The sequence below is a fragment of the Saccopteryx leptura genome, chromosome 12 (genome assembly GCF_036850995.1).
Source record: "Saccopteryx leptura isolate mSacLep1 chromosome 12, mSacLep1_pri_phased_curated, whole genome shotgun sequence".
Classification (NCBI taxonomy): domain Eukaryota; kingdom Metazoa; phylum Chordata; class Mammalia; order Chiroptera; family Emballonuridae; genus Saccopteryx; species Saccopteryx leptura.
In genome coordinates, this window is record NC_089514.1 from 51,506,195 (window position 1) to 52,659,627 (window position 1,153,433).

Here is a 1,153,433-nt window from a genome sequence, read left to right on the forward strand (position 1 = left end):
GGTCTATCTGTCTAAGATTTGACTGACTGGCAGTATCAAGAAGGGACTCAACATAGGCCCAAAAAGCGTAAGTTGACTGTTCACTTCTTCTACTGTCTAAAATAGTGAAACTCAAGCAAGTCTTTTACTATTATACCAACAGCACCCTGGTCTCCAGTCCTTTGTACTCCTCCACACCACATTTCCTGACCTGCCATTTGCTTACTCCAGACGCACCTCCCTACAGAGTTCTGAGAGGGTTGAGGTTCTCTGTTCCATCAGTGTTTCTCCTGACTCTGGTTTTTGTCCGTTTAGTTCCAGAGAAAAGGAAAGCACACATGCACGTGTGTGTGTGTGTGTGTGTGTGTGTGTGTGTGTGTGTGTGTTGGAGAAGGGGTGCCGGGGAGAAGTGAATAGATGACTGACAAGGCCTGAAAACTTCACTTAGCTTAACCAAATTTAGACAGACTTGTTCCTGCCTTTAGACCTATGACTTCCCTTTCCTTAGATCTTCCTTTATTTTTAATTTTTATATTTTTAACAGCTTCACCAAGGTATATTTGTTATACAAGAAACACATTTAATAGATATAATTCAATGAGTTTGGACATTTACAAACACCCATAAAACCATCACCACTATCAAGGTAGTAAACACCCTTATCACCTCCAAAAGAGTCCTCATGTATGTTTTTTAAATGGCAAGAACACTTTCATGAAATTTACTCCTTTAACACATATTAGTGTACAACATACATAGTATTGTTAGCTGTAGAAACTATATTGTAGAGTAAATCTCTAGAACTTACTCATCTGGCATGATTGAAACTTCATACCCATGGAACAACTTCCTAGTGCAATCAGGGAACCAAGCAGAGAGCATTTGCAAAGTCCAAGTATGAGAGAGATTTAGAAAAACAAAAGGATGGGTGTTTCTAATGATCTGAATTTGAGGGGGAGAGTGAAAGAATGTGGTGTCGAGAATATTGTCCAGTTTCTTGCCTTAATTTTGGCAGCAGAAACCTTTGAGAAGTTTTAAGCAAAGACATGTCATGCATAAGAATATCTTTCAGGAGACGGTAAGGCTCCTGGAAATCCAAGGAAGAGCTGACATCCATGTAAGGATCTGAACGAGGCATAGCTGAATGACATATTCCAGGCAGCTGTCATCCTTTTAGTTTGTAAATCCTAAGTACTATTAAAAGAAAGTAATTCAATATTATATACCTTTCTTTTAAATGACTACAGCATTGTATTTGAGTAGTCCTTTTTAAGGACCTTTTGAATCATTCAAAGGCTCTAATCAATTGACAATAATAGTTGTTTGAATTTCGCAGAACAGAAAATTAAGTAAACTCTTCAGCTCAACAGAATAAAGCTGACCTGCACAAAGGAAACTTTTCTTCATTGAAAGTAAAAATGTCATCTGAATATCTTGAGGTCAGCATAATCTTGGTAAAGTGTTACACAGGGAATCAAAGAAAATTGGTCAATTTTGCTAATAATCAGTTATTGTCTCTGGGTCAGCCATCCTTTCAAAACTTTTAGGTGCAATTCTATATATATTAGATAACAGGGTAAGCTCTTTCTTTTTCTTTTCTTTGTTTTTGAAGCATGCTCAAGGATAGAGATTCAACCAGGTCTAAATACATTTTACTTGCAAATTTTTCAATTGACAAATAAAAGATAGACTCCAATATTGCCCTTTGTGAATTAGAGCAATTTATAGCAATATTATTATACCCTAATTTAAGAATTTATGGCAGCTTATGCAATTTCATCCTAATACCTTATAAACTTTTTCAGCTCTTCTTTGCCATTGTAAACTATGCTTGGATAATAGACTTTCTTAGCATTTCTGAAATAAGCAACACATTTTCACAACATTTAATTACAATATTTCTTAGCCTTCATTCTTTTTCTCTTGGTTCAAAAGGTAAAAACTAGTCCCTTGTAAGACTTCACTCATAGTCACCTATAATGTCCCTGATTTGCTCAGGGAGAATTAGTTATTTCATTTACTTATTTATTTTGTGCTTCTTTTTCCTAGTCTATCAGTCTTTATCTTTTTTTTTTTACATCTATTTTTAACAGTTACACCTCCTATGATCTAGTCAATTTGTCCTGACATCCGAATTCCTTGCACATCTGTCCTTTTGTCTAATTTATTTGATAAGACTTAATCCAATTAGAAGTTTCCATGTTTGTTCTCTGCACTTACATATGAACCAAGATGAATCTGGGGAATGTCAGAGGGCAAGGCAGATTGGTGTCACTATGTACAGTCACTGAGTTGCAAAGGGCCTTCAATCTATAGTACCGTATCCTTCTTTCCTGCCCATGTGCTCTGCCAATATTCTTTAAGACTATTTTAAAGCACCTTTACTCTCTTCAAATATCCAACCCTTATTCAGTTCCTCATCATGCTAACTAGATGACCTCTTATTTCAGGGAGAAAATCATAGTCATCACAATGAAACTCTCTTAACCTCCTCATTGCAAGTTTGCAATCTGTCTACATCGTTACTAGTCTTTTTTGTTTGTTTGTTTCATTTAGGTAGTAGTTTTAAATCTTGACTGCACCTTGACAGTGTTAGATTCAAGGAGTACTGACATGCTGGGGCTGCCAAGAGTGTACAAGGTCCCTGTGACGCTGAGAACAAAGAGTCCAGCAACATCCTGCATTGAGTCAGAGACCCTTATCAGAAGTTTATGTTTAAAATTCTCCACTGAGTACTATCCCCCTCCCCCATAACTGCGCACGACCTCCCTAGCCAATGACTAACAGCCACATCAGCTTCTGTATGATGCTTGCTCATCCTAGACAGCCACCCTATAAAAAGGAGCCATTTTAGAAGCTCGGGGCTGCAGTGCTCCAGTCTCTTCGGAGGCGTGGGTTGCCTGCAGTCCCTGCGCAGGTTTGGGGGGCTGCAGTGTTCCCCTGTGTGGGTTACCTGCAGTCCCTGTGCAGGTTTGGGGGGCTTCAGTGCTCCCTTGCATGGGTTGCCTGCAGTCCCTGTGCAGGTCTGCAATAAAACGTATAAAATTCACTTTGTGTCTGCTGTGGCCTATCTCGCCGGGATGTAACAGATGGAGGCCCCAGCGAGATTGGCTGTGTAAGACCCCTCCTCACGGAGTGGGCTGCAGCAGACTTTGGTAGCTGGCCAGCCTCCAGCAGTTGCCGTTTGAAACGGAATTTGGCTGATTTGAAACATTTAGAGTCTCGAGACTGTTTCGTAAGGAAGCTACCTCTATGAATATTTGGAAACAGAGCTCTGGTTAGAAAAGGGTGTATTGGAGCAGGCGGGACGCCACCTGATTTCTCCCCACCTGGTCAGTTGGGGAACGCAGGACGCTGCCTTCTCCCTTTGGTTTTGGTTTAGAAGTTTTGTTTGTTTTGTGTGCATATTTGGTTTGTTTGTCTGCTACTAGAATGGCCAACTTAAGAGCAGACTGGCCAAACCAAGGATTGCTAGACCCATAGAAAACATAGAGAGTCTAGCGTACTATCACCAGCACCCACCTGCAGGCAGGTGGCACAGTCAGTATGCAGCCAGTATAACAGCAGAGGTAGAGAAAGAAAAGGCAACCAGGCTGCAGCTGGCTGCAGGAGAAGTGGCAGGCTCTCCTCACAGTTTCAGGCACTTGCCCCTCCCCCTTGGGCACCAGCTCAAGGGCTGAGCCACTGCTTAGTCAGGCAAAAGATAACAGTGCAGTAAGCTAGAGGTTATCTGTTGTTGTATTCCCAATTTTGCTCTCCTAGTCAAGCCCCTCAGTGAGATCTTCTGAGCATGGCTTTTAAGGTCTATAATGACCAAGGAAGTAACAGAAAAGGCAAAAGGCCCAAAAGAAGTCAGGAAATACCAACTTTTGGCTCTAGCGCCCTAAGGGGCTTCATAGCTTTCATCAAGGTCCTGCTCCAGAGTGGAAAGAAAGGTCATTGAACTGAAGCCTGCCAGGCTTCCGGTCCCACCGGTTGACACACCTGTGCGTGGAAAGAGGGACATGAGAAGGTAAGCTGCCCCCTTGCTCCATGGAGGGAGGGTTCAGTCTCTTCTAGCCCTGCTCCAGCTACCTGTGACCTGACCTTGCCCAGCGTGCTGGGAATTGCCACTGAAGGCCTAAGGACATCGTTCACGAGCCTAAGGTATTTCTTCCAAGTAGCAGATAAGCTAATAACACAAGGGCCATCTACTATGCCTTGCTTGAATATTTAAGTTTTATTTATCCCTCAAAGATCTCTACTGTGGGTATTGACAGTCTGGTTTTATTGCTTTATGTTTAGTGTATCCTTTATTTCTCCTATCTCAATGCCCCATGCCTATTATAGGCTGGGACCTGCTGCTAATTCCAGCTAGAAGCAGTGGTCACTAGGACTTAAACTAACTGCAAAGTGTAGAAATGTAACACCCTTTCCCTAAGTACTTACAGGTTTTATAGGTTACTCAGCAAACTGTTCAAAGACTGTCCAAGAGGCACTTCTAGCAGTACACCACCCAAGGACTGACTCCCACATAGACGGGTCCAGACACCATGATCATACCCGCCTGGGTCCACCGCAGCCAGCTGAAACTTGCAGTCCCAGCAGAGACACCTTTGTGGACAGCGAAGACTGACCCCGCCAACCCTTGTAAGCTGACCCTGAGAAGGACAGCATGCCCTGCTTCAGCCACAAACCAGAAGTTAACTGGTCCACGCATGGAGACTTTGGGGAGGGAGGGAAACTAAGGTAAAGGAAAGCCAAGTAAGTCATCTTAAGGTTTGATGCATGTACTGCTATGAGTCATACAGAAAGGGGTGTAGGTCCCTTGGCTGAGAGAGAAGCTATAAGGTAAATGAAAGTTATGTATGTACTCATAGCTACCACTATAGAATAATCTGTGAATATTGGTCATGTGTCCAATAGGCTACTTAGGAAAAGGACACCTCCAAAAAGCAATCTTTAAAAGAGGATTACTTAGTACTAACTTAGTCTTTGCTGAAGGTTAAGGTTTTTAGGATATAAGAATTCTGATAAATTAGAAAGGAATTGTATGGTTTTGATAATAGAAGGTATAAGCTGTAGAGGTACTTTTGAAAAGAAAAGGAAAAGCAAGTTGTTATGAAGGCCAGTTATTCCTGGATAAGAAAGTGCATAAAAGTTGAAAGTTTGTGTAAGTTGCAGAAGGTTAGTGTAAGTTGCAGAAGGTTTGTGCAAGTTGTAAGAAGTTAGTACAGAGAAGAAAAATGCAAGGCAGAAAGAAATTAGTCTGTAAAGCTTGTAGTACTAAGGGCACACTATCAGCGTGCCAGCACATACTAGGGAGGACCCCTGACCTAATTAGCTTATAGCTACAGCTAAAGTAGAAAATTCTCATGAGCCCCAGCCTTATACCATTCTCCCCACTGATGAAGAATCAAGGATTTGATTTATTCCCAAAAGAGTTGGGGGAATGTTAGATTCAAGGAGTACTGACATGCTGGGGCTGCCAAGAGTGTACAAGGTCCCTGTGACGCTGAGAACAAAGAGTCCAGCAACATCCTGCATTGAGTCAGAGACCCTTATCAGAAGTTTATGTTTAAAATTCTCCACTGAGTACTACCTCCCTCCCCCGTAACTGCGCACGACCTCCCTAGCCAATGACTAACAGCCACATCAGCTTCTGTATGATGCTTGCTCATCCTAGACAGCCACCCTATAAAAAGGAGCCATTTTAGAAGCTCATGGCTGCAGTGCTCCAGTCTCTTCGGAGGCGTGGTTTGCCTGCAGTCCCTGCGCAGGTTTGGGGGGTTGCAGTGTTCCCCTGTGTGGGTTACCTGCAGTCCCTGCACAGGTTTGGGGGGCTGCAGTGCTCCCTTGCATGGGTTGCCTGCAGTCCCTGTGCAGGTCTGCAATAAAACTTATAAAATTTACTTTGTGTCTGCTGTAGCCTATCTCGCTAGGATGTAACAACAGCATCTGAGGAGGTTTAAAAATTTTCTTATGCCCTAGTCCAACAACAGAAATAATGATTTAATGGAGTAGATTGGAGTTTGGGTATCCATACTTTTTTAAAGCTCTTCAGATTATTGTAATGTATAGTCAGGGCTGGGAATCAACCATTAGTGCAATTTTCTTTCTCCTTTTAAAGAGGGGTTGTTGAACTAGTATTTAGATTTCACCTTCCCAAATTGTACACTAAAATGTATTACTTCCTTTCTCTCTATATGTAGAGGAAGTGTAGAGAATCACTCCTTCTCAAATATATTCTTCCTGTTGCCTTTGCAATTTATTCAGCCTTCTCTCATCTTAAAGAAACAAACCAAACAACTGATCAACCAACCAAGGAACCAACCGAAAAAACCCCAAAACACTTTACATATTTCTCTTTCATACTGTGATAGATTTTTCTTTCTTTTCTTTCTTCTTTTTTAAGTAAAAGGAGGGAAGATAGAAAAACAGACTCCTGCATGCTCCTCAACCAGGATCCACCCAACAACCCCCATCTGGGGCTGATATTTAGACCAACTGAGCTACCCTCGGCACCCAGCCACAATGCTCAGACCAACTGAGGCACTGGCTGCAAGAAAGGGAGAAAGAGAAGGGGGGTGGAGGGGAGGGAAGAGAAGAAGATGGTCATTTCTCTTGTGTGCCCTGACCGGGGATCAAACCCGGGACTTCCATAACCCCCACTGAGCTCTATCCAGTGAGCCAACAGGCCAGGGACAGTGATGGTCAGTTTTGTGTCAATGTGGCTAGGCTGTAGTGCCCAGTTATGAACTTATACGTGACTTGAGGCATTGCTGTGATTATATAGGCACACCTTGAAGATGCTGCAGATCCAGTTCCGGACCACGGCACTGAAGGGAGTTGTAATCTTGTTCCTGGTTGCAGGTATTGCCATCAATTTGTAAGAAAAAAAAAAAAAATCTTTGAAGCACAATCAAGTGCAGCTCAATAAAACAAGGTATGCCTGTATTTTGTAGAGTGATTAACATTGCTAGTCAGCTGTTTAGAAATAAGAAAATGATCTCCAATAATCTGGGTGGGCATGCCCAATCTCATCAGCTGAAAGGCTTTAAAATCCTTTCAAAAGCTTGGTTTCCAAAATTAGAAATGCCACCTGTGGCCTGCAGTGTCAGCTCTGCCTCAGAGTTTTCTGTCTGCCCCTGATAAAATACGAACATCTAAAAATAATCAGATAGTTGTTGAGTCTGTTTTTCAGAACTGGTTTCTGTCTCCATTATTCTACCAAAACAGCCCAGTCGGGTTATAATTAACCATGTTTTGCCAAACACATTTCCAATCTCTTTCTCAAAAAGCATAATTGTAGTTAACCATTACTTATTGTTGCCCTTTAAAAAAGAAAATGAAACACTGAAACAAAATACATAGATGTAGTATAAGCCCTAACTTTTTTTCCTTTTTATACTGCAAGTACGTGATTTAAATTTTGACTGAGAAGGCATTGTTCTCAAAGAGGTGTTCACTCCAAAGCCGGAAACAAAAACAGCGCCAACCACAAGACTAAAGAGCCTGCCTGCCATCCCCACACTGAGGCTCCTTTGTTTTAGAGCTGTTTTCAATAACTCACCTTTTGAGCTGCTTGTTTTTTTTCTCTTCCTGAACTTTACATTCCTGCTCTTCTGTTTTAAATTCACCAATAAAGAGTGAGCCAGTGAAACCCTGGGCCCCACTCTGACTCCATGAGAGCAGAGCCCTGGCCAGGGCGCACTCTCCCCCGACGTCGCTGAGCACCCACAGGTGTGCTGTGTCATTTCAGGTCTTGTAAGCAATAAACCTGTATCTTTTCAAGGTTTCCTGCTGGTTGCTGAAGGGCATCTGGCAGTCATCAGAAGAACCACTGAAATGTAGAAACACCATATCCCTGACCATAGAAAGAGTTTTGCAAGATTTGCAGATGAGTAAATGAAAAGAGTTCTGTAAAGGCAATAATGTTCACTAATGTCTAGATTCCAGAAAGCCCTCAGGAAGCTGCCTTCACAACCTCAGTAAAAGGCCAAGATACCTGAGCACATTCTTTTGCTTTTTGTAAAATGCTTCGCTGAGCGCTCTCTCCCTAGATTGTTCCAACAATAATCAAAAGCCTGTTCTGCTTCTGGAAAACTGATTTGCCTAGGTGTTCACCCTCCTCTCTCTTCTTTAAGCCTGTAAAAGCAAACTCCTAAATTCATTTGGGGCCGCGAGTTCTTTAGGATGTGAATCCACTCATGGTCACCGGCATTAAAGACTCCTTAATCTGGCTACTTAATTGTGTGGCAAAACGTTTGTTTCCTCGCTGTTGTTTCCTCGGTTGGTGCTTATATAACACCACAAGAGTTGGTCCAGCCACAACATTGATTACTGGTAGGCTGAGGCCAGTAGAAAACAATAGAATATATGGTTTAAATAATAATTATAAAAATACAATATCCATACAATCATGACACAGACTGAGAAACAGGACGGTGCTGGTATTTTAAAGAACCCTCAATACTCTTCTCCACTCCACGCCTGCACTCATCCTGCATGAGTCGCCCTGCCCCTTCTTCTGTGATAATCACTTCTTTAAATTTCTTCATAATTATTAGAGTCACATTGTGTTTTTTATGGCTCCATATATTTGTGAAATTCACTCATTGATATGTATAGTCCTGTTTGTTCATTTTTATTGACTTACATTATTTTGTTATATTATTATGCTATATAATATTTACCTATTTTATTATTGATGATTTTTTGGTTTGAGTTTGGAGCTATAATGAATGCTACTGCTATAAATATTCATGGAAGGACGATATTTAATATACTTAATGATGTGTATTGCAAGGTCACATACCAATCACAATAGTAGCCAAATTCAAGAAAGGAATTTCTCTGGTACATGTTACCAGTGTGTACTGGCTTAACAACCGTTCAGTGCACTTGAACATGTTTCCTGGTCTACAGAATCAAAAGTTTTTCTAACGTTTGTATCTAGTAGAATTAAGTTGTAAGGTATTAGGAGCTTCCAGTAAAGATGGCAGCATAGATAAATGTGGTACTCGGAACCTCCCACAATCACATCAGAATTACAGCTAAGCTACAGAATAACCATCATTCAACACTACCTGAAATCTAGTTGACTAGAAGTCCTACACTAAAGATATAAAGAAGAAATCACATTGAGGCTGAAGGAGGGCGGGGACGCAGAGGGGCTGGTCGCACACTCTTGTGTGGAGGTGAAAACTCAGGAGGAATATGTTGCCTGCAGAATTCCCTCAAGGAGTGAGGGGTCCCAGCCCCCCACCACTCTACAGGGCAGGATTCGGGTGCCAGGAAAAGAAGTCCCCCAAAGTTTTGGCTGTAAAAACAGCAGGGTTTGTGGCTGACACAGACAGCTCCTCGAATCCGGGAGTTTCTCTTAAAGGGCCCATACACAGACAGACTTACTCAGAGTCACTCATTCTGATCATCAGAGCTGGGGCAGCAGCTGAAAGGCATCACGGACAGATGAGGATGACCTGGACGGTCAGGCTTCAGGTAAGGGCAGGAGGAGCAGCCTCCTCCCAAGCAGGAGTGTTGGCACAGGCCACTGTTTCCACGCTGAGACCTCCCCTTACACAGCTGGCCGGAAAGGTGCCATGTCTGAGTCTCCAGCAAGCTGGCTAACACTGTTTGCCCTGCCCTGGTGAATCCCTGAAACCTCGTCGCACCCAAGTTATGGGTCCATTCAAACCATTTCCAGTAGCTTTTTCATACAAACTGCTTGTTTCAGCTCATGCTTCAGACTTTCCTAAAATCTCTCAAAGGTCCACAAATTGCAAACAAGCAGCATTTAGCCTTGGTGTGTCCTATACCCCTTGCTAAGTGCCTTCAGGCCCAGCATTACTTGCAGCTGGCCTTGGCTTCCAGTTTGGCCTCTCCTGGACACCTCTAAGCCCACCAAAACTAGCAGCCATTTGCAGGTCGCTTTGTAGTGCGTGCCTGGTGACCTTGGGCACAGCACAGGCAGCTGCTGACCTTGACCTGCACCTCCCGGGAAGCCATAGAGCCAGCACGTTGGTGGACAGCTTCAGACTGCACTGGGGCACCCCTCCCCGCAACCACTTCCAACATCTACACATTCAAGGGGAGGCCCAGCAGGCACCAGAGGCCCGCTGAAGCGAGTCCTGCTCTGTGAGGCTGGCCCTTCCACAGCAGGGCCCTTCGCTCTGGCCACTGCTAGTCCTCATAGCTGATCAGCCTGTGACTACATCCCTTCCACTGACAGCAACCACAGCTCATGCTTCTTGCAAATCTACTTTCTCTTCTCTGTTAGAGAAGTGTCGATTCATGTGAGTCTGCTAGCGTTATTCCATCATTCTGTTTTCCATCCTGCATCAGTACTGTGCTCTTTCAGTTTCTGTACCTTTATAATAAGTCTTACTATCTGTTAGAGAACATTCTTATATCTTGTCCTTCCTGTTCAAGTGTGCTCTAACTTTTTCAGCCCTTTGTACTTTAACATAAATTTTATAATCAGTGTATCAAATTTCACACATATTTGAAAAATTTAATTGCACTGAGTCAACGGATTTGTAATTTAGAATTAACTATCATTAAAATATTCAATTTTTTTAATCATTGAACTTGTATTAGGTCTTATGTAATATGTCAATAAAATTTTATTTTATTTATAGAGTCTTCTTTGTTAATTTATGCCTAGGCATCTGATACTTTTGATGCTAGTAAAAATTGTCTTAAAATTTTTATTTTCCAACTACTTCTTATTCACATTAAGAAGACATTTATTTTTTATTTTTCCATTTTATAGTGTTTATATTTAGTAAACTTGACAAATTCTCATATATTCTAAAACAAATTGTTGGCTATTTTGGATTTTCTATACACAAAGGTATAAAATCTACAAATATAGTTCTTTTTTTCCACTTCTTATTCCTTTACTTATATTTATTTCTTTCCTTTACTCATGGCTAGAAACACTGATAAAGGTATTGAAAAGAGTGGTGGTAATAGGCACACGTGCTGTGTTTCTAGTCATAAAAGAAAAGTTCTCAGTCCTTCCACCTGCAAGTTTTCTTGTTTTGTTTTTGTTTTGGTAAGTAATATTCATCAGATTTAAAGGGTATTCTTCCATTCTAAGTGTGCCATCAATTTTTTGTTATGAATGGCTTTTGAATTTTTTCATTTTTTCCAGCATCTTCTGATTTTATACTTTAGTATACTACCTATATTCTGGGTTTCATTAATTTGTTTCCAACACTGAGATAGTCTTGCATAACTTGAATAGTTCAACTTGGTCATGAGCTTATCACTTTTATACATTTCTAGGTTGGATTTAAGTTTTGGCTTTGGATATTGGTATCTATATTAATTTTTTTTATACTTGATAAGTGTAACATAGTCTTCTTTCTCCTTTGATTGCCATAGGTTTATTAATTTTATCAATCTTTTCAAATAATCAAGTGTTGGAAGTTTATTTTTTACTAAATAATACACTTACTATTTCAATAAATGGTAAGTAGATAAAGGAAAATTGTCCAACTTCCTCTGCCTTTATATCAACTTTCTTGTACAAAATGTACTACAGGGTAATCAAATACTGGTGGAGGGGAAGTTTATCTTTTTAAAAGTGTTCCATGTAGAACTGATGATCAAACAGAATATCACCATTTTGTAACATCTTGTTAATTAATGGTTCCAGGTATGGATGAACTGTGATCATGAACAGAATAAAATGAGACAACCAGACATTATGTGTCTCCTCAAAGAAGAATACAATACCAACCTGTAAATCAGGTCAAATCTGTAGAGCAAAAGACCAAGTGACAGGCAGAGGAAGTTGTTAACTATACTCTGTATGCAATCAACAAAATCCAGATTTGAGAAACCCTACAGGTAGAAAGACCAAGTTTCTTCAAAAAGTAAGACTCACAGAAAAAGAGGGATGGAGAGAATATATAGACTAGAAGAAGCTTAGAAAACTATTAAAAATAAAATAGGAAAATACACTAGTGTTTACCAAGCAGATGTCAGTGACAAGCCAGGAAGTAATTATAAATATCAGGTTAATAGTTACATTAAAGGGAAAGGATTTAATGTGATGACTGACTGAGTTCAATTTCTTGATCTGGGTGGTGATTACAAGATCATCTAACATGTAGTAATGAATTAAGCTATACATTTGTTTGTTTTCTATATCTGTGCTGTGTTTAAACGATGTTTTAAACTGGGTGAGTAAATTTATTGGTGATATATTTTTCACAGAAAATGTTCCAAAATCTATATATTAAGTATCAATTTATCAAGTTGATAAACACAAGAAGTCAAACTTGATAGTTTCAATATTTATTAGTAAGGCTGAGGCAACAGCCTTTAAACAGCACAATTTGTATAAGTTATCAAGATACATCTTGTATACAATCACAAAACCAAGACCTATTTTTACATAGAGTAAACTCAAGACAGATTTACAAGCATTTTTTAATTTAATTCTCAAGTAGTTCACTTCAATTCATACAATCTATATCCCAAGAATTTGTATTTGTTTATTAGATTTTCCAAAGAGATTTGGGTAGAACAGAAAGAAACACATTAGCAAATCTCCAACACGGCATGCAACATATAGTTAGAAACAAGACATATTTCCAAGTTTTTCATTTTGAAATCAATTTTACTAGGTTTTTAATTTTTCAGAAAAGAATTTTCTTCCTTTAACCTTAGATGTGTTTTTGTTAGGATATCTGCACACACATTAATCGGTAGTGGGAGCATCTGAACACATTACCAACAAATATATAGACACAATCAAATGATAATCATATTCACATGCTGAATGCCAAATGAAATGAATACTTCAAATTTGTCTATTTTACCAAATGTATAGTTATATACAGGGTAACGAATTAAGAAAATGTTCTCAATATATCTATCACATAAGGAATCATTTGATTAAATGATTTTGATTTAATGGGTATCTTTAATAACAACAGCAACATGGAACATACAGAATATATCAATACATCATATTCAATGAGAAAATCTATTTCATTCATTCATTCTTGTACTATATCAAAGGCAAGTAATTATTAAAGAGACAGCTCATAATTATTCACTGAGCTTTCTTTCACTTCCATCTCAAGCTCAAAAGAGGGAAAATCACTCTGTCACACTTACGGTTATACACATATATAGCTGTAGTTGGCTGCTTTTGGAATATTAGACATTGTAGCAATGAAAATAAGTTTTTAAAAATATTGTTAATTATGATTTAAATAATAAAGTAAAAAAATACTATAAACATCTTTATGATATCTCAATGAAATGAAACATTGATCAAATAATTTTTCATAAATTGGGCACAATATAGTATATAATTTTAATTTTCTTCACATCACCACCAACCTAGCAACCTAGTGTCACTACGGCTATCACCACTATCATCACAACTGTTTCGATAATAAGAATCAATATCAGCTGGTTACCAGCTATAATAGTCCCACAATATGACTATTTTAATGTGTGTGGTCCACAAAATTAATTCCACTGATATGCCAAAAATATGCATTGATTTAGTATGAGTAATTACAGTATGGGCAACGTTAAGGAGCAACGCTATCACTGCCCCTTAGTCATGGATACTGCTCTTTTAAATTGATATGGTAAATAAAGAATTTAGAGTCATCAAAAATCTCCTTTATCTTAATTATTAACAGGGAAAATGCTAACTTTTGCAACTAATATTTTCTATGTCTGCAATGACCATTCTGTGAATCCCTGTCTTTTGTGAAAATTCACTCTGTGTGCTTTTGCTTCTATAGCTGAAAGGTATTGAGGACCAAATTTTAAACCAAGAAGCAACTTCCATCTTTGATGACTCAACAAAACTGGGAAAAATTAAGACGCTTTTCAAAATATAAGAGCTGTAACTGGACTAGTCACATGTTATTTTGATATTACAAACTTTTCCATTATCAGGATAAAAAAGCTAATTCCAATAAAACAAAACAAAATAAAAGTGGAGAATCATGTGCTGTAATCTATACAAAAAAGTAAAAAACACCAAGAGCCCTATTTGTAATTAAAAAAGAAATAGTTTTGTTGTTAGAAGGGTTTAACATCATTTAGAAGTGCATTCGTGTAAGGATCAGTGTTGCATAGAATAATTCCAGTACAACCTAGGAGTCTGGTTAGCTGCACACCTGGCACACTTTGGCAGGATCTTATGCTCTCTAAAGGGGGATGCTGGTGCAGAAAGAAGTTCTGTTGTTAACTTTCTCGATTGACCTGGTCTCATCACCAGTTCCTTGTAACAGAGCGGCAGCTAGAATCAAAGACTCCTACTCTTATAGGCCAAATAGCTACCAAGGGACGAACTTTGTTTTGGTGGCACCTTCATTTGCATTATTCTAAAAGAAATTGCAACTGGAATGAAGTAAACTAATTGGTTATACAATCCCTCACACATACCCCTGGATGTACCTGACTGTAGAAGAGGGCCCTAAGGTGAGCCCGAGTTTCCTTTAAGGGAAAATAGCAGAGCCTTTTATGTCAGAAGGAGGTCTTTCTGAACCCTTTTCTTCCCCAATTATCAGTTCCTAAAGTGCTAACCTCTGCTGGAAATATCCATGGCAACCATCAACACATACAGTTGTCTCTAAAAATAAAATCTTAGCAATATCAATTCTTTAGTGATCCCTTCCCTGAATGCTCATTTTAAAGAAATATCAATGGTAAATGACATGGTATATTTAGGGGAGGAAGGATAATAAATAGAGGGAGAATAAATGACTATTATCTTTCTTAGATTGAGGAAGAGGGAATTCATAGTTTTCCCATGAATATAATAAAGATATATAACCTGGGATTTATTAGAAAATATTTTATTTTTTAAATATTTTACAGTTAATAAATTCCTCACAAATTTAAAGTATGTTTTTCTTTAAAAATGAGGAGATTCAATATCCAAACAATATATTTGGAGATGATTTCTCTAAACCCACTGAAACCTCATCCTTTAATACAGAAGCAGCTTTTAAACTCAGAATGTTCTGAAAAGCAATTTAATTTTTGGGTAGGATATGGGGAGAGAATAAACTCAGTAAAATTTCTTTAATTTACAATAACTCAATTTGCAAATAATTTTAATTTATTTCTTCACCATTTTTTCAGGTTAAATAAAAATTAATATTTTAAAGAAAAAAGTTTTAGAGATAATATACAGCTCTTAATGTGTGTTCCTGGGTAGGAGGATGCTTTTTGCATATAAAATTTGAAAAATAAAAAGCTGCATAATAACTATTCCTCATTTATGAATATAAAACTATACTTGGAAATGTGCTTTCATTTTCTCTCATAAACCACTTAGTTTGATCATTCTAACATCCCCTTAGGAAGGCTAGGAATATGTAATTTACTTTTTTATCTTATAAATAAGAACACTGAGGAAAAGTGAGCTCAACTGACATGTGCAAGGTGACACAGTTAGTGGCAGAATAAAGACCTGAAAAGCCAGGTTTTTTAATCCCAGTTGAGTGTGTTTCTACAACTTTTTGTTACTTTCTTTGTTAATGTTGTTCATTGATGGAGATGAAGATGCTTCATTTTAATGACTTAGACATTGGTCCTTTTATTCTATACTATTAAAACAGCTCAAATTATGTTTTAACCTCAAGATAATGTTGACTTTTCATATATTTTCCCAACATAGGTGAACTTGATTACTGTGATATTGTCAATAAAGGAAGAAAATGAAGCAGAGAGAGAATTTGAGTCTGGTATCAGGGTTTTCATTGTATAATCAGTTGATGTGTTATGGAAAAAAGTTATGAAACACCACAAAATGACACCAGTTTAATTAATCAATGTTACAGATTAATATAATTTGTTTGCCAGAGGAAGACTTTTCGTTCTGTCAATACATCATTCAAGAGAAATGAAATATGTGGGATAATATTTTCATTTGCAAATCCACAAAGGACAAATTATCATGCTTCCTGGAACATACCAATTTAATCTGTCTTTTGGTATGTAGATCAAAAATGTCTTGGTTTAAGGGTAAATTATGAAGATTTTGTTTTCAACCACGGTCCCAAATTTTGTGGTGCAGTATTCTTTTTTAGCCAGTCTTGGCTTTATTTCTAGATAAAGGTAATCCATTTCTATTTAGTATTATCTTCACATTATTTAAAATTATACAAATGTGCTTTCACAACATGGATTCCAAAATTGGTGTTGTTCACCCCTCTAACATATAGACACAGAGAAAACTTGTACAATATGGTCTAAAAGCCAGAATTTCTACATATTCAGTTCTCTTTTTCCTATTAACACAACTACCTTACTTCCAGTCTTGGATACATATTGTAGGTATATCCTATATAGGAATCTCAAAACAGGAAGTTGTCAGAGAAGTTGAAGAAAAAAACGCTTTGGACTTTTGAAAACAGATTTGTTACATTAGTTCCTTCCATTCAACCAAGATTCATTTTGCATAAAGGATTTCTTTTGTCTGCATTAGAAACATTTTACCTTTGAACCTCTGCCTTTTGCTCTAGCTCTAGCTCAACTCTACTCAAAGATTTTTGCATTAAGTAATCACAGTTTTTCTCACTGTTTTGACAGCTGCAAAAAATCCAGTCTCAGAGTTCCTTTTTTTGGCTTTCGATACATAAAACTTTTTGATTTGTGTTTCTTTCTGTGTTCCACAACAACACATTCTCAAGGCTTTAAGGATGTTTTTGCCTGTTGTTTCTCATCTCATGTTTACACCTGAAAACATAGCTTAGTACAATAGTGTCCATCTATAATCTTGATTTGAGATTATTTAGTGCAGTTTCAATACCCTGAGCAGATAAGTTTCTTCAATGGGTTTGAGTAGGACTAGCCAAAAGTTTGTGCCAGTTGACTATTCTTTTTCTGAGATCCACTTTGTCAAGCCAGATACAGGCTTCACCAATCAAGGTCTTTTTCATGAATTTCCCTCCATTGGAGAAAAGTAAAATCTAGAAAAAGAGCCAAAATTAGAGATACATGTGTATATTTTACAACTTCTTTTAAGAACATTTTATCATCAAAGAAATCACACAATCAAGAAAGGGTGAGGTGAGATGTAGTAGCAGGCATACTTATAAGTGAACTAACAAGAATCTCCTCAAATGATTTGCATAATATTAATTCACATCAACATTTCCCAGAGGAAAAGATGCAACCTGAAGGATATGAGAATTCTATATAGGACATGTATTCCCAGCTAGTTCTAACTAGGCTTATGCTTAAACTGATGGAAAGTTTTATGAAGAAACAAAACAAATAAAACTTTGCCAGGTACAATTTTACTAGTTAATGAAATAGCTCAAATATAAAACTATTTGAGTGCTAAGTAAACAAATGAGTTCTCTGTCCTGCTCTCTCCCTTCCTCTCTTTAAAGTCAATAAAATAAACATAAAAAAATGAGTTCACAAGGTAAAAAGAACATACACTGATTTTTTTCTGTCATTGAGTTTACTGGTGAGTTTATTAGGGTATACATTTCCAAAACAGTTTCTTGTCATGTGCAAGACTTTTACTAGTTACAATTCCAGGGAATTTCAGACTCAAATTTTTTTTTTCCTTTTAGAAAACAGTTGAAAGATAGAAAACATTAAGTAGAGCTAACTATTAACCCTCGACAATTCTCTCTCATTTCAGAATTCTCGTTGCTCTTGGTTAAAAATTTACTTTTATGATTCTGACTTCAAAATCTACATTTCTAGTTATGACTATCCTCTTTGGTCTCTGGTTTTGGTATTTCAAATGGCATTGTATATTTTCCCTTGGATTCTGCCTGTCTTATCAAATGTACCACATTTCAATAAATTTGTGATCTTTCTCAGTCTTTTCTCGAACTACTTTATTTCTGTAAATGAGACTTTTTTCACACAGACTCCGGTCTCCTTTAACTCTTTCACTCTAATGTAAGTTAATTCTCTCAATATACTTTTTGCTTTGTAATATCTCTTATATGTGTCTCTACTGCAGGATTTTATTTTAAGTGCCTGTACCATGGTCCTCTCTTCTCATATTTTTTTCATCTCTTACTTTCCTCCTCCTTTTTCCTCTTTTATTCTTTATCTCTTCATCTACCTAAGACACACTATGTACAAGCATTTGTATTAGGCTGTGGAACAAAGAATATTGAAAATCAGGCCCTGACCTAGAGAAGCTGATCATATACAAGCAATGACAGGGACATCTATAAATTATTGTACAAGGCAGATAGGGATTGGTTGTTTAATAAGATAAGCAAAATGTTATATAAGTAAGGTATGATGAATTACATCTAGGTTCATAAGTAAAGGGCTGAGTTTACATTAAAAGATGTAGAGTACTGTGATGGAGGAAGAGAGATTGAGAAGGGCTTATTGGAGGTGAGAAAAATATGAGTAAAGGATTGAAGGCTTAATATAGTTAAAAAGATTTTGCTGTGACTGAAATAGTGTCTGGAAAGGTATACAAGGAGATGAGATTAAATTAATACCATTAAAACTCACCTTAGAGGATTCGGAAGAGTCATTGATTGAGGGGCTTTAATGTAACCTGGCCAGTGTTTTAAAAAGACAGGCCAGCCGTCAGTATGGTGAAACGAATTAAAAGGGTAAGGCAGTTTTGGCAAGTAGGCCAAGTACAGCGCTGAAATGACTTGAGTAACAAAGATGAGAACCCAAAGGGGATTAGTGGCATCGAGTATGGAAATAATTTTCCATAAAATAAACGACAGGATAGAGAAGACTTGGTAGTGAATTGGATGGGGTGAGTGGGCTGTGGAATCGTAAAGGGCCCCTGGAAGATGTCTTTAAGAATTAATTTGGCCCTGGCCAGTTGGCTCAGTGATAGAGCTTCAGCTGGGCATGCAGGAGTCCTGGGTTCGATTCCCGGCCAGGGCACACAGAAGAAGCGCCCATCTGCTTCTCAACCCCTCCCCCTCTCCTTCCTCTCTGTCTCTCTCTTCCCCTCCTGCAGCCAAGGCTCCATTGGAGCAAGGTTGGCCCGGGCGCTGAGGATGGCTCTATGGCCTCTGCCTCAGGCACTAGAATGGCTCTGGTTGCAATAGAGCAATGCCCCAAATGGGCAGAGCATCGCCCCCTGGTGGGCATGCCAGGTGGATCCCAGTCGGGCACATGTGGGAGTCTGTCTGACTGCCTCCCTGTTTCCAACTTCAGAAAAAAACAAAAAAAGAATTCATTAACGTGTAATATGTAACATAAGAAATGATCCGTTTATAAATACTGAATAGTTGAATGGAAAAAAAATACTGTATGAATAAAAATGCTTAAATAGTAACTTTATCATACAGAATTACCTGAAGAGAATGTCCAGCAGGACTTAGGCTGAATCTAAAAGTTTCATTGAATGAAGGCTCTCGATCATGTCTACATACTCTTGTTTTTTTCTTGATCACTTTTTTTTGGGTAGAAATGTTCATCACATATATTTTCACATATAAATCTGAAAGTAAGAATTCATCTTGTTAAGTGTCCATTAGTCATACAATGTCCTATTGAAAGCATTATAATTGTATACTAAGAGCTCTCCTACAATTTATACAAAGCGGGCAGATTGTGTTCAATTCATTTCAGACAATATAAAGGGATTAAAAGATACACCAATTTTCTTAGCATTTTAAATTTGTTTTCTGGTTGTATAATAAATATATCACCAAGGTAATGAGTTCAGAAATCCAGCTAAAAGCTAGTAAAATATCAACTTATTTTATATAATAGGTATTAATTCTTATTTCACATTTTTTTGGATATGTTTGTACAGCTCAAATTTTAGTTCATGTTTTTCAAAATATTTAGTACCTATGCCTAAAGAATTCTTAGATATACCATATTGCTCATTATCATAAAATCAGATACCTGGTAAATGATCAGGAGATTTAAATTTGTAGGTGATATTTCTGCACTGCAGAATTTCAACTATTAGTTGTTCACCATCTGTCTTCATTTCCTTCTTCAATGCAATCTTGATTTCTCCCATTACCTGAGTTTTAACTGAAAAAATTTTAAAAAACTGTTAAGGAATATATAATATTTATTAAATATATAGTTGAATAATTCATTCATACAGTCATTCATTGAGTGTTTATCGAGTGCTAAATACCTTATTGCATCCTGTGGATACATAAATGAAAAAAAAGATCTAAGCCCTTAATGAATGAAAGGTCTCACGGGAGACTGAAAAATCATATGATCACAAAAAAGTATGTAAAGCATAATGATAAGCAAGTAAAAAGGGAGGTACAGTGGACATTCAAATAGATACATATTACTCAACTACAGATTTTTAGGCCAAAAGAGGTAATAGATGAGACTATAGGAAGACAGAAATACATTTAAAAAATGGGATTCTAATATAATTCATAAAAATTAATGTCATATGAAATACAAGAAGTTGTTTGCCAATAATTGCTCGTTACCAGACTTGTTCAAGAATGATACCACAACTAAATGTCATTGTGTGTTATTTCTCCTTCCTTTCTATTTTCTTTATAAAAGAAATAGGGAACAAAAAGACACTAATAAAAATGCACATGGGAAAATACAATGACTTATATAAATGAATCAGATGTATTTCTTTCCAATATTTATTGTGGATCTTTATATTATTAAAGAAGTTATGCATGGTAGGTCATATTATCGATTCATTAACCCTTTTCTCTATCTATTTATACATTCATTCAGGTATTCATTCACCAACAAAAATTTTATTTCCCACCCCACTCTGTGATAAGCACTCTGTTAAGAAGAATGGATCCAACAGTGAGCCAAAACACACATGCTTACTGGTTTTATGGTTTTTCTGTCTGTTGAAAAAACAATTCATTAATGAAATATTTTTATCAATAAATTGAAAATTAGAAAGAAAAGTTTATAAAGCACCAGAGCATGTTTCCAGGAGAGACTGAGGAAGTGCTGCTTGAATTGAAACCAGAAGGATAAGAAAGAATTAACAAAGTAAAATGGATGGTTTAAGGACATTCTAAAGAGAAGGAACATTGTGTTCACAAAAGTAATATCATGGGCCTGAGGAATTAAATAAATGTCCTTGTTATTATAACACATTGCTAAGTGGTGCCACATTAGGAATTTGGTTTTTACCTTTAAAACAGTAGAAATTTATTGAAAATCTTTAAAAATAAATATAGATCTCTTATTCTTAAACATATCGGTCTCAAGAACTCTTCATACTCTTAAAAATGGAGAGTGATCAAAGAAATTTTTTATGTGTGGATTATAGCTATCAATATCATAATTTAAAATTTTTAATTTAAATATAAAATGCATTTATTGATTTAGTTAAAATGACAATAATATATGCATAAATATTTAATAAAAAAATACCCATATTTTCCAAAATGAAAAAAAAATAGTGAGCAATGCTGTTTTATACTTTTTAAAATTTCATTAATTTTTTGATTAATAGAGGACTGCTGGATTCTCACACATTTTACTATATTAAATCTATTCAATACATTGTTTTAGTTAAAATAAAGTCTAGTCTCACAAATATATAGATGTATAGTTGGAAAGAGAGAAGTATTTTAATATCTTTAAATAATTTTGGACTATCTTTGATAATATATTAAAACTTCATAAGTGGTAGCTTCTTAAAGATTAATGGCTATGTGGAATCTCAAACTGTAACAATGCCCTTTTTGAACTATTACCGTAAACTGTATCAGTATATCTTGCACTTTTGAATGGGTCTTTTAACTATGATTGAATTGGTAACATCATATATTGTTCATTTTGGAAAATATCAATTCACTAAGTTATGCAGGTCTTCAAAATGTTGACATATTTCATACAATATTAAAAGCATATTTGTAAATATCATCATCAATATAATCAAAAAGTCTTTGAATACTGAGATGTTGTCAAGCTGAGGGAGGCAGACACAGGTTTTTTAAAATTCTATTTTTACTTAAGAGCTGACTTCTATCATTAACAACAATTGTCAATTGTTTCTTCAGAGTGACAAGTTCACTTTGGTAATTTTTGAGAATAGCAGAATTCATCTATCAGATATACTTTCAAGTAAAACTGATATTTCTTACAAAAAATTTTAAAAAGTTAGTTTAGCTTGCAACTCAAAAGGTTGAGCAAATATATTCCCTCAAGTCAACCGTCGTATTTTCGTATGCAGCAGAATTGCTTTCTATCTCCCATTTCATCACACAAAGTATCAGGAAGACATGTATTTAAGGGTCTAGGCTTATCAAAATTTTAACTTCTTAACCAGAAATATCCTTAAGTGCAACTGGCAATTTTTCCCCCTAGTAAGTGTATGATGGTAAAAAAAAAAATACTTAAATTAAATACAGTGACTGTTAGTACAGTTTGGTGCCATTGCCTTCATTTGTGCTAAAGTCATTAGAAGTTTTCTGATTTTGCATTATCAATAAAAATGTCAACACAATAAAAAAAAAGAATATCTTAGTCTGTCAAAAATAATAATAATTTTGACCTGATGGAGGCACTTAAACAATCTTAGAAAACGACAGGGGTTTCCAAGCCATGCTCTGAGAAGGACTATTAGATACTATAGCTGAGTAATCTTTGAGACGAAGCTAAACAAAAGAATTACATGCATAAATGTTAAAAAAAATTAAATTATAGCTTTAATTATTTTGATTTAATTTTGCCACACTTTGGGGATATACTTGTTTTGATGTATTTCTTTCTTGGATTAAATTTTTGGTTACATTGATTTAGATCTTTATATCTAGATGTACCTTGAAATGTGGAAAAAATAACTATCAATACCGTTATTTATTCTATACTCTTCCTTCTGCCAAAAAAGTAATATGAAGGTCCAAAAATAAACAAAGCTGTCCTTTATATGTTTTATAAATTGAAACATAAATCTTCAAGATATAGTTAAATTATAACAGTTCAGCACCCAATGATAATGGGTAGCTCACAGTACCTGGATATTAACTTTACTCTCAAGGAAATAAGGTACAAGTCAAGGATTTTAGGTACAGCTAAACTTTTTTTTTTTAGATTTTATTGATTTTTGAAGAGAGAGAAGAGGAAGAGTTAGAAAGAGCAGAGAGAAGTGGGAAGCATCTACTCATAGTAGTTGCTTCCTGTATGTGCCTTGACCAGGCAAGCCCAGGGATTCGAACCAGAGGCTTCAGTGTTCCAGGTTAACACTTCATCCACTGCACCACCACAGGTCAGGTTAAACTGTCTTTCAACTGTCAACTCTATAATTCTAAGCATAAAAGAACTCAGGAATACTGTATAAAGGTTGATTCTCTGAGAAATAATGAGAGAATGCATTTCATCAATCAAAAGAAATTTTTAAAAAGTAAAATAGCAGATAGGAAAATACAATAAATATAAGGTCTACCGGAAAGTTCTGTCCGTTTTTGAAATAAAACAAAATACAAATTTTTCTTACTGTCAATAAACTTTATTAAATAATATAATTGCCATTATTATTAATGATTTCTTGCCAGCATGAGGGCAATTTGTATATCTCATTTTTGAAAAATGTTTTATCTTTTGATGAGAAAAATTGAACCAGTGCTTGTTTGATATCTTCTTCATTTTTGAATTTTTTGCCCTTCAAAAAATTTTGTAAGGACAAAAACAAGTGATAGTTGGAGGGTGCTAAGTCCGGGGAATATGGTGGATGCGACAGACATGCTTCTGTAGCATTTCTTCCTTGTTGAAATTCGTAAAAATTACAGTGGTATAAATGAACTTTATCAGTACCCATGACTATGGGTACACTATGGCTTCACACATAAGGCTAACGTGAATCAACTTTTAGTTATTTTGCTACGTCAGTATGTATACATTAAGTGATAAAAATAGAGAGGCACACATGCACCAAATAAACATGTGCTTACATGTCAAAACTTGTTGTGATAGAAATGGACAGAACTTTCTGGTAGACTTTATATAACATGATATACACAATAATTTTAAAAAAACAAAATTCCAAGTTGCGATCAAACATATCTATCATATCAAAACACATGAATAGATTTAGTCTATTTAATAAAAAATTTCAGGACCTGGCCAGTTGGCTCAGTAGTAGAGCATTGGCCTGGCTTGCGGATTTCCCAGGTTCAATTCCTGGTCAGAGCACACAGGAGAAGTGCCTATCTGCTTCTCTACCCCTACCTGTCTCACTTCTCTCTCTCTCTTTTTTTTCCCCTCTTTTCTCTTCCTGCAACCATGGTTTGATTGGCGCAAGTTGGTCCAGGGCACTGAGGATGGCTCCATGGCCTCTGTTTCAGGTGATAAGAAGAGCTCGGTTGCTGAGCAATGGAGCAATGCCCCAGATGGGCAGAGCATCACCTCCTAGTGGGTTTGCTGGGTGGATCCCAGTTTGGGCTCATAGAGAAGTATCTTTCTGCCTCCATTCCTCTCACTGAATAAAAAAAAAGATTTTCAGACTGACTCAGAAAGCAAAGCTTAAGTCTATACTAAAATTAATTTGTTTCAAATAGACAAAAATACATAAATTATAAACATGTCAGGCATATGGAAATAATAAGAGAGTAGAGGTTGAGTTCTTATTATCAAACAATAGCATTCAGGGCAAAATGCAATAAACAAGACACAAAAAGGGCATTCTATAGTACTAATAATTCTATAGTATATATTCTATAATACTATAATTCTAAAAATACATAAATTATAATGATAATACAATGATTATGAATATCTATGCACCACTTAAAGCTGAAATACAAAACAAGATGTAAAGATGTAGAAGATGTAGGGCAGAATAAAGAAAACCATAGTAAAGACTTTAATACAATATTTGTAGCACAACACAGGCCATGTCATAAATAAGTCAAGTCAGAGGCCATATCAAAATAAAGCAGCCTCATGGATACCTACTAAACACTACACCTTGATAATAGAAAATACATCTTTTCTCAATTTTATGTGGAACATGCATTGAATTACAAAGTTGAATGTGTATGGAATCACAAAGAAGACATCATAATTTCTATTAAATGAAGCTATTGTAAACATTGTCTGATCACACACACACAAAGCCTTTTATTAAACCATTCTTGTGTGAATGGCAAAATACAATGAGAAAATACAAAGTTCTAAAAAATAGTGATAATGAAAATATTATGTATCAGAATCTATGAGTTATAGTAACGATAGAGGAAAACCAATAGCTTTAACACCTATATATATTACTTAAAGCAATGATCTGATGAAAATACATATCTATAAACACTCTATTAACAATTTTTAAAAAAATACAAATTATATAAACTTTCAACTTCAAAAGCTGGAAAAAAGAAAAAGTACAGCAAAGTAAAACAAAAGAAAGGAAAGAAAACAGAACAAGGAAAGTAATCATAATCAAAATGATAGACATTAAAATTAATGAAGTAGAGAATAGAAAAATAGTAGGAAAAAAAATGAGTCAAAATTTTGGTACTTGGAATGGTATCAACAAAATAGATAAAACCAAGGATGAATTTAGTCAATGACATGTGGCCTCAATATTATTATTTATTAATGACATGTGGCTTCTTAACCATGACACTATCTCTTCTTAATGATTTGGTATAAACATTTTAGTGTCATGAACAAACACTAAATTCTGTCAGCTTACATTTTGTGTTATATATATATATAAAACACATATATATATTTATGTGTGTGTGACAGAGACAGAGGGATACATAGGGACAGACAGACAGGAAGGAGAGATGAGAAGCATCAATTCTTCGTTGCAGCTCCTTAGTCTGCTTAGTTGCTCATTGATTGCTTTCTCATATGTACCTTGAGTGGAGGGCTATAGCAGAGTGAGTGACCCCTTGCTCAAGCCATTGACCTTGGGCTTCAAGCCAGCGACCTTTAGCTCATGCCAGCAACCATGGGGGGTCATGTCTGTAATCCCATGCTCAAGCCAGCAACCCCACACTCAAGGTAGTGAGCCAGTACTCAAGCCAGATAAGCCTACACTCAAGCCAGTGTTTCGAACCTGTGTCTTCTGCATCCCAGTCCGATGCTCTATCCACTGTGCCACTGCCTGATCAGGCTGTTTATATTTTTTGATAAAAGCTGAATATATGATGTGATGTATTTTTTTGAACTTGTGAGTATCTGGTTTTGGTTTCTTAATCATTTCAAATACAGTGGTTCCTCATCTGTCACAGGGGTTGGGTTCCAGAACCTCCACATGATAGGTGAAAATCTGTGAAGTGGCAACCTTATATTTATTTTATTATTTATATATATTTTAGGGCTTTATAAACCCTCCCCACACTCTTAATAAACCTTTCTCACACTGTTACTAACCTTTCCCACATTCTTATAAACACTTCCTATGTTCTTAAAAACTTTCTACACTCTTAAACCTACATAAAACCTGTGATATAGTGAAAAATCGGTGATACAAAATTAGATATATACTATTTAAAAATCAGCAATACAGTGAGACAGCAAAAAGGAAACCACAATATGGCGAGGGACGATTGTAAGTATATATAAACAAGACATTTAAATCAATCTGTTTTATTTTAAAGATCTTTACAGGTCTATATAAAGAATCTTCAATGTAAAAAATGAGAAAATAAGATAGATCTTAGAATCTCCTTTTTTTAATATCTAGAAAATGGAACGGAGGGAGTAAAAGAAAAGTGTTAACTAGTACCAACCAAACAAGAATAGGCTACAGTCTCTTGCCAGAAATCCTAAAAAAGTGATGTCTAGGAATGAAAAGGCAGATGGGTTCTGGGTAGGTACAGCTTAGCAGCAATTTTGACCACATTGTATGTCACAAATTCTTACCAAGAAAAGTATGACGCATTGCTCATACTTTGAGAATGATTACTACGTCCCCACCGCAGAGAAGAGAACGAGCAGTGAGAGCGGGAGCCCCAGAAAAGTCGCTTGGAAATCTTTCTTTCCTCCAAAGTCATAGAGAAGCAAATAGAACTACTGCTCCATCTCTCAAACCCTACCTGGGATGGGAGGATAAAAAAGGATTTTTAACATGGTAAGGAGGGAGTCAAGAAAAACTCCCAGTATTTGGAACAATTGTGAACAGAACTGAACACACCAAGGAGAATGATGAAATAAAACAGCAAGATAAATTTTTCAGGGAGAAATTCACTTTTACAGGTTATATTCCTTTTTTATCGGCCTTAAAACTCCCAACATGCATATGAAATTTATTGTTGTTTTCCACTTTCTTACTTGGGAAGAAAGGTGGGATTAGAAACTTGCTAATTAAAGTTCTCAAGTCATCACATTGCCTGCTTTTTTTCCAAAGGTTAAATTTACATACTTCACAGTGTGATACTTATGAAGTTCTTGATAAGTTTCTCCTGTCTGAAAAAATGTTCCAAGTTGTCCTTTAACATTATACCAAAAGAAGAAAGGGATATGCCTACTGGGTTGGTCTCAAAGACAGATGTATTAATTGTGAGTCATCACTATCAATCATGTTTGCCCTTTCTCATAGACTCAGAATGCCTGTTCCTCTGAGGCAGATGCAGTGCAGTGACAAACCTGTCCCGTCCACTGTCTATGCAAAGGCAAACAGAAGTTCCAGACCTGCTGAAGCTTTGAATAAAAGACAACACACTTAATAGGGAACACATGAGAATGGGTTGTAATTTTATTTAAAATAGACAGTAAATGAGCAGTAGAAATATGCTTTGACCAGTCTCCAGGCCTCTTAGTGTCCTGGTTGTATTAAAAAATAAACATGAATCCTATTCCAGAGAAGATACATATTTATTCTATAATACAGCACACTCTTACAATAGAATAGAAAGAAGAGGAGGAAGGGATGAGGAATATGGATGGCATAGTTAAAAAATGAAATGACAAGTCTGATCAGTTGGTGGTGCAGTGGATAGAGCATTGGACTGGGACACAGAGGACTCGGGTTTGAAACTCTGAGGTCGCCGGCTTGAATGTGGGCTCACTTGGCTTGAGTGCAGGCTCACGAGCTTCAACATGGGATCTATGGGATTATAGACATGACCCCATGGTCACTAGCTTGAGCCTAAGGTCTCTGGCTTGAGCCCAAAGTCACTGGCTTGAGCAAAGGGTCACTGGCTCAGATTGTAGCCCCCCCCCCACCTCTGGTCAAGGCACATATGAGAAAGCAATCAGTGAACAACTAAGATACCACAACAAAGAATTGATGCTTCTCATCTCCTTCCTGTCTGTCCCTATCTGTCCCGGTCTCTGTCTCTCTCTCTGTCTCTGTTAAAAAAATAAAATAAAATAAATAAATGAGATGACACAATAAAATAGGGCAAAATTTGGGATTACAAAGCTAAGATACAAATAATTCATTTTTTAAAATTATTAATTATTTATTTATTTTAGTGAGAGTGAGACAGGCAGACAGGCAGACAGGAAGGGAGAGAGATGAAAAACATCAATTTGTAGTTCCATCACTTCAATTGTTCTTTAATTGCTTCGCAAATGTGCCTCAACTGGCAGGCTCTGGCCAAACCAGTGACCCCTTGCCCAAGCCAATGACTTTTGGGCTGAAGCCAGTGACCATGAGGTCACGTCTATGATTTCATGCTCAAGCTGGTGACCCTGAGCTCAAGCTGGTGAGCCTGTGCTTAAGGTGTGATCTCAGGGTTTCAAACCTGGGTCCTCAGCATCCCAGGTCAATGCTCTATCCACTGCATCACCACTGGTCAGGTCAAATAATCCCATTTAAAACTGTTAATGAAGTAAAAACATCCTGAAACAAAATTTAAGTAAGAAAGAAATCAACATTATTGACATAAAGGAAAGAAAAGCTTAGGAAGATATAAAGAAGAATATAGAAAAGTTAGAGAACAATAATAGATACGGGGAGATGAAAAATATGATCCAATATAACTGATTGCTCAGAAAAAGTAAACTCAAGACAGTAGAAAATAGCATCTATTGAAAATATGATATTTCTCTGATATAACAGAAGAAAAAATTATAGATTAAAAGAGCAACCTATATTCCTGGAAATATTGGTAAGTTGATACACTGACATATCCCATTTAAACTACTTCAAGGATATGGAAAATATTCTTAAAGAATTCAGGGAAAGAAATAAGTCCCCTGACTTATTTTCAGGAAAAAAAAAAACAGAAAGCCTTTAAAAAATATTTAAAAGACTATGGCAGAGATTATAAAGGATATAGTAATAAGTAGAGGAAGAAAGGAAGGAAGAAAAGGAGGGTGGGAGGGAAGAAGGAACGGAGGAAGGGAGGGAAGGAGAAAGGGACGGAGGGAAGGAGGAAGGAAAAAATTTAAAGAAGAAATACAAGCAACCAATAAAATAATGAAAGGGAAAGTGGAAGAAAGTGGAAGAGTGCTGATTTCCTTTAAAAAGAGAATAAAATTCAAAATTAAAATATAATATTAAAAAATCATGATTGATCAACCTCTCCAATATTCAATCTAAGGCAACAATATCTTTGTTTTTAAACTTAGAGAGATCTTTGGTAAACTAATATGGCTGAAGTACAAAGTGGGCAAAAACAGGTTTACAGTGTGAGTATGCAAAAGTTTCTTCTTTTAAAAATTTTTTTTTATTAGTTTTAATTTATTGTGTTAACATGGATTCAAGTGTCCCACTGAATATAACACTTTCACCCACCCCCTTGTCCTCCATCACACCCCCTTTGCCCCTCTACTCCTAACTCCCTCCCTCCTTCTCTCTGAGAATTGCTGTCCTGCTATCTGTATCTCTGTGTTATGTATATATAATTTCACTAATCCCTTTACCTTCTCTGATTCCATCCCCTCCTCCCCCTTCCCTCTGACTGCTGTCCCTCTGCTCCCTGTGACCCTGCCTCTGCCTCTATTCCGTTCCTCAGTTCACTTTGTTCCTTAGATTCCACTTATAAGTGAGATCATGTGCTATTTGTCCTTCTCTGCTGGATTATTTCACCTAGAATAATAATCTCCATGTCCATTTTGTGTTTTTATTTATTATGAAATTTTTCCTATATGAACAACTGTAAACCTACTTTTACTAACCCTTGTATTTATTGAAATTAAACTGTTTCTTTTATTTTACTGTGATATATTCTCTTCATTAAATAAAAATAATATCATTTTTGACAAAGAGCATGAATAATTTAATTCCATTTAACAAAATTGTGTGTCTATCTCTTTAGCTAGCTAAAATGCTACAACTAAGATCATTATAAAACTGGCCTATTTTTATCTTTCACAGCTTCCTTTTGTATACTCTCTGATGCTAAATTCTCCAATAATATATGTAGTGCTCTTGCTACTTTTTGTTTTCTCAGAAAAAAATTGTATGTATATTTTATCTTAAAAAATGTGTGTATGCCATATCTATATGCACACATTTATACTCATACTTATATATATTTATATTTTCATATATAATTTATATTTTAGAAAGTAACATTTTAAGAAAACATTACAATTAGCAAAACAAAATCAATATCATACAACAAGAAATAAGGTTGGTATACTCCCCATTTTACAGATAGGAAAACAGTGATTTGGGTGTTCTAAGTAACTTGGTAAATTGTTATGTGGCCCAGTGAGGGCTCTGTTCTCTTATAAACACCTTATGTTTTCTTATGAATAATATTTTTAAAATACTATTCATTCATAGAGATATTCATTTATAAAAATATTACCAAAATAAAAGGATTTTCTGTGGGCTATGTTACTATTTTATTTTATCTACAAATAGGACCTTAGAAAGCAGAGAAGGCATAATAAGCAATTCTTTTAGGGTTTTAAAGAATAGCTGGAAGTTACTATCTACATATACACATTAGGTCCATTATGCAGGTTATTAATATTAAACAACAAAACAGCAATAAATACTGTCTTAAATATATGAGATTCTACATGGAATTGACTTAAACATACAAAGTGATTTAAAATGTTACTATTGATTAAGAAAATATTTCTTATTTACATTATTTGTTCAGTAACACTTAACTGGACATAGTATAAACTGAAGTCTACACTCAGAATGCTTAGAAATCTATTGCAACCTGGGAAAAAGGTTGCCAACGTACACCATTTTAGGCAAGAAATCTCTTTAGAAGTAGTAAATAAAATGTGGAAAAGAAGGAAAAAACAGTACTTAGTAAAAGGAATGTCTATGTAAGGAAGAAAGCAATGGAGTGAATAAAATTCTCTTTAACACATATTTTTTTGTATTTGCAAATAAATACTATGTATCAGTGCCGCAGGTTCCTGTGGCTAGCTAATGAACTGGTGTTAGGTAAGGGGTATATTTAGCCCTGATAGTCTATCACTTCATCATCTGCTATCTAGTGCTTATCACTCATTGCAAATCTAAGAAAAATCTAGTAAGAGATTAAGATGGATTTTCTTTCTTTCTTTTCTTTTTTTTTTTTTTTTTTGACAGAGAGAGAGTCAGAGAGAGGGATAGATAGGGACAGACAGACAGGACTGGAGAGAGATGAGAAGCATCAATCATCAGTTTTTCCTTGCAACACCTTAGTTGTTCATTGATTGCTTTCTCATATGTGCCTTGACTGTGGGCCTTCAGCAGACAGAGAACCCCTTGCTGGAGCCAACGAGCTTGGGTACAAGCTGGTGAGCTTTGCTCAAACCAGATGAGCCCGCGCTCAAGCTGGAGACCTCAGGGTCTCAAACCTGGGTCCTCCGCATCCCAGTCTGAAGCTCTATCCACTTTGCCACCGCCTGGTCAGGTAAGATGGATTTTCAAAATCAGGTATTCTGGCTTCTAGCCATGTGAGATGGCAGGCCACTCTTAAAGATCTCTGCTTTGCATTTCTTATCTTATAAAGTAAAAATATGTAATAAGATTATTTACAGACTTTTATGATATCTCTTTCAGCTTGATAGTATAATAAATTTTGAAACATATTCTGATATTATCTGAATATTATTTGGTTCTGGCCCTCCGCTAAACATCTTCTGTTCCAAGTCATTTTGTTGTTTACTCAGGGGTTTTAAACCCAGTCATTACAGAAAGTCTTAATCGTGTCCTAATACTGTCAGTAGACAAAGTAGTGAACCATATTCCCTTGTGTAGAAGGTATTCCCTTTCTTTCTCTTCCTTTTAATTGTTTCTATCAGTTTCAGATCTGAATAACTTTTTAAATGCTAGCATAATAAAAGTAAATTGTTAGCACATTGCCTGAAATAGTAATTATTCAATAAGCATAAATTCTATTTATTTCTCAGCATCTGATGTAATGGAAGATCATTTCTAGGAGTAATTGAGAGTTTACACCTAGTAAGCATATGTATACTACTAATTTAATTGTTCAATTTATTCAAGTAACAAAAAACAAATGAAAACTATTTCATTACATAAGTCAATACTTTTAAAATAGAAATTTCCAATGGGGAATAAGAAGAAAAGGTCTTTTTCTACATTGCTGAGCATATTACAGAAAGGAAATGAGCTCATTTTAATTTGTTCTATTCACTAATCTTTCTCTATAATTTCCAACCAGGCATATTAACCCTACCCTAGAATCTATAATAATTTTACTTTTTATGCTGAAATTATATCTTTTTTTTCCCCAAAAGTTCCAAGTAATGCTCAATAATTTGGCTGTGGCACTCAATAATTTTCTGTAATTAGTACTTTCCCTTTATTTACACTATGTCTTTGAGTAGGAAGGAAAGCTACTAGATCTTTTAATAAATCTGGCAATCTTATTTATATTAAATTTCATCTCCTAGTATATATACCATTGTTTGCCAGGGGCTTTATTGAATCCACTTATATGTGTTAACTTAATTCTCAGAACGTGTTTGCTGGGTGAAGGTTCTTAACTTGTATAGAGCACTTTACAGGTAGGACTAAATAGATTGAGTAAAGAATTAGTTTCTGAAGGTTAATCCTAATAATGTGATATTTGAAGGAGGAAGCACTAATGGAACTAGCCTTTTTCATTTTATAGTATATTAAATTCTATTCCTGGTACACTCACTATAAGATCTCAGGAAGTTGACTCTTGATAAATTAGCTTGCTCTTCCAATGAAATTGACCCCGTGCAGCTAGCTTTATTATAATTTTTATCTCTGTATCTCACAGATGACTATAAGTGCTTGGGTCCAGCACTTTTTACTAACACATACCATTAATAAAGAGTTAGAGAGTTCCTAAGGCATGATTTGTTAAATGCTTTGTGATCAGATATAAATAATTTCTTTACAGTATAATTTAATAAATTTTGTTTTCAAGAGAAAAATGAAACTTAGTTACATATATATGTATATTTCAATAAATATAAATCTCTACTCTTTCAAAGTTTAAGTATACACTCATCGGTAACCAAGTGACAAAAAGAAAATTCTCAGATGTCCTAAATTAAATTGCAGCAGGCTGCAGGGTGAAAGAAAGAGACAATAATATTTAATCAGTTAACAACTGCAGGGCAAAAAAAAGACTGCTTACATTCCTGAGTGTATGTTGAAACTCTGAATTAACTTCCCAGTTTAAGTAGAAATTAATTTCCACTATCATCTTCAGAGAGTGGCTGACCACCAGACACCATCTCATCCTGCATATACACATGAACTTTCTGGACTGTTGCCCATACCAATCCAAAAGAGCAACAACTTTTTCATTATGGACTCTGAACCTATGCAGAACTAGCCCAGCTGGCTTCACCTTCTCCCACCCCCTTTATGTATGGGCAATGTAAAGTTTTTCAAAACAACTTAAATTTTTTCTTTCCCAAACTCATTGTATGAAAGAGCCCTTTTTAGTCCTAAGACAGCAGCCCTGCTGCTGGTGGCTCAGACTGAATGTCTCAACTGGTCTTTTTCTGGCTAGTATATGGCTCAATAAACCCTTTCTGAAAAAAAAAAAAAAAACACTTTTGGCCTTCAAGGTTATTGTTTAACACAAGTGAATAGTATTATGATATTATGAATGATGAATATCAATTAAATAACTTTTGAAATAATGTAAATTTCTGTCATTTCATTTTTCCTCAAAACGTGAAATAGACAGAGGTATTTTAATTTCACTTTAAAGAAAAGAGACTAAATTTTTGGTTGACTAATTTTATAAAAGTCATATAGCTAGATTAGATATTTCTAGCAAGACAGCCTGAAAGTTATTGTCAAAAATGTAATTATCTATTATGCAATAGTTTTTGTGTGCCAAATTTAGGTACATGCTTGGGTTGAGGAGAGGGAACTTGGGATATGGGGGGTCCTCAAAATTTGTGGGGAGTTGTCTTCAAAAGACCAGGTACAATCAAAAGGAAATGTTTACCCATTTTCTTTCTGAAGCATTGATTTATGAACCTATACTTCTTGACTGGTTACATATAGGTAATTACAATTTACTTGAATGGTAACACCAATGCATTCAATTTATTTAAAAACCTGTTTTCCAGGTACTTTATATATTTTACTCTATGGCCTTTAAAGTGCAAGGACTCTGCCTTATTTATCCTTACCTTTTTACCTCATTGAAAACATGCCTAGCAGACTCACAAGCACAGAGAACAAACTGACAGCTGTCAGAGGGGAAGGGGTTGGGGGCTGGGTGGAAAAGGTGAAGGGATTAGCAAAAAAAAATTCATAGACACAGACAATAGTAGAGTGATAACAATAGGGAAAGGGGTTGAGGATAGGGAGAAGAGAGAAAAGGGGGAATAAATAGTGATGAAAGGAGACTTAACTTTGGGTGGTGAACACACAGTGCAAAGTACAAATGATGTATTATAGAATTGTGCATCTAAAACCTATATAATTTTGTAACTGATGTCACTCTAATCAATTCAATTACAAAAACCATTATAGGATGCAGCAAAAGCAGTAATAAGATGAAAGTTCAAGACCAACTCCTGGCCCTGGCCGGTTGGCTCAGTGGTAGAGTGTCGGCCTGGCGTGCAGGAGTCCCGGGTTCGATTCCCGGCCAAGGTACATAGGAGAGGCACCCATCTGCTTCTCCACCCCCCCTCCTTCCTCTCTGTCTCTCTCTTCCCCTCCCGCAGCCGAAGCTCCATTGGAGCAAAAAGATGGCCCGGGCGCTGGGGATGGCTCCTTGGCCTCTGCCTCAGGTGCTAGAGTGGCTCTGGTCATGACAGAGCGACGCCCCGAATGGGCAGAGCATCGCCCCCTGGTGGGCGTGCCGGGTGGATCCCGGTCGGGCGCATGCAGGAGACTGTCTGACTGCCTTCCTGTTTCCAGCTTCAGAAAAATAAATAAGGCCCTGGCCGGTTGGCTCAGCGGTAGAGCGTCGGCCTAGCGTGCGGAGGACCCGGGTTCGATTCCCGGCCAGGGCACACAGGAGAAGCGCCCATTTGCTTCTCCACCCCTCCGCCGCGCTTTCCTCTCTGTCTCTCTCTTCCCCTCCCGCAGCCAAGGCTCCATTGGAGCAAAGATGGCCCGGGCGCTGGGGACGGCTCTGTGGCCTCTGCCTCAGGCGCTAGAGTGGCTCTGGTCGCAAGATGGCGACGCCCAGGATGGGCAGAGCATCGCCCCCTGGTGGGCAGAGCGTCGCCCCTGGTGGGCGTGCCGGGTGGATCCCGGTCGGGCGCATGCGGGAGTCTGTCTGACTGTCTCTCCCTGTTTCCAGCTTCAGAAAAATGAAAAGAAAAAAAAAAAAAAAAAAAAAAAAAAAAAAAAAAAAAAAAAAAAAAAAAAAAAAAAAGAAAAATAAATAAATAAATAAATAAATAAAGATGAAAGTTCATATCATTACAAGCTTATCTCAAGAACTAAGCAAAATCTCAAATAACATCACCTTAAAGAACAAGGAAAAAAAACTCAGTCAATAGAAAGAAGGAAATAACAAAAGTTAGAGGAGGATTAAATGAAATAGAGAACAAAAGACAATAGAAAAATTCAATGTGACAGAACTGGCTTTGAAAAGATTAATAAAACTGACAAGCCTCTGGCTAGACTCATTAAAGAAAAAAGAAAAGAGATTCAAATAAACAAAATAAAAAATGAAAATGTAAAAATTACAACAGATACCACAAAAATTGAAAGGACTATACAAAAATACTATCAAAGGCTATACACCACCAAATTCAATAACTTAGAATACCAAGTTCTTAAAAATATATGACCTCTCTAGACTGAATTATGAAGAACTGGAAAATCTAAATAGACCAATCAATACTAACAAAATTGAAGCAGTCATCAAAATCCTCCCAAAAAGTAAATGTGCAGGAAATGATGGCTTCACTAGTGAATTTTACCAAACATTCAAATGTACATTATATATTTCATACTGAACTCCAGAGACAGAAGAAAAGATTTAATCAGCAATCTCATTAGAATGAATATAGAGGCTTATAGAACAAACAGTAAACGTGTATGTATATATGAGTGGCAATGGGAGTTGACAAAAAAATAGAACAGAACAAGATAAAAAACAGAAGATAAAGAAAGATGAAATAAAAGTTAACATAGTGATGTTTGAATAAAAGCAAGTATACAGAGGTGATATACCTAGAAAGAAGGATGGAGAGAGAGAAGAAAAGGATATGAATTGACCACTTAAAAAGAACAAAGAACTTTGCATTGATTATTTCCCTAAACTCAATATAATTCTCTCATTTGCCTGATTTTACTGTCAGGCAAACATGCATATTGAGCTTAAACAACATATTCATTTCCATATAGCTATTAAGCAAAGCCAGCATTGAAATCAAGTCAAAGTGAACTTAAAATGAACTCTCTTCAATAAATAAATGAATAAACATATAATTAAATAAAGTTTCAAAGAAAAAGAAAAGACACCTAGTATATATTTGATATTCAATTAATGAATTTGTACATTTTCTCTACAAGGCAGGTATCATTTCCACCTAGGTCTGAAGGAAATGATTTAGCAAATCTGACTCAAAAGCCCATACTCTTTCCATTAAACTGAGCTAAGGCCACCATATTGAGATATTTGTGGATTTTTTCCCCAAATGTACAGTTTCACCCAAAATAAATGCTTGTATGTCACTTTATTAATTTGATTTTCTGTTTACAAATTTCTCCTAGCCTCTATTATTCAAAGCTATGCAGTTAACATCTGAATACTTTTCATGTCCCAGAGCTGAGTGGTGCTGAGAGAGGAAGCATTTTGTTATGTTTCATTAAACTTTTTTCTAAGGGAGAAGAGTTCTGTAAGATTTTCATTAAAACCTTTATTTGAAATAACTCAGATTCAAGGAGATATTTTGTACAATAAGGCAGGCATTATGCCCTAATATGATTTAAGAGTTCTTTGAAAGTAGGACAAGTCTGCACATTCTCTCTGTATTGTGATATAAATAAATCCTTTCTTTCTGAGACAAAGCCAGAAAGAACATAATTTTAGGAAGAAAAAAATAGAATTTTCTGATTGATCTCCGATGTTTTGGGCATTTTTTGTCCTTTGGTACACACTTCTTAGCATTCATTTTACAGTGTCTGAAAATAACTAGACCTTTATTTAATTTTTTTTTTAATTTTAATTGAAAGACTCCTATTATCTTGTATGAGACAAAGAAACAAGCAGAAACCAAAAAGAACTTTCGCTATCAGAGAAGATACACTAAGAACCTAAATGAACATTACATTCAAAATGTCTGGAGTTTTGAAATAACTGTCAACAACCTTAGGAAAACAAACCCCAGGACGAGTGAAATAGGAGATAAAGGGGTTACGGCATTCTCTTCCAAAGACGCGTCAATCTAAGGAAGTCAAGACTGGCTTCCGAAGTTCACTGGCCTTGGCTAGTCTCCCATCCGAGTGTGAACAAAAAAAGATCGAGTTATCTTGATCTCCTAAAAGCAGGCAGATTACCGGTTTGGGAATGGAGGAGGGGGAGTGGGTCTACATATATTCTCTGAATACAGAGGAACCGGAGCATCACCACATAATGAACTTAAAAAAAATAAAACCAGATAGCCCTGGCCGGTTGGCTCAGCGGTAGAGCGTCGGCGTGGCGTGCGGGGGGACCCGGGTTCGATTCCCGGCCAGGGCACATAGGAGAAGCGCCCATTTGCTTCTCCACCCCTCACCCCCCTCCTTCCTCTCTGTCTCTCTCTTCCCCTCCTGCAGCCGAGGCTCCATTGGAGCAAAGATGGCCCGGGCGCTGGGGATGGCTCCTTGGCCTCTGCCCCAGGCGCTAGAGTGGCTCTGGTCGTGGCAGAGCGACGCCCGGGAGGGGCAGAGCATCGCCCCCTGGTGGGCAGAGCATCGCCCACGCGTGCCGGGTGGATCCCGGTCGGGCGCATGCGGGAGTCTGTCTGGCTGTCTCTCCCCATTTCCAGCTTCAGAAAAATACAAAAACAACAACAAAAAAACAACAAAAACCAGATAATATGTAGTATAATGGGAGCTCCTTGAGGAAAAAATTGTCTGTAAGAGTGAGACTACCAATTAATGAGAGAACAACCTCTAGCTTCTTGCAGGAGTGGATGGTGACCAGGCAACCACGGAACTTCTCCATGAATGAACCTGTGAATACTACTTGAGGCGTAAAATGAGGGTTAAGCAGATTATGGAAATCAAATGTTTCCACTGGCCCACGAAGTTAAATTCATCATTTCTTTTGCTTAGTTCTGAGATGAATTTTGCCACTCTTTACAGTTTCCACCGGTTCTTTGTTATTTTACTTCCTACTAATGTAATATCTAGGAATATTTATTGATCCATTCTATACAACTCTTCCTCAATCCTACTTTTTCCAGGTATCACTTTACTTCCACTGTCCTTAACTGCCATGCCAAACAAAAGAACGAACTGGAATTCCACCTCAAGTGTTTATTCTCAAGCCACTTATGCTAGATATTTTCTGTTGCCTCTCCAGTTCTCCTCTTCACTAGTCTTACCTCGCTTTGTCCCAGTAGAAAAACGCTTGAACTTCTTCACCTGCGTTTCCTTACACCAGTGGTTCTCAAACTTTTTGAAGTCGGGGCACATTTAAAATCCTACAAATAGTTGTAGGTGCACTATATACAAATTTCTGAGAAACATGTTATAATAATTAAGTAATATATTAAAGAAAAAATATAAAGTCCAAGTGTGCTTTTGCTTTTATGGTAATTAAATAAAATAAATATGACAAAATTAAATTTATTCTGACATTAAAAAACATTTTATGTTACATTTTTTGTTATGCTTTTTAGAATTTGTAAAAAAGAGGGATTAAAAAAAAGACTAAAAAAGTTATCTTTATATATATATAGATATATTCTTAGTAAGATTTAGTAAATTCAGCAGGTCCCAGCATGAACATGCTTTTTCATTCTTGTGTTTTTGAGAAACAAGCCTGATGTGTCCTAGTGATTTCTTCAATGTTTGGGCATCTATTTGAAAGGCAAACTCTCATTTCCTCGTCAATACATTAAAGAATTCCTCTCTTTTTACTCTTAATTGTGTTGAATGCAGAAAACCCCCACCATACATATCATCTTAACTTTACACCAAACAAAGGATAGAAGAAATTTGCCTCCGGTCTTTCTGGGAAACATGGGGGATAGGGTAAACAATCCAGCACCACAGCTTTAACAGCCTTTTGCAACCTAATCAGGCAAGTGATGTGGAGGTTTGGGCAAACTGTCAGTTTACAGTTAATTCCCCACACCTCTGTCCAAAAATCTAAACTCCAAAAACCCTGTTAGTTTTTTGGTCCCCAACAGGCACATATTTCTCTGGAATACCATAGGGAACACCTGGAAATCTTCTAGGGCGCACACTTTGAGAACCACTGCCTTAGCCTATGACTTCCTGTGAGGTTGAAGCAATGGAAAGTTAACAGGAGATGTGAGTGTAGGAGGAGAGAGACTGGGTTATGTATTGCCTTCTCTCTTCTTTTCACTTTTGCTGGTTTGTTTGCAGTGGTTGTATCTTGCTACAGAGGCTACAGCTCCTATGTCAAATCTCCCAAGCATGGCTGGAGCTCTTGCTGGGTTCTGACAGCAGCCTCCCTCCTCATGCTTCATTAGACCCAGGTAGAAATGTGGCTAGTCATTTTATGTTTCACCTTTCTTTGTTAGTTCACTTAACCTTTGTAAATAATCCTTTTATCCAATTCTTTTAGCTATCCATTTGAATGTGTCAACTGCTTCCAGCTAGAGCCACATGGAACATCGACTATGGTATGCAAAGTTAGACAATCATTCAGGGTTTTGTTTTGTTTCTTCCCATAGGTAGAAATGGGTCTGTTATGAAATTATCCTTTTAGATTTGTGGTGCCACTTTTAGATCCCACTTTTGATCTATCTCTATGCTTTGTACTTTATGCCATTGCTCCCTTAATCTTGCATACATACTTCACCCTTGTATCAGTCAGGATAGATTCAATTCTGCTGCAGTAACAAATACTATAAAAAATTAGTAATTTAATACTCCTCTGCTCTTTATAGTGACAACATCTCAGGCAGATGGGACAGTCATTTAACTTCCCCTTTGTGACTGCCATGCCTGAAGAAAAAGAGAACTCCAAAAAGCTCATACAGGTAATTCAATGCTCAGTCCAGAAACAGCACACATCATGACCCCCATGCCTCATTGGCTGCAACTAGTCAAAGGGTCTACTATTTCAGAAAGAGCCAAAAAGTCTGGGAGTCTGAGAAATGTACTGACCAGTGTCCGAACAACACTAATGAACACTAAAGCTTCTCTTTTTCCAAGGTTGACTTGGATTTTGGAGATTCTTTATTTCATATGAAATTTAGAATAAGTATATTGCATTCCTCAAAAATTTCCAGCTGTTTATTTAATTGGAGTTTTATTAGTTTATATTTTGTTGTTCCACTAAGAAGCATTGAATGATTCTATATTCATTCAGATCTTCTTTTATGCCCTTTAATACAGTCTTTTTTTTAATTTAGGTGAGAGGAGGAGTGAGAGAGAGAAAGACTTCCACATCTGCCCCAACCAGGATCCACCCAGTCACCCCATCTGGGGCTGATGCTCTGTTCATCTGGGGCCATGCTTGCAACTGAGCAATTTTCAGTGCCTGAGGTAAGGGCTCCACAGAGACATCCTCAGTTTCCAGGGCCAACATGCTCAAATCAAGCCATGGATGCAGGAGAGAAAGAGAGAGGGAGAGAGGAAAGGGGGTGAGGGGTGGAGAAACAGACGGTCTCTTCTCCTGTGTGCCCTGACCACAAATTGAACCTGGGATTTCCACATACCAGGTTGCCACTCTACTACTGAGTCAACTGGCTAGGGCCTAATAGAGTCTTAAAGTTGCTTTCAATGAAGTCTAGAAGCTGCTCAAGATATCTTGATTATTTTATAAGTTAATGCCAAGATACTTTTTAGTTTTGATATTATGAACTTTATTATTATTGTTGTTACTTTACTGTTGTTGGGTATCCATTGTTACTTATTGGTGATCTAGAATAATTTTTATTAGTTCTAACATTTATTTATTGATTTTGTCATATTTTCTACATGCATATTCACACTATCCACAAATAATCTGTTATATTTTTTCCCTTTCAATAGTTGTATCCCTTATTTCATTTTCTTTCCTTACACATTAACCAAGACAAGACCAATGCTGTGTTAAAGATTAGTAGTGTAACTGGATATCCATGTTGAGCCTGAGTTAAAAGGCATGTGCCAAAATTTTTCCTGTTAATAAAATAGTTTTTTTTAATATAACCTATATAGTAAAATAGATGCATTGGAATTACTGTTTTAAGCAATATACAAATTTCCAAATTAAGTTGTTATAGTCAAATTGGTCTCAAAAATGTACTATGCACATTTTATGTGCTGTTCTTCTCTCAGCAGCATATAGTTCCAATTTGTCTCATTTCTTCAAATTCTAAGTTTTCTTAATGATTTTTAGGAAAATAATTTATGCATATAAATGCATACATCCTGGATCCTAAAACATTTCCTTTATATGTACAGTAAATATCTGTCCTCAGCATTCATATTATAAAATTCTGCTTATGGTGTCATTTTTAAAAATTTATTCATTTTAGAGAGGAGAGAGAGTGAGAGAGAAAGAGAAAGGAGGAGGAGCAGGAAGCATCAACTCCCATATGTGCCTTGACAAGACAAGTGCAGGGTTTCAAACCGGCGACCTCAGCGTTCCAGGTCAACACTTATCCACTGAGCCACCACAGGTCAGGAATTATGGTGTCATTTTTAACAAAGTTTTATTTTAACTGTAATGTAGTCAAATTTATTGGTTTTTTTACATTATGATTTGGTTCTGTGTTTTAACAGTTCCTTCCAATTCTGCCATTAGCAAGATTGTCTCTATTTCCTTCCGAAGATTTTACAGTGTTATTTTTTACTTCAGATACTTAAACCATCCAGTTACCTACTTACTGCTTTTTACAATGTGAGGTAGTAGTGAATCTTTTCCATGCAAGCAAGCCAACTGTCCCTGTTATTTCTTTATCTGTGATACAATTTTTAGTATTAATAAAGTTTCCATATACATGAGAACATTTCCTGGGCCTGTTCTGTTTCATTGTTCTACTAGATTATACTTGTGCTATATATACAACAGTGTTTTATATACATATAATATAATTTTATACTTAATCATGATAAGTAGAAATAGTCCTATTTTATCATTTTTATTAAAAATCTTCTTGGTGCTTATATTTTTTTATACAAATTTGAGGATCAGCTTTCAAAAATTCTGTAACAAACTTTGTTATGTAATTGAAATTTTATGGAATTCACATAGTAACTTGGAAATAACTGCAATGTTTATATTAATCTTTATGACACGATCTATAAACCTATTTATTTGTCTTTTAAGATTTCAACAGTATTTTGCAATTTTCTCATTAATTTGTTGTATTTTATTAGGTTTATATTCTAGAATCTTAGACTTTGCACTGCTAGTATGGAAGGATTCTTTTTTTAAATCATGTTTTTGAAGCAGTCATTACAGGTAACATAAGAAAGCTACTGTTTCTTGCCTTGATTTTTCTGTTTATTTCTTTTGACTTTGATACCAGCTCACCAGCTTTATTTTGAATAATAATGGCATGGTATGTGTCTTTCCATTTCGTCTAGCATGCAGCTAGAGATGTTTAATTTACTTGGATTCAATTTATCTTTTATTAAGTGAATTATGCACATCAAAAGAAATTAGAGGTGATTTGGAATTAATTCTATTTTCTATCTAATTTCTTCCTTTTCAAAATTATTTTTTCTTTGCATCCTTAAGGAATGTTTTAGCTATAAGTAACAAAAATTTACTTACAGTTACTAAATAAATAGGGATTTATTTTTCTAAAATAACGGGAATCCTGAGATAGGCATAGGATTGCCATGTCAGGGATGAGGTAAGAACCCAGATTCTTTATTTTTAGTATTTGTTTTCATCTTTTTTTTTTTTAATAGTTTCAAGATGCATGCTGCTTATCCAGACATCACATCTACCTTCAGTCTCAATAATATGGTTAGGGACAAAAGTGTTTTTCCTCATGGTGGTGTTGCAAAAATTAAATAGGTGTAAGTTATTAACAGTTCTTCCTTATAATAAAAGAAATTATTTCTTATCATTCAACTTTTGTAAGCCCCAAGTCATTCTGAAGCCCAAGTCCAGGCAATACAACACCCCACTCCTCTGGCAGGAATGCCACAATGCCACAATGCCACTGCAGAGGTTACCCTGCGCCGACTGGGTCCTGTGAGCAGTGTGACCTGGAAGTGGGACGTGCACACCCTACTTATCTGCACATGGGTGGCACTGACCTCAGGCTTCCCAGGAAATAATATACTCAACATTATTAATATTCTCAATAAATACAAAACATAGTTACTGTCAATGTTGAAACTATTGTGTAGAGATTTTCAACATTGTAACCTACCTTAAAAGAACTAAAACTAGAAAGGTTATTCTGTGGACTAACTGCTGCTACTTCCATCTCTTTTACACACCTGCTACTAAGTTCCAGGCTTCCCACGTTGAATAAAGCTAAGCCCCTTTCTAAAAAAGTAGCTAGCACCTCCAGAAGAGCTTCAACAGCAAAATAAAGGGTTTCCTTATAGTCTCTCTGTACTTGGTTTACATAATGATATGCTGAATAGGTAGTCAATAATATGTCTCACATATGTCAGACATTTTTTGCAAATAATATAGATAATATCTAATACAAAAGTGCTTGGCATTATTATTCCTCAAATTAGTAAATCAGACTTTCTTTAGTTTCTTTTTTAAAGAAGGTTAGAATTGTAGGAAATAGATAAATTATAATATTCAGATTGGCCAAGGTGTGTGTGTGTGTGTGTGTGTGTGTGTGTGTGTGCATTTGTATTGAGAGGTGGGGAGGCAGAGACAGACTCCCACATGTGCCCCGATTAGTATTCACCTGGCAAGGTCCCTAGGGGGCGATGCTCTGTTGCTTGGCAATCAAGCCATTTTAGCACCTGAGGTGAGGCCATGGAGCCATTCCCAGCACCCAGGACCAACTTTGCTTGAACCATTCGAGCTATGGCTGTGTGTGGGTGGTGGAATAAGAGAGAGAAGAGGAAGGGGTAGGGTGAGAAGATGGTTGCTTCTCCTGTGTGCCCTAACCAGAAATTGAACTTCTATATGCCGAGTCGACACTCTACCACCTAGCCAACTAGCCAGGGCTGGCCAAGGTACATTTTGAATATACTATTAGGTACTGCAAAGATTGGTATGTAATTTTAGCTCATAGCAAAATAATCCTTGAGAACAGACTCAAATAAAATTACTGCATCATTAGTAGATTGACATGAGTTTTCTGAAAGAGAAGAGTAAACTATTTTTGAATAATCTAACAGCAGCCTGACCAGGTGGTGACACAGTAGATAGAGCATTGTACTGGGATGCTAAGGAACCAGGATCAAAACCCCAATGTCGCCAGCTTGAGCACGGGCTCATCAGCTTGAGTGAGGGCTCACTGGCTTGAGCATGGGCTCATAGACATGACCCCATGGTCGCTGGCTTGAGTCCAAGGTGATGGCTTGAGCAAGGGGTCACTCATTCTGCTGGAGCCCCCTGGTCAAGGCATATATGAAAAAGAATTCATTGCACAACTAAGATGATGCAACGAAGAATTGATGCTTCTCATCTCTTCGTTCCTGTCTGTCTGTCCCTGTCTGCCCCCTCTCTGACTCTCTGTCTCTAAAAAATAAATAAACAAACAAACAAATAAATAAATAATCCAACACCAATAAATATTTTTAAAATTAAAGAAATAAGCAGTACTTTTGAAAAGGCAGTAAGGAATTCCTAATGGAATTTTAAAATTGAAAGTTACCAAATTAATTTGTAAAAATTCTCTTAAGTTGAAGATATTGCTCCTAAAAAATTTAATATAGATTTCATTAATCAAGCAAAACTTCTCTACAGTCTCTATATTGTAAGAAGTTTCCATATTTCTGATCACTATTTATATTCTCTATTTTAATACACTCAACTATTTACATTTTCCCTTTCATTTCATATTTAGTAGGGAATTATCTAGCATTTATGCAAGTTTTTGTGTGTGTGTGTTATACTACAGTTCTGACAGCTTCATTTAGATTCATAGATTTCAATACATTTTGAAAATGACTTATGTAAGTATACATAGAAATACTCTAACACAGATCTCTTATTTTATCTGCCCAGTATCCCCTGTCTTCTCCCACCACTACCTTGGAAATGTTTGCCTCCTAAAGTCTATAAGGGTGTGTTAAGTTGGAAATCACCATTCTGTATTTGTCACAATGATTGTTCCAGCATTGTTCCCATACAGGAAAAATCAGTCCTTCGTGTAAGATGTTCTGGGACAGATTCTCTTTTCCTCTGAGACAATAGCTCAATACTAGGTCCCAGCACCTCCAGCGGCTCTGGTCCAGCCTCATGGAGCAACCCGAGGACAAGGCTCACTTGCAGAGAAATCTGAGAAAAGAGCTGAGGCTCTAACACAGGCAGGAGGCTGGTAAATCTGGGGCCATTTTCACTTATGAGTTTCTCAATTAGAGTAACTAATAAACATTCATTTGTTTTGTTAGTTTGCATTACTTTTTGTCTCTTACCAGTGAGTGATACTGCTTTACACAGGTATAATTGGACAAATATCATGTTATTTTCTACTTGCATGTAATGGAAAATGAATGTTAAACTATTCACTATTATTTTTATACTTATTAAAAATAGTTTAGGTAGGCATAATGAAGCATAAAAAATGTATAATAAATATTCATGTAATGACAGGTCAGGTTAAGAAATAAAACATACATTCAGATGAAGCTAATTATGTAGACCTTCCTCAGCTGTACCTTTCTCTCACACCCCCGATTTTTTGAAGATTGAAAGCAGTTTTATTATTGTTTTTTCATTTAAAATTAATTATTATATTTTATTTCTTTTAATTAAATTTAGTGAGGTGGCATTGGTAAATAAGATTACATAGGTTTCAAATGTACATTTCTATGCTACATGATCTGTATATTGCAACACCCCTTCCCTCTGGTAACTACCATACTGTTGTCTGTGTCTATGAGTTTCAGTTTTACATCCCCCATATCAATGAAATTATATGGTTCTTAGCTTTTTCTGACATTTCACTTAATGTGATAGTCTCAGAGTTCATTCACATTGTCACAAGTGGCAGTATTTCATCTTTTCTTATGGCTACATAGTATATATGTACCACATCTTTATTCAATTCTCCTTTGAGGGTCACTTGGATTGTTTCTATGTCTTGGCCACTATGAAAAATGCTGCAACGAACATGGAGATGCATATATCTTTGCAAATACATGTTTTCAAATTTTTCTGGTAGGTGCCCAGAAGAGGGATTGCTGGATCATATGGTAACTCTATTCTTAAGTTTTTGAGGAACTATCATACTGTTTTTCCATAGTGGCTGAACCTGCTTACATTCCCACCAGCAGTGCAGATTAAGAAAGTAATTAGAATACTAAGAAGTTCTCTGAGTGAGGTGTGATGAAAATTTAAAACCGGGCAGTTGTTGGGATGGAAAAGAGGAAAAACATTTTTTAAATATTTAAAAAGTAAAATCTCCAAGGTTTTAGTAATTGCTCAACTGTGGAAATGAGACAGAGATTGGAATAATAATGCAACCAAACCTGATATACAAAATGTAGGAGAAAGAGGCATTTACAGGTTAAAAGCTATAGTGTTCACTTTTATTATCTAGCAAAACAAAACAGAAAGTAAACTAATCTATGACATATTTTCTGCATCAATAAGTTTGCATTTGAAGTTCTTAATTTTCTTAAAAGTTTTATGTTGCAATTAGCAAAAAAATGTTATTAAAATGAAAACATTGTAATTCTCTAAGTAACATAGTATTGTGTATTTCCATAACATACCTCTGCCATAATCACAATTCAATCTAGGTTGAAATCTTGGTAATATTTTGGCAATAAGAATAGTTACTCTTAGTTGATAAAGATAAATAATTTTTAAAGGTAGGTTAAAAAAAACCACAAACATATCATTTAATCTCGTTTCATTCTCTTAATTTGTAATATAATTATTTTCAGAAACATTTGATTAGAATATTTATTTTGAATGTAGTTAAACACTTTATTAAGGAAAAATATCTATGAGAAGGAAATGATCAGTTAATTTTTTTTTCTTAAGTGAGAAACGAGGAGGCAGAGAGACAGACTCCCACATGCTCTCAACTAGGATCCACCTGGCAAGCCCCCGATGGGGTCATGCTCTGTTTATCTGGGGCAGTGGAGCTGTTGTTTGGCAAACAAGCTATTTTAGTGACTGAGGCAGAGGTCATGGAGCCATCCTCAGTACCCGGGCCAAGTTACTCCAACCAATCCATGGCTGTGGGAGGGGAAGAGAGAGAGAGAGAGAGAGAGAGAGAGAGAGAGAGAGAAGGGAGAGGGCAGGAGTGGAGAAGAAGATGGTCACTTCTCCTGTGTGGCCTGACCAGGAATTGAACCTGGGACATCCACATGCCAGGTCAATGCTCTACTGCTGAGCCACCTGGCAAGGGCTATGATCAGTTAATTAAACTTAGTTATATGAGAGTTTAATATATCAAATCAAGCATTAGAAAAATCTCAATCTGAGATTGGTAACCCACATTCCTAATGTCATTAGAAAGACACATTCTGGAAACAGAGATCATATTCTAGAACTCCAAAACATTCACAATCTAGTGAGCAACAGCCCATATGAAATTTACTCAGATAACTCCACTGCTAACCATAAAAAGCAAACAGTAAACTGTCTGAGGAATATCAAGGCAGTCTCACAATCCAACTAAATTGCACAACTTCAACTAAATTTTGACCCAGACAATTCATCATTAAGTAAAAGGAAATGAATTTATACTATCAGACTATCAAAAATAACAAACACTTAAAATAAAAGTTGTCTGGGCCCTGGCCAGTTGGCTCAGTGGTAGAGCATTGGCCAAATGTGTGGAATTCCGGGATTCAATTCCCGGCCAGGGCACACAGGAGAAGCACCCATCTGCTTCTCCTCCCCTCCCCCTCTCCTTCCTCTCTGTCTCTCTCTTCCCCTCCCACAGCTAAGGCTCCATTGGAGCAAAGCTGGCCACATGCTGAGGATAGCTCTGTGGCCTCTGCCTCAGGCGCTAGAATGGCTCTGGTTGCAACAGAGCAACTCCCCAGATGGGCAGAGCATCGCCCCCTGGTGGGCATGCCAGGTGGATCCCGGTCAGGCGCATGCGGGAGTCTGTCTGCCTCCCTGCCCTCTCACTTCTCACTTCGGAAAAATACAAAAAAAAAGCTGTCTGGAAAATAAATTGTTGACAGATCGTTCCTTTTCTTTTGGCCTCTTGCAGTATCTGAAATCATTTTAAACTACCTTTTCCACCAATTAAAACAGCAGCCAATCAGACCATGCCCTTGCCCAACTCCACAGAACCACAGAACATGAAGTGGACTTAGAAAACTTCCTCCTGAAGGCTGTACTGATTTAAACCATTCAACCAATATTCCTGCTTCTCTGGTTCAGTGAAATGTTAATAATGGAGAAAAAGCTTAAGGAGGCAAAACCATAGCTCAGTTAACTCTGTTACTTTAGGAAATGAAGTATTTTGATACATTTCTTTTCTTCTGGTTCAAATAAATACATTGATGTTTTCACAGAGTTTTCTAAAATGCATATATGAATATTTAGGACTTTTAAAATATATAATTGTAACTTCTATTAATCAAAACTACTTTCTATATCTATGGTAGCATTCTGAATATTTGATCTTTTTGGATAATACCAAAGCTGTATAAAATAAAAAATATTGAACCCTACTGTCATCAGAATATAGTCTGGAAGTTTTTTTTTTTTAATTTTTAATTTTTTCAATTATAGTTTAAAATATTATTTTGTATCAGTTTCAGGTATGCAGCATAGTGATCAGACAATCACATACTTTACAAACTGTTCCCCCTGATTTTTCTTGTATTTTCCAACTCACACCATAGATAGTTATTACAATATTATTGACTATTTTTCTTATGCTGTACTTTACATCCCCATGACTACTTTGTAACCCCTTCATCTGAATTTGTTAACCAGTGATTTTTCTCCTTCCCTCAGAGTGCCCTGTACAAACACTCACACATTAATCAGAATATGGAAGGATCTAGTTCATTAAGCTTTCCATATTTGGAATCACATCTATTGACTATTTGTCATCTATCATCTATCTATCATCTATCTATCTATCTATCTACACACATAAAGTTGAAGGAAAATATGCATTCAACCTCTTTCAAATTCCATTTTCCTCTTTTAATTCATCTTGAAAATGTGCTCTAAAGAGCATACCATATGGCCTGTCAAAGCACACCAATTTCTTTCTTTAAAATTTTGTGAAGCATTAGGTTTGCATTTTCCCATTTTCCCAGTTTCCTTATTTTATTGCTTTCACATTGACCTCTGTTAATACTGTTTTAGTTTCTCCTTTTTAAGTCATACTAATGTTTAACTACTGATCATTTACATAGTGGCCATAATTGCATGATTTCATTTTTATAATACTGACATCTGAAGCATTTTGATTGCTCTCAGAGCTGTCTATACTCTGTCCCACTGCTGCATCTGCCTGTATTCCAGTCTTGTCATTTCTTACTTGGATTATTGAATTACATCGAACTGATCTCCTGACTACAGATGTGATCACCCATCAGCCATAGTATCAAATCTGATTGTGTAATTTTCCTTCTTAAAATCTACCTGTAGCTATTAATTACTTATCTACAGCATACAGTCTAAATTCCTCCTGACAGTGTCTGATATTTCATAAGTTATCTGAACTGTGATGACCTTTCAAGTACTGTCTTCCTCCAGCACAGAACTCTGCTACAATTATACAAATGTGCTAATAATACACACTTTCTCAAGTTCCTAAGGCTTTGACCTTGCATTTCTCCCTTACTGAAAATCTCACTAGGCCTCCTTCAGGTAGACCACTTACTACTTTTGTTGTAAGAACTACCTAAAAACAATATTCCCTGCCAGGTAGGCTTTCTTCATCCAATCTCAGTCAGGGTGCCTCAGAGTCCATCTATTTATTCATCTCTATGAACACATCTGTCTGCCCTGGGGCGCTGGTTCTTTCGGCTGGAGACTCAGCATTAATCATCCTCTACAGATCCAATGGGGCTTTTGTGAAAGAAACAGCACAACTAATAAAAATACAGAGTTAGCACATTTTTAAGTAGACCACGTAATTTTTAGTTGAGGCAATATCATCCTTCTGAGTTCAGTTTTAGGGTGGTAACTTCCTTACAAAGCCGTACATGATGTTTGGGTACAGCAGGTACATTCAAAGAATCTCGAAAGTCTAAGATTTATCTCACTATATTTGTGAAAATATTAACTTGAATTTCACACTTATAGGACAAGCTTGATTTAATATTTAATCTCTTTAAGTCCTGAGTTTTTGATTCAAAAAGTATTTGGTGGTATTTGGTACAAGTCTCTGTGCTAGACACTGGAAATATTGCAAATATTACAATATCTATTTCAAAGTGTTGTGAGAATTGGGGCCATCAAAATTTTAAAGATGCCAGTAAAGTGCTAAGCAAATAAATGGCAGGGTGATGTTGTGGATATTGTTAAGGACGACATGTTGACTTTTTTGAGAAGACAAGTCATCTATATGTATATTTAGCAGAGTGAATATATATATATATATATATATATATATATATATATATAATTTATACAATAGTAACAATGCATAATAAAATGTGTAAGGTGAAGACCTGTGATTGCTACTTAGTATTCCATAACACCAGTGGCAGCTGTCTGTGCTTTAGATGGCAATGTAAATTATAGAAATCACAATGGTGCGCTTTTTTATAGATAAGTATGCATTTGCTATGGATGTTAACAGTCTAAAACTGCATCTCTCTGGAGCAAGAAAACATTCAAATGCAAAAGATGACTTGAGTAGATAGTAATTATTTCTTAAAATAAAAGATTTAAACAAGTGAATGCTTCTTTCCTATAATTTTTATTGTTGCAAAGCAAATAACAGAATACATTATTTTAAAGACTAGCGAACAAACATTTAATAAAGAAGTAGTGTGCCCTTGCCTCAGAGTATGTTATTTCATGTCTGTGTTACTTTCTTATCTGTAAAACTGGTTCTTCTAGGGAAAGTGTGAGTTGGCTGAGCAAGGGTTTTACAAAATGAGCTGGGATATTTTTAATCAGTTCTACTTTTTTACTTAAATTTAAGTTTTTACCCTACCAAAAATTATGTAAAATTTTAAATGACTTTCTGGGTAAAACAAATAAGAATGTTTCACCTGATCAGGCAGTGGAACAGTGATGAGAGCACTGGCCTGGGATGCTGAAGACCCACGTTTGAAACCCCCAGATTGCCGGCTTGAGCACAGGGGTTGCCAGCTTGAGCATAGTCACTGCTAGCTTGAGCAAGGGGTCACTGGCTCAGCTGAAGCCCCTGGTCAAGGTACATATGAGAAAACGATTACAGCAGACTTAAAGGACATACTAGATCAACTCGATTTAATAGATATCTTCAGAACCTTTCACCCTAAAGCAGCAGAATATACATTCTTTTCAAGTGCTTATAGTACATTCTCTAGGATAGACCACATGTTAGGGCACAAAAATGGTCTCAACAAATTTAAGAAGATTGAAATCATATCGAGCACTTTCTCTAATCACAATGGCATGAAACTAGAAATCAACCACAACAGAAAAACTGAAAAATACTCAAACACTTGGAAACTAAATAGCATGTTATTAAATAACAAATTAGTTAACAATAAGATCAAGGAAGAAATTAAAAAATTTCTAGAAACGAACGATAATGAACATATATCAACTTAAAATTTATGGGACACAGAAAAAGCAGTCCTGAAAGGGAAGTTTATAGCATTACAGGCATACATTAAGAAGCTAGAAAAACAACTTGACCCTGAATCTAAAAGAACTAGAAAAAGAACAGCAAGTAAAGCCCAGAGCTAGTAGAAGGAAGAAAATAATAAATATCAGAGAAGAAATAAATGACATAAGGCTAAAGAAACAATACAGAGGATCAATGAAACCAGGAGTTGGTTCTTTGAAAAGGTAAGCAAGATCGATGAACCTTTAACCATACTCACCAAGAAAAAAAGAGAGAGGACTCAAATAAATAAAATTAGAAATGACAGTGGAGAAATAACAACTAACACAACAGAAATACAAAATATTGTAAGAAAATACTATGAAGAACTATATGCCAAAAAAACTAGACAACCTAGATGAAATGGACAAATTCCTTGAAACATTTAATCTTCCAAAAACTAATCTGGAAGAATCAGAAAACCTAAACAGACCAATTACAACAAATGAGATAGAAACAGTTATCAAAAAAAACTCCCAAAAAAGAAAAGTCCTGGGCCTGATGGCTTCACAAGTGAATTCTACCAAATATTTAAAGAAGAACTAACTCCTATCCTTCTCAAGCTATTTCAAAAAATTCAAAAGGAAGGAATACTTCCAAGTTCCTTTTATGAGACAAGTATAATTCTGATTCCAAAACCAGGCAAAGACAATACAAAAAAAGAAAATCATAGGCCAATATCCCTGATGAATTTAGATGCTAAAATCCTCAACAAAATATTAGCAAACCAGATCCAGCAATATATGAAAAAAATCATACACCATGATCAAGTGGGATTTATTCTGGGAAGGCAAGGCTGGTACAATATTTGCAAATCAATCAATGTGATTCATCACATAAACAAAAGGAAGGAGAAAAACCACATGATAATTTCAATAGATGCAGAAAAAGCATTTAATAAAACCCAGCACCCATTCATGATCAAAACTCTCAGCAAAGTGGGAATACAGGGAACATACCTCCACATGATAAAGGTCATCTATGACAAACCCACAGCCAAAATCATACACAATGGGCAAAAATGAAAAGCAATCTCCTTAAGATCAGGAACAAGGCAGGGGTTCCCCCATTCACCACTCTTATTCAACATAGTTCTGGAAGTCCTAGCCACAGCAATCAGACAAGAAAAAGAAATAAAAGGCATCCAAATTGGAAAAGAAGAAATAAAACTATCATTATTTGCAGATGATATGATATTGTATATAGAAAACCCTAAAGTCTCAGTCAAAAACTCCTAGACCTAATAAATGAATTCAGCAAGGTGGCAGGATAAAAAATTAATACTCAGAAATCAGAGGCATTTTTATACACTAACAATGAACTGTCAGAAAGAGAAATTAAGGAAGCAATCCCCTTCACCATTGCAACCAAAAAAATAAAGTACCTAGGAATAAATTTAACCAGGGAGATTAAAAACTTGTACTTGGAAAATTATAAAACATTGATAAAAGAAATCAGGGAAGATACAAACAAGTGGAAGCATATACTGTGCTCATGGTTAGGAAGAATAAACATCATTAAAATGTCTATATTACCCAAAGCAATTTAAAAATTCAATGCAATACCAATTAAAATACCAATGACTTACTTCAAAGATATAGAACATATATTCCAAAAATTTATATGGAACCAAAGGAGAACACGAACAGCCTCAGCAATCTTGAAAAGGAAGAATGAAGTAGGAGGTATCAAGCTTTCCGATATCAAGTTATACTACAAGGCCATTGTACTCAAAACAGCCTGGGACTGGTATAAGAACAGGCATATAGATGAATGGAACAGAACTAAGAACCTAGAAATAAACCCACACTTTTATGGACAACTGATATTTGAAAAGAAGGTAAGAGCATACATTGGAGTAAAGACAGCCTCTTTAACAAATGGTGTTGGGAAAATTGGACAGCTACCTGCAAAAAAATGAAACTAGACCACCAACTTACACCATTCACAAAAATAATCTCAAAATGGATAAAAGACTTAAATGTAAACCGTAAAACCATAAGCATCTTAGAAGAAAATATAGGCAGTAAGCTCTCGGACATCTCTCACAGCAATATTTGCTGATTTATCTCCATGGGCAAGTGAAATAAAAGACAAGATAAACAAATGGGACTGTATCAAACTAAAAAGCTGTTGCACAGCTAAAGACAATAAGAACAGAATAAAGAGACAAACTACACAACGGGAGAATATATTTGACAATACGTCTGATAAGGGGTTAATAACCAAAATTTATAAAGAACTTGTAAAAATACCAGGAAGACAAACAATCCAATCAATAAATGGGTGAAAGAAATGAATAGACACTTCTCCAGAGAGGACATACAGATGGCCAATAGGCATTTGACATATGAAAAAATGCTCAACATCACAAATCATTAGAGAAATGCAAATTAAAACCACAATGAGATATCACCTCACACCAGTCAGAATGGCGCTCATCAACAAAACAACACAGAATAAGTGCTGGCGAGGATGTGGAGAAAGGGAACCTTCCTGCACTGCTGGTGGGAATGCAGACTGGTGCAGCCACTGTGGAAAACAGTATAGAGATTCCTCAAAAAATTAAAAATCGAACTGCCTTTTGACCCAGCTATACCACTTTTAGAAATATACCCCAAGAACACCATAGCACTGTTTGAAAAGAAGAAATGCACCCCCATATTTATGGCAGCATTGTTCACAATAGCAAAGATCTGGAAACAACCCAAGTGTCCGTCAGTGGACGACGGGATTAAAAAGCTTTGGTACATATATACAATGGAATACTACTCAGCCATAAAAAATGATCATTTACAACAACATGGATGGACCTTGATAACATTATACTGAACGAAATAAGTAAATCAGAAAAAACTAAGAACTATATGATTCCATACATAGGTGGGACATAAAAATTAGACTCAGAGACATGGACAAGAGTGTGGCGGTTACAGGGTAGGGGGGAGGAGATGGAGGGGGTTGGGGGGGGCACAAAGAAAACCAGTTAGAAGGTGACGGAAGACAATTGGACTTTGGGTGATGGGAATGCAGCATAATCAAATGTCAAAATAACCTAGAGGTGTTTTCTCTGAACTTATGTACCCTGATTTATCAATGTCACCCCATTCAAATTATTAAAAAAAATTAATCCCCCTCACTCAAGTACAAAAGCAGCATAGAAATTCCATTTGTTTAAGTCCATTTCCTGTGTGAAATAACAGAAATGTAATTCTTAAAAAAAAAAAGAAAGCAATCAATGAACAACTAAAGTACCGCAGCTATGAGTTGATGCTTCTCATCTTTCTCCCTTCCTGTCTGTTTGTCACCCCCCCCAAAAGAATGTTTCAGTTAGAAAATATAACTTACAATCTAAGTCTAAATGGTAGAAAACTAAATTATCCTAAAAGAATTTCACCATCACCCAAAATTCAGAAACATTTGCAAGTAGAATTTAGCATATTTCTGTAATGGTAGAGGCTTATTTGTTCTGGCCCATTGGAAATAAAAATTGATTGATTCAATTCAAGCTTCCAAGGTACATAAGAAAATAAATTATTTATTAGGGTTGTTTGTTTTTAAATGAATTCAGCCAGGCAAATTAAGCCTCACACCAAGTTATGATTTTGATGCCTGATTTTAAAACTTGTGAACAGCTGGTTTAGGAGAATAAATGGGTCAAGATAGTCGCTATATATTATCTTTATAAATGCCCAGTAGCAAAAAATAAAGCTTGTAAATACACCTACTAAAAAAATGTAGAAAAGGGCCATATTGTCTGTCTCGAGGGTATTGAAGGTTTTTAATGCTAATTGAGAAACACAATTAGGAAAGTCTAATTGATTTCATCTCAATCTTTAAGAGAAATGGTGTTACATAGATCTCTCAACAAGTACAAGATACTTTATCAGTCTTGATTGATTTCACTCCTTTGGATGGGATCCAAACAGCTCCATCTTAAATTCACTTCTAATTTAATAATAGCTGCAATTTAAAGGATGTTAATCATGTGCCATATAGCTTATTTGCACTTCACATTTCCTACTTACTTAAATTGTGGAAGGTCAACCTTTCATTAGGAGAGTTAGTCCACAAGAATATTAATATTCTCCGCTAAAACTTAGGTCAGAACCCCAGGACCTTTGACTGATCTCACATTCTGACCCACTGAATTAATTTCATGTTAGAATTACAGTTTAAGAATCACTGCTATAGAGAAGATGAAACATTATGAGATAAGATGACTAAGTGGAAAAGAGTTTTGTTTTTTTTAAATCTGGACACTGAATAAGTAGACTTGCTCAATAAGTTCAATAAGAACATGGTTATTTAGCATCAAAAATTTTCATTAGCATATTCAACATACAATTTCAACCCCATGCAATATGACTTTTTGCATTCTGTACACTAGAATTCTAAAAATAAAAATAAAAATTTATGAAAACAAACTGTACAAAGGTGATTACTTTAAGTCTATGATAAACTTTTCATTTAAGTATGATCTCCTAGAGCCTATCTTTGTGGATCAATTTCCCTTAAATAGATCAATGTGTTCATAAAACAAATTGCCAAAATAAATAATATGAAAGATTCAAGATGAAGGGGAACATTTCAAGATCTACAATTTCAAAAAATCTGTACAAATTCACAAAAAGACCCTGTTTCTCTGGTGCCTGAAAAAGAATTAAAAGGAGGCATAATTCAGTCAGGAAAATGTATGTCTAAAAACAAACTCAACAACTCTGTTTTATTTGTTTGTTTTTGTTTCCCCATGAACTGGCTGTTTATGTCAACTGATAACAAAAAGAAGTCTATTTATAAACTTTAAGATTAAAATAAATGTAAAACAAAATAGCTAAAACTGAAAAACTGTTCATGAATTGCTTCTCTCTATACTAGAATTCCAGAGTCAAATGAAAATCAATTGCTATTACTTTAGATATGATTATATTGCCTATTCATTCACTCAACAGATAGTCTCGAAGTTAACTCTAGACGCAGGCTCTCTAAGTGCAGGGCAACCACAGCTCTGGTCTGAGAGTTGTTCAGATTTAGGGAGGAGACGGGCAGAGAGACAGGTAAATTCAAATCAAAGGACAATGATAACAAAATATGAAAATTATGGTGTAAATCAGCATAGATTTTGTGAGTGGTGGAAGCACAGAGGAGAAAAAGGAGGCAAAATGGGGAAGAAGGTGAAGTTTGTTCAGGGCTTAGGTCGGTTGATGCATCTGTGGGATCTCCAGGCAAATATATATATATATATAGTATGCTGGCCTTAAACCTGTGTGCAAGCACATTCCAGTCTTGCCTCTGCCCTCCTCTCACAGTAGCTGCCCCTCGGCTGTTTCCCTGTCAGTTGGCTGCCAGCTGGATCAGGCTCTGGCAGAGTTCGGAGACAGGACAAAGGGAGAAACTGGAGTATTTCTCCCCACTCTGTCTATCTGGAGATATTTCTAGTACTTGCTGTCTCGCTTCCTCGTTTCTTCTCCCAGCAAGGTTGACTGGTTCTGGCTTCAGCAATCCCAGGCCTTCAGCCTACAGGGACAGTGGCTTCTTTCTATCTCCTGCTTGGCTTTTCACTCACTTCTATGAGTGTATAACAAATGCCAAGCATAAATTTCCTCTCTTTTAAATACAGTGTTTTCCACATTGTTATCAGTGGTAGTCAGTCTGGTCCCTACCGCCCACTAGGGGGCGTTCCAGCTTTCATGGTGGGCGTTAGTGGAGCAACCAACGTATAAATAAAAAGATAGATTTAACTATAGTAAGTTGTTTTATAAAGGCTTATTCTGCCAAACTTAGCGAAAATCTGACATAAAGTACTTGGAAAGTAATTATTATTATATGCTTTAACTTGCTGTAACTCTGCTTTATAAATTTTACAAAGTAAAGTTACTTCCCTACTTTATAAATCACCATTACTGTAGAACCAGTGGGCGGTTAGAAAATGTTACTACTAACAGAGATACAAAAGTAGGCGGTAGGTGTAAAAAGGTTGACTACCCCTGGTCTAGATGGTAGATTTGGGGCTAATCAACAATCATTGATGAATTCATGGAGAGAGAGAGTGAGTACATGGATGGGTGGGCTGAGGATGGAGTCCTGGGGAATATGGCAACAGAGACAGGAAGCAGCCTTTGAATAAATCCAAAAACCAGTTTATCAGTAGAACCAGAGAAATGTGCTGTCTACTTAAGCCTGGACACGTTAGGCATCACTGAGACTCAGCATATGTCAGCTGAGGTTTTTGAAGACAGAGAAATCAGGTCGGCAGTTAGGTAACAGGACCAGATTTGAAACCCAAATCTAGGTTTCCTATTTCTCTATCTGGTGTCCTTGTGATACTGTGCCTTTAATCATTCTTTTTAATAGCATGTGATTTGGCATCATTTATTATTTCTTAAATAAAAGAACACTTTAGTTCTTTTTTATTTAAAACCAGTAAATGGTATATTTACCTACATAGGTCATTTTAAGAATTAAATGATATATTATATGGAAAGTACTTAGAATAATGTAAAACAATGAGAACAATTAAAATTATTGAGAGGCTGGTACAATTCATGCAGAATAATAGTGCCATCAGATTTTATTGCAGTATTACCAAAGGTAAGCCAGTCATTGTGCAACTCATAGATACTTATTATATATATGTGTGCTAAATTAAGGTGTGTTTTTTTGGCATTTGTAATAACTTAACCAATTATTTAATAGAACCAAATTTAATTTCAGATTAGGTTTTCACTTTAGAAATTAGTTGTCATTATTTTTTTGTAAAATAATTTTATACCATTAGTTTTTTCTTATCCTTATATACTTAAAGTTTTCTATTGACCTAAATGAGCTTTCATAATTTATTTTTATTTGCATTGTATTTTAAACAAAAATAGTTAAAATTTTTAGATTTTTTTTCCTAAGAAAATCTTTTGAGTTTTTTTCCTATTATCTTTCTCATTCTTCTTCCTCTTTAAATATTTTTGTACTTACATGTTAAATATTAAAGGAGATTGGAAATTGTCAGATAAATTTATCAGATCATTCTAATTTAATTGATATTGATGACATATAGTGCTCCTGCCACTTGTACTTAGAAATTAATTTCATATTAAAAGAAAAACAAAACACTAATAGTATAGCATATAGGTTTAACAAAAACCCAGCACTGTAAATGATAACTTACCTTCAGTTTCTGCTAGTCCTACTCCTATGCCTGGCTGTTTCATAGGCTCTTGCCCATTCAGCCCCATCTTCCCTCTGTTTATAAAGAAAACAAAAGATTATACTATTTTCAGTTACGATCTCCTAAATGCATATGGGCAGGCCAAGTTTACAAAAATAGAATGACATTATATATTCAGACCTGCAATCAATTACTTGAATGGCAAATACAAACACAATAAATTGCTCTATACAGTGTTCATTTTAAAACAGGAACTTATTATTCCTACATGGTCCAAATTAATAAATAGTTCAGGATTCAATGTTTTATTTGTTGATTCATTTATTGAAGTTCAGACCAGCATGAAATTTTCAAGTTTTCTTTGAGAATTTAGGACTGGTTATTTTTTCATTTTCAACTCAAAAGTGAGAAGGGTTTTTATATCTTCACACTTTGTTATGATGATTTGTACAGATCCTTCGGTGAGAAGGAAAACTATGAATTAAAATAAAATAATATTGCAGTAACACAGATTTTTATTTCACTTAGTAGCTTTGTTTCAGACCTAGCCTGCGTTTGCATAATGCCTTCTGAAGTCGGCCTGCGAGATCTCTGCCTTGCTATTTGATGCTTTGTGTCATCTAAGGCAAAGCTATTTAATCTGATGAAGACTAATTCTTCTTTAGTAATTTAAAGATAGTAACATTAGCAACCTTCTGGTTATGAGCATGGAAAAATATAAAGTGCTTAACACTGTGCTTGAAACATCATAACAATCAATAAATATAAAGTATTCATAGGTAGGCATATGCACACTGGCCTTAGAATTCAGCCCCAGTCTTCTACTTACTTTTAGTTTTAGCCACTAAGTTTTGGGAAGGCCAATTGATAACTTATGAGACGTTGAGCACTCTAGGTTCAGGACATTGATAATGTAACAGTCAAAGGACTAGAGACTGTTTCTATTTCTTTAGTCAGAAGAAGCCAGGGGGCATATAAAAAATTTTGTAACTGCTTTCTCTGTAAATGTCTAAGATGCTGTAAAAAATGAAATAAAATACTTAAGTGTAAAAAGCATGTGTGAACAAAAAGAACGTCTTGATACTATCTTTTCTAGACAATAATTCTAACATAGCAGGATTTACTAACAATTCTTACTTTCACAAAAATATTTGGTGTGCTGAACCCAGTAAAAATGTAATCGTACTTATTTCTTAAGAACCTACTTATACTATATTACTAAACACAATTTATAGATTTAATGCAATTCCTATCAAAATACCAATGGCATTTTTCATAGACCTACAACAAATAACCTCAAAATTTATATGGAACCACAAAAACCCCAATCAGTCAAAGCAATGTTGAAAAAGAAGAACGAAGCAGGCGACATCATGCTGCCTGATATCAAACTGTAATAACACATGGGCCTGCAGAGAGGAGCGGTGTTGTGTGGAGGGGGGTACAGATGAAGCAATTACAACTTTCCAGTTATAAAAATAGTCCCAGGGACTTGAAGTACAACATAGGGAATATAGGCAATAATAATGTAGTATGTATGTATGGTGTAAGATGGGTACTAGAGTTATCGGGGTGACCACTTCATAAGATATATAAATGTCTAATCACTATGCTGTACCCCTAAAACTAATAAAATATTGTGTGTCAGTTATAACAAAATAATTTTTAAAAAGAATCTAATTATATTTTACTTGAAAGCTGTTTTAAAAGTTTATCATTCTCCTAAAAAGTGTTCTGCTCACAATGAGGGAGGAACAGATACAAATTCAGAAATCATTTTATCCTGAAAGCCATTACCCGGTTTCAGTTTGACAATTCTACATCAAAAACCAAATTTTTTATTAAATAATTATGTGAAACACCAAATGCACGCATAAAAATTAGAAATTATATTTAAACATATATATTTATTTTGGAATATGGTATTAAAAAAAGTGGTCCAATTTCATTTTTGCATATATCTGTCCAGTTTGGCCCACACCACTTACTGAAGAGACCTTATTTTTACCCCTTGCATCTTTTGTCATACATTAATTAACTACATATGTAAAGATTTATTTCTGGGTTCTATATTCTATATCATTGATGTATATACCAGTTTTTATGCCATACTGTTTTGATTTTTATAGATTTGCATAATTTTTGTATATTTTTATGCAGACTATACACACACATATATATACACATCATATAAATATATATATGCTCACACACAAACACATACAGGATGGGTCAAAGGTAGGTTTACAATTGTGAGTATGTAAAACACAGAGTTTATTCTTTTATTATTATTATCTCCATACAAGCAACTGTAAACCTAGTTTTGCCAAAACCTGTATACACACATATATATGTATGTATATATAAATGTGTATGTTTATATGTGTATATATGTATGTAAATGCATATGTATATACATGTACTTAAGTATATATATGTATATATTTATATATGTACAATTTATAGCCTGTAAATATATACAAAGATAATTAGTTGATAAATTAAAACACATTGCTGTGCTGCAGGGAGAAAAGCTTAACAATTTATTCAGTCTCACCTTTAGCAGTACACTATTCTAGCAGAATAAGCCAAACTCAGTTGAAAGTGAGGATCTTTTTGGTAGTGGTAATTTAGCACATGAGAGTATTGAAAAATTACTATTTTATACAATGCCAAACTTTAATAAACTAATTTTTAATAATTGTCATAAAATAGTTGTTTAATATTTTTTTATTTGATCTCTATTCCTAGATTTCATTTTAATAAATGGTGTCAGCTGTAGTCATTGCTTCTACTAAAACTGATTTTAACATTAAGTATTTAGCCAAAGTGTGTATTAAGTGCATCTCTACAATTTTATGGAAATTCTTCAGCATTACAAAGCTAAATGAAATACAAAGGAAACGTATCAGTGAGTCATGTGAAGGATGAAATTTTTCTGAATTTTCAATAAATAATCTTCAGCTTAGAACATTCTGACTCTACAGTTTATATTTTATATTTTCTAATCAGTCACCATATAGTTACTGAACATTTTTGTTAGCCCATGCAATGCTAGACACAATGAGTATAGATAAATACTGCTTTTACACAGGTGTAGTCTGTCATGCTTCATAAAAGAGAATTTTCTGTGAGCTCATGTAGCAAAACAATAGCCTCCTCAGCAGCTTTGAAAGGCTCTGACTTACAAGAGAAATAAGAAAACGGGGGAAAAAACCAAAATTGGAATCTGGTATGGATGTAAAAATCCATAATCTACTTTCATTCAGATAGTCAGATATTGAGAAACTAATATAGTTTATTCTTTGAAAGTTATAACTTTATAATCAGTGTCAAATTCACATTTTGAAAGGTAAGGGTAAACTGTAAAGTTGTTAAATGATGTGTGGTGCAAACCTTTACAAATTCATATGGTATTTGCAATTTACAGAGAGGAATTTAATGAATTCACTGAAATTCTCTTCAGTCAAACTGGATCATCAGAGGCCAAGAACCAGTGAAATAAGGCTTCTTTTAGAAAATATTTTCAGCCTTGGCCGGTTGGCTCAGTGGTAGAGCGTCGGCCTGGCGTGCAGAGGTCCCGGGTTCGATTCTCAGTCAGGGCACACAGGAGAAGTGCCCACCTGCTTCTCCACCCCTCCCCCTCTCCTTCCTCTCTGTCTTTCTCTTCCCCTCCCGCAGCGAGGCTCCACTGGAGCAAAGATGGCCCGGGCGCTGGGGATGGCTCCTTGGCCTCTGTCCCAGGCGCTAGAGTGGCTCTGGTCGCGGCGGTGCGACGCCCGGGAGGGGCAGAGCATCGCCCCCTGGTGGGCAGAGCGTTGCCCCCTGGTGGGCGTGCCAGGTGGATCCTGGTTGGGTGCATGCGGGAGTCTGTCTGACTGTCTCTCCCCGTTTCTAGCTTCAGAAAAATACAAAAAAGAAAAAATATATATATTTTTTCAATGAAAAAAAGTGAGTAAATAAAAATAATTCTACTGATCCATAGTTTACTGCTAAAAAACAAACAAAAAAGGCAGGTGATCCAACAATTACTCAATGAGTGGGTGCGGCTGTGTTCCCATAAAACTTAATTTATAGGCCCTAAAATTTCAATTTCCTATGATTTTTCATGTGTCATGAAATGCTATTCCCCTTTTTCCTTTATCAAACATTTAAAATTGAAATGCTATTTTTAGCTTACAGATTTTACAAAACCAGGTAGCAGGACAGATTTACTCTGGCCTAGATCTGGAGCTGCGTGGACCCAGAAAACCAGTGCTGGTGAGGAAAAGGAAAGGCGAGGCTGTTCCAGTTTTTATATTGGAAGAGACACAACCTATGTATTTATCTTGGAGGCTGCTGCATTTTGCCACCAATGTGACTAAGCCCATTCTAACACATTCTAAACAACAGTCTAGTTTTGCATTTGGTTTACAATATTATTTTTTGAGATTTAATGTATTATAAATGAATTTTATCCACAAGTATCTATTCAGGGACTTATGTATATTACTGATATTTGTTCTAAAAAATATTGGAAACATTTCAAAAATCTTCAATTTTAATTTTAGTAAGGTTTATAGTTGAAAAATCTGTATCAGCAGCCCAATGTGTTCTATCTATTTCAAATATATGAGTTTTTAAAAATATTCTGTTTCAAAGTAAATTAATCTGTTTATATCAAAGGTCAATAAAGTTTGTGTTTGGTTAGTATGTGATTAAAGCACAATTCAGACATGGCTAATTATTAATTTATTAGTTTTTCTATTAAGTACAAATTGCAGTAATTAAGTAGTCCTGGTAGTGACCAGCCTTCATGGTTGGAATTAACTTAATTAGTCCAGTCTTTCCTGAACCATCTATTTTTTATGTAAACATGAACAGTTGGAAGTGCTTCAGGGACAATGACTCAGAATTGGATAATTATCTAGTTATTTCGTGTTAAATGTTAAGAAAAGCTTACGATGCTGTTAGCTTTGTAGTGAGAAAAAAGAACCACTTACATCCTTGGAATAGGAAATAGATTAGTCTCCCCTGCAGTGCTGCTGCTTCCTTCACTGTCCACGCTATACCCACTGCCAAAGCTGCTGCCCGAGGAGCCGGTGGACACGGAGCTTTCTGCAGGCCGGTGATTGGTAGGCTTTGCTGCATGGTGTGGGAAGAGTCAACACCACAGTCAATCAGTGATACTTCCAGTGACCTCCAAATGCACAGTTATGCATTTTCTTCATTAATGTATAAAGAAACAGCTCTAGCAAGAACTGCACATTTCTTAATCTGCCTTTCATTTTGTTTTCCTTAACGAATAATGAATGCACAGTGGCAACACTAATGGAGTTGTTTTCATTGGATATAAGGGGAAAATCAACCACTTTTAGGGATCAACCATCATATTTTTATGCTGTGTTAAATAGTATGCGACTAGTCTAGTATTACTGTTTGTGGCTTGTCAGCGCTGCAATAATATGGTGAACAAATAGAAGTTCTGGCTATTTCATGGAGAAAGGAGTTTAGAAAGAGAAAAATAACAGGATAAGGAAAAATTGCTTATTTTCCATATTAATATTCAATAACTAATAATATGGTTTCTCTTGAGAAGTGGAAATGCACAACAGAACACATAACTTCATAAAGTAATTGAAAATTCTGTGCTTGTTTGTATCTCTATCAACTATCGCCAGTGTGTTATTCAATTTGAATATATGTGTTTCTTTATAGGCATTTCTTAGTTTATGATTGGTACTTATTTATAAAATTTCAGGTGTTTGATTTTATTTTTTTATATATATTTTTAATTTCTTACAGGGACAGAGAGAGTCAGAGAGAGGGATAGATAGGGACAGACAGACAGGAATGGAGAGAGATGAGAAGCATCAATCATCAGTTTTTCGTTGTGACACTTCAGTTGTTCATTGATTGCTTTCTCATATGTGCCTCGACCATGGGCCTTCAGCAGACTGAGTAACCCCTTGCTGGAGCCAGCGGCCTTGGGTCCAAGCTGGTGAGCTTTTTGCTCAAGCCAGATGAGCCCGCGCTCAAGCTGGCCACCTCGGGGTCTTGAACCTGGGTCCTCCACATCCCACTCCGACGTTCTATCCCCTGCACCACCACCTGGTCAGGCAAGATTTTATTTTGGATGTAATGATCTATATTCTCCACAAAAAATAATTTTGTGCTGTAAATTATGCAATAGGAGTATAGTACTAATATAGTTAGTGATTTCTAGATTACAGGAGATTTGGTGGTAATTTTTGATTTAAAAAAAAGAGGCAAATGGTTTCTCTTATTTTTAGAGAAAGAAAATGCTCTAGGTAAATTTTTGAATTGTTATTTATCTTCTTCCCTCTGGTCAGAGTTTAAGAGCATGAACTTTGATCATATTGATGTACCTTTAAATCCCAACTCACTCTGTTGTAAAACCAAGAAGTTTTATTTTGAAAATAATGGGGTTAGTAATGCTTATCTCATTAGTGTGTGAAAATGAAGAGAAAAAGCAAGAGATCAGTAACTCAATCATCTTCATCTTGCCATATCCCCAGCCTTTCATTAATGTCTGTTCCCTACTGTCTTTGAGTGGACCTAGTCCCTGAGAATAAGTTTGCCTGGATTCTATTCTAATTTTAGACATATTCTATGCTACTAAACTAAAAGTCTCTCTTTCATAGATGTATCTTTGTTCAACCAGGAATTGTGCAAGCAGTTGGAGAAATTCATGCTACTGGATAGTTGATAATTGTTTAATGATCCTAAGATAGCTACATATTTTTTCAGGAACCATGTACAAGCACACTGATTCTTGATGTGGTGGAATTTTAATATAATCAACATAACAAATGAAGTGATAAATATAGATATGGCAAAGGAACCATATAAAGGCAGGGAAACTGTCAGCAGGGCAGTCAGAATCAAATCTTGCAAAAGTTTAAGCGTTTCCCCCATTTCACAACAAAAGATTGTCTAATGCTACCAGAAATTTTTATATCTTTTCCAGTGATTACAGGATTACTTTCTCAGAACAAGGGGTGTGAATAAATGTTTGTTAGTCGATTACCTATCAGTCTGTCTGAAAGCTGGGAATAGGTATTTAGAAAAAGGTTTGAATCATGTTAAATAGCCAGTGACCAATTAATTGTTAGTAACCCACAGGACAAGATTGGCAGAATGACAGTTATAATGTTTGTTTTATATTTTCTTCCAATTTATGTAGAAGAAACCCAAATAATTGTTGTTAAAATATGATTTAAAAAGATAATATGATTAAGACATAAAATTATGAACATTTATAAAGTAAATTGAACAGTTTAATTAACCACATAGAGTCAGATTAGTCAAATGATTGTACACAAAGGAAAGCTGTCATACATTTTGATTGTCATTGTATAATCTACCCAACAAGAATGTTGTTATTTTTTAGTATGATGTTAAATAAAAAACTTTAATTTCATCAACTGAAAGATTGTAACATACTATTTTCAAAGACAAACCTTAATTAATAGACATTAATTTAAATACTGATTTTTAAATACATTTATTTTTATTAAATTAAAACAATTTTTACTCAAGAGCAATTTCACAATGTATCAAAATAGCTACATTATAGAAAGGATATCTTATCATTTACATTTTAAAATATTCAATCTTTTTTTTTGTGAACTTTGATTTTACTTGATACAATTTCTAGTTCTATTTCCCTTCTGAGAAATTGGAGATGGATACACAGTACATATAAGAAGAAAGGAAGGAGACTAGAAATACATCTAAGAAAAGATGTGTTTTCATCATGTCTAGGTGAATAGAAATGTTGTTCGGAAAGTCTGTGCAAATGCTGTTAATTTAAACACAAATAAATAATATTCTATAAGAAGTATAAAAAAAGAAAATCAAATATATGGAACATAGACACATAGTGGAATAAGTCGTATTTACCTACCATCTTTGCTAACAAAATTGCATGTAAGGTTATATCTAAAGAAATGTTGGTAAGTGAAATAAGCCAGGCAGAGAAAGACAAATATCATATGATCTCACATATATGTGGAATCTAATGAACAAGGTGAACTGAGGAACGGAATAGAGGCAGAGGTGGGGTCACAGGGAGCAGAGGGGCAGCAGCCAGAGGGAAGAGGGAGGAGGGGATGGGATCAGAGAAGGTAAAGGGATTAGTGAAATTATATATACATAACACAGAGATACAGATAGCAGGACAGCAGGTCCCAGAAGGAAGGGGTGAAGGGAGTTAGGGAGAGGGGGGCAAACAGGGTATAAATAGGGACACGAGGGTGGGGTGTGAGAGTGTTATATTCAGTGGGACACTTGAATTCATGTAAACACAATCAATTACAATTAATAAAATTAAAAAAAACGTTGGGTAGTTAGAAGTCAGGCAATTAATTTAAATAAATCTAGATGTTTGGCATTACCTTAACAAAACATCTGGTGCTTGATTGAATTTTTCATTCTTAACCTTGTATGTAAATGTGGGGTAGAATTAGAGTCTGACATTTGGTTGGTTTCTGAAAATAAATTCAATTAAAATGCACAATAGTCCTTTGCTTTTTACCGGTCTGTATCTGCTCATAGCATAAGTAGTTTCAAATTCTTGGCCTCTCAAAGTTCTTTCCCATCTGTTCCTTTCTGAATGTATCTCCCATAATTCTCCTTCACATGCTTTAGAAAGAAGTCCACTGAGACCCTTCACTCTGATGCCTTTGGTTTGGCTTTTTTTCTCCTGCGCTTTGGCTGAGGCTCTTCTTTCCAGTGTTGTTATGCTTCCTCTGCCCCCTTACTTTTTTATACCTAAACTGTACTCATCAGTGAAGGCCCAGCTCAGAAGAGCAAAGGCCCTGCTTCGTGCATTCTCCTCATCTTACCAATCAAAAGCGAACTCCCCTCTATCTGTCCTCTCGGAGCACAAGGTCACATATCTTTCCTTGGCAATTATCACTTTGTATGTTTGAATGTAGTTGTTATATTCTTGTCATTATTCAAAGCAGAGCCTGTGTTTTCTCCATTGGAGCCTTCTTAAAAACTTATTCTGGAACTATGCTGAAGCAATATTTAAAATAGTAATGATAATAATAATAATAAATTAATAATTTTTTTAACCAAACAACTAAAGTAATATTTACTTTTTACCAAGCTGTATGTTTTATACAAATCATAACTTTCTAATCAACAGCAATAGTAATCTATCATACTGTATAGAAAACTATGGTTATTCATCTAGATGTTTTGTTTACCCCATCCACACAAAACTGGTTTCACTGAAACATTTAATAAAAATAATAATATACTAAACATGAGAGAGCATAGAGTTGTGAACTTAACAAAAGTTCATAACAGAACATGGATACAAAGATTTAAATGGGAGTAACAATAGAAAATAATATGTACAGTAATATTCGATGAGAACCACCAGAGGGTGCTATTATAGACACTAGTGCTTGTGCTAATTCCACTTCCTGTCTTTGCATTTCTATGTTCCTGAAGAGAACATTTTAAAATACTAACTTTCTATAATTTTATGATTCCAAAATTAACTAATTCAAAAATATTCTACCTCGCTTAACTCTTCCAACTTTTAATCAGAATTTCAGAAATCATGGACCTATTATGCAAGAATATATTATGTGCTTAAGATGTTTATTTTACAGAAGAATTGTAGTTTAATAATAAAACATTTTGGAGCCTACAGTTTTCTGTGTACTTTCTTTGCAACTTCTTGTTTGAACTATTGAGCACCAACTAGAAGGAAGCTGTATTAGATGAGTGTATGACAGACTAAGCACACTCATGCAGAGAGGGACCCTCTCTACATCATGTTTGTGAGTTGATTATTGAGGGGGCATTTCAGGTAAGCAAATTTTATCTGCCGTTAAGTAATTTTAATCTGCTTTAAATAATATTTTGATCTCTTTATTTTCTTCAGATGATAGATTGTTAGACATTCTGTTTTATTACTACACTGTGGCCAACCTTAATTAAATCGGATGGTGTCTCTGTGACTGCACATCTGTCTTCAATTACTTTGCTGGGGGTTTTTCGCCTCTGCAATAGTACTTAAAAATGTAGAACTATCACTGTACCTACCACACGATGGCAGCGCTGTGCTCAAAGTCCGCAGATCAGAATTGAAGACAACTTCATAATTGTGGAACCATGGAAATTAAAAGCTGGTAAGGACTCTAGAGATCACCTGCTCCTGACCCATGATTTCACCTATAGAAAAACTAAGCCCTGGAAAGATTAAGTGACTTGTTTCACTTCAGACACTAATTAATCAGAGAAAAAAAGAATTAAACTAAAAAAAATGCTAATCCACTTTTCTATCACATCTAATGATGTCAGATTAAGATTGTTAGGTCTCTGCATCTCTCACAATTCAGGGCTAGGAATGTATAAAGCTTTGCTGCCTGTGGTGTTCTATCATTGGTTTTATGTCCTTGGTCCAGCTTAAAGCTATTGCCAAATATTTCAGGAATAATTTCTAATGTAGATAGCCTGCAATTTCCCACATTACTTGGTTGATATAATGTTTATTATCTTCATATGTACAATCTGTAAGATTTAAGATCAACTATTTGAAATTAAGAAAAATCATTTAATAGTTACTTTTTTATTTCAATAGTCTGATGATGGAACTGAAATAACCATTTGATTATTTTAGCATGTATTTCTTTTTCTCCAGCGTGCTTTACTTTAGCGACCTTTCCTACTATCTCTGCACTGCCACCACCTGCCTTTCAATCTCTTATTCACACTTGTTATTAACTGCTGCTGTTTCTGTTAACGAAGCATGGACTGGGTGCACAGAGGTCGTGAGTTTTATCCTGTGGCAGGTATGAGAAGCAATCAGTGTGTGCACAATTAAGTGGAACGATGCGTTGATACTTCTCCCTCCCTCTCTCTCCCTCTTTCTCTCACTCCCTTATCCCCCTTCCTCTTTCTCTCTCTCTCTCCCTCAAATCAATAAAAAAATGTAAAAAAAAAAAGAGGACAGACTGCAGTTTTATCTCATTCATTGATTTGTTTTGAGCGTGTACCTGAAAATGTCAGATTTCCAACTTTATTGTTACTGTCATTATTACATATTCACACAGTAGCATTGTTTAGCGAGGGAGATGGGAATGCGATACTTTTATTTGCTGTATCAGGAAACTTGGTAATGCTCTTAATCAGATTCACATCCTTCTCTCTCCATCCACATCGACTTTATGACTAAAATTTTCAAGACATCAACTTAATCATCTGTTTTTGTCTATTGCTATCAGTAATTTTCAGGCATCCCCCATATTTGCTATTCACTCGTTCTATCTTTATAGATAATAGGGTCAATAATCACACAGGGGCCCTGGCCGGTTGGCTCAGCGGTAGAGCGTCGGCCTGGCCTGCGGGGGACCCGGGTTCGATTCCTGGCCAGGGTACATAGGAGAAGCGCCCATTTGCTTCTCCACCCCTCTCCCCTCCTTCCTCTCTGTCTCTCTCTTCCCCTCCTGCAGCCAAGGCTCCATTGGAGCAAAGATGGCCCGGGCGCTGGGGATGGCTCCTTGGCCTCTGCCCCAGGCGCTAGAGTGGCTCTGGTAACGGCAGAGCATCGCCCCCTGGTGGGCAGAGCGTCGCCCCTGGTGGGCATGCCGGGTGGATCCCGGTCGGGTGCATGCGGGAGTCTGTCTGACTGTTTCTCCCCGTTTCCAGCTTCAGAAAAAAATACAAATAAATAAATAAATAATCACACAGGGAACAAAACTAGGAGTATAAGTCCAATATAATAGTTGTTTAGAAATGAGAGCAAAGTTAGTTTAACTAATAATATGGTAGAGAGAATTTTTTCTTACATCAATTATGTGACGGCTCAGTATACTATAGTCCTTGCATTTATGCTATAATGTTGCCTTTTAAGTGCATCTTTTTTAAAAGGTGTTTTTTTGTTTAGAACTGGGTTTGGGGAAAGTCATTTAAAGTAAATACAGTTTAAGTGGGGACCAAAATTTCAAAGGAAATAATAAAAAAGGTTTAAGATATTTTCATAAAAATTAAGAAATCCATATTATCTTTAATAAATTTAGGGTATATAATCCCAGCTATGTCCAAATAGAACAAACAAAATATTTATCAAATATCAAGTTTTGGTTTTGTGCTAAAGGATGCTAGCACAACTGCTGCAACACAATGAAGATTTCTATCTTCAAATGGTTAATAGGAGGGAGAATAATATTTAAAAGAAAAAACTTTCAAGGTCTACATCAAGTAGCAACTCTTAATTTTTCAATACAGTATTCCTTTCATTATTCTTTGAAACAGAAGTATCTCTATCTCACAGTTTTCTTGTAAAACATGCATATTTTTTGACTAACTATAAAAATAGGTTTGAAAAATGTTCTTACATAATCCTGAAACTGATAACTTAGATCACGAATACTTAGATAAAAAATATTGTCCTTAAAAAATATATATATTGTCCTTAAATGAAACCCAAAGTTTCATTTATATAAAACTGCTCAAATATATTTCAAATAAAGATATATTTGCAGTATAAACATATACAAATTAACAATAGACTGCTTTATATGGCTAATACTACAACAAACACTAAATAGTATTTTTTATATTACTAAATGTAATCAGTAGCCACAAGGTAAAGAGGAGTTTGGACAATTACTTGATAGAGATGTGTCCAATCCTAAGGGACCTAACCTCTCTACTTTCATTAATCTCTATATTTTATCCAAATAAATCATTTTCAAATTCTTTCTCTGCTTCTGTAGTGACTGTATCTCAGTGGTCTATAAAGATTATTAGTGATAATCAGAGCAGAACAAATAAAATATACTTCCAAGTATTTCTAAACATGATTATGAGTTTGGGTTTTTGTTTTTTTTGTTTTTTTGGTGACAGGGACAGAGAGAGACAGATAGACAGGAAGGGAGAGAGATGAGAAGCATTGTTCATTGATTGCTTTCTTATATGTGCTTGACCAGGGGGCTACAGCAGACAGAGTGACCCCTTTCTCAAGCCAGCGACCTTGGGATCAAGCTGGTGAGCTTTGCTCAAACCAGATGAGCCCACACTCAAGCTGACAACCTTGGGGTTTCAACCCTGGGTCCTCCGCGTCCCAGTCCAACACTCTATCCACTGCACCACTGCCTGGTCAGGCTAAACATGGTTAAGTTTGATTGCAAATAAACTTAAGTCAATGACTAATTGCATTTTTCTCTTTCAATCCCAATGAAAGTTAAATAAAACTAACTCTTTGTCATTCCTCATAATTCTTCTCATGTTTCCTTTATGGGCTTATTCAATAAACACTACTAGTATGACATATTCACAGAAACAATAGATTTTTGTCTGTTTTGTTTACTGCAGTATCACTAACACCTTAAAGAGGTCTGGAAAATAATATTCATCAAAAAAAATAAACAAAATATATGTATGAATGTAAATAGTGATGAACATCTAATGTAGGTAATTCATATATTTTCTATAAATGATAAGTACATATTTTCAGAATTCTTTTTTTAGTTTTAATTGTTTAAAAACATGCTAAGTTATATACCTGAAAATTAGGGATCAAGAATTTGGAAAAGGGTAAAACAATTTTTCCTCAACTTTGAATCAAAGTGATGATCTTTAGTTTTTCTATTGTTATTTTTGCCAACACAATTAATTTGCAGTATAAAGGTTGGTCCAGTAATAGAGAAGATACAAAAAAATTTAAAAGCCAAGTAATTTATAAAACATTGTTTTTCTAATAAATTTTAATACTCCTTCTCACTCCACCTTAGTTTGGGAACAGCCTGATTAGTTGATAGGCAACTTACCAATCAGATTTTGAAAGTAAAAAATAATGAATATAACATATAATCATAATTTAATCTGTATAATTTCCAAATAAGAATATAAAATGGAAAATTACTATTGGTCTACCTTAATAATTATAAATTAACATTAAATGAGAAAGGAAAGAAGGGGTTCTGAAATGCAATCTAACAGATATAAGGCATACAAAATTTAGAGACAAATATGATAATTATATTTTGGAAGAAACCTCTAATTATCCAATGTCCTTAGCTGTAAGAAAGATTATGAGTATACATATGTATAGAGTGGTAGCTTTGATCTCAAGACCCTTTTAACATTTTTGAAAATTACTGAACTCCCCTAAAAACTGTTTTATGTGAGTTATATCTATCAATATTTACTATATTCAAAATTTAAAAAAATTTAAAACACAAATGACAACTATATTTTCATTAGCCATCAAAGCAATGATATCCTGACAATTTAGGTAAATGAAGAAAAACTCCATTGGGCAGTTGAGAATAAATGAGAGTAAAAAAGGCAAATAACAACTTAATATTCTGAAGAGTTCTTTGACCTTGTGGATACCTACAGGGTCTGGGGAATCGCCTGGGCCAATGGGCACACTGAGAATTACTGGTCTAGAACTACAGTCCTATAAATGAAATATTATCTGTGAAAATGAAAGGAAACCAACTAGCAGTAACTTTTTTTGACAATCATCTTAACCACTATATACATGAAAATTATTTTATGGTGTCTTTTACTTTATTTTTATACTAAAAAAAAAGTGAAGTTAGCCATTCTAGAAAAGATTTATTATTGATACTATTACCCTGCTTAACTTTTTAAAGCTTCATCAAAACTTGTTTTACCAGAACTTCAAAACTCTAGTAACATAAAATATAAATTACAAAGTATATGTATCATAGCAATTTGCTTGTCTGTACTTTCTTGCTTTAAAAACCTACTTTATCATATGCAGAAACCTAGAGCAAATAAGTAGATATGCTGACATAAAAATGTAAATTCTTCCCCAAAAGGAGTCTTCACTATATCAAGTTTTTAAAATTTCCTTGTACATTAATAATTGACTAGACAAGCCAACATAGTAATTCAAAGGTTATTTACTTAATATAGAAATTCCAGTAATATAGTATAAAAAGTCTATTTTTATCTTTATATGTAGATTCTGAGTTCATTTTAAATGGATTTAAATATAATGTGACTGATAGAATGTTAAATAATGTGGTTTTGAGTTTGTAATGCAGAAAAGCCAATTTTCCTTCTAAGAACAAGTACAGCAGAAATTTTATTCTACTGTCTTTCTTATATGCTTAAAAATAGGGATACATGCTTCTAATTTTTATCAAACATTTTCTTCTCAAAACTTATCTGTTCTTGTTTGATTTGTGATAGCAATATCAGCATTTTGATCATTTCTGTTCAAATTACCAATTTAACTAATTAAAATTTATCTTTCAGTTCTTAAGTATTAAAGTATTAAACTATATTTATATATATACATTATTCCTATTTGTTCTAAAACACTCCATTCAAAATTCTGTATTTTTAGTGTTTTCATAAAACCCATAAGTGGCTCCTCAATGATTAATTACATATTTACACATTCCACACAGTAACAAAATAAAAAGCAAAAAGGATAGTTTCACAATCTGCCTTGGTACACATGAAGATTACTTTCTTCCCATCCCATATCCATATGTTCCCCTTCCCTCAGAAAATTATCTTATACAATGAAGAATGAGTGAAATATCATGCTTTTATATAATATAATATATGAAAATGAAAAGTGAAAAAAAAGAAATTCATGGATTGTAATATACTTGGATTTAGGCAATACTCGTAAGTAGCCAGATAATGCCTTTGGAATTCCTCTGCCTGAGGTTCCAGGATTCCTCCAACCCAGGTGATAATGTTCCTGCTCCATGCTCACATTGTACTCTTCGTCCAGGGCCCCATACAGGCCCCCGCCTCCTTCTCATGCTCCATGCTTCTTATTTTCTCCATCAGCATTTACTTGTCTATCTCATTTCCACAGGGTTCTGCTCCCTGGTGACAATTTCATAAATTAACTTTTTAAAAATAATTTTGTTGACTCCAAAGTAAAATGAGTTGCATTTTAAAAATTAAGTTTAACTTTGTTAAAGACATCATAAATAATATTTAAGGGACTTTGGCATGTTAAAATGAGGCCTTTCTCCTCTTCTCAGATAATATATTAATAGTCACATCCAATCACATGGGCCCACAACTAAACCCTCTAATTAAAGCACAGCATACTGAAGACAAGTCTGATACTCAGGCCAGCAGGTTTTGCTACCATGTCACATGAAATGAACATATAAGTCCCCAGTGTGACTCAGACATACGATGTGTGATGGCTCCGTGCAGACTCATGTCTACTACTGGAAAAGAACAAAAGTGTCCATTGGTGGGTAGGTCAGTAGATTCACCTTTGTGATTGAAGGTCCATAAACAAGAGACAGCATCATAGGGTCAGAGCTATTCATTTACTGCCTGTGACTCTGCATGTATAGCAGAGATATTTCTGACAATAAATGTTAAATGAGGACAGAAAGAGTTGAAAATGCATAATCAATCATTCTAAGAAAATATGGAAACCCTTAAAGAACAGAACTTTAGAAAAAAATCATTTTGATCTTCAGACACCAAAGAAAAGCCTTGCTTCCAAGAAGTAGACAGAACTTTGAAAGCTGATATCCAATTTAATTCTCTCAGATTTTGTTGGATGTTTGCTGTATTCAATCATTACAGTTTCAATTTCTTTTTATATTAATCTATCCAAGATTTTCTTTCTTTCTTACAAACACATTGAAATGAGAAATGTATATTGGTTTTTATTAACCTGTTACAATGTTATTGAAGACATCACCTCAAAAGGAACTCATTCTGATTTCTCCTCTCCTTGACTTCCCTTCTGGATCCTACCTTTCCATAACCACAGAATGTTAAATACCTTCTGACTGAAAGTGGCCAGCTACCTTTGGTTTGAAGAGAATGAGATACTGATTAGCTAATACCTTTTGTAATAATTCCCTCCTCTCCCAGGACCCGCCCTGCTTCCCAACCCAGCCTCCCACTACCACTTGCCCAAGACGGCAGCTCCCACAGAGTGATGGCCTAGTAAGACTCCCCATGGCAACGTGAGAATATGAAGCTCTTCTTTGACAGGTGCCGCAATGAGCCTTAGGGAAAGTGGAGTTTCCAGCAGCGGTCTGTGAAAGTAGCTTCATGCTTTTCTCCTACAATTTGGTCCCACCAAGGAACTCAGTCATAGCCTCTCACACAGCTAACTCACCAACTCATCTTCTGACTAACCCATCCCAAGAGCTCTTCATCAGTCAGAGTGGAGGGATAGTTCGATTCACCTTGTGTTACTGGTTCTAAACTAAAAATGTACCCAAAATCTTAGTATCAAACAAAAATAGATCAGGAATTTCAAACTGCACTTAAAATGTAATACAGTGGATGTCAAATAAGTTCATTTTCAAGATTTTAAAAATGCTTCCATTTATTTTTATTTTGGTACGGTTTAAAAAAATAACTACTTTTTAAACACTCTTCCTAGTTGGTGACACTTTCTAATATGACAGGGCCTGTGTTCAACAAAATAATTCACTTAAAAAAACTCCAAGGATTTCCAAATAGAAACAAGAGTTGTTTCGGCATCAGGATGATCTGGCACAATCTGTCTACTCTTTCCCCTCAGGTTCCGAGCATGCAACTAAACCCCGGAGGGAGAGGAAGATTCCTTCTGGCTCACTCTTTAATTCTTGCCTGACCCATATTTTATGCTACTTCAAACAGAAATCTGCTGAAAAGCTCAGAATAAAATATTTGAAAAGCTCTTTAGGGACAATTTCGTCACCTTGACAGAAACGACTCCAGATGTACACAGAGCCTCCTCTGTCGACTCTGCTCACTGCTGCACGACCCTTGTGCAGGGAGGGTTTTATTGTCTTGGTTTGTGGCAGCTTAATTATCAGCCTGCACAGAGGAGGATCACATAGGTAGAGCAAGTTTAAATTGTATCCACCATCATTTCTAGCAACCTCTGGAACTTGAGAGAGAAATCAATAAGTAAATGACAATTGTTTTTACTGAAATCAGGAGAGTTTGATTTCAAAGGAGCAGAGGCTTGGTAACAGGACAAGGGTTGTATTGCCAATTTTGAAAATTTCTAGCTGTTGTGTTCTTCTATCCTAGCCCTGTGACTCTCTAATTGCTTACTCAGGAAAATATCTGCAATGGATACCTCATCTACGAGGTGTGATAAAATGAGAAAATGGTGACAAAACACTTTGAACAACATGAAGAATTATTTCAATGCAGAGTGTTATTTTCAGAATGCAGATGAGATTATATAAACTCGATTATGAGGTTTGAAATGAACATTTTTATCAAGTCTCTTAAAATTAATACTAACACTTATTTCTACAGTTAGTGAAGACAAACTTGATGGCTCTTTATATGTTTATATATCTTACCAATTCTTTTCTCTTTGAGTTTTATATGGCATTTTATATAAATTATATCCTATGTTTGCCATTAGTTGTTGGCAAAACGCATGGTTGAATTATATTCCTGGTACAGTTATTAGAACAGGGATATATTTACATTTTAGAAAGCAGGGCATTTTCTTTATCATCTATTAGAAAAAAATTAAACAGGAATCCATACTATGGTATCTTGATTTCCTTTTGATTGTAGTTTCAATAAAAGATGATTCAAGATTCAGTCATTGCACTTAAAGTGTATAAAAATATCCATTAGAGCATTATTTGAAAAAAGGGGATTAAAAACAATTTGTTACAGATTTTAATAACCATGCCTAGATAAAAATCAGACAGAATATTATAAAATAATACTTAAATCATGACAATTAAATATAGAATGTAATAAGGGAAGCACTTAACTACTTTGATATTTATAATTGTGAAAGATTTGAAGGAAGAAAATGAATCCATTAAGAAATCAACAAAACTTATTTGATTAAAAAAAGGGTGAGAGAAGGAATTCTAAGTACTTTTGGAAAATACTAGTAAGGATAACTAGAAGAAGAAATTCATGCTTTGGTACTAATCTATAAATTGGGCATATTTAAAATTATGTTAATATGTAGGCTAATTGCTTCCTTGATTGCCTGGCTAATTCAAAACTCATCACAGTGGTTTGCCCTCCAAACTGCTACACATATCATTCATAGCCCTTAAATATCTGATTACTTGGAACAAGAACGTATTAATTTTTTTTTTTAATTTTCTGAGAATAAAGAGAAATTCTATAGGGTAGAATTTTGTAGGAAGTATAGAATGATAAAATCAAGTATTTTAGGGCTAGAAGAGACAAAAGGGGCAAACACTGCTATCCCTATTTTTTAAACTTTGTATTTTTGAATTAAATTTGAAGATAACTTATTATCACCTTTGTTGGATTCCTGTCACCGGCAGTGGCACTCTTGCTTGGGGAAAATTCCACAAATGCTGGGTCAAGTTAGGGACAGATACAAACTTGCTTTCTTTTCTGAACAAAGCTGTGGACTTAAGTCCAGATGTATCTTCAGAATAAGGGCTCAGAGTATGTCCTCCTCTATCCAGAAACCTGAGAAGACTGTGAAGTAGATCAGATGTGGGAGAAAGAAAGAGTGGAAGAGCAGCCCGACTCCACTACTTATTCACATGTCGATGGAAGCTCTCGTGCTTTTATATGGAAATAATTTTCTATCCTATAATGTTTTCAACATGAAACTTTGGTCTGTCCCCAAAAGCTCTATCATTATAGCTCTTACTAACAATGGAGCAGTAACTATAAATACCCTATTGCAAGGAATCAAATGAGAAAGCAAAAACTGACACACTCATTTTAGGCTGCATCATATAACAATGGCTCAGAACCCAGTAGTTTATGAATGAAATAAAGATACTTTATTTATTACACAGGCACTTGTATATTCACATGCCCAACATGATACACTTAACAACTATGGAAACGAGTGGAAAATGTCTGTTTGTAGGATCAAGAGAGAACTTTCACCATGTAAAGGTGAATGAGTGCATTAACAATTTTTCCTTACTTTCCTCTAAGAAGTTCCAAAATTCACTGAATTTTTAAAAAGTTACACTTGAAATGATACGCAACAAAGACTGATCTATATATCAACTGGTATGCTAACTCAAATTATGAGCAGTTTAAAGTTTTATCACAATGCAACATATTTATAGTCATGCTTGAACAGATCATGTTAGTAGCATGCATTCCATTTTGCAATATGAATATTGTTAATCTATTTCCCAACAAAAATTAGAAGATGCCCATTGCATAGAAAAATACAAATCACTGTAGTCAATATATTATGGGACTGATCTGGGGACTTAGACGGTAAAGATGACGTCCTGAAATACCATGCCCACAAAAGCACATTAAAAAGTAGATAAACATATTTCATCAGACAATCTCTAAAAATGAAAAGATGAGGGCTTTAAATTTGGGGAATGTTCTTGCTGTGTGCTTTGAATCGCGCCTTTCTGCTCACCTCCTTCTGGCTTGACTGGTCCATCAGACATCACCTTCCTGAGGGCTAGCTGGCTTTGGTCGTGGCTGCCATTGGCTGGTGGAGGCAGATTATCAGACTGAGTTCTTTGAATGGGGAGGACTCCTGCTATGCTGTGTCTGTGCTGCTTCCTGGCATGATTAGACTGACCGCTTTTATGTGCTGCTGTCGCAATGTAGGTGAAATGGAAACCCAGAGTATGTATCCTCAGATGGAACCAGCTTAAATGTAAGTCATGCAAACAGAAGTGATCTTTTGCTATACTTAAAGAAGTTGTGTTTCCAAATGCCAAAATTACACCACATGCACAGCACTGAAGGGCGTTAAAACTGGCTGTTTCTTTGGAAATTACGACTTTGGGAAATGGGGAGAACATGAATTTTTCTCCATTTTCTGGCTAATGCCTCTTAGAAGTGACATTTACAAAGTCCCTATACCTATTGCTTATAAATTGACTAAGTTTTCACTAATTAAATGAAAATACAGCAGTTATGATGGGTAAATTGATATGCTTTAATTGATATGTTGACTTTCAAAGGATTTCCAATGGTTAGAAAAAAATAACCTATAAATTCTTTGTTATCATATATAAAGGACGATCCAGCAGAATGGATCCTTTCTGCTGGAAATTGTGCTCCTTAAACGAGGTTGTATGGCCTCATCACATATGCTTACACATATATTAATATTATATACTTTCTTGAGAATGTAAGAAATGTGTTTTCTTCACAGATTTCTTTTTTCAAAAGTCTATAAACATTCCCACATGGAAAATCACAACATTTCACATGCATAATCTATTAATGTTTTTAAGTTTAAAATGGCTTTTTCCCCTAGGTTCTAGAACTAGACTGTTGGTCACATTACTCTACTGCCTCAAACCTTTGAGTGTTTATAATGAGTGGATCTCCTGGATAATCTGCTTTAAATACTTGTGTGTATGTGTGTGTTTTTGGTGTAATGCCTGGAAAATTGGCGGCCACTGTGCTTGTATCTCCTGTATTCTAATCTAAAGGATAGTTCAATGCACACAAAAAGGACATACAACACTGTTTTCCTGCAAACATCACAGACATGACTACCAAATACCACGAGCCAGGTCGGACAGATGGTGGAGACAAAAGAGAAACAGCCAGTTTTACTGCAGTCTATGTAAATTAAAAATATCTAAATAAGAAGAGCATAATTATGTATTGAAGTTCTTACAGACAATGGGACAGAGAACAGAGTGCGCAGGGTATGCCAAAAACAGAAAGCAAACAGGAAAGGACAGCAGGAAAGAAAGGCAACAGATGAACATTAAGCTGCCATGCTGAGGAACTTATTTGCGTCTTTTACTTGGTTGAAGGCGGAGTTGTTGCACGGCGGCTTCCGCAGCCGCTATAGCTGCCCCTGCGTCTTCCAGGTGGGTCTGAGTGACGCTGGTTTTGCTTTGACTGCGAGATGGTCCATGGGAGCGGAGGTGGCCTTCAGAGGAGGATTTCGAACTCCCAGGACTACTATGGGATTTCTCAATGGTGGGGACCTGCATCTCTGATTACAAAAGGACAAAATGTGAGTCAGCGTTGCCCCAGCATTCCTCCTGTCAAGCTTGGTCTCACATAATTGGATACTGTCTTAAGAGTTAGGTTAATCTGTTTCCTTTTGGGCTCTTTTATGCAACTGTTCACCATACAGTCATGTGATTAAACATCTGGGAAACAATTTTTGGGAGGAAAGGCAAATGGGTAATAATCTTGAGATGAGGTAAATTTAAGAAGAGGAATATATATATTCTAACTAGCCTTATATTAAAGACTACATTATAGTTTTGTCAAGCAACTCTCCTAATTCTAGTAGAGATCAGGTAAGAAACAATAGGTTTACACTGTCACAAGAGTTGTTTTAAGTAAAAATGCAGCAAAATCTTGGATGAAGGCATGTGAGTCCCTTAGACATATTAAGTGAAGATTGTAGAATCCTTGTCTCAGGGGTTTTGAGAATGTATATATCAATCACACATAGAAAGAGAGAGGTCTTTAAACTACTGATCTTCCAGAATGTTAATCAGGGCAGCATTGATCTGACAAAGTAGAATCCATAAATGATCTATAAAACTCATCCCTAAGTAATACAGTACTCATTGTAGTCAGAGGTTTATCATATCAATTCAGTGGCCTACTGGACATGGATGGTTCAGTTTCCTATTTTCTAGAATACTTGCCCTTATAATCCATTCCTTTCTAATGGGCAAAGACCCATTTTTCATTTTGATATACTTTCTGAGAGAAGAAAGAAGCAAGCTGGCCCTGGCAGGTTGGCGCAACGGTAGAGCATCAGCCCAGCGTGTGGAAGTCCTGGGCTCGATTCCTGGCCAGGGCACACAAGAAAATGACCATCTGCTTCTCTACCCTCCCCCTCTCCTTCTTCTCTGTCTCTCTCTTCCCCTTCTGAAGCCAAGGCTCCATTGGAGCTAAAGTTGTCTCAGACACTGAAGATGGCTCCATGGCCTTAGCCTCAGGTGCTAGAATGGCTCAGGCCACAGTGGAGCAACGCCCCTGATGGGCAGAGCATTGCCCCCGGTGGCCATGCTGGGTGGATCCTGGTCGGGCACATGTGGGAGTCTGTCTGACTGCCTCCCTGCTTCTAAATCTGGAAAAATACAAAAAAAAAAAAAAAAAAAAAAAGAAAGAAGCAAGCAATACTTAAGTCCAATATAAAAATTGTATTTAATACTTTTAAATAGTTGAGCATATCAAGGTAAGATACTACATGGTTATCACCTATTGGTGGTAACTCAGTTTATGATGAAGACTAATGTTGTGTTGTAGGGTAATTGGTAATGAACCTTCCAAAGAAAAATTCCATTCAAATGGCAATGCTGTGGATATTGCCTAACACAATGTATGATGTTGATATTTAAAAAATATTAGTTGTTTTTTTTAAATAATCATAGAATTAGCATGAGTCCAATATTTAGGAAAGGTTTAAGTAAATTTCAGTATACCAATTATTTTGATGAAATGGGGAAATGTTTTTGATCTGATAAGTAAAAATAAAGATGCAGAATTATATGTAATTTATATTATATAGAATACATAGGAACATACCTGTGAAAAAACAGGCTTTTAAATAATTAGAATATGTATAAATGATAATGATGATTATGTCTAGTCAATGAACTTGAGAATTTTTTATATTTTATTTATGAAGTACTGTCATTCATCTGGTGAAATCATATCATGGATTTTGAGAGTTGGAAAAGAATTAATAGCTGCTATAACCCTAGCTTCTCCATTATACAGGCTGAAAAATGGAGAATCAGAGAGGTGAAGATCACAAAGTTGTAAACCTAATCATTGGCTGACCTGAGACTATATCACATTTCTCCTGGTTCCATATCCATCATTCTTTCTATAATATTATATTAAATACTTTCTAATAGGATTCAATCCTCAAAATATACTCAATATATAGGCATTCATATTTAAGAAAATACTGAGTGAACAAAAAACCAAAAGTTTTTTCTACTTGAAATATCTCCTACCCTTGGATGGGTCAGGGAAGATACCATGGCTTCTGCTTTTGATGACGGATGGCTTTGGGGATTGCTGGCTGCTTTGGCTGGCATGCGACTTGCCATGATCAATGCTTTCAGTCTGCTCTTTGAGAGGATACCACCTTGGAGTGTTATCAAGGTGAGACGTGCTGGATAGATCAATCAAAACCTGAAACAAAGTATATAATAAATCAATAAAATTTACAAAGGAAGCTAGAATAAATTCATTACCTTTTTTTGCAACCTGAAATTTATTCAAGAATATAAACCCAAGAATAATGAAGTTGTCATCCTTATTTTTCTTCACCTATGATATTGAGAATAACAACTTGTGCTTACTAGATACTTAATGAGTGTTTGGTTAAATTAAACTGTATAAAATCTGATGATTAACTAAATATGTTGATGATGATGTAAGAAAGGTAGAATGAAAAGTCAATCCCATGAAATACAGCTTTGTTACATGGACACATTCTAGTCCCTGACTTGGTTATCATTTTTGAAGAGTCTTTCATTTTAGGTACAAGAGGGGCACATTAAAAAATAATTAATAATTTGCAATTACTAACTTATTCCTTCTATTTTAAAACATATTTTAGTTCACTTCTGACATAGGGATATAACTAACAAAATCCATGATATGATTTTACCAGATGAATGACAGTACTTCATAAGTAAACCTAATTGTGGGCTGACCTGAGACTATATCACATTTCTCCTGGTTCCACATCCATCATTCTTTTTATAATATTATGTTAATATTAACTAACAGTTTATGACAAGAAAGAATTTTGTCATGCTTAATTGGCAGTATTTTTTCTTTCTTAGTGGTTCATCTATAATGAAACGTCATCCAAATAAATCCAATTAATAAAAATAACAATAACAGTGCATATTATAGTTGCTGGCACCTTAGGTTTGATGAGATATAAAGAAATAAAAACCGGCAAAATGAAGATATGCTCTAAGTTCATGTACTATAATAAATTATAAAGATTTCAATAAGTCAGCTTTTTGAAATGGGACATTAAGTCATATAACACTACATCCTAGAGTAGTCCTGTCTAAGATCAAGATTAGTCCAGGTAGAGCGTCGGCCTGGCGTGCGGGGGACCTGGGTTCGATTCCCGGCCAGGGCACATAGGAGAAGCGCCCATTTGCTTCTCCACCCCCCCTCCCGCCCTCCTTCCTCTCTGTCTCTCTCTTCCCCTCCGGCAGCCAAGGCTCCATTGGAGCAAAGATGGCCCGGGCGCTGGGGATGGCTCCTTGGCCTCTGCCCCAGGCGCTAGAGTGGCTCTGGTCGGGGCAGAGCGACGCCCCGGAGGGGCAGAGCATCGCCCCCTGGTGGGCAGAGCATCGCCCCTGGTGGGCGTGCCGGGTGGATCCCGGTCGGGCGCATGCAGGAGTCTGTCTGACTGTCTCTCCCCGTTTCCAGCTTCAGAAAAATACAAAAAAAAAAAAAAAAAAAAGATTAGTCCAAGTGGTTGTACCAGAATAGAGCCTGCAGGTGAAGGTCAAATGCACTGCCTGACGAAAAAACAAGGTACAGAATCGAGAAATCTAACAAGGCTTTGTGTCACCTAGACCAGTGGTTTTCAAACTTTTTACATTTGGGGTCCAGTGAAAATATAATTATTTCAGGGACCCCTAAGGCAGGAATCACCCTGAGCATAAGTGAATTTGACTATGACCACTGTTTTATAATTTTCATAAAACATCAGGGTGGTTAACTGTTTTGCTGATCAGCACGAAATTTCTAGTGGATTGGTCCATGATGGGTGACTGAAAAAGACTGACCTAGCCTAAAAAAATGTCTCCATCAAAAAGATGCCATTTTCTAGGTGTTATATCTTTTTGGAGTTAATATTTTAAGCAATAGTTTATAACTTCTGCTCCAAACAAAGATCACTACACAAAATATGTATTTTTGAAACATGAGAGACAGAAAAAGATATCACAAGATGTGACTTACTCTACCAGATTTCATGTTTAAGTTATATTCCTTGTGAATGTATATAAAACTGTTTTTATTGTTTTCTGTTTTAGTTTTGCTTCTTAAAATATTTTGAGGAATGTTTCTCTGGATACTTGAAAGAAATAAGAATGTCAAATGTCACATCAAGTCATTCATACATTTATTAAAGAATAACTATTAAATGCCCTGAAAATTCCTTCCAGCTTATTTTATAAAATAATAAATTTATCTATAATTTTTAACATAATCATTTGGATTCAAAGCATGCTCAATTATTTTTTTATCAAAACAATCAATATTTCATCTAGCAAATTAACTATAAAGAACATCAAATGGAAAGAGAAAAACATTTCTTAAATTGCTATTCATTTATTCAGAGTAAATCAGAAAATAAATTCTATGCACCAAAAGACTTTATCCAAAAGTGCTTATCTTATAAACTTAAAAAAGCATGCTTTACATTGAGCTTTTTGTTGTTGTTGTTTCAGAGATAGAGATAGAGATAGACAGAGAGAGGGACAGATAGGGACAGACAGGAAGAGAGATGAGAAGCATCAATTCTTCGTAGCAGCACCTTAGTTGTTCATTGATTGCTTTCTCATATGTGCCTTGACCAGGGGCTACAGCAGACGGAGTAACCCCTTGTTCGAGCCAGCGACCTTGGGCTCAAGCTGGTGAGCCTTGCTCAAACCAGATGAGCCCACCCTCAAGCTGGAGACCTTGGGGTTTTGAACCTGGGTCCTCCGTGTCCCAGTCTGATGCTCTATCCACTGCACCACCACCTGGTCAGGCTACATCAAGCTTTAGTTGGTAGTTTACAACAAAAGCAAATAAGGAAAGGAAATCAAAGGCTCACCTCACCAAGAAAGTCATTGGAAGAAAATCTATCATAATCCCAGACTGTCACCTCCAGTGTTTTCTTCTTGAGCTGTGTAGTTCAAATCAAACTGTCATTCACCTCATTTCTCACTGTAACTTCTCATTTACTTATATTATAGATTCATTTTTTTTTCTTCCTTGAAATCTTCTCAATTATGTAAAAATACTTTAAATATTATGTAAAACTACATGGGTTTATATTAAATATTATGTAAAATATCAATGATTTTGGAGTCTAAGCTAGCATTTTATCCATGAGACCTCAATATTTTGTGAATTTTACTAGTTTTCTGTTAATCTACCCCATCTTTAAAAATAGAAATTAGAAACTATATATACCTATTAAGTACATGGGATTCATAGGATGCAAAACTGGCTAGGTTATTTAAATAAAGTATTTGGATTATAGTTTCTTGATTTTGGTAAATTGCTAAAAAAAACATAGTAGCACTGCCTTATTTCTGCAGGTAAATTTAACATTTTAAAATCAAGAACCCATATTTGTAGAGAGTAAATAATAAACTTTATTTCAAAAGACAACTCATTTATAATTATTTCATATGGATGCCTTCTTCCTGTTCTATTTGTATATTTTTTGCTCAGAATGCAAGATCATAGCCCTTCAATAATTTTTCTATTACTATTCTTATATTAGCTTAAATAGGTCACATAAAAAATAATCATTACATACCTGTTCCATGGAAATACTTTTATAAATTACGGTTTGATTCCACTCAGGATTAAGACTTTTCTGAACGTATTTAGTCCTTCTTTTGTACTCAGCACTGAATTGGAAGAAAAGAAAGAGTAACCTTGATTATTCACCTTAACTGGTGACTTCATAATCAACCTGAATGGCATGAGACATTTTATGATGATATTTTGTTTTGAATCATATTGCAATCATCTCATCATCCTTATGTCTTAAAATTTATTTCAAGCTACATGCACAATGAAAATTTTAAAATGTTGGATGCTTTTAGGTTTACTTGTCTTAGAGTAGTGTTTTTGAAGGAAAGCTCTTGGTGTTCTAATGATGCTTTAATTTTTGAAATCTACTCCTTCCTGAATGCAGGATAATTACATGAACCATATAATAACATCAGTATTGCCTTGCAAATAATAATCAGGTATTAACTATCCAATAATTTTGCATCTAATCATGTCAGCCATGCCAAATGATCTTTGAATTCATTTTTTTCTATAAAAACAGTAATTATTTTGACTGAAGAAAGGATGAAAAATGACTGTTAGTATTGATGAGATTCCATGAACATGTATGAACTTGTTTCAAGTATAGTATGTTCTGACAGTCTTAGTAAAGGAAGATACTCTAGTTATAAAGCAACTTAATTAAATATAAATTCTCAGTTTTTATCAATCGATGTTGCAAATGGTGAACCAAGACAATTTTTTCCTTCTATCAAATGGGGCTTTTGAGTTTATCCTTGACTTTTCCATTCCCTCTGAGCAAGAGTTAGGTGCTTATATCTTAAAAGTTTAAAAATAACATCTCTAAAACCTATTCTAATTCATTCTGAAAGAACATCTACAGCTGGAATTATTGCTCTCTGCCACGAGCCAATGGTAGCCACACAGACAAGGCCTTTCTCTAATCCTCCTTGCCTTTTCGGAAAGTTTTTGACTATGTTTGTGTCTCAGGCCCTAGATAACACTAATTCTGGTGGGCACCAGAAATTCTCGAGTCAGACTATGAGTCTGGACTTCACAAGCTACCTGTCTCCACAGGGACTCGATCCTGTTGTTCTGTCTGCAGCCACGAGCAGACAGAACTCTTGCTGCATTCCTGGTCGCAAGCATTGCGTGTCCTGGAATGTCTGCTGTTCCTCTCACACCCTACCATACCTATCCATTCTACAGACGCTACTGAGAATCAGGCTTCACCTCACAACTGACTTTTAGAGATGGATTAGCAGCCAAATACCTTTCTTCTCTCCCTGGCTTTATTCTTTTTTTTTTTTCTTTTTCTTTTTAATCAGCCATATGCAAGGGCAGTAATTCCCAAAATTGACTGCAGATTGAGATCACCTAGGAATCTGTGTTCCAAGGATGGAAGGTGGGACAACCTGCACCAGGCTAGCACTTCCCTGCACCCCCCGCCCAGGAGGTTCCGCTTCAATAGGTCTGCACTGAGGCTGGGAGGTGGGACAACCTGCACCAGGCTAGCACTTCCCTGCACCCCCCACCCCCCGCCCGCACCAGGCTAGCACTTCCCTGCAACCCCCCCCCCCCCGGAGATTCCGCTTCAATAGGTCTGCACTGAGGCTGGGAGGTGGGACAGCCTGCACCAGGCTAGCAATTCCCTGCACCCCCCCCCCCCGGGAGATTCCGCTTCAATAGGTCTGCACTGAGGCTGGGAGGTGGGACAGCCTGCACCAGGCTTGCACTTCCCTGCACCAGGCTAGCACTTCCCTGCACCAGGCTAGCACTTCCCTGCACCCCCCCCCCCCCCGGAGATTCCGTTTCAATAGGTCTGCACTGAGGCTGGAAGGTGGGACAACCTGCACCAGGCTAGCACTTCCCTGCCACCCCCCCCCCCCCCCCGGGAGGTTCCGCTTTAATAGGTCTGCACTGAGGCTGGAACATCAGAATTTTTTTAATCTCCTGGATAAATCTAATATGTAGACCAGACTGAGAAGCACTAAACTTATGTTTCCTAAGACCTCACCCTTTAGTACATGTTAACTGAATCTTAAATTGGATTTGAGAAATAAAGCAGCAGTCTCTGACTCCTGACCAACCCACAGGAATGTACAAAAATAACAGGATCTGACAATTTTGTCCCTGCAAAAATTTTTGGGAAATGTATATGCAGTGATTTTAAAAAAGGAGGTACTCTCATAGATTTTAGACTGAGTATAAATTTATACACATACTTTTAAGATAAATTTGTCAATATCTAGAAAAGTTTAAATTTATGCACCCAAACACTTAGATGACTTAACTTTGATTTATTCTACTTCTACCCTAGAGTAATTCTTCTAATAGTGTGCAAGGAATTTGTTCAAGAACATTCACCACAACACTGTTTCTAATAGTATGTTAATAAGATAATGAATAAACACATATAGTCATTCAATGAAACAGTAAGCAGAAGTTAAAATGAATAAAATATACCTTCATATATTAAGATAGATGTATCTTAAAAAATTGAGCAAAAATTGCAGAAAGATAACTATAGTACACTATAATAACTTAAAGTTAAAATCATGTAGAATGATACTATAACTATACATGTATTTATGTACAACAAACATATTAACATCACAAGTATCTTAGGAATTATAGATATTAAATTCCATTTAGAGGTTATGTCAGGTGACAGGGGAATGGTTTCAGAGCATTTCAGGAGCACCTGTAAAATGTTTTTTATTAAAAAGAAAATCTGAAGTCTATATAACAAAATGTTCAGTTTTGATAAAACTGGATAATAACAACATGGGTGTTAAACTATTTTCTATAATTTTCAGCAAGTTTTAAATATTTTATAATAAAAATTTTAAATTAATTTAGTAAATTATATCCTTTTATATTTTATGTTTTAGCTTTTGTGTTACTTTAGAATTCATGATTATTTCTCTAGTCAGGTATGCTTAGGAGAAAAACAAATAATAGTATGAGTTTTAAAGTCTTTATTTGTTTTATACTTTGATATCAAGTTGATGAGATCATGGGAAATACATATTAAAGATAAGTTTCATAATATAATGAACAGTAATTAAATTATTTTTTCAAGTTCTGAAAAATATTTTATATCAAAATGGAATTTAGTGTCAAGTGCAAACTCATAGTTTCATTAAATTTCTAGACATCCATATATATATATATATATAAATAGTCCATATTATTGAAATATCTTAAAAAGGATGTATTAGTTACCATCTTTCCTTAATCTATAAATATGAAAAATAGGTATAATTTTTCACATGCATATTTTAGTAATTTTTTCAACACATCTGGCAAAAGCTATTGAATGCTGACTCTGTATGAGGAGCTGTGCTTTCCTACCGAGAAATACTGACTTAATTGTTTTGACATATCATTATATGATTCACAAATGAAAAGCACTTTATAAAGTGAGCACATTAAAATAAAAACAGCTAACATTTATTAAATGCTTACTTTATCTCACAGTCCTAAATGCTTTTAATGTGGTAACTCATTTAATCTTAACATCAAGTCTATGAGGTAGGTATCATTTATTATTCTATTTTATAGATAAAACAACAATAGGTATCATTTATTATTCTATTTTATAGATAAAACAACTGAAGCACTGAAGAATAAAGGCATGTTGGGAAGAAGGGATAGTTATGAATTTTTAGGACTACAGTTCAAACACAGGGACACTGGATGTTCCTAAACGTATGTGACATAAACGCCATTGCCTAGGCTCACCATGAAGTGTGAATAAGCCACCGATTTTCTTAATTGCAGGCTTCATTATTTGAAGTGCCTCATTCATCTTCTTTAAATTCTTGTGATTTAAAGATCGTTATGTCAATTTGAATTTACATATTTCTTATTAAATATACATATTTCATATAGATAGTATAAATTACAAATGATGTTAGTGTACATATAACATATTAAAAAAGTAGGTAACTTTTAGAGTTACCTAGGAAAATTCTGAATGATATATCCTTATAGAATTAAGGATAATTACTGTAAATATTTATTTTTTCCTAGATATACTCAAATAAACCAGGTTGTTTGGGAAAAATTTATATGTCATTTTAATAGAGTATATTAATCTTTTTAGTTACTGTGATTCTATAATTCTCTCCAGACTCATGGTATCGACTGCCTTTAGGATTAACAGAGGTAAAGACACCTTATTCCTAAGCCCCCCCCACCATCCCTGGTTGCCCCCTGTAAATGCCTATGAAATCCTTTGCGGTCTTTTTGCCCTTGAGTTTCATGACACACAGAAACCACCAGACAAAACCATTCCTGTAGTAATGCTCGTTTTTTAATAATTATCATGTACTGACCATCTTGAGCATGATCTCACTGGGCTGTGTTGCCACGTTACACAATTGCAAACGCCACAATTCTATGGATTTATGAGCAGGGGGATTAAATGTGAGCATAATTTCTGGTTGAAAAAAAAACTGGAACTCATTTTCTTTTTTCTTCCTTGTCTAGTAAACACACTAAATTGCCTTACGGGAAGATTAAGGACAATCAGGCCCTATCTAATACCCAGAGAAGTTTTCTAATGAGGAGTCAATATAATAAGTCAATTTATTAATTTTGACTAATTTCTTTTCTCTTCTTTTTTAAAATATTTTTCCAAAGTTAGAAGAGGGGAGGCAGACAGACTCCTGCATGCACCTGACCAGCATCCACCTGGCATGCCCACCACGGGGCGATGCTCTGCCCATCTGGGGCGTTGCTCTGTTGCAGCCTGAGCCATTCTAGCACCTGAGGCAGAGGCCATGGAGCTGTCCTCCGCCGCTTCTCCTGTGTGCCCTGGCCAGGAATCAAACCTGGGACTTCCACAGGCTGGGCTGACACTCTACCACTGAGCCAACCGGCCAGGGCCTCTCTTTCATTTTTTTTTTTTATTATTGGGCAGTCAGATATGCTTTTAAGACAGGAAGGAAAAAAGTATTTAAAATACAATTATCCTACCTTAAGACAGCTAAAATCTGTTCTCTGAGTTTTTTTTTTTAATTCAAAATAAATACTGAGAATGAAGAATGGAATATGATGGTTTCTTTGTACTTGATCCTTATAAAATTATTCAAAATACTTTAGGTCCTCATTTAAAAATTATTTGTTTTTCCTTTACTGGAAATATATACATATTCCTCTTTAATGCAAAAGTATATGTCTGATAAATATAATTTTTCCTAAATTAGTCTTGTTTTAGGTTAGAAAGATGTGCAGAGCATATCCAACCGTACAAGCTCTGTTTTTCTATGCAATAGTTTGTTTATGGAGCATCACTTTTTTGTCCTCTCTGCTTCCTGAGGTCAAAGCCAATGGCCGTGTTGTTAACTCTAACCTCAGCACTCAGTGCAGTGTCTGGAGCAGTTTGTGCTAAAAAAAGTTTTTTGAATGCACCCTTATAACATTCTTGTGCTTTATTTCACTTTAAAATATATTGCAATAAAATAATTTTTGGCCTTCTACTTGTAAATAAATACAACATCAGGGTCTGCTTTAGATAGGTCATGTAGGAAATCACGCTAAGGATGGTGTTTAGAGAAAGTCCTGTCAGGTATCAGGTTTACCGGCACCACAATAGCTAAAATCAGCTTCAGCTGTAGCAAGATCTCATGAATATGAACAGTATCTACTTTGTCCAACAGTGTAATGAGAGAAAACCAGAATGAGATCTTTCAGATAATCTTATTTCTATTCCTCAATTATCCAGGGACAAATATGGAGTTTGTCGACTCTTTAGGCTCTTTATTTGTTTTTCTTTTGCCTCATCTGGCTGACACTAGGGCCTTCTGAGCTTATGGGTGTATTGATCAGAGAGTAGAAAGAGAAAAAGGAAGAAGACTAGAAAAGTGGACCAGGAAATGCTTATTAGTTATGATCTATATTTTTTAGTTTTAAAAATAATGGATGTATTACATTTTATTATTGAAGAAAAGAAAGATGTTTAGTTTTCTATGTAGTATTATTGTAAAATAATTTGTTATAATCTAGTGGCCTAAGCATTCTGTATCTCTTTATTTTTCACAGAGATGACTGAGCATTGGCTACATGAAGCTTATTCAGCATTTATTTAATAAGCAGTCATTTATTGAGAATTTAGTAACTACCATACATGATGCTTATCACTTTGTTGTATTACTCATGTGTTTCACAAACAGCCTGGGAGGGGGGCTATTGTAAGTCCTATCTAGCAGAAGAGGAAAGAATTTTAGAGAACCTCACAACTTGTGCTTGGCAGGGCTGAAATTCAAATCCAATTCTTTAGTCTTTACTCACTGGCCTCTTCAGCCTAACTTAAAATGTCATTACCTTGTCATTAAATTCTCATATTGACAGTACTCAGAGATGATGGAAGTGACTTCTAAATGAAAGATATGGTAAAAAAGTGATTGTCAGATCTTCTAAATTGTAATCCAACACAACCTAGACTATTTCAATTATTATTTACACTCATAAAACGTGTTCTCTTCTAAGTTAAATATAGATACCTATTGTCCTTCTGACAATGTTCGCTACCCATCCCCCGCCCAGTTTCTCTGGGTATAAGATAGAAAGGTTCTGAATAAAGTGATTGATAATATCTGTTCTAAAATGACATTATCTCTTTAAAACAACTAACTTGCACATGAGTCTGAGCGATTGGGATGTCATCCCGACATGAGAAAGCCAGTCATAACAAGTGACCTTTCACAGTATCATATTTTACTATTTGCCATAATTATCTGGCTTCAAGGGATCAAAAATATTTCTGGGCAATAGGAAGGCTATAGTAACTAATCTTATTCTTTAAAATATTTAAATTTTTTGTCTATAAAAATCAGAAACAGCTTCTTTTGAGCACAGCTTGTCAGGTTAATTAAAACGTCAAATTTCAATGTAACTGACAAAAACAAATCCTATACCATTAATATTCTGGGTGGGATTAAAATTACCCTCATCCTATTGCTACAGATGGCACAAGATTCTTCCCAACTACATACTACATTTAATTTATAATGGAAAGAGACGGGCAAGAGAATGCTTTTGGCTAGGGATCAAGAGATAGTCTTAACTGAAAATGTAACGATGCAACCTGTTATGAGCTCTATCAGAAAACAGTTTCTGACTATTGGGAAACAAAGAATGCTCATATGCTGTTGCTAATGCACTAAAAGGGGCAGATTATGGCATTTCTATATTGCACAGCAATCATTTTGCGGTGCAGAAGGCATGGAAATGGTTCAATATAAGGGTCTAAGGGAGAGATAAAGACCAGACAACAGCTGTCTTAGGATGAGATGGACACCTAGAACCAGACATCCAGATCAGTCAACTTCTTTTGCAAAATGACTCTAGATTTTTTTATTTGTAACAGAAGACTCAAGAAAACTTAAGGCATGATTATCACAAGAAGCTACATAAATTTGTGTAAAAGTTATGAATAAAACTTTAGTTATATCTAATTTCAGGGTGATATTTTCTTATTCATACCCTTCTATGTTTTTAACAATTTCTTTTTTTAAATGTTAATGATTTTAAATTTACCTGTTAATTTTAAAGGGAGGGGAAGGGAGAGAAAAAGAGAGAGAGAAATATCAATCTGTTCCTGTATGTGCCCTGACCGGGGATCAAATCTTGCAACCTCTGTGTATCGAGATGATGCTCTAACCAATCAAGCATTTTAGCCAGGGTTGTTTTTTAAATATTTTCTAGTTTCCTATGTCCTACTTTACACTGTGCTAAAGCTACTTAGTAATGTGGTTGGAACAAGTTTCTGTTAGCTTAACTCAACAGATATCAAGATATAGAAAAAATAAAAATTGCAGCCCAAGTTCAACTGCAGGTGTCTGTACACAAAAAATAAAAAAACAGAACAAAACATAAAACAAACCTCTAGACAGTACAGCATAGCTTGACATTAAAGAGAACCAACTCTACCTTGCATTCTGGACAACCATGACTTGACTGCATTGATCCCAAGCGCACAAGTGCAGGATACCACAGGAAGTAGGAAAGACAGAAAGAAAAAAGTTAGAAACAGAAATCAGGAAGAAAATATGAGAATAATAATTAGAGGAGCTATACCATAACATACAAGTGACATGGGGCAAAAAATAATCTTAAAACTAAAATGAAAATAATACCTCACAAGTGCAATAAAGCCCCAAGGCCTTGGTTAATGTAATAATTATGAGTAATTTAATAAAGGGCTAGAAATTAAATAGGAGCAGCATGTTAGTTGCATTTGGGCCAAATCCCACCAAGGAGAAATGTTTTCTTTGACAAACTGCATGAGGATGGCGTTAGGAGGGAAACTCATTCTTCATTTCACTCTAATTCCCACCTTACCCTGTTATCCCATAATAAACTGACATATTTATGTAACCTGCCTGCCCTTTCTGGTTCTTCAAGTTTTCAATAGTCTAATTGAAACATAATCCTGTAATAAATAAAATATAGGCACTCTTATATTGTTTAAAAGGTGATACTCCAGGATATTATTAAAGATGGAAAATAAAAGACTTTTATTTTAAAATTCACTAGCCAATGTTAATTAGAGATACACCTTGGGCAATGATTTCTTCTTATCCCATTACATTGTGATTAAATAACACTGAGGGTCTAATGACTCCAATCAAAGGCAGCACGAAGTGTTTGTTGTTATACCCATGTTTAAATCATGTAGCCAAATTAGAGTTATAACTAATACATCAATCAGGAAACTAAATCTCAAAGAATTGGTGATCTGCCTGTGGTGATATAATTACTACAGAGTAGATTCAGGTACAATGTATGACTTCAGTTTGGATCCTGATTAAACACACCAACTAGAGTTATGAACATGCTTTTGTATGATATGAATGCTTTTAAATTTGTTGAGGTTTGTTTATGGCCTAGAACATAGTTATCTTGGTGAATGTCCCATGTACACTTGAAAAGAATGTATATTCTGCTATTTATGAATAAAATGTCCTATAAATATCAATTAGGTCATCAAACCAATTGGGAAAATATCATGAGGCAATTAGAGAAATTAAGGAATTATTTATAAAGTTAAAAACTATTATGGTTATATGTGATACTATGATTATTTTTGAAGTGAGTTTTATTTTAGAAATATATGCTAAAATATTTGCAGAAAAAAGTTACAATAGTTGCCATCTACTTTAAAATAATCTGTATGAAGGTCTATATGCGGACAAAAGGAGACATGGCTGCTGGGAAGTAAGTGTTGGAGCTGTCATGGGGGTATATGGGAGGTCACTCTAATACTCTCTCTACTGGGTACAAGAACTGAACATTTCCCAGTAGAAAGTAATATTCGAATGTCAGTTCGCAAATTAAACTTAAAAAAATGAACAAAAAGATAACCAGAATTTTCAAGTTACCGGTCCAAAATTTTTGTTGATTACTTATGATTCCATTACGCTACTTTGGCTAATAAAAGTTGTTCACATATGGTGTAACAATTTGTTCAGTTCAAATCACTGTTTTGAAGCCGTCTTGAGAACTGATTTATATATCAGAAGACAGCAATTTGCATTTATGTGTGAAAATTAAATACCTCAAAAAAACACTTGCTTTATATGAAGTTTATATATCACACAACAGATTCAGAGACAATTTTCATTTATTTACCAAAGTCAACATTTCAACTATAATTTTTTTTTCTTTAATTTATTAGTGTTTTTAAAACACTTGGTTGAGCCTGACCAGGCAGTGGCGCAGTGGATAGAGTGTCAGACTAGGATGCGGAGGACCCAGGTTCAAGACCCCGAGGTCGCCAGCTTGAGTGCGGGCTCATCTGGCTTGAGCAAAGCTCACCAGCTTGGACCCAAGGTCGCTGGCTTGAGCAAGGGGTTACTCGGTCTGCTGAAGGCCTGCAGTCAAGGCACATATGAGAAAGCAATCAATGAATAACTAAGGTGTTGTAACGAAAAACTGATGATTGATGCTTCTCATCTCTCTCCATTCCTGTCTGTCTGTCCCTATCTATCTCTCTCTCTGACTCTCTCTGTCAATGTAAAAAAAAAAAAAAAATTAAAACACTTGGTTGAAATATGCATACAAATAAGGATACATCAACTAATCAATGAACATTTAGCATACTGACTAATACTCGTGTCCTATAAAATAAAATACTAATTTACAAGTCCTTGAACATTGAGTCATCAAGCGGACGATCCTGCACTCTAGCCGGCAACCCTGCAGTCAAGCCCGTGGCCTTGGGCTTTTGAACCAGGGGCTTCTGTGTTCTGCACCGATGCTCTATCCACCGTGATGTTTTTTATCCACTAACATGTTTTTTATAATTATACAAAACAAGTATGCTATGGCTATGTTGAAAATTAGATAATTTTGATGAGTCAAACTTTATCTAAATGAAAGGGTCTTTTGGCATTGGCATAAAACTTAATTCTGTTTGATGATGTTTTTATCAACTAACAAAAGAAATATATTTCAAAGGGGAAAAATTCATAAGAAAAAATACTAACATGTTTTTATAATTATACAAAACAAGTATGCTATGGCTATGTTGAAAATTAGATAATTTAGATGAGTCAAACTTTATCTAAAATTTTATAATTAAAATCACCACTGGCCAGGCTGATTTTGCATTTTTGCCAGTCTGATTAATAAACAGGTAGTTGAAGTCACAGGCTTTTGGAGTTGGCTGTCTGGATTCAAAATCTCAGCTCTCTACACTAGTTTTTTGAACTAAATCCATTCTGTTAGTCCCTTGACCTAGACATGTCATTGACCTTTAACTTTTAATAAAAGTAGAGGTGGAGGCAGGAAATGCATAATAAATCAGATAAAATGTCTGGGTACTACATACATAGTAAAAAACAAAGGCCGCTCTTGTTACTTTAACCTGAGTTTGCTGGAAGACTTGCAGAAAATACCAGGTCCATCTCCCCAGCTCACAGTCCCAAAGCCTCCACTGGTCCACTCGTTGGGCATGCGTTCTATTCCTGACAGCTGTTCCAGAACCCATGCTCTCAGCTGCATATCCAAGGAGGCCTGCCTAGCTAACGGGCTGCTGCCTCTCTTTGCAGGCACTCTTCCAGACACTGGATCTCCAGGCCAGCTACAAGCAGAAGCCACAGGAGACTTCCATTTTACCAGAACTTGTAGCCAGGTCGCATGAAACCCAAGCATCACGTGTTCCCACCAGGGGCGGGGTGGGTCTGAAGTAGCAGGGCTGGGCTTGCTATGCTCCATCCTCAGCGATATTCCAGGACAAACACTTCAGGACATATAAGTCTGGCACCAGAGTTTAGACTTTTAATTTAATCTTTTAAATGATTTTACAGACTGTCTGATTGGTCATAGCAAGAGTAGTTTCCAGAATCAAATCACTGCTGTGCTCTCTCTCATCAGGGCAGGTTTTATTATGATCAAAGGCTCTCCTAGAACACATTAAGGCTTAATTACAAATTTAAATTCTACCTTATCTACTAGTTATAAATAAATAAATATGGTATGTGGGTAAAATTAAAGAAATGATAGTAAAATCTTAAAGTTAAGACTAGCAGATATTGCATCACTATTTTTTAAACCAGGGGATGCAGTACTCAGAAGACACTATTTGATTCCTCACCCTCTACCGGGAAGCAGGTACACTTTAACGAAGGGGTCGGAGTAGCCGTTGTTGTCTCGAGGGACGAGGTTTCTTGCTTGGAGAATATGTATTATGAGATTTCCAAGATCATAATTGATTTGAAGCTTAAAGAAACAAACATATTTAGTGAAGATTAATTTTTGTTTTAAAAACATACATTATTATTCAATATTTTATAAGTTCTTTGTTGTGGTTACTCTTACAAGAAGCATGAACCCGCATTTCCACTTTATTTGAAACTGAACAGACCAGTAAATGTCTAATTTAACTAGGAGCTCTCAGGCACATGTCAGTTACCAGCAAAAGTACTGTTCCTTTCTTCTTCAGTTAAAGTTCCTGGCCTGCCTAAAAGTCATTTAGAAAGAAAATCATATAGTGAATTCCAGTTGCATTTTTAAATTAAATACTCATAGGAAAATAGTAAATGTTTAACATTCATCAATGCAATTATCAGAATTTACAAAATAAATTTACTAGTTAAAAAATTTATTAGAAACGTCTTTTGTATTTCACCAATTAGCAGTGGGTGGAATAACAATTTAAAAATAAAGCTATCACTACTGAAAAGCAAGAATATTTTAGAATGTGTAAAATTTATCTCTTACTATGTTACATTATGCTATGTTAAACCTATTGCTTTTCTTTCTGTCTATCTACTTTTCTAGTAGAGAGACTAAGATAATGAAATCTTGATCTTTTATTTTGGGAGATGAAGAGAAGAGGCATTGCTTCATAAATGTTTTATGGCTATTGTGAAATTGTCATTGAATAGTAAAATATTTATATTTTTTTCTTTTTTTTCTTTTTTTTCAGTGAGCAAGAGAGAGGCAGACAGACAGACAGACAGGAACAGACAGACAGGAAGGGTGAGAGATAAGAAGCATTAATTCTTCATTGCAGCACCTGCGTTATTCATTGATTGCTTCTCATATGTGCCTTGACAGGGGGCTCCAACTGAACCAGTGACCCCTAGCTCAATTTGGTGACCTTGGGCTCAAGACTTCAACCTTGGGCTTCAAGCCACTGTGACCTTTGGCCTCAAGCCAGCGACAGTGGGGTCATTTCTATGATCCCATGCTCAAGCTGGATGAGCCCACGCTCACGCTGATGACCTTGGGGTTTTGAGCCTGGGTCCTATGAGTCTCAGGCTGATGATGCTCTATCCACCGCGTCACCACTTGGTCGGGTAAGATTTATATTTCTAATAAATATTTGAGAAGCCTGCATAATTTAAAATAACTGAATTAACAATTTTTTCTCCTTCGAAATTGAAAGAGTCTTTTGGCATTGGCATAAAACTTAATTCTGTTTGATGGTGTTTTTATCAATTAACAAAAGAAATATATTTCAAAGGGGAAAAATCCATAAGAAAAAATACTAACATGTTTTTTATAATTATACAAAACAAGTATGCTATGGCTATGTTGAAAATTAGATAATTTAGATGTCAAACTTTATCTAAAATTTTATAATTAAAAAATTCTTAATTTTAGCATAATTTCAATCTGGTTATGTTTTGTGGGGAAAAAAAATCTTCAACTGTGTTTCTCAATACAGAAAAGCTCAGAGTCTGATCATCACTAAAAGCCATGTGAAACATAAACAAAATGCCCTGAGAAAGAGGAGGGAGGAGGCTCAGGACCGCAGGTACCGAAACATGCAATTACAAGTGCCCCCTCGTCCGCTGCGGGGGCTCGCTTCCAATAAACCCTCCCACACTCTTATAAACCTTTCCCACACTGTTACTAACCTTTCCCACTCTTATAAACACTTCCGATGCTCTTAAACACCTTCTACACTTGTAAACATATGTAATTTTAACATATAAAATTCTATATGGGTACTCACCAATGAATGCTAATGTTTTAATTAATATTTTTTATATTGCTTTCAACTTTTTAGGCTAGAAAATGCTTATTTTACCACAAAAAATAATAAAATAATAAATATATAAAAATACCTATATACTGCAGAATCCCACGATACAAAATTAGATACATACAATTTTAAAATCTGCAATACAGTGAAACCGTGAAAAGTGAACCACGATATGGCAAGGGATGACTGTATTCTGATATTAATTTCATTGAGATTTAGAACAGCTTCCTAATTTTAAGGAGAAATTCTTCCCTTCCTTCCTCTGCCAGCCTTCAAGTTCACTTTTAACTGATAAGGCACCAAAACTACTTTTTTCTCAAAATAATTTATTATTGAATTAAAAACTTGCAGGCTTCCCCAAAAAAATGCTTTTCAAAATTTACTGTGTAGGGCCTTAGAGAATGCTTAGAACTGCTCAGAGGTGACTTCCAAGACAGAATGAGATATCTCCAGGAGTCCTCAACCACAGCTATTAAAGCGCTTGCAGATTCATTGGTTGTGTTAATAAAGTTTTATTTAGAATAAGGTTTTGCTACCCAAGAGTTAAGAGGAATGTTGGTAGTGTAAATTTCCACTATAGAATGAAATATTACTGCTCAAAGGAAACAAAAATAACATAAGAGCAAACAACAACAAACCAAATGAAACAGCAAATATTGGTCCATGGGTGAGGTTTTTAAAAAAAAATTGGAGAGAAAATATGAATCAGAATAGGTTTTTGTTGTTGTTTTGTTTTGTTTTCTGCTAGTGAAAGGAAGGATCAGAGGCTGGTTTCCAGAAGTGGGAAATAGCTGTGTATCGGTCAGATCTCTAGTACGTACCCACCAGGCTCCATCCTGACGTGCCATCTTTGCACTTTTTCTCTATTTCTACTGTCACACTTATTTCTGCTTTAATCAGTGTGTGCCTAGATGATCACTTAATTGATAACTTTGTGGGTCCACCCATTCATGTATTTTCTGTAGCCACTGCTCTATGACTTTTTACCACACTGTCCTTCCCATTAGTCTTCCTTGCTCCAGAATATTTACTGATCACCCTACTCTCTGGTAGCTAACTCCCTCGGCTTATGTTCAAGGTTCTCTTTCATTTAGTCTTAACTCATCTACAGAAACATTTCATGGCAGCAAAGCTGACCTTTCATTTCAGGACTTGCTGGCAGCAGAACCTTTCCTTGTACCAATTCTTCTTCCAGAAACCCCCTTCTTTCACTGTGCTGATTCTCTAACTAGTTCAAATCTGTCGCTCTTTGTGGTGTCTTTCATCAAAATTTCCTCCAGAATTTGTTGGAGATGCAGCTTAGACTTACTGTTCTCATTTCCTTATCTATAACTTATCTTCAAAGTAATTATTCTATATTTTATATTGTGTTAATTCTTTCTACATGACATTTGTTATATACCCTAAATTATAATTTGGTATCATCCAAAGCAGTTTTTCTAATATTATTTTTATTATGACCCACAGTAGGAAATACATGTTAAAATATATTGCACAAACACAGAAACACACATATATAGAACTGAAAAAAGAGTGATTTACACTACCCTTCTATTTTTTTTGTCAAAATCCACCGAACTGATTTTATAAATTACAAATTGGTTATGACCCCCAGTAAGAAAAACAGCTCTACAAGAATGTTCAATTATTTAACAATTGTTAATCAGAGAAAGAAATGAGGATAGCATTAACTCACAAAACTCTTGAAGAGAAAACTTCAAATTTCCAGAAGAATCTGTCATGTTTGAAACACATTCAACAAGTATAAAGTAACTGAGGCATAAAGCATATTAATACTACAAAAGTATCAGGAAGATTTCAAGGTATAGAATTCCATAAATACAGTCCATGAAACATGTATTTGTATTAAAATACTATTCTATGTAACTGTATTTCTCCTTTAGATATCTATGTGTTATAAAACAGAAAAAAGTTCTAACAGTTTTTACAACTTCAATAGACCAGGAGGAAAAAACAAGAAAAAAAATAGTATAATTATTTTTTAAAAAATTTTCATACCTGAATTTCCCCCATAATTGGATGAGAGACAACCTTTGTTGCATCAGTAGGCTGTAACATTAAAAAGATACATTATGATAATGGCTAAACCTTTCAGAGAATTTACCATTCCAACTTCCTTCTGAAATTAACTTCTATTTGGTCAGAATACACTGCCTAGAAAATATACTTCACCCATTGTCTGCTTCAGATGATGTTGTCTGCTTATAATTCTCATTATGTGTTTAGATTTATAGGTACATAAATCTACTTTTCATTTTGTTAAGCCTGTTTTAAAGTTATAATTTTATACCTGCAATAATGTATTTTCAATTACTTAAGAAAATGAACACTTTTGGCTTAAAGTACTCCATTTAAATATTTACAGGATTTAGAGATCTGAAGATATTATTTTTATACAATGACTGCCTAGGAGACAGAAGTTATAAAAGTCCATCCTTGTTATACTTTGTTGGATGCTCAACCCTCCCTGTTCTCTTCTAGACTGAAGTACTCAATCAGGCAATCATTCAATTATAATTCCATCCCATTCTATTTAAGGTCATTAATTCATTTACTTTTTATTGATTTTATCTATTCATTTTTAGAAAGAGGAGAGAGAGAAAAAGAGAGAGAGACAGAGAGAAAGTGGGAGGAGTAGGAAGAATCAACTCCCATTTGTGCCTTTATCAGGCAAACTTAGGGTTTCCAAATGGTGACCTCCGCATTCCAGGTTGACACCTTACCCACTGCACCACACAGGTGAGGCCCCATTCTATTTAAGTTCTAATTTCTTTAATTAAGTCCCTTATGTTAGTAAAGCCTTGAAAACAGGAATATGATCTAGTGAACTGATTCACACTGCTGAATAAATGACTGCTGACCTGTTTTATTTCAATGGAATATTTGTAGAACAGGAGAAATGTCCCTGACCCCAGATCTTGTAGTAGAATTTCAGGCGGTGTGGCATCAATAGAGGGAAATACTGACTAAAATGGGCCAGCTTAGAACCCTACAAATAAGGCTCTAATCTCCCTGCATGTACATATATTGATCTTGTTTTTATAATTAACTAGAAAAGGAAAGATCATTGATATTTTGTAGGATATACTTGTTCTGCCACTTTTTTCTTTAGATTTTTACCCTAGAAATGACAATAAAAAGAAGACAACTACATTCCAGGTCTTGTTCTGTGAAACAATAATAGAAAAAAAAAACTAACGTAATCATTGGCAAAGTTATGGGGTGTGTGTTAAATTTTCTACGCCATATATTCTTTATTCACTCAGCTCATTATAAGAATGGCCATTTATTAACACTGAAACTATGCTCTGACTACAAATAATAAAATGACCTTATCAAACAATTATATTTACTCAATAATTATTTTACTATTTAAATTTGAAGAAAAGAAAAAATCTAGATAAAGCAGGATCACACAAGATCCTGAAATTACTTATACCTCAATTAAAGATGGTGAGTTTCCTAAAACCAAATGTCCTTTATCTTAATAAGGAAAATTAGGGAATAACTGAGTAAAAAGTCAACAGTGAGAAAAAAGCAAAAGCAAACTGTGATTATTGGTAACCTATTTTGTTTTTATTCTTTTATTGAATTTATTGGGGTGAGATTATTCACAAAATCATATAGGTTTCAAGTGTACAACTGAATAAAACATCATCTGCACACTGCACTGTGCTCCCATGACCCCAAGCACTGTCTCTTCCCGTCCCCTCCCCTGACATGCTCACTTCCATCTACTCCCAAGCCCCTTTTCCCTCTGGCTATCACCACACTGTGTCTACGTAGTTATCGATCTTTTTGCTTAATCCCTTCACCTTCTTTTATCCAGCCCTGCAATACTCCTCCTCTGTGGCAGCTGTCACAGAGGACATGATCCATGCCTTTGTTTCTATTTTGTTTGCCAGTTTATTTTGTTCATTAGATTAAATATATAAGTGAGATAATGTATTATTTGTCTTTCTCTGACTGACTTATTTTACTTAGCATAATATTCTCCAGGTTTATCCATGCTGTTGCAAAAGGTAGGGGCTGGATGGGGGTGTGTGTGAAGGAATTGAGCAAAAAAGGACTCATAGACACAGACAGCAGTGTGGAGATTGCCCAGGGTCTGGCAGCCCAAGGAGGGGTGGAGGAGGGGACAGGGGTAATAGAGGGCAGTGAACGAAGAGCTGACTTGCGGAGAGGGTGGTGAACACACAGTATGCAGTATGGAGATATGTTGTGAAATGTGAGCCTGAGATCTGTAATTATGTTAACTAGTGTCACCTCAACAAATTCAATTTAAAAATGTAAGATTTTTGGTCCTGGCCGGTTGGCTCAGTGGTAGAGCATCGGCCGGGTGTGCGGGAGTCCCGGGTTTGATTCCCAGCCAGGGCACACAGGAGAAGCGCCCATCTGCTTCTCCACTCCTCCCCCTCTCCTTCCTCTCTGTCTCTCTCTTCCCCTCCTGCAGCCGAGGCTCCATTGGAGCAAGGTTGGTCCAGGCACTGAGGATGGCTCTATGGCCTCTGCCTCAGGCGCTAGAGTGGCTCTGGTTGCAACAGAGCGACACCCCAGGTGGGCAGAGCATCACCCCCTGGTGGGCATGCCGGGTGGACCCCGGTCGGGCACATGCGGGAGTCTGTCTGACTGCCTCCCCGCTTCCAACTTCAGAAAAATACAAAAAAAAAAAAAAAGTAAGATTTTTTTATTGCTGAGTAGTATTCCATTGTGTAAATGTACAGTACCACAACTTTTTTTTATTCACTCATCTACTGTTTCCAGATCTTGAGAATTGTAAATAATGCTGCAATGAAAATAAGAATATGTATAGTCTTTCAAATTAGTGGTTCAGTTTTCTTTAAATATATTCATAGAAGTGGGATTGCTGGGTCAAAAAGAAGTTCTCTTTTTAATTTTTTTGAGGAAACTCCACATTGTCTCCCACAGTAGCTACTCCTAAGAATACAGTACAAGGGTTCCTACTCCTCCACATCCTCACCAACACTTGTTGTTTGTTCCTTTATTGAATATAGCCATTCTGACAGGTGTGAGGTAATATGTCATTTTAGTTTTACTTTGCATCTCTCTGATGATAGTGATGTTGAACATTTAAAAAATGTCTTAAATGTTATCAACTGTGTTTTATTCTCGTATTTTTTATGGTTTTGTGACTTATATTTGAGTCTTTAATCCATTGTGAGTTTTTCTTCTGTGTTGAGTTTACTCTTATTCTTGTGAATGGTATAAATTGGTGATCGAGTTTCTCCCAACACCATTTATTGAAGAGACTGTCTTTATACTATTGTATGTTCTTGTCTCCTTTGTCAAATATTAATTGACAATAAAGGCATGGGTTTATTTCTGTGTTCTCAATTCTGTTCCATTGATCTATATGCCTATTCTTATGCCAATACCATGCTCTTCTGATTACTATGGCCATGTAGTATAGTTTGATATCAGGTAGTTTTATTTTTTTTAACAGTCATAGTTTATTTGGCAAGATCACATAAACCTAACTAGATTTAACACGGAGAATAATCATATGGACTATTATTAGTTGTTCAGGGATATGGCTGGGAACTCATAAAGATGCAGAGGGATATTTTAAATTATGGAAAGAAAAAGAACATTATCTGTTGGACACAGCCAAGCTATTAGTTATACAGGTAGTTACATGTCAAGATTAGAGACACTACTTTTTTTCCCACAGTGATGCCATATCTTAGTGAAGCTGGTCTTTGATCATTGTGGTAATAAAATATGTACTACAAGAAAATCAGAGAAATCAGCATGGAACAGAAAATGGAAGTGTTAGTGTCTAAGTCTGACTCCAGAGCCTAACAGGTTCACAGATCCCACTGATAGACTTTTTGTTATTAACAGTGAAATGAATATTTTTATTTCATCTTATGTGTATTTTTTAATGGTTACTAAGATGTTTAAATATGAATACTAATTAAATTATTTGGATCTAACTACTTAATAATTAAAGCTATTTTAGGTACATTCGGGCACCGTGGAAGAATTACTAGGAATGTTAAGTGTGCCACAACCAGCGAAGTTTGGAACATCAAGGACCTATATTGTTCATAAACCATTTAAAAACTAATAAGCACTTTCATTGAATTATTTCTTTATACTATGACTTGGAAAAAATTATTCATATGTTAAGATAAAATGAAGAAAGTTTGGTTATAATTTCAGAGACAATAGAGTTTAAGGCCTAAACAAACATTTTGAAGATAAATATTACATTGTTAGTTTAAGCAAGATAACTTAAAATAGTCTTAGATACATGGCTTATATAAATTAAAATGTATTTTCATATTTTACCTACATTTGTTCAGAAATAATCATTTATACTAGTGCATTAATAGATTGATAATTACTTATAATCTTTCAAAATGTTTAATAGATGATGTTCTAAACATGTAAATGTATAATTAAGCTAAACATAATTTAAATGTTTTAGTTTTAATACACTTCATTATATCAATTTTTTTAAGTGAGAGGAGGGGAGCTATCCTCAGCACCAGGGGCAACGCCCGAACCAATTGGGCCACTGGCTATGGGAGGGGAAGAGGGAAAGGAGGAGGGAGGAAGAAGCAAATGGTCACTTCTCTGGTGTGCCCTGACTGGGCATTGAGCCCAGGATGTCCATACACCATGCCGCTGTTCTATCCACTGAGCCACACACAGCAAGGGCCTATATGAATATTTTTAATTTACTATTTAGTCTCATACCTAATAAAAACACAAAAACATTTAAAACTGTAATTCTCTTAATTTGTTTATATAACATTCTTCATGTGTAATTAGATCAGCACTTCTCAAACATCAGAGTGATTCACACTCACTAGGGAACTTAAAGATGGAACCTTGCTTGGTCTAATCCTCGGAGTTTCTGATTCAGAAGGCCTAAGGTGGAATCAAGAATTTGCATTTTTAACAGTTCCTAGATGATGCTGATGCTGGTAGACTAGGAGCACACTTCAGGAACCACTGGTCTACAAAGTACACAAGTACAAGATTTGATCCATCTTTGTATCTTGGGTACTAAATACAACTCCTGATACTGAAATGATATCCAAAAATGTCTGGGGAATGAGTTGAAAACCCAAATTAATAGAGTACTTAGAAGGAAGGATAAAGATCTGTAGAGATCTTTCAGCATTATGCTTACTGTAATAATCTCCCAGTGAAAACCTTTGACCAGGCCCTTTAAGAATGAGCAGGATAGGATCCTAGGCAGAGGTGAAGCCAACATTTCAGGTAGCAAGGATACCTTCTAAACAGGCCAGTGATCCACTTAGATCACTGTGTCACAGATTGGTTAGTTGGAGGATAAAGAAGAAGGAAGAGAGATTAGTGAATGGAATTACCAATAATAAATGCCATAATGTTGATTTCTTTTTAAAAAAATGCTTTGCTAAAGGAAACTGGTAAGTTCAGAGAAAATAGAAAGTTATTAGAAAGTTACTAGAGACTTATTAGAAAATTAGAAATCTTGGGATTAAAATTCAGGAACTGATTAAACAATGGATGAAGAGAAAAGAAGCAATGATGCTCTGAAATTTTTACTTAATTTCTTGAGAGGATGGTGATGGCAATTTCTAAAATAAAAAATATCAGAATGACAGACTTGTTGAACTATAATGTGCCTTGGAAACTTTGCTGACAGTTCCTCATGTCTTTAGATTTTCTACATGGAAATATCGAGAGAGAAATTATCTGCTACATGGAGATGTTGAGAAAAGAAGTATCAGTCTAAATCAAGAGACATAAAGCCTCCATGAGGCAGCCCTTCATAATTAAAACAAAATTGCATGTTATAAAATATAATTGTGTTAAAATTTATTTTGAAATAGAGTTTAACTATTTTTTAATTAGTTGTCATAAAGCCTTAATCATCATAATGCCTTCCTATATTTAGGTTGGGATAAATCATTTTTGATGCAATGATTAAAATCATTCTACCTTTCTTGTTGGCTTCTAAATAAAAGAGTTTTGGTTGTATCTGCTATGTTTTCCTTTTTTTTTTTTTTTGTATTTTTCCGAAGTTAGAAGTGGGGAGGCAGATAGACTCCTGCACGTGCCTGACTGGGATCCACCCGGCATGCCCACCAGGGGGTGATGCTCTGTCCATCTGGGGCGTTGCTTGGCTGCAACCGGAGCCATTCTGGTGCCTGAGGCAGAGGCCATGGAGCCATCCTCAGTGCTCAGGCCAACTTTGCTCCAATGGAGCCTTGGCTGTGGGAGGGGAAGAGAGAGAGAGAGAGAGAGAGAGAGAGAGAGAGAGAGAGAAAGGAGAGGGGGAAGGGTGGAGAAGCAGATGGGCACTTCTCCTGTGTGCCCTGGCCGGCAATTGTCTGCTATGTTTTCATAATTAGTAAAAGAAACTTTTTTTCTGGAAGTCTAGTCAATTTAACCAAGGATAGCCTATCATTCACATACATCTCACCACATAAAGAAAACCTTTATGCATGTTTAATAAAATGTTTTTTCTAATATATTTACTGACCATGAGGAGAGTTTCTCCATTAACAAGCAAATCTGAGGGAAAATTACAAACTACATTTTCATCTAATTTTATAAGGTTAAACAATTCGGTCTGTGTTTCCTTTTAATTCCTCTGTAACTTTGCAATAATAATGTTAGATACATTTGTTTCAAATAAAGATTTGCATCAAGAGCAAATTTATTAGTATGGAATTAAGGATAAAATTGAACACCTATTTTTTTTTTTTGCTTTTTTCTTCTTTCTTTTTTGCTATTTTTTTTTGCTTTTTCCTTCTTTCTTTTTATCCTAAATTCTCTTTATCTGTGTTTGAATAACCTTTAAGTTACAAAATCTAATGTAATATATATCTTGAGTTTCTAAAAAGATGCAAAGCCAGTAGATGATATGCAGATTGGCTCAGATTTATGCAACAGAATCAAAGAAAAAACAACCAGGAAATATATAATAAGCATCAGACACATTTTCAAGTTCCTCATAATAATTGTTAAAATACTGTATGAGATGTAGAAGTATGTTATCTTGATACATCTTGAGTCAATTATATACTCTGAATGGCGAACTGGTGGTTTTGCTGCAATATATAATTAGGAAATGAGAAATCCTAAGAACACTGCAGGAATGACACTGTTTCCTAGTCTGTTATACACCAGGAACGGAAAGTCAGTCAGAGGTGGCATGGAGCACTCTCACCTTGCTGCTGCTGCTGTGCTTCTTCTTGCTCACTGAGGGTGACCCTGGCTGCCCAGGGCTGGGAACGGAACTGGATCCTGCTGACGTAGGACCCGAGTGAACGTGAGACCCTTTCTCGACGACAGAGGACAGAACCAGCGGTGACTGCTGCAGCGAAACCTTCTGGAGCTCTGCCGCCAGCTGCTTCGGGTCAACGCCTGGAGACCTGGCTTTGTCCACTGCAACAAAATGAAACAGCTTCACACCTTCCTTAACTGATAGGTGATTAATACCATGGAACTTACTTAAGTTCTAGATGGCAGTCAAAATATTATTTACACAATAAATTAAAAAAATAAACATTATTGTACCTTTATGTATCTATTTCTAAAAAAAGTCTAGAAAGCTCAAAAAAAAGGAATTCTGAGTTAACGAGGGAAATTGAGGTTCTTATTATGTCTTCAGAAAAATGTTTTTAATGTTTTCTGGGTTTATTTTTTTTTTTTGTATTTTTCTGAAGTGAGAAACGGGGAGGCAGAGAGACAGACTTCCACATGCACCCAACCAGGATCCACCAGGAATGCCCATCTGGGGCATTGCTCCATTGCAACCTGAGACATTCCAGTGCTTGAGCCATCCTCAGTACCCGACCACTGTTGCTCCAGTGGAGCCTTGGCTGCAGGAGGCGGAGAGAGACAGAGAGGAAGGAGGGGGGAGGGGTGGAGAAGCAGATGGGTGCTTCTCCTGTGTGCCCTGGCCGGGAATCGAACCCGGGACTTCTGCACGCCAGGCTGATACTCTAACACTGAGCCAACTGGCCAGGGCCTGTTTTTAATGTTTCACATAGTGAGTTGCATGAAGATATAATATTCTATTTTGTACAACTAGCTATTTATCTTTCTCTAAATCTTAAACATTTTTTTCTCTAAGGAGGAAATTTCAAACAGTATACTTACATTTATGGATATGTGAAAGTTTCTACAGGGCTTAGTCTGTTCTACTTAGTGTAGTAACCCAGACTCTCAGAATGCCAATTACAGCACAGAGTGCTTAATATATATTTGTTAAACCAAGGAATAAGTAATATTTTTATTCTTACATTGATCCAAATTTATAACCTATATTTGTTAGCTAAGACAGAGTTAAATCTCTTCATTGTGTAGTTATGTAATTAGATGTTTTTATTTATTATAAAAAGGCAATCAAAAAGTTCAGGAATGAGTATTCTAAAACCCAGTTATGGTAAAAGAATCAAGTAATATCTAAAAATTTTATAAGACCAAAAATAAATAGCTCCATGGATTACTTTGATGGCATGAATTCATTTTTAATGATTTAAAAGTGTGAACTCACAGCAAGAATTTCATATAGATTTTTTCAATGGGTCTAACATGCAAATGTGTGCTTCTATAGAATGCTAAAAATGTAGCAATGATTTTATTTACAACTACATAAATATATAAACATCTATCAATATAGCTTTATTTTTGCCTATATCTATGTATAGCTATATCTGCCTCACTAATTGCAGATGGTTCCTAACTTACAACAGATTGACCTAATGGTTTTTCAACTTTACAATGGTCCAAAAGTGATATGCATAATAAATTGCATGTAATATTTGACAATTTATTATAATATAGGTTTTTTAGATGATTTTGTCAAACTGTAGGCTCATGTAAATATTCTTAGCACATTTAAGGTAGGCCAGTTTGAGCTATGACGTTTGGTAAGTTAGGTATATTAAATGCATTTTTGACGTAATGATATTTTCAACTTCGGATGAGTTTATTGGGGCATACTCCCACTGTAAGTAGAACAGCATCTGTACTTCTGCATCTACACTTTTACTTCTAGTGAAAGCGGGTTGCTTTCACCTACCAGGTTTTGGTGGTTCATGAAGTTCCAGGTGCTGGGGATTTTCAGAATCTGATAGCATATTGAGGTCCCTAAAAATTAATACAAAAGATTAAGAAGGAAATTGAGGAAGCTTGAGACAAAAGGCCCTTCCCCCACCTGCCCTGAATATTGTTTTCAGTAGGTAAATGAGAAGTGGTTAATGATATAAAGCAATTACAAAGCATGCTCACCCTTCTAACCAAATATATATTTGCAATGCTGTTAAAAGTCAGCTCATAAAAATGATTATTTAAGGTGAAAACTTTATGGATTAAATGTCAGTTTATTTTGAAATAATATACACATCCATGAAATCTAAATGGGTTTAGATTTTCACTTAAATGAAGCATGTTTCAATAAAAGCATGAAAGGGGAGAGCTACTGACATTAATCAGAGACAAAATTATCTGAATTCTATGCTTTAGACTTGGGTTCTGAACACGAGAAATCTATATAACTTGTATTCACTTTATTTTCTAATTACAGGAAATCTTGCTGACTGGCAAAGGTTCCACCTTAACAATTTTAAATTAAAAGAGCCATGAATAGCCAAAAAATGGAAACAAAAAGATGGGGAAAAACTCACAGTCTTACACATATTTCTGCTTCCCCACTTTGCTGACTAATGATACTCTGTACTTCTTCATAAGTTTTAGAAGTTAAAGGAATTCCATTCCATTCCAATACTTGCATCCCTAAAAAGACAAAGTCAAGTATAACATAAAAAATGTGTGCTATTTCCAGTCTGGGTCCAGAGGGCACAGAAACACTGCTTTCCATTACAAACCAACTCAGCACACCATTTCAGAGAACACAAGGTCAAAGTGCTCCGGAACATTAATACCAAAACCACGTTTGATTTCATCAACTTACCTGAACACATAAACTGTTCTAGTAAAACATGCAAACTGTTGCTTTTGAAAATCTATTCCGTATTACCAAACACATGCACTTTGTTCACACTGCTATGAAGGACACATTATTGAATGCATACTGCTTAGACTAATTTTGTGTCAGATAAAAATATAATTACAACCACCAAGATAACTTGTTCATGGGGAACAAGCAACTCGAGAGTGTGAGTGTGAACTTTCATATTCTATTGTGAAGTAGGAGAAGAAAATCATTAGATTTTGTTGTGAAGCTCCCCTTAAGAAACTGTTATACCTTCAACTTAGCTCAGATAAACCAATTTTCATGTGTCTTTCTTCACTGCATGCAAGACATTCTAAAGCAGAAGAAGCGGAAATGCTACAGAGAGGGCAGCTTCATGGATGTGTGAGTCTGTGTAGTAAATAGTACAAGGCCCTTTGCTCAGAAGGTCCTATGTTTGGTTTAATGCTTTGCTGTTGCCAACCTGAAATTCTTAATAATGTTTGAACAAAGGGCTTTACAATTTCATTTGGCACTGGGTCCTGTAAATTATGTTCTGGCTACAGGGTTTTCATGTTTCTTCTCTATCTAAGAAAATAATTTTTATACAAAAAATAGTAACATTTAATATTTCAACATTTTATATTTAGTTTCTCTGGTCCATTTTATATGAGCCATCAAAATAATTTAGGGACAAATATTTGGCACAAATTAGATGGTTTTAACATGTGGCTATGTACGCTGGATAAAAATTAGGTAAGACCATCCAAAGTAATAGTGCCCAAATATTGGTGAATGCTACCAGCTTTACCTGATGAAAAAATCTGTGTATGCCATACTAGGCTATAATTAAAGAAAATAAATGCCTGTTAAAAATTATATTTTCAATGACCTTCATAGATGCCTATGCAGAATTACCCACCGCACAACACTGGTTTCAATAGGAAACTGTAAACATGGCATGATTGAGTCTTTAAAAGTTTTAATGATTTTGATATACATTGAAAAGCATGTTACCAGTTGCAAGCAAGGAAAATGCTTTTACTATAGTGAAATGGCAAAAGAAGTCCATAAAAATGCCCACAATAGCACAAACAAAACAGCTTTTCCATAACTTACTCCAAGAAAACTTTATCTTCAGATGGGCCTTAGGTTTATTTCAACAATCCCAGGCTGTTGTTCACATAAAATAAGAAAATTACATAAAAGACAGTGGTGATTCCACTAGAGAAAAATGTAGGACAGAGAGAGGGAAAACACACTGAAAGACACTGTTCCCCTTTTAGTCAGGAGCCAGCGTATTCTGATGAACAGATGGCTGAGTGGAAACAAACGCATGGTGTTCCAGTCCAGGAAACCGCACTGTCACTCTCTGCAGCTGTGGTTTCTATGAAAAGAAATAGCTGCATATCTTCAGGCTACTTTTTTGGATTTAGTAGTTGATTTTAAACATCTTAAAATCATGGGGCAAATTATAAAACATATTTATCCAGTGAAATGAAAAAATGCTTCTAGTCATAAAAAAGTAAAATTATTTAGACTAATAACACTGCTGAAAAAGTATGCAGACAAATAGGGTTTCGCCTGTTAGCCCTGTGATCATGAACTATAGGACCTGCTCTGTCCCCGCCGCACCGGCTAACGTTTCCATCACTCGGTTTCCCATCAGGTTGGTGCAGTACCATAGTTCCAACAGCATTTCCAGTTCTTTTATCCTTTCCTCGGTTCCAGTGGGGCGTATCAGACACGACAAGGAATGTGACTACTTGAACACAGTCATTTAAAACACCACCCCTGTGCATTGCTTCTCCAAATTACTACGAATCCAACAAAAACTACACAAAATAACCAAGTGAATACACAAGTAACTCCTTATGAATTCATGAGACATTTAGTAGTTGTGAGAATTAAGTATCATGTGACTTCAGACACAGTATTTTTGAAAAATGTTAATTTCTCTACAAACTATTTTAAAATGCATGCAAAAACTTGTTGAAATGATCATACTACAGGGAAGCTCATGAAAATAGTATTTTATCATTTAATTGATTTTAATGTAAGCATATTCAAACTTCAGAAAATTTTTTATTCTGACTGAAAAATAATTCCTGGAAGATACTATATACATAAATGGTTAAATCTACTATTTAGCAGAAAGGAAGTCAGGATCACATTTCTATAGGCACGTTGAAGGAAAATTAAGCTGAGCCCTGCCGGAAGATAAAATAATGTAGAAGGATTGTTCAGTGCCACAAATGATCAGGGCAATGCAAATCTAAATCACGTGATATATCATCTCACACCTGTTAGCATGACTGCTGTCAAAAACACAAAATATAATAGGTGTTGGTTAGGAGTTGCAGAAGTTGGAACTTCTATACTCTGTTCAATGCATTAACAGTGCATCCACTGTAAAAAAGAGCATGAAAGTTCTTAGAAATAAAAATAGAAGTACCACAGGACCGAGAAATCCCATTTTTGGGTATTGATCCCCTCAAAAAATTAAAATCAGGAACTTGAAGAGATAGCAGCACTCCCATGTTCATTATAGTGCTATACACAACAGACAAAATATAGAAGTCACCTAACTATCCATTGAGAGGTAAATAGATAAAGCAAATGTAGTTTATACATACAATGTAATATTATTAAGCTTTAAAAAGGACGCAATCTTGTAATATATAACTACACGAATGAACCTTGAAGATATTATGCTAAGTAAAATAATCCATTAACAGAAGGCCAAATATTGATTGCATGATTTCATTTATCTGAGGCATCTAGAATAGTCAAAATCAGAAGTAAAGAATAGAATATAGAATAATGGTTCCAGGGATGGAGGAGGGGGTCATAGTTTCTAATAAATTTGTACAAAATTTAAGTTATGCAAGACAACTAAGTTTTATTTATCTGATAAACAAGTTTGTGTCTATAAATAACATGGCATTGTACACTAAAAAATCTGTGAAGATTTTCAGAGCTCATGTTAAGAGTACTAATTACAATGGAAAAAAAGTAAAGAAAAAGAAAGAAAATAGGATGAATGAAAGGAACAGGAAGTGAAGCATCAGTTGTAGGGAAGTGATATCCCCAAACATGGTGTTAGGAGGTTGTAAAAAAAAGTGGTGTAGAGACATTAGAAAAGTTGACACTAGATTCTATGGCTTTCATCCTCAGCAGAACTATTCTCAAAAAACTTGGTCATAGTTAAGAGAGCCACCCACTCTCAAGAATTGTGCTGGCTCAGACATCGCTCCCTTAGTGTGTGGACCAATGCAGAGCCCAGCCCCCAGAGTTCTAGGACACGTAAGACCCTCACTGGGAACTCTCCCAGAAACATCAAATAAGGAATGCTTCCATTTCTCACCAGTACATGAAGGGGAGATTGGAACTGATTACCTTTGAGTTACAAGAAAAAAAAAGAAAAGTAATTCATTTTTGGCTCTCCAAGTATGGCTCTTGCAAATTCATGTTTTTTTTGAACAGTTAAGGTAAATATAATTAACCATGATTTGTCATTAAACTTGAGAAAGTTTATTATGTAAGGTTCTTTTGTAATCATTATGATCACTAAAATAATCTATATAGTATTTTCATCCAAAAATCCTGAAAGGATTAGTAGAAATGTCAAAGTCACTCTATGGCTATAGTTTATGTTGTTTAGAATCAGATATGTTATTTGAAACAGACTAAAACAGAATGTGCTGAATGAGAAGGAGAAGGAGGATGGGCAGATAAAGTTTTTTTTATCTTAAGAGAATGATATTATCTAATGATAGGTATGTAATATAATCATCTCATTTAAAGTAGATTGCAGTTCACAAATTTATAAGCTTTTCTTGTTTAAAAATTTCCCAATTTTGTTAAAATACCCAGAATAAATATTTTCTATTGACTTTCTAATAAATGATATTAACTGATTAATACCATCAAATCTGAAGAATACCACGAGCAGCTAACAGACTAATCTAATAATGCTTACATGATTATATTAGAGATTTATATTCAATTGAATGGGCACAGGAAGCTAGTATAATGACACAACTGTGCATGCAAAATGTTTGCCTTGACTGTTGCCTCCTCTGCTTTTAAGTATTCCCTAGTGAATCTTTAGCAGTTTTAACTTTACGTTCTTAACCTTTTTTGATATTCATGCATTCCATACTTTTCCTTTTTAATGTTATTTAAATGGATCCCACTACATAGACCATAAACTTTAACCTAAAATATTATCACTTTAATACTAGGAAAATCGTTACCTAATAAATATGGCAGCTATCTGCATTAATGGCAAAATCATCATCACCATCATCATTCCACTGAGCATATATAGGACAATATAAATCCATTTCATAAGATTAAATGACAATAAAAAATGTGCAGAACTTTGCCTTGATTACTGATGTGTACCATTAAATCATGTTTAAAATCAGACAAAAGAGAAATTATATTTCTGAAAAGAAAAGTTATAAAATATCCCAATCAAAATTAAGAGCAAAAGTAAAATTCAAATATATTCATATAAGAAAATGAAATGTTTATTTTGACAAAAATGGGGTTTGTTTGTTTTTTTTTCATTTTTCTGAAGCTGGAAACAGGGAGAGACAGTCAGACAGACTCCTGCATGCGCCCGACCGGGATCCACCTGGCACGCCCACCATGGGGCAATGCTCTGCCCACCAGGGGGCGATGCTCTGCCCATCCTGGGCGTCACCATGTTGTGACCAGAGCCACTCTAGCGCCTGAGGCAGAGGCCACAGAGCCATCCCCAGCGCCCGGGCCATTTTTGCTCCAATGGAGCCTTGGCTGCGGGAGGGGAAGAGAGAGACAGAGAGGAAAGCACGGCGGAGGGGTGGAGAAGCAAATGGGCGCTTCTCCTGTGTGCCCTGGCCGGGAATCGAACTCGGGTCCTCTGCACGCTAGGCCGACGCTCTACCGCTAGCCAACCAGCCAGGGCGGGTATATTTTTTTTTAGCAGAACCCAAGAGGTCATCACTAGGAATATTACAACTTGGTCAACTGTTGTGCATAAAAAGTTGTTTTTAAATTTTGCTTATTTTTGAGTCAGAGACACATATAATTATTATAGATGGTTTAATCAGTGTTAAAAGGGTAAACTAATGATGAATTCATTATCTGAAGAGTCAACTAGTATAAATAAGACAGGGATGTCATTTTTAAAAAGTCAATAACCATTTTATCATTCTGAGAGAAGTTATAAAATTTATTATGAAACAATATCTTTAAAATAAAATGAATTATGTGTTGTTACTTCACAAAAGTGCCAATATTCTATTTTTTTTACATCATAAGGAAGAATTAGCAAATAATTTACTTTGACTTGGTATTCAATAAATAATAAATATCAATTGATAATAGAATTTCATTTAAAAATTCTCAATCACTTTAAGTAACAGAATTTAACTTCAATAAATATATTATAGTGCATATAACATACTACAATAATTGATTTTTCCATTTGAAAAATCAGAACTAAGAAAAAAACAGTTAAGAGCAATATCTGCCAATTGCTATAGAATCATTTTCCCTTCAGTTCTCTAACATTCATGTCGGGAAATTATTTCCCCTACCTGATAAGCAACACTGTTATGACCATAAAAATAGTAGTATATTCTAGATGAATATTAAAGGGCTTTCATATGTATTTCATCTGATTGTGAGAAGTTCTTTTAATTAAAAGGAATAAAATTAAACCCATTTAACTTGTGTTAATAACACCAATATAAGACTTTTTTTAAAAAAGTTATCTTGTACTACACTTTTTCTCATTTTATCTTTTCAGCAATCCAGTAAAATAGGTAGGGTAAATGTAACTATCCTATTTTTTTTCTTCAGATCTGACACCTCAGCTTTAGAAATTATATTGGTGGTAGTTCAAAAAGCTATATATCTTAGTTTCTCATTTAAGTTCAGGAACATTGGCATTTTAATAGCTTTTATTATATTTAAGATACACAGACTATCTAATTATAAAATTCTGTCTACTCTTGTAAGTAATACCTTAGATTTAAGTATATAAGTATATAATCAGTATAAATAAATGTATTTAATTATGTTAAACTAACCACATCAAGTCTACAAATATTTAGTTCCATATTATATCAGTTATGATTTCTTTTATTATTATTATTTATTTTTATTCATTATAGAGAGGGGAGAGAGAGAGAGAGAGAGAGAAGGGGTGAGGAGCAGAAAGCATCAACTCCCATATGTGCCTTGACCAGGCAAGCCCAGGGTTTTGAACCGGCAACCTCAGCGTTTCCAGGTTGACACTTTATCCACTGAGCCACCACAGGTCAGGCTCAGTTATGATTTCTAACATGATCTCTCCTACCAAGGAGTAGGACCATCATGAACAAATGCTCACATAAGGCAAATAAGATCCCAATTTCCCTGTAAGAGAGAAGTCCAAACAGCCTCATGGGCAGAGAACTAACAAATGGGAGTGGGAATGGATGAAGATGAACAGAATGAGCTGGTGTACACTACAAAGGGCCTGATAGGTCACAATGAACTTGAGCTAAATTCATTTGATAATATAAGATATGAAAGGAAAGCTTTAGTGCATAAATCAAAGGAAAGGGTTAGAGTAATCAACTTGTTATTTCAATAACATTCTGCAGTTGATAGTAGGTATATAGCTTTTTTCCCTTTTGTCACTCCCACTTTCAGAAAGTTAGTGTAAGTCTCTTGCATGTTTCACTCTGTAATTTTGGGGGGTTATGTAGGGATTTAAGTTTTGGTTTTTTTTAAATGGTGGAGTGCCTTTTGGCTTAGTAAATTTGAATATTATGGATAGGAACAAATGAATGAAAATATTGAGGTCATTTCCACTGACCTAAAATTTAAAATATATGTATCAAATTTTATATATATATATATATATATATATATATATATATATATATATATATATGAGGTCCTCAAAAAAAAATAATAAATATATATATAATATAATCATTTATCCCCACATCGCCAGTTCTCACTTTGTACTGAACAGCCACACTTCATCCCTGGGTTATTTTATAGCTTGTTAACAGCTCTCTTTCCACCTTTTATTCCTCCACACTATTCTGATTACAGCAGAGTGATCCTATTCAAATGTCCCTCAGCTTGTGTCGGCCCAATGGCTTCTCGTCCCACATTAGTAGAAGCGGGAGTCCCTGCATCCTACCACACCCCGCCTGTCACTGCTCCGGCCAGCACTCCTGCAGTCCTTTCCTCGCACCTCGCTCAGTTCCGGCCACTCTGGCCTCCTTGGCTGTCTCGTTCCTTGCACACACTAGGCAAGTTCTTTCTCTAGACCTTGGCGCTTTTCATTCTTCTGCTTTTAAAACAGATAACGATTGGCTCACTCCTTCATTTCCTTGGGGACTTTACTCAATGTTGCCTTCTCAGTGAGGCCTTTCTTGAGTACCACATGTAAAACCCCACCCTCTGTGCTGTGACCAACCTCCTCATTAAACATATTTGTCACCCTAACATGTATTACCACTTAATATATGATATTTATAAATAGCTGTTCTTTTAAGCCTCACCTACTAGAATATATGGTCCATGCTATTTTCTTTTTTTTTTCTTTAAATTTTTATTAATTTTAATGGGGTGACATCAATAAATCACGGTACATATGTCCAAAGAAAACATGTGCAGGTTATCTTGTCATTCAGTTATGTTGCATACCCATCACCCAAAGTCAGATTGTCCTCCGTCACCTTCTATCTAGTTTTCTTTGTGCCCCTTCCCCTCCCCTCCCCCCTCCCTAACCACCACACTCTTGTCCATGTCTCTTAGTCTCGTTTTTATGTCCCACCTATGTATGGAATAATGCAGTTCTTGGTTTTTTCTGATTTATTTATTTCACTCTGTATAATGTTATCAAGATCCCACTATTTGTTGTAAATGATCCGATGTCATCATTTCTTATGGCTGAGTAGTATTCCATAGTATATATGTGCCACATCTTCTTTATCCAGTCATCTATTGAAGGGCTTTTTGGTTGTTTCCATGTCTTGGCCACTGTGAACAATGCTGCAATGAACATGGGGCTGCATGTGTCTTTATGTATCAATGTTTCTGAGTTTTGGGGGTATATACCCAGAAGAGGGATTGCTGGGTCATAAGGTAGTTCTATTTTCAGTTTTTTGAGGAACAACCATGCTTTCTTCATTTATGTCCTCTGTCCCCACAGGGCCCAGAGAGATTGCTCCATATAGCACATACTAGAAAATTACTGAAAGAATGGATCTGGGATAGCACCCAGCAAACTGAAGTGTGATAACTGACAGTAATAGGGCTCTAGGAAAGAGTAGAGAGTAAAAGATAATAAAACTAGACTAAGAGAAAATAAAAAATAAATCTTACTTTCTTTCACACTCTCAGTGTGACTTTGTGTATGTAAGGAAAGCCTTTAATCTGAATTTGCTGAGTGCTGAAGGGAAAACCTGCTTTTCCACAGAATGTTCTCTCTGCTTCAGCACTCAGCATGATATTGGGAACAGAGCAGTACTCCATAACTATGCTGAACTATCTTAAAAATTAGCAAATGGAATAAATGAAAGTCTGGAAGGAGCTAGTTTAGTCCTGCGCAGTTTGTTGTCCTGGGGAGTGCTTATAAATTGCCTGAAAGTTACTTGGAATCTCTGACCTGGGAAGAGGTATATGTGTAAGTACCACTCGCTATGTTTCTGGTTCTTAGATACACAGAACCAACCAATGTAGTCTGCATTTCTATATTTCTCTCACTGAAACTAAAATAAAGCAGACATAGCTAGGAAAAAAGAAAAAAAGAAAGAAAAGTCATTAAAAAGGGTTTTCTTTCCTTCAAGGTATTCTCCTAGATATTCAGGTTTATTTTATACTTCACTCATTTAAACTCTGATCAAACTTTTCTTCCCCAAAGAACACCTTCTACCCTCTGCATTTATAGGCTGCAGGCACCTTGAAAGCAAGACAGAATCCTTCATTCTATATCATTCTAGGATATACTGGCACAGAGGAGTTACTGAATAATTTTCTTGGTCCATTTGCATTCTTTACTACTTTCAGTATTCTTATACTCTCACCTCTACATAACAGTCCTCTTTCTGCACTGCGTGCTTGTCCCTCCCATCCTCCTTTCCAGGCCAGTGTGTACTGAACGCAGGAGCTTCTCAGCTCTGCGGGAGGACCTCAACAGCCAGTGTGTTACTGAACGCAGGAGCTTCTCAGCTCTGCGGGAGGACCTCAACAGCCAGTGTGTTACTGAACGCAGGAACTTCTCAGCTCTGCGGGAGGACCTCAACAGCCAGTGTGTTACTGAACGCAGGAGCTTCTCAGCTCTGCGGGAGGACCTCAACAGCCAGTGTGTACTGAACGCAGGAGCTGCTCAGCTCTGCGGGAGGACCTCAACAGCCAGTGTGTTACTGAACGCAGGAGCTGCTCAGCTCTGCGGGAGGACCTCAACAGCCAGTGTGTACTGAACGCAGGAGCTTCTCAGCTCTGCGGGAGGACCTCAACAGCCAGTGTGTACTGAACGCAGGAGCTTCTCAGCTCTGCGGGAGGACCTCAACAGCTCTTCCTAACAAGGACTGTCTAATACAGGGATGAGTTCAAGTTTTGTAAGGCCCAAAGCTTATGCAATTGTAACACAAAACCTAAAATTATGAATGCAAAATAAGATTCAAGTTAATATGAGTTTAAAGGACAAAGGAAATCACAATAAATTACAAATGTTAAAAATCTGGCAAGCACCGCAAATATCACCTTTTTCTTCGAACTTCCTGGAGCCTTGTAAGGGATCAGTATAATTGATGAAAGAGACCTGAGACTTAAGTTTTATTTGTGCCATGATCTATCTATTCTGATCTTATTTCTTCTTTTATGCCATAGAATTAACTTCATATTCTTAATTCTAGTGAACAGATTTCCATCATGTGACATGCCCAGCTTATTATGGTTCACATATACTCTCTCACTTCGGCCCTTCCAGACATTAACTATATGTTTCTTCTCAGGGTTCAGCCTCTTCCCACAACTCCATTGGGTGAAAGGCCTCCTGAGTATGTATTAAAGATGGGTCTTATGCAGGATCCCGTCCATTTAACACTTAAGTTAAAGGTGAAGTCCAGTGAGTTTCCGTGATTTTTCCAAGGTCACACACAGAAGGTATTGATGAGAAAGACTGGTCCAGACACTGGGAGCCAGACATCTGACACCTACGCCGTGCTTCTGCTCAATAACAGGAAATATTTTCAGTGACTAATAGACTGTGAAAATTACATAGACAGATATTCATTTGTATGCATGCTCACAGATTTTAATCAAAGCACGAGGTTTACTGATTCATATATTGTTGATAAGAAAAAAAAATTTAGAAGCCTTTTGAAAGAGTAGCCAAACTTATGGTCTTACAGTTAGGAGGTGATATGGTTACATGAGAAATGGATTAATTGCTACAGGCATTTTAATGTATTTTTAATTTGTTCAGGTATGATATTTAAAATAATATACCAATTTAGTAAATACCTCTAGTATTTCAAGATTCTTTTACAGAAAGCCTGAATTTATAAGATTAATAGTCATCTATGACAATATCTATTCTCAAAATAGCTTCTATAGCTATGCTAGCACTGTATAGTTAGCAAAGCACACAAAACATGCCAGCGTCATTCACATTCACTGTCAACACTGGGAGAGAGGTGAGACCAGTGGAAATCTCTTAATTATACAGATGACATAAAAGGAGACTCAAAGAACATAAGAAACTTGCTTAAAGACATGAAAATGGCATTAATTTATTCTGATCCTGTGTTTGGTACTTTTTCCATTATGAATAAGCTATGTCTCTGTAGTTCAGAGCTTAGACATGACCATGGTCAGTTATCCAACCAATTACAGATATGGGGGAAACAGAATTCAAAGAATTCAAGTTTAGCACAGCAAATGCTCTTCATAACATCAAATATCTCCAAAGTGAAGGTAAGCACAGTCTTTTCAACATTTCCATGAAACACTATGATAGCCTATACTACACATTTCTGAAACATTATTCCTAAGTCTGATAACAATTATGCAAAGACTATTATTATCTCAATTTTCCAAAGAGAACACCTTGATACCAAAAGCTAAACAAATTATCTAGACAGTAGGTACCAGAGCTGAACTTAAATTTGTTATTGATTTTTTCTGACTCTAATAATATTTTCTCTATATATCAGAGATGCTAAATCACTGGAAACTAGAGATTTGATATGGATATTAAATAGAATATTCAGCATCCTTGTCTCAAAATTAACCACTCCAAGTTCACACACATACAAAATGTAGCTAATTCTATGGCTTATTGATTTTCAAAACCCAGTAATATACAGAAGCAGTATCACTTGAACAGACAATAATAATTCAAGGTATATCACCCTTATTTTATAAAAGCAACCAAATTAAAGCTTAGAGTATTATATATACTAAGAATGTGTAAATCAGTTCAATTACTTAGTTTTCTTGATGTGCCTATCAGAAACTCAAACATAATTTTTTATGATAAATTTAAAAATAGATCAATAAAGAAGAGGAACAACTTTCTTTGTCTTGGCAACATAGCTGCTAACCATGATCACTGCATCCTAAAAATAACATACTACAACCTACCAGTCTAGGTACCAAATGTTAGAATTTTTTTCCCCAGAAGATAGCTCCCTAAATATTTATTAGAAAATCTTCATAGCAATATAAAATATGATCTTGTGTCATGTGTACCTAACATACCAGCTGTGAGAATTTTGAGAAATCTCATGCTAATTACCAATCCATACCTGGTTATGCCCCTGGAACAAGTACAAGGAAGCTGACTCATCTGGGTGGCATGTTTCTTGATCGCCAACCTTGAGCACTGCCATGACATCTGTAACATATGCCAAAAAAGCATAAGCAGAAATAGAGACTTCCTTGCCTAGCAACATGCTCCCTTAAGCTACACAGGAGTGTGTCTTCTAATACTACTAGGGTTAGCTCTTCTACCATAGACTTCTTCATGACAGGGGGCTGCAGAGGCCAACCTGCAACATCAAAACCACCACTCTGAGAACAGCTAACCTCACCTTCTCTCCAATGCACTGATTCTCAACCATAAAGTCACCTGTGATTTCTTGCCATAAACCCTGTCAAGTTCATCTTTAACAAGAGCTGGCTAGATGGACCAATTTCACCTACATTGACACAACAAATTTTAAAATATCCATGAGTTAGAATTTATGACACAGGTACATTTCCTCACAGGACAGCATATGGGCCCTGGCCGATTGGCTCAGTGGTAGAGCATTGGCCTGGTGTGTAAGAGTCCTGGGTTCAATTTCCGGCCAGGGCACACAGGAGAAGTGCCCATCTCATTTTCCACCCCTCCCCCTCTCCTTCCTCTCTGTCTCTCTCTTCCCCTCCTGCAGCCAAGGCTCCATTGGAGCAAAGTTGGCCCGGGCGCTGAGGATGGCTCTATGACCTCTGCCTCAGGTGCTAGAATGGCCCTGGTTGCAACAGAGCAATGCTCCAGATGGGCGGAGCATCGCCCCCTGGTGGGCATGTCGGGTGGATCCCAGTTGGACACATGCGGGAGTCTGTCTGTCTCCCCGTTTCCAACTTCAGAAAAATACAAAAAAATAAAAAATAAAAATAAACTAAATAAAAATAAAAAAAGAACAGCATATGGGCAAACAAAGATAAACCAATTTTTTTACAAGCCTAGTGGTCTCTGAGAATCTAACTTTCTGTATAGGTCTGGCTGAATCCACTAGCAAACACTGGATATCACTGGTTTTAACTTTTTGCTCTTCTATGTCCCTACCAATTCATTAAGAAGGCTTTTTGGGTTTTTTTGTTGTTGTTTTGTTTTTGTTTTGTTTTTTAGAGTAGGGGAGATATAGAGACAGACTCCCATGTGACTGGGAACCATCCAGCGACCCATATCTGGGGGCGATGCTCTGCCCATCTGGGGCCATGTGTGCAACTGAGCTATTTTTAGCACCTGAGGTGGAGGTTACACAGAGCCATCCTCAGTGCCCAGGGCCAATGCGCTCAAACCAATTGAACCATGGCCACAGGAGGGGGAGAGAGAGAGAGAGCGCAAAAGGAGGAGAGAAGGAAATGGTTACTTCTCCTGTGTATCCTGACCAGGAATTGAAACTGGGATTTCCACATGCCAGGTCAATGCTCTACTGTTGAGCCAACCGCCCAGGGCAAAGAAGGTTCTTAAAGCTACATTCAGATCCTAACACTCTATTTCTATCTTGGTGCCAAACAGCTTTTCAAATATTTTCCAAACAAGTTTGATTTAATTACTACTATTACTGCTGCTACTACTAATAGAGAAACAAAGTTACTTCAAAGTATTTTATTAAATTTATCTCCAGTTGGACAACTTATTAATATAAACAACTATTTGTTTTTGGTTCATTGGTAAAAGACATTTAGTTCTTATGGATTTATTGTTTTTTATAAAATTTTTGAATTTTAAAAGTATGGTGCCAGTATTTCATTTACAATTATGATGTTATCATACACAAAACCAAGAAAAATAATTTGGAGAATAAATTCAAGAAATCTATGGATTAAATAAAGCTTACAGCCAATGAAAAGTACATAATGATTATATTTGGCTTTTTATATAACCTAAACAAAAATTTATTTTATTTATATTTTCTACTCTGCCTTTTCTAGATATAATATTGTTATAAGTTGATATACAATGATAGAAAATCATTAAATTTGACAAATGCTATGTGTTCATTTTTTTTAATGTTCTAACTTTATTGTATTGATTCAGAATACAATGATTAAGAGTTTAGGTAGAATAAAATTCCAGCATTGTGAATCCTGTATGGACTCAAAAAGACGTGCCTCACTATGAAAATTGTTTCCTTCAGATTAACCTTTATTTTCAATATAATCACCATCAAACTTCAACAGATATTTTCCTGAAAACATCATTCCGACTCTAGATATACAATATCAAAGGTTAAGAACTGTCTCAAGAAAATTTCCAAGAAAAGTATTATGATAAATTCACCTCCTATCATGTAGGGAATCACCCATCCAACGTTGAACCCTCTATGCTTGGACTGAGGAACTTTAGTTACCACAAAAGACCTGAGTGAATGTCTCTTGGATGCAAACACCAAGAAAGTGTGAGTGGGAGACCATTGTGCAGACACAAAGGAATGCATGTGAACAGGCTTTAGAAAATTAGCCTAGAGGTGCTGAATTGCCCCTTCCTTTGTGCTTGTTAATTAGCAGAAGAAAAGGAATGTACTGACCAAATTAGCCCTTTCTCCATGTCAGCAAAACGTCCATTAATCATTCTTGCCCTTTATCACCTAATCTCCCTCCCCTGTAATCCTGTTACCTCTGTTCTGCTTCTGATAATAAGAGCTAAGGGAGAAGGAAATTCAGGTCTTCTTTGCCTCCCTTGTCAGGCCTCCCCCTCTTCCTGTTGACATAAGTTTGTGTCTTGAGTAGGTTTTTTTCCACGTGACACTGGTAGTTCCCAGTGGGCTAAAGTACTACATATCTATCATATGTCAGAACTTAATATAAAGATATTATTTAAAGTGTGGCATTGATATAGGGGTAGACAAACAGGCCAGCACACTAGAACAAAAAATTCATTAATATTTTAAATACTTTAGGACAAGGAAAATGTCATAAACAATATAGAATATTTATAAATCTTAATAGAAAAAAGTGATGTTTGACTATGTAAACTTTCAATGTCTGTGAAAAATACAGAAACTAAAAATACAAGCCACACACTAGAAGAAGGTACTTACAGCCTATGTTCACAATATAAAAATATTTGGTCCGGGCCATTGGCTCCATGAATAGGGTGCCAGCCTGGCATGTGGGCATCCCAGGTTTGATCCCTGGTGAGGCTAACATGAGAAGTGACCATCTGCTTCTTTCTCCTTCCCTCTCCCTCTCCCTCTTCTCTCTATCTCTCTTCCCCTCTTACAGCTAGTGCCTTTACTAATTCAGTGTCAGCCTCAGGTGCTGAAGATAGCTTGGCTGATTCGAGCATTGGCTTCAGACGGGGTTGCCCGGTAGATCCCAGTAGGGCCCTTGTGGGAGTTTGTCTCTCTATTTCTCCTCTTCTCATATAAAAAAATAAAATAAAATAAAAAATATTTATGTCCATAATACATGCCCACAGTATATAAATATTTCCTAAATTCATTTAAAAATATACAAACACTCCAATTAAAGAATAAGCAAAAAACCAGCACATCATAAGTAAGAATACCCAAGGAGTAACAAGATTAATAAAATAGTATCATACTCAAATTTACTGAAGGGAAAGTAAATGAAAACAACAATGGGATACCATGGCACAATATATTCAAAAAGCAAGAATACTTATTTACTACCTATGATGTATAAATAATAAACCACTATGGAGAGTAATTTGGAAAAATCAACTATTGTTGAAACCACACAATTTTCCTCTATATTGTCCAACATGATAGTCATTATAACTCAGAAATTTAACCTATAGAAGAAACTCTTGCACATGTACACAAGACTACTTCAAAAATTAATTATAGCATTGTTTGAAATAGAAAAAAACCCTTATATATAACCTAACTAACCAGTAGTTGAAACATACCACTTTCTATTCTTAGTTAAAATAAATGAACTAATGCTATACATATCACTTGAATAAATCTTATAAACTTTACATAACTAAAAAAGTTGAAAACTCTATGTGCAATAAGATATTCATATAAAATTTCATATACAAACAAAATCAATCCTTATGTAGTTTATGAATACACACAAAAATTATAAAGAAAAGGAAGTAAAAGAGTAGCTTTAAGTCTGGTGGTTTATCCTCAGGCATTAAGAGAGGTTTGGGAGAAGTGAGGTGATTATAGGAGGCATTTATTGATTTATAGGGACTTAGCTCTCCTAAAAATATGAAACAAGGCCCTGACCAGTTTGCTCAGAGGATAAAGTGTCATCCTGGTGTGCTAAGGTTGTAGGTTCAAACCCTGGTCAGGACACATAGGAGAAGTAATCAGTGAATACACAGCTAAGTGGAACAATGAGTTGCTCATTCTCTCTCTCTCTCTCTCTCTCTCTCACTCACTCACTCTGTTTCTCTCTCTCAAACTAGTAAAATTAAAAAAAAAATGAAACAAGTACAGCAAAAAGTTAAGACTGAACATAGTATGGTGGGTAAATGGCTGTATGCCACATTATTCTCTACAAGTTTTTTTGCACACTCAACATTTGTAGTAAAAATTACAGGTCAGCACCTGACTAAATGGTAAATTGAACACATCAAACCATAAATGCAAAGTAGCTCCCTCTGCCCACTTCCACCAGGGGAGGCACACAGATGTGGGATGCTGAACTGGGAACCCCAATCAACAGGAGATAAAAATTGTGGAAGAGCTTTGTGAATCTTACAATTCAGATTGGGGAAGAGGCTCAAACCAAAAAAATCTTACCCACTTTTTAAACAAATTATTTATTTATGATTAACTTTATTGGGGTATCACTGGTTAATAGGATTTATAGGTTTCAAGTGTACATTTCTATTATACATGGTCTGTATGTTCATTGGGTGCTCACCACCCAAGTCCTATCACCTTCTGTCACCATGTGTTTTGCCCCCTTTATCCTTTACAATCCTTCCCCTCTTACCTTTGGTAAATACCACATTGTTGTCCCAGAGTCTCAGTTTTATATCCCACATACGTGTGAAATCATCTAGTTCTTAGCTCTTCCTGGCTGACATTTCACTTAGCATAATATTCTCAAGGTCCAATAAAAGTGGAAAATCATATACACTTCTAATCAATTAGTAAACATCAAACTCTGACTCTCTTGGTCACCATGGAATGAAGAAATAACCACTGGGTTGTTTCAGTAAAAACTTATAAGACTGGGAGAAAAACACACCATTTAAGCAAAAATGAACCAGAAAGAGATGTATCAAGCACCAAACACTTCCACAGTCACTTGTTACTTTGAGTTGAGATCAAGATTTTAATTTCTAATTTAAAACTCTGTGATTTTTGCCCATCACTCTCTCTCTCAACCACCAAGCAAACACAATGACGGGTGGTTCTGGGCTAGAGAACGCCCAGAGAAAAACCCCTTTCCGACACGTTGGCACTGCGCAGAAAAGTAGTATGTAATTTTCCAACTGGATGGGTTTTTCTCTATCAGTGACTATCCATTTCTCTGTCCCTACTCCTGAGATAGAAATTTAAATTCAAAGAAAAAAAACACCCCTCCAAAAAGATTAGAGTAAGTTTATATAAATTTATAAGCAGTTAAGCTCAACATTTTAAGAATCTGTGTCCAGAACAGTTTCCATTTTGTACATCTTTTTTTAAAAAAATAAAAAGTTATATTACAAAGTATGGATGCCATCTTAAGTGTCCATGGCTCTTTACAAATAGTAGATGTGACTACATGTATCATTTTATTTGGTTTACATAACCCTATGAGGACTGCCATCTTAATAAGCACTTATTTTTTGTAACTAAAATGAATTTATCACTCATTTGTAAATATATTGCTTGAAACCTTGTCTTATTAGAACTGCGCAGAAAAAAAAATTCCGCGTTAAGGGATATAATAGATATGTGCATAACAATAGTATAGAACACCAAGAACTGACTGGTCTTTTTCAAATAAAGAATAAGGTCTGTGCTTGTCAAAAGATAATGAGAATTGTATTGTGGACTCCACAAATTTGGAGATGGTTGGAATTTTGATCTGAGAAGAATATATGAAGAGTTGTTTTTAAAGAAAGTATAATTTTTAAAGCATGTCATAAATTAAAAACTATCTAAAATTATAATGATATTCAGTGAGTTTTATCAGGTAAAACAGTCTAGAGAAAAGTAAGTTTATTACAGAAGCAGCATCTAATTTTTGAAGCCATTATTTAAACTATTGAGTATTCTAAATTTTATCTTGAAATTATCCTATAATACAAATAAGGTTTATAATCCACTTGTCTAAGGAAAAAAATTTTTAAATGGAAATAGTAAGCTGTAAGTACACATTCAAAATCCATATATTTGAGTGTACTTTTAGATGGTCAAATTAGTTCAAAGTGAAGTAATAAAATCAAAGACCCAATTGAGAAAACATCAAATACCAATTTAAATTCCAATACCAATACTGATGAACATTTCATGACCCTAACACTGTTAGTTGAAAAATTGTTAAAATTTTAATCTTAAAGTAAATATCAAGACATGGCATTTTAGAAACTTAATTAGGTTTGTAGTTTAATTCTCCAGATGTTTTGCCTTCATTTTCTCAACAGAACAAAGACTGATCTTACACATTAAAAGGAAGAATAATAGGGAGGAAAAAGATCATTCTTTGCTTACTGATGTTCCTAGGATATAAAGTTTAAGATAATGGAAGATTAGGATTCCTGAAGGAGCTCACTGCCTGAGTTCTTGTAGACAATCATTGTAGCTTGTGGTAATACTAAAAGAGTGGTTCAGGAAATTTTGATCAATGGAACACTCTGTAACTGCATATTTTATTTTAGGAGATGGTATATAAAGTAGTATCAGGAATATATATATTTTTAATATATATATTTTAAATTTTTTGTATTTTGCTTAAGTTGGAAACGAGGAGGCAGACAGACTCCCACATGCGCCCGACCAGGATCCACCCGGCATGCCCACCAGGGGGTGATGCTCTGCCCATCTGGGGCATCGCTCTGCCGCAATCAGAACCATTCTAGCACCTGAGGCAGAGGCCACAGAGCCATCCTCAGCGCCCAGGCAAACTTTGCTCCAATGGAGCCTTGGCTGCGGGAGGGGAAGAGAGAGACAGAGAGGAAGGAGAGGGGGAGGTGGGAGAAGTAGATAGGTGCTTCTCCTGTGTGCCCTGGCCTGGAATCAAACCCGGGACTCCTGCACGCCAGGCCGACGCTCTACCACTGAGCCAACCGGCCAGGGCCATCAGGAATATTTTAAAACTAATTCATTGAGTATAGCTTAATTTCTTGAGTGTAGTTAAAATTATTGCTAATTCTCAGTTTTCAGACACATTAAATTGTCCTAGATTATTTAACAAGATAGATAGCCTTGTTCAGAGAGATTTTTCAAAACGTAGTTGAAGAAAATATTCTTTCAAAAATAACCAGAGCAGTGACTCAGAAAGTATACTTGGGATCTTTTTCTCATCCAGTTAATGTTAGTTACATAAGTGAGTACTTTCAGAGTAGTACTTCGCTTATGAACATCAGAAAACCTACATGATTGGTCAGTATGTTTTAAATCCAGAGTACAAAAAGGAAATTGGAAAATACTTTTGCTCTTCAAAAAATAACACAGTCAGAGTCTATGCAGTTGAGTATTGCAGGAATGTTAACATGTCAGACCATGAGTATGTAAAGCCTATTTATATGAGAAATGACCAGACTTAGAAAAAACAGTAGATCATAACTGTTTCTGAACAATCACTTCATAGTTTAGAGGGGGGGAAAAAAGTAGAGTCTATGCATCATATAGTCAACCAATGGAAAAATCATGTTTTAAATCAGCTTAAAGATATTATTGAATCACAAAGTCTCAGTCTATATACTTTTATATTTGTAAATGCAGATTGATATACTTAGAAGAGATCCAATCAATCACTATGTCCACCTGGAACTCATTATATAGATGGAGAAATTAAATCACATAAACACAAACACACCTATCTGTCTATTCATATACTGTATAAATCATTTTTCCTTGGAAAAGAATTAACCTCATACTGTGGAAAATTAACCATCTCTATTGTCCTTAATATATATATTTTTAAATGTCAACAGTCATGAAAAATATTTTAAAAATTGAAGAATAACACTCTAATGATCAAAAATTGGTGTTATTCTAAAAATTTCTTACATTGGGCATAAAAATCAGAGTTGTCTCTCAACCAATATATTACTTTGAAATTTTTTGATAATCTAGTACAGGTTGAGGTGGAGGATTCTAAAGATATCATATATAAATGAAACACATAATTATAGAAAAAGTATATATGATATATTAAAAGCTATATATATATATAAAACTATATATAACTATACACATAATAGTTTATGTGTTGGTGTAAATACAGTAAGTGCTTATGAATAGTTATTTGGCATGATGGCCTAGTCAGTTCATCTCTGGACATAAATATAATAAACCTTCTTCATTCATGCCTGGTAGCAAGGAATATGTGGATGGGAGAAAGTAAATGATTTATATCACATGTTGAAGTTACTCCTCAAAGTATTTGATGTTTCAAAATCAGATATAAATATTAACATTCAAGATAATATCACAAACTTAATATAAATACTACCAAGTGGTTTATTTAAGACCTATGTTGTAGGAATAAATAAAGCAAAACTCGAAATTACCAATAAAAACCATTGGGTGTGAATTATGCAAGAATTGGACTAATCAGAGAACCTATTTTCCTAAAAATGTCTGACTTAAACCTTGGCAAAGCTTAGGGGAAAATAATAAATAGTGTATTATTAAAAATAAAAACTTTAGCCCTGGCCAGTTAGATCAGTGGTAGAGCATTGACCCAACATGTGGAAGCCCCAGGTTCAATTCCTGGTCAGGGCACACAAAAGAAGCGACCATTTGCTTCTTCCCCCTCCCCCCTCTCTATCTCCTTTTCTCTCTCCCCTCCTGCAGCCATGGCTCAAATGATTCAAGCAAAGTTGACCCTGGGCACTGAGAAAGCTCCAAGGCCTTGGCCTCAAGTGCTAAAATAAGCTCAGTTGCTGAGCAACAGAGAAGTGATCCAGCTGGGCAGAGCATTGCCTGGTAGGTGCTTGTCACGTGGATCACAGTTGGGGCACATGTGGGAGTCTGTCTCTGTCTCCCCACCTTTCACTTAATAAAATAAAAATGAATAAAACCTTAAGTCATATATACATAGTTTTGAATAATTTCCCACTTAAACAATTAAATGAACTACAAAACTACTAGTTCCAAAAACATTAAGACTTCAGTAGCAGTCCTTGAATTTGTAAAATCACAAATGTTTTAGCTGAGATTCAATTATCTTTCTTGAATAAATTTGTACTACAGAGGTCCCTCATCTATTGCGGGGGTTGGGTTCCAGAACTCCCACGATAGGTGAAAATCTGCAAAGTAGTTACCTTATATTTGTTTTATTATTTATGTATATTTTAAGTCTTTATTTCATTTTAATAGTCAATATGTTTTATATTTTTATACTGTTTTCAATTTTTTAGGCTAGAATATGCTTATTTTACCACAAAAGTAGTCAAAAAATAAATATATAAAAATACCTATATACCACAAAATCCCACGATATAGCAAAGAATCTGTGATACAAAATTAGATATATACAATTTAAAAATCTGCAATACAGTGAGACCACAAAAAGTGAACCACAATATGGCAAGGGACGACTGTATATCTATTTCAATTTAAATTTACAAATTTTAAAACAGCCACATAAGCTACCAAGTGCAAAGAGCATTACTTCATCACAACATGCTTTGTTAAAATTGTCTTTAAAATCATATCAATTTTTAGCACTTGCCAATTTCCATGGTGCAAATACAAAGAAATGTGGGAAATTTTATTATTTAAGTCATTTAAGTGTCTTTGTCAAATTATATCAGAACAGTCATTGCGGCAAATTTTACCATAAAATAAACTAGCATATTCATTTATTCCTGGAATGTGCTATATGAGAACAATCTTATCATTGCCAACCTTAAACATGGATCTCAAGGCCTACGTTTGAACTAAACGCAACACCAAAGGAGTAGCTGGAGGAATGAAGGGATTACAATCGCAGACAATTCAGACAGACCCAGTGATTTGCTTATAATTGTTATATCTTGATTCATACAGTCTAGTCCTTCATTTAGCTATCTAGCTACTTCTAGCATTTTCTGTTTTATAAGTACTATTAGATTATTTTTTCATAGTATGCTTCTAATTACATATTTTGAGATACCCTGGTAAACTGGGTATTCTGAAAACCAAGAAACACATAAACAACCAAAAATGGCCTGATTTATAGTATTTGTCAATTTCCACATTGTAAATATTCTCACTGTGGCCAGTTCAAGCTGGCAACATGACAACACTGAATGTGAAGCAGGGAAAAGATGTGTAAGCTGGTTTCCGCAGAACTCTGACGAATAACATTTGCTCACATTTGTGTTTATTCTAATAGTCTATCAAACTATCCAAAAACTTTTCTAGTGGATTCCAATACATTTAATTTAAGCGATGAGAGTGATTAATTTTAACATAATTAAAAGTGTTAGGTAGCAATAAGCAACATTTTATTAGATTACAAAATGACAGAAAAAGCACACTTTTCAAATAAGTATTTAATTTAGAGTAAAAATAAAAAGATAGGTTGAGGCTACTTTATGATAAAAATGTTCATTATCAATATCACTGAAAACTTGAAAACTGTATCTGTGCTACAGTTTGGAGAATACAAATGACTGCTTCAACTAATTCACAAGTGAAAATGATCATTATGTACATTGAGAATCAAGCTGCTACATTTTAGTGAAAGAAACTGATCAAATATAAAATTTATGGGCCATTAGATAGATCTGTAAAGTTCATTATTTTAAAATGCTTATTATGCAACAAAGTGAACGTTATCTAAAGTAGACAGTATATAGCATAGGAGTTGACAATGTTTTTTTGTAAAGGGTACCTATATGTTTTAGGCTTTGTAGACCATGCCGTCTCTGTAGTGAATACAGTTCTATTATTGTAGTGGAAAAACACCCATATATAATGTGTAAATTAATGACCCTGGCTGTGCTCCAATAAAGCAGTGTTTACAGAAGTAGGAAGCAGATTGATTTGGCCCTTTGGTCATCCATAATTTGCTGACTTGACTTTAACATGTACTGAATGATCTGATGTTTTTATGGCTGATTTTCTTGGAATTATGAAACATTAATCTCTACAACCAAAGTACGTTTTATTTATAATATTGCCCCAATCAGTAAAAAATCTTGACTAATTATTGTTTCTTAAACAAAATGTTAATATGGTAAATCAACTGCCAAAAGGACAATGCAATTGTAAATAAAGTGAATATTGTTGTGGACATAACTTCTTTTATATTACTATACAAAATTTTCACAATTAACCATAAGAAAAGGTTTTTATAGACAGTAAAAAAAAGGAGAAAATTTGCATATTAAATTAATATATATTTAATATGAATTCATTTATTTTCATTTATTTGAAATCATTCTTACCTTCCATCAGTCTCCCTGTTTGTTCTGCACTTCCCCCAGGAAGGATCTTGGCAATATAGGCTCCAATTTCTCCACTATGTCCAGGTATTTCTTTTCCACCCACAATCCTAATTCCTAATCCATTACCTGTATTGAAGAAGTAAAAAAATATATATATTATCTATATTTTAAGAAGGAACAATACTTATCACAAATCATAAGGTACACACAAAGTGGGCATTGGTGTCCAGAAGTCAACTGGAATGTATATATCGGAATAGAACAACAATAACAGAAGGACATTATTCTGATGCAAAGGCAGTTTCTATGAAACAGAACTTTCTGAATTCTTGGTAGGACCTGTAATGATTAACCTGATATTAATAAATACTTATTAAATTCAGCTATATTCAGTAAAGTTTTGTCTATATTGATCAGATATTTTTTAAAAACTTTGTATAAATATTTTCCCAGTAAAAGAAACTTCAAAGAATACAATTTGCTTATAAAATTGAGGAGCATTTTGCTTATAAAAAGACAGTAATGTTATTATAAAACAAGAAGACATAATCTAAATGTACAAATGATTGTGACTGATAGTGAAAACATGATCATAACATATGAATTATTATTCACTTTTTAGCCTTTACTCATTAGATAAAATTGTTTGTGAATTAACATGGCACTTACTACCAGGCACAATAAAATTATTCTTGATTGATAAACAACTCAATAGACTGTTCCTTACTCCAAAGAACAGATTTTTTTCTGTAATTAGCCAAATGAAAAAAGATGGAAAGTGATTACTATGAGAAATATAACTGAGATAAAAATGGTCTTTGGATATTTTAATTAAAAAAAAAATCAGCTAAAAGTTAGTAAGTGTACACAGCATCAGATATATATTTGCTATAAATGTCAAGGAATATTTAAAATGACATACTGAAAGAAAGCTAAATTCTTGTCTTTTACTTAAGGTACAACTAATTATTTCTTTATATTAACATATATTCCATTCAGTAATTAAAGTACATTTTCAACTCTTTCAAAACCTCCAAATTTTAAAAGCCAGAACTCTTCACATCCTGTTCTCTTCCCACTTTACTCTTCAAACACAGTCCTTGTAGCCAGCATCAACACAGTTCAAACATCCAACAAGTAGTGGAACTGATTTATGAAACCCTTCTGTCATTTATCCAGTGGGATATAATTTGGTAAAAACTGTTTTTTATTTCCAGGTGACATGATACTTCCAAATGAATTCCTTTGCTCCTTTTCTGGCCTTCTTCCCTTCCTTCTATCCTTCTTCCTCCATTATTTTCACTCCTGTTTTCTCCCTCTACTTTCTTAATACCTGACCTCCTCTCTCTGATTTTTCACTGGGTAATGTCCTGAAGATTTAACCTTAAAACAAAAACAAAGACCAACTGGCTGTATGCTTATAAGTGTTTTGTTGTTGTCAAGGGCTCAGAGTTAAATAAGATACTAGCTCTCTCTGGCCCCACTGGGGAGCTTTTCAGTCCCAAGTTTCTTGGTCTAGTGTGACTATTCTTAATAGAGATTGATTTATTATACAAATTAATGACAACTGAATGAATATAGAACATCACCTAGTATAAAACTTAGTCTCAACTAAGTTGGGGAAGAGACAGTTGAGTTCTTAGACATTAGCCTTTAAAAATTCTTCATGATTGATTCTACTATAACATATTAAATATATGTGATAAAGTGTAGATGAAGACAAGTTTTTAGCCACTTTTCATTCAATTAATTTACTTGATTTTTTTTTTAGTGTACTATGGACATCACAAAATGAGGATTTTAAAAAGCTGGTCATAATTAAACAGTTATTCTAATTTATCTGTGTAAAACAAAAATAGATTCTTTTTTTTTTTTTTTTTTTTTTTTTTTTTTTTTACAGAGACAGAGAGAGAGTCAGAGAGAGGGATATATAGGGACAGAGAGAGATCAGTCATTAGTTTTTCATTGTGACACCTTAGTTGTTCATTGATTGCTTTCTCATATGTGCTTTGACCGTGAGCATTCAGCAGACCATGTAACCCTTTGCTCAAGCCAGTGACCTTGGGTCCAAACTGTTGAGCTTTGCTCAAACCAGATGAGCCCATGCTCAAGCTGGCGCCCTCGGGGTCTCAAACCTGGGTCCTCTGAATCCCAGTCAAATGCTCTATCCACTCAGCCACTGCCTGGTCAGGCAAAAAAATAGATTCTTAATTAAAGATTTGGTTTTACGGAGTGACGTCACGGAAATGGCGCCGTGAGCAGCGCGTCCGACAGATCTCCCCAAAATCTCAACAAATTTATCAACTAGAAACAGAAAAATTTATCCTCGGAGTATTCCGGAGTTCCACACAAACTGAAAGCAAAAGGACTGTTATCACTTGAATCTGAGAGACGAGGGTGTGGAGGAAGCTAACTACCGCAGGGACGTTCATTCAAGCCGCGGAGGGAGTGCGCCTGTGGTGAGTCAGCCCACACTCGGAAGCGGCGAGCAGCCGCCGGCGTGCACCCGGTGCCACGGTCTGGTCGCAGAGCGAGCACCGCCAGCTTCCCCAGCGGCCCGCACACTGCGAGTGAGAGTCCCCAGCCACCGGTGCCCGGAGCACCCCATTCGCGCACGTGCCCTGGGCGTCCCACAAGCCCAGAGCGCCCCACTGGCCCGCACACCCAGGGTGCCCCATTATCCCGCGCGCCTGGTGCGCCCCAGCCGTCAGCGGCGGGGCAAGCGGGAGAGGCGCCAGGGCTGTCTTCCTATTTGGGAGATTCTCTGCGTGGGCGGGGCATCTCACCCAGCCATTCAAGCTAACAATCAAGCGTTGGGGGAGGGGCGCGGGCAGCCTGAAATACTTTCTGGAGCACAGCTGCGGATCCAATCACTGAAATTAGCTTAACCCACGAAATCTGCGCACCCACGGGGCTCTAATTGATAAGATCTCTCTCAGTTCAGCGATCCAAGACAAGAGGCGTGATATTTTTTAGTGCCTCTCGCTAAAGGGGCGGGGGCAACTTCTGATTGACAGAGCCTCCATATTCAGGAATAAACGCTAACAAGAGGGACTTGGCAGATAATAAGATCTATAATACAATAGTCTCAAGCAGCGACTAGTACCTCTTCTTCCCAGCCAAAACAGGCTACAAAGTGTGGAAAGCCTGGGTTGAGTGGTCCAACTGAATGCTAGGCGCTGAACAGTCACCTTGACAACAATTGACTCCCAGCCCCGCCTGATTACGCTGGAGGCTCTGACTGCCAGAGCCTTTCCCAAAGCCTTGCGCTGAGTGGGGATAGAGTGGGGATTTCCTAGCTCTTTGAGCCTCTTACTCCCCAGGCAGAAGCAGTAGCAGCCTTATAGCTAGATCACCAGGCTGCTAATTCAGGAAGGGGAGACTAGGAGAGAGACTCCAGGAAAGCAAACTCTCTCATTGTTGGACCCTGCAAATGCCAACAAGCCTTGACTACCAGCAAGACTAAAGCCAATTATGTGACATTGCCATAGAATCCCATCAACTGCAAATCCCTACCTAAGTGTGACACAGAGACAGAGCCTGGGGTACAGAGTCACCGACCAGGAAGAGGGAGAAAAAAGAAAAAGGAAGAAGTTAACCTCTCAAAATCAAGAAAAATCCACAGACTTTATAACTTGTTCCACTAATTTTTCATTGTTGTTGTTTGTTTCTTCTATCTTATTGCCTTTATTATTAATATTTCTATTTCCTCCACCTCGGTCTGTTTATTCTCTGCCCATCTTATGCTTCCCTTTTCTTGAACTACACTACCCATGAGTGTTACATTTCATTTCTTTTCTTCATCCTCACTCCCCTTTAAGGTTACACTCCAAAACACTTAACTCTCACTCTCTCCCCTTTTGTTTTTTTTTTGTTTTGCTTTATTTTGTTTTTTTCTCTTCCTTTTTTTCTTCCTTTGTTTTTCTCTTTTTCTTATTTTTTCCTTTCTATTCGTTTCTTCTTTCCTCCCATTTAATCCTCAATCACGAACAAATTATTTAATTTGGGACTCAAGTTTTTTTTGTTTTTTTTTTTTCTTTCGCTTTTGTTTTTGTTTTGTTTTTGTTTGTTTATTTTTGTGGCATTTTGGGTACTTTTTACATTGCTTTTTAACTCACTAGCATTCCTCCCAACCCAAGGTCTCCATTGTATTTAGTCTTCACTCCACTTATTACAACAGATTTTTACTTTTTATTTTTATTTTTTTCCTTCTTTATTATTCTTTTTTTCCCCTTTTTTCTGGTTCCCTCTTATCCCTCTCATTATATCTCTTAGTCGACCACCACTTACAAGCAAATCATCTTATGCTTGTCTAAGATTTTCTCCTTTTTTTTTTTTTTTTGCATTTAGTAGGTCCCTACTCCCTTTTTTTGCCCCTTGAACTCTTCACCCCAAATCAGGCCCTCCGTTATAGGCAGTTTTTGTTCCATTTAGCATAATATAATTCACAGGTCATCACGATATTTCCCTGAGGAGGGGAGAGGAGGGGAAGAGAAGAAAGAAAAAAAGGAGGAAATAATAAATTATTACTGTTTTTTTTGTGGGGTGTTTTACTTTTTTTTTTTTTTTTTTTACTTTTTACTCTTTATTAATTCTAATTAGTGCTATCAACAAGACCACCCTCAGATGCCAATAAGAAAGAGGAAATCGAATATTATGGATACAAAAGATAGAGAGGTAACACAGATAGATGTGGAAAAATCTATGGAGAAAAGATTTAACATATTGGAAGCCTTGGAGCTAAATGACAGAGAATTTAAAATAGAAATCTTAAAAATACTCAGAGATATACAAGAAAACACAGAAAGGCAATTTAGGGAGATCAGAAAACAACTCAATGAACACAAAGAATATATTACCAAGGAAATTGAAACTATAAAAACAAATCAAACAGAAATGAAAAACTCAATTCACAAGCTGAAAAACGAGGTAACAAGCTTAGCTAACAGAACAGCCCAGATAGAAGATAGGATTAGTGAAATAGAAGACAAGCAACTTGAGGCACAACAGAGAGAAGAAGAAAGAGACTCAAAAATAATAAAAAACGAGAAGACCCTAAAGGAATTGTCTGACTCCATCAGAAAGAATAACATAAGAATAATAGGTATATCAGAGGGAGAAGAGAAAGAAAATGGAATGGAGAATATACTCAAACAAATAATAGACGAGAACTTCCCAAGCCTGTGGATAGAATTAAAGCCTCAAGTTCAAGAAGCAAACAGAACACCAAGTTTTCTTAACCCCAACAAACCCACTCCAAGGCACATCATAATGAAGATGACACAAACCAATGACAAAGAAAAAATTCTCAAGGCAGCCAGGGAAAAGAAGAGTACAACATATAAAGGAAGGCCTATTAGATTATCATCAGATTCCTCAGCAGAAACTCTACAAGCTAGAAGAGAGTGGACCCCAATATTTAAAGCCCTGAAAGAGAGGAACTTTCAGCCAAGAATACTATACCCATCAAAGCTATCCTTCAAGTACGAAGGAGATATAAAAACATTCACAAATACAGAAAAGATGAGAAAATTTATCAGCAGAAAGCCTCCACTCCAGGAAATACTAAAGGGGGTTTTCCAACCAGATTCAAAGAACAAAAGAAAACAAAACCACAAGTAACAGCTCCACCAAGAACACAATAAAACCAAACTTAAACTGTGACAACAAAAGAAAAAAAAAGGAGGGAGAGGATGGAGATTAACAGTAGCAAAGGACGATGAAGTTCAGAAATAGTCATAAGATAGGGTACTACAATGAATATGGTAGGTACCCTTTTCATTACTTAATGGTAACCACCCTTGAAAAAACCACCACAAAAACACTTGACTTAAAAAAGGTAGCAACAGAGGAAAGAAGAATGGAATACAAACAAACAAAAAGAAATGATAGAAAAACAAAAGAGAAGAATCAAACAAGATACAAAACTAACAGAAAGCAATTTATAAAATGGCAATAGGGAACCCACAAGTGTCAATAATTACACTAAATGTAAATGGATTAAACTTACCAATAAAAAGACACAGAGTAGCAGAATGGATTAAAAAAGAAAATCCAACTATATGCTGCCTACAAGAAACACATCTAAGCAACAAGGATAAAAACAAATTCAAAGTGAAAGGCTGGAAAACAATACTCCAAGCAAACAACACCCAAAAAAAAGCAGGTGTAGCAATACTCATATCTAATAATGTTGACTACAAGACAGCAAAAGTACTCAGAGACAAAAATGGTCATTTCATAATGATTAAGGGGAAGTTGAATCAAGAAGACATAACAATCCTCAATATATATGCACCAAACCAAGGAGCACCAAAATATATAAGACAGCTACTTATTGACCTTAAAACAAAAACTAACAAAAATACAATCATACTTGGAGACCTCAATACACCGCTGACGGCTCTAGATCGGTCATCCAAACAGAGAATCAAGAAAGATATAGTGGCCTTAAACGAAATACCAGAACATCTGGATATGATAGACATCTATAGGACACTTCATCCAAAAGCGACAGAGTATACATTTTTCACTAGTGTATATGGAACATTCTCAAGAATTGACCATATGTTGGGCCACAAAGACAATATTAGCAAATTTAGAAAAATTGAAATTGTACCAAGCATATTCTCTGATCATAAAGCCTTGAAACTAGAATTCAACTGCAAAAAAGAGGGGGAAAAACCCACAAAAATGTGGAAACTAAACAACATACTTCTAAAAAATGAATGGGTCAAAGAAGAAATAAGCGCAGAGATCAAAAGATATATACAGACAAATGAAAATGAAAATACGACATATCAGAATCTCTGGGATGCAGCAAAAGCAGTAATAAGAGGAAAGTTCATATCACTTCAGGCCTATATGAACAAACAAGAGAGAGCCCAAGTAAACCACTTAACTTCACACCTAAAGGAACTAGAAAAAGAAGAACAAAGACAGCCCAAAACCAGCTGAAGAAAGGAGATAATAAAAATCAGAGCAGAAATAAATGAAATAGAGAACAGAAAAACTACAGAAAAAATCAATAAAACAAGGAGCTGGTTCTTTGAAAAGATCAACAAAATTGACAAACCCTTGGCAAGACTCACCAAGGAAAAAAGGCACAGGACACAAATAAATAATATCCAAAATGAAAGAGGAGAGATCACCACAGACATCATAGATATACAAAGAATTATTGTAGAATACTATGAAAAACTATATGCCACCAAATACAACAATCTAGAAGAAATGGATAAATTCCTAGAACAATACAACCTTCCTAGACTGAGTCTTGAAGAAGCAGAAAGCCTAAACAGACCAATCAGCAGGGAGGAAATAGAAAAAAACTATTAAAAACCTCCCCAAAAATAAAAGTCCAGGCCCAGACGGTTATACTAATGAATTCTATCAAACATTCAAAGAAGACTTGGTTCCTATTCTACACAAAGTCTTCCAAAAAATTGAAGAAGAAGCAATACTTCCAAACACATTTTATGAGGCCAACATAACCCTCATACCAAAACCTGGCAAGGATGGCACAAAGAAAGAAAACTACAGACCAATATCTCTAATGAATACAGATGCTAAAATACTAAACAAAATACTGGCAAACCGAATACAACAACATATTAAAAAAATAATACATCATGATCAAGTGGGATTCATCCCAGAATCTCAAGGATGGTTCAACATACGTAAAACGGTTAACGTAATACACCATATCAACAAAACAAAAAACAAAAACCACATGATCTTATCAATAGACGCAGAAAAGGCATTCGATAAAATACAACACAATTTTATGTTTAAGACTCTCAACAAAATGGGTATAGAAGGAAAATATCTCAACATGATAAAGGCCATATATGATAAACCATCAGCCAACATCATATTAAATGGCATAAAACTGAGGACTTTCTACCTTAAATCAGGAACAAGACAGGGTTGTCCACTCTCTCCACTCTTATTTAACGTGGTGCTAGAAGTTCTGGCCAGAGCAATCAGACAAGACAAAGAAATAAAAGGCATCCATATCGGAAAAGAAGAAGTAAAGGTATCACTTTTTGCTGATGATATGATCCTATACATCGAAAACCTGAAGGACTCCACAAAAAGATTATTAGAAACAATAAACCAATACAGTAAGGTCGCAGGATACAAAATTAACATACAAAAGTCCATAGCTTTTCTATATGCCAACAATGAAATATTAGAAAACGAACTCAAAAAAATAATTCCCTTCACGATTGCAACAAAAAAAATAAAATATCTAGGAATAAACATAACAAAGAATGTAAAGGACCTATATAACGAAAACTACAAGGCATTATTAAGAGAAATAGAAAAAGACACAATGAGATGGAAAAATATTCCTTGTTCTTGGATAGGAAGAATAAATATAATTAAAATGGCCATATTACCCAAAGCAATATATAAATTTAATGCAATTCCCATCAAAATTCCTATGACATTTTTTAAAGAAATGGAACAAAAAATCATCAGATTTATATGGAACTATAAAAAACCCCGAATAGCCAAAGCAATCCTAAGGAAAAAGAATGAAGCTGGGGGCATTACAATACCTGACTTTAAACTATATTATAGAGCCACGATAATCAAAACAGCATGGTATTGGCAGAAAAATAGACACTCAGATCAATGGAACAGAATAGAAAACCCAGAAATAAAACCACATATATATGGTCAAATAATCTTTGACAAAGGGGCCAATAACACACAATGGAGAAAAGAAAGCCTCTTCAACAAATGGTGTTGGGAAAACTAGAAAGCTACATGCAAAAGAATGAAACTCGACTACAGTTTGTCCCCTTGTACTAAAATTAATTCAAAATGGATCAAAGACCTAAATATAAGATCTGAAACAATAAAGTACATAGAAGAAGACATAGGTACTAAACTCATGGACCTGGGTTTTAAAGAACATTTTATGAACTTGACTCCATTGGCAAGAGAAGTGAAGGCAAAGATAAATGAATGGGACTACATCAGACTAAAAAGTTTTTGGTCAGCAAGAGAAACTGATATCAAAATAAACAGACAGCCAACTAAATGGGAAATGATATTTTCAAACAACAGCTCAGATAAGGGCCTAATATCCAAAATTTACAAAGAACTCATAAAACTCAACAACAAACAAACAAACAATCCAATAAAAAAATGGGAAGAGGACATGAACAGACACTTCTCTCAGGAAGAAATACAAATGGCCAACAGATATATGAAAAGATGCTCATCTTCATTAGTTATTAGAGAAATGCAAATGAAAACTACAATGAGATACCACCTCACCCCTGTTAGATTAGCTATTATCAACAAGACGGGTAATAGCAAATGTTGGAGAGGCTGCGGAGAAAAGGGAACTCTCATCCACTGTTGGTGGGACTGTAAAGTTGTAAAACCATTATGGAGGAAAGTATGGTGGTTCCTCAAAAAACTGCAAATAGAACTACCTTATGACCCAGCAATCCCTCTACTGGGTATATACCCCCAAACCTCAGAAACATTGATACGTAAAGACACATGTAGCCCCATGTTCATTGCAGCACTGTTCACAGTGGCCAAGACATGAAAACAACCAAAAAGCCCTTCAATAGAAGACTGGATAAAGAAGATGTGGCACATATACACTATGGAATACTACTCAGCCATAAGAAATGATGACATCAGATCATTTACAGCAAAATGGTGGGATCTTGATAACATTATACGGAGTGAAATAAGTAAATCAGAAAAAAACAAGAACTACATGATTCCATACATTGGTGGAACACAAAAACGAGACTAAGAGACATGGACAAGAGTGTGGTGGTTACCAGGGGTGGGGGGAGGGAGGACATAGGAGGGAGGGAGGGAGAGAGTTAGGGGGAGGGGGAGGGGCACAGAGAACTAGATAGAGGGTGACGGAGGACCATCTGACTATGGGCGAGGGGTATGCAACATAATTTAATGACAAGATAACCTAGACATGTTTTCTTTGAATATATGTACCCTGATTTATTAATGTCATCCCATTAACATTAATATAAATTTATTACAAACAAACAAAAAAAATGATTTGGTTTTACTTTTCATGTCTGAGTCACTCACAGGCTGTAATTTATCACTTGTTAAAGATTTTTTATTTAATGTGGTGCTAGAGGTTCTAGCCAGAGCAATCAGACAAGACAAAGAAATAAAAGGCATCCATATCAGAAAAAAAGAAGTAAAGGTATCACTTTTTGCAGATGATATGATCCTATACATTGAAAACCCCAAAAAATAAACAAAAAGCCTACTAGAAACAATAAGCCAATACAGTAAGGTCGCAGAATACAAAATTAACATACAAAAGTCCATAGCCTTTCTATATACCGACAATGAAACATTTGAGAACGAACTCAAAAAAATAATCCCCTTCATGATTGCAACAAAAAAAATAAAATACCTAGGAATAAACATAACAAAGAATGTAAAGGACTTATATAATGAAAACTATAAAGCATTGTTAAGGGAAATTGAACAAGATACAATGAGATGGAAGAATATTCCTTGTTCTTGGATAGGAAGAATAAATATAATCAAGATGACCATATTACCCAAAGCAATATACAAATTTAATGCAATTCCCATCAAAATTCCAATAACATTTTTTAAAAGAATGGAACAAAAAATCATCAGATTTATATGGAACTATAAAAAACCCCGAATAGCCAAAGCAATCCTAAAGAAAATAATGAAGCTGGGGGCATTACAATACCTGACTTCAGACTATATTATAGAGCCATGACAATCAAAACAGCATGGTATTGGCAGAAAAATAGACACTCAGACCAATGAAACAGAATCAAAAGTTCAGAAATAAAACCACATATATATGGTCAAATAATTTTTGATAAAGGGGCCAACAACACACAATGGAGAAAAGAAAGCCTCTTCAATAAATGGTGCTGGGAAAACTGGAAAGCCACATGCAAAAGAATGAAACTTGACTACAGTTTGTCCCCTTGTACTAAAATTAATTCAAAATGGATCAAAGACCTAAATATAAGACCTGAAACAATAAAGTACATAGAAGAAGACATAGGTACTAAACTCATGGACCTGGGTTTTAAAGAGCATTTTATAGATTTGACCCCAAAGGCAAGGGAAGTGAAGCAAAAATAAATGAATGGGACTACATCAGACTAAGAAGTTTTTACTCAGCAAGAGAAACTGACAACAAAATAAACAGACAGCCAACTAAATGGGAAATGATATTTTCAAACAACAGCTCAGATAAGGGCCTAATATCCAAAATTTACAAAGAACTCATAAAACTCAACAACAAACAAACAAACAATCCAATAAAAAAATGGAAAGAGAACATGAACAGACACTTCTCTCAGGAAGAAATACAAATGGCCAACAGATATATGAAAAGATGTTCATCTTCATTAGTTATTAGAAAAATGCAAATCAAAACTGCAATGTGATACCACCTCACACCTGTTAGATTAGCTATTATTAACAAGACAGGTAATAGCAAATGTTGGAGAGGCTGTGGAGAAAAAGGAACCCTCATTCACTGTTGTTGGGAATGTAAAGTAGTACTACCATTATGGAAGAAATTATGGTGGTTCCTCAAAAAACTGAAAATAGAACTACCTTATGACCCAGCAATCCCTCTACTGGGTATATACCCCCAAAATTCAAAAACATTGATACGTAAAGACACATGCAGCCCCATGTTCATTGCAGCATTGTTCACAGTGGCCAAGACATGGAAACAACCAAAAAGCCCTTCAATAGAAGACTGGATAAAGAAGGTGTGGCACATATGCACTATGGAATACTACTCAGCCATAAGAAATTATGACATTGGATCATTTACAACAAAATGGTGGGATCTTGATAACATTATCCTAAGTGAAATAAGTAAATCAGAAGAACCAAGAACTGCATTATTCCATACATAGGTGGGACATAAAAACGAGATTAAAAGACATTGATAAGAGTGTGGTGGTTACCGGAGGTGGGGGGAGGGGGGATGGGAGGGAAAGAGGGAGAGGGGAAGGGGGAGAGAGAGGGGCACGAAGAAAACTATATAGAAGGTGACATAGGACAATCTGACTTTGGGTGATGGGTATGCAACATAATGGAATGACAAGATAATCTGGACATGTTTTCTTTGAACCTATGTACCCTGATTTATTGATGTCACCCTAGAAAAATTAATTAAAAAAAAATCAGTGGTGAGGGCCCTGACTTGTGGTGACACAGTGGATAAAGTGTCAACCTGGAAACACTGAGGTTGCCGGTTCAAAACCCTGGGCTTGCCTGGTTAAGGCACATATGGGAGTTGATGCTTCCTGCTCCTCCCCTCTTCTCTCTCTCTCTCCCCTCTCTATAATGAATAAATAAGATCTTAAAAAACCCCAGAAAGATAGTGAATTTCTAATGTGGTCAATATGTTCAGATCAATGTTAAGACATGGTCAGTCTGAGATTCTAAATGATGATTCATGATATTTTCTTAGTGTAAACGGATATGTTTAAGACCATGCCTTATCCTAAAATTTGTCATAATTTATGCTAGAGTGTAACAGAGACAAGTAGAATAGGCTATAGTAGAATGCTTAGAAAATTGGTCTTAATTACTATATTTTTAAGCTCAACAATTAGGATATAAATGTAGCCCATGATAAATAATTTCAGCATTATATATTATATGGTACAGCCTTATGCACAGAATCTTCTAATAGCATTGTCACAACCTATAAATGTATAGCTAAAAAGGTAGTCATAGAATTTCAAAATCAATTAGGATAAGTGACTATTTTTAAAATTTTGGTTATAATTTCACTCTGTAGATGACAATATCTTTGCTGAGTCTTTAGTGCCATTTGATTTTTAGTGAAGAGCACATTCTAAAACCCTACAGAAAAGGGTAAGTGATAGGAAACTATATCTTCATAAGTAGTACAACACAATAGTTATTAAATTTTATAAAATACAGCTTTACTTCAATTCAAGTACTCAAAATAAATTCTAAATACACTTTATAAGCCTCAGTATCTTTGGTAAAATGGGAGTAATATATTGTCATGACAATACTATGAGAAGTAAGATTTTATGTATATATAAACTACTTCAGGCACAGAGTAAAATTTCAGAAATGACTATTAGTCTTGTTGATGTTGCTGTGGTTACTACTATTGTTTTTCATATAAACAGTAAAGTAGCATGTAAATATTAAAACTTTGGAAAAGAATAGTATAGTAAAAATAAAAAGACCTAAAAAGGATAACATTTTTTGTTTATTTAACAGTGGTTGTTTTTATCCTAATTCGGATGTCATGAATAAAAATTTATGTCTTATAATTTCTAAAAATTTATATATAGATGTTTTAATTTAATAATATTTCAACAGCTATACCTTGATATTTCATGTATTAAATACAGAGAAGATAAACACAAATGCTTTTATAAAAATAAAACACTCCAGGTCAAATCCAAAAGGCAGAACTCCAATAAAAGATTTAATAAACTCAAGAAGCAATATTAATTTTTAACAGAAATGCTTAGATCCAAATCGTACTTGGCAAGTCATGTTTATATTATTATTTTTCAAATTTTGACACGTTTTGATCAACATAAACTACTTTTGCCTCTCTGATTCTATTCTATCTAGAATATTTGCTAAAATGCTTCCTCAGTTAGATACCATAAAAATGAACTGGTCTTGGCCCTGCCCAGTTGGCTCAGTGGATAGAGCATTGGCCCAGTGTGTGGAAGTCCCTGGTTAGATAAGGTTAGGGCACACATAAGAAGCGAACATCTGCTTCTCTTTCCCTCCCCCTTCTCTCTCTCTTCTCTTCTCACAGCCAGTGGCTTGATTAGTTCAAGCATCATCCCAGGTAATGAGGATAGCTTGGTTGGTCCAAGCATTGGGTTGTTGGAGTGTCAGTCCTGGGCTCTGAGGATAGCTCATTGATTCATGCATCAGCCCCAGATGGGGGTTTCCAGTGAATTCCAGTCAGGGTTCATGTGAGAGTGTCTCTCTCTATCTCCCCTCCTCTCACTTTTAAAAAAAATGAACTGGTCTTGCTCTTGAGTTCACAGTATGTCAGAGTAGAGAGACCAATAGTTTCTATAGAGAGCAATGGCATAGATGTGGTTAAGAAAGTGTTACAGGGAAATCTAAATTTCAGAAGCTTTTATAGTATATAGGGAATATTTATAAAAAAAAAAGTTCAATAATAAAAGTTGCAAAATCATCAAGAAAAAATATTACATTAATAAATATAGGAATAAAATTTAAATGTGTTGGTATTTTCAAGGTTTTATGTACTATTATTATGTGATACATACACTATTATGTTGTTAGTTTTAAAGTTCTGGTCCAAGATGGCCAAACAGGAGGTCCTGAACTCACCTTGTTTCCATGGACCCTCTGAATCTACAGTTAAGTTGGAGCAAGACCCTCTGGAAGAAACCCAGAAACTAGGTGAATGACTCCTACACATCAGATGAATGAGAAAATATCCACATCCAAACAGGTCTTGGCACACCATCAAGTACTAGGAGCCATTAAGTACAAATAAGGCAGCTTGGGCAATCACAAAGATTTGAGAGATAACCAAGAGCTCAGGTTAGGCTTAATACTAATTCTCATGTCCTACATAAAATTATTCTTCCAAGACTGGGAGAGGTGGCTGTTTTATCTAATGTGCAGAAATAAATAGAGAGAGGAAAGGAAAATTCAGTAACAAAGGAATATATTCTCAGCTAAAGAACAAGCTAAAACTCCAAAAACACACTTTAATGAAATTGAGAAAAGATTTTTTTCCTGACAAGATGCTCAAAATAATGGTCATAAAGATACTTACCAGGGTTAGGAGATCAACAGATAAACAAAGTGAAAGTTTCAAAAAAAAAAAAAAAGAAAAGAAAAGAAAATATAAGAAAGTACCAAATATAAATCATAGAGATAAGGAATTTAACTGAACTGCAAAATTCATAGATGGGTTCAACAAAGACCAGAGAAATGGAAGAAAGGATCAGAGAATTTGAATACCAGACAGTAGAATTTATCCAAGCAGAGGAGCAAAAGAAAAAAATGCATAACGTAAATGCTATGATCAACTTCTCCCACAACCACATCAGAATTACAACTAAACTACTGAACAACTCTCACTGAGAACCACCTGAACAGAAGTCCTATAACTATGGATATACAGAGGAAGCTACAATGAGACTAGTATGAGGGCCAAAGATGTGAAATAAACAGGCCCCACACTCATATGTGGACATTAAGAACTCGGAGAGATATCTTGACTATGGAGATTCCCTCTGAGGGGTGAGGGGTACTAGCCCCACACGAGGCTCACAGCCCAGAGTTCCAGGAAGGCAAGAGAAGTACCCATAACTTTTGTTGTGAAAACAAGCAAGTATTATGGCTCAGTGAGACAGAGCGCTGATGGAGTCCCAGGTAGTCCTGCTAAAGAACTCCCACATGGATATATTCACTGATGGACTCACTTGCTTTGAACTCTAGTGCTGTGGCAGCAGCTTGCAAAATCCAGAGTTATCCTAAAGATGACTGAATTGTCTGGCTTCAGGAAGAGGATTGGGAGGGCAGCTTTCTCCAAGACAGAAGTGCTGGCAAATATCATTGTTCCTTTGTTGAGCCATCCCCTGCCCTAGCCTATAGGAGCAGTCCAGCTCCAAGTCTAAGACTCCATTGACTATTCACCATACCATAGTGATTCCCTGAAACCAACCCCCTCATCCAACTTGTGGGCCATCCCTAACCACTTCCACTGGCTTTGCCATACAAACAGCCTGTTTTAGCTAATGTTCCAGACTTTCCTAATATTTCTCAAAGGTTCACAAACCCAAACCAGCAGGAACTGGCTGCTGCATGCCCTATACCTCTTCCTAAGTGGCATTACTCCCTCCACTCGTAGCAGAGACCATGGTTTGCAGCTTAGGTTCTCCCAGATGCCTCTAAGCCCAGCACAAATGGAAACCATCTGCAGATCACTTTGCAGCTCATTCCAGGTGGTCCCCAGCTGGGCACAGACAGTGTGTAACCTTGGTCTGCACCAGAGCCTCTCTCAAGAGGTTCCAGAACCAACACACCTGATGACCAGCTTCGGACAACACCAGAGCATCGCCAGTCATTCAAAAGAATACCCAAAAGGTGGACTCAGCAGGCATCAGAGCTCTGGTAAAGAGAATCCTGCCCTGTGGGATTCTCCCCCCCCCCCATACAACAACTCCATCATTGTGGTCAGAGCCATTCCTTACAACCAGTTAGCCTAAGGGTCAGTCTTTCTTCCTGATGTACCAACACCAATAAAGGCTGACCTACAACAGGAGGGCACACACAATGCACAAAAGGGACCAAGGAGATTGCATCTCTGTGCTCCACAGAAACCTACTATATGAGGCCACGCTACCAAGACTGGGAGACATAGCAGTTCTACCCAATACACAGAAACTAACTAACACAAAGAATCAGCCAAAAGGCGGAGACAAAGAAACTTGTCTTAAATGAAAGGAAAGAACAACATGTTAGAAAAACAACTAAATGAATGAAGACCTGGAATCTACCAGAGTTCAAATCTCTAGTTACAAGGATGCTCAATGAACTTAAAAAAAGGGTAGAAGAATTCAGTAAAAAGTGTAACAAAGAGTTATAAAACATAAAAATGAAGTTAGAAAGCATAAAAAAGAACCAGTCAGAAATCAAGCATACAAGTTAAATGAGTAATACATTAGAGATAATCAATATTAAATTAGATGAAGCAGAAGATAAAACATGTGATTTGGAAGAAAATGTAGAAAACACCAATCAGAACCGCAAAAAGAAAATATATTTAATAATGAAGATAGTTTAAAAGACTTTTGTGACAATATCAAGTGTAACAAAATGGCACCATAAGAGTACCAGAAGGAGAAAAAAGACAGCAAGAAGATTGAAAACCTATTTAAAGAAATAATGACTAAAACTTCCCTAATATGAAGAAGTAAATAAACATGAACCCAAAAAGGCCCACATGAACACATGTCATAATTAAAATGCAAAAGTTTAGACAAAGAATCTTTATTAAATTAAATTTATTAGAGTGACATTGCTTAATAAAATTGTTTCAAGTGTACAATTCAATAATATATCATCTGTATATAGCATTGTATGCCTACCACACAAAGTTAAATCTTCTTCTGTCACCATATATTGGACCCCTTAACCCTTTACTGCAACACATCCCATTTCTTCTGGTAACCACCATACTGTTATCTGTCTGAGATTTTGTTTGTTAATTTGTTGCTTTAAGTTTTATATCCAACATATGAGTGAAAGCCTATGGTTCTTGACTTTTTCTTTCTGACTTATTTGGCTTAGCACAATATTCTCAAGAACCAGCTACGTCATCACAAATGGCAGTATTTCATCTTTCCTTATGGCTAAGTAGTAGTTCATTGTATATATGTACTACATCTTCTTTAACCTATCACACTTTATCCAATGACACTTCAGTAGTTCCATGTCTTGGCCATCATTTATAATGCAGCAGTGAACATTTAGCTGCACATATCTCTGCAAATAAATATTTTGGGGTAGATAACCAGTATAAGGGAGGTTGGGACATATGGTAACTCTACTATTAATTTTTTGAGGAGCCTCCACACTGTCATGAATAGTGACTGTAGCAGATTACATTCCCATCGGCAGTGAATGAGGGTTCTTTTTTATCCACAACATCTCCAACACTTGTTATTGTCTTGCTGATAACTGCCATTCTAACAGGTGTGAGGTGGTATCTCATTGTAGTTTTCATTTGTATTTTCCTAATAGTGAAATTGAGCATCTTTTCCTATATCTCTTGATCATTTGTATGAAAGACAGAATCTTAAAAGCAGTTATTTACTTACAGGGGAGCTCTCAAAAGACTGTCAGCTGATTTCTCAACAGAAAGTTTGCTGGCCAGAAGGGACTGGCAAGAAATGTTCAAAGTAATGAAAAGCAAGGAAATACAACCAAGGTTACTCTACCCAGTAAGGCTATTGTTTAGAATTGAAGGACAGATAAAGAGCTTCCCAGACAAAAAAAGCTAAAAGAGTTTATACCACCAAATCAGTATTATAAGAAATGTTAAAGGGAAAGAAGAAGACAGAGAAGGAGAAAGAGAAGAAGAAAAACAAGAATAAGAAGAAAGAGAAGAGGAGGAGGAAGAAAAGATAAAGATCTAATTTTTTTCACTTAATTGAATTTATTGAGATGACACTGGTTAACATATTTATACACATTTCAGGTGCCCAATTGTCAGTAATCACTTAAAATGTAAATGGATTAAATGCTCCAAAATACATAGTGTGGCAGAATGGATAAGGAAGCAAAACTTCTACATATGCTTTATGCTTCCTATAAGAGACTCAGTCAGATCAAAAGACATAGACAAACTGATAATAAAAGAGTGAAAAAAGATTTCATGTAAATGTAAATAAAAAAAGCTGGGATAGCAATACTTGTATCAGACAAAATAGACTTTAAAACAAAGACTGTAACAAGAGACAAGGAAGGACCATCACTTTTACTTTTGGGTATCTATCCAAAAAAAACCAAAAACTAATTAAAAAAGATATATAAATCTTTATGTTCATTGCAGCATTATTTACAATAGGCAAGCTACTGAAGCAACAAAAGTGTCCATGTGTAGCAGAAAGGATAAAGAGGCGACACATGTATGCAATGGAATATACTCAGTCATCAAGAGTGAAATCTTGCCATTTGCAACAACATGGATGGACCTAGAGGGTAAGTGAAATAAGCCAGTGAGAAAAAGGCAAATAACATATGATTTCATTTATATATGGGATCTGAAAAACAAAATAGAAAGAACAGACAGAAAGAAATGCATCGACACAGAGAACATCTAGATGGTTGCCAGATAGAGGGGATGAGGGATGAGTAAATCAGGGGAAGGGATTAAGATGTGCAAACTGCCAGTTATAAAAGATGCCAAGAGGTGTAAAATATAGTCTAGTCAATAGTGTTGCAGTCACCATGCTGCTGTCAGACGGGTACTGGGCTTACCATGGCAAACACTTTGTAAGTTATAGAGATGTCTAATCACTTGTTGTACACCTGAAACTAATATAATATTGTATGTCAACTGTAATTGAAAACAACAAAAATATTAAAAAAGTAAAAAGAATAAAAAAAGAGTAAAGGTACATTAAGGGATTTATTAAATATTATCAAAATGAAAAGGCAACCTATAGAATGCAAGAAAATATTTGTAAGTTATATTTCTGATACAGGTTAATATCAAAGCATACACACACACACACACACACACATACACACTCAATATGCAAAAATCAATCTGATTACAAAATGGGCAGAGGAACTGAACAAGTATTTTCCCAAAGAAGATATACAAATTACTGGCATGAAAATATGCTCCACATTTCTAGTCATCAGGGGTCTGCAGTCAAACCACTGTGGGATATCACCATAAATCTATTAGAATGGCTATAATCTAAAAAACAAGAGGTAACAAGTGTTGGCAGGGATGTAGAGAAAAGGGAAGCTTTTGTATTGTCGGTAAGAATGTAAATTGGTAAAGCTGCTAGGGAAAACATTATGGAAGTTCCGCCAAAAAAAAGAAAATTAGAACCACCATATGATTCAGCAATTCCTCCTTTAGGTATTTATCAAAAGAATATGAAATCACTAATTTTAAAAGATATACACACTCTTATATTTATTGGAACATTATTCACAATAGTCAAGTAATAGAAACAATCTACATGCCCTTGGATAGATGAATGAACAAAGAAGATATGTCATATATCTATAACCAGACAATGGGATGTTATTCAGCCATGAGAAAGAAGAAAATCCTGCATGTGGGACAAACTGGATGAAACTTGAGGACATTATATTTAGTGAAATAAGCCAGAGGGAAAAAGACAAACACTGCAAGGTATGAGTTATATGTAGAAAACAAGTCAAAGTCACAGAAAGAGAGAGTAGAAACATGGTTGCCAGGATCTGTAGGTTGGGAAATTAAGGTTGGTAAAAGGGTACAAACTTTTAGGTATACAATAGAAAAAGTTTGAGGATCTAATGTAAAACATGGTGAGTATAGTTGCTAACACTGTATTGTATACTTGAAATTTGCTAAGAAAATGAAACAAATATTCTCACACACAAAGATAAAATATATGAGGTAATGAATATGTTAATTAATTAGATGGAGGGAACCCTTTCACAATGTATACATAAATCAAAAAACCATGATGTACATTTTAAATATCTGACTTTATTATAACTGTTACACCTCAATAGAGCTGAAATAAAAAAATAAAGCAAAATAAACTGTGCATAAAATAATATGAGCATACAAAAAATCTTTACATTTATATTTAAATTACAGTTTATATCTTCTGTATTTCATGTATTTATAAACATGTTACATTAAAAGCTCTAATATTTTAAAATATTATAAGGTTGTTTATTTTCATCATTAAAATAACATATGAAAAATTATGATGTTATAATTAGAGCATTAGTTTGAACAAAATTAAAATATTTCATTTCAGTACTATCATATTCCAGCATCAAGGAGAGCAAAATTTGTATCAGTGAACATACTATATTACAAACAGTAGTTTTTAAATCAATAGTTGATTATTCATAGAAAAGTTATCAAAAAGTGAATATATATTGTATAGTTTAGAAATGTCCTTAGTTGACCTAGAGAAGAAGAAAGATTATCATTAGAAAAGATTAGCATTATAAATATTAATACTAATGAAGTACTAAGGCTAATGCTAAAGTCCCTGAAAGACAGTTTAATTAAATCTATTTTTATAGTTTACATGTTAATTATACTCCTGAGTAAGGCTCTGAAAGTTTATTTTTATACTTTTTCACTTACTAATATTTATGTTATAAATAACTCATGTAAATGTTTAAGGAAATAAACCAAATATATTAAAAATCATAGTAACATCCCCTTTGTAGCTTGTCAAATGCTACTTGAATTCATTAATACTTAAACATTCAGACCTAAAGAATATTTCACTATTTGTCCTTTACATTTACTCATATTTGCTCATTGTAAAGAAAACATTCCTACAGACACGACTAAGTATATCAGTGGCCTTAGCAACAATACATACTAACTGCTTCCAGAAATGTCAAAAATGACAATACCAGTTTCATGCCAAATCTAATCCGACTCTAAACCTGAGCACTCAAATGATAAACTCAGCATTTCCTATGAGCTTTTTCTAATTCATCCAATTGCTGAGTAGTATCCTTTCTCTAGTTTTTGTATCTCTAGTTTTAAATATGTATCCTTTATATACATGAAAGATTCAAAGAGAACATTTTATCTCATTTCCATGATTGGAAGTTCATGCTTATCTTTTCTAATGTAATGTATTTAAACCATGTTTCATAGTGTCTAAACCATATAAAAAAGACTATTTAGACTCACACCATACTGGACGAGATGGGTCCAAGTTGGCCTGCTATAAGGCTGAAGTGGTCACTGGTATGGGTAATGGAGACAAGTCAAAAGATATATCAAAAGACACTAGTACTCTGGCTGTGTTCAACATCTTTCAAATGACAGTTAATGCATGTACTGGTAAAAAAAAAAATACCAAAAGTACATAACACTTCTTCCTAAAATACTTCGCTAATAATCCTCACTGGATTGCCACCCACATAAATGCACATTACACTCATGCAATAACATACAGATTTTTTCTGTATTTTAGCTTATATAAGGCAATTGCAAAATTATGAAAATAAAAACCAAATTCGAGGGTTTTGCATGATATTTCTATAAAAGGCAATTAAAAATAAATGTATTCCCTGGTGGCATTATGCTTCCTAATTTCAAGCAATATTACAAAAACATACAGACACAGACAATAGTGTGGGGACTGCAAGACAGAAACGGGGTTGAGGTATGAGGCAGGGGAGAGGGGGGAGGCCGTGTTGGAGGAGGACTTAACCTGGCTGGGAGCACATGTGTACAGATGCACATGATGTGTTATGGACTTGTACCACTGAAACCCGTATGATTTTATTAACAATGTCACCCCAATAAATTCAATAAAAATTTTAAAATAAATTAATAAACGATTAAAAGAATGTATGGTGCTGGCATAAAAACAAACACACAGATCAATGGAACAGAATAGGGGGCCAAGGAATAAACTATGCATATATGGTCAATTAATTTACAACAAAGAATCTGAGAATATTCAATGGGAAGTGACAGTTTCTTCAAAAAATGGTGTTAGGAAAACTGGAAAGATACATGCAAAAGAAAAAAAAACTGTAACTTTACCTTACAACACACATAAAAACTAACTCAGAATGGATAAAAAATTTGAATATAAGTCCTAAACCCATAAAACTTTAAGGAGAAAACAGAAATGATAAGCTCCTTGCCTTCAGTCTCAAAAATGATAATTTGAATTTCACAGTAAAGGCAACAAAAGCAAAAATAAACAAATGGGGCTACATCAAAATAAAAATCTTCTGTACAGCAAGGAAACCATGCACAAAATGAAAAGACAACTGACTGAATGGGATAAAATATTTGCAAATAAAATATAAGGGGTTACTATCTAAAATGTATATATTTATATATATTTACAAAAATATATAAATGTGTGTATATATATATATATATATATATATATATATATATATATATATTTACAAAACCCTCATACAATAAAGTAGCAAAAAATACCAAACAAACCCATTAAAAATGGGTAGAGAATTGGGATAGACCATTTTCGAAGAAGACATATGGAAGGGCATTAGGTACATGAAAAGTTATTCAACATTATTAATCATCAGAGAAACACAAAGTTTCAGATGCCATTTCATAGAATGGCTATTATTGAAAAGACAATAAATAAGTGTTGGTGAGAATGAGGAAAAAAGGAAACCCTTGTGTACTGTTGGAATTAAATGGTGCAGCCAGTATAGAAAACAGTATGGAATTTTCTCAAAAAATTGATAATAGAATTATCACCTGACCCAGCAATCCCACTGCTGGGTATTTGTCTGAAGAAAATAAAAATGCTAAATCAAGCCTGAACAGGTGGTGTCGCAGTGGAGAAAACATCAACCTGGGATGCAGAAGACCCAGGTTCGAAACCCAAAAGTCGCAGCTTGAGCATGGGCTCATCCAGCTTGAGTATGGGCTCACCAACCTGAGTGTGGGGTCACTGGCTTGAGCATGGGATCATAGACATGACCTCATGGTCACTGGCTTGAGCCCAAAGGTCGCTGGCTTGAAGCCCAAGGTTGCTGGCTTGAGCAAGGAGTCACTTGCTCAGCTGTAGCCTCCTGGTCAAGGCACATATAAGATAGCAATCAATGAACAACTAAGGTGCCGTAATGAAGAACTGATGCTACTCATCTCTCTCCCTTCCTGTCTGGCTGTCCCTATCTGTACCTTTTTCTGTCTCTTTTGCTAAAAAAAAAAAAAAAACACACAAAAAAATGTTAATTCAAAAAGATATATTCACCCTTATATTCATTATAGCATTATTTACAACAGTTAAGATATGGAAGCAACCTAAGTATCTACTGAGAGAGAAATGGAGGAAAAAATGTGGTCTCTATATCCAATGGAATATTATTCTACCATAAAATGAGAATAATTTTGCCATTTGTGATAACATGAACAAACTTTGAGGGCATTTTGGTAAGTGAAAAAAGTTAGAGAAAGACAAATACTATCTGTCCTCACTACATGAGTATTCTAATAAAAACCCCAGAAAAACAAACAGAATAACATAAAAACCTTCGCTCATAGATACAGAAGACAGAATTGTGATGGCCAGAGACAGAATGATAGGAAAGGGGATTGTGAGAAATAGGTGAAGGGAGTTAAAAAGTACAAACTTCTACAAAAGTAATAAATCATGATGATTTAATTTATAGCACAGTGCCTAGATTAATAATACTATGTTGTATATTTAAAAGTTAAGAGTATAGATATTAGGCCCTTGTCAGTTGGCTCAGTGGTAGAGCATTGGCCTGGCATGCAGGAGTCCCGGGTTTGACTCTGGCTAGGGCACACAGGAGAGGCGCTCATCTGCTTCTCCACCTCTCCCCCTCTCTTTCCTCTCTGTCTCTCTCTTCCCCTCCCACAGCCAAGACTCCATTGGAGCAAAGTTGGGCCGGGTGCTGAGGATGGCTCCATGGCCTCTGCCTCAGGCACTAGAATGGCCCTGGTTGCAACAGAGTAATGCCCCAGATGGGCAGAGCATCGCCCCCTGGTGGGCATGCTGGGTTGATCCCGGTTGGGCGCATGTGGGAGTCTGTCTGACTGCCTCCCCGTTTCTAACTTCAGAAAAATACCAAAAAAAAAAAGTATAGATATTAAAATTTTCATCACAAAAATATTTTATAATTGTGCATGGTGATGGATATTAATTAGACTCATTGTGGTGATCATTTCCCAATATGTACAAAAACCGAATCATTACACTATACTTGAAAGTAGTGTTATCTGTTAATTATACCTAAATAAAAAAATAAATGTTCCATTTAGCCATACTTTGGTTCCAAAATGAAATGATTCTTTGATATAAAGCAGATGTTATAAAATTAGAAAATAGGATCAGTTTATAGATATAGCCATAATAGTGACTCGTTTAAGTACTGGTCTCATTAATGACATGCCAGGACTGGACATGGTATCATTTATCATGAATATTAAAGGAAATTGTTGAGTTGGAGGAGACACATATGTAACCCTATAATGTCACTGGAAATTAGATAGATTTATTTATTTATTTATTTATTTATTTTTAAAGATCATTACTATTTTGTGTGTGTGTGTGATAGACAGAGAGAGGAACAAAAGGGGAAAGACAGGAAGGGAGAAATATGACAAGCATCAATTTTTCGTTGCAGCACCTTAGTTGTTCACTGATTCCTTTCTCCTATGTGCCTTGACCCCGGGGCTACTACAGCAGAACGAGTGATCCCTTGGTCAGGCCAGTGATCTCTGGGCTCAAGCTAGTGACCTGGGGTCATGTCTATGATCCCACACTCAAGGCAGCAACTCCTTACTCAAGCTGGTGAGCTCATGCTCAAACCGGATAAGCCTGCACTCAAGCCGGTGACCTTTGGGTTTCAAACCTGAGTTCTCTGTTTCGCAGTCCGATGGTCTATTCACTGCACCACCACCTGGTCAGGCTATTTTTTAAAGATTTTATTGATTTGTAGAGAGAGATAGAAAGGGGGAGGAGCAAGAAGCATCAACTTGTAGTTGCTTCTCTAATGTGCCTAGACCGGGCAAGCCCCGGGATTCAAACAAGTGTCCTCAGCGTTCCAGGTCAAGACTTTATCCACGGTGCTACCATGGTTCAGGTTAGACAGTATAAACTTATATTATTCTAAAGTTATAATGTGCTTTCCAAAATAAAAGTCAGTTTTACTTATATAAATGGTAAGTAGTAAGAAAAATCCTATTCTAATTCAAATTTGAGTAGTTAAGTGTTCCTTTTGTACTTCTGAACATTAAGAGGGGATTGTGGCAGACATACACTACTGTGACTCCCAATAAGTCACTTCCTGTGCAATATCTTTCCTTTGAGTGCAGGTAAAACCTGTGTTTTGTTTCTAACCAGTACGGTTTGACGAGGTGATGTGAAAGTCACAACCATAGTTATATTATATGAATCCATCTTACAGACTAGAATGAGGTTCTCTATTGGCCTTGAAAAGTCAACCGCAATGTGTCAGAGGGTCTGAGAAAGGGCTACATGGCAAGGAGCTGAAGGGTAACTGTAGATGCTGAGACTGGTCACAAATTGAGAGCCATCAAGAAAACAAGGAATTCAGTCCCACTGAATTCTGCCAATAACCACGTGAGCCTGAAGAAAGTTCCCTAACTCCGAACAGCACACGGCTCCGCCAGCACAGACTGCAGCTCTGGCAGGGCCCGACCAGGGACCCAGTGAATCCATGCCTGGGTTCTTTACTCAGGAAAAATTTGAGTTTCTAAATATATAGTTTTTTAAGCAACTAAGTTTGTTACACATCAAAAGAAAACAGAAAAATAAAAATTGCATTCTGAGTTTTCTGTGCTCTCTCTCTCTCTCTCTCTCTCTATATATATATATGTATATTTATGTATAGTCATCATAAACAAGAGGAAGAGCTTTGTGTATTAGTTCTGCAATACTACAGTTTTGGTGCAATGCATCTAGCAAGTGTATGACATCTACGCAAACCAAATACATAATTGAATAAATAGATGAGTAATGAGATGCCTGTTTTTCCCCAAGTGGGGTAATACATCAATGATAATGACATTAAAAATAGATTTGTATTGTGTGGTTTAAAAAATGCCTTTAAAACTATACTAACTCACTAGATCTTAAAATAAAAAAGAACAAACAAAATACCCTGTATTTTATATATGAGAAAAATGAGGCTTTGTGAGGTTAATTACTCAAGGCAACACCTAGAGTATGGGAAAGTTTAAGAGTGGCGCCCATGCTCTCACTGCAAAAGAGTGACTCAGCAGTGCATCTCCTGTCTGGTGAGCGCAGTGTTCCTAGTTGAGAATCAGAAGGGACAGATTTGGGGGCTGCACATCCAGCCCTTCCTTTATGCATTCAGTTGGAAAGAGGAGAATGATGGGATAGATTGAAATTAAACAATTAAAAGAAGAAACTACTAAGATATTAAAAATGTTGGGAGATATCTTTCTCATGCAAGACCGAGGAAAAAAAACATTTCTGGTTTAGGCAGCCCACAAATCGTACAGTATAGCTTAATCTATAGCTGACACTAATTAGTTGGAAAAGATTATGCTTGTTTTGTCAATATAATTTCTATTTTTCTATTGAGAAATGTTTATGCCTTGTTTATATCTTTAGCAAACACTACAAAGATGAAATTGTTACATTTTTAGTTTTATACTTATTATTATTTTTGTATTTTAGTATTTGTTTTACAAGTATGAATTGCATATAGATATGTTAAATAAATAAGTAATTAGATTTTTAATATAAAGAATGGACTGAATAAGGCCTGGTAACATAACAATAATTATTATTACCACTATTTTTTAGAGAAATTAAGGGGCTGATTTAAAGAAAAAAATTCTGAATTTGCTGAGTCATTTTAGGGCTATAAATTAAATCCAGTTGTCTGGATTAGTTTTTTACTACAGACTGAAATTGTTTTCATCAAAAACAATTTGCTATTAGTAAAAGGGCTATTCAACATAGCGAAACTGCTTCTACCTACCTTCTAGTATATAAATCAGGAGATATTTTTAATTAAAGAGTTATTAATAAAATTATCTTGGTTATTTTCATTACTCTATTAGAAAAGTTGTTACTACCTTCTGGAATAAACAAGAAATGTTACATGTTGTTAGGTGATCATGCTAAGAATATTAGAACAGTCCACTAAAATTATGCTTTAAACAAAAAGCTGCTTTTATTTATTTTCACCTAATTTTCTATCATATTAGATTCACTGAACTTTTAATTGTCAAATGTCACAAAACATGACTTTGAGTTGATAAATTCTATTTGGTTTCTGTACCTTATGCTGATATTATTATATATTTTTCAATCTCTTTGATGCCATCTTCAAGGGAAAAAAAAAGTAACATTTCTATAGATTCTTCCATACATCATAATTTTAAAAAAATTTTCTCTACAATTTTTTATGTTAGGTTCTATCCATACCATTTTGGGGCAAAAAAGCTCAGACTTAGGAAGGCTAGAAACTTGCCTAGGTTGTCCACCATGGAAAAATAACAGAGTCTATTTTATGCTCTTGACTCCTACATCCTTGTTCTTTCTATATATATTAGCTCAGCATTCTAATTGTCAAGCAAATATTCTAGAAAATCAATATAAATCCTTACTCTTTAATTGAATCTCCTTTCTTATTGCCCATTTTCCCATAGCCAATTCATATATATTTTACCCTTATAGCTCTTATCTTCCTCTCTTATAAGTTAAACATCTTTAATGCCTTCATATTTTTTTCTTTCAGAATCAAAAAATGTGTTTAATTTTATTAAGAACCCCTAGAAAAATGTGCTAACCTATTCAGTCAGAAGCAAAGCCTAAAATGTCACATTCTTAGAAGGAATACAATTGTGTGAGCAAGATTGATCCTGACAGATGTCCACCGAAGTTACGATGGTAACGTGCAACTAGCCCTGACAATAAACACTTTCTCTGTAACTAAAGAAATAACTGCATTAAAATTTACCAGGAAGAAATTGTGATTTGAAAAGAGATTCAACTCTGAATCTTATCATAATTCTAGAGTTTTATACTTATTTTATTTATAAAGCTAATTTGAGAGGTTTGTAATGAAAATTGTATCATATATAATTACACTGTTAAAATAAAAATAAAAGAGAAAAAGCCATCCTGAAGGGGAAGGGAGTGATTTTGGTTTCAGGACCCAGTTTGAAGGGTCAGTCCCACTCCCCAGGTGTCCAGTGTAGGAATGGGACACACGCGTTCTCAAGGTGACACTCACACTTCCCTCTGGTCTTCTATGAGAAGCAGAAGAGATGACATAATTGTATTACCTTTCTATTTTAAGACTTGGCTTGATATGGGAAAAAAAGTTTTCTCATAAAATGTTCATAAAAATGATGTTGGAGGAATATTGAATAGGTCTTTAACTAAACTGTATGGAGTGGCTCACCACATTTTTGACTTGGTTCCTCTTTATTTGAAGTACTGCACTTAAGGACAGTAGTGCTACCGCAAACAAAGAAAATTTAAGTTATTTAAAAAAAAACCGGTGCACTTTTTTTCATTATGTTTAAGCTTCATTAAGAATTCAACTTTGGGAGTGATGTCAAAGAAATGGCGCTGTAAGGAGTAATACCTATAAATCTCCCCAAAAATTCAACAAGGTCTTCAACCAGAGACAGAAAAATCTATCCTTGGAGCCTCCATCAGTTCCACACTAAACACAAAGGTATGATCGAGCGAAAAATTGACTAAATATATAATCAACCCCGAAGGAAATAAGATGGAGGAAAAAACACTCTGCCTTCCTCACTAACCTAAATAAGGGCTGCTTTCACTAGGAACTGAGAGTATAGGAACTGAGGCGGGCATAGAGTGTGAATAGTACCAGGCTGTGGCACAAACATCAGAACCAGGCTGTGGCACGGACATCCAAGCTGAGGAAAAATTGTGCTTGTGGCAACCCAGTCAACACAAGCTAATGCTCGCGCCAAATCCAGACAAAGAAAAGCAAGTGGGGCAGCCATCCGCCCTGATCTCCTGGTCGGCGCACACAGATAGTGTGCGAGAAATTTCTCCTAGAGTGCCGGCAGTGGGTGCCCGTGTTACCGAACAGAGGGGCAGAGTCAGAGGCCTTTGTGTGGGCCAAAACCGGAGTCTCAGGGTCGCCCCCGCGCCCTGAAAAGCAGCGTGTGGAGAGTGAGCAAGAGCGGAATTCCCAATGGTGGAACTTCTCCGGGTGGCCAGGGTGCATCATCCAGGGCGAGAGGCAGCCGGCCCGATATCCTGGTCAGCGAGCACGGAGAGTGGGAGAGAGATTCCCCCGGGAGTGGGCACCTGTGTTACCGTACAGAGGGGCAGAGTCAGAGGCGTTTGTGTGGGCCAAATCAGAGTCTTGGGGTCGCCCCTGCGCCCTGAAGAGCAGCGCGCGAAAGCGAGATTCCTGACACTTGAACTTCTCCAGGTGGGTGGGGTGCCTCACGCAGCCATAGAAGCTAACAGACCCATGAAGGATTAGCTTAACCCACAGTCTGCTCACCTCCCAACTGACCTATGCAAACCTAACTGACAAGATCTCTCTCAGGTCAGTGATCTATTACAAGAGGGGAGATATTTTTTAGTACCTCTTGTTATGCTATGCACATAGGGGTGGGGGCAACCTCTGATTGGCAGAGCTTGCATACTCAGGGCTATATGTTAAAAAGAGGGATTTGGCACCTTGTAAGTCCTCCTGCTTTGCAAACAGTGACTAGGGCATCTTCTACCCAGCCAAAAGAGGTTACAAAGTGCCAAAAGCCTGGGGAAAGGGGTCCCACAGAGTGCTGAGGCATTTGGGACACACCTAGAGGCGCATAGAAAGGCACCTCGAAAACAATTGGCTCCCAGCCCCGCCTGATTATGTTAGCAGCTCTGACTGATTGAGCCTTACCCAGAGAACCCTGCGCTGAGTGGGAATAGAGTGGGGATTTGCCAGCTCTTTGAGCCTCTTACTCTCCAGGCAGAGGCAGCAGCAACCCCATAGCTGGATCATCAGGCTGCTAATTCAGGAAGGAAAGACTAGCAGAGAGCAGAGAGGCTCCAGGAAACAGACTCTCTCATTGTCGGAGCCTGCAAATGCTAATGAGCCTTGACTGCCAATGAGACTGAAGCACAATACATGACATCGCCATAGAGACTTATCAACTGCAAACCTCTACCTAAACGTGCCACAGGGGGCAGAACCCGGGGTACAGAGTCACCGACCAGGAAGAGGGAGACAAAAGAAAGAGTAAGAAGATAACCTCTCAAAATCAAGAATAATCCACAGACTTTATAACCTATCCCATTTTATTATATTTGTTCATTTGTTTCTTTTATCTTCTTGTCTTGATTATTTTCTTCGTTTTCCAATTTGGTCGTTTAAATCTCTGCCGGTCTTACTCTCTCCTCTCCTTGAACTACACTATCCATAAGTGTTACATCTCTCATTATCGTTCCTTTCCTCTTCCTTTCTCTCTATGAGGGTTGCATTCCAAAACCCTTAACTCTCTCTCTCTCTCTGTCCTTTTGTTCTTTTTTCTTCTTTTTGGGTTTTCCTCTTTTTTTTTCTCCCTCTATATTAGTTTCTTCTTTTCTCCTTTATTTTTCGCTCATTCAATCCTCAATCATGAACAAATTATTTTATTTAGGAATCAAATTTTTCTTTGTGGCACTTTGAGGGTTTTTTACTTTGCTTTTTTAACTCATTAGCAGAGCTCCCAACCCTGGCTCTCCATTTTATCTAGTTTTTGCTTCACTAAATACAATAGTAATTTTTTAAATTTTTTCCATTTTTTTCCTGTTTCCCTCTTATTCCTCTCATTATATCTCTTAGTTAACCATCACCTAAAAGCAAATCATTTTATTCTTGACCCAAATGTTTTCCTTTTTTGCATTTTGTGGGTTCATATCCCCTTTTTTTTTGCCCCTTTATCACTTCTCCCCAACTCAGGCCCTCCATTATAGGTAGTTTTTGTTCTGTTTACCACAATATAACTCACAGTTCACCACAAGATTTTCTCAAGAAGGAGGGGAGAGGAGTAAAAAAAAAAAGGGAAATAATTTTTTAAATTTTTTTACTTTTTATTCTTTATTAATTCTCATTACTACTATCAAAAAACCACCCTCAGATGCCATTAAGGAAAAGGAAATCGAATATCATGGATACAAAAGACAGAGAGGTACCACAGATAGATGAGGAAAAATCTATGGAGAAAATATTTAATTTATTGGAAACCTTGAAGCTAAATGACTGAGAATTTAAAAGAGAAATCCTAAAAATACTCAGAGATATACAAGAAAACACAGAAAGGCAATTTAGAAAGCTCAGAAAACAACTCAATGAACACAAAGAATATATTACCAAGAAAATTGAAACTATAAAAACAAATCAAACAGAGATAAAAACTTAACTCACAAGCTGAAAAATGAGGTAACAAGCTTAGTTAATTGAACAGGCCAGATAGAAGGTAGGATTAGTGAACTAGAAGACAAGCAACTTGAGGCACAACAGAGAGAAGAAAAAAGACTCAAAAATTAAAAAAAAATGAGAACAGGAATTGTCTTACTCCATCAAAAAGAATAACATAAGAATAATAGGTTTATTAGAGGGAGAAGAGAGAGAAAATGGAATGGAGAACATATTCAAACAAATAATAGATGAAAACTTCCCAAGCCTGTGGAAAGAACTAAAGCCTCAATTCAAGAAGCAAACAGAACACCAAGTTTTCTTAACCCCAACAAACCTACTCCAAGGCACATCATAATAAAATTGGCACAAACCAATGCCAAAAATATTCTGAAGGCAGCCAGGGAAAAGAAGAATACAACATATATAAAGGAAGGCCCATTAGATTATCATTGGATTCTTAACAGAAACTCTACAGGCTAGAAGAGAGTGGACCCCAATATTTAAATTCCTGAAAGAGAGGAACTTCCAGCCAAGGATACTGTACCCATCAAAGCTATCCTTCAAATACGAAGGAGAAATTCAACTTTGAAGCAAACAAAATAACACTCACAAAGAAAACTATACTTTCCATGATTTCAGCCCTTCCCACCAATTGACTCAAGTTCAGATCTTTATCTATCTATTCCACCATGATCTGGTTCTAACCTTGGTCTCTTTCACAAACTCTGTGATATAGCAAACCAAATAAAATATCCCGTGTAAGTAACAATACCCTATGCTCCTGTGTATTAAATGGAAAAAACATTGAAATAAAGTTACTATGCCAATTCTGGTCTAAAACCTGAAATTAAGACTAAATGTGCATGATCAGGTGTTGGCACAGTGGATAGAGTGCCTTCTGGGATACAGAGGACCCAGGTTCAAAACCCTGAGGTTGCCAGCTTGAGTGAAGGTTCATCTGGCTTGAGTGTGGGCTCACCAGCTTGAGCGCGCGGTTGCTGGCTTAAGCGTGGGATCATAGACATGACCCATGGTTGCTGGCATAATAAGCAAGGGGTCACTGGCTTGGCTCTAGCCCCCCAGTCAAGGCACATATGAGAAAGCAATCAATGAACAACTAAAGTGCTACAATGAAGAATTGATGCTTCTCATCTCTGTCCCTTCCTACCTGTCTGTCCCTGTCTGCCTGTCAGTCTCTCTCTTGCTAAATAAATAAATAAATAAATAAAATAAAATAAAAGACTAAATGTTATGTGCTACCTCATTAACTGGTGGAATCAGTAGGGCCTCGAACGGCCTCTCCATAAGATCTCCTCACACTGGTGAATAAGGTCCCCTAGCTGAACAAGGCAGGTCCCCTAGCTGAACAAGGCAGGTCCGCCAGCTGAACAAGGCAGGTCCCCTAGCTGAACAAGGCAGGTCCCCTAGCTGAACAAGGCAGGTCCGCCAGCTGAACAAGGCAGGTCCTCTAGCTGAACAAGGCAGGTCCGCCAGCTGAACAAGGCAGGTCCTCTAGCTGAACAAGGCAGGTCCGCCAGCTGAACAAGGCAGGTCCTCTAGCTGAACAAGGCAGGTCCGCCAGCTGAACAAGGCAGGTCCCCTAGCTGAACAAGGCAGGTCCGCCAGCTGAACAAGGCAGGTCCCCTAGCTGAACAAGGCAGGTCCGCCAGCTGAACAAGGCAGGTCCTCTAGCTGAACAAGGCAGGTCCCCTAGCTGAACAAGGCAGGTCCGCCAGCTGAACAAGGCAGGTCCCCTAGCTGAACAAGGCAGGTCCTCTAGCTGAACAAGGCAGGTCCCCTAGCTGAACAAGGCAGGTCCCCTAGCTGAACAAGGCAGGTCCCCTAGCTGAACAAGGCAGGTCCGCCAGCTGAACAAGGCAGGTCCCCTAGCTGAACAAGGCAGGTCCCCTAGCTGAACAAGGCAGGTCCCCTAGCTGAACAAGGCAGGTCCTCTAGCTGAACAAGGCAGGTCCCCTAGCTGAACAAGGCAGGTCCCCTAGCTGAACAAGGCAGGTCCTCTAGCTGAACAAGGCAGGTCCCCTAGCTGAACAAGGCAGGTCCTCTAGCTGAACAAGGCAGGTCCCCTAGCTGAACAAGGCAGGTCCCCTAGCTGAACAAGGCAGGTCTGCCAGCTGAACAAGGCAGGTCCCCTAGCTGAACAAGGCAGGTCCGCCAGCTGAACAAGGCAGGTCCCCTAGCTGAACAAGGCAGGTCCCCTAGCTGAACAAGGCAGGTCCCCTAACTGAACAAGGCAGGTTCCCTAGCTGAACACGCTCCTTATCAAGGGGCTCAGGTATGGTTCCGGTTTATCCCTGAGTAGCGGTTTTAGTTTCCTTCCAGTCAACAGAATAATTCAACAAAGTCAATAATCTCTTCCCTGAGAAAGTAGGGGGGCATTCAACCTTTCCATTACCAGGACTGCCTCTCATATTGCTGGCTGTTGAGGTTATTCCAGAGTGCAGCCCTCACAGGAGCTGATGTGTCCCGCTCCCTCCCCGCTGTGCTGAGAACCGATGACTAACAGACTGCTTGCCAGCTCATCTGTTTCGTGCCAAGTGTTGTGTTTAGCCATCACCATGTTGGATAAAAATCTCTTCCTCAATGTCAAAGTGAATAGGAGGCAATTAAGCTATTAAATATAGGATAAAATATCAACCTGATATTAAATGTTATTAAAATGTGGCTTTTGATTGAAGGAGAAACTGTTGTTTTTAAATTTGGCTTTTGATGTTAAAAGTATTTTTGTCTTAAATTTGTATCATTTAAAATTCCTACAATGAAAACAAATAAAAAACTACATTCTTAGATTAGGAATGCAAATTGGTAGAACTCATCTGGTAAGAAATCTGATAAGATGTATAGTAAATATTAAAAATGAAGGAATCTTCATTTTTACTCAGTAATTTTACTTTTGGGATTATATTTTAGGGCATATTAAACATTGTGGCTGTATTATTTAATTATGGCATTGTTTATACTAGTCAAAAGGAGAAGACAGAATAATGTCCAACAATTAAGGAATGGTTGAAGTCTAACCTCTATGCGGTGTAAGAAAAACTAGTCATTAAACACATATTTGTAAAGAATTTTTCATGAAACAGGAAAATGACTTTACCAGGCAATTTATACATATTTAAAATATATATGTTAATTATATTACAATACTCTTAAATTTTAATGTTTGTGTACACAGGTATAAAGAAAACAGGAAAAAAAGGGAAGGTATAAATTGTAAAATTGTGATGGATTTTTTTTTCATTTTTATACTTCTCATCACTACTGTATTTTACAGAACATCTACCTTCTATTCATCCATCCATCCATCTACATACAAAAATACACTTATTTTATGTATACATACAAAGAAGTTGAGAATGATATGTGCATTTAGCTTCTGGCAGCTGACAGTCAGATGGGAGGTTTACTTTTAAAATTCTGGTATTAATGGTAGATTTAGTGTGACAAAGATGCAAAGACAATTCAGTGGGGGACATTTTAAACAAAAGGTTTATACAATTGGATATCCATTTGTGGATATGAACTTGGACCTTGCCTTATACCATATACAATAACCAATAGAACAGAGGTCATAGATCTAAATGTATAAAACTTCTAGTATAAAACATAAAAAATCCTTGTGATCTTGGGATAGTTCTTTATATGCTATTAAGAGTGACATGGTCTATAAAAATGATTGATTAAATGGATTCCATTACAATGTAAAACTTTTTCTTTAAAATATACCTTTAAGAAAATAAAAAGATAAGACAGACTTGAAGTAAATATATGTCATCTACCTTATAAAGGACTTCTATCCAAAACATAAAATGAAGTGTTCCAACTCAGTAAGAAGACAAATAAACTGAATAAACATTGGCAAAATATCTGAATAGACATTTCACTAAAGAAGATACACATTGCTTAAAACCACTGAAAATTTGCTCTTTATAAGTTACTAGGAAAAGCAAGTTGAAACAATGAGATAGATATAGCCACACCCACTCCAAAAGACAAACATTACCAAGTGTTAACAGTGATATAAAGAAAGTGGACCCCTTAGATATTGCTATTTGACGGTTTGATAAAAAAAAAACTTCTCATACAATTCCACTTCTAGAAAAGCATGCAAAAATATCATGTCCAAACTAAAACATTAATGCAAATATTAAAAACAGAACAATCCAATAAACAAATGTAGACTATCCAAACAATGGACTACTATTTAACAACAAAAAGAATAAACTACTGGTATATGCTACAAAATTAATCAACCTCAAAAATGTTGGTAAGTGAAGGAAGCCAGATATCAAAACTGTATACTGCATGATTTGATTTATATGAACTGCACAGAAAAAGCAAACTTACAGAGACAGGAAGTAAATTTCACCTGTGGCTGGGATAGGGGTATTGGAAGTTGATATTGGTAGCAGGATCAAAGAAACTTTGAAATGATTAAAATGTTCTATGTAAAACAGCATTTTTTAGATTGGGGTGATGGTAGCACAACTTCATAAATTTATTAAAAGTAATTGATTTGTACACTTACAATGTGTATATTTATGAGGTATCCTTTATAGCAGCGGTTCTCAACCTGTGGGTCACGACCCCAGCGGGGGTCGAACGACCAAAACACAGGGGTCGCCTAAAGCCATCGGAAAATACATAATGCATATATTACAGTTATAAAGTAGCCACCAAAATTATTTTTTGGTTTGGGGTCACCGAAACTTGAGGACCTGTATTGCGGGGTCACGGCATCAGAAAAGTTGAGAACCACTGCTTTATAGCTTATTTAAGATGTTAAAATAATAATAAAAAGAGCTACCAATATTTGGTATCACTATTGATTCAGATACAGTGAGATCTGTGCTACTTGTCTCCTGTTCCTAAAAGAAATAGAAAATAAGTCACTATTTCTATAGAAGACAGTGCTATCTTTGGAAGCTAAATATTTTTAATGTTATTCAATATTACACTTGTTAATTAGTCTTTCTTGCCTGACAGATGTGGCCAGTCCATTATGAAACTATACATAAGCAATATCTTTTTAAAACCAGAATTTTTTTGGCTTGTTTCAAACAGCTGTGTTTCTAGGGCCATTAAATGGAATTCTAAGTAAAAGAGACTCATTTCTTAAGCATTCCCCTTTATTCTTTTTCCCTGATAATTTCTAAGAGAAGGGGAAATAACTTTTGTTGGGTATATAGGAAGTAAAAGATTTTTTTTGCTAGATTTGCCCAAATTATGTGAGATACATATTGCTGGTCTTTCTGCAGTTAAGAAGCAGACTTATGCAAAACTTAAATATGGGATAGAACTGAATGAACTCCAACTCAGGTCTTTCTGATCCTTTTTTTTTTTTTTTAATTTTTCTGAAGTGAAAATCAGGGAGGCAGAGAGACAGACTCCTGCATGTGCCCAACCGGGATCCACCCGGCAAGCCCACCAGGGGGCAATGCTCTGCCCATCTGGGGCACTGCTCCATTGCAACTGGAGCCATTCTAGCTCCTGAGGCGGAGGTCCTCAGTGCCTGGGCCAACTTTGCTCCAATGGAGTCTTGGCTGCAAAAAGGGAAGAGAGAGACAGAGAGAAAGGAGAGGGGAGAGTGGAGAAGCAGATGGGCACTTCTCCTGTGTGCCCTGGCCGGGAATTGAACCCAGGACTTTTACACGCCGGGCCAACGATCTAACACTGAGCCAACCGGCCAGGGTCAGGTCTTTCTGATTCTAAACCTCATTACCTATTCTCTCCATTTTGCGGCCTTGTGCTTGGTTGAATAAAGACTTTTAAAACCATTGTACAATTGTTGATCAGCACTTACAACTATATCTTTGAAGTTTATACTGTAGATAAAACTTGAAGGATATATTTTCTAAAAATTGTGGACTATTTAATAGAAAACTGTATGCATGTATTTGTTTCTGTGTGCATCACAAAGATATATGTAAACATGCATATATATACGGGGTACACTCTTATACATACATATACATGGGTATGAAAAACAAAGTTTTATAAATTCTTCTGCTTCTCTCAGTTTTCCCTAACATTTTATTTTAATACTTACTTACATTTCTACCTGGGGTAAGATGTGGGAGGTTGAGGGAGCTATATTGAGTGGGACACTTAAAACCATGTTAATACAATCAATAAATTTAAAAAAATAAAAAAAATTAAATTAAATTAAAAAAATTATTTACTTACATTTCAGGTTCTTCTACTAAATTATGAGTAAGTTTCACAACAGGGTATTTGCTATATTCATTATATTAATCCAACAATCAACACAATTTAAATCACACCATGGGTGTTTAATGAATATCAATGAATAAATATTTAAAATGCATCTGAGTTACAAAAAAGTTACAATTTTATATTGTGTGTGTATGTGTATATATATATATATATATATATATATATATATATATATATATTTTTTTTTTTTTTTTTTAGTGAGAGGAGAGGCCACAGACAGACAGACTGCCACATGTGCCCCGACTGAAATCCACCAGGCAAGCCCATTAGGGATCAATGCTATGTCCATCTGGGGTGTTGTTCCATTGCTCAGAAACCAAGTGATTTTTTTAGGCCTGAGGTTGAGGCCATGGAGCAATCGTCAGAGCCCGAGGCCAATTTGTTGGAACCTGCTGAGTCATGGCTATGGGAGGCGAAGGAGGGGGAAGAGAGAGAGAGAGAGAGAGAGAGAGAGAGAGAGAGAAGGAGGGAGAATGGTGAAGTAGATGGTTGCTCCTCCTGTGTGACGTGACAAGGAATCGAACCCAGGACAGCCACATGCCAGGCTGATCAAGGGTTGTACACATTTTTTATAGGAAGGAAAAGAGCTTACTTATAATTTTTTAACCTTCTCTATAAATATCCTTAGAGCAGTGGTTCTTAAACGTTTTGGTTTCTAGGGGCCATTTTATACTCTTTAATAGTACTGAGAGGACCTCAAAGAGCTTTTGTTTATGTGATTTACAGCTTGTAGTAAGGTACCAAAAAGCTGAAAAATTAATATTGATATTCTAGGAGGAAAGGTCAGGCTTTCTTGTCCTGTCCTTCCTTTGGGGAGGGGTGGGAGAAGAATGTAGAAGTTTCTGGCTTGCAAGGACAGTGGGTCATATAGTTTCAAAACTAAAATAAAGGTTAACTGAGAAACTTCTTCTCTTTCAATGGGAGACAGAATTTACACACCACCTTACATTGATTGTAGTTCCTCCCCCTTCCTGGAATCCTGAAAGTAACATAGGCAAAGGAGGGAAGATGAACCCTGAAAGATTGTAAATGTCTTTGATTGTGTTGCCTTGAAAGTCTTAATGTTTTTGTATATCCCCTAAACAAATGCTGTAAGCTTGTGCCATAATGTCATGCTCTCAAGCATGTGTGATCAAGGGTATATAACCAGCCCCTGAGATGTATTTGGCACACATGATTTGAGTCTGCAACTGCCCCATGTCAGCCATATGCTGCTGGCATATTTAATAAATCTCCTCCTTTAATAAAACCCTTAAAAATTCATCTGGACTTGGTTTCTCTACATAAACCCACAGAAGTGAGTTATGGTACTTTTCAGCATCTGGAGTATGGTTACTTTACAACAAGCTATATATATGCTGAATAAATTAAAACAAAAAATTTAAAATATTTAATTAATAATGAATTTTAAAACAGAGTAACTCATTCCTTGTTAAAAGAAATCATGTTTTAAATAAAAATGACTGCATTTTAAAAATAAACATTTGTAAGAAAGGTTGCATTGATTTACATTATGGCAAATCTACTTAATCTTGAGTTAAATAAAAGAAAGCTGAAATGTGTTGACTTGTCACATATCACGTAACCTTTGGAAAACTTTCCACTCTATAATCATAAGAAAATGAGGATGCAAAAGGCAAATGCTGTCCAAGCATTACAATTGAAATTGTTTTCACCTGAGAGAATCTTGAGAATCATGAGGGTTCCTTGTTCATACTTGAAAACCACAGAGGAGAAACAATAAAAACATTTTCTATTCCTGTATTTTGAAATTATTTTTGCTTATTATAAATAAAATATGCTCTTTTATGAGGTATGCTAGTTTTATATAATTCTTATAAAATTTTTAAATGCTTTATCCAGTTAGAATGGTGTAAAGCCAGTATCCACGGCCACCATCACAGCCGCCTGGCCCATGCAGGTTCGCCTTAGATTTGAACAGATGGTAATGAAACAATGGAGCCAAGAACTGGTGGGCCATTAGCTTTAACCCTAGCTTGCACCCGGCGGGCAAGAAATACACACAGTGGGAAAACACTTTCCTTTCCATTCAGGGCTCCCAAAGCCACTAAATTATCTGAGTTTCCTAGAATCAAAGGTTTCTAACCTCACCAGCTTTATTCACCTCTGTTCCCCATCTCCTCCCTGCACAAACTCTGCACAAACAGGTTTCTTCTTCAGCACTCCACCATCTTGGCTGCTTCACCTCTCCCATGTGGCTTTTCTCTGCTCTCCTCTCTAATGCTAATCTCAGGAACAGAGAGAGAGCAAGCTCCCAGTCTGCCCCACTTTATAGTATAGAAATCAAAGCCTTCTAATCCAATATACAAACAAGGAAATCTCTGATACAAAGTCACTTATCTGAGGCATAATGGGATTCCTCATAAGAGTGCACCACCCACATCATGCAACAGTCAACAGTGTGGGGAAAGGCTTAGTCTCAAAACTAAGCCTTAGGCTATAATGACCCAGCCTGCTTACAGCCTTTCCTCCACACCCAATGCAAACTATAAGTGAGCAAACATATATATCAATTTTCAAACTTATTTGACCAACAAATGGTTTATAAAAATATTGTAAAAGATATACAGTATTTCTACTTTCAATGGATTTATATATATGTTGTAAGGGACCAAAAGCTACAAAATTAATATTAATATTTTAGGAAGCTTGAAGAACATTTTATTAATTTGGGCTAGGCATACAGAAAGATTTTGTACATGTTCTTTGTACTTGTGTGATTAGCATAAAACCAAGATGGCCAATTGCATTGTGTTTTAAATGCAAAGGGGAAGGAGATTCTCTGACCTCCCCCCCACACCTGTGGGAAAATGGGTGAATAGCTAGCCAGGTGCAAAAAGGGAAAGATTCAACTAAACCTTTTCTTATATTAATGGGCCATTTATAGGCACTTGTCCCCATGGAAACTACCTCTCCCCTCCTGAAAGCATGTAGTTAATATATGTATCTATGGACAAAGAAATAGCAAATGAACACTAGAAAATATAGGAATGTCTTTTAATATGTAAAGTGACATTTTTACCATTGTGTTGTTACCTTGTAAGTTTTAATGTGTAGAAGCATCTTTTTATGAATCCTATAGACAAATGTTATAAACTTGCTAATGAATTGTGTCCCATCCCCCTCCCCCTTCATCCTTTCCCCAAACCTGTATAGGAGAAAACAAAGGTTATAAGCTTATGCCGTGATGTCAGGCTTTTTCTCTGCCCATGTATAATTAAGGGTATATAACCAGCCCCTACACTATTATAGATGCACATGACTTGGGACTGATGCCCTGTGTAGCTATATGCAGCTGGCATATTTAATAAATTTCCTCCTTTATAAAACTCTCCAAAACTTATCTGGACTGGGTGTCTCTACATGAACTCGATGAAATGAGGTACAGTGCCTTTCAGAATCTGGGGTGCAGTACTTTATAACATATATATATATATAGATATAGACATAGATAAAGATAAATTTATATAAATTAGTTATATAAAATTATATATTAAAATTCACTAATGACCATTTCCCTCTCTGCTTGGGAGAACAATTATACTGCATTTTACTTTATTTTAATTTTAAATATTTTTTTACATATCAATTACAGTTGACATACAATATTGCATTAGGTTCAGATGTATAACCCAGTGATTGAACAGTATATAACTTCTTCTGTGATCACCCAGATAAATCTTGTTTTACAATAGCAGTTAAATTATTAACTTAGATAGCTTTTCACTATTGAAAAAGCTACTGGACACTGTTCTTTGTCTCTAAAAATGTGAAAACAAACAGAAATTAAATTTATTATGGAAAATTTTATACATATAAAAAAGTAGTAACAAGACAATAATAAAACCAAGTGTGGTTTATCTCCTAGCTCCAACAGTTATCAAATAATGATCAATTTTGTTTTATCTATTTTTCTATCATCTTTCACATAGCTAATTCTGAAGCAAAACAAGGTAATGTTTCATCTGTAAATATTTTAATATGCATATCTAGATGCATATTAAAGACATAAAAATGCACATTAAATAAAATCTTAACTACAGCAAAAGGTAACATTAAGTTCTTAATATCATCAAATATTTAGTCATTCAGTCTCGGCTTTTGGTTGAGCAACAAACGACACCAATTCGCCAGGAGCATAAATGCTCTGTGCCACTGTTTCCCTCTCACTAGCTTACAGCTTCTAGAAACTGTCAAAGATAGTCACTTTAGGCTCTTGCTTTGTGTATGCATGTATTTAAATCCCTTAAAGTACGGAAGCCTTATTTGAAAATAATACAATTTTTTTACACTGAAGTCATGTGACCTAAAGACACATGAAAAATATATTTACCCTGTAGAAATCAATGCAGGGTAAATATAATGGAAAATATTTGTATTATTATTTTAGGCAACTATCAAAAGAAAAAAGGGGCATTTAGAGAGATGATATAATGCACTATTAGTAAATTTATTGTTCAAAAAAATCTTCATTTCTCATTCTACATAATCTACATACTGAAAAGTCTGAATTTAGTTTTCTGGCTACAGTTGTTACTAGAAATCAATACTCTTATTCCTTTTATTTTTATATTTTAAAACTTTGTTCCTAATTGTAGTAAAAGAAAGTAAATTAAAATGAGTGACAAAGTATAATAAGGTTGAGGAAATTATTAATGTAGTATAAAAATAATAATGCTAGAAAAATAAGTACATTGTAATAGAGTTTGGATGACTTAGTAAAAATAGTTGGATGATTTCTGATGTAAATAATTTTTGGTATTGCTATAAAATATTATTTTGTTTTCCCTAATGAGCCAGCGGGAACTGAAGTAGTTTGTAGCAAGTAATTATTTCTAAAAAAAAAAAAACAGTTTAAGATTCACCCCTGGAATTTTCATGCGTAGTTAAAATACAGTCTGCACACAATAGAACTAAAAGAGATTGAATTATCTGTCTGTGGAAGAAGACAAATGACCTCATCTTAAAAGGGAAAGAACATTAGACTCCTAATAGATTCATTCTTTATCAAAATAAAGAGATGAAAATTGCTCAAAGCAAAACCTGTTCCATATCCACATGCCCCTTGGTCTAAAATCTACAAGGAACAATAGCAAGCTCACTGGAAAAAAAATACCTCTTTTTGTTCTTAGTTATCTCAGTCCCACAGAAGCAATACTGTCAAGCGCATAAACTATGTTGATATATCATCTGTATGTGAGTATATACGCACTCACATACATATATATGACCTTATATATTTACAAATATTTTTCCTAGATGTACATTGTCAAAGAAACAGAAAGACTATATTTGAATGAGAATACAGTCAGTGATTTATTATTTTAAAAATCATTAATTTTGACAAAAATTATATCATCTCAGATTTAATTAACAGAATTTTTTATTTGTAATGTAAACATTCTATTATCTTTCAATAGCATCAAAGTAATAAGAGACAAAGGAAGACTGAGAAACTATTAAATTGGAGGAGACAAAATGTGACAACCAAATAAATGCATGTGAAATCTGGATAAAATCCAGGACCAGAAAAAAAGGAAAAAAATTAGTGGGTGAGTGGAGAAACTAAAAATTTAGATAAGGTCCATATATGTTTTAATTGCATATCAATGTTAACTTCTGGTTTTGATCATCTTATTTTGGTTAGACAGATGTAAAACTTAGGAAAACTGGGTAAAGAGTAGACAAAAAAACTAAGTCTTATTTTCTGGGAGTTCTAAATTTTCTTGGAAGTCCAAAATTATTTCAAAATAAAGTATTTTAAAAATTACATCATAAGCTTTGGTTTACAAAGGACACAATTATACAAACAAAATCTCAGCATTATTGACGATGTTCAGATTGAGAAGGTATAGTGGAATTTATTCCTTAGACGAATCCAAGATAGCTTTTTATTTCCTGTGTAAGAATGTGTTGCAGTCCCCAAACCAGTGAACATGTAGCTCAATACAGCAACAATTAAGGAGCAATATAATGCCATGTACATTTTTAAAACTGCAGTTAATGAAAGAATGATCTAAATCTAAATATGTACCACTTAATAATCTGTCATAATGACGACCGTGCAATGATTGTCTTTTATGTTTGCTTATTTTTTGAATTCCAAAACACTTTTTTTCCAAAAAAAATGGTGTTTTCTAAAATTTAATCAGTCATCTAAACTGAAATCCAAATGCACATCTCAATCTGAACTTAACAGTAGAGGAACTAGATAAGTTGGTTTTCTTTACCTGAAACTGTGTGATCCTTAGAGTCTCTTGTTATTTTTATCCTTGCATGAGGAAAGATGTAGTGCACAGTCTTCCCATTCATCTGTATAATCTGAGACATACACGTGAGAAGGTGAAAAATAAATGTTAAGACACTTGAACTGCAATATGCAGAATTAGACTTTTTTGAAATGCACATTGAGTCAATGAATAAAAATATAATAAAAGTTTTGGAATGATCACCATTGAAGTACCTTCCACTATAAAATATTACTGGTTTCTGAGTTCATTATGGTCTTTGCACAACCAATTTCTCTTTCAAATTGAATTGTTGTGGCTCAGAAATTAATAAGCACATGCACATGTTCTGAAAGATGTCTGTTAATACAGTAGTAAATAGTCAGTAGTGATGACAGTGTCTAGAGCAGCACATGAAATACTGACAGCTTCCCACTTTGCTCTGGACAGCCAAGAAATATATACAATGTAACTTCTCATTTTCAGTTACTAAATGGTATTTGGTGAAAGAAGCCAGAGAATATCCCCACACTCCACATCTCTATCACTATAGTGGGATTGCTTCATATTTCTGCTGCTTTGATTTTATTGAGAAATTGCTTTCACTGAGAACATCTACTGAAAGTTTCGAAGTACACTGATGCTGAGACTAATTTTGTGTAAACATAGTCTTTGTTCATTCTAATACATTCTGAGCCTCCCTTTTTTTGTATTTAAAGGTTGAGTTATTGATGGCATTATTCCTCATTTACTACTAATGTTCCTTGGGAAGAAGAAGCAACATTTAAAGCTATTGTTACAAAACTGTGATTTCAATTTTCATTACTGCAATTTGAAGATGAGAATATCATAAACTGCATTATCTCTGTTTCCACTTGGCAAAGGGAGAGTTTGAAGCAATAGTAAATTAGTGAATGCAAACTGTGCTTTAGAGTTTATGGAACTTTGCTTTTAAAGGAGGCTTGTGAAACAGTAAAAGACATAGAAAGAGACCCTGGCTGGTTGGCTCAGTGGTAGAGCGTCAGCCTGGCGTGCGGGAGTCCGGGGTTTGATTCCCGGCCAGGGCACACAGGAGAATCACCCATCTGCTTCTCCACCCCTCCCCCTCTCCTTCTTCTCTGTCTCTCTCTTCCCCTCCCGCAGCCAAGGCTTCATTGGAGCAAAGTTGGCCCGGGCGCTGAGGATGGCTCTATGGCCTCTGCCTCAGGCACTAGAATGGCTCTGGTTGCAACAGAGCAACACCCCAGACAGGTGGAGCATCGCACCCTGGTGGGCATGCCAGGTGGATCCCAGTTGGGCGTTTGCGGGAGTTTGTCTGACTGCCTCACCATTTCCAACTTCAGAAAAATGCAAAAAAAAAAAAAAAAAAAAAAACAGACATAGAAAGAGTGGACTATATTAAGAGGATTTTATTAGGATGGTATCTGGTATTTTCACCTTAGGAAAATTTTAACTAAAATTAAAAATAAAATAAAGTTTAGCAAAGAGACGATCATATTAGCCATTTCAGAATATGCTTAAGAAGTGTGTGGGAATACTAAACAAAAGTATTAAATAGAATTTGGAAAAAAAGAGATGTATATTTGTTGTAGAAAGATTCTTGGGAATATTTGTGTGGTTTTAATGTGTCAGTGCGGCTACAAAACTGTTAGAAGTCTAGATATTAAAAATAAAATATATATTATAAAAATACAAGCTTCAACAAAAACCTTTAGTTTTTATTTTTTTCAAGAAAGAATAAGCCTAATCAAATCTCTGATGAATGTTAAATACTTCCCAAACAACAGCAGAGTCCTGTTAAGTGCAGGAATACTATATGAATCCTGCAGAGTAAAACATATTTTGTGAAATTATAAAAATATAGTCAGTGCAATCCATCAATCTAGATAATTCATACAAATACTACTTTTTAAGCCACTGAATACTTCATTAATATTCATAACAATTAAGAATGTCTATTTTCCCTCTTTCTCTCATTTTCTTTTCTGTCTCTCTACCCCTCTCCTTCTCTTTCTCTTCTTTTCTCTTCTCTGTCCTATTTACTTTCTATCATGTCATCTTTTCTTTCTTCTGTTTTCTGTCTTCCTTTATTCCTCTCCTAACTCGCCTAATCTGCATTTAAATTTTTTATTTTTTACTAAACCATGTGCATTGAAATTCTATAGCTAATAAATATAACTGAACTGTCTTAGTACTACAGATAATTCATTAAAATTGGTAGTAATTACTTCATTTCAAATATCTTAGAATTTTATGAAGTGATTTTAAAAAGTCATTTTTCCGATTTGGCCAAAATGAACTAAGATGACACAATTTTGCCTTTGTTCTTCTTTGCATTCTCCAGACTAGGAATATAATCTCATAGCCCAGTCTAGAAAAATAGTAAGGTTTCCTAAATTTTTCATCAGGGTTTTGCCTGCTAGCCAGAATGGTCTTTTAATTTCTATGTTGGTAGAAGCGTTGTTAAATATTTTCATTATCATTAATGTTGCTTTCTGAGCACCCCCTAGAATCTTCTGTAATTTCAGAGACTGCCTACAACCAGCTTTATGAATTCATGTGGTAGATCAGAAACATTGACCTGCCATAAATATGATCACTCTGACTAAACATCTGCAGAAAGAAGAGGTATCTGTTTCCCATGCATGAACCAGTTGGATCTTGGCTTCTTCCTATTATATGTGAATGTTGAGAGTGTTCTCCAGTAGATGGGTTTCAGGGTAGGTCTTGCTTCTGCCATATAAAAAAGAACAGGAGCAAGACCAGAGGGTAGGACTGATGTCAAGTCGTGGCACCTGGGTGTCCCAAAGAGGCTGGTCTCTGATACCCTTGTCTTTTGGGGATTCTGCATTGAAAGAACTATAACCTATATGTCTCCCAGAAAAAGGATTATTCCTCTTTTCCACCTAGAAATATTTCAAAAATAATTATTTTCATTGAGCCTTCATACTTATGAAATAATAATACTTGTGTTAACATATCTCTTGTTGTATAAGTACCGCGCGCTAACCGATTGCGCCACTGGAGCTCCAACATATCTCTTGTTAACACAGATATTCATACTCCCCTTCACTTAAAAACCATGCGTATTTGATACAGAATAGAGGTGCTCTTCTGGCATTCCAAGCAGCACTGGGCCTTCTGTATCTCTTTGAGTAGTACGAATGTTCAGGAATGTCCTTGTGCCTCGTGACCATCCAGAGTACGATCGTCCAAATTTTTTTTTTAAATGTGTAAGGCAATATTAAAAAAAGGCAAATGTATGTTCTTTCTCTTTCTATAAACTGGTTATCAAACATGATTTTAAGTTAATAAAACTGGAATTGGAATATTATTTTTTGGAAAATAAAAACACACTCCTCGGGGTCAGCAAGCATAAAAAGAACTCACTACTCAAAGGGATATACACCATGGTGGGTAGAGCCCTGCTGTCCAGCAGCTCACAGCAGTGATACAATGCATCCAGTACCACAGGAGAGCAAAGGAAGAACACTTGCCCCAGATCTGTGGGGATGTGGTGGTTCGTGTCAGGGAAGGCTTCTTGTAAGATGGGCATGTGCATGGGGACCTAATAGATGTGCAGAGTTAGTCAAGAGAAGAGAGGAGAATGAGCATTCACATACAGAAAACAAAACAGTCAAAAAGCCAAAATAAAGAGAAAGAATGGCTCCTTCAAAGGAACTTATTGTATGTCAATATAGCGGTTCAATGAGAATTGCAGACGCTATGGGCATTAGTGTGGTGTGGAGGCAGTGTGCGCTAATCAAGAAGTGTTGGACCATTTCCCTTAAAAAACAAGCAAGCAAACAAAAAAGCAGTATTGACTTTTATAGTCACCTTGTGAAGGGTTTTAGTCCTACCTACAGATGAAGTGACTGAGAAAAATTTAAAAAAAAATCTGGTAATCTGTTCAATTAATCCTCTTTTCTCTAGACCAAGATATAGCTATGATGAGTTGACTAGTAAAGGGTATTAGAAAATAAATACTAATGCAAAAAGGCATGAATTCTGAACTTTTTATAAATGTCATTAAGCATATGTTGTCTTCTATGTAGCTTCATTTAAAAACAACTGTAAAGAAAAACAAGAATTATTATTATACAAGTCACCATATTTGAGTTTCTTGGGAAGGAAGGTTGAGTATTACCACCCATAAGGGGTACATGGGAATTTCTGGGGGCGGCAACGTTCCCTTTCTTGGTTTGTATGGTGGTTATGAATGTTCAGTTGATAACTAATTCATAATTTTACATATTTTCAGATTTGGCAACTACATAGATAGTTTTATGTTTGCATGTTAGGAAAATGTAAAACATTTATCTCTAAGTTTCACTTTCTCATCTATAAATGGATATTAATTAATAATACCTACTATATGTGAGTTCTAATGCTAAAATTCAAAAATGAATAGAAAACACTTCTATCTAATAGACTCCACAATATGTTTCCTTCTTCTGCTAAGTGAAGTTTTTCCTGTTCCCGGCTGACTTAGTTTGGCCATTCTCTTATTTGCTACCCATACACCTGAATACACTGTTATTGGAAAGCATTGAACATATCCAAATCTATTTCACCCAATAGTCTGTTGTATTTTCCTTGCACAGCAGTGTTGGGTGTGATATACAAACAATATCCATTGGAGGAGCAAATCTCTTAAATTATCCAGCAGAAACATCACAGCTATGCTATAAAGTCAGTGGTGGCTGATAAAGTAAGGTATTTACTACTTTAAATTTGTGAACTTGACTGACAAAAGTTTCATGAATATTATGATAACTGAGATCATTCTAGGGTAAAATTTTTTTTGAAGGGGTGGTATAAATATAAAAGAGATTGTTCAATACAGCACTTACTTGCTCTTGATGTTGACTGAGTGGTCTAGAGTGGACCAATCTTTCTGGCAGTTTTCGATCCAGACCATGTCCATTTTCCAAACGAGACTCCCTGGGTTTGTCAAACCAATCTGTTTCTTCACGACGCAGGTGATAGGCTTTGGAGACCAAGGAAATATCAAACATTGCAACCTCAATTAATACAAGTGACAGAGGGCAGCAGATGTCCTAACGTACCAACATGCTCCAGCCTTGTTAACCATTCTTGCATTTCAAACACAACACCCAATGGGGTGAGATAAATCATTTCCAATATGATGTTAAATATACTTGTACCATGGGATAACCTAGGAAAAAAATCATGTACACACCTATTCAACCTCTGAAAGCAAAATAAACAAAATTAAATTTTAAATCAGGAGAGAAAAGAAATTTAGGTAGTGATAGAAATAAGTAAGTTAATTCATGAATAGCCTCATAAATCATTCTATCAATCTCAGTCCATTAGTTCCCGCCTTCTCACCTCTCCTCATCACCCAGTACTAGCCAAAGGGAAATGCATTCCTTGAATACAGAAAATTCTGTCACTTTCGCCTGACCTGTGGTGGTGCAGTAGATAAAGCGTCGACCTGGAAATTCTGAGGTCGTTGGTTCGAAACCCTGGGCTTGCCTGGTCAAGGCACATATGAGAGTTGATGCTTCCAGCTCCTCCCCCCTTCTCTCTCTCTGTCTCTCCTCTCTCTCTCTGTCTCTCCCTCTCCTCTCTAAAATGAATAAACAAAAAAACAAAAAATAGAAAAAAAAAAGAAAGAACGAAAAAAATTCTGTCACTTTCCCACTATCACATCGAGCCAGTACCAATATAGATGTGGCTGCTGTCTTTGAATATCAAGTGTGCATTTTTTGAAAATAGTATATTTTTATGACATTCAGAAATAAATGCAAACATTTATTTCTAAGAGGATTCCAGGTATTATTGTTAGGAACATGTGTGCCATAATTATTTTGTAGCCTAATACTAAAAAATATGTTCCTTAGAATTTTAATTAAAAATTAAAATTATTTTTTAAGATTTAGGAATTAGGTAAGACTTGATTGACATTCTTTTCTATATATAATGTGACAAAACTTGATATCTAAAATACTTTTTTGAGAATTCAACCATGTTTAAGTACATAATTATTACTTCATTTCTTAGCACTTCTAAAGTTTTTTAAAGCTATTACTTAGTGACTAAAATTGTATTTTACCTACCTTATAAAATTTTACTTTGTACATATAAAGTTTTACTCTTGGTAAAAGCACCCATAATTAATAGTCTCTGGAAATACATTGTTGCTTCCTAAATGGCAGATGCAGCAGCTTTTTCTTTCTTTCTTTTTATTTTTTATGAGCAGCTTTTTTAATTGCTCATCCTCAAAGATTGGTTGATGATGATATCAATCTATGCTTTCTGGAAATTGTAGGTTCTACAATCCCACACTATTGAATTCTATCACATTATAGCTTTCTTTTTATTTTTACATCCCCAACTATCTTTTCTTTCAAAACTTTCTCCCAAGGATTTTTAAAGCAATGTTCATTATTTCTTTGCTAGCAGGGCTGGTAAACCCACAGTACATACACCACTACTTACCTCTACCTCCTATGATCTTGGTAAATGGTAGTGATTAACCACAACATTTCTTTCCTCATTCTTAAATTTGAGAAAATACAATTGTATTTGCCTCATTTGTGATTGTATATGTGCTTGGCCGATCTCCCTTATTAAATTCTAAGCTGCTTGATAACAATGCTCATATCTTCATATTTTCTCTCTCTCAACACTAAAAACAATGCCAAGTGCCTTAAGATTCAATAAATATTTAGAAGTAAATAAAACAGAAAAATTAGTCATCAACTAGAGAAAGATATATACCCTAGTTATAATATTCATATTTTAAAATAAATATTAATTTGTCCCTTTAACCTCATTAATAGTTACACAATCAACTGGATATTGATTTCCCATAATCTACTGGATATTTATTATGGTTTTTCATAGTTGTTATTTTTTTTTCAGCAAGAGAGGCAGAGACAGAGAGAGACAGAGAGAGGGATATATAGGGACAGACAGACAAGAAAGGGAGAGAGATGAGAAGCATTAATTCTTCATTGTGACACCTTAGTTGTTTATTGATTGCTTTCTCATATGTGCCTTGACTGGGGGTTCCAGCCAAGCAGCGACCACTTGCTCAAGCCAGTGACCTTGCTCTCAAGCCAGCAACCCTGGGCTTCAAGATAGCAACCATGGGGTCATGTCAATGATCCCAGCAACCCTGCACTCAAGCTGGTGACCTCGGAGTTTTGAACCTGGGTCTTTTACATCCCAGGCTGATGCTCTATTCACTGTGCCACTGCTTGGCTAGGCTTTCATAGTTTTAATTAGATATGAATTGACTAAATTTATGGGAAAATGTTTAGTTTAATAAAACATTATAATACAAAACAAATCTATTTAATCACCAGTTTAAAATTGTATTAGACTATTCCAATTAACACTAACACTATTTTATCTTACTACTTACATATATTTATTATATATTTTTATGAAAAGAAAAAATAATCTATACTGATTTTAATAACTGAAGATCTTGGATAATGTAGTACATGATCTAACTTACATATGCAATTCTGCTACTGCATTTGAAATATAATCCTTTAAACATGTCTCCTTGGCTGTGTTTATACAGATAAGGCAGAATCACAATCTGATCAAAATTTTTTCAATTTATTTCCAATTCTAATAATATACTTTGTCTGATATTTCTTATACTTCTACATGTAACTAAGTTAGAATATCTACCATACTTTTCATAGGAATTTAGAGACCAACTTAAAAAAAGCAGATTGAATAAATCTGCTTTTACATTAAAATCTGTCTTCATCATTTATACAAAGTTAGATATAAATGCTAATTGTTTACAACTACAACCTTCTTATATGCCATGGTGACCAACATTGTAAAATTTCAATTTTATAATATTAACATTTTCCAAATTTATTTAAAGAATTTGCTAGAGATCAATATCTCCCCCATTTCTAGACTGACATTTCCTTGAATTCTTACATATAAAATACATTATTCATAGCCAATATTTACAAGAAGAGTTTAATTCTGTTCAGTATAAAACACTGGTCAAATATATATATATATATGTATATATGCATGTATATATATGTGTGTGTATATATATGTATGTATCTATATCTTTTAAAAGGCTATATATGAATGCTATATTCTTGCATAGAGTATACTTTGAAATAATGCTTTCAACAAAATATTTGTGGTTGTAGAAATAAATATTACTTGACTGTTTCAAGTTTGGCTTTTCTCCAACCTGCTCCAAAGGAAAGCCTTCCTGCTTTGAAATTACTCAACCAACATGTACATCAAGTTGTGGACTTCAACATGATGGCTATAAATATCAAGCAATGTAAGTTATACATACAGACTGTACCTCAAGTGAGCTATTTCAAAATTAACTAGAGTTACATAGGACACATCTGAAAACCATCTAATGGTCTACAAGCTAGAGAAGATTGTATTCCAAGAAAGAGCACAAGCAATTTGAAGTTAGTTAAATTTGCTTTGTCTACATAATAAATAGAAATCTTATACTTTTCAAAATTATCTAGAATCATTTAAATACAGATATAGCATTCCTGGTAAAAATTATTTAAAAATCGTTAATATTTTACAAGTTCATAAATGAGTTATATATTTGGAAAAATATTTTCTAACTTTTCCTTTAATTACTCAAGGAATCCAGGATCTCAAAAAAAAAAGTAGGCCATTGCTCACCAGTAGGAAAGTAATGGTTATGTGATATAAAAGCAAAGACAATATATAAGATTTTAAAATATACAACTGTTAAAGATAATCACTACAATTCAAACACATATTACATATGTAAATCAATGTTACAGTTGTCCTTGACCTAATTTTGTATCATCACAATCTTTATGACTAAATTTTTTGTCTGCTTAAAAATATTTTAGTTTAATCTTTTAATTTCCTTTTATATCTTTAATATCTTTAAATACTTCATAATTTTGTATGCTGCATGATGTCTCATCATCTACTTTATTAAATCAATTTTTTCATAGTTCTTGTTGATTATGAGTATATATCCTCCAAACATATAAATATGAAATTAAACATTCAATTATTTTTATATGGTTCTATGTAAATGAATGTCACATTTTGGAATATATTGATATGAACATATCTTTGTGTATGTCTGATGCCATGTTGATAAAACAAGGATGAAAAACTGAAATTGTCAAATTCTCCCCAAATATGTTTTCAACATGCACACATAGCCTTTAGGTGTTCAGTTATGTCACAGACCTAATAGAGTTTTTGTTTTACTTTGTTATTTTATGATTGTGATTACTGAAGAGCCATCTTATTATTCTGTAGCAGTCATTGTATGTGTATAAAATGTGTGTAAAATGTGGGTTGTGAAAAACTAAAGAAAAAAACACTTTCCACATGAACTATGTAGATTCATTCAGACAACTGACTACATAATAATGTTTTTTTTTAATTTGACTAATTGTCAATAAAAATGGTCATTCCAATTGGCAGTAGAGAAGAAAGCAAATCAAAAAGTGATTGGTTGTCGGAGTCTCACTAGGAAAAGCAGTTTGCACTCCAGATCCAGTGCATCCTTTTCAAATCTAAATTTGAACTTCTACAATCAAACTGGTGCCTAGATAAGGAAGTAGAAATGCCTGACCAGGTGGTGCGCAGTGGATAGAGCGTTGGACTGAGATGCAGAGGACCCAGGTTCGAGACCCCAAGGTAACCAGTTTGAGCGTGGGCTCATCTGGTTTGAGGAAAGCTCATCAGCTTTGACCCAAGGTCGCTGGCTTGAGCAAAGGGTTACTCGGTCTGTTGTAGCCCCACGGTCAAGGCACATATGAGAAAGAAAGCAATCAATGAACAACTAAGGTGTCGCAATGAAAAACTAATAATTGATACTTCTCATCTCTCTCCGTTCCCGTCTGTCTGTCCCTATCTATCCCTCTCTCTCTGTCCTTGAAAAAAGAAAAGTAGAAAGAAAATCCTTTATATGAAAACATATTTTCCTGTAAGTCCTCAAGGAAAATGTAAGATTTAAAAGGGAAGTACCCATGTTAGCTTAGTACTTTGTAGTTTCCAAAGGCATTAAGTAATACGCTTTTATCTGATCAGAAATATTTTATTTCCAGCACTCAAACAACACTTCTATTGAAGTAAGTCATTGAGGAGATAAACAGAAAAAAGACCCAGAGCCATAAGTCCTCTTGGCATGAGCAAGATTCTTCACATTTCTGTACCTCTTCCTCCTTTGTCTTCAAAAGTAGACTTGGACTAGTCAATTTTGTAAAACATTTATGGTTCTAAATGATTGAACAACAACAACAAAAATACCATAAGCTGGTCTTTAGATAAGTATGTGCTTGCCCTAAATCACTTACTGTCTATGAAAAACTAGCAAAACAGTTTAAGAACAAAAAGGGATGACACAAAAAAGCAAAGTCAAGGAAAAGGCTAAACAGGTACACCTTGAGGGCTTCCACTCCACATAGCTAAACTCATAAGAGCATTGTACAAAATTAGAATTTTAAATCTAAAAAATACTTTATACACACTGAAAAGATTATTTATTGTCAATCTCATATTTGCTGTTAAGCTCCTAGTATATAATGTAATATTACAAACTTGTCAGTTATGGTTTCATAATAAGAGAAAACTTTTATTTAAGGAGAACTTTAAAATTCTATATTATACTAATCAGAAACTTATCAAAAATTATGTAAAAAAACTTTCTATGAACTGATAAATAACTAGTCTTACAAAAATTAGAAAGTATAGCAGAATAGTACTTAATGGCTCTAAATCTTAGTAAGTTTGCAAACTGAAAGAAACTGACCAATAATATCACAAATGCACTTAAAAATAAAAGAAACATACAATGAAAAACTTTCCAATTATGGATTTAAAGAATGACCACATTTTATTGACAAAATTTTTGATAATGGTTTTGAAAAAGTGGACACAAAACAAATCAAGCAATTAGGAAACAACAATTAAATAATTAACTAAAAAGAAAGAGAAGCATGTTGTGAAATCTACACACACAAAAAAAATTTCCATATACAAGAAATCAAATTGAAGTAAACATGCAAAAGACAAACCAAGAAAAGTAGAATACATCTTTAGAGAAGGAAAATTAAACATGCAGATAAGTAAGAGTTTGAGTTTTGAGAGTAACAAGGAAGTCTGAGGCCCAATTTACCTTCACTGTCTGACATGGCATGTTGGAAGTCATCCATGATGAATGCAATGTCACGGTCATAGCCTCGAGTCCGTGATTCTTCTCTCATGTGTTGCTGAACTTCAGGCAACGAGTGACTTGATCCAAACTGATCTCTGGTGTCTGCAGATATTGGTGGCAGGGGTCCAGCTGCAGCCCTAGCCATTCCCATTGGTTGGCCAACAGGACTGAGTGGACTTTCTTCTTCAGAATTCTGGGCCACAATTGGTATTCTTCCTCTACTTTGGCTAATTGGCAAACTGGTAGGCTTAGTTCTACCAGAGGGTGATGCATGACCAAAGGAAACATCTAGAGCTTCAGCCTCTTGAGCTTTCAGTCTTAGAGAGGAACTGGAAGAATCTCTTTTGATTGATAAATCAAGCCCATAGACAGAAGAAGGCCTGGAAGAGGGTCTGGACCTGCTGCCACTACTGTATGGCTTATCCGCTTCGTCCTGCAGAGCTGACCGTAAGGTACTTCCTAATGTGCCCAGTCCTGTGCCAAGAGATGATCCCATAAATTTTTGTTGGTCTGTAATATTTTTTCTGAGGCCAAAAGTGATATCATCTTGAAGAAGCCTTGCTCTGGAAGAAATTCCACCAATCGATGAAGTGCTAGAAGTCATATAGCTTGAATAATCAGGTTCAAGGTCTCTACTTTCTTGAATAGGTGAAAATTTGGACATTTTAGGGTCAATTAGTGATTTCTTATGTTTTGACTGCTTTTGATAAAGTATGGCTGCTGGTAGTTGTTTTGCTGCTTGTTTTTCAAGTGTGAGTCTACTAATACTGTACTTTTCAGATTTTGGAAAATGTCTGTAGCTAGTATCAGCATGGTAATAATGGGAAAGACCTGCAAGGTGATCTAAGCTCTCTGCCCCTCTACGGAATTCTTGTTTAATCTGATGTTTCAGAAGCTTTAACTCATAAGGATCCTCCATCGGATCCTCCTCGGCTTTCACATAACTATGCAATCTGGACGAAGTCTGTAAAGGTGCCAGGAAATCTGTCACTTCTTGAGACCTCCGTGTTTCAGTGGTTCTAAGGAGACGGTCTGGTTTTGACAGATCCTTTTCATGAAGACTAAATGCAGTGGTCAATGCTGCTGTTCCTTTGGTAATTTCTCCAATGTCATCAATTAGGACAAAATTTCGTGGAGTATGATGGTCCATATCTGTATAAAAAGAATCTGCAGATATGCTTGATATTGGACTGCTTGCCATGCTACTTCTCTCTTCCAATCCTATTCTCAAGTCTAAGCTATTGTACTTACTACCAAGATGGGAAACAGCATATGTATTATCAGTAGAAACGGGTGCTATCATCAAGGGTTGGTTGCGAATCACCTCATAGCTTGAAGTTATCTTGGGCTCCAAATACAATGTGGTTTGTCGTGGCTTCTGCTGTATCACCATCATCTGAGATGGTAACTGGTAAGAAGGTTGTGGGGTTGGTGTAGGCTGAGCTTGAGGTGTGAAGGACATTGTTGCCACAGCTTGGAAAGTTGGCTGAGTCTGATAAGGTGAAACTTGCTGATGGTACAGAGTTTGTTGCTGAAAATGGGATTGTTGGGTGAATGGGGTAGGTGCTTGGGTAGGAAGAGCAGGGGAAGAGTACTGGTATTGTGTATAAGGACTCGTAGGAGGCACTAGTTGAGATTCTGTTTGGGTTTGTGGGGGTATAAACTGGCTGAATTCAGTTTGGGGAGCAGTTCTTGGTCGCTCTATGCCATGCTGGCTTTCTATTCGGGTTGGTCTGGTGCTGCTCACCTCACTGTCAGACATGTAATCCCGATCCTCAGCTACTCCCTGGAGGTAGGCTCGCTCTCTCTTTTCTCTCTCCTTTAACAACGCCTCTTTCCTTCTGTTAATTCCCATTTCCAGGTACCGCAACTTGGCATCAATCTCCTTTTCTTCCTCATCAAGCTCTGCTTGTTTCTTTCTAAGCTTGGCAGACTCCCTCTCTACAAGATCAAGTTCTCTGTCTATGTCCTGGAGAATCTTGGCTCGTGCCATTGTGTTGGTTCTGCAGATCCTTCTCCTGGAAATTGTGCCCATTGTGCTGTAAGTCGACTGAGTTCCTGTTGAGGTCTCCTCAGGAGGTGGGTTTGGCAGAGTTCTCTTAACTTTTTTCTGGGTACCAGATGGTGTTATGGTTTGAGAACTTTTTGTCTATAATGAAATAAAATATAGTACTTTAATGTCAAGAAAAAAACTAAAGATATAAAAAAAATTCACAATTTACTTTTAAATAAATATGATTTCATATGTTTTGGGTATGACTGTATAATAAAGTAAAAAATTTTACATATGATTTTAAGGATTAGTCACAAATGAAATTAACTGAATAATTATTTTTTCTTTCTTGGTAACTTGGTTCTTTATTGTTTTAACTTCTGTAACATTGGATGTGGGCTTTGAAATTAAGCACAGAACCCATTTCTAGGCAGGCTTATATATATTTCAGTTAGATTCTTAGGAGACCTCTAAAAGCTGATTTTCCATCCTATTTAAGATTATTTATTGAATGTATTCCTAAAATATTTAAATTAACTCTAAAATTTAACTTATTATGTTTGTTAAAGATAATGCTTATTTACCACTGTTAAGTTCAATTGTTTGCTTTGACCTTTCTACTCCTATATTCACCCCCACTGTGGCTGTCATTGCCATTCCAATAATAAAATGTTTTGAATAAAACTCTCAAGATCTTCATCTTATTTTTCCTAAAAAAGAGTAATCTGAACTAATATCCCATTTAATCTATCAATATTTTTGTGACTATTGGGCTTTTTTATTTTCCTTTAACTTTATTATTCTTTAGTAATTTTAGATTTTTTTTGATGCTTTAGTAACTTATAAAAAGAAAAAAAAACCCTGACTGCAATAAAAGCCCACTGAAACCTTTTTTCAATGAAAGTATATCTTGTGAGTTGGCAGATAATTTCAATTTCATGTGGTTGTCACAAACTTGCATTCTAGTAATCACTGGTTTTTAAAATCATACAATTTTACAATCTCAAAAGACCTGAGAGAACATATTGACTATTTATAGTTAAAACAGACTGAGGTAAGCAAAGTTATCCAAGCTTTTAGTTGCATATTCACAACTGGATCCTAGGTCTGCTGCCTTCTGGGTGTAGATTCTTTTTTTTTTTATTTTACTTTTTAAAAAAAATTTTACTTATTCCGTTTTTAGAAAGAGAAGACAGAGAAAGAGAGAGAGAGAGAGAGAGAAGGGGGAGGAACAGGAAGCATCAACTCCCAGATGTGCCTTGACCAGGTAAGCCCCAGGTTTTGAACAGGTGACCTCAGCGTCTAGGCTGACAGACACTTTATCCCCTGCACCACCACAGGTCAGGCTAGGTGGAGATTCTTTATCATTCTTTTTCTTTTTCTTACTAATATTATAAAGACTTTCATTCTCTCCTTTTTCCTAATCACCAAATATTGAGGGAAGAAACACAATAGAAAGTATGTAAGAATTATATATAAAAAGTTAGATTATATTTATCCAAGACCCTGCACCTTCAATGTCTTACTATTTCAAAATTCATTTCCTTGTTGTTTTTTTTAAATCTGCTTTATGTTATAATTTTTCTGCTCTCTTTATCTATTGTTATCAATTGCTTTTTTTTTTTAAAAGAAATCATATTCAGAACCATAGCCTAAGATCAATTGAGGTTTATGTATTACTGACTTTTAAAATACCTGCATGTTAATTCACAATGAGTAAAATAAATAGTGTGAGTTTGAAATAAGGTAGTGATTTTGAAATTGTATACTCTACCTCCTCACAGAGAAATCTCAAGGAATATCGGAAATTGGAATCTTAAAAGCAGCAAGTTATCCAAATATGTTACTTATTTTCTCTCCCCTTCAAATATTTTCATTTTCCTTAATACTCACAATAAGATCGCAGGGATATTATAAAGATCAAATGAGACCTATGTAAAATCTTTGGTACATATGACAGACATCCATTAATATTATTTCCTTATAAAATCCCCTATTTTCTACAAAAAAAACCATAGATTTTTTTTTTTTTTTTTGCATTTTTCTGAAGCTGGAAACAGGGAGAGACAGTCAGACAGACTCCCGCATGCGCCCGACCGGGATCCACCCCGCACGCCCACCAGGGGCGATGCTCTGTCCACCAGGGGGCGATGCTCTGCCCATCCTGGGCGTCGCCATGTTGCGACCAGAACCACTCTAGCGCCTGGGGCAGAGGCCACAGAGCCATCCCCAGCGCCCGAGCCATCTTTGCTCCAATGGAGCCTTGGCTGCGGGAGGGGAAGAGAGAGACAGAGAGGAAGGCGCGGTGGAGGGGTGGAGAAGCAAATGGGCGCTTCTCCTATGTGCCCTGGCCGGGAATCGAACCCGGGTCCTCCGCATGCTAGGCCGATGCTCTACCGCTGAAAACCCATAGATTTTGATAAATTCATGTTTTAACATATTTTTGAAAAAAATTTATTTGCAAAAAAATTAAAATTGAGATCTAATAATCATTTTCTTAATTATTTTTAAAATACTAATATAAATATAGTATTTTTGAAAATTTATCCCATAATAATATTTTCAGTTCTCTAAATACAATGGTATTCAATGAAGGCTGAAATTATTGTTTCTTTTTCTCAAATTGCTTTTGGTATATTTAGTATATGCATGAGAATTTTAAAATATAAAATGGTCATTTATAATACATTAGAGTGGTTGTGAAATGGTTTAATAAAACGGTGTTTAATTATGTTACTTTGAAACTATTTTGACATTGCATAAAATGCAGACAATTTCAAAGTAAGTAGTTTTCTTCCCACCAATGGAGGATTAAAAACACTCACCAATTAATACAACTCTAAATGCTGATCCTGACAGAAGAAAAAGCATACAAAATAGAGACGGCAACTACAGAACGGAGCAAATAAAGAGAATGAAAAAAACTCTAGGGAGACACATACATTTTAAAAATTAAATTTTAAAAATATTGAAGGCATCCATTAAATTGGCGAATATATTGTTAAATGAAAGAATGAAAAAATAAAAGGGTAAAATAAAAGCTTGCTGTGATTAATTTTAAAGGTTCTGAATCAAGGAGTCTGTTTCTCAGAATTCACTAAGTAAAATGAGAGTATATACAAAATCACAGGAAAAAGTAAAAGTGTGAGGATCCACGAAAACAGACTATTGCATTAAGAGTAATGGTTGCCTGACGAGGTGGTGGCACAGTGGATAGAGCATCGGACTGTGATGCAGAGGACCCAGCTTGAAACCCCGAGGTTGGCTTAAACGCAGGCTCATCAGTTTGAGCCCAAGGTCACTAGCTTGAGCAAGGGGTCACTCGGTCTGCTGTAGCCCCCCGGTCAAGGCACATATGAGAAAGCAATCAGTGAACAACTAAGGTGCTGCAACAAAACTGATGCTTCTCATCTCCCCCTTCCTCTCTGTCCCTATCTGTCCCTCTCTCTATCTCTGTCTGTCTCTGTCACACACAAAGAGTAATGGTTACTAAAATGACTAGAAATTGATATTAGCTCTTATTACTTATACATGTATAAATTAGTTTCTAATTTAACTTCATGACTAACAGTTTATAGTTTCACTTGAAACAGTAGGCTTAGTCAAACTCATTTTTTTAATTAATATAATCCTAGGTAAAATAAGCATTCCGAGTACTGGGAATTTCTAATTCTCCTCCAGAGTTTCCAATATTTAATCATCCATGACTTGTGTTAATTAATAGTTTGTGTTCCATGTGAGTCTTAGAAGCAAGAGACAAAACTGGTTGGTAGAAGTTACATACTTGGTAAATTAGCTTAGCTGACCTCTCAGTCTCCTCAAATTGAACTAGCTTTGCTGTTCCTACTTGGCAACATAATAGCTTTTACTCTGACTATACAAACAGTTAAAAAGTGGGAGGTGTCTCATGGCCTCCACTGTATTTCTTTCAAATGAGAGGAAGTGTAACACAGTGGTTGAAAGCTTGGTCTGTCTTAGTCTCTACAGAGTTCTAATCCAGGCTCTGCCTTTCAAACTATGAAACCTTTAGCAAATTACTTAAACTCCCTGGGCCTCAGTTTTCTTATATGTAAAAGAAGATGAACATTTTTCCTTATTATTGGTTTAAGAAGCAAATGAGTTAACAACAACAAAAAGAGAGTCTAAATTACTTATTGTCCCAGATGACAGATAGAAATTTAATAGAAAATTGGCCCTGGCTGGTTGGCTCAGTGGTAGAGTGTCAGCCAGGTGTGTGGATGAATCAGGTTCACTTCCCCATCAGAGCACAGAGGAAAAGCGCCCATCTGCTTCTCCCCCTCTCCCCCTCACCCCCTCTCGCTTCTCTCTCTCTCTCTCTCTTCCACTCCTGCAGCCATGGCTCCATTGGAGCGAGTTGGCCCCAGGTGCTGAAAATGGCTCCATGGCCTCTGCCTCAGGCACTAAAAAGGGCTTGGTTGCTGAGCAACAAAGCAATGCTCACAGAAAGACAGAGCATCGCCACTTAGTAGGCTTGCTGGGTGGATCCCAGTAAGGATGCATGTGGGAGTCTGTCTCTGCCTTCCCTCCTCTAACAGAATTAAAAGAAAAAAGAAAAAAAGGAAATAAATAGAAAATTTAAAGTGATGTCTGGCAATTTATAATTTTAAAATCATAACAATGATTTTAAAACCATAAATAACTTCTAAATTAAATATTTAATTCTAACTCAATCAATATAATGTAAAATATGAGCATAGAAGCAGCCCAAAACAGAGAATCAAAACAAAACTATATAATTGCTTTGAAAATAAGCATAAAAGAAAGTTTACCATGATTAAAGATACTATATATTTGGATGCCATGATTAGAGATGACAACAACAATCTAGAAAAATCTTAGTGTTTAAATAAGATTTTTCTTGATGAATAGCTTAATAAAAGTTGTTTTTAGATAGATCTGGTGCTTTAAGCAAAAAAACCACAACAACTTATCATATTTTATACACTGCTCACAAAAATTAGGGGATCAGGGAACATACAGATACTCCAGTACTTTCAGCCTTTTGTACAGTGCATCATCACCAATGAAATAAAAGTTGGTTTTGCATCTCATTTGCATAATTGAACAACTTTCTTTGACCTGTCATTTGCTTTTCTGATGTTTAATAAAAAAATCAAATGCTTTTTTTATCACTTCATATTCATTTTGAAATATCCCCTAATTTTTGGGAGCACTATATAACTGTGCAAATAGCAGACCAAAGAAAAGACTGAAGAATAGAATAGATGGAAGTTAAAAAAAAAAGCCTAGAAGGGTAGTTTATTTAAAAATACTATTTATTGATAAAGGGGCCAACAACACACAATGGAGAAAAGAAAGCCTCTTCAATAAATGGTGCTGGGAAAACTGGAAAGCCACATGCAAAAGAATGAAACTGGACTATAGTTTGTCCCCCTGTACTAAAATTAACTCAAAATGGATCAAAGATCTAAACATAAGACCTGAAACAATTAAGTACATAAAAGAAGACATAGGTACTAAACTCATGGACCTGGGTTTTAAAGAGCATTTTATGAATTTGACTCCAAAGGCAAGAGAAGTGAAGGCAAAAATTAATGAATGGGACTACATCAGACTAAGAAGTTTTTGCTCAGCAAGAGAAACTGATAACAAAATAAACAGACAGCCAACTAAATGGGAAATGATATTTTCAAACAACAGCTCAGATAAGGGCCTAATATCCAAAATATACAAAGAATCATAAAACTCAACAACAAACAAACAAACAATCCAATAAAAAATGGGAAGAGGACATGAACAGACACTTCTCCCAGGAAGAAATACAAATGGCCAACAGATATATGAATAGATGCTCATCTTCTTTAGTTATTAGAGAAATGCAAATCAAAACTGCAATGAGATACCACCTCACACCTGTTAGATTAGCCATTATTAACAAGACAGGTAATAGCAAATGTTGGAGAGGCTGTGGAGAAAAAGGAACCCTCATACACTGTTGGTGGGAATGTAAAGTAGCACAACCATTATGGAAGAAAGTATGGTGGTTCCTCAAAAAACTAAAAATAGAACTACCTTATGACCCAGCAATCCCTCTACTGGGTATATACCTCAAAAACTCAGAAACATTGATACGTAAAGACACATGCAGCCCCATGTTCATTGCAGCATTGTTCACAGTGGCCAGGACATGGAAACAACCAAAATGCCCTTCAATAGAAGACTGGATAAAGAAGATGTGGCACATATACACTATGGAATACTACTCAGCCATAAGAAATGATGACATCAGATCATTTACAGCAAAATGGTGGGATCTTGATAACATTATACGAAGTGAAATAAGTAAATCAGAAAAACCCAGGAACTGCATTATTCCATACGTAGGTGGGACATAAAAGTGAGACTAAGAGACATTGATAAGAGTGTGGTGGTTATGGGGGGATGGGGGAGAGGGAGAGGGAAAGGGGGAGGGGGAGGGGCACAAAGAAAACTAGATAGAAGGTGACAGAGGACAATCTGACTTTGGGTGATGTATATGCAACATAATTGAATGACAAGATAACCTGGACATGTTATCTTTGAATATATGTATCCTGATTTATTGATGTCACCCCATTAAAAAAATAAAATTATTAAAAAAACAAAAACAAAAAAAAACAAAGCAAAACAAAACCATAAAAAAATACTATTTAAGAGGTAATTATGATAACAAGTAAACAAACACACTCCAAAGATAAGTTTTGCTGTTCAGTTATTTTAAATAATATTCTTCTCATGGGAACTAATTTATACAATGCATCTTATATGCAAAAGAAAGCAAATTTTCTTTGCTCTGAGTTGTCAGGGCTATTCATTGAAAAAGTTGCTAAGGTATATGGACACACTATCCTAAGGACTTTAAATACACGTATATGCATTATCGCATTTTCAAAATAATCTAAACTCAATCTAAGGAATATTAAAAGGTGCCTATTTTTTACCAAAAAGTTGAAGAAGCTAAAAATGGATGCTAGACCAAAATTATTTATCAATTGCTTATATGTAATAAATATGGAAAAAATTCAATGTACTAATTTATTCTGCATTTGCTAAGAATGGTTCTAAAATGCACTTTTAGAGGTACTAGTGACATAGAGTTAAAAAGCATGCAATTAAATTAATTTAAACCCTGTTCTTAAGAAGTCACAAATCAGCCTGACCAGGCAGTGGTGCAGTGGATAGAGCGTTAGACTGGAATGTGGAGGACCCAGGTTTGAGACCACAAGGTTGCCAGCTTGAGCGAGGGCTCATCTGGCTGGAGCAAAAAACTCACCACCTTGGACCCAAGGTCACTGGCTCAAGCAAGGGGCTAATCGGTCTGCTGAAGGCCCGCGGTCAAGGCACATATGAGAAAACAATCAATGAACAACTAAGGTGTCGCAACGAAAAACTGATAATTGATGCTTCTCATTTCTCTCCGTTCCTGTCTGTCTGTCCCTATCTATCCCTCTCTCTGACTCTCTCTCTGTCTCTGTAAAAAAAAAAAAAAAAAAAAAAAAAAGGAGTCATAAATCAGAATATTTTTTAGAATGTGATATAAAGAAGCTACTTCACTTTTTACTAAATAGCTCTTGTTATTAATATCAGAGATTTAAAGACTTAGTAATGTATTTTTTATTTTATAAATATGGAAAGCTATACCTCTTGTTGGAAATCAATGTTCACTATGATAATATCTTGGGATTTTTCAGCTTGTTCTTTCAGTTAAGTAGGATTATAAAGGTCTTTTACATTTAGATAATAAAGATGTGGGTTCACTTCCAAACAGTACATTTCCATACTGATTTATTAATAAATAAGATACTTTGATGGAAATAAACATCATGTAACTTGTTAAAGATCATCTATATAACAAGACAGAAAGTGAAATTGGAATGTTCTCCTGCTCACAAAAATTAAGGGATCAGGAAACGTGCAGATACTCCAGTACTTTCAGCCTTTTGTACAGTGCATTTTCACCAATGAAATAAAAGTCGGTTTTGCATCTCATTTACATAATTGAACTTTCTTTGACTTGTCATTTGCTTTTCTGATGTTCTTGTTTAATAAAAACAAAAATCAAATGCTTCTTTTTTTATCGCTTCATATTCATTTTGAAATATCCCTTAATTTTTGTGAGCATTCTATAAAGAGAGTATATTGGGAACCAGAATTAGTAGGGCTTACTTTTATTCTAAGAAAGGAAAGATGGATTAAGGTAAAACATAACAGAAAGCCTGGTTTGTGAGGAATGAATGGGCCTTAAAACAGGAGAATATTTTCTATGTGGAGGGAAAAATAAAAAATGTAATTTTTCATAGAGACATCAATGATTATCTGGTTTAATTTCATCTTAGTGCTGCATTAATACCTGGGTCATGGAAACATATTCAGAGGGTATTTAATGCAAATACAAAGAGAAAATAAATTATACAGAAAAAGAAAAACAACTTGAAAGCTGTATCCATTTTAAAAGCTTCATTCACATATTTTCTTTCTTTATAGATGGAGAAGGCAACACTGGTTATTACATACTGGTCAAACAAACTCCGATATTTTGTGAAATACCAGGGCAAACCAGGCAGTGTAGCTTTTTTCAAAGAGAAAATTTTGACAGCCCCATTTAAGTTCCTTCCACGGTAATGGAGAGAACACAGAAACAGCAGATACAAGCTGCAGGGCTGCAGTATAGCCTCACATTGCCCCACGATGGAGTCTCCACCATAACTGTGGCCTAAGAGGGAAAGGCCGTCATGCACTTTGTCAGGATCCACATGTGCACCACAGCCTTTCATGGTCCGCATCAACGTAATTAGTCAATTAATGTTTCTTCATCTTGGCAATAATGACAGTTTTGTCCATATAATTTTATCTTCGGGGTGGTGGCGACTGCTCTGTGCATTGTGGGATGTTTTGTGCTAACTCTGGCCTCTACCAACTAGATGTCATAAGCACATCCTCTCCCACTCATGTAAATCAAATGCCATTCATCTAAGCACTGTCAAAAATTTCTAGGAGAGATGAGAAAAAATAGTCAGCTGTTGAGAACCACTGAGATAGGAGTATATACAAGATGAAGTTCTCAGGAAGAGATAATTGATTTATTGCTATTAAAGTATATCAACAGATGAAGAGAATGCTAGTATTTGCATATCAGAGTGTCTTAGTCTGAATGGAAAACATAGGCTTCTTAGAGGAACTGGGACTTGAATGGTGACTTGAAATAGTAAACTCTTGGGATAAATGGTGAAAGCAAAAGAGATGTTCCAGATTGTGGCAATAATCTGAGCAAATTAATAAAAATAGAAATGTATTAAGATTTTTTGCCTTGTTATAAATTTGGTTTATAATCCTAAAGTTAACCCCTGTATTATATAGGAAAATTCTTTCCTACTGGATTAACATGACCTAATATTCAAAAGATGTTCAACCAGGTTTTTTAAAATATAGTTTTATTAGAGAACAAGGAGAAAAAAACCAGATACCTATAACAATGAGAATTAGTCCATTTGGTATAGAAAATTAATCTTTCTAGTCTAATCTCATAAAAATCTTAGGAAAATTTCTACCACTGCAGTAACTAAGGAAAAACTAGAAGGTAAGTAATTGCCAGTCTGATTGAAAAATTATGTAAATAATAAAAAAATTACAACCTGGCCCTGGCCGGTTGGCTCAGCGGTAGAGCGTTGGCCTGGCGTGCGGGGGACCCGGGTTCGATTCCCGGCCAGGGCACATAGGAGAGGCACCCATTTGCTTCTCCACCTCCCCCTCCTTCCTCTCTGTCTCTCTCTTCCCCTCCCACAGCCAAGGCTCTATTGGAGCAAGGATGGCCCGGGCGCTGGGGATGGCTCCTTGGCCTCTGCCCCAGGCGCTAGAGTGGCTCTGGTCGCGGCAGGGTGACGCCCGGGAGGGGCAGATCATCGCCCCCTGGGGGGCAGATCATCGCCCCTGGTGGGCGTGCCGGGTGGATCCCGGTCGGGTGCATGCGGGAGTCTAACTGTCTCTCCCCGTTTCCAGCTTCGGAAAAATAAAAAAAAAAAAAAAAAAAAAAAAAAAATACAACCTTAAGAGAACAGGACAATTATATAGATTGAGAAATAAACACCAGAATCACTAAGGGAGATTAGTTTGATAATTAAGCTAAATTTTAAAATCAAGAAGTTCTTGCCACCTCAAAACTAATTTAAGAAAAAAGAATTAGAACAATAACAAGAAAAAAAACATTTATCTGATAGTGAGAAAAAAATTTTTAAGTTGAATAGAAATTGCTCTTAGTGTTTGTTCCACCTGATTTGAACTTCCATCCAGAGCCTTCATTTACTTTGCAGGTGACAGTAGGTGTTTGTCTTGATAAGAAGATCATGTACTCATACATAGTATCCTGCTCTCTGACTTCACTTGCTCTGTTGTGTACCTGGCCATTCCTTCTTAGGGTGTAAATATCTACAGACTTATGTCTTTGAAGCATTAGAAAGGTAGGTAAATGTCAAGGATTTTTTTCTTCAACCAAGATAGTTCTTTAAAATATATGAAAATAGGTTACCATATTTGTTTAACTTTGGGAAGTTAGGCTGAAGGATGATGATAAAGATATAAGGAAAACATGAGGCTGCAAATCAGAAAATATGCCTTCACATGTCTTTCCTGTAATTTGACTGGAAGCAGAGTTTTACAATGAAATTAGTTCACCTTCAATGGGTCTACCCCCACCCCAATATCAACATTTGCCAATTTTAAGACAACATAGCAGCTGAATGGAAAAATAGCATTCTGTCCTATGAACTATATCATTAATAGCATGTTCCTAAAACAGACCTATTATTTAACACCATCCCACCCTCACCCCCACACAGAGCTAAAACACACAAAGTGTTTAGTTTAAGGGCTCCATGATTTCTACTGCTTTAAAAGATACAAGAAAGATAAAAGAAAACATAAAAGTGGCCTGTAAAAAGTAAAATTCTAAATAATATCACTCATGGAAAAATACTTTAAAAACCGATAAAGCATTTAAAATCCATTAGGAATTACAAGAGACACACTGCCTGGCATATACACAATAAAGTCCTCCAAACTCTTCAACTAGAGTGCTGCGGAAGAGTGTAATAACTGCTTCTGTGAATCCAAGCAGCAACTGAGCAGTATCATCATTGCTATGAGATTATCACTGAATTATTTAAAAATCGTAGACACTTTAACCAACAAACAGTGTTGACTCGCTATTGCCATGGGAGAGAACTTACCATTTGTGAATGTAACTGAAATAGTTTTTAAAAAATAGTTTTTCTCTCATAGTTATACTATTCTAGTAAAAAGGAAAAAGTGAGCAACACTATTATAGGACCCTATTAATAGAAAGAAACAAAGTAACAAAAGGTATTTAAGAGTCACACACAATGTATTTCCCTAAGTCTAGTAATACAGACAAAAATGTTCTCCAAACAATATTGTGAACATGGTACTACTCAATGTTTCATTAGACATCTTTAAGCTTTTCCTTAATGCACCTGGTGTCCCAGTTTGTTTTGTTTTCTTGCTAAAAGTCATTGCTTTTGGGCTAAGCAGCCAAGCAGAAAACTAGTTTCTACCTCAAGAGATAGAAGCATCTGAGATGTCAGTCTGTGCAACACTTATTGCTTTATATTTTCTGGAATGTTTCAGAGATTAATTTATTTGCTTTCTTAAAATTTGCCTAAAGAATTTTACAAATTCCTCTTACAAATTTTTTTAAAGATGAGCATTTTTGTATGTGTGTATATGTGTGTATACCATATGGATTTCTCCTTCCTCCGTCCCTAACCTTGTCTTTTCCGTCCCATTCTTTCCTAACGTTAAATCAGATGGCTATATTCCAGTGTTTGGAACAAAGAATATGCTAGTCCTTTGATATAGCTTATATAATGGTCATAGTATGTGTGACTTTGGTTTTCAGACTGTCAACTGCTTTATTCAATGATCAGACACAGATCTAGAGTTCACAAGGAATATCCATATTTCATCACAAATCTCTGAAGTGTTCAAAAGTAATGATCACTAGAGATTAAATTTAGGAAGTTAAGGAAATAGAGAACTAGGTATTAGATTATCACACACATATGGCAAGAACACAATAAATGGTAGATATTATTATAAATGGTTAACTGATTGTTTATAATATGTACTTCTTGAAAACAACAGCAACAATTCTTTAACAGAAATGGAGTGGTTTCATGACTTAGGCAAGATGTAGCACAGGCAGTTAGGGGCTACAATGTAAGGTCTAACTAAATAATATCAATCAGACTTCTAGAAAAACCTATTGTTCTGTCATTCCAGTCACTGCTCCAACTACAAAGGCTGAAGATGAAACTAAAAACTTTTATATAAGTATTAAAGAAGAAATTGATGACACACCAAAACCAGACTTGCTAATAATTATAGATAAATGAAAAATAAAATTAGAACATGAAGTAGAATCAAATGTTATTGGAAAATTTGGACAAGGGGTCAGAAATGAAACAGGAGATCAGACTATGGATTTCTGTGAATCCAGACTTGTCCATCACTAACAGATGCTTCAAATAACTGAGCAGATGACTATATACATGAACTTCACCAGATGGCCAATACAAAAATTAAATAGATTAAGAAATTAGAAGCAGGAGATGGCAAAGCTGTGTTCTCTCTGCCAAAACAAGACCAGGAGCAGATTGTGGTACTGACTGCGAACTATTACTACTAAACATTAGAGCAGGGGTCGGGAACCTTTTTGGCTGAGAGAGCCATGAACGCCACATATTTTAAAATGTAATTCCATGAGAGCCATACAACGACCCGTGTACGTACGTATGCATTATCCAATAAAAATTTGGTGTTGTCTCGGAGGACAGCTGTGATTGGCTCCAGCCACCCACAACCGTGAACATAAGCGGTAGGAAATGAATGGATTATAATACATGAGAATGTTTTATATTTTTAACGTTATTATATTTTTTATTAAAGATTTATCTGTGAGCCAGATGCAGCCATCAAAAGAGTCACATCTGGCTCGTGAGCCATAGGTTCCCGACCCCTGCATTAGAGCATTAAGAGAATTGTAGTGTCAAAATATAATGTAAATAACATTCCCGATGGATTTAAAGTCCATATAAAAAAGAGATTCACACTGTTATACTCAGTTGACCAAGAACCAGAAGAACTGTGGACTGAAACTATAACTATTATTAGGGAAGAGTGTGAAAGACAATGCCTGAAGTAATAAGAAAATAAAAACTGATAAATGAATGGGACTACATCAGACTAAAAAGTTTTTTCTCAGCAAGAGAAACTGACAACAAAATAAACAGACAGCCAAGTAAATGGGAAATGATATTTTCAAACAACAGCTCAGATAAGGGCCTAATATCCAAAAGATACAAAGAACTCATAAAACAACAAACAAACAATTCAATAAAAAAATGGAAAGAGGACATGAACAGACACTTCTCCCAGGAAGAAATACAATGGCCAACAGATATATGAATAGATGCTCATCTTCATTAGTTATTAGAGAAATGCAAATGAAAACTACAATGAAATACCACCTCACACCTGTTAGATTAGCTATTATCAACAAGACAGGTAATAGCAAATGCTGGAGAGGCTGTGGAGAAAAAGGAACCCTCATTCACTATTGGTGGGAATGTAAAGTAGTACAACCATTATGGAAGAAAGTATGGTGGTTCCTCAAAAAACTGAAAATAGAACTACCTTATGACCCAGCAATCCCTCTACTGGGTATATACCTCAAAAACTCAGAAACATTGATATGTAAAGACACATGCAGCCCCATGTTCACTGCAGCACTGTTCACAGTGGCCAAGACATGGAAACAACCAAAAAGCCCTTCAATAGAAGACTGGATAAAGAAGATGTGGCACATATACACTATGGAATCTACTCAGCCATAAGAAATGATGACATTGGATCATTTACAACAAAATGGTGGGATCTTGATAACATTATATGGAATGAAATAAGTAAATCAGAAAAAAACAAGAACTACATGATTCCATATATTGGTTTGACATAAAAACGAAACTAATAGACATGGACAAGAGTGTAGTGGTTACCGGGGGTGGGGGGGGGGAGCGCGGGAGGGAAGGAGGGAGAGGGGAAGGGGAGGGGGAGGGGAGGGATAGGGGCACAAAGAAAATTAGATAGAGGCTGACAGAGGACAATCTGACTTTGGGTGATGGGTATGCAACATAACTAAATGACAAGATAACCTGGACATGTTTTCTTTGAATATATGTACCCTGATTTATTGATGTCACCCATTAACATTAATAAAAATTTATTTATATAAAAATTAAAAAATAAAAATAAAATAAAAATTGAGAGGGATGACAAAATACACACTAAAATTGTTAAAGTCACATGATAGAAAAGAAATAAAAGATGACAAAAGCAGGGTTAGTATCTTGAACACACAGTTCTTCAATTACTATCATGTAGAAAAAAAAGAGAACTATTACAATAGTCAATGTAAAAAAATATAAAAGAAAAACTATAATAAAAATTAAGAGATCTCTACCATGAGATTTAAGAAATAAAAAGAAAATTCAAATCTAAACTTGGAATGCTCAATGCCCAGAAGGAAGCACATTATCTGACTAGGATAAAATAAAGGAAATGTGGAACGAGTACATTCAAAATCTATGCAGAAGAAGATCCTGAGGAAGAAGAAAGAACCTGTAAGTCTAGAAAGCAAAGTGAAAGCTGCCGTGAAAGCACTGAGAGGAAATAAATGACCAGTGTAGTTGGGATACCAGTAGAATTATTTCGAACTGCAGACACTGAATCTGTCAAAATCCTAACAAGAATGTGTCAAAAATATGAAAAACGAAGCAGCGACCTACAGACTGGAACCAGTCAATTGACATAACAATTTTCAAAAAAAGAAACATCAAAGAAGTGCAGGAACTATAGGACCACTGCTTTAATTTGCCATGCAAGTAAAGTGATGCTCAAGGTGATTCAAAATGGTTTCTACCGTAAATGGAGCAAGAAATGCTGGATGCTCAAGCTGGAGTTAGAAAAAAGAAGAGGCACTTGAGACATAATTGAGAACATTGGTACTGGATTGTGGCAGAGAAATTAAGAAGGTTGGCCTATGTTTTATAGACTACAGGAAAGCCTTTCACTGTGTGGATCATCAGAAGCTCTGGGTTGCTCTGAAAGAGATAGGTGTGCCTCAGTGCTCGATTATCTTGAGGAGCAACCTGTATGTGGACAGGAAGCCACAATAAAAGCAGAATATGCAGCAAGACAGAATGATTTCCTATAGGCAATCGTGTCAGCAAGGATACATTTGTATCTCACTATTTGTTTAATCTGTATGCAGAACTTGTCACACAAGAAACTGCATAGACTCAGAGGAAGAAGAAATAAAAAGAAATATCTTCATATTGGAGATATGCAGATACCATCTTTTTTTTTTTTTTTTTTTTTTTTTTTACAAGAACTGGGAGAGAGTCAGAGAGAGGGATAGATAGGAACAGACAGACAGGAACAGAGATAGATGAGAAGCATCAATCATCAGTTTTTCAATGCAACACCTTAGCTGTTCATTGATTGCTTTCTCATACGTGCCTTGACCGCAGGCCTTCAGCAGACCAGGTAACCCTTTGCTCGAGCCAGCGACTTTGGGTCCAAGCTGGTGAGCTTTTTGCTCCAGCCAGATGAGCCCGCGCTCAAGCTGGCGACCTCGGGGTCTCAAACCTGGGTCCTTCTGCATCCCAGTCCGACGCTCTATCCACTGCGCCACCGCCTGATCAGGCAGATGATACCATGGTGGAAAGCAGCAATGATTTGAAATTACTGCTGATGAAAGTGAAAGAAAATAGTGCCAAAACAGGACTGCCTTTGAATATCATGAAGATGAATATACTGCCTCCAGAAGAAATATATAACTTTATCATAGACAATGAGAACATTGAAATTGTCAAAAATTTTGTTTACACTCATTAATTCAAAAGGAGACTGCAGCCATGAAATCAAGACAAGGCTGACTGGGAAGAACAGAAAAGAAGAATTAGGAAAGATCACTAAGAGCAAGGATGTGTCATTAGAGACCAAGGCTAAGGACATCATCACTCCAACATTCTTCATTACTATGAAAAAACAAAAGTTGGACAGTGAAGAGGCTTATAAAGAAATAAAGTAATTCATTCTGAAATATGGAGTTGGAGGACAGCTCTTTGGATAATCTGGACCACCAGAAAGACAAACAGGTCCTAGAGAAAATTAGGCCCAGAACATTGCTGGAGGAAAAATAACAAAATTGAAACTGTCCTATTTTGGGCACATCCTGAGAAAGAAGGGTTTTTTGAAAAGACAATAGTGCTGAGAAAAACAAAGCAGCAGGAATAGAGGAAGATCACATATGAGATGACTTGACTCCATAAAAGAAGTCATAGGTATCAGTCTAAGAAGCTGAGCAAGGCTGCTAAGTATAGGATATTATAGACATCACCCATTTATTGGGTCATCAGGGGTCAGGACCAATACATGGCATGTAACACACATGATATTATTTAGTATGCCTATGAAAATTCAATGGATATTATGATTTCTTGTTATTAGAAATTCAAAAATTTATAAACTAAAAGCTTTCCCTAAAATCATAAAAATTTTTGAACTTCACCACCTGATCTAATAATGATTCACTGGAGAAAAATAGATAAGGCCATGATATAAAATATTCAGCCTGACTGAGGCTGAATATACTGAAAAGAATATAGGATTTGGGCCCTGGCCGGTTGGCTCAGTGGTAGAGCGTCGGCCTGGCGTGCAGAAGTCCCGGGTTTGATTCCCGGCCAGGGCACATAGGAGAAGCGCCCATCTGCTTCTCCATCCCTCCCCCTCTCCTTCCTCTCTGTCTCTGTCTTCCCCTCCCGCAGCCAAGGTTCCATTGGAGCAAAGATGGCCCGGGCGCTGGGGATGGCTCCTTGGCCTCTGCCCCAGGCGCTAGAGTGGCTCTGGTCGCAACAGAGTGACGCCCCAGAGGGGCAGAGCATCGCCCCCTGGTGGGCAGAGCGTCGCCCCCTGGTGGGCGTGCCGGGTGGATCCCGGTCGGGTGCATGCGGGAGTCTGTCTGACTGTCTCTCCCCGTTTCCGGCTTCAGAAAAAATACAGAAAAAAAAAAAAAAAAGAATATAGGATTTGGACTCAGTAAATCCCTTTACTTCAGTGGTTTAATATAAGATAAAATTAGCTTAGTTGTTCTAAGTACTTAATAGATTGCTTGGATACAAAGCATTCAATAAATGATGGCTAGTATATTATAACTATTGTTACTATAAAGATCAAATGGGATTATATAAACACATGTTTGCCTCCCGCAAAAGAGAAAACAGGAAAAAGCTCTACAACCTAGAATCTATACTTTTCTTAATGGTAAAGAATGATCCATCTATAAAAAGATAAGCTTAATACAGTTAACTACTTCATGTAAAGCTAAAAATGAAATGGGTAAGCTATCAATTATTTTTGTTACTCATATGCCAAAAGTGAAAAAGAACATATTATAAATTAAAATTTGATGTCATGATTGGAGTGAAATCATGGAAAACGTAAAGTGGGAAATTCTAAGAATCAGTCCTTCTATTAAATTAACCATTGGACTAGCAAAAACAGATAGAATCAACCTTTCTGTATTTCTAGAATCTAATAAAAAAGCTTTGAGCAAACAGGGGAAGATTTAATGAAGAAAGAGACTACTCTAATTCAGTAGGAAGCACTGTGGTGTTTTTGCTTACAGTTTTACAATCCCCACAGTTTAGCTCAGATACAACATCTAGACAGATAAACTAAAAATCAGAGGACTTAAAAATCATAAACCTATTAGAATCAATAAACGTATATAGAACACTCTCCCCAACAATGAAAAATACACATTTTTCTCAAGTACACTTGGAATATTTCCTAGATAGACTCTTATGTTGGGCTACAATACAAATATCAACATGTTTAAAAAGATTGAAATCATATAAAGTATATTTTCTTATCACAGTGAAATGAAACTAGAAATCAATAAATAAAGGAAAACTAAAAAATTCCCAAGTACGTGAAAATCAAACAATACACTTTTGAAAAACCAATGGATCAGAAAAGAAATCACTAGAGAAATATAAAGAAACAACTTTAGAATGAATGAAAATAAAAAACTAAGATCCAAAACATGGCATGCAGTGATAGCAGTTCTCAGAAGGAAGTTTAGAGCTATAATGCACACAATAAAAAGAAGAAAGTTCTCAATTCAATATCCTAACTTGACATACATGGAATTAAAAAAAAAGGAGCAAAGTAACAGAACAAAACAATAAAAAAAAATAAAATAGAGAATCCAAAAAAATAAAATAGAATCAATAATATCAAAAGGTGGTTATTTATAAAGATCAAGACAACTGATAAAATTTTAGTTAGGCTGAGAAAAAAATAAGACAATACAAATAAATAAAATTATTAATGAGAGTAGGGATTTAATAGCAAGCTTACGTAAGCAAAAAGGATCATAAGAGATTTCTACAAACAATTTCATGCCAACAAACTAAATAACCTAGATAAAATTGAAATGGACAAATTCCTAGAAATAGCAAATCACTAATGAAATTTAAAAACTTTGAAGATATTTATAAAAAGAAAAGAAATTGAATTATTAAGCAAAGAAAATCCCATCAATAACCAAAAAAAGTTTAGGATCAAATTGCTTTCCTGGTGAATTCTGCCAAACACTTGAAGAAGAATGAGCACCAGTATTCATGAAATATTTTTAAAAATGGGAGTGTATACTTCCTTATTTATTTTATTAGGAGAATATTAACTTGATATCAAAGTGAGACAAATATACAATGAAAAATAAACTATAGGCAAATATCACTTATGAAGATATAAAATTCCTCAAAAAAATACTAGTAAACCAAATTCAACAGCTCATAGTTAGGAGGAATAAACATCGTTAAAATGTCTATATTATCCCAAGCAATTTATAAGTTCAATGCAATACCAATTAAAATACCAATGACATAATTCAAAGATATAGAACACATATTCCAAAAATTTATATGGAACCAAAAGAGAACACGAATAGCCTCAGCAATCATAAAAAAGAAGAATAAAGAGGGAGGTATCACACTTCCTGATATCAAGTTATACTACAAGGCCATTATACTCAAAATAGCCTGGTACTGGCATAAGAACAGGTATATAGATCAATGGAAAAGAACAGAGAACTCAGAAATAAACACACAGCTTTATGGACAACTGATATTTGAAAAAGGAGGTAAGGGCATACAATGGAGTAAAGACAGCCTCTTTAATAAATGGTGTTGGGAAAATTGGACATCTACCTGCAAAAAAATGAAACTAGACCACCAACTTACACCATTCACAAAAATAAACTCAAAATGGATAAAAGACTTAAATGTAAGCTGTAAACCATAAGCATCTTAGAAGAAAACATAGACAGTAAGCTCTTCGACATCTCTCGCAGCAATAGATTTGCTGATTAATCTCCACGGGCAAGTGAAATAAAAGACAGATAAACAAATGGGACTATATCAAAATAAGAAGCTTATGCACAGCTAAAAACAAAAGGAACAGAATAAAAAGACAAACTACACAATGGGAGAACATATTTGACAATACGTCTGATAAGGGGTTAATAACCAAAATTTATAAAGAACTTATAAAACTCAATACCAGGTAGACAAACATTCCAATCAAAAAAATGGGCAAAAGAAATGAATAGACACTTCTCCAGAGAGGACATACAGATGGCCAAAGGCATATGAAAAAATGCTCAACATCACCAACCATTAGAGAAATGCAAATTAAAACCACAATGAGTTATCACTTAACACCAGTCAGAATGGCGCTATTAACAAAACAACACAGAATAAGTGCTGGCGAGGATATGGAGAAAAGGGAACCCTTCTGCACTGCTGGTGGGAATGCATACTGGTGCCGCCACTGTGAAAACAGTATAGAGATTCCTCAAAATATTAAAAATTGAACTGCCTTTTGACCCAGCTATCCTACTTTTAGGAATATACCCTAAGAACACCATAGAACTGTTCCAAAAGGAGAAATGCACCCCCATGTTTATGGCAGCATTGTTCACAATAGTGAAGATCTGGAAACAGCCCAAGTGTCCGTCAGTGGACGAGTGGATTAAAAAGCTTTGGTACATATATACTATGGAATACTACTCAGCCATAAGAAATGATGACATTGGATCATTTACAATAACATGGATGGACCTTGATAACATTATATGGAGTGAAATAAGTAAATCAGAAAAAAACTAAGAATTATATGATTCCATGCATAGATGGAACATAAACACGAGACTCAGAGACATGGACAAGAATGTGATGGTATGGGGGGGTAGTGGAGGGGGAGGAAGGAGAGGGAGGGGGTAGGGGGAGGGGAGGGGCACAAAGAAAATCAGATAGAAGGTGACAGAAGACAATTTGACTTTGGGTGAGGGGTATGCAACATAATCAAATGTCAAAATAATCTGGAGATGTTTTCTCTGAACATATGTACCCTGATTTATCAATGTCACCCATTAAAATTAATAAAAAGTATAAATTAGTAAAATTTACCCCAGAAATGCAATGTGATTTAACAAATTAAATACTAAACTTCATCAATGAAATACAGAATTACAATATCATGAAAAAAAAAAAAAACTATTACAAGCACCTCAAGTGATGTTGAGAAAGCCAACACCCTTTCATGGTAATAACACTAAAAGAATAAAAACCAGAAGAAAACTTCATCAACATGATACAGGACATTTATCAAAAACCCTAGCTAACATCATATTTAACAGTGAAAGACTTCATGGTGAAAACTAAAAAGCGGAATAAGAAATGGAAGTGTAGGAGATGATTTCAGAATAGTGGCAGCATGAGAGATACACCTGGTCTCTCCTATTAAAATTTCAACTAATTGAACAACTATAATCATGGGCATGCCTAAAAGATCCACACACCAAATGCACTAAAGGTGGGACAGGGGAAAAGAGGGGCAGAAGATAAAACGCCATTTGCAAGTGGGCTCTGGGGAGGAGACAAACCTGGAGTTTTTTTCCTCTGCTGGACTATGGGGAGGAGGGAAGCTCAGGCTGTTTGGATTTTGTCTGAGAGGTACAGAGAGGGAAACTCGAAGTGACTGGGTCTCTTTCTTCCAGGAAAAGCGGTGATACAGAAGGGCAATGGGGGAAATAAACCAAAATGGCCAGAGAGCAGGGTCATAGCCAGTGTTCCCATGGTCTGCTGCAGCCCACACTCAGCAGAGACAGAGAAAGCTAAATTGTGGTCCCCAGCTGCCCAGATCCCACCACCCTCACCTCACAGTATGAAGAGCAGCAGAAACAATCCCTAGGGCTAGGTCTCCAGAGCCATTCTTTCCCCTCAAGAATAGAGGTACTCCACATCTGGTCCCTAGGTCTGTGGAGACATGGGAGGAGTGTCCAGAATCCTGAGCTCATCATTCCTAAAGCCATAAAGCCCAAAAGATGAAGCCATAATGCTGAAGTCATAAAGCCCTCACAACATGATCTCACATAGAGTTAGAATTTGTAATACAGCGACACTTACTGGGAAAAAACTCACAAAACGGAAATTTATTTTTTTCTTTCACTTTTTCCTTTTTTACCATCTTATTCTTCCCTTCTCTTTCTTTTAAATTTAATTTTCTTTAATTTTTAAATACTTTATTATTTTTTCTGGGTGTTTTATTTTTTATTTTGGGGGGATTTTGAACTTTTATTCTGTGGTTTTTCTAATTTACTTGAAATAATTTTTTAAATTGTTATATTTTTATTGCATTTTTAAATTTTTCACTTTTTAGTTGTTTTCTTGTTAGGGTTCTTAACAACACCACTCTCAAATGCCATCAAGGAAGAAGAAGTCAAATACCATGGCTACACAGAATAGAGAAGTAGTTCAGAAAGAAAATGAAAATCACCAGAAAAAATTGTCAATCATATGAAAACCTTAGAGTTAAATGATAGAAATTCAAAATTGAAGTTCTAAATATACTCAACAAGATATGAGAAGACACCAATAGACAACCTAATGAGCTCAGAAAAATAATTAATGAACAAAACAAATACCTCACCAAGGAAACTGAAACTTTAAAAACTGAGATGAAGAACTCAATACATAATTTAAAAAATGAGATGGTAAGTTTGACTAATAGAACAAGCCAGATAGAGGAAAGAATTAGTGACCTCGAAGACAGGCAACTAGAGAAGCTACAGAGAGAAGAGGAGACAGACTAATGAATTAAAAATACAGAGAACTCTAAAAGAATTGTCTGACTCCATCAGAAATATCAATATAAGAATAATGGGTATATCAGAAGAAGAGAAAAAGGGAATGGAGAGCCCATTCAAACAATTAATTGATGAGCAATTCCTAAGCCTATGGAAAGAGATAGAGCCTTGAATCCAAGAAGCAAACAGAATGTTAAATTACCTCAACCAAACAGACATACTCCAAGGCACATCGTAATAAAATTGTCAAAAATCTATGACAAAGAAAGAACACTCAAGGCAGCTAGTAAAAAGAAGAACATAACATATAAAGAAAAGCCCATTAGGTTATCATCAGACTTCTCAGCAAAAACTCTGTAAGGCCAGAAGAGAGTGGACACAAACATTCAAAGTATTAAAAGAGAGGAATTACCAGTCAAGAATACTATATCCATCAAAGTTATCCTTCAATATGAAGGAGAAATAAAAACTTTTACAAACATATAGAAGTGAGGGAGTTTATCACCAGAAAAGTCCCAGTGCAGGAAATACTCAAGGGGATTATTTGACCAGACACAAAGAACCAAACTAATCAAAACTACAAGGTATAGCTCCAACAGGGTCAAAATAAAAACAAGGATAATCTGTGACAACAATAACTTAAAAGGGAAGAGGATAAAGATTTACAGTAGCAAAGGAGGATGGAGAGCAGGAGCACTCTTAAAACAAAGGACTCTTATACATATGTACATTTTCCTCTAAATAACCTAATGGTAACCACCCACAAAAAAGCTATTACTGAAACACACAGTTTAAAAAAGAAGAAACAAGGGAAAGAAGTATGGAATACCACCAAACAAAAATGACAGAAAAAAAAGACAGAAGAACCAAAAACACAGAGCTACCAGAAAACAAAACATAAAATGGAAATCCTGAAATGTCAATAATTATCCTAAATGTAAATGGATTGAACTCACCAATAAAGACTCACAAAGTAGCAGATTGGATCAAAAAGCAAAACCCAACCATATGCTTCCTTCAAGAGACATATCTAAGCTGCAAGGACAAAAGTAGACTCAGAGTGAAAGGCTAGAAAAAAATGATTCTCCAAACTAATAATATCCAAAGGAAAGCAAAGGTAGCCATACTCATACCTGACAATGCTGACTTTACGATAACAAAGATAACCAGAGACAAAGATGAACATTTCATAATGATAAAGGGGACACTGTATTAAGAAGACATAGCCCTTTTTAATACATATGCACCAAATTAGAGAGTACCAAAATATATAAGACATCTACTAACTAATATAAAAATCAAAGCAGACAAAAACATAATCATACTTTAAGATTTCAACATACCATTGACAACTATAGATAGATCCAAACAGAAAATTAATTAAAAAAAGTATCGACCTTAACGACACACTGGACCAAATGGATATAATAGACATTTACAGGATATTTCTTCCCCAAACATCAGATTTTATATTCTTCTCTAGTATGCATGGAACATTCTCAAGGATAGACCATATGTTATGCCACAAAACTAACATCAACAAATTTAGGAAGATTGAAATTATACCAAGCATATTTTGTGACCATAAGGCTTTGAAATTAGAATTCAACTATAAAATGGAAGTAAAGAAACCCACAAAAAAATGTGGATATTAAACAACATATCAATAATTCTAAAAACTGACTGAGTCAAAGAACAAATAAAAGCAGAGGCCAAAAGATATATACAGACAAATGAAAATGACAACACGACATATCAAAATTTCTGGGATGCACTGAAAGCAGTAATAAGAGGGAAGTTTATATCATTACAGGCTTATATCAAGAAACAAGAGAGATCCCAGGTAAACAACCTAACATCATTTCTTAGGGAAAACTAGAAAAAGAAGAAAAAAGAAACCCAAAGTCAGCGGAAAAAGGAAATAGTAAAAATTAGAGCAGAACTAAATGAAATAAAGAACAACAACAACAAAAACTAAAGAAAAAATTAATACAACAAATAGCAGGTTCTTCGAAAAAATCAATAAAATCGACAAATCATTGGCTAGACTCACTAAGGAGAAAAGAGAAAGGACTCATATAAACAAAACCTAACATGAAAGAAGAGAAATTACCACAGACATCATGGATATACAAAGGATCATAGTAGAACATTATGAAAGATTGTATGCCACCAAATTCAACAACCTAGCGGAAATGGATAAATTTCTAGAACTATACAATCTTCCTAGGCTGAGTCACAAAGAAGTGGAAACCTAAAGAGACCTATAAGCAGGGAAGAAATAGAAACAACTATCATCAATAAAATATCAGCAAACTGGATCCAGCAATACATCAAAATGATCATACATCATGATCAAGTGGGACTTATTCCGGTACAGTGGGACTTATTTCGGCAAGGATGGTACAATATATGCAAATCAATAAATGTGATTCATAACATAAATAAAAGGAAAAAATAAAAATCACATGATTATATTAATAGATGAAGAAAAAGCGTTTGATAAAATCCAGCACCCATTTATGATCAAAAAAACTTTCAGCAAAGTGCGAATACAGGGAACATACGTCAACATAATAAAGGCCATCTATGACAATCCCACAGCCAACAGCATACTCAATGGGCAAAAATGTAAAAACAATCCCCTTAAAATCAGGAAAAAGGCAGGGGTGCTCCCTTTCCCCACTCTTATTCAACATAGTTCTGGAAGTCGTAGCCACAGCAATTAGACAAGAAGAAGAAATAAAACGCATCCAAATTGGAAAAGAAGTAAAACTATCAGTATTTGTTGATGACATGATACTGTACATAGAAAACCCTAAAGTCTCAGTCAAAAAACTGCTAGATCTGCCTGATAAATGAATTTGGCAAGGTGGCAGGATATGAAACAGATATTCAGAAATCAGTGGCATTTTTATATAACAATAATAAACTATCAGAAAGTGATATTAAGAAAACAATCCCCTTCACTCTTGCAACAACAACAAAAAAAATAAAGTACCTAGGAGTAATTTAACCAAGGAGTTAAAAGACTTGTACTTGAAAAATTATAAGATATTGAAAAAATAAATCTAGGAAGATATAAAAAAAGTAAAAGCATATACCTTATTCATTAATAGGAAGAATAAACATCATTAAAATGTCTATACTACTCAAAGTAATCTAAAAATTCAGTGCAATTCCTATTAAAATACCGATGGCATACTTCAAAGATAAAGAACAAATATTCTAAAAATTTATATGGAACCAAAAAAGAACGTGACTTGCCTCAGCAATCTTGAAAGTAAAGAATAAAGTGGAGGAATCATGCTTCCTGATATTGTTATACACAAGGTCACTGTAATCAAACCAGCTTGGTACTGACACTAGAACAAACATACAGATCAATGAAACAGACAGAGAATCTACAAATAAACCCATGCCTTTATGGTCAATTGATATTTGACAAAGGAGTTAAGAACATACAATGGAGTAAAGACAGTCTCTTTAATAAATGGTGGTGGGAAAATTGGATAGCTACATGCAAAAAAGAAGAAGAAATGAAACTAGACCACTAACTTACACCATTCACAAAAATAAACTCAAAATGGATAAAAGACTTAAATATAACTCACAAAACCATAAAAATCTTAGAAGAAAATATAGGCAGTAAACCCTTGGATATCTCTCATAGCAGTATTTTTGCCAATTTATCTCCACCAGCAAGTGAAATAAAAAACAAAAAAAGAGGGAGGGGGACTATACCAAAATAAGAAGTTTTTGAACAGCAAAAGACACCATTAACAAAATAAAGAGACAACCCACACAATGGGAGAACATATTCACCAATACGTCTGATAAGAGGTTATTAACCAAAATTTATAAAGAACTTCTAAAACTCAACACCGAGAAGGTAAACAATCCAATTAAAAAATGGGCAAAGAAACTGTAGAGATATTTCTCCAGAGAGGACATACAGATGGGCAACAGGCATATAAAAAATATTCAACGTCAATAATCATCAGTGAAATGCAAATTAAAAACACAATGAGATACCACTTCACAACTGTTAGAATAGCACTCGTGAACAAATCAACACACAATAAGTACTGGTGAGGGTGTGGATAAAAGGGAACCCTCCTGCACTGCTGGTGGAAATGCAGACTTGTGCAGCCACTATGGAAAATAGTATCGTGATTCCTCAAAAAATTAAATATGGAACTGCCTTTTGACCCAGCTATCCCACATTTAGGAATATATCCCAAGAACATCACATCACTGATTCTAAAGAAGAAATGCACCCCCAAGTTTACTGCAGCATTGTTTACAATAGCCAAGATCTGGAAACAGCCTGAGTGTCCGTCAGTGGACAAGTGGATTAAAAAGTTGTGGTACATATACACAATGGAATACTATGCGGCCGTGAAAAAGAAGGACATCTTATCTTTTGCAATGGCATGGATCTGTCTTCAAATTATACTAAAAAGCTACAACAATCAAAATAGCATATTATTCGGAGAAAAACAGACATACAGATCAATGGAACAGAATCGAGAGCCCAGTATTAAAACCACGTATATATGGACAAATAATCTTCAACAAAGGAGCCAAAAACACACAATGGAGAAAAGAAAAATTCTTCAATAAATGGTGCTGGGAAAATTGAAAACCACATGCAAAAGAATGAAACTTGTACCCCCTTGATAGAGGATTGGATAAAGAAGATGTGGTACATATATACAATGGAATACTACTCAGCCATAAGAAATGATGACATACGACATCTATGGCAACATGGATGGATCTTGAAAACATTATACTGCCCTGGCCAGTTGGCTCAGCAATAGAGCGTTGAACCGGCGTGTGGAAGTCCCCAGTTTGATTCCCAGTCAGGGCACATAGGAGAAGTGCCTATCAGCTTCTCCACCCTGCCCCCTCTCCTTTCTCTCTATCTCTCTCTTCTCTTCCCGCACTCAAGGCTCCACTGGAGCAAAGTTGGCCCAGATGCTGAGGATGGACCATAGCAGCCACCACAGGTGCTAGAATGGCTGTGGCCACAACAGAGCAATGTCCCAGATGGGCAGAACATCGCCCCTGCTGGGCATTCCGGGTGGATCCCGGTTGGGCACATGCAGGAGTCTGTCTGACCCCCTCCTGCTTCTAACTTCAGTAAAATAAAAGTAGAATATTAAAAAAAAAGAAAAAGAAAAAAGAAAACATTATACTGAATGAAATAAGTAAATCAGATAAAGCTCAGAACTATATGATTTCACACATAGGAGGGATATAAAACTGAGACTCATGGACATAGAATAAAGTGAAGTGGTTACCCGGGGAGGGGTGTGTAGGAGAGGGGAACGGGGTTGGGAGGGCATGGGGGGAAGGGTGCAAGGAGGGACAAATATAACGTGACAGAAAATGATTTGACTTGAGTCAAATTACACAACATAATCAACAGTTCAAATGCTATAGAAATGTTTACCTGAAACCTATGTACTCTTTTTGATCAATGTCACTCAGTTAATTTTGATAGGAAGTCTATGCTTACCACTGCTATTTTGCACTGTATTTAAAATTCTAGTCAGAGAAGCTAGGCAAGAAAATAAATAAAAGACATCCAAATTGGAAAGGAAGAAATAAAACAATCCATTCACAAATGACATGATCCTACATATAGAAAATACTATGAATGTACAAAGCTAATAAACAAATTCAGTAAAGTTGCAGGGTCCAAGATTAACACAAAAAGTTGTCTGTTTTATTTCCATATACCCATAATGGCCAATCTGAAAAGAAAATCAAGAAAAAACATTTTCATTTATATCAGTGTTCAAAAAGTAAAATACTGAGGAATAATTTCACCAAGGAGGTGAAAGAATTTAATACTGACTACTATAAAACTTTTCTTAAAAAGAAAATAAAAATAACCAAAAAAAGAGTAAATAAATGAAAATATATCCAGTGTTCATGAACTGGAAGACTTAATATAAGGTTAAGATGGCAATATCACACAGAGTTACCTACACATTCAATGCAGTTCCTATAAACATTTCAATGATCTTCTTTCGCAAAAATAGAAAAGCTGATCATTAAATTCATATGTAGTTTCAGAGCCCCAAATAGCCAAAACAATATTGGGGAAAAAATCAAAGTCTGAAGACCCATACTTCCTTATTTCTGAACTTCAGGGTATAATAATCAAAACAGTCTGATAACGGCATAAGGACATTTATAGGTCAACAGAATAAACTTGAGAGTGCAGCAATAAACCCTTATATTTATGGTTAATAAGTTTTAATCAAGGATCAAAACCATTTAATAGAAAAAAAATAGTCTTTTCCACAAATAATGCTGTATATCTAGATGCAGAGGAATGAAGTTGGACACCTACATCACTCCTAGACAAATATGAACTCAAAATAGATCAGTTACCTAAATAAAAGAGCTACAGCCATAAAATTCTCAAAAGAAAACACAGGAATAAATTTTGTGACTTTGGATTTGGCAAAAGATATGAAAACAAAAGCATGAGTAATGAGAAAAAATAAACCATAAAAACTTTACAAGTTTGTACATCAAAGACCATTGCATGGCAGGTGAAAAGACAATCTATAGAAAGGGGAGAAATATTTGCAAATCATATATCTGATAATGGTCTAGTACAGGGGTAGTCAACCTTTTTATACCTACAGCCCACTTTTGTATCTCTGTTAGTAGTAACATTTTCTAACCGCCCACCAGTTCCACAGTAATGGTCATTTATAAAGTAGGGAAGTAACTTTACTTTATAAAATTTATAAAGCAGAGTTACAGCAAGTTAAAGCATATAATAATAATTACTTATCAAGTACTTTATGTCAGATTTTCGTTAAGTTTGTCAGAATAAATCTTTATAAAACAACTTACTATAGTTAAATCTATCTTTTTATTTATACTTTGGTTGCTCCACTACCGCCCACCAAGAAAGCTGGAACGCCCACTCGTGGGCCATAGGGACTAGGTTACTACCACTGATTTAGCATATTTTCTGATAAAGGAATGTAGTCATTATCTCATGGTAGGATATTAGAACTGTAAATGATTTACTGACCTTGAAGAAGGAACCAGCATTTGATAGTTCTAGCATTCAGTATTCTAGTCCAGTAGAATCAGGTAAAAGTTAATTGAGAAAATAGGCAGTGTCTGTGTTCATTTTCTAGCAAGCTAAATGATATTTTAATTCTTATACTATTATGTGTTCATAGTTTTTTGGTTGTCAGTGCTTTTATTATAACTTCTTTATTTCTCTTTAAGTTTATGGGTCATCAAGCCTTCTTTCTGCCTAGCTAGGAGTAGATAGAAAAAATATATTTTGCTACCCCAGTAAATTTTTGAAGATAGAAAAAGGGTGATTAAAAGGAAGAAAAAAGGAGATAATTAGTACCTTTAAACATTTTCTTTACTCCTAGAAAAATAATCAAAGACACGTAATGTTGAATGAAAAAACAAACTAGTTAAAAAATACATTTCTATTCTTACATAGCAATGTATCTTTCGAATGAAAATGTATTTGGAAACGTACATCTCTTCTGAGACTATTATCATTACCCTCACTTTAATTTTTATAGCCTTGTTATTAGTAAATGCCTTACTTTACAACACTGAAGTATGGAAATGTCCTATTTCTTTAATACTTTAAAGCAAAATAGGCTATTGAAAATAGTTTCACAAAGATCATTAATGCACACGTGTTTGTTTGAGCACCTGTTTTCAGCTCTTTTGGGTTTATAACTACAAATAAAATGGCTGGGTCTTTGGTAATTTTCTAATTAGCTTCTTAAGGAACTGTCAAAACTTTCCACAGCAGGTGAACCATTTTACATTCTTACCAGCAATATGCAAGGGTTCCAATTTATCCATATTCTTCCATGTACTTATTGTTTTCCATTTATTATTGTTATTTCCATCTTAGTGGGCATGAATTGGTATCTCATTGTGATTTGAATTTGCATTTTGCTAATGACTAATGATATTGAGAATCTTTTTTATGTGCTTTTAGACCATTTACATTTCTCATTGGGAAAAATTACTATTGAAGTCTTTGCCCAGTTTTCAATTATGCTGTTTGTCTTTTTGTTGTTGAATTGTTGAGAGTTCTTTATATATTCTGGATACTAGACCAGTGGCAGTCAACCTGGTCCCTACCACCCACGAGTGGGCGTTCCAGCTTTCATGGTGGGTGGTAGCGGAGCAACCAAAGTAAAATTTAAAAAGATAGATTTAACTATAGTAAGTTGTTTTATAAGGATTTATTCTGCCAAACTTAGCGAAAATCTGACATAAAGTACTTGTTAAGTAATTATTATATGCTTTAACTTGCTGTAACTCTGCTTTATAAAGTTTATAAAGTAAAGTTACTTCCCTACTTTATAAATCACCTTTACTGTGGAACCAGTGGACGGTTAGAAAATGTTACTACTAACAGAGATACAAAAGTGGGCTATAGGTATAAAAAGGTTAACTACCCCTGTGCTAAATGATTCATGCAGGGATTCTGAAGTAGAATTATTAAGGTAATAAAAATTTCCAAGAATGAACATCAAAACTGACATTAAAACATAAATGTAAATCAAAAGTATAACGCATCTTCCGCTTTCCCTTTTCAGCAGTCATTTCTTCTACTCCGGCATGCTGCTTGTTACTTATTCCATTTTGAGAACAAATTATTGATCCATAAGAGAAACTACAGTGACTCCAAGGCTTCCATACAATGTTTTCACATTGGCAATTTCTAATCAGAACAAATTAAATTTCATTTTAAATGCTGTAAATTATAAATCTCTAATTCTATACATGTAGTTTTAGAATTGTGATCGATTACTATGTGGTATGTTTTCTAAAGCATCAGTCATTAGCAATTTGAGGAATGATTTAATAACTACCTATCAAAAGCCGTGGGAAATATAATGACCATTTCACTAGTGGCACAATGTCTGTACTAAATTATCTTGAGATAATAAAGGTATTTTAAATTCAGACTTTTGAAATGCCTAACCACAAAAGTTGCAGGAATCTATTGTTTTCTGATTCTCATTGATTATCCTCTGGAATAGAAGACAGACTTGGAGCATGTCATTAAAATAGTTTAGAGTTGCTTTTAGCATATATGTTTGAAGTAAATGTAATATTTCTTTTTCATAAATCCAAATCATGAAAAACAGATCCCCCCAAATTAAATTTTCTTGTCAAGTATTTGACCATGCCCTTAGTTCATGTAAACTACCAAACCATTTTGTTCTTTAGAAGACAGTACCATTAACAATGAATAAAAAATGACAATTAAACTAAGTGGCAGGAAAGATAAAGTTCGTGGTTTACTGTAAATATGACAATAATTGTACTAAATGTTATTAAAGAAGCTAACATTTTTTCAACTTTCAATTATACACATTCAATTAAATGAGAATAGAGGCATATTTGGATGAGTGAAGAGGATTTTCCTACTGGATAATTAATGAAACCTGAACTTAATGACTTGTGCATTTGAGTGAATATAGGCATCAGCTCCTGCCATAAAGAGAAGAACTGGTTGAAACACCATCAAAAAGATTTTTTAATAATATGATAACATAACTGTTGTTAGAAACTTTCTATTATTTATTATCCTACTATTTTAATATCCATGACAAATATATCATGAATACATTTTAATATTCATGCACATGAAATTTATTCATGTCGAAAGGAAAATTGATGTGATGTCAAGTCTTTTATGAAGTATTATAAAACTATCAAACATTTAGCATTAATTAGTACTTTCAGCAGTGATTTCATCTAGAGGCTCACATTAGTAAATTATTATGCTATGCACGTAGCCTCTATGCCTGGAGATGAGATCTGTATTTAGGGCTACATTTTATCAGGAAAACAAAACAAAACGAGGACTCGTCTTGTCCCTATCAGGCTAAAAAATAGTATCTAATAAATAAGACATTAAAATTTGGTCCACTCTAATAAGAATAACTTATTCATGTAAATAAAATAGTTTATCATAAAGCCCAAACAACTGTTGTAGAGACATTTTTTTCATACATTTCATTTAATCATTCACTTGAGGAGGGAGAAACAGCAGCGGGAGTGACGAGTATAACCACTTTAGTTTCGACTCATCTACTTTTACTGAAATTGTTTTCCTTCAGGAGGTTAAATATTGTTCTTCACAAAACTATGTTCCTATTTACCATCTCGTATAATTTTTTCAACCATAAAATACTGAGCAGTTCTATAATTTAGTTTAATGACTTCTTATGTTGTTTTAACCATTAAGTTTTTCAACTGTTTTAAGTCGTTCTTGAGGTTAAAATAAATTAGATAAAAATTCCCTTTGTTTATAGCTCTAGGCAACACTACCTTAGTTTATTTAGCCATTTAAGACTCCGTTTAAATCACCGCATCTGTTCTGTTGCTCTACTAATTCAAACTCTGCACATAATTCAAGACATAGAACAGTACTAAAAAGAAACCAGTTAAATTGTGGGGCCTCATTGGATCATAATGTTACTTGGGTATGGGGGTGAAAAGAACACTGTCTAGACTTTAGATTCCTTATCTTTAAAATAAGCAATAAAATAAACATAAAGCCTAAAAAAAAGTGGTTTGGAATTCAACCAAGCAGCTGCATGCAAAAATATTTTATTAATTATACAAGGCTATAAAAGCATTAAGTACATTATGTATACATATTAATTATATATACACATATATGCCTATTATAAATGTATATTTTGATGTTCAATAGGATAATAGGAAAATGTTATGCTACTATAGGTATACACTGCAATGTCGCTTCAAAATAGACTTTGAACTTGCATAAATTTTTATTTCATAATCACTTATTTGATTGTAAAATTTTTCAGGAAAAGCTAAAGCAGCAAGTTAGAGAATCCTAAATAATTAGAAATTTTTAGAGGTATAAACAAGTATGCAAAAGTACATGTATGTATGTTGGGAGGGGATATATTTGGGAGACTATGTATGAAGCTTTATTGTAGAGTCAGTTACAAACTGTACAACTGTTCAAATTAGGAAGTATAGTGAATTGTTAAGAAACTAATACCATAATAAAATACTTAAGAAGCTAATTAATGTTAAATAATGGTGTATATTTTTAACTGTGCCAGTGATAATTAATGCTTTAGTTAGAACTCCCCTGTGTTAGTGAAACTGGCATACTAAAATACTTAGTATTATATTTTCACATTAGGTTTTCACTAAACATTAGAAACATAAATCTGTTTCTTGTAATTATGCTCATTTAAATATTTTGATATGTAATGTCCTCAGGAAAAGATAACACAAATAACCTGATTTCCCCCTTCAGTCTTAGAAGCTGTATTTTAAAATAAATCCTTAGATATTAATTATGATGAAATAGCAATGCTAACTTCTGAACATTAAATTTCTAAAATCAACTTCAAAATTTTCTAGTTTTCATTCACTGACATTTATATATAATATATATACATTTGTTTTGATTTTATCATAACCTATTAACTACAATAAATTATTTGACTGCCTTCTATTTTGAAAATCACTTTAAAATAGTATTTCCTATTTTAAGTTTAAAACAGCTAATGCTACCCCAATAAATTTGATTAAAAAAATACAAGAAAAACAAAAAAGTTTAATTTTAAAATGCAAGGTTTTAATCATAAAGAAAATATATCATGAGAAAACTGTATTAATAGTGAAGAAGGTAAGAGCTATAGAAAGAAAGAGGCTTTACAAAGCAAATATTTATTATATGAAAAGTCTTTCTAATATACATAAATACCACAATTATAAAAACAGGTGTTTTCATCAAAGTCAGTTTTAATAGACTGATGATTTCTTATGTTACTTTTCATGGAGAGTAATGAAAAACACCAAGTAAGTTTTATTCTTCAAATTACACTTGGCCATCATAGTCACTATTTCTGACAGAAATAAAATTAACAGAAATATAATATCTCAATTTAGGTTATGAAAATTAATCTAATAGACACTAAATGGTTCCAAAAATTTAAAAATAGCTATCAAAACAGCAATCAGTGAAGCAATACATATTTTTGTACAAATCACCTCATGAATACCATCTGCTTAGCAATAAGATCCTAGCTAAAATTCTAGAATAAAATAATTTTAATAAGGAGTTTGCCTATTACTAAAAAAGCTTTACTTGCAAAATAAGTCTAGGGGTAGGACAAATCAGCTTTAGCACAGAATAGCCTATTTATTTTTAAGACCTTATACAGATGATAACATTTTAAATGTATTTTGGTACAAAAAGTGGTACCATCATTGACAAAATATGTGCTATTTATGAAATGCATGCCTTTTTTGATAGAGAAATAATTTTAAAATACATTTTTTTAAGATAGAGAAACCTTGGGCCCTGGCCGGAGGACTCAGTGGTGGAGTGTCAGCCAGCTCGTGGATGTGTCAGGTTTGATTCCCAGTCTGGACACACAGGAAAAGAAAACATCTGCTCTTCCATCACTCCCCATCTCTTTCTCATCCTACAGCCATGGCTTGACTGGTTCAAGCACATCAGCCCTGGTCACTGAGGATGGCTCCATGGGGCCTCCACCTCAGGCATTAAAAATAGCTCTCTTGTGAGCATGGCCCCCAATGGGCATAGTATTGGCCTTAGACGGTGTTGCCAGGTAGATCCTGGTTGGGTACATGTGGGAATCTATCTCTCTATCTCCCCTCTTCTCAACTGGGGGGTGAGGGGAAGATAGAGAAATCTTGGAATACATTAGATCCTTTCCAACTCCAAACAAATTCTTTGAATTCATACTGCTATTTCTACCAATGGCTAACATCATTTTCTCCAGATTTTGTAAAAAACATGCCAGATTATTTTTTTTAAGAACATGTTATGTCATTAACCTTCCTCCCTGAAGCCATTGATCAACTGAGGTTAATGATGCAGTCAGTCTCATCAGTCTCACTGTGAAGAAGAAAGAAAAGGGGCATAAGGAACACATTTGGAGTCTGGTTTATGAAAGTTTTGTAGATATGATTAAAGATAATCCACAGATACACACAAAAATATTGAACTGAAATAAATTTGAGAAAGTGTGGAGTCATTTATTCAGGAAATGGAAGAAAAACAGAGGAGACAAAGAAGGAAAAACTGTAACACAGAACTCTACCAAAAGGGCAACGCAAGAATGAATAAGATTTTGTTTGCTTTGTTTTTATTTTTTGTTTTAGGTGGGAGTGACTTTCCCCAAAATGAGAGCAGTTTGATGGATAATGAGGCCCATTTACTCATTAATTTGTCAAATTAACTTATTGTTATAGAGAACCTACTATAAATCAGGCATCTTTCTAGGCACTGGGTATAAAGCAGAGAACATAATAAAATCCTCACCCATAAATTCTGGTAGGGGATAAAAGACAATAAATAAAATTGTAAAGGAACAAATATTATCTTTTTAATGCTGATATATAATACAGAGATAAATCAAAAAGAGCCTACGGACAGAGTGTTAAAAAGGTGGGTGATTCTTTTACTTGTCAGTTAAGGAAGGCTTTATGACCCCAAAAAGTAAATTAAAAATGGTTATAGAGAATAGGAATCTGAACTTTTTAGAGAAATAGCATTCACTAGATTTGTGAATTATTTATGCCAAGCTCTTTAATGGTAGTCAGCAAATTTCTGTAGAGGAAATACAAATATTGCCCAATGCCAAACTGAGGAAAGCGAATGAACCACACTGGATACACCTGCCAGACTTTGTGATGGAAGGTTATACCTGTCCCTCCAGTCAGTGATTACAGTATTGATCACTCTACACCAGTTTCCATCCATTTTTATCTCTTTGGCTTCCATAAAACATTTCAATTAAGAAAGAGTTCCAGCCTGACCAGGCAGAGGCACAGTGGAGAGAGCATTGGACTGGGATGCAGAGGATGCAGGTTCAAAACTCCAAGGTCTCCAGCTTTAGTACGGGCTCATAGATAGACATGGCCTCATAGTCGCTGGCTTGAGCCCAAGATCGCTGGCTTGAGCAAGGGGTCTCTCGCTCTGCTGTAGCCCTCTAGTCAAGGCACATATGAGAAAGCAATCAATGAACAACTAAGGTGTCACAATGAAGAACTGATGTTTCTCATTTCTCTGCTTTCCTGTCTGTTCCGATCTGTCCCTCTCTCTGTCTGTCACACACACAAAAAAGTTCCAGTGACAAAATTCAGAAAATCACTATTTACACACTACCTTTCATTTGAAACCATACTTCTTCCAGTGCCTTTGCTAAACCATGATGAAAACACATTTTTATCAAGTCATATCTAAGTAGCAAGCTTAATTCCATGGGAAGCAATAAATTCTGACTTTGTTTTAGATGTCTAACTTACTAATTTTCCTGGGGAGCAAACCAAAGGATTTTTTTTAATGGTGGTCATTTTTTCCATCTTTACTCAAAGTTAAAAATTTGTATTTCTAAAAGAAAGCTGGCTATAAGACAAACTGTTTGGTAAAGTTGTATAAGATAACTTTTGTATTACCAATAATATTCTTTTTATGGTTTCTCTTTTGAAGTTTAGAAGACATGCTATTGCAAAAGGAAAGAAAGGGATGTGTGTGTTTTAAGAGAAGTTAAAGGAAGGTATTTGTCCTAATAGGTTGATTATGTCTGTATGATTAAAAGGAGATGAATTAAGAAGAACAAGGCAAGTTGTAGAAAGTTAGTAAAAAAGGAATACTGAGACAGAAGTTTTTATATATAAATACTAGAGCCCAATTATGGGAATGTGTTCACTCAGAACCCAACAGGAGCACTAACTACATTAATTCAGGTGGAAGCTGAAGCGGCTGTAAAAACATGGCCCTCTCTAACTACTGCTGTAGCGCAAGAAACCTACCTATGAAAATCTTACTGCCCTCTGGGCCTCTGGAATTTCTAGACAATTACAACTTACAGCTTTGGTCCCAGTTAAAACTTAAAGTTACCACTTCCAGTTGCACAATAAGTGAGAATTGGATTAATATATAACAGCACTTGAGTGCTTCCTATAGAAAGGAGGTGGGCCTCAGTAAACAGGAATTCATCTCATGGTCATGATTAACACTAAACCAGTACATAGTGTGCCCTCAAACTATAAGTAAATATCATACTGACAGAGAGAAATCAAGAATTAAAATTTTAGCTTGAGTAATAGTGGCTTTAGTTATAATCAATAGACTTGATGGTTAATGCAAGTAAAAGATTTGTTTCAGGACCTGGGACACCTGCATGGGCCTACATAACTTGAGATCTGCAAGCAATCCACCTTTGTGCCCCAGGGGACTGCAAGCAAAGCCTTCGTGCTCCAAGGACAGAACACCTCCTGACTATGATCCAATTACCTTTGAACTTGATCTAATTAACTTGCCCTTGATTTTTCAAAGCCCTTACGTACCTTTTTTCTTCCCCCTATAAAAAGGTTGGCTTGGATAGGATACAGATGGCTTTTTAGGGTACATAACTCTCGTCTCCTCAGATTGCAGGCCATCCACATAAAGCACTCATAAAGATTCAACCCCTGTCTCTACTTATTTGGCTGATTGGTGACAAGTAGCACAAATGATAATATTTCCAATTTCAATACTAGATGCAAAACACAGAGAAGTAAGACAGCAAAACTTGGATCATAATAGTTTACAGATTAGAAATAATTCAGAGTGCTTTTCTTAATGAAGGCCCATGGGACTTGCCTGCCTCCTGCCTTTCCCTTTTGAGAAAAATTCAGCCTTGACTTAAATCCCATCCAAGGTTATGGTCTTGGCCCAACCTCAATGGTCCACTGGGCAGTATGACAAACACTGAACCTAAGACTTCCTAGGAATGAGCCTTCATAGCAGAGTAGGACCACACTAGCCAACCAAAAGGTTGGTCACCAACGTATCTTTTGGATTGATCAATAACCAAAAGGGGGAAGTGTGGATGAAAAAGAGGCCACATACTAAACCTGACATGCTCGGGGGGGAATACATGGCGCCCTTAAACTCAGAGACCTGAAGTAACCACATAGGATGGTCTGAAATTAAACCTTTCTAACTAAAAGCAGCTCGTGGCAGGTAGTCATGTCCAAAGGTGACATTTTTCCCTAATAAAGGTCAATGCTTACCTTGTTTCCCCAAAAAAGAAGACACCCACCGAAAATAAGACCTAGTGCAATTTTTTTCAAGCCTAGAAATATAAGGCCTTCCCTGAAAATAAGATCTAGCGCATCTTTAGGAGCAAAAATTAATATAAGATACTGTCTTATTTTCAGGGAAAACAGGCAGATTGTTGCACATGGAAATAGAGTCACAGAAATTCTTGATGGAATTCAGAGTTTGGCTGGTTACGCTGGTTATGCTGATGTTTGTGATGATGTGACTAGAGTATATTAATAAATGTTGATTTTTTGTTCAACAATAAATGTGAATTCTTGTTCATGGAAAAATAAGACATTCCCTGAAAATAAGACCTAGTGCGTCTTTAGGAGCAAAAATTAATATAAGACACTGTCTTATTTTCAGGGAAACATGGTACCTTAATTGAGCCAGTCTACTGTCCTTTTGCATCTACAATAACATACCTGACAACAGATCTTTAAAATATAAGAGTAACATGCCTCTTTGCCAGCCCTCACAGGACAACCACCACATCCTCTTTGTTATTATCATGTTAATTGCAACTGTTAATTATCCTATACCTGCCTGTGTAAAAGAAGTATGTGTCTATTTCTTTTACTTTTTATCCAATTCCAGCTTTTTCTTGCTTTGCTCTTTCCTGCCTCTCTAATCTAACACCGATGTATTTTATGTAACCCCTAACATCTTCCCCTTTGATGCTGATGTATAAAATAAGTGGTAAAACTGCCATTTTCTGGGGCACTTTCTCAATCCCTTAGGTTTTGTTTCTTGGCAATAATTGTCAGTTTGGCTCAAATAAACTCATACAACTTCTAAAGAAACCTGTTTGGTTACACAAAATGTCATAAAAATGGAATTTGGCCCTAGCTTGACAGTTCAGTTGGTTAGAGAATTGTCCAGAAACACAAAGGTCATGGGTTCAATCTCCAGTCAGGGCACAAATAAGAATCAACTAGTGAATGTATGAGTGAGTGAAACACAAATAATTGTTTTTCTCTGTCTTTCTCTCTTCCTTCTTCTCTCTCTAAAATCAATCAATCAATCAATAAAATTTTTTAAAATGAGAATTTAGCTTTGGCGCTGTAGCTCCGATACCACAGTGAAGGGTCTGGAAAAGAGAGAGAGTTCACCTTTCACAGACATTGAGGAATATTACACAACTAGTAAAATTATCACGGCTCATTTCCTGCTCCAGTGATGCCCACTTAACGATTATTTCATAATTTTATGTAATTAGTGCTAATTTTAATCAATTGAATGTATACGATATCTTAGGGGTAGCATAGACTCAAATGCCAGCAAAACGCTAACTAGGCAATACATGCTCCTGCCTTAGAATTTCTAAGTCAAAGATAAGAATAAAGGGTATGATGATAAAACCATATTACAGGATCTTATGCCACAAATGAATTCTTACAGAATGGGAATGGAACACAATTTAAATCTCTGATGTTTAAAACTGCAAAATTAAGACAAATACTTTGAAATGCCAGGAAGGGAGATTTTTGCCCATAAAAAATAATAATTAAAAATAAATAAATAAATAAATAATTTCTGTAAAATGTCAAAAAAATAAAAGAATTTCTGTAAAATGTCAAAAAATAAATAAAAGAATTTCTATAAAATGTCAAAATATAATATTAAAAATAAAAAAAATTTAAAAAATTATAATTAAAGATCTCTAAAAGAGCTTGTGAGGTAGTTATTAAGAAAAATAAAAATGTGTAGGGAAAGAGGACCAAAAACGCACTTAAAAAGTTAACATTTGCTTGTGAATAAACAAAAAATGCAATATAGTGCTTTTATATGTGTTATGACTGAACTGTGCCTCCACCCCTGCCCCCCCACAATAAAGATGTGTGTAGTGCTAATCCCTAGTACCTTAGAATGGAAAACTATTCAGGCCCAGGGTATTTACAGAGATAATCAAGGTAGATCAAGGTCATTAATGTGGGACCTAATCAATAGGACTGTTGTCCACATAAGGAGGGGAAATTTAACAGAGACACAGAGACAGATACACAGAAAGCGGAGACAGTGAGGACAGACACAGGGAGCCGTGACCTAGAAGACAAGGGGAGCTCGAGGCTGGCAGAAGCTAAAGGGAGAACCCTGGAACAGCCTTCAGAATGCATCAACCCGGCGACATCTTGATTTTAAACATCTAGTCTCTAGAACTGTGACAACAAACTTCTGTTTAAGTCACCAGGCCTGTGGCACTTTGTTATGAGAGCCTTAACAAACTAATACAATACGTGGGCAAGAAGAAGAAAATGATCCCAGTGGTAGGAGATTAGACATGACTGCTGCTCCTTTGGTTATCCCATCTGTTTAGAGCTTACCAGCGTGTCGGGAAAGAAGCGAGGAAAGAATGCAGTAATGAGTGAATGCAAACAAGAATTGATTGAAAAATGAATAAACCTAATTAAGAGAGATTTAAGCTGTAATTTTAGAAAGAGCAGAGGAAATTATAAGATGAAATGACAGAAACCAAGCATGGTATTGAATTAGTAAGAAAAACATTTAAATAGTTTAGTATGTGTCAGAAGACACAAAGGAGAACTGTGAAGTACAAAGTCTAATATTCTAATTCAGCCAAGTTTTTGGTTTATATTAAGAAACCATGATAGAGTCAATAACCTAGCTGTGTTCCTCATTAGTAAAGTGGCTGAAATGTTTAATAGCTAAATGTACTCCAAATTTCATTCACTATTTCAGATGCATACATAAAAATAAAGTGGAATTGACACTTTAAGGAAAGTAGATATAAGTTTAGATTATCAACAAGACTGGCTAGGATGGGTCTAGATTGTGGTAATTAAAAGGTAAGCAGCGAGAGTCTTTTAATGCATTATTTTATACCATTGCTTCTATGCCTATATTGGTTCCTTTAATACATTTATTCAATAATCATTGAGGGCCTACTTTGTTGTAGGTACTTTTAACTCAGGGGTTGGGAACCTATGGCTCGCAAGCCAGATGTGGCTCTTTTGATGGCTGCATCTGGCTTGCAGACAAATCTTTAATAATAAAAATAATAATGTTAAAAATATAAAACATTCTGAAGCTGGGGGCATTACAATACCTGACTTTAAACTATATTATAGGGCCACGATAATCAAAACAGCATGGTATTGGCAGAAAAATAGACACTCAGACCAATGGAACAGAATAGAAAGCCCAGAAATAAAACCACATATATATGGTCAAATAATCTTTGATAAAGAGGCCAACAACACACAATGGAGAAAAGAAAGCCTCTTCAACAAATGGTGTTGGGAAAACTGGAAAGCCACATGCAAAAGAATGAAACTCGACTACAGCCTGTCCCCGTGTACTAAAATTAATTCAAAATGGATCAAAGACCTAAATATAAGACCTGAAACTATAAAGTACATAGAAGAAGACATAGGTACTAAAATCATGGACCTGGGTTTTAAAGAACATTTTATGAACTTGACTCCAATGGCAAGAGAAGTGAAGGCAAAGATAAATGAATGGGACTACATCAGAATAAAAAGTTTCTGCTCAGCAAGAGAAACTGATATCAAAATAAACAGACAGCCAACTAAATGGGAAATGATATTTTCAAACAACAGCTCAGATAAGGGCCTAATATCCAAAATTTACAAAGAACTCATAAAACTCAACAACAAACAAACAAACAATCCAATAAAAAAATGGGAAGAGGACATGAATAGACACTTCTCCCAGGAAGAGATACAAATGGCCAACAGATATATGAAAAAATGCTCAGCTTCATTAGTTATTAGGGAAATGCAAATCAAAACTACAATGAGATACCACCTCACCCCTGTTAGATTAGCTATGATCAACAAGACGGGTAATAGCAAATGTTGGAGAGGCTGTGGAGAAAAAGGAACCCTCATTCACTGTTGGTGGGACTGTAAAGTAGTACAACCATTATGGAGGAAAGTATGGTGGTTGCTCAAAAAACTGCAAATAGAACTACCTTATGACCCAGCAATCCCTCTACTGGGTATATACCCCAAAACCTCAGAAACATTGATACGTGAAGACACATGTAGCCCCATGTTCATTGCAGCACTGTTCACAGTGGCCAAGACATGGAAACAACCAAAAAGCCCTTCAATAGAAGACTGGATAAAGAAGATGTGGCACATATACACTATGGAATACTACTCAGCCATAAGAAATGATGACATCAGATCATTTACAGCAAAATGGTCGGATCTTGATAACATTATAAGGAGTGAAATAAGTAAATCAGAAAAAAACAAGAACTACATGGTTCCATACATTGGTGGAACATAAAAATGAGACTAAGAGACATGGACAAGAGTGTGGTGGTTACCAAGGGTGGGGGGAGGGAGGACATGGGAGGGAGGGAGGGAGAGAGATAGGGGGAGGGGGAGGGGCACAGAGAACTAGATAGAGGGTGGCGGAGGACAGTCTGACTTTGGGCGAGGGGTTTGCAACATAATTCAATGACAAAATAACCTAGACATGTTTTCTTTGAATATATGTACCCTGATTTATTAATGTCATCCCATTACCATTAATAAAAATTTATTATAAAAACAAAAACAAAAACAAAAAAACAAAAAAAACAAAAAAACAAAACAAAACAAAAAAAATATATAAAACATTCTCATGAATTACAATCCATTCATTTCCTACTGTTCATGTTCATGGTTGTGGGTGGCTGGAGCCAATCACAGCTGTCCTCCGGACAACACCAAATTTGTATTGGATAATGCATAACGTACACAGGTTGTTGTATGGCTCTCACAAATTACATTTTAAAATATGTGGCGTTCACGGCTCTCAGCGAAAAAGGTTCCCGGCCCCTGTTTTAACTTTAGCAGCAAACAAAGCAAAATTCCTGCTGCTGTAGAAGTGATGTTCTAAGGAAGAAGAAAGGTGATAGTTAATAAGTAATATATATGGACATAGAGGTTACAAATACGAGGATTTGTGGTTATAGGCTGATTTATTTAAAGCATAAGGTAAGGAGGGCCTCTCTGTGGAAGTGAAAATTAAGCAAAAACTGCACAAGGAATTGGCCAGGCAAAGATCTGGGGAGAGAGACCCAGACATGCGGCCTGGGAGAAAAGGAGGTTGGCACATCCAGAGAAGGAAAGAAAGGCAAGTTCAGTGGTTGGGGCAGAGAGAAGGTGGCAGAGGGGGGCAGTTACTCTGGTGAGTGACCAATAAGGTTGTAAGACAGGCAGAGACCAGGACATATGAGTCCTTGCTAAGAAAACTGAAATGTATTCTGAATTTAATGAAAATCCTTTGGAGAGTTTAAGCTGTGGGATGCATGATAGACATTTTAGAAAATCACCCTCGATGTAGTGGAAAGAACTTTCTGTAAGGAAGACAAGAGTGGAGAGTCCAAGGGCTGGTGCTTACTGTAAATTAAAAAATAATGGTGGCTTTGATCTAGGCTCCCTATAACCAAGGGAAGTAAAATCTGAACTTTTTTTTTCAACTGATTTTGTTTTGTTTGGTTTTTTTTATTCATTTTAGAGAGGAGGGAGGGAGGGAGGGAGGGGGAGCAGGAAGCATCAACTCCCATATGTGCCTTGACCAGACAAGTGCAGGGCTCTGAACCGGAGACCTCAGTGTTCCCAGGTCGACACTTGATCCACTGTGCCACCACAGGTCAGGCAAAATCTGAACTCTTAAGTCTGCAAATTAGATCCCTTGTGACCTATTCCTTTCTAAACTTCCAGTTTAATTTACAGTAAACTTTTTTCTCCTTCTCTTTGCTTTAAATTTGCTCACCAATCTGAACATTCACACATTCTGTTCCTTCTTTTTAGAATGACCATTACTTCTCTCTTCATGGTACAACAGACACCTCACCTTCATGCTTCAGAACTCGTCTTTGAAACATTTCCGGATACTTCCAGGAAGAGGAGATCATACCACAGAATCTCATATAGTATAAAACTCAGCTTTCATGCTTTATTATAAATGTTACGATGTTGTCTCAATTCTAACTGAATGGTGTAATTTTTTTTCAGTTATTGGTTTCAGAAAACTAACAATATGTAAACTACTGAGCTAGACTTCTTCAAATAAAGTCATATAACTGTGAATATCACTTAGAAGATTATAATTTTCAGCATAATTAAAACTTGGTACTCCAGGCTTATAATTAAGAACTTAGTTTAGTTTAAAACAGACTCAAAGCATGACTAGAAATGAAAAAAAAAAACAAAAAACAAATTGTAAAATTCACATTTGAGAATTAAAGTATCTAAAGTTATAAAAATGTTGCCTGTATATAAAATGGTCTACCTTGTGTGTGTGTAGTAAAACAACATCTTTGAATTTGTACACAATTATTATATATTAAAGCATGCACTAGGTTTGAACAATTAGAAAAATGCGTTATTGAGTTGTATTCTAAGGCTAAATACATCTAGGATTTTTCAAGTCCAGGGTATTATTTAGTAATTCTAGTCAACTTCTTTTATAATTAATCAATATTATTGGTAGAATAAATAATACAACCCATTGTATCTTTCATTTCTTATTTCCAAGTTCAAAGTGAATACTATCAGAAAATAATATTGACAACTCATGTCTCTTCTTTAACTGAATTCATTTGAATTAAGAATACATTAGTTCTGGCCAGTTGGCTCAGTGGATAAAGCATTGGCCCAGTGTGCGGACATCCCAGGTTTGATTCCCAGTTAAGGCACACAGGAGAAGCGACCATCTGCTTCTCTTCCCCCCTCTCCTCTTTCTCTCTCTCTTCCCCTCTCGCAGCCAGTGGCTCATGGTTTAATTGGTTCAAGCACTGGCCCCAGGAGCTCAGGGTAGCTCAGTTGGTTCTAGTACTTCAACCTCAGGAGCTAAAAACAGCTCAGTTGATTTAAGCATCAGCTCCACATAGGAGTTGCCGGGTGGATCTTAGTTGAGGCATATGCAGGATTCTGTCTCTCTATCTCCCCTTCTCTCACTTAAAAAAAAAAAAAAGAATACAGGGCCCTATATGAAGTAAATGATCACGACATTAACTGAATTTCTCTCTAATGACAGAGGCCTTGAACATTACTTTCAAATACTATTAAAAAATACATTTTTAAAGTTTTCCAAGTAATTCTTTAGATGAATTTACAGTCCACAGCTGTAAAAATAAATACGTACATATTATAATTGAGTTATAATCACTTCTCACAAAGCTACACATGAATAATTCTCTGTAAACTGAATGAAATCTTCATGTACCAGTGGTTCTCTGACTTAACAGTGATGACCTCTATCCCCCACAGGAAAAGTTTTACATTTAATATATACTCTGAGGAAGTATACAATAACAAAATGTCACTAGGAAACTTAAATATAAATTTGTAATTTACTAACATGGCTATTGATATGTCTATAAGCCTATTAATAGACTTACAGTCATATAAAACGGTATATTCAGCTGACAGGCAATGTTTACCATACAGGGTGGGGAAAAAGTAAATTTACAGTTGTTCATATGGCAAATAAGCCAATAAATAATAATACAAGAATAAACTGTTCCATGTACTCACAACTGTAAACCTGTTTTTGCTCTACCTTGCATATGAGTAAGTGGAAATAATATCACCATCTCAGAAAAACCTATTTAGAAGCTTCAGGGTTTAAAAACCTAGAGTTCAGATACCAGTCTATTAAGGGAAACTTTTAAATTGAACTATCGTATTTATCAATAACCTTCTAAAGAATTATATATTAGATTTTAAGTAGGATATATCTGCTTTTATAGTTGATTATTTCTTTTTTTCAGCTATAGAGATCTTCACAAATGTGTCCCACATATCTATATATGTTCTTTTTCCTTTGAAGCACAGTTATATATTTCAAAATAATGAATAGTTATTAATTAATCTCTATTATTCAAAGAAATATACAAATTCTAGTTTTCTTTTATAAGTACCAGGACAAAGGCATACCTGAGGTTAGATTATGATAGTTGCAGAAACAAAATAAGCGTGAATGAATTTTGGAGACTATATTACACTTAAATCTGCATGACCTAGAAATGTTCCCTTTTGAGTAATAAATGCCCTAAGCCCTTTTATGAAAATATTGTGGTGGAAAAAAAAAATTATGGTGGAGGAAAAAGAGACTTATTAGATCATCTCCAAAGACCTTTTCACTAAAAATTCCAGTATCCATGGGTCTAAATTCATGGCCATCATCAGTTTCTATCCAATGTTTATGACCTCATAGAATGAGTAATAATTATATTCACTGAAATCAAGTATAATAAACATTTGGTAGATTGCAAGATTAGAACAAAGCTTTCAACCTCATGAAGTCATAAAATAATAAACTTCTTTTATATCTAGCCTCACAAAATAATATGTTCTCTTTTTGTGGGAATGTATACATTTGCATTTCTTCCCCAAATTATTAATGAAATAATACTCACTGAAACTTGGTATCAAGTTCATAAGTACCAGAAACTTGACTGCTTCCTAAAGTCTACACACGCATGGTTAACATCATCTCATCCATTGTCTTCTAACTGAAAAGAGGCACTCTTACCGTATAGCCCTCGGTATACTGAAAAGAAGCCCTGGAACTTTCGTCTGCTGTTGGACTCAGAGGCTTGGGGTCAGACATGGACCGCTGCATCATCTTGGCTGTCTTAGGACTCGCTGGGGGAACTTTAGCCATATCTGGGTGCAGTACTTTCTGTGGACTTATATCATCAGGGAGGGGTTTTTCATAAGGTACAAAGGCTGATTCTAAGGCTTTGCCTGGTGAAAGTGGTGAGATGGGTGAATAAAGGACTTTTGGAGATTTGAGTGGGGAAGGAGCCAGCTGTAGTGTGGAATCTGCCCGAAGGTGAGATGAGTAACCGATCTCTAAAGGTGTTGGGCGTTTCTTGTCTTTGGGTGGAGATGTGGCACTCAGATACTGAGGACTTTGTGTGTCTGAATCTGCTTCTGTTTGACATCCTAAACTGCCCCCTTTGTAAGTCTTTTCAGGTGCTGAAATGTGTTTAATTATTTCTACCTTGGCATCCACGCGTGCCCGTATCGAAGGCGTTCGTATGGTTCCGACTGGTTCGGTTTGCACAGATATCTCTGCCACTGTTTGAACTGCTATACTGGAGACTTTGGAAAGCAGTTTGGTCTTCTCAGCCTCTGCGGTGCTGTCACCATATTTGGCTCCACGAGCTTTCCTCCTTGATCTAGTAGGCATATCCCACTCATCCTGATCTTCATCATCAGTTTGGACACTCGTGTCAACACTCTTTTTCGTTTTCCTTCTCCTGCTCACATAACTCCGATCTGCCGCGTCCTCATCATCAGTTTGTACCCCACTGTCTACTATCTTTTTAAAACAGCGGGGGTCATCTGCCATATTGTCCCCGATCTCATCATACGGACCCCGGACTTTAGCTCCAGAGCTTCTCTTTTTGGGTTGTTTTTCATCTTTCACCACCACGTCTGTTAAAGGTATTTCTGAAACTGTACTCAGGATGCCAGGTGGGGCAATGTACTGAGTGACGCCATCAGACTGGACTGTGTACCATCCTTGGCTTTGTGGTATTTCAATCGCCACCACGGCTGAGGCTGTGGTGGTGGCATCTTCGGCTGCCCAAAACTGACTGCCTTCTGGGGCAGCATACTGACCTTCCAACACTGCCTGCTCTGTAGTGGTTTGAGGAGAGGCAGTCCCAGAAGGATCGTAGTTATACTGGTAGATCTGGCGGATCTTTTGCTCCTCAAGCTGCTGGTGAAGCTGCTGTTGCAGCTGTTGGATCTGCTCCAGCTGTAACTGCTGCTGAGCTAATGTCTCCTGCCTCATCATGAACTGGGCTTGACGCTCTTCTTCTTGCTGATAGAGAAGGTGCTGCTTCATCGACTGCAGTTCCTCCAGCTTTTTTTGAACCATGAACTTTTCTTGCTCTCGGAACCTCTGAATTTCCTGACGTTCCCACTCCAGTTCCTCAGCAAAACGCTGTTGCTTAATTTTCTCCAGTTCTAAGAGCTCACGCTCCAAGTCTAGCTGCTGCTGTTGTTTATCTTCTTCAGGGACGATTAAAATAGCACTTTCATCTCCCACCACTTCAGAAAACACTTCAGATGCTGTGGTTAAAGTGGGGACTGTGTCTATTGTCTCAGCAGTAAGAGTTTCCATAGTAATGGTTTGCAGACTGGCACTGATATCAATACCAGTTACTACAATGTCTGTTTCAGATGCACTCGTTGTTAGGAAATATGATCTAGGCATCGGCTGACTCTGGTGCAGGGCAGACAACGAAGTCGCTGTGTCAGTTGTGTGCACACCAGACAGATCCCTCACAGTGGTGCTGAAAATGGAGCCAGGCTGTGTGGTGATAGCAAATGTGGAGGGAATAGGAGTTGCCACTGAAGAGTAGACAACACCATTAGTTGACCTCAAGGCACTCCCCACACCATACTGGGGTCCCGGAGGTGGAGTCATTCTTGCTGTGGAATACTGCGGGGTACTAATCCCAGCTCCTGAAATGACTTGTCGTGTTTCTGGATATGGACCTGCAGTCTTGCTTGAATAATCCATTACCTCACCTGAAATACAGGGTAGAGTTATAGTCCAGTTCCCAGAACGAATGATGCTTTTTGGGTTTGAAAGAGCTCTGAATCTCGACGAACATAATGAATGGGGCTGCATGCAAATTCACTGGTTAACCTAATTAGATGCCGAATAAAAGCAACGTTGAACATGCAGGCACATGCAGGTGACTTTGGGCAGAACAAATTTAAAAAAATGAAGATATAAAAGCGCACATGTATTCCAAAATATGTTGTCAAAATATCCAAAGAAAAAGAAAAAGTAACAAAATGGAAAACAGGGACATTTTCATCCTGAAATGAGATGAGGAACACCATAATGACATTTCAAAGAAAGGTCTGTTGCCGCATCATACTGACCTGTAGAACTTCTCCCTGAAGTTAGATCTACTGCTGCATCAGTTTCTCCTGAATAAGCAAAAGCATTCTTACTTTTATAGAAAAAATGGCCAGCTTCTGCTAAATTAGTATCAGACATGGAAGGCTTCATTCCCCCCACCCCTCGGTAACCGTAGGGGCCTGACCGATCATACTGGTAGTGGTCGTCCCTATAACCGAAACGATCCTCAGGAAGAGGAGCTGCAGGCTGCTGGGCTGTGCAGCTCCTCCCAAAAGGCAACTTATACACCACGTCACAGCACACCGCTCTTCTCCCTGCTGTCAGATCAACGGGTTTTTCATCATCTTCTATTATTCTGGTCACCACACTTGAAGCTGACTCATCCATTGTCGCAACAGTTCTGTGAGACTTTGTTGTGCTGAGATCCACTACCTCTCCCTCAGCGGTCCCCTGGGATGTTGTGCTATCAGTCCACCCATTTGTGACACCAACAGGAGGCACAGTAACAGGCTTTGTAGTAGCCAGTGCCATTGCATGTGCTGAAGTACCTAAAGATAAGTTCATGGGTGCTTCCTGCCTAACTGTAGGAAGAGACTGGCCACTTTGTATCTTGTACAGGGGTTCAGGATGCTTTGATGTAGTAAGCTTAAGTGGTGTTGTTGTTGCATGTTCTATACCCATTAGGCTTTCTGTGCCCACAGTGTAACCTGTACTATCTGTGCACGTGACAGCAGTCACTGTCTCGGTGACCAGGGGTGTTGGGGCCACTACTGATGGAGTTGCACTGAGATTAATAATAGAGGGTTGGACAGCACTGATTTGTCTCCCATAAGCTTCCTTTGATGTGGTCTGCCTTTTCACATCCATTGTAGAAGCAGAAAGATCCATACATCTGTCAGTTACTTTAACTTCCACTTTTGGAACTGTACGCAGATCAATGGCATCGCCAATAAGTGGTAACGTTCCATTTCCTTTATGCTGATGCTTCTCTAAATGTAGGTTATCTAAAGTAAGAGGCTCTGGAGGAACTGTTATGGAGACACTGCCAAGACCAACACTAGGGACTGTACTTCTGGCTACTGAAACCTCAGACTTAGGAATTTCAGTTGTGAGAAACTGCGTAACTGAACTTGGGGCCTGACATGAAGATGGTATTGTGACAGGGATAGCAGAAAATGTCTCCAAAGTTCTTGAGATGTACAGGCTCTGTTCTGATGAATGTGAGATTTCTGCAGCTGATATAGAAGGAACTACAGAAAATACTGGTTCAATAGAGATCAGATCTCTGGCGGGTGATCCCAGGGGCCAGCTAGTAATTGCTTGACTAGTTGAAGAATCTGTTGGAGTCCCAGGTTCAGATGGCAACGTGATAACCACGTATGTTTCCATGAGAGATTTGGAAAATCTTGGTGAGGACTTGTTAGAATGAGGGGACAGTGGGGAGGTAGGAGAAGGCAATTTATAATCTGCTGTAGTGACTAAATTTAATGTCATATGTGAAGTTGAAGACAGACCTGCTAGTTTGGAGTATGTATCTGTCGGTTTCTGTGTAGTTACTGGAAGCTGAGGGACTGGGGGCTTCGGGGCAATGGGGGGTTTGCTTGGCTCAGGTCTGTGTGTGAACACAAGTCCCGAGGGAATTGAAGACGGCTTAGGAGGAACAGGAGGAGGCACAGGGGTACATGTTTTTGTTACAGGTGTCCCATTACTCCTTGGACCAGCTGCGGTCTCTGTAGTAGTAGCAGTGTCACCTAGAGATACAGGTGTCATAGCTAGAGTCACAGGAGCTGGAGCTGTTAACTTTTTTTTCAGATGAGTAGTGGGTTTAGGTGAGGTTGGCGGAGGAAGTGGTGGTGGGGGAGGAGGAGGAGGGGGAGGGGGAGGAGGGGGAGGCGGGGGAGGGGGTGGTACGGGAGGTTGAGCTGACGTGTCCAAGGAAGAAGTTCGTAAGAATGGACGTGTTTTAGTTGGAAGCAAGAAAACAGAAGGGCTTCCAGATGGTAACTGCGATGCAGGTTTTTCTTGACCAAAGAGCTCTCCAGACAGAAAGCATGCAGCTGAAACTTGCTCTTTCATTGGATGGACTATTCCAGAAGGTGGTTGATCAAACACAGTTTTAGTTAAGCTAATTTTTGTTAATTCAGCCTCAGACTCCTTCCTTTTATCTCTGTAAGCTTCCAAAACTTCCAGAATAATTCCATTCCCAGTCTCCTTGGCTTCCTTCACGGGGCCCTTTTCAGATATCGGTAAGTCAGTGGGGATGGTGTCAGCAATTGGCACTTTGGGTTTCATGTCTTCAGATTCTAAGAGAGCAGGTGCAGTGTCAGATAAGGAAACTGCAACACGATCAGCACCGGCTCTACCTTCTGGGATGGTAGTCTGATCTAAAGGCATACTTATGTCTTCTGGATAGTCTATAATGCTGCCTGGAAAATAAGTTGATGAAGAAATATCCTTAGAATCTTCAAATTTAGTTACTATGTCTACAGGCTCTGTATAAACTGTGGTTATACTGTCGAGGGTAGTAATGGGTGAGGAGCTATCTGTGGTACAAACTGAAGAAACAGATGATGTGAGAGAAGGTGTATCAGAGGGTGGGACAGATGGAGCACTTTCTGAAGGCTCAGAATAGGTCAAAATCATTGATTCATGGGCAATTATCTCTTGAATTTCTCTTGCATAATCAGTTACATACTCATCTTCAATTTCCTCTATTGAAAAATGTTGGGTTATTTTAACATCTGGAATGGACAGTGTTGTACTGCTGGTTGAATCTGTAAGAGATGCTCCTGAAAGAATACTTGATGTCAGAGATGCATCAGGCAACCTATCAAAGTCCATACTGGATTCTGTCAAGTCATCCCTGATGGGGGGCTGGGTTGGACTTGATTCAGGTGTTAACTGCATCTGTTGCCTCTTCATGAATTCTTCATAGGCAGCATCAGCATCTAGTAATTTTTTTTCTTCACTGGTAAAAGTTACCATACTACCCAGATCCACTATCTCGTGACTTTCTGGGATGATGTAAGAACTTGAAACAATATCTTCTTGAGGCACAACTGCATGTAAGCTTTCTAACTCATAAAACTCTTTCTGAAGGTCTGTAATTTTCTGCATAGGATCATCATAAATCTGTTCTGGAAGTCTTATTTTCTGCTCTCTCCCTCTCTGCTGCATAAATCCATTTTCATCTTCTGGCCTTGTTAGCAGACTGACATCAACTGAACCATTGTATGTGTCCTCTACTAAAGATTCATAAATGTAATCCTCTATCAACATCCCACCATACAGAGGCTCCTTTTCAAACATTTCATCACGTTCATTTGCAGCTGAAAAAGCTTTATATTTGTGGGTTTTATGCATCATTTCTTCATACATCTCCTCAGCACTTTTCAATGCCTTTTGGCCACCTTCTTTCTGCATGATAGAATGCTCATCTGTCGGTGAGTACAAAGACACAGCTGTGGGCAATTTATAAACTTTCTGCACTTCTATTATTTTTTCTGGGCTTATTTCAAAGCCCTCTGGATCTGACTCTATGCTAGGTGAATATTCAGAACAGGAAGACCGATGGAGCTCCTCCATTTCTGCAGCCTGGCGTAACTCTTCTGTTGGGGAGGCGTCTTCAATGGGAGAGAGATTACTGGGTGGCGTCTTTGGTCTTTCCCTCCTTCTCTGAGCTCGAAGTTCATCTTTGTCTTTCTTTGATTTTTTACTCGAACTCTTTCTTTGTTGCTGTTCTAATTCCCGCTGCTTTTCTTGCTCCTTTAATAACTCTTCCTCCTCTCTCAATTCTTCCTCCTCTGAAGAATCTTCAATTGTAGGTAAGAGAGGACCATGTGATCTGTGCCGAGCTTTGCGCTGCTGTTTGCTCTCTCCTTTTTTGTGACTCGGGCTACTGTCACTGTCTTCATCAAGTGATGACACTGACGTAGGGGATGTGCCAGGGGTAAAGCTGGAAGCATGAAGACTAGAAGATCCTTCGCCCCTCGATCTATCTTCCGGGGAGTCTGTCAGGCTTTCCATTTCTAATTCTGGCTCTTCATCAAAATACAAGGCTGATTTTTTCTGTGTAGACTCGGCAGAATATTTATCTGCTGTTGTGCTGTTGAGTTCAATCGTTTTAAACCGACGTAGCCCACCCCCTCCAGCCACTACAAGTTCTTCACTCTCCTGACTTTTAGTTTCTCGGTATTTAATTTCAGGACTTTCGTCAAATGTCTCGTCGTCTTCATCATGCCATGAGTGGCGTCTCCCTGCATCATCGTCAAAGCTGGTGCTACTTTTTCGAGTCAGTCGCTTGTGTTTTCCCGCTGTTACTTTCCCTTTCCCTTTTGTTTCTTCCTTCTTCTGGCTCTCAATATTACTACTAATCTCTTTGAGCTGACTCCTAATGAACTCCTCATCTTCGGAACCGGAAGCATCTTCATCGGCACTCATTTCTATGATCTGTTTCCGAATAAAGTCCTCCTCTTCCCCTGATCCCTGACTGTCCTCCTGTTTGTAGTCATCGCTGCTTGATGACCCGATGCTAGTTCTCCGTTTCCTTTGTGGAACAGGTGAGGTTTCACTCTCGCTGCTGTCTTCCACCGAGTCATAAAGCTGTCTTCTGACGTCCTCAGCAAACTCCGCCTTTCCTTTGTGGTCCTTCCTGGAAGGAGTGTCTTCTCGGCCATCTCTTGGAAAAGTATCCTTTTCTTCTTCAGTCTGTTTGAGCTTCTGTTCTGAAATCACAGTTTCCGGGGCTGCTGCTAAACTCTGAGTTTTCTGCTCATCCCGAGGCTGCTCAGGAGAAACCTCAGGAGGCTGTGTTTTCTTCTCTGACTTTTCTTCGACAAACGTACTTGCCTGGGCTTCCAAAATGGACAGGACTGTACTTTCTAACTTTGCCAAATCTGAGGGGCTAGAAGGGCTGCTTTCTTGTGAAAAAGAGTCCTTTTTGAGCCCCTTGAGCAAATCCTTTTCATCACTTGTTATAAGACTTGGAATTTCGCCAAGTGAACCTGATATGCCATCGGAAGAATACCCTGTGTCACTGAGGCCTTGTGGGCTTTTTGGCTGTTGAGAACTTGAGGTGTCCGATTTGTCATCTTCCTTTTCCTGGCAGGGAGGAAAAGATACAGGAAAACTTAACATGATTAAATAATAAAATGGCCTTCCCATTACTCCCAGCTAACTATTATGAACAGAAAAAAACCACACAAAATTTTTTCAGCCATATGTCAATATTGTTTTAAATAAATCTTTGAACAGACAAAAAAAATGAAAATAGTTAATACATATTGATTAAGGTTAGCCTTCATTTAATCTGAGTTTAAATGTTAATTCACAATGATATATTTAGTTGATTAATACTCTACCTTGTACAATTCAATACCGTTTTCCTTCAAAAACATGATTTTCCTTCTCATATTTATTCTGGGATAAAATTCAAATTATCAAAGAAAAAATTTAATGATAAGTTTCCACTGACATAATTAATATTTTTTTATTATGAGAAGAGGCAAAGAAAGAAAGACTATGAGGATAGGCTTTTACCTGGCTATGAGTCTTATGGGCTGTTGGAAAAGCAACAGAAGTTAACATATATCATTATGGGGCTATGATGATATCTGCCCCATCGACCACAAAGAATTTTTTTCTGAGAGAGAATCAAACAAGGCACTGCTTTTAAAAGACATTTTGAATAACATAAAGCACTACACTTACTTGGTATTGCAGTTCATACTGTAATGTTATATCACTTGAAAGGAATGTTTAGAAATCGTAAACTTTGAAAAAGTAACAATGATTTGTCTGACTCATGACTTCAGTAAAAGAAAGCTATTGTTTTTATAGAGTTGTAAAGTACATTTAAGATGGTCAATAAATATCATTTATAAATGTTTTCTAACTTTAAAAATACTTGGATTTTTACCTTTACAGTATTTCAAAGTCAGCTCCCTTCAACCAGACCAATACCTAACTTTGTCAATGGAAATATGGACTTTTCAGGGGGTTGGGACACAGAGTAGACATCACACAGACTTGAAATGCTTCTTTTCTGTGATAAGGCCATGATGACAATTTGATTCAAGAATCAGAGAGGCCTTAAATAAAACTGTTATATAGAGAGACTATTTTTCATTAGTCTAAATTTTAAAAACCTATGAGAGCAAAATGAAACCCAGTTGATCTAGTTTCAATGATTAAAGGAGAACGTCACAAAACCCCACACCCTATGAAAGGAAGAGGTCAGACAAAAAGCTGCATAAAACCATGCTCTATTTGGCACTGGTCTATGAGGTCACCTCAATTCGACTAAAGTCTGTATTTTGAACTAACCATCTCAATATTTCCAGTGAGTGTGTAGGCATGGGCTCCTCTTACCTATCTATAGCGAAATGAACAGATGTCAGGTTGGATAACAAACAGCAAACATGCAAAAACATCTATCTTCTTTGCTGCCTTCCTTCCCTCTGGTTTTATTTTTCTCCCTTCCTTCCTTTTCTGTTTCTGACTCCTTCTCTTCTTCTTTTACCTATAAAGTTCTCAAACATAAAAGTTGTTGTTGTCTTGATATTAATTTTACATGTAATTTCATCTCAATACCTGTCTTTATTATGTATGGTTAGAGAAGTATTTTGAGCACATCATAGAGTATAATGCTTTTGCTGAATGTACACATGACTCAATTAAAAAAAAGACAATCTGATATACTTTTTCACAATTAATCCAGAAAGCAATGCTTATTCTTTGGTTTACCAAGAATTAATTTCTTTGGACCATTTCAGATGTCTTTGCAGGAAAGGGTTACTTATCTGCAGTTATAAGACTATAAAAGCAGGGCTAATGAGCACCTAATTACCTTTGGTTTTGTTTTCTTAAGACCTACACATCTAAGACATCAGCACAGGCAAAGCAGTCTTCTAGTAAAGTCTTTCTGGATGCTCACAGTAGAGGGATATTTATATCTGCTCACAGCCCATAAAATGCCAGAGCAGTTTCTGAGTCCAATATGCTTTCTTAGTCTTTTGTTGTCTTCCTCCCTCCAAGTTTCCCTAAATCACAGTGAACACTGTAAGCACAGGGTGCAATATATAAGCTCCTTGTGCATAAAAGGGCAAGAAAATGATCGTTCATAATCAAAGTTTGATGGTGTCATTTGTTTTCTTATTTTGTGTCTGAACATATTATAAAACAACAATGTAACAAACTATTAATATATAGAAGATATGTTACTATTGTTATATATAATGATTCATTGAGTAATACAAAAGATGAATTATAATTTTACACAATAGATTCTGAAGGTTCTAATGATATTTTATAAAAAATGAGATTAGGGCCAGATATATATAATGTGACAAAGAAAATTAAGATGCATTAGACAGAAGACTTAACACATAAATAGCAAAATATCTCCCCTAAGACCCCCTTTCACCTGTGTTCATGCTTTCCTTCTTTCTTCAGTTATATGTTCTACCCCCTTTTCCCTCTGCCTCTGTCTTCTTGGTCTCTTTCCTACACATCCCTTACAGGATTCAATCATAATTTACCTATGATAATGCTTTGAGGATTTCTGCCCACCAAGGACTCCTATTTTTCATATATAAGGTGACAAAGATAAAATGTCTGCAATGGTTAATAAGGAAATGGAGTTAAGTGACCAAAGGACATTTGGTTGAACTGTCCAGAAGGAATATTTATTTGGTCATGTACTAATTGTATCATAATATATTTAAAAAAAATTCATAATGTAAATTTTTATCATACTAAGTGGCATAGTATAAAGCCCCCTGACATAAATGAATGACCTGCTTCTTCATTATATTGTTAGCCTGTTAATCATCAGATATGCACCAACCAGGCCCTTTTCCTCTTTGATTTAAGACACCTACATATTCATCTTTTCACCTGCTGAAATTTAAACAAAAAAGTTTCTCCTCATGGACAGAGATGAACACACTGAAGTACTCTCTGTTCATCTATTTATCCTTCCTGTGGTTACCCAGTGTCTTTTGTGAAATACCTCTGTGAGTACTGGCACTATTTGTACCCATATAGGTTAACTGGTCTATACAGATTTAACATCACAAACCCTTGCTTTATAAATAACATTTCTTAATGAGGAAGTAACTTATCAAATATTAAAGAGTAGATGGAACTGAGAAAAATGTAAAACACAGCATGTAAGTTGGGTCTGATTTTTTCTAATTATTCAAACTTCAAATGATGTCTGAAGTAGTATAACTAGAAAAATAGGATCAAGAATTTGTGTGAGGAAAGAATAATTGGGCTTATTTTCTCTCAAGTGTTTCTAGAATTAAAAGATTGAAAGTTTTCTCTCAGTTGCTTCAAAATGCATGGCTGTATACTTATTTTTTGACAAAAATATTAAGCCATTTAATAACCTATTAAGATTTAATGAAGTAAATAAATGGTTCTTTCTAAGTTATATACACATATAACACATACACATATTTGTATGTCACTGAATTTTCTTATTTTGTATTATTTTCTTCATTAGAATACATAATCTGATATTAAAATCAATTATCTATTTCATTTTAAAAAATATATTGAGAATGACTTTTGTAATTATTACATAGGAATAAAATTCCAGACATTTACCCTTTGCATGAGAATTTTGTTTGTCATTTTAGATAAAGGCAGTGAGTGGGAACAGCAATCATTTAGGCATATCTTAAAAAAAATAGCAATGGTATTTTTCAGCTCCCCTGAGGAACACATTTTCCCTGTATTTTTCTAAGTACATTTCCATTAAACTCTATTAGACTTCAATTTTTTATTATGTATTGTAGTTTCACCATGTATAGAATTATGGCTACTTGAGCCTTTCTAGTCAGTGTATATGAAACAATAACTTAAAATTTCCAAAGACTAAGAGTAGAGAATTCCTTTTCCTCCCAATATTCTACCACTTCCCATGGTGTCAGGTCTTGAGACATCTCTGGTAGTGAAGGGTACACCGAGACACAGTGGCACTGCCAAGCTTAGCTCTGCCCTTTCCTCAAGTGAAACTTTTAGCCTTCCATGTTGAAGGTAAGCGGGCCTTATTTGAATATTATTGGGGTGAAGAACTGAATTCCTGGTTAAATGTAATGTACAAAGAAAAGATGCAATATTAAGTTTTTGGTTAATTTCCCCCAACTCATTTACTGTAATGGGCCAAAGTAAAACAACAAACGAAGGATCTTGAATCACTTATAGAATGTTTGGGTCAAAATGAATTGCTAGTTTGAGTGTTCCAAACACTCTAAACAAGGTTAAGTTCATAAAATTCACTGAGCCTGGAGAGAAAAATCAGGTAGTCCGACCTACATGATAATCCTTTTCACTACTCATCATTTTTAATCCTATCTGATCATGCTGCCATTATATACAATGGCTATATATAACTTGCACGCTACCTGATAGATAATTTTATCCAGAAATAAAAGTTATTCTAAAGGATGTTCAAATTTTTATTTTTATAAGGAAAGCCATAGTGTGTCATGTATTAAATGTAAACAAATAGTATTCTGTTTAATTATATAAGTAAAAAGAGAGAATTCTCTGGTCACATGTAATTTTAAAATATTAAGATAAAAAATAAGAATATACCTTTCAAATTATTAATTATATTCCAGAATAAAATTTAATTCCATTTGTCAAATACATTTTTAAAGACAGGAAAGAAATAGGAACAAAAAGAAAGAAAATGATCTGGCAACAAAGAAATACAAATGATATACTATAATAATATGAATGACACACACAAAAAATAAATGAATAAATAAAGTAACAAATATATAAATAAAGTAACAAATTACACAAAGTACTTGAGATTACAGTGAGAGCTGCCAAGATATAAATAATTATACTAGTGCAAAGGCAGTATGTTGAAAGTATCATAGGAAAGAAACGTGGGGTGTTCAAGAAGCTTAGCCTTTACAAACAGAACTGTACTAGATAATCTTAGCTTTGCTCTTTCCCAGCTATGTGAGCCTAGGCACCGAAACTGAGTTTCTCTCCTCCTTTTATTTTTAATGTTTATTTATTAATTTTTGTGAGAGAAGAAGAGAGAGAGGGAGGGAGAGACAGGAAAGTTGATCTGCTCTTGGAAGTGTTCCTAACTGGGACAAGCAGCAATCTCCGTGCTTCAGGACGATGCTCTAACCAACTGGGCCATCGTGCCAGCGCAAGTTTCCCTTTGGAAGTGTCCCTAACTGGGACAGAAGCAGCAATCTCCGTGCTTCAGGATGATGCTCTAACCAACTGGGCCATCGTGCCAGCGCAAGTTTCCCTTTGGAAGTGTCCCTAACTGGGACAAGCAGCAATCTCCGTGCTTCAGGATGATGCTCTAACCAACTGAGCCATCGTGCCAGCGCAAGTTTCCCTTTTCTAAGACAGATAGAACATTTAATTTATCATTAGTTATGTGGGTTAACTGATAGAGAAATGACTTAACATAGTGTCCAGAATATAGTAAAAGGTAAATTGCCTGACCAGGTGGTGGCACAGTGGATAGAGCGTCAGAATGGGAGGACCCAGGTTCAAAACCCTGAGGTCACCAGCTTGAGTGCGGGCTCATACGGCTTGAGTGCGGGCTCATACGGCTTGAGTGTGGGCTCACCAGCTTGAGTGTGGACTCACCAGCTTGAGCGTGGTGTCACTGGCTTGTGCGTGGTATTGTAGGCTTGAGCCCCACCCAGGTCATTGACTTGAGCAAGGGTTCACTTGCTCTGCTGGAGCCCCTCCCAGTCAAAGCACATATGAGAAAGCAATCAGTGAACAACTAAGGAACTGCAACAAAGAATTGATGCTTCTCATCTCCCTCCCTTCCTGTCTCTCTCTCTCTCTCTCTATCTCTCTCTCTCTCTCTCACACACACACACACACACACACACATACACACAAACACACACACACAAAGACTATTATTTTAATTTTCAAAAAAAGCTAAGTTAAAACTGATCACTCCTCAGTGACTGCCATTGGGGAGAAGAGTGGCCCAGAGATGCAGGTGGGACTGTTCTGATTGGGCTGATACAAGGGTGCAGCATCAGTGCACAGAGAACTGAGGACAGGTTCAGAAGGGAGAGAGCACAAGCTATACTCAGGAATTACACAAAGGCCTCTTTGGCTGGTTTTCTATTTCTCATTTGTGGGGAATATTAGGCTGCCTGAAACTTATACTGAAGTCATACTTCAGAGGGCTAAGAAAACCACGCTAAACTGGTAAGTCAGGAGGTCTTGACAGTGGCAGGCAGACACCTGGCAATTACACCAAGTTGTCAATGGACTGTAAGAAGTAAACGTTCTGATTGTTATTGTTTTGTTTTTAGCCAGACAGAGCTAGAGACAGACAGACAGGAACAGACTAGCAGGTAGAGAGAGATGAAAAGCATCAGTTCTTCATTGTGGCACCTTAGTTGTTTATTGATTGCTTATCCTACGTGCCTTGACCGGGGTCTCCAGCTGAGCCAGTGACACCTTGCTCAAGCCAGCAACCTTTGGGCTCAAGCATTCAACTATGGGGACATGACTATGATCCTACACTCAAGCCAGCGACCCCATGCTCAAGCCAGTGAGCCCACGCTCAAGCAAGATGAACCCTCCACTCAAGCTGGTGACCTCTAGGTTTCAATCTTGGGTCTTCTTTGTCCCAGGCCAATACTCTATACACTGTGCCAATGCCTGGTCAGGCTTGCGAGAGGATAGAGAGACAGAAGGTAGGGACGAACAGGAAGCATCAACCTGTAGTAGTTCTTCTCATATGTGCTTTGACTGGGCAAGCCCAGGGTTTTCAACTGGGGACCTCATCATTCCAGGGCAATGCTTTATCCACTGCACCAACACTGGTCAGGCAAGGTTTTTTTTTGTTTGTTTGTTTGTTTTTGTATTTTTCTGAAGCTGGAAACCGGGAGAGACAGTCAGACAGACTCCCGCATGTGCCCGACCGGGATCCACCCGGCATGCCCACCAGGGGGCGACGCTCTGCCCACCAGGGGGCGATGCTCTGCCCCTCTGGGGCGTTGCTCTGCCGCAACCAGAGCCACTCTAGCGCCTGGGGCAGAGGCCAAGGAGCCATCCCCAGCGCCCAGGCCATCTTTGCTCCAATGGAGCCTTGGCTGCGGGAGGGGAAGAGAGAGACAGAGAGGAAGGGGGGGGGTGGAGAAGCAAATGGGCACTTCTCCTATGTGCCCTGGCTGGGAATCGAACCCGGGTCCCCCGCACGCCAGGCTGATGCTTTACCGCTGAGCCAACCGGCCAGGGCCTCAGGCAAGGTTTTTATTCTATTTTCAATCTAAAATTATATTTTACTAATATTTAATAAAAAGATTGACACCACTATTTGTTTATTTCTCTTTATCAGTTGGTCGCATGGTTTTTGAGAATCCTGGGAGAAGACTGGAAGTTACACTGTAAGGAAAAGATCTAGTGAGGCGGTCATTTCATTTGCTCACTTCTATTGAAGCTTATTGTTTAGTTAGGAGACTTGTGGCTCATATTACCCAGTTTCAATTAAACCAACTTTCCTATAATAGGTAAGAGGTAGATAAAATATTGTTTAAGAACATTTTCATGGTCCTGGCCCATTGGCTCAGTAGATAGAGCATCGGCCAGGCATGCAGACATCCTGGGTTCAATCCCTAATCAGAACACACAGGAGAGGCAACTACCTGCTTCTCTTCCCCCCTCGTCCCCTCTCACAGCCAGTGGCTCAATTGGTTCAAGTGTCGGCCCAGGCACTGAAGACAGCTCAGTATATTTGAGCATAAGCCCTAGACAGGGGTTGCTGGTTGGATCCCGGTTGGGGCACATGTGGGAATCTGCCCCTCTATCTCCTTTCCTCTCAGTTAAAGGGAAAAAAAAGATTTTCACAAAAAATAATGTGTTAAAAATAATAGTAATAATGCAAGAAACATACAAATACTCCGTGTTGTTATAAGCTCTCCATCAGTAACTTTACCAGGTAAAAGCAATGATGATCACGTTAAATCAGATATGACACAAGTTGGCCAAAAGTGTTTGACATTACCAAGAAATCTATTTAATATCTGTATTTATACCTATTATTGCTAATAACAAATTGCCTTAACACATAATGTGATCTTGTATTATAGCAAATGATATTCGACACCATCACAAACTTATGTTATTTTCAGAAAGTAAATATTCCAGTATTTTATAAAGGTTCAGTAAGTTGAATAATAAAGACATAATCTTCATTTGAGTTTTCTTATTTAATAAAAGTCACATGTCATTTGGGGAAAGTTGTTTTTTTCTGCCATGGAAAAATGGCTAAAGTAATATGTAGCAAACAATATGGTGACAAATTAAATTGCATATCTTTTTTAGCAGGGGGTACTAGAAGAAAAAAAATAACTGTGGCAGGTTTAGGGGAAATTATTAGAACAAGTAACAGAAGGTTAGATAATAATGGAAACAAAGTGTAGAGATTTCTAACATGCTCAGTTAATAATTTTCAATAATTCTGTTTCAATAAGAAAATCCTTAAACAACTACTATTGTGAGATACTAAGAAATAATGTACCAATAAAGATAGCCTCAATACTGAGAAAATTTTAATAAAGGCACATATTTTTAAATGGAACCTATATATTAAATACTGAGGAGTGGCTTTTCTAATTGGAATTATTTTTTTTAAAGGGTAAGATTATAGACATAACAGTACATATGAAATTCACTTACTTGTTTGTTCCAAGTAGGACAGAACTATGTAGAGTGCCTCAAGATTTTACAGATATAGTACACATATATGAATGAGACCTTTATATTTAGATGAATATCTTTAATATTTTGTACTAAGAGAATATCTATGAACTTATTTTAAACAGAGGCTTACTAATTATCTGACAGGAAATTAATTTTAAGAGTTATAAATGTGAAAATCTACTTATTTTTTTAACAAAAACAGAAGAACCCCCAAATTACTTTCTGGTGATGATGAGGGTTATCAGTAATACACTATTTATTAGATATTTAGGAAGAAAGTAAACCTTGGTTGTCAACAATATGCTACCTTTTAAATATTAAGGAATAAACATTAGTTGTCTCTTCAAAAAATTATGATGTGAAAACACTCCTTTGGAGACATATATTTGGAAATTATGGGAGTGATTACGCTATAAAAATGACATGCCACTTTTAAAAATTGTCATATCTGCTCATTTAACAAATTTTAAAGAGGGTATTTTATTCTGTTTGTAAATCTTCCAGATAAAGAACTCTGGAAGAAGACCTTGTTTTCTGACTATTGGTATCAGGGATGATGAACATCTTCTCATTGTAGAATTTCCACAATTAAGAAACAATTTTGTTTTCAATTTCAAACTTAGAAAGCAGATAACAAGATTTGGCAAGTGCAATCTCTGACCCACTTCTTCCAATGTGGGTTATCTTTTTTGTTATGACAGTCAATAAAATTAAATGTCAAATCTAAAAATAAGCTTAACTTAGAAGTTCAATACAAGTAACTCTATCAAAAAATTTTAGACCCAGATTTTCTAAAATATTAAAAGTCAGTCAATACTATCTATAAAACATAATTAATCATATTTTAATGTGGTCAAATGTACCTACATTTAAATATAATAAAATAACTTGTTTATTTCACTGATTTTATTTTTGTTAATAGTTTATATTGTAAATAATATATTAGTTACTTAGTACATATTCTTAGAAATAAAATAAGTATATACATATTGAGGTTATAAAAGAAAAAGTGGTAAAAGGAAATGATAGAAAGTGATAAAAATACAAAATAATTTATTTATTATTATTTTTTTTTTTTGTATTTTTCTGAAGCTGGAAACGGGGAGATAGTCAGACAGACTCCTGCATGCGCCCGACCAGGATCCACCCGGCACGCCCACCAGAGGGCGACGCTCTGCCCACCAGGGGGCGATGCTCTGCCCCTCCAGGGCGTCGCTCTGTTGCGACCAGAGCCACTCTAGCGCCTGGGGCAGAGGTTAAGGAGCCATCCCCAGCACCCGGGCCATCTTTGCTCCAATGGAGCTTTGGCTGTGGGAGGGGAAGAGAGAGACAGAGAGGAAGGAGAGGGGGAGGGGCAGAGAAGCAGATAGGCGCTTCTCCTGTGTGCCCTGGCCAGGAATCGAACCCGGGACTTCTGCACGCCAGGCCAACGCTCTACCACTGAGCCAACCGGCCAGGGCCACAAAATAATTTAAAAAGTAGTGCATTCACAAAATACTAGGACACACTATTTAGATTATATTTAACAAGCAATAGAGAATCATTAGAAGTATTTGAGGGATAGAGTTAAATTGTCTAAAACCTGGAAAATAACTATCTAACAACTATATACTAGAGAAGGGAGAAACAGAAGGCATAGTGACCAGTAATAGGATTATTCAAATCATTGGTGAAAGTTCATGAAGGCCACAAGTAGGACAGTGTCCTTAGAAACAGGAGCTAATGAACAGGAATGTGACAAACTGGATGTAGAGAGTAACGTGTATAAGAAACCTCCAATTACTAAGACTGGGAGATGGAGAGAGGGTGAATGATGGTAACATTGTCAGACATAGAAAGGTTAGAAGTATAAGACTCTAACATACTGGGATCCAGCTTACAATGAGGCTTTGAAGTAGGATGATATATTGAGTATTTGAAAATGCAATTGAAAGGGGAAAAACTACAGTAGTGGATTTAGGAATTGTTCATGTGACTCCATTATGAGGAAATAAAACAGAACTCAAAGAAAAACTTGATCGTATGGAGACTGGAAAAGAGAAAGCAATAATCATAATCTAAGAACTCATAAGGAACGATCAGAAAGACAAAACAATAAGGGAAGGGTCATGAAAGCTAAAGATAGTTTCATAAAGGGAGAAATAGTAAAAAGCATCAAGTTCTGTAAAGTGGTTTGCTAGGAGAAGGTATGGGGGTAGTGTGGTGGTGACTAGATCCAGCCATTAGAGGAGAGAATACCCTTAAGGGGCTTTTTCTGATTCTGATAAACTCGTTGATATAACAAAGGAAGATCAAAATCTATTTAATGAGGCATGCATCTTATATCAGAGGTAGGTTACTAACCATGTGTTTAAAAATATAAATAACAACAAATAAACAAAACAACTGAACCAGAGTCTGGATGCACTACAGGTTCCAATTACAGTTCTAATATTAACTTCTAATACTAGTAAATCATTTCATTTTCCGGCAAGTCACTGCTATTATCTGTGAATTTAAATTATTCAACCAGATATATTATAAGCTCTTTTGTAATCTAAAAAATCAGAGTTCCTCTAATAAGAATGGTATCATTGCTTGTATAAATATTGGTTAAGAAGGGGCACTCTTATAAGTTTCTACTAAAGCCTGACCAGGCAGTGGTGCAGTGAATAGAGCGTTGGACTGGGAGGCAGAGGACCCAGGTTCAAAAACCCAAGGTCGCCGGCTTGAGCAAGGGGTCACTCGGTCTGCTGTAGCCTCCCTCTCCCCCATCAAGGCACATATGAGAAGACAATCAATGAACAACTAAGGTGCCGCAACAAAGAATTGATGCTTCTTGTCTCTCTCCCTTCCTGTCTGTCCCTATCTGTCCCTCTGCCTTTCTCTGTCTCTGTCACAAAAAAAAAGCTTCTACTAAAGAAAAAGTAAGAAATACATATTTCAGATTATGTTTGGATTATAAATAACCCTTCAATATTAAACACATTGAACATAACTCCAAACAGAATAAACTAATTAAAATCATACTAAATACTAAAATGAACTTTTAAAAAAATTGCTTATGTGTTAAATGTTTCCACATTTTATTTTTGCCATCACAATTATGTAATTTTATGGCTGAACACAAATTAAAAAGCTTTTCAATGAGAAAAAAATAGTATTGACTCTTATTTCCCCAAGTAGATAATTAAATGAAAACTTAAAAACACATTATTTAGTATTAAGGAAGATACTGATTTTATATTCATAGTGCAGAGCAAAAAGGAAGAACTTAAAATAGTAAGAAACTCTCCTTTATAACTCTATAGGGTTCACATAAATTATGTGATAGACACAAAACCTAGAAAAATAAATTCTATATCTATGTTTTTATTAAATTAAGCTATCAAGGCCCTGGCCGGTTGGCTCAGTGGTAGAGCGTCGGCCTGGCATGCAGAAGTAATCTAAAAAATCAGAGTTCCGGGTTCGATTCCCGGCCAGAGCACACAGGAGAAGCGCCCATCTGCTTCTCCACCTCTCTCCCTCTCCTTCCTCTCTGTCTCTCTCTTCCCCTCCTGCAGCCGAGGCTCCATTGGAGCAAAGATGGCCTGGGCGCTGGGGATGGCTCCTTGGCCTCTGCCCCAGGCGCTAGAGTGGCTCTGGTCGCAACAGAGCGACGCCCCGGAGGGGCAGAGCATTGCCCCCTGATGGGCAGAGCATCGCCCCTGGTGTGCGTGCCGGGTGGATCCCGGTCGGGCGCATGCGGGAGTCTGTCTGACTGCCTCTCCCCGTTTCCAGCTTCAGAAAAATACAAAAAAAAAAAAAGTTGTCAAAAACACAAAGTTCTTCATTTTAGCAAACAACTGTTACACTTTTCTGAAAACAACACTAATTGAAGGACTTTACTTACATAATTGCTATTAAACACTACGTATATGTACTTAGGTAAAAGTTAGTAAATTATACACGTAAGATAGTGAAGTTAGGAAAACATAACTTACTGCTTTTTCTTTCCCAGCTTCCACCTGACCAGGCTTCCCTGCGCGAGCTGCCTCGGGCTGATCTTCTATATTCTGAGGTGACGCACCATCGTCGGCGGGCAAACTCGGAAGCACCCCAGCTGGAAAATCCTCCATCTTTGCCTGTGCCAGTGTCTCTCCTGGCACTGCCGGTGGAGCCGCTCTGCCTGCAGGTGTTTCTTCAGCAATCTGTACTTGAGTTTTAAGTAAGTCCTGTTTCTGTTCCTCCTCCAGAGCTGATGTTTTTGCTCCGGGGGGAAACTTTTTGTCTTCAGGGGTTGGCTTTTTGTCTTTAGGAGTTGGCTTTTTTATTTCAGGAGATGTTTTTTCTTCTTCAGTAGGTGATTTTTTTTCTTCAGGAGGCGGCTCTATTTCTTCTGGAAGTGGCTTTTTTTCATCAATGGTTGCCTTTTTTCCTTTTGGAAGGGGCTTTTTATCTTCCGGGATTGCCTTTTTTTCTTGAGTGGCTGAAGCTTTGTCTTTTTCTTGTTTTGTCTCTTGTTTTTGACCTGTGATTACACTGGGGGGCATTTCTTCAATTGAGGGTGTTTCTTTTACTTTTTCACCTTCTGTTTTGGCGTCTTGCTCCTTTTTGACGCTGACGTGACCTGGCATTGCCGCTTTCTGAGGTTGCTGTTCTAGGGGAACAGGCAGAGGAGAGGCTTGCGGCCCTGCCGGCGGAGGAAGCGTTCTGCCCACGCCTCCCAGCTGTCCAGACATTGCTCTCTGGGTCTGGCAGTTTAAGCAAAGCCATTCTTGAATCTGCAAATAAAAGTGTTGAACAGATTAAATATATTATAATGTCTTTGTTTAGGTGCACTTCCTAAGGTTAAAATTTGGCAATTTCTAGTGTGTTTTTCTATATGGAGAAGGTGGATCAGCATTTTCTAAATCAATGAAACAGTGATTTTTAAAAGACAATTGTAAAAAGACTTTGAAAAAAAATAGTAGGGAATCCTTAAAGATGAATAATTCATTCTCCTCACCACAAAAAAGCAAAAGAAAACAAATCTTCAACATGAAAGATGGGCCCTGGCTGGTTGGCTCAGTGGTCGAGTGTTGGCCCAGCACAGCATATGGACATTCTGGATTTGATTCCCGGTCAGGGCACACAGAAGAAGTACCCATCTTCTTCTCCATATCTCCCCTTCTCCCTTTTCTCTCTAGCTCTCTCTTCCCTTCCTGCAGTCATGGCTTGGTTGGAGCAAGTTGCACCAGGTGCTGAGGATGGCTCCATGGCCTTGTCTCAGGTGATAAAATAGCTTGGTTGCCGAGCAACAGCCCAAGATGGACAGAGTATCACCTGGTAGGGGGCTTGCCAGGTGGATCCCAGTCAGGGCTCATGCGGGAATCTGTCACTCTGCCTCCCTACTTCTAACTTAAGAAAAAAAAAAAAATGTACCGTGAAAAATGAACCCAGGAAAATACTCCCTCTTTTTTCTTTTTTTGTTTTTGGTTTAAAGCAGGGGTCAGGAACTTTTTTGGCTTAGAGAGCCATGAATGCCATATATTTTAAAATGTAATTCTGTGAGGGCCGTACAACGACCTGTGTACGTTAAGCATTATCCAATAAAAATTTGGTGTTGTCCTGGAAGACAGCTGTGATTGGCTCCAGCCACCCGCAACCATGAACATGAACAATAGGAAATGAATGGATTGTAATACAGGAGAATGTTTTATATTTTTAACATTTTTTAAATTAAAGATTTGTCTGCGAGCTAGATGCAGTCATCAAAAGAGCCACATCTGGCTTGCGAGCAATAGGTTCCCGACTCCAGGTTTAAAGTCTGGATATATTCCAAATAAGACTGTTTTTAAGACTGGGGCCTTCCAAATTAGTATTTCCATCATACATTTATTCAAAAACTATTAATTTTATAGTAATTTTAACTTAATCACCAATGAATCAAAAGGTTTTTTTTAAAGGATTTAGCCTATAATTGCCTACCTCCTGACATGGCTCAAATGTAGCTCTGTATACCACAGTAGGACTTTACATGGTACCACTTTACATGGACTTTACATGAGAGTTTTAAAGAAATCACTTATGTATAATTCTCCATCTGCTTTAAGATTAAAATAAAATTTAATTCTTAATAATTTCAAACTTCTCATATAATTGAGCAAAATGCATTCAGAAGCTCAAATAGCTTGGTATCTTTATACCCAGAGTTTTCTGGGTCAGAGAAATGGTGCCATGAGGAGCGCGACTGACAAATCTCCCCAAAATTTCAACAAATTCATCAACCAGAGACAGAAAAATCTATCCTTGGAGCATCTGGGAGTTCCACACACTGAAAACGAAGGTATGATAGAGTGAAAAATTGACTAAATATATAATCAACCCTGAAGGAAATAAGACGGAGAAAGGAACACTCGGCCTTCCACACTAACCTGAGCAAAGGCTGCTTTCCCTTGGAACTGAGATAGAGTCGGGGGGGGGAGGGGGGCTAAGGGTGTGGAGGAAGCTAGGCTGCGGCATAGACGTTCAAGTTGAGGAAGGAGTGTGCCTGCGGCGATTCAGCCCACGTGAGCTAACGCCCGCACGGGTCCTGGGCAAAGACTGGCAAGCAGCAGCTGCCAGCAGAGGGCGGGGAGTGTGCCAAAGCGAACTTCCCTACACCAAAGCTTCTCTGGGTGGGCGGGGCACCTCACCCAGCCATTCAAGTTAACAATCAAGCGTCGGGGGAGGGGCGCACGGGCAGCTTCTTGCAGTCCTTTCTGGAGCAGATCCGTGGATCCAATTGCTGAAATTAGCTTAACCCACAGTCTGCTCACCTCCCAACTGACCTACGCAGCTCTAATTGATAAGATCTCTCTCAATTCAGTGATCTAAGAAAAGAGGCATGATATTTTTAGTGCCTCTTGCTAAAGGGGTGGGGGCAACTTCTGATTGGCAGAGCTTTTCAGGATATAAGCTAAAAAGAGGGACTTGGCAGCTCTTAAGATCTCCTGTACTGCAGGCAGTGACTAGGGCATCTTCTTCCCAGCCAAAACAGGTTACAAAGTGCAAAAAGCCTGGGGAGAGTGGTCCCACAGAGTGCTGAGGCATACTGGACATGCCTGGAGGCTCACAGAAAGTCACCTTGAGAGCAATTGGCTCCCAGTCCCACCTGATTATGGTGGCGGCTCTGACTGACAGAGCCTTACCCAGAGCACTGCATTGAGTAGGGATAGAGTGGGGATTTGCCAGCTCTTTGAGCCTCTTACTCTTCAGGCAGAGGCAGCGGCAGCCTCATAGCTGGATCATTAGGCTGCTAATTCAGGAAGGAGAGACTAGGAGAGAGGCTCAGTGAAAACGGACTCTCTCATTGTCGGAGCATGCAAACGCTAACAAGCTCTGACTACCAACGAGACTGAAGCCTAATATATGACATCACCATAGAGTCTCATCAACTGCAAATCTCTACCTAAGCATGCCACAGGGGCAGAGTCTGGGGTACAGAGTCACTGACCAGGAAGAGGGAGAGGAAAGAGAAAGGAAGAAGTTAACCTCTCAAAATCAAGAAAAATCCACAGACTTTATAACTTGTTCCACTATTTTTTGTTTCTTTCATCTTCTTACCTTTATTATTATTTTTTTTTGCTCCACCTTGGTCCTTTTATTCTCTGACCGTCTTATTCTTTCCTCTTCTTGAACTACACTACCCATAAGTGTTACATTTCCCATATTTTTTTCTTTTCTTCTTCCTTTCTCTCTATGAGGGTTACACTCCAAAACACTTAACTCTCTCTCTCTTTTTGTTTTTTTTCTTCTTTTCCTTTTCCCTGTTTTTCTTTTTTTTCTCCCTCTCTATCAGTTTCTTCTTTTCTCCTTTTACTTTTCCTCTCATTCAATCCTCAATCACAAACAAATGATTTTATTTTGGAATCAATTTTTTTTTTGTGGCATTTTGGGTGCTTTTTACTTTACCTTTTTATTCATTAGCATTCCTCCCAACCCTGGCTCTCCATTCTATCTAGTTTTTGCTCCACTTAATACAATAGTAATTTTTATTTTTTTTTCCTTTTTCCTGTTTCCCTCTTATCCGTCTCATTATATCTCTTGGTCGACCATCACTTACAAGCAAATCATTTTATATTTGACCCAAAGTTTTTCCTTTTTTGCATTTTGTGGGTCCCTACCTCCTTTTTTGCCCCTAGAACACTTCCCTCCAACTCAGGCCCACCATTATTGGCAGTTTTTGTTCCATTTAGCATAATATAATTCACAGTTCATCACGATATTTTCCCAAGGAGGAGAGGAGAGGAGGGGAAGAGAAGAAAAAAAAGGGGAAATAATAAATTTTTTTTCAAATCTTTTTCCTTCTTTTTTTTTTACTTTTTATTTCTTATTAATTCTCATTAGTGTTATCAACAAGACAACTCTCAGATACCATTAAGAAAAAGGAAATCAAAAAAGAGAAGTAGCACAGATAGATGAGGAAAAAATCTATGGAGAAAAAATTTAATATATTGGAAATCTTGGAGCTAACTGACAGAGAACTTAAAATAGAAATCCTAAAAATACTCAGAGATATACAAGAAAACACAGAAAGGCAACTTAGGGAGCTCAGAACAACTCAACGAACACAAAGAATATATTACCAAGGAAATTTAAACTATAAAAACAAATCAAACAGAGATTAAAAACTCAATTCATGAACTGAAAAATGAGGTAACAAGCTTAGCTAGTAGAAAAAACCAGACAGGAGGTAGGATTAGTGACATAGAAGACAAACAACTTGAGGCAAAACAGAGAGAAGAAGAGAAAGACTCAAAAATTTTAAAAAATGAGAAAGCCCTACAGGAATTGTCTGACTCCATCAAAAAGACTAACATAAGAATAATAGGTATATCAGAGAGAAAGAGAGAGAAAATGGAATGGAGAATATATTCAAACAAATAATAGACGAGAACTTCCCAAGTCTGTGGAAAGAACTAAAGCCTCAAATTCAAGAAGCAAACAGAACATCGAGCTTTCTTAACCACAAAAAACCTACTCCAAAGCATATCATAATAAAATTGGCACAAACCAACGGCAAAGAAAATATTCTCAAAGCAGCCAGGGAAAAGAAGAATACAACATATAAAGGAAGGCCTATTAGATTATCATCAGATTTCTCAGCAGAAACTCTACAAGCTAGAAGAGAGTGGACCCCAATATTTAAAGTCCTGAAAGAGAGGAACTTGCAGCCAAGAATACTATACCCATGAAAGCTATCCTTCAAATATGAAGGAGAAATAAAAACACTCACAAATACAGAAAAGATGAAGGAATTTGTCATCAGAAAACCCCCACTCCAGGAAATACTAAAGGGGGTTTTCCAGCTAGATACAAAGAACAAAACAAAACAAAACCACAAGTAAAAGCTCCAACAAGAACACAATAAAACCAAATTTAAACTGTGACAACAAAAACAAAAAAAAGGGGAGAGGACGGCAATTAATAGTAGCAAAGGAAGATGAAGTGCAAAAACATCCATAAAATAGGGTACTACAATGAATATGGTAGGTACCCTTTTCATTATTTAATGGTACCGACCCTTGAAAAAACCACCACAGAAGCACATGACTTAAAAAAGGTAGCAACAGAAGAAAGAATTATGGAATAAAAACAAACAAAAACAAATGATAGAAAAACAAAAGAGAAAAATCAAACAAGATACAAAACTAACAGAAAGCAATTTATAAAATGGCAATAGGGAACCCACAAGTGTCAATAATTACACTAAATGCAAATGGATTAAACTCACCAATAAAAAGATACAGAGTAGCAGAATGGATTAAAAAAGAAAATCCAACTGTATGCTGCCTACAAGAAACACATCTAAGCAACAAGGATAAAAACATTCCAAGTGAAAGGCTGGAAAACAATACTCCAAGCAAATAACATCCAAAAAAAAAAGCAGGTATAGCAATACTCATATCTAATAATGCTGACTAAAAGACAGAAAAGTACTCAGAGACAAAAATGGTCATTTCATAATAATTAAGGGGACACTGAATCAAGAAAACATAAAAATTCTTAATATATATGCACCAAAGGAAGTAGCACCAAAATATATGACAGTTACTCCCTGACCTAGAAACAAAAAGTGACAAAAATACAATCATACTTAGAGACCTCAATATACCGCTGATGGCTGTATATTGTTCATCCAAACAGAAAATCAATAAAGATATATTGGCCTTAAACAAAACACTAGAGCACCTGGATATGATAGACATCTACAGGACACTTCATCCCAAAGTGACAGAGTATACATTATTCTCTAGTGTACATGGAACAGTCTCAAGAATTGACCATATGTTGGGCCACAAAAATAACATCAGCAAATTCAGAAAAATCGAAATTGTACCAAGCATATTTTCTGAACATAAAGCCATGAAACTAGAAATGAATTGCAAAAAAGAGGAAAAAAACCCCACAAAAATGTGGAAACTAAACAACATACTTTTAAAAAATGAATGGGTCAAAGAAGAAATAAGCACAGAGATCAAAAGATATATATAGACAAATGAAAATGACAATATGACATATCAGAATCTATGGGATGCAGAAAAAGCAGTAATAAGAGGGAAGTTCATTTCACTTCAGTCCTATGTGAACAAACAAGAGAGAGCTTAAGTAAACCACTTAAATTCACATCTTAAGGAACTAGAAAAAGAAGATCAAAGACAACCCAAAACCAGCCGAAGAAAGGAGATAATAAAAATCAGAGCAGAAATAAATGAAATAGAGAACAGAAAAACTATAGAAAAATTAATAAAACAAGGAGCTGGTTCTTTAAAAACATCAACAAAATTCACAAACCCTTGGCAAGACTCACCAAGGAAAAAAGGCACAGGACTCAAATAAATAAAATCCAAAATGAAAGAGGAGAAATCACCACAGACATCATAGATATACAAAGAATTATTGTAGAATACTACAAAAAACTATATGCCACCAAATTCAACAATCTAGAAGAAATGGATAAATTCCTAGAACAATACAACCTTCCTAGACTGAGCCAAGAAGCAGCAGAAAGCCTAAACAGACCAATTAGCAGGGAGGAAATAGAAAAAACTATTAAAAACCTTTCCCCAAATAAAAGTCCAGGCCCAGATGGTTATACTAGTGAATTCTATCAAACATTCAAAGAAGACTTGGTTCCTATTCTATTCAAAGTCTTCCAAAAAATTGAAGAAGAAGCAATACTTCCAAACACATTTTATGAGGCCAACATAACCCTCATACCGAAACCTGGCAAGCACGGCACAAAAAAGAAAACTACAGACCAATATCTCTAATGAATACAGATGCTAAAATACTAAACAAAATACTAGCAAATTGAATATAACAACATATTAAAAAAAATACATTATCCCAGAATCTCAAGGATAGTTCAACATATGTAAAACGGTTAACGTAATACACCATATCAACAAAACAAAGAACAAAAACCACATGATCTTATCAATAGATGCAGAAAAGGCATCCGATAAAATACAACACAACTTTATATTTAAGACTCTCAACAAAATGGGTATAGAAGGAAAATATTTCTACATGATAAAGGCCATATAAAATAAACCATCAGCTAACATCATATTAAATGGCATAAAACTGAAGACTTTCCCCCTTAAATCAGGAACAAGACAGGGTTGTCCACTCTCTCCACTCTTATTTAATGTGGTGCTAGAAGTTCTGACCAGAGCAATCAGACAAGAGAAAGAAATAAAAGGCATCCATATTGGAAAAAAAGAAGTAAAGGTATCACTTTTTGCAGATGATATGATCCTATACATCGGAAACCCCAAAGAATCCACAAAAAGACTACTAGAAACAATAAACCAATACAGTAAGTTCGCAGGGTACAAAATTAATATACAAAAGTCCATAGCCTTTCTATATGCCAACAATGAAATATTAGAAAATGAACTCAAAAAAATAATCCCCTTCACGATTGCAACAAAAAAAATAAAATACCTAGGAATAAACATAACAAAGAATGTAAAGGACCTATATAACGAAAACTACAAAGCATTGTTAAGGAAAATCGAAAAAGATAAAATGAGATGGAAAAATATTCCATGTTCTTAGATAGGAAGAATAAATATAATCAAAATGGCCATATTACACAAAGCAATTTATAAATTTAATGCAATTCCCATCAAAATTCTGATGATATTTTTTAAAGAAATGGAACAAAAAATCATCAGATTTATATGGAACTATAAAAAACACCGAATAGCCAAAGCAATCCTAAGGAAAAAGAATGAAGCTTGGGGTATGTCAATACCTGACATCAAATTTTATTATAGGGCCACAACAATCAAAACAGCATGGTATTGGCAGAAAAATAGACACTCAGACCAATGGAACAGAATAAAAATTCCAGAAATAAAACCACATATATATGGTCAAATAATTTTCGATAAAGGGGCCAACAACACACAATGGAGAAAAGAAAGCCTCTTCAACAAATGGTGCTGGGAAAACTGGAAAGCCACATGCAAAAGAATGAAACTCGACTACAGCTTGTCCCCTTGTACTGAAATTAATTCAAAATGAATCAAAGATCTAAATATAAGACCTGAAACAATAAAGTACATAGAAGAAGACATAGGTACTAAACTCATGGACCTGGGTTTTAAAGAGCATTTTATGAATTTGACTCCAAAGGCAAGAGAAGTGAAGGCAAAGATAAATGAATGGGACTACATCAAACTAAGAAGTTTTTGCTAGCAAGAGAAACTGACAACAAAATAAACAGACAGCCAACTAAATGGGAAATGATATTTTCAAACAACAGCTCAGATAAGGGCCTAATATCCAAAAGATACAAAGAACTCATAAAACTCAACAAGAAACAATCCAATAAAAAAATGGGAAGAGGATATGAACAGAGAGTTCTCCCAGGAAGAAATACAAATGGCCAACAGATAGATGAAAAGATGCTCATCTTCTTTAGTTATTAGAGAAATGCAAATCAAAACTGCAATGAGATACCACCTCACACCTGTTAGTTAGCTATTATCAACAAGACAGGTAATAGCAAATGTTGGAGAGGCTGTGGAGAAAAAGGAACCCTCATTCACTGTTGGTGAAAATGTAAAGTAGTACAACCATTATGGAAGAAAGTATGGTGGTTCCTCAAAAAACTGAAAATAGAACTACCTTATGACCCAGCAATCCCTCTACTGGGTATATACCCCCAAAACTCAGAAACATTGATACGTAAAGACACATGCAGCCTCATGTTCATTGCAGCATTGTTCACAGTGGCCAAGCATGGAAACAACCAAAAAGCCCTTCAATAGAAGACTGGATAAAGAAGATGTGGCACATATACACTATGGAATACTACTCAGCCATAAGAAATGATGACATCGGATCATTTACAACAAAATGGTGGGATCTTGATAAGATTATATGGAATGAAATAAGTAAATCAGAATAAAACAAGAACTGCATGATTCCATACATTGGTGGGACATAAAAACGAGACTAATAGATATGGACAAGAGTGTCGTGGTTACGGGGGGGGGGGGGGGGTTGAGGGAAGGAGGGATGGGGGAAGGAGGAGGGGCACAAAGAAAACTAGATAGAAGGTGACAGAGAACAATCTGACTTTGGGTGATGGGTATGGAACATAATTGAATGACAAGATAACCTGGACATGTTTTCTTTGAATATATGTACCGTGATTTATTGATGTCACCCCATTAAAATTAATAAATTTTTTTTTTTTTTAAAAGAAGTTTTCTGAATCACTAACTAAAACAGTTATGATAACCCTGCCCACAGTGTAATCTATGGGCTCCCTGTCCCAGATCATATCCTTCCAAATGCAAAGTCCTGGGAGCTACAGCAAAACTATTGCAGCAGATTCCATTGTAGAAGAAGCAGGACTTACCCTTTTAATAAATTATTCCTTTACAAACTAAGGACTGAAAACTAGTCTCTCATAACATATACTAATAATCCCATAGGAGACAGATTATACTAGACTAACAATATTAAAGAATGCTCCCTTTACTGATGTATATTGTGCTTTATATTACATTAATTATACTTGTTATAATGTAAAAAGTAAAGGCTACACATGTAGCTTTTAATTGTTATCATTTAACAATTTAATTGTTGTCATTTATTCTGTAACTACACAGTTGGAGGGTTATACAAAATAGAACTGCATTCATATGTTACGTTGTCATCTGCAAAGTTCAATTTCAAACTGTTTTTCACACTAGATCACTCTTTTCAGTTGTGTAACTTAAGTTGTTTAAAAACAAAAATCACTATTGTTCTAGGATATAATCAGACATATACATTTCATTTCTTACTATAGCTTTCAATTTCTCTAGAGACATAAAAAATGTTGCTTAATAATGATGCTTTTGAAATTAGTAAACCATTATGATTATTTGTTGATATAAAAGGGTAAAGACAAAAGTCAATTATTTAACTTCAGTAAAATGCTGTCTATAAAACAGTATGTATTATGGATGAATTTGCTTTTCATGTGTATCATCATTCAGTATCAATCCCCTTCTTAATTTCCTTCTTAAGCAACTCTGAAGTGAATTGTGGCTATTTTATGTAATAACTTCATATAAAAGTCATAGAAAAGAAACTGATTTGATCCCTTATATCAAATAGTAAAAGCTCCAGCCCTTATATAGAATTGTCCCTGGAGGAGAGATATTTCCATATCTACTGAAAATCAATCTTAATTTGTGCTGTGGTTTAAAAACCATTACTTGGTTGAGCCACATTTAGGATATCACATTCATTCAGAGCCTGACATTTTTAAAAACAAAAACAGACACAAATAGCTGTATCACTGTGCCGTTTTGTCAAATAGATTCTAAAAATCAAATGTATGTTTGATAAAGCATATCTGTCCATGGCATAGGCTAATGTAAATAAGGAAATTTCAGTATAGCAAGATACGGGCTTCATTCTACTGGAAATTCTTATCAATCACAAAAGTCTGATTATTTTATCTGAGTTTTGGAAACAAATTATTCATACAATGTTCTCCTCTCTTGAAATTTTTAGCATGTGATTCCACAATGGTACATAGCTCTTGTTAAAGGTAAATTTGTTTTATTATTTTCATATATTTGAAGTTTGGATAAGAGGATAAAAGGTATAATCTATTTAATTTATCATGTTATATAAACATCTCATTGTCCTTATTTAAAATATTGCTTGATAAACATATAAGCACCAATAACCCACACAATAGATTCTAACATATTGTTGCTTTCCTTGGTCGCTTGGTTGCATGACTGATTTGCATTTTGAGAAAAACTACAAGGCAAAGCCTAATTCTTTTGACCTTGTACTTTGTCACCAAAATTAATTTGGATATTGATGTTAGCATTATGGCAAATAATTAAGACAACATAATTCACGTATCTATTCTGCTTATTTTACTTTATATCTATGGAGTACCTATAACATCTGTAAAGTGTATCTATAAGGCTTATTCTATCAATAAACTCACATTAAAGTAGAAGGAATGTCACAGGTAAAAACAAGTATTATATGCATTAAGAACTAAGAAAAATGAAAAGAATGTGATGGATTTAACAGGATTGTCTGATGCATCAAAATATAACATAAGAAATTTAATAAAATTTAATAAAAAATACAAGAGTATTTTTTCATGAGACAATTAGAAGTGTAGAGTGAGTGGCCTCAGGTAAGTGTCTCTTGTTTTCGCAGCTCTTACACCAAATTTAGAATGCCAACTTATTCGGTAGAGGACATTATAATATCAATAAGAAATTGAAAAAATGTTATATTTCTTTAAGCATGTAAATTTCAATTTTTTTTCTTATGAGATAAGACAGAAAAAAGTCGGAGGCTAATGTAAAATCAAAAGTGGAAATGAGTAGAACAATGGAGCAAATGAATAAAAATGAAGTTTCATTTTGGACAATAAGAGTTATTGTTATCGTATTATCTTTAAATACAAACACAATTACTAGAATAATCTGCTTCACAAAAATAATTTGGGAAACATTATATACAATATGATAAATACATGAATTTACCATAACTTCCCTTTTGCTGTTCTGCTTGTCCATCTGTCCCCATCCTTGCTTACTTACTATCGGCCCTGAAGCAGAACAGTTCTAGGAAGCTGGTCGACCGCCCCAAGGAGAAGAGTTCCAGGAAGCTGAAATCGTAGGACTGCAGAAGGGAGCACACCAGAATTGCTGACACAATGCACACTTGCTCAAAGCTCTCCCCACCTTAATAAATGTTTGCCTCAGAGTCTGTTTCAGTGCACTTCTCCCAGAGGAGTGCCCGGCAGGTCTTTCTACTCTAATAAAGCCTGCACACCTGGAGTTCGAGTGCCAGCTCATTCTTACACAATATATACGAAGATGTAAAAATTTGTGGTTCACAATTTTTTTTTTTGCATTCTTTACCAAAAATAATCCCACTGTATCAATGTTTTGTATCAATGTAGTCAGGAATTTAATTAAGAAGTATTATAGGGCCCGGGCCAGTTTGCTCAGTGGTAGACTCCACCCAGCATGTGGATATCCCGGGTTCTATTCCTGGCCAGAGCACACAGGAGAAGCACCCATCTACTTCACTCTTCCCCCTCTCTCTACCTCTCTATCTTTTCTCCTCCCCTCCTGCAGTCATGGCTCGATTAGAGTGAGCTGGCCCTGGCCACCAAGGATGGCTCCATGACCTCTGCCTCAGGCATAAAAATTGGCTCAGGTTGCCACGGAGCAAGGGCCCCAGTTTAGCAGAGCATTAGCCCCCTAGTGGGCTTGCTGGTGGATCCCAGCCGGGAGGAGTCTGTCTCTGCCTCCCCTCCTCTCACTAAATAGAAGAAGAAAGAAAAAGAAGAAGAAGAAGAAGAAGAAGGAAGAAGGAAGAAGGAAGAAGGAAGAAGGAAGAAGGAAGAAGGAAGAAAGAAGAAAGAAGAAAGGAAAAGAAGAATTACAGGCAGGACCAGTGGTGGCACAGTGGACAGTGTGACCCAAGATGCCAAGGTTCTCTAGTTGGAAAGCCCAAGGTTGCCGGCCTGCGCATGGGCTCATTGGCTTGGATGGAGCCCCCTGGTCAAGGCACCTATGAGAAGCAACCAATGAACAACTACAGTGAAGTAACTATGAGTTGATGCTTCTTTTCTCTTTCTTCCCTTTCTCGCTCCTTTCCTGTCTCTCTTCCTCTCAAAACAATTGAAAAAAAAGTCTTATTATTTTTTTTTCTTTTTGCAGTTTTCCAAAGCTGGAAACAGGGAGGCAGTCAGACAGACTCCCGCATGCGCCCGACCGGGATCAACCTGGCATGCCCACCAGGGGGCGATGCTCTGCCCCTCTGGGGTGTCGCTCTGTTGCAACCAGAGCCATTCTAGCGCCTGAGGCAGAGGGCACAGAGCCATCCTCAGTGCCCGGCAAACTTTGCTCCAATGGAGCCTTGGCTGCGGGAGGAGAAGAGAGAGACAGAGGGGAAGGAGAAGGGGAGGGGTGGAGAAGCAGATGGGCGCTTCTCCTGTGTGCCCCAGCCAGGAATTGAACCTGGACTCCTGCACTTCAGGCCGACACTCTACCACTGAGCCAACCGGCCAGGGCCAAGTCTTATATACCCTATGTCTAAAAAATGTTTCTGCATTTTTAATTCCTTCATAGCTACACCATTAAATACTCATATTATTTCTAGTCTAGTAACAATTTGAAGATAAATTAATCAAGATTCCTTAAATTAAATAAGAATTCAATGCATAACATATAACAGCCATACATGACTTTTACTAGCTGAAAAGATTTTACCAGACATAACATTAGCTGTTTATGTAACAGTTGCAGTTGTGAAGTACATGGCCATTTATATTTTGCCTTATAATTATATATCAAGTAAGTTATGATTTTATCTTTGAAATATTAATAGTCATTGAGATGATAAAAATTAATATATATTTTATATAATATGTGGTATATATAATTTATATACTGAATAAAGTTCTATTATGTTACTTAGTTTACTACATAGAAAACTACAAAATATAAATGCTTATATAAGCTTTTTAGCATACTACTCATTATGGATGCTCTCAGACCATTTCATTTGTTTTTGTGTTATATAAAATGAAAATATAAAAATATTTTTATTGTCAGTATACTCTTACTATCTTATCTCTGAATAGTATAAAACAATAAAAGTTTATATTTCATCTATATTATTAAATGTATTAAATAAATTGAGAAGACTCTATACTATGAGATCAATCAGATTTTTGTTCAATATTTTAAGATTAATAAGCAGTACATTAAAATCCTTCTCCCAATAGGAATAGTTCTGATAAACAAATAATTTATAACAAAGTACCTCCACTTTGATCACAACATACTAGAACATATTCATTTGGCTTGTTGAAAACAAAACAATGCTCCAAAAATCCATTAATCTTAAGAGGAGAATGGGAAATGAAGGCAACAAAACACCAGGAAAAGGATGCTGCTGTGCTACTCAGCATTTTTCCATCAATAAGCAATTGGCTTTATACAACAGTTCAGCTGTAACCATAGCAACAATACCATTAAGGAAAATCTCAGAACTTCAGACCGACCTATTTATTTTTCAAGTATCTTTTCTGAAGCATGATAAGAAGACCTGCAGCGGGCTGAAAGTTTGCCATTAGACTTAAAATGAAACTGATGGTTGCAGAACCTGTACAACCATGCATATTTGTATCTGAAAATCTAAGAGCATTTTACATGAATTTTCATTAAAATGCAAACTGAACTGACTTGGAAGTTTACATAATTTCTATCAATAGAGATAGTATTTAAGCAGAGACTTGGTGGCCTCTACTCAAAATTCTGTAAAGAAAAGCCCAGCAATCAAGGGACTTGGTGCTATAACACAATTGAGTTTCCTGCTTGCTATCAAGCTTTTGAGTCAACAATGACATTTTACACAGGTTTCTAGTTTTTCTGTTTATTTGCTTATCATTAAGAATGTTATTTTTTTAAGTGAGAAATAATTAAACAATTCTTAGAAATCACCATTTGACTCAACTGACAGAATCAGAATTTGGGGAGCAATGTTATCTGCAACATGTCACTTGTATTAATGTCATCTATAGTCTTGGTGTTAGGTTATTCTATTTATTGAAGGCTCACATGCTTACAATTCGATCTGCATCTTAAAAATCATATTTTTTTAGTATTAAATGTCTTAATGATTTCCTTTAACCAACTGGGCAAGGGAAAAGGGCTGAATTCATTCACAGTTGATGCACTCTTTTTCCAGATTACACAATCAGTTGTTCAGACTATACACCCAGGATCTTAGAATCTACATATGATCATTCATGGGACTGCAATTTGCAACTGTATGCAGTAATGTACTTGTGATACTTCTTTTGTTACTCTGAGTCTCCTAAAAATGAATGAGATGTGTATAAGGTCCTTTTCTTATTATACTCTTTTTGACTAGAATGTACAGCATTTTTGTTCTTTTACAATCATTAAAACAAAACTAGCTCATATCCAAAATACATTATTGAATGATTGGGATTCACCCTCATTTACTTCATATGTGGTTATAAAAATTATATCAGAGTGTATTAGATCATAACTATTCACATGAAAACTAAGAAAAAATAGTACGGCATTGAAAATATTAATTTTCAATGAATTAATGAATGTGAAGAGTAGGAATTAATAATGAAATCTAATAGAAAATTGGATAGTGTTAGGAGCCTATACTGGGGTTACCACTCCTAGGTGTAAATTGATCGGCAGTATTGTTCATAGTCATCTCTTCTTTCATGCGTATGCTTATTTCTGTAAGACCTTCACAGCCTTATACACTCACATGAAGTCTCTGTTTCATTCATTTGAATCTTTAAATGTAAATTTCTATACAAAATAAATTTTATTAACAAAAATTTCTATAATAGAGACATGCCAACTAAAATCACATTTATTATACCAGGGGTTAAAGCTATATTTGAGTTATAATTGCATACCCCTAGTTGACATTCCTTTTTGGTAAGTTTGACTAAGTGAGGATAATTTTTCCAGCCACTGTCTCATCATAGTCATGTATTTTCCTAAATTAAAATAGGAACCTCAGAGTGTTTGATGTTTTAAATATCATTACATAAATAATATATAAATATATTATGCATTAATTAAGATACCTCTAAATTATTAAAGTAACACAATTTTATTAGAACTTTTGAAGGAAATCAAAGGCATAGTTTCTTTTTAAAAATATATATATGAAAATATACTTATTAATGAAAAAATATATATTTGCAATAATAAGAACTAAATAGAGTTCATTTCCCTAATGTATTTCTTCCTTCCTTTTCTTTCTCTTTTTTTCTCTTGCCCTTTGGATAGAGGGCAGCGGGAAGAGACAGTAAGGTCACTAAAGTGATTAATCTAGCCAATTTGGGTTTAATAAAAAGAAGCAATAGGGGCTCTGGCAGGTTGGCTCAGTGATAGAGCATCAGCCTGGCGTGTGGATGTCCCAAGTTCAATTCCCGGTCAGGGTACACAGGAGAAGTGCCCATCTGCTTCTCCACCCCTTCCCCTTTACCTTCTCTCTATCTCTCTCTTCCCCTCCCGCAGCCAAGGCTTCACTGGAGCAAGTTGGCCCAGGCACTGAGGATGGCTCCATGGCCTCTGCCTCAGGCACTAGAATAGCTCTGGCCGCAACAGAGCAATAGCTCTGATGGGCAGAGTATCACCCCCTAGTGGGCTTGTCAGGTGGATCCTGGTCAGGCACATGCGGGAGTCTGTCTCTCTGCCTCCCCACTTCTCACTTAAGAAAAAAATACAAAAAAAACAAAAAGAAAAAGAAAAAAGAAGCAGTAGGATAATTGAACCCACCAGTATATATAAAGGACTTCTAATCCAAGGACAAAGCTGATTTTGCACTATTAACCAATGATGCACTAAATGTATGGCTAATTTTACATACTTAATGTTTTGACTTTAGCTATCTTGGCTGTACCAAAATCACAAGATTCAAAGGAAATTCTTATTTGTGAATTCATGGCATTTCTATTTGTGATTAATTGTTCAAGTGTACTACATTATAGGTTGATTTTTATATATTATAAGTCTAGAATTAAAATGATCAATACTTTGAAAATATATAATTTGTCAGAAAATGTCAAATTCAATTTTTATATAATCAGTTCTCATTTCTTTGCTCTTATGTAGTTATTTTTATTATATTCCTATCATAAGAGATATGTATTGATTTTGCATGTGTTAATAATTACATCAAAGCCAATAAACATCTTTTAAGTCTAACTTAATCACTAATCAGCACTACAGGTAATGAGTGAATTTTAAAACAAGATTTAATTTGAAACTTTTAACACACTTTATCACAGAGGAAGTTTATGTTTGTCAAGATTACAAAGCTACATGTATTCAGAAGATAGATTATTTAAATCACACCATAGTTGGACCCTGGCTTGTTGACTTAGTGGTAGAGCATTGGCCCAGAGTGTGGATGTCCTGGTTCAATTCCCGGTCAGAATGCACAGGAGAAGTGACCAGCTCCTTCTCCTCCCCATCCCTCCCCCTTCGTTCATTCTCTCTCTCTCTTCCCTTCTCGCAGGCCATGGCTCAATTGGCTTGAATACATCATCCCTGGGCTCTGAGGATGGCTCTCTGCAACTTCTGCCTCGGGTGCTAAAAATAGCTCGGTTGTGAACATGGCCCCAGACAGGGATTGCTGGGTGGATCCCAGTCAGGGCGCATGCAAGAATCTGTCTATTTCCCCTCTTCTCACTTAGAAATAAATAAATAAATAAATAGCACACCATAGCTAAATAAAAACTGCAGAACATTTTATGGAAGAAATAAAATAAATAAATGAATAATTACTAGCATAAATCTAGTTATCATCTGTCAGCTTACAGTTACAAAATTATATAGTTATAGTTACAAAATTATTTTTCTTGAGAAAAGAACTTGTAAGATCTTTCAGCAACTTTCAAACATGCAATCTAGTATTATTAACTAGAGTCACCAAGCTGTAGGAAAGCTGCAAAATAGAATCTGTCATCTTTGAAAGAATCTGATAAAGAAATGTGACCTGAAAACATCAACATTGGTTTCAGAGCCTTAGAGTGTACACAGTACATTTGGGTGAGAAACAGAACTCTGAAACCTGCCATTTTTTAATACCTGATTTCCATTTAGTATATAACTTCTTCCCTAGGCTACTTCAATTTGAGGAGGGCAAGTTTATCCCAGAAGAATGACACTGCATTACAGAGCTTACAAACTCACACAAGATGACTAAAGTGGCAAAAGAAGACTGAATGAGGAAACAGACATTGCCAAGAAAAGTTATTCTAATTCATAAGGAAACTGATTTAAAAGTGGAGGAGGAATTGGTTCTGGGAACCAGTGGATATGCTTATATCATTTAATTGTCATGACAATCCTAGGTGAGGGTTTGTATATTTATGTTCCTTACACAGATGAAAAAACTGAACCATAGAAATTTAAAAGTAACAACCTGCTCAGTAGCTGAATCTAGTAAATGGCAGATCTCAGAGATGAGGCAGTAGATTTAGATCTTACAGAGTATAGACAGCATTAAACTAGAGTTACAGGTGGGATGTTCCAGAAATGACATACAAAATAAGAAAACAGAGGGCTATTTCTTGGAAAATAGCTCATTTAGACAAGAGGAGAAACCAGAAAAGCATACTAAACAGGATAATTTAAGACAGTGAAAGAAAACCAGTCATTTTTGGTAAACTAGATGAGAATTTCAAGGAAGGGCCAGTCAACACTGCCAAATATCTCACCAGGGTTAAATAATGTATATCTGAAAAAGGTTAGGAGACATGTCTGTTTTACAATTGAACTAAGTAACCTATATTTACATATTTCCTTCTAGATTGTTTTCTTTGTTCCTCTCATTTTTTCTAATTTTTCTCAAATGGCTTGTCTAATTGACTGTAAAACATTTTTCTACCTATGATTAAATATGATATACTTAAAAATGACTTAATGTACATTATATTGCTTCATCTTTATGTGATGAATATAAGCTTTAAACACATAAATAAAAATAAATTCTAGAATTAAATTCAAGTTCCACATTAGAATATTGCTTTGAACAACAATCAATTTTGAAGTAGAAACTAATTTGTGGTTTCCATTTTTTCTTTGCAGTGTATCAGATAATTAAACTTTGTGAACACATTTACTGTAAAATGAGGCTCAATACTTTTTCTTTCTTCTTTTCCAGTTTTTAAAATAGAAAAAAATTGGTAAACTAAGATAATGCTCTGTATGTTTTTTATATTAATGCATACATTGAAATTACTATAAAAATTTTTATTTCTTAAGTAGCTACTGAGATATAACATAATTCATTCTATTAATTTATCATTCTTCATATTTTCACCAGATACTGTATTGGGTTCTGTTAATACAGAGTTTAAATGCACAGTTGTTTATTACAAGTCCAAGGTCTAGCAGCAAAGAAAGAAACTATACATATTATGACTATACTTTTTATTGAATTTATTGGGGTGACATTGGTTAATAAAATTATACAGGTTTCTTATAAGTAAGCAGAAAGTGTTTACAATTCATGAAGAATAGGGGATGAGAGTGAGGGAAGGTTTTACAGATGAAGTGACAACTGAGCTGAACCATGAAGAACTGGTGTTAGCCAAAGAACAGCATGCTAGAACGGGGACAAGTTTGAGAGTGAATTTATTATGACCAGAAGGGAAATGCATATGAAGAAAAATAGTGACTGAAATATAGCACATTCTCAGAAAATGGGATTTTGCATTCCTGCATTTCCATAAATCATCCCCTTCTCTTTGAGGACCAAACTCAATATATATATACACACACACACATACACACACACACACACACACACACTTTAATAACTTTTTAAAAAGAAAAGCAAACACATAAACTTGATATTTAGTTTTAAATGAATATTATATAATTATTAAAGTGGACTAGCAATTTACCAAGGAGACATATACATCAATAAAAGTTACACTATAAAATATATAGCTTCCTATGCATTAGGACGGACAACATTTTGGTCATATTTTAATACAGTATTATACTACTTGTACTATGATACACTCTATGCATCTAAAATAGAATTTCAGAATATTTACTGGCTGCACTGTTGCTGGGTCAGAATTCACAATCTCCATACCTCCACACTGCCCTTCATCAATGATACACAGGAGAATGCTAAATAAAATTGTTCAATTTAATAAAAAGTTGAAATATAATTTTATTGCATAGAAGGCTTTTAAAATATAACACTTGTGTATTTTCATTTTCTCCCTGCAAAATAGGGACTATCATATTCATTCTTACTCTATTTAATGTCTTGATTTATTGTATAAATTAGTAAAGTAAAAATTACTTGCTAATAAGCAGTCTACAAACTGAAGGTGTTTTAAAATTACTTTTACTAATAATTTTAACATATGCTTTTAAATATGGTTATCCATAATTATTCTTTATTCATATCAGGCTCAGGAAGTTTCCTGACTTTATAACAACATATTGGTTATTTATCATAGTGTATTTTTTTCTTCTTTTCCAAGAAAGAGGAGGGGAGACAGAGAGACAGACTCATGCATGCACCCCAACCAGGATCCACCCGTGAACCTGTCTGGGGCTAATGCTCTGTCCATCTGGGGCCATGCTCGCAACTGAGCTATTTTTAGCACCTGAGGCAGAGGCTCCACAGAGCTATCCTCAGCGCCCTGGGAGGATGCTCGAACCAATCAAGCCATGGCTGTAGTAGGGAAAGAGAGACAGAGAGAGAGAGAACGAAGGGTATGGGGGAGGAGTGGAGAAGTAGATGGTTGCTTCTCCTGTGTGCCCTGACCAGGGATGGAACCTGGGAGATCCACACGCAGGGTGGACACTCTACCACTGAGCCAACAGGCCAGGGATGATCACAATGTACTTTTACACTCATTTTATAATGTCAAGTTAACACAGTCCTAAAACTACTCTCTGATTTTTTGGTTTATCCTATATTTATAATGTAACTAGCACTTCATTTAGCTTTTCAAATGATCTTTCTATAACAATTAACAAATTATATGATTTAATAATACATATCTATATAATCTCTTATCTTACTTCACAGTCTATCTGAATTTATGTAATTGCTTAGGAATTAGAAAGAGAAAAGGAATAGTACATACATTAAGTTTGCTAAATAATATATAATATAAATAATGTAAGCTCTATAGCTCTAACCATATATTTTAGTATATTTTGCCCAAATTTCAAGTATATATGTATATATGTACAGTGGTACCTTGAGATACGAATTTAATTCATTCTGTAACCGAGCTCAGTCAACTCGTATATAAAACTGCCAATACTGGACCTGTATGCCAACGTGCCAACTAGCAGCAGCTTCCCGAATCACGACTCCTATCTTGGAATTTCACTCGGATCTTGAACAAAAATATGGACCGAGTCAAAGCTCGTATCTTAAAAGAAATTCGTATGTTGGTCTGTTCATATTTCAAGGTACCACTATATATATCACATAATTATATACATATATATGATACAGATTTATAAAGCTAATCAAATACATCATCACATCACAGATGTGAATTCCTTCTTGGGCATAAGAGCAAAATGAAGAAAACCACTGCTATGAAGATAATCCTCTTTCCAGAAGAGTCATTCTGTGTCCAAATGCGTTTAGGTTACATGTTCTTTTAATTTCTGCATAAAAGTCATGGTATACTCACATTAGTTGTAAAAACAACTTAATATGTTATCACCCTTGACTGAGCAGGAACACCTTTTAACAGGATATTTTGGCAGCTTGTAGGAAAATAACATAGAATTTAAAAAAATTGACACTGTGAGAGCAAGCCATATTACGTTTCATTGGCCTTCTGTGGAAAGGAGGCCACGGACACTAAGGCACCTGGTTCTGATGGTGTTTGGGGCACGCGAGGTGGTCAACCTACCAATGTACGTAAGCATTCATTCAGACAAACAGAACAAGAAGATAGTCCTTTAAGGTAAGACATACATTTTGTTTTTGAAAAAAGAACTATGCAGTGATTTTATTGAGATGAAGATGCAAAATCTTTCTTCAGATGTTTTCTGATGTAGGCAGAAGATGCCCTAGTTCCTGAACCCAACTGTCCAATGTCTCTTGAGCCAGTAACAAGGCTTCACAGCAAATCCAATTTTCAAAAGTGTGCAGAAAAATGTCATAAAGTAGTTTATCATACAAATAAGTATCTGTAGGTTTCGGGTTAGACAAAAAAAGAGATTTAAATGGTAATAAAGAATAAAGAGCAGCCTGACCAGACAGTGGCACAGTGGATAGAGTGTTGGACTGGAATGCGGAAGGACCCAGGGTCGAGACCCCAAGGTCGACAGCTTAAGCGCAGGCTCATCTGGCTTGAGCAAAAAGCTCGCCAACTTGGACCCATAGTCGCTAGCTCGAGCAAGGGGTTACTTGGTCTGCAGAAGGCCCGCGGTCAAAGCACATATGAGAAAGCAATCAATGAACAACTAAGATGTCGCAACGAGAAACTGATGATTGATGATTCTCATCTCTCTCCATTCCTGTCTGTCTGTCCCTATCTATCCCTCTCTCTGACTCTCTCTCTGTCCCTGTAAAAAAAAAGAATAATAATAAAATAAATAAAAATAAACAAATAAAGAGCATTTATTTGAGCAAAAAAGACTGCAGTCTGGGGTCAGAGATTCAAGATAGCTGACTCAATTTTGCTCCGAAGAACACAGGAAGGCAGGTTTTAAATGAAGGCAAACCCTGAAAGTGTGGTTTCCAGTTAGGTCCTCCACACAGATAGAGGATTCTGGCTAGATTAACCAGGGACTGGCAGATCAATCCGCAAATGAAGAATGCTGGCAAGTGGTATGGATTGGTTATTTTCATGGACCCAAATGCTATTGATCCCAGAGAGACAACAAAGTTCAGGGCATGGTCTTGCTGTAAGCTTCAAAATTGAAAAGTTCACAACTGGGGGTGTGCATAAGGCAAGCTTCTTCATGGCCTTCCGGATCCATTTTAGTTCCCTTGACATAAATGACTCTATCATGGTGATTTTTGTTCAAATAACACTGAGGCCTGAAGCAACTGCTCCATGACACTAATTTAAGCAAGTGCTGCCACTGAGAACTCCTCCTGGGAAGAAAGAGCAATATGATAATGATGCAGAGCAGTTAATTCATATTTTGTTTTGGCAATGAGCTGTGTTTCCTCTGAATAAGGCCAAAAAAAAACTATAAAAAATTTAAAAATCACTATATACTGTTTAATCTTCCAGTGTTTAGAATTTATATATATCTCTAATCCCAGTATATATCTTTTAAAACTCACTTTAAAAAGTCTCAATAAAAAATTATCTAAAGATATTAAATTATAATACCATTGATGTAGTTATAAGCAAAGACTTTTCAGGGTTGTTGATAATCAGTAAGAAGAAATGGTGATCCTAAAACATGTGAATAAATTGCTAGTCATATCAAAATGAAAATAACTTCTACAATTATAACATTAAATCAGTTTCTTAAAATAAAATCCCCGTGGGCCAAACAAAACTCTGCCAGATGCTCAATGGCCCTGTAGAGCTTACACAACAATTCCACTGACTCTCTCAGCTTTGCCTTCAACCAAACAACTTCGCTGGTGAGGGATTCCTTCATGCCTATGTAGGTGTGTACTGCCAGAGGCCGCCATCGTGGCCATTCACATGCAGGTTCTCACTGAATTTGGGCAGATGGTAAAGAAATGGTGGAGTTGGAGGATGGTGGGCCATTCTGTTTATTGGAGTCTCACCAAGACAGGCAAACCACAAGAGAAGCCAAAGGAAAAGCAGAAAACCAGCTTTTCCCATGAAGGGCAAGGGATCAGGGAGGCCTCTGCAATGGTGATAAGCATGAACTGAGAGAGCGAGCCCCCGGTCTGTCCCCATTTTATAGTGTAGAAATCAAAACCTTTAAGCCAATATACAAATAAGGAAGTCTCTAATACAAAGTCACTTATCTGAGGCATAAATGGGATTCCTCATGAGAGTGCACCGCCCCCTATCAAGCAACAGTCAAGGGTGTGGGGAAAAGCGTAGTCTTAAAATGAAGCCTTAGGCTATAATGACTTTGCCAGCTTACAGCCTGTCTCCCACTCCCAAAATGAGCAAACATATATGTCATATTTACAAACTTATTTGACCAACATTCCACCTCTTTTGCTCACTTCAAAATCTAAACTACAAGTATCTTCCATGATGGTCACAGTGCAAGGAGTGGGGTACATTGCATAAACAGAAACAGTACCAACTACAGCAATAAGATTAACAAATCAGAAGCTATGGGCAAAATGAGAGAGCTGTCAGCGGCACCAAGAGAGGCAAATCTTTTCCCTCTGGCAGAATACAGGCCAGAGTTTCATCTGCAGACAGCACCGTAGCTGGCACCAGAGGCCGCCCTGAACAGGCATACCAAAACTTATTGGCCAATACACCAGCATCTGCTGGTTCTATGTGTAGTAAAATAGGAGAACTCATTAATGACCAGAAGGAAATTAGAAAGGTGACCTTCATAATGCTGTCCCCCTGAGCACTCAAGGGATAATACACTTCTACCTTAGATGGCCAGGTGCTGGTTGCCCAAGGAGTTAACTGGAGGTCCACCTCTAGCCCCCTACCCCACGGTGCCAACAAGGTCATGCATCTCAGATGGGGGGCCTGTACAGTCTACGGCCAAGTCCATCGAAGCTGTTGGCCTTTAAGAAGGGCTTTGGGGTTAGGCAAGAGCACATTGTCCTGCTGTCCAAACCCTGGCTTGAGTAAAATGTCCTTGGTGCATATCTGCAACTGAATGGGGGCAGCTGTCCGATGCAGGAGGGCCTCCACTAATGCTGGGCTCCCCCGTCAAGGTCTCTCATTCAAAATCCAGAGTACTGTCCATAAGCAGCGTGTCCATCCAGTAAGGGAGCCGGAGCCCCCTCCTGTCGCAGTCCCTGCTTTAAGAGTACATTATGGCCCTGGCCAATTGGCTCAGTGGTAGAGCGTCGGCCTGGCGTGCAGGGGTCCCGGGTTTGATTCCCGGCCAGGGCACACAGGGGAAGTGCCCATCTGCTTCTCCACCCTTCCCCCTCTCCTTCCTCTCTGTCTCTCTCTTCCCCTTCCGCAGCGGAGGCTCCATTGGATCAAAGATGGCCCGGGCACTGGGGATGGCTCCTTGGGCTCTGCCCCAGGCGCTAGAGTGGCTCTGGTCGGAGAGAGTGATGCCCCGGAGGGGCAGAGCATCGCCCCCTGGTGGGCAGAGCATCGCCTCATGGTGGGCAGAGCGTCGCCCCCTGGTGGGCGTGCCGGGTGGATCCTGGTCGGGCGCATGCGGGAGTCTGTCTGACTGTCTCTCCCCGTTTCTAGCTTCAGAAAAAAACCAAACAAACAAACAAAAAAAAGAGTCCATTATACCACTCAATGATACCAGCAGCCTGGGGGTGGTAGGGAACATGGTACTTCCAGTCACCCCCAGCTCTTGAGCCCATTGCCTCACCATTGAACCAGTGAAGTGGGAACCATTGTCACTTTCAAGGACCAGCGGTCGCCCATATGCAGCACTCAGGTGGTCCAGAGCCTGTATGACTGCCCTCTGGTCAGGGTTATGAGCGGGGTAAGCAGCAAGCAGCCCGGTGGCAGTATCAACATAGGTGACTCTATACTGGTACCCTTCTGACTTGGGTAAAGGTCCAATGATGTCTATCTGCCATCGTGTCAATGGAACATGACCCCTCTGGATCTGTCCAAGTGACACCAGTGGTCTCTGAGGGTGCTCCTTGGAACATTCTGCACATTGCTCACAGGCTGCAAGTACCTTTGCACAGGACACAGGCAAGTTCCATGCCTTAACCGTAGCCCACATAGTTTTCTGTCCCGCATGGAGCAGGCACCGGTGGAGCCACTGCACCACATCACCTGCAGGTGCAGTCTCCAACCATCGCACCCTTGCCAGCATATCTGCCTCATCATTCCCAGGGTGGGCTAGAGGAGCAGGCCCCATGACATGATATACTGTCACCTGCTTCTGGTGTCCTATTTCCCATAAGTCCTGCCACATGGCCTGACCCCATAGTGGATGGTGCATTACCATCCACTGGTTAATGTGCCAAGTAGCAATCCAAAGGGTCAGTCCTCGATAGACAGCCCAGCTGTCAGTGCAGATCACCAGAGGTGAAGGTTCATTATGGGCAACTAGCCAAACAGCTCTTAATTATGCCCATTGGCTGCTTTGGCCTGTACCCGTGTCCATCCAAATAGTCTCAGTAGCCGGATGGAAGGCTATAGCCATCCATTTGGCAGGTTGGCCCCTGCTGGAACCATCGGTATACCAGGCATCCTTGGGGATGGGCACTCACCTCTCCTGGTAGGGACTGACTTCAGGTTCTGCCTCCTGAGCCCCAGCTGCACCTGACTCTAGGTCGCATAGGTGACTGGACCCAAGACTTCCTGCAGTTCTGCCCTCAACAGGCTGGTGCTAAGAGCACAGTGTTGTTGCAGGTAGGCAACCCACTTGGCCAGGATGAACATTTGGGCCATACCACTATGGGGTTTGGTCGCCCAATATCTCACCCATCCTGCAATAGGGTATGTTGTCTTGACTGTAACTGATGTTGTGGTTGTAATACTCTCAGTGGCCAGCAGGGTAGCATACACAGCTGCCAGCTGCTTCTCCACTAATGGGTAATGAACTTCAGCACCTTTCTACAATTGGGACCAAAACCCAATAGTATGCTGTAAAGCCAGTAGCCACGGCCACGATTACAGCCGCCTGGCCCATGCAGGTTAGCATTAGATTCGTCCAGACAGTAATGAAACAATGGAGCCAAGAACTGGTGGGCCATTACCTTTAATCCTAGCTTGTACCCGGTGGGCAAGAAATACACACAGTGGGAAAACACTACCCTTTCCATTCAGGGCTCCCAAAGCCACTGACTGACTTATCCAATTTTCCTAGAATCAAAGGTTTCTAACCTCACCAGTCTTATTCACCTCTGTTCCCCATCTCCTTCTCTCTGCACAAACTCTACACAAACTGGCTTCTCCTTCAGCACTCCATATCTTGGCTACTTCTCCTCTCCTCCATGTGGCCTTACTCTGCTCTCCTCTAGCATGGGCTCCTCATTATAGAACATAATCAGTCTTCTCTCAGAACGTGATTTCTCTTCCTTTTAAAACCTTTTGGCGCAAAAGCCCTCCCCAACACATATTAACTTACTAATATTATCACCTGGGTGATGGGCTTCCACGTGGGCAGCGCCACCTTTAACAAAGTGAGCATAATATATTTTATCTGCCCAACACACTGCCACCAACTCACTGCCCCTGGCAATTCTCCAGCATTCTGCCAGACCATACGAATGGCGGCCATCACCCATTCTAATAGGGTATGGTCTCCTGGGTTGCCAGGGCAGTTCTGAAGACGCTGCCTCAAGGAGGAGTGTGTGGTAATGGTGACCAATTTCTCCATCTTTGTTCTGCAGAGCATGATGCAATCCACCCCTATGTCCCATAATTGTAGTAACCAGGCTACCAAGGAATCAGTAGGTTTCTGCCTAAATTGTGCCCCCAACTCCATCAGCTCTGCCTGGGCATAGGGCTGGACCACAGAGTGTTCCATTACCTGGGCAGGAGGCTGTGGCTGCCCCTGAGGGACTCTTTGCTGCTGGGTTTTTACCTTCTTGGTGACCACTGGTCGGGCTCTCAGTGTGCGTATGGCAGCTTCAGCCTGAGCCTTCTCATCCTCAGAAGAGGAGTCGCAAGCACCTGCTCCCACTGACTCAAAGCCAATCCACCGGCACGGATGCTGCTGCTCCTCTGGCGACCGTTTAGGCTCCTGTGGCTGCCGGCTTTTGGCCAGAAGCTGAGACTCGAGCTCTTGAATCTGCAGTTGTTTCTCCAATAACTGTCGGTGAAAACGTTCAGCTTCCAGGGCAGACTGTAACTCATGAACCTGTAATTCCTTCTCCAAGTGCTCACTCCAATTCCAGCCTTTTCTGCCGTTTGATTTGCAATTCATACTGAAGCCTTTGAACTTGGGCAGCTTCTCTCACAGAACTCCTGGTTTCCTCTTGAATAAAAACACGCATCCCATGGCCTCTAAAAGGACAGCCATGGGGAGCCAGAGCAGCAACAAGTCCTCTACTCCACCCGTCAAGGGTGGCAGCCCCATACCGATCTCCGAATCCTGACACAAACTACACCAGTTGTATGGCCAGGGGCCGCCATTGTGGCCATCACATGCAGGTTCTCACTGAATTTGGGCCGATGGTAAAGAAATGGCGGAGTTGAAGGATGGTGGGCCATTCTGTTTATTGGAATCTCATCAAGACAGGCAAGCCACAAGAGAAGCCAAGGGAAAAGCAGAAAAACCTGCTTTTCCCATGAAGGGCAAGGGATCAAGGAGGCCTCTGCAATGCTGATAGCAGGAACCAAGAGAGCAAGCTCCCAGTCTGCCCCATTTTATAGTGTAGAAATCAAAACCTTTAATCCAATATACAAATAAGGAAGTCCCTGATACAAAGTCACTTATCTGAGGCATAAATGGGATTCCTCATAAGAGTGCACCACCCCCTATCATGCAACAGTCAAGGGTGTGGGGAAAAGCTTAGTTTAGTTAAGCTATAATGACTTTGCCAGCTTACAGCCTATCTCCCACACTCAAAATGAGCAAACATATAGAGCTCTAAAAAGAAAATCAACTCATCCAACTCAGTGTTACCAATGGATTTGTAGTGGCCCCAGAGGCACAATTTAAGAGCTTCCTCAGTGAAAACTGAAAATACTGTAAGTATGAATTAATTGAAAAATGGTTAAGTAATTTTTGTCATGTTCACCGAAAGAAAGAAATACTATTTTCAATGATAAAGGAAAAGATATTAATAAACAGTTTTGAGTGTGCCCATGTTTTAAGGTTAAGTGGAATTATTAGGACAAATTATACATGTACAAATGAATGTATAATTCGTTTTGCTTAGATGACTGACAAGGAATAAATGAGCACTGTATAATGTCAACTCTATGAAAATAGAATAAGATTGGAATTAAAAACAGAAATATAGATTAAAGTAAAATTAAACAAATTACAAGTTTGTTTGGTTTTCAAAGTTTTCTATAATTTTCATTTACTACCTTTAAAATATCAACGGACCTATATCTTTTTCTTTCAGTATTCTGCCATAATTGTTAATAATTAAAAACCTTCAAACTTCTGAGATACAAGGAGCAATTAAATAAGAGAGCAGGATAATCTAAATGTTGTGTAAGTTATACAATATCAAAGAAAAAAGTGTTTAAATGCTGTGTATAATATCCATTTTTCTGTTTAGAGTTATATTAAGTAATTAATAATATACTATCTCCATATTTTTTAAACCTGCTTACAACATTAGCAACCATTAATGCATAACATGTTAATGATTTTTCCCTAATATTACTTTGTATTTCTCCCATTTTTATTCCCACTCTTAGTATCTAAAAAGAACAGTTGTGTTTGTGAGTGGAAAAGAACTTAGGCCATGGGGAGGAACAGGTGGATTAATTAATATACCTGTATTCCCTTTTCAGTTTCATTTTTAAACATGTAAAACTTGTATACTGATTGTTTGTTGAACTGATAGATCTAAATTTTTTGATGCAAATATTATTTATGTACCTTTCTTTGAATTTGGATTTTTTTCCGATGAAATTCTAGCATTTTATTGCACAACTTTCACTACTTAAAATTATACTTTATTAGATTATATCTGATGCTAAAGTATTACTAGTTTAATCAGAGTTATCTTCAATAAGTGCAATTATTTAAATACTTATAATTGGCATGTAATAATTGACTTTCACATATAGATTATATATTTCAGCCATAAATTTTTATATATTTTTTACACATACAATATTATTTCATGATGTCTGGTATAGTATTGACACTTGTCTTGATAAACACTGTGCATCCATTACCTCATTGTACCTCACAAAGACTAATGTTACAGGTACTATTATCTCTGCTTCAGAGATGAAGAAACTAGAGGGTTAACTATTTTTTTCGAAAGTCAATTAACTAGTATATAGAAAAATTAAGATTTTATGTTATGCCTTATTTAACCCAGAGTATTAGCCAGTTTGCCCTAATTCTATTTGCAAAACCCAGTTAAAATGCTGAATCCATATTTTCATCTATTGAAGCTGATTGATAGTTTAAATACGGCTACAAATTATATATACTTAATGTGCGTACTACCTACAATGTGTCATTGTAAAAATATATTTAATTTAAATAACATGGAATATCCATTTCTGGGATCTCTGTGGGGTTTTTTTATGTTTACCTATTTTGTTGCATAAAACATGTGTTCAATAGAGTGCATAAGAATAATTATGTTACTAAAGAATCTTGTTCTGCACTTGCAGATTTTCATCTGCCAATATGAAACATCACAGGTTCACTTAATGGAATCCGATTCATTTCTGATCTAATAAAATTCCTGGTTGATAAAATACGACACTGCAACAATTTGACAGAAAATGTCCCATATTAATCTCTTTATGTGACGGTAGAGATTTATTCATTTTAAATGTGAAGAGTAAGACAGAGTATCAGCAACCCATCGTTACTTTATACATAAGAAACATGTAAGAACACTGAACTTTCACTGATGTCCTTTAAATTTTATATCTAAAATATTTATATTTAAATCATTAGAATGTATTTATTAAACATCTTATATTATACTCTTGCATAAAGAATAATGCCTGGACTATATCTGCTTTTTAATAGTATTAGAAAAGGATGAAAATCAGGTAAATTAAACTAGGCACTATCTTAAATAAATAAGTTATTATTAAAGAGTTAATAGAATCATTTTCCTGTGCATCAATAAAGCTAAACTCATTCAAATAAACTGTAATCTTTAAAGAGTAAAATTAGCTTGTTATTTCAGAGCAAGTGTAAAATTTTACTTATAAAAAGTATCTTATCTTGTTAATAATAACAGAGCAGGCCCTGGCCAGTTGGCTCAGCGGTAGAGTGTCGGCCTGGCTTGCGGGAGTCCCGGGTTCGATTCCCGGCCAAGGCACACAGGAGACGCACCCATCTGCTTCTCCACCCCTCCCCCTCTCCTTCCTCTCTGTCTCTCTCTTCCCCTCCCGCGGTGGCGAGGCTCCATTGGAGCAAAGATGGCCCGGGCGCTGTGGATGGCTCCATGGCCTCTGCCCGAGGTGCTGGAGAGGCTCTGGTTGCAACAGAGCAACGCCCGGGATGGACAGAGCATCGCCCCCTGGTGGGCATGCTGGATGGATCCTGGTCGGGTGCATGCCGGAGTCTGTCTGACTGCCTCCCCATTTCCAGCTTCGGAAAAATGAAAATAATAATAATAATAGGCCCTGGCCAGTTGGCTCAGCGGTAGAGCGTCGGCCTAGCGTGCGGAGGACCCGGGTTCGATTCCCGGCCAGGGCACACCGGAGAAGTGCTCATTTGCTTCTCCACCCCTCCGCTGCGCTTTCCTCTCTGTCTCTCTCTTCCCCTCCCGCAGCCGAGGCTCCATTGGAGCAAAGATGGCCCGGGCGCTGGGGATGGCTCTGTGGCCTCTGCCTCAGGCGCTAGAGTGGCTCTGGTCGCAACATGGTGATGCCCAGGATGGGCAGAGCATCGCCCCCTGGTGGGCAGAGTGTCGCCCCTGGTGGGCGTGCCGGGTGGATTCCGGTCGGGCGCATGCGGGAGTCTGTCTGACTGTCTCTCCCTGTTTCCAGCTTCAGAAAAATGAAAAAAAAAAAGAAAAATAATAATAATAATAATAATAACAGAGCATGTTTCTAATTTATCTGGTGAATATTTAAAAATCTATTAAGCCCTAGATAGGTAGCTTAGTTGGTTAGAGTATTATATTAATACACCAAGGTTGTAGGTTCAATCCCCAGTGAGGACACATACAAAATTAACCAATGTATGAATAAATAAGTGAAATAGCAAATCAATGTATTCCCTCTCTTTTTTCTCTCCACCTCATCCTTCTTTTCTCTCTCTTAAATCAACAAAAAAGTAATAAATTTATTACTGTTACAAATCATATATGATTGAGGCCATCTGAAAAGGCATACTATAACAATCTTGGTTAAAATGTGATAAATCTGAAGACAGGTTTAAAAATAAAAACAACACATAATCTTTTTTGCTGATTCCAGTGATTCTTCCAAAGCTATTATAAAGTTTTATAATTTTTTAAGTTACAGCACTGGACAAATCAATGAGATACTTTAGTGAATAAAGAGTATCAACTTTCTTTCATTACCTATTCTTAAAATTAAGGACGCTTTTATTTCTTCTCTTTTTGGCTTACAATATTTTCCATACTTCATACTATGTGCAACTTTGGATTCATATTGGTTTATTGCCACATGCATTGACAATAAATATTAAATATTTACTTAGAATTTTTATTAATCTCTGATAGGCACTACAGAAAACAAGCAGAAAAAGACACAGCCAGGTCTATTCATCAAGGGCCTTTTTCTGCTAATCAGTATTCACAAGATAATATCAAAATATCAGTCCTAATCTCATTTGGCTAAATATTAAAACATATGGCTCTCCAACTAATGGGCTGCATGAAATAACTGCACTCCAGGTGCTTCTCAGAATGTAATTTTGTATTAGCCTGACCAGGCGGTGCCACAGTGGATAGAGCATCAGCCTGTGGCGCAGAAGACCCATGTTCGAAACCCCAAGGTCACCGACTTCAGCACGGGCTCATTTGGTTTGAGCGTGAGCTCACCAGCTTGAGTGTGGGGTCCCCAGCTTGAGAATAGGATCATAGACATGACTTCATGGTCGCTGGCTAGAGCCCAAAGTTCACTGGCTTGAGGAATGGGTCCCTGGCTCAGCTGGACCCCCCCTACCCCAAGTCAAGGCACATACAATAAAGCAATCAATGAACAACTAAGGTGATGCAACAAAGAATTGATGCTTCTCATCTCCCTTCCTGTATGGCTGCCCCTATCTTTCCTTGCTTTGTCTCTCTTTCTCTCATTAAAAAAGAAATCCTGCATTAGCCTTAGGTCAAATTTTTCTAAATCCTGGACAAAGTAAATATCATGGAGGTTTGTTTGAAGAGTTAAGTCCATTCATTCTTCTTGATTCTTTAAAAGGGCTAAAACAGAATCAGAAAGTCATTTACCTGGACACTATTATTTTGCCTGACCTACTTCCATGCATTGCTTTTTATGATTTGAACTCTGGTATTATACCACAGCTTTTATTGAGCACATTTTGGGAAACATGGTTATGTATCAGGTCACTAGAATCCATTTCTAGTCTTAGATTAGCTAGTTTGACTAAAGAGTTTTAGTCATTATAGGGAGAGACTATCAGAGATGAAGGACCTAAAGTATTATGTTATGCCCATATAGAGAAAAAATAGAGTCAAATGTAGCTGACTTACCAATTATTATAAAATAAAACATCACTTAGTTGAGAGAATACCCCAAAGACCTTCAAAGAGTCTCCTATATAGTATTGTAATAATAAAACCTACCTATCTACCTAGTATTTTAAAGTCTTCATACTATATTGATAAGCCTAAATGCCTTGAAAGACTTTCATAAAAATTGATGCCTTACATTTGTGAGTTCAGAAGAATACTATTTGTATTATTGCCAATATTTTAAAATACATTCACAAAATATCGTTTTAGAAACAATTCCAAATTTTTCTAAAGAAGGACAAGAATCATTTGGTAATGAATACATCTGTATCAACTGTCTTGGTGGGGAGGTAGCTAAATGATTAAGTATCCTTAATGATACAGCTGGTAATCAAGATGTATGCTCAGTTTGGCTCTATAATGAGTCACGCATTTAGATTCACAGAATGTTGTATATGATCTTATCGGCCAAGGTGAAATTCTAACTGCATAATATTTAAAAGATGTAATTTTTTTCTTTCCACTGTATTATAACTTTAGAATCAAGTGTGTTCCATGTGACTGAATATCTCAATAGAGAATTTCTTATATGTGGTTAAATATACTCATGTATCTTACTCAAAAACAAAATTTACCTAAAGTGATATAGTAAATGCAATATATTTCTATAGAATCTTAAAAAAGTAAAAGGTCCACATTGTCTACTACAAAGATTTCTTAATTACAGGATCAATAAATCCTGAGCTCACTGCATAGTTATCAAGCTAAGAATATAAGCTGAATTGCTTTGTTTTATAATCAGAAGCACATCCAGAAAGAGCAACTGGGTTTGCAGTCTTTTATAATAAAAGCCAGAGTTTCGTCACACATTAGTAGTTTGATTTGGAGTAATTATTTAACTACTCTATCTTTTTTGTCTTAGGAAAAACAGTGAAAATAATTAACTTAAGCAGTAAAGTGAGACTTTAGAAACCAATTAAATATGATAATAGACCATGTCTTGCTGTAATGAGAAAAAAACTATTAAATGAAAAAAAGTGAATTAAGACTTAGGAAAGCTGATTAGTTGATGTAATCAATAAAGCTCCCTAACTTGGGAAATTGAGGCTGAAGTGAGGACATCCAAATTAAAATGTTAAATTTTTAAGTGAGAGGAAGTTTTGTTTTACTGCATAAAGTACTTTAAACAATAAACCTGGATTCAATATGATATATGATATAGAAAAGTCTCAAAGTAGAGCAAACTATTTTCAAGTATTATTAGTCATTCAATAACTGTATATAGTAAATAAATAGGCACAGTTTCTACATCAGCGGGCTTACAATGTTGTAAGAGAGATAGCTGGTAAATATATATTTACAGAATTAACAACTAATTAAAATTGTGAATAGTGTTAGCAAGACGTTCTCTGTGTTTTGAAGTGGAGATGCAAGTCAGACTTTGAGGTAGGAGAGGTCTTCCCTACAGAAGTGACATATGAGGCAAAACTAGGTAATTAAAAGGATAAGGTGATTAAACCAGGAGATTTGAGTTTGTCAGTGGAAGTGATAACGCCTGAGAGGTGGAGTCCCTAGAGCATGGGGTCTTGTAAAGGCAAAGAAGGACTTTAAACATATCAAAAGCAGTTAAAAGGCCACCAAAGGTGTTTAGCCAGAGAATGACTTGATCAGATTATGGACTGGAGAGAGACAAACATGAAGGATAAGACAGAGTGCAGTAGTCCTGATCAGAAATGAAGGTTAGGTTTTGACAGTGAAAGAAGGGATGAGTAAAAAGTGAAGTGATTTAAGGAAGACAAAGTACAACTGATAGAACTTGGTGTATGACTAAATGTGAGCAATGAGAAAGGAGGGAGGTATAAAAATCACTCCTTATTACTGGTTTGAATTTTTGGCCGGATTGTTGTATCATTTATTAAGATAGCAGAAACAAGGAGAAAGAGATGTTTGTATATCCAGTATTTTAGACAGACTTTAATAATATCGAGTGAGGATGATGAGGTAATCGTACATATGGGTCTTGTTGGGCAGATAAAATGTATTATGCTCACTTTGTTAAAGAGGCCATTGCCCAGGTGATATTAATGTGTGTTGGGGTGGGCTAAAGGCAAGCAGAATCCTTGTAGCCTGGGGCTTGGTTTTGGGATTAAGCCTTTCCTACCCTTTTTGGTGTAAAGCGGTACAATCCTATCATGCCTCAGAGAAGTGACTTTGTATTAAGAGACTTCCCTATTATGTATATTGGATTAAGGGTTTGGATTTCTACATTATAAAATGGGAACGGAGCGGGAGTTTGGCTCTTGGTTCCTGAGATTTTCAGCAGAGGAGAGAGTAGAGCCAGCAGCGGGAGGAGGCCACGTGGAGGAGGTCAGGAGAAGCAGCCAAGATGGTGGAGTGCTGAGTGAGATGCCAGCTTGTGTAGAGTTTGTATTTGGGATAAGGAAGGAGATGGGGAACAGAGGAGAATAAGTCTGGTGAGCTAGAAACCTTTGATTCTAGGAAACTCGGATAAGTCAGTGGCTTTGTGAGCACTGAATGTGACTGGGTTTTGGAGCCCAGTGTGTATTTTTACTTGCCCGCCGGGTGCAAGGTAGGATTAAAGGCTATGGCCCACCAGTTTTTGGCTCCATGGTTTCTTTACCGACTGTCCGAATCCAATGCGAACCTGCATAGGCCTGGCTGCTGTGATGGTGGCCCTGGCCACGGCTGCTGGCTTTACATTTGGCGTAGTCGGCAGGATTCAATACAGATCGGAAAGGAGTCTTTGAGTGGTGGAGTAGAGGACTGGCTAGTGTTAGGGTTCCCCATGGCTGTCCTTTTGGGGATTGTAGGCTGGCTGACTTTTACAGCCATGCGTGAGGAAACCGAGAGCTCTGTTGAAGAGGCTGCCTGGGACCTGCAAACCGAGCAGCGGGAGGAGCTGGAGCAAACGCAGGAGAAACCGATGCTGACCCTGGAGCTGGAGGAAATGCTGGAGGAGGAGGCCGACCAGGTTTGCGAGATTCGCCTGGAAATGGAGCAGCTGCTGGAGGAGGATTCAGTGGTTCGTGAGTTGCAGCTTGCCCTGGTTGTTGTGGAGAGCCAGCAGTGGCAGGAGGCTGGGGCTGAGGCTGAGGCCAGGTCTGGAGCTGCAAGGTATGAGGAGCAGAAGGCGGCAGCGGACGGAGGCTCGAGCCCGGCAGCCGGAGCTGGTGTTTTCAGTCCCACTTTGGAGGATGAGGAGAATCGGGCTGGAATTGCAATCCGCAGTCTCCATAAGATGAGAGCCCAGCTGGAAGGAGCACCTACTGCGGCCCCGGTAGGTCTGCGATTTGGGGACATAGGGCTGGACATGCTTTCCGGAGCAGAGATGGAAATGCTGACTGCCATTGCCACGTGCCCCTCTTTGGGACAGTGTAAGACCTGCCAGGACGGCAGGGATGAAGGGGGTGGCAGATGCCCCATGTGTGTGGACTGATTTCCTGGACTACGACCGGAGTGGGCATTGGCTCCTTTGTTGGATGGACTTTTGGATTACGGATTTTGGACAATGTAAAATACCCTGATGGGGGTAGGGGGTGGCTTTGCTGGAAGCACTCCCCTACCCCGGGAAGCTTTTCCCGTGGCTAGAAAGAAGACCGAGGACATTTTGCGCTTTGGGCAAAGTGCTCAGAGACTGGTGAAGTGTACCTTTGTAATTGTTGAAACTGTATGATTTTTGCTGTTGTAATCTGTGTAATGTTCTAATTTCCTTGCACAGGAATGCTGGTGATGTCAATTGTAGGTAGTAAAGTGAGCATAGGGGTGGATTGTTGGGCAGATAAAATGTATTATGCTCACTTTGTTAAAGAGGCCGTTGCCCAGGTGATATTAATGTGTGTTGGGGTGGGCTAAAGGCAAGCAGAATCCTTGTAGCCTGGGGCTTGGTTTTGGGATTAAGCCTTTCCTACCCTTTTTGGTGTAAGGCGGTACAATCCTATCATGCCTCAGAGAAGTGACTTTGTATTAAGAGACTTCCCTATTATGTATATTGGATTAAGGGTTTGGATTTCTACATTATAAAATGGGAACGGAGCGGGAGTTTGGCTCTTGGTTCCTGAGATTTTCAGCAGAGGAGAGAGTAGAGCCAGCAGCGGGAGGAGGCCACGTGGAGGAGGTCAGGAGAAGCAGCCAAGATGGTGGAGTGCTGAGTGAGATGCCAGCTTGTGTAGAGTTTGTATTTGGGATAAGGACGGAGATGGGGAACAGAGGAGAATAAGTCTGGTGAGCTAGAAACCTTTGATTCTAGGAAACTCGGATAAGTCAGTGGCTTTGTGAGCACTGAATGTGACTGGGTTTTGGAGCCCAGTGTGTATTTTTACTTGCCCACCGGGTGCAAGGTAGGATTAAAGGCTATGGCCCACCAGTTTTTGGCTCCATTGTTTCTTTACCGACTGTCCGAATCCAATGCGAACCTGCATGGGCCTGGCTGCTGTGATGGTGGCCCTGGCCACGGCTGCTGGCTTTACAGGTCTGAAGCTCAGAAAAGTGATATGATACTGAGAGATACAAATTTGGGAGTAACAGTGAATGGATAATGTTTTACACTATGAAAATTGATGAACTTCAAGGGAAAGGATGTAGAGTGAGAAGACATGAAGAGCTATAGCCACGCCACGCCCTGAAGCTGTGTAATGTTTAGAGCAGGGGTTCCCAAACTACGGCCCGCGGGCCTCATGCGGCCCCCAGAGGCCATTTATCCGGCCCCCGCCGCACTTCTGGAAGGGGCACCTCTTTCATTGGTGGTCAGTGATGCATCCTGTGCTCCTGGAGCACTGTGTGTGGCATGCCGCAAAGCGCGGTGTCTCTCACGTATAGTACTACTTCCAGTGACACGGGATGCATGCCTCACGGCTCCGCAAGTGCGTCATATCACTGTTTCGGCTAGCAGTGACAAATATGGAACTGGACATTGACCATCTCATTAGCCAAAAGCAGGCCCATAGTTCCCATTGAAATACTGGTCAGTTTGTTGATTTAAATTTACTTGTTCTTTTTTTTTTAATATTTTGTATTTGTTCCCATTTTGGTTTTTTACTTTAAAATAAGATATGTGCAGTGCACATAGGGATTTGTTCGTAGTCTTTTTATAGTCCGGCCCTCCAACAGTCTGAGGGACAGTGAACTGGCCCCCTGTGTAAAAAGTTTGGGGACTCCTGGTTTAGAGGCTGGGTTGGAGACAGTGGTCTGACATCACAGCCTGAGCAGGAGCAGGCAAAGTCACAGGTGGAGCAGAGGAAGAATGTTCTACCAGGGAAACCAAAATAAGAGAGTGAAGGAGAAGCAGTCCTTACCCTGGGTAGGTTAGGTGCCAAAAACTGCACACTGAATTCAAATTTATTTGAGACCTTAGCAAGAACCAACGGTTTGGGTATATTGGTATAAGAAAGGTGCTGGATTGGATGTGTCACTGAGTGGTTGGGATATGAGGAAATGCAATCATAAAATAAAAATACCTCTTCAGAGAAGTTTGGTAAAGAAGGATGAGTGTGAATAAATCACTGCTTCAAGTAAATATAAATTCAAGACTGTAAAATCACCTGAGTGAAGGCACTGACTCTGCGAGTCCCTGGCTGTGCGATCTGACATAAATCACCTAATCTTTCTGCACTGCAATGACTTCATTTTCAAACTCGTGGCAATAATGACCTCATCAGGTCTTGTGAAAAAATTTGACATATGTATAGCACTTAGAACTCTACCTGGTATATAGTGAATACTATACATGTTTGTTATTGTTTAGTTCAACATGTAAAAATCTTGAGTATGCTCAAATGTCGCCTGGAAGAATCCAACATAGGAGAAAAAATGAAATATATTTATCATTATCTTTAGAGAAAGAAATTATTAATGACCTAGTCATCTTATTTTTGCTTAAGAGATGATTCTATTTTTATGAGTATTTTATCACTTTCACAATAAAAATACTAAGTATTACTTTAGAAAAAATGCATAATGTCATAAAAATTGTACATAGTACATATGTTGGGAAAAGAATGACAATGAGGCCCTGGCTGGTTGGCTCAGCGGTCAAGTGTCGGGTCAGGTTGAATTCCCGGCCAAGGCACACAGGAGAAGCGTCCATCAGCTTCTCCACCCTTCCTCCCTCTCTATCTCTTTCTTCCCCTCCCTAGCCAAGGCTCCATTGGAGCAAAGTTGGTCCAGCAATGCCCCAGATGGGCAGAGCATCGCCCCCTAGTGGGCATGTTGGGTGGATCCCGGTCGGGTGATGTGGGCAGGAGTCTGTCTCTGCCTCCTGGCTTCTCACTTCAGAAAAATACAAAAAAAAAAAAAAAAAAGAATAACAAGGATAAAAACTAGTATAATGATGTGCTTTTGTTGAAAATCTTACATGTATATATATATGTATATATATGAGTGTATATATATATGTGCATATATGTACATAAAAATACTAAAATATTTGCCAAAATATTAATAATAGATAATTATAAGTGGTAGAGTTATAGAGTATTTATTATTCTCTGTGCTCCCATTTTTTTCCCACATTTTCTTCAATTAATATTAATTATATTTTTGAACATGAAAAATGCTATTTTAAAATGACAGACATTTTCCTCGGGAGCCTGGCAGTGTGTAAATTGGGGCTTCATCAGAACCCGAGCTGCTTAGCTGATACTGAAGTAGTGAACAGGGCCATCAATCTCGGCCCACTGAGTCAGCACCGGCCTCTCTATTCAAATCCCTGATGTACAAGCAAAAGTCTTATTAGCCAAGTATTGCTGTCCAAACAATCTTCATAAAACACTAATCTGGGTATGGCAAATTCTTATAATGACTCTTCTTCCTTCTGAATAAAATAGACCATTTGTAAGCCCCACCACATGCAGTAAGATGTGGAAAATTAAGTGAATATACTTTCTCTCTCATGGTTTAATGTTTTTCGTTTTTCACTCGGTTTCCTTGCTCAGAGGCCCTTCCTTTTCTCACATAGTCAAGTTTTGCTTATCCTTCAAAACCATGTTTTGTTGGCTAGTATATCACAGTAACTTTCTCTTTGTGCAGGTCTTCTCTAGCCTCTCAGCCATTGAAATAAGGACAAGCACACACTCACATGTGTGTGCATACACACACACAATTTCTATATCTAAGTATCTAGCTCAGTACATTTTCTGAGTTGAATTGATTTGAAGTAAACTGGAATTCAGTAAACCTAAGATTCTAAAGCCTCTGTGAAAATTTTAAAAGATTTAAACTTTTAAAAGAGCTGTCAAAAAAGAACAGCCCTATATCTTTATATCCAAGGAAGAATCAAGAATTCACTTTAAATAAACGAATTTAGACAAGAAGACTAGATGAGAATAAAAGTTAAAGTCATAGACTAAGTATATTTGGATCATTACTGCACTTCAATAGACAATTACACTGATGCCTCAATAAAGTGTTGTACCTAGTAATACTGGAAACTAAACAGGTTATCAACCATCTCTTAGGAAATGCAATTAGAATGTACTTCAGAAAAGTACACGGTCAAATGCTGTTGGATCTACTCTAGATTGAATCTCAAACAATTAGCTGGTGGCGTACCACATCATTTTCTAACTGAAATAAAGATAACTATATAACTATCACACTCCTGTCATTTTTTTGGGGGGAACTAAATCATTTGGCCCTTTCATGGCCATCATTCCTCAAATCTTGAATAATTCTTTTTTTAATGTATTAGAGTAACATTAGTTAATAGAATTATATAGGTTTCAAGTGTACAAGTTTATGATATACTATATTTCCCCATGGTTAAGACAATCCCAGCTATAAGATGCACCTTAATTTTGGGGCCTGAAATTTGAAAAAAAATGTATTAAAGTTATTGAACCAAAGTTTTATTCATCGTAAAATTCTTACAACTCCTCATCATTGTTAAAACTCCCATCCATTAGCTTGTCCTCATCTGTGTCTGATGACAAATCAGTCTTCAACAGTGAGTGCAAAAACAAGCTCAAAAAAATAGGAAATGCAAGTAAAAAAACTACAACCACTGTATAAGACACAACCAGTTTTTAGACCCCAAATTTTTTTGGAAAAAGTTGTGTCTTATACATGGGGAAATACGGTATCATCTGTATATTGCATTGTGTGCCCACCACCAACAGTTAAATCTTCTGTCACCATATAATGACTTTCTATACACCTCACTAGCCTCTCATCCCCTTTTCCTCTGTTAACTGCTATAATGTTGACTGTGTCTATGAGGTGTTTTTCTTATTTCTTCAGTTGTTGCTTCCAGTTATATATCCCTCATATGCATAAAATCATATGGTTTCTGTCTGACTTATTTCACTTAGCATGATGCTCTCAAGATCCATCCATGTTGTAAATTTGTGATATTTCATGTTTTCTTATGGCTGAGTAGTATTCCACTATATCCTACACTAACCAGTAAGAGTTTTCCTATCCTGCTGCCACAAAAACATTATAAATTATTTACAAACAAGTAGAACTGTATAAAAAGAAAGTTTTCAGAGTATAAATACAAGCACCACAGATTAGTTTAATAAGTCACAAGCTTGCCTTCAAATCAGTCATATTCATAAGAGCTCTCATCAGTTTTGGTGAAATTTGTCAAGAGATCTGGAAAGAAACTGTCATTAGCAAACAAAGAGCCAATTTAAATTTATTCTAACCTGTCAATTAGATTGTATATTCAGATGGAGTTTTGGACTGACATATATTTTTGTATGTCCAAAAGAGACACAACTTGGTTAAATCATAATGTGCTAAAAACTGAGCAATTAACATAAGAGAGAACACAAAAACAAAATAGTAAAAGGAGAAAGAAAATTAAGTAAAACAATAATTCAAGTTGAATGGAGTCACAGTGGTTAAAATAAAATATTTTCCTGAGCTTTCCAAAAGTCAAGACAGAGATAATGAATTGGCTTATTAAAGCAGTACGGGGAAAATAACAACAAAAATTAGCTAACATATATTACATATTCACTATAGTCAAATTTAGTGTAAATACTTACATGCATAAGTTATTAGTAATCACAAAGAATTCTTTTTATCTATGAGAAAATTAGGGCTCAAAGAATTTGAGTAACTTGCTCAAATGATATTCTCAGTCCAAAAATCTGTATCAGTCATACTCCAGAGAAGCAGAACCAATGAGAACAAGTGGGATCTGTGTGTGTCTATGTGTGTGTGAGAGAGAGACAGAGACAGAAAGAGAGAGAGATGCATTCACTCACTTTAAGGCAGTGGTCCCCAACCCCCGGGCCACGAACCGGTACCAGTCTGTGGGCCATTTGGTACCAGTCCGCAGATAAAGAATAAATAACTTACATTATTTCCGTTTTATTTATATTTAGGTCTGAACGATGTTTTATTTTATAAAAATGACCAGATTCCCTGTTACATCCATCTAAGACTCACTCTTGATGCTTGTCTTGGTCATGTGATACATTTATCCATCCCACCCTAAAGGCCAGTCCATGAAAATATTTTCTGACATTAAACCAAAAAAGGTTGTGGACCACTGCTTTAAGGTACTGACTGACACTATTATGGGGACTGGCGGGCCTAAAAAAAAATCTGCTAGGTAGACCAGTAAGCTGGAGACCCAGGGAAGAGGTGATGTTTCAGCTTAAGTCCTAGAGCAGTCTATGGGCAGAATTCCTCATAAGACTTCCGTCTTTTTATCTTAAGGCCTTCAACTGATTGGATGGAACCCACCCATACTGTATAGGGTAAGTTGCTTTATTCAAAGTGTATTGATTTTAATGTAAATCTCATCTGAAAAATACTTTCAGGAATATCTAGACTGACACTTGATGAAATATCTTGATATTGTGGCCTAGCCACACTGACATAAAATTAATCATCATATATGGTTAACATGAGTTTCAAGCTCATATAAAATCTTCTGTCCCATGCTATAAATATCATTTTACTAATTTTCCACAAGTATCTGTTTCAAGGCATTCACCAATATGATGAGTTAGAACTGAGAAAGTGATAGATATATTCAGAGGAAGGAACAGCAGAACAAAGTTATCAACAACATAGGTGCTGAATTCAGACAGATCTTGATTTCAAATTCCAGACCCTGCTGTGTTCCACGAGTGTTAGCAACTACTGTAGTTTAACTTCAGTAACTCTGCTTCTTCCTCTGTAAAATGAAACATATACCTAATTCACAGAACTGTTATAGGAGGCTCTTCATATAAACTTAAAACAATAAGTAGTAGTTGTTTTTCTTAACATTAACAATTATTAACATTAATATGTTAATGTTAAAAACTATTAATGTTAATATTAACGGAATAACAAGGAGGCTTTACTCCTACCACAGCCAGACAATAACTTCTGAAGCACGTGGGCAAACACACAATTTCTCTGACTTTCTAGTACAGCTACAGAAGAAAAACCACTCTGGTGTAATGAAGAAAAACAAAAGGAACAAAGGATCAAACAACAAAGCAGAATATCAGAAAGGTGCAGGCTCATTGGGACATGGGTTTCTGCCAAACGATTTTTTTTTACCAGGCCCTAGCATAATGAAACCAAGTTTTAAAGTTAGTCAATTTTTCATAAAGCCAAACATTTTTAATTTAAGGATACTACTTTATTTTGAGATTATGTCCTTCCTACATTTTTGGTGTTAACAACATCCATACCTTTACAAAATAATAATGATAATCGCATTTAGTAAGTTTATTGTCCTTGTCTTTTCTTTCTATGACTTTGGGTGGCAAAATAGAAACTTGATACACTTGCATCACATATTACTTTCTCTTTAATTTTAATATTTTGTGAATTCTAAAACCTGTAGTCCACGACCCTATGTTCTGTCAGTATAGTTTTCTGTAAGAGGGCTCTGAGGCACATGCTTTCACAGAGAGAAAGAACCGGAGCCCGGAGATTCCTGCCACGGAAGAGAGGGAGATCCACGACACGATGCAACATATATGTACACTGGAGAGAGAAAAATACTCTAGAGCACATATGGAAAACGTTTGTGACTAATTCACACTCCATGTTCCATAGCTAAAAGCACTGGCAGGTGTGTTAAAAATCAAGCCTGTACCAAGGCTTTTCCTTCTCTCTTAAAATTAAAAAAGAATGTCGGGATATGAATCAAATATTACTGAATTTCAAACCTCCCCAAACATAGTGGCTAAGAAAACAACCATTTGTATTTCTCAGGGTCCGGTGTGCTCATGGGATCCCACAGGTGGCCTGCATTTAGTGTGGCGTGTAGACTGGGCAGGGCAGGCTTACAGCATTATTCTAAAAGATCCCAGTGCACACAATCTATTGTCTCAGCTTGTGTCACCATCATGTTCACTGATGTACAAATGCCATCGTCAGTCAGCAGGATGAATACACAAAGACTTGTATTCTGAGTGGTGCTACCAATGGGTGCATATTATGACAATATTCTACCACAGGGACTCTATGCTCAGATGCCCTATTCTATCCCAATCATTCTGTGCAAGTGTCTTTGAGAATATTATGAACATACATACTTCCTAAGCTTCTTGGTGTTGGCAAATATAACACTGGTTTTAATTTTAAAAAATGCACATGATGACAGCCTTTACTTAATGCAATTAACAAAGCCCCCTAAAAGGATTTAATTAAGATCTCATTATCAACCAGGAGTTTTGTATAGAAAATAGATACAACTTTATAGTTTTTTCTATAAAATTTCTAATGGGGTCAGATTCACATTAGACTGCAAAATTTAAGAGGTACTGTTGAGTTAATAATAGATGAGAATTAAAAACCTTAACCTACAGAACACAAAATTAGAATTATATGTTTTAAATATAACAAAAAAGAGTAAAAGTAGCAGTAAGAATTAAAGATATCTCATATAACCAGGTAAGGTTACTACATAATTTTGAGGCTTAATTTCCAAATATTTTTTTAAAAAAAGATTTATTTTTATGGGTTTGAGAATCAGGGATATATTAGCCAGCAAAGAACAGGAACAACAAATTTAAGTATTTACATTTCCTTTTCTATATTGCTGTTTCACAAAATATACTGCACAGCAAAAAGATGCTTTTTCTCATTGGTCCCTAGAAATATAACAAAGAGAGTATTGTTTTTATTCAGCTTTCTGAGTACACTCATAATTCTCATTTCCATTAGGTACTTCTAAGGATAGTGCCAGATGGCTGAATTTCATAGTGTGGAGATGGAGAGAGTGGATGAATCACACTGTATAGATAAATGTTTCTTCCAGAGTTACAAACAGGCCATGGTATTTATAAAATCACACAGGCTGCTTTCCTTCCCCTTGTTTCTATGTATCACACAATGTCTATGTCTGCTCAATCAGCAGCTCCTCATTTATGATCACCTTTTTTAAAGTTGATTTTAGAAAGAGAGGAAGGGGAAGGGGAGGGGGAGGGCGGGAGGGGGAGAGGGGAGGGGAGGAAGGGGGAGGGGAGAGGAGAAGAAGGGGTAGAGGGGAGGGGAGAGGGGAGGGGGAGAGAGGGGGTAAAAAAGAGGGAGGTTAGGGGGAGAGAGAGAGACATCACTGTCTCCTGTGTGTGCCCTGACCAGGGACGAATCCACAACCTTTTCGCATCAGGAGGCACTCTAATAACTGAGCCCCCACCAAGGGCAATTACCACCTTTTGAAAACTGTTTTTCTCTCTTTCCTTAGCTCTCACAGTCCACCTTTTGCAGCTCTTCTTTTTTATTATTACCTTACCACTTGCCACATTCTAACGTCATATATTCCACATTTATTATATTAATTTATTTATTGTCTGTCTAATGCCCTAAAATGTAAACTTCACAAAGACATGACAATTTTTTTTTCTATTTTGTTTGAAGATGTATCCCAAGATCCCTGACCATTGTCTGTCAAAGAGAAAGGCCTCAACAAATATTTCTTAAAATATTATGTTGATTCCAGTAGATGTTTGTGTCCTTTTTAGGAACTTAAGAATTCTCCAAAAGAAAAACAGTCAAGGCAGAATAAATAGAAATTCTCAAAGAAAAAAACATAAAGAAATATAATTAACATCAGTGTGAAAGCATTCTGAAAATGATAAAATAGGGTGATCCATAGTGTTGAAAATGGCTTCTGGGCCTGGCATGTGGAAGTCTTGGGTTCGATTCCAGGTCAGGGCACACAGGAGAAGCAACCAGCTGCTTCTCACCCCTCCCCCTCCCTCTTCTCTCCTCTCTCTCTTCTTTCTTTCTTTCTTTCTTTCTCTCTCTTCCCTCCCTCCCACAGCCATGGCTTGAACGGTTTGAGCAATTTGGTCCTGGTTGCTGAGGATGGCCCCACTGCCTGCCTCAGGTGCTGAAACAGCTAGGTTGCCAAGCAACAGAGCAGTGGCCCAGATGGGCAGAGCTGTCGCTCTATAGGGAGCTTGCCAGCTGGATTCCAGCTGGGGAATGTGCAGGAGTCTCTGTGCCTCCCTGCCTCCCCGCCTCTCAATAAAAAAAGAAAAGAAAATGACTTAGGGACACAACACTTGAAAGCTGTATGAATTGGTATAATATTCACAGGCTGCTTTGTTAATGCAGAGGGCAATGCAGAATTGCAGTTGTAAATTGGTATTGAGGAGAAGGTATTTCAACAAAGACTTTAAAAGGTTTTGTGTAATAAAAATAAAAAGGAAAGAAAAGCAGGCTGTAAAATGTGTATAATATTTTATATGACAGCCTAACCAAGTGGTGGCGCAGTGGATAGAGCGTCGGACTGGGATACGGAGGACCCAGGTTCAAGACCCCGAGGTCACCAGCTTGAGCATGGGTTCATCTGGTTTGAGCAAAAGCTCACCAGCTTGGACCCAAGGTCGCTGGCTCGAGCAAGGGGTTACTCGGTCTGCTGTAGTCCCACGGTCAAGGCACATATGAGAGTAATCAATGAACAACTAAGGTGTCACAATGATAAACTAATAATTGATGCTTCTCATTTCTCTCTGTTCCTGCCTGTCTGTCCCTGTCTATCCCTCTCTCTGACTCTCTCTCTGTCCCTGAAAAAAAAATATATATATATATATTTGATATGACAAAGTTATAGAAAAACATAAAATATAATTGTTTATGTCCCAAATAAATAAATATGGATGTGTATTACCTATTTTATATATGTAAGAAAAATAGAAACAATTTAAGTATCTAACAATAGGGGATTACTTTGGCAAATTACATCTATAAAAAATATCATGTAGCAATTTAAAAACATACAGTGGAGAGATACACATTTATTATTACCAAGTGAAAAAATAAAGAGGTAAGAAAACATATTACAAAATACTTCCTGGCAGAGGTCATTTATGAAAGAATTTAAGAGTATGGGTCTGTGGGTTCAGAGTGCCTGGGTTTGAATCTCTTTTCCATCACTACAGTACATTGAAATAATGGCACGCTACTGAACTCTGTAGTACCCTCTGCCTTAGTCTACACAAAGCTTACATCACAATATGAACAACTACTGGGATCTGAAATGATATCAATTCTAAACAAATACTTTTCCTTAGGTAAAGATTTGGATTACATTAGAAAAATTCATGTGTCTTTCTTTAGTCCAGGTAAAGAAAATAGGATTATATTACATACTGGTTACAAACGGATTACCTATACATGACGTTTAAAGGTATTTTCAAAATACCAAATCACCACTTAAGGTTAGAACATAACTTACGTATCATTTGTTAAGTATTATCTAAGCGCTGAATTAAAATATTTTCTTCCAAAGTACACTAATTTGTAACATGACATGTTCTGAACACCACTCTCTCTCTGTTTATTTATTTGGACATTTCTGGATTCTACTTCTTACTGGTGAGCCAGTTACCAGGCCTCTGGGCTTCAGCTGCCTCCACGTTACACTGCGGGTGAGGTCTGCACTGACCTCATAGGGTGGTTATGCCCATGAAAGAAGCTGTCATACCATGTTAAGCAGGGTGGAGCAAAGTAGGTTTAGAGTTGTTCGTATGGAAGATACTGTTTCAAGTATTTATAAATGTAAACCCACTTTTGCCCAGCCCGGTATGCACCCTTTTTTGCATGCCCTTAAATATCAGTGTTCCCTAGGGCTCCATTCTGGGGCCATTTGCAGACACATCCTTTCTCTTGTTGACTAATAGCTTCAGTTTCAGATCTACTTACAACTTTTTACTTGACATCCCAGTTGAATATGCTTTAGGTATCTCTCAATTTATCATGTCCCAAACTAAATTAATTATCTTAATCCATATTCCCACAACACTACTCTATCCACCCCCAAATATCTCCAAATTCAGCTATAGTAAATGGTACCAATGCCCATTCCACCTGGTTGAAAAGTAATTCTAGAAAAATAAAAATTAAGCTTTACTTATCACCAATATAATTTGGGCCATCAAACATAATTCTGCCACCTAATTTTTAATTACTTAAAAATCCATCACTATCCTTCCTTAGCTCTCACTTTTAAACTATTGCTTGACATATTACAGTATATTATAATATGATGTCTCATAAAATCAACATGTCTTCTGATCTTGAGACAAATTTTAAGAACTGTTTCCTCTTACTCCTTAATAATGATCCCTTAGTGCAGTGGTAGTCAACCTGGTCCCTACCACCCACTAGTGGGCATTCCAGCTTTCATGGTGGGTGGTAGCGGAGCAACCAAAGTATAAATAAAAAGATAGATTTAACTATAGTAAGTTGTTTTATAAATATTTATTCTGCCAAACTTAACGAAAATCTGACATAAAGTACTTGGTAATTATTATTATATGCTTTAATTTGCTGTAACTCTGCTTTATAAATTTTATAAAGTAAAGTTACTTCCCTACTTTATAAATCACCATTACTGTGGAACCGGTGGGCGGTTAGAAAATTTTACTACTAACAGAGATACAAAAGTGGGTGGTAGGTATGAAAAGGTTGACTGCCCCTGCCTCAAGTGCCTTGTCTCTTTATAATAAATCAATTTGGGGGGAAAAAAAATCCCTCTCACCATCTAAAATACTCTCTCATATATATGTATCTCATATACATGTATCTGTCTTCTATACTATCTCATATACGTGCATCTCATACACACGTCCTATGTATGTATGTAGTTTATACTGAAACATAAAGAAAATGGAGTTAAGAAACTTTGGTAATATTTAGGTCTTCATCACTTTCTATTGCCTAATAGCGTCTTGGTAGCTATAAACTGCTACAAGATGTGGAATTCAACAAACGCTGGGAGAGACAACTGGCTTGATATGTCTTAGAATCCTAAGATTAAGAGATTATTACAGGCCCTGGCCAGCTGGGTCAGTGGTAGAATGTTGGCCTGGCATGTGGAAGTCCTGAGTTTGATTCTCACCCAGGGAACACAGGAGAAATGCCCATCTGCTTCTCCACCCTCTCTCTTCCCCTATCTCTCTCTTCCTCTCCCATAGCCAAAGCTCCATTGGAGTAAAGTTGGCCCGGGCGCTGAAGATGGTTCCATGGCTTCTGCCTCAGGTGCTAGAATGACTCCAGTTGCAACGGAGCAACGCCCCAGATGGGCAGAGCATCGCCCCCTAGTGGGCATGCCAGGTGGATCCCGGTTGGGTACATGTGAGAGACTGACTCTCTGCCTCCCTGCTTCTCACTTCAGAAAAAATACCCCCCCCAAAAAAAAAGAAAAGAAAAAAGATCATTACATCATTAGACAAAGGTGAGATAGAGGCAAAAAGAAAATGCAACAAAAAAAGATAGTCTTAAAAGGTAATTTTCAAACTGCAAAGCAAAAATATGGTATTACAGTTATAAGATGAACATGTAATGAAGATTTTAATTCACTTATTAATGAGAGAATTAATACTCTGTTCACAAAAATTAGGGGTATTTTATCACTTCATATTCATTTTGAAATATCCCCTAATTTTTGTGAGCAGTATAGATGTTTCAATTGGTTCAAAAGAAAAAACAAAGTAACATTTATTCATAGTCATGCCCTGGCAGGATACTCAGTTGACAGAGTGTTGGGCTGAGCACAAAAGTTGCCAGTTCAATCCCTGGTCAGAGCACATACAGGAACAGATCAACATTCCTGTCTCTCTCTCTCTCTCTCCTCCTTCCTCTCTCACTAAAGTCAATAAATAAAAGATTTTTTAAAAGCATATTTTCACAGTCAAATAAAAATAGTGGAATAAATTTACAAGCAGATCTAAAACTGGTGATCACTATCAATAGTGAGATAATCAACTGCAATGCACAGGAAACAATTTTTGATTCAATGGACAGGAATTATTTACATTATTATCAAATTTCACAAGTTAACTTTTACCTGTGCAAAGCTGTCAAATAGCCTAATCAAAGACAAGCAAAAAGCAAAGGTGGAGCTAGCTCAGAAGTTTAAGCTAGTCCAGAATCTATTAAAATTCGACCTTCCATGATTTTCCTTATGATAAGGAACCTTCATTTATTTCAGAATTAGGCTAAATGTTATCCCTGAACATTTATTACCTAATACTGCCTTAAACACATTCTCACCTCAATAAAGAAACCAGCTCTAGAAATTTTAGTTATATACATTCAAAAATCACACTTTCATAAAGAATTTGAAAGAAATGGAATTTCTAACCAAAACATACAGAATCAATCTTCATTAATTAATCTAAACTAATTACTGTAGATATTTTATGATTTCTTTCTTTTTTCTTTTTTATTCAGTGAGAGGAAGGGAGGCAGAGACACAGACTCCCATATGTGCCCTGACCAAGATCCACCCAGCAAGCCCACTAGGGGGTGATGCTCTAGCTATCTGGGGTGTTGCTTTGATGCTTAGCAACCGAGCTCTTCTTAGCACCTGAGATGGAGGTTGGGGAGCCAATCTCTGTGCCAAGGGCCAACTCACTACAATTGAGTCATGGCTGCCAGAGGGGAAGAAAAAAAGAAAAAGTGAAGAAAGGGGGCGGGGGAAGAGGAGGAGGGTTGCATCTTAACCAGGAATCAAACCTGGGACATCCACATGCTGGGCTGATGCTCTACCACTGAGCCAACTGGCCAGGGCCCCTTTTCATTTCCTTTGTGAGAGGAAGGGAGAGAGTTAGACTCCTGCATATGCCCCAGCTGAGATCCACCCATCAACCGCATCTAGGGCTGATGCTCAAATCAACCAAGCTATCCTAAAATGCCTAGAACCAACACTCAGTCAATCAAGCCACTAGCTGTGGGTCACTTCTCTTGTGTGCCCTGACTGGGATGTTCATACCCCAATCCAATGCTCTATCCACTGAGCCAGCCTGTCAGGTCCTATTTTAGTCTTTCAAATAGATGTAATAAGTGAATACATCTGATATAAAGATGTGATTACATAACAAAATTACTAAAGATAAACTTAACTACTGGAGTTTAAAACAACAAAACTCAGGTTAGAATATTTGCTCTGAAATGTATTCTCCATGTGATCATGGGCAGTTTAATATTTTAAACTCCATTTGCCTGAGATTCTTCAATCCAAGTGGTTTACTATCACTCTCTCATGGTTACTATCAGAATAAAACAAAAAGTTCATGCACAAGAGACTTTGCACAATATCTATAACAAGGTTCATTGATTTGTCACCAGGTAAATGACCTTTCTGAATAGAGTGGAAGCTAAAGTTTGATGCCACACAGGTCAATCTAAATAAAAGGTAGTCCATGCCCCAGATTTCATAATACAGAACTCAATCCAAGAAAAAGGTTTCCAAACTTCCTGCCTAAAGAAATAATAGCTAGAAATGAAACTTCTGAGATTGCATTCCTAGAGTCTTATAATAGATTTAAAATTATGCATCTTTGTGAATAAACATACCTGTAAGACACAATGTTTTTGGAAATATCATGATAATAATTATTACAAAAAATTATAAAAAACTATCAGATACTTATTTTTTATTTATTGATTTTTTGAGAGAAGAAAGAGAGAGAGAGAGAGAGAGAGAGAGAGAGAGAGAGAGAAGCAGCAGGAAGCATCAACTCATAGTATAAAAATAGTTGCTTCCCGTATGTGCCTTGACCGGGCAAGTGCAGGATTTTGAACCAGCAACCTCAGTGTTCCAGGTCGTTTTATCCACTGCACCACCACAGGTCAGGCTTGTATTATGTTTTTAAATACACAAACATAGCTTTTGGGTTTTTCTGTGTTTTTCTTGTATCCATCACAGTATATCAATTCTTAGAAAAGTTTTAGGCCCTGGCCAGTTGGCTCAGCGGTAGAGTGTCGGCCTAGCATGCAGAGGACCCGGGTTCGATTCCCGGCCAGGGCACACAGGAGAAGCGCCCATTTGCTTCTCCACCCCTCCGCCGCGCTTTCCTCTCTGTCTCTCTCTTCCCCTCCCGCAGCCAAGGCTCCATTGGAGCAAAGATGGCCCGGGCGCTGGGGATGGCTCTGTGGCCTCTGCCTCAGGCGCTAGAGTGGCTCTGGTCGCAACATGGTGACGCCCAGGATGGGCAGAGCATCGCCCCCTGGTGGGCAGAGCGTCGCCCCTGGTGGGCGTGCCGGGTGGATCCCGGTCGGGCGCATGCGGGAGTCTGTCTGACTGTCTCTCCCTGTTTCCAGCTTCAGAAAAATGAAAGAAAAAAAAAAGAAAGAAAAGTTTTAGTGTACTATCTTATACCACCAGCACTTGCAAAGCCAGTGGGAAGAAACAAAGCATGGTTTCATAAAAACAAGCAAATATTTATGGAACATCAATTTTGGATCCAGCTTTATGTTTGCCACTATGAAGTAAGACACGGGTACCAAGAAATTCATGATCTTGCTAAAAAGGCAAGTGACACACATGAGATAGATAAGAAGTCAGCAAGTGAACAAATGCCAGAGGAGTGGTCTAAATAAGAGGTTAAGCCATGCCCAGGGAGGTATCCAGTTACATATCCAGCCTAACCTACTGTCAAGTCCAGCAGAAATACTTGGTAGTTGCCAAAAAATTTATAAGAATGATTAATTATATACACTTATATAGTCATTAAATAGAGAACACAGGAGTATAAAAATAAATCCCCCTCAAGAAGTGGGAAATAAGGAAGGTCATCTGCTGAAGTTTAACTATAAAGTCAATACATAATGGATCAATAAATATAATATTCTTGGTAAAGCTCTCAGTCCAATCAGTATTTCCTGAAAGTAACATGCATACAAAAAGTAGGTGTGCATCATAAGGGAATAGAGGGGAGCGACTGTTCAATATTGGAAGAGAGAAAAAAAGAGGACAGCAAGGCACAAAATGAGCAGTGTCCCTCCAAGCCCCAAAGGGGAGACCCCAGTTCACAGACGGACTATTCCATCCCCTGCACTGTGCATGCTATCAGGCTACCTCTTCTTGAATGCTTTAGTCAAATTATGTAACTAACATCTTTGTCCTAATTTCCTGCCTAAAAGAGCAAACTTGGGATTGCAATAGAAGCTCAGCTTCTCAGCTAGCTTCTACCAGAGTGAGGAAAAAAAATGCCAGAAAAAGCATGTGAATATCTAGTCCCCGTTGTCCTATGTTTCTCACAGTAACAGTAATTATAAAAGGGAACATATTTTAAGCAGTTACTATGTGCCAGTCACTGTTCTAAGTGCTTTACCTAAATTAACTCTTTAATTAATTAATTAATTATTTTCCTGAAGTGAGAAGCAAGGAGGCAGAGAGGCAGACTCCTTCATGTGCCTGACCAGGATCCACTCGGCAAGCCCACTCAGTGGTGATGCTCTGCCCATCTGGGGCGTTTCTCCATTGTAACTGAAACCATTCTAGCGCCTAAGGTGGAGACCATGGAGCCATCCTCAGCACCTGGGCCAACTTTGCTCCAGTGGAGCCTTGTCTGTGGGAGTGGAAGAGAGAAAGAGAGAGAGAAAGGAGAGGAGGAAGGGTGGAGAAGCAGATGGGTGCTTCTCCTGTGTGCCCTGGCCGGGAATCGAACCCAGGACTTCCACACGCTGGGCTGACGCTCTACCACTGAGTCAACTGGCCAGGGCATGCGAATTAACTCTTTAAACCATCACAATTACCCTATGCGCTATTCTAGGTTATCATCCTCATTTATAAATGAGGAAACTGAGGCACAGTGAGGCAACAGTAATTGCTGGAAATTTCATAGTCAGCGGTAAGCCACTGAGACAGGATCCATGTCCCAGGACTCTGATGCCTGAGACCTTAATCTTAAACACTACACTGCAATGCTCTCACAGTAACTTATTGACAATAAACTTTATATAAAATGCTACTTCAGTAATTGACATTACATAATTTATACAAAATACTTCTTCTGTGAGCTTGGTGAGCATAAACCAGTACCCCTAAATCCACCACCAGGTCTAGCTCCTGTGAAGACTAAGTTTCTAGGCTTTTATTGCTGGGTCTAGATCAAGAAAAAAGATCACTTTGGGGGAGTCTAGCCATCCTCTTCCATGTGGAAACTAACTTCAATACTAAATATGTTTATTTTAAAAATATATTTTCTTGTCCCTGGCCAGTTGGCTCAGTGGTAGAGCATCAGCCCAGCGTGTGGAGGCCCCAGGTTCAATTCCCAGTCAGGGGACACAGGAGAAGCAACCATCTTCTTCTCTACTCCCCTCCCTTCCTCTTCTCTCTCTCACTCTCTTACTTTCTTTGTTCCTCTCCCTCAGTCATGGCTTGATTGGTTAGAGCGCATTTGCCTAAGGTGCTGAAGATGGCTAGTAGAGCCTTCACCTCAGGTGCTAAAAATAACTTAGTTGCAAGCACGGCCCCAGATGGGCAGAACATCAGCCCTAGATAAGGGCTGCAGGGAGAATCCCAGTTGTGGTGCATGCGGGAGTCTGTCTCCCTATCTCCCTTCCTCTCACTTGGTAAAGAAAAAAAGAGTAAAAATAAATAAAAGTAAAAATAAAAAAAATATTTTCTTATTTCAGAGTATAGAGTTTTCTGTTGACTTTCCTATATACATATTCTCTACAATGTTCCATCCATTTTATTTCCATACAATATACATAAAACCTAACACTCTATCTCTGAAATAAGAACATACTCTTTTTTGAAAGAGGCGGAGAGAGAGACAGAAGCACCGAGTGGCTCCTGTATGTGCCTGACCAGGGAATCAAACCACAAGCTCCGTGCTCCAGGACAACACTCCAACCAACCGAGTTACCTGACCAGGACTCAATTCTTACTAATTTTTAGAGAGAAAGAGAGAGGAAGGGAGAGAGAAGGGGGAGAAAGGGAAGCATTTGTTGTTCCACTCAGTAGTGCATATGTTGGTTGCTTCCCATATGTGCCCTGACTAGAGATTGAACCTGCAAACTTCTTGTTTCGGGAGGACTCTCTTAACCAACTAAGCTAACTGGCCAGGGCCAGAAAATATATTCTTAAATAAACATTTCTAGTAATAAAATATCAATGGGTTTTTATAAATGAGGTAGTGCTTACTGACATATATATAGATGGAATAGACAATAATCTGTAACAAACTGTCATTCAAAATTTATTATTGTGAAAATCAGATCAAATGAAAAAAACATGTTACCCATAAATGCATCATTTTGAAATAGTTAAATGAAGCATAGTCATTATCCCTTCCATTTCCTTAGCAATGATACATATATCTTCTACCACATTATGAATTAGTTCCTGTTTAAAGTTCGGTTTTAATACTCACAACAATATAGGTTCTTAGAAAAGGTCCTAAAATGTAACACTTCTACGTTACCCTATAAGAACATATGCTTTTTTTGTCATGGCCAAGGTTTAAAAAAAACCCTTTCTGCCATGCACTTTTTCTTTTCAGACTCTTTATTTTTGAAATGCTGCACATTCTTATGTCTATTTCCTTTTTAAAAATGCAGATACTTGACAAGTGTTCTCGCACCAGCTCCCCATTTGTTTTCATGAAAGTGCACAGTCTGGATAGAGAATCAGACATCGGGAGGCAGGTGACGCTCCTCCCACCACTCTGAGTTCCTCCTGTAACAGGACATGGCACAGGCTGGACGCCCACTATCAGAGGCCCAACAACAGATGGACCCACTAAGATGAGCACTGCTGCCAAAATCTGGAAATGTCAAAATAAAATAAAACACAGAGGTGGAGGAAAAGGGGGGGTGGGAATCTGTGTGGAAATGGAAACCTGAAATTAGAATCAATGGAAGAAAGCAAGAGTAAAAATGTGCTTACAATTGCTGTAAGAACTCAGTTCTCATGGGGATGTTGAAACAGAAAGAACGAACAGGGCTTTTTATCTTCTGTGTATGTGCTGCTGATGGGAGCAGGATGCTTATTTTTTTGATAGTCTGTTTTAACTGCCTTAGCTTCCTTCTGTTTCTTTAAAAAGCTTATGCTAAAAAGCAAATACAGAGGTCTGGACCGTTCAAGACGGTGTCTTGATCTTGGCTTCACAGGAAGATTACTGTCCGGATAAATGGTAGATTTGGGAGAAGTTTGGGATGAAGAAGTGAAAGGAGGATGCAGACTAGATATAAAATGGAGGGCCTTGAAAGCCAGGTTCATGAATATGAAAGTCATCCTTAAGTGAGAGAAATCACTGCAGTATTCTGAGTAGACAAATGTAATGTATGACATGAAGAAAATAAATATCAAGAAAATTGTTCTGAGTGCTATATAGGGTAGATTGTAATGAGAGGAATAGAGGCTGGGTGCTGACTTAGCTGAAAAGTATGGAGATACAGGAGATTGGCAATAAACTGCCCATCAATTTTCCTTCAGGCTGTGGAAAGCATTCAACTAGCAATCTCAAGTCAGAGAGCAGAGCCCAGGGCAATTCATGTGCTTTACTAATTGGCTTAAGCCATGTTAGGAATGAGTGGTCCTCACATGAGAACAGCTTATAGTGGGTCAAGGGGGAAATTGGTTCTGTTCCCTTAGTGCAGTGGTTCTCAAAGTGTGCACCAGGGCACACTGGTGCGCCCCAGATGATTTCCAGGTGCGCCCTATGGTATTCCAGAGAAATATGTGCCTGTTGGAGACCAAAAAAACAACAGGGTTTTTGGAGTTTAGATTTTTGGGGGACAGGCCCTGGCCGGTTGGCTCAGTGGTAGAGCGTTGGCCTGGTGTACAGGAGTCCCGGGTTCGATTCCTGGCCAGGGCACACAGGAGAAGCGCCCATCTGCTTCTCCACCCCTCCCACTCTACTTCCTCTCTGTCTCTCCACCCCCCACCCCCCCACCCCCCGCAGCCAAGGCTCCATTGGAGCAAAGTTGGCCAGGGCGCTGAGGATGGCTCCATGGCCTCTGCCTCAGGCGCTAGAATGGTCTGGTTATAACAGAGTAACACCCATCGCCCCCTGGTGGGCATGCTGGGTGGATCCCGGTCGGGCGAATGAAGGAGTCTGTCTGACTGCCTCCCCGTTTCCAACTTCAGAAAAATACAAAAAAAAAAAAGATTTTTGGAGGACAGATTTGTGGGGAATTGGCTGTAAACTGAAAGTCTGCCCAACCCCCCACCTCACTTGCCTGATTAGGTTGCAAAAGGCTGTTAAGCTGTGGTGCCAGATTGTTTACACTACCCACCATGTTCCCCAGAAAGACTGGAGGCAAGGTTCTTCTATCCTTTGTTTGGAATAAAGTTAAAATTTGCTAATGGCCTCACTTTGCCCTATAATAAAGCAAGAAGCAGTTTCGGGGCATTCTTCGTTCTTGCCAGCAGCAATTACAGGGCCCTCCTGACTCTGTATTTTCTTAATTCCGTGTATTTTCTTAATTCCACACCATTCCCACTCAGGACCTGGAATTACTAGCTGCACTGGTTCGCAGCCTGTGCCCAGATATAAAAATAAATATAGTTACTCTATTATACCATTTCATTATAGAAATACCACTCTTTTTGTTAACACTTCATTATTATATTTATTATTAACACATCATTATATTATTTTTAGATAAATACACCCAAATAAAATGAATAGATTCCGCAAAAATAAATGTGATATTGAAGAATCCGATTCAGGAAGTGAACAAAAATTAAATGTAAATAAAATAGCACTTGGCCTGACCTGTGGTGGTGCAGTGGATAAAGCGTCGACCTGGAAATGCTGAGGTCGCTGGTTCGAAACCCTGGGCTTGCCTGGTCAAGGCACATATGGGAGTTGATGCTTCCAGCTCCTCCCCCCTTCTCTCTCTCTGTCTCTACTCTCTCTCTCTCTGTCTCTCCCTCTCCTCTCTAAAATGAATTTTAAAAAAATAGCACTTGAAGGCTGACTGGCAGAATTTAATTTATAGCATTTTCCTTCACTTAACACTGAACAATAAGATTGGATTAAAAACCTATTCATGGAATTTTCAAGTGATTTTGGCTTAACATTATCAGAAGAAGAAGAATTGGCAGCTATATCCACTGATCATGGATTGATGAATATATATACATAAGGAATTGTCTCTTGAAGCCTTTTGGATTTCTATAAAAGAAGAGTATGTGGCAATATCTAAAAAACTTTGAATATTTTATTACAATTTTCAACATCCTATTTATGTGAATTAGTGTCGGGAGCCGATCAACAACTGCTGGCTGACAAGGTCACAGCAGGAGAAGACCCACAACTGCTGGCTGACAAGGTCACAGCAGGAGAAGACCCACAACTGCTGGCTGACAAGGTCACAGCAGAAGAAGATCAAAAACTGCTGATTGACAAAGTCACAGCAGAGAAGACCAATGGCTGCGGGTTGACAAAGTCACCCAAAGGAGAGACACAACGATACTTCCCCCTTTGAGTTTTTGAATTAATCTGGCCTTATATCCCCCCTTTTCTGGGTGTGTGCTATTATTTATGGCACAGGGATAATAGTACCGTGCTTTCCCTGTAGATTCGTAGTAATTTCTTTGGAAATGAGACAGAGGGTGTGAGTTCCACAGAAAAGCCTGTGAGCCCCTTGAACTGGGCTCATAGACATAAGAGGCTGGCTATGATATCCCTCGTAAAGGGTTAAGTCTGTAGGAGAATTCCTTCTTAATCATGTTAGAAAGAATAGATTATGACTTGTGAATGGGTAGGAGGCAGTGGCTGTGCACAGAGCGCCTTTCGGCCTTCACTTAATTCAACATTTTTCCTCCCTAGCCTTTTCATGTGATAGAGTAGAGAAACATTCCTTTCTTCTTGCTTATTTGATCTGCAGATAGTAGTACACTCTGAGAAGAATAGAGTCAGAACTTAACTAGTGTTTAAATATAATAAATAAGTAATATTTGACTAGACAATAGTATCTTAGGTAAGGTATAGTAGAATGGCCCATTGTGTGGCCTAGGATGAGAGCGCAGTCGGCAAGAAAAGAATGTTTTACTAAGAGAATTGTCTTTTGACTAAAGGCAATTGCTAGGCTTTCTCAATGAGATGTTCTCATGAAATTTATATACTTTCCAAAATTCTTTGATAATGAGAGAAATATAGGGGAATCCATAGAAGTAATAACAGTTAATGTCTTATGTTGCTACTAGGCTATCTTGCAAGTGCACTCTGTATATCTTTGGGTGAAAGCTACTCTTAATGTTATGTCAATTTCTTTATAGGCAAGCCTTTTAGAATCTTGTGAGAAAAAGTAGGACACTGCATAAACTCAAAGCCATTTACCTGAGCAAGCGGTGGTCCGTTGTTAGTCCTTAATGATTTCGTCTGCTAATCTCTCTGCCCCTTACTTAACTCACAACAGCAGTAAAGTTAGTTAACTATTAGTGCTAATACTTTAAAAGCTTTTACCGATGTTGTTATCGCTATTCAAGTTATTTTGTACTTTGAATGATTTGCTACCTGGTTTGTAATTTATAGATATAAATTAACTGTTATCCGGAAACATGTAAACATAGTGAAACAGAAGCAATGATTAACACCATGTAATTGTAACTCAGTGTGTGTGTATAAAAAGGGAGCTATACTAGCATTTGGCAGAGATGCCTGGCAGTAAATGCTAACCAGAGAATAAAGAGAAAGAAAAGAATCCGGCTCTCTCACTCGATTTCGCCGACGCCGTCTCCTCCTGTGGGACCCCTGGATTCCCCCCGGGGCTGGACCCTGGCAAATTAGGATTTTCTACTCTCAACACAATTATGAGTAAAAAGAGAGGAATTCTTCAATGTATTGATGAGGAAATGAAAGTTTACCTTTCAAATATATGCCCAAACAATGAAGAAATCTCTAGGACACATCAAGCTCATGTTTCTCATGAACACAAGAATGAAAAAACTGGCCCTGGCCGGTTGGCTCAGTGGTAGAGCGTCGGCCTGGCGTGCGGGGGACCCGGGTTCGATTCCCAGCCAGGGCACATAGGAGAAGTGCCCATTTGCTTCTCCACCCCCCCCTTCCTCTCTGTCTCTCTCTTCCCCTCCTGCAGCCAAGGCTCCATTGGAGCAAAGATGGCCCGGGCGCTGGGGATGGCTCCTTGGCCTCTGCCCCAGGCACTAGAGTGGCTCTGGTCGCGGCAGAGCGATGCCCCGGAGGGGCAGAGCATCGCCCCCTGGTGGGCAGAGCGTCGCCCCTGGTGGGCGTGCCGGGTGGATCCTGGTCGGGCGCATGCAGGAGTCTGTCTGACTGTCTCTCCCCGTTTTCAGCTTCAGAAAAATACAAAAAAAAAAAAAAGAATGAAAAACTTAACACATTTGTTCCGGGACCTGCCAAATTTACTAAATCTTACTAAGAATGTATCTATATATATAAAAAGATAACTTCTTTGTTGTTTTCTTAGTTTTTAATCCCTTTTTTAGGAATTCTAAAAAGTATAACAAAAAATGTAACATAAAAATGTTTTCTAATGTCAGAATAAATTTAATTTTGTCATATTTATTTCATTTAATTACCATAAAAGCACACTTGGACTTAATATTGTTTTCTTTAATATTTTACTTAATTATTATAACATATTTCTCAGAAATTTGTATATAGTGCACCTACAATTATTTGTAGGATTTTAAATGTGCCCCAACTTCAAAAAGTTTGAGAACCACTGCCTTAGTGAATAAACTTTGGCTTCTATGAGAGTCTAAAGGAGAACAAGAAAAGTAATAATCTTTCTGAAGAAAGAGAAGAAAAATAAACCTATAATAATAGTTTATTAAAGAATTAGAAAATATAATTAGAAAACAATTCAGCATGTTCATATAATGTCTAAAAATATTTTTAGGAAGTGGGAGGGGGACATTCAGAGAAACAAATGTATCTTCTATAAGGTAATAAAGATGGGTGAGGAAAGGAAACATTAAACTTCACTTCAATGTCAGAAAAAGTGTAAACAATAAAAAAAATTGAGAATTCTATCAGAAGCAGTTTAATGGAACAAAGAAAGGAAATTGAAGATCTTCAATGACAAGGCAGGCAATAACTCTAAGTATTGTAGAGAAAGAAACCAGAAAACTGGGACAGAAGTAATAATCACAGGCGCTTTTACTGGGAAAAAAAGACCAGATTATGCCAATGGGTTCACTGAGCTCCAAGAAAAATCTATGCAAAGCGATATAACTATATTCATTATTTTAGAAGTATTATATCATCTCTTTCTTGAGGATATATAATAATTCAAATTACATTTATTGCCACAAAATAAGATTATTCTTCTGCATCACTACATACCAGAAAATATTTTTACACATTTTCAGAGAAAAGAGACACTAAAAAACAATCTATAAACAACCAAGTTTCTACATGATAACAAGAAGATACATTATGTAAATATAATGTATAATATATAGATTCATGAGGTAATACTAACTATGAGTTTCAGGGGAAAAATTTCTTGACAATACATTTCAACTGCTAAGAAATAAGTCAAAATGCAGAATTCCAAAATGAAATAGCTATATTATAAATGAATTGAATTTATTCCCACTTTATAAGAATCTTTCCTAATGAAACAGTCCAAAATATATAATATTGTTTATAGCAGTATAATTTATATAAAAGCTAAATTGGAAGCTTAGCTAATGTATCCAAAGTAAACTGACATATACTGACATAAAATCTATGTATCAAAATGTTTACAAAATGTTTTTAATGCATAGAAAACCTTTACCAATCTTGTCAAATGAAAAATAAATAAATAAAAGTTGTAAACATATGCAGAATTAATGTGAGGAATACAGAAAATATATAATGTTCAAAGTAGTTGCATCATAAGGGAACCAGTTATGAATCATTCTGCAGTTTTGTTTTATTAAATAATTTTATGTACAGGTATTTTTTAAGTTTTCTACTGATAGATACATGAATTACAACTGCCCTTTTGCTGTTCTGCTTGGCTGCCTGACCCCACCCTTAATTACCGGACAATCATCCCTGGGACAAAGGAATTCCAGGAAGCTGGTCAATCACCCCAAAGAGGAGTATTCCAGAAAGCCGAACAAACCAGCACACCCTTGCTCAAGGCTACCCTCAACCCTATAAAGTTTTACCTCAGTCTGTTTTTGGGGCCTTTCTTTCGGAGAAGTGCCCCGGCAGGTCTTTCTCCTCTAATAAAGCCTGCACACCTGGAGTTCGAGTGCCAGCTCATTCTTACATCTGGTGCCGAAACCCAGGACAGGGTACCGACTGCCTGGATGATCCCCTTGCCGGCCGAACTTACAACCAGGGAAGCTGTGGAGAGTGGCAGCTTGTCCGGGCTTACTCCCCGATTGTGTTTAGCCGTGTATTGTAGGTCGATTGGCCAGCAGTCTAACCCTGTCCTGAACCCAGCCAGATCAGAAAGGTAAGGAGTTTCTCCCTTCCCTCTCCTGGTTGGCCTCCACATTTCTCTCCAAAAACACCCCTTCCTGGCTGGATGGTTTTGACTTCAGACCCCAAATCTATGACTGGTCTGCCTCTACTCCTTTATGGACTTCTACGAAAGTCTAGGCGCACCTAGCCAGGCCCCTCTCCTACGTCCCAAGATCTCGGTCTTGGGGTGACAACCTCCTGTCTGAGACTCTCTTTCTACGGAGATTTTCTCCTCTCAGAACTGTGACTGAAGGTGGGGACACCCCCTTCTCTCACCAGTCTCCTCTACTGTGGGCTCCTCCCAGTCCAAACTGTCCAGCAAGACTCCCCTTGGAACATGGGCTCCTCCTAATCTCAGGCCTCAGAGACTACTCCTCTACTCCTTCGGGACTCACTCTACTCTCTGAGGTTCACAGTTTGGGAGGTTTCTACTCCAAGCGGCCTGCTCTTACGGACTTCCTCGAAAGTCTAGGCACCTTTCTACTACCATTACAATATCCTAAGAGATCTTGACAATTTCTGCCACCTGATGGGGAGGGCATCAGAGATTCCTTATGTGCAGGCCTCTCTTCTCCCTTCACTCCTGTCCTTAATCTCTCTGCCGCCTGTTCTACACACAGGCTGTTTTTGGCCAAAGAAACCTCACCTAAAACCTCCACTCCTAACCTTTCCTTCTCCGCGGACTCCCAACTCTCTCCCTCTCCTGCCTGACCCCCGGGGCAACCCTCTCTCGGGACCCCTCTTTAGTCCCTCTGCAAATCTCTTTGCTCCAGTCTTTTCCCTCCAGAAAGCCCCATCCCTTCACAGGATTCTGTTTCTCATTCACCTGCATATACCATTCTCTCTTTCTCCTCCCCTGCTGACCAGGGACCCCTTCTTTCTCCACTGTGTTCTTAAACCCCTCCTCCCTTCTTGAAAGCTGTGGCTCTGGCTGAGGTTCCTGTCTCTCTTCTTGGACCCCTCCCACCAGTTTCCACTACAGCTATGCCCTCCTCCGCCTCCTCCTGCAGATTCTGACCCTCCTTCTTTCCATCCAGCCGTTCACACTGTCCATCTGTCTGCTTTCTCTCTTCCTCCCCTCTATGCTGGCAACTCCCTGCCATCTCGAAAAACTTTAAAAAGCAGAATTGTGTATTAAGCTATGTGAGTAAGTAATCCGTCTTGTCTCTTTGTCAGAAAATATCTCTAGTATAATTTGAATTGAAACAAGTAAAGCGCGCTCATTTAAATTCCTTAATTCATAATTTATATATAAAATCTTTGTTTACTGCGTAACTGTGTCTGTTTCCAAGGCCTTAAACCAATAATTACCCACCTCTTAAACCAGGTTTACTCATCCCCATGGACTCTCCCTGCAATACCCCCATCCTTCCTGTTCGAAAACCTTCAGGGGCTTATCACCTCATACAAGCCTTACATCTAGTCAATGAGGCCATAGTTCCCCTCCATCCAGTAGTCCCCAATCTCTACAAGTTATTGTCACATACTCCCTCAAACACCACTCACTTCAGGGTCGTATACCTCAAGAATGTCTTCTTTACCATTCCTCTACACCCTGACTCTTACTTTCTGTTTACCTTTATTTAAATTGACCTGGACACTAATGCAGCCCAGCAACTTACATGGACTGTCTTACCCCAGGGGTTCAGAAACAGCCCACACCTGATTGGGCAGGCACTAGCTCAGGATTTAGCAACATGCAATCTCAAAACTAGTACTCTCTTACAATATGTAAATAATCTACTCCTCTGCAGCCCCTCCCTGCCTGCCTCAAGGAGACACACCACCACCCTTCTTAACTTCCTCACCATGAAGGGATATCCTGTCTTTTCTACTAAGGTTCAACTTCATTCTCAGTCCGTAGTCTATCTAGGCATTGCCTTAACCTCCACCACCTGAGGCCTCACCCTAAATCGAACTCAGACCCTCCGCAGTCTCCAACCACCTACCACTGCATATCAAATTCTTTCTTTCCTTGGTCTAATAGGCTTCTTTAAACACTGAATTCCCAGTTTTGCTCTCTTAGTCAAGCCCCTCAGTGAGATCTTCTGAGCATGGCTTTTAGGGTGTATAATGACCAAGGAAGTAACAGAAAAGGCAAATAAGGCCCCCAAAGAGTCAGGAAATACCAGCTTTTGGCTCCAGCGCCCTAAAAGGGCTTCATAGAATTCTATCAGGGCCCTACTTCAAGAGTGGAAAGAAAGGTCATTGACCTGAAGCCTGCCAGGCTTCCCGGCCCCACCGGTTGACACATCTGTGCTGTGGAAAGAGGGACACAAGAAGGTAAGCTTCCCCCTTGCTCCATGGAGGGAGGGTTAAGTCTCTTCTAGCCCTGCTCCAGCTACCTGTGACCTAATCTTGCCCAGCATGCTGGGAATTGCCACTGAAGGCCCAAGGACATCGTTCACGAGCCTAAGGTATTTCTTCCAAGTAGCAGATAAACTGATCTCATTTCTTGTGAACACAACGGCCATCTACTATGCCTTGCCTGAATATTTAAGTTTTATTTATCCCTCAAAAATCTCTACTGTAGGTATTGACAATCTGAGTTTGTTATTTTATATAATGTACAATATAATATCTCCTTTATTCCTCTTGTCTCAATGCCCCATACCTATGGGATCTGCTGCTAATTTCAGCCAGAAGCAGTGGTCACTAGGACTTAAACTCTTAACTGCAAAGTATAGAAAATGTAACCACCCTTTCCCTAAGCACTTGCAGGATTTACAGGTTACTCAGCAAACTGTTCAAAGACTGTCCAAGAGGCGCTTCCAGCATTACATCACTCAAGGACTGACTTTGTGGACAGGTCCACACACTGTGATCCTGATCACTCCCACTGCTGCTAAAAGAGAAAAACGGCATGCCTTACTCCAACCACAAACCTGAAGCTGGTTGGTCTATGTATGGTGAATATATGAAAAACTAAGTACTCTTTTAATCAAACTTTGAGAAAAGGGAAACTAGGGTAAAAGAAAGTCAACTTAACTGTCACTAAAGGTTAAAGATTTTTAAATCAAGATTTCTGACTAGAAAAGAATTGTATGGTTTTGATAATAGAAGGTACAAGGTATGGAAATACTTTTGAAAGAAAAAGGAAAAAGAGAGTTGTTATGAAGGCCAGTTATTTCTGGATAAGAAAGTTTATGAAAGTTGAAGGTTTATGTAAGTTGTAGAAGATTTGTGCAGTTTGTAGGAGATTTGTACCGAGAAAAAGGAATTTGAACAGTCAGAAAACTATTTTTCAAAGAATGTTTAATTAGTCACCCTAGCTAACAATCCTCTACTCTCCCCACTTATTGGGGTGACTCTTTCCTCCTCCTGACCATCTGGAGCTCAGAAACAGAGAAACAAAACTGACCCCTTGTCCTTCTATTCTCTATTCACCTCTCAGCCTGCCTCACCCAATCAAATGCTTTTTACTCATATGAGACCAACACTTATATATATATCTCCCTACTAATTGGACAGAAACCTGTACCTAGTCTATCTCACCCCAAATATCAACCTAATCCCACCCCATGAACCTCTTCCAGTTCCTAGCACACTACCCGTCAATCTAAGGACCAAAGGAGCTGTACAGGTAATCCCTCTTCTTGTTGCTTTAGGAATCTCTATAAAAATAGGTCTAGGCCTGACCTGTGGTGGCGCAGTAGATAAAGCATCGACCTGGAAATGCTGAGGTCGCTGGTTCAAAACCCTGGGCTTGCCTGGTCAAGGCACATATGGGAGTTGATGCTTCCAGCTCCTCCCCCCTTCTCTCTCTCTCTGTCTCCCTCTCTGTCTCTCTCGCCTCTCTAAAAAAAAAAAAATAGGTCTAGGAGCAGGGGGACTGGCCACTGCCCTGTCTTATTCCCATTCTCTCTCTCTCTCTCTCTGAAGCCCAGCGAATTCGTAAAAAACAAACCGAGTCATGGAATCAGTGGTTTCACATAAACTGGGTGTCTTGACTATTGCCTTTCATTGGTCCACTCAATCTCCTTTTATTTTTCTAACTTTTGGACCCTGCCTCTTACGTTTGTTCACTAGTTTTTTACAGAACTGCATGCAGATGTTCGCCAATCAGAAAATTGGAAAAATCTCCCTAACCCTACACACCAACCCTGAAACCTACCCTCATGAAACATAAAAATCTAAAACCCTATATCAGCAAACCTTCTAAATCCTATCTTTCAACCCCTACAGGTCCCTTAACCCTAAAGCTCTCCCGTATCTCTGAAGAACTAGGAGAATGAATAACATTCACCTCTTAATGCTTCTCAATCTTTTTATCCTTCACATAGTAAGGGGACAAGACCGCTGGGTCTTCTTGGATGAAGAAGAGCCTACAAATGGACATGAAACATTTCTTTTAGCTCAAACTAACTGCTCTCTCCAGGGCTGCCAGGAAAGAATATCTTTAACTTTACCATGGAAGAACTTTCACCCCCCACCCCCACCCCCAGCTGTACAGCCCGCCTTATCTCTGCATTCCTGATCTCCAAACTAAACCCAGTTGCAAAGATAAGTGCACTGATGGTCAGTTCTTTAAAGATTGTCTCTCTCTTCATTGACTGCCTCCGCTAATCCTTGGATCTTTGATATCTGGGATCCCTGGGATAAGTAGGTAAAGCCATATTTAATATATTTCTGTTTGTCAAACTTTGGTCTTCCAGACAGAAAACTCAAAATATATCGAAAATGGGTAAGGGAAACAAAACCCTCCAAGGTTCTCGAAGAATTAACCAATTCTAACCTTACCTATGAAGATGAACTTAAAAATCAAGCATCTAGTTCCTACTCTCAACCTTTCTGGTGGCTAGAACTCATAAAGCAGGGCATCCAAGTTCTCAAACTCACTTCTGTATATAACAGTTCTCACTGCTTTCTCTGTGCCTTTTTATTTTTTTTATTATTTTTTTTTTAATTTTTATTCATTTTAGAGGAGAGAGAGAGAGAGAGAGTGAGAGAGAGAGAGAGCACGCGCGCGAAGTGGGGGAAGAGCAGGAAGCTTCAACTCCCATATGTGCCTTGACCAGGCAAGCCCAGGGATTTGAACTGGCAACCTCAGCATTCCAGGTCGAGGCTTTATCCATTGCGCCACCACAGGTCAGGCCTCTCTGTGCCTTTTTAAACAAGCCTCCCATCACTGCAGTTCCTTTGCCCTATCCACTCAACATCACCAAAAATCCAGACCCTTTTTCTCTTTCTGGAGTTCCCCTCTTCCAAGAAGACCCCACCTCAACCCTCTCAATTTGCTACACCAATCGGCCTACCCCATTATGCAATAAGACTATTCCAATCAAAACTTCTCTAACCAGCCCCAACGTAACTCATTTCTGGTGCAATGGAACCATTCTAAAAACCTTAAACACCTCTTCCCCCCTCCCTTGTGTCCCGGTAATAGTTGCACCACAGCTAACATATTACAGAGAGGAAGAATTTTCAAGCCAGCTGAGAACAAGCAGGAATAAACGGGCTGCCTTCCTCCCGGTCCTCCTTGGCCTTACCCTTGTCACCTCCATAGTGGCTATAGGGATAGGCGGGGCTGGCTTAGGCCATAGTATATGGACTACTAACCAACTAAAGGCAGACCTAGAACAGGCCCTTGATAATTCAGCCACCTCTCTAGCCTCCCTCCAGAGAAAACTGACCTCTCTAGCTCAGGTCGCCCTACAAAACCAGAGGGCTTTAGATCTACTAACAGCAGAGAAGGGCGGTACTTGTCTCTTTTTACAGGAACAGTGTTGCTATTATATCAAAGAGTCTGGCCTGCTCAAGGAAAATATCAACTCTCTCCAAAAACTTCAGGAATGAATCCGCAGTGGTCAGGCCGGTACCGACCCCTACTCCGAACATTGGTGGAAAAGCCCCTTGTTCTCTGTAAGGCCAGGAGCCGCCATCGTGGCCATTCACATGCAGGTTCCCATTGGATTCGGGCAGACGATAAAGAAATGGCGGAGTCAGAGGATGGGGGGCCATCCTATTTATTGGTGTCTCACCAAGACAGGCAAACCACAAAAGAAGACAAGGGAAAAGCAGAAAACCAGCTCTTCCCATGAAGGGCAAGGGATCAGGGAAGCCCCTGCAATTGTGATAGCAGGAACTGTGTGTCCAAGCTCCTGGTCTGTCCCACTTTGTAGTGTAGAAAACCAAAATCCCTTAATCCAATATACAAACAAGGAAGTCCCCGACACAAAGTCACTTATCCAAGGCATAATTGGATTCCTCATGAGAGTGCACCACCCAGATCATACAATCAGTCAAGGGTGTGGGGAAAAGCTTAGTCCCAAAACCAAACCTCAAGCTACAATGACCTGGCCTGCTTATAGCCTGTCCCCCACACCCAATATAAGTCACAAGCGAGCAAACATATATATCATATTTACAAACTTATTTGACCAACATTCTCCATGCTAGTGCCAATTATAGGACCAATCCTAATTCTGTGCCTAATTTTAATGCTTGTCCCCTTCATTATCAAGTTCCTACAGGCCCGGATGAAAGAAATCTCTAGGATTACCTATAATCAAATGCTCCTACACTCCTATTCCCCAACACCCCAAGGGGAACTTCACAAGGGAAATATCAAATAGGTAGGGATGACAGCAGGAAGAAGCTGCCCCTCAGCCTGAGAAGTTCCCTCCTGAATGTTCTCCAAACCCTCTTCCTTTTTAACCACACATATTCAATCCTTCTAAAACTTACACCAACAGGTTCCCTGTCTCTTAAAATCTCCACATGTCCTCCCACTTGAGGGGAACCAGACCAGCATGTCTCATGAGGCTCATCCAGGAGAACATGTATCACCATGTCACTCTGTCCACTTGGCACTCGCAGCAAGCAACTAACAATTATTACCTTGCAAGATTTTTTTACTTCCTCACTCAGATGTTCGAGGACATCGCCTGGTTCAGACCTCACAGCACAGAAATTGATGACCTCCTTAACTGGATGGGGCACTTGGCTTGGCAAGGTTCCCTTCTTGAGTTCTCTCCATAAGAAGCAATAATTTTCCAATTTTTTCTCCTCTTTCTCCTTGTAAAGCCAGTGGCCAGGGCCACCATCACAGCAGTCACCTGGCCCGTGCAGGTTCGCATTGGATTCGGACAGTCGGTAAAGAAACAACCCAGCCAAAAACTGATGGGCCATTATCTTTAATCCTAGCTTGCACCCGGCGGGCCAGTAAAAACACACACTGGGCTCCAAAACCCACTCACATTCAGTGCTCACAAAGCTACTGACTTACCCAAGGTTCCTAGAATCAAAGGTTTCTAGCTCACCAGACTTATTCACCTCTGTTCCCCATCTCCTTCCTTCTCCTTGCACAAACTCTGCACAAACTACTTTCTCACTCAACACTCCGCCATCTTGGCTGCTTCTCCTGGCCTCCTCCACATGGCCTCTCTCTGCTCTCCTCTCTGCTCTCTCCTCTAATGTTAATCTCAGGAACCAAGAGCGCAAGCTCCCGTTCTGCCCCCATTTTATAGTGTAGAAATCAAAACCTTTAATCCAATATACAAAATAGGGAAGTCTCTACTACAAAGTCACTTATCTGAGTCATGATGGGATTGTACCACCCTACATCAAAAAGGGTGAGAAAGGCTTAATCCTAAAACCAAGCCCCAGGCTACAAGGATCCTGCCTGCCCACAGCCTGCCCCCAACACACATTAATATCACCTGAGTGACGGCCTTCACGTGGGCAGCACCATCTTTAACAGGGGTCCCCAAACTACGGCCCGGGGGCCACATGCGGCCCCCTGAGGCCATTTATCCGGCCCCCGCCGCACTTCCAGAAGGGGCACCTCTTTCATTGGTGGTCAGTGAGAGGAGCATAGTTCCCACTGAAATACTGGTCAGTTGGTTGATTTAAATTTACTTGTTCTTTATTTTAAGTATTGCATTTGTTCCCGTTTTGTTTTTTTTACTTTAAAATAAGATCTGTGCAGTGTGCATAGGGATTTGTTCCTAGTTTTTTTTATAGTCTGGCCCTCCAATGGTCTGAGGGACAGTGAACTGGCCCCCTGTGTAAAAAGTTTGGGGACCCCTGATCTTTAACAAAGTGAGCATAATATATTTTATCTGCCCAACACTCCTCATCACCCCTCACCATATATTATAAAATTAATGACTGCCATTCTTTTATATGTAACCACAGAGTTGAGAAATGATAGATATGTGTATTCCAAACTACCCTCTTGATGTTCCGCTTATCTGTCAGACCTCACCCTTACTGGCCTATCGCCCTTGAGACAGAGGAATTCCAAGAAGCTGGCAAGCCCCCCAAGGAGGAGAATTCCGGACATACCAGGACTTTTTTTTTTTTTTTAATTTTCTTTATTCATTTTTAGAGAGGAGAGAGAGAGAGAGACAGAGAGAAAGGGGGAGGAGCTGGAAGCATCAATTCCCATATGTGCCTTGACTGAGTAAGCCCAGGGTTTCGAACCGGCGACCTCAGCATTTCCAGGTCAATGCTTTATCCACTGCGCCACCACAGGTCAGGCAATACCAGGACTTTTTGATTCAACACCCACATACTTGAAATTTTTCTCAACCCCATATAATTTGTTCCCCTAGCTTGTACTGGTGCACTTCTCCTGGAGGAGTGCCCCGGCAGGTCTTTCTCCTTTAATAAAGCCTGCACACCTGGTGATCGGGTGCCGTCTCATTCTTACAATTACCTCGCAAAATTTTTCTACTTCCTCACTCAGGTTTTCGAAGATATCGCCTGGTTCAGACCTCACAGCACGGAAATTGATGACCTCCTTAACTTGCTGGGGGACTTGGCTTGGCAAGGTTCTTTTCTTGAGTTCTCTCCAGAAGAAACAATAATTTTCCAAAATTTTCTCCTCTTTCTCCTCGTCACCCCTCACCATATATTATAAAATTAATAATTGTAACCACAGTGTTGAGAAGTGATAGATACATGAATTATAACTGCCCTTCTGCTGTTCCGCTTGGCTGCCTGATCCCACCTTTAATTACCGGACAATCACCCCTGGGACAAAGGAATTCCAGGAAGCTAGTCAATCACCCCAAAGAGGAGTATTCCAGAAAGCCGAATGTAAAGCCAGCAGGCAAGGCCAGGGCCACTATCACAGCAGCCCGGCCCATGCAGGTTCGCATTGGATTCGGACAGTCGGTAAAGAAACAGCGGAGCCAAAAACTGGTGGGCCATAACCTTTAATCTTACCTTGCACCCGGCGGGCAAGTAAAAATACACACTGGGCTCCAAAACCCAGTCACACTCAGTGTTCACAAAGCCACTGACTTATCCGAGTTTCCTAGAATCAAAGGTTTCTAGCTCACCAACCTTATTCTCCTCAGTTCCCCATTTCCTTCCTTATCCCAGATACAAACTCTACACAAACTGGCATCTCACTCAGCACTCCGCCATCTTGGCTGCTTCTCCTGGCCTACTCCACGTGGCCTCCTTCCACTGCTGGCTCTACTTTCTCTGCTCTCTCATGCTAACCTCAGGAACCAAGAGCCAAGTCCCATTTTGCCCCCATTTTATAGTGTAGCTTCACAACCTTTAATCCAATATACAAAGTAGGGAAGTCTCCAACCCAAAGTCACCTTCTGAGGCATGATTGGATTGCACCACCCCACATCAAAAAGGGTAGGAAAGGCTTAATCCCAAAACCAAGCCCCAGGCTACAAGGATTCCGCCTGCCTTTAGCCCACCCCAACACACATTAATATCACCTGGGCGACGGCCTCCTCGTGTTATCTTTAACAAAGTGAGCATAATACACCTTATCTGCCCAACAATCCACCCGTATGCTCACTTTACTACCCACAATCTATACCACCGGCATCCCTGTGCAAGGAAATTAGAACATTACACAAATTACAACAGCAAAAATAATACAGTTTCAACAATTACAAAGGTACACTTCACCAGTCTCTGAGCACTTTGCCCAAAGCGCAAAATGTCCTCGGCCTATGGGAAAAGCTTCCCGGGGCAGGAGAGTACTTCCAGCAAAGCCACCCCCCAACCCCCTCAGGGTATTTCACATTGTCCAAAATCCGTAATCCATAAATCCATCCAACAATGCCAATGCCCACTCCAGTCGTAGTCCAGGAAATCAGTCCGTGCACATGGGGCGTCAGCCACCCCCCTCATTCCTGCCATCCTGGCAGGTCTTACACTGTCCCAAAGAGGGGCACATGGCAATGGCAGTCAGCATTTCCATCTCTGCTCCGGATAGCATGTCCAGCCCTATGTCCCCAAATCGCAGACCTACCAGGGCCATAGTAGGTGCTCCTTCCAGCTGGGCTTCCATCTTCTGGAGACTGCAGATCACAACTCCAGCCCAATTCTCCTCATCTTCCAAAGAGGAACTGAAAACACCAGCTCCCGCTGCCAGGCTCAAGCCCCGGGCTGCCGCCGCCTTCTGCTCCGCAGACCTTGCAGCTCCGGGCCCGGCCTCAGCTTCAGCCTCAGCCCGGGCCTCCTGCCGCTGCTGGCTCTCCGCAACATCCAGGGCAAGCTGCAACTCACGAACCTCTGAATCCTCCTCCAGCTGCTCCATTTCCAGGCGAATCTCGAACACCTGGTTGGCCTCCTCCAGCATTTCTTCCATCTCCAGGGTCAGCATCGGTTTCTCCTGCGTTTGCTCCAACTCCTTCCACTGCTCGGTTTGCAGGTCCCGGGCAGCCCCTTCAACAGAGCTCTCGGTTTCCTCACGCATGGCTGTAAAAGTCAGCCAGCCTACAATCCCCAAAAGGACAGCCATGGGGAACCCTAACACTAGCCAGTCCTCTACTCCACCACTCAAAGACTCCTTTCCGATCTGTATTGAATCCTGCCGACTACGCCAAATGTAAAGCCAGCAGCCGTGGCCAGGGCCACCATCACAGCAGCCAGGCCCATGCAGGTTCGCATTGGATTCGGACAGTCGGTAAAGAAACAATGGAGCCAAAAACTGGTGGGCCATAGCCTTTAATCCTACCTTGCACCCGGCGGGCAAGTAAAAATACACACTGGGCTCCAAAACCCAGTCACACTCAGTGCTCACAAAGCCACTGACTTATCCGAGTTTCCTAGAATCAAAGGTTTCTAGCTCACCAACCTTATTCTCCTCAGTTCCCCATTTCCTTCCTTATCCCAGATACAAACTCTACACAAACTGGCATCTCACTCAGCACTCCGCCATCTTGGCTGCTTCTCCTGGCCTTCTCCACGTGGCCTCCTTCCGCTGCTGGCTCTACTTTCTCTGCTCTCTCATGCTAACCTCAGGAACCAAGAGCCAAGTCCCGTTTTGCCCCCATTTTATAGTGTAGCTTCACAACCTTTAATCCAATATACAAAGTAGGGAAGTCTCCAACCCAAAGTCACCTTCTGAGGCATGATTGGATTGCACCACCCCACATCAAAAAGGGTAGGAAAGGCTTAATCCCAAAACCAAGCCCCAGGCTACAAGGATTCCGCCTGCCTTTAGCCCACCCCAACACACATTAATATCACCTGGGCGAAGGCCTCCTCGTGTTATCTTTAACAAAGTGAGCATAATACACCTTATCTGCCCAACACCGAACAAACCAGCACACTTTGCTTGAGGCTGCCCCCAACCCTGTGAAGTTTTACCTCAGTCTGCTTTCAGTACCCTTCTTTCGGAGAAGTGCCCCGGCAGGTCTTTCTCCTCTAATAAAGCCTGCACTCCTGGGGTTCGAGTGCCGTCTCATTCTTACATCTACCATTCTTTTTATTACAACCAGAGGAAAAATAAGTTTGAAATATCAAATTTTGGTATTTTGTTGAAATTGTTTGTGCACTTTGGTATTTAACTATAGTATATGACAGTTTTAAAATATGCTTTGTCAGGGTATATTTAAATTCTTCTACACCCCATTGTAAGTTAAGGGTCTACAAATCACCTTACAGCCATGCACATATTAAATATTAACTGATATATATTTTTTAAATACTGATTTCAGGGAGAAATTTAACTGTAGTGTGAATCAGTGGTTTATTGTTTGCTTTGTGTATTACACAAATGTTTTTGATACTCAAAAGCCTAAAAATAAAAAGGTTATTGAGGTCCACACTGAGTGAAGTATTCTACAATATCAAAGATGTAAGGTCGGTGGATAGAGGCATGGTCACGTAGGAACTCAGACCCGCCCACTTTGGCTAGGACTGCCCACAATCAAGCCCGCCAAAGGAAGCTTCCCAGGAACCATTTGGAAAGAAGCGATCCTCTGCCAGCCAGTGAAATTTCACCACGTCATAGTAGCTCCACTTCCTTAGAGGGACCCTTTAAATATCTGCCACGCGGTTTAATCTTTGCAACTTCCTTAGCCTCCATATTTCTTTCCTCGCGGCCAGGGAACCTTGCCGGGCGGGATGCGCACTCTGTACTCAATAAAGCCGTTTACTTATTCCACACTTTGCGGCTCCGGACCTCTTCCTTCCTTCTCGGCGGGGAAAAATACCTTACAAAAGAATTGATGGTAAGTTTTAATGTATAATACATTTTAAATAGTGTTTAGAATTTTGTTAGAATACATATTAGCAAGAGACAGAAACCTAGGCTGAACGGAAAACACAAGGCTAGTGTGTTCCAAAAAAGAAAATTTTAAAGTGCCTGGGTGCCCATGGGCTGAGACCAGCAAAGGGTATCAGTCCGGAACTATGGGAGGGAGCATTAGATATAGGGACAGGGGCAGATTAGCATATCTTGATTTATGGCCTTGATCACTGACTTGATGGGGGGAGAGGGGATTCAGCTGCAGAAACATCTCCTCTGAGTTCTTCTGATGTAGCACAGGCCTAATCAGTGTGGTCCTATCTGGTGTCCTTGATAAATCTTTAAGACAGCAGGGGTCAGATGTGTCCCAGGAACAGCCGGGTCCTGGCACCCTGGGAATTATCTGTGAAACTTCTTTCACAGACTCCCTGTTTTTTTAGGATACAAAGTAAAGATTTAAAAGTTGTGATTTAGCCCTCTTCAAGACTGGCTATCCCCTTTCTTAAACTTAAGGTCAGTTTCCTCCTAAATGTTTGCTCACAAGGACACTTCCCAGATCCTGCTGTGAAGATAAACATCTTGTTGCATTTCAAAGGGGAGGCCAGGGATCCTTTAAGAAAGAATAGCAAGCAAATTAACTGCAACATTACAGTGGGGGGTGAGAATGTTATGTTTCAAGTCCAACTTCCTCCTTTGGGCCTGCATTGTTCTAGGGATGGCAGCTGAGTAGCCATTTTATCTATCAATCAGAGGAAACCTCTTTATTTAAAATCTGAATTATGCAGAAAATACATCTCTAGAAGGTGAAATACAGGAGATGAGATCACAAAATCATGATGTCACATGCTAAATTACATGACATCTTCCTGTTTACTTATAATTTACACCTTAAGGAATATAGTTTCAATATGTATTTTTGGAATCAATGTGTTTACATATGAATAAATTAGTGAACAAAAAGAATGACCATTTTAAGTATAAAAAGATGATATACCAAAAGGTAGTTTATTATTTCATGCATTTAATACTTAAATAAGAACAATAAAAGGTATGCAAACTAGATTATGTTATAAGAAAGTGTTGTAAAATATTAATGAAAAAATATTAAGTAATACTCATAATATCTTGGGGGAATTTTGGGCATAACACAAAGTTGGTACAAATGACAGCTTGTCACCTCCTTGTTGTTTCTCTTTATATTATATGTTTGTTTACTAAAGTAACAAATGCAGGGGAATTAAAATGTAGAATTTCATTAAAGATATAGAGTTTTTGTTGTTGTTTTTTTTTTGTATTTTTCTGAAGCTGGAAACGGGGAGAGACAGTCAGACAGACTCCCGCATGCGCCCGACCGGGATCTACCCGGCACGCCCACTAGGGGCGATGCTCTGCCCCTCCAGGGCGTCGCTCTGCCGGGAGCAGAGCCACTCTAGCGCCTGGGGCAGAGGCCAAGGAGCTATCCCCAGCGCCCGGGCCATCTTTGCTCCAATGGAGCCTTGGCTGCGGGAGGGGAAGAGAGAGACAGAGAGGAAAGAGGGGGCGGGGTGGAGAAGCAAATGGGCGCTTCTCCTTTGTGCCCTGGCCGGGAATCGGGTCCGGTCCCCCGCACGCCAGGCCGATGCTCTAAGATATAGAGTTTTATGAAATGAATAAATAAATATTACAAGCATAGTTTCATCAATTTTTTTTCACCTATGGATGGAATGAACATTGCTAGAGGCACTTAGGATATGCTGTTGTACAAATAAACATTAAAAAAGAGTAAGGAATGTAAATTTGTGATTTCTACATTGGGTGGCTGCCAGGCGCCCACCTTAGAGAGAACTCTGATTACAAGTGCCATTTTAACAACCGGTTTGCCAAACTCAACAAAAAATTAGGTATCAGTTTTGCGGAACTTGTGCTGACTAAATCCCATCACTGCACACTGCTAAGTATATAACATTGTGATTGGGAACTAGAGAGCCACAGAATAGGGGGTGTCTTTGATTTTGAAAATGACTACTAGGCAAAAGTACTAAATATTGTCCCTCGGTGCTTTAGCACAAAAGAAGGTGTCCCTGAGTAGCAAGACAAATGATTACATTTTCAGGAACAATGTCTTTACTAGGTGTGTGTGAGGGGGTAGATTAAGAATAATTTAATACTCTTTGGAGCCAAGCTTTAGCAGTTCAATCAAAAACTAAGTACAGGGGGTCCTCAGGTTACAACACAGCTCTGTTCCCACGACAGTGATATAACCCAGATTTTGGTGTAAATTGAAACACATCCTAGCCTAAGTCAGTTAGCTATCCTAACACAGCTGTAAAATCATAATCTAGAACATAAAAACACACTAAGTCACAGAAAAAGGAAAAGGACATAAATATTCTGCACTGTACATTGTAGTGTAGTAATAGCAAAAATGACCAAAAAAATGAGTGTAAAAAAAAGTACGACATAACGGTATAAGCAAACACTCATGTCTCAATTTTTAAAAAGTGTTTATGGGAATGAGCATTGTAAACTCAAAATGTCATATGTCGAGACTGTCATAACCTGAGGACGCCCTATAAATATGTCTTGTGCTAGATTGTTGCGGGTATGGAGCTAAACTAATAACTCTCTAACTTTAATACTAATGATAGTTGAGACAATGGTACCTGGAAATCTTATGGTTTCTCCATCTTGAAATTTCAATATCTATTTCTGGAAACTTTATTTTCTGAAATGCACATCCAACTAAGGAGATAGAAAAGCTTCCTTAGTTAATTCCTGGGAGTTGACTCATCTTAATCCTTCTATCACTCATTTATTGCCTACTGCCTGTGGGCCAGTCACCATGTTAGGTGCAAAAGATACATAGATAAGAAAAACTGGGTTCAGCTCTAAAAGCCTCACAATTGGTGGAATGACAGTGACATTTAAAACTCTAATACAATTTGATAAGCCTAGCCTAACAGTTGGGGTCTACACTGAGATCAGTGTATACGGCAGAAAGGCACAGATAACCATGTCGGAATATGGAGAAAGCTCTACAGAGGATGTTCCTTTGATCTGTGCCTTCAAAAAATGCTAGGATTTTATCAAAATAAGAGGGAAAGAAGATATGTAACACATATTTAACAGCATGAGCAAAAGTATAGTCAAGTGAGAACACCTGAAATGATCTATGAACTATTATTAGCTGTCTTCTAAAACCAACTGTAAATGAGTCTTAGCCTTTGGTATCTTCAGCCTCTGTATCATTGGTCCTTTTGCTTTTATACACTTTACACTGTAGAGTAGCAAAACAGAGACAAGTGTGCTGTAGGGCTGGGATTAGAGTGATGTAAATAAGGAACACACTTTGGAGCAAATTTAAAGGGGCATGAACAAATTGGTAGTCACAAAATAGTCACAAGGATGTGCAGTACCACATAGGAATAGAATCAATAATATTGTAATAGCTATGTATGGTACCGGGTGGGTACTTGACATATCAAGGAGACCACTTTGTAAAGTATATGACTGTCTAACCTCTATGCTGCACACCTGAAACTAATACAAAATAATGCTGAATATAAACTGTAATTGGAAAATAATAAAGGAGCATGGAAATGCTCAGTAGCCATGTAATATCTTCAAAAATCAAAGCTAATGCAAAAAATGCTCAGGATGAATAAATATAACAACATTAAAGACAGGTGGTGGTTGTCCATTTGCTTTACAAACTTGTGTTATTGTGCAATGGGAGTAGTCATTCCGGTCAGCCCATGGTCCCCGCTGGCAACAGCCCCTTCAGGCCCGCTAGGCCCTACAATGGCTAGATTTATGAAGATTGACAGTGGTGTGTGAACTGACAGGGGAGTAAAGCACAAGGCTTTACATATATGTAGTCGCTTAAAAATATTTAAATAAGTGTATATGGGGGTACACATTTTCTTCTGTCTGAGGCCCCCATAAGGCTTCAGAAGACACTGCACTGCAAGAATTTCTTCCCTGCTCTGCTCTTAACTTGCTCTAGAATCGTGGCGGATTCTCTGAGCTCCTCTGACCTGCAATGAATTACTCAAAAAGTAGAGGTAATAGCAACTTCTCTAACAGCAGAGCTACTGTGAGGCAAACAATTCTGAAAGTACTTTGTAAATTTAATCTCCAGCTCATACTAAACCAATTCAACAATCTCCAATCAGCAGAAATGCAGGCATGCCATATCCGTGCTCTGCACCTCTGTTTCATACCACACTACTAGGAACAGGCAACTGGACTCTTTTTCCTTAGTAGCCTGGGGCTCGGACTATGAAAGTGTATTTCTACTACCAGACTGAAAAGATCCAAAGGCCCTTTACTTAGCAGTCTCTAAGCAGTTACAGAGCAAAGATCTTGGAAGTTTTTAAATTCAGGTAAAAGCTACCATTTTAAATTTGGTTCCAGGTATGGTATTCTCACGTGTGGGTTTCTAGTATCTTGGATGCTGTATGAGGAGTATTTCATATCCTCATTGATAAAATACCATACTACTAGGAGAAAAAAAATGGAAAACTTAAGGTGGAGTCTGAACAAATATAGAGGCATTCTGAAAATTCTTTAAAATCAGATCCTAAATGTACCTATAATGTTTTCTCTTTTTTAAGAATCACCAAACAATTAGATAAGGAGTAAAAGAAATGAGACTCCAGGCAATCACCCTTTCTCCCCCCACCACTCTCTGCTCCCCTCTCCATGCTCTCTCTCTTTCTCTGTCTATCCCTCTCCCCCCCACACACAACCCTACACACATTCTGCCCTAATTTCTGACTCACAATAAAAACATAAGTCCCTAAACAAAGATAACCACTAATTAACATTAAGTAGGCTGAAGATGATATTTTATATAATCTTTTCAATAACTGCTTTTACTTTACTCACACCCATTCAGGGCAAGGCTTGTGTGTCACTCTTTTTCATCCACCCCCCACCTTCCTCCCGTCTGACAGCTCTCAGTCTGTTCTCTGTATTGATGAGCCTGTTTTTATTTTGTTAGTTTCTTTTGTTCATTAAATTTCCCATATAAGTGAAATCAAATGGGATGTGTCTATCTCTGACTAAATTATTTCTCATGGCATAGTACTCTCCAGGTCCATCCATGCTGTCACAAAAGTAAAAATTCCCTTCTTTTCTATGGCCAAGTAGTATTCCTTTCTATAAATGTACCACAGCTGTTTTATCCACTTATCTACCGAGGGACATAGTTTGGTTGTTTTCAAATCTTAGCTATTGTAAATAACACCACAATAAACATGGGAAGTGCATATATTCTTTTGAATTAGTGTTTTGGATTTCTTTGGAGAGCGTCCCAAAAATGAGATTGCTGGGTCATAAGGCAGTTCTATTATTAACTTTTTGAGGACTCTCCACACTGTTTTCCACAATGGATGCATCAATGTGCATTCCTACCAACAGTGCATTAGGGTTACCTTTTCTCCACATCCTCACTAATGCTGGTTATTTGTTGATTTGTTGATGATAGCCATTCTCACAGGTGTGAGGTGATATCTCATTGTGATTTTAATTTGTACATATCTGATGATTAGTGACACTGAGCATCTTTTCATATGTCTGTTGGCCATCTGTATATTCTCTTTGGTGAAGTGTTTATTCAGGTCCTTAGCCCATTTTTTTCATTGAATTGTTTTCTTGGTGTTGAGTTGTATAAGGTCTTTATAAATTTTAGATATTAGCCCCTTGTCAGATGTATCATTGGTGAATATGTTCTTGCATTCAGTGGGTTGTCTTTTCATTTCATTGATGGTTGTCTTTGTTGTGCAAAAACTCTTTAGTTTGATGTCCCATTTATTTTTTCCATTGTTTCCCTCACCTGAGGAGATATACCAGAAAAACTATTTTGATTTATTTCTAGTGTTATTCCATGTGGTCAGAAAAGATGCTTGATATGATTTCAATCTTCTTAAATTCATTGAGACTTGTTCTGTATCTTAACATGTGGTCTATTGTAGAAAATGTTCCATATGTATTTGAAAAGAATGTATATTCTGCTGCTTTGGGATGGGAGACTCTGAACATACCAATCACATTCCTCTGGTCTGTGTGTCATTTAAGGTCGCTGTTTCCTTGTTGATTTTCTGTCAGAAAGTTTATCCATTCATGTCAATGGGGTATTAAAATCACCATACCGTGATTATATTCCTGTCAAGCTCTCTCTTCATGCCCATGAAGATTTGCTTTATATATGTAGGTGCTCCTAAATTGGGTGCATAAATGTTTACAAGGATTATTGCTCTTGTTGGGAGTGCTCTCTTTATCATCTTACAGTGCCTTTTTTTGTTTCTTACTGTAGCCTTTCTTTAAAATCTTTTTGTAGGCCCTGGCCAGTTGGTCTCAGTGGACAGAGCATTGGTTCAGGGGACAGAGCATCAACTCAGTGTGCAGAGGTCCCAGGTTCGATTCCTGGTCAGGGCACACATGAGAAGCAACCACCTGCTTTTCTTCTCTTCCTCTCCCCCTTCTTCCTTTCCCTCTCGTGCTAGTGGCTCGATTGGTTTGAGCGCCAGCCACAAGCGCTGGGGTAGCTCAGTGGATTTGAGGATCAGCCCTAGGGGGTTGCTGGGTGGACCCCAGTTGTGGTGCATGAGGGAGTTTTTTCTCTACATCCCCTTCTCTCACTTAAAAAAAAAACTTTTTGTCTGATATAAGTATTGCTACCCTGGCTTTTTTTTTTTTCATTTTCATGAACTATCTTCTTTCATCCCTTCACTTTTAGTCTGTATGTATCTTTTGTTCTGAGGCAGGTCTGTTGTAGACAGCATAAATATAAGTCTTGTTTTTATCCATTCAGCTACCCTAGGTCTATTGACTGAAGCAAATAAGCTATTTATATATAAAGTGATTATTGATAGATATGTATATATTGTTATTTTATTCTTTGTAACTCTATCCCTCTGTTTTGTTTTTTCTTCTTTTTCTTCTTAAAGAAGATCATTTAACATTTCATATCATACTGTTTTGGTATAATAAATGCTTTTAGCTTTTTCTCATCCGAGAAGCTCTTAATTTCTTCTTAAAATTTAAACGATAGCTTTAATGGGCAAATAGTCTTGGTTGTAGATATTTGCTTTTCATTATTTTTAATATTTCATGGTAATCCCTTCTGGTCTAAAATGTTTCTGTTGAGAGATCAGCTCACAGTCTTAAGGGCACTCCGGTAACTATCTTTCTCTTCCTTTTAAGACTCTGTCTCTAACCCCTGCCATTTTAATTACAATGTCTTTGTGTGGGCCTCTTTGGGCTCATTGTCTGGGTACCTCTGCATGTCTTGGCCTTGAGTGTCCTTTTCCTTCACCAGGGTTAGGAAAGTTTTCAGTCGTTTCTTCAGATAGGTACTCGACTCCTTGTTCTCTCTCTCCTCCTCTGGCACCACTATGATGCAGATGTTGTTAGGCATCATAGTGTCCCAAAGCCCCTTAAAGTATTATCATTTTTTAAATTCTTTTTTCTTTTTTGCTGCTCTGATTGGGTGTTATCTACTACTTTGACTTCCAAATCACTGATTTGCTTTTTTGCTTCATTCTAACTACTACTGTTTATTCCTTTGTGTACTTTTCATTTCAAGTATTGTATTGTTCATTTATGACTACTTTTTAATAGTTTCTCTGTCTTTTTTCACAGTGTTGAAGTTGTCACTAAGTTCCTAGACAATACTTACAGTCATTTTCTTGAACTGCATATCTGATAAATTGCTTGCCCCACTTCATTTAGTAGTTTTTCTGGAGATTTCTCCTGTTCTTTTCATTTGGGTCATTTCTTTCCCTCCCCATTTTGGCTGCCTCTTTATGTTTGTTTCTTTGCATTAGGTAGATATGTTGATTAGGTCTTCAATTCACCTGCAGCTTTTATTATATTAATGTTTGAATAGTATAGGATTTACACTTCAATCTTTCTTACCTACTAAAATTGTGACCATTATCTTCAGACATGTAATGGAACTAAGTTCTAACATTTTTCATCCACACCCTGGCATCCATTTGTCTACCAACCAGTCACTCCTATTCCTCTTTCCATTTGGCTTCGATTTTCACCTTACAGCTCTAGCTAGTTAGTTTTAAGAGGCACCCTGAGTATTGCAATTGACAAATTCATTACCCTTTCAGTACTGGATATTCCGCCTTCACTTCTTGGTGTTCTTGTTACCTTTTCATTCTAATGCAGAAGCACAGGCTCCCTTCGCCCTCTCTTCATCCTGGCTAATCTTTTTCTATCGGCTCCTCTTCTTTCCATTTTAACATTGGTGTTTGCCTAGACTTTATTCTCTTCTTATTCTTGTCCTTTTTATATTAAGCTTAGATTTCTCTAGAATTCCTGAACAAGTGTCCATTTTTATTTGATATAATAATTTTCTGTAGGCCTAACCAGGTGGTAGCACAGTGGATAGAGCATCGGACTCGGACATGGAGGACCCAGGTTTGAAACCCCGAGTTCACTGGCTTGAGCGCGGGCTCATCTGGTATGAGCAAGGCTCATCAGCTTGAGCCCCAGGTTGCTGGCTTGAGCAAGGGGTCACTCACTCTGCTGTACCCCCCCCCATTAAGGCACATATGAAAAAGCAATCAATGAACTAAGGTGCCAACAAAGAATTGAAGCTTCTCATCTCTCTCTCTTCCTGTCTGTCTGTCCCTATCTGTCCCTCTCTCTGTTTCTCCCTGACTCTGTCACTAAAAAAAGAAAATAATAATAATAATAATAATAATTTGTTATAGGCCTACTAGTAAATCTGATTACTATTCCTTGATTGACCATTATTTTCATTTATGCTGCCACCATTTTCCAAATCACTCAGGCATAAAACATTGGCATATATTTGACTACTCTTTTTCCTGTATACTCCATTTCCAATCATCTAGAGTCAAATCATGAAATTTTCACACCTGTAACTTTCCAAATGCCTGAAATGTGGCCAATCAGACAGAATAGATGAAGAATATAGGTCTGACTCCTCATTAACTATTTTAAGTTAGCCAGTTTACTTAACTAATTCAAAAATAATCATTATAATGTCGCACAGTAGGCTATTGTAAAAATTAAACAAAATAACATTGGAAAGTTGGATACAACATGACAAGTGGTATCATTATTATGCCATTTCTCTGTATGCACTCTGTTCCTCATGTAGTACTTTAAGGTTTCTATCTATATACATATGCCAGGTTTTTTATTGCCGAGAATATCTTCTCATCACACTTGCTTATATCCTATCATCATTCAATGCTCATCCTATTCTTCCATATGAATAAATCTTTTTATAATATAATACTTTATACTCCTCTTTAGCCAGTTTCTGTCCCTCAGTTTTCAATATTTTGTTTCCTCTATTCTCTAGACCTATCTCTCCCCACGTTTTTGAATTCCTCAAAATATTCCTGCTTCAATGCCATTGCTCAGCTAGACTATTACTGATTTTATTACACATCTTCTCTGTTTATTTGAAGTAATATTTAGTTCATTCCCAAATAATATGGCCAATTTATTGGAGAAATAGTGTCATACTTATCTTTAGTGCATAGCTGTTAGTCAAATAAGTTTGTAAATATGATATATATGTTTGCATTGAGTGTGGGAAACAGGCTATAGGCTGGCAAGGTCCATATGGTCTAAGGTTTGGTTTTAAGTCTAAGCCTTTCCCACCCTTTAATACTAAGACCTCAAAACTGAGCTTTTCCACACACCCTTGACTGTTGCATGATTTGGTGTGGTGCACTCTTATGAGGAATCCCATTTATACCTCAGATGAGTGGCTTTGTATCAGAGACTTCCTTCTTTGTATATTGGCTTAAAGGCTTTAATTTCTACACTATAAAATGAGGCAGGGGCTGTCTCACTCAGATCCTGCCATCAGCATTGCAGAACAGAGGCAGACAAGATGGCGGAGTGCTGAAGGAGAAGCCAGTTTATGCAGAATTTGTGCAGAGAGAAGAAGACGAAGAACAGAGGTGAATAAGGCTGGTGAGCTAGAAACCTTTGATTCTAGGAATACTTGGATGAGTCAGTGGCTTTGAGAGCCCTGAATGGAAAGGGAAGTGTTTTCCCACTGTGTGTATTTCTTGCCCACCGGGTGCGAGGAAGGATTAAAGCTAATGGCTCACCAGTTCTTGTCTCCATTTTTTCATTACTCTCTGTACAAATCAAATGCAAATCTGCACAAGACAGGTGGCTGTGGTGGTGGCCACGGCTACTGGCTTTACAATAGCCTTATTAAAGTTGCACAATAAACATTTGCTAAATATGTTTAATTTACATTCCTGCAAATTAATGAATCCAATAAAGTTAAGAAAAAAACAAAAGTACCATATCTTACCATCACCTGTTATCCCACTCTGTAACAGAAAAGGAGAAAAGAAACACATCAAAAAAAAAAGAAAGAAACTAAATTTTTTTTATACTTTTTCCCTAAGAACTGTTGTTCCTACAAGATACTTTTGAGGAAAAAGAAATCTGATACAACATTCCCATAATGATGCAGGATTTTTAAATAGGCAAATTACTGTTGATCTCTTTATTTTTTTTACCTAAGTCTTTGACATATAAGAATCATCAATCTAATCCTTTTATATATGGCATGTTAAGATCATTGTCCAAAGCAGACCGTACTGTTTACTTATTATACTGTCCTTAGGCAGCACCCACACTTTATGTAGTTAGAATTTAAAAACTCTTACTGAGGTCTGTTTATCTCAAATTTGCTAATTCCATTTGCATTACAGAAAAACACAGTGAATATTATACTACAAGAGACATCACAATAAAATCCTTGTTTATTTTACACCCTTGGTACACTTTTAGTTTGAATAAATGTTTTAATACAGCCAAGGATAATGTTCCAGTTGGTTTCTGTTGATTGGTCATAATGAAAATATTTTCAAATCAAGAAGGAATTTCTCTTCTTTCATAATATATAAATCCTTAAATGCTCTAGTGTCCATTCAGATGCTCTAGCAACAAGTCTCTGTAGTTCTTAGTTTTTTTAACCACTCTCAGGCTCATAAAGCTCCCGGTTCATTAGCACTAGCCAGGCCACCTTTGCTTCTGGTCATCCTTTGTTCCTCTAAATCAGTTGCAATACCTGGCTTTTACACTACTTCTTGTGAAACATTCATCAAGAAAATTATTCCAGAACCAAAAGGAAGGAAAATCAACTACTGCTTCTTTTTAAAGAGTAGTGCTGGGTGCATCTTTAACTTTCTATTGACTTAGTTTTTTTTATAATTTTGTAGGGCTAGAGGTCATCCAGTAGAAAATTGGTATCAATTCAAATGATCTGTATCTGGGAGTAATACAAATGATTCATGTCTATAATAATAAATATTAATGTTGTCCAGGAGAAATGTATTGGTTTTAGTATGATAAAAAATACAAATATCACTCTAAATACAATGTATTGCTATGTAGAATATTATCCAGTTTTACATCTATTAGAAATATTTCAGCATTCTTGACAGATTATATAAACACTGTCTTTCAAAATCTCCTTTGAACACAGTTTCAACAAGTTACTAGTTACTTCATTAATTAATTGTAGGAAATCACCCATCTAACCTTGAACCCTTTATGATTGGATTGGGGACCTTTAGTTAAAAGCCCCAGTGAATGTTTCTTGGATGCAAACACCAAGAAGCTGTGTGAGTGAGTGACCTCTGTGCAGACACAAAGGAATGCATGTGAAGGGGCTTTAGGAAATTAGCCTAGATGTTTTAGACCGCCCCTCCCTTTGTGCTTGTTAATTAGCAAAAGAAAAGAATGTACTGACCAAATTAGCACTTTCTCCATGTCAGCAAAATGGCCATTAGTCCTTCTATCCCCCTGTCACCTGGCCATCCTCCCTTGTGATCCTGTTTTATTTAGCTCTGCTCTGCTTCTGATCAATAAAAGCTGAGGCAGAAGGAGATTCAGGAGGCCCTCTCTGCCTCCCTTGGCAGGCCTCCCCCTCTTCCTCTTGACATTAGTTTGTGTCTTGAGTAGGTTTTTTCCAGGCGACACTGGTAGTTCCCAGTGGGCTGGAGGGCTACAATTAAAACATTTTTTAAATTTGACACATGTTGATTTTATATTGTCTGAGAGCCATGTTTTTAATCTTTTAAAAATAATTCAGGAATCACAAAATATATTACAGTTTTAATAACATAAAAATCATAATGTGATTTAACATCTGTTCTATCCTTACTATGTGACAGGCATATTCTGAGTGTGGTCCCTAATTCACTTAATTTTCACAGTAGCTCTACTGGGCTGTAATCATTATTATCACACTAAGTTAGAGATGAGAAAACTAAGGTATAAGGAGTTGAGCTTGTTGAAGTTTATATATTTCTATTTGAAGCAAAAAAAAATTTATTTGACTCAGTATATTGTTTTCATTAACTATGCATTTTTCTGTATTAATTTCTTCCTACACAATGATTGGTTTTTTAGGGGGAGAGTGGGGTGAGACTGAGATCCTATCTTGATTCCTTTCTAAGGACCACTGCTGCTATTATATTCCACTCCTTCCTGAGCAATGCCTAATGTCTAATCTGTGAATTGACTCTCAGATCTTTTAAAAGATCTCAGCACAGTGCTTCACAGACTTTACTGTGCATCAGAAGCACCTGGAAGGCTTGATAAAAATACAGAGTGTTGAGCCCCTTCCCCAAAGTGTCTGATTCAGTAGGTCTGAGTGGGAAAAAAGAATCTGCAATTTTAAAAAGTTCCCACATGGTGTTGACACTTTATTTGGAGGCCACTCTTTGAAAACTACTATCTTGAGTATATACTGATAAATGTCCTATGGGTTGAGTGCTGATTCATCTAGGTTAGACATCATCTATTTCTTGATCATGATACTTTTATTGCTCACCAGCTATACTTGGGTGAGTGTGACCTCTCCTGTACCTCCTTTTGGTACCAAAGAAGCACTTGTTCTCACATATACTGTCATAACCATAGATGTAAATATTCTGAAATGAGCTGTAAGGATGACCTCAGCATAACAATTAATTCTCCTAAAGGCTCCAGTACACAGTCCTGTTTGTCACACCTGCCTTGATCTGAGTATAAGGCAGTTAACAGGATTTGGAGGGTAAAGGGGTAGGAAGTTCTCTGAGATACCAACTTTTCATTGTCATAATGTCTGCAAATTATTGCCCTTGACTCAGCTGCTAATTACATTGTTCCTACTGCCACTGCTGTTGCAATTGCTTCCAGCCTATCTCCCTACTGCTTCCTAGCTACAAGGCTGTTTCTTCATGGCCAAATAACTCCATGGGCACGGTGTCCTTTTTTCAAAGTTATTCCTGGCCTGGCATTGATGATTTATGGGGTCAATACAATATTGCTTAAACAGTAATAAGAAATAAAACAGTAAACAGATTTGACATTCAATTCTCTAATGCTAATACCACTAGTTTTGAAGAAGATAAACAGAAAAAAACATTTTATTTTGAAAAAAGTGAACCAATATTGTTTATTATTTCTTAAGAAAACAAACCTTTTTTGGCCCTGGCCAGTTGGCTCAGTGGTAGTGTGTTGGCCCAGCATATGGAAGTCTTGGGTTCAATTCCCAGGCAGGGCACACAGGAGAAGCACCCATCTGCTTCTCCACCCCTCCCCCTCTCCATCCTCTCTATCTCTCTCTTCCCCTCCCACAGCCAAGGCTCCACTGGAGCAAAGTTGGCCCGGGTGCCTGAGAATGGCTCCATGACCTCTGCCTCAGATGCTAGAATGGCTCTGGCCACAATGGAACAATACCCAGATGGGCAGAGCATCGCCCCCTGGTGGGCATGCCAGGTGTATCCCAGTCACGCAAGCAGGAGTCTGATTGCCTCCCCGCTTCTAACTTTGGAAAAATGCAAAAAAATAAATTAAAAAATAAAAAAGAAACAACCTTTTTTAAGTTAAGCAAACCTGATTGTGATCAAACTATAGCAGGTTGCCTAGGCCACATTACATTTAATGCACCATTATTGTTAGAGGCCTGGTTTCCCAAATGTGCTTTTAAAACGATTTTCATCCATATCATTTTCTTATTAGGAGATTTTCCAGTAGCTACTCAGCCTATTACCACATTATAAGACCATAGTATATGATGCTATAAGAAATAATGTATTTAGATAGAAGCTGGTTTGAAAGGTTTGATAGATTCTTGCTGAAATATGATTCTTTTTCTGGAGCTGGTGAACTAGAGAAGCAGATTGAGTGGCCACCAGAAAGTGCCCTCCCCTCCTTTCTGATGGCAGATAAGAAGGAACTAGCAATGGGCTTCGGTCAGAAACAGATCAGAGGGAAATAAGCAGTTGGATTCTAAAATATGCCTCTAACTTGTCACTTTTATAAACAGGATATCAATTCTGACTTTTTAAGAGTAAAGAAAAAAAAGCATACTCTAGAGCTCCAGTTTCTCTGACTTCTCTCATGATCCCCTCACAAAAAAAAAAAAAAAATCATCCAGAAAACTTAAAAGAGTTGCAGCTATTGGTATAATGCAGGGGTCCCCAAACTACGACCCACGGGCCACATGCGGCCCCCTGAGGCCATTTATCCGGCCCCAACCGCACTTCCGGAAGGGGCACCTCTTTCATTGGTGGTCAGTGAGAGGATGCATCCTGTGCTCCTGGAGTACTGTATGTGACAGCGCTGCAAAGCATGGCGTGGCTCACGTCCAGTACTACTTCCAGTGATGGGGGACGCACGTGTCGCGGCTCCGGAAGCGCGTTTCAATGTGCAACTTCAGGAAAAGGGAAGCTCATCTGTGATATGCAATCACATGTGAAAGCATTTGAAGTAAAATTAGGCCTTCTTATCAAACAAGTGAAGGAGGAAAATTTCTACCATCTCCCCTTAACTCAAAATCTGTTAGCAGAAAAACCCTTGATTGCATACCCAAAAGAAACATGTGGATTCACTGGAAAAGTTGCAAAAGGAATTCTAATTCAGATTTAAAGAGCTTCATCTCCATGAACAGGACATTCAGCTTTTCCGTAACCCATTTTCTATTGACATTGAAAATGTGGATACAATTTACCAAAAGGAACTGGCTGAACTGCAGAATTGTGACTCTCTGAAAGACGTATTCAAGTCAAGCAGCTTGCCTAATTTCTATACATCTCTTCCCTCTGAGACATACCCTAATCTCAGGAACCATGCATTCAAAATGGCAACCATCTTTGGCAGCACTTATGTCTGTGAACAGACTTTTTCCAGAATAAAACATCTGAAATCTCCAATCAGATCTAGACTAACTGATGCATACTTGCATCACTTGTTACAGCTAGCAATGACAAATATGGAACCGGACATTGACCATCTCATTAGCCAAAAGCAGGCCCATAGTTCCCATTGAAATACTGGTCAGTTTGTTGATTTAAATTTACTTGTTCTTTATTTTAAATATTGTATTTGTTCCTGTTTTGTTGTTTTACTTTAAAATAAGATATGCACAGTGTGCATAGGGATTTGTTCATAGTTGGTTTTTTTTTTATAGTCTGGCCCTCCAACGGTCTGAGGGACAGTGAACTGGCCCCATGTAAAAAGTTTGGGGACCCCTGGAATAATGTCTAAATAATGTCTGTTAACTTCATTTAGAAACTACCTACTAATAACTCACCTGTCACAAATGTTTTTAATTGACAGTCTTATATTAGTGACTTATTTTATTGGGACCACTAAGGGATAAAATATATATTATTTTTTAAGATGCGTATTAACTGCTGCCAAATAATGTGGTTTTCTCTACAATTTGCTAAACTGTGGACTAAATTTCAAGTAAAATACTTGAGGTGTAAGGTGTGGAAAGGGAGCTTTTGTTAATAGTTTTATTGAGATCTAGTTCACATGCCATAACTTCATTCACGTCAAGTATACAATTTAATGGTTTTCAGTATATTCACAGATTTGTACAATTTCACCACTATCAATTTTAAAATATTTTTATTTTGAGTCCCGGGTTTGATTCCCGGCCAGGGCACACAGGAGAAGCGCCCAACTGCTTCTCCACCCCTACCCCTCTCCTTCCTCTCTGTCTCTCTCTTCCCCTCCCGCAGCCAAGGCTCCATTGGAGCAAAGTTGGCCCGGGCGCTGAGGATGGCTCCATGGCCTCTGGCTCAAGCGCTAGAATGGCCCTGGTTGCAACAGTGCGATGCCCCAGATGGGCAGAACATCGCCCCCTGGTGGGCATGCCGGGTGGATCCCAGTCGGGCACATGCGGGAATCTGTCTGCCTCCCCATTTCCAACTTCAGAAAAAAAAAAATTAAAAAAAAATACAAAAATCCCCATACCCTTTGGTTATCATAACCCTATTTCATTTCTGCCCCATCTCCCCATCTCTAAAAGAGAACTACCTCTCTCTCCATGGATTTGACTATACTAAATTTCACATACATGAAATAACCTGTCTTTTTTTACTGGTTTCATTCACTTAGAATAATGTTTTCAAAGTTCACCAAGCTTTCGGTGTCAATTCAAAAAAATAGTAATAATAATTGCCAAGGCTAACGTCAAGGAGGTTTTCCCATTTTCTACAAGAATTTTTATGATTTCAGGTCTTGCACTTACGTCTTTAACCGATTTTATTTTTGTGTATGTGTATGGTATAAGGGTTCAATCACAGTCTTTTGCATGTGGCTATCTAGTGTTCTAACATCAATTATTAAGTAGACTATCCTCTCCACACTGTATATCCTTGGTGACTATATATGCATAGGTTTATTTCCAGGCTGTCTATTCTGTTCTATTGCTCTATGTGTCTACCTTAATGTCATTCCAATCTGGATTTAATTACTGTAGCTTTGAACTATAATTTGAAGTCAGGAAACTTCGTTCTTCTTGCTCATAGCTACTATTTGGGGTCTTATGTGGTTACACAGAAATTTTAGAATTTTATTCTCTATCTCTGTTAAAAAATGCCATTGAGATTATGATAGAGATTGCACTGACTCTGTAGATTGCTTTGGGTATATGAACATTTTAACAATATTATTTTTGTAATGGATGAACAGTGGGTATCTATTTATTTGTTTAATATACTTCTTTTTAAAAAAAAAAAACTAAATGGGAGGAGGGGAGGCAAAGAGACAGACTCCCATATGACACCCAACTGGGATCCACCCAGCAAACCCCCTAACTGGGTCATGCTGCCCATCTGGGACATTGCTCTGTTACTCAGCAACCAAGCCACTTTTAGTGCCTGAGGCAGAGGGCACAGAGCCATCCTCAGCACCCAGAGCTAACTTGCTCAAGCCAATCAAGCATGGCTGCAGGAGAGAGAGAGAGAGAGAGAGAGAGAGAGAGAGAGAGAGAGAGAAAAGAGAGAGAGGGGGAGAAGCGGAGGGGTAGGGGAAAGGGTAGAGAAGCAGATGGGTACTTCTCCTGTGTGCCCTGACTAGATATCAAACCTGGGACCTCCACATACTGGGCCAATGCTCTACTACTGAGCCAACTACCAGGGCTATTTAATATATTTCTAAGTAGTTTATTCTTTTTTGTTGCTACTATAAATTACATCATTTATTAAATGTCTTTCAGATAGTTAATTGTTAGTACATAGAAGTGTGATGATTGAATCACATTTTTATCTCTGCATTAATGAATGTATATAGGGTATTTCTCCAAGACAATCCTAAAATTGATTATAACTTGAATATCTTAATTAAATTATTTCTTAAAATAATTCCCTCTATCTCCTCTTCTCAAACAATAAAAAAAAATTGTAGATAAATTTTGAAAGACTTATACACTTAGGACCCTTGGCAGATGACCTCATAAAAATATTCAATTTATAAAGAATGAAACTAGACCAGAGCAGGGGAATGACTTGTTGAAATGCCAGGGCATCAAAAAAAGAGATGACAAAACTGGGAACAACTGCCTCTCTATGTCATGTTCTGTCTTTTCAGGTTACTTCTTTCTTTAATGCAGATAAACTCGATACTACTGCCATTTGGGGCTGAACGATTTCTTGTTTTGTGTTATCACAGAATGTTTAGCATTATCCCTGGCCTCTACTCGCTAGATGTCAGTTGTATCCCTTTCCTGGTTGTGACAATCAAAAATGTATACAGATATTGTCAAATCTCCCCTGTGTGGTATAAAACCTCCCACAATTGCAATCACTGCTATAAAATTAATGAAACTGAAGTTCTGGAGAAAGCTTTCAGATAGTAATAATAATCAAGAAAAAAATATATACATATATGAATTTGATTGCCTGTCCTCTCAATTTCCCTTGTCTTTCAATATAGCTCTTTGGACATAGACTATATCTGCTCGTTGTTCCTTCACAGCCCTACCCTACAAACAAGACAGTAAATAAATAGGTTTGCTATGGCATTATTTCAAAACTGTCATAGGGAAAAATGTGTTGGATATTTAATTATGTTCATCCTCTTGATTTTCAAAGAGGCATAAAAATTGCCAACTTATTATACATAAAAGCCTTATGGCTACTTCTTATGTAAGTGTGAAAGTAACAAATCATGGAGAACTGAAGTGGTGTTGATTTCTCTTTCATGCACCATTTGAATTGCCCTCAATTTTCATTTGCATCCCACACACGAAACTTCCTCCATCTTCTGACAGAAACTTAAAAACTCAGGCTGTGACTGGGATGGATAGAAGTTTGCCATAGCAAAAATGTCTGCAAGTATTCGACTGCACACTAATCTATTTTGGGGTAATTATTTAAATTTCAGGAAAAAAATAGAAACCTTGCTTTTCTCACATGAAGCACAAAAGATAGCCTTCACCAAACTTCAATTATTTTTTTACCTTATATATTTGTATCCTGAATATTCCTAAAGAATGCAAGTATAAGAATTTTAGGTAAAATAACACACATTTCAACTTTGAGGGATTTTGACAGTTATAAAAATTGATATCTAAGTAGTTAAAGGGCACCTTTTATATAGCAGATGATAAGTAAAATATTAACTTTGTTTGAGTGATTGCAATTAAACAAGAATTACTAAGGAAAATTAATTATAAAAAAATGTGTGTTTTACCATTAAAATTATAATAATACCTAAACTGTCTTGTTTTGATTTTTTTTAGTACATAGTCCTTTACAAACTTGCTGTACATAACAAACTTTGTTGAGGATTATATAATGAAGAAAAACAAGTAAGGTCATTTTATATAAAATAGGAAAAAAAGTATCAATCTTACTAACTGATGATTTGGAATGCTAAATTGCACATATTACACATATTACATGTATAAAAAGAACAAAAAGTGGTCAAATATATATCTTGACTTAGAGTTTAATAGAAGAATCTTCACAATATGGTGTGGACTATTTCTTGCCTATAACCAGTGGCGAGGGGGTAGTTGGTGAGAAGGACATTATGTAGCTTTGGAAGTCAAGTATTAGATATTTCTTTTGTCACTGAATATGGCTTCAGCTAAAAGCAACCATGATAGTATGAAATCATCTTCCTACCCACAGTGTATAGAAAAAATAATTTAAAGTCACCATATACTCTTATTATTCAATGTTTCTTATAAACTGATGGCAGTTTTAAAATCTAACAGTAAAGCACTAATTTAATATAATTAGGACCTGATCATTCTGACACATAGGTATGCCTGATGCAATTCCATTTTAATGGTATCATTTAGCCCACTGCTGAGCTAACATACCAGTGCATTAGCTATTCCATGCTAGACTGTCACAGTATCTACTTTCTTCTCAAGTCTAATCCATATCCTTTTGTAGAGAAAATATCAGCATTTGAGAAAAGGAAAAGAATAGAAAAAGGGTTATGTTGTCATATCAGGGATGGAGAGAAAGGGAGATTGATTTTTCCATGAACGTACTTTTGCTTATGCATTGCTGATGCATAAAACATAATTTGCTCTTAAAAATCCTTTATCAAAATTCTGCTCCTTCTTTACTATCCAGCTATAATGCCCACTGCTCCAAGGAGACTTTTAATCTGACCTCTGGAACAAAGAATACAAATGATTAAGTTTTTTTCTCCTCAGAACTTTAAATATCTGCATGGATCTTTCTATGGCACTGAGCATATTTTGGCTCACGTTACAGTTATTTGTATTTAGAGCTCATCACCATTGCTAGTATATAAGTTATTAGGTATATCAATGATATTATTATTAATCAATTTTTCTTTATTGTATTATCTTTTTTTTTCTTTTGCTTAGCCCATAGACATTGAATTTCCTAGAAGTCGGGAAGATGATTATTCCAGAGAGACACATTCTAGACTCATTAATGGAATTGATGGTTTATTACAGTTGTTAAATACTCAATACAGGAGGATGTTTTTCGGAAGAAATATCATCAAGTAGGAATTCTAAGAGCCATAAAATAAATATTATGGGCCCTGGCCAGTTGGCTCAGCGGCAGAACGTCAGCCCAGCATGTGAAGTCCCAGGTTCGATTCCCGGCCAGGGCACACAGGAGAAGCTTCTCCACCCCTCCCCCTCTCCTTCCTCTCTCTCTCTTCCCCTCCCACAGCCAAGGCTCCACTGGAGCAAAAAGTTGGCCCAAGCTCTGAGGACGGCTCCATGGCCTCTGCCTCAGCTGCTAGAATGGCTCTGGCCTCAACAGAGCAACGCCCCAGATGGGATAAGCATAGCCCCCTGGTGGGCATGCTGGGTGGATCCCAGTCGGGCGCATGCGGGAGTCTGTGCCCCTCACCCTTCTCACTTCGGAAAAATACAAAAAAAACTCAAATTAATATTATGATAGTTAGATACCTGTCTTTATGAGTTTTGTAGGGCTGCCATACAAAATAACAAACTAGGTAGCATAAACAGCAAAAATTTATTTTATCACTGTTACGGAAGCAGGAAGAGCAAGATCAATGTGGCGGCCGGTTTTCCTTCCTCTGACACATCTCTGCTGGCCTGTTGTGCCCTCACATGGCTGTCCCTCAGCCTAAGTAGTTTGTCTCCTAATCTTTTTTTATTAAGGACATTGATCATTCGAACTATGGACCATTTTTACAACCTCATTTTAACAACTACCTTTTAAAAGACCTTATCTTCTAAAACAGTCACATTCTATGATACTGGGTATTAGAACTTCAACATATAAATTTGGATGGGGAGGGGAGGACACAAGTCATCCCATGACATGCCTATTTGAATTTCTAATTTTCTAACTACATTTCCCCATGTCAAAATTTTAGAAGTAATACATATATACAATTTTTGCTTGTTCTCTACTGTATTTACTTGTCATGTTGCTCTATGATATGGTATTTTCTGAAGAATGATAGTCATTCTACTTCTCATAAACATTTTCTAGAATAAAATTCTGAAAGCATTTCAAATACACTATTTATCAAAATGGTTTTCTAAAATTCCTGAATCATATTTTTCTGTGCTTTTGGAGTTAATACTTAATTTGTCCAGATATAAAATATAAACCATGGAATATAAATACACTCGTGTTTTCTGACTTATTTTATTCTTATTAATTCTGGCTAATTAGCCCTTTTCTGAAATAAAACTTTATATCCAAGGCCCTAAACAGAAGTGTATACTTATAACTTAGATATTTGATTCCTTGGCTGAAAAATTATTTTTAAATATAAAAGATTTGGCCACCTTGGCATTTCTTACTCTGTGCTTTAACATTTTCACAAATATGAAACAATAACAAAAGAATAGTAGTGTTCTTTCTGCCCAGGAGCAATTATATTAAAGATAGAAAGAAAAATCAATACCAGACAACAACTTGTCCAAGTACCGTTTAAGAAACAGAAATAGTGTTATTTTTAAATGTTCCAGCTATATACTGTATCCTAATTTGTGCTTTATCAACTTGGGAGCTACCAAAACTTTACTATGAATATAAAACAAAAGCTCAAATAGTAAACTGCTCAAACTCTAAATACTAAACATTGAAAAGCATGACAAAGAAGGTTTTTTTATCACATAAATCATATTTGTTTAGAGGTTTTTTTGTTTGTTTGTTTGGCCATATAACATACCACCTCCTTGGAAAGAATGACAGTAATTTGTCTTTAACCATATTTGGAACATTAAAGAGCTATGAAAGAAATGTTTATTACCTACCTACAAATGAAGGTATCTTTATATGTATAGGTAAGACATTTGTTAGCATCAGACAAAAATATATGCCCAGACTGCTTGGCTCAATAGATAGAGCGTTGGTCCAATGTGCAGACATCCCATGTTTGATCTCCGGTCAGGGCACACTTGAGAATCCACCATCTGATTTTCTTCCCCTCCCTCTCCCCTTTCTCTTCCTCTTCCCCTCTCACAGTGGCTCGGTTGATCTGAGTGTTGGCTCTGGGCACTAAGGATAGCTCTACTGATTCGGGCATCAGCCCCAGATGGGGGTTGCCTGGTAGATCCCAGATGGGGTGCATGCGGAGTCTGTCTCTGTCTCCCTTCCTCTCATTTAAAAAAAATAATATATATGATTAAATTTTCAAAACAGCATAGTTTCTATCTTAAGCCCAACAGACTATATTTAAAATTACTATGTTAAAAATTAGCTTCTTTATACAGTGGTACCTTGAGATATGAATTTAATTCGTTCTGTAACTGAGCTCGTAAATCAGTTTACTTGTATATCAAACTGCCGATACTGGACCCGTGCACCAATGCGCCAACTAGCAGCAGCTTCCTGAATCACAACTAGTATCTTGGAGTTTGAGCAAAAATACGGACTGAGTCGCAGGTCGTGTCTTAAAAATTTGTATGTTGGTCCGTTCGTATCTCAAGGTACCACTGTATATTTTATTGTCCAGTAAATACTGGCTAATTTTGAAGATGTTATAACTATATTTTATATTATCATAGTTAATTTCATTTGCATATTGAATTTATTTCCAAAAAAATTTCCAGACCTAAATTTCCAAAACCAAAATTTATTTCCCTTGGTTTTCATATTAATGATGACAAAGAGGCCACCATAAAACCCACAATATACATGTTTATTATAATTTTTCACTTTTAATAACAAGTACTAGAAATTTGCACTTATTCAGAGTTTACTATTGTTCAGGTACTACATATATTAAATGCTTAAACATGGTCATATCTAATCCACAAAAACCATTTGAAGTTCCAGGATATGAAGCCAGGTTTGTCTCACTTCCATCCACCTCACCAATCAACAGACACACAAACACACGCACTTTAAGGAACACACCCGCAAAAGGGATATTGCAAGAACAAAGTGAACTGTCTTAGTATTAACAGGAATACAAATAACAGAATTTTTATGTGAGGATCAGGCCCAATATCCAAATTTTATTCCATAGTCCAAGGTCCAAATCTTATTCCATGACATTAAGCCCACTCCTCCAGCATCCATTAATGCCTTACTTTGCTCAAGTTTGATAGGTTTGTAACCTAAACCACATGTTAGCACTGAATCACACACTGCCTTATAATTTTGATGTTTTATAGCTATTCTCTTCCCCCCTTTATTTAGATTCTAAATTTAGATTGTTATAACCATACCATTGCAATACTTAATATTATTATAGTATAATATGTCATATATATATATAAATGTTATGTGCCCATAGCTCCTATAAAAAAGTATTGTACATAGCTTATTGTTTAATTAACATGTTGCAGGCTTGCTGGATCTATTGACCAATAGTACAGAGATTACCTAGAAGGCCAGATCATTTCAGATGCCCTAGATTAAGTTATTTTGCTACCAAAAACTAAAAGAGGAAACCATCATTGGATCAGATCACTTTTTAAGGCACTGAAGCAAAATGAACTACACTATAGCATAGCTGGAAGCTTGACTCATACCCCAGGTGAGCCAGGAAACAATTTATCGCTGGAGATATCAAGCAATTAAAATATGTCTTCATTCCTCCCTCAATAACTTTACATATTTTTTTCTTTTTCCAATAACAGCTGAGAAAACCATACTGAGATGACTAGCATCTACTTATTTGACCACTTAACATGTGCTTACCTTTATTTTACTGATGACACATTTCTTACATTATGTTTTTACACAGTTGGGAGAGTTAAGTATTCTGTAGATGGAAGCGTTTTAGGATGGGTGGTTTTGTCATGGTTGATAGTCTTCCCAAATGACAATGATGTACCCTTTTGTATTTTGATGAAGCTGATTTAGCCACCTGCTACTTATTTCTCACTATCTTAATTCCCCTGGAGTCATTAAGTTCACCTCTTAAAGAAAAAAAGAAAATGAGAAACTTGCAGCTTGCTCTGTCATTCTCTGATATTTTATTGGAACCCAGCACTAATGACATGAATGATGAAAGCTTTAATGTGCAGAACGTAAATTTCCTGACCTCCCACAGCCTGATACAAAGCCACTCTGTGGTCTTATAATGTGAAACAAGAAGTGTCATATTCTATTAATATAATAAAAATAAGATCAACTAATACCTCCTCAGCTTATTGCTAAAAGATAGTACAAAAATTCTGCTCCCCATTTGTTAGATAGGACAAGGGTCTCAAGGTCTGGACCATTCTTACTAAATGCTATTCTTACTAAATGTTAAAATATAACACAGTATTTTGAAGACCAGCTGTAAACAGGATGGATCTGACAGGAATTCAATTGGATAAATGTAGCTGGCTGCAAAAAAAAAAAAAAAAGAAATCAACATGTAATTGACCAAATAGTCTATATAAGCAATGACTAATCCTCCCTTCAGGTAGAAGGAGCTTTGGATATCAATCTCCTGTCTCCTTTACTTACTTCAAGTAAACTGAACGACCTTGCAGCAACCACATCATTCTTGACTAGAACACCCCAGCAGTAAACCCCTTGAGTAACACTTTCTCTCCTGCCTTTCCTCCAAATCAAAGGTTATGTTTTTTTTTTTGTTTGTTTATTTATTTATTTATTTATTTGCATTTTTCTGAAGCTGGAAACAGGGAGAGACAGACTCCCGCATGCGCCGGACCGGGATCCACCCGGCACGCCCACCAGGGGGCGACGTTCTGCCCACCAGGGGGCGATGCTCTGCCCATCCTGGGCGTCGCCATGTTGTGACCAGAGCCACTCTAGCGCCTGAGGCAGAGGCCACAGAGCCATCCCCAGTGCCCGGGCCATCTTTGCTCCAATGGAGCCTTGGCTGTGGGAGGGGAAGAGAGAGACAGAGAGGAAGGTGCGGCGGAGGGGTGGAGAAGCAAATGGGCACTTCTCCTATGTGCCCTGGCCGGGAATCGAACCCGGGTCCTCCGCACCCTAGGCCGATGATTTACCGCTGAGCCAACGGGCCAGGGCCTCAAAGGTTATGTTTTTAATGATCCCCCTTCATCACCCACCTATCAGTCTCCTTTCCAAAGCTCAGATCTCAGTCTCCTCTTATACTCAGTCTATTAAATGATTATAATTGTTAGTTTTTTGTGGTAGTTGAGGGGGTGAGTTCTGAAATGAAACAATCCTAGTATTTTTGAATCAGTTGAACAAATTTCCAGATAGGTACATTAGCTCAAATAAAATTTAAATGTTCCAAACATAACACAGTAAAATAAGTAAACATTTGCTAATCTAAAAATTCATGTTTCTATCTCCACTTCCATAATTAATTTTTAAAATGTAGTACTTTGGATATTTTTATTTGTTTAAAGAACTAAATCAGAACCATACTAGTTGCAAATTCAAAACCTAGAGGGCCACACAGATTGTGAAATAAAATTGGACACCTTCTTACCCATTGGGGAATAAGGCAATGTGGAGAAGGGCCCAGAGAAGAATTTTAGAATAAGATCCGTAATGACCTGTGACACTCCATCACAATTAGTTATTGATTTTATTTGAAGAGACTCCCTATAGCTTTATGGGAAAAATAAATGTCAAAATGATGACCTTTTATTTTGAGAGTAACGAAGGGAGGATTCTGAGAACCTATTTTCACCTATAAACATCAGTATAAAATTATTATCTCCAATATTACATTTCCATTGTGCATGTAAACCTTTTTATGATTGTCTCCATCAATTAGACACTAAGTCCATTTTTGAAAGATGTCGTTTGCATAGCTGTCAAGGTCAATTATTTGCAGAGATAAAAAAAAAGGCTGTCAGTAGGTAAAAATGCTTTTACAAATTTGTGAAATTTCTAGAAAACAAGCAGTATTTTTAATTTTTAATTTTTTTTTGTATTTTTCTGAAGCTGGAAACAGGGAGGCAGTCAGACAGACTCCTGCATGCGCCCGACCGGGATCCACCTGGCACGCCCACCAGGGGGAAATGCTCTGCCCATCCAGGGCCTCGCTTGTCGCGACCAGAGCCATTCTAGCGCCTGGGGCAGAGGCCAAGGAGCCATCCCCAGCACCCGGGCCATCTTTTGCTCCAATGGAGCCTCGGCTGCGGGAGGGGAAGAGAGAGACAAAGAGGAAGGAGAGGGGAAGAGGTGGATAAGCAGATGGGCGCCTCTCCTGTGTGCCCTGGCCGGGAATCGAACCCGGACTTCCGCACGCCAGGCCGACGCTCTACCACTGAGCCAACCGGCCAGGGCCTTAAATATTTTTTAATGTGTGAGGGCTAAGTGCTCTCTCTAATATTTTGTTTTACACCCAGTTTTGATTTTACACAGTATATTATTGGGCAAAGACAGGAAGATAGTTCAAAGTAAATAAGATACTTCTTTCCAATTTAAATTATATTGCAACCGGAGCCGTTCTAGTGCCTGAGGTGGAGGCCATGGAGCCATCCTCAGTGCCAGGGCCAACTTTGCTCCCATGGAGCCTTGGCTGTGGGAGGGGATGAGAGAGACAGAGAGGAAGGAGAGGGGGAGGGGTGGAGAAGCAGATGGGCGCGTCTCCTGTGTGCCCTGGCCGGGAATTGAACTCGGGACTTCCACACACGGCCGATGCTCTACCACTGAGCCAACAGCCAGGGCCTAGCAGTATTTTTTAAGGTATGGGGTCTCTGAATCAGAATCACTTAGTATTTATTAAAAATGAAGGTTTCTAGGCCTTACGGTACAGATTGAATCTCAGAATCAGTTTTGGAGTATTAGATAATAATTATATTAATCTTGGATTTCCACAATCTTACCCTGATATCTTTATAAACACTGTATTAAAACAAAAAGTATATGTGCTCTTAGAAAGGCTTACTCCACATTTCACCATGAAGAAAGGATGTTATTTCTGAAATAAGGGACAGTAAATGAACACAGGCTTCTCAAATCTTATGAATTAAGTTATATTCAAATATTTTTAGAAAAAAATGTATTTTTAAGTATAATTTCTGTCAAACAAATATTAAGTACATAAAACGAGAAGAAAAGTGCACCTATCCTTAATAGGTTCAGTGGTCAGAAATTACCACCAAGCCACTATCACTTTGAGATTTAGTCAGTGAAAATACTTACCTACCACTCACGTCTGTATGTATATTTTGAGATTATTCTCAGTAGCCTAAAAAAATTATTTTAACTTCCAAAATCCACAAACCCAAGCTAATTGGAGGTGTGGACTTTAGAGCTAAAGAGATTGACATTGGAAGAAAGCTCAAGGGTCATTAGTCTAGTCAGTTCATTATAAAAAGTCAGATCATTTTACAAATCATAGGTGGTTACATAAGAGTAAGCAAGAAGCCAGAATTCTTGATGTTGAATCTACTTTATGACTGTCTAAACCACACAACTTCCTTACAATATTGTCTAATAAGTTTCTTTCTTTTTTTTTTTTTTTTTTGATAGAGACAGAAGGAAAGTCAGAGAGAGGGGCAGATAGGGACAGACAGGAAGGGAGAGAGAGGAGAAGCATCAATTCTTCATTGTGGCACCTTAGTTGTTTATTGAACGCTTTCTTATATGTGCCCTGATGGGGGTGGAGGGGCACAGCAGAGCAAGTAACCCCTTGCTCAAGCCAGCAACCTTGGGCTTCAAGCCTTTGGGCTCAAGCCAGTGACCATGGGGTCATGTTTATGATCCCACACTTAAGCCAGCAACGCAACACTCAGGCTGGTAAGTCCATGCTCAAGCCAGATGAGCCCACACTCAAGGTGGCAACCTTGGGGTTTGGAACCTGGGTCCTCTGCATCCCAGTCCAATGCTCCATCCACTGTGCCACTGCCTGGTCAGGCCTAATATGTTGCTTAATTAATAAAATTTCTCTCTCAACAACTTTTAATTGTTTGGGTTACTATAAATAATATTTCTTATTTCTATTTTTTATATTCATCTAGCATGCATTCCAAATTATGAACCTCATAAATTGAGTATTAATCCTCCAATACAAGAATTAATCAATGAATGCATAAATAAGTGGAACAAAATGATATTTCATTATCTTTTTCCTTCTCTTCTTTTCTCTCCAAAAAGAAATTAAAAATTTAACACTAAAAAGCAAGGGTTTTATTATATAATTACTTTTAAAACCTCATTATTTAAATACTAGCTTTATAAAAATGTTTGTGCTCAAAATCCCATACCTACATAATTATCAATTAACATATTCCACTTTAAAGACAAAATTAGATTTGGAACTTACTAAGGACTTATAATGAGAAGGAAATCCAAATTTTACAATTTGTATGTTTTATGATTTTGCATAATTAAACTTAAGGTATTATAATGCATAAATTTTGAGCAGTGAAGACTTGTAGTGTTTAAGATCTACTTTTGAAATTAATTAATTTATTTATTTTTATTAAGTGAGAGGTAGGGAGGCAGACAGAGAGACTCCCGCATGCATCCAGACCAGGGTCCATCTGGCAAGCCTCTTACCAGAAGATACTTTGCCCATTTGGGGCCACTGCTCCATTGCTTGGCAACTGAGCTATTTTTGCACATGATGTGAGGCCATGAAGCCATCCTCAGAGCTCAGGGCCAATAAGCCCAAACCATTTGAGCCATGGCTGCGAGAGGAGAGGAGAAAAGGGGGAAGGGCAGGGGATGAGAAGCAGATGGGCGCTTCTCCTGTGTGCCCTGACTAGGAATCGAACCCGGTCTTCCACAGGCCAGGCCAATGCCACTGAGCCAACCAGCTAGGGCCTGAAATTTATTTTTTGATGAAATGAATGCAGATGGTGTTACTCCAAATCTTTTGGACAAAATACAGTTAACTAATTTGATTTTTAATAATATGAGAGACCAGAAAACTGGACCTTGAATTTATTGCCATATCTAGCAGGACAGGACAAAAATGAACTAATCTCTTGGGGAATAGAAAGAGGGTAGTTTGGAGCTTCAAAGTGTCACTAGAGCAGTTTGCTTTGAAGAAGAGAAGATGGGTAGGGCCTAGTACCAGACTTCACACATAGTTAAGACTCAGGCTACAGAACTTAGAACTCTGGGTAGAAGTGGTAAGAATACAGACTTCCGTTCACTATTGGGAAGAACATCCCCACATGCAGAGTTGTCTGAAGTCAGAACAGTCTGCCTCGTGTTGTACTGAGGACTCAGGCGTGTGATCTGGAGTTGTTTGACGTTCTGTGTCACTTGCTGAAAGTCCCTCCAGGGAAACTGCAACCTCTGCAAGCGCACGCGGAAGTGCAGCAGATGTGGAACCACTGTCTTGGCCCTCATCTGAAAAACTGTCAGGAAGAATTCAATCTTTTCGGAAGACAAAAGCCATAAAAGGATCTGAGGTACTTTTCGTACAGACAGTGTGACATCAGTACAGCATTAAACTAACAACAAAATTAAAACTCTATTATATGCTGTACAGTTTACAATTTTCAAGGGCAAGTGTGAATTTCATAAAAATATATTAATATGGATCAATTATAAATACATTTGCTAATATGTATCAAACACTTCATATGTTTCAGGTACAGTTAAGAACATGACATGAATTAATTTAATCCTTCCAACTACTCTGTTATGATTTCCTATTTTACAAGGAAAGAACAAAGATCGGGGAGGGGTGTTAGGTTCTACGACCACATTTGTATTGTAAGTGATGGAGTAAAAGTCTAAACCTTGGCAATCTGACTCCAGATTCTGTCCTCTGAGCAACTGTGCGATGTCACATCCATGTAGGCAGCCAGGGCCTACTAGTTATTAAATAAAGGGATTAATGAAATGTCAGCATTTATGAATGGAGCATTATCAAGAATAAACAATGACAATACTCATTCGAGCAAAATTACTACTCTTTCCTTAAGAAACAGCCATTCCCTCCCTGTCTCTGAAAGGAATGCACACCATAAATGACCTCAGATTAGAAAAAAACTAAAAATTACTTTTATTTTGTTATAAGCACAATTACTGTTTTATAAGCTATAGCCTCTTAATAAATTGAAAAAACGTGTACATACCAAATATGTACATAGCAGTATATACATTATATAGTAATATATATATAGTATATGACATGAATATAATTTAAAAGTAAGAGAGGATCAACCAATAAATGACTGCTTTGGTTAACATACAACAATCTCTGGAATTCCTGGCTTCCAAAGGATCCCCAAAATAAAAATCATGAGAAACTTTCATTCTAGTATAAACAAAAGTAACAATTGATTTTTTTAATAAAAAATGAGAGTAGGTCTAAAATATATCCATTACAGAACTATAACTAACAAATCGCCTACGCATTATTGTAAGCAGTTTACCCAGGGGGGCGGATCTGAGGACGCGCGGAGCTGCGGACTCCTCCGCCCGCCCCGCCGGGTGAGAAGTGAAGAGCTGTACCATATGACAGGGGTATCGAGGCGGAAATCTCAAACGAGGTTAGAGAGAAGCCAGCATAGCAGACAGCAGTCAAGTGTCCGCAATTGAACAGAAAGTGGAAAACGCAGCAGAATGGGGAAAGATCACAGAGCCATGTCATAACAGAAAATAAACTCCGTCCCTCAGAAGTATGCTGAGTGTGAATGAGGATGGGAGAGGGCTTAAGAGGACAGCAGCGCTGTTCTCATGGCCGTTGGAATAACCTGGAAGGAAACAAAAGCTATCTAAAGCTTTTTGTGGCTTTTACAGAATTGTAATTAATATTCATTTTCTGTGGCTTAAATCATCTCTACTATGACAGGAAAAGAGATGCGTGGACATAAAACACACGTCTGAAGAAACTGCCCTGGTAAAGTTATTTTTTAACTTGTACAACCCAGTGCTTCCATACTGCAGAGACAGCAGGTAACAAATATCACCTTAGAAAATCAAACTCAATGTGATAGTCTGATAGCCTTCATTGGTAAAATGGTCAGACCTAAGATCCCTTTTAACCACCTCCTGCCACACACACACTCACACACACACACACACACACACACGGTCCATGAAGCATCCCATATGTTCCCAGGGATAAAGTCAGGATGCTGCTCCTTCCTGCTGGGCTCTGGCTGGTGCTGAGGCTGCTGTTTGTGACTGTGCTCTCAGTAATTGCCAGTTGCTCTGCCAGAAATGCCACCTGACCTCATTACGGCTCACTCTGCTGCAGCTTCCACAAGATAAGGGCTTGAAACCTGCCCCAGACTGCTGCTCACAGCACCGGCCCTCCCCTACATGTGAGGACATTACCATGCTACCCCACCCCCACAACATTTTCTCTTCTCCGATATCAAGAGAACTCACCCAGTCTATTAAGTAAAACTCTGTTAGAGGGCACCTTTGGAGCAAGACACAAAGAATCACAAGATTCTTCCAATTTCATTCAGGAAACTATTCCTCCTAGGTGCATAAGAGTCACCAATGGCAGCAGGGTGGATACTGGCTGGTTCTGGACAGTTCAAGAAGCAGAGAACTGAACCACTATTCATGAGTCCACCTCCACAATGATGAGCATTTTATAGATTATTTTTTTCTTATAGGCAATACAGTAAAGCTTGATAACTTGCTTTCTGTTACCGCTGTTAATCACAGCCTGCTGGTCCACAGTTTGTTAGTTATACTAGGTCTAATATTCAATTTTGGAAAGTTTTGATTTATTTTCCCAAAGTTGTTTCTGCCCACATATAAATTGGGTAAAATGCAAATAGATATGAGGGTGTCATATTAGTTACTTTTGATGTGTAAAAAAATTAGCAGAAATTCAGTGACTTAACACAAAATTTATCATCTCACAGTTCCTGGAGGTCAGAAGTCCAGGAATGACATAGCTGGGTCCTCTGCTCTGAGTCTTCATATGCCGGAAATTAAGATGTTAGCTAGACTATACTCTCATTTACCAGGAATGACATAGCTGGGTCCTCTGCTCTGAGTCTTCATATGCTGGAAATTAAGATGTTAGCTAGACTATACTCTCATTTAGAGCTTGGAGTCCTCTTCCTAAGCTCATTCAGACTGTTGGCAGAATTGAGTTTCTTGTGGTTATAGAACTGAGGTAGCTCAGCGACTAGGAGTCCCCAGTTATTACCTGCAATGTGGCTCTCTCCAGAACATGGGAGCTTGCCTTTGATATAAACAACATCTGCTCTTGTTTCTTGCCTTTTTTTTTTTTTAAGAGAGAAGGAGAGGCAGGAGTAAGACAGAGAGATACATGAACGGAAGGGGTGATATAAGCCATGTGCACCAGGAGCAGGAATGCTGGGGATCATTTTAAAATTCTCCTACCACAGGTCGATTGGTATTCAAACTACACATGCTAATTACAAATAAAACTTTCAGTTCCTTTTCTAGAACAGGCACATTTATTTTCTTATTGAAAAGAACACCCTTTCACAGCCTTTGCAATAAAGCTGTGAACTATATACCCTACATGCCCCATCAACTAGACAAAGTCATAAACCATTAGCTTTAAACCTAAGAATAACCCGGAGTCAACTCAGGATTCACTTTCTAACCTCTTGGGGTGACTGCGGCTTGCAGGGTACTTTGAATACATGCAAAATGACTTAATCCAATCCTACTCCTGAGAACCTGAGGCTATCTGGCAACAAGGTCATGTATTTTAAATATTTTGGCATCTTTAATTTGACAGTGAAGAGAAACCAGGGGCCTTTTCCATGATCTTACTCAGGGTATCAAACTCTAAGAGCTAACACGCATAGGTTTACGCTCAGCAAAGGAATGTGCAGCAGGCTTTGAAAAGTGTGTCTTTGGCTATGTCAAATACAAACTTGGTTTTATACAGTTCATGATAGGCCCTCCTGGATGACTGTTTGAATCAAACTTGTAAAATACAAAGAATTGTATCTGCAATTGGATCTGTTTTCAAAGCTCTCAAATAACTGTGGCCATTATAGAATTATGAGGAATTAATGCTCTTACTAAAAAGTAATATTTGCTCTGCCTTCACCAATATGTTATGTCATGGGTAAAATAAGAATATAGTAAATATAGTAGGCAATGTCTCTCTAGATAAAAAGGCAAATTATATCTAAATACAAATTAAAAGGGCAGAGAATAGTCATTTGCATTTGAACAAATATTTGAACAAACAACCAGCCCATTAACATTTCCATCATTTTCTTTTAGGATAGAATTTCTACATTTGGTTTAAACAATATCTGAATGTAAGTACAATCTCCCCACTCCCTGGTAGAAGGTGGGAGGCTCCACTAGTCCTGCTCACCCGCAGCAGACATTCACTGTGTGACTCCTGGGCGGGGGGCATACATCAGACTCAATACCACACTACTCCTGTCAACTGCCTTAAATCCAACTTCCACTTCTCTCTTCTTCACCCAGTGCTATGATCATGTTTTCTGTTCTTCATATCAAAACTTCGTATTTCCTCTAATACCTCATTATCACCCCTATTCGGCATAAACAATCCTTTTGATAGACTTATTTTAATACTCACCATACTATTCCCTTAACTTCCCTTTCTCTGGCACTCTTGTGAAGAACCATGTGCCACAATCTTACATGATGCACTAGCATTCAACACCAAACTGGATTTTCTGCCGAAAATTAAGACCCACTCCAAGTTTTCACATATACACAGCTGGTAGATTGACATTACCACACTCCTAATAGAAGCTAATGTTTTCTGCATGTTATATTCGAGTGCCATTTGACAGGTTCTCTTCTCATTACTTTATATGCATTTTATAATTCAGACCTTGACTGAACCAAGTTAAACTCTTATTACCTCCATTTTGCAGCAGCTTAATAAAAGAAATGCCAAAGAATGATCTTAAGGTACAGCCAGAAATCTGACTCCAAAGCTAATTCTTAAAATCACTACTGTATTCTGTTCCCATATAAATTAACAACCTGGACTAATGCCCATTTCCCTTGAGCTAAGGTTGAATGCTTCAGCCTAGATCTCACATCTGCTCTTCTTATCCCTAAAACTAAATGGATCACTCCCATCATTGCATCTTCCCTGTCATTTGGAATACCTTCCTTCCCTACCTATTCAAATGTGATTTACCTTTCAAACTGCTCTCGGGTTCCGCCCTTTCCATGAAGTCCTGTCTGACCATCAAATTATTGTGGCATCCCCCTCCTTTGACTTCTTGAACATCTATCTAATTTTTGTACCTTTAAAGTGACTTTCTACACAGTCACTTATTTGACTGTACTCTGTAACATTTGCCGTATTGAGACAATACAAATTATTTAGGAATATGGATTTTGCCTTATACTCTCTTTCTGCCTTCACAGTATATAGGGTAATACTTTACATTAGGGAAGTGCTTTGCAGATAGTTGGCCCTCATTCAATACAAAAGTATTCAGGAATTTTCATGGGTAAGTTCCTACAGTGAAGATTACATAAACAGAAATGAATATATATGCTCCCTGAAAGGGCTTCCTTGCTGTAAAATAATTTTTAGTCAAATTATGAGATACATATAATTTGTTATATATTTACAAATACAATAACCACAGCCCAAAGATACTGTCACATACCATAGGAAAAAAAACTCAGGTAAGACTTAGTAAAATTATGATATGTTGGGCAATAATATATCATATCATGAGAACTGCAAAAAAAATATGAGTAGGGAAGCAGAGGTTTTATTCTTTAGGAATAAATAGACTAGTATGGAAAAATATTACATAGGAAATGAAATACAAGCACTTAATAAAAGAACAGATAAAGCAAAGTTGGGAGCACGCTGAGTGGCAGGGTCTGAAGTTTGGATTTTCTCTGAAATGCAGCATGACTCTGAACACCGGGTCCTGATAAAAACAGCATCCTGCCATACAAAGTGCCTGTTATGATTAAAACAGATAATGTTTATAAAATTCCTAGCATGGGGCCTAGAAAATCACAGATGTTCACCAAAGGATACCTTATAATTGTTCACTGATCAGCATTCTGCTTTATACTGATAAATCTGCCATGAACCACACAAGAGGGTCAGGATAAAAAGGAAATGGTGGCAAACTTCCAGTTAACATGTCTCTGAAAGAAGAGCCAGGCTCTGAGGTCGCAGAAACTTAACATTTGTGGCGCAATTAAAAACAAAATAAAGTAAGTTAACTTTTTCTTCCTATGATGCCATGGACATTCATGCTCCCTTAAGAGATGTTACAAGGATAGAAAAAGAATACAAATAATCTCTGGCAGGTTGGCTCAGTGGGTAGACTGTCGACCCAGCATGCTGACATCCCAGGTCCCATCCCCCATCAGGGCACACATGAGAAGCAACCATCTACTTCTCCCTACCCCCTTCTCTCCCTCTTCCCCTCTTACAACCAGTGGCTCGGTTGGTTTGAATGTCACCCTAGGCTGGGGGGTGGCTTGGTTGATTCAAGCATCAGCCCTAGATGAGGGTTACCGGGTAGATCACAGTTGGGGCACATACTTAGTGATAGTCTGCTTCACTATCTCCCCTCCTCTCACTTAAAAAAAAGAAGGCTCCAACTGGTTGAGTCAGTGGTAGAGCATCACTTGGCAGGTGGATGTCCCAGGTTCAATTCCAGTCAAGGGCACACAGGAAAGGCAACCATCAGCTTCTCAACCCTCAGCCACCTCTCTCCCTCTCTCTCTCTCCTTCCTCCCACAGCCGTGGCTCAATTGACTCCAGAGAGTTGGCCCTGGGCACTGAGGATGGCTCTGTGGCCTCACCTCAGGCACTAAAAATAGCTTGGTTGCCAAGAAATGGAGCAACACATCAGATGGGCAGAGCATCACCACACAGGGGGACATGCCAGGTGGAATCCAGTCAGGGCCACATGGGGGAGTCTGTCTCTCTGCCTCCTCTGTTACCACTTAACTAAAAGTGATAACAAACAAATAAATTTGAAAAACATCTAAAATACTTCAAGAGTCACCAGAAAAACCTTGCCAACACCAGTCTGATTTGTTATATTCACACTGGCTTTTATATTTATTATATTGATTGCATTACATTCTAGTCCTTACTGTTTTATCTGCTATATCTACCATAATATTTTGTCTATTTTTATGGTGATTTCATTTCTCCAACTGTATAATAGAACTTTAAATGCTTGCTCAATGAAAAACCTTTATACATGCACATATGTACAGTTACGGAAGCATACATCTAAAATACAAGTTGAAGTAAAAGTCTCAGAACCAAAGACAACAGGCCTTTGCCCGTCTATATTTTCACATCACATTTTAATTTATTTTTATTTCCCCAAGAGTTAAATGTAGGATAATTTTCATATTTTTAGTTTTTACCAAACACGTTAGGTTTCTAGATTTATATGATCAAATACGTTGAACTTGTTGATCTTAGATTATGATTGATAAATAACCAAACGTACTTTACTACATTGTCAGTTACATGACATGTGTTCTATCAACATGAATCACTAAACTTAGCTCTGAGGAACATTTTTTGAGAAAAAAAGGGAAAATGGGAATAACTTGGACCTTAGATATATATCTGGCTTAAATCACTGCTCTTCACATATGAGCTGAATGAGTAGTCTGTAATCCATTTTCTAATCTGCAAAATAACAATGCTAATCCCCACTGCACTAAATTTCTGTAAAATAAATAAGATTGTATAGGAAAAGGGCTAGTGTTCTGAGGGCTTTCCTAAGCCACAGGCTTCCTCCTCGTAGCTTTCCACCCTTAATTTACTCAGATTTGAGAAACTTTCTCTGAAGTGTTTATCCATTTATATAGACTCATCAAAGGGGATGCCTAAGGTATCCCTCAAAATAAACTTTAAAGCAGGGGGTAGCCCTTGCCCATTGGCTCAGCTGTAGAGCATCGGCCTGATGTGTGGAAGTCCCTGGTTCTATTCCCAGCCAGGGCACACAGGAGAAGCACCCATCTGCTTCTCCACCCTTCCACCTCTCCTTTCTCTCTGTCTCTCTCTTCCCCTCCCGCAGCCAAGGCTCCATTGGAGCAAGGTTGGCCTGGACACTGAGGACAGCTCCATGGCCTTCGCCTCAGGTGCTAGAATGGCTCTAGCTGCAAAAGAGCGACGTCCCAGATGGGCAGAGCATCGCCTCCTGGTGGGCATGCCAGGTGGATCCCGGTCAGGCGCATGCGGGAGTCTGTCTGACTGCCTCCCCACTTCTAACTTTAGAAAAATACTAAATAAATGAATAAATATATAAAGTAGGGGGTAATTTTCTTTCCTTCTCTCTCTCTTAAATTAATGGAGAAATTTAAAAAAATGTATACAACAAGTCTGTCCTGTGTAAAGAAAGGTCAAAGAAGCCAATATGCAAGATTTGTAAGAAACCCCTCTAGGGCACACCGACATACTTCATATGCAGATCTGAAATCAAGTAGCTCCCTTCTATGTCTTAATAAAATTACCTTTTGTTTACCTTTAGTTAATTATTTTAAACAGGTAAGATTAGGAGATACTATTTTAAGAAGTTTATATAAAAACTAAGAATTATTTTTTAACAGTATCTAATAATATATAAATCCAAAATTTTAGATTAAAACTGAATTTCAACCAAATTTCCAAACTAGACACATTCAACAAATGTAAGAATTTCTTCCTAAAACTAGGTCCTTATAGATAAAGGAAGTGCCTGAGTTACAGATTAGAAGTTAGTAAAAAAAAAAAAAAAAGATATTAATGAGAATCTGCAGTACAGCAAAGCTGGCACACTCAGATCAGTTCAAGCAGGGGTCCCCAAACTTTTTACACAGGGGACCAGTTCACTGTCCCTCAGACCACTGGAGGGCCGCCACATACAGTGCTCCTCTCACTGACCACCAATGAAAGAGGTGCCCCTTCCGGAAGTGTGGAGGGGGGCCGGATAAATGGCCTCAGGGGGCCGCATGCGGCCCGTGGGCCGTAGTTTGGAGACGCCTGAAAGGGTAGGTGGAGAAAAAGCATTGTTTCCTTAATAAAATGCATATTTTCTTAATTACAATTTTAATATCTATTAGAAACTTTAAGTTTTTAAAATCAAGATATATATATATATATTTACCTACAGAGATACGATTTTTCTTCTTTTTTATTTTTTTCTTATGTGAGAGGTGAGGAGGCAGAGAAACAGACTCCCACATGCACTCTGACCAGGATCCACCTGGCAACACCTGGCAAGCCCCCTATAGGCTGATGCTCGGCTCATCTGGGGCCATTGCTCTGTTGTTCGGCTACTGAGCTATTTTAGCTCCTGAGGCAAGGCCATGGAGCCATCTTCAGTGCTCAGGGCTAACTTGATCAGACCGCATGAGCTATAGCTATGGGAGGGGAAGAGAGAGATAGAAAGAGAGAAAGGAGGGGGGGGATGGAAAAGCAGATGGTCACTTTCCTGTCTGACCTCACCAGAAATCGAACCTGGGAAATCCACATACTGGCCAACGTTCTATCATTGAGCCAACCAGCCAGGGCCCAGATATGTATTTTTCAGTCAGCAGGGGTTTGGATTCTAAAACTGTCATTACAATGTATTCAACTTCAGATAAACTTTTCATTTATCTAAAACAGGACTATTACTCTTTATTTTATGGGCTTGTGCAAATTAAGATAATCCATGTTAAATGCTTAGTTCAGTAACTGTGACAAAATAATCTCTTAATGACTATGTGAATATATAAATATACATGATCATGATTATCACTATTGTTACTCTTTATGTCCTTAGATCTTCACCATGTACCCCGAAGATTCTCAAAGAAATTTATAGAAACTGAAGTTATAAAAGAAACAAAAGTGAAAAGATACCTAAGGAGAGAGGATGGAATAACAAATACAGGCTCAAGCAGGCTCATCAGCTTCAGTGCAGGGTCGCTGGCTTGAGTGTGGGATCGAAATATTCCCATGGTTGCTGGTTTGAGCCCAAGGTCGCTGGCTTGGCAAGGGGTTACTGGCTTGGCTAGAGACCCCTGGTCAAGGTACATGAGATGTAATCAATGAACAAGTAAGGTGACGCAAAAACAAGTTGATGCTTCTCATCTCTCTTCCTCCCCTCGCCCCGTCTCTCTTGTTAAAATACACACACACACACACACTCTCTCTCTCTCTCTCTCTCTCTCTCTCTCTCTCTCTCAAGCCCAGTGGTGGTTTTTAAAATATGTCCACCAATTCGTTAATGATGCTCCTCTCCTCAAGAGGTAAAGCTTAATTCCCACCCATTTGAGTGTGGACTGGATTTAGTAATTCACTTCTAAGACTAAGAAAAAGCAAAGTGATCACAAGTTACTTCTAAGATTGGGTTATAAAACAGTATGGCTTCCATCTTGGGTGCTCTTTTCGTCAATCTACGTCCATTCATTCTGAGGAAAGCTGTATCAGGAACCACCCAATGGAGGATTCCTCATGGTGAGGACCTCAAGTCTCCTGCTCACAGTAACACAGTGAAAACAGCACAGTGAGCCTAACACAATGAGCCTGGAAGAGGAGCTTTGAGCTCCAGTTTATTTTTAAAGAACACAGCCAACGCCAACAACTTGACTGCACGTTATGAAATATCGTTAGTAGGAACTACCTTGCTCCTGCATTCCTGATCCTCAGAAATTATGTGAAACAATAAATGCCTATTGTTTTAAGCTGTATATTTTACAATAATTCATTATGCATAAGTAGGTAACTAATGTACAGCACACCCTAAATAGTGACAACAGAAACTGAACCAGGGAAATGGTGATAGAATCAGATCAGAGGACTTGGTACTAAGTAGTTGTCCTGGACTCAAACATTTTATATGGAATGCCAGGTTTCTACTCAGGAATTACTCAATTCCAGCTTCTCCAATAAACTCTGATAATATTAGTATTCTACTCATCTCTTGGATTATTTGAATGGACAAAGGCAAACATTACTATTCTTAAGACCTACATTTTAATTTCATTTTAAATGAAACTTCTTTAACCACTTGGAAATATTTTTAAAATATGGTAATAGTTACATCTTCTTGGGTCCAGTATTATTTTCTTAAATCTAGAGAAGTTTTGCACATTAAAAAATGTATTTATTGCACCTCAATATATACTGCTTACAAAAATTAGGGTATATTTAAAAATGAATATGAAGCAATAAAAAAAGAGGCATTTGATTTTTTTTTATTAAATAAGAACATCAGGAAAGCAAACTATAAGTTAAAGAAAGTTGTTTGATTATGCAAATGAGATGCAAAACCAACTTTTATTTCATTGGTGAAAATGCACTGTACTAAAGGCTGAAAGTCCTGGAGTATCTGCACTTTCCGTGATCCCTAATTTTTGTGAGCAGTATTTATATATATAATCTTCAGGAAAAGAAGATCTGTCAAATGTCAAACTTACAGAAGTGGATCATTCTTTCAGTAATAAAATAATAGCACATTTCCCAATTCTAAATCATTATTTTAACCTCAACTGCTTTTTCCTTCTCTCATTCCCTTGTCTTTCTTTTCAGAGATACATGAGAAAACAGAGCTTCCTAACTGGATAATAATCAAGTTGTCACTCATTACAGAACTTGCTTTTACTATTACTGAAGAGCTTTCCATCATGAGTATGGGAAAATAGAAAAGCGAGAACTAGATCTTATCTCTGATTAAATTAACTTCCAAAGAAATACATCAGGGTTATAATCTTCATTTGATCATGTTATTAGAAGAGGAACAATTAAAGAAAGCACTGCATAAGGATGTTCCCAATAATTACATATGCCTGGACTTAGAATACAATCCTACCAACGGTTGCTTATGACCGACCTGGAATGTAGGGGAAAGCTATTCAATATTGCATATGTTTTACATGGAGAATAATCCATGTATGATTGAAACAGACCATTTTATTCAAATTCTTTATTTTAAGTTTAATTTTTGCAGTTTTTTGTTGATTAAAATAACAGTTTAATGCAAGTAAAATTTTTTTTCTAAAAAATATTAATGATTTATCATGGCTCCATAAATATCTACAATATTACATTATAAAGGTTTTGTTGCATGGTTTCTATGAAACTGTTTAGTTAAAAAAAGAGAAAATTCAGATACATAAAAATATTTTTCTTTTCTTTTTTTTTTATTAAGTGAGAGGCAGGGAGGCAGAGACATACTTCCGCATGCACCTGACCAGGATGCACCAGCAAGCCCCCTACCAGGGGATGCTCTGCCCATCTGGGCTGCTGTTTCCAACTGAGCTATTTTAGTGCCTGAGGCGAGGCTATGGAGCCATCCCCAGCACCCGGGGCAAACTCTCCTTGAACCTGTTGAATCATGGCTGCAGGAGTGGAAAAGAGGGAAAGAGAGTGGGGGAGGTGGGAGGGAGGAGGGAGGTAGAAGAAGATGGTCACTTCTCCTGTGTGCCCTGATCTGTAATCAAACCCAGGACTTTCACACTTTAGGCTGACACTCTACCACTGAGCCAAAGTGGTAGAAAATATTTCAATTATGGGAATATTTAAATACTTTGTGAAGAATACATATTTTACATTAATAACTTGATTACTTAAAAATAAGACTTCATATAACAGCTGGAGCCTAAAAAAGTATCATAAAATGTTTCTTCTTTCTTGATTGTTAAAGTAATATGGTTTAACAGTTTTAGCTTTCTTAACTCTCTTTGGCATCTCAATTGGTCCTCTGGTTTCTTCTTGTACTGCATTCCTCACCAAAAACATTAGATATTTTTCCTATATCTTTAATTACAAGACAGAAACCAAAAAAAAAAATTGACTGAGAAGAGATTAGGATCCTAGTCTTCACTTTGCCAGTATCTCTGGGACCCTGGCCATGTTGCTTCATTCCTGTAAGATTTACTTTCCTCAGCTACCAAATTAAGCTTTGTGCCAGTTCTCATTTGGTTATAACATTTTATAACTCTCAAATCTGATTTTCAGATCTTAAATGTCTCCTGAGTTGCAGATTTTCTGGTATTTTTCTTTATATCCATTTTCCCACTTGCAGTTGCCTCAAGTTTAGTTTAAACTAATGAAAAAGCTCTACTATCACCTGACCAGGCAGTGGCGTGGTGAATAGAGCGTCAGACTGGGATGCAGAGGACCCAGGTTTGAGACTCCGAGGTCGCCAGCTTGAGCACGGGCTCATCTGGTTTGAGCAAAACTCACCAGCTTGGACCCAAGGTCACTGGCTTGAGCAAGGGGTTACTCGGTCTGCCTTAGCCTTACGGTCAAGGCACATTTGAGAAAGCAATTAATAAACAACTAATGTGTTGCAACATGTAATGAAAAACTAATGATTGATGCTTCTCATCTCTCTCCATTCCTGTCTGTCTGTCCCTATCTATCCCTCTCTCTGACACTCAGTCTGTCTCTGTAAAAAAAAAAAGAAGAAGAAGAAAAAGCTCTACTATCAATATATAGTCACTCCCTGTATTCACTGACAGGGACACCAAAATTCTCCATTACCCAGACTTGGAAATTGTTCATTCCTGAGTCTTCTTTCCTGTATCTTCAACATCAAATCAACTGCAAAACTCATGCGAGTTTTTCCTTGTTGTGTCTCTGTAGTTTATTACCTTTCCATTTCCATGTCACCATACTATCTCTTATTTTTTTACTACTCATATAGACAACCGTTACAGTTCCAATTTAGTTTCTCTGGCTACCTGTACCCATTAGCCAGTGATAGATTGGACTAATCACTTATTTTCACCTAAGCCCCATGATAAGTAGGACACTATTTACAATTGAAAATTATATCAAGTAGCTGAAACTTCTAAATATCTCATACATTGATTAAAAATGCACTGGTATTGAAATTGTACTTAAATTAATAGTGATTACAAAATGGCACGGAGCAAATATTTTTCCTCCTTGTGAATCATGGCTCATTTCAATTAGAATTTATTAAGACTATTTCATTGTATCAGATACTGTGCTAAAGGTTAGGGAAGTACAGATTACTATATTTTTTCCCCCTTCAAGGATTCACTGCCTTGTAGGGGAGATAGAAATGTAAACCAAATAAATCACAATATAAACATAACCAAACCCCACATTGGAAGAGAAATATACTTTATGTCTCGCATTTAGCTATTTTCCCACTCAACTACCAAGAGGAACATTTTTAATGCAAATAAAGTAGCTACCCTGTATTTATCTTGTTACTTTGCTGTAAAAATTTAGTGAAACATATTAATTCTAAAATAATCCAAGAATTACACAGTAATAGTTAGTAAAATGCAGCTACAGATGTTAAGGGTGTAACTTTGAAAGCCAAAATTGAGTTTTATTTTTAAAGACACTGTAATCTTTAAAAACAGTACATCAATAATAAAAATGATTATTGAAATCAAAATCATAAAATCAAACATATATGAAAGTGACAGATAAAAAATCTTTATGAGTAATTAAAATAAATCCTATTTAGATATTTATTTCTAAACCTTCCACTACTTAATCTCCATATCATTCTGGTGACATTAGATGTAAAAAATTACTTCAGCATATTATTAAATATGAATCAAACACATTATAATTCTAAATATGACAGGTTTCTTGAATATGTCTAGTTTAGCACTTTATAACTGCAAGAAAATCATATAGAATTTCAAGATAATTCATTATTTTTTTAAGATAATTCATTATTAAAATAACATTCTTATTATACCTTTGTAATATTTCTGCCATCTAATAAATACAAATCATTCATTACTTTTTTATTTTACACTTCATTCAGAGAGAAAAATAGAAACAGAGATAGATATGCAAATAGATATATCTCTAATAGATATCTTAACACCTATAGTTGTAAACATTCTTAGAGTACCTAATAGGTAAAAATTGACTATATACGCAAAGCTTGGTATATCCTAGAATCATACGTAGAAAAAACTTGTTAACCAAAAAGTAATTAGATACTTCTCCAATGAATTACTATTACATTTTAATGAAATGAAATTACCATAGTAGAAATCTTCTAAGAATAGGGCCCAACTACATGCAAGTATGGCCAGATAAAATAAATGGACATCTCCACAACCCAGAATTGGCGTCTAGCTACACAACACAGTGCCTATTAATCTGAGTGACATCAGCAATGAAAATCTAGACGAGCCTTGTTCATAAGGAAACTTGAGGGAGCAATGATTTATCAATTTATTTTTACTTAGGTGCTTAATGGTATAGGCCAGTTGGGGTAATCAGATAAACTGTCACTGGGTATTTGAAAATAATAAAATAACTAACAAAAGGTGATGACTAAAGATTAGTGGGAGAGGGGGAAAGACTGGCTCTCAGTAGGTTATAACAGGATTAAATTGTAAAGGGACCAGCATAAATTCATGAGTGCTCCCTTTTTCTCTTTGAATCTACCACCGCTTCTATGGCCATAGACATATTCCTGATTCTGCTGTTGTTATTGTTGTTGGGCTTTTTCAGTGGTTTCACCACCATAAAATAAAGTGTGTGGGCTGAAATCAGCTTCTGTCAGATTTCATACAGTTTTCCTTGTGCAGGGGCCATGCTAATCTTCTCTGTATCGTTCCAATTTTAGTATATGTGCTGCCGAAGCGAGCACATGCAGCTTTTAAAAGTGAAAAAAATTGATAGCTCTAACTACAGAGAAAAATGCTTAAGTTGTAGGATACATTCTTTTAGCAATAAAGACTACCAGGTCTACATAAAATTTCAATCAGATGAAAAACAGTTATTTGTTAGTTATAAGAAGTTCTTCCTGTGTGTCTGATTTGAGGAGAATATAGTTCACAAGGAATCTTAATCACACCTGGATTCATCTGTCCCACTAATAGATTATTGCTTTTACATGAAGTCAACTAAACATCTGAAAGGAAGATTTACTGAAGGGAATAACAGGAACTCATGAGATGCACCAAGAGGAAAAATGTTCAGGGTAGAACAGGTAAATCTGAAACACAGGAGCATAGAAGACTTAATGGGAGAGATCCAAATTATCTCGACAACTGACGGAGGAAGAGGACAGGCCAGAAAAAGGCTGTCAGGGGCAAGATGGGTGAGTGCCTTTTAAAGCAGTCCAGGAGCCATTCCCAGCACTCGTGAGTCAGGGGAAGCTATACCCTGCCTTCTGCGCTTGAGTCAGTCATGTGCCTCCTAATAACAGCTACTTAGAGAAATAAATGTTTAATTTCTCAAATCTAACTAGATAAATGAAAATTGAACCTATCACTGTTATCCTGTAATCAGCAAACATACATTATTAAAACATAAAAAAGAAATCTAGCCAAGAGATTTGCGAGATACAAAAAGCGGTCAAGCCTTACTTTCAATGAGTTATCTTCAAGTACAATTTTAGGTTGGTAGCACCAAGCCAATTTTTATTAATTCCCAAAGAACATGTATCAACCTTTATTGCCCTGTTTTTCAACAGAAATTGTGAAGATCACATAAAAAAAAGAACTTTATTTTATGACACATAAAAGTAGATTTTTTGGTGTGTGACTTGCGTAAAATCACCCTATCAGGCCATATTATTCGATTAAAATGATACTCCATATGTTCCTAGCATTAATTGCTAATACAAACCTGTTTTGTAGAATTTGGCTTTAATAAATTAATACAAAGTAAAACATAACAGGTTATGAATACTGCTAACTTAAAACCAATGGCTACTGTTAAAACCATACATAGGTGATGTTTAGAAAAAGCAAATTATTGAAAGATTATCAGCAGAATTCTCTAAAACTATGCCAAATAGCAGAGGCAAAGTTAATATACAAATATAAACCAAACAGCATACCAAATATCATTATTTTACACTATCAGTTGGTATACCGGTGCCAATGAAGCTACTATATGTATTTGACGGATACCATTAAAATAGCAAGACATAATAAAAATGATTTCTGTGAATCAATGTAGTAATATTATAATACTAGCAAAAGCTAAAACAATACCTTCATAAAAAATTTTGACCACTGAAGTAGTGCTAACTTAAAACCAACATAAAAACTACAGAATGGCCCAAATAAATAGCCAGAAAATATTTTTATTCTTATTTCTAAACCGGGTCAACCAAAATAAAAATAGAAATGGTTATGAATAATCAGCTCTCATCTTCCTTTCCTGCTATTCAGGGGCAGAAATAACTCTGATAGAAACATTAATGAAGAAGCAAGATAAAAAACTCCTTTTCCAGCATTTCTCTTCAATTTCCAGTTTTTAAAATTTTTCTGAACATAGTTTGGTTTGAAAATAAAATAACTAACTGGTCTCTGGAGGCCTTACACTTAAGCCTATGTTTTTCACGTTTTTTGTTAGTGGATGGGCTATTTCTTAGTATGTTTAGTACTTAGGCTAAAGTATACATTTATCAAATATATAAATATATATATCTTAAATAAATATATTTGAGAGGATCTAATTTTTAATTAATGAATTAATGCTTAATATTTCTCAAAATATGTTAATATAAAGATGAACTCAAAATTGTCAATCATAAAGGCTAATTAAAAAATTATTTCCTTGCATAATTTGAATGATCTGCCTACCTAATAAAAATAATCAGGCCCTCCCAAAAAGCAAAACAGTCTATCTAGAAACAATATTTAAAAGTTTGATGTATTTTATGTGGGATAAGGGGTTTTAATAAACCAGTGTGGAAGAAAATTGTAACTTAAGGAGACATACTAATACAATCAACTATTTGAAAACAGTATCACTATAGAATTTATTTTGTATCCTATACACAAAATAAATCTCAGATGATTAATGTAGTCAATGTTAAAAAGTTTAAAGTAACATGTTTATTGAGAAATGTTTCTCATTATATTAGAAACAACCTAACAATACTATAGATTAAAATGATACTCCATATGTTCCTAGCATTAATTGCTAATACAAACCTGTTTAGTAGAATTTGGCTTTAATAAATTAATACAAAGTAAAACATAACAGGTTATGAATACTGCTAACTGTTTATTATAATGCGAAAGCATGTTAAAACTAGTAAAATATAAAAAACAATGATAATGCTTAAACATTTTAACATAGGAGACACATAGGAGACATCTGTATGTTTTAAGCAACAGAAAATCAAATATGATCTAGACTTTACTAACACATATGCATAAAAAGTAAGCTATTCAACAAAAATGTTAATTATATGTGGATGTGAAATCATATTTTTTGTGAGTTTCTGAAGATATTTTACATTGAGCAAAAAGAATGAAATATTATAAGATTTTTCTATATGGTATATAGTACATACAAAATTAAACTAGACAGTCCGTTTTCCCTAGCTCTTTGTTAACCTTCAGTTCTGTGTCCTCCAGGATTATTCGTGAGTTGATAGGGCAACATTCCATATTTTCATGGATAAATTAACATCACCATTGTAACGGCTGGATGCCATCATTTTAAGCAGATGGAAAAGTACTCCATCTGTTTCCTATTAGTGAATAGGTTTGAAAACTGGTATAAAGAAAAAGTATGTGCTTTAAGTGCGTGCACGTAGAGAAGGCACAATTCAGTTCTCTGTCAGGATTTCAGACAGTACCAGGAATAATAACCTTACCCTCTCAAAAATATTTCCAGCAGTTGAATCAAATTTTTAAAATTTCACCATTAGTGATATATTTCTTTAATACAAATCTTTCTCCTTAAAAAAAAAATAAAGCTGTATAGAAGCAGCTAATTTAAGTTTCACAAGCCATTTTTAATAATAATAATAATAACAATAATAACGTGAATATAACTGTCCAAGTCCTTCCTAAAACAAGTTGTGAGGAGTAGGGCACGGCTAACGTGACAGCACCCTCAGTGTGGGAAAAGACGTCAGAGCAGCCTAGAGGAGGGGAAAGATGGAGGCTGGAAGGAAAGGGGAGAATAATGGAGAGGCTCTCTTCCCAAGGTACGTTTTGTAAATTACAGATCTTGAAAGTTCATAATATTGAACTTCTTTCAGTGACAGAAATTCATGCATGAAGATATTCTTAATTTTCAGTTGATGCTACAATTCACTTTATAAGCTTTGCTTTGGACATACTTATGAATTTTGGAATTTGAATCGGAGGTAGTATGAAAGCATCCTAGAAGAAGTTACAAATTAATTTTTGAAATAGCTGTTTTAAGGCTCCAGAAAACACAAAATCTTTGAAGCCATGCAGCAGTAGATTATGAGAAGCTATCCAAATACAAATTAAATAATTCATTAAAAGTTACAACTGACTTACATTACAGAACTTTTAATTGGAATCTCAACTGAAAAGCACCATATCACATTCTGCCTATTTTATGATTAAGGCGTGTGTGTACTTAATTAAAATTAAATAATGACTATACTAAATTCTGTAACTACCTAGAAATAAACAGTAACTTTTCAAAAGATGTGCAGTACCATAAATACTGTTATTTTTTACTACTTTAATATATGTTTTATATACTTATAAGATACATTGTAATTTTTTTGTTTTAAACAGGCAATAATCATTTTAAAATTTATTTTGTATTTACCCACATATGTACCATTTCCCATGTCCATTCCTTTGTGTATATTTGTTTTCCTGACTGGTATTATTTTCTTCATGCTGAATAAATTTTCTTTATAATTTCTTGTAGTCCAAGTCTGCTGGCAACAAATTTTCTTACTTTCTTTGTTCAAAATAATCTTTTTTTTGCTTTCATTTTTAAAGGTTATTTTTTTCTGGTTAAAGAATTCTAAGTAGAAAGTATTTTTTGTTGTTTTATTTCAGTACTTGTCTTTGGTTTGCTTTGTTTATAATGAAAAAATCAGCATTCTTTTCTCCATTCCCCTGCATGCAATGTCTTTTTCCACGCCTCTGGCTGCTTTCAAGATTTTCTCTTTATCATTGGTTTTCAGCAACTTAATTATGATATTCCTTAGTGGTGTGGTTCTGTGTTTATTTCTCTTGGGATTTATTGCATTTCCTGAATCTGTGAATTTGGAGTTCTCATCTAATTTGGGAACATTTCAAACGTTCTCTCTTCTTCTGAATTATACGTCTTGATATTTTCTCATTGATCATGGGTCACTGTGATTTTTTTTCTGTATAATTTTCATCACTTATTTTTCAGGTTTAATGAGCTCTAGTGTCTAATTTGCTGCTGTTAAGTCCATCCAATGAAATTAATTTTTTAAATTTCAGATAATGTATTTTTCTACTCTCAAAGTTCCATATGATTCTTTTTAAAATTACTTTCCTGTCTCTATTAAAATATATACTTTATTCATTTTCAAATTATTTCATGTTTTTCACTACATCCTTGAACATATTTATAATGGCTACTTTAAAGTTCATTTCTATCCTACCATCTCTCAATGCTGAGTTTATTTGTACTGATGGATTCTGTCCTGGTTATATGTTACAATTCCTTGCTTCTCTACATGTCTAATAATTTTTTATTGGTGATGCAAATTGAGATTACATGTATTTGAGTGCCTAGATTTTCTTCTCTTTCTTTTAGGAATATTTTGTTCCAGCAGGTAATTTACTTGCAAATCAGCATGGTCCTTTCAAGGCTTGTTTTTTAAGCCATATTATGATGGTCTAGAGCAGAAGTAAACAAAGTTTGTTCTGCTTTAACAAAGAAAATGACCACTTCAGTTCTCAATGTTTCAAATGTTCAAATTAACACTGCTAAATGGACACCAGTTTTATTATTTTTCATAACCCTATACACTTACAGCTGACAATAAGAGAGCTGTTCACATTTGACAACAATTTGAGACGTCCTTAAATGAATGTAATTTTTCCCAATGATTTATTAAGATCACTTTGAACACTTGTTAACTATGGCCAAAATTACTGCTTTAATTTCAACACAGGCCCTGGCTGGTTGGCCCGGTGGATAATGTCTACCCACCATGCGGACAGGGGTCCTGGGTTCAATCCCTGTTCAGGACACACATGAGAAACTACCACCTGTGTCTCTTCCCCACCTGCTTCCCCTTCTCTCCCTCTTCCTCTCCCATGAGTGGCTCAGTTGTTCCGAGTGTCAACATGACACTAAGGATAGCTCTGTTGATTCGAGCATCAGCCCCAGAGGGGGCACTGCTGGTAGACTCCAGTCAGGGCCCATATGGGCATCTGTCTCTGTCTCCCTTCCTCTCACTAAAAAAAATACAATTCAGCCACTGAATTATAGTTACATTTGTTTTAATTAATGTTTCTGGGATATCATCACCATCATCATCATCATCATCATCATCAGACACATACATACTTTAAAAACAATTTAGAAGATTTTGAGATCTTCCTTTTTGTACCTACTAGAACGTTTTCAATTAACACCAGGAATAAGGGTTTGGCTGCTTTTAAACTTCTAACTCTAATTCCACTTGGGTTGAAAATATACAGAGATTTACCTGTTTATCTATCAAAATGATACTTTTAGCTGCAAAGCATACTAAAATGGGATTTGAGAGACCAAAGCAGACAATCCTCTGAATTTGATTCATTATAATTTCTTTATAATATACTTTTGGAATAAAATATTTTTTAGAATAATTTGGTCCAAGAAAAAAAAACTCAATGTCTTTTTTGCATGCTTTCCACAGTTAGTTCAATAATGCACCCTTCATGCATTCACCAGCTCAACTGTACATGAGCCAAGTTGCTATACTGCTCTCCTTATAGTCCTGCAACAGGTCCTGAAATATGTTCCATTTTAGCAGAAAAGTGACATACAGAAGGAACTAGTATTTTCTAAGTTTAGTTTATTCTAAGTAGTAAGTAACATTTATCCAAGTCTTACTATATGTAAACATTGTGCTAAGATCATTCATTGCTGTACCTCCCAATTTAGAAACTACTGTCAAGTGAATTTTACAGGTAATGACATTGAGGTACCTAGAGTTGAAGTATGTGGTCCAAGATTAAACAAATAGTAAAAACTCATCAGGTTTCAAAACCAGGCAGTCCACCACAGCCCACACTTACATGACTCAAAATGGGCTAAAAGGCATCGCCCTTTAGCTCAGACTTCTGTATTTTAATGATTTCTGTGTAAATTTCACAGTGCCAAGAACACTAATATTTGGTAAATACTTGTATAAATTCCCACTAACACAGGTATAATCATTTTTTACAATCTAATATTTGAAGAATTCAATTCTCTTAGGGAGAAAAAGACTAGTAAAAAACTTATCTTCTCAATCAAATGGAGAACACCCCAAGTTTCCATTCCATGTATTTTTGGTAGCACTGTGGCCCAGACAAAATTGTAATCGAGTGGTATTAATACCTTAGTGAATTTTGACATCAACATATGTGGAACTTGATGGACAAATCATTTAGATAGTAAAATATTATGATCTAAAATAATAATGGTATAGTTGGTGTCCAGACACACTAAATCTGACAGTTGCTACCCGGACAGTGATGATTTCTCTACGTATCAGTAACAAGGGGAAAACATCGTCTTGACAATGGGAAGTACAACAATGCTAAGTTGACTTTTGGAGGGAAAAAGGCATTTCCTAAAATAGAGGCCAACGTTAAGAACTGGCTGCTTTTGACTTAAATGATAAAGAACCCCTTTTCTTATGATTATTCAGAGGAACAGTGATCATAAATACTGCATTAAGGTAGCATAGATAACATATTTCAGGCAACACTTTGATTTAATAATTCTGCTTATAGGAATGTATCTTTATGAAATAAACAGATATATTTAATAGCTATATGTTCAAAGAAACTTATAAAACTCTTACTTATATTTTATATAATATAATTCCATTTAATACCTCCTTTTAAAGAAACCTACAAACAACCTGTACAGTTTTCTATCGTGGACCAGATGCTCACTGGGGAATCACTTCCTTCTCTCTAAATTTGGGTTTTGAAAAGTTGTAGTGATAAAATGCCAACTTGCACTTTTTCATGAATCACAAACCAGGTCTAACACCTTCCAGGCACACACCCCAGCAATAGCATGAGTCCAATAGATGAAATGCTGAGAAAAATGGGAAGGTCAAAAAAGGCTTTTCCAATACTACACAGGAAGACTTGAGGGCTCTGTCTCCATGAAGAGGACTGTGTTCATCTGGAGCCCAAACTGCTCCAACAAGTTCTTCTTAAGGTCCCCAAAGCTCCAATAAAGAGCTGGGAAGAGCAATCATCATGAACCTCATACTTTGTTCACTCTGTTGTTTCAATTCTTGATGTTTCCAGATCTGTCGGCAGATGAGTACGTTCAAGTGCCCGTGCTCATGGGTTACTTCCACGTATACATCCCAAAAGCATTCTACATGTCCCTCACTGATTCATCATTTTCTCACACTGAATACAGCCTATTTCTTACTCTCCGCTTCCACAGGTCAATACACTCTGTAACTCCTGCCTCACGAATACTTCTCAGTTCTTTTTCTCATTTCCATCACTACTGACACTGCCTGAGCAGAGATGCTCTTACCATGGAGAAAGGATGTTGCCTCCCTCAAAAGGTCTCTCTCTACCTAATCTCAACCTCCTCTTTGCTATTCTCCACAATGTAGACAAGATCATCTTTTGAAAAATCAAAAGTGATCATAAAAATCCCTCCTAAAAATTCCTACAGTACCATTTATTCAGGATGAAATCTAAAATATTTGATATAATTGTTTTTACATAACTAAAAGACCAAGTATGTGTGAGAGTCAAGTTCAGCTTTGAGTAATTTGTCTAAAATTCTATGACCAAAATTTGGAAAGAACCTACTCGCATTTCAGTATATAAGTTTTATATCTTATTAAAGACTAGTCTTATTTTTATTTTGGGTTTCAAATTGAGCATGGAAAAATGTGGAAGTGTTGAGCCTTCTAAATTGTCTGAATTCGGCTCTGCCATTCTGAGATGACTTTTTCTATGCCACAGCTTTCTCTCTCTCCATCCACTTCCATACTCTGGAGACCTTTCTTCAGTCTTTCTAAACTACTTTCACACTCTAGAACATACTGTATTCTCTTATGCCTCTATAACTTTGTACTTCTCTATCACCCTAGTAAAATGATGGCATCTCTTTTCCCTTGGGAAAATTATCATAAGCTCACTAAGCTACTTTCAGCTCTTATCAATCCAGAAATGACCCCTGGGTTCAGGCCTCAAACCACACACTAGGAAATATGCTCCCCACTCAATTTCTGTTGCACAATCTTTGCTAACCACAACACCCAGTATTTGTCAAACTCTCTACTCAATATTAAATGTATCTGTCCACTTACTTAAAAGGAGGCTTTGATACGGCCCACTACAAAACCCAGTGCAACCACCACTTGGCGGAGCAGTTAGAAAGCGTGAGAGGCAGCATCAGCTCTGAGGACCTGTGGTCACTGAGGCAAAACCCAGTGTGCCATGCTACCACACCAGGCCAGTCATCCTCCCTGGCTGGCCTCAAGTGCCCCAAGCTTCTCCATAACTTACCCGATGTTTGTCAAGACTAAAAAGTAAGGACACTCTAAAGTCAAAATTACTCATTACTAAAAGTAATTCTTTTAGTTCATTAATATCTAGTAATCTGTGTTCCTGTAAAATTTGCAACGAACTTTCCAAAATTAACATAGAATGTAAGAAGTTAGTAATTTTAATACTTATCCATAATACCATAAATACTGTCTATAGGAAATATCATTGATTGATTGACATTTGCTTAAGACATAGATTTCAAAATACATATAGCTAGCCCTGGCCGGTTGGCTCAGCGGTAGAGCGTCGGCCTAGCGTGCGGAGGACCCGGGTTCAATTCCCGGCCAGGGCACACAGGAGAAGCGCCCATTTGCTTCTCCACCCCTCCGCTGCGCTTTCCTCTCTGTCTCTCTCTTCCCCTCCCGCAGCCAGGGCTCCATTGGAGCAAAGATGGCCCGGGCGCTGGGGATGGCTCTGTGGCCTCTGCCTCAGGCGCTAGAGTGGCTCTGGTCACAACATGGCGACGCCCAGGATGGGCAGAGCATCGCCCCCTGGTGGGCAGAGCATCGCCCCTGGTGGGCGTGCCGGGTGGATCCCGGTCGGGCGCATGCGGGAGTCTGTCTGACTGTCTCTCCCTGTTTCCAGCTTCAGAAAAAAAAAAAAAAAAATACATATAGCTAGAAATCTAAGAAGCAGAAAAGGCAAAGAAATGTGACATTTATGTGTCCCTCAAAAAAACCCCATATATTTAATTTCCCTCAAATAATAAATTAGGAAGCTATCAGCATGACCTTATTAAAAAATTTTTTTTCAACCAACAATAAATTTACAGAAAATATCATCAGTTGCAAATCAGTTTTAAATAATTTGTGTGAACAAGATATGATATTTAAACTGTGATTCTCAATTTTCTCATTATTAAATGACACTGCCTTTCATCAACATCCTTTTCAATATCTAAAATCTTCTAATTCAGTAACACAGAAATCCCTGAAAATGCTTATAACAGGAAGACATGGGTTTCGAGCGGAACAAAGAGAACGTACAACTTGACTATTATTTTCATTTTTAAAACAAAAATATTCTAAAAGCTGTTTTTTAAATGAACATATTTTCTATAAACTTGGAATTGAAAGTTTTATTTCCAATGAAATTTCTTTTTTTTCCCAAATAAATATAGTTGTCTTAACTGTGAGCTAAATGCAAAATATTCTATCATCCTGTTAATGTTGCCCTTCCCTCAACAGGAGTATTAGTAGGGTCACAGAAAGTTAGATTATGGTTTCTGAGCAATATGCATATATAGCAAGTACTATTTGTACCAATTACAGAAACATTCTGTAGATAATGTAAATCCTTTTCTTAAATGATGTTTTGATAAGTAATAAAGTATGCCAATCCAAACAACTTATTTTTAGTTTCCTAGAAAACAGGCAACTTTAAAATATGTATATAATCTTGCCTGTCTGAAAAGAGTTCAAGTGTGTATGTGTGTGTGTGTGTGTGTGTGTATGGGTGTATTCCTCAGCATTAAATAATGATTTATGGAATGAAGAGATAAAAAATTGTTCATCTCTTCAGCATCAATCCACGTCTGAAAGCTAGAAAATAGCATGCCAACTGAATATTAGAATGGAAAACAATATTCATATCAAAGGCTATCAAAGGAATGATGAGACAAAAAAAGCTTCGAAAGACAAAATCATATTCTCTCTTGCCAACTGAAGAAAATGGATTTTTTCCTAGTACTTTGCCACTTCTATGACAGCTTAGGAGGAATAAAACTCTGATTTTGAGTTTAGTGAACAAGAACGGTGTACTCTGACAAGGGCTAAAGTGACTGTGAGAGCTGAAACCTAACAGCTGCCAATGTGCAGTTGGGCTAAACATTCTCGGGAACAAATTGCTCCAAATTTCTTCTTTTCATTCCCCTGCCCACTTACTAATTTAGATTTTGTACGTTTTGATTTGCTTATGAAAAATATTCAATTGATTTCACATTGTGAAAAATTCAGAGCTTTAAAAAATGTATTCCAATAATGTAAGAAGTCAAGTCATTCAATGTATTAGCAAGCCCTGATAAACATTTTATCATCAAGGTTTTAATCATGTGCCATATTAAAACAAATACCTGTAGTTCAGTGAAAAAAAACCTTCAAATACTGTACTTATTGATGGAAGTTTCTACATGCCATAATCAAAAATCACTCTGGAGTTATAACTTGAAGATATGTAATGTGGAAAAATGGAAATGTCACTTCCACACTTTTTCTCACACTTGTTTATTAAAAACGTGCCTTGTTTCTTCCCACATGAATTTAATGACTATTGAATATTACATTTGGATGGAAGGGAAAAAGCAGTGCCTGCATTGAAAACTTTCTGACTTAGAACATTCTGATGCGATCTGTGGGAAACACTGAGGCAGGCAGGACTTAGGGTGCCCGCTGTTGGCAGGTGCCCATCAAACATGGTTTGTGAGTCACTGCGGGGGCTGCCTGAGCATCCTCTTCATTATCTGCCATTATAGTCCTGAAAGCCGTTCAGTCTTGAGAGATTCTCTATCAAAATTGAACCCACTGAAAGATAAAACATCTTAAGCCATTATCTCTAATTCACACATGGCTCAGAGTTGGCAACCACTTGAGAGCAAAGCCTCATGGGGATAAATGGGCAAAAATAGTCCACGAGAATTGGGAAAAAGAAAAGCCCAGCAAAGTGGAGGCAGGATGGCATAAAAAATATGATGTACCTATTTTGCCACTTGGCCTGCAACCAGTCCAAAAAGTTAATTGCCAAAACTGCTGGCAGAATCAAAACTAAACCTAGGTCATATTCTCAGGCTAATATATGGATGCTCTGATAGAAATCCAATCAAATCTGGATTTGGTCTCCACTTCTATTCTTTGTCATTTCAAGAATGTTATCCTGTCATATGAATGGAATCATACAGAATAACTTTGGGGATTTTTTTTTAAATTTTCACTCAGTATAATTATCTGGAGATTCAGGCTGAGTGTATCACAGTTTGGGTTTTATTGTTTTCTGAGACTTTAATGGATGTATCATGATTTGTTTACATACTTACCCACTGAAGAACATCTGAGTTGTTTCCAGATTTTGGTTATAATGAAAAATAAGCTGCTATAAACATGTGGATACATGTATGTGTATAAACATGAGCCTTCATTGTTCTGGAGTAAAGACCCAGGAATGTAATTGCTGGGTTATATAGTATACGGTCAATAGCCACGGCCACCATCACAGCCGCCTGGCCCATGCAAGTTCACTTTTGATTCAGACAGACGGTAATGAAACAACAGAGCCAAGAACTGGTGGGCCATTACCTTTAACTCTAGCTCGCACCCGGTGGGCAAGAAATACACACAGTGGGAAAATATTTCTCTTTCCATTAAGGGATCCCAAAGCCACTGACTCATCTGAGTATTCCTAGAATCAAAGGTTTCTACCTCACCAGCCTTATTCACCTCTATTCCTCATCTCCTTCTCTTTGCACAAACTGGCTTCTCTTTCAGCACTCCACCATCTTGGCTGCTTCTCCTCTGCAATACTAATTTCAGGAACTGAGAGAAAGCGAGTCCCAGTCTGCCCCATTTTATAGTGTAGAAATCAAAACCTTTAAGCCAATATACAAATAAGGAAGTCTCTGATACAAAGTCACTTATCTGAGGCATAAATGGCATTCCTCATTAAGAGTGCCCCACCCCACATCATGCAATAGTCAAGGGTATGGGGAAAACCTTAGTGTTTAGAAGATCTTAGGTGGGAAAGGCTTAGTCTTAAAACTAAGTCTTAGGCTATAAGGACCCTGCCTGCTTACAGCCTGTCCCCCACACTCAATGCAAACTATAAGTGAGCAAACATTACATCATATTTGCAAACATATTTGATGCATATATAGCAATTACATTTTTAGTTTTTTAAGAAACCTCAAAATTTTTCTAGTTGGTATAATTCTTTTTATATATTACTGAATTCTGTTTGCTAATATATTTTTTAACAATTTTGATTCCTACTCCTATGAAGCATATTGGTCTGTAATTTTATTTTCTTGTACTGTCTTTACTTTGTTTCAATATTAGGGTAATAGTAACTTCACAAAATGAATTGGGAAGTGCTTCCTTCTTTCCTATTTTCTCAAAAAAGATTGTGTAGAATTCGTGTTAATTCTTCAAATTCTACAGAGAAACCATCTGGACTCGATGATCTTTTTGGGAATTTAAAAATTACAAAGTAATTTCCTTAATAGTTATAGAAGTATTCAAATTATTTCATATTGAATGAGTTATAGTAGTTTGTACCCTTTGAGAAATTATCCTATTCTGTCAATATTGTCAAATCTATTATATGTGTAGAGTTGTGTGGAGCATCCTTTTTCTTTTTGATACCTGCAGGGTCTGCATTGATATTCCCTGTTTTATTACTGACATTGGCTATTTGTGTCTTCTCTCTTTTGTTAGTCTAACAAGGAGTCAATTTTGTTAAACTTTTCAAAACACCAGCTCTTGGTCTCATTTTCTCTCATTTTTTCTGTTGTAATTTCACTGATTTCTACTCTTTATTATTTCTTCCCTTCTTTTTGTTTTTGATTTCTCTTGCTCTATTTTGCTAGGTTTTTAAAGTGAAGATTTAGATTATTGGTCTAAGACATCTCTTCTTTTCTAATGTATGCATTTTCTTCTCAGCACCTCTCTAGGTGAGTCCCACAAATGTTTTTATGATGTATTTTCATATTCATTCAATTTAATGTATATTTTTAAAATTTCCATTGTGACTTCCACTTTGACCCATGGATTATTTACATGTTTACTGTTTAATTTCAAAATGTTTAGAAACTTCTCTGTCATTTTATTTTGTTACTAATTTCTAGTTTATTTCCAGGTAATTGAAGAATACACTCTATAAATTCTAAATTTGTTGAGGATTGCTTTATAACTCATGATGCATTATGATTTAAAATATGCTCCCTTTTCACGTGAAGTAAATGTAGATTCTACTGTTATTGAATGAAGTATTTATAAATGTCTATTATATTCTGGTTACAATATTTACAAATAAAATCTTGCTCTCCTTAAACACTGTATGTGTGTTAATTGAATGCACAGGCTCTATATTACTCCAGCACAAATAAGTATTTTTTAAAAATTAATATTACTGAACACACTTAAAACTTCCTAACTCTGTTATCCAAGACTATACATAATTAATATGTGAAAACACTGTAAGTTTCAGAGTGCATTCTTATATAGTAACTAACATGACCCATACATCCTACACCCTACCCTTGAATGTTGTGCTGAGGAGTGAACTAGTGCAAATAATGCAAAACCTACATTTTAAACTTCTGGTTCACATTCTGCACTGCAGAAATGTAGTTGCTATCTGAGTTAGTATAGCAGAGTGACCACATTTGAACCCTGGTTCTGACAATAACTAGTTCAGTGACTTGTACAAGTTTAACAACTTCATTTAATGAACTTTAAATGGGAATAATGAGGCCCTGGCTGGCTGGCTGGCTCAATGGTAGAGCATCAGCCCGGTGTATGGAAGTCCCGGGTTCAATTCCTGGTCAGGGAACACAGGAGAGGTGCCCATCTGCTTCTTCACCCCTCCCCTTCTCCTTAGCTCTATCTCTCTCTTCCCCTCCCACAGCCAAGGCTTTATTGGAGCAAAGTTGGCCTGGGCCCTGAGGATGGCTCCATAGCCACTGCCTCAGGTACCAAAATGTCTCCAGTTGCAACGGAGTAATGGTCCAGATGGGCAGAGTATTGCCCCCTAGCGGTCTTGCCTGGTGGATCCAGTCAGGCCCATGTGTGAGTCTGTCTCTCAGCTACCCTTCAGAAAAATAATTTTTAAAAATAAATAAAATGGGAATAATGATATTATATTCTTCAAAGAGTTATATAAGAATTAAAAGATTTCTTACATGGGAAGAGCCTAGAGATCAGTGTCTAGCACAGAGTATATATGCTGTGTTTGTTAGCTGTATTTTATATTACCTATCATAAAAAATAGCAAGATAGTCATAAACTTCAACACATCAATAACTTCTAATTTGGCTTACACTATCCCTATTTTAGAGATAACAAAGTAAAACAACAAAGTAAATAAAAGTTAATAAAACTAAATGGAAAAACGTACAGGCCTGGTAATATTTCTTTTTCATAAGTTAAAGTGCTTTCTTCTCTGGTTTTTTACTATCAAAATTGTGACCCAGCATACACACTACTAAATCTATTCAGGTCTAAATAACATTTTTTTTTACTTTTTTATATCACAACTCTACCCCTTAAATTCCTTTAGAAAACTGTGAAACAGAGAAGTCTATCCTTGTAAATAAAAAATATATATATTAAGATTTCAATGACTAACAAGGGTCAGAAAGCTCAATCATCTTTTGACAACTGGTTCAGCATAATAGAGAACACTGAACATACTTGCTTTACTCTATAAGCCATGGAAAAGACTTTCTTTGTTTAGCAAATAAATAATATCTACAAGACCCTTACTACACAGTACTTTGTAAATATACTTACTACCAATCTCAGTATTTATGATAAATGAATTGCAGTGATATTTTCTGATAAAAATCATAATATGAAAAAGATAAATATTAAAAAGAACTTTAAATTACCTATTTCCAAATTGTTAATAAAAAAATGAATAACAATATTTTTATAATACAAGTCAGACAGCTTGGGTTTTTCAGCTAAGAAAGTGCATCTCAATGTACCTTGTGTAGAAACCAAAAACATAATTTTAATTTGTATTGAGGAGACCAAGATGGCAGCATAGTAGGCAGAAGCACAGACTCCCAGCTCACCACAAAACTGAATTACAAATTAATTTAGGAACAATCATCATGAAAAACCAACTTTGGGACTACAAGAACAGGTCTCCAAAACCAAGGAGCAAAGAAGAAGCCACACTGAGCCTGGTAGAGAGCTAAGAGCCATGGTGGGAGGGATCCCCTGCTTCCAGGAGCGAAGCAGGGGGTGAGACTTGGGAGCCCAGATGAGCTCTCACTACAAGGAGAAGAGCAGAAAATATCACTCACAGCCACTTGCTTGGGGACCTGGGAACCAGGTGGGCTGAGAGGACTGGCTCATCTCCCAAAAGGAAAATGGAGAGAGAGACACACAGTAATGGGCAGAGGAATGCATGGGATGACCTGAGAAGCTGACTCATCCAGTGCAGAGGTGTATATACCCGGGGAATGGGGTTGATCACTCCACACAGCACAAGGCTAAAGTAGTTCCGGGTGACCCACCTCCAGAAAGCTCTCGAGCTCCAATCAGTGCAAGACATAGCTGAAAATGGAAGTGGGGAGGAGGGGCAGTAACTGAAGTCTCTATGGAGATCTGAGATACACCTCCCCCTACTGAAGCAGATAAAGCACCCTGCCCCCAGAGATAAGATAGCAGATCACACTTTCAGAGTCTCAGGTTACACCCACTGCATTCCTGATACAGTTTGAAATAAGACCCTTGCTGAGATCAGTAAACAAGATTACCACTGAGTTAAGAAAACTGAGAAGAAAACAAACAAATCAAGAACTCAATGAGGCTCTACCAGAAAAGCCAAATCCAACAGCAGATTACAAACAACAGCTGATGCCAACCCAAGAAGACCTAGAAATAACACAACTGAAAATTGGAGGCAGACAACAACAACCCTCGACTTAGCCAGCTATACAAACAACACACCCAAACAAAGAAGGTAAACACAGACAAAATGGGAAGACAGAGAAGTGCAATCAAAATGAACCAACAAGAGAAACCTCCAGAAAATGAACTGAGTGAGATGGAAATAAACAAACTATCAGATGCAGAGTTTAAAATAATGATTATTAGAATGCTGAAAGATCTTAAAACAACAATGGATGAACACAATGAACACATAATTAGAGATAGCAAGCATCAAAAAGGACATTGAGGAAATAATAAAGAAGAACCAATCAGAAATGACAAATACAATATCAGAAATGAAAACTACACTAGAAGCAATTAAAAGCAGGCTGCATGAAGCAGAAGATCAAATCAGCAATTTAGAAGACAAGATAAACAAAAACACAAAAGTGGAGCAGCAAAAAGAAAAAAGGTTGAAAAAATGTGAGGAAACTTTAAGAGAACTCTGTGACAATCAAAGAGAAACAATATCCACATCATTGGTGTTCCTGAAGAAGTAGAGAAAGAACAAGGGATAAAGACCTTGTTCAATGAAATCGTAGCTGAAAAACTTCCCTAAATTGATGCAGGAAAAAGTCACACAAGTTCAAGAAACACAAAGAATTCCATTAAAGAGAAACCCAAGGAAATCTACACAGACACATCATAATTAAAATATCAAAGCTAAGAGATAAAGAGTAAATATTAAAAGTTGTTAGAGAAAAAAGGCTGTCACCTATAAAGGATCCCCCATAAGGATGACATCCAACATCTCAACAAAAACACTTGAGGCCAGAAGGGAATGACAAGAAATATTAAAAATAATGAAGAACAAGAGCCTACAACCAAGACTTCTTTATCCAGCAAGGCTATCATTTAAAATTGAAGGAGAAATAAAAAGCTTCCCAAACAAAAACAACTCAAGAAATTCATTATAACCAAAGCAATGCTGCAAGAAATATTTTAAGGGGCCTGTTGTAAAACAGAACAAAAAGGAAAAAGAACATAGTAAAAGAGGAATATTGCTTTAAAGAATAAAATGGCAATAAACAACTATATATCAATAATAACCTTAAATGTAAATGGTTTAAAAGATCCAATCAAAAGACAGGGTAGCTGCATGAATAAGAAAACAGGACTCATACATATGCTGTCTAAAAGAGACACACCTCAAAACAAAAAATACACATAGACTGAAGGTAAAAGGATAGAAAAAAATATTTCATGCAAATGAAAATAAAAAAACTGGGGTAGCAATACTTATATCAGACAAAATGGACTTTAAAAAAAAAAGGCTATATTAAGAGATAAAGTAGGTCACTATATAATGGTAAAGGAGCAATCCAACAGGAAGATATAACCATTATAGATATCTATGCACCTAATATAGCAGCACCTAAATATATAAAGCAGACTTTGATGGATATAAAGGGCAAGATCAACAGCAATACTGTAATAGTAGGAGATTTCAATACCCCACTAACATCAATAGATAGATCCTCAAGAAAGAAAATTAACAAAGAAACAGCAGACTTAAAGGACACACTAGATTAATTCAATTTAATAAATATCATCAGAACATTTCACCTTAAAGCAGCAGAATATACATTCTTTTCAACTGCTCATGGTACATTCTCTAGGATACAGCACATGTTATGGCACAAAAGTGGTCTCAACAAATTTAAGAAGATTGAAATCATATCAAGCACTTTCTCTGATCACAATGGCATAAAACTAGAAATCAACCACAACAGAAAAACTGAAAGATACTCAAACACAAGGAAACTAAATAGCATGTTATTAAATAAAGAATGGGTTAACAATGAGATCAAAGAAGAAATAAAAAAATTCCTAGAAATGAATGTAATGAGCATACAACAACTCAAAATTTATTGGATATAGCAAAAGCAGTACTGAAAGGGAAGTTCAGAGCCCTACAGGCATACCTTAAGAAGCTAAAATAAACCTCAAATAAACAACTTAACCCTGCATCTAAAATAACTAGAAAAATAACAGCAAGTAAAGCCCAAAGGTAGTAGAAGGAAGGAAATAGTATAGACCAGAGCGGATATAAATGACATAGAGGCTAAAGAAACAATACAGAGGATCAATGAAACCAAGAGCTGGTTCTTTGAAAGGGTAAACAAGATTAATGACCCTTTAACTAGACTAACTAAGAAAAAAAGAGAGAGGACTCAAATAAATAAAATTAAAAATGAGAGTGGAGAAATAACTGACACAACAGAAATACAAAATATTATAAGAAAATACTATGAGGAACAGTATGCCAAAAAATTAGACAACCTAGGTGAAATGGACAAATTCCTTGAAACATATCATCTTTCAAAATCAATCTGGAAGAATCAGAAAATCTAAACAGACCAATTACAACAAATGAGACTGAAACGGTTATCAAAAAACTCCCAACAAAGAAAAGCCCAGGGCCCAATGGCTTCACAAGTGAAATCTACCAAATATTCAAAAAAGAACTAATTCCTATCCTTCTCAAGTTATTTCAAAAATTCAAGAGGAAGGAAGACTTCCAAGCTCCTTTTATGAGGAGAGAATAATTCTGATTCCAAAACCAGGCAAAGACAACACAAAGAAAGAAAATTGCAGGCCAACATCCCTGATGAATTTAGATGCTAAAATTCTCAACAAAATATTAGCAACCAAATCCAGCAATACTTGAAAAAAATCATACATCATGATCAAGTGGGATTTATTCTGGGGAGGCAAGGATAGTACAATATTCATAAATCAATCAATGTGATTCATCACATAAACAAAAAAAGAAGAACCATATGATAATTTCAATAGATTCAGAAAAAGCATTTGATAAAATCGAACACCCATTTATGATCAAAATTCTCAGCAAAGTGGGAATACAGGGAACATACCTCCACATGATAAAGGCCATCTATTAAAAACCCACAGCCAACATCATACTCAATAGGCAAAAATTAAAAGCAATCCCCTTAAGATCAGAAACAAGGCAAGGGGTGCCTCCTTTCACCACTCTTATTCAACATAGTCCTGGAAGTCCTAGCCACAGCAATCAGACAAGAAGAAGAAATAAAAGGCATCCAAATTGAAAAAGAAGAAGTAAAACTATCATTATTTGCAGATAATATGATATTGTATATAGAAAACTTTAAAGTCTCATTAAAAAAAACTACTGGACCTGATAAATGAATTCAGCAAGGTGTAAGGATATAAAATTAATACACAGAAATCAGAGGCATTTTTATACACCAACAAGAAACTGTCAGAAAGAGAAATTAAGGAAATAGTCCTCTTCACTATTGCAAACAAATAAATAAATTAAAGGAGATTAAAGGCTTGTACACAGAAAATTATAAAGCATGATAAAAGAAATCAAGAAAGATAAAAACAAATGGAAGCATATACCATATTCATGGATAGAAAGAATAAACATCATTAAAATGTCTATATTACCCAAAGCAATTTATAAATTCAATGCAATACCAATTAAAATACCATGACATACTTCAAAGACATAGAACACATATTCCAAAAATTTTTATAAAACCAAAAAAATAAATGGAATAGCCTCAGCCATCTTGAAAAAGAAGAATAAAGTGGGATCTATCAAACTTCCTGATATCAAGTTCTACTACAAGGCCATTGTACTCAAAACAGCCTGGTACTGGCATAAGAACAGGCATAGAGATCAATGGAACAGAACAGAGAACCCAGAAAGAAACCCACACCTCTAGGGACAATTGATATTTGACAAAGGAGATAAGAGTTACAATGGAGTAAAGACAGGCTCTTTAACAAATGGTGTTGGGAAAATTGGACAGCTACCTGCAAAAAAAATGAAACTAGACCACCAACTTACACCCTGCACAAAAATAAACTCAAAGTGGATAAAAGACTTAAATATAAGTTGTGAAACCATAAGCTTCTTAGAAGATAACATAGGAAGTAAGCTCACCGACATCTCTCACAGCGATATATTAGCTGATTTATTTCCACAGGCAAGTGAAATAAATGACAGGATAAACAAACTGATATAGTATATCAAATTAAAAAGACAATATGAACAGAATAAAAAGACAAACTATACAATGAGAGAACATATTCGGCAATACGTCTGATAAGCGGTTAATAACCAAAATTTATAAAGAACTTGTACAAGTCAACTTGTTAGTCAATTCAGGTCTCCGTCTAAGAACTTGTAAAACTCAACACCAGGAAGACAAATAATCCAATCAAAAAATGGGCAAAAGAAATGAATAGACACTTCTCCAAAGAAGACATGCAGATGACCAATAGACAGATGAAAAAATGTTCAACATCACTAATCATTAGAGAAATGCAAATAAAAACTACAATGAGATACCACCTCACACCAGTCAGAATGGTGCTCATTAACAAAACAACACATGATAGGTGCTGTCGAGGATGTGGAGAAAAGGGAACCCTCCTGCACTGCTGGTGGAAATGCAGACTGGTGCAGCCACAGTGGAAAACAATATGGAGATTTCTCAAAAAATTAAAAATGGAACTGCCTTTGACCCAGCCATCCCACTTTTAGGAATATATCCCAAGAACACCATACCACTGATATAAAAGAAGATATGCACCCCCATGTTTATTTCAGCATTGTTCACAATGGCAAGGATCTGGAAACAGTCCAAGTGTCCGTCAGTGGACGAGTGGATTAAAAAGCTTTGGTACATATACACAATGGAATACTATGGGGCCATGAAAAAGAAGGAAATATTATCTTTTGTGACAACGTGGATGGACCTGGAAACTATTATGTTAAGTGAAATAAGCCAGGCAGAGAAAGAAAAATATCATATGACCTCACTCATTTGAGGAATCCAAGAAACAATGTGGACTGAGGAACAGAATTGAGACAGAGGAGGGATCAAAGGGACCAGAGGAAAAGAGGACAGAGGGAAAGGGAAGGATAGGATGGGATAAACCTGAACGGAAGTGGGGAGGACATTATGGGGAGGGAGGCAAGGGACATGTTGAGGAGAATACAGGGGATGGGGATGCATTCAGGGCAACACTAGAATCTATGTAAACACAATAAATACATTTTAAAAAGTATTTGATATTGATAAAGATGCAAACAGTTATTCTGTCATAATGGAACTTGATGTTTTCTTTTATGGAAGGAAATGGACATTTAGGGAAAGTTGCAATAGAAGTATGCATTTGTAATGCTCCTCCTTTAATAAAAGTCACATAGTATTTAAAAATGTAAAAAAAATTAATTTGTATTGAACTGGAGCGCTTACAGGGGCAAAGCTTCTCGTTTACTAACCCAACAATTACAATAATCAGAATAAAGATCATTAACATCCATCCCAGACAATTTATTTACAAATGGATTTCTAATGTGGGGAGAAATACCATTATTTTTATAAACATTGATTAGTGAGTATGGATAGTCCACTCTGTCTTCCAGAAGCGCCACATACAACTACATATATTAGTGTGTTTTCCACAATCAAGTAACTAAAATAGAAATTAATTAAACATCTGCTACACTTAAGACTTTGCATTGGACATTGAGAGAAAGTAAAATTCTTTCCTTTAGAGTTTACAGTCTAGCTAACGTGACTACTTTATATGTTTTAACATTGAATCTTAAACCTTATGTATCTGTAGAACATCTCTGAATTTTTGGATGGCATATATAAAGGAAATGAATGACTTAAAATAACGCTAGTCATATCAATAACAGTCTTAAAGAGTTGTTCCTATTGGATGCCTTAGCATGTGTGCATAAAAGCATTTGCATGTCTTACACTCTTCCCTCTGTGAACATCTTTCTGCATTCTCTCACTAAGAAAAATTATCATCCCTGACCAAGTTCTCTTTTATACTCAAGAGGAATCATTCTCTCATGTTCCAGTAAACATGTGATTGATCTTCATTCATTGCCGGTTTGATCTTTTAATAAGCCTCCTCCCGGGTGACAAGGATTATAAGACACCAGCATAAGTAAAGACAATGATGAACTGCAGTACTCAGCAACTATTGTACAAAAGAAGGATTCAAAATGGGCCTTGAAGAAGAAACAAAATTTGGATAAGAGAGAAGGGATTTACAACATCAAGAACAGTTGGAACAAAGGCCTTGTGGTGGGAAAGCACAAGACATATTTGAAGGCCAATAAAGCATACTGGGAAGATTGGGGGGTCGATTTGATTAGCTGAATAGCTTAAAAAAATGCTAAACATATAAATTAAACACACATTTAACATTTAAAATATCAGGCTAAGAAATTTCAGATCCCTATAGACAAAGGAAACCCCTAGAACATTCACTAGCAACTCTTTGTTCTGATGAGGAAGGGGTGGGAAGAATAGTAAAACAAATAAAATATCAAAGGGGAGAGTACAAGAAACCAGGCTGGAGGTGAGAAGGCTCCCAGCAAGAATTATGAAAGGAAAAAAATAACTAGATAGAGAAACAATATAAAAGGAGAAGCAAACAACATATTGTGGCTTATAATACATGGTATATTACTAACCTTTTTCTGTTAATATTTATTCTAGTTTTAGTGGATATGGCTAAGAAATAAAATGTGTATATTTAAGGGATACAACATGATAAATATATATGAAATCTAAAAAAAAGCTGAACTTATAAAAGCAGAGAGTAGAATGGTGGTTATTCTCTTTATTGACTAAGAAAGTAGTGCTATTTTATATAAAAATATATTAATATTTCAAACCTCTATCCACCTATCCATTGAATGCAAATTATGTGAGTGATCTGGCTCAGAATCAAGTACTGTATTTTATTTCAACGGTCAGTTTCCTATCTTTTATATCACTTTCCTTCAGCCCATACCCACTCACCCACAAACACACACTGAGCACTAAGTTAGGGAAATAAAAATAGAAACTTTGGAAATGGAAAGTTCTAGGTTTAAATTCTACCTCTGCCACTTTGTGATATCAAGAAGTTAAAGTCTGACATTCAGCTACTCCAACTGTAGAATTAAAATGGCAATACTCACCTTATAGAATAATTAAAATTGTGTCTCCTAAAGTGACTGTCATAAAGTAAACACACCATCAATACATGTTGCATGAATTTCTTATTAAAAATATAGACTTCTTGCCTGACCAGACGGTGGAGCAGTGAGTAGACTAGAGCATTGGCCTGGGATGCACAGGACCCAGGTTCAAAACCCCAAAGTCGCCGGCTTGAGCGCAGGCTCACCAGCTTGAGCACAGGTTCACTGGCTTGAGCATGGGATCATAGAAATGACCCCATGGTCACTGGCTTGAGCCCAAAGGTCGCTGGCTTAAAGTGCACGGTCACTAGCTTGAGCCCAAAGTTGTTGGCTTAAGCAAGGTGTCACTGCCTTAGCTGCAGCCCCCTGGTCAAGGCACATATGAGAAAGCAATCGATGAACAACTAAAGTGCGGCAATGAAGAACTGATGCTTCTCATTTCTCTCCCTTCCTGTCTGTCTGTCCTGTCTCTGTCCCTTAAAAAAAAAAAAAAAAACTATATAGATTTCTTGCTTATAAATCTCAGGATTTTTTTTTAACTTCTAGTTAAAAAATTAGTTTTGCTTTCATAAATTAAAAAAAGCTTTTCTTCTTTTTTACCTCTCTGGTTTAACAAATTTGGTATAGTATAAATGATACCCACTAACAAATCTTTCTTCAACTTAACCATTTATGTACTTGATGATTACTCTCCTCATTAAGAAATTCTATTGATGTTAGGTAATCCACATAAAATTACAAGTTGTTCATGAATGTTGTATAATGTTAAACTAAATACATTACTTAATTTCCCTTTAGAACTCTTTGAAAAACAGGCAAAGAGAGTATATTAGTATAAAAGTGTAACTTTAAATTAAAAACATAATTATTAACATAGAAAATACATACCAAGTGGTACACTCTTGATAGATGTTAGTTCCTGAATGTATGTAGAAATACAAAGGATAATTTGAATGGTATGTGTTTTACTTTTGGCACAAGAAACTGTGACATTTCCATGCAGCAATGGCTGAAATGTGTTGCTTCTAAGAATAAATCTTCTAAAGTTAAACTTTGCCAATCACGAGGCATTCCTACCTCACACTCCAAAAACTTTTTCAAATTTGTTTATTTTGGGACCATCCTTCCCAGAGCTATCTTGAAGTCTATACTTCTTAGTGGATATCTAAGTGATTCACTGATAAAAGCTTAAACTCAAATAAACCCACACTTTTTTTTCTGAGAAGATAATATCACTACTTCTTTTTGTGACTCGGAGCCAAAAGACAATGTGATTTTAAACAAGCAAACAAACTCAAATAACTGTATTTGGAACTTTAAGAACTAAACAAAAAGTTTTGTTAAAGTTGAAAAATTGTTATGGTTCATGTAAATTCAATCAACATAGCTCAGTATCTTTTATCTAATCATGAAGAATAAATAATTTACCTCTGTGCATTGTATAGCACCTTCTACAATCCATCTAAGTGATGAGTGTCATATTTCTCGAAGAAGAAAATCTAAGATATTTTATTTCAACATACTTAGACATTTATTTATTTTCATACCAAAAGGTATGTTTTATTTTCTTACTTAAGCATGTTAAGTGCTTTATATATACAGTCATATGACACATAAATTGAAAATCTATCAAAATCAACCTTTCTAAGGAATCTGAAACCTTTATTATATTGAAATTTTTAAAAGGAGATAATTAGGAATACTGATTGGCTAACCTGAGAAAAACACACCAACAGGATCTTTCTAAACCTATAATCATTTGGCTATTTTTTAACCATTATTAAAAGAGCAATTATTGATTTTGAGAAGATGAACTAACTGTAATCTGTTTCAGTCTGTTTTAATAATACTATACTAATGAATTAAAATGAAAATTTAAAGTTACTTATATGTTTTCTCTAAGGTTAGGTTATCATCATAAAAATGCCTATGTACTATTATTGATCAAAGTCACCACATTAAATTTAATTTCCTAAATAAAAAAGGAAAGGTTAGGTTATCAGCACAAAAATACCTTGTTAAAGAGACATAAACTATAGAGAGAAGGCAAAATGAACCAAGAGGAAAATATACTAAAGGACAAAGACAAAATAAGGGTAAATTAGACTTGGAAACAAACTAAGAGTTCATCATCAAAAGATGGGAAAAATTACATGGTACATTCATAAAAGATCTATACAATAAGCCAGCCTATACAACAATTAAAATTAATCAATTTGAGATATATGTATCCTCATGGATTAAAGTTTAAAACAATATTTTATATTGCTTATGAATAGACATATGTATAATAAAATACAAAATCCTGTTTAAAGTAAAAACTACCAATATTAGGACGGTAGTTTTTTCTTAGAAGTGGGGGAAGGTAATGGAATCAAAGAAGGGCACAAAGGGTGGCTCGCTGGACTCACAGTGATAATGTAGCCCCAGCAAATAAGGCTACATATTAAGATTTGACAAGATTGGATGGAGTGTTCATTATGGAATTATTTTTATACTTGGAATAGTACTTAATTTTAAAATATTTTTAAAATGATTGATCTTAAAGATTACAATTACCATAAGCAAGCAATAGCAATGTGAAGGACTATCAAAGTAGTACTGAGATGTCTGAGGAGCCCAACATATAAAAGTTTTGGAATCACAATCCTGTCCACAAAAATCAGTCCTCAGTGTATTTCTACCTGGACATACACAACAAACGATATTCACATTCATGCTTTCCTGGGTATTCCAGAAACTACTTGTGGTAAAATAAAGCATTAAAGTAATTCGTAACTGTCATTAACATGCGAGAGAAATAATCCTTGGCTCACGAGAAATGGTAGGGAGAAAATTTAGTGCAATTTCTGCTGCTTTAGTTAATAACTCTATTTTTACTAACAAAACAAGCTTTTCAGAAAACATGCTGATTCAGATAAGTAGGTAATTCTAGAGGAAACTTCCATCTGCACTAAACTACTTTTTTACACAAGTTCTTTACAAATATTAGTCCTCTGTAATCCGGAGACTGCCATCTCCTGACACTTTTTCGGGCTTTCTGTACTCATCATAACTCTGCATTCTCTACCACTCAGAGACTTCACACGTGCCATTCCTCCTGCCCAAACTGCCCTTCATGCCCCATAAGCCTTTAGCTTTTCACTTTGTTGGGCCCAGCTAAAATGATCCAGCCTCCAAGAGGCCGTTAGGGAACCACATTGCTTTAAGAAATACCATTTATTTACTTACAGTTCTCTCTGCCAACCACTGGAACGGGAATAGCAAGAGGATGCCTATTTTTATTCACTAAAGGAGAGTTAGAACCTGACGCAATTTCTGCTATATCACAGGGCCCAACAGATACAGTCCGAATATATTTGAAACTCATACTTTTAACGTACTTCACAATGAGTTCCAAATCCCTGTGTGGTGGGAACTTCCACTAAAAAACATTTGCAATTTATACCTATTGTTTACTGCATTGTTTTTCTTAAGAATTACAGAACTAGCAATCACTTAGTGAGTGGATAATGTGCCTAGAGCAGTGCCCAGCTTAAAGGAAGCATGATATAAAAATCTGACCAGAAAAACCTTCAGAGATCATCTGCTTACTCCCTTCTCTAGTAGCCATCCTTATTTTTCAAGGAAAAAAAAAGCTATTTACACACAAATAATTATATTTTTCAATATTTATGAGACATACAATTATGAGTTTGAAAATTGTATTAATACATCTATATGTAACTTAGAAAACTGGAATTTTAACAGTAACCCTGCCAAACCATAGAAATAGTGTTCTTTCCTATTTATCATCATAGGAAAAAAAAGGTCAAAGTAATAATGCTATCCTATAAAAGTCAATAAAGTCTAAATCAAAAATATTATGCAACATCAAATACAAGGACACCTTCCTCATCATCATTTATTTAAAAAATCACAAAACAGTTGTATTAAGTTAATGCTTCACTGGTTTTCCAAAGAGAAATCATTTCATTCAAATAAAGATATTTGCCTATACTTAATAAAAACAGCATTACAAATTCAGAAATATCAATGTGCTTAAATTAAGCACTGCAGGATGCCAGAGACTCATCTAAAGAATTGTGCCCTTTGGGCCGTGGTCGGTTGGCTCAGTGGAGAGAGCATCAGCCCAGTGTGCAGACATCTTGGTTTCAATTCCCCCAGTCAGGGTACACATGAGAAACAGCTATCTGCTCTTCCCCTCCCTCTCGTCCTCTCTCTCTTCCCCTCTTGCAGCCAATGGCTCAACTGGTGCGAGCATCAGCCTCAGGTGCTAAGGATAGCTCGGTTGATTCAAGCATCGGCCCCAGATGGGTTGCCAGGGTGGATCCAGGTCTGGGTGCATGTGGGAGTCTGTCTCTCTATCTCTCTTCTTCCCACTTAAAAAAAAAAAAGGAAGGAAGAAAAAATAATTGTGTCCATTGGAAAATTATTCTTTAATATGATATATTTTTAAAGATTTTATTGATTGATTTTAGAGAGGAAGGAGGGAGAGAGAGAGAGAAGGAGGGGCAGAGAGCAGGAAGCATCAACTCATAGTAGTAGTTGCTTCTTATATGTGCCTTGATTGGGCAGGCCCAGGGTTTCAAATCGGTGACCTCAGCATTCCAGGTTGATACTTTCTCCACTCTACCACCACAGGTCAGGAAAGATTATTTTTTTTAATGTTAGAAATCATTTACTTTATTTAAATAGCACATGTAGAGCCTCTTGATTTCAAAGCCATTTCTTTACTCACAAATTTTAAGAAAACCTATTAATATAGGAAACCTGAAAAAGAAATACCACTTTCAATTTATCTGGAAATATCTTAAGGGAGTATGCATTTTAAGAAGAAAAAAGGAAAACATAAAATAATAAGAATTATCATTTGGCCATATTTGTATATTTGTCATAGAAATGTGTGTGTACATTTGGTCACACAAATAAATTCAAGAGATTTATTTGACCTTTTACCTTGTGTTTTAAGAGAAAATATCTTCTTTAAGAAGAATAGCAAGATAAATTATTTCAGAAATTTTAATAATATACACAGATATTTCATTTTACTTTCTTGTATATAATTCCATGAAACAGATTCTTCAATAAGATATAAATACCACACAAACTCCATCTAAAATTTTACCTAATATAGCTTTCATTTATAGTCATAATATTACTATAAGGTACACAAACAAAATCATACCATGGCTAAAAAGTTGTCACCTAACTATAGAAGCTACTAACACTCAAAATTAATATTTTCATAATAAATCAAAAGAAGCTGGTGTTCTCTAAAAAATGCATACACATTTTATACTATTTCAGAATTGGATATTCTAAAGTTTATAAGATATCATGGAAATTCATGCGACTTCCAGATTGTTTATCGCCCTCTTAATATCTTATGAACTCTACTCTTTCTATTAATATTAAGAAGACAAGTGATACAACTAGTGACATTGGTCAAAACACAGACCTAGACAAAGGCTTCCAAGTCTTGGTCATGCATTCAACCTTCTCAATAATATGAAAAAAATTATTCTTTCTTTAGAAATTAAATTTAATGGGGTGACATTGATCAATAAGAGATATAGCTTTCAGGTAAACATCTCTATAGCATTTGAACGGTTGATTGCATTGGGTGCCCATCACCCCAAATCTAATCATTTTCTGTCACTGTATATTTGTCCTTCTTTGAAAAATTTAGAGGTACTCAATAGATAATTGTTAATTGAATAAGTAAATAAAGAATGAGCAAATGAATCATCAAGAAATAGAATTTAACATCTTCAGTAGCAGCTCCTAATCATTACTAATGTAGCACAAATCTTACCAGTGTAAAGCCTTACATTAACCTATAAATTTTCAATGCAGTGAAAGTTTAAATTAAGCAAACATACACTGAGTACCAAGTATAGGACAGGTTCTATGGTACGAGGAATGATACAGCCAAAATTAGAGTCTTTAATGTGTAAGTGATCCATGATCTACAACTACTTGAAATCAAAAGATTAGTTACAAAAACTGTATTGATACTCATGAAATGCAAAAACTTCTCATCCTGACAGTTACATCTCTGCATAATATTTATCAGAATCCCTCCATTTCATAGCCTTATTCACATAAACACACACTCCAGACACAAAGTCTAATTGCTATGGTGATTATTGCTTAAGAAAATAAATATCTGGATTCAAGTTCCTACCCATTACATATTTATATATACTTACCCTTAGTCCAATTAATTTTTGGAACCTCGGTATCCCCACCCGCAAGTCTCACAGAAACAGTATGAATGTGGAATGAAGAACATAAATTTTTCATAAAAAACAAAATACCAAGAATCTTTTAGGCCTATGTTTTACAAACAGTGGGCTGAGATACCCTGTACTTCTAAGGTGAAATCACAGGGTCACTGTATTAGCATTTTCTAGAAAATCAAAGCAATACGCATTCCATACCACATAAACTGCTGCTGTCATATTTTTTTGGACCTAATCTCTTAATAAAAGCAACTATTAGATACATCAGTTTGCCTAGAGGTACTGAGAAAAAATTACTGAGAATAAAGGATGCCCTGAACCCAGAAAGTTTAGAATGTTCTGTTTTGGCATGATTTTCTACCACCTTCCTTCCTGTCTGGTTTAAATGGTACATACAATATTTGCTTCTTTGTCTTTGCTGAATGTGTTCCTCAGAAAGCAGGAAACACTCTTTCCTGCATATTCATTTTGTAAAGCTGAATGAGTAGGGTCCTTGCCACCAAGTAACAAAACCTAATCTGACAGACAGACAGAAAAAGGAGGAATGTTTGGTGGAATGTAATATAGCACTCACAATCAGCAGAAAGTTACAGAAACTGGCTGAAAATAGAGCGGACACTAGGAGACTGGGCAATAGAAACCAGAGTCAAATTCAAGATTAAAAGTGCTAGGTAAGAATGCTGTGCTGGCATTGTCACCACCACAATGCTGCTCACAGCAGTGACTGACCTCTAGCACCAAGGGCAAATGTAAATGCTACACTGCCACAAGGTAGCATTTCTCGAGGTGTCAAGTCCCTTGAGAGAGTCCATTAGACCAGCTTTCCCTTGCGTGGAGCCGGGAGGAGAAGCATTTGCCCTTCCCATCTGTATAGGAGGCAAGGCTCTGTCTCCCACCAAAATTACCCACTGACCATTGTCTTAAACCAGAATGATGCTCAGGTTGGGAAAACCAAAACGACACAGCAAATGTAAAGGCCCTGCCCATCTTCATAGACAAGTCGAATTCCACTTTAGCAAAGAGAATATTTTGATTTGCTCATCAAAGCCCTTATTTCCCTATATTTTTATGACCACTTTGTTTTGTACTTCAAGTAATTACCACTTTCTTTTATTATCCATTTTTATAGGTTTTCCTATTTCATTGGGTTATGAGTTTTGTGAGAACAGATGCTATATCATCCCTTTTTTCTAAAATCTTCCAAAGCATTTAAAATTTTAATTGAATTTTATATGTAACAATAAAAATCCAAGTAGAAAAGTATAGGTGTGGTTTATTTCTCATGGCTATTTAAGTTTAATAGACTATAACACATTTAACTAGGTCAACATTTACAGAAACATGTCTTCAATAACACACAAATCTCTAGACACATTCATAAAAACATGTATAGGAAAGGGATGAATAGCCCTTTATTGGAAGTTTTCATGCACTTTAATCACATTCAAAATTCAGAGTATTCTCTGCTATAAGAATAAACTACTTAACTTAGTTTAACCAAGATGATTTAACATATCAAACATATATGCATATTAATAGTGGGATCAATCAGTTTTACACAGCTTTCTAGAATTACTTTAAAATTAGCCTGATCTTACCAGCCACTTTCATACTTGAAGTACTATACAATAAACTAGTAAATATATCTAAGTATCTGAAGGCATATATCAAATACAGACTCACTGAATTTTAAAGAAAAATAGTCAATATATATACATTGATTTAAGCTCTCTTAATCTTTGTCAATGTGATCTTTTTTTCCTGCTCATCCTCTTATAGTTGTGTGTCCATATACTGCCTCACTGTGGAATTCTGTGCACATTTAAGTGAACTAAGAACATCTAATATCAATTGTGGAGTTCTATTTTTATTCAATCTAAGTCAGTATTCCATTTTTTTTCCTTTTAGGATTTGGAGCCCATCCTCGGTAAACATCAACTGCTATAGTTATGATAAGCCAGTAACTACACAAAAGAAGAGTTATCAAAGATTATTTTATGATCAAATTCTTACCCTTTGTTGCTTATAGAAGAAGAACCATTCTCCTTTCAAAAACTTCATATCCTGATCCTGGCCGGTTGGCTCAGTGGTAGAGCATCGGCCTGGCATGCAGGAGTCCCGGGTTCGATTCCAGGCCAGGGCACATAGGAGAAGCACCCATCTGCTTCTCCACCCCTCCCCCTCTCTTTCCTCTCAGTATCTCTCTTCCCCTCCTGCAGCCAAGGCTCCATTGGAGCAAAGTTGGCCTGGGTGCTGAGGATGGCTCTGTGGCCTCTGCCTCAGGCGCTAGAATGGCTCTGATTGCAGCAGAGCGACGCCCCAGATGAGCAGAGCATCGCCCTCTGGTGGGCATGCCGGGTGGATCCCGCATGGTCGGGGCACATGCGGGAGTCTGACTGCCTCCCGGTTTCCAACATCAGAAAAGTGCAGAAAGAAAAAAATAAAATAAAAATAAAAAATTCATATCCTATTATATAATCACATATATATATATTTCATAACATTGAAAACAAATAAAATATATTTCTTTCCAAGAGACATCCCACTTTTTTAAAAGGAATGGTAAAACCAATGTTGTAAACAAAGAAAGTTAAAAGCTATTAACTGCAAGCAGATGTTGGTCAGAGTTACTTAAAGAAGCAGCATTAATGTCAGCCAGCACCTGTGCACCTAGCTCTATCCTGTCAGTACCAGATATAACAGGAAGAGAGGACATCTAGACATCAACACTGTCACATCACACTGTCATGCCTGGATGAATTTCATTTAACACCTGCTGGAGTTACGTGTTGTGAAGAACAAAATTTAATATTCAATCAAGACTAATGCAAATCCATTTCACCCAAGTCTACCCTTCTGTCATTTGTCACACACACACACAGACAGATACACAAACTGTTTGCTTCATTTAAGCCTTAGCAGAAATTAAATGACTTAACTTATACATTAATCATTACCAAAGTATTATAAAGTCAATCCTATGTCACTTTTAAATTAACTTTGAGTTAGCATTTAGAGTTTTAAAATATATAGATATAACAGTTAAATTCATCATAAATACTTATTCCTTGGCAGATAAAGTTTTAACTCAAAAATAAGCAAAACTATCTAAAAATAATATATATCAGTGTTTCTCAACAGCTGGTCTGTGGACCCAAGCCAGTCTGCCAAAAACTGCGAGAAAGAGTTAAACACCCTGATGTTGTATGAAGATTATAGACCCAATTAGCTCAGTCAAATTCCCTTAAGTGCAGGGTTACTGCCACTGTACTGATATTCATGAAAAGCAAAAACTTCTCATCCTGACAGTTACATCTCTGCATAATATTTATCAGAATCCCTCCATTTCATAGCTTTATCCACATAAACACACACTCCAGACACAAAGTCTGTATCATTGATGAAAATACTATGGAGGTTGTTTTAGATATCTTTGGAATTTGTAATCTCCTGGGAACAACCTTTTGCACCAAGAAGAACATTTACGAATCATGCACAAGAAAGAAAGGAGAGAGGGAAGGGTGGAGAAGCAGGTGGGTGCTTCTCCTGTGTGCCCTGGCTGGGGATCGAACCTGGGACTTCCACAAGCCAGGCTGATGCTCTACCACAGAGCCAACCGGCCAGGGCCAAAGGGATTAAATTTTTAATTATATTTTCTACTACCTGTTTGTGTGAGGAGACTTTTTAGGCTCTATCACTAATAAAAACAAACAAAGAAGCCAAACGCATGTCAATGCATCACTTGAGTCTCAGACAAAACTGCAGGCTCAGGTATCAAGCATTCTTGCAAAGAGCAACAGTAGCTGTCACACTAGCTTTATTTGAATTAAATATTGTTCTCTAGAAATTTCAGTTGTAGTCTACTAAAGATATATATTTTTTTACTGTCTGCCTGGTTATTTTAGAGGATTTTCATTTTATAGTATTATAATTAGTTATTAATCATTAAAGGCAGAAAAAAATGAATGCTCAATATTTTTTATGAGTTTTTTTTACTATGAAAAATATATTCTTTCTCCCCAATTTTTTCCTCGAGGGGTATTAATCAATATGCTTCACAATTGTAGTAATCAACCGCCTTCATTAATTCTTATCTAAATCAGAGTTATGTCCACAAAATACACTAGACCTAGAAATGTATTATATGGCTACTTGAAATGGCTCTATTATAACTAAAATTGCTTTTAAAGTTTGGACTTAGTACTTTCTGTACCCATTCCCTGACTCTGTCCCCTTGCTTTCTGCTTCCTCACTTGTTGTATCTATAAATAAATAATAATCACAGATTTAAGTACCTGTCCCACCTTTCAAATTCACATACTCACATCTTTACCCACTCTGTAACCCTGTACACCTTGCCAGGTTGACTATGCAGGTGCTTACAATTCTATTCGACTTTCAATGTGTCCCAAGCAAACCCTTTTTTTAATTATATAGCTTTTCCCTCTGTTCTTCCTCTGCATTGCCAGCTTCTCCTTAGTTATACCTTTTTTTTTTAGACTGATGTCCAAAAATACGTGTCTGTGACAGAGTGAGGGAAGTGTCACATTTCCTACTCTCCATTGCTACTTTCCAGCTGCTGTTCACCCCCTGACAAACTACTCTCCTCTTTTGAAATCTCTATTGTTTAGTTACCTTGCCAGTGTAAGAATCTCATTTTCATAGGCTTTCAACACCTTCCCTAAAGATTTAACCTTGACTTACAGCCTCTTTTCCACTCTGTCTTCTGTGGCCTTGATGTAAATGTAGTTCATCTTTCCAGCTGCCTGGCTTCACATTACAAATAAAGTGTATCTGCTCCAAAGACTGTTATTTCAATGATGTTTTTGTCACCTACACATACACTACTCCTGCGATGTTAACATTATACTGTCCACACTCTCACCGATGATTCTACAGCATGAACTATAGACAGTCTCTCATTACCATACTGTTTTTAAAAAATAAAGGTAATTTTTTAAATGAATATAAATCTATCATTCTGGTCCATCTATTTTCATCTGAGAATGGTCTTCTCAGTCCTTACAATAAGAGCAAAACCACATTTTAATTATTATATCATAAATATGTAATTTCTCTAAATCAAATCAGTTATTGCAATAGTTTTATAACATTCCATCAACCTCTGAAAGGCAATCTTGCAGATTAATTAAGCCTACTAAATTTGGAGCCAGGCTGGGTTAAATTTCCTATTCTGCAACTCACATTGCAGTCGGAATTTAGACACTTGTCTGTGTTGAGTATCCCCATATGTAGAATTCAAGAACAACAATAATGGGCCCTGGCCAGGTGGCTCGGATGGCAAGAAAATCGCCCCAATAGGCTAAGATTGCAAGTTCAATAGGACACATTCAAAAAGTAACCAATGAATGCACAACTAAGTGAAACAACAAATCAATATTTCTCTCTTTCTCTCCCCACTCTCTAAAATCAATTAAAATTAAAAAAGAACAAAAATAACGCATCCTTATGTAGTTTTTGGGTATTTGATGCTTAGATCTTGGCACTGAACAGGTGCTTAATAAGTATTAGATTACATAAATTATAATTTGCCATATTTTCTTTATGTAACCATATCTATTGCTGGAAATATAGATCTTTCTAGTTTTTCATTTTCTATTTCTTTTCAATGCTAAAGAAAGGGTACTAAAAGCACAGGCCCTTTCTTCTGTGAAATCATTTGTCTGGTCAACCTCTCAGGAACGTTAATCATGTCCAAGAATCCAGATGATCCTTGGCTCTGAGTATCCCTTTTATTTTTTTAAGTTTTTAACAATTTATAATACAGCTATTAGGAGATCAGTTTTATATCATATTGTTGGCAATTAATGATTTGTTTTATTTTAAAATCTCCTTCACTTACCTTTTCAAAATGTCCTCTTTTAGTTTGGGTGGTTTTCTTGCTTCCCAGTCACTCAATGGGCGGTTTTGCCTCTTTCCTCTGTCCCTGCGAAATCTGGCCTTTCCTGGTTCTCAGGTCTCTGTTGTCTTCACTTCAACAGCTGAAATCTAATTTCATGATTTTGACAGCATTTCTATTCTGATGCCATCCAAAACACAATGATTGTTTCTGATATACCCTCTGAGATCTAAAATTGAGAAATCTTAACTTGCCTCTGAATACAAATAGTCCAGTAATTGAATGCTACTCCACTTTTACTGGATTTTACAATCAGTGTCCCAATATCCCAGAATAAAAATCCCTTCCAGGCACCCAATCGGTAGGACCTGTCAAGTCCAAGTACTCCTCAGAGGAAATCCTACCCTTTAATTTCTAATATAATCTGGTTCATTTAAAAGATTAATGATAAGATTAAAAAACAAGGCCAAGCACTGAACTGTAAATTCATAAACACCTCTCATTACTACCTCAAATAAAAAGAATGATACATTATAATTTTAATGTGGAAGGTCTTAAAGGAGAGATGACGCCATAAAGACCACACCTGGTACTGCTCTAACTCTTCTTCTTGTGTTGGGATTTGAGATAATATAATTCTTCTCTACATCAATATGTCAATAAAGTGTCCATGTACATTTATGTATGTATGCCCTTGATGAAATCAATTAAACAGATGTGTCTTTCTTTACAAAATTTCTTGCTTTAACCCTGGCTCAGTGGTAGAGCGTTGGCTGGTGTCCGGATGTCCCAGGTCGATTCCCGGCCAGGGCACACAGGAGAAGTGCCCATCTGCTTCTCCACTCCTCCCCCTCTCCTTCCTCTCTGTCTCTCTTTTCCCCTCCCGCAGCCAAGGCTCCAATGAAGCAAAGTTGGCCTGGGTGCTGAGGACGGCTCCATGGCCTCCACTTCAGGGGCTAGAATGGCTTTGGTTGCAATGGAGCAACACCCCAGATGGGCAGAGTATCGCCCCCTAGTGGGCATGCAGGTGGATCCTGGCCGGGTGCATGTGGGAGTCTGTCTTTCTGCCTCCTCACATCTCATTTCAGAAAAAAAAAAAAACACTTTTTTTTCAGTTACTGTTGCTGTGGTAGGAGAATTCTAAGATGTAACCCTACCACAAAGATTGTTTTGTATACACATCTTAGTTTTAATTCTGTTTTAGTGTAGGGAGAAACTGTAAATATCATAGCATATCTCTCCATGATTAAGCTACCAATCAGTAAATCAAAAGAGATACTGTCCAGTCAACCTCAGCCCAATCAACTGATTCTTAAAGATGGGGGAGCCATTAAAAAAGGAATGCCAGCAGCCTTCAAGAACTAATTACGGCCCCTGGCTAATAAAGGAAATGAGACATTAGTCCTTCAGTGACAAGTACCTGCATTCTGGCAACAATCGGAATGAACACAGAAGCAGATTCCTCAGCAGAGCCCCCCGTAAAAGAACACAGCTCCAACCAAATGTTGATTTCAGTCTTATTAAGACTGTGATCTGAGAACCTAGTCATGCCATAGTAGACTTCTAAGCCACACAACTGTAAGGTAATAAATGCGTATTGTTTTAAGCTGCTAAGTTTGCGGCAACATGTTATATAACAATAGAAAACCAATACCATTGCAGGAAAAAAATAAGTTTTTACTTTATAGCTTAAATTCAGAGCAATGTCAGTTTACTGGGTTCTATATTTAGGTTTCTGTTAAATGTTACAAAATGTTCTAAAATTAGAGAAAATAACATCACTTTTAAAACTACAAATGATATGATTGTTTATTTATATCATTATGTCAAAAAATATACTTACCATTTCCCTGAGGGTGACCATGTTTTAATTAGGAAATACATGCTTACTTTTAAAGTACTAAGATAAATCATTATAACAATTATGGCTACTGAGCTTCATTTAGCAAAATGTCATAATGACATAAAACCTTTATTTAATTCAACTTTTTTAAGAAATACAAATGTGTGAACAACTCATTTAAATGTCAGGAAAGAAAATAAATCTCAAACCATAGCTGAGATGAATTAAGCCATTTAGCTATAAAGTTTCAGTGAGAATTTTTCATGTCAATATATTCTCAATGGTAATCACTTTGCAGCAATTTTCTACGATTTTCCAAGTATACTCATTTTAAGAAAAGCCATGAAAAATATACTCCCAATAAGTCTTCAAAATCAGAGATACTTTGTTCCTTTTTATATGCAAATAAGGCATTCTTATTAATATGCTACAATCATATAGGAAAGTTCATTAAATAAGTAAAAATAGAATTACTGTTGACATTGTAAATAAAAGAACAAAGCAATGAATGTGTTTCCTTTTAGTTAGGGCCCATCACTTGTTAGCACATTATATAAAGTAATCTGAAATAGTGCGACCAGGCAGTGGCACAGTGGTTAGAGCAACAGACTGGGGCATAAAGGACCCAGGTTTGAAACGCCGAGGTCACCAGCTTGAGAGCAGGCTTACCAGCTTGAGCCCAAGGTCGCTGGCTTGAGCAAGGGGTTGTTCACTCTGCTGTAGCCCCTGGTCAACAATCAATATGAGAAAGCAATCAATGAACAACTAAGGTGCTGCAATGAAGAATTGATGCTTCTCATCTCTCTCTCTACCTGTCTGTTGTCCCTTTCTCTGTCTCTGCCATAAAAAAAAGTCATCAGAAATTATCTTTCAAGTAGGCCTGGAGTAAAGGCCTACACTTGATATTTAACAACAAAATACATTTCATTAAACAATTTAACTCCTTTCAAGTAAAAATTCACTTAAAAAAGAATCATTTCTATCCTGTCTGTTTAGCAAAAGATGTATCTTGATACCATATGCCTTTTACACCTGGCAAGTATAGCTACCAAAATTAATACCTTTCAGTCTTCTAATCTTTCAAACAGCCCCACGAGGTAGGGCAACACATGGTGAAGAAACTAAGCCACTAAGAGATGATGTAAGTGCTGTCCTGATAATCTTGCTATCCTTGCTCTCTAGAAATCACCTAAACCATTGTCTCTGTTCCTTAAAGCTTAATTTCACTCATTTATCCCTCAGAAGATGCACTATCCTTTAGGGACTCAATTTCATAATGATAAATAATTTAGAGAATGTTTACAATATATGTGATATTTATGTCTTCATCTTTTGAAAGGAAGCATACAAGAAAAAGGTGAGATGGAAAGCTTCTTAAAATTATTTGCAGCTAACCAGATATGAAGTTGATTTCTTAACACTTTGACTCAATATTCTAGTTTACCCTATTTAGATACTATATCTGAAATAACTATATATGACGAATTTATTCATTCTACAAAATCTGTGAGTCTATAATATGCCAAGCATGGATGTTGTGAGTCTATTGTATGTCAAGTGCCTAGCACTCATGGAACTTGTGTTCTAGTGAAGTAGAGAGCCAATTTTTCAAAAACAAAATAAATTAGTAAATTAAATATTATATTACAGATAATAACTGTTGTGGACAAAAGAAAAAAGAGAGCAGAGCAAGAAAACTGCATTATGGAGAGGGGCAAGTTACCAAATGGTCTAGGTTGGCCTCACTGAGGTTATATTTAAGCAAATAATTTAAAAATATAACTTTTATTTTTCATGTAAAAAATATTTCTAATCCTTCTATACTTTAAAAATAGCTGCAAAGAAATAATATTAGTATGTAAAGCTTTTTAGGAGAACTTTAAAAATCTCAGCAGACAATATAGAACTAAGTTTCAAACTATTTCTAACTACAATTATAATGCTATTAATATAGAGCATGTATTGCAATATACATGCCATCTCCCTAAATTCTGATTTTCCTCCACTGCACAAACATGTAGACTCTCTGCCATGTGCTGGCATTCTGACAGTAGTCACTGTGTTCCAGGGGTCACAGGCTGACAAGACTACACAAATAGACAGACAGTTGCAATACTACATAAGAAGGGTGACTGCAGCATGGAACATAAACTAGGACGGGTCGGGAACCTATGGCTCGCGAGCCAGATGTGGCTCTCTTGATAGCTGCATCTGGCTCTCAGACAAATCTTTAATAAAAAAAATAATGTTAAAAATATAAAACATTCTCATGCATTACAATCCATTCATTTCCTACTGCTCATGTTCATGGTTGCGGGTGGCTGGAGTTAATCACAGCTGTCCTCTGGGACAATATCAAATTTTTATTGGATAATGCGTAACGTACACGGGCTGTTGTATGGCTCTCACAGAATTACATTTTAAAATATGTGGCATTCATGGCTCTCTCAGCCAAAAAGGTTCCTGACCCCTGAACTAGGAGGACAAGGAGAAATGATGAATCTCAAAAAGTAGATAAAAGATAAAGGCGCAGACAAGAACAGAGTGTTAGAGCACATGCAAAGGTATAGAGGATTGAAAGTATATACTTTGCCCATAGCATTAAATATTGTCCTACCTGAGAAAAGATTAAGAGATTAAGTAGAATGTAGTAAACAAGAGAACTGCACAAATAATCAGAAATATTTTGGAGAATGAATTTTGAGAAATTGAGTTCCCCAAATAAAGCTTTCTGGGTCTACCTAATGCAGTGACAGAGATGATAAATAAGGACTGGAACAGAACTCTCCTAGTGAAGATAAGAGACCAGGCCCTGGCTGGGTAGCTCAGTTAGTTACAGCATTGGCACAACACGCCCAAGCTGTGGGCTTGATCCCCAGCCAGGGCACGTACAGGAATTGACCCATGAATGTATGATAAAAATAAGTGGAAAAACAAATCAATGTTTCTCTCTCTGTGTCTCTCTCTCCTTTATTCTCTCTCTAAAAATGAGTAAAGTAGATAAAGAGAACAGATATACCATTAGCAGGTAGAATTGACAATAATCGAATGCCATTGTTTCCAGCAGATAAAAGAGAAAGGGGAGCCTGGAATGCCTGTCAGGGTTTGTGATGCTTTCCAGCATGAAGACAACACTGAAGGGAAACACGGGGAAACAATGCCTCTCAGGGTTTGTGATGCTTTCCAGCATGAAGACAACACTGAAGGGAAACACGGGGAAACAGTGACTCTCAGGGTTTGTGATGCTTTCCAGCATGAAGACAACACTGAAGGGAAACACGGGGAAACAGTGACTCTCAGGGTTTGTGATGCTTTCCAGCATGAAGACAACACTGAAGGGAAACACGGGGAAACAGTGACTCTCAGGGTTTGTGATGCTTTCCAGCATGAAGACAACACTGAAGGGAAACACGGGGAAACAGTGACTCTCAGGGTTTGTGATGCTTTCCAGCATGAAGACAACACTGAAGGGAAACACGGGGAAACAGTGACACCCAGATGGAGCAGTTGAGTATGAACTGTGCATGGTACATTTTAACTGAAAATTTTCCTAGACAGTGTTATTTATGACTCCAGAGATACAATAAAAAATTCTAGGACTAACAAAATGAAGGTGTTAATGAAAATATATTTAACATTTAAAATACTATTTCTTGAGCAGTATGTGTCTTCTAGAACACTAGTTCTACCAAGTAAATAAATTTTTATATACTTGGTTAAATAAAATCTGTATTATAAGGCTTCTCATAGTAAGAATATACACTATTCAAATCTCTGAAGTATTAAATATGAAACATTTCCAAATTTTCTTAACCTAGGGTCATGTAGCACCTCCTAGGACTACATTTCAATAACATACACTTTAGGACAAGGAAAACTGTCCTAGATTATACAGACAGGCATTTTACCAGCTTGTGTTAGGCCAGTAGTTAGTATCTGTCTCTGTGCTGCCTTACAGTGAACGCCAGTAGAAAAATGACTCTAGGTGGTTTAGAATCCTGATAAGCAAGCCAAGGTTTTTATGTAAAGGATGATTCTTTTTATAAAAGTTATGAAACATATTCAATTTTTTGTTTTGCATGGTTCAGCTGACACTATTCACTTCTATGTATTTATTTAAGTCTTTTAAGGGTTTTGTATACTGAGATAATATTTACATAATTACTGATACTGACTGAGTTTTAAATGGAGAATAGTTATTTTTCAAGTTTACTCATGTATTGCAGTACGTTAATGAACTAAACAAGAATGGAAGAATGAATATTACATAACATATAATAGATGTCAGAAGTCCACAGAATTCCATAAAGGCTAAGTAAATAGCAAAAGAAATGAGCAGGCATTCTTGTAGACCGTTTACTGAGTGGTGTATCACTGAAGGTTTAATTAGATTCCCTTTAGAAGTATGGCTCAGGTGGAGAGGTTCTATTTTTAGGAGGTGCAAAAGGAAACTGTGATGGTTCTTGTAGATGATGAGAGGAGTGACAGTACATGGTATGTTGGAAAAGTCATTCTACCAATAAAGCTATGAAACAGCGAGATAAACTGAAACTAGGTAAAAATGTACGATAATTATTGCTCTGACATAGTTAAAGGTAATATAAGCAAATGCAAATTTATTTTCAGGAATTAAAAACTATTATTTTGCACCTGAAACCTGTATAATTTTGTAAATCAGTGTCACCCCAATAAATTCAATAAAAAGGAAAATAAAAACAATTGGGATAAACTCACAATCATCATTTACATATGATCTTTATTAGTTGCTAAAACAGCATAATTATAGTATTAAAAAAACACACAACTAAAAATGCTTTAAATAAACATCCCTTTTTTTTGTAACTTCCCAAATTGGTCAGTTAAAATGGAAAGTCTTCTCACATCTAACTGTCCATAAACACTTTTTCTCATAAAATTTTGAAAAGCAAAAAGGGCTGAAGTCCGAGTTCAGGCATCCACAAATAGGCATCTGAAGTCCTGTTACTCCGGCTGTTATTTCTGTGTCTCAGACATACTCTGCTGCTCCTCTTTATTATATGTCTCCTTGATACTCAACCTTTCACAAATGACAAGACAGACGCAGTGTCTCACAGGGCTGTGTTAATATACAACGTTGAGTGTGTTATCTCCCAAACTTAACCTGGTGGTATTCTATGTCCTAACTTCTTCCCAGAAAAGTTTATACTTTTATTTACTTATTATTTTAGAAATTAAAGAGCATGCTTTATTTTTTAATTTTTTTAATTAAATCTATTGGGGTAACAACATAGGTCAATAAATTGACATGGGTTTCGGGTGTGCCATTCCAATACATCATTAGTACTTGCACCATGCATTCATCACCCCACGGCCATAACCCTTCACACACCTCGTCTGACCTTGGGGGCTAAGCACGGTTGGGCCTGGTTAGTACTGGAATGAGAAATTTTTATTTTTAGATATAAGATATACATATATAAATGTGCATACTCACATTTATGTATGTATATATACACATATAACTTTACAATGTTAAAAAATATTAAGGAAAGGCCCTGGCCAGTTGGCTCAGTGCTGGAGCGTCAGCAGAGCATGTGGTTGTCCTGGGTTTGATTTCCTGTCAGGGCACACAGGAGAAGCAACCTTCTGCTTCCCCAGCCCCCTACCTTCTCTTTCTCTCTCTCTCTTCCCCTCCCACAGCCCCCACAGACATGGCTCGCCTGGTTCAAGTACATCAGCTCCAGACACTGAGAATGACTCCACAGAACCTTCACCTCCAGCACTAAAAATAGCTCCGTTTGGAGCATGGCCACAGACGAGCACAGTGCATCAGTCTCAGATGCGGGTTGCCAGATAGATCCTGGTTGAGGACACATGCAGGTGTCTGTCTATCTCCCTTCCTTCCACATGGAAAAGAAGGGGGAAATAAAGAAATATTAAATAAAAATATATTGTTTCAAATATATATAATTTTTCTCCTATAGTAAGATCTCAATAAATTGCATAAAACTACCATATAAAAATTATATTATCATTAGTACAGACTGTCATATTTGGACCAGAAACATTATTTTGTCAAGTTAATGAAGAGTAATGCCAGAGTTATGCTAATAAATCTGCCTGTGGAGTGGAAATGCCACTGAATTTATTTTCAAATCATATAACAACATATTAATATGTGAAATTATTTAACCCACATGATAACAGAGCAATAAAATGTTAATACATATTAAATTACAGAGCATATATTTTCTGTTGGAGCAACACTCACTTGAATAGAAGATCGAGTTCCTTCAGAAATTTTTCTTATTTCTTTTTTTTTTTTTTAATTAAGAAAGAGGCCCTGGCCAGTTGGCTCAGCGGTAGAGTGTCGGCCCAGCGTGTGGAAATCTCAGGTTCAATTCCCGCAAGGGCACACAGGAGAAGCGCCCATCAGCTTCTCCACCCTTCCCTTCTCCTTCCTCTCTCTCTCTTCCCCTCCCACAGCCAAGGCTCCATGGGGCGAGGTTGGCCTGGGCGCTGAGGATAGAGCTGCATGGCCTCCAACTCAGATGCTAGAATGGCTCTGGTTGCAACAGAGCAATCCACAGATGGGCAGAGCATCGCCCCCTGGTGGGCATGCCTGGTGGATCCCAGATGGGCACATGTGGGAGTCTGCCTCTCTGCCTCCCCACTTCTCACTTCAGAAAAAGAAAAAAAAAATTAAGAAAAAAAGGAATCTTTAAAAAGGAGATACAAAAAAATAAACTTAATGAGAAGGGTATTTTTATTTCATTCTGTAGCAACCACTCTCTGGCCCCAGCCTTAACCATAACATTTTAATTCCCTTGAACTTAATTTTCTTCATCTTTAAAGTGAGGTTTGAATAGGTAGTCCTTTTGTGTAAGAGTGTCACGAACTTGGATCAGAGGCAGGCTCAAGTAAGAGACTGCCAAGTGGGCAGCTTCCAGTCCTCAGTCAAGTGGCTGAAGTTGGCCTCTACCAGCATATTTTCATTTTAATCTGTTTTCTATACTTCATTTCTATTTAACATCATTTGAAAGAGATATAATATTTAAGCATAAATCCACTAGATCAGCAATACCTCTTGGGAAAAACAATCCTTGGAGGTTCTTTCCTGCTCCCACACATCACAGGGCATGCTGACAATGCAAGGTCCTGGCTGCTTTTCACCTCGGCCATTTCTTGGGTCTGTGTGTGCAGTGGGCAACCTTTCCAGAGGAGGTGCTATCTCCAGTGAGACAAAGAGCAAACTAGGTTACTTGCTATAAACAAGTAGATCCCACAAGCTCAGTGTTCCTTACCTGCTAGTCAAACCGCCCGCATGTGCAGCATTATCTATGCCCACGTCACGTGACCCAATGAGAGCAAGGAACAATGGGAACCCATGTAAATATGCTAATGATCATGCTGGCTGCTGTGGTGTGAGTAATAAAGTTCTTCATCTAAGAATCAAGAATCTCATCTAAGAAACAGTAATAAATTGATTAACTCGTTTAGAGCAGGGTAAAGTCAAATCCTGGGTGGGACAATACCTTATTACTTGTCTCTTTGTACAGTTTTCATGGATATTAAATATTTACATATTAAAACTAGACTAACAAAAACAGTAATTTACTGACACTGTAAACTAGGCATAATAGTACAAATTAAGGAATCTAGAAGTTGTCCTGGCCAGGTAGCTCAGTTGGTTAGTGTTGTCCCAATACACCAAAGGTCACAGGTTCAATCTCCTGTCAAGGTACACATAAGGTTCAACCAATAAATGCATTAATAAATGAAACAACAAGTCAATGTTTTTCTCTTTCCCCCTTCCTCTCTTTCTAAAGTAAATAAATATTGCTTTTATAAAAAGAATCTAGAAATTTAATTGGGTTTTAATGGTCTTTTATTATATGATGAAGATGTCACTAAAAATCAGAGTGAAGGGGTAAATTAATAAGTGATGTGGAGGCAGGAAGCTATGAATTTTGAACATATAAAATTAGTCTCTTCAAGGATGTGGAGAAAAGGAAATGCTAATACACTGTTAGTGGGAATGTAGATTGGTCCAAACACTATGGAAGACAGCATGGAGTTATTTCAAAAAAATAAAAAATAAAATTGCCTTATGACCCAGCAATTCCACTTTATATATCTGAAAAAAACCTAGAACACTAACTCAACAGAATATATGTACCCCGGCCCTGGCCAGTTGGCACAGTGGTGGAGCATCGGCCCAGAATGTAGAAGTTCCAGGTTCAATTCCCAGTCAGGGTACTCAGGAGAAACAGCCATCTGCTTCTTCACCCCTCCTCCTCCTTCTTCTCTCTCTCTTTCTCTCTCTCTCTCTTCCCCTCCCATAGCCATGGCTTGAATGGTTCAAGCAAGGCACCCCCCAGTGCTGAATATGGCACCATGGCCTTGCCTCAGGCACTAAAATAGCTCAGCTGCCAAGCAACAGTGCAATGGCCCCAGATGGGCAGAGTATTGCCTGTCCATTAGGGGGCTTGCCAGGTGGATCTGGTTTGGGGTAAATGCAGGAGTCTGTCTCTTTGCCTCCCCACCTCTCACTTAATAAAAAAGTTAAAGAAAAAAAAGAAAATATGCACCCCCATGTTCACTGCAGTATAATTTATAATAGCCAAGATATGGAAGCAACTCAAATGTTCATTAACAGACAAGCTGAAAGAAAAATTGTGGTATATATATACAATGAACTACTGCTCAGCCATAAAACAATGAAATCTTACCTTTTGCAACAGCATGAATGTACACAGAGGGCAGTATGCTATGTGAAATAAGTTAAACAGAGAAAGACAAATACCATATAATTTCACTTATATGTGGAATCTAAAGAACAAAACAAACAAAATAGAAACTAGCTCATAAATACGAGAAAAAACAAATGGTTGCCAAAGGTGACGGGGTTCAGGACCTAAGTGAAGAAGGTACAGGGATGGAGAAGTACAAATGGGTGGTTACAGAACAGTCGCAGGGATGGAAAGTACAGCATGGAACACAGTCAATACTATTGTAATAACTATGTGTGGGCCAGATGGGCATTTAAATATCAGGGGGACCACTTTGTAAAGTATGATTGAAACTAATACAGTATAATATTGAATGTAATTGGAAAATAAGTAAAAAAAAATTAGACCCTTCAACTCACATTATACAAAATAGATTTGTAAGTGATCAGAAATGAAAAAGAAATTTATATACAGATGTTTAAAAGTAAATGTGGAAACCTATCTTTATAATATAAATACAAAAAGGCCTTCTTAGAAAGATAAGTAATCATAGGGAAAAATTAAAATACTTGATTGCATAGTTTTTTTCTTAAAAACTCATATATGAAAGAAATTTTCATAAAGTTAAAAACAAATCACAGTTGGTTGAAAAGAGTTAAAGTGTCTAAAATACTATAATACATACAGAGACAACCTCCCACAAAGAATAATGACCAATGGATATAAATTGGCAATTTTTAAAAAGGAATAAACTAAATGATTGATAAACTTATAATGTTGGTAAATATATAATGTTTAAACTCAAAATAGGCAGGAAAATTTTTAATTATACAATAAAATATAACTTCTAACTCCTGAAATTGACAAATGTGAACCACTAGTCAATGTAGGAAAGTAGACACTCCTGGTTTGTTGGCAGGGCCATAATTACTATTATTTTAAAACAAAATAATATAAAAGTGTCGTTAAGCTCATTTACTTTAACCTTGCCCATCCATTTCAAGTAATTTATCTAATATATCAAAATACATATGAAAATGAAAAAAGCACGTGTGTTTTACTCCAGCCTAGATTGTACAGTAACAGGAAAGAGGGGAGTGCATTTCAGTATTGAGACACCGCACAGCTATTTACCTCAAAGACAGAATGAGGTAAGTCAATGAGTGTTCGCTTGAAAGAACGTCCAATGTTTAAAGTTTTGTGAAAAAGAGAAGAAAATAAAGATATGTAGGCTTCTGGTCAAGATGATGGAGTATGTGAACACTGTGCTCACCTCCTCCTAAAACCACAACAAAATTACAACTAAATTGTAAAACAGTCAACCTGGAGAACCATCTGAAGACTGAACAGAAGAAGTCCTGTAACTAAGGATATAAAGAAGAAGCCTCATCACGACTAATATTTTTTATTTTCCTGCTTTAACTCCATCTTGATCTTTAAGTACCAATAAAGGCATCAACAAACAAAAAATATATATGCTTATAGTAAAATCACATGCTTATTTCAAAATAAATACATTAGAAAAAAACATAACTATCTCATAAAACATTTTTTAAAAACTTTTCAAATCCTTCTACATTTTACTGTTTGTATAACTATTAATAAAGCCAAAAAGCAAAAACAACAAAAAAGACATCAAAATAGATACCAATGAAGCACGTGAGGAAGAAGCAGCTATTTATTTTTCTTCAAGACTTTAGTTCTCTGTAGATTGTTATAAGAAATTCTAGTTTTTTAATTCAAATTCCTGGAATAGTTTTTAAAGAAAAATGAATGGCCATCAAGAAAAAAAAGAGAATAGAAGACCAGATGATACATTCAAGTTGTAATATTCTGTATTGCTGAGTCTTTAATAGCAATTGACTTAAAAAATGAGAATTTTTCACCCAAGGTCACAGAGAGAATATAAAAAGACCCAAGAATTCTGAAAAGAACTAATGGAAGAAACATTTGGAACCAGAAGGGTCAGCAGTGAAGAGAAGACCCTGGCATGACATTGTTTACTGATGATTAGCAGGATATGAGAATGTTGCTCTTCAGGCCAAGCCAAGTATCTGTACTGTATCTTGACTTGAGAGCCCTGAGGCCTATCTGCTCAGTAGAACATGCAGAAAGAACCAGCTTTCTTAGGTAACATGAGTTATACAAGTTATGTAGGCCAGTTCTGGAAAAGATTATCAAAGTGCTACAAATATAGTCATGTTTTTCTTGTATACAGCAGTGTGCCACACTGCATGCAAATGCAAATGCAACATTACATGATGAAAAGGCAATAGCAAAGGCAATATTTAAGGAAGAAGAAGCCATGTACAAAAGTAACCAACAAAAAATTATTATTGAGATATTTTACACTTTTTCACGTTAGGTTTTTGACATTCAATGTGTTTTTGTACTTAAAGTAAATGTTGTAGTAACATAATGTTATAGTAATTAAATATATAGAAATATAAAAAATATGGAAGATATATAAAAGTAATTAAGATATAATATTAAATTAATTAAGGGAATTAAATAAAGTTATGCCATCTGGATAGGAATGAATATAGTGTGTGCAGATGTGATAAACAGATTCTGACTTTCAAGCAGAGCCCAGTTAGTGTGTGGGTGAAGTTACACATACATAAGAAGTGGCTTAATGTCATAACTCTGTTAATATAAACAAGAAGCTTCCCTAGGAACGTCTTAAAAGTGGCTTGATACAACATTTCAGTAGATTAACATAAAAATGGCTCCCTGTGAGGAACTCCCCAAAAGGTGGTTTGAGGTGATAATCCTGTAGATTGACACCTGTTAGAAGGCGTTGGCCAGAAAAGGTACTAAAGCTGAGGGGCCCCCTGCTGCAGTAGTCGCCCAGACTCCAACGTTAATGTGGACTGTCTCCACGCTGCTCTGAGCTCTGACCAAAGACAGCCGAGAGGAGCACGCTGACAGGGCCCCCTTAAGCTGTACCCAGGCACACCAAAAGAATTTGTGAGTAATAAATTGCCTGTGTGATTCTTGCAACTAACTTGTGTGTCGGTTGTGTTTTTCCTACAGTGGCAGTTAGTGTTGGCACTGATCAGCAGCATTTTCACAGCTGCCTCAAGTGTAGTCTCGAAGAGGCTGCCAGCCCTGCTGATAAGCAGGAGTGTCCCACTGTGTGGGGAAGTCAAATCAGGGACACCTGATCGACGACGTAGAGCTCGGGCTCTACTGGGACAGTAATCTTATTTGAACCAGCCACAATGCTCATTAACCACATTTATCAGTGACTATCTTATTGGACAATGCATCTCTAAAGAAACAGTAGCATGCATGCAACTTAGTCAGAATATAAACTGATAGAACTGCTGTGGAGAACCAATTTAAAATATATATAACCTATGGTCCAAAAATTCCACTCCTGAGAATATAACCAAGGAGGCTATACAAAAATGTTGGTAGAAGCAAAGATTAACAACCACTACTACCACCAACAGAACAGTCTGATGTAGATCATTTTTAGGGAGTAAAGATTTTGGGGGGTTTGTTTTGGTTTTTGGTTTTTGAGAGAGACAGACAGACAGAAAGAGAGATGAGACGCATCAACTGACAGTTGCGGCACTTTAGTTGTTCATTGATTGTTTTCTCGTATGGGCCTTGACTAGGGGGCTCCAGCCAAACCACTGATCCTTTTCTCAAGCCAGCATCCTTTGGGCTCAAGCCAGCGACCATAAGGTCATGTCTATGATCCCACACTCAAGCCTGTGACTTTGCGCTCAAGCTGGTGAGCCTGTGAACAAGCCAGCAACCTCAGTTTCGAACTTGACTCCTTAACGTTCCCAGTCAAAGCTCTATCTATCACACCACTACTAGGTCAGGCCAGGAGTAAAATTTTTGTATGAACCTGCAGGTATAAAATAGTATTTTTCACAGCTAGAACAAGGACATGTTATGCCCTCACACTCCTTGTAAAAGAAGGCAGCGACAGCCATTCCAGCATCCAGCTGTATCTTTCACCTGTAAACAGTGACCGCTCAGTAGACTGATCTGGAAAGAACACTAGTACAATCACACTGACTTCTGTGCTTCCAAACCTCTTAATCTGCCCACTCTTCTACACTCAGCCCTATAACATAGCCACTATTGTTCTGTGCATCCCAGATGTTACCTGCTTTTGATGTACATTATAATCAAATTTCTTTTTATTAAAGCCCTAGCAATTATCAACTGACACAACTTATAGTAAGAGAGCACAGAACAAATTGCCATTTTTATCCAGTTCCCTGGTCACTAGAACACAGAACAGGAGAGTGCACTGGCTCAGCCTCTGAGGCATGTCTGTGGCCTGACAACTGCACCATCTGTCCTCATTCTGCCAGTCTCTGAAACAGCTGTAAACCTTACCCCACACACTTATTCTGAGCAAACTGTGCAGTACGATGCCTTGAGCACAGGTCCAGTCAAATAGCAGCCCCACGGCCCTGGCGGGTTGGCTCAGCGGTAGAGCGTCAGCCTGGCGTGCGGAAGTCTCGGGTTTGATTCCCGTCCAGGGCACACAGGGGAAGCGCCCATCTGCTTCTCCACCCTTCCCCCTCTCCTTCCTCTCTGTCTCTCTCTTCCCCTCCTGCAGCCAAGGCTCCATTGGAGCAAAGATGGCCCGGGCGCTGGGGATGGCTCTGTGGCCTCTGCCTCAGGCACTAGAGTAGCTCTGGTCGCGACGTAGCAACGCCCCGGATGGGCAGAGCTTCGCCCCCTGGTGGGCGTGCCAGGTGGATCCCGGTCGGGTGCATGCGGGAGTCTGACTGTCTCTTCCCGTTTCCAGCTTCAGAAAAATACAAAAAAAAAAAAAAATAGCTGCTCCACTAAAAATTAAAGTATATACACATTTAACAAACATATACAGACAACCAGGTAGCAACAGTCAGAAGGCAAAGGGAGGTGGAGGTAGGGGGTAGGGGGAGGTACAGGGGAAAATGGGGATGGAAAGAGACTCTGCATGGGACATAGGGGGCATGATGTGGTATATATATGGTTTATAGTAAGTGGGACCATGAAACCATGTCAACACAATAAAACATAAATTTAAGAAAAAAGCAATATGACATCAGTTCAGTGTTTTTCAACCAGTGTGCCGCGGCACACTAGTGTGCCGTGAGACATGGTCAGGTGTGAGTATAAATACATTTAGAAACTATATTATTAACTATATGTATAATATGTACTGTGTTAGAGTGTCATTTTGGTAGGTGGTGTGCCCTAGAATTTTGTAAATGTAAAAAATGTGCCGCGGCTCAAAAAAGGTTGAAAATCACTGGACCTTATCCCACAATGTCTACACAGTGTTTTGTTTGGATAATTAGAATTACCTATTTACATTTATATCTAAATAAAATTTCTGGTAATCAAAGACATACAAATCAAAAGAACAATACTATACCACTTTTAGAGTTCCAAATCAACAAATACCATTTTAAATTATATGACTCAAGTTTGGAGAGGCTCCAGTGTGAAAGTAATCATAGACAAAGTGGTGACAATGTTGACCACTATCACATTTCCAAAGAGAATCTGACATTTCCGGGTCCTTATCCCTTAATCTAGTAACCCTATTACTTAAGGTGGGTTGCTGGGTTGAGCATGGAATCATAAACATGACCCGATGGTCACTGGCTTGAGCCCAAAAGTCGCCATCATAAAGCCTAAGTTCACTGGCTTGAGCCCAAGGTCGCTGGCTTGAGCAAGGGGTCACTTGCTGTGCTATAAGCTCCCCAGTCAAAGCACATGTGACAAAGTAATCAATGAACAACTATGGTGCCGCAGCGAAGAATTGATGCTTCTCATCTCTGTCCCTTCCTGCCTGTCTATCCCTATCTGTCCCTCTCTCTCTTTGTCTCTCTCGCTAAAATAAATAAATAAAATAAAGGCAAGATATTATGTGTTTGCCAAACTAAGAAATGGAACACATCCGCACTAGGACTTCCCCGCGATAAAGCCCCCCTGGCTAGAGAGTAAAGGTCTGAAGGGACCTCAGTCACACCACTGTGCCTTAATCAGCTAAAGGGTCCATTTGCTGCCTGGTGACAAATTTTAGTAGAAGCAAAGTGATAAATATATGCTCGCTATTCCTACATTGTTTAGCCCAGTGGTAGTCAACCTGGTCCTTACTGCCCACTAGTGGGCATTCCAGCTTTCATGTGGGCGGTAGCGGAGCAACCAAAGTATAAATAAAAAGATAGATTTAACTATAGTAAGTTGTCTTATAAAGATTTATTCTGCCAAACTTAGCGAAAATCCGACATAAAGTACTTGGTAAGTAATTATTATTATATGCTTTAACTTGCTGTAACTCTGCTTTATAAATTTTATAAAGTAAAGTTACTTCCCTACTTTATAAATCACCATTACTGTGGAACCGGTGGGCGGTTAGAAAATGTTACTACTAACAGAGATACAAAAGTGGGCGGTAGGTATGAAAAGGTTGACTACCCCTGGTTTAGCCCATGCATCATCAGCTTACTAAGGATGCAAAAGTATGATTCTAGGACTTCCTGAAACATGAGGAAACATAATTTTAAGTCTTACTTTCATAGCAAAAGAATAGTTTTAGAGAGGGTAGTACAAACAATACAATAAATACCCACTATGAGCAATTTCACTCCTTTCTGCCTCTGAACTGAATGATTAAAATTCACTAGGTAAGTGGATTTTCAAGTTAGGCTGTGGTTCTTAACATGCTTTCAAACTCCATAAACTAGTTTTTTCTGAAAGCCTTGCAGCAGCTTTTAAAAATCTCCTTCCAAGATAAGATATTCCCTGAGTTGGCAGAAATTAAAGCCTGAAACATCTGTTCCTTGCTAGCAGAGGTTAATGGATTATAATACCATTTATACAAATGGGCATCAAACAGTTAAAGCACAATGCTTATGCTGAAGCCTGGCTACACCCCACAGGTGGTGTGGGGATGCTGAGTGAGTAGGAAAGAGAGGAAACAACCCTAGGGACAGGTGTGTTTGATTAATGGGAGGAAGGAGGAATGCTGTGGGGACCTTCCTCCCTGTGACAAACTAGGACGGCTCTTCCGCCTGCCAGAGGAAGACTGCGAGGGGAGGGCAGAGCAGCACCAACAGGAGAAGAAGCCGTGCCTCCCAGTGATTAGCGCAATCGAAGCAGAGGCTCATTATAGAGGTATATGTGCTTTATTACAAAAATAACAGAAATAGTCTAATCCTTTCCTAAGGAATACCATATCTTTATATTGCAGGTATAAAATCTGCGTATTTCCAGAATGTATTTCCTAAAACTACAGTCAAAATAGAGTGCAGGCCCAGCAGAAAATACTGGATCACAAGAAAAATATCACAAAATGAAGAAATCATAAAAAATAAAACAAGTGTCAAGGAGGAACTGTGCTTTCCTAACCACTTAAAATGAGGAGAATGAGTAGTATGAACACTGTGATAGCACCACGAGTTAAGCCTATTTATTATATTCTGTATATACATGTATAGGTATATACATACCCATATGTCAATGCAATGTGCCTTTCTCTTCAAGTAACCCTTCATCCAGTCCTTTAAACTCCTTTAGGTAATAATAATACGAACTACTGTATTTGACATAGATTAACTCAATTAATCTTTTACTCATTTCCCTTGATGCCAAATCAGACAATGGATTTCAGCTGGAGTCCAGAGGGCAGTAAGGCCTTACATTACATTAACTGACAACTTCCAGTGAATTTGTATAGTCAAATTGAACCAAGAACATTTAATCTACTGCTTTTGTTACATCAAATTTTTTTTCTCCTCTGAAACATAATCTTCCAAATTCAAAGAAATTACCATACAGTAAAATACTCAAACAATAACAGATTGTCTAAATTCCACTGATCATATTTAAAACTGGCCTTCACCTAAACCATTTAAAAACTGTAAATCATTTATATTTTTCAAGCTATTAGAATTCAGTACATGCCCTAGATAATTCTCTGCTTTACTCAAGAAATCTCTTTTCTAAATTACCATCTCTAAAATATAATTGGCCAACACAGAAAATCAAAAATTTTTGTGAGAGGCTCATTGTCTCTCTACTCAGGGCTCTCATTCAATACTTCCAAACACTGACAGAACTGGCCTAAATGTATCCATATAATAGATATCCATACACACACATATATGTTATAGTTATCACTCCACAATAGATGTTTTTCTAGTGTACCCAAAACACACTTTATATTTTTCCAGAATATATTTTAAACACAGACATTGTATTGCTTTTAGTAGTGGAGTCTGCTTTGTAACTAGTTACATTAACAGTGTGGTATTGATACCATATGGCTCCTCATTAAATGGTACAGTTTTTGAATCTATAAAATTAACACAGTTGTACAGAAAAATAAAAACTGCATCTTTAAGCAAACAACATAAAAAAAAAATTTTACCCTAGGTTAATTGGTATTAACAAAAGTTAAGTTCCTACACATATATCTAGTCACAAACACGCTGAACTTCTAAATACTGACCCAAAACACTTCTAATAATAAACGTGAGTTATACATACATTTGAGAAAGATTAATAAAAGATAATGATTTTCTACTCAATACTGATTTGCTTACTCAATTCAGTATTGTAAGGGGCCGGAGCCCAGTGCAACAGCAGAAGGTGGGACCACCCTGGACAGGACAATCGTCCATCACAGGGCACACTCAGACAGACCACACCCACTCAGATTAGGACAAAGTCGGCACGCCAGTTCACCTCATGTGTACATCTTTGCAATGTGAGAGGAAACTGAAGGTCCAGAAAAAACTCACATAAACAGGGTAAGAACATGTACACTCGACATGGACAGTGACTCCGGCCAGGAATCAAAAAAAAATTTTTTCATATCAACATTATAACAAAAGAATGTTGAATGAAACATTATTCAAGAATCTGCTTTCTGGGAAAACCAAATTTCTCTCTTCCTAAATATACAGCCTAAAGCAACTCTTCTAAAAATATTATTTTAAGTAATAATTATAGTTACCACTCATGACATAGTAAAAGAAAACAAATTTTACCTACTTTTAAAATGGATCTTATTATTCATCACAGTTAAGTAGAATAAAAACCTACTTAAGTCTGTAAAAACCATATTTTCATATGGTATTAATAATATAAAAGCAACCTAATTTTTCAAAGCTGAAAAATAAAAAATATCGTATGATATATTCTTTAAAAATAACTTGAAAACAACAGCAAGAATCTCTAAAGTGTCTTTCATAAAGTTGCTAAAAATCCATTTTTTCATTCCAATAAGTTATAAAACAACCCGTAATTATTTTTGAGTTCTGTAAAAACAATTAACAATTATATAAAATTCAATCCTAAAATGTTTATTAAAACATGATTATTATTTATCTAAGACAACAGCTAACATTTAACCATCAGTCTTCCAAGATCCAAATTTCTAATAGCACTAACACATTGCTAAGGCTCATAGATTTATTATTTTTAAACTATATTAGGTAGAAATTTGTTGTTTTTGGTCACTTACTTTGTGGGAAAAGTATGCCTGTTGTTCCATAAAAAAAAAAGTTCCTGACATTAGTCAATTAAATCCATATCTTTTTTTTTCTTTCAATTTTCTTAACAAAGTATTCTATTCATTTCAGATAATAGCTCAAACAGAACTATAAAAATCTACACACAATATTATCTGGTAGACAATAATATTATTCCCTTCACAAAGTTCTAAACACTTTCTGTGATACAGATGTCATGATTTTTATAGATCTGCAAACAACCAAACTTTTTTTTATATATTAAAGAAACTTGAAGGATTAGAAAAATTAAGTCATAAATTACTTCTCTTATTTGATGTTCATATGAAGTAGTTGGTATCTTCTTCCAAGATATCAATATCAATTTGCCTTTCTTATTAGAAATGTATTTTTGGCTCAGAAATTTGTCTACCAAAATATTTCAGAATAAACATGATAAACTCACATCCATTGTAATATAAATATCGCTTCTTACCTCAGTCAAGTGTGGTGTCGGGTTAAATCCACAGAGATTACACACTTGCTTCTTGCATTCAGTGCATGTGTTGAAGGTCAGAGGCTCCTTAGAACCTTTGTTGAGCTCAGTTTTGCAGAGAGGACAGGACTCTGGTTTGGGGGCTTTCTCCAGTTTTGGGGGAAGGGCAGCCTTCTGAGGTTCCGTTGTTGAAGGTTTGCTATCCTTAATAGGCTTCTTTTCCATTTCTGCTTTTGTTACTGGTAGAACTTGTTCAGCTTTGGGCACTGATTTTTCAGTGCCTGGAGCTTTTGTTTCCTTTTTCCCAGGTATAACCTTTGCAGGTGCTGGTGGTCCCTGAGCCGTAGACTTGGGAGTCCCCTGAGAAGGAGGCGGCTGCCCAGGAGGAGGGACTTGTTTTGCTGGGCCCCCTGGCCCGCCTTGTGCATGAGCCCCAGGCTGGCCCGCTGTGGCGAGGAGACTGGACGCCTGGCTGAAGATGGACGCTCCAAACCCGAAGAGTTTCCCGGTCACAGTGTCCTGAGGAGTGGTGGGCTGGGATTTCGGGGCAGCAGTAATACTGCCCAGACTCAGACTGAAACGCCCTGACTGCTCCTGAGGCTTTGGTGGCTGTTGAGAGGGGGGGCCAGTTTGGCCAGTGGTAGGTCGTGGGCCTGGTGGTGTTGGCGACCCCTTTGGCACTGGCTTGGCATCTGGCTTAGGACTGATTTTGGTTTGTGTTTTCTTGGGTTCTTCCCTCTTTTGAACTGGATAAACTTGTTTTTGACCTTTGCTCTCCATACCAGGCCCAGGATGGGAAATAATTTTCGAGTCTGATGCAGGTCGAGGTATGACTTTAGAGTCGAATGGAGTGGATTTTTCTCCTGTTGGAGGGAAACTTTGTGAAGGTTTGGCAGAGTCTGTTTTTAGAGGAGGAGTTGTTTTCTCTTTATCCTGTGACTGTAGTTTGGAGCTTGGAACATCAGGTTTTGTCGCTGTTGAGGATACAGACACAATGTCTGTGGCTGGCTTTTCCGTCTTGGGCTGCTTTGGTTTGTCATCAGCCGTGAGGACCTTGGCCTGCTCAGAGGGAACAGAAGGTTCTTTGGGAGGGGCTGGCTTGGCTGAGGGCTCTACCACAGTGGGCTGCTTGGTGGGGGGAGAGCCATGAATGGTTGGTTGTTTCACTAGTGGTGGGGGCTTTTTAGACTCAGGTGCCTTTGTGATATCCTGTTTGGGTGGAGGATCCTTCTTTGGAGAACTCTGCTGTGACTGTGGGGATGGTCTGCTCACTGCTGGCGTAGGAGTAACGGGGGCTGTCTTCGGTTTGGGCTGGGGTGATGATGGGATGGGAGCCAGATCGCCGCCTAGAGCTCTTTGCATCTGACAGTTTAAACAGAGCCACTCTTTCACCTAGAAATAAAATAAAACAGTGTTCACTGAGATAAAACAATGTAAAAACACATTTTCGAAATGCATGGTATTATCTGAAACTATCTCATCATGCAAAACAAAATATAGGTCAAATTCTTTTAATTAAATTTATATTAAAATGACATTAAAATATAATTAATAAATCTTAGAGGTTTAAGCAGAATATATTTTAAGAAAAATAAAAATTGACAGTTGTATTTTTCTTTTAATGTTAATTTTATTCTCTGCCTTTGATTTACTCGAAGTTTGATTACTTCCAGAAATAGAAAACCATGTACCCATAAAAAACATAAATTACGCTCTGGCCGGTTGGCTCAGTGGTAGAGCGTTGGCCTGGCGTGCAGAAGTCCCGGGTTCGATTCCCGGCCAAGGCACACAGGAGAAGCGCCCATCTGCTTCTCCACCCCTCCCCCTCTCCTTCCTCTCTGTCTCTCTCTTCCCCTCCCGCAGCAAGGCTCCATTGGAGCAAAGATGGCCCGGGCGCTGGGGATGGCTCCTTGGCCTCTGCCCCAGGCGCTAGAGTGGCTCTGGTTGCAACAGAGCGACGCCCCGGAGGGGCAGAGCATCGCCCCCTGGTGGGCGTGCCGGGTGGATCCTGGTCGGGCGCATGCGGGAGTCTGTCTGACTGTCTCTCCCCGTTTCCAGCTTCAGAAAAATACAAAAAAAACAAAAAAAAAAACCAAAAAAAAACACAAACCCATAAATTACAATATATATATTCCATAAGACAGTTATGTAAGATACTTTCCCTGTTGATGGCTCATAACAGTTCTTAGTTATACAACCCATAGTGGGCTTGTCAAATTATTAACATATTGCTAATTTACTAATTTCTTAAATTAGCAGAGCATTACTTCCTACTCCAAGGAGACATCAAATGTGTGAAAAACAAAAATTGTTAACCATACTGGGTTAACAATTTTTAAAAAGAGAACATTCTCTGTTAACAAAATTCAAAAAAAAATACTGGCATCCCCACAAATCAGCATAAACAACATGATCTAATAGGGAAAACATTGTTTCCTCTTAAATTCTATGAACATACTGGAGAAAGCCATTAAAGAAACAATGTATTTATTTGACTGGTGAGATACACATATATGAGAGATATATGGCCCTGGGCAGTTGGCTGTGTAAAGCATCCACTTGGCATGTGGAAGTCCCAGGTTCGATTCCTGGTCAAGGTACACAGAAGTGACCATCTGCTTCGCTACCCTTCCCCCTGCCCCCCTCTAGCTCTCAGTCTCTCTCTTCCCCTCCCATACCAATGGGTCAAATGGTTCGAGCTAAGTTGGTCTGGGCAATGAAGATGGCTCCATGGCCTCGCCTCAGGTGCTAATATAGCTCAGTTGTTGAGCAACGGAGCAGTGGCCCAGACAGGCAGAGTATCACCTGGTAGGGGGCTTGCTGGGTAGATCCCTGTCAGGGCACATGTGGAAGTCTGTCGCTGCTTCCCTATCCCTCACTGAATAAAATAATGATAAATGTTAAAAGAAGAGATGTACACATCACACACACGTATAGGTACACGTGCATCTGCTCTCAATATCTCATCCAGTGTGAGAAGGACATGTTGTTGAAGTTGGTACTATATTTTAAGAGATAATTTCAAAGTACGTATGCTTAACATTTCCCTTTTTTTAACTCCAAAATAATATATGCTTATTATACAAAAATTTTAAATAGTACTAAAGTAATTTAGATTGGTAAATTCTACATGATAACGTCTGCTCCACCCAAAGTAACCAGTTACGAGTTTAGCACCAAAGTTCTTGGTACAGGAATTCCAGATTGTGAAAAAATAAATATATGGAACATAGGTACGAGAAGAGTTCTGCACAGTCAATATCGTGAAGTGTTATTAGGCTGGCAACCAATGTACTTTTTTTTTATTCAGTGAGAGGAGGGGAGGCAGAGAGACAGACTCCCACATGTGCCCCAATGGGATCCACCCATAAAGCCCACTGGGGGGCAATGCTCTGCCCATCTAGGGCATTGCTCCATTGCTCAGCAACCAAGCTCTTCTTAGCACCTGAGGTGGAAGCCATGGAACCATCTTCAGTGTCCAGGGACAACTTGCTTTAATCAAGCCATGGCTACAGGAGGGGAAGAAGAAAAGAAAGAAAGAGAGTAAGAGAGATGCAAGAGGGAGAAGGGTGGAGAAGCAGATGGGAGCTTCTGTGTGTCCTAACAGGGAATCAAACCTGAGACATCCACATGCCGGGCCGATGTTCTACCACTGAGCCAACCAGCCAGGGCCCCAATGTATTCTTTATTTGCAAACAATTTCCTTTTGAAAAGAAACTGAACTAATCATTCCCAAACTTTAAACATTTCTTTTTAATTTGACAGTTTACACTGTTAAGCTTTTTTAATGGAAAAAAACCATATATACTAAATCTTTTTCTTACTCATTAAAATGGCTTTAAAACTTTTTAAAAAGCACATTGAAATTATTTAAACACATACACCAGAATAACAAGGCTTATTTTGCAATCTCATGGAAAGCATACTTTTGTTTGGAGGTTAAAAGAGATTTTCAACTCCAACTGACATGTTATATTTCTGATTAAAAATCTGATTCAAAACATATTAAAATATTGTTAAATATTGGTAAGAGATTCTTGGGTATTCGCTACATTTCTTCTCAATATGGTTGTTGAATACTTATGCATTTGTTATATTGTTATCTCTACCTTTCCATATGTTTAAATGTTTGAAGTATTTCACAAATATATACATAAATTCCAAACAGAATCAAGCAATTACTACTTACATTAGTGCCATGACTAAAGTGAACTAGAATTAAGGGAACTTTCACTCCATTTTATCACTTCCTTGATGAAAGGAAATTCCTCTATGATTATGCATCTATCCACTCAACTATCTCCCATCTCCTCCACTGTCAACATCAAGTCTACTATTCTATTACTTATTTACTTCATAATCATGCAGCCAGACAAAAGAAAATATAATTAAAAGCATAATTCTTTACCTATATTCTATCATTGATTTTTCCCTATAAAATATTATATGAGATCTATATCCATATTAACCACTTTAAATTACAAACTCCTAGGGTTAGTGACTTTCATTATAGTTAAATTACTCCTATTCTTTTTGGCAAGTGTCATAGCCAAGGGAGGTACAAGATTTATTCATTTAATCATTTCTCTATTCAAATACTTAATGAGCAATTTCTACTTAGCATATACCACTGAATAAAAGACAAAAATGTCTGTCCTCATGGAGACAACACTATAGAAGAATCAGATAAGGAACAAGATAATGCATAGTTTAATTTCAAGGTTATTATAAATACAGTGTGTCTGTAAAGTCATGGTGCACTTTTGACCGGTCACAGGAAAGCAACAAAAGACGAAAGAAATGTGAAATCTGCACACCAAATAAAAGGAAAACTCTCCCAGTTTCATACCTATTCAGTGCAGTTTGATGTGGACTCACGCACAGATTTTTTAGGGCTCCTTAGGTAGCTATCCCGTATAGCCTCTACAGACTCGTCACTGACCGATGCCCTACCAGAACGGGGTTTCTCCACCAAACTGCCGGTTTCCTTTAACTGCTTATTCCACCAGGGAATGTTATTCCTATGTGGTGGCGCTTCATTATAAACACGCCGATATTCATGTTGCACTTTGATCACAGATTCGAATTTAGCGAGCCACAGAACACACTTAACTTTCCTCTGTACCGTCCACATCTCGACTGGCAAGGCCTTGGGCTGCTCTGCTGTATACATGGTGTTACGTCATCATCTGTGCATGCGCATATACTGCCACATCATCCCACAGAAACTAGGAGGGTTTTCCTTTTATTTGGTGCAGATTTCACATTTCTATCATTTTTTGTTGCTTTCCTGTGACCGGTCAAATGTGCACCATGACTTTACGGACACACTGTATATAATGAATATCTGATGATACTGTTATTATTCCTTCTCTCCATTCTTTCTGCTAGTTTCCTTACTCTGCCCCCTTTCCCCAAAAAAGTATTTGGATGCCTCTGGTTTTAACAATAAAGATTTTAAGTCTCTTTGTAATTTAAACTTTGGAGCTTAATGGGTAACTAGCTAGCTAGTAGGCCTCACTCCATCTTTGGATCACTGCAAAAGTAGAACACTACCATGAAATATCTAATGTACTGGAAAGCACATTTTATGCTGTCCATATTCCAAAACCAATGTTTCCTTGTATAAATGTATATAGCTATGAGTCCACATAAGCAGACAAGGGAGAGTTAGGAAGAGAGGTGGAAACCACAGGTCACTGCCTCTTCACAGGAAGAGAAGCCTGCTTCTTTCTTAATACACCTTTTTTGAACAGACTCCATTGTGTCATTTTTTTTTCATTTTAATGACATTTCCTTCATTTTAAAAAACAGTATTTTTAAGACATTTGATCCCTCAATGTTCCTCCTAGAATACAGATTGCAATCATTGTCCATAGCTGTCACAGTATGAAAAGCTTTTTATCCTCTTATTTTTTAGAAAGAACCTCCTTTTTATTTGATTCTACTTTCCAAATCTGTTGAAAAAGAAATGATTTTTATCTCAGCATTTAACAATCTAGTGTTGAAAACAAGAGGATTTTCAAAATCTCTGACCTAACTGGAATTAAAAGAATAAAAACACTTCCTATACATGAAGAAAATGGAAAAGTCCAGCAGCAGCCCCAGTATTCACATCAGCAACCGCCGCCCATTCCTGATTTGCAATGAACACTGGGAGCATAACAAGTAATGACAGTTCCTTTGTCCTTTCCGTTATCTAGTTAGAATTTCTGTCATATCATTGCTACACTCTCGGTTATTACTCAAGTGTATCTGCATTGCTTGCAAAAGGTAATTTACCATTTTACATTTCCATAGCCACTGTCCCCTTACTTGGTCCTTGTCATGTCTCAAGTACTTCATACCTCTACCAACTATAAGCAGTTGAAAACAAACGACCACAGGAGGGGTTATCTTGAAGTACTTGAGCCAACCCCGATGACTGCCTCTCCAACAGCTGTGAAATAAAGTCAATTTTCTGCCAGAAACTCAATTTACATATAAAATATTGTTAGTATTCTTATGCGAACACATATATAATTCTATTTCCAGATCTGTATCCCCTAAAACAGTGGTCCCCAAACTTTTTTGGGCCACGGACCCGTTTAATGTCAGAAAATATTTTCACGGACCGGCCTTTAGGATGGGATGGATAAAAGTATCACATGACCGAGACAAGCATCAAAAGTGAGTCTTAGATGTAACAGAGGGAATCTGGTCATTTTTTAAAAATAAAACATCGTTCAGACTTAAATATAAATAAAATGGAAATAATGTAAGTTATTTATTCTTTCTCTGCATACCGGTACCAAATGGCCCACGGACCAGGGGTTGGGGACCACTGCCCTAAAAGACAGTAAGCAACAATTAATTAGTAAGGACTTCCTGGTACAGTACTGCACTTCCTATTGATTCCCAGGATCTACGTGACCCTTGAAGCATTATAGATGTTCCCAAATGTTTTTCGATCTGGTTTGGATTAAGTAAATTGATTAAAAGTGTTTGTGCTGGCCCTGGCCGGTTGGCTCAGCGGTAGAGCGTCGGCCTGGTGTGCGGGGGACCCGGGTTCGATTCCCGGCCAGGGCACATAGGAGAGGCGCCCATTTGCTTCTCCACCCCCTCCTCCTTCCTCTCTGTCTCTCTCTTCCCCTCCCATAGCCGAAACTCCATTGGAGCAAAGATGGCCCAGGCGCTGGGGATGGTTCCTTGGCCTCTGCCCCAGGCGCTGGAGTGGCTCTGGTTGCGGTAGAGCGATGCCCCAGAGGGGCAGAGCATCGCCCCCTGGTGGGCAGAGCTTCGCCCCTGGTGGGCGTGCCAGGTGGATCCCGGTGGGGCGCATGCGGGAGTCTGTCTGACTGTCTCTCCCCGTTTCCAGCTTCAGAAAAAAATACAAAAAAAAAAAAAAAAAGTGTTTGTGCTCTTCATGCTACCACATTTCTGTTTACTTGGCTAGTCCCCATTGTTAACCCACCCTAAATGACAGGCTTCATTTTCTGGTTCCATGCCATTCTTCCCAGAATCCTAGTCTACAACTCTGCCCATGTTGATTCAAACTGAAAAGAGTACCCCTTAATTACCGCACCTGTTAACCATACAGATTTTCCCTGCCTGGAAACAATTAATGTTTCTCTTCCAAAGTGAAATGTTCATCTCTAACTCTGAGCAGAGATGAACCTGAATTGATGCCATCACTGCTTTAGACAATTGCTGCCAATTCCATCTGGTAGCCATTCTATAATAGTCTGCAATTGGGTCTTCAACCACTGTAGCCATGAATGAGGACCCTAGAAGATTTTAGTCCTTACCACTTCTTCCCCATGCCACAGACTCCAAAAAAGAAGCCTCCCACACATATTTCATGAACAACTTCCCAGGTCATCTGTCACAAGTAGCACCCACTCCCTAACTTTATACTCTAATTAGACGTAACGATGTATTGCACTCTAATCATCTACATCCATTTGAGACATGATAGGAGAAGTACAAGAGACAATACCAGGGAAGCCTATAACTATCTCAGTATGAGTCTCCGGCCATACCACCCTGAACGCGCTCGATCTCGTCTGATCTCGGAAACTGTCTCAGTATGTCCCAGGAGATCTCTTACCTTCAATACACAAGCGTTGAGATAAAAAATTCTAACAGTATTAGATAAATATGTCATGTCTCAACTCTTACTGAATTTTATATTTTATATAATAAGGAGAAAATAGCCATCTTTTGCTTTCCCCACCTATAGCCTTACGTCAGAAAATGCATAAATAGAATTCAAGGTCTGGAGATACTACTTAATGAGTTACTCTAATTCAGTTTAGTTCTATGGAAAGGAAGAAAAGCAAGGCATAAGGTTATTCAATCTTCCAATTTAATATGCTACATCAACGGGGTTAAGAGAGTGGTCAGCCAGAATTTCTGCTCATTCCAAGGTCTCTGTGTATTCTAATGTAGACATGCATATAATTACTAAGACACATCTCCCCATCTAGTCCAGTCCCTTGGGTTCCCTTCTGTTATTTATCAAACCTGTAAAACACAGTAATACAATCCTCCTGGCTAAGGCCTTTGCTGGATAATCAGAACTTATTTAGGTGTTTCAAAAGGTACCATTTGGAAGTTTAATTACAATACTTACCTGGCAGAGAAGATACCATAATTACATGAAGGTTTAATTATGAATTTAATATATAAAATTACAATAAATGGTGCCACTTTCAAAAAATATCAAAACTATTGATTACTAAAAAATTATATTGTTTTTAAGACCATGTCTTCAGTAATCTTTCAAAAGAGTTAACTCAATGTATCTAAACAATGAGGTGAATTAGCAAATGTTGGGGTTCCAAAATTAAAGCATATTCCTGCTCAGAAACATTATGAATCTACTTAGCTTCAAAACAGAATGGAAGGCCCTCAAAAAAAAAAAATGTCCAGAAGACTTAAAGGTTTAATGTCTAACATCTATCCTTCAATATGCTCCAAAATGAAAATTTTAGACACAAAATATACATAAAACTTGTAATGACATCTCTGCTCAATAACATAGCATAGTACTTGAATACATCAAAACACTGAGCACACAGAATTTTTATTTGCTGGTGTTCATACTGTTCACATCAGCCACTGAATAATTGTTTTCAATCATGCTTTCATCTTGACCTTTGTAATAAAACCTGTTGGGTTCCTTCTTCTTAATGCATCACAACTAAACTTTTCTGCAAACTATGTCATCTAAATGTACCATTTATTCCATTAAAGTAGTGCTCTCATTCTCTTTCCTGAATAATGATGCACAGGCCAGTTTGTACTCCTCTCCCATATAGCTAAAAGCTACCCATTCTTTATTGAATTTCCTCCTTTATCACTTAATATCCCATCATCAAATAAGGTCTGTCTCTTCTCAACTACTAAAGCAATAGTTTGAACCACAATGTTTGGACTCAAATAGTGTTGCACTTTTTTCCCAATTATTTCCTTTCCTATCTCCTCTCTCCTCCTCACATAGACTCTAAAAAGGAGTAAATACTCACGATTACTCTGATCTCTAAATTGGACCCCAAGAAAATTGCAGATATTATTAATGATAAGTTATTTTAAATCTTTTTTTATTTATCATCAAATTATGTACAAATATTTACTGAATGTATTACTTATAGTATATTATTTTGAATGCCACAGAAATTATAATTATATATTAGATGATAATGTAATGTATAATATTATAAAGAGGAAGCCAAGCTAAAGTTGGATAAAAGAGTACGCTTTCTCTTATTCCAGGATTGCGCAGACACCATGAACTCCTCCCCAGGCGGATCCTCACTAAGAGCAGTTTGGCTGCAGATGGCTCACTGCAGGTGACATCTTTAGCTGTGCATTTTAATGCACAATGTATTTTGGTTAAAAACTAGACACTAGATTTCCACAGAACTGTGATAACATGCCCAACAATTTGGTGAAATAGTTTTATTTAAAACAGTCCATCCAGAAGTTGGATGAATATTTTCTCTCTGTAATGATGTGGATTACAATTTCTGCTACATAATTCAGCAACCATTAACAAACCTCATGAAGTGTAACCTAAACGAGACCTTTTTCCTTCATAAAGCATAATGTTGACCAAATGCTAGCAATAACATTTGTAAATCCTCACAATATAGGATCAAATGATAACATATTTTCATGTTTGTCAGTGAAGTCTAAAACACAAAAACCGACACTATCACCAAAGCACAGTTTATAAAATAATTACAGTACACGAACATGAAAACATACTCATACTCTATTACAGTTACTAAAGAGCAAGATCCCAAATCAGTAACCTGAACTTACATGCATTATACATTAATACTTCTAAACAGCCTCTCACATGACAAATTCAAACTTTTATACCTCAACTGATTAACGCACACATTTTGTAGTCTGTGATATATTTCTAATTAGGCAGTGTTTGTGCTATTATTTGAATAGCTTGTTGAACTGTTCTATTATTTCATTTAAAATGAAAAATAAATTATATTAGTGAAAATAACTAAAGGTCTCAAATTTTGTGAACTCATTAAGTATACTGAAAGCTACGTCTTTAATTCAATTAGACACTCACTAGAATTAAGATAACCACTTGTATATTGACTTGGAAAGGAAATAAATACTTTTAAAAAAAATATGTATGAGGCCCTGGGTGGGTAGTTACAGCATTGTCCTGATAAACCACGTGGGTGCAATCTCTGGTCAGAACACATAAATGAAGCAACCAATAAATGCATAAATAAGTGAAACAACAAATCAATAAATAAAAATTCTAAAATAAATATATACAGAGCAATGCTGAAAGGATATTAAAGCTTTTGTAAAAAGACAAAGTTTCATAAGAGATTTCAGCCTCTTTTAAGAGGCTTGCTTCCATTGTGACTGGAAGCCCCCTTTTTTTAAATATTTTATTTATTCATTTTCAGAGAGAAAGGAAAGAGAGGGGGAGGAGCAGAGAGCATCAACCCCTATATGCACCTTGACCAGGCAAGCCCAGGATTTCAAACTGGCAACCTCAGCATTGCAGGTCGACACCCTTATCCACTGCGCCACCACAGGTCAGGCTTGAAAGCCCCTTTTAACTTCTAGTTAATTCATATTTTATATAGCTGTATGTATGTATCTACATTTTCAAGAATGTATTTTAAGGAAAGTCTGATTTTAAAATTATACTTAATCAGCATTATATTATTTTTCTTTCTTTTTTTTTTTTTTTGCAGGGACCCTAGCCACATTTTTTATTATTGTTTATTTCCTTCTTATCAATTTTTAATCTTTCACTGGTAACATAAAAAACACAATGATCTACTCATTAAGACATTTCCCAAAAAATATCTCACAGAAATTCTAATCACATGTTCACATAATGAAGCCTGCCTTTCACTTCTTTCATTTTACAAAAGTAGAAATCTTCTAAGAGTTGTTCTATGAAATCTGAAAATTCTGACTCTACTGCACAAATGATAAAAATGTCATATTTCTATCAATTATTTTTCAAGTAAATTCAAATATTTATTTATTTATTTATTTAAGAGAGAGAAACAGGCAGACAGGAAGGGAAAGAGATGAGAAGCATCAACTGATAGTTGCAGCACTTCAGTTGATAATTGATTGCTTTCTCATACATACCTTGACTGGGGGCTCTTCTGAGCCAGTGACCCCTCGCTCAAACTGACAACGTTGGGGCTCAAGCCAGTGACTATGATCCCACACTCAAGTTGGCAACACTGCGCTCAAGCTGGTGATCCTACACTCAAGCTGGATGAGCCCACACTCAAGCCAGTGACCTCAGGGTTTCAAACTCTGGTCCTCGTGTCCCAGCTCAACGCTCTATCCACTTTACCACCACAGGTCAGACAAAAATATTTATTTCCGATAGAGAAAAATAAGAACAGAAAAGTGGTTTCCTGTTTCATATTCAGGAAAGACCAGATCACCATGGTATGAACTTTATTATATTTACAAACCAGATTCCATCCTCATTTGCTAAATTACTAACTCTCCTTCTAAACATGGAATTTTACTCTTGACAGTGAGCAGTCAAAGCTATCAACTTTGTCATCTGTTTTCTGTTTTTCAAAATCTAAGAGTGGCTGGTTCAGAGTAGGAGCACACAGTTTTCTTAAAGCACAAAAAAAAGAACTCAGGCATATACAATTCTGGTTTGAGCAAGACTGAATAACAAGGTATGAAATTAGTACTCTTGGACCTTGATTATTTTTGTGCTTAATTCCAAAAATAAATTCCTGCCAAGAAGGCTAATTTCTTTTTAACTTTAAAAATATGTAAGATTTACATATTCACAACACACACATACACACACTCTTTCTATAACCTAGAAATATAGGAAATGGTCTATTTAAAGACAGTTTGGTCTCCTATAAAAAAAAGATGCTAAAATGTGTTTCAGCAGACATACTTCTTGAATGGGATCCATTGCAAAGTAATTCTATGAGCATGCAAGCCACTTAATCGCAGATTTCTCATCTACAAATGCAGGTATCAACAACAGCAATATCCCTGCTTGCCTATTAGAAATTTTAAAAAGATTAATAATAATAAAATACATATTTATTAGTTTTCATTTCAAAGTACTTCCACTTATATTGCTAAATCTGATTTTTACTTTATAAATAGTCTCATACCATAATTAAGGACATTTATTTAGCCTCTTTACTTATCTTTAAAGTGTGGATACTGCCACCCTGGCTGGTTAGCTCAGTTGGTTAGAGATGCCAAGGTTTAGAGTTCCATCCCCCGCCAGGATACATGTGGAAGGAACCACTGACTACAACACTAAGTGGAACAGAAATGCTTCCTTCTCCCTCTCTCTCTCTCTCTCTCTCTCCCCCCCCCACTTCCTCTGTCTCTCTAAAATCAATCCATAAATAAAATGTGGATACCACCTTATTAAAAGAGCACTAAATGACAAAATGTTTAAAAAGTGCCTAGTGTGCAGACTGAAATGACTAGTGTTCAATATCTCTTCTTCCTGTGACTCAAGACCATTCTGCTTTTTTACCCAAGTGAGAAAAAGTCAAGAAATATACTGAAGTTATTTCTTTCTTATCAAAGGTCCCTCGAACTACTTTTAAGTAAATTCATAGTGTTAGATAAGACAAGGGTCTCAGCATCTGGGCAGTTCCTTCTAAATGCTATTCTTGCTAAATGTTAAAATGTATATAAGAATTTTGCAGATGTAGCTGTAAACAGGATAAGTTTAATAGGAACCCAGCCTGATTACTTGCAGCTCACTAAAAATAATTAAAAAGAGGAAATCAACATGTAATTAACCATATATATATATATATATATATATATATATATATATATATATATATATATATATATATGGCTAAGCCTCCTGTGGAGGAGGCAAAACTTTGGATGTGAAAGCCCATCTCCTGTACTTGCTGCAAGTAAATAAAACTACCTGCGACAACCACATCGTATTAATAGAACACCTCAACCCACAGATCCTTAGAGTTTGGTAACAATAGAAGTATCAGAAGTGTACACATATGAGCAGCAGAGATAGGACTACAGATCTTTGATGCCTTATTAATGCTTGTGATATAGGTATTACTTTAATAATTATAAACTTTGAATATTTACATGTCTTTAATGTAATACATTTGAAATATTTGTAAGTATCAGCCCATTTTAACTAAGCTAATTAAGATACAGGATAGGGGAGAGTGTTATGTATGTGTGTGTTTTCTCAAGGGATGTAAACAATAAGAAAGTTAACCCATCATTGTATTAAGTTTACTGATCCAATAAATGATTTTAAGGGTGGGTATCTGCTTTCACAGCAGAACATCTGTTCTTACTAAGCTATACAGATCATCACACCAGTTGCAACAATACGTATGTGTAACAACAGGCTTAATAGATATAAAAGCTGAATATGCAGAAAGACACCTGAAACATCTAGTTATTGAAAAAATGAAAGTGAGAAAAGGCTTTGGTTGTAATGATTAAACTTACAAGTAAAGCATGAGGAATATATAGTCACTTTATATAGAAAACATCCAAATCACAAAAAATGCTGCAAATTGGACCTCATTTAAAATGAGAGCAAACAAATATGGTGCTTGTAAACATATTTTATTAATACTGATGTTTTTTAAAAAATTTATCAAGTATTTCTATTCCTTTAAATTCATTTTCAAAACTATTTTAAATGAAGATAAATTAATTTTGCTATAGTCCGGGTATTCTTTTAAATACTAGAAATGAAAACAGAGGTTATTAGAAAATACCAAATAAAACAATATATTTTACCTTCTAATAACCTTATGTTTAGAATTAAGAGACTTTCTCTTTATTAGATTCATATAAAAAAGTGATAAAGTACACAGAGCTGTGACAAGCAAAGAATGCATTTTAAAAACTAACCAAACTTGCATCACAGGTATATGGCATTTCAAATCATCACTGCTAATTAGAACCAAAATTTCTTGACATTTCACCAAGTAGAATGCCAAAGGCAGAAGATGTAAAGCATTCAGAATCAAGACAACGGCGTAGGGATTGCAGGAGGGGCCAGGGTAGTGGGAGGTGGAGGAGGGTAGAGATGGAAGGGGTGATGTTGGAGGGGGACTTGGCCGGGGTGCTGAGCACACGGCGCAATAGACAGATGATGTGTTGTCGAACTGTGTACCTGAAACCCATATAATCTTGTTAACCAATGTCACCCCAATAAATTCAATAAAAAATTTTTATATAGTAATGAAATTTTAAAAAGGTATCTAAATCCTTTATCCATCCCTTCATATTATTTAGTCTTTTAAATCAATCATCTGATGAATGAGAATTTTTAAAAATTACTCATGTTAATTTTAACACTAATTTACAAGGTAAAAAAGTAGTACAAAAAGTTTTATTAAAAGTAAAACCTCTTTTTCTACCACCAAGCCTTACTCTCCAGAATGATCAGTGTTAACTTTTGCTTTGAATATTTCTTGTGGTTGCCATTATAACATCAAATAATAAGCTTTAATTCAAATTTAAAATATTATCTATTTTTACCTTACTGTAAGAGCTACATTTTATCAACAACCTTATATCACCTATTTTAGAATTGTCTTAATCAATATCCAAGAAATCATGTTTGATGTGCAGTAGGCCCTCAAATAACAGTTGTTTTCATTCAACATCTTTTCCTTACAATGTTAATGAGATGCTGAAGAAACTTGACTCTTGTTTATAACAATTAGCTTAGGGTAAAACTGGTTCTGGTTTCCTCATATGTCATTTCACCACAGTTCTAAGAATGTATCAATATGTTTCCTTATATGTCATTTCACCACAGTTCCAAGAACATATTAATATGTTAGATGAGGACTGACTGCATTATATATTTTAATACAAAATAAAATAATGTATAACTTTTTGAGTTTGGTTTGTGTACTCTACTACCATCTTACTTTCCACCACTGATATGCAATCATATTCTGGAAAACACTGATTCAATGTCATTCTAGTTTTCTTCATTTTTGAGGTATAGTCAACTATTCCATCCCATTTGTTTTTCTTTTATTACCCACTATAATAGAGGAACTCCTATAGTGATTGTGATATAAATACACACACACACCTACACATATATAAAGATTTAAACATGTACACATGTATGTAGAGAGATCTTTAGCTAGCTAGATACACAGATAAACAGAATAGTAATGACTGTTATGCAGTCTTTCATGTGTGAAAAAATTCTTACGGTGCCTTTACACTCTCTCTTAATATCTTACCTAGATATAGAATTTATCTTATCACCATCTCTAGAAATTTCAAGAAAGTGCCACCTATCTGCCTTCTGTGTGGGAAATGAGTATTATAAGCTACCTGATTTCTCACTTTTTGTAGACAAAATTGCTTTTCTCTATGAAGTCTTCTTGTTTTCTCCTTATCCTTGGGATCTGATATTTCACCAGGACATATCTATCAGTCATGTTATTGATCTTTCGTGGCCAATGGTGGAGCTGTACAATCTGAAGACTTCAATCTTGCTTTAGCTCAGAATAATGTTCTAGAGCTTGCCTCCATAGTCTTGATTCTGGAACTCCTATTAGAACTCTAAATATATTCTCCAAAATTTATAATATGTCTCTTAGTGCCACAGAGCTCCCCGATTCCTAAGGGAAACCCAGAGTTGTAGATAACAACCTTCCATAAATGTCTGCAACTCCATATGCAGGCGTCCAGAAAGAGCTACCACCCTGGGGATAAATGCTATCCCCAGCATCCTCGTCAGTAAAGGAAGTAGTAATGGGAAGTAGCTAAAGCATAGAAAAAGCAGTTAATAATATGGTGGTAACTACGTGTGATGCCAGTGGGGCACTGGAAATATCGAGGGGAACACTATGTAAAGTATGTGTCTAACCACTAGATTGTATACCCCAAAACAGTACATAATAAAAAAATAAAACATAAATAAATAAAAATACATTTTTAAAAGTAAGTAAAGAAAGGAGTAAAGAGGGGAATTTCAGAAGTCTACACATTCCTGGGTACATTCTACCTTTTCCTTCCTTCCTAATCCCCTGTTTCTCCTTAAATTCCCAGGTTCAGTTGGAATTATACACACATAAAGTTAGACAGACCATTAGTCAACACTAGAAATTCAGATTTCCAAGTCATCCATCAACTCCCAAACTATAATCCACCAATGGGATGGGGGGGACCCTGCCACTTCATCCCACCCATCCCTTAGTCTATGCCATAACCTTCTCCAAATTAATTTTTCTCCATAACATATATTACCATCTGTCACAATATATATTTTATTGACACTCTTACTAAAATATAATTTCCATGAGGGAAGATTTTTTGGTCTGGTTTGTTCATACCTATATTCCCAGAGTCTAGAACTGTGCCTGAAACATAGTGGGTGCTGAGTAATTTTTTCCCTTTATACAGTATTGAAATTATTGGGATGACATTGATTAACAGAATTATACAGGTATCAGATGCACACTTCCACAACACATCACCTGTACACTGTAATGTGTGTTCACTGCTGCATGTCAAGTCTCCTTCCACCACCATTTGTCCCCTGTGCCCTCCCCACCTTTCCCTAACCCTCCCCCTGCAGTCACCACACTGTTGTCTACGTCCATGAGTTTTTCTACCTTTTTTCTTATTTGCTCAATCCCTCCACCTTCCACCAACAACAGTGTTCATAAGGATGTGGTGAAAAGGGAACCTTCATATACTGTTGGTAGGAATACAGACTGGTACAGCCACTGTGAAAAACAGTATGGAGTTACATCAAAGAATTAAAAATGAAACTGCCTATGAGTCAGCAATTCCACTTCTGGGAATACATCCAAAGAAACCTGAAACACTAATTCAAAATAATATATGCACCTCTATGTACACTGCAGCATTATTTACAATAGCCAAGATTTGGAAGCAGCCCAAGTGCCCGTCAGTAGATGAGTGGATAAAAAAGCTGTGGTACATTTACACAATGGAATACTACTTGGCCATAAAAAAGAAAGAAATCTTACCTTTTGTGATAGCATAAAAGGATCTGGAGAGTTATTATGCTAAGTAAAATAAGTTGAATAATTTTTTAATGGAAAATTCTGGGTCTTTCTTTTCCAGACTGTCAACTGGGCCCTTTAACCCTCAATCAGCCCACTGAAATGTGAATGTTTAATATTCTCAGAATAATAATTTAAATATTTTAAATATTTCTTTTAAATATTTCTCAGGAATAATAATTTCTATACAGATTTTTTGGGGGTTTCTTTGTTTGTTTGTTTGTTGTATTTTTCTGGAGTGAGAAGCATGGAGGCAGAGAGACAGACTCCCGTATGTGCCCGAACAGGATCCACCCGGCATGCCCACTAGGGGGCGATGCTCTGCCTATCTGGGGCTGTTGCTCCATTGCAACCGGAGCCATTCTAGCACCTGAGGCGGAGGCCATGGAGCCATCCTCAGTGCCCTGGCCAACTTTGTTCCCATGGAGCCTTGTCTGTGGGAAGGGAAGAAAGAGAAAGAGAAAGGAGAGGGGAAGGGTGGAGAAGCAGATGGGCGCTTCTCCTGTGTGCCCAGGCTGGGAATTGAACCTGGGACTTCCACAAACTGAGCCAGGGGCTATTAAGTTTTTATGTTTCCTAAATGAACTCTATGACATCGGGTGTTTCTTCTTTTGTTTCATTTTTCACTAGTTCACCTGTTTCCTGCATGTGGTATTATTGTTAAAAAGTCAAGTTAATCTCTTCAAATCATTCAATTATAGTGAATGTCTCTACTATTTAGTAGAGGTAATCCACAGCAGTTTTTCTGTATTTGTGGACAGGTCTGCTTTGCTATTAGTCCCCTCATTTGAATAAGAAGAGAAGGAATGGCAGAAGGTCAAAGTTCAGGTAAAAACAACTTTACTATGATGCTGACTTAGTACATTTGACTCATGGTTGAGTAGTGTCTTATTTGATTTCTCCTTTATATCACTTTGTTAAGGAAGAAAAAAAATTACTTCTTCTAATCTTCTTTTGAATGTGGGCTGGTTTTATCATGCGTGTCCTTCCTCACACAGCTCATCAATTAATTTGGAGAATTCTCTGGCTTCAGCCTTAGGGGAAAACATAAGGCCACTCTCTACCCTCATCTTCCCACTGGAGATTAGGAAACAGTCCACCTGTCCATATTTTCCTATTGTAGTTCTCACTACCCACAGCTCACAACTGTGTTCTATTTGTGTTGATCTCAAGCTTAGAGATTCATTAAGGTTTCCCTCAGAAAACCAACTGTACAGTGGTGTCCTTAGTAATTTGTCACATTCTTCTCATTTTTGTTTTTTCTATCCTCTAGGAATTCTTCAGCATGTCAACTTATGCTATTGGTGGTCTTTCTCATTTTCTGGTACAACATTTTAAATCTTTTAAAAAGTGAGACCTATAGAGAGAGGAGATGAATATAGGTGTGCTCAGTTCTGCTTTTCAAGAGTAACTGTCTTGTGGTCTTTGCTTAGAATTGAGGGTGATAAAGACTTTTGTGCTAAAAGAGCAAGTAACTAAAAAGAGACTTTCCACTTTTCTAAAAATTATTCAAACTACTCCACCATAAGAAACATCTCACTGGCTTTCTTTCTCCACATTCCAGCCTCCTTGCATTTCACAAAGTTCTTGTCTTCTCTCACCAGCTCTTCTTAACAGACTTCCGCCCACCTCTCAGTTTCTCTTACTAGAAATGAAAGAAGCAGCAGACCTATCAACCTAAGAGGCAGCAAGTTAAAGCCCCTGACCACCTTAAGAATTTTAGTCATTTTTTTGTTTTGTTCTTTAAGAAATGAACAGAATTTATATGCAAGTCTAGGTGTGTTTGTTTTTTGAGTTTTTTAAGCTGCTAAAATATGTTCATGTTTTTGTGTAATAAAAAATTTGGATTCATCAAAAAGATATTAATATATGGGCCAAAAAATTAAAAAATAATATGACAAAAAATCCTTTCATCACTAACAGATGGGCACTTCAACATTCTAAAAAATGACAACTCATTTTATATATTACAAAATTTCATAAGAGCCAGGAGAATTATTAGACCTTAGGGACAAGTCTCTAAATCTGTCCCTAAGTCTACTATGCTCCAGGTTACGCATCAAAAGATATAAATCAACAATAACAAAACAACAACAAAATGCTTTTGTTACTAATTAGAAAGCAAATACTCTGCTTCTGTGTCAGAAAGCAAGCCCAAAAAGAGAGACTGTATTGTTGAGATTTATTCCATTAATGGGCTGGCAAGAAGAGATATACCTATAACTCCTCTCAGCTTCAAAAGTCTAGGCTTGGAATCAGTGGATTCTTAAGGTTTATTTGGAAAACCACACATCTTGACAGCTACTATAGAGGACAGTTAATTTAAATACTGTCCTCCTCACACAGATATTGGGATGTCTAAGGCGCGGGTGTACATGTGTGCATGCATGTGCGTGTGTGTGTGTGTGTGTGTGTGTGTGTGTGTGTGTGTGTGTGTGTATCTGAAAGGGGTTGGAGAGAACTGGCAAATTTAGTTAAGGAAGTAAAATTCTCCTTCCCTAAAACACTTTCCTGAGTGTTTTTACTTTTCTAGTCCTATGTCCCCAGACCTGGTAATGATTTAAGAGCCAGGATTTCATAAGTAAATACAGTCATAATTCTGATCTGTTAGTAAGAAAAAATATCAGAGAAATTCTCTTAGTACTCTCAAGGAATGATATAAAAGACTAGTATTCTATTTTACCCATTAAATCTCTATATTGTTATTTTAGCACAAAAATAACAATATGGAGAGTTACTGCATTTCAACATTAAACTTTCCTTTTTAAGTGAGAGGAAGGGAGATAGACTTCTACATGCACCCTGACCAGGATCCACCCAGAAAGCCCCATCTGGGACCGATGCTCAAATCAACTGAGCTATCCTCAGTGCCTGAGGCCGACGCTCGAACCAATCAAGCCACTAGCTGCAGGAGGGAAAGAGAAGCAAATGGTCACTTTACATGCGTGCCTTAACTGGGAGTTGAACCTGGGATGTCCGCATACAGAGCCAACACTCTATCCACTGAGCCACTGGCCAGGGCCAACATCAAACTTGGAAATAATAAATTTATATAAATTAATGTGTTAAGAAAGGTTCAGCCAGTTTCCCTGTCCCACATGGAAAAGCTGTTCACTCAACTTGACTATTCAGGACAATTTGACTAAGATTGTGTGGTTCTGTTTGGAAAATGCAGAGAAGATAACTTTCTCATGACATATATGATATGGTGATTTTTCCCAAAATTGCATGCATCTTATCTCTTAAAACAGAAGTTCTCAGTCTCTATCCAGAGCTCAAACTTTCTAACTCTGACCTACTGCTAATTCAGGAGTTTGAAGAACTGGCCATTTGGTGAACAGGATTAGGGAAGACACTCCTGGAGTTCAGATTAGAACTTGGATTGCATTTTTCTTTATATATAAAAAAGTAAAAGTTAAAATGACATGTTACCAATAACATTATAGACCAAATAGCTTCTGATTGCAATCTCAGCACCCAACAATTAATGATGCTGTATATATGTAGAAAACAAATTGAGAGTAAACTTTAAAAGTCAAATCTGTTTCAAATAGGATAGCCATGTTGCATTATATTACAACTTTAAAAGAAATTTATATATATTTAAAAATACCTCTTCATATAACAGTTAGTTAATCCTCCTAACAACCCAATGTGTCTGGAAGAGAACATATTATTTTTCAAATGTCATTGTCACAAAGTATAAGTGACTCGCCCAAGCTCATCTCATCAATATAGGGATGTTTCTTTTACTGCATGTGAGGCCGCCACCTGCCCCCACATTCCCAACTCCTTTCATGTGTGTCTAAATTTTTATTATTTTTCAGTCCCCACTCAAACTTTTCTGTTCTTAAGAAGATGGTAGCAATACTCCCTGCTGACAGTGACAGTTCCTTTCTTTGACCTCACAGCACTTTCTCTGTCTTCTTACCGTGACCACATGGATTTGGAATCAGAAAAATTGGTTTGGGTTCTGTTTGGCTATTTACTATCAGGGTGATCCTGAAAGTAAACTAACCACAGTCATCACTTGAACACCAGTTTGCTCATTAGTATAATAGAGAAAACAGAACATACGCTCACAGAATTTTTGGAAATTTAATTTTGATAAAACAAATAGGGAAGAACTATGTGAACTATAATGCCCTATACAAAGTTACTTTTAACATACACACCCACATACACACGGTTTTTTTTTTCTGGTATTCAACTTTTATTTTCCACATTTTCTGGATGAAGGAAAACTCTATATCTAACGAATACTTGAATTTATCATAAAACTCATTTGTCCCTCACAATTAGGTATTTGATCCAATTTCTAAAATCAATGAAGGATTTAGGGAATGACCACATTAGGCAAGGTAAGTTTCTTTTTTTTTTTTTTTTTTTGTATTTTTTCTGAAGTTGGAAATAGGGAGGCAGTCAGACAGACTCCCGCAAGCACCGGACCAGGATCCACCCAGCATGTCCACCAGGGGGCGATGCTCTGCCCATCTGGGGCGTCGCTCTGCTGCAACCAGAGGCATTCTAGCGCCTGAGGCAGAGGCCACAGAGCCATCCTTAGCGCCCGGGCCAACTTTGCTCCAATGGAGCCTTGGCTGCGGGAGGGGAAGAGAGAGACAGAGAGGAAGGAGAGGGGGAGGGGAGGAGAAGCAGATGGGCACCTCTCCTGTGTGCCCTGGCCGGGAATCAAACCCGGGACCCCTGCATGCCTGGCTGACGCTCCACCACTGAGCCAACCAGCCAGGGCCAAGGTAAATTTCTTAAAGAAGAATGCTCGTCACTACCTGCTAAATATGGAAGGTCAAATAAAACCTGACTTCAACTTCCCTCCTGTTTCTTCTTTGTGGCCACATCAGTCAACTCCATTTATCCCTGATTCCATAAATACTTCTTACATTAGTCTGGCACTACATGTCAGATCAATTTATGTCCTTTCCTGTCCATTATCTAGTGAAACAGTATCTCGCCCTGCATCCCTAGCTCAAAAGCCATTTTCTCCATGAAGCTATCCTTAATCTCACCCACCGGAAATGACACCTCCTACTCTTAAGTCCACATTATTTGTTCATACCTGTCACAGCCATTATCGTTTAACTGCTTATTTACTACATTCTCCTTGTACACATAGTATCTAACCTGGTGTATTCTGATCAGGTTAAGATCAGAACTATGTTTTAGTCATTTTTATATCCCATAAAACATGTAGTATAATATTGTCCATATGGGATGTACTCAAATTATATACAGTACTATGTGGCTTGAATGCTGCATGTTTCTGCCTTACAAATTGCCATAAAAATATAAAATAAAGTATTTTTACAAAATGATAATGTACTATTTGAAGTCATTATTACTGGATAGTCCTATTAAATTATTATATTATGGGCAGAAACATACCTTTACCAGCATTTAAAAAGCTACAAATAGAACAAACAGACTGACAGTTGTCAGAGGGGACAGAGGTGAGGAGCTGGGTGGACAAGGTGAAGGAATTATGCAAAGGAAAAAAGAGACACTGACACCAGAGTGCGGATTGCAGGAGGAAATGGGGGTGGGCGATGGTGATGGGGGAGACGTGACCTGGGGTGGGGAACACAGTGCACCAGACAGTGATGGACTCGGGGTGGGGAACACAGTGCACCGGACAGTGATGGACTCGGGGTGGGGAACACAGTGCACCGGACAGTGATGGACTCGGGGTGGGGAACACAGTGCACCGGACAGTGATGGACTCGGGGTGGGGAACACAGTGCACCAGACAGTGATGGACTCGGGGTGGGGAACACAGTGCACCGGACAGTGATGGACTCGGGGTGGGGAACACAGTGCACCGGACAGTGATGGACTCGGGGTGGGGAACACAGTGCACCGGACAGTGATGGACTCGGGGTGGGGAACACAGTGCACTAGCCAGTGATGGACTGCAGAACTGTGCACTTGAAACCTGTGTATTCCTATTAACCAATGTCACCCCAGTAAATTCAATAAAAAATTAAAAAAAATAAAAATCTAAAAATACATGAACTACAACCTGATTTTCTCCATAACTTGAAAGCCACATGTTCTTATTAATTACAATTTGATTATTAATGAATGACTTATTTTTAAAACTAACATACTTAACATGACATTTGGTAAAATGAGATATGACCCCGGTTAAGAGTATCATAATTTTGATGGGTAGGAACATGAATTTTAAATTAAGGAAATATCACTGTATACTTAGTAATACATAGTGTGGCTCTTACAGAGTGCAATCAGTAAACACTCAGCATCTTTCAATCAATTCATATTTGCTTTATATGCCAAATGTATCAGAAACTGTGGCAATATTTTAGGCTAATTATTGAAGAAAAGGTTTTAAAAGTTTCTAACTTACAATTGGCAGAAAAGAAAAAAAAGAAGAAGGAAGGAAAGAAAGAAATAACCAGAGAAAAACAATGTCATCCTATTATATCAGCAATAAACAAAGTAAGAAACCTTCACAGAAGATGTTACTACCCTTTCAGAGCATGGACACAGTGAATAAATGGACTCACCTCAGTTATATGAGGATTAGGATTAAAGCCACAGAGGCTACACACAGTGGTTTTGCATCCGGTGCACGTGTTAAAATTGGCCTTTTCTGGAACATGCAACAGAAGTTCAGTGGTATTGCAAAGAGGACAGATGATTGTAGGGAGGCCTTGTTCTGGAATCTGGGCTGCAGATGGAGAAGTTGGCAGCTGCAGGGGTTGCCCAGCTCCTGTTTGGCTTACAGGCTTTGTAGATTGCTGAGCTGAGGGTTTTGCTGGGCCAGGCTGTTGAGCTGGGGGCTTTGCTGGGCCAGGCTGTTGAGCTGGGGGCTTTGCTGGGCCAGGCTGTTGAGGTGAGGGCTTTGCTGGGACAGGCTGTTGAGCTGGGGGCTTTGCTGGGCCAGGCTGTTGAGCTGGGGGCTTTGCTGGGCCAGGCTGTTGAGCTGAGGGCTTTGCTGGGCCAGGCTGTTGAGCTGGGGGTTTTGCTGGGCCAGGCTGTTGAGCTGGGGGCTTTGCTGGGCCAGGCTGTTGAGCTGGGGGCTTTGCTGGGCCAGGCTGTTCAGCTGGGGGTTTCGCTGGGCCAGGCTGTTGAGCTGAGGGCTTTGCTGGGCCAGGCTGTTGAGCTGGGGGCTTTGCTGGGCCAGGCGGTTGAGCTGGGGGCTTTGCTGGGCCAGGCTGTTGAGCTGGGGCCTTTGCTGGGCCAGGCGGTTGAGCTGGGGGCTTTGCTGGGCCAGGCTGTTCAGCTGAGGGTTTCACTGGGCCAGGCGGTTGAGCTGGGGGCTTTGCTGGGCCAGGCTGTTGAGCTGGGGGCTTTCCTGGGCCAGGCGGTTGAGCTGGGGGCTTTGCTGGGCCAGGCTGTTGAGCTGGGGGCTTTCCTGGGCCAGGTGGTTGAGCTGGGGGCTTTGCTGGGCCAGGCGGTTGAGCTGGGGGCTTTGCTGGGCCAGGCTGTTCAGCTGAGGGTTTTACTGGGCCAGCCTGTTGAGTAGGAGTCTTTCCCGGCCCAGACTGCTGAGTCAGAGACTTCACTGGCCCAATCTGCTGAGCTGGAGTCTTTGTCGACCCAGTTGGCTGAGCTGGAGAGTGTGGCCCAGGTTGGTGAGCGGGGGACTTCAGTGTCCCCAAGTGCTGGGCTGAGGGTTTTGCTGGCCCTGGAGGCTGAGCTGGAGACTTTGGCCCAGGCTGCTGAGCTGAGGGCTTTGCTGCCCCTGGCTGTTGGGCGAGGGCCTTCGCTGGCCCTGGCTGCTGAGCTGAGGGTTTTGCAGGTCCAGGCTGTGGCGTGGAAGATTTTTCAGGTTCAGGCTGCTGGGCTGGTAGTTTTCCAGGACTCGCCTGCTGAGTTGGTGGTTTGGATGGTCTGACTGATTCTCCCTTCACTGCGTCTGACTGTTTAGTCTGAGGCCTAGTTGCATCCTTTTGAAGTGGCGATTTAGTTTGGTCGGTCTGAGGAGTCTGGGTAAGCCCTGGAATTGGTTTTCCAGTCCCTAGAGGTTGTGATTTCATTTTCTCTGGTTGCTGAGAAGAGACTGATTTGGGAGAGCCCTCCTGCTGAGCTGGGATCCTCACAGGCCCTAGCTGCTTAGGAACTGACTTGGGTGACTGCTGCTGTGACAGAGGCTTTGTGATTCCTTCAGACTTTCCTTGTTCCTTCTGAGCTACTTTTTGTTTCTTGGCAGTTTCTTCCTGGGATCCATCAGAGTCTGATACTAAATCAAAAGGATTAAATTTATTTACAACAGAGGAGACAGCACTTAACGGGTTGACCTCTGAGAGGAAACCAGGCATCATACTAGACTTGTGCTCTTCCTTAAAATCAGTTCTGGACTTTGATTCTTTCAAACTAATAGTGGAAGGACTCCTCCCAGGCAATTTCTGCTCTGACCTCAAAGTATCTGTAGTTCTGCTTTTACTGAGACCAGTCTGAGCGGGACGACCAGGATCCGGCGGTTTTCCTGGTGGCTTTGGAGGGTGACTACTATCCAACTCTTGTTTCCTAGAAGAGTGAAACAAAAAGAAGTGAAAATGATAAAAATCATCACAACTGAAAATAACATAAAAAAAGTTATACTTTCCTAAATCTTCAAAATTATAAATTTATAACCACAACTAGAATCCATTCTTGTAGCACCCTATAAGTGATCATAAAACTTTTAATGCCTTTATTACCGGTACTTTCTTTATAGGTCCAGGGTAAAGATTTTCAACAAGGCAAAGGGGAAAAAACAATGCTTGCTATTATAGATGAAAAATTGTAGTATCTAGGTAGAAAGTATTTATAATAAAAATAATTTACACTTAATAGAATCTGGCCATACTTAAAACCTAACTAAATATATTATATATATTAACTCAATAAGTCAATGCACCACCATATTCCAGTACATTCACGTTCACACTGTATCCTTTTTCATCAAAAGTTACGCTTGCCTGACCAGGCGGTGGCGCAAGTGGATAGAGCGTCGGACTGGAATGCCGAGAACCCAGGTTCGAGACCCTGAGGTTGCCAGCTAGAGCACAGACACATCTGGCTTGAGCGAATCTCACCAGCTTGGATCCAAGGTCACTGGCTCAAGCAAGGGGTTACTTGGTCTGCTGAAGGTCCGCGGTCAAGGCACATATGAGAAAGCAATCAATGAACAACTAAGGTGTCGCAGTGCACAATGAAAAACTAATGATTGATGCTTCTCATCTCTCTGTTCCTGTCTGTCTGTCCCTGTCTATCCCTCTCTCTAACTCTCTCTCTGTCTCTGTAAAAAAAATAATAATAAGTTATGCTCAAAGAAAGTTAGTCTCCAAAATACAGACAACACTAATAAGTAAAAATATTCATTTTTAAAATATGGGCGATCACCACAACTGTTCTTTGTTGTAGTGTTTTACTTGATTTGGACAACTTATATTAGTTACATAAAGCACACAATGTCACATTGGCAGTTTCTAGTAAAGAAGGTTACACTTAACAGAAACTCTGAGAAAGTCAATCATCTACTCAAATTTTACCCTATTCTAAAAAGGTAAAATCTAGCAAATATTAAACTTTATAGAGTGAAAATATACCTAATTAGCAATATTTGGAAAACAGTTCCACCTTTTTTGGAGAAGAATGTTGTATCATTTAATTATTTTTTTCTAACAGCTAATTCTTAATCTGAGATCTCATTGCAAGGTAATAATAGATGCTTAAAGCATCTTGAGATATAGCCTGCTATGCAAATAACAAGCTAGCTGTGACACCACTTTTGAAAAGTATTACTACTTTCTAAGAAGAAATACATCTTTTTGCTTAATGTTTTCTACACTTGCTTTTGCTATTCTTAGGTTATTAATAATATTATTTATTGACAGTGAGTTTTCAATGTAAGAAGTAACTAACATATAAGGTATCTTTTGTGTGTGTGTAAGTGTGTGTGTGAATGTGACAGAGACAGAGAGACAGAGAGAGGGACAGATAGGGACAGACAGACAGGAAGGGAGAGAGATGAGAAGCATTAATTCTTCATTACGGTTCCTTAGTTGTTCATTGATTGCTTGCTCATATGTGCCTTGACCAGGGGGCTACAGCAGGGCAAGTGACCCCTTGCTCATGCCTGTGACATTGGGCTTCAAGCCAGAGACCTTTGGGCTCAAGATAGCAACCATGGGGTCATGTGTATGATCCCACACTCAAGCCGGCAACCCCACACTCAAGCTGGTGAGCCTGCACTCAAGCCGGATAAGCCTGTGCTCAAGAGAGTGACCTTGGGGTTTGGAATCTAGGTCCTCTGCGTCCCAGTCCGACACTCTATACACTGCGCAACCACCTGGTCAGGCAGTATCTTTTAACACATAGACAAATATACAAGATAGATTTTTTTAAAGTTTTGGTAACAAGATCAAATTTAAATGACTACATTAAAGAATTAAAATAGTGCTCGTTTCGGCAGCACATATACTAAGAATTAAAATAGTTGCTTTTTATATATACTTTTAGCCAAAAGTTAAGTATATTAAACTTTTAAATAAGCCATTCTTTACTGATAAATTTGAAACTAATAAATGCTACACTAGAATTAAAGAAAAATCTAATTACATGCATTTTTTTGGCTATGTGTAGCTTTTTCATTTTGGAAAAGATTTAGTTCTCTTTAATTAAAAGAAAGAAGAGGAAAAAGTGATTCAGTATCACTTAATTTATGAGATAAATAAATTTCTACAGGTTTTAATTTGTTTTATCAAAATTTACCTGCTCATGGACAGACTGAATTTTAAATTTCATATTACCTGTTAGTTAATAACACAAGGCACAGAAGAAAACACAGAGGTATTACTTCTTATTAGTAAAGGGTCTGAAAGAAAATGATCTATAAATGGCAATTTGTACCCAAAGTAATTTTCTAAATAAAAGATGAATAAATAAAATTCTTAGTTCTGGCAATTTCCTCCAGCAAAAAAGTGAACAAAACTTTAGATAGTATCATATCTCTGAAGCCTTTATTAAACAAGGAACTAAAATAAATACCCCGGTTAATTCCAACAGTTCTAGGATATGTTTTAAAATGCTCTGCAGTGTATTTCAATTTGAGGAAACATTTTTGAATGTTCCTTTATAGGCTACTCTATGTTCTCTCTTCCATATGAAGGCAGAAGAGCCACAGCAAACCTATAATAAATTATTTTCAAAAAGTTCCACTGTTTAGATCTTTATATTATTCCAGATATGTTTCACATTCAATTAAGAAAATCGACCACTCCCTTGAACGGCATATGCTTAGGGACTATGTTATAGAGTGACTGTCCTATAAATAATTGCTTATTTTGTTGAGGTGGCTCCCTCAGACAGTCCTAGAAATCTACATTGCAATAGAGTACCAAAAAGTCTATTCTTAATTTAACTAAGTTGACCTCTATTGAAAATACTATTGTACTTCATCACTGTTTTGTGGTATTATTTCACTCAATCCAACATATGTACCAAACAAAAATAAAAAAATAAGCTTCATGAATACCAAATACATTAGGTCCTGGCCAGGTAACTCAGTTCATTAGTGTCATCCTCACATGCTGAGGTTGTGAGTTTGATCCCCAGTCAGGGCACGTACAATAATCAACCAATAAAGGCATAAACAACAAATCAATGTTTCTCTCATTCTCTCTGACTCTATCTCTCTCCCTTCCTCTCTCTAAAAAACAATAAATAAAATATTTTTGCCTTGGTCTATTGACTCAGTGGTATAGCATCGGCCCAGCATGTCGATGTCCTGAGTTCGATTCCCAGTTAGGACACACAGGAGAAGTGCCCATTTGCTTCTCCAACCCTCCTCCTCTCACTTCTCTCTCTCTCTCTCTCTCTTTCTCTCTCTCTCTTTTCTCTCCCTCTCTCTCTCTCTCCACTCCCCTCCTGCAGCCATGGTTCAATTGGAGCAAGTTGGCCCCAAGTACTGAGAATGGTTCTTTGGCTTCCACCTCAGGTGCTAAGAACTTCATTGCTCAGTAATGGAGCAACACTTCAGATGGGCAGAGCATCACCCCTAGTGGGCTTGCCAGTTGGGGCGCATGGTCAGGGCACATGCAGGAGTCTGTCTCTGCCTCCCCTCCTCTCACTGAATAAAAATAAATAAATAAATAAATAAATAAATAAATAAATAAATAAATAAATAAAAATAACAGGTTTTTTTTTTTAATTTAAAGCAAGCAGCTTGTATCAGGAATTATAATTGCATGTACTTTCTACAAATACAAGTTGCACATGTAGACTTTCCATTTGAGAATATACCTATGTAACTACAAAGGTTGCTCTTCAGTTTAAACTTAATCTTGGTTGCTATAACTATGTTTTAAAACTATACAGATAATGTGGAGATCTGGGAATGAGAAATAGAAAGACAATTATTAAGAGAAAATATAGGCTTACTACCAAGCAGGCATAGCTGGGAACTCAGGAGGTCAGTGCGTCCTCCCGACATGCTGAGGTTGCGAGTTCAGTCCCCATTCAAGGGACCAACCATGACAGCATCAGTAAGTGGAAAACAAATCAATGTTTCTTTATGTCTTTGTCTCTCTCCCTTCCTCTCTCTCTAAAAATATTAAAATAAAAGAATACCAAACAAAAAAGATGTCTTAGCAAATTGTGGTCTTCTGGTGAAATTTGTTTGGTATAATGGCTGTTCTGTTAAAAAGAAAAATGACTAAAATGTAATCTGTGTTTTGTTCACTGGATTATGAACTCCTGGACAATGTGTTTCACTCATCCTTGCATTACTAGAATCAAACCTGTTAATTAGGGGGTTAGCATTAATGATTGATGAATGAATAACAATGAATGAATGAGTGAATTATTCTAGATTAATGTTTCTTGAATTCTATTCACTTCAAATTATTCTACAGGCCTCTTGAGATATAAATAAAAACATTACATATTCTTTTAAGATTCTGGATTTGGAAGGCTGTAGGAAGAAAATCAGTTGTAGAAGTATCTAGACAGTAGGGAGGTTTGAAAGAATGCTAAGGAAAATAATTGAGTAAATCAGAATCCTTTAAAAATATTCTACTAATCCGAAGTGTTTTTAGTAAAGCCCTTTTCATACATATCTCTAGCTATAAAAAATGTAAGCAGAAGAAGTAATAAAATTGCATTTCCCTAGGTCTGTGTTGAACAAAAAATCCAGGAGCATTTCATGTGTAACCTGTAACTCCTAGCTTGTAATTATCCAAGCTTCATACAACATCACAATTTTACTATTGTCATCCCCAGATTAGAATTCCTCATTTATAGGTTAGCAGAAAAAAATGGCTCAGCTACAAATGAGGTAAATATGTATTCAAATGTAGCATGTAAAAACAGCTGTAGTGCTAAAATATTTTGTTAAGCCTAATACAATAGGTGATGACACTTAACCTGACAGTGCTGAGTCACATAAATTTTTACATTAGGAGTATAAGAAACCACAGAAATTCATTTTTATGCTGTAGGATACTAGGGCTTAAAAGGCTAAAAGATTAATCCAAGGTTACAAAGTCAGCCGCAGAAATAAGGTGTCCTGATTCCTGCGGGGGAAGGAGGGGCAGATTTCCACTACATTGCACTGACTTGCCCACTGACTTTCCCATGTAAAATATGGAATGGCCAAATTAATTTGTAACAATGATTAATTCATTCAACATACAACTTGTCTGTAGCCATCAATGCCTATGCCATTCACTGCCATTAATACTATTTTCTTATTTATAGGGGTTTTTGATATTAAAATTCAAACAAAAATGTTTTCAATTATTCCTCACAATGACTTTACCAGATAAATAAGTCAAGTACCACCTGCCTTATTTAGAAGCAAGGAAACTGAGGCACATATGACTAAGAAGCATTTATAATTTACCATAATTCAGTTAAAATTAATCAAATAAGAACCTAGGTCCAAGAGTTCTAAACCTTTATTTCTTTAAAAAAATTTTTTTAATTAACCCCACCATGTCTAATTCACAGCACTTAATCTCTTAAAACCTCAAATAATTTGGATATACTTTATCATCTATATAAAAATTAATACTTATAAATATTTAGATAATCAGCCAAGTGTTTGTTTATCACCTTGGGAATAATAACTTTCCAAAAATTATGTGACTCAAATAGAAATCTTTCAGTAAAATATAAGCAGATTGCAAAAATTAGAAACAGATTGTTTATATATTTAGATGAAGCTTTCACCAATAACAGGCTACAGGTTACCTGTTAATAAGAATTCTACCATAAAAGTATCATTGGAAAGCTTTAAAAGTATGCTATCTCATACAAAACTACATAAAACATCATAGTTTCATAAGCTAAAATATTTTTCAGACACCCTCTGAAAGAAAAGCTAGGAGTTTAGAAATCAAAGCTCATACTTCACTTGGTATTTTTAACCAGCATTTGAAACCTGTTGCTTGTGCCTCATAGAAAAAAACTGCAGAGCTGGCATACATTTCTAAGAGGTTAATAGAAGTATTGTGCCTCATTATTATCCTATGAAAATCTAGTATACAAACATTCAAAATATCTTCCAAGTCAAATTTTCATCAGTAGAGAAATACAGTACATATCATAAGCTGTATTACTTCAGGTAATGTGTAAGAAAGGCCTTTTACCAAAGAAAGTCTAATATATTACTTGTTTAAAAACAGAGAAAAACATATTCAATATAAGGAGCTAGCGTAACTACCAGTGGTGGCTTCATTTCAAGAAAATAGGGTTTTTACCTGATAAATTTTAGGCATTTAGGATTTTATATGAAAAATACTTTCATAAAACATTTCACATATCCATAAGACATTTTACATTTCTCCTATATTAAATTTAATATAATTATTTGACACAACCATATGCATATACTTATATGATAGTTCCTAAGTTAAATATTTTTATTTTATATAGTATAAGAATCCCAATTATAAATCCAGATCTTTCATATTTCCAATACTTCAAATGAAAATTTAAGTTTCCCTTCAGCTATCATAAAGCAGGAATGGTTTCAGAACCATGGATAGAGGACTATTCTCTATGGGAGGGTGAAAAGTTAAAGGGTTTGTTTACAACAATAAAGGCAGGGCAGGCATAATGATTATACCCTTTTAGTACTCTAATTAGAAACAACTAATTTATTAGAATTAAGGAAAATAGAGAACTAAAGAAGGAAATGAATACGTTAATACTACAGACTAGCTCTGAATTGCCTGTGCAAGTGGTCATTTGCTTTGTCTTTAAAAGTATGTGCTGGAACTAATTTTAAGATAACACAAATTCACATGTTCTTCCTTAAACTATAAGATACTTTTGTATTTAAAAGAGCAGTGGTTTAAAAAACAGCATATGCTAAGTCAGAAATACATGTACAGCACCTGCTCTGCCGTGACCAAACCATCTGTTTAATGCCACAACATATTTCAGGGTTCCACATTGAATATAAAAGATGTATTTATTTATACCTTATAACTAAACAGCTCCTGTTCTCCTCTGGGGGGTGGGATGGGAAGGACAAATCACTTCCAGGGAAATTAAAGGTAGTGTGGCAGAAACATTTAGACATAATATACAGGGGGAAAGACCCCAAAATGATTGAGGGGGTTTAAATAGAGACAGGTAAACACCCATATCTATCCATTTGGATTAATGGAAGACTTCCAGATTTGTAAAACATCGGAGGGCGTCTCTCCACGCCATCCTAGAAAAAAAAAAAGGTTCCAAAAGGCCAAAAATCACAACCTAAAATCACAGTTCCAAGAATGCAACCCTTGACTATCCCACTAGAAACTCTACAATGCATCATTTTTACTCTGCCTTTTAGAAAGGTTTATGATTTCTCTATCGCCACCCTATCAGGGAAACTAAAACGAACGGAGACGACATATATGTACGGCCGTGCTGCACATACGAGCTGGCACATATGTGCAAGGGAAGCTGAACATATATGCCCGAACATATACAGCATGCGGTGCGTGCCTGTGCGTGGAAGGCGGCTCCGCAGCGGCCGCGGGGACGCCTCCCTTGGGCAGCCCCTGCGCCCTTGACAGGACGGCGGCGATCTGTCTCCTCTCCTCGTCGCTCAGCCGGCTCAGGTCCGCCTCCACGCCGGCCGGGATCGCGGTGTGCGAGGGGCTCCCCGCGCCGCCAGCCCCTCCTCCGGCGGCCGCTGCCGCCAGCCCTTCGGGGAGCCCTTCCCCTTCCAAGCTCGCCTCATTGCCCATGGCTGCGGGAGACTCCGAGCCGCAGCGTCCTCCCCGCCGGGGAGCCGGCGTCCGCCCGGGGCGCGCAGGCGGCGGAGTCCTCGGGCTAGCGACCCGGCGCCGCCGCCCGGAACCACAGGTGGCGATCAGTCACCCTCGCAGGTGAGGCCCGCGGCCTCCATGTTGGACAGCGCCGGGCAACCTTGGCCGAAGACAAGTCCCGAACGCCGGCCCGGCGCGTGCGAGCCGGGGACGAGCAGGTCTGAGCCCGGCCGCCCCGCGCCGCCCGCCCCTCCCGCCGCGCCCCGCCTCCGCGCACTGCGCATGCTCGCCTCGGAACAGGTGATGTCCGTGCCACGCCTATGCTGTCAGCGTCGCTCAGCATCCTTCCTCACTCTCAGCACTGATTTAAAGGAGCCCAGCAAGAGCAGATTAAAAACCTGGACGCAACAGCCGTGGTTTTTCTCAGGCATATTGCAGGATGCCTCAACCTGACTTTTGGCTGAATACATTTGTGGGAGGAGGGAGGTCGCAAGGGGACTGAAAGGAAAGTGTTTGTTCCCAGCCTTGATTCATGGGATTTGTAGTTTCAACTATTTTTTTCTTTTTTAGGAGGGTTTTAAAAGATCCTAGAAATGGGTTCAGCGTAACAGGAAACACCTGATATCTTTGAGAAAGATTACCCCAATGGGTTAAAACTGGCCCTTTTCATTTAGCTCTTTCCCAGAACAAATAAATTAAAATCTTACATACAGCATCAGTAAGCAGGTAAGGTTCTTGAATTCTTATTTCTGTTGTACCCTAAAGAAACTACATAAAAGTAAAGGATTAAGGGAACTTTTGGATAGAATACTGTAGTAAGATATAGATTGTAGAATATTAAAATGTTATAGTGAGACATTTTGAAAACATGAGTTCAGTGCATTGTTTTGTAAAAATGTAGGCAGAAGAACCCCAAAATGTCAATTAATTTGTATAGAGTCACATAGCTGGTTACCAGTTGAGATATAACTAACCATGCTTTTGGATCCACTCCCCACCCACCCCTAACACACACTTATCTTGCTACTACATTTCTTAGAAGAGAATGATTTAGGTCAGCACTGGATCTGCAGCCCCAATTTGGCTACCTGCCTTTCCTAACAAAAGTGGACTTAAGGTACTAATTGTTGAGATTCAAGGAAATCAAAAGCTAATAACTGAAGATGAATAAATAATTAAAACAGAAATAAGTTGTTCAGAAAGTAAGTTTCCAAGGTTTTGCAATACTCATAGTAGTTTGAGGTGCATTTCACTTATATCAATACCAAAAAGTGGCACAATTATAACAATGTGTGACTAATCATAGTGAATCAGCAAATGAAGTATTGTTACTGGTTGGGTTCCTACACAAATTTCGTATAAATTTTGATTCTCTCACAACTAACTGAGATGTGACTTCCAAAGTCAAAACTTCAAGGAGCCATTTAAATAAGAGAATGCTCTCACTCATACAAACAAATCAAGCTGAAGCAAGCAGACATTCTGATTCCCACATTTGGAGGAAAATATAGTATGGTCATAGCTCTTAGAAATTAGTTTGTCTCAAAAAAAAAAATGGAGATAATTTGGTACACAGCTCTGAATCATCATTCTTTCTCTGACAAAACAAGTAAATGCTCTATGGCTCAGGCCACCCTGTTAATCAGTGACACTGAAGGTGAGAAAGGAGAGAGTCATAAGCTGGCTATTTTCTCATAATATGCTCAAGGTTTGTGAGAAGAAAACATTTGATGCAATCACACCCACAAACCACTAGCTAAAAAATAATAAGGTAAATACACTTTCAAACTCTAGATTCAGAGTAACGGTTAAATAAGAAAATATATTGTTAACTCCACATTCTCTTCCAATTGTAGATGGAAAGGAGCCTGGGAAGTACTAAAGAAGAAATAAGAAATGATCATCAATGTGCAAAGTAATGTTGCTAGGCTAAGCAAAAAGTAATCATTTGTAAGGTGGGTCTATTATAGCCAATTGTGCAAAGCATGCATTCACCTTCTCTTTCCCGCCTCTCTCCCAGGAGCAAACATCATCAAAAAATGGGAAAATTGGGATACGTGGTGAAAAGAATAAATAGGCTATGAAAACAAAATATATGTTGCTAACACTTGGAAACATTTTGGTGGTTGATTTTTAAAAGGATTTTGCCTTTGAGATCTTTATAACTGAGTTCTGATAACATTTCTTTTTTGAATCCTCCATTTGGGCTTAAAGTTTTTTGTGCTTGGGAGGTGTTTCCGATCTAAAGAGAAACATTGCATTCCTTTTGTATGGATTCTCCGAAATTTAAGGATACAAGGATGAGGTGTTAAATGCTGTACATAACTTTATCAAGTTCCTCCTTGCTTACCCAGAAAATATCATAATTTGTTTCACTCTGCAGATTAATGGCACTGAATTCAAAATTTTTATTGTTTCCAATTTATCATATTGTTACTCTAATGATCATTTATTTGAATTTAGATTTGATTTAACAAGCTGATATTTTAGCTCCAATTCATTCAGTTTGATAGGTGAGTCATGAAAGGAATCAATTTCTTAAAACTTCCAGTGTTGTATACTGTTATATTTTATTCTCTCTTTGTTTTTTCTTTCTTTTGTTTTAAGTGAGAAGAGAGGAGATAGGGAGACAGTCTCTTGCATGCACTCTGACAAGGATCCACCCAACAACCACCATCTAGGGCTGATGCTCGACCAACTGAACTATCCTCAGTGCCTGAGGCCAGTGTTCGGACCAGTTGAGCCACTGGCTGTGAGAAAGGAAGGAGAGGAGAGGGAGAGGGAGAGGAAGAGAAGCAAGTGGTCGCTTCTCATGTGTGCCCTGACTGAGGATTGAACCCAGGACATCTGCATCTCAGGCCAACAGTCTATCCACTGAGCCAACTGGCCAAGCCCATTGTTTTCTAAAATGATCTCTCAACTCCAGAAAACCAGATTTTTTTCTTATTATTTCAATCTTGTCTCAGTTTCCCAGGTTGTTTCTATTTTAGTAAATTAAGAACCAATCAAAAGGTGATAGTTAGCAACTAAACATAGCTCCATAATGATTCCTTGGATTTAAAAGTCCACATATTTCAGTGTATGTGTGGACATAAATATTTGTTTGTGTAAATGTACACAATATGACAGTTTTTATATAAGCACATATCTTTTGAATGTTCCCTCTGTAACAGAAGGTAAGAAAGGATTGTATTAATTTAATGGAGCAAGAACCTGCAGGAGGTTAAGGTCCAACATCATTTTTTGTTAAGGCTGAGCTGCTTCTCAAATGCTATTCTCAGCCATTTTGTTAGTTTTACTTTAAATTGAGATTTGCAGCTAGAGTGGAGGAAATTCAAGTGATATTAGAGTTGATTATTCCTTCTCAATTGTAAGGGGAAAAGCATGAGAAATGCTGTAGAGAAAAGTTTGATTTTTTTTTTTTTTGACAGAGACAGAAAAAGAGTCAGAGAGAGGGACAGATAGGGACAGATAGATAGGAAGAGACAGAGATAAGAAGCATTAATTCTTCATTGCAGCTCCTTAGTTGTTCAGTGATTGCTTTCTCATATGTGCCTTGACCAGGGGGCTACAGCAGAACAAGTGACCCCTTCCTCAAGCCAGATACCTCAGGGTTTCAAATCTGGATCCTCCACGTCCCAGTCTGACACTCCATCCACTGCGCCACTGCCTGGTCAGGCATAAATTTAATTTTGAATTCTGACATCTGGAACATCAGTTTCTGTCTTTTGATATTTATTCCAAGTTAATCTGTAATTTTAAAAAGTCACTTGTATTTAAAATACATTCCTATAGATATAGCATAAAATATTAAGAATAAAATTAGTTTTTATGTCACTTTACAAAATTACTTTTTAATTTGAAAATTACTAATAAGTCTTAAGGTTGTATCTTAGATCAGTGGTCCCCAACCTTTTTTGGGCCACGGACCAGTTTAATATCAGAAAATATTTTCACGGACCAGCCTTTAGGGAGGGACGGATAAATGTATCATGTGACCGAGACAAGCATCAAGAGTGAGTCTTAGACGGATGTAACAGAGGGAATCTGATCATTTTTTAAAAATAAAACATTGTTCAGACTTAAATATAAATAAAATGGAAATAATGTAAGTTATTTATTCGTTGTGGACCGGTACCAAATGGCCCACGGACTGGTACTGGTCCACAGCCCGGGGGTTAGGGGCCACTGTCATAGATGGTTCAGCACTATATAGCCATTTTATACATAGTATTTAGAATTCAGAACCTAGTCTTTGGAAAATGGGAATATGTTTACATGTCTTATTCATGATTTTTGGTTGACAACATCTGACTTTAAATCCTATCTCTGACATCTTAGACCAATTTGAGTAAGTCATTGACTTTTTAGAACTTGAGTTTCCTTAACTCTGAAAATAGAGTAAATAATACATTGTCTCTCAGGACTCTTGTGATAATTATACGCGAAAAAGATGTGAAACACTCGTAAACTAGGAAACTTGCTTTCGCAACTGTGGTAGAGTCTTACAATACTGGTCCTCAGAGAATCAGAGCTGCCTGTCTACTACTCTCTACAATGGGACCATCATACTTCCCATCAAGAGGTGGCTTTGTTTCCTCACCCCATAACTGGAACTGAACCCATGACATATTTTTACCAGAACAATGCGATGGCATGTAACTTCCCAGGCTGCCTTCCAACCTGGCCCTCTTACTTGTTTGGAGACTTTCACGCTCTGAAGAAGCCCAGGAGGTGGGACTCCAATAAGGAGAGGAACTGAGCTGCTCCAGCCTCCAGCCATCTCAGCTGAAGCTTTGATGAGTCCCCTTAGAGCAACCTGCCCAGGTGAAGTTACCTGCAGGTTACAGCCACATCAGTGAAGCATATGAACCCAGCAGAAAAATTGAACAATAAGCCCAAAGAATCATGAGATGGAATAATAATAGTTATTACAATAACTATTTTAGGCCAATAAGTTGGACTGTTTTAGAAATTCCAGTTTTTATACATTATGGTTATTCATAATATTACAAAATTCCCTTTTCATTCTTTTAATTCTAGTGACTGTTTTCCCAGTTACTATCCAGTTGGACTTGAGTTATTTGCTCAAAATTTTCAAATACCACTGTTCTCAACTTTAAATGAGAACAAGCCCAATTATATTGAACACTTACACACTTGTTTCATGAAAGTCTCAAAAGAGAAAATATATAGGAGATGATTTTGAATTATGTAACACTAATTAAGGAGATATCTAAAAAGATGGAAAACTTATTCATGAGAATTAAGACCAATGTATTTATTGGAGAAACTGCTAAGAAAGGAGGATGACATTTTCACGGTCCTACTAAAGATGGTGGCTAGAACTATGGAAAACAGTATCAAGATTCCTCAAAAAGCCAGAAATAGATCTACCACACAACCCAGAAACTCCACCTGTGGGAATTTACCCTAAGAAAATGAAAACACTAATTTGAAATAATACATGCACCCCTATGTTCATGCAGCATTATTTACAATAGCCAAGATATGGAAGCAAACTAGGTGCACAGATAGATGAAGGGATAAAGATGTGTTGTATATATACACACTGAAATATTACTCAGCAAAAAAAAGAATGAAATCTTGCCATTTGTGACAGTATGGATGGACGTAGAGGGTATTTAAATAAAATGTCACAAAGAGAAATACAAATACTATGTGGTTTCACTTACATGTGGAAGTTTTTTTTTTTTCAGAAAGATAGGAAGGCAGAGAGATGAGAAGCATCAACTGGTAGTTGTATCACTTTAGTTATCTACTTATTGCTTCTAATCATGCATTGACTCGGGCTCAAGCCAAGCCAGTAACCCCTTGCTCAAGTCAGTGATCATTGGCTCAAGCCAGCAACCTTGGGCTTCAAGCCAGTAACCTTTGGATCACATTGATGAGCCTGTGCTCAAGCCGGTGAGCCTGTGCTCAAGCCAGGTGAGTCTGTGCTCAAGCCAGCGACCTTGGGGATTTGAACCTGGGTCCTCAGAGTCCTAGGTCAATGCTCTATCGACTGCACCACCACTGGTCAAGCTACATATGAAAATTTTTTAAAATAATAAAACAAACAGGCCCTAAGCAGTTTTCTCAGTGGATAGAGTGTTAGCCCTGTGTATGGACATCCCAGGTTCAATTCTTGGTCAGGGCACACAAGAGAAGTGACCATCTGCTTCTCTCCCCTTCTCACTTCCCCTTCTCTCACTCTTTTCCTCCCATAGCCAATGACTTGGTTGGTCTGAGCATCAGCCTCACATGCTGAGGATAGCTTGGTTAATCTGAGGGTGGACTTCAGGTACTAAAAATAGCTTAGTTGGTCTGAGCATCAGCCCCAGATGGGGGTTGCTTGCTGGGTGGATCCCAGCCTGGGTGCATGCAGGAGTCTGTCTCATTATTTCCCCTCCTCTCACTTAAAACAAAACAAACAAGTAAAGCAAACAAAAATAGCCTCATTGAAACAAACTGATGGTGCCAGAGGGGAGTGGGATGGAGGAATGAGTGAAAATCTGAAGGAGAATATAGTCAATAAAAGTGTGATAACTTTGCACAGTGACAGATAGCTACTAAATTAAGTCTGGTGAGCACATTTTTAGATATATATATGTTTAATCACTATGTTGTACACCAGAAATTAATATATTGTATACAAACTATAATTTAATGATTTAAAAAACGGTTGAAAAATATTTTGGGGATCTTATAAATTTAATATGATATGATACTATATATTACATAATGGCAACTAATATTAGGAAAACTTGTTACTATTCACATTAACTTCTAAAGGTATGAGGATCACAACAACTAGAAGATACTCAATTTTATCTAGCCTGATGATGGATTATGTCTGACGTTCATGGGTGCCAATGTAATAAGAGAAATCCCCAATTTGGGGTGCAGTGAAGAAGAAAACTGTTCAGTGCAAAACAGCTCAATTATGATCCAGCACAGCTGTGGAACACCATGGCTGCATGGCAGACTTAGGGCCAGGAGACCCTAGGGCCCGGCCCTTTTCTGGCTAGACAACTCTGCTCCTCACTGGTCTACTCTGCTCTGTGCTGGTCTGTGTTATGCTGTGCTTGTCAGCTCTGCTCTACTCTTGTCTGCTCCATTGCATGCTAGCCTGCTCTGGCCAGAACTGGTCGGCTTTGCTCTGATCCTGCAAGACAGCGGCAGTGTTTCAGCTCAGCTATGTAGATGCAGTCTTCAGTGTTCAGTGGAAAAGGAAAGTGCACTCACAGAGCCAGAGGGAAGCTAGCTTATATAGACAGAAGTTCCCAGCCCTGGTCCCTGATTGGGCCATACTAATGCAAATAAGGATTCGAAATCTTCCTAGTTTGATTGTTCCAAAAGGCACTGTCCTGATTGGTCAGAGCTGCATAGCTCTAATTGGATGGGAAAGCCTCAGTCAGATTGGTTGAAAATGGACTCCAGGGACTCCTTTATAAGGGCTGGCTCAGATGGCAGAAACACAGTGCACACAAAGAGTACAGTGCAGGTTTCTCTTTGAAGTGCAGTTTCCATGAGAGACCCTTGTGTAAAAATGGCTTCTGGAAAAAAATTTGAGCCCATTTGGCCACCAGGAACCCTTTTTAGTAGGTATCTTCTTTCTCAAGTTTCACAATAGCAATTCAGACATTTTGAGAAGAGAAACTAGGGCTTATCTGATTTGCTTTTCAGAATAAAGAGAAAGCAATTTGAATTCATTGAGTGTCATGGATTAGAAGACAAAACTCTAAGGGGGTTCCTGAATGCCACTTACTTGGTGGAAAGAAGAAATAAAAATGTTCTCACTGCCACCTCTTGTGGTGATGTGGCCTAGGAACCTTTACAGGACTGACAAACCTTCCTTGAGGCTTCAGGGTAGTCTCTCTGGATGGTGGAATGTAAAGCCCAGCTTTGTCTCTCTCATGGAAGTTCCAGGAAAGTCCTCATTACTAAGCTATTTGTATATGGATTCTTTGAGAGGGGACAGGAGTAAGGGTTGCCACAGAAAGAGATGCAGAGCTTTATATCCAAGTTGATATATATTAAAAATACAGACAGTATAGATACCATGTTTATACACAGGTGCTGAGAGACAACAGGTATCTAACACCTGTGCTTCAGTCATTATTATCAATGTGCTGAAGTACGAGGTTTATTTTGGTTTTCAGAGAACCCTATAATTTTCTCATTTGCTAATTCCAAACTGATGGAGAAATCTTTAGAAAGATTTTCTCTTGTCTTTATGTAAGAAGAAAAAGAATAGAACCTGACCAAATGATGGCACAGCAGATAGAGCATTGGCCTGGGACACTGAGGACCCAGGTTCAAAACCCCAAAGTCACTGGCTTGAGCATGCAGTCACTGGCTTGAGCAAGGGATAAAGCAACCCCATGGTTGTTGGCTGGAGCCCAAAGGTCACTGGCTTGAAACCCAAGGTCACTGACTTGAGCAAGGGGTCACTGGCTTGGCTGGACAACTAAGGTGCTACAACTATGAGTTGATGCTTCTCATCTCTCTCCTCTCCTATCTGTCTATCCCTCTCTCTCAAATACCCACTTAAGAAAAAAAAAGAATAGATAAATTTCAATAGGCATATATAAAGTACAATACGAAAAATTTACAAATTACTCTTACAATAATGATTTAAAACCCTGAGAGGACATTACAATTAACTATAGATGTTTTTAAAAAGATCAATAGTTGTGCCTCATTTTAGACAAATTAAATTAGAATCCTGACAGTAGGGGTGGCATTTATTTTTCAAAGCTCCCTGGATAATCGTAACATACAGTGAGGGTTGAGAACTACTGCTTTGAAAGAGTAGTGAATTTTAATGTTGGAAATACAAGACTGAAGATAAGAAAGGCACTTGGGAATCAGTGTAGACTTTTGTTTGAAGCTGCAGTTAAGGGGATGAGCAATGTGCTTGCCATTATCAGAAATGATTTCTGAAGAGAAAGATGAAAAATACAGATTTAGTCTATTCTGCATTTGGAATATACTATACAATTCTGGTCATCACATTTTGCAAAATGTGTAATAGAGCTACAGAGGCACAGCAAATCAAAGAAGAGATATCAATCACTTCAATTTAGAATATTGAAGGAGGAACTCTAGGAAGATTAGAGCCTTTTACTGAAGAATATTAATTCAACATGTTAATTCAAATCTGGTAAACTCCATCTAAGGGGCTTTTTGGATACAATGAAAGGACATGCTTAAGAAAAAAAACGAACAAGATATAGTACATTCGTGGATTTGGTTACATCCCATATTGGGATGAAGGATGCTAACTCTTTTACCCCATTTTGGGCAAGTAGCTTGAAAACAGTTGACAACTTCTCTTGAAGTTATGTGTAGCCTCACGAGCCAGCTCCCTCGGATGAAAAAGTACTGTTTCTAGGCCTAGCCCGTTGAAACTCTGGTGTGTACACCTCTATGGGTGACAGGGATAGAGACAGGCAGATAGAGGTTCCATGGATTAAAGATGGCAGAACCATTAGGTGCATTTTCTGGATGACCATGTGTGGAATTCTGCCTTCCCCTTCTAAGACCATCTTCTCTGTATACTTTTGTAAATGAGGGGAAATATCTATTATGTTTGAGCCGTAGTGCATTTTCATTTTTTAATCATTTTGTTAAAGTAGTCAGTGTTATCATAACTAATACAAGATAGCAAGAGGTGTTTCTGTACAGGAAAAACTAATGTTAATGGAACGCAACCCCTCCTTATCCATTCCACATGAGTGATCCTGCTGCTGTATTTTTTTTTCTGAAATAGCATGACAGGCAAGTTTGCTTCCTTCACTGACTCCAAAAATTTCAAGCTCACCTATTTTCCAGTTTCTGTTTTTCCTTAATCTGGCAAGATTTCCCCCTTGACTCTCTATCCACTCAGTCATTTCTCGAGGCCTAGTTCAAGACCTGCTTACCATGAAAAGATACTTTCCTATTCTGAGGACACTAATTGTTCTCGGTTATTATCTGAGAATCTTATTATTCATTTGACATTTATTTACATATGGTCTTATTTTTTATTAAGTGTTTCAGGACTGAGTTCTTAGAATGATTCAACAATGCTTATATTTCTCTTGCTACCCTATCAGTATCTAGTTCACCCAGTGAATGCTCAAACCAACAGATATTAAATGCATTAGCAGTAAGTCTTCAAATGAAAAATGTGAATAATGCAAAAAACACATTAGATTATTTTGTAGAGAACACCTATACAAGGGATATAAGGGAATGATTTTATTGAAATTAAGGAATATTCATTTATAATAACAGAAATTTAACCTGAAAATATTATATTTACTATATTTTACCATGGCATTGTTAAATATTTTATCTATTTTTATGTCAATTAATCCTCCTGACAGTTTTGTCATGTAACTACTACTTTGTCTACTTTATAAATGAAAAAGAGAGATTCAAGACAGTTGCTTAAATTTCTTAAGGTCACTTAACTAGTAAATAACACAAGAGAATTAAACTTAGCTCACCTAAATCTTCTTTTCATGGATTGATTTTTTTTTTTTTTTTTTGCATTTTTCTGAAGCTGGAAACGGGGAGGCAGTCAGACAGACTCCCACATGCGCCCAACCGGGATCCACCTGGCATGCCCACCAGGAGGCAATGCTCTGCCCCTATGGGGCGTCGCTCTGCTGCATCCAGAGCCATCCCAGTGCCTGAGGCAGAGGCCACAGAGCCATCCTCAGCGCCCAGGCCATCTTTGATCTAATGGAGCCTCAGCTGCATCAGGGGAAGAGAGAGACAGAGAGGAAGGAGAGGGGGAGGGATGGAGAAGCAGATGGGCGCTTCTCCTGTGTGCCCTGGCTGGGAATCAAACCCAGGACTCCTGCATGCCAGACCAATGCTCTACCACTGAGCCAACCAGCCAGGGCTCATGGATTGATTTTTAAAGAGAGAGAGATATCAATTTGTCGTTCCACGTATTTATGCACTCATTGGTTTTTCCTTGTAGGTGCCATGACAAGGATTAAACCCACAATGTTGGCTTATTGGGACAATGCTCTAATCGACTGAGCTATCCAGCCAGGGTTCAGCCTGAATCTTATACCTACTGCTCGGGTAGGACAGTCTCAACATACACATTTCGAGTTTATTACGCTCACTCCCATAAAAATTTAAAACAATTGAGACATGAGTGGTTTGGCTTACACCTTTAGCATCATACTTACAAACTACATGGGCATACTAGTTTGGTTGTGCCCAGTGGAAGAATACGTAATAATAATGCAGCATATGAGTGAGGGGGTAGGCATCCCCCAGTACATTTAACTATGCCATTTTAAACTGTTAAAAGTCCAAGTGTTCTGTTAGTTCTAGGGTATGTTTTGACTTACATCAAAATTTGGGTTACATCACTGTAGTAGAAATGGAACCATGTTGTAAAACAAGGAACCCTGTATGAAAATACCATCAATTTCTAATTTGAAAACACAGTTCCTGCCTTACCAGATGGTGGCGCAGTGGATAGAACATTGAAGTGGGATGCGGAGGACCCAGGTTTGAGACCCCAAGGTCACTGTCTTGAGTGCAGGCTCATCTGGTTTGAGACAAAGCTCACTAGCTTGGACCCAAGGTCTCTGGCTCGAGCAAGAGGTTACTTGGTCTGCTGAAGGTCCATGGTCAAGGCACATATGAGAAAGCAATCAATGAACAACTAAGGTGTTGCAATGTGCAATGAAAAACTAATGATTGATGCTTCTCATATCTCCATTCCTGTCTGTCTGTTCCTGTCTATCCCTCTCTCTGACTCCCTCTCTGTCTCTGTAAAAAAAAAAATCTTAAAAAAAAAGAAGGAAACACAGTTCCTACTAAAGAGTGCAGACTCATGATGTGGCATGTCTGTGGCCACTTTCAGAAATGTGATAATACTTTAAGGAAAGTGGAAGTGTATAAACATTTTTTAGCAAGCTGACCAAAAAATATAAAGATAATTAGGAAGTGGCATGTAGTACTTCAATTATCTAAAAAATATTCCATGTTGTCAAAGAAGAAAAATAAGGATATTGGAAAATATAATAAAAATTATTTTTATTATTCTGATTTTATTGGATAATTTCCTTTTAAAATTATCATAATCAATTTATCATGTTTTATTTGCATTTAGGACCTGATGTCTTTGCCTCAAATCATAAAACAAAAATTGTGTTGTTCACCATTTTATGAGCCCTTTAGGGAATGTTTAATTTTATTCCAAACAAGATCTAGATTTTCCAGGTTAATTATTGATGAGTAAATGAAGATGGAAAAGATTTTATATAATTCTGCCTGAAGCTTCCCATGTCTTCCCCCATTTGACTTACTACTCATATAAAATGATTAGTGTCTGCTGTTGGCAGATGGTCCATAACTAGTCTCTAATAATGCTACTGCATGTTTTCTAATGGCCTTCACTGCAGGGATCTCAAACTTTTGGAAACAGACAGTCATACAATACTGCAATAACCATTACAGGTCTGCTGTACAAGTGGTTAAACTGCAAAAGTGAATTAATGAGCCAGTCTCCAGCAGAACTCACGCGTCATTTACACTTGCCACTAGAGAAGTTGGGGTTTTCACACATCTTATTCTTATCATCTATCTCATAAGAGCATAGATATACCAATAACAGATTCAAAATCTGAGCTCTTCAAAGAACAAAAGTAACTGTATCGATCTAATAAAAGACATTCAAAGATAGATAATCATGATCTTTTATTGACTTCTTTGCAATTTTTGGCAAGAAGCGATGGCTATTTTTAATCATAAATAGTAAAAGATTCAGACAGAAACTGTTAGGTTTTTTTGTAAAGAGAACAATATACATAGTTTCTTTCTAGTCAACCTATAGGTTTTACTCTATTCTCAAAGCATTCTGAGGAAAGGGGAACCTTCTGGCACCAGAAGCAATGTTATACCTTGCAACTCACCAGTTGCTTTAGATGCCCGTCTTAGTATCATCTCTCTCACCTGCCCGCCTGCCTGCTGCCTGCCTGCCTTACCAGCTATTGATGATCTCCTGGCTTTGCTAAGTGGGACGGGTTTCCTTCATTCAGCAACTAGTTTGAACACCTGCTATGTGCTGATGCTAAAAATATAGTAGCATACAAAAAAGACCCAGTTCCTGTTCTTAAAGAGTGTATAGTATAGTGAGAGAGACAGATACCTTCTCAACTAATTACAGATTTCTTCTTTCCAAAAATAGCAAGCTAGTTTATTTGAATAGCCACCTTGTTAAAACAAAACAACAACATAAGAAGTTGGTCAAAATATATTTAAAAGTATATTAAGGACCTACCCAGGTAGCTAAGTTAGAGCATTATCCAATGTAACCAGGTAAAATGATCCACTGGTTCTGCTGCCTGCCATGACACAAAAAGCCAATATTTGTGACCACAAACCTCTGCTTCAGGGGAGCTGGTAAAACATAGTTCAAGATTGAAATAACTCATGAAAAGAATGAGAGAAGAGTGAAATTACACACACACTGAACACTAAGAGGAGTCCAACTGATCCTTGAGCCAAAAATTTTAACAACTATCTACCATCGTCTGGGCAAAGTATGATTCTTGACCTTCCACATCAGCACTGTTAAGAACTTATGGAAAAAGAGACTCTCCAGCCTGATCCCAGTATCTAAATATTAACAAAATTGTTAGATAGGACAAGAGTCTAAAGGTCTGAGTGGTCCTTACTGAAGGCTATGCTTGCTGAATGGTAAAATGTAGCACAGTATTTTGCAGATGCAGCTGTAAACAGGATGACCTTGACAGGAACTCACCTGATAAATGTAGCTAACTCCAAAAAGAAATCAACAAGTAATTAACCAAATAGTGTATATGAGCAATGTCTAAGCCTTCTCTTGGGGAGACAACTTTGCAGATGAATCCATTTCCTTTACTTGCTGCAAATAAATAAAACTCCTTTGAGACAGCTACTTCTTGTTTGTGAGTAGAACACCCAAGTGGTGAATCCCTAGAATTTAGTAACAAAACCGTAGATTATTTGTATGGTCATTAAAGCTTGAAATAATGAATAATAATAGTGAAGACTGAGCAGAATCAGTGAAAATGGGAAGGCTGTAATTTCTAACTTAAGCATTGGGAAAGATGGTGTTTTAATAGGCTTTCAAGTCCCATGGCATACACAAAGCCAATCAGGGAAATAAAATAGTATTATACGATTTATTTTTAAAAATTTTTCCAGTTGATGCTTTGGCTCATAGGATGTGGGTATTTAGAAAGTGGAGGTGCAATTGGAATTCAATATCTGGAGTCTGGCACCAGAAATTGCTCTGCTGAGCATATTATCAGGTAGTCTTTTTCAGATGGAGTGAGCAAGGGTTAATATGAATAAAGAATTCAGAGCTCCAGGAGACTGCTGCAGTAGGTCAGTCCATACTCCAAGGTAACCAGGTGAGTCCTAAAAGCCATGATAAAAAATGTGAACGTGATAGAAGAGATGTGGCAGGACTTGGTATAATGCACTACTCAGGCTCTGAAGAGCTGCAGTATATAGGACTGTGTGACTCATAGATAAGGCGTTTGACAAGAAGTCCAACTAAACTGGGCACTGCATTCTGAAGAGAAACTTGGGTAGTTCTGTGACACATAAAGCCAACTACTTTATTTGTTTCTATCTAAGCCAAGTGGCCATTCACCTGTTCAAATCTGGCTAAAAACATGGACTATATCATACACATAGTGATCCTTCAAAAAATAAGGACTAAAACCTAAATTCCAAATACCAGACACTGAAATCTTTATCCTTGTTAATGGAACATCTTGATCTTTGGAACTTTATTGTGCTGTCTTGTAAAGGACTTTCTTTATACTACTTTGTTGTGGTTCTTTTAAAAATAGCAAAACAAAAACAAAGCAAAAATTTAACTATGTTTTAAAAATCAGAAATATTTATACCACCTTCATACAGTGTGTTACATTAAGCATGAAGACATGCTATTAATACCTTTCACAACTTTTTTTACCCTTATTTCTTTGACAAAACTGTACTAGAATTTGTTCATAAAACATCACATGTAAAGCCAATATTTAAAAAAATAAAATTAAAAAAAATGGGTAGTGAACAAATTCTTGAGTTAAACAAAGGCAGATAGACCCATCTAGAGAATAGGATTGACTCTGTGGAAAGCTTTGGGAATCCTTATGTGGATGGTGACCAGAATAAAATGGCTATCCCATGTCTATTTCCTCTTCCAGGAGCTTATAAGATGACAAGCCAAGTACTGGAAGACTGTGGCCCACAGATGGTTTGACCTCCTCACACAATTTTTATGTGCTTTTTTTTTTAATTGAAAGCTCTCCCATTTAAAAATTTAGATTTCTTGCTTCATTGGAAAAATTGAAACTGACAGCACTGAGCCTATTCCTACCTGGCAACAATCAACTACAATGGGAGAACAACTTTAGACCTGCTCCCACCTGACCTCTTGGTGTATTTTCCTTACCTACCACCTGTAAACATTTCACATTGGACCAGTCTAAAGTCTCCATTTTTCACTTAGACAGGCCATAATATTTCTAATAATTTGAGATAACTAGGGCTCATGAAATTTCTAATTGATTGTAGACCTGTCAACTTAACTACATTTTTAAAAGATATAGAACAACATGTTCAATATCTTACAGACTTCACCCACATTTTCTTCTTTGCCTCTCCACTGATTTTTACTGTTGATCTTCCTTTGAGTATATTGGATTGTATGCCTGAATTCTAAGTAGTGACAGGCTGAACTTTCTCTGTACCTGCATGTGTCAGAGTTTCAATTAATGATCATGTGTGATGTCAATATAAATGGGAAAAAAATTTTCCTCCTAATTTAGTGTCTGGAGATTTTCTGTACTGAATCTCTTCCTTTAGCTGGAAATACATTTTCTCCCAAAATAATTTCTAATAAATGTCATACACGAACTTGCTTTCCATGTAACTATTCATATTTCTAAAAATCTGCTTGAGGTCAAGAATTAACATTGATGTATTTTTTAAATTTTTTATTTATTGATTTTTGGAGACAGAGGAAGGGAGAGAAAAAGAGAGAGAGAGAGAAACAATTTGTTGTTCCAATTATTCATGCCGTCATTGGTTGATTCTTGTATGTGCCCTGACTGGAGATGAAACCAGTGGTGGGATTCAGCGAGTTCACACCAGTTCGTCAGAACTGATACCTAATTTTGTGTTGAGTTTGGCGAAGTGGTTGTTAAAATAGCACTTGTACTCAGGATCCTCTCTAAGGTGGGCGGTTGGGCAGCCTTCCAATGTGAAAATCACAAATTTACATTCCTTACTATTTTTTAATGTTCATCTGTGCAGCAGTGTATTCTAAGCACCTGTAGTAATGTTCATTCCGTCCAGAGGTAAAAAAAAATTTGACAGAACTTTGCTTGTAATATTTATTTATTCATTTTATAAACTCATAATATCTTTGATGAAATACTACATTTTAATTCCCCCGAATTTGTTACTTCAGTAAACAAACATATAATGCAAAGAGAAAAAGTGCCAAACAACCAGGGGGTGACAAATTGTCATTTGTTTCAGTTTTGTGTTATGCCCCAAATTCCCCTGAAATATTATGAGTGCACTGGTGTTCCCCGAATGGTGAAACCAATAGGAAGCTAGGACACAATGACCCAATAGATATATTGATTTCAAGGGTTCTCTTATCACTCATTTCAGAAGCTGTGGAAGAGTGCTCTCAACATTCTCGTGACAAACAAGTTTGTTGTACACATTGTTTGATAATATTTAATCTGCATAGCCTATGCCATTTATTAATTCAGCCTAGAAATATTTTAGTATCGATAAAATGAAGAAAATGTATGTTGCATTATTTTTTCATTAATATCTTTAAACTCTGTCTTATAACAATCTAGTTTTTTGTACTTCTTTTCTTGTTCTTATTTAAGTATTAAATGCCTGAAATAATAAACTACATTTTGGTATATAATTTTTTATACTTAAAATGATCATTAAGGCAGAGAACTGGTTGTTAAATTATTTGAATCCCACCACTGGATGGAACCCACAACCTTAGTAGGTTGGGACAATGCTTCAACCAACTAAGTTATCCTGCCAGGACCTGGCCTGTTTTCTTTCTTTTATGAAACCTTGTCTCTGGAGTTCATAAGTTCTCCAGAACTTAGTAACTTTTGGAAGATGTTAGCAATATTTTAATATCCTTTATAAACAATATGAAAGAATAATATGTCATATGTTTGACCATAATTTGATATTAAAATAAAATTATATTTAATCTTTAGCCCCACAATGTATTTTTTAACTTGTTTCAGAAAAATCTGGACCAAGCCAAAAATATAAGTTAAAATACCTTCTTTTCTGAAGATTGTTAAATCACATATTCTACAATCTTTAGCACAAATATACCTTCACTGACTTATTTTCCCCTTCCCCCTTCCAAGATGTGTCTCAAGGCCCTGGCCGGTTAGTTCAGTGGTAGAGTATCGGCCTGGCGTGCAGGAGTCTTGGGTTCGATTCCTGGCCAGGGCACACAGGAGAAGCGCCCATCTGCTTCTCCACCCTTCCCCCTCTCCTTCCTCTCTGTCTCTCTCTTCCCCTCCTGCAGCCAAGGCTCCATTGGAACAAAGTTGCCTGGATGCTGAGGATGGCTCTATGGCTTCTGCCTCAGGAGCTAGAATGGCTTTGGTTGCAACAGAGCAACTCCCCAGATGGGCAGAGTATCGCCCCCTGGTGGACATGCCGGGTGGATCCTGGTCAGGCGCATGTGGGAGTCTGTCTGACTGCCTCCCCGTTTTCAACTTCAGAAAAATACAAAAAAAAAGATGTGTTTCATACCACTACTTGTTTTGTTGATGATCAGACATCCCCAGGACTGTGTTCTCAGCCCCATCTCATTCTATCTAAATCCTGTCCAAAATTCATTGACCTCTACAAATGTATGACTTCCTTGAAACCACTGCTGCTCTATTACTATCTGAATTAGTCGTTTGTATATATCATGCACCAGATTGAAATATTATTCATCTTACCAAGTAAATATGGTTTAATTCCTTTTAACAGTATATTTACCAAAGAAATGAACTGTATCTCATGCTTTTTATATCAAAAATTGTTTTATAAGACTCTATACCCATTGACAGCCTAGTTCTGAGATCTAATAGATTAAATCAAAGATCCTACAACATCAAATTTTCTTTCCAGCAGACAAACATATTTCTATTCCTAGTACGTTTTTTAAAAAAATCCTCTCTTGACCTTATTTTTCCCTCTAGCTATAGACCATTTATTTCTATGCTCCTCTTTGTACCTGATGATCTCACCCAATATTCAAGGATTTAAATGATTAGCCCAGGTGATATCACATAGTTATATTAAACTTATATTTTCCAAAATCAATACTGATCTTCCATCCTGATCCAAAGCACTACTCGCCATTTTCCACAGTTCATTTAACAGTAACTCCATCTCTACAGTTATTAAGGTCAGATATCTTGAGATCATTTTTGACCCTTCTCTTTGTCCTGTATCTAATATCTAATCCAGTGGCAAATCCTATTGTCTCCAACTTCCAAATTTAGCTGGACTCAAACTTCTCACCTTCCATACTTGTACTATGATGACTCAATCATTTCCTACTTGGATTACTTCAGTAGTCTTCTATCTGTTCTGCCAGCTTCCACCCCTGTCCATCTTTGGTCTATTCTCTATACAGTAAGTAGCCAGAATGCTGCTATCAGATCATATCACTTTTCTACCTGAAACTCATCTAGTGACTTCCCATCTTAATTTAAGGAAAACCCTAAGAGTTTGCAAGGGCCTACAAAGTCCTAATGATTTTTAAAGATACTTTTGGAAAAACTGATCTTAGAGAGAGAGAAAGAGAAAGAAACATCGATTTGTTGTTCCACTTATATATGCATTCATTTGTTGCTCCTCGTATGTACTCTCACCAAGGATCCAACTCCAATGTTAGTATGTTAGCACAATGTTCCAATCACTGACCTACTCAGCCAATGCCAAAGTCCTATTAATATTAACCCAACTTTCTTTATCTTTAGTACTCTCCCCTTTACTCAAATACTTCAGCCATACTGGCCAACATGCTTTCCAAACATACCAGCCATGCTCATGCCTCAGGATCTTTACCCTTACCATTCCCTCTGCCTGGTACATTTTTCCTTCCTGTGTAAACATAGTTCCCTGCTTTTAGGTATTTGTTCTTCAGTTATTTCTTCCATTGCCACCTTTTCATTAAGCCCTTACATGAACAGTCTCTTTAGACTGGCAATCTCTACCCACTTTAGCACAATTTGTTATCCTCCAGTATTTACTCTTTCTTCACATCATTTATTCTTATATGATATCCTATATGTTTTACTTATTTACAATATTTTGTCTTGCCAACTAGAATATATACTCCATTAAAGCAAGAGTTTTACTTTTCTGTGCTGTTTACTGATTTAGCCTTAGTGTCCAGAACAGTGGTTGGCACATAGTAGTCATTCAATAATTTTTTTCTGAATGTACAGTGGTTGAATGAATTAGTAATTAAAAGAATAATGTTATTGTAAAACTAGATTATATGTATAATATAATTATAATATATTTCTTCTGGTAAATTCAGTTTCTATTGTATAGGATACAAATAACTTTTTTGAACTTAGGTAACACTTACATACTATTAAGTTATTATAATTTTTTCTTTTTCCTTGAGCTTGAGACCTCTCTAATGAAAAATGTATAATAATGTTCTTTAGGCACTATAAATTCATCATGCCCCAAATCATATTGTATCCCCTCAATTTTACCCATTCTGTTACACTACCTTAATAAATAGCAACAGGACAAGCCAATGACCCCACACTTAAGTTGGCAACGTTGGAGGGGCAGCAAGATGGCAATGGAGTAGGCAGATGTACCAACTTCCAACTCCCAGAACCAAAGTGGATTACAACTTAATTTTAAGAACCATTATCTGGAAAAACCAACTTTGAACTAAACTAAGAGGACTCTTCAACCAAGGAACACTGAAGAAGCCATGTTGAGACTGGTAGGAAAAGCAGAAATGCAGAGAGGGATTCCCAGCTCCCTGGAGCTAATGGCAGCCCAAAGGGACTTGCATGGTGGGAAGTGAGTTTAGCAGAGAGGGCAAGGTCCTGAGCCCCAGGAACAAAGCTGCAGCCTGCAGCCCTAGAAGAGGGCAGAGCCTAGAAGAGGCGTATGGCCAGTATTAAGCTATGAAACAAGTCAGGATACTGTTTGTGAGAAAGAGACAGTTTTCTCAGACCCATGATTCTTCTTAAAAGGACTGCGCAGAAAACCTCTCTCACAATGATCCACCCGGAGCTACAGGAGATGGGAAGAGAGGAGAGGACCAGAGTAGCAGGAAAAGAGTGTAATCTAGGAGGCACAGAGAGAAACACTTTGAGGGACAGCCACCCTAACCCCTGGGCTGAGTCATTCCCCAAATCTGAAGTGAATATTTCCCCTGGAACCAGCATACCAGCAAAGGGAATCAGGACACCAGCCAAACAAGCTCTTCCGCAGCACTCAGAGAAGAGCTGCTTAGGAGGAGGGATCTTTCAGGACTATAGTATGGAGTGTTATGGTCTGACCTGCAGCGTCCCCACCCACATGGCTGAAGGTTTGCTGGAGGGCAGGAGGAGGCAGGATGCAGAAGTGCAGTTCTGTTGGTGGGGCTGGCCACACCTGAGGCCTGGTGTGAGCTCAGTCTAGCCTGGCAGGGGTGGAGGGGATGAGCAAAAGCGATCCAGCCTAGCTGTGGGCTGCCTGCAACACCGCCTGTGGGGGAAGGGTGGGAGCATGAGAACAGGCAGAGATCTGCTGCTGAGCAAGGGTGCGAGGATGTGCAGCCTCGCTGGATCTGCTGTGGAGCCGAGGCTTGTGGCCCTACGCACAAGCTGGCTCCGCCTGCTGGGGTAGGGCGAAAGCACAGGAACAGGCGGAGACTCACAGCTGAGCAAAGGTGCGCACCCCTACCTTGGTGCTGAGGCTTGTGACCCGTGCATGGTGCACAACACTACCCACGGGGGTGGGGCGAAGGCTGAGACCAGCTGAGGCTTGTAGAGCCAGGCACATGAACACAGCCTGCCCCCCCCCCCACATGGAGAAGAGGTGGAAACCATGGGGAAAAATGCAGCAGGCTGCCGCCAGCAATACCCATACCTGAAAGCCCTAGGCAGCGGCAGAGGGGGTGGAGGGCCTGCAAACAGACCACACCTAGGGAACACATGGACAACAGCCATTGGACTCCAGTGGCCAAATCCATCTTATACACAGACAAAATGGGCAGGCAAAAAAATGCAACACAGATGAATCAAGAGAAATCCCCAGAGAAGGACCTAAATGAGTCAGATATAACCAAATTACTGGATGCACAGTTTAAAATAATGATTGTTAGGAAGTACAAAGAGCTTAGAACAAAAATAGATGGTCATTACAAACACATAAATAAAAAGATAGCAAATATAAAAAAGGAAATTGAAATAATTAAGAAGGATCAGTCAAAATGACAAATACAATATCAAAATTGAAGACCACAATGGAAGGAATTAAAAGCAGGATGGATGAAGCTGAGGATCGAATCAGTGAGTTAAAGGACAAGATAAACGAAGGTACAGAAGCAATACAGAAAAAAGAAAAGAGAATTAAAAAGTCTGAGGAAACTCTTAGAGACCTCTGTGACAACATGAAAAGGAATAACATCCGCATCATAGGGGTTCCTGAAGAACAAGAGAAGAAACAAGGGACAGAAACTTTGTTCAATCAAATCATAGCTAAAAACTTTCCTAAATTGAGGCAGAAAAAAGTCTCACATGTTCAAGAAGTAAGAGAACTCCATTAAAGAGAAACCCAAAGAAATCTACACCAAGACACATTATAATTAAAATACCAAACTAAGTGATAAAGAGAAAATATTAAAAGCTCATATAGAAAAAAAGGCTAACACCTACAAAGGAGCCCCATGAGGATGATATTTGACTTCTCAACAGAAACACTAGAGGTCAGATATGAATGGCAAGAAATATTCAAATGCAGAACAAGAACCTACAACCAAGACTACATTATCCAGCAAGGCTATCACTTAAAATTGAAGAAGAAATAAAAAGCTTCCCAGACCCCCCAAAAAAAAAAACCCTAAATGAATTCACTACAACCAAACCAATGCTGTAAGAAATGCTAAGGGGCCTGCTGTAAAAAGATCAAAGGCGGAAAAATATAGCAAAAGAGGAATACAGCTTTAAAGAATAAAATGGCAATAAATAATGACATATTGATAATAACCTTTAATGTATAATAAATGGATTAAATGATCCAATCAAAAGACATAGGGTAGCTACCTGGATCAAAAAACAGGACTCGTACATATGCTGTCTACAAGAGACACACCTTAAAACAAAAGATGAACATAGACTGAATGTAAAAGGATGGAAAAAGATATTTCATGCAAATGGAAATGAAAATAAAGCTGGGGTAGCAAAACTTATATCAGACAAAATGGACTTTAAAACAAAGGCTATAGTAAGAGATAAAGAAAGTCATTGCATAATGATAAAGGGAGCAATCCAAAAGGAAGATATAACCGTTATAAACATCTATGCACCTAATATAGGAGCATCTAAATATATAGAGCAGACTTTGATGAATATAAAGGGCAAGATCAACAGCAATACTATTATAGTAGGGGATTTCAATACCCCACTAACATCACTAGATAGATCCTCAAGAAAGAAAATTAACAAAGAAACAGCAGATTTAAAGGACACCCTAGATCAACTTGATTTAATAGATATCTTCAGAACCTTTCACCCTAAAGCAGCAGAATATACATTCTTTTTAAGTGCTCATAGTACATTCTCTAGGAAAGACCACATGTTAGGGCACAAAAGCAGTGTCAACAAATTTAAAAAAATTGAAATCATATCAAGCACTTTCTCTAAACACAATGGCATGAAACTAGAAATCAACCACAACAGAAAAACTGAAAAATACTTAAACATTTGGAACTAAATAGCATGTTATTAAATAATGAATAGGTTAACAATGAGATCAATAAAGAAATAAAAAATTTCCAAGAAATGAACGATAACAAGCATACATCAACTCAAAATTTATGGAACACAGCAAAAGCAGTCCTGAGAGGGAAATTTATAGCATTTCAGGCATACCTTAAGAAGCTAGAAAAAACTCAAATAAACAACTTGACCCTGCATCTAAAAGAACTAGAAAAAAGCCCTGGCCGGTTGGCTCAGCGGTAGAGCGTCGACCTAGCGTGCGGAGGACCCGGGTTCGATTCCTGGCCAGGGCACACAGGAGAAGCGCCCATTTGCTTCTCCACCCCTCCGCCGCGCTTTCCTCTCTGTCTCTCTCTTCCCCTCCCGCAGCCGAGGCTCCATTGGAGCAAAGATGGCCCGGGCGCTGGGGATGGCTCTGTGGCCTCTGCCTCAGGCGCGAGAGTGGCTCTGGTCGCAATATGGCGACGCCCAGGATGGGCAAAGCATCGCCCCCTGGTGGGCAGAGCGTCACCCCCTGGTGGGCGTGCCGGGTGGATCCCGGTCGGGCGCATGTGGGAGTCTGTCTGACCGTCTCTCCCTGTTTCCAGCTTCAGAAAAATGAAAGAAAAAAAAAATAAATAAAAAAAAAAAAAAAAAAAGAACTAGAAAAAGAACAGCAAGTAAAGCCCAGAGGTAGTAGAAGGAAGGAAATAATAAAGATCAGAGCAGAAATAAATGACATAGAGGCTAAAGAAACAATACAGAGGATCAATGAAACCAGGAGCTGGTTCTTTGAAAAGGTCAACAAGATCGATGAACCTTTAAACAGACTCACCAAGAAAAAAAGAGAGAGGACTCAAATAAATAAAATTAGAAATGAGAGTGGAGAAATAACAACTGACAAAACAGAAATACAAAATATTGTAAGAAAATACTATGAAGAACTGTATGCCAAAAAACTAGACAACGTAGATGACATGGACAAATTCCTTGAAACATATAATCTTCCAAAAATCAATCTGGAAGAATCAGAAAACCTAAACAGACCAATTACAACAAATGAGATTGAAACAGTTATCAAAAAACTCTCAAAAAAGAAAGTCCTGGGCCTGATGGCTTTACAAGTGAATTCTACAAAATATTCAAAGAAGAACTAACTCCTATCCTTCTCAAGCTATTTCAAAAAATTTAAGGGGAAGGAAGACTTCCAAGCTCCTTTATGAGGCAAGTATAATTCTGATTCCAAAACCAGGTAAAGACAACACAAAGAAAGAAAATTATAGGCCAATATCGCTGATGAATTTTGATGCTAAAATTCTCAACAAAATGTTAGCAAACCAGATCCAGCAATATATGAAAAAAATCATTCACTATGATCAAGTGGGATTTATTCTTGAGAGGCAAGGCTGTTACAATATTCGCAAATCAATCTATGTGATTCATCACATAAACATAAGGAAGGAAAAAAACCACATGATAATTTTAATAGGTGCAGAAAAAGCATTTGATAAAATCCGGCACCCATTCATGATCCAAACTCTCAGCCAAGTGGGAATACAGGGAACATACCTCAACATGTTAAAGGCCATCTATGACAAACCCACAGCCAACATTATACTCAATGGGCAAAAATTAAAAGCAATCCCCTTAAGATCAGGAACAAGGTAGGGGTGCCCCCTTTCACCACTCTTATTCAAAATAGTTCTGGAAATCCTAGCCACAGCAATCAGACAAGAAAATAAATAAAAGGCATCCAAATTGGAAAAGAAGAAGTAAAACTATCATTATTTAAAGATGATATGCTACTGTATATAGGAAACCCTAATGTCTCAGTCAAATAACTACTGAATCTGATAAATGAATTTAGCAAGGTAGCAGGATATAAAATTAATACTCAGATCAGAGGCATTTTTATACACTAACAATGAACTATCAGAAAGAGAAATTAAGGAAGCAATTCTCTTCACCATGGCAACTGAAAAAATAAAGTACCTAGGAATAAATTTAACCAGGGAGATTAAATATTTGTACTTGGAAAATTATAAAACATTGATAAAAGTAATCAGGGAAGATACAAACAAGTGGAAGCATATACTGTGCTCATGGTTAGGAAGAATAAACAGCATTAAAATGTCTATATTACCCAAAGCAATTTATAAATTCAATGCAATACCAATTAAAATACCAATTACTTACTTCAAAGATATAGACCACATATTCCAAAAATTTATATGGAATGAAAAGAGAACACGAATAGCCTCAGCAATCTTGAAAAGAAAGAATAAAGTGGGAGGTATCACACTTCTGGATATCAAGTTATACTACAAGGTCATTGTACTCAAAACAGCCTGGTACTGGCATAAGAACAGGCATATAGATCAATGGAACAGAACTGAGAACACAGAAATAAACCCACACTTTTATGGACAACTGATATTTGACAAAGGAGGTAAGAGCATACATTGGAGTAAAGACAGCCTCTTCAACAAAATTTGCTGGGAAAATTGGACATCTACCTGCAAAAAAATGAAACTAGACTACCAATTTACACCATTCACAAAAATCAACTCAAAATGGATAAAAGACTTAAATGTAAGCCCTAAAACCATAAGGATCTTAGAAGAAAACATAGGCAGAAAGCCCTCTGACATCTCTCACAGCAATATATTTGCTGATTTATCTCCACGGCCAAGTGAAATAAAAGACAGGATAAACAAATGGGACTATATCAAACTAAAAAGTTTTTGCACAGCTAAAGACAATAAGAACAGAATAAAAAGACAAACTACACTATGGGAGAACATATTTGACAATACGTCTGATAAGGGGTTAATAACCAAAATTTATAAAGAATTTGTAAAACTCAATACCAGGAAGACAAACAATCCAATCCAAAAATGGGCAAAAGAAATGAATAGACACTTCTCCAAAGAGGACATACAGATGGCCAATAGGCATATGAAAAAATGCTCAATATCACTAATCATCAGAGAAATGCAAATGAAAACCACAATGAGATATCACCTCACACCAGTCAGAATGGCGCTCCTCAACAAAACAGCACAGAATAAGTGCTGGCGAGGATTGTGGAGAAAAGGGAACCCTCATGCACTGCTGGTGGGAATGCAGACTGGTACAGCTACTGTGGAAAACAGTATGGAGATTCCTCAAAAAATTAAAAATCGAACTGCCTTTTGATCCAGCTATAGCAATATACCCCAAGAACACCATAGCACTCTTTGAAAAGAAGAATTGCACCCCCGTGTTTATGGCAGCATTGTTCACAATAGTGAAGATCTGGAAACAGCTCAAGTGTCCGTCATTGGACGAGTGGATTAAAAAGCTTGGTACATATATACTATGGGATACTACTCAGCCATAGAAATGATGACATCGGATCATTTACAACAACATGGATGGACCTTGGTAACATTATACGGAGCAAAATGAGTAATTCAGAAAAAACTAAGAACTATATGATTCCATATATAGGTGGGACATAAAACTGAGACTCAGAGACATGGTCAAGAGTGTGGGAGTTACGGGGTGCAGGGAGAAGAAGGAAGGGGTTGGGGGAGGGGAGGGGCACAAAGAAAACCAGTTAGAAGGTGACAGAAGACAATTGGACTTTGGGTGATGGGAATGCAGCATAATCAAATGTCAAAATAACCTAGAGATGTTTTCTCTGAACATATGTACCCTGATTTATCAATGTGACCCCATTAAAATTAATTTAAAAATAAAATAAAATAAACTTTAAATAAATGATTTTAAAATTCCAGTACAAATACCATTTTCAGATAAGTACATGAAGTAAATAAAGTATGTTAAGGTCACACATTTAGTAAGTTTGAGAGTTGAAATTTTAATCCAGTCTTTTGGACTACTTTTACACCATTTTATACTACCTCTCAGTAAAATGTGTGTGTGTGTACACATAATGCTAACTTCACTGTTGTTTTTTCTCATTATATTAGTAATGCATTTTTGTATTTTGAGCCAGCATGCAAAACACCTAAGTAAAATTAGAGCCTCTGCTTCCACAACTAGTGCCTCCACTGCCCCAACCTTTCTTTCTTCTCTTAACACTTATCCCCAGCGCGCACACACACACACACACAGTTTTATTAATTTCATTTCTCTTTCTCTCTATGCTTAAGAATATGAGCTCTATAAAGGCAGGGATTTTTTTCTATTTTATCTCCAGCTCCTATGTATAGTAAGTGATCAATTTCCTAAATTAATAAATTAATAGAGTCCACACCCTCATGGTGGTGCAAAGATTCCAACTTTAAGTGGAATAACTAAGAAATAATTCATTGACAAAATGACATTTAGGCAAAGCTTTGAAGGAGGAGAGGGAACAAGCCATGCATATAATTGGAGGAGAATCTAGGCCAGGAAAAGCAAATTTAAATATCCTGTCTCAGCAGGCTGCCCTGCTTATTCCTGAGCAATAAGGGGCCCATGTGGCAGGGTAGACAGAACAACTGGTCCAGGCAGTGAGAGACACAGTGAGGACAATGGGAGCTGGGGACAAACAGGAGTCAGTGGGTTGTAAAGACTTTCCTGAAGGGGAGACAGGAATATTCTGGAGGGTTATGAGCAAAGGAGTGGCATTATTTAAGTTAATTTTGTACAAGATCACTCTGGCTGTTGTGCAGAGGTTCTAGTAAGCAAAAATACATCAGGAGACCACTTAGAAGCTACTCCAAAAATCTAGGCAAAATATTGTGATGGGTAGAACAGTGGAAGTAGAAGAGGTAAGAAATGGTGCCTGTGCTCTCCATGTAGTTGCAGTGTGGTCTGTGTTCACTGGTCCTCTGTCACAGCAGTCTTCTCCCATGTCCCAGAGGAGAACTTCCAAGGCAGTTCCAGGACCTCCCCTGTCACTGCCTTTATCCTAGAATATGTCTTCTGCTGGTTTCTTCCTTGAGAAATTATGTCTTTCACTAGAACTCCAATTCAGAGAAACCATCTTTACTGTTTTAATTTTATTTCCACACCTTCCATCTAAATCTCCTGCGTGTGCTAAGACCTAACCCAGAGCCTTACTTGCATAGGAAAACGTGCCTTTCCCCATGCTTAGAATGATATATTCCCACTTCCAGAAACTCCACCCAAGGAAATACTCTCCTAGGTCACCCTGTTTAGATTACAATAATTTGTTTTATAGGTGAGAAAGCAGGAGTTTTCAGTCCCACTGGGGATAGCAGATTTGTGTGCAGAGCCAAAATTTTTAGGAGAGTGTCAACTGTTTTTGCCAAGTTTTTCACAGAAGTGGGCGTCCCAGATGATGGAGTGCAGTAAGGTAGATAAAGAAAGTCATTCCACAGTGGATCTTACATTCTTGGAGTTGAGAATTATTACTAATATGTAAGTATGCAACTAACAAGAAACCTATAGATCTTGTCAGATGCCTGAAAGTAAACAAATAGGTAAATGAGGTAAAGTAACTAGAGGGAGCAATACTGAATCAAACACGGGAAGATGCCCTTAAAGATTTAACATTTGAGCTGAGACCCAAAGCCTGAATATGTGAAGACTGGAGGGAAAAGTATTCAATACAGAAAAAAAATGTAAGTTCAAGGTCAAAAAATAGCAAAAAGTTTAAGGAATAGAAAAGATAGTCAAGGTGATATGACTGGAAAGGAAGTGTTAAGGCAGAGAGTCTGAGAGAAGATAGTGAGAAGTATGGAGAAGTCAGATCACGCACACCCTTTGGGCCGAGGCAAGGAATTTGGCTTTTATTCCAAAGGCAATGGGAAACGATTAGATGCTAATCATTTCAGAATAACATGGTTTTATTTACATGTTTAAAAATCATTCTAGAATCTGTGTGAAGAATAAATTTTAGAGTATCAGAAATAAAAATATTTTATTCAGTTTTTTATCCCCAATTTCTTGTAGTATATTGACCACAATATGAATGTCAATGATTTGGGGGTGAAAAAAGCTATTATACTTAGGAACTTACAGGCAAGAATCAGAAGGCTAGCAGGAGCCACGTGGTAATGTATTATATTAGAGTTAGAGACATCAGTATGAGCTCATGTTTAGCTTAAGATAGATACAGATATATACATATCTAACTATTTATAGATATGTAAATGCAAAAGGAGAATACACATATTTCATTGATCGGTCCGAAGAGAGAGCTGAGAAACAACATTACAGTGCAGGCAGCACAGTTCTCGGTTTCTTATAATACTACTCTTCAGTGAAAAGAACCAGGAGTCCTTGGGAAAATGACTGATTCTAGACCTGAGATGGGGAACATCTAAAATGAATCTAGAGAATTTTATAGCATCAGAAAGTAAAAAAAGGAGAGAGAGAGAGATAGAGAAAGAATGAAAGAGAGAAAGAGGAAGGAAGGAAGGAAGGAAGGAAGGAAGGAAGGAAGGAAGGAAGGAAGGAAGGAAGGAAGGAAGGAAGGAAGGAAGGAAGGAAGGAAGGAAGGAAGGAAGGAAGGAAGGAAGGAAGGAAGGAAGGAAGGAAGGAAGGAAGGAAGGAAGGAAGGAAGGAAAGGAGGGAGGGAGGAAGGAATCCTAGAACATAATAGGTATGTTAAAACAACACAGAAACCAACTGAAAGAGCTCCCAATAACCACAGCTGAAAAAATTTTAACAAACAATAAATAAAGTAGCATTAAATTATAACCCCCTCCAATCCCATAGGATTTCACCCCAGGAGCCCCATGAATAGAGAGATGGACAACCTAGATAATGGGGACCTGGAGTTGAGAGTAAAAGAAGATAAAAGGACTGAAGGGTATAATGAGAGAAAATGCTTATTGCCACCATTAGATCCAGAGGCTTTTATGTTTGAGACCTCAAGGCTGCAGGTTTCTGGGGAAGGGATAATGGTGAAGTAGTTCAGGTAAGCCATTTGGGAATTCCCACCTTCTCTAGTGGATTCTGCAACAGCAGTCTGAACTATGCAGCAGAAGTCAGAAATAAGAATATTGGGGGGAAGGGAGTTTTTCTGTGTGCCTCAGTCTTTCTTAAACACCATTTAAGGCACAAACCATAGAATAGCATCATCCTCAATTCTTCCCAGTTTCTTGTTTCCCTAATACAGCTACAAAGCTCAGACTTCAAAACATGGTAGAATGTTAAAGCCCCTGTCTGAGACTGAGCTAGAAGGAATAAGGAAAGATATCAGTAGTCTTATTACTTAATATAAATCAACTGATAGTTTAGTGATTTAAATTTTGACAGGGCAATGTAGCCTGCCTTGTATAACGACTACATAGGAATGACAATCGAGGTACTCTGCGTCACTGAGCTTTATCTGGGACGACATTTTTGCTCTGAGTTATCTTCCTAGAAAATTATTAAAATTTCAACTTTTATGAAGCATATTTTCAAACTAATGGTTTTGAGACTTTGACCTTTTACCCTGATAAATTAGAGAGTCCTCTTTCAGATATTATAGTCAAGGGACCAAAAAGTAGTTTTCTAAGAGAATGTAGAAGTTGTTTTACCTGGAGAAAATAACATTTGGAGAGATGTAGAACTTCCATAACTTCTTTAACTTGAGATTTTCTCCATGATTTCTTTCTTTTTTAAAAATTATATTTATTCATTTTAGAGAAGAAAGAGAGAGAGAAGGAGAGAGAGAGAGAGAGAGAGAGAGAGAGAGAGGGAGAGAGAAGGGAGGAGGAGCAGGAAGCATCAACTTCCATACATGCCTTGACCAGACAAACCCAGGGTTTCAAACCAGCGACCTCAGCATTTCAGGTCAGAGCCTTATCCACTGCAGCACACAGGTCAGGCTTATTCTTCCAGAATTTAAACCACAACAAAAACTGATAAAATGTTGCAACCAAACCCTGTCCCTGTCTGTATGTTTTGTTTTTCTTTCTTAAATAACAGGAAAGCTTTTAACTTAAAAAATTGTAAATGCTCAGCCACTACTGCAAGTCTATAGGAAAGAAGAGAGTTGTTGATATAGACAAAGTTTGAGGGACAGTATCCACACATGTCCCCTTGTCGCTGAACTTTATGCCTTATGGTTCACCTTTTGGCATCATTTTAATGAAACTGCATTTTGTGTGTGAATTATTAGTTATTAAATGTCTGAATCTTGGCTGAGTTGAAGAAGTATGTTTGTACCTAAGCCATTATTATAAAATCTATTTATAAACCCACCCACCAGAGAACAAACAAGATCTAGGTAAAAAGAGGAGAAAGGCACCTGGAGGAGAAGGAAGGAAATGTGAAAAAAACCTTGAGAATGCAAAATCAATTCCCCAGATTTGTGAAGACTGTGGGGAAAAAGGGAGTAGCAGACCCGAACAGGAATCCTGGAGAGGATCGTCAGTAGTATCTTATTCCGATACTTCTCCACCCTCTATTCCCCACCACCTCCTTCGCATCTAAATGCCATGGTCTTAGAAAGACCACAATAACCTGGAAGTAAATGAACATATCTGCTCACTCTTTTGATGTGGCCACTGAAAGTATTTTCTATCTGCCTTTTGCCCAGGCAATATCAATATCAATATCAATACACAACTTTGAACTTCTATGATGAAACTTTTCTGAGAGACTGGTTATTAAATTAGTATCTCCATTAAAATTATGTAATTTTGGTGATTTTCAATTCAACTCTTTTGTTACTAACTGAACAAACAAGAAAGTTTTCCAATCTTTTGAATATATATTAGTGCAAATATATATTTGCATTAATACATGATACTTGGTTTGTAAAAACCATGTGACAGTATAGACGGCTTTACTAAAATTTTTGAGGGAGTTTTACATTTGTAACTATACTTCCTATAAATACTTCCTTCAAGCATGAAAAATTGTTAGTACCTTAGATAATAAGGTTTATCTGAGGCACGGTTATTGTTACACACACACACACACACAATCATTCGTACAACCAAAAAAAAAAAAAAAGCCATTTGTGATGTCAACAGTATTTATCCAGAACTAAGATTTAGTTACGAAGTTTCTTAACACTAGATGTGTAGGGTTGCTAATTTTGCTTTTTTAAAAAGGCTTTCTATTGAGACAGAATGTTTTAACAAGCAAAAAGAATGTCATACACTCAATTCCTGTGGTTCCACACATTCAAAACTGCTTTATTTTTTCTTAGTGAGACTGCTTTTTAAAGAAGATTGGATGAATAATTATTCTTCTTGTGGTGTACATTCAGTACCAGCAGGTACATTGGTTTTGCTAATTCCTTTATATTCTCTTTGGAAGAAATATATTATCTTTGCCTAAGTGATATATGTGGGTTATAAAATAAGCAATCCTTTAATGCAGGGGTCTCAAACTCGTGGCCCGCAGGCCACATGCGGCCCGCCGAACAATTTTGTGCGGCCCGCAGACTAATCCACGAAGTTCAAGAAAAGTGTGGCGTGACAGTTGCCTTTTGTAGACCTAGTGCGGCCCGCCGAAGGGCTGTGATCTTGCTCTGCGGCCCACATGCTGAGTTGAGTTTGAGACCCCTGCTTTAATGTAAAACACATGCTTGTTTTACCCAAATAAAATTTCTTTATGTTACAATCTATCAAATTAAATTAGCATACATGATTATTCTCCCAGTTAGTACTAGTAAGGAAACCTGCTCATTACATAATTCCATATAATTATCCATACATATCATAGTCAAACAATACCAAACATATCATAATTAACATTTAAAATTTTTTTAATTTATTGTGTTGACATGGTTTCAAGTGTCCCACTAATCTAACACCCTCCACTTTTTAAATGTACTGTTTTCTAAAAGCATATAGTTACTCAAACATGGTAATGCCAGAAATTTGAAGTATTATATTTTTTACTTAAGTACACAGTAGAAATGTGGTTAAATTAGAAAATAAATAATGCTATTAATTAATATTCCTATTTGTGGATATAAATAGTGACAAGGAAAAATTCTCAGATTTTTCTAAATTAAATTACTGCAGACCAATAAATAAATAAAATAAATAGATAAATAAATAAAAATTACTGCAGGCCAGAGACTGGGAGGAAAAGACAGGGGAAATTAATCAGTTAACAGAGCCTGGGTCTGAAATCAACAAAAAACTGCCGACTTTTGTGCATGCATGTTGAAACTCTCAGTCAACTTCCAGGAGACAATTTAAGCTCTTACTTAAAAAGAAAGAACTGGTCACCAAATGCCATGCATTTTCCTTACTCACAAACTTTCTGGGCTGTTGTCCACAACCAATCCAGAAGTATCAAATATTTCTTCCTTAGGAACTACTCCCCTATCCCAGAACAAGCCTCTCTTCACCGTTTTTTCACCTCTTTGTCTACAGCCAATATATAAATTTGTCAGTCTCACGATGGAAGGAATATGTGTCTTTTCCATCTAGCTCTGCTGCTGGTGGTTTAGAAAGGGTGTCCCAAAATCTGGTCCTTTTTCTGGCTAGCATATACCTCAATAAATCCTTTCTTTCAAGACAGCTTTTGGGCCCTGGCTAGTTGGTTCAGTGGTAGAGTGTAGGCCAGGCTTGCGGATGTCCCGGGTTCGATTCCAAGTCAGGGCACACAGGAGAAGTGACCATCTGCTTCTCCCCTCTCTTCCCTCTCTATTTCTCTCTTTCTTTCCCACAGCCATGACTCAGTTGGAGCATTTTGGCCCCAGGATCTGAGGATGGCTTTATGGCCTTGCCTCAGGCACGAAAATAGCTTGGTTTCCCAGCAACAGAACAATGGCCCCAGATGGGCAACCTGGTAAAGGGGTTGCTGGGTGGATACTGATTGGGCTGCATGTAGGAGTCTGTCTCTCTGCCTCACCCTTTCTCACTTAAGAAAAAAAAAAGGACAACTTTTGGCCTTGAAGATTTTTACTTAACAATAGATATGAAGTATACTTATTAAAACTATATTTTGTAAGTAATACTAGTTTTAGAAGTCTGAATTCCTTATTATTGTCACATTTCAAACCAGTTGAATGAATGAATGAAGCCATAGATTAAGTAACTAGGTTTTAGTGTGGATTTTGATACTATTGTATGATTTTTGTTTTGTTTCCCTTGCCCAAAGCTTGGGGCAATTTCCATATTTTTATAACATACATTTATTACAAAAAGTAAAAGCAATAATTAAAAGAAGAAATAAAAATGAGAAGAGAAGGGAAAATAGTTTCATGTGTATAAGACCCTGTGCGCTTCTAATGAAAAAACTGTGATCCATTCTGCATTAAAAAATCTACTCCTTGAAGTATTTTGGGATACGTTTTTCTGGTGGGAATCACGACACAGTTAAGTTACAGGGTGAAAGGGTTGACTGGCAGCAACAGAGAGGTAGTAGACCCTATGCTTTAATGCAAGGGCTCAAACCCCGCTCTGCTCTGTGACCTATGTAATTTGCTGAGTAGTAATAATATCTAACCTACCCAGGGACACAGGGCACTTACAGTGTTCTGAGATTTATATCATTTAAGCTTCAAAACAGACTGATTGTTTTGGAATAGGAAATTAAAGTTACTTTGCTTCTCCATGTCCACCATAGTAATGGAGTTAAGATTTTATCTCAAGTAAACCATCTCCAGAGCCCATACCCTTAACTGCAAATCTATAACCCTTTAAACTTACTCATACAAAAAGATGGTATGGGCAAATATAACTGTAAATTCAGCACTCTGACATAATATAATACATTTAAGTATGGCTAAATGGATGTCAAAACCTTTCCATAATGAGTTTTAGGTAAGTGTTGGCAACTGCTAAACTGGTAAGAGAGTAGCTAGAGTGTGTGCAATCATAAAGTGGAATTTTAAGAGATTATCATGTTTTTATTAACTTTTGATTTCCAAATCAGATAAATCAGACTTAATCTTGAAAGGGAAGTATTTCCCAAGACCATTGACTATGTTAATTAGTTAATTAACTTTGAAATATCAACTCTATTTGGTAGTGCATAGAATTTTAACTTTTGAAAAAGATTTGAAGAATATTTAGTGCAAGAAAAGATTCAAAAAGTAGTTATCCATTTGCAAAATGGGGAATCAGTTTTAGATGTTGATTGGCACTGATATAATGTTCTACCACAGAATCTCCTCGGTTGATAGCCTGGTAGTGTCACAGAGCAGTGGTGTTGAACCCGTAGCTTCTCACCTCACATAATACTGGTTGTCATATAACTGTCAACTATCACAGGCTTCCACACTAGGGTCTGCTTGGTGAAATTTAGAACACTGGTGGCCTGGGAGGTCATAGACTTATCTTCTAGACCCATATCTTTGGGCAAGTCATTAACCTTTTCTGAGCCTCTGCATTAACAGCTATAGTGTCTTCTTTAAAGAAAGTTGTTAGCACCTTGACATACTGATAACTTGAGCAATATGGCCTTGATTTGTATCCTCAATGTGTATTTAAAAATTTACAATCTCATATAAGAAGCTTACACTTTTTTGGTAAATGCATATTGTAAAGAAAGGTTGGGAAATAAAGAGGCAACAATAAACCTGATGCCAATGGACTGGCTATCTGTCTAAAAACAGTGATTGTAAGTGACATGGAATGTTTTTAAGTTAATACATAATCTTTGGTTCCAGCACCCAGAAGTTGGTATACCTGAACTGAGATAATCTATTATAATATTTCTATCAATCTTTCAGTATTGTGCAACTTACAGAATTTGTCTGTGTTTACTTATACTTTCACAAATAACTCTCTGTAGCTAAGACTGCTTCTATTCATTTTAAATTTTCTAAGCATATATAGAATCTCCATAAAGAGCAGCTAGATCTGATAAGAAATTATTAGCTAAAGGAAAAAATAGAGCTTTTCAAAAGTTTTATTAATTGGCTTGCCTTTCAGGAGCTGCATTGAAAAATGATATGAGACTACCATAATTGCTTATAAAATTCAGATAGGTTACATTTACTTTTCTCAAACTTGATTAAAATTATTAGTTGTTAAGCAAATAGTATTTTATCCATTGCTGTCTACTACTTTGTCACTTTTAGTAAGAATTTTGGAGATAATTCATTGGAAGAAAAATAAAGAGGCAAAGACTTTCTAACAAAAATCCAAAGAAAAAAATTGGCAATTAAAAATAACACTGTGTATCTAATGTACTCCATGCTTTAAAAAATGCCACATATACCTCCAAATTTGGATAATTAGAAGAATTGTTCATCTGCTAGAAATCATTTTCTTTTAGACAGTCTCCAGATTGTTGGTCTGTCATTTACCAGTGCACCGCTGCATTAGTGCTACTGCTGTTTTGAATGGGGGAAACCACGTGTTAGTTGAGTTATGGTACCATGCCAGTATTTAATAAATAGAAGCATAACCTAGATTAACATAAACATGTTTTAATTTATGGATATATAAGACTTTCAAATACAATGAACAGCTTTGATTGTCAACAAACAAAAACTAAGACTTAAAAATTTAAAGACATACTGTGTTTCCCCGTGTATAAGATGGACCTTAATTTTGAGGCCTGAAATTTAAATAAAAAATATATTACATAAAGATACTGAACTCAAGTTTTATTCATCATGAAATTCATACAAGTCTTCATCACTGTCAAAACTCCCATCCATTACCTTGTCCTCATCTGTGTCTGATGACGAATCACTGTTTTCAGCATTGAGCGCAAAAATAAGTACAAAATAGCAGGAAGTGCAAGTAAAAAAACTACAACCACTGTATAAGACGCACCCAATTTTTAGACCTCAAAATTTTTGAAACAATTTATGTCTTATACATAGGGACATAGGGTAATATCTAACATAAAAAATTACTAAACTAGTTTTCTCAGGTACTATTATCTACAAATAATAGATCACTCACATGCCTTGAATAATTTACTATTAAATCTTTCATACATTAAACCAACCATTAAATTGCTCTTTTCCTTACTATCAAATGACAACATTGATTTATAGTGACATGTGAGTTTAACAAGGGATATAATTACTACTAGGAATAAATCCACTTTGGCCTGGATTGGCAAACGGAACTTTTAATTAAAAAGGAAATAAAAGACATTTTTACTTTTACTATGTGTGCTTTTCACTGTGTACCTTTATTTAAGATAGTAAAATTCTCCTATACATAACTGCATTTCAAACTTTCATAAGAAAATAATTTTGTGGGAGAAGGGACATATAAAGATGAAACACACTCATAAATTTCAGACTTATTATTCTTTACTTTCAATTTTTAATGAGCTTTATAAAAAATAACATGCTATTTTGGCCGATAGGGCTGGCTTCGTGAGCATGGGACCCAGCACGATTACAGAGGGCTCTGTGTTTGAAAGATACCCTGTTCTTAGTTAATCCTCTGTTGTCACCATCTTAAAATTCTTCTAACATTTGAACAAGAGGCCCCACATTTTTGTTTTGCACTGGGCTTTGCAAATTATATAGCCAGTATTGTTCAGATGTCCATTACATCTGCGATTGTAATACTGCCTATATTAGTAAAAGTACTATAATCAACGTAAACATTGTGAATAAATCACCTATTAGTTGGTTTTCCAGCCCCTTTACTGGAAGATCAACACATTCAAATTGGGTTCTGTGAATCATACTGCTGCTTTGAGACCTTGACCATACCTGATTGTTCCCATCCTTTCAGCTTCCCTAGAATGGACTTTTTCAGCTTCCTGAGATTGCAAGTAATAATTCAGGAACTGTTTAATTAAATTCTCCATTAGCTTAACCGATTCTGTGCAGATTTCAGTTAAATTCACCTAAATGACATTTAACCAATATGAAGATCAAATAATATATAACCAATTTAAATATCATAAGTAGGAATTTAATTAAAATAAAAATGCAAACTCATTAAATATAAATACAATATAATACATTATTAGGAAGAATGGGATGGTGGTATGGATTTGGTAAAAAAAGACCCAATATGTCAGGCTTTAAAAGAAAACATTTGCAAGACAATACATAGGACAATGTCTCCTTTATATTGTTGTATTGTTAAAAATACATTTAAATGTGAATAGACTTTGGAAAATTTATACTCAAACTGTTAACCCAGATGGTTATAAGAGGTGGATATATATATAGGTTTATACATGTGGATTGACTATAAAAGCATTTCTATTTCTGAAGGACAAATGTATGCTTGTTTTAAAGTTTTACCACAAACATTCTTTTTTCATTAGAGAAAGTTTAATAATGATATTTCTAACAAAGTAAATGTCTAAATTTATATGACTTCCCTTTTTGAAGAAATCCACATTTTGGAAAATATTTGGTCATTTTCTTTTTCTTTCTTTTTGTTTTTTTAATTAAGTGAGAGGAGGGGAGGCAGAGACAGACTCCTGCATGTGCCCCAACAGGGATCCTAGGCAAACCCTGTACAGGTGATGCTTTGCCCATCTGGAGCCATACTCCAACCAAGCTATTCTTAGTGCCTGAGGTGGAGCCAAGGAGCCAGTCTCAGCACCCGGGGCCAACTTACTCCAATGGAGCCATGGCTGCTGGAGAGGGAGAGAGAGAGAGAGAGAGAGAGAAGTGAAAGGGGGAAGGGTGGAGAAGCAGATGGTCACTTCTCCTGTGTGCCCTGACAGGAGGACATCCACATGCCAGGCTGACAATCTACCACTCATTTGCTAAATAAATATTTTTAATTATAACCTAGTAAAGTAACTATATTGCAATCACCTATACAAAGTTTCCCTCTAGACCATGTTAATTATCCAACTATTTTATATTTATAAAAATTAATTCACATGTGTGAGATAGTGAAATATACATACTCTTGAAGGTTGAATTATAGTTTATAGCCAAGAAGAATCAGTTCAGTAACCCCAAACAGTGATTAAACAGTGATTGTTAAGTATAAAAATGCAGTCTTTGTCCTCACAAAATGCACAGTTTAGTGAAGCAGACATTGAGAAAGACATATTTAAATATACCTTATAAAATAGATAAATGGCCTATTAAGAACGGTTATAAATTATATTGGCAGAGCCAACTCCCTGTCAATTTCTTTCCAGTCCTAAATGAGACTTTCTTCTAAGAACATCATAAAAGTGATTGACTGACTAGGAAGTAAGATAAAGAAAGAATTCTGTGTTCAAAATATATTTGGAGTAATTATTTTTTAATCCCAAAATGGTAAGCCCAAATATAATGATGATATAACAAATCAGATCCATGAACACTGCCATTCTAATGATCTTATGGTAATAAATTATATTTACCTAAGAAATTACTGTTTGTAGTCAAGGTACCATATTTCCCCATGTATAAGATGCACCCCACTCTTTCTGGAAAAATTTGGGGTCTAAAATTGGGTACATCTTATACAATGGTTGTGGCATTTCAAATGCCATAGATGGAACTGAGGACAAGGCAATATATGAAGACAGTGATTCGTCTTCAGATACAGATGAGGACAAGCTAATGGATGGGAGTTTTGACAGTGATGAGGAGTTGTATGAATTTTCTGATGAATAAAACTTAGTCCAATAACTTTATGTAATACATTTCTTTTTTCAAATTTCAGGCCCCAAAATTAAAGCGCATCTTATACATGGGGAAATACAGTAACTGCATATCAGCATGTACAATTTGTAATGGTGACAGTTTGGTCAGTTTATTCATTAAAAAGAAAATTGACAAAATTTTTAGAGTATTCTCATTACTATTTGCAGGCTCTTTTTGAATATGTTTTGCAAAAATTCCCCAATTGCAGTTGAAAATGACCATTTATCATCATTTGACAAACTCAAGTATGTATTAATTATAAGAGTTAACATTAGTAGAGAGTAAACATGGTCAATTCATAATTCAGTTAAACATGCTCAGAATTAACCTGATAATGTATTGTTCCAGAAAGTACTGATGTTCCAAATCCGCTCTATAATCTCTTTATAGTGACTATTACCCTGTAAGTAATTTCATGACATTGTAGAATCAATAATAGAAAATTTTGCAAATGGTGGACATTGTTCAAATCTTTTCTAAACAGTCTACATAGAAAATGATATTGAAGTTATGATGTTTATGCTGAAAAACAGCAAACCTTACATCATAAGACAAGGTGTTGCTAACCTGGCTAATGTCCAAAGTTGAGCCCTGCCAATCAATGTTTATCCGATTTGTATGAAAATAGAAAATTAAAATGAATTCCAAAAGTATCTATTTTTACTTATTTCAACACTTATATATTTGAGTAAATTGGTAATCCCACAAGAATTTTCCATATACACTTATTACTCATCACAATAAGATGAAGTGATTGTAAAAATCTTTATTTATATAATTATACTTGATTCTTATTCCCAAACCTAAAGACATATTTTCATATCTGTCCCTTTTGTTAAGCATGTTATGAGCTGAATTGTGCCCACTGCCCACATTTGTATGTTGAAACCCCCACTACCCCAGAATGGAAATATGTTTAGATATATGGCCTTTAAAGATGTAATTAAGATAAAATGTGATCATATGAGTGGGCCCTAATTCAATATGACTGGTGTCCTTATAAAAGGAGATTAGGGTCCAGACACAACCAGAGGGAGACCAGGTAGCAGAAGAAGAAGACAGCTATCTACAAGCCAAGGGGAGAGGCCCTTCGAAGACACCCTGCCAACACCTGGACCTCAGACCTCCTCCAGAGTTAGGGGAAAATGTATTTCTGCTGTTTAAACCACTCAGTCTGTAGCACTTTGTTATGGTAGTCCCAGCAAACTAATATAAGCCTCCACAGTGTTGTTTACAATGCTTTTATTTTGTATTTTGATGCCAGTGGCACTCAGAATCAAAGGTCCATTTTTAAAACAAGGTAGACCAAAAGGTAAATAATTATAATGAATTCAAGTGACTACAATGACCCCTTTTCATGACAAGCCTCCAGCATAGCTACTCAACCAGCACGTCACCTCAGTCATGTGTTTACTTTGACAGATGCTTCCTCTGGTGGAGGAATATGAAGGCTGGCTACCACGGTCTCAGTAATAAAAATGAAATGTGAATCCTTAAGTATTTCAAAGTGTTTTAAAAGTATAGAGTGAAAAATATTTAGGAAATATTAACTATTGAATTTAATACTCATATACTGTTGATAATTTGGGATACTGGTGAATGAATTGATTATGCTGATGGCTTGTCATTGTAAAGAGTAATTGCGGAATTATAAGAATTACATGTTGTGCCTTTGTTAGTCATTATACTTATGAAGACTTAAGATACAAATATTTGATGTGTAAACATGTTTTTCTTTAAAAATTCACACTATTTGTCAAGGAGACAGAAATATCCTCTGTGCATAATTTTTAAAATAATCTTTCCAGAATTAATCATATTCCTATTTTCATCTATTATTATTGTTAGTGGTGGTGTTGTTATTATTATTTTATTTTTTCCATTGATTTGAGAGAGAGAGAGAGAAAGGGAGCCCAGGGGTAGAGGTGAGGAAGAGAGGAAGCAAAAGAGAGAAGCATCACCTTGTTTTACTTAGCTGTGCACTCATTTATTGCTTCTTGTGCATGCCCTGACTGGGGATGGAACCCATGATCCCAGTGCACAAGATTATACATTATCTAATGAGCCACCCAGCCAGGCCCTCATCTATTATGTCTAACAATGAAAATATTCCAGAGACTTGCAAATTTTTGTGTGTTTTAATATTTTCATGTAGTTTTTTTTTTTTAATTTTAATGCAGTGACATTGATAAATCAGGGTACATATGTTCAGGGAAAACATCTCCAGATTATTTTGACATTTGATTATGTTGCATACCCCTCACCCAAAGTCAAATTGTCTTCTATCACCTTCTATCTGGTTTTCTTTGTGCCCCTCCCCTCCCCCTAACCCCTCTCTATGTATAGATTCATAAAGTTTTGTTCAAATCTCAGAGCTAACCTCTTAGTTTATAAAGAGTTCTTGATTCTTTGTCTATGATTAATAAACAAATCATCCCAAATTATATAAATGGGTATTTTAACCTTTATAAGTTTCTCTGTTAAGGTCTATCAAAAATTTTCACTGTCCTGCATGGGCTCATCCAGCTTGAGAGAGGGGTTGCTGGCTTGAGTGTGGGATCATAGACAAGACCTCATGGTTGCTGGCTTAAGCCCAAATATCGCTGGCTTGAATCCAAGGTCATTGGCTTGAGTAAGGGGTCACTCGCTCTGCTGGAGACCCCCAGTAAAGGCACATATGAGAAAGCAATCAATGAACAACTAAGACACCACAACAAAGAACTGATGCTTCTCATCTCTCCCTTCCTGTCTGTCCCTATCTATCCCTCTCTCTGTGTCTCTCTCTGTCTCTCTCTTTCACTGAAACAATTTTTTTTCAGTTCTTACTTGACAACTTTCATGAAAAAATCCTTTTATAAAGCAATCCTTGACTTTAAATTAAAGTCTAACAACCTACAACCATTTCACCACATAGACTTTCTTTCGTAGTCTTCTGTAAAACTTACTTTGTCAGTTATATAGCCTATTACAATCTTCTATCAAACCATGTCATGTGGTTACTAAGTTAAGGAATTTGGACTTAGTAGAGGGAAAAGAATTATTTCAACTCTGTGGCTGAGATTGTGTTAGACATCTCTATAACTATGTGGGCTAAGGAAACTCAGCTATAGTCCACCCCCATTTGCTTCCCACAGGCGTGTGCTAATAAATTTACAAGTTAGGAAACAGCATTTCTATCTAGGCATAGGAATCAAAGGCTTGAAAACTGTTAATCACATTTTTATAATGGCCTTAAAGTGGCCGTCAACTTGCCAGAGTTAAATGAGCCAGAAGTCTAAAACATTGCCTCCATTAAATTCCCCTTTTGGCTGGTTGTTATATTGTAAAATAAACAAGCAATGAATCCAGAGAGAGAGGGTGTTGTAAATATTCAGCCAAATAAATACAAATAAACTTACAAATAAACCAAACCCCAATATTTTTTATTGTCTGATGCATCTACAAAATAACAGAAGAGAAAATGGAAGAATTAAGAAGAGAAGATATAAGCCTGACCAGGCAGTGGCACAAGTGGATAGAGCATTGCACTGTTATGTGGAGGACCCAGATTCAAGACCCCGAGTTCACCAGCTTGAGCATGGGCTCATTTGGTTTGAGCACAGCTCACCAGCTTGAGCCCAAGGTCACTGGCTCAAGCAAAGTGTCACTCGGTCTGCTGTAGCCCCCCCATCAAGGCACATATGAGAAATTAATCAATGAACAACTAAGGAGCCGCAAAGAAGAATTGATGTTTCTCATCTCTCTCCATTCCTGTCTGTCTGTCCCTCTCTCTGACTCTCTCCGTCTCTGCCACACAAAAAAAAAGAAAAAAAAAGAAAAAAAAAACGAAGAGAAGATATGTGGCCATGGAGTTGCATTACTCAGAACTTCCCTGCTGTAAGGAGCCTGGCTGGCTGACAGCCTCTAGCGGCTACATCTTCACATTTGCCAGAGTGCTCAAGCTGTCAAGGATGGCTCCTGATTACTGAGTGAGCATGCCAGCTATACCAGAGCTGGCTCAATGCTGCTTGTGCCCAGGACTCCTCTAGTGGGCAACCTACACTCGAAAACTCTCCATAGGCTTGAGCAAGACTCTCAGAACTGCACTGATGTCTCAAGCTCTTCCTGTCCAATCTTCCCTCCTTGTCTTTCTCCTTTCATGGGTGTCTACTGTCAGGCATCAGGAACACATCCATCTAAAGACTCCACATACTTTCCTCTGCTCCCTCCCCTCTTCATTCTTTGTATACCAGCCTCCACACATTTTCCTCTGCTCCCTCCCCTCTTCATTCTTTGTATACCAGCCTCCACACATTTTCCTCTGCTCCCTCCCCTCTTCATTCTTTGTATACCAGCCTCCACACATTTTCATCTGCTCCCTCCCCTCTTCATTCTTTGTATACCAGCCCCCAATAAATCATGTGCATGGCTAGTCCCAACTTGGTATCTGTTTCTCAGAAGACCCAAGCTGATCCAGGAAGTAAGTTCAATAGAAGGAAATGAAATTGTTTTTCCTTTAAGAAATATAATTTCCTACCTTTACCATTTTGACTCCTTGCCACCTAAACATAAGAAAAATCTACAAAGACTGTTTGACTTTAATGACAGAATAAATTAAAAACAAAACATTTTTGGTATTTCAACCTTTTAACTGTTCCTCCCTCCCAGCTTCCTTCCCTCTACCCCTCTCTTTCTTCAGTTATTTGAATAAAAATTGAAACTTGAAAAGGAAATTAATTAAAAATTTTTGTTTTCTTAGATCTTATAAAATTTAGCACCAAGAAAAAAATAATCTAATTAAGAAATGAGAAATGAACCCGAATAAACACTTTTCCAAATAGGACACACAGATGGCCAGTGAAAAAATGTTCTATGTCACTAATTATCAGAGAAATGTAAAGTAAAACCACAATGACATATCACCTCACGCTTGTCAGAACAGCTATCATCAATAAATCAACAAACAACTAGTGATGAGAATGTTGAGAAAAGGGAACCCTCCTGCACTGCTGGTGAGAATGCAGCTGGTGCAGCCACTGTGGAAAACAGTATGGAGATTCCTCAGAAAATTAGAAATGGATCTGCCTTGTGATGCAGCAATTCTACTTCTGGGAATATATCCAAATAAACCCAAAACACTACCTAGAAAGAATATATGCACCCCTGTGTTCACTGCAGCATTATTTACGATGGCCAAGATCGGAAAACAGTCCAAGTGCCCATCAGTAAATGAGTGGATAAAAAAGCTGTGGTACATTTACACAGTGCTTAGCCATTAAAAAAAAAAAAAGTAAGAAAGAAAGAAATCTTACCTTTTGCAACAGCATAGGTGAAATACGCCAGTTAAAGAGAGGCAAGTGCAATATCATCTCACTTATGTGTGGAATCTAATGAACAGAATAAACTAGCAAAATAGAGACCGACTCATAGATACTGAGAACAGGCTAACAGCCGTCATGGGGGATGGGGCTAGTGGGTGGTAAAAAAGGTAAAGCAAAGAGAAAAACCTGATAGGCACAGACAACAGTATGGTGCTTACCAGAGGGAAAGTGGGGTGAGAGGAGGTTGAAGGGGATAAAGGGGGGATAAGTGGTGACGAAAGGAGACTTGAGGACCTGGCCGGGTGGCTCAGTGGTAGAGCATCGGCCTGGCATGTGGATGCCCTGGGTTCAATTCCCAGTCAGGGCACACAGGAGAAGTGACAATCTGCTTCTCCACCCCTCCCCTTCTCACTTCTCTCTCTTCTCCTCCTCTCCTGCAGCCATGGCTCTCTTAGAAAGAGTTGACCCTGGGCACTCAGGATGGTTCCATGGCCTTCGTCTCAGGCACCAAAAATGGCTCCAGTTGCAACAGAGCAAGGGCCCCATATGGGCAGAGCATCACCCCCAGTGGGCTTGTTGGGTGAATCCCTGTTGGGGTGCATATGGGAGTCTCCCTCTGCCTCCCCTCCTCTCACTCATTAAAAAAATAAAAGAAAGGAGACTTGACTTGGGGTGGTGAATACAATACACAATACATTATATAGATGATGTATTATAGAATTGTACACCTGAAACCTTTATAATTTTATTAATCAATTCCACTCCAATAAATTTTTAAAAGATTAAAAAATAAAAATTTGCAAACAGCAATTTTTTGTAAGGTTTTCTGTAGTGTCATGGTGATATTTTGGTAGGTATGTGTGGACACACGATGCAACAAAGAAAGAATGCTCCTACCAATGTAATTTAGTGAAACCTATTACTATTGGGTGATAACTAATATGTGTGCATTTTTAAAGACTTTTTAGGGAGATTCCGTTGATGGATTTCTATTAGCATAATAATATATATTAACGCAAAGCTACTCAAGGTAATCTGTATTATTTATCAGTGTTTTGTACACATAGTCTTTATATAAATAAGACCAAATTTTATTTATATAAATATATGTGTGTGAGTAGCACATGCCAGCTGAAGTGCATTACTAACACTCATTCTTCTCTTTGTACATTAGCTCCTTTAACTTTTACTGAATATTTAGAGGCAACATATATTATCATTATTAGAATGACCACAATGAGTTATATATAGCATTATTTGAATTATGCTTTAGAGGTAAAGAAAGTTTCATTATCTACCTGTCTCCCTCTTGTGAGTGACTTATGGCTATAGCCAGACCACCACAAAGATAAAGAATTACATGTAAGAATAAAAATATGGAACATAAAAAGAGAATACTAGTATGTGTGGTTGTATTATCTTCTGATTTAAAAAAAGGGCATGAGTTAAGGCAGGGGTCCCCAAACTACAGGCCCGCGGGCCACATGCGGCCCCCTGAGGCCATTTATCCGGCCCTCGCAGCACTTCCGGAAGGGGCACCTCTTTCATTGGTGGTCAGTGAGAGGAGCATAGTTCCCATTGAAATACTGGTCAGTTTGTTGATTTAAATTTACTTGTTCTTTATTTTAAATATTGTATTTGTTCCCGTTTTGTTTTTTACTTTAAAATAAGATATGTGCAGTGTGCATAGGGATTTGTTCATAGTTTTTTTTATAGTCCGGCCCTCCAACGGTCTGAGGGACAGTGAACTGGCCCCCTGTGTAAAAAGTTTGGGGATCCCTGAGTTAAGGTATAGAATTAATAAAAGAAAAGACTACAAGGTAAAACTGCATCGCGGTTTTGCTAAGCTTTGCCTTAATACAAGAGGTGTTAAAAATGTGAATACCAAACATTCTATTTTGTTCACTTTAATTTCAATGTCAAGATTACGATAATTCCTATCAATATTTCCTTCTAAACTCCAAATATTCTCCAGTGGCAACTCAAGAGTGACTGATCCACTTGCTATTCTCCAAGCCACTTTTTCTTTCCTGCCTCTGCTTTGTTTATATCATGTCCCTTAGCACCTGAATATCTATTGAAATCAACCTACATTTCCCGTCCAAAGCAACCTAACCTTCTGATCAGGGCAGTGAAATAAATCACCCTTCACAGTTAGTTTTAACTTTTGTTTTAGAAATTTGTGTCCTTTTAACTTTAAAACTCTTTAGACAGCAATGTAATTTCCTTTAATAACCACTATCTGTTTTCTAATTACTACTTCTTTACTGTCATGCCTTCTCCATTCTTGAACTTAATTTTTGACAGGTAGTAGTGTCTGCAAAAAAAATCTTTCAGAGAAGGCTTGAACATGGTATAATGTTCTCACTTTAGATATCTGAAAATATACCTATTTATTCTTCATATTTTAAGGATAGATTGCCTGGATAATAAATTCTAGGTTTTTTCTCCCTTTTTTAAAAGGAATTTGAAAATATATTTCATTTTCTTCTTTTATCCATTATTAAAGATGAGATGTCTGTAGTTCACCTATTTTTATTAGTTTAAAAAGAAAAGTTGGCCCTGGCCATTTTGCTCAGTGTATAGGGATCAGCCCAGGTTATGGACATTCTGGGATCTATCCCCAGTCAGGGCACACACGAGAAGCAACCATCTGCCTCTCTTCCCTTCCCTCTCCTTTTTCTCTCTTTTCTCCCTTCTCACAGTCAGTGGCTTGATTGGTTCAAGCATCAGGCACTGAGGACAGCTCAGTTGATTTGAACATTGGTCCCAGACAGGGGAGGTGGGGACTGCTGGGTGGATTCTGGTTGGGGTGTATGCAGGGAGTCTGTATCTCTATACACCTCCTCATACTTAAAACAATAAAAATAAAATTTGCAGACAATATTTTTGACAGAAATAGAGAGAATCAGAGAGAGGGACAGACAGATAGGAAGGGAGAGAGATGAGAAGCATCAATTCTTCATTGCAGCTCCTTAGTTTTTCAGTGATTGCTTTCTTATAAGTGCCTTGACAGGTGACTATAGCAGAGCAAGTGACTCCTTGCTCAAGACAGCGACCTTGGGCTCAAGCCAGTGACCTTTGGGCTCAAGCTAGCGACAACGGGGTCATGTCTATGATCCCATGCTCAAGCCAGCGACCCCATGCTCAAGCTGGTGAGCCCCTCTGCTCAAGCCAGATGAACCCGCACTCAAGCCTGTAACCCAGGGTTTGAACCTGAGTCCTCTCCATCCCAGTTCAATGCTTTTTATGCTCTCGTTTCTCTTCAGATCGCATAAATCTTTCGCCTTTTACCAGTTCAATGCTTTATCCACTGTGCCACTGCCTGGACAGGCAACAATTTCTTTTTATCATTGGAGTTTTAACACTTTTTTTGGTGTCTGTGTACGTGTTAGTCTTTTCTCAGTTATAGTTCATACCACAGAGCTCCTCTCAGTATAAAAAAACATGCCCTTCAGTCACGGAAAGAGTCTTTATTTCCCTGATTTTTCTTTCTCTTACTTTTTACTACATTTCCAGCTGTAACTCTCTTTAGGAAGGTATGGAAAGGATTTTGTTCTCTTTAAGAAGTTTTGGGGCATTTTTTGACTCTGCCTTTTAGATAATTTATTTGGTCTATAGCTATTTAAATTCTAATATTTAATTCTTTCAGTGATTTAAAAAAATTTTATCTATGTTTAGTATTTCCCCAAATATTTTTGTTGTTCCCTGGTTGTCCTTTTAGAAGCCTGATCCGGTTTTCAGAAGCAGTAGTCTTTATAATCTTTCTGAGGACACTGATCAGAGTATTTTTCTTTGTTCCTTAAATCATCTTTTCTCTTCTGTGTCATTTGTTCTGATTGTCTATAGTAGATCTTCTATTTTATGATAAGTTTTTAAAATTGTGTTGATCCTTAGTTTCCTATGCATACACTTAGGTAGCCAGTAAAGGTTTCCTCTGCAATTCTGGGCTTTTCTCTCTCAAACACAAAAGTATCTTTCTCAGTGGGAGGCCTGATAAAGTGAAACTTGTTACTTCCAGAGTTCACTTTTTCTCTGAAGCACAAACCATCCCAACTTAACTTTTTGGGGGGCATTCCCAGGATTGAAATGCACCAATTCCTGCATGACTCTATCTGTAGGAAAAGTGTTAATTAATTCATTTGCATGTTTCTCTCTCTCTCTCTCTCTCTCTCTCTCTTATCAATTACTTTTAAAGAGACAGAGAAAGGAAGGGAGAGGGAGAAGAAAGGGAGAATGCACAAGGGATGGGGAATAGGGATGGGGAGATGGTGGAGGAAGGGGAAGGAAGGGGGAGGGGAGAGAAGAAGGAAGGGGGAAGGGAGAGGGTGAAGAGAGAGAGAGAGAGAAACATCAACTTATTGTTCCATTTATTTGTGCATTCATTGGTTGCTTCCCTTGTGTGCCCTGACTGGGGATGGAGCTTTCATTCTCGGTGTTTCAGGACAATGCTCTTACCAAATGAGCGAACCAGCCAGGGACTCTTTCTTTCTTTCTTTCTTGGCTACACATAAAAAGCTTTTAACTACTTATTAAATATTCACTATATTTTTCTTTAATCATTTGTAGGCATAAGAATATAAACACTCTATAGTTTTCCTCTCCTTTTTTTTTATTTCATCCCAAGGCTGAGCCCCCGGTCAAGGACATTTGAGAAAGCAATCAATGAACAACTAAGGTGCTACAGGGAAGACCCCATGCTCAAATTCATTTACCTGGTACCCACTCTAAATTCATTGCTTTTCTACATTCTATTTCTACTAACTAACCTGATTCCCTCTCCATTCAAAACATTAGATTTCACCTGTCGCTGCTTATCAATTCTGATCACCCAACAATCTTTGAAACTCTCTGTCTTTGTCTTTCATAACAAGGATAGACCGAGTATCTGCCAGTGATCAAAGCTAGGAGAGGAGACCTCTCCTGTTCAGTATAGTTAAATACTGCCCTGGTCTAGTCTAGAGAGAGAATCCATTTCCCTGAACTTGGACCTTCACACCTGCATGGCTATTTCTTTAACAAGAGAGCAACATGTACTCATCACTTTCTCCTCTCTCAAACCACTGTTGGCCATATCTTTATTCACTTCTCTTTTCTTAGGTTGAGGCTGATACTCACCAGCTTCATTTGCATCTTTCAAATATTCAAACTTCCAATGTATATTGAGGTCAACCAACATTTTCTGTTTTTGTGCACAGGAGGCAGCAGAAATGTGGAGGAGAGCAGAAAGAAAAGGAGAGTAGGGGAGAACTCTTTTTGACTCTGGGTTATAGACAATAATTTGCAACTAGAAAACAATGACTTTGTTCTGCCCTTAAAACATGTTCTCTTATAGATATCCAAAAGCAAGCCCTGACCAGGTGGTTTATTATCCAGGAAGCAATAGATAGGTACAAATTAGAACAAAGAGGTCATTGGTCAGCTTTAAGTCTTGAGGCTGAATTTTTTCAGATTTTTAGTTTGGCAGTGGTTATCAGTGCCAAAAATACCTATAGAGAAATAAGTCTCTAAGTTACTTTAAATTTTAAAAATCTTATTTTCAATCATGCAGAGTTCAGGTTATGGATTTTATTCATTGTTGGTGAAATATTACCTGTACTCACATGGTGGCTAATTCAGGAAGCCTATTTTCTTTCCTTTATTTTTTATTTTTATTTTTTATTCAGTGAGAGGAGGGGAGGCAGAGAGACAGACTCCTGCATGCACCTCAACTGGGATCTTCCCTGCAAGTCCCCTATGGGCAATGCTCTGCCCATCTAGGGTAATGTTCTCGCTGTTCGGCAGCTGAACTATTTTTAGTGCCAGAGGCAAAGGCCATTGAGCCATCCTCAGTACTGAGGCCAACTCTTTCAAACCAATTGAGCCATGGCTGTGGGAGGGGAAGACAGAGAGAGAGGAAGTGGAGAAGAAGAGAAGGAGAAGCAGATGTGTGCCCTGACTGGGAATCAAACTGCAACATACATACTCCAGGTCCATGCTCTACCACTGGCCAGGCCCCAGGAAGCCTGTTTTCAAAAAAACTGGCAGGACATAAAACAAAGGAAATGGAAGATCAAAATTCAACTTTCTCTCTCCTGAGGAACTCTCAGTGAAAAAAGAGTATGTAAAAATAATAAGGAACTATAGACTGAGATTTTCTTTTTTCTTTTTTCTTTTTTTTTTTTTTTTTTTGTATTTTTCTGAAGTTGGAAATGGGGAGGCAGTCAGACAGACTCCTGCATGCGCCCGACCGGGATCCACCTGGCATGCCCACCAGGGTGTGATGTTCCACCCATCTGGGGTGTTGCTCTGTTGCGACCAGAGCCATTCTAGTTCCTGAGGCAGAGGCCACAGAGCCATCCTCAGTGCCCGGGCCATCTTTGCTCCAATGGAGCCTTGGCTACGGGACGGGAAGAGAGAGACAGAGAAGAAGGAGAGGGGGAGGGGTGGAGAAGCAGATGGGCGCTTCTCCTGTGTGCCCTGGCTGGGAATCGAACCTGGGACTCCTCACGCCAGGCCGACGCTCTACCACTGAGCCAACCGGCCAGGGCTTAGACTGAGATTTTTAAGTTGAAATTAAATATACCAGAAGAAAACCTAGACACTCTAGTTAATGGTGTATTTCTTTTGGAACAAAGTCAGGTGTCTTCAGACAACCCCACCGCCCCAGTCAGGGTATTTCAGTTTCGGTAATAGCGCCCTGTACAATATGACATGGGAGAAATGGCCAAAAGGAAGTTTAAAAAGGCAAATATTTTATAGCGAGGTAGTATTCTTGGTCTTTTGTGATGTGTATAAGGAAACCAGAAGTTTCAACATATTAATATGAAGGGATAAAGGATTTCCAAAGAGGCTGGTGGATGAGTACAGGCCTGCCTGGATTCTGAACAAAGAAGATGATTTAGCCGTGAACATGATGGAAGGAGGCAAATATTTAGAACTCTAGCTTCCAGCATATTATGCCAATGCATTGATATTTGCAATCTTTTAATCTAACCCTCAAAGAGACCTATGGAGACCCAGAAGAGTAACAATACTTTGATGACCTCCTCCATCCTCCTCCTGTCACACAATGACATAACCTCCTACTATACAGACATTGACACCATCTAGATAGGAGTTCCAGAGAGCTAACCCTGAGCACATGCCTGGGACATCCACGACCACAGCCTTAGGCCCATCAAGCTACCCACTTTCCTCTGCCGTGTTCATGTCCCCACTGACGGGGTATTTTGACATGGCTGAACTGCAGGTAGAACAGTAGGTCCTCAGGACCTACTGCTTTCTGAGCCTGTGCTCTCTCACAGGCATTTGGACTCGACAGCACCCAACCTGAAGTGTGAACATGGAACAGGATGAGGAGGGGTGAGAACTCTGACCTCTGACATCCTTGCTCTTCCTCACTTCCCCTTTTCATTCCCAATATCTACCAGAATTTGAAAGACTGATTTATTTCCCCTCTCTTCATCTTTTATGTAAAATATGAAGCTCTAGTATATTCTTAGTAAGTAAAATCAGAGCTAAAGAAATTTGACTTTTAAATTTCATGACAAAAACATCATTTTTATATCTTCTTAGAAGAGTCAAGAAAGTCATCCTGTGACTTAAAGTTAACACCAGCCAGGCCTCTTTGTTTTAAGCTAAGGAATTGTTTTTTCATGCATATCAAGCAGTCTGGGAAGAGATGCCTGCTAGGCTGGTTAGCAGCTCCAACAAAGTAAGGCCCAGTGTCTCTGGCCTTTCTAACCTTGTCCTTGTTGCTTTCTCCTCATAGCCAATGGCTGTTTCAGCTCCAGACAGCACATCTTCCCTAAAGGCAGAAAGAAGGGTAACAAGGGAAGTGCCAATCCTTTTTTTCTCTTTAGTGAAAAAGAGAAAATACTTCCCAGAACATACAGCAGGATGCTGTTTCTATTTCATGGTCCTGAAATATGTCATATGGTAAAGACAGGCTAAAAGAATGATTATTTTGCCTGGGATAAGAAATAGTTGCTCTGATCAAGATTATATTTTGGTTAATAAAGAAGACAGAGGAAATTTAATATCTGGTTTAAAATTAACTTCATTTGCCAGACTGAAATATTTGTTTCTACTACATTACACATGCACACATATGCACGCATACTAATATAATCTCTCATCATAAGTGAGAGATCTAGATGTATTTAATCTGGATGTATTTAAATTCCATTATTCTGCTTTATATGATATAAGTCATGTGAATGAATTTTTCCCTCAGCAGTTGTACATAATCTTACGTCTCATGAATATTTTTTGCAAGTTGAGTTCTGCAGGAAGCCGACTCAGAAAGAATTGCACACGCAGGATGTTTATCAGGAACATTTGGGATAACATCTGTAGAAGAGAGGGGGAGGATGCAGGCCTGGGAAGCTATAGCCTCAGCTAACTGTGCAGGGATGGAACTCTGGTGCTAGAATGGTCCTCCAAAATTTTCTTGAGTTCAAGGATGACTAGTCCTTTGTCCTCCATTTCTAGAATTCACTGGATGTGAGCCATGTGGTGTCCTTGGTCAAAGAGGTGCTCTCCAGCTGAGACAACCCAGAAGGGCTAACAGCTAAAAGGTGCCTATTGACACTGATAGCAACCAGGACAAGGAGCCTTTTGTGGTGTCATTGACAGGAAATCTGAGCTGTGCATCATCAGTTAACAAGAAAATTATTTGCCACAAATAAAGACATACAACTGTAATATCCTGGCCCTTGCAGCTTGACATATTTTATTTTATAATTAGTACTTTATTCTTGCTGGGAATTCATAGCCTTAAACCTTAAAAATATATACTATATTTAGAATTCTGGTGGGAAAAATGCACATACACATGATAGCAATTACATGGCTAATAGTTAAGTAACTAATTAGAGTTGAGGTTTATCATTTGTAAAAAATAACTGGATAGATCTGCTATCTACACATCATATTGAAACATTTATTATTATCTTACACCTAAAGAAACTGAGGTTATGTTTCTTGCCCAAATAATTTTTCAATTATTGAAAATATTCTTTTGGATTAAAATACCATTTGTAATTTATGAGATCTATAAGACTGGAAACACTGTGAAAAAGTACTATATATGAACAAGTTTTATTAACTGTCAAATTCTACACAAATTTTCATTATTTTTATTACTCCAGAAGAGTTAAGTGACAAAATTTTAGTGACTACTTAACCTACCTCATTATTATTATTATTTGAGAGAGAGAGAGAGACAGGAAGGGAGAGAGAGGAGAAGGATCATCTTGTAGTTGGGCACTGTAGTTGTTCATTGATTGCTTTCTCATACATGCCTTGAGGGGGGCTGCAGAGGAGGGGACTCCAGCCAATCCAGTGACCCCTTGTTCAAACCAGTGACCTTTGGGCTCAAGCCAGCAACCATGAGGTCATGTCGATAATCCCATGCTCAAGCCAGCGACCCTGTACTCAAGCCAGCGAGCCTGCACTCAAGCTGGCAACCTCAAAGTTTTAAACCTGGGACATCAGCACCCCAGGTCAATGCTCTATCCACTATGATGCCACTGGTCAGGTTACCTCATTATTTTTATAGGGGAGAAAACATTCAAAAAAGGATAAGAATCTTGTGATTTCTTTATTTATATTTTTGTTGTTATTGCATTGAATAGCTAACGCTGAGACTCAACAGGTTGAGTTCTGAGCTCATGCTTTTCCCTTTATCCAGTACTATGTTTTATGTCATTAAGAAGTTGATAATGTAGGCCCTGGCTGGCTTTCTCAGTGGATAGAGCATCATCCAGCATACAGACATCGTGGTTCAATTCCTGGCCAGGGCACACAAGGGAAGTAACCATCTCTTCTTTTACCCTCCCTTTTCCTCTTCTCTCACAGCCAGTGGCTCAGTTGGTCCAAGCATCTGCTCCGGGAGCTGAGGATAGCTCAGTTGATTCAAGAATTTGCTCCAGACAGGGGTTGCCGGTAGATCCCTGGTTGGGGCGCCTGAAGGAATCTGTCTCGCTATCTCCTCTCCTCTCACTTTAAAAAAAAAGATGAAGCTGACAATGTAAGACATAAAAAAGTAAGAAAATATGTCCATGATGTTATCATTTTTAAAAAAATGTCACTATAGTAGAAGATTATACACTGATTTTTTATTTAAAAATTTTTAAAAGGTAAAAAACAGAGTTCAAAATAAAAATGAATCAATATTATCTTTGTACACAAATCATTGTTCTTAGTCTAGAAAAAGGGACTTAGTTTTTGAGCAAATAAATTTCAGGAATGGTGAAAAACAACTTATTGGACTATGTTGTTCTGATGACAAGACATGCAACACTTTGTTCTAAGTCTGTTTTTATCACTCACTTTCTCTTGTCTTAAATTTTGAATTATTACTGATAACATGCCCCACAGGAAGAAGATGCCCTGTGCAGATACGGATTCTGGTCCTCAGCCTGGTATAAAACTGGAAATGAAGAGAGAAACAGCCTATCTACATCATTCTATCAAAGTTAATTTTAATAATGAGTTATAAGCATGTTATGGGATGGATCACCTTAAGGTAAACAAGCCTGAACTCAAAGGGGTGAAATTCCAGATCTCATATGACTATAAGAAATAGGAATCTAAACTTATATTTACATTTCATATATTTTGGGACTTTTTAAGTGTTCAATGAGTGTTAGGCAAATATATGAATTATAACAGTATAACTTTTATTAACATGTTTACACATGTGAATTAGATAAACTAGAGGCTTTTATCTGCATTATAAAAGCACTTCTATTCTATTAAAAATTCACTTGATTTACCTTATAAATCATAAAGTTTTTCTTTCTTATTATTAGAAATCCCAAAGCCTAGAAAATATATTACAACTTGTTATACTCTATTTAATTGTTCATAATACACAGCACATGTAGCCCAGAGAAGTCGGAATTTTGGAATATAGATACTAAATAGGTAGATTTATTAATAAAGTATTACTAAACATACACATTTAAATATGACTCCCCCAAATAGCCACTGTACTATTAAAATTTGTAAAGTGCTTAAAAACTTCTTACAATAGGCAATTTAAAAAAAGTTTTTTAGACAGACTTCTGCATATGCCCGATAGGGATCCACCTGGCATGCCCACTAGTGGGCAATGCTCTGCTCATCTGGGGCGTTGTTCCGTTGCAATTGGGGTCATTCTAGTGCCTGAGATGGAGGCCATGAAGCCATCCTCAGCACCCAGGCCAACTTTGCAATGGAGCCTTGGCTGCAGGAAGTGAAGAGAGAGATAGAGAGAGAAAGGAGAGTGGGAAAGATGGAGAAGCAGATGGGCACTTCTCCTGTGTGTTGTGACCGGGAATTGAACTCAGGACTTCCACAAGACAGGCTGATGTTCTACAACTGAGCCAACCAATCAGGGCCTACAATAGTAAGGTGACCAATCGTCCTCCTTTAGGGAGGACAGTCATTCTTTTATAAGTTCCGTCCTCCCTTGAAAAGTGTCCTCCTACATGTCCTCCTTTTGATATTGGAAGACTAATCTGTAAATGTCCATATTTGATTGATGCAGGGTCAATCTATTGTGTGTGATGTGACATATTTGTATTTGACATGATGATTCATCTAGGATCAGTACAGTGTGGTGAGAGGCGATTATGAGACACACGCACACTGCACGGGAGACCTTGAGAGAGCATGTGATACCGAGCATGCAAATGGCTTTGTGAACTTCCTCCTGAAACACAAACAAAAAGGCACATATGACATTGTAGACTCACGATTTTTTCTTTCTCAGTGAATAATCAGTAATAGACAAGTAAGCACAATTTATGTTTTATTAATTCACTATCTATTTAATAATTTCCAAATATGTATAATTTTATTTCCAAGTATTTTCCTGAAAGTTGAGTTTTAAAGTGGAAATCTAACCTCAAACCATATCTGCTAATAACGCATTTTGATTAAAGAGTTGCATAAAACAGATGTTTTTTAATTAGAAAATGATAAATACACTTGATTATCACTTCAAATTAGTGGTTTTGTTTGAGGTTTAGTTTTGTTAATTTAGCTTCTGGAAAATTCACCTACTATGATGTATAATGTAACACTTTCAGTTCCTAATATGCTTGCATCGTCTATTATGTAGTTCTATATTTTATTTTTAATTTTAAATTTCATTTAAGGGATAGAAAAATAAAAAAAGAGAAAATGCCATTTCAATGATAAATTGAAAAAGGAATTTCCATTCTTCATATAAAGAGAAAAATATCATTGCTTTCTGCAAAATTGGCAGCGGAGAATTTTGTATTGCAGTTGGGGGCAGAGCAGCAATAATGAAACACTTGACCACCAACAAACATAAGCAATCATTAGATGCATCAGCTTCCAGTTGTAAAGTAACAAGTTTTTTAAAACTTCAAATTATTCTGAAGATGAAAAACTGTTGGCTGCAATGGAGGGAACATTTGCATTTCATACCATAATTCACAAAGTTTTCGTAGTATGGATTGTCCAACTAAATTATTGAAAAAGACTCACAATGCAAAATTTTCATGTGCCAGGACAAAAAGTGACGCTATTTAGAAACCAGTACTTAAAAATTACTGTGACAAAACATTTACAGAGAACTTGGAAACGGCAGCATTTGTAACGATTTTATCTGATGCATCAAATCATAATGAAATTAAATTGTATCCAATAATAGTAAGATATTTTAATGTTACCAAGGGCATTCAAGTAAAAATTTTAAATTTAGAATCCATTAAGGCAAAACTTCTGAAATTTTGTCAAACCATCTATACAGAGTAATAAATAAAAACAATTTAAAATCAAAAGACATTGCACTAATGGCTGATAATACAAATACAAATTTTGGTGGGTGAAGACGCAAAGGGGTGAATAATGTGTATGTAAAATTACAAGAGTTACTCCAAAAGAAAATACTAGGAATAGGTTGTAATGCACATATTTTGTCAAATGCAATTAACACAGCGTCATGTGCCATGCCAATTGATGTAAAAGTAATAATAACTACAATTTATTTGTATTTTAGTTGTTTTACCATTCGTGTTGCTACTTTAATTTTGTGAAGAAGCAAATGTTGAATACAAAATACTTTTAGGATATTCAAAAGTTAGATGGCTTGTTCTAACACCTGCTATACAGAGTGTTCTACAATTACTTGAGCCTCTCCTTTCATATTTTTTAAGTTTAGACAAATGTTCTAAAGTCTTGGAATTGTTTTTCAATAATAGAATATCTGAGATATTAATGTATGTACATAATCAAGCATCTATTTTTCACAAAATGATTCAAAAGATTGAAGGTGAACACATTTTAGCTATGGAAGTCTTATTTTGAATGACTTTATCCTTCAATATAAATCTTGTTTTGAAGAAAAATTTCTTTCTTCAATTATAAAAAGAAAATTATCAGACTTAGAGGAATCAAATCTGGGCATAACAGAAAAGTTTAACAAAGAAGTGCAGGGCCCTGGCCAGTTGGCTCAGTGGTAGAGTGTCAGCCTGGCGTGCAGAAGTCCCGGGTTCGATTCCCAGCCAGGGCACACAGGAGAAGCACCCATCTGCTTCTCCACCCCTCCCCCTCTCCTTCCTCTCTGTCTTTCTCTTCCCCTCCTGCAGCCAAGGCTCCATTGAGCAAAGATGGCCCGGGCACTGAGGATGGATCCATGGCCTCTGCCTTAGGCGCTAGAGTGGCTCTGGTTGCAACAGAGTGACACCCCGGATGGGCAGAGCATCTCCCCCTGGTGGCGTGCTGGGTGGATCCTGGTCGGGTGCATGCAGGAGTCTGTCTGACTGCCTCCCCGTTTCCAGCTTCAGAAAAAAAAAAGTGCAGGATTTTAACAAGATATGTTTTCAATATATTGAAAAGTGGTCTGAAACAAACATCATGGGAAATAACAGTTTTCAATGGTGTTTTGTGACTTAATTGCAAGTTTATTGGACAGATATTGAATCTTGTCTTGAGTTTTTAGCTAAAGAAAAGCCAGACATCAAAATAGATGACATTATCTTTTTGAAGAAATTAGAAGACTGAATGTATATTTAAATTCTGAAAAGTTAATACAATGGGAAAATGAACATGTTGAAATTGATAAAAGATGGGTGGAAATATTCAGCCATTTCAGAAATGAACATATTCCATGTGAAATTTTATTTATTCTTGTTCAATTTACATTGTGCTGCCCTGGAACTAATGCAGCAGTTGAAAGAGTTTTTACAATTGCTAATGACTTTTGGACAAGTGAGAAATTGAGATTGAATATTGATACTCTTGCTGCAGCACTTGCCGTAAAATTCAATATGAAGGATATTTTTTGTTCAGATATTTACAATATATTGTTACAAGATGATACATTGACAAAATATTCATTCAATGAAAAAGTACTCATTTAGATAATATTATTTTACAATTATTATTAAAAATTAATAGGCATATAAGCATAATTACAATATAAAATATTACAAATGTTTTTGTTATGCATTTATCATATTATAGTGTATTATTGTTGCAATGAATAAAATGTCTTTTTATTTATGATATTGTTATTGTTTTTTTCAATTTATGTTTGTCCTCCTTTCATTGTAAAAAAGTTGGTCACCTTAATAATAGGCAATTTTATATGCCTTAAACTATGAACCTATGACTGTGCGTACACATTAAAAAAAAAAGCTAAATACCATGTTTTAAAATAGATGTTTCTATTTTTTATATTAATATATGTGGTCATAAAATGTTATCAGCAATTCCAAGAATAATTCTAATCTATTATACTTAACAATGACCATGAAATTAGGTGAGAGTAAGTTATATTTACTTTTGTGTTATCCTATGTATAAAGTGGCTTGCTAGGTTATGACTCAACACTGCCAGAGAATGAATATATGAAAAGAAAAGCTTTTCTTTATAAAGCTGATATACTTGTTGGTTGCTGTTATCATTGAATCACTTGTTCTTCTATGGATTCTCAGTTAAGGTACTAATATTCCTTTACCGTGGTTTTAGAGGACTCAGTACTACTCTGTATAGTTTACATGCCAAATTCTTTTAGCTAACTTGACAAACATGGAAAAGCAAAGTCATGTTTCATTAACTAAGCTGAGCATTATAAAAACTTTCTTGTTTTTAAGGAAAGCTTTCTTGATTCAATTAAATATTTTGGTAATGCACAAAGGTCAAGATGGCCATTATTGTTCTGGGAAAGAGAAATAATTGAAATAATGTTTTTAAAAGTCAAATTTTTCCACTCCTATTTAAAAATTACAGATAAGAATTAAAAACAAAATTTGAGTGTCAAGATAGATGATTGGTATTACAAAAAAATATCTAAAATAAAAACTTCTGTTTGGGGATGTCAGTAAGAATTGAGGTAGAAGCAGAATGTGAAGCTTTCTGAACTATATGAGGTGCAGTTCCTCTATAGTCTGGGACCAAGAGTCCCTCTTCTGCACCACACATCAACATCTAAGGGGCAGAGGTGACATCTGCTGAAGGAGCTCTCATAAATCTTGTAAAAAACTGATGTCAGCATAACTCTTCTTATGTCTTTTCAAAAGACATAACTTCTAATTAAAGAAGGCCACTAAAAGTTCTTATCTCAGAAAAACAGAATACAAAGCTTAAAACATTGAGTTGTTAGATGTATTGCAAATATTTTTCAAAATGAATTGTGGTATAAATAAATAATAAATGCAGATTACATGACTGGGACTCTTGTAATTTTGTTTCCACAATCATCTCTGATAAAGAGGAAATTGTTTTATATTTAAGTCCTAGTTTAAAGTACTGTTTGGAAATTATAGTTATATTAAATGCCTGGAATGACCTTAACTTGTATATTTTATACTTGCAATAGGTAGATTTCACTATTAAAACAATCCTTTTAAAAATCCTTTCTAAAGTCATAAATTATTATATTCTGGAGGTATCAATATTTACCAACAGCAAAAATGTTAAAAACAAAACCAACAACCAAACTATGCTGTTATATAAATCAACATACGTGCCTTGACTAGGGGGCTCCAGCCAAGCCAGCAGCCCCTTGCTCAAGCCAGAAATCTTTAGGCTCAAGACATGAGACCATGGGGATCATGTCTACGATTCCACACTCAAGTCAGCGATTCTGCACTCGAGCTGGTGAGCCTGCATTCAAGCTGGTGATCCTGGGGTTCGAATCTGGGTCCTCAGTCCCAGAGCAATGCTCTATTCACTGCACCACTGCCTGGACAGGCAAAACTATAAATTTTATAATATAATTTTTATCTTTAAACTAAAACCTTCAAACCTAAGATACAAGTCCTTTCTTGGAGTTTTATAATTCATAACTTCTCAGTGGACTTCTACAAAAGATATGTACAACTGAAGGATTTTTCAGGCACTAATTATAAAGAGATAGCATGTAATTTTACTGTCATAAATTTAAAAAAAATCAGAAAATGTAGAACACAGATTACAAATTGCCAAATCATACAGTCTCTCTTTTGAATCAGTTCCTAGAAAAAGTATCAGCATGGAACACTTCTAGGAATGAGATCAGAGAGCACTTAGCTGGCAGAAATTCTGAATTTTTAGACATATAATTTTAAGCCTAAATAGTTATTTTTGTATTTCCGTCTCTTTAATCAGGGTTTGGGTTCATATGCCTAAGATTTCTTTGAATGTAAGGAGTTCTGCTTATCAGTGAGAAGACACTGCCTGCATTGTCTCATTACACAATACATAAGACGAGTCAAAACACACTGCCTTTCTTCCTCCTGTCTCAGAATAGAGGCTTCTTAAAAATTATGGATCCCTGGGCTGTATTCAAGACCAGAAACTTGGGGCAAATATGTAATTTTAAAAGCTCCTGGGTTTATCCTTACGAATCCTTAGATATGTAGTCCATCAATCTAAATAATGACTAAGCTACTTTATAAAGGAGTCTAATAATAGATAAACCTATGTTTACCACTGTGGAAAGGAATGTGAAATATGCCATTATAAAGCAAGAAATCTATACTAATATACTATTTTTCAGATTAGTTTGGAGCCCATTGTTTAAACACTGAAGATGTGCTCTAGAATCCTGTAAGATGATGGTGGCCACATACATTCCAAATACTCTAACAAATCTTAGATTGACAGTATAGATTAGGAGGGCAAATAAAATCAGCCTACCTCTAGCACAAATAAGAGTTATAGGCCTCTACCTACAGCAATCTACCTATAACTGAAAGAATAAACAAGCCACCACCAACAAGGCAGCAGGGTGGTGCTAGAGCCCATAAAATAGTGAACAGCAGGGAAGTGACTGGGAAGAATGAATGAAAGTGCAACAGAATGGAGAGTTTAGAAAGAGACTTACACACGTGCTGTCTCCTGATGTATGATAATGTTGACATTGTGAATGCTTGGGGAAAAGATGGTCTTTTCAATAAAAAATAACAATCCATTAGATATCTTTATGGGGGGGGGGAATCCTACTTTACACCATGTCTTTCACCCTCCCCAGGTGGATCATATAGCTTACATGTGAAGAGTAAAGCCAGTAAGAATTTTGAAGAAAAAAAGAGAGAATATCTGAATAACTTTAGGGTAAAGATGTCTCAAACAGAAAACAGAAAGCATTAACTATAAAGAGAAGATTAATAGATTAATAAATTTGCAAAATATTAAGAAATTCTGCTCACAAGAAACATCATTAAGAGAGTGAACATATTCCAAATATTACATCTGACAAGTATTTAGAATATTTAAGGAACTCCTAGAAATTAATTAAGAAAATAAGAAACAATGTCATTAGGCCCTGCCTGGGTAGCTTAGTTGGTTAAAGCATCATCCCAATAGGCTAAGATTGCAGGTTTGATCCCTGGTAAGGACACATACAAGAATCAACCAATGACTGCAGAGATAAGTGAAACAACAAATCTGTTTTCTCTCTCTCAAAAAAATCAATAAATAAAAATTTTAATATAAGAATTCAATTAAAAAAAAGTAAAAGACATGAACAGGCACTTCACAAAAGAGAATATCTAAGTAGTCAAGAAACACAAAGGGCCTGAACTGAAGTGGTGTAGTAAATAGAGCATCAACCTAGAACACTGAGTTTGCCGGCTTGAAACCCCGAGCTTGCCTGGTCAAGGCACAAATGGGAGTTGATGCTTCCTTCTTCTCCCCCCTTCTCTCTCCCTTTCTCTTTACCCTTCCCACTTCTCCAAAATTAATAAAATTAAAAAAAAAGAAGCATAAAGAGTAGTTAAGGAAACAAATCAAAGCTACCATGTGATACTATTAAGTATTGAATAGAATGGCTGAAATATAAACAGGATAGAAATATTTATGTAAATGTTCACTTATATTTTTTAATTGTAAAAATATTTTTAAAAATTAACTTCTCCAGGAGTATAGAAAAACTGTACTTTTTTATCCAATGGATTATTATAAGGCAATTAAAATCAATATGTATACATAGTACTCAGTGGAGGCAATGTGGAACCAGCTGCAAAATTATATATATCAGGAAAGGACAAGATGGCGATGGAGTAGGCGGATGTACCAACTTCCACCTCCCAAACCAAAGTGGATTACAACTTAATTTTAAGAACCATCATCTGGAAAAACCAATTTTGGACTAAACTAAGAGGACTCTTCAACCAAGGAACACTGAAGAGGCCACACTGAGACTGGTAGGAAAGGTGGAAATGCAAAGAGGGCTGCCCAGCTCCCTGGAGAGAATGGCAGCAGGGAGAGACTCACGTGGTGGGAAGTGAGTTTAGCAGAGAGGGGAGGGTCCTGGGCCCCAGGAACAAAGCCCCAGCCTGCAGTCCCAGAGCCTAGAAGAGGCATATGGACCGTATTTAGCTGAAAACAAGTCAGGATACTGTTTTTGAGAAAGAGACTGATTTCTCAGACCCAAGATTCTTCTTAAAGGGACCGCACAAAAAACCTCTCTCTCAACCACTCACCTGGGGCTCCAGGGGACGGGGAGAGAGGAGAGGACCAGAGTAGCAGGAAGAGAGTGTAATCTATGAGGCACAGGGAGAAACACTTTGAGAGACAACCACCCTAACCCCTGGGCTGAGTCACTCCCCAAATCTGAAGTAAATATTTCCCCTGGAAACAGCAATACCAGCAAAGGGAAGCAGGACACCAGCCAAACAAGCTCTCCTGCGGTACTTAGGGCAGAGTCACTTAGAAGGAGGGAGCTTTCGGGACTACAGTATTGAGTGTTAGGATCTGAGCTGCAGTGCCCCCACCCACACAGCTGAGGGCTTGCCTGAGGGAAGGTGGCAGTGGGATGCGGAAGTGCAATTCTGTCGGCAAGGGCAGAAGCTGGCTGGCCACTACTAAGGCCCATGTGTGAGCTCAATCTTCCTGGTCAGGGGCAGAGGGGAAGCGCAAAAGTGGTCAAGCCCACCTGTGGGCCGCCTGCAATCCAGCCTTTGAGGGAAGGGCAGGAGCCCCAGAAGGGGCAGAGACCGCCCTTAAGCAAGACCACAGGAGCATAGCTTCGCCTGGCCTGCGGGAACCAGGGTTGCGGTCTGATGCAGGAGCCAGCTGTCTCCTGGGGGTGGAGTAAAAGCCCAGAACATGTGGAGTTCGACAACTGAGCAAGGGCATGCAGCACTGCCTGGCCTGTGGAGCCAAGGCTTGTAGCCATATCACGAGTGGGGTCCTCCTGCAGGGGCAGGTAAAAGCCCGGAATCAGGCAGAGACCCACAGCTGAGCAAAGGTGCTCACCCCTGCCCTCAGTGACAAGGCTTGCGGTGGGGCATGGTGCATAATGCCACCCACGGGGGCAGGGCAAAGGCAGAGGCCACCAAGGCTTGTACACCCGAGCATGTGGTCACAGCCCCTCCCATGAAGGAGAGGCAGAAACCACAGCAACAGCCCCAGTGGTCTGGCACCAGCAACGCCCATACCCAAATGCCCTAGACAGCAGCAGCAGAGGTGGTGGCGGGCCTGCAAACAGACCACACCTAGGGAACACAGAGGCCACACCCAGTAGACTCCAGTGGCCAAAACCTTCTTTTACACTAACAAAATGGGAAGTCAGAGAAATGCAATACAAATGAATCAAGAGAAATCCCCAGAAAAGGACCTGAATAAGTCAAATATAACCAAATTACCATATGCAGAATTTAAAATAATGATGGTTAGGATGCTCAAAGATCTTAGAACAACAATAGATGGTCATTACGAACACCTAAGAAAAGAGATAGCAAATATAGAAAAGGACATTGAAATAATAAAAAGAATCAGTCAAAAATGTCAAATACAATATCAAAAATGAAGAACATAATGGAAGGAATTAAAAGCAGGATGGATGAAGCTGAGAATCGAACCAGCTAGTTAGAGGACAGGATAAATGAAGGCATGGAAGCAGAGCAGAAAAAAGAAAAGAGACTCAAAAAGTCTGAGGAAACTCTAAGAGAGCTCTGTGACAACATGAAGAGAAATAACATCCACATCATAGGGGTTCCTGAAGAAGAAAAGAAAGAACAAGGGATAGAGACTTTGTTCAAACATATCATAGCTGAAAACTTCCCTAAATTAAGGCAGGAAAATGTTTCACAAGTTCAAGAAGCACAGAGAACTCTATTAAAAAGAAACCCAAGAAAATCTATACCAAGACACATCATAATTAAAATACCAAAGCTAAGTGATAAAGAGAAAATATTAAAAGCTGCTAGAGAAAAAAAGACTATTACCTACAAAGGAGCCCCCATAAGGATGACTTTCAACTTCTCAACAGAAACACTTGAGGCCAGAAGGGAATGGCAAGAAATATTCAAATGCAGAACAAGAACCTACAACCAAGACTACTTTATCATTTAAAATTGAAGGAGAAATAAAAATCTTTCCAGACAAAAAAAAAAAAAACTCAAGGAATTCAGTACAAGGAAACCAATGCTGCAAGAAATGCTGAGGGGCCTCTTGTAAACAGATCAAAGGAGAAAAAGAATACAGCAAAAGAGGAATATAGCTTTAAAGAATAAAATGGCAATAAACAATTACATATTGATAATAACATTAAATGTAAATGGATTAAATGATCTGATCAAAATACATAGGGTAGCTGTGTGGATAAGAAAACAGGACCCATACATATGCTGTCTGTAAGAGACACACCTTAAAACAAAAGATGCACATAGACTGAAGATAAAAGGATGAAAAAAATATTTCATGCAAATGGAAATGAAAAAAAAGCTGGGGTAGCGATACTTATATCAGACAAAATGGACTTTAAAACAAAGGCTATAGTAAGAGATAAAGAAAGTCATACATAATGATAAAGGGAGCAATCCAACAGGAAGATATAACTGTTATAAATATCTATGCACCTAATATAGGAGCACCTAAATATATAAAACAGACTTTGATGGATTTAAAGGGCGAGATCAACAGCAATACTATAATAGTAGCAGATTTCAGTACCCCACTGACATCACCAGATAGATCTTCAAGGAAGAAAATTAACAAAGAAACGGCAGACTTAAAGGACACACTAGTTCAACTCAATTTAATAGATATCTTCAGAATCTTTCACCCCAAAGCAGCAGAATATAGGGTACATTCTCTAGAGTGGACCATGTGTTAGGGCACAAAAGTGGTCTTAACAAATTTAAGAAGATTGAAATCATATCGAGTACTTTCTCTGATCACAATGGCATGAAACTAGAAATCAACCACAACAGAAAAACTGAAAAATATTCAAACACATGGAAACTAAATAGCATGTTATTAAATAACAAATGGGTTAACAATGAGATCAAAGAAAAAATAAAATAATTTTTAGAAATGAATGATAATGAGCATACATCAACTCAAAATTTATGGAACACAGCAAAAGCAGTCCTCAGAGGGAAGTTCATAGCATTACAGGGATACCTTAAGAAGCTAGAAAAAGCTCAAATAAACTACTTGACCCTGCATCTAAAAGAACTAGAAAAAGAACAGGAAGTAAAGCCCAGAGGTAGTAGAAGAACAAAACTGAAACAGCAAGAAAGCAAAGTATAGAATTAAAAGTGCATAAATCTATATATACTGGGATTCTGTGTTCACTGCTCTTAATAATAATTCTGGAAAACAGTATGAAGATTTTTCAAAAAATTAAAAATTGAACTTCCTTTTGACCCAGCTATCCCACTTTTAGGAATATACTCCAAGAACACCACAGAACTGTTTCAAAAGAAGAAATGCACTCCTATGTTTATGGCAGCATTGTTTACAATAGCGAAGATCTGGAAACAGCCCAAGTGTCCGTCAGTGCACAAGTGGAAAAGCTTTGGTACATATATACTATGGACATAAGAAATGATGAAATCAGATCATTTACAACAACATGGATGGACCTTGATAACATTATACTGAGCAAAATAAGTAAATCAGAAACAACTAAGAACTATATGATTCCATACATAGGTGGGACATAAAAATGAGACTCAGAGACATGAACAAGAGTGTGGTGCTTACGGGGGGGGGGGGGGGAAGGAGGAGGGGGAGGGCTTTTGGGGGAGGGGAAGAGCACAAAGAAAACCAGTTAGAAGGTGACAGAAGACAATTGGACTTTGGGTGATGGGAATACAGCATAATCAAATGTCAGAATAACCTAGAAATGTTTTCTCTGAACATATGTACCCTGATTTATCAATGTCACCCCATTAAAATTAATAAAAACAGTATATATATCACCTGAAATAATATACTTTGTATGGTTATACTCATATAGCATAGTAAAAAAATACATATTGGAATAAAAAATAAAGAGAGGGAAATCTATGGGAGAAAGGACTTTAGCTGCATCTGTATCTTATTTCTGTAAAAAAATAAGTATAACAAAAACAATAAAAAATAGTATCTGCTTAATTTTAGAGGTTGTTGTATCATTGTTTTGAAATTTGATTTTTAGGCAACTATAAGAAATATGATTTTACTGAAACTGCTGGAGTAAGTTACAGTGGAAAATATAGTCAATTATGGTGAGGAGCTAAGCATTCTGTAAATGCCAAAAATAAACTCCAAAATATTACATCAACATCGATCTTATTAACACGATGACAGAAAATTGCCTGATTCCTGAAGCTATTCCATAAATGTTCACATTAAGCCAGAATCTGGTGTGATCATGATGAGATTTTACTATTTGATAGGTTTTGAAAACAAAACCAAGTTTGTTTTTTTTTGTATTTTTCCGAAGTTAAAGTGAGGAGGCAGTCAGACAGACTCTCACATGTGCCCGACTGAGATCCACCCTGGCATGCCCACCAGGGGGCTATGTTCTGCCCATCTGGGGTGCTGCTCCATTGTGGCCGGAGCCATTCTAGCACCTGAGGTGGAGGCCATGGATCCATCCTAAGTGGCCCTACCAGCTTTGCTCCAGTGGAGCCTTGGCTGTGGGAGGGAAAGAGAAGAGAAGAAGAAGAGGGCGAAGGATGGAGAAGCATATGGGTGCCTCTCCTGTGTGCCCTGACCGGGAATCGAAGCTGGGATTTCCACACACCGGGTCAACGCTCTACTGCTGAGCCAACCAGCCAGGGCACAAAACCACATTTTAAGGGAAAACTAAATACCTAGTTTTCAGTATTCCTTAATGACAACTGTAAGGACCATCTTTTTTATTATGTGAAAATATTATATGTATTATACATACATGTGGTGGTCCTAAAGTTGTACTATCATCTATTTAGTGGGGCAATCATTTTTTCTTAAGATATTTATCCACTTGGGAATTTATCATTGAAAATAGCTGGCATCTTTGGTTCTCAACATAGGCTGTACATTTGAATATCTGGGGAGTTTATTATCTATCATCTATCTATCTATCTATCATCTATGTATCTATGTATCTATCTATCATCTATTATCTATCATCTATCTATCTATCATCTATCTATCTATCTATCATCTATCTTATTTCAGAAATATTTTGAGATCTAATTGACAAAATTATGTACACTTAAGGTGATTTGGCACATTTATATGTTACAATATGATTACCATAGTAGTGTTAGCAACACCTCCATTGCATTACATATATTCATTTATTTTTTGAGGTGAGAATATTTAAGATCTAGTCTTTTAGCAACTTAGAAACATATAATACAGTATTGTTAAATATAATTACAATGCTGTGCATTAGATTTCCAAAACTTACTGATCTTCTAACTGCAACTTTGTACCATTTGACCAATATCTCCCCAATATCCCCCCTCCCCACTCCCCCAATAACCATCATTCTATTCTCACTTCTACAACTTTTTTAGATTTCACATATAAGTGAGATCATACAGTTTTTGTCTTTCTCTGTATGGCTTTTTTTTTTTTTTTTTAGCATAATGCCCCTGAAGGACCATCTTTGTTGTCATAAATGGCAAAATTTCTTTCTTTTTTTATGGCTAAGTAATATTGGATATATACACCACATCTTCTTTATTAATTCATACACTGATGGACAATTAGATTTGTCTATATCTTGGTAAGTGTTAATAATGCTAAAATTAACATGGGAGTACAGATATCTTTTTCATATCTTGTTTTAATTTCTTCTGAATAAATATCCAGAAGTAGGTTTGCTGGATCATATGGTATGCCAGTCCACATAAGGCTGTGATTGTAGGTTCCAGGTATTAGTATCTTTTAAAGCTCATTAGATTTGTCCAATGTCCAGACAAGTTTTCGGGACTGACCTGAGAACTGATTCAGTCATATTATTGAGTTTGTGCCTTCAGCTACTGACTTACTTCCTCATGCTTTTGTCTTTCCCTTTCTCACTGTCACTGTTCCAAATAAATAGATATCTTTTACTTGGTAAGGCTATTATACTATTTTATATGATTTTATTTTACCTAATATTTAGGACTTGTTCAAATGTCTGCTCTTTGGGGAAGTGTTCGCAGCTACTTAGGCTTGGTTACATGCTCCACGAGTGTGCTCATTTGCTCCTGAGCATCCCCTGTGTGTGGTGCTCTTTGCCCAGTAGAGCATTGTCTCTGTACTCTTCTACTTCTTCCTCTAGAGCAGCAATGGGAATAAATGTTCCTAATTGTTATATCATGAGCCACATAGCAGAGACTCAAAAAATATTTCTCTGAGAAAATATAAATAATTCTATTTAGGAAGTGGTATTATTATATCATTACATTTTTGTAAAAATCAATGTATCCCTCATTGCAGAGACTGTATTTATTAATATAATGATCCTGAATATATTTATTTGATTTTTTTTTTACTTTAAAATATCCAATTTCCCTTTATTACCTCCTCAAGCTTGGAACCAGGATACTTTTATTTCTCTCCAACCCTTCCCCCATGATGAGGTGATCACTTATAATATCTACTGAAGCACTACTAGTTAATTATGGTCACATGTGTCCACATAGTTATTGTCCCTTAACCAAAATTTGGTCAAGGAATTTTTCCCTCAATTTCTTCATTGCAGTAAAATTCACGTAACATCAAACTTATTATTTTAACAAGTTTTAAATGTAAGTTCAGTGGTATTAGGTACATCTATATTGTTGTGTAACCATCACCACTATCCATCTCAAGAACGCTTTTCAACTTGCAAAAGTGAAACTCTGTACCCATAACTAAATAACTCCCCATTACCCCTTTTCCCTGGCCCCTGGCAACCATCATTCCACTTAAAAAAGAAAAATCTCTTCTTTTTGCCCACACCAATGGAATATCATTAAGCCTTTAACAAAACCAAATTTAAAATTTGGTTTTATTTCTTGTATATTATCTTAGCAAAGTTTTAGGGGCTACACAATTTTACAAAGATTCTTTTTTTTTTTTGTATTTTTCTGAAGGTGGAAATGGGGAGAGACAGTCAGACAGACTCCCGCATGCGCCCGACTGGGACCCACCCGGCACGCCCACCAGGGGCCACGCTCTGCCCACCAGGGGGCAATGCTCCCGGGCCATCTTTGCTCCAATGGAGCCTTGGCTGCGGGAGGGGAAGAGAGAGACAGAGAGGAAGGAGGGGGGGGGTAGAGAAGCAAATGGGCGCTTCTCCTATGTGCCCTGGCCGGGAATCGAACCCGGGTCCCCCGCACGCCAGGCCAACGCTCTACCGCTGAGCCAACCGGACAGGGCCTACAAAGATTCTTAACCAAAAATTAGTTCTTCCTATTTTATTCACTCACAGGTAGTCACTTTCAACTATTTGCTATTTCTTTTTATTTTATCATCTCTACCATTCAATCAGAGTGGTTGAGATTCAATTCAATACTAAATTTGTTATTTATTTTATTCTCAAGCATTATGTATTTCTCTTTTGGAAAGATGAAAATTTAGATCATGTTTATAATTTCCCCCACAACCACTGCACACTTGCATCCAATAAACACAACCAACACATATAGCCATTTCATATATGCTATAGTATATATACCCTCTCAAGTTATAGAATAATTTTAGATAAACCAGCATTTATATTATTATGATAATAAGTGCTTTTCTTTGATAAGTTACTATTTCCTTCAAATTATTTTCTCTGTGTTTTTTTTTTTTTAATTTGGGTTACTTATTTTACGGTATGCAATTTTCTACAATGTTTAATACTCTTTGGCTCCCTACTCATGGTTGAGAATTGGACTTCAGATGGCAATTGGAAGCTTTGTGTGCATGGACAGACTTGTATACTATGGCTTCATGGTAGAATGCTATGATTGGATTCTTTTTTTGGAGAAGCCATTAATATCAGTATCTAATTTTTTTTAGGTTTCCTGGAGAATAATTTTTATATCACTTGCTTTGAGGGTGTAAGCCTAGTTTCCAAGACCTTAGGAACCAAGGTATGGATACATCTGGGAGATTGATCAGTATGGAAAACCTTTTCAATCTCATTAATCATCAGGGAGAAGCAAATTAAAATTACAATATGAATAACTATATGTATCAGATAATAACATCTGTTGGTGAAGATAAGGAAAAAGCAAAACTCTCATAAAGTACTGATGGGATTTTGAATGGTTTAGCAATATCTACTAAAGCTGAACACATGCATGTCCTATGATTCAGCAATTCTACCTCTTGGTATATACTCAACACAAATGTGTATATACATTCATGTGCATTTCAGTTGGAATTAAATATGTATGAATGAATCTTACAAGTATAATGTTGAGCAAGAAAACATATAGTCATTGTGTTTCTGTAAGGACAATAACCAGCTAAGCTAATCTGTTTTTAGAAGTCAGAAAAGGAACTAAATGAGAACACAAGGTAGGGTTTCTGGGGTGGGAGTGATGTTCTGATTTTTTTTTGTTGTTTTTCAGTGTTGCTTACTTAGTTATTTTCAATGACAAAAAGATGTCCTCACACTCTGAAGCAAAGATCAACTGTCCTACAGCTGTGATAGAAGTAGCCACCAGAACTGTTTTTTAAACTTCTTTAAAGAATCAAAAACTCACCTCTGTGGATATGCTTTTATCATCAGTGACAGTTTCATGCTTCTGAAAGTCAGTTTATCAGGAATAAATTTCTACAGTAAGCACAACTCTGACTGACTGCAATCAATAAAAAACAAATCTCACCTGGATGAACAGTACAGATGATGTTAACTCAGCTAATCTCTAAAAGAAGTCAATACCAGAATTTCACATTTCCCCCGAAAGTTTATGTAAGATCAACAGTCTACTCTGTTACTCTGTTCAGAGGACTCTACCTGGCAAACATAACTTTCCTTCATAAAAATAAGCAATGAATTCATCAATCTTTTATTTTAGATATTAAAAGGTAGTGTTGTCATTCTTTGATTATAGATTTTAAACATTTATTCTACCACACACTTATTACAGGTACAATTTTCTACATATACAGAGATTACAAAAAGTGTTTTTAAAAATTCAAAGGCATTTACATCTAACTAAGATGAAAGAATGGGGACCCGACTTATTCTATTGCCTTAAATAATTGAAAACACAGACAACATATATAAATCACTGGGTTTGAAGGCATTGGACATTAGTCAATCAAGGAGAGGGAACCCGAGGAGAAGGTGAGCAAACTAACCCGAGGACTGCCCTTGTTTACTGCCTCGAGAGAAGTTCCAGCCCACAGCAAAAGGAGGTGGAACCCAGGTGGAGCCTGGCGGACTCTGATTTGAGGAGACAAAGGTGAGAATCTTTATTGTTTTAAAGCACCCAGAAAATTCGAATGTGTATGATCTAGGAACCATAGCTTCGACTGTTCTATTGATATAAACAGCCATATTGCATTCTGGCTTTTTCCAATAACTAGTGGACTATAGTTTGTTTTTCTTGGCAAGTCACTTTAGTTTCTTCTATAAAAATGGGATAGCCTGACCACGTGGTGGCACAGTCGATAGAGCATTGGAGTGGAATGCAGAGGACCGAGGTTCAAAACTCCGAGGTTACCGGCTTGAGTGCGGGCTCATCTGGTTTGAGCAAGGCTCAACAGCTGGAGTCCAAGGTCTCTGGCTTAAGCAAGGGGTCACTCGGTCTGCTGTAGCCCCCCGGTTAAAGCACATATGAGAAAGCAATCAATGAACAACTAAGGTGCCACAACAAAGAATTGATGCTTCTCATCTTTCTCCCTTCCTGTCTGTCTCTCCCTCTCTGTCCCTCTCTCTGTGTCTCTGTCTCTGTCACAAAAAGGGGGGGGGGATAATAATAGTGATAACCTCACAAAGTTACTTAAGAGTAAATTAATTAATTTATATAAAACTCACAGAATATAACCCACCTAATAAAATTTTGTCAGTTTAATCTATTATTAATAGTCTGTAATCAGGTTGCAGTCATGGATTGGCATAGCTTTCACACCTGAAGATAAACCAGGGTTAGCCATAGGGCATTAGATTGCTGTTTAGTTTTCTCATAAAATTCTGTGAGAGACTTTGAGATTATCTGGTAGACATCAAGTAATACCGATATATATTCGGGATATATCTACTTTAGTGGTGATATGACATACACCACATTGCTAAATGTGTTCATTACAAACTTATATAATCTATAATGCACTCTTGAAATTCTTAATGGAAATTATATAAGTAATGACATACTATGTATAAATCTTTTCTAGGATGACATCTAAAACATTTACTTAATTTTTTTAAGTATAAAATACCCTCAATATTCTGACACTATTTATAAAACAAATTAATTGCCATTGTTTGGAAGAAAACCTTTTATAAATAATGATAATAAATGGCAATTCTTTTTCTGCTCTTTTGTAATGACAAAGGATTGAGCAGAATTTTGTGAAAATAATTTAGCCGCATTACGCAAGCACACTGACATATGCTTCTGTCTGGAAACCTTGGAATCTTTGGAACTTCCTCTAAAGACTCACTAGACAGAACGGATTAGTTGGCAGAGAGAAGATCTTATGGCCTCTAAAATGAATCACACAGGTTTTACTAGTTACTTTAATACAATTTCAAACTGTATATGGGATTAGATTATTTAGACACTTGAAATCATTACAATGGGATTTCCCAGAAATCCTGGCAGAGTATGTATTAATCTAAAGGAAAGAATCAAGCATGAAGCCATGATAGCCTTTCATGTTACTTTAATCTGGCACTGCTAACACTTATAAACATTAGATTTTCAATTTCAGGCTGGATATTAATTCCCTGACTCAGCATAAAAGATCCTGTCTTATAATTATACCCATATATAATCTTCAGATTTATTTATGTCTAAAGGTTACTTTAAAGATCTTATAAAATTATTTTTGTCAAAGTCAAGGAATTTTGAAGAGAATAATACAACAGTCACAAGAAAAGTTAATATATATTTAAATATTTTTTATTTATTGATGTCAGAGGGAGATAAAGGGAAAGAGAGAGAGACAGAAACATTAATCTGTTTTTGTATGTGCATTGACAGAGGATCAAACTGGCAACCTTTACATATTGGGACATGCTCTCACCAACCGAGCCATCTGGCCAGGGCAGAAAAGTTCAGATATATATTTATATAATTTTGCAGGTAAATTATATCCTAGTCTAATACATTTTAAATGTAAACTTTTGTTTGCTGGAGCTATTTTCATGCCCTAGAGGGTGTGACCTATTGTAATTGTGTTTTGCTGATTTAATAAATTCAATTAATGAAGCAATCCTAAAGACTCTATATAGTTTTGGAAATTAATTCCAAAAACATAGTAAATTAATTTTTTTTTAATGCTGGTGTTTTGGTTCAACACAGACACTTGCTTCTCTAAATGCATTTGTATTTGGGGTCTCCAAGGGAAATAGAGAAAGTGATTGAGAGTAAGGGACAAGTCAGTGAAGCAAAGACAAAGATCTCTAAACAGTGACGAATTGTATTATTTCTAATAATTAGATAGTGGTCCCTCTTTGTAATAAAAAAAATATTTTTATTCTTTTCCACTTACATCCTTTTCTAACTATATAGCTAGCTTCTGGTTCAGCATCAGTAAGATTCCCATTACTAAATTAAATAGCTTTTGTTTATAATCCTTTTTAGCATTGTCTGTGCTATATGTAATCTACTTTTCTGGCATATATCTCCTTTGGAACATATGATCTTATACTCTCCAGACAAAGAATATTTTGTTATTTAATCTATTTCATTGAACAATATCTGCTCCTGTCTATTTAAATCCCTTTTCTCACCTATGTAAACATACGCTGCTTACTCAAATTTTAAAATTCTGACAGTGAATTCTGGCCGGCCCTCCATTTTCACCTCAAACATTTCATATACTGTACATTCAGATTCATTTCTATTTCCCACTATTGAAAAAGATTCTTTTAAAATTTTCTATAATTTCTAGAATTCATCCTTGAAAGTACATATTAATTTTTTTAAATTAATTTTACTAGGGTGACATCAATAAATCAGGGTACATATGTTCAAAGAAAATGTCCAGGTTATCTTTTCAATCAATTATGTTGCATACCCGTCACCCAAAGTCAGATTGTCCTCCATCACCTTCTATCTACTTTTCTTTGTGCCCCTCCCCCCTTGCCCTACCCCCCCCATATCCATCACACTCTTGTCCATGTCTCTTAGTCTCCTTTTTATGTCCCACCAATGTATGGAATCATGTAGTTCTTGGTTTATTCTGATTTACTTATTTCACTCCGTATAATGTTATCAAGATCCCACTGTTTTGTTGAAAATGATCAGATGTCATTATTTCTTATGGCTGAGTAGTATTCCATAGTGTATATGTGCCACATTTTCTTTATCCAGTCTTCTATTAAAGGGATTTTTGGTTGTTTTCATGTCTTGGCCACTGTGAACAATGCTACAGTGAACATGGTGCTGCATGTGTCTTTATGTATCAGTGATTCTGAGTTTTGGGGGTATAAACCCAGTAGAGGGATTGCTAGGTCATAAGGTAGTTCTATTTTCAGTTTTTTGAAGGACCAGCATACTTTCTTCTATAATGGTTGTACTACTTTACATTCTCACCAACAGTGAGTGAGGTTTCCTTATTCTCCACAGCCTCTCCAACATTTGCTATTACATGTCTTGTTAATAATAGCTAATCTAACAGGTATGAGGTAATATCTCATTGCAGTTTTGATTTGCATTTCTCTAATAACTAATGAAGATGAGCATCTTTTCATATATCTGTTGGCCATTTGTATTTCTTCCTGGGAGAAGTGTCTGTTCATGTCCTCTTCCCATTTTCTTATTGGATTGTTTGTTTGTTGTTGAGTTTTATAACTTCTTTGTAAATTTTGGATATTAGGCCCTAATCTGAACTGTTGTTTGAAAAATATCATTTCCCATTTAGTTGGCTGTCAGTCTATTTTGTTGTCAGTTTCTCTTGCTGAGCAAAAACTTCTTAGTCTAATGTAGTCCCATTCATTTATTTTTGCTTTCACTTCCCTTGCCTTTGGGGTCAAATTCATAAAATGCACTTTAAAATCAAGGTCCATGAGTTTAGAACCTATGTCTTCTTCTATGTACTTTATTGTTTCAGGTCTTATATTTAGGTCTTTGATCCATTTTGAATTAATTTTAGTATAAGGGGACGAACTGTAGTCAAGTTTCATTCTTTTACATGTGGCTTTCCAGTTTTCCCAGTAACATTTGTTGAAAAGGCTTTCTTTTCTCCACTGTGTGTTGTTGGCCCCTTTATCAAAAATTATTTGACCAGATATATGTGGTTTTATTTCTGGACTTTCTATTCTGTTCCATTGGTCTGAGTGTCTATTTTTCTTCCAATACCAGGCTGTTTTGATTGTCGTGGCTCTATAATATAGTTTCAAGTCAGGTATTGTAATGCCCCCAGCTTCATTTTTTTTCTTTAAGATTGCTTTGGCTATTCGGGGTTTTTTATAGTTCCATATAAATCTGATGATTTTTTGTTCCATTTCTTTAAAAAATGTCATTAGAATTTTGATGAGAATTGCATTAAATTTGTATATTGCTTTGGGTAATATGTCCATCTTGATTATATTTATTCTTCCTATTCAAGAACAAGGAATATTCTTCCATCTCATTGTATCTTTTTTGATTTCCCTTAACAATGCTTTGTAGTTTTCATTATATAGGTCCTTTACATTCTTTGTTATGTTTAATACAAGGTATTTTTTGTTGTTGTTGCAATCGTGAAGGGGATTATTTTTTTTGAATTCGTTCTCAAATGTTTCATTGTTGGCATATAGAAAGGCTATGGACTTTTGTATGTTAATTTTGTATCCTGCGACCTTAATGTATTGTTTCTAGTAGTCTTATTGTTTCAGTAGTCTTTTTGTAGATTCTTTAGGGTTTTCAATGTATAGGATCATGTCATCTGAAAAAAGTGATACCTTTACTTGTTCTTTTCCAGTATGGATGTCCTTTATTTCTTTGTCTTGTCTGATTGCTCTGGCTAGAACCTCTAGCACCACATTAAATAAGAGTGGAGAGAGTGCACAACGCTGTCTTGTTCCTGATTAAGGGGAAAAGCCTTCACTTTTGTGCCATTTAATATGATGTTAGCGATGGTTTATCATATATGGCCTTTATCATGTTGAGATATTTTCCTTCTATACCCATTTTGTTGAGAGTCTTAAACATAAAATTGTGCTGTATTTTATCGAATGCCTTTTCTGCATCTATTGATAAGATCATGTGGTTATTGTTCTTTGTTTTGTTGATATGGTGTATTACATTAACCGTTTTACCTATGTTGAACCATCCTTGAGATTCTGAGATGAATCCCCCTTGATCATGATGTATTATGTTTTTAATACGTTGTTGTATTCGATTTGATAGTATTTTGTTTAGTATTTTAGCATCTGTATTTATTAGAGATATTGGTCTGTAGTTTTCTTTTATTGTGCTGTCCTTGCCCAGTTTCGGTATGAGGGTTATGTTGTCCTCATAGAATGTGTTTGGATGTATTGCTTCTTCTTCAATTTTTAAAAAAAGTTTGAGTAGAATAGGAACCAAGTCTTCTTTGAATGTTTGATAGAATTCACTAGTATAACCGTCTGGGCCTGGACTGTTATTTTGGGGGACGTTTTTAATAGTTTTTTCTATTCCTTCCCTACTATTTGGTCTGTTTAGGCATTCTACTTCTTCTTGACTAAGTCTAGGAAGGTTGTATTGTTCTAGGAATTTATCCATTTCTTCTAGATTGGTGAATTTAGTGGCATAAAGTTTTTCATAGTATTCTACAATAATTCTTTGTATATCTATGATATCCATTGTGATTTCTCCTTTTTCATTTTGGATTTTGTTTATATGAGTCCTTTCTCTTTTTTCCTTGGTACGTCTTGCAAAGGGTTTGTCAATTTTGTTGATCTTTTCAAAGAACCAGCTCCTTGTTCTATTAATTTTTTCTATAGTTTTTCTGTTCTCTATTTCAGTTATTTCTGCTCTGATTTTTATTATCTCCTTTCTTCGGCTGGTTTTGGGTTTTCTTTTTTCTTCTTTTTTCAGTTCCTTAAGGTATGAAGTTAAGTGGTTCGCTTGGGCTCTCTCTTGTTTGTTCATAAAGACCTGAAGTGACAAGAACTTCCCTCATATCACTGCTTTTGCTGCATCCCATAGATTCTGATATGTTGTATTGTCATTTTCATTTGTCTGTATATATCCTTTGATCTCTGTGCTTATTTCTTCTTTGACCCATTCATTTTTTTAAAAGTATGTTGTTTAGTTTCCTTCCTCTTTTTTGCAGTTGAATTCTAGTTTCAAGGCTTTGTGATCAGATAGTATGCTTGGTACAACTTTGATTTTTCTGAATTTGCTGATGTTGTTTTTGTGGCCCAATATATGGTCAATTCTTGAGAATGATCCATGTACACTGGAGAAAAATGTACACTCTGTCACTTTGGAGTGAAATGTCCTGTAGATGTCTATCATATCCAGGTGCTCTAGTGTTTTGTTTAAGGCCATTATATCTTTGTTGATTCTCTGTTTAGATGAGCAATCTAGAGCCATCAGCGGTATATTGAGGTCTCCAAGTATGATTGTATTTTTGTCAGTTTTTGTTTTAAGGTCAATAAGTAGCTGTCTTATATATTTTGGTGCTCCTTGGTTTGGTGCATATATATTAAGAATTGTTATGTCTTCTTGATTCAGCGTCCCCTTAGTCATTATGAAATGACCATTTTTGTCTCTGAGTACTTTTGCTGTCTTGTAGTCAGCATTATCAGATATGAGTATTGCTACACCTGCTTTTTTTTTGGATGTTATTTGCTTGGAGTATTGTTTTCCAGTCTTTCACTTTGAATTTGTTTTTATCCTTGTTGCTTAGATGAGTTTCTTGTAGGCAGCATACAGTTGGATTTTCTTTTTTAATCCATTCTGCTACTCTGTGCCTTTTTATTGGTGAGTTTAATCCATTTACATTTAGTGTAATTATTGACACTTGTGGGTTCCCTATTGCCATTTTATACATTGCTTTCTGTCAGTTTTGTGTCTTGTTTGATTATTCTCTTTCGTTTTTTTATCTTTTGTTTTTGTTTGGTTGTATTCCATACTTCTTTCCTCTGTTGCTATCTTTTTTAAATCATGTGCTTCTCTGGTGATTTTTCAAGGGGGTTAAAATTAAGTAATGAAAAAGGTTCATTGTAATGCACTTTCTTGTGAGTACCTCTGTACTCCATCGTCCTTTGCTATTGTTAATTTCCGTCCTCTCCTCTCTTTTTTGGTTTGTTTTTGTTGTACAGTTTAAATTTGGTTTTATTGTGTTCTTGGTGGAGCTTTTACTTGTGGTTGTGTTTTGTTTTGTTCTTTGTATCTGGTTGGAAACCCCCCTTTAGTAATTCCTGGAGTGGGAGTTTTCTGATGATAAATTCCCTCATCTTTTCTGTATCTGTGAATGTATTTATTTCTTCTTCATATTTGAAGGATAGCTTTGATGTGTATAGTATCCTTGGCTGAATGTTCCTCTCTTTCAGGACTTTAAATATTGGGGTCCACTCTCTTCTAGCTTGTAGAGTTTCTGCTGAGAAATCTGATGTTAATCTAATGGGCCTTCTTTTATATGTTGTATTTTTCTTTTCCCTGGCTGTCTTGAGAATTTTTTTTTTTTGTCGTTGGTTTGTGCCAATTTCATTATGATGTGCCTTGGAGTAGGTTTGTTGGGGTTAAGAAAACTCGGTGCTGCCTGACCAGGTGGTAGCACAGTGGATAGAGCGTCGGACTGGGATGCGGAAGGACCCAGGTTCGAGACCCGAGGTTGCCAGCTTGAGAGCGGGCTCATCTGGCTTGAGCAAAAAAAAAAAAAAAGCTCACCAGCTTGGACAGAAGGTCACAGGCTCCAGCAAGGGGTTACTCGGTCTGTTGAAGGCCCACGGTCAAGGCACATATAAGAAAGCAATCAAGCACTGGCCAGTTGGCTCAGCGGTAAAGCGTTGGCCTGGCGTGCAGGAGTCCCGGGTTCAATTCCCAGCCAGGGCACACAGAAGAAGTGCCTATCTGCTTCTCCACCCCTTCCCCTCTCCTTCCTCTCTGTCTCTCTCTTCCCCTCCCGCAGCCAAGGGTCCACTGGAGCAAAGTTTGCCCGGGTGCTGAGGATGGCTCTCTGGCCTCTGCTTCAGGTGCTAGAATGGCTCTCATTGCGTCAGAGCGACGCCCAAAGATGGGCAGAGCATTGCCCCCAGGTGGTCATGCCAGGTGGATCCCGGTTGGGTGCATGCGGGAGTCTGTTTGACGGCCTCACCATTTCCAGCTTTGGAAAAATGAAAAAAAAAAAAACCAAAAAAAACCAAGAAAGCAATCAAGGAACAACTAAGAAGTCGCAACACGCAACAAAAAACTAATGATTGATACTTTTCATCTCTCTCCATTCCTGTCTGTCTGTCCCTGTCTATCTCTGCCTCTGTAAAAAAAAAAAAAAGAAAACTCGGTATTCTGTTTGCTTCTTGATTTGAGCCTTTAGTTCTTTCCACAGGGTTGAGAAGTTCTCATCTATTATTTGTTAGAATATGTTCTCCATTCCATTTTCTCTCTCTTCTCCCTCTGATATAACTATTGTTCTTTTTTTTTAATTTATTTATTAAATTTAATGCAGTGACATTGATAAATCAGGGTACATATGTTGAGAGAAAACATCTCTAGATTATTTTATTTTATTTTATTTTATTTCATTTTTCTGAAGCTGGAAACAGGGATAGACAGTCAGACAGACTCCCGCATGCGCCCGACCAGGATCCACCCGGCACGCCCACCATGGGGCGACGCTCTGCCCACCAGGGGGCGATGCTCTGCCCATCCTGGGCGTCGCCATGTTGTGACCAGAGCCACTCTAGCGCCTGAGGCAGAGGCCACAGAGCCATCCCCAGCGCCTGGGCCATCTTTGCTCCAATGGAGCCTTGGCTGCGGGAGGGGAAGAGAGAGACAGAGAGGAAAGCACGGCGGAGGGGTGGAGAAGCAAAGGGGCGCTTCTCCTGTGTGCCTTGGCTGGGAATCGAATCCGGGTCCTCCGCACGCTAGGCCGATGCTCTACCGCTGAGCCAACCGGCCAGGGCTCTAGATTATTTTGACATTTGATTGTGCTGTATACCCCTCCCCCAAAACTAAATTGTCTTCTGTCACCTTCTATCTGGTTTTCTTTTTTGCCCCTCCCCTCCCCCAACCCCACTCTCCTTCTTCACCCCATCCCCCCTCCCCCCACCCCCCACATCTGTTGCCATCACATTCTTGTTCATGTCTCTGAGTCTCATTTTTATGTCCCTTCTATGTATGGATTCATATAGTTCTTAGTTTTTTTTCTGATTTACTTATTTCACTCTGTATAATGTTATCAAGGTCCATCCATGTTATTGTAAATGATCCGATGTCATCATTTCTTATGGCTGAGTAGTATTCCATAGTATATATGTACCAAAGCTTTTTAATCCACTCGTCCTCGGACGGACACTTGGGCGGTTTCCAGATCTTCGCTATTGTGAACAATGCTGCCATAAACATGGGGGTGCATTTCTCCTTTTGGAGCCGTTCTATGGTGTCCTTGGGTTATATTTCTAAAAGTGGGATAGCTGCGTCAAAAGGCAGTTCAATTTTCAGTTTTTTGAGGAATCTCCATACTGTTTTCCACAGTGGCTGCACCAGTCTGCATTCCCACCAGCAGTACAGGAGGGTTCCCTTTTCTCCACATCCTCGCCAGCACTTGTTCTGTGTTGTTTTGTTGATGAGTGCCATTCTGACTGGTGTGAGGTGATATCTCATTGTGGTTTTAATTTGCATTACTCTAATGATTAGTGATGTTGAGCATTTTTTCATATGCCTACTGGCCATCTGTATGTCCTCTTTGGAGAAGTGTCTATTCACCTCTTTTGCCCATTTTTGGATTGGATTGTTTGTCTTCCTGGTGTTGAGATTTACAAGTTCTTTATAAATCTCGGTTATTAACCCCTTATCAGACGTATTGTCAAATATGTTCTCCCATTGTGTAGTTTGTCTTTTTATTCTGTTCTTGTTTCTTTAGCTGTGCAAAAGCTTTTTAGTTTGATATAGTCCCATTTGTTTATCCTGTCTTTTATTTCACTTCCCTGTGGAGATAAATGAGCAAATATAATGTTCTGAGAGATGTCCGAGAGCTTACTGCCTATGTTTTCTTCTAAGATGTTTATGGTTTCATGGCCTACATTTAAGTCTTTTATCCATTTTGAGTTTATTTTTGTGAGTGGTGTAAGCTGGTGATCTAGTTTCATTTTTTTGCAGGTAGATGTCCAATTTTCCCAACACCGTTTGTTAAAGAGGCTGTCTTTACTCCATTGTATTTACTTACCTCCTTTGTCCAATATCAGTTGTCCATAGAACTGTGGGTTTATTTCTGTGTTCTCTGTTCTGTTCCATTGATCTATATGCCTGTTCCTATGCCAGTACCAGGCTGTTTTGAGTACAATGGCCTTGTAGTATAACTTGATATCAGGAAGTGTGATGCCTCCCACGTTATTCTTCTTTTTTAAGATTGCTGAGGCTATTCGTGTTCTCTTTTGGTTCCATATAAATTTTTGGAATATGTGTTCTATATCTTTGAAGTATGTCATTGGTATTTTAATTGGTATTGCATTGAATTTATAGATTGCTTTGGGTAATATAGACATTTTAATGATGTTTATTCTTCCTAACCATGAGCACGGTATATGCTTCCACTTGTTTGTATCTTCCTTGATTTCTTTTATCAATGCTTTGTAATTTTCTGAGTACAAGTTTTTAGTCTCCTTGGTTAAGTTTGTTCCTAGGTTCTTTATTTTTTTGGTTGTAATTGTGAAAGGGATTGTTTCCTTAATTTCTCTTTCTGACTCTTCATTGTTGGTGTATAAAAATGCCTCTGATTTCTAAGTATTGATTTTATATCCTGCCACTTTGCTGAATTCATTTATCAGGTCCAGTAGCTTTTTGACTGAGACTTTAGGGTTTTCTATATACAATATCATATCATCTGCAAATAATGATAGTTTTACTTCTTCTTTTCCAACTTGAATGCCTTTTATTTCTTCTTGTTGTCTGATTGCTGTGGCTAGGACTTCCAGGACCATGTTAAATAAGAGTGGTGAAAGGGGGCACCCCTGCCTTGTTCCTGATCTTAAGGGGATTGCTTTTAATTTTTGCCCATTGAGTATGATGTTGGCTGTGGGTTTCTCATAGATGACTTTTATCATGTTGAGGTATGTTCCCTGTATTCCCACTTGGCTGAGAGTTTGGATCATGAATGGGAGCTGGATTTTATCAAATGCTTTTTCTGCATCTATTGAAATTATCATATGGTTTTTCTCCTTCTTTTTGTTTATGTGATGAATCACATTGATTGATTTACGAATATTGTACCAGCCTTGCCTCCCCAGAATAAATCCCACTTGATCATGGTGTATGATTTTTTCCATATATTGTTGGATCCGCTTTGCTAATATTTTGTTGAGGATTTTAGCATCTATATTTATCAGAGATATTGGCCTATAATTTTCTTTCTTTGTGTTGTCTTTGCCTGGTGTTGGAATCAGAATTATGCTCGTCTTATAAAAGGAGCTTGGAAGTCTTCCTTCCTCTTGAATTTTTTGAAATAGCTTGAGAAGGATAGGAGTTAGTTCTTCTTTGAATATTTGGTAGAATTTTGTTGTGAAGCCATCGGGCCCTGGAATTTTCTTTGTTGGGAGTTTTTTGATAACTGTTTCGATCTCATTTGTTGTAATCGGTCTGTTTAGGTTTTCTTATTCTTCCAGATTGATTTTTGGAAGATTGTATGTTTCAAGGAATTTGTCCATTTCATCTAGGTTGTCTAGTTTTTTGGCATACAGTTCTTCATAGTATTTCCTTACAATATTTTGTATTTCTGTTGTGTCAGTTGTTATTTCTCCTCTCTCATTTCCAATTTTATTTATTTGAGTCCTCTCTCTTTTTTTCTTGGTGAGTCTAGTTGAAGGTTCATCAATCTTGTTTACCTTTTCAAAGAACCAGCTCCTAGTTTCATTGATCCTCTGTATTGTTTCTTTAGCCTCTATGTCATTTTTTTCTGCTCTGATATTTATTATTTCCTTCCTTCTACTATATTTGGGCTTTACTTGCTGTTCTTTTTCTAATTCTTTTAGATGCAGGGTAAGTTGTTTATTTGAGCTTTTTCTAGCTTCTGAAAGTGTGCCTGTAGTGCTATGAACTTCCCTCTCAGCACTGCTTTCGCTGTGTCCCATAAATTTTCAGTTGTTGTATGCTCATTGTCATTCGTTTCTAGGAATTTTCTTATTTCTTCTTTGATCTCATTCTTAATCCATTCATTATTTAACAACCTGCTATTTAGTTTCCATCTGTTTGAGAATTTTTGAGCTTTTCAGTTGTGATTCATTTCTAGTTTCATGCCATTGTGATAGGAGAAAGTGCTTTATATGATTTCAGTCTTTTTAAATTTGTTGAGAGCACTTTTGTTCCCTAACATGTGGTCTATCCTAGAGAATGTACCATGAGCATTTGAAAAGAATGTATATTCTGCTGCTTTAGGGTGAAAAGTTCTGAAGATATCTATTAAATCGAGTTGATCTAGTGTTTCCAATAAGTCTGCTGTTTCTTTGTTAATTTTCTTTCTTGAGGATCTATCTAGTGATGTTAGTGGGGTATTGAAATCCCCTACTATTATAGTATTGCTGTTGATCTCGCCCTTTAAATCCATAAAATTCTGCTTTATATATTTGGGTGCTCCTATATTAGGTGCATAGATATTTATAATAGTTATATCTTCCTGTTGGATTACTCCCTTTATCATTATGTAGTGGCCTTCTTTATCTCTTACTATATTCTTTGTTTTGAAGTCCAATTTGTCTGATATAAGTATTGCTACCCCAGCTTTTTTTTTCATTTCTGTTTGCATGAAATGTTTTTTTCCATCCTTTTACTTTCAATTTATGTGTGTCTTTTGTTCTGAGGTGTGTCTCTTGTAGACAACATATGTATGGGTCCTGTTTTCTTATCCATGCAGCTACCCTATGTCTTTTGATTGGATCATTTCATCCATTTACATTTAAGGTTATTAGTGATATGTAGTTGTTTATTGCCATTTTCTTCTTTAAAGGTGTATTCCTTTTTTGCTATATTCTTTTCCCACTTTGATCTGTTTACAACAGGCCCCTTAACATTTCCTGCAGCATTGGTTTGGTTGTAATGAATTCCTTGATTTTTTTTTTTTTTTTTTTTGTTCTGGGAAGCTTTTTATTTCTCTTTCGATTTTAAATGATAGCCTTGCTGGATAAAATAGTCTTGGTTGTAGGTTCTTGTTCTGCATTACTTTGAATATTTCTTGCCATTACCTTCTGGCCTCAAGTGTTTCTGTTGAGAAGTCGGATGTCATCCTTATAGGGGCTCCTTTGTAGGTGATAACTTTTTTTTCTCTTGCAACTTTTAATATTTTCTCTTTATCGCTTAGTTTTGGATTTTAATTATGATGTGTCTTGGTGTAGGTTTCTTTGGGTTTCTCTTTAATGGAGTCATCTGTGCTTCTTGGACGTGTGAGAGTTTCTTTTGCATTAATTTAGGGAAGTTTTCAGCTATGATATGATTGAACAAAGTCTCTATCCCTTGTTCTTTTTCTTCTTCTTCAGGAACCCCTATGATGCGGATGTTATTTCTCTCCATGTTGTCACAGAGCTCTCTAAGAGTTTCCTCTGACTTTTTGAGTCTCTTTTCTCTTTTCTTCTCTGCTTTCATGCCTTCATTCCAGTTGTCCTCTAACTCGCTGATTCAATCCTCTGCTCTATCTATCCTGTTTTTAATTCCTTTCATTGTGGTCTTTATTTCTGATATTGTATTTGTCATCTCCGACTGATTCTTTTTTATACTTTCTATTTCTTTATTTAGGTGTTCATAATGATCATTCATTGTTGTTCTTAGATCCCTAAGCATCCTTACAATCATTATTTTGAACTTCGCATCTGGAAGTTTGATTATTTCCATATCACTCAGTTCATCTCCTGTAGGTTTCACTTGGATTGCACTTTTTTGTCTTCTCATTTTTGGTGTTTTGTTTGTAGAGTTGGTTGAGTCTAGGCTTGGTGTTGTCTGCCTCCAGTTTACAGTTGTTTTATTTCTAGGTCTTCTTGGGTTGGTATCAGCTATTATTTTTAATCCACTTTCGGATTTGGGCAGCTTTGAAGTCTTGATTTGTTTGTTTTCTTAACAGGTGATAGTCTTGTTTACTGATCTCAGCAGGGGGCTTCCTTGAAACTGTATTCAGGAATGCTGTGGGTGTAACCTGAGACTCTGAAGGTCTCTTCCACCAACTAATCTCACAGGGGGCAGGGTTTTTTCTCAGCTTCAGTAGGGGGAGGTGTATCTCAGATCTCCATGGAGACCTGAGTTACTGCCCCTCCTCCCCACTTCTTGTTTTCAGCTGTGTCTTATTGCGCTGATTGGAGCTGGATAGATGTCTGGAAATCTCTGATCCAGAAGCAATTCAGCTCTGTTTTGTGAAAGGTTCAGTCCCTCCCCCAGCTATGGCCACCTCCAGCACAGATGAGTCAGCTTTTTTAGTTTGTTTCCTGCATTCCTTAGCCCCTCACAGTCTGTCCCTCTCCCTGTCCTTTCCACTTGGGAGATAAGCTGGTCTTTTTGACACACCTCACTCCCTGGTTGCCAGGCAAGTGGCTGTGAGCAGTAGTTTCTGCTCTTTTCCCTGTGTGAGATCCCCTCTGGGCTCTCAGCCTCACCCCCCCTCCATTCCTGTAAGCAGAGGAGATTCAGGTGCTCCCTACCAGGATTGTTGTGGCTTCTTCTTTGCTCCTTGGTTTTTGAGAGCTGTTCTTGCAGTTCAGAGTTGATTTTTCATGCTGATTTTTCCTAAATTGATTTGTATTCCAGTTTGTTGGTGAGAGCTGGGTGTCTATGCGTCAGCCTACTCTGCTGCCATCTTTTTCCCTCTACCTATTGTTCTTATGTTATTCTTTTTGATGGAGTCAGACAATTCCTGTAGGGCTTTCTCATTTTTTTAAATTTTTGAGTCTTTCTTCTTCTCTCTGTTGTGCCTCAAGTTGCTTGTCTTCTAGTTCACTAATTCTACCTTCTATCTGGCCTGTTCTATTAGCTAAGCTTGTTACCTAGTTTTTCAGCTCGTGAATTAAATTTTTCATCTCTGTTTGATTTGTTTTTATAGTTTCAATTTCCTTGGTAATATATTCTTTGTGTTCATTGAGTTGTTTTCTGAGCTCCCTAAATTGCCTTTTTGTGTTTTCTTATATATCTCTGAGTATTTTTAGAATTTCTATTTTAAATGCTCTGTCATTTAGCTCCAAGGTTTCCAATAAATTAAATTTTTTCTCCATAGATTTTTCCTCATCTATCTGTGGTACCTCTCTGTCTTTTGTATCCATGATATTCGATTTCCTTTTCCTTAATGGCATCTGAGGGTGGTTTTATTGATAGTACTAATGAGAATTAATAAATAATGAAAAGTTAAAAAAGTAAAAAACTTAAAAAAATTATTATTTCTTTTTTTTTTACTCCTCTCCTCTCCCCTCCTTCTTGAGAAAATCTTGTGGTGAACTGTGAATTACATTGTGGTAAACAGAACAAAAACTACCTATAATGAGGGTCTGAGTTGGGAAAAGTGATAAAAGGGAAAGAAAAGAGGTTATGGACACCCAAAATGCAAAAAAGGAAATAATTTGGGTCAAAAATAAAATGATTTGCTTTTAGGTGATGGTTAACTAAGAGATATAATGAGAGAAATAAGAGGAAAACAGGAAAAAATTTAAAAATTACTATTGTATTTAGTGGAGCAAAAACTAGATAAAATGAAGAGCCAGGGTTGGGAACACTGCTAGTGAGTTTAAAAAGCGAAGTAAAAAACCCCCAAAGTGCAGCAAAGAAAAATTTGAGTCCCAAATAAAATAATTTGTTCATGACTGAGGATTGAATGAGAGGAAAAGTAAAGAAAAAAAGAAGAAACTAATATAGAGGGAGAAAAAAAAGAGGAAAACACAAAAAGAAGAAAAAAGAACAAAAGGAGAGAGAGAGAGAGAGAGTTAAGGGTTTTGGAGTGCAACCCTCATAGAGAGAAAGGAAGAGGAAAGGACAGATAATGAGAGATGTAACACTTATGGGTAGTGTAGTTCAAGGAGAGGAGCAAGTAAGACCAGCAGAGAATTAAACGACCAAATTGGAAAACAAAGAAAATAATCAAGACAAGAAGATAAGAGAAACAAATGAACAAATATAATAAAATGGGATAGGTTATAAAGTCTGTGGATTATTCTTGATTTTGAGAGTTTATCTTCTTGCTCTTTATTTTGTCTCCCTTTTCCTGGTCGGTGACTCTGTACCCCGCGTTCTGCTCCCTGTGGCACGTTTAGATAGAGGTTTGCAGTTGATCAGTCTCTATGGCGATGTCATGTATTGGGCTTAAGTCTCATTGGCAGTCAAGGCTCATTAGCATTTGCAGGCTCCGCCAATGAGAGAGTCTGTTTTCCCGGAGCCTCTCTGCTAGTCTTTCCTTCCTGAATTAGCAGCCTGATGATCCAGCTATGGGGTTGCTGCTGCCTCTGCCTGGAAAGTAAGAGGCTCAAAGAGCTGGCAAATCCCCACTCTATTTCCTCTCAGTGCAGGGCTCTGGGTAAGGCTCAATCAGTCAGAGCCGCTAGCATAATCAGGCGGGGCTGGGAGCCAATTGTTTTCAAGGTGCCTTTCTTTGTGCCTCTAGGCATGTCGTGAATGTCTCAGCACTCTGTGGAACCCCTTTCCCCAGACTTTTGGCACTTTGTAACCTGTTTTGGCTGGGTAGAAGATGCCCTAGTCACTGTTTGCAAAGCAGGAGGATTTATAAGCTGCCAAATCCCTCTTTTTAACATATAGCCCTGATTATGCAAACTCTGCCAATCAGAGGTTGCCCCCACCCCTATGTGCATAGCATAACAAGAGGTACTAAAAAAATATTTCTCCTCTTGTAATAGATCGCTGACCTTAGAGAGATCTTGTCAGTTAGGGTCGCATAGGTCAGTTGGGAGGTGAGCAGACTGTGGGTTAAGCTAATCCTCCATGGGTCTGTTAGCTTGTATGGCTGCGTGAGGCACCTCACCTGCCTGGAGAAGTTCAAGCTTAGGGAATCTCGCTTTCACGCGCCGCTCTTTAGGGCGCACACAAAGGCCTCTGACTCTGCTGCTCTGATCCTTAAATGCTTTTGCTTATTTTCAGGGTACCAGGACCCATATATTGGGCTTAAGTCTCATTGGCAGTCAAGGCTCCTTAGCATTTGCAGGCTCTGACAATGAGAGAGTCCGTGTTCCCGGAGCCTCTATCCTAGTCTTTCCTTCCTGAATTAGCAGCCTGATGATCCAGCTATGGAGTTGCTTCTGCCTCTGCCTAGAGAGTAGGAGGCTGAAAGAGCTGGCAAATCCCCACTCTATTCCCACTCAGCGCAGGGCTCTGGGTAAGGCTCAATCAGTCAGAGCCGCTAGCATAATCAGGCGGGGCTGGGAGCCAATTGTTTTCAAGGTGCCTTTCTGAACCCATACCCTTCCTGGAGAGAATTGGTTTACTATAGGGCAGTGATGGGGACTCTTTTGAGCTTGTTGTGTCAAAATTCGCCAAAAAACCGAGCATAACTCGGGTGATGTGTCACTTTGAGAAAAAAACCATAATTTCATGATATTTATAGTTTAAATAACAAAAATGTATAATTGTAATATATAACTTTATTTAATAAACCGAAAACTAATTATTTTACTTACCTGCTTAGTTACATTTTTGTTCATCTGTCAGTCGGTTTCTTTTGTTAATCTTGATATTATTTAACCTATGTGGGGTGCCATGAACTAAGATAAGTGAGGGGGAGGGGGAATTCTTTAACTAACTTGCCTATTAGTGATTTTTTTGTTGCTTAATTTTATTGGCTAAATCTTCAATTGAAAGTTGATATTTTGTACACTTCAAGCCCAAGCAAGCGCTACTAACTTCATCTGTCAATCTGTTTCTTTTGTTGGTTTTGATATTATTTAATGCTGAAAATAAGGTATCACAAAAGTAAGTAGAGGGAAAAATTGTGAGTAAAGCCATTTCTATATTTTTCAGGGTACGAAAAGTGTCTGGTAATCAGTTCCAGGCACTCCAAATTTTCTGTTTGTGATGGCACTCCTCTTGACTCTCCAAGTGGCACCTTTCCAGATTCTCAAGCTTTGACCTCAATTCGACAAACACCTGAGTCTATATGCTGTCTTGAAGTTCTGCAAGTTGCATCTTATGTAAATTAAGATGGCTGCTGCTATTTCTAATGGTGGGAAACAGCACCCATAGCATAGGCCCTCACCTCTCCCAGCCTCCCCCTCACTTATCTCAGTAATAATGGTCAATTAGAAAACCATGACACCCTAGAACAATAGATTGGATGATGGTTGCTGTGGTTATGTGGTTGCTGGTAATGGCGATCACAGGGCCCCCAGAGATGTGTCCCCTGAGGCATTCCGCTGCTCCCTGCTTCGCCAACGGAAGTGAGGTCAAAGATCCCCTAACAACCTAACCGGAAATCAGAACTAGACACTCTGTGCCGGAGTTCTGTTGTTTTGGCCTACAGACCTCTGGCATAGAGTGTCTACACTATAGCAAATGTTTTATCCTCAGCTACTTCATCTCACCGTGCAGAAGCTGAGGATGAAATGTCCTTCTCAGCATGTGGCTGCATGTAGCTGTATGTCATCGAAAATGGCTACACGTGTCAGTGCTGACACGCCTGACATAGGTTTGCCATCACGGCTATAGGGCATAGAGTAAAAGTCCCTCCCTTTCTCTTCTTTTCACTTTCTGTCTCTCTATCTTCATCTCTTCCTTCCTTTTTTACTCTTTTTCTCTCTCAGCTTTCTGATAGAAGTGCTAAATCTCAGAATTTGGGGTTCCTTACTTGTAAAACAAACCACACTGAATGCACAAATGACATCAGATCTTCACTGAACTATGCAGAATTGACGTGTGACACTGCTAAAGTGTTCTGTGAGTATTTATTGTCTGTTTTCTGATCATTACATGTCACATTTCCTGCAAAGAGTGATTAATTAAACAAAGAGACAACATCTTGAGTAATCTTACAAAGTGAATATTGTTTAAACACTAAATTTAGCCAATTATTATCACAAAACATTTGGAGATAAATATTTTCTTTAGTACTAAGCTTACAGAATTCTTGTTGTTCCACAGCATGGTCATATAGTCAAGTTAATCTTCTCTGTTTCATAAACGTATCACAGCTATTATTGCTTTAGGCAAATGTGGAACTTCTCTTTAATACTTAGTATGATACTAATAAGATAACCTTATGAAAAAAAGATAAAATTGGATTCATAACTCATTTGCTAGGCCAGAATAAACAGAACAGAGAATTAAATGTAAATAATAAAACCATAAATGTACTATAAGAATACATGAGTGACTTTCTATATAACCTCAGAAATTGGCAAAACTGGCCTCACGATAACACAAAACAAAATTAAAACAAAAGCATGGAAAAGACAGCATAAGCAGAATAAAAAAATAAAGTCTGAATTAAAATTTTGATACTTATGTTACAGACAAAGGTTTTAATGTCTCTAATATATAAAGATTCTGAAAATAAAGAAAAAACATTATATATATATATGTTATAGATTTCTGATACTGTTTCACAGGTCCCTGAAGCTCAATTTTTCTTCAATATTTTAATATTGGATAATTATATTTCTTTGATTCTATATGTTCAAGTCTGACCAGGCAGTGGCGCAGTGGATAGAGCATTGGACTGGGATGCAGAGGACCCAGGTTCGAGACCCCGAGGTCGCCAGCTTGAGCGCAGGCTCATCTGGTTTGAGCAAAAGCTCACCAGCTTGGACCCAAGGTCGCTGGCTCGAGAAAGGGGTGACTCAGTCTGCTGAAGGCCCGCGGTCAAGGCACATATGAGAAAGCAATCAATGAACAACTAAGGTGTCGCAATGTGCAATGAAAAACTAATGATTCTATATGTTCACTGATATTGGAAATTTTTTTAATGTTACTTAGAAAATTAAATTTAATAGGGTAACATTGGTCAATAAGAGTACATAGATTCCAGGTAAACATCTCTATAGCATTTGAACTATTGATTGCATTGTGTGCTCATCCTCCAAAGTCAAATCACTTTCCGTCACTCTATATTTGTCCCTCTTTACTCCCCACTCCCTACACCCTTCCTGGGGTAACCACTTCACTTTTATCTATGTCCACGAGTCAGTCTTAAATTTTTTAAATTGATTTAAAGGTGAAAGAGAGAAAGAAGCATCAACTCCTTGTTCCATTTAGTTGTGCACTCACAGGTTGCTTCTCATATGTGCCCTGACCAGGCATGGATTCACAACCTCAGTACACTGGGATGATGCTCTATTACTAAGCACAAAGCCAGAGGATTTTTAAAAATTTATAATCAGTTCTAAGTTCATTCAGTAAGATATACATTTCAATTATTTTAATTTTATTTCTAAAATTTCTATTTCATGTATATTTCGTTTTCCATTTCTCTGGTCCTACTTCTTACAGTTTACTAAATAATTAAGACCATGATTTTTTTACTAATAATTTGAACATTTTTTTTATTCTTTTAACATATTAATAATAGCTGCTTTGAAGTATTTTCTGCTATGTCAAATGTCTGTGCCATCTTGGATTTGGTTTTTGTTGACTAATTCCCAGTTCCTTTATGTCTACTGATTCTTTTTACTATGCTGACATTGTCTATTGATTATTGATGAATACCTTTAGATCCTGTGGATAATACATTATAATAATTGTGATTCAGTTTTAGCAGGAATTTTACTTACAGTGAATCACCTTGAAGTTGAAAATGACTTTCTGAAACTGAATCAGTGAAAAGTCTAAGGTATTTCCCAAGACCCTCTAACTTGGAGCGATTCAACCTTCAAATTCTCTTGTGAATTTATTAAGGCTTTTCAATAACATCATTAAAATGTCCATACTAGCCAAAGTAATCTATAGATTCAACACAATTTCTATCAAGATACCAATGGTGTATTTCACAGAACTAGAATAAATACTCCAAAAATTTATATAGAACCACAAAAGACTTCAAATAGCCACAGGAATCTTGAAGAAAAAGAACAAAGGTGGAGGAGTCATACACATGGTATCCAACTATACCACAATGTCATAGTGATCAAAATAGCACAGCACTGGTATAAAAAGAGACACATAGATCAATGGAACAGAATATAGAGCCCAGAAATAAACCCACACCCTTATGGTTAATTGATATTCAACAAAAGAGGCCAAAACATAAAATGGAGTAAAGATAGTCTATTCAATAAATTGTGCTGAGAAAATAGGACACATATATACAAAAAATTAAATTAGAACACCTTCTTATACCATACACAAGAATAAACTCAAAATGGATTAAAGACTTAAATGAAAAACTCAAAACTAAAAATTCCTAGAACACATGGGCAGTAAAATTTTGAACATTTCTCATAGCAATATTTTTATAATATATCTCCTCGGACCAGAAAAACAAAAGAAAAAAAAAATAGACAAATACATTTTCTCAAGATCCTTAGGATGGAGCTTCACCTGCCTGAGAGGACAAAGTTCAACTGAAAGATTTCTTTTGAATTTATTTTTTTTTAATTGTGCTGAAAGAAATAAGTACAGAACTAAACTTTTAGCCAATTTTCTATCTATTAATTCATTTTTACAAGGACTGATGTATAGATTTTACCATTTCCATATTCCACTGGAAAATTTTATTATCAGTAACTGATTCCTAAAGCTTTGTTAGGCAACCATGTGGCATCAATGGTTTATTTACAGAGGTACCATGTTTATTTCTAAACAATAATTTAGTCATATTTTTAGTTAATAATGAGTCAGTCATCTTCTTGTGAATCTTATTTTGATACCAATTGTATTAATGAGCTGGTGCTCAACTGCTAAAAAAGACTTGGTATAACAATGCTTAAAAATCTACACTTTATTACAGGAAAAAAATATATACTATTTAAACATCATTAAAATGAGGATCTGCATCATGGCCAATTTAGAGAAGCATGTTCCAATCTAGAAATATAAGCTCCAACTGCCTTCCTTTGTAAAGATTAATATGGATACACTCTCTCTCTTAGACCAGGAATCACTGCTATGTATATAGAATACCTCAGAGCAAGGAAACCCAGGTTGAGTCTCAACCAGGGTTTCTTATATCCCACTGATCCTATAGGGACATTCCAATTCTATAACTAGCCTCAATGTCAGAGCCCTCAATGTGTTTCACTGACACTAGTTGCAAATTATTAATCTCACTGTTATCAATAAGTAATAGTGAAGGTTGAAATAAACTCCCCAAGTCTTCTCAGACCCATGATTACAGAGCAGAACTACAAATCAGTATGATTTAAGCTTTAACCAGACATCACTGCTTTAGAATTCTTATTTCAGTAAAACATCTCAGGCTAATTTAAATCCTGCTGTAATTGGCCCTGGCCGGTTGGCTCAGTGGTAGAGCATCGGCCTGGTGTGCGAGGGACCCGGGTTCGATTCCCGGCCAGGGCACATAGGAGAAGTGCCCATTTGCTTCTCCACCCCCCTCCCTCCTTCCTCTCTGTCTCTCTCTTGCCCTCCCGCAGCCAAGGCTCCATTGGAGCAAAGATGGCCCGGGCGCTGGGGATGGCTCCTTGGCCTCTGCCCCAGGCGCTAGAGTGGCTCTGGTTGCGGCAGAGCGATGCCCGGAGGGGCAGAGCATCGCCCCCTGGTGGGCAGAGCGTCGCCCCTGGTGGGTGTGCCAGGTGGATCCCGGTCGGGTGCATGCGGGAGTCTGTCTGACTGTCTCTCCCTGTTTCCAGCTTCAGAAAAATACAAAAAAATAAATAAATAAATAAAAAATAAATCCTGCTGTAATTAACCCTTATAACCTAACTTGTCGGAAGTGGATCACCAGCTGCTGGTTGACACAGTCACAGCAAAGAAGATCAACAACTGCTGGTTGACATAGTCACAGCAAAGAAAAAGCGCAATGATACTTCTCCCATTAACTTTTTGAATTAATTTGGTTTTTTATCTCCCCTTTTCTGGGTGTGTGTGCTATTATTTATGGCACAAGGATAATAGCACCATGCTTTCCCTGCAGATTCATAGTAATTTCTTTGAAAATGAGACAGAGGGTGTGAGTTCCACAGAAAAGCCTGTAAGCCCCTTCACCTGGGTTCATAGACATAAGGCTGGCTATAATATCCCTCGAAAAGCATTAAGTCTGTAGGAGAATTCCTTCCTATAAATCATGTTAGAAAAAATAGATTGTGACTTTTGAATAAGTAGGAAACAGTGACTATACATAGAAGCACTTTTCAGCCTTCACTTAATTCATTACTTTACCTCCCTAGCCTTTTCATGTGGTAGAGTAGAGAAACTTCTTTCTTCTTGCATATCTGACCTGCAGGTGGTGGAACATTCTGAGAAAAACAAAGTTATAACTTAACTAGTATATGAATATAGTATGCAAATAAAATTTGACTAGACAATAGGACATTAGGTAAGGTAGAGTTATTCATCAGTACTGACCTTTTAGAAGTTTGCACCAATATTGTTATTGCTGCTCAAGTTATTGTATAACTATACTTAGAATGACTTACCACCTGATTTATAGCTTATAGAAATGAATTAACTGTTCCCTATAAATATGTAACCATAGTGAAACAAAAACAATTATTAATCAATGTATTCTGTATACCATGTGATTGTAACTTAGTGTGTGTGTATAAAAATAAAGCTAGACTAGCCACTGGCAGAAATGCCTGGCAGTGAATGCTAAAAGAATTCAGCTCTCTCACTCATTTCATGCTGACACTGTCTCTTCCTGTGGGACCCCTGGATTCTCCCCGGGGCTGGACCCCGGCACTAACTACTATATTAATATCTTCTTCTATTATGTCAACTTAATGATGATTAACTTTAATCTAATGCATTATCTTGCAAACATTCTTGGCCTAAGACTTATAGCAAGAAGCTCAGTCAACAAAAAGTTATATTTAACAATATGAATTTAGGTATTGGCCTATATAAAACTTTTTAAATGCTCTCTTCACTCTATGGTTCCCATTTCTGGTGTGGATGTTTATCATCTTACTCACTGTAAAGTTATAGAGCAACTTTCCGTTAGAACTTCATCATCAGTAGAGCACAGCCTATTCTGCTGGGAGCTCTATTTTCAAAACTTCTATACTCATGTGCCATTTGTTGTCTGTTCTCACCTCTGCCTAAAATATTTGCTATAAAACCCTAGTAACATCTATAAAACACTTATAAATTGCTAACAAGATATTTATTTTCCCAGATGTCTCCATTTCTGATGTGTCCATGGGCCCCACAAGGAATATAGTTACTTCTATCCTTTTGTCTTCTGTCTTCAGTGTCCAGTTCATGAAAAACATTTTATTTGTAAAATATGCCTGTTAATGATCAGGTTACAAAGGTATATTTTTAAAACTTTTAAACAATTTTAAAACTAAATAAACTGATGGCCCTCTCATATGGTCTCATATTTAATATTTTAATGGTCAGCTTCAGTTTACTCTTCTATGAATTTCTTTCAGTTCCATCTGTATTATTTACCAATCCCTGAATTAGTAACTATCGTAATCAAGGCTAGACAATCTAATTGGCCTGGCTTTAGTAATGAGTTCCCCTTCTATCTCCCACACTCAATCTACATAAAATGGTTATCCACTATTTGCGAAGATACATTTTTTATCAGAAAAAAAGAAAAGAAGACCATGCCGGGCATCGAAAACCAGTTACCATGGCTTTCTATACAGAGAGAAGTTGTAATAAAAATGATCTCAGAGTAGGAAATGAGAGGAGTGACATCAGAGAAATGGCACCGTGAGGAGTGCTCCTGATACCTCTCCCTGAAAGTTCAACAAATTTAACAACTAGAGACAGGAAAACAATCCCAGGAGCATCTGAAATACACATACATCAAACAAAGGTACAATTGGATGAAAAGGTGGCTGAATATATAATCCACTCTGAAGGAAATAAGATGGAGAACAGAGTATTCTGCTTTTCTCACTGACCTGAGGAAGGGCTGCTTTCACTTGGAACTGAGAGTAAGGGAGGGCTAGGAGAGAGGGAAGAAGCTGGCTAGGGCAGAGATGTTCAAGCCAAGGAGAGAGTGCGCCTGCAGCTCAGCTTGAGATCACTGACGCGGAGCTAATGGCAGCAGCGAACCCCAGCAGAGGTGGGCAAGTGGGTTGCCTGTGAAGACTGACACCAGAGCAGCTTTGGGCTTTGTTCACTCCAGGTCTCCCAGTTTGTGATTGCAGGCAGTGTGCAAGTGGTTCCACCTGGTGCCTCGGGTGTGGGCACTTGCGTTCCTGGACAGAGGAGCTGAATCAAAAACTGCCATCAGTGGCCTTCTGTGTGGGCTGTAGCCAGAGTTTCTGTGTAATCCCTGCTCCCTGAGACCAATAGCATGCGAGAAGTGTATGAGGGCCAGATTCCCTATGCCCGGACCTGTCTGGGTGGGGCATGTGCGCCAGCCAACACAGGCTACAAAGCACATTCCTGTGGAAGAGATCTGCAGAAGTGCTGGGGGGATGGGCATGCAGGCAGCTTGCTGGAGCAGGCAGCCTTTGGAGAGCAGACCCATGGAACACTGAGGCAAACTAGACATACCCTGAAACCCTTAGAAAGAAGCCTAACCCGCAGTCTGCTCACTGCCCTGCTGACTTATGCTGGTGGCTCTGGCCAACAAAGCCTTCATTCCCAGGGCTGCAATTTGAGCAAACCTGGAGGAAGGACTTGGTAGTTCTTAGGGCCTCTTGCTCTGGAGGCAGTGGCTTGGGCAACTTCCAGCCAGCTGATACAGGTTACAAAGCACATGCCTATGGAACAGACCTCAGAGATCACTGCAGAAGTTGGCTGGGCTGGGCTGTAGGCTTCCCAACAAGGGAGAAGCCTGTGGAGAGCAGACCCACGGAAGCGCTGAGGCAAATTTAACTAGATGTACCCGGGGAACCTTAAAAAGGAGCCTGACCAGAAATCAGCTCACTTCCATGCCTGTGTACACTGGTGGCTCTTGTTGACAAAGCTTTCTTACCTAGAGCTGTGCTTTGAGCAGACCTGGAGGAGGGACTTGGCAGCTTTTAGGACCTCTTACTTTGCAGGCAGTGACTGGGGCATCTTCCCGCAAGCCAATACAGGTTACAAAGTGCAAAAAGCCTGGGGAGAGTAGACCCATGGAGCACTGAGGCATACTAGACATGACCAGAGGCTCACAGAAAGATACCTGAAAAGCAATGGGCTCCTAGCCCTGCCTGATTATGCTGGCGGCTCTGGCTGGCAAAGCCTTACCCAGAACCCTGCTTTGAGTGGGGATAATGGGGGGACTTGGCAGCTCTCAGAGCCTCTTGTTTTCCAGGCAGTGGCTGGGGCTACTTTCATAGCTGGGTCGCAGGCTGCTGGTTCAGAAAGGAGAGAGTTGGGGAGAGGCTCTGGGAAAAAGAACTCTCCCATTGTCAGAGCCTGCAAACGCTAAAAAGCCCCACCTACCAATGAGACTAAGGCCTAGTTTATGTCATTGCCATACCGATACATCAACTGCAAATTTCTGCCTAAGAGTGCCACAGGGGCAGAACCTGGGGGACAGCACCACCGGCCAAAAAGAGAGAAAAGAAAGACAAGGGAAGAAGATAACCTCTCAAAACCAGAAAAAATCCAGTCTTTATAATTTCATCCATTTTTTTCTTGTACTTTTTATCTTTTTTCTTCCACCTTTGTCATTTTATCCTCTTTGTTTTATTTTTTCTTTTCATTTTGAACTTCATTACCCATAAGTGTTACATTATCCGTTCTTGTTTTTTCTCTATGAGGGTTACATTCCAAAAACCTTAACTCTCCATTTTTTTCCTTTTCTCTCTCTCTTTTTGTTTCTTCCTTTCTCTTGCACTTTTTTTTCTCATTTTATTCTCACTCACAAACAAATTATTTCATTCTGGATTCAAATATTTTCTGTGTGGCATTTTGTGTGCTTTTTACTTTGCTTTTTATCTCTTTAGCATTTCCCCCCAACTCCGGCTCTGCATTCTATGTAGTTTTTGTTCCACTTAATACAACAGAATTTTCATTTTTCACTGTATTTCTTTTTTCTTTTTCTTCTTTTCTTTTTCACTATTTCTCTAATTAGACCATCATTTACAAACAAATTATTTTATTCTTGATTTAGATTTTTTTCTTGTGGCATTTTCTCATTTCTTACCTCATTTTTTGTCTCATTGCCACTTCCCCTCAACTCAGGCCCTCCATTCTATGTAATATTTGTTTCACTTAGCACAATAAAATTTCCATTTTTTCACTGTATTTTCTCAAAAAAAATTTTATTATTTATTTTTTATCAACTCTTATTAGTGTTATTAACATTACTATTCTCAAATGCCTTTAAGGAAAAAAAAATCAAATATTATGGATACAAAAGACAGAGATGTAGCTCGGATAGATGAGGAAAAATATATAGAAAAAATGTTCAGTAGCTTAGAAACTTTGGAGTTAAATGACAGAGAATTTAAAATTGAAGTTCTAAAAATACTCAGGGACATACAAGAAAGCAAAGAAAGGCAATTTAGGGAGCTCAAAGAACAATTCAATGAACAGAAAGAATACATCACCAAGGAAATTGAAACTATGAAAACGAATCAAACAGAGATGAAAACCTCAATTCATGAACTGAAAAATGAGGTAACAAGCTTAGCTAATAGAACAGGCCAGAGAGAGGAGAGAATTAGTGACATAGAAGACAGGCAATGGGAGACACTACAGAGAGAAGAGGAGAGAGATGAATTGAAAAAAATGAGAAAGCCTTACAGGAATTGTCTGACTCCATCAGAAAGAGCAACATAAGAATGATGGGTGTATCAGAAGGAGAAAAGAGAGAAAATGAAGTGGAGAATATATCCAAACAAATAATAGACAGGAACTTCCCAAGCCTGTGAAAAGATTTAGAGCCTTGAATTCAAGAAACAAACAGAACACTGATTATCTTAATTCTAACAAACCTACTCCAAAGCACATCATAATGAAATTGGCACAAACCAATGACAAAGAAAAAATTCTCAAGGCAGCCAGGGAATAGAAAAATACAACATATAAAGGAAGGCCCATTAGATTAACATCAGATTTCTCAGCAGAAACTCTACAAGCTAGAAGAGAGTGGACCCCAATATTTAAAGTTTTGAAAGAGAGGAACTTCCAGCCAAGAATACTATACCTGTCAAAGCTATCCTTCAAATATGAAAGAGAAATAAAAACATTCACAGATACAGAAAAGATGAGGGAATTTATCACCAGAAAATCTCCACTTCAGGAAATACTAAAGAGGGTTTTCCAACCAGATACAAAGAACAAAACAAAACTACAAGTAAAAGCTCCATCAAATCACAATAAAAACAAGATTAATCTGTGACAACAAAAACAAAAAAGGGGAGAGGACAAAAATTAACAGTAACAAAGGAGGATGGAGTGTAGAAGCAATCATGAGATAATGTACTACAATGAACATGATATGTATCCTTTACATTACTTAATGGTAACCTCCTCTGAAAAAATCACCACAGAAGCACATGGCTTGAAAGAAAAAGTAACAGAGAAAAGAAGTATGGATTACAACCAAACAAAAACAAAAGAGAAGAACCAAAAAAGATACAAAACTATCAGAAAGCAATATATAAAATGGCAATAGGAAACCCTCAGTGTCAATAATTACACTAAATGTAAATGGATTGAACTCACCAATAAAAAGACAGAGTAGCAGAATGGATTAAAAAAAATCCCACTCTATGCTGCCTACAAGAAACACATCTAACCTACAAGGATAATAACAAATTCAAAGTGAAAGGTTGGAAAACACTCCAAGCAAATAACACCCTTCAAAAAGCAGGTGTAGCCATAAACATATCTAACAATGCTGACTACAAGACAGCAAAGGTAATCAGAGACAAAAATGGTCATTTCATAATGATAAAGGGGACATTGAATCAAGAAGATTTCTAAATATATATGCACCAAACCAAGGAGCACCAAAATATATAAGAGAGCTACTGACTGACCTAAAAACAAAAACCGACAAAAATACTATCATACTTGAAGACCTCAATACACCGCTGATGGTTCTAGATCATTCATCCAAACAGAAAATAAATAAAGAAATATTGGTCTTAAATAAAACACTAGAACAACTAGATATGATAGACATCTATAGGACATTTCATCCCAAAGTGCCAGAGAATACATTTATCCCTAGTGTACATGGAACATTCTCAAGAATTGACCATATGTTGGGCCACAAAAATAACATCAACAAATTCAGAAAGATTGGAATTATACCAAGCATATTCTCTGATCATAAAGCTTTGAAACTAGAATTCAACTGCAAAAAAGAGGTAAACAAACCCACAAAAATGTGAAAATTAAACAACATACCTTTAAAAAATGAGTGGGTCAAAGAAGAATAAAAGCAGAGATTGAAAGATACATACAGACAAACAAAAAAAAACAATATGACATATCAGAATCACTGGGTGCAGCAAAAGCAATAATAACAGAAAAGTTCATATCACTACTGACCTATATGAACAAACAAGAAAGAGCCCACATAAACCACTTAGCTTCACATCTTAAGGAACTAGAAAAAGAAGAACAAAGCCAGCAGAAGAAAGAAAGGAATAAAAATCAGAGAAGAAATTAATGAAATAGAGAACAGAAAAACTATAAAAAAAATTAATAAAACAAGGAGCTGATTCTTTGAAAAGATCAATGAAATTGACAAACCCTTGGCAAGACTCACCAAGAAAAAAAGAGAAAAGACTCATATAAACAAAATCCAAAATGAAAGAGGAGATATCACTACAGCTATTATAGATATACAAAGAATTACTATAGAATACTATGAAAAACTATATGCCACCAAATTTAACAATCTAGAAGAAATGGATAAATTTTTAGAACAAATAATCTTCCTAGACTGAGTCATGAAGAAGCAGAAAGTCTAAACAGACCCATAAGCAGGGAGGAAATAGAAACAACTATTAAAAACCTCCCCAAAAATAAAAGTCCAGGCCCAGATGGCTATACCAGTGAATTCTATCAAACATTCAAAGAAGACTTAGTTCCTATTCTACTCAAAGTCTTCCAAAAAATTGAAGGAGAAGTAGTACTGCCAAACACATTTTATGAGGCCAAATAACCCTCATACCAAAACCTGGCAAGGACCACACAAAGAAAGAAAACTACAGACCAATATCTCTAGTGAATACAGATGCTAAAATACTAAACAAAATACTAACAAAATGAATACAACAACACATTAAAAAAATAATTCATCATGATCGAGTGGGATTCATTGCAGAAACACAAGGATGGTACAACATACAGAAAACAGTAATGAAATACACCATATCAACAAAACAAAGAACAAAAACTATATGATCCTATCAATAGATGCAGAAAAAGCAGTCAAAAAAATATAACACCATTTTATGTTTAAAATACTCAACAAAATGTGTATAGAAGTAAAATATCTCAATATAATAAAGGCCATTTATGATAAACCCTCAGCTAACATCATATTAAATGGCACAAAATTGAGGACTTTTCCTCTAAAATCAGGAACAACACAAGGTTGTCCACTCTCTCCACTCTTATTCAACATATTGCTAAAAGGTCTAGCCAGAGCAGACAAGAGGAAGAAATAAAAGACATTCATATTGGGAAAGAAGAAGTAAAGGTTTCACTTTTTGCAGATGATATATGATCCTATACATCGAAAACCCCAAATACTGCACAAAAAGACTACTAGAAACAATAAACCAATACAGTAAGGTCGCAGGATACCAAATTAATATACAAAAGTCCATTGCCTTTCTGTATGTCAACAATGAAACATCAGAAAAAAAACAAAAAAATAATAATCTTCATGGTTGCAACAACAACAAAAAAATACCTAGGAATAAACATAAAGAATGTAAAGGACCTATATAATGAAAACTATAAATCATTGTTAACAGAAATGAAAAAAGATACAATGAAATGGAAAAATATTTTTTGTTCTTGGACAGGAAGAATAAATATAGTCAAAATTACTATATTACCCAAAGCTATATACAAATTTAATGCAATTCCCATCAAAATTCCAAAGAAATTTTTTAAAGAAATAAAACAAAAAATCATCAGGTTTATATGGAACTATAAAAAACCCCGAATAGCCAAAGCAATCTTAAAGAAAAAAAAATGAAGCTGGGGGCATTACAATACCTGACTTGAAACTATATTATAGAGCCACGACAATCAAAACAGCCTGGTATTGGAATAAAAATAGATACTCAGACCAATGGAACAGAATAGAAAGTCCAGAAATAAAACCACATATATTTGATCAAATAATTTTTGATAAAGGGGCCAACAACACACAATGGAGAAAAGAAAGCTTCTTCAACAAATGGTGCTGGGAAAACTGGAAAGCCACATGCAAAAGAATGAAACTCAACTACCATTGTCCCCATGTACTAAAATTAATTCAAAATGAATCAAAGACCTAAATATAAGACCTGAAACAATAAAGTACATAGAATAAGACATAGGTACTAAACTCATGGACTTTGGTTATAAAGAGCACTTTATGAATTTGACTCCAAAGGCAAGAGAAGTGAAGGCAAAGATAAGAGTGTGGTGGTTATGGGGTGGGGGGAGAAGGAGGAGGACAAAGAAACCAGATAGAAGGTGAAGGAAGACAATTTGACTTTGGGTGATGGATATACAACATAATCACAGCTCTTTCCTCGTTCTCAGCCATCTTTAATTCTCACTAAGTAAAAGCAATTGAATGGAAGCTTAACAGAAAAACAGGCTGGTGAAGGGGAGGTGATGGGAGTGTGGAGGTGATGCTAAGAAGAAAATGGAATGGCTTATTTTATTATCCAAATTACATTTTCATTTTCTTTCACCAACTTTTCTCAACTCACTTAGGGATGTGACATGAATTTAAACATGTTAAATCTATTATGATATGGCCTGTAATGAGTCTTATTGTTTAAGAAGATGAATACTTGAATATAGTTCTTAGGACTTACAACAAAGAGAGGATGCAGAAAAAAAAGCCTAAACTTTAAAGCAAGGTTTACAATTTATTGATAGTTTATATACAAATACACATTTTATAATAGTCCTACTACTCTGCATGCTCTACTAATATTTTCACAATACTGACTTCACATTATAGAATGGTAAGTCTTATTTGCTTCCAAATTAATATTTCTAAAATGTTTCTGACTAGTCTTGAAACTAAACGACACTTAAATCTAATAGTTGTTTAGAAAAATTGTAGAGAGGCTTTATTAGGTACTAAGTGTATTTATATTATATAATCAGCAAAAATTATCTACAAAATATTATAAACTCAATGAGCTGCTTTTTTATTTCTTATTAAAGATTTCTTAAAACAAACTGAAGAAACATGGAAAAAGAGATTGTGGTTTGTGCTACTTCAAATCCCTTGGCCTCTTAAGAGAAACACTTATTTTACAGTAAATTTTAGAAATAAATATAATGCAAACCTATTCATCAACAAATTCATACTATTAAGGTTCATATGTTTAAAATGATCAGCCAAACATGTAGGTTTATGTATGATTTTAATGTACAGGTATACTTATATATATGTACTTATAAATATGATACATACATATACAATATGAGTATCTGTATAGTCTCATAAAATTCTCATCTATAACTAATAATTTAAGTGATATTTATTAAAATTAATATTTATTAAAATTTATATCATACTGTTTTATATTAGAAAATAGTACCAAAATATTTTATATTACATTTTAATTAAAGGTGACATGGGTAGTATTATGCTCACTATATAGTCTCTGTTATTGACAGAAAATTAATTACAACTAAATTTTATAAATACTGTAAGGCCAGGGGCCGCTGCCGCCATTGTGGCCATTCACATGCATGTTCTCACTGAATTCGGTCAGATGGTAAAGAAACAGCGGAGTCTGAGGATGGTGGGCCATTCTGTTTATTGGTGTCCCACCAAGACAGGCAAACCTGCTTTTCCCATGGAGGGCAAGGGATCAGTGGGGAGAGAAAAAAGAAATCCTCCTGCACCTCTCAGTGGTGGTGGTAGAATCTCTCTTCCAGTAACATTAGCAGGACAATGGCCCCTCCCAGTCAGGAAGGCAACCTGCAACCTCACAGATCACTATATCTGGTGTTGCCCAGCCCCCAATGCAAACCACAAGCGAGCGAACATATACATCATATTTACAAACTTATTTTACCAACAAATACATTGTATCATTGCCTCACCTCATAATTGCTTATCATTCATGCATTCATAAACATCCTCTGAAAGAGACTAAGGATGAAAATGCAAACAAGATAGAATAAGAAGAGGCACTACAAAAAGCCTTATTATATTATATTTAAGCATTTAAAACTTTTGTTCTATGTTAATCTTGTCAATATGAATTTTGGAGCATTATAAAGTACATTTATTATAATAATTTAAAAATAATTTAAATTTTATTGATGGTGACAACCCTTTCAGTTCATTCATATACATGCTTATTATCAATATCAGAAAATAATTTACTAAAATGTACTACTCACAGAAAGATACAAAAACACTTGAAATGTTAAAATGAGGCCATTAGGGTGGTGTCCTAATTAAATATGGCTGGTGTCCTTGTAAAAAAGAGGAAGACACCAAGAATGCACTCGCTCTGAGGAAAGGCTGTGTGAAGATACAGTGAGAAGGCAGCCATCTGCAAGCCAAGGACAGGCCTCACAAGAAAGCAAACTTCTGACACTTTCATTGTTTAATCCATCCGGTCTATGCTATTTTGTTATGACTACCCTAGGGAACTAATATAGTTACTTTCCCCCATCTCAGCATGTGCAAGTTCTATCAATCCAAGAAGTGCCTGTGAGAGGCTACATGTTTTACAATGTCTTTTTCTATTTTTAATTAAAAAAAAAATTCCTGTTGATTGGGGATAGGAGAGAGAAAAAAGCATCAACTTGTTATTCCACTTAGCTGTGTACTCATTGATGACTTCTTGTACATGTCCTGAACAAGGATCAGTGTGTCAGGATGATGCTTTATTCACTGAACCACCTGGCCAGTGCTACAATATTTTCTTTCTTTTCTTTTTTTTTATTAAGTGATAGCAGGACAGGGAGAGAGACAGATTCCCACATGCACCCTAGACCAGGATCCACCCCACAATAGCCCTGTGAAACAATGCTCTGCCCAGCTGGGACATTGCTCTGTTGCTCAGCAACCAAGCTATTTTTAGAACCTGAGGCTGGAAGTCATGGAGCCCTCCTCAGGCCCAGGGCCAACTCGCATGAATCAATCAAACCATGGCTACAGGAGAGGAAGAGAGAGAGAGAAAGAGAGAGAGAAAGAAGGGATGGGGGAGGAGTGGAGAAGCAGAAGGAATTGAACCTTGGATATCCACACACCAGGCTGATACTCTACCACTGAACCAACCAGCCAGGGATACAATATTTTCTTTATTCCCCTTTTCCCATAACTTCCGAGGGTAATAACTCAATTTTCTTAATTCATAGGACACCTTGTCACTTTAGCTTCTAAGGATAAATATACTCTTTGAAAGTGTGTCTATCTAAGAATCCACTAAACTGCTTAAATTATTTTCTTGATCTATTAAATCATGCTGAATAAACAAATTGAGAGATATATGATGGCAGTATAAATGGAGAGCAGGAATTTTCTTGAGATGAAGACATAATGATAAAAGTTGAAAGTGAAGAATGACCTTTAAGATGAATAAAAGTATAAGCTTTAGTTCTTGTTAATGGCTTTAATTTAGTAGATCAAATTTGAATGTTTTCTCCTTTCAATAGAGGCAGAGTGAGAGTTAGTCTAGAAATTTGAAGGGTATTTGAAGCAAAACACTTAGGGGAATGTTAAAGAAAATGAATAGCAGATAATTGAAAGGATTCTTGAGCAATATTGAAGACAAATTTTTTTTGTTAGTAATGTCAAAAAACACATGATACTGTGGAATAGTCAAGTGATATTTCTTCATGACTTTCTGTAAACTAATTTATAAAACTAGCAATTTGTTTTCTGGAAAATATTACCCCCACCTCACTCCTTAGTAGTAAATAAAGGACTCTCTAAATAGTCAATTTGAGGGGTTATGGCAAGCGATATGTTCAGAATCTGGAAGGCTGGCTTCAGGAAAAGCTAGGGTCATGTACTTTGCTACACTTACAGGCCTGAGCAACTTAGAGGGCCCTGGGTACTCACCGTTTGGAGAAAGAAAAAAGGCTTCTGGGAGAGACTGAAAGGTGGAAAAAAAATTTTTTTGAAGCATCACCTCCACTGAGTTCATATTAAAGGACATTATCCCAACTTAGAATTTCACTTTATTGTAGTGATATTTGATCCTGAGGAGTAAATAATTACCCTTGAAGGTATCCTATGAATAACAAGAGAGGTTGATAGAAAGGGCAATATTAAAACATCATCAATATTGAGGCTTATTTTAAAATTACATGGAGCCACCTGTAAAAGCTGAAGTCAGTGTAAGTATTGTGACAAACAAATGAAGCATGATCAGATGTGAGGTGTATCAGAAGTGATGTGTCATGGACTTTTGCAAAGCATGCACTGTAAAATATTAAAATTCTGATTTAAAAATTGCTGCCCTCATTTACTTATAGTTTCACATGCTTTTTTTTTTCCGAGTGAGAGGAGGAAGGTAGTGAGACAGATTCCCACATGTGTCCTGACCAGGATCCACCTGGCAACCCCCATTGGGGGCCAATGCTGGAATCAGCCAAACTATCCTCAATGCCTGAGATCATGCTTGAATCAATCTAGCCACTGGCTTTGGGAGGGGGAGAGGGAGCGAAGGGGGAGAGGGGGAGAAGGGGAGAGGGAGAGAAGGGGGAGAGGGGAGGGGAGAGAAGCAGACAGTCATTTCTCTTGTGCACCCTCACCAGAAACCAAACCTGGAATGTCCATACCCAGACCAACGCTTTATCCACAGAGTCAACCAGCCAGGGCTCACATGCTTTTTTAGTGGAAGAAAAAGATTAGTAGTGATACTCAAACCAGGATTTTAAAAACTCCTGAGGGCCCAAGCTGGGTAGTTCAGTTGGTTAGAGTGTTGTCTCCATGTGCCAGGATTGTGGGTTCAATTCCCCAGTCAGGGCACATACAAGAATCAAATATATAAATAAGTGAAACAACAAATTAACCTCTTTCTCTCTCTTTCAAATCAATCAATAAAATTAAAAAAAATAAATATAAATAAAAAACACTTCGAGGCTCTAAGTAAGACCTTTCAGGAGTCTCAAATTCACATACATGTGAGGCTGAATTTCATTTATTATACTACAGATATACAACATATCACCACACTTGATATATAGAATAAGATATCAGCATTCACCTATCTTCTATTAAGTTGGTTTTAAAAAGATTTGCACACAGGTAAACAATAGCATTCTCATATATTTTTTGAAAATATTGTTTTTACTAAAATATCACTTAGATGAACATATAGTGAGTTTCTTCTTGTTATTTTAAACTAAATTAATAAATGTTTTAAAATTCCTTGTTTTAATTTTTAATGTAGTAGATATAAATAGTTATATCTTACATAAGCAAATATTCTTTGAAGTCCTCAAACTTTTTTTCAGAGCAAAAGTTTGAGAATTGCCAGTCTATTTCTCCATGAGTCACACAGATATTGCTGTTTATCTATGTGAAAATGTTAACTGGGTTTGCCCAGGGCAGCACACTGCTTGTAAACTTCGCTTGTCCTAAGCATCTAGGGAGAAAAATGATGCTTCTCTCTACCAGTGGGTTTTAATGAAAAAAAAAACTACCAAAAGCTGGCTCTCACCAAATCCTTAAAGAAAACTTTTATTTTAGTTTATCTTTGTCTTTTTTGTGTATTGTTGTCTTCCAAAAAAAAATAAATATTCTCTTTAGAAAATATGTAATGACTTATTTTAATAGCCACATTCCTTTGCTCATCTCCCTTTTCCCATTGAGAACAGTGGTGGCTGATGTAAAAGAAAATACAAATTATTTGTTAGTTAAGATAAAATCAACATCATATTGGAAAAGGGCTTTGAGAAGCTATATAAATAATACAAATCTGGTAGCTAGAGAAGAACTAAACCTCAAAAGGCTACATAAATAATAAAATGGGAGAAAGGATATATATCTACTGAGAGCGAAAAAGTCAGACAACAGGTAAAATGACAATTGAAAATATGTAAGTGTTGAGATATAGAAATACTGTTACCCCACATCTTTCTGTTTTTACCAACAAAAAGCATTGCACAAACCTTCAGAACATATAGACATCTGTAATCAACCACTGATTATTTATAGCATCAGATTAAAAAAAAGTAGTGACATATACATTAGCAACACATTACCTTTCAATTATTTTATAAAGTATCAGCTCATTTTTAGTTTTTCATCAAATACTGAAAGGTGAGGCAAAAGTAGGCTTACAGTTGTGAGCGCATGAAAGTTTATTCTTGTATTATTATTTATTATTATATTATTTTTCATAGGAACTTTAAACCAACTTTTGCCGTACCCTTAATAAATATATATATTCCTCCACATTCCCTAAAAGGTGCTCCAATTTTATTCCTTCTTCTAGATTACCTAATGCTGTTATGGTCAAATTTTGTCCCCTTTATCTCCTAAACCTAAAAGTTATTGAGGCTTTATTTATGTGGGTTCTATTCTCTCTATATATATTAGCAAATCAGAATTAGACTTTTTGACAGTATTTTTTAGCTCTTTCTCCCAATTCATTGATGGAGAAAATTTATTAACTGCTATTTCTAATGGAATCAGTAATTTGAATCCTCTAAAACAGTTTAATTTGATCTAAATAAGCAATATGCATAATTTTTTCAATAAGTGAGAGCTCTTGTTTTGCTATTTCATTAACTGTCTAGGACTGTTTAAATCAGAATCCCCTTAAAGAATATTAAATAAATTCATTACTGCATACATAGGGCTTCCTAGGGAGGGTCTCAATCAATTAATATCACCCAATAGTTTTTGAAAGTCATTTGAGGTTTTTAAGGAGTCAGTTCATAAATGGACTTTTTGAGGAATAATTCTTTGATTTTCAATTATATGTCCTAAATACTTAAAAGGACAAGATGTTTGAATTTTATCTTCAGCTATGATTAAACTATATTGATTCAAGGTTTCAGAAGTATCTTTAATAATCACTGAAAGTTTAGCATTATACTTATAAGCTATTAATATGTTATCTATATAATGGATTATCAAAGATTGAAGATATTTATGATGAATTTTTTCTAAAGGTTGATTTAGATAATTTTAACACAATGTCAGGCTATTTAACATTCTTTATGGAAGAAATATAAACTTAGAATAGTTAGTTTTGCTTATTGTTATAGACACAATAGCTAACATTGCTAGAAACAGAGTGAAGGATGTTTTTGAAGTCTTAGTCCTAATTAAAACATTTTTTTGCCTCCTGGGTAAGTTTCTTTAGTTGCTCCCAAATAGGCAGTTTAGCTTTTTGTGTTGTAGTTGCCTTCATCTTCATTTCTCTAATAACCTTTGGCTCTAGGCTTAGTTTCTTTATTTCTTCTTCTAGTGGCTCAAAGATTTCAAATCTCTCTTTCTTCTATTTCTGACTCATGCCAAGGCTTCAATCTTCTGGAAGGTATCTACTGGTCTCTTGTATGTGTGGAGATAAGAGCAAATCCTCACCCCTATATTTTGCCTACATTGCTGTTGTAAATTAGCAAACTGTTCCTGTCTAAAATGTTCATCTTGTGTAATATTAATAAGAGGGTTAATGTTAGCATTCCAATTAGCTTGAATATGAGCCAGATCCTCCCACCAAGTCATAAATTGTAACTATTCTAACTATTCTACTTTTGAAAGAACAGTCCAAGCTAACATCTCTAAAATTTTTGAGATAAAACATTCAGAGTCCATGAAGGAGGATAGCAATCCCTATGTATAAGAAGAGTTAGTTCTATACTTAGAGCAAGCCGTTTTTAACTCTTTAAGAGTTTTGACAGAGATTTTGTCATATTGAGTATAAAAACCTCCTTGGAGGAATTGTGGATTAGGTCCAAATGGAGTAAAAGTGACAGAAAAAGCTTCTGATGCTGGACTTACGAATTTTAAATTCCCCTCTTGTCTAGCCTGCATTATTTCTTTCATAAAAGGTATAAGAATAGGTCCCCTAGCTTGTTTCTCAGGTACAGCAATAGGTACTGAATCTACAAATAGATTAGCAGAGGGGGATTCTGTGGGTAGGGCTGGATACAAGAAAAATGGTGGTGGAGCAGAGGGAGTAACAGAAGGAGGAGGTGGAGACTAATTATCTTGATCAGTTTTGAAAGGGTTAATACTGTATCAAACCCCCTTGTCAGGAAGTTTAGATTGTACTTTAAAAAGTTGCTCCTTTGGCCCTGGCCGGTTGGCTCAGCGGTAGAGCGTTGGCCTGGCGTGCGGGGGACCCGGGTTCGATTCCCGGCCAGGGCACACAGGAGAAGTGCCCATTTGCTTCTCCACCTCCCAGCCTCCTTCCTCTCTGTCTCTCTCTTCCCCTCCCACAGCCAAGGCTCCATTGGAGCAAAGATGGCCCGGGCGCTGGGGATGGCTCCTTGGCCTCTGCCCCAGGCGCTAGAGTGGCTCTGGTCACGGCAGATTGACGCCCCGGAGGGGCAGAGCATCGCCCCCTGGTGGGAAGAGCGTCGCCCCTGGTGGGCGTGCCGGGTGGATCCCGGTCGGGCGCATGCGGGAGTCTGTCTGACTGTCTCTCCCCGTTTCCAGCTACAAAGAGAAAAAAGAAAAAAAAAAGTTGCTCCTTTAATTGTTTAGAAGATAAAGGTCTTTCTTCTTCATCAGAGGCCAAATGACCCTTGTTATCTTCCCATTGTAAAAAAAACCTTATAGCTTTGTTAGGAACTTTGCCCTAAGCCTTGGAGCCTAGTGACCACTGTATAAGTGGGTCAGGAAGAAAACTAATGTTGCTTAGCAATAACAGATACATTAGCTTCTATATCTAAAAGTCTTTTGCATTGTTAAGTCTATTTTAGGTCATCAGAGGAGCCAAATTCCTGCTTTCCTTGGGGCCCCTATTGCAGAATATGGCCTGACAAGCAGCCAGGTTCCTGAAGCAGCTTGAGAGAAGTTCTTGAAATGACTTATCAGGGCCCTGCTTAATTTTGCTTAATTCCTTTGTTTTAGAGATCTGAGCATATCTTTACACACAAACAAGACCATTTCCAGCACAGAAACACAAGTATAACATATAACTGATTAATCCTAATACTTAAATTACTATTTGACTTCTAACTTTGAATACACCTCACCATTAACCAAATTAGCAAGTCTTAAGGAACATATTCTACTCAATTTAAATTAAAATGAACACTCCTTACAAGTTCTAATTTTAAAACAAAAAAAAGTAGGGATGAAACTATTTTTTCGATATAAGAGCCGGCATTACCAATTTTTGCATGCAAGAACTTAATTCAGGCCTTAAAAAATCACATTTTAGGCAACATCAAACAAAAACTAAACAGAAAATAAAATCAGACAAACCAGAGAGAAACCTGGGATTTCAGAGCACAATCAGACTAGAAAGATACCTGCCTGATTTTAGTCAGGATATTTTCTGACAGAGACTAAGGATGAATGAGACTAATCAAAAACTCTCTGAGAAGAAAATAAAACTTGGTGGCCACTAAGAGATTTTGTAATTGGATCCATCAGGAGTTCCCCCATCTAAATTTTCAGGCAAAGAATAAGAAAAAAACCAAAATGATAGTTCAGATGATTGTAACTAAAACATTAAAGAAAATCAGTAAGCATTCTCCATTTTCCAGATTTTTTCTTTATTACAAAGACTGGAGAATTCCAAGGACTTTGTGATTCCTCTATGTGTCCTAATTCTAACTGAATCTGTACCAATTGATGTAAAGCTTCAAGCTTCTCTCCTTTTAGCAGTTACTGCTCAACCTATATTGGTTTTTTACTTAACCATTATCAATATCAGACATTACTTCAAGAGCTGGAGGCCACAAGGATTCAGAATCAGACAGTAATGGCTGCAAAGCTAAAGAAATTAAAAAATTACAAAGAAACCAAACAGAAAGAGGAATAGTGTCTCCTTGTTGATGAGCATGCCACAAAGCTCTCATTACCTGTTTCCATACTTTCAAACTTAAAGGAGCTTTTACTTGTGGCTGGAACCAATAACAATGCTTCCAAACATTTTTGAAAAGTAACCTAAAATTCTTATCTTTGACAGTTACACCAGACCCCTTTAACAATGCTTGCAGTACTTTTATACACTGGGTCTCAACTGATCAGGAATTCCCCCTGACACTATCTAAGATACCCTGAAGGTTTCGCCTACCACAGAGCAAACTTTCTCCCCCTTTGGTCTGATGATCCTGAGACTGCAAACTCGCTCCTTTTTTAGCCCCACGTTGGGCACCAGATGTTACAATTTTTCTTTGATGGTTCGGACTCACAAGGATTAAGACACATCAGATGAAAGTAGTATAAGCAGAGGGCTGAAACTCATAAGGCGGAGTCAGCACCAAGAAACTGGCCACTGCATATTTATTGAGTTCCAAAAGCCACATCTCAGAAGATAAAGCTAGAAAGCTACAAAAGCCTTTTTCCCCATCCATACTATCCCCAATCCTGCATGTCTCCTGTTTCCTTCATGATCAAGGACATGAGAAGAGTCAGAGTCTCAGAGCTTATCAACCATAAAAGACATTTGGTTCTTAAGGGCATTCCTCCAAGAATCTTGAGTACTTGCATTCAAGTAACCCCAGGCCAATCTCCTGTTATGGTTAAAACACTCCAAGATCTCTTGTCTCCAGGTAACCCCTGCTCTGAAGTTAACTGCTGTTCATATCTGTGCAAGGTTTTTCCCTTCAACAAACAGTGTTAGCTAGCCTGCTGGAAACTCAGATAGGCACCCCTCCACCTCCCACTGGATCTATGGGGGAGGGCTCAGTAAATGAACAATGGCCTCTGCTAGCACTTTTATCTGGCAGAAAGCTGTCCTTCCAGCTCTTGGTCTAATGTCAGACAAATCAGTTTCTGCCGTATGTCCCTGGTGCTCCAGCACTGAGTGGAACTCAGAGTGAATGAGTTCAAGTAACTCCATACACAGGCCCTTTAAGAGAAACACCTGGGACTCTGACAGCTCTGTCTCGTTCAGCCACAACCCTCCTGGTTTTTGCAGCCAGGAGGGTGGAGGGGTGCCATATCTGAGTCTCTATCCAGCTGGCTAACACTGTTTGCCCCCCTGGTTCTTCCTAAGACCCAGCCTCATTCTACTGTGGGTCAAAGTTTTTACACCCTCCCAATTTTTACTGTCACACATAGGTGTGGAGGAGTCCCTTTCACATCTCCACCCCTCCCAACAGTCTTGATGTGGCTTCTTCTTTGTAATAGGACTTCTGTTCAGGTAAATTTCAGGACGTTCTCAATGATGGTTGTTATTTAGTTTAGGTGTAATTTTGAAGTGGTTGTGGGATGGTTCAAGCACTGCTTTACCTACACAGCCATCTTGACCAGATACCTTGATCTCTACTTCTTGATTAATAAATCATTCATCATTAATCTTCAGACATAAATGTCCAGCACCGATGCCTTTTTAAAAAAGTTTACAAATGGTTTCTCAAAAGAATTTGGAAAGCCTTTATAATAAATCAAAGCAACAAAATGATAGATATATACTCTATTAACACTTTTCAAAAACCAAGTCCTGAAGGAAAGCAGATTATAAGAGCCTCAAAAAAAGCACTGATGTGATTATGGAGTATATGTCATAGAAAAATTCAGCTGCAGCCTTTTTTTTTCAGATAGTCAAAATGACTGAAAAAAAATACTCCAAAGAGGAATTATTTCTATCATCTCTAATTCAAATTGACCATTCAAATCAAAAATCTTAGAAGAATATTTTCTCTTTTGCTATCTATTTATGCTTAATTATAAAAACTAAAGGTGATTCATATATCATATATGTATATGAATGTGTATATATATATGTATGTGTAGCTTTCCTAGATATATGTGTAGCCAGTGACACAAGTTTCTTGTTGACTTGTAATAATAGCAATACCATCTGTTTGACCATATAATTCCCAAGTTAAATATCAAAGTAAGCAACAATATTACACAAAAGGACTTATTTGTGTATATCAATTCTTAAAATAAGAATCAAAGAAGGATTCTTACTTCAGTACAATTTACTGAAAACAATAAGTTCATATGTTTTAAACATTGCTAAACCTAGAATGTGTTCTTCAGAACATTTTGGTTCGTAATAGATCAATAATGAAATGAAATGTTTTCAAAGCTTGCAATGAAGGACTATATCAGTATAGCAATAATTGACTTTATCATTATGGTTGGGTATGTTTTAGGCACTTTCTAAATGTGCCCACAGAAGGATAAAAAGCTACTTATCTGTTATCAATCTATGTGCTGAAAATGGACACAAATATTTTATCTTTCACTGCCAGTGGCTTTATCAAGAGAGGAACTCTAATGTATGATACTGTGATATTAAATTATACCCTATTTTCTCTGCTTAAAACATGATGAAGAAATAGTAATTAATTTTTCACTGTATTTTTCTCTCTATTCCAAGAATGTGACCAGAGTTTTTATGAAGTTGAAAATAGAAGTTTGTGAAGGTAACCTACTTGAGTTTTAATTTACTATCTGTATAAAAGGCTTTATTTTCTTAAAACATATTTTTTTCTTATTACTTTTTAGTCAGAGAGAAAGCGGGGGAGACAGACAGACAGGAAGGGAGAGAGACAAGAAGCATCAGTTCTTCATTGCAGCACCCCAGTTGTTAACTGATTGCTTTCTCATATGTGCCTTGACAGGGGGGCTCCAGAAGAGTAAGTGACCCCTTGCTCAAGCCAGCAACCTTGTATCAAGCCAGTGACCATGTGGTGATGTCCTTGATCCCACACTCACACTGGCAATGCTACCCTCAAGCTGGTGAGTTCATGCTCAAGCTGGCAACCTCGGGGCTTTGAACCTAGGTCCTGAGCATGCCAGGCCAATGCTCTGTCCACTGTGCCACTGCCTGGTCAGGATCTCTTAAAATATCTTAAAGACACTGAGAAGTTTAGATTAGGTCACTGGTGCTCAGAATGTATCTGAGGTCTCTGAGGGTCCCTGAGATTATTGCTGGGGTTCACAAAGTCATAACAATTTGTTGTTACTAGCTATATCACAAGTGATATCACTATGTTGACAGGTAATAGAATATAGTATGCTTTCATGGTTTTTTGTTTTTGCTCTAAAATTTTCCCAATTTTGGTTTCTAAAAGGGTAAATATTGATGGGCTAGAACCCATATAAATAAAGTCTTTATGGGATTCTCAATAACTTTTAGAAGAATAAAGGGGAAACAGCTTGACAGTCACAGCATTAAGTACTCAAGAAACGAAGGAACAAAATCATAGTGCCTTTTGGGGAACTAGAGGGGTATTGAAGAGGCTCTGGCCAGGTGCCTAAGTGGAAAAGCCTCCATATCATGTGCCAGAAGTTGCAAGGTTGACCCCCAGTCAGAGATCATAGAAGCAGCAGTCAATGAGTACACAACTAAATGGGAAAACTAAGTGAAACAATGAGTTGATGTTTCTCTCACTTCTCCCCTCTCCCTCTTTCTCTCAAATCAATGAAAAAAAAAATTTAAGGGTCACGGTGAAAGAGAGGATGTAAATTTTCCATAACTGGGCAGTAGCAGAGAGCAGCTTGACCGTATTCCCTAGCACCATCTGTGGGTGATGGCAGCATCTCAGAAGCCTGAATAAGAAGTCCTAAGCACTCTGCATCTGCCAACTTAGGAAGGAGTCAGGCACTGCAACTTAGGAAGGAGTAACTGAGTTGTTTGCTTTCATGGTAATAGGAGCTTGAGCAACTAGAATTTTAGGAATAATCATAACATACTAAAGTATTAAAGGGTTTCCTCTCTTGTTTTAGTAACCCTATTTCTCTTTTGGAAAATTTCTCTTGTTTGTCAGTTCTTAGTATAACCAGGAGGTAGAGATGAGACTAACCTAAGGTCTGACAACTAAATACTCTCTCTGGGGACTGTAAATTTTGATCCAGTGACACCATGATAAAAACAAAGACTATTCATTATAGCGACTCATGGCAGTAGCAGTGCTAATAATACCCTGACTGCTGTGCTTCCTGCCTTTCCTTGTAGGACTCCCTGAATTCCAATCCATCTCGTGGCTGCTGCTCCAGCCCCATTCCCATAACCTTCTAAAAAATTATTTTTTGCTGAAGTATCCAGAAATCTCCTCATAACATCACATCCTTAAGGACATAAAAAAAATCATCCCTATTATAAAGACAGAAACACAAATTCCCAACCCCTGAGACTGAACATCGTTCAAGCTCACTGCGATAAGGACATGGAGCTAGACTCAATTTAATTTTAAAAACAATGAAGAAAATATCACAATCCATTAAATGAAAAAGATAAGAAACCACCAATTTTAATAATTTGATATTTACTGTCAATATAATCTTATAGCTTCTGGATTATGTTTTATCTATTTTATAATACTTTTCTGCTATGAAGATAAGATTGATAAACTCTAGAATCAGACATATATAACAAGGTGCCTAGGAAAGTAAATTTTTAGCAACAAATGGTTCCACTTAGAATTTGCAGGCTTTTTCTACTGAGTGGAAAGTGCAAAGTACTTGAAAAAAGATTTTATTTTTCTGCAGGAAAATCAGACTTAAGTCGTTCTTCATGTATGAATGCAATATCTTGAGAAAGAAATTTCTGGTTTACATATTGATAAAGTGTCCCTTCCCAATATCTTTAAATTTTAGACAGTGTTGGAGCACACCTGCTCCAGGAGGGATGATTTCCGCGGTGAGATCCCCAAAGTGAAAAAAGCCTGAGGAGCCATGGGCAAGTGATGCATACTTCAAGTCTTTGTTCTGGCTTCATTCTGCTGCTCCTAGGCTGCCAGTGTGGGCGTGGGTATATATGGGGCTTACAGACAATAGTGCCGTGACAGTGAACCTTTTTATAAAAACCGCCCACTTTTGAAGTGCTGGCCAACCTGGTCCCTCCCGCCCACTAGTGGGCGTTCCAGCTTTCATGGTGGGCGGTAGCGGAGCAAACAAATGGCGTCGCGATTGGCCCACCATGAAAGCTGGACTGCCCACTAGTGGGCAGGAGGGACCAGGTTGACCAGCATGGCAAAAGTGCGCGGTTTTTATAAAAAGGTTCACCATCAAGGCAATAGTGGCGAGGTACCAACATTATATCAACTATTTCATCAGTGTGGTGATGTCAACTTGTTGTGTTAGCTAGCCAGTGCCTTAAAAGGCTATCTTCCACGTTCCAGATCTAGAAGCGCCTGAAAACCAAGGTTAAACTAGCCCAAATATGCTGGGGAGCTGGTACTGGGTGGGCTGCACAGCACAGGAGAGCTGCTTCTTCTTGCAATTTCTCATGAGAAGTAGAGCTCACATCCTGGCTCTGTCTGTGAGGGTCCTCACAGATAGCATGTGAGCAAGTGTAAAGTGTCAGTGCTATACAGTGATCGAGGGGGTAAGCTCTGGAGTCAGACTGTTTATGAATTTGGATGTTATCATGTAATTACTTTATAAAAAGTACTTTGGTCAATTTTCTTTATTTATCAACCCCTAGTTACTTTATCTGTAGTATGGGGATATAATAATACCTATCTCATATGGTTATAGCCAAGATTAAAAGAAAATATACATACCATAGTTAAATAAAATTTAACTATTATTATTAGAGGTTAAGAAAGCTCTTGAGTGGAGAACCCAGGTTCAAGACCCCAAGGTCACAGGCTTGAGCGCGGGCTCATCTGGTTTGAGCAAGGCTCACCAGCTTGAGCTCAAGGTCACTGGCTCCAGCAAGGGGTCACTCATTCTGCTGTAGCCCCCCAGTCAGAGCAAATATCAGAAATCAATCAATGAACAACTAAGGAGCTGCAACAAAGAATTAATGTTTCTCATCTCTCTCCCTTCATGTTTGTCTGTCCCTCTTTCTGACTCTCTGTCTCTGCCAAAAAAAAAAAAAAAAAAAAAAGAAAGCTCTTGAAAGGAACCTATTTAAGACCCCCAAACATACTCTTTTCAGTTCAACAATCATCAGGGCTTTTTCAGTACTTCACAAATGACTTGAATGAGGTGCACTGATAGGGAATTAAGACTGAAGGTAAAGAGAGTTGACTGGGTAGCTCAGTTTGTTAAAGTGTCATCCTGATACATCAAGGTTATGGGTTCACTCCCCTGTCAGGGCACATGCAGGAATCAACCAATGAATGCATAAATAAGTGGAACAACAAGTTGATATTTCTCTTTCTGTTTCTCTCTCAAATCAATAAATTGAAAAAAAGAAAGTAATAAGGAGTCTACTAGGTAACATATATGGAGGAATCATTCATTTAGTTAAAGGGAATATTCATGAGTTTTAAATTATGACATTTTTTTCTTCATATCCAGATTTGAATTACATTTGCTGAAAAGGATCTGAATGCTTAACAGAATCAAGATAATTATTCAATAAGAAAGCTGACTGAGCAGAAAAGATTTTGCATTGAAGTTGGTAAAATTTTCACGAAATTTAGTAAGAAGTAAATAAACACCATCATGTTGGTGAGATTGGGACATTCTGTTCAAAAAGAATTTTCTGCTGATTTATGTAAAGAATAAATTTGAGTGATTCATGAACAAGCAATTTAAAAAGAACAAAAGAAAGAAAAAATGTCTTTGCTAAGCTGGAGCAGCAGTAAATTTTGAAAGTAAAAGCAGAAAAAAGATAATAACTTCTAAAATGAAGGAACATGTATAGATTTCAGAATGCTGTAGTTAGACAATTCTCAAACCCAGTGACTTCTTAAACTAAAATAAAAGTAGTGTAGAGTGTGTTTTACTAATAATTAATAAAAACAAACTTTATTGATTTAAAGGATAGCGTATGTTAATATTATGTTTATAATGTTTCATTTTGGAACTGCCTTAATAATTTTATCCTTCAAAATGAAATGGCACCATATATTTTAATGTCTTCAGATTTCAATAGAATTTGATAAAATGAAGAAAATATTTCTTAAATATTTTTAAATTTATTTTCAAGAATAGAATTAACTCAATAATAAAAACCAGTACTCTAAAGTTACTCTTTTGAGAATTTTGGCTTCCAGGTGAGATGAACATAGTCTAAACAGAATATCCTTCAGCTACAACAACCCTCATCCCCTCCCCCCAAATAGTATATAATATATTTATTAGAGGCATCAGAGGGCAATAAACACAAACAGGCCTAAAGGAACTAACTTGGAATGATGGACACGTCTTTTCTGGGCTAGCAGTAATCTGTGGTCATTGTTCCCCTAGGCCGGGTCCAGGTAGGTGGAGAATTTGATCTGCCATAGGCTGAGAAACTCTGCTGGACTAAAGAGAATCTAGATAAGTTAATGAGTAAAATTCTAGCTAAGGAGTTAGATCTCTTTACTTTCAATTCTCCTTTAAAGGAGTTTTATTGAGTTTGCTGCAGTCTGAGTACAATTAAGATATTGGGGTCTTGGTTAGAAAGAACAGACAGAATCTCAAATTTCTCTATTCAATTTTTTGCTGGAAAGAGGACCCCCTAATATATACACAGTATAGATATCTTATAATGGCTTTGAAATTGGAGGTAAAATAAACCAAATATAGCAGTAACACAGCTCTGATTCAGCTTAACTATGGATTACATTGAATCAAAAATGTTTAACCACTCATATTAATTTCATGGAAGAGCAAAGAGCATTCCATCTGTATTAAAATAACATTTACTTCAGTCTCTGTGAGACATTAGATTTAAATACCACTGTCCAGAAAATAATAAAATATTACTGAATATAAGAGTAAGCAGAAAATATGACCAACAATCAAGAGAAAAAGAAAGAAATGCTAGGTAAGTTTTATAAATTTTTATTAATTATTTATTTTAGGTTAGAGGAGCAGAGACAGAGAGAAAGATCCACCCCAACAGGATCTACTGGGCAACCCTGTTATGGGCCAGTGCTTGCGCATTAGCTATTTTTAGTGCCTGAGGATAATGCACTCCAACAAAACTATCCTCAGAATCTAGGGCCACTTTCAAAACAATTGAGCCACTGGCTGCAAGAGGAGAAGAGGGAGAGAAGTGAGAGCAGTGAGGGGGAGATGCAGATGGTTGCATCTCCTGTGTATCCTGACTGGGTATTGAACCTGGACATCCATACACTGGGCTGACACTCTACCCACTGAACTACCAGCCATGGCTAATAAATTCTAAAAATAAGACTGGGAATCAACAGATAAAGTGGTTTTTTTTCTTATATTTTTAATAATTTTTTTAAATGGGGTGACATCAGTAAATCAGGATACATATAATCAAAGATAACATTTCCAGGTTATCTTGTTGTTCAATTATGTTGCATACCCATCACACAAAGTCAGATTGTCCTCTGTCACCTTCTATCTAGTTTTCTTTGTGCCCCTCCCCCTCCCCCTTTCCCTCTCCCTCTCCCCCTTCCCCCATAACCACCACACTCTTATCAATGTCTCTTAGTCTCACTTTTATGTCCCAGCTACGTATGGAATAATGCAGTTCCTTGTTTTTTCTGATTTACTTATTTCATTTCGTGTAATGTTATCAAGATCCCACCATTTTGCTGTAAATGATCCAATGTCATCATTTCTTATGGCTGAGTAGTATTCCATAGTGTATATGTGCCACATCTTCTTTATCCAGTCATCTATTGACAGGCTTTTTGGTTGTTTCCATGTCCTGGCCACTGTGAACAATGCTGCAATGCACATGGGGCTGCATGTGTCTTTACGTATCCATGTTTCTGAGTTTTTGGGGTATATACCCAGTAGAGGGATTGCTGGGTCATAAGGTAGTTCTATTTTCAGTTTTTTGAGGAACCACCATACTTTCTTCCATAATGGTTGTACTACTTTACATTCCCACCAACAGTGGATGAGGGTTCCTTTTTCTCCACAGCCCCTCCAACATTTGCTATTACCTGTCTTGTTAATAATAGCTAATCTAACAGGTGTGAGGTGGTATCTCATTGCAGTTTTGATTTGCATTTCTCTAATAACTAATGAAGATGAACATCTTTTCATATATCTGTTGGCCATTTGTATTTCTTCCTGGGAGAAGTGTCTGTTCATGTCCTCTTCCCATTTTTTTATTGGATTGTTTGTTTGTTTGTTGTTGAGTTTTATGAGTTTTTGTATATTTTGGATATTAGGCCCTTATCTGAGCTGTTGTTTGAAAATATCATTTCCCATTTAGTTGGCTGTCTGTTTATTTTGTTATCAGTTTCTCTTGCTGAGCAAAAACTTCTTAGTCTGATGTAGTCCCATTCATTAATTTTTGCCTTCACTTCTCTTGCCTTTGGAGTCAAATTCATAAAATGCTCTTTAAAACCCAGGTCCATGGGTTGAGTACCTATGTCTTCTTCTATGCACTTAATTGTTTCAGGTCTTATGTTTAGATCTTTGATCCATTTTGAGTTAATTTTAGTACAGGGTGACAAACTGTAGTCCAGTTTCATTCTTTTGCATGTGGCTTTCCAGTTTTCCCAGCACCATTTATTGAAGAGGCTTTCTTTTCTCCATTGTGTGTTCTTGGCCCCTTTATCAAAAATTATTTGACTATATATATGTGGTTTTATTTCTGGACTTTCTATTCTGTTCCATTGGTCTGAGTGTCTATTTTTCTGCCAATACCATGCTGTTTTGATTGTTGTGGCCCTATAATATAGTTTGAAGTCAGGTATTGTAATGCCCCCAGCTTCATTCTTTTTCTTTAGGATTGCTTTGGCTATTCGGGGTTTTTATAGTTCCATATAAATCTGATGATTTTTTGCTCCATTTCTTTAAAAAATGTCATTGGAATTTTGATGGGAATTGCATTAAATTTGTATATTGCTTTGGGTAATATGGCCATCTTGATTATATTTATTCTTCCTAACCAAGAACAAGGTATATTCTTCCATCTCATTATATCTTTTTCAATTTCCCTTAACAATGGTTTATAGTTTTCATTATATAAGTCCTTTACATTCTTTGTTATGTTTATTCCTAAGTATTTTTTTTTGTTGTTGTTGCAATTGTGAAGGGGATTGTTCTTTTGAGTTCGTTCTCAGTTGTTTCATTGTTGGCATATAGAAAGGCTATTGACTTCTGTATGTTAATTTTGTATCCTGTGACCTTACTGTATTGGCTTATTGTTTCTAGTAGTCTTTTTGTGGATTCTTTTGGATTTTCGATGTATAGGATTATATCATCTGCAAAAAGTGATACCTTTACTTCTTCTTTTCCGATATGGATGCCTTTTATTTCTTTGTCTTGTCTGATTGCTCTGGCTAGAACCTCTAGTACCACATTAAATAAGAGTGGAGAGAGTGGACAATCCTGTCTTGTTCCTGATTTAAAGGGGAAAGCCTTCAGTTTAGTGCCATTTAATATGATGTTAGCTGATGGTTTATCATATATGGCCTTTATCATGTTGAGATATTTTCCTTCTATACCCATTTTGTTGAGAGTCTTAAACATAAAATTGTGTTGTATTTCATTGAAAGCCTTTTCTGCATCTATTGATAAGATCATGTGGTTTTTGTTCTTTGTTTTGTTGATATGGTGTATTACGTTAACAGTTTTAAGTATGTCGAACCATCATTGAGATTCTGGGATGAATCCCACTTGATCATGATGTATTATCTTTTTAATATGTTGTTGTATTTGATTTGCTAGTATTTTGTTTAGTATTTTAGCATCTGTATTCATTAGAGATATTGGTCTGTAGTTTTCTTTTTTGTGCAGTCCTTGCCTGGTTTTGGTATGAGGGTTATGTTGGCCTAATAAAATGTGTTTGGAAGTACTGCTTCTTCAAATTTTTGGAAGACTTTCAGTAGAATAGGAACCAAGTCTTCTTTGAATGTTTGATAAAATTCACTGGTATAGCCATCAGGGCCTGGACTTTTATTTTTGGGGAGGTTTTCAATGGCTTTTTCTATTTCTTCTCTACTAATAGGCCTATTTAGGCTTTCTGCTTCTTCATGACTCAGTCTAGGAAGGTTGTATTGTTCTAGGAATTTATCCATTTCTTCTAGGTTGTTGAATTTAGTGGCATAAAGTTTTTCATAGTAATCTACAATAATTCTTTGTATATCTACGATGTCCGTGGTGATTTCTCCTCTTTCATTTTGGATTTTGTTTTTATGAGTTCTTTCTCTTTTTTCCTTGGTAAGTCTTGCCAGGGGTTTGTCAATTTTGTTGATCTTTTCAAAGAACCAGCTCCTTGTTCTATTAATTTTTTCTATAGTTTTTCTGTTCTTTATTTCATTTATTTCTGCTCTGATTTTTTTATTTCCTTTCTTCAGCTGGTTTTGGGTTGTCTTTGTTCTTCTTTTTCTAGTTTCTTAAGGTGTGAAGTTAAGTGGTTCACTAGGGCTCTCTCTTGTTTGTTCATATATGCCTGAATTGATATGAACATCTTTCTCTCTTATCACTGCTTTTGCTGCATCCCATAGATTCTGATATGTCGTATTGTCATTTTCATTAGTCTGTATATATCTTTTGATCTCTGCACTTATTTCTCCCTTGCCCCATTCTTTTTTTAAAAGTATGTTGTTTAGTTTCCACATTTTTGTGGGATTTTTATCCTCTTTTTGCAGTTGAATTCTAGTTTCAAGGCTTTATGATCAGAAAATATGCTTGGTACAACTTCGATTTTTCTGAATTTGCTGATGTTATTTTTGTGGCCCAACATATTGTCAATTCTTGAGAATCATCCATGTACACTGGAGAAAAATGTATACTCAGTCACTTTGGGATGAAATATCCTGTAGATGTCTATCATATCCAGGTGCTCTAGTGTTTTGTTTAAGGCCACTATATCCTTGTTGATTCTCTGTTTGGATGACCGATCTAGAGCCGTCAGCAGAGTATTGAGGTTTCCAAGTACGATTGTATTTTTGTCAGTTTTTTTTTTTTTTTAAATAAATTTTTATTAATGGTAATGGGATGACATTAATAAATCAGGGTACATATATTCAAAGAAAACATGTCTAGGTTACCTTGTCATTGAATTATGTTGCATACCCCTCGCCCAAAGTCAGATTGTCCTTCGCCACCCTCTATCTAGTTCTCTGTGCCCCTCCCCCTCCCCCTAACTCTCCCCCTGTCCTCCCTCCCCCCACCCCTGGTAACCACCACACACTTGTCCATGTCTCTTAGTCTCATTTTTATGTTCCACCAATGTATGGAATCATGTAGTTCTTGTTTTTTTCTGATTTACTTATTTCACTCCTTATAATGTTATCAAGATCCCACCATTTTGCTGTAAATGATCTGATGTCATCATTTCTTATGGCTGAGTAGTATTCCATAGTGTATATGTGCCACATCTTCTTTATCCAGTCTTCTATTGAAGGGCTTTTTGGTTGTTTCCATGTCTTGGCCACTGTGAACAGTGCTGCAATGAACATGGGGCTACATGTGTCTTCACGTATCAATGTTTCTGAGGTTTTGGGGTATATACCCAGTAGAGGGATTGCTGGGTCATAAGGTAGTTCTATTTGCAGTTTTTTGAGGAACCACCATACTTTCCTCCATAATGGTTGTACTACTCTACAGTCCCACCAACAGTGAATGAGGGTTCCTTTTTCTCCACAGCCTCTCCAACATTTGCTATTACCCGTCTTGTTGATAATAGCTAATCTAACAGGGGTGAGGTGGTATCTCATTGTAGTTTTGATTTGCATTTCCCTAATAACTAATGAAGCTGAGCATCTTTTCATGTATCTGTTGGCCATTTGTATCTCTTCCTGGGAGAAGTGTCTATTCATGTCTTCTTCCCATTTTTTTATTGGATTGTTTGTTTGTTTGTTGTTGAGTTTTATGAGTTCTTTGTAAATTTTGGAAATTAGGCCCTTATCTGAGCTGTTGTTTGAAAATATCATTTCCCATTTAGTTGGCTGTCTGTTTATTTTTATATCAGTTTCTCTTGCTGAGCAAAAACTTTTTATTCTGATGTAGTCCCATTCATTTATCTATGCCTTCACTTCTCTTGCCATTGGAGTCAAGTTCATAAAATGTTCTTTAAAACCCAGGTCCATGAGTTTAGTACCTATGTCTTCTTCTATGTACTTTATTGTTTCAGGTCTTATATTTAGGTCTTTGATCCATTTTGAATTAATTTTAGTACACGGGGACAGGCTGTAGTCGAGTTTCATTCTTTTGCATGTGGCTTTCCAGTTTTCCCAACACCATTTGTTGAAGAGGCTTTCTTTTCTCCATTGTGTGTTGTTGGCCCCTTTATCAAAGATTATTTGACCATATATATGTGGTTTTATTTCTGGGCTTTCTATTCTGTTCCATTGGTCTGAGTGTCTATTTTTCTGCCAATACCATGCTGTTTTGATTATTGTGGCCCTATAATATAGTTTAAAGTCAGGTATTGTAATGCCCCCAGCTTCATTCTTTTTCTTTAGGATTGTTTTGGCTATTCGGGGGTTTTATAGTTCCATATAAATCTGATGATTTTTTGTTCCATTTCTTTAAAAAATCTCATAGGGATTTTGATGGGAATTGCATTAAATTTGTATATTGCTTTGGGTAATATGGCCATTTTGATTATATTTATTCTTCCTATCCAAGAACAAGGAATATTTTTCCATCTCATTGTATCTTTTTCGATTTCCCTTAACAATGCTTTGTAATTTTCATTATATAGGTCCTTTACATTCTTTGTTATGTTTATTCCTAGGTATTTTATTTTTTTTGTTGCAATCGTGAAGGGGATTATTTTTTTGAGTTCGTTTTCTAATATTTCATTGTTGGCATAGAGAAAGGCTATGGACTTCTGTATGTTAATTTTGTATCCTGCGACCTTACTGTATTGGTTTATTGTTTCTAATAATCTTTTTGTGGAGTCCTTTGGGTTTTCGATGTATAGGATCATATCATCAGCAAAAAGTGATACCTTTACTTCTTCTTTTCCGATATGGATGCCTTTTATTTCTTTGTCTTGTCTGATTGCTCTAGCCAGAACTTCTAGCACCACGTTAAATAAGAGTGGAGAGAGTGGACAACCCTGTCTTGTTCCTGATTTAAGGTAGAAAGTCCTCAGTTTTATGCCGTTTAAAATGATGTTGGCTGATGGTTTATCATATATGGCCTGGCCTTTATCATGTTGAGATATTTTCCTTCTATACCCATTTTGTTGAGAGTCTTAAACATAAAATTGTGTTGTATTTTATCAAAAGCCTTTTCTGCATCTATTGATAAGATCATGTGGTTTTTGTTCTTTGTTTTGTTGATATGGTGTATTACGTTAACCGTTTTGCATATGTTGAACCATCCTTGAGATTCTGGGATGAATCCCACTTGATCATGATGTATTATTTTTTTAATATGTTGTTGTATTCGGTTTGCCAGTATTTTGTTTAGAATTTTAGCATCTGTATTCATTAGAGATATTGGTCTGTAGTTTTCTTTCTTTGTGCCATCCTTGCCAGGTTTTGGTATGAGGGTTATGTTGGCCTCATAAAATGTGTTTGGAAGTATTGCTTCTTCTTCAATTTTTTGGAAGACTTTGAGTAGAATAGGAACCAAGTCTTCTTTGAATGTTTGATAGAATTCACTAGTATAACCGTCTGGGCCTGGACTTTTATTTTTGGGGAGGTTTTTAATAGTTTTTTCTATTTCCTCCCTGCTGATTGGTCTGTTTAGGCTTTCTGCTTCTTCATGACTCAGTCTAGGAAGGTTGTATTGTTCTAGGAATTTATCCATTTCTTCTAGATTGTTGTATTTGGTGGCATATAATTTTTCATAGTATTCTACAATAATTCTTTGTATATCTATGATGTCTGTGGTGATCTCTCCTCTTTCATTTTGGATTTTATTTATTTGAGTCCTGTGCCTTTTTTCCTTGGTGAGTCTTGCCAAGGGTTTGTCAATTTTGTTGATCTTTTCAAAGAACCAGCTCCTTGTTTTATTGATTTTTTCTATAGTTTTTCTGTTCTCTATTTCATTTATTTCTGCTCTGATTTTTATTATCTCCTTTCTTCGGCTGGTTTTGGGTTGTCTTTGTTCTTCTTTTTCTAGTTCCTTAAGGTGTGAAGTTAAGTGGTTTACTTCGGCTCTCTCTTGTTTGTTCATATAGGCCTGAAGTGATATGAACTTTCCTCTTATTACTGCTTTTGCTGCATCCCAGAGATTCTGATATGTCGTATTTTCATTTTCATTTGTCTGCATGTATCTTTTGATCTCTGCGCTTATTTCTTCTTTGACCCATTCATTTTTTAGAAGTATGTTGTTTAGTTTCCACATTTTTGTGGGTTTTTCCCCCTCTTTTTTGCAGTTGAATTCTAGTTTCAAGGCTTTATGATCAGAAAATATGCTTGGTACAATTTCAATTTTTCTAAATTTGCTGATATTGTCTTTGTGGCCCAACATATGGTCAATTCTTGAGAATGTTCCATGTACACTAGAGAAAAATGTATACTCTGTCGCTTTGGGATGAAGTGTCCTGTAGATGTCTATCATATCCAGGTGTTCTAGTATTTCGTTTAAGGCCACTATCTCTTTATTGATTCTCTGTTTGGATGACCGATCTAGAGCCGTCAGCGGAGTATTGAGGTCTCCAAGTATGATTGTATTTTTGTTAGTTTTTGTTTTAAGGTCAATAAGTAGCTGTCTTATATATTTTGGTGCTCCTTGGTTTGGTGCATATATATTAAGGATTGTTATGTCTTCTTGATTCAGTGTCCCCTTAATCATTATGAAGTGACCATTTTTGTCTCTGAGTACTTTTTCTGTCTTGTAGTCAGCATTATCAGATATGAGTATTGCTACACCTGCTTTTTTTTGGGTGTTGTTTGCTTGGAGTATTGTTTTCCAGCCTTTCACTTTGAATTTGTTTTTATCCTTGTTGCTTAGATGTGTTTCTTGTAGGCAGCATATAGTTGGATTTTCTTTTTTAATCCATTCTGCTACTCTGTGTCTTTTTATTGGTAAGTTTAATCCATTTACATTTAGTGTAATTATTGACACTTGTGGGTTCCCTACTGCCATTTTATAAATTGTTTTCTGTTAGTTTTGTATCTAGTTTGATTCTTCTCTTTTGTTTTTCTATCATTTGTTTCTGTTTGTTTGTGTTCCATACTTCTTTCCTCAGTTGCTACCTTTTTTAAGTCATGTGTTTTTGTGGTGGTTTTTCTAGGGTGGTTACCATTAAGTAATGAAAAGGGTACCTACCATATTCATTGTAGTACCCTATCTTATAAGTATTTCTGCACTTCATCGTCCTTTGCTACTGTTAATCTCCATTCTCTCCCCCCTTTTTTTTTCCTTTGTTGTCACAGTTTAAGTTTGGTTTTATTGTGTTCTTGGTGGAGCTGTTACTTGTGGTGTTGTTTTCTTTTGTTCTTTGAATCTGGTTGGAAAACCCCCTTTAGTATTTCCTGGAGTGGGGGCTTTCTCGTGATAAATTCTCTCATCTTTTCTGTATTTGTGAATGTTTTTATATCTCCTTCATACTTGAAGGATAGCTTTGATGGGTATAGTATTCTTGGCTGAAAGTTCCTCTCTTTCAGGGCTTTAAATATTGGGGTCCACTCTCTTCTAGCTGGTAGAGTTTCTGCTGAGAAATCTGATGATAATCTAATAGGCCTTCCTTTATATGTTGTACTCTTCTTTTCCCTGGCTGCCTTGAGAATTTTTTCTTTGTCATTGGTTTGTGTCATCTTTATTATGATGTGCCTTGGAGTGGGTTTGTTGGGGTTAAGAAAACTCGGTGTTCTGTTTGCTTCTTGAATTTGAGGCTTTAGTTCTTTCCACAGGCTTGGGAAGTTCTCGTCTATTATTTGTTTGAGTATATTCTCCATTCCATTTTCTTTCTCTTCTCCCTCTGATATACCTATTATTCTTATGTTATTCTTTCTGATAGAGTCAGATAATTCCTGTAGGACTTTCTCGTTTTTTATTATTTTTGAGTCTCTTTCTTCTTCTCTCTGTTGTGCCTCAAGTTGTTTGTCTTCTATTTCACTAATCCTATCTTCTATCTGGGTTGTTCTGCTAGCTAAGCTTGTTACCTCGTTTTTCAGCTCGTGAATTGAGTTTTTCATTTCTGTTTGATTTGTTTTTATAGTTTCAATTTCCTTGGTAATATATTCTTTGTGTTCATTGAGTTGTTTTCTGATCTCCCTATATTGCCTTTCTGTGTTTTCTTGTATATCTCTGAGTATTTTTAAGATTTCTATTTTAAATTCTCTGTCATTTAGCTCCAAGGCTTCCAATATGTTAAGTCTTTTCTCCATAGATTTTTTCCACATCTATTTGTGTTACCTCTCTTTCTTTTGTATCCATAATATTCGATTTCCTCTTTCTTATTGGCATCTGAGGGTGGTCTTGTTGATAGCACTAATTAGAATTAATAAAGAGTAAAAAGTAAAAAAAAAAAAACAAAAAAAAACCAAAGGGTAAAACACCCCACAAAAAAAAGCAGTAATAATTTATTATTTTCCCCTTTTTTTTCTTTCTTCTCCTTCCCTCCTCTCCCCTCCTCAGGGAAATATCGTGCCTATAATGGAGGGCCTGGTTTGCGGTGAAGAGTTCAAGGGGCAAAGAAAAAGGGGAGTAGGGACCTACTAAATGCAAAAAAAGAAAAAAAAAAAAAGAAAAAAAAAAAAAAGGAAGAAAATCTTAGACAAGCATAAGTTGATCTGCCTGCGGGTGATGGTCAACTAAGAGATATAATGAGAGGGATAAGAGGGAACCAGAAAAAAGGACAAAAAAAGCAATAATAAAGAAGAAAAAAATAAAAATAATAAGTAAAAATCTGTTGTATTAAGTGGAGCGAAGACCAAATACAATGGAGACCTTGAGTTGGGAGGACCCAAAATGCCACAAAAATAAACTAACAAGAAAAAAACAAAAACAAAAGCGAAAAAGAAAAATAAAGCCAAAAAAAGCCTTGAGTCCCAAATTAACTAATTTGTTCGTGATTGAGGATTAAATGGGAGGAAAGTAAAACGAGAAAAGAAAAAACGAATAGAAAGGAAAGAATAAGAAAAAGAGAAAAACGAAGGAAGAAATAAAAAAGGAAGAGAAAAAAACAAAATAAAGCAAAAAAAACCAAAAAACAAAAAAAAAAACACAAAAGAGGAGAGAGTGAGAGTTAAGTGTCCTGGAGTATAACCCCAAAGGAGGGTGAGGATGAAGAAGAGAAATAAAATGTAACACTTATGGGTAGTGTAGTTCAAGAAAAGGGAAGCATAAGATGGGCAGAGAATAGAAGGACCGAGGTGGAGGAAATAAAGGCAATAAGATAGAAGAAACAAACAACAACAACAACAACAACAAAAAAAAATTAGTGGAACAAGTTGTAAAGTCTGTGGATTTTTCTTGATTTTGAGATGTTAACTTCTTCCTTTTTCTTTTCTCTCCCTCTTCCTGGTCGGTGATTCTGTACCCCAGGCTCTGCCCCTGTGTCACATTTAGGTAGGGATTTGCAGTTGATGGGATTCTATGGCAATGTCATATAATTGGCTTTAGTCTTGCTGGTAGTCAAGGCTTGTTGGCGTTTGCAGGGTCCAACGATGAGAGAGTTTGCTTTCGTGGATTCTCTCTCCTAGTCCCCCCTTCCTGAATTAGCAGCCTGGTGATCCAGCTATAAGGCTGCCACTGCTTCTGCCTGGGGAGTAAGAGGCTCAAAGAGCTGGGAAATCCCCACTCTATCCCCACTCAGTGCAAGGCTTTGGGAAGGGCTCTGGCAGTCAGGGCCTCCAGTGTAATCAGGCGGGGGTGGGAGTCAATTGTTGTCAAGGTGACTGTTCAGCGCCTAGCATTCAGTTGGACCTCTCAACCCAGGCTTTCCACACTTTGTAGCCTGTTTTGGCTGGGAAGAAGAGGCACTAGTCTCTGCTTGCGACTAGTGTGGTATAGATCTTATTATCTGCCAAGTCCTTCTTGTTAGGGTTTATCCCTGAATATGGAGGCTCTATCAATCAGAAGTTGCCCCCGCCCCTTTAGTGAGAGGCACTAAAAAATATCACGCCTCTTGTCTTGGGTCGGTGAACTGAGAGAGATCTTATCAATTAGAACCGAGGGTGCGCAGATTTCATGGGTTAAGTTAATTTTAGTAATTGAGTCGCAGCTGTGCTCCCGAAGGTATTTCAGGCTGCCTGCGCGCGCCCCTCCCCCAACGCTTGATTGTTAGCTTGAATGGCTGGGTGAGGTGCCCCGCCCGCGGAGAGAATCTCCCAAGTAGGGAATACCGCCCTGGGGCCTCTCCCACTCCCCGTGCGCGGGCCGCTGGGAATGTTAGCGGTGCTTGGTCTGAAATGCTCGGTCTGCAACCAGACCGGGTGCGCGCCAGCGGCTGCTCGCCGCTCCGGAGTGTGGGCGGTGCTCGCACTGCAACCGACCCGGGCGCTGCTCACGGCGGCTCGCGGCTGCGGCTCGTGGCGGCGGCTCGCGGCTCCCGAGTGCGGGATGACTTACCACAGGCGCACTTCCTCGCGGCTTGAATGAACGTCCCTGCGGTAGCTTCCTCCACACCCTCGTCTCTCAGATTCAAGTGATAACAGTCCTTTTGCTTTCAGTTTGTGTGGAACTCCATAATGCTCCGAAGATAAATTTTCCTGTTTCTAGTTGATAAATTTGTTGTGATTTTGGGGAGATCTGTCGGATGCGCTGCTCACGGCGCCATTTTTTGTCAGTTTTTGTTTTAAGGTCAATAAGTAGCTGTCTTATATATTTTGGTGCTCCTTGGTTTGGTGCATATATATTAAGAATTGTTATGTCTTCTTGATTCAGTGTCCCCTTAGCCATTATGAAATGGCCAATTTTGTCTCTGAGTACTTTTGTTGTCTTGTAGTCAGCATTATCAGATATGAGTATTGCTACACCTGCTTTTTTTGGATGTTATTTGCTTGGAGTATTGTTTTCAAGCCTTTCACTTTGAATTTGTTTTTACCCTTATTGCTTAGATGAGTTTCTTGTAGGCAGCATACAGTTGGATTTTCTTTTTTAATCCATTCTGCTACTCTGTGCCTTTTTATTGGTGAGTTTAATCCGTTTACATTTAGTGTAATTATTGACACTTGTGGGTTCCCTATTGCCATTTTATAGATTGCTTTCTGTTACTTTTGTGTCTTGTTTGATCCTTCTCTTTCATTTTTCTATCTTTTGTTTTTCTTTGGGTGTGTTCCATACATCTTTCCTCTGTTGCTATCTTTTTAAAATCACGTGCTTCTGTGGTGGTTTTTCAAGGATGGTTAAAATTAAGTAATGAAAAGGGTTCCTACCTTGTTGGTTGTAGTGCACTAGTTTGTGAGTACTTTTGTACTCCATCGTCCTTTGCTACTGTTAATTTCCATTCTCTTTCTCCCCTTTATTTTTGTTGTTGTCACGGTTTAAATTTGGTTTTATTGTGTTCTTCTTGGAGCTTTTACTTGTGGCTTTGTTTTTTTTGTTTTTTTTTTTGTTCTTTGTATCTGATTGGAGAACCCCCTTTAGTAATTCCTGGAGTGGGGGTTTTCTGATAAATTCTCTCATCTTTTCTGTATCTGTGAATGTTTTTATTTCTCCTTAATACTTGAAGGATAGCTTTGATGGGTATAGTATTCATGGCTGAAATTTCCTCTCTTTCAGGACTTTAAATATTGGGGTCCACTCTCTTCTAGCTTGTAGAGTTTCTGTTGAGAAATCTGATGATAATCTAATGGGCCTTCCATTATATGTTGTATTCTTGTTTTCCCTGGCTGCCTTGAGAATTTTTTCTTTTCCGTTGTTTTGTGCCAATTTCATTATGATATGCCTGGGAGTAGGTTTGTTGGGGTTAAGAAAACTCTGAGTTCTGTTTGCTTCTAGAATTGAGATTTTAGTTCTTTCCACAGGCTTGGGAAGTTCTTGTCTATTATTTGTTTATGTTCTCCATTCCATTTTCTCTCTTTTCTCCTTCTGATATACCTATTATTCTTATGTTATTCTTTTTGATGGAGTCAGATAATTCCTGTAGGGCCATCTCATTTTTTTTTTTTAATTTTTGAATCTCTTTCTTCTCTCTGTTGTGCCTCAAGTTGCTTGTCTTCTAGTTCACTAATCCTCTCTTCTATCTGGACTGCTCTATTAGCTAAGCTTATTACCTCGTTTTTCAGCTTGTGAATTATGTTTTTCATCTCTGTTTGATTTGTTTTTATATTTTTAATTTTCTTGGAAATATACTCTCTGTGTTCATTGAGTTGTTTTATGAGCTCCCTAAATTGCCTTTCTGTGTTTTCTTGTATATCTCTGAGTATTTTTAAGATTTCTATTTTAAATTCTCTGTCGTTTAACTCCAAGGTTTCCAATATATTAAATTTTTTCGCCATAGATTTTTCCTCATCTATCTGTGTTACCTCTCTTTCTTTTGTATCCATGATATTCAATTTTATCTTCTTTAATGGCATCTGAGGGCAGTTTTGTTGATAGTATTAATGAGATTTAATAAAGAATAAAAAGTTAAAAAAAATAAAAATGAAAAACCGAAAAGAGTTTTTTTAAAAAGTAATAATTAAATAAAATAAAATAAAAAATTTGAAAAAAGGAAATTATTCCTCCCCCTCCTTTTTTCCTCTCCTCTCCTCTCCCCTCTTTCTTGAGGAAATCTTATGATGAACTGTGAATTATATTGTACTAAATAGAACAAACAATGCTTGTAATGGAGGGCCTGAATTGGGGAGAAGTAATAAAGGGGCAAAGGAAAAAAAGGAGGGATATGGACCCACAAAAAGCAAATATGGAAAAATTTGGGTCAAGAATAAAATGATTTGCTTTTAGGTGTTGGTTGACAAAGAGTTATGATGAGAGGAATAAGAGGGAAACAGGAACAAGGGGGGGGATTAAAAAATTACTATTGTATTTAGTGGAAAAAGAACTAGATAAAATGGAGAGCCAGGGATGGCAGCACTGCTAGTGAGTTAAATAGGTGAAGTAAAAAACCCCCAAAATGCCACAAACAAAAGTTTGATTCCCAGATAAGATAATTTGTTCGTTATTGAGGTTTGAATGAGAGGAGACATAAAGGAGAAAGGAAGAAACTAATATAGAGGGAGAAAAGAAAGAGAGAGAGAAAGAGAAAAAAGAGGGAACCACTAAAAGAAGAAAAAACAAAAAAGAGGAGAGAGACAGAGAGTTAAGGGTTTTGGAGTGCAACCCTCATATAGAGAAAGGAAGAGGAAAGAAAAGATAATGCGAGATGTAACACTTATGGGTAGTGTTGTTCAAAGAGAGGAGAGAGTAAGATTGGCAGAGAATTAAACGACCAAATTGGAGGAGGAAAAAAAAAAATCAAGAATGAAAATAAGAGACACAAACAAACAAATGTAATAAAATGGGATAGGTTATAAAGTCTGAGGATTATTTTTGATTTTGAGAGGTTATCTTCTTGCTTTTTCTTTTCTCTCCCTCTTCCTGGTCAGTGACTCTGTACCCTGGGTTCTACCCCTTTGGCACACTCAGGTAGAGGTTTGCAGTTGATAAATCTCTATGGTGATGTCATGTATTGGGCTTCAGTCTCCTTGGCAGTCGAGGCTCCTTAACATTGATAGGCTCTGACCGTGAGAGAGTCCATGTTCCTGGAGCCTCTCTCCTATTCTTTCCTTCCACAATTAGAAGCCTGATAATCTAGCTATGGGATTGCTGCTGCCTCTGCCTGGATAGTAAGAGGCTCAAAGAGCTGGCAACTCCCCACTCTGTTCCCACTCAGCACAGGGCTCTGGGTAAGTCTCAGTCAGTCAGAGCTGCTAGCATAATCAGGCGGGGCTTCCGCCCACTCAAAGACCTCTGGCTCTGCCCCTCTGTGGGATAAAATGGGTGCCCACTCCTGAGGTGCTTGGAGGAATCTCTTGCCCACTCTCTGTGTGCGCCAACCAGGATATCAGTCCGGGCGCCTCACACTTTGAGTGAAACCCCCGCCCGCACGGAAAAGTTCAAGTGTTGGAATTGGCTCTCCCTCCCTCCCTGTGTGCAGCTTTTTCAGGGCGTTGGAGCGGCCCAGAGATTCCACTTTTGGTCCACACAAAGGCCTCTGACTCTGCACCTCTGTGGGATAACACAGGCGCCCACTGCAGAGGTGCTCAGAGGAATCTCTCGCCCACTATCTGTGCGTGCCGACCAGGAGATCTGGGTGAATGGCTGCCCCGCTTGTCTTTCTTTGTCTGGGTTTGGCGCGAATGTTAGCTTGTATTGCCTGGGTTGCCACAGGCACAGTTTTTCCTTGGCTTGGATCTCCGTGCCAAAGCCTGGTTTGGCCGTTTGTGCCGTGGCCTGGATCTATTCACCCCCTTTGTCCGCCTTAGTTTCTATACTGTCAGTTCCCAGTGAAAGCAGCCGTATTTAGGTTAGTGAGGAAGGGGGAGCATTTCTTACTCCCTATTTCCCTCGGAGTTTGATTATATATTTAGCCAATTTTTCGCTGGACCATACCTTCAGGTTTATTGCGAAACATCTGGAGGCTCCAAGGATAGGTTTTTCTGTTTCTGGCTGAAGATCTTGTTGAGTTTTGGGGGAGATTTATCGGTATCACTTTCTACCATGCCATTACTCTGACATCATTCAAAGTTTTTTTTTATTTAAATATTTTAAAGCTATTACATCAAAAATTAGATAAAATAAATGGCAAGGTGGGGAAATTCAAGAGATATGTGATTTCTAAAAAATAAAAACTGCAGCCTGACTAGGTGGTGGTTCAGTGGATGGAGCAACTAGGATGCGGAGGACCCTGGTTTGAGACTCTGAGGTTGCCAGCTTGAGCATGGGTTCATCTGGTTTGAACAAAAAAAACCTCACCAGCTTGGACTCAAGGTTGCTGGCTTGGGCAAGGGGTTACTCAGTCTGCTGAAGGCCCACGGTCAAGGCACATATGAGAAAGCAATCAATGAACAACTAAGGTGTCGCAACAAAAAAAACTAATGATTGATGCTTCTCATCTCTCTCCATTCCTGTCTGTCTGTCCCTATCTATCCCTCTCTCTGACTCTCTCTCTGTTTCTGTAAAAAAATAAAATAAAAAAATAACTGCATACAAGAATATAAAAATATATAGCACTTAAAAATAAGAATGCACTGGATATACATAACAAAAGAACCAACAAAAGAACCAACACAGTAGGTAAAGAAAATCAAAGTGTTCAAAGAGGGAAAAAATTACTTAAATTTATCTATAAAGAGAAAATAATAGTGATAATAAATGTAGTGGTAGCAGTAATGAAACAAGCATGAGAAATATTTGGGAGAATATAAAATAATTTTAACAAACTTGTCATTGGAATTTCAGAAAATGAGACAAGGAATTCATTAATGATTGTGAATTTCTTCATATTGATGGAAAATGAACCCAGAGATTTAAGAAGCTAAGTAAATGTCATTTAGAATGAATGCAAAGAAAATCACATCTAGGAAATTCATGGTCATTTCTGAGGAAAGCAAAGATAAAAGCTATCTAAACAGTAAAAACAAAACAAAACACATCATTAGAAAAGCAATGCTAAGAATAAACCTGACTGCTGTTCATAAGTAAAGGAAGCAGAAACAACAGAATGGTGTAAAGTGGTGGAAAGAGAAAAATGTCAGCCTAAAACTCTACATACTGAGAATAAATATTTCAAATATGAAAAAAAAGATATTTTTAAACAAATAGAGGATTTAAAGTGCAGCAGTAGCAGATTCATTCTACAAGAATTAAGAAATGATGTTCTTCAGGTTGAAGAGACTTAATTCCAGATTTAAGCATGGCTTTATAAGAGAGAATGAGGAACAATATAAATTGAACTATGCATGTCAACACAAAAGATTTTTTTTTAATTGGGGGATCATTGACTTTTAAAGTAAAAGCAAATACCGTATATTTTGCAGTTTAGGATAGATGTAAAAGTAAAGTAGATGATAATAACATCAAGGGTTGGCAGAGATGAAAGAAATAATAAAGATGTATATTATAATTTTAGAGTAATTATTAAAATAATAAGTATAAAATACACAGTCTAATGAAGCATACAAAGTGGATTAATAAAAATACTTGATTAGTCAAAAAGAAGGTAAGAAAAGAGTAACCAAGCAACAAAGAATAGTTGGACACATAAGACAAATAGCAAAATGGTATATTTAAACCTAATTATATTAACAGTTACATTAAAAGTTCTTGGACTAAAGGCTACAATAAAAAGTCAGCCTCTTAACCTTTTTAAAACAAGAAAAAGATATAACTGATTATAAAGAATATACTTTTAAGTCTAATGAGACAGTTTAAAATAAACAAGTGGAAAATGTTATACCATGGAAACACTAAACATAACAAAGAGGTATGACTTTATTAAAATGAAAAAAGGTGAGACTTCAGATAAGGAAATATAATTATAGATAAAGAGAAATAGTTAATAATGACACAAAGACCAGTTTTCCAATAGGCAGATGAAAAAATGTTCAACATCACTAATCATTAGAGAAATGCAAATTAAAACCACAATGAGATACCACCTCACACCTGTCAGAATGGCGCTCATTAACCAAACAACACACTATAGGTGCTGGCAAGGATGTGGAGAAAGGGGAATCCTCCTGCACTGCTGGTGGGAATGCAGACTGGTGCAGCCACTGTGGAAAACAGTATGGAGATTCCTCAAAAATTTAGAAATGGAACTGCCCTTTGACCCAACCATCCCACTTATAGGAATATATCCCAAGGACACCATATCACCGACTGAAAAAAAGAAATGCACCCCCATGTTTGTGGCATCATTGTTCACAATAGCAAATAGCTGGATACAGCCCAAGTGTCCGTCAGTGGACGAGTGGATTAAAAAGCTTTGGCACATATATACAACAGAATACTATGGGGCTATGAAAAAGAAGGAAATATTACCTTTTGCAACAATATGGAGGGACTTGGAAACCCTTATGTTGAGTGAAATAAGCCAGGCAGAGAAAGAAAAATATCATATGACCTCACTCATTTGAGGAATACAAGGGATAATAAGAACTGAGGAACGGAATTGAGACAGAGGAGGGATCAAAGGGGCCAGAGGAAAAGAGAGAACAGAGGGAAAGGGGATGATAGGATGGGATAAACCTTAAGGGTAGAGGGTAGGGCGCTGTAGGGAGGGGGAAAGGGAGATGTTGAGGGGAATATGGGAGAGGGCGGATGCATTCAGGGTGACCTGAGAATCTATGTAAACACAATTAATTAAATTTAAAAAATGACTTTCTTTCTGCATCATTTATAGATACCCAAGAAAGAAATGTTGCTAAATTTAATGTGGTTGTCAAAGGTATTTGCCATAAATAAATTTAACATTTTCTATAAAATGTAGCATGGTATCATAACTAGTGTTTTGTTTTGTTTTTTCTTGTCAGCATCAATCCATGTGTCTTCAGATTAACCAGATGCTACAAACTGCCAGTTGCAGAAATGCATGGCTTGTAAATTTTTCTGACAAAAAATCAGGGAAGTTTATTTCAGCATAATGATTACTGAAGATGTTTCTGACTGATTATGACCCTCAGGAAGCCTATAAAATAACATCTGGAATATCACTATAAGATCCTGGAGAGATAAATGTATATACTAATAAAAATATTATTACAAGATTCTCTTTGTTTACAAGAGAACATTTGGTTCATTAGTTAGCACAATGCATTTACAAAAATATTGTCAGAGCAGATAGTCTATATTTCTTTCATATTGACAGTGACCAAAATATCATGGACATTAATGTTTCAAAGAAGTTATATATTTATAGTCTTCTTTATGTCAAGGATGATCTCACTTTATGTTCTATAACTCATTACATCAACTCAATTTACTGTCTTGATAATAAGAACTTATTGTGGGAGAACAATCTATAGATTACTTACAAATTTATCCTATTTTGCCTGACTTCTAGACTGTGCCCTCCTTGATTCAATTTTTAGCTGTTTCTTCAAATAAAAGCTGCAATAATTATTCTTAAGTGCAATAAATTATACAAAATAGTTATTAAGTATAAAAAGAATTAATAAGAAAGCTTTTTAAATGGTGCAAAGTAAAATTTCCTAAATGTATGTGATTGATTACCTTCATGGAATCAGTATTACACTAAAAAAAATTCTTATTTAAGATATATTTCTGAATTGATTACCATGTACCAGGTACTGCTTTATATGCTTGAATACAGAAATAAGCAAAATGGAGAAACATCCCTAAGTCATGATATTTTCATTCAGTAAATCAAAGAGAATAATAAGTTTTGATAGAAAGAATAACCTGGATAAAAAGAAATATTTAGCAGGTTGATACCCAGACCAGCGTGGCAATGAGTGTGCACAAAAAGAAAGTGCTGTAGGACTTAAGAAAAAACACACAGAAGACACAACGCAGAGAAAAGATGGGCACAGGGGACTCCCAGTCTCTAGGACAGAGAGCCCAGCATATTTCTTTCTTTACTCATCAAGCAAATTAGCAGAGCCTGGGTCAAATTAGCCTAGAATGGATTCTGGTGCAGAGAAGGATGATTAACTAATTAATACCTTTCAGGTATGTAGGGAAAAGGCCATAGGGATCAGTTGTTTCCTTTAAACAATCTAATCAGTGCTTGCCAGGCAGCGTTCTGCCCCCGCAGGGCTTGGCATCCAAAGTCCACACACATCAGACTTGCCCCAGGGCTGCATTCTACCGCCATTTTCCTAGAGTGATGCTGCAAAAGAATAACAAGTCCCTCCTACATCCTTCTCTCCAGCTTTGTAAGATAAAAACTGGTCTTCAGAACAAAACCACAACAAATTTTGAAGACTTTGAATCATTTGGCTCTGACTAAGCAGCTCAGTTGATTAGAGCATTGACGCCACAGGCCAAGGTTGCAGGTTCAATCCCCAGTCAGGACACATAGAAGACTCAACCAATGATGGCATGGATAAGTGGGACAACAAGTCAATGTTTCTCTTTCTCTCTCACTCTGTCCCTCTCTCTTCTCTAAAAATCAGTTAATAAATAAAAATGGTATGATTTTAAAGCATTCAAGGCAATAAGACCACATTATATGAAATATACTACAATAAAACTAAAAATCTATTCCTTAACATGTGTCTAACTGCCTAGTTCCCCTGACACTCAGTATGGAGAACCATGGTCACTGATTTCTTATGCATCCTTCCTGAGGACATCATGTCTAATCAAGTAAATGAATTATTTTCCTCATTTTTTAGGCAAAAGAAATCCCACAGATACCCAGCATTCTATGACTTTTAAAATTTACTTAGCAAACTATTGTGTACATTTTTCCATAACAGTTTATAAAGAGGTTTCCCATTTTTTAAATAAATAAATTATATATATATAATATATATTATATATTATATATATATATATTTGCACTGGATTCCATTTTATAGATGCACTATGTTTTTTCTGTTGTTGTTTTATTTTGTTTTTGTTGTTTTTAACCTTTCCCTGATAATTGATAGCCAACTATGACATCATTCTAAGTAAGTAAAGATATTAGAGAAATTTTAGTGGTATTTTATTGTAATTACTTAAAATACTGCATTTTACATTTGGCTCCATCATTTTTAAATCTGGCAGAAAAAATATACTCCACAAATGTTACTATTAAATTTAAACATATCAATATTATTTTAGGAAATATGTTTGGAATTGTTGCTTGCACATAATCTGGCTTTTTTAAAAATAAAAATAACTATATTGCAACTTCTCTCTAAAATAGTATAGAAAAGAATGGGATTTAATCCACTTGGGGGGAAATGGACTTGATGGAGAGAAAATAAAATTATGTCAAAATAGGCCAGATTGAATGTTAGGGCTGGATAAAGGTCTATACAATTTATTATAAAAAAATAAATGTGATGGGGGGGCTATTCTACCATAGAAATCCTCTCTTGGAAAATATATTTCATATTGAAATACCAATTTTATGGTAACAAGTTCTTTTAATGGGACAAGCATGCAAGAACACGGAAGTCCATGGGTGAAAGATGACAAGGTGTGAAGAAAGGAGCGTCTGGCAGAAATAAATATGTATTTATTGCATGACTCTATTCCTCCCTTTTCCTTTCATTATGAGGAGCCAGTATACCTTTTGGGAAGTGTCATTTACCCCTTTTTAAAATTTACTTCACATTTACCTAATGGAGTGACAGCCATGGAGCTGGACATGAGACTGAATTCACTCACGACTCTGGGAACATAGTACTTCTCTTACCAAAGAATTTGGTCTGGCTAACCAAACCTAAACAATCGAGATAGAACTTGAGACTTGGGCCAGGAATATCAGACCATGAACATTTATCTCTATCTAAACAATAGCCACGATGCCACCGTGATAAAAGTCTCCTGAGGTTAAGATGGCTGTCAGAGGCACCCTCCGGAGGGAGTCAGCATGAGCGGCTCGGCCCCGCTCAGCTGTGCCTACGCAGCACACGTCTCCTGGAGCTCTGGGGAATATGGACTAAAAAAAAAACCTCCACTAATATTTTAGTAAGTTTGCTTTGGGTTTTCTGTTTTTTTGTTTGCTTGTTTTTTCAGTTGGAATTATCCTCACTGATGTAAATAACGAGGAGAAGGGAGTGGTAGGCAGAGAAGCTGGAAGTTAAACTTGATCTATTGTTTGTATTTGTTTATTTAGAAACTCTCTCGAATTTCTCAATATAATTCTCCTGAAAAGGAACAGGCAAAATCAGATTTCTGAATCTGTATCTGTATAGAGATTTCTGAACATATATCAGATTCTGAATCTATATTTCTAATGATAGCTGTTCTTATTTCTAGTCTCCCTCCCTCTTTTTCTCTCAATTCTGGGGCTCCTCAACCTTCAATGTTTCATCTTATTTCACTTGTGTACATGTCTCTATCGTAGTGAAGATACCCATATAATCTTTCTCAATTTGTGTTGTCAGATTATGTTGCCTTTCTATTAAGTGTGATCACTTTCTAGTGTCAAAACATTATCTAAAAGTATATAGTTATTAACCCATTCTATAATTATAAACCACTTCAGGGATACCATGTTGAAATCAGAAAAAAATTCACAAGCTAGTAACATATCATGCTGTATTTCTACCTCCTGCTAGTTAGTGAGAATCTGAAACATGAATTATAAAAATAGCCATGTAATAACACAGCTCAAATACTACCGAGCAGGGAGAACACTAAACATATGAACCAAGTGCCCAGAACCATTTGCAAAGTTCTCCAGACTTATTATTGAAAGGAGACAGGCATTGTAGATAGGCCAGAAATACTGAGGGAAAGAGCCCCAGAATTTGAAACTGGAATACTGTTGCCATAGGTTTTTCAGAGTTATGAAAAAAAAGGTACTTTCTAACTAGCTCAGCCCTCAAACCGTTATAAATAAATAACGATAGCGTGCATTTCACAAGGTAAACAGAGAGAGTCTTTGAAGAATGTAAGCAAAGAGTGTCAGTTGTACTGTACAATATTTATTATCAAGCACTTATATTTCACATTTGTCACTGAGTGTATATAGAAGGTGTTATGGTTTTGATTACAATTAGCTTATATGACAAAGAATAAGACACACATACATCACAGTTTGGTACTGTTCCTGTACATACTTCCTTTATCAGTGTTATTAATTACTGACAATGCCCTTTCACTTTTAAAGTTTTCCTGGCTTGGAAGATAAGTTACATGGTCACAGTACTTATTTGGGTTAGTAATTGTGTAAATGCTAAGGCTAACTAGAGGTCAGATGAATACTTTGTCAATACATATAGCAAAAATAATCTTCCCCTTGCTATCAAAACATCTGCAAATAGATCATGAAATTAGGGTGTTTATTGGCAATTGAAAGACATAGCCCACCAAATTTCTATCCAAAAATATTTACCTTATTTTTCTCTATCATAATATATATTAAAATACAAATTTCAACGAGTTCTTGATCATGTCAATAGTACAAGTAGAACAACAGCTGCAACCTGGACTGGAAAGAGGAGTGCCAGGGCAGGGAGGGAGGGAGGATACCAGGGAGGGAAAGCTGAGTAACGGCGTGTAACGCAGCATGCTAGAGGAGCAGCTAGTTAGGTATTAACAAAAAAGAAGGGAGCAAATGGAACTGGACCCAGACATCTGATTAAGTCAGATTATCTAGGAAAGGATAGTTTCAGTCACTTTGTGCATCCAAGTAGGCAGGAAAGATGCTTTTCATTCACCCCAGGGAGCAACCAGCACTTTTCCACGTGGTTAAAGGCAGAAGGGAGAAAACAGTGAAGAGAAAGTCCTTTCACTGAGTGCATGTGCAATAGAAGCCAAAACAGCGACCATGAAGGGGTTGGAGACTAGCCTTAGAAAGTGTGGGGAAAGATCGGATTGGAGAAAGGCACAGGCCCCCAAAAATCCAGGAAAGAAATTAGATAGGGGGAGGGCACAAGCCTGGGAAAAGCAGGGGAAAAGCCAGGAAAGAGATCGGATAGTTTGAAAGAAAGTCTGCTGTTTCCCTAACCCAAGCAAGTATATGGAAGCCAGGCAAAGAAGCCAGTGCACTCCTCCATGGAGCATGCCTGTGCCTGTCTCTTGGGCATGTGCTTTTGCTCTCTTTTCACCTTAATTCCAATGGTCCACACAAGACATGCAACCAGGAGAGCAGTGATCAGTAGTAGAGCAACTCCCTTTTGCCTCTGTAACTTCCTTTCTTGAGTCAACCCAGACACTACCCCTATACCCTGCCCACGCTCTGCCTCCCTGAGGGTGTACCATATCTTTTCACTCTAATAAATCTTGCCTCTATCACTTAAAATACTCCCATGTGTGTGTCCCTGCAATTCTTTCCCTATGATACTGTATTCCCAGACTGTGCTGGAGCAGACCCACCCTGGGCCCAGCCCTCTCCGTTCCTGTCTGTCTGTCCCTATCTATCCCTCTCTCTGACTCTCTGTCTCTGTAAAAAACAAACAAAAAAACAAATATTTTTGCTCACTTTTAAAGTGCTAATCTCATTGTGCTTTATTCAATTTTATCCAGCTTTATTAAACTTAATAAGGACTCAGATGCTGCCCTTAGCATCCCCAAATACATATCCAGAAGACCTCAATCAAAACTCCTCCAGGCCACCGATAAAGGCTGCTGTTGGGGGAGGTGTGTCCCATGGAAACTCCATTGCAGCTTTGTGTCTCCATGTGTTTCCAGGAAAACCATCCATTTACACAAGTGAAAATTTATGAGTCACACCCTGTACTCTGGCCATGGCTTTTACGTGATTTACAGCTTTGGATTTTAGATTGAGATTTTGCAATCTGTTTTATTTGTTAAACATATTTCTCCTGTTAATTTACATTATGGAGAGCATCCTCAGAAGTAGAGCTGCTCTTATATCCTTCCCATTTATTTCCCCTCATTTGTTTGTATGTTTAAATAAAAGTAGGATAGAAGGCAATGAAATGGCAGTGCTGCTTGGATGCCTCTTAGCTATAGCACTGTTGACTAGAACTTACCACAGTGGTCAAAGGACCACTTGTAAAACATGGCTGTGAGGAATAATGAGCGTGAGTAAGGAACTAAATTTTAAATTTATTTAATTTTAATGAAATTTAAATGGCCACATCTAGCTAGTGACTACCTTAACAGAAAGCATAGCTCGAGTCTAAAGCATTAAACAGTTCATTAATTATTACCTTGTAAGACTGTTTCTAAACACTTGCAAATAATCAACCTAGTAATGCAGGCTAGTCTAGAGGAGAAGAATTAATGACACCTAGATTAAAATTTAGCCAGGGTAAAGCATTCCAGTTAGGAAAAACAGCACGATAGCATTATGATGTTACCTCTACCTTTCTCTTCCTTCTCCACATGGATACATCCTAATTGCTTGTCTCATCTAACTCACCTAAGGCCACTATTAGAAAGCAATCAGTCCCAGAATCCTTCCTCACAAGTAACCTTTCTATGTTGTAGAGCACATCACAGCCTGACACATTATAATTGCTTGTATTTATGTCAGTCTCCCCTCTAAACCTTGAATACCTCCAGAGAACAGTGTTCATATTTATATCCTCTAATATTTATTTTTTGTGGAGCCCTAAATAAATTTGAATGAATAACATGAATTCCCTTTCCTTTAAGAACTAACTCACTTGAAAGGGGAAGGAGATATTGAAATATATCTTTGTGATTTTATTTGATCAGGCTATAATAAAAACCTACCAAAATGCAATGAAATAATGAACAACATTTTTTTGGGTACAAAATGGAGAAAAAGAAAGCATGTATCCAAATAAATATTTTGTATATTCTGATAAAATTTAGTCTGTGCTAATTTTAAAGAGGGCTACTTGAAAAAAGATTAGTAACAACACCCTGAGGTTTTTAATAAAGAATAAATTATAGAAATAAAATAAATAAAAAACCCCAGTCCAAATATAGTAAAACGGGGGTAATAAAAAATAATGGTAGGAGTGGGTTCAATCACTCTATGGAAATAAATCTGCTGTCAATGATTGCGTCCATCTAAGAACTATACGAGATATATTTATAGCTTGGATAATCACTAATCAGAGCCTGATTTGTCTTCTATAAAATGCAGAGCTGAGGTAGACTTGAGTAGTATTTTGTAAAGAGTCTTCCATATAGCTTCCTGAAATGTTAATACTAAAGAAGTCATTTTTCAAAGCACTGAATTAAACAAAGTTCAGTAGGTTTCTTTAGAATAGGACTTTCCAGAATCTCTCATAGGCTAGTGTACAAATCGGCTCACTAGAGAGCCCTTCATGTGTCTTTCTCAAATCTCTGAAACATGAAGCCTATGCATCATTAATGCATGTAGTAGTTATACTTTACAAAAATATACATAAAATAAAAAGAATAGGTGTTGTCAAATAGGATAACCTCCTATAGATTAGGTAGTCTGGGAACACCTCTGTGAGATGAGAAGTGTGACATGAGGGATGAAAAGGAAACACTACTACAGAATGGTTACAGACAGGAAAAGAAGCAGAAGCAATACGCTCAGATGCCAGAATCATGAAAAATAACTTGGCTCATTCATTTCAGGTGCTGAAAGGTCACAGTGCTCTGAGCCTAATAGCGAGGGAGAGCATCAGAAAATTCAAAGTGGAAGAGGTAGATGAGGGTACTCTCCAACAGTGCTGCTGTGCTTAGAGTTAATCAATGCACTGCTTCCTTCATTGAGAAAGTTCTGATGAGGAAAGGTCAGCTGAATTCAACACTGTGTTTAATGACATGATAATTCTTTCCATCTGTCACAGGTACATCATGGCAAACCCATAAAAATAGTTCCTAATCTGGTACTAAGTAACCCCAAGAGCCTAAACTGAATTCTGAGTGCAGTGGAAAGCCACTGAGGATCTTTAAGCAGAAAGTGATACTAACTGCAAAAATTGACTGCGAACGTGATAAAAACCAGAGACGAAGTTTTCTACCCATTGCTTACATTTGCATATCTAAAATGTAATCTTAGCTGACTCTATTGCCAAGTCTGACTCCATACTTCGGTCCCATGAAGAAGGAAAGAGTGAGATTGTCCTTTTGGCAATTTAATTCCCCCACACATTTGTTTTAAAAGCATGTACATAGTGTTCAAAATCGCCACTTAAACACTACTATTTTTTCCATACTTCCCTTTCAGTTGTGTCCTGACTCTATTCATTCAATCCCAAAATGGAGTGAAGAAGACTTATTTGGGCAGACTTGCTTATAGTTGTATCTTTTTCTTGTCTAGTTCACATTGAAATTATTCTAAAGAATAAAATTAATTCTTCTATTTCTTTTGACACAAAGTTTGGAAAGTTGTTTTTTTCTTTCTGTGTAGCCATTCTGTATCACTTCCCAAAACCCTGGAGGCACAGTTTGAACGTTCAAGGGCAATGCTGCTCTCTCTTTTTTTAATTGATTTTGATTTATTGTGTTTACATAGATTCTAGTGTCCCCTTGAACGCATTCCCCCTCCCCCATGTTCTGCTCAACATCCCCCTTACCCCCCTCTTCCCTACACCCTCCTCTCCCTCTTCCCTCCAGGATTTGCTTTTCTGCTCTCTATAACGCTGTGTCATGTGTATATAATTTCACCAATCTCTTTCTGTTCTCTGATCCCATCCTCTCATCCCCTTTCCTTCTGTCCCCTTTCATTCTGGTCCCTTTGATCCTGCCTCTCTCTCTATTCCATTCTGTAGTTCACATTGTTCATTGGATTCCTCAAATGAGTGAGGTCATGTGATATTTTTCTTTCTCTGCCTGGCTTATTTCACTTAACATAATAGTTTCCAGGTCCATCTATGTTGTCACAAAAGGTAAGATTTCCTTCTTTTTCAGGTCCCATAGTATTCCATTGCATATATGTACCACTGCTTTTTAATCTACTCGTCCACTGACGGACACTTGGGCTGTTTCCAGATCTTGGCTATTGTAAACAATGCTGCTATAAACATGGGGGTGCATTTCTTCTTTTGAATCAGTGATGTGGTGTTCTTGGAATATATTCCTAAAAGTGCATGGCTGGGTCTAAAGGCAGTTCCATTTTTAATGTTTGAGGAATCTCCATGCTGTTTTCCACAGTGGCTGCACCAGTCTGCATTCCCACCAGCAGTGCAGGAGGGTTCCCTTTTCTCCACATCCTCACCAGCACTTATTCTGTGTTGTTTTGTTGATGAACGCCATTCTGACTGGTGTGAGGTGATATCTCATTGTGATTTTAATTTGCATTTCTCTAATGATTAGTGATGTTGAGCATTTTTTCATATGCCTATTGGTCATCTGTATGTCCTCTTTGGAGAAGTGTCTATTCATTTCTTTTGCCCATTTTTGATTGCATTGTTTATCTTCCTGGTGTTGAGTTTCACAAGTTCTTTATAAATTTTGGTTATTAACCCCTTATCAGACATTTGTTGAACATGTTCTCCCATTGTGTGGTTTGTCTTTTTATTTTGTTCATATTGTCTTTAGCTGTGCCAAAGCTTTTTAGTTTGATATAGTCCCATTTGTTTATCCTGTCTTTTATTTCACTTGCCCGTGGAGATAAATCAGCAAATATATCGCTGCGAGAGATGTCGGAGAGCTTACTGCCTATGAATTTATAGTCAGTGGCAGTAAGAAGCAGATATAGGCATCTTAGTGTTTTTATGCTATTTTCTTACATGAGAACTTGAGGTTGAAAATTTAAAACAATAACTTTTGAATTATTAAATTTTAAGAATCTTCACCAAAATGTTATATCCTGTTTATACCCCCAAATATGTTAGATTAATGCTAAGGCAAGTCAGAGGTGACATGACCAGCTTAAATAATTAGCATTTCCCAAGGGTAAAAGTTTCTAGATACTGGACCATAAGTATCTTCTGTTGCAAAGAGTGCAGGTGATGACACTTTTCCCAAAACCCTCCTCTGCCAGCAATTTAAGAAATTCCATACTTGATTTTCAGTACATGATTCATAATAAACATGCAATTACTCTCAATTAAACATAGATATTACATCATAGAACCATTCTTGCACATATGTAATTGAACACCATTCAGATTTAATTTTTCTTATGGCTCATACTCCACTTAGCACTTACTGTCTGAAAACATTTAAAAAGAATAGAAAAGTTTTTAATTTTATTGAAGAAAAATATTTTCTTCTAAAATGCTGAAAGACAGTTTCCTGCTAAATACTATTGAATGTATGCATTACAAGAAACACTGTTCTGGGTTCTGCTATTTTAGTCACAAGGTTCTCAAATTCTGATATAAAAGTTGTGCTTGGAAAAGACTGGATAGAATAAGATAGCATTCAAACTTTGTCTTTTAGTGAGCAGACTCAGAGAGGAAGAGAGACTTCAGCTTATTCAAAACGTGGACCACAGCATCAAAGAACAATCAGAAAAGTTTTCCATATTTTTCTTTTCTAATGAACTAGAATGAACCCTTGATTAAATAAATTAAATAACTGCAGTCTAATAAACACTTAAATGTTTATCATTTTATAGATACATTTTTACTAAAGAATGCTCTAGTAGTCTAAAATTCTAAAGGAGACACCAGAGGAAACTTCAGGAATAATGAGTTTTTAAAAGAGAATTTAGATTTTAACATTAAGGAAGGATGTAAATTAATGTATATGTACACAATTATTTCTGTTTCTTGTACACTATGGCTTTTTCTAGACTCAGAAAAGAAGTGATTAAAGGTATTTAAAAATTTCTTAATTTCTATTCCTATTCTGTTTTCAGAATGGAATTTTCCTATACCAATTAATGCGGGCTCTGCGACGGGAATTGAACAAAAGAGCTCATGCTCATTTTTCTAAAGAACTGCTTACTTATGAAGTCTTTGGATAATTCAGACATCTGGACAGCTGTGTTTACTCTGTCTTTGGTGTAACTACTTGCATTCAAATTCTCTATAAAAATTCAAAATGTTAAGCATGGCTACTCAATTTTATCTTTAAACAATTTAATATTTTAATGAATCAGCTAATTTAGATACATGAATAAAACCTAGATTTGATTTCCAGGATTGCTGCAGGCACTTCCCTAGTCCATGGGAAGAAGAAAGACCAAGATGGTATCTGTAATTTTAACCAGGCTACTGAAAACTACTGTCACAGCAATAAATTACTTCAAGGAAGAACAGAGGTTATTAAACCAATGGGAAAAACCTAAAGAAGTTTGAAACCCAAATCCTTTTTTATTAACATTGCTATATAACATAACTTTTAAAGAACAACAAAACATGGGCCCCATAAAAATCTTTGCTGAAAAGCAATTGTCAGGACAGAACTTGCTTCCTGTAATGCTGGTTCTCATTGGATTTGGGCAGAGAGTAGAGGAACTGCGGATCCAGAAAGCATCAGGCCATTCTGGTTTATTGGAAGCTCACAAAGACAGGTGAGCAAATAAACAAAGGAAAACCTACTTTTCACAGTGGAGATCAAGGGATCAGGAACACAGTACCTTGTAGTGGCAGGAGAATGATCTGGGAGAACCAACCTGAGGGAAAGCACCCGTAGACTATAAGCACATGGCACTGCCACATGCTCACACACTAGTCAGGCAAAGTGTTAGTAGCCAGTAAACCAGCAAGCAAGCCTAACTCAGCTGTTTGCCTCACACTCCCTCTCTCCTCTCACCAAACACGGACATAGAGAGAAGTTGGCGGCATGTAACTGGAAGAGGGTACTCACCAGAACCAGATGATGCTGGCACCCTGATCTCATATGTCCAGCCTCCAGTGCTGTGAGAAATAAATTTATCTTGTTTATAAGCCACTCAGTCTATGGTAATTTGTTATTCAGTCTGGAAGGACTAATACAATACCCAACTGGTTTTACTAAAATCTATAACAAAAAGACCCCTAACATTTCTTCTTTAATTACAGTGAATGTTATAAGCACACTAAATGAATTCAAAATAGAGTGCTGTAGGGCTTAAAAACCAAGATAAACTGAGTGCCCCCCCCCTCAATTTAGCATGCTTTTTCTTATCTCCAAGGTTTTGCTGGAGATCTTTCTTCCAGAACATTCCCCCAAAGCCCCTCATTTCCTTCAGCTGATCACGTCTATAGTGTTTTAGATATCAGTATAATTAACAATTCAAATTACCTATACCCACCCTAAATCAAAAAAAAAAAAAAAAGAAGAGAAGAAAAAATAAAAAATAAAGAAGATGACAGGTGGTTTTGGCACTGCTTTTATGGACATACTAAGTGTAGCATCCAGGCACACCATGGAGACACCACAATAAGTATAGCATCCAGGCACACCGTGGAGACACCAGAGTCTGAGCACAGACACTTCAGGAAGGCCAGCTGTAATATTTTGGCTAATAAAGGATCTTGCTTTCAATTTGTAAGTGCAGCACTTTGAGTGCAATAAATGACTACACCTGTGCAAAACCTATATCACACGTATAGGTTTGTACAATATACAAGGCAAGGTTAAGGCTCTTTCACTCTTCAATACCTAATTTAAGTCCCCTGTTGAAAACTGCCAACAGTAGAAATAAGTTTAAGCTGCTGCATCACTGATGAAAAACTAAAAGCTCATCTATACAATGATTGGTTCAGTTATCTGTTAACTCAATTCAGCTGTTATGCCAGACTAAGGATGATGTCATTGTGATGCTTACGTAATAGTATACATTTATTTATTATTTATTCTTATTTTCATAGATAATTAGTACCGAGATTTTATGTGCCAGGTTCTGTGCTAAATGCAGGATATATGATGTGAAACAAAAACACAGCCCCTGATCTTGGAATAAGAGAATGAGCCATTTTGCTGTTATATATTTACTTTGCATGAGTTTGACAAGGTCCAGATAAAACTAGGAAAGGAAACAGAACTAAGAAAGTCTAGAAAGTAAGCTCTCAAAATTATAATTCTATGTGAACACATAAAAAGAAGGGGTACTATGAAGTTCAAAAAACTATTTTGAACCAAACAGACTTCTAAAAGTTTAGGAAAATTAAGGCCAAGAAAGCATAAATATCTAATTCTATATATAGTCATACTAATAAAAATAGAATGAAAAATAGAATAACATTTCTACAAACAATGAAAACACAGCAAAAAACATACAAACAGAACAAAATGAACTAAAATATTAGGAAAATGATTTTTTAAAGTATAGGAGAATGATGCATTAAGAAGAATTTTTTTGATAAACTAAAAATGAGTTGATAAAACTCAGAAAGGCAAACTTTTAGAAAGTTCAAACATTAAACCTAAAATTGTAAGAAAAATAAAAATGAACAAACAATAAATAATGCCCTTTAAAAAAGTAAAGATGGAAAAATTTTAAATTAAAAAAAACAATAAAAAACAAGTTAAAAGGAATAAAAAAGTAATATATGTGTGTTTGTTTATGCAGTCATGTATATAAATGTATGTATATATTTTGTGTGTATTAGGAATAATAGAAATAACTAAAGACAAAAACAAAAGGAATAAAACCAAACTAATATTAAAAACTATAGTTCAAGAAAACATATCTGATTTTTAAAAAACTTTAAAACTACTTAACAAAAGAATGTACTGCAGTTAAGAATATTTATTTTGGCCCTGGCAGATTGGCTTAGTGGATAGAGCCTCAGCCTGGCATGTGAAAGTTCCTGGGTTCAATCCCCGGTCAGGGCACACAGGAGAAGCAATCATCTGCTTCTCTTCCCCTTCTTCTCCCCCTTCTCTCTCCCTCTTCCCCTCTCACAGCCAATGGCTCGATTGGTTTGAGCGCTGGCCCCAAGCCCTGAGGATGGCTACACTGGTCCAAGTATTGGCCCCAGATGTGGGTTGCCAGGTGGATCCCGGTCAGGGCACATGCAGGAGTCTGTCTCTGTATCTCTCCCTCCTCTCACTTAAAAAAAAAAAAAGAATATTGATTTAAACTGAACAAAAACAAGACATAGTGTATAAAATTACTGACATTAAAAAAATCTTTTGGGTATCAAAGAAGCTCTTTGCTCTTGGAAAAAGAACAAGTGACTCATAAAGAAAATAAAATTAGCTTGTCATCAGACATTACAACAGCAATTCTTTATGCCAGATGAAACCAGAATAGTATATTTAAGATACAAGAGGAAAAAAAATGTGGACAAAGATTTTATATCTAGCAAAACTGACTTGATTACAAGAACACAGATAAACTTTTATCATCATGCAAGAACTCAAGGAATATATTTTTCAATTATCCTCCTGAGGCATCTACTAGAGAAAATTTTTCAGGCATTTGAAACAACTACTGAGTTTATCTACATAAAATCTGAATATATGTATTAAATATATAATTAGTTAGAATTAAGATAAAAGGAGTGTAAAAAAAAGGAGTATAGTAATGGTCATATGATCTGAAAATATAGACATAGTACAACCATTTTTAATGGCTAGAGAAAATACAAAATATTTTATTAAATTTTAAAAGTTTAAATGTTTTCAAGAAACTTATTAGTGGTGGTATTATCAACAATGCCAATCTGAAATAGCTGTTTGTGTAGTATGTTATAAAGCAATGAGTTATTATAGGAAATTCCAATTTCTTTCCCCATATGTATCTTTGAAAATCAGAATTCCTGGCTTGATGAATGGCGATATTTATAAAATATTAAAGTTATATAAAAATCTTATAATCCTTAATTTGATTTTAAAATATTAGTATAAATTCATGAGGTTTGTTATATGTAATATTGTATAAATATGTGTATATAATATCTCCAGAATCTTATATTGGTTATTTTTCATTGAATTTTACTGCAGTGACACTGGTTAACATAATTATACAAGTTTCAGGTGCCCAATTCTACAATACATCTCTGTACACTGTATGTGTGTGTCCTCCTCCCCCAAGTTAAGTCTTCATTAATCTAGATACTGGTAAGAAGATGTAATTAAACTCCCACAGCCTTTTGCAGGTGGAGAGTATCTGATTAGCTAACCTAATCACATAAGTACTTTAAAAGCACAGTTTTCTTTTGTAGGTTGTAAGAGGTCAGTGATTCAAAGTACAAGGAAGACATATATTAAATAATCAGATTGTACACTTTAAATACCTTAAATATTTATTTGTCAATTATATATCAATAAATCTGGAAAAGAAAGATACAAGCAAGCAAACAAAAAGTCCCCACAAGACTCTGGCTGGTCAGCTCAGCAGTAGAGCGTCGGCCTGGCATGTGGAAGTCCCAGGTTCGATTCCTGGCCGGGGCACACAGGAGAAGCACCCATCTGCTTCTCCACCTTTCCCCCTCTATTTTCTATCTCTCTCTTCCCTCCTGCAGCCAAGGCTCCATTGGATCAAAGTTGGCCAGGGCGTTGAGGATGGCTCCATGGCCTCTGCTTCAGGCGCTAGAATGGCTTCGATTGCATCAGAGCAACGCCCCAGAGGGGCCAAGTATTGCCCTCTAGTGGGCATGCTGGTGGATCCTGGTCGGGTGCATGTGGGAGTCTGTCTGCCACCACTCACTTTGGAAAAATACAAAATAAAATGTCCCCACAAAGCAAAAGGGAGATTTGACATCTCATTCCTAGCTTGAACATGGAGAAGTGACCATGTGGATATGAGGCCTCCAGGACCTGAGAGTGACCACCAGCAATACATGGGTACACAGTCCTACAGCCAGAAGGAACTGGATCTGTCAACAACCAAAATAAGTTTGAAAGCAGATTCTTCCCTTTGGTCTCTAGATAAGAACACAACTCATCCAATATTTTGATTGGAAATATCCAATATTTCTAAACAGAAAACCCTGCCTCTGTAGTGCTGGACTTCTGAACCACAGAACTGTGAGAAAATAAACATGGATATTCTTTTTAAAACTTGAAATGTGGCAAATTGTTACTCAGCAAGTAGAAAATAAATACAAGCAGGGAATATTTTGTTATATTAGCTAGTAGAGAAGCCATTACACACCAGGGGTCATGTCAAATGATTCAAGAGCCAGCTTCAAGAATCCTCACTGGCCAAAGATGGGACAACTTGAGCTTTAACAAAAATAATTGAAGTAGGTAAATCTAGCAAATACGGTCATCATAATATAAAATAACTGGTCACATATAAAGGAAGATAGAGGAAAAAATTATCTTGAAAACTGGTAAATAAAAGAGAAAACCTAGCATTTGTCACCTCTCAGTATTTGAATACTAAATAAAAAAATAGATGAGAAGGAGTTATTTTATAGAGATTTCCCAACTAATAAATTACAAAGGAACACTGGATTAAAATGTAACCATTTTGCTGACTCTTAATGGATCTGTGCATGGAGCATCAACATCTGCCATCCTTGAAAAGAGACAACCAGACATAGTTTTCCTGATTCAAGAACATAACACCACCTGTGGCCTTGTCATAGCAATAGCATCTGAATCTAATCAAATCTCTAGATCCAGCTAATTATCAGGAAAGACAAAGGACTCATCAACACATTGAACTGTGTGATGAATTTCCAATTTGTAAACTCCAGTCTGTGGGAAAATCTAATATCACTTAGACCAGTTTCTTCAGCAGATAAACTATAAGAAAATGGAAAGGAAAGGAAGGGAAACTAAAATTTAAAAAGAATAAAGAGACATAGCAAATTTTCAGCATGGACAATAATACTAACGTGCTATTTAGGAAGGCACACTGGAGTGGGAAAAAAGTGTAAAAGAAGGCAAGGAAGTAAATTAATACATATAATTACTATAAAAACCATGCTAATAGTTTCTTTTAGTGGAAGCAAGTACTTGTAATTGTGTTGGGCCACAAGGATAGGCTTGCTGGTAAAATTTTATTTCTTGATCTGGTTGGTAATTACAAGAATGTTTGCTTTATAATATTTTATCAACTTACACATTTATTAACTTAGTAGTGTTTTCTGCTTTAGATGTTTTATTTTATACTAAAAGGATTTTAAAAGATAGAATGTCCCTAACATCTATTTTATTTTCACTTGGATACATGTGTTTTTATTATCATAGATACTGCTGTGTTTGGATTATAGTTAACATATACATGGCATTTTCTACATGCATACAAACTGTACAGTAATTGTTAATGACTTTAATTTTATATTTCATGCTGATGCTGATATAATTGTAAGTCACCTATCCTTTTCCATATTGCCACATATATTAAACATGGATCAGATATTTTGATGACTATGGACTTTTATTAAACAAGATGGCATCTTATATAGCCTGTGTTTCCCTCCAGATTTGTCTGAGAAAAATAACCAAGACAACTTGGAACTCTTCCAAACTCACGGCTTTCTTGAGATTGAGCCAGGTTTCTAAGGTTGTGTCCAGTCTATGAACCAAATCCCCAGGCTTGGCTGCAAACGTTGAGGAGCAGGGCATCCCTGGCTTCTCTGCATTTATGCACCAACCTAGGAGTGCCTTCCTTGAAGAAGAGTCAGCACAAGAATTACCTACCTGGCTGCTCATTAGAGCCAATTATAGGAACTTTTAGGAAATGTCCTCTGTTTCTTCCTCAAACCAATTAAATATTAATCTCTGTGGGTGGTCATTTGTATTTTTTCAAATCTTCTTCGGGAGGTTAAATATGCAATTAGAATTGTGAACAACAGACTAATTATGTATAAGGAAATGTATTAATACATATAATTTTTTTCATGAAGTAAATCATAAACCAATTAAAAAGAAATAAACTATAATTTGTATGTGTTAACATTTTGCTTAGAACAACCTGTGGAATGCTTATATCTTTTATAACAACATTTATACTTTGTCTACTACTACAAAGGCTTTTTTAAAAAGATTCCGTTTTCAATTTTAGTATACATCTGTGGTCATGGTAACAGATTAACACTGTAAAGCAGAAACAATGTGTTAAGGTTATACAATTTTTGTTGTGTGTATTGTAATTTGAAGCAGTGGCACTAGAGAAAAAATATTTTTTTAATTTTTTTCTAAGTAAGAGGAGGGAGATAGAGGGACAGACTTCCACATGCGCCCTGACAGACATCCACCCAGCAACCCCTGTATGAAGTTCTGCCCATCTGGGGCTATGCTCACAACCAAGCTATTTTTAGCACCTGAGGAGGAGGCTCCATGGAACCACGCTCAGCACCCAGATTCAATTCGCTCAAATTAATCAAGCCATGGCTGCAGGAGGGGAAGACAGAGAGAGGGAGAAGGGAGAGAAGTAAAGAAGCAGTTGGTCACTTCGGTGTGCCCTGCAGGGAATCAAACCCACAACATCTATATGCCCAGGTGATGCTCTACCACTGAGCCAACCTGCCAGGATGAGAAAGAAATATTTTAATTTAAAATGTTAACCAGGAGGATGATGTCAGAGTAATGGCACGGTAGGAAGCGATACCGATAAATCTCCCCCAAACCTCAACAAGATCTTCAACCAGAAACAGAAAAACCTATCCTTGGAGCCTCCAGATGATTCACAATACACCGAAGGTATGGTCGAGCGAAAAATTGGCTAAATATATAATCAAACCCCGAAGGAAATAGGGAGTAAGAAATGCTCCGCCTTCCTCACTAACCTAAACAGGGCAGCTTTCACTGGGAACTGAGAATATAGAAACTGAGGTGGTCAAAGGGGGTGAATAGATCCAGGCTGTGGCACAAATGGCCGAACCAGGCTGTGGCACAGAGATCCAGGCCGAGGAAAAACTGTTCCTGTGGCAACCCGGGAAATACAAGCTAACACTCGCGCCAAACCCAGACAAAGAAAGACAAGTGGGACAGCCATTTCCCCTGATCTCCTAGTCGGCACGCGCAGATAGTGGACGAGAGATTCCTTCCAAAGCCCCGAGAGTGTGCGCCCGTGTTGTCCTACAGAGAGGCAGAGTCAGAGGCCTTTGTGTGGGCCGAAAGCAGAATCTCCGGGCCGCCCCAGCGCCCTGGGAAAGCCGCGCACAGAGAGGGAGCGAGAACTAATTCCAACGCTGGAACTTTTCCGTGCAGGAGGGGGATTCACTCAGAGGGTGAGGCGGCTAGCCTGATATCCTGGTCGGCGTTCACGGAGAGTGAACGAGAGATTCCTCTAAGTGCCTCAGCAGTGCCCACTCATGTTATCCCACAGAGGGGCAGAGTCAGGGGCCTTTGTGTGGGCCAAAAAGCGGAATCTCGGGCCGCCCCAGTGCCTTGAAAAAGCCGCGCCCGGGGACGGAGCGAGAGTCAATTCCAACGCTGGAACTTTTCTGTGCGAGTGGGGGTTTCACTCAGAGTGTGAGACTGCTGGCCTGATATCCTGATCTGTGTGCGCAGATAGTGGGCGAGAGATTCCTCCAAGTGCCTCGGCAGTGCGCGCCCGTGTTATCCCACAGAGTGGCAGAGCCAGAGGTCTTTGAGTGGGCGGAAGCCCCGCTTGATTATGCTAGCAGCTCTGACTGACTGAGCCTTACCCAGAGCCCTGTGCTGAGTGGGAACAGAGTGGGGAGATGGCAGCTCTTTGAGCCTCTTACTATCCAGGCAGAGGCAGCAGCAACCCCATAGCTGGATTATCAGGCTACTAATTGAGGAAGGAAAGACTAGCAGAAAGGCTCCAGGAACACGGACTCTCTCACTGGCGGAGCCTATAAATGCTAATGAGCCTCGACTGCCAACGAGACTGAAGCACAATACACGACATTGCCATAGAGACTTATCAACTGCAAACCTCTACCTGAGCGTGCCAAAGGGGCAGAACCCAGAACCCGAGGTACAGAGTCACCGACCAGGAAGAGGGAGAGAAAAGAAAAAGCAAGAAGATAACCTTTCAAATCAAAAATAATACACAGACTTTAGAGCCTATCCCATTTTATTATATTTGTTCGTTTCTTTCTCTTATATTCATACTTGATATTTTTTATTCCTCCTTCAATTTGGTCATTTAACTCTGTCGGTCTTACTCTTTCCTCTCCTTGAACTACACTACCCATAAGTGTTACATCTCCCATTATCTTTTCTTTCCTCTTCCTTTCTCTCTATGAGGGCTGCACTCCCAAACCCTTAACTCTCTCTCTCTCTCTCTCCTTTTTTTCTTTTTTCTTCTTTTAGTGGTTCCCTCTTTTTTTTTTCTCTCTCTCTCTTTCTTTTCTCCCTCTATATTAGTTTCTTCCTTTCTCCTTTATGTCTCCTCTCATTCAAACCTCAATAACGAACACAATCTTATCTGGGACTCAAACTTATGTTTGTGGCATTTTGGGGGGGTTTTACTTCACCTTTTTAACACACTAGCAGTGCTCCCATCCCTGGCTCTCCATTTTATCTAGTTCTTGTTCCACTAAATATAATAGTAATTTTTTAATTTGTCCCCCCATTTTCCTGTTTCCCTCTTATTCCTCTCATCATAACTCTTAGTCAAACAACACCTAAAAGCAAATCATTTTATTCTTGACCCAATTTTTTTTCTTATTTGCTTTTTGTGGGTCCATACGCTCTTTTTCTTTCTTTCTTTCTTTTTTTCCTTTTGCCCCTTTATCACTTCTCCCCAATTCAGGCCCTCCATTAGAGGCATTGTTTGTTCTATTTAGTACAATATAATTCACAGTTCACCACAAGATTTTCTCAAGAAAGAGGGGAGAGGAGAGGAGAGAAAAAAAAGGGGGGGGGAATAATTTCCTTTTTTTTTAATTTTTATTTTATTTTTCTTTATTTCATTATTAATTTTTTTAAAAAACTACTCTTTTAGATTTTTTATTTTTTTTAACTTTTTATTCTCTATTAAATCTCATTAATACTATCAACAAAACCACCCTCAGATGCCATTAAGGAAGAGAAAATCGAATATCATGGATACAAAAGAAAGAGAGGTAACACAGCTAGATGAGGAAAAATCTATGGAGAAAAAATTTAATATATTGGAAACCTTGGAGCTAAATGACAGAGAATTTAAGATAGAAATCCTAAAAATCCTCCGAGATATAAAAGAAAACACAGAAAAGCAATTTAGGGAGCTCAGAAAACAATCGACGAACACAAAGAATATATTTACAAGGAAATTGAAACTATAAAAACAAATCAAACAGAGATGAAAAACTCAATTCATGAGCTGAAAAACGAGGTAACAAGCTTAGCTAATAGAACAGGCCAGATAGAAGGGAGGGTTAGTGAAATAGAAGACAAGCAACTTGAGGCACAACAGAGAGAAGAAGAAAGAGACTCAAAAATTTAAAAAAATGAGATAGCCCTACAGGAATTATCTGACTCCATCAAAAAGAACAACATAAGAATAATAGGCATATTAGAGTGAGAAGAGAGAGAAAATGGAATGGAGAACATACTCAAACAAATAATAGATGAGAACTTCCCAAGCCTGTGGAAAGAACTAAAGCCTCAAGTTCAAGAAGCAAACAGAACTCTGACTTTTCTTAACCCCAACAAACCTACTCCAAGGCATATCATAATGAAATTGGCACAAACCAACGGCAAAGAAAAAATTCTCAAGGCAGCCAGGGAAAAGAAGAATACAACATATAAAGGAAGGCCCATTAGATTATCATCAGATTTCTCAGCAGAAACTCTACAAGCTAGAAGAGGGTGGACCCCAACATTTAAAGTCTGAAAGAGAGGAACTTCCAGCCACGAATACTATACCCATCAAAGCTATCCTTCAAATATGAAGGAGAAATAAAAACATTCACAGATACAGAAAAGATGAGGGGATTGATCATCAAAAAAACCCCACCCCAGGAATTACTAAAGGGGGTTCTCCAATCAGATACAAAAAAACAAAAAAAAAAACAAAGCCACAAGTAAAAGCTCCAAGAAGAACACAATAAAACCAAATTTAAACTGTGACAACAACAAAAAGAAAGGGGGGAAGAAGATGGAAATTAACAGTAACAAAGGACGATGGAGTGCAAAAGTACTCACAAAATACTGCGCTACAATGAACAGGGTAGGAACCCTTTTCATTCCTTAAAGGTAACCACCATTGAAAAATCCACCACAGAAGAACATGAGATAAAAAAGATAGCAACAGAGGAAAGATGTATAGAATACAACCAAATAAAATAAAAAAATAGAAAAACGAAAGAGAAGAATCAAACAAGACACAAAACTAACAGAAAGCAAGATATAAAATGGCAAAAGGGAACTCACAAGTGTCAATAATTACACTAAATATAAACGGATTAAACTCACCAATAAAAAGGCACAGAGTAGCAGAATGGATTAAAAAAGAAAATCCAACTGTATGCTGCCTACAGGAAACTCATCTAAGTAACAAGGATAAAAACAAATTCAAAGTGAAAGGCTGGAAAACAATACTCCAAGCAAATAACATCCAAAAAAAAGCAGGTGTAGCAATACTCATATCGGATAATGCTGACTACAAGACAGAAAAATTACTCAGAGACAAAAATGGCCATTTCATAATGGCTAAGGGGACACTGAATCAAGAAGACATAACAATTCTTAATATATATGCACCAAACCAAGGAGCACCAAAATATATAAGACAGCTACTTATTGATCTTAAAACAAATACTGACAAAAATACAATCATACTTGGAGACCTCAGTACAATGCTGATGGCTCTAGATCGGTCATTCAAACAGAGAATCAACAAAGATATAGTGGCCTTAAACAAAACACTAGAACACCTGGATATGATAGACATCTACAGGACACTTCATCCCAAAGTGACTGAGTATACAATTTTCTCCAATGTACATGGATCATTCTCAAGAATTGACCATATGTTGGCCCACAAAAACAACATCAGCAAATTCAGAAAAATCGAAGTTGTACCAAGCATATTTTCTGATCATAAAGCCTGGAAACTAGAATTCAACTGCAAAAAAGAGGAAAAAAATCCCACAAAAATGTGGAAACTAAACAACATACTTTTAAAAAATGAATGGGTCAAAGAAGAAATAAGTGCAGAGATCAAAAGATATATACAGACTAATGAAAATGACAATACGACATATCAGAATCTATGGGATGCAGCAAAAGCAGTGATAAGAGGGAAGTTCATATCACTTCAGGCATATATGAACAAACAAGAGAGAGCCGAAGTAAACCACTTAACTTCACACCTTAAAGAACTAGAAAAAGAAGAACAAAGACAACCCAAAACCAGCTGAAGAAAGGAGTTAATAAAAATCAGAGCAGAAATAAATGAAATAGAGAACAGAAAAACTATAGAAAAAATTAATAGAACAAGGAGCTGGTTCTTTGAAAAGATCAACAAAATTGACAAACCCTTGGCAAGACTCACCAAGGAAAAAAGAGAAAGAACTCATATAAACAAAATCCAAAATGAAAGTGGAGAAATCACCACAGACACCATAGATATACAAAGAATTATTGTAGAATACTATAAAAAACTTTATGCCACTAAATACAACAACCTAGAAGAAATGGATAAATTCCTAGAACAATACAACCTTCCTAGACTGAGTCAAGAAGAAGCAGAAAGCCTAAACAGGCCTATTAGTAGAGAAGAAATAGAAAAAAACATTAAAAACCTCCCCAAAAATAAAAGTCCAGGCCCTGATGGCTATACCAGCGAATTTTATCAAACATTCAAAGAAGACTTGGTTCCTATTCTACTGAAAGTCTTCCAAAAATTTGAAGAAGAAGCAATACTTCCAAACACATTTTATGAGGCCAACATAACCCTCATACCGAAACCAGGCAAGGACTGCACAAAAAAAGAAAACTACAGACCAATATCTCTAATGAATACAGATGCTAAAATACTAAACAAAATACTAGCAAATCAAATACAACAACATCATGATCAAATGGAATTCATCCCAGAATCTCAAGGATGGTTCAACATATGTAAAACGGTTAACGTAATACACCATATCAACAAAACAAAGAACAAAAACCACATGATCTTATCAATAGACGCAGAAAAGGCTTTTGATAAAATACAACACAATTTTATGTTTAAGACTCTCAACAAAATGGGTATAGAAGGAAAATATCTCAACATGATAAAGGCCATATATGATAAACCATCAGCTAACATCATATTAAATGGCACTAAACTGAAGGCTTTCCCCCTTAAATCAGGAACAAGACAGGGTTGTCCACTCTCTCCACTCTTATTTAATGTGGTACTAGAGGTTCTAGTTAGAGCAATCAGACAAGACAAAGAAATAAAAGGCATCCATATCGGAAAAGAAGAAGTAAAGGTATCACTTTTTGCAGATGATATAATCCTATACATCAAAAATCCCAAAGAATCCACAAAAAGACTACTAGAAACAATAAGCCAATACAGTAAGGTCACAGGATACAAAATTAACATACAGAAGTCAATAGCCTTTCTATATGCCAACAATGAAACAACTGAGAACGAACTCAAAAGAACAATCCCCTTCATGATTGCAACAAAAAAAATAAAATAAAATACTTAGGAATAAACATAACAAAGAATGTAAAGGACTTATATAATGTAAACTATAAACCATTGTTAAGGGAAATCGAAAAAGATATAATGACATGGAAGAATATACCTTGTTCTTGGTTAGGAAGAATAAATATAATCAAGATGGCCATATTACCCAAAGCAATATACAAATTTAATGCAATTCCCATCAAAATTCCAATGACATTTTTTAAAGAAATGGAGCAAAAATCATCAGATTTATTTGGAACTATAAAAACCCCGAATAGCCAAAGCAATCCTAAAGAAAAAGAATGAATCTGGGGCATTACAATACCTGACTTCAAACTATATTATAGGGCCACGACAATCAAAACAGCATGGCATTGGCAGAAAAATAGACACTCAGACCAATGGAACAGAATAGAAAACCCAGAAATATAACCACATATATATAGTCAAATAATTGTTGATAAAGGGGCCAAGAACACACAATGGAGAAAAGAAAGCCTCTTCAATAAATGGTGCTGGGAAAACTGGAAAGCCACATGCAAAATTATGAAACTGGACTACAGTCTGTCCCCCTGTACTAAAATTAACACAAAATGGATCAAAGATCTAAACATAAGACCTGAAACAATTAAGTGCATAGAAGAAGACATAGGTACTCAACTCATGGACCTGGGTTTTAAAGAGCATTTTATGAATTTGACTCCAATGGCAAGAGAAGTGAAGGCAAAAATTAATGAATGGGACTACAGCAGACTAAGAAGTTTTTGCTCAGCAAGAGAAACTGATAGCAAAATAAACAGAAAGCCAACTAAATGGGAAATGATATTTTCAAAAAACAGCTCAGATAAGGGCCTAATATCCAAAATATACAAAGAACTCATAAAACTCAACAACAAACAAACAAACAATCCAATACAAAAATGGGAAGAGGACATGAACAGACACTTCTCCCAGGAAGAAATACAAATGGCCAACAGATATATGAAAAGATGCTCATCTTCGTTAGTTATTAGAGAAATGCAAATCAGAACTGCAATGAGATACCACCTCACACCTGTTAGATTAGCTATTATTAACAAGACAGGTAATAGCAAATGTTGGAGGGGCTGTGGAGAAAAAGGAACCCTCATTCACTGTTGGTGGGACTGTAAAGTAGTACAACCATTATGGAAGAAAGTATGGTGGTTCCTCAAAAAACTGAAAATAGAACTACTTTATGACCCAGCAATCCCTCTACTGGGTATATACCCCCAAAACTCAGAAACATTGATACGTAAAGACACATGCAGCCCCATGTTCATTGCAGCATTGTTCACAGTGGCCAGTACATGGAAACAACCAAAAAGCCCATCAATAGATGACCGGATAAAGAAGATGTGGCACAGATACACTATGGAATACTACTCAGCCATAAGAAATGATGACATCAGATCATTTACAGCAAAATAGTGGGATCTTGATAACATGATACGAAGTGAAATAAGTAAATCAGAAAAAAACAGGAACTGCATTATTCCATACGTAGGTGGGACATAAAAGTGAAACTAAGAGACATTGATAAGAGTGTGGTAGTTACGGGGGGAAGGGGGAGAGGGAGAGGGAAAGGGGGAGGTGGAGGGGCACAAAGAAAACTAGATAGAAGGTGACAGAGGACAATCTGACTTTGGGTGATGGGTATGCAACATAAGTGAACGACAAGATAACCTGGAGTTTTTATCTTTGAATATATGTATCCTGATTTATTGTTGTCGCCCCATTAAAAATAAAATTATTTAAAAAAATGTTAACCAGACAATTTATTATCTCTCTATGGTGAATATAGGAAAAATAATATAATAATTAATAAATAATAATACAAAAATATATTGTTTTGCATACTCACAACTGTAAACCTATTATTGCTCCAACCTGTATTTTAGTATTTCTCAAACTTCATATGTATAAAAATACATAGACACTCATAAATTGCTCCTGTCTGAAAGCTATTATGGTGGAGCTCAGTGTAGAGTTGAACTCAGTCAAGGACAGAATCAGATGGTTGCCCTAAGCCTGTATTTTGACACACACACACTACACTAACTTTTGGTCACTTAAAATAGTTAATCCTGAATTTTTTTTACTAATGTTTCAAGTTGCTGAAATCCTCCAGAAGCATACTTATTCCAACTCAGTAGCATTCATTAGCCTCTGAAGTTGTGTTCACTTGCTGTCAGACCTCGCCGGTAATTAACCTGCCTTATCAGAGAGAGTCATCCATCCTTCCTCAGCAAATCTCTAAAGCTGGCCACAGGCCCCTGAATGTGTCTGCTCTAATGCCCTCCCATTAAAAACAGAAAAATGCCCACTGTCTCATTGTCTTGGTAGTTTTAATTAGTTAAAAACTCTACAGTCATCAGGAAGTCATATGTTCTGCATTCCTCCGTGACAGCACAACTTCCCAAATACCCGTTTCCTTAGGAAAGTTAATTGACCATATTGCTAAATTCTTTCCTGCTTTTGCTTCAAATGCCAAGACTATGTTTTCCTCACGCTACCTGATTTAGATGCTTTAAAGGTCTAAAATCTTTTTTTATTTAATATTATAACCCATGAAGCATAGTCAATGATCTTTCTTTTAAGTGAGAGGAGGGGAGATAGACAGACTCCCACATGTGCCCCTACCAGGATCCATCCAGCAACCTTCTCTGGGGTCCTTGTCCTAATCTACTGAGCTAGTGGCTGTGAGAGGGTAAGAGAGAGTGAAAGGGGCAAAGGAGGGAATATAGAGGGAAGGGGGAGAGGGAAGGAAAGGAAACAAATGATCACTTCTCTGTGTGCCCTGACCAGGGATCGAACCTGGGGTGTCCATATGCAGGCTGATGTTCTAACCACTGGGCAACTGGCCAGGCCCAGCCGATGATATTTGACATTAAAAGACTATTATTTTCTCATAATATCCAAATAAAATTACCTCATTGACTTAACAAGTGATTTGGTAAGGAAGCCAGAAGTAAGTTTGTTTTCCTGTGGCACAGATCATACCATTGTTATTTCTTTCTGTTGTTTCTATTTCAATGTTAGCTGTTTTTCCCTTTACCCCTGTCACTCCAAATCCTGATTGTAGGTTGCACATGCTATTACTCCTTTGTTCAACTGCTTGTAAGTGTAAATAAAAATAAACACTTTAATGCTCCACACTCCCCACCCAAAAAACTACCCAGAAAGAAAATTTGATTTAACTATGTATGTTAAATCATAAAGAAGAGTTTTTATGCATTCTAATGATTTATGATTCCACAATGCCCTAGGCTAATCATGGCACTTAGAGCACTGTTTGTACCCTTTAGATTTCTCATCTCCTGTGATTAGGGCTAATAATATGATTGATGCTAATGTCAGGGCCCCTGCTGCCTTCTTTCACCTCTGAGTTTCAAGTACAGCACATTGCCTGCCACTCAAAAACGCACTCTGCAAGTCTTTCCCTTCTCTTGCTTCTTCCATAATGCAAAAATTTCATTTATCATAGAGCACCATATTATAAATATTACTGAATCACCACATTTTAAGCTCTACTCTGACTCATACAAAGAAATAGCTATTACTTTATGAAATAATGCAATATTAACAAGACCAAAAGTACAGTCTTTATCGGATTGATGTGATTTGTTGCTGAATGATGCGATTGGAGCTCCTGTCCACACACCAGCTCCCTGAGGTTGACTTAGTGATAACTCCCCACCTGCCAAATTCAATGAGTCTTCACTTTTGAAGAGTCTTGCTTTTATCATCATAGGGCTTTCTAAATATCATGTTTAAATTTAAGTTTAGTATTCCCATTTGACTGATGAGCAAGAAATGGGAAGTATTTCTCAGCTGTGAGAATGCTATTATTCTTTGCCAGAGTTTTTCAAATTCTCTTTCAACAGCGTGTTGTTTCATAGACCGCTCACAGAAACAGTGACAAAAAAGGTTAAATTGTCCAATGTGCAAAATAAGTTTTCTTTAGGCAAAAACTAAATACTTAAAAATCAGTGCAAGTCTTAGCTTAAGGTATTAATTGCATTTTGAAATTCTAATGAATTCTAATGTGGAGGTGTATGAATAATATTCTACCATGTAAAATATCAGATTATTTGACCAGAACTATGTTGTTCTATTTAACTTCAAAAAATCATTTTTGGCTGTCTGTTACAAAAATTGAAAAAAAAATTTCCACACTAAAATATGGTGTGAGATGGTCCCTAGGCTGGGGCATTAACAGTTTCTTCTCAGACGTGAGTGTGGGTAAACAGCACGGACAGCTGATGTGAGTCATCCTGGGTATTGGGACTATGAGCAAGGAGGGAGCTGGTTCATATCAGAAAAGATGACATCTTTTGATTTCGATGACTATAGGAAGCTAAAGGAGGAAGATATTTGGAGACAACCAGGATGTTAACCAGTGTCACTCCAATAATTTCAATTTAAAAAAGAAAGAAAACGTTTAAGGCCTGAATATAGGGAATTCCAATGACATGGAGTTTTATGACTTTGAGGAAAAACAGTTTCAACCTGAAGCCATGTAGTCTTGAATATTTTTCTTCCAGAGTAAAGGTCAGCTAACTCTCTCTTGGTCTTGTAGATAACCATGGAGGAAGAAAAGGGGGAGAGCTGTTGTCACCTGAAATACATACTGGAACTGTGGATCTTTAACATCTATTGTTCTGATGCAGGTAAGTCATGGAGGTTCATTTACACCAGAATTCATCAAAGAAATGATTCTGAGATCACTGGCAGTAAGAATTGCTTTTTAGGAGAACTTTTTAAAAATGCCCGTTCCATACCTAGAACTATGAAATTAAAAGCTCTGAGAGTAGACATTAAATAATGCCTACTATTAATCTGCATTAAATAAGCCTCTGTGTGACTTGACACTTATTAAACGTTCAAAGAACTACTTAATAGTAGAATGTCAGGTTTGAAGTTGCTTAAGGTTGCTCAGTGAATGTTTCAATTTGTAATGAAGTGTGCATATGGATGGGGGAGGAGGATGGGGAAGGAAGAGTGCTGAAGTTTGAAAGAACCTGGTAGTCTGGGCATTTGTATGGAAATGATTTTCTTGAGGGTGGAGAATGTGGCCCTCAGACAGGGAGATAGAGAGAAGGCTCATGAACAAGCATTGATAACTCTGAAATGCCTCATCTATGCATGCTTGATTCATTACATAAACCCTTGTGAAATAAACCATTTTATGCCGGTAGTTTTCAAAAATTATTATGAGAAATAAACTAGATAGGCCTGGCCAGGCACCTTGGTTTGTTCGAGCATTGTCTGGAAGCTCAGAGGTTGTGGGTTAAATCCTCGGTTGGGACACACAGGGCACACACTGTCTCTCTCCTGTTCTCCCTTCCTCTCCCTAAAGTCAATAAAATAAATGTTAAAAAATAAACTAGATAGACTGAAATGTATAATATAAAAATGTATGTAAATTAGACCAATCCTTAAAGGATAAAAATTTTTAATTTTAGAAGCATGATATTATTTTAAAGCCCAGATATCTTGTGACTAATTATTTGGAATAATTTTTATCACTACCATTCTCAAACTAATATATAAACTTTAAACATTGGGGAAAAAATTTGAATAAACTAGCAGTATATCTAATTTCTTTTATTATTATTATTATTTTGTATTTTACTGATGTGAGAAGTGGGGAGGCAGAGAGACAGACTCCCACATGCGCCCGACTGGGATCCACCTGGCAAAACCACTAGGGGGTGATGCTCTGCCCAACTGGGGTGTTGCTCTTCTGCAACTGGAGCCATTCTAGCACTTGAGGAGGAGGCCATGGAGCCATCCATAGTACCTGGGCCAACTTTGTTCCAATGGCTGCGGGAAGGGAAGGGAGAGATAGAGAGAAAGAAGAAGGGGAAGGGTGGAGAAGCAAATGGGTGCTTCTCCTGTGTGCCCTGGCCAGGAATGGAACTTGGGACTTCCACACGCCAGGTCAATGCTCTACTGCTGAGCCAACTGGCCAGGGCCTCTAATTTCTTTTCTTTAGTATACAAACTAAGTGAACTTCTATCTTCAGAAAGAAAAATGCACTCAAAATACAGAAAAAATATAGTGAAAGCTTTCTAATTTTTTAAAATTTACCACCAGTGATAAGGAGAATGTTTACAAGACAAAGGCATTATTTTGTTCAGAGAAATCACTTTTGATACTTCCTTGATTTCACAGACAGTGAATATCTTTCTGCTTTAAAGATAAAATCTTAATTGAGAGATAATCAGACCATTAAAATAAAAGATCTTATATTTTGTACATATTATTTATTATTTTTACTTCTCAGAGGATTTTTGAAACTAAGGGAAAAACTCATAGATTTTTTTGTTTTGTTTTTTATAAATAAATTTTTATTAATTTTAATGGGGTGACATCAATAAATCAGGGTACATATATTCAAAGAAAACATGTCCAGGTTATCTTGTAATTCAATTATGTTGAATACCCATCACCCAAAGTCAGATTGTCCTCCGTCACCTTCTATCCAGTTTTCTTTTTGCCCCTCCCTGTCCCCCTCTCCCTCTCCCTCCTTACCTCCCCCTCCGCCATAACCACCACACTCTTGTCCATGTCTCTTAGTCTTGTTTTTATGTCCCACCAATGTATGGAATCATGCAGTTCTTGGTTTCTTCTGATTTACTTATTTCACTCCGTATAATGTTACCAAGATTCCACCATTTTGTTGTAAATGATCCGATGTTCATCATTTCTTATGACTGAGTAGTATTCCATAGTGTATATGTGCCACATCTTCTTTATCCAGTCTTCTATTTTTTTTTACAGTGATTAAAGCCTTTAAGCAAACTCTTGGCCAATACAGCAAGAATCCATAAAAGAATAGTGTCCTTAACATGTTCACCAAGTCCAAGTTAGCACCAACACCATGCCAAATCCTTGCAAAAATGCAACCCAACTCCAGTTCAGTCCATTAGGAGCTGTCACAAAGAGCAGGAGTCCAGGAAAAGTCCACATCCAGGAAAAGTCCGCATGGCACTGGAATTGTTGTCACAATTTTATACTTTGCAGCTCACGTCCAAGTCCCAATGACCGCTGCTTCTAGCTGGTAATAATTCAGGTAGACTGGAAAAGCCATCTGCAGCATGTGTGGAGATGGAGCTTCTGTTCTGTTCTGCCCGGAGAGATGAGACCAGGTTGCTTTTCCTGGAGCTCTGTGACTGTGGCATGGTAAAGAGAAACTTGGGATACACTAAGCTGGGTGGCAAAGGTAAATTCATAATAGAAGTTGGCAAAAGGGGGAAAGAGAGCTCTAAATTAGGAGTAGGTCCCAGCCTGAAATATGAGTGGGGCATTGAGGTAGGAGGGATAAAGGAAACACTATATATTAAACAAAGCAGCAGAAAATAGGACTATCAACACCCACAACAGAGATCTTTGAGGGAAGAATAAAAACCTGACTATTCAAGCAAGACATAGTTAAGTGGCCCTTGTGCAAATGAGATCAGTTTACCTGCTTCTTGGAAGAAATACCCTAGGCTCGTCCACAGTGTCATAGATGGGGCCGATGGCCCTGGTCACCTTCAGCCTTCAGTGGCAAACCTCAGCATTCTGGGCAAATTTAGGTCATAGGTGGCTGGAGCAGGGCTGGAAAAGACTGAACCCTCCCTTAGGGAGCGAGGGGGAAGCCTACCGTCCAGTGTCCCTGTTTCCTCACAGCAAAGGCATGTAAGCCTGGCAGGCTTTAGCTCAATGACCTTCCTATTCACTATTGAAGCAGGACCCAGATGGCATCCTATGAGATCCCTTTGGGGCGTTGGAGCCTTTAAGGGTGTATTTTAAAAGCTGGTAGTTCACCTGATCTCTATTGGACTTTTTCTGCCTCTTGGTACCTTAAAAGCCATGCTCAGAAGATCTCGCTGAGGGGTTTGAGGATCCCCATCTGCCTATATAAACCTTTTCCGTATATCTGGAGCTATTTGGAAAAAGACAAAACAGCGTTATTAGCTGGATCAAATAAAAGAAGGTAGAAGTTTGCAGGAGAAAAAGATTTGGCATCTCCTGTTCATCAGCATTAAAAAGAAATTTAAAATTTTTAAAGTAAAAAGCATGATATGGTAGACCCATAGGAATTCCAGGATATGACTCCCCTCTTTTAAATTTTTTTAAATTGACCTTAAAATATTAATATTTGCTGGGTACACTTTAATAATACCTTAACTTTAAAGATTGTAAGAAATACCCATAATTCAAAAGGTTTGACAAAATACAGTAAATGCTTTTGCTACATATGCAGGAGCATTGTCAGTTTAACCAGTTTAGGAAATCCAATAATAGAAAAATACATACAGACAATGAGCTATAACATGCTTAGCAGCCTCTCCTGTTCTGACAGAGGTTACTATAAATCCAGAATATGTATTAACTGTAACGTGGACATAGGACTGTTTGCCAAATGAAGGTATATGAGTAACATCCATCTGCCAAAGTTGTCCTGGTAGGAGTCCTTGAGGGTTAACTCCAAATGAAGGGAACAGATTGTAGTATAGGACACCTTGGACTGGATTTCCCAATCTGCTGTGCTGCTTCCCGAGAGAGTTGAAACTGTTTACACAGGGCTGCAGCGTTCTGGTGATGAATAGTATGAGACTGAATTGCTTGATCTGTCATGGTTGCTCCAAAAAATTTTCTTTTGGGTAGCTTGATAAACAAGGGCATTCCCTTGTGCTAAAGCTCCAGGGAGCATGGAGTGAACTTGAGTATGTCCTATAAAACATGGAGCTCTACGTTGACATATAAGTCTCTGAAGAAGGAGGAACTGCTGAAATAGTTCATCAGCAACTGTCCCTAAGACAGCAGTCTTTATAGTGGAAACAACCATAAGTAAATATTTGCTGTCTGTATATAGATTAAAGGAGGAATATGGCAAATGCTGAAAAGCCATAATAATGGCATATAATTCTAGACTTTGAGCTGATTTTAAGTTGACTGTTTCAGTATAAAATTGCCCATTGATTTGCAAAAGCGATTTGCCACTTAGTGGAAGTTTCTCAGAGCCATTGTTGTTGATCCTTTGAAAAAAGGAACAACAATAATTCTGAGGCTCAAATCCTATAAACTGTAAGGGTCGCCTATGCCCCTTGGTAATCCAGGAGACAACAAGATCAAAATATGAAAGTGTATTCCATGGGCTATTAGATGGTTCAAAGTGCCCAAGCTGTAGCTGCTCTTGTACCAATTGAGCAGCTGCCCTTAGTTTCTCCTGAGAAAGGGGCCATTGGTTTACCCATACAGGGTTATCTGATTTCCATGTAATTGGGTCTGCACAATGCATTATTGTGGTAGCAGGAGCTACCAAGCCCCCTGTGCTAAGTTTTGATATCCTAATCTACACCATCTGGTATTGGGTGCCCTTCTATGGGGGTGAGAATTCCTCCCTGTTCTTTCCCTAGTCCCTTAGTGGGCAAAAATCCCCGATCAAGCATCTGAGTACTGACTAAACCATTAGGACTAACAAGCAACGCTCCCGTATTTTTCAAAACATTTCTACCCCACAAATTAACTGGCCATCCAGGGAGAACATAAGGCTTAAAAAAAATCCAGAATGACCTTCTTAATCTTCCCAATGTAAACAACTAGAACTTTGTTGAGGGGGTTTACTCTGCCCTATACCTTGTAATTCTGTGGCTGCTGCATGAGTGGGCCAGGAAGGAGGCCAATGTAACTTAGCAATAACAGATACATCAGCTCCAGTATCTAAAAGTCCTTTAAATTTATGCCCATGTATTGTTAGTTCCATTTCAGGGCGTTCCTGACCTATTTTTTTTAAATCCAATTGGCAAAATCAGAGGAGCCAAATCACCAATTTTCTTGGGGCCCCTTTTGCAGGATGTGGCCTGAGAAGCAGAATTAGCATCCTTATACAATTCTTCTAACTGCTTAAATTAGCTGTGAGACAAATTCTTTTTTTTTCTGATTAATTTTAATGGGGTAACATTGATAAATCAGGGTACATATGTTCAGAGAAAACATCTCTAGGTTATTTTGACATTTGATTATGCTGCATTCCCATCACCCAAAGTCCAATTGTCTTCCGTCATCTTCTAACTGGTTTTCTTTGTGCCCCTCCCCTCCCCCAAACCCCTCCCTTTCCTCCCCCCACCCTGTAATCCCCACACTCTTGTCCATGTCTCTGAGTCTCATTTTTATGTCCCACATATGTATGAAATCATATAGTTCTTAGTTTTTTTTCTGATTTTTTATTTCTCTCAGTATAATGTTATCAAGGTCATCCATGTTGTTATAAATGATCCTATGTCATCATTTCTTATGGCTGAGTAGTATTCCATAATGTATATGTACCAAAGCTTTTTAATCCACTTGTCCACTGAAGGACACTTGGGCTGTTTCCAGATATTTGTTACTGTGAACAATGCTGCCATAAACATGGGGGTGCATTTCTTCTTTTCAAACAGTGCTATGGTGTTCTTGGGGTATATTCCTAACAGTGGTATAGCTGGGTCAAAAGGCAGTTCGATTTTTTTTTTTTTAGATTTTTTTTATTTATTCATTTTTATTGGAGAAAGAGAGAGAGAGAGAGAGAAGAGGGGAGGAGCAGGAAGCATCAACTCCTATATGTGCCTTGATCAGGCAACCCCAGGGTTTCAAACCGGCGACCTCAGCATTCCAGGTCGGCACTTTATCCACTGCGCCACCACAGGTCAGGCCAATTTTTAATTTCTTGAGGAATCTCCATACTGTTTTCCACAATGGCTGCACCAGTCTGCATTCCCACCAGCAGTGCAAGAGTGTTCCCTTTTCTCCACATCCTCGCCAGCACTTACTCTGTGTTGTTTTGTTGATGAGCGCCATTCTGACTGGTGTGAGGTGATACCTCATTGTGGTTTAAATTTGCATTTCTCCAATGAGTAGTGATGTTGAGCATTTCAATCTCATTTGTTGTATTGTTCTGTTTAGGTTTTCTGATTCTTTGAGATTAATTTTTCGAAGATTATATGTTTCAAGGAATTTGTCCATTTCATCTAGGTTGTCTAGTTTTTTGGCATACAGTTCTTCAATAATTTTTTCTTAGAATATTTTGGATTTCTGTTGTGTCAGTTGTTATTTCTTCACTCTCGTTTCTAATTTTATTTATTTGAGTCCTCTCTCATTTTTTTTGGTGAGTCTGGTTAAAGGTTCATCAATCTTGCTTACCTTTTCAAAGAACCAGCTCCTGGTTTCATTGATCTTCTGTATTGTTTCTTTAACCTTTATGTCATTTATTTCTGCTCTGGTCTTATTATTTCCTTCCTTCTACTAGCTCTGGGCTTTACTTGCTGTTCTTTTTCTAGTTCTTTTAGATGTAGGGTCAAGTTGTTTATTTGAGCTTTTTCTAGCTTCTTGAGGTATGCCTGTTATGCTATGAACTTCCCTCTCAGGACTGCTTTTGCTGTGTCCCATAAATTTTGAGTTGATGTATACTCATTATCATTCATTTCTAGGAACTTTTTAATTTCTTCTTTGATCTCATTGTTTACCCATTCATTATTTAATAACATGCTATTTAGTTTCCAAGTGTATGAGTATTTTTAGGTTTTCTGTTGTGGTTGATTTCTAGTTTCATGCCATTATGATCAGAGATAGTGCTCGATATGATTTCAATCTTCTTAAATTTGTTGAGACCGCTTTTGTGCCCTAACATGTGGTCTTTTCTAGATAATGTACCATGAGCACTTGAAAAGAACGTATATTCTGCTGTTTTAACGTGAAATATTCTGAAGATATCTATTAAATCGAGTTGATCTAGTATGTTCTTTAAGTCTGCTGTGTCTTTGTTAATTTTCTTTCTTGAGGATCTATCTAGTGATGTGTGTGGCATATTGAAATCTCCTACTATTATAGTATTGCTGTTGTTCTCACCCTTTATATCCATCAAAGTCTGCTTTATATATTTAGGTGCTCCTATATTAGGTGCATAGATATTTATAACAGTTATATCTTCCTGTGGATTGCTCCTTTTATCATTATGTAGTAATCTTCTTTATCTTTAACTATAGTCTTTGTTTTAAAGTCCATTTTGTCTGATATAAGTATTGCTACCCCAGCTTTTTTTTCATTTCCATTTGCATGAAATATTTTTTTCCATCCTTTTATCTTCAGTCTATGCGCATCTTTTGTTTTAAGGTGTGTCTCTTGTAGACAGCATATGTAAGGGTCCTGTTTTCTTATCCACGCAGCTACCCTATGTCTTTTGATCAGATCATTTAATCCATTTACATTTAAGGTTATTATTGATATGTAATTGTTTATTGCCATTTTATTCTTTAAAACTCTATTCCTCTTTTGCTATATTCTTTTTCTCTTTTGATCTGTTTACAACAGGCCCCTTAGCATTTCTTGCAGCCTTGGTTTGGTTTTAGTGAATTCCTTGAGGTTTTTTTTTTTTTGGTCTGGAAAGCTTTTTATTTCTCCTTCAATTTTAATTGATAGCCTGGCTAGATAAAATAGTCTTGTTTGTAGGCTCTTATTCTACATTACTTTGACTATTTCTTGCCATCCCCTTCTAGCCTCAAGTATTTCTGTTGAGAAGTCGGAAGTCATCCCTATGGGGGCTCTTTTGTAGGTGATAGTCTTTTTTTCTCTAGCAGCTTTTAATATTATCTCTTTATCATTTAGCTTTGGTATTTTAATTATGATGTGTCTTGGTGTTGATTTCTTTGGATTTCTCTTTAATGGGGTTCTCTGTGCTCCTTGAACATGTGAGATGTTTTCCTGCCTTAACTGAGGGAAGTTTTCAGCTATAATATGCTTGAACAAAGTCTCTATCCCTTGTTCTTTCTCTTCTTCTTCAGGAACCCCTATGATGCAGATGTTATTTCTCTTCATGTTGTCACAGAGCTCTCTTAGAGTTTCCTCAGACTTTTTGAGTCTCTTTTCTTTTTCTGCTCTGCTTTTGCACCTTTATTTATCTTGTCCTCTAACTTGCTGATTCAATTCTCAGCTTCATCCTTCCTGCTTTTAACTCCTTCTATTGTGTTCTTCATTTCTGATATTGTATTTGTCATTTCTGACTGATTCTTTTTTATTATTTCAATGTCCTCTTTTATATTTGCTATCTCTTTATTTAGGTATTCATAATGACCATCTGTTGTTCTTCTAATATCTTTGAGCATCCTAACAATTGTTATTTTAAACTCTGTATCTGGTAATTTGGTTATATCTGATTTTTTCAGGCACTTTTCTGGGGATTTCTCTTGATTCATTTGTGTTACATTTCTCTGCCTTCTCATTTTCTATGTTTAAAGGAAGGTTTTGGCTACTTGAGTCCACTGGGTGTGGCCTCTGTTCCCTAGGTATGGTCTGTCTGCAGGCCCGCCACCCCCTCTGCTATTGCTGCCTAGGGTGTTTGGGTATGGGCATTGCCGGTTCCTGCCCACTGGGGCTGTTGCTGTGGTTTCCGCCTCTCCTTCACAGGAGTGGCTGTGATCACGTGCTCAGGTGTACTAACTTTGGTGGCCCTGGCTTTGGCCCCATTTCCATGGGTGGCGTTATGCTCAACCCTGAGAGCAGTGGCGAGTACCTTTGCTCAGCTGTGGGTCTCTGCCTCTTTCCAGGCTTTCGCCCCACCCTTGCAGGAGGAGCCCGCTCGTGGGATGGCTGCAAGCCTTGGCTCCACAGGCCAGGCAGGACTGAGTGCCCTCGCTCAGTAGCGGGACTCTGCCTGTTCTTGGTTTTTGGCTCCACCCCCTCGGGAGGAGCTGGCTCCCAAGTCAGGCCACAAGCGTGGGTTCCACGGGCAGGGCAAGGCTGTGCTTGTGCCCTTGCTCAAGGTCTGGTCTCCACACCTTCTGGAGTTCCCGCCCTTCTCCCACAGGCTGAATTGCAGGCTGTGCACAGCTGGGCTTGACTGCTTTTGCATGCCCCCTCCTCTCCAGCCGGGCAAGAGTGAGCTCACACCTGGGCCTCAGTGATGGCCAGCCAGCTTCTGCCCTTGACGACAGAACCGCGCTTCCGCGTCCTGCTGCTGCCCGCCCTCGGGGGAGCCCTCAGCCGTGTGGGTGGGGGTGCTGCAGCTCAGACCCTAACACTCACTACTGTAGTCCCGAAAGCTCCCTCCTTCTAAGTGACTCTGCTCTGAGTGCTGCGGGAGACCTTATTTGGCTGGTGTCTTGCTTCCCTTTGCTGGTATTGCTATTTCCAGGGGAAATATTCGCTCCAGATTTGGGGAGTGACTCATCCCAGGGGTTAGGGTGGCTGTCTCCCAAAATGTTTCTCCCTGTGTCTCCTAGATTACGCTCTCTTCCTTCCACTCCAGTACTCTCCTTTCTCTTCATCCCCTGGAGCCCCAGGTGAGTGGTTGTGAGAGAGGTGTTCTGAGCAGTCCCTTTAAGAAGAATCCTGGGTCTAAGAAATCAGTCTCTTTCTCACAAACAGTATCCTGACTTGTTTCTAGGTAAATACTGTCCATACGCCTCTTCTAGGCTCTGGGGATGCAGGCTGGGGCTTTGTTCCTGGGATTCAGGACCCTCCCCTATCTGCTAAACTCACTTCCCGCCATGCGAGTCTCTCCCAGCTGCCATTCGCTCCGGGGAGCTGGGCAGCCCTCTCTGCATTTCCGGTTTTCCTACCAGTCTTGGTGTGGCTTCTTTAGTGTTCCTTGGTTGAAGAGTCCTCTTAATTTAGTCCAAAGTTGAGTTTTCCAGTTAATAGTTCTTAAAATTAGTTTGTAATCCACTTTGGTTCTGGAAGGTGGATGTTGGTACATCCGCCTACTCTAGTGCCATCTTGTCTTCCTAACTCATAGATTTTTAAAAGCAGATTTATAAAAGGAAGTACTTACCAATATGTGTTACCTCCATTTCTTTTTCTCTCTCTTTCTTTTTAAATAAATTTATATTCAAGTATTACTTACAAAAAGATCAATAATAAAGAAGTGTAAAATGAAAGGGTGAAAAGTTCCTTTCACTCCCAGTTACTCCTCCCTGGTACAATAACATATAATATATTTTAAATCTTTTCATAGACACTTTTATGTGTTCTTATAACATTATGTTCTCAAAAGATATATATATATATACACACAGTAGTATCTTGAGATATGAGCAGAGCAACATACAAATTTTTAAGATATGAGCTGCAGTCCCTGGCAGGTTGGCTCAGCGGTAGAGCGTCGGCCTGGCGTGCAGGGGACCCAGGTTTGATTCTCGGCCAGGGCACATAGGAGAAGCGCCCATTTGCTGCTCCACCCCAACCCTCCTCCTTCTTCTCTGTCTCTCTCTTCCCCTCCTGCAGCCAAGGCTCCATTGGAGCAAAGATGGCCCGGGCGCTGGGGATGGCTCTTTGGCCTCTACCCCAGGCACTAAAGTGGCTCTGGTTGCAGCAGAGCAACACCCCAGAGGGGCAGAGCATCGCCCCCTGGTAGGCAGAGCGTCGCCCCTGGTGGGCGTGCCGGGTGGATCCCGGTCGGGCGCATGCGGGAGTCTGTCTGACTGTCTCTCCCCGTTTCCAGCTTCAGAAAAATACAAAAAAAAAAAATTAAAAAAAAAAAGATACGAGCTGCAACTCAGTCCATATTTTGTTCGAGTCCAAGCAAAATTCAGAGATATGAGTCGTGATTCAGGAAGCTGCCACTAGTTAGCGCATTGTCACATGGGTCCAGTATCAGCAGCACAACACCAGCATCTTGTTCTTTCTCATGTGTTACCCACAGAATCAAGTCAAATTTCATGCACTGTACTTGTTCTTGCATCATTTTTGCATTTTTTACTTTTTTGTGTGCTATCATGGGACTGAAGAAAGTGAGTATAAAGGACAGTGGTGAGAAGAAGACAATGATGTCAATAGAAGTAAAGCAAGAAATAATAAAAAAACATGAGCATGGTATACGAGTGATTGAACTGGCAAGGCTGTACGACCACAATACATCTATAATTTGTACCATCCTTAAACAAAAGGATGCCATCAAAAGCGCAAATCCAGAAAAAGGAACTACAATTCTGTCCTAATTAAGGACAAATGTCCATGAAGAAATGGAGAAGCTTCTGCTGGTGTGGATGAAAGAGAAAGAGCTCAGTGACGTCACGGAAATGGCGCCATGAGCAGCGCGTCCGACAGATCTCCCCAAAATCACAACAAATTTATCAACTAGAAACAGGAAAATTTATCCTCGGAGCATTCCGGAGTTCCACAAAAACTGAAAGCGAAAGGACTGTTATCATTTGAATCTGAGAGACGAGGGTGTGGAGGAAGCTACCACAGGGACGTTCATTCAAGCCGCGAGGAAGTGCACCTGTGGTGAGTCAGCCCACACTCAGGAGCCGCGAGCAGCCGCAGGCACGCGCCCAGTCCGGTTGCAGAGCAAGCACCGCTAACGTTCCCAGTGTCCCGCGCACTGCGAGTGAGAGTCGCCAGCCACCGGTGCCCGGAGGACCCCATTCGCGCGTGTACCCTGGGCATTCCACGCGCCCAGAGCGCCCTGCTGGCTCGCACACCCAGGGTGCCCCATCATCCTGCGCCCGGTGCGCCCCAGCCGCCAGCAGCGGGGGGAGCGGGAGAGGCCCCAGGGCGGTATTCCCTACTTGGGAGATTCTCTCCGTGGGCGGGGCACCTCACCCAGCCATTCAAGCTAACAATCAAGTGTTGGGGGAGGGGCGTGCGCAGGCAGCCTGAAATACCTTCGGGAGCACAGCTGCGACCCAATCACTGAAATTAGCTTAACCCGTGAAATCTGCGCACCCTCGGTTCTAATTGATAAGATCTCTCTCAGTTCAGCGACCCAAGACAAGAGGCGTGATATTTTTTAGTGCCTCTCGCTAAAGGGGCGGGGGCAACTTCTGATTGATAGAGCCTCCATATTCAGGGATAAACGCTAACAAGAAGGACTTGGCAGATAATAAGATCTATACTACACTAGTCGCAAGCAGAGACTAGTGCCTCTTCTTCCCAGCCGAAACAGGCTACAAAGTGTGGAAAGCCTGGGTTGAGAGGTCCAACTGAATGCTAGGCGCTGAACAGTCACCTTGACAACAATTGACTTCCACCCCCGCCTGATTACACTGGAGGCCCTGACTACCAGAGCCTTTCCCAAAGCCTTGCACTGAGTGGGGATAGAGTGGGGATTTCCCAGCTCTTTGAGCCTCTTACTCCCCAGGCAGAAGCAGTTGCAGCCTTATAGCTGGATCACCAGGCTGCTAATTCAGGAAGGGGGGACTAGGAGAGAGAATCCAGGAAAGCAAACTCTCTCATCGTTGGACCCTGCAAACGCCAACAAGCCTTGACTACCAGCAAGACTAAAGCCAATTATATGACATTGCCATAGAATCCCATCAACTGCAAATCCCTACCTAAGTGTGACACAGGGGCAGAGCCTGGGGTAGAGTCACCGACCAGGAAGAGGGAGAGAAAAAAAAAAGGAAGAAGTTAACATCTCAAAATCAAGAAAAATCCACAGACTTTACAACTTGTTCCACTAATTTTTTTTGTTGTTGTTGTTTGTTTCTTCTATCTTATTGCCTTTATTTCCTCCACCTCGGTCCTTCTATTCTCTGCCCATCTTATGCTTCCCTTTTCTTGAACTACACTACCCATAAGTGTTACATTTTATTTCTCTTCTTCATCCTCACCCTCCTTTAAGGTTATACTCCAAAACACTTAACTCTCACTCTCTCCTCTTTTGTTTTATTTTGTTTTGCTTTATCTTGTTTTTTCTCTTCCTTTTTTATTTCTTCCTTCGTTTTTCTCTTTTTCTTATTTTTTCCTTTTTATTCGTTTTTTCTTTTCTCGTTTTACTTTCATCCCATTTAATCCTCAATCACGGACAAATTAGTTAATTTGGGACTCAAGGCTTTTTTTGGCTTTATTTTTCTTTTTCGCTTTTGTTTTTGTTTTTTTCTTGTTTGTTTATTTTAGTGGCATTTTGGGTCCTCCCAACCCAAGGTCTCCATTGTATTTAGTCTTCGCTCCACTTAATAAAACAGATTTTTACTTTTCATTTTTATTTTTTTCTTCTTTATTATTCCTTTTTTTGTCCTTTTTTCTGGTTCCCTCTTATCCCTCTCATTATATCTCTTAGTTGGCCATCACTCACAAGCAAATCATCTTATGCTTGTCTAAGATTTTCTTCCTTTTTTTTTTTTTTTTTTTTTTTTTCATTTAGTAGGTCCCTACTCCCCTTTTTTTGCCCCTTGAACTCTTCACCCCAAATCAGGCCCTCCATTATAGGCACGATATTTCCCTGAGGAGGGGAGAGGAGGGAAAGAGAAGAAAGAAAAAAAGGGGGAAATAATAAATTATTACTGTTTTTTTTTGTGGGGTGTTTTACCTTTTTTTTTTTTTTTTTTTTTTACTTTTTACTCTTTATTAATTCTAATTAGTGCTATCAACAAGACCACCCTCAGATGCCAATAAGAAAGAGGAAATCGAATATTATGGATACAAAAAAAAGAGAGGTAACACAAATAGATGTGGAAAAATCTATGGAGAAAAGACTTAACATATTGGAAGCCTTGGAGCTAAATGACAGAGAATTTAAAATAGAAATCTTAAAAATACTCAGAGATATACAAGAAAACACAGAAAGGCAATTTAGGGAGATCAGAAAACAACTCAATGAACACAAAGAATATATTACCAAGGAAATTGAAACTATAAAAACAAATCAAACAGAAATGAAAAACTCAATTCACGAGCTGAAAAACGAGGTAACAAGCTTAGCTAGCAGAACAGCCCAGATTGAAGATAGGGTTAGTGAAATAGAAGACAAACAACTTGAGGCACAACAGAGAGAAGAAGAAAGAGACTCAAAATTAATAAAAAACGAGAAAGCCCTATAGGAATTGTCTGACTCCATCAGAAAGAATAACATAAGAATAATAGGTATATCAGAGGGAGAAGAGAAAGAAAATGGAATGGAGAATATACTCAAACAAATAATAGACGAGAACTTCCCAAACCTGTGGAAAGTATTAAAGCCTTAAATTCAAGAAGCAAACAGAACACCGAGTTTTCTTAACCCCAACAAACCCACTCCAAGGCACATCATAATAAAGATGACACAAACCAATGACAAAGAAAAAATTCTCAAGGCAGCCAGGGAAAAGAAGAGTACAACATATAAAGGAAGGCCTATTAGATTATCATCAGATTTCTCAGCAGAAACTCTACAAGCTAGAAGAGAGTGGACCCCAATATTTAAAGCCCTGAAAGAGAGGAACTTTCAGTCACGAATACTATACCCATCAAAGCTATCCTTCAAGTATGAAGGAATATAAAAACATTCACAAATTCAGAAAAGATGAGAGAATTTATCAACAGAAAGCCCCCACTCCAGGAAATACTAAAGGGGGTTTTCCAACCAGATTCAAAGAACAAAAGAAAACAACACCACAAGTAACAGCTCCACCAAGAACACAATAAAACCAAACTTAAACTGTGACAACAAAGGAAAAAAAGGGGGGAGAGGATGGAGATTAACAGTAGCAAAGGACGATGAAGTGCAGAAATACTTATAAGATAGGGTACTACAATGAATATGGTAGGTACCCTTTTCATTACTTAATGGTAACCACCCTAGAAAAAACCACCACAAAAACACTTGACTTAAAAAAGGTAGCAACAGAGGAAAGAAGTATGGAACACAAACAAACAAAAACAAATGATAGAAAAACAAAAGAGAAGAATCAAACTAGATACAAAACTAACAGAAAGCAATTTATAAAATGGCAGTAGGGAACCCACAAGTGTCAATAACTACACTAAATGTAAATGGATTAAACTTACCAATAAAAAGACACAGAGTAGCAGAATGGATTAAAAAAGAAAATCCAACTATATGCTGCCTACAAGAAACACATCTAAGCAACAAGGATAAAAACAAATTCAAAGTGAAAGGCTGGAAAACAATACTCCAAGCAAACAACACCCAAAAAAAAGCAGGTGTAGCAATACTCATATCTGATAATGCTGACTACAAGACAGAAAAAGTACTCAGAGACAAAAATGGTCACTTCATAATGATTAAGGGGACACTGAATCAAGAAGACATAACAATCCTTAATATATATGCACCAAACCAAGGAGCACCAAAATATATAAGACAGCTAATTATTGACCTTAAAACAAAAACTAACAAAAATACAATCATACTTGGAGACCTCAATACTCCGCTGACGGCTCTAGATCGGTCATCCAAACAGAGAATCAATAAAGAGATAGTGGCCTTAAACGAAATACTAGAACACCTGGATATGATAGACATCTACAGGACACTTCATCCCAAAGCGACAGAGTATACATTTTTCTCTAGTGTACATGGAACATTCTCAAGAATTGACCATATGTTGGGCCACAAAGACAATATCAGCAAATCTAGAAAAATTGAAATTGTACCAAGCATATTTTCTGATCATAAAGCCTTGAAACTAGAATTCAACTGCAAAAAAGAGGGGGAAAAACCCACAAAAATGTGGAAACTAAACAACATACTTCTAAAATATGAATGGGTCAAAGAAGAAATAAGCGCAGAGATCAAAAGATATATACAGACAAATGAAAATGAAAATACGACATATCAGAATCTCTGGGATGCAGCAAAAGCAGTAATAAGAGGAAAGTTCATATCACTTCAGGCCTATATGAACAAACAAGAGAGAGCCGAAGTAAACCACTTAACTTCACACCTTAAGGAACTAGAAAAAGAAGAACAAAGACAACCCAAAACCAGCCAAAGAAAGGAGATAATAAAAATCAGAGCAGAAATAAATGAAATAGAGAACAGAAAAACTATAGAAAAAATTAATAAAACAAGGAGCTGGTTCTTTGAAAAGATCAACAAAATTGACAAACCCTTGGCAAGACTCACCAAGGAAAAAAGGCACAGGACTCAAATAAATAAAATCCAAAATGAAAGAGGAGAGATCACCACAGACATCATAGATATACAAAGAATTATTGTAGAATACTATGAAAAATTATATGCCACCAAATACAACAATCTAGAAGAAATGGATAAATTCCTAGAACAATACAACCTTCCTAGACTGAGTCATGAAGAAGCAGAAAGCCTAAACAGACCAATCAGCAGGGAGGAAATAGAAAAAACTATTAAAAACCTGCCCAAAAATAAAAGTCCAGGCCCAGACGGTTATACTAGTGAATTCTATCAAACATTCAAAGAAGACTTGGTTCCTATTCTACTCAAAGTCTTCCAAAAAATTGAAGAAGAAGCAATACTTCCAAACACATTTTACGAAGCCAACATAACCCTCATACCAAAACCTGGCAAGGATGGCACAAAGAAAGAAAACTACAGACCAATATCTCTAATGAATACAGATGCTAAAATACTAAACAAAATACTGGCAAACCGAATACAACAACATATTAAAAAAATAATACATTATGATCAAGTGGGATTCATCCCAGAATCTCAAGGATGGTTCAACATACGCAAAACGGTTAACGTAATACACCATATCAACAAAACAAAGAACAAAAACCACATGATCTTATCAATAGATGCAGAAAAGGCTTTCGATAAAATACAACACAATTTTATGTTTAAGACTCTCAACAAAATGGGTATAGAAGGAAAATATCTCAACATGATAAAGGCCATATATGATAAACCATCAGCCAACATCATTTTAAAAGGCATAAAACTGAGGACTTTCTACCTTAAATCAGGAACAAGACAGGGTTGTCCACTCTCTCCACTCTTATTTAACGTGGTGCTAGAAGTTCTGGCCAGAGCAATCAGACAAGACAAAGAAATAAAAGGCATCCATATCGGAAAAGAAGAAGTAAAGGTATCACTTTTTGCTGATGATATGATCCTATACATCGAAAACCCGAAGAACTCCACAAAAAGATTATTAGAAACAATAAACCAATACAGTAAGGTCGCAGGATACAAAATTAACATACAGAAGTCCATAGCCTTTCTCTATGCCAACAATGAAATATTAGAAAACGAACTCAAAAAAATAATCCCCTTCACGATTGCAACAAAAAAAATAAAATACCTAGGAATAAACATAACAAAGAATGTAAAGGACCTATATAATGAAAATTACAAAGCATTGTTAAGGGAAATCGAAAAAGATACAATGAGATGGAAAAATATTCCTTGTTCTTGGATAAGAAGAATAAATATAATCAAAATGGCCATATTACCCAAAGCAATATACAAATTTAATGCAATTCCCATCAAAATCCCTATGAGATTTTTTAAAGAAATGGAACAAAAAATCATCAGATTTATATGGAACTATAAAAAACCCCGAATAGCCAAAACAATCCTAAGGAAAAAGAATGAAGCTGGGGGCATTACAATACCTGACTTTAAACTATATTATAGGGCCACGATAATCAAAACAGCATGGTATTGGCAGAAAAATAGACACTCAGACCAATGGAACAGAATAGAAAACCCAGAAATAAAACCACATATATATGGTCAAATAATCTTTGATAAAGTGGCCAACAACACACAATGGAGAAAAGAAAGCCTCTTCAACAAATGGTGTTGGGAAAACTGGAAAGCCACATGCAAAAGAATGAAACTCCACTACAGCCTGTCCCCGTGTACTAAAATTAATTCAAAATGGATCAAAGACCTAAATATAAGACCTGAAACTATAAAGTACATAGAAGAAGACATAGGTACTAAACTCATGGACCTGGGTTTTAAAGAACATTTTATGAACTTGACTCCAATGGCAAGAGAAGTGAAGGCAAAGATAAATGAATGGGACTACATCAGAATAAAAAGTTTTTGGTCAGCAAGAGAAACTGATATCAAAATAAACAGACAGCCAACTAAATGGGAAATGATATTTTCAAACAACAGCTCAGATAAGGGCCTAATATCCAAAATTTACAAAGAACTCATAAAACTCAACAACAAACAAACAAACAATCCAATAAAAAAATGGGAAGAGGACATGAATAGACACTTCTCCCAGGAAGAGATACAAATGGCCAACAAATATATGAAAAGATGCTCAGCTTCATTAGTTATTAGGGAAATGCAAATCAAAACTACAATGAGATACCACCTCACCCCTGTTAGATTAGCTATTATCAACAAGACGGGTAATAACAAATGTTGGAGAGGCTGTGGAGAAAAAGGAACCCTCATTCACTGTTGGTGGGACTGTAAAGTAGTACAACCATTATGGAGGAAAGTATGGTGGTTCCTCAAAAAACTGCAAATAGAACTACCTTATGACCCAGCAATCCCTCTACTGGGTATATACCCCAAAACCTCAGAAACATTGATACGTGAAGACACATGTAGCCCCATGTTCATTGCAGCACTGTTCACAGTGGCCAAGACATGGAAACAACCAAAAAGCCCTTCAATAGAAGACTGGATAAAGAAGATGTGGCACATATACACTATGGAATACTACTCAGCCATAAGAAATGATGACATCAGATCATTTACAGCAAAATGGTGGGAACTTGATAACATTATAAGGAGTGAAATAAGTAAATCAGAAAAAAACAAGAACTACATGATTCCATACATTGGTGGAACATAAAAATGAGACTAAGAGACATGGACAAGAGTGTGGTGGTTACCAGGGGTGGGGGGAGGGAGGACAGGGGGAGAGTTAGGGGGAGGGGGAGGGGCACGGAGAACTAGATAGAGGATGGCGAAGGACAATCTGACTTTGGGCGAGGGGTATGCAACATAATCTAATGACAAAATAACCTAGACATGTTTTCTTTGAATATATGTACCCTGATTTATTAATGTCATCCCATTACCATTAATAAAAATTCATTTAAAAAAAAAAAAAGAGAAAGAGCTGGCAGGAGATACAGTGATGGAGACCGTAATATGCAAAAAGGCATGTATTATGTATGGCGACTTGAAGAAGAAAGAATTATCAACCTCAAAAGAGGCAGCAGAAGATACATTTAAGCAAGTCACGGCTGATTTGAAAATTTCAAGAAGAGATCTGGCATCCACTGGGTGGTGAGACATGGTGAAGCTGCGAGTGCTTACATTAAGGCAGCTGAGGAGTATATCGCCTGTTTTGCTGCGCTTATCGCAAAGGAAGGTGACACTTCCCAACAAGTGTTCAACTGTGACTAAACAGGTTTGTTTTGAAAAAAAATGCCCTGGAAGACTTTCATCACCACAGAGGAGAAGAATCTTCCAGGTCAAAAACCCATGAAGGACCGTCTGACCCTTGCATTGTGTGCAAATGCTAGCGGTGACTATAAAGTAAAGCCACTGCTAGTGTATCATTCCAAAAATCCTCGAGCCTTTAAGACTCACAAGATTCTTAAAGAAAAACTGCAGGTTATGTGGCACACCAATGCTAGGGCATGGGTTACGTGGTACTTATTTAGTGAATGGGTAAATCTCATCTTTGGTCCTGCAGTGAAGAAATATCTTCAAGAAAATAAACTCCCGATGAAGATGCTCCAGCCCACCCACCTGGTCTTGAAGATGACATTTTCAATGAGTTCAAATTCATGAAAGTCATCTACCTCCCACCCAACACAACTTCAATCTTGCTGAACCTATGGATCAGCAGGTCATTTCCAACTTTAAAAAGCTTTAAACAAAGCACTTGTTCTGCCGCTGCTTTGAGGTGACTTAGAATACAAATCTAACACTTTGAGCATTTTGGAAAGATCACTACAGCATCGTGATATGTTTACGCATTATTTACTTGGCATGGCAAGAGGTTACAAGAAGAACTTTGAACTCAGCATAGAAAAAGTTATGACCTGATGTTGTTGCAGACAACATCGAATCCTTCTAAGGATTCGAACCGGACATCAAGACCAAGGTAGAAGCGTTGGAGGAGACTGTGTCCTTCGGAAAGTCAGTAGGTCTGGAGGTAGATGAGAGTGATGTAAACGAGCTCGTTGAGGATCATGAAGAGGAACTCCCAACTGAGAAGTTGAAGGAGCTACAGATGATGCAACATATGGAGCTTCTGCAAGAGATTAGTAGTGAGGAGGAGGTAGAGTCGGAGGAAGTGATTTCTACAAGTGAAATTAAAGACATGCTGGCAATGTGGGAGAAGCTTTCAAGTTTCATTGAAAAGAAACACCCAGAAAAAGTTTCAACTAGTCGTGCTTCAGCACTTTTTAATGACAGTTCTTTGTCACATTTCTGTAACATTTTAAAAGGCAGATAAAAACAAACCTCTTTGGATAGATTTTTATTCAAAAGTCCTGCAAGTGAAAGTGCAAAAGTGCAGCCAAAAAAGCAAAAACAGGTGATGATTAAATGAAAAATAAGTAATGTTAAGCTTAGGTTAAGTTTAAAGTTAAGAAAGTGCATTTTTTTACAATTAAGTTTTTGTGGTTTCATTTTAAGTAAAGAAAGTGCAGTTTTAGTTTTGTTTAAAGTAAAGAAAATGCAGTTTTAGTTTACATTTAGTGTTCAGAAAGTGCAGTTTTAGTTTACGTGTCTACAGTGCCTGCATCCCTTCCTCCCTCCCTCTTCCTCCACCATTCACCTCCGTTAGCTGCACTCGTCTGTCTCCAAGGTAAGAATAAAGTACTAAATAACAATTTTCCTTTTATTTCATATAATTTGTTATGTATTGGTAAAGTATACATGTGTGTTTCTTAATTAAAAACATGTATTTTTTCATAATTTAGGATGGTTTGGGTTTGTTTCACAGGGCTGGAACTGATTAAGTCTATTTCAGTTATTTTAAATGGGAGAAATTTGTTTGATATACGAGTTGACTGACTTATGAGCTCAGTTACAGAACGAATTAAACTCATATCTCAGGGTACCACTGTATACTATATACTATATATTTTTTCTTCTCTATTATATTTATGGTAATAGAAACTTTGGCATCATTTTAAAATTAATGCTGTCAAATTCAAGAAATGTTTATACAAATTAAAAAACAGTTTAATACTAGAACAAGCATAAGATTTTTAAGTCAAAAGTAACATGTGGAGAAGCTGTATGTCATGAAATTGATTTTCATTGATATGCCCATATTTCTTAGAAAATGATAATCCTTCTTTCTAACTTACTCTGATTCATTGACAATTTTATTTATTTACTAATTTTAGGGAGAGTGGGAGAGAGAAAAAGAGAGACAAAGGGAGAGAGAGAAAAAACATTGATTTGTTGTTCCACTTACTTATGCATTCATTGGTTGGTTTTTTTACATGCCCTGATCAGGGATCAAACCTGCAACCTTGATATATGGGGACAACGTTCTAACCAACTGAGCTACCCAGTCAGAGCCTTCATGGACAATTTTTAACAGGAGTGCTCACATTCATAAAAACTATTTCTTTATGTTAGTTTAAAATTTAAAATATGAACAATACGCTCATTTTGTTTCCATTTCAGATTTACTATTTTCTGTCTCTTGTTGATTCATTGTCTCTTGGAACTAATAAATCAAGAATATGTCAATTGATAGAGCCATTTCATAGATGAAAAGAAAGAAGCCATTTTTGTGTTAGTGAAACAAGCTCAATATATTCTTGGATATCATACAAAGAATTTAGAATTTTTACTAGCCTGAAAAGCTAAACTTTTACATAGTAAATGATCCAACATCTATAAGAGAGAAATTTATATTCATCTTTTTTTCAAAGAATCAGTTGAAGGCCCTGACAGGTTGGCTCAGTGGTAGAGTGTCGGCCTGGTGTATGGATGTCTCTGGTTTGATTCTCGGCCAGGGCACACAGGAGAAGTGACCATCTGCTTTTCCACCCATACCTCTCTCGCCTTTCTCTCTCTTTCTCTCTCTCTCTCTCTTCCCTTCCCACAGTGGCTCGATAGAACAAGTTGGCTTGGGTGCTGAGGATGACTCTGTGGCCTCTGCCTCAGATGCTAAGAATAGTTTGGTTGCTGAGCAACAGAGCAATGCCCCAGATGGGCAGAGCTTTGCCAGGTAGGGGGCTTGCTAGGTGGATCCCAGTTGGGGTGCATATGGGAGTCTGTTTCTGTCTCCCTTCTTGTCACTTCATAAATAAATAAATAGAAAAAATCAGTTAAAATTATAAATGGGAATGTTAATCTGAAAAAAAAATACATGAGACTTTGCTTTATGAAAAAAAACTGGCTCCTACTCAAATATCATTGTAACTCATTATTAAGTCCACTTGTATCTGTTTATTTTTTCTCATCTAATAAAGAGAATTTTGCTAGCTCAGCAGAAATCCCTCTATCCCTTTCACCATATCTACAAACTGACTTGAGACTACAGTATTTATCTTTTATTACAACTAGAATATTGTTCTCACCCCTTCAAATGTGAATTTCTGCAGATGCCTCTGGATCCCTCCCATTCAAGTCAGTTTCTTCACTTCTTCTGCTGTCTCCTCTGTCTTGTATCATCAGACTGTCCATTGGATTAGACAACCAAACATATTCCCATTTTTAAAAGAGTGCAGAGAGACCTTGCCCTAAAAATACCAGTGACTTGCATGACCAGGTGGTGGCACAGTGGATAGAGCATAGACCTGGGAGGCTAAGGACCTTCGAAGTCGCCGGCTTGAGCCTGGGTTCATCAGCTTGAGCATGAGGTTGCCAACTGGAGTATGGGAGCATAGATGACCCCATGGTCTCTGGCTTGAACCCAAAGTTTTCTGGCTTGAAGCCCAAAGTCAGTGGTTTGAGCAAGAGGTCACTGACTTGGCTGGAGCCCCCCTCTTTCTGGTCAAGGCACACTGCACCTATGAGCTGATGCTTCTCATCTCTCTCCTTCCTTTCTGTCTCTGTGTCTCTCTTGCTGCTAATAATAATAATAATATCATTGACTCCATATCCCAATCCACCAATTATTAGATCTTTCTTTTCTCCTTTACAGCAACTTTGCATTTGACCTTCTTCTCTGAAGCTGGTTTCACTTCTTCCCAGAAAAGAAGTCCTCCAGCACACCTGCTTCCTTTCTGTTCTAGAGTTCACCAAGACTTTCCTCCTGTTGCACCTTGCCCTCTCCCTAGAAAGTTCTTTCTTTATCTGTTTCCAAAGTCTCATCTGTAGGATTTTTTCTCAGAGATCATCTTTCCTTGAGTAACTTATGTAAATAAGTTGCACCTCCTACTCCAGTTATCTGTCAACAAATATTCTTACTCTGCTATCAGTACAAACTCCAACTCCAAAATGTACGTTTTCTTATGTGTTTATGTATTTCTCTTCTAGAATATAAACTCCATGAGTGTAGATTTCCTCACTTACTTAGTGTCTAGGACATAATAGTTACTTTCAATGAATATTTGATCAATGAATAGTGTTGACTTCAGTGTCATATACTGTGAGTGCAGGTAGAACCGTACTCTTTTTTCCCCGGTAACTTTATATAAAATAACATGCACACATAGTGCCTACGACACCTGGGGCATCATTAAGGAGGTTCATTTACAATCAAATGGAGAAATTGGTACAGTCATGGTTTTTATTCTGTCTGGTCCCGTGAAGTGCAATTGAGCTTCTATAGCTAGAAGAGAAAAGTCCAGAAAGAAACAGAACTAGAGTTAGTTTTGCTTTATTTTTTTTATTTTTATGAGTCTTGGGAAGCACATAGTAAAAAATAAAAGAAGCAGAAAAAATGTTTGAGGCTCCAGAGCTAATAAGAACTGCTTAAAGTCCCGGAGAAGAATGTGTACTTATGACTGGGGAAGAAAAACCTTGGCACCTTGGGGTGTGGAGAACATATGAAATCAGTCATGGACAGGCAGTAGTAACTGAACAGTATCTAGTGGTTTCACAGACAGATAAGTGGAGGAGCTTAATAGGAAAATAAAAATGGGTGGATGGTGCAGAGTTGTCACAGTTGACTAGTTCTGCATATAAATGAAAAATCCTTTAAACAACTTTTAGAAAAAACAGCTGACACTTTTGATTTCCAGCAACCAGACTAGGAAGAGTTAAAGTTGTCATAATTTATTCAATAATATTAAATATAAATGTGTATATATATACATATACATGTATGTATGTATATGTTATATACATTACATACAATCTGACCTAAAAGTCTCAGAATGAAAAATGTAGGACATCTGGAGGACACTAGTTAGGATCATACCTGAGGATCGATTTTCATCTTGTAGCATCGTGACCATTTTCTTTGCCAATTTCTTTTTTTTTTTTTTTTTTTGTATTTTTCTGAAGTTGGAAATGGGGAGGCAGTCAGACAGACTCCCACATGCGCCCGATTAGAATCCACCTGGCATGCCCACCAGGGGGCAATGCTCTGCCCATCTGGGGCGTCGCTCTGTTGCAACCAGAGCCATTCTAGTGCCTGAAGCAGAGGCCACAGAGCCATCCTCAGCACCCGGGCCAACTTTGCTCCAATGGAGCCTTGGCTGCAGGAGGGGAAGAGAGAGACAGAGAGGAAGAAGAGGGGAAGGGGTGGAGAAGCAGATGGGCACTTCTCCTGTGTGCCCTGGCCGGGAATCGAACCTGGGACTCCTGCACTCCAGGCCAACGCTCTACCACTGAGCCAACTGTCCAGGGCTCTTTGCCAATTTCTAATGTGTGTTTGTCATCTGTCTCCTTGATCAATATGTGTTTTAGTACCACTTTTCTAGAAAGGGCTGTAGTCTAAGGTAGTCACCAGGCCAAGGACCAGCTGAAAGCCAGTTGAAAACAGAATTGCTTGAACTGCAGAATTTGTTATGTGTGCCTTTGTCTCTTGAAAACTGTTAGGAAGCTTGCCCTCCTACCTACAGATCACTGCCTTTCAGCTGTGTCTGACACTCATCTCATTAGAAGCATTTTCTCATGTTAAATTCTCCAAATAGGCCCTGGCCGGTTGGCTCAGCGGTAGAGCATTGGCCTGGCATGCGGGGGACCCAGGTTCGATTCCCGGCCAGGGCACATAGGAGAAGCGCCCATTTGCTTCTCCACCCCGCCCCCCTCCTTCCTCTCTGTTTCTCTCTTCCCCTCCCGCAGCCAAGGCTCCATTGGAGCAAAGATGGCCCGGGCGCTGGGGATGGCTCCTTGGCCTCTGCCCCAGGCGCTAGAGTGGCTCTGGTCACGGCAGAGTGACGCCCCGGAGGGGCAGAGCATCGCCCCCTGGTGGGCAGAGCGTCACCCCTGGTGGGCATGCTGGGTGGATCCCGGTCGGGCGCATGCGGGAGTCTGTCTGACTGTCTCTCCCCGTTTCCAGCTTCAGGAAAAAAAAAAAATTCTCCAAATACCTAGCAGATAATAACAGATGAAATATCATTAGACTCTACATATAGCTTCTAAATCTGATTTTATAGTATTTCCAATTATACCAAGAGTGATTTGAGTCTGTATTAAAATTTTAATATGCTCTAAATAAAAATCATAACAAGCGAAGTTTTTCTGGGACTGACGGAGAGTCTGACCGTGACAAGTTAGAAAAAGACAGATATGTACAAATCTGAATTTCGTACTCCCTTCGAAGTGGGAAAAAAATATAGTTTAAAGTGTGGAACTTGTATGATATTTATTAGAGGTAAAGCAGAAGGAACAAAGCAAACCATGCACTCACAATGCATTATTATGACGAAAAAAATTGGCTTTCTAATGTAGTAAAAAGAATAAACCTAATTCATATCCAGAAAAAATCTATATTCAATTCAAGAGCAGTCCCTCCATCTCAGAAATAATAGAGAAAAAAAGACTGACCAGCTGCTTAACTATACAATAATCATAAATTACTAAAAATGCTCACTGGTAAGGTTTCAAATTTCACTAGTTTTACAAAGATCAGCTACAGTCTTGGACTAATTGGCCCTTCGCTTTGAAGAAACTTAAATCTTAGGATTCTCAAAGGAAGAAAATCTTCTCTCTTTCTTAATCAGTGGAAAAATAATAGAGAGAAAGAAACATCCACTCCTTGTTTTACTTAGTTATACACTCATTGATTGCTTCTCATATATGCTCTGACTGGGGATCAAACCCACAACCTCACTACACTGGGACAATGTTTTATCTACTGAGCCACAAGACCAGGGCCTCAAAGAAAGAAAGTTTTGGTGCTTCCAGTAAGATTTGTTGGAAAAGTATTGAAAGAAAGTAGAAATTTAAAAATTAAAGTAATTGAAATAATGTTCCCACAGAATTGTTTTAACTTAATGTTTTTATTTAAACTATTTGCCCCAGCTCAACTATATTATTTTTAAGCAGAATTCCATTCCACTGTCTTACAGTACTTTTTTTATGACAGAGGCAGAAAGACAGAGCAAGGGAAAGATAGGGACAGACAGGCAGGAAGGGAGAGAGATGAGAAGCATCAATTCTTCATTGCAGCACCTTAGTTATTCATTGATTACTTTCTCATATGTGCCTTGACTGGGGGGCTCCTTGTAGCCACTCCTGAGTCATCTGGTTCTGGTTCTACAATCCAGACTGATGAAAAATCATGGAGGTTCACAGATGTTGCTCACTCAGCTTCTGATTTTAAAAGGATGAGGCTCTTTCAGGCTCAGCTTTAATGCCAACATTTAAAAATAATGGTTCTTTGTTCTTCCTGTTGCTAGTGGATATTTTGCTCAGTTTTACAGCAATTCTCAGTGAAAAATACTGGCCTATTTTGCAACTCTGTTTAACAGCTGGAAGTGCAGAGCAGATTAAAATTCAATAAGCATCCAGTTGTGCATCTACCTTCAGTAATAACCTGATCAGTATTCATCATAGAATTGCAAGCCTACTTACTTCAGAGGGCTTATCTAATGAAGGTATTACCTACTTTAGAGCTTCATTTCACAGTGTGGTGAGCCTGCCACCCAAACCCCACCACTGCTCCACATCTCCTCCATCATCAAACACAGCAGAAATGTGAATAAAAATCTTAGATTGAGGAAAGTGTCTAAACAAAATGGTGTGCCAGGGAGATTTTTCTCAATTTTTTATTCTTCAATCTGCTGGGGCCAAAATTATTTCTTTATTCTTGAATTTTTCTAGATCAATGTGATTTTCATTTACTAATACAGACAGGGAAGTCCTAATCCTGTGAATTATTCTGAAAACAGAAACACTTTAGGGAAATTCCTAATAAAACATAAAAGTAAGACCAAACTAAAAAAGCAAAGAAAAAAGATAAAAAAAGAATAAAAGAACTATTAAGTGGTACTGTTACTGAGATATGTTATTTAAACCATGCAGCATTTTTTTGATGCGCTGAAGTTCTAAAGAAGCAAAGAAAAAGTGGGGGGGAACAGGATATAGACACATCCTTCCTAATGTGATAGACTATCAATTCTAAAATTAACTATTTTCATAAAATATAAATCTATGAAATCCTAAATAATATTATGTATTCCTACAGTCTGCTTAAAAATACTTGAGTAGAAAGGGACTTTACAGTCTAAGTTTAATACCAGCATTTTCCCTTGGGTTTCTGTCTTAGCAGTTATCTTTTAAAACAAAAAAAATACATCTAGAAAACAGAGTTGTTTTTTATTTATTTTAACCTTATAGATGACTTATAGACTAGAATACACTTTTAAAGACAATCTGCTGATCTATTAAAGTCACACTAGTACAGATAAATACTGTCTTTTCTAACATTCCTACTTCACAGCCATTGATTAATGACTGGTATAGTCAACAATAGAATACAGTCAGTCTAGTTGTACAGATTCATGAGAGATGAAAACTGTTTGTGTAGTGTGCAATATCCTTTTATCGATTTTTAGAATCTTTGAGCTAAAGAATAATTTAAAGCCCACTGACGAAAGATCATAGGAAACATAAGTATAGTTTAAAAAATTGTTTTGTTGTTTTTTTTACTTACTGCCAGCAAGAAATAACACAAATTATAGGAATTGAACATTACTCTTAGTGAGTTTGGATGTGCTAGATTATTCTAAAGAGGAATAAGGGGAATGTTACATCAAATGCTGTCAAGAATCGGGGGCAATTCAGTTTCCTATTTATGTTTCTTAGGTGGAAGAATGAAGAGAACTGAGGGCAGCGTTGGTAAAAAGGCAGCAATTACTCAGATCAAAATATGGTTAGTCATTTTGTAGCTGGGATATAGCCTTGGATTTTTCTATTAAAATATTATGTTTTGCCCCTGTCCTCTCAGAATCACTATTGCTTTTCTCTTAGGAATTGTATAATCTCAACAGTTACCATATTACAAGTGACACATTTTTGTCACAGCACTTGTCCATATCCTCCCTGAGTCACAAGATTACAACATGGTATTGGGAGAGAGAGACAAAGTAAAATGTTTCTTAATATTGAAGTAAACCCTCTAAATGTAGTGGTTGTGCCGAACTCTGGGAAAGATTGGAAGTATTTTTTCTAACTGCAGTGTGCTGACCCGAAGTCATACTTCACAGGATTAAAATAAAATGAAAGAATCCAGGACATATGGGCTCAGTATACTAACAATATGTTACTTGTTGAAATAAGAACACCATGCATTTATACACTGCTCTAAGTACTTATGTCAATATGTGTGTTCTAAACACTTCACATATATTAATCCACCTACTACTCACAGACCCCCCCTTTTTTCCAATGAGAGGCTAAGTAACTTTCAAGATCACACAGCTAAGTGACTGTCATGCTATTCAGATGAAAATTGTCTATCTCTAGAGTCCCTTGCTTGTGGAGATTACAGAAAAATGAGGTTCACATTAAAAAAAAAAGACTTAAAGGTACTTGTGTCTGATGTCTGGGGCTTCTGACTTTGAGATGCATTTCTAGTGATGAATACTGTGCTGAAGCCATAAAGTCTGCCTTAGCTTTCAGAGTGGAGAGAAATCTCCAACCGTTTGCTCAGACTCAGCTACAGCCCAACTTATATAAGTCTATGATTCAAACTATAGTTTCTTCTATATTTTAATAGTCATAGAGTTGGGAAATTTGATGTAGCTCTTCAGGAACTTGGAAGGTACTGTATATAACTAAAGTGAAATAGTGGACTTTTTTTCCCTAACATTTTGTCTCCACAATCTTTTCTATTCAGTTAATTCTATTTTATTCTTTGAATAGAATTTCATAGACTTTTCCCTATAATTACATTTTCTTTAAGAAAATTAGAATTCCAAATAATAATACAATTTATGATAATCCTAATAGAAGTTTAATTATTCTTTCTTTCTCATAAAATGACTCAATGTATTAATAAAATAAAGAAAAAAGGCATAATATGGTACTATCCATAATGAATGCTTACTGAGCACCCAACATGTTTTTAAGAACTTATAGATTCAAGAGAGTCACCAAAGTCCACTCAATTCTTATATTTACACACTATATTTGGGGAGAGAAGAAATGGAGGAACAGAATAGCATTCCAGTGTTTTGACACTGGAAAGGGAAGATAATTTTTTAACATCCCTCATTATGACAAAATTATTTTTTTAACAAATATGACATATAATTAATAAAATAATAGCTAGAAAATAGACAGGCAGTGAAATCTTTCATTTGTAATTTTAATTTTATTATATATATAAAATAATACCATAATAAGATAAACAGAAAAACAAGTAATATCAAAGCACATATATGGAAATTAAAACAGTAGATTAGTCTGACCAGGCAGTGGCACAGTGGATAGAGAGTCCGACTTGGATACCGAGGACCCAGATTCAAGACCCCGAGGTCGGCAGCTTGAACGCGGGCTCATCTGGCTTGCGCAAAACTCACCAGCTTGAGCCCAAGGTCGCTGGCTCAAGCAAGGGGTTACTCGGTCTACTGAAGGCCCGCGATCAAGGCACATATGAGAAAGCAATCAATGAACAACTAAGGTGTTGCTACGCGCAACGAAAAACTAATGACTGATACTTCTCATCTCTCCATTCCTGTCTGTCTGTCCCTGTCTGTCCCTCTCTCTGACTCTCTGTCTCTGAAAAAAAACACACAAAAAAACCCAACAGTAGATTAATATTTCTTATTTACAGTAATGCATTTTTTATAAAGTGGGAAGACTAACACCAATATAGTGGTGTGTTGTAGTAATGACAAATAACAGTATGGTTTAATAAGTAAGGATAACAGTTTTTTTTTAATTTGGTTTTAATTTTAAAGACATTAATATTCAAAAAATATTTCATTCGTGAACTAAAATTTGAATTTACCAAATAAAAGTGTTATACCTTGAATTTTCTGCTCTGTTTCATTGTTTTAATAATAAATAAAAATAACTCCAAGCGGTCACACCAAATGACAGAATTGAAGTGACTCAAGTTCTTTTCTTCATCTTTACAATAACTGTGCTGACACTGTTTGAATCTAGTATTTAAATATAGAAATATATAATATCAAATGGGGTTGGAGATAGGACAGTACTTACCACCAATGCTAACTTGAATGATTCTATACCATTATCAGCTCACTTTTTCAATAAACACATGTAACTGAGTTCACATATATATCACTGGACTTTCTCAAAAAAATCTGCCAAATAAAATATAATATCTTTTAAAATTTTTAATAAAATTGGGCTAACTTGATGTTTTTATTTATATTAGTAAAACTGAACAGTAACCACAACTGTGATTTACAACTTGGGCCAATAAAAATTAGTATCAGAGAGAAATAACATCACTTTTAGAATTGATCATATTTTAGAATTGCTGATGCATTGCGACATAAATGACAGACTGACTTTTCTTAGTTGGTTTTATTATTGATTTTACATTATAATACATACCCTACTTGCTTACACCTACACAGCTGCTCTCTTTTCTTAACCTTGGTCAGCCACTGGAGGGATGGAGTTAAATTAAGAAGCTATAATAAAAGGACATAATTTCAGTTAGTCTATACTGACGGGCTGAAATAACAGAGTGAAATAAATGCTGCCTATTCAAATTAAATCTGAAAGAAATATGAATTTTAAAAGTAATGTAAATTAGTTTATAAATTAAAATTCTAAATTGAATTTGCAAAGCATCTAAATTAGAAATTTAAATTAAAATCTAACAGTTGATTTGACTTAAATTATTTTAATTTAAGATAAATTAAAATTCAGAATCATCTGAAATGAATCAGAATTATCCATAACATGCAACTCATATATAAAATGCTGAAAATTTGATTCCGAACAAGTTTTAACTGGGTCTGACTTAAATTGGTAGCATTATGCAGAATTATTTGACATAAAAGTTTAAAACAACCTACAACAGAATAACAAAAATAAAGATGGTTGGTTGGCAGAATTATAATGAGTCATATGGTCAATGCCTCATCAAATTCACATTACCTTTGATATAAAATTGTGAGATTGTGGTAAAGCTTCATGGGATAATATAAACTGAAGTTGTATTGAAATGATAAGATCTGATTACTAACAATAAAATATATGTTTCCAAATATGTCTCCATTACTGTGGCTGTCCCTCTGCCCAACATGGCTGTGGTGGTGAGGCTCCACAGACCTCCAAAGGCTGCTGGGGCAATTCCCTAGAACCATACTATCTGCTTTACCACTAGAAACTCCCTGAGAGAAGAGTCTGACAAGTTAGTTGCTATTAGGACCTAGCAGAACCTATCCATCACATCTTTTTAAGAAATCAAGAAAATTCCATCAAGCTCTTGGTTCTTATTTGTGTCTGTCACTACCTGAAAGCCACGCCTCCCAGTCCTCCTCCCCAGCTCTCATCCCTCATACCTCTGCAGAGCCTCTGGATCTGACTCACACAGCTCCAATTTCTTAAAACTTTAGCTACCCTCTCTGTCTATACAGTCTATCATAAACAAAAGTCCATACGGTCAACCTTTTCCCTGATCCAGAACACCATTTTGGCTCTGAAAGACTCACAACCCATGGTGCTAAAAATCTTTGCAGGAATGTCTACCGCAACGACTGGAGATCAGTCCTGGACTTCAGTGAACAGAGATCAGGGATGTTAAGTTGTCATGATGCTTCAAGTCCGGCAGAATATTTGTCCTTCCTCCTACCTAAAGGTTCATATTGAAGAACACTGTGAACATAGTTATGAAGATCTTGCTTTCTCAGAATCCCTCTCATGTGGGTGTTGTTTTGTGTCATATTTATCAGTGTCATTTTGTTTATTTTCAAACCTAGGACCATTGGTGGATTTTGTTTCATTCTTGTTCTTCATTGCCACTCCCTAGTAATCACTGCTCACTCCCACTTTTGAAAAAATACAGAGAACAGACAGTTGTCAGAGGGGATGGGGTTTGGGAAGCTGGGTCAAAGAGGTGAAAGGATTAAGAAGTGCAAAATGGTAGTCACAGAAATGTCACAGAGATGTAGATTACAGCATAGGGAATGTTACCAATAATATTGTGATAATTATGAATGTGGTCAGGTGGGTACTTGAAATACTGGGGGAACACTTTATAAAGTACATGGTTTTCTAACTACCATGATGTACATTTAAAACTAATATATAGTAATATTGACTGTACACAGTAATTGAAAATTAAAATAAAAAAAAAGAAAAAACCATGATGGGTGAAAATATTTAAGTTTTTTGAAATCTAAAAAATATCTGGTAGGATGGGAATCAAAGATTGTGAGTAGTTTAAGAAAGAACCTTAACATTTGCTTCTCCACCCCCCCCCCCCTCCTTCCTCTCTGTCTCTCTCTTCCCCTCCCGCAGCCGAGGCTCCATTGGAGCAAGGATGGCCTGGGCGCTGGGGATGGCTCCTTGGCCTCTGCCCCGGGCGCTGGAGTGGCTCTGGTGGCGGCAGAGCGACGCCCGGGAGGGGCAGAGCATCGCCCCCTGGTGGGCAGAGCATCGCCCCTGGTGGGCGTGCCGGGTGGATCCCGGTCGGGCGCGTGCGGGAGTCTGTCTGACTGTCTCTCCCAGTTTCCAGCTTCAGAAAAATAAAAAAAATAAATAAATAAATAAATAAATAAATAAATAAATAAATAAAAGAAAGAACCTTAAAAAGGTTTTTGGCAATGTTATTAGAATATTAAATGAAAAGATAAAGCATTTGTCTTTCACTCTGAATAGTAATAACTATTATTAAATACTTCAAGTTACAAAATGTGCAAACATTTGTGTGTGCGTGTGTGTGGGTTGGTGCATTCAATTCAGTCTTGGGCAACTAAATGGCTAAAATAACACCCACTTGAGAAATAGCTTGGTATGCCCACACATAAAGGAAAAGGTGTTGGCAGGGAATCTGTGAAGAAGGTATTATTATTTTCACTGACAAAGGTGATATAGATGTCCAACTTTCAGGGTTTTGTTTATTTTCTTTGTTTTTCTTTTCTTTTTCTTTCTTTTTATTAATATACTTCGGGTAGGTTTTCATAGAATGGAATAATTTTTAAAAATAAATGTTAATGCAGCCTGACCTGTGGTGGCGCAGTGAATAAAGTGTTGACCTAGAACACTGAAGACGCCAGTTCAAAACCCTGGGCTTGCCTAATTAAAGCACATATGGGAATCGATGCTTCCTGCTTCTCCCCCTTCTCTTTCTATTTCTATCTCTCTCTCTCTCTCTTCCCTCCTTCTCTAAAATGAATAAATAAAATCTTTAAAAAATGTTAATGCCTAAAGAAAAGAAAAGAAAAAGATTTATGGGGGTTGGCAAAAGTAGGTTTACAGTTGTAATAAAAATAAATGATACAATATTTAATAAGTAATAACACAAGAATAAACTATGTGCCTGACCAGGTGGCGGTGCAGTGGATAGAGCATTGGTCTGGGACGCGGGGGACCCAGGTTCAAGACGCTGAGGTCACCAGCTTGAGCGCGGGCTCATCTGGCTTAAGCAAAAAGCTCACCAGCTTGGACCCAAGGTCAATGGCTCGAGCAAGGGGTTTACTCAGTCTGCTGAAGGCCTGCGGTCAAGGCACATATGAGAAAGCAATCAATGAACAACTAAGGTGTTGCAACAAAAAACTGATGATTGATGCTTCTCATCTCTCTCTGTTCCTGTCTATCTGTGCCTATCTGTCCCTCTCTCTGACTCTCTCTCTGTCCCTGAAAAAAAAAAAAAAAAGAATAAACTATATTTTCTGTATCCACAACTGTAAACCTACTTTTATCCACTCCTGTGTGTACTTGACTATTCCATTTCTATATTTCCAATATAGATTCTATTACAGAAATTTGCAAGATTCACTCACTTTTTCTTCACACCTTTCTTTCTAGATATATTTTAAAATCAGATGTCTTACTGATTATAGTAGTTTTATAACTTTTAATAGAACACAAATATTTCTAAATAAACAAGTATATTCAAGTAATGACAATTTTTTAAAAAACATTCCTTATTTGTCCTCTCTGACTGATGAAATTGACTTTAATCTTATAATATAATTGAATTATATAGCCAATATAGCAACTTTTTTGTCTTGTTCATGACTTTAAAAAGAATTATTCTAATTGATGCTACATTGATGGTGTTCTTTGTAAATAGTTTTTTTTCTTTATTAGCTTTAGGATAATAACTGTTTTCTTTAACTTGTTAAAAGGCTTATGTAAGAAATGATGCTAATTTTGACCTATTCAAATTAATTATCATGAAGCCAACATCCAATCCATTGATCTAAAACATTAAAGATAAATTCCACTAATCCAACCTCCTGCCCTCTTCAAAGAAAGCTAACCGCTATCCTTAATTCTGTGCTTATCATTCTTTTGCTTAATCACACACATGCACACATGCACACACATGTGAGCACTTCAGAGTATTTTTAAATTAACATTGTTTAAATTTTACACAAAGTCTTTATGCAGAATGTTATCTCAGTGGCATACTTCTCACACCCAAGGACAACGTAAGGTGTCGTTCTGTTGCTGCAGGCTCTGCCGTTGTTTCCTCCGCTGTAACAGACCATCTCCCCCTCTTTCACTGACTATAGTAGGTTCCAGTTTTCTGCTACTTTCCATAGTGTTGCCACCCACATTTTTGTATACTTATCTCCTGATGCTAATGTACAAGAGTTTCTCTTAAGTATGTAGCTAGGAATAGAAGTACTGGGTCTTAGTTTCTGTTCAACTTTATAAAACAAAAGTAAATTGTCTTCCGATTTACATTCTTACCAGTCATATTTAAGATATTCTTTAAAACTACATAATCTTTAATAGTGTCCTCAGATATTAATTAATATTTGTCAAATAGTAAGTGTAAAATGGTATTTAATTTCAGCACTATTTTATTATTATTTTATAATTTATTATCTTTTTATCCCACTAGAATATGACCAGGGATAGAACCTGGAATGTCCACATGCCCACCTGATGATCTATCACTAGACCAACCAGCCAGGGCCTCGAATATTATTCTCAATAAAGCCTGGTACTTTTTCTTCCTTATTGTTTTATCCCAGAACCCATTATAATGTCTGTTATATAACCTGCTCAATGGATAATTGTTAAATAAATTAATATGAAATTATTATATATAGTATTGATTACAAAACTTAATCTTTGGTACCATACTTATAGATAAAAAAATAGACATATAATCAGCATTAGTAAATTCTTAAAAGTAAGTATTTTTGATGAAGGTAATTACAGTTTACTTTTTCAACTTTGTATTGGCCTGCATATATCTATTACATATATATTGTTTTAATATCTCTGTCCTGCCTACCAAACCTTCTTGGGCATTTTTTTCAGTTTTCTTTTTTTTAATTGATTTTAATTTATTGTGCTTACATAGATTCAAGTATCCCACCGAATATACCTCCCTCCACCCCATGTTCCCCTTGATATCCCCTTTGTCCTCTCCCCCCAATGTCCTCACCCCTTCCCTTCAGGACTGGTTGTCCTCCTCTCTATAACTCTGTATTATGTATACATAATTTCACTAATCTCTTTCTCTTCTCTGATCCAATCCTCTCATTCCCTTTCCCCTGAACACCTTCCCTCTGGTCCCTTTGATCCCATCTCTACCTCTATTCTGTTCCTCAGTTCACATTGTTTATTAAATTCCTCATATGAGTGAGGTCATATGATATATTTCTTTCTTTGCCTGGCTTATTTCATTTAGCATGATAGTCTCCAGGTCCATCCATGTCACAAAAGGTAAGGTTTCTTTATTTTTCATGGCCGTGTAGTATTCCATTCTGTATATGTACCACTGCTTTTTAATCCACTCTTCTACTGATGAACACTTGGGCTGTTTCCAGATCTTGGCTATTGTAAACAATGCTGAAATAAACATGGGGTGCATTTCTACTTTTGTATCAGTGGTTTGGTGTTCTTAGGATATATTCCTAAAAGTGGGATAGCTGGGTCAAAACACATTTCCATTTTTAAATTTTTTGAGGAATCTCCATACTGTTTTCCACAGTGGCTGCACCAGTCTACATTCCCACCAGCAGTGCAGGAGGGTTCCCTTTTCTCCACATCCTCACCAGCACTTATTATGTGTTGTTTTGTTGATGAGCACCATTCTGACAGGTGTAAGGTGGTATCTCATTGTGGTTTTAATTTGCATTTCTCTAATGATTAGTGATGTTGAACATTTTTTTTATCTGCCTATTGGCCAACTGTATGTCCTCTTTGGAGAAGTGTCTATTCAGTTCTTTTGCCCACTTTTGATTGGATTGTTTACATTTCTGGTGTTGAGCTTACAAGTTCTTTATAAATTTTGGTTATTAACCCCTTATCAGACATATTGTCGAATATGTTCTCCCATTGTGTGGTTTGTCTTTTTGTTCTGTTCATATTGTCTTTAGCTGTGCAAAAGCTTTTTAGTTTGATATAGTCTCATTTGTTCATCCTGTCCTTTATTTCACTTGCTGGTGGAGATAAATCAGCAAATATATTGCTGCAATAGATGTTAGTGAGCTTACTGCCTATGTTTTCTTCTAAGATCATTATGGTTTCACAACTTACATTTAAATATTTTATCCATTTTGAGTTTTTGTGTATGGTGTAAGTTGGTGGTCTAGGTTCATTTTTTTGCAAGTAGATGTCCAATTTTCCCAACACCATTTGTTAAAGAGAGTGTCTTTATTCCATTGTATGCTCTTACCTCCTTTGTCAAATATCAATTGTCCATAAATATGTGGGTTTATTTCTGGGTTCTCTGTTCTGTTCCATTGATCTCTATGCCTGTTTTTAAGTCAGTACCAGGCTGTTCTGAGTACAATAGCCTTGTAGTATAACTTGATATCAGAAAGTGTGATACCTCCCACTTTATTCTTCTTTTTTAAGATAGCTGAGGCTATTAGTGTTCTTTTTTTGTTCCATATAAATTTTTGGAATATTTTTTCTACATCTTTGAAGTATGTCATTGGTATTTTAATAGAAATTGCATTGAATTTATAGATTGCTTTGGGTAATATAGACATTTTAATAATGTTTATTCTTCCTATCCATGAACACGGTACATGCTTCCACTTGTTTGTATCTTCCTTGATTTCTTTTATCAATGTTTTATAATTTTCTAAGTACCAGTTTTTAAACTCCTTAGTTAAATTTACTCCTAGACACTTTTTTTTGTTGTAATAGTGACGGGGATTGTTTCCTTAATTTCTCTTTCAGACAGTTCATTGTTGGTGTATAAAAATGCCAGTGATTTCTGAACCTTAATTTTATATCCTGCCACCTTCCTAAATGCATTAATCAGCTCCAGTAGTTTTTTGACTGAGACTTTAGGATTTTCTATGTACAGTATCATGTCATCAGCAAATAATGATAGTTTTACTTCTTTTCCAATTTGGATTCATTTCATTTCTACTTCTTGTCTGATTGCTGTGGCTAGGACTTCCAGGACTATGTTGAATAAGGGCAGTGAAAGGGGGCACCCTCTCCTTGTTCCTGATCTTTTTAAGGGATTGCTTTTAATTTTTGCCCATTGAGTATGATGTTGGCTGTGGGTTTCTCATAGATGGTCTTTATCATTTTGACGTATGTTCCCTGTATTCTCACTTTTCTTAGAGTTTTGATCATGAATGGGTGCTAGATTTTATCAAATGCTTTTTCTGCATTTATTGATATAATCTTGTGATTTTTACCCTTCCTTTTGTTTGTGATGGATCACATTGATTGATTTGCAAATACTGTACCAGCCTTGCCTCCCCAGAGTAAATCAAACTTGCTCATGATGTATGATTTTTTTCATATATTGTTGGATCTTGTTTGCTAATATTTTGTTGAGAATTTTAATGGCTAAGTTCATCAGGTATATTGGCCTACAGTTTTCTTTCTTTGTAATGTCTTTGCCTGGTTTTAAAATGAGGATTATGCTCATCTTATAAAAGGAGCTTAGAAATCTTCCCTCCTCTTGAATTTTTGGAAATAACTTGAGAAGGATAGGAGTTAGTTCTTCTTTGAATGAATATTTGGTAGAATTCACCTGTGAAGCCATCTGGCCCAAGACTTTTCTTTTTTTGGGGAGTTTTTTGATAACCGTTTCAATCTCATTTAAAGTAATTGGTCTATTTAGGTTTTCTGATTCTTCCAGATTGATGTTTGAAAGATTATATGTTTCGAGGAATTTGTCCATTTGATGTAGGTTGTCGAATTTCTTGTCATACAGTTCTTCATAGTATTTTCTTACAATCCTTTGTATTTCTGCTGTGTCAGTTCTTACTTCTCCACTCTCATTTCTAATTTTATTTATTTGAGTCCTCTCTCTTTTGTGTGTGTGTGTGTGTGTGTGTGTGTCTGATTAAAGGTTCATCAATCTTGTTTACCTTTTCAAAGAACCAGCTCTTTGTTTCATTTAACCTCTGTATTGATTTTTTTAGCCTCTATGGCATTTATTTATGCTCTAATCTTTACTATTTCCTTCCTTCTATGTCTTCTGGGCTTTCTTTGTTGTTCTTTTTCTAGTTCTTTCAGATGTAGGGTTGTGATGGTGAACCTTTTTTTATAAAATCATCCACTTTTGCAGTGCTGGTCAACCTGGTCCCTCTTGCCCACTAGTGGGCATTTCAGCTTTCATAGTGGACAAGGTAGTGGAGCAACCAAACAGTGCTGCAATTGGTAGTCAACCTTTTTATACCTACTGCCCACTTTTGTATCTCTGTTAGTAGTAAAATTTTTTAACTGCCCACCAGTTCCACAGTAATGGTGATTTATAAAGTAGGGAAGTAACTTTAATTTATAAAATTTATAAAGCAGAGTTACAGCAAGTTAAAGCATATAATAATAATTACTTACCAAGTACTTTATGTCAGATTTTTGCTAAGTTTAGTAGAATAAATCTTTATAAAACAACTTACTATAGTTAAATCTATCTTTTTATTTATACTTTGGTTGGTCTGCTACCGCCCACCATAAAAGTTGGAACGCCCACTAATGGGCGGTAGGGACCAGGTTGACTACCACTGTTGTAAATTTTCTTTCTTGAGGATCTATCCATTGATGTTAGTGGAGTATTAAAATCCCCTACTATTATAGTATTGTTGTTGATCTCTCCCTTTATGTCTATCAAAATCTGCTTTATAAATTTAGGTGCTCCTGTATTAGGCACATAGATATTTAAAATGGTTATATCTTCTTGTAAGATTGCTCCCTTTATCATTATGTAGTGATCTTCTTTATACCCTATCTTTGTTTTAAAGTCTATTTTGTCAGATAAAAGTATTGCTACCGCAGCTTTTTACTTTTATTTCCATTTGAAATATTATTTTTCCATCCCATCACTTTCAGTCTGTGTATCTCTTTTGTTTTGAGGTGTGTCTCTTGTAGACAGCATATGTTTGGGTCCTGTTTTCTTATCCATGCAGCTACCCTATGTCTTTTAATCGGATTATTTAATCCATTTACATTTAAGGTTATTATTGATATGTAGTTGTCTATTGCCATTTTATTCTTTAAATCTATATTCTTCTTTTTCTAGATTTTTTTCCCTTTGTTCTGTTTACAACAGGCCTCTTAACATTTTTTGCAGCATTGGTTTGGTTGTAATGAATTTCTTGAGTGTTTTGTTGGGTTTTTTTGTCTGGGAAGCTTTTTATTTCTCTTTCAATTTTAAATGTTATCATTGCTGGATAAAGAGGTCTTGGTTGGAGGTTCTTGTTCTGCATTACTTTGAATATTTCTTGCCATTCCCTTCTGGCTTCAAGTGTTTCTGTTGAAAAGTCAGATGTTATTCTTATGGAGGCTCCTCTGTAGGTAATTGACTGCTTTCCTCTTGCAGCTTTTAATATTCTTTCTTTATTTCTTAATTTTGGCATTTTGGCATTTTAATTATGATGTGTCTTGGTGTAGGCCTCTGTGGGTTCCTCTTTAATGGGACTTTCTGTGCTTCTTGAACTTGTGTGACTTTTTCCTTCATCAGTTTAGGGAAGTTTTCAGCTATGATTTTTTTTCAAACAGGTTCTCTATCCCTTGTTCTTTCTCTTCTCCTTCAGGAACCCCTATGATGCAATGTTGTTTCTCTTCATGTTGTCACAGAGCTCTCTTAGAGGTTCCTCAGATTTTTTGAGCCTCTTTTTTTTTTTTCTGCTCTGCTTTTGTGCTTCTGTTTATCTTGTCCTCTAAATTGCTGATTCAGTCCTCTGCTTTATTCAGCATACTTTTAATTCCTTCTAGTGTAGTCTTCATTTCTAATATTGTATTTGTCATTTCTGACTGGTTCTTTCTTATGATTTCAGTGTCCTTTTTGATGTTTCCTATCTCTTTATTTAGGAGTTCATTATGTCCATCTATTGTTGTCTAAGATCCTTGAGCATCCTAACAATCATTATTTTAAACTCTGCATCTGGTAATTTGGTTATTTCCATCTCAGTCAGTTCTTTTTCTGGGAATTTCTCTTGCTGATTCATTTGGATTCCATTTCTCTGTCTTACCATTTTGTCTGTGTATAGACTCCTCCTTTGGGTGTGTTGTTTGTGTAGCTAGCTGAGTGTAGGGTTGGTATTGTCTGCCTTAAATTTCCAGTTGTGTTGTTTTTATATTTTGGGGGGTTGGCATCAGCTATTGTTTGTAATCGCTGTGGGGAACTTGTCTGCTGTCACTGTACTTTTTACTATTTGTGTCAGTGTTTTATATGTCTAAGCTGGGTCAGTTGTGAGGAGCCCTCCCTTAAGATACCACTTTAACAAGGGTTGTTAGGTCCTGAACTGATGCTCTCTGTATCTAGGCACTGGATGTACCTGCCCTGGACCTCTTTGGCCAGAGCCTTCCATAGATCAGTGAGGGTCACTGCCTACGACTGGCTCTTATCAACCTTTTTTAGAGGTACAGTCGATCCAGATCTTGTGGCTGCCTCTGCTGGGCCCAGGTGCTGTTGTAAATATCAGCTGCACTCCTAGGTTAGCCTTTATCTACTCTTGGCCTGGCGGAAGTCCATTTAAAAGTTCAAGTACCCCTAAGATCTGCTTTCTGCTGCCTCTTATTGCTGGCTACTTGTTGGGCTCAGTACTGTAATTGAGAGATTAGGTATGGTATTGCATGTGGCTTGCCCCTTAGCCTCAGGTGTCATTGTATCCAGACATTTTTTTCTCTCTTTTTTTAATGTTTTTCTTCTTTTTCAACCCTCAGAATGGTGTGGCCATGGGAATTCAGTGGGTGTGGCCAATGTGTTCCCTATGTGTGGTGTGTCCACCGGCCAGTCGCCACCACTGCCGCCATCTCGGGCATTTGAGCTCAGTCACTGTCTGCGTCAGCCTGCTGCCATAGCTCCCCCAGCTTCTGCCATCACTGACAGACTTGTACGTGCACACTCCGGCTGCCGCTGCCGTGGTCATTGTGGATCTGACGCCGTGGACTCTGCCACCGTGGGTGGGCTTGTTAAAGCACTCAGGCTGCAGGCACAACCTCCCTGGTTTCTGCTGCCACAGGCAGGCTTGCACAAGCATGCTCGGTCTTCAGCTGCAACCACACGGGCCTCTGTTGCTCTGGGTAGGCTTGCGTGTGCACTCGGATGGCCCCGGTCCCCACCACTGCAGCCACGGGCGGTCTTGCATGCATTCGCTCTGGCTGCCCTGGCCCGTGCAGCCACACCGCCAGTGGCTGGCCCGCCCACCCTCCAGTGAGTACTCAGCAGCATGGGGAGGCAGTGTGGCTCAGACCTCAGCACTCACTACCTGTTTCCCTGATATGCTCCTGCTTCTAAGTGCCTCCTTGCTTTGACTAGAGCAGAAGAGCCTCCGGGATAGGCTAATTTCTTTTCTTTGCTGGTGATGCTGTTCCCAGGAAAAATAGTCACTTTAGATTTGGGGAGTGACTCTGCCCCAGAAGTTAGGGTGGCCATCCCTCAAAGTGTCTCTCCCTTTGCCTCCAAGATTACAACACTCTCCTCTCACAACTCCAGTCTTTTCAGCTCTCTCTGCTCCTGGAGCCCTGGGGGAGTGACTGTGAGTGAGGTTTTCTGCACAGTCCCTTTAAGGTGGAACCTTGGTCTGAGAGTTCTGTCTCTTTCTCGCAAACAGTATCCCAGCTCTTTTCCCAGCTAAATACTGTCCAGATGCCTCTTCTAGGCTCTCAGGCTCTAGGCTGGGGCTCTGGTCCTGGGGCTGAGGACCCACAACTCTCCAGGCAACCCACCCTGCCACAAGAGTTTCTCCCAGCCACTACTTGCTCCTGGGAGTGGAGCAGCCATTTCCACATCTCTGCCTTTCCTACCAGTCTCTGTGTGGCTTCTTCAGTGTTCCTTGATTATAGAATCCTCCTAGTTTAGTTCAAAGTTAGTTTTTCAAGATGATTGTTTTTAAAATTAAGTTGTAATCCACTTTGGTTCTGCAAGGTGGGAATTGGAACATCCACTTACTTCGTTGCTATCTTGCTGCCCCCCTTCTTGGGCATTTTCTGAATAGAAACAGTATGAGGTCATTTAAATTAAAAAACATTGAGTCATATTGCCTAGGTTTAAGAGGAAAATTTCCCACTAAAGGCACCTCATGAGTATCTAAAACACACACACATGCACATGCATGCACACACACTCACAGGCACACATTATCAATATGAAAGAAAGGTATTAGTTCATGGTTTGTTGTCACAGACCTAGAAAAGCTGCTACTCATTAATGCAAACTATTTTATTATCTATTTACACAATTATCTAAAGCAGGGGTCTCAAACTCGCAGCCCGCATGCCGCATGCGGCCCGCCGAACAATTTTGTGCGGCCCGCAGACTAATCCACGAACTTCGCAGGCTGCGAGTTTGAGACCCCTGATCTAAAGGTATCTCAAAGTTATATAGTACTCATTTATTATTATCGTTAGAAGTTTATGTTGAAAACAGATATTTATCCGAATGCACATAAAATAAATTTTCAGTTCCTGATCTATAAGTCTAGATTCAGTTAATTCAGAATGAAATGTTGGTGAGATTTGAATATAGATTCTTAGAGCAGTAATTCTCAGAGTATGGTTTGAGAAACTGTGAGGGTGTCTCATATCCTTTTAGGAGCTTCACAAGTTCCTCTCTTTTCTAACTACATATCTAAGTGAGGCCAAATCTTTACATATACTTTATTTAAAGTAACATATTAAAAAAGACTGAATGCTGAAACATATGAAATGACAGGTGATACATTTCTTGTGTGGAGAATGGCAAAATAACACTTGAACACTTAGATCAACTGGAAATTCAGTTGTTTTCAAGGCTGGGCTCCTACCAGCATCTTACTGGACAAGAAAAATGTTAAAAATGTACTTGGAGTAAACTTCAAAGAAATGCATTATAAAAAACATAACTTTAGATTATTATTTTTCAGCATCCTTAAGTCTCAATTTTCTGTGGGAAAATATGCAATAGAAAGATAATGTGGGTTGCCTCTGGAAAAAGGATTGAAGGCATCTGGGAAATGGAGTGGGAAGAACTTCTCTTCATATTATATCCTTGTTCATCTTTAAATTATATCACAATGCTTGGATTTTCTCTTCAAAAGCAAATTAATCTAAAACAAAAATCAAAGAAATAATCAGATGGGAATCTGTGCTTTGTTGGACTTCACTTACTCATTTAATTATTTTCCCTGTTTTAAAATGTCTGAAGGGAGAGAGCAACATACATTTTTAAGTGTTTTGAACACTGAGTTATCCTTAATCCCTGAGAAAAAGAGGCCATTGTATTAAACAGCCTATGTTAATGGTGCTTTGGGGAATTAGGAAGAAGGGGTGTTGACCAGGCATGAAGCAAAGTGTTATTAAAATAGGATAAGAACCTTACAAAATAAGCCAGATTTTGGAATTTATAATTCAGGAAAAGAGCAAACATTTGAAATAAGAGATAACCAGAGAAATAAAAGTCCCTGAGGAAAACTCAAAACCTGAGGAATTTTAATGGGTCTTTTACTCCCAAGAATTAAAGCTTGAGTCAGTTTATTAGATCATCAAAGGATGATACCACAAGGCTGAGTGACTTGGAAACATTTGAGTTCATTTGTTTTTCAGCTACTTTAAAATACTGCTCTATTTTTTTCTGAATGTACAACATTTTGTTGATAACTCTAATTTCTGGCTACCAGATGTAATAATAAATTATAATAAGTGTGTTAACTAGTACAGAACACAATGGAAATTTTATGCTTTTGTTCTACATGTTACACTTTAATGTTCCTATTAATGTTATATCAAACATCCCATAGCATCTATATCATAGCATTGTCTTTGGTTTAACAATGAACTCATACTATCATGTTAAATATTTGGTCTACTACTGGGACCATATCCTTTCTTTTCTGAATTTTTGGTAGTAAGATTACTTCAACATGATACTTATATAGAATTACATTTCCATATAAATAAAAAAAAATGTTTATCTAATCCTCTTATATATTCTGTTGTTTATTATTAGTCTGTGGAAGTTATTTTTGGATCTTGCTACCAGTCTTCCATAAGGGGTCATTATTACTCTCTTTATTTTCTGAGGGAAAACTTTTAAGGTGGATTACAAATATATCAGCTGACTTGTCTTCAGCTGCAGAACACATCTATCTGATGTCTTTATGGTTGAAATCTGCTAATGTGACTATAGCTTGCTCATTTTATAGTCAAATACAATCAGAGTATTATTATCTAGACTCATTACTCTATAGATCAGCATGTTGCAGCACCTGGAAGTTTGTCAGAAGAAATGCAGGATGTCGTACCCCATCCTACAGCTACTGAGTCACCACAGTTCATTTTAAAAACCTTCCCTGGTAATTCACGTATACATGAAACTTTGAGAACCACTGCTCTCAAGATCCTATTTGCCACATTTTGCAAAATGGAGTTCTTTTATCTTTTACCATTTAACTTTGATATTGATGTTGTTTGATTCATTTTCCTTTAAGTGAATGAGATGTCCTTTGTTTGGGCTTTCATCTGTTAGTCACACATAGTCCTCATGACTTGTTTACTTCCTTCAGAAACTGCATTATTTAGACAATAGGTGAACTTTCATTACCTTCATGCATGGAATTAGATCTGTGTTATTGTACAGTTTTATATTTTCAACAATTACAAGGCTATTTAATTATTTCTAAATTTAAGAAGTTTTAAAAATATATGCTGCATTGTTTATCATTAGGGAATAAGTTTAAACAAGCATAATCTTGATAAATATTTAGGATGGGGCTCTTCTAATATTCAGGAAAAGTTCAGAAATGTGTTATCTTTGATGTGGATGTAAGAATATCTTCTCCTTTTGCTTTACCATATTTCTTTGTCTTTTATGTTGAAAACTTATCTGGAATGCCAGCTAAAATTACTGTGGCTAAGAGGATACAAAATTCAACAATTAGAGTTTTACTATTTTGTGTGAGATGACACATACCCTTATTCTGCCATCCCTATCCTCAGCCTTCAGGCCCAGTCGAGGCTCATGAAGTCTGTGTTGCTCTGCCTGTTCTTTCTTCTGAGATTCTTTGATTTTTTAGCATGGGGTGAGACAAAAGTGGAAGTATACATACTTCTCCATGTATTACAAGCCTGTGTGATTCTTATTCATTGGGGAACACTCAGAGGCCATGCTAATTTCCTTCCCAAGCCTTTTAACACAAGCATAAAGCTTGCAACCTCTCTAAAAATGTGGATGTACAGATACAGGCTGTAGGAACAATAAAAAATAAGTCTCTAAGGAAAGAAATACTCAAACCTTAAGAACACAAAGACTTTATTTCCTGGTCAGATAGATTAGTTGTTTATAGCATCACCCCAACACACCAAGGTCATGGGTTCAATCCCTGGTCAGGACACATACAAGAATCAACCAATGAATGCATGAATAAATAGAACAACAAATCATGTTTTTCTCTCTCTAAAATCAATCAATAATTTTTTAAAATAAAAAAAAAACATGGCTACCTTCTGGAAGAAGAGTTGGAGGACATACTTCATATTATAGTACTGGTTGAAGAATTTGTAATAGTGAAAGCAGAGCTCAAGGAAATTTCTTCATTATCTTTCTTCATGAAATTCTCAATAAATCATGCAGCAACAGTAATTTAGCATCTGGTTGTTATGGGCAACATGATTCTGATGTACTTTAGGTTTTCATTCCTTACTTAGAAAAGAAATAATTCTCATAGATTACACAATAATTCTCTATTTCAAATGCCTTTAGGTTATAGAAGAAGATAATGTATCTTTCACAGTGTATCATTAAAAAACACACACACACAAAAGAAAAAACCGCATCAAGCCTGGTAGGGAGCACCAAGGAGTGATGAGTCTCCCCAGCTTACAAAAACGGGGGGGGGGGTGAAGCTGAGAGCCAAGAAGGGCTCTCACTCCAAGTAAAGGAGTAGAAAATATTGCTCACAGCCACTTGCCTGGGGACCTGGGAACAAGGTGTGTTGAAAGGGCTGGCTAATCTTCCAAAAGAAAAGGGGAGAGAGAGAGACAGAGGGTGAGGGGCAAAGGAATGAATGAGAAGCTGACTCATTCAGTGCTGGAGGCGGCCATAGCTGGGGGAGGGGTTGATACTTCCACACAATACAAGACTAAAGTGGTTCCGGGTGACCCATATCCAAACATCTCTCCAGCTCCAATCAGCGAACAAGACACAGTTGAAAACAAAAAGTGTAAAGGAGGGGCAGTAACTCAGGTCTCCATGGAGATCTGAGATACACCTCCCCCTACTGAAGTGGAGAAAATACCCTACCCTCAGAGAGAGTAACTGACAGATCAGGCCTTCAGAGTCTCAGGTTATACTCACCCGCATTCCTGGATACAGTTTCAAAAAGCCCCCTGCTGAGATCAGTAAACAAGACTACCACATGTTAAGAAAACTGAGAAGAAAACAAACAAATCAAGACTTCAAAGTATCTCTACTAGAAAAGCCAAATCCGACAGTGGATTACAAATAACAGCTGATGCCAACCCAAGAAGACCTAGAAATAACACAACTGAAAATTGGAGGCAGACAACATCAAGCCTAGACTCAACAAGCTCTACAAACAATACACCCAAACACACAGATATAATGAGATGACAGAGAAGTTCAATCCAAATGAAACCACAAGAGAAACCTCCAAGAAATGAACTGAGTGATATGAAAATAACCACACTACTGGATGCAGAGTTTATAATGATTGTTAGAATGCTTAGGGATCTTAGAACAACAATGGATGGTCATTCCAAACACCTAAATAAATAAATAGCAAGTATAAAAAAGGACATTGAAATATTAAAAAAGTATCAGTTGGAAATGACAAATACAATATCAGAAATGAAGAACACAATGGAAGAAATTAAAAGCAGGATGGATGAAGCTGAAGATTGAATCAGCAGTTGGGAGGACAAGTTGAAAAAAGGCATGGATACAGTACAGAAAAAAGAAAAGACTCAAAAAGTCTGAGGAAACTCTAAGAGAGCTCTGTGACAATATGAAAAGAAATAACATTCACATCAAGGGATTCCTGAAGAAGAAGAGAAAGAACAAGGGATAGAGACTTTGTTCAATTATATCATAGCTGAAAACTTCCCTCAATTAATGCAGGAAAACCTCTCACAAGTACAAGAAGTACAGAGAACTCCATTAAAGAGAAACCTGAAGAAATCTACACCAAGAAACATCATAATTAAAATACCAAAGCTAAGTGATAAAGAGAAAATATTAAAAGCTGCTAGAGAAAAAAAGGCTATCACCTACAAAGGAGCCCCTATAATGATAACTTTCAACTTCTCAACAGAAACACTTGAGGCCAGAAGGGAATGGCAAGAAATATTCAAATGCAGAACAAGAACCTACAACCAAGACTACATAATCTAGCAAGGCTATCATTTAAAATTGAAGGAGAAATAAAAAGCTTCCCAGACAAAAAAAAAACTCAAGAAATTCATTACAACCAAACCAATGCTGCAGGAAATGTTAAGGGACCTGTTGCAAACAAATCAAAGTGGGAAAAGAATATAGCAAAAGAGGAATGCAGCTGTAAAGAATAAAATGGCAATAAATAACTACATATCAATAAATAACCTTAAATGTAAATGGATTAAATGAACCAATCAAAACACATAGGGTAGCTGAGTGGATAAGAAAACAAGACCCATACATATGCTGTCTACAAGAGACACACATTAAAACAAAAGATGCACATAGACTAAAGATAAAAGGAGGGAAAAAAAAATATTTCCTGCAAATGGAAATGAAAAAAAACCTAAGGTATCAATACTTATATCAGACTAAATGGACTTTAAAACAATAGTTACAGTAAAATATAAAGAAGGTCACTATATAATGATAAAGGGAGCAATCCAACAGGAAGATATAACCATTATACATATCTACGCACCTAAATATATAAAGCAGACTTTGATGGATATAAAGGATAAGATCAACAGCAATACATAATTGTAGGGGATTTGAATACCTCACTAACATCACTAGATAGATCTTCAAGAAGAAAATTAACAAAGAAACATCAGATTTAAAGGACACACTAGATCAGCTTGATTTATTAGATATCTTTAGAACCTTTCACCCTAAAGCAGCAGAATTTACATTCTTTTCAAATGCTAATGGTACATTATCTAGGATAGACCACATGTCAGGGCACAAAAGTGGTCTCAACAAATTTAAGAAGATTGAAATCATATCAAGCATTTTCTCTGATCACAATGGCATGAAACTAGAAATCAACCACAACAGATAAACTAAAAAATTCTCAAACACATGGAAACTAAATAGCAGGTTGTTAAATAATGAATGGACTAACAATGAGATCAAAGAAATAAAATATTTCTTAGAAACAAATGATAAGAGCATGTAACAACTCAAAATTTTTGGGACACAGCAAAAGCGGTACTGAGAGGAAAGTTCATAGCACTACAGTCATACTTTAAGAAGCTAGAAAAAGTTCAAATAAACAACTTAACCCTGCATCTAAAAGAACTAGAAAAAAAACAGCAAGTAAAGCCCTGATATAGTAGAAGGAAGGAAATAATAAAGATCAGAGTGGAAATAAATGACATAGAGCGTAAAAAAAACAATACAGAGGATCAATGAAACTAGGAGCTGGTCCTTTGAAAAGGTAAACAAGATTGATGAACCTTTAACTAGACTCACCAAGAAAAAAAGAGAAAGGACTCAAATAAATAAAATTAGAAATGAGAGTGGAGAAATAACAACTGACACAACAGAAATCCAAAATATTGTAAGAAAATACTATGAAAAACTGTATGTCAAAAACTAGACAACCTAAATAAAATGGACAAATTTCTTGAAACATACAATCTTCCAAAAATCAATCTGAAAGAATCAGAAAACCTAAACCACCAATTACAACAAATGAGATCGAAACAGTTATTAAAAACTCCCAAAAAAGAGAAGTCCTGGGCCTGATGGCTTCAAAAGTGAATTCTATCAAATATTCAAAGAACTAACTCCTATCCTTCTTAAGCTATTTCAAAAAATTCAAGAGGAAGGAAGACTTCCAAGCTCCTTTTATGAGGCGAGCATAATTCTGATTACAAAACCAGGCAAAGGAATACAAAGAAAGAAAATTATAGGCCAATACCCTTGATGAATATAGATGTTAAAAATCTTCAAGAAAATATTAGCAAACCGCATCCAGCAATATATAAAAAAAATTATAGACCATGATCAAATGGGATTTATTCTGGGAAGGCAAGGCTGGTGCAATATTCACAAATCAATCAATGTGATTCATCACATAAACAAAAGGAAGGAGAAAAACAACATGATAATTTCAATAGATGCAGAAAAAACATTTGATAAAATCCAACACCCATTCATGATCAAAACTCTCAGCAAAGTGGGAATACAGGGAACATACCTCCACATGATAAAGGCCATCTATGACAAACCCACAGCCAACATCATAATCAATGGGCAAAAATTAAAAGCAACCCTCTTAAGATCAGGAACTAGGCAGGGGTGCCCCCTTTCACCACTCTTATTCAACATAGTCTTGGATGTCCTAGCCACAGCATTCAGACAAGAAGAGGAAACAAAAGGCATCCAAATTGGAAAAGAAGAAGTGAAACTATCATTATTTGCAGAGGATATAATATTGTATATAGAAAACCCTGAAGTCTCAGTCAAAAAAGTACTGGACTGATAAATGAAGTCAGCTAGGTGGCAGGATATAAAATCAATACTCAGAAATTAGAGGCATTTTTATACACCAACAATGAACTGTTAGAAAGAGAAATTAAGGAAACAATCCCCTTCACTATTGCAACAAAAAAATAATGTACCTAGCAGTAAATTTAACCAAGGAGATTAAAGACTTGTACTCAGAAAAGTATAAAACATTGATAAAACAAATCAAGGAAAATACAAACAAGTGGAAGCATATATCCTGCTCATGGTTAGAAAGAATAAACATCATTAAAATGTCTATATTACCCAAAGCAATTTATAAATTCAGTGCAATACCAATTAAATTACCAATGACATACTTCAAAGATATAGAACACATATTCCAAAAATTTATATGGAACCTAAAATGAACACAAGTAGCCTCAGCAATCTTGAAAAGGAAGAATAAAGCTGGAGTTATCACACTTCCCGATATCAAGATATACTACAGGCGGTGGTGCAGTGGATAGAGCATTGGACTGGGATGCCGAGGACCCAGGTTCAAGACCCCGAGATCGCCAGCTTGAGTGCGGGCTCATCTGGTTTGAGTAATAGCTCACCAGCTTGGACCCAAGGTTGCTGGCTCCAGCAAGGGGTTACTTGGTCTGCTGAAGGCCTGTGGTCAAGGCACATATGAGAAAGCAATCAATGAACAACTAAGGTGTTGCAATGCGCAATGAAAAACTAATGATTGATGCTTTTCATCTCTCCATTCCTGTCTGTCTGTCCCTGTCTAACCCTCTCTCTGATTCTCTATCTGTCTCTGAAAAAAAAAAATATATTACAAGGCCATTGTACTCAAAACAGCCTGGTACTGGCATAAGAACAGGCATATAGATCAATGAAACAGAACAGAGAACCCAGAAATAAACCCACAGCTTTATGGACAACTGATATTTGACAAAGGAGGTAAGAGCATACATTGGAGTAAGGACAGCTTCTTTATTAAATGGTGTTGGGAAAATTGAACATCTACCTGCAAAAAAAATGAAACTAGACCACCAACTTACACCATTCACAAAAAGAAACTCAAAATGAATAAAAGACTTAAATATAAGTTGTAAAACCATTAGCATCTTAGAAAAAAAAAAACATAGGCAGTAAGCTCTCTGACATTTCTCACAGCAATATATTTACCAATTTATCTCCACAGGCAAGTGAAATAAAAGATCGGATAAACAGCCCTGGCCAGTTGGCTCAGCGGTAGAGCGTCGGCCTGGCATGCAGGGGACCCGGGTTCGATTCCCGGCCAGGGCACATAGGAGAAGCGCCCATTTGCTTCTCCACCCCTCTCCCCTCCTTCCTCTCTGTCTCTCTCTTCCCCTCCCACAGCCAGGGCTCCATTGGAGCAAAGATGGCCCGGGCGCTGGGGATGGCTCCTTGGCCTCTGCCCCAGGCGCTGGAGTGGCTCTGGTCAAGGCAGAGCGACGCCCCGGAGGGGCAGAGCATTGCCCCCTGGTGGGCAGAGCATTGCCCCTGGTGGGCGTGCCAGGTGGATCCCGGTCGGGCGCATGTGGGAGTCTGTCTGACTGTCTCTCCCAGTTTCCAGCTTCGGAAAAATACAAAAAAAAAAAAAAAAAAGATCGGATAAACAAATGGGACTATATCAAGCTTAAAAGCTTTTGCACAGCTAAAGACAATAAGAACAGAATAAAAAGACAAACTACACAATGGGAGAACATATTCGACAATACATCTGATAAGGTTTTAATAACGTAAATTTATATAGAACTTGTAAAACTCAACACCAGGAAGACAAACAATCCAATCATAAAATGGGCAAAAGATATGTATAGACACTTCTCCAAAGAAGACATACAAATGGCCAATAGACATATGAAAAAAATGCTCAACATCACTACTCATTGGAGAAATGCAAATTTAAACCACAATAAAATATCACCTCACATCAGTCAGAATGGCGCTGATCAACAAAACAACACAGAATAAGTACTGGCGAGGATGTGGAGAAAAGGGATCCCTCCTGTACTGCCTGTGGGAATGCAGACTGGTGCAGCCACTATGGAAAACAGTATGGAGATTCCTCAAAAAATTAAAACTCAAACTGCCCTTTGACCCAGCTATCTCTCTTTTAGGAATATACCCCAAGAACACCATAGCACTGTTCCAAAAGGAGAAATGCACCACCATGTTTATGGCAGCATTGTTCACAATAGCGAGGATCTGGAAACAGCTCAAGAGTCTGTTAGTGGACTAGTGGATTAAAAAGCTTTGGTACATATATACTATGGAATACTATTCAGGCATAAGAAATGATGACATTGGATTATTTACAATAACATGAATTGTCCTTGATAACTTTATACTGAGTGAAATAAGTAAATCAGAAAAAAACTAAGAACTATATGACTCCATACATATGTGGGACATAAAAATGAGACTCAGAGACATGGACAAGAATGTGATCGTAAGGGGAGGGTGTTAGAGGGAAGGAGATGGGGGGTGGGGGGAGGAGAGGGGCACAAAGAAAACCAGATAGAAGGTGATGGAAGACAATTTGACTTTGGGTGAGGGGTATGCAACATAATCTAATGTCAAAATAATCTGGAAATGTTTTCTCTGAACATATGTACCCTGATTTATCAATGTCACCCCATTAAAATTAATAAAAAATTAATCAATTAATTAAAACACACACACAAAATCCATTAATATATTTTCTTTTTCTTTTGGACAAATAAAGAGACCAACATTATTTTCACTGTCTTTAGAACTCTGCCAGTAAGAACACATGACACAAGTGATGGTGTTGGATGAGGCAGTTTTTTTGTTTGTTTGTTTTTTTAATTAAGTGAGGCAGGGAGGTGGAGAGACAGATTCTCATATGTGCCCGCCCAGGATACACCTGGAAAGCCCACTAGGGGGCGATGCTCTGTCAATTTGGGGCCTGTGCTCTATTGCTCAGCAACCAAGCTATTCTCACGCTTGAGGAGAGGCCATGGTGCCATCCTCAGCACTGGGGGTCAATTTGCTCAAATGAGCCATGGATGAGGAGGGGGGGGAGAGATACAGGGGGAGAGAAAGAGAGACAGTGAGAGAGAAAAAGGAGAGGAGTTGAAAAGCAGTTGACCGCTTCTCTTGTGTGCCCTGACCATGAATTAAACCTGGGACATCCACAAGCCAGGCCTATGCTCTACCACTGAGCCAACCAACCAGGGCTGGATAAGGCAGTTTCTTAAGTGCTTTTGCAAATTTGTAAATGGGTGAAAGAAAGTTGTATCTCTTTTCCCTAATAGTTTCACAGAATGAACTCCTAAGAGTGACAAATATTAAATTATCAGTATACTTTTCTGAAATTAAGATAAAAATGAAAGAAAACCAAATATCTCTCTTTCCATTATCTTGGATAACATTTTTTTAAACATACAGTAAAGTTCATACTATTTAAATTCCAATACGTTTCACACTAATTTCTAACCTCCCTGGCATGACTCAACTACACTCTGAAACAGGCCAGTGGTTGTCCAAGTTTGCTGACACATGTTCTCCAGCTGGCTGACTCCCCAAAGCTGCACCTACCTCACCACAAGCGTAAACTGAAACAATATTTCTATGTTCTCTTAAAATTTTTACTTTAATGTTTTCTGTTATTCTAAAGGATGTAAATACTTTTTGCCTTATCTAAAAGCACTCATGATTATCTGTTAAATAATTTCTGTCAAAAATTACTTCACAAGTATTTTATTATAACTTTATGTATAAGCAATGCTTTATTGTTCTTCTATATTGAAGTTCACTCACAATGGGTTATATATGCAATTCAAATTATAAACACAGCGTAAGTGAAATTATTCTTTATTCTATAAATTACAGCCAGTGTGAGGAAACAGATGGAGCACTCAAAGGGTTTAAGTAAAGAGGATTAATTTCAGGGGTTATTTACAGAGATGTAGGCAGAGTTCTGTATAGTAAACCAACAAGGGATGGTCAAGTACCAAGGTCCACTTGCAGGTGGGAACTGGAGGAGCTGTTGCCATTCTTGGTTTTGAAAAGGGAAGGGAAGGGAAAGGAAGAGGAAGGAAGGGAAAGGAAGGAAATGGCATTACCAGAGTCCAGTGAAACCTGAATCTATAGAACACAGAGCGCCTGATTTGATTTGCCTTTGTAGAGGGACACACCCAGTAAGTGCCAAAACCTCAATGATCCTGCAAGAATAAGGGGAGAAATAATGTACCAAAGTTGTTCATTCCTCTTACCCTCTATTGTTTTGTTAGTGAATTCTCTGAAAAATTAAGCAAATTATTAAGGGCAATAGTAATTGATTCTCAAATCAAGTATTCTTTCATAGTGAACCACACAGTTTCTGCTAGATTAACTACATCCTGTAAATCAACAACCCACAGGATATTATCCAAGGCTCAGACCATTACTGACTCCAGTAGGCACGTTCTATTGACTAAGATGTTTCAAGGTAATGGAGCACATAGCAAAACAAGATTTCATAAGTCTGACATTATTGTTGCATTTCTTTCAACAATAACTAAGATCCTTGTTTAGAGAATATGTATGTTGTAGAAGAAACCACAGTGATGATTAAGGCATTCTAGAAAATTTTAAGTAATAGTGCTGGCAGGAAAGGGATACCTGTATGCAGAATGCACATATATTCCTATAAAGTTAAATTCCTGCCCTTTCTTTGATAGAAGTGGTAAAAATGTAATCAATCAGACATCATGTAGCTGTGGGCCACTTAGCAAATGGTGCCAAATGAGGGGCCCTGTATTAGCTTTTACTGAACCAACGTTGGGTAGGTAGTAGTTGCAGGGGTCAGCTGAGCCTTGGTGAGGAGGCATGTGTTTCATTGTCTACTTCAGGTATAGTCTTCATCCCTCCTCAACGGCCATTGTTCTCAATACCAGAGAGACCAACTTTGCCATTGGCTTCTCCTGCCTTCGTCTTCATTTTACAGAGGATAGGCAACTCAGAGCTTTTCTGGAGCTAGTGCTACTCTCACTATCTGAGTTTTTAAAACATTTTTTTCAATGTTCAGTTTCCCTTAATGACCCCCATATCCCTGAAGGGCAATGAATTTCTAAATGTCTTGGTCAAGGTAAGGTTCTCTGAGTTCTCCCTGCAGAGAAGGGTAGGCTGAGCAAGTAAAATATGCATTTACTTAAAACAACAACAACAACAACAAAAAAGCCCAAAACTTTTTTAAAGGATTTACCCCATCAATCCTATCACCCTAAGTATTAGACTTCTTTTTCTGGTGTACCTGAAATCTTCTATTGTCTTAATTTCATTGACTGTAGCCACTGGTATGTCTATGCTTAAAATAACTAACATGCAGATATAGAAAGCCACTCTAAGTTGGTCTAGCAGCACACTCAATCTTTTTTTTTTTTCAATGATTGCTTTTGTTTGTTTATTTATATTCAATATTGTTTTGTATTAGTTTCAGGTGCACAGCATAGTGGTTAGACAATCATATACTTTACAAAGCTTCCCTTGTGTATTTCCAGAATCCACCAGGCACCATACATAATAATTACAATATTATCAACTATATTCTCTATGCTGTACTTTACATCTCATGTCTACTCTGTAACTACCAGTTTATACTTCTCAATCCCTTCCCCTTTTTCAAGCAGTCCCCTACTTCTCTCCCCTGTGGCAACCACCAGTCTGTTCTCTATGCATCTGTTTATGTTTTGTTTGTATTGTCCTTTAGATTTCACGTGTAAGTGAAATTGTATGGTACTTGTCTTTCTCTGATTTATTTCACTTAACATGAAATCCTCTAGGTCCATCCATGCTATTGAGAATGGTAAGATCACGTTCTTTGTTATGGCTGAGTAATATTCCATTGTGTATATATATGTATGCATGGACCACCACTTCTTTATCTAATCCTCTATTGATGGGGACTTGAGTGGCCTCCTTTTCTTGGCTATTATAAATAATTCTATATTAACATAGGATGCACATATTATTTTGAATTAGTGTTTTAAGTTTCTTTGGGTATATAACTAGAAGTTGAATCTCTGGGTCATAAGAAAGTTTCATTTTAAAATTTTTGAGTAACTTCTATACTGCTTTCTATAATGGCAGCACATTCAATCTTGAATTCTGGATAGACATATCCATATTAATGAATTGAACCTGACTTACTTTTATTTTATTCTCCTTGGTTTTACATCCTCAGAATACATTCTTACACATGCTCCCCAACCTTCTATAACAAAGCAGGTTGGCAAGGTCCTGCATCTTTGGTGAGTTCAATTTATTTTTTCCTGAAGGAAACCTCACTCTTACCTTTACGGATTATTCAGGAATACAAACCATGGAATATGCCTCAAGAAAATAAAGAGTATCTGAGAGAGAGAGAGAGAGAGAGAGAGAATCAGAGATGGGATGTGCTGTTGCTGAGAACAGTTATTCTCTTGCGATAACTTCTTTAAGTGCAGTATGGAAGGGTTTTGCTCTGGAAGGCCAGTATCCTCAGATAATGACAAAGGTGAGACAGCACATTCAAACTTGTCTGTCCTGGAGTCATACAAGTTAGTAGATTCTTGGTCACCATAGAGTTTTTCTGATTTTCTACCTGTACTTTGAATTGGAGGCGCAAGTTCCTAAGGCACATTTTTTTTTAATCTGTAATATTTCCAGTGTAATAAGAAGCAATTATCTGACCCCATTATCTCTGTAATCACCACAACTGACGACAACCAAATGTTACAATTTCTTTATCTTGCTGTACCTTGCTCTTTGAAGAAAGCACTATGTTCTTTGATTAAGTAATTGCTATGGGCCCTGGCTAGTTGGCTCAGTGGTAGGGTGTTGGCAGGGAAGATGGACATCCTAGGTTTGATTCCCAGTCAGGGCACACAGGAGAAGCGACCATCTGCTTCTCTATCCCTCTCCCTCTCCATTCTCTCTCTTCCTTTCACACAGCCATAGCTTGGTTGGTACAAGTTGACCCTGGGCACTGTTGATAGTTCCATGGCCTCACCTCAGGCACTAAAATAGCTAGGTTGTCAACAGAGCAATGGCCCCAGATGGGCAAGAGCATCACCTGGTAGGGGGCTTGCCGGGTGGATTTCAGTCAGGGCACATGCAGGAGTCTGTCACCCTACCTCCCTGCTTCCCACTTAAGAAAAAAAAATGTAATTGTTGCTATGCTCACTGCATACTATGGATTACCAGTGTTTCATCTCTCCTAGAATGTGATTATCCATGTGTTTATTAACTATATGACCAAACTAATACCAGATTCTCAATTAGAGAGCTGGGACATGCCTGATGCTCTATTAAATAGCATCCTGATTAAATGACAGAAAATACAGTTCAAACTGTTTAAGTGGAGAGAATTCAACTAAGTGGCTAATCTAATCAGAAGTATGTGAAGGGTTAAAGGAACTGTCAGTGGGTGGTGACTAGGATCCACTGCCACTCGTAGGCCTGGCATGTCAAGAGAGCCCACTGTTATCAGAGGTTGGAGAGAGGTAGAGCTGTGGCAGAAGGATGACAGCATCTGTGCTTACTGAGAAACTCTCAGGATCATAGCAAGGTGGGCACAAGGGTGCAGAGAAAATGCTCTCCGTCTCCCCACTCCCAGCCAATGACTTCCTTTGGTGGTCAACCATTGTCTAACCCAACTGGAAGCCAGACAAGACAGAAAGTCTCGGTGTTGGTCTGTAGAGAAAAGAAAAGTAAGTACAGTTTAAGTCTCCTCTTTTTTTTTTAATTTATTTATTTTACAGAGACAGAGAGAGGCAGAGAGAGGGATAGATAGGGACAGGCAGGCAGGAACAGAGAGATGAGAAGCATCAATTATTAGTTTTTTCGTTGCAACACCTTAGTTGTTCATTGATTGCTTTCTCATATGTGCCTTGACCATGGGCCTTCAGCAGACTGAGCAACCCACTGCTTGAGCCAGCGACCTTGGGTCCAAGCTGGTGAGCTTTGCTCAAACCAGATGAGCCCGCACTCAAGCTGGCGACCTCAGGGTCTCGAACCTGGGTCCTTCCACATCTCAGTCTGATGCTCTACCCACTGCGCCACCGCCTGGTCAGGCTTAAGTCTCCTCTTGATACATGAGAAATTTAAAGTAAAATGAGTTCAAATGTTAACATGGTAAAATAGTTTTTTCAAATAAAAAATCTCTGGTGAAGATTAAAAACATCTTAATTGCAAATATAGAATGAGAAAAGGCCTTCAGATATGATTTTTATTTTCCAGCAATATTTCTATATATGAAAAAATTACACAAATAGTCAATAATGACAACAAAAAAAATCTTGAGAGCTCAAAACTATTTTTAATAAAAATTTATATCTTACAGCAAACATAGCACAGATAAGTACTGTGACTCATGATGGTACTATAGACTGTACCTCCCTTGTTTATGGTAGATAGAATACAACAAATGGTTCAATATGATATATTTGTTATAGGATTGTAAAAGCTTTGAGAATGAAAATACTAAACACATTTTTATGTTTATAAGTGTTTCAATATGTTTCAGTCTACCAAGTAGCAGAATTCTAAGTCTCCTAGCTTATAAATTTTCACATTCAAACAGCTAGAATAATTTTCTCCATTCACCCAATATGAGTCACTATCTCCTAATAGAACACAATGCCTCTAATTCCTTTCTGCTGCAGTCTGAAATCATAAGATTTCTGAGAGTGAAAAGGCACCTGAGGTACAAATCCACAGAAGGAATCTAAGTATTATAAAATACTCGGAAAGGGTCGGCTATCCAAGGAGCAAAAACGCGCCTTATCTATTATGATACCACATATTCAGTATTATAGTCACTGTCTGTGCAAGAAATAGCTCTTCTAAGGGTCACTCAACCTCGCCATTTTGCTTTGCATGTGTGATGAGTACAGATTCAATCAATAAATCAATGGAAGGAGAGAGAGGTTTTATTTTCTTAAGATGAACAACTTTGTCAGCATGACTGTGAGTTTTAACTCAAGTGCAAGTTTATTTTTAAAAACTTGTCAGAAATAAATATCAGCTATAAATATAATATGTAATCACACTTTGTCAAGACCAAATGTGTTGGTCCCTTGGAGGGAGAGTGTGTGCCTATTTGCTTTCCATGGCAGTAACAGTAACAATCAAAGCTTGAAAGGCTAGTACATCAGGTGAATGATACAGAGCAGGTGGGCAGAGGAGAAAAGTTGTTCAAAAAATGTTTGGAACCCTCTGTTGAGAGACAAGAGGATCTTTTTCAAAAATTCCAAGAGTGGCCCTGGCCGATTGGCTCAGCGGTAGAGCGTCGGCCTGGAGTGCGGGGGACCCGGGTTCGATTCCCGGCCAGGGCACATAAGGAGAAGCTCCCATCTGCTTCTCCACCCCACCCCCTCCTTCCTCTCTGTCTCTCTCTTCCCCTCCCGCAGCCAAGGCTCCATTGGAGCAAAGATGGCCTGGGCGCTGGGGATGGCTCCTTGGCCTCTGCCCCAGGCGCTAGAGTGGCTCTGATCGCAACATGGCGATGCCCCGGAGGGGCAGAGCATCGCCCCCTGGTGGGCAGAGCGTCGCCCCTGGTGGGCGTGCTGGGTGGATCCTGGTCGGGCGCATGCGGGAGTCTGTCTGACTGTCTCTCCCTGTTTCCAGCTTCAGAAAAATACAAAAAAAAAAATATATATATATATATATATATATATTTTATATATATATAAAATTCCAAGAGTGACTTCTAACTAATGGAGTCTAAATTTATACAGGTGAAACACATTGAGACATTTAAATCTCTTTAAATGAAATCTGAAATAGGCTTTTGAAGAGTCAGAACTTGTTATCAATCAATCAATCTATCTATCTCATAGCAAAACCTGATGAGAACAATAAAATAAAAATTACCAATATCATTCATGAACATATTGAAAAATCTATGACAAAATATTAACAATGTAAATCCAGAATATACCTAATAATAATACATTACAGGGAAGTGGAGTTTACCTCAAGAATGCAAGTTCAGTGTGGTAATCATTTCACAATACATACAAATATCAAATCATTATATTGTACAACTGAAACTAATACAATGTTTTATGTCAATTAGATCTCAATAAAAAAGAAAAAGAATACAAATTTCGTTCAACACTTGGAAGTGAATGATAACACTGGGGAACAAAGTGTTTGTTGCAACCACAAAAACACTTGTTCTTACCTAAATCGAGTGTGCTGATCTCAAATCTGACATTAATTTTTCTCTGTAAGCTACAGTTTTTTTGCAATTCAAAATTTTAGGTTTTCATTTTATTGTAAAATTTTCAATATTTAGTTTAACATAATGAAGTACAATGTCTTTTTGGGCATCATCTTTGTGAAAATATAATAATTTATATAATGCAATAAATACACTAATATATTAAAAGATATGATTGCATCAGAATTTGTCTACAATTTCAAAATAGAACATATTAAAACACTTATTTTAATCATAAAATTTTCACAAAACTTATTTAAATTCTACTCAGGCAAAAAATTGCATTTGTAGCTCTTGCGTTTGTGTACTTGTTAAGGACAATCTCGTTTGATGCTCCAGTAGTAGTCTGACTATCACTAACAGCTCCAAGATTTTCAGGAAATGTATCAAGGTGACTGTTCAGGAAGTGAATCTTAACACTCATGTTACATCCAATGTCACAGAAAGCCAACAGCATCCTTTGAACCAGAAGTTCATAGTGTTCCGTTTTTTTGTTGCCAAAGAAGTTCTTTGTAACTGCCACAAAAGACTGCCAGGCTGTTTCTCCTCCTTTATTCATCTTCCTGGCAAATTCTTCATCATGTATGAGGGTTCAAATTTGAGGACCATTGAATATACCTGCTTTTATCTTCTCAAAAGACAAAGCAGGAAAAGCAGAAATAATATATTGAAAGCATTCACTTTATTCAAAGCCTGAACAAACTGCTTCATTAAGCCAAGTTTCAAGTGAAGTGGGGGAAAAATGATCTTTTCTTGATTAAATACAGGTTCATTCACAATATTTTGCATCCCTACTTCCAGAGCTTCATGTTTTGGCCACTCCTTCTGTGTCCAGTGTTTCTCCTGAGCTCGGCTGTCCCACAAACACAGAAAGCAAGGATACTTCGTGGAACCTCTCTGTTGTCCTAGCAGGAAATTTACTATTTTAAGATACAGACAAATGATCCAGTTATGCTCCTCATATTTCAGAAAGTCGAGGACAATTTTTATGTCATTATAATCTTCTTGCCGATGAGTTGAATAACCAATTGGAACTGCTGCATAAACAGTACTGTTGTGTAGGAGAACACATTTTAGACTCCATATAGAGCTGTCAAGAAATAGCCGCCATTCTGTTGGACTGTAAGTCTGAGAAGACTACTGATATCATGACAGTAAACAAAGTGTTTGTCTTCGAAAAAAAGTCCACAAAAATTTGTTTATGCTTCCTGAAATGAAATACTTTAGCTGACCGGTGAAGTACATTCTTTTCTTGAAGGCTGGAGGCTAATAACTCAGCTGCTTTCTTTGATATGCCCAAATCTCTTACTAAATCATTCAATTTGGGTTGGCTAAACTGCTGAGGGGTTAGTGACTGCTTGGTATCAGAAGAAGACCCTTCAGATTCTACAACCATTTCTTCATGCATCTTATCAAAATACACTTGATCACCATGTTCACTTTCTTTGTCTTAGAAGAAATAAAACCATTGAAAAGTGGAACTAAGAGTATCTCAGAGTGTGGGACAGGCCGTATTGCTGAAGAAATATTAGGATATGTGATCATATGCCGTTTTTTCTTGCTGATGCCCTTTGTATGGATCAGACAGAAATAACAGTCACTGCTGTGGTCTTTCGGTTCACACCAAACCATGGGAATACCAAAAGGCATTCCTTTGCATTTTCTTTTTGTCTAGTCATGAAGCATTTCTGCACAATTATGACACACAATATGAGGAGCCCAATTCTTGTCTTGTTGCCAAGGGGAATTTGAAAATAGTTCAATATATGCACGTGTCACAATGATGAAATATTGCGCCTTTGACGTTGAAGTGTGTAGCAACTATTCTTACATTTACACCTACTCGAAGAAGCCATGATTCAATCTTAAAACAAAATAAGAGGGTGTTTTTATCAGATAATAATTCTTTACATTTAAAAACAACTACAATTATGTAAAAGTGATGTATTTAAAACATTAATTTACTTGTGGTTATGTTCAATCCAAGAGTCGTTACTCTTTAACTCCAATTTAAAAACCAATGCATGCCATTAACTGTAACAAAAAGAAGTTAAAATTGCATAAATACTAGAGCATGCACCAAAAAACAGATTTCAGGTTTGGAATCAGCAATGCAGAAATATATAGAAACAGTTCTAAAACCTTATGTAACAGAAAATGAAAAAAATTTTGTTCCCCAGTGTAATTTACCATACTAACAAATTGAAAAAGAAATTCCCCATGACCACCAGATGAACATTTGAACCAAATGAATAAAGAAATATGCTATGTTCATGAATTTAAAGAATCAATATTATCATGTAATCTGGCCTATAGATTAAAAAATTATCAGTCATTATTCCAACAGTTTATATGGACAGTATGACTAATTATAAAATTTATATGGAAATGCCAAGCACTTAGCAAAAATAATATTGGTGGCCCTGATTGGGTGACTCAGTGGATAAAGCATTGTCCCTGCGCACCACCCTCACAGTTTCGATCCCCAGTCAGGGCACATAGAGAAAGCAATCGGTGAGTACACAACTAAATGGCACAACTAAGTTGAACAGTGAGTTGATGTTTCTCTCCCTCCCCCTCTCCTTGCCCCTCTCTTTCTACCTTTCTCTCTCTTTGATCAATGGAAACATTATTTTAAATATTGGAAACATAATTATGCATGTTCTGCCTTTTTTACTTATTCTCCCTAATTTTAATCCTCACTATACAGCTGTACTTATGAAGACAGTGTGTAATTGTTATCAAGCTATATAAATAGATCAATGGAACAGAAAAGCGATAGACCATGACTATACCCAAATATATATATATGCTCAATTGTCATTAAACAAAAGCACCAAGGCAATTTAGAGATCAAAATGAAAATGAACTCCTATATGACCCCTACACAAAAATTAATTTGAGGTGGGTCATACACCTTAATGTAAAAATTAAAACCACAAATATAAGAAGATATCTTTGAAAACATGGAGTAGACAAATATTTCTTTGATAAGACATAAAGAAGAGTAAGAATAAAAGTAAAAATGATAAATTGGGCTTCATTAAAACTAATTACTGCTCTTCAAGTGACCACACTGAAAAATGAAACATCAAGCCATAGACTAGAAGAAATTATTTGTAAGAAACATATTTATGAAAAGATTTGTATCCAGATTATATTAAAGAAAATATAATATATCCAGAATATATTAAATAAAAAAAACTATAACTCAATAATATAAAGTTAAACAAGCTAAAAACGATAGACAAAAATTTGAAAAGACACTTTATTGAGGAATAAATACAAATGACCAAATGCATAAAAATGTTCTTAGCATCCTTAAATATAAAGAAATGCACATTAAAGCTATAACTTGATACCATTATATATTATATTTAAAAGACTGACAAATTTCAATTGCTTGCAAGGCTATTAAGAAGTTTGACTTTTCATACTTTGCTGATGAGAGTGTAAAATAATACTATGACTTTGGAAAAGCACTTTCTAAAATGTTAAATATAGAGCTACTCTGTGACTCAACAATGTCACTCCTAGGATTTGCCCCAAAAGAAATCAAAGCACACCTCCACAAAAGACTAGTACAAGAATGTGCACTCACAACAGCCAAAACCGGAAAGAATTCAATATTCATCACTAGATAAATGAATAAATAAATTTTGGTGTACTTTTGAAAATGGATTACTCTTAAGCTATAAAAAAATGATAATTACAGCAACATAGATGAATGATAAAAAACATTTTTCTTTCAGTGAAAGAAACCAGATACAAAAGAGTACATCCCCCATGCTTCCGTTTATTCAAGTTCTAGAATAGGTTCAATGAATAACAGTGACTCAGATCATTCACTGCTATAATTAGAGGGTGGATGCAGAAGAAATGACTATAAAGACACATTAGGCAGCTTTCTGGAGTTACCATTTTAGCTTGATTTGAATGGTTATTATACCATTAATAATTTATCAGTATTTCTTAAATTTCAGGACTTCTAATATCTCTATATTATGGGATATAATTTTATCTCATTAAACAATAGAAGTACAAGTTGGTAAGCAGTCATTTGTCAAACATCAGAGTATAAAGTAAAAAAATAATGCACCTGACCAGGCGGTGGCACAGTGGATAGAGCTTCAGACTGGGACGCGGAGGACCCATGTTCAAAACCTCGAGGTCAACAGCTTGAGTGCGGGCTCATCTAGTTTGAGCAAAATTCACCAGCTTGAGCCCAAGGTCGCTGGCTTGAGCAAGGGGTTACTCGGTCTGCTGTCGCCCCCTGGTCAAGGCACATATGAGAAAGCAATCAATGAGAAACTAAGGTGGCACAACAAAGAGTTGATGCATCTCATCTCTCTCCCTCCCTGCCTGTCTGTCCCTGTCTGTCCCTCTCTCTGTCTCTGTCACACACACAAAATAATAATAATAATAATAATGATGATGATGATGATGATGATGATGTTAAAATGAAGGCAAAGAGAAATCAAGGCAGGATACATTTTAAACTAGGTAAATTTTAAAAAATACTTAAAATGAAGTCATATGACCTCATAAAGGTTAGAATGCACTTTTGCCTATATTTTTTCTTAACTGGCTGTCAGAAATGGGAAACTTGATCAGTTACTCTGATGGTTTTTCATGTCTGATCACAGACAATCATCAGGGGAGCTTCAGGAAAAAAACAGGGCATCATACAAGTCAAAGGCATGATGCCATAGATAATTCAGAAAGTGCACTTCTACCGAGAAATTCATGGCTAAACTTTAGTATGTAACCCTTGCTGCTTTAGATTAACATAGGAGCTAATATTGGGGGCATCTTGAGAAACAGAGATTGCAGTTTATTCAAGCAATGATTCACAAAAATTTTTATTTTTGAGGAACTTTTATGTGTCTAAGATCATATTTTTTAGCAAGTATCTGAATCAGAGCTAATTTGTATTGCCATTTAATGCCAATCTATACTAGTTATCTGTCTGTTAATATTAGTTTACATGTTCTAGTGACAATTAAGAGACAATTTAAATTTAAGATTGGCTGTGTTGAATTTCAGTCAGCAATCAGGCATATAATTGGCCAATTTATGTTCAGTTGTTATATTTTCCATAAAAACAAGCACTTGTTTTGAAAATCATGATCCTTTCAGAGATAGGCCTCTGTCTGTCTACTTTTCAACCAGCTTTTCTACAGGAGGGTCTTTAATGTTTGCGAATGATAGTGATGATGATGAAGATATGATAATGATGATGATGAAGATATGATAATGATGATGATGAAGATAGCATTGAAACCTTGACAAGATACTTTAGGAAGGTAGTAGGCAACCAAATAGATTTGAAAAGAGAACAGATTTGGGGAGAGAAGAGATTTTGATATAACAATTAGCAGATTGTATTTTCACATCTAGAAATCCTATTTTTTTTGTGTGTGTAAAATAAAAAAAAAAAATCAAGGGGCTTATTCAAAAGGTCCAAAGAGGCAAAGAAAATCTAACTTATAAATGTCATTCCCTCCATTCTGAGTCTCCTTTGTGACTACCAATTTCCTTAACTAATTGGTCACAATTAAAGGCCATCTCTAAAAAGAAGTTTAACTAAAGACCAAATAGTTTGTGAGAAAGTCTCACTTAAACTAAAATCACAAACAAGAAGACAAGTACAGAGATGACCATATGTGCAGCCATTTTTGGTAAAAATGCCAGAAAAGCACGGAGAGGCACTGAGGGGGGCGAGCGCGGGTCACTGCCAGGCAGCTAGGCTCTCAGGGCCTACTGTCTCCTGAGGGGCCCGCATACTTTTTGTAGTTCCTTATTGTCATATTTAAACTCAATGCTGTTTTTAAAATCTGTAAATTGACTTTCTTTTCATTAAATACTAAAATGCTACTTAGGTGAACAGGAAAATCTGATAGCTTACTTAATAGCCTATATTTGGGTATTTATTATTCCTTTCATATTCAATTAATATATTTTAGGTAAAACTGGTCATTTCAGATTACACACACTGACACTAGCAATACTATATGGAAATCAAATAATTTAATGTATGTAACTTCTGCCAGATATCTCTCTTAATTAACCCTTCAAAAATACAGAAGTCAGAAATACATTTGTTTAATAGCAATAAAAAAGCAAAGAAATGAAAAGTTTGTGTCTTAACAACAAAACAGCAGCAAAAATTCTGTGATAGGTTTGTCAAGACCTTTACATCTCAAACAAAAATATACATTGAAAGATCAAAATAACTATTTACCCGTTTCTCAGATATAGAGACAAACAGCAATTAATCATATATTTATTTATTCATGAATATCTTCTTTGCAACCTGACTTCTTTTTCTCATATTATATATATACATGCATATGTGTGTATATGTATTTATGTGCATATTATCATTTCTTATATCTTTTGAAAGAAAATACTGTGAAATATTTTATTTCTCTCAAATATAAAGTATCTAACTCTGGGTCTAGAGCTACTTAAACTACAAAAAAATATAAAATGGGTAAAAATATAAATGTACACAATAGAATGAAGATGGATAAAGGGGGGGATGGGCAGTTGTTGAAACAGTTACAGTTATATAAGACTAGTAAGTGCCAAAGATCTACTGTACAAGGCAGTGCCTAGAGTTAACTCAAGCATTGTATACTTAAAATTTTGTTAAGAGGGTAGATCTCATCAAGTGTCCTTATATTACGGGGAAAAAGAAAAGGCAGAAACAAAAAGGACATGAGGAAACTTTTGGAGGTGATGGATATGTTTATTACCTGCATTGTAATAACAGTAACACAAGTATATATGTTTGTCCAAACTCACTAAATTATATATGTTAATTAGATGCAGTTTTTGTGTACCAGTTATACCTCAAAGTTGGAAAAAATAATACACTGTTGGCTGAGTAATTAAGTCAACTAAGAGACTTCCTAAGTTTAAATATCTTAATGAGGCTAGTCAACTAACAGTGTGGAGTCAACTGTGGCCCTGGCTGGTTGGCTAAGTGGTAGACATGTGGAGGTCCTGGGTTCAATTCTTAGGGTACACAGGAGAGGCAACCAGGTGCTTCTCTACCCCTCCCCCCCTTCTTCCCCTGCTCCTGCATCCATGGCTAAATCAGTGGTCTCCAAACTTTTTTGGGCCATGGACCAGTTTAATGTCAGAAAATATTTTCATGGACCGGCCTTTAGGGTGGGATGGATAAATGTATCATGTGACCGAGACAAGCATCAAGAGTGAGTCTTAGGTGGATGTAACAGAGAGAATCTGGTCATTTTTTAAAAATAATACATCGTTCAGACTTAAATATAAATAAAACAGAAATAATGTAAGTTATTTATTCTTTCTCTGCAGACCAGTACCAAACGGCCCATGGACTGGTACTGGTCTGCGGCCCAGGGGTTGGGGACCACTGGCTCATATGGTTGGAGCAAAGTTGGCCTCGGGTGCTGAGGATGGCTCTATGACCTCTCCATGGTTGACTGGGTTGCTGAGCAACGGATTCTCTTTATACTAAGAAACTGAAGCCTCAACTGTCCAGTAGTTATCCTCTCAGAACATCTATATTTCTCGCTCTTTTCCTGAGAGACCCTGTATTTAGACCAGTTTTCCTCTATCCTAGGGCTACAGTTTTTCAAGTCAAAAAGTTATGGAAAAGATTTTGCAAATGATGTTACAAACGAGAAAATTATCTTCTCCATGACTTAATGAAAATGAGACCTCACCACTAACTTCAACATTAAGTACTATAAATCCAAGCTGTGTTTTGTAGATTATCAACAGAGCTACAATTACTTCCAAGAGATTGAAAGGGCAGCCAGAGACAGACTTTACATTCAAGCACTTCCCAGTAAGCTACATTACAGTCACTTACTCACAGCACTAGAGCTAAGGTCTTAGAATATAGTAACTAAAAACAGAAACAAACAACCCCAAAACTGCTGAAATAGTAGAATTACTGCCTTATGTAATACTGAACAACAAAAAAATGTAATTTTGCCTCATGAGATGAGCTCAAATTTCTTCTTCACATTTTAAAAATCCTTTTGGATGTTTTAAGTATCTACATGAAGGTTTTTCTCCCTACCTTGGACAAGTCTGCTTTTACTGTTTATTTCAGTTCTTTGGTATTAACACTGGTCCTGTCTCCCCACTTACTTCCTGCTGAAATTCAACCAGCCACTAAGCCCTGTTGACTGCGCATATCCGCGCTCCCACCGCAGCGCAGGCCTCATCACTTCAGCTGCACATTATTCCTTGGGCCTCCTATTGCTCATCTCTTTTCACTTCAGTCAGATCAGCGAGTTATCATTTACCACATTAACCCTACTGTCTTTCTACTTTTGAAAAAAGAAGTGCAATCCCCTTGCCATCATGTTTAAGTCCCTTCTTATGTCTTATCAACGATTGTTTCTGTCTAGTTCCTGTTACTCCTGCGCATGCCTGCTTGTGCCCAGACACAATGAATTTTGTTGCTGCTGTGACCAGCTGGGCTTTAAAGAATGCCTAACACCTCTATTTCTGCACTTAGTAGATTTTTTATTAATTTGTTTGTATCCCTGTCTTTCCCCCTAGAACAGGGGTTGGGAAACTTTTTGGCTGAGAGAGCCATGAACACCACATATTTTAAAATGTAATTCCATGAGAGCCATACAATGACCTGTGTACATTATGCATTATCCAATAAAAATTTGGTGTTGTCCCGGAGGACAGCTGTGATTGGCTCCAGCCACCCACAACCATGAACATGAGCGGTAGGAAATGAATGGATTGTAATACATGAGAATGTTTTATATTTTTAACATTATTTTTTTTATTAAAGATTTGTCTGCAAGCCAGATGCAGTCATCAAAAGAGCCATATCTGGCTCACTAGCCATAGGTTTCTGACCCCTGCCCTAGAATGTGGATTGAGTTTAGAGACCTGTTTCAATCATAGTTGTTATTATCTAGCTAGTACAACACCTTGGACATAATTGGTTAGAAGTGCCCATATTTGTGTAGCACCAAAACCTTTGATTTGAGGCCCCTCAAACTTTGTGTTCACTATCCTGTTGTTGTTTTTTAACAATCTAATCATTAACCGTTTCTTCTTCTCTTTTTGTAACAAATGATTTCATCTGATGACATAAAGTATTAAGGTACAATCATGCTCCCCTTTCTGCAAGTGCCCTGGCCTCCATCTCTCCCCTAAAACCTATATTCAGTTAAGGTTGACGGGGAAATTATAAGAAGCTTTTGGCAGAGAGAGAACTACTCAGAGTAAGTTTCCTTGATGCTGAATCTCTGTCTCTCTTTTACCTGCTTTGCCTTCCGTGGTGCTTCTGTGAACCTCGTTTTCTATTTCCAGTACCTTCTGGGTCAGAGTTTTGCTTTTTCCTCCACTTCGTGTCCTGATGCTCCTGTGCCCGCTCACCTGGTGTCAGTCTCCCAGCTGGCCAGATCTCCGTCATCTAAGGCACTTGAGTTTGTTACTGCCTTGATCTATGCAGTTTGATGACTTGTGTTTTTAGCAGCCCATTGAATAACAATCTAGTAATGACTAACAACCAGCCTAATTGAGCTTTATCCTGGATCTCATAACAGCAGATGTTTAACACTTTACTCTTCAATACTAACACAAATTGAGGATTTGCTAACTGCTGTGTACATGACAACACAGGTAATTATTATGGCATCCTTTGAGTTAGGTAGTATTACTATTTCCTTTTACAGGTAAGGAAACTGAGGCACAGGAAAGATAGACAATTTGCCAAATTTTTATAGTTACTGAGCTACAGAGCTGGGATTTGAATCCCTTCAGTCTGGCTCTAGAGTGTGAGTTTTAAGCCACAATGATATACTGCTTTCACCTGACCTGTGGGTGACAGCATGGTGTCACAGGCTAGATCTCACATACAGTTCAAGTGGGTTTCTTTCTGTGAAATGAGTGTTTAAGAACTACATGTGGTGATGTTTGTCATTTTAAGCCCTCCAGCATTCATTTCTATTTCCCACTTGGGAAATAGAGATTTTCTTGGGAAATTTTTATGTTCCATGGCATGTGCAACCTTAGAAGAAAAATGGGTTAGGGTCAGATGCTCTGCCCCCCCCTTCAGAAGCTTAAGGGGTTCCAGGATTTTGATAGAAACTTTATTGATAGAAACAGAGGCTGAGTGGATTAAAAAGCTGTGGTACAGATATACAATGGAATACTATGGGGCCATGAAAAAGAAGGAAATCTTACCTTTTACGACAACATGGATGGACATGGAAACTACAGTGTGTCCGTAAAGTCATGGTGCACTTTTGACCGGTCACAGGAAAGCAACAAAAGACGATAGAAATGTGAAATCTGCACCAAATAAAAGGAAAACCCTCCCAGTTTCATATCTATTCAGTGCAGTTCGATGTGGGCTCATGCACAGAATTTTTAGGGCTCCTTAGGTAGCTATCCCATATAGCCTCTACAGACTCATCACTGACTGATGGCCTACCAGAACGGGGTTTCTCCACCAAACTGCCAGTTTCCTTCAACTGCTTATCCCACCGAGTAATGTTATTCCTATGTGGTGGCGCTTCATTATAAACACGCAGATATTCACATTGCACTTTGGTCACGAATTCAAATTTAGAGAGCCACAGAACACACTGAACTTTCCTCTGTCCACATCTCGACTGGCATGGCCATGGGCTGCTCCGCTGTATACACGGTATTATGTCATCATCTGCACAGGTGCACATGCTGCCACATTATCCTTCAGAAACTGGGAGGGTTTTCTTTTTATTTGGTGCAGATTTCACTTTTCTATCATCTTTTGTTGCTTTCCTGTGACCGGTCAAAAGTGCACCATGACTTTACAGACACACTGTATTACGTTAAGTGAAATAAACCAGGGAGAAAAAGAAAAATATCCTATGACCTCACTCATTTGAGGAATCCAATGAACAATGTGAACTGAGGAATGGAACTGAGACAGAGAGATCAAAGGGACCAGAGGAAAAGAGAACAGAGGGAAAGAGGATGATAGATGGGATAAAGCTGAAGGGAATAGGGGAGGGTGCTATGGGGGGAGGAAAGGGACATATTGAGGGGAATATGGGGAAGGGGGATACATTTGGGGCAACACTAGAATCTATGTAAACACAATAAATTAAAATCAATAAAAAAATAAAAAAGAAAGAAAAACATGTATAGTGTGAGTCAAACTAGTATACCTTTAAAAAAAAAAAAGAGAGAGACAGAGGTGTGTCCAGCTGACCCATGCTCTCTCAGGACTTTGAATATTGAGTAAACTGTCACAAGTAGAGGAGAAAACAGCAATAACAAAATCTATTCAGTTATATATTCATTCTAGAAGTAGTGCCTGAATAAAACCGTCCAGTGGTTCTTACTATGGAGACCTTCTCCAGGTGGAAAGATTTTTCTTTCAAGCCTGAGTGCCTTTATTTTGTTACTTAACACAGAGTTGGCTTCCATAACTCCCCAACTCTGACATATTGTAGGTACAGAATAATTACTCTTCCCAGGACTGCTATTTTATGGAAGAAGTTATTTGCTAATAACTGTGTCCTCCCTCCCTCCCTTTCTTGGATTGCTGGCACTGGCTGCTTCAAAACACCATGTGATGATTGTGAAGGGTAAATCTAGATCAAAATATAATGCCAGATGACAGAAAAAAATCAATGTGGAAAAAATATAGCATTTTTTCCAACTGATATTTCAGACATTCAGCAAGCAAGAAAGCGAGCCTCCATGGTGATTTGGAAATTAACAGCCCTGTTTTAGGCAGCCCCAACAAAGCAGACTTCAACTAAGATAACATGTCACAGACTTAGATCTATATATGTGTTGAAGAGTGGGTGTGAAAATGGATTTTATTTCTGGAACGTGAACTCCAACTTCCAGACTTGGAAGCAAATTAGGAATCTTCTGGCTATGATTAGAAAATCCCTCTTCACAGAACTCGTTCTAGTGAGGCCTAAGTGTCCAGACAGGCCAGCATCCATCACAGGTTCTAAGACCCCTGTGAGCACCTGGCCGCTCATTATTCAAGTTAAATACTGAGTGCCACAGTCACTGAGTGACTCTTTCACACACTGTATCTGATGAAAAAGAAAAATTAAATCATACAGGTAGGATCCAGGAACTGCACTAGATCATTTGCATCCTTCTTCTCATTTCTATAGCTCTCAGGGATGGATAGAGCAATCTTCCTTTTAGACATACATGAGCAGAGGATAGGGTGGATAAGTCACTTGCCAAAGTTCACCTACCTACTGAGTAACCAAGATAAAACAGGCATACCTTGTTTCATTGAGCTTCACTTGATTGTGCCTCACAAGTGTTCGGTTATTTACAAACTGAACAGAGGATGCTCTACCTGCAAAAACATTACTACTTTGCTTTATTGCTGTAGTCTGAAAGCAAACCTGCAATATTACTGAGGAAAGCCTGCATATGAGTACATACTTGTGTGTTAGGTTGATATTTTGAAGAATCTTTAAATATCTTAAAACTAAATGTAATAGCCATTAGAATTGATCATGTTCATAGATACTGTATTGATACAACAATTAAAAAGATTTCCTACTGTGGCAGTGGTATAGCGGAGAGAGTGTTGGCCTGCGATGCTGAGGACCCAGGTTTGAAACCCCTAGGTTGCTGGCTTGAGCATGGACTCATTCGACTGAAGCATGGAGTTGCCATCTTGAACATGGGATCATAGACATGACCCCATGGTTGCTGGTTTGAGTCCAAAGGTTGCTGGTTTGAACCCAAGGTCGCTGGTCACTTGTTCGGCTGGAGCCCCCAGTCAAGGCACATATAAGAAAGCAATCAATGAACAACTGAGGTGCCACAACAAAGAACTGATGCTTTTAATCTCTCCTTTTCTGTCTGTCTGTCCCCCTCATCAAAAAATGGGATTTTCCACTGATTAACTATGTCTCTAGAGGTTTTTTTTCTGACTGAACTGTTATAAAGCTCTATTTCCTTAAAAAAAAATTTTTTATTTATTGATTTTAACAAGAGAGGGAAAGAGAGAGAAAGAAAGACAGAAATATGGATCTGTTTCTGTGTGTACCCTGACTAGGAATCAAACCAGCAATCTCTGTGCTTTGGGATAATATTCTAACCAACTGAGCTATCCATCTAGGGCTTCTGTTTCTTTTGGTTGTCATTTATTTCACTTGATTCTCAATATTTTGGTTGAGAGAAAAGATATCTGTGATCATGAGTCTACTCTGCCCTCCCTTGATTCAGACTTCTACTTCCTTTGTCTTTCCCAGTTCTCTGCACCACCTTACTTCATAGCTAAAATCTTTACTTAGGTAATAAAAATTGTATTAGTTATCTCTTGCTGTGTAAGAAATCACCCCGAAGTGGGGTAGTTTGAAATAACCCATACTGAATATCTCACAGTGGTCTGGGTCAGGTTTCCGGTGCTGCTTTGCTGGTTCCTTTGTCTCAGGGCTTGTCACAGGCTGCAGCCACAGTGTTATCCAAGGTCACAGTCATGTCAAGGTTCAAGTGGGACAGAAACTGCTCCTGAGCTCATGGACACTGCTGTTGGCAGGATTCAGGTCTCCATGGGATGCTGCACTGACTGTTGGCTCGAGGCTGCCCTGTTGGGACCTCTCCAAAAGGCAGCTCACACGTGGGAGCTGGATTCATCAGAATGGGCCAGTGATTCGTCAAGAGAGAGAGGATGGTATTTTTACATCCAAATCATGGAAGTGACATCACTTTTGCTTTATTCTGTTCTTTCAAAGCAAGTTACTAATGGAGGAGATTTCACAAGGTTGTGAATACCAGGAGGCAGGGATCATTGGGAGTTATTTTACCACAGCCTACCACACTACCACAGAATATAACAAATTCCCACCTGTTTAGTAAAAGGCTCACTTGTTACCCATGCAAATATAACAGGCCTAAAGCAGGCTTTGGGGACAGCAGAGAGCCCTACACCTCTGTTACCTGCAAGTGGGCATGGTCACAGAGTTCCTTGATACCTCTTTTAAATAGCTATGAACAAGAGGCAGTAAGAGTAAGTTAGCACTAATTAAAATTTCTCTGTGGGAGAAAAGAAAGCCTCTTCAATACATGGTGCTGGGAAAATTGGAAAGCCACATGCAAAAGAATGAAACTTGACTACAGTTTGTTCCCCCACTCAAAAATTAATTCAAAATGGATCGAAGACCTAAATATAAGATCTGAAACAATAAATTACATAAAAGAAAACATATGTACTAAACTAATGGACTTTGGCTGTAAAGAAGAATTTATAAATATGACCGTAAAGGCAAAAATAAATGAATGGGACTATATCTAACTAAAATTCTTCTTCACAGCAAAGAAACTGATAACAAAACAAATAGGCAGCCAACCAAATGGGAGATGGCACAATATTTGCAAATAGCTCTGATAAGGAGTTAATATCCAAAATATATAAAGAACTCACAAAGCTCGGTAACAAACAAACAAACAAACAATCCAATTAAAAAATGAGAAGAGGGCCCTGGCCAGGTAACTCAGTTGGTTAGAGTGTCATCCAGAAACACCAAGGTTGCAGGTTCGATCCCTGGTCAAGCACATATGGGAAGCAACCAATGAATGCACAACTAAGTGGAACAACAAATGAATGTTTCTCTTTCTCTCCCTCTCTAAAATAAATCAGTCAATAAAAAATAAAATGAGAAGAGGACCTGAACTTCCCATTTTTCTTCTCCCGTGAAGATATACAAATGGCAAACAGATATATGAAAAGATGTTCATCTTCACAAGTTATTCAAGAGATGCAAATCAAAACTACAATGGGATACCACCTCACACCTATTAAATTGGCTATTATCAACAAGACAGGTAATAACAAGTGTTGGAGAGGCTGTGGAGAAAAAGGAATCCTCATTCACTGCTGTTGGGAATGTAAAGTAGTACAACCATTATGGAAGAAAGTATGATGTTTCCTCAGAAAATTAAGAATAGAGCTACCATATGATCCAGCAATCCCTCTACTGGGTATCTATCTCAAAAACTCAGAAACATCGGTATATAAAGACACATGTACCTTCATGTTTATCACAGCATTATTCACAGTGGCCAAGACATGGAAACAACCAAAGTATCTTTCTTTTTTTTTTTTTTTTTTAATTTTTAATTATTTTATTTTATTTATTCATTTTAGAGAGGAGAGAGAGACAGAGAGAGACAGGGGGGAGGAGCTGGAATCATCAACTCCCATATGTGCCTTGACCAGGCAAGCCCAGGGTTTCGAACCGGCGACCTCAGCATTTCCAGGTCGATGCTTTATCCACTGCGCCACCACAGGTCAGGCGAAAGTATCTTTCAATAGAGGACTGGATAAAGAAAATGTGGTACATATATATAAGGGAATACTACTCAGCCATAAGAAATGATGACATATTGCCATTTATAACAACATAGATGGACCTTGAGAACATTATACTGAGTGGAATAAGTAAATCAGAAAGAGTTAAGAACTATATGATTTCACACATAAGTGGATATAAAACTCAGACTCATGGACACAGATAAAAGTGAAGTGGTTACTAGGGGAAGGGAAAAAGGGAATGTGGGGAGGGGGAAGGGAGTAAAGAGGGATAAATATACAGTGATGGAAAATTATTTGACTTTGGGTAATGGGTATATAACATAATCAACAGTTTAAATGCTATAGAAACGTTTACCTGAAACCTATGTACTCTTACTTACTGATTAATGTCACCCTATTAATTTAATTTTCTAAATAAAATGATAGTTTCTATATATAAAAATTTTTCTGTGAATTATTTTGCCTTATATTTTTTATCTCTTAAAGGCTTCCTCAGTAAAAGCAATGTTTGGTTCCTGAAGTATTTCCTAAACACAGGATATTCCTAAAACACAGGATTAGAAATAAAAGATTTAGACATAATGATGCTACTTAAGAATAACATACACACATTTATGTCACAATTATTCAGATGGTAAACTATAAAAATAGAGGAAAGAAATTTCTTTTACCCAATAATTTAGAGTGTAAATCACTAGAGAATGATTGTGTAACATAAAAAAATAAGTGAGAGAAATATATAACAGTGGATATTGTTCATCTTCTTTCTGTAATTTCTTGAGAAGATATACCATCTCTTTCACATCTGTTTCCCCAGAGTCGGTGCCCCTCCCCCACAGCAAGCAATTAAGAAAGGCTTATTAAGTGCTTAGGTAAATATTTTATATTTTATAATGCAGTAAGAGTTTCAGTTTTAATATTTATACAATCTACTAATATTAAAATATTTCTTACCACCCTAACTTACATTCAAGCTAGATCTATATTTTACATAGTAAGTCTCCCTGAATATTATATAAATAAGTCTAAGTGATAACTAGTACCTTTTTATATTACGAAACATAAACCAAGACATAAGATTTCTTATGGGAAAAGATAGTTTATGTGTTTAAAATCTAAAATATTGAGAAGTACATCCAAGAACTTATGCTCTGAAGCTCACATCACAGATATTCAAATATGGCATTTTAAATATAATATATAGTACATATTATATTAAGGTTAGTAATGTATGCATGATAAAAGTATAAGCAATTTCATTCATTTAATGAGTAGCCTGTGGCCAGGGAGCTAAGGAATAACACTGGATAACAGAAGAAAAAATTCTTTAGAATACCTAAAAGAGAGAGAGGAATCATCCCCCTTATTATTCAATGTGGGTGGAGCACAGAGCGCATTCCTAGCAGCTGTGGCTGATGCAATGCTGTGAGAATACTCCAGCTCCCAGAACCCTCCTGGGCATACCCAGGAAGGAAGCTCACCCGCTATAAGGAAGTGACTCAGCGCCAACCAGGCAACTCCCTGACCTTTTCAGCCATTGGCTATGAAGGACACGCTGTAACATCCTATGGGCTGAACCTGTGTATATAAGCTAGCTTACTTCCTGAATAAAGTGGATCTGCGTCACTGAACCTGGTCCCCAGAGTTGGGTCTTTGCGTCTCCGTTGTCCTTACCCCCAGCAGGACTTGTCCACAATTCAATAAGTCTATTTACATATATGTGCAAAACACTAATTTCAAGAATATAAACAAATATAAATATGACACTGGAAACTTTGAGAAATTGAATTCAGAAGGGAACACAAAATCATTGACATATGAATAAAGCAACTATATTATAAGGCACCTTATGGCACTTTATGGTTAGTCTCATGAAGAAAGCACAGCCAAATTTTCCTAACTCAGAGGACTTTAAATCACATTTGGCTAGGAGTCACATAAAGTCAAAGGAGCTTGTTATCGCTTAGAAATCTACAGGACCATAAATTGTGATCTAGAGAAGAATGGGGTAAAGTCCTTTAAAAAAAACAAGTGCCATTAAAAAAAACCAAGGACTTCACTCCATTCTTCTCTAGAGCAGCATTCAGCATCCCTTCAGTTTAGGACAGGGTTCAGTCTTCAGAATCCTTCTCCACTAACAGACTTGAACAGATTTCTCATTCTGCCATTTAGTTTTTATCTAGAAGAAGCATGCTGGTGAATTTCGCAGAGCTGAGTCACAGGCACATTCTCAAAGCAACTCCTCCTCTTATCTGACAGTCACGAGGCACTCCGCTGGAACCAGTTTCTGGTTCATGCCCTTTCTATTATGATAACTGGGAAAATAAGGAGCTCATTATAGAGCCTACTCACTTGAAAAATTCACAGCCAGACCCACTGATTAAATCACAGGGGATGGAAGGGAAGCTTTTGTTGCTGGGCTCAAGTCATTCCTGATTTTCTTTATACATCAAATTCAAATCATCTCTAAATGGAAAAAAAAGTGGTATAAAATATTTAGAAAGGGGTATGAAATATCTATTTTAAACTTTAAAAGATGAAATTTCAAAGGAAAGGGAAATGATCCTAAACTTGGATTTGCATAATTTGTACTAAGAAACATTAACTTGGTTTATAACTGACTAATGAAATGAGAGGTTAGGCCCAGATGTTTTTAGAAGCTGCACATAAATCTTATATGGAAAACATCTATCAAACTTTGATTATACTTGCATTTTCTTCTCGTTAGTGCCTCGTTACATCATTGCTCTGTCATGTCTCATCAACTACTTCCATATGAGGAATTAATGCCAATGGTTTTAAGAGCAATTCCATGCCACACTGAGAAGTAAGGGTAAGTTGTACTCAGCGCCTCACGTGAGCCATGAAATGTTATAGAAATATAGTATGTATGTTAACCCCAAAGCTATAAAGTCAGTCTTACTGGGTTTGAACACCAGCACTATCATGTATGGTGACCTTGAGAAAGTCCCTACACCCTGCTAAACTAGTGTTCCCATTTGGTAAAAGGGTGGTAAGAGTCCTCTCTTCTGGTTACTGGGAACAGTAGATGAAATAATGTTTATATTAGGCCTTGCCCTTTGTAAGTGCTAGTCATTGACAAAAACTTCTGAGAGAAGTCTTCACACAGCCTCCTTTGCAGGGAAGAAGGTCTCATCAACTAAACCTCCAAAGAAAATCAAATTATTTTGAATGTACTTTCCTGACATTTTTCTAAGTGAAAACTCCTAATGAAACAATTTACCTGGGCAACTAGGCAACATATTAGAAGAATGTAGTCTTCTGTCTCTTCTAGGGATCATTTGAACACTCCAGTGTTTTAATTAGAAGTGCCTAGGGGAAGAGCTAAGTCACTCTGGTAGGAATATAAAAGAGGGATTTTGTGCCAGATTGAGAATCATGTAAAAAACATGGCTACTTGAGGCTGAAGGCTGACACTGAAAGGCCATATTACTGTTACAAAGCCCATTTGTTTTCTGAAAGATATCATCGCTCCAGCTCAGTGAGAAAGGGGAAGAGATGTCTCTTGATGTATTTATAATATTGGCCAGAAAAATCACTTAAGCAGAGAAAATGTGAGACACGCTGGCAACAGTATCGGGCTTGAACATGTTTCATGACAGCCTTCACTTGGGGGCTGTTATTTATTTTTGGTAGAGCAACCTTGAATTTTTCATTCATAATTGACTCCAAAGTCTTTCAAAGTTCTTCATTAATAAAAACATAACTTGGTATAAAAATGGACCCCCCCCAAAGGAGGCTAATATAAAAATGTATTGCTTTCTCACATAAAACTCAAAGATTCAGGATCAGTGGGCTGCCCTTCTTATTTCTGACATTAATTCTAGCTTGGAGTTCAAGGCAGCAGATCCAATGTCACTGCTTATTGCCAGTACAGAAAGAAAAGAGAAAGGAGGAGGGAAAAGCACCTCTTTGGTTAGTGATTTTCCTCACAAACTGTAGATATATTTTATTTGGCTTGAGTGTAGTCAACTTAACTACAAGGGAGTCTAGCTTAGTATGTGTCCAATTGTAACTAAAAGGATTCTATTGTAACAAGGAAGAAAAAGAATAGAAATTGGGGATAATCATCAATCTCTAGCACAGGCTCCTTCCCCATCAAAAACTACACTCTGGTTTCTATGGCATCCACAGCTGTCCTGCTAAATAAAGTCTCCATGCACCATTGTAGCTACAATGGTCACAATGGGCAACTGCAGTTTCTTGAGTTCATTTTGCCCTTTGACCTTTTGCTATTGATGTTTCCTTTTAATATATCCTTTCATCTTTCAAAATCCTTTTGATCTTTCTTTTAAGACTGGGAAGGATTATTTCTAAATGTAAAAGGATCTATAACTTTGGCTTCATGGAAACAACAGGGAAAAGAAGCAAGCCAAATGGAAACCTGCTTTCTAGGGCAAATACTGCCACAGTGAGGACAGTTAGACGATCTAAAAATTTACCTAAAGCTCAGGATCTTCAGTTCCAGTAGGGCAAAGCTATAGAAGAAGTCAACATTGTAGCTGCTGTCCAATTAGAAAATAAGGCAGCCTGCTTGGTAGCATCATAAAACTTGTCCTGAAATGTGAGCCCTGATAGATTATTAGGGGCAAAGAGAAGTGTCAAACAATGGGATAAAAAAAATGATCAGTTCCAATATGTTAGGCAGTTCCAGCAACTGGCTGAAACATGAGGCATGGTAAGTGAGCAGAAATTAAGATAGGAGTAGTGAATCAGATGCCTAGAGATCTCAGCTGCACATATAGGAAACTGGAATTCAAGGTGTAAGGAACCAGAAGGACTGAAGATTTTCCACTGAGTCCCTCTTATGTCCTTGGCCTCCAGAGCCATTCCTCTCATCCCCTCTTGCCCAGGGTCTCATCCCCTAGATCTTCCTCTTCATCCCAATGTCTACTAATCCACCACCACCATTCCTTCCTCTTCCGAGGACCATTTTTACCTTTGTATTCCTGATGGTAGCTGATTGCGACTAACCCCCTCCCACTAAAGCACTATCAAGTTCTACTCTTTCTTTCCCCCTGTGATAGGACCCTCTTCTGAGCTGTCTTATGCTCAGAATTTTCAAGTAAAAACTAATGCCATGGTGCTCAGAATGGTTCTTCCATGTTGGTGATATAGACAACTAGGACTTAGCCCTAGCTCAGAAGATTTTTGTGTGATTAAAAGCAAATAAACAAATAAATAAAAACATTAGAGAGGGGAAAAGATAATGCATAGGCTGCATCCAGGTCACATATTCAATATTGGGGGAAGTGATCTGACCTTTTAAAAGTGGGACAAAGTGCCCTTAGTCGTCCCCAGGATCTGACTCTTTCTTCAACAGCGTTTGGACAGGACAGACCCAGGGACACTCCATCTTCCAGCCTCTGACCACCCTCCACTCTCTTTTCCGGTCACCACCTTTGGAAACAATTCAGCTATCCTCAGCCTCTGAGACCCACCAACACTGTTTTTTTACCTTAACTCGATATTGCAAACAACCATGAGTTCCCAAATTTGTCAGAGATTCCCACCGAGGTGGAAGCTGCCATCAACTGCCCGGTCAGCCTGCCTCTGCGGGCCTTCTCCACCCCCCTCTCTGGGCGTCTGTTCCAGTTGTGATCATGGGACTCTGGATGCGGCCACGTTTCCCAGCTGGCCGAGAGAAACGTGAGGATGCCAGCATCCATCTCCTAAAGGTGCAGAACGAGCGCGGTGGCCGCGGCCTCTTTCAGGACATGCTGAAGATGGCTGGGATGACACCCAGGATTCCATGCAGGTGCTGTGGCCATGGGGAAGAGCCCGACCAGCCCGTTAGCACTACCGGCTATGGGTTCTGTCCTCAGGACCCTCAGCTCTGTGACTTCCGGGAGAGCCATTTCCTGGATAAGCGCGAAATGCATCAAGAAGCTGGGCCACACCTGACCAATATCTGCAGGCTGGCCAGCCACCAGGCTGGGCTGGGCGAACATCTCCTCAAAAGGTCTACTCTCGAGCACGCAAAACTAAGAGCCTTTGGAGCCTAGAGGCCTTTGAGGGGCCCCTCTGCATTCATTTGGTGTCTGGCTTTTGCCTGAGCCTCTCCCTGAAACCATCAGGCACATTTTTAACCTCCCTGGAGCCCTCTCGTGTGCACTGGACCAAATGAAAGCAATAAAGCTTTTTGCATCTCCCCCCCAAAAAAAGAAAGAAAGAAAAAGAAAATAAATTAAAAATAATTAAAATAAAAAAAACTAAAAATGAGACAGAAGGTACTAACCAAACTGCTGCTTCTGCTAACTCTGTGCCCACACTGAGGAGGCTGGACCGGCACAGCCGACACCGTGACACTCAGGAAGAAAGTCTGGAAAATGAGAGAGAAATGAGTGGGATTTAAGCACATCATTAAACATTTATTTTGATCATTCATGCCATAATGTTAATGTAGACTTACTAGTTAGGGATTAAATATGGGAGAGCTTTCTGAAGAAGATGTGTCATGAAGATATAGTTTCAACATCTTGAAACATAAGAGAATTTTTCAAAAATTAAATATTTTTTTAAAAATTAAAGGATATGAAACCTATATAATTTTATTAACTCATGTTATCCCAATAAATTCAATAAAAATTTTTTATGTAACATTTTTTTAAACAAAATGAAGGATATGTTTTAGTTTTTCTCATTGCAATATCCCATCTCCCAGTATAAGCCATTAATTATAGCTCCAGGATGGCAAGGAATTTGAGCTCCTTAGTTTAATAACAGGCTTTAAAACAAGACATTGTAAAAAGATGTGTCATTCCTATGGCTCCATGGGAAGCCAAGAAAGTATGCTAAGAATTCCCTGGCATACAGAACCAACCGCCAATAGTGCAAAGGATGGCCTCCATCTTATTCCCTGGGCCAGGCCAACTCGATGATGAAGTTTGACAGGGACACTGAATAATGGTGATTTCTTGCAGTGCTGAACTCTTTATTGGGCTGCCTGAAATTGTTTGGAGGTACATCACAGTCAGAAACTCTTTTCCCCAAATATTCCTTCCTTCCCCACTTTCTTCTCATAGGTGTCAGGCCTGTATCATGCTCTTAAAGTATTAACTTTAAGCTACTTCTCCTTCCTCTCCCCTTTATTTTTCACAAGCATTCTCTCCAAAACTTCTCTTCCACTTTTAATTGCATCCTGGTATCTGTTTCCCAGAGGGCCTGCACTGACTCAGCTCCTCCTGAATTCTTCAAGAGATAGGTATGGAAGGACATTTGAGAACTATCTTCCCATATGTAAGGAATATACTCCTATCCACTACAGTGCCTTATAGTAAGGCATTGGTGAGACAGAAGATGGATTTTATGTAAGGTTAAAGAGAGAGAGAGAGAGAGAGAAAGAGAGAGAGAGGGAGAAGAGAAGCTCATTCCTGGCCTGGAGGATTGTGGAGCAGAGATATAGGAGAGGCTAAGTGTAAGGTATGCACAGGAACCTTATGTTGGGAGAAGCACTTTGCCATGGAACGTTGTGTCCCTTCCTGCACCGGCTGGGTGTGGCGGAAACGACAGGCCTGGACTATACTTATCTTGACCATTTCTTAGGGATTGTATTGGCAGCAAGTAACCTTAGGTGTGCACTGTATCCCTCTAGAGCAGGGGTCCCCAAACTTTTTACACAGGGGGTCAGTTCACTGTCCCTCAGACCATTGGAGGGCCAGACTATAAAAAAACTATGAACAAATCCTTATGCACACTGCACATATCTTATTTTAAAGTAAGAAAACAAAATGGGAACAAATACAATATTTAAAATAAAGAACAAGTAAATTTAAATCAACAAGCTGACCAGTATTTCAATGGGAACTATGCTCCTGTCACTGACCACCAATGAAAGAGGTGCCCCTTCCGAAAGTGCAGCGGGGGCCGGATAAATGGCCTCGGGGGGCCGCATGTGGCCCGCGGGCCGTAGTTTGGGGATCCCTGCTCTAGAGCAAAGACAAGGCTTAATGTAAAAGCAGCTGCTTCCTTAAAATCAATGTTCTTCAATGTGAATGAAAACCACTGTGTGCTCAGTGCTCCCCTGGGCCATTTTGTCACCTCCATGGAATGTAGCAGCAAGAGGAATGAGTGCCAACAGTATACTCATGCTGCTTGTTGTGCACAATGTAATAAATCCTTTGTCTCTAATCCAGAATCTTTATGTCTTCTGCCAGTATCTATAAGTCAGCAACAGGCTACCTTAATAAATTGAAGCAGGTGAAAATTTCAGGTGATGACCCTTCTCTCACTTGCTGAAAGCATAGGAAAATGAGTGACAAAAGAGGTGTCCAGAAGAGTTGGAGGAGACTACCTTGTAGATGATCCATACAATGTGGATTAGGGTTTATGAAGGAAACCTAGTGGCACAGTCGAGTAGCTGGACAGAGGCCTGGACATTTGGACATTAATTCACCAAGTTCAGATGAGTCTATGTAAGTTGAATAAGTTACCAGAGTTCTTATGCTCCTTGTGGACTGAAGTGGTGAGTAGTCAAAGGTGGTGGCCAGTTAACTCAGCAGAAGGGGTGGCATGGTACACAGGTGGACTGTCAGGCCTGAGCATTTCAGGAGTGCTATAGCCAGATCCACTGTAATGTTGCACCAGATACTTTGGAGGTGAGTTTGAATCATCAAGACCCTGAGAGAAAATGAAATGTTTCTATGGCATCATAATCCTACAGAAGAATCTAGGAACCAAGAGCGCTCTGTAGCATGCCTTGCGTATGAAGCCCAGTCATTCTCAATGATGCAAGATCACATAGTTCTTCCTTCCCACATACGCCTGGACTCTCACCTCCTGAGAGAACCTGGGCTTTGATAAGGACAGTAAGGAAACCACAGTATCTCTACTTATCCCAGCTATAATGTGAGTGAATGTGAAGTATCATTCTATAACATGCCAGGAGATGAGGGTATTGAGGTAAAAAATTTAAAGGCTAGATCACTTAAAATCACATCTATACTTCGATAGATATATATATATGCAAGACTGGAATGGGGTTGGGGGAAAGGATGTAGAAGTACAAATATTAGGTGACTAAAAATGATTTGACTTTGGGTGATGGAAATACAACATAATCAACATTTCAAATACTATAGAAATGTTTACCTGCTGCCTATGTACTCTTATTGAGCAATGTGATCCTGTTAAAATTAATTTTCTAAATAAAATAAAAAACAAAAAGAAGAACATGTCATAGGGCAGGAGATTATTATTAAATAAAAGCCTGAATTGGGGGCAGTTCCTTAGTGCAGAGATAATTTTTTATTTAATGCAAAAGAAAGAGGCTTGTATTGAATCAAATACAGCATCTATGCATGCTTCAAATGTATTAGACGATGAATAGACATATGTAATATATAAAATAGTAATCTTAGTAAAGTGTCTCATTCTTCCGCTTTCAGAGTTTCTGAAGACATTTTGTAGAATTTTTTCTGCTATGTTGAGCTATTTCATAAACCCTCTGGGACATTGCTCCACTGCAATTGGAGCCATTCTAGCACCTGAGGTAGAGGCCATGGAGCCATCCTCAGTGCTCGGGCCAAGTTTGCACCAATGGAGCCTTGGCTGTGGGAGGGGAAGAGAGAGATAGAAAGAAAGGAGAAAGGGTGGAGAAGCTGATGGGTGCTTCTCCTGTGTGCTCAGGCTGGGAATCGAACCCGGGACCTCCATATGCAGGGTCGACACTCTACTGCTGAGCCAACTGGCCAGGGCCTGAATGCAGTTTTAAAGTCTACTGTTTAGAAATGCTTTGACTGCTAGTCTACATATAGACTTGACAAACCAGAATGAATAAATTCACAGTGTTCTAATGTGTGTCCTCTAAATGGAATTAATTGAAGAAATGAGACATTCTCACATTTAAAAATATAACCCAAACTAATTTTCAGATTGCTACCAAAAATATTTCAGCCATATCACTTCTAGTAGAGTAAAAATGATACAGTTAGTATCTATCTATAAACAAATTTTCAGGACTAATTTATATTTGACATATCAGTCTACTTATTACAATAACCTGGTTAATCAAGAACATAATAATCAAATATGCTAAATTTTAGAAGATAATGTTCCAATAAAATATATTAGGACTAAGATTATTTTGCATGTAATTAAATCTTTGAGGATTTAGATGACATTTTATGATTATGTAACACAGAAAATCCTGCCCATAGGGACAGGTTGCATTGCTTTGAAAACTAGTGTGATTAACTAAAAAATATACTATTCCTAAGGAAATAATGTTGTAAGCAGCTATTAAATTACTTTGAGAGCCCGTAAAAATCTTTTAAACTGATATATCTCTGAAAGACTTCATCAAAATTAACTTGCCTGAGTTCTGCTTTGAAAGTTAAGACCACACAGCAGAAGGGAGGAAGAAGAAGGCATTAGTATCTAGGAACTCAGAAAGTGGACAACAGACATGAAGGGGGTTAGAGAAAACATTTTGAAAGTTTATCCCTTTTCCTGAAAAAAGGGCAAAAGAAATATAGGAAAAATTGCATGATGTCTTACTTTTATTTTTTCTCATCCCTAGGACCAAATTCCTCCTCTGTTGCTCTTAGTCTTTCAACCAAGGATTGAACTTTCCCTAAAAGGTTTCATTTCCAAAAGACAATGAGTTAGCCCCTCTCCCCCCCCCCCCCTTACTTTCTTCTACCTCCATCAAATCCAAAATGTCACTTTAACAGTTTAGGTGGTTCAGAAGGTTGACTGATTGATACTGCTGTGTGAATTCTAAACTACTCAATTCTATAAGTTATTAGCATTTTAAAGAAGGTTGATTGATAAAGCAAAGATATATTTTTGACATATTTCTTAAGACTAGATTAAAAGACTTTCATATATACAGAATGTTGTACATTTGGGGACAGGGTATCTCATTAAGCCTGGGCGGTTAGCCTGGCTCAGCCAGTCTAAAATTTCTGTGGCTGATTACTTTTCTCAGAAAGGGCCAGGCAATGCAGGATTTTTAAAAAAAACAAATGGTACCAAATTAGTGGAGTAGCAACATGCAAAGAATACTTCACTGCATACGCAATGTTAACTTTAAATAAATTCTAGATCTAAATGTAAGAGTTAAAGCTATAGAAGTTCTAGAAGAAAATATAAGAGAAAATCTTTGTGATCTTGTGTTTGGCAAATATTTCTTAAACACATACAAAACTTAAAATTTCAATAAATTGGACAAAAAAATTTGCTGGTTATAACACCTTGTTACTAAAATAAATGAAAACACTTAAAGACTGAAAGAAGTATTTACAAAATGTATAGCTAACAAAGGCCTATTCTCTAAAATATATAAACAACTTTACAACATAAAAATGAGAAGACAAACAGCTCAATAAAATGGGCAAAATATTTGAATAGTCATGTCATCAAAGAAGAAATATGGGTAGCTAATAAGTACATGAAAAGTTGTTCACCATCATTAATCATTACAGAAATGCAAATTAAAAACCACAACAAAAGATCTCTACACACTAAGTAAAATGACTAAAATAAAGAAGACTAAATACACTAAGTGTTGGTGAAGATATGAAGAAAATTTAACTCTTATACACAATATATGAGAATTTAAAATTATATAATCATTTTGGAAAACAATTTGGCAGTTTCTTCAAAATTAAATATACATCAACTACACATTCTAGATATTCCAGTCCGAGGTATCTGCCTAAGAGAATAAATGCTATGTCCACACTTGCACTAAAGTTTAGTTTTATTTGTAAGATGTATACATATATAAAAACTCACCACATTGTACATTTCAAATATGTACAGTTTATTTTATATCACTTGGATGTCAATGAAGTTATAAAAAATCATTAAAAGATAATGTAGCTTGGCTTTCAAACTAAGGAGTTTGATTTTTGTCTATAAGATACTTGGACATACTCTTTTGAAAATAAATCCCATTATGTAGACTTGAATCATGTTCTTTTTAAAAATTTTTAATTGCATTTATTGAGATGACACTGGTTAACAAAATTATACAGGTTTCAGGTGCAAAATTCTATACCACATCTTCTGTTTAGCATACTGTGCGTCTGCCCGCCATGCTCTCCTGCACCTCCTCCCCCCTCCGCCATTACTACACTGTTCTTCATGTCCATGAGTATTTTCTCTTTTTGTTTTTTGCTCAATTTCTCCAACCTCTCACCCAGTCCCCTCTCCCAACAGCTGTCAGTTTGCTCTGTATTTATAAGTCTGTCTCTATTTTGCTTGTTAGTTCATTTTGTTCATTAGATTTCACATATAAGTGGTACTTGTCTTTCTCTGACTGGCTTATTTCACTTAGCATAATGCTCTCCAGGTCCATTCATGACATTGCAAAAGATAAGATTTCCTTCTTTTTTATAATGACTATGTAGCATTCTATTGTATAAATGTACAACTTTTTAAACTATTAAGTATTACAAAACCAACTGGTCCTGCCACTTCATTTTACATATTTGGTAGTTATGGTATATCTCACATATTTGGAAGCAGCAAAACTAACGGATTTTCTAAGTGACCTATCAAAATGAAACTAGAATTCTGTTCTTCTGGTTAGGCTGGGGTACCTTTCACATATTCCTGGAATTGCTATAAAGTCAACAGGTTAGATTTCTTAATATGAACAATAACAAAACTAAAAAGTTACAGATATTACAAGAATACTCCAAAAGTGTCCTTTAAAAAATTGCATGACAAGAAAAATGTGCTGTCTTTTTATATCTAATAGAATGTAAACTCTGAATACTCTTTTGCTGTCAAGATTTTTCCCTTTTGCTTCAATTATGTAAAATGAACCTTTATAGATGGTTAACCTATTTTCAGAAAGCTTGTCCAAATATTACTTTCTTATAAACAACTGTAGCAAAATTTCAAACATGTAGAATTTACAAAAAAAAAAAAAAAAAAAGATTTTAAACATTGCCTAAGTATGTATAATGTTTTGCCAAAATTTAGGTTCTTACATAGGGAGCTAATTCTCTCAATGATCAGTTCAGGAGCATAGACAGGTCCTTGCCTATTCCACTACAGAGTCACGAATTTTAACTTTTAGTTTTTAATCTACTTTGTGTTGCCTCAACAGATGACGTCTATAGCTGATCCTGCTTTTTTCGTACTCAACAGCTGTCTCTCTCATTCTCTTTCCTTCATATAGGAGTATCTGTTTCCTATTATAGAGTAAGAACTTGCCTTGCCCAGATTCCCTGATGTGGCTGTTGATCCAATACAGGTATAGAAGTCTTCAGGAGCCTTTGGATGTGGCTGAGGTAGGGGATAAGCAGATAATCTGCTCATGAGTACTGTTTTTAGCACCTTGTGTGTAAAAATATCTATATCTACAGCATCTTCTAGGACAAAGTCAATGCCAATATAGCAGAGGGATGATGGAAATTACTGAGCCTTTGAAAATGTTACTATGCTACAGAATCAAACAACCCTGGAACTGCCTCCCTTTTGATTTCTAGTTATGTGACAAATAATTATCCTCTTCATTAAAAAATCTTTTAGTTGATAGTTTGTGTCTGGAGCCTAAACAATGACATTCTTTTATTGATTTATTCAGTCATCATCTACTCATTCTTTCTGTCCAGCCAAAGCATTAAATATTCTATCTTCACCTTGGGCTGGAGGGACAATGAACAGAGAGATTTATAGTTTGCTACAATAAATGCAACTTATTATTCTGTTTGTAATCACATTCTAATACTCTGTCCAAACATCTAAAAATCTTTCATGTTAAATTTTATTTGGTAAGAGACACATTGTACCCTTTATAATAATGTGCAATATTGATGATCTGGAATATTTTCTCATTTTGCATCTCCATTTTACTTTTAAAATGTCATTTAACATCATTAGTTATGTTTCTTCATGTATAATGTGATGGACTAATTAGCATAGCTCTTCTTGACCATTGATTGGGTCAATGGTTCTTTTAATAACTGATAAAAACTATCAACTTTTCTTCAGAACAACACTTGGATACAATTTCAGGAAATTCATAAATCATTTCAACACAATCATGACTCATAGATTCATTTATTTATGTCATAACTATTTATTAAGTGTCCATTACCTGTTATTGGTACTACATTCCAGGGATGAGAGTGAACAACATAGAGATCTTGCCCACAAGAACCTTCACAAAGCAAACCAACAATTACGATATAGTGCAGAAAGTGCTACAGACAACTATGAGGTTATATAGTAGTGTCACCTTACTCATCTCAACAACTGGGAAATTTTTAGGGTACACAAAAGCATTCCAGGAAATTTGAGCATGAATAAGACCTTGGGTAAGATAGGTATGTGGACTAGAGGAAATAGAAGTACATACGGCAAGTAGAATAAAGAGGGTGAGAGAGAATGAAGGTTGAAATGATTTGTACAGAGTTAAATCAAGGGGTTTGTGATTTACATCCATGATACAGAAGCCATTGAATGGTTTTTGATAGAGGTAAGACAAGATCCAATTGGTGTTTTAAAAAGATAACTTTGGCTGCTGAATAAAGAATGGATGAGGAGAAGGCAATGGTGCAAACAAAGAAACCAATGAGGAGGACTGTGGTAAATATTGAGGAGAGGGCCCTGGCTGGTTGGCTCAGTGGTAGAGCATTGGCCTGGCGTATAGAGGTCCTGGGTTTGATTCCTGGTCAGGGCACACAGGAGAGGTGTCTATCTGTTTCTCCACCCACTCCCCTCTTTTCCTCTCCTGTAGTGCTTGATTGGAGCGAGTTGGCCCTGGGCTCTGAGGATGGCTCCATGGCCTCTGCATCAAGCACTCAAGAAGAGTTTCATTGCTGAATAACAGAGTAATGCCCTAGATGGGCAGAGCATCACCTAGAGGGCTTGCCTGGTGGATCCTGATTGGGGCACATGTGGGAGTTTTTCTCTCTGCCTCCCCTCTTCTCACTGAATAAAAAAAGTATATATATATATATATATATAAAATAGAGTCTGGAACTAAAAGCAATTAAAAAGGTGAAGAGATAATTATATAATCACCTTACAAAGGAGTCCCCACACATTATCAGGTGGTACTGGAGTTTCGCTAACTTGACTTTTGGGTAAATATTATTTAGTCTTTCCCTTTACATCTAGTATCTATGAATGGCTTATATTCTCATCTGTAAATAAAGATACCTATTTCAAAGAAGTTTTGTTTTTAGTGTTAAGTAAGATAGTGCTTGGAAATATTTACTACTTAGCATAATAGGTGCTTATAAAAATAAAATTATTATTGTTTTTTATCCTAAATTCTGCTGTGACTTCATCTTCCCACAAACCTTTTATGAAGTGCAACTGTGAACTTAGATTTTTTTTTTTTTGTATTTTTCTGAAGCTGGAAATGGGGAGAGACAGTCAGACAGACTCCCGCATGCGCCCTACTGGGATCCACCCAGCACGCCCACCAGGGGCGATGCTCTGCCCACCAGGGGGTGATACTTTGCCCCTCTGGAGCGTCGCTCTGCCGCGACCAGAGCCACTCTAGCGCCTGGGGCAGAGGCCAAGGAGCCATCCCCAGCACCCGGGCCATCTTTGCTCCAATGGAGCCTTGGCTGCGGGAGGGGAAGAGAGAGACAGAGAGAAAGGAGGGGGGGGGGCTGGAGAAGCAAATGGGTGCTTCTCCTATGTGCCCTGGCTGGGAATCGAACCCGGGTCCTCCACATGCCAGGCCGACGCTCTACTGCTGAGCCAACCGGCCAGGGCCTGCACTTAGATTTTAACTTATAAAACTGGTAGAATGTTATAGTTGCATTACTCATTCAATGTCATTCATCTGTCAGTTACACATCGTCTTGATTTCGATAGAAAAAATAAAGAGTTTACAACTTGGGAGTTCATATAATTACTTGTGTACTTCATGTTAATGTTTCTAGGAAAAGCCATGCTTTTTACTTTGATGTATTTTAAAAGACCATTTAAAAGACATCCCTGCTCAGTGTGGTGTGGATGTTTTTCCTTGCAGTTCAGAAGCAGATGCTGATGTGCGTTTTACTTCTTGTGCCATGAAGCTCAAAGATTTGGAAAGAAATAGCTTAACTGAAAAGGAGTGTGTGAAGGAGAAATTGAATCTCTTGCATGAATTTCTGCAAACAGAAATAAAAAATCAGTTATGTGATTTGGAAATGAAATTACATAAAGAAGAATTATCAGAGGAGGGCTATCTGGCTAAAGTCAAATCCCTTTTAAATAAAGATTTGTCCTTGGAGAACAGAGCTCATGCTTTTACTCGGGAAGTGAATGGGTGTCTAAATAGAAGACGGGAACCATTCACGTGAGGACTGCAGAGTGAGAATGGCAGAGGAAAACAAGTCGCCCAAACTCATGTCCAAACCTTTTACACCCAGGAGAAGCAAGTCTGATGGAGAGACAAAGTCTGAAGTCTCACCTAGCCCCAGGATTACAAGGCAAACTACCAGGCAGACCACCATCACCTCTCATTTTGCAAGGGGCCCTGCCAAACAAAAACCGGAGGAAGACCCTGAAAGAGCCAAATTCAATGATACTGTCCATGAAGAAGAAAAAGACCAGGAGGAAAAGAGATGTCGAATAACTTCCAGAGAACTAATTTCCAGACCACTCTCTGCAGAAGATACAGAGAGAGTAAAACCAGGCACTCATATGGAAGAGGAAGAAGAAAGAGATGAAAAAGAAAAGAGACTCAGAAGCCAAACCAAAGAACTAACATCTACACAGAAATCTAAGGAGGAACCTGACAGAGATGCAAGACCAGGATTTCAGGCTGAAATGGATGAAGCAGACGAGAAAGATGAAAAGAGGCACAGAAGTCAATCCAAAGATCTAGCTGCCAAACGGAGACCTTAAGAAAAAGAACCTGAAAGAGCAAAACCACAAGTTTCTGATGAAAAATATGAAGATGAAAAGGAGGAGAAGAGACGCAAAACTACATCCAAAGAACCAACTGAGAAAAAATTGGCTCGAACCAAAGCGGTAGTGTCTTCCAAGACCCATCTTCAGAGGTGCCTTCAGTGCGGACAATACCTGGATGACCCCAAACTGAAGTATGAACATCACCCTCCTGATGCAGTGGATGAGCCACAGTTGTTGACAAATGAGAGACTGTCTATCTCTGATGCCAATGAATCGGCTTTGAGAGTTATGAGGCTCTTCCCCAACACAAACTAACATGCTTCAGTGTATACTGTAAACGTGGTCACCTGTGCCCAATTGACACTGGCCTCATTGAGAAGAATGTTGAACTCTTCTTTTCTGGTTCAGCAAAACCAATATATGATGATGACCCATCTCTTGAAGGTGGTGTTAATGGCAAAAACCTTGGCCCCATCAATGAATGGTGGATCACTGGCTTTGATGGAGGTGAAAAGGCTCTCATTGGCTTCAGTACTTCCTTTGCCGAATGCATTCTGATGGATCCCAGCCCAGAGTATGCACCAGTGTTCAGTGTAATGCAAGAGAAGATCTACATAAGCAAGATAGTATTGAGTTCCTGCAGAGCAACCCTGACTCGACCTATGAAGACCTGATCAATAAGATTGAGACCACTGTTCCTCCTTCGGTGCTCAACCTGAATTGATTGACTGAGGATTCTCTCCTTTGACCTGCTCAGTTTGTGGTAGAACAAGTAGAGAGTTATGATGAGGCTGGGGACAGTGATGAGCAGCCCATCTTCCCGATCCCCTGCATGAGAGACCTGATCAAGTTGGCTGGGGTCACCCTGGGAAAAAGGCGAGCTGAAAGACGTCAGGCTATCAGTCATTCCAACAAGGAGAAGGACAAAGGCCCCACTAAAGCTACCACCACCAAGCTGGTCTACCAGATCTTTGTTACTTTTTTCACAGAGCAAATTGAAAAGGATGACAGAGAAGATAAGGAGAATGCCTTCAAACGCCGGTGATGTGGTGTCTGCGAGGTTTGTCAGCAGCCCGAGTGTGGAAAGTGGAAAGCCTGTAAGGATATGGTTAAATTCGGTGGTAGTGGACAGAGCAAACAGGCTTGCCAAGAGAGGAGGTGTCCCAATATGGCCATGAAGGAGGCAGATGATGACGAAGAAGTAGATGACAATATCCCAGAGGTGCCATCACCCAAAAAAATGCATCAGGGGAAGAAAAAGAAACAGAACAAGAACCAGATCACTTGGATGAGAGAAGCCGTTAAGATTGATGACGAAAAGACTTACTACAAGAGATGTGCATTGACTCAGAAACCCTGGAAGTGGGGGATTGTGTCTCTGTTATTCCAGATGACTCCTCAAAGCCACTCTTCATGCCCACTGGTTCTGTGCCAGCACAGACACAACCCTTGGGGCCACGTCGGACCCCCTGAAGCTGTTCTTGGTAGACGAGTGTGAGGACATGCAGCTGTCATATATTCATAGCAAGGTGACAGTCATCTATAAAGCTCCATCGGAAAGCTGGGCCATGGAGGGAGGCATGGATCCTGAGGCCTTGATGGCAGAGGACAATGGGAAGACCTATTTCTACCAGATGTGGTATGATCAAGACTATGCAAGATTTGAGTCCCCTCCGAAAACTCAGCCAATGGAGGACAACAAGTACAAATTCTGCGCAAGCTGTGCCTGTCTGGCTGAAATGAGGCAAAAGAAAATTCCCAGGGTCATGGAGCAGCTTGAGGACATAGACATCCGGTTTTCTACAATTCAGCCAGCAAGGACGGTGTCCAGTATTGAGTGGGTGACGGCATGTACCTCTTCCCTGAGGCTTTCACATTCAACATCAAGCTGTCCAGTCCTGTGAAACATCCAAGGAAGGAGCCTGTGGATGAAGATCTGTATCCAAACCACTACCAGCAATACTCGGACTACATTAAAGGCAGCAACCTGGACGCCCCTGAGCCATACCGATTGGCTGCATCAAAGAGATCTTCTGTGTGAAGAAGAACAATGGCAAGCCCAATGAAACAGACATTAAGATCAGGCTGAACAAGTTCTACAGGCCAGAGAACACACACAAGTCCACGCCAGCAAGTTACCATGAAGACATCAGCCTGCTTTACTGGAGCGACGAGGACTTCAGTGCCATGCAGGGCCGCTGCACTGTGGAGTATGGGGTGGACCTGCCCGAGTGCCTACAGGACTTCTCGGCCGGTGGCCCAGACCGCTTCTACTTCCTTGAGGCCTATAATGCCAAGAGCAAAAGCTTTGAAGATCCTCCCAACCATGCCCATAGCCCTGGAAACAAAGGGAAGGGGAAGGGAAAAGGGAAAGGCAAAGCAAAGTCTCAGACATGTGAGCCAAGCGAACCCAAGGCGGAAATTCAGCTGCTGAAACTGTGGCCCCTGGATGTGTTTTCTGGCTGTGGGGGATTATCAGAAGGATTCCACCAAGCAGGCATCTCAGAAACACTGTGGGCCATTGAGGTGTGGGACCCCGCAGCCCAGGCGTTCCGGCTGAACAACCCCAAGTCCACAGTGTTCACAGAGGATTGCAATGTCCTGCTGAAGCTGGTCATGGCTGGAGAGGTGACCAACTCCCGTGGCAGAAGCTGCCTCAGAAGGGAGATGTGGAGATGCTGTGTGGCGGGCCACCCTGCCAAGGCTTCAGTGGCATGAACCGCTTCAATTCCCGTACCTACTCCAAGTTCAAGAACTCTCTGGTGGTCTCCTTCCTCAGCTACTGTGACTACCATCGGCCACGGTTCTTCCTCCTGGACAACGTCAGGAACTTCACCTCTTTCAAGCGCTCCACGGTCCTAAAGCTCCCTCTCCGCTGCCTGGTCCGCATGGGCTATCAGTGCACCTTCGGCGTGTTGCAGGCAGGTCAGTACGGCGCGGCCCAGACGCGGAGACGAGCCATTGTCCTGGCTGCGGCGCCTGGGGAGAAGCGCCCCCTATTCCCAGAGCCCCTGCATGTGTTCACGCACCGGGCCTGTCGGTTGAGTGTTGTGGTGGACGACAAGAAGTTTGTCAGCAACATAACCAGGCTGAGCTCAGGTCCATTCCGAACCATCACTATGCGCGACACGATGTCTGACCTTGCGGAGATCTGGAATGGAGCTTCAGCACTGGAAATCTCATACAACGGGGAGCCTCAGTCCTGGTTCCAGAGGCAGCTCTGGGGCTCACAGTGCCAGCCCATCCTCAGGGACCACCTCTGTAAGGACATGAGTGCATTGGTGGCCGCCCACATGTGGCACATACCTTTGGCACCAGGCTCAGACTGGCGCGACCTGCCCAACATCGAGGTGTGGCTCTCTGATGGCACCATGGCCAGGAAGCTGCGATACATCTACCATGACAAGAAAAATGGCTTCAGCAGCACTGGGGCCCTCCGAGGGGTCTGCTCCTGTGTGAAAGCGGGACTCTCCAGCCAGACAGTTCAACACCCTCGTCCCCTGGTGCTTGCCCCACACTGGAAACAGGCACAACCGCTGGGCTGTCTCTACGGACGGCTCGAATGGGATGGCTTCTTCAGCACAACTGTCACCAACCCTGAGCCCACAGGCAAGCAGGGTCGTGTTCATCACCCTGAACAGCACCGTGTCGTGAGCGTGCGGGAGTGTGCTCGTTCCCAGGGCTTCCCGGACACCTACAGGCTGTTTGGTAATATCCTGGACAAGCACCGGCAGGTGGGTAATGCCGTGCCACCGCCCCTGGCCAAAGCCATTGGCTTGGAGATCAAGTGCTGTATGTTGGCCAAAGTTCGAGAGAGTGCCTCAGTTAAAATCAAGGAGGAGAAAACTACCAAGGATTAGTTTCACCTCCCGTCGCCCTGGTTTCTGGCACCAGGGAGCCCCAATGTGCATTGATGTTGTATTTTTAACATGTTGAAATCTGTCAGTTCAAATGTGTTGTACACGGTGTTTGTGGCCTTGGCTGACATGAAACTGTCCTGTAAGGTTTGCTTGTCAACAAATGACTTAGTGATCAAATTGTGCAGTACTTTGTGCCTTCTGAATTTTAAAAGTTTTTTTTATTATGCATTATATCAAATCTACCACTGTATGAGTGGAAATTAAGACTTTATGTAGTTTTTATATGTTGTAATATTTCTTCAAATAAATCTCTCCTATAAACCGAAAAAAAAAAATAAAAAAGAATCCAGAGGGTGGGACAGAAACCCAACAGGATAAGGTGGAGATTGAAGGGCAAACCAAGAGCCACAGAAGAATATTCCCAGGCTTGAAACCTAAAGAGAGGTTGTCCGGCTGAATTTTGAAATTATTTTGCATGGTGACTTCATTTCAGCTACCATTTTCTCCCTGTTCAAGAATATTTATAAACTGTTACCTTATGCCTGTCCCATCACTGTGTAATGAAAGTAGGTAACTTACTCTTTACTTTAGGGCCGCAGGTGGGTAGGAATTGTGTCCTAGGAGGGTATTTGATGGATTATACCAAGAGCCTCACCTGCACCTGATTTAGAAGACAGATGATAAGATTTGGACCTTTAAGCTGATGTTGTAATAGGATGAGACCTTTGGGGCCTTGACATGAGGTAGGTATGTTTTGCATTTGGGAAGGATTTGAATCTTTGGGGGCCAAAGGATAAACGGTGGTCTCCCAAATGTCCACATCCTAATGCTCAGACCTGAGAAGTATTGTGTTATATGGCAAAAGGGACTTTGCTGATGTAATTATAGTTCCAAAGCTTAAAATAGGGAGCTGAGCCTGGATTATATGAGTGGGTGCAGTCTAATCACACAAACCTGTAAGAGCAGAAAATCTTCTCCAGTTGGAAGCGGGAAATTGTAGCATAAGAAAAAGTCTGCAGTTCCGAGCCTCAGAAAGCCCCAGCAGCCCATTGCTGTCATTGCATCGCAGCCCTAGAACCACAAGGATCAGAATTCTCCCAATTGCCTGAATGAGTTGATTCTTCCTAGATCCCAGGCAGCTGCTGGTTGATGTTGGCCTTTTGAGATCCTAAGCAGAGAATCCAGCTGAGACATGTTATGTCCTGACTTCCGACTTATGAAAATCATGAGATAATAAGTTTGATTTGTTTCACACTGCTTACAAAAGCAAAACGTTAAATAAGAAACTCTAGCCGCACTTTTAATAGACTGAATTCGTAGAATAACCTCCCAGGGATCTTCCAGCTCGCCACTACTTTTTGTTGTTTTTGCTATTGTTGAAAACTGAGTTTACATATTAGTTTTTTTCCTTCCCTAGGATCCCGTTCTGATGCACAGAGAAGAAATCACCTACGATTTGGAAATTCTTTCTGAATGCCCAACCTATCTGATGTAAGCCAACTGTCATAGCGTGAGAGGCCACTTCCGTCACTTTCCCCCAGTATCACTATTTACTTAATTACCTTCAGGGATATTTGTAGGCTCTTATTTGCATTTTTCTTTTTCTTTAAATTATTTTCCCATTGAGAGAGAGAGAGAGACAAGCATCAACTCATTGTTCCACTTAGTTCCATTTATTGTATATTTATCGATTGCTTCTAGTGTGTGCCTTGGCTAGTGATCAAACCAGCCACTTTGGTATGCCAGGATGATGCTTTATCTACTGAACCACCTGGCCAGGGCCTTCTTTTTCTGGAAATGCTTAGTCTCTCTGCCTTTTTCTGTTCTTTTCTTTGTGTATTAGTCTGCTCAGGTACTATAAAAAAATACCATAGACTGGGCAGCTTAACTGATATGTCTTTTCACAGGTAAGGAGGCTTGGAAGTCCAACATCAAGGTATTGCTTATTGAATTACGATGAGAGCCCTCTTCCTGTCCTGCTGGCAGCTGCCTCTTGCTGTGTCTTGTTTGTTTTCCTTTAAATTGTTTTCTCTTTTTCTATACCATCTATCATTGCTACATCATTGCTGCTCCTCTGAACCGAAGCCTGGCTTTTCAATGTCATCCAGACTAGAAGTTTCAAGATTCATAATTAGAGGTACCATCTATAACATTCCAAATATCTGAAAAACAGAAAAACATTTTAAAAAATAGACTCTTGTTGTGTTTCATGTTGCATAAAGTAAAAAATAAGGTTTTGAATTTTTCCAGTGAAAACTGTCAACATATTCTCAGAACAAATGTAATTCAATTTTTATTTATCCATATAACCTAATGTCATTATTATCATTTTTACACTTTACGAAACACCTGGTCTAGTGCCTGACATACAGTTTTTTTGTTTGTTTTTAAGTGAGAAGAGGGGAGACAGACAGACCACTGTGCATGCCTTGACCAGGATCCACTCAGCAACCTCCATCTGGGCTGATTCTTTTTTTTTTTTTCACACTTTTTTTTTTTTTTTGTATTTTTATGAAGCTGGAAACGGGGAGAGACAGACTCCCGCATGCGCCCGACCGGGATCCACCTGGCACGCCCACCAGGGGGCGACGCTCTGCCCAACAGGGGGCGATGTTCTGCCCCTCCGGGGTGTCGCTCTGTTGCGACCAGAGCCACTCTAGCACCTGGGGCAGAGGCCAAGGAGCCATCCCCAGCGCCCGGGCCATCTTTGCTCCAATGGAACCTTGGCTGCGGGAGGGGAAGAGAGAGACAGAGAGGAAGGAGAGGGGGAGGGGTGGAGAAGCAAATGGGCGCTTCTCCTGTGTGCCCTGGCCGGGAATCGAACCCAGGACTTCTGCACGCCAGGCCGACACTCTGGGGCTGATTCTTAAAGCAACCGAGCCACTGGCTGCGAGAGGGGAAGAGAAAGAGACAAGAGAGAGGGAGGAGAAGAGAAGCAGATGGTCACCTCTCATACATGCCCTGACCAGGGATCAAACCTGGAACGTTTGCATGCTGGGCTGACACTATCCACTGAGTCAACCAGCCAGGGCCTGGTGTTTAGTTCTTGAATAAAAAAATCAGTGTTTTTGTTTTATAGTCACAAGTTTTTCTTTTTTCTTGACTACCAGTTGAATATGTATCTAAAGAACAGTTTTAATAGGTTCACCAACTACTCCTCTAAAAGCCGGCCCTGTATTATAAATGAGTGCAGGTGTAAAACCTGTGTAAACGGCTACCATTAATGGCACTGTCATATCATAAAACAGCCAGAAACACTTTGCTGGAGCTGCTGCTCACATCCTCCTTTACAGCATTGGCACTAATTATTTATCGCCACAAAACCTGAAAACAAACTCCCCAAAGGGAGACTTATTTAATACTAAATATCATTTAAATGACCTCCCCAAGGTCTTGCAAAAATACCAGAGAAAACAATTTAGATACCTTAACAGAGAAGTTGAGGCTTTCCAAAATCATGGATATCCTGCTGGTTACCATTCTAAAAGCATTCATTTCACTGTCTCTGATCTGAATAATGCAGTTTAGAAAGGCATTTCTGGCTGCTGGTCCTAGAAATGGTGTGACACAAATAAACTCAACTGCTGCAAGTTAAGGAGATGAATGGACTTTGTCTTCCTTAAGAAAGCTGACTTAGGAATTTCGAAGGAAAGAGAACTGAATTGTTTCCTAACTTCTTTAAAAATTAGTGGTGTTCTAGCATTATATATTTACATTTAGGCTTGATACATCATGAAACATGAATTCAACTGGCAAAAACCTAGAAAACACTCCTCAGAGAGAACATAAGGGTTTAGCAAATATTTATTTATCATCTAAGTTGGACTAAATAGAAATTGAACACAACAGTACAACTTATGCAGTGCACAGTGGCAGCTCCATGCGACAGTCAACGAGACACGTTGTCAATTGTCTTCATAGCTTGCCACCAGATGATAATAACTCTCATGGCTTATAGTCAGTTAAGAGAAATAATATGGTACATGCTGTGATGGACCCAGGAAAGCACATAAAAGGAAGCAATACACACAAGAATACCCCGGTAGAGTACTCTAGTTTATAACTAAGCAACTTAAACAAAGAGAACACACTCACTTTATAATGAAAGCCAAAATATAATGCTATCTTCCCCCCAAATAAAACTAACACGCCAGCTTAAATAAAACACTACAATCAAAAGAGTGTGAGAATCTAATATTTATATCTGATTTAAATGTGGCAGGGTTGTCCTTAAATATGAGCACTGTTTTTGAAAAAGGAACTTGATGTGATACTCCGGTGTAAGAAAAACATCGACTTCTTACTGTTATAACTGTAGCACTTTCCTTTGGGATCTCAAATATCTTCACAATGCAAAGTAATTTTCTTTATCAGGCTAAAGACAATTCATTTTTAAGGACAACAGCTGCTGTTTGTTTCATGCTTCACACCAACACTCAAAAGGATTTATTGTATTTTACAAATTTTACAGATGTTCATAGTCACTCTGAAGATTTACAAAGCCCTAGACTTTACAGCAAATATTAAACACAATAAAAGCATTGTTAAGTACTTAACTAATTTTGCGAAGGAAAACCTCTAAAATATATATGGAATTGCCACTTACTAAATAGGCAAAATGTTCCTGTTCCCTTTTTTCTAGAGCTCTTATTAGTGTTTATTTCTGTTTTTAATCCCTGTTTCCCCAAGTTGTAGCTTTGTGCTGAAATAGTCAGTAATAAACACAAAAGAGAAATCAGCAGTGTAGGATTGTTAGGCAAGCAAGAAACGTCACAAATCACAGTGAGAAATTCCTTCAGGTTGTAATCCTCTTTGCTAACAAAGCTACATGGTCAGCCCCATGGGTGACGCAGCACTGAAGGAGGTGGTGGCGTACATTGTGACATCAAGGCTCATTCCACATGAGTCTTTTCTCTTAACGGACTAATGTAGGACAGGTCTGAAGAAGAAGGTGACTGACTCTGATTAGAGATGCCCCTTTGAAATGAGGGTTGCTGGTTATGATTCCTTGTCAGCTGTGTCATCCTAGAGGGCATTTCTCCCTTCATTGAGTTTATATATAGCTGGGGAAAATGTGGTGGGGTTGGGGCATCATCTTAATTTTCCCAAACGTTGCAGGTGGTAAAAGCATGTGCCTTTCCCAATTTCAAAAAAGGTGGGATAAATCTTATGAATCCATTCGCAATTTTCCAAGCATGCACATTTCTTTTCTCAAATTAGATGATGAACTTGAATTTTAACTTTAGAAGGAACAAAAGACTAGGATATATGTTTTTGTGGTACATTTCAGATTCTCAAGGACAGATCAACATAGGTTGTTGGTTTGTCATTGGAGAGGGCAATGATTATTCTTAAAGTATGTCATGATGTGTATGTGTGTCCCCACACCTCCATGTATGGGGGAGAAAAGGGAGCCAGGTGGAGGTGGGGAGAGAGAGCTGAAAAAACGAAAAAAAAAGCATGTATATGTATATATATATATGTATAGTATACATACACACACACACACACACACACACACACATATATATGAAATTTAGTGCTCTCACTAAATTGTGGACTTGGGTCTTCAAAAACTTTTTTGTGTTGTATTTATTTTTTCCAGGTCAAGTTTAGCATTTTACATAAAATATTTCTTTTTCCAGTTAATTCAATTTCAGTGGAATAGCATGTAGGTTCAATTCTTAAGATATGTCATAGAAAAGTTATTTTTCTCACCTTTATTTCTTCAGTTACCAAATATTTTAGTTCACAAGTGACATTATTATTAACAGTTTATATGTGTTGAGATGAAAAGATAACTACTTATGCGGTATCTGCCTTTTTTTTCTTTTATTTCGAATACCAAGGACAATTCTGCTTTCCCTTCTCTTGGGTTAATGGAAGAATATTTTCAACAAATTGTGTTTTATTGACTTATTTTTTACTTTGTTTCAGACATAAACTTGCTAAGGGTCCTTTAGTCTGTGGTTATGGACCTATTTTTATATATTGGGCATCTTTTACTAAAACAGTATTTTTAATATATACCTTTTGATATATTATGTCCAGTTAATATAGATGGGCAGAAATGACTCCCAGTGGATTCGTATGTAAATAGCAACTAGGTTTGTCAGAGAATGTTAATTTTCAATATATTTTAATTCTTTAGACCTTTGTAGCTGGGCAGCTTAAAGAATGAACTTTTAAAAAACATTTCTGTATTGTTAATTTAGAATAAAATAGAAAGCCATTACAAGTTATCAACACTTTAACTTTCTTATTTATACGGCCTCTAAGATAATTTTGAAAACTAAAATGAATATAGAAGTTAACATTTAAATATTCATATTTTTATGAGAAATTCCCTTCCTTTTAATTTTTATTTAAAATTTAAAAGTCACAAAAAGGAAAACATTTTAGAAAGATAATTGCTGAATGAAATAGGAGGAAAAACTTCCAGAAATAAACATTTTCAAAAACAAAATCTCTTGATACTATTTATAAGAGAAAAGTAGAAGTATTCTGAACATCTTGATAATTAAGTGAACTCATGAAATCATTTCCCACTTGTTAAAAAAAATAGATGAAAATTTGATATCTGAGTAAAAATGCTTTAATATTTTTTTAAGAAATGAAACATTACATTTCTGGACTATATATTAGGAAAGTTTATTTAGAAGGCAAAAAATTAAAGTTTTTGTAGAGTTTCAGTGCTGTAATATCATTTTTGGCTTGTGAGGTAATAAGTTATTTATACACATCTTAAAGCATGACATTAAACATTAGCACGTTTTTTTTCAGTTAGTTTTCTCTAAAAATGGAGTCGATATACTTACTGAGAACCTACTTTTAAATCTTTACTAGACAAACTGTTCCAGTAAAACAATAAAAATGAGAATATATTTTTTTCTACCAGAAGAGGGCAGCAAAATTTTCCAATTCGAGTCTAACTGGGTAACTCCACATGTTGCAACATTTCTCTGAAAAGTTCCCATCAAGTTATTCTTCTGCTGCACTGAATTCATGCTAGAGTGGAGTTGAACGGACGGATTTTTATTATGAAATGTAACTACTGTAAATGTTGTTGAATGAATGTTTTATGAGGGGCAAAAATTTCAAGGTGACCACAATTTTTCTTCCGTGGTTTATAATAATTAGAACACACCTGCTTCATCAAACTTGTGGCTTTGACAACACTAATAATTCTTGAAAAGTATGGACAGTTCACATGAGAATATTAAAGGATCTGATATTATGTATATTTTACATGATGGCAGAAAGGTAAATTCAGGAAGATTAAAACACTCACTTTTATTATTTCCCATAATTATTAAAATCTCTATTTTTCATCAATATTCCCATTATCTTAAGTCTTGCAAGGGTAAAGTAATAATTGCCATGGAAAAGCAGTCCAGTCTTCAAAACTACAGCTATAGTCACTTTTTGATAAATATAATGTGAAACCACTGAACCATACACTAATTCAAAAAAATCAGTTAATTTAATGTACTGTTTAAACAGTCAAATGAGTATGTAGAATCATTTATCATAACACCTTTATAGTCATTTTTGTATTACAGATGTCTCTTTTAAGTAATGCAAAGAAATTGGATGATTTATCATTCTTTCTTTCTTTTCTTTTTTTTCGTTTTTAGGTTCCAAATATAAATTCTTCAGAAGCTGGTGGGTGGTGTTACCCATCAGGAGTCCAGGGTGTGCCTGGGCAGGCGATAGTGCTCTGCTCTGGGGCGGAGCTTCTTTTCCTGTGGGTTGGCATACTTCCACTTGGAAGGTGACATTTTATGCTTTTTCCTCTTCTTATCTGTGCACCATACCTTTTCACAGTATTCCTCCACTCTCTGGAAGTTGCTATAACCTATCAGCTGCAAGAATTCCTTGTACCACGGCTTTGCTCCCTGTGGGATACTGCTGTGAGCAGGACAAGGCATCTTGTGAGGTCTGTCCTCTTCATAGTCTTTGGTAAACATTTCCTCCACTCTCTCCTCTTCTACGACCTCCAGGGTGATTTTGCGGACAGTATGGACAAAATTATGCTCTACTGTCTGGCAAAAATAGGTACCAGCATCCATTCTGCGTACCCTCAGGAAGAGTAAACCGAGGGCCATCGTAACCACTCTGTCATCTGTCTTCACCTGCAATAACAAACAAAATTAATGGCACTGGACTATTATCCTGAAGAATATAACACCAACCTAAAACCAATCTGTCTTTAACTTTTTTCATTTTCATTTATCACATGTGAAAGTTATACATATATATGTATATATATATATATATGTAGGGGGGGATGACTAAGTCATTAAATCGACTCTCTCTACTCTGAACTTAATTACATGTGAGGTCACTTCATATCAATGAACTCTGAGGTCATTTTACATCAATATTTTTAAGAGCAAAGCGAGAGAGCTTTCTTTCTAGTGACTTATTAATCATCAGAAAAATATCTAGTTATTTATAATAAAGTTACAGTGAAATGACAATTTGTAAAATTTATTTGATTTCTTTTTACTGGACAGAACAAATTCCATTTCTCAAACTATTAATTCAGGGGTTGTTATGCCATCCAGATCATAATGACCGACATTTCTACAAGGGTCTCTGTTTAGAGAGTTAGGCTACCTTCATCTTCCTTCTTACAAAAAAAAAAAAAAAATCAAAAAACAAATCCATCTGTTAATGAACTCAGTGAGCATTCTTTACATTTCTACAAGGCTGTCCATTTCACAGAGTTTAAAAAATTAATAAAATCCAAATTCTGCTCAGAAGAACCTCATAGTCTAGTAAATATTAAATTTTCACATACTTTCAGTGCCCAAATACCTCTTTTTATGTTTATAATATAATAAAGTATGCACATTACTTCCATAAATAAATAATTACAAGTTAGGATTAGAAGACCACAATAAGGCTTTCAAGTAATGGCTCATATTTTATCTGAATAATTTTACTAGTGAGTATATGATTTGACATTAGACAAAGCTAGATTCAAATACTGGCACCACTGTCTACTAATTGTGTGATGTGGGCCATCTATGTGTACTTTCTGCCTGAACTTTCTTCATAAAAGTGGAGATAATAACCCTAATGTAACTTGAAGAATTTTGTGAAGTTTAAATAATACAGGTGAGGCTATTTTACATAGTGCTATCAATACTTAACTCACTCCCTTTCCTTATATATATTCCTGGAACTAAAAGGCAAACTAGTAAGTGTTTCCATGTGGCCCAGGATCATATCATGATGTTATAAAGGTGGTTTACCCTATACTGGCTCACTTCTCCTTAGAGAATACAAAAGAAAAGCAATATTTGCCTCTGCCAGTATTAAAGGGGAATCGCAGCAACAACCCCAACCACGTTGGCAGCGAAAGCTACTCCAACAAGCGTGTTTTTGTACCAGTGGTCGTCCTGGCATGTCCTCCCAGGTCAGCTCTCCCGAGCCTTGGTCACTTTGGGCATGTTGCAGTGTGATTACTACTGTGTGGTCATTTATGTCATCTGTGATAATGTGGCAAAATGGCATTAGTGGTATAATAAGGGACTGTACCTTAAACAGGACTGTTAAAGGTACATCATAAGGCCCCCGAGGTATGTTTTTCAGCTGTCTAGGTTAATTACTCAGAAGCTTCAGAATGACACAGTTGGATGACAAAAGGGGTGCCATGTCCCTTATAGGTGCTCCTCTTGATTTGGAAGGACCATGCCCTGGCAGACAGAACACTACAGCCATTATTAACTCAAGAGGTTCTCCAGTGAGGAGCCAGGAAGAACCCTCAAACTAAAACCACCTTCACTATATGGAAACTATCTATTTATTGATAAGATTTGCTGAAAATATATCCTTAGCACCTGCCACAGCCAATAACTCTTAAAGGACTTTTTGTTCAGTTCATTTGAACAAGGCCTCTTGCCAATTTTCTTTTCACCACCCGCTTTCTCCATAAGTTCACCATCTATTGCAATCTGCCTAGGCCCACAGCAGGCCTTTCATGATACTGACTCTGAAGAACGGCGTCCATTGCTTTTAAACTTGTGGTGATATTTGACACAAATAGACTGGCCTACCTTAATGTATTTTTTTTTATTCTTGTGTAATACAAGCCATCATACTGTCCTGGGAATTTCCTTACTGTCTTCTGTAGGTTTTTCTTTTCCTCTCAGGCACAGTTCTCCTCTGATTTCATGTTTTATTTGCAACCATTTGATAACTCTTCTATTGCTTCACTTCAATCAGCTTCTCTATGATGATGCATCTTATACACAGATAATCCATTGTTTTCTGTTCCCTATAATTTATAGAACCTGACTGAGACTGATGTGATCCTTCATCACCTATAATGCAGTGTCTTTCCACTAAATGCCCACTTGCTTACTTTCCTGTTTTTGACAATTATATCATCACGCTCACAGTCACTCTATCTGCAACTGTTGAACACACACACTTGTCTCTCATTATTGTCCTCGTATCCAAAACATCCCCCATTCTCCTTGACCTTCTTCAGTAAAGAGCATCAGAAACATCCATTCCATTTCACTATTTGTGCCACAATACTAGACTCTTACACTTCATAACTGATTCTTTGATCTTATCATTCTTTGATCTATCTCATGCAGACTCCCCCCCGAATCTCCCTTTCTTCTATATTTGCTTTGATACCCAGTTGTACTCTGTTTCAGGACCTATATTCTTGTCTCTCTCTAAAGAAACCTCACTGTGCCTGGTTCTTTCTCATTCAGAAAGGCTTACCTAAATGTTATCTATTCAAATAGGCCTCCCTCACATCCTGTAAAAATGTCCTAATTCCCTTATTACCATCATTTCACCTGTTAACCTTTATACACTTGAACAAGCAACGTTTTTAGAAAATATAAAGCAGCCCTTGCATTAATTTTCTTCTTACTGCTACTTTTCCCCTTTATGTCAACAAATGAACACTATTTTCTTTAGAGTTCACTTCCTTTTGTCATGCTCCTGGTTGAGTAGTTATTCAGACTCTCTGTTGCTTACCTGAGAAGGAGAATTGTTCAATTAACCAGATCCTGACTTTTTTTTTTTTTTTGGACAGAGAGAGAGTCAGAGAGAGGGACAGATAGGGACAGACAGACAGGAAGGGAGAGAGATGAGAAGCATCAATTCTTCGTTGTGGCACCTTAGTTGTTCACTGATTGTTTTCTCATATGTGTCTTGACTGGAGGGCTATAGCAGAGCTAGTGACCCCTTGCTCAGGCCAGCAATCTTGGGCTCAAGCCAACAATCTTGGGCTTTAAGCCAGTGACCTTTGGGCTCAAGTCAGCAACCATTGGGTCATGTCTATGATTCTACACTCAAGCCAGTGACCCCTAACTAAGGTTGGTGAGCCTGTAGCAACTTCGGGGTTTCAAACCTGGGTCCTCTGTGTCCCAGCCCAATGCTCTATTCACTGCACCACCACCTTTCTAAACCTATATTTCCAATAGCTAAGGTAGAGCTTCTCAGACTGAGGTTGGTGGAACAGGTACATTTCTGAGATCAATGAGGTTTCTATAAGGATTTCTTAGATTAGTGTAAGCATTTCCATAATAACATAACATACAATTTTTAAAAGTTGTATTTGGGATCATGTGGAAGACCAACTTCATTGTTAGTGCTTGTGTTTATCCTAGACCTGAGCCATTTTCAAGCTTTGATAGTTTCCAGCTGCTAAGAAGAACAAAGATGGATCTAGTATATTAATTACACATTTCAGCCAAATGAAAGCCAAACAGCATCCTATGTAGTAATTACATAAAACGTTTTTATGTCATTTGAATAAAGTGTTTAAGGGTTAGATGAAGTCATTACATGGCAAACAGTACTACAGGCTGATGTTTTATATATACACAAGCACCCATATGTGGTAGTTTGCATTCCATATTACATTCAGAGATATTTTATTTTAGGGAAAGAAAACCATCACATTAATTAAATATTTAAGTTAAGTATAGATTTACTTATATCTTATTTGTAAATTTATTTTGGTTTAATATTTGACTAAAAGTTACATGTATAAAGGATGCATTTCTTGTTTGATTCTTGTAAAAATTTCATAAACATTTCAATACAGGTCATGCTACCAGCCCAAGAACAATGTTTTAATTTTAAGGGCAGGTAGTGGGGACAACTTGTACAAAACTAAAGTCAAATCTTCCTCTTTATAACTCCTTCTGCTGTCTATCAATCAATTTTTAAAATTTCCTTTCATGTCTGTATGAATGCTTTCTTTATAGCCCATAAAGATGTTTTGTGTCTTTTACTAACTCAATAGCATTAATATTTATAGAACACAAGATAGTATTTAAAATCCTCTTCAAATAATTTTTCAAGCAAGTTTCATTTCTTTAATATTATGTTTCATAAGGGCAAAGGTCGATCTCTTAATTATAAAAATTCCATAATGAGTGCTCCTAACATAATGAAAATAAAAACCTATTAATTTGTTCACTGTATAAAAGTATGTAAGACAATTAGGAATATCAATAAGGATATAGCCAAGTTATTCGCCATTTCTATGTAAACCCAACAATGATTTGGATAGAGAGGAAGCAAGCATAATATCAAGAGCAGTTAACAACTAGTGTAAGAGGGCTATGTGTGCTTCACAGACACATAGGGCAAGCAGCTCCAGGAAGCTGCCTTCACCTGTACAGAATCTGCACATTAGCATCTTCACTGAACACAATCATTTGTTCCCTCTCCAGTGTATCTCCTGTGAGAGAATAACACATGAGAAAATATAAAAGCCATCTAGGCTAGTTTCTGGGATATAGCAAGCAGTTTATGAAAGTGTTTTAAAATAAAACAAAAAGTAAAATGAATATAAATCATTGATCTCTGGATTAGGGGGGTATGTGTGTATGTTTTTTTAAAAAAATATGGCATACAAAGAAGACACTTCTTTCATTATCAGACACCATTTGAGAAACACGGCATTTTGTATGTTTATACAGTCAAGACTGGTTTGAAGATATGGAAGCATGATGACTGCAATGGGAATTGTTCTACCTCATCTATTGGCATGTTAAAGACAGGGCCTGTCTCAGAATTTAGGTCTCTCTTCCTGATTACAGTGAACCATAAATTCAAGAATTAAAGATGTTTTTAACTTTTAGATCTGGACGACTGTACACTATATAGGTTAAATCACTATGAAAGTTAAATTTATCTTCCATGGCCCATGAATACCTGAAAATAATAAATGACTTAGAAATTTGTATTTGAAGTCCTTCCACGATTTAGTCTTTCCACTTTAGTTAACATGGGTAACTTCAACATCAAATCTTGATTACAGAAGTGTTTTTATCCAGCTGTTCTTTCCTGTATCTGCAGACCAGATTTCCTTGGTCAAGAAGATGGTACATAATACATCATTTTATCAAATATTCTTATTGGCAATCAAAAATACAGAATTTCTTACTGAAAATGGTTTTAATATTCTTAGCCATAAAGATTGATTCAGTATGTTTCATAATGTCAAAAAATAAAAAATCAACTGAACAAAGAACCCTGAACATCTGGTAGCTGGTAAGGTAGAAGTGGTGATTTCCATGTGTACCAACTACATGCCATACTTCTTATAGGAAAAGTGCAAACACAGGTCATGAATGGGTTTTATTCAGAATATATTTAACAATGGAATCAGTTTTAGTCAAGAAATAAAGACCAAAAATTTATATGTTTGTTTGCTTGTTTATCTTGCCTGTCTCTAATACAAAAAAAAAAAGAAATGTGGTTGACTTACAGAAAATATATCATAATGACAGCATTAAAAATAAAAATTTATTTTATTAAAAACATTTTCCAACATGAACCTGCTCTGTGATAGAGATGGTGACCCAATAGAGACAGGGTGAATTACTTAATAGCTCATTTAAGAAACCAATTTCTCTCTATACAAAACAAATAAGGTTATATCCTTCAGATTAAATATCCAAATATGGAAAAATTCTTTCTAACACATAAAGATTATAAGAAGAATGTTATCATAAATAAAAACTTGGGGGTGGCAAGATGGCAAGATGGAGTAGGCGGACATACCAACATCCTCCTCCCAGAATCAAAGTAGATTACAACTTAATTTTAAGAACAATCATCTGGAAAAACCAACTTTGGGCTAAACCAAGAGGAATCTATAACCAAAGATCACAGCACAGAAGAAGCCACACTGAGACTGGTAGGAAAAGCAGAAACACAGAGAGGGCTGTCCAGCTCCCGGAGGGACTCACGTGGTGGTGAGGTTTTACCGGAGAGGGGAGGGTCCTGGGCCCCAGGACTGAAGCCCCAGCCTGAAGCACTGGAGCCTAGGAGAGGTATATGGACAGTATTTAGCTACAAAACAAGTCAGGATATTGTTTGGGAGAAAGAGACAGATTTCTCAGACCCTGAATTCGTCTTAAAGGGACCACACAGAAAACCTCTTTCACAACCACTCACCCGGGGCTCCAGGGGAAGAGGAGAGGTGAGTGGACCAGAGTAGCAGGAAGAGGGTGTAATCTAGGAGGCACAGGGAGAAACACTTTGAGAGACAGACACCCTAACCCCTGGGCTGAGTCACTCCCAAATCTAAAGTGAATATTTTTCCTGGAACCAGCAATACCAGCAAAGGGAAGCAGGTCACCAACCAAACGGAAGCTCTCTTGTTACAGTCAGAGCAGAGTAACTTAGAAGCAGGGAGCCCATCAGGGATACAGTATTGAGTGCTGAGGTCTGAGCTACAATGCCACTGCCACACTGCTGAGTGCTCACCAGAGGGCGGATGGTGGCGGGACACAGGAGCGCAGTACAGCCCACAGGGGCAGAAGCTGGGAGCTGGCTGTGGTTGCGGCCCAAGCACGCAAAAGAAGACCCACCCGCAGGGTTGGGGCGGAGACCAGGGAACCAGCCCAGGCTTCAGGCCCTGACATGCGAAAGCAGTCCTGCCCGCAGGGGTGGGGCAGAGGCCAGGGGCTAGCCAGAACTTGCAGACCAGCATGCGTGCACAGTCCCACCTGCAGAAGCGAGGTGGAAGCTGCAGCGACCACAGCAACGGTTGTCACCGGCAACGCCCAGGCCTGAACTCCCAAGGTGGAAGCAGCAGTGGGGACGGGCCTGCGGACAGATTGCACCTAGGGAACACAAAGGCCACACCCATTGCACTACTGTGGCCAGACCCTTTGAGGGCTGAAAAGAAAGAAAAAAATAAAATAAAAAAGAGGGTTGGATAGAATGACACCTGAGGCTCAGGGGCAAGCCACATCCAATACCTTACATAAACCCTAATTTATAGTACTGAGCCCAACAAGTAGCCACCAATAAGAGGTGGCAGGAAACAGATCTCAGGGGAACTTGAACATTTAAACGAACATCCTCCAGGCCGAAAGTAGATAAAAGCCAGCCTAAGTTGATATTAACAACAGCTCCTGGGCTCAGCAGAGGCAGCCACATGATCTGGATTGCCTGTTGCTACAGAAAGATAGATAAGGGCCATAATCATAGGCAGTGACCCCCACTAGTCTGCACGAGGCTCCGGTCAAGAAGGTCCAGGGAGGGCACATCCAGAGGCCAGATACAGAGAGCATCAGTTCAGGACCTAACAACCCTTGTTAGAGTGACATAGTAAGATAGTGCTCCTCATACCTGGCCCAGTTAAGATATAGAAAATGGAAAAGCAACTCTACTAGTTAAGGAGACCACAACTCGAACAAGCCTGCAAACCACAAATAGAAACAATGGAAAGGCAGAGGAATGTAAGCTATATGAATCAAGAAAAATCTCCAGAAGATCTGGATGAAATGGAAGTAATCAAATTACCAGATGCAGAGTTTAAAATAATGATTGTTAGGATGCTTAAGAATCTCAAAGCTACAATGGATGGACTTAAAGCACCTAAATAAAAAAATTGTAAGCATAAAAAAGGACACTGAAATCATAAAAAAGAACCAGAAAAAAAAAGACAAACACAATATCAAAAATGAAGACCACAATGGAAGGAATTAAAAGCAGGATGGATAAGGCTAAGGATCGAGTCAGTGACTTAGAGGACAAGATAAGAGAAAGGATGGAAGCAGAACAGCAAAAGGAAAAGAGGAACAAAAAGTCTGAGGAACATCATTAAAAAATAAAAGAGATCTATATCAAGAAACATCATAATCAAAATACTAAAGCTAAGAAATAAAGAAAGAATACTAAAAGCTGCAATAGAAAAACAGTCAATCCACCTACAATGGAGCCCTCATAACGATGACATCTGACTTTTCAACAGAAACACTTGAGGCCAGAAGGGAATGGCAAGAAATATTGAAAGTAATGAAGAACAAGAACCTACAACCAAGACTTCTTTATCTAGTCAGGCTATCATTTAAAATTGAAGGAGAAATAAAAAGTTTCCCAGACAAAAAAAAAAACAAACAACTCAAGGAATTCATCACAACCAAACTAATTCTGCAAGAAATGTTAAGGGGCCTGCAGTAGACAGAACAAAGCGGGAAAAAAATCTAGTAAAAGAGAAATGTCGATTTATAGAAAAAAATGACAATAAACAACTATATATCAGGCCCTGGCCGGTTAGCTCAGTGGTAGAGCATCAACCTGCCATGCAGGAGTCCTGGGTTCAATTTCTGGCCAGGGCACACAGGAGAAGTGCCCATCTGCTTCTCCACCCCTCTCCCTTTCCTTCTTCTCTGTCTCTCTCTTCCCCTCCCGCAGCCGAGGCTCCACTGGAGCAAAGTTTGCCCGGGCACTGAGGATGGCTCTGTGGCCTCTGCCTCGGGCACTAGAATGGCTCTGATTGTGGCAGAGCGACACCCCAAGATGGGCGGAGCATCGCCCCCTGGTGGGTGTGCCGGGTGGATCCCGGTCGGGCGCATGTGGGAGTCTGTCTGACTGCCTCCCTGTTTCCAACTTCGGAAAAATACAAAAAACAAACAAACAAACAAACCCAATTACATATCAACAATAACCTTAAATATAAATGGATTAAATGCTCCAATCAAAAGACATAGGGTAGCTGAATGGATAAGAAAACAAGACCCATACATATGCTTTCTACAGGAGACGAACCTCAAAACAAAAGATACACATAGACTGAAAGTAAAAGGACGGAAAAAAATATTTTATGCAAATGGAATGAAAAAAAAGCTGGGGTAGCAACTTAAATCTGACAAAATGGATGTTAAAACAAAGACTATAGTAAGGGATAAAGAAGGTCATTACATAATGATAAAGGGAGCAATCCAACAGGAAGAGATAACCATTAAAAATATCTATGCAGAGCGTTGGCCTGGCGTGCGGGGGACCCAGGTTTGATTCCCGGCCAGGGCAAATAGGAGAAGCGCCCATTTGCTTCTCCACCCCCCCCTCCTTCCTCTCTGTGTCTCTCTTCCCCTCCCGTAGCCAAGGCTCCATTGGAGCAAAAATGGCCCGGGTGCTGGGGACGATGGCTCCTTGGCCTCTGCCCCAGGCGCTAGAGTGGTTCTGGTCACGGCAAAGCGATGCCCCGGAGGGGTAGAGCATCGCCACCTGGTGGGCAAAGCGTCGCCCCTGGTGGGCGTGCCAGGTGGATCCCGGTCGGGCACATGCGGGAGTCTGTCTGACTGTCTCTCCCCATTTCCAGCTTCAGAAAAATACAAAAAAAAAATATATATATATATACCTATGCACTTAATATAGGAGCACCTAAATATATAAAACAGACTTTGATGGACATAAAGGGTGAGATAAATAGCAATACTATAATAGTAGGGGATTTCAATAACCCACTAACATCACTGGATAGATCCTCAAGAAAGAAAATTAATAAAGAAACAGCAGAATTAAGGGACCCACTAGATCAACTGAATTTAATAGATATCTTCAAAACCTTTCACCCTAAAGATGCAGAATAAACATTCTTTTCAAGTGCTCATAGTACATTCTCTAGGATAGACCACATGTTAGGGCATAAAATGAGCCTCAACAAATTTAAGAAGATTGAAATCATATCAAGTATCTTCTCTGACCAAAATGGCATGAAACTAGAAATCACCTTCAATAGAAAAACTAAAAAAAAACTCAAACACTTGGAAACTAACAGCATTTTTCTTAAATAATAAATGGGTCAACAATGAGATCAAGGAAGAAATCAAAAATTTCCTTGAAACAAAAAAAATGAGCATACAACAACTCAAAATTTATGGGATGCAGCAAAAGCAGTCCTGAGAGGGAAGTTCACAGCATTACCGGCATATCTTAAGAAGCTAGAAAAAGCTTAAATAAACAACTTAACCCTGGAATTAAAAGAACTTGAAAAAGAACAGCAAGTAAAGCCCAGAGGAAGCAGATTAAGGAAATAATAAAGATTAGAGCAGAAATAAATGACATAGAGGCTAAAAAAAAAAATACAAAGGATCAATGAAACCAAGAGCTGGTTCTTTGAAAAGGTAAAAAGATAGCTGAACCTTTAACCAGACTCACCAAGAAAAAAAAAGAGGACTTAAATAAATAAAATTAGGAATGAGAGTGGAGAAGAACTGACACAGCAAAAATACAAAGGATTGTAAGAAAATACTATGAAGAACTGTATGCCAAAAAAAAATTAGATAACTGAGGTAAAATGGACAAATTCCTTGAAAAATATAATCTCTCAAAAATCAATCTGGAAGAGTCAGAATACCTACCAGACTGATCACAACAAATGAAATTGAAACAGTTAACAAAAAACTCCCAACAAACAAATCCCTGGACCAGATGGCTTCATAGGCGAATACTACCAAACATTCAAAGAAGAACTAACTCCTATCCTTCTCAAGCTATTTCAAAAAATACAAGAGGAAGGAAGACTTCCAAGCTCCTTTTATGAGGCGAGCATAATTCTGATTCCAAAACCAGGCAAAGACAACACAAAGAAAGAAAACTATAGGCCAATATCCTTGATGAATTTAGATGCTAAAATTCTCAACAAAATACTAGCAAACCAGATTCTGCAATACATGAAAAAAATCATACATCATAATCAAGTGAGATTTATTCCAGGGAGGTAGGCTGGTATAATATTTGCAAATCAATCAATGTGATTCATCACATAAACAAAAAAAGATCACATGATAATAGCAATAGATGGAAAAAAATCACTTGAAAAAAATTTAGCACCCATTTATAATCAAAACTTTCAGCTAAGTGGGAATACAGGGAACATACCTGAACATAATAAAGGCCATCTATGACAGACCCACAGCCAACATCATACTCAATGGAAAAATGTTAAAAGCAATCTTCTAAAGATCAGAAACAAGGCAGGGTGACCCTTTTCACCACTCTTATTCAACATCGTTCTAGAAGTCCTAGCCACAGCAATCAGACAAGAAGAAATAAAAGGCATCCAAATTGAAAAAGAAGAAGTGAAACTATCATTATTTGCTGATGATATGATACTCTACATAGAAAACTCTAAAGTCGTAAGTCAAAACACTACTGGACCTGATAAATAAATTCAGCAAGGTGGCAGGATATAAAATTAATACTCAGAAATCAGAGGCATTTTTATACAACAACAATGATATGTCTGAAAGAGAAATTAAGGAAACAATCCCGTTCACTATTGCAACAAAAAAGATAAAGTACCTAGGAGTAAACTTAACCAAAGAGGTTAAACACTTGTACTTGGAAAATTATAAAACATTGATAAAAGAAATCAAGGAAGATACAAACATGTACCGTGTTCATGGTTAGTAAGAATAAACATCATTAAAATGTCTATATTACCCAAAGCAATTTATAGATTCAATGCACTTCCTATTAAAATGCCAATGACGCCCTGGCCGGTTGGCTCAGCGGTAGAGCGTCGGCCTAGCATGCGGAGGACCCGGGTTCGATTCCCGGCCAGGGCACATAGGAGAAGCGCCTATTTGCTTCTCCACCCCTCCGCCGCGCTTTCCTCTCTGTCTCTCTCTTCCCCTCCCGCAGCCGAGGCTCCATTGGAGCAAAGATGGCCCGGGCGCTGGGGATGGCTCTGTGGCCTCTGCCCCAGGCGCTAGAGTGGCTCTGGTCGCAACATGGCGATGCCCAGAATGGGCAGAGCGTCGCCCCCTGGTGGGCGTGCCGGGTGGATCCCGGTCGGGCGCATGCGGGAGTCTGTCTGACTGTCTCTCCCTGTTTCCAGCTTCAGAAAAATGAAAAAAAATTAAAAAAAAAAAAAATGCCAATGACATACTTCAAAGATATAGAACAAATATTCCAAAAATTCATATGGAACCAAAAAAGAATATGAATAGCCTCAGCAATCTTGAAAAAGAAGAATAAAGTGGGTGGAATCACACTTCCTGATTTCAAGTTATACTACAAGGCCACTGTACTCAAAACAGCTTAGTACTAGCATACAGATCATTGAAACAGAACAGAGAACCCAGAAATAAACCCTCACCGATATGGACAATTGATATTTGACAAAGGAGGTAAGAGTATACTATGGAGTAAAGACAGTCTCTTTAACAAATGGTGTTGGGAAAATTGGACAGCTACCTGCAAAAAAATGAAATTAGACCACCAACTTACACCATTCACAAAAATAAACTCAAAATGGATAAAAGACTTAAATTAAGTTGTGAAACAACAAGCATCCTAGAAGAAAACATAGGCAATAAGATCTCCAACATCACTCGCAGCAATATATTTGCTGACTTATCTTCAGAGGCAAGGGAAATAAAGGACAGGATAAACAAATGGGACTATATCAAACTAAAAGATTTGGACAGCTAAAGACAATATGAACAAAATAAAAACACAAACCACACAATGGGAGAACATATTCGACAATAAGTCTGATAAAGGGTTAATAACCAAAATTTATAAAGAACTTGTAAAACTCAACACCAGGAAGATAAACAATCCAATCAGAAAATGGGCAAAGGAAATAAATAGACACTTCTCCAAAGAGGACATATAGATGGCCAATAGGCAGATGAAATAATGCTAACATCTCTAGTCATTAGATGAGAAATGCTCATTAAAACCACAAAGATATCATCACCTCACACTGGTCAGAATGGCGCTCATTAACAAAACAACACATAACAAATGCTGGCCAGGATGTGGAGAAAAGGGAACCTTCCTGCACTGCTGGTGAGAATGTAGACTGGTGTAGCCACTGAGGAAAACAGTATGGAGATTCCTCAAAAAATTAAAAATGGAACTGCCTTTTGACCCAGCCACCCCACTTCTAGGAATATGCTCCCTAAGAACACCATAGCACTGATTCAAAAGAAGAAATGCACCCTCATGTTTATGGCAGCATTGTTCACAATAGCGAAGATCTGGAAACAGCCCAAGTGTCCGTCAGTGGACGAGTGCATTAAAAAGCAGTGGTACCTATATATAATGGAATACTATGGGGCCATGAAAAAGAAAATCTTACCTTTTGCGACAACATGGATGAACCTGGAAACTATTATGTTAAGTTAAATAAGCCAGGCAGAGAAAGAAAAATATCATATGACCTCACTCATTTGAGGAATTCAATGAACAATGTGAACTGAGGAATGGAATAGAGACAGAGATGGGATCAATGGGCCCAGAGGGAAAGCAGACAGAGGGAAAGGGGATGATAGGAAGGAATCAGAGAAGGGAAAGAGACTGGTGAAATTATACACACATAACACAGCGTTATAGAGAGCAGAAAAGCAAATCCTGGAGGAAAAGGGGGAGGGCGTTGCAATGAGGGGAGAATGGGGGATGTGGTGGGGTACACGAGGGAGGGGGAATGCATTTGGGGGGACACTAGAACCTATGTAAACACAATAAATTAAAATTTAAAAAAGGCCTGAGGGCAACATCTGACACATGCAGAGACCTCTGTGTGAGTTTCCCACTCATTTTATAGTCTGGAGGATGACTCCATGTGAGCAGCAGGGCCACGCCCCCGCTGACTCCCTCTGAGGGTGGGTTACAGAAGAGAGTGCAGGCCAGCCTGTGTGCAGTGGAGCACACAGTGGGGGACATCCCCCACAGGGAACCCAGGAGGAAGCTCTCTTCCTCTCCCTTCTGAGGACACCTCTAGCTGCAGGCTATCACCCTCCTAGACAAAAGGGGGAAAACATTAAGTCAACTGTGGTCTGAGGCCAAAGTACTGTGAACCTAATTAAACTCAAGCTTCAGCACTCTGTCCTAACAGCAGCCCCATCCAGTCTCATACTGAATAAAGATTCACTTCTTTATTTTATCTAAAATATAAAAATAAGAACTCAAACCCATATGGTGAAAAAATGTTATATTTAAAAATACCAACTACACCAAAGAAGAAATTTCAAACATTTACATTCCAGAATGAACTAATATATAGAAGTTGCAAAGAACTCTTGAGTCAACAAAAAGAAAAATATAAGAGATAAAAGGAAAAGGTATATAAACAGGCAATTTAGAGAAAGAGCAACCCAAATGTTTAATATGTATTTAAGTACATTTAAGTAGTAATTGATGTTTTAGAAATGCAGATTTAAGGATGACACTACCTTACACACAGAAGACAGGCAAACCTAAGAAAATACTATATATGGGTGAGGATGTGAAGAAATGGGGGCCCACACAAACTGCTTTGAGAATGAAAATGGTGCAGACATTGTAGAAAGTAAGCCGACAATAATTATAAAAATGAAGGAGATTGACAGTTAATAATGTAAATATTTGCACTCAGATCTATATGGCATTATTTGTGAGATAATCATTAAAGATATGGTAGAGGGAATCAATAACACTTTTGGTCCACTCTGAGGAGAATGGGTCAATTAAGAGCAATGAATGCATGCTATGGCAATAAGAACTAGCAGTCAGAAACAATAAACTACAGACACACAGCGACAGTGATAAACCATAAAACCATATTGTTGAGTTTTAAAAAATAAGAAGTAGCACAATAAAATATAAAATATATTTATTTATTTTGATTCATGCAAACTCAAAATGTAATATACTTATTCCCAGAGTCAGAGTGGTCTCAGTGGGATAAAACATAGCTCCATATTTGATTCCATATATTTAGAAAGATATGTTTACTTTTCAAAGATGTTCAGTATTCTCTTGGACAATTAACAGAAGAGAGTTCTACCTAAAACTCCAGATCCATTTCTATTCTTGTGACGCCAAAATTGCTTTACACTTTTCATTCATACAATAGGACCTCCCTGTACTATTGTAAAGGAACAATGAAATTAATATGCTTTACTGCTAATTATTCCAGAACTGAAATATGAGGCATATAACATTGTAAAAATATGCTTATCAAGGCTGAAATGTAGTGTGGAACAAATTACAATCATTTCAATATGCATATGAGGAAGCAAGGATGAAAGTGGAAAAAGGTGGTCCAGGAAAAATAAAGTCAAACAAGAGGAAAATTATGTGGACTGATCATGACAATGTGCCATAGACTAAGTAGTATGTTTAAATAAATTATTTAAACTGAAGGCAAAAAACATGCACCGAAATGCAAAAATAAAAAATCTCCCACTTTGTGTAATGATTATCCTGCTTTGGCAACCGATAAACTAAGTTTGTTTGTAATCTGTTCATGCTCAAGTATACTATAGTCATATGATTTTATAAATACTGCTAAAAATACATAATATTAGTTTAAGGGTAATATTTTATTTAAAATTTATATCAATAAGAATATCAGGATGATCAGGATAAAGGAAAAGTAAGAAGAGAGAGGATAAAAGAAGAGAGAATGTTTGAACACAAAAAATGCACACCATAGGGCACTGAACTGCTACCACTGCAGCACAAATTCAATGCTAAATTGCTTAGTGTTCAAAGGCAAGAAAAAAGTATGATAAATTTTAAGATCCAAATGTCTCCTAAATATATTTTTTAAATTATTCCTTATGTGAAGTATCAATACATCTATTCTTGGCACTGTGGCACTGAGGCCTGAGAAAAATCTCTTCTGTGATTTCATAAAACGAGAGGAAGATATCCAAACAACAGCACCACAATAAATACTTTCCCTTAAGGTAGCATCTCAGCGTCAGGTGAGGACAAGGTACCAACGTCCAGTTCAACAAGCTGTACTGTGGGACTAAATATGAAGCACAGGCACACATTTCTAAGCTGGTATATCTTCATCAGAGGTAAATTTTTGTTCTAAAGCAGACTAGATGAACTATAATTTATACTAGAACAAGAAAAATTGGAAAGTGAAAGGAATTAGTATTACTGAGTGTCTACTGTGTGCCTGGCAAGGGGCTACTACATTCCCATGTTGCTTTGTTTAATTAGATGTCCAGAGTCAGAGTGGTCTCAGTGGGATAAAACATAGCTCCATATTTGATTCCATATATTTAAAAAGATATGTTTACTTTTCAAAGATGTTTAGTATTCTCTTAGACAATTAACAGAAGAGAATTCTACCTAAAACTCCAGATCCATTTCTATTCTTGTGACCCCAAAATTGCTGAAATATGTTTTTAATATTTATATGCAAAGAGCTGTTAGTTCAGAAATGATAATACTTTAATGGACTGAAATAAAAACATCAAAACTACTAAACAGATGTTTCAAATGAGGCAAAAAGTTCATGCACTTTATGTTATTACAAGAAAAACAAAAAATTATATTAATGTGGACAAAGCCGATGCTTTCAGTACATGTATATAAAGAAAAAATGTATAGTTATGGCTGTCACTGATTTTTTAGACTTCTTGTTATGAGTAAGCATTGGTGTTAGTCAAGAAAATATGAGTCTTCTTAGCAAAAAAAGATGACATAATAAAACTTCAACATTAAAAGATGTAATTGGTGCACTCCATTTTTTTTGTTTTGTTTTCTCTCTGTAATGCATTGAGAACAGGGGTAAAAAACACAAAAACACAATTTATGGAAAAAAAAGAGCAGGACTCTATCTCCTTTCTCACCAAAATTAAAAAAATAAAAAAAGAAAGAAAGAAATGACTGATAAGAAACCCACGCCCAGCTTCTCTGGTAAGCAAAGAAATAAAAATTAAATACATATTTAACCACCGAACTGGGAAACATTTGAAAGTAATAACATCCAGGGTTGGTTAAATATGAAGCAAACAGTACTCTCTTTCATTGTTAGGGTGTGTGTAAATTCCTATAGCTTTTTTGATGAGAAAAAAACACAATGGTTCAAACCCTGCATGCATATTTTTCAACAATACTTTCACATATTTATATTTTCAGTTCCTCAATTCAAATCTAGAAAATTGTCCTAGGAAACTATTTATAGATATGCCCAGAATGCAGAGAGATAAACTGCAATATGATTTGTAAAAGCCTATAGCTTCAATCAACCTAATGGTCAAAAAGGATTTGGGAAATTCCTTATTGTGCATCCAAATGATGGAATAGCTCATATCCATAAAATAGTTTTAAATAATACTTAATGATTTGGGGAAATATTACCATTATAGTAGATTACAAAGCATATATAAATGTGTAAAATGATTCCAACTTTGTAAAAAGAAATTTAAACACATTCACCCATATGCTACCACCCAAAGATGAAATCACCTCCCTATATTCTTTGAATCATGATACTCCACCATTAACTACACAGACACCCAAATAGGATCAGGATAATAATTTTTTATTGCTTCTTTTTATTTCAAATATCAAATGCACTCAATGTTATCTCATAAGAACTAAAATGTGTTTTCCATTCCTGCTAACACTGTTTAGTTTTGGTCAAAAATATTTCAGTTGACCATTGAAATACTTTCTCTTTGTTTTTTTTTTTTCTTAAGTGAGAAGTAGAGAGGCAGAGAGGCAGACTCTTGCATGCACCCAATCAGGATTCACCTGGAAAGCCCACTAGGGGGTGATGCTCTGCCCATCTGGGGCCTTGCTCCATTGCAACCGAGGCCATTTTAGTGACTGAGACAGAGGCCATGGAGCCATCCTCAGGGCCAGGGCCAACTTTGCTCCAATGGAGCCTTGGCTGTGGGAGGGGAAGAGAGAGATAGAGAAAAGGAAGAGGGGGAAGGGTGGAGAAGCAGATGGGTGCTTCTCCTGTGTGTCCTGACCAAGAAGAGATCCCAGGACCTCCACATGCCAGGCCGACACTCTACCACTGAGCCAACTGGCCAGGGCCTGAAATACTTTCTTAAATGGTCTTCTTGACATCTTGCTTATCCTCCAAGGCTGTATACTAGTTTCGAGAGTAATCTGTATAAACAGTTTATCTGAGGGGCTCTCCTTGCCTTATAGATAAAGTGAAATGGTTCCTTGATCTATCCACTCATTTTTACATCCTCATTCCCAGCCACAGATGTACACATACCACAATGTTTCTCATCTCCATCTCATACGCTTATGTTACTTAACTTCTACTCATCCAATGAGACACAACTCAAATATCACTCTACTTTGAATCTTTTCCTGATTGCCCCTCATGCCACCTCCATACTTGATCTGTTGGTGAAGACCATTTGTTTTTCCCCTAGTTTCAATATAACTTCTAATAAATATACTGTAGCATAATTATCTGTTTACATATGGACTTTAAAGAGGCTAATGTTATGATTTACTCATCACCTATTCAAGTAGACTTTGAGTGAACATTTATTGAGTTCAAAACATTAATTATAGACACTCTAACAGAGAGGAGAACAAAAGGTCAAAAAAATATTCCATCTGAGATGTTAAACAGCTTTCACAAGTCTTAACAAAACTGGAGAGTATATGCACATTGCTATTATATGCTCTATAGTAAATGCTCAATAAATAAGTTTCAAATGAATGAACAAAGCAAATGAATAAATAAACCTAAGAAAATGAGGTAAAGTGCTCTTTTATATCTTACATAGATTCAAATGATAGAGGATGCTTATTTTGACATAGAATTGTTATTCTACCAATAGGAACAGAGTAGAAGTCTAAAAAGACAATTTGAGATTGGAAATACATTGATGTATATACCATGTAATAATGACTCCTAGTAGCCCTCTCCAGAAAGTTCAGTTGGTTAGTGTCATCCCTTCATGCCAAGGCTGTGGAGACAATCCTCGGTCAGGGCACATACAAGAATCAACCAATGACAGCATGAATAAATGAAACAACAAATCAATGTTTCTCTGTCTCTCTCTTTTTCTCTGTCTCTCTCTTTCTGTCTCTATTCCTTTCTAAAACTCAAAATATTTTGAAGACTCAGTATTAAAGTTTAGAATGGGAACTGTTCAAATTAATGGCAGTTTCTCAGACATGTAAACATGAGGAGACAGCCCCACTAAATTCTGTTGGGGAAAATATTTGTATCTATACCTACATCTACAGCTACATCTATAGCTGTATCTATAGAGATATGTCTCAAGCTGGTATCAGGAGTATTATTCGGAAATCCAACTCCAGAACTTCTGCTGTAAACCATTTCTCATTTACTTCATCTCCTAAGGCACTCAAACTATATTTAGATTCTGATTTCAGATGGTTGCCTGGTTTACAAGAAAGAACACAGAGACCTGTATTTAAATCTCTTTTACTATCTGTGACTAATCAGGAACGTTCTGTGTCTCAATTACCTCATCTATAAATAATTATTTAGAATAAAATGGTATAGTCTACAACAGCGGTTCTCAACCTGTGGGTCGCGACCCCGGCGTTTTGGTCGTTCGACCCCCGCCAGGGTCGCAACCCGCAGGTTGAGAACCGCTGGTCTACAAGATATATATATAGCAAATTCCTAATTACTGAGACAGCAAATAAGTGTGAAATAGTTCAGCCTTGGAACCAGGAATACCTGATCCAAATCTTGGGTCTGTCTTTGTTTATGAGCTATGAGTCTTTTATTTATGATCATGAGCTATGCTTTGTTCTGAGCTATGTTGATGAGCTATCCTTCTTTTAGTTTCTGCATGTGTAAGATGAAGATTATTATGACTAATGTGAAGTTGTGAGATCTAAGACTAATAAGGTAAGGCACTCACCAAGGTACCTGTGAGTAGTGGATGCTCATGAAAAACTAGCCCCATCTATCAAGGCTTTTCCCTCAGGATAGCACAGTAACAGATGTACATAATTAACCAGGTCATCAAGCCTAAGGAAAATGCTTCTTTATGAAATACTCATACAATAGGCTTTCAATAAACATTTTTGAAATTAATAACAAGTATAGAGGTTATATTTCATACATGGTAGTTAAGGAAGCAAGAGACTATACAGGATATATCCAAGAGAATTGCAGTAATCTAGTTTAGAAACTAGATAATGGAATTACTAGATGCTATTTAAAACATTTCTGAAGATTCATTTGAACAAAAATATTATCTGTTTGAATATGTGGTTTCTGTGTAACTTCAGAGGGCTGAAATTGTATACATAGGCAGATACTCCAGCCTCAAAAATTTTAGTTCAATAAAAGGAGGTGTACATATGACAATCAACATTTACAAAGGCTAGGGTCTGATTTTAAATAAATGTCTCCTTGTGGCTTCCAGTGTCCATGATGAGCTGGATGGCCACAGTCAGGGGTACTGATTTCCAGAGTTGGACAAGGTGAACTTAAACATCCCTTACTATGGTGAGGATTTAAAAATAAAATAATTATCATAGCCACCTCACAGTAACATAATAAATACAAAAATGGTCTTTAGATAAAACTTTGAACTCTCAAATCTCTGAAAAAGACTGAACAGACTCTAAAAGCTTTAAAAGGCACTTACGCAGTTGTTCTGTTTGTGTATACAGCATACACATTCCGCTTCTGTTGAAGTCAACAATTTTGTGTCTTGTTTCATTTTAGATTGTAAATACATCAATATAGATATTGTTATGTCTATAGAAATTAAGTACTATCTTAATGTCTTAAGACAAGACTTTTAATGAAGAAAGTACACATTCAAAATTTTAAATATCAGTAAATATATCAGTCAGGAATATTTAACTGTAATTGAAAATAGGGACTAAACTATGGGTAAAAGAGAAGTAATTATATCAACAATGTGAGAAAGAAGTTTAAAAGTAAACATTGTGATGAATGCAGCTGTCAAAATTATTTGGTAAAGATTCTGAAGCCATTCAACTGGAGGAGCTGGAGGATATCCCCGTCCTCCCAGCTACGTGACTTAGGGTGAAATTTAAAGAAGTTTTACCTCAGATTTGTGGAATGGAAAATATGTTAGTGCTAAAGCAACTATTTATTTCAGTGAAATATGCTATAACATTTTGGACATGTGTTTATTCTTATGATATCATAAAATTTAGGAGAATTCTTCTTTCCTGATTGACTTTCTGTATTACTTCAACTAGCCTTTGTTAAGTTGAGGTGCAGTGCTCTCTAATAACTATCCCAGGAACCTGGGATTTACAAATTTAATTATCTTTCATAATGTAATGTATAATTTTGGACCAAAATCATGTTGAATTTTTAGTTTCACAATAGGCTTGGGGGGAAAAAAGCATAAAAAGTCAATATGTTCTATATTTGGAATCAATAATTTTAGCTTCCAATGACAAATGCTTGGTTTCCAGTGCTAAAAGGAGATGGAAACTCCATTCACTCACTCTATCCATTATGCACTAGTACCTTTCCTGTGTGTCCTAAGACTAGTCTCTTTCTTCCCTTTATTCAACTTGCAACCTTCTCCTTACCAACAACAAGTTCTCCAATATTCACCAACATCTATCTCTCATTATTATAGCCAAATTTTCTTTGACATTCTATTTTTATAATTCTACTTTTGTGAAAATTGAGTTCAAAGCCTACATCAACATCAACAAAGATTTATCTGCTTTCCTTATTTCAGGCCTTGACCTCTTTCTATATATGACCAACTCCCGAGACTTGCAATATTTGATCCAGTAACTGCTTCTAGACTTTTCTGTATATATGTTTTTAACTGCCTATCTTTCTGTCTATAAAAGTACTCCAACTTGTTCTTCTCTCACTGCTTACATAATTATAGAAATACAATCTCCACTACTATATCTGCTTAGAAAACAAAACAGCTGATGCTTTTCTTTTGTTCCCTGTGGATAACAAAGAAACTGCTATATCAATGTCTCATACATGATTTCATAGCTTTATCAAAGTTTTAATATTGCTATGATTGTTGTTTTAGTTTGATTATTCATATATCTTAGATATATGTGTTAATGGTGTTTAAGATTGCTCTTTTTCTAGAACATTACTTTAGAAGGTACAATTTAAGACTATCATTTTGACAATATGACGCCATAATCAGGAAGTTATAAGTACCTCCTAAGTAAAAAAAATCTAGTTTCCAGGATCTAAATTGTATATATATACACACACAAACATATTTAGTTTCTTTATGGGGAGTTAAGATTGGATACGGTAGATCATTTGGAGAATAGCGATTCTGGTGTTTACAGTCATCAGATCATTCTTACATCCCAGGATGTCAGGTATATCCTACCAATATGCATGATAGTGGGACAAAAGTGGGTTTACATCTTGTGTATAAAATATAATAACTAATAAATTATAATACAAGATTAAACTGTTTGTGTATTCACAACTGTAAATGTACTTTTGCCTAATCCTGTATATGTATTTAAAATCCTTATATGTATATAAATCACACATGATTAATAAATCCACTTTTTAAATGACACATATAGCACCAGACTGTTTCTTTTTAAACACCCAAAAGAAATAATCCTCTATTCACTAATGGCACACTATATGAAAGACGTTACAGTATGAATGTGCAGCTATGAGTTACCTCCTCTTTTCTTGTGTCACGTCCTTTCTGTACAAACCAGATAACTTTTGCTTGCAAAGATCGTGGCGTGCATTCCAGCAACGTGCTGTTGTTCTCTATGCCATATGCCAGTCGCTCTTCAGTCTTATCCAAAGCATCCCCTGCAACATGAAGAATATCAGCCTTGAGACTTTGATTTTATTGGTAAGTAGTGTTTTTAAAAAATTATTTATTTAGATCCCTGCAGCAAAGTAAATAACTTCCACTACTTATTGCTAATTTCAATGCCAGGTCATTTAAAAGAGGTTAGGGGCGTACCAAAATCTCAACATTAAAAAGACACAGCAGGTTATGAGTGGGACAGAGGAAGTAATGGAAGTCTGGTTTCAAAGGATAAGATAATCAGGACAGTAAATGAATACAACAGTGTTAAATTAATCATCAGTTTTCAATTTATGGGCAATCAATGACAAGTTCTTATCAGAGTAGGAAAGAGAAGGTGAGCACTGAATGTTCAAGCAAGGCCATAGACTCTGCTCACGGTTACAAACCAAAGCAGAAAGCGAGCTGATATGGTACATATCACACAAACCCAGTGTGAGGGATACCTTGACAAGGGATTACGCTTATCCAGTTACGGGGCTCCTCCGGTAAGAAAAGAGTATGGAACTGAACTAGGGATTTTGTGAACCATAGCTTCTTAATTATAAACTGCGTCTTGGATCAGAAAGGCTCTCACTGAACTTGAACTCCAATTTGTATACAGGCAAGTATACCTAACTGCAGTGGCAAATAAAAGGAAGTGGATTTAATTTTTGTTGTTTCACTCAAGGTCAAATCCCAGGGTTTTTACCCTTTGTCTGTGTCCTTACCTTTAAAACTGACCCCAAAGTTTCCCTAAGATTAAGATCCTGCCTTTCTCTAGCCAATATTCTCAGAGGTTTATGTCCTGCACCAAATCCCGAGGCAGCCTGTGGTCTAGCAAACTACTACTGACGGCAATCTCTGCATCTGCGTATAAACACCACTGGTCTCCCCATCATGTTATTTCCTGGTGAAATCCGTGACACTAAGCACACCCTCTTCATCAACCACCACTGTCATGTGAAGAGCCACACACTGTTAGACCTACCACTGCTCTTCAGAAACCTATATCAGCACAAAAAACCCCAGCTCTAAAGTTATTACACTCCAGTAAAATAGTCCAAGTTTTCCACCTTATTCTATCCCAAACTTAGTAATTATCTTAGCACAAGTTAGATCACTCTTGATAAAAGTTCTACAAGTTATATAATAAGGTGATGATATTCCTAGGATTGGGATGGAGAGATAAATCCTACAAATCACTGTGGCTCCAACCACCTAAAATATGCAGCATTCTTGTTCTTGGATTCCCCTATTTGAAAGTATAGCAGTGAAAGCTTGTGATGGTATTTAAAATTTCATTTATTAATTGACTAAATATTATATGTCAAATATACAACATTTTAACTACATGGAAGAAGAAGAATACTTTCAGTAACACTATACTTGTATTATCAATCACAAAGAAAACAAGAGCCCTTTATAAGAAGTTTGCAGTCTCTCTTCCACGTAAACTTTAAGGAACCCACAGCAATCAATTTCTTATGGATTACCAACAAACTGCTGTCCAAAGCATTGCTGAGCTGCATTGCCATGCCGGACGTCTTGTCTGCGGAAGCGCCTGAAAGAAAGTAAATGCATTTAGATGTTCAGATTTCAATTTTCCAGACTTTAAAATATAGCCAGCTGCATTAAAGATGCAAGTAGTAGTCTACTACTGAAAAAACTGATTAGTCATACAAAACAAGGATAAAATCCAAATTTCATAGTTTTCAATATTTCCATAACATTCATTGGGTAAGGTCATTATAAAACTATTCTTTAAGTGTTCTCATAACTTTGAGTTCTGGACACTGAAACAATAAATTATGAAAGTTCTCTTTTAATTTCATTACAAATTTAGTTCAAAAAGAAGTGTGATTTGAAATGAGTGTCTTGGTGGTAAAGCATGTGTGCAGAAAAAGGCAGTGAGATTTGAGGCAGACTATTTGAGTAAAAAAGTATTATACGTAAAACTCCTATATAATAAAGTGTATGTAAAAAAGGGGTTTGAATCTAAGCATTTTGCTTTATAGCCATCACAATCAATGAGTACAAACACAGTTGCTAATCAAAAAGATATACTAATAACATATTCAAATTACTTTTATTATTTTTTAAGTGAGAGAAGGGAGATAGGGAGACATTTCCTCGTGCACCCTGATGGGAATCCATTCAGCAGCCCCCATTGAGGGCTGATGCTAAAATCAACCAAGCTATCCTCAGCACCTGAGGCTGATGTACTTGGACCAATCAAGCTATTTTCAGTGCCTGGGGACACATGCAAACCAACTGAGCCACTGACTGAGGGAGGGAAAGAGATAAGGGAGAGGGGGAGGGGAGGAGAAGCAGATGTTCACTTCTCATGTGTGCCCACTGGGAATCAAACCCGGGATATCCACATGCTGGGCTGACATTCTACCCACTGAGCCACCAGCCGGGGACTCAACTTACTCTTTTATTCAGACATCAAATGGAGAAATTATATGCCTCTATTTAAGCTGGTGGTGTGTTAAGCATTTTTAACAGGCTATCTTAGAAGGCTCTCTATTAGAATCAGGTACTTCTAGTATATTTTTATATTTTACAAATTGTTTAGGTATATAATTGAAAAATAATATTCTTTATAGAAAAAGATTTCAGATTATGTATCTTGTTTTAAGTTTGTAAGCAGTTCTCTGAGATATTAAATAATGGAAATTATCATTATTAGTACTGTAATTCTAAAATCAAGATATTCAGCATATTACTTCAGATTAGAGATAATACTAGAAGTATTACATAAAGGCAGAGAATACCACTTGCTTCTCTAAATCATGGCATTTCTTCAAGATTGTGGAAAAACAGAAGGCAAAGCAGAGAAAGGTGGTGAAGTTTCCCAAGTGACAGTGAGAAGTTTTAACCATATGCAACAATAAACTCTGGGAGAGGAAACCAGATTCAAATTCCAACACCACCACTCATATGCTATATGACCACATGCTATATATATAAACATCTCTGCATTTCCTAGTTCCTTGTTTCCTCCTTTGTAAAATAAAATTGGTCTGACAGCTAAAATCTATTTAATTTCTTGCTTCACTCTAGGTTCCTCTCACTGCTTCTACATAATAATAATGGAACACTATTTCAAGAGATAGAGTGCATTCTCACATGTGAGTTCAGATTTTAGTTAACTCAATACTTAAATAACAATTGTTTAAGTATTTCCTTATATTGAAAGCTAGGCCAAATGAACACTTCCAATCAATTTTGAGCAATATGATCTATGTATAAAAGCATGTTTTTGAATAAAGATTGTTGATTTTACAAAGTTAAGATTAAATCTGCCACATGGATCCTTCTATTGAGCTAAATTGAAAATAGAATGTGACATAAAAGTAAATAGCAAAAGTAAAATGTTTTATGCTTCTGTATTAATTTATAATACCATGTACAATTATTATAGAATTGGAGGCAGCTCTAGATGACGATTTAAACTGCTTTTATTAAATCTTTACTAGGCTGAGTATTTCTTTGGTATTGGGAATCCAAAGTATTTTGAGTCTCTGAAATGGGAAATAGTTTCCATTTGCAGAAATGATGTTGTGTCACGTCTATTATACAAGTGATGTGAGAATAAAGAGAACCACAATCAGATAATTCTAGACAAGCAAAATGAATAATAACCACATAAAATTTGTTTAAAGTCAATGGAAACATGCATTTAAAAAGAAAAATATCACATCCTCCAAGGTTTCCATTCATTTTATACTCTTCTACTATAGCTGCCCTTTAATTCAGCATTTAAAAAGGAATGTAAATGCCCCAGAGGTTTAGCAAGGTTATCCAAAGTTGCCTTTTATTCTCAAGGTTGCATGTTTTTCTTATATTTCTTGCCTCTTTGAAACGTTTTAAGAGAACACTGGAAATAGACAAATTACAAGAGCAAGGAGAAGCAAAAAACCTAGCTCTATAATTTATTGTGTCTTTTGGAAGACTGCTTTAAACAAGTGGTTTTGATTGTGAATTAATATTTTTTTTCACTGTTGACTCATTTTCACTCTATGAACAGAAAAGTATTTATTTTAATTACTAGTTTTTAATTTCCCCTGTTAGTCAGGTCTGAAGCAAAATGATCTGCTATAAAAGCAAACTATATTCCCTTCATTTGCTGGAACTTATCCAAAAAGTTCTCCTCCAGGGTGAGTGATGGTTCAAAAGAATCTGACACCACTGACAGATCTTTGTTACATTCACTGAACTGAACTAACTCATTCATGAGCTCGGCTCCTGACTCCAGCATTCCACTCTTTCCTGTCTACAATTTCACCATTCATCTAACTTTTTCTAAAGAACTCTTTTTTTGTTCACCCCTTAAATATATTACCAAGCTTTCAGCAGCATACCCTCACAAGATGTACCATCAGCAAGGGGTAAAATTCATCATCAGTATTAACCACCTACTAAAAGCTTTGTTATTCATAAGTATTTGATGCAAGGCTTGTAAACATAATAACTGTTGTTAATAACAATACAATTATTAGCATTGTTACTTTTGGTAAAATTACTTTTCCACCCTCAAATCCCACTAATTAACTTCTAACCTAAGAAACTACAGATTTTCCCTGGACATTCTATGCCTTTGTAAAAACAATTAGTTCCCTTTAACTGAAATTTATCTATAACTTTATCTTCAAGATTGAGTACAAAGTTTGGGTAATTTTGAGAATTAAATAATGTATTATGTGCATTACATTACTCCAGTACCTTAGACCTAGTATGCACCCAGTAGTGAGCTACTTATTTACAATTCCATTCTCCACATTACATCATAATTTCCTACAATGAGCTGTTATTATCTCTCTTTATCCCTTGCATATAGTATAATAATTGGCTGAATAGGCCATTAAATAATATATTTTAATGTTAACATGGCTATATTCTATATATTGTTTTTAAATATATCAATATGCACTTGTACAAAATCAATTCACTTACTCAATTCTGTAATATAGTTAGTAAATAATTTAGTTCATAAATGTCCTCTGAAAGCATCTTTTTACTCTCTGCTTTTTATATCTTTTACTCATTGAAATGTTAATTTAGCTAAGATAAAATTAACAAAAGTTTTGAATTAGTGACTAAGGTTTTTTTTGTGGTTCTACAATATATGTTAACCTATAAAATAACAACTATATTAAATAAGGTTAAATTAAATTTTGAAAAAGGTTTAAAGAAAAGAAGTAACCCAAAGTAAAAGAATAAGAATTGAAGTTATTAAAAATTGCTTTTAAGCAAGGAAATTGTATATAGTTCTTTGTTTTTGCCTTTTATTACCTTTGGTCTCTTTTTTAAGAGAAAAAAACAATTGCTTATTCTAAATCAAATAAAAATATTTCCCCTTATATTTTCTGACAAAGAATGTCATATGGCTTGAGTCAAAAAATATTCTTATTCTTCAAAATACTTGCTACAGCTCCAGAGCTCCTGTTCAAAGCATCTGAGATTTGCTTCTCTAACAAGTGGCAATGACCTTGCTGAACTGTAGACGTTAGAGTTTGGAGGTCTTTAAGCACCCTTCATTTGTGTTGAATAAAATCACATGTTTCATTAATTATAGGTCATGCAATTGCCTAGAAGTTAAAATATTCACTTTCAAAATGAAATAAATAAAGACCAGCTGGTAGAGAGGACATGGGGCAAGTGCAGGATGTATTTCAGAGTTTATTTATTTCCCTTTTAAGTCTTTGAGTCCCTCATGTGCAGTGGCTTGCCATTTCCACATTTCATCTAAACTTGCTTCATGTCTTGCAGCAAAAGTTTCAGAAGGGGGAAGAGTAGATTCAAACCTTGGTGGAAAAATAAAAATCCAGTCTCCACACAATAACGGATGGGAGTTATTTTCAGGAAAAATGTAAGTTTTCAAAGCTTATTTATGAATAAAATATGACTACAATGATTAACTTAAATAAATACAACATGGTTATTTTCATGAAATGGATGCAGGAAGAAAATAAATCAAGTGTTAGTGTTTTCCTATACATGCAAAATATTCCATGAGGGCTGTGTCTCACCGTTTTGCATGTGTGCCTGTCGGGTAATACCGGGAACAGGATATGCCATCCCAAGCACAGTAAGGGTCTCGAGCCAGGCAGCAGTCAGCACAAGCACTTCCATACATCTCACACTGATGGAATCTGACTTGGGCCACAGCAGAAGCAGATCCAATATACAGTTGTTGCTGTAGACATCAAAGAAGAACGAGACCACTAGCAGGAATGGACAGAACTCTCACTGAACTCTTACACTTAGATTTTCACATTTATACAAAAGTATTTTCTTGAATATTCACTTAAATGACTGCAGTTACTCATGAGAGATCATGGAACACTGATACTATGATTTCTCCAAGATAGGAAATACTTTCATACTTCGATGCATGAATAACAAAATTACTGGTGACATCGAGTTTTTAAGATGTTGACTTTTATTCATTGTCTAAGTAGACTCTTTTATCATCTAACATCATTGTACATCTTTTTAAAAGAGCTATAGGAATGTTCTGTAAGAAATTAAATAAGAAAATTGTCTATCTTTGTATTTTTAAAATTGTGATATAATTTATATGTACCATAACATAATTTTAGGTGTACAATGTAATAATTTGATACTTATATATATTGCACATTGATCACCACAATCTAGTTAATGTCCCTCACCACAACCAGGTTAAAATTCTTTATTCTTGTGATAAAAACTTTAAAAATCTACTTTCTTAGCAACTTCCAAATACACTGGGGAACAATTTTTTTTTTTCATTTTCTGTTGCATGAAGTTTTAGAACTGTTTCTATATATTTCTGCATCGCTGATTCCAAATCTGAAATCCGTTTTTTGGTGCATGCTCTAGTTTTTATGCAATTTTAATTTCTTTTTGTTACAGTTAATGGCATGCATTGGTTTTTAAATTAGAGGTAAAGGGCAACAACTCTTGGATTGAACATAACCACAAGGCAATTAATGTTTTACAAACATCACTTTTACATAATTATAGTTGTTTTTAAATGTAAAACATTATTATCTGATAAAAACACCCTCTTATTTTGTTTTAAGATGGAATCATGGCTTCTTCGAGTAGGTGTTAATGTAAGAATAGTTGCTACACACTTCAACGTCAAAGGCGCAATATTTCATCATTGTGACACGTGCTTATATTGCCTATTTTCAAGTTCCCCTTGGCGACAAAACAAGAATTGGGCTCCTCATATTGTGTGCCATAATTGTGAGGAAATACTTCATGACTGGACAAAAGGAAAATGCAAAGGAATGCCTTTTGGTATTCCCATGGTTTGGCGTGAACCTAAGGACCACAGCAGTGACTGTTATTTCTGTCTGACCCATACAAAGGGCATCGGCAAGAAAAAACAGCATATGATCGCATATCCTAATATTTCTTCAGCAATACAACCTGTCCCACACTCTGAGACACTCCAAGTTCCAGTTTTCAATGGTTTTATTTCTTCTAAAGACAAAGAAAGTGAACATGGTGATCAAGTGTATTTTGATAAGATGCATGAGGAAATGGTTGTAGAATCTGAAGGGTCTTCTTCTGATGCCAAGCAGTCATTAACCCCTCAGCAGTTTAGCCAACCCAAATTGAATGACTTAGTAAGAGATTTGGGGATATCAAAGAAAGCAGCTGAGTTATTAGCCTCCAGGCTTCAAGAAAAGAATGTACTTCACTGGTCAGCTAAAGTATTCCATTTCAGGAAGCGTGAACAAATTTTTGAGGACTTTTTTTCCAAAGACAAACACACTTTGTTTACTGTCATGATATCAGTAGTCTTCTCAGCCAGCTAGATGTTACCACTTACAGTCCAACAGAATGGCGGCTATTTCTTGACAGCTCTAAATGGAATCTGAAATGTGTTCTCCTACACAACGGTACTGTTTATGCAGCAGTTCCAACTGGTTATTCAACTCATCTGTGAGAAGATTACAATGACATAAAAATTGTCCTCGACTTTCTGAAGTATGAGGAGCATAACTGGATCATTTGTGTTGACCTTAAAATGGTAAATTTCCTGCTAGGACAACAGAAAGGTGTCATGAACTATCCTTGCTTTCTGTGTTTGTGGGACAGCTGAGCTCAGGAGAAACACTGGACACAGAAGGAGTGGCCGAAAAGTAAAGCTCTGGAAGTAGGGATGCAAAATATTGTGAATGAACCTGTGTAGTTAATCGAGACAGGATCATTTTTCCCCCACTTCACTTGAAACTTGGCTTAATGAAGCAGTTTGTTCAGGCTTTGAATAGAGAAAGTGAATACTTTCAACATATTATTTCTGCTTTTCCTGCCTTGTCTTTTGAGAAGATAAAAGCAGGTGTATTTGATGGACCTCAAATTTGAACCCTCATACGTGACAAAGAATTTGCCAGGAAGATGAATAAGGAGGAGAAAGCAGCCTGGCAGTCTTTTGTGGCTGTTACAAAGAACTTCCTTGGCAACAAAAAAGCAGAAAACTATGAATCTCTGGTTCAAAGAATGCTATTGGCTTTCCACGACACTGGATGTAACATGAGCATTAAGATTCACTTCCTGAATAGTCACCTTGATAAGTTTCCCGAAAATCCTGCAGCTGTTAGTGATGAGCAGACTACTGCTGGAGCATCAAATGAGATCGTCCTCAACAAATACACAAACGCAAGAGCTACAAATGCAAATTTTTGCCTGAATAGAATTTAAATAAGTTTTGTGCAAATTTTATGATTAAAATAAGTGTTCTAATATGTTCTATTTTGAAACTGTAGACAAATTCTGATGCAATCATATCTTTTAATGTATTAGTGTATTTACTGCATTGTATAAATTATTATATTTTCACAAAGATGATGCCCAAGCAGACATTGTACTTCATTATGTTAAACTAAATGTTGAAAATTTTACAATAAGATAAAGACCTAAAATCTTGAATTGCAAAAAAACTGTAGCTTACAGAGAAAAACTAATGTCAGATTTGAGGTCAGCACACTCGAATTATGTAAGAACAAGTGTTTTTGTGGGTGCAACAAACATTTTGTTCCCCAGTGATATTCATACACTATTAACTGTAGTATTCATGCTGCACATTGTATCCCCAGGACTTACGTATTTTATAACTAGAAGTTTGTACTCTTTGATCATCTTTACCCATTTTCCTCACCCTGAACCTATGCCTCTGGCAACCCCCAGTCTATTCTCTGTATCTATAAGTTCTTATTTTTAAAAATTTCACATCTAAGTGAATTCACATGGTATTTGTGTCTTTTTATGATTTATTTCACTTAGCATAATATCCTCAAGAGCCATCCATGCTATTACAAATGGCAGGATATCCTTCTTTTTATGGCTGAATAATATAGTGCTCACAAAAATTAGGGGATATTTTATTGCTTCATATTTATTTTGCAGTATATTTCACTGTATTAAGTATCTAGCACATTTTCTTTATCCAGTATCCCTCAATGGACACTATGGCTATTGAGAATAATGCTGCAATAAACAGGAGAATGCAGATATATTTTCAAATTAGTGTTTTAATTTTTTCAGATAAATACCCAGAAGTGAAATTACTGAAACATATTATAGTTCTATTTTTAATTTTTTGAAGAACCTCCAAACTTTTTTCCATAGTGGCTTCAAAACTTATATTCTTACCAACAGTGCACATTGCCATATAACATTTAGAAGAGGGACATAGATATATATAGAGAGAGAATCACATGGAATAAACTGTAAGATACATTTTTAAGTGAAAAGCACAAGTAGCACAACAATTAACATTGCATGTTCCCATTTGTCTAAACATAAAAGGTTATTTTTAATAAATGTGAGGAATATATGCAACTATTTCTGAGAAATTTACACCAAAAACTGGTACCAGTAAAATGGAAGTGACATTTGTGTTTCACTGCACAAACCTTTTATATTACCACTATTTTTGCAAAAGCATTAGCAAAAAATTGTTGAATAATTTCATGTAATTGTAGACGAAAATCTACTCATGTCCAACTTTCTAAAAATAAAATTATCTATTACATGTGAATCACTACATATTTGTATCAGAATAACAGTATAAATTGCTCAGATGTAAACACATGTACTTATGCTCATTATCCTTTGACCTTAACTCATATATAGAGCACACGCACACAACTTACCCTCTTTGAGGAAATCTCCATAGAAATAATGGGAACTGGATCCTGAAAAATTAAAATAAGTTTCTTTTCTAAGAAAGGAAATAAGGAAACATACCTTAATATGGTTAAAAATCAGCTGAAATCATGTTATATGTGAGTGGTTCTATGCCAAGATATCTTTAGTTTTCATTTTAGCAAATTGATAGGCAAATACAATTATTAAGACATAGCTTTCTATCTCAAAACCTTTTCTGAAAGAATGGGACAGATACGTAGCTGAGAAAAGTCATGGGTAATTTAGTCAGCTTACCATTTGCTCTGGAATGTACTTTTTGTATTTGCATTTGAATATTATTTGAGCTTTGGAAACTCAGGTATCTTTAACTACATAATCAAGTCAGTGTTCTTTTTTATAAAGTTGTTAAACCATTAAATAAAAGTTATTATGTCTTTGAATAGGTGTTGTTATTGCTAATAAATCATGTGATCTTTGTTTTAACCCAAGCCTAGACAAACACTTTTTCTGTTGGAGTTATTGTGGTTAATTACTATGAACATGAACCCAGGATGCTTTGAACAAGATGAATAACCTCATTTTCTTAGAATTGTACCAGAGGAAGTAAAATCTATAACATTACCTTGAGAACCAATGCATTAGTCTAGGGATGGTGATTAAGACTAGAGCGTCTCCAAAACTCTGATCAATTCTGATCAATCAAGTGGAGAAGCAGTTGGCAGGTGGGATTCACTCTGGGAAAGATTACTCTCAGAAGAATTATTTTATGAAAGAGAAAATTTGATCTTCTGTGTCACTTTCTAAAAGTATTTTAAACTATAACATGCATTTGTTTATTCATTCAGGCAATGTTTCTTAAGGTTTAATATGAACAAGATAACTGTTGTGGATGCTATTACTATAAGCACTATGGTCTCTAATGTGAAATGAATTCTTACAAGAAGTCCAATATGAAAATTAAGAAAAAGCATAGCTGTTCTGGTTGAACTAGAAACATATACAGCTTTGGCTTTGATTATGGGGAATGTAATCTCCAGGACAGCCAGGTGACAGGAGTTGTTTTTCATTAATAAGAATATTTTCATATATATGTATACATACTTATATAGTCAATATCCATTCATTATAGATTGTGTAGCTGTAAATTTGCCTACTTGCTAAAATTTATTTGTAACCTCAATATCAATATTTGTGGAGTTTTGCAGTCATTCAGGTTCATGTGTATGCAGAGTGGCAAAAAGTTCGAGTTGCCCAATGTGCACAGTCCCAGCTGAGGTTACCCAAGCTGCCTTCCTGTTTCAGCTCTCATATTGCACAGAAGTATCCTCTTTATGGTCTATTTGGGGCCATGTTGTTCATTTTTGTGTTTTTCTTGCTGATTTTTTTTTTTCTGTTTTTTTTTTTTTTTTTTTTTTTTTTTTTTGCATTTTTCAGAAGCTGGAAACAGGGAGAGACAGTCAGACAGACTCCCGCATGCGCCCGACCGGGATCCACCCGGCACGCCCACCAGGGGGCGATGCTCTGGCCACCAGGGGGCGATGCTCTGCCCATCCTGGGCGTCGCCATGTTGCGACCAGAGCCACTCTAGTGCCTGAGGCAGAGGCCACAGAGCCATCCCCAGCGCCCGGGCCATTTTTGCTCCAATGGAGCTTTGGCTGCGGGAGGGGAAGAGAGAGACAGAGAGGAAGGTGCGGCGGAGGGGTGGAGAAGCAAATGGGTGCTTCTCCTGTGTGCCCTGGCCGGGAATCGAACCCGGGTCCTCTGCACGCTAGGCCGACGCTCTACCGCTGAGCCAACCGGCCAGGGCTCTTTTCTTGCTGATTTTGATGTAAAAATGGCCCTAACTGAAGTGCTGTCTAGTGTTCCTAAGCTCTGAAAAGCTGTGTTGTTCCTAATGGAGAAAATATGTGGTTGAATAAGCTTTGCTCAGGCATAAGTTACGGTCCTGTTGGCCACGAGTTCAATGTTAATTAACAAAATATACTAAATAAGGTATCTTTAAACAGAGCTGCACATTAAAAAAGGTTATTTACTGACCAGTTGACAAAAAGTTGTGACTAGAGACTCACAGGAACCTAACTACATTTCTCCTAGGAGCGATGGTCAGTATTTTCTAATTCAGTGTTTGTGGGCTCTTAAAGAATGTAACTGCCACACATACTGAGACTTGACTCTGAGTGCATGTGTATGCGTATGTACAATTGCTTTGCTCATGTCTAACCTTTCCATGATCATTTTGGTGTTTTTTGTTTCAGTAAATTCTGTGTAATTGATATGCTATTTTTTAATTGTCTGTGTTTACTGTACATTTGTACAAAATGAAAACGCAATAATGATCTTAGAATTCATATGTAGTAAAAGTATTTTTTCTTTAAGTCATAGTCATTATTAAAATTCTTCTCATGTTAGGTAGTTACTGGCCTCTTCATTGAATAGTTTACAACAATAAAATAGATGCAACGGGATTTTAAATCATCCCTCGTTTCAAACCACTCTGAGTTTCATACCTGTTAAAAGAAATTGACATAACTTCTTCCCTATTTACAACTCACTTGGAATTGTCTGTAAAACATAAATTCTGGGTATATATGTGTACACACACACACACACACACATACACATATATCTTTTTTTACTAAAAATACCTTGAATATCTGAAGTTCTTCTAGAATTACTTCTTCCATTGATTCTGTTTCTTGGTTGTAAATTGTGATTACTTTCAGCACAATTCCATTATCTATAGGGAAAAAAGAAAGAGAGATACACTAGAGGTTTTATCAAAATCTGGTTTTCAAACAATTCAAAAACATATAAAGACTATGGATTCAAATAAGATTTAAAATCTACATGCATGAAAATTTAATTGCTTCCAGTTAAAATGATATATTCATGTCATAGTAGTTATATAGTCATACTTTTAATTAGCAAAAAACTAACAACATGCCTGGTCAGAAAAAAAAATACAATTATTTTCCAGATTATTTTATTAAAAATCCAATTAAAGGTTCAGAAATAAAGATATCTTTGGAAGAACATATAAGACAACCTTCAAATTATTCTAGATTCTTCTGTGATGATGAAATAAAATTTTTTACTTAAAGATCCTTTCCTGGAAAGAAACTATACTTTTAATCTTAGGGAATAATACACATGAAAACACACGCGCGCGCGCGCGCACACACACACACACACACACACACAACACTACTGAGAGAACAGAATAATGATTCCTCCTGTACTAATCATTTTAGTTTCCATAATTATCAAAAATTTTATAAATTTATAGTCACATTTTAAAATTGTACCTTATTTTTATTATTTCTGATAGTCTACACTTGTTATTTACAATGAAAACTTTAGTAAGACACTAATTTGCCTGTAAAAATAATTTGGTGTAGTAAGAGAAATAACTCAGAAAAAAATAAGCACTGTGGAGGTCCTTATCCAAGCTTTTCTTCGGAATTTAACGATTTGTTTAAAACTTATCACATCTTGTATTTAGGTTAATAAAATGTGATTAAAATAAAACTAATAACAATTACTTGTACACAAATAGGAATAGAAATTATTATAATTTTTAAAATCAGGTACACTCAAAAATATCTCACAATTATTGTATCAAGCCAAAAGCAAAGATGAAACTCAAATTATTAATTTGCCGCTAGTGATTCTGAAATAAGGACTTGATAGATGATAGATAGATAGATAGATAGATAGATAGATAATATTAAAGCATGTGTCTGGTAAATCATTTGTAAGATTTTCCAACGTTGTACTCCTTACACATTCATCAAATGTGTTCTTTTGTACAGAAAAGCTGTGGTATAATATGATAGTATCATTGAGTTAAACATGGTTTACATGATAACTATATGCCTGGTATTTCTAAAATTTTCTTAAGTATCTTTGGTTGATCTAACAAGAAAGTATTTCTAAAAATGTTCATGGACTACTTGCCAGGATATTTTAAAATAACATGCTTTTTCCATGATTAATTTTATCAAATATGATCTTGCTTATAGAATTCATTTTTCTTTTTAACTCTTTTGGATGTCATTATAAATTCATGGCCAGGTAATTTTAAATTTGTTTAAAAAAATCTGATGTTTTTTTTTTACTCTTGATCCCATAGTACACAGCATATTATTAACATTAATCTCCTAAAATAAACGGATAAAATATAGCCAGCATCAGATCAATTTCTGAAAATCAAAAGAATATTTCCTTACTTAAATGTTTGCTTTTTCAAAAAGTATGACTGCAGGCCCTGGCCAAGTGGCTTAGTGGATAGAGTGTTGTACCAGAGCACTGAAACCATGGGTTTGATCCCCGGTCAGGGCACACATGAGAAGCAACTAGTGAGTGCACATCTAAAATGGAAGAATAAAGTGGAACAAAGAGTTGATGCTTCCCTCCCTTTCTCTCTCTATAAAATCAATGGAAAATTTTTAAAAAAATTAAATAAATATATGACTGCAAAAGCCCAAGTACCAATATTAATGTTATAGCCTGATTCCTGATCTGGGCATATGCAATGTCTCTTTAAAATTAAATGTCTGTGATTAAAGTTATGCATGGTAGAATGCCTATTTTTCTAAATAGCAACTGATATAGCAAATTCTATGACACATATGAAAAAAGAGAGAAATTATCATTTAAAAAACTTCTTAAATGACTAGAATTTTAAGGTATTTGACAGAATTTGCTACATATTACCTGGATGCTAAAAGAGTCCAAGTTCTATTCCACAAGATAGATACAATGTACAGCATTCATTGAAATTATAGCTTTATTTGAAACTTTTCACTTTTAGCACATTTATTACAATTTATTTTATTAATGCAGCATATTACAAATTTGGCCTAAACATTTACCTTCATTATGAGTAACACTTGGCCTGTTTGTTAAAAATGGTTGATTCTGATAGGGCCTGATAAACACTGCTGTAATTAAAGGTTTAAGTGAAGTTATTGCTCCAAATGTTTAAAAAGTCTTAAGACCTTAATGAGCAGCCAGAGTTAACAATACGCCTGGGAATGACAGGAGAACCATCTTGAGCTGCTTCCTTCCTCTATGATAAATTCTACTTGGAACCAGCTTTGTTTTTTAACATCAGTTATTTGTTCCTTCACTTATTTATTTGTTCAAGTGTATAAAGTATTGATATAAACAGGGTGTAACTACCTCAAATCCTCTCTTCATTGCAGCAAATAAGCAAATAATGGATCACAAAGAGACTTGTTGATAGGTAGTTTTTAAACAATATGAATAATGTTATTGATTATAGGGTTTAATTTAAATATCTCTGAGTCTTTCTAATCTATTTACCTGTTCCAATAAACAAGACATCGTATTGACCATCCTCTGCTTCTACCTGATCCACTGCTATTTGCTTCAGGTTATACTTTCCATCTGTTTTTACCAGTATTGGTTTTTTATGGGCAGGCTTTATGGGCTGGTACATAAGCGGATGGCTTCTTGCGAATCGAATGGCCTCATCGGGATAGTCTTTCGTGGTTGCGTGCCTCCCTCCGTTAACTTTACTGGCACACTAAAATACAAGGAGAAGACGTCTTTTTTTTTTTTTTTTTTTTGCCTTACACCTAAAGAGCAAACTGAAAATTAACTATAAAAAAAATTAGAAAAACTGGTTATATGCATTTAATTAAATGTACATCTAGAAACATTGAGTAAGCATATATTCTTCACTACAGAAAGGAAATCTACATTGAGAATTGCAAGGATAGTTTGAATTATTTTAAACATACAACACTAGAAATACACAGAAAGTTGTGAAATCCTGCTAAAGTGAAATATATTAAATATCGGTATAGGTTGAAGGTGGTAAAAATGCATAGTATCACAAATATTGAAACTATTTCCAGTTTTCTGAAATTTACTTTTTTCACATTGTATATTAAATTTTGAAGGTAAACAACATACTGTTCAGGGAAAAACTAAAAGCCTCTTTGTTGTGATAAATCTTCCCCTCCCTAAATGAAGGATCATAACAGCACAAAATAGCTTTCCCATATGGAGACTATGATGATATGACTGGTGATGATTCCAACTGACTCACTGACTATAGAATTTAGTGCTGTAACATACTATAGAAACCTATTCAAATTCCATCACTATTGATTAAGAAAAGACCCTCTCTGTTCTACTATAATCTTTATGAATTTATATAATTTTTATCTGGATTAGACAAAATAAATTGAGAAAACCAGAAATATTTGCTAAAACATATCTCCATTCTTAAATCACCTCTCTAAAACTAAATGTCCAGCAGCACCTTCAGTTACTTCTTGGAATACCTCTGACTACTGAACCATGCAAGCCATTAAGCACTCAACTCATTCTGCATATTTTCCTCCAGAATCAGCAGCAATTGCAGTGATTATCTTGATAAAAATTTTCCACTTTAGAGTATAAATACAGTAGTTTAGTAATCAGATTCTGCAAAGAGGGCATTTTTAACGGTTTGTTTTCAAAATTGAGGCCATATTCCTTAATTTGGCCTGAATTTTCATTTGAGTGTTTTTTCATGGTACATAATTGGAAACATTTTGGACCAGCCTGGAAGCAGTTCAGCAACCAGTCACTTCCTCCAAATCTCCTTTAATACCATGTGGTTTCAAGAAGCTTTTCCAGCAAAGCCACAGGAGTGGGTTTTCTCCATTTAAATTGTAATTTCAATCAATAGAGTGAAATAACGTATACTTTATGTCTTACTGGAAGTCATAACTTTAAGCTAGTGAGAGAGAGTGATTGAAATGGTAAAGCCTTACACTTGCTAATGGAAGTAAGGTTTGTTTCCACTTTGGATTTGGCTCTGCAAAATGTTCCTACTTGACTTGCAAGTACTTGTGAAATCAGTATAGTGATGGGTTTTCACCAGCTGCTCATAAAAGAATAGACTTTGACTTGCATGACAAGTTAAATGTTCTCCATGATTCACAGAGCACAGAAAATGATCATACGTGTTCCCAACCTTATTGCACACAGTATACATCAGGGGTCCCCAAACTTTTTACACAGGGGGCCAGTTCACTGTCCCTCAGACCATTGGAGGGCCGGACTATAAAAAAAACTATGAACAAATTCCTATGCACACTGTACATATCTTATTTTAAAGTAAAAAAACAAAACGGGAACAAATACAATATTTAAAATAAAGAACAAGTAAATTTAAATCAACAAACTGACCAGTATTTCAATGGGAACTATGCTCCTCTTACTGACCACCAACGAAAGAGGTGCCCCTTCCGGAACTGCAGCGGGGGCTGGATAAATGGCCTCAGGGGGCCGCATGCGGCCCGCGGGCTGTAGTTTGGGGACCCCTGGTATACATGATACAAAACCATTGTTGTCATCATCATAAACATAGCCATCATCATCATCATCATTTTTAGACACATGTGCAATTAAAAGCACAAATGTTTGAATGGCTGGTGAGGGAAAATCTTGGTAGCACAGGTTCAGAGGCAGGAGATGGAACTTCCTGTGCTCTGGTAACACTTTTGTGTCGGCACTTTTCCCTAGGAGCCAGCAAGAAAGGTAAATGAGATACTAAGTGTTCTCAGGGGCAGGGAAAAAGCTATTTTACAATAGATATACTAAATTGAGAATAGAGGAGAAAGTTTGGCCTAAGAAACTTAGAACCCAAATATTAGAATATAAAAATGTCTCCTGCTTGGAAATATGTAGCCCTAATTTTCCTGAAGAGGCAGGAAGGAGTAGGATGCTCCTTTGATTGGATGTTTCTGTATTCACCAGTACCCTTAAAAATAAAATTTAGTTGATGTTACTTAGCCAAAATATCAATGAAAACACATAGTTCATAATGATGCTAAGATGAACCAATCATAGATTTCTTTCTTTAATTAACAAGCATACAGCTAGATAGAAGAAATTATTTAGCTTTATCATGAGGTAGTCAAGTATATTTTTATAGATGTAGAATTTAACTGTTCAATGCAGTTTTGTAAAGCATTTAAAACTGTGAACAAGATATTATTAAAAGCCTCTAAAAATAAGAAGTCTTTGTTAAATGCCTCAACTTACAGAACCAGGCCTTGGATAAGGGACTTTCCCTTCGTAGAGTGACCAGTGATATTCAGGTCCTTCCTTATGTGCATATGGTCCATTAAAAGCTGCCCGGATGCTAGACATGTGATAGACACATATGGCATGTCCTCTAAATATATTACTGAAAAATACAACAAAAACAAAAAAGATAATTACTATTATGGAACTGATTTGGAGGTCACTTAATCAAACCCTATAGACTACATAGATAAGAATAAAGTTTTATGGTAAAAGTGGTACAATCCCTTAAGCAGAGAATATTCTAGAAATGTAAACTATTTTAATATTTCAAGTATTAAAACTCCAAAACTTAATATTTCTTTGCCTATTTTTTTTTTTTTTCATTTTTCTGAAGCTGGAAACAGGGAGAGACAGTCAGACAGACTCCCGCATGCGCCCGACCGGGATCCACCGGGCCCGCCCACCATGGGGCGACGCTGCCCATCCTGGGCGTCGCCATGTTGCGACCAGAGCCACTCTAGCACCTGAGGCAGAGGCCACAGAGCCATCCCCAGCGCCCGGGCCATCTTTGCTCCAATGGAGCCTCGGCTGCGGGAGGGGAAGAGAGAGACAGAGAGGAAAGCGCGGTGGAGGGGTGGAGAAGCAAATGGGCGGTTCTCCTGTGTGCCCTGGCCGGTAATCGAACCCGGGTCCTCCGCACGCTAGGCCGACGCTCTACCGCTGAGCCAACCGGCCAGGGCTCTTTGCCTATTTTTATAATAAATTAAAAATGGTATTGTTAGTATCAAAAGTATGACATAGTTGTATCACTTCACTTTATTATTGCTAAATTTAATATTGTATTTTTTTATTGTTTTTATATGTTTAAGGAAGATATGGGTTTATTATTTTTTTTCACTTATAATATCTTTTTAAAATTTTTTAGTTGAGGCCCTGGCTGGTAGCTCAGTGGATAGAGCATCAGCCCAGTGTACGGACTTCCCAGGGTCCATCACTGGTCAGGGCACACAGGAGAAGCGACCATCTGCTTCTCTCCCTCTCCCTCTCCCTCTTCCTCTTCTCTCCCTTGTCCCTTCCCATTGTTAGTGGCTCAGTTGATTTTAGTATGGCCCTGGGGGCTGAGGATGGCTTGGTTGGTCCAAGTATGTCACTCTCAGGTGCTAAAAATAGCTTGATATTCAAGAATTGGCCCAAGATGGGGTTGCTGGGTAGATCCTGGTTGAAGAGCATGCGGGAGTCTCACTATTTCCCCTCTTCTCATTTAAAATGAGAATTCACTGAGGTGACATTGGTTAATAAAACTATACAGGTTTCAGGTATACAATTCTATAACACATCATCTGTATATTGCATTGTGTTACCACTCCAAAATAAGCCTTCCTTCATCGTCATCTATCCCCCTTTACCCTCCTCTACCCGTCTTACTCCCCTTTCCTCCTACAATCCCCACACTGTGTCTATAAGTTTTTTCTTTGCTTAATCCTTTCACTTTTTCACCCAGCCCCCAACCTGAATTCCTTCTGACAGCTGTCAGTCTGTTACTATTTTAAAAGATTTATTCCTAAGTTGAATTTTTCATTTTAAGGTTTTATCTTCTTGTATAATACATCATATTCAGAATAGACAGTGTTCTCCTAATCACCATATTATTAATATTGCTATAAATTCTATTCAAATTTTATTGCTTGTATCAGTGAATAAGAAGCTAAAGTCTCATAAAAATCAGGGGCTTTGCTTCACTCTTAACTTGGCATGATGTACAAAAGTTTGCTATATACTCCTTCCTCCAGGTCACTGAGAACAGTGTTAGAGGGAAAAGATGACCGACTAACTAGATTAATTTGGGGAAAATTATTTAAGTTATGTAGAACCCAGACTCTTTACCTCCAGAACTAGCAGCAATTGACATTATTTTCTAGATAAAAATTTCTACTTTCAGAAGATAAAGACAGTAGTTGACTAACTATGATAAATTTTACTGGGAGCATACATAATAAAATCCTGCAAAAGGACATTTTTAAATGATGTGCTTTGAAATTCTTGCCCTTTTCTTAGTTTGGCATGAATGAATTCTTACATTTAGCCAACCTTGTCATTGTGAGAAATAAAATAATGCTGTGAAAGAGCTTTGCAGGATGCAAAGTTCTTTATAAATATAAAAGTCCCTGCTCTCAGACACCTGTAGAACAGCAGTTATGTTACTGTCTTAGGACATCAATTCACACATTTTATAACACACCTTGAAGCAATTGGAAATACCTGTGATAGTGAGAAAACCAGAGATAGTTTCCCAACTGAAATGGCAATAAACCTTTGATCACCAGGCTACAAGTATCAGCTCTTACATCAGGTAACAGCTGGAAAACCTTTTCTCTGATTTATGTTATACTAAACAGTTAACACTGAAATTATGAAAGAAAATAATATCTTTGAAATCTAGACATATCCATAATGTTATTATTTAGGAAAGTAGCTTACAAATTGATCATACTAATTCATAGAAAACAGTACTGGTTATTCCATACTTGTATTTATTACAAAAAGCCATGGTATTATCATGCAATGTATAAACTCTCTACTGGCTTAGGGAGAATATGAAGTTTAAAAAGGTCAGCGATTAATACAGACTATGATAACTACCAACCTATATTAACTATTTTCTTTGCATTAAGGAACAATTGATAGCAAAATTGTTCCCACTTTCCTCTGTTGAAGAAAAGTTAAAATAGCAGGAAACTTGTCCAAACAGCTTTATTATTTTTTCAAAGTGAGCATACAAAATCACCCAAGAGACTAACCCTAGGCTTTGTGAAGAGACACTAAGGAAACAAGTGAAATATGATTCTGTCAGTTTGAGGCCAATGCCATGTAAAAGGGGAGTTACAAGTCGTATCATCTGATACCTTCCTGGAGAACTGGGGTGTAGTCTTTCCCCCCATTCCAGTCATCTCTGCTTCACTTGACCATATCTGGAAAGACTCTCGGGACATTCTGTATATATAATATATAAACTTTCAACCAAACTGATTCTAACACTGTATTTTCCCATCACTCTTCAATGTATATAAAATATGAAAACACAGGAAAGAAAAATAATAGATTATAAGCCCTAAACATAAGTAGCTTATTTACATTTAAAATATGGAAGGCAAATTTCAGACATGTGTTCTCTGTGAATTGGCCCAGAAATAGGACAATCAGAGTTAAGGGTGAATAGAGTGTTTTGTGGTTAAGGAACAATCACTGTTAATTGAAGATGAAAGTTGACAGGTTCACTTGAAGAACCAATGTAAATAATGTTGAAAGAGAAAGTTGTCTGAAACAAGAGAAATGGATAAATACAATCATAGTGACGGGAACTCGAGATGCAGACATTGGGATTCTGTCAAAGTAGTATTAGAGAGCTTAGAGGAAATACTTCCAAAGCTGAGCGGGTAACAGCTGATTAAAAGCTTTGAAAGCCTGACTTGGAAAGGTTTATATGACTATTAGAAGAATCATCCTATTTGTTGCTTTGTTATTGGAGTCAAATTCATAAAGAAGACAGACAGAAAAGGACAAAAACTGATGATTGCAGTCTTGTGGAATATAAAACAAAAAAGAAAGAAATGAACAAACAAATGAAGACAAATTCATACCTACAGATACCAGATTGGTGGTTAACAGAGGGGAGGGGTTTAGGGATGGCTAACTGGGGAAAGGGGGTCAAATACGTGGTAATGAATGAAAATGTATATACCACACTATGGTATATACAGGTATTGAATTATGATGTTGTATATCAAAAACTTACATAATGACAACCAATGACACCTCAGTAAAAAATTATCCTAGGCTCCACAGCATGAAACTTATATCTTATAAACTATGTGAGAAATATTTATTCTGTTGTGGATCAGAGAGGGAGACAATTAGAATATGGAACATTGGAGGATGCTGGGATATTTCAAACGAAAACAAATAAGGATCTAGATTGAGAGGGTGGCTTTAAAAATGAGAGAACAATTGTAAACATAGGAGAACAAAAAGAAATTGGTGACTTATAAAGTATAGAAAGTGAGAAAGACAACAGGTCGATAGTATTTCCAAGTAAGATACACAGTGAAGGGGAAGGCATATTTTGTTTCATGTTTTTATTGACCATGTGGATGTCTCACCTGGTAGTGTTAAAGAGTCCAAATATCACTGGGTTCTTAGGATCTCTGGTATGCAGCAAAAAAACATCCTCTGAAAAATTAAAGACCATTATATCACTCAGTATTTTTAGTCCTCTTTGATGTAAAGAAAATATACTGAGCCCTGGCCGGTTGGCTCAGTGGAAGAGCGTCGGCCTGGCATGCAAGAATCCCGGGTTCGATTCCCGGCCAGGGCACACAGGAGAAGCGCCCATCTGCTTCTCCACCCCTCCCCCTCTTCTTCCTCTCTGTCTCTCTTCCCCTCCCGCAGCCGAGGCTCCACTGGAGCAAAGATGGCCCAGGCACTGGGGATGGCTCCATGGCCTTTGCCTCAGGAGCTGGAGTGGCTCTGGTCGCCAAGAGTGACGCCCCGGAGGGGCAGAGCATCGCCCCCTGGTGGGCATGCTGGGTGGATCCCGATTGGGTGCATGCAGGAGTCTGTCTGACTGCCTCCCCGTTTCCAGCTTCAGAAAGATACAAAAAAAAAAAAAAGAAAAAAAAAAAAAGAAAATATACTGACATATAATAGTTTAGAACTCATTATCGATTATAAAATAAATTTTCATAATCATAACTATGAGCAAATCACAACAGACTGAAACACTCGGCTGTTCAGCATGGCTTTGAGCTGAGCCTCAAGAAAAGACCGAGGGTGCTGACTCTAAGCTAATGAGAGGGTCTCTTTCTGTTCCTGTAACTCTTTTGCCCCACCATGTGGACTTGGCCAAAATGAAAAGAACACAAACTTGCTCTAAGAAAGATAGAAGTCAAACACTGCGAAAAGCAAGTTTTCCACATGTGCCAGAAACAGTGAGGGTTATTGAAAGACATCCTAGTATTTACCTAATTCATCAAAATATGTATCAATTCCATTTAGTCCTGGTACTGAGCAAACCAGCCTCGCTTTTAGGAAAGTACTCCACTTATTCACCAGTATTCTCTGTCCTCCCACATCATTCTGTGAAAAACGAATGGCAGGTAAGTGTGTACCCAAAGAATATTTATGAACAGATTTCATATCATTAAACATGCAGATTTTTCATTTAGCATAAACTTCAAATAATAACAGAAGCAACTCTCCATGTCTCCATAATTTTTTTTAGGTTTTCACATTCTACTTGGTCACAGTGTCTTTTACCCTGGACATTAAATATAGTTTATAAGTATTAAACAATGTTAATAGAATGGTCTCTCCTAAAAAAAGTAGTGACTTTTATGATACAGTAACCTTTATTATTTTATTGATAAATTTCTTATCTCATAAATATAGTAACTGACATTTCTTTTTCTTTTTTCTAGAAAAAAGAACTTCAAACATACACACATAAACAAAAGGACACATAATGCATATACTAAATATGTACTAGATGTATACAGTGAGATATATAAAAATCTCTTCTTAAATGTACTTGTTAAATATCTTCTTAAATATCAGAGTACCTTTACACTTGCAATACTAGCATTCTCTCAATATATATTGTACTTAAGCTGGTTTTAAATGTTCTCAGACAATCTATCTGAATATCTAACCACCTACAGACGTTTTTCTTCTACAGAATCAACCAACTGCATTGTAGAAACATAGTTAGAATGTGGACTAAAGAAACTAAAAATATGTTTGCTTAAATTAATTTTTAAAACTGGAGCTCAAACTTCAGTGGTAAAAGAAGTACAGCTTAATTATAGATTATTTCTTTAGTATGGCTTTGAAAAAGCTCTTTTAAGAGTAAACTTTCACTAAATATGAAGTATAAAAATGAAGATAGTAAATACAAATGTTAGACAGCCTACATAATAGTGGCAATATTTTAAAGTAGAAAGCTACTATAACATGAACAAAGGCATGATCATAAATTGTGAAACAGGCACTCCCACCATGCAAAGTCGCCCCACTCTGGTGTAGATCGCATGGGCGGTGTTCTCTGCCTCTAGGGCCTTCTCAGTAAAAAAGAAATACACTTTGTTGTCATCTCGGTCTTCATTGTCTGGAATCATATATGAACCTACAAATTTAGGTTCTATAAGAAAAAAACAGAAGAAAATTGAAATAGTTATTACAACAGAATAATTGTTTACTCAATTATTCATCACAAGAGGACTTCAGTTTAACTTACATTATTTATGAAGAAATATTTTCCTTGAAGTTTTATATTAAACATTAAAAATCATGTAGATATCTCTTTTATTTGCAATAAACAGGATTTTTTTAAATATTAGAGGACAATTCAATTTGAAAATAAGAATCCAGGTGAAAAGTATTTGAACACTATACCTTATAGACTTGAAATGCATTTAAAAAATAACAAATTGGAGGCACCATGACAGCAACTTTCATAAATAATTTATTCCCATACGTATAAAAAGTTAATGTAGGGGCCCTGGCCAGTTGGCTCAGTGGTAGAGCATCGGCCTGGCCTGCAGAAGTCCCGGGTTCGATTCCCGGCCAGGGCACACAGGAGAAGCGCCCATCTGCTTCTCCACCCCTCCCCCTCTCCTTCCTCTCTGTCTCTCTCTTCCCCTCCCGCAGCCGAGGCTCCACTGGAGCAGAGATGGCCCGGGCCCTGGGGATGGCTCCTTGGCCTCTGCCCCAGGCGCTATAGTGGCTCTGGTCGCAACAGAGTGATGCCCCGGAGGGGCAGAGCATAGCCCCCTGGTGGGCAGAGCATCGCCCCCTGGTGGGCATGCCGGGTGGATCCCGGTCGGGTGCATGCAGGAGTCTGTCTGTCTCTCCCCGTTTCCAGCTTCAGAAAAATACAAAAAAAATAAAAATAAAGAAAACATTAATGTAAATATATGTAAAATATTTTGTAAAGAAATGTATTTTTATTAATTTTCTAGTAGTCATTTTAAGATGGAAAGTTTAAGTTTTTGTGCTTACAATCTAAAGGATCTGAGAAAACAAACTTTGATATAGTAGGTCAAGTATTAAAATAATAATATGCTGCCAATAATGACTATGCACTTTAACGCTTAATAAAAAGGCTGAAACCAATGAAAATGTTCACTATAAAATGATATTTTAGTCCCTAGGTATACGAGTATGCCAAAATATACAAGTTATTTCTTACAAAGAAGTCCATGTCAATGAATGGCTAGTAATTTTCCTACTGATTAATTTTTCTCTAAAATGCAATCCCCTTAAAACAAGCAAAACAAAGCAATCAATTCATCCAAAATGATGCCAAATGATAAAACAACTTATTGGATGAAAGGACTTTTAACTTTTCAAATATTTGCTTTGCTTTCTCCATTTAAATCTTGATTTCTAAACATTGTTGAAATGTAATTCGGCTTTACAACAAAGGCAACAATTTTTAAAAATTATTATTAAGCAAGAGGTGGGGAGGCAGAAACAGACTCCCACATGTGCCCTGACTAGGACCCACCCTGCAAGCCCCTACCAGGGAATGCTCTGCCCATCTGGGCCAGTGCTCCTTGGCTTGGCAACTGAGCTATTTCATGATCTGAGGCGAGGCCATGGAGCCATCCTCAGCACCTGGGGTCAACTTGTTCAAACCATTTGAGCAATGGCTGCAGAAGGAGAAGAGAGAAAGAAAGAGAGAGAGAGAGAAGGGGGAGGAGGGGAGAAGCAGATGGTCGCCTCTCCTGTGTGCCCTGACCAGGAATCGAACCCAGGACTTCTATAGGCAGGGTCAATGCTCTACTGCTGAGCCAACTGACCAGGGCCGCAAATAATTTTGATAAAAAAAAATATATGTATAGATTCATATAGTTCTTAGTTTTTTCTGATTTACTTATTTCACTCAGTATAATGTTATCAAGGTCCATCCATGTTATTGTAAATGATCCCATGTCATCATTTCTTATGGCTGAGTAGTATTCCATAGTATATATGTACCAAAGCTTTTTAATCCACTCGTCCACTGATGGACACTTGGGCTGTTTCCAGATCTTCGCTATTGTGAACAATGCTGCCACAAACATGGGGGTGAATTTCTCCTTTTGGAGCAGGTCTATGGTGTCCTTGGGGTATATTCCTAAAAGTGGGATAGCTGGGTCAAAAGGCAGTTCAATTTTCAATTTTTTGAGGAATCTCCATAGAGGCTGCACCAGTCTGCATTCCCACCTGCAGGAGGGTTCCCTTTTCTCCACATCCTCACCAGCACTTATTCTGTGTTGTTTTGTTGATGAGCACCATTCTGACTGGTGTGAGGTGTTATCTCATTGTGGTTTTAATTTGCATTTCTCTAATGATTAGTGATGTTGAGCATTTTTTCATATGCCTATTGGCCATCTGTATGTCCTCTTTGGAGAAGTGTCTATTCATTTCTTTTTCCCATTTTTTGATTGGATTGTTTGTCTTCCTGGTGTTGAGATTTACAAGGACATAAAATGAGACTCAGAGACATGGACAAGAATGTGATGGTAACGGGGTAAGGGGGAGGGATGGGGTGGGAAGGAGAGAGAAGGGGTGGGGGGAGGGGAGGGGCACAAAGAAAACTAGATAGAAGGTGATGGAAGACAATTTGACTTTGGGTGAGGGGTATACAGCATAATCAAAGGTCAAAATAATCTGGAGATGTTTTCTCTCAACATATGTACCCTGATTTATCAATGTCACTGCCTTAAATTTAATAAAAAAAATAATCTGTTAACATTTACAAAAAAAAAAACCCAATATACATACATCATCTATTTTAATTCACAATTATTGTCAATTGTAAAAATCCTAAATTTTGTAAAATTTATAAATTATATTTGTAGTTATCACTATAAAAATGGCAAATTCCCCATGATTTCTAGATTTACGTTTATTTTGATTTACATACCTAGTTGTTCTCAACCCTACCTTTCAACAGACGCTCATCATCATGCTCCGTGCGAATGTGGGCCAGTCGTCCCATGCTCCGGAAGATGGCAGCATCTCTGCCCCAGTAGTCGCTGTAGAGTCCAGCAAACAATTCACTACCTACAGGAAAACATCAGTTAAAAAAGAAGTCAATGCTTGTTTCAGGATCTGAAGGCAGTGTATGAACCACCATATCTAGGTTCACTATGACTTCAACCTTATGAAAATAATTTTATTGTTAAGTGCATGCTTGGTATAGCCAGACTGTCAGTTTCAATTCAGAGTCTGCCACTTCCCAGCTGTGTGAACTTGGACAGGTTGTTTAACCTCCCAGTTTCCTCATTTATAAATAGGAATAGCACTCAAAAGGGTTTAAGAGTTAAGCACTTAAAAAGAGTAGCTGGCACATACTGAGATATATATGAGGATTTGATAAATAACCTGGTTTTGATCTTATTTTACTAAAATTCTCTTAACTTTCATATCATTGGGATATTATTATTATTAATTATTATTATTATTGGTATTATATGTGAGCCAGCTAATTCAAATCCTTTTTACAACAAGAAATTGCTTCCATTAACATGATTTAAGTGTGGGAACCATGAAGTCTGACAAAGCTGTACATAAGCCAACTAGTCACCATTTAATTGGTAAGTTTGTTGCTTAAATAAGAAAGCAATAGAGTTCATAATTTAATGGGGCAGTCAACATAATGAAGTTAGCAGGGCCATGTAGTGGAGGTTGCAGACTTAAAATCAGATGATTGCGGAATACAGAAATGTATGCAGTGTCTTGAGAACTGACGATGTGTTTGGAGCCAGCCAGAGAGAAAGACATGAAAGTAGTTTATGAGAAGAGAAAGAAAAATAATATGAGGCTATAACTTATACATAAGGAATCCTAGAAAGATCAGCTCCTCTCAAGCATAGGGACTTGGAGTCCTCTTTTGTCAAAGTGACAACGAGAGGCAATCAGTATGCCAGTCACTGAAGCCAGAGGGCTGTTGTGGCCCAGGCAGCTTCCATGTCCTGTCCCTTGCAAAATCTCTGATCCAGAAGCAAATGCTAGTAGCAGATCACTGGAAGTAGCAACCCTGATTTAGGGTGGTGTAATTATTTTCTTAATGAGTCAGGTTGAAAAATACAGAGATGATGAGTATGCTAAACTCAAAGTATTAACACTTTTCTGTTAAATATGGAGTGTGTACCCGTGTGCACACATGGTATTTAAAGTTCTTTAAAGTTTAAGAGTGCAATGAACTGTGTTTCTATTTCATAGGTTTTAACTGTACACTCAATTTTAGAATTTGAGTTTATTAAAGGTATAGGTATAAAACTTTGACCAAATATATAAACAGAATTTGAAAGAACTTGAGTGTCATATTTATAAATTTTATTGTATAGATTGTTAAAATTATTTCAATTACTACAGAGGTTTTTTTCTATGGTGAAGCCTTTAAAACTTTTAAAAACTTAAAAAGATTAAATATATTTGTGGCCCTCGTTGGTTGGCTCAGTGGTAGAGCATTGGCCCGGTATATGGATGACCCAGATTTGATTCCTAGTCAGGGCACACAGGAGAAGTGCCCATCTGCTTCTCCACCCCTCCCCTCATTTCTCTCTCTCTCTCTTCCACTCCAGCCATGGCTTGATTGGAGCGAGTTGGCCCCAGGTGCTGAGAATGGCTCCACAAGCTCCACTTTGGGCACTAAGAAGAGATCAGTTGTTGAAAAACAGAACACCCCAGATGGGCAAAGCATAGCCCCCCTAGTGGGTTTGCCAAGTGGATAGATCCCAGACAGGGCTCATGCAGGAGTCTATCTCTCTGCCTCCTCTCCTCACTAAACATATATATATATGTTTAAAATTTGAGAAAGTAATCAACTGAGTTATAAATGGGACACTCAGAAGGAAGCTTATTTTCAACTTGGACTAACAGACTTAATTTTTAAGAAGTAAAGATGACTGTTTTTGTTATACCAAATTTTAGAAATAGAATATAGAGCTAAAAATTGATTTCAAAGGCTTAAAATAAATACGTGTCTGGTAGTGTGATTATAATAAACTATTTTTCATTTACAAAGACATGTAAGTGTAAATTGTTTTCTCTGTTCTGAAAATTCACTATGAATACTTAAACACTATGTATAATATAAATACAGTTTCCCACAAAGAAATTCACTTTTAAATTATACATATTATATAAGACAGAGAAAGAAAGAGAGAGAGAGAAGCAACTAGAATAGAATATTAACAATTGAAGAATCAGTGTAAATTCTACTCCTCTTTCAATTTTTCTTTGCATTGAAAAATTTTCAAGATAACAAGTTTCAAAAAAGCTGTATTTGTTGAGTTTATTCTGTATGCTAAGTGTGAGGCACAATAAAAAAATAACAAAAACTGAAAAACAACGATGTTTTATATCTGGACTTAGAAAAATATAACTTGATAGAGAAAATTATATCAAAACTTTTATTTAAACATGTGCTTTGGTAATAGAAGGGGGAGGAAAGAAACATAGTTTTCCTCAGTCAACCAGTGCTGTCTTCACCAGTAATTTTAAATCCCAAAGTGAATAAACAGTATTTGAGGTAAGAGGGACATGAACCATATGTGTGATTCTGTACTGAATGAATCTAAAACAGAGTAATGCTGAATTCACTAGAAGGCCTTGGGGATCATCATCTTTATGGTATTAATGAATGAGATGACCAAAAAAGAGTTACTTAACTACTGATCCACCAGAGTGAAAATTTTTCTGAGATTTTTTGTTTCTAAATATTCTACTTGATTATATTTCTAATCTAAAAATAGGAAGACCATTTTCTATTTTTTTCTAAATGTGACTTATTTTTTTAATATGGACTGTGCAAATGTTTAGTACATAAGGAAGACAAAATAGATTTCTTAAAAATCATGACAGTTTTTTATTACATAAACTTTTATTATTTGATTTAATTTCCTAAAATATTTCCAGACCTTTTATATCTTCAAATGTTGTTATTATGCAAAATTAAACTTTATATTAGTTTACATCAATTTTATTGTACTCCCAATTTGGTACCTCATTTCAAAGTTCTACTTTTAATCAATTCTATAAAGTTAACAAATACCTCTTGAAGCCACCAGATGGCAACCCTATGATACTAAATAATACATTCAGGGTAGGTTTTCTGCACAAAGGAAAAAAAAAGATGATATATTACCAATTTTACCCTATTCCCTTTTTTGTATCCAGATAAAAGAAAATAGTTTGTGAACAACTCAAACAACACAATATAAACCGTCTGACTTAAACTTCAAAGAAGCTAAACAGGTGCTCAAATTGATGTGCTATGTAAACTGAACCAAATGTGTTTCTACGGGGAATGGTAGATTTTTCTCAAAAGAAAAAGATTCTCCTTTCGTATGTTATTATCAGCATGAAGAACAAAATAAATTCATAGTTTAGATAATAATAATGCTTGGTAAAATACTTCCCTAAGAAAAATAAACACTCTAATAAAAAATAATAAATTATAATAAAGATTTAGGCACAAATGTTACCTAATGGCAATAAAATGAGCAAAAGTACTCACCATCATTATAGTAAATAATACTATTTATGGTAAATATAGTGTTTCCAGTGAAAACTTTACTTTAAAACCATAACCATTTGGTATAGAGAAAATCTGTGAATTAATATTTTGGTGTTTTACAGAGAACAAAAATAACATCTGAATAAATCATAATTCCATAAATTACAAAGAAAAACTTTATATAAATAGTAAAATATGTTTTAGAGTTTTAATGATTACCCAAGTTTTTGTTTTTCTATGTCTATGGGGACACAATATTTAATAACTATTAGCTTAGCCAAAAAACTGGTATATAATATATTTGATACTCTCTACCCACTTGATTTTTATGCCATATATTACTTTTCATTGTTAGAATATTGGCTTCTGTTGTTAACTGATGCTGCGTTAGTTTCAGAGGATCAGGTGTGGTTATAATTAAAAAACAAAACACATCTGCAGGCTATTTTGACAGGTGAATGTAACTTATCATTGTCATGCTCCACAGTAGTTTCTATGTACAGATACAAGAATAATGAAAATAGTCCTGCACTGGAAATCTGGCAAACTAAGCTATAGCTCGAAATATGCCATTTGGCCTTGGCAAAACCATCCACTTTTTAAAGGACTTGGTATCTACAGAATTAGAGATCTGTAAGTGGTTTCTTGAGCCTGCTAAAGTTTTTATATTCTTTGCTGCCCCCTCCCTTTTCTTGCCTGGAATTCTTCACCTTCTTTCCCATGTCACCTCCCATTACCCACTTTCTTCCATGATGAAAATTTTGTTAGTTTTGTGGTGCCTGGTGCCACCAGAGCCCCTGTGCCTATTTATATTATATTGTTCATACTATGTTTTATTTAACTCTTTATATGTTGACATTATATCTCACTAGAATGCAGACCTCTTGATGTGTCTTATATACTCTTTTGTATCTGGTACCTTGCATTGTGTCTGGAATACAGAAAATGCTCAGTAAACATCTGCTGAATCAATGAATGGCATAACAAATTAATAAATGAATGTATCTAAATTTCTTCTAAGTGTTTAAAAAAGCTTTGAAATACAGTTAAAAGATTTCGGATAAGATTCTAACTTTTCAAAACTGCTTCAGGTAGAAATATCAAAAGAAAGGAAAAACTATTGAGCACTGATATGAGTTAACAGAGTTATTTTGAATATTTGCTTCTTAAGAAGTCTTATTATTTAATCATAGTAATTCATGAACATGGGGACTCTATTTTCTTTTTTGGGGGGAGTGACTCTATTTTCTTCTATTCTTTGTTCCCAATACTTTCAGGCCCCCAAACTATGCCTACACTAAATTGTTTATATGAAAGAAAATGATACAGGTATTTGATTCCTGGCAACATACAAAAATAATTCCACTGTAAATAATACTAAGTTAAAATGTACAAGCCTGACCAGGTGGTGGCACAGTGGCTAGAGTGTCGGACTGGGATGCGGAGGACCCAGGTTTGAAACTGCGAGGTAGCCGGTTTGAGCTTGGGTTCATCCTGTTTGAGCACAGCTCACCAGCTTGAGCCCAAAGGTTGCTGGCCTGAGTTCCAGGTTGCTGGCTTGAGAAAGAGGTCACTTGCTTGCTGTAGGCCCCCCATCAAGGCACAAATGAAAAAACAATCAATGAACAACTAAGGTGCCACAACGAAGAATTGATGCTTCTCATCTCTCTCTCTGCCTGCTTGTCTGTCCCTCTCTCTATCTCTCTGTCACACACAAAAAAGCATAATTAAAATGCTTTTGTACATAACTCCTTTTTAATAATACAAACTCTAACTGAAGTTTTAGTTAAGAGTATTCCATTGCCTTAATATTTTATGGAACTCACCAAAAGCTTTGTTCATAACTTTTTATTTATCAATGGGAGGTTTTATTCACCATATTGGAGGTACTGATCTCAACTGTTTGGTGAGAAAAATTCAAATTAGTTTTTCATGCCCTTCTTATCTTCTTATGGTTTACTTAAGCATTTCTCCTATGTATGCTGTAAATGCCTCCAAATCCAATGTGAAATACATTTGCCTCATAGAAAGCACATGGTTAAAGACTGCTCTAACTGCTTCTTTTTATAACTGAACTGTATAATTTTGTTAGAAAATTGTTCTACTCTTGATGTACTATTTTGCAGAATGACTATGATACACATACCAGCAAATAGAAACAAAAAGCACTTGGGCAGATGAAGATGTATAAAAATGATGCACAAAATCCATCATCCCAATTAACCCTCACATTTTGCTCAAAATGCTGGAAGAAACTTGAAAGAATGTGTTTTGTTTTGTTCTTAGTTCTCTAGTTGTCGTCTGGGTTCTTTGTTTTGTTGGGGCAAATAGCCAGCACTAGCTATCAGTGTTCAGAAGGTGGTGTCTGAGCCCTGAAGGGAAATGAAGAAATGTTTTGAGCTTGTTCATTGGCCTCTCGGCGTGAAGGAGGTTCTCTGAGTTTTGCAAACTAGTGACAATGATACTGACATGGTCAAATCAGATTCCTAAGGGAAAGAATGTCAATGGGGAATTGAAGAGTAGAATCTTTTTTCTTCTATTTTATTTTGTTTTCTTTTTTTATTTAAAAAAACAAAAACGTACAGCAAAATATTCAAATAGCTCCTTAGAGAGTAGTGGCACGGCCAGAAGCAACAGTAAGCATGTGGATGATTGGCATTCCACCAACCCTGAGAGAGCAGCAGTCTTTGATAAGAAATTACAGATATTCTTTAGGGACAGAGGCACGGTGAGGAATAACTTTAAGTCTAAGTTTCTATACAGTTGGTATGAATTCAAGAAATAAGTCAGCATATTCACTTGTTACATTTATATAGAGGTTATTATAAAGACATATTCTACCTTTCATTAATTTTTCTAATTTATTAAATCTTATCTTGTGGGAAAACTATTCCTTTATTACTCAACCCTGAATTAATTTAAAAGGGACATTTATTTATTTTAAAATATTAATGTTATGAAGAGCTTCAAATAATCACTTCTATTTCCCTTGTGTGCATTTCAACTCCCTTTCATTCAATCAACATTGACCTTTTATCCCCAGAATTTGTAATGAGAAGATATATTCACAAAGGTCTCATTATTGCAGATAAAAAGTACAGGGGAAAATTTTCAGTGGCTGTAAACATTTGTAGATTTCTTTTCTGAAAAAAAAAACAACAACATAGAACAAAAAAGCATAGAAAGAAAATTCCAGTAATTGTAAAATATCTCATTTTTGGTTATTTTTTGAAATAATTTTTAGTAAGTCTTTAAAAGTATCTTTAAAATATGCATATAACAAAGCTCACACTTTCAAAACAATGTATTTAAAAGTACATGACAAATTAGAGTGGTTTCCCCCCAAAACTAGTGACATATAACATGAATGGTAGTATACTTCAGCAACTTCAGGTATGATATGCATTAAGTTATAACTGGAACCAATAGTACAAGTCTGGCTTAGAATGAAAGGCTTTTTAAAAAATGACAATAGAATTGAGAAGGCAAAGTATAAGGAAAATCATGAAGTTACTGAAGGTGTTATCAACTTAATAAGGAGGATATTGCAACAATACATCATATATAACTAATGAAAGTCAGCTATTATTTTTTTCCTTCTGTCTAAAATGACATATAACACAGAAAATGTGTTCTGAATTTTTCTTTGACCAGTCCACAAACCTACTAATTTAGTAACAAGTTAAATGCTAAGTATCTTTGGATGACTTGAAAGGCATAGGAAAGTAATGTAGCAGTTCATTTACTGAATATTCATTGTTTCAACTATCTTTTTAAAAATTATTATTATTAAGTGACAGGCATGGAGGCAGGGAGGCAACTGAGTGCTGCAGGCAAGGTCACAGAGCCATCCTCAGCTCACAGGCCAAATTGCTTGAACTATTCGAGCCATGGTTGTGGGAGAGGAGGAGAGAGAGAGAGAGAGAGAGAGAGAGAGAGAGGGAAGAGAGTGAGAGAGGGAGAGGTGGAGAAGCAGTTGGTTGCTTCTCCTGTGTGCCCTGAGCAGGAATCAAACCCAGGACTTCCATACTCTGGGCCAATGCTCTACCACTGAGCCAACAGGTCAGGGCCCAACAATCATTTAAAAACGAGGTTGTAATGTCTTGTATACTTAAAACCACTTTAAATATAATATTAATAATCACAGTAGTGAGGAAATGTGGCTGCACATGTACAACTATTACTGTTAAGATGTGAACTTTTAAGCTATCGAAATAAATTATATTAATACTAAGTGACTTTTGAAGAGTAAGCCTGATTAATAGATAACTTCATTTTGATTAGTTTCTAAACATACAGAACATAGCTCAATAAGGAGCTTGTTTTATTCTTTAAGTACTTTTTCACATAGAACCATTACAAGTTAACATTTTAATTAAAATATAGTCATTAACTTGTGTTTCACCTAGCAAATAATCTTCATTCTTTTTTCAATTTTACAGTAAACTTTTACTCTGTCAGTTGAATTTAAGGTAATTGAAACAAAAATTGGATCTAAAGTTAAGAAATTATAAGAAAGTCTCTGATTTGCGAGTACATTCTTTTGAAAGCCTTATTAGTTTTATTACACATTCAAGATGTTTTTCTTTTCTTATCATGAAAGCACATCTTAATGTGAGCAGACATCTAAGTGTGATCTATGATGAACAAAGAAACAAAGAAGTAGCCATAGTCTAAAGATGGACATTTTTTTTTTTGCTGGAGTCTTGTCTTAACTCATCAGCAGAGAACATGTGTGGTCAGAAAGTACATTAATGCATTCTTTCCCTGTCAGAGTAAGCTACACTGTGCTTGCCAAATTCCAACTCAGGTAGCTCCATTTTTTTTCCAGCCCAAATTCCTGCTGCTTTTTCAATTGGGTAAGTTATTTCTACTTCCTCTCTTTTAAAAGAGCTGCCAGCCGACAGAGGTTATCAGGTTTCCACCCAGAGGCTGCTGCGTTTCCAGTGCGGGAATGATCTCTCAAAGGTACTTTGGGATGAAAGCTAGTGGATAAATGTAAAGAATTATATTTTTATTTCTTCTCTTTGGAGGGATCATTCTGTAACTTTGTGTTTAGCTTGGAGGGCCCTTATGATTTGATTTCTCTCCTAAATAAAGCGGAACAGCCGCCCAGATGGCGAGCACTTCACGTTTCAGCAGAGTGTAATTTGATTTCGAAGTTCAATGAAACTCACCTTCTTTTAAAATTCAGTTTTAAATTTCTGGTTTCACGCACAAACAAGCTCCAGGGAATCTGGGTGGTGAGTGGCAGGGTGGCAAAAGGAATTACTTTTAGCGACTTAAATAAATTGTTAAAAATAAATGATCTTCTAATCTTTTTAGGACTTCACTCCAAAATTACTGTGTAATTTCTTACTTTCAATACCTTTTTTAATATTCTCATAAATAACACCCCAAAATTTATTTTGTTTAGGAACCCATATTTAGTTAGGAACCCTAGTAAATGTTCCATTCAGTCAATATTTACAGGAGAACTTTTCAGTACAAGATATTGTAAGGTAAACAAAAAGGTAAGAAAGTCTCTTGCATTCAGATATATTCAAATCTTAAATATCTGTAGCTAAAAATCAGTAAACTATTTGGAAAAATTGTATGAGTCTATCAAATGCATGTCTATTAATTTATATGCTGCCAATCTACAAGGAATGTCTAATATTTATGGATCTGGCAATCTCAATCTTAGGTTTTGATTCCTGCTAAGTCTAAATTTCAACACTAGTCCCTTATTGAAAACCTTGCTTCGTCGGTATTTTGTTTACTACACACACACACACACACACACACACACACACACACACACACACATTAGTAGAGGAACTCCATTAAGCTTCAGAAAGTAATTTCTTTGGTCCTGACCAGTTGGCTCAGTGATAGAGCATCAGTCCAATCTATGGATGTCCCGGGTTTGATTCCCTGTCAAAGCACACAGGAGAAGTGACCATCTGCTTCTCTACTCCTCCCCTTCTCCTGCTCTCTTTTTCTCTCTCTCTTCCCCTTCCGCAGCCATGGCTCGATTTGTTTGACCACATTAGCCCTGGACACTGAGGATGGCTCCCTGGAGCTTCCACCTCAGGCATAAAAAATAGCTAGGTTGTGAGCATGGCCCAGAGGGACAGAGCATCAGCCCTGGATGGGGGTTTCCAGGTGGATCCCTGTCGGGGAGCATGTGGGAGACTGTCTCCCTATCCCCCCTTCTCTCACTTGGAAAATAAAGGAAAAAAAAGTTCTTTATGGTTTTATATTCTTTAAAATATCTTATCTCTTTATTCAAGTCCCTGAAGAACTTAATTACTATGTGAAATGCTCATTTTACAACTCTTTCAACTTATGAAGCTGAAGTAAAGCAAACTTTTCCTATGCACTAAAGCCAACAGGCTTTGCTCTGCAAACATGTGTATGTGTAGACTGGGGGAGGGGTGTGTAGGGAGTATGTGCAGAGCCCACTGAAATCAATTTTCTGCAGTTAGTTTAGTAAATACACAGTCTCTGGAATTCAGAGACATTGATATCAGTTCAAAATAAAGAATAAGATATTTTGATTAACTGTGAGTGAAGAGTTTTAAGTTTTACCATTTATTTAAAATAGATAGTCTCTACATCTTTTAAAATTTTTTTAATTTTTAGTGAAATGAGGGGAGGCACAGACAGTCCTGCATGCTCCCAGACTGGGATCCCCCCAGAAAGCCCTCTAGGGGGCGATGCTCTGCCCATCTGGGGTGTTGCTCCATTGCAACCAGAGCCATTTTTTAGCACCTGAGGCAGAGGCCATGGAGTCATCCTCAGTGCCTGGGACTAACTCATTCTAATTGAGCCATGGCTGCAGGAGGGGAGGAGAAGGGAGAGAAAAAGAGAGAGTAGACAGAAAGGAGAGGGGGAAGGGTGGAGAAGCAAATAGTCGCTTCTCCTGTGTGCCCTGACCTGGAATCAAACCCAGAACTTCCACATGCTGGGCTGATGCTCTACAACTGAACCAACCAGCCAGGGCCTGATGTCTCTACATGTTTTTTGCTCATTCTAATTTTCTGTAAACAGGCTGGCCTTACCTTAGCATGTAACTCCTAAGTGTTGCAAATATCATAACAGAAATTTAAACATTGTAATATCAGAACCTCTCAACACCAAGAAAAGAGAATGATTCCTCCTGGCAGCCATGTTAAGGAGCAGGGAACACCCTCTTCAGTCTTACACATGGGAATTCAGCCACCTGTCTGCATCATCACAATGTTGCGGCACTTTAACAAGGGTGCCATTTTAAATCCCAAATAGTATAAAAGAGAAAAAGAAAGTATTTTCTTGTGTCTTAAGTAAGGCTCTTATATACTTCATCTAATTAAACTAAATCAAACTGAAATCTGCAAACACAACCAGCTTGTACTCTATTATTCCAATGTGGACATTGAGCGGTCATTTGAGCTTTTCAACTTCTATAGTTTGCATTCTAGCGCAGTGGTTCTCAAACTTTTTGAAGTTGGGGCACATTTAAAATCCTACAAATAAATGTAGGTGCACTATATACAAATTTCTGAGAAATATGTTATGATAATTAAGTCAAATATTAAAGAAAAAATATAAAGTCCAAGTGTGCTTTTTTTTTTTTTCCACTTTTTTTTTTTTTTGTATTTTTCTGAAGCTGGAAACGGGGAGAAACAGTCAGACAGACTCCCGCGTGCGCCCGACAGGGATCCACCCGGCACGCCCACCAGGGGCGATGCTCTGCCCACCAGGGGGCGATGCTCTGCCCCTCCGGGGTGTCGCTCTGTCGCGACCAGAGCCACTATAGCGACTGGGGCAGAGGCCAAGGAGCCATCCCCAGCGCCCGGACCATCTTTGCTCCAATGGAGCCTCGGCTGCGGGAGGGGAAGAGAGAGACAGAGAGGAAGGAGAGGGGGAGGGGTGGAGAAGCAGATGGGCGCTTCTCCTGTGTGTCCTGGCCGGGAATCGAACCCGGGACTTCTGCACGCCAGGCCGACGCTCTACCACTGAGCCAACCGGCCAGGGCCCCAAGTGTGCTTTTATGGTAATTAAACAAAATAAATATGACAAAATTAAATTTATCCTGACATTAAAAAACATTTTTATGTTACATTTTTTGTTATGCTTTTTAGAATTCATAAAAAAGAGGGGTTAAAAAAATAAAAAAACTACAAAAAAGTTATCTTTTAATATATATATATATATATATATATATAGAGAGAGAGAGAGAGAGAGAGAGAGAGAGATATACATTCTTAGTAAGATTTAGTAAATTCGGCAGGTCCTGGCACAAATGTGTTATTTCATTCCTGTGTTTATGAGAAACATGAGCCTGATGTGTCCTAGTGATTTCTTCAATGTTTGGGCATATATTTGAAAGGCAAACTCTCATTTCCTCGTCAATACATTGAAGAATTCCTCTCTTTTTACTCTTAATTGTGTTGAGTGCAGAAAACCCCCACCTTACATATCATCTTAACTTGACACCAAACAAAGGATAGAAGAAATTTGCCTCCAGTCTTTCTGGGGAACATGGGGGGTAGTGTAAACAATCCAGCACCACAGCTTAACAGCCTTTTACAACCTAATCAGGCAAGTGAGGTGGGGGGTTGGGCAGACTGTCAGTTTACGGCCAATTCCCCATTCCTCTGTCCCCCAAAAATCTAAACTCCAAAAACCCTGTCGGAGTTTCGGTCCCCAATAGGCACATATTTCTCTGGAATACCATAGGGCGCACCTGGAAATCTTCTAGGGCACACACTTTGAGAACCACTGTTCTAGAGTAACAGGAATTTATATAAAATAACTTTGAAGTTTTCCATTAGGATGGCTTCCTGTTGAATTATATGGATACAGAGAAGGTCACCAAGAAGAAAATATTAAAAATTCCCTTAGAATCACAGAATAACTAAAACATAAAGAATTAACATATGCTAAAGTAGTTTCTGTAAATTTTTATAAATTATTCACATAATTGAGTATTTTGAACACTAAATGGTACAGTATGAATGTCTTATACCAGCTATTAAGTGACAATTTGAGTTTCAGAATGAGACACATACTTCATAGCAGCTGCACTTATTATACAGTCAAGTTGGCTCAGGTTCACATGGCTTTATTATTGTTCCCAGCACAGACAGATAATATGACAAGGCAACATATAGAAAGAAATATCAAAAGAAGATAACTGAAGTTTCAAAATCGATATGACTACCACCTGATGTCTGCAGCAGCATAATTACCAATTAAAGTGGAGATGAAGGAGGAGTCGGGATCAAAAGGACACCTGCCCCTTCCTCGCTCAGACCTGTGCGATTCCAGGTGAAACAGGGGATCCTTGAAAGAAAACCAAAAAGACCATTAGCTATGCACCACCTAGTATAAGAATTGCTTAAACAAATGCATTAACCTTAATTATTTACAAAATAAGTACTGTAAATAAGGCACTGGAGAATAGCATCAAGTTATTTAGGAACAAATTGGATTGTATAAATAAATGCATGGTTTTGCAGGCCTGTATGGATTTTTCACTTCTCCAAAAAACTATGCAGATGATGAAATAAATAAAATTAGCAGTCTTATCACTTGATCAGACAGTATTAATCACTCTGAGCTGCGTCAGTTAAATATTCCAAAGGAATGAAAACTTGATGAAAAAAGTTTACTAAAAAAAAAAAAATTCAATGATAAATATGGAAATGAGCTTTTATTCCCCAAGACCACTGTTAATTTTTTTGAATAGTTTATAAAGAAAAATAAACAATATTTTCCAACAATAATCTAAAATATTTATTTCCTATCATATTTATTATTCATCATATATTCTTTGTATAGACATATAATATTTAATAGTTTAGAGAATGACTACTGCATAATTACTTGAATATATAAATATAAGTAAATGTCATACTATGAGTAACATTTCAATCTGGCTTTAATCACATGAGGTTATCAAAATAAATATTTCCATGAACTTCTACTGCTTTACTGGTTCTTATGCAACAACATAACCACAGAAATTTTCTTGTAATATCTCAGATTTCAAAATTCTCATTCTCCATTAATTGTGATATATGTATATATGTTTGGATATAAGAAAGTCAGCTTTGAAAAAATGACAATAAAATTTAATATTGAAAATCTGGTAGAAAAATATTTATCATTGACACCTGAAAAATACAGGGAGTTTGGACACCTACCCCTGTGCAGCTGAAAATCTGCTTAACTATAGTCAGTCCTCTGTATCCACAGATTTTCAACCACAGATCAAAATTACAGGTGGTGTTTTAAAACAAAATCCACATATAGGCAGACTCATGCAGTCCAAGCCTGTGCTTTTCAAGAGTCAGTTGCCCTTGGCAATAGGATATAGCCTGTGCTGCCCACTGGGGCATACATGAGCCCATCCTATCTGAATCATGAACCTATAAACAAACCTAGAGTCCTGAGTAACTCTGGGAATTGCATGCATGTCTCTTGAACTTGACCTTGACTTTCCTAGCCACTCATATTACTCCACTTTATCATTTCTGCTTTATGTTGTCATTCTTCCTGCACATACTTTCCTCTTTTTCTCTGTGATATCCTGAAATCACCATTCCTATTCTGCCTTTCCAGAATCGTTCTGATAAATGCAGAGTTCACCTGACCTCCGTAACCGTGGAATTAAATCACAGTCTAGAGAACAAATATGTCCTCCTGGTCCCAAAGTGTAACAAAACTGATATTTTAAGCCAAAATTTTTTACCTATTTAGATACTTTACACAAATTAGTAGAAAGTATCCCAATAAATATTCTGAGACATTTTTGTGTTTACTTCCCACAGATAAAAAATTTGCAATGACCTGACAAGAAAACATGTTCAAATGAGTTAAAATTATTGGTCTGTCCAGCTAATTTCTATGCTGAAGGAGTCTCATCTAAATTTGTGAAACAAACCCATAACATTATAATATAGAGGAGGAAATGATCAAGTCTATGAATATAATAATTGCTTGTCCCTTTAATCGCTGACACTACATAAAATTTTGGAAAAATTGGTAAGGTATCATATTATATATGTTTTAATATAGTCAAATGTCCAAATGTTTGGATATAAAGCTGTTGAAGGATGCATTAAATTATTTTTATTTTTGGCGGGGGGGGGGGGATTTATTTTCATTGTTTACTCTTATACTCTTTAAATTTTTTATTTTCTTCTAATTTTTAGTTTATTTTTAAATTGAAGTGTAACTGGCATATAACATTAGTTTTAGGTGTAAAACATCATGATCTGATATCTGTGTATGTTACAAAATGATCACCACAATAAGTCTAGTTAACATTCACCACCACACTAGTAACAAAACTTTATTTTCTTGTGATGAGAACTTTGAAAATTTACTCTCTTTGAACTGCTTTCTTAAATTAAAACTTTCTGTAGCTTGAAAATTCTGTGATAATCAATTTTTATGTCTAATAACTGATAAATTTATCTAATGGATATACTTATTTACCATAAACATTATATGTATTTCCCCATGTATAAGACCCTCCCATGTATAAGATGCGCCTTAACTTGGGGGCCTGAAATTTGAAAAAAAAAAAATTACATAAAGTTATTGAACTCAAGTTTTATTCATCATAAAATTCATACAACTCTTCATCACTGTCAAAACTCCCATCCATTAGCTTGTCCTCACCTATGTCTGATGACGATTCACTGTCTTCAACAATGAGTGCAAAAACAAGCACATAAACAAGTGCAAAAAAGCAGGAAATGCAAGTAAAAAAACTACAACCGCTGTATAAGACGCACCCAGTTTTTAGACCCCACATTTTTCAGAAAAGGGTGCATCTTATACATGGGGAAATATGGTAATTGAAATTCCAAAATAAAAACAAGCACATTGATTACTTATTCAAGTATAATGTATTCATTTAAATTTAAACTGCCAAGTAGGTGAGACAGACAATGCAAATCATAAGAATTCTAGAACAGGAGAATCTCAGATTTTGAAGAACTGTGCAGTTAGTTGAAGTAAATGATGTCAGTTTCTTAGAAAAGTCACAGGTTTTCATAAATATAAAATATAACCTAGGCTTCTAAGACTATTGTTGATTTGTGAATTTCAGCATTATCTGAAGTATCAACTATCCAACATATCAGTATCTTCATCTTTCAAGAAAAATAGAATCAACAGGAAACTATATTCACAAAACCAATTACTTTAACGTTTTGAAAACCATTAAGTGGTAACCCAGAATAATCCTGTAATTTTTATGTGTTTGAGGCATAATTTTGTGCAATAAATACATCTATTTGAGTCTGTAAAATGACATTCTTCTAAAAAACCTCTAGTTTGATGCTGAGAGCACAGAGCATTGAATATTGAACACTGACATATATTCTCGGAGATCTGTGCCTCAGGTCCAAACTTAGAGGTAACTAGTATAAACCTTCCACTTACCTCTAGAAGATTTAAAGTATCTACCTCTCATTTATTTGTTTAATGGTTAAAACTATCTAAAAAAATAGTCATTTAAAATAATGAACAAATTAAGTTAAATATTTTGTGCCAGATTTTTAGATAACTATTAGAAAACCATAGTTTTCAATAGTTTATATGATAGATATAGCTATCATTTTATTTTAAAAATACAGGTGTTCTCCATAAATATATATATGTAATATATATATATAATTATGTATATACCCACAAAATCATAATGTATACTTTAAATATTTTAAAATTTTATTTGTCAGTTATACCTCAATAATTCTGAAAAATGCATGTGTTCTGCAGTTTCTAAATTTTCAGCCCATTAATGATTTAAAAAACGTGAACTACTGGAACATCCCTACTTTAGAAAGTACTATTATCTTTATGTACAAAGAGAGGAAAGGTCCAAATCTTAGAGGATTCAGTCATCTCATCCATACATAATACTTGGTTAATCATACTCCAGGAACCAAATAATGCAAAAATAGAAACTATAGAGTATGATACATCTTAAATTTGAAGGCTATGGTAATGTTCATTTTAAAGACTATAATACTTGTAACAAAATTATGAAGAGTTGCTTTAAACATTTGTAAATTCTGTAAATCCTGTCTTATCACTTTACATAGGTCTTCTTTGACCTTGTCCCCAAACTCAGCAGATTTTTAGATGGATATTTTTATTATTTCAGATGGTGTTATACAGCACAGAAAGCTCTATACTCCCTTTTATTAGCCACACCATATCTTTCCACAGGAGTAACACAGGTGCTATCAGTATTTTTTATTTCAATAATTGTAAGCCTGTAAAACAGTAATAATGTATCCCTGCTTTTTACTTATTTAATTATTAAATTAAATGAAGTTGTAACAAAAATGTGTTGCCCGGTTTGTATTTTTTGTTTTCTTCTTTTTGAGGAGTAGAGGACTCCCACATGTGCCCTGGCCCAGGATCCATCCAGTAGTATGTCTTGGGTTGATGCTTGAATCAACTGAGCTATTCTTAGTGCCTAGAGTCAAAACTCACACTAATTGAGACACTGGCTGTGGGAGGGGAAGAGGAAGAGATAAGGGAGAGGGAGGAGAAGAGAAGCAGATGGTCCCCCTTCCTGTGACCAGGAATCCAACCCAGGATGTCCATACACTGGGCTGATGTTCTATCTACTGAGCCAACCAGCCAAGCCCTGGTTTGTCTTTTTTATACTGTCACTACTTAAATATCATTTGATAGTAAAAGCTAGTAAAGGGTTGACATTTTCCATATGAGTGACTTGAGACTCTATATGGTTACAATCACATGCAACTTTACATTGTCATTATTTTGAGCCCAGTAATAGCTCAAGTAATAGCTTCATCATAACTGTTCAGTTATGTGACAAACAAGTGAGTGGCTCTAATAAATTTCATCTAAGTACATTATGTGCAATCATAATTGTAAAGTATATGTGAAACCTCAGAGCAGTTAATCAAAAAAAGCCAATCCTAGAGAAAGAACATGGAATTAGCTTTTAGTTACTATAATCAATGCCTATGACATTGTTTAAAAAAATCTATCTGTGGTTAAGGCTAATCTAACCTAGGAAAGATTTACTTCTTTTATGAACATACTGTAATCTACCATTTTTCATATAAGACTCTTTGGATAAGATTTCCACTGAATAAATCATGACACATGAACAAATTTGTAATGATAATTTCTACTGGAGATAATATAAATACTGAAACCTTATTTCTGGACCATTTTATTGCTCCTCCCAAACTTTTCCACCATGCAGTTAGAAATCCTTGTTTCATAGTAAGTAAATCCCTACAACCACACTCAATTTGCAACATGCTTCAACACCTCTTGGCCTTAATTGCATTAGAGATCTTATACTAGGTAAAATTACAGAGCCTAAAAGATGTTACATCCTAATCCCTAGAACCTCTGAATATCTTACTTTACAATGTCAAAAGGACTTTAAAGATGTGATGAACTGTCACCAGAGAACCTGAATTATTCAGGTGGTCCTAATGAGAAGTATGATGATGATAGCCGAGAACCAACTATTGCGGTACAGTGTGAGGAAGCCTAGACCTGCCATTCATTGCTGGCTTTGAAGATGGATTAATGAGGCCATGAGCCAAGGCATGTGGGTGATCTTTGGAGGGTGGAAAAGACAAGATAATAGATTCTCCCTCTAGAACTTTCAGAAGGAACGCAGCCTGTTATTTGATTTGAGCTCACTGAGATTCATTTCAGACTTCTCACCTACACAACTATGAGATTAAAAAAAAACCAACTATGTTGTTTTAAACTACTATTTGTCAATTTGTTACAACAGCCATAGAAAAAACTAAAACATCTCGTTAGTCAGAATACTGCTTCCTAAGTCTTTATTAATAGCAGTTCCCTTTTCACCCACGTTCTACACACTGCAAGACAATACTAATATACTTTAGGCTCCCCTCACATCTAAATTCCAAACTACTATGCCATCAACCATTCTATCAAAACTCAAGCCATTAACCTAAGCAAGCCTTTCAATGTGTGGTTGTCATCTACTGACATCTGTGTCATCCACCTTCATAATCACACCCACCATCACAGGGTTCTCCCACATCCTAAATCTACCCTTATGTGGGATGATTTCAATCCACAACTTAACCTTGTGGTTCCTATCTCCTAAGTGGCAATGCTCTTCAAGGCCACTACATTTCAGACACAACGCCAAGGCCAGACCATAGACCTCATCATCCAGAGCAACTGCTCAAGTGTGGAATCAGAAGCTTGAGTGCTCTGTTCAGTCCCCACAGCCTCTTCCTGTTCCAGATCATTTGTATGACTATTTATAACACTATAAATATTGTTTGACCTCATGCAAACCTCAATAATTGAGACCCTTGTATTTTTTCAAAGTTTCTTCCCCTTCCTCCCCCTTCATCAGCTCTCAACTCCTTGTCCCTGTTCTTTCATCCGTGTGCCTGTCCTTTCTTATATGATTATTCATTTTAGAGAGGAGAGAGAGAGAAAAAGAGAGGAGCAAGAAGCATCAATTCCCATATGTGCCTTGACCAGGCAAGCCCGGGGTTTCAAACCAGCATTCTCAGCGTTTGGGTCAATGCTTTATCCACTGCACCAGCACAGGTCAGACTGCCTTTCCCATTCTTAAACTGAAGATACTGATAACTGCTAGAAAGAACCATTCAAAAATTACAAAACAATTAACTCTCACTCTCCTTCTAAATTTCCAAGACATTTCTGTGTCTCGGGTTATGTCACTTTATAATTCCTCTGAGCCACTGTTTACTCGAGCATCCTAACTTACAACCTCTCTCAACACAGCAGACAACCTCACACCTATGATTATGGAGAAAATAGGTTTACATCATTTATGTAATTTTTTTAAAATCAGTGTTTCCTGTATGTCAGGCCTGACCCTGACACTGAAAACACAGTTGTAAACAAAGCAAAACTCCAAACCCCATCACTCTCCTGTTCTCATAAAACTAACCCAGATAGACTTTTCTTTCCTTCAACTAAAAGAAATATTCTGCATCGCATGCCTGCTCATTGGCACTTACTTGATTCACAACTTTACTTATCAGCTTAATTTTAACAGCAGCCTCCCAGGCAGTCTCTTTGGCCCAGCCATTAATTCTGAACACCGCTGCTGGAGCTCTTTCTGGAATGTGAATTTGCTCTTATCATTTCTCTGCTTAAAGTCTTTCATTGATTTCCCATAGCCTCCACAGAACAAATGCTAAAGTCCTTAGGGTTTTATATAAGAGACTTTAAATATAGGCCTTCTTATCTCTAAAATGCTGCTCTTGTTGTCTGTGTACCAGTTATTCTGAACTACTTGAAGGTTTCTGCATATCTCTTACTTGGGCCTTTCAATGTGTTTAGAATAATAATGAAAATACAATATTAAAAATTCAGCACAGACTTTACCACTAGCAGGAGTCCTGATCTGACCCTGATCTTGTATTGACTCTTTTCCTTTCATGTCTCCCTCTAGCATCATATGAATTCCTCTATTATTCCATTTGTTTCTCTGTGGTATAACTGTCTGCTTGTTTGACATTCTTTATTCTGGGTTTGTGGGGTTTCCTTGAAAAACTGCCCATGAACCTGACCAGGCAGTGGCACAGTGGATAGAGCATTGGACTGGGATGCTGAGGACCCAGGTTCAAGACCCCGAGGTCGCCAGCTTGAGCGCGGGCTCATCTGGCTTGAGCAAAATAAAAAAAGCTTACCAGCTTAGACCCAAGGTCGCTGGCTCAAGCAAGGGGTTACTCAGTCTGCTGAAGGCCCGCTGTCAAGGCACATCTGAGAAAGCAATCAATGAACAACTAAGGTGTTGCAACAAAAAACTGATGATTGATGCTTCTCATCTCTCTCCGTTCCTGTCTGTCTGTCCCTATCTATCCCTCTCTCTGACTCTTTCTCTCTGTCCCTATAAAGAAAAAATAATAATAATAAACTTACTTAAAAAAAGAAAGAAAACTTCCCATGTGGCATTTATCTTTGATTACCTGTATCAAATAAAATGTGTTTAACATAAATGCACAACTGTGGCTGTCATTTGAATAAATACTACCTTTACCAAAACAAATAGTTTTCTTAGCTCTTTTCTTGCATGGCTGTATAGCCAGTAATCGCGACCACCATCAAAGCTGCCTGACCAATGCAGGTTCGCATCTGATCTGGACAGACAGTAAGGAATCAACAGAGCCAAAAACTGGTGTTCCATTTTCCTTTAATCCAAACTCGCACCCGGCGGGCGAGAAAATACACACAGCGGGAAACACTTCCCTTTCCATTCAGGGCTCCCAAAGCCACTGGCTCATCTGAGTTTTCCTAGAATCAAAGGCTTCCACCGCACCAGCCTTATTCACCTCTGTTCCTCACCTTCTTCTCCTCCACAAACTGGTTTCTCCTTCCCCATTCTGCCATTTTGGCTGCCTCCTCCATGTGGCCTCCAGGCCCTGCTCCAGCCTGGGCTCCTCCTTCTTACAAGAACGTGGCCACTCTCTCTCCCAAAATGGCCTCCTATCTCCTCCTTTTTAAAAATTTTGGTGTGATCGTTTCTTGGCCTTTTGGCTAGGATCAGGTGTAGTATCTGTTCTTATCAGTTTAAAAATTTTGGTGTGAAAGCCCTCTCCCAACACACATTAGCATAACCATGCCCCTTCCAAGCAAGAAGGGCATTCAGCCGCCCCACGTGGCCAGCGGCCATCTTTAACAAAGTGAGCATAACATATGTTATCTGCCCAACAATGGCCCTTACCTATTTTCTTACAGATCTCAAACAACTCACAAAACATAGCTGTGAATAGGTATTTTGATTTGAAATAAACAATGTGAACTAGTTATTATGCTGTGATATGTTCTGTATGCTTTCTTAGGACTATCTATATAGAAGCTTCATGGTTCTATTTTTACTATATTTTTATTGGCACTTGCTTCAGTAAAACTTATTAAATTGCTACAACAACTAAAAGAAAAATAGTTACGTTCTTATTTTACCCGGCTATTCAATGAAAATATTATATATTTATATATAATTTTACAATTTATGATGGTACCTTACCAGGATTAAATATTAAAGTTTAATAGCTACCATGAGATAGGTTATATACCTCATGGTAGTTTTTAAAAATAAAATATTGGCCCTGGCCGGTTGGCTCAGCGGTAGAGCGTTGGCCTGGCATGCGGGGGACCCGGGTTCAATTCCCGGCCAGGGCACATAGGAGAAGCGCCCATTTGCTTCTCCACCCACACCCCCTCCTTCCTCCCTGTCTCTCTCTTCCCCTCCCACAGCCAAGGCTCCATTGGAGCAAGGATGGCCTGGGCGCTGGGGATGGCTCCTTGGCCTCTGCCCCAGGCGCTAGAGTGGCTCTGGTCGCTGCAGAGCGACGCCCCGGAGGGGCAGAGCATCGCCCCCTGGTGGGCAGAGGTCGCCCCTGGTGGGCGTGCCGGGTGGATCCCAGTCGGGCGCATGCGGGAGTCTGTCTGACTGTCTCTCCCCGTTTCCAGCTTCAGAAAAATACAAAAAAAATAAAATAAAATAAAATAAAATATTGAAGAATTATAAACATGATTTATTTCATCCCCCATTATCTTCTTAACAGCATTACAGAGGGTCCTCAGGTTATGACAGTCTCATCATACGATGTTTTGAGTTTACAATGCTCGCTCCCATAACAACTTTAAAAAAATTGACACATGAGTGTTTCAGCTTACACCATCAGTGCTGTACTTATGGACTATGTGGGGGAACTAGTTTGGCTGCACGTGGCAGAAGAATATGCAGTAAAGCGACATCTGAGTGAGGGAGTTGGCTCCCCCAGCACGCTTACCTATGCTGTTTTGGACTTTTACTACAACACAGTGTACAGTACAATATATTTATGTCCTTTTCCTTTTTCTGTGGCTTAGTTGTGTTTTTATGTTCTAGATTATGATTTTACAATGGTGTTAGGATAGGTAAGTGACTTAGACTAGGATGTGTTTCAACTTACACCAAAATTTGGGTTATGTCACTGTCATAGGAATAAAACTGTTGTAATTTGAGGACCCTTGCATATAACTAAAAATTGAGGTGGGACAAGGATGGACAATCATTTGTTAGTTAAGGATTCCATTCTCCCATATGACTAATCTTTTCTTTCATGAGAAAAAGGTATTCTGTGGTGTGTGGTTATGAAGCTTCAATACTGAATAGAGAGTACAGACTGAGCTCTTAATTTTTTTCAAACAACTGACTTAATAGTATGTTTTAATAATTTAATTGCATTTTTGTTTCATGATGTTGAAAAAGAGGTGTTCTGCATCTTATTAAGCTGCATATAACAGAAAGATGCACTGATCCAATTCATCTCAATTCACTAGGACTCAATATATGTATTATTTTTGCAAGTTTATATAATTGAGGTGTGAATATTGTTAAAAAGAAGTACAAAAAAAGAAAATTTACCATACTGAGTAGTAGTGATACTATGAAGAAAGCAGCCAAATTCTAAAACTTTCATTGCTTCATTTTGCATAGATCAAGAACTTCAAAATTAACTACAAATTCAAGAATAAAGTTTCTTACATTATTTGGAGAGTAATGTGGTCTTAACTGTAGTATATATAATTTAGTGCACAATCCAATAAAATACTAAAAAGCGAATAATACAATTTTCTTCCATGTAGTAAAATTCTGCATCCAAACCAACCAGAAAGCTTAAGGCATGACATTGTCAATGACCCCAAAGCAATCGAGTTTATGGTTCAAGTAATGTGCAATGTTGGTGTTTAACCCTATTGAGAATGTTAGTCACGACTTACACTGGCTTTCCATTATCTCTGTTTTAACAGCTGGAATTTCTGCCTGAGTTATGTGGCTCAAATTTACAAGACATCACTAGCATTAACAGTGTGGGCTGCACTTTTTGTTTTGGCGAGAAATGGAGAAGATTTTCAATAGATCCTTCTGTGCTTGAGAGAAAGCAGGACATCTAGGTTATAAATGTGGACAGATGCATGTGCTGTGCTTTTCAGAAAATGTATTTGTAAAGAATAAATGGAATATCTTCCCAGGAGAGTTTTCCCCTGTTGGCCTTGAAGAAAGCCCTCAGAACCCAGCAAGCGTACTACAATGACTTTCAATCGGTGTGACTCACTGCATACCAAGTGTTAAAAATGATGCCAATTAAACAGACTGCGAATTTCCCATCTGAAAGATATCAAAAGTAAAGTAAAAGATTGCAAATACTACCAGACAAAACAAATAATCATCTACTATGTTAGCTATTTCTAATAGTTAGAGAAAGAGTAAATGTACAAGGCTCCTATGCATATTATGTCAACAATGAGAACCAAACAAAGATGCAGTTTTTCTACATAAATGTCTAGAATAAATGACCATAATATGTACTTTAATTCTTTACTAAACAGCTATTTAATAACCTTTATCACAAATTATTTTTTTTCTTTTGTTTTGCCAAGCAATAAAAAAACTTTAAAAAATATTTGAAACATCTTCTAAATACGGAATAAACAAACGGAAAAAGAATACAAAAAGGAGATAAAATTCTTAGTAAATGTTTTGACTTTAAAGCTAATAGTTTTGCATTTTAATTGCTTTGTTTTTGCATTTTTTTCTCTAAAAATAACACACTAAAACTTAAGATTTAGAATGCATTGCATTCATCATCTTATTTTATCCTGAAAATAAGCCTGTGAAGTAAGACAGGGTCAATAATATTGAGTGCAAATATTTTCTTTTTATAGGTGAGAAACCAGAGGCGTGGAGAGGTTTTGCAAGTCTCCAGAGCATCTTCTAGTTCGATAGTCCTCGTATAGCACTAGCCGTCCTTCCACCACTGTCAGTAGAGAGGTCTGTTTATGTTTGTGTTACTTGTCATAGCAGAGTGTCTTTTATAAGGTATTTAATACATAATCAAAGTTTCAAAATCTATCTTAAGATTTTTTTAAAGAAAAATATTTATTTTATTCCATCATTTATTATATATATTATGTTCCAATGTCTTATTTCCCTTAGTATTACTGAAATACTTTGTAAATGATAGCAGAAATTCTAAAAGTATATTGTACATCTAAATAAAATTCTAACTCAATTTTCTAGTGCTGATTATAAATATTCACTTAAACCTATATTTGAAGTCAAAATTATATTTCCCTTTTTTATGTGTATTCTTGAATTTTTACTTCAGTATTCCATTCCCCTCCTCACTCTAAGTGCCCTAATCTTATGCCAATATTCTCTTAAATTCCACCCTGATAGCTGTCTACCAGATATGTATGCCTAGGTGTTCTAAGATGGGAAGCAAATAGTTTTTGAACTTTAATAATTATGTTGTCCTAAAGCTTGTTTTTACTAGAAAACAGCATCTTCATTGCTGCCTGCATCTTCTTCATCACCTGTTCATACACAGGTACAATATTTTATTCTTACTCTGAAAACCCTTTGGTGCTTCTTCCTTGCTATTGAATAAAGTTTAATCTCTGGAATGGCACTGAGGACCTTGAGAGTTTCACCTCAGACTTGATCCCTCTCTGCTAGACTTTCTTTAAAAGTTCTATGTAGGACAATACCCACAGCTCTTTGATTACAGTTTCCCTTTGGAAAAATGCAATTCAACCTTCCTTTGCTCTAAAATACAAACTCTTACTTAATGAGAAAATGATGTTGAAAATGACTTGATTTTCTCCAAGACTTCTCTAGGCAAAACTTCTCTCATAGACTACACTATGTATCTTTTGCAGCATTATTCCCACTGCATTGTGATTATGTATACATGGATAATTCAACAAACACTTAAGAAGCCTACTATGTTGAAGTATTCACTCAATATTTAAAGAAGCATGATGCACATTACTCATTTAGACCTCATTAAAATTAAGCAAAGTAGCCTATCTAATTGTAAATTTAAAAAATAGCAAAGCCAAAATGAACAAGTGACTGCAGTAATATATAATATAGCAAGCTATTTTTTATTAATCAATCAGTTATACTTCAATAACTAGTGAGCACATTTTAATAGCTGAATTTCATTAGACAAATACATTTCAATGTCAGAAGTAAAATTAGGTCTTGAATACTATTTTCTCATAAACTAGTAAAATGATAAAGAAGAAGAATAAAGAAATTAGAATAGGAATAGTAATAAGAATTTGAATAAGAGTCAAAATGTTTTACAAAAAGAATTAATCCAAAATGGAGATAAGAAATGTTTTGATTTGATTTTACTCAAGTGTGATAATCTCTTTCAATCTCACTTTCATTACTTATAATGAAGAAAAAAAAAGATTTCTGTGCTGCTATTTTCTATGACTGTTGTGAGAATCAGAGAAATAACTGAAGATTAAAAGTCACTGAAAAAACTACAAGAACTGGAAAATTTGAATATATGATATAACCATATAAGGAAAAAAAGAAAAACTGATCTCTTATAGTCCAAGGGTTTGCAACTGGGTTTCACATCAACCCCAATGGTATATAATGTTGATTTTACTCAGCAATTTGTTTTTGTTTTTGTTGTTTCACAGTTAAGATTAAAATCTTATATCAAGAAGCCAATGGGCCTGACCAGGTGGTGGCACAGTGGATAGCGTCGGACTGGGATGCAGAGGACCTAGGTTCGGGACCCTGAGGTTGCCAGCTTGGGTGCGGGCTCATCTGGTTTGAGCAAAGCTCATCAGCTTGGACCCAAGGTTGCTGGCTTGAGCAAGGGGTTACTCGGTCTGCTGTAGCCCCACGATCAAGGCACATATGAGAAACTAATCAATGAAAAACTAAGGTGTCGCAATGTGCAACGAAAAACTAATGATTGATGCTTCTCATCTCTCTCTGTTCCTGTCTGTCTGTCTCTATCTATCCCTCTCTCTGACTGTCACAAAAAAAAAAAAAAGCCAATGGGGTATAAGAACACACATTATATAATAGAATTTCAAAGAACTGAGGATAAATGATGAACTATTCAATAAATGGTGTTTGGACAACTGGATGCCACTGTAAAAAAATAAAGTTTGATTACTACCTCATGTCCTATAGCTCTGTAAACAAATTCCAGACAGACCGATTAAAACATAAGAAATGGGATTATACAAGGAATAGAAAAAGATATAAAAATTTTGTATACTACATTGGGTACAGAAAGAGTCCTTTTAAAATAAGACTCAAAATCTAGAAGAAATTAAAAAAAATGTTGATAAATAATGACTTAAATAAAAAAATAATACAAGAAAAAATACCACAAAATATTTTTCACTCAAATAAAAAACAAAGGCTTTCTTTTTTGCTTACTATATAATAAACTCATACAAATCAATAAAAGACCACAAAATATAATTCTTAAATGGTTTGGGGCCATAGATGCACAAAGTGGGCTTAGAATATCTTTTTATTCTAGAAAGCAAAGAAAGTTGTCAAAACTACTAGGGTCATATCACAAAGAGTTGGATGTTAAGTTGAACAGGTATCTACTATTCAAAGATGAGACAATTTTTTTCATTCATAAGGATATTAAGTAAAAGGACTGAAATAAGCCAGAAAGGCCTCAGAATATTCACAGCCTCAATGTTGGCAATACTAGTTGGAAATATCCTGTAAGGCCATATTAGAAAATATCATATATAACAAAATTCTGGTTCTGAGATTAAGAAACTGGTATTTAATTATTTGAAAGATGAGTTCCCCAGTCTTTTTATAATTAGAGCATGCAGACTGAGTTGGTGCCTTTACCTTATGATCATCTGTGTAAGTCAAGTTTACTGAGATAGAAAATTCATCACATAGGTCTAGTTAATCCTTTCCTGTACTGCCTAGTTATTCCAACTTTAAATTTACAACTCAGATTGAGACTAAAACAGCATTTCATAACAAATTATTCAAGTTGCTTACTTGGAATTTCTTTACATAAACAAATTACACAAAAGTCAAGCAGACTTATAGGTAAGAAGGCTGACAGGAATCAAGTTTTGCAGTAATTGGCATCATGGTCTCAATTTCATAATTTCAGTTTCTGCTTAATAAAATGCCAAGAAATTTAGGGAATATAATGATGGCTATTTTTGAGCAGTTATGTACAGATATTTTAAGGTGAATTTTGTAAGAAAAAAGTAGTGATAGTAAACACTTGCTCAGTGTAACCTTCTGATCTTGTCCATATACCGTACGATCAAATAACTGGCACAACAGATCCAATAAGCAATTGCATTGACTTGTATCTGTGTCTTAGATAAAATATATGGTAAAGATATAATTTATATATATATAATAATATATGTAATAAAAGTAAGCATTTATATATTTTAATATATAAAATAGTAAATAGATAATTGATATTAAATTATCCTTTACTATTAATATTATTATTAAAATATTACATAAGAGAATGCTAGAGATAATAAAGAATAAATATGTATACTTTCAAAAATTTAATGGAAGAATGGAAGTCGTTGTTTAGACATTTATACATGGCAAGAAATAAATCATGGCAAATTAGCTTTACAATCTAGATTTCTCTTCTGCTCTGCTTTTCCTGTCTACCTTCTCTGGGTTGGACTACTCTCACTGTTATTCTGACCACACACAATGAAGCAAGAATCAAAATTCTTGACTGAGGACAAAGATGCTTTTTATAAAGTTATGAATCTCTACTTTTCATGGGAAGGAAGTCATCACCCCTCTTTAATATGCAGACAGCCTTCCGAGCAAGTCCTCATTTCTCAAACCCAGTTTCCTTTCACTGGGGCACATCTGAAAACTCCTCAATCCTATGAGTGTTCCCTCAGCTGACTGAGCCATACATGATCACAAAGGATCACAGTCCTGTGTGAGGAAGAAAGGAACTGCTGGTGAATGGAAAAATAAATCCATCATCCGCACAGTAAAAAGTAGACAGCTGCAAGCGGAAGGACACCTTTTGTAACAGCTGACTGCCATTCCGCCCTGGCTGGAACCACACAGCTCTTGGAGTTAGTAGCAGCAACAGAGGAAATACTGAAAAACAGGGTTAATGTATAGTCTTTCATGGTCATCAAGAGTCTTGGCTATGGGGGTCCCTGGTTTTTCTCATGGGAAGAGGAAATATAAGAAAATGTATCCACACTTTAGTATTCTACATAGAGATGAGTATTCCAAAATTATTTTCTAAACCAATAATAATCCCTCTCTGATTTTATGCCAGGCCACAGTTAATCTGTTTGACACTTGGAATGGGACACTTTGCTCCATGACTCATCTTGAGTATGACAGGGCATGATATACCTTCCTTCTTGCATCTCATTCCTCCTTTTATCAAACCACAGAAATCAGCAAAAGTAAAAAGGGATGTGAGCATATCCTTAGCATGATTTTTTTTGCATGATTATTCTGGAGGCTCATGTCTGCAGATTTATAGTAAATTAAAAATATAATAAAATTAAGAGACATCTGCATGCTTTAGGACCACGTGAACAAAGATAACAGAAAGTAGAATAAGCACAGTACCAAACATAAGCTCCACAGGACATCATTTCCGTGTGTACTTCAGTTCAATGTACACTTTGGTACTGTGTGAATAGTGCCGTGCTAGCTGTGCAAAAGGAACAATTCATTTCTGCAGAGCACTTAGCAACCTACAAAAGATTTTTACCTAAATGTTCTTTATTGCTATCACAACTCTTTAAGATATGTATTGAAATGTAGTGATTCTCCAAAGAACATCACAGGACAGGAGATATGTCTTCTGCACTCTAAATAAGAAAATACAATTAGTATAATGATTGCTTCAATATGTAAAGTCTTTTAATGAAGTACAAACGTTCAGAGAATAGGACAATGGAACCTAATTCTAGTTCTGGGCTGAAGGAAATATGATGATATTCTGGGATGTTTTTCTTTTTTCTTTTTCTCTCTTTTTTTTTTATTCAGTGTGAGGAGGGGAGGCAGAGATAGACTTCTGCATGCGCCCTGACCGGGATCCACCTGGCAAGTCCAATAGGGGCCAATGCTCTGCCCATCTGGGGCATTGCTCCACTGCTCAGTAACCAAGTTCTTAATGCCTGAGGTGGAGGCCATGGAGCCATCCTCAGTGCTTAGGGCCAACATGCTTCAATTCCATCAATTCCTCCGCTGTAGGAGGAGAAAAGACAGAGAGAAAGAAGTGGGGCATAGAAAAAGAAGGCAAGAGAAAAAAGTGAGGGGGGGTGGAGAAGCAGATGGACATTTCTCCTGTGTGCTCTGACCAGGAATTGAACCCAGGGCATCCACACGCTGGGCTGATGCTCTACAGCTGAGCCAACCGGCCAGGGCTGGGTGTTTTTCTCATGGAAACACAAAACCAGTTGATTAAGATTTATATTAGGAACACTACGGGTCAGGTATTGTACTAACAACATTGCTTATTTGCTTGCTTATTGTTCATACACCCTTAGACAGATAAATTTAGTCCCATTTATAAATAAAGTTTCTGAAGTTCAGCAATATTAAACCTATACAAATGCACCCAGCAGGTAAAGGGAAGAAGATCTAATTCCAGTCTCTTAATCACTCTCCTGTAAGAGGGCATTTTAGAAGGAGGACAAAATATTTCATTCAAGGCTTAGATGAAGGGCTGGGTGAAAAAGGGGTGAGTAACTCTGACTGAAGGTAACAAAACTTGTGCAGGGAAGTATAATAAGCAGGAGAGAGAGAAGGCTGACAAAGTACCTTAGAACCAGACTGTGGAGGAAACCGGCTTTCTGAGATAAGGCATTTGGACTTCCTTCCCTTGATGTGCTAGGGTAAATAATGAATATTTTAAAAAGACTTATTGTTTAGCAAGGTTAATTTGACAGTAGGATTGAAGAGCAACTGAAAACTGTAAGGAAGCTGGTGGAGGCAATAGGGATAATAATGGTTCCGGCAGAATGAATGGAGAACAGAACGGACTGGAGAGATAGTTAAAAGATACTGCTGGAAGAATTTTGTCACTGACTCATCTTAGAGAAGAGCTAGGTTGACAATATAAGGTTGACCATTTAAGCAAAGGTGAAAAGAGAAAGAGTATCATCTTTTAACTGTGATAAAGAGCACAGTAAAAAGGAATAAACTAAGAGGTGTGAAAGGAAACAATAAATTTTATAGAAAGAATGTCTTCTATTAACAACTCTGCATACTTTTTAAATGACAAGGAATACTAGAAATACAATATAGGATATCAAAACATGTTAGAACGAGGAATTCAGGTTTGTGAATGAACATGTAATGGCAATAGTTGATGCTAACGGAGAAGCTAAAGAAATAAGATGATGACAATGCTATCCTGGTAGTGGTGCTGATAGCTGAAAATTACGTAACATTAACTATTTACCAAGCACTACTCTAAGTGTGTTACTGATATGACTCCCATCCTCACAACATCCCTATACATGAAGTGCTAGTACCAGCTCCATTCTGTGGCAGGAAGAGGAGGAATGACTTGCTCTATATTATGCAGCCAGTAGGAGACTTAGATTAAGCCTACAGATGTGGAATTATGGATAGATATATATGTAGAAATATAGATATAAAGATATATATATATATATATATATATATATATATATATATATATATATATCTGAACCACTATCATCAGTTTGGGTTGCATCATTCCGGAAAGAAAGAGATAAAGACACAATCCAAAGTGCTGGTAGTGATTTAGTCTAGGGAAGGGACTAAGACGGGGAAAATACTGAAGAAATACTTTCCACTTGTCTCTGTATTTTGAATCCCTTACAAGGGCAATGACTTTTATGACTACAAATGACTGAAACAATAGCATTACTTACACATTAAATCAATATATCATTATAGAGGAAAATGTAGAAGATAAATGTAAAAGCTGAAAATAATGACTTTTCATAATTCTACCACTAAGCTACAATGACACCTGTTGAGGCTATGTTCTATTTCCACCCAGTCTTTATAACTTTTTGATATTTTATTTCATAAAGCTCATATGGAGTTGTACTTGGGGGGGGGAGTCAAACAAATGATATTGCATTCTTTCTTTATTTCTTTAATAAATACGTTTTAATCTCCAGTGCAATGATATTTTAGCTGCAGAAACTTTTCTTTAGCTCCGACTTTGACTGATGTCACTGTAGTGAAGGTGTCTACCAGCCTGGTTTGATTTGAAACAAGGTAAGCTTTCTCCACTTAACTATCTCAGCGTCCTCTTGATTCCTGTTACTTTTGTCCACATATTTAGCTGCTATAAATTATCTCACTGGTAATTCAGTCACCTAAGGGGAAAGAAATGAGAGTCCTACAGAAAGTCCTGGAAGTTTACCTGTTTGTTTTCTGCCTTCCTGTGTTTGTCAAAGCTGCTGCACTGAGGGTCAGTTTTCCAGATGTATTTATTTTATAGCCTTTTGCATGCAACTTTATGTTTGGGACAGTCCCTATATCATGTAAGTAATGCGTTGTCACCTACCCCTTTCCAGATGTTCTTGGCAAGGTCCTGAGAATTTGCCAGGAACTTCTCTACTTCCCATGAGGAGGAGTGCTCAATCAAGCAGCACTATTTGATGCTAAGCACTTTGCTCCCTTCTGGTTCTGCGTGATAGCTTTCTAGCATACGGTAGCCCTCTTCTCCTTAGTAGCATAAGCTGATGTGAGTTTTCCCTTTGGTAAAATCCTTTTAGTGATTCCAGTAGAAAATAAGCAATTAGGTGTTTCTTAAAAGTTAGAGAGAATAGTTATTATCTGAGTAAGTCTGGATCCAAACAAGAGACAAAATACCATACAGTAAGTTAAAAAGGAGCTGCTAATATAAACAGATATTAAGTGATGACAGGAGAGGAAGCATAAAGATGAAATGGGGGCTCAGGACGGATTTGAACCCCCTTCCCCGACTGGGAGGATGTGTAGTGCCTGCGACTGAACGATGGAGGAGCTCTTGCTATTGTTGCCCCGTCCAAGCTGGTTCACTGTCCCCAGGCTAGCTGAGCGCCCCTCAGGCACACACGGAAAGTGCCCTGTGCACAGGGCAGCAGCAGGAACTTGGAGTTGGCCAGGCCTCCCTCCGCAGAGCCCAGCATGCTGGTGTGACGCCGTGAGTGGGGTGGCTCCCTGGACGGTCAGCCACGGGGCCCGCAGCCTGTGCAGAAGAGGAAAGGGTGCGGGAAGCAGCCAAGGGCACTCTCTATGGATGCGCACATCCCCACATGCTCTTGGGCTCCCTCACTGCCGCTGACCATATTGAAAGCTGCAGTCAGATGCTAGAGAAGTCTGGTCCAGCGGGCGCCTCACCTTGAGGAAAACTGCAATGCACAAAATAGTGCACTTTCAAAAGCCTGGTGTAGGAACTCAACCAAGATCAGCCTCTTCCTCTGGAATGTTTCTCATCGCCACCTACTGGCACCTGATTAGGAACAACTGCATCCCCAGAATCCCTTCCCCCTTGTCACATAACCTAACCTAATCAGAAGAGTGATACCACATCTCTTTTATCATATTAGACTGGGTAAGAGCAAATTAGAGGTGCTACCGACTCTAGAGCATATGCAGGGTGTGGATTCTGGAGCTCATCTTAGAATTTGACCTATTACAAGCTACATTATTCATAATCACCAAAAACTGAAAAGGACCCAAATGTCCATAGATATATGAGTGAACAAGCAAACTGATACATCATGTTATGTGAAACTCCTCAGCAATGACAGGGAACAAACTATTGGTATACACCCCACTTGGTGCATCTCCAATGCTTGTGCTAACTGATGGAAGCCAATCACAACGTTTGTCTATTGTGTCATTTCCATTTTAACATTCTCAAAATCATAAAACTGTCAGGACATAACAGGTCAGTGATTGCCAAGGGCTGGGGAGGGGGTCAGAAAGCTTGACAGTAATTCCTAGTTGTAATGGTAGTTACCAGAATGTATTCATGTGTTAAAATTCATAGGGTAAAGGCCCTGGCCGGTTGGCTCAGTGGTAGAGCGTTGGCCTGGCGTGCAGAAGTCCCGGGTTCGATTCCCGGCCAGGGCACACAGGAGAAGCGCCCATCTGCTTCTCCACCCCTCCCCCTCTCCTTCCTCTCTGTCTCTCTCTTCCCCTCCTGCAGCGAGGCTCCATTGGAGCAAGGATGGCCCGGGCACGCTGGGGATGGCTCCTTGGCCTCTGCCCCAGGCGCTGGAGTGGCTCTGGTTGCAGCAGAGTGACGCCCTGGAGGGGCAGAGCGTCGCCCCCTGGTGGGCGTGCAAGGTGGATCCCAGTCGGGCGCATGCGGGAGTCTGTCTGACTGTCTCTCCCTGTTTCCAGCTTCGGAAAAATACAAAAAAAAAAAAAATATTCATAGGGTAAATATAGAATACATTTAGCAAATAAAGGTGAATGAAACTAGATATAAAATTAAATTATAATAATAATGCTTTAAAATAAACAAACATAATAATTTTTATATTCCCAGCAGGAAGAGATATGTAAAGATTTCCTATCTCCAGACATCTACAAGTGACGAAGTACATTTAAAATTTTGGTAATTTTCATAGACCAAAATGACTTCTATTTTATTTTGCATTTATTTGATTATAAAGAGCTTGCAGCCTGACCTGTGGTGGCGCAGTGGATAAAGCGTCGACCTGGAAATGCTGAGGTAGCCGGTTTGAAACCCTGGGCTTGCCTGTTCAAGGCACATATGGGAGTTGATGCTTCCAGCTCCTCCCCCCTGTCTTTCTCTCCTCTCTCTCTCTCTGTCTCTCTCTCTCCCTCTCTCTCTCCTCTCTAAAATGAATAAAATAAAAATTAAAAAAATATATATATATATTAAAAAAAAGAGCTTGTATATTTTATATATTTAATAGCATATATATTCACTCTTGAAAATTTATCTTAATGTCCATTGTCCATTTATTTAAGTTCTTGATATATTTTTAATGATTTATAGATACTCTTCAGAGTTTGGAATATTAATATTTATCACCTGTTATAAATATTTTCTCATTCTGCTACTTGTTTTTTAAGTCAATTTATGCTACATCTTTAAATACAAAATTTTAAATATTACACAATGTAGTCCAAACATATCAAGTTTTTCTTGTGTTTGTTTTTACTAATTTTTCCCACTGCAAGGGGATAATTAATCACAAGTATTTTCTTAGAAATATTTTTATGCTTCATAATTTACTCTTTGGTCAAGTTTGAAATTTAGCAGGCCAAGAGCAGCGTTTGATTTTTAAAGGGCAGGCAGAGTATGCTTATTATTGGAGAAGAAGGTGTCAGTGCAGACTTTAGGCGCAGTAAGTCCAGCCTGTGGTGGCAATGAAAACTGAGTAATGGATCTGACTGCGCCTGGAAAATGGCCTGGTCTGGAAAGAAAGACCAGTGGAGAGCTGGTGGAGAGGTAGGGTAGCAAAATAATAAAAAGTAAGAGGTTGTGGTGAGGATGTAGATAGGAGGCACTGGGGAAGCCAGAGGGAATTACAGAGATGAGACTGTCAGACCCACAGCACAATGTATGGTGGTGAAGCCAGGAAAATGGAAGATGAAATACAGCCAAGAGAGTAAGGCTGACAAAGCAAAGAGACATTCCCTTACTGCCCAGAATAATAGTAACTTCAGTAAGGGAAAGAGCAGGGTAGTGGAGGCTGGGTGCTGGATTAAGGAAAAAGACAAAACTAGAAGCTGGAACCCAAAGATTTATAGACAAAAACACAAAATAAGAGTTTATTGGGGTCCACATAGCAGAAAAAGAATACAATCTGAAATTATCATCACAAAGAGTCTCAGTTAATATGAATTGGCATAAGAACTATAGCAACACAGACTAGATTCTGCCTCCTCTGACTTACTCAACCAAGATAGCTATTTGAGCTAAGCAAAAAGTTTACTTCGATAGCTTCAAGTAGAGATAGCTTAAAATGATGCCAACTGAGATACAGAAAGATTACTAAAACTGAAATCAAAATAATTCACTATAGAGATTATATAAAAGGTAAAAAAAATCTAAATAATGATTAAGAACTTAGTAGTATAAAAGACAAAACTGTCAAAAATAATTTATCCATAAGCTGGAAATATCATCATATATACAAATACACTTGTATATACTTACACATGTATAGGATATATATGATTTTAAGTTATAATAAATATTGATAGAATATTTAAATCTGTTGAATGCTTAAAAGTTTGATCATATTTCATCTGTATTTAAAAAGTTAACCCAACATTGAATTCTCTTCAAAAACATCTTTTATAAATTTATATAAATTCAGAAAATAGTGGAAGGTTTGGCAAAAAGTATGTTATAAATAATTAGGTTAAGTAAAATGATGAGCCTGATATAGATACTCATTCTATATTGTATGAGCCAGGAAGGAACAGTGAGAGAAATGGCAGTTTCTTCCCTAGGGAAACTCAGGCATTCAGATAGAAATCATAATTCATAATTAAAGATCGTTTTTAAGTACAATGAAAATGCAAAAGAAAAGTAATTAACTTCACCAGGTGGAGGCTGAGATAAGGAAGAGAGGAGGTGATATTTGAACTCAGTCTTGAGAAATGAATTAGAATTTTTCAAGCAAAGAATAAAGATGAGATTTTTAAAGTAAAGGATCAGCATGAGCAGAGACACAAGCAAGTGAGAGAATATAGTACCTCTGAGACACAGCTCCAAGTGTTGCCACATTGATCTTCTAGGAGGAGGTGAGGCATGAAAGTAGTACAGGACCTACCTCCTCCTCCTGTCATGAGATTCTCCCTCCTTTGTCAACCTCAATTTTAAGAATTTTATTATTCAAGATATGGTTTCTTTACCATGTCTCTAGGAAACTATTTTATGGATTTTCAGTAGGTATGAAAAATGTGGATGTATATTTTTGGACAAAGATCAACATTAGGGATAATATTTTTGAGTCAGGAAAAAGATAATAGAGAAAGCCATGTAAATTAATGAACATCAAAGAAAGCATGCTTAGACACAATTATTACCGTCATCATTAAATTCTTTATATGGAACTTCATAGTTTACAAAATGTCTTAATATATTACTGCATTCAAGGAAGAAGCACCACATAATGAAAAGAACTTGGCCTTGGACCATGAAGCCCAAATTTGGCCACTTGGTGTTCAGCTTAAATAAGCAATTTAAGACCCTGGCTGGTTCGCTCAGTAGTAGAGCATCAGCCTAGCATGTGGATGTCCCAGGTTTAATTCCCAGTCAGGGCACACAGGAGAAGCGCCCATGTGCTTCTCCACTCTTCCTCCTCTTGCTTCTCTCTCTCTCTCTTCTCCTCCACAGTCATGGCTCAATTGGAGCAAGTTGGCCCTGAGCACTGAGGATATAGCTCCATGGCCTCTCCCTCGGGCATTAAGAATAGTTTGGTTGCTGAACAGTGGAACAATGCCCCAGCTGGGCAGATCATTGCCCCTAGTGGGCCAGGTGGATCCCTGTCTGGGCGCATGTGGGAGTCTGTCTCTGCCTTCACTCCTCTCACTGAATTAAAAAAAAAAAAAGCAACTTCACTGCTTTTCCCTTCCCTCATTTGTTACATGAAAGCAATAATCCCTCCCTGTGGGAAGTTATGAGCATCAAAGCAAATGACCAAAAACACCTGACATGTGGAATGCACTCAATACATGGTGTTATATTTATTAAGATTCTTATTGAGATGATTTAATTCTTACAATAAGACTGAAGTGGCAATATTACTTTATTGGTATCGAATTTTAGACTTAGAAGATGCTCTCATCTCATTTTACAAATGAGGAAATGAGCCTGACTTGGCAGAGGCACAGTGGATAGAGCATTGGCCTGGGAAGATGAGGACCCAGGTTCAAAACCCCAAGATTACTGTCTTGAGTGTGGGCTCATTGGCTTGGGTGAGGACTCACCAGCTTGAGCATGGACTCACCAGCTTCAGTGTGGGTTTGCCAGTGTGAGTGTGGGATCATAGATATGACTCCAAGGTTTCTGGCTTGAGCAAGGAGTCACTGGCTCAGCTGGACCCCCCCCCAAATCAGGGCACATATGAGAAAGAGAACAATGAACAACTAAGATGCTAGAACTCTGAGTTGAAGCTTCTCATTGCTTTTCCTTCCTGTCTGTCTGTCCCTGCCTCTCCTTCTCCCTCTCCCTCTCTCACTCCCTTTAAAATAAAACAGCAAACAAACAAACAAATAAACAAATGAGAAAATGGGAGATTAGAGAGGAAAAAACAACATTCCTGAAGATGTTGATGAGGATGGTTAATTTTCTACAAAATTTTATTCCAGAAATAAAACTGAATCTATATATTGATTGGTTTATACAGACTACCCAAATCTGACAAATGTTTCAGCTATGAGAATATGGATAGACATATAAAACTATATTCAACATTTTAATCTTAGTAAAAGAAATTCTATCGTTGGGGGAACAGCAAAGGCTGACATAGAAACTTCCTCACTCCAAATGAAAAAAGGAAAAGATACTTGAAAGGAAGAGAGAGAGACAGAGAGAGACAGAGACAGAGACAGAGAGAGATTGTGGCACCTATGTTTTCCAACGGCACGAAGAGGCAATATAGAAAATGCTAAAGATTATAAAGTCAGTTAAAGGAAAAGGGGAAGTGGCAGAGAAGCCAAATGATAACCCCACCATCAAGACAATGGAAAGACTCTGTTCTGTCTGAGTCTGTTATCGTATATTACTTTTCTTCATTTTCTTATAGGAAAACAATAGTGGTAAATAGCACATCAAGAATCCTATTGAATCAAAATTCCTATTGAATTTCTCTACTCTTTTTTCTTACCTTTCTCCATCCAGCTGTTTTATCTATGAAATGCTCAAAATTAAGTTTTCTGGAAGATATATCTGCACTAGTGAAGAATAGTAAAAGTTAACTCAATAAATAAGTAAAATAGAAGTTTACTTACTTTCAAATATATTTTAACTTCCCTTTGGAAAATAAAACCTGACGAAATTCAATTTGCCAGACTGAAAATATGCAAGTCATTTTAATTAAGCCAATATTTTAATTAGACAAGCAAGTTTAATTCTATGTACATCTATTTTATATCATGTTTATGAACTAGCAATAGTATAGCATATGATTGAATTTGTAGCTAATTTAACTCAAGTACACTAATAAAATTCAAGTTTGTTGTAGGAACCAACACATTATTTAATCATCTGATGCTACTCAAATGTCTGATAAAATTTTTTTTTTTTTCATTTTTCTGAAGCTAGAAACAGGGAGAGACAGTCAGACAGACTCCTGCATGCACCGGACCGGGATCCACCTGGCACGCCCACCATGGGGCGAAGCTCTGCCCACCAGGGGGCGATGCTCTGCCCATCCTGGGCGTCGCCATGTTGCGACCAGAGCCACTCTAGCGCCTGAGGCAGAGGCCACAGAGCCATCCCAGCGCCCGGGCCATCTTTGCTCCAATGGAGCCTTGGCTGTGGGAGGGGAAGAGAGAGACAAAGAGGAAAGCGCGGCAGAGGGGTGGAGAAGCAAATGGGCGCTTCTCCTGTGTGCCCTGGCCAGGAATCGAGCCCGGGTCCTCCGCACGTTGGGCCGACGCTCTACCGCTGAGCCAACCGGCCAGGGCTGATAAAATATTCTTGAAAGAAAGAAAGTTCAACCAGGTTAACATGTTTTCTCCTTATAGTTATTAAGTTTCAATGAATAGCAAATGTATCTTTAGAGCTAGAGAATTTTATTAACATGCTAAGGAATATTTTTCAAAAATTTTCCATACTTCTGAGAGAATATTTAAAAACTGAATTTATGTGACATCATTTTCAACCCAACACAGAATAATGTTGCCACTACAAAACATCCACCATCACTCAATAGCCTTCACATAAGGAAAAGAAATCATCCAGGGCTACAGTATTATAAATGTGCAAAGTAATAAACTATGATAACAAGTTATTGACATACTGTACAAAAGTCTGTATGTGGAAAGTCTCTACTTGTTCTATGTAATGATCTTATATTGTGGACACTGTCCACTATGTTGTTAATATCCCTTATATAAAGAGTTATGTCATAACTATATCTCAAAGCTCAAATATGGAAATGATGAAAGTAATTTTTATTGAGTCCCTGCATCACTAAGGGGCTAAATTTTTTATTTATATATGATTTTTATTATATTTTCATATTCAAAATATTTTATATTTAAACATTATGTATGACTGTCTCACTATTGAATCTATGAAGATAGTATTATTAAAATCTTTATATTATATCCAGTTAAGTTACAGTGAAAAAATAAAATATCAGGTATTCCGAAATCCAAAGTATATGCCATTAATGTCTACACTCATCCTTCCAAACAAGGACTATACAATACAAATTTTTTCCTGGACTTTGTTGACAAGAAGGGCAGTATAATAATCAGTAGATGTTGCGTTTATTCTCCCTCGCTGTTTCTGTGTTCCTATCATTATTTTATGTCCAACTCTTCTCTTCTACCACTTCTCCCAATTTTTTGACTCATGCATTAAATTTTCTACCAGTTTCAAAAGGCAAAAGAAAAGGGGGGGGGTAATAACAGGAATTATTTCAATATGTGCAACACTGAACTGAGTATTTTATATTTGCTCCCTCATAAAATCCCCAACGAACCCCATTTGGCAAATGTCAAGCCCCTCTTTAATGGTCAACTGAAGATAACTCAAGAGTGACTCAAAATTTCTAAGTCTCAATTGATATATAAAAAAATGTTCAAGTTTATTAGTCATCAAGAAAATGAAAATTAAAAGCACAATGTGATGCCACTATATATACACCAAAATGACTTAAAAAAAAAGACAATACTCTGTATTGTAAGTGTGGAGTAACAATAACAGTCATATATTGCTGGTGGGGTAGTCACAGAATTGGTACAATAACTGGACAACAGTTTAGTATTACTTGCTGAAGCTGAACATATGCATCTTCTATGACAAAGTAACCTACTCCTACAATATTCTAAGCAAAAACATGGACATTTGTTAATAAAAAGACATGCACAGGAATGTTCACAGCAGCACAATAACAGTGCAAAAGCTGTAACAACCCAAGTAATCAGCAAAAGAAGATAACGTAAATAAATTGAAATATAGCCATACAAAGAAATACTACACAGCAGTGAGAATACATGAGCTACAAACTACACACAACATAGATTATTCTCACCATATTATGCAAAAGAAGCTAGATATATAAAATACATGCTGTGTGATTTATTTACATAAAATTCTAAAAAAGGTAAAACTAATTTATGGTGGAAGTCAGAAAAGTGGTTATTTAGAGAGAGATAGTGACTTAAAAAAGGGAAAACTGATTTTGGAAATCTGGTGATGTTTATTTCTTGATCTGGATGCTGGTTACATAGATGTGTTCAATTTGTGAAAACTAATCATAGGTACATTTTTATGATTTGCATTATTTTCTGGGTGAATTTTATAAGTTGCCAAAAAAGTATACCTGACAACTGTTTTTGGTCTCTATGCTATGATGCTTAATTTATGCTTTAAAGACCAGAAAAGTAAAAACAAATATCTATTATTATGTTGTCATCAAACCTGTTCAGGAGTTGGCAAAATCTACATTATTCAAAGAAAAGAAGTGTGTGAGAAGGTACCTATAAATTCTATCCTATATAAACATTTTTTTTTCTATTTTTCTGAAGTGAGAAGTGGGAAGGCAGACAGACAGACTCCCACATGCGCCGGACTGGGATCCACCCAGCATGCCCACCCAGCATGCCCATGGGCGATGCTCTGTCCATCTGGGGCATTGCTCCATTGCAGCCTGAGCCATTCTAGTGGATGCCATGGAGCCATCCTCAGCGCCCGGGCCAACTTTGCTCCAATGGAGCCTTGGCTGTGGGAGTGGAAGAGAGAGACAGAGAGAAAAGAGGGGGGAAGGGTGGAGAAGCAGATGGGTGCTTCTCCTGTGTGCCCTGGCCGGGAATTGAACCTGTGACTTCCACACTCCAGGCCAATGCTTTATTGCAGAGCCAACTGGCCAGGGCCTATCTTATAAATATTTTAACCAATTTCTTAATTTAGATTTATTATAACCTTAAATAGAGATCTACATCAAAGTATCAGTGCAACAAAACCCATTCATTCATTAATTTACTCACTAATGCATTCTCTGATTATTGATGAACAACTAGATTCCAAGTACTTAAGCATTTTGGGAAATTAATAACTTGAGGAACAAGTGCAAATGTGTGCCACAGCCAGGTAGAAATGGCAGATGGGCAGAGGCTGGGTGTGCCTGTCTTGTGTGAATGATGGGGACTATGGAATATTGTTCATCACATGTCCCTATTGAGAAGCAGGGCACCAACTACTTAGCCCCGATTCTTTCCATGCTGGTCCAATGGAAATTACAATCTACTATGTGAAACTAACCAGTTTTCAAATGTAGGCTCTATAAAAGGAAACAAACAAAAAATACTGTTTGTGACAAAGCACATCTGTGAGCTGAATTGGGCATATGGTGCTAGTTTGTGCCTTCTGATCAAACTAGAGACATGACTGCTTACTCAGATATTTATTATCCAGTACTAATAACTTGAAGAAGCAGACAGCAGAAGTTTTCAGGGATGAAGTAAAGGACAAGAAACATGGTGACTCCTAATCTCTGTTCTGAAAGCCTAAACATTTCTTGTTGCTGAATCTTATCCTGCTGTTTGCAGTTTCCAGCACACACTGTTTCCAGCACAGGTTCAGAGAGGCCCCGGAACATTCATCTGCTCAGGGCTTTTGCCCTAGGGCACCCTGCTGTCTCTAATTGTCATCCTACTCTGCATATTTTCATAGCATATTCCCACAGACGAGGTGTGTAAAAGTTGGTCCTGGAGCACTTTCATATTTTGTTTTATTGACTCTTCCCTTGTATTCATTTTTTTAAGTAGAAAAAAAACCCCTCATAGCAGAGCTCGTTCTCTCTAAGGGTCTGACCTGTTATTTCTTAATTAGTTCTAGTTCTGGCCCAACATAAGCTTCTCCTGGTCCCTCATTCCCCAGCAGCTAACAGGAAAGTTGCTCAGCAACAAAGTATCACCCGATTTCTCTTTTAATCTTCCCTCTGTTTAGTGGTGCCTGGTGCTGGAGAGAAAGGCCTTTGACACACACACACACACACACACACACACACACACACACACACACACACACACACACTGCAGAAGAGAGCTGTGAATGAAGTCTGTCAGGGAGTCTGCTTTTCCAAGAGCTTTTACTGTCCTTAGTCAGACAAAACCCAGGACAGGGAATCCTGTTTTTCTTCCCGCCAGATCATGTCACCAGCTTTACAATTGCCAGGAGACAAAAACCTGAAAGAACAATCCCTTTATTTAAGACATTTTAAAAATAACATTAGGGATTTTAAAAAAAAAACCAAAAAACAAAACACAAAAATGATAGACAGAAAGATCCTGGAGAAAGTGTTCAATGCCCCAGGATTATAACATTATCTTTCTGTCACCTGCCCTGACAAAAATCTTTTGATTTGCAGTTAAGAAAAACATAAAGAAAACAATGTAGTAAGTGGCTGAGTGCCCAGTGGACAATATATAACATTTCTTTAAAAATATTGGCTCAATTTAGTCTTTTAAGCCTTCTTCATCTACTCAAAAGTTTTTGTCTTCCTTTTTAAATAATACTGATATATTGTCTTTATATGTGTCAATAATTTCCTCTTTCACATTTAAAGTTCAATATCTATTTCAATGTATAATATATCTCCATTCTCCCTGCTTTAAAAGAAAAGCAATGTTGTCCGGTAGTTTCTATTTTCATTGCTCATAATTTCCATTAGATTTTCAATCAAAAATACATACACAACACTTGGTCTGCAGAATGAAAAACTCAGAGACTGAGGCCAAGTGAAACAAAAACCTGATGTTATAGAGTGATACATTTTTCACCTTTAATTACTTATTTGAAATGAGAATATAAAATATTTCCATAATTTTAAAAACATAAAGCATTTTTATATATTATTTTTACATACATGGATCAGGAAATTACAGACCAAAGTTAACCTTCAAAACATGTGACTAATAAGGTTTAAAAAATTATCTTGATTTAAATTATAATTGGGGCAATTCTGTTAACTAAAAGCATATATATATTATCTGAGAGGATAAATGTGGCTAAGTGCTCAATGTAAATTTTTATGTATTTTTTCTATTCAAATGGCTAACACCACCTAGATTTTTACAAAATTATTTAAAAATGATTACTTTTAACAATTTTTCATTTCTAAAGATAATGGCTGCTAAACAAACAGAAATAAACAGGAACCTAACAGAAACCTATTACAAGGACAAACTTGGAAATCTTTGGAATTTGGTGGGTTTAGAAGCTGGGTGCAGCCAAAGTTGACATTAAACAAAATAATTTATGAGTTCAAGGTATCAGTATTTCATCATGAAAAACACAAAAATATTAAATCGATGGCATATTGGTCTCAGTTTTATAAAATAAAATACTAATATCAGCCATAAAACCCTGCTGGGTTCCAATTTAAGCCTCTAGAAACTTTTCTAGTTTCATTAGCTATCCCAATAAAATTTTTACTGCAGTATAAGAGGAAAATGAATTGAATCTACTAAGAAACAAATATTATGTACCTGTGAGGAAAATATATCTGTTAAAAATTCATGTATCTTTCAATCGATTTTGTATACTTAAGTATAAATGCCTAAAAAGATTTTCTCAATATTTAATAAAAACAGGCATTAAGAGTCAACCTTTCAGAAAAGCCAAATCCAATAGTGGATTATAATAACAGCTGATGCCAACCCAAGAAGACCTAGAAATAACACAACTGAAAATTGGAGGCAGACAACATCAAGCCTAGACTCAACCAGCTCTACAAACAATACACCCAAACACAGAGACATAATGAGAAGACAGGAAAGTGCAATCCAAATGAAACCACAAGAAAAACCTCCAGGAAATGAACTGAGTGATAGGGAAATAACCAAAATTCCAGATGCAGAGTTTAAAATAATGATTGTAAGGATGCTTAGGAACCTTAGAACAACAATGGATGGTCATTATGAATACCTAAATAAAGAAATAGCAAGTGTAAAACAGGACATTGAAATATTAAAAAAGCATGAGTCGGAGATGACAAATACAATATCAGAAATGAAGACCACAATGGAAGAAATTTAAAAAGGATGGATGAAGCTGAGGATCAATCAGTGAAGAACAAGTTGAACAAAAACATGGAAGCAGAGCAGAAAAAAGAAAAGAGACTCAAAAAGTCTGAGGAAACTACAAGAGAGCTTATTGACAACATGAAGAGAAATAACATCCTCATCATAAAGGATGTTTTTCCTGAGAAAAAACAAGGGATAGAAACTTTATTCAATCAAATCATAGCTGAAAACTTCCCTAAACTGACGCAAGGAAGGGTCTCACAAATTCAAGAAGCACAGAGAACTCGATTAAAGAGAAACCCCCAGAAACCTACACCAAGACACATCATAATTAAAATACCAAAGATAAGTGATAAAGAGAAAACATTAAAAGCTGCTAGAGAAAAAAAAAACTATCACCTACATAGGAGCCCCCATAAGAATGACATCCAACTTCTCAACAGAAACACTTAATGCCAGAAGGGAATGGCAAGAAATATTCAAAGTAATGTAGAACAAGAGCCTACAACCAAGACTACTTTATCCAGCAAGGCTATCTTTAAAATTGAAGGAGAAATAAAAAGCTTCCCAAACAAAAAAAAAACAACTCAAAGAATTCATTACAACCAAACCAATGCTGCAGGAAATGTTAAGGGGCCTGTTGTAAACAGATCAAATGAGAAAAGAATATAGCAAAACAGGAATACAGCTTTAAAGAATAAAATGGCAATAAACAACTACATATCAATAATAACCTTAAATGTAAATGGATTAAATGATCCAATCAAAAGACATAGGGTAGCTGCATGGATAAGAAAACCAGGACCCTAAAATATGCTGTCTACAAGAGACACACCTTAAAACAATAAAGGCACATAGACTAAAGATCAAAGGATGGAAAAAATATTTCATGCAAATGCAAATGAAAAAAAGGCTGAGGTAGCAATACTTACATCAGACAAAATGAACTTTAAAACAAAGGCTACAGTAAGAGATAAAGAAGGACACTACATAATGATAAAGGGAACAATCCAACAGGAAGATATAACCATCATAAATATCTACACACCTAATATAGGAGCACCTAAATATATAAAGCAGACTTTGATGGATATAAAGGGTGAGATCAACAGCAATACTATAATAGTAGGGGATTTCAATACCCCACTAACAGCACTAGATAGATTCTCAAAAAAGAAAATTAACAAAGAAACATCAGACTTAAAGGACACACTAGATTAACTGGATTTCATAGATGTCTTCTGAAACTTTCACCCTAAAGCAGCAGAATATACATTCTTTTCAAGTGCTCATGGTACATTCTCTAGGATAGATAACATATTAGGGCACAAAAGCAGTCTCAACAAATTTAAGAAGACTGAAATCATATCAAGCACTTTCTCTGATCACAATGGCAAATAAAGAATGGATTAACAATGAGATAAAGAAGAAATAAAAAATTTCTAGAAATGAATGATAATGAGCATAAAACAACTCAAAATTTATGGGACACAGCAAAAGCAGTACTGAAAGGGAAGATCATAGCACTACAGGCATACCTTAAAAAGCTAGAAAAAGTTCAAATAAACAACTTGACCCTGCATCTTAAAGAACCTGAAAAAGAACAGCAAGAAAAGCCCAGATGTAGTAGAAGGAAGGAAAAATAAAGATCAGAGTGGAAATAAATGACATAGAGGCTAAAGAAACAATACAGAAGATCAATGAAACCAGGAGCTGGTTCTTTGAAAAGGTAAACAAGATTGATGAACCTTCAACTAGACTCACCAAGAAAAAAAGAGAGAAGACTCAAAAAATAAAATTAAAAATGAGAATGAAGAAATAACACTGACACAACAGAAATCCAAAATATTTTAAGAAAATACTATGAAAAACTGTATGCCAAAAAACTAGACAACCTAGATGAAATGTACAAATTCCTTAAAACATACAATCTTCCAAAAATCAATCAGGAAGAATCAGAAAACCTAAACAGACCGATTACAACAAATCAGATCGAAACTGTTATAAAAAAACTCCCAAAAAAGAAAAGTCCTGGGCCTGATGGCTTCACAAGTGAATTCTACCAAATATTCAAAGAAGAACTAACTTCTATCCTTCTCACGCTATTTCAAAAAATTCAAGAGGAAGGAAGACTTCCAAGCTCCTTTTATTTGGCGAGCATAATTCTGATTCCAAAACCAGGCAAAGACAACACAAAGAAAGAAAATTATAAGACAATATCCCTGATGAATATAGATGCTAAAATCCTCAACAAAATAGTAGCTAACCAGATCCAGCAATATATATATATAAAAAAATCATACACTATGATCAAGTGGGATTTATTCTGGGAAGGCAAGGCTGGTACAATATTTGCAAATCAATCAATGTGATTCATCACATAAACAAAAGGAAGGAGAAAAACCACATGATAATTCCAATAGATGCAGAAAAAGCATTTGATAAAATCCAGCACCCATTCATGACCAAAACTCTCAGCAAAGTGGAAATACAGGGAACATACCTAAACATGATAAAGGCCATCTATGATAAACCCACAGAACTATATCATTCCATACATAGATGGGACATAAAAATGAGACTCAGAGACATGGACAAGAGTGTGATGGTTACGGGGGGGGGGGGGGGGGGTGTGGGGGGAGAGCAAGGAGATGGTGGGGGTGGGGGGAGGGGAGGGGCACAAAGGAAATCAGATAGAAGGTGATAAAAGACAATTGGACTTTGGGTGAGGGGTATTCAACATAATGAAATGTCAAAATAACCTAGAGATATTTTCTCTGAACATATGTACCCTGATTTATCAGTCACCCCATTAAAATAAAATAAAATGTTTAATGAAAATAAATATGATCCATGGGATAATATGTAAAATATATGATTCTAAGAGTCAAGAATCCTGTTATATCTAAATAGTCATCTCTTACTGCGTATTACAAAATACTCAACTAGGCCGTGGCCGTTTTGCTCAGTGGTAGAGACTCGGCTTCGTGTATGGATGTCCTGGGTTCGATTTCCAGTCAGGGCACACAGGAGAAGCACCCATCTACTTCTCCACACCTCCCCCTCTCAGTTCCTCTCTCTCTCTCTCTCTCTCTTTCTCTCTCTCTTTTCCTCCTCCTCCCCTGTAGCTATGGCTCGATTGAAGTGAGTTGGCCCTGAGCACTGAGTATGGTTTCATGGCCTCTGCCTCAGGAGCTAAAAAAATGGCTCTGGTTGTAATAAAGCAAGGGCCCCAAATGGGCAGAGCATTAGCCCCTAGTGGGCTTGCCAGGTGGATCCTGGTTAGGGCGCATGTGGGAGTCTGTCTCTCTGCCTCCCTTCCTCTCACTAAAGTAAAAAAAATATTTAAAAAAATACTTAACTAGTGAATACAGACAACTAGAAAAATACATCACTTACAGTTTATAAAGTATAAATGTTAACTAACTTAGTAAGAATATTATTTGGATTTAGCTTTCAACATATTTTCAAGAGATTTTAAACTGGATTGAAGTATATGTATGTATACAAGATGGGGCAAAATTAGTTATATAGCTGTGAATATGTGAAACAGAAATTTTCTTGTATTATTCTTTATTATTGTATTATTATATTATTATGAACAACTGTAAACCTACTTTGCCCCACCCTGCATATACTGTATATAGAAATATATGTTTTTATATATGACTATATATATATATACAATATATGATTTTAAAGCTGATTTATATCAACTTAAGTAGCTGAGCTGATATTTTCTGTACTACAGGAAACTTTTGTCAACATCATCACTGAAAATAATAAAAAGTGAATTACTGCTTATCTTTAGTGCCAAATACACTTGCATGAGTAATTTATCCAGCACATTTAAAAATTACAATAAATAGACTTTACATTAAAATACACTGAGAAAATATGCCCTACACTAATGAAATATGGCAGTGATTTACAGTCAAATGCTCATGTCTCAAGGACAATCAAATTTTCCAAGTTTGGGCAGACAAATTCTGGAGGTGGCCCAAACATTCCTTAATCTTTATGATTCTTGAAAAAAGAATGCAGGGGATTCTCTTAAGAGAAGGGCCATGGACAACGTTTAGAAAAAAATGATTTTATTTCTTACCCTTCACATTGTGCCTTTGCCTTATCTCCCCCAGAAACATCCTCTTAAAACACTTTTAATAATACAGCTTTCCATTCATGCGTAAAAAATGTAAAGAGTACTATGGTAGAGGGAATGTTAATAGCACTCGAGATTCCCACCCCAGGTAGAGATGACCTGTATGATTTCTACCCCTTGGGTGTGGGTGGGTCCTATAAATACAGTATGAGGGAAACCTCTCTTAAATCTTAGTACTTTGTATGGTGATGGTATATAGAGATTCTAGTGATTAGGTTATGTTAACTAACTTCCTCATAGTAAATTGGACAGGTAGATTCTCCTGGTGGCCCTGAAGAAGTCTACTGCCCTGTTGTGATAGGGCCATATGGCCAGAAACTGCAGGCCACCTCTAGGAGTAAGAGCAGCCCCTGAGTGAGAACCACTAAGAAAATAGGAATTTCAGCCCTAAACTGCCAGCAACTAAATTTTCTCAGCAACCACAAGAGCAAAGAATACAACTCTGAGGTCCAGAAAGATAACAGAGAAATCACAGCCTACGAAATCCCTTGATTTGGGGCTTGGAGCAGAGGCGTTAGCTGAGCAGTGTTTGGACTCCTGAACCACAGAGATTGTAAGATATTAAACGTGTTGTTTTTGGTAATTTGTTTTGTAACATAGAAAACTAATACAAATAATAAAATGCAAATATCATTGTGCTAAAGTCATTATGTTCTAAAAGAAACTTCGACTGCTAATAAAACTGATTTTAATATTATAGGACTTCAAAGCCTTTGCCAGTCCTCTAGAAATACAGAATTTATTCCTGAACATCTGTTTTTTTTAATATGAACCTCTACATTCAACACATAGTTTCCATTTTCTTTCAATAGTGAGTAAATTAGAGGTAGGCATAAGCTTGTAGTATTTTATGTAGTACTTTATATTGTATAGCATTTTGCTATTTAAAAGGCATTCTAAGATGTCTGAGAGGATAGCAACAGAGGAACCGACTCTATTCTCTATCAATTCTCCCAGAAAAACGTATGAATCAACTAGAAATGCAAAACCAAAAGCTCACTGACAATGCCTACAGCAAAACTAGCCATTAAGAGTTCCCATGAGCCCCCAAGTACCAGCAGGTGCGGACAAACTACTATGAGCTATAAACCACACAGAGTATTAATATCTTGCAGGGAGAAGCAGAGAGAAGGAACCAGATTTTGTTAACCCTGAGAAAAAAAGAATTGTCAATTTCCCAATACTTACTCACTGATAGTACTGCATCACTTTAGAATGACATGGAACATGGGAGAGATCTTTGCTGATTTCATCTGCGGTGATCATGAGGGGTCTGTGGGAGGCTGAACCCTGCCCATCTCCCTTTCAAGAAAACACTGCAGAGCATAGTGCAATTCTTTTTAAGAAAGAAATAAAAACAGGTCAAAGAAAAAGCAACATCTATATAATAGAAGAAGATATAGCCAGAAAAAAATACAGTGTATATGTGTACACATATATTAAAAGTATATACATACATGAGTGTATATGTATAGTATATAAAATCTCTAGATTGCTGAATGCTTCACAGAACAAACCACAATGGTTGGTTCTAGAATGTGAAGCTAGATGTCTACTCTGATCTGTACTTCTCTCCTAAAGTTTAGAAAGTCTGATTTTATATAAAAATGAGCAATAAAAAAAAGGTCCCGGGTGAATCTGCTACAATGTTATTACAAGAAAAAAGAACAAGGGACAGAACAAGATTACCTCAGACGGTGAAGGCTGTCAAAATGTGCCATAGAATGTATGGGAACCAACCATAGTAGTATTTTAAAAGAAGTAAAAATAATAGAAGAAATGAAAAAATACAAATCATATTTGGAAAAACTCAAAAATAAGGTGACAGAATTCAGGAAAGTCTTTAGAATTAAATGAAAAGAACATTTGAGAATGAAAATTAAACTAGAAGGTGCATAAGAACAAAAAAACACAAGAGTTTATGTCTTTGAGAAAAAAAAATATAAAAATTTAAGCAAAAATAGAAATTAAAGAAATAATTCTGGAAGCTTGTTGCACAGAGCATTTCACTTGTGGAAATGATCAAGAGAGATAGTCACATGCTGTGTACTTACTATATTTATATTATACTTCAATAAAAAATTTTAAATAATGAAATGAAGAAAGAGATAAAAGTGACTCTAGAAAAAAGTTGGCTTCAACCCTTTATGCCAGAAGACCATGGTTTACGTTCACATTTACTGAAACTCCACTCATCAATGTCTCTGAAGACTTTCCAGGTTCAATGACATTTTGTCTCTTTGAGATGTCTAACATAAGTAATCACTCCCTAAATCTGTGCTATCTCACTCTATTTTCCTCCAAGCCCTCTAAATTACTCCTTATTAATCTCCTTTGAAAGATTTTCTTCCTCTGCCAGCCTTCCAAATATTGGTGTATTGGTGTTTCTGCACACCATATGTAGCTGCATTTGTTTTTGACACAAGTTCTCTTCATAAGCAATGATATCATACCTAAAGATTTCAGCTTTCACACACACATGCATACAATCACTGATTGTTCTCAAATTTGCATATCCATATACCCAGTTCAGGTCTCTCTGCTGAAATCCAGTCCTTTATATCTGACTGTTAATGATATCTCCCCATTGAATATCCCACAGTCCTCTCTGGTAAATCTGTTACCCGCCCACCCCTCATTAACACCAAGAAAATAAGTAGTCATAGCCTCTTATTTGATAAATAATTTTAAGTTTCTATACCTGCTATACTAAGAAAACCTTCTTTCAACACTCTTACATGCTTTTATATCCTCTCAAATATTTTATTTTCCTTAACAATTCCATTTCTGGATTAAATTGTTAATATTACTGCCTTTTTGGGGGGGTCAGTTTTCAGTCACTTCTTAATCTCCTACCTTCTCATGACTTATCCCTTTACCAAAACTGCCTTCTTTGTAGTATTAATGATGTTGTCTATCATTTTAAGATTTTTTTTTCCTTTTATAAGTGTGATTCAAAATTAACAACTCACCTGGTTTGCCTTATATTACTCTGCTTAGTCTGTTTACACTAATATTTCCTAGACATTCCACTATATAATGGCATTTTCCAAGTTACTTTGATAAAATGAAAGGGGGAGAGCTAGAGAAAGAAAGCAAGGGAGAGAAAAAATAGAGAGAAGTGAGAGCCTCCTCCAGGAACCATTAACACCCTAGGGTTCAATATTCCATCTGTTGTGATAGTCAATCTAAGCTAATAGCACACTCTCCTAGTTCCTAAATAAATTTTTATTTTATTTATTTATTTAGTATTTTTCTGAAGTGAGAAGCAGGGATGCAAAGAGACAGACTCCCGCATGCACACAAACAGGATCCACCCCAGAGCGATGCTCTGACCATCTGGGGCGCTGTTCCATTGCAACCAGAGCCATTCTAGCACCTGAGGCAGAGGCCATGGAGCCATCCTCAGTGCCTGGGCCTACTTTACTCCAATGGAGCCTTGGCTGCGGGAGGGGAAGAGAGACAGAAAAGAAGAGGGGGAGGGGTAGAGAAGCAGATGGGCACTTCTCCTGTGTGCCCTGGCTGGGAGTTGAACCCAAGACTTCCACATGCTAGGCCGATGCTCTACCACTGAGCCAACCGGCCAGGGCTTCAGGATCAATTTTTAAAGTAATTGTATGTGGAAATTTAAGAGCTACAACTGAGAAATGCTGAACATTTTTTATGTTCTCACAAAAACCTATTCTGCCTCCTTAGCTCCATCTTGCTGTTAAAGACTTTGCTTTTCTTCCCAATCAAGAAATAAAATGGAATTGTTTTTAAATTCCCTTTCATCAGCAACATCCAATAAAATATTAAGTTACATAAACTCCCCTGTAGAGCAGCTTCTCACACCAGTTTCATACTTCCTGTCCTTTGCTATTGTGACATTATTAAATAGCCTTTTGAGCCTTTAATTTTTCTCTGCCTTTCATCTCTCTCTGCTTGAATCAATCCAAAATATTATTAATGTCATGTCAATCAGACACTGTTCAGAGTCCTTCATGGCCTTCATATTGTCTTTAAAATAACTACAGAAAGCCACTGACAGTAAAATCCTTCACCAATTTGTCCTCATTTATATCCTGCTGTCCCCGAACTAATTAGACCAATGTCTGCAAAGCTATCCCATATGTGCCTGCCTCTAAATTTCTTGATCAAAGTATCTGTCTTGCCTATAATAATTTCTGATATGTCATTCTCTCAGATAAAATTTTATCCAGCCTCCAAATGCAGTTTAGGAAATAAACCTATTGCTCTCATTATTATATAGCCACAAGTTCCTCTTGTGCCATATACATGTTTTCAAAACATGTTTTCAATCACATGTAATACTTAGATAATTATATGAGAATAATATTCAGATTCACACATATGAAGGTGAATTACACAGAGTTCCATTTCTGTTAAAGACAATGTAGCTTGTACTGAACTAATTGTCCCACAGATAATTATGATGAACTAAGTAAGTAAAACAAAATATGAAAATGATTATTTGGAGGCACTGGAGATTAGTTAAGGGCAGACAAAAACTGAGCAGTTTTAAGTCAAAGAAATCCCCAGCTCCTGGTGTGAGAAAGGCTAGAATTTAGCAGAAAGCTAGAGACTTTTTACCTTGAAAAGTCATACAACAGAAATGTAAAGTACCAGATTAGCTGAAAAGTGAGAAGACATATCCAGAAACTGAGGGAAGCACCCTGAAATCTGTGTATAGATTCTTTCCCAAATTCCTGGCTGACACATGAACTACATGTACAAACAGATCATGAAAAGAGGAGGCTGGAAAAATTAGATTTGTGGCTAGTGACCATTGCAAGAGAACCTTGGGTTTGAGGGAGGCCAAGTAAACTGCCTGCTAGAATAAAAATCAACTCTCTTCAAAAGATAATAGAATCCAGGATCCAGAATGAGAGCACATGACCTATGATGTCCAATACACAATATAAATTACTAGACAGGCAAAGAAACAAGAAAATATGGTCCATACGTAGTCAAGAGAAAAAGCAGTCAATGCAAACTTACTTTATGCTGACCCACATGTTAAAATTAAAACAGATTTTAAAAACAATTGTTTAAAGTATATTGAAGAGTTTAAAGGAAAATACGGTCATTAAGAATAAGAACTGGAAAAATGCTCCATATGAAAATAATAAATATACAAAGTAAAAATTACAAACTGAAAAGCGCACTATCTGTATGAACCATTATACAGATGGGGTGGGCTTAACAGCACAGTAGAGATGCAAAAAGAAAGGATTAATAAACTTGAAAATAAATCCATAAAATTTATCCAATTTCAAAAGCAGAGGAAAAAACTGAATAAAAATGGACACATTCTCGGTGATCTGCAGGACAATGTCCAAATGTCCTACAGACACACACACATGCATGCACATACACACACCCGCACTCACACACACATATATATATGATATATGTATATATGTATGCACACACACACACACGCACACATATATATATATTTGTTCATTATTTTTAATAATATTTCTGCCTCATTCCCCCTTTCTTCTCCTTCAGGAATGCATATATGTGTGTATTATGTATATTTATGTATATTTATGTATATTTGGATGACACATGAATTTATATCAGAAAGAGATGAGAAGACCATACACTTTCTTGAGACATTGAGCAACAATAAAAAACACTGTTAACCCTGAATTCTATATACAAAAAGATTATCTTTCAAAAATAAAGATGAAATAAAGGCATTTTCAGATAAATGAAAACAGAAGATTTCTTTCCACTAGATCTACACCACAGATTTATATACTACATTCTGACTTTATAAATATGCATACATGGGTTTGTACACATATATGTATGTATATTTGTATTACTGGTATGTAAACATTCTGACTTTGCACTTGACCTACTTCTCTACTACATCTCCAGCTAAAGTTCTCCTCTATTACATCATCTGCACTCTTTCTTTAAAATAATTTAGTAAATTTGTTGTGATGTGTTTGTGCATGCTATTTAACTTTAATGTACAACTAGAGATGGTTAGTTAACATTTAAAATATGCTAATCAAAACCTGGCCTATAAGAACACTTAACAACGAAGTACCTCAATCAGGGAACTCTCTGACACAGCTCAGAATGAGCACTTCAGATACTATTAATTATATGTGCACCTGAGTGTTAATTAGTATAAGAAATATCAAGAATAACTTTTCACTAGAGAAATGAATGTTCTTTATATATGCAGGCTGAAATGATATTATAGTCATAGTTGCCCTCTCATAACTGGGATATAAGAATCAAGGGAGTCTAGCTGCTCAACTACAGAATATATAGAGCTCTGTTGTATCTGTGTCCTATCTTAATGGAGGATTCTGCCTTCTTACCTAAGTGAAAGGTAAAAAACAGATCCTGACATAAGAATATCATTTAATATGCTTCAGAGAGAAATGGTGATGTAAGGTTGTTGAAAGTGTGCATACAATAAATGAGAGTTGAGAGTTCGCCCAGTTTGTTGAAATAGATTGTATGACTAATCTGCAAGCCTACTCATTAATAACCCTATGTGTGTGGTAGAATTCAGTTGAGATTTGCTCTCATTATTGCATGTCGCTTAGTGATGTGGTCTAGAAAGAGACGTATAGCTCTCACTCACCCACTCTTACGGAGCTTGTCAGTTGCAATCTCTCCTCATCCCCAGTTCCACCTCCCCACCTCACCTGGCTAATGAAAAATTACAGAACCAACAAGTCCTTGCATTTCCTTTATAAAATATTACATGTAGTAATTTATTAATATAAATTGATTTATATATACATGCATATATAAATTCATTTATATATTCATTTCAGTTTGATGGTTACCTTAATAAAAATTTATAGAAGACCACAATAGAGAACATATTTTCATATTAAGAAATATTTTAAGTGGCCATATTGAATAAATGAAATTGTTCAGTGATGGAATACATAAATAATTAATTTATTCACAAATGTTAAAGCTGACAAAGAATTTAAAGGCCCCAAGAGATCATTTCTCTGACTCAAGCAAACTGAATCAGTATTTCACAAATGCTTTTCTGTTTTGTTGACAGAAATCCCACTACTATCCTTTAAAAACAGAGCTCTGTTCATCATTAGTTTTAATGATAGCAGTGGATGCAACAGTCGTACCTCCAAATGGTACCCAACTCTGATGAAGGCACAAAGTGGGTCAAAAGCCCCAGTGCCACAGGTCAGAAGGTGTGTCCTGTTGTAGTGATGCAAAACCCGAACAAAATTTGCACATTCACCCTAAAGCAGAAAAAAAGAAGATACTGGTTAGTGAAATAACAATGTTTAGCCCTTTTTTTGACTTTTGTTTTTCCTAACCCCAGGAATCTCATGTTTAAGTCTCCCTTGGCTAGAGGAGACAAGAGCAGTAGATGAAGTAAGGTCAAGGGCCAACTGAAGAAGAGATCTGGGTGGCAGATGCACATTTTTGTTAGCAGCTATGTAGGAATTACATTTAATAATGGGACTGTAGCATTTTTATGAATTCTAGTATACAACTGAGAAATAAAAAAGCAATGTTCAAATATTTATTCAAATGTAAGGATTAGCACAGCAATCTGTTCCACTAAATAATTAAGTTATTCCCAATGCTATTATTTTTTAAAAAGTATATATATAAACAATGAATCAGCATAGTCAGAAAATCAATAATTAGAAAAACTTCTTTACTCATAAATAAATGTGCAGACTATAGAGCATTATAGAGATTTAATAGTTAGCGAAATAAGTATATCTTCAAATATAAATTCACATAAAGCACTTTCATAGAGAATTTTCAAGTAAATAGAAAGCTAGCCCATAAAAATAACATTTTATAGTAATTATACTCAGAGTACAGTCCAGTGATCAGCAAATATTTCCAGTAAAGGATCATATTGTATATATATTTAGTTTGATGGGCAAGCTGATCTCTACTACTTATATTCTGGTTGCAACTACTAACCTCTGCAGCAATAGCAAGAAAGCAGCTGTGGACAATACACAAATGACTGTATATGCCTGTGCTAATGGAACTTATTTATGGAGACCACGCTGAACTTAGAAGCTTTAGTTCGCCTACACTGGTGTGCAACTGTAAGCTTTTTGAGGACAGAATCTTCATTTCACTTACCTTTGTATTTCCCCATTAAACAAACGTAGTACCTAATACATATTACATGCTTAAAGTTTTCAGACATCAGTCATTAGGCAAGTTTTATAATCAGTATACTGAATGAAAAAAAAGTTTAAAATTGCTTCAAACCAACTTGGCTAAATTAATTCTGGCAAACACTTTGTTTGCAAATTAAGTATTGCTACTTTATTTTTTAAAATTATGAGAGAAATACTAAACTCTTTTAATGCTAACTATTATTTTGATATTAATTCATGCAATAATGCAATAATAAGTAAATACAATATTTTATAAGGAAAGACCATGACCTTAAAGTCTCTCATATAACAGCATTAGAATAAAAAGCCAGCAGAATCATCTCAGCATAAATAATTTAGGTTGTAGCACTACACTGATTTTCCAGGGCACATACTTATTTCTTCAATTTCCCACTCATGTAACATTTTATTCTATGGTTGACCCATATAGTTGCAATTACCTATTTTCCCCCAAACATGGGGAAAATATTCTATTCTCATACTGCTGTAAGCACCTGCTTCTTATCTCTCGAAACACTGTCACATCTTGACTGAGCCAGTCAGATCACATTTTGGCTTGGCTAGGCTTAGATTGACATAACCTTAGAATGTGTTCAATTAGTTAGCATCATGCTGAGGACCAAGACAACAAGTATGTCTGGACTCATTCCTTGGCGGTGACCCAGTTGTTAGAGAGATTAAAGTTTTTGTAACATGTATTCATCTTTTACATTGCATTTTGTTTGCTTTCTGAAAAACAGGATCAGTTAACTTTCTAAAAGAGATGTGCAGGTCTTTCTCCAAAAATGTGCATGGTGTTATCGGCCAGCGACTCCTAGCAGCTGAAGGTCCTTCCTTCTCTCATGCTTTAGTTGCCTGTGCCAACCCTCTGACTGTGGAATTCTGACAATGGAATATTGAATCTGTAAGTAGGAAAGACACTTTAAAAACTGTGGGGGGAGATGACGTCAGAGTAATGGCGCGGTAGGAAGCGATACCGATAAATCTCCCCCAAAACTCAACAAGACCTTCAACCAGAAACAGAAAAACCTATCCTTGGAGCCTCCAGATGTTTCGCAATACACCCGAAGGTATGGTCAAGTGAAAAATTGGCTAAATATGTAATCAAACCCCGAAGGAAATAGGGAGTAAGAAATGCTCCGCCGTCCTCACTAACCTAAACAGGGTGGCTTTCTCTGGGATCTGTGAATATAGAAACTGAGGCGGGCAAGGGGGTGAATAGATCCAGGCTGCAGCACAAATGGCCAAACCAGGCTGTGGCACGGAGATCCAAGCCGAGGAAAAACTGTAACTGCGGCAACCTGGGCAATACAAGCTAACACTCGCGCCAAACCCAGACAAAGAAAGACAAGCGGGGCGGCCATTTTCCCCGATCTCCTGGTCGGTGTGCGCAGATAGCGGGCGAGAGATTCCTCCCAGTGCCTCAGCAGTGGGCACTCATGTTATCCCACAGAGAGGCAGGGTCAGGAGCCTTTGTGTGCAGAATCTCCGGGCCGCCCCAGGGCCCTGAAAAAGCCGCGCACGGGGAGGGAGTGAGAGCCAATTCCAACGCTGGAACTTTTCCGAGCGGACGGAGGTTTCAGTCAGAGGCTGAGGCGGCCGGCCTGATATCCTGGTCTGCGCATACGGAGAGTGGGCAAGAGACTCCTCCCAACACCTCAGGAGTGGGCGCCGGTGTTATCCCACAGAGGGGCAGAGTCAGGGGCCTCTGTGTGGGCCAAAAGTGGAATCTCCAGGCCGCCCCAGCACCCTAAAAAAGCCGCGCACCGGGACGGAGCGAGAGCCAATTCCAATGCTGAAACTTTTCCGTGCGGGCGAGGGTTTCACTCAGAGTGTGAGGGTGCCGGCCTGATATCCTGGTCTGCGCACACAGATACTGAGCAAGAGTTTTCTCCAAGCGACCCGGGAGTGGTCGCCTGCCCGTGTTACCGGACAGAGTGGCAAAGCCAGAGGTCTTTGAGTGGGTGAAAGCCCTGCCTGATTATGCTAGCAGCTCTGACTGACTGAGCCTTACCCAGAGCCCTGTGCTGAGTGGGAATAAAGTGGGGAGTTGCCAGCTCTTTGAGTCTCTTACTATCCAGGCAGAGGCAGCAGCAACCCCATAGCTGGATTATCAGGCTACTAATTGAGGAAGGAAAGACTAGGAGAGAGGCTCCAGGAACACGGACTCTCTCACTGTCAGAGCCTATAAATGCTAATGAGCCTCGACTGCCAACGAGACTGAAGCACAATACATGACATTGCCATAGAGACTTATCAACTGCAAACCTCTACCTGAGCGTGCCAAAGGGGCAGAACCCAGGGTACAGAGTCACCGACCAGGAAGAGGGAGAGAAAAGAAAAAGCAAGAAGATAACCTCTCAAAATCAAGAATAATCCGCAGACTTTATAACCTATCCCATTTTATTATATTTGTTCATTTGTTTCTCTTATATTCATTCTAAATTTTTTTTTTCCTCCTCCAATTTGGTCGTTTAACTCTCTGCCGGTCTTACTCTCTCCTCTCCTTGAACTACACTACCGATAAGTGTTACATCTCCCATTATCTTTTCTTTCCTCTTCCTTTCTCTCTATGAGGGTTGCACTCCAAAACCCTTAACTCTCTCTCTCCTCTTTTTTTTTTTCTTCATTTAGTGGTTCCCTCTTTTCTCTCTCTCTCTCTCTTTCTTTTCTCCCTCTATATTAGTTTCTTCCTTTCTCCTTTACGGCTCCTCTCATTCAAACCTCAATAACGAACAAATTATCTTATCTGGGACTCAAACTTATGTTTGTGGCATTTTGCAGGGTTTTTACTTCACCTTTTGAACTCACTAGCAGTGCTCCCTTCCCTGGCTCTCCATTTTATCTAGTTCTTGTTCCACTAAATACAATAGTAACTTTTAAATTTGTCCCCCCATTTTCCTGTTTCCCTCTTATTCCTCTCATCATAACTCTTAGTCAACCAACACTTAATTATTTTATTCTTGACTCAAATTTTTTCCTTATTTGCTTTTTGTGGGTCCATACCCCCCCTTTTTTGTCTTTTTTCTTTGTTTGTTTGTTTGTTTGTTTTTTGCCCCTTTATTACTTCTCCCCAATTCAGGCCCTCCATTACAGGCATTGTTTGTTCCATTTAGTACAATATAATTCACAGTTCACCACAAGATTTTCTCAAGAAAGAGGGGAGAGGAGAGGAGAGGAAAAAAGGAGGGGGGGGGAATAATTTCCTCTTTTTTAATTTTTATTATATTTTATTTTTCTTTATTTAATTATTAATTTTTAAAAAAAACAACTTTGATTTTATATTTTTATTTTTTTAACTTTTTATTCTTTATAAAATCTCATTAATACTATCAACAAAACCACCCTCAGATGCCATTAAGGAAGAGAAAATTGAATATCATGGATACAAAAGAAAGAGAGGTAACACAGATAGATGAGGAAAAATCTATGGAGAAAAAATTTAATATATTGGAAACCTTGGAGTTCAACAACAGAGAATTTAAAATACAAATCCAAAAATACTCAGAGATATACAAGAAAACACAGAAAGGCAATTTAGAGAGCTCAGAAAACAACTCAATGAACACAAAGAATATATTTCCAAGGAAATTGAAACTATAAAAACAAATCAAACAGAGATGAAAAACTCAACTCATGAGTTGAAAAACGAGGTAACAAGCTTAGCTAATAGAACAGGCCAGATAGAAGGTAGGATTAGTGAAATAGAAAACAAGCAACATGAGGCACAACAGAGAGAAGAAGAGACTCAAAAATTTAAAAAAATGAGATAGCCCTACAGGAATTATCTGACTCCATCATAAAGAATAACATAAGAATAATAGGTATATCAGAGGGAGAAGAGAGAGCAAATGGAATGGAGAACATACTCAAACAAATAATAGATGAGAACTTCCCAAGCCTGTGGAAAGAACTAAAGCCTCAAATTCAAGAAGCAAACAGAACTCCGAGTTTTCTTAACCCCAACCTACTCCAAGGCACATCATAATGAAATTGTCACAAACCAATGGCAAAGAAAAAATTCTCACGGCAGCCAGGAAAAAGAAGAATACAACATATAAAGGAAGGCCCATTAGATTATCATCAGATTTCTCAACAGAAACTCTACAAGCTAGAAGAGAGTGGACCCCAATATTTAAAGTAAGGAACTTTCAGCCACAAATACTATACCCATCAAAGCTATCCTTCAAATATGAAGGAGAAATAAAAACATTCACAGATACAGAAAAGATGAGGGAATTTATCATCAGAAAGCCCCCACTCCAGGAATTACTAAAGGGGGTTCTCCAATCAGATACAAAGAACAAAAAAAAAACAAAGCCACAAGTAAAAGTTCCAAGAAGAACACAATAAAACCAAATTTAAAATGTGACAACAACAAAAAGAAAGGGGGGGGGGAGAGGATGGAGATTAACAGTAGCAAAGGACGATGGAGTGCAAAAGTACTCACAAAATAGTGCACTACAATGAACAGGGTAGGAATGCTTTTCATTACTTAATGGTAACCACCATTGAAAAAACCACCACAGAAGCACATGAGATAAAAAAGATAGCAACAGAGGAAAGATGTATGGAATACAACCAAATAAAAACAAAAGATAGAAAAACGAAAGAGAAGGATCAAACAAGACACAAAACTAACAGAAAACAATATATAAAATGGCAATAGGGAACTCATAAGTGTCAATAGTTACACTAAATGTAAACGGATTAAACTCACCAATAAAAAGGCACAGAGTAGCAGAATGGATTAAAAAAGAAAATCCAACTGTATGCTACCTACAAGAAACTCATCTAAGTAACAAGGATAAAAACAAATTCAAAGTGAAAGGCTGGAAAACAATACTCCAAGCAAATAACATCCAAAAAAAAGCAGGCGTAGCAATACTCATATCGGATAATGCTGACTACAAGACAGAAAAAGTACTCAGAGACAAAAATGGCCATTTCATAATGACTAAGGGGACACTGAATCAAGAAGATATAACAATTCTTAATATATATGCACCAAACTAAGGAGCACCAAAATATATAAGACAGCTACTTATTGACCTTAAAACAAAAACTGACAAAAATACAATCATACTTGGAGACCTCAATACACCGCTGACAGCTCTAGATCAGTCATCCAAACAGAGAATCAACAAAGATATAGTGGCCTTAAACAAAACACTAGAGTACCTGGATATGATAGACATCTACAGGACATTTCATCCCAAAGTGACTGAGTATACATTTATCTCCAGTGTACATGGATCATTCTCAAGAATTGACCATATGTTGAGCCACAAAAACATCAGCAAATTCAGAAAAATCGAAGTTGTACCAAGCATATTTTCTGATCATAAAGCCTTGAAACTAGAATTCAACTGCAAAACAGGGAAAAAATCCCACAAAAATGTGGAAACTAAACAACATACTTTTAAAAAATGAATGGGTCAAAGAAGAAATAAGTGCAGAGATCAAAAGATATATACAGACAAATGAAAATGACAATATGACATATCACAATCTATGGGATGCAGCAAAAGAAGTGATAAGAGGGAAGTTCATATCACTTCAGGCATATATGAACAAACAAGAGAGAGCCCAAGTGAACCACTTAACTTCACACCTTAAGGAACTAGAAAAAGAAGAACAAAGACAACCCAAAACCAGCTGAAGAAAGGAGTTAATAAAAATCAGAGCAGAAATAAATGAAATAGAGAACAGAAAAACTATAGAAAAAATTAATAGAACAAGGAGCTGGTTCTTTGAAAAGATCAACAAAATTGACAAACCCTTGGCAAGACTTACCAAGGAAAAAAGAGAAAGAACTCATAAAAACAAAATCCAAAATGAAAGAGGAGAAATCACCACGGACACCGTAGATATACAAAGAATTATTGTAGAATACCATGAAAAACTTTATGCCACTAAATTCAACAACCTAGAAGAAATGGATAAATTCCTAGAACAATACAATCTTCCTAGACTGAGTCAAGAAGAAGCAGAAAGCCTAAACAGACCTATCAGTAGAGAAGAAATAGAAAAAACCATTAAAAACCTCCCCAAAAATAAAAGTCCGGGCCCAGACTGCTATACCAGCAAACTTTATCAAACATTCAAAGAAGACTTGGTTCCTATTCTACTGAAAGTCTTCCAAAAAATTGAAGAAGAAGCAATACTTCCAAACACATTTTATGAAGCCAACATAACCCTCATACCAAAACCAGGCAAGGATGGCACAAAAAAAGAAAACTACAGACCAATATCTCTAATGATTACAGATGCTAAAATACTAAACAAAATACTAGCAAATCAAATACAACAACATATTAAAAAAATAATACCGCATGATCAAGTGGGATTCATCCCAGAATCTCAAGGATGGTTCAACATACGTAAAACGGTTAACGTAATATACCATATCAATAAAACAAAGAACAAAAACCACATGATCTTATCAATAGACGCGAAAAAGGCTTTCGATAAAATACAACACAATTTTATGTTTAAGACTCTCAACAAAATGGGTATAGAAGGAAAATATCTCAACATGATAAAGGCCATATATGATAAACCATCAGCTAACATCATATTAAATGGCACTAAACTGAAGGCTTTCCCCCTTAAATCAGGAACAAGACAGGGTTGTCCACTCTCTCCACTCTTATTTAATGTGGTACTAGAGGTTCTAGCCAGAGCAATCAGACAAGACAAAGAAATAAAAGGCATCCATATCAGAAAAGAAGAAGTAAAGGAATCACTTTTTGCAGATGATATGATCCTATACATCAAAAACCCCAAAGAATCCACAAAAAGACTACTAGAAACAATAAGCCAATACAGTAAGGTCGCAGGATACAAAATTAACATACAAAAGTCAATAGCCTTTCTATATGCCAACAATGAAACATTTGAGAACGAACTCAAAAGAATAATCCTCTTCACGATTGCAACAAATAAATAAAATACCTAGGAATAAAAATAACAAAGAATGTAAAGGACTTATATAATGAAAACTATAAACCATTGTTAAGAGAAATAAAAAAAAGATATAATGAGATGGAAGAATATTCCTTGTTCTTGGTTAGGAAGAATAAATATAATCAAGATGGCCATATTACCCAAAGCAATATACAAATTTAATGCAATTCCCATCAAAATTCCAATGACATTTTTTAAAGAAATGGAGCAAAAAATCATCAGATTTATATGGAACTATAAAAAACCCCGAATAGAAAAAAGCAGTCCTAAAGAAAAAGAATGAAGCTGGAGGCATTACAATACCTGACTTCAAACTATATTATAGGGCCAAGACAATCAAAACAGCATGGTATTGGCAGAAAAATAGACACTCAGACCAATGGAACAGAATAGAAAACCCAGAAATAAAACCACATATATATAGTCAAATAACTTTTGATAAAGGGGCCAAGAACACACAATGGAGAAAAGAAAGCCTCTTCAATAAATGGTGCTGGGAAAACTGGAAAGCCACATGCAAAAGAATGAAACTGGACTACAGTTTGTCCCCTTGTACTAAAATTAACTCAAAATGGATCAAAGATCTAAACATAAGACCTGAAACAATAAAGTACATAGAAGAAGACATAGGTACTAAACTCATGGACCTGGGTTTTAAAGAGCATTTTATGAATTTGACTCCAAAGGCAAGAGAAGTGAAGGCAAAAATTAATGAATGGGACTACATCAGACTAAGAAGGTTTTGCTCAGCAAGAGAAACTGATAATAAAATAAACAGAAAGCCAACTAAATGGGAAATGATATTTTCAAACAACAGCTCAGATAAGGGCCTAATATCCAAAATATACAAAAAACTCATAAAACTCAACAACAAACAAACAAACAATCCAATAATATAATGGGAAGAGGACATGAACAGACACTCTCCCAGGAAGAAATACAAATGGCCAACAGATATATGAAAAGATGCTCATCTTCTTTAGTTATTAGAGAAATGCAAATCAAAACTTCAATGAGATACCACCTCACACCTGATAGATTAGCTATTATTAACAAGACAGGTAATAGCAAATGTTGTAGGGGCTGTAGAGAAAAAGGAACCCTCATACACTGTTGGTGGGAATGTAAAGTAGTACAACCATTATGGAAGAAAGTATGGTGGTTCCTCAAAAAACTGAAAATAGAACTACCTTATGACCCAGCAATCCCTCTACTGGGTATATACCCCCAAAACTCAGAAACATTGATACGTAAAGACACATGCAGCCCCATGTTCATTGCAGCATTGTTCACAGTGGCCAGGACATGGAAACAACCAAAAAGCCCGTCAATAGATGACTGGATAAAGAAGATGTGGCACATATACACTATGGAATACTACTCAGCCATAAGAAATGATGACATCGGATCATTTACAGTAAAATGGTGGGATCTTGATAACATTATACGAAGTGAAATAAGTAAATCAGAAAAAACCAGGAACTGCATTATTCCATACGTAGGTGGGACATAAAAGTGAGACTAATAGACATTGATAAGAGTGTGTTGGTTATGGGGGGAGGGGGGAGAGGGAGAGGAAAAGGGGGAAGGGGAGGGTCACAAAGAAAACTAGATAGAAGGTGACAGAGGACAATCTGACTTTGGGTGATGGGTATGCAACATAACTGAACGACAAGATAACCTGGTCGTGTTATCTTTGAATTTATGTATCCTGATTTATTGATGTCGCCCCATTAAAAAAATAAAATTATTATTAAAAAAAAAAACTGTGGAATATGTCAGGCATGTTTAGTGCTTTTGCCTTCTTCTTGCAAACTTTTTCTTCTTTTTCCTTTTGTTTCTATGTGATTCTAATTTACTAGGTAAAGTTAAATGAAATCTCAGAGTGTGCTTAACTCTTCCTTGAATTAAAAAATTACTTACAATTGTTTTTTTCCCAAATCAACAGGAAGAAAACATTAGTATAAGGAATTTATAAATCTGAGTTGATTAAAATATAATAAAATAAAAAACAAATTCTGGATGGCATCTTAACTTCCTTTACTGTGACTCTATGTTGAAATTAATTTTTAAATAATTATATATATAACACATACATGTATATTATGTATGTCTATATATATAAATATATATATATTCCTAAAATAAATTACATATATGAGTTGTAAAGCAAATAAAAAGTTAGGGATTCGGTTCGTTGTGATAGGTAAGAGATATCACTGACGATTTGATAATTTACAATGAATAAATACTTACTGCATCTTTTCCTTTCATTATGCATTCTTCTATTTTTAGTGCTGTGCTAGGCCAGTGTATCTAAAATAAAAAATAATGTACTGTTATGCAACTGCATATAAAAACAACCACACTGAAAAACCATTTCATTTTTTTTCTGCAATTGAATACATTTTGTTTCTATTTTCTGAAAGGATAAAACAAGACTATCTTTTTTACATCATTATTGGCATAATTAAGACACCTATCTGTGAGATTCCAAGCATGCTAAACCTTGATAAAGAACCGTTTGAAGGCTCCCCTCAAGTCTCAGCCCTTTGCAGGCTGCGCACACCTGAAGGAGCTCTTCTCTGTATTTAACCCACATTACGTCTAGTCTGTCTCCTGAACCTCTCTGTCCCTTTGAGTCTGGCATGACCTTGTCAGGCCCTTTTTATTTTTACCACATAGCACAGAACTTGGTGTGTGCTGGCCTCAGGAACAGTTTCTGCATGAAAGGATTAAAGGATTAATGGTTCTTGAAGTGCTTATTTATAATGTATCACCTAATAATACACCACATGAAGGTCTTTAATTATTAAAACATTAGCTCGATCAGATTCCCGCTGGATTTCAGGTATTTTTCACTATATATCAAGTTTATTGCTTTCTTCTTTAAAGAGAGAAAATACATCAATTATTTCTTCTTTTATCTTCAGTTGTACCTAGCACGTTGCTGTGGTCACCGGCAGAAATCACTCAATAGTTGTTATCTGATGCCAGATTTCTGACTGTGAAGAGTATTTTTAATGAAAGAAAACTTCATTATCATTTTCTTTTCTCAGACTGCTTCTGTTCCGCTTTTTCCTTAAACTACAGAATTAATTATACCATGTGCCAGATAATGTGGAAAAAACTTTTAGTTTTCCTTTCTTTCATAATAAACTCATGTGAAAAGGTCTGTGTTTGCCACACTACTCAGTGCATAGCTCATAATTCTCACTGGTCTTGAAGGTTCTTCTCTTATTTATTTCCTCCCCCTCCCTCCTCCATGTTCTGTTGGCATCCCTCCAAGGAGCGATCGTTGTAAACTGTTGTCAGGCAATTTTGTTTTCATATATTCATGTAAAAAATATATATTACTACTTTCTGTGCACATTTTAAAATTCATGTAGTCTTTGTAAGGTCGGTGGATAATGGGGAAAGGCCAGACCTGCAAACTTTGGCTGGGCCCGCCCACAACCAAGCTCGCCAAAAGAAACTTCGCAGGAACCCTGTGGAAAAAAGCATCCATCTGCCAGCCAGTGAGATTTCACCATGTCATATTAGCTCAACCACCCTAGGGACCTTTAAATATCTCCCAAACAGGTCACCCCTTGCGACTTCCCTGGCCTCCATCTTTCCTTGGGGCCAGGGAACCTCACTGGGCGGGATGCATGCTCTGTACTCAATAAAGCCTTTTGTTATTCCACACTTCATGGCTCCAGCCCCTTCCTTTCTTCTCAGCAGGGAAAAATACCTTACAGTCTTTCTCATTAAAACTAGTTTTTAAAAATTGCTATACACAGTTCTATGTATACCTATAGTCTGTTGTTTCCAGTTGCTTTGTGATAGTCAAGGTACAGATCCTGCCATATCTTTTATCTATCTCCCAGTGATAGACACGCAGCTGGCTACAAATCTCTACCATAGAAAACACGAGTACATCTTTGTACATGTCCTTTTGAGATCTGTATGAGAATACCACTGTGATATAACCAGAAGCAGAATCACTAGGTCTTAGAGAAAGCACATATTCAGCCTGAATGCAGTGCCAGATAGCTCTCTAGAATGGTGACGTGTATACCTTCCAACAGCAATCTTCACTGACACTTGATAATACTAGCTTTCTAGATTTGTCCTGAGCACTTTAGATTCAACATTTAATTTAGTCCATATGGTTAGATTCGGGACCAGGACCCCTTACTAACAGCCTCAACTAGCCAGGTTGAATTTTAGGTAGTCCAGTGCTAGGGCAGTTCATATAACTCTCACTCAAGCAATCCTGATTGATACCTTACCTCCACCTGACCCTCAGACATCCTGCCAGTTAGTCACCTCCCATCACTTACCTGAAAATTCTGTTACTTAGTCATTAATCACCATCTCCTCCATTAATTAACTGCGACAGGTAACAAAAGTTTTCAGCCTGTGGCAGGAAACAACACCAAACCCTGTCCTATATGGGCTATGGCAGGGGTCGGGAACCTTTTTGGCTGAGAGAGCCATGAACACCACATATTTTAAAATGTAATTCCGTGAAAGCCATACAATATGTTTAACACTAAATACAAGTAAATGTGTGCATTTTATGTAAGACCAACACTTTTAAAGTACAATAAGTCTCTGAATTCTTTTTAATAACGTTGTTATACTATTGCTAACCAATGATGAATAAAGTACTTCTTACCATTAATGCAACTTCTGGTGCTGCATGGCTTTGCTGATGGCTTTGTAGTCTGTTTGATATGTGGTGAGGTTAAGCTTCATGCAGGCGTTGAGACTTCCATCCTTTAAACATGATCATAGGTTGGTCTAAAGGTTCTTTAGACGTAAGAAAGACTGCTCACATGCATACGTAGAGCCAAACATTGTCGGTACAGCAATACTCACACGCTGCAGTGTGTGGTATGTGACGGGAAGCGTGTTCTAAATTTTGACAATCAGCTGGTCTGCGGGTTGAAGTTTTTTCATTTCTCCCCACTTGTGTTTACTTGCCAACTCTGCTTGCTGTAATGCAAGTCTTTCTAAATCTTTATTTAGTGACTTGAACTTATTTACCCACATGTCTGAGGCCTTCAGGTCAGCAGCGTGTAGCTCAAAATCTCTGACAGAGAGACAGGGGCTGTAACTCAGGTCGGCGCTGTCCACTGCACACTGGTGTGGATTGGTGATGAACTTAAAAAGACAAGTGCGCTCACGAAATTCTCCAAAGTGCACTTTGAATGACTGCAGGAGATGAGATGTGAAGCCCGCTAGCTGCTGGAGATCAAGATGTTGAGCAGGGTCACTTGCTGTGCATGCATCTTTAAACTCTCCCAGTTTTCAAAGTGTAGTAAATGACCTGTTTCAATGTTGGCGATGAAGAGTTCCAGCTTGTTTTCAAATGCAAACACTGCTTGTTGAAGGGATAAGACTGTATTTCCAATGCCTTGCATTTTCACATTGAGCTGGCTCAGATGATCAGTCATGTCCATGAGATAGTAGAACTTAAGGAGCCACTCAGTGTTAGCTAACTCAGGATGCTCAATGTTTTTGATTTCAAAAAAAGTCCGGATTTCGCCCTGACAAGCCGCAAAATGGCTGAGCACCTTCCCTCTTGAAAACCAATGCACATTGCTGTGCAGAAGCAGACCAGGATAATTATTCCCAACTTCATCCAGTAGTGTTTTAAACTGGTGATCATTTAAAGCTCGGGCAACAATAAAGTTGACCACCCGAATGACCAGCAACATCACCTCACCAAACTGCTCACCACACATCTGAGCACAAAGCGCCTCCTGATGTAGGATGCAGTGAAAACTTAGGATTGGTTTCTTTTCATATTCACGAAGAAGCGCTACGAATCCTCTGTTTTTCCCCACCATGCATGGAGCACCATCAGTATACACTGAAATAAGTTTATCCATTGGTAGATTATTTTCTTTAGCAAACTCAGTGAAAAACTAGAATAAATCCTCCCCTCTTGTTGTCTCTTTCATAGGCAAAACAGCAAGACTTTCCTCATGTAGTGTGTCACCAACAGCATACCTTGCAAATCACGCTGAACTGGGATAAAAGGCTTATGTCTGTTGATTCATCCAAAGTGAGAGAAAAGAATGGTGCTGCATTTATGTCCTTCACTTGTGTTGCTCAATTTGATTTGCCATCATGATGGTATGATCGTGAACAGTTCTTGCCAACAGAGGCATGTCTTTTATTCGTTTGATTATCTTGTCTTTATCCGAAAAGTCATCAAAAATTCATTGGCAACATCAAGCAGGAATGTTTTGGCATCCTCCCCATCTGTGAATGGCTTTCCGTTTCTCACAATTGCTAAAGCACCAGCATAGCTAGCCGAATTCCAGTCACCTTGTTGGGTCCAAACAAGAAGTTGCTGCTGACTAGCTTGCACTCTGCACAATAGCTCTTGACATGCTTTCTTCTTGCTGTCCCTCGCTAGATATTTCGATGCAAATGTAGTATGGCATGTGTCAAAATGCCACTTTATATTTGACTATTTCATTGATGCAATTTTATCATTGCATATTAGACACACTGCAGAACCCGCTTTCTCCACAAAGGCGAATTCCTCTGTCCATTCCTTCTAAAAAGTACGATATTCCTCATCTTTTTTTTCTTTTAGCCATCTTCTTCATCAAAAGGGTTTCTGCAATTAGCTAGCTGACTACTTGATTAAAAGGAGGGAAGTTTACTTCCTGACTTCACAATGACCTGTTTACATTATGCATTATCTAATAAAAATTTGGTGTTGTCCCGGAGGACAGCTGTGATTGGCTCCAGCCACCCGCAACCATGAATATGAGCGGTAGGAAATGAATGGCTTGTAATATATGAGAATGTTTAATATTTTTAACATTATTATTTTTTATTAAAGATTTTTCTGTGAGCCAGATGCAGCCATCAAAAGAGCCACATCTGGCTCGCGAGCCAGAGGTTCCCAACCCCTGTGCTATAGCTTCTCTTCCTCTCACTGCTGATGCCACTAGGGTCTCAGCCCACCTGTTGACAGCTGCATAACTAAATTTCTTTTAAAACTCATCAGGCCTTGAGCATCCCCCTTCTGGTGACCTAACACATACCACAACTTTAGCAAAGAAGGAATATTATTTGGGAACTTCCTCACAAAATTGGATATCTCTCTGTCCAAACCCACAATGCAGAGTAGACTCAGGGGTTCGAACCAAGGCATATGATCCATTTAAGTAACTGGAGCAACTGCTATGCTCCCAAATGTTTCCTGTGCCCAGCCGCTTAGGCCTCCTAGTCAATAGTTCAATAGATTAACAGGGCATCTTCTGGATCAATCACTCTACCCTACAAGACCGAAACACTTCAATAAGCCCCTTATTGTGTTTCTGAGTCCCACGGAGCTTCTACTCAATGCTAACAGATCATCTTCACTGGTTCTGCTAGCCAGGTGATGAGGGGTTCTTCATTGCCTCCAAACGTCTGTATCTTAGATCCATGTGCACTGATCTGAGGAATTCCTAAAATGCTCTCTCTCTCTCTCTTTCCCTGATGGCTACTTTGAATCATGTGACATCAATATTTTTTGGGTTTCCTTCTGTATGTAGGCAATCACTTCCTATTTTCAAGTCAACATTTGGTGAAGGAACAGAAATTTCCCAGTAGAGTAGCCTGGGACTCTCAAGATACTATTTCTAAAAATAGCTTTCTCCTTCTCCGGATGCTTAAGAGCCTTAGATTGAGAAGGGTTCACGTGCAGCTGCCTAGTACTCAGTGTCCAAGTTTACTGTCAGAAGGCTCTACCGCCAGCCTGTGCCAGGATCCCTGACTCTTCTCCCGTAGGGATTTGTTGGCTCCCAATGATCTCTCTCTGCCTGATATCTCCTTCCCCTCTATCCACCACCATCCCTTCCTGTGTTCTGCTGGTCTGGAAGGACATTACAGTTATCAAACAACATATAAGATGCTGCTGATTGAAGGTATATTTTATTTAGTGAGAAAACTTTTAATTATTTTTTAACTAGTGCTCAGCATTCAAAACTAAGAACTTTTGCATATAATTCCACATTTCCAGTTTTTCTAGAGAAATGTGAAGATGGGCGACAGGCTTGCATTCCTGTGTGGCGACATTCCCGTGGCACTGTAAATCTAAGTCTTCTTTCGATGGGACAGACAAGTTGATTTGCTTCAGACTTCTCCCTGACTGGCCCCCGAAGACATTTTAGTTTTTGAAATCTGATATATATGTTTGAATATCAATATGATCAAGATTTAAGCTTTTTAAGAAAAGCTCTGCCCCATATACAATGTGTCCATAAAGCCATGGTACACTTTTGACCAGTCACAGGAGAGCATCAAAAGACGATAGAAATGTGAAATCTGCACCAAATAAAAGGGAAACCCTCCCAGTTTCTGTAGGATGATGTGGCAGCAGGTGCGCCTGCGCTGTATCAGGTTAGGCACTTATATGTTAGAAGTAGAAGAGGCTTGTCATTTATCTTACATGTTATGTAGCCAAATCCAGTCCCTTATACATGAAAAATATTGGGAATTTATAAGAGTGAGTACAATAGCATTTTATTATGATAATCCTTATACAATTACTGTATTTTTCATTCCTGACCATAAGACACACCTAGGGTTTTAAGGAGAAAAATAAGAAAAAAAATATTCTGAACCAAATGGTGTGTTAAAATATTTAATAAAATACTGTATTTTTCGCTCCATAAGACACACTGGCATTTTCCCCTCCACTTTTGGGGGTAAAAAAGTGCGTCTTATGGAGCGAAAAATACGGTATTTTTATTATCATAGAAGTAAGCACTCTTTGGTTTCATTTATAGGCATATAATGTTATTTTTATGTTCTTATTTGTGTAGCAGGCCCTCCAAATTACTAATATTCATCATTAAATGTTCTTTATCTTTTGTAGTGCAGTGTATATATATAAACGTTTAAACAAAAACACATGAGCTTTTATATTTATGTTGTGACAGAAAAACAACAAAGAAAAAAGGATATAAAAAAATCAACTAAAGAGCCAAATCCATGTATAAAATCCTAGAATCAATTCTCTTGATTGTAGCAGTGAATCCATCATTGGATCATGGATGATCCAGGAAAAATATCACATAAATACAACCAAGTCAGGTTCAGGGGAAGCTTTGCATCAGCTTGAGGACACCCACTAACACCATCATAGAGTAGGGGTGCTGGAAGTAACGCTGTAGAATTCATTAACTTTACTGATCCATTATTTGGGGAAAAAATCTTACACCAATGAATAGATTTTCTCAGATAGTTTAAAAATGCATTCTAACTTGAGATTCAGTTTGGTTTTGAAATTATGATTTTACTGTGGATACATAAATTATTCATAAGGATGTGCTAGAGAAACGTGTGTGTCTAAAGAAAATATCAACTCATTTTAGTATCATCTATCATTGTAAAGATTTTCACGACTAATTCATTTATTGCTATGAATAAATTAGAGAACACCTCATCTGTAATTCAGAGTAATGCTTTATAATCTTAATATCCTTAACTTAGGAAATGCAGGTCTCTTTTTCTTAGAATATTAGCATACTTTCTTATTCATTTTTCATCATTATGAAAATAAATTATAAAGCTATATTTCCACAATTTCAATATATTAGATAATCATTTCTTTGGAAAAACATACCAAGTTCAGGTTTTCAATGATAAAATAGTATCCAGGCCAATAAACCGCCTCAACATATAATCGTATATTCTCCTAAATCATTGCTTCACAATGATCATTTCCAGGACTATTTAAACACACTGTGTGAGGTCCATTCTCTAGCATATCTACACATCTACGGACAGCTTTTGTTCCACGCCATCGTTTCAAACAGCCTTGGAAGATAAAGATAGAATCTCCTTCCATGGCAAATGGAAAATTTGTTTCCTGACCAGGATAATAAAGGTAATGTCTCCCTTTGGGCAAAGGTTGGACAGGTTTGCTAGCAGACCCCTTATAAGATTAGGATTTTTCTATGCCGAGGTTGGTTAATTGGCTGTAACACATATTCACTGTTTGTGCAGCATCTACCTAGGCCAGGAAGCCTCATGCCCTGTGGCATTTGAGGGGGAACAAAAAGCTCATGCCACATGCTGTGCTGCAAGTAATAGAGTCCTTTTCCTCTGACTAGGGAGTCTCCAGTCTTCTGCCAGCATCTGTGAAATTGTGACAGGCTAACTTGTCTTGAAAGAGAGATAAAATCTCAGATGCCTCACAGTTCCTGACAGAAACGAAAGATAATATGTAACATGACGGTGAAGAAATAAATGGCTTTTCTAGGATTGTCAGAATGTGTAGTTTCAGCAGCAGACCTAATAATGACAACTGTACTAGGCCTAACAAAATCACTCTTTCAGGCACATTTTACAAAGTGTTTCACAATAAAGTCTGTCCTGATAATATTTTTCTCCCTCTTTGATTCTCTATATTGTTTTTCTTACTTTGCCTACCTAGGGCTCCAGTGCTTTGTGTACTTACGCTTTGCTCTCTTATTAGACTGGAAGTCACAGAGGGCAAGGCGCTGGCTCACTTCTGTAACTTCAGCAATATCTACCTGGCACAGTGCCTCAAATGCAGTCACTGCTTATCCCATGTCTACTTGATTACATTATATTAATCCATATAACTTTATAACAGTCTTTGAAAAGTCAGTTCACTAAAAAAGATTACAGAAAAGTTTGAGAAATAAGATTCACTGAAATGAAAATGCTGTAATCAGTGTCAAATGAATGAAGAAAGTAATTTCTAGTTTAATCAAGAAGGAAATCCTGTAGGATTTTAGCAATACTCTATGCTTTGAAAGACTGGTGGGATTTCTGAGGGCAGAAAACAGGATCTTAACCAGATAAATTTGGGTAGATGAAAGCTAGAGAGGTAGAAGATTAAATTATGCACACTCACCACTGTGAAGTCCAACACAATGGAACTCTCTGAAGGAACAATGTAATTATAGGTTTACATGGATTTTGTTGTTGTTGTATTAGTTTGGTTTGTTTAAAATAACATCTAACAGGCTCAGGATTGCATTCAAATGTTCCCTCCGGTGAGAAAAAATGACAGAGAAAGACCTCACTGGAATTGAAAGTTATTTTAAAACTATCACGTACAAACGTTCGTAAGGAAAGGTAGTAAGGAAAGTGATTTTCTTCATTTCTTTTGGCAGTCAAATGTCTTTTGGTTCTGCTCCCGAGTTTAGCATCAACAAAATCTATAAAATAACCTATTTGTTCTGCACAAAACCTTTTTAAAAGCAATTAAACCACAGGGTGTAATGATATTTCCAAATTCTCTGCTACAAAAAGGTACAAAAAGCCAAAGGTTAAATACACATCATTTATTTCATCATAAAACTCTTACAATATAATATAATTGTTTCAATGCATAGTAAGAGGCCATTTACTATTCTTGCATATCTCAAAGACAAAACTAAAATTAAATTACAAAGTAATTTTTTCTGGACTCCCTATAGAGTCACATAATTATACCAAATTAATGATGTAACAACTTAGTGTTACAAGTTATGACATGCAAAAATTTAGTAGAGCAAGCACAAATGAACAAAGAAGAAATAATTTCATTGTCTAAAGATTATTTCATTTTATATTTAATAAAATTATTCAGTTAATATAAATGTCTTCTCATTGAATATATTTAAGTGACTAAGACACTATTATAATGTCATCTAGTAGTCTCTTCCTAATTTTATTATTCTAATAAAAATTGTTTATATTTTAGTTTTTCATTCTATATTTTTACCTTTATGTACAGTACCAGTACCCACAAATGTATATATTATGTCCTTTAAATACCTTTAAAATCAAGAGATTACATTTTATTTTATTATTTTTAATTGAATTTATTGGAGTGATATTAATTAATAAAATTATATAGATTTCAGGGGTACAATTGTATAATAAGAGAATATATTTAAAATGTAACAAATTAAAAGTCCTAATGGTTTATAAAAGGTTATCTTTAATCTGACACATATTATCTTTCTCAGTATTTATGCTTTTATACTTAATTATAATGCCTATAATTATTCAAGCAGTTTATATGCCAGAAATACAACTTTTTAGACTGAAGACATGATTTGTACTTAAAATGTTTATACATCAAAACATATGAATTAGAACAATATTATAATTACACAAATACTATTGGCCAGACACATGCCCTTTTAATGGGTGAAATTTAATTGTTATCATTAGTGTGAACCATATTCTACTTATACACAATTAGTTTAAAGCCTTTCTCTCATTCAAGAAAAAAATAAATTCTAAAATATGAGAATGTTTTTTTACCTTTGATGTAATCAAATTGAATAAATGAGAAAGTATAAATATTTTTATAAATAAGTATTTAACGCAGCTATATCTACAGATACCCAAATTACTTAAAATAATAATGGTAAGAGTAATTGTAGGGGAAAAAAGGTAAAATTTAAAAACAGAAAAAGTATGGATGAAAGTCTGTTTTAAAAAGTTCATTATTAAATATGGAATATTCTATGAAGTTCTATAAAATATAGCTTAAGTAAACAAACATCCACTTTTGTTTTCTTTGTGGAATAAAAACAATTTTATACCTCAAACTAGTAAATAATTTAGATTTGTTTTTAGAAAGTCTTAGGAATTCTCAAATGTGCATGGACAGCAAGGGGCTATATAGACAGACCACAGACCAGCTAATCTCTTATCAGTGGTTGAATACTTGAACATCTGGGCTTTCAACCTTTGTCACATGTAAATAAAAAGGATTCTGTTCCTTCTCTCACTAATTAATGATTTTGTCTACCACTACTACCAACATCTAACTCTAACTGTTCAACTAGTTTGTTAACCATTACTACGGTAGAGTGTAGACACGTAAAAGGGAATAAGGACCAAGAGGAAAGAAAGACCTCATAGCAAAAAGACAGAACTAATGGTACCCTGAAGACCGGTTTGGGAGGCACGAAGTTCACACCAAAGCAGTAACCTGGTTCTCAATAATGTTATGGTGGAAAAAGCATAGGTTGCTAACAGAGACGGACTTGGCTTTCAGTTCTAATGCTGCCTCACTTCATGGCTCTGTTCACCTCTTCCTCCCACTTACCAAACAAGCTGCTAAAACAATTACAGTGAACGACAACCTAATTCTGTTATGCACCATTCGGGACCTCCCCCTCGCTCCTGCATTGCCTAGAGCAGCGGGCCCCCACCCCCGGGCCTGGACCTCCCCCTGGCTCCTGCATTGCCTAGAGCAGCGGCCCCCACCCCCACCCCCAGGCCGGGACCTCCCCCTGGCTCCTGCATTGCCTAGAGCAGCGGGCCCCCACCCCCCAGGCCGGGACCTCCCCCTGGCTCCTGCATTGCCTAGAGCAGCGGGCCCCCACCCCCCAGGCCGGGACCTCCCCCTGGCTCCTGCATTGCCTAGAGCAGCGGGCCCCCACCCCCACCCCCAGGCCGGGACCTCCCCCTGGCTCCTGCATTGCCTAGAGCAGCGGGCCCCCACCCCCGGGTGGGGACCACCCCCTGGCTCCTGCATTGCCTAGAGCAGCGGGCCCCCACCCCCGGGCGGGGACCACCCCCTGGCTCCTGCATTGCCTAGAGCAGCGGGCCCCCACCCCGGGCCGGGACCTCCCCCTGGCTCCTGCATTGCCTAGAGCAGCGGGCCCCAACCCACCCCGAGCTGGGACCTCCCCCTGGCTCCTGCATTGCCTAGAGCAGCGGGCCCCAACCCACCCAGAGCCGGGACCTCCCCCTGGCTCCTGCATTGCCTAGAGCAGCGGGCCCCCACCCCGAGCCGGGACCTCCCCCTGGCTCCTGCATTGCCTAGAGCAGCGGGCCCCCACCCCGGACCGGGACCTCCCCCTGGCTCCTGCATTGCCTAGAGCAGCGGGCCCCCACCCCCGGGCCCGGGACCTCCCCCTGGCTCCTGCATTGCCTAGAGCAGCGGGCCCCAACCCACCCCGAGCCGGGACCTCCCCCTGGCTCCTGCATTGCCTAGAGCAGCGGGCCCCCACCCCCGGGCCGCGGACCGTAGGGGTCCGCATAAGAGAGAATAAATAACTTATATTATTTCCGTTTTATTTATATTTAAGTCTGAACAATGTTTTATTTTTGAAAAATGACCAGATTCCCTGTTACATCCATCTAAGACTCACTCTTGACACTTGTCTTGTAAGTTCGACAATTATATTTAAAAATACCACAGTTTTTACGCCGGTCGCATAATTTTATTTTGTGCATTTATCCATCCCACCCTAAGGGCTGGTCTGTGAAAATATTTTGACATTAAACCGGTCCGTAGCCCAAAAAAGGTTGGGGACCACTGGCCTAGAAGATCAATTTTAACAGCATAGCAGGCATTATTCTTTAGGATATGGTCTCCACCACACTTACACCCTAACTCTCCCTCTGCACCCTGTGCCCACCTCAGGCCCTCACTTTACCTACTTACTTCAGCCGAGGATCTTAGTCATTATTTCAAACTGCTCAAAATGTCTGTCCTTCTTCCCCCTCACTCATTCTATTCCCACTACCAATTTGTCTGAATCAAAATTCCAACTATCATTCAAAACCCAACATAAATTACATCTCTGCCAGGAAACTGCATTTTATTTGGACCTTAATTGAGTTATATGCTATTTATGAAATTGATTTCTATATGGCAATATATATATATATATATATATATATATATATATATATATATATATATATATATCTTCTCCATTACATTATAAATATCTATAGTTTATTGAATAGTCCCAAAGCTCAAGCTTCAGGACTCCTTACAGGCACCTACTCTTTCATGGCTCTCGGAAGGGCCTTGCTATTTTGAAATTTATAAGTTTGAAAAGCCCTGTATAGGTCTGCCAAATCATATATACTTCAGGCACCACAAAATGAAGATTTACCCTAGAGTGCAAGAAAGTTATTCAAGTTAATGATCTGTGTGGCTATATCCTTGCTGATGGCACCCTGAAGCTTCAATGCCACACACTATTTTATATTTAACTCCCTAACATGCAGTTCATAAAACCTCATCACTCTTCAGGTCTCTTACCTTTATGTAGTTTCACAGGTTATTTCCTCCATAAAAGCTGGTCTTTCCAGCATTAAAGGCCTGAAGGTATAATTAGGCCAAAACAATAAAGGAGAATAGGTAGGCAATTCAATTTCCTCCAGTCTAACAGGGAACAATATCAGAGTGGAAAGCTGCTATCTCTTGGTTTTTGTTCCACACAGGAAAAAACAGCGCAAGAAAATTGTTGAGATTTTTTGTACATCCTGAAAGCTTATTACACATGTGGACTCTAGGAACCCACTCTAAGAGAGCTACATGATCCTGATCCAGGAACTACTTCCTTAATGCAGATTCTTAATCTTCTGGATGTCAGATCCCTTGAAGGATCTGTCAACATTCACATACTCATAATTCTAACATGGAGAATGTATTAGGTTGTTGAATTGTTGTAACAAAATACCACAGACTGGGTGGATTAAACAACAGAAACTAATTTTGTTCTGAAGGCTAGAAGGCCAAGGCTAAGGTATTAGCAGGACTGGTTTCTTTGGAGACTTCTCACAACTTGCAAATGGCTACCTTCTCAGATGGTATTGCCTTTGTGGCTGTACCTCCCTGATATCTTTCATTATTAATCATAATTTGTGAGAGACAGAGGAGGGAGAAAGAGGGAGGGATAGGAAAAAAAAAAGGGACAGAGAGAGAAAGATGGATCCATTGTTCCACTTATTCATGCAGTAATTGGTTGATTCTTGTACGTATCTGACCAAGGATCAAAACTGCTACCTTGACTATCGGGACAACACTCTAACCAACTGATCTAACTGGCCTGATGTCCTTTTGTGCCAAAATGTCCTCTCTTTATAAGGACACCAGTCAGACGAAATTAGGGCCCATACTAATGGGTTCATTTTAACTAAGTCACGTCTTTAAAGGTCCTATCTCCAAATACAGTTATATTCTGAGATACTGGGAGTTGGGGCTTAAATATTGGAATTTGAGGGCGACATAATTTAGTCCAAAACAAAGATTATTCTGTGGCCCCCATATTTATGAGCCCTAGTTTGATATTCCTTCCCAGAAACTCAGAGCATGTAGATATCTGAGAGAAAAAGAAGAAAGCCACATGGTCAAACCCATAGTTAGTAAGGAAAAGAAAAGGAGAGAAAAACACACAGAATTTGACTGGAAGAAGGTCATTGATGGTCTTAGAGACATGGTGTATATTCATCTGTATGTGTGTGTGTGTGTATAATAGATACATATGAACTACTTCCCTAATGCAGATTCTTAATCTTGTGGGTGTCAGATCCTTTGGTGCATATCTTCTGGGTGTACACACACACACACACACACACACACACGAGTGGTCTTCAAGTAATACCATTTCATTATATGTTGGTGAGATGCCACAGGAACTTAACTATTGGTTACAACAATTAATTAGCCTATAGTAAAACTGGTTGCATTACATGTCTTTTCTCCACAGTTCCAAGAACTTACTGACAGTGTTAAGTGAGGATTTTGTGTGTATGTGTTTTGTGTAAAAAGAAAGAAAGGAGAGCTCAATCATCTCTTTTGAGAACTACAGAGAGAATAAAATTAAAGATGATAGAATAAAAGGAAAGAGAGAGAAGGCCAGTATGTGCTCCTACTCTATCCTGCAACTCTTAAAATGAAAGTGAAGAGACTTAACCCAAAAGGCACTACAGAACTTAGGTAGAGTTGCCAAAGAAATATCAGTAACATCTTGGAAGTTCTACAAAACATGGACAAGTGTTGACTGGCTTTACACACTGGAAAAGCTGTGTCTCAGTCCTGGGAGGTGAAGGGAGTCACTAAGAAAGCTGATTCATGAAAGAAATTCAAAATTCTCAGAAACTGAAAGTTTTTTAGGGTTCCTCTGAGAACAGCAGGGGGGTGAAATCCGGAGAAATGGTTCAAAGTCTATATGATAAACAGTGAGGCCAGGCAATTGAGAAAAAAGGTCTGATTATGTTGTACACCTGAACTAATACAAAATAATATTAAATGTCAACTATAATTGAAAAAAAGTAAAAAAATTTAAAAAGGATTTTAAAAAAACACGGACTTATGGAACCCTAGAAAGAGAGTCAAGAAAAAAATGAAAAGAAGAAAAAATGTCAAAGAAATAATTAATACTTTCTAAAGCTAAAGGCCATGGGGATGCTCCCATAGAAGACAACACAGTGGATGAAAAAAAGATCAAATTTAAGAAATAATGGGCTGACTAGGTGGTTGCACAGTGGTTAGTGCATGGGATGGGATGCAGAAGACTCAACGATGAAGCCTTGAGGTTGCAGGCTTGAGTACAGGCTCACCAGCTGGAGCACAGCATTGCTGGTTTGAGCATGGGATCATAGATATAACCACATGGTTACTAACTTGAACCCAAAGGTCACTGGCTTGAAGCCCAAAGCTGCTGGCTTGAGCAAGGGGTCACTGGCTTGGCTGTTGCCCACCCATCCCCAATCAAGGCACATATGAGAAAGTAATCAATGAACAACTAAGGAGACTAAGGAGCAGCAATGAAGAATTGATGCTTCTCATCTCCCCTTCCTGTCTGTCTCTCCCTATCTGTCCCTCTCTCTGTCTCTCTTGTAAAAAAAAAAAATACATTGGAAAAATTCAAATACAGAGGCTCATGGGGTCAGCATTAGAGGAATAGGGTGGCAGGACACAGGTTATATACAAAATTTTGAAATTAGTCTTCTTAGCTGCTATACCAAAAATTTAAATGCAGTGAAGCAATAGTTTCAAAATTCTGAAAAAAATGATCTTCATTCTAGAATTTTATATCCACCTATTAATTATGTTTGAAGTTTAAATAATATTATTTTCAAAGATATAAAACTCTCCTGGCCTGTAATGGCTCAGTGGCTAAATTGTTCACCTGGAGTGCTGAGGTTGCCAGTTTGAAACCCTGGGCTTGCCTCGTGAAAACACATAGGACAAGCAATTAATAAACAACTAAAGTGAAGCAACTCTGAGTTGATACTTCCCCCCAACCCCTAATCTGTAAAAGCAAGAAGAGGCCCTGGCCGGTTGGCTCAGCGGTAGAGCGTCGGCCTAGCGTGTGGAGGACCCGGGTTCGATTCCCGGCCAGGGCACACAGGAGAAGCGCCCATTTGCTTCTCCACCCCTCCGCCGCGCTTTCCTCTCTGTCTCTCTCTTCCCCTCCCGCAGCCAAGGCTCCATTGGAGCAGAGATGGCCCGGACGCTGGGGATGGCTCTGTGGCCTCTGCCTCAGGCGCTAGAGTGGCTCTGATCGCAACATGGCGACGCCCAGGATGGGCAGAGCGTCGCCCCATGGTGGGCGTGCCGGGTGTATCCCGATCGGGTGCATGCGGGAGTCTGTCTGACTGTCTCTCCCTGTTTCCAGCTTCAGAAAAATGAAAAAAAAAAAAAAAGGCAAGAAGAAAAATGTTTAATGAAATAAAACTTTATATATATATAAATTCAATATTTTTACTTTGACTCTTTCTTCAAGAAAGTACTAAAAGATGTTTTGGTAAAATGTCAGAATAAGCCCTGAAATTGAAGGCACAGGTTCTATATAAGCTGGAGATCAAGCGGGTGCTCAAGGAAATGGTGAAGTTAAACTCCAGGTTGAAGAGAGAAAGGGTATCCATCTCTCACTTAAATATCAAAAACTTTGAACTGATGTGTTTCACTATATTGAGAGGAGTATGAAGACTCTGGTAGAGTGTTTGGTAAAAAATTAGTGAAAGTAATATAAAAATCTAAGCAAAAAAAATGGGATAATATGTAATTCTAGGAAAATAAGAAAATTGCAGAGAGAAGGGGAGAAATAAAAATATGATCTATTTTCCTAGTTATAATAATGTAAATAATTATTAGTTAACTAAGTACTGTGGTACAGCTATACTGAGATGGGGGACTGGTGACAGGAAGGCTGCTGGTGCAGTGGTCAGACTAACAGAGCCTAGTTAGAAGCACTGCAGAAAAGAGAGCTCATCTTCCGTAACAGAAAGTCAACAGGGAGTGTCTAAAATCAACGATACCAAAAGAGCACAGTATGCAAATTTAATTTAGAAATACTGGGGTAAGTACCAGAAGAAAGAACAAAGGAATTTTAAGTGATTTCCTCTAGGTATTAGGAACTGGAAGGGGCAAAGGAATGTTGCTATTCATTATCAACTTTTAAAAAATGACTTTAAAATGTGGACATCAATCAATTTGACAAAGATAAAAATAAATAAGTCAATTATAAAGAAAATATCTTGTGTAATACATGCATTTATGACAAAAAATAATATGGTCTAAATATTTCTGCGTTTTATGTAAGGTTGATATGGGTCTGAAAAAAACAGGACGGTCTAATTTTTCATAAGCATAGACTGTAAGAACTATTTTTCTTAACATAGCTAATCTTTCCTCAAAAATGTTGGGCACTTGTCTATTTTAACATTATACTTTAATCCACCCTGTTTAAGGAGCTTCCACCCGAATCAGTGACATTACCAACAGAAGGACATGAGTAAAGCTACATTGAGATAGTATATCCATCTTCCTTCAAGCTGGAATTGGGGGGTTAGTAGAGCCCACAGGGACTGCTGAAAAATCAGCATGCTCCAGACTACGTCTCAGGACAATAAATGTGGTGACAAGGGCCATCATGCAGGAGGAACGTCAAATGCACCAAGCGAAAGTCTTCTGGAAATACAGAGATCAGTGCCAGAAAGTTGACTGTCCTATTTTCTCGGTTTAAAAACTTTTCTCGAGATTAATCATTTTAATGAATATTTTATTTTTTCAATAAAAGTACCACTCAGGTAATAAAAAAATAAGTCAAGTAACAGTTATGCAAGAAGATATCTCCCTCCCCACTTTTCTTTCCCTCCAGAAATAGTTTTATACTTCCATACCTCTCTATAGCCGCTGCTGATTTGTTCCAAGCCGAGGGAATACACAAGATCTTTGCCTCCCACAAAAAGTCTCTCTTGATATTCATCCAGCAGCATTGTATGAAGATCAAGAAATCCAAAAGGACTATGGAAGATTGATGTTCTGTTTAATTCCAAGAGCTCTGAAATGCAAAAAAGGAAATGAACACTAAACACAAGAGAAAACACAAACACCTTTATAGTACTTTTCTCTTGGTTCTGTTTTTATACATATTGGAACTGTGTAGTTAACACTCATTTTCTTAGAAATCTAAAGCCTTTAAAATTTATCATATTTCCTCATGTAGAAGATACACTCATTTTCAAAAAATTTGGTGTCTAAAAACTGGGTGCATCTTATACAGTGGTTGTGGCTTTTCAAATGCCATAGTTGGAACTGAGGATGAGGCAATATATGAAGACAGTGATTCGTCATCAGACACAGATGAGGACAAGCTAATGGGTAGAAGTTTTGACAGTGATGAGGAGCTGTATGAATTTTATAATGAATAAAATTTGAGTTCAATAACTTGATGTAATACATTTTTTTTCCAAATTTCAGGCCCCAAAATTAAGGTGAGTCTTATACATGGGGAAATATGGTATTACTAAAAAAGATTACACTCTGCATTAACAATACTGTATTGCATATTTGAAAGTTGCTAAGAGAAAAGTTCTTAAAAGTGAGGTGATGAATGCTAACTAAACTTTTTGTGCTAGTCAATTTCATAATATATACATATACAGCTCACCAAAATTAGGGGATATTTCAAAATTAATATGAAGTGATAAAATACCCCTTAATTTTTGTAAGCAATGTATATTAAGTCAATATGTGGTACACTTTAAAGTTATACAATGTTATATATCAACAGTATCTCAAAACTAGAAAATTAAAAAAAAAATTGTGCATTACGTAAAAAGAATAGAGTGCAACTGGGAATAAATTTCAATGTGCTTGAATTATATCTTTTATAAGTTTATAAATCTAAAATTTCAATCAACTGAAGGTATATAATCTATGTTTTTAAATACAGAAAGAATTATCCTTCACAATCTTTAATGTAAAGTGCTGCATGGAAAAGTTATTTTATTATGAGTTTTATATTTATTTCTCTATGTGCAACAAAAATCCCAAGTCTACAGTAAATATTTTCATTTAGTTACAGATGAACACCAACTTAGAATGTTTCCACTTGAAACTGGTTTTGAAGATCATGTCCAAAGTCAAATTGTTCAAGACTGGAAATTACCAGTATTGCTAATATAATGAGGTAACATATGGTAGCATTCTAAATACAGTGGAGATAACTAATAAAACTGGTGGGGATTTACTTTTATTTTTTAAGTAAAAGGATGGGCAATAGTGAGACAGATTTCCACATGCACCCTTACAGGGATCCACCAAGCAACCCCCTCCCCCCCGTCTTGGGCTGATGCTCAAATCAACTGACCTATTTTTAGCACCTGAGACTGATGCTGGGACCAACTGAGATATCCTCAGGCCTGGGCCAAAGTTTGAACCAATCAAGCCACTGGTTTCGGAGCAGGACAAGGGAGTAAAGGGGAAGAGAGAGGGGGAGAGAAGCAGATGATTGGGTCTCTTTTGTGTCTTGACCAGTAACCAAACCCAGGATATACATATACCAGGCCGACAATCCATCTATTGAGCAAACTGGCCAGGGCTGGGATCTACTATCTACAAATCTGTTCCAGCTAGTTTTTATGCATCCATCCTTATGCTAGAAAATACAAATTATTTGTTTTAACTAATATACATTTAATTTTAGAAAGTCAGAATCTGGCAAACATGTTATGTGTGTACATTTGTTTGTTTTGTTTGTTGAAGGTATTTGATTGCATGTAGCAGTTCAGTACATATAACTGGTAAATAATATATCAAAGCTTCTGATGATGAGAGAGAATACAGTTCCCAACAGAACTTACATGCTGAAGAATTCCTGAAGAGGGCCCCTGGGGAAAATTGACAAGTCAGAAGATAATTATTTTCCAAAGGTCAATGCCTAAGGCATCTGACAGAGAATGTGGAATACTGGTGACCAGAACACTGATACACAGAGAGCAATATGAAATATGACAAATCTATAGGATTCTGCCCAATCTTATACTGTCTGTTTCTGAGAAAAGAGAGACGAAGTATCTTTCCCCTCTACTAAGGACGTATTCACTTTTGATATCTCTACTATGTGGCTGCTCAAAAGTTTGTGGATTAGGGTTAACTTTTAAACTTTTGTTTAAAAAATAAGCAATACTGCCAAAAGCAATGTATCCCTTATAAACGTAAAACATGATATTGAGTCATTTGACTATTCATCTAATAAAACATCAGAGAACAAGTTTTTTTGTTTGTTTGTTTTTTACTTTTATTAATTTTTAGAGAGGAGAGAGTGTTAAGCCAAATTCGGAAGGACCCAAAACATGAAAGACAGAAATAAGGTCCGTAGTTTACACACCAAAGCTTTATTGTTTAGCTTGGCCAAGCGGCGGCAGCTCCGACAGAAATCTGAGGGAGAGTGCGCCGGCCCTTTGTTCTACTTAGTTCTTATAGTTTTGTAAGTGGGAAGTACAGAAGCAAAAATTGCAATTAGGAGCCCTTACCACTATTGGTTATAGTCATATGTCCTTTAACATGATAGGACCACGTTCAATTTGCAAGCTATACATTATTTTGGGGAAAACAAAGTTTACAAGCCAACACAATGGTAGAAATATGTCTCTTTACATATTAAAGGCCTTCCTATATTATCAAGTGTTTATCTGCTATCTCTCTGTCCAGAGTCACACACACATTTACATAGGAGAGGTAGTTTCGGTGGGGACAAATGCCCGCAAATGACTCATTGCTATAAGAAAGGGTTTATTTTGGATTTTCTCTTCCTGCACCTGGCTAGCCATTCACCCCTTTCCCCACAGGTGTGGTGGAATGTCTGGGAATCCATGTTTTCCTCCCCTTGCATTTACAATACAATGCCAAAGGCCATCCTGGTTATGCCAATCACACAGTACAGAGACTATTCTCACAATTTCTCTGCACACCTTAATCCAAATTAATAAAATGTTTTCCAAGCCTCCTAAAATATTAATATTAATTCTGTAGCCTTTGGTACTTTACAACACCTGCGGGTGAAATGGCTCAGTGGCTCCTCAGAGAGAGAGAGAGAGAGAGAGAAGGGGAGGGAGGAGCAGGAAGCATCAACTCCCATATGTGCCTTGACCAGGCAAGCCCAGGGTTTTGAACCAGCGACCTCAGCATTCCAAGTCGACGCTTTATCCACTGCGCCACCACAGGTCAGGCCCAGAGAACAAGTTTTGAGGAAGGGAGACAAAGGTGCTTTATGTAGGGAAAAATAAAATAGAAATTTGAGAGAATTAGGTGTTCTAGAATCCTGACAGACAAACTTGACAAAGTAGAATCATACTGTTTTCTGTCCTTACTAGGCATTCACCAATAGCAGGACACATACATTTTACGGATCCAATCTTATAACAAAAATATAGATCAAAGCTATTCACTGCCATTACTTCTTGTCTTTATATAGAATCATTTATGGTTTTACAATAGGACTGCTAAGTAGATTGTTTAGCAAGAAATATTCTCCAGTTATTCCAGTAGGTTGCTAAAATTCCCCAAGTTTTATGCACAGTAAAATCATTATCTGCAAGGATACAACTGATCAAAGAATGCTTACACATTACCTAGAATTAACAGATTCCTAAACTCTTGAGTTACCAAACATACTAATGTACAGAGTTTAGGAAATAAGCTTGCTGAAAAATAAAGTCATAAAAGAAATCAAATATGAGAATTCTACCCTAAAATGTTGTTACAGTGGAGTAGTTCATGCCCATATTAAAACATCTGAATTGGAATGGAGGGAAACCTCATGAGTAAAGGAGGCATACATGAATAAATTCCAGGGATGACCTTGTTTTCCAATGAGGTCATTAGGACTGTATTACCTCTGTATACATACACAGGCACAAAGATATCAACTTCTACTTGCTTTTATGACTTGACAATTTCTACTATACTTACTATAATTCTTACAGTATAAAGGTGGCAGTTCATATTAGTTTGTTGGTAATAATAGACTAATTACTCATTAATCTTTTTATTACATCAACTTTTACTCTGACCAGCTTTTCCATTTCTATGGCAAGCCCATCCCCTGAGGTCACAAGGATGCACTCGTGTTGCTCTAGACACAGTTTAGAAACTGCAAAAGGAATAAAAGTCAGTTTGCATTCAACAAATGCAAATTTTAAGTGTTCATTTCTTATGGCCTTTACATTTATCATTTTTTTTTCACAATAGTAAACCATAGCATAACAGCTTAAATTACCATTGTTTTTTATTTTATCAATGGAGAAACTCATGTGCCTGGAGATTAAATGACTTTTACACACACTTTAACAATGAAAAATCATTCACATTACCATTCACACATACACCACACAGTCCCAGTGAGAATTAAAGTACAAAAGATGTGTATATCATAACAGTCCTGTAGACTGAGAATCTGGAGAGCCACATTCTAGTCCTGACTTTGCCACTTGTTACCTGAGGAACCTTGAGTAACCACTTAACTTCTTTAGATTGGTTTGTTTCCTCATGTTAATCACCCTTCCACATTCAAATTTCTCAAATCTTTGACTATACTGCATTTCTGAAAGGGGAGGTGATAAAGAATTTTAAATAAACAAACAAATACAGACGCTGGTCGGTTGGCTCAGTGGTAGAGCGTCGGCCTGGTGTATGGAAGTCCTGGGTTCGATTCCCGGCCAGGGCACACAGGAGAAGCACCCATCTGCTTCAAAACCCCTCCCCCTCTCCTTCCTCTCTGTATCTCTCTTCCCCTTCTGCAGAAAAGGCTCCATTGAAGCAAAGTTGGCCCAGGGGCTGAGGACAGCTCCATGGTCTCTGCCTCAGCGCTAGAATGGATCCGGCAGCAATGGAACAATGCCCCAGATGGGCAGAGCAATGCCCCCTGGTGGGCATGCCGGGTGGATCCCGGTAGGGTGCATGCAGGAGTCTGATTGCCTCCCCTGCTTCTAACTTCAGAAAAATACAAAGAAATAATAATAATAATAATAATAATATAAATAAATAAATAAATGAATGAATGAATAAATAAATCCAATACACAAATGTTTTAGTTTTTCTTCTTCTTTTTCCACATGAGAGGAGGGGCGATAGAGAGACAGACTCCTGCATGTGCCCTGACTGGGATCCACCCAGCAACGCCCGTCTAGGGTGTCAGTACTCTGACCATTTGGGGCCATGCTTACAACTGAGCTGTTTTTAGCACCTGAGGCAGAGGCTCCATGGAGCCATTCTCAGCACCTAGGGCCAATGCACTCAAATCTTTCCAGATGGGAAGAAAGAGAGAGAGGAAGAGAGAAGTGAAAGGGGCAGGGGTGGAGAAGCAGATGGTTGCTTCTCCTGTGTGCCCTGACTGGGAATCGAACCTGGAACATCTACATGCAGGGCTGATGCTCTACCACTGAGCCAATCAGCCAGGGCCTTACAGTCTATCAAAGTACAGTGTTGAGCCTGTGTTTATGGAAGCTTAACCAATGAAGGAAGTTCAGTCAATGGACAAGTCTAACTATCCCATTTCCCCTATTTAAGCTTGCCTAAAGGAAAGTAGTTAAAATATTCATTTTTGACACTTCCTATTTTTAGATTATATAGAGTCAGAGAATACTTTTTTAAGTTATAAGAAATTTTAGAGCTTATTTATTTTGGTTTATTCAATTGCCTCACATGAAATTGCTTGCAAGATATATTTGGATACATAAAATTGACTATCATGTCTCTGCATTGGCCAACAAGTCAAGAAATTTCATTTTGACTTATGAAAACACTTCCTAGAATAATCCTTAAGTCATCTTTTAATCTTATAAGACTCAACAAATAGACTGTAGTTTTCTTTAAATATTTTCATAATATGAGAGAAGTGTACAGAATACTTCTGTAGCTCTCCACTTTGACCATCACCATACAATAGAACAGTGTCAATGACTGATTCCTAAGAAATTTAGGCTTGTTAGTAAATATATTATTTCAGAATCAAGTTTCAACTAAACATATCAATGCAATTGTTTATATTTTCCTTGTTGGTTTCCACAGGCATAAAGCCTGATTGTGATCTTTAATTTTCTCTAAGATCCAAACTGTTGTTCCTAACTTTCTGTGATTCTCCAACATCCTTGATGTTAAGTCTGGAAAGGTTAAAAGTATACATTATTGATAAATATGCATTCTTTATATATATCTGAAATAATGAATGTAGAAGCATTCTATAAAAGAAACATTATTTCCAATTTTCTACTTTTATTTATTTGATTATTTAACTTGCCTGATCCCAAGAAGGATCTGTAATGACCTTTACAAATATATTTAATTAAATAAAAAAACATATTGCTAGGGCTATGAAGATGGGAGGGTAGAAAATAAGATGAAAAAGCTGGAATAAATTTTATTAACTGAAAGCCATTCTCTAATATCCTACACACTGTTAAAGTGAATAGCAAAGTTGATCCCAGGCTTCCCAAAATCCAAAGTAAAAGTCACTATAATATAAAACTGTATCAGTTGCTTAAAAGCATTGGCTGATGTAATAATTTTCTGTGCCAAACTGACTAGATCAGGGTTGCCCAGATATTCGAATAAACGTTATTTCAGGGTGTGGCTCTGAGCATGTTTCCGATGAAACCTTCGCATCTGAGTTGGTGGACTCACTAAAGCAGAGTGCTCTCCCCATAGGGTGGGTCTCATCCAACCTGTCCATGGTCTGAGTAAAAGGAAAGGAGGAGGAAGGAAAAATTCACTCCTTTTTTTCTGCCTGACTGATTGAGTTCGAACTGATTGAATTCTTCCCGCACACTGAGACTTACACCTTAATTAAACTCCCCTGATTCTTAAGCCTTCAGACTCAGCCTGAACTACAATACTAGCTTTCCTGGCTTTCTACCTTGCAGACAACGGATATGGGACTTTTCAGCCTCCGTAACTGCATAAGCCAATTTCTCATTACACACACACACACACACACACACACACACGAATACATATATTGAGGAAGGAGACCCCCCTCCCTTAAATAAGAGGCTTCAGGAATATTTTATTATTTAGGCCAAGTGTTCAGAGAGATTTTATAAATATGATTTTTTGTATAATTTACAAAATCTCAAGATGGCCGATAATATTCCTGCTTAAGAAGGGTTTTTATAATGTAAATGAAGAGGTTTTCATACTTAGAAGGTTCTGAATAGAAGGAGGAAGGAGCTTGGGCCCCCTCCCTTCTATACACCTGGGGGAAAGAAGGTAAAACAGCCAGGGATATAGGAGGGGAAGGGAGACTTGAGTAGCCCTTTCCTCCCCTTTCTTTCTCCTTAATGGGCGACTTACAAATGATTATCCTCTGGCATCCTGTAGGCTCCCTCCCATCCTGAAATCATGTATTAAGGACAAAGGAATCACGAGATCCATGTATGTGAACTTGTGTTCTGTAAGGGGTATATAAGATGTAAGAAATCTAGTTTTGGAGAGCATGTGTTTTTGGAGCTATAGCCCCGCATGTTCCAACAGCTTAATAAATTCTCTTTTTTCATCTTATATGTTATGTGAGTGTCAATCCTCCAAGGTTTCGCTCTCCTGCAACAATATTGCTTTAAAAAATCACTAAAAAAATAAGTTATCAAGTGCTATATTTCTGCTTATAATCACATCACTCAATACAAGCCAACAGAATTCACACCAGAGTGCTATCTACTAAAAGTGACTTTATAGCCATGAGTGGCCATTGTAGCAAGGATATTAATAATTGCAATGAACAGATATTAATTAAATCAGGGTAATATAAATCTGAGGATGAAAAACTGGGCCTAATAGTAACCAGAAAGTAACAGAAGCACAAGGTAACTTAATTTTTAGGAGATGATGTGTCTTTGTTTCTTGCTTCTCCTAATGCCACTGGTCTTTACAGCATTGATTCTAAAGGATTTATTCATTAGTTTGCTCATGACCAAATATGTTTCCATAGTCCCCAATTATATGACCGTCCATCACCCACCTCACTACTGTATAACAAGAGTTTTGAATCTTTCCATTCAAAATTCTCAAGGAAAAGAATGTAACTGGCTTAGCCAATGTTCATGGATTCATAGATTGCTGACTTCCTCCAGATTGGATGATTAAATGTGGAAGCCATGTAGTATGGTCCCTATAATTGTGGGGACTCACAGCTGTTTCATGACGATGAAACATGTATCAATCACTTCAGTAAACTTATCCAATCTGTCTAAACTCATAAGTAAATTGATAGTAACATAAATTCATTAAAATATGTATTTCCAGTAGGTTGAATTAGTTGACCTGCTTTTTATAGATGTTCAATTTAATCTGATTAACTTTGAAAAACAACTGCCAAAATGAAAGCTTTGGTTTTCATTATTAGTTGATCTTCAACCACCCTTCCTGATAATAACAAATTGTTAAAGTCACTCGCATAATTAAAGAATAAATCTTACTTTCTGCACAGAGAATGCTGCCATTTCTGTTCTCTTTTGGGATGTGGAGACATTAATCTATCTCATATTTATAAAATTTATAGGAATTGTAGTATGTTTTTGTTGTAAAGTATTCAATCCACAATTTCGTGGGTTTTTGTAGAGGCACATAGTCCAGATACGTTTTTGAAAAGTTTTATTAAAGGTGGAAATTTATTAAATATGTTGGCCACATATGGCTGACACAGGGCAACAGACTCAAATTGTGCAGCCTCTAAAAATAGTTCAGGGGCTGTTTATATACTTTTAATTATACATGGGAGGGGGAAAAAAACTGACATTATGGCATAACTTTATATCTTTTGTTTAGAGATACATATATTAACTACATGCTTTCAGGAGCGGAGGGGTAGTTTCTATTGAGAAAAATGCCTCTAAATCAGTGGTTCTCAACCTTTCTAATGCCGTGACCCCGCAATACAGTTCCTCATGTTGCGGTGACCCCAAACCGAAAAATAATTTTGGTGGCTACTTCATAACTGTAATTTTGCTATAGTTATGATTCGGAATATAAATACCTGATATGCATTATGTATTTTCCGATGGCTTTAGGCAACCCCACCGGGCTCTCGACCCACAGGTTGAGAACCGCTGCTGTAAATGGTTCCTCAGTATAAAAAAATATTTTAATTTAATCTTTTTCTTCCTGTACTTGGCTAGCTATTCACCCTTTCCCCATAGGTATGGGGTAGGTCAGAGAATCCAAGTCTCCTTCCTCTTCTGCATTTACAACACAATGCCATCAGCCATCTTGATTTTATGCTAATCACACAAGTACAGAGATTATTTTCAAAATCTCTTTCTGCACGCCTAGCCCAAACCAATAAAATGTTTCTTAAATGTCCTAAAATATTAATATTAATTCTGTAGCTTTTGGCACCTTACAACATTCCCTATTGATTCTATTTCCTAAGTCAAATTTTTTACTTAATGTAGTGATGAGCATAAGGTTGTTGTTTAGGAATATTAACTTATAACATGTAACAGATATTTAATAGACAGCATTAATAGCAATATAGTTCATTAAAGAAAGAAATGTTATTGATTAATTTCTTAAAAACTGCACAAACCTTTTGTAACATATAAAACTAATTGGTTTTTATAAAAATTTACTTTTAGTTAGAATTTCTAATTTAAAACCTTTAACCTTTAGTGACAATTAAATTGGCTTTCATTTTATTTTAGTTTCCCTTTACCCTAAAGTCTGATTAAAAAGAGTCCTTAGTTTCTTCATATATTCGCCATACGTAGACCAACCAGCTTCCTGTTTGCGTTTGATGCCTTCTATTTTGGCAGTAGTGGGATGTTGGGCAGATAAAATGTATTATGCTCACTTTGTTCAAGATAACGCTGCCCACGAGGAGGCCGTTGCCCAGGTGATATTAATGTGTGTCTTTGTGGGCAGGCAGGATCATTGTAGCCTGGGGCGTGGTTTTGGGATTAAGCCTTTCCCACCCTTTTTGATATGGGGCGGTACAATCCAATCATGCCTCAGAGAAGTGACTTTGTATTAGAGACTTCCCTGTTTTGTATATTGGATTAGAGGTTGTGAAGCTACAATATAAAATGGGGGCAGAACGAGAGTTTGTGCTCTTGGTTCCTGAGATTATCATTAGAGGAGAGAACAGAGCAGAGAGCAGAAGGAGGCCACGTGGAGTAGGCCAGGAGAAGCAGCTAAGATGGCGGAGTGCTGAGTGAGATGCCAGTTTGTGCAGAGTTTGTATCTGGGATAAGGAAGGAGATGGGGAACTGAGGAGAATAAGGCTGGTGAGCTAGAAACCTTTGATTCTAGGAAACTCGGATAAAGTCAGTAGCTTTGTGAGCACTGAATGTGAGTGGGTTTTGGAGCCCAGTGTGTATTTTTACTTGCCCGCCAGGTGCAAGCTAGAATTAAAGATGACACCCCAACTGCTTTTGGCTCCTTTGTTTCTTTACCGACTGTCCGAATCCAATGCGAACCTGCATGGGCTGGGCTGCTGTGATGGTGGCCGTGGCTCCTGGCTTTACATGGGAGTTGTCCGGATCACAGTGTGTGGACCTGTCTGCGTGGGAGTCAGTCCTTGGGTGATGTATTGATCTGTTGGAAGCGCCTTTGGACAGTCTTTTGAACAGTTTGTTGAATAACTTGTAAATCCTGCAAATACTTAGGAAAGAGTAGTTATGTTTCTTTTAGTATTTGATTTATGCAATTTATTTGCCCAGAACCTCTGGGTATATGTGGGTACAATGTAACTTTAAATTAGCTTCTAATTAATATTGAATTCTTTTTCTTTTTTCTTTTTTTCTTTTCTTTTATTTTTTTTCATTTTTCTGAAGCTGGAAACAGGGAGAGACAGTCAGACAGACTCCCGCATGCGCCCGACCGGGATCCACCCGGCATGCCCACCAGGGGGCGATGCTCTGCCCATCCTGGGTGTCACCATGTTGCGACCAGAGCCACTCTAGCGCCTGAGGCAGAGGCCACAGAGCCATCCCCAGCGCCCAGGCCATCTTTGCTCCAATGGAGCCTTGGCTGTGGGAGGGGAAGAGAGAGACAGAGAGGAAAGCGCGGCGGAGGGGTGGAGAAGCAAATGGGCACTTCTCCTGTGTGCCCTGGCCGGGAATCGAACCCGGGTCCTCCGCACGCTAGGCCGACGCTCTACCGCTGAGCCAACCGGCCAGGGCGAGTTCTTTTTCTATTAGCTTTGAGACTGTGGACATGAATGTAGGTCCAATATTAGAATGGGCAAGCTAAACCTGGAAAGAATCATATATATAGTAATTTCCTAACAATTGTTAATTTATTAAAGTCTATTTCTAAATGTTTATTTGAGAAAATTCCCTTCTTCTTTGTTTTTAAATCTTTTTTAATTGGTTTTGAATAAACCTTTAGCAATAAGGGTCTCAAAACCCCACTGATTCTGGGTGGCATTTATTCATTTGAATTACTATGTTCTAATTTTGAGGCAGACTGGAAGAATATTCAATTAACAATAAAATTCAAATAGCTAATGTCAACAAATGTTATAACAAGTATTTTAATACAATAAAGTGACTAAAGCCTACTAGATTATTAAACAAAAATAAAGCTTTAATTAATATAATAGGATTTAAAATAAAATTCTTATAGTCACAAATGTCCTTAATATGTTAACATGATTTTATTAAATTTATGTTGACACTATTGCAGCTTTTAATTCACAAATGTAACCTGATTTATATTTCAGTTTGAGAAATGCCCTAAAGAGCAGGAGTTACACACATTCAGGAAAAGTCTACAAGGCACTGGAACCATGGTCATATTTCTACACTTTGCAGCTAGAGCTTACAGTCCTTATGATTATTGGTTTTAATTAGAATTAGAATTAGATCCCAGCCTACAATAACCATGGGACATTGAGACAAGAGGAATAAAGGAGACACTATACATTAAATAAAGCAACAAAAATAAGATTGTCATTACCCCCAGTAAAGATCTTCGAGGGATAAATAAAACTTAAATATTCAGGCAAGGCATAGTAAATGGCCCTCATATTTACAAGAAATGAGATCAGTTTTATCTGTTTCTTGGAAGAAATTCCCTTAGGCTCGTAAATGGCCTTCAATGGCAATTCCCAGCATGCTGAGCAAGGTTAGGTCACAGGTAGCTGGAAAGGGCTAGAAGAAACTGAACCCTCCCTCCGTGGAGCAAGGGGGCAGCTTATTTTCTTGTGTCCCTTTTTCTATAGCAAAGACATGTCCCTCAGGGGGCTGGGAAGCCTGGCAGGCCTCAGCTCAATGACCTTTCTTTCCACTCTTGACTCAAGGCCCTGATGAAATTCTATTAAGGCCCTTTGGGGTGTTGGAGTCTTTTAAGGGTATATGCAAAAGCTGGCATTTTTCTTGATCTCTTTTGGGCCTTATTTGCCTTTTCTGTTTCTATCTTGGTCATTATAGACCTTAAGAGCCATGCTCAGAAGATTTTGCTGAGCAGCTTGAGAGCCCTTTTCTGTCTATATAAATTCTTGGAAAAGGACAAAACAGCGTTAGTAGCTAGATTAAATTAAGAAAAACAGGATTTTGGTGCCTTCCTTAGAATTCCAGAGTCTCTTCACTGCTGAATAACTCAGTACATTAGTATTTAAAACAAATTTCAACAAAAGCATGATAAAATAGATTCACACGAGTTCCAGGATATGATTTTTTTTATGTTACCTAATATTGTTTCAAAATGGTAATAAACTAAAGATTACATAAAAAGATATTAATAATTATTTTATATTTCCTAATATTTAAACTAAGATTCCAATATTACAGGGCTATAAAACAGCAAATAAAAGAATTAACAAAAGACTTTTGAAATAACATATACATTTTTAACATGGAAAATATTTTTTTATACATCAGTGGGGACAATAAGTCATTACTCCTAACACAGTGGTCAGAAAACTTATTAGTCAGCATAGCCCATTATTAACAGTACAATAATTGAAATTTCTTTTGAGAGCCAAATTCTAAATCTAAACTATATAGGTAGGTATACTTCCTACCAAGGCAGTGCTTACACATGGCACTTCATTGAGGAGCTGCACCCAAAGGGGCTGTATGGCCAGTAGCCAGGGCCACCATCACAGCCACCTGGCCCATGCAGGTTCGCATTGGATTCGGACAGTCGGTAAAGAAACAACGGAGCCAAGAACTGGTGTGCCATCATCTTTAATCCTAGCTTGCACCTGGTGGGCAAGTAAAAACACACATTGGGCTCCAAAACCCACTCACATTCAGTGCTCACAAAGCTACTGACTTTATCCGAGTTTCCTAAAATCAAAGGTTTCTAGCTCACCAGACTTATTAACCTCTGTTCCCCATCTCCTTCCTTATCTCTGCACAAACTCTGCCCAAACTGGCTTCTCTCTCAGCACTCCGCCATCTTGGCTGCTTCTCCTCTCCTCAATGTGGTCTAATGATAATCTCAGGAACCAAGACAGCAAGCTCCCAGTCTGCCCCACTGTATAGTGCAGAAATCAAAACCTTTAATCCAATATACAAAATAGGGAAGTATCTGATACAAAGTCCACCCCACATCAAAAAGGTGGGAAAGGCTTAGTCCTAAAACCAAGCCCCAGGCTATAAGGATCCTGCCTGCCCACAGCCTGCCTGCAACACACATTAATATAATTATGCCCATTCCAAGCATAAGGGCAACTAATATCATCACCTGGGAGATGGGCTTCCACATGGGCAGCACCATCTTTAACAAACTGAGCATAGTATATTTTATCTGCCCAACAGGGGCAAAAAGCCCCATGTGGTCCATGAGCTGTTTGCAAGCGGCAGTTTGCAGACCAGAGTTCTTAGGGAAGGGGGAAGAAGCAGAGGCATCCGGCGGGCCTGTCCCTTCTTGCACAACCTGGTATTTCCAAGAACTAAGCTGACTTTCACACACCCCAGCAGCTGTTTAGCTTTACTTCTTACAAAAACAGTAGCAAATTAAAAATATAAATTTTACAAATTTACTTTCCTAACAGTGAGTTGTTTTAGCCTATATGAGGTTTTTAATTTTCCCACAATTTTTTGAAAAAAAAATTTTTTATATAATTTTTATTATTATGGTTAAAACAGTGGGTCTCTCTTGTGAATCCCATGCCTCCCACATCAGATAACAACCATGTCACACGAAGGAACTGGGGAAGGGTAGGGGAAACTTAGAGGGGACCCTATACCCACTTTGGTCATTGGAGAAAGTCGGAACCCTTCTCCCAGTGTTAGTCTTGTTCACTTTATACTTATTTTTTCCCTATAATTTCCTATACAAGCCATGGAGGGCCCAGGGACCCTTCTGTCTTAGGGAGGGAAAGGGAGAGGCAGCTGGAGGGCCTGTCTGATCATTCTATTCTCTATAATCCTGTTACTCCTGATCTCATCACTCATTCTGGACTGTTTTGATAATTCTATTTTCTATAATCTTATTACTCATGATTCCATCACTTATTCTGGAGTTGCAATTCATTTCAAAGAACTGCTAACTAGCAAGGTCCACACCCGCGGTTTGTTAATTTTTAAATCCTTTTACCTAATCTTGTTCTTTTTCTTTTCTAAGATTTTTCTAAAGTAAGGTTCTAATCTTTAATGTTATTCCTACCCTGTATTTTCCAAATAGGTAAAGCTTCTTTTGGTCAGTAGGTGGATATCTGAAACTAGTTTCTATTCTATCCTTTCTCTAGTCACTTCACCCTTAGATGTCCCTGCCAGTTTACTCTGGCGCCCTTCCCCCGCCGCGCCCCCCACAGCACGTCTGGCCCTGCTTTTCTCTCACCCAGACCGCTTACTTGCCAGCCCTCCACCCAGAGGCTGGAGAAACACTTCAAACTGCCCAGAGACAAGGCAAGAATTTGTACACGAAAAGCAAGAAAAATAAGACAGACAATTAATTAGCAAACGGAATAAAGAGTGTTTGACTATAGAGGACACAAGACAAGAAGTAGGAGCCAGCAGAAGAGAATAATTTCTTCAGGGGAGAAATCAGACAGAGTGCCCTGAAACTAGGGGTCTTGGATCCAAGAAAAGAGATTTTTATATTTCTCAGGCTTGTTTTACGAATTTCCTTTTACTTTTTTTCAGAAATTTCTAATTTTGCATGCAAAAATTCAATTCAAGCTTTAGAAAGACACAATTACACATTAAACAAAAGACTTCACATATATAAATTAAGAAATTTAAATGGGTGTGTTTTATTTATTCTAATTAAAATTATACTAGCGATATTTTCTGACAAACAAAGAGACAAAACAGATTACTCCTCACACAGCTCAGTAGACAAAGGAAGGGGTTCCACTTCCAGGGCTTCTCAGGTGTTCTCCCAGCCACGTCCCTGGAACTTCGGCTTAGGCGCCAGAGATCCCCACTCACACACCCATCACTCCAGGGTTTTAGACAAACAATAAAAACAAAGAATGAGATCTCAACAAACACAGAGATGTCTCTGGAAGTCTTGCGTCGAGATTAATCAATCTAGGTTAGCTCAGTCTCCACTGATTCAGTGAGATGCGAGACTGACTAATCCTGGATGGATTTAACCTCCATTAGCCTTCCTAGAGATAGACACATTGTCCCCACTTCTATTTCTCTAGAGAACCTGATGTCTCTGAAAGCCCGAGGCACAACTGGTGGACTTGGTCCACTCAGTTCTCACTAATGTCCCTCCAGAGTACGAGCAGATAACCCTTAGAGTCCGAGGCAGGACCTAGAAACCCTCCACTGACGTCTCGGTCTTGGAGAGTGTACTGTGAACATGCCGACCCCGACCACGTCTGATCTATTTTGCCGTACCCCCAAAACATAAAGACTATAGACTAGTTACAAACAGCAAGACAGTATTGAAAGCCTTACCTACTCCACTGGGGTTCCACATCCCCAGAGTCACAACTCAGCAAAAGCCCCCAAATTCATTTTACCTACTCTAGTCCAAACAGAAAAGCAAAAGCAAAAACAGAAACATTTTAGACATTAAGCAAAGGATTTATACACACACCAAAACTTTAAGTAATGTTACTAGTGATTTTGGTTCCAAATTATAGTCTATGGACTTGGCATGTTTACCAAGCAATGGCTAACTTCTTGATTCCTTTCGACTGCTTCAAGGTGCCTACATGAAAGAATCAGAAAACATACAGGAAAAAGAGGACAAAAGAAACTCTAATCTCAGGTAATCTCCACAAAACACAGTGCAAATAATGGACAGTCCTGACTGGGCTGCAAGGAGGGAGCTCAGCTTGAGTTCCTCCTCGTCTGAAAATAACACGGATTATTTTGGGGAGGTAGTGGGCAAAGAAACAAGATGAAACTGAGATGCACCAACTCAGGGTTCATCCGGAAATTTTTTCAAGAGGGAACTAATTATTATTGCTAAACTGCATGCTAATTATCAGCTGTCAATGAAGATATATAGAAGATTTAGTCATTTCCTCCATGGCCTTTCTTCTTAACCTGCAAGGGAAATAGTTTTAAAACTCATTGACAGCACACAGACAGTTCTCTTCACTTTGTCAAAGTCTATTTGAAACCCACACTTCCATGTGTAAATGAGGGGAGAGGGAGTGCATGTTTTCCAGTTCTCAAACAAAAAAGGATTTTCAGGGAAGGGGCATTTCCTTCCTGAATGTACACTTGTTCCACTGTCACCTGCAAAGTTGTGACTTCCTGAGACACAGGACTTTAAATTTCTTATTTTTGAATAAATTATTTTATTCAATGTATCTCTTAAAGTTAAATCAACAATAAAATATTGAATTGCACACATAGTAAGCATTGTTAAATAACAATAAAATATAGAAACCATTAGAAATTTTCTTCCCTTTGACAGTTCAAAAAGAAAGGGTTTCTTGTAATATTCTTTAATGATTTTGACAGATCGGATCAATGATCACTAATGGCTTGTAATAATGTTAAAAGAAAGTGGTAAAAAAAATAAGCAATTAACTTTTTTAAGTGGAAACGGGAGGCTCAATGGTTTGCTAATTGGTCCTTCTAGCAATGGACTGGCTGGTCTTTCATGCATTCTCTGAACTTTCTTTCAGATGTTATCTTTCTCACAAGTCAAAGGTCTGCAACCGGCATTGTCATTGTGGTGCCTCAAGGTTTCATCATAAACTACTTCCAGCAAAAGCAAAAAGAGTTCAAATGGACATATAGAGATTAGAGATTAAATAGCCTTTCATTTCCTCAGTCAGGGAAAACAAAATGTTAAAATTTTAAGATTACTCAGTTTCCATTTATATAAATTATTATTAGTCAGTTTTATACATGACATTCTGGCATTTGGATCTCTGAACTCATTTATGAACAAGAGGTCACCCTGGAATAAGGTTCCAGAATCACTGTACATGCTTGTGTACATGTATTTAAATTATTGAACTAAAAACCAGAATACAAAATGCTATTACCTGAATGTCAATGATTTAGCAATCTGTTTTTGATTGCCTGTTAGTATTATTTTTTTATCAGAGGCCAAAAGAGCACGTCCTGTGTGAACAGCTTCCGCTGAATCTGCACACCAGGGGTGCTCTGAACTGGGACCAGTGTTCCTTCAGAGTCTTATAAACTAGGACATGATCCTAAGGGCCTCTCCAACTTCTTGTGCACAAAAAGAATCATAATATAAACTCTGTTCTTTGCTTTTCTTCACTTAATATATCTTGGAAGTCTTTCTGTATCAAAACTTAGAAAGGGTACAGTTACATGATATATATTTTTTAAATCACTTATTATCAGGCATTTGAATTCTTTCAAAATGTTGCTAACATAAACAGCACTACAATGAATAAACATCAGTTCACATACATAAAATTTGTAAGATACATTTTTAAAAGTGGAATTAGTGAGTCAAAAGACACATGGATTTATTATTTTTTACAAATATTGCCAATTTGCCTCTTTCAAGTAGGCAGGGCACACATTCAGTCTCCCAGAGGCTGAATCGGGGTGTTAACAAAATCTCAGGCACTGAGGAGGTAGGTTGGAAGAGAAAATGTACAGCCCTGCCCACAGTGGGGGTGCCTCAGCTGGGCTGTGACAAGGCTTTTACAACCAGAGGTCTTGAAGAGATGTTTCTCTCCTGAGGATACCACTCTAGACCCACTTTTCCTTCATCTCAACCACTCCTTACCCCCACATTCAGGGCCATGTTTTCCCCTGGCCTTTTTCAGACTCTAGTCCCCTTAAGACTTCTTCTGGACTTCACAATTGATCCAGATAGGTGGTAATGAAATTGCGGAGCCAAAAACTAGTGTTCCATTTTCCTTTAATCCTAGCTCGCACCTGGCGGGCGAGAAAATACACACAGCAGGAAACACTTCCCTTTCCATTCAGGGCTCCCAAAGCCACTGACTCATCTGAGTTTTCCTAGAATCAAAGGCTCCCACCTCTTTGCCTCCATTTTGAATGCCTCCTCTCCCCCACATGGCCTCTCTATCTCCCTTGGAATAATATGATCTCTCTAAAATGGCCTCCTAGCTTCTCCTTTTAAAACTTCTCCACAGGAAAACCCTCCCTGCAACACACGTTAACATAACCAAGCCCCTTCCCAAGCAAGAAGGCAATCAGCTGCCCACGTGGGCAGCAGTCATCTTTAACAGAGTGAGCAAAATATAACTTTATCTGCCCAACACTCACTTATTGAATCCATTTTTACTCATTTGGTTTTATTAACAATTATTTTCAGTCACCCGTGATTTCCCAAGTCTAGTATCTTCCTTGTACACACATTCTCATGTTTTCTTAATCATTTGCTAAGGTTCTAAATTATAGAAAATGTTGTGCTTACATTTAATTACCCAAGGTCAATTTTCACTTATGATTAAGCTTTTACTAAATACCAAGAGTTTTTTCATAAAGAAGGAAAACTTACTCAAAACCGACCTTCAAAGTGTTCTTTTTTTTTTTTTTTTTTTTTTTTCATTTTTCTGAAGCTGGAAACAGGGAGAGATAGTCAGACAGACTCCTGCATGCGCCCGACCGGGATCCACCCGGCATGCCCACCATGGGGCGATGCTCTGCCCATCCTGGGCGTCACCATGTTGCGACCAGAGCCACTCTAGCGCCTGAGGCAGAGGCCACAGAGCCATCCCCAGCGCCCGGGCCATCTTTGCTCCAATGGAGCCTTGGCTGCAGGAGGGGAAGAGAGACAGAGAGGAAAGTGCGGCGGAGGGGTGGAGAAGCAAATGGGCGCTTCTCCTGTGTGCCCTGGCCGGGAATCGAACCCGGGTCCTCCGCACACTAGGCTGACGCTCTACCGCTAAGCCAACCGGCCAGGGCCAAAGTGTACTTCTAACCCAACTTTCTGGATACTTGTTTATGAGAATCACAGAATTCTCAGTAACAAAATGTTTTACAAAATGTTTCAAATATTCAGTTAGAGTTAACCAAACCAACAATATATGTAAAATACTACACTGTTGTCTGTACTGTCAGTTAAACTTTATCCTAGAGGAAGGGAGTAGGAAGAAACACGTTTCTAAAAGTTCTAATAAATGCCCTTAATATTATAATAGTCCTTTCAAAACATTTTTATACAATTTATGAAACTGTCTATGGTAATAAATATTTGATTTCTTTACTTATTTCTTATATTTTTAATATTAGACAACTAGAAATAGGATTTATTTTTATAGTAAAAGCCAGTTTTTCTTGATTGTGTCATTTCACAATGGTTGATCTGTCATTTACTATTTAAAACTCAAACAATAATAAAATGCAACTATAAGGTCAGTGGATAATGGGGGATGGTCACTTGGGGAACTCAGACCCGCGAACTTTGGCTAGGACCACCCACAACCAAGCGCGCCAAAGGAGGCTTCGCAGGAACCCTTTGGAAAAAAGCGACCGTCTGCCAGCCAGTTTGATTTCACCACGTCATATTAGCCCGGCTTCCCTAGAGGGACTCCTTTAAATCTCCCACGCAGTTTAATCCTTGCAACTTCCCTGGCCTCCATCTGGCCTCCATCTTTCCTCGGGGCCAGGGAACTTGCCGGGCGGGATGCGTGCTCTGTACTCAATAAAGCCTTTTGTTATTCCACACTTTGTGGCTCCGAGCCCTCTTCCTTCCTTCTCGGCGGGAAAAATACCTTACATTTTGGTGCCGAAAACCCGGGAGGAGTAGAAGTCTGCAAGGACCACTCCTCTTCCTCATCCCCTCCGAGAAAGAACCAGGAGAAAGAACCAGGATCTCCGACCTTCCACCCACTTCCGCGCACAGTGCGGTAAGTCTCCTGCCTCCGCCTTCCTCTCAGTTCTTTCCTCCAAGAATCCCTGTCCGAAACCGTAGCTACGTCAGGGAACTCTTTTCCGTCCGTCCAAGTGTGTGTGCCCGCGGAGACTCCGCAAGCATATCCACTTACCTTTTTCGTCCGTGGCCAGACCTTGAGATTTAGACGCTAATACTCAAATCTGACCACTCCGAGGACTGAGGGTGGCTGGGGGACACAGGAATCTCCCTCCCTAAAGAAGAAACTGTTCTTCTTCTCCGCTGTGGACAGGCCACAGAACCCACTGAATTAGCCTCCTGAAGGGACTTTCGGTGTTAACACCCTCACCAATTTAACTATCGCCAAAAAAGCTGGGAACTGATTGGAGATCTCTTACATTCATGGCTTCTAATTATTCGCACACCCGTCCTTAATCTCTGTGCCGCCTGTTCCACTGCACAGGCCTTTTCTGGCCAGAGAAACCTCACTTAAAACCTCCACTCCTGATCTTTCCTTCTCCGTGGACTCCCAACTCTCTCTCCCTCCAGTCTGACCCCCGGGGGTGTCCCCCTCTTGGGACTTTTCTCTGGTCCCTCTGTGGACCTCTTTTGTGCTCGGGTCTCTTCCCTCTGAGAGCCCTCTCCCCTCCCTTCACAGAAACCTGTTTCTTATTCACCACTACCATTCTCTTTCTCCTCCCCTGCTGGCCAGGGGCCCCTCCCTTCACTGTGTTCTTTAATCCCTCCTCCGCCAGGCCATTCTCAGCCTGGCATTGGCTCTTACACCGGTTTTCAGAATGTCCAACCTCAATTTTCTTGCAGGAAGTTCCTGCCCTGTCCTGCCTCTGGCTCCAGCGTTTCCTGTATGATCTGGGTGCCGGGCTCCCCACGAGCCCCCCTCCTCTTATTCTCAACCCCCCCAAACCCCTATCCGGAACCTGTGAACATGGCATTTAAAGTTTTTAACGGTCCCAACTAGCAGGAACAGGCCAAGGCTGTTCACCAGGCCCGCATGCAGCAGAAGGTAACGTTCCAAACCCCAACTCTTGTGGCAACCCTGAGACCAGCAGAGCCACCAGCAGCTTGCTTTAAGTGTGGCAAGCAGGACCACTGGTCCCGGCAGGGCCCCTGCCGGCGGCTGCCCACTGAGCCCTGCCCTGACTGCAAACAGCCTGGTCACTGGCAGAGTGATTGCCCCTTTGGGCAACAGGTTTTTCCTCAGCGCCTCTACGTGGAGGACAAGCCGCCCAAATGGAAGGCCAATCCAGCCAGGTGGGTGCATCGCTCGAATTCTTAGGACACGGCCTGGACTCGGAGAACCCAGGGTTCTGCAACAAGTGGGTAAGTCAGTCCACCTCATTTCTTGTGGACATGGGGGCTGCCTTCTCTGTTTTGCCATCACACTCTGGACCTCTAGTTCCCTCACGGGTCTCAGTTATGGGAATGGATGGGACCCCTTCCTTTCCCCTTTTTACGCCACTCCTGATATGCAGTTCTGCCTCAAGCTTGCCTCCTTACAGGACCACTGGCAGTCGGAACCACTGGACTCCATCCATCTCCAGCTCACCAAAAGGCTGGACCCTGCAAATCCCCCTATTACTCCCGTTTTTTAAAAATCCTTACAGGACCACATCTGTGAAGTTTCTCAACTCACAACCACACAGATGTTCCTCCTGACACCCCTCAAAGCCACCACCTTCCGATCTCCCCTCCCCATGACGCCCCTATTCAGCAGGAAGTAGCCAGATGAATAAACGACGCCCCTTTTTCTATTTAACACAAAAGGTCAGAATGTAAGGTTGGTGGATAATGGGGGATGGTCACTTGGGGAACTCAGACCCGCGAACTTTGGCTAGGACCGCCCACAACCAAGAGTACCAAAAGAGGCTTCGCAAGAACCCTTTGGAAAAAAGCAACCGTCTGCCAGCCAGTGAGATTTCACCACGTCATATTTGCCTGACTTCCCTAGAGGGACCCCCTTAAATATCTCCCACGCAGTTTAATCCTTGCAACTTCCCTGGCCTCCATCTCCTCCATCTTTCTTTCCTTGGGGCCAGGGAACCTTGCCGGGCAAGATGCGTGCTCTGTACTCAATAAAGCCTTTTGCTATTCCACACTTTGTGGCTCTGAGCCCTCTTCCTTCCTTCTCGGCAGGGAAAAATACCTTACAGCAACTATTCTATAAATGTACATCATATTCTATGTTAGATATGGTTAAAATAAATGGGTGACAGTACTTCATAATTCATTCCCTTGAGCACATATTTAATAATCTTGACTTATGTGGCTCAATCTATACCCACAACCCCCTAAAAATACTTTCTGATTATTTTTAACAAGGTTGACTAATGTATATACAATTCTAAGTAGCTATTAATTTTATTATATATTTCAATATTATCTTAACTAAGGAATAGTCTTTGCTATAAAACTAAAGTAAGTCTCTCCAATTTGTATGTTTAATTGAATTTAAGTCATGCTAGGAAGTTGAACAGGTCTATCATCATTTTTTCATTTTGTATTTTATCATTTTAGTGTTAGAGTAAAATAACTTGCCAAAACAGTATAAATTTTTATTTTTTCTAGTTTTAATGAGAAAATTGTCATATTGACATATAGCACTGTAAGGTATATGACATAATGATTTGATTTTATATCAAAATGATTACCATAGGAAGTTTAGTTCATATCCATAATCTCATATAGTTTTTTCCTGTGATGGGTATTTTTAGTATCTACTCTCTTAGCAACTTTCAGATATACATACAGTACTGTTAATTATAGTCACCATACTATAATTATATCCCTAGATCTTATTTATTTTATAACTGGAAGCTTAAAGTACTTTTTGAACACATTCACCCATTTCCCCACATCTAAATTTTTATGTTGTTGTTGAAATTCTGTCTTTATTGAACAACTTCATTGATAGTTATTCTATAACATATTATAATTTTTCTTTAATAAATTATCTACCACATAACAAAAATAAGCAAGTTAACTAAAATTGAAATTATATTTTACTTTACATATACTGATTTGATATTTGAGGTTCTCCAAAATAATATGACTCAATTTTTTATATCTTATATTAACTCCAAAATCCATACTCATTTAGGTAAGTGGGTCCTTGTCATCTTCTTCTGGCATCTAATAAACAGGCTTCTCCCATTTAGCAAATGATGAACAAACTCTTGATTTCCATCCATAAACCAACTCTGTCAATCTTCTACTGTAGTAAATGGTACTTTGTAGTAAAATCAAGGATTTGTTCTGATTTATTTTTCCCCTGAATGCCGCACTAACTGTCCTCAGCATCTCTGCTACAACTGTTCATTTGAACCATAAAAAGAGCCTCCTAACTTACTGCTTCTGCTCTCCCCCTTTTTCCCTTTCCCCCAATTGGTTTACCTCACAGTAGGTAGAGTAACTTTTTCTTTAAACATAGAAACTGGATCATGATGTTCCTTCCCCTGCAGGAAACCCTCCAATTGTGTGCCAATGTCCTTAGATAAAATTCCTGGCTCATCTGCTACAATCTGTCAGCTGACTGCTTTATTCCGATGTGGTTCCCCTTGTTCCCTTGCTCATGCAGCCCCAGGGCACAGGCTCCACAGCTGCACCCTGACTCTCCATTTCTGTCTGCTGTGCCTCCTGACCTCCAGAGCTAGCTCCTCCTGCCATTGGGATCTTCCCTCTGTAAAGTTCTCCCAGTCTGAGGAGTCTGAAGTCCTACCTATGTAATCTCATTGATCTCACAATTTCTTCTAATATCCTTCATTGCAAGAAGCCTACTAGGTTTTCTTTTTTGTATTTTTCTTTACTTACATTTTTTCTTCCTCCTATGGCAGAAATAACTTCTATAAGAGGAGTGACTTTTTCCATTCTGGTCACTGTGATATTTGCAGAGCCTAGACCAATGCTCACCATTTGTTTAGTAGGCACTCAATAAAGATACGTGAAATGGATGAGCTCTGTATCTCAACTACATGTGTGAAAATGGAGATAATTAGTGGGTTATTGTAAGAATCAAAATATTCATAGCACCAAATGGATAGCACACATATATTTATATCGCTTCCTTTCTTCTTTCTTCGATGTTGATAAATTATTGGCCTATGGTATTGAATAAAAATTCCCTCTGAAGAAATAGGACTTTCTTAATTATATTCTGTCAAGTGGACAGTCTCTTGCTAGGCTTATTATATAGGCTTAAAGTGAAATAGGAAATTTTGCAAGTACATGATTACTATGATCAGTGTAAACAGCTAGTCTATTTTAAGTTAAAACCTTGCTTTCCTATCAATCGTAGATTCATATAATTTTCTGTTCATTCTTTCAAACCATATCCATCTCAGCTTGCAACAAAAAAGATGTCCTTTTTTCCATAGAAAATTTGCTTAATTTCTTTATCATCTACTTATTTATAAACACAAAAATTCATTATACAAAACTATCTCCCCTCAACCCTTGAAATTTAAATTTGGAGTACCAGAATAACTGGCAAAAATTCTTTCAACATTTTTGCCATTACTATTCAACCTAAAATTTTTATGAGTTTTCCAGTAATTAATTTGGTAGTTGTTTTTATAAGAACAGAGATGTCAATATCTAGACAGGTGCATGGTTTGACATGGTGTTAAACTTCACAGTTAAACAGCCTCTACATTCTCCTCTACTGACCTCTAGTAAAAATCTCTAGTCTCATCTTTATACAAGCAAAGCCTTCTCTTAACCCATACAATTTAATCCTACAAAACATTCTTTCTAAGAAAAAATGACTTCCAGATGTACCAGGAGTTTGCAACCTGACAATATGACACACTGAACATTTACACCTTTAAAAATATGTAGTTTCCAGACTGACATATTACCATAAAGAAAGGAATATTGTGTAATCTAGATACTTTCTCTATTAATATCAAATTTTCCTCATAGTGTCAATACTGACAGAATAATAATGGAATTTCAAATCCAGGCAGAATGAAGGGCAATTTAATAATCTTTTAATATCCCATTAATTAAATGGAAATTGAATCTAGTCATTATCATAATGACAAAAAATAATACCAATAATACTGTTGATAGATGTATACCTGGTTATAGAAATGAGATTGCCATCATTTGATAGGTTTGAAAATGCTAGACAACCACTAAAAGCTCATTTGCTCTTAAATTACATGCTTCAATTATCTTAGCTGCTGCCATGTGAACCGGATGCCTCCTAATAGGTAATAGGCCCCCTGGGTAGGTGGGTTCTCCTCAGATGTGGCTAACTAAGGGAAACTTGAAGAGCAGAGACAAGCCAATGCTATGTGTACAATTCACTGATGACTTTCTTTCACAAAAAGTTGCCTTAGTGACTAAGCTGCTAACAAATTCTTCTGTTTTCCTTTTCCGGCAGTCCTCAATGAGCACTGATTCACTCCTCAGAAAACCCTGTTTATAACCTGTCACAAGGCGAATAGTACCTCAGAAGACCACCCATGTTTTCTCTGGAAACTATGAAGGGAAGAAAACTCAGATTCACAGAAAGGCTCTTGTGTTGTAGGTATTGTGTGGAAAAATACCCAATTTACATAATCTCATTTGCCCTTTAAGTGACTCCAAGAATAAATGCACAATGCTGCCCATTTTACAGATTAGGGAACAGAAACTCACAGAGAAAGTTAAAAACTTCCTAAGGTCACACATCATTTGAATGTTGATATCTCTAAATCTAGCACATTATTTTAGTCATCTTGTTATTTAACCATAAACAGAAACTCTGTATAAATAGTTTCTCCACTGACTCAGATTAGTCATAGGGTTCCAGTACGGTAAATGATTTTAGGAGTATGGTACAGGGGTCTCTCATATTTCATGCATTTATCAAATAACATTTATCCATAATAAATGGTCACAGACACCTGTGGATGCAGGCATTGTTTCAGTCTGTACCTCAGTCTTTTTTCATAACTTGCCTCATGCATCCTAAAGCTCTCCCATGGAAGCTATATGTGTTGTGTAATCCAATCAAAATAAACAATAAAAAATGGGACCCAGAGGATCAGACAATACAGAGAACAGAAGCAAAGAAAGGGAAACAAAAACCTATACCTATGAACTTCAAATAAGTAAAAGGAGATAATGTTCTTAAAGATAAAAATTAAACATAAGTAAAGACATCTGTGTTTGCTCCCCATTTTGCCACTGAATATGCCATCTATAGGAGATGAAGTTCCCATCTGCAGGGCAAGGGGAGTAGATGAGGTCTGTGGCTAGGTTCCCTCCGGCTTCATGAACTGTATCACATCATCAATTATACTGCTCACAAAATTTAGGGGATATTTCAAAATGAATATGAAGCTATAAAATATCCCCTAATTTTCTGTGATCAGTGTATGTCATCTCCAATTGGGGAAAGCACAAACTGGAAGCATCCAAAGGCGGAAGATACAATTCTATACCTATTTAGTACTTGTGTCAAAAAAGCATGTCACTACAGATATAAAAAAATAATAAATTTATTATACTTTTTATAGGCTTCTAATATAAGGGGGGAAGCTTATGTTAGCTTATATTTAATTATAAATTAAATGTAATCTAAATTCATACATATTAGGAAAATGAGAAAATATGAATTAGGCCATGCTAAAATGAGAAAAACTAAAAGATTTGTCAAAACCTTACAAATTATAATGTAATCACCCAAGACAAAATCTTATTACTCAGGGAACCAATAAGTTGCCAAATGAAAACACCTTTCCACATGCTAACAATAAGGGAACAGATGATCAATTAAAAGAAAAAAAAGCATGGAAAACTTGGAAGATATTTTTATGAGATAAATTAAAATGTCTTTTGTAGAACACACTGAGGAAACTTCTAAGTATGAAATTAGCTCTCAACAAGTAATTTATTAGGAGAGTAAGTTTAAAGAAAGACACTTAAAGTTCTGTCATGAAATTCAACATCAGGCCCTTCTCTTATATTTTATTATAGGACGGCCCATCGTCTCCTTTGGAAATCACCTGAATTTCTGGAACCATCATTCCTGCCAGCTGGAGGCCAGAGAAAAATGCAGTAACACACAGCTGCCTGTCTCCAGCCCCCACCTTTATCAGAACAAATGCTTGCACCCAGGTAACTGCTCATTCATCATCAAGTCAAATATGATTTTTCATGCACTTGGATCCTTCTGGCAAGGTCACTGCCCCTATCTGGAAAAAAAGCCCATATAAGATTGGGAACAGGAGGTCAATTTTCTCATCCTGCCACGACTAAGAGAGATAGCCTCTGCCGCTGGGAAGGAGCGAACGCATTACCCGCCCTGACGGGCAGACGCCCTTCCAAGTGACGACGCAATGCTTTAGAATGCTTACGGTTAGTCACTGCCAGGACTTACCACCTGCAAACAGCCCTCTCTGTGCGCCAGTGTATCAAAGACAAAGAGAGAGAGACAAAACAAAGAATGTGAATGGAGGTAGGGACAGTAAGCAGAGGCAAACAGGAAGTGTAAAACCTTACAGGTCAACATTTTCTCACTTTGCAACAGGGGAAAGAAAAAAATAGTAATTAAAACTGAGATAAATAATATCAAGAAAAGATCATTTTTGCTACAGTACATATAGCTAAAAATAAATTACTGGTAAAAGACATGATATTGAGGTATTTAAAGTTTTCCAGTCCCAGCCTCTATAGCTACTTTATTTATGTTTTTAATATTTGTTGCTACTGCATTTTATGTATGACATTGTTTTTTCTTTTTCTTTTTCTTCTAGAGAGAGACAGGGAGACAGGATCATTGAGCTGCTCCTGTATGTGCCCTGACCGGAGATCAAACTGGGAACCTCTGTGCTTTGGGACAGCACTGCAGTCAACTGAGATACCTGACCAGGGCTTACATATATGACATCTTATAAGGTATTTTATGATAATAAATGATCTAGAGTAAATTGAAGTTTTGAAAGGCAATTAATTAGAATATTTCCCCTAGTAAATGAAGCACTTTGAGTGCATCATCAGTGGCAAATCACCATGGATAAAATATTAATTAATTTCTGACATCAGTAACTACCCTACATATATGACCAAGGAGACACCATATTTGGAACCAATAGAAAAAAGAATTTTTTTTTTGATCAGGCAATAACGTGTTCTCTGAATTTACTATGAACAGAGAAGTGTAGTGTTTTCGGGGGGGGGGGTGATCTAATGAGCAAGCTGCCTATGTGGTATAATTTGAAGAAGGTAATATAGAAGGCCCTTTGAGTCCAATTATTTCATCCTCTCCCAGTTACGCCTGTCATTAAGGTTTTACAACGTTGATGCTTCTGGCTTTCAGGGGACCCTATTAAAATTTTGGAACCTCTGGGAGGGATTATACCTTAAACCTTTATCAACTAATAACCTAGCTTCTCGTGAACAACTGAACTGGGTCTAGGGTAAATATAATATTAGCTAAACCTAGAGGAGGAGTGGTATTCTTGTGGAAATAAAGAGTAATATTAGGTTGGGGTGTGGGGACGGGAAGAGGTGCGAAGGTTGACAGCAACACAGTGTCCACAGTGCTGGCCTAACAGGCCAGGTTTCTAGGTCCTGGCATACAGCTTTTGCCATGTTTCTAAAATAAGGCCAACTAAACTGTTCACTTTCGGCCTGGTTTTCTGGAAGCAATCAGACACACTCAGTGACATATGAGGGTGTGTCTGAATGGTGTCACAAATGTCTAAATAATCTGGTGAATAATTTACTTTGGCACCCATCGACCTGACGGAAAAACATGATTTTAATGGTACCTTTAGTGCTCAGTGTGGGGGACTGACTTGATGCTGAATTTCTGCTTCTTCAAGAACAGTGATTCTGTTCCCTGGTTGCAATTGGAGTCTCCCAGAAGCTCTAAGAAAGGCTGATCCCTGGGTCCCTCACCAAGAGAATATTGTGCACTTGGTCTGGCATTAGCTTGTAAAAAAGATCTCCCCCAAGTAGTACCAACATGACACAAACCTGAGAACTTCTGCTATAGAATAATTCTGTAGAAGTGTGGTTATTAGATGCAATGCAACACTGAATACAGAAAAATCTTAGGTTTTGTGAGCTTGTGGGTCAGTTACAAAGAATTGCCAGGATACCGAACTTGCCAAAACGTTCTGGTCATTATCCAATTCACAGTCAATAACTGAAGGAAAATAAAATGGATTACTCCTTCATATTACAGATAAGACCAAGAAGGGGTCATATAAGTTATCTTACTGGAACATTATATGTATTAACAATGCAAGCAAATGTGGCTATTCCCTTGTGTTTATATACATATTTCATGATGTGATTAGTTGATATTTAGTGAAATGTCCTTCATCTGCCCCATATTACACCTTCCATATAATGAATCTATGTTGTACAATGTTCAAGAGAATAATTTTAAGATATCACATATTTTGTATAATGGCTAACTTTGACTATATCAGCTGGAAGTTTATTTTTAAAAGATGGTGCTTCATCTCTCAGATTTATGACCATTAAAAGGAGAATAAACTCAAAAATAAATGTCTGTGTTGAGTGCTACAAGTTTGATTTTGAGGAGCTTTCAACACTCCAAATTTCTTAATAAACTATGTGTGTCTCTTGTCATCTGTAAGGTTTTTAAGGCATAGAAATATAGCTAATCCATAAGACTTCGGGCCGTGTCTAACTCGTGCACTGCCAAAATGTGGTGGGAAATTGTGTGAAGCGTCTGTCAATGTCAGAGGTGAATCCCTTCTTTGGGTCAGGCTTCAATGTGTTTATTTTACAGTGTGAAATAAAGCAGACCTTTAAGAACACCATGATACAGAGACCTGTCAAAGGGTTCTAATGTCATATTTTCTACTGAAAGGAGTATCAAACAACGTTCGTGGTTATTCATAATGATTGCAGTCTTCTACTCAGTAAATGAGCATTTTAAAAAGGTCTGAGCACATCTAGTTTCTGCCCCCCAGCAGCTGAAGGCTTCTAAGGGGTGAGGCTGTGGACCAGTGAGAGCTCCACGGGTCCACTGCGGTCAGGGTCAAGGTGAAGGTCCGTCTCTCTTCTCTAACAGCAATGTTAAAACAGCAAGAAACCACTGCATGTTCTGGTTGTTGCAATATATGAAAAGTGTTTTCTGAGGAAGGAACACATGCTGTCAATGTTACCTCAGTACAAAAGAGCAAGGTCAAAATTGGCTAATTTCATTTGTTTACCCTGCAGAAATGGGAAAAATATATATAATTGACTGGAAGGTGAATGCTAGGAACTGTTCAGACCCGTAAATAAATGTGTCCAAAAATTTTCTAGTACTAACATTTTCCCCTATTTGATTCCATGATTAATTTAATTGAAGTGGTCATTCATGTGGCTGATTTTTTTGTTTGTTTGTTTTAATTTTATTTATTCATTTTAGAGAGGAGAAAGGGAGAGAGAGACAGAGAGGGAAAGAGAGAGAGAGAGAAGGTGGGGAGAAGCTGGAAGCATCAACTCCCATATGTGCCTTGACCAGGCAAGCTCAGGGTTTCAAACCGGCGACCTCAGCATTTCCAGGTCGACGCTTTATCCACTGCGCCACCACAGGTCAGGCTACGTGGCTGATTTTATCTGCCCTCCCAAATCCATCCCAGCAAACATACTTCCATTCAAAAAAATAAGAGTCTTTGGATAGAGATATATAACTAACAGATTACTCAGGCTGGCAACCCCGAAAAGCTGCCAGTACACTGTTAAATTATTTATGGCTGAAACTTTTGACCTGAGTCTTCATTTCTAGGGTTTCACAAACCAGCAAACCCTTTAAACACAGACTGGGGATCACATTCATTTTACGGCATGGATAAAACAAGAGAAAAGAAATGAGCACTGCATTCCAAAAAAGCATATTTTACTCTGCAACTTCTAAAGAAAGCAAGGGAAAAAAATCAGAGAAGCATATTTTATAGATAATTGCATTTAATATTTATTTGAACCTAAAAAAGAATATACTATATGTCAAAGTTTTTATAACTGAAAATTATTTGGCAATTATAAAACTTAGTCTTATTAAATAGTATCTGAAATGAGTAATTTAGCATCTGAGGGCTGAATATACAAGGGAATGTTAAATGTTGTATATTTAACATTTGTTAACGAGTTGGAGCCACAACAAAGGCAATTATACTAACTTTGGTAAATAAGGTGTTTTAAATATCCCAATGAGCTATTTCTGTACTTTTAATATGACAATATGACATAATTGTAACTTTTTTAAATTTTGGTGTAGTACAGCAATAAAAATAATATGCACTATTACTATAAATATAACTTTTAAAACTTTACTATGTAAAAAATGCTCTGATTTACTAATAAAAAAGTTTTTTGTAGTTTGTTAATGAGGACAACTAGAATTGAGGCTAAACACTTCATATTTTTGAAACAGAAATAGTAAGTTTATATTTTTTCAAATATCAAAGGGAGGGTACCCATCAATTATAATATGAAAGTCTCTATTTATCCGAGTATTTGTTTTAATGAACCGCCATTCATATTTGGTTGTTCTCATTCTTTGTTTTTGGAGTTAAGCCCCACGTTCACTCATTTCCAATTAGTAAGATGTGTCCTGCTTGGTAATAGGTGGTTACCACATCACAGCTTTCTAGTCTTCAGACTCAATTAAAAAAGTGATAGTGAGTCAAGGCTGTGACCCCTGCAACCATTACATCTCCTTTAATCTCCCACAGCTCCATTCCCTGACAAATTCTCCCGACAGCATAATTGCCCCTTCCCATAACACGTCCAAATGCTCTGCTGAGTTCCCAGGGGAACCAGAACAGAGGTGCCATAAGCATTTTAAGGAAGAAGCAAAAAAAGTAGTTGTTTCTTCTAAAAATAGATTAATTAATACAATAACTGTCCAATGGTGATTGCACAAACATATTTAAAAATCTTATAAAGTTAATTATAAAGTTATAAAGACACTTCATAGGGAAGGTGAACTTGCCACAAAAGTAACTATTAGACCATATTTAGGTGCTTTTATTATTAAAAGCAAAGCTATCACTGTGTCATCTTTAAAAACTATGCCTTTACATATATTTTCATATTACAAAAGAAATGATTTAGTTGGGTAACTTTAGTATGCAGTTTTAGGAAACCAATGATTGCATTGTGTTTTTAGAACTTAATAGGTTTTCAAATGTTATTAACTGATTTTATATGTTTGAAATAAATGCTGTACTATTTTGATCCAGCTGTCAAAATTTCTTTAAAGTTTTTGGTATAAATGTACCAAGGGTTTAAATTCATGATTTAATAAGTTTCTAATAGATTTATCTCTATAATATTTTTCTTAAAGATTGTGTTTCCTTAAAAGTGAATTACAAAGCTTTACATATTGTCCAGTATAACTGCATACCAAACTTGACTTCAAATATAATGCATAAATTTTATTAGGTGATGGAATATCAAGGTGTGTTCTGTTTCTATTTTTAACTGGAAATTACCCAGCAGCAGCAGGAGGAATATATTTTTTATTCTAAGGAAAAAAATGATTAATTGAAGTGAAGTTAGATTTACACAGTCACTATTAACTGGACATTCTGTAACCAATTGTGAATAATTAAATGGAAACATGCTGCTTTCATGTCCGTTTGTAATGATCTTTTAAAGAATAGGAGCGTTAGGAAGAGAAACAAAACATTGAATCTGATTTTGGATAATGATTTAATATCATATTTATTTAGATGCTTCATCTGCCTACAGGCATGCGTATTTTTTCCTATAGAAGCATACACATGCTAAGTATAAAAAATGAAGAAAAATGATTTTTTCCTACATATTATTTCCTCCCCACCTTGAAATAGCAACTACTGTTTCCAGCAGAAACTTGACTTACTGAAATGTGTTTTGTCCTTACCAGGGCAAATAAGAGATTAAATTAAACTAAGCAATAGCCTTGGTGAGATGGGACACAGGAAAACAAGGAGCTAGCAGGGGTCCCTCCTCCCAGCGCCTCCCCCGGGGTGGGGGGCGCAGAGAGGACTCCAGCAACCTCCTGCCCGGCAGGTGTTTTACTTTGTGTAGCACTTTTTAAGCTCAATAAAGGGTTTTTCTTATGAAAAGAAGAAATGTCCTCAATTCTAAGTAAATGTTGTTACAGAGTACTTGGAGCTTTCGCATGAGCTGTTCTTTTGTATTAAAGATGATCCAAAATAGTAGCACAAACTATCAAGGAAACCAGCAGAAATGCTACTGATTTCCTTAACCTACTGCCTCCTCTTCCATCCTTCTTGTACTGCTTGGAAGAAGAGACAGTGTGAGATATTTCTAATGTGCATCACCTTCACATACTTCTGGAAGTCCCAGATGTGCCTATACCATGATTGCTAGCCCATCTGTTTAATTCTTAGAATTTACTACAGAGATCATTTTATCAGTGATCTCTAGGATAGACTGCACCCCTTAACAATGGCAAGGATCCAAGATTATTTTTAAAAATTGGATTTCATATATTTTTCCAAATGCTAAGTCTCTTTATAAAACAACTGTCAGTGATTTGCTTATGTGAGTAAATTGACACACTTATATAACATATCACTATAAACCACAAATTAATTTCCTTCCACGTAAACTTAGTTTTACTCATTAACTTCAATATTACGCACAGTATTAATTTCTGGGAATACTAATGTATAAAAGTCAGGAATCCTGGCTTCATAGTTTCCCTCCTATAAACAAAACACACCTTTAGAGTTCCCACAGCAGATCACCGCTTTTTCTTTCCAGGTCTACAAGCACAGGCGTTTAAGCTGAACATCTGCATTGACAAGGAAGACTTCACCAATAGCCTTGATGCTCCAAATCATGTGTTTTTGCAGCTGCCTTATGCTAAACAGAGCATGAAAGACTTTGGTCCATGGCATTTACTCTCTATTCTCTAAATAACAAGTTGGCTTTGTAGAGGAGGGAGAGTGAGTGAGGAAGCACTGCCCTTCCGGAGCTTGTGCTAAATACATCACCAACTTTGCAAGCAACATTTACCCCAAAATTGGGAAAGAGAATAGCTATTCATACTTTGCAATTTAATTGCAGATGTATCCCAGGAAATGCTGCTTTTTCTTACACTTGCTTCAACCTGTGACCAGGATAAATGAAAAATGCTGATTTTTAGGTAAAGAAATTACAATGCACAATCTACCAGCTTCATCATAATCACCTCACCCTCTTCTGAGGAGATAGAATATTTTTCTTGACTAGGCATTCTCTTACCTTACCACAAAGAATGGGGTGGGGGTTAGGAAGAAGGACAGCAGAAACCCACAGCAGCAAAGTTACCACAAACAGAGCACAGGAAAAAGAAACGTCAGAGATGGGAAAAGAGAATCAACATATGAGCAAAAAACACTTTAGTGATCACATTCAGGAAAAAGAGCACATCCCTTGTACCTCTTAGCAACTTAAAATGAGATTTTCCTAGCTTTTAACCACTATTGGCACCTGAGGCAAGAGCAATTTTGAAGAGAAGGAACAGTGGCACATTTTTATGGGGTGTCTAAGGTAAATCAGAACATGTTTATACAGTAGTAATAAATAAGAACCATGCTGGAGAAGAATGGGTTCGGGACTCTGGGTAAGAAAAATAGTTACTCAAGTTAATTCCGTTAGGAGCTTTGAAATCCCAAACTATTGTATCCATTGGAGGACCATAAATGTTGCAGGGGACAGAGAAAATCTACAGAAGAAATAGAAATTTGAACAAGTGCCTCAGAATGGCTTAGTTTTCTTCATGAAAGGAGAAAAGTGTGACATCTGTGAGTTGGGAATGAACCTGTAGTTAGTATATAAGGACCGTAATCTCAACCTGAGAGGTATCTATGGGGGACAGATGACAGAATGCACAAGATGATGTAAAAAATTGTCTGGAAAATGCTATAAGGATTCAGTCAAAATTAGGAGGGCATGAATTAACAATGTGGTTTCTGCCACATATGTTCATTAGCTCACTAATAAGAGATAGAAGATGAGTGAGCATTTACAAATTATAGGTAAGGAAAGGAAAAGGCACAAAGAACGCTCTAGTGACAGTAATACCAGTGGTTGAAACTTGAGATTGGAAAAAGGAGAGGAAATGTAGGTAAGAAAGAGGCTCACAGCTTGAAATAGCTGTATGAAAACCAGACTTTGGTTTCAGTCTGACCTGAGCTGAAGTCTAAGCTTATCTTCTTCCTATTACTTGATCTTAGGCAAATCACTTATATTCATTTTAGATCAATTTCCTTATCAAGCTAACAATTATAGAACATACTTGATAGAATTACTGTAAGTATAAAATAAAGTGACTATGTAAAATAACAGAATATTGTGTTCATTAATAAAAAGAGAGGCTAAAGGTACAACAGATCTCAGTGAATGCCAATGGTAATGCTAACCTGTCCTCCATTTCTCTTTCCTTGGTGATACTCTCCTCTTTTGGACAATTTTCTGATTTCTCTATGTGGTATAAGCTCCAAAACTATTCTGCACCAGAGAGCTTGCACCATTTATATTTCCTCTTGCAAGTTATCCCTAAGAGAGTGTAGTGAGAAAACCACAGTCCTAGGGGGCTCGGGCATCTCAGAAACTAGCCTCGCCAGCAGCTGTTCCTGTCTCAGTCACTGAGCACCCTCCTCAGTGAAAGGACCGTGGAGATTAATGTTTGGCTGGAGCCCACATTAGTTTTTTCCACACTCTGCTCTCTCCTTATCAACCAGCACAAAAGTTCACCCAGTTTTCCCCAACACTCCTGCCTCTACCACTGCTGGTATCCTACCAGTGGGAAAGAAGACGCAATGAGAAGTATGGGCTCAGAGAAGGCAGGTGCGGACAGTGAGAACAAGCTCAAGGCGGGCTCTGCAGCAGAAAGGGGTAAGGAGTCTTCCGAGGAACAAAATACACCTCTCTCTTCAGTACTAGATTGCTAACCTCTATTTCATGTAATAAAAAGATGCATATTTAACATTTCCAATTCAAATACCGTTTGGTGGACAGAGAGGATAGAAGTTATCACTGAGTTTATTAAAGACATAGCCATTCAAAAACAATTTTAAGCCAAACTTAGCTTTGTTGATCCCAGTAAACTGGCAAGTTCAAATTGTTTGTAAGTGGCCAGTTACAGACACAGCGCCTAGAGAGTAAGCTGGACAGCTGCCAGATCTTATTGGCTGGCTTTCAACAGCAACCTGCTTTGTTCTGTTTGCGGCTTGAAGAGTCTGGGGCTTTAGGTTGTGGGGTGAATAAGATGTCAGCCACATGGCTAGCTCCCTCTTCTACAGTGTGCTTATAAACAGAATGTTTGCATTGCAGTTAATAGATACTTTGGTCCCTGTTCTGGGAAGCACCTGGACCTTTCAAGTTTTCTTTAGGTTCTCTGTATGGATGCCAGTGGAAGTTTTATAGGGACCTATGTAGCAGTTCTTGCCAGTGAATTTTTTTTTTCAAATCACAGTCCCTCCTGTAACATCTTAGAGACCAGTCTGCCAGAGTGCAGGTTCTGACTTTTCAAGTATAGAAAGAATACTTTTACCAAGACAAATAAGCAACATCTAGATTCAACCTCAGCAGTGCAAGAGAAAATTGAGGCACAATTCTGTTCTGATCTTGCATAATTTATAAGAATGAATGTACAAAAAGTACTCATATGATGACTAAGAAATTGCATTATTCACTAGCTAGAGAAAAGAGGTGTTTAGAAGAAAAATAATTCTGGAATTTTGTTTTAAGCTTTTTGTTTTCTGAAATAAAACAGGTTTAAAGATAAGCATAGACATGTGGTACAATCTTAGTCTGTTCTAGCTGCTATAACAAAATACAAAAGACTGGGTGTTTTAAATAACAGAAATTCATCTCATAGTTTTGGAGGCTGGAAAGTACCAAGATCAACGTGCTGGCCAATTCAGTTCCCCGGGAGAGCTCTCTTCCTGGCTTGTAGTTATCTGCTTAATGTGTCTTCATATGGTGGAAAGCAAGATGTTTGGTGTCTTTTCTGACGAGATCGGGCACATTCAGGGTGGTATGGCCGCAGATGCCTTGGTGTCTTTTCTTATAAGTACACTAATCCTATCAGAGCCTTTCCTTATGAACTCACTTAACCTTAATTACCATAGGTCCCCTTTCCCGGGCTTCACTGTCCATGGTTTCAGTGACCTGTCGTCACCATAATCTGGAAATATTAAATGAAAAATTCCAGCAATAGGCAATAGGTTTTAAACTGAACGCTATTCTGTGTCGTGATGAAACCTTGTGCCATCCCGCTTCATCCTGCCTTGAGCTAAGTTATCTCTGTGTCCCGTGTATCCATGCTGACTAGTAGTCACTTAGCAGATGTCTCAGTAATCAGACTGGCTATCAGAAAAAAGAGAGACAACGTTCAGATAACTTATTACAGTGTGTTGATATCACTGTTGCATTTTATTAGTTCATCTCTTTCTGTGCCTAATTTATAAGTTAAAACTTATCATAGGTATTTATGTATAGGAAAAATAATATGTATAGGGTTCAGTAGTATTTGCTGATTCAGGAATCTACTGGGGGGTCTTGGAATGTATTCCCCCAGGATACTGTTCTTCTTTACTCCAAATACAGTCGCATCAGCAGGTTAGGGTTTCAACATATAAATTTGGCAGGGACACAATTCAGTTTCAGTGGTTTTCAACCCACCAGTCTGCCAGAAATTTCATGCCAGTCTGTGAAAGTGTTAACCACCCATGGAGTTAAACGCCATGGACCAGTGTTTTTCAAACACTGGTCTATAGAGCAGGTACATTTACAAAAAAAAATTAAGACAAGTGCTATCAACTGAAATGCTACAAGGACACAAAGGGAAGAGACAAGAATTAGACAAATGTGTTCTATTAGAGCATACACAGATGCTCATACAAAAGCATTATAAAGATGTGCTACTCAGAAGTGCCCTACAGATGTATCAGGCAGATGCATCACACTTAAATCTTAAAAAATTGTAAGTTGGTTTTCTCCTAAATTTCAGTGCTACCTAAAGCAATAATTTTAGCCAAAGACACTTGCTAGTGTTCCACCTATATCCTCTCAAGTCAGTTTTCCATTTTACTGTTGTTAGTTGTCGTATCTGTTTGGTGGGCTTTTCTTCTAACATCCTGTATTCCCCGTACACTTTGTTCAGCCTGCCTGAGACACTTAGTCTCACCTGATTTTCCACTTTTTCTCCAACACTCCTGTTACTCTTAATGAACCCCAAAGCACAACTCTCAGGATTGAGGAAACAGTGCTGGGAAGGTGGGGAGGTGTCAGGCTATAGTATTTGATCAGCTACTCAAAGACTTGAACAGCACAGGTTAACTCTAACATCAGTATAAACAGCAGATGAGGGCCAAAGAAACAGACAGGCAGCTGGCCGTGGAAAAAGAGCTAGAGGGAGTGTGCTGGAGGAAATGAGTGTCTAAGGTGCCGGTTCACTGTTGCACACAACCATGCAATCCGCTAGCGGTGGTTCTGCCTCTCATTACTCATGTGATAAGGGTGAAAAGGCCAAACTGCTGTCTTCCTGAACCTGACCTTTGGTAAGCTGGAGACTGAACAGTTTTAGCTTCTGGTTTTCACAAATAAGAGTGATTTTAGGAGAGAATTGGCTTTTAAGTAGGTCAAGGCAGAGAGAGTCTTCAGGAAAGAGGTCAGAGAATGAAGTCATATTGGGTCATGGTAGGGGAGAGTCAGGAGGTTGTGTTTTTTCTAATACAATAAAATCCACATAATAGGGAAGTTCACCATCACCTACTTCAACCTTACCAATCTATGGAAGATCCATTCAAGGCAATCAAACAACTCTATTGTCAAATGTACTGGTAATTCTCCTGTCATGACCTTGTTTCTCTCCCAGTACCATTTGTCCTGGTTAGCCATTCTGCCATCATGAACTCTGTCTGTCCTTGGATTTCCTAATACTTCGTGTCTTCTCCAGCTCAGGCCAATCACTCTCTCATTTGTGATTTTTCTTCCTCAGCTTTCCCATAAGCAATGATATTGTTATGGCTACATACTCTACGTATTTTCCTTTAGTTGTCCTTATATTACATTTACCATTTCAAAAGCATTTTATCAAATTACAAGGAATAATATTGATATATTTTTCTTTTTTAAGACTAAACATACCATTGATAGGGCCAGACCAGGTGTTGGCCTTGCATTTCCATTGCTTAGATCTAAAAGGTAACCAGTCACTGATTTTTTAATTTTTTAGTTATAAATTTGTTATATTTGTTGTATATTTAAATATATAACATACAAGTCAAAAAAGTTCATATACTCTTCTTTTGGGAAAATATTTAAAATTCTCATTAAAAATTTCTATAAAAGAGGAACATTATATTTGCTTAATCATGAGTGAATTATGAAATTGTTCTATTTTCTGTATTAATTGAAATACTGTTATCTCACACTTCATAAACTATATGTAACCAAATTACCTTCATGTAAACAGAATATAGACTTGAGCAAATAATACATGTTTCATTTAGACTTAACTAAGTCTGCCTTATTGAACTTGCAGGAATTGCTTTCCTTCTTCTTCAACAAAACAGTCATGTCAGTAGAGAAACTTATAAAATCCCTAGTGCATTAATATTTTCTGAATACCACTGAAGTAGTGAGGAAAGGATATTCTCAAATTTTCCACAGCAGGGTGAAATAAAAGGGCCAAAACTACCTCTAGGTAATTAATTTATGATACCTTTTGAGCACTTAGCAAAGGAAAAATAAATCATCAGTAGATTCATTTCTCACTAAGTTAGCACTTTCGAGAATGCAGAGAACACAATCTGTGCAAGAGCCATGCCACATTCCTGGAAGCAGGTGGTGTGTGTTTCATGAACTTATCCAGTCATTGCACATAGCACAGAACTGCTGGTTCTTAGGCTGTTAAAATCCTGTGACTTTTTAAAAGCTTGTCTTTGAACAAAGTTATCTGTAATAAGAATATATTTAATTTCTTCCTGGTCTTTTAATTATAGGATTTAATAGGCTCTCCCTCTCGTTTCTGTTTTTTCTCTAATCTTAGTTTTCCATACACTTATCACAAATTCAACCAAACTCCAGCAGTTGTCTAAATACCCTCTCACTGCTTTGATGACGCAGCTCATAGTCCATTGGTTTCACTGCCCTGAAGAAATCTCTCTTGGATCCTCTGCCCAGCAAACTTGTGGATTGGTTGCCCTCTCTTGGCACACATTCACATTGGGAGATGGATCATCACCTTATTTGGGGGAATTCCTTTTACATTTTTATGACCTGAGTTCCTGCTTCCTGGATTTTTCTGTCTGTTGGCTTACTCTCCCATTTTGGTGGGCAGATCCTCTGGTTTCTGAAAAAATGGTGCATCAAAGCTAACTGTTTTGAGAATTTGCAAGTCTCAAATGTATTAAATTAATTGATACTTTAGCTAGATACAAAATTCTACACTGGACATCATTTCCCTCTGAAATTTGAAGGCATTTTCCTGTTGCCTCCTGGCTTTTAGGGTTAGAACTATGAAGAACAAGAATTCTAATCTCTGAAGAGTAGGTAGCCTGTTTATTTTCTCTGGAACTAAATACAACATTTCCCCCAGTGTTCTAAAATGTTATGATGACCCACTTATGTATAAATTTGTTTTGATCTACTTACTGTACTGGCCCTCTTACTATGAAAATAAATTTATTTAAGCACTAAGAATTTTTCTTCAATGACTGTACTAGTGAATTCTCTCACTAGCTCCCCATTTTCTCCTTCCTAATACTTATTTTTTTTAACTTCTAGATTGATCCCAAATATGCTTATGTTTTCTCACTTATTTTCCATCATTGTCTTCTTTTTTTCTTTTCCTTTTTCTACTTTGGGGATATTTACTCAGGTTCATTTTACAAAACTTTTTTTTTAATTTTTATTCTTCCTCTTAGATGTTAAATTCAGGGAGCTTTTTAATTTTCTGCTCCTTAAAATAGCACTTGATCTTGTTTCACGGATGCAGTATTTTCTCTAATCTTGAGAAAGATTTTTCTTTCTCCCAGTATGGTTTCTCTTCCCTCCATGTTTCTTTAATTATTAATTTGGGTTCTATTTTTTTTCTTCACTTTAAAAGTTTCCCTCAGCTGCCACTAGCCTAAGATTGTATGTTTTCATTTAAGAAGGGGCTTGAAAATGGAAGCTCTAGAACATGATTAGGACTTGCCAGTTGAGACCTTTGCTATGAAGAGAGTTGGTAGATTGTTTCTTTAAGAAAGGCTAACATCAGTATGTTTCTTTCTATTGGTCATATCTCTTTGAGAAGAATATTCCAATTGTGTCCCTGGAAAAAAAATGGCTAGGCAATTGTCAATCAGTATTGCACCAAAATTGATATAAACTCAGTCATAAGGACTGATTATATACATGTTTCCCAACTTTAAAATCAGGGACATCGTGTTCATAGCTTGAAACTGGATGTGGTGGTGCTATTAACACTATTGAAAACAGCCAACTATTCAAGTAAAGGCTTTTTTGTTTTCTTTTTTTCCTACCCAGAGAGCTGGTTATTAAACATGTACCAGCAGATTGTTGGTCTCAGTATTTAACAATCTTTCACTTGGTTCTTCGGTTTTCAGTCTAGTCCTTCTGTGCAGAGATGATCTATCTTATCTCCTCCAAAGAAAAAGCTTTTGGTTTTTACAGGGGAGAGAAACTAGCAAGATTACGTTGGATGAAGTAGGAGCCGTGGGGGTCTAACTGCTTATTAAACAGACTTCCTAACCAAGTTCTGAATCCAATTTTACCCTCCCTTCCATGGGTACTTGATGCTTTCCATTTCTGAAGCTTTCAGGGATTTTACATAATAAATCAGGCTGTTTCTTATTTTTTGCCTTTGTGGATATAAGAGTTGGTTCTGCCAAGTCAATTACACACATCCATGAGCCATCCACTGTCCAAAATTAAGTTGCTATTGTTTTCTGTCCCATCTTTTTGTTCAGTGGTTTGTGTTTTTAAAATCCTTTTTGTTTCAGGAGGATTGGGGAGAATATCAAAGTAAATGCACATTGTTAAGTAACTTGATCCAACTGTATTTTAATTTAAGCACTTGGAGTTACAGTATCCGTGTCCTGTATTGCCTCCAGTGATGGCTGCTGGTGGATCGGCTCCAGCTACGTCCATACTCTGTAGTGGGTTAATTGTGAGGCCCGAAATATGTGTTCAAGTTTTAACATGTACTGCCTATGAATGTGACCTTATTTGGAGAGAGGGTCTTTACAGTTACAAATAAAGGTAAGATGAAAAATATAGGATCAGGGTATGCTCTTCTCCAGATACTAGTGTCCTTAGAAAAGGGGAAAAATCCGGACATAGTGACACAGGCAAGAAGGTCATATGACAGTAGAGTCAATTTAATGGAGTGAGGTAGCTGCAAGCCAAGGGCTGCCAGGACTGCCTGCAGCCACCAGAAGCTAGGAGCCTTCAGAGAAGATGTGGTTCTACCAACACCTTGATTTTGGACTTCTAACCTCAAATACTCTGAGAAAATACATTTTTAATGTTTAAAGCTGTTTGTGTGATATTTTGTTAAGGCAGCTCTAGGAAATTAATACAATCCCAATGATCACTTCAAGGCTTTGCTTTGCTCTTCCCTTGGAGTGAGGTGGGCAAACAGGAGAAAGGAACACCAGGCCATTAGCACCAATATAACCCTTCGGTCGTGAAGCCCTGGTCCTATGGAAAATATGATGTTTAGGTCCCTGCTTCTGTCTACATCTGCTCAGTGACTTCAGCTATTCAAGAATTAACATTATAACTGCATTACTGCAAGAATATCAGATATAAAAGTTCAAATATATTTATATTTAAAGACTGAAAGCTACAAATGGCACAGATAAAATAGCAGTATTTTGATTTAAATACTTCAGCCTTAAAATTTAGAAAGTTCAATCTTGTACAAAGACCAATAATTTCAATGATTTCTTAAGCTAAGATATAATTTTCATTATAAATTTTTCTCATAGTCAGATATATTATATATTTAGAGAGGACTTTTAATGAGTTTCTTTATTTTTTTATTTACTTTTTTCAGTGATATTTGAGAGGACAAACTGAATCATTTTTGGCAATTATGACAAAAACATTTACACAGTTATTATATCTAGGACCCTAGTTTCCTGCTAAAAGAATTAAGTAACTAAAGATGTGAATGGGCCTGACCTGTGGTGGCGCAGTGGGATAAAGCATTGACCTGGAACACTGAGGTTGCTGGTTCGAAACCCTGGGCTTGCCTGGTCAAGGCACATATGGGAGTTGATGCTTCCTGCTCCTTCTCTCTCTCTCTCTCTCTCTCTCTCTCTCTCTCTCTCCCCTCTCTCTAAAAATCAATAAATAAAATTTAAAAAAAAGATGTGAATGGTTAAAAAAAAACACATAAAACAAGAATAAACTATAATAAGGCAGAGACCTTTAAAACAAAAACAACTCATAGCTTTTGCCTATGAATATGATGACAGCGGTTTTCTATTTAATTTATACTTAATTACTAACCTTATTTAACTATATACTTATATACAGTTTCTGTTATTTTTCTTACCATAATGCTCTCTTTGTTAAGAAAAAAGTAATTGTCATCTAAGTTAGCACAGTAAAGATATAGAATACAAATAAAGTAAAACTAATCTTTATATAATAGTCACTAAAAACTAATCAGAACAAAGGAGTTATTAAGCATGTCTAACTAAGGAGAAAAGAAAGAATAACAAAACTAAATATCAGAAATCACAAGTACAACATGCAATAGTTCTATCTCTGTCTTTGACGTTAGAACAGCAAGACAATATTATTGAGGATTGAGTAAAAGCTTTGTTAGAACTGATGACATGGTTTGTTTAGAACTACGTGGAATGTACCACAGACTGTGCAATGGAAAGGCTGAAGTAATCAACTGCTAACTACAAGCTATAAAATATTCTCACGAGCAAAAAATCTGGCATAGAAAATAATATTACCAAACTTTCTTCCACTTCAATTTACTATTCATTTTCATATTAAGTACTCACTCATCTGTACAGGCAAAAAAATACTGGATAAGTAAATCTAAGATCTCCATAAGACAGCTATTCCTTGACAAAGCCTTTGTTTTAACAATTTTGCTTACTAACTTTATTTATAAACTATGACCCGTAAAATAAATTATGTCATTTAACAAAATTCAGTTCTCAAATTTTTTTAAATCTTTAAAATAAATAAATTTTCAGAAAAAGAGTATTATAAAAATAAAGATACAATAAAATTTTTTAAAAAGTACATTTATTTATTAGTCTTCTCTATCTTCAGACAGCCTTCTACATTTTTTTCAATGAAAAATACTCTACACTCTACAGGGTTCAAATATGTGAAAAATATGCTCAAGTGGAGAAGTAAATACGTTTCAGATAATGAGAGTGTAGTATCTTCACAAAATCTTCCAGACAAGGACTGAGATTAGAATATTCAAGTTTCCTATTCTACCCTCATTAAGGGATATCTTTTTGGTAAAGTACTTTAAATCATGCATACAGTGATCATTGGAATGTAACAAAAGTGTTTTAAATAGTATCTAAAGAATTTCATAACTGCCACAAGCAGCAGCCCTTCAAATGACTAAGAAATAACACTCTTGATAAAAGAGAAGAAAACGCCATTTCTCTTCTACCACAGAGGCACACTCTTTACCGATAACACCATGGCCTCAAACTGCACTCGAGTGATTGTGTCAATATATTTGCCTCTGTTTAACCATCACTTTGCTTTCCAGGTCAGGGTGACTTCTTCAGAAGGACATTGACCAAGGTGTAGAACAGTTAATAGCCATCTTTGTATACTCTAGGTCAGTGGTTTTCAACCTCTTTATACTTGGAGACTGGTGAAAATAAGATAATTATTTTGGGGACCACTAAGGCACAAATCACCCCAAATGAAGTGAATTAAGCTAAGATCATTGGATCTATTGTCTTTATACAACATCAGGGTGGTTAACTCTTTTGCAGACTGGCATAAAATTTTGGGCAGACTGGTGTTGAGAGACACTGCAGGTGGACAGTAGAGCTATCTCTATCAAAACTAGCATGTTTTTAAAAATAATATTAGTATATGGCAAAGAGATTCGATTTCTCATAAAGAAACTAGATACTGCTTTCACAAAAACTGATAAACATCTTATGGACCTGGGTAGTCTATGCATACAAAGGGGCTTTAACCCTAAAATATGCTGCTGTTGGTATGTGGCAACAGCACTCATCCTGGACCTGAGCTACTGTATAGATCTAGGGTCTACAGTCACCTGGAAGAGGGTCAGAAAAGGGCTAAGCAGGATGATGGAGACCTCACCAAGGTATCTGGAATCTATGAAACAGAAATCCTAGACCTAGATAATGAAGCAGAAATCAAGTACTAGTATTTTTTCAGTGATGGAAACTCACCTTTAATTGGACCAAGTATTTAAAAAAGGACATTTGTGTGACTGATAAATATACTAGGAAATTTCTCAAAATCAAAGCAATCAGAGCTTCAGGGGTTGAAGTCAGAGACTATATATTAGTTTGTGTCCTTTTTCTAACACACACACATTCTCTTATAAGTGGTTATATTTTCGTCTCCATCTGTAATTAGGCCCACTCAATATGATGGGAACAGCTAACAGCAAGATCAAGGCTGAACTGTATCTGGACAGTTCCCTTTCAACCCAGGAAAAACTACCTTTTCTGGGGAAGGTCAGACTTGAAAACTATCAATACATGGATTTGAAAGCAGTTCCCTAAAGAAAAGGAGCTAATCTTAGCTGAAAACAGAAATGGAAAAACACCTACCACATTTATGCTCAGACTATAAAATCAGGTAAACAGACTGGGCAAAAGGAAAAGATCATTCATTGAAATTAGTTAGATGTTCACGCTTTTTTTTTTTAATACTAGGAACTGGCACTATGATAAGAAAAATTAATTTCACAACTTGATGATTTCAAGGTGCTATTATGACATTCACTCAAATAAGGATTGCTTGGAAATTTATGAGAAAAACAGACTGCTCTCCCACCACTATGACTAGAGTAGAAACTTTTCCATTATGTCATGCTTCTTCTAGAACAGGACTTTCAGAAACACCCTACACCTTAGCTCCACTGTGTCAATTCATGTTGGCTAATTCCACTAATTTCATGATTAGTCCACATTTAGTACTTTCCAGCCCTGGTTTCCTAATTAATTACCCTGATTAAGTGTCTGTGATCTCCTGAATTGTGGGCTCCTTGAACAGATAAAACATGCATTCACATTTGTATTTCCCACAGTGCATTTTACCATGGGGGTAGGTACCTATTAGACATTTGCCAAATAAAATAATAACCAAATGTTATATTCTAAATAGAGGTGCTAAGAGGTAGAGGAAGGAAGATGATTTTAAATTGGTTCTCAACTAAATATTTCAAAAATGAATAAAAACCAAAACAGTAAACCAGGTTGATGGAGAAAAATATTATGCACATGGGCATTAGAGATAAAATATTACATATTTCTTCAAACTTTTAAAATTATATGTTAGAACAAATATATTGAAAGAAAAAATTTAAATTAGACCACATAATTGAAAATAACTCATTTTTGTACATTTTTAATATCATGCTTTATTATTTAAAATTTTTAAGGAGACTATAACTGATAGATAAAAATATCTTGAAATGTAGTCATGTACATTTCAAAATAAGATCAATATATTGTACCATATTTATTTGTACCATAAAATTTTTTAAATCATTACTTGTTTGTATTTTCAATATGTCCAAACACATTCTCAGATTTGAATTCAGGTTTTATATATACATGCCAAAGTGCTGCCAATTTTTCCAGGTCCAAAGAATAACACGGTGATCAAAAGTGATGAAGTTTGTATTTGAATGGGACTTACATTTCAACAGGTACATGTATAGAGTTCATATTATTAATTGCTTACTCCAAGGCTCCTTCCACTTTTCTAAAGACAAGGAGTTATTAACTCGCATATTCTTTATAATAGCCCGATGGTGTAGGTAATATGTTTTCTCGATTTTACAGCTTAGAAAACTAAATGATAGAAAGGTTGACTTGTAGACAGTCTTAAATATCCATTATAGAGGTGAAAAAAACACAAGGTATTCTGGCTTAAAATATGTCTTCTGAACAGTGTTGCAACAATGTGTTGCAATATTGTTTCTTACCATAAACAAATATTAAGAAATACCTTATCTTAATATTATTGTAATCCTTATAGATGTAGAAAGTACTAGTCTACTGCACGCTCATAAAAAACAGAACTTGTTTTTTTCTGATTTACTTATTTCACTGGGGGGGGGAGAGGAAAGGAGGGAGAAGTGAAGCGAGAGGGGGAGGGGCACAAAGAAAACTAGATAGAAGGTGACGGAGGACAATCTGACTTTAGGTGATGGGTATGCAACATAATTGAATGACAAGATAACCTGGACATGTTTTCTTTGAACATATGTACCCTGATTTATTGATGTCACCCCATTAAAATTAATAAAAATTTATTTATATAAAAAACAGAACTTATTTCTTCAAAAGCATTTGTCACCCTTTTGAGTCGATAAAAGCTGAATTTCAGTGTCAGATGAAAAGATCTTGCCTCTCCTCTCCAATGTACCCATTACCGATTTCAGTAGAGTCCAGCAGTAAACCTTTCAGGGAATCTCAGCTGAAGATAAACAGCATTCCTAGCCCAAGGCCAAGCCCCTCTGCGGGCAGCCCGTGTCTTATGCCTGATCCGTGTAGGTAAAATACTGGATGACTCTGAAGAATGATCTCAATTTCAGAGCTTAAAATATCCATATTTTTCTTTCATGTTTCTATGATATTTAACTTATTTATTAAAATTTTACATTTTCAATTTAGAACAGACACTAAGTATAAAAATGCATACATTTTAAGATATTTTATTTAATGAATATTTTACATTTTTGTTGTATGTTTTCTCTTTAATTCAAACTACTTTAAGACTTAAGCTAGGCACCTATGAAAATAATTGCAATATAAATATTTGCATTCTATGGTTCCACATGGGCATCCTCAAGAGATGGGATATTTGGCTTTTGACTTGCAAACCAATGCGTGATAAACGTGACTTTTCAAAATTAGCACAAGTTGATTGTTATTTTTGTTGAGTAACAGCATGTACAAATTAAAAAAATTTGAAGGAGCTTTTTCAATGCAAAAACTTAAGACAACGTTTAAAACAACAAATCAGGGATCTTTTTAGAATTTAAGGTTCATCCATTTTATCACATCTTTATTTTTGACTTTTTAAAAAAAATTTGAGGACATATAATAAAGCTAGGAAACTGTTCTGACACTATAGAGAATAGGATTTCATAAATAGCAACAGATATGAGAATTGAGGAATCCTGCATTGAACTGCCTCTCCTCTCTACAACTTAATATTTTCGATATGATTTTATGCCTGTCTCCCCTACAAGAGCATGAACTTCATGAAGGCAGACACTGTCTGTCTTATATTTTGAAAGAGAAGCACTTAGAATGACTAGCACATAATAGGAATTCAAATAAGTAGTTTCTGAAAGGATGAAATAATAAATATATGAATGAAGTGCATAATAACATAGAGCAAGATGTAACCTTTTCTTTTAGGAAGAAAAAAAAGTTTGCTGTGCTAGAACAATCTAACCAGGTGTCTTGAAGCCTGGGCCTCAACTTCTTTGCAGTTCTTCTCTCTTACTCTTACTGCTTCAGCAGAATAAGAAAGAAAAAGGGCAGAGATGATTATGTTTGATTTTGAACTCCTTTCCAGTTTTTAGATAAACTTCCCTGTTTGAAAAAAAAAAAATAAAACAAAACAGAACAAAAGACAAATATGAAGCTACAGTCTTGCTTTGTTCATTTGTGTTCATTTGTTAATGAAGTACTGTGACCGGTATTGTAACTTGTTCTGTTCCTCCAATGAAGATGAATGCTCAGTCCCGAACATAAGTTAACTTTTAAAAGGTTTTCTCATTGGTCCTCTAAAAATTTTCTAGGATTTCTCCATTTGCCAAACAAATATCTTAACTATACCAACCAGCCATTCCACACCACTTCCTTCTGTATCTCTCCTCCGCCGCCTCCCCTTCACCTGCCTCACTGTCTGTGTCTGAATTTCCTTAGGGCATCAAGTAGAGTCCAAGGATGCACAACCTAAAAGGAACCTTTCTTTCCTCACTCTATTTGTGTTTTGAGTCACCTGTGGAAAGGAGGCAAGGCCATGAGGCAGACAAACAGAAGACATGCCACGGAAATCCTTCCTCTGAGACCGGCAGGGAGATGAGTTTCAGGTCCCCACTGTGGCTGGCCAGAATTATTCTACCCTAGGGGAAGTTACCTCCATCTCAACCTTCCTTTCTTTTTGTAACACTGCTTAAATGAGATCTGAATAATTAAAAAGAAGGAGGAGGAGGAAAAGCAGTGAGTTTCTGGAGCCACGGTGGGTCAGAGGGCCCAGGCCCGCGGGCGGCTTTGTCCTCAGGCCGTCTCCCCACCTGAGCTTAGACCTCCTCGGAAGTGGAGCTCACTCTTCTTGCCAATATCCACGATTGCAGTTATGCAAGGGCTTCCTGCGTCTGGACTTCTCCTCTTCAGCCTCAGGGCTATAAATTAAAATATTGTTCTATATAACATATTCCGTGGGAAAACACTGTAGCTCCTGGGTTAAGCCTATGCCAATTCTAGGTAGTTTAGGGCAGCTTTCGGTCCACGGAAAACAAATCGATTTCACTTCACAGACAATACACACATACGTACATGTAAAATACATATCTGAAAACAAAACTTACTCATTACATGTAAAATAAACATATTTTCTGATTTACTTTATCTCATATTAAAAAAACAAACACCAGCTGGACCAATTACATCACAGTCTCTACGGGTGAGACTCAGGCATCAAGATATCTTTTGGGGGTTGGGTATTCTTCAGGTGATCCCCATGTCTAGGTAACTTTGGGTACACCATTGTAAAGGGTTTTCAGGTGATTATCTTAAGATTTTTAAGAAGTATGGTTTTATTACTTGTAAATATACTTTTATCTTTATTTACAATCATTATATTTAATTTGTTTTTTTTTTCATATTACCCAGATTATTTGAAACAATGTTAAACATCTATTTGAAAACACCACCACCCTCTTTATCAGGTTGCAGCAAGCGCTGCTAGGATCTTTTCTCTACACCTGGAGCCATGAATCCAAGGGCCCTCGCAGTCGGTGCATGTGTTGAGACAACAGCCACAACCTTGGGGGGTGGCAACCTGGCGAAGGCTTCATCGAGGTGAATGGTCCGCGCCTGACAGTGCAGCGCACGCTGCAAAACAAGCTCCTGGAACCTGTTCAGCTTCTGCAATGAGTGATTTCCCAGCCCCGGCTGGGGTGTCTGTGAGAAGAATGCTATCACTTGGCCCAAATTTATACAAAACACCAGTTCATCTCGAACGCTGTGTAGGCAGGCCTATTACCCCCCATCTGGGTAGACGAGGCTGAAGGAAGTGAAAAACATCAAGCCCATTCACCTTGATGAAGCCTTCGCCAGGTTTGCCATCCCCAAGGTTGTGGCTGTTGTCTCAAGACGTGCACCGACTGCAAAGGGCCCTTGGACTCATGGCTCATCCTCACCCAGTGAGACCAGACCCTGCTGGCAGCTGATCCTCATTGCTGTTAAGCCAAAAAGTTTGGACGCCCTGGTGTCCCTGCTCCCTCCAAGATCATGGTTCACAGTTTGTAAATCAACTGATGTGCAACAGGAATCAGCGAACTATGACCTATGGTCCTAATGAGGTCTGCCACCTGTTTTTGTACCTAAGTTGTGACACACAACTACACCCACTTTTAACGTATCATCTAGGGCTGCTTTCCTGAAATGGTGGCATTGGTGAGTAGTGTGACAGAGAACATATGGCCTCTAAAGTTTAAGTTACTTCTTATATGACCCTACAGAAAGTTTGCTTACCCCTCTTGTTTCAAGTCGGCATTTTTCCATAGGTGTTAGTGTAAGAAGAAAAAAGTTGGAAAGGGAATCTGGATCCTGAATGGGCTTGTATTCGAAGGCAGGAATTGGATTTGATCCCAAGGGCTATAAGGAGACCATTCCCAGGTTTCTCATTAACAGTCTCCAGCTGGATTCTGAAACTCTGAAGATTGAGCACATTGGGCAAGGATGAAATTGTTATTTTGTGCATTTCTAGCCTCCAATAATGTGGTCCTGTGTTCCCTGTGAATCCATTAAAGGAGCATTTAGCCTTTGCCTTGATTTGACTTTGAAACTCCTGGAATTTATAACCTCCTGCCAATTATTAGATAAATATAACTCCTCGAGTTTCATCAAGCGGTTTCATAACTCTGAACTAATCTGGTGGGCACTCCTGCCCCCCTCAAGGTGTCTCTCCCTTGTTCTCTAAGAGTAGGTGGCATTGGGGATTAACCATGCTTCTTGCCTGAAGCTGCTGTGGTTTTGACAGGACATAAATTAAGCTGCAAGCCCATTAAATTAAAAATGGCCAAGAGACCAGTAAAAGAAAAAGCTATTTTTTAAAAAAAAGACAGTAATGCTTGAGTCACAACAAATATTTTACATTTTGTTGTAAAAATTATCAGGGAAAGAGTTGTATATTTTCTCTTTAATTCAAACTATCTTAAGACTTAAGATAGGCACCTATGAAAAGAATTGCAATATAAATATTCATTTACACTACTCATCTATTAAATGTTTTGCTTTAATTAATCACAGCAGCCACAGAGTTATCAATGGCAACTTTGATTCTCTTCATCCTGGCTTCAAAGACAGCACTAAAGAAACTGTCATTGACCTTGGGAATAATTACTATAGCCATATCGTTCTGATGTTGTAAGTTAAAGCTGCATTTTTATATCTTTTCATATTTTAAAGGTATAGTAAGAAAAATAGTCTTGAGGCAGAAAGTCTCAATTAATAATTTTAAGGTTCTTTTTTATTTGCCAGGTGGTTTTTATTAACAAAGGTTAAAAAAATAGAAAGATCTTCACAACATATATTAGAGTGAAAAAATATATTTAGCTTAGAAATAAAGGTCCTATAAATGGTTTATAAAAAGATTTGTGAAAGAAAAAAATGTCCAGACCTAAATTATGATTAAATCTGCATTATATGTAAAAAAAAAAATAACAGTGGTTTTCAAAGAGAATGGTTATGTGTCAAAAATGAGATGTGAAAAATGCAGAAAGATTAATAAAACCCAGGAAGATCTCATTAATCAAACATCCCCAAGCAGAATGAATGATTTGATTTGACCATGCCACTATATATACCAATGATGGAATTTGCTTTTTTTGTGAAGCAGCCAAAATGTCAGCTTGATAAATGGGGTAATTCTTTCAAAAATACTTACTCGTGTGTGTGTGTGTGTGTGTGTGTGTGTGTGTGTGTGATTGTAATAGTAAAACTAAGGTTATTTGCTAAAAATCTAAATAAAGCTTTGATCATTTTGATTAAAATCATTTGAAAGTTTTTGATGAATTTGTTAACATAGCCAGGTAGCTAGATATTGATGGGGAATGAGAGCAAAGAGAGTTGGACATTATATTGTATAAAACTTGGAAAGCCTGCTTTAGTAAAATTTGCTAGAAGGCTAAAGTAGTCATAGGCTCAATTGCACATTTCAGGAATCCACTGTGCCCGGAAGAGTCCCTTGTACCTGCAAGAGTCCATTGTGCATCAGCTCTTCTGATTCAGGTTTGGGAGGAGTCTCCCCAAGGAACTGACAATTAGGTGCTAGAAGTGCTTCTGTGCTTCCACTCTGAGGCACAACAGTGAAAGCTAGAATGGCTACTATAAAGGCTTGTCAGTCTAGCCTAGAAAAGGTATCTGATTGGTTAGTGGGAGGAACCAACCCAAACCCGCAAAATTTTAAAGAAACTGATTGGTTAGCTTACAGAAACTCTAGTCCTTCCCAGCGCAAAAATATAAACAGAGATCCAGCCCTTCCCCCCTCCCCCTTTTTTTTTTTGCCTTCCTGCTGAGAGAAACAGGCTAGTCATGTTTGCAGCCATGCTGTGTGGGCTGGCAGCCTGAAAATGTCCCAAGTATAGGCTTTGAGCAGTGCCTGGACTGGACTAAGTTTTGATACGGGCTAAGTCACAGTGCAGAGCATATGGACACTGGTTTTCATACTGGGCTTAATTAAAACAAGGCTTGACTTTTTTTGTGTGTGGGACAAATGGGTAAAAGACATTGAAAATCTGTGAACAGCCGTGGCCAGTTGGCTCAGTGGTAGAGCGTCAGCCTGGCGTGCATAAGTCCCGGGTTCGATTCCCGGCCAGGGCACACAGAAGAGGCGCCCATCTGCTTCTCCACCCCTCCCCCTCTCCTTCCTCTCTGTCTCTCTCTTCCCCTCCCGCAGCTGAGGCTCCATTGATGCAAAAGATGGCCTGGTAGCTGGGGATGGCTCTGTGGCCTCTGCCTCAGGCGCTAGAGTGGCTCTGGTCGCAACAGAGCGACGCCCGGATGGGCAGAGCATCGCCCCCTGGTGGGCATGCCGGGTGGATCCCGGTGGGGCGCATGCGGGAGTCTGTCTGACTGCCTCCCCTTTCAGGAAAAAAATAAATAAATAAAAACAAAAAAAAAATACAAAAAAAAAAAGAAAATCTGTGAACAACCTTCTATTTCAACACTGAATAAATCTTGTAGCAAAAGCCTAAGCTTATCTAAGTGCAGGTCCGATAAAATGCTTTTTATATGAAACCATACACAAACCACATCAGCACTGGTATCAGAACCAATATCAAATAGACCAAATTAAAACTTTAAAACTAAATTTTAGTTTAAAGGATTGAACATACAGGGAAATAATCCTGACATCAAAAGATCTTAGTTTGCCAGGAGAATACCTTACCAAGGGTCGGGAACCTATGGCTCGCGAGCAAGATGTGGCTCTTTTGATGGCTGCATCTGGCTCACAGACAAATCTTTAACAAAAAAAATAGTAACGTTAAAAATATAAAACATTCTCATATATTACAATCCATTGATTTCCTAATGCTCATGTTCATGGTTGCGGGTGGCTGGAGCCAATCACAGCTGTCTTCTGGGACAACACCAGATTTTTATTGGATAATGTGTAACATACACAGGTCGCTGTATGGCTCTCATGGAATTACATTTTAAAATATGTGGTGTTCATGGCTCTCTCAGCCAAAAAGGTTCCTGATCCCTGCCTTAGGCCAACTAAAGCGAAAATCTGTTACTAATATCATATTTAGGGCTTGAACAATTGACAACAATTTATAAAAGTAATGTAACTGTCTATATATTTCAGGTCTGATATGAAAGTACTTTTGGAAGATTTGGATAATCTTTCATTAATATGGCACCTTTTATCTCAAATCACTTGACAAAATAAGGTAAAGATTTATGTCCAAATATACCTAAAGCAAAACAAAACAAGCAAAGCAAATAATAATAAAAAAAACCTGCCTATAAAACAGATCAGTTAGAATTTTTAATAACCAGATATCTTGACTTGGTTTTAAAAACCAGTTTACAATAAGTTTGAAAAGATTATTGTCAAATAAATATAAATATTCAAAACAACAATAATACTGTATTCCTCATGACCTATTGATAACCTAGAAAAGAGTAACTTGTTGCTAATTTTAGTATAGGTTTTCTGTGAAAATGCCTAGTATTTAGTTCATATTTTTTGAAATTTATACATTGCTATGGACTGAATTTTCTCCCCATCAAATTCATGTGTTGAACCTCTAACCTCCAATGGGAATGTATTTGGAGATCAGGCTTTGGGGAGGTAATTAAAGTTAATGAGCTCATAAGGATGGGGCCTGATATGAGAAGAAAGAAAATGCAATCCCCTTTCCCCTTCACCTTGTGAAGAAGGCAGCCAACTAAAAGTCAGGAAGAGAGTACTCATCATGTACCAAATCTTGATTTTGGACTTGCCACGCCTCTAGAACTATGAGAAATAAATAAGCTTCTGCTTATTTTTATCCTGTCTGTGGTTCCTTGTTATAGCAACCCAAGCTGAATAAGACATATGTGTTCACAATTTAAATAGTCATGAAAAATAGCCAAGCCTCCACATTGCAGCTCTCCCCAACTCCAATTCTCAATCCCTTGACAGTGGTTCTTAATTAGGGAAAATCAACCCCCCAGAAGGTGGGGCATCTGGCAATGTCAGAGTCATTTTTGGTTATCATAAAACAGGGGAGGGGGAGAAGGTTAATATTGGCATCTAGTGGGTAGAGGACAGTGATGCTTTTTAAACATTCTACAATACACATTCTACAACTGCCTCTCCCTTGATACTCATCTCCTAGCCTTAAGCGATCACTGATCTCTATCAATTTCCCTATTCAGGACTTTCTTATGATAGAATCATATAATATGTGGATTTTCTGACCAGTTTTTTTCATTTAGCACGTTTTCATTGTGCATCCTAGTAGTAGCGTGTATCAGTACTTTGTTCCATTGTACAGACATACTACATTTTGTTTATCCTTTCTTCCCTTGAGAAACACTTGGGATGTATTCATCTCTTGACTACAATGAATAATGCTACTATAAACATTTGTGCTCAAATGTTTTTATCTCTGTGTGGACATATGTTTTCATTTCCCTTGGGTACATACATACCAAGTAGAACTGCTGGGTTGTATGGTAACTTCATGGTTAATAATTTGAGGAACTGTCAGCTGTTTACCCAAGTACCTACATCATTTTACATTTCCTCCAGCAGTGTATGAGGGTTCTGATTTCTTCACACCCTCGCCAACACTCATCTGATCTTTTGCTTCTAGAGTTCTTGATATGTATGAAGTATTATCTCATTTTGGGTTTAATTTGCATTTACCTGAAGAATAAAGATATTCAGCATCTTTACATGTGCTTACTGGCCATATGTACTTCCTCCTTGTAGACATATTAGGATTTCTGTCTTTCTCTCATTCACAGCAACCCCGTAATGCACATGTATACATTAAATTCTCTTTCTTCTAATATATTGAAATTGCACTTGTTAAATCTATATTTGGTTATTACATTCTTAAATTACTAGAACCATATATTTTTGAAAACTGAACCATTTTGAAAGCTTCTGCCTAACCTCTCTTTTCTCTACCTAGCTTTTCTTATAATTTCATAACTTTTCTCTCTCTGAAAATTGTATTCTTGTTCTACTTCGTTGTCATAGCTCAGAACCCAATCTCAATTGTTATCAATTTCCTCTCAATACACTATACTCAATTTTATCTTTTTTTTCTTTTCTTTATGCTGCATTCCCATCACCCAAAGTCTAATTGTCTTCTGTCACCTTCTAACTGGTTTTCTTTGTGCCCCTCCCCTCCCCCCACTCCCTCCCTCTCTACCCCCACCCCCCACCCCATAACCCTCACACTCTAGTCCATGTCTCTGAGTCTCATTTTTATGTCCCACCTATGTATGGAATCATATACTTCTTAGTTTTTTCTGATTTACTTATTTCGCTCAGTATAATGTTATGAAGGTCCATCCATGTTGTAAATGATCTGATATCATCATTTCTTATGGCTAAGTAGTATTCCATAGTATATACAGAGTGTCCATAAAGTCATGATGCACTTTTGACCGGTCACAGGAAAGCAACAAAAGATGATAAAAATGTGAAATCTGCATCAAATAAAAGGAAAACCCTCCCAGTTTCTGTAGGATGATGTAGCAGCATGTGTGCATGTGCAGATGATGACGTAACACCGTGTATACAGCGCAGCAGCCGGCGGACATGCCAGTCGAGATGTGGACGGTAGAGGAAAGTTCAGTGTGTTCTGTGGCTCGCCAAATTCGAATCCATGACCAAAGTGCAATGTGAATATCGGCGTGTTTATAACGAAGGGCCACCACATAGGAATAACATTACTCGGTGGTAAAAGCATTTGAAGGAAACCAGCAGTTTGGTGGAGAAACCCATTCTGGTAGGCAATCAGTAACGAGTCTGTAGAGGTAATACAGGATAGTTAACTAAGGAGCCCTAAAAAATCTGTGCATGAGCCCACATCGAACTGCACTGAATAGTTATGAAAATGGGAGAGTTTTCCTTTTATTTGGTGCAGATTTCACATTTCTATCATCTTCTGTTGCTTTCCTGTGACCGGTCAAAAGTGCACCATGACTTTACGGACACACTGTATGTACCAAAGCTTTTTAATCCACTCGTCCACTGATGGACACTGGGGCTGTTACCAGATCTTCGCTATTGTGAACAATGCTGCCATAAACATGAGGGTGCATTTCTTCTTTTGAAACGGTGCTATGGTGTTCTTGTGGTATGTTCCTAAAAGTGGGGTGGCTGGGTCAAAAGGCAGTTGAATTTTTTTTTTCAGGAATCTCCATACTGTTTTCCACAGTGATGTACCAGTCTGCATTCCCACCAGCAATGCAGGAGGGTTCCCATTTCTCCACATTCTCGCCAGCACTTATTCTGTGCTGTTTTGTTGATGAGCACCATTCTGAACAAATGTGAGGTGATATCTTATTGTGATTTTAATTTGCATTTTTCTAATGATTTAGTGATGTGGAGCATTTATTCATATTCCTATTGGCCATCTGTATGTCCTCTTTGGAGAAGAATCTATTCATTTCTTTCCCCCATTTTTTGATTAAATTGTTTGTCTTCCTGGTATTGAGTTTTTCATGTTCTTTATAAATTTTCATTATTAATTCCTTATCAGATGTATTATCAAATATGTTCTCCCATTGTACAGTTTGTCTTTTTATTCTGTTCTTATTGTCTTTAGCTGTGCAAAGGTTTTTAGTTTGATATAGTCCCATTTGTTTATCCTGTCTTTTATTTCACTTGCCCGTGGAGATAAATCACCAAATATATTGCTGAGAGAAATGTCAGAGAGCTTACTGCCTATGTTTACTCCTAAGAAGCTTATGGTTTTACAGTTTACATTTAAGACTTTCATCCATTTTGAGTTTATTTTTGTGAATGGTGTAAGTTGGTGGTCTTGTTTCATTTTTTGCAGGTAACTGTCCAATTTTCCCAACACCATTTGTTGAAGAGGCTGTCTTTACACCGTTGTATGCTCTTACCTCCTTTGTCAAATATCAGTTGTCCATAAAAGTGTGGGTTTATTTCTGGGTTCTCTGTTCTATTCCATTGATCTATATGCCTGTTCTTATGCCGGTACCAGGATGTTTTGAGTACAAAGGTCTTGTAGTATAACTTGATATCTGGAAGTGTAATACCTTCCCCTTCATTCTTCCTTTTCAAGATTGCAGATGCTATTGTTCTTTTTTGGTTCCATATAAATTTTTGGAATATGTGTTCTATATCTTTGAAGTAAGTCATTGGTATTTTAATTGGTATTGCATTGAATGTAAAAATTGCTTTGGGTAATATAGACATTTTAATGATGTTTATTTTTCCTAACTATGAGCACGGTATATGCTTCCACTTGTTTGTATCTTCCCAGATTTCTTTTATCAATGTTTTATAATTTTCCGAGTACAAGTCTTTAGGCTCCCTGGTTTAATTTACTCCTAGGCACTTTTTCTTTTTTGGTTGCAGTAGTGAAGGGGATTGTTTTCTTAATTTTTCTTTCTGACAGTTCATTGTTGGTGTATAAAAATGCCTCTGATTTCTGAGTATTAATTTTATATCCTGCCACCTTGCTGACTTCATTTATCAGTTCCAGTAGTTTTTTGACTGAGACTTTGGGGTTTTCTATATACAATATCATATCATCTGCAATTAATGATAGTTTTCCTTCTTCTTTTCCAATTTGGATGCCTGTTTTTTCTTCTTTTTGTCTCATTGGTCGGGCTAGGACTTCCAGGACTATGTTGAATAAGAGTGGTAAATGGGGGCACCCCTGCCTTGTTCCTGATCTTAAGAGGATTGCTTTTAATTTTTGCCCATTGAGTATGATGTTGGCTGTGGGTTTGTCATAGATGGTCTTTATCATGTTGAGGTATGTTCCCGGTATTCCCACTTTGCTGAGAGTTTTGGTCATGAATGGGTGCTGGACTTTATCAAATGCTTTTTCTGCATCTATTGAAATTATCATGTGGTTTTTCTCTTAAATTTGTTTATGTGATGAATCACATTGATTGATTTGCGAATATTGTACCAGCCTTGCTTCCCAAGAATAAATCCCACTTGATCATGGTGTATGATTTTTTTCATATATTGATGAACTCGGTTTGCTACTATTTTGTTGAGGATTTTAGCATCTAAATTCATCAGGGATATTGGCCTATAATTTTCTTTATTTGTGTTGTCTTTGCCTGGTTTTAGAATCAGAATTATGCTTGTCTCATAAAAGGAGTTTGGAAATCTTCCTTCCTCTTGACGTATTTGAAATAGCTTGAGAAGGACAGTCGTTAGTTCTTTAAATATTTGGTAGAATTCACTTGTGAAGCCATCAGGCCCAGGATTTTTCTTTTTTGGGAGTTTTTTTGATAACAGTTTAGATCTCTTTTGTTGTAATCGGTCTGATTAGGTTTTCTGATTCTTCCAGATTAATTTTTGGGAGATTATATGTTTCAAGGAATTTGGCCATTTCATCTAGGTTGTCTAGTTTTTTTGGCATACAGTTCTTCATAGTATTTTCTTACAATCCTTTGTATTTCTGTTATGTCAGTTGTTATTTCTCCACTCTCATTTATAATTTTATTTATTTGAGTCCTCTCTTTTTTCTTGGTGAGTCTGGTTAAAGGTTCATCAATCTTGTTTACCTTTTCAAAGGACCAGCTCCTGGTTTCATTGATCCTCTGTATTGTTTCTTTAGCCTCTATGTCATTTATTTCTGCTCTGATCTTTATTATTTCCTTCCTTCTACTACCTCTGGGCTTTACTTGCTGTTCTTTTTCTACTTCTTTTAGATGCAGGGACAAGTTGTTTATTTGAGCTTTTTCTAGCTTCTTAAGGTATGCCTGTAATCTATGAACTTCCCTCTCAGGACTGCTTTTGCTGTGTCCCATAAATTTTGAGTTGATATATGCTCATTATCGTTTGTTTCTAGGAATTTTTTTATTTCTTCTTTGATCTTATTGTTAACCCATTCGTTCTTTAATAACATGCTATTTAGTTTCCAAGTGTTTGAAAATTTTTCAGTCTTTCTGTTGTTGTTGATTTCTAGTTTCATGCCATTGTGATCAGAGAAAGTGCTCAATATGATTTCAATCTTCTTAAATTTGTTGAGGCTGCTTTTGTGCCCTAACATGTGGTCTATACTAGAGAATATACCATAAGCACTTGAAAAGAATGTATATTCTGCTGTTTTAGGGTGAAAGGTTCTGAAGATCTCTATTAAATCGAGTTGATCTAGTGTGTTCTTTAAGTCTGCTGTTTCTTTGTTAATTTTCTTTCTTGAGGATCTATCTAGTGATGTTAGTGGGGTATTGAAATCCCCTACTGTTATAGTATTGCTGTTGATCTTGCCCTTTATGTTCATCAAAGTCTGCTTTATATATTTAGGTGCTCCTATATTAGGTGTGTAAATATTTATAATGGTTATATCTTCCTGTTGGATTGCTCCCTTTATCATTATGTAGTGACCTTCTTTATCTCCTACTATTATAGCCTTTGTTTTAAAGTCCATTTTATCTGATATAAGTATTGCTACTCCAGCTTTTTTTTCAATTCCATTTGCATGAAATATTTTTTTCCTTCCTTTTATCTCCAGTCTATGTACATCTTTTTGTTTTAAGGTGTATCTCTTGTAGACAGCATATGTATGGGTCCTGTTTTCTTATCCCCGCAGCTACCCTATGTCTTTTGATTGGATTATTTACTTCATTTACATTTAAGGTTATTATTGATATGTAGTTATTTATTGCCATTTTATTCTTTAAAGCTGTATTCCTCTTTTGCTATATTCTTTTTCCCCCTTGATCTCTTTACAACAGGCCTCTTAGCATTTCTTGCAAAATTGGTTTGGTTGTAGTGAATTCCTTGAGTTTTGTTTTTGTTTTTTTGTCTGGAAAGCTTTATATTTCTCCTTCAATTTTAAATGATAGCCTTGCTGGATAAAGTAGTCTTGGTTGTACACTCTTGTTCTGCATTACTTTGAATATTTCTTGCAATTCCCTTCTGGCCTCAAAAGTTTCTGTTGAGAAGTCAGAAGTCATCCTTATGAGTGCCCCTTTGTAGGTGATAGTCTTTTTTTCACTTTATCACTTAGCTTTGATATTTTAATTATGATGTGTCTTGGAGTAGATTTCTTTGGGTTTCTCTTTAATGAATTTCCCTGTGCTTCTTGAACTTCTGAAACATTTTCCTGCCTTAATTTAGGGAAGTTTTCAGCTATAATATGTTTGAACAAAGTCTCTATCCCTTGTTCTTTCTCTTCTTCTCCAGGAACCCCTATGATGCAGATGTTATTTCTCTTCATGTTGTCACAGAGCTCTCTTAGAGTTTCCTCAGACTTTTTGAGTCTCTTTTCTTTTTCTGCTCTGCTTCCGTGCCTTCATTTATCTTGTCCTCTAACTCACTGATTCAATTCTCAGCTTCATCCATCCTGCTTTTAATTCCTTCCACTGTGTTTTTCATTTCTGATATTGTATTTGTCATTTGTGACTGATTCTTTTTTATTATTTCAATGTCCTTTTTTAATTTGCTATCTCTTTAGGTGTTCGTAATGACCATCTATTGCTGTTCTAAGATCTTTGAGCATCCTAACAATTGTTATTTTAAACTCTCCATCTGGTAATTTGGTTATATCTGACTCATTCAGGTCCTTTTCTGGGGATTTCTCTTCATTCATTTGTGTTACATTTCTCTGCCTTCTCATTTTGTCTGTGTAAAAGAAGGTTTTGGCCACTGGAGTCCACTGGGTGTGGCCTCTGTGTTCCCTAGGTGTGGTCTGTGCAGGCCCATCACCCCTTCTGTTGCTGCTGCCTAGGGCTTTCAGGGATGGGCATTGCTGGTGCCAGCCCACTGGAGCTGTTGCTGTAGTTTCCACCTCTCTGTCATGGGAGGGGCTGTGATCACATGCTCAGGTGTACAAGCCTCGGTGGCCTCGGCCTTTGCCCCACCCTGGCATGTGGGGTTATGCTCCAATTTTATCTTCTTGAACAAGCCTCTCCTGTAGTCATCTGACCTGCTCTAGAATAGCTACTTAAATATAACTTGGGGGTCTCTCTTATAAACTCTAGAAATTCCCTTCTTCCTGCTTTATGTTGAAGACTGGTTTCCTACATCCCTAACTTTCCCTTTCTTGGTTTACTTTTTGTCATGGTAGAATATATCCTCAGAAGATTCCTGAGACTGTGTACATGGGAAGCAAAACTTGTGAATCTGTATGTCATTCTACCCTCTCATTTAATTTCTAATTTGGCTAGGCCTAGAATTAGGTCTGCAAATAATTTTGCCTCAGAACATGAAGAAATTGGTTCACTGTCTTTACTTTAGTATTGCTATTGAGAAGTTCAATGCCATTCTGACACTTGTTATTTGTATAAAACTGTTCCTTCACCTTGGAAACTTTAGGATCTTTTCTTGGTCCTTTGGAGTGTAATGATAATACAGTTTGGTTTGAGTCTTTTCATCCTTTATATTAGCCTTTCAATTCTAAAATATATCCTTTAATTATTTTATTAATCATTATCTCTATCTCCATTTATTTGTCTTTTTGTTCTCCTTTTACTCATATTTACTTAATCCTATGTCAAACTCATCTACTGATTGTTAAAAACTATCATGTTTAATAAAGAGCTCTTTGTTTCCAGATTTTAAAAAAAATTATATCATTTTGTTGTTTCATGATATGGTTACTGTTATCTCTGATGATATTAAGTTTATTTTTCTTTCTTTTTTATTTAATTTTATTGCATCTGCATACCTGTTTTCTCTAACTTGATGTTTATAACAATATAAATTCTTCAATTTGGATTATTTATTAAATATTTCTTCATATACTTAGTCACATTCGTGGCTGTCTACTCATATATATGACTAGGACCTTAAAAAGTTGATTAGGAACTCCAATTCGGAAGGTGGGGCTTTTCAACTTGAGGTAGGCCTAGAGGGTGGTTTTCCTTGGCAAGTTTCTAAGGAAGTGTAAGATCTTACCTTTGGGCTGGTCTCATTCATCATAAAAGAGTCTTTTAATCATCTTCCTTTAGGTATAGGCCTAATGCCAAGCTCTGAGAGCCCAGGGGAAACAGCTGAAATTTCAACATACTTTAGTAAAATGTTTCTTTATCTCCAGATTTTTTTGGAAGAGTTATACTTCCTCTCAACTGTCTCCCTCAGTCAGAAGGCCTCTGCTTTGTGCTCTATAGCTAATAAACCATAACACTTCCGATGATACAGAAAGCGGCAAACATCTGGCTTTAAAGAATGGAGGAGAGTCTGACTACTCTGCTTCTTAACCAGACTTGAAACTGATCTTCCTACATTGGCCCCACCTTACCCCAATTTTTTTGAATCTGGTACTGCCAATTCCTATATTTTGGGGTGATCCCTGGTAGACTGAATTTATTCTCAACCTTCTTTACTCCAGTTTAAGATCCAGCTTTCTTGGTTTGCTAAATTAGTTATATGTACCTCTGGCTTTCAGCCTTCTGAATGTTATTGTTGCTAAGTCCACTCCCATTTTCTTTTCCTAAAGTCATTAATGCCATGTTCCCCACCCCATTCTCTTCCTAATGTCATTCTTAACAAATTTTCCTTTGGCATAATCCACATTTAATAAGTTTTAGAAAAAATGTGAAGGCTAATATGCATGTTCAGTCATATTTAACAAAAAAATCCTTCTTTCCCTCTTTAAAGTTAATTTTAGTCTTGAAAATGTTTGGGTCAAATTCAATTAGTTATTTTATGAACACCTTTTTTGCATAAAGGGATATGAATATAATTTTAGATCTGAAACTGCCCACTAGGCACATTTTTTATCTGAACATTAAACAAGTAAATTATACTAATTTGGGGTGTTATATGAATGAGGATGTCAAACAATACTGCTGGACTTTGAACAGGGAATATTCTAATATATACTATAAGAATACTTTTCTAAGAACATATATGGCCAAAATATACTTCATAATATTTTTTCTCTAGACTCTGCCTTGCTTTATGTCCTAGAATCCATATATTCATACTAAAGATATCATTCAAAAATAGGTAATAATTTAATAAGTATAAACAATATCCCATTAGATGTTCTACTTGTGCTATTATGGTACATGCATTACCTAACTATTTCTCAGGTGTTGATCCACAGACTATTTCAGTAAAAACATAAAATTTAAAAATAAAGATGTAGCCTGACCAGATGGTGGCACAGTCGATACAGCATCGGACTGGGATGTGGAGGACCCAGGTTTGAGACCCTAAGGTGGCCAGCTTGAGTGTGGGCTCATTTGGTTTGAGCAAGGCTCACCAGCTTGAGCTCAAGGTTGCTGGCTTGAGCAAGGGGTCATTCGCTCTGCTGTAACTCCCTGGTCAAGGCACATACGAGAAATCAATCAATGAACAACTAAGGAGCCACAGCAAAAAATTGACGTTTCTCATCTCTCTCCCTTCCTGTCTGTCTGTTCCTATCTGTCCCTCTCTCTGACTCTCTCTGTCTCTGCCACAATAAATAAATAAATAAATAAATAAATAAATAAATAAATAAATATCTTAGCCCTATCCAAGAACTACTGTTCCTACTCAGAGGTATGGACCTCTGAGGGTAGGCTCTACATTGTCTTTCATCTCTGTAGGTAAATCTAAAGCAAAAGAAATTTGAGAATTACACTGAAAAAAAATGTGTTCAATGAGGTTATGAAATTAGGTTTGAATGAATTTGTTTTTATGAGATGTTTGTTTAAATATAACTATTTACTGAAAAAGGACTTGTATCCAAATGACTCAGAGGTCATTTTCCTGTTATGTCTTGAGTAAAGAGTTCAAGGAAGATGAGTTGTCTAGATCGTCGGTAAAGGTATGATTGAGCACTTTCAGATGCTCAGATGCTCAGATCCTTAGGAAAGGGGTTAAATGATGACTCCAATGAACTGATTGGGGGCAGGGTTGTTGGCATTTGCTGCACCTCATTAGTTTATGGAGAAAGAATTCTAGAGTCTAAGAACATGAGTTTGCACATACAACACTGACTTCCTGAAGAGGACTGAGCAGAATTTACCTCTTTAAGTGTTCAAAAATTCTTTGAAGTTGATGTAAAGGTTATCACTTCTTTCTATACACTATGAAGGTAGGGATCATTTCTATCAAATTCTTTGTTGTATCTTCAGCATCTGGCATGTGTCTTCCACATACAATAGGGATCAGTAAATATTTGTTGAATGGATGAACTGATACTGACACCTGGTGATGGTAAGCCACAATATTAAGAAAAAGTAGATGTGCTTCTGGATTCAGCCGTAGTCAGCACTATGCACCTAATTCTCTCCATCAGTCTCTCTCCTCTCCTAAGAGAGGCAAACACAGAGGTGACTGTTAGCTCCTCTGAGAACCATGCTCAGAGGCCAAGGAACATGAACAAGAGCATAATGGGAGATTATTGAAGGATGTGATTGTGGCTTAACTTTAACTTCCTTCAGCAGATCAGGAAATGTGAAAAATCAATGCAGTATTACCCACAAATGTGGAAAACTCAGAGCAGTCACGAAGCCTACCCTTTCAGAGAATCTGAAAAACTCTCGACTTTGGTATATAAGACCTTAGCATGAGACCCCAGACATGGTGGCAAAAATATGGAGAATGATATGGTGGCTTTTTATAACTCAGAAGGAATACATAACTTCTCATATTTCTAAAGGGTATTCTTAGAAAAGAACTGCAGACTGATAGGGAAACATACTCTATAAAAGGTTCTAGAAGGGTTACACTGAATGAAATAAAATCTGTGGATAGCAGGTTGAGTGAGCCTAGCATCTCATCGCTATAGTCAGTGGCATCCTTACAGAACCTAGCTTTTGAAAACTCAGAAACAGCCAAGATTGAAGCCTAACTCTTAATGACCAGATAAACCAACAGAGAACTCCAATGACCTTTAGAGAGTTAGTATTCACAGAAATCACGTTTTACTGTTAACTTTGTTTTATATTTTAAAAATCTTAAAATATAAAATTTAAATATTTTAACAGAAAACAATTGTATTTTGTTTTCTATGTAACAGAACTAGTTATATATGTACATATATTTATATAATTTTGTTATGTATACAAACATATATACATATACATTTATATATACATATATATAAAGCATTGAAATACATATGTATACAAATATTATAGACTATATTAAATGTATATCTTTTCTTATATATAATAAAATTAGTTATTTATACATAAATGTGTGTGTATGTGTGTGTATATATATATAAATAATAGAATAATTGTTGGAACTTTGGAGTGTTTGAATAGTTGAATGAGCGAAATAAAATCCATAGAGAAAAAGTTGACCTTTTGGAAAACATAACATGAAATAATATGTAATAACTCACCATAGAAAGCAGATAAGAGATACAGGATTTTTGGTTCTGGCACAGATTGTGTTCTTACCTTTTCATTATAGTTACTTGGTCTTATAATCAACTTAAATGCCTGTCTTTCTCACTATACTGTAAACTCTTGAAGAGCAAGACTTAGGTGGTAATTTATCTATTTTCATTTCTTTTTCTGCATCTAAGTCACTATACTTGGTACACAGTAGACACATAAAAACTTTTAACAACTTATTAAATTGTAAGTTAATATTATAATCAAATAAATAATGGAGAATTTTGAACAATAGGCTTTTGTAGCTTAAGTCCAAAAAAGAGACATGATTTATATATAAAGACTATTTTTAAAAAGCTGACTAGAAACTTTGGAAAAGTTCCTTCCTATGTTAATATTGGCTGTAGTTTTTCCCAATTATACCAACTTGTAGATTTGGACGAGTCAGCACACATAAAAAAAAACAAAAACAAAAACCCAAAACAAAAAAATTTACTAACCCCAGTCTTAGATATACCAGTTAATTTCCATGGATCTTTTGAAATATTGAATATGTTATTCTAACAGAATAATAACATAAAACTAAATAGATTGCTGTTTGTTCTTTAGGCAAGATAAAAAGCCAAATGTGTAAGACTAAAGTACTTCTTCTGTGATTCCAGGGAAGCTGCGTATGTGTCTAGACTCATAAAATCCAGTTTGTATTTTCGGTTACTCAATATGGTTATGTTCCAACTCATATCAATTGCTTAATAAGCCTCTTAGTAATGGAAAATCTGTGATGTAATGGCAGTAGAAAGTTAAAGTGATACATATATGTAAAATAGCTTGTGGGGCATCAACAAGCTAAGACAGTTCTATTGTAACTAAAACAGTAACATGAACACCTCCTGGCAGAAGCTGAGGATGGGGGTGGGTCTTAAATATGGCTTTTTTCCTCAGCAGATGTAGAACTTTTTTCCCTGGACTTGTCCAGCATGCCTATAAAATGATGCACTAAACAACACCAACTTCAGAATTGCAAACACACTTCCGTGTTGCTAAGCTATAAGAAAAAGAGGAAACACAAGCTGAAACCTCAGTATCAGAGTCATGTTTATACCTCTCTGGTTTCAAACTTCTTGGTCAATTTATATTAACCTTTAAACTTCAGTTAGGTTAATCCTGACCAGGCAGTGGTGCAGTGGATAGAGCATCAGCCTGGGACACAGAGGACCGGGTTCGAAACCTCAAGGTCGCCAGGTTGAGTGAAGGCTCATCTGGCTTGAGAACAGGGTCCCTGGCTAGAACTTGGGATCACAGACATGATTCTATGCTTGCCTGGTGTGAGCTCAGAGGTCTCTCGCTTGGGCCCAAGGTATCTGGCTTGAGCAAGGGGTGAATGGCTTGGCTGGAGCCCCCCAGTCAAGGCACATATGAGAAAGCAATCAATGAACAACTAAGGTGCCACAACTATGAGCTGATACTTCTCATCTCTCTCCCTTCCTGTCTGTGTAACCCTGTCTATCTGCCTCTCTTTCTCTCTCTAAAACAAAACAAAACAAAAACAAACAAACAAACTTCAGGTAGGTTAATAATTCTTTAATCATTATATTTGCCATTTATCCTTTCCTCCTAAACATCTTCTTTAAGTTATTGCTTTCTCTTTCCTCTTTCAGAGTAGGTTTATTTTAAAATAAAGATATTGACAAAAAAGCCATAATGTAACTATTAAATGATTTCCTAAGACTTCAAAAGAAGTGTTATTCTTACAAATAAAACTTATTCTTGTAAATGAGTCTTATTTTTGTAAATAGGCACCTATATAATCACCTAAAAGTAGATGGTAATATTTTATGGGCCTTTTAATGGCAGGCTGGTAAAATATGTTTAAGTAGACTCTATAAATTCTTTATACTGTTTCCTTCCTTACATCACCATTTATTTAAAATCCTAATAACTGAGAACTGTAGTGGGTGAACAATCCAGTATATCATATAAAATAATATTGTTTAGAAGCGGTGTTATTTGGCCCTCGTCGGTTGGCTCAGAGGTAGAGTGTTGGCCCAGCATGTAGAAGTCCTGGGTTCAATTCCCAGTCAGGGCACACAGGAGAAGCAACCATCTGCTTTACTACCCTTTTTCTCTATCTCTTCCGCACCCACAGGCATAGCTCGAATGGTTCAAGCAAGTTGGCCCCAGGTGCTGAGGATGGCTCATTGGCCTCATCTCAGGCACTAAAATAGCTCATAGCTGAGCAACAGGGCAGCGGCTCCAGATGGGCAGAGCATCAGCCTGACAGGGCTTGCTGGGTGGATCCCAGTTGAGGCACATGCGGGAGCCTGTCTCTCGACCTCCCTGCCTCTTACTTAATTAGAGAGAGAGAGAGAGAGAGAGAGAGAGAAGTGGTGTTATTCACTTGAGCAGCTACATATATAAATAATAATCACCCCAAATGGTGAGTATTTACCGGCATAGTTTGACAGAGCTCCATGTGGGGGAAGTATAAAAGTTTCACTGATGAGAGAGAAAGCTGCAGTATGTTCAAAAACCCTAGTGAATGTAAGTGCCAGATGCTAAGTGCTTTACATGTGTTACTTTATTACATCGTCACATATCTCAATATGGTAGGTACTAATCATTTTCTTCATTTTATTTAAACTTGGGTTTAAGCAGTTTCCCAAGAACATAGTGCCTATACACAGGTAGAGCTGGTATTCCAAGACAAGTATCTCTCAACCAACAAAGCCTTGAATGTGGTTTTCTTAAACTAAGTGGTGGAGTTCTTGTGCTACATAGTTTCACAACATTTGTTTCTTATCTGTGTGGGGCCCTTCATCTCACTCTTTATAGCCTCTTGGATTAGTTATGGGTTTTTAACACCATGATTTAATAGTTTCTTGACTTGGACAAAAGATGTTTACTGTTAACATCTTAAGTTTCACTTTTTTCCTTCTAATTCACAGGAAAAAATAGACTACAGAAAACCAGGATATACTGACTTTGTTCAATTCAGCAACTTAGTGATTATCTGTTGCTCATGAAGTGAATATTTGAAGGTGTGCTTTTACTGTACATTACATACCCCATCTGTGCTGGGAATGTTCTGAAATGGGAGCCATAACTGAATAAGCTCTAATGGGGCATAGTCCATTTGGAACTACATTCATTTGCTAAGATGGTAAATGTTCTTTCTTTTTCTTGAAAACCTCTGAAGTCAACATAAACTCCCAGGGCCATGGCTGCACCGAGATCCAGGCTATTTATTCCAGGTCAGTCCTCCCAGACTGCAGTGATCTTTCTTGCGCTCTTCATAATGACAAACACCTACTTTCAATCTCCAAGTCATTTTTCTTGAAAGCTTTTCAGAAATCTAATAAACTTGTAGTTTTATATTCAATGTGATATTCTTAATGAAAAAAAAAGAGCAAAAGAGAGACCATAGTGGAGAAAATAAACACATGGGCCAGTAAGAATCAAACTGAGCAAGTGCAGGGCAGTGTAAATGTCTAGCCAATGAGGACATGTGACCTGGCTCTCTTCCCTTGAGTGTGGATAGGTAGGAGAAAACTATATGTTCAAGTCTCTCTCCAGTAGTCATATGGAGATATAGCTATATATAGTTCTAAGATGACCACAGTTATATATCAGCTTTGGATATTAAATGAGGCAGAACTGCATGCTTATATTTTATAATGTTTTTTTTTTATTTAAGAAAAACATTCCATTTTTAGCTGGTAGAATTAATAATATTATTAATATCAGTATCTTAATGCTCTATTAAAGCACCAAGATTTTGAGGGATCCGTAACCTGGATGACTATTGGTTTACTGGAGGGTTAAGTGACTTAGCTACTTGAATACTGTGTGCTTGATGGAGTAAGTTAAAGATATTGTGTTGTACCTGTGGGTGGGGAGGGACGAGAGGAGAAGGTAGTGAGTGCAGGACAAGTGCAGGGCAGTAGCAGGATGGGGTAAGGGAGGGTAAGATGACTTCCAAATGGAAAGGCTCCAGTTTCTTGGAAATGGAGATGACAATAGGCACGGAGGGAGACCAAGACAGAAAAGGCCAACATTTCCTATGTTAGTTTTACTCACAGGTGTTATATGCATTTTTTCCCCCTCCATTAGCTCACTTAGATTTCATGTTTAGGTCAGGATTAGATTTGTATCAATATCCAGTAAGGTACTTTGAAATCACTTGTGTGTGTGTGTGTGTGTGTGTGTGTGTGTGTGTGTGTGTGTGTGTGTGACAGAGGGAAAGAGAGACAGATAGGGACAGACAGGAAGGGAGAGAGATGAGAAGCCATCAATTCTTCATTGTGGCTCCTTAGTTGTTCATCAATTGCTTTCTCATATGTGCCTTGACGGGGGGGGGGGGGGGGGGGGCTATAGTAGAGCGAGTGACCCCTTGCTCAAGCCAGCAACCTTGGGTTCAAGCTGGTGAGCTTTGCTCAAACCAGATGAGCCTGTGCTTAAGCTGGTGACTTCAAGGTTTCAATCTGGGTCCTCCACGTCCATTCGATGCTCTATCCACTGCGCCACCGCCTGATCTGGCTGAAATAACTTTTTATAGATGTCTCAAACTTTTCAATGCTGCTGAGGCCAGGAAAAGATCTCACATTCATTGTCCTACCAGGTCTCACATTCCAGTGAAGAATAAATCAGTGACAAATAACACAATGAACATTCAGGGTATGTGTGTATCTATCTCCTTAGCCTAAAGCTATGGCAGATTTGTGTTCAAAATGCAAAACAAATTAGTTAATGTAAATGTTACCAAATCTGAGATCATAACTCTACTGATGGAGATGTTTATCTTACTTGAAATTGTTTAAATAAAAAGTATATGCAAAATAAACTAAAAATGAAATTAATCAAGCATAATGTCTGATTATAAAGTAAGAATGGCAGCCTTTGAAACTATCAGCAACTCAGAACAGGGTTGACAATAAACTTTTTCTACTTAAAATTTCAACCACCTGTCTATGAGATTAACTTAAGAGTTTTGAAAAACTACCAAATGTTAACTGGAGCCAAATTTTCTTCTTAGAATACTAAATTAGACTCCAATGGGTATTCTAATCAATATTATAACTCTATTTAGAAATAACTAATATATAATAATATAGCATTATTAATAAAAATAAATAATGTTTATTAATTTGATCTGATTTTTGAATAATTTATAAAGTTTACTTTTGTCAATTTTAAGAAGTCCTTTTCTAGATTATTACTTAAATTTTTCTACTGATTGATTTTTAGAGAGAGAGAAGAAGGGAGAGAAAGAGAGAGAAAAACATTGCTTTGTTATTCCAGCTACTTATGCATTCATTGGTTGACTCCTGTATGTGCCCTGATAAGAAACTGAACCCACAACCTTGGCATATCAAGACGATGCTCTAACCAGCTGAGCTATACGGCCAGGGCTCTAGGTTATTATCAATTAACATGAATCATAGTCTACAGAACTGCATATAAGGTCTAACATTCCATGACCAGTTCATAAAGATGACAGCAGAAAAATCATTGGTCTATAACCTTCCCTTATTTTTCTCCAGTTTGTAAAATTATTCCTAAAATTTTAGGAAGAAGTCCAGACTTCATGCAAAAATACTATCAACTCCAATTTTCGGGATTGGTGTGCTTTCTCTTCACAGTGTAATCACTCATTCCGCCATTTACAGAGCAAATAAAGAAGGTAACTGGTGGTAGTTTGGTTTGACTGGTCTGCTGTGGTTATACACACTGTGCTATAAACACTCTCCCAAACAAAGAATGTATAGTATAATTATATTCTTATCAAATCATATTTAAGATTTACGTTTAACATTAGAAAACTGGCTGCTTGCCAAAACCTCTTGGTTGCTGCTAGAGGTGGCGGTTAGTAGGTTTGTTTAATGCAAACACAGGCCAAGGCAAATTCTCTTCCACCCACAGAGTTCCAAAGGAGTACATACATATCCTGCTTTTTGGCTGCCAGGTGAGGCAAGCCGCCAGACTCCAGTAGGCTTACTAAGGCAGACGTATGAAAAATTTTGCCCACTCTGCTGCTAGACTAATCATCAATCTTTCAACAGAAAATAAAATACACAAGTATGAGGAATTGGTAGCATTTCTTAGTCTGTATAAGGCTGCCAGATCCAGACGGGTGAACTTTGCCACCCTCAGTAGAATATCTTCTACCATATCTGGCTCCAGTGAGTCCAAGGTGGGCTCACAAACCAGAACTTGAGTTTTCTTTATTTCCAGTCTTCATTCCAGGATTAATCTCTCTCTACTCCTCTTTTAACACAATCCGTCCCCAAGCTCTCCCTTTCTCCGTTTTCATACCTATGTTTAAGAGCTTGTAGAGAAACAGAGAACTGGGATGAACTCGGTCACTTCTCACACCCACATGGATGCGGTAATTGTGCAGGTATCGAAAATCTTTAATTACTTTCAGTTTGCTACACCTTAGAATCCTACTTCAAGTTTTTCATTGCTTGCTCGAAGCAAGTAAACATATAAAGGTCTGTGATTCGCTCCTTCCTTGTTTTTCATCATTTTTTTAAAAATAGAAATTATAAATACTGCAGTACTCTAGTAAGGTACAAAAATAAGTAATTTATCTAAATAAAATTATATATGACATGACTCAGATTCCACTGAAGAGGAAGAAGGAGTTTCAACTTAATGCACTATTGAGACTTCTTTTTCTGTAGAGCCTTAAGAAGATCCTTAGGGTCTTCCCTATTTACATAGAATATTTAGTGGGCAGATCCTCTACTCTTTGATCTACACTCATTGCCTCTAAAAGGGCTGAGGTTCCATACTATCCAGTCCCTCAACAAGTTTTCACCCAGTGGTGGGATTCAAATAATTTAACAACCGGTTCTCTGCCCTGATGACCATTTTAAGTATAAAAAAAATGATACACTGAAAGACAGTTTAATTTTGTGCCTTTCATACTCAATAAGAACAACAAAAGAGGTACATAAAACTAGATTATGAGTTTTAAAATATTGATGAAGAAATATTAAATAATACCTGACAAAAAACAACAAAACTGTATTTAAGATATTTACATATTGCTTTTTGATTGGCATCCTCATTTGCAATTTTTTCACCTATGGATGGAATGAACATTACTACAGATGCTTAGAATATGCTGTTGTGCAGATGGATGTTAAAAAAGAGTAAAAAATGTAAATTTGTGACTTCCACATTGGGCAGCTGCCCAGGCGCCCACCTTAGAGATTACAAGTGCCATTTTAACAACCAGTTCATCGAACCCAAGAAAAAAACTAGGTATTGATTCTGTTGAATTGGTGCGCACGGCTGAATCCCACCACTGTTTTCATCGCTCTTGTATTTCCCACACGTACACATCCATCTTCTTACTGAGGCTGAGAATCCTAGCGCCTAGAGCAGTGAGCACACTCTCCCTAAGTGTACCATATGGTATTTCCTTAAGTCTGATCACCTCCCTTTAGTGGGTAAAATAAGGAGAGTAAGAGTCCTCACTACTCCTAGGATGCCCTAACTCCCTGGCCCCTTCTGAGTTAAGGAGACTTCCCATCTACAAATTTGGCTCCAATCTCTCGCCCTCTATGCATAAACCCTCACATTTTAGGTTTTGGAAAACAAAAGCCAGAAGAGGGTTTATGCTTGTTTGGTAACTTTTTTCAGCTTACATATACCCCAAGACAAAGAATACTAACAGCCTATACCATCTGGGAATTCGGAATTATGAAAGTAAAACAAAACAGAAACTAATAACCCATTTTAAACTATACCTTTTCCATCAAATAGAAAATTTTGATATTAAAACTTATAGACTTAATTTTCAAGTCATATAGAAACATTCTTATCAATATCCTGTACCAATTTAGCCTGTTAAATCCCTTTAATTTACAAAATATTTTACCTCATTTAATCCTCCAATAACCTATACTAATCTCATTATCTCTAAAGATTCAAGTACTATGATTATTGTTCTAAAGAACACAGCTACATATAAATGGAATAGCCTACTGGATGGATCCGAGTTAGAATCCTCATTTTTACTATAAGAGTCTGATAATTAAATCCAATAACTCTTTTCCTATTTTTGACTATTCAATAGTCAAATAGACTATTCCTTGAAACAGTCTAACACAGCTTCTTTAATAATTTATTTAAAACATTTTATGTTTTATTTTTATCCCATCTCTATTATTAAGACTTAATGGAAGTTCTGCTTTTATTTAACTATTTCATCAATTCCCATTGAATCACAATTGTCTCTGTATGTATATCTAATGTCTAACTCTCCTTTATTTAATCTCATATTTATAAGATATTTACACCAAATATGCCCATGAAAGATAAAACAGTATTTTTAAATGAGTTCACTCACTTTTCTTCTATCTTCCGCTGGATCTCAGACAAATGCTTTACAACTAAGTTTTGTCTTTAGCATCAGCAACATGAATGTTCTGTCACTTTTCTAGAATATGATTTGTGAAGTCAAATTTAATTTTTTTCACCCCTTTTCTTGTCTCCATATGGAGCTTACCTTACCAATTTCACTTCAGTGATGAATGATAACTATTCATATTGAGGAGTTTTCATTTTCAAAAACAGGGAGTTTTTCTAGTTTAATGCAAACAAGCTTGATCATCCACTTTATTAACACTGGCATTTCAGAACACCCACCCTCTTCTGCAGTAAATGTACTAGTTCATTATTTTTGCAAAGTCAAGACCACAGTTTTATTTATACTGCTTGAGGTTACACAAGTGAATCCATAGAAAGTATGTTAAAGAAACACCCAGAGCCAAGAAAATCTACTGGCTTCATTTATCTAATTCCCTTTCAATATTAAACACATGTGGTTATTGAATATGTACGTTACCTATTGACTGAAGTGGTAACACCTGCATCCACAACAGCCTAAGACAGAACATACTTAGTGTTGATCTGAAATCCCTGTAGTGAAGGACTGCTCAAATTGTTATTATTCTAAAATGGTTATTCTATTCAATTCCCATAGGCTAACTTCTGAATTCCTATACAAATGTGTGGTATCCAATAATATGAGTGAAAGGTATACACATACAGAATCAGGCAACACTTTCGAATCTTTTCAGCATTATCATTTCCAAAAAGGGGGAAATACAGTTGCTGCTCTTTCTCCTTTACCATTTTATTCATTCTTTAAAAGTTGTGACATATCTTTTTCTAAAGGTGAACATAGTAATACATTCTAAGTGTGAACAAGAAGTTACTAGCTGACATTCCATGCATTTATCAAGAAAACAGGTGAGTTCTGATGAGTTGACTAGTAGGAATGTTTGACTCCAACCATTTCCTGGGTTCATTAATCCTTGACATGGAACAGAACTAGAACATAAACATTTCTGCCTACATATCATCAAGATAAATCTAAGTATTCCAATAGAAAAATAGACATGAAATATGCTTAGGGTTTCACAAAAGATGAAATGTAAATGTCAATACACATGAAAAGTTTGCAATTTAATTAGTAATAAATAATAACAGAATTAAGGCCTCAATGAGATATCATTTTAAACCCATCAGGTTGGAAAAAAATCAAGAAACCAGAAATACTAAGTGTTAATAAATATGTGAATCAAAAGGAGCACTCATGCCTGAGCAGGTGGTGGCACAATGGACAGAGCATCAACCTGGGACACTGTGGACCCACGTTTGAAATGCTGAGGTCACTTGCTTGAGTGTGGGCTCATCTGGCTTGAGCACAGGGTCACCAGCTTGAATGCAGAGTCACTGGCTTGAGCGTCAGATCATAGACATGACCCCATGGTCACTGACTTGAACCCAAAGGTCACTTGGCTTTAAGCTTAAGGTTGCTGGCTTGAGCCCACAGTCACTTGCCTGAGCAAGGGGTCATTGGCTCAGCTGCAGCCCTCCCCCGGTCAAAGCATGTATAAAAAAGCAATCCAGGCGGTGACGCAGTGGATAGAGCATCAGACTGGGATGCAGAGGACCCAGGTTCGAGACCCTGAGGCCGCCAGCTTAAGTGTGGGCTCATCTGGTTTGAGCAAAGCTCACCAGTTTGGACCCAAGGTCACTGGCTTGAGCAAGGGGCTACTCAGTCTGCTGAAGGCCCACAGTCAAGGCACATATGAGAAAGCAATCAATGAACAACTAAGGTGTCACAATGAAAAACTAATGATTGATGCTTCTCATCTCTCTCCATTCCTGTTTGTCTGTCCCTATCTATTCCTCTCTCTGTAAAAAAAAAAAAAAAAAAAAAAAAAAAAAAAAAAAAAAAAAAAAAAAAAGGATTTCTCAGCAAGAAAGCAATCAATGAATAACTAAGGTGCCACAACTATGAATTGATGCTTCTCAACTCTCTCCCTTCCTGTCTGTCTGTCCTTGTCTCTCATGCTAAAAAAGAAGCATTCACACATTCATTTGGTAGGACCATAAACTGGTACAATGTTTCTAAAAGTGTAGAATTACCTAAATATTCATATATTCTATGACCCAGCAATTCCACTTCTAAATATAGTTTCTAAAGAAACTTATATATATCCATTAGGAGACATACAATAATATTTGTATCATGTTTATTAGCCCCCCAAATAGTCCAAATGTTTAGCAAAAGAAAGATGGCTATATAAACTTAGCATATACTCACTCTGTGATAACATGCAGCAGTAAAGATAAATAAAATATGACTATGTTCAACAATGTTTAAGATTCTTCAAAACATAATGTTGAATGACATAAAAACATATAACAAGAACAGATTATGATACTGCTTTATAAAGTAAAAAACAAAGCAAAAATAAACTATTATCTAAGGACATTTTTTAAGGAAAAGAATAAAACAAAATTCAGGATAATAATTATCTCTTGGAAAAATTAAGAGGATAAGTTAGGGAAAGAATACAGGTAGATGACATAGAGCAGGGACAGTTCTAGATATTAAATTGAATAATAGGTTCACAGGTATAGATGATTTGTAGTTTATAATATACATATACTAAAACATTCACATACGTGAATGAATGCCAGAGCTCAGAGCTTTATCTTAGACTTTTTTTTATATATATAAAACATGACCACTAGCAATTCTACAGAATTTCCCTAGTATTGCCATTTACATTATCATCTTTTGTGAAAGCTTGGCACTATTTATATTTTGAGCTGATTTTTCTCCTTTCTTTTTATAATATGGGGCCATTTTTTCACTCTAAGATTTTAGCAGCATCCCTGGTGTACTCACTAGATGCCAGCAGCAAGCTCCCAGCTTATAACAACCAAAAATGTTCCCAGACATTGCCAAATATATTCTGTGGGCAAAATCACCCCTGATTGAGACCTCCTACTTTATAGGGATAATGCATGTGAAACTCACATATATTAAGACTGGATTCACTTGCAGACAAATGTTGACTCCTAAAAATGACAGTAGTGGTGCTACTACAACTGCACATACACACCTTGTGTTTTGTAGTAAACACACCACTTCTAGTCTGTCACTTGTCTTTGTACTGTACATGAAGGGTGTCTCAGAATGCAAAGAACACTCACTTTGATACTTCACCCAAGTTCTGACTCTGACAAACATGTATATTTTCCACTCCCTTATGAACTTGCACACAATATTCTGTCTGCCCAAAATGACCTTTACCTCTGCCGAAGTAACTGCCCTCTGAACCCATAAAGCAGAACCAGCCTCCTTCCTCCTTCATGTGTCCACAGAACTTCCCTATTGTCTTCAACTGTGGCACTCACCCACACTATTACAATTGTGTGTGTGTGCGTGCGTGTGTTTCTTCAAAGTCAGTACCATGCCTTCTCCATCTTTATATTACCAAAGTTTAGCTTAATATCTGGCCTCAGTATGTAATCAATACATGTCTGTTGAATACATATGAAAAAATATATATTAATTAATTAATTAATTAATTTGGGGGTTTTACTTACTCCAAAATAGCTGACAAAATTGAGTAGTTCTGTCACTTATTTAACACCAAAAATATAAATTAAACAGATTTTGACATCATTTTTGGTAAGAACTGTAGACATTTTATTTCAGTATTTCTTCTTAGCTCATTACAAGTTTATAGCTACATAAACAAAGTTATGAATTGACAGGATCAAGACATGCTATCGCCAGATTATGGTACGTTGGCATATCAAACATTTAAGCTGGAGGAATCTGGAAAATGGCAGGTTGGAAGGACTCATGAGCATCAGCTCCCTGTCCCCTAATGCAGGTAGAAGACCATCATGTGAGAGGTGCCCTTCCTGCTCTGGAGGAAATGAGCACCTTTGTCTTGAAGACAGAGGGATGCTGAGAGCACTCCAAATGCACAGGCACTGTTAAGTTTCCCCTAGTTCACTACACTTAGTTCATACCCTTTTTCCTACCACATTTTCTCATGACTTTCCATCCTTCAGCAAAACTAGCATAAAAATGCTCAGGTTTATCCAAGTTCTTTGAGTTTTGTATGTTTTTCTCTTGAGATCTGTTTTGTTTGTTTGTTTGTTTTACTTTTTTGTGACAGAACCCCAACTGAGCATCTAGAAGGAAAAAACGATATTTTCCAGCCTTGATCAGTTGGCTCTGAGGTAGAGCATTGACCAGGTGTGTTCAAGTCCTGGGTTTGATTCTGGGTCAGGGCACACAGGATAAGTGCCCATGTGATTCTCCGCCTCCTCCCCCTTCTCGCTCTCACTCTGTCTCTTCCTCTCCCACAGCCATGGCTTGATTGATTTGAGCACATCACCCTGGGCCTAAGAATGACTCTGTGAAGCCTCTGCCTCAGGCCCTAAAAATAGCTCAATTGTGAGCATGGCCCCAGATGGGCAGAGCATTGGCCCCAAATGGGGTTGCCAGGTGGATCCCAGTCAGGGCAAATGCGGAGTCTGTCTCACTATCTCTCCTATTCTCACTTAAAAAAAGGAAAAAAAAAGTATTTCCCCTCTCCTACAAAATTCTAATCCATAAATTAAATAGAAAGTGTCTTGGTAACTCATCTTTGAAGAACCTTGTAATGTCTCTTTTGGGTGAAGATTTTCATATCTGTATCATGCAAAATTTTAAACATACATTAGGGTTGAGATAATAGTACTATAAATCCCAATGCATTGATTATTTAAATATAATAATTATTAAGATTGTGCCTTAATTGCTTTCTCTATCACTTCTTATTTTCTTTGATGAATTATAATTTCATAATTCCATACATCAGAAGTACTTCACTCAGGCATAATTAAGTATGCTACTATTGACACTGAATGTGTCAAGAATTTATTTTCATAATCACATTATTAACAAATAAATATAATGAAGCTTTTTGATAACATGACTTTAATCCAGAATCATGCATATTGCATGTATAAAACAATTATCCACATTTTATGACCAAAATTATGATTGACTTTCTTTGTAAAACTAGGTGTAAACATTTGTATTTTCTTCTAATATTTCAACAGTAATCTTAAATCAAAGCTGTCAAATTAACAAGAAATGGAAAGATACACACATATGGAAAAGTTATAACCAAACTGCTCGACATGAGACGGCACCCATCCTTTGCTAGGTCTTGAGAATAGGTGTTTGCAGCCAATAAAGCTTTCAAATTCTATTTAAAGCTGAGCCAATTTTTCTGACCACTCTAGAAATATAGACACATTTGAGAATTTTGAAAAGTACTGTGATTTTTTTTTTTAAAAATCCAGTTTACGAAATTTATTATGTCAATATAGTTTTCTAGACTAGTAAAGTACAAGCAATTATCTTGCCACTTAAGCTAAAAGAAGAGGAAGCCTTTCATACATTATTCTTAATGCATAATTCCAGAACATTTACCCTATAACAAATATAATAACACTTTACAAATTTCAGTTTCTCACAGGAAAAATTCAACTCAATAGAAAGAATTTAAATGTAAGAAGATTCATTCTTCCCACAGAATACATACAGGCTCGACTTTTGTTAAGCAAACAGTATCTTTCCTATTGTCATTTATTGTAGACCAGAAATTCATTTCACTAAAAAGTAATTCACCCTGACATATGATACAAGAGTAAATGGATCTAATGCTAGCTCATTTTCTGCATCAAAAAGTTGTGGATTACTGTGTTTTTTTCCCCCACTCAAATGGGTTTGAAAGAACAAAATATATAGTGGAAATCATAGCATTTTTCTTCCTGCCATAAAGATAAAAGTATGTATTTTATTAGCTAAAATTATCTACATATTGAACTGTTTCTATTTCCTCTGCTATTTACCCAATCCTTTCTTCCATGCAGGGCAAATATGTTTCCTGTGTATAAAAGGAAACCAAAGAAGCCGAGGTACATCTGTGATCTGTCCATATATCCGTGCAAATCAATGAAAGAGTCAACTCAGAAGTGTTACAGAAGAGTCCTAGAGATACTCTGACTTATTCGTTTTGTACATGAAAATATTATTTTCCTTTTGTATTGTCATTATGCCTTCTCATTCTATTTTCTTGAATATCCTAACCTCTTCTATCATACTTTAGCAAATTCTATTTATGTTTCCTTGTTTCACCTCCATGTTTGGTAGCATGCATCACTCATTATAAACTGGTCTTCCATGGGCATACTAAAGCCATGAATGTCAAGACCTTGCCAAGAAAATCCCACTCCAAGATGGTCTATGTGCCACCACCTCTTTCTGGCATGACAGGAAATATTCATATAAACAAGATGAATTTGTTTTAAACACTAAAAGGAATACAAAAAAAAAAAGAAAAAAAATGATGTTTCTCTCTCCCCTCATTCTCCTTCATATTCCCTTTTCTAAGTTATTATTGATGGTAATTTATATATATTAAGCAAATTTCATTGAATTATACCTTTAAATAAGTGTAGTTCATTCTCTATAAATTATACCACAATAAAGATGGTTTGAATTTATAAACACAACAAAATTTTTTTATAACTTGGCATATATCTGTGGAGAAATGAGATTTTCAACTTGCCAAAGACTTTGCCTGGATATTCTCATCAATCCATTCTACCAATGTCAAGTTACTATTACTAGTGTCATTCAAGCCGGTAACAGCTCTGCACTGAGCCCTTCACCAGCTACCAGGCCCAGTATACGGAGCCATGACACATCAGCGAACAAAGCAGGCAATGATTCCAGCTCTGATGCATCATACATCTTTTAAGAAAACTGTCTAGAAGAAAGACCTAGACATTAAGGAGATAGGAAACAAACTAAATTTTATTGACTCCATATTTTGTTTTTATAGGATATGTGCAGTGGAGACATTTGTAAGAACAAGCACCAGGCACAAAATAATGACAGAACACCACTGAATTCTAGGGTAGATTTGATGTGTAAATTAGTTTACAATGTTTAAAGATTGCCAAAGAAATATTGGAAATACAATATATTCAAGATCAATAAAATTGCACAAGAATATATTTTATTTTAAAAGTTAATTTACTTTTTATTACTAAATTTATATAACAGTTATATTTATAATGATTTTATAGTTAAATGCATTTGAACTAAAATATACCTTGCCTAATTTTTTGCTAGTGGTAAAAGGTAAATAATTTGTATTAATCTATAACTAGGTCATAAAATCAAAATAATCACTATCATGTATTTTAAAATATGTATATTAATTGTATAGAGTAATATATTGTAATAAATTTTAAAAGTGCTTTGCCCTGGCCAGATAACTCAGTTGTTTAGAGCATTACCCTGATATGCAAAGGTTGCCAGTTCAATCTCTGGTCAGGCACGTACAGAAACAGACAGATGTTTCTGTCTTTCTCTCTCCCTCCCTCTTCCTTTCTCTCTAAAATCAATAAATAAATTTTAAAAAATTATTTTTTTCTTTAAAATAAAAGCACATCAAAACAAGATTTTATTGTAATTATGGTTTTATAATGATAATTTAAAATTAATTTTATCTAACATAAATATTTCAATGCTCATTATTTCCAATTTTAAATATTAAATTGTTTATTAATATCATGAGTGCTGGTTATTAAGAACACTCAAGGGACATAAACAGTTATTTAAAACAAACAGTTAATATTTGACAAATTATTCAAGAAAATCCTTTCACAAATTACTATAAATTGAAACAATGGCTTAAATTCTACACTTTGTGTCCTTAAAGATGCTAATAGTTGAATAAAGAAATACATTCCTGTTTTCTACCTATTCTTCTGAACAATGAAATTTCTATGGCGAGTATTTTGTGCGCCCAATTAGCATAACAATTGTTAGCTGCTTAGATATGCATTCCTCTATTCCCCATTGCCCCAACTAAGAATTATTCCAGAAGTGGGGTATGAGGAAAACCCCAAGTTTTATACCCAGAGATAAGATATTACCACTTCATTCAAAATGTATATAATATGCATCTGAAATAATTGGCTTTTTATTTGCCCAAATACCCAAGGTTATTAAGCTTGTTATTATTATGTTTTTTCTATATGAAAACTGTTTAGGTCTGGGGTCAAGATGGCAGAATAGGTTAAGTGCTGTGTTAGCCTCCTGCTATGATAACATCAAACTTACAACTAAACTACAGAACAGTCACCATTGAGAACCACCTGAAATTTATCTTAAAATAAGTCCTATAACTAATGATATACAGAAGAAGCCATTAGAGACTGATAGGAAGAGTGGAGATTCCAAATGACTTGTCAAACACCCACATGTAGCAGATAAAAATCAAGAAGGATGTCTCAGCTCACAGTCCCCCCGCCCAGAAGCAAATGGTCTCAGCCACATTTAAAATTATCTCATTTTTATGTGGAATCTATAAAGGACAAACTCAGAAACAGAGAACAGATTGGTGGTTGTCAGAGGCTGGGGGTGGAAAAATGTGTAAGGATAGTCAAAAGGTACAAGTTTCCAGTTATAAAATAAGGAAGTTCTGACAATGGAATATACTGCATGGTGACTATAGTTAACCATGTTGTATATTTTGAAGTTGCTAAGAGAGTGAATCTTAAAAGTTCTCATCAAAAAAAAAAAATTATAACTATGTGAGGCAATGAATATTAATTAAACTTGTGGTAATCATTATTTGCAATCAAATCATGTTGTACACATTAAACTAATACAATGTTATATGTCAATTATATCTCAATAAAACTGGACAAATAGTTATTTCTGATGCCTGCAAAGGCTTTACTTAATAAATAAATAAATAAGGCAAAGATTTAAAGATATCATAATTGATGGTTACTTTTATATGTTTATTTAACTGGGCCTGGGGTATCAAGACTTTTGTTCGAACATCATTCTGGTTTTGTCTCTGTGAATATGTCCCCATAAAATTACCATCTCAATCTGTGGACTGGGTTAAGCAGATAGCCCTCCCTAACATGGTGCGCTTCAGTCAATCAGTTGAAGAACTGAATAGAAAAAAGAAGAAAAGGAGGCTGAGCAAAAGGGAACTCCACCTGCCTGACTAAATGAATGGGGACATTGGTCTTTCCCTGCCTTCGTACTGGAACTGAAAGATGAGCTCTTCTTGGGTCTAACTAAGCCTGCTGATTTTCAGACTGAACTGTACCATCAGCTCTCCTGCATCCCCAGCTTGCCAGCTACAGATGTTGAGACTTCTGAACCTCTATAATCACATGAGCCAGTTCCTTATAATAAGTCTCTCTCTCTCTCTCTTTATACACACGCACACACAGACACATACACACACATCCTATTGGTTCTGCTTCCATGGTGAGCCTTGACTAATACATCACCAAAAGTGCACCATTCCACCTTGACTAATAATTCTGGAAATAATGTACATAAAACATACCAGCCTTGACTTTTCAAAACAACACATTTTTCATACTGTTTTAATTCTAAGGACTGGTACAAAGAATTTACTGAATAATTTTTTGTGGTCTTTTATGCTACTGGTATTTGGTTTCAAAAGGCTTCTGTAGGCAAGTCTGAAGAATATTTCTTTAGTAATTTCCCTTTAAAATGTAAAATGTGGCATTTTGGGGAAAGAAATAAAGTTATAGAAATATACTTTTATCTACTTTTTAAAAAGTACAGTTGTCAAATTATGAAATAGGAAAAAATAATAGAGCCACTAATATTAGCAAAGATGTATTCCATATGGGTATCTTAAATTATGGTAACATTTCAGAATTGAAGTAAATATTTTAATACATTTTAATCAAATATGGTTAAGGATCAATGCTACAATGACAAATCACAATAAAATGACATGATAATCCATCTACTTTGGCATCCTAAAAATGGAAGAATAAAACACTTTATTTTTAGTGTAATGAGAAATGACTAAGAATGATAGATATATCATGCAAAAATAAAATTTTGAATAAATACACAATATTTTCTTTAACAAAAAAGATATACATCATAAACGAAACACAAGCTTTCACACTCAGCTCTCTTTTTTACTTTTCTTGAATTGCTGACTACAGCTAGCTCACCAGTAGAAAGTGGTATTTTTTTCAAATTTATTGCTGCTCAAAGATTTTGAATAAACTATACATTTTACCAACTACATGGTTAGATGATGACGGAAGCCCATTTTGGTGTTTAATAATCATAATTAAAGTCACAGTATTGGATTTAGTGCAAGAGAACAAATCCACACTGCCTCTGGGGAGGCTGTAAGCTCTAGGATTTCAGGACGGTTATCTTCTTAAACCTTAGTTTCCTATTCTGTAAAATGATAATTTTCCTAAAGGGTATTTGAAAAAAAAATAGAATATATATATGATATAATTTATAGGAATTTCTTAATCTAGAAATCCTAAAGAAATTATTATATATGATATGGCAATTTTAATAGCCTTTTATTGCATCTACTGAGTGTGCTAAGAAAGTATAGCTGTTCTCAAGAACTAAGAAAACCAGTAAGAAATCTGTATTTACCAAACTGTGGATAAGGTTGTCAGTGTGAAAAAAACAGGATAAATTGAAATTTGGTCATACTTTTTCAGTATGACAGATGTGAGAACTCACCCTGATCTCCAAAATAACAATCCACACAATATACAAGGAGTGTTTTTCAAAGGAAAAACTACCCATTTCTCTATTTTTCATTTATGATAAAATATTTCCCATGGGGCTCTCCAATGATTTTCTGAGAATTTTGACTGCCTACTTCTCTGTTGAGCTTCAGAAATATGTACATAATTTCATGGTAGAGGTCCTGGCCAGTTGGCTCAGTGGATAGAGCATTGGCCTGGTATATGGACATCCTGGTTTGATTCCCAGTCAGGGCATACAAGCGAAGCAACCATCTGCTTCTCCCCGCCCCCTTTTTGCCCTTCTCTTTCTCTCTTCCCTCTTGCAACCAATGGCTCAATGGGTTCGATTCGAGTGTTGGCCCTGGGCTCTGAGAGTAGCTCGGCTTGTCTGAGAGCATCAGCCTCAGGTGCTAAAAATGGCTTAGTCGATTCAAGCATTGGCCCCAGACAGGGCTTGCCAGGTGGATTCCAGTAGGAATGCTTGCGGGAACCTCTCTCACCCTATCACTTAAAATAAAATAAGACAATTTCATGGTAGAACTTTCAGGTTTTTACAAAGACTTCAATTTTCTCTTTTCTGTTTTTCAATATTGCTTGCCTCATAATTTCTGATTATATTCTTCCCTCTGGTAGGTAACTTCATTCTTAACACCTTGCCCCTCAAGAACTCAATTGATGTTTTGAATTAAGATGTTTTTAAAAGTATTTGCCCTTTGCAAGAGTGCCTTATTACATAGTCTCATGAGCTCTCACAGTGACTAGCTGATAGCATTTTAAATTCTCTTTGGAAATTGTATGTCAATTTCACCTGCAGCAGCATAATGAAAAACTGATTTTAAAAGTTAACTTATTCATTTGAGGTAAATACTCTATCAACATGCTAACAGAAACAATATCTTCTGATACCCTATAGCTCAGATATATAGAGTATAGCTCAGATACTGAAAGTAAAGCAAGTAGCTTTACTAATTAATATCTGAGGATTGAATTTCTAAGTTTTTAGCTGTAGAAACCCTCTTGAAAGAAAGCCATACAAAGTACTCACTAAGCTTACTGTTGACTTGGAGCCCTGGTGGGGAGGAGACATTTAGTCCTTGGCTTTTATTAAACATGCAGGTACACAATGTGAAAAACACAACACCAAAGAATGACCGCACATATAACTCATAATTCATCAGTCTGACATTCAGCATTTTAGTTAGAATTTAATATGCATATTTGAAATTAAAATCTTCCAAAGAAAATATTTTAAATGCATATTTTTAAAAGAAAACTTGAAAACCACAGGATTTTCTGAACCTTAGCTTAAAGTTGGAAAATTTATCTTGGAGGACAATTTTTGATTACATTCTTTGTGATTCTTTTGGTTGAGAGTTCTAAATTAAACAGAACCTGATCTTCCTGAATCCTATCAACTTCATTTCAACAGTGATATTGAGAGTGAAGCTGTCAGCATATTTTCCCATCTATCTCTGGCTTCTGCCAAGAAGCATTCAGAATCCCAAGTTAACATGCAGAGCTGCAGGTGGTAGCAGTCAACGCAGGCTTACAGGAATCTCCTTTTTCAGCTAAGTAAATAAAGTGACAATAACAGGAGCACTATTTTAGAAAGGCACCTTCTACCCTAGGGGTCGGGAACCTTTTTGGCTGAGAGAGCCACGAACGCCACATATTTTAAAATGTAATTCTGTGAGAGCCATACAATATGTTTAACACTAAATACAAGTAAATGTGTGCATTTTATGTAAGACCAACACTTTTAAAGTACAATAAGTCTCTGAATTCTTTTTAATAACGTTGTTATGCTGTTGGTAACCAATGATGAATAAAGTACTTCTTACCATTAATGCAACTTCTGGTGCTGCATGGCTTTGCTGATGGCTTTGTAGTCCGGTTGACACGTGGTGAGGTTAAGTTTCATGCAGGCGTTGAGACTTCCATTCGTTAAACATGATCGTAGGTTGGTCTTAATGTTCTTTAGATGTGAGAAAGACTGTATACGTAGAGCCAAACATTGTCAGTACAGCAATACTCACACGCTGCGGTGTGTGGTATGTGACGGGAAGCGCGTTCCAAGTTTTAACAATCAGCTGATTCGCAGGTTAAAGTTTTTTCATTTCTCCCCACTTGTGTTTGCTCGCTAGCTCTGCTTGATGTCGTGCAAGTCTTTCCAAATCTTCATTCAGTGACTTGAACTTATTCACCCACATGTCTGAGGCCTCAGGTCAGCAGCTTGTAGCTCAAAATCTCTGACGGAGACACTGGGGATGTAACTCAGGTCGGCGCTGTCCACTGCACACTCATGTGGATGGGTGATGAACTTAAAAAGACAAGTGCGCTTATGAAATTCTCCAAAGTGCACTTTGAATGACTGCAGGAGATTAGATGTGAAGCCCACTAGCTGCTGGAATTCAAGATGTTAAACAGGATCACTTGCTGTGCATGCATCTTTAAACTATCCCAGTTTTTCAAAGTGTAGTAAAGGACCTGTTTCAATGTCGGCGATGAAGAGTTCCAGCTTGTTTCCAAATGCAAACACTGCTTGTTGAAGGGATAAGACTGTATTTCTAACGCCTTGCATTTTCACATTGAGCTGGTTCAGATGTTCAGTCATGTCCATGAGTTAGTATAACTTAAGGAGCCAATCAATGTTAGCTAACTCAGGATGCTCGACATTTTTCATTTCAAGAAAAGTCCGGATTTCGCTCAGACAAGCCGCAAAATGGCTGAGCACCTTCCCTCTTGACAACCAATGCATATTGCTGTGCAGAAGCAGACCAGGATAATTATTCCCAACTTCATCCAGCAGTGTTTTAAACTGGCGATCATTTAAAGCTAGGGCAACAATAAAGTTGACCACCCCAATAACCAGCAACATCACCTCACCAAGCTGCTCGCCACACATCTGAAGACAAAGAGCCTCCTGATGTAGGATCCAGTGAAAACTTAGGATGGGTTTCTTCCTGTTCACAAAGAAGCACTACGAATCCTCTGTTTTTCCCCACCATGCACGGAGCACCATCAGTACACACCGAAATAAGTTTATCCATCGGTAGATTTTTTCTTTAGCGAACTCAGTGAAAGACTAGAATAAATTCTCCCATCTTGTTGTCTCTTTCATAGGCAAAACAGCAAGACTTTCCTCATGTAGTGTGTCACCAACAGCATACCTTGCAATCACGCTGAACTGGGATAAATGGCTTACGTCTGTTGACTCATCCAAAGCGAGAGAAAAGAATGGTGCTGCATTTATGTCCTTCACTTGTGTTGCCTCAATGTGGTTTGCCATCATGATGGTACAATTGTGAACAGTTCTTGCCGACAGAGACATGTCTTTTATTCGTTTGATAATCTTGTCTTTATCTGAAAAGTCTTCAAAAGTTCATTGGCAACATCAAGCATGAATGTTTTGGCATCCTCCCCATCTGTGAATGGCTTTCCGTTTCTCACAATTGCTAAAGCACCAGCAAAGCTAGCCGAATTCCAGTCACCTTGTTGGGTCCAAACACGGAGTTGCTGCTGACTAGCTTGCACTCTGCACAGTAGCTCTTGAATGCTTTCTTCTTGCTGTCCCCCGCTGGATATTTCAATGCAAATGTAGTGTGGCATGTGTCGATGTTCCACTTTATATTTGACTGTTTCATGGATGCAATTTTATCATTGGATATTAGACACACTGCAGAACCTGCTCTCTCCACAAAGGCGAATTCCTCTGTCCATTCCTGCTGAAAAGTACGATACTCCTCATCTTTTTTTCTTTTAGCCATCTTCTTCATCATAAGGGTTTCTGCAATTAGCTAGCTGACTACTTGATTAAAAGGAGGGAAGTTTACTTCCTGACCTCACCATGACCCATGTACATTATGCATTATCCAACAAAAATTTGGTGTTGTCCCGGAGGACAGCTGTGATTAGCTCCAGCCACCCGCAACCATGAACATGAGTGGTAGGAAATGGATGGATTGAAATACATGAGAATGTTTTGTATTTTTAATATTATTATTTTTTTTATGAAAGATTTGTCTGCGAACCAGATACAGCCATCAAAAGAGCCACATCTGGCTCACCAGGCATAGGTTCCTAATCCCTGTTTTACCCAAACTATTCCTTGAAGCTGACAGACATTGAGAGTTAAACCAGTGTATCTTATTCAAAGGATTTTCCTTAGAGAACCCAGTTCAACTCTGGCAAAAGGAATTTGGTTGGTTTCAGGTGGCACTTTTGCAGCCTTTAAAAATGACTATTATTTGCAACCTCTTCCAAGAATATAAACCGTTAGATTCTAGTGTGAGCTTTTGGTAGCATGAAGCAAAGATACAGCCAAACTATCTCCAAAAATTGGGGAAGAGAAGGGAGGGTTAGTCTCTAGATACTGGAAAATCTGATAAGAATCCAAGAAGAGTAAGTGAAAGAGAGCTCATATCAGTGACCCAGGAAAATAATCAGAAATAGACCAGTTGCTCTCAAGGATGATGCTACCTTCTCAGCTCTCTTTCCCTGTCTACCTACTGCCTGCCTTGTTTACTTATGCTTTCCACTTTCTTATGATTTTAGTGAATCAGTTCACTTCATAGTTCCAGTTTCCACTGTGGACAGGCATCTTCTGTGCCTCAGTTCAGACTCCGGAGACAGCCTATGGATGGAGTAACCTGTGCAATTGTGGACAGTGTTACGGATTCAGTGATGAACAAGGCAGGGCTCGTGGAGCTTTACGGTGTCATGATCATCACTTTTATAGGGCATAGTCTTTAAAGGCAGTAGGGCTGTGTAAATGGCAACTCTTCTATGAATGTGCTGTACACAAAGCAAGCAATGAAATAAATCTTTAGTACACATTGTCTGTAGCTCTTTCTTTTTTCATTGTTTGCTCTCTACCCCGAGTGTAACTAGTTTTGCTTTGTTTTGATGACTTTTTTACTCAAAGGCTACTCAGAGATATATACTCTATGACAGTGGTTCTCACTGTTTGGTACCCAGACCAGAAGAAGCAACAGCATCTGAAAATTTATTAAAATGTAAATTTTAGGGTCCTAGCCCAGACTACCTAACTAGAAACTCAGGAGGGAGGACTCCTGGTTTTCACAACGCTCAAGTGGAGAACCACTACTCTATGCCATCCAACCAAATCTGTGTGTCTACCTTTGTTCTATCTGCTTGCGAATAACTTCAACGAGTTCTTTAATTTTTCCTAAATACCTGAGCTGTATGAAAATATAAGTATCTGTTTAAAATACTCCCATCCTCCTTTAGCCTTCCTGTCTCTAAGCGAAACAAAACCTGCTACAGTATTCTTCCTCTTGCGCACGAAGTCAAAGCTGTTAATCAACTTCTACTTGGTATCTGCCTGGAATTGGGCCTAAAATTCAAATCACCAAAAAAACAAAATTAATAATATTCAATCAATCTCAAATTTAAGATGACAACAATTCAACCAGATTCACCATTTCCCTCTTCATTTTTCAACCAATCTATCCAATCATGTATGATACCAGTGCCAAAATAGGAGCTGTCAAACTTTCTAGAATCTCTGTAGAAGCCAACCTTGGGAGAATAATATAATACAGGATTAAAATATTCTCTCTCAGTGGGCAGTGAACCCACTTTCTCTAAAAAACCCTGGCTTTATATTACTTCTCAAAATATAATATATTTTGCAAATAAAAAATTTTAAAATAATAATAAACCAAAATCTGAAGAAAAACTGTATTATAATAAGTTGTTTTTTCAAAAAAAAAAAAGATTTAAGTGTTACAGAAAAAAACACAATAAAATTGTATTCCTGCAATGCCATGACCATGACCAGGTCTTTTTTGGCTCAGTGTTCTCCACACTATACTATCATTAGCATATTTACAAAAAATTTTCCATCAATATATTACTCCCATGTTTACTAAAATATTTTTGGTAAATGTTTTGTTCTTTAGTCACTATTGTTAACAATTGCTCATTAATTATTTATGCAATCCAATTCTCCCCAATTAACTGTCAGTTCTATGAGAACAGGAAATTGTCTGTTGCTTTTTTTTACCTTCTATAACTTTTGCACCTTTTCCATGCCTGGCTTGTATTTGTTGTTTAATATGTTTGCAGAAATTATGTAATGAAAAGATAATACTTTTGTGGTTTTCAAAAAAAGATCAAAATACTTTTTCAAAAAGAAGATAATGATAGGCTTAGAAAATACTAGGAACTCAAACATTTCCTGGAAATAGACAACAAATGTGTAAGAATTACTGTTTCCTGTGATTTATTATCATTTTGTATATAGGTATCCAAAATACATATTTGCTATCTAAACTTTAATATTGCTTCTGTGGATCAGACTGATTTCTGATCCAGCTTCCCTGCCTACAGGCTACAGAAAATCGAACTGAACAGCTGTCAGTATTTTCCCTCATTTGCTAGGGGCAGACACATTATGACCTCCTTTGGAATTCTTCTAGCATTTTATCTTCTTGACAGGAAAGAAGTTCTTCCTTTTGCCCCCGGAAAATAGCTTCTTCACATAATTTATTTTAAAAAGTTGTTTTCCAGAAAATTTAAAATCTTACCATGATTCAGATTTGTGAACATATCTTAAAGTTGTTTCTGATTTATACACTTCCTTACTTACCCAATAATTTTACTCTTTTGTGCTAAAAACACCTAACTCATTGAATTGTTTCTCATATGCTATATTTGCTAACTTATCATCAATGATTGATTCTCTTTTGGACTATCATGGGTTTTTTCCCCAAAATCTATATCTGATATATAGATGGACTTACTATTATATCATATTTTACACATATTAGCTCTTGGTCTACCATCTTAGACAAGTTATAATATGACCAAATGTGGTATTGACTTTGTTCCCCTTAATAGCAGTGAAATACTGTTTTGTTTTTAGCCTCTAGGTCCAAGAAGACCATCTCCTCCTATTGTACCTTCACGGCTGTTCTGCAGCCTATGTTGGTAGTGTTAATTATTTGCCCTATCTTATTTACCTTTTCTAAATTCTAGTGTGTTTTGAAGAACTACTCCTGCCCTCCCCCCCATTTTGTCAATATCATTTTATATTTATCTTGGTTTTCCAGCATATTGACAAGTACATACTGATATCATCCTTGCCTAAAAATTTATTATGGCAATCTTAATTCTCCATACAAGAAATAAATTATCAATCAAAAATATTGGTACTGTAACTTTGGACTCTTCTAATTTTGGTTTCAACAGTCTACAGCTATTTGATATTGGGCATGTCTATGTCTCATTCTCAACACCCTCATTTATAAAGGAACTCTGGCAATATTGTGAGAACTAGGTATGATATACCTTGAATACACAATAAGTACACATTAAATGTTATCAAAATTGTAAGGGCTGCTCAGAATTGGTCTCTACAGGACACTTACATTGAGGAAGAATGTCACTGTCAACAGCAATTAACTTTAAGCAATTTTATTTAACTATTCTAAAATTAATCAAAGTTATACTTTCATAGAATACTATATTTAATAAAATTAAAATTCATACCACATGTATTAGTGTATGAACATATACACCAATGTTTCATTTGTCTTAAGATACATTTTGTCATAAAAAATTGACATTTTTCTGGTAAAAATTGAAATTCTAAGCATGGAAGGGGAATCTGGTTTGTTGCTATCACTATTGTAAATTGGTCAGTTATAAAAGTAACAAAAGGATATAAACATTATGACATAAGCACATACAATGAGCATATGTTTGTATTTTTCTTTGATCTTTATAATTAAGTACAAACTTTAAATTAGGAAATTCAAGTTATTTAATATCTATTGTTGTGGCTTCCCTACCTTACCTATTTAAGGTAACTACTTCATCCTAAATAGATAAATGTAGACATTTATGGTATCCTTTTTAATTTTGGAGTAAAAAATAAAAATAGCTGTGTAAAGCCAGGAGCCGCCATCGTGGCCATTCACATGCAGGTTCACATTGGATTCGGACAGTCGGTAAAGAAACAGTGGAGCCAAAAACTGGTGGGCCATAGTCTTTAATTCTAGCTTGCACCCGGCGGGCAAGTAAAAATACACACTGGGCTCCAAAACCCAATCACATTCAGTGCTCACAAAGCCACTGACTTATCCAAGTTTCCTAGAATCAAAGGTTTCTAGCTCACCAGACTTATTCACCTCTGTTCCCCATCTCCTTCCTTATCCCAAATACAAACTCTACACAGACTGGCATCTCACTCAGCACTCTACCATCTTGGCTGCTTCTCCTGGCCTCCTCCACGTGGCCTTTCTCTGCTCCCTCTGCTCTCTCATGCTAATCATCCCAGGAACCAAGAGAGCAAGCTCCCATTCTGCCCCCATTTTATAGTGTAGCTTCACAACCTTTAATCCAATATACAAAATAGGGAAGTCTCTAATACAAAGTCACTTCTCTAAGGCATGACTGGATTGTACCGCCCCACATCAAAAAGGGTAGGAAAGACTTAATCCCAAAACCAAGCCCCAGGCTACAAGGATTCTGCCTGCCTTTAGCCCACCCACACACACATTAATATCACCTGGGCGACGGCCTCCTCATGGGCAGCGTAATCTTTAACAAAGTGAGCATAATACATTTTATCTGCCCAACAAGCTGCTTTATTATATGTCAGATAATCTAGTGTTCTTGTGTTGTAAGGTACCAAAAAAAGCTGAATAATTGATATTGATATTCTGGGAAAAAAGGTCAGGCTTTCCTGTCCTGTCCCTCCTTTAGGGAGGGGAGGGAGAAGAATGTAGAAGTTTCTGGCTTACAAGAACAATGGGTCATTTAGTTTTAAATCTAAAATAAAGGTTAACCGAGAAACTTCTTCTCTTTCAATGGGAGACAGAATTTACATACCACCTTAAATTGATTGTATTTTCTCCCCTTCCTGGAATCTTGAGAGTAAAATACCTCTAGGCTAGTGAGGGAAGATGAACCCTGAAAGATTTGTAAACATCTTTGTGTTACCTTGAAAGTCTTAATGTTTCTGTGTATCCCCTAAACAAATGTTGTAAGCTTGTGCCATGATGTCATGCTCTCCCTCGCCCGTGTGTGATCAAGGGTATATAAGCAGCCCCTGAAATATTTTTGGGACACAATTTGGGTCTGCTGCCCCATGTCAGCTATATGCAGCCGGCATATTTAATAAATCTCCTCCTTTAATAAAACCCATCAATATTCATCTGGACCTGGAGTCTATGTGAACCCGTGGATTTGAGGTACGGGGACTTTACACATTTGGATTTTTATTCTTATGAGAAACCTATTTAATCTTGTATAATACTGTAAAATTTCTTTTAGCATTTTATAGAATAAGATAATTTTTAAAATAGCTCTAATCAATTTTGTTGCTGGCCTCTGTAAGCCAGTAAGAAAAGACATTTTAAGTTCTTTAAGTAAGGCTTTAAAAATGGCCTAAGATTATAAATATTAGAGCCATATGCCCTTACTCTTTTGATTAATGCTCAATGTTTTATATTTAAATACAAAGACTGTAGCTTGATCTTCAAATATTAACCTTGACTTCTCCCAGTTCTTTACTAATAGAAATGCAAATCAAACCCTCAGGGACTTGCATTTAAAAAAACCACAGAGCAGAATTTCCATTACTCAGGTCTCCTTCTACCTGAAAGACATCTCAAGTTCTTTCCTAACACTATTTGGAGTTTTAGAACAAAGCTATAGAAGAAAAATAATTCTGTTTTTCTAATCAACAACTTTTAGTTTTTAGAAGTAGGACAATCAAATTTTTCACCCTTACGAAAAGAGGAAACAGTAAATGAAAATGAGAAGGCATAGGTTCATGGAAGAGAAATCTCTATCATAGAAAAGAGACCAAACAATTAGAAATAAAGGCATTACTCTGAGGAAAAGAGGAAGAAGGAAAAATAAAAATTAAAAAAAAAAAATGAAGTAGATTGCTGACAAAATAACCACAATAATTGCCTTGCCTGTATCTGCATCTTTGGGTAACTATAAAGCCAGCCGGCAGGGCCAGGGCCACCATCACAGCAGCCCGGCCCATGCAGGTTCGCATTGGATTCGGACAGTCGGTAAAGAAACAGTGGAGCCAAAAACTGGTGGGCCATAGTCTTTAATCCTAGCTTGCACCCGGCGGGCAAGTAAAAATACACACTGGGCTCCAAAACCCAATCACATTCAGTGCTCACAAAGCCACTGACTTATCCGAGTTTCCTAGAATCAAAGGTTTCTAGCTCACCAGCCTTATTCTCCTCAGTTCCCCATCTCCTTCCTTATCCCAGATACAAACTCTGCACAAACTGGCATCTCACTCAGCACTCCACCATCTTGGCTGCTTCTCCTGGCCACATGGCCTCTTTCTGCTCTGTTCCCTCTGCTCTCTCATGCTAATCATCCCAGGAACCAAGAGAGCAAGCTCTGGCTCCGTCCCCATTTTATAGTGTAGAAATCCAAACCCTTAATCCAATATACAAAATAGGGAAGTCTCTAATACAAAGTCACTTTCTGAGGCATGATTGGATTGGTACCACCCCACATCAAAAAGGGTAGGAAAGGCTTAATCCCAAAACCAAGCCCCAGGCTACAAGGATTCTGCCTGCCTTTAGCCCATCCCAACACACATTAATATCACCTGGGCTACGGCCTCCTCGTGTTATCTTTAACAAAATGAGCATAATACATTTCATTTGCCCAACAGTAATCCTCACTCACGTAACCTGTGCAGGGCTGTGTGATCTCCTTTGGCCAATAGGATAAAAATGCAAACAAATACTGTACAAGTGGAGACTTCAGAAGTGTTTGCATACTTGCTCTCTCTTGCTGTGTACACCTAAGTGAACAAAGCTGGACTAATACAATTGAGAACGAAGGGCCATGTGACAAACAGAGAAGCCTCTGTTGACAGTCCACTAGTCAACCATTGCCAACAGCCAGACACGTGTGAGGCCAGGCTAGATCAGCCAGCAGCCAGCCAACCCAAGAAAGCTCAGTTCAGATCAGCCAAGCTACCACAAATGAGAAGTACTGTCCTATTTAACCACAGAACCATGAACTAAAACTTGGGTGTTTTAGGTCTCTAAGTTTTGGGGTGATTTGATACACAGCAAAAGCTAACTGATACAGGGAACAATAAACAGAAATAGGTACAACAGTGTTTGCTGAGACATAAAGCAAGATAAACAGTATTTTTTTTTTATTTTTCTACTTCATTTTAATTATTGGCTTTGAAACAGGTTACTACTTTACTTCTCTTGAAAAAGTACATTTGTTAGGTAAGTTGTTTTCAAAGATAAGCCTTACTGAGAAATCTAGAAATAACAGCACTCTCCACCCCTAAGCTAGTTGAAGGAGAGTGGCAGGAGGCATAGAAGGCCTGAAAATTGTTCTTTGGATAGAAGCAGATCAAAGTATAATCACCTGCTGACAAGATAACATTAAGCCAAAGATCAGACCTGGCATTCTATGTACTGCAATATGTTAAACATAATGCATCATTTACAGACAACGTTAAGAGCAGTAAGTTTTATTAAAATGTAATAATATAATTAATTTATTAATTTACTTACCTATGCTATTGGATACAAGTTTTATTTGGTTCCACTACAAATTCAACAAACAATTATCAAGTGTCATTTTCAATGTCCCTGACATTTTGTTTATATTTTCTACTCTTTTTAAGTTTTAAGATATAAATCTATTTGTTTTATTTTTATGTCAGCCCTTATGCTTATAATTATCTGAAACAACTACAATTCAGTCTGCTGTTGGTGCTAATCAAATGTTATTTTAAGCTGTGGGACTCTTTCTTTCTAAACAACAAAGGTATATACCATTCCCTTTCATTGATTTTTCTACTCTTTGAATAATTGAAAGAGATATTCTAACATTTTTTCCTTGCATTTATGGGAAAAATACAATTAATAAATTCTTAATGGAAAAATAAGGATACATGTTATCCCCTTCAGTTTATAATTTTATCAAACCCATACACAAGTAGAAAAATTCAGCTATTTAGAACACTATGAAGAAAGTTAAGCCCTGGGTGGTTAAGTATTTATTCAATTGCATAGCTTCAAGTCTTCAATCCATGTGCTGCTATGTTACTTTACCAAGAAAAGAGATGTCATATTACTATCAAAGAATATGTACTGAAATATGGATTAGAATGTAAATCTATTGGAAATGTATGTTTAAAAGTATATTTCATTCTAAGAATTATGCAAATGATAATCAACTAAAGATTTGTTTCTCATAGTCAGCATTTATTCAATCTCACTAGTAAATTTAGTAATCTCATTTAAAAAATTTAAAATATTTATTTGCATGGCTAGAAGCATTGTTCATTCATTCTTCAATACACCTGAAAATCTGTTAGAAGCTTATGTATATCTATTGGGCTATGACAGTTAGTATTTAAATTTTAGACATATGCAAATATTGAGTAAACAGCATATAAGCTATGAGAGAGGGGGGAATGTGACTTTAAAACGGGCAGCATAAAGCTCAGCTAAAATTTGGGGAACTGTTTCTGAAAAAAAAAAAGGAAGGCAAGGTCACAGGAGAAATAACCATGAAATAACAAAGACTTACCAAGCGTTTTCTAATTGGTGGTCATTTTCTGTAAGTAAATTTGCTACTTGAATGTGTGTTTTTCAGTATCCCAGATGAACATGTAAAATGTGTTTGCTAAAAGAACATGACTAATCCATATTCATAGTTGTTATAATTAGCTTATATTCCAAATAATTTCTGTGATAATTATGTTTGTTCTATAACATTTCAAGATCTATAAATTGGATTTAACATTTTCTCACATAATATGCACCTCACTTTTTATGTATATCACTTATCTAATCATCTAATTCAAACCACCAGAGTTTGATCTAAATTTGAAAATAATTATACTAATATATATATATATATATTACTGCTCACAAAAATTAGGCAATATTACTGACCAGGTGGTGGTGCAGTGGATAGAGCATCTGACAGAGATGTGGAAGGACCCAGGTTTGAGACCCCGAGGTCCCAGCTTGAGCACAGGCTCATCTGGTTTGAGCAAAGCTCACCAGCTTGGACCCAAAGTCACTGGCTTGAGCAAAGGGTTACTCGGTCTGCTGAAGGCCCACGGTCAAGGCACATATGAGAAAGCAATCAATGAACAAAGGGTGTCACAATGCGCAACAAAAAACTAATGATTGATGCTTCTCATTTCTCCATTCCTGTCTGTCTGTCCCTGTCTATCCCTCTCTCTGTCTCTCTCTCTCTGTCTCTGTAAAAAAAAAAAAAAAAAAAAAAAAAGTAGGCGATATTTTTAAATGAATATGAAGCAATAAAATATCCCCTAATTTTTGTGAGCAGAATTACAAGATATTTCTAAATGAATATGAAGCTATAAAATATCTCCTAGTTCTTGAGAGCAGTAGAGTGCAGATTCCTAGATAGATAGACAGGATGGCATACTGTGCCCTTAGTCCCTAACAAGAGAGTTGGGACATATTTTATGTAAAAATCATGAAAATGGAAGGGTAAAGAATAAATTGAGAGTAGCAAAATATAGTTCCTTTATCCAATGGTACCAAATTTTGAAGAAAGTTTTAAAAACCATATGTTGTATAGTAGCCCTTTGTGTATAGTTTTAAACAATAAAATAAATACATATCAATTGATAGGATTAGAAGTAATATTTTGTTATTTTCATATTTATCACAAGTATAAGTAATCTTAGAGAATTTACATTTTAACAAACCATAGCAAACAGTAAAAACTGTTTTCATATAAAATTTATCTCAATTTTAAAATTACCCTTTTTTTTCATTTAAAAAAAAAGAAACCTAAAACACATTGAGTCTGAGAAACATGTAATCTAAATAGCTGCCAAAATTTGGGAAATATCTAAATATTAACTGAGAATGTTGGCACATATAAGGGATATGACCTCATAAGTTCTACCTTTCTATGTTTTTGTGAAAGAACATTGTTTGTATCCAGTTATGACTATGACAGCTTTCTCATAAGAAAACATTGCAATAAAATAATAAAAATGTTTTACTTACCCCCAAAAGTTTTCTTAGGTTCATGATATTTAATTTATTATGAGTTATAATGTATATTATTGTTATGCCAATTATATTTCATACTATTGTAGTTATTAAAAGATAGACTCCAAAGTTGGACTACATAAAAGAAATCATCCAATTACAGAATACTGTTTTTAGTATTCATTACCAAAAGTAAAAGAAAGACTGATAATAAAATGAAGGTAAAGAGTATTTATTTTCTTCCCTAATTATTCCAAAACAAACTCCCTCTCAGAGTAGAATCAGTTGTAACTAAAAAGAGAAAACCTACAAATGAAGGACTCACTATACTAAAAAGCACATGACTTAGAATAAAAATGTATTATGCCTAAATTTGATTAAATGTAGACATAACAAAAGAGAGTTTATTCAAATATCAGCCCTTTAGACTTTTAGAGCTTTGTTAATTCCATGAATAATAGAAGTCACATAACTTGTGGCAACAGCAGCATTATTTGAATTAATCAGAACTGTATAGAAATTTAGTTAATAATACTCTTCTATAGTATTTAATATGAAGACCTAAGTTTATGTGCTTTATTAAAACAGATTCTAGGGGGTTGGGGTAGGGGGGATGGGGTGAAGAAGGAGAGAGGGGTTAGGGGAGGGGAGGGGCACAAAGAAAACCAGATAGAAGGTGACAGAAGACAATTTAACTTCGGGGAAGGGGTATACAGCACAATCAAATGTCAAAATAATCTAGAGATATTTTCCCTCAACATATGTACCCTGATTTATCAAAGTCACTGCATTAAATTTAATAAAAAAAATAAAAATAAAAAAATAAAAATAAACAGATTCTAAAAGAAATAATTTATCCTACTATAAAATTTAATTATTTGCAGATATAGTTAAAGTGGATAGAAATTTTGTTAGATTTTACTGTTCATAGTTCATTATTTAATCATACCTCCATCTATTAGGACAGAGGTTTTTAAAAAACTATTAGTTATTTATTATATAAAGCTGTGTATTAATGTAATAAACTATGTAAATGTAATCCACTTATATATTTTAGCTTAGTATTTAATTAAATAATGATATGCTTTAGTGTGATAATTTCAGTGTGGATTAGCAGAAAAATTTAAGTATTCCTTTTAAAAATTATAACCTATTTTCAAATTCAAATTTAAAAATTGAAAATTAAAAATCTTAGAAAATTTTTTCTTAAAGAAATCAGCCTATTTGTAATATAGACAAAGATTAGAATTCAGAGTTGAATGACTGTCTAGTATATTTTGACATAGATTAGTGTAGATCAAATTATGATAAAAACTGACCCTTCACATTGGCAGATATTTCTATATTATCACTTATAGCAATACAAACATTGATATATACTACAAAATATGGAAAATGATAACATGGTTAATAGACATTCTGGTCAATGTAAATGTTTTGTATACATTTTCAATTAATACATACAATAGAGATTTAAATAAAAACTCTAGGAACAAGTTTCAACTTCCACAATTATTATTTTTTTCTATCTTAATTCACATTTACCATAGTCAATTTAAGATTGTCTAGCAAGAAAATAGATAACTCTAGCCAAAATTCTGGCTTGTTATATTTGTGTTTGGAAGACTAGCAATGAATTTAGTCACTAAAAGAGTGAGTCATTTTTTAGAATATGACAAAGATTCTTGCTTTTGCCCAGTTTGGTTAACCAGCGCATACTCTATATACTGTGCCTAAACTACCAATTAAGTTAGTTATATGGGTCAATTCCATTTTTTAAAATTATGTACAATAACAACAAAAATTTCAACTTTGCTAAGGGGATGAATTTGACATTTTAAGTCCCTTTATCCAACTTCTTCCTAAAACTCAACAGGGACAATTATAAATAGGGAGACTATTCCAATCTCTTTATTTCCTATTTTTAAAATGGAGAATTTCAGGATTGTTCAAGAAATTTTATCATTTCTTAATTGGCCTCAAATTCATTCTCCTTACACTAATCACTTCTACTGCTAATTAAGTAATGGGCTTAAAAGTGAATTTTCCTTGTTGCCACCTTCATTATAGTTAAAATCTGAGACTTGAGTCATTCTAGGTGACTTTCTTTTAGTCAGCTTGCTCATTTCCATTTTTTCATTAAATCTGTATGTTCTATTCATCTACTCTCATATACATGCCTTCTTATTTACCTTCACTGGGCCTTTCTCCATTTCGACTCTGATCATTTATTTGTGGTATGTTACTAACTGAATGATTTGCCACTGGTCTGCAATGCACTTTTCCAGCTCTCCTTCATATAGACCAGTGGTCCCCAACCCCTGGGCTGCGGACCGGTACCGGGCCATTTGGTACCGGTCCACAGAGAAAGAATAAATAACTTACATTATTTCCGTTTTATTTATATTTAAGTCTGAACAATGTTTTATTTTTAAAAAATGACCAGATTCCCTCTGTTACATCCGTCTAAGACTCACTCTTGACGCTTGTCTCAGTCACGTGATACATTTATCCGTCCCACCCTAAAGGCCACACTGTGAAAATATTTTCTGACATTAAACTGGTCCGTGGCCCAAAAAAGGTTGGGGACCACTGATATACAGATGATCCCAAATCTTTCAGGAGACTGTCTTTTACTTTACATCTGCTAAATGAATTTTCTGTGCTTTTTAAATTCTATCTCAGTCTTTATGCCATTGAACTACATTTGTTAATTTATATAACCTCTCCCCTTTGCCTTTAAGGTAAGGGCTACCTTGCTTTAATTTTTAACACCAGTTCTGAGCAATTTTGATGGACCTGAGAACATTATATTGAGTGAAGTAAGTGAATCAGGAAAAGCTGAGAACATATGATTTCACACATAGGTAGGATATAAAATTGAGTCTCACGGACATAGATAAAAATGAAGTGGCTGCCAGGGAGAGGTGGATGTGGTAGAGGGGTGGAAGGGAGTAAAGAGGGACAGAATATGGTGATAGAAAATGATTTGACTTTGGATGATAGTATACAACATAATCAACAGTCCAAGTGCAATAGAAACATTTACCTGAAATCTATGTACTCTTATTATTGTCACCCTGATAAATTTAATATTCTAAATAAAATTTTATAAAATAATAGTAAAATTATTTTTAAGTAGGTTAGTTTCATAAGTTGTCTTGTACATATCTACTCTGAGACTGATTTATTATCCTAGCCTTTTAAAAGTAATACCGGAATGCTTAAGTCATTCTACAAGGTATTAAGACACAGAACTTCACAAGATTCACCATTTTTCAAGGATCCATATCTTTCATGACTGAGGTCCTTAAGTTCTCAAATAAAATTTAAAAACCAAATTCAATACATATTTTCCAACTCTCTACCACTTTGTATAATTTCTTTTTTAGATTTATCAATTATATCCACCTTTATTGGACCAGACAAGCTTTTAAAAACAGAGACTATGTCCTTTGTTGCAATAAGTTCAGTAAAAAGTACATAGTAGGATTGCAAAAATGTTTGTTGAAAGAAAAAAGAACAGGAAAGAAGACAAAGATCCCCCATGGAGTAAAATCACATTGTTAAATGTTAGTTTAGGTTGGTAAAAAATTTTTCCTCTCTACAGTTTATTAAGCATGTTATAAACCAAACTGTTAATTTTAGGGTGTGAACATCTTGTTCCTTATTATATGTTCTTATGACAGGTAGACTATTTGTCTGGGTTTATAATGTCAATAAAGGGATTGTAATTGTCAAGAATATATATTGTACCTATAAGGAATCTCTTTTTAATTAAAATGTGGAAGGAGAGAAGTTAAAGGTTATAGTCAATGGAAAGAAGGAAATGTCAATTCTCCTTTGACACCCACTTATTCCTCCATTCTCTCTTAACCTTTGTACTCTGGGACTGGCAAAGAAACTTGAACCAAAGCATTTGGCCTACCCTGACCAGGCAGTGGCACAGTGGATAGAGTGTCGGACTGGGATGCAGAGGACCCAGGTTTGAGACACCCAAGGTTGCCAGCTTGAGCATGGGCTCATCTGGCTTGAGCAAAAAGCTCACCAGCTTGGTAACATTATTCGGTCTGCTGAGGGCCTATGGTCAAGGCACATATGAGAAAGTAATCAATGAACAACTAAGGTGTCACAACGAAAAACTGATAATTGATGCTTCTCATCTCTTGCTGTTCCTGTCTGTTTGTCCCTATCTATCCCTCTCTCTGACTCTCTCTCTGTTCCTGTAAAAAAAAAAAAAAGAGAGAAAGCATTTGGCCTAATATTTCAGTAGGTTAGTCTTTTCTTTTTCTCCTTTTCTTTTTTTTAAAATTGAATTTATTGAGGTGACATTGATTAATAAAATTATATGTTTCAGGTGTACAGCTGTATAATACATTATCTGTATACTGTATTATGTACTCAGCACCCAAGTCTATTCCCCTTGTATCACCATTTATTCTCTCCTTCCCCTCTTCTGCTTCCCCTCACCCCCCTTTTCCTCTTATAATCACCATACTATTGTGTCTATGAGGTTTTTCTCTTTGCTTATTAAAATATTCCACACATGATCCATTGTAGCAGATTGCTGTACTGCTTATAGTAATATTTACAGGCATGGACTTTGAATTATTTTTCTTATAACTTACACTTCTGTCTTACAGCAAGAAGAAACTGAATTTTACTAGTGTTACTGTTTAGAGGACTTGTTCTAATGAATAATCAATAAACACTGTTTTCTTTTGGTTTTAAGGGTATGTTTATTTTTTTAACCTGTGTACCATTTTTTTTCTTTTTTAAATTAAATTTGTTGGGGTGACATTGTTTAATTATATCATATACTACATTTCCTCATGTATAAAACACTACTTTTTCTGAAAAATTTGGGGTCTAAAAAAGGGGTGCATCTTATACAGTGGTTGTAGTTTTTTTACTTGCATTTCCCACTTTTTTGCGCTTGTTTTTGCACTCACTGTTGAAGACAGTGAATCATCATCACACACAGATGAGGACAAGCTAACAGATGGGAGTTTTGACAGTAATGAGGAGTTGTATGAATTTTATGATGAATAAAACTTGAGTTCAATAACTTTATGTAATACATTTTTTTTCAAATTTTGGGCCCCCAAATTAAGGTGCGTCTTATATTGAGACATGGAATTGTCTTACCCACGGGGAGATGCAGTAGGTTTCTAGTGTTCAATTCTATGGGATATTGCATTTTTAAAACTAAAAATTTCAAAATATTATTTTTATGTTTTCAATTTAGTAAATTGAATTTTGCATCATGAGAAAGAAATTTTGCAAACATCAGTAGAGTAAATCCAAAAACAAATATGAGTGAACTTTGAATATTGATAGATAATTTTTTATTTCTCAAAGCCTCTTCACTGCACCCTCCTCCTTGACTTTGGCCAGCCTCCAATGCATGCTTCAGAGAACAGCAAAAGCAATCTTCCCTAAAGGGATTCAGTTACTTCACTTCCCTGCTTAAGCCTGCAGTGTTTTCCAGATACACCTAGGAGAAAGCCCCACCCCTTTCCATACGTTGTGCACAAGTGGATATTCTCTGGCTCCTATTTCATAGTATGTAGCACTTCCATACTAATCACTGTCTTCAGTTCTTGAAAGAAGCTAAGTATTCTTTGGGCTCAGGTGCTTTGCCTATTTTGGTCCCTAGGTCTGCAAATGCTCTTTCTTTGCTCTTCTCAAGGGTAAGTCCCTTATGCTTCGACCTCAGCACTAGGGTCCCCTCCACTGCTCTCTAACGAGCCTCCCATGCTTTCACAGCACCACTAAAACTAGCCATCATTTTAAATATTTGCCTTCTGCTATCTAGCTGTCCCACAGCATGTACTTTGGACTAGGATAACATGTGTCTTTTTTTTTATCATAACATCTTGAGTATATAACACAATTTATTGAAACTTCATAAATGTTAACTAAATGAATGAATGAATGCCCTTTCAGCAATACAGTGTAGATTTGCATAATGAGTATTAAAGTAATAGCACAGAATGAATGTCACATGAGGCATTTATAATCAGCATCACTGTTTTAGAATATTAAGACACCATCAATTGATAAATGGCCAGGTCAATCAGCTTCCTCTCACTACCCTAAAATTTTATATATATTTCTCTTTACTTTATGCACCTTCTATTTTTTATCTTATCTATTTGTTGTCATATATTTTCTATTTTATTAAATCACAAAGTCCTTGGCAGCCTTTAAGAAATTTTATTTTGTTTTACTCTGGATAAGGAATTACGCTCTCCTTACTAAGCCTTGAGCAGTGAGAATACAGGTCAAAAAAATATCTATATTGACTAAACTGCTTGAAGTCAGGTTGTTACTTAACTTCTGTGGGTCTTAAATTCTTAATCTGTAATGGGCATGTGAAAATGGAGGCAGATAATGGGTTACTTAGACTCAATTGACACATATTACAAAAAGGAAATAGATTGCTGCACTTGTACATGTAGAGATAAATGCACTCATTTGAACAGATTCCCAAGTCAGCCTCTTTTTCTTGTCAAATCACTTTTACTACCTATGAAACAAACAATTGTATTGGATCAGATTAGGAGTTGTGAATCTGATTTTAGTGGATCTTGTGGGGCTCCTTAGGAGTCCTGAATCCCTGTCAATCAGTAAATGTTGCAGTTATAGTCAAATATACCTTTTTCTAAGGAGAGCAAGCAGTTTTCATCATATCTCAAACGTGTTTGGGGGACAAAAAAGTAATCATCTCAATTTTGGAGAATCTTGAGGAGCCTAGCCTGTTGTTATACTGATACAATGTTTCAGGTTTATATCACTTTAAAGCAGCCAAAGAGATTTGGCATGATATTTTAATCAGTAAGATCCTATCTTTAAAGACCAAGAAGAAGCCAGAAAAGAGACAATAGAGGTTGTTTTAAGTAAACTTATTTTCCTCCAAACATTATAATAAAAACCTACAGGTTTCCGTTTCTTTATGTGCAGTCTGTCATTACCCACCATCCACCAGGAAAGGAAATAATCTTTATAGTCAACAATATAAATACAGACTCCAGGTTTCCTTGAGCTCTGAAATTGCTACATTCAAGTTATTTCTTTCAGCATAGGAAACTTCAAGGACATTCTTACTGAAACAGCCATATTTCTGCATTTTGTATATTGAAGGTTATAAAATAAAGGTTAGAATAAATATGTATCTAAGAACTGGATGCCATGAATGTCTTAAACTTCACTGTCTCCCTTTTACTCCTTTCTAAAGTTCACCAAACAGAAACTGAAGGACTCTCTGCAGAATCACTGCATGAAGCAAATGTCAACAATACAAACCTATGTCAAGTTGCAAAGAAATTATATTTTTTCCCATCTCTTTCAATTAATAGAATTTTAGGGTACTTGAGGCTTGTAAGAATTATAGATTATCAGGCAGTATCTCATGAAAATTAAGGCAAACTTGGTTTTTAATTATTCACCATGGATATATATCTATAGGAATAACATGACTACAAACAATCAGATTAGAACACAGTATCATAGATCTGCATAACAACTCTTTTTATATGGCATATGGACAAGTGCTCCATTAATATTTGAAAAGCACAGAAATAATTATGTAGAAAAGTCTACCACTTAAAAGTCATCAAATCAATTTTAAAATTGTGCCTTTCAAGAATGATTGCTTTCCCCTCAAAATGAACTTTGCTGTGGCTTTCAAAAATAGGTTGGATTAACCATTGAGTGAGGCAATGGTGAGCAGTGGTTAAGACACCAAGCTCTTACACCATATTTCTGGGATTCAAATGCTGTCTCCACCAGTTAGAAGTTGGATGACTTTAGCAAGTTATTTAACCTATGTATGCCTCCATATTTTCTTCTTCAAAATGTGGGTAATAATAGTAACTAACTGTTAAAGTTGTTTGAGAATTAAAGGAGTTAATACTATACTTACTTTGAATGTAGCAAATTCATGAACTATATTAAGTGCCTCATAAGTGTTAATATTATTTTATTGAAAATATTATGAAGCCTGAACAGGTACTGGTGCAGTGGATAGAATGTTGGCCTGGGATGCTGAGGATCCAGGTTCGAAACCTCAAGGTCACTGTCTTGATTAAGCACAGGCTCACCAGCTTGAGTGTGGGGTTGCCAGCTTGAGTATGGGATCATAGACATGACCCCATGGTTGCTGGATTGAGCTCGAAGGTTGCTGGCTTGAAGCCCAAAGTTGCTGGCTTGAGTCCAAGGTCACTGGCTTAAGCAAGGGGTCACTCGCTCTGCTGTAGTCCCCCACCCCCGCCCCATCAAGGCACATATGAGAAAGCAATCAATGGACAACTAAGGTGCTGCAATGAAGAATTGATGCTTATCTCTCTCCCTTTCTGCCTGTCTGTCCCTCCCTCTCTCTCTCTCAAAAAAAAAAAAAAAAATATATATATATAATGAAGTTTTTTATTAATTTGTGTTTTCTTGAGCTAAAGGCTCAAAGTTTATTCTAATATAATGGTATTGATGTTTATAGGAAATATATTCCTAATATATTATGAAATATGTTGATTACTCATTTTTGTATTTAACTTTCAGATATTTGGGGCATCTGGTTGGAAAATACATATGATATACTACTAATTACATTTTACATATAATATTTCAAATTCCATTTTACATTTAATATTTTTCACAGAAATAAATCTGGGCTAGATCGGAAATTCAATTATGTGCCTGCTATTTAGTGCATTACAATGTTAGCATATGATACAGTTGACCCTTAAACAACATGGGTTTGAACTGCACAGGTCCACTTAAACACGGATTTTTTTCAATAAACATATAGATAGTCCTCTGTATCCTTGGTTCAGCATCAGCAAATTCAACCAACTGCATTTTGAAAACAGTGCTTTTCATCCACCACTGGGAATCTGTGGATGCCGTCGTCCAACTGTATGCACTGACCCATGCCATTTTATAATATATAAGGGACTTGAGCATCTGTGGATTTTTGGTATCTGTAAAAGTCCAGGAACCAATCCCCCATGTATACTAAGGGACAGCTGAAGTTTTAGGGGTCAGAAGTTATATGTGGATTTTTGACTGCATGGGGGTTGGAGACTCTCATGCTCATGTTGTTCAACGGTCACATGTAGCAACCATAGGAAACAGTTAACCCTTTCTTAACCAATCATACCCATTCCACAGTGCTATATTCCTATATAGTCCCTGTTTCTCTTCAGTTACATCTATGCTGCAACTTGCTAAAAGATTCACTTTCTTACAATTCAGTCTTTTTTTTTTTTTTTAGCAAGAAAGAGACAGACAGAAAACAGACAGGAAGGCAGAGAGATGAGAAGCATCAACTCATAGTTGCAGCACTTTAGTTATTCATTGATTGCTTTTCCATACATGCCTTGACCAGAGGGCTCCAGGCAAGCCAGTGACCCCTTGCTCAAGCCAGCAACCTTGGGCTCAAGTCAGTGACCTTGGGCTTCAAGCCAGCAACACTGGGGCTCAAGCCAGCAACCGTGGGGTCATGTCTATGATCCTACGCTCAAGCTGGCAACCCCACACTCAAGCCAGCAATCTCGAGGTTTCGAACGTGGGCCTCGGCATTCCAGGGCCATACCCTCTGCCACCACCTGTTCAGGCACTTTATAATTCAGTCTTAATCATATGCCCTTTCTTTCATGTTGAAATATATTAAGAAACTAGTACCCTGAACTGATATTCCTCAATATTTATTTTAAGATTTCTTGAATAACAATGTACTGTATCTGCAAATCTCTTTCAATAATTTCTTTATCTATCCTTGCTATTATTTTTTGTTTATTACAGTTTTCATTCAATTGTATACACTTAATAGTTCCCCTTTTTTAGCATGCTAATGCTTATTGTCAAATTAATTATATTTTTCAAATTATTCTTTAACCACTTAAATTCATATGTGAAAAATCATAACAAGTTTAACAATATTTACTCAAGTGTATTTTAAATGACAAAAAAATATGCTATCCACAATGTACAGCAAAACTTTTCTTTGTCTTCTGACCTCATTTACACAGAAGCTGCCTAGAAAGATCTCTAACTTTTCTCCAAATGTTTAAAAATTTTCTTTCCTTCCCATCTTTTATAAATTTATTAGTTTTCATCTTAGAAATAAAGCGGTGCTTTTCAATTCAACATAGTATTTCTGCTCTCATTTTATCTTTTTTTTATGCATTATCCTGATTACATTTTGTAAAGACTAGGAGCCAAGCTGGCAGACTAAAAAAAAAAATTTAGCGGGCGAGAAAGACAAGACTGTGAATGTGCATATGCTACTTTCTTCTCTGGACTGCATAACTCTAAACTGTGTCTTCAGGTATTAAGCATAGGAAATTAAGAAGAATTCATTATAATTTTTAATAGAATTTGTTGAGTTTGATCCTTTGTAAACAGAATGCACATTACTTAAATCGATTTTTAAATACAAAGAGGTAGGCAAAAGTAGGCTTATAGTTATGAGTACATGAAACAGTTTATTTTTGTATTACTATTTATTCTTGTATTATCTACTTTTCCATACAAACAGCTGTACTACTAAATGCTGATACATGTGAGCAATTTATCTGCATGTATGTTGGGTAATTGTCATCCTGTCATAGTCACTTAAAGATTCCTGATTCAATTTTGTTTTAATATCAATCATAATCTATATTCTATAACATCTATCAGATATCAATGTGTTTTTTCTTCAATCCAAAATATCACTTTATCACAATTACATACTCAGTTCAGAAATTCATCCTTTTATACCATAAATGAGGCTGTCAACAGATACCACACACTTTGCTGTTTGACCTGAGGCAAGCCGAGCTAATGTGAAGAGTCTGTAGTAATTGACTTAAATATGAAATTACTCTTCACATTAGTACTCCAAGCTCATCAAGCAGATGAGAAAAAGTCTCACCTTACTATAGGTGCATTTACTAACAGCTTAAAGAAGCAATTTCTAACTGAATTCTATAGAATTCTTAAAACATATAATACCTGACTATTCACTCAGGGGCACTGACCTCTTTCCCCTCATATTGTCAAGTAAATAAAAATGACGACAGCCAACACAATAATAGTCATCTGGTGTAAATGAATCAAAATTATATCTATTTTTTGTCATATTGGCAAAAAATATTTTTTTGGTGTATGCAGAATTTTAGTAGTTTAAGTGTGTCATGAGATGAAAAAGATTGAAAATGGGAAAAAGGAGATGGGATCAAAGAAGGTAAAGGGATTAGTCAGATTATATACACACATCAATACAGAAAACAGGGCAGCAGTAGCTAGAGGGAAAGGCAGGATGGAGGTGAGGCGAGAGGGTGAGACGGGGGCAGAGAGAGACTGTGCAGAAGGGGCAGAGACGGTGAGACGGAGGTGGAGAGAGACTGTGGGGGGGGGGCGAGGGGTCGGAGACGGTGAGAGGGTGGAGAGAGACTGTGGGGGGGTGTGAGGGGGCGGAGACGGTGAGACGGGGTGGAGAGAGACTGTGGGGGGGCGGAGACGGCGAGACGGGGTGGAGAGAGACTGTGGAGGGGGGCGGAGACGGTGAGACAGGGTGGAGCGAGACTGTGCAGAAGGGGCAGAGACGGTGAGACGGAGGTGGAGAGAGACTGTGGGGGGGCGAGGGGGCGGAGACGGTGAGACGGGGTGGAGAGAGACTGTGGGGGGGGGGCGAGGGGGCGGAGACGGTGAGACAGGTTGAAGAGAGACTGTGCCGGGGCGAGGGGGCACGAGAGGGTGTTGTATTGAGTGGGACACCTGAAACCACGTCAACACACTAAATTAGAAATAAAAATTTTAAATTAAAAAAAGAATGCTACCAGGCCCAAGAATTGCCACCCTTTATTAAAGAATAGGTTAAAATTACAATTCCTCCTTTTGTGAAAAAGCTTCTGTTTTCATAAGCATCTCTGAGTAATTTTTTTGAGCAGAATTCTCAGGAAACTGACCCAAACATATATGTAAAAAAGGCCCACATAGCTCACCTACCCCACTCAACAAAGTCACCTATGTTGGCTATTAAGAAACTGCTTTAATAATTTCTCCAATTTTGACATCATCTAGAATAATAAGGTGCCTCATAGTTTGATATTGGAATTAGTACAGTCCTTTTGGTGGGCATTATGGCAATATACATAATTTAAATGTATATATTTTTTTATCTCCATTTGATGATTAGCAATTTAACTTGTAGATCTACCCATAGAAGTATACAAAAACATATTTGTTTAAGAATGTTCTGGGGGTGGGGGGGATGTATTCGGTGGGACACTTGAATCTATGTAAACACAATAAATTTAATCAATCAATAAAAAAAAAAATGTTCACTGTACAAGTGCATGTAGCACCAAAAATCTGACAGCTTGCCTGACCAGGCGGTGGTGCAGTGGATAGAGCATAGAACTAGGATGCGAAAGGACCTGAGTTCGAGACCCCGAGGTTGCCAGCTTGAGCGCCGGCTCATCTGGTTTGAGCAAAGCTCACCAGCTTGGACCCAAGGTCGCTGGCTTGAGCCAAGGGGTCACTCGGTCTGCTGAAGGCCCGCAGTCAAGGCACATATGAGAAAGCAATCAATGAACAATTAAGGTGTCGCAACAAAAAACATGATTGATGCTTCTCATCTCTCTCCGTTCCTGTCTGTCTGTCCCTATCTATCCCTCTCTCTGACTCCCTCTTTGTCTCTGTAAAAAAAAAAAACAAAAAAAACTGACAGCTTGAATGTCCATCTTTAGGAAAGTGGTTTTTTAAAATGTATGGCCTATGCAGTAATAGAATAATACAGTGTGTCCATAAAGTCATGGTGCACTTTTGACTGGTCACAGGAAAGCAACAAAAGACGATAGAAATGTGAAATCTGCACCAAATAAAAGGAAAATCTTCCCAGTTTCTGTAGGATGATGTAGCAGCATGTGCACATGCGCAGATGATGATGTAACACCGTGTGTACAGTGGAGCAGCCCACGGCCATGCCAGTCGAGGTGTGGACAGTACAGAGGCAAGTTCAGTGTGTTCTGTGGCTCGCTAAATTCGAATCTGTGACCAAAGTGCAACGTGAATATTGGCACATTTATAACGAAGCACCACCTCATAGGAATAACATTCCCTGGTGGGATATGCAGTTGAAGGAAACCGGCAGTTTGGTGGAGAAACCCCGTTCTGGTAGGCCATCTGTCAGTGACGAGTCTGTAGAGTTTATACAGGATAGCTACCTAAGGAGCCCTAAAAAATCTGTGCGTGAGCCCACATCGAACTGCACTGAATAGGTATGAAACTGGGAGAGTTGTCTCCATCAAAAAAAAAAAAAGAAAAGAAAGAATCTTTATGTATTATTAGAAAAAGATATTTTAAGTAAAGAAAACAAGAGAGAAGCAACATGTATGAGTCCATATACATAATATTCAAATAAAGTACATGTACATAAAAAAAATATTGCTGGCTTAAAGTTTATAAAGATGTTAGTCCCTTTTCCCTCTATAGTAACAGTCTTTAGATGACCATTAACTTCTAAATTGTAGTCCACATTTGCCTTACAACACATTAACAAGAAAAGTAAACAAAGGTCATGATAATAAAACCAATAAAACATGAAATCTTAGCCACAGCCCCATTAGTGTACTCTCTAGAAGTCTTTTCCTCAAATCCCTGTGCTACTTCCTGAACCTCCTGTGAGAATCTTTCAACTATAGGCTCCTGCTCTTCAAATGCTCCCAACAGAGACTGACATGCTTGCGTCTCTGTGGTGACATCCTCTGAACCTCCCAAAGATGATGCCTTCCTCACTTCTCATCTCTGGGTAGCTCACTAAACTGAGGGGTGTGAGTTTGAAAAAGCAGTAAAAATTTTCTTCACTTCCATGTTCAATTGCATTGTCAAGTGCAACCTCAGCTCTCAGAGTACTTCACTGGTTCAGCCAATCACCGTTTTCTTAAATTAATTGTAATTTTACTCCGTCTTTATTATTATGACTAGTCCAGAAAGTAATCTGATGACCAAGATTTTCTTTTACTTTCAACACTATTTCTTTCCTCAGACTTTTAACAAATAACCATTCCTTATCTGGCTTATACTGCTTCTTTGTTTCTTCCCAGTGAATTTCTTTCCCAGCTAAGATTATTATTTATCTAGATTCTGCCTAGATTACATATACCTAGATTATAATTATCTGAGATTAAAAAACGCTCTTGTTCCTGAGAGACTTAAGATTTGAGTTTGGTAAATGTCACTTTAAACCGGCCTTGCTTTCCTTTTTCCGCCATCTTGGAGCCTGTGGCGGTGAGGGGGACACCTGCTGCTGAAGTTTGGGGATACTAAATTGATTTTTTGTTTATTTTGAGGCCTGCTGAGAACAGGACTTCTATAATGACAGGTATGTCTGGAAGGCTGTGGTCCAAGGCCATTTTTGCTGTCTATAAGCGGGGTCTCCGGAATCAGAGGGAGCATACAGCACTTCTTAAAATTGAAGGTGTTTATGCTCAAGATGAAACTGAATTCTATATAGGCAAGAGATGTGCTTATGTGTACAAAGCAAAGAACAACACAGTGACACTGGGTGGCAAACCAAATAAAACCAGAGTAATCTGGGGAAAGGTAACTCGTGCTCATGGAAACAGTGGCATGGTTCATGCTAAATTTCGAAGCAACCTTCCTGCTAAGGCCATTGGACACAGAATCCAGGTCATGCTGTACCCCTCAATGATTTAAACTTACTGAAAATTAAATAAATAAAATGGAAAAAAATTTTTTCACTTTAATCCCAATATGTCCAGATACTGGTCTTCACATGAGGATACTTAGTTCTCTACTACTAAATAGAACTAGCTCTCTTCATGAGACATCTCAACCAATACTGTGCAACAGAAACAGAATGCGGTAAAATGATGTAGCCACATATATAATATTACATCTTTTATGAGTTAAAAAATAAATAAATAGGAATCAGGTGAGAATAATTTTAATATATTTTATTAACTCAACATACCCCAAATATTATTATTCCAATTATAATCTATATAAAATTTGGTGAGATGTTTTATTGATAATGAGAATGTATTGCATACTTAGAGCACATCACAACGGTAACTAGCCACACTTCAAGTGCTCAGTAACCACATGTGGTTAGTGGCTATTTTATTGGATGGCAGAGATCTGAACAGTCCAGAAATACCAGATTTCAAAGTGACTCAACAACTTAAACTTAGTCTAAAAACCTTGTTTTATGTTAATACTTTTCTTAAATACCAAAATTCTGTATGCCAAGTTTAACAATGGACTTCTTATACCTTGGAAATGGTTTCCTCAAATCAATACATAATAGCATGTTACTTGACATTATATGCTTGATTCTGCTTTTTTAAATTGCAGAAAGAATATTTTTGTTAACACAATCATTTTTGTAATGTACTACATAGCAAGAAAAAACTATTTTCTTTGTTTTAAAAAGATTAATAACATTCTTGCTGTAAAAGACCCCCAAACACCATAAAAGCATATACATTAGAAAGTGAAAGTGTTTGCCTGACCAGGCAGTGGTGCAGTGGATAGAGCATTGAATTGGGATGCAGAGGACTCAGGTTTGAGACCCTGAGGTCATCAGCCTGAGTGTAGGCTCTTCTGGTTTGAGCAAGGCTCACCAGCTTGAGTCCAAGGTCACTGCATCGAGCAAGGGGTCACTTGGTCTGCTGTAGCCCCTCAGGTCAAGGCACATATGAGAAAGAAATCAATGAACAACTGAGGTGCTGCAACAAAGAATTGATGCTTCTCATCTCTCTCCCTTCCTATCTGTCTGTCCCTCTTTCTGTCTCTCTCTGTCTCTTGTCACCAAAAAAAAAAAAGTGAAAGTGTTTTTCCCTCGTATTCCTTATTCTGTTCTTAAAGTTACTCAAAGTCTACTGCGTATCACTCTAGGTGTTTTTCTGTATCACATATATGCTCAGAAAGAAGTACTCCATATCCAGATTCGTTTAAACCATTATATGTAGATTTTCTTCAAAGTGAGGGCAAGTAGATTCATTGGCGAGGTCAGATGCATAAACATGTTTGCCGATTATTAGGAACTTCAGGTCACCTGAGGGCAGTGCACTTTCTTCCTGTCTTTCTGCCAGAGCCCCTCTTTTGTCTGAGTGTTCGCCATTGCCATGTGGTCAGAGAGGAGCTAAAAAGTGGATATTGATTGGTCTAAGTCAATTAGGTAATTCCCTTTTCCTAGCCAATGACTAACTTTGCCAGAGATATGTGATGTAATATTGCCCAATGAAAATGAGGTACAAGGACAGGATTTCCTTGCTCATGAAAATAGCTGCATGGAAAGGAAAAGCCCTTTTCTCCCGGACCTTAGTGTTTACCTGTGACACCTGCAATGACAGCAGCCATATTGGGGCTCTGAAAGGAGTGAGCCTAAAGGTAGAAGATAACATACCAAGGATCAGCAGATGAAATATTGGACAGGACACTTGATATCATCACAGAATAGATGTCTTTCTAGGATGTGAGAGAATAATCTTATTGGCTACCCTCTGTTACTGATACTTAATAAGTTACATTTTCTGATATTTGAAACTTAAAGCATCTTAATTGATATAAACCTCAAGAAAATTGTTTTATAGACTTACATCAAAGTGAAATAGAAATTGTTTTCATTAGTGAAATAGAATTTAGCCACAAATTTTTGATGAAGTTATTTTCTTTTAGTTTATTTCTAAATGTCATCCACACATTATATATATATGTCATCCACACATTCTATATATCATCCATACATTATAAGTTCATCTTAAAATTATTTGTAAAGAAAAATGAGTTCTCCAAAGGATAAATGCTTAGTTTTACTGCCAGTAGAAATAAAATTGACAATTTCAATAAGGAGAATATAAACATCCAATTAGAAATGTTTATTTAAAAAAATTTGTATGTGTAGAAATCTACATTGAATTATAAGATCTCATTGAACCTGCTATCAGTAGCAAGTTATAATTGTTTGTTTTTATAATGTGGTAGTTTTGTTCCTGTTAAATTACTATGGTCTACATTTTGCTTAAGGCATGTGTCTAGTGTTCTATATACCTATTTTAAAGAAGGGGTAACATAGGCCCTGGCCAGTTGGCTCAGTGGATAGAGCATCACCCAGCATATGGATGTCCCAGGTTCGATGCCTAGTCAGGGCACAACACACAGGGAAGCCACCATCTGCTTCTTACCTCTTTCTCTCCCTCTTCCCCTTCCACAACAAGTGGCTCCAGGTGCCTAGGATAGCTCATTGGTCTGAGTGTCAGCCTCAGGTGCTAAAAACAGCATGGTTGATTTGACATTGGCCTCAGAAGGGGGTGGTCAGGTGGATCCCAGATGGGGCATTTGCAGTAGTCTGTCTAACTTCCCTCCTCTCATTTAAAAAGAAAAAAAAAAAAAGAAAAAAAAGGGTAACATAAAAATCTGTATTATAGTTATGAATTTGTATTTATCTATATGACAGTATTAACAAAAAGTTATCAGTGGTAGCTAAATGCAAATATTCTTTCAACATTCTTATTTAATGTACAGTTTTTAACATGGAAATTAAATAAATAGCTTGAGTAGATTTAATAGGATAGGATCAAATCATATAAGTCAATTGTGTAAAACCATTTTTGTAGGCAAAATGATCAATATTGTCAATTGTATATGATTTAAACTAAAATAAAAAATTAAAACTTTTTCAGAAAATAGAAAAACTGATATTATCTTCTATTTTAAAGTGTTTTCTTTTCATAATGATGAAGCACAAAATGCTTATATCACTTAAGAACCAGAACTGGAGGTCTACTTGACCAGACAACTGTAAGACAGCAGATGGAGCTACAGCTGGGTAAGGATTTTATTGCTTTGTTGCTGCATATCAATTTATTATTATATGTACTTCTCAAACACTTTTGATCAGTTATATATTAAATGTCTTACAAATACAATCATACAAAAAAAACCCTGCTGTATAATGTTCTCTTCTAACTGTCAGGGAAAAAAATGTAAGTGTCTGTATATTAACACAGCACAGTGTTAATGTTAATGCATACTTTTGACAGAGTTTTTGGAGCAGCTAATGAGAGAAATACTTGTAATAATCTGTAGAAATACTGTACCGAATGGGGCAAAAGTATGATTACAGTTGTTCATATGGAAAATAATACCATAATTAATAAATAATAATACAAGAATAAACTTTTTTGTACTCAAAACTGTAAATCTTCTGTTGCCAACCTTGTACAATGTTTTTATTTTTAAAATATCATTTATATTATAAAGGATAAAATTGGGACTTACAAATTTTCTGCAACTCTAAATGAAGATTACTGTTCAATATCAAACATGTTTTGTGCTGTGTGGATAGAAGCTATATAAAATGAATAAATATATACTTGGAGTTAGACTAATGGGCAATCTAGGGATAATATTTTGCTATATTTACAAAGCATTCATTATTTCTAGGTTTCAAAGTATTATGGAGTCTATCTTGTATTTTTAGCATTTTCTTTGGTAAACATAATTTTTAAATAACAGATCCAAATTTACATTTTCCTCCATGTTGCCCCCACCAATGGCTGTTATCCAGGTTAAGCCAAAGGGCTTGATCAATACTTGATGACTGAATATAGAGGGACAGAGTGAATGGGGAGAAGAGAGTGACCATTTTGATGTGTATCAAAGAGGATAAGCAGTAGGCAGTTGATCTATAGGTTTGGCATTCAGAAAAGTAACTCAGTGAAGGTACTAAACTTGGAAGTAATATCATAGAGGTGTTAGCAAAAGTAGAGAGAGTGGATGAAATTCCTGAAGAAAACCTGGCCAGGGAGTGCAAAGGACTGAATGTTTGTGTTCCTTTCAAATTCACAGGTTGAAATCCTAAGAGGCAACATGATGACATTAAGAAGTGAGATCTATGGGAGTAATTAGGTCATGAGGGTGGAGCCCTCATGAATGGGATTGGTGCCCTTATAATAGGGATCCTAGAGAACTCCAATAATCCTCTTGAAGCCATGCAAGCATACAAGCATTTGGCAGTATGCAACACCAAAGAGGGCACACACCCTGGCCTTGGACTTCCAGCCTCCAGAACTATGGGAAATAAATTACTCTGTTTAGAAGGCACCCAATTTTTGATACTTTGATATAGCAGCCCAAACTAAAACAGGGAGAGAAGAAACAGAGAGAGAAAAGTGTCTTGGAGGATGACAGAAACAATGTTTTTTAAAAGGAGGACATAAATTAAGTCAATTAAACTAAAATCTAAAAAGTGTCCATTGAAGTAGACTATAAAGTGCTTAGCAGCCAAATTTTGGAGAGCCTTGTTTATAAAACTTTAGTTTCTAGCTAGCCTTCAAATATTTTGAAGAAGCGGGTGACATGCCCAGAAAGTCAAATCTATGTAGTAATAATTATCTCTGAAAGCTGTGTATTAATGTGTGTGTGTGTGTGTATTACTGTTTTGTGGGAAGGGGATTGCTGGGACAGGAAGAAAGCTTTGGACCAGCTAGAAAATATGCAATCTGCTGTAACTAGATGGTCATTGTGGTGATAGATAGGAAAGCTCAGATTAAAAAAAATATTGTTGGGCAAATGAGTTGTAAAATCTGTATTTTCTGGTTTTCTCACTCTTATTGTTAAAAATGGCTGCTGATCACATGATGATGCTCTCACAAGATACAGTTAATTACCTTCTTGCTTGGGAAGGGGCTTGGTTATGCTAATGTGTGCTGGAGGAGGGAGTTGTCCCACTGAAAAGTTTTAACAGGAGGAGCTAGGAGGCCATTTTAGAGAGATCACATTGTTGCAGAGAGGAGGAAGAGACCACCTTGTTCCAGGGGAGAGAGGCCATGTGGATGGAGGAGAGGAAGCAGTCAAGATGGCCGGGTGCTGAAGGAGAAGCCAGTTGTGCAGAGAGGAGAAGGGAGATGGGGAACCAGAGGGGATAAAACTGGTGGGGCCTTTGATTCTAGGAAATCTCAGATGTGTCAGTAGCTTTGTGAGCACTGAATGAGTGGGTTTTGGAGCCCAGTGTGTTTGTGTGTACTCGCTTGCCGGGTGCGAGCTAGGAATAAAGGTAATAACCCACCAGTTCTTGGCTCTGCAGTTTCAGTACCATCTGCCCAAATTAAATGCAAAACTGCAAAAGCCAGGTGGCTGTCATGGTGGCCATGGCTACTGGCTTTACAAATACTTAGCCTGACCTGTGGTGGCACAGGAATGCTGAGGACTCTGGTTTAAAACCCTGGGCTTGCCTGGTCAAGGCACATATGGGAGTTGATGCTTCCTGCTCCTCCCTCCCCTCTATCTCAGTCACTCTCTCTTCCCCCTCTCTAAAATGAATTTTTTTTTAAATATTTTAAAAAATGAATACTTAGATATAAAATCAAGAGCACTTAACCATGTAGAGGCTGAAAAGCAGCTTAGAGGAATTAGAAATGACAGTGGGATGGAGGTGCTTTTAACTGAAAATAGACATGCAGGAAGAACAGGTTTGAACTGTATTACACTGAATTGCCTTGAACAAGTTGAGTTTCAGTAGCCAAGGTCTATCCACAGTGAGGAAGCCAGCAAGCAGTAAGCCCCTGGGCCTAGAGATAAAGAGCTCAAATCTATAGATGGGGCTCCAACAGACACTCAGCACAAGAGTAATTTATCCACAGATTTTTAAAAATACACTATAGAAATAAGTCACAAAATGTGTAATGCATAAACGAAAGTTGGTTTCCACTAATGACATTTGCAGAACTCTAATTCCCTGTAGATACATATAAAAACTATATTTGAATATTAAAAAGTAGAAAAGGTTTTATTTTACATTTGTTTAAAGTTATGTTTTTGTCCTTTCTTCAAAATATATTCACTAGTGCCAGTGGTATTTGTATTCATTAATACTATTATTATATCAGTTAGTATTGAGGAGCCACTGAGCTATTTCACCTGCAGATGTTGTAAAGTACCAAAAGGCTACAGAATTAATATTAATATTTTAGGAGGCTTGGAGAACATTTTATTAATTTGGGTTAAGGTGTGCAGAGAAATTGTGAGAATAGTCTCTGTACTGTGTGATTAGCATAACCAGGATGGCTCTTGCCATTGTATTGTAAATGAAAAGGGAAGGAAAGCATAGATTCCCTGACATTCCACCACACCTGTGGGGAAAGGAGTGAATGGCTAGCCAGGTGCAGGAAGGGCAAAGCCAAAATAAACCTTTTCTTATAACTATGAGCCATTTGCGGGCATATGTCCCCACGGAAACTACCTCTCTTATGTAAATGCATGTGGTTAATACGCCTGACTCTGGACAGAGAGATGGCGGATGAACGCTAGAAAATATAGGAAGGTCTTTTAATATGTAGAGATATCTTTCTACCATTGTGTTGACTTGTAAATTTTGTTTTCTCCAAAATGATGTATGGTTTGCAAATTGAACGTGGTCCTATCATGTTAAAGGACATATGACTATAACCAATAGCGGTAAGGGGCTCCTAATTGCAATTTTTGCTTCTGTACTTCCCACTTACAAAACTATAAAAACTAAGTAGAACAAAGGGCCAGCGTGCTCTCCATCAGATTTCTGTCGGAGTTCCGGCCGCTTGGCCAAGCTAGACAATAAAGCTTTAATGTGCAAACGACGGACCTTGCTCCTGTCTTCCATATTTCGGGTCCCTCCGAATTTGGATTAACAGTATTCACTCGTATTAGTGACTGAGGTTTTTTCATATAGTGAAAGGTGCCAATCTAGAGAACTTTGCCAGCTTATTCCAATTAAATTCTTTCTCTTTAGAGACCATGGAATAGTTTTACCCTCTCTGTCAAAAGACACTCCTTTGATTTGCTTTTCATACAAAATGTGTAAGAAGGTGAGGACATGAAGTGAGAACAATTTAAATTGGTTCAGCCAGCAGGAAGCTGATGTAATTCTTTGTTCCTTAATGAGGGCACCTGAATCATCAAATAAAATTACCATTTTCCCAGGTGCAGACGATCAAATTAGGGATGGAAAATGCACCAAATATATGTAAACAAAAAAACTATTTCCGAGGATGCTGACTGAAACAAGTGGAAACGGCTCAGACTAATCAGTAATGAAATTTAAAGGACTAATGAGTTATCCTACTGGGTCTTGCCAGATTGCTGAAATAATTACAGCGCTGCTATAGGAGTGAAGGGTATCTTCCCACTCTTTCTAGAAGGATGTGAATTGCAGAGAACCCTCCTTTTGTTTCCGTATTAGAATATTTATTGGTACCAGATAATATGTACAGTTTTTATTTTGAGAAAATGTTATATTGGACTGTTTCTTTCCTCCTAATAATAATTTTGATCTTAGTCCATCTACTTATACCAGCTGCACACAGCTCAGCCCCCACCCTCGTCCCCAGAAGGCACAGAAGTTGAAATGCTGTGGCCAGTGGATTTTAGAAACCTGGTCTATGAAAAATGGTCTAAAGGATTCATTTTTGCACCTGCAATTAACTTAGTTTTGAGAGTCCAACCCAATTCATTTCAGTTAGATCTTTAGGGGATGAGCTTTTGTAAAGTCAGTAGTCGCGGCCACCATCGCAGCTGCCTAGCCCATGCAGGTTCTCATTTGATTCAGACAGACGGTAATGAAACAATGGAGCCAAGAACTGGTGGGCCATTAGCTTTAATCCTAGCTTGCACCTGGTGGGTAAGAAATACACACAATGGGAAAACACTTCCCTTTCCATTCAGGGCTCCCAAAGCTACTGACATATCTGAGTTTCCTAGAATCAAAGGTTTCTAGCTCACCAGCCTTATTCACTTCTGTTTCCCATCTCCTTCTCTCTGCACAAACCCTGCACTAACTGGCTTCTCCTTCAGCACTCTGCCATCTTGGCTGCTTCTTCTCTGCAATGCTAATTTCAGGAACCGAGAGAGAGAGCCCCTGGTCTCCCTTATTTCATAGTGTAGAAATTAAAGCCTTTAAGCCAGTATACAAATAAAGAAGTCCCTGATACAATGCCACTTATCTGAGGTATAAATGGGATTCCTCATGAGAGTGCACATCATGCAACAGTAAAGGGCAGGGGTCCCCAAACTATGGCCCGTGGGCCGCATGCAGCCCCCTGAGGCCATTTACCAGCCCCTGCTGTACTTCCAGAAGGGGTACCTCTTTCACTGGTGGTCAGTGAGAGGAGCATAGTTCCCATTGAAATACTGGTCAGTTTGTTGATTTAAATTTACTTGTTCTTTATTTTAAATATTGTATTTGTTCCCATTTTGTTTTTTTACCCCATATCTATGAGTGGTCTGCCTCTACTCCTTTATGGACTTCTACAAAAGTCTAGGTGCACCTAGCCAGGCCCCTCTCCTACGTCCCAGGATCTCAGCCTTGGGGTGATGATCTCCTGTCTGAAACTCTCTTCCTACGGAGATTGTCTCCGCTTGGAACTGTGACTGAAGGCGGGGACACCCCCTTCTCTCATCAGTCTCCTCTACTGTGGGCTCCTCTCAGTCCAAACCGTCCAGCCAGACTCCCCTCAGAGCATGGGCTCCTCCCAATCTCAGGCCTCAGAGACTATTCCTCTTCTCCTTCGGGACTACTCCTTCGGGATACTGTGTCATCCTCACTCTGCTTTCTGGGGTTCACAGTTTGGGAGGTTTCTACTCCAAGTGGCCTGCTTCTACGGACTTCCTTGAAAGTCTAGGCACCTAGCCAGGTTGCTTTCTACTACCATTACAATATCCTAAGAGATCTTGACAACTTTTGCCACCAGACGGAGAGGGCATCAGAGATTCCTTATGTGTGGCCTTTCTTCTCCCTTCACTTCTGTCATTAATCTCTGTGCTGCCTGTTCTACATGCAGGCCATTTTTGGCCAAAGAAACCTCACCTAAAACCTCCGCTCCTAATCTTTCCTTCTCCGCGGACTCCCAACTCTCTCCCCCTCCTGCCTGACCCACAAGGCCGCCCTTCTCTCAGGACCCCTCTTCGTCCCTCTGCAAATCTCTTTCACTTCAGTCTCTTCCCTCCAGAAAGCCCCCTCCCTTTGCAAAATCCTGTTTCTTCATTCACTTGCAAATACCAGTCTCTCTTTCTCCTCCTCTGCTGGACAGGGGTCCCTCCCTTCTCCACTGTGTTCTTAAACCCCTCCTCCCTCCTTACAGACAGGCAGCTCTATCATTCTTCTTTGACCCATCCCCCCCCCAGAGACTGACTGTGCCTTCCACTACCCCTCGTCCTTTCCCCCTCCTCAGAGCTCTAAATCTTTTGACTCCTCTGACCATGTGGCGCCACCACCAACACTTTAAACTCCTCCTCCTCCTGCAGATTCTGACCCTCCTTCTTTCCATCCAGCTGCTCACACTGTCCATCCATCTGCTTTCTCTCTTCCTCCCCTCTATGCTGACAACTCCCTGCCATCTCTAAAAGCTTAAAAAAGCAGAGTTGTCTATTGAGCTGTGTGAGTGAGTAATCTATTTTGTCTCTTTGTCAAAAAATCTCTATTATAATTTTAATTGAGACAAGTAAAGCACGCTCATTTAAATTCCTTAATTCTTAATTTGTATGTGAAGTCTTTGTTTAATGTGTAACTGTGTCTGTTTCTAAGGCCTTAAACCAATAATTACCTGCCTCTTAAACAAGGCTTACTCATCCCCATGGACTCCCCCTGCAATACTCCCATCCTTCTTGTTTAAAAACCTTCAGGGGCTTATCGCCTCGTACAAGACTTGCACCTAATCAATGAGGTGGTAATTCCCCTCCATCCAGTAGTCCCTAATCTCTACAGGTTACTGTCACACATTCCCTCAAACCCCACTCACTTTAGGGTCTTAGACCTCAAGAATGCCTTCTTTACCATTCCTCTACACCCTGACTCTTACTTTCTGTTTACATTCACCTGGACTGACCCGGACACTAATGCAGTCCAGCAACTTACATGGACTGTCTTACCCCAGGGGATCAGAAACAGCCCACACCTGTTTGGGCAGGTACTAGCTCAGGATTTAGCAGCATGCAATCTCAAAACTAGTACTCTCTTACAATGTGTAAATGACCTACTCCTCTGCATTCCCTCCCTGCCTGCCTCAAGGAGACACACTGCCACAGTTCTTAACTTCCTCGCCATGAAGGGATATTGCGTCTTCTCTGCTAATGCTCAACTTCACTCTCAGTCCATAGTCTATCTAGGCATCGCCTTAACCCCCACCACCTGAAGCCTCACCCTAGATCGATCTAGACCCTCTGCAGTCTCCAACTACCTACCATCACAAATCAAATCCTTTCTTTCCTCGGTCTAATAGGTGTCTTTAGACACTGAATTCCCAATTTTGCTCTCTTAGTCAAGCCCCTCAGTGAGATCTTCTGAGCATGGCTTTTAAGGTCTATAATGGCCAAGGAAGTAACAGAAAAGGCAAATAAGGCCCAAAAGAGGTCAGGAAATACCAGCTTTTGGCATACACTCTTAAAGGCTCCAGTGCCCTAAAGGGCTTCATAGGACTCCATCAGGGCCCTGCTTCAGAGTGGAAAGAAAGGTCATTGAACCTGTCAGGCTTCCCGGCCCCACTGGTGGACACATCTGTGTTGTGCAAAAGGGACACAAGAAGGTAAGCTACCCGCTTGCTTCATGGAGGGAGGGTTCAGTCTCTTCTAGCCCTGCTCCAGCTACCTGTGACCTGACCCTGACAAGCATGCTGGGAATTGCACTGAAGGCCCAAGGACATCGTTCACGAGCCTAAGGTATTTCTTCCAAGTAGCAGATAAAGTGATCTCATTTCTTATAAACACAAGGGCCATCTACTATGCCTTGCCTGAATATTTGAGTTTTATTTATCCCTCAAAGATCTCTACTGTGGGTATTGACAGTCTGATTTTGTTACATTATTTAATATATAGTATCTCCTTTATTCCTCTTATCTCAATGCCCTATTCCTGTTGTAGGCTGGGACCTGCTGCTAATTCCAGCTAGAAGCAGTAGTCACTAGTACCTAAACTCTAACTGCAAAGTGTAGAAATGTAACCACCTTTTCCCTAAGTACTTGCAGGATTTACAGATTACTCAGCAAACTGTTAAAAGACTGTCCAAGAGGCGCTTCCAGCATTGTATCACCCAAGGACTTTTTTTTTTTGGTATTTTTCTGAAGTTGGAAACGGGGAGGCAGTCAGACTCCTGCATGCGCCCAACCAGGATCCACCCAGCACACCCACCAGGGGGCGATGCTCTGCCCATCTGGGGCATCACGCTGTTGCAACCAGAACCATTCTAGCGCCTGAGGCAGAGGCCACAGAGCCATCCTCAGTACCCGGGCCAACTTTGATCCAGTGGAACCTTGGCTGCAGGAGGGGAAGAGACAGAGAGGAAGGAGAGGGGGAGGGGTGGAGAAGCAGATGGGCACTTCTCCTGTGTGCCCTGGCCAGGAATCGAACCTGGGACTCCTGCAAACCAGGCCAACACTCTACCACTGAGCCAACCAGCCAGGGCCAAGGGCTGACTTTCATGTGGACAGGTCCACACACCGTGATCCAGACAACTCCCACTGCTGCTAAAGTAGAAAAACAGCATAACACCTATATGTGTCTCCCTACTAATTGGACAGAAACCTGTACCCTAGTCTATCTCACCCCAAATATCAACCTAATCCCACCCCATGAGCCTCTTTCAATTCCTACTACACTACCCATCAATCTAAGGACCAAACAAGCTGTACGGGTAATCCCTCTTCTTGTTGCTTTAGGAATTTCTATAAAAATAGGTCTAGGGGCAGGGGGACTGGCCACTGCCCTATCTTATTCTCTCTCTCTCTCTCTCTCTCTCTCTCTCTCTGAAGCCCAGCAAATTCATAAAAAACAAATGAAGTCATGGAATCAGTGGTTTTGCACAAACTGGGTGTCTTGAATATTGCCTTTCATTGGTCCACACACTCTCCTATTTATTTTTGTAACTTTTGGACCCTGCCTCTTCCGTTTGTTCACTAGTTTCTTACAGAACTGCATGCAGACCTTCACCAATCAGAAAATTGGAAAAATCTACCTAATCCTACACACCAACCCTGCAACCTGCCCTCATGAAACAGAAGAATCTGGAGCCCTATAAATACACCCCTACTCTGAACAGTGGTGGAAAATCCCCTTGTTCTCCATGCTAGCACCAATTATAGGACCAACCCTAATTTTGTGCCTAATTTTAATGCTTGCTTCTTTCTTTATTCAGTTCCTGCAGGCCCAAATAAAAGAAATCTCTAGGATTACATACAATCAAATGCTTTTAAAACCCCTACTCCAACTGCCCCAGGGAGAGGTTCATGAAGGCGGCCCCCAATAGGGATAACAGCAGGAAGTAGCTACAGAAGATGGCGAGTCCACGACAAACCTCCTTCCTGAACCCCATACCCTTTCCTTCCCCCACCTCTTTTCCTTTTTTACCATACCACAGAGTTGAGAAATGATAGATATACAAATTTACCAGAACTTCCAACTGCCCTTTTGTTGTCCCACCTGGCTGCATGACCTCACCCTTACTTACTGGACAATCGCTCCTGAGGCAGAAGAGTTCCAGGAAGCTGGTCAACCTGCCCCAAGAAGGAGCAATCCAGAAAGCTGAAATCCTAAAACCGTAAAAGGGAACATACCAGAACTTTTGACTCAGGATCCCCTGAGGCTCCTCAAAGCCCTATAAAATTCGCCCCTTAGACTGTACCGGTGCTCTTCTCCCCAGAGAAGTGCCCAGCAGGGTTCCTTTCTTCCTTTCAATAAAAGTTTGTTACTCTGGTCTTTTTGGACTCCCATGGATTCCAACAATTTTGAGATGATTTTGGATTTACAAGAGTTGCCAACACAGCAAAGAGCATTCACATATACCTTTCACATGGCTTTCCCTAACATTAAAATCTTACTGTGGTATAGTATCAAAACTACAAAATTAACACTAGTACAATGCTATTAACTAAAGTAAGAGCAGGGGCTGATGCCGCCATTGTGGCCATTCACATGCAGGTTCTCACTGAATTCGGTCAGATGGTAAAGAAACAGTGGAGTCTGAGGATGGTGGGCCATTCTGTTTATTAGTGTCCCACCAAGACAGGCAAACCTGCTTTTCCCATGGAGGGCAAGGGATCAGGGGGGTGAGAAAAAAGAAATCCTCCTGCACCTCTCAGTGGTGGGGGTAGAATCTCTCTTCCAGTAACATTAGCAGGACAACGGCCTCTCCCAGTCAGGAAGGCAACCTGCAACCTCACAGACCACTATATATGGCATTGCCCAGCCCCCAATGCAAACTATAAGCGAGCTAACAAATACATCATATTTACAAACTTATTTGACCAACACTAAACTACAGACTTTATTTGTAATTTGGCAGTTTTTCCACTATGGTCATTTTTTCTGTCTTAGGACCCAGTTCAGGATCCTGGATTGCCTTCACTTGTCATGTCTTTTTAGTCTCTTTTATTCAGTGGTGTTTGTTCATTCATTCCTTGTCTTTTGTGACCTTGACACTTTTAAATGAGTACTAGTCTGTTTGTACAATATTGCTCAATTTGGGTTTGTCTGATGCTTTGTTAAAATTAGATTGAGGTTACCCTTTATTAGGAAGCATACCAGAGAAATGCATCACATCTCGTTGCATCATAATAGAAAGTTTATGATTTGGTGATATTTATTTTACCCTGATCACTTGGTTAAGGTGGCACTTGTGAGGTTTCTCATCAACACAATGACCACATGGTTCTTTTTTTATTTATTTTTTTCCAAGTGAGAGGAGGGGAGATAGAGAGGCAGACTCCCACATGTGCCCCAACCGGGATTCACCCAGCAACCCCCCTCTGGGGCCAATGCTCTGCCCATCTGGGGCCATGCTTGCAACCGAGCTATTATTATTTTATTGCCTGAAGCAGAGGCTCCACCGAGCCATCCTCAGTGCCCCAGCAGATGCATTTGAACCAATCGAGCCATGGCTGTGGGAGGGGAAAAGAGAGAGAGAAAGGGGGGAGAGAAGGGGGAGGAGGAGGGAAGGAGAAGCAGACGGTCACTTCTATTGTGCACCTTGACTAGGAATCGAACCCGGGACATCCACACACCAGGCAGATGCTCTACCACTGAGCCAACTGGCAGTGCCATGATGTTCTTAATAAATCTTTGGAGTGATGTCTAGATCAACAGGACAGGTGAATGCTTGACACCTTGAGAAAGAACAATAACACTCAGCTTATAAAATCATCAGTATAATCATCTATTTTATGGATAGCACTCACATACTTTATAGTCCTGGCAAGGGACACATCTGCCTAAGTATCTCCTCAGACACTAACACTGTGATTCACAGATTTATGGCCATAGTGTGCCAGACTAGACAAGGAAAATAAAAAACACCTGAAATCATGACGTAATCCCCATGATCTTGGTCATGGAGGTCTCTGGTCATTGTAAGACTCTGGCCTTGTGCAAAAAACAAACAAACAAATTTGATACTTCTTTATAATAGTTATTTTTGCTAACTAAAATGTGTCACTGCCAACAAGAGACTTTAGTGATATTCACTCTGTAATCTTCCATCTCTAAGAACTCTCTGGTAAGACTCATCTGATCAATGCACTGCTTAGCACTCAGTTCTTCATACACCCAATTTACTCTCTTGACTGTGTTTTCTCAACACAAGTTCCTATTTTACCAGCTTTCACTCCTTAGTTTTGGCTTCCATGAGCTATCTTACCTGTTAGAAAGTATCCTGTGAACATGTTCATACACAATGTCACAATTTGACAAGCTTTTTAATTCTCTTGACCATTTCCAATCAATAAGTGATGCTACATTTTTATTGGACTATATTCAACTTTGTCCAAACATAGGTTAAACATAAATAAGACAATATAACATAACTATACTTTTCTTAGTTACTGTTGTGGTAAAATAATATGAAGTCCTAAAAATATCGATCTATAGCTAGTATAGGGTGAGGTTGTTTTAATGTAACACCAAACCCAATTCCCATACCCTACCACTATCCCCTGTTGTTGCTACAGATTATCTTATACTTTGATATAAAGGACTTTATAATTTTAATAAAAAGTATATCAGAGAAGGTGAAGGGATTAGTGAAATTTTATATACATAACACACAGATACAAGTAACAAGACAGCAAATCCCAGAGGGAAGGGGGGAGGGAGTTAAAGGAAAGAGATTTAAGAGGGTGAATTGGGGGACTCGGGGGTGGGGGCTGAGGGTGTTATTTTGAGTGGGACACTTGAATTCATGTTAACACAATAAATTAAAATTAATAAATATAAATAAATAAATTCTAAGAACAAATTGTATAGTTTATTGCCAATACTGAAATTATATTTAAATTTTTACAATAATTTCTCAGGGTTACTAATAAAAAACAAGTACTTTCAAAAAAATATATGTATGTAGGTACAAAAGAATATATATGAGACAAAGAATTAGGAATAATTAAAAGAATGGTCAGTTGCATTTAGTGGTTTTTTTGGAAATTGAGAAGAAAAAGGAATATTTGAAAGGCATTGCAACTAACTTTGCACTGTTATTATAAAGCCTTATATTAGTATATAAGTATAAATTGTCATTTCCAAAATGTCTCACATATACTACATTCTCTCATGAATATGAAGATTTATGGGACTTGGCTCCACTGAAGCTTGGAACACTGGACCAAGGGTGAGCTAGATCCACATGCAGTGGCAGGTGTGAGGGCGGATTGTTCTGGTGGCACAAGACTTTGCCAAAACTTAAATGCACTTAGAGCCTAGATCTAGCTAGCACTTCTCCAGTATTTTTCTGTATACATCAAGTTTTCATAAATGTAAATTATTACATTTCAAAATGTAATTATTTTAGAGATCCTTTAAAAGACTATAAGAACGCCACCATAATAAATGATGTAATTTTCTTCTGTTGGTCAACTACAGTAAATGAGCTAGTGAGGAAAAGCACACAAATAATAATATAAAGCACTCAATACTAGTGGCTTTCATAAAGTGATCTTGGGTTTTAGTCATCCATTCTTTGCTTGCCCAAATACATAAATGAGTCACTGTTTATATATAAAAATCAATGGTGATTTGCTACTATTATACAGGCTAAAGTTCTCTCTTTGGAAATATGCTGCATCAATAATGCTTACAGTTTGCTGCTCTGAACATTTGCAGAGCTTAAGCTGGGAGAATTCCAACCCTCCCTTAAAGGGGCCAAATACTCAGAATCAACAAGGCTTCTAAGGCTTTAACTACAATATAATTTACCTCCAGAAAACCTGCTGTGATATCCCTAAGTAATTCTGTGGTATCTCTACATGTCTTCAAAAGCACTTATCTCATTAGATGCTATATACCTAACTGTATGTCAACTTTATTATTTTAAAAAAATCTATCTGCTAGGTATTTTAATATTTCTAAGATTTCATACCTCTATAAGACTGTATTTCTAAATATGTGGCACTTAATAAACATCAGCTAAATAAATGAATAAGTTGTAAATGTGGAAATTTTTTTTATAAACACAGTCACTAGGAAAATTTAAGATGGCAATACAATTCTGAGTTAAACTTGCTTAACTGATTTATCATTTATTATACTTCAGAGAATTAATTTCAAATCTGAAAATTCTAAGAACTCTAGTTTTTACAAATAAAAAAATATGAAATTAGATAAAGCTCTATGGTTTTGAAAGCCTTAGTGAAATATTAAGGATACATTTTAATTAAATACAGAATGATGTCATTATAAGGCACTAGTGTCTAATATTTTCTGCTTCTAGCCTTTTCGATAGTAGTAAATCTAGAGGAAACATTAAGTTACATTTAACACAATGTCTCTTTCATTAAAAAGCTATAGAATTACTTTTCTTCCTCTTTCTGGAGGGTAAAATATTTTGTGTTAAGCAAAGTATAAAACTTCCTATGTGAATGTAAGACACAGGAGAGAAGTAATTTAACAATTTTAATTCAATGGGTGCCAAAATTGTTCATTTATGTGGTGAGCTTATTGAATTTAAATAACCCACATTTGCTCTAAGATTGATTTATACATATTCAATACTTTCACCATTGGTTAGTTGGTCCTCAATGACTGTAAAATTAACCTGATTTTTGTTATCATTAATATGAATAGTTCTATCCAAGAAAAATACAATAGAAATAAGTGTGTGTGTGTGTGTGTGTGTGTGTGTGTGTGTGTATGTAAATACATGGCAAATATACATACACAGAAAATATATATGGCAATATATGTATGTGGCAAATTTTATAGATGATAGATAGATAGATAGATAGATAGATAGATAGATAGATAGATGATAGATAGATGATGATAGATAGATAGATAGATGATGATAGATAGATAGATAGAGAGAGAGAGAGAGAGAGAGATATGGCATTTGGGAACTTACTACCTAACAATATACACATAGACTAACCACATTCTGAAAAATCACTCAATACTATTAAAAGTAACTTGAATTACAGAATGAGGCAAGCAGAATAAACAAGCCCTTAGTGGAAGGTTTCTAGGTCTGTAGGTCCCCATCCTGTCTTACAGCCAGCAGTGCATGAGGTCCTGCTCATTTGTTGGTGGTTGTGTGTGTACATGTGAGTGAGTTTGTGTGTCTATCATAAATAATAATAAATAGTACAATTTATTTAAAAGGCCTTTTTGGAACTTTAAAGGTAGAACCCATATACATGTAAAGAATAGCAAGCTTGCCTGACCTGTGGTGGTGCAGTGGATAAAGCGTCGACCTGAAACGCTGAGGTCGCAGGTTCAAAACCCAGCACTTGTCTGGTCTAAGGTACATATGGGAGTTGAAACTTCCTGCTCCTCCCCCTTTATCCTTCTCTTTCTCTCTCTATCTCACTTTCTCTCTCCCCTCTAAAATGAATAAGTAAATAATTTAAAAAATAAACATAATAGCAAACTTCCTAAAAATGGCCATTTTCTACAATATGAATATATTTTTAAAGTAGTAGATTTATAAGCTAATTTTGAGATGACAATTTTTCCATCAATCATATTATATTAGTACACCACTGATTAATTTGAAAACTTCCAAAATATGACTCTCAATCTACTTTCCCTCTCTCACCTTTCGATCAAATGTTCTGTAAAGAATTGTTTCCTGTGGCTATGCTGTGTATACCTTGCTTGAGCCTTTGTTAAAAAAAAATCCTTCAAAATCAAATACCCTCCCTTTGCTTCCATTTCTGTCTATAAAAATTAAAACTTTGATTCAAAGTCTGCCTCAAAAATATATATAGATTAGAATAAAAGTTGAGGATCTAGGAATTACCAAGACCAAAAAAATATTCATTATTGGAAGCATGACAGAATCTTCAGCTATATAAAGGTGAAACAAAGAAAAATAGTTTTTGGTTTTCTTTTTTCTTTTCTTTTTTCCTCCCTCCCTCCCTCCCTCCCTCCCTCCCTCCCTCCCTCCCTCCCATTCTCTCTCTCTTTCTCTCTCTCTCTCTTTCTTTCTTTCTTTCTTTCTCTTTTGCCAATCAGGGTCATATAATCATAGATCAATAAGGATAACTAGAAATAGTTAGAAAGTAAAGTTGTAAAGAAAAAATTAAAAGCTAAATTCCAATGGCAATATCAAGTAGGAATGAATCAGATTTTAGAGAGCTATGGTAAGATAAACAGTGGCTTCCCCAAAGATACCCATACCCTAATCCCTGGAACTGGTGAATATACTATCTTACATGGCAAAAGGGCTGTAGGGCTGTCAAAAAATTAACGTTTTTAAGATGGGGAGATAATCTTGGATTATCTAGGTGGATCCAATGCAATTACCAGTATCCTTACAAGAAGAAAGCAGGAGGATCAAAGAAAAAGCTGTAATGATGAAAGCAGAGGTTGGGAGGATCAAAGAAAAAGCTGTAATGATGAAAGCAGAGGTTGGGAAGGGCCACAGGTCAAGAAATGTAAGTGGCCTCTAGAAGTTATAAAAGGGAAGGAAATGGATTTTGTCTAAAGCCTCTAAAGGAACAAGGCCCTTCCAATTTATGTGAGGCTTCTACCTCCAGAACTGTAAGATAATAATAGATGTGTACTGTTTAAAGACACTAAGTTTATAATAATTTGTTACAGTAGTAATAGGCAACTAATACAAGAGTCAACACAACTCAATGAAAGCTACTTGGGCTATAAACTCAGACAAGACTCTGTGTTCTGAAATCCCAGTTTGCTATTTATTTACTGCATGAACTTCAGCAGATTACCCTCTTTGATCCATGCTTACACTGAAGAATGCAAACAAGAGCTCTTTCTCTGAGCGGTCATCCCTCATGTGTGATCTAAGTGAAACCAATTCTCCAGTTCAAGTTCTTTGGATCAGTCTTGGATCCCTGTCCGTAAAGTCATGTTGCACTTTTGACCGGTCACAGGAAAGCAACAAAAGACGATAGAAATGTGAAATCTGCACCAAATAAAAGGAAAACTCTCCCAGTTTCATACCTATTCAGTGCAGTTCGATGTGGGTTCATGCACAGATTTTTTAGGGCTCCTTAGGTAGCTATCCCGTATAGCCTCTACAGACTCGCCACTGACTGATGGCCTACCAGAACAGGGTTTCTCCACCAAACTGCCAGTTTCCTTCAACTGCTTATCCCACTGAGTAATGTTATTCCTATGTGGTGGCGCTTCATTATAAACGTGCCGATATGCATGTTGCACTTTGGTCACGAATTCGAATTTAGCGAGCCACAGAACACACTGGACTTTCCTCTGTACCGTCCACACCTCGACTGGCATGGCCGTGGGCTGCTCCACTGTATACATGGTGTTACGTCATCATCTGCGCATGCGCACATGCTGCCACATCATCCTGCAGAAACTGGGAGGGTTTTCCTTTTATTTGGTGCAGATTTCACATTTCTATCGTCTTTTGTTGCTTTCCTGTGACCGATCGAGAGTGCGCCATGACTTTACGGACACATTGTATATTGTGTCAGGTCCCGATTCTCCTCTCCTCAGACCCTATTATGTTGTGACACTCTGTTCATGAACCATCCTCTACCTTGTAATAAATCTGCCATGTCCATTTAACCAAGTGCAAGCTATTTTCTTTTACCTGAAAGAAAACCTAGCATCAAAATGTACCTGGAAATAGAGGTGTAAGGATAAATAATAATGTAATTAATGTTTTAGAATAACTATTTTTAACACAAGAATAAGTCAATAAATGGCGATACTGCTGATTTGCATACCACCATTATTACTAGCTCTACTATGAGGAGGAAGAAGAGGAGAAGACAGAGGAGAGGAGGAGGAAGAAAGAGAGTATTTTCATTAACTGAATAGTAGAGAGGATTCCTGTATGTTCTAGGTTACGCTGGGAATGGGGTGAATGGAAATTTTGTCTTTTTCTTTTTCTCTCTCTCCTAAAATCAATAAAAGACATTTAAAAAATAAAGTATAAAGGAAAAGACCAAAAGTACAATGATTTTCTCACAAAAACAAGTATCTTCTAATTATTTAAGCCACAATTTTTCTGCTGTAGATCTTTGTATTCTTCTAAAACAGTATATAGAAACCTACCCATTTAACTCTTAAGGCTGTCTATTGTAATACACAGTACTTACAAGTATTTATACAAACACTTGCACATTTTTCTTTGGATTTGGGTACTCCTCTTGCACATGTGAGTGTTTTTAAAAGACTATAAGAAGAAAATTAAGTTGCTAAAAGTCTGAATAGAAAGTTAAAAGTTAAATTTGTATAGAGTTTATCTTGCCTCATCATCTACTGCCAGAAATGTCTTCAGGTGCAGAGAGTAAAAATTCCCCTTAATTGTATGGTTCTGGTAATGAACTCAACTATGAACACATTTTTGGAAAGTGGAAACTTCTAAGAGTGAATAAAGAGCTGCTTCTTTGTTTAACTGTTATAAGAAAGTGCATTAGTGCATTTGCAAAGCAAATAAGTTAAAGGAAGAGAACAGAGAAATTACATCCTGCCCATGAAAGTAGAGCGAAATTAGTTTAATAATAAGTATACAGAAAGGAAACTGCTCTCTCTTCAGACGTTTTGTTCCATTGAAGTCCTATGTGTATCCCCGGAATCAGCGGCCTATGGTTTGTGAAAGGTCATCTGGGTGTCAGGGCTCCTTCTGAATACAAGTAGAAATGATACCACTTTATGGTTAAAAAAATAAACATCTCAATGAGTCTCCTCTTAATCTTTAGATATGCCTAGAAACCTTTTATTCTATGATGTATATGTATTTTATTCTAGTCTATATATGTAAAGAGATATATTTTAAAATTGAGAACAATAGAAACAAAAAAAGTGTTCTTTTTTTTAAGAGAGAGAGAGAGGGACAGACAGGAACAGACAGACAGGAAAGGAGAGAGATGAGAAACATCAACTCATAGATGCCAGCACTTTAGTTGTTCATTGATTGCTTTGTCATATGTGCCTTGACCAGAAGGCTCCAGCTGAGCCAGTGACTCCTTGCTCAAGCCAGTGACCTTGGGCTCAAACCAGAGACCTTGGGCTTAAAGCCAGGGACCTTGGGTTCACGTCTATGATTGAACCCAACCTTTGGGTTCAAGCCAGTGACCATGGGGTCATGTCTATGATTCCACACTTTAGCCGGTAACCCCACACTGAGGCTGGTGAACCTGCCTTCAAGCCAGATGAGCCTGTACTCAAGATGGAGACCCCAAGGTTTCTCACCTAGGTCCTCAGCGTCCCAGGCCAATGCTCTATCCACTGTGCCACCACCTGGGCAGGTATGATGCTCTTTTTAAATTTGTATTTATTGATTTCAGTGAGAGAGGAAGGGAGAAAGAGAGATAGGAACATTGAGCTCTTTCTGAATACGTCCTGACTGGGGATGGAACTCGCAAACAATGCATTTCAAATGATGCTTTAACCAGTCAAGCTATCTGGCCAGGGCAAATAAAGGTTTGACATCCCGATATTCTAGGAAACATTTTGAAACCCAGCACCCAAATTACCTTCGATGAATAGCAATCATTACTGTACTTGATGAGAAAATTGAAAATTTGCAGGATACTGGCTTGAATGCATTTCAAACTGAAAAACCTTTCAAAGTCTTGGTGGTATACAGACCAAAGAGAACAAAGCGGTTAATATTCTTCGTAATGTGATTTACAAAAGCCATTGACTTGATGATGTGTTATTCTTAATATTTTAATAGCTCATCCACTTCCTAGGCAATCTTATGAGATTTAAAAAAAAGTCAGATTAGAAATTACTGCTTTAAGCAAATAAATGTATTCCCTGTTTGCATACTACATTGTGACCAGTACAGTACTACATTACAGGACAGGGTCCACTAAAATGAAGCTTCCAAAAAATATTTTAAGTTAAAGCTAAAAATAGTGTAATTTCATGATCTTTGTGTTGTATTGATATTTAGGCTATTTGAAACCTAATGCTGGATGTGGTATCTATTCCGTTTCTTAAATGGTAAGTCGACAGCCCTGGCACTGTGTCAGACTGGGCCGACGATTGCTGGCTGGTGCAACTAGAGATAGCTCAGGAAGACTGAGCTTCGGGACGAGGACTCAGGAGTGCTACTCCAGCCTCTGAGATGGGCTGGGATTAGCTCCCACTGAGCTCGTTTTTCTTTCCTTTTGAACACCCTAGTGTGAAATGACTTAAGACAGTACTTACATAACTTTTATAAAGCACAGACTAACTCAGACAGCTCTCTCTCTCCACATGACAACAAATAACACGTTTAACTCAATTTCTTTTTCAACCTAATTGACTTTCTTTTTCTCTGAATGTATAAAAATAGGTGAATGTTTTGGGATCATGTTATAAGCCTAAATCTCAGGAAATAAACTGTTAAGTATTGAAAATATTTTCTCTATTCACTGAGCACATTTTTTACCCTGGTCATTGCATTGCTGGGCTGTCTGGAAGAGGCCTTGCCTCACACACGGTGAATTATGGGAAATCGAATGCCTGGCACGACCAAAGTGGTCAGACAACTGCAGTGCTTCGCCTTTCATTTTATCTTTATAGGAAAAAACTCCATGTTTTTAATATTTTTAATACTTTATAAAAATATGAACTGGCTTGAGGGTTCATTGCCTTGATTTTAATTTTACAGTTCATTTTAGGATACTTTAAATTTTTGTATTCAAATAGAGGGAAATCTCTTTGGCTTGTTTTCTTATTGTCCATAGTTGTTTAATGTGCAATATTTAATTTTATTACGGCAATGTTTAAAATACATTAGAAAGCAATATATATATATATACAGCACATTATCGAACTGTCACTTAGAAGAAAATTTGTTGTTAATTTAGGACGTTTGACTTCAGATAACAAAATAATAAGCAATTAAGTTCTGTTCATATTGTTTTTAATCGAGACCATGTCATTTATAACTCAGAACTCTCCAGTAGTCTCGCATTCACACGAAGTCCCAACCTGAGCATGCAGACAAGCCCCAGAGCAGTCCCCTTCTCCCTCACGGAGTCATCCTCCCTGTTCCCCTCCCTGTTAGAATGGACCAGTGACACTCGAGCTTCCGTGCCTTTGCCCGTGCTCTCTGGCCCTGTTTTCCTCTCGGGTCTCCTCTCCCTATAGTTCTCTACTGAAGTATCTCATCAGAAACACCCTCCCTGACCACCCTAACTAAACAGAACCCCTGACACACGCTCCTCCTTAACCTACTGTACTTATTTTATTCAGATTATTACTCCACAATAGTATTTATGCGCGCGCCCACACACACGATATATATTTCAGAGCCAGTAATAATAAAAAAATGCCTTTCTTACCATATGTTTTAATGTTCTCAGCAAATACTTACAATTTTACAGTTTTACTAGGACAGATGCTGTTATTTAGACTATTAATATAATATTCAAAATAATCAAAGGAAAAATCCTATGCAGGAGATGGGTGCATTTTACACATGAAGAACTGAGACTCACACAGCAAAATACCTGAGGTCATACATTCAGAATTTGACTGATTTTCAATTGATAATAAAAATAAGCAAACAAAATACCTGTCCAGTCTCCACTGCTTTCCTAATGCTAAAGGTAGATTTTAATAATTATATGTTTATTGTGAAGCTACCCTGCCAAGTTTTAACCCAAGGTTTTCAAGGACAGTGTTCTGGAGTTACCAGGATGAGGTAGGACACATAACTGTCTATTTCTGGGATAGGTGTACTCTGACCCTGAGGAAGAAACCACATTTCAGAGTTCATATAGTCACTCTCCAACAAAATTTTTCCATTTTTAAAACATAGTTATTATAAAAACTAGTATTTCGTGTAGAAAGATATAATGAAGACTAATCTATATACCATTGGGAAAGACGGTCTGATGTACTAAGAGGAATTAATCTTTCAAATCCCAAACACATAATTCAGCCTAATGTATTCAAAAGGTACTGACAGACACTGGGTTCAAGCCCAGTTTTGCCATGTGCTAACTACATGGTTTTACTGGGTCAAAGCATTTAAATAATTGAGGCTCTTCTAGCTTCTGCATGAAATATGAACAATACTATAAGCTATTTGTAGAATTTGAGATGATACATCTAAATCATTAGGCATCTAGTAGATATTTAAAAATAATAAGTTTTATTTCTATTGATATAAACATTCTAACATCATAGTTATTCTAAAACTTGGAGGCATTGGAGGCTGTTTAAATTTTAATGTCTCCCAATAAACCTGCTTAACCCATGCTGCCCTTCTCACCATCCTTTCATCAATTTTAAAAAAAAGAAATAACTCACAGAAGTTTAAATCTAAGATATACAGAAATAAAATATGGGGAGGAATGATTAGTTCTTCCTTGTGAATCCGACTGTATTACTGCTAAAAACAGACCCAGCAATACCGTGCCATTTCTAATGGAGCACTGAAAACCACAAAACAATATGAAACAACTCCTGTTTTCAGAAAGCACTCTTTTTTTACCATTTCATCTAAAATTGAACAAGGAGCTCTATTTACCAGCTACATGGAGAAACAGGCTTACTCACATATCATGAGAATGACAACTCAGGCCTAAAAATAATCCATTAATATGGCTAACAAAGCTTTTGAATTAAGATATTTTTTCTGCATTTATTTTTTTATTCTATAATACACATTTGCATTTTTATCACAATTCTTCCTCCTTATGACCAAGATGTAAAAGTTAAAAATAAACTCAAAATAATACTTTTGAGGATGGCATGAACAAAAAGGCAGTTTTTTCAAAATAGTATTTTTTTCACATATCTCTTAGCTGCCACTAAATCTCCATATTTCATCAGAATTTCCTATTCATTCCCATTACAGAGGAAGAAATGCAATTTTCATTATAATCATTTACTGAAAAAATGCAACAAAATGACTGTTAAGGATGCAGCACCGTTAAAACATTTAAAGTACACAACAATATTCATATACAAAAGCAGGGCAACAAGAATGCCAAGAATATTGTTGGAACTCTCAATGAAGTCCTCAGTGTGCAAATAGAAGAACAGAAATAAGGACTATTTCTCTACCTTTCAGCCTTTGTTGCTGTTTCTAAGGGAAAGATTTGCTCTGTTTGCCCTGAAAGTGTAAAGTAATTATTTAAAAGTTATACCTGTCAGAAGCCGCCATACTACACTTTCTTCACTCTAGTGTCTAATGCACAAGAGGAGAGGAAAAGGAGTGTGCGGCACCATGATACCGGAAGTTCAGCTCCTCACGTTGCTCCAAAGTGCTGAAACTCGGGAGACACACAGCCAGCCAGATTGCATTGCGGATTCAGCACTGTGGACAGCTAGCCAGAAGCTGTTTCCCTGTTCAGATAGAAGAGATGCTGTGTTTCTTCCTTGTAAGGAAAGAAGCTTGCTGCACTCAGTGTGGAGAAAGCTGGCATGGCACAATCGATTATGCAGAGTGACACCTGAGCATGATTTATTTGTGTGAAGAAAGTAGTTGCTTCATCATGTCGAGTAGCAAACATGTTTTTCTTCACAAAGAAATGTGCTGCCAATTATCGGTCAAGAGAGGACAGATTATGGTGCTCTAAAATAAATAAATAAATAAACAAACAAACAAGCCCAGAAATCTCAGTGGCATGAAACAACAGACGTTTACTTCTAGCTCAGTTTATATGTCCAAGGCAGGTCTCCAAAAAGGACCCTGCTTAGCAGGTAACTCTTGGACCCAGGATAACCGAGTCTCCACCTGGGCAAGTGCATTGTGACTGATTAGTCAGGAAAAGGAAATGTGACATTCACACGTTTGGTCTCATAGCTCACAGCTTTTGCAAAGAAGTTTCGGTTAATTCTGACCTCATTTAATTGGTCAAAGCAAGTCACAAAGCCACACTAACTTTCAGGGGGATGTAGGAATGGATCCTATCATGTGCCCAACAAAGATTTAAAATATATATTTATATATTTTAGTAAGAGAGACAGGGACAGAGAGACAGAGAGAGGGACAGACAGGCAGAAAGGGAGAGAGTTGAGAAGCATCAATTCTTTGTTCTGGCACCTTAGTTGTTCATTGATTGCTTTCTTATATGCGTCTTGACCCGAGGGGGGGGGGGCTACAGCAGACATAGTGACCTCTTGCTCAAGCCAGTAACGTTGGGCTTCAAGCCAGTGGCCTTTGTGCTTAAGCCAGCGACCATGAGGTCATATCTATGATCTCACACTTTAGCTGGCGACCCCACACTCAAGCTGGTGCGCCACGCTCAAGCCAATGAGCCTGTGCTCTAGCCAGCAACCTTGGGGATTCAAACGTGGGTTCTGTCCCAGTTCGATACTCTATCCACTGTGCCATTGCTTGGTCAGGCAGATTTAAAATATTAAAAAATAGTTCAAAGGCTACTTTATAACAACTTCCATGTGTAAGTAATCTATTCATTATTCTTAAAGAGAGGGTATTTTTGTTGAATCAATACATACTTATTGACTATATATTATATATGTGACTATATGTATTGAATATATCTATTAATAAAACAAAGCATTATAATCCATACAGAAGATAAAAATAAACAAAATACAACTCCTACTCTAGCATATTTAGACAGTACTACTGCCACCATCATCTTCATCATAGCTAATAACAGAAGCTAATATTAATTGAGTACTTTCTCTGTGCACAGCACTATTTTAAGGACTCTTTTGGCACCCTTGTATCCTGCATCTCCACAAGTGACCTGACATTACCACCACTGTTCTCCTTAACTTGCATTTGAGTCCTCCAAATAGTGATAAAATGTGAATACACTATTTATACAGTTTTATTATAAAGAGCATTAAGTTCACATAAGGTTGTATCCATCCTCCTACTTACCAGATAATGTGGCACAGAGAGAACCCAGAGACTGAGTAAAATACTGATAATAAAAAACAAACAAACAAAAAGCCCCACGAATGGAGAGGGGGGAGGGAGTATGGGGAAGGGCATAAAAGGGACAAATATAAGGTGACGGAAAATTATCTGAGTTTGGGTGATGGTCACCTGAAACCTATGTACTCTTATTGGTCAATGTCACAAAGTTAATTTCCTAAATAAAATTTTTAAAATAAATATAAATAAATAAATTTAGGAAAAAAAATGTAAGAAATTGGATTATGACCCAGAGAAAAAAGTGATCCAGGTGAGCTCACCCACAAAGTGAGCAGCCATGCGTGGAAATGGGGGCTGCTGAAAGCTGGCAGGGGAAGAATGATAATTCTATTTTTAAGGGCAGGTGATTTATAAATTAAAACTATATGAAACTTCTAATGTCATAAAAAGAATAACATAACCATATTTTATATATTTCCATCATTGTTTTAATCACTGGAGTAGAGAGATTTGCACAAATTACACCCACACCTTCCCACCTGAAGGCAGATTATAGCAACTCTAAAGCAATTCTATTGTTGTGAGTAAACCACGCATGATTATTAGAGAACATGGTCTTCATTGGAAGAAGCATGGGGGAGTTACTTAGATATAATAAAGATTTTGTTCTCATTAAGCTTTTTAAACACAAAGCTTTGCTAATACTAAGAGCTGTTGTGGAATCTCACATTCTCCAGAGAGCTTTATTTATTAAGTGGAATTTTTTCATCAGGAAAAGTTTTAAACAATCTTGCTTAAAGTTAGTAAAATGGGTTAAATTGATTAAGAAAAGGAAAAAAGAGTCTTCGGTAATAACTATTTGTGGCAGATTACATGTATGCTCTTGCAAAGATTAGACCATGAACTAGATAATCTGTTTGGGTCCCTTCCAACTCTATGTTTTCATGATTTCAATAACTACATTCATTTGGGGGTAAATAGATGCTGTAAATTACATGAAAGTGTATTTTTTTTTAATTCAGTGAGAGGAGGGGAAACAGAGAGACAGACTCCTGCATGCGCCCCAACCAGGATTCACCTGGCAAACCTACTGGGGGTGATGCTCTTCCCATCTAGGGCTTTGTTTCGTTGCTCAACAACTAAGCTCTTCTTAGTGCCTGAAGTGAGGCCATGGAGCCATCCTCAGTGCCTGGGCCAACTCGTTCCAATCAAGCTGTGGATGCAGGGTAGGGGGGATGAAGGGGTGAGGATGGAGAAGCAGATGGGCACTTCTCCTGTGTGCCCTTTCAGGAATTAAACCCAGGACATCCACACACTGGGCAGATATTCTACCACTGAACCAGCTGTCCAGGGCTATTTTCTTAACCTTTTGGTAAATGCAGTATTTATACTGCAAACATATGTTGGACTATGGCAATAATTACAATGCATAAGAGAGGAATATTTGGATTATTATAAAACTTGGTCTAGCTAGGGCAACTGTCATTCATGTTATGACCTTTCACATAAAATAAAAACTCTTTTTTTTCATTTTCTACTTCTTGTACATTATAGATCATCTCGTGTTAGAGATAACTGATTCTGAGATAGGACATTTTGACAGAATAGGACAAGGAATTATATTTGAACAAAAATCACAATTTGTCACACGTCAATATGTTCTAGTAGACAGCAAATAGCTGGCAATCTGGCCTTGGTCTACTTATTCTATGGTATTCCCTGCTCTTTTTCAAAAGTTTGGCTTTCTCCTAACAATGCACTGGAACTTCCACCTTATTCTTACCCTTTTGCATCAGCATGTAACTCCCCTCTTGTTCTTTCTTTATTGAAGTCCTACCCATTCTTCAAGGCCAAGGTGAAATCCCACCTCTGCCAAAACACAATTTTTAAATATTCCAATTCATAGTCTCTACTATCTTCATTTTAATACTTAATTTAGTTAAAATTTCATAATATATGTTAAGAATTATTATTTTAAATATAAAATACAAAGTGCAAAATATATTTTTACATAATTTTAAGTATTCTTGTGGCCAACAAATTCCTTTTCATCACTGAAATATTTTTAATGTTTTATGTTCCTATATAGTCTTGATTTTGCACTGGTATTTATATAAAATCCTCCTTTGAGAATGACCAATTACCATTTCATACATGAGTTCTAATAAATGCCCTAAGAAGGTTAACTATAAAGAGATGAAACTAACCCTACCAAATATTTTCCTATAACCATGTCACAGAATATAAAGAGCTTCCACTTCCTCTATTAGAATTTATAATTTGGATACATTAGTAACTAAGTGATTTTATGAAGGAGGAAATTATAAATCACTACTTGATGGGCTTTTAAAGACTGCTTCACAGACTAGATCTCACCAAACAAAGATGTTGATCTGGAATTCATACAAAGTAGAGTAGCATTAAAAATATAGTCTTTCACAACAACAAAAAGTAATGTCAACCTAAAATGATTAAGTTTATGAATAATATATTTGTGAATAATTCTCAAGTTATCTTTGAACAGGCTATTTCCGGCTCCACTAAGCTAGAGAAAGATGCCTTTGTGCTATTTAAGTATAGCTTTTCCATATTTCTTATATGGAATGAGCACCCAGAAAAGACCAGCTGACCATAGCACAACACATTCATCCATATATTTATTGAATTTTTACTTTTGCTAGGTATTGTGATATGTGCTTAGGCTCTAGTGATAAATAAAATATTGCCCTACTCTCAAGTTTATCTGAATGAACTTAGATAAATAGATAACTGCAATATGGTACAATAATTATGACAATAAGGGATGCATGGAGTGCCACTGAAGATAAGGGAAAACCAGCAAAGACATGTATCTAAATCAAGTCCCAAAACTGAGCAGACATTAGCAGCAAGCAGAGTAGGAGAGGAGGATGAAAACAAAAGGAAGAGACATTCTGGGAAGCATAAGTAATGTACAAAGGCCTTGAGGCAAGAAAAAGCTTGACAGTCTCCAGAGTGTCATGGAGTTTAGTAGCACTTAAGATTGGAACTCAAAAAAGATATAAGAAGCAGGGGAAAGTAAACAGGATTCAGATCACAAAAAGCCTAGTGCACCATGCCAAGAAGTATGCATTTTCTTTAAAAAGCCATGTGTTTTCTTCCATTAAAGAGTTATTTTGGGGAGTGAAATGAGTAAGATTTGCATTTTTAATGATCACTCTGCTTAGAGTATGAACAGTAGATTGGATTGACAATAAAACAGATGGACCATAACAACATTAGTGGAGCCAGACAGATATGAAAGGATTTAAAAAACAATAAATATATAGTATTCATTAGACTCGGTGACCACCTGACTCAATGCAGGTAGTTGGGTTGATGGTAGTAAGATCTGGTAAGAGAGAAACTAAGATCAAGGGTCATTTATCTATTTGTGACTGGGCCAGGTGAGTTACTGCATGCACAACTCACTGTGACAGGAAACAAGGGAGGAAGAGTATGAACAATGTGGGAGATAGAGAACTAAATTCTGGATATGCTGAGTTTGGAGATGCTAGGGAAGGACCTTAGCAAATAACTTGATACATAAGCCCGAGATTCATGAAACAGACCAGTTGCCCAGGGTTTGCCATTTACATTTCTTTTTTCTTCCTCTCCTCTCGAACTGATGTCTAGAGTTGAAGGGTGGAGAGGCAGGCGTACTAGCTCTCCACTAGCCTCTTCCATTCTGCTTTACTCATCACGTACCCTGTAGAGTCAAAGTGGGGTGGTGATGACAGAAGAGATGGTGCCACCAAAGGCGTGGTGAAAAGTTAGAGAAAGAAAGGTAACGGGGAAGTGGTGGAATGAACACTTGTGAGTACCTGCTATGAATCACAATTTTACTTATAAATCCATTTCACCTGAAGTTGAAAAAATTAATGTTGATGGAGGTTAAGTAATTTATCCAAATTCACAGTCAGCCACTAGGAATTAAGATTAAACACCATCCAATCTTTATCTTCTCTTATCTTCTCTTTGACCTCATTAAGGCAGGTTAGCCTTAGTGACAAGTTTGTTTGCTGATTTTAGCTCTTCATTTTGTAGATACCACTTTATTCTGGAAATAAATTTATAGAAATTTATATTAAATAGCATTAGCCACTGTGTCCTCAGCTATCCATGTTATAACCAGCATGGTCTTAGTAACAGGATGGAATTAAACAAAATATGTTGGCCCAACTTTATTCTCATTTGGATAGTGCTTGACTAAATATTGGTAAAATTTGCCTCTGAGAATTCTTTTCTCTATTCTTCAATAGATAACTAGCATTTTAAAATAAAATAGCTTTATAGTATTTTAATTATAAATGTTAACATGAAAGACAGTTCAACTAGTTATTGAGAAGAAAGTGAGCATAACTTATATGCTGCTACCCAGGGATAAATCCAATGGGATATAATATTTTTCAAAATTTTTTCATACAGACATATACAAACATAAAATCATGTTGTACATAGTTTTGTCAAACATCTTATATTTTTACTATAAATTATGTTGTAGACAGTTATGCACACATATACACATGTGTATACAAATATAAGGTCTACCGGAAAGTTCTGTCCATTTTTGGAATAAAACAAAATACAAATTTTCTTATCGTCAATAAACTTTATTAAATAACAGAATTGCCATTATTATTAATGGTTTCTTGCCAGCATGAGTGCAATTTGTATATCCCATTTTTGAAAAATGTTTTATCTTTTGATGCAAAAAATTGAACCAGTGCTTGTTTGATATCTTCTTCATTTTTGAATTTTTTGCCCTTCAAAAAATTTTGTAAGGACAAAAACAAGTGATAGTCAGAGGGTGCTAAGTCCAGGGAATATGGTGAATGCGACAGACATGCTTCTGTAGCATTTCTTCCTTGTTGAAATTCGTAAAAATTACAGTGGCATAAATGAACTTTATCAGTAGCCATGGGTACACTATTGCTTCACACATAAGACTAACGTGAATCAACTTTGTTTTAGCTAATTTGCTATGTCAGTATGTATACATTAAGTGATAAAAATAGAGAGGCACACATATGCCAAATAAACATGTGCTTATGTGTCGAAACTTGTCGTGATAGAAACGGACAGAACTTTCCGGTAGACCTTATATATACATCTATACATTCTAATCAAGTGGTTCAAAGATGATTCAAAATTTCACATTTTAGTAAATGTTATAAAATTATTCTTTTTGAAAAACCCATGACTCCATCTGTTGGACAAATTCTTTTTTTGTGTGTGACAGAGACAGAGAAAGAGAGAGAGACAGAAAAAGGGACAGATAGGGACAGACAGGAGAAATGACTTTATTGTGGCACCTTAGTTGTTCATTGATTGCTATCTTATATGTGCCTTGATCAGATGGCTACAGCAGAGTGAGTGACCCCACTACTCAAGCCAGAGACCTTGGGCTCAAGCCAGCAGCCCTTGGGCTCAAGCCAGTGACCAGGGTCATGTCTATGAACCCACGTTCAAGCCAGCAACCCCACACTTCAAGCTGGTGAGCCAGCACTCAAGGTGGGCAACTTCAAGTTTTTGAACCTGGGTCCTCTGCATCTCAGTCTGACACTCTATCTACTGTGCCACCACCTGGCCAGGTGCATTCTTTTCTTTTAATAGAGTAATTAAGACCTTGTATCATAAGACTTGAAGGATTCGCAGTCATTTAGGTTCTTTTAAATGCTTTTGTTTATTTGTTCTTATCCATTATTTATTAAATTCAGGGGCTACTTAATAGGTCATTTATTTTCATATTCTTGTCATTTTCCCAAAATATTGATGTATGATGCTTAGATTTGCCAAATTTAGTAAAACAAATTAAAAATTGTATATAAACATGAACAAAGTTTAGTTTATGTATGTTTCCTTGCAGTATTTGGGACATAGCTAAACTAAAAATGATTTGTTGCCTACCTGGAATTTGTTTAACTGAGCATTCTGAATTTTATCTGGCAAGAACAAGTTAGAGTCCTTGGCCTACAAAGACCCTTTATTAACCCATTTTGGTCATTTTAAATAGTTCAATTCATGTATTTGTTTTTAATACAATTGAGAACAAAGGAAATAGTGGTTCACTTAAAGCACTGTATAAGAAGGATTCTGAGGCCCTGCCTGGTTGCAGAAGTCAAGAAAGCCACGCTCCATGTCTACTATGGACATATTGAGAGGAAGTAATCATGCTGGCCTCAAATCTTTCACCTATGAGAAAATACTGTATTTTTCTATCTTTAAAAATTATTTTGAGCCCTGGCCGGTTGGCTCAGCGTCGGCCTGGCGTGCGGGGGACCCGGGTTCGATTCCTGGCCAGGGCACACAGGAGAAGCACCCATTTGCTTCTCCACCCTCCCCTTCCTCTCTGTCTCTCTCTTCCCCTCCCGCAGCCAAGGCTCCATTGGAGCAAAGATGGCCCGGGCGCTGGGGATGGCTCCTTGGCCTCTGCCCCAGGCGCTAGAGCGGCTCTGGTCCAGGCAGAGCGACGCCCCGGAGGGGCAGAGCATCGCCCCCTGGTGGGCAGAGCATCGCCCCCGGTGGGCGTGCCGGGTGGATCCCGGTCGGGCACGTGCGGGAGTCTGTCTGACTGTCTCTCCCAGTTTCCAGCTTCAGAAAAATACCAAAAAAAAAAAAAAAAAAAATTATTTTGAAAGGGGAGACAAAGCAAAAGTATAAGAAATAGAAAAATGTACTTGTTAGAAAGAGGTTACACAATGATAATATGTAGATACAGATAAATTGAGCAGAAACTATGTTTGTTGGTTTATTCAAACCTTTAGCAATAGTACCTGGCATTCAGTAGGCACTCGATAAATAAGTGGGTACTCAATAAATATTTAAATGATTTATGCCTATCGAATCAATCCTAAAAGAGGAGGTTCTCATCACGTATGTCCTATAAAATTCAGAATGGAAAGAATAAAGTAATAGAAATGAGGCATTTCTTCTATATTCTGTATGATAATCTATAGACTTCCATACTAAAAATAATACAAATGATGAATGCAAAAAATTTTGTGAGATAATTATATTCCTGACTCTGATGGTATTTATGAATTATGTTTATTAACCAAAGACAAATCAGAATTGATATCTACCTAATGTTGACAATAATAATGTAAATGAATCTTGCTTTAAAACAGTAGTCATTTTAAAGTGTTACGATATCAAGGTGAGGTGCTACTTGGGTATGAATACAGTGGGTTAAAAAGAAAAAAATAATATTACACTCAATTTTTACTTGTAAGACCCCAAAATACCTTCTCACCTGACTAAAAAATTCTATTTTTAGGAATTGATACCTTGGAGATAATCAGACAAATGTATAAAGAAATATGTTAATGATCACAACAATATCATTTATTATAAGAGTATAAAACTAGAAACAACTTAAATGTTCTGTCATATATAATTGAGTATATAAATTATGGTATATTCAAATAAAGTAAGCTTACATGATAATTTAAAAAGAATACAGTATATCTCTGTACTCATCCTTGGCATGGAAAATATAGCCTAGATAAAAGCAGAATAAGTGGAGTGTGTAATATGAACCTATTATTATAAAAATCATGTGTTCAAATTTATAACTGCATATCTAGAAAGACTTACTTACCAAAATATTAACAACTTTTAGTGGGATTGGTAAGTATGCAATGCAATTTCATGTAGTTTTTGTACTTTGTCCTAACTTATACTTTCCAACTATCTAGAAAAGCAACAAAATAATTTTGCTTTATAAATCTCTACTTGACAATAAATGCTACTTCATGCTTTACATGAATTTAAGTTTAGACATTATATTTGTTGCCTGACCTGTGGTGACGTGGACAGAACATCAGCCTGGAATGCTGAGGTTGCTGGATCAAAACCCCAGGTTTGCCAGAGGCACAGACGAGAAGCTGCCAATGAACTAAAGCAGGGGTTCTCAAACTTTCTGAAGTTGGGGCGCATTTAAAATCCTACAAATGATTGTAGGCACACTATATACAAATTTCTGAGAAATATGTTATAATAATTAAGTGAAATATTAAAAAAATATCAAGCCCAAGTGTGCTTTTATGGTAATTAAACAAAATAAATACGACAAAATTAAATTTATTCTGACATTAAAAAACATTTTTATGTTACATTTTTTGAGTTATGCTTTTTAGAATTTGTAAAAAAGAGAAGTTAAAAAATAAAAAAATGACAAAAAAGTTATCTTTTTATATATATATATAGATAGATACATTCTTAGTAAGATTCTTTATATAGATAGATAGATAGATAGATACATTCTAAGTAAATTTGGCAGGTCCTGGCACAAATGTGTTAAGTTTTTTCATTCTTGTGTTTATGAGAAACATGAGCCTGCTGTGTCCTAGTGATTTCTTCAATGTCTGGGCATATATTTGAAAGGTAAACCCTCATTTCCTCGTCAATACATTGAAGAATTCCTCTCTTTTTACTGTTAATTGTGTTGAGGGTAGAAAGTCCTAACTTACATAAATAGGATGTTGAAAATTGTAGTAAAATGTTCAAAGCTTTTTTAGATATTGCCACATATTCTTCTTTTATAGAAATCCAAAAGGCTTCAAGAGATAATTCCTTATGTTTAATCACCAATTCACAATCAGTGGATGTAGCTGCCAATTCTTCTTCTTCTGTTAATGTTAAATCAAAATCACTTGAAGCTTCCATGAATGGGTTTCTAATCCAACCATATTGTTCAGTGTTAAGTGATGGAAAATGCTATAAATTAAATTCTGCCCATCAGCCTTCAAGTCCTACTTTATTTACAGTTAACATTTGCTTACTTCCAGAATTAGATTCTTCAATATCATGCTTCTTTTTGAGAAATCTATTTATTTTATTTGGGTGTATCTAAAAATAATATATGATGGGTTAATAATAAATATAATAATGATGTGTTAACAAAAAGAGCAGTATTTCCGTAATGAAATGGTATAATAGAGTACCTATATTTATTTTTATATCTGGGCACATGCCGCGAACCAGTGCAGCTAGTAATTCCTGGTTTCGAGTGGGAATGGTGCAGAATTAAGAAAATATGCGAAATTAAGAAAATATAGGGCCAGGTGGGCCCTGTAATTGTTGCTGGCAAGAACAAAGTGTGCCCCAAAACCACATCTTGCTTTATTTATAGGGCAAAGTGGGCTATTAGCAAATCAATGAGATCTTTCATCATGTTTCCAAGGCAATCCAAGAATTTTACCAGGTGCAGAAAACCCCCACCATACATATCATCTTAACTTTACACCAAACAAAGGATAGAAGAAACTTGCCTCCAGTCTTTCTGGAACATGGGGGGTAGTGTAAACAATCCAACACCACAGCTTAACAGCCTTTTGTAACCTAATCAGGCAAGTAAGGTAGGGGGTTGGGCAGACTGCCAGCTTACAGCCAATTCCTCACACCTCTGTCCTCCAAAAATCTAAACTCCAAAAACCTTGTTGGAGTTTTGGTCCCCAACAGGTACATATTTCTCTGGAATACCATAGGGCGCACCTGGAAATCTTCTAGGGCGCACCAGTGCTCCCTGGCACACACTTTGAGAACCACTGAACTAAAGTGAAGCAACTACAATCTTTCTTGCTTTCTAACTCAAAAAACAAAAATCTTAAAGAAAAAATTATATTTGTTATATTTTTTTAGAATATGGAAGTCTATGATATTATAGACTATTCTTTACCTGAAATAGATTAATTTCTTTAGAAAGAACTGTTTTGTTTCTCAATTTAAAGGCAAATAAACTTTGACAAACTCTATCTGTAAGGAAAGTGGTTTTCATTTCTCCATTTCCTGACATTGATAAAATTGTCATAAAAATAAAATAGAATTGCAAAATATTGACCTTATTTTTTTAATCAATGCATATAAATTAGAAGACAATATTATATCCAAATAACGCTTGAAAGTACATAAGCATAATTTACTGATAATAACTATGAAAACCCTCCAAACATGCCTTACAAAGCAAATTTAATTTATGGTAGATCAGTGAGTCTGTCATGTATTACCTTCTGAGACAATACAGACATCCTGTTATCATAGTATAAAATTTTTAAAAATTGTCAATTAATACTATAAAAATGGTTGTATGCAGATACTTTTGATAATTAGTGATACAGCTTATAACAATGACAATGTTTTACTATTATTAGAGTCATTCTTCTTCTTACATTTAGAATCCCAAAAAAGAGCGTGGATAAATTTAATCCTATAATAAAACAAAACAAGGACTACATATAAGTTTGGTAAAAATACAGAATTTTTAAAATTTAATTTAAATGTTGCATGTTTTTTTAATATATAAAGTTTTCTGTGAAATTATATTTCTAGTATTTACCATTTGACTTACAAGGAGTTAATGAAAAAAATTATTCAAAAAAAATCATATGATTATTTTTTACATCATGGGACTTTCTACAAATACTCAGAGAGACTGGCAAATCTACAAAATGACTGCAAATTAAAATTACAAAATTAAGCAATCACAGCTTTGGTGATATTTTAATTCTGCCATTCTGTTGTGGTGACCATTCCAGATTCTTTTAAAGAAAAAATCATTAAGACATTTTAAAAGTCTCCTGTTTACTTTAGCTGTGGAAAAAAGATTGTTTTATTTTTCCTATTAAAGAATTACAAATAACCTTTTATTTGCTATAATTACATAAATTAGTTTATAATATTTAGGGAAAAAATCAGTAATGATATTTATTGGTATATATCTTTCCTGAATGCCAAAAGGATATATTAAATATATTCTAATTTAAAAATTATCTTAAATGTGTGTTTAACTTCTTCCAAATACTGATATTTTAGAGACCTAGCCTCCCAAAATGTGTATTAGAAATTTTAAAATACATTAAAAGAATTTCTACAATAAAGCTTTATCATTTCTAACTATGTTCCAAAAGTCAATAAATGTGGAAACTGATGTTAAGCAAATTAGAACACACAGTGATAGAAACAGTCTTTGAATATAGAACTGTCTCACTCCTGAGCTCCTGTCCTTTGCCAGGACACCACATGCTCTTACTGTGCTTATGATCCACATGGAGCAGAGTAGGAAAGGGTTATCCTTAACTTCAACAAATAAACCACATGTGAAATATAGGAAGTAGTAGAGCTGGCTTAGAGCCTATATGGAAAACCCTCAGAAGGGCTGACAGCAATCTCAACATAAACCAATAGTGGCATATTTGCCAAACAAGCTGCTGTCAACTCAGGTGGTTTTAATAAATAAAAATCACCAGTTCACAGCAGCACCATTCTGTGAACCAGGCAGGCATCTCTTGAGTATTGACCCATTTTAAGGGGAATAGTGTCAAAGACGAGAGTGATCAAAACACTGACAGCTCAGGCAGAATAACCATGGCATAATACTCAGCCTCTACAAAGGGGCATGATAACTTTGAACATTTGGAGGTCTGTCGAGACTTATGCCCTGCTGGCATCAAAAGCAAAAAACTAAGACTAAAAAGTATAAAACATATAATTAAGTCTGATTCCTCTTCATTAGAACATTCAAAATGGAATAGACTTCCTTTTCAAGTAGTGGCTTCCCTTTCCATGAGAATGTACAAATTAAAAATGATGGCCCTGGCTGGTTGGCTCAGTGGTAGAGCATCAGCCTGGCATGCAGGAGTCCCAGGTTCGATTCCCAGCCAGGGCACACAGGAGAAGCGCCCATCTGCTTCTCCACCCATCCCCCTCTCCTTTTTCTCTGTCTCTCTCTTCCCCTCCTGCAGCCAAGGCTCCATTGGAGCAAAGTTGGCCCAGGAGCTGAGGATGGCTCTATGGCCTCTGCCTCAGGCACTAGAATGGCTCTGGTTGCAACAGAGCGACGCTCCAGATGGGCAGAGCATCGCCCCCTGGTGGGCGTGCTGGGTGGATCCCAGTCGGGCGCATGCGGGAGTCTGATTGCCTCCCATTTCCAACTTCAGAAAAAATACAAAAAAAAATAATAATTGTGTCTGCTCACCTGTCTAGATGCCATGGTCATGATTTAAATCACTAAAATTCTTACCGTCAATGAAATTCTTACTGATTTGGGTAAAATTCTACAAGTTTTCCTAAACTGCAATCTTTTTCTATTTAGTGATTTTGGTTGATTATTTGGTTGCAATTAGATGTATAATATTTGTCCTGACCAGATAGCTCTGTTGTTTAGGGCACAGTCCTGATGTTCACAGGTTGCTAGTTTGATCCCTAATCAGGGCACATACAGGAACAGATTGATGTTCCTGTTTCTCTCTTTTTCTCCCTCTTTCTCTCTCTCTCTCTCTCTCTCTCTCTCTCTCTCTCATCAAGAAATAAAATTGTGAGGTCAGTTGACAATGGAAGAAGGTCAGGTGAGGAACCAGGCCCAGTAACTTTGGCTGGAACCGCCCACACCCATGCCCGCCAAAAAGAAATGGTCCGGAGCCTTTGAAAAAGAACATCTGTCAGCCAATAAAATTTCGCCACATCATGTCAACTCACCATCATCCTACTGACCTATAAACCCCCCCCCTCCCAGGGGAAGAATCCTCACAACTTCTCTGGCCCTCCTCTCACGAACCAGAGAACCTCGTTCGGGATGCGCTCTACTAAATAAAGCTTTTGCTATTCCATACTTCATGACTATGCCCTTTCTTCCTCAGCGGGGAAAATACCTTACAAAAATTTTTTTAAAAGATGTAAAAAATGCTAAGTGCAAAATATTAATTATTGTGTAAGCACAATTAATGGTTTTTCTACATTCCAACAATTATTCCCCCTCCCTCTCTCCTCCCTCTCCCTCTCTCCTCCCTCTCCCTCTCTCCTCTCTCTCCCTCTCTCTCTCCCCCCTCTTGCTCCATCCTGCTTTAGTGTGCACTCTTCTGCCTCTCTCCCTGCCCCTCTCTCTCTGACTTTCTACCAATAACTTAGCATTTACTATGTGCCCGGCACTATTCTAAATGGATTTGAATGTTTTTCTTTGAACCTCTATCATAATCAATGACATATGTGCTATTATTATTCCCCTCACTGAGCCATCAAAATGTTTAGGAAGTGTCCAAGATCACACTAACAAATTTGTTTCTTCTCTGCTAGTTTTCCAAAAGGTGCTTAAAAGTGAAAAAAATAATACTGTACAAAATGAATTCAGTTTGTTTGTCCTGATCAGCCAGGTACAAGACAGGCCCAGCGAGAGGATGAAAACATTATGGAAAAACAGCATTTATCTATTTTTTAAAAGTTTAGCAGAAGGAAAGAAAAAATTAAATGAAATAATAAAGTTAAGAATGGACCCACCCGAAATTATTTAGATGCCAAGGAAGCAGATGCCAGCTGTTATTCTTTGCTCTGACTGCTATGCTCAGCAAGAGCAGCATGGGGGAGCGTGGGCAACCGGCTGCAGGAGCAGCTGGGCCTGTTTGTTAAAGAGAAAAAAATAGTGAAGACAAAGGGAAATTTCAGTGGCTAGCAGTGAATGGCTGAGGAGCTTCCGGAGGGAAAGGCAGCCGAGTTGTCAGCAATGAATTTGCAGGATTCCAAAGGCCATTTCCAAGCCGACTATGTCCTATACCTATGCTTTTGCTGGCAAGAGTTTTAGTCTTTCCAATGACAAATTTCGTATAAACTTTGTCATTTACCCATATTCTGGGCATCCAAAAATAAAGCAATATCGAGGACTGTTCTAACTATGCAGTGGGTGTAAATTAGCAGACTGAAAGGACAAATGGCATTTCTAGTCTAAAAACATATATTGCTGTTATAATACGTTAACTAAGAAATGTAAATGCATAGTAAACATAATTATACATTCCAAAACATAACTGTATATAACAAAATCCTAATATTGTTTCCTTTTTGCACATAGATTTTCTCATTTATTTTATTTTTCATTTCTATTGTCCAGTTTTGTTGATTTTTAAAGTCTTAGAAACTTCTCATTTATTCTCCAGATAGAAAAAAATTATTCTATTATTCTAAAATAAATTAGATTTCAATTTAAGCGTACACATTTTGGAGCAGGTAAAAAACATTTGGCAAAAATCTGTTAAAAGCAATGCCCAGTCGATAACTTTTGTCTTATTTCTGAGAAATAATGAGAAAGATATAATTACATTCTTTTAATTGTAAGTATAATTGACCTAACTGAAATATTATTCTTTTTCCTACAGTTATATGTACATTATTATAAATGAGTTTTGCTTTGGAAAATTACTAGGAAATCAAATAATATTAATGTGCTGATGTTTAAACATTAACTTCTTGTAAGTAAAAATATCGTAAAAAAATTATATTTTTTGGTGGCTTGTAAAATCCATTTCAATATCTTCTCTTTTCTATTTCTTCACTCTGGACAAATGAAAAGAAAATATTTTCTGTTCCCTTATTAATGGGAAGATGCAATTTTCTGCATAATTGAGTACATCAAAAAGTAAAGTTACATATTTGACTTTGAAAAAAATTTTTTGGTTTAAATTTTAAACACGGGTGGCATGGCTATTCTAAGAACACAACATATGGTTAACTCAGGCTTATGAAGACCATTAAATTGCCAGCAAGCTCAATATTTTAGTACTTGTTCTAAGCAATTATAAAGTATCTGCCAGATACCATTCATCTGACCAGAAATGTGTGTAACCTTTACACATTGTGATGATGCCAAACTTGAAATTTCTTTTCCTTTTTTGCTTTTGATAAGGAAATATAATATACCAGTTTCATCAATAATGAAACCGCTATTTCCAAAGGAATCATTTTTATTTTCCATTACTTTTCTCATCTTCTTTAAAAAATATTTTTTGTCTTGCTCAGAATTATCAAAATGATCCTATTTTCTGCATACTTATTTGACAACCTGATTTTATTTCCAAAACTAAAACAAGCAAGTGTTTTTCCCATTTCCATATTTATTTTCTCCTTATAATAGTAAGGGACAATGGCAAATGTGTGTATTCTTCTGTTTTCCTTTTTCTTTTTTTTTTTAAAGCCTAACTGTAGGGTTGTTTCAGGGTTAATTGTCAGCTCAATATTATTCAGTTTTCTCCCACTTTTTTGCCTGCCACCTTTAGCCCGTAGGCTTTCCATGATCCCATGAAAGTGGCAAGTCCCGAAGTTGACATCCCCCTAATTCAACTTGCAATATCTTAAGGAGAGAGCTTAACCTAGTTTCCCCACCTCAGGCTCTTGACCCCAGTTGTCCTCTGGAAGAGTCCAGTTGTAACTCATGTGTGGCATTCACCTTTGAGCCTCATCACCCTCTGCTTCATTAAATGCACATCTCACAAACCATGAACATTTATCATCTCCCTGGGCCAGTTTTAACATGTCAGCTAAGATCTTGTTGACTTTGTCACAGTCATTGTTCTCAAAGATCAAAGATGAAACAGATGTTTTTATGTGTGCATTCTTCTGAATTCACTTTACCTTCTTATTTTTTTTAGAAGAGAGGCATTTATTTATTTTTATGAGAGAGAGAGAGAGAAAGGGACAGAGAGGGAGGAGAGAGAGATGAGAAGCATCAACTCGTAGTTGCTTTGCATGTGCCTTGACTGGTGTGCTCAAGTCAAGCCAGTGATCCCTTGCTCAAGCCAGTGACCTTGAACTCAAGCCAGCAACCTAAAGCTTTAAGTCAGTGACCTTTGGGCTCAAGCCAGCAACCTTGGGATCATGCTGATGAGCCTATGCTCAAGACGATGACTCTGCACTCACGCCCGAGAGCACACTCAAGCTGGCAAACTTGAGTTTTCCAACCCAGAAACTCAGTGCTCCAGGCTGACCCTCTATCCACTGAGCCACCTCTGGTCAGGCAAATTAACTTTACTTTTGACATTTCTGTTTATGTGCATGAATTTTCTCTTTCATGTTAGGTGTATTATATTTGATTATTTAGTATGATGCAAAAAAAAATGCCTCAAGGATACATTTCAAAATATAGTCAATTTTGTAAGTCTTATAGATAATAAAATCTTATTAAGATAAAATTTCCATTGGTTCTCAATTAACTTGGGTTATAAAATGAATTGAAAATACCGTACAAACCCTGGCCGGTGGCTCCCTGGATAGAGCGTTGGCCAGACGTACACATCCCAGGTTCGATTCCAGGTCAGGGAACACAGGTGAAGCAATCATCTGCTTTTCCCTTCTTCCCTCTCCTATCTTATCCCTCTTCCCCTGCTAGAGCCAGTGGCTTGATTGATTCCAGCATGGCCCAGGTGCTGAGAATGACTTCGTTGGAGTGTGTTACCCTCAGGTACTAAAAATAGCTCTGTACTGAGAATTGGCCCCAGACAGGGTTGCTGGGTGAATCCCAGGCTGGGCACATGCGGAAGTCTGCCTCACTATCTCTTCTCCTCTCACCTTAAAAAAAAACACCTTACATAAACTAAATATAATTATAAAACTGGTAACCATTGTTTATTTTCCTCACTATACGATTACATACAGCTATGCTTTTAAAATGAGAAATTTACAAAAAAAGGCAACATAGCCAAATTATTCATAAAATAATCTTTGCACAGCAATAAGCTGATAAAAACATTCTTGTTTTTGGTCGTTGAAGGAATTCCTCTAAAACAAAGATGTTGGGTTGGACCTGGCCGGTTGGCTCAGTGGTAGAGCGTCGGCCTGGCATGCAGAAGTCCCGGGTTCGATTCCCGGCCAGGGCACACAGGAGAGGCACCCATCTGCTTCTCCACCCCTCCCCCTCTCCTTCCTCTCTGTCTCTCTCTTCCCCTCCCGCAGCGAGGCTCCATTGGAGCAAAGATGGCCCGGGTGCTGGGGATGGCTCCTTGGCCTCTGCCCCAGGCGCTAGAGTGGCTCTGGTCGCAACAGAGCGATGCCCCAGAGGGGCAGAGCATCGCCGCTGGTGGGCGTGCCGGGTGGATCCCGGTTGGGCGCATGCGGGAGTCTGTCTGACTGTCTCTCCCTGTTTCCAGCTTCAGAAAAATACAAAAAAAAAAAAAAAGATGTTGGGTAAGTTATTAGGCTTTCATAGTCCTTTCTTCTTTGCTTTAATTACATGCATAAACTGTTTGTCTCTCTTTAGAGTTCATTACTCTAGTACTGAGTGAGATGTTTCATTGAACATTGGCAGGTCAGTAGTGAAGCAAATGGGAAGCAATGGTGATTGAAATGTGGCATTGGTCATGTAATAACCCAGATAAATTCAAACCATCCTCTGCCAAAGCCTCAAACTGTACTGAAATAAAATATGGGTATTTTCTGTTTAATCTTAATGTTCTCAATTTCTCTTCAAAGCTTTTGTAATGAAAGACCTGAAGCCAAACTAGGGTCTAACATTTTGGAGCAGGGGCCAAGGAAAAGTGCTCTCAGACTTTCCCTGACTTCTGAGTGCTCTCCAGCCCCGCCATCTCATCTTCTGAGATCTTTATTGGATGTGGCATTCAACAAAAGGATTAATATTGGCAATACTAAGGAGAATAGAGAAAACAATTAAATTCTATACATCAAATTCAATTGATAAAATAGATTAAGTATCTAAATTTTGTTAGATTCTAAGGATTTAAACAATAAAATGAAATACATATACTTGCCTTCAAAAATTTCAAAATCTATTTGTGAATTTGCATTAATTAGACAGTAATTATACAAAAAGTGAGAATTCCTTAAAATCATGTAGAAATGGGAGTAATTTAATTTAGCATGAACAAAGAGCATTTGTGATATTATTCTGTGTAGAACTAAGAAAACAGTGGTATTCAGTTAAATAGCCAAGAGCAACTGTGTTTCAGGAGGATGCAGTGCACTTGATCCTGTGCAGTGGTGGTGGGAGGACGGCAGGAAAGGCAAGACAGAGACACACAGACACTGCGCACTGCTTCCTGCCGGGCCCCTCCTGCGCACTGCTTCCTGCCGGGCTCCTCCTGCTCAGTCCGCGACTGAGCTCCGGTTCTCCCGCAGCTCCCCGCTCCAGGCTTCCGTAGCTCTTGGTGTTAACTTTTACTATGAAAATAATTCCTGTTTTCTCAAAATTTGTCTCCTTTTACAAGTATACTTTAAGCTTCTTGGGAAAAGGATCTGGGTAGAGGTGGAGGTGTCTGCGGTGGTGGTGGTGGTGTGTGTGTGTTTTAATAAACTTCTTATTTTGAAATAGTTTTAGATTTACAGAAAATCTATAAAGATAGTGCAGAGTTTCCATATACCCACACTCAGTTTCTCCTATTATTAGTAGCTGACATTAATATAGTAATTATAATATAGTATAATTATAATAAACCAGTATTACATTATTATTAATGTATGTATTAAAATCCATATTTTATTCAGATTTACTAGTTGTTTTATTTTTTTCAGTGAGAGGAGGGGAGGCAGAGACAGACTTTCACATGCACCCCAACCAGGATCCACCCAGCAAGCTCACTAGGGGGTGATGCTCTGCCCACTTGGGACCCTTGCTCCATTGCTCAGCAACCAAGCTCTTCTTAGTGCCTTAGGCAAAGGACATGGAGCCGTCCTTAGCACGTGGAATCAACTTGCTCCAATAGAGGCATGGCTATCGGAGGAGAAAAGAGAGAGACACAGAGAGAGAAGCAGGGGTGGGGGGTGGAGAAGTGGATGGGCACTTCTCCTGTGTGCCCTGATGGGGAATTGAACCCAGGACATCCACAGGCCAGGCCGATGCTGAACCCACTGAACCAACCAGCCAGGGCCAGATTTCCTAGTTTTTACCCTATCATCTTGTTACTGTTCCACAAATTCATCCAGGATACAACTTACATTTAAGAAACTGTCTATTATTATTATTATTATTATTATTATTATTATTAAATCTCTAGCATGATGCTCTGTAATCTAAAGCTTTGAAGAAGCTCAACAAATAATCATAGAATAAGCAAATGACTGAATGAATAAATATGTCTTTAAAAGATACAAATGTTTTCAAATCCCTCAGGAAAAAGATCAGGATGTATAAGGAAAGAATGAAGTGACCAAATTTCACTAGTCTAAGAAACCTTTTCATTGAGAAAGTGAAGAATTCTGAATCATCTAAATTCAATAATAGCACAATGTATCACACTTTATATCCCCAATAACCACTAAAAATTTAATTTGTATGTTAAATTATTATCAATAATTATATATAAATCTTATCTAATATAAAAATAATAGGTATAGCATAGCATACTAGTTCGATATATATGCATTTAAGTATATTTATCAAAACCAAGGTTGTCATTTGGAAATTTGACACCTTGGTGATGAAACTGAAGGGAAAACAAACAGAAAAAGGTAGTATGAAAATGAGGCTCCTTAGCAGCACCATCCCAAACACTGAGCCCATGTTTCTCATGCTGCAGTGTGCAGGAAGAATCCCCTGCATGGCCTGTGAGAAAACAGCCCAGGATCTGAGAGTCAGCAGGCCTGACTCAGTGGCTCCCCAGGGAGGGTGAGCGCCCATCCTGACCACTCTGCACAGCACTGGTGTAAGTCCAGATTCCATCTCCTGGTTGGAAGAGCAGAAAGACTCATAAACAACACTGTCTCCCTTGCAATGGAATTCTGCTAAGCCTTTCCTCAGGTGAATTACTTAGCAGTGGCTCTACCTCTTAATAAAATAAACCTTTATAATTTTGTCATTTTTACCATATTATTGAAGCCAACAACAAGTTTTGTTTAGTTTTTATTAAGAAGATACTAAATACCCAGCCTTTAATTACAGGCTTCAGAAATGAGCTAAATAAGTCATTTTATTCTGTCCACAAGGATCTTACCACTCCCCTCAAAAAATCCTTGCCTTTAAGGATCTTAAAATACATTTAAAGATAATCACAGATATTAGAGAACATTATAAACCATCACGAGACTAGATCATACATTTCCATGGTACAGTTACATCTCCTAAAACAATCACACGAAATAGGAAGCCAGTGTCATCAGCCTCAGAAGTTCAATGTAGAAAACTGCAGCAGAAGATAGGCCACGCTGTGGATTCAAACCCAGGATTTCCAAATTGTGTACCCATACTCTTTCCCCTAGGACATGCTAATAAAATATCCAAAAGTATTTTTGGAGAAATTAGCCACACTGGGAGGTCTGGCAAGGAAAGAAAAAGAGCCCTACTTTTCCAGAATTGAAAGGATTTCAGAAATCATAGTCCATTAAAAACTTTTTGACTCGGGGTTAGGAAAAAAGCAATCAGGAGGCATAAATAGCTACACGCCATGCTGTCAGCCTCTTTGACTTCAGTACCCCAGTATATCTTGAGCTTTGAATTTAAAGCTCCTCAGTTCCCATTATTTCCTGGGAGGGCTTTGGTCAGGAAGGCAAAGGCGGTGTCCCCAACTGACCTTTATTTTCCTCCTGTTCTATTCCCATTTTCTTTGCTGCTATTCTTTTCTGGTTCTGAAACTGGTCCAAACACCTAAAATCACCACTGTGACTTATGCTTGTTCGCTTGGGCTGTCCTGTGAATAAAAACCCCTATTCATTCTGGTTTCAATAAATTAAAACTAAAAACTCAGAGAAAACAAGCCAAAACTGCATGGAAATGGACAGGTTTACATCAATAACGTTCTAACTTACACTGAGCTTGGGTTTAGCCACAGCATGGATGCAAACACTGCTTCCTCCTGTCCAGCACCCTGACTCCTTCCTCTTCAGCCCCAGGCCCACAGTGCCTGGGAGCATCAGCTTTGCACTAGAAAAATAGGCTAGACAAAGAGGCAAGTTCCAGGTAGCTAGTAAGCTATTTATTTTAATATTTCATCTCCTAAGTCATGAATCTCAACAAGTTTTGAATGCCTAATGAGTATAATTAAATTTTTAAAAAATTTAAATGTCATGTTTCCCATTCATTGAATTAGACAACAGAAATGAAATGTTGAAGGCAATCTGAAACCAATAAATACATATCATTCACTAACAATATGTTTTTTTCCCACTGCTGGTTTAAAGTGAGGAAGAAATAGAAATATCTATCTGGAAAAGAAATAGAGGAGGAGAAAAAGACAAAGAGGGGTGGTGACAACAGAGATGGGCAATCAGAGAATGAGGTGATAATAAAAAAAAGGGACTATGGCCAACACCCAGGAATAAGAGCAGCAGAGATTAGATTGACATCAGTGACTGTCAGAGGGTAGTGCTGGGTGTTCAATGTGTGGAACAGACAGGCTTCTTAAAAGGGCAATGAAAACACCCTGTATGTTGCTGACAAGATGGGTACACATCATCATACATTTGTCCAAACGTACAGAATGTACACCTCCAAGAGCAAATCCTAAGATAAACTATGGACTTTGTGTGATTAAGACGTGTCAGGGAGCTCCGGCCAGTTGGCTCAGTGGTAGTGTCGGCCTGGCGTGTGGAGGTCCCGGGTTTGATTTCCAGTCAGGGCACACAGGAGAAGCACCCATCTGCTTCTCCACCCCTCCCCCTCTCCTTTCTCTCCATTTCTCTCTTCCCTTCCTGCAGCCAAGGATCCACAGGAGCAAAGTTGGCCCGGGCGCTGAGGGTGGCTGCATGGCCAGGCGCTAGAATGGCACAAGCTGCAGCGGAGCAATCCCCAGATGGGCTGAGCATCGCCCCCCGGTGGACATGCCAGATGGATCCTGGTCTGCCGCATGCGGGAGTCTGTCTGACTGCCTCCCTGCTTCTATCTTCGGAAAAATACCAAAAAAAAAAAAAGAGAGAGAGAGAGAGATGTAAGGGTGGATTCATTCATGGTATGCATCGTTTAGGTGGGGACTGTTGTGATGGGGCAGAGTTATCTGGGACATCTATTCCTTCTTCTTCTTCATTTTGTTGTGAGCCTCAAATGTCTCAAAGAAACCAAGTCTTAAAAAATGAGAAGGAAAGTCAATTTCAAAGCCCCAGCCTTTCCCCTAATGTATGTTTTACCAAAGGAGTCGTAAATAGTTGTTCTGGATTCCGTAGTTTCCTTGGTACTCCTCACCCACCCCACCCCCATCAGATATTCCTTTAAAAACACTGCTCTGAATAATTTTATTGTATTCATATATCCACTGAATAGTATTTATTAAACATCTACTAAGTGTCAGGGCAGGTTCCCTCCACCAGACGTCTTACCTGTTTGTCCAGTCCAGGGAAAGGTGGAGCAGAAAGAATTCTTTCACTTTCAAAGCAAACAACACATGCTGGGTGGGTAGATGCTTTAGAGGACACTGTTTAGTTTAACTTCTGACAGTGTGGTCTGGCCTTAGTAATATTAGTTCTTTTGTGCTCCACAAAGCTGGGACTACAATTACCTTTGTTAGTAACTTGTTTATTTTGTGTCTTTAGCCTGCTGTCTCCAAGGTTCCATCAGACAAAGTTCTAACTTCTTTTAAATCATCAACAAAATTCTACAGTAACTTAACAAACATCAGAGACACCAGTATCCCTTGTTCTTTCTAGTTATCAATTCTGATAGGAGCTGGGTTTTATAAAAGAAAAGTCTTTGCTTTCAAGTAAAAAACTGATGGTTAAGGATCTCTCCTTGTTTTAAGTTATAAATGAATAATTAACTCAGGATTGCTTTTAGAATAAAAAGGCCAAGCAGAATAGGCTGATTCTCTCTGAACCTCTTCTAATTCATTGAATACCTTATGGAAAGCTTCCTAAGGGTAAAGTATTTGCCACATTAAATTGTATTATCCCATGTAATCCTTTCAGGGTGCTGCAAGTTATAGATTACCCTATTTTTAAAGATGAGAAAATCATACTCAGAAAAGAACCTGCTCAGGTCATACAGCCAGAAGGAAGATTCACATTAGGTATGCTTCTCCCCAGGTCTAGAGTCTTTAGGCCATTAAAATTAGAATGTGAGTGTCTGGTATGTAACACCTGAGCCTAACTACTTTTCTGTGTGTACTGTAGCAAGGCTACAAGCTAAATCCTTGAGCAGAGAGCAGTGAGAGCTGACAGTCTGGTTACCAGGGATAGAAGTGGAAACAGATTTCTAAACCTCAGATATCAGGCAAATCATGGATTTATCTCTGTCTCTCTCTCTTTTTTCCCCCTCCATACTAGTAGTGGAGGCAATATTACCAGGATAATGGGGCCACATGGTGGGAATATCCTGAACTCACCATTGGGAGTAAGGCAGGCTGAAAACATCTTGAATCATCCATTGCCTTGGCCACCACCATGGCCATATGAAATCAAACTTTTAATTCCACAGACATTTCGGTTCTTGAAATCACCACATTCTTTGACACAAAACGTTCTCCCAGTATTAGAGACTGTACTACTAGGCCAAATGTGATATTAACATATCATTTTCATTCATAGTCCAGAAAATCTGGCCTATAAAATACCATCTTGTCATCATCCATATCATGAGTACAAAGAGTAACACTGGCCCTGGATGGTTTGCTCAGCGGGTAGAGCACTGGCCGGGCATATGGACATCCTGGATTCGATTCCCTAATCAGGGCACACAGGAGAAGTAACCATCTGCTTCTTTATCCCTCCTTTTCCCCTCTTCTCTCTCTAACCCTCTCATAGCCAGTGGCTTGACTGGTTTGAGGGTTGGCCCCAGGCACTGACGATAGCATTGCTCCTTAGGTCTGAGCTAGTGAGCTCCACTAAAAATAGCTCAGTTGATTTAAGCACTGGCCCAAGAGGCGGGTTGCCAGGGGGATCCCAATGGGGCACCTACAGGATTCTGTCTCTCTACCTCACCTGTCTCACTTAAAAAAAAAAAAAAAAAAAAAGAATGCTTGCTCAAGTGTAAGAAATAACTAATAACATTGACAGTTCATCTTATGCTTTAAATGTTATTTAAAACCACACTGAAGAAAAACATTACTAAAATAATCACAATCCTTTGTATAATTTATATAATAAAATTCTACACTGGAAGATGTTGTGCCAAAGACTACTACTAACATTTGGCCTTGCCTGTTGAAACCAAGAAAATAATCCAACTCTTCATTCTGCACCTTTAGAAAATGTTTAAGTGGTATAGTTTCAGTTATGTTTTGTTTTAATTTCTTTGACAATGTACTTACAAGACCACTTTAACTCTGCAGTAGATATGTATGATGGGGCATGCATACATGCAAAGTGCCATTTCTGGATTCCTGCAGACTAAATTCCTCTACTAAAGCACAGACTAATTTTACACATCAGATAAAGGAGTGAGTCTTTGCATGTTCTCCCACTAAGGACTTCCTCTGATGATTCCAGTAGAGGTCCTGATGTAATAAAACTGGCTCAACCCATAGTTAATAATAATTTTTATCAGCAATGACTAATTTGATGTTTGGTGCCTTATGTGGTCATAGAACTGAGGCCTCCAAGTGATCTCATCCCAGACAGAAGGGAGGCCCTCTCTATGAAATGCTGTTAGGCTAAATAACAAACCTAACATGGTCAGAAAAATAATAATATTGCAACACAATATGACTGGTGCATCTATTGAATAGTCAAGAAAGTATGATTATTATGTATGGAACGCTGTCCTCACAAAATGTTTAAGAAATAACTTTACACAACTAAATTATTATTCAGTACAAAATTGGCCCAGGTCATTTATAAATTCCACTTACTGCTTTTCCTAGCGCCAACCTTCCTCCACTCTATTTCTATTATAAAGGGTAACTTTTTTCCAGTGTAATACACAACACCCAGATAAGAACCAAAATAGTCACAGAGCCATTCAGGGGCTTTTGTATATCCAGATACACTTCTGTGATGCATGGACAATATTTGTCTAGAACAAATATATATATACAAAGAATATCACTATCTAAAATCCTTATGTAGACTTCTTCTACAGAAAGTATATTCTGAGTAAACCAAAATCAACAAAATATATTGTAATCACTTTCTTCATCTTACCCAGTGGCTCTTTAAAAATATATATAAACTGTTTCTTAATTAATCCACCACTTAATATTCACTGATTCTCCCTAATGGAGATCTGGGCTTAAAGTTTGTATTTGTGTCCTGTTTTAAATACTTTCTTTATGAGTCATGCTTATGACCAGTTTTTATTTACTAACCATACAGGGATGTGTGACTAATGTCACTATTGATAATACCTCGTTACTGGCTGAAGAACCAAAGCTGTGATCTGGGTCAGGAAAAACTGGCTCAGTCGCTGCCCGTTTTATTTGTCCTAGATATAAAATAAATACCATAGCCTCCAGGATGATCGTTCCAAACTCATATATAATGCTCTTCTAAAACTCTATCTCATTTTTTTCTATATAAATGGAAAAAACTTCTAAAATGTATGGTATAAAGTGAATGTGTAATAAATTAATATATGCACATTTTTATAGCAAAAAATATTGGCTGCGAATCCTGGAAAACACATAGGTGATTAAACATCTTTTAAATTATTATAACTAAAGGTCAAAAGTATGGGATTTGGAGTGCATGCAATCTATCAAGATAAACCATACATTTTATGCTAATTAAGACCAACTGCTTCTGTCTTCTATATTAGCATTATCTTAGCACTTATTGATATCCAAACTCATGCCAATTCCAAAGGTTTTTTTCTCTTTAGGACACATTCTCTTTCAACCTCCTCAGTTTATAGCAGTTTCCAGGAAACATTAATAATGTAATTTTTAGGTTATACAGTGCTTTCAGAGATATGGTTGTTCCATTTGACTCTCTCCAAAAACCCAGTAAGATATACAGAGAAAGTACCACTACTAACCCTATTTTTGAATTAAGGAAATTGACACATAATTACTGCTAGTGTAAGTGGAAAGACTTGAGCTGGAGTAGAGAGACCTCTGACTTCAAATTCTGAGCTCTCTGAACCATGACAAATCTGTATTAAATGCTGATAATATCCACATAGACTAACACTTTCTATCCCACTTGCTATATGTGTGGATATATATTTGATGCTCAAATCTACATTTATAATGGCAATATATTTTAGGAATGATCTTCTGCCATATCCATGCCTTTATTTAGCTATCTTTTCAACACACATCCTGGGAGAACACCCTCTGCTTAAGCAGCCATTCTTTCTTGGCTTCTGGGACTGTGTCGTTCCTTATTGGGACTTTGAACACCACCCCATCTGCCAAGCTTCCTTGATTGAATTTCTGGGGTTTTCCACATGCACTGGGGTTTCTTCTATGACATGGGGCTTTGCTCCTTTGTTGTTTTCTTCTTTGAGCTCCATTATCAAGAAGGTTATTTTTGCTTCCCTGCAACCTCATTAATGCAGGATGGTGAAAGATAAGGAGAGAACAGACATCAACAGAGGAAGTGGCTAAATCCACCAGGACTCTTCTCCCTTTCTTCCCTCTTGCCTTCATTTTTGTCATAAGAATTATAGCTATTTTTTCAAGAAAATTCTTGGGGTAGGATATTATAAATTTGTATTAATCACACCAATATTACCCTCTTTAGGGTACTGGCTATAAAGTTGACTATAATTCTTAAATATCCATGAACTTTTAAATGCTTGCCTGACATTGTTAATCTCAACTCATATCTTTACTGAAAACTCTTACAGAGCAGAACAAAAACCTTGCCATTTTCATCTTTGCTATGTCTTTATTTGTTAACCCCACTTGTCTTATAAAATACATTAGAAGATACATGAATTGCCCCAAGAGTAAATATCTTAGCCTCTTATCCACTAGTCTTGCTCTATGTTAGCATATTTGCTTAAAATTGAAGTTGAGCGGACATTTAGGAAGAAGAGGAAGGAATTCAACTTCCTCCCACTGTGGGTAGAGGGCAGTGGGAAGAACGAAGAGGCTCCAAGTCTGGTACCAACTCTTCACGTTGTCTCCCTCCTTCTCTGCCTTTGCCCTTTCCACCCTAATGGTGTCTTCTCAAGCTCTGCTTAAGAAGATGCCACTGCCTAACAGAGAGATGTATAGAGGAGAGAGGAAAAGAGAATTCTTAAGCTTTTTTTTATTTTTGGATCATATTTTTATAAAATTTAACTCAAGCTTTGTATATGACTCTTTGGGAAGAAACACTAGGCTTGTGGTCTCAAATATCATCCTGATAACGGAAGATATAGGAAAAATGCTCATCCTTCTCCCACAGACCACAGCTATGAAATGAATCCTTGGAAGAACGCAGTAGGCCAACTGTAAGGAGGGGGTCTGGGAGCAGTGCAGAGATGCTACATTACTTATATCTAGTGCCTCTTTTTCTGAAGGATCATGCATTTGTTTAGAATTTTAACCACCTAATTCAACAATTACTGAAATTTTTCCATTTCTGGTATAATTTAAGATAGCAAAAGGTTATACTCTAAAATACGCTACCCGTGGTTTTTGGATACCTCTAAATGCCCATCGAATTTCAGAGTATACAAAGGTAAATGGGCTTGTAAAGCCAGTTGCCACGGCCACCATCACACCAGCCGCCTGGCCCATGCAGGTTCACATTAGATTCAGACAGACAGTCATGAAACAAAAACTGGTGGGCCATCATCTTCATCCTAGCTTGCACGCAGCAGGCAAGAAATACACACAGTGGGAAAACACTTCTCTTTCCATTCAGGGCTCCCAAAGCCACTGACTTATTCGAGTTTCCTAGCATCAAAGGTTTCTACCTCACCAACCTTATTCACCTCTATTTCCCATCTCCTTCTCTCTGCACAAACTCTGCACAAACTGGCTTCCCCTTCAGCACTCAGCCATCTTGGCTGCTTCTCTTCTCCTCCATGTGGCCTTTCTCTGCTCTCCTCTCTAATGCTAATCTCAGGAACTGAGAGAGAGATAGTTAGCTCCCGGTCTGCCCCACTTTATAGTGTAGAAATCAAAACCTTTAATCCAATATACAAACAAGGAAGTCTCTGATACAAAGTCACTTAGGGTGGGAAGGGCTTAGTCTAAAACTAAGCCTTAGGCTATAACAACCCTGCCAGCTTACAGCCTGTCCCCCACACACAATGCAAACTATAAGCGAGCAAACATCATATTTACAAACTTATTTGACCAACAGGGCTCTTTCTAGTTCATTAACAGGACTGCACAGTCCTGCTCTGACAGTCCCTTGCTTTGCCTCTCATGGAGGCAGCAGTGGTGCAGGAGATATTTGCTGCTTCAGGTTGCATGTACAGTATGCTCTCTTAGCTGACTCTGCGAACTGAACTGCACAAGTGAGAACATTCTACTTTCAGGTAACTCTATACTCTCTTTGTATAAGAGCACCATGTTGCACATTTTCAGCTAGTGCCAATAAAGCCAAAGAGAAATCTTGTAGGAGTTTTCAGTCCAGTGTACACATAGCTACTAGCAGTTCTACTCCCACACCATTTAACGCAACTCATAAAATCAGTTCTAGGTATTCCTTTCATGGAGAAACATTTAGTGAAGGTGAACCTGATAACTATATTATGCATAACATTTTATTGTGTTAGAGAGTTTTGGTATTCTCTGACCAAATTATAAGCCCTCTAAGGAGATATTAATAGGAGATATCTTTGAATACATATTGATATTGATCTATCAAAAAACAAGAACCCTGCTAATGAGGTATAAAAGGTTAATTCCAGGCACAGCAGAATGGCAATATGCCAAAGCTGACAGCTTACCCACTTGTCTACATAAGAAAAACAATCCATTTATTATGTTTTTTTTCTGATATCATTATTTATTCATATTTCATCATATCAAATTTCTACATTTTGGTATATTTAATCATTACTTCTTAGAAATATGCATTTTGACACAACGTAATTCATCTTCACAAATCAAATTATGTATACTAATGCTAAGTTCTATATTTTAAATACTTTACAAATTTAATGTCATATTACTTACTGGAAAGTGTTATAGGAAATCTATTTTTAAAATATCCACAGTATTAGAAATGAGAAATTTCTATAGTCAAAATTAACTGATGATTGTCCAATAAAAAGACAAAAGATCAACCATGTCATTTAAAACTGAGACATGCCTGCCTTTTTTTTTTTTTCTTTTGATAAGCTTTACACCACCTATATCTTAAAAATACAAGCTGCTGTTCTTTCTACAGTGGGGGGGGGGGGGCAATTTGAAAGCTTACACAATTGAAAAAATGATTCTTAGGTAATTCTTGTTATCTGTCTCAATGGTTAACAATAACACATACTTCCTGAAAATTTATTCCATTTCTTTTAAGTCAACAAAGTCACTTCAGAGTATGGGTTTTGTTTATTGCTTGTTAGTTCCTTTACAGGAAGAATCTCCAAACCTATCCATGACTGGCTTTTACTGATCCTGATGCAAAAGCTATCTTTTGATCATTTATTTATGATCAAATGTTGCTTTAAAAAGACACAGTTGCAGAATAAAATATTTAAGCACTCCAATAGACAGATCAGCAGGTAAGCAATATGAATTTACATTAAAAAGAACACATGCTAATTAATAGTATCTAATATTTTAATCAATATATAGCAGTTTACAAGGCTTGCTAATAAATTGGATATTTTCTGCAACATATAAAAGAATTCTAATAATTCAACAAAAAAGCTGATTTGTTTCAGTTGTTAGTCATTTTAATTAGATGGTGATCACTTTGTTATCTTGAGTAAGGAGTCTTTTTGCTTCTCAGGAATTTTCTGTTCTACTCTCATCCTCATTATGGACAACACAAAACAAAATACCAGTTGCACCCTATAAGTCCTTCCCCAACATCCTTGCATCCTTAAATTGTTATTTAAATACCAGCTGACAACTTGGTGGATTCAGCCCTGCAAGGCTATTAACACCCTGATTTTTACCATCTTCTGCTGTGTCTGCTAATGAGTAAACTTCTCACTAATAAAACATAATATTTACAAGACAAAAATCACATGTGTAATTTAACACGTGAATCTGCACTACCTTCAGCTCTGGCAAGTATGACATATTAATTAGAAAGACTTAGAATCTTAAGTCAGCTTTGCAAAAAAAAAATTTTTCAGGTGCATTTTAAGGGTCTTTGGAGACCAAAGATCTATGTTGAAGGACTTTATTTTATTTATTTATTTTTAACGAAAGGATCTGAAAAGCTGACCTACCTTTATGTGTCAGGCGTAACCGGGGGTGAGCGGTATCAGCTGTGTGACCTCCGGTCCAGAGCTCCAGCAGGTAACCCCACAGCAGCCAGGTGAGAACGTACCCCGCCGATGCCATGCTGCCGCTCACCGACCCAGCCCTCCGATCCTCAATTTCAGGCGGGTTTGAGTTTTACTTAGGACTCCCTTCCAAGGGCAGCGTGGGAGAGGCTTTGTCAGAAATCGAACGCGTTGTCATCAGAAAGCACAGTCCCAGAGTGCCATTTGTCAGGCAGTATTTAGATATGTAAAACCTTTCTTTCCTCGCGACAGTTGTTTATAAGCCGGGACCAGAAGGACATTCCAAGGAGTGAGTCTTCAGAGTCATGTCCTGCACTCTCCTCGGGAGATTCAGGAGGAAACTGGTTTTCAGTCACTTCTGCAAGCGGTTCATTCAGGAAAAAGCCCCGGAGCACACGCACTGCCTTCCTCCCTCGGAGCTCCCCTCTCCTGCTCAGAGAATCTTCTCAAAGTCCGCCTCTTGCACTGACTTGCCAAACAGCTAGTTTCCATTCACCTTTCACCTTGCTAATTAAAAACAAGATGTGCCATTCCCACTAGGAGTTGCAGGATCCACCCAGCAGGGATGCGGTGCTGTCAGCGAGCTGTGTTTACAGCGAAAGTTCAGGCAGGGTTGAGCCGCGTACTTGCTGTTTCTAGGAAGTGTTTCTGGTGCACGTGCCCCGCTCACACCGCCTCCCAGCACCGCCGCCAGCGTCACTCAGCCGGCGGAATGTCTGCGCAGTGATGGGAAGGGGCATTCTGGACGGAGAATGGGATATAGTAGGCTGATTATTTTCCTCTTTAACAGGAGAGAATGTTGTGTCTGGGGAAGGCTTTTAAATGCTGAGTAACCAAGAATAACCCTTAATAAATACAAATTCGTTTTACATAATTAATTTGTCACCATCTAATCCCCAAATTGATTTTTTTAGAGTTTCCACTGAAAAAAATTTTTTTTCACATTTATGGCTCTTCATATTGATTACATCTGACAAATGTTATTTTTTAATTCTGTTAAGGGAAGTGTGTTTCAATAACTGAAAAAAAAGAGTTATCTCTGTTTCATAGATGTGTTAGAGCTAATGAATTATTTTGCTGAGGCAAATTCTTCAAATCAAGTAAAAACCAATTCATAAATTTTATGCCAAATTTAAGAATAATTAAGTTTTCAAGGAATTTTCTCTTAGGTAACATAACTGGTAAAGTTGAGATTCTCTATCCAACAGACCCCAGTAAAGCAGGTATTAGAAAACACAGGATGTGAAATATCTTAGGACTCAACTGCTATGCACTTTCAGAGTTTATTTTCCTAGACACTACTTTGTGTAAATAACACAATAGGTCAACTTTACAATCTACTTTCAATCAATCTCAAAAACTAAACCAAACACTCTGTAGCTGTTGGCATGGAAATGAATAGTATTATATATTTTAAGATACCAATAAACTTAAATAGATATTTGACTTGCTAGTTGAGAGTTAAATGGTAAACAAATTTCAACTATGATAACCTTTTCTTATACTCTATTTTAAATGATAATGATTTTAGGGCACTTTTTGAGAGTTATGTTTTTTAAATCATGTGATTATTACAAAAATAATGCAGGTTATATATAAGCATTATATATAAGCAAATGTAGAGCAAGGCATTCCCTACTCATTTTCCTAGGCATGAAACATTCTATTACAAGCAGAGTATATTTAGCAAAATGTAAATGTCACTGGATATTATAAATAATTAGATTTCCAAGGTCTACAAAAGATAACAAACTTCTAAACATTATTTAACAGTAAAACAACATGAAGTATTTAGAGAGTTTCAACCTGGGGTGGTCCCTGTAGGCACTTGCATATTTTAAAAGTCAGTCTGATGAGCTACAGAGCTAGAGATGGTTGTAAATGTGATATACTGTACCTTTGGAGTCCTCTTTCATTTTCTTCCAGAACTGAAGTAACTAGAAAGTAAATAGCAGCTTTTACATGTATTATCTAGTGGTAGGATTCTAGATAAGTAAATATAATGCATTTAATTTTTATTACATATATATGGCTACTCTCATACAACTAAAATTCTACCTAAAATTACAGTGTCTATCCTAAATCAGTTATGGAACTGAGGCAATGTAAGATGCATCCCATTTCATTAGCATACAAAATGCACATCATTAAATGACCATGTTGGAATAAATGTTATGAATGCCATTTCTATGTACTGAGACTCATCTTCAGTTTTCCATATTATCTTTGATATTGGGTTAATAAGACAATGTGTCACATGCCAGAGTAATGAGTTCCTTCGCATTTCTCAAAATGTGCTTTGGTTTACCCTCCATCATCAATGTCATTGCTTATTCACTTTAATTCCTCTATATCAGGGGTCTCAAAACTATGGCCTGCGGGCCACATGCGGCCCCCTGAGGCCATTTATCCGGCCTGCAACACTTCTGGAAGGGGCACCTCTTTCATTGGTGGTCAGTGAGAGGATGCAGATGCATCCTGTGCTCCTGGAGTACTGTATGTGGTGGCGCCGCAAAGCGCCGCGAGGCTCATGTACAGTACTACTTCCCGTGATGCGGGACACACGCGGTACAGCTCCAGAAGAGCGTCATATCATTTGTTTCGGCTAGCAGTGACAAATATGGAACCGGACATTGACCATCTCATTAGCCAAAAGCAGGCCCATAGTTCCCATTGAAATACTGGTCAGTTTGTTGATTTAAATTTACTTGTTCTTTATTTTAAATATCGTATTTGTTCCCATTTTGTTTTTTACTTTAAAATAAGATATGTGCAGTGTGCATAGGGATTTGTTCATAGTTTTTTTTATAGTCCGGCCCTCCAACGGTCTGAGGGACAGTGAACTGGCCCCCTGTGTAAAAGTTTGGGGACCCCTCCCCTATATTCTTCTACTTTTCTCTCTAGCCCACAGAAAACATAGAGATGATGTCAAAAAATGACTATTAAAAAAAACCAACTAACCATCCAGAGCTATCCATGTGGCTTTAGCCAATGGCAGTAGAATGAAGTCTTTGATTCCAAAGCTGTCATTCACATCATAAAATAAAACAAGAACTCTCAGAAGCAGGGTAACCATATAATTTGTCATCCAAATGAGACATTTTTGAGAGTGAAAGAGCCTTTTATTCATAATTTTTATGCAAACTAAGACAATTATAAACAAAGCAGGATATCAAAGCCACCTGCTTGGGGAAGATTTCTAGGTATCATTAGGAATCATAGAAATGGAAAACAACCAAAAAACAAAACAAACTGACTTGCCACCAACAGTGAATGGAGAGCTTTAGTGAACAAGAGCCTTGGTACTAGCAAGGATACCTGTTGATATTATCGAATTTGATTTGAGAAGAGCTAGACTACCAGTTTGAATACATTAGATTATATAAAAACCAGGTGAGACGGGAAATGCCAGTTCTCAAGATATTCCCTGGAAGGTCAAATGTCTCATTCCAAATCTTACCCCTTAATTGCTAGTGTCACAACAATGTATGAAGAGCAACTCAGTCTGGTAGTGAGAGGAAGGGGAGTGATACCCCTCAGTAGCCCCAGGCTCTCCCACGGCGGCTTCTGCCACTGGTTCCGCAATGTTTCCCAGTTGTAACCGCAGCTGGCCTCTGAAGTAACTCCTCCTAGTATGTGCTTCTGCATTACCTGGGCTGATACCTGTGGGGTACTTGTTTAAAAAGTAGATTCCTGTGCCCCACCCCATACTCCCAGACTGCTGAGTTGCATGTACTAAAATTTGAGTTTCACTGTGATTCCTTTAGGTCAGTGCTATATAAACATTAAAAATCTGTTTACCATTTTCACCATTTTTATCATAATAGCATAGTATTTGCAATTAAAATTTAACTTAAATGAACTAAAATGAAAGTATTTCCTCATAGGCTTGATGTGCTGCTTATATTTTTCACAAATATATGTGAAAAACAGCAAACATTGTAAAAGGTTATCTCTATGCCTCTTAAAATCAGCTCACATATTGTAGAAGGCAGTACTAACTAATGGCTTCAAGGATTTCCATTCTTTTTTTTATTTCTCTCCATACACACACACACACACACACACACACACACACACACACACACATAAATATATATATATATCCCATTTCATTAGCATACAAAATGCACATCATTAAATGTTCATGTTGGAATAAATGTTATGAATGCCATTTCTATACATACAAGCTACAAGCTATGTACTGAGATCTCTCTCTAGAGAGAGAGAGAGAAAGAGAGAGAGAGATGGAAAATGATTTCCCAGCCCCTTGGCAGTTTGGCTCATTTTAACTAAATAAATGCATGCAAAAGTGATGTTGTCACATCTGGCCTGAGGCACTGAAATTCTTCTAAGTAATTCTGTCTCTTTCAAGTTCTTTCTACAGCAAAGGAGGAAGCTGTATGTTGAATGGTGGGACCATGAAGTTAAAGCGTCTTGGATTATTGAATCATCACACTAGGGACTGTGTCTAGACCCATAGCCAACTTTATATGCGCAGAAACTAAACATATGTTATCTTAAGCTGTTTGGTTTGTTACAACAGCATAGCATAGCTTCTTCTGACTAAATGCATACATTTCACCTACTGTGCTTTGGAAAACATGCTCTTGGACACACTTATAGCACGGACCATTCCTGATGTTATATTTCTTTCTATTTGTCCCTAAAACTACTTCAGCAGAAGAACCTACACCAGCCATCAAGAGATGTGGCTACTTGGAGACTAAATAAGAGACAAAATGATTTCCTATGTCATTTTTAGAATGGCATAGGATATGCTTTTGAAAATTCCAGTTTAACATTGTACACAAAAATGATGTCACAGGCAGTATTTATAGGTGAAAAAACAGCACTGCCACCAGGCAGTAGCAGAGTAGATAAAGCATCAGCCTGGGATGCTGAGGACCCAAGTTTAAAACCCCAAGGTCTCCAGCTTGAGCATGGGCTCATCTGGCTTGAGTGCAGGGTCACTGGCTTGAGTGTGGGAGCATAGACATAATCCCATGGTTTCTGGTTTGAGCCCAAAGATCACTGGCTTGGAGCCCAAGGTAACTGGCTTGAGCAAGGGGTCACTGGCTCAGTGTAGCCCCCCTCTTACTCCTGGTAAAGGCACATATGAGGAAGCAATCAATAAACAACTAAAGTACTGCAACTGTGAGTTGATGCTTCTTGTCTCTTTCCTTTCCTGTCTGTCCCTACCCACCCCTCACTAAAAAAAAGTAATAATACTACATCTCAAAGACATTATGATTAAAACCATCAATAAACCAAAGTATTACAATAACAATGTGAGGATCCTTTTCTAACTAAAGATAAACTTCATCTACAGTAGCCATGGTATTTCAGGTTCACTAACCCTTCTTCGATACCTGTGAGCCCTGCGGTATCTCAAACATCCCAGTGTGACCTGCAGTTGCTGCTGTGGCCCCATCACTACTGCTGGGTTTTTCAGGCAAGACTACTGATGCATTTATTGGTCAGTTAGTTCAGATGCCTTATCATCAAAGAATCTGTGACGGTTTCTGAAATCTGGATTGACTATTTTCCATATTCACTAAGTCAAGAAGATGAGAAAAATAGACAACTAAATCACTCCTGATTTGTGTGGAGGATGCCATCTCTTCAATCAGTACCATTTGGGATCCAACCCAATCACCTGCTGATGCTATTGTGATGTCTCATTCAGATAACTGACAATTCAATACATTGGCCTTTTATTTTTCCATTTTTATTATCTATTCATTATATTTGAGCAAAAATTGTACTGCAGAATTTCAAATTCTTTGTTTCTGACTTACACTAAGTTTATTCTCATTTCTTTTTGGTCCTTGAAAATAAAGAAAAGCAGAAGAAGCATTTTATACCCAGCATTGGCTTTAATTGATTTTACTCAAAGAGCCAATTGATGGTTCTTATGCTCTTCTATGGAAAACTAAAATTGCTATATGTGTTATCAACACTAAAAAGCCTTTAATTTGTTGATCCTGAGAGGTTTCTCTATATTCTTCCTTATGAGTTATAAAGAATTCCTTTAACAAGCTGGGCTCCAATCAGTGGCTTAAAAAAATGTAACAGAAATCCCCATGATATTTTTTGTTGTTGTTGTTTTTGACAGAGACAGAGAGAGAGTTAGGAAAAAGAAGACAGACGGAAGGGAGAGAGATGAGAAGCATCAGTTCTTCATTGTGGCATCTTAGTTGTTCATTGATTGCTTTCTCATATATGCCTTGACCGAGGGGCTCCAGCAGAACAAGAGACCCCTTGCTCAAGCCAGCAACCTTGGGCTTCAAGCCAGTGACGATGGGGTCATGTCTATAATCCCACACTCAAGCTACCAACCCCCCACTTAAACTGGTGAGCCCACACTCAAGCCAGATGAGACCATGCTCTAGCCGGTGACCTTGGGGTTTTGAACCTGGGTCCTCTGTGTCTCAATCTGACACTCTAGCCACTGTGCCACTGCCTGGTCAGGCTCTTTAATAACTTTTAATAATGAACTGCGTATGGTTTTAAAATAAATACCTTTCAAAGCAGTTCACAATCAGGTTTGTAATTAAACTCACCAGATAAGTTCTCCATCCAAGGTTGTGTCAGACAGTTGAGAATATTCTTCATCTATTTCAGGTTATAGACTGTCAGCTGCACAAATTTTATTGTTTGTTTAGTTGACTAGATTCTGGTCCTTGTAGGCTATTAAGTTTAATAAGAGTCTTCTTACTTTGGTAGTTAGACACAACTCTGGAGCTAAATATAGTAGGCAAAATTATTAAAGAACAAAATTCTAAGAGAACTAAGAAAATAAATATTTTAAGAAAAATTATCAAGTAATAATAGTTATTCTTATTTGTGGAAATATATATAAATGTATATGTACACACACACACACACACACACACACAGTTCTAGTTTTGGTTAGAAAAGAAGTTTCCAAGAAAGGATTTTAGGGTAATAAATCACTTATAAATACTTACCAATGTTTATATTATTTTCCCCAAATGATTCCAAGATTTTCAAACAATGTTAACACTAATGTATTTTTAAAAAGGCAACATTTTATATTCAGTCTACTTAGAAACAGACTCAGTGTGAGACCAATAATAAGTGCCATAAACTGCAATAAAAGTTACCCATCCACTGACTTCTTTAATTTTATTCTAGAATTTAAGACCACGTATACTTTTTGTCTTCCTGGAAAAAAACAGTGGTCTAATTCTTTTAAGTCCATTTCTAGGTTATTTTCTTAAAAAAAAAAAAAGGTAAGGAAGGAGAAGGGAAAATAAGAGATAATTCAATGTAATTAAAAAAAAATTTTTCCCTCTATTTTAGGTCTTAAATCCTTGTTAATTTTTTCTATAATTTATATTTTAGGTCTTAAATCCTTGTTAATTTTTTCTATAATCTATATTTTAGTTACAACTGCTAAAGCCAGACTAGCAGGCATGGAGTAATTTATTTAATAAATATATTATAATATTATATATTATACAGTGTGTCTGTAAAGTCATGGTGCACTTTTTACCGGTCACAGGAAAGCAACAAAAGATGATAGAAATGTGAAATCTGCACCAAATAAAAGGAAAACCCTCCCAGTTTCTGTAGGATGATGTGGCAGCATGTGCGCATGCACAGATGATGACATGATACCGTGTATACAGCGGAGCAGCCCACGGCCATGCCAGTCGAGATGTGGACAGTACAGAGGAAAGTTCAGTGTGTTCTGTGGCTCGCTAAATTCAAATCCATGACCAAAGTGCAACGTGAATATCAGAGCGTTTATAACGAAGCACCACCACATAGGAATAACATTACTCGGTGGGATAAGCAGTTAAAGGAAACTGGCAGTTTGGTGGAGAAACCCCGTTCTGGTAGGCCATCAGTCAGTGACGAGTCTGTAGAGGCTATACGAGATAGCTACCTAAGGAGCCCTAAAAAATCTGTGCGTGAGTCCACATCGAACTGCACTGAATAGGTATGAAACTGGGAGAGTTTTCCTTTTATTTGGTGCAGATTTCACATTTCTATCATTTTGTTGCTTTTCTGTGACCTGTCAAAAGTGCACCATGACTTTACGGACACATATATATTATATATTATGAATGTATGATATGTGCAAGCACTCTATATAGCTTAAGGTATTTAAAAATGAAAACTTAGTTTCTGTCAATTATTTGGATTATTTCTTTAGTTGTTTACTTTGTCCTGACAGAGGATGAATGTCCAATGTGTAAGTACTAAGTGAAAAAATAAAAATAAAACTTAGTCCCATTATGAAAGAAGAAAAAAAAGGACTTAGATAAAGCTAATGCAACTGCCTATTAGTCAGTTGGCAAGCAACTAAGGAAAAATGCAAAATATTTTGCAATGTATTATACTATCTTCAATTGTCATACAGTTGGCAGATGGATATAAAATTTTATATATCATATAAAGCTGCCATCAACTCAATGAATATACCTGTTTTACATTAAAATAAATGGAAACAAGCATGAACTTTAAAGTTGTGAGAAATCTGACAGAAAATAGGAATATTTGAAATAAATCATATTTTGGCTAAAAAAGTGAATTTTCAAGTTCAAAGGAATCACAATGACCAAAGCAAAAAAGCTGGCAGAAGTCCTATGAAACCTCTTTTCCCCTAAGGACTTCTTTTCCTTAACATCATTCCAAATAATCATCTCTAGAAGAGAGAATATAATACATAAGGGGGAAAATGTGACGTTGAACCCACTGATGAGGTCACAAAATGAAAAAAATAAAAGTAAATTCATTATTTCATGTGACTGTTTATTTAGCTTCACTATAATTTTCACAGATGATTTAACAAACTTATAGTGCATGAGCCTGGCTTTTCATGAGGCAATATTTCAGGTATAGCATTTTTTTATTTGAATCTGATGTTTCATTGTTGGGATTATTTTTGATGGACAGTATGAGTGGTTACATTACCAGGTAGTTCTCACTTGCTGTATCCCAGGACATAACACTAGCACCATATGGAGGCCAAGACTAGAACTACATATTTGCAATTGTAAACAAACTACTTTACAAACCTATTCATGCTCACAATTTGCTTCCTATTACAAAATAAAGAATGTGCTTTATGCAATAATAATGTGACTGTTATGTTCTGAGCATAGCTGCTTTTCATGCCAGTAAAGGGAAAAAGGATTTAAATGTTTCTTGTAACACCTTTAACACTTAAGAATTTGAAGATTTCTGTTCAAATAATATTTTCTGAACAAATGGTTTAGAATTTTGAAGAGATAATCATAAATGTATCAGAAACAAAGGTAATAAATAGGAAAATACATCTTGTAAGAATGTGTTGATTAAAATTTACCAACTTGCCCTGGCCAGTTGTTCAGTGGTTAGTGTCAGCCCATCATATAGATGTTCTGGGTTCAATTTCTGATCAAAGCACACAGAAAAAGTGACCATCTGCTTCTCTCTTGCTCCCTCTCTCCTTTTTCTCCCTCTTTCCCGCCTGCAGACAATGGCTTGATTGGTTCGAGTGAGGCCCCAGATGCTGAGGGTAGCTTGGTTGGTCCAAGCATGACAGCCTTCGGCACTAAAAATAGCTCAGAACTCAAACATTGACCGCAGACAGGGTTGCTGGGTGGATCCTAGTCAGGGTGCATGCAGGAGTTTGCCTCACTATCTCCCCTCCTCTCACCTAAAAATAAATAATTAATTAAAAAAATATTTTATTCATTTTAGAGAGGAGAGAGAGACAGAGAAGATGGAGGAAGAGCAGGAAGTATCAACTTCCATATGTGCCTTGACCAGGGAAGCCCAGGGTTTTAAACTGGCGACCTCAACATTCTAGCATTATCCACTGTGCCACCACATGTCAGGCAAAATAATTTTTAAAAATTTAGCAAACTTAGTTGAAAATTTGATAGTTTGGTGAACCTTAAATTAATCAGCCCTGATTTTATGATTCCTGTGCCTGATATCTAAAGCCGCTCAAATAATATTATTACATGGGCTAGTCATGCAATTGTTTATAAATGTCCTCTTATATTATGTCATGCTTTTAATAATAGAAACAGAAAATATCAGCTGCTCTAAACCTCTACCTTACTCTACTTGCTTGCCTAAATAAATAAATAAAACAATGTCTTTCCCCAGAGACTAAAGAGAAAGAATATTTCAAGCTAGGATTTCACTTTGTATTAGATAAAGCTAAGAAATTAGCATGTTTTCAAGAATAAATTAGTTTTTGTGCATAGAACTATGTCTAAAATTAATTGCAAGAGATTTTCAATAATTTGTTTAATGATCTGAAGGTAGATCTATTATCAGTATAAGGAAAATTATAAAAGTACAATTTCAATAAAAACTGTACTTTGAATGAAATTTTAATAACTGAGCATGAAGCGTATGGTATACTTATAATAAGCTTGATAAGCTTTATCCAGGACTAAATACAGGAAACAACAGTGTGTGTTGCAAATAAAGGTGAAAGTCAAATTAAAGATTTTCTGAATGATTTAAGTTTTAAAATAAATGTCTACTTTACCAAGTATTTTCAATGAAGTAAGCTTTATAGCATTAGAAATATAGTAAATCATCTATTTCTGATTACCTGATTAAAAAATATGCTAATTTGCTTAAATTTACAGAATGCTGGTTCCTAGTTTTTAACTATAAGAATATCAACAACTAAATGATATAAAAATAATTCAAACATAATTTTATACAATCTGTATAAGCAGTCAAGTAAACTAAGTGTTTCTCCCAGAATTTTGTTATGCCCATTATTCAGTTCACTCTCCTGGCATCAATTTCATCCTTTTCTATAGGATCAAATAATTTGTTTCTATTAATAAATAATAATAATAAATAATAAATAATCCTAACCTCATAGAAAAATGTAATAGTCACATTTCCCATCTTAAAAATAAATCTCTTCTTGTCCTTACTTATTCTCCAGCTAGAGACACAGTTCTGAGTTCCAATTTATAGTTACTGGTAAATTTCTTTAAAATATTGTTCATACATTATCTTCATTTGCCACCTCTCATTTTCTCTTGAATACACTCTTTATGTTAGAAATAGGATTGGTTATAGGAGGTAAAAAAAAATGAAAACAACAGTTATTTAAATATGACAAATTTGACCTCTCCTTCTTATAAACCCACCCAAGTGATAGGTCCAGGCAGAATAATAAACTAATGAATAACTAACATGAGCATCTTCTATCTTCTTACCCTTCCTCAGTACATGAACTCCATCACACAGTCCAGGTTTCACCTATGATACCATCTTCACAGCCAAAAACAGTTAGGGATTAATGAAGAAGGACATGCCCCTTCGCTTTATGACACTTCCTAGAAAAACATAATATTCCTGACCTCTAATTTTTTTAATGCCACAGAATTCAGACCGACAACTGCATTTCTTCTCTGTCTATACTCACCCCTTGTGATGAGTTTGCAAGGTTTCAATTTGGCTAAGCTCAATGACCTGTTGCAGAATTTCCATTCTTATCTATTCCTAGTTAAACTGAGTCAAAAGGGAAACCCCTAGGGGATTTAGAGGGTGAAAGGAGAACAGGTTATTTTGTAACACACACATTTTCTTTTATTTGCATCTGTAACTCCTTCACCTTCCCAGGAACTTCCTTCAGCTTTTTTATTTCCTAGACTAGGTGTGTGTGTTTAACTTCCTGACTAAGGGCCCTGGCTTCTGCTAGACACCCACAGCATCAAGATCAGAGGCACCAATTGCTGACACTGGTTTTAGTCTGTTCTCATTGGGTTCAAGTTCCAGCTTATTTTTCCTCTCCCACTTTACAACCTTCTTCTCTTCTGAGTGCCTGCCCTGTGTACTTGAAAGTCTAGCATCAGACCTGAAGGCAGTAGCTTTACAGAGACTTATTAACCAGCTTCCACAAAAGCATAAGGTGAAATCCCTGTTACAAATCCATATATATCTCCAAAAGTTTCTACTTCCCTAATTAAACCTTGACTAATTGTACCCTTTAGTAATCTCATCCAAATCTATAGCTTTCATAACATCTGTGTGCTAAGAATCCCAAACTTATATCAAAAAAGTCAATCCTTCAACCCCTTCACTAAACTCAAACATAACTGTATATCCAATTGCCTTCTAGATATTTCCATTTGGATTTTAATAAACATCTTTAACATGTTCAAAGCAGAAATCTTGGTTTCTTCTTGCCTTTCCTCCTCAGTCTGTAACCCTACTTCCCATCCCTGTAAGTGGAAATGTCTAGATCCCTTCCTACCAATACTATTCTGCTCCATGTTTATTAGAATAAAAGTCAAATTCTTCTAGTGATATATGTGGTCCTTCCTGAATTAGCTCCTAAAATGATTTCCACCTTATCTATCGTTCTTCTTTTCTCTCGTCTCGCTGGAACCACATGACTTCCTTGATGGTTCTCAACATGGTAAAGTGTACTCCCACTTTAGAGCTTTCGGTCTTGCTGTTTCCTCCATCTGTAAAGCGTTTTCCTCAGAAATCTGTGCTGTACATCAGAATAATTATAAATTTTTATTTTAAGTCAAAAAGTCTAGAAGACAGAATTACTAAGAAAATAATGATGAACATAATTATAATTTATAATACTAAAGACTAACTTTTTATATTTCACTCATCTACAAACATCTACCGTGATGTTTTATACTTGATCTTAGCCAAAAGGCTGAGAAGAGATCTACCGCCATGTTTTTACATGGAAGACTTTTTTTAGACCAATATTTAGAGTAAAAAGGCATGTTTTAAATCCTGCTTTAATATTATATAACTTGGGGCCATTAATCAAAATACTCACTTTTTCTGAGCACTATTTTCTAGCATCTAGCTATAATAAGTTAGCTTAAGTAGAGTATTTTAAAACTGATACGATTATATTCAAAGCTTTAATATACGAACATTTCTATAATCTTTCATATTGTTTTGTATTAACACTATCACATTAAAATATTTAAATAAATACTTCTATTTCAATATTTTAGGAGTATGAAAAGATTTGCATGGAAGTCTTTAAATGTGTTAGCTGTTTTTTTTCTACAATTTAAACAATGGGTTAAAATATTTGTTTCCTTTTAAGAACTCTGTCCTATCAGGTACTTCTGGAAATTACAAAACAGATCGTTGATTTTTCAAGATTTAAATAACTTAGCTCTTGCATTATTCTTAATGTTCAAGATATTCAGAGACAATGCTGTAAGTCCTGGGCATCTCCTGTGTACTGGTGTAGAGACGTAGGGATGAGGCCACCCAATACCTCTCCATTCTCACTAATAAATGAATGACCTTTTTAGAAAGACATTTTTTTCCTCTCAGAATAAAAGAGAGCTAATATCTTATAATCAATATAGAAACAGTCTTTAACACCTTTTCAACAAGGTCAAAATTTACAGGAGTATAAAATGCTTTTGTAAACTATACCGAGCGACTTTCCAAATTTTTCGCTCCATAAGATGCACCTGACCGTAAGATGCACCTAGGGTTTAAGGAGGAAAATAAGAAAAAAAAAACTAAACCAAATGGTGTGTTAAAATATTTAATAAAATATACCACAATAATATTTCAACAATGTAAACTCAACAGCAGTTTTAACAACCATTAGCACTGTTATTAACAAAGGAGACTTTAATGTTCAAATACTCTTCTAGTTGTCCGGGAACCCCAGGAACTCAGCACCGCTAGTGTCAGAATTTAAGAAGCGCAGTTGCTCACAGTCACTGTTATCACTTTCTTCGCTATTTTCATATATGGTACCATCTTCAGTGCCATCTAAGGCATTGCTAATGCCACATTTTTGAATGACCATACCACGGTTTCATTCTTCACTGACTGCCATATTTTCACCCATCCACAAACTTGAGTGATAGTGGGTCTCTTCATTCATCCTGTTGGTGTCAGATCATGATTACCAGCAGCCATCCATTTGTTCCACTCTTCTCACATAAAGACTTTAAATGGTTTGTTGATGGAAACGTCAAGAGACGTTTGGCTGGTAAAATGCCAAGAATTACAGCTAGCTGAGTCTTCATTTCTTTAAAAATTTTTTTTTTTTTTGGTTTTGCTAATACGTGCTCTAAACTGGTGAAGCATTAATAGGGCAGATTTTTTTAGAAACCCTCTAAGACAGGCGTCCCCAAACTATGGGCCCACGGGCCGCATAAGGCCCCCTGAGGCCATTTATTTGACTCCCCCTCTGCTGCACTTTCGGAAGGGGCACCTCTTTCATTGGTGCTCAGTGAGAGGAGCACTGTATGTGGCGGCCCTCCAACGGTCTGAGGGACAGTGAACTGGCCCCCTGTGTAAAAAGTTTGGGTACCCTTGCTCTAAGACAATGGTTGGCAAACTGCGGCTCGTGAGTGTTGTTCTTCCACAAAATGCCACGTGCGAGTGCTACCTTGATAAGGAATGTACCTACCTATATAGTTTAAGTTTAAAAGATTTGGCCCTCAAAAGAAATTTCAATCATTGTACTGTTGATATTTGGCTCTGTTGACTAAATTTGCCGACCACTGCTCTAGGATATTTATTTATTTATTTAAAATCTGGTTTGTTTGTTTTTTTAAGATTTTTTTTTTATTCATTTTTTAGAGAGGAGAGAGAAGGGGGGAGGAGCAGGAAACATCAACTCCCATATGTGCCTTGACCAGGAAAGTAAGGGTTTCGAACCAGCAACCTCAGTGTTCCAGGTCGACACTTTATCCACTGCGCCACCACAGTCATGCCTCTAGGACAGTGGTTCTCAACCTTTCTAATGCCATGACCCTGCAATACAGTTCCTCATGTTGCGGTGACCCCAAACCAAAAAATAATTTTGGTGGCTACTTCATAACTGTAATTTTGCTACAGTTATGATTCGGAACGTAAATACCTGATATGCATTATGTATTTTCCGATGGCTTTAGGCGACCCCGCCGGGGTCCTGACCCACAGGTTGAGAACCGCTGCTCTAGGATATTTAGACCAAACATTTTCAATACACATTCTCATTTATTTTCGTCCATCCAGCCTTTCTCATGAACCCCCACCCCACCTGCTGCTGCACTAGGGAAAGTCCAGTTCTTTTGTTATTGTTGTTTGTTTTCTTTTTTGTATTTTTCCAAAGTGATAAGCAGGGAGGCAGACAGATTCCCACATGCACCTGACCAGGTTCCACCCAGCATGCCCACCAAGGGGTTATGCTCTGTCCTAGAGCCTGAGGCAGAGGCCATGGAGCCATACTCAGGGCCCAGGCCAACTTTGCCTCAATGGAGCCTTGGCCACGGGAGGGGAAGAGAGAGACAGAGAGGAAGGAGAGGGAGAAGGTTGGAGAAGCAGATGGGTGCTTCACCTGTGTGCCCTGCCGAGGAATTGAATCTGGGACTTCCACATGCCAGGCCAACACTCTGCTGCTGAGCCAACTGGCCAGGGCCCCAGTTATCTTTTACTCTAATGTCACTACATAGGTAAACTGCCTGTATTACAGCCGGAATGACTGATGGAGATGAGCAGCACAGCCTGCTCCGTCTGCCGCTGCTTTGCCTGTCCTCACACTGGCTTCCTAGCTCACTGCCTTGTGCCCTGGCCCCCACCTATCTGCCAGCCAGCCAGCCAATGGAATGCTAATAGGATGGCAACAGGTGACGTCAGCACTTCACACAGAGCTCAGCAGCTGCAGCTCAGCCCTCCACCACTGCAGCATGCCTCTCATGTCTGCCCTCAATGATGCCAGATGAATGCGCCCACACAACGTTACTCGCCTTCCCTCCTGAGCTGCCTGCAACTGTGGGAACCAGAACCAGGAGTCACTCAGCAGATGTGGGGGTTCTGCACACTGCCATGGAGGGTATGATTATGCGCCCGCTGGCGCTCATTCTACATATGTTTATTGGCACAGTGCCCTGCAGCAGCTAAAATAAATGAACATTCACTCCATAAGATGCATGGGCATTTTCCCCTCCACTTTTTGGGGGAAAAGAGTGTGTCATATGGAGTGAAAAATACGGTAATCTGCAGAGCAAAGTATTTTATAAAACCTGTACCTTATAGTAGTTTTATTTATTTTAGGGATTTGTTTCTTTCTAAAAACAAACTCATTAAGAGATTTTAAAAACTCATTACTAAAAAAAAATTCATTACTTACATGTTGGGAAAATTACATTTATTCTGATCAAATGTATAATCCCTGTGTAAGGCCAGTAGTCATGGCCATCGTGGCCATACAGGTGCAGGTTCTCATTAGATTCAGGCAGGTGGTAAAGAAACTGCGGAACCAAAAACTGGTGGCCATTCTGTATTCTAGCCTCGCACCCGGCCGGTGAGAAACACACAACAGGAAAACACTTCCATTTTCATTCAGGGCTCCCAAAGCCACTGACACGTTTGGGTTTTCCTAGAATCAAAGGCCTCCACCAGTCTTAGTCACCTCTGTTCCCCATCTGTACACCTTCTCCCCCCTCTTTGCTCTCTCCCTGCAAAAATGCCTTCCTTCTCTGCACAAACTGGCTTTCTCTTTCTCTACCATCTTGGTTTCTTCTTTCTTCTCCTTCTTCTTCCTTCTAAAAAACTACCTGGGGCCACAAAGACCCCTCCTCCACAACACATTAGTATAGCAAAGCCCCTTCCCAAGCAGAAAACTAATTAGCAATTTCAGACCAGTGCCATTTTAACAATAAAAGTGAGCAAACTCAGAAAATGCAGATTTAACAAACTCATTTGCCCAACACCCTGATTAGGTTACATTACCATTACAAGCCTGGGCAAATATTGACTACAACATATTTATATCAATGTACACATTTTCTAGTTACTGAAGAATAAAAAAACAAATGAAGAAACAAAATATAAAATACTTAAAGTTAAAATTAAGTTTTATTATAATTAGAAATTAATAAAATTTGGGGGAAGGTAATGAATATAATTCTTATCTTGATTATAGTGATTATTTCACAGAGTATACATGTGTCAAAATTTATCAAACTGCACATCTTATGAATGTATATTTTGTGGTATATTAATTATACCTTAATTAACAAATCAATTAAAAATTAATCAAAATATTAGGTATAACTTTTTAAACTTATAAAATGTATTAAAATATAATCATTCAAAGTAAGCCTAGATTAGAGAAATTATGGAAAGAAAAGTTCTAAATTATGGAAGAAAAGTTCTAAATTATAGTGATCGTTTAAAACTATTTGGCAGGAGCTGACACTCCTGATATAACAAACTTTTTGTCTAACAAATATTCTTTTGTTCATTTTAGCTGTTACCAAGACCTTGTTCTGTTGAGAACAAAGTTTCAAACTGTGGTTTCCCACCACTCTGTTCTAGAGAAGCAGAGACAGAAGCCACAAGACTGAATAATGTTCAATAACCATTCTTTTCAAAGGCAATTGCTCATTCTCCTTTTTAAAATTTCTGCTATTTTGCCTGGCTAGGTAGTGGTGGTGCAGTGGATAGAGTGTCGACCTGGAATGCTGAGGACCCAAATTAACCACCCGAGGTTGCTGGCTTGAGCATGGAATCATAGACATGACCCTATGGTCAGTTACTGGCTTGAGCCCAAAGGTCTCTGGCTTTAGCCCAAGGTCACTGATTTCAGCAAGGGGTCACTGGCTCAGCTGTAACCCCCGGTCAAGGCACAGATGAGAAAGCAATCCCTGAACAACTGAAGTGCCACAACTATGAGTTGACACTTCTCATCTCTCTCCCTTTCTGTCTGTCCCTGTCTGTCACTCTCTCCCCATCACCTCTAAATATATGTACGGGGGGTCCTCGGGTTATGGCACATTTCCGATCCTACTACAGTGATGTAACCCAAATGTTGGTGTAAGTTGAGACACAACCCAACCTACGTCACTTACCTATCCTAACACAGTTGTAAAATAATAACCTAGAACATAAAAACACAACTAAACCACAGAAAAAGGAAAAGGAAATAAATATTCTGCACTGTACACTGTACTGTGTATTTTTCCTCTGTGTGCAACCAAACTAGTTTAACCAGGTAATCCGTAATTATGTACAATGCTAATGGCGTAAGCCAAAACACTCATGTCTTAATTCTTTAAAATTTTTGTGGGAGTGAGGGTCATAAACTCAAAACATTGTATGTCGAGGCTGTTGTAACTGAGGACCGTGTGTGTGTGTGTGTGTGTGTGTGTGTGTGTGTGTGTGTACGTGTTCCTGTTATTTTGGAGCTTACACCTTCTAAACTAACCATTCTTCCCATTAATGCTACCTACAACATCTTTATTAGCTACAATCTTTCATCAAAGACCATGGCACTTACTGTGACATTCTAAATAATTTCAGTATTATTCAAATGACTGACTTCCCCAACACTTTCAATTCCTTGAGTTTCTAATCACCACTGACTAGTTTCTTCCTAAGCTCCGATGTCATGGTCACAACTTAGATATTTTTACTACAAAATCTCTCCATTTCCAAAAGCATTAATTCTGTAATCATCTGGGAGTAAAACTTCCTCTACCCCAAATTTAATTTCTCAGTCCTTTGATTTTTAAACTTCAGATGCCAGTGAATGAGTATTTTAGATATTGCACCCACAGGCTCTCTGCTTTAACTACTCAACTCTGCTGCTATAGTGCAAAAACAGCTGTAGACCATGTGTAAACAAACTGGCATGGCTGTGTTGAAATATAAAATTTTTAAATGGACATGGAAGCTTGAATTTCTTACAGTTTTTACACGTTTCAAAATATTGTACATCTTTGGTATTTTTTTCAATCGTTTAACAATGTAAAAAACTTTTTTTAGCTTCAGGTTATACAAAAACGGCCATATTACGCCTGTGGGCTGTCATTTGCCAACCTTTTCAATTACTTACCTTTTGACTTTTTTCCAATTCATCACCCTTCTCCTGTCTTTACTTCCCTCTTTATCTTGTTTTAATTCTGAGATTGCTCTAATTTAATAATGCTATCACCAATAGTCTACACCCCTTCGTCCTGGTCCTTTATTCTTTTCAACCATCTGGCAAAACACCCATCTTGTATTAACCTGATTGCACATTTTCTCCATGACTAAACCCAAGGTAGCTAGGCACTGCTGTAGAAAGTTGTAGCAGGGAGGAGTGAAGTGACACTAAAGGTACAAACACTAACAACTCAGCTGTGCTCTCTGCATTGCCAGAGATGAGTTCTCATTTTATACTCCGGTAGGAAAGGATCCACTTCCAAGTTCACTCAGATTGTTGGTAAATTAAGCTTATTGTAACTGTAAGACTGAGGACTTCAGTTTCCTACAGGCTGTTCACGAAGGTTGCCCTGCCTTATAGGCTCCCCATAGATTCTTGTGATGTAAGATTGCTTAACATAGCTACTAGCTTCCTCAAACAGAGCAAGGGAGGAAGATTCCAACAATAGAGTACAATCTAATATAACATAATCACATAATCAATATACATAAGCATGTATCTTCTATCACTTTTGCCATATTATACTGCCATATTCTATATATTCTATATAGTTATATCTATAGTTATATCACCTATAAAATGAAAATGCACCCTGAGTCAAAAAAGGCACATTATACTTAAAAGGAAATTTTCAATGTTCATTTCACAGTATGTAAGTTACCTCTTATTTGACATTCTTTTTTTTTTTACTTGAACAGATGTTTTGATTAAGTTTTGCAATAATTTATCACTTTTCATTTTAAGGGGCTGCCAAACAGTTATCAGCAATTTTTAGATAAAAGGATAACATAATAAAAAAGGTAATATTAAGATCCATGGATGGTCAGCCTGACCAGGCAGTGGCACAGTGAGAGTGTCCGCCTGGGATGCTGAGGACCCAGGTTTAAAACCCTGAGGTCTCCGCTTGAGCATGGGATCATAGACATGACCTCATGATCGCTGGCTTGAGCACAAAGTCACTGGCTTGAAGCCCAAGGTCACTAGCTTGAGCCTAAGGTCACTGGTTTGAGCAAGGGGTCACTGACTCAGCTGGAGCCCCCCAGACAAGGCACATATGAGTAATCAATCAATGAATAACTAAAGTGCTACAATTATGAGTTGATGCTTCCCATCTCTCTCCCTTCCTGTCTTTGTCCTGCTCTCTCAAATAAATGAATAAATAAATAAATGAAGAGATATATACATTAAAAAAGTAGATTGGTCATATTTCCTTTGGCTTTTGTTGTTGTTGGGATTTTCTGGAGATTGTCTTTACTGAAAACCATGTCTGTAGCCTAGGCATTCTGCTGTTGTCTTTTGTAGGTAGATTCTAACCAACTTGTTATTAAAGTTAACACCTGACTTAATAGTTTGCTGTTTTCATAAATACAATAACACTCTTTTGTAAAAATATTCATAACTGTACCTCAGACACCATTGTAGTCAGTTAGCTTACCCAGTTATTCACCTATATGAAAATCCTCACAGAGTAAACACCAGGAATAGCTTTATAACATAAAAGAATGATACATATGTATACATGCATGCAAACTCATACTCTGTCTCTCAACATATTAAAGAATTTGAAGAAAGTTTTGAAGAAATGCTTATAACTTGTTAGATTAAATGTATGCTTATAATTTGTTAACCCTAAGAAATAATTAGATTTTTGGAGTTTAGACAGTTTAAAATGGTTAAAATTTAATATTTACCTGACCAGGTGGTGGTGCAGTGGATAAAGCATCAGTTTGGGACATTGAGGACCCAGATTCAAAGCCCCAGGGTCGCCAGCTCTTGAGTGTAGAATCATAGACATGATTCCATAATCACTGGCTTGAGCCCAACCAAGGTCGCTGGCTTGAGCAAGGGTCACTGGCTCAGGTAGAGTCCCCCAGTCAGGGCACACAGGAGAAAACAATCAATGAACAACTAGGTTGCCACAGCTGTGAGTTAATATTTCTCAATACTTCTCATCTCTCTCCCTTCCTGTCTTTCCTGTCTCTCTCTCTCTCTCTCTCTGTCTTGGTAAAAATAAATAAATAAATAAAATTTTGATTAATATTCTAATTTTGTTTTTTTATCTATAAATTGGAAGACATTAAATTACTTTTCCAATAATAAGAAACATTGATATGATATAGTTCTCTCATAACAATAGTGAGGGACAGTCAGAATTGCAAAGGGTACCATTTTCATTAAGAAGCCAATACAACTACAGAATTCATTTCAGTGTTTTTGTATTTGGTGTCATCACATTGCCATGAAGATTTTTATTATTTTAAAACAGGAGAAACCATGCTATTTACATTATTTTTTTATTTCTTTATGCAGGCATTGTACAATGACCATCTTAACCAGCACTTCGATATGATTTCAATAAATTATTTTGTCTTGAATTATGATTACAGTAGATTTAGATTGGAATTTGCTTTCCTTTGCTTGGGTGTGTAGAACTTCTGTTTTGTATTTCTAGAACATATCAGAAGATTTAAGGCTTTTCAAATATCTTTTGCATAAATTAAAAATTGCTTTTCTAAATATCCATTAAGTTTACACAAGAAAAATATATACCCAGGAATCTTACCTTTATATATTCAAGTGCTTACCCTCTTGTGAATTGATCCTTAAATTAATTTTATTTGTATTTTTAGAGGTTTAGCATGTTAAACTGAATAATCCTTAGTTATTCTCCAAACTTTCAGTTATCCTTACTGTGTTTTCCATTAGTCTGTTAAAATACTAAAGTTTAATAAAAGGTGACACACCCTTATGTTAGAATATTAGGCTGTCACTTAAAATTATCATTTTGGACACTCATTTAATATGTAAAAAGTTTATGAAATAGCATTAGTAAGAAAATTAGAATATAAAATTGTATATAAAGTTTGCATGTATACAAAAACATATGGCTAAACTGAGTTTAACAGTGTCTATCTCTGAAGAAAATGATTTTTATAATTTTAAATTTCTCCTTTATAATTTTCAATAGATTCTATAAGCATATGCAGGGGTTCCTTGGGTTATGACAATCTCAACATACAACATTTTGAGTTTATGATGCTCTCTCTCATAAAAACTTTAAAAAATAGAGATGTGTTTCAGCTTACTAATTTTTGGTCATTTTTTCTGTTACTACAGTACAGTGTACAGTACAGTATATGTCCTTTTCCTTTTTCTATGCCTTAGATGTGTATTTATGTTCTAGATTATGGTTTTACAACTGTGTTAGTAAAGGTAAGTGACTTAGGCTAGGGCGTGTTTCTACTTACACCAAAATCTGAGTATTTGAGTTTACAGCACTGTCATAGAAACTGAAATGTGTCGTAACCTGAGGACCCCCTATAATACATACATAGTAAAAGACATTTTTCCCCATGATTATCTCTTTTTATTGTCTTTTATTATTGTCTCTACTATAATTAGCAGGTATTTGAAACCAAAACTATTCTATTTGCAATTTCATATTGTGCTTCTCAAATATCCTATTACTCTACTAAAAAGTCTCCTTATGGAAGGTTACTATACTGTGGAATTGAAGTCATCAAATTATAGCCAGAAGCTAAGGCAGCCCACAGTGAGCCAGGAAGGGTTTTACATTTTTTAACAGTAGAGAGAAAATATAAAGAATATTTTGTGATAGTTAAAACCTAAATTAAATTCAAATTTCTGTGTTCATAAGGTATTATTGCAACATAGCCACACACATTTGTTTCCATATTATCTAGAACTACTTTTACAATATCACTGCTGGGCTGAGCAATTGCAACAGAAACTTAGTGGCCCAAAGGTGAAGGGATTAAGCAAAATACAAACAAACAAAAAACCTCATAGACCCAGACAACAGCATGGGAATTACCAGAGGGAAGAGGGGGTGCGGAAGTAGAAGAGGGCAAGGAGAGGTAAACGGTGATGGGAGGAGACCGGGCTTCCTGATGAGCACACAGCACAGTCTAGAGTTGATGTGTTAGAGAACTGTACACCTGAAAACTAACCATTTTATTAACCAAAGTCATCTCAATGAATTCATTAAAAAATAAAAAGGAGTAGAAACTATATGGCCCACAGAACCTAAAATATTTATTATTGGACCATTTATAGAATGTTTGCTAACCTCTGATCAAGATCTTGGCTTCTCAAATTTTATATGCGCACAAATCACAAAGAGGATCTTCTTAAATATAAATTTTGATTCTGTGGCCTAAAACTGCACTTTAAAGATATTTCAGGTAATGTTAATGCTGCTGATATATAAACCATACTCTTAATAATAAAGCTCTGGATTACCACTTCAATGTAATATGCAAAATGAGCTAGTTATAAAAAATACATTTAAAAAACCACCTTACTTCTAGGGCATTTTTTTAATTGTTTGTGTGTGTGTGACCTCAAATCACCCTTCCATTGAAAATCAGTAGTAATGGATCTAGACAGATTGTGGGTAGGGATAAAGAGGAATGTATAATAAAAGAAATAGGTACAGAAAATTAATGTACAGTATATTTTTTAAATAACATTTCTAAATCTTCTAGCCTATAAAATGTACTCAATACACCAATACATCTCAACAGGTTGTATTTTCTGATATAATCATTTATGTAATAACAGAAGAATGAAACATACTATAATTTCACAAAGATATTAAAATATCAAATACTAGCATGCTTAGTTATAAATGTACACATAATATCTCTAATAATTATTAGGCTATACTTGCTTAGATCTTGACCCTTATTGAGAAAATTACACTAAGTGTTTTAAAAATTACAAGAAAATAACTCCAATAAATTATTATAAATATTGGTAATACACCACAGGAATAGTCCCTAAACCGCTCTTTCTCAATATTGATAGAATGACACAGAAGGCCATTGTGTTGGAAGAGATTTCCCAGGAAGAAACTAAGGGGTTACAATCTTTGCTGTGAGGAATGTTCTCTGTTTGGATTCTTCCCTCTTTCTGAATTGCTTCCTCTCTTCTTAGGCTGGTAGAGTAAGGAAGAGCTTGTGATTATCTTCTCTTGGGAGGTCTCTTTGTCCTTGTAAAATTTAGCAAAACCAGGGCAAGGACCCCTGAGGTGGCCAGTTTACAGCAGCTCTTCTCTAAACTTCAGGGAGAATATTCTTTTACTTGGGTCAGGATTCCCTGCCTCTGGTTAATAGGAGAGGATGCTATAGTAACAAGATCAGAAAAAAATCACTAAGCCTAATTCCAGTCTAGACCTTAAAATTAGAGGGCTAGTACAGGGGTCCCCAAACTACGGCCCGCAGGCCACATGCAGCCCCCTGAGGCCATTTATGCGGCCCCCGCAGCACTTCTGGAAGGGCCACCTCTTTCACTGGTGGTCAGTGGATGCATCCTGTGCTCCTGGAATACTATATGTGGCAGCGCTGCAAAGCGCGGCATTGCTCACGTACAGTACTACTTCCAATGACGTGGGACACACGCGTTACAGCTCCAGAAGAGCGTCATATCACTTGTTACAGCTAGCAGTGACAAATATGGAACTGGACATTGACCATCTCATTAACCAAAAGCAGGCCCATAGTTCCCATTGAAATACTGGTCAGTTTGTTGATGTAAATTTACTTGTTCTTTATTTTAAATATTGTATTTGTTCCCGTTTTGTTTTTTTTTTTAGTTTAAAATAAGATATGTGCAGTGTGCATAGGGATTTGTTCATGTTTTTTTTGTTTTTTTTTATAGTCCGGCCCTCCAACGGTCTGAGGGACAGTGAACTGGCCCCCTGTGTAAAAAGTTTGGGAACCCCTGGGCTAGTAGAATGCCCAAAGGAATTTGGGATTAAAGTCCTGGTAAGAAACACAAATAAATAAACACATAAATTTACACTTCAATGCATTTACATTGTAGTTAGTTGCATATGTGGAAAATCCCAAATCCCTTATGTCTTAAACCCAAATTTATTTTTGTTTATATGTAAAGTAGAATGAGACTCTATATTCAGATAATACAGTATAAATATTTCAATTATATACGTTTAACAAGCTATTTCAAAGTTACGTGAGAAATTTTTTCTTATATCAAATTATTCTTGTATTACAAAATGGCTAGTGTAAAGCCAGTAGCCATGGCCAACATCACAGCTGCCTGGCCCATGCAGGTTCACATTAGATTTGGACAGATGGTAATGAAACAATGGAGCCATGAACTGGTGGGCCATTACATTTAATCCTAGCTTGCACCCGGCGGGCAAGTAAAAACACACACTGGGCTCCAAAACCCACTCATTCAGTGCTCACAAAGCTATTGACTTATCCGAGTTTCCTAGAATCAAAGGTTTCTAGCTTACCAGCCTTATTCACCTCTGTTACCCACCTTCTTTTCTCTACACAAAATCTGCACAAACTGGCTTCTCCTTTAGCATTCTGCCATCTTGGCTGCCTCTCCTCTCCTCCACGTTGCCTTTATCTGCTCTCCTTTATCTGCTGTCTCCTCTAATGCTAATTGCAGGAACCAAGAGAAAGAGCAAGCTCCCAGTCTGTCCCACTTTATAGTGTAGAAATCAAAACCTTTAATCCAATATACAAATAGGGAAGTCTCTAATACAAAGTCACTTAACTGAGGCATGATGGGATTCCTCATGAGAGGACACCAACCCACATCATGTAACAGTCAAAGGTGTGGGGAAAAGCTTAGCTTAAAACTAAGCCTTAGGCCCTGGCCGGTTGGCTCAGCGGTAGAGCGTCGGCCTAGCGTGCGGAGGACCCGGGTTCGATTCCCGGCCAGGGCACATAGGAGAAGCGCCCATTTGCTTCTCCACCCCTCCGCCGCGCTTTCCTCTCTGTCTCTCTCTTCCCCTCCCGCAGCCAAGGCTCCATTGGAGCAAAGATGGCCCGGGCGCTGGGCATGGCTCTGTGGCCTCTGCCTCAGGCGCTAGAGTGGCTCTGGTCGCAATATGGCGACGCCCAGGATGGGCAGAGCATCGCCCCCTGGGGGGCAGAGCACCGCCCCTGGTGGGCGTGCCGGGTAGATCCCGGTCGGGCGCATGCGGGAGTCTGTCTGACTGTCTCTCCCTGTTTCCAGCTTCAGAAAAATGAAAAAACAAAACAAAACAAAAAAAAAAAAAACAAAAAAAAAAAACTAAGCCTTAGGCCCTGGCCGGTTGGCTCAGTGGTAGAGCGTTGGCCTGGCGTGCGGGGGACCCGGGTTCGATTCCCGGTCAGGGCACATAGGAGAAGCGCCCATCTGCTTCTCCACCCCCCCTCCTTCCTCTCTGTCTCTCTCTTCCCCTCCTGCAGCCAAGGCTTCACTGGAGCAAAGATGGCCCGGGCGCTGGGGATGGCTCCTTGGCCTCTGCCCCAGGCACTAGAGTGGCTCTGGTCGTGGCAGAGCGACGCCCCAGAGGGGCAGAGCATCGCCCCCTGGTGGGCAGAGCGTCGCCCCTGGTGGGCGTGCCGGGTGGATCCTGGTTGGGCACATGCGGGAGTCTGTCTGACTGTCTCTCCCCATTTCCAGCTTCAGAAAAATACAAAAAAAACAACAACAAAAAGACCCAAAAAAAAACACTAAGCCTTAGGCTATAATAACTTTGCCAGCTTACAGCCTGTCTCCCACACACAATACAAACAATAAACGAGCCAACATATATATCATTATTTACAAACTTATTTGACCAACATTCTACCCCTTTTGCTCACTTCACAATCTAAAGCACAGGTATTCCTGCACAAGGAAATTAGGCTCATTACACAAATTACAACAACATGACAAATCATATAATTTCAACCATTACAAAGATACACTTCACCAGTCTCTGAGCACTTTGCCAAAAGCACAAAATGTCCTCGGCCTTCTTTCTAGCCATGGGAAAGGCTTCCTGGGGCAGGCGAGTGCCTCCAGCAAAGCCGTCCCCAACCCCCATCAGAGTATTTCACATTGTCCAAAATCTGTAAGTCCATCCAACAAAGGAGACAGTGCCCACTCTGTTCATAGTCCAGGAAATCAGTCCACACACAGGAGGCCTCAGCCACTCCCCTCATCCCTGCCATCCTGGCAGGTCTTACACTGTCACAAAGAGGAGCACGTGGCAATGGCAGTCAGTATTTCTATCTCTGCTTCGGAGAGCATGATAGCGTCCACCCCATGTTCCAAAATTGCAGACCTACCAGTGGTATAATAGATACTCCTTGCTGTTGGGCTCACACCTTCTGGAGACTGTGGGTCGCAGCTCCCTCCCGATTCTCCTCATCCTCCAAAGATGAACTGAAAACACCAGCTTGCGCTGCCGGGCTTGAGCTCCGGGCTGCCACCGCCTTCTGCTCTGCAGGCCTTGCAGCTCTGGCTCTGGTCTCCTGCTGACTCTCGAACATCCAGGGCAATCTGCAACTCACAAACCTGTGAATCCTCCTCCAGCAGCTGCTCCATTTCCAAGTGAATCTAACAAACCTGGTTGGTCTTCTCCGGTGCTTGCTCCAGCTTCAGGGTCGGCATCTCTTTCTCCCACATTTACTCCAGCTCCTTCCACTGCTCAGTTTGCAGGTCCCGGGCAGCCTCTTCCACAGAGCTCTCGGTTTCCTCACACATGGCTGTAAAAGTCAGCCAGCCTACGGCCCCCAAAAGGAAGGCCATGGGGAACCATAACAGCAGCCAGTCCTCTACTCCACCGCTCAAAGGTGGTGGTGGCTCCTTGCCGATCTGTATAGAATCATGCCACAGACTACACCAAATGTAAAGCCAGTAGCCATGGCCACCGTCACAGCCACCTGGCCCATGCAGGTTCACATTAGATTCGGACAGACGGTAATGAAACAACGGAGCCATGAATTGGTGGGCCATCATCTTTAATCCTAGCTTGCACCCAGCGGGCAAGTAAAAACACACACTGGACTCCAAAACCCACTTATTCAGTGCTCACAAAGCTACTGACTTATCTGAGTTTCCTAGAATCAAAGGTTTCTAGCTCTGTTTCAGTTCTGTTCCCCATCTCCTTCTCTCTGCACAAACTCTGCACAAACTGGCTTCTCCTTTAGCACTCTGCCATTTTGGCTGCTTCTCCTCTCCTCCACGTGGCCTTTCTCTGCTCTCCTCCCTGCTCTCTGCCCTCCTCCTAGAATGCAATCACTCTTCTCCGGGAATAACGTGAGCTCTCTTCCTTTTAAAAGCTTTTGGCGCGAAAGCCCTCCCCCAACACAGATTAACCAAATCACACCCATCCCAAGAAATCACCTGGGCGATAGGCTTCCACATGGGCAGCACCATCTTTAATAAAGTGAGCATAATATATTTTATCTGCCCAACAGCTAGCATCCCTTGTGTTCAGTCACGAGATACTGGTAGTGCCCCCCAATCACTGTGAAAACCAAATATGCCCCTAACAATCCCAGATGTCCCCTGGTGGTACAAAACCCATTAGGAATCTATACAATAGAGCAAAGAATTAGAATAAAAGCAAACAACAATAATAAAAACACTTAGGGTTTCAGGATAAAGTACCATAATTCTTTTAGCAACGAATTTATCTCATCTCCCTAAATGATGTATCCTTTTCAAAATACATTTCTAAAGCACACAAATGTACATTGTTATGCATTCAATGTTCTCAGATCCAAGTCCTAAAGACCACCTTTGGTGTGATGGTGAAGACAGTGACCTCGCACTCGCTCAGACTCTTCTGGAAAGGTGTGAAGCAGCTGCCCTGCACAAGAAGATACCACAGGACCTGAGAAGCAGAGCAAACCCTGCCTTTGGAGGGGCATTCAGCCGGCAGGTGTGTCAAATCCGAAGGAAAGGAGCAGATCAAAATTCAAAGTAGAACGTTTTAATCGGCGGCATCTTCTCTGGAAAGGTCATTGGGCTCTGCGAGCCCATGCTGGCCATCCTCAGGGAGCGCCACAACCCGGGAACTAGCCAGGGCCATGCGGGACAGTGGGCAGCACCCGCAGAGACTCGTCGGGCTGCACGGCTCCCGGCACGGTGGGCCCAGCGCGTCCATTTACATGGACTGGGGTGTGCCCGACCCCAAGGAGGTCTTGACTCTGACGAGACTTACAAGTCAAATCTCAAGAAAGCCACACCGAAGCTGAGACGCACGGAGTCCCAGCGGAGCTGCTGGCAGCTTGAATGTCACACCTACGTGCTGAACAGCGAGTTTCATGAGCATGGCATCAAACCTACTGAACAATCCCCACGTTCAACAGCTCCTGTCCCGTGATGTGGGGCGGGCTCACTCTCCGCACCAGGGCCTGGCAGAAGGACCTGGCCAGTTTCATCCGGGCGGGCGGACCAGCAGGTGCAGCAGCAAAATCAAAGGTGACAGAACAGCTCTGAAGTCAGATCCAAAGTGGATCCCAGTGGCAGCAATGAGGGCAGACAGGAAGGACTGCCCACTCAGTGCCTTTGTGTCCTTTTCTGTGGCTTGGAAGCCTCGCGTTTCGCTATTTTCTCCCATTGGACAGAGGAGAGAGAAAAAGAAAAGGAATTGGACTTGTAGATTAAAAAAAAAAAAAGTGAACATCCTTATATATTTTAAAATATCAATATGGGCCTACCTACCAGCTAATTTCTCAGTCTTCTCTGCCTATCTCATTCTGAGTTTGGTTAACAGCTTATTTTCTTTCTTGTTTTATTCAACATCTACCAAGCACACGTCTTCACTTAGCATATTGATTACTTTCTTACTCTGGTTTAGCCTGTAATTCAGATAGAATTATCTAATTATGTTATCTATGTGAGTGAAATTGGGCCTTTTCCTCCCTTAATGAGTATGTCCTAATTCTGTAAATCTCACATCTTTTACAGTTTATTTCCACCAATTCTATGAAAATTACAAATTATTGCATCTAAAATTCTTATACACAAGGAAAACAGGTACCTACCATTGGTACCTGGTCTTATTCCTTTACATTTTAAGTGGTCTTCTCTTTGAAGATCTGGTTTAAATTTCAACCAAACATGAGACACTTGCCTGGGTAACATAAGAAACCAATTATGATGCTTTCCTATATATAGGAAATTCCTATACATTTCCAATGTATAGATAATACATTTCTGGGAAATAAGCCCGAGTCTGATCTAACTCATCTCTAGCGCTTTTAGCACTATTATTCTGCATATGCTAATAAAATATATTCTTTCTAAATAGATTGATTTCCATTTATATTTATTTACTAACCATTCTATATATGTATCTGTTAGAGTTAGAAGAATTTTTTAATTTCCATTTTTTCAAGTCCAAAATTGTGACCAAAGACTTATTTGAAAAGTTACTATTCTTATTGTATTTAATGTTTTTTTTTTCTTTTTCCTCAATGTTAGAATGTGCTGTTAAGTCAAGAGTCCCAGTGCAAGAGTAGTTTCTAAATGTAGAGTTGGAGCAATTTTTTTCTTTTGCTGTAATGTAGCATTTGGCTCCCAGGTTGATTCATAAGTCTAAGAACAGGGCAGAATTTATTTTGGGATTTTTTTAAAGGTGGAAGTCACTGCAACAATTTAAAAAAAGTACTATAAATGACTACCTTTGACAACCTGGAGACCAAGGATTTTCTCCCAGCTGTGGAAATGGAAACAGCTGGACTGGGTAAGTGGGGTGATTCAGCCTGAGTCACAGGCCTCCACCCACGGGGAAATGCACACCCTGGGGACTTGAGGAGATCCCTGCGGCCTGGGATCCCCCGGACCTCTCATTATGTCTGGACAGCCCTGTTTCAGAGAGTATTTCTTATGCTTCCCTGTACTTTTCATCATAATTTATAGGGTTCTTTATTTACATTTCCAACTACTGGTGAGTATGAGTAATTGCAGAATAAATTAAGATATGCCTAGCACATACTTGAAATGACATAGCCCTAGAAAAAATATCAACCTGCCTATCCCTTCTTTTAGTCTGGAAGTCTGGAGGAGTCCACATGTTTCTAGAGTCCCCAAAGACAATAGCACTTCATGTCTGACATGCTGGCAAGTAGAACTAATGAAATATAGTATATACAGGCCTACTTTCCTGCCCACCTAAAACCAAATCTTACCTTATCAGTATTAATATATTTAGCGTTGAAGACTTTAATTTTTAGATAATTAGAAAACATTCAGTCCTTAATCATTTCAGAGAATCTAAGTTAACTAAAGCTAAGATGGAAATAAAATATATGAGTCCAAGGAACCGGCTTCCATTAGGAACTCTGGCTAGGACATGCTCTAATAAATTTTTGATTTGAAGGAGCCATAGTTTATGTTCATTAAATTAATCATCCATCCAGTTCTGACTCCAGCAACCCTACAACCTCAGTAAGACCAATAGTCCTTGATCCTCCCACCTCTATACCGTCCCTCCCAGCCCCCCTTTGTTGTATCATCCTCCTTTAGCCCAATTACATTCTGTGGTCAGTCTTTGTGATCATTTTGCATACTCTATCAACTCACTGTCTCTTTCTTTCATCATCATATTTTCTTAGCAAGACACCTAAACCTTTTCTATCTACCACTTTCTATATCTTAGCTAAGAAATCTCCTTTCTTCCAGATGCTCAAGGCTGACTCAGCTGTTTACCTCAGGCTCTAGATCCAACTGATTAGCAAATCCTGTAAATTCCACCTGCAAAATATGTTCAGAATATTAATCATTGCCCCCACCTTCAGTGTAGTCTCTCCAGCCAAAAGGCTCGTCATCTTGTTCCTGATCACTCCACACACCCCACTCACCATATCTGTTCTTAAAAAACAAAAGAAAATAAAAGCCAGAATAATCCTTTTAAAAACATAGTGCAGATTATGTCCCTCCTCTGATTAAAAGACAATAGCTTCTATTCTCAAAAGAATAGAAGCCTCTCCTTCTCTGCCTTATTATCTCTCTGGTCTCATCTCCTATTCTTTGTTCTTGCTCACTCCACCACAACACAGATCTCTTTGCTATTTCCGGATCGTTGTAGCACTGCTCTCAGGTGCCTCAGGGTCTTTGAATTTAACCCTTTGGCCTGGAATACTATTTCCCTTGGATGCTAGGTCAGACCAAGAATGAATTAGGCTTGCTTTCTTACCGCCATCAGATCTTTACATTTCTTTGTCACCTTCTCAGGAGATTATTGCTGGCCAAATTTCATTTAACTTTAATTTAATTTAATATTTTGACATCTTCATAATCCACTCCTTTTTCTGATTTTTTCCTCTCTGTTGCATTTATTATTCACCACAATATAATTTATTCACTTATTAATTTTATTTTTATTGTCTTTTCCCCTTTAGAGAGTATAAACTCCATTAGGTCAATTGTTTGTTTTTCTCACTATTGAATTCTTTAGTAACTAGAACAGTGATTGAATATAGTTTTTTGCTTAATTATACTTGTTATATAGAACAAGATTTTTTCACAGAGATTATATTACTTTTTTTTTTTTTTCTTTTTTCTGAAGCTGGAAACGGGGAGAGACAGTCAGACAGACTCCCGCATGCGCCCGACCAGGATCCACCCGGCATGCCCACCAGGGGCGATGCTCTGCCCACCAGGGGGCGATGCTCTGCCCCTCCGGGGCGTCGCTCTGCCGCGACCAGAGCCACTCTAGCGCCTGGGGCAGAGGCCGAGGAGCCATCCCCAGCGCCCGGGCCATCTTTGCTCCAATGGAGCCTTGGCTGCGGGAGGGGAAGAGAGAGACAGAGAGGAAGGAAGGGTTGGGGTGGAGAAGCAAATGGGCGCTTCTCCTATGTGCCCTGGCCGGGAATCGAACCCGGGTCCCCCGCACGCCAGGCCGACGCTCTACCGCTGAGCCAACCGGCCAGGGCCTATATTACTTTTTTTAAAAATTTAAATTATTTATCCAGTGTGCATCAAATAAGTTTGCAAAAGTGATGTATATGTTTGCTCACTTCTAATTTGTATTGGGTGTGGGGGTCAGGCTGTAAACAGACAGGGTCCTTATAGCCTAAGGCTTACTTTTAAGACTAAACCTTTCCCTCCCTTTTAATACTAAGATCTTCTCAATACTAAGCTTTTCCCCACACCCATGGCTGTTGCATGATGTGGAGTGGTGCACACTTATGAGGAATTCCATTTATGCGTCAGATAAGTGACTTTGTATCAGAGACTCCCTTATTTGTATATTGGCTTAAAGGTTTTGATTTCTACACTATAAAATGGGGCAGACCAGGGAGCTTGCTCTCGCTCGGTTCCTGAAATTAGCATTGCAAGGAGAAGCAGCCAAGATGGCAGAATGCTAAAGTAGAAGCCAGTTTGTGCAGAGTTTGTGTAGAGAGAAGGAAATGGGGAACAGAGGTGAATAAGGCTGGTGAGCTAGAAACCTTTGTTTCTAGGAATACTCAGGTAAGTCAGTGGCTTTGGGAGCCCTGAATGGAAAGGGAAGTGTTTTCCCCATTGTGTGTATTTCTTGCCTGCTGGGTGCAAGCTAGGATTAAAGGTAACGGCCCACCAGTTCTTGGCTCCATTGTTTCATTGCCTTCTGTTCGAATCAAACCTGAACCTGCATGGGCCAGGCAGCTGTAGTGGTGGCTGTGGCTACTGGCTTTACATCCAGGAACAGAGTACAATTGGTTTTTAACCATCGTAATTGGTAAGAGCCTGAGTTCTGGAATCAAAGATCTTGTGTTTACATTTTGGCTCCACCAATTACCACAGGGATAATACCAAGTCCACTTCACAGAGTAGTTGTGTATTAATGGAAATCAAGCATGTAAATTTGCATAGTGCTGGCCAGATTAAATACTGGTCATTGTTAACCACTGATTTTATAGTAATTTTAATTTTCAGAGAATTTTTATCTTTTTTCTTGTTATTATAAAGGATCACACAATATTTCATATTAATAGAATGAATTTCATATTGTGAAGACAGAGGAATTGGACTGTCACCTATACAAATGTTCAAATTTGAGATGCCAGATAGCTTCCCTTTCTAAAATATGACATTTCTAATTCATTTAAGTATTTACCATCACGCCTGTTTCTATTGTGTATTTAAAGACACCCCTACTATAGAAACTGTACATTACTTTTGAGGTTTAGGATGTTGACTCAGTTGTTCACATGTTCATTATCTAATCATAAAGCCGAATGGTCACTGAGAGAATAAGTATTATCAGGTATGCTTTGCTGGACAATATGAAAAGGAAGAGATCTTGAGGAAAGAGATCTGTTTAAGGGGGCAGGTCCAGGTGAGGTCACAAAGGGACAATATACTGTCACTTTGCAACTATTAGTTGAAATATTCAATTAGAGGAAAGAAAGAAAGACAACTTTTCTACTTTGTAGATTAATCACACACTGACACTGGCTGTAATGCTTTTGGTTAAAATACAGCAACTGTCTTTTCATTATATCATTAAGATCTTGGTTTTGTTTTTTGGTTTTTTATATTCTTTTTTAATGCTTTTATATTTTGATAGAAATTGGGGTATTATATAATATCTAAAACAACAAAAGTATAAGTAGAGATTTAGTGATTTATATTTCTGGGACAATAAAAGAGATTTTTTTTTTAAAGAAAAATACTTTTTTGCCTGACCACATGGTGGCAGAGTGATAGAACGTCGGACTGGGATGTGGAGGACCCAGGTTCAAGACCCTGAGGTCACCAGCTTGAGTGTGGGCTCATCAGGTTTGAGCAAGGCTCACCAGCTTGGACCCAAGGTTGCTGACTCGAGCAAGAGGTCACTCGGTCTGCTGAAGGCCTGTGGTAAAGGCACATATGAGAAAGCAATCAATGAGTGCACTAAGGTGTCACAACAAAGAATTGATGTTTCTCATCTTTCTCCCTTCCTATCTGACTGTCCCTGTCTGTCCCTCTCTCTGACTCTCTGTCTCTGTCACAAAAAAAAAGAAAAATAATGAAAAAAAGAAAACTAATACTTTTAGGGAAGAGAATAACAAACAGGTTTAATTTTATAAATTGGGAATAAATATAAAGGTCAAGAAAACTTGATATTGTGTATAAAAGTGTTATCTTCACATTGTTACAGTATTATACTATCAACAAAATGATTTAAGATGGGCAAGAAAATACATACTTCTTTTTTTAAGAGAGAAGAGAGAGAGAGAAAGGCAAGGGTGGGGCAGGATGCATCAACTCATAGTTGCTTCCTGTATGTGACCTGACCAGGCAAGCCTGGGGTTTTGTACCAACAATCTCGGTGTTCCAGGTTGACATTTTATCCACTGCACCATCTAGAGGCGAATTAAGGTCAGTTGAGGCCCTGGGCACAGAAGAAAATATTGGGCCTCTTAAAAAAAAAGAGAGAAGGGGAAATAAAAATACATGTTAACCATATTTTTTAATAAATAAAAAATATTATGTACTATTGCTGCTAAAATTGCACATATGAAACCAAACTTGGTGTCATTAGAAAAAAGTGTAAAGTTCAGTTTTGCGCCTGACCAGCTGGTGGCACAGTGGATGGAGCATTGGACTGGGATGTGGTGGACCCAGGTACGAGACCCCAAGCTCACCAGCTTGAGCGCGGGCTCATCTGGTTTGAGCAAAGCTCACCAACTTGGACCCAAAGTTGTTGGCTTGAGCAAGGGATTACTAGGTCTGCTGTAGCCCCACGGTCAAGGCACATATGAGAAAGCAATCAATGAACAACTAAGGTGTCGCAAAGAAAAACTGATGATTAATGCTTCTCATCTCTCTCCATTCCTGTCTGTCTGTCCTTGTCTATCCCTCTCTCTCTATCTCTGTAAAAAAAAAAAAAGTTTAGTTTTGCAAGGCCCTTCAGAAATTGGGGCCCAGAGCGCACGCCCGGTGCGCCCCCCGTTAAATCTGCCTCTGGCACCACCACAGGTCAGGTGAAAATACATAAATGGAAGAATTTCCTTGTGCCTTAATAAACTACTAGGATCATATAAATTTTATAATATTTTTATGTATTATTACAAATTATTACCATATTCTCATTCTTTAGATAGCATCCTGACTTTCAAAAAAAATTATATGTGGTTTTGAACAAGTCTATTATATTTCCATTAGGGTAAATTCTTATTACAACGTAAGAGTTATTTATTCCTTACAGGTAAACTTGCATACTTATACAGATATACCATGTACACCAACTCTCAATAATAATAACAATAACAATAACAATGATGGGCCAAGAGTTTTCATGTATTATATAAACTTTGGGATAGATTACATTATTGTACTCATTTCATAAAGAATCCAAGACAAAGAGATGTCAAATAACTTGCCAAAGATTGCATCATGAGCAAGAAACTAAACTATGTTTACATGTGATAAAAATACACATGGCCTGACCAGGCAGTGGCACAGTGGATAAAGCATTGACCTGGGACACAGAGGACCAGGGTTTGAAACTCCGAGGTCATTGGCTTGAGCGCAGGCTCTCTGGCTTGAGCATGTCTATGACCCCATGGCCTCTGGCTTTAGCAAGGGGTCACTGGCTCTGCTGTAGTCCTCGATCAAGGCACATATGAGAAAGCTATCAACGAACAACTAAGGAGCTGCAACGAAGAACTGGTGCTTCTTATCTCTCTCCTTTCCTGTCTGTCCCTGTCTGTACCTCTCTGTGGCTCTCTATCTGGCTCTGTCTCTCTCGCTAAAAAAAAAAAAAAAAAAAAAATGCATGAAGGTGCCAATATAATTAGATAACTCAGATAATCCATTTTTAAAAAGTTTAAAATCGTTGATTGGCTTTCCTACTTGCTTTGGTAAAGTGGAGTAATAAAAGCCAGATTTTGGTAGGTTAAGTCCTGAATTGGAAATCAGAAAGTGAAGACATGTATTTTAATATTAATGTTAATATTTTAATGACAGGTAATATTAAATTTTATTGATTACTAAAGATATCAATTCCTGCTGGGAAAGGAATTAGGGGATGGATCAAGAAGGCTTCCAGAGGAAATAAGACCTTTTTTGAACTGGAAAAACAAGTAGGAGCTTTCCAAAAATGAAAGTCTGGGGGCGGGGGCAGGTTCTGGGCTGAGGGAAGGGGTGAGCACGGGCACGCAGGGGTTGAGAGTGATGGGGACAGCAGGGAATGATGATGCTGGTGCTGTAGGAAGAGATAAGATTAGCGAGGCCTTGGATGATCTGCCAAAACGCTTTAACTTTATCCTCCCTGTAATGGGAGCCCTTTGATCATTTGAAGTAGTGTCCCAGTAGAGCCCAAGCTGTTCGTCAATCAGGCATCCCTGATTTGACTTCCCAGCACTGTGGGACACTCCTGCTTCTAGCAGGGCTGGCAGCCTCTTCGAGAATACTCTTGAGGTGGCCAAGAGGATGCTACTGATGAGTGCTGAGACCAACTGCCACCGGAGGAAAGACATGACCTACACACAATTGGTTGCAAGAATCACACAGGCAGTTCATTACTCACAAATCCTTTTAGTGTGCCTGGGTACAGCTTAAGGAGGCCCTGTTGGCGTGCTTCTCTTGGCTGTCTTTGGTCAGAGCTCAGAGCGATGTGGAGACAGTCCACATCAATGTTGGAGTCTGGGCGACTACTGCAGCAGGGGGCTCCTCAGCTTTAGTACCCTTTCTGGCCAACGCCTCTAACAGGTGTCAATCTACAAGATTATCACCTCAAACCACCTTTTTGGTAGTTCCCCTCAGGGAACCTCCTTTTATGTTAATCTACTGAAATGTTTACATCAAACCACTTTTTAAGATGTTCTTATTTATGTTAACTTACAAAGTTATGACGCCAAGCCAAACAGTGACATTCTTATCTATGTATAACTTCACCCACACACTAACTGGGCCCTGAGCCAAAGGTGGAATCTGTTTATCACATTTGCACACACTATATTAATTCCTATTCAAATGGCATAACTTTAATTTTAATTATTTTAATATTATTTTAATTACTTTTATATATCTTCCATATTTTTGTTTTTTACATTTCTATATATTTAATTACTATAACATTATATTACTACAACAAGCAGAGGCACAATCTGTTGGTGTTTTTTGGTTTTACATAAAGCATTGTGGTGACTTTGAGTAAGATGTATTTGCAGAGGGCAAATTTGGTATTAGAATGATCCAGTGGGAAAAATGTATGCTTTTAAGAGAAATGACCATGGTGATTAAAAAAAGGGAACACACGGATAAAAATGTAAAAGGTAAAATCAGCAGGTTGTGGTCATTATTTGGAGATTGATAAACAAGGAGTCATCATTTCCTGGTTTTATTGCTTTTTGGCATCAAGAATAAGATAGAAAACACAACAGAAAGTGCAGAAGGATGCATTGAGTTCTGGACAAGTTAATTTTGAGGTTACTATAGGGCATACACTGGATATGTACAGCAGAACGTGGGATGTGCGAGACTAGGTGAAGGAGCTGTGAACTGGAAGGTATTCTTTGCCATCAGCTAGTTTATGGTTTTCATTTAAAACCTGGGATTGGAGCTGTGAGGATGGATGTAAATATTCAGCAAGAGAAAATACAGAAACAGAAGTTGACTGAGGCCTGACCTGTGATGGCAAAGCAGATACAGAATAGACATGGAATGCTGAGGTTGACAGTTCGAAATTACAGGCTTGCTTGATCAAGGCACATATGAGAAGCAACTACTATGAGTTGATATTTCCCCACATTTCTCTCTCCCTCTCTCTTTTTAAAATAAGAAAAGAGAATATTTGTCTCTTCCTCTTTAAAATCAATAAATAAAATATTTTAAATATAGACATTGGCTGAAAAAACCACTCAGGAAAACAGTGACATTGAACTTCAGACAGGGAAAGAAGAGTCCAGGAGGAATAAAAAGAACTATGAAAAAATAGCTAAAGCATAGAAAAGTTAAGGAAAGAGAAAGAATTTTAGAAGGAGAGTAAGAATACTTTAAATACAAATGCTAAGTCACAAGAACATTTGGCTTTGACAATGGCTGTGTATGTGATTGGTTCACTTCATGGTACAGTTGCTCTCGGTTGACCCAGCAGCCAGATTATTATTGTGAAATGGGAGTAAAAGATGTAAGATCCCACGAATCTCACTTTTCCAAAAATGATTTTCACCTTGATCCTAACCTGTAGATGGCTATCTCTGGTTCCTGCCATAGAAGCTGAGGTTTGTAATTTCTATCACCATTCTAAGCAGTTTCACAAACACAGTTATTAAACTTAACATGCGGGGAGAAGACAAGATGGCGATGGAGTAGGCAGTCGTACCAACTTCCACTCCCAGAACAAAAGTGGATTACAAACTAATTTTAAGAACCATCATCTGGAAAAACCAACTTTGGACTAAACTAAGAACTCTTCAACCAAGAAACACTGAAGAAGCCACACTGAGACTGGTAGGAAAAGTGGAAACGCAGAAAGGGTTGCCCAGCTCCCTGGAGCAAATGGCAGCTGGGAGAGACTCACGTGGTGGGAAGTGAGTTTAGCAGAGAGGGAAGGGTCCTGGGCCCTAAGAACAAAGCCCCAGCCTGCAGCCCCAGAGCCTAGAAGAGGCGTATGGACAATATTTAGCTGGAAACAAGTCAGGATACTGTTTGTGAGAAAGAGACAGATTTCTCAGACCCAGAATTCTTCTTAAAGGGACCGTGCAGAAAACCTCTCACAACCACTCACCTGGGGCTCCGGGGGATGGAGAGAGAGGAGAGGACTGGAGTAACAGGAAGAGAGTGTAATCTAGGAGGCACAGGGAGAAACACTTTGAGAGACAGCCACTCTAACCCCTGGGACGAGTCACTCCCCAAATCTGAAGTGAATATATCCCCTGGAAAAAACAGCAATACCAGTAAAGGGAAGCAGGACACCAGCCAAACAAGCTCTCCCATGGCACTCAGAGCAGAGTCGCTTAGAAGGAGGGAGCTTTTGGGACTACAGTAGTGAGTGTTAGGGTCTAAGCTGAAGCACCCCAGCCCAAACAGCTGAGAGCTTGCCCAAGGGCAGGAGGTGGTGGGACATGGAAGCGTGATTCTGTTGAAAGGGTGAAAGCCGGCTGGCCACCACTGAGGCCCAGATGTGAGCTCAGTCTTGCCCAGCTGGGGAGGAGAAGACGTGCAAAAGTGGTCAAGCCCAGCTGCGGGCCGCCTACAATCAAGCCTGTGGGGGAAGGGCAGGAGCCCTGGAAGGGGTGGAGACCCACCCTTGAGCAAGGGCTCAGGAGCACAGCCTTGCCCTGCCCGGGGAACCAAGGCCTGTGGCCTGACTTGGGAGCCAGCTCCTCCAATGGAGGTGGAGCCAAAAACCCAGAACAGGCGGAGTCCCACTATGGAGCATGGGCACACAATCCCACCGAGCCTGTGGAGCCAAGGCTTGCAGCCGTTTCACAAAGGGGATCCTCTAGCAGGGGAGGGGGTAAAAGCTTAGACTCAGGCAGAGACGTGCAGCTGAGCAAAGGTGCTCACCAATGCATTCAGGGCTGAACATAACGCCACCCCAGGGGGCGGAGTGAAGGCCAAGGCCACCAAAGCTTGTACACCCGAGCACGAGATCACAGCCACTCTCATGAAGGAGAGGTGGAAACCACAGCAACAGCCCCAGTGGGCAGGCACTGGCAATGCCCATACCTAAACGCTGTAGGCAGCAACAGCAGAGGGAGTGGCAGGCCTGCAGACAGACCACACCTAGGGAACACAGAGGCCACAGCCAGTGGACTCCAGTGGCCTTCTTTTACACAGACAAAATGAGAAGGCAGAGAAATGCAACACAAATGAATGAAGAGAAATCCCCAGAAAAGAACCTGAATGAGTCAGATATAACCAAATTACCAGATGCAAGTTTAAAATAACGATTGTTAGGATGCTCAAAGATATTAGAACAACAATAGATGGTCATTACAAACACTAAATAAAGAGATAGCAAATATAAAAAAGGACATTGAAAAAATAAAAAAAAAATCACTCAGAAATGACAAATACAATATCAGAAATGAAGAACACAATGGAAGGAATTAAAAGCAGGATGGATGAAGCTGACAATCAAATCAGCATGTTAGAGGACAAAATAAATGAAGGCATGGAAGCAGAGCAGAAAAAAGAAAAGAGACTCAAAAAGTCTGAGGAAACTCTAAGAGAGCTCTGTGACAACATGAAGAGAAATAACATCTGCATCATAGGGGTTTCTGAAGAAGAAGAGAAAGAACAAGGAATAGAGACTTTGTTCAAACATATCATAGGTGAAAACTTCCCTCAATTAAGGCAGGAAAACATCTCACAAGTTCAAGAAGCACAGAGAACTCCATTAAAGAAAAACCCAAAGAAATCTACACCAAGACACATCATAATTAAAATACCAAAGCTAAGTGATAAAGAGAAAATATTAAAAGCTGCTAGAGAAAAAAGACTATCACCTACAAAGGAGCCCCCATAAGGATGACTTCAACTTCTCAACAGAAACACTTAAGGCCAGAAGGGAATGGCAAGAAATATTCAAAGTAATGTAGAACAAGAGCCTACAACCAAGACTACTTTATCCAGCAAGGCTATCATTTAAAATTGAAGGAGAAATAAAAAGCTTTCCAGACAAAAAAAAAAACAAAAAAAAAAACCTCAAGGAATTCACTACAACCAAACCAATGCTGCAAGAAATGCTAAGGGGTCTGTTGTAAACAGATCAAAGGAGAAAAAGAATATAGCAAAAGAGGAATATAGCTTTAAAGAATAAAATGGCAATAAACAACTACATATCAATAATAATCTTAAATTATAAATGGATTAAATGATCTAATCAAAAGACATAGGGTAGCTGCATGGATAAGAAAACAGGACCCATACATATGCTGTCTAAAAGAGACACACCTTAAAACAAAGGATGCACATAGACTGAAGATAAAAGGATGGAAAAAAATATTTCATGCAAATGGAAATGAAAAAAAAGCTGGAGTAGCAATACTTATATCAGACAAAATGGACTTTAAAAAACAAAGGCTTATAGTAAGAGATAAAGAAGGCCACTACATAATGATAAAGGGAGCAATCCAACAGGAAGATATAACTATTATAAATATCTACACACCTAATATAGGAGCACCTAAATATATAAAGCAGACTTTGATGGATTTAAAGGGTGAGATCAATAGCAAAATTATAATAGTAGGGGATTTCAATACCCCGCTAACATCACTAGATAAATCCTCAAGAAAGAAAATTAACAAAGAAACAGCAGACTTAAAGAACATACTAGATCAACTCGATTTAATAGATATCTTCAGAACCTTTCACCTTAAAGCAGCAGAATATACATTCTTTTCAAGTGCTCATGGTACATTCTCTAGAATAGACCACATGTTAGGGCACAAAAGTGGCCTCAACAAATTTAAGGAGATTGAAATCATATCGAGCACTTTCTCTGATCACAATGGCATGAAACTAGAAATCAACCACAACAGAAAAACTGAAAAATACTCTAACACTTGGAAAATAAACAGTATGTTATTAAATAATGAATGGGTTAAAAATGAGATTAAAGAAGAAATAAAAAATTTCTAGAAAAGAACAATAATGAGCATACATCAACTGAAAATTTATGGGACACAGCAAAAGCAGTTTTGAGAGGGAAGTTCATAGCACTACAAGCATACCTTAAGAAGCTAGAAAAAGCTCCAATAAATAACTTGACCCTGCATCTAAAAGAACTAGAAAAAGAACAGCAAGTAAAGTCCAGAGGAAGTAGAAGGAAGGAAATAATAAAGATCAGAGCAGAAATAAGTGACATAAAGGCTAAAGAAACAATACAGAGGATCAATGAAACCAGGAGCTGATTCTTTGAAAAGGTAAACAAGAATGATGAACCTTTAACCAGACTCACCAAGAAAAAAAGAGAGGACTGAAATAAATAAAATTAGAAATGATAGTGGAGAAATAACAACTGACACAACAGACATACAAAATATTGTAAGAAAATACTATGAAGAACTGTATGCCAAAAAACTAGAAAACCTAGATGAAATGGACAAATTCCTTGAAACATATAATCCTCCAAAAATTAATCTGGAAGAATCAGAAAACTAAACAGACCAATTACAACAAATGAGATTGAAATAGTTATCAAAAAAAATCTCCCAAAAAAGAAAAGTCCTGATGGCTTTACAAGTGAATTCTACCAAATATTCAAAGAACTAACTCCTATCCTTGTCAAGCTATTTCAAAAACTTCAAGAGGAAGTAAGACTTTCAAGCTCCTTTTATGAGGTGAGTATAATTCTGATTCCAAAACCAGGCAAAGACAACACAAAGAAAGAAAATTATAGGCCAATATCCTTGATGAATTTAGATGCTAAAATCCTCAACAAAATATTAACAAACTGGATCCAGCAATATATGAAAAAAATCATACACCATGATTAAGTGGGATTTATTCTTGGGAGGCAAGGCTGGTACAATATTCGCAAATCAATCAATCTGATTCATCACATAAACAAAAAAAAAAAAAGGAGAAAAGCCACATGATAATTTCAATAGATGCAGAAAAAGCATTTGATAAAATCCAGCACCCATTCATGACCAAAACTCTCAGCCAAGTGGGAATACAGGGAACATACCTCAACATGATAAAGTCCATCTATGACAAACCCACAGCCAACATCATACTCAATGGGCAAAAATTAAAAGCAATCCCCTTAAGATCAGGTACAAAGCTGGGGTGCCCCCTTTCACCACTCTTATTTAACATAGTCCTGGAAGTCCTAGCCACAGCAATCATACAAGTAAAAGGAAAAAAAGGCAACCAAATTGTAAAAGAAGAAGTAAAACTATCATTATTTGCAGATGATATGATATTGTATATATATAGAAAACCCTAAAGTCTCAGTCAAAAAACTACTGGACCTGATAAATGAATTCAGCAAAGTGGCAGGATAGAAAATTAATACTCAGAAATCAGAGGCATTTTTATACACTAACAATGAACTGTCAGAAAGAGAAATTAAGGAAGCAATCCCCTTCACCATTGCAACCAAAAAAATAAGGTACCTAGGAATAAATTTTACCAGGGAGATTTAAAATTTATACTCAGAAAATTATAAAACATTGATAAAAGAAATCAAGGAAGATACAAACAAGTGGAAGCATATACCATGCTCATGGTTAGGAAGAATAGACATCATTAAAATGTCTATATTACCCAAAGCAATATATAAATTCAAATTAAAATACCAATGACTTACTTCAAATATATAGAACACATATTTCAAAAATTTATATGGAAGCAAAAGTGAACACGAATAGCCTAGCAATCTTGAAAGAAAAGACTAAATTGGGAGGTATCACACTTCCGGATATCAAGTTATACTACAAGGCCAGTGTACTCAAAACAGCCTGGTACTGACATAAGAACAGGAATATAGATCAATAGAATAGAACTGAGAACACAGAAATAAACCCACACTTTTATGGACAACTGATATTTGACAAAGGAGGTAAGAGCATACATTGGAGTAAAGACAGCCTCTTCAAGAAATGGTGTTGGGAAAATTGAACAGCTACCTGCAAAAAAATGAAACTAGACCATCAACTTACACCATGCACAAAAATAAACTCAAAGTGGATGAAAGACTTAAATGTAAGCTGTAAAACCATAAGCATCTTAGAAGAAAACATAGGTAGTAAGCTCTCTGACATCTCTCCCAGCAAATATTTGTTGATTTATCAACACAGGCAAGTGAAATAAATGACAGGATAAACAAATGGGACTATATCAAACTAAAAAGCTTTTGCACAGCTAAAGACGATAAGATCAGAATAAAAAGACAAACTACACAATGGGAGAATATATTTGACAATATATCTGATAAGGTGTTAATAACCAAAATGTATAAGGAACTTTTAAAACTCAATACCAGGAACACAAATGATCCAATCAAAAAATGGGCAAAAGAAATAAATAGACACTTCTCCAAAGAGGACATAGGCAGATAAAAAATGCTCAACATCACTAATCATTAGAGAAATGCAAAATATTATAAAACCACAATGAGATATCATCTCACATCAGTCAGACTGGCACTCATCAACAAAACAACACAGAATAAGTGCTGGTGAGGATGTGGAGAAAAGGGAACCCTCCTGCACTGCTGGTGGGAATGCAGACTGGTGCAGCCACTGTGGAAAACAGTATGGAGATTCCTCAAAAAATTAAAAATCAAACTGCCTTTTGACCCAGCTATTCCACTTTTAGGAATATACCCCAAGAACACCACAGCACTGTTTGAAAAGAAAAAATGCACCCCCATGTTTATGACAGCATTGTTCACAATAGCGAAGATCTGGAAACAGCCTAAGTGTCTGTCAGTGGACGAGTGGATTAAAAATCTTTGGTATATATATACTATGGAATACTATTCAGCCATAAGAAATGATGACATCGGATCATTTACAACAACATGGACCTTGATATCATTATACTGAGCAAAATAAGTAAATGAGAAAAAACTTAAGAACTATATGATTCCATACATAGGTGGGACATAAAAATGAGACTCAGAGACATGGACAAGAGTGTGGGGGTTACAGGGTGGGGGGGGATGAGAGGGAGGGGGTTGGCGGAGGGGAGAGGCACAAAAAAATTAGTTAGAACGACGTGACGAAAGACAATTTGACTTTGAGTGATGGGAATGCCGCATAATCAAATGTCAAAATAACCTGGAGATGTTTTCTTTGAACATATGTACCCTGATTTATCAATGTCACCCCATTAAAATTAATTTAAAAAATAATTAAAAAAATAAAAGAAATAAAAAAATACTTAACATGCAATTTATTTTGTAAATGTAATGTGGTAATTTCTTTCTTTTTTTTTGCAATTTCTTATGAATTGGTAGTAAACTATAATGTTCTTAGAAACAGTTAGCATTTAATAGAAAATTATTTATCAATTAATGCTTTCTATTTTCCACCATGAAGAGAAAAAAATGTTAGACTATATACTTAATTGTTGGGTTCTTTATTAATACACAATATATAAAGATTTTACAAAATAATTTCTACTACTTATTTAAGAAATTAGGCTTGTAATTTTGTTCTTGCTCCTTTCAAATTATTTAAAAAAGGTGTTTAAGTCAGGCTGTACAATTTTTATTGTCTTAGATATAGCCAACTCTGTGCAATTGGCATTACTTTTCTCCATAATTGTGCAATTTTATTTTATATTCTGACTATATGATTATTTACACACATGGATAAGCATTATGAACATCTAAAAGGCAGAAACCTAAATCTCAAATCATCTCAAACATGATTTGTTTTTAGGTTCCTATTAGAAAAACTTTCAGCTCAAAATTCAGCCATCTTGTGTCCTTAAACTAGCTGTGGAGACTGAGAGAAAGCCCAGAGGTTATGTAAACCTTAAAACTCAGTGGTCCCCAACCCCCGGGCCGGTTCCGGTCCGTGGGCCATTTGGTACCAGTCCACAGAGGAAGAATAAATCACTTACATTATTTCTGTTTTATTTATATTTAAGTCTTTAACAATTTATTTTTAAAAAAATGACCAGATTTCCTCTGTTACATCAGTCTAAGACTCACTCTTTTTTTTTTTTTTTTTTTTTTGTTTGTTTTTTTGTGTTTTTCTGAAGCTGGAAATGGGGAGAGACAGTCAGACAGACTCCTGCATGCGCCCGACCGGGATCCACCCAGCACGCCCACCAGGGGGCGATGCTCTGCCCCTCCGGGGCGTCGCTCTATTGCGACCAGAGCCACTTTAGCGCCTGGGGCAGAGGCCAAGGAGCCATCCCCAGCGCCCGAGCTATCTTTGCTCCAATGGAGCCTCGGCTGCGGGAGGGGAAGAGAGAGACAGAGAGGAAGGAGAGGGGGGGTGGTGGAGAAGCAAATGGGCACTTCTCCTGTATGCCCTGGCCGGGAATCGAACCCGGGACTTCCGCACGCCAGGACGACGCTCTACCACTGAGCCAACCGGCCAGGGCCTAAGACTCACTCTTGATGCTTGTCTCGGTCACGTGATAGATACATTTATCTGTCCCACCCGAAAGGCAGGTTCATGAAAATATTTTCTGACATTAAACTAGTCCGTGACCCAAAAAAGGTTGGGGACCACTGTTATAACTGACTTAGGAAGCATTCTACATTACATAACATTAATTCCCCTTTTAAAGAAAAGCCCTTAAGAATATTTAGCCATCATTTTTAAGAACTAGCCAGGTTTTCTTTATATTTGGTGAAAAATTTAGAAACTAAAAATAATTCTTACACTGCTTTATACTTTTACAAATACTTTGGAGTCATCATTAGGAATAATAGAATACTTAAGCTATACATCTTTGTGAGCCAAACCCTATTCTATCAATTTAAAGTTATTTAATATTTAAAAATATGTGTCATGAAATTAAGGAGTTATATTTCTTTAAAAAGTCTTATAATTTTTGTCTGACCAGGCTGCGGCACAGTGGATAGAGCATTGGACTGGGAAACAGAGGACGCAGGTTCAAGACCCCGAGGTTGCCAGCTTGAGCGTGGATTCATCAGGTGATTTTGAGCAAAGCTCACCAGCTTGGGCCTGAGGTCGCTGGCTTGAGCAAGGGGTTACTCCATTTGCTGTAGTGCCCTGTCAAGGCACATATGAGAAAGCAATCAGTGAACAACTAAAGTGCCGCAACAAAAAAAAAATGATGCTTCTCATCTCCCTTCCTGTCTGTCTGACCCTATCTGTCCCTCTCTCTGATTGTCTCTATCAAAAAAAAAGTCATAATTTTTATAGTCATTAGAATGTTATGTGCTCATCTGTGCACTTCATTTTTTTTTAAATTTATTTATTGTGTTGGGCAAATAAGTGTGTTAGGTTTGCTCCGTTGTATTTTGCTTGATTGGTGCATAAGCGCAGGGCAGCGCCATGTATGTATAGTCTATTTGAGGCTGCAGGAGCTTGCCCTCAGGGAGGCAGATTGTAAATTGCAGGTTGACTGCCATTGATAGGGTCCACTATGTGCTATTGTTTGCAGGAGAAGGGATCCCATCCCCACCTTGCCTGCCTGTTTGCTCCTCAGTCCAGAGGAAGAGAGGGAAAAAGTTTTCACTGCCTGCTTGTTCATTTGCCATTGAGAGACTCTAATAAACAGAATGGCCCACCACTTTCAGATTTCACAATTCCTTTACCTTCTGCCCGAATCCAGTGTGAACCTGCATGACCACAGCCACTGGCCTTATGTATTGATTTTAGAGAGAGAGAAAGGGAAAGAAAAAGAAAGAGAGAAACTGTGAGTCAAATAAGTTTGCAAATATGATGTATATGTTTGCTCACTTATAGTTTGTATTGGATGTGGGGGATAGGCTGTAAACTGGCAAAGTCCTTATAGCCAAAGGCTTAGTTTTAAGACTAAGCCTTTCCCACCCTTTTAATACTAACATTTTTCAACATCCTTCTAATACTAAGATCTTCTCAAAACGAAGCTTTTCCCCACACCCTTGACTGTTGCATGATGTGGGGTGGTGCACTCTTATGAGGAATCCCATTTATGCCTCAGATAAGTGGCTTTGTATCAGAGACTACCTTATTTGTATATTGGATTAAAGATTTTGATTTCTACACTATAAAATAAGGGGGATCAGGAGCTCTCTCGTCATTCCTGAAATTAGCATTGCAGAGCAGAAGCAGCCAAGATGGCAGTGCTGAAGGATAAGCCAGTTTGTGCAGAGAGAAGAAGATGGGGAACAGAGGTGAATAAGGCTGGTGAGGTAGTAACCTTTGACTCTAGGAAACTCAGATAAGTCAGTGGCTTCGGGAGCCCTGAATGGAAAGGGAAGTGTTTTCCCACTGTGTGTATTTCTTGCCCGCTGGGTGCAAGCTAGGATAAAAGGTAATGGCCTGCCAGTTCTTGGCTCCATTGTTTCATTGCCGTTTGTTTGGATCAAACCTGAACCTGCATGGGCCAGGTGGCTGTGATGGTGGCCATAAATACTGGCCATACAGAAACATTGACTTGCTTTCCATTAATTGGTTGATTTTTGTATGTGCCTTGATCAGAGATCGAATTTGCAGTATTGGCACATTGGGATGATAATCTAACTAACTGAGTCACTAAGTCAAGGCTCATTTATGCAGTTTAAATAGATTTGATTGAGAAAAATTACCTGTTTATATATTTTCTCAAGAAAAAATTTAATTGAACTTAGCTGCCAAATTATTTAAAATTCTGCATGGTTTATAGCATTGTGTGAATTAGTGGCTATTTTTGTAAAGTATCCAGAACTTTTTTAAAAGTTATAGGAAATCACACTTTTTTGCCACAATGTGACACTATTGATATTCACTAGAGTCAAATTTCTGGAAGTTTGACACAACTGCAGTAATAAACTGGATAGGGGATACTTCGCTTAGGTAACTGAGAAACGTAGTTACAAAGCACAGAGTTTCCATCTGATTCAGAGAAGGGAATTTAGGGAGAAAGAAATATGTGAGAAGGTAAGATCCAAGGGTGGAATCCTGGGGAAAAGCTGAACAATGAGATCTGGAGCTGTGGGAATCTCTGGTGGTTTTAGCAGTTGTTCTCTGAATGGAAGTTGACAAGCTCCCTCCCTGGGAGGAATGGATGGAATGTGGACTCGCCAGCTTGACCTTGGGCTGTGGAAATACAGGGAGCTCTTTACCATTTCGAAGGCCTCAGTCAGCGGAAGGCATTTAGGACTCATAGGGAGACAGTCCCAAGATTTCACCATAAATCAAAGTGAAGACTGTAATACTGCACCCTTTCTGATCACATTATCCTGGCATTATTTCAACATATATTTCATTTAAAAATGAAAACAGCAACAAACTGAGGAATAGGGAAGAGGTAAAAGAGCAGAGTATCTAAAAGCCCATTCACAGATTTGTCTGGAGCCAGACCTTTGACTCAGACTATGGTGTTGCACAAAATTGTGGTGTAACCGTTAAGACCATAAATAACTTAAGCACGTGTAACATCTGCTTAATTACTTGTAATGAGAGAAATCAAACTTAAAAAAGCAGTATAGAGCCTGACCTGTGGTGGTGCAGTGGGATAAAGTGTCGACCTGGAACACTGAGGTTGCCAGTTCGAAATCTTGGGCTTGCCTGGTCAAGGCACATATGGGAGTCGATGCTTCCTGCTCCTCCCCCTTCTCTCTCTCTCTTTCTCTCTCTCTCTCTCCTCTCTCTCTAAAAATCAATAAATAAAATATATTTTTTAAAAAAGCAGTATAGAATCACAGGACTGGCATGGGTACTTACTAATATGAACTGCATAATTTGGGAGATAATTTTACCTCCCTGGGCTTCAGTTTCTTTATCTGAAAAAGAAGGAAGGGGCGTAGCCACAAAGTGTGGAACAGCAAAAGCACATCCCGTCCAACGATTTTCCCTGGTCCCAGGGACAGAGGCCAGGGAAGTCACATAGTGGGACCCACGTGGGGGATATTTAAAGGGTCTCTAAGATGGTCGAGCTAATATGATGTGGTGAAATCTCACTGGCTGATAGACAGTCGCTCTTTTCCAAGGGACTCCTGGGAAGTTTCTTTTGGCACGCATGAGTGTGGGTGGCTCCAGCCAAAGTTCCTGGGTCTGGGTTCCTCAGGTGACCTTCCCCCACTGCCGACCACCCCGCATTCCGATCTTTTATGTTAGGTAGGGACCCTGCTTATTCATCTGGCTACTTCCTGCTGATTATGGGCGTCATGGGGGTGGAGATCGGCAGGTGGTGGCTTTGAGGGGAGTCAGGAACATCTGTTTGGCTGTGAGTTGAGAAATTTCATGGATGTAGTCCTGTAAGGATTTAAAAAAAAGATGAGTAATAGGGGGATCTGCAAGGTCCAGTCTTTCAGTGAGCCAGAGATGGGTAGGGGCTAGCAAACTTGAGGCAAACTGTATGCCAGGAGCGGCATATGAAGGGAAAAAACTTCATGTCAGAGGTGGTGTAAGAAGGGGAAAGGAAGGGGTCCCATCCACTCCCATAACTGAGACCTGTGAGGGAACTAGAGGTCCAGAGTGTGATGGCAAAACAGAGAAGGTAGCTCCTGTGTCCACAAGAAATGAGATAGACTTACCCATTCCTGAAGCATACCCCTGGGTTCAGCGTGAGTGAGGATGGTGGGGGTCTCCGAGTCCAGGCCATGTCAGTTGTCTGAGGCCTAGGAGTTTGAATAGTGGGCCCGCCTGGCTGGATTTGCCTCCCATTTTGGGTGGCTTATCCTCCACATAGAGATGCTTAGCCTGCTGCCCAAAGTGGGCAATCGCTCGCCAGTGACCGAGCTGTTTGCAGTCAGGGCAGGGCTTAGTGGGTGGTTGCGGGCAGGGGGCCTGCTGGGACCAGTGATGGGATTCCTCTTTGTGGCCTGGATTTGGGTCAGGCACTTCCTATGCCTTGCCCCTGTTGCTCTACCAGCCTCAGGGCTGCCAAAAGAGCCTGGGTTTGAAGAGAGTTACCTTCTGCTGCATGAGGGCCTGGCGAACAGCCTTGGCCTGTTCCTACTAGCTGCGACCATTGAAAAATTTAAATGCCATGTTCACAGGTCCCAGATAGGGGTTTGGGGGTTGAGAATAAAAAAAGAGGGGGCTCCTGGGGAGTCCAGAACCCAGATCCAGCTGGAAATGCTGGAACCAGAGGCAGAACAAGGCCAGAACTTCCCTCAAGAAAATTGGGGTTGGGCATCCTGCAAACTGGTGTAAGGGCCAATGGCAGGCTGAGAATGGCCTGACAGAGGAGGAGCTTAAGAACACAGTGGAGAAGGGAGGGGCCCCTCTCCAGGGGAGGAGAAAGAGAGACTGGTATTTGCAGATGAATAAGAAACAGGATTCTGTGAAGGGAGGGCAGGGGGCTCTTGGAGGGAAGAAACCTGAGTGAAAGAGGTTCGCAGAGGGACCAGAGAGGGAGGGGCGCCCCTGAGGGTCAGGCAGGAGGGGAAGAGAATTGGAGGTTTGATGAAGGAGGATAGATTTGGAGTGGAGGGTTTAGGTGAGGTTTCTCTGACCCAAAACGGGCCTGTGTGTAGAACAGGTGGCACAGAGATTAGGTCAGGAGTGCGAATAACTAGAAGCCCTTAATGTAAGGGATCTCCAACCAGTTGCCAGTTCTTTTGGTGATAGTTATTGGTGAGGGTGTTAAAACCAAAAGTCCCTTCCGGAGGCTACCTGGTTCAATTATCCAGTGGGTTCTGTGGCCTGGCCACAGTGGAGAAGAAGAACAGTTTTTTCTTCTTTAGGGAGGGAGAGATTTTGGATAAGGCACTCCAGGAGTGTTTTTGGATTAGGTTTAGATTTCTGTGCCCCCATGACCACCCTCAGTCCTCGGAGTGGACAGAGTTGAGAATTGGCATCCTGCAACCCAAGCTCTGGTCACTGAATGGATAAGTAAAGTGGGTGTGCTCGGGACGTCTCCACGGGCACACATGCACTCGGAACGGAAAGAGGTCCTTGTCCTTGATGCAGCTGTGGTTTCAGACAAGCAGTCTCAGCAGAAATAACCGAGGGGAGGCTGAAGGCAGGGGACTTACTGCACCCTGTTCTGAAGTGGGTCAAAGGTCAAAGGTCCTGGTTCTTTCTCGGAGGGGAAGGGAAAAGGAGTGGTCCTTGCGGACTTCTAACTCCTCCCAGGTTTCAGCACCAAATGTAAGGTATTTTTCCCCACCGAGGAAGAAGGAAAAGGCCAAAGCCACAAAATGTGGTTAAACAAAAGCTTTATTTAGTACAGAGCGCTTCCCGCCTGACGATGTTCTCTGGTCCGGGGGACAGAGGCCAGGGAAGTCGCATAGGGGGACCCACGTGGGAGATATTTAAAGGGTCTCTAAGGTGGTCAAGCTAATATGACATGGTGAAATCTCAGTGGCTGATGGCAGTCGTTCTTTTCCAAGGGACTCCTGGGAAGTTTCTTTTGGCACACATGAGTGTGGGTGGCTCCAGCCAAAGTTCCCGGGTCTGGGTTCCTCACGTGACCTTCCCCCACTGCCGACCACCCCACACTTATTTTTTTTTAAAAAACTTTAAGTACCAGTCCATTTTAAATATTATAAATATCACAGGGTTAAAAAATTGTCATTTACTTTAATTTTTAGTTTTCTAAGTAAAAACAATTTGTTATCTGCAAAAATATCCAAGAACTATTAAAAAATTAAGAAAACCTATAAATTCATCATCCCAGAAAAATCAAAATAATTTTTTGTGTTCGTAATATAAAGTTCTTACAACATATATATAATTCTATATACCAGTGTTAAGAATCCAATTTGAACTGAGTAAATCTGAAGATCTAATTGGCGTTATTAAACATTCATGAATCTGCAGCTTCCCATCTAGCACCAAGAAGGGCCCTCCAGGGAAATAGAAGGTTTTTATAGCAAGAACGGTGGGGCTATGGAGGTATTAACAAAAGAAAAGAAAGGATTATTTTTAGAGTAGGTCAAACCTTTTGAGAGGAAGAGAATGGCATGCAGATTGCCTCTTCTTTCTGTGGGGGTGGAGAGGACCCAAGTTTTAAATTACTGGTGCTTGACCAGAAAATTACAGACTAGTTGGTTAAGATTATATTTTTAGAGAAGGTTAAAACTACAATGAGAACTATTAAGTCTAGGTTTTGTACCATGGGCTTTTAGCACGTGTGACACCATTTTGGGCCTGTAGTTCTCTTTTAATACTACTCATGCTGTTTTGTTATTTATTTTTTGTCTTCAAATATATTGTATATATTTTCTATGACTATAACAGTTATCCAAATTACTATAATGCTGATCAACATTATGTATTAATAATATTCTGTGAAAAAAATAAGTAGAAACTTCACTTAGGGTGGGAGTGTTGAGGTGCATGGGTGGTGGGTGAGGGCACAGCCTTGCTTGTGTCACTCAGTACATATTACTGACCCCCAGGAAGAGAGTACTTTGCATCACTGTCAGGAAATGATACTACTTTTCTACCTCAACAGGAGGAAGAAAAGATTTCTCTTTGCCTAGTAACAACTCAGTAAATGTAAGACTCCAATAACTCAGCCAATAAAAAGTCACTGTATTTTGAACTTACAGTTTCCTCCAATGGACTCTTTGTTTACAACAGTTGCTTTCTAGTTCATAAAAAAGTGTCCCTCTTCTTTGTTTCTCTGTACTCTCCTGAGCATTTTATCAGTAGAAGACATGTCCCAAATTGCAAGTCTTTGTTGTTCCTGAAGAAACCCACTTGCTAGAGAAAAATCTAGCTGATTATTTGTTAAGGTCAACATTAAATGTCATAATCATTGAGTGAACATATAAAGTACTTCTTTCTGCTGTTGTTTATGTTTCACTAGGCATAGTTATACACTTCTCTGAATATTTTCCTAAGATAAATTCCAAAAAGTAGAATTGTTACATCAAAGGAAATGTTAGTGTTTTGACAGTTATTAATATTATTATTTTTTTATTTTTTTATTTAGTGAATGGAAGGAAGGCAGAGACAGACTCCTGCATGCAACCTGACTGGGACCTCCTGGCAAGCCTACTAGGGGGCAATGCTTTGGCCATCCGGGGCCATTGCTCCATTGCAACTGGAGCCATTTTTAAAGCATGAAGTGAAGGCCATAGAGCCATCCTCAGTACCTGGGGCCAACTTGCTATAATCTGCATGAGGGGAGGAGAAGAGAGAGAGAGGGAGAAAAGTGAGAAGCAGATGGGCACTTCTCCTGTTTGCCCTGACCGGTAATCAATTCTAGGACATTCATATGCTAGGCCAATAATGCTGTACCACTGAGCCAACTGGCCAGGGCCCAGTTATTATTTCTTAAATAAAGATCACATTGTAAAATTTTTGCAAAGTGTATAAAATTCATTGTTAGTCAAGTAAGTTTGTAAATATGATATATATGTTTGCTTGCTTATAGTTTGCATTGGATGTGAGACATAGACAAGCTGTAAGCTGGCAAGGTCCTTATAGCCTAAGGATTAGTTTTAAGACTAAGCCTTTCCCACCCTTTTAGTACTAAGATCTTTTCAACATCCTTCTAATACTAAGATCTTCTCAAAACTAAGCTTTTCCTCATACCCTTGACTGTTGCATGATGTGGGGTGGTGCACTCTTATGAGGAATCCCATTTATGCCTCAGATAAGTGGCTTTGTATCAGAGACTTTCTTATTTGTATAGTGGCTTAGAGGCTTTAATTTTCTACACAATAAAATGAAGCAGACCAGGGGCTTTTGCTTGCTCGCTCAGATCCTGCCATCAGCATTGCAGAGGAAAGGCTAGGTTATGCAGAGTTTGTGCAGAGAGAAGGAAATGGGGAACAGAGGTGAATAAGGCTGGTGGGGCCTTTGATTCTAGGAAACTCAGATGAGTCAGTGGCTTTGGGAGCCCTGAATGGAAAGGGAAGTGTGAACTAGGATAAAATGTAATGGCCCACCAGTTCTTGGCTCCATTGTTTCATTACCATCTGTCTGAATCAAATGTGAACCTGCATGGGCCAGGTAATAACTCAGTAAATGTAAGACTCCAATAACCCAACCAATAAAAAGTCACTGTATTTTGAATTTATAGTGACTGTGATGGTGGCCACGGCTACTGGCCATAATTTAACATTTTGTTAAACTTTCATTAATTGATCTTTCTAGGACTATATCTTTTAGCATAGCTGAAATGAAATAATATGCTAAAATATATTCTGAAAATTAACAGCATGTTTTCCACTTTGCAGACAGGTGTTGAGAATAGAAAAACATTTAAACCCAAGCTATAATTACTGGGCTCTGGGCTTCTCCTGGGACAATTAGCAGAATTACACGTACTGAACAGGCCTCTAACATGGAAGCTGGCTTCGGTTTCAGTAAAGAAATGTGGGTTGCCACTCCTCTGAACTCATATGAATTTGGTTCTCTCTCTTCAAATGGTGTGGGTAAATGATCCCAGAGAACTTTAATAGTGAATCAATCTAATTATTTCACCATTTTGATTGGAACTGACCTATAATGGAAAGCCTACTAGGTTTGGCTGCCTGCCACAGGGAAAGCCAAACTGATGAGACAAATGCTGGTGCAAAAGTAAGAAGGTTTATTGAGGTGCTGTGACCTGGGATAATAGTGCAGTCCTGTCTCAAAGACCATCTTTGCCTTCCTGCTTAAAACTGAAGTTCCTAAAGAAATAGGGAGGGGAGGGATTTTTTTCTTATCCAATTATCTTGCTAGTTTTTGGTGTGTTCAAAGAAACTCCTCCTGTACTTGGCCGATGGGGGAGACCTCCCAGAACTCCCTGTCTGTCAAAGTAGCAAACCTAGATGTGTCTACTTCGTTAAAATTAGGTCAACTACTCTTGTTCTTGAGAACATTATACTGAGTGAAATAAGTAAATCAGAAAAAGCTAAGAACTATATGATTTCACACATAAGTAAAAGATAAAAATGAGACTCATAGACATAGTATTCAAAAATGAAGTGGTGACCAGAGAAGGGGGAGAGAGGAGTAAAGAGGGACAAATCTATAGTTATATAAATTTTAAAAATGCTTAAAAAAAACCCTCTTATCAAACACCATGCTCTGTGTCTTAAATGCATTTTCATTAATCCACATGAAGAAAAATAAAGCTCTGCAATTTAGGTTATGTCATGACTGCAGAAGACAGATGAGGAAATTAAAACATAGAATTATTAAATAATATGTCAAGGTCAAAAAGGCAGTAAAGGGGAAATTGAAGCTAGGTCTGAAATATTCATAATCCCATTATTGTTATTAAATTGTCATGTTTTATTTATATTAAGTTTATTGAACATCATAAATTCATCTCAAAATAAGTCTCACCATTTACTACATGAGTGAAGATTACATTCTTGCAGTCCTCATAATGTTTGTTTTAATGTCTATTTGCTTAGTCTGAAAACAGAAGGTTTGCTTTGGGATGAATTCTGTTTCTAATCTTTGTCCTACCAATCCTGGGATGGACAATGTAAGGTCGATGGATAATGGGAAAGGTCAGACCTGTGAACTTTGGCTAGGACCACCCACAACCAAGTACACCAAAAGAAACTTCGCAGGAGCCCTTTGGAAAAAAGCGACCATCTGCCAGCGAGATTTTACCACATCATATTAGCTTGACCATCCTAGGGACCCTTTAAATATCTCCCACATGGATCACCACTTGCGACTTCCTTGGCCTCCATCTTTCCTCGGGGCCAGGGAACCTCGTTGGGCGGGATGCACGCTCTGTACTCAATAAAGCCTTTTATTATTCCACACTTTCTGGCTCTGGCCCCTTCCTTCTTTCTCTGCGGGGAAAAATACCTTACATGACAAGTTGCTCTATTTGCTAGTTTCTCTCCATCCTAGTACCCTGTTTTTTCAAAGAAAGTGACATTACCTATCCCACTCTTATTTTTTCATTTATGTGAATTATTTGTCACTAATTATTTAACACATGATCCTTTTTCCCTTAAAACCCAAAGCATATCTCAACATTATGAATGTTCAGTAAGTTATTTTTTTCCTTAAAGTTGATGGGGAATTTGAGAACTACTAAGTAAGACTATAATTTTGTTTCATAAAAGATGTGCATATATCAAGTATCTTTCATTATGTAAATCTTAATATTTGATAGAATGAGTATATCCTCCCTGAGATGTATGGCTTATTTTTCCTCTTTTAATAGTTAAGAGAACTTAAATCACAGAAGTATATTATGTGACTCACCCAAGGTTATTTAACAAACCAGTTACAGAATTGCAAAGGTCAAACCAGCTAAAATTAAAACAAGGGAGTCTTTTTTAAAAATAAAACTGTAGAAGCTTTAAAATAATCAGTAAAGTAGATTAAAACTACTTAATATATGCTAAACAATCAAAGATGTTTTATTTTTAACAAAAGGCAGATAGTCTAAAAGTGTGTACCTTATTTTGAAAGATACTGAGTTTTCAATCATAAAATATCCTAAGATAAATCAGTTTCACATAAAGGATTAAGTCCATTCAGTCCTGTTCAAGGTTATGTAGCACGTATAATAGAGAAAGGCTTTTAGAAATCAGCTAGAGTAAGCCATTTTGATCTTTTTATCTTGATTGCTCTTTATCTCCTTATAGTTTACTTCTCAGCTCTAGTGTTGAGTTAGAACAAAAAGTTTCTCAGTCTTTACCTTGCGCTTGTCTACTGGTTGTAATGATGATTCTGTGTCTGTAATATTCATTCCAAAGTGTATTGTATGTACTCTTTGTTTAAATGGTTAATTCCAGAAATATTTAAGAAGCTTTCTCTACCTAAAATAAACATTTTGAAGGTCCATTAAGGAATAAGAGAGATGATGAGTGGTGTGTTTTGTGTTAAGCATAACTGTGGCTCAAAGGGTGAAATCTTTGCTATGTTGTAAAAATAGTCTCAATTCCTCTTCATTAAAGCAAATAATTTGGTTGCCTGAAAGTCTAACATTCCCATATCATCCAGACAGAAATCTAAGGGTTGAAATATGTGTGGCATTTGTTATTTGAATTCCTATACCTTTCTGTGCTAGAATGATAAGTGGCAGATATATTGTGAATTACAATCAAATACAAAGCTTAAAATAAAATCAAGTCACAAGTTGAAAAATTTACAAGTTGATATAATATTAACAAATTCTTACTGATTTTTTTGGTAACATTTATTTTGTGCAGAAGAGAAATTAATCTTACTCTGAATACCTAACACATGTAACTTATTATTCCATAAAAACCTCATCCCTTAATATGATGCCTTAATATTTGAACTCTGAGTAGAAAAAAAAGAAATATGACATACATTACAATACTTGAGATCAAGAACAAATTTAATCTAAATTATGCTTTTAAAAAAGATCTATCATCTTTATTTTACAGTTGATATAATAGTATTAAGTACTGATTCATTTTAGAAGAATGTATCCTAAAACACAAACTTTTATGACTTTTATTCCATGACAGTGTCAACTATGGAATTCTGGAACATAAAACAAAACAAAAACAAAAAACCTTATTAAAAATCAGGGTTAAAAAATAGACTAGATTTTGATTTATATTATTATTATTATTTATCAAAACAATAACTTTTAATACATTCTTTTCCAAAAGAAATAAAGACCAATATGTGGTTACTATATAAAACTAATAGTAAATAGTAAAAAAATAATAGCTCTATTATTTTAAAAAAATTTATAAGTTCATTGACTATAAGCTAAAATTATACATGGCAAAAAAAATCACATAGCTAGCAATAACAGCACAATTTCTAAGTACTGTGTAAAATTACCAATTTTCCTGAATCTGTAAAATTTCACACCATTACATGTTCCATAGATATAATTTATTTTCAAGTGAATATAATGAATTGAATATTTATTGTCATACTTCTAACCCCATTAACTTATAAGTGTGTGGGGAATTTTTAGAGCCAGACTTTTCACTCAGCAAATAAATGTGAATAAAAATTATTTTTTAATTATGTTAATATCAGTCTCAAAATAATATAAATATTATATTAGATTTATTTCTTTTCTTAGGAAATTATACATTGAAAATTCATATTATCCCAATTATTAAAAAAGTCAATTTATTTTATTATTAGTTTAATAATCTATTCATCAAGTATTTTTAGACATCTATTATTTAAAATTCTCTGTAGGATTGAAAGTTATCAAGAGTCAGAAATATGATATCCAGCCACTAAATTATTGTACTGTCGTCTAATGAATCAACTATTCTTACACTACTTTACTGCCCTCATTTGTGAAAAAGATGGTTTGGAGTAAATAATCTCTGAAGTCCCTGGTTTTATTTTAAAAGATAACTATTACCAAACAGTCTTTTGTTTTGGGTAACTTTTATAACTAACTTTTTATTAGCCTTTTGCAATTCATCTTTTAATAAAGCTATTATATAATTTTGAAGCCTTTGAAACCTTCTGTATACTAATTAGAATAAGTATCTCATTCTGTTTATTTGATTTGAGAGCCCTGGCTTTTCAGCTCACTTATTAAAAAAAACTTATTTATTTGGAACCTTCTTAATAATGGCCATTATAATTCTAAATTATTTTGGCTAAGCTGGTCCATTTTATTAAAAAGACACAAGGGATGGGACCAAAATATTTGTACATTAACCAATTGGAGTCCCCAGGTGAAAAACCTCTCAATAAGATGTAGAAACAGAGAGTCCATATCTGGAAAAGTATCAAAAAAGGTAGAGCACTCACTAAGCAGGGAAACCCTTAAAGCACACTAGCTGCAAGCCAACAGGACAGGACAATCATCCCCAATGCAGTCACTCCCAGATTACAAATAAAGCTGATGTCCTTAACCAAAAGGATGGAGGTTGGAGCCTGAAAGGACTCCTAGTCCGAGAAGACAGTGGTCCACAGAAGCAGTGAGCACAAGGACTGGTGTGAGTACTGAACCAACTTCCAGGGTTACTAATCCATGAAGATCAGATCATTTCAGGTCCCTCTTCTGATGCCAGAAAATGTCATCCAAGTGAAACCAAATTTACCAACCAAAAAACCAACAAACCAACCAAAAAAACAAGAACCAGTTTAAGAACAAAAGCGTTTATTTGGGATCAAAGAATTGCAATTCAGAGTACACAGATTTATCAGATTTAGATAGAACCCAAATAGTGTTTGATTATACAGGAAAAGCAAAGGATTTTTAAGGCAAAAAAGAGGAAGATTAGGTAAATTATTTACAAGTAAATTTCCTTGGTGCTGACAACCAAAGGCTTGATTTGTATTTCATTGATTAGCCAGCCAAAACAGTCAATAGGCAAAGTTCACTTTGATCAGTCCTCTTAAACAGGGTATTCTCATTCTTGCTGTCTTTTTGGAATGTTTGATGTTTTGGGTTCTGTTCAAAGTTTCAGAAAATAGAATGTGCAAAGCCATTCCTCTGAAATGGCTGCTCTAGCTCCATTTTAAAATGGTTCCACTTATGTTAATTTTCACAATGGAAAGAAATATGTGGTAGACTGAAGCTAAAGGCAACAGCTTACACAGCCAGGATAGAGTCATAAAGGCTTAAACTTGGCGTCAAAGAGAATTACAGTAAGGAGAAAATTTAAATAAAAGATTGTATAGCACTGAACTCAAGAGAAGATGTGACTTGCGTACACCAAGTCAAGCAGAAAGGAGTCAGCTTTAAGTTTAAAGCTTTAGTATCACTGAATAATAGTTTAAAAGTGCTACTACCACATAGAAGGGAATTTGGAAGATTAAACCTGGCCCTCCCCGGAAAACACCAAGATTTTTACTCTTAGTTTATCAAGGTTCTTTCTAAGATTATTTCTCCTATAATTCTAGGTGATTTTAATAGATTTAATGACGAGTATCATTGGTACAAGTTTATTACTGGTGCAAGGAGCTGTTCTGAGGCCAGGTGTGCTTCCAGGAGGGAGAGTATGCCTCCATCATGTCTTTACTTCCCTCCTTTTACATTTTAAATTTCGGCATCAATCCTTATCATTCCTTGGTATTGTACATTCAATTCTCTTGACCTTTCCCCTTCTATATATTTGCTCAACTAAACTTAGTTGAACAATCTCTTCACTCTTTACTAATATCTGCATTGTTGAACAAGGCTGAGGCAAAACATGCAATCAAACCCAGTTTTAAGTTGCTTAATCAAAAACCTGAATGCACCTGATAATCACATTGTATTTTTCCAGTTCTTCTGGTCTCCGGGGCCAGTGATTCACAAAGTTCAGTCCATAGTCCCCATGACCTTTGTAGGGGTCTGTGAGATAAAAACTATTTTCATAATAATATTCATAATATGTTGTTTGCCTGTTTCACTGTGCTGACATTAGTTCCAAAGTTAAAAAGCAACGGAGAGTAAAATTTGGTTTCTTAGTACAATCAAAGTGCAACCAAATTACTAGCATCAAACCTCAGTATAAGTCACCCACAACACTTTTCATTAAAAAATAAGTCAGTTTTATATGAGAATGTTCTAGAGAAAATAGTAAAAATGTATTAATATTAAACTGCAACCCTTGTGTGTATGTTTTTTAAATATTTTACATGCCACATAATCATTTATGTTCTGTATTAAAATATAAGAGTTGTCTTTAGGAAAAACACTTGTGCTTTTTTTTTTTTCATGAAATAGCATCTTTATTTGAAAAAGCAACTGACAGACAAATGATTGCTATTCATAGCTGGTAATTTGGCAGACATTTTTCACAAAGGAAGAAAGTGAGTCTTTCATATCAAGAAAAACAACTGACACAATTTGTTTCCAGTGATAAATTTCAAAGCTTTGAATAAAAATTTTGATTATGAACAATTTGCATTTGTCACCTAATGCTTTCTAATATTCAAGGTTTTCCCAATGAAATGAGGATGATATAAATAACAGTAATACTTTAAAATATTGCATAATAAAATATGTCAATGTTTGAAATTTTTGCATAACACTGTGAGTCAATATTTTCCAAATGACCAGATCATGATGTTATAAAATCATGCATGAATAAAAAACCCAATGAAAATACAAGATAGATCCATGGACTTCAGTGTAACAATATAAAATATTTATTGATGTGGTCTCAGATTTCTTATTGCAACTAGCTTTTAAAAAACTGGCGTTTACTGATCTACGTTGTAGTGACAAAGAATTGCCCCTATTCATTATCTGAAAAAGTGATCTCTTCCTTTCTCAACAAATACAGCTGCTTACGACCCTTTCTACTCTGTGGCATGTTGAGAGCTCAGCAAATTGCACTCCGCCAGTTTTCTTGTGGGTAGTGCTCTCCTCCTCCCAAGTCTGTTTCATGTTCGTCCTTATATTTTAAATGTTTGCACCTGGTTGTGCAAGGTTATCTGCTTCTTTATATGAACACAGTCAACTGGCTTCAGGCCTTTGTCCTCTCAGTCTCATCACAGGGACCGTGGGGATCTTATAAAATACACAAATCAGATGATGGCATGCTTTGCTTTAATCCTACAATGCTTCCCAACTCATTTGTTCTAAGCTCAAGTCTCTTTAGCATGACCTGAATGTCACACAGAGAGAGGCCCTGGCTCCCTGTTAGCTTTCTGACTGCATCTCCCATTGATCTCTTCTCCTCTTACCACACAGCAGCTGCACTGCTATCCTTGTTGTTTTGGCTTCCAAAACAGCAGACTTTAGCTTCGGGATCTTTGCCTTTGCTCTACTCTCTGCCTGGAATGTTCCTTCTCTGTATTTCCTCATGGTTATCTAACTCCTTTAGGTCTTTACTCTGCATCTCAGTGAGAAAGTCCATGACTACCCTTTTTGAAATTGTAGCTCTCTGTCATTTAATATCCTTATTCACAGACCTAGATTTTCTATAGCACTTACTGATAAGTAGTGTACTATATATCATTATTTATTGTAAGTTTTGTAGTTTTAGAATTCAAGTCCTATGAGGATAGAAATTTTTTTAAAATTATTTTGTACATGGCTAAAACCCATTACCTGGAGCAGGACCTGGCAGTGAATGGGACTCAATAATTTTGTATTAATTGAATGAACTGAGTAAACATATATGTGTGTCTATCATAAATAGACACTGTGTCAGCCTCTAGAAACCAAATGATTCACAGGGCATAACATCTAAAGAGTTCTAGTAGAGTGAGGGAAGAGAGGATATAGGGTGTGTAGTAGAGAGAGAAGTAGATAAAATTGGTTTACACTATGTGACTTTATTTTTAGTCAGCATTTCCCATTAACACTTGAAATGTATAATGCTTTCCTAAATGACATCCAGTTTGACATGCTTTTATGATAAAAAAAAGCCACTCCATAACATACTCTTAGGAACATTTATAATTATATCTGATACATAGAATCATGTTGATATACAGAATATACAAATGATTTTCAACAGAGTTACTTATAAAAGAGTGAACTGACATTATCATTATTTCAATTAGAACTATAATGATATAATAGCTGTTTGGGACAGAAAATTAACATATAAGCCTTCAGGATCTGCCAAGCTAGCCCAAATCAATGAAATGTGCCTATTACAAAACATAACTTGGTTGACACATTTAACTCCTTTAACACATTACTCAAAATTACGTGTGAATGATATATTGTAAAGCCAGTATCCACGGCCACCATCACAACTGCCTGGCCCATGCAGGTTCAAATTTGATTGGAACAGATGGTAATGAAACAACGGAGCCAAGAATTGGTGAGCCATCATCTTTAATCCTAGCTTGCACCCAGCGGGCAAGAAATACACACAATGGGAAAACACTTCCCTTTCCATTCAGTGCTCACAAAGCCACTGACTTATCCGAATTTTCTAGAATCAAAGGTTTCTAGCTCTCCAGACTTATTCACCTCTGTTCCCCATCTCCTTCTCTCTGCACAAACTCCGCACAAACGGCTTCTCACTCAGCACTCCACCATCTTGGCTCCTTCTCTTGGCCTCTTTCACATGGCCTTTCTCTGCTCTCCTTTCTCTGCTCTCTCCTCTAATGCTAATCTCAGGAACCGAGAGAGAGAGCAAGCTCCCAGTCTACCCCACTTTATAGTGTAGAAACCAAAACCTTTAATCCAATATATAAACAAGGAAGTCTCTGACACAAAGTCACTTATCTGAGACATAAATGGGATTCCTCATGAGAGTGCACCACCCCACATCAAAAAGGGTGGGAAAGGCTTAGTCTGAAAACTAATCCCCAGGCTACAATCATGATATTTATGAACTGACTCAATGATCAACTCTCCAATACTATAAGACATTGTACTATTTAAATCTTATGGAATCATAATTTTTAAATTTTTGACATAATTTTAAAGGAAATATCCATTGTTAGTACAGCTAGATAAAATGGTAAAGGAATATGAATATTATAGTATCATAATTTTAAAAAATTGAAATTGTTATTAAAGGAATAATATCTCTACTTAAAAAAAATGTAATAGCATACAATGTAGTGTCCAAAAAAATCTCTTTCCAATCCTGACCACCAACTCTTCAATCCCTTCCCTTAGAAAAATTCTGTTTCAATTTTTTTGTTTTCCAAAGACATTTGTCTCACAAGGCTCTAAGTATATACTAATCCTTTTTAAACAGTTTACACCAATAGTAGCATACTATTTAGAATACACTGAACCATACCTTTTTTTCTTTATATATACACATTTTTTTCCCCAAATATGAAGACTTGCTATACTTAGAAATTATAAAAATAATTGCAAATAAGTTAGCAGGTTTTGGCTACATTAAATTTTATATGATGGGGGAATGCAGACATTTTTGAAATCAACAAACACTTATGGCAAATATATTTTGATTTCACATAATAATTCTCTGTTTTAGGCACACCATAACATAGTTTACTGGAACTTCAATACTATCTTATGACTCATTTAGTTGGTCCAGATGGTCTACAAATATTTTCAAATGACTTTTATGCATTCATCTTCCATTCATACCTATTGGTATCTATTCCTTTTGTATTTTTATCTTGAATTTCTTCTTATTAAACTATGTATGATCCAATTGTCTATGTTTGGCTCAAAGAAAACAGAATAGTATATCCCTTATAATAGTTAGGAAAAAAAAGTTTTTCTTTGATTTTTAAGAAAATAAAATATAGGCAACATTTTTAAATTTTATATATAATTTTTGACAAGTTCCTAAAAATAGTAAATTCACATACATAGTTTGGAGACTCAAACTCTTAAAAAGTTAAGAGCTATCTGCCTACACTTTACTTGTTTTTATATCCTTTCATAAATTCAACAGACAAGAACTACTGGTATTTACCAGGAACAACGCACAATAGAAATAACACAAAGAGATGACTTAAAAGAGAGAACAAAAGAAAATGGTAAGTGAAATCCTAGGAAAAATGACATTGAATGCTTGTGTTTTGGGCGTTGTGTAAGAGATTGAAAAGCACAGGAAACCAAGACAGGAGAGTTTCCAGCAACTCCACCTGGGCCCAGTCTTCAGGTCACCGGAATCACTGCCTTTTCCTTTAGAGCACATGACACATTGCCTTGCACATAGTTAATCATTCAGGTCAATGCATGTCCCTCCACTATTTTCCAGTACCCTAGCAACATAAAATCAACCCATCTTAAGTTTCATTACTTTAGTGCACTGCTGGGTGACTGGATAAGTACTGTCTTCAAGAAATTTGAACTACTGGGTTAATGATATGTTAGATAATACTTTTATTGTAGCAACCGCACACTCTCAAAGGAGTGTTAATATCAGAATTCAGGCCCCTCAGCAGGTTCCTTAGTAGAAGGGCATATCCTGACCTCTCTCAAATTGTACCAAATGAATAATGCTACTTCATCATATTCTGGTCAGATTTCATATACTCTCTAGTTCTCTCCACATTAAAAATATTTCTCAAAAAAAAAAAAAGAAAATATTCCTCAATTACTTTATCTTGAATTAAAGTTTCTGTTCATATCAAGATGTTCAATATGACATTTTATAGTTTATAGCCTAATTTTCACATTTAGTATCTCAGTGCAGCAATTTATAGTTGAAAAAAATATTTTTTATTATTCTTTTAATAAATTCAGGCACATGAGAAAGATATTCAATCTATACTTAGAAAACTTAAAGTTAGGGCAGAAGAATTACTGCATTCTTGATGTGAGGAAATGCCTACTTTAATTATTTTTCCTTTTGGTTAATGCAAAAATTAATTGGATTATATCTACCATATATAAAAGTTCATGCATCTCATATTAAATGACTGCTTTTGCTTTGGCAAATTTTATTTTATAAAAAAACTATTCATCATTAATATAAGATCACCAAGTACCATTAGTACAGTTCTATGAGATGTCTTGATCTATTTATCTTTTCTAGGTCCCTAAAATTACTTGTAGTTTTGATAAATTTGTCACTGTACATAAATTTCCCTTTTAAAAGATTTTTAAAATTATATTTACTTTACAATAGCCTTAATCCCAAATAAGCAGCATAACATTAGACTTTGAATCACACAGAATATTTAATAAGCCAAAAGAAAACATTCTAATGGATTAACAAAAGTATTTTTTTCTTTAGAGCTACTTTCCAAGCTACTGTTGTAGGATGTCTACAGATAAGACTATTTTGTGAGTTTTAGTTTTTGACTTTTGATTTATTTTGATTAACTTTTTCAATATCATATTTCCTATTAATACCATAGTGCTTAAAATTCACTGGTCAAAGTATAAATATATGTCAACAAGTGTTTTGATTCTAAAAAGACAAGTTCACACTGTTATAAAGATATTAACATAAATTTCTTAAAGTATTATAGGAGATTAATCTCACTTATCTAAATGTGTGTTTAGAATAATTACAATGATTATTTTTATGGGAAATGAAACACATACAGAAGCAATCATATTTAACAAATTATAGCTCTTTTTATTAATTAAAATTTTTTTTAGTCAGTATTTTAAATTATAAATACAGTAATGTGTTTTGTGATACAGTGGTACCTTGAGATATGAATTTAATTCGTTCTGTAACTGAACTTGTAAGTCAGTCAGCTCGTATATCAAACTGCTGATACTGGACCTGTGCGCCAACATGCCAACTAGCGGCAGCTTCCCGAATCACGACTTGTATCTCAGAATTTCGCTCGGATCTCAACAAAAATAATGACCGAGTTGCAGCTTGTATCTTAAAAACTTGTATGTTGGTCTGTTCGTATCTCAAGGTACCACTGTATATGAGAAACAATACAGTATACAAATAAGTATATATGGTAATGACCATTCCTCCCATGACCTCCCTCTACTTTCACACCCCAATGTAACAAAGACTTCTGGGATACTCTTCAAAATGTGTGCACATATAGAGAGGTATTTGTTTATCTGATTTTTAAGATTAAGATATAATTATGCTATAAATGGTACTATGCTCTTGCCTAGTTTTAATTAACAATATATTGTGGATATTCTTATAATTTCACATGAGTCTTACCTAGAGTATTCAAAAGCTTAGAGAAGTCCAAGATAGAATGGGGAAAGGTTCTGAATAGGAAATACAAAGAAAAAGGTGTAAATCTGAAGGGCTGGCAAACATGAAAAATCTCAGACTCGCTGGTAATAAGGAAAATGCTAATAATACTGGCAACAATTTTAAATGATTTAGAATGTTTGTCACAGATGAAGATGCAAAAAAGAGTGAATTATATTCTCTTTTTTTGTGACACAGAGAGACAAAGAGAGGGACAGATAGGGGCAGACAGGAAGGGAGAGAGCTGAGAAGTATCAGTGGTTTGTTGCAGCTCCTTAGTTGTTCATTGATTGCTTTCTCATATGTGCCTTGACCCGGGGGCTACAGCAGAGCGAGTGAACACTTGCTCAAGCCAGCAACCTTGGTCTCAAGCCAGCGACCTTAGGGTCATGTCTGTGATCCCACGCTCACACTGGTGAGCCCGCACTAAAGCCAGAGACCTTGGGGTTTTGAACCTGGGTCCTCTGCATCCCAGTCAGATGCTCTATCCACTGTGTCACTACCTGGTTAGGCTAAATTATATTCTTTAAAAAGAAATCTGGTAGTATCTATCAAATATATGTATATATTCAAAATATAGTCTATCAGTTATCTATCTATCTATCTATCATCTATTTATTACCTATTATTTTAACTTTTAACCCAGAAATTCTAGTTATTATCTAAGTCAGGGGTAGTCAACCTTTTTATACCTACTGCCCACTTTTGTATCTCTGTTAGAAGTAAAATTTTCTAACCGCCCACCGGTTCCATAGTAATGATGATTTATAAAGTAGGAAAGTAACTTTACTTTATAAAATTTATAAAGCAGAGTTACAGCAAGTTAAAGCATATAATAATAATTACTTACCAAGTACTTTATGTTGGATTTTCGCTAAGTTTGGCAGAATAAATCTTTATAAAACAACTTACTATAGTTAAATCTATCTTTTTTATTTATACTTTGGTTGCTCTGTTACTGCCCACTATGAAAGCTGGAGCGCCCACTAGTGGGCAGTAGGGACCAGGTTGACTACCACTGATCTAAGTTCTAGATGTCCATTCCATAAAATTGTAAGGACTGGTATTAAAAAAATATAGTCATAAGATGTTCATGTAAAGTGTGTTCATAGGTCATGGGAAGCAAGTTGCTTGAGAGGGATTGACAAGGAAAAGAATAGAGTTACATAAAAATAAAATGAAAGCGTACCATAAAAACATGTTATGATCCCATATATATAAAGTTATATTACATGCATATGTATTCTGCACTAATAACTTAGAAAAAAGTTATTTAGTTCTATATTAACCTAATATCTCATATTAACTAGGGCAAGACTATCTTATATACTTCCAATACATATTTGATTTTAACTAATTGAAAACAATTACAGGAAAAATAATCTTATGACTACAGCTGAGTGTGTCTTATTGATGTATAATATCATGTATAAAAGTTTTCCAAGGATTATATAGTCAGGGTATTTACTAACTTCATTAGTGGTTATTAGTTCTGTCTGCTAGTGCTGTTAAAATGAGACACTAAACCAAGTTTAACCTAGGCTATTTTATGCAATAAACTGAAAGATCACTTAAATGAGCAAATGGTGGATGTTGTCTCCTAAATGTTTAAGGATTAATTTTATTCTCATGGCCTGACCTGTGGTGGCGCAATGGATAAAGCGTCAACCTGGAAACACTGAGGTTGCTGGTTCAAAACCCTGGCTTGCCTGGTCAAGGCACATATGGGAGTTGATGCTTCCTGCTCCTCTCCCTTCTCTCTCTCTCTCTCTCTCTCTCTCTCTCTCTCTTCCCCCTCCTCTCTAAAATAAAAAAATTAAAAAAAAAAAAAACCTGCGCAGGGACTGAAGGTAACCCACGCAAGGGAACACTGCAGTCCCGAGCTTCTAAAATTTTATTCTCATTTTCATCAAATTTTCCCCAGGTAATGTCAACACATTTACTTTAAAGAAAATGTAAAGAATTTGTGATTCTAAAAGTGTAACTGTATTTTTTTTTTTTTTTGGTATTTTTCTTAAGTGAAAAGTGGAGAGGCAGAGAGACAAACTCCTGCATGTGCCTCTACCAGGATCCACCGGCATGCCTACTAGGAGGCGATGCTCTGTCCATCTAAGGATGTTGCTCCTTTGTAACTGGAGCCATTTTAGTGCCTGAGGTGGAGGTCATGGAGCCATTCTCAGGACACAGAACAACTTGCTCCAGTGGAGCCTTGGTTGCAGGAGGGGAAGAGAGAGGTAGAGAGAGGGAGAGGGAGAAGGGTGGAGAAGCAGATCGTTGCTTCTCCTGTGTGCCCTGGCCGGGAAAGGAACCCAGGACATCCTCACACCAGGCCTACTCTCTACTACTGAGACAACTGACCAGGGCTTGTAACTGTATTTTTGTATTTGAAACATTTTTATTACGACTTTATTTTTTTAATTAATTAATTAATTTTTATTTTTATTTTTTTGAGAAAGAGCTAGGAACATTGAGCTGCTCCTATATATGCCCTGACTGGGGAATCAAACCAGCAACCTCCATGCTCTGGGACAATGCTTCAACCAGCTGAGCTATCCTGCCAGGGCTTAATTTTGTAAATTTATTGATTGATTTTTAGAGACAGAGAGAGGAAGGGAGAGAGAGGGGAGAGGAAAGAGAAGCCTTCATCTGTTGTTCCACTCAGTCGTGTGTGTATAGGTTGCTTCCCGTGTGTGCCCTGCCTGGAGATGGAATCTGCGAACTTGTGCTTTCCTGACGATGCCAGACTGAGTTAACCAGCCAGGGCAAGACTGAATTTTACAACTCAGTTTTAGGTTCACAGCAAAATTGAGGGAAGATTGGGAGATTTCCCATATACCCTTTGCCCCCACACATGCACGACCTCTATCAGCATCTTACCAGAGTAGTACATTTGTTACAACTGGTGAACCTACATTGACACATTATAATCATTCCAAGTCCTTAGTTTGCATTATGGTGTTGCATATCATAAGTAGTAAACACATCCCCCCCCCCCCCCACTTCTGTAAAAGCTCTGGTCTCTTAGGATCATTTTCACTTTTTTTCCTAAGTGTTTTTGTGGAGCATTTCAGTACCCATACTTTAAATTGGCCATCATCACCTGTGCACTAGTACCCACTCACTGTGGCTCAGGGATGCCATTTGTGCTTGTGGTCACCACTGCAGTGCCAGCCTCCCATTGCATTAGATACAGTTGCCTAAGGCCATCACTGTGCTACCACTTCAGGCCAGATGCTAATGAAGGGAATGAGGTTATGGGCACAGGCTGGGGAAATATGCCAGAGTGTGTGCTCTAAGCGCGCTGTGCTGTGTGAGCCATATGCCTAAACCACACTGCATTATTCATCACAGTCAGGAGGCTGTGACTCTCACTGACTTTGCATTCAGCCTCCAGATATCTCACACTGAGTTTTGTTTGAAAATAAATCTCAAACCTTTTATATATAGCTCTCTGTCCTTAAATGCATATGCAAATCTATGGGAGGCTTGGAATAGGATACACACTCATAATGAATATTAGTGTGTTATATTTAGAATTGTCATTGCTAGATACTATTATACATTGATGAAGGCTCTCCCGCCCAAAGGTTCTCTGTCTCTGTTAAAAAAAAAAAAAATTCGCTGAGCCAACATGCATAGTTAAGCTCAAGCTGAACCTCAGCTAATAGGAAATTGTAGCAACTTTACTTTTTAAGAAGCTGTTGCCTGTAAAATACCCCAAGCTACACAGGAAGGTTTATGGCTCTGAACAAAGACATACTTATTACCTTGGAGTAACTTTGGGATTTATTGCCATCATGATTTCTTGATATTTTCAAAAAAAAATAGATATTAATTAAATTCTTCTAAATTAGATGTGCATTTTAGTATATGTTTTCACCAATGTCATGAATTTTAATACAATTTTGCCTTATTTCTAAAGTCAGACAGTAGTTAATTTCTTACTGGAATGAATTTATAAATTGTTTATTGCTGATCATTAAACAAAATAACTTTTTGTGAATATTTTATAATTCAAAAATTTTGATATGGGAATAGGAAATGGGTCACTTAAAAAACAAATAATATAAAAGTTAGATCACAGAGTATATTGAGGTAATACAGATCTTTAACTTTTCATATCAGGATTTTAAAGATCTTATCTTTTAACTTTTTGGTTTATGGCATTATAGATATTTTCAATGAAATTAGAGCCTTGTAATTTTGTACAAGGTGTGCATTTTCACTGCATAATAAATATAAAACTGCACCTGTACCTCGAGTCTTTTTGAAGTTCAGAGAGAGAAATACTTGTCTATAGGAAAACTTTAACTGTGTTAAGTAGTGAACATTTTAGATTATTTTTTGTATGAGTAATAAAACTAATTGTAAAACCAAGCCAGTGAAACTTACTACATATGCAAAGTAATGCTGATGTAAAGCTAATCATTTGTTACCATGAAAAGCCTATTTGTTGGACAAAGAATAAAATTCAAAGAACTGGTTTTTTGCAGCCCAACACTTTCTCTACAGAGAAAGGTGTTTACTGCAACTGCCTTCTCATGGCCAATTAGCACCTACCGGTGATTCAGAGTTAGAAGACCCCTGCCAGGCAGAGTGTTTGCTGAGAATTCCTTTCTTGCTGATAAAATGGAAAAGGTTATACACATTCTGTATTGTATTTTTATTGAAAATGATCCACTCATAACACTTTTTATGGAATACATATTGTTTAAAAATAAATGAGTTTCTGCGAGGTTTTTTTACATTAATTTTTAAAAATACTGATAAACTAATATCAGACATTTTAGGAACACATGATTTTTTTATTTTACAGGAAATATTTATGAATGTATTGATTTTCTGTGTCAATATCAATAAAGATGTATGACAGTATGTTAAAGTGTACTTGATTGGCCTACAATATCAGATAACTTTTTGCAATGCAGGTTTCCTTTTGTCTGAGTCTCTTTCAAACTTTACAGTTGAGCTCTAACAAAGTACATTTTTCTTTTATTTAGGTTGAAACTTTGTAGGGGAGCCTGAGTTCTTCAACATGTATAATTATATGTTGTAAGGAATATGTATAATTCCATAAGTCTAGAATAGTCATTTTATACACTAGTATGTCATAAATCATAACAATGTAAAAACAAATTTTAGTGTTTATAACCATGATTTGTACAATATTTTGAATTCTGAAATAATAACATCTGTTTATCAATGAGTTATTATATAACTGGGTTCCACTGTTTTATAATTACTGTCACTGGGCTGTAGTTTCTATTTCTTGCTTAAGAGATGGCTGGATTTCAACTGTGATAGAGTGGCATTTAGGTGATTTTTTAAAAAAGAGATATATAAATCTACCAGATGGAATCAACAAATTTTGGAAAGTCCTGATTATCGTAGTCCAAAGTAAAAAGAACTAAATTTTTTTAAAAAGAACTAAATTTAAATTAAATGCATCTTTTTTCAAAAGAACTTCTTAAGTCTGCCAATTACATTGGTATATCTCAGTAAAACATATCATGAATATAACTTTTTAAACATCATATCCAATATCATCATATGATATATTAAATGTTTAATATGTCACATTATAAAGAAAAAGGGGAATTTCTGTTTGTTACTCTATTAACAGTATATTATTCCATTTATTTTGCTTTATAGTTTCATTAATATTGTTTGCCTGATTTCGACTTTCAGGTATGTGTTACTGCCTTTCCAAAAATTCTGCCAAATTTTTGATGGTGATGTAGAGAAATTACAACATAACCATGGAAGTGAGATGCAGATCTTTGTGAAGACCTTGTCTAGTAAGACCATCTCCCTTGAAGTAGAGCCCAGTGATACCATCAAGAATGTCAAGGCCAGAAGTCCAGGTGCAGAGTAGACTTCTGTAATTTTGATTGCTATATTTTCCCCTTGGATTTTCAACGGAGCAAGAATAGACTTTCCATAGAAAATTAACCTGGTATATTTTGGGGGGGAAGCTTGGGGTGAGGAGTCTGTTGAAATTTTGAGTCAATCTAGTGTGAAATATGTAAGATTATATTCACTTAACTTGATTATTCATATATTCAATATTTGGCTTCTGCCTCTTTGGTAGTACATGTAATAACTTTGTATTTCCATTTTTAGAGTTATCAAATAAAAATCAATATTTTTTATTCTCTCCCTAATATATGAGTTTATTAATTTTTCAACAAAAATTTATTATTATGTATTATTCACTAGTCTAAGCATTAAGAATTTAAAAATAAACCACAAACTCTATTGTCAAATTCTCATGTATGCTTTAGTAAGAAAAATAGGTATTAAGCAGATAATTATAAAACTTACAGTAATTCATAATAAAAATATGTGCAAAATGGGTATTGAGTGGGAGAGAATAAACAGAGACATAAGCATGAGCAGTAGCAAATGGGCTAAAAATAGTTTTGTATGATACATCAGATATAAAAAAAGATACTTAAACAACTCTATTGAGATATATTCAGATGCCCTATAGTTCACTCATTTAGAGTATAAAATTAAATGGTTTTTAGTACATGTACTAAGTTATACAATCATTACCTAAATCTAATTTTAGTACATTAGAAGAAGTATTTTTGAAAGACATTACAAAATAGTATTTATAATTTTAAATATTTAAAATTTAAATAATTTATAATTTAGAAGAAATATTTTAAAAATAGTTTCGTCTAACTGCCTAAAAACTGTTATGAATTACTTGGCATGTTTCAAAAACAATTTTATATAAATGGCATATAATTTGAAATTTATTCTTCTTTGGATTAATGCTGGCTAGATGGATTGGCTTAGTTTTTTAACTTTAGTAATATTCAATATCACATTTGATAAAAAACAGAATAAAACAATGTAAAATAATTAAAAGATAATAAATTTTTATGACCTACATTTTGTGTGCTTCTTAGAACAGAGACAAATTATTTAATATAAGACATGCAAACTAATACTGAATGTACTTCAGACCCAAGAGGATGTCTTACTGAAAGATCAGAGTTATTTATTGAGTAAATAAAAATGTTTTATCACAACATATTCATTTAGAGTTTTGTTGTTGTTTTTTTGTAAGATATTCAGGCCTAATTTAGACTCTTCTATATTTGTTAAGTGTAACTTTAAATTTTACTGGTTTGAAGCACAAGATTCACACACACAATCCCTATTTATTTTGGTCCACTAGTACCCACTTGAGCTGATATAAAAAGTATGTGATATAAGTGCACTGTAAGGCCAGGGGCCACCACCACCATCGTGGCCATTCACGTGCAGGTTCTCACTGAATTCGGTCAGATGGTAAAGAAACAGTGGAGTCTGAGGATGGTGGGCCATTCTGTTTATTGGTGTCCCACCAAGACAGGCAAACCTGCTTTTCCCATGGAGGGCAAGGGATCAGGGAGGAGAGAAAAAAGAAATCCTCCTGCACCTCTCAGTGGTGGGGGTAGAATCTCTCTTCCAGTAACATTAGCAAGACAATGGCCCCTCCCAGTCAGGAAGGCAACCCACAAACTCACAGACCAGGATATATGGTGTTGCCCAGCCCCCAATGCAAACTATAAATGAGCAAACATATGCATTATATTTACAAACTTATTTCACCAACATTTAACCCCCCAAATATATTCAGGAATAGGAGATACATGCACCTATGTGGCTTATATGGCTTAGGAGGTAGTCTTCCTACCCCCAATGGAATAGTTATTAGCTTCACTTGAACAGTTTGGCCCCTGTAACCGTCAATGGCCACTGGGGTCCCAGCAAACTGCTCTGGGTTCCCATAGAGGAGGGAACATTTTGCACCTGTATCCACCAAGGCCAACACCCATTGTACATTGCAAGGGGACAAGTGGATAGCCAGTTCCACGTGTGGCCTCCGGGCCCCGCCCATCCCTGTTAGATGAGTCCCATGGCCGTTTTCCTATTCAAACCAGTACAAGGATCTTGAGAGTTCTCTCCCTTTGAGGTCTCCATCATATAATCTTGTAACCAAACTACCCACCCACCAAACTTTATTGGTAGCTGCTAGGACCTTTTGTCTCAATGGCTGAAACTTCTGTTCTGGTTTAAACTGCCACCAAAGCTCCAAAAAAATTTTATTAGACTGGCCATCTATTTTCTCCTTATCTGCTCCAGCCACAATCAAATCTACCCCCATCTGTGTTCGGGTAACCTTTATGGGCCTGTTTCCCTTGTTAGTCGGGGCGGGGGGGCAACATAGTCAGCAGCCCTCACTGCTTTATAATCTCTAGCAGTCTCCAGCTCTCCCAAATCTGCTACCATCTGTGTAACCACATTGATGAGCTGCCCCACATAAGGGCCTGTCAAGCCAGTAGCCACGGCCATCATCAGAGTGACCTGGCCCATGCAGGTTCCTATTTAATCTGGGCAGATTGTAATGAATCAACAGAGTCAAGAACTGGTGAACCATTGTCGGGCAGATAAAATGTATTATGCTCATTTTGATAAAGATGGTGATGATGGTGATGCCCACATGGAAGCCCGTTGCCCAGGTGATAATATTAGTTGCCCTTCTTGCTTGGGATGAGCATGATTATGTTAATGTGTTGGGGGAGGGCTTTCACGCCAAAAGGTTTTATTTTTTTTCTTTTTTTATTCTTTTTTTTTAAACTAATTTTATTTATTTTTTATATATTTATTTTTTTTGTATTTTTCTGAAGTTGGAAATGGGGAGGCAGTCAGAAAGACTCCCACATGCGCCCGACCGGGATCCACCTGGCATGCCCACCAGGGGGTGATAATCTGCCCATCTGGGGCATTGCTCTGTTGCAACCAGAGCCGTTCTAGTGCCTGAGGCAGAGGCCATGGAGCCATCCTCAGTACCCGGGGCCAACTTTGCTTCAATGGAGCCTTGGCTGCAGGAGGGGAAGAGAGAGACAGAGAGGAAGGAGAGGAGGAGGGGTAGAGAAGCAGATGGGTGCTTTTGCTGTTTGCCCTGGCCGGGAATTGAACCTGGGACTCCTGCACACCAGGCCGACGCTCTACCACTGAGCCAACCGGCCAGGGCCATGCCAAAAGGTTTTGAAAAGAAGAGAGATCATGTTGTTCTGGAGGGAAGAGTGATTACGTTCTAGGAGGAGCCCATGCTGTAGGAGAGCAGGGAAAGGCCATGTGGAGGAGAGGAGAAGCAGCCAAAATGGTGGAGTGCTGAAGGAGAGGCCAGTTTGTGCAGAGTTTGTACAGAGAGAAGGAGATGGGGAACAGAGGTGAATAAGGCTAGTGAGATAGAAAATTTTGATTCTAGGAAACTTGGATAAGTCAATGGCTTTGGGAGCCCTGAATGGAAAGGGAAGTGTTTTTCTACTGTGTGTATTTCTTGCCCTCCGGGTGCAAGCTAGGATTAAAAGTAATGGTCCACCAGTTCTTGGCTCCATTGTTTCATTACTGACTGTCCTAATCAAATGTGAACCTGCATGGGCCAGGCAGCTGTGATGGTGGCCACGGGTACTGGCTTTACAGCCATCCTTAATTCTTGCTAGTAACTAGCAGGTGAGAAAATACACATGGGCACCAAAACCTCCTGTTCCACAACCAGTAGAATCTTTCCAGTTTTTTCTAGAATCAAAGGCCTCACCATGCCTCCACTTTGACTGCCTCCCCTCTCCAGTGGCCTCTCTGCTCTGCTACAACATGGTCTACTCCTGTCTCTACAACAATGTGGTCTCTCTCCCAAAATGGCCTCCTTGCTCCTCTTTTTAAAACTTTTTGGCACAAAAGCCCTCTACCAGCACACATTAACCTAACCAAGCCTCTTCCCAAGCATGAAAGGCAATCAATTGTATCATGTGAGAGCATCATCATGTGAGCAGCAGCCATCTTTAACAAAGTGAGCAAAACCAGAAAATACAGATCACAAATTTATTGGCCCAACAGGGCCCAAGATAGCCACAAGTGACCCAAAAAGGGCTAATGGGGCACTAGCAAGGATAAAGTCCCTCATTTTTGCCATAAACATTTCCTTGTCTGGCCCATGGGACCCTGAGTTGAAAGCAGCATTCTTCATATCTAGTTCCTGAAAGACCTTTACTAACTCACTGTAGCACTGCCACTGACTCACTGCCCCTAGCAATTCTCCAGCATTCTGTCAGACCATATGAATGGTGGCCATCACCCGTTCTAATAGGGTATAGTCTCCTGGTTTGTCATGGCAATTCTAAAGATGCTGCCTCAAGGAGGAGTGTGTGGTAATGGTGGCCAATTTCTCCATCTCTGTTCCGGAGAGCATGATGCCACCCACCCCTATGTCCCATAATCATAGTAACCAGGCTACCAGGGATTCAGTAAGTTTCTGCCTAAATTGTACGCCCAACTCTATCAGCTTTGCCTGGGCATAGGGTCGGACCACAGAGTGTTCCATTACCTGGGCAGGAGGCTGTGGCTGCCCCTGAGGGACTCTTTGCTGCTGGGTTTTTACCTTCTTGGTGACCACTGGTCGGGCTCTCAGTGTGCATATGGCAGCTTCAGCCTGAGCCTTCTCATCCTCAGAAGAGGAGTTGCAAGCGCCTGCTCCCGCTGACTCAAAGCCAATCCACCATCATGGATGCTGCTGCTCCTTTGGCGACCATTTAGGCTCCTGTGGCTGCTGACATCTGGCCAAAAGCTGAGACTCGAGCTCTTGAACTCGCAGTTGTTTCTCCAACAACTGCCGGTGAAAACGTTCAGCTTTCAGGGCAGACTGCAATTTGCAAACCCGTAATTCCTTCTCCAGTGCTTGCTCCGGTTCCAGCCTTTTCTGCTGTTCAATTTGCAATTCATCCTGGAGCTTTGGACCCCAGGCGGCTTCTCACACAGAACTCCTGATTTCCTCTTGAGTAATAAACACCCAGCCCACGAGCCCCTAAAAGGACAGCCATGGGGAGCCAGAGTAGCAACCAGTCCTCTACCCCACCCCTCAAGGGCGTGTGGCTCCATACCAATCTGATCCTAATCCTGCTGCAAATTATGCTGGTTGTATAGCTAGGGGCCACCACTGTGGCCATGCACATGCAGGTTCTCATTGAATTCTGGCAGATGGTAAAGAAATGGCGAAGTCAGAGGATGGTGGGCCATTCTGTTTATTGGTGTCTCACCAAGACAGGCAAGTCACAAGAGAAGCCAAGGGAAAAGCAGAAAACCTGCTTTTCCCATGGAGGGCAAGGGATCAGGGAGGAGAGAAAAAAGAAATCTTCCTGCACCTCCCGGTGGTGAGGGCAGAATCTCTCTTCCAGTAACATTAGCAGGACAATGGCCCCTCCCAATCAGGAAGGCAACCTGCAACCTTACAGACCACTGTATCTGGCATTGTCCAGCCCCCAATGCAAACCACAAGCAAGCAAATATATACATGATATTTATAAATTTGTTTGACCAACACCCACTATAGATGTATTTTACTTTCATAGCAAGCGTAGGGCCAGAGGCTCCACTGTCATGGCCAGGCACATGCAGGTTCTCATTGCATTCAGGCAGATGGCAAAGAAACAGTGCAGCCAACAACTGGTGGGCCATTCCTTTATTCAACTCCTGCGCTGGCCAACGAGCAAACACACAGTGCCCCAAAGCCCTGACACATTCTCCGGTTCCACTATCAGGAGAAACTTCTCTGACTTCTCCTAGAATCAATGATCCCACCAGTCTTAGCAGAGATTGCAAAGCCCCTCAGCTCTGATTCCCCATCTGCACACCTTCTCCTCTCTGACAATATATTTCTTCTTCAGCACTCTGCATTCTCTCTTTTCTCACTCTTAAAACATGGTTTCTTTCTTTTTCTCCTTCTGCTCTCTCTTTTCAAAAACTTTCTAGAGTGAAAACCTCTCCTCCAGGAAACAGCAAAACAATGGCTCTTCCCAAGCAGGAAGATAATTTGCAATTTCACAGACCACATATACCTGGTGCTGCCTGGCCCCTAATGTAAACTATAAGTGAGCAAACATAAAAATCATATTTTATAAACTTATTTTACCAACATCAATTACTTTTTATTGTAAGTGGTACAGATGACATGGAGCAAACAGCATGGAAAAGACTGGTGGCCACAGAAAGAAAGGGCTGCAATGCAAAGGCTCCCAGAAGAACCTCAAGAGGCTGCAGTCCCTGAGGACAGGGCCACCGGAAGCGGGAACCAACCCAGAAAACATCTGCCTTTCCATTAGGCTTCAGCATTTTGGAGATTAAGAACGAATATCTGTGACACGGAATGTCCATGCAGTGGAAACAGCAGCAGGGGCAGGACAAGTGGGCAGCTAAGAAAAAACTTAAAGAAGAGAGAGAGGCTCTTGGTGATAAGGCTCCACCAAAGCCTGTGCCCAAGGCCATGGACAGCCAGTGAAAGATGACACTACAGTCGACTTCAACGATGAGGAGGTTGCTTATGATGAGGCTCTAGACAAATTAAACTTCTCCGAAGATTCTCTTTACAGCATTGGATAGACCTCATTGGGAGAACAGTAGGACTTTGAACAGCTCTCCACAGTTATACCAAACTTACATGTTTATTACAGAAGAGGACTGACTTTGAAAAAATTATTTCACGGTGCATCTCAAGAGATTTCATAGATCTGATTATTATTAATTAAAATGGTAAAACATCAGATAGATTAATTCTGAGTCATTTGTCAAGTGGACCAGATGATCATTTTAAAATGAGCAGTGTTCATTTGCATAACAAAATTAAAGAGAAGAGTAAGGACCCCATGGATCACATAACTGAAACAATTCTGAATAATTTTTTTTTTTTTTTTCTGAAGCTGGAAAGGGGGAGAGACAGTCAGACAGACTCCCGCATGCGCCCGACCGGGATCCACCCGGCACGCCCACCAGGGGCAACGCTCTGCCCACCAGGGGGCGATGCTCTGCCCCTCCGGGGAGGGTGGGGTCGCTCTGCCGCGACCAGAGCCACTCTAGCGCCTGGGGCAGAGGCCAAGGAGCCATCCCCAGCGCCCGGGCCATCTTTGCTCCAATGGAGTCTTGGCTGTGGGAGGGGAAGAGAGAGACAGAGAGGAAGGGGGGGTGGGGGTGGAGAAGCAAATGGGCACTTCTCCTATGTGCCCTGGCCAGGAATCGAACCCGGGTCCCCCGCACGCCAGGCCAACGCTCTACCGCTGAGCCAACCGGCCAGGGCCTATTCTGAATAATTTTACAACATGGCTGGGTCATTCTGTTGGAGGGATATCTGCATCTCTTTTTCCATGTAACCGTCAGTTTTTTTTGAAGGCAGGTTGTCACATTCTACAGTCAATGGGATTATAATTTTTTCATATTTCACAGATACATATTCAAGAGTGAAAAGAAAGAGGGAATTCAGGTACTTGTATCACATTTTACCTTAAAATTAAGATCTCTTCAGAAAGAAAATTTTGATTCTAAGTCTGGAGAATATGAATGGATTCATTAGCCTTGGGAAATGGAAACAAGTGGAAGAAAATTCCACTTATAAAGTACTGAAGGAACAGTATTGGACAGGCCTATCTTGAGTTTGTGACAGAAAACTTCTCAAAATGGCATTTACTGATTTCAGACACTTTCTTTCATGTCTGGACACATTACCAAGTGCCATGAATTATCACTCACTGTTTTATGTAAGAAATAAAAATAAAAGTCATTTTGGTGAGAGTTAAAAAAAACAAACAACTAAGTGGGATAAACCCAATGTAGATGTATTTTACTTTTATAGTTCAATACAAATTTGAAAATTTTTACCTAGGTAACATCAAACCCAACACATTGACATAAATCTTACCACCTTTCCCTTTTTTGAAAAGTTAAATATATGGTACAGGTTTCGAGGAAGACAAAAAATGAATTGTGCTTCAGTTAAAACATGCTCTAATTTATCCATGATCCTTTCAAGATTTGATGCTAAGAACTAAACTAAGTACTTCAGATCACCTTCGTTACTATGAGTTTGCCATCAATATCCACTATAATCACCGTGACTTTTCTTACTTAATGGAGCACTAGGGAGAGAAAAATATTTACTCTTGCTCTTAATTTCAAACAGTTGTGAAAATTTTGATTAATGTTTCCCAAAATATAATATACCAACCAAGGACATTTTATAATATGATCTTAGATAACGTATAAAATAATTTTTTTATTAATGATTACATTTCTGAGAGGACCAAAAATGGCAGTGGAGTAAGTGGAAGTTACACTCACTTCCTCTCAGGACCAAATTGAAATTACAACTAAATTATGAAATAATCATTCTGAATAGCCAACTGAAGATGAGCTGAAGAGAAGTCTTATAACTAAGGATTTACAGAAGAAGCCACATCAAGACTGATAAGAAGTGGCAGAGATGTGAAAAGGGGTGCCCTGGCTCTCCTGGTGGCAGCTGAGGTTTCAGAGAGATATCTCAGCTGTGCAGTTCTCCCTGAAAAGCATGGGGTCTAAAATTAAAGCTGTGTTCCTCACTTCAGAGCACTCAGAGCACACATAACATCTGGCTATAAAAAGCTGCAGCATTTCTGTCTATTACGGAGACTTCTTTTGCTAGAGACACAGATGCCTCTTTACAGGGCCAATGCACAGAATTTCATTCATAGCCACTTACCTTGGGCTCTGATGGAGGGAGGGTGGAGCAAACTGCAGTTGTGTAAGAAGATTCTGAAGTTTGTGGCTCTGAGGAGAAAGTTGAAGGGACAGCCATCTTCTTGGGTAGGGCACCAGGCTGGGAAAAAGCAGTAGCTACACCCTCTTGACTCCCTTTTGCCCCACTGAAGAGTCAGCACCTTGGCCAGGGTGTAGAGATCTGAGAAGATTCAGGGGGTTACAGTGACTGAGTTGTGTGGCTTTGGATTTGGAGCCATTCCTCCTACATTACCATGAACCTGACTGGCACTTCCTTCTCACAGGCAATCCACTAGAATCACCCGCCTGGCAGACCTGCTCTCTGGACTCTGGAGATAGATGGCCAATAGACATGTACAAAGATGTTCATGTCACTAATTATCAGAGAAATGCAAGTTAAAATCACAGTGAGATACCACCTCACACCTGACAGAATGGCTATCATCAATAAATCAACAAACAACATATAGTGGTAAAGGTGTGGAGAAAAGGGAACCCTCGTGTCCTCTTGGTAGGAATGCAGACTGGTGCAGCCACTGTGGAAAACAGTATGGAGATTCCTCAAAAAATTAAAAATCGAACTACTTTATGACCCAGGAAGTCCACATCTGGGACTATATCTGAAGAAATCAGAAACACTAATTTGAAAGATAATATACACCCTTGTGTTCATTGCAGTATTATTTACAATAGCCAAGTTTTGGAAGCAATTTCAATGCCCATCAGTAAATGAGTGAATCAGAAAGCTGTGGTACATTTACAAAATGGAATACTTCTTGGCCATAAAAAGTGAAGAGAATCTAAACTTTGCAACAACATGAATGGACCTGAAGAGCATTATGCTAAGTAGAATAAGCAAGTCAGAGAAAGACAAGTATATGATTTCAGTCATATGTGGAATCTAGTATGCAAAATAAAGTAACAAAACAGAAATAGACTCCTTGATATAAATAGGAGTGAGAGCAGTCAGAGGGGAGGGGTTTCGGGGACAATATGATAAAGATTAATGGATTAAGTAGAAAAACAAAAACAAACAAACAAGAAATCAAATCCTCACTTGACCCGGCAGTGAGTGGATAGAGTATTGGACTGGAATGCAGAGGACTCAGGTTTGAAACCTTGAGGTCGTTGGCTTGAGTGAAGGCTCACCAGCTTGAGCGTGGAGTCACTGACTTGAGTGTGGGATCATAGACATGACTCCATGGTACTGGCTTGAACCCAAGGTCACTGGCTTGAACCCAAGGTTGCTGGCTTGAGCAAAGGGTCACTTGCTCTGCTGTAGCCCCCACCCCCCAGGTCAAGGAACATATGAGAAAGCAATCATTGAACAACTAAGGAGCCGCAACAAAGAAGAGATCTCTTCCTTCCTGCCTGTCTGTCCTTATCTGTTTCTCTTTCTGTCTCTTTCTTTATTTCTGTCACAAAAACAAAACAAAAAACAACAAACCCTAATGCTGTGGTTCTCAAACTTTCTAATGCCGTGACCCTGCAATACAGTTCTTCATGTTGCATTGACCCCAAACCAAAAAATAATTTTGGTGGCTACTTCATAACTGTAATTTTGCTACAGTTATAATTCGGAATGTAAATACCTGATATGCATTATGTATTTTCCAATGGCTTTAGGCGACCCCACCGGGGTCACAACCACAGGTTGAGAACTGCTGCCCTAATGGATACAGACAACTGTATAGTGATTACCAAAGAGAAAGGAGGTCAGAGGAAGTACAATAGGGTAGAAAGGGTATAAGTCATGATGAAAGGAGATTTGACTTGGAGTAATGAACACACACTATAATATACAGATGATGTATTACACTGCTCACAAACATTAGGGGATATTTTATTGCTTCATAATCATTATTAAATATCCCTTCATTCTGCTCACAAAAAGTAGACAATGCCCTGGCTGGTTGACTCAGTGGTAGAGGGTCGGCCTGGCATGCAGGAGTCCAGGGTTCAATTCCCGGCCAGGGCACACAGGAGAAGTGCCCATCTGCTTCTCCACCCCTCCCCCTCTCCTTCCTCTCTGTCTCTCTCTTCCCCTCCCACAGCCGAGGCTCCATTGGAGCAAAGATGGCCCCGGGCGCTGAGGATGGCTCTGTGGCCTCTGCCTCAGATGCTAGAATGGCTCTGGATGCAGCAGAGCGATGCCCCAGAGGGGCAGAGCATCACCCCCTGGTGAGCATGTCGGGTGGATCCCAGTCAGGTGCATGCGGGAGTCTGTCTGACTGCCTCCCGTTTCCAGCTTCGGAAAAATGCAAAAAAACAAAAACAAAAACAAACAAAAAACCCCAACAACAACAACAAAAAAAGTAGACAATATTTTATAGCTTCATATTTATTTTGATATATCCCCTAATTTTTGTGAGCAGTGTAGAATTATACAACTGATTTTATTAACTAATGCCACCCCAATGAAGTCAATAAAAATAAAATGTGTAATTAAAAATTTTCTAACAATTTCTGGAAGAACCAGCAGACAGCTTTGCTTGAGAAAATTATTTGACTTATATATGTAAAAATGGGTATTTGGAAGGCAACCCAGCATAATCACAGCTGAAAGATGTTAAGCAGTAGCTATCATGTTCTTTGATGTTGCAGAAACTTCTAGAAAACCTCATGTAGTATATATCCTTTGTGTATGCATTGTACATATCTCCAAAACAAACATTCTCTTTCATAAAAAATAATTATGTGTTAATTGTCATGTATATTCCAAAGCAATAAGTAACAGCTTGTTTTTGATTTCAGAAACATTATGGTTGAGGACAGTATTAATATAGAATTTGATTTTAAAAAGTGAGTCAACTTAAACATTTATTTACAAAGATATATGCACCCCAATGTTCATTATAACATTATTCATGGTGGCCAAGACTTGGCAACAACTAAGTGTCCTTTGAAATATGATTGGATTAAGAAGGTGTGATATATATACATACATACAATGGAATACTACTCAGCCATACAAAAAGATAAAATACTGCCATTTGTAACAATGATAAACCTTGAGAATATCATGCCAAATGAAATAAATCAGTCAGAAAAAGCTAAGAATCATATATATGATTTCACTCAAATGTAGGATATAAAACTGAAAGTCATAGACACGGACAACAGTATGATGGTTTTCAGATGGAAAAGAGATTGGGGTGTAGTATGCAGGTAATTTGATTTTGGGTGATGGGCATACACTGCAGTATACAGGTGATGTATCATAGAAATTTACACTTAAAACCTATATAATCCGCCTGACCAAGTGGTGGTGCAGTGGATAGAGCATCGAGCTGGGATGTGGAGGACCCAGGTTTTAGACCCTGAGGTCGCCAACTTGAGCGCGGGCTCATCTGGTTTGAGCAAGGCTCACCAGCTTGAGCCCAAAGTTGCTGGCTCAAGCAAGGGGTCACTCGGTCTGCTGTAGCCCCCCAGTCAAAGCACATGTGAGAAAGCAACCAATGAACAACTAAGGAGCCGCACATCTGTCTCCCTTCCTATCTGTCTGTTTCTATCTGTCCCTCTCTCTGTCTCTCTCTGTCTCTGCCACAAAAAAACCCCCAAAACAAAACAAAAACACAAAAAAATCTATATAATCTTATTAGCCAGTGTCAGCCCAATAAATTTAATAATAAAGAAGTGGGTTAATTTACAGAAAAATATTGTGTTAGTACAGTTGACCCTCATATAAGATGGTATATGAAAAAGTGAAATTTGGCATGACGACTCTGCAATTAATTATGATCCACATGTGAGTGAAAAATATGTTATCTTTCTCCTCAAAGCAGTGGAAGGCTGGAGCAGAAGAACTTTTAATTTTCTAAAGAGGAACATCATTTTAGGTTTTGTTAAACTTTTTATACAGATATATTTTTTTAAATGAGTTGTGTTGCCTCAGAATTTCTCAACAGAGTATGAAAGCATATTCTTTAGTGCAAAATAAATCTGAACTAATGAGGAACTTACTAAGGCTAAATCACAGTTGAATCTCTGTAAAACATATAGAAGAAACCCAGAAATAGAACCATGAGGACGTGGAAATTGAATATGACATGGCAACCAAAGCAGTAAGAAAGCATAGAGAAATATTTCAACAATTAGCTACTCAGATAAAAAAAATAATTAGGTAATCATCTCAAATTATACATAAGTTCCAAATAGTGTTAAAAATGTAAAAAGTGAAATTATATATAAAAAGCAAAGCTTTATAACTTTGAGAAAAAATATAGAAACATTTTCACGATAATAAGGAGCGATTTCTTAAGAAAAGTCAAAAGCACAAACCAATAAAAAATGCATTGAATGTACAGAAAAACTAAAATTCTAGTGAATGTAATTTTGATTTTGTGATCTCAATGGTGGCTTCTTGGATGTGCTCATTTTACGATATTATCAAACTGACGATTTGTACTTTTTTTGTACATATAATTAAAAAGTTTTTAAAAATTCATGTAACAAAAGACACTTTAAAATTTTTCAAAAGAAAGCCACACCCCTCAAGAATCTATATTCAATATATGTAATTAAAGACCTAAGGGTAGACTAAAACCACATCAAAGAAGTAAAAAAAACCCCACAAAAAACAGCAATTACCCTTGGCAAATTATTGAATAGACAATAAGCTTATGAAAAGATATTTATCTTCCATAATAATTAGGATAATTCAAAGTAGTAAAACAATTTTATTTCACATTTATCATATTGGAGTAAAAATTAGAATTGTTTACTATCAATTGTTAGTGAGAATAAGAAAAAATAGAAAGACACAAAACTATTATTAAGAGCAACAACCATTATGAGCTTTTGCAACGTCTAATGGAATTGCTAAGATGAGGAACACACAGCTGTAGAGGGTGTTTATACATACTAAAAAATAGATTATGCCCCTTGGAGTTGTGTTTGTGGCACATACACCTCAAATCAAATATTATGTATATATATAAAATTATTGCAAAATACTTATATTTGAAATATATGATATTTAATATTATATAATATTTATATTAATTGCAACATTACTATTTAGATATTAATAATATTTAAGTGGTATCATAAATATATATATAATATATACAAATAAAAACATAGTTATTTTTCAGAAAATATAACACATGTACAAAGACATGGTCCAAAAATGTATATTGTTGCATTATTTATCATAAAAATTAATTTCTATCAGTAGAGAACTGATAAAATTGATAAATAATTATTCATAATACATTAGTATTCTCTTTTTTGCAGGGAAGATTTTTCTAAGACTCCCAGAGGATGCCTGGAACTGCAGATAGTACCAATATCCTATATATACTATGCTTTTTCCTACACATACATACATACATACCTATGATAAAGTTTAATTTATAAATTAGGCACAATAAGAGATTAACACAAATAACTAATAATAAAATAGAACCATTATAATAATATACTTTAAGAAAAGTTATGTGAATGTCGTCTATCTCTCAAAACACTTGTTTTGTACTCACCCTTCTTGTGATGATGTGAAATAATAAAATGTCTATGTGATGAGATGAGTTGAGGTGAGTGACATAGGCATTGTGACAGAGCATTAGATTATTCTATGGGTTATTTAAACACAAGCACTGGCTACCATGAAGGTAAATCTGATAACTGAGATGGTGATAAATGACTAACAAGTAGGTAGTGCATATCAAGTGGATGTGCTGACAAAGGAATAATTCATGGACAAGAAAGATCAGGATGGTGCAGATTTCATCACATTACTCAAAATGGCATGCAATCTAAAATTATGAATTGTTTATCTCTAGAATTTTCCATTTAATATTTTTAGACCATGGTTGACTGCAGGTAACTGAAACCATGGAAAGGAGACCATGGATAAAGGGAGGCTGTTGTATAACACACGACAGGCCCTGGCCAGTTGGCTCAGCAGTAGAGTGTCAACCCAGTATGTGGAAGTCCCTGGTTTCATTTCTGGTCAGGGCACACAGGAGAAGCAACCATCTGCTTTTCCCAGTCCCCCCTTCTCTCTCTCTCTCTCTCTCTCTTTTCCTCCCACAGTCATGGCTCAATTGATTTGATCACATCTGCCTGGGCTCTGGGGATGGCTCAGTGGAGCCTCCACCTCAGGTACTAAAAATAGCTCCGTTGTGAGCATGGCCCCAGGTGGGCAGAGCATCACCTCAGATGGGGGTTGCCAGGTGGATCCCAGTCAGGGTGCATGTGGGAGTCTATCTTTCTCTCCCATCCTCTCACATAAAAACAAACAAAACAACAACAACAAAAACCCTGCTACATAATACATAAGAGAATAAATTAATTCATGACACATATTCATAGTCAGATCTCAAAAACATTATTTTGAGTGAAAAAACAAATTATAAAAATTTTATTTCTTAGCCTGGGCCAGTTGGCTCAGCAATAGAGTGTTGGCCCAGTGTGTGGGAATCTCAGGTTTGATTCCTGGACAGGGCACACAGAAAAAACAACCATCTACTTTTCCACCCCTCTTCCTTCCTTCCTTCCTTCCTTCCTTCCTTCCTTCCTTCCTTCCTTCCTTCCTTCCTTCCTTCCTTCCTTCCTTCCTTCCTTCCTTCCTTCTTTCTTCCTCTCTCTCTCTCTCTCTCTCTCTCTCTCTCTCTCCGCCTCCTGCAGCCATGGCTCTATTAGAGCAAGTTGGCCCCTGGCACTGCGGATGGCTCCACGGCCTCCCCTTAGGCACTGAAATAGCTTGGTTGCTGAGCAACAGAGCAGTGGCTCCATATGGGCAGAGCATCGGCCTATGGGGAACTTGCTGGGTGGATCCTGGACAGGGCACATGTAGGAGTTTGTCTCTCTGCCTCCTGCCTCTAAGTAAAAAATATATATTTATTGATATAAAAATTTAACACACTAGTAGTATTATGTATTTGTGGACATATACATAGGCATTAAAGATATAAAAGCATGAATAGAATAGATGTACATAAACTTAGCACAGTGATTACCTTAAGAAAGAAAGGAAAGAAAGTGGGTAAGATATCAATTTTCAAGTCAATCTAAGACATTTCTTTTTGAACAATTATTTAAATCAAGTATGGCAAAATATTTAATGTGTGTTAAATGGCAGTGATGAGGATATTTCCTATTGCTCTTTGTACTTTTAGACTTTGAAATATTTTATAATTAAAAAAATTTTAAAGGTTTGAAGTGGTCAATTATATATATATATATTTTTTACTGAAAGTCTAGTAAGATGATCTGACATTGACCGTTAGTTTTTGACAGAGACTAATTTTCAAACTTTAGTGTGCATCAAGAACACCGATAAGGACACACTAAAAACACAGGTTGCTGGAAATCAGACTTTCTGATTAAATAAATCTGAGAGGAGCTGAAGAATGTACATTTCTCACAACTTTCTTGATCTTGTTACTGTTCATCTGGGACCACACTTTGAGAATCATACTGTGGGTTATAGGTGACATTGACAAGAGATTTTCCAGAGTACATTGAAAGGAGAATATAAAGTATTACTTTTTAAGTTTACGAACACATTTTATTATTGTGTCACTGCCAAAAACGAATTTATATGAGGTTAAAAAAAGCCATTTGATCATGGCCTTACACATTGCATATTTTTAATATTAAAATATGAAATTACTTTGCATATTGAATAGTGTCAGTACTGGCAAATTATACCTATTACTTAATCCTTGATACAAAACATTAGCAAACTGAATTTTATTTATTAAATTTATCTCATCATAATTTTTACAACAAGCATTCTGAAATAACAGGTAGCACATATGTATACATATTATATGTATACATTTATACATACACTTATATACATATATTTAGGAATATATATTGGCCTTTGAAATTAAAGAGTTTATTTGACATTTAGGAAACCAATAGCAAAATGATATTTGATATGCAATTTAAACAAGACCTTTAAATTTTAATATCATATCAGTTTGAAATACTAAAAGTATTTTAGGATTACTTGCATTTAACTTGATAATTCTCTGGACTGCGTCCTTTGGGACATAAATATGAATTACAATTACTCTAAGGCCTTCCATCAAAATCCATTAAGGGAAATGTAGCCCAGAGAGATTCTCTTACATCTGACATTGCTTAATGTGCTTACACTATTAAATGGATTCTCTACAGCTAAAGATTAATTTGTTACAGCTCTTGGTTCCTGAGATTAGCATTGGAGAGCAGGGAGCAGAGAAAGGCCACGTGGAGGAGGCCTGGAGAAGCAGCCAAGATGGCGGAGTGCTGAAGGAAAAGCCAGTTTGTGCAGAGTTTGTGCAGAGAGAAGGAGATGGGGAACAGAGGTGAATAAGGCTGGTGAGCTAGAAACCTTTGATTCTAGGAAACTCAGATAAGTCAGTAGATTTGTGAGCACTGAATGTGAGTGGGTTTTGGAGCCCAGTGTGTGTTTTTACTTGCCCACCAGGTGCAAGCTAGGATTAAAGATGATAGCCCACCAAAAAAAAAAAAAGTCACTAATGTAGATTTCTCTTTTCTTTTTTTTTATTAAAAAAATTTTTTTTATAGAGACATATTGAGAGTCAGAGAGAGAGATAGGGACAGACAGGAACGGAGAGAGATGAGAAGCATCAATCATCAGTTTATTGTTGCGACACCTTAGTTGTTCATTGATTGCTTTCTCAAATGTGCCTTGACCGTGGGGCTACAGCAGACCGAGTAACCCCTTGCTCAAGCCAGCGGCCTTGGGTCCAAGCTGGTGATCTTTGCTCAAACCAGATGAGCCCGCGCTCAAGCTGATGACCTCAGGGTCTTGAAACTGGGTCCTCTGCATCTCAGTCCGATGTTCTACCCACTGCGCCACTGCCTAGTCAGGCTAGATTTCTCTTTTCTTAATGTTATTTGCCTACCTAAAACTCTTCATAAGAAGTTGATTAGTTTCTAATTGGAAGACTTTTCATTGTGATTCCAAAGTAATTCTTAAAGCATTTAAAAAATATATAATAAATGTTTCTCTAAAAATTTAGCATAATGAGTTACTGTCACTTTCTGGATATTATTCACATTTATTATTTTAATGTAACAGAGAGGCAGTAATTACATAGTAGGAATCTGGAACCATGGCTACACTTTACAGTAAAGTATCAAAATTACCCCCAGGTAAATATAGATTTCTAGATCACATCTTTATATCTTATCAGTTCTAATTCAGTATTCTAAGAAAGGATCCGGAAGTGTGATTTTTATTTTATTGTTGTGTCCCAGTAGAGCCCAAGCTCTAAGTCAATCAGGCATCCCTGATTTGACTTCCCCGTGCAGTGGGACACTCCTGCTTATTAGCAGGGCTGGTAGCCTCTTCGAGACTACTCTTGAGGTGGCTATGAGGATGCTACTGTTAAATGCCACCAGAGGAAAGACACGACCGACACGCAAATTAGTTGCAGTAATCACACAGGCAATTTATTATCACAAATCCTTTTGGCGTGTCTGGGTACAGCTTAAGGGGACCCATCGGGGTGCTCCTCTCGGCTGTCTTTGGTCAGAGCTCAGAGTGGTGTGGAGACAGTCCACATCAACGTTGGAGTCTGGGCGACTACTGCAGCAGGGGGCCCCTCAGCTTTAGTACCCTTTCTGGCCAATGCCTTCTAACAGGTGTCAATCTACAGGATTATCACCTCAAACCACCTTTTTGGGAGTTCCTCACAAGGAACCCCCTTTATGTCAATCTACTGAAATGTTTACATTAAACCACTTTTTAAGATGTTCTTATTTTCATTAATTTACAAAGTTAATGTAAATAACACCAAGCCACTTCTTATCTATGTATATATAACTTCACACACACATACTAACTGGGCTCTGCTTGAAAGTCAGGTTCTGTTTATCGCATTACAGAGTTATGGCACTAAGCCACTATATTCATTCCTATCCAATTGGCATAACTTTACTTAATTTTAATAATTATTTTTAATATCCTTTTAATTACTTTTAAATATCTTCCATAGTTTTATATTTCTATATATTTAATTACTATAACCTTATATTACTACAACATTCCACCCACTGATCCCAGCAAGCTTGCAAAACTATTTTTTATTCCTTTTAAAACATATATTGCAAATGGGATTACACACCTTCAATCCAAATACAATCACAACAAACAGGCATATAGGTATTATTATTTCCTTAATTCCAGTTCATACAGATATAAAGGTATGAATACATTGTTCAATATAATATACTGGGTTTAATAAATTCCATGTTGGTTTACAACTCAGTGTTGAAAATATAGATCCTATAGTCTCTATAAAAGTACATGGTTTACCCAGTCTTTTTGCATATGGTCTAAGATGATGCTCATACTATTAGGTATTAGTCTCAGTTCCTTTATAATGTTCTGGTCTTGTCCAGCTTTTGAGATAAGTTTTTTGGTCTCATCATGGAGTACTTCAAGTTTTTGAAGGTTTCTCCATAATCTTTTTCCCTGTTCATATGTTCTTCCTGCAGTTCACTGAACGTGGTTGTTGGTAAATATTTCAATGTGCTGTGAATTGAATATGATGAGTATATGGTTTTTCAGTTAATTGTCACGTTCATGGTGTCGGTGATTAGTTTGCAGGTGTCCATTGAGTCATCTGCGATGTTATTCATTGTCCAATTCCCTGAGCTCACAGTGTGGTCCCAGTAGGTCAGGTTGGTGTTGCAGTGTACAAAGGCAAAATTTCCTAAAATATAAAATGCTTCCCTCGGGGTGGTTTCCACTACAGGAAAATCACAAAAGTTTATGTCTAGCTGCTGTGTGGTTCGTACATTAGGAAATTTAAAAGTAGTCACAATAGCAGTAGCAGTAACAGCATTGTTATTATTGTTAGTATTATTAGCATTACACCCTAATATTACATTGACAACCAGGATGAACAAACTCATTATCATATTGAATGATTTTATTCTGGTTTGGCCAGTTTCTAGGTTATCTCCTAGAATAGAATGCAGGTGTTCTACTATTTTGCTTTCTTACTGTTTTCTCCAGAATGTCCTGTGGTCTAAAATGCAGAGAGTATTATTATTAATTTGAGAGCAGCGGAATATCTGTGTTCCATTGCTCAGGCAATTTCTATTGGCACACCAGGTTATATATAGAATACAACTATAATCGTATAAGGTACGATCATAAGGAGTACCAGGATCCAGATTAAGAATTTTACTAAATTACACATTCTCAGTCATTTGATGTAAGGTTATCTACTTTGATCTGTTGTATTTGTCCCTGTTTAATTACTGTCCACATGGTGTTGTATCCTGTGCTGCAGATTATTTCCTGTTGGGAAAGAGATGCATTCTTAGGGGACTTTACTATTATTTTATATGGTGGATTTTTCTTAATTTTAGGTATACATCCCATTTTAATTTCTGCTTGTTCTAAATGGGGTTTAATCAGTTCTTCCAGGGGAGCACTTCTGTTTACTCTTACAGGCATCCCCAAACTACGGCCCGCGGGCCACATGCAGCCCCCTCAGGCCATTTATCCGGCCCCCTGCCGCACTTCCAGAAGGGGCACCTCTTTCATTGGTGGTCAGTGAGCGGAGCACTGTATGTGGTGGCCTTCCAACAGTCTGAGGGACAGTGAACTGGCACCCTGTGTAAAAAGTTTGGGGACCCCTGGTAGGGCAAAGCATGCTTCATTAAGAAGTGCTTGTAAATTGTTAAATTTTCTATCTATTAATAATGTATGACATTTGGCTTTTAATAATCCATTATGTCTCTCTATTATTCCTGATGCTGTTGGGTTATATGGCATGTAAAAATTCCAATCTATATTATTTATAGCAGCAAAAGATTGTACTCGGCTGCCTGTAAAATGTGTTCCTTGATCTGAATCTGTGATTTTAGGAGTACTAAAAAATGTTTTCCACATATTTAATGTCTTAGTTGTAGTGGCTGCTGATGTGTGTTTTGCTGTCAAGGCAAACATTATTCCTGTATGTACGTCAACCATCGTACCTGCATACTTTTGTTGGAAAGGCCATGACAAGGGTCCAATAAAATCAATTTGGGCTTGAAAATTTGGTATTTGGGGTCTATCTAACCCTGTTGGCTCAGTTGTCCAGAATGTATATACATTTTTTACAGGCTATACATCTATTAATGCTTCTCTTTATGTCTTCTATTTTTGCCTTTAAATTTCTAGTTCTAAACCATTCTATCACTGTTGTTTGTCCTGGATGTCCTAATTGGATATGAATTTCCATTATAAACTCTGGCGAGAAATCTAAATATTCCTCTTTTATTTTATATTTATCCCCTTCTCTTTTTAACTTGATTGTAGGTATTGGGGGTATTTGATATTCTCCTGTATCTTCATCTTTTTGTAACCTTAACTTTATCCCATATGTTTTTGTTGTATCCCCAATATTAATTTCTTCATTTACCTTAATTCCTCTTGCTAGCTTATCTACTTTTTGATTCCCTAGTGTGTTTAGAGAATTTTCGATGGCATGAGCTGATATATGGATTACATAGAGCTTTATGTGTAATGTTAGTTAATTTAGTTTTTTCCAGTGTTCTCTGGACCAGAGGTCCCTTCCATTAATTTGCCAATTATTTTGTTTCCATTTTCCTGACCATTCTGTTATTCCCTTATATACTGCCATTGAATCAGTAAAAACACAAACTTTGGGAAGCCCCCTCTCCATAGCGTATTCCACTGCCAGAAGGACTCCTATTAGCTCTGCATGTTGAGCTGAGTCAGTCTTACCTTCTCTCGTGAGCTCTGTATTTGTCGCTGGATTGAAAGCTGCTGCTCTCCATTTGGTCGAGTCACCGGCTACGGGGGCTGATCCATCTGTAAACCAGGAATTTTTCAGTAAGGGTCTATATTTAGGCCCCACTGCCCCTAGATTCTCGGGCACCCATCGGTTCTTGACAATCTGTCTTGGGGATCTATCTCCAGTTTGGAGACCCCCTCTGTGAGAAGGGCTGGTTCGCCAGTGCTCGTTATTTCTCTGGAGTTTATGTACCATTTTCCTGCCAGCACTTTCTCCTCAATTTGGGTACCTGCCAATCCTTCACCCAACATTTTAAGTCATTCTTTAAGGGGTAGTAAGGATCTGACTATTACTGGTTTTTGTCCTGTTAGTGGCTCTGTATGGAGAAGCGCTGCATATTATACCCATATATGTTTTTCATAGGGTGAACATTTATTGTGGCAGTATGGGAATCTTTGGGACCAGAAGGCTACTGGTATTCTTTATCACTTGGTCCTTTTTTATATAGGCCCCCACATCCATGAGTTCCAGAGAATATAATATCTAATGTGATTGTGTCTCCTGGTTTTGGTGCCGCTAATTTTTGATGGTGCTATAATTATTCTTTTAATTGTTCTAAGGCTTCTTGTTGCTCTTTCCCCCATGTAAAATCTATTGCCTTCCTTGTTCCTTTATATATTGTCTCTGCTAATTCTGATAAATATGTGATGTGATTTCTCCAGTATGCAAATAATCCCATTAATTGTTGGGCTTCCTTTTTATTGCTGGGGGCTTTAATGCTAAGTGTTTTGTTTACTAACTTTTCTGGTATTTTTCTACTATCTGAACTCCATTGAATTCCTAAAAATTTTACTTCTGTCCCTGGGTGTTGTATTTTTTCTGGATTTGTTGTCCACCCTACTCCTTCGAATTTTTTTACTACAATAATTTATCTAAATCTTTCTGAAGGGTTTCTTTGTTTTCACTATATATTATTATATCATCAATATATGTAATAATTTTGGATTAGTAATCCTTTGGATTTATGCTAGATGCCAATAAATTATGTGCAATTGCTGCTGAATTTTTGTATCCCTGTGGCAGCTTTTTCAATTGATACTGCTTTCCTTGCCACGAGAAAGTTGTAATTGGTCTGGAATTCTCATGTATGAGTATTGCAAAAAACATATCCGAGAGATCAATTGGTGCCATAAATTTGGGATTGTCCTTTTATAAAATGTTAATTACTTCTTGTGCATCAGGTAAGGTTCCATCTATACTAGGAGAATTGTTGTTGATATTTCTGTAGTCTATGGTAATTCTATAGACTCCATTCTATAGGTTCCATTGCCTTTTTTATTAATAATAATTTTATTTTTTTAATGGGTTGACATCAATAAATCAGGATACATATATTCAAAGAAAACATGTCCAGGTTATCTTGTCGTTCAATTATGTTGCATACCCATCACACAAAGTCAGATTGTCCTCTGTCACCTTCTATCTATATTTTCTTTGTGCCCCTTCCCCTCCCCCTTTCCTGCTTCCTCTCCCTCTCCCCCCTCCCCCGGTAACCACCACACTCTTATCAATGTCTCTTAGTCTCACTTTTATGTCCCACCTACATATGGAATAATGCAGTTCCTGTTTTTTTCTGATTTACTTATTTCACTTCGTATAATGTTACCAAGATCCCACCATTTTCCTGTAAATGATCTGATGTCATCAGTAGTATTCCATAGTGTATATGTGCCACATCTTCTTTTTTCCCAAAATATAGTTTTATTTCTTTTTTTAATCTTATTTTTATTAATTTTAATGCAGTGACATTGATAAATCAGGGTACATATGTTCAGAGAAAACATCTCCAGATTATTTTGACCTTTGATTATGCTGCATACCCTTCACTCAAAGTCAAATCTTCTTCCATCACCTTCTATCTGGTTTTCGTTGTGCCCCTACCCTCCCCCCACTCCCTCCCTCTCCTTCCTCGCCCCCTCCCCACCCCTCCACCCCACTCCCTGTTACCATCACCTTCTTGTCCATGTCTCTGAGTCTCATTTTTATGTCCCGTCTATGCATGGGTTCATATAATTCTTAGTTTTTTTCTGATTTACTTATTTCACTCCATATAATGTTATCAAGGTCCATCCATGTTATTCTAAATTATCCGATGTCATCATTTCTTATGGCTGAGTAGTATTCCATAGTATATATGTACCAAAGCTTTTTAATCCACTCGTCCTCTGATGGACACTTGGGCTGTTTCCAGATCTTCGCTATTGTGAACAATGCTGCTATAAACATGGGGGTGCATTTCTCCTTCTGGAACTGTTCTATGGTTTCCTTGGGGTATATTTCTAAAAGTGGGATGGCTGAATCAAAAGGCAGTTCGATTTTCAATTTTTTGAGGAATCTCCATACTGTTTTCCACAGAGGCTGCACCTGTCTGCATTCCCACCAGCAATGCAGGAGGGTTCCCTTTTTTCCAAATCCTCGCCAGCACTTATTCTGTGTTGTTTTGTTGATGAGCGCCATTCTAACCGGTGTGAGGTGATATCTCATTGTGGTTTTAATGTGCATTTCTCTAATGATTAATGATGTTGAGCATTTTTTCATATTCCTATTGGCCATCTGTTTATCCTCTTTGGAGAAGTGTCTATTCATTTCTTTTGCCCATTTTTGATTGGATTGTTTGTCTTTCTGGTGTTGAGATTTACAAGTTCTTTATAAATTTTGGTTATTAACCCCTTATCAGACATACTGTCAAATATGTTCTCCCATTGTGTAGTGTGTCTTTTTATTATGTTCTTATTGTCTTTGGCTGTGCAAAAGCTTTTTAGTTTGAGATATAGTCCCATTTGTTTATCCTGTCTTTTATTTCCCTTGCCCGTGGAGATAAATTAGCAAATATATCACTGTGAGAGATGTCGGAGAGCTTACTGCCTATGTTTTCTTCTAAGATGCTTATGGTTTCACGCCTTACATTTAAGTCTTTTATCCATTTTGAGTTTATTTTTGTGACTGGTGTAAATTGGTGGTCTAGTTTTATTTTTTTGAAGGTTGCTGTCCAGTTTTTCCAACACCATTTGTTGAAGAGGCTGTCTTTACTCCATTGTATTTCCTTACCTCCTTTGTCAAATATCAGTTATCCATAGAGCTGTGGGTTTATTTCTGGGTTCTCCGTTCTGTTCCATTGATCTATGTGCCTGTTCTTATACCAGTACCAGGCTGTTCTGAGTACAATGGCCTTGTAGTATAGCTTGATATCAGGAAGTGTGATACCTCCCCCTTTATTCTTCTTTTTTAAGATTGCTGAGGCTGTTCGTGTTCCCTTTTGGTTCCATATAAATTTTTGGAATATGTGATCTATATCTTTAAAGTACGTCATTAGTGTTTTAATTGGTATTGCATTGAATTTATAAAATATTTTGGGTAATATAGGCATCTTAATGATGTTTATTCTTCCTAACCATGAGCATGGTATATGCTTCCACTTGTTTGTGTCTTCCTTGATTTCTTTTATCAATGTTTTATACTTTTCCAAGTACAAGTCTTTAACCTACTTGGTTAAATTTACTCCTAAGTACTTTATTTTTTTGGTTGTAATAGTGAAGAGGATTTTTTCCTTAATTTCTCTTTCTGACTGTTCATTGTTGGTGTATAAAAATGCCTCTGATTTCTGAATATTAATTTTATATCCTGCCACCTTGCTGAATTCATTTATCAGGTCCAGTAGTTTTTTGACTGAGACTTTAGGATTTTCTATATACAATATCATATCATCTGCAAATATTGATAGTTTTACTTCTTCTTTTCTGACATGAATGCCTTTTTTTTCCTTTTACTTGTATGATTGCTGTGGCTAGGACTTCCAGGACTATGTTGAATAAGAGTGGTGAAAGGGGGTACCCCTGCCTTGTTCCTGATCTTAAGGGGATTGCTTTTAATTTTTGCCCATTGAGTATGATGTTTGCTGTGGGTTTGCCATAGATGGCTTTTATCATGTTGAGGTATATTCCCTGTATTCCCACTTTGCTGAGATGAATGGGTGCTGGATTTTTATCATATGCTTTTTCTGCATTTATTGAAATTTTCATGTGGTTTTTCTCCTTCCTTTCATTTATGTGATGAATAACATTGATAGATTTGTGAATATTGTACCAGCCTTGCCTCCCCAGAATACATCCCACTTGATCATGGTGTATGATTTTTTCCATATATTGTTGGATCTGGTTTGCTAATATTTTGTTAAGGATTTTAGCATCTATATTCATCAGGGATATTGGCCTATAATTTTCTTTCTTTGTGTTGTCTTTGCCTGGTTTTGGAATCAGAATTATGCTCACTTCATAAAAGGAGCTTGGAAGTCTTCCTTTCTCTTGAATTTTTTGAAATAGCTTGAGAAGAATAGGAGTTAGTTCTTCTTTGAATAGTTGGTAGAATTCACTTGTGAAGCCATCTGGCCCAGGACTTTTCTTTGATGGGAGTTTTTTGATGACTGTTTTGATCTCATTTGGTGAAATCGGTCTGTTTAGGTGTTTTGATTCTTCCAGACTGATTTTTGGAAGATTGTATATTTCAAGGAATTTGTCCATTTCATCTAGGTTGTCCAGTTTTTTGGCATACAGTTCTTCATAGTATTTTCTTACAATCCTTTGTATTTCTGTTGTGTCAGTTGTTATTTCTCCCCTCTCATTTCTAATTTTATTTATTTGAGTCCTCTCTCTCTTTTTCTTGGTGAGTCTAGTTAAAGGTTCATCCATCCTGTTTACCTTTTCAAAAAACCAGCTCCTAGTTTCATTGATCCTCTGTATTGTTTCTTTAGCCTCTATGTCACTTATTTCTGCTCTGATCTTTATTATTTTCTTCCTTCTACTATATTTAGGCTTTACTTGCTGTTTTTTTTCTAGTTCTTTTAATGCAGGGTTAAGTTGTTTATTTGAGCTTTTTCTACCTTCCTAAAGTGTGCCTGTAGTGCTATGAACTTCCTTCTCAGTACTGCTTTTGCTGTGTCCCATAAATTTTGAGTTGTTGTATGCTCGTTATCATTCGTTTCTAGGAATTTTTTTTATTTCTTCTTTGATCTCATTCTTGATCCATTCGTTATTTAACAACTGCTATTTAGTTTCCATGTGTTTGAGAATTTTTGACCTTTTCTGTTGTGGTTGATTTTTAGTTTCATGCCATTGTGATCAGAGAAAGTGTTTGATATAATTCCAATCTTCTTAAATTTGTTGAGAGCACTTTTGTTCCCTAACATGTGGTCTATCCTAGAGAATGTACCATGAGCGCTTGAAAAGAATGTATATTCTGCTGCTTTAGGGTGAAATGTTCTGTATATATCTATTAAATCGAGTTGATCTAGTGTGTCCTTTAAGTGTCCTGTTTCTTTGTTAATTTTCTTTCTTGAGGATCTATCTAGTCATGCTAGTGGGGTATTAAAATCCCCTACTATTATAGTGTTGCTGTTGATCTCACTCTTTATATCTATCAAAGTCTGCTTTATATATTTAGGTGCTCCTATATTAGGTGCGTAGATATTTATAATAGATATATCTTCCTGTTGGATTGCTCCCTTTATCATTATGTAGTGGCCTTCTTTATCTCTTAATATATTCTTTGTGTTTTTATTTTATTTTATTATTATTATTTTATTTTTTTTTATAATAATTTTATTTTTTTAATGGGGTGACATCAATAAATCAGGATACATATATTCAAAGATAACAAGTCCAGGTTCTCTTGTTGTTCAATTATGTTGCATACCCATCACCCAAAGTCAGATTGTACTCTGTCACCTTCTATCTTGTTTTCTTTGTGCCCCTCCCCTTCCCACTTTCCCTCTCCCATTCCCCCCTCCCCCCCCAACCACCACACTCTTATCAATGTCTCTTAGTTTCACTTTTACGTCCCACCTACATATGGAATAATGCAGTTCCTGTTTTTTTCTGATTTACTTATTTCACTTCGTATCATGTTATCAAGATCCCAACATTTGGCTGTAAATGTTCCGATGTCATCATTTCTTATGGCTGAGTAGTATTTCATAGTGTATATGTGCCACATCTTCTTTATCCAGTCATCTATTGACGAGCCTTTTGGTTGTTTCCATGTCCTGGCCACTGTGAACAATGCTGCAATAAACATGGGGCTGCATGTGTCTTTACGTATCAATGTTTCTGAGTTTTGGGGGTATATACCCAGTAGAGGGATTGCTGGGTCATAAGGTAGTTCTATTTTCAGTTTTTTGAGGAACCACCATACTTTCTTCCATAATGATTGTACTACTTTACATTCCCACAAACAGTGTATGAGGGTTCCTTTTTCTCCACAGCCTCTCCAACATTTGCTATTACCTGTCTTGCTAATAATAGCTAATCGAACAGGCGTGAGGTGGTATCTCATTGCAGTTTTGATTTGCATTTCTCTAATAGCTAAAGAAGATGAGCATCTTTTCATATATCTGTTGGCCATTTGTATTTCTTCCTGGGAGAAGTGTCTGTTCATATCCTCTTCCCACTTTTTTATTGGATTGTTTGTTTGTTTGTTGTTGAGTTTTATGAGTTCTTTGTATATTTTGGATATTAGGCCCTTATCTGAGCTGTTGTTTGAAAATATCATTTCCCATTTAGTTGGCTTTCTGTTTATTTTGTTATTAGTTTCTCTTGCTGAGCAAAAACTTCTTAGTCTGATGTAGTCCCATTCATTAATTTTTGCCTTCACTTCTCTTGCCTGTGGAGTCAAATTCATAAAATGCTCTTTAAAACCCAGGTCCATGAGTTGAGTACCTATGTCTTCTTCTATGTACTTAATTGTTTCAGGTCTTATGTTCAGATCTTTGATCCATTTTGAGTTAATTTTTGTACAGGGGGAGAGACTGTAGTTCAGTTTCATTCTTTTGCATGTGGCTTTCCAGTTTTCCCAGCACCATTTATTGAAGAGGCTTTCTTTTCTCCATTGTGTGTTGTTGGCCCCTTTATCAAAAATTATTTGAATATATATATGTGGTTTTATTTCTGGACTTTCTATTCTGTTCCATTGGTCTGAGTGTCTATTTTTTGCCAATACCATGCTGTTTTCATTGTCGTGGCCCTATAATATAGTTTGAAGTCAGGTATTGTAATGCCCCCAGCTTCATTCTTTTTCTTTAGGATTGCTTTGGCTATTCGGGGTTTTTTATAGTTCCATATAAATCTGATGATTTTTTGCTCTATTTCTTTAAAAAATGTCATTGGAAGTTTGATGGGAATTGCATTAAATTTGTATATTGCTTTGGGTAATATAGCCATCTTGATTATATTTATTCTTCTTAGCCAAGAACAAGGTATATTCTTCCATCTCATTATATCTTTTTTGATTTCCCTTAACAATGGTTTATAGTTTTCATTATATAAGTCCTTTACATTCTTTGTTATGTTTATTCCTAAATATTTTATTTTTTTTTGTTGCAATCGTGAAGGGGATTATTATTTTGAGTTCGTTCTCAATTGTTTCATTGTTGGCATATAGAAAGGCTATTGACTTCTGTATGTTAATTTTGTATCCTGCGACCTTACTGTATTGACTTATTGTTTCTAGTAGTTTTTTGTGGATTCTTTGGGGTTTTCTATGTATAGTATCATATCATCTGCAAAAAGTGATACCTTTACTTCTTCTTTTCCGATATGGATGCCTTTTATTTCTTTGTCTTGTCTGATTGCTCGGGCTAGAACCTCTAGTACCACATTAAATAAGAGTGGAGAGAGTGGACAACCCTGTCTTGTTCCTGATTTAAGGGGGAAAGCCTTCAGTTTAGTGTCATTTAATATGATGTTAGCTGATGGTTTATCATATATGGCCTTTATCATGTTGAGATATTTTCCTTCTATACCCATTTTGTTGAGAGTTTTAAACATAAAATTGTCTTGTATTTTATCAAAAACCTTTTCTGTGTCTATTGATAAGATCATGTGGTTTTTGTTCTTTTTTTGTTGATATGGTGTATTACGTTAACCGTTTTACGTATGTTGAACCATCCTTGAGATTCTGGGATGAATCCCACTTGATCATGATGTATTATCTTTTTAATATGTTGTTGTATTCGATTTGCTAGTATTTTGTTTAGTATTTTAGCATCTGTATTCATTAGAGATATTGGTCTGTAGTTTTCTTTTTTTGTGCCATCCTTGCCTGGTTTTGGTATGAGGGTTATGTTGGCCTCATAAAATGTGTTTGGAAGTATTGCTTCTTCTTCAATTTTTTGGAAGACTTTGAGTAGAATAGGAACCAAGTCTTCTTTGAATGTTTGATAAAATTCGCTGGTATAGCCGTCAGGGCCTGAAATTTTATTTTTGGGGAGGTTTTTAATGGTTTTTTTCTATTTCTTCTCTACTAATAGGTCTGTTTAGGCTTTCTGCTTCCTCTTGACTCAGTTTAGGAAGGTTGTATTGTTCTAGGAATTTATCCATTTCTTCTAGGTTGTTGAATTTAGTGGCATAAAGTTTTTCATAGTATT

The 1,153,433-nt window shown here is 37.3% G+C and overlaps 2 protein-coding genes, 1 long non-coding RNA gene, 3 other non-coding genes and 5 pseudogenes across 7 annotated transcripts; 6 read left to right on the top strand and 5 right to left on the bottom strand.

The window, feature by feature from the left end:
* Positions 1-2,860: 2,860 nt before the first annotated feature.
* LOC136384122 (uncharacterized) lies at positions 2,861-5,870 on the top strand. The gene is made up of 2 exons (XR_010747527.1): positions 2,861-2,921; positions 5,711-5,870. It is a non-coding gene; the product is annotated as an uncharacterized lncRNA (long non-coding RNA).
* An 8,981-nt stretch (positions 5,871-14,851) lies between these two features.
* PCLO (piccolo presynaptic cytomatrix protein) lies at positions 14,852-470,322 on the bottom strand. 2 transcript variants are annotated; one of them, XM_066354350.1, is made up of 25 exons: positions 469,893-470,322; positions 460,469-462,434; positions 436,366-437,757; positions 260,017-260,796; positions 242,350-247,429; positions 239,972-241,986; positions 190,964-193,151; positions 184,656-184,792; positions 179,806-179,896; positions 135,602-135,727; positions 112,022-112,130; positions 111,418-111,485; positions 109,558-109,775; positions 102,363-102,413; positions 98,445-98,569; positions 94,778-94,804; positions 86,856-86,949; positions 86,142-86,213; positions 83,299-83,479; positions 81,111-81,305; positions 64,384-64,525; positions 59,402-59,475; positions 19,819-19,953; positions 19,260-19,405; positions 14,852-16,922 (listed from the first exon to the last, which is right to left on the bottom strand). In XM_066354350.1, exons 1-25 carry the CDS (start codon positions 470,135-470,137, stop codon positions 16,782-16,784), a joined length of 15,798 nt encoding a protein of 5,265 aa, XP_066210447.1. In that variant the 5' UTR covers positions 470,138-470,322; the 3' UTR covers positions 14,852-16,781. The 2 variants fall into 2 exon arrangements, with proteins under 2 accessions (XP_066210447.1, XP_066210446.1); XM_066354349.1 differs by lacking the exons at positions 94,778-94,804; positions 469,893-470,322 and having other exon boundaries at positions 460,469-462,305.
* On the bottom strand, positions 273,538-273,612 carry TRNAF-GAA (transfer RNA phenylalanine (anticodon GAA)). Its single transcript has one exon. It is a non-coding gene; the product is annotated as a tRNA-Phe (tRNA).
* On the bottom strand, positions 360,711-360,786 carry TRNAP-AGG (transfer RNA proline (anticodon AGG)). Its single transcript has one exon. It is a non-coding gene; the product is annotated as a tRNA-Pro (tRNA).
* LOC136384319 (U6 spliceosomal RNA) lies at positions 380,113-380,219 on the bottom strand. The gene has a single exon (XR_010747592.1). It is a non-coding gene; the product is annotated as a U6 spliceosomal RNA (small nuclear RNA).
* Positions 470,323-471,778: 1,456 nt separating the features above from the next.
* LOC136383883 (dynein light chain 2, cytoplasmic-like) lies at positions 471,779-484,841 on the top strand (annotated as a pseudogene).
* Positions 484,842-731,515: 246,674 nt separating this feature from the next.
* On the top strand, positions 731,516-736,341 carry LOC136384091 (DNA (cytosine-5)-methyltransferase 1 pseudogene; annotated as a pseudogene).
* A 3,637-nt stretch (positions 736,342-739,978) lies between these two features.
* Positions 739,979-1,050,642, bottom strand: SEMA3E (semaphorin 3E). The gene is made up of 17 exons (XM_066353922.1): positions 1,049,974-1,050,642; positions 878,028-878,188; positions 860,376-860,435; positions 850,119-850,238; positions 806,971-807,064; positions 794,173-794,292; positions 791,238-791,380; positions 790,206-790,320; positions 789,345-789,414; positions 785,203-785,347; positions 782,464-782,686; positions 779,781-779,872; positions 777,141-777,182; positions 773,016-773,182; positions 768,474-768,541; positions 766,858-766,997; positions 739,979-744,327 (listed from the first exon to the last, which is right to left on the bottom strand). Exons 1-17 carry the CDS (start codon positions 1,050,086-1,050,088, stop codon positions 743,875-743,877), a joined length of 2,328 nt encoding a protein of 775 aa, XP_066210019.1. The 5' UTR covers positions 1,050,089-1,050,642; the 3' UTR covers positions 739,979-743,874.
* On the top strand, positions 815,277-815,369 carry LOC136384302 (U2 spliceosomal RNA; annotated as a pseudogene).
* On the top strand, positions 992,118-992,521 carry LOC136383974 (large ribosomal subunit protein eL33 pseudogene; annotated as a pseudogene).
* A 79,034-nt stretch (positions 1,050,643-1,129,676) lies between the features above and the next one.
* Positions 1,129,677-1,131,096, top strand: LOC136384132 (ribosome production factor 1-like; annotated as a pseudogene).
* The last annotated feature ends 22,337 nt before the right edge of the window (positions 1,131,097-1,153,433 follow it).

Excerpts from the sequence above, each read along its gene's own strand:
- PCLO (XM_066354350.1), bottom strand. The coding sequence starts at position 470,137 with ATGGGCAATGAGGCGAGCTTGGAAGGGGAAGGGCTCCCCGAAGGGCTG. Across the intron at positions 260,797-436,365 it reads CGACACCACACTTGACTGAG|ATTCAAGAATGGCTTTGCTT; the intron begins GTAAGAAGCGAT and ends TTTTATTTGCAG. Across the intron at positions 102,414-109,557 it reads AGCACAGCAGCAGCAGCAAG|CCTACTGATGCAACAAAGGT; the intron begins GTGAGAGTGCTC and ends TTAATGTTACAG.
- SEMA3E (XM_066353922.1), bottom strand. The coding sequence starts at position 1,050,088 with ATGGCATCGGCGGGGTACGTTCTCACCTGGCTGCTGTGGGGTTACCTG. Across the intron at positions 785,348-789,344 it reads GGACTCTTTAACACTACCAG|TAATATATTTAGAGGACATG; the intron begins GTGAGACATCCA and ends TGTATTTTTCAG. Across the intron at positions 744,328-766,857 it reads GTGACACAAGAAAAGAGGAG|GTGAAGACAGATGACAGAGT; the intron begins GTAACTCATAGC and ends TTGTTATTGCAG.